The 1153433-nt window shown below is 42.0% G+C and overlaps 4 protein-coding genes and 1 pseudogene across 4 annotated transcripts in view; 2 read left to right on the top strand and 3 right to left on the bottom strand.

The window, feature by feature from the left end:
* The first annotated feature begins 36847 nt into the window (after positions 1 to 36847).
* On the top strand, positions 36848 to 867940 carry LOC126260543 (E3 ubiquitin-protein ligase MYCBP2-like). The gene is made up of 35 exons (XM_049957878.1): positions 36848 to 37115; positions 37287 to 37605; positions 38968 to 39121; positions 97928 to 98130; positions 126174 to 126309; positions 139994 to 140172; positions 140259 to 140426; positions 140544 to 140762; positions 141227 to 141431; positions 147307 to 147474; positions 163043 to 163195; positions 163377 to 163584; positions 187364 to 187491; positions 190475 to 190678; positions 195627 to 195739; positions 207170 to 207428; positions 207691 to 207844; positions 226841 to 227142; positions 246261 to 246388; positions 251478 to 251612; positions 251715 to 251806; positions 251922 to 252102; positions 252281 to 252479; positions 256455 to 256598; positions 257188 to 257327; positions 261525 to 261764; positions 262269 to 262463; positions 266753 to 266959; positions 273404 to 273717; positions 282159 to 282399; positions 299918 to 300135; positions 308598 to 308878; positions 309186 to 309398; positions 309480 to 309624; positions 867817 to 867940. The coding sequence occupies exons 1-35, from the start codon at positions 37021 to 37023 to the stop codon at positions 867884 to 867886; spliced, it is 6510 nt and encodes a 2169-aa protein (XP_049813835.1). The 5' UTR covers positions 36848 to 37020; the 3' UTR covers positions 867887 to 867940.
* LOC126259989 (uncharacterized) lies at positions 319425 to 383192 on the bottom strand. The gene is made up of 3 exons (XM_049957122.1): positions 382985 to 383192; positions 326875 to 327152; positions 319425 to 321010 (listed from the first exon to the last, which is right to left on the bottom strand). Exons 1-3 carry the CDS (start codon positions 383159 to 383161, stop codon positions 319942 to 319944), a joined length of 1524 nt encoding a protein of 507 aa, XP_049813079.1. The 5' UTR covers positions 383162 to 383192; the 3' UTR covers positions 319425 to 319941.
* A 37367-nt stretch (positions 867941 to 905307) lies between the features above and the next one.
* On the bottom strand, positions 905308 to 979704 carry LOC126260544 (uncharacterized). The gene is made up of 9 exons (XM_049957879.1): positions 979463 to 979704; positions 923463 to 923666; positions 920106 to 920315; positions 916217 to 916509; positions 914741 to 914928; positions 912356 to 912720; positions 910318 to 910371; positions 909902 to 910272; positions 905308 to 906761 (listed from the first exon to the last, which is right to left on the bottom strand). Exons 1-9 carry the CDS (start codon positions 979610 to 979612, stop codon positions 906461 to 906463), a joined length of 2136 nt encoding a protein of 711 aa, XP_049813836.1. The 5' UTR covers positions 979613 to 979704; the 3' UTR covers positions 905308 to 906460.
* A 1038-nt stretch (positions 979705 to 980742) lies between these two features.
* LOC126260545 (E3 ubiquitin-protein ligase MYCBP2-like) overlaps positions 980743 to 1153433 on the top strand; it is a 389869-nt gene continuing 217178 nt past the window's right edge. The window contains exons 1-14 of the mRNA XM_049957880.1: positions 980743 to 980750; positions 997191 to 997413; positions 1000404 to 1000589; positions 1000697 to 1000873; positions 1008088 to 1008294; positions 1019589 to 1019800; positions 1021315 to 1021462; positions 1033683 to 1033827; positions 1041005 to 1041232; positions 1041654 to 1041906; positions 1048214 to 1048410; positions 1087559 to 1087645; positions 1139905 to 1140149; positions 1146535 to 1146777. Coding sequence (XP_049813837.1) covers positions 980743 to 980750; positions 997191 to 997413; positions 1000404 to 1000589; positions 1000697 to 1000873; positions 1008088 to 1008294; positions 1019589 to 1019800; positions 1021315 to 1021462; positions 1033683 to 1033827; positions 1041005 to 1041232; positions 1041654 to 1041906; positions 1048214 to 1048410; positions 1087559 to 1087645; positions 1139905 to 1140149; positions 1146535 to 1146777 — 2559 coding nt within the window. The remainder of the gene's footprint in view (positions 980751 to 997190; positions 997414 to 1000403; positions 1000590 to 1000696; positions 1000874 to 1008087; positions 1008295 to 1019588; positions 1019801 to 1021314; positions 1021463 to 1033682; positions 1033828 to 1041004; positions 1041233 to 1041653; positions 1041907 to 1048213; positions 1048411 to 1087558; positions 1087646 to 1139904; positions 1140150 to 1146534; positions 1146778 to 1153433) is intronic.
* Positions 983020 to 983138, bottom strand: LOC126261218 (5S ribosomal RNA; annotated as a pseudogene).

The following is a 1153433-nucleotide window of genomic DNA, read 5'->3' on the forward strand; positions in this document are numbered from 1 at the left end:
TCTATGATACCGAGGTGAGCAACTACCTGCAGTTGGCTGCAGCCTTACATTGCAACTAATACATTTGTCGCATTGGTGCTTCCACTGTTCAAAATATTTTTTGTAGTCATCTTTAGAAATGGCTGAGAGCTCCTCCCTCATTTTTTTTACTTCTTCAGTGTTGTCACAATAGGGTCCTTTGATGCCCCTTTTCGTATGTGGAAGTAAGAAATAGTAGCAGGGAGCCAGGTCAGGCGAGTAAGGTGCTTGGGGTTGCAGAACCATGCTATTCTTAGCCAAAAATGTCTAACAGAGATGGGTTGTGTGCTGGTGCGTTGTTATGGTGGAAGAACCAGTCTCCTGTCTGCCACAAATTCGCCACATTGAGCGCGCCAAGATAAACCACTAACCTTTGACAGTTGATCAATTGTCTGTCAACGGTCTGTGAGTACAAGCTCTCGGATTCTTCCAATATTTTCCTCGATTCGGGCAGTTGATGGATGTCAAGGACGAGGTTCGTCCTCAGTCGACATGTCACCATTTTTAAATCGAGTAAACCACTGGTGCACTTTAGTTTTTGCCATAGCATCATCTCTGTAAGCTGTTTTCAACCTTAAAACAGTTTCAGCAGCATTTTTACCCAGCAGAAAACGAAATTTCACAGCTGCACATTGTTCAATTAAACTTGATATAATAAAAAACGAAATAAGAACAAAACAGCGATCGCAAGAAAAATCACTGAAGATCAACAGGACAAGCCTGGTCGACAACACAGGTGGCACTGAACTGGCAATGTGTTGCACTAATATCCGCCAAGAGACAGAAATGCTTGCTGTTCAAGCGCCACCCACTGCAATGTTATTCCGCTTTTTTTTGGGGGGGGGGGGGTACCTCCTCGTATTGCAAACCACCTTTATCTATCTCTTCATGTCCAAAGTCTTCTTGAATGGTTATGATGTGTTGCAGCAGCACAACTGTCCTTGTTACAAGATACTTAAATTGATGTCTTGGGCACCAAATTCGCCTGATCTGGTCTCAACTACGACACTGTTGGATGCCAGTTCTGTGGCCACAAACCACTTTCCCATAATTTAGGGGAAACATACGAACGACTTGTCGAATCCACGCCACACAGAATTGCTGCTGTATTGCATTCCAAAGGCGCTTCAACATGCTGTTGAGCAGGTGGTCATAATGTTTTGACTCATTACTGTATATATCTGTCACATTATATTTATTGACATCAACATCACATTAATTACATTATTGGGAAGAAAGAAACATTTATGTTAAAGCATTAAATCTAATCAAATAAAGAAAAAATAGTGCTGCAGCCTTACAGTCACAGTTTTTAGAACGAAACCATTACCATAACTTTAAATTTCTCCCAGGGCATTAAGAAATTAATTTTTCGAACCATCTGGTAGTATGATAGCAGCTACCCAGAGTCTTTATTTCAATTTGAATCGAGAACTTAGGTCTGTGAACACAGAAACAGGTCACAATAGTTGGTAGTCTAATTTGAATGTGAAACCCTGTGTATTACAGGTCTTCCATCACCTATGCCTGAGGTGCTTGTCCCTTCATATTTCTCAAAAGCTTTCTGACTTCAGCACAAAAAATTAATTCTCCCATGCTTATGTAGCAAACTTCACACTTCCTTTTGGAACGGAACATCACATCAAAACGTTTCATAGACCATTTGAAATGGCAGCATTCACACTGGCAGTAAATGGCATGGAATGGAACAGGTTCTCGGGAAGAAAAAGTTGATGTTGGTGGAACGGACGGTATCATTGTCTGCTAATATCGGAAGTTAATCTATTTTCACATGTTTACTAATGTTACACTGGTGAAGTCTCTGCAGTTGTTCCTTTATAGTAGTTAGGTTTTACAGTAAATGAACAGAGAAAAAGACGGCACACTGTATAAATAACAACAAAAATTGGTGAAACAATTTTCATTAAACAATCAAAAGAGATAAATCCATTCAACGTGGAAAAAAGTGGTTTTTGACGTTAATTGTTGCTTGGAAAAAGAAAACGCGACTGATGAGGTAAACAAGGTCTGTGTATTACCTTCTAAATATTGCTTGGTGCATTTGTTTGTATGTATTCGTTTTAGCTTGAAAATAAACTCTATGTTTTGATAACACTTACCTGTTGTTACAATTATCAGCAGTTTTTATGGTAATCTTTATCAAGAACATCCATTACGCAGTTTGCTCTGATCAGTGATAAACTTGAGAATGAGATTTTCACTCTGCAGCGGAGTGTGCGCTGATATGAAACTTCCTGGCAGATTAAAACTGTGTGCCCGACCGAGACTCGAGCTCAGGACCTTTGCCTTTCGCAGGCAAGTGCTCTACCATCTGAGCTACCGATGCACGACTCACGCCCGGTACTCACAGCTTTACTTCTGCCAGTATCTCGTCTCCTACCTTCCAAACTTTACAGAAGCTCTCCTGCGAACCTTGCAGAACTAGCACTCCTGAAAGAAAGGATATTGCGGAGACATGGCTTAGCCACAGCCTGCGGGATGTTTCCAGAATGAGATTTTCACTCTGCAGTAGAGTGTGCCCATGAAAGGCAAACATTCCGAGTTCGAGTCTAGGTCCGGCATACAGTTGTAATCTGACAAAGTGTTTTCGTTTAAAGTCACTGTTGAAAATGTGTTAAAGCAGGACAATATGTTAGAAACTCAGTGATTTATTTTCTTTGGTTCTCACAACTTTTTGCTGTGTGCATTTTCTTTGCAGTCCAGTATCTTTGTATTTTTATTGTATGTATCCATTCTTCCCAGTATGTTGTGTGTGTAACTGTGAATCAAATAAATATCCAAGTTCATTATGTTCGATATATTATTTGGCATCTCAGAAATAAGTAGTTCCAACTACTATGGAACAGGTTATGGGCCCAGGAACGCAAGACAGATAATATTTTGTAAAAAAAAGTTAGTATCGGTAGCGAAATAATAATTTAAATACGATCGTGCCAAGTGAGGTTAGTTTTCCGGCCACAAGCGAAGAGAAAAATAGCTTAACCTTAGGATGGAAAGTGAGATCGTCTGCATAAATAAGCATAGAGGTGTTGAAAATTGGACTGCCTGGCAGTTTCAAGTGTGCATAGTGTTCAAATCACACAATGCTTGGACCATTGTCGATGGTTCGTATAATTTGCCTGAAGAATATTAAGTTCACCATGGAGATCGAAACGGATTGAATACTCGCTTTCCTAGATATTTTGATTAGAAGACAAGCTGACGGTACTTTGGGCCACAAAGTGTATAGGAAGAAGACGCACAGCAATTTGTACCTACGTGCAGATAGCTGCCACCACCCGGCACAAAAGAATGGCGTGCTCAAAACTGTTGTACACAGAGCTCACACCATGTCTGACAGGGACAGTCTTCAACAAGACTTGGCCCATCTGAAGACTGTGTTTCGGAGGAACGGTTCAAGGAAGGGCAAATTCGGAAGGCTCTACATCCCACACCTGCAGCACCGGCAGAAACTGAGGATGAACCTCAGGAGGAGGCGGCCTTGGCTGTTATTCCGTTTTGTGGGGCCTTATCCGGAAAACTCCTCCAAGCAAAACCAAGAGCCTTCTTGGTAGTGTCAAGAACAACCTCGGTCTACGTAAATCAGGGGTTTATCAGATACCTTGCCAATGCGGTAGTGTATACTTAGGGCAAATCATTCGTACCATTGAGGACCGATGTCGAGAACATCAATGGCACACTACACTGCAAGTACCCAGTAAGTCGCCAATCACTGAGAATTGCCTGTCGGAACTCCATAGCATGGATTATGACCAAACCAAAGTCCTGACACAGACTTCCAAATACTGCGACTGTGTCATCAAAGAAGCCATAGAGATCAGAGTAAGGGAGCCACAACTAAATCGTGACAGCAGTTACATCCTTAGCAAGGCATGGGAACCCGCGATCACTTGGACCACACACGGGGCGCTGACCGCACTGACTCATAGGAAGTGCCTGAGGGAGGAGCATATACATGGCGCTGGCCCACCGCAGGTCAGTACATCAGTGCACCTGATGATGGCAACGTTGTAGATTGCCGAAATATTGTGTCCTATGCACACTCGTAACAGGCTCTTCACCCGAGATTTATTTCGTCAATGCTGCATATTATGAACTGCAACACATTGAAAGAAATGAGGGACAAGCTAGTGTCTATTTACGAACAAAAATCTGGAACCAGTGTGTACATGCTACTGCAACAGTGGTATAGTTTGCAAAAGAAACCAACACATGACATAGTGACTCATATTGCTAGAATTGAAGATCTTGCACCTCGCTTGCAGATTCTTGGTGAGCAAATACTAGAGAAAATGGTTGTTACAAAAATTTTGATGACTTTACCAGTGGCATACAAATATTTTGTGAGTGCATGGGAATCTGCGTGGGCAAGTGAACGAACACTTAGTAATCTGATCTCCAGACTTGCCATGGAGGAAAATGGAATAAATGTAAGTGATCAAGGTGAAAGTGCAGCATATGCAGCAAACAACAGCTCTCATAAAAAAAGGTGGTAAAAACACAACCATTTTGTAAAATCAGGCACTTGTCACTATTGTCATAACCCAGGGCACTGGATCCGTGACTGCAAAAAGCGAAAAGCCACAATTGCAAACCAGTCTTCACCCAATGGAGAAGATCTCATTGGAAAAGCAATGTTTAGTGCAAGTGATACAGATACAACTGGAGAAGCATGATATATGGATTCAGGCGCAACTGGCCACATGTCCAATCAATGTTCTCGGTTCATCACCTATGAAGAATTTTCAGAGGCAAGACCTGTTCGTATTGGTGATGAAAATACATTCCTGCTCTTGGCTCTTGAAACATTAATATTCTGGCCTACACTGGAAAGGAATGGAAGAAGCACATTAGCAAGGTTTTGTATGTTCCAGAGTTGACCTACAATCTGTTCTCTTTGAGTGCTGCCCTTGATAACGGTATGACACATCAATCTGACAATAGAATGTGTAAATTTTTAAAGAACGAAAGTTTTGTTGCAGTGGGAGAACAAGCTGTTTGAAATGAAATTGTGTCATATCGTGAGTATTGTGCAAATGTTGCTGAGTGAGAACCTCTTTTTCTGTGGCACAAGAGGAACGCACTTCAGAATATCATGCAAGTTCTAACATAAATTTCCAACATCAGAAGTTTCAGAGTGAAGACTGCATTATTGGTAAAATGTGCAAACTGCCATTTCCATCCAGTGACACAAAATCAAAACAAATAGGTGAGCTTGTACATGCAGCTTTGTGTGGTAAAATGCAAGAAGACACTCTGGGTGGTGCAAAATATTTCTTGATGTTGAAAGATGACTATAGTCACTGGAGAAAGGTGTACTATATCAAGAATAGCTGAATGTTTGGAAAATTTCTTTAAAGTGAGTGAGAAACATTTGTGCAGAGGCATAAAGACATTAAGAACAGATAATGGATTAGAATTTTGTAATGTAGTGGTTGCCAATTTCAATAACCAGCATGGCATCTTGCATGAGAAAACAGTACCATACAGTCCACAACCGAATGGAGTCATTGAAAGGGAAAACAGAACAGTGGTCGAGTTAGCCAGGGCTTGTATGCATGCAGGTGGACTGCCAACTAAAATGTGGGAAGAAGCTGTAAGTTATGCAGTGTTCACACTCAAACTGACTGGAACAAGTAAACAAAGGGGAGTTGTGCCATGTGAGCTGTGGCTAGGGTAGAAAACAAGCTTCAAAATCCTCTGAACTTTTTGTGAAGAAATTTATGTCCATGTTCCAAAAGAGAAGCAAAAATGGGATGCAAAGGCTAAAAAGGGATATTTTGTTGGCTATGACCAAAACACGAAAGGTTATCGTGTGTGGTTTCCAGAGCTGCGACAAGTAAATGTCTACAGAGATGGTACTTTTACAGGGAAACTGTTTAAGGACAACTGCAGCAAACGTGAAACATCAACACCAAGAGCAGTGAACTTTTTATTACCTGAAAGTAGTTATCATCTGTAGAAACCAACTTTCAAACTATTCCTGTGGATGTGGGATTCTACAGAAGCATGTGAATAAAGAGACAATAATCCACTTTCTGATGATATCAGTGGATGGGAAGCAGTAGCTGATGTAGCTGTTCAGTCTGGTGGGAAACATCAATTAAGAGATAGCAGATCGTTAAGATTGCCAGCAAGATACGAGAATCATCTATGCGTTTTAGATATTTGTTAATCAGAGACATATGACGAAGCAGTTATGTGTGATGAGGCAGAAAAGCGGAAAGATGCTATGAATGATGAATTTAATTCATTGGAGGCTAACCAAACCTGGACATTAGTGGATCTACCTGCACATCACTAAGTCATTGATGACCATTGGGTGTACTAACTCAACTATTCTAACAGTGACGATGCTCCACATTTCAGGGCTAGACTTGTGGCTAGAGGTTTCAAGCAAGTTGCAGGTATAGATTATCTGGAAACTTACAGTCCAGTGACTAGATTTGACACAATCCATATAGCATTATCCATTGCAGCATCCAGAAACGTGTCTTGAACAATTTGATGTTCGAACTGCTTTTCTTTATGGAAATTTAGCAGAGAACATTTGTATGGCTCAACCAAAAGGCTTCAAAGATGGCTGTGTAAAGTAAATCGAAGCTTATGTGTTCCTGAAACATACTTCCATGTGTTGGAACCAACATTTTGCAACAGTTTTATTCAAGTTTGGACTTCAGCCAACAAATGCAGATCCATGTGTATCCACCAGTCAGGACACAAATAATCCATTAATCTTGACAGTACATGTGGATGATGTTCTGATAACTGCTGAAGATCCTTCTACCATTAACCTTTTGCTTAGTGAACTACAAAGAGAATTTGACATCACATTCAGAAAACTGGATACATTCTTGGGCCTGGATGTAGAACTATTAGCAGATGGCTCCACTTTTCTGCATTAAGAGGCTTATGCCATGAAGGTTTTATGCCACTTCAGGATGGAGGATGCTAACCCTGTAATAGTACCTGCATACCATCATCATCAGATGTGTGCTGACCTGCATAAAAGGGGGGAGAAGGACATGTCCAATGTTCCATATAGGCAAGCTGTGGGTAGTCTGATGTATTTGTCAATAGGAACTCGCCCAGACATCACTTTCGCAATCAACAGTGCCAGTCAGCATCTCGAGAGACCAATGAAAATGCATTGGAGTGCTGTGAAAAGGATCCTGAAATATGTTAAAGGCACTATGGACTTCATTTTCCTTCAAAGCAGGAGAATCACCTTCATGCACACAATGACGCAGACTATGCTGGTGAAGCGGAAAGTAGGAGATCCACAACTGGTATGTCGTTAAAGCTAGGTGAATCCACTATCGCTTGGGCCTCAACAAAGCAGAGAGTGGTAGCTCTTTCTACAACTGAGGCTGAATACATTGCAGACTTGGATTTGTTCAGGAAAATAAAAACAACTTTGAACATTGACAATTTAAGTGCAGTGAAAACCCAGAGTTTCATCAAAGAAGTAAGCATACTGATGTACGTTATCACTTTGTGTGCGATAAGCACGAGGAGAATGAGTTTGTACTAGAGCATGTTCCATCCAATGACCAGCAGGATGATTTACTAACAAAGCCATTACCAAAGCTAACACTTCAGTTGCTGAACATCCAAAGCATTCAGGATATTTGTGAGAAATTTCTAAACACTTAATAATAAATTTGAGTCCTTTTTAAGTGTGTGTGTTGAAAATGTGTGAAAGAAGGACAAATTTATTTGTTATATGTATGTTAGAATCTCAGTGATTTATTTTCTTTGGTTCTCACACCTTTTTGCTGTGGGCATTTTCTTTGCAGTCCAGTATCTTTGTATTGTTATTGTACTTATCCATTCTTCCCAATATGTTGTGTGTGTAACTGTGCATCAAATAAATATCCAAGTTCGTCACATTCGATATATTATTTGTTATATCAGAAATAGATAGTTCCGACAGTCACATTTAGAGCTATAGTTCTTCAGAAGAGAAATAGTCTGCCATTTAAAGGATACACAGAAATCCCAGCTTTGACAACAAAGTCAAAAACCTCTATCACCATTCAGAAACTGTTATTAAACTGCTGCCTACAAGTTTATGACACATCTACACAGACACAGGAAAAAATGCTAACTTCACGATCGTAAAAGCTACGAACTTCGTGCTGACACTAAAACCGTCAATTTCCTGTTATCGTTTAGAAGGAAATTTACCTCTCCCTTCCTGTGGAACATGGAAATAACTAGCCAGAAAATAATCCCATACATCTTGGAGTGAAAAAAATACGAAATTAGTCAACATCTTCATTCACAAATTCCTCTAGTTACAGTAGGATCATTGGAGAGTTATCTTAGGAAAGGAATTATGTCAAAGCTATGGCTTGATGCCTCAGCACTGATTAAGAAAAGTACATTTGTCGCCAACGTTTACAGTGTGTTTATTGAATATTTCACTTTGTTAGAGTTTATAGCACATTCACTCCTAATAATTGGTCTATTTGAAATCCATTACAGAATGTTTTGATGGGTTGTAACATATCACGTGATGGCCAGTGTTAACTGGCCTTAATTTGCAGACTCTCAACTCACTACTCCATAAATGACTGACTGATTTGTTGACAATTACAAAGATATCAATGTTTTACATACAAAGATATATATTTACAGTCGATATTGTCGATGATTTGTAACCAGATAGATAAAGTTAATTAATAATTCACAGACAAGAGCATTCTATTAATTCTATCTGAATATTCTCTACTTCACAAATGAAGAAAACTTTGAAATATGTTAGAAATGCAGAAGTTGTTGTGTCTTATAAAATAGATACTTTACATTAATATTGCGCTTTAAGAGTGTAAATTCACTGGAATTCTAGAAAATTGCATAATCTTTTGATTCAACCAATTTGGATCATTTTTTAAATTATAGTGGATTGGTTCTACAATACTTTACAAACACAGAAGTATGTTGAGCAGTTCCATTACAACATGAACAACACCAATGCTCGCTGGTGGCCATTGTGCCTTGCCTTAACATTTTAAAAATCTTGTGGAAAATATTGCGAAGTTTAAGACTGAATTAAACTTTGTGGTGTGCAGCCATTTCTTTTCAGTTGAAGAGTATCTTCACAAAAATTCTTAAACTTAATATTTTGGGTTGTGTAATTACTTTATCATTCTAATACAATAACAATTCATACTATTAAGCCAATTTATCGTATTGAATTATACACTGAGGTGTCAAAGTCACATGTACAGATTGTTGTAATATGGCATACAGAAGGTATAAAAGGGCAGGTGGTTCATAAGAAAACGTTTACTATGTGATTATGGCCGCACAACAGGAATTAACAGACTTTGAACACAGATCGGCAGTCAGAGCTATATGTGTGGGACTCTCCATTTCGGAATCGGTAGGGAATTCAGTATTCCGAGACCCACAATGTCGAGAGGATACTGAGGATACCAAATTCCAGGCATTACCTCTCACCACAGACAATATAGTGGTCGACAGTCTTCACTTAGCGGCTGAGAGCAGTGGCGTTTGCGTAGATTCGGCGGTACTGACAAAGAACACTGCATGAAATAACTGCATAAATCGGTGTGGGACGAATGACGAACGTATCCATCAGGACAGTGAGGCGAAATTTGGCATTAATGGCCTATGGCAGCAGGCGACTGATGCGAGTGCCTTTGTTAACAGCATGACATCACCTGTTCACTGTGGGAATAGAGTGATGTTTTGATGCTTTTAGTAAAATCCCAGACAGAGTTTATGAATAGCAATGTACAGTTAGAACAGCATCAACCTCTCTTCATAAAAGCATACAGGGTACCCACAGCCATATGAGCAGCTGTTGAAAAGGAGCTAGTGAAAATATGTGGTGTTATTGAGAGAAGTGTTTGTCCACATAACAATCAACTTGTAACTTGGATTCTAGACATTTGAAGAAATTTTTGTAAAGGGAAACGTCATCCTGAGCACGGTGAAGAAATTTTGCATAAAAATTAAACGTATTCAGAATACGTTAAGCTCAGATTGAACATCAGGATGTTATCAGATTCCTTTAACAACAGAATCCAGAAAGTGTACTGCTTTTCTTTACAATGGATGATGCTATCAGTATCGCGTAGCACCTTTGGTAAAAACTGATCTGGGGCAGAATTACTGAGAGCATCATATGATGAACTTGGACAGGAACTTGTATCTGAATTAACAGTTTATGTAGGTAACATTTTGTTAACTGGACAAGACTGGAATGAGCAGACTGAACTTTATGTGAAAAGCTCATGCAAGAAGGAATGACACTAAAATTGCAAAAATGTAAATTGCAAAACCTGAATTAAAAATTTTAGGTCATGTCATTACTAATGTAGATCTAGAGAAAATTTAAGCTAGTTTAGACTTTCCAGCTCCATATAGCAAAAAAAACAACAACATTGAAATAATTTTACAGTTCATGCGGCTTTTGCAGAAAATCTGTAAGTGGTTAAAGTTTAAATGCACTCAGTCTATGTAGTTTGTTAAAAAAAAAAACACCGTTTGGGTGTGGAGTAAGTAAAGAGTGTGAAAAGGCTTTTGAAAACCTCAGAAAATATTCAAATAACCCAAATTTATTACATAACCTGACTTTAGTTTACCATTTTGGTTACAGACTGATGGTAGTGCTTTTGATTTTAGTGCAGAATAATTTGAAGAAAAAGAATTTAATGGAGGAATTATACAGTACATAATTGCTTTCACAAGCAGAATGTTTTTAAAAATAAAAAGTCTTACACAGTTACTAAAATAGAGTCACTAGCAATACAGTGAGCATTTTCATAGTTTAGAACTTATTTGATGCTTCATAAGATAAGTGTAGATTAATATCACAAAGCCTTCTGCTATCTTCAGGAGTGCAGACTTTACCACAGTAGGCTCACCAGAATGGCAATGTACTTACAACAGTTTGGTTATGAGATAAAATACATTAAAGGCTCCGACAACTTTATTGTAAACACTTGATCAAGAATGATGTTGGGAAGATTTACAGAAACTACAGCTCAGGATAAGGAAAAAGAATTTAAGATGAGTTGTATGAAAAGTGTACTCGAAGAAAAATTATTAGGTGCATGTTTAATATAATTAGGAGAAGTCAGAATCATGATCCCTACTCAAGATATGCAAAATCTGTTTGGTTAAAAAAGAAATATTAGAAATTAGGTATGTACTACCAAGTATTCAAAGGGAGACTATTTAGAAAAGCAATGCAAATTCTGATAACTGAAAATTTCGTTCAACAGAGCAGGATGCAGAGATATTAATTTTGTTCATGAAAGCTGTGGTCAGTGCAGTATTCAAAAGTGTTTGTAGAAACTACAAGAAAATGTTAACTTTCATAATACTGCTAAAAAGGTAAGTAAAGAATTGTCAATCTGTGATAAGTGTCAGAAAGTCAAGTTAAGTAACAAGATATGCCAAGGTGAAATACAAAGAACCATTTGAATTAGTGGCTGTAGATTTCTGTGAAAATTTACCAAAAAAGGTGGTCTTGTTATATTTTTGTAATTGTAGATGCTTTCTAGAACTTGATAAAGCTATATCCTTTCAAGAAAGCTGCAAGCAAAGAAATTAATTCAAATCTGAAAAATACTATTTTAAAAATGTTGGGAAACCAGAAGTTTTTTCTTACACAATGGGTCTTAGTTCTTGTCTATAAATTGGAAATCATTTCTAGAAAGATCTGGAATTAAACATGTTATAATTTCAGTATATAATACATCATCAAGTCCTGTAGCTAGATACATGTGTGTTGTACAATACATAGTCATAAACATCCAATATACTTTGGACATGTAAGTGATTTTGAATACATTATGAACAGTTTACAACACAGTTCTACTTGTTTTTCATCTTTTGAAGTTATGTTTCACAAAAACAAACTGTAGAAATTCTTTCTGAACAAGTTGAATTTCCACCATGTACAATTGTGTCTGCTCAAGACCATGTGGGAAAATTGAAAGAAGCTATGAGAAAACAAGAAGAAATAAAAAGAAAGAAGGTATGATGGCAAAGTAAACATAACAAGATGGAACATTATGTATGAATCAGATCACATGAAATATCGAAAAGATGTATGTATTAAAAATATAGATTTATTAAAGAATTAGGTATCTAAAACACGCCTATATTAGAATCCAATATTGTGTCAAAATTTCAAAGCATTCAGATGAGAACTTTGGTTGATTAACAACTTTGAAGAAACCAATGTTTACACTTTAAAATGTTTCCCCCTTTATTACATATACACTGATGGAAAAAATCGCAGGCAAAAAATATTTAATATGGCATAGTGAAAAGTCAGCAATGCGTTGATCTAGGCAACACATTTAAGTGATTAACAGTGCAAGATCACATGTTAAGGTGATAAGGTGATAAGCAATTGCAAATGTGAGCTTCTACTACATTAATAATTTGTGTAAATGCCAGGATGTTGAATGCAAGTATGCCATGTGCATGCATTGCGTTGTACAGGTGCCAGATATCAGTTTGTGGAACGGAGTTCCATGCCTGTTCCACTTGGTCTGTCAATACTGAGACAGGTAATGCTGTTATTGGATGACACTGGGGTTGTCGTCCAATGATGGCCCAATGTGCTTGACTGGAGACAGATCCCATGTACGAGTTTGCCAAGAAAACATGTCAACAGTCTGTAAAGCAAGTTGTGTTGTGACGGCCCTATGTGGGTGAGCATTATCCAATTGGAAAACAACCCATGGAATGCTGTTCATGAATGGCAGCATGGCAGGTCGAAACACCAGATAGATGTACAAATTTGCAGTCAATGTGCGTAGGACAACCTGAGAGTGCTCCTACTGTCAAATGAAATCACACCCCAGACCACAACTCCAGGTGTAGGTCCAGTCTGCTTAGTACACAGACATGTTGGTTGCAGGTCCTCAACTGGCCTCTGCCTGTCCAACACATGGCCATCACTGGCACTGAGGCAGAACTAGCTTTCATTGGAAAACACATCAGACCTCCAATGAACTCTCATTAGACACCACTTAAGTTGCAAATTGTGGTGCTGTGGGGTTAGAGGAATGCACACTACAGGGTGTCTGGCCTGGAGCTCTCCTTGAAGTAATTGATTTGTAACAGTTCGTTGAGTCGCTGTAGTATCAATTGCTGCTGCAGATCAGTATTATACACCAGAGCCCCTATTGATAGTGCTATGTGGCTGTCCAGAACCCAGTCTTCTTGTGACTGTACATCCTCGTGACCACTGCTTTTAATAATCATGTCCACTGGCTATATTCCTGCCAAGACTTTCTACAGTATCACAGAAGTAACTTGCACTTTCTTGTAGCCCTATTACATTACCTCATTCAAAGTCAGTGGGGTGTTGACAATGGCGTCTTTGTCGCCTTAAACGTGTTATTGACTAACATCAAATCACAATATCCTGTCTCAAAGGTGACTAACGCTCATGACCATTACAATGTATATTTAAAGAAAGCCTGATTTGCATCCTCATCCTATTAGCGCCACTCTTATGCAACTGGCCCAAAATGTGAATAGACATAATGTTTCAGGTATACTATTCTTTAAGTCGTCATCAGAACTGTACAACAGGAAGACTTGAATTTCAGAATGAACTCAGAGTACTGGAAGACAAGGGAAGGTGACGGTCTCTATCAGTTCTTTTTCACATTTTATTTATGATAATACAAGAAAAGGTTGTATTACAGAATATGCGATGATGAATGAACTGATTAGTCTCACTTTTCTTCTGGGTCTCAAAGGTGGTCCACTGACTGCGCCAGAAAACCTAGCTCATCTATCAGGAAAGGTTCCAATTAAATTCAAACCAATAAAGCACTTGTAACAACTCCAACATAATCTGCCTTAGGAACACCAAAGTTGCTATGAATAAAATTTGACATGACCTGTAAAGAAAACACAGACAAGACAAGAAAAGAATGGACTGTTCAACACTGATTATTGTTGTAGAACAGTCCTTTAGAACTGTGAAATGTCGAACTGTACCTGTTATATTGCATGCAGTCAATATAACATTGATTCAAACAAAAAGAAGTATGCAATTTCAGAATATTTTAATGTATTTTTGAAAAGGCATCAGTTTCCAGCTTTTAATGATTCATAAGATTACCATGTATAATATTAGAAATTTAGTCCCTTGCTTGACTATCACATTTCTATCATATAAAATAACAAATCCAGTAAGAGGCCCCATATAAAGTTATCAAACAATTTAAAAAGTTTTTCTTCAATTTTACTAATAATGTGTGTTCGTTAAGTCCCAGGAAAAATATTTCCTAATGTGATCATACATCTTTATAGTTAATCCATTTGCAGTGGAAGACAGTTTGGTGATTGTACAGGTATGATGCTGCAAGTGCCGATCATGAAATTCAATTTTGTTGCGCGCTTCATTACAAAATGATGCTGCAAGTGCCGATCATGAAATTCTATTTTGTTGCGCGCTTCATTACAAAATTCGATTATCTAGAATGTTTCTGTTATAGCTATTTCACATTTCACATTTTCCCCATCGGCACTGTGATGCTTCCACAGCAGATTTACTAAGTCTTTACTTTACTTGACGAATGCAGCCGCCATGTTATCCAGCTGGTTCATCTAGCAGGATGTGCAGCAGTATCTTTAGGAATATCTGCAAACCAGTTTTGAAATGTGTCTATCAAAATCTCTTTTCTCTTGAAAACTGCTGTGATAGTTCTGGAAGGAAACAGTTCCACTACATCATCTTCAGTTTGTGTCAGTGCTACGGGGCCTCTGGAATACAAAATTAAAATTCATGTTCATCTTCTGCTATTGTGCAGGACATTTTCATTTACTGTATTTCCTGTTAATCATTGCAGATGCTGAAACAATAGTGATGGTGTATGATCTCCTTGTTGATCTGTTCTTCATGGTTATCGAATCTTTTATCTTCCAGCTGTGATAACCGGTTGACCAATGCATACTCAAAAATATTTCATTTGTTTGGGTGTGCTGGTGAAGCTATCATAAGAGGATGCCAGGGGGCATACAAGTGCTGACAACAGTATCTACATCTACATCTACATGATTACTCTGCAATTCACATTGAAATGAGTGGCAGAGGGTTCATCGAACCACAATCATACCATTTCTATACCATTCCACTCCCGAACAGCGCGCGGGAAAAACGAACACCTGAACCTTTCTGTTCGAGCTCTGATTTCTCTTATTTTATTTTGATGATCATTCCTACCTATGTAGGTTGGGCTCAACAAAATATTTTCGCATTCGGAAGAGAAAATTGGTGACTAAAATTTCGTAAATAGATCTCGCCGCAACGAAAAACGTCTTTGCTTTAATGACTTCCATCCCAACTCGCGTATCATATCTGCCACACTCTCTCCCTTATTACGTGATAATACAAAACGAGCTGCCCTTTTTTGCACCCTTTCGATGTCCTCCGTCAATCCCACCTGGTAAGGATCCCACACCGCGCAGCAATATTCTAACAGAGGACGAACGAGTGTAGTGTAAACTGTCTCTTTAGTGAACTTGTTGCATCTTTTAAGGGTCCTGGCAATGAAACTCCTTCCCCACAATATTATCTATGCGGTCTTTCCTACTGAAGTTGTTCGTAATTTTAACACCCAGGTACTTAGTTGAATTGACAGCCTTGAGAATTGTACTATTTATTGAGTAATCGTATTCCAACGGATTTCTTTTGGAACTCATGTAGATCACCTCACACTTTTCGTTATTTAACGTCAACTGCCACGTGCCACACCATACAGCAATCTTTTCTAAATCGCTTTGCAACTGATACTGGTCTTCAGATGACCTTACTAGATGGTAAATCACAGCATCATCTGCGAACAACCTAAGAGAACTGCTCAGATTGTCATCCAGGTCATTTATATAGATCAGGAACAGCAGAGGTCCTAGGACGCTTCCCTGGGGAACACCTGATATCACTTCAGTTTTACTCGATGATTTGCCGTCTATTACTACGAACTGCGAACTTCCTGACAGGAAATCACGAATCCAGTCGCACAACTGAGACAACACCCCATAGGCCCGCAGCTTGATTAGAAGTCGTTGTGAGGAATGGTGTCAAAAGTTTTCTGGAAATCTAGAAATAGGGAATCAACTTGAGATCCCCTGTCGATAGTGACCATTACTTCGTGCGAATAAAGAGCTAGCTGCATTGCACAAGAACGATGTTTTCTGAAACCATGCTGATTACGTATCAATAGATCGTTCACTTCAAGGTGATTCATAATGTTTGAATACAGTATATGCTCCAAAACACTACTGCAAACCGATGTCAATGATATAGGTCTGTAGTTCTTAAACACTGGTGCGACCTGCGCAATTTTCCAATCTGTAGGTACAGATCTATCGGTGAGCGAGGGGTTGTATATGATTGCTAAGTAGGGAGCTATTATATCAGCATAATCTGAAAGGAACCTAATCGGTATACAATCTGGACCTGAAGACTTGCCCGTATCAAGTGATTTGAGTTGCTTCGCAACCCCTAAGGTATCTACTTCTAAGAACTGCGTCTTGCCGCTTGTGTACTTTACATACGACCAGAATTTCTTCGGATTTTCTACCAAATTTCGAGAAAATGTTTAGTTGTGGAACCTATTAAAGGCATCTCGGATTGAAGTCCGTGCCAAATTTCGCGCGTCTGTAAATTTTAGCCAATCTGCGGGATTTCGCGTTCTTCTGAACTTCGCATGCTTTTTCCGTTGCCTCTGCAACAGCGTTCGGAACCTGTTTTGTGTACCATGGGGGATCAGTTCCATCTCTTACCAATTCATGGGGTATGAATCTCTCAATTGCTGTTGCTACTGTATCTTTGAATTTGAGCCACATCTCGTCTACATTTGCATAGTCAGTTCGGAAGGAATGGAGACTGTCTCTTAGGAAGGCTTCTAGTGACACTTTATCCGCTTTTTTAAATAAAATTATTTTGCGTTTGTTTCTCGTGGATTTGGAAGAAACGGTATTGAGCCTAGCTACAACGACCTTGTGATCACTAATCCCTGTATCAGTCATGATGCTCTCTATTAGCTCTGGATTGTTTGTGGCTAAGAGGTCAAGTGTGTTTTCGCAACCATTTACAATTTGCGTGGGTTCATGGACTAACTGCTCGAAATAATTTTCGGAGAAAGCATTTAGGACAATCTCAGAAGATGTTTTCTGCCTACCACCGGTTTTGAACAAGTATTTTTGCCAACATATAGAGGGAAGGTTGAAGTCCCCACCAACTATAACCGTATGAGTGGGGTATTTATTTGTTACGAGACTCAAATTTTCTCTGAACTGTTCAGCAACTATATCATCGGAGTCTGGGGGTCAGTAGAAGAAGCCAATTATTAACTTAGTTCGGCTGTGAAGTATAACCTCCACCCATACCAATTCGCACGTAGTATCTACTTCGACTTCACTACAAGATAAACAACTACTGACAGACACGAACATCCACCACCAATTCTGCCTAATCTATCTTACCTGAACACCATCCGAGACTTCGTAAAAATTTCTGCAGAACTTATTTGAGGCTTTAGCCATCTTTCTGTACCTATAACGATTTCAGCTTCTGTGCTTTCTATTAGCGCTTGAAGCTCAGGGACTTTCCGAGCACAACTACAACAATTTACAACTTCAGTTCCGACTGTTCCTTGATACAAGCACGTCCTGTATTTGTCATGCACCCTTTGAGATTGCAGCCCACCATGTACTTTCCTGAGGCCTTCTAACCTAAAAAACCGCCCAGTCCACGCCACACAGCTTTCGCTACCCGTGTAGCCACCGGCTCAGTGTAGTGAATTCCTGACCTATTCAGCAGAACCCGAAACCCCACCACCGTATGGCGCAAGTCAAGGAATCTGCAGCCAACACGGTCGCAAAACCGTCTGAGCCTCTGATTCAGACCCTCCACCTGGCTCTACACCAAAGGTCCGCAGTCGGTTCTGTCAACGATGCTGTAGATGGTGAGCTCTGCCTTCATCTCGTAGGCAAGACCGACAGCCTTCACCAAATCGGATAGCCGCTGGAATCCAGAGAGAATTTCCTCAGATCCAAAGCGACACACGTCATTAGTGCCGACATGTGCCACCACCTGCAACTGGCTGCACCCTGTGCTCTTCATGGCATCCATAAGGACCCTTTCCACATCAGGAATGACTCCACCTGAAATGCACACAGAGTGTACACTGGATTTCTTCCCCTCCTTAGCCGCCATATCCCTAAGGGGCCCCATTACACACCTAACATTGGAGCTCACAACTACCAATAAGCCCACCTTCTGTGATTGCACGGACCTTGAAGGCTGAGAATCATCTTCTGAAACAGGGCAGGCAGCTGCATCTGGCTCAGCCAGAGACAGTACCTGAAACCTGTTTGTCAGACGCACCGGGGAGGCTTTCTGATCAGTCTCCGATGACGTCTATCGCTGCCTGCCACGCCTTGAAAAGACCTCCCAATCAACCACAGGCGAGGGCTCAGCCCCACTGAAGGGAGCAACCGGGGCAACCACAGCGGCAGACCGATCTGGGGACAGACGGGACGCGGTTGACATCCCCGTGATACCCAAGTCTGGCACCCCACAGTGGCGACCGAAGTCAGCGCCACCTGCTGCTGTCAGCAAAGGGATGCCAACTCAGCCCTCATCCTAACACATCAATCACAGTCCCTGTCCATTCTAATCGATGTTGAACAACAGTTACTGAAACACGAGTTTGTGCCTAGATAACGCAAGGGAAACAATGTATGAAGTAACCTGTACAAATGCCTAACGACTGCGCTACAATGTGCCTGAATTTACGATAACAGTAACTGAAACTCGAAATTACACCTCCTATACGAAACTCACACGCAATTTAAGTAAGAATCTACGAAGTAAACACAGAAAAGAAGCTATATACGTATCTTTCTGCGCTGTCGATGTGCACCAACTGGGAGCTCAGTCATGGACAAATGATTTTGTTTTTCACTCCCTCATGTTGAGAAGTTCTGTTAAGATGTGCTGCTCATCAGAACTTTCTTATTTGTGGTCTATTACAGCTGAGACATTTACACATGTCATGTTTTCCTGGTAGCAGCATCAGATTTGTGTTATCTCCAACATCCTACTGGGAACCATAACTTCCTGCCATATTCTGAAGTCAAGGAGGGGAGATTCCCCCCCCCCCCTTACCCCCAGCACTTCTGCAAATTTTCCATGAAGGACTCGCCACCACTAGCACCCTCACTCAGCATGCTTGGGAAAGAGACTCGACTGCAATTTGCTTGCATGTCACATTTCGTTGACAGCTGCATCAGTATCCAGCCACAAGCACCACCACTCCCCACACCCTGCACTCCAGCAGTTTCCATGAAGGCCCCCAATCAGCACTCTACCTGCCCATGCTCCCAACTTGCATATCCTTGCCTGTGAAATCATCATACCATAACTAGTATGTGTGGATTGCTGCATATGTTGGGATCGTTTATAAAGCCTGTCCATGCAACAAATGAGGAAGTCTTGATCTATCTATAACCATCAATACGTTTTGTCAGTATTATGGGAGCAGCAGATTGTCGTTTTTTTAATATAAATACACAGCAATCTCTTCCTGTTTTTGCGTTTTGACAATGATAACAGCTTATGAAGATAATGACTGTTAGTATTTTTTAAAAAAGTTTACCTTTTTTACATCACACTTTGTGTAGGTACATGGTGAAAAACCCCCAGATATGGGAAAGTTAAAATTTATTAAAAACAAAAAATGAAATAGTGGTCGACCATAAGCATTGGCAAAGACATTAATTATGTATGCGCAGTAAGCACGGACAAATGAAAAAAAATCATCACTCATTTTTTTCTTTGTACATCATTTTGTTTTTCACTCCCTCATGTTGAGAAGTTCTGTTAAGATGTGCTGCTCAGAGTATGATGGGCTATGAGTGTTTTGTATCATATATTTTTAGAATTAAGAGAAGACTTGATATAAGTATTAAGTATTTTTTTATTGAAGTGAAGTGGAACAAAGTAAAGAGGATTTCCATTTATTTGACATGCACTGGTCTCCTTGAAGTCGGCTGCCTGCATCTACAATTGAAATGTAAGAGACAAAGCCCAATTAGCCTAAATTCATACAAGCAGAACATTTAAATAGCGCAATTGTATTGTCTCTTAAATTTTTTTTTCATCCATATGTATATGTGTATCTCTTTTATTATTATTATTGTAACAAAACTGGCGACCTGAGTGCCACGACTTCAGGGCACTGGTTGTAAGTAAGGTTAATCTGTATTTTCTGTTTGCATGAATCACAGTGCGGAGCATGTAAAACAAAAAGGCAAAAATTGAGGAGAAGATATTGGAAAGGAATAAGAATTGGACACAGGCTACGTAAAATTTTCCATAGTAAGCTGTTTTGTTCGGCGCAGCAAAGGTAGGACTGCTATGCAAGTTGCTTGCGTGGTTACGCTTGGTAGTGCCTCTTTCAATGTAGAAAGAAACCTTTTGCTCATTATTCCCTTCCTTGAATTTTATGGTGGAAAATTTACAGGATTTTTTTAGAGTGATACGATTTTCAGTAAAACATATACACTCCCGGAAATTGAAATAAGAACACCGTGAATTCATTGTCCCAGGAAGGGGAAACTTTATTGACACATTCCTGGGGTCAGATACATCACATGATCACACTGACAGAACCACAGGCACATAGACACAGGCAACAGAGCATGCACAATGTCGGCACTAGTACAGTGTATATCCACCTTTCGCAGCAATGCAGGCTGCTATTCTCCCATGGAGACGATCGTAGAGATACTGGATGTAGTCCTGTGGAACGGCTTGCCATGCCATTTCCACCTGGCGCCTCAGTTGGACCAGCGTTCGTGCTGGACGTGCAGACCGCGTGAGACGACGCTTCATCCAGTCCCAAACATGCTCAATGGGGGACAGATCCGGAGATCTTGCTGGCCAGGGTAGTTGACTTACACCTTCTAGAGCACGTTGGGTGGCACGGGATACATGCGTATGTGCATTGTCCTGTTGGAACAGCAAGTTCCCTTGCCGGTCTAGGAATGGTAGAACGATGGGTTCGATGACGGTTTGGATGTACTGTGCACCATTCAGTGTCCCCTCGACGATCACCAGTGGTGTACGGCCAGTGTAGGAGATCGCTCCCCACACCATGATGCCGGGTGTTGGCCCTGTGTGCCTGGGTCGTATGCAGTCCTGATTGTGGCGCTCACCTGCACGGCGCCAAACACGCATACGACCATCATTGGCACCAAGGAGAAGCGACTCTCATCGCTGAAGACGACACGTCTCCATTCGTCCCTCCATTCACGCCTGTCGCGACACCACTGGAGGCGGGCTGCACGATGTTGGGGCGTGAGCGGAAGACGGCCTAACGGTGTGCGGGACCGTAGCCCAGCTTCATGGAGACGGTTACGAATGGTCCTCGCCGATACCCCAGGAGCAACAGTGTCCCTAATTTGCTGGGAAGTGGCGGTGCGGTCCCCTACGGCACTGCGTAGGATCCTACGGTCTTGGCGTGCATCCGTGCGTCGCTGCGGTCCGGTCCCAGGTCGACGGGCACGTGCACTTCCGCCGACCACTGGCGACAACATCGATGTACTGTGGAGACCTCACGCCCCACGTGTTGAGCAATTCGGCGGTACGTCCACCCGGCCTCCCGCATGCCCACTATACGCCCTCGCTCAAAGTCCGTCAACTGCACATACGGTTCACGTCCACGCTGTCGCGGCATGCTACCAGTATTAAAGACTGTGATGGAGCTCCGTATGCCACGGCAAACTGGCTGACACTGACGGCGGCGGTGCACAAATGCTGCGCAGCTAGCGCCATTCGACGGCCAACACCGCGGTTCCTGGTGTGTCCGCTGTGCCGTGCGTGTGATCATTGCTTGTACAGCCCTCTCGCAGTGTCCGGAGCAAGTATGGTGGGTCTGACACACCGGTGTCAATGTGTTCTTTTTTCCATTTCCAGGAGTGTAGAATTGCGACGAATAGTTTGCACATCATAATAGATGTAAAACAGGTTTGACATCGAGTGTAATAATTAGCAGATGAAATGTTTAACGTTTTTTGTTAAATTTTTATTTTTGGATATTCATACAGCATGGCCGAAAAATATATGTCCATTGTTGATAGCAATAGCGATAGCAATAGCGAAGATGGCGTAGAATTGCGCGAACGAACAATTGTAGTTCAGGCACCATGCATGCCTACTGCAGAAGGTTTGATTAGGTCAGAGATGAGTATCGTGACAAATGGTTCAAATGGTTCAAATGGCTCTGAGCACTATGGGACTCAACATCTTAGGTCATAAGTCCCCTAGAACTTAGAACTACTTAAACCTAACTAACCTAAGGACATCACACACACCCATGCCCGAGGCAGGATTCGAACCTGCTACCGTAGCAGTCCCGTGGTTCCGGACTGCAGCGCCAGAACCGCTAGACCACTGCGGCCGGCGTGACAAATGATAGCGATGTTCCACAGCAGAATAACCTTGATGACACAATGTTTACAATTTACAAGACAAAGTCATGCATCTCCCAGAGTGACATACCGGTCATGAATGAATCATTGGTGAACAATTCCAACACGAATTTTGACAACTCGTTACAAACACCACTTGTTCACAACACAAACATTAACTTGGAAAGTATAGCTGACAGTAACAACAGTAGTACAACTAACGCATTGCTGTGGCAATTATTATCTAACATAAACGAGAAATTAGGTAGTATCAATACAAATTACAGTGATATGAAACAAGATATCAGCACCAAGCTTGATAATTTGACAAAGAATCTGAACACTGTCACAAAAGGTCTAAATATAATGAAACAAGAACAAAAACAAGTATTCAAGGATTTGCAAGACACTGTTTCACAGAAATTCAATGACTTAGCCAAAAATTTTCGGACTTAAATCGACGAAAATTTGAATTATATGTAAAACCAAGTAAAACATGAAATACTTTCTGAAGTTAACCATAACATTACAGAGTTAAAACAGAAGGTAGATTCTTGTAACAGCCATCATGATCAAGTAGTGCAACAATAATTATAATCACAGCCAAAAAAAAACAAATATTGAAGCCACATAAAACCAGTTGTGTTCAACAGTAAAAAGGGTAATAACTGTCGTTAACAAACTATTTAGACCGTGAAGGTGTACCTCTAGCTGTAGAAGAGCTTACTTTAAAGGTAGCAACATTAGAAGTTGACTCAGCATGTGCTAAGAAAGAGAGAGAGAGAAGATCAACGAAAATCTTAGTGACACCATTAGTCATTCTGAAGCAGGTTCATTAGATAAGAGTAAAACCATTGCAGAGAAGTTAGTAACAGATTGTAATTTATACAGAGATGTAGTAGAAAAGGCTATTCAGAAAAAGGAAAATGAAATAGTGAACAAGGTAAACATTAACCTACAAGATGCGGAAAATAGGATCTACAATCTTTCAGAAGAAAATATTATTGGATCTCGAAATATTCACGAAAATAATACACAGGCTACAGTGAACAAACCACAACCTGTTGGTATTTATCCACAAATTGTCACGAGTCCCACAGCAGGTACCAGTGAGAGTTGTAGAGTGCAAAACGTAAACATACCTACAACTCCATTACATGAGCATTTACCAACCAGAATTACAGGTAACTACAATAACTACATTAATACGACCGAAAATGCCACGTATCTATCAACTATTTTTGTAGACTATCGTTTGCTGAGACATTGACAGCTTCCTACATCCACTACTGAAGGTAAGGAATGAATCCAATAGTATTTATCATTGCTTTCTATCATGTATTTCCACGAAACTTGACAGACGCACACAAAATCAGATTTGTCGTGGGATATCCCAGGGTGACGTTCTTCTATGGGTAGCTGGAGTGGCCGAACGTTGCAGCACTTACATTTGAACGAGCTTTCCTCGACAAATACTGGTCTGAGGAAGTGCAAGAAAGACTCAGACGTGAGGTTTTCAACCCTGCACCATTCAATGGCAAATACAGTAGTCTATGTGGATACTTTGAAAAATACCTGAACACGCCACGCTACTGGGCGAACCCAGTACCACAGGTAGACGTGTTAAAAATTTAGAAAAGTCGTTTACCATCGCACATTAGAGAAAAATTAGTCAAAACGCTAGAGCATGACACTGAATACTTTCTGTCAGTGCTTCATTCTAACGACTTAAACTATGAGGAAAGACCTGCACAAAATAGAGCAACAGAAAATCAGGCACAATAACATAGTTATGTAAATAAGTCAGTAAACCGTGATTTAAACACATAGCAAGGATAATACACACAACAGCAAAGACACATACCCAGTAGTAACGAGTACGTTAACGGGAACGGAAAAAACAAACGATTTAAAAGAAATTTCCAGAACAACAGGAGTAATTTTAATGCACGAGCGAATTATAACCCGCCATCACAAGGCCCTATGACACACATGAACAATAACAGTCAGCAACAATGCCGCGCCTTACACTGTACTGCAGTCGACCTATGGGCAGCAAATTAACGGCACAGGAGCTAACTGCAAAAACTGGCAAAGTACCCACACAGTGCAACTAACTGAAATTAATCCAGGTAATGAGTTAAGTCACACTACGCTGTCAGAAAACACCAACAAGTCGTAGTTAAGCCCCAGGCTAGTCGCACATTATCAGAAGCAGAAAGATCTTACTGTGGTAGAATTGGAAAGTTTATCAATAGTATGGGCATTTAAAAAGTTTGAATATTTTTTGTGGGAAAAATACCATAGTTTACATGGCCATCAGTCACTCTCATTTCTTTTAATATGTAAACTATTGCACGGTAGATTAGCTAGGTGGTGTATATATTTACAAGAGCAAGATGCAGAAATCAAAAAGTTATTAATGCAAGGTACAACGCAACAGACTAATTACCATAAGTTCTGTAAGCAAATGAATATAATACAACAGCAAGATTGCAGATGGAGAAAAGTCATGCAAAACTTTAAGCAAGATGAAGGTGGAAAGGTAAGTAAATGGTATCAGGAGTACAAGAGCGTTTTGTTTCACAGGAAACATGAAAAATCTAATCAGTGGTGTGTGTGTATTCCTGAAGATTATATCGACTAATTTATAAGTCACATACATGAAGTGTGGGGACATTATGCAATAGGCAAATGCACTGAAAAAATTGCAAAACTTTGTTATTTTCCAAATTAGAGAAGGGCAGTGCTACAGGTATTAAGAAAGTATGCAATATGTCAAAAATCAAAACAGACCATTGTGTCAAAATATACTGACCTACACCCAATACTCACAAAAAGCCCTCTATATATGGTATCCCTGGACACAGCTGGTTCATATCCAAGAAATAAAGGAGGAGTAAGATACGTAGTAGCACTATATGATATTTTCTCGAAACATATCAAAATGTATGCCATTAAAAATTCAACAGCCACAAATTTCAGAAAAAGATTTGAGGGAGACTATTTGAGAAAAGTAGGGAAACCAAAGGTACTAGTAACTGATAACGCTTCATATTTTGTTTGGTAAAGTGGAAAAAATTTATGACCTCAGAGGGCATAAACTTGTATCAGTAAGGTTTTATCACCGAGAAGCAAGCCCAGTAGAACGGGTCTAAAAGAATATAACCGGTTTATTAGGACATAAACCCCTCAAAAACACACCCAATGGGTAGAATAGGCAACTCCTTTCATGCAAATTGTCAATGACCTTTCACATCCTTCAATAGATTTCACACCTAACAAATTGATATTCCGGACAAAACAAATGAAGGAGTGGGTGTTGCCCATACCAAAAGTACTAACAACAGAAATAACACTGCAAGCCATGGTTACTCTAGAAAACAGGGCTGAGTAAACTGAAACGTGTTATACAGTTTTTTGAAGGGCAACGAGTCCTCTTACAGACATGCCCTAAATCGATAAAATTTGGCAAATTGAATAAGAAGTGGCAATTACTCTATTCAGGGCCATAAGTGATTTCCATAATACCATACCCTGAGATGTACAGATTAGTCTGTGAGAAAACATTCAGAGACAAGGGTATCCACACTCACAAAGATATAAAATATTTTATAGAATGATAAAGCTAGGTAGCATTCTTTCCTTCAATCACAAGATAATTGTACATAGTGTACATAACTCTAGGTGTAATTTGTCTTCTAGAGTGTATTTTAAGATAAAGTCATGTGTATAAGTGTAAGTAATTCTTTTGATTTATACATGTAAGCATAAAATCAACAGCAATGAGAAGTAATCCACAGCTTCATGCGAAGTGAAAGTATATACAAATTAGCTTGTGGCTCAGTTGACTGCGCTCAACAATATGTGCTGACGTCAGTAGTAGGAGAGGAGTCACTGACCTGTGCACATGCGTGACAGACTGGCAGAAGGCGCAACAAAATAGGAATGCAATATGTACAAGAACTTGACTTAAATATAAAGTAAACAGAAATACTACCCATTTACATCTACTGCCTGAGAACTAAGGAACCCAGTCTGGTCCCTTTAATCCCACAAACCAACCAACTAAGGAACCTATTGATATATGTACACAGAGAGTTAATAAAATACTAAGGTATTAAGAACATATTTACAAGCAAAAGGAAGCATTACGAAAACATATACGAGACATGTAAGCTAAGGAGAAATGACAACATACTATTGGAAATGTCAAATAACTCTCTTTGCTGGGTAAGGATCATAAAGGGTAACAGAATAAACGAATGTCTATGAATTTAAATAAGTATGGAACTATCTATGGACGGATGTAATGACCAAATGTATCAGTGGCCACCGAGCTACTTAATGCAGGTAGTTTTAAGTTAGTTGTAAGTTTTTTTTAGTGATGAACAGAATTACATCGATAGTAGCAGGTACCAAATGAAGAAATGGGCCACACCTCGAGTAAACAGTTTAGTTGTAAGGATATTTGTAGAAAGATCAAAAGACAAATGAAAAATAAAAATATGCATTGTTGCAGTATATCTCCGTGACATTTATCAATATCTATTCACTGCAGAGTACACATAAGCATTTTTTTCATCTCACATGAAAGCATAAATAATGACATTTCCAGTTATTCGATAAAGATAAGTCTAGGATGGTTAAAACTTCATATTTCACACTCAGCTACAAGTTAACTGAAGTAAATAACACTAGCATATGAAGAAACAACATGATACTAAGTGAATGATTAGTTGGTACACATTATTTCCATGGAATAAAAGTTCCTTGGCCACTAGTCCATGACTGTACGAGTAACATTAGGTCATAAATCCTTGAACAAGTAGATTACTATTTTCTTTCTTCTCTCCCAAACAAAGGAGGTGGTGCCAAGTGTGGTTAGGCTATTAATGCATAATGTTTTAGTCCTATTTCGAATGTTTTTCCTTCCTCTACCTAAGGAAGAAATGAGTTCCCATAAGTAATAAAAACCTATCTATAAAATGAAGTATGCCTGTATCATATGCTTGTATTGTATCATAATAATGTGATAGGTAATTAATTTGTATATGTGATGTGAAGGAAGATAAGTTAAAACTAACAAACTGTAGTAACAGAGAAAAGTTAATGAAAAATGTATGACGTTTTAAAACTTAAGAAATTTGTGTTCATAATATAAGTGATAGATGGAATGTCAGCCATAGGTATAAGCTATCATGTTATGTATATTGTTGTAATATTATACTTGTATGAATTTTCATTGGGAACCAAACTCCATGTGAAGGAATGAACTTTAAAGACAAGCAATTTGCACAAATGGTTCAAAGGGCTCTGAGCACTATGGGACTCAACTGCTGAGGTCATTAGTCCCCTAGAACTTAGAACTAGTTAAACCTAACTAACCTAAGGACATCACAAACATCCATGCCCGAGGCAGGATTCGAACCTGCGACCGTAGCGGTCTTGCGGTTCCAGACTGCAGCGCCTTTAACCACACGGCCACTTTGGCCGGCCAATTTGCACAATGTTTTGGATGGCTGTATGTGTCTTTCAATAAGTAGACAGTCAAGTGTGCTGACATTAATGTACGTGTGCAACAAAATAATTCCTGAGTATCGTGGCTCACAAGTATCGAGACATTTCTAAGTGAACTATAGTTCTTTGAGCCAGTACTTACCTTGTCGATGGATGTTGTAGCCAGGGTTCTCTCCTTGAAAATCCGAGTACGACCGGTAATAATATAGCTTGAGCCGTGAAAATGGGGATCCTCTGCCGCAGCGTCGGATTTTGTGAAATAAATTTACACCAACTGCACCCAGAATAAAGACAAACGCCACGGCAGTCCTTTAATATATGATACTCAGGTAAAAGTGTAACACTCAATGTGACATCAACATTAAGGAAACGAGTGCACGCACGTGCGACAGTAGCAACTAACATGTTGACCGTTAGCGACTAGGGCTTGGTCGTCAAAAGTAGCAGTGCACATGCGCGAAACCCGAGACTGAAGCAACTTGAGCATTATTGTCAGCATGCTAAATTCAAATATGTAATGGATTATCATATTATGTATACAATCTTTTAATTTCTTGTAGAACTCTAACATAAATAGAATAAGCTGATATATCCATTCACTTAAATAAAAGAGTAGCTGACAAATAAAGAGCATCGACCTCTCTTGGCGAATATAAACATAAATTATGGACATACAAAAACACTGTACATCTCCATACCATGTCAACGTACAGTGTGGTGGCAACTGTGTAGTTACATGTTGAAAAACCCCCAAGATATAAATTTATTAAAAACAAAAACGAAACAGCGATCGACCATAAGCGTTGGCAAAGACATAAATTACGAAGGCGCGGTAAGGCGCGGCCAAATGAAAAAAATAATTCATTTTTCTTTGTACATGATTTCGTTTTTCACACCCTCATATGTAGTAGTTCTGTTAAGATGTCCTGCTCGGATTTTGATGGGCTATGAGTGTTTCGAATTAAGAGAAGACTGGATATCAGTATTATGCATTTTTTTGTGAAGTGAAATGGAACCAAGTAAAGCGGATTTTCTTTATTTATTTGACACAATCTGGTGCCCTTGAAGTCCATTGCCTGCATCTACAATTGAAATGTAAGTCAGGACGCATGATTAACCTAAATTCGTACATGCAGAACATTTCTAATAATGCACTTGTAATATACTTTTAAATTTTTTCATTCCATTCATATATGTATGTATTTTTTATTATTATAATACGACTGCTAGGCATTCAATCTTCTACAGTAAATTTTTTTTGTCCACAGCACGATGTGATGGGAGCACTGATGATGAAGATATCGAAGCAAATTGCTGTTGTTGCTGTGGTATTTCAGAAATGCTAATGAGAATATTGTCAGCGATTATGTCAATATAGCCAATAACTTTGTACCGGTCCTCACAACAATCGGCGTGCCACTCTGGCACTGAGGCGCTTATCAGCCACGCCACTTGCATGTCCTAAGCATACGAGCATATACCTAGAAAAGTAATCGATGAATTGTTCACCCACTCATGAGAGAAATGTCAAAGTGTAATGATGTCAAGATGATATCAACACTCTCTGCTATGAGGTATTGTAAGTATCAATGGCAATGGTGATGAACAGCGGAAGAAAAGCAAATAAGCTTAACTGATAATGCATGTTTTCCTTGCAGGTGACATGAAGTCATTGCAGCAGCAGGCGCCTGACATGGATATAATGCTGTGCAACCAAAGACACTGTTTGACTACCAATGGGTGTAAGTGTGTCAATGTTGGTATCATATCGAATAGTCAGTTTCACCCAATGCTAGTATTTGAAAACCTTCCATTTAGTGATGTCAATGTAATATTACTCATGGAAGAATGGCAGTGACTAAACGATGTTTCAGGGCAGATTTCAGCCTTGTTCCACAAAAACATTTACTCTCCCCTGCTGATACTGTGTGAACAAACAATCTATGTAGGAACTCCCTTGGTACAATTACAAAATTTAAGAACAGAGAGTGCATACATTTACAGGAGTAGACTTTCAAGAGTTTTATGAATGCCAGCTAAACAATACAGCATGAGTTAGAGTGCCAAAAAATGGGGCAGTCATATGGCTACTGTCTAAAACTAAAAATTGTAAAGAAAATATTGAAGGCATTTGTTCAATTTCTAAAACACAAAAAGCAAATTCGTTATAAAATTTGTAGGTATTTTATATATTCAAGAAGAATTCTTTAATGAGTTAAATAAACCAATGATAAAAACTTTAAAAGAAAAGATGTAATTTCTTTTCGAATAAATGATTTATGACAAGCTGATTTAGTGGAAATGGATTCTGGAAAATAGAAAGGCATTTCAAAAATAAAAATTTAAATATTTCAAACACTTATTGCAGTTTTGTAAAATTTGCTATGCTATTCCATTTACAGATAAAAAGAGTGAAAATATTCAGAATTTCAGAAATCAATAAAAAAATTTAGTATTATCATTATTCAACTTTTAGTGAATTAATAGGACCTGTCATTGAAAGATTTAACAGAACATTAAGAGAAAGTTAGTGGAATAATTTGACATACAACGAAATTATAAATAGGTTTATTTAGTTTCGATATTAGATGATGAATATAGTAACAAAAAACTTTCAACAGTAAAAATAGAACCAAATATCTAAACAAGAAAAGGCAAAATTTTATTGGAAAATGTTTATGTAACAATTTTGTTAGATACTAATGATAAATATAAATTTGGTGATAAAGAAAAAACAACTAAATTAAAAGGAAGTTTCAGAAAAGGACATACAGCAAATCATTCAACAGAAATTTTTGAAATTTAAGATTTTATTCATTCTAATCTAGTCACATACAAATTGAAAGATTTAAATTGTGAAGAAATAAAATGAAATTCTAATGTACAAGAACTAAGGAATACGTGTTTTCCATATGTTTTACTTGTTGGAGATGTTTTAAATTAAAAAGAAACCAAGTATATGTTTAATGTTTAGTTCCCGATAATTCACATTATAGTTGGGTAAATAAAAGTAATGTGATTTTTTTAAAAGGTAATTAAAATTTTATATATAAATGGCGTAAGTTACTAAAAATTTAAACATGTTTCGTATTATATATAATATACATTATGCTTAATGTTTTGCTACAGGAGATAGAGTATATTTTGATATTCAAATAAAGGTTAACAAAAATGATTTTATATCGGAATAATTTGAAAAATTTTAAACTGCATTAATGGAATCACCTGGTTATAAAGAATTTTAGTTTATTAGATGTATATATAAATTCTTAAGAACACTATTAAAAATAATTATGAAAGACCGACTTTGAAATTTATTTTTATATTATAAGTAACGTTTGCTAGTCAGTTATATCATCATACAATTGTCCTTGCACATATTTATTCAAAGTATTTAGACAACTAATATCTCTCAAAGTTTCTTTTATTTGATGATATAAATTTACTGAATTTGGTACATAGTGAAATCTAAAAAAATTTTCACAATTTGGATAGCTATCTCTGACACTATTTAGTTGTTATTCAACATTCTTATAATGTGTTCGAATTACTTAATAAATATCATTAAAATTATTATCTGGTCATCTTAAAATAACAAAAGTTGACCTTAAATTTTCATCAGGTAGTTGAGGAACATGATGTGGGAATAAACTATTGATTTATTCTTTTTTCCAGGCAAAATCTGTGTAGTTCTATCTTAAAGTTCATTTGATTTTATATTTAATTATCCTTAATTTATTTAGATAATTAGAATGGTTTGTTTGACCTTTATAGAGTAGTTTTACAATAGTCATTATTTTACATTCGCCGTGTTTTCGAAATGTTGGTAAAAATTCATAGTTCCAAACTTGAAAAATTTGTGCTACAGTCATTTTTGATTTCATAATGAAAAAATACAAACCTAGTTCATTTATAAACTTGATATGTGAATGTAAGTTTAGCTGCAAAATCCTCATAATTTTATTAATTTTTTTGTATATGACCTTTTAACAAAGACTTCAAAGCATCTCTCAAATTAACAAAAATATCACAAATATCCTTTCCTTTAGCCCATGGATTATCTTTTTGAATAATAATTATCAACACTTGTTGTTTTCAGATCTAAAAATGAATCCATTTATATGTAACAATAAATTTATTAAATTTTAATTTTTTAAAAATTGTTCTCCATTTCCTTTTTCCGTTATTAATATTTAAGGATATAATCCTGCTTCATTAATAAAGGTTGATTTTTCATTTCCTTCCAAAGTCTTTATATTGGAGGGGTTTAGCTTTTCTAATGTAATAGTACCTTATTCATCAAATTGTTTGAATGCTTTATCTATTTTTTTAATCTGGCTTCAGTTTTGTATATAATAAAATTTATTAGGTTTTTATTTTAAATTCTAATAAATTTTTTCATTGTAAAAGGAAAGAGGAAATAAATATATTTTTCTATTGTGCAAATAGGAAAAAGAAATTCATAAAGAAAAATTTCAATTTATAATACACATTCTAAAATGAGTTGAATTGACTGTATGAAAAAGAAACAAGAAAGTGTATAGAGAAAATATATATGAACATGTAGAAAGGACGTATTAAAAACAGGAATAAATACATTTACTTGTAAAAGTTTAATAAAAAAATTAAATTTTCTTCTTAATATATTCTCGGCTATAACTATAATAAAAAACAAAGTAAAAGGTACTACCAAAAGTCGAATTTTTTGTAGGGACCTTGTATCTAAAATGAATCTGAAAACGTATAAAAAACTACCATATCATGAACAAATATTAAGATCTGATTAAGTTTTGATTTAGTTAATCTACTGTGCAATGTTTAATTCAAGTAACACAGCTTTGTTAGCATATATTATTTGAGTTTAATGTATAATGATCTTCTGGTATTTTATTAATTGCATCTTGTAATAATATAATTTATCATACTCACAACATAAAAACTATTTTATTACATTCAGTTGTACATAATTCATGTTTAAATGTTCCAATTAAATTCTTTTTTATGTTGTTTGTAATCTAAAAAAATTAATACTCGACATACATATTTTCACTTTTTATAACAGATTTTTAACTCCTTTTGATTTTTTCTCTTCTGCATCACCAATTTTAGAAGTAAACATTTTCAATGTTGAACTAACATGTTCTGACAAGAATTTTCCGTGTTTACCATGGATTTCATACTTATATAAAAATCTTCAGTTCCTATATGATAAATAATCGAATCTGTATCCATATAACTTAACTTAATATTTTCACTGTATTTTTGTTTCCTAAGATTGTAATGAAAAACATACATTTTTATTTTCGTAATATTTAGAATACTCACTCCTTTATGAATTGTTTTATTGTATTTTACTATTGTATTTTTCATATGAACTGCAAATACATTTTCTGAATATTTGTAATATGTTGGTAATTTAGTATTGAAATACATTTCGTATATTTTTCTGGATCTGTTCTTATTTTAATATTTTTTGTTTCTAATATATTCCATCGTTTCTCAAACACTTAATTGTGCATTAACTTATACAAATGTTTTTCAAAATCGTTATTGGCTTTAATTCTCATTTCTGTATTAAAATAAACATATATTTTCAACCATTCTTTTTGTTATGATTTCTATAATGTAACACATAATCTTCTGTTTTACTCAATGTTGTTAATCATTTACATACCCCTTCTGATGCTATCGGTAAATTTTTGTGTAGATCATGTAATTTTTTTGGCTATTCTAAATCAACTTCTAAAATATAACTACATAGATATTCTTCTGTTAGTTGAAGTTTTTGTCAGAATTAAATGATTTTGGATTTATACAACTGAAATCGATAAATGGTAAAAATTGAGACATTACCCAAATATATAAATTGTTCGCATCTAAATATGTAATATAATTAGATTATTTTTCTGGCTCCAAATTTTTCGTATGTGAATTATTTGATTTAGCCTATCTTTTAATACGTTGCAAAGTTCTGACTCAAATTCCTTTTTCAAGAAATCATGTAGTAATCGTTGTTTATTAAGTTGAGAATATTTTTTTTAATTTGTTGTTTTACAGATTTTCCGAAGATGGTTTAAAGACTTTTTATTCAATAAGCTATCAATTTTATTAATATTGTCTTCTGATCTTTTCGGTAAGACAGTAAACTGTTATTTATAAAGTTTGGAACACTTTTCTAAATAATTTGGTTTTCAGATTTCATGAAGTTCCTTTAAAGATTTTTCATTCAATCGCTTATCTATTATTATAATCTTCACATGGTTTACTGTAACAGAAATCAATTTTTCTTTATTAAGCATAGAGTAATTTTTTATTTTCTAGTTTTACAAATGCTATAAATTAGTTTATATTTTTGTATCTTAGTTGTCTGTTCTTCATTTCTTTCATGTTAAAATAATCAAGAAATTCTTGTTTAGTTTGATTTGAATAATTTTTTTTCCATGATTTTCAAAAACAGCATAACTTAATCCATGTTTTTCTTTCCCATAATATTCTGAGTTTGAAGTAGCTCGGGCCTGGAGTGCATTTTTGTTTTGATTTGATTTATATTTAAAAAAATTAGCTTTTAAAAAATTAAAATATTTATGTTTGAAATATTCTTTGAGTTTTTAATTAAAATTGAAATCTATGGAATAGATAAATGAGGTATGACAGAGCTTATTAAAAAATAGAAAAATTTATTATATTTTTATTTTTTTAAATAATGTTATGAACACAATCTTGAAGAGCTTATTTAAAAAAATTATTAGATATTTGGTTCTTTAAATAAAATGGAAATATCGTTTGTTGCTTGAGATAAACACTGTCTTGTAGAACTTATTCATAAAGAAAAAAATTTACTAGGTTTTCTTTTTGTAAATAAAATTTGGTTCACAAATGTAGATAAACATCATCTTGGAAAACTTTGGTTGCAGATATACATAAATCTTGAAATGGGGAAACGACAATACTGTAATCTTTTGTTATATTAGAGAATTTTAAAAAAATGTTTTCTTTGAGCCAGAAACCACATAAATACGCTACTGACTTAGTCTCACTTTCAGCCACCTATAAAATATAAAAAATTTTGACAAGTTAATTATTTGATAAGACTTCTTTTTACAACAAGAACGTCTTCAAATAAAGTATGTGTGCAGACGAAATATATTCTGGTACTGGTACACGTTTATTCCTGGATGAGTTTTTCTCGTTGTTTCAGTTACTTTCAGGAGCAGAGGAAGAGGATTAGTTACCTGCCAATGCATTGTAATTTTTCGCACAAATTAGAACACACTTCGCACAACCAGTGGATTTATTGAGTAGTACAGGAGCTATTTTTTGTAATACGTACAACTATGTAAATAACAGTATGGTCAGTGGTTGATGGTTTCTTGGTTTCAAAAAAAGGAAGTACAGCAATAGTTGAAATTTTTCACACAAATTAGAACGTCACACAACCATGACATTTATATAGCATTGGGATAGTTTCTTAAGTAAGTTTCGTTCTACAGAGATCTATGTATGTAGCTAATACAAAGTGGGCACGTTCTCACTTTAAATGGAAGAAAAGACAGCATTAGTTACCAAATTTTCAACTAATGAACCAGCAGACATATGAAGAGCTTCTGCTTTATTTCGGTTGCTAGAAAGGCTGCCACAATCAGGACGATACCTTAGCCCATACCTTGACGACAGAGACATTTATCAATGCCTTCAAGAAGTTTGTCTTTAAAAGAAGCCCAGCCACAGTACCTCCCGTGAGCGTGACGTGTAGATATAAATAAACGCACCTCTACACTGCTCACTGTTATTGCAGATTTCGTGCGATCATCGGTAAAGTTGTTCCGTGTGAATACAAAGTCCAACATTGCGAACCATAACTCTGTTTTTACCGGAATTTCGGAAATTGTACCTTCATCTGTGGACGTATCTTTACTAACACAGATAAACTGACACAACGAGTCGATAGCCAAAAATCACAAACTGTTAAAAACTTCTCTGTCTAAGAGTAAACAATGTAGGCTAATGTGCATCTGCTGTACAAAGCACAGCCAAATACACTTTGCACGTTATTCTTGAGCTCGTGTTTCCTACAGCATATCTGTTTTTCACCGTAAACATTTGTTGTGTATTATTCTTTTCTTGAAATGTTCTACATCGTGGAGGATCTCCTCACTTTGAATCAATTGGAACCAAAAGTGTATCTAATTTAATCTCAAAACTTTCTTCCCTAGAAACCTCGACGTGATGTTCTGTTGATAGGTGTGAATGTCACTATTTGAAATGCATTGTGGAATGTTTTGACGTTACGTGTCATGACGGCCAGTGTGAAATGGCCTTAAGACATGTAGACCATATTTCTGTATACATTGTACAATAGTGACCAACCGAATGAGACGTTCAGTTATTAAGATGCATTGACATATTCGGAAGGATGGTGTTTGCTCTCTTCATCCATCCTGATTTAAATTTCCCGTGTTTTTTCCTAAATCTTTTCAGGCAAATGCTGGGAGAGTGCTTCATCAATGCTACATCCGACCTCCAATCGTTTCCTCGTAAGAGCATACTTACATACGTTTTTCATTAAGTTTGTATACTTTTGAGCTATTTGTTTTGTTGTTGTAGAATGATAAATCCTATACCATTGAAAGAATGTCCCTGGACGAATAAATAAATAAAATAATCTATTTTTGCACACAGTATCTGAGAAGTTCAATTGCTGCGCACAGACATATCTCCGTACAGTACAATATCTATGGATCACTAGAAGGTTGACAATATTACGCCGGCTTACAGATGCGGTGAAGCCAAACATACCTGAAAATCCAGGCTGTCTGTGGCATCAATAGTTAAAAATAGCTCAAATGAAAATTATTCCTACCCAACTGTTATGAATAAAAGTCTCATTTTATTACCATACAGAATTAATCTCCAACATGACAGATCAAGTGACATGTTGACATGTGTTTTACTCGGAGATAGCTTTAAGAAATGGGTGCGGGTGAGTGGGACAAAATGCTACCAGAACCAGAACTTCTTGGGAGATACTTCCATGAACAGTTCAAAGTTTTACCTGATCACCAAAGGTAGGACAGACACTTTCGTATGCTGTAGTGACGACTCCTTGTTTTTTTTTCCTTTTTTTTTTTTTGCCTGTGTAGAAATTTAGCTTTGCTGATTTTGATTGCAAATTAGATTGTTGTGGTTACTGGCAAATATTCGTTACTAAGCAAATCGTCGAATGTCATTTGTTTTAGGAGAAAAGCGGAATGGAAGAAAGGGAAAACTGCAAAACTATCGAAAGGAAAAGAGAAAAGGAAAGTCAAAGTAGAACCTTGTGGAGAAATTACAAATCTGTCAAATCCACCAGACGTTGAACTACCAACCAATGCATCAAGTTTCGCCGTATTCGCCAATGTTCGGCAAGCGGTGCTGGAACGATGGGTTAAACAAGCCTGTCAGATTTATTTATCTTCTTCGTCCAGTGTTCCAGCAACCGATGGGAACAATGATGTTGAAAGTGACATTGAAGATAACACAGACAAAGTCAGGGATAACATCTTGAAAGTCCCAAAGGTGTGTTCTTATATATTGCACTTCAATGTTTTTTTCCTCCAGACTTAGATTGTCTGACACTACAGCCCATTCATCTGTGTATGGCACGAGAAATAAATATTCCATTTATTTGTAGGTGTCACACAAATACATGCTTCTATAAAAAGAAGGAGTGAACCTTTGAAGCTACACAGTCACTTTGCCTCTCTTCCAGCTCTTATTTGTAACTAGTCCCAATTGCCTGATTTTTACACCATGATAAAAAGTGTTGCCATTCATTTACCACTATATATTTATATATTACAGTAGTACTTGCTGTAATTAAAGACTATTTAAAGTAGATCCATTTGTTTTGTAAGTAGATTGTTCATTTGTTGCAGGTTCAATACCTTCTGTATCCCTTGTATGCTTAATTACAAAGTTATAATTTGAGGCTGTACTCATTCATCCACTTTAATATTACTTAATTCAAGAAAAGTAGTTTGTCCACATGATGCATGCAGTTATTGTCCATCAATTTTGCAAGATAAATAGTTTCCCTTTCCTCACATTGTGTAATGTTTTTTCAACAAACTTGATAAAGTAAAACTAAGTGAAGCTACTTAATATCACATTGTTTATTTAATAATTATGTATACAGTAATAATAGATGCTTAGTTATCTGTATCTGATGATGTTTGCTGTTATAATTTATGTCAGTTCAGGATTAACACATACCAAATGAAACAGGTTTACTGCTATTTGTATCAACAATGCATTTCAAGTGCTTAAACCTTCATCATCAGGTGTATTTTTATGTATTAGTTTGACAATATGTGCAGTGTATTGCAGGTTGTCTCCTGTGTCTTGAAGGATGTCTTACTAGTTGCCAAGTAACATATTTTTAATACCTTATTTAGTGAAACTAACCAATAATAAAAGGTTAGGAAAAGGACTGTGGTACATCTGTCTAACACTCCTATTTATTTTAATAGCTTTTGTGTTGGTATTCCGATTCCCACAGTAAATTTCGTGCAGTTTTATCTGAATATTGTCTCATTCTTGATGAGTGCAATGTATATGTTTATCTTAATAATTTTCTTCAGTTAGCTGTTTGAGAATAGAAACATCATATATGGCAGTGAACCTGCTCCTCCTAAGTCTGCATGGTGGTTGAAAAAATACATTAGGGATTCTTTGCTGTCTTTCTTGTAATGTATTTTATAAGCAATACTCGGGTGAATTAATCTGCAGTAGCTCTTAGCCTTGATTTTTTAAAGTGATCTTTCCTGTACCCATCTCATATGTCATAATTTTTTCAGAATATATTACATTTCATGGTTTCAGTTTCATTTCTCCACATTTGATGAGCGTATTATAAATTAATTATTCATTAATTTTCAGATAGTTGGTGTTGGCCTAAGAAGTGTGTTTGAATTAATTCGAGAGAGTCGGTCGTCACATCCTGTGCTGTGCACCAAAGCACTTGGTGCTCTACTAGATGTCGTTCAGGGCCAGCAACCTGAGGGTCTAAAGAATGAACCAGCTGAAGTGATTGGTAATATGCAAAATACTGTTTACACCTGTGGTATTTTTATTATAGGCCTAGTTACTTTTATGTTAAAGTGCTGAAGTGATTGGTAATAGGCAAAATACTGTTTACACTTGTGGTATTTTTATTATAATTACTTTTATGTTATAATAGAGGGAAACATTCCACGTAGGAAAAATATATCTAAAAAAAAAAAAAGATGATGTGACTTACCAAATGAAAGTGCTGGCAAGTCGACACACACACAAACGAACACAAACATACACACAAAATTCAAGCTTTCACAACAAACTGTTGCCTCATCAGGAAAGAGGGAAGGAGAGGGAAAGACGAAAGGATGTGGGTTTTAAGGGAGAAGGTAAGGAGTCATTCCAATCCCGGGAGCGGAAAGACCTACCTTAGGGGGAAAAAAGGACGGGTATACACTCGCGCACACACACACATATCCATCCACACATATACAGACACAAGCAGACATCTCACAAACAGACATATTTAATAGGTATCTTTAAATATGTCTGCTTGTGAGATGTCTGCTTGTGTCTGTATATGTGTGGATGGATATGTGTGTGTGTGCGAGTGTATACCCGTCCTTTTTTCCCCCTAAGGTAGGTCTTTCCGCTCCCGGGATTGGAATGACTCCTTACCTTCTCCCTTAAAACCCACATCCTTTCGTCTTTCCCTCTCCTTCCCTCTTTCCTGATGAGGCAACAGTTTGTTGCGAAAGCTTGAATTTTGTGTGTATGTTTGTGTTCGTTTGTGTGTGTGTCGACTTGCCAGCACTTTCATTTGGTAAGTCACATCATCTTTTTTTTTTTTTTTTACTTTTATGTTAAAGTGATATATTTATGTTATAAAGAAATATTCAACTAAATGGAGAGGGAACTTAACTTGACTCTGATGAACACACTTGACAGTGCTAATTTAAAAGAACTGACAGATTATATTTACACACACTTTGTTCAAGAATCATAAAAGAAGGTTGTATACCTGGAAGAATCCTGGAGATACTAATAGGTATCAGATAGATTATATAATGGTAAGACAGAGATTTAGGAACCAGGTTTTAAATTGTAAGACATTTCCAGGGGCAGATGTGGATTCTGACCACAATCTATTGGTTATGAACTGCAGATTGAAACTGAAGAAACTGCAAAAAGGTGGGAATTTAAGGAGATGGGACCTGGATAAACTGAAAGAACCAGAGGTTGTAGAGAGTTTCAGGGAGAGCATAAGGGAACAATTGACAGGAATGGAGGAAAGAAATACAGTAGAAGAAGAATGGGTAGCTCTGAGGGATGAAGTAGTGAAGGCAGCAGAGGATCAAGTAGGTAAAAAGACGAGGGCTAATAGAAATCCTTGGGTAACAGAAGAAATATTGAATTTAATTGATGAAAGGAGAAAATATAAAAATGCAGTAAATGAAGCAGGCAAAAGGGAATACAAACGTCTCAAAAATGAGATCAACAGAAAGTGCAAAATGGCTAAGCAGGGATGGCTAGAGGACAAATGTAAGGATGTAGAGGCTTGTCTCACTAGGGGTAAGATAGATACTGCCTACAGGAAAATTAAAGAGACCTTTGGAGAGAAGAGAACCACTTGTATGAATATCAAGAGCTCAGATGGCAACCCAGTTCTAAGCAAAGAAGGGAAGGCAGAAAGGTGGAAGGAGTATATAGAGGGTTTATACAAGGGCGATGTACTAGAGGACAGTATTATGGAAATGGAAGAGGATGTAGATGAAGATGAAATGGGAGATAAGATACTGCGTGAAGAGTTTGACAGAGCACTGAAAGACCTAGTCGAAACAAGGCCCCGGGAGTAGACAACATTCCATTAGAACTACTGATGGCCTTGGGAGAGCCAGTCATGACAAAACTCTACCATCTGGTGAGCAAGATGTATGAGACAGGCGAAATACCCACAGACTTCAAGAAGAATATAATAATTCCAATACCAAAGAAAGCAGGTGTTGACAGATGTGAAAATTACTGAACTATCAGTTTAATAAGTCACAGCTGCAAAATACTAACGCGAATTCTTTACAGACGAATGGAAAAACTGGTAGAAGCGGACCTCGGGGAAGATCAGTTTGGATTCCGTAGAAATTTTGGAACACGTGAGGCAATACTAACCCTACGACTTATCTTAGAAGAAAGATTAAGAAAAGGCAAACCTACGTTTCTAGCATTTGTAGACTTAGAGAAAGCTTTTGACAACGTTAACTGGAATACTCTCTTTCAAATTCTGAAGGTGGCAGGGGTAAAATACAGGGAGCGAAAGGCTATTTACAATTTGTACAGAAACGAGATTGCAGTTATAAGAGTCGAGGGGCGTGAAAGGGAAGCAGTGGTTGGGAAAGGAGTGAGACAGGGTTGTAGCCTCTCTCCGATGTTATTCAATCTGTATATTGAGCAAGCAGTAAAGGAAACAAAAAAGAAAAATTCGGAGTAGGTATTAAAATTCATGGAGAAGAAGTAAAAACTTTGAGGTTCGCCGATGACATTGTAATTCTGTCAGAGACAGCAAAGGACTTGGAAGAGCAGTTGAACGGAATGGACAGTGTCTTGAAAGGAGGATATTAGATGAACATCAACAAAAGCAAAACGAGGATAATGGAATGTAGTCAAATCGGGTGATGCCGAGGGGATTAGATTAGGAAATGAGACACTTAAAGTAGTAAAGGAGTTTTGCTATTTAGGGAGTAAAATAACTGATGATGGTCGAAGTAGAGAGGATATAAAATGTAGAGTGGCAATGGCAAGGAAATCGTTTCTGAAGAAGAGAAATTTGTTAACATCGAGTATAGATTTAAGTGTCAGGAAGTCGTTTCTGAAAGTATTTGTATGGAGCGTAGCCATGTATGGAAGTGAAACATGGATGATAACCAGTTTGGACAAGAAGAGAATAGAAGCTTTCGAAATGTGGTGCTACAGAAGAATGCTGAAGATAAGATGGGTAGATCACGTAACTAATGAAGAGGTATTGAATAGGATTGGGAAGAAGAGAAGTTTGTGGCACAACTTGACTAGAAGAAGGGATCGGTTGGTAGGACATGTTTTGAGGCATCAAGGGATCACAAATTTAGCATTGGAGGGCAGCGTGGAGGGTAAAAATTGTAGAGGGAGACCAAGAGATGAATACACTAAGCAGATTCAGAAGGATGTAGGTTGCAGTAGGTACTGGGAGATGAAGAAGCTTGCACAGGATAGAGTAGCATGGAGAGCTGCATCAAACCAGTCTCAGGACTGAAGACCACAACAACAACATAGGTATATTTGAGATATTATGACAGAATTGTGTATACTTTCTTCAGCACTGAGTAACATTAATTATAAATGATTTAGAGGTAAAGGTAGCTAACACACTGAATAGTAGACTTGCCTGCCAATGACTCAATATCTCTACTGTTTGGTGAGTTGTTACTTTTATTCATGATTCATTCAGTTATGGGAGAGTATGAGCTCAGTAGTAGGAGAAATGAGAAAGGAGGAAGACTACTTGAGTCCTGCTGTAAATTTCAATTAGTAACAGCAAACACACTGTTGGAAAATCACAATAGGAGAAGATATATTAGCAAAAGGCCTGGAGACATTGCGAGATTCCAGCTGGATTACATTATGGTCGGACAGATTCCAAAATCAGATAAGGTGTACCCGGAAGCAGATATAAACTCAGATCACAATTTAATAATGATGAATAATAGACTGAAACTTAAGAGAATCAAGGTGGAAAAAAGTGCAATACTGAAATATTGAGGAATGATGAGATGCATTACAAATTCTCTGATGGGTATCACTTGCTGACAAGTATGATTGTCTTTTTCGAAACTCAGTTTCTGTGGGATCTTAAGTAGCTATAGAGGACAATCCTGGAGCTGCAAAATTTTCCACATTGTTGTCAAGTATTTTTTCTGGTGGGGCCTGGCTTCATAGTGTCGTTTATCTTCAGCAGATCCCATTGTTTCATACCATTGTGGTTGTCGGCTTCTGTTTTCCGCCTCAGTTGCTCGAAGTGCTGAATTCCTTCCCATCATGTTGAACAATTAAGTGCAGTAGTTTCCCAGCTACCAGTTCAACATCTTTTCATGTTGTCCCATTAATACATCTTTGTATTGCTTTTGTTGTCTTTCTAGTTTCCTTTGATCATCCTTTAGCTGGGAATACATAATTTGTTTTGATAGATGGGATCCAGGCATACATACAGTGTGGCCTGTCCAGTGTAGTTGATGCTTGATGATTGTGGCTGCAGTGCAAGGAAAGTTTGCTTCTCTCAGAACACTGTTGTTAGTGTACCAATCTTGCCATTTCATCCTTAGTATCCTACTCAGGCAGTGCTGATGGTACTTTTCTGGAGATCGTATGTGCCTTCTGTAATTAGTCCATGCTTTGCACCTATATGCCAGAGATGTTGTAATAGTGGCTTGTTATACATAGAGCTTGGTCATAGAGCTGATGTTAATGATTATCAAAGATCCTTACCGGAAGATGACCAAAAGCATAACTGGCTCATTTCGAGGAGGTATTGGATTTTGGCATCAATATTTGTATTTGCGGAAAGATGGCTGCCAAGGTATTGGAAGCATTCTATGTTCTGCAGGATTTTATCTTGGACTGTGAGTGTTGGGGGCGATAGAGTTAGGCGCAGGTTGACAGAGGATCTGCATCTTCTGGATGTTGGAAAGCTTAGTCCAGTGCTGGTATATGCTTCATCAAATGCATTTAAGATTGATTCTAAATATTTTTCTGACTTTGGCAAGAATGACTTTATCATCTGCGTATTGAAGTTGAATGATGGCTGTAGTGGATACTTTAGTCTTGGCCCCTAGTCTACTGAGATTGAACAAACCACTGTTAGTCCTGTGTTCTGTTTCTATGCCCTTTGGCAGTTTCCTGTTGACAAGATGAAGTGTGATTCCAACAAATATAGAAAACAGTGTAGAAGCTAACACACAAACTTGCTTCACACCTGCTGTGATTTCGAACTTTTTTCCAGCACTATTGTTGACATAACCATACCATCCGTGTTGTTGTGCAGCCGTCTAACAATGTTAATGCATTTCACTAGACATCCTATTTTAGGTAAGATCTTTCACAAGGCACTTCTCTTGACTCAGTCAAAGGCCTTTTACAAGATGTGTGAATATCATGTACAGAGCATGTTGTCAATCTTTGCACTTGTCCTGCATTTGTCTGGTACAGAAAATCATATCTGTGTGGTACTGCATTTAGGTCAAAATTCACACTGTGTTTCAGGCAAACAGTCTGCAGCAAGAGGTATGATGCAATTGGATAGAATTGGAGTAAGCATTTTTCCAGCAGCAGATAGAAGGTATATTCCATGGTAGTTACCACTGTCAGTTCTGTTACCTTTTTTAAGATGGTAACTGTCGGTGCATCTATGAAATTAGGAGAAATGTTTTCAGTGCTCCATTTTTAACAGTGAACATTAGTATATGTTCAGCAAGAATACGTCCACCTTCCTTGAAAAATTCAGCAGGGATTCCACCTGATCCAGCAGCTTTGTTGTTTTTGAGTAGCTTAATAGTTTTCACACAACTTCTTGCAGAGAAGGGACTTTGCCAAGGTGAAGTTTTGTAGGTTTTTGCAGAAATGCGGAAAGTGTTGTGTCATTCATCTCTGGATCTTTAATCAAGAGTTCATGGAATTAGTGATGAGTGATAAGTTGTGCTCTGAACATTTCATGAGCAGAAGAGTTCCGTTAGAACTGCATTTCACTACCCCCTCATTTCCAATTACTTTGGGCCATATTCTTGAGCCTCTACTGACTTATTTATTGCAGTCTCCCAAGAGGATGATTTTGTCATCATGGGGTATTATTGTTGGAGGTATTTCAAATTGTTAGTGGAAGGCTTTGTTTTCATCATCTGCACAAGTGAGATTCTGAGTGTATGCACTTATAACTCTATTCATTGGTAATTGGTAACTTTAAGGTGTAGGCTCATGAGTCTCACTTTTGCCAGAAGGTAGCAAAGCCAATACTATGAATACAGGATTCATGAATTTCTTTTTCTTTCCAAAAGAAAATGTAGGCATCTCCTTGTTCTTTGATTCCTTTGCCTAGTCTTTTAGTTTCATCTAATGATGCAGTATCAATCTTAAATCCCTGCCCTCCTGGTCAATTTACCATATCAGTACCCATTAGAGTCAGAGTCAGATGTTCCAAGTAGCAAGATTAATGTTTTTTTCTGTCAGCTGCGTATGGTGTACCTGCTGAGTGTGGCTTAAGGCACCTTTTATAGCCCCCTTCCCATTAGAGGCGAGCAGAGGGGCTCCGGAATAGGCCTGCTCAGTCACAAATGCAACACATGATTTGCTTTAAAGCACCTCTTCAAGCAGAGTGGCCATCACACATTCATTGCCTACATGTCGGTTTATCACTATGAGCTCCAAGACTACATGATCCTGCTCCTGTCACAACTCTGCGCTTGCTGTAGGACTTGTTGGGTTGTGCTGTTGTTCTCTAGAAGATGCCTGTGCGTGATGTCATTTAGTGTGGAAATGCTGCTGCACAACAACACTCATACATTTCTTGACGGAATCGAGACCTGTACCCCGCGGCATAATAGTTACGAGGGTTGGAGATTCCAAAACTGCGACAACCTTCATCTGCCTTTCCAGCAGCCAGGGAAACTTCGGTTGTTCTTGCGCCTGGTCTACCATTCTGAACTTTAAGACCCTACCGGCTCATTCACCTTCCTAGGAGCTGGTTGGTGTAGTAGAGTGGACTTTTCATACAGAGAGTATATTGAGCATTTTCTGTCAGGGTTTTTTATTTTTATTTATTTCTCCATCCATAGACAATGTAAATTGTATGGATGTTGTCAACACATAAATACATAAACTAAAGACACAGAGATACATAAACGTACACAGTTACACCCATAAATAGATACATAGATTTCTTGTCATACTGAGTTGCCCCTTTGGACATTGTACAGTGAAACCTCTTTATAACGTTCCTCCATATAATGTTTTCCTCTATGTTATATCTGTTTTTTTCAGTCCCGACTAAAAGCCCATATAAACAATGTAAAATTTTCCTCTTTACTGCGTTTCCTCTATATTACAATTTCCTCCATGTAACGCTTATATTTTTGGAACCCTAGTCAATTATTTACCTCTTTATAACATTTAATTGACTGTATGTAGACACATCGTTTTCTGTTCTGTGGATTCACAGTTTGCACCGGCTCGGAAAGCGCGCGCTCAGTGTGTTTCATATGTCAGCGGCAGAACCTGGTCATGTGACATGTGACGCACATTCTGCTTGCGATCTTTTTAGCGCCATTTACTTTCACCCATCCACCTACCGGGCCCCATGTTTTAATTACAAAAAACTAATCATTTGATACATTGATCATTTGCAATGAATATCATATTACAGTGTTGTGAAAATTTAAAATGTCATCTATGGCACCATTTGTCAAAGCTGATTAGCGGTATCCCGATCTTCAGCAATGCCCTATAATTATTATTTGGAAGCCTTCCTCTTTATAGTGTTTTCCTCTATACAGTGTTCAGAATTTGTCGTCCCTTGAAATATGTTATATAGAGGTTTCCCTATATTTCACTTTTCTATTGAACATATTGTAAAATGCCTCGAATTGCAGAATTAATCATGAGCACAATTGTCAACAAAATTTACACATAATTTTAGGTATAAAAACACTCTTCTAACAAATAATTTTGGAGAGTATTCCAGAAGGCATGTATGTCACTTTTGCCTTTGATTTTTTGTGGAGGTTTGTTGTATAATTTAATTCCATTATATAGAACACTGTTTTGCATTTATTTATTTATTTATTTATTTTTCTATTGAGATGTAAGTGGTGGCTGGATCTGGTTCATGTTCGTGTAGGGACCTGTTCGTTGGGTACTGATCAGTGTCCTTTTTAATGTGGTTCTCTTTTGGAACAGTCAAAAGTCCCTTAGATTTAAACAACTCAGTGCAGTGGGTCCTCTTACTACTGTTTATCTTAATTTGTACAGCCCTTTTTGTAGCTTAAAGATTGTTTGTCTATTCTGCTCATTTGTCCCCCGAAACATTATCCCAAAACTCATCACAGAATGGGCATATGCAAAATATGTTGCTTCGATGCATGAGCTAGTACACACAGAATTTATCATTCCAAGTGCAGAACATGCTGAAGCTTTCATTTCCTGAGGGCAGTTATATGCCCAGTCCATTTTAGTTGTGCATCAACATGCATCCCTAGAATTTCTATGAGCTCATCTTTAACTTTTAAAAAGTTTGGATTTTCTGCTTATGTGGAAACTAATATGTTGTTTTTTGCACTTAAAGTTAATTTGTTGTTGTCTACCAATCTGATTACATGCATGAGTGTTTCTTCAGCTTTGTCCTTTAGTACACTTGATGATGTCATTGACATCAGGAAACAATACTGTTTCACCGTATTTGACACTCTGGGGAAAATCATTGATATACATCAAGAAGAGTTTTGGGCCAAGCACACTTCCTTAGGGGACTCCAATATTAATGTATTCTGGGTCAGAAAGATAGTTTATGGTATGATTGGAGTTAGTTTGAGAGACCTCCACCAATTGCACTCTATTTTTCAGGTATGTATGAAACCACTTATTTGCTACCCCTCTTATACCTAGAACTTCCCGTTTAACAGAATTGTGTGTTGTACTGTATCAAAGGCTTTGCTGAAGTCAAGCAAGACACCTGTTATATGATCTCCATCATCTAGTGCTCCCAAAACCACATTTGTAAAATGAGCTGTAGCTGATTGTGTTCTTTTACCAGGCCTGAACCCAAACTGTTCCTTACACAGAAGATTGTACTTTTTAGGTACCCCATAAGTCTAATTTTCATTATAGTTTCCATTAATTTTGAAAATGATGACAGTAAAGAGATGAGCCTATAATTTTCTACATCTATTGCTTGTATATTTTTTGAGGTGTTTTTCTTGTTCCTATTTGGTCTGGTGATGGCGTTGAGACTGTGCGTTTGGTTTTGAAGTTATTGTGGTGTTTTTTTAATTTGCTTGGCTATCATTTGCACCAGATATTCTTTACCCAAGCCGTTCAGGTGTTGTGTGTGGAGTCTACATCCTGTATCACACACATCAGTGCATTTCACATTTTTAAAATGTGTACAAACTGATTATTGGCACTTTGTATCTCTGTATTAACACACGACTGCCTCATAAGATCATGGCGATGCAGAATATTCACAATTACGACATTTGTATCTGTAAGATTTTTCAGACACTGTTTAAGATCACATGTAGCATTTGCCGTTTCATTTTTGTGTATGTTGTTGGAACCTCCCAAAAGTATGACAAAGTCTTTATCATGTAGATTTTTTTTTTATCTTTGTAGATGCCATCACGTTTTTAATTTAACCAAGCGGGGCTCCTGGTTTCACTATACCACATGAACATATATTAGTTTTTCTCTTAGTTTATTTGCAAGACCATGACCATGACCATGGCTGGCTGAAAGCACATACAGTTGGCTATTGGATTTTACAGTCTGGAAGTCATTTTGTGTCATTTCACTAAGCACTTCACCACAACTTTGGGTCGGCAGACTTGCACTGTCCATGTTTAAACTTGGTTTCTTGTTTGTCAGCATTGATAGATTTTCATCTCCTGCTTTATTCACATTGTCCTTTTCCTCTTCATCTCGTTTACAAGAACTACATATGCCTGTAGTTCTACAATTGTCAGCAGAAAGTACTTGAAATAAGTTTTCGTGTACAGAGCTTATGTTAGTTTTACAGTTTTTTTTTTTTGATGTAGCACTTTTTTCTTGCTGCTATTACATGTCACATATGTCCACTTTTTTGTAATGGCTGCACTATTGTGCAGTAATTGTAGTGTGTTCAGTTAACTTTTTTTGAGCTGTAGTTTTGCAATATCCGTTTTTAAAGCACCAATAATAAACTATAAACTAGTTATGAACTCATTCAGTTTGCTAATTTCATCCGTACAGTTTTCACACAATTTCTTTTTAACAGTAAAACTGATGTTTTTTTGGAAAGACAGATGCTTAACTTTTGTCCTTGCCGCAGTCTTATATATACTCCCTTAGTCTTCGGGGATCCCTGCTCATCCCACAAGACAGTGGGTGCCATCTGTATTAGCCCCAGAAAGAGGGGTTGCCTCTTCAACAAGCTCCGCCATTGAGGTCTTCACTGTACTCTGGCAAAGAGCCCTCACAAGAAAAAATTTTCTGCGTTACTGCTATAATGAATACCACAATAAGCAGTTCAGTTGAAGAAGAATGTACATCTCTGAAAAGGGCAATCACAAAAGTTGAACAAACAGACATAGGTACATAAAAGATAACTGTGGAGGAGCCTTGAGTAACAGAAGAAATACTTCAGTTGATTGCTGAAAGAAGGAAGTACAAAAAATCTTAAAGAAAAAACAAGAATTCAGCAATGTACACTCTTTGACATAAAACTTGACCGGCGGCCGGCCGCTTCAGAGGCTAAGTCCGCGCCGATCGCGACATGGGACAAAAAAACTGGCCAACTCGCTAATTCTCTAAGTCCGGTTATCTGCACAATCTGGCAACACTGTAGACTGCGGCACTTCCTGGAGGAAAACTTGTCCCATGATAGAGAAACTCTAGGCTGATTACGCCTGTGGTCTAGCGGTAGCGTGCGTTCTTTCTGTTCATAATGTCAGTGGATCGAGAGCAGCTGGCATAAAATATTTTTATAGCCTCTTCTGTCTGAATGCTGAAGACGTGAATGTAATGGTAGCGCAGATTCAATCTATTTCGCTTTCTGACACACCGATATCAAAATTTTATCCAGTAACGATTTTGCGGCAGATTTCCTGCAGACTGTCCTCCTCTGGACGCCGTATGCGGCAAAGCTCCGGGATCCATTTGCTGGCTACTGGCAGCGGCCGTGGCGACAGCAGCGGCGCTGCACTCCCCCGTTCTTTATCGAAAGCGCCTGCTACTGCTCATCGCTTTTGATGATTTAAAACGCTTTATTATTAAATGTTGCTCCACAGAAAATTTCTACAATTTCCATTCACGCTCAAAAGCAACGGAGACAGACGCCCTGATTAGTAGGCGGGTATTATATTACACTAATCGGCAAGAGCTGAGTATGGCCCGAAATTAATTTTATAGACTGGGACGAAAATAAACCACCTCACTACATTCGATGAATTTATAAATGCTTCATACCTCGTTTCTTTTCCTTTCAAACTCAATTATTTGTGCAACTTTTGGTCAATGTTTGGATGTTTTCGTCAAGCCAGAGTGAGCGTCTGTGGTGTAAAGTGTATTACAGTTCTTGTTTCATTCCTTATGGTAAGTCTATGCGATAAACTGTGTGAATACCTTGCAATGCATGCTCTGTAGCAGTGCAGGAACACTGCACATTTGGAGTTCCATGTATGGGTTCATGAAGTATTTATTGTTGATCGGAAGTGATAGTTAAGGTCATCAGATTTAAACCAGAAAATTTTGTCGTTTTGAAGGTTTCAGAGAACGGAAAGGAACTGCTAACGCCGGTGTTAGAAAACGTCTACAGTTAAATGCTATTGCAAAAATTTAGAAGAAGGGAACTACATTAATGAACATGTGCACTTCATAAACAACATTCTGACATGTTAGACCTATATGACGAACAAAGCTCAAATTTATATCGTTGACACTCGGTTTGAATCTTTTCAGGGTCTATTTTACAGTGAAGCACCTTGGAATTTGCAAAGCAGAAATCCATGATATTAACTTAATTTACTAAGTCGAAATCGGACGAAGATTGATGTTTAAAGGCATTCTTCAGATTTTGCATAAGAAATTTTTACTAGCAGTTTGCAACTCCATTAATTAAAATGGAAAATAAAACGTTGTAGTCAGCGGCTTCTACCGTGATTCGAACTGCTATGTCTTATAGTACAAGCACTGCAACGCACAAGTGAACCTCTGAGCTAACGACACACTGGCGGCCAGAGGCGGAATATAGTCACTGCGATGTTGCCTGAGCCTCAAACGCAACCTTAAACACACGAACAGAGGAGGTGGAGATTACTGTTTTAACGTCCCGTCGACAACGATGTCATTAGAGACGGAGCACAAGCTCGGATTAGGGAAGGATGGGGAAGGAAATCGGCCGTGCCCTTCCTAAGAAAGGGAAATCATTGAAAACCTAAATCAGGATGGCCGGGCGCGGGATTGCACCGTCGTCTTCCCGAATGCACACACAAACAGGTGTTACTTATGTGAAGAACGCCGTTCTTGGAGTCCAGAAATTAAATATACTTTCTAATTGTGTCATCTTGCAGTGGATTATATCGTACGAGTCTTCGATGTGGAAAACGAATGTCAAGTGAATTTAGCGAGGTAACGCCGACCTACACCCGGAAGTAAATGCACTATCAGAGTGTTGACAAATACTTGCTACGACGCTGCCATTTCTAGGCTCTCTGACGAGGCAGCTCTTCAGCGAAATGCTTGCCGTGATTCTCCGAAACGGTTCTTCAGAGCGGAGACGCGCGCGCACGTTTGGTTTTTATGCGGCGTTCTCCCCTGATGGTTTCTGACGTCGCCTTGTGGGCTATGTATACATATGAGACATTCAATTATCATTAATCCAGAATGATACAAGTTTCAGCTTCCGGTGTGGAAGAAGGCTGTTGACGCCGACATTATATCATTTCAACGTAGGGAAAGCAAAACGGATCATTCAATGTTTCTCATTTAACATAAAGCATGTGAGATAATTTTCCGTAACGTTCATAATCATCTAAAAATACAAACGAAGTAAAAATACACCGGAAGCTTATTCGAATTGAATATAACGCTTTGCACCTCGATGTCGAATTTGTCCACTTCCAATCTTTTGCAGCATGCACATAGAATGTCATGATTACCACGAGAATGAAGAAATATGTTGGTAAGGATGGAAGCAAGAAGAGACGCAGTCAACAAATATTCTATTCCTCATGGCATTCATTTCATTTGACACGTAAGAAGAGGTAAAGCGGGAATTTACTTTCGTTAACACGAAAGATATGCCGCACATATTGATAACGAGGAAGTCTGCGTCTTCATACGTTTCCTCCTTGAAATCTGTATGCTCTATTATATACTAAGTAGCCCGATCATTGTTTCAGTAATGTTACCCTCTTGTTTGACCCCGTAACGATGAACAGATTCCAAATGCATGTCTCCCTTCCTGGGTTGTTTTTTGTGTTTTATTGCTTGGAATTCCTGAAGCAGACCACTGTGCCTTTCCCCCTCGTGGGTTAGGTCTCAAAACTAAACCGCTTTGTATCCAATGGCATAATTTATTCAGACAGCATCAGCATAAGACTGTCAAACAAAGCCTTCCATTTACAGTTGCAGCACTCTAACCAGCACTGACCAAAGTGTAATCCACGGTCATGGTCCTAAATTACCAGCTGTCTGCTACTGTGGCAAAGTCCGTACTACACTGTCGATTCCACAGCACCATTTTATCTGGTAACACTGTGTTGTTGCACAGTTGTGCTACCAGGTCTGTCCTCACACTGTCAACTTTATGTATCTCACTTCTCCTGTAGCGTAGATCACGAGGAGCCGAAGTAAATGAGTGTATTCTGCATGACGTAACATTCAGTATTCCCTTCTTTCATAGCCACTCTTCATGTGCATCGATACCAAATAGGAATTCGAAAACTCTTGCGAGTGAGAGAATGACAATAACAATCGTAACAAGAACAAGCAAATAATGAATGATGTTTATTCCAACGCAGAACGAGAATGGCTTTAAATATAAAAATCTGTATCTATATCTATATCCATATCTATTGATCTTTGAGTTGGCACAATGCAAATATATTCTTAGCATTTAGTTACTGAATTTAGTTCTGGATGTTTGCAGAGAAAAGGAAAAGTCGGTACTTCTCGCTAGTGTAATATAATGTGAACCAGCAACTACCCTTTCCTTAGAACACGACTCAAGCAGGTCCTCAAGTAGGTAGCAAGGCACTGCTGCATTCTGTTCCCTGACATTGCTCTGATGACGGTTAATGCAGATAGTTCCGATTATGAAATACAAAACGTATTGCAGGTTAGTTCCTAGGATAGTAACATTAAATTTGCGTTGTAGACGGCACATGAACGTCACGACTATCCATATTACTCATCAATATAAAAAGACAATATTTTGGGAATTTAGCAGGATTACTCAAAATGAATTCTGAAATTGGGTGACTGACTGCACAGGTGCTAAACGTCGTCAAGAGTATACGATGTCCTAATCGCATTAGGAATATGAAGATCGTCTTCGACAGCTCGCAACTTTCACATTGCTATCTCCACCCTACTCCAAACAGCCCTCGGTGGAGTTACACTACGTTGCCGATGTTATGGAAGGCCTTCAAACCGACAACAGACCACATATTGAAAAATACAAGCGAATTCTCTTGCAGCGTAAGCTTATTGTAACTAATCTAAAAATTATTGGAGAGGAACATTGTCCTATTCAAAAAAAGTAAAATGTTACACACTGTTGACGTCAAACGGACATTATCTATGTCCTGTCTTGTGTCCTACTCATCTATAATATCAAGTGTACTATGAAAATGATGATATATAATGGATGATAGGGTAATGCATTGATACCAGATGGTGGGGGCCGGCCGGTGTGGCCGTGCGGTTCTAGGCGCTTCAGTCTGGAACCGCGTGACCGCTACGGTCGCAGGTTCGAATCCTGCCTCGGGCATGGATGTGAGTGATGTCCTTAGGTTAGTTAGGTTTAAGTAGTTCTAAGTTCTAGGGGACTGATGACCTTAGAAGTTAAGTCCCATAGTGCTCAGAGCCATTTGAACCATTTGAACTATTTAACACAAAATGACATTAAAAATTAAAGTTATTCACGAGCAGCTAGTTGAGAATATGTATGAACATTAAATGGCACGACGAACTGAAATAATATGACGAAGAGTTCAGCGCTCACTGGGAATAGAGCCCCACACATATCGTTGTTGACTACACACAAAGAGACGTCAGCTACCGAATTTTTCTCCACCAGCTGCTCAGAATAGCATCTTGAACTTACAGTCATCTCGCAAATAGTTCTGTGTCTCACTGGGAGTTAAAAACGTCAGATATCGTTAGTGTTGACAACGAATGAAAATACATTAAAAATCAAAATTATTATCCACCAGCAGATAGGTGTTCCCATGATAGAGCTTGATAATACATAATTAAATCTTTAGTGCCAGGCCAGGATTCGATCCCATTCACGCGTAATATGTGAAGGTGTTGAGGAATCTGCAGTTTTGAACAAACAACAAATTGTAGCCGAGCTGTATTGCCACGAAGGGATCAGATTCCGCGTTAAGGGCGGTCTGAGTTGCATTCCCAGTTTAGAACCAATTTTATCGACATACAGAAGCTCAAATAAAAGATGGAATAAGTGTCCTGTGACCATACATAGCGTTTGTGTCGTCACTTGAAATAAATAACTAGTATAAGAAAGGTTACTGGTGATAGAGTTTCTACATGTCGCCACTCCAGACTTCATTGTGGTTCAACCTACCGTCTACTTGGTAAAGAAGGAATATCATCTTTAATGTGGATTTTCAGACCACGCAGCCATTATATCTCCTTCACTTGGTGTAGCCAGGAGAGAATGGAATCTGTCTCTCCCTATCTAAAATCATTGACGGAAGTGGGAATCGAACCCAGACCATAGGTATAACAACCTACCATCCGTCCAACAGACCACGAAAGCCTCTTCTCTGCGAGTCATTTTTCTATCGTAACGCAGTTGCGCCACACTGGATGAGAATTCTGACACACAGGCTCCCTGTAGTAATTTGCAGCATGTTCAGTAAATTCATTTACTTGGTTGACCGAATCACCATGAACTAGCTGCCTCGGCTACCCAGTGCATACATTCGACTATTTTGTAATCACAGAAATAAAATCACGTAACTGCCACCTACACACAACTGCCAACAGTGTAGGATGCAGAAGTTTAAATAGGAAGTGTTCCTTTCCACTTGAGCTATTCTATTGCGCTATCTGTTACTAGAAAACGTCGTTCAGTCCAAAAGTAAAGCTGTAACTGTTTGTCTCTCAGAAGTCAAGACCTGGCCATATGCATAATCTCACAGTGCTGTGGAATCCAAAAGTTCTGGAGGAATAGTTGCCGAGCTCTGGAGCTGCTGTAGCTACGTGTCAGCTTGTAGCATAGATAAGATGTCGCGAGTTCGAATACATTCAGTGCTACATATTTTAAAACGCAATTCTGCTCTCTGCTGAAGGTATCAATCTAATGGAACTTTGAACATAATTCCCTTCACTTCTCAACCCAAAGTAGTCGCATGTGGAAAAAGGGCTAACTACTGTGACATTTTGTTCTATTCAGGTTTAATAGACAGCAGGCAGCAGATGCATCTCGAAGATGCGCAGGGAGAGCGCATCGTGCCATAATATGTCAGAAAAGTATTTTCTACATTAGCCGTCGTGTGGTATTGATATTTTATTCTTCTTCAAACTTTGTTTGACAGCTTTAACTCAGAACAAGTTTTCTACATGCATGTAATCAATAAACTGCATGTGCATTGTCAGACTGTCATACGTAACATCAGAGAATTCGCATATATCGTTGATGATAAATTTCTCTCTCATGTTTACTATTGTTTTAACAACACTAAAGGAAACCTTACGAAAATTGTGCACTGTATTATAAGAAATGAAATAAAACTAACCATGATAACCTTACGACGAAAGTATCTGTACACAAGCATGCCACTATCGACACGAATTAGTAAAATACTACTCACTTAGATTTTGATTGGGTCTGTGTTTAATTGGTATGCTGTGTCATACTCAAGAGGTATGCAAATGTGGCATTTTATAAATATAGTTACGTATTCCTAGAAACCCAAAATTCGCTTGTCAGCAGCGGAAAGAGGCCTTACCTGTTGTGCAGCATTGTAAGTTTTTCAACATTGCACTATGAGCTGAAAGCATTTTCTTGCGATTTCCTTATTGATGTTTGATCTGACTGCTTGTAGCTCTTTCACAGAAGGGGTAAAAACGTTACAGTCAGTGAGACTGGAACTGCGAACCGTAACAGACGCTTTTTCACAGGTCAGCACGTTACCACAGAGCTGGCGAGGAGGTATGGGTCTTAGCTTCCTATTACGAAGGCAATAGTAACTAGAACTCGTAAACCGCTATTTGAAGGTCGAGATTAGTTGCGGTTTCCACCTGCAACGACTTTCCTGGGCTGAAAACCGTAAATTTTCAATCTTTTGTTTCCCTTCAAGCGATAATAACTCAGATTATTCAATGGAAATGACAGGTAAAATCAAGTGAACTTTGAGGCTTAATTCCGTGCACACCAGGAAGTAACTCGTCGATCACAGAGTTGCCAAACATACGTTGCCTTGTTGCCAAATCTCAGTTACAGTACCAGCAGGAAGAAGACGAACCGATGTGATCCTACAGCGGTCTGGGAAGTGACCATAGCTGGTGTCTCCAAGTCACGGCTGCTACGGCCTGGAATACGTAATGCGTCTGATTCGCTTTCTGTAACTAGGTTTAGGGACTGGAGCGTAGTTACTAATAATACTCAGAACTGACTGCAAACTGAGCATCATAAATCAGTAACTCTCATTGTTGTTTTTATATTTCATTCGTAAGTGTACTCAAAACTAAGAAAGTCATTCACAGGCGTTTTCGTGCCTCGCCGATAGTCGAGCACAACATACAAATAAAAATAAAAAAGAATGTGTGTGTGTGTGTGTGTGTGTGTGTGTGAGAGAGAGAGAGAGAGAGAGATAAATAAAAAGCAATGAGAGAGAGTGTAAAAAATTGTTGTAAAGAAATTGAATCATGGTATTTAAAGAAATCTTTCATTAAAATGACACGTTCCACATCATTACGAAATGTCGTATTCATGATCTATGGAACAAGAGTTAATCTAATGTAATCTAATCTAATCTAATCACATCATATTGATGATTAGCCATGAAGAGTCATGAATTACCGAAATTTTGGCCAATACCAGTAACCAAATCTAAACTTGAAAATAAAAGACGACAATTTTTGTAATAAACCGTGACTCCTATCAAGACCCTTTCGTCCCTGTTATCTAACCACGAAAGATGTCTGATATACCTCCATTCTGAAGTAACAAAGTGTGCATGCATTTAAAGATGAAGTGCATGATGTGAAGTTCTGTGACGGAGATACGAACCCAACACGTAATCCGATTGTTAACTAAGAAAAATCAAATGTTACGTATCGGTTTTTCTTACGAGCCGCTAGGTGTCTGAATCTAAAATAAGGATACAAACTTTTGTGCCTAAGCGACAATCGAACTGCACACCTACCGTGCATCCACGAATATAGCTTAAGTATCAGTTGCTTACTCATGAACAGTAAGATGTGTGCGTGTTTGACCAGAAATAACGACACCTGTTGCGATTGTTGGAAACACATGAACAGACATTGAAATTGCGCGTTAATTTTCACTAGCAGGTGGGTGTGCACTTGATAAAGATAGAAATGAAATTATGAATATTTTTGTACTGGATCAGGTTTCAGACCCACATACTTACCTTTGGAGGAGACCTAGAGAAGATTGCAGTCTTGGGAAAAGGAACGAAATGACTGAACTATACTGTTCCGAGAGATTCAGATCCTCGAAAGAGGAGATACGAATTCGAATCACAGTCCAGCACCAAATTTTTAAACGTCTCTAGTTCAATCAAGTACAAGTAAAATAAGAGCCCTGTCCCTTTAAATGGCTATCGGTTCATCAAATAAAATAAAATTTTCTAATGTAAGTAAGCTTACTGGCGACTGTATTTCTGTTTACCATGACTTCCGCTGTGTCATTTCCCAACGTAAACCGGCTCTGCCCAGTTGGTAATGAAGGAACGTGATGTTTAATGCGGATTCTGGATTATAACGTCTTTCTCTTGAGGTTACCAGAGGTAAAATAAATCTGTTTGTGCCTCTTAAAAGTAAATGCCTGAACCCACGCATTGCACCTGTGATAGCTCGTTCCACCATACCATTGTGGCCACATTACCCAGCCCCAAGAGTGTGCTGTAACGGATGATGTGCTCAGCTTACAAAATTAGTCACGGTGGAAAAAATGCGAGTCTATTAAATGGTCAAGTAGAAGCAAGCTTCTGACGCAGAGATTATGCTATTCTCATTTCAGCAGGATGTAAAGACTCTTCTAGGCATCATAGGCTGGATGTGAAGCCATTTTGATTTTTCACAAATTCAGCAAATTTCTTAGTTCGAGAAAATCCACTGTGAAGTGTGAAGTTGCCGGATAATTCGATTATTACTGTTATTATTAATATCATTTTATTCATACCGCTGCTGGAACACGACCGTAGTCTTCAGGTAAAACGCGAGACCAGCTAATATGACGTCTGGCGACCGAAAGCACATATCGACAAAATATTTATCGCCCCCTTTCCTCTCGGTGCTGAAGCTATGAGTGTAATTCAAGCGAATCTACAATATCATATTAGCTGGTCTCGCGTTTTACCTCAAGACTACGGTCGTAGTCAAGAGTAATGTACTAAGACTGGAGTCAAGACTTCCTCTGGGAAGTGCCGTAGTCTACATGTTGCTAGATCGAGCATATTGCCAGACATAGAATTCTGAGAGGAGCACGACTGTATTGTCCACCTTACTTGAACGACTCGGCGGTCAATTTTTTGGTCTGAGACTGTATCTACAACACATATTGCACGCTGAAGACCCAGAAGAATTTAAAAAAAAAAAGTAGTTTATGAGAGCAACGTTAACCATAGCGTTCGAAGTATTCATAGTATTGTATACGTGTGTGTAAACGCCTTCCAATGACCACTCAAGAAAGACAAGGATACACAGTCTAGCTCCAATATTATAAATACGCCTCAGTTTGTGGATGAACTCAGACTTAGGTTGATCATAATTGTGAAAATTTAGCAGCACTGTACCCATTGGTGTTAAACTCGTTTTCAACCAATGATTCCCACAGCTGCAGGGATACTACTTGTGATACCTCTTAGACAAAATACTTAAGCAGTGTTATCAGACGAAAAGATCAACCTGACACAAACTGTGGGAAGTTTGTTTTACAACCTTCGTACCTGGATATTCAGCTTTTTCCTATTTGAGATATCTGTGAACGTTGCTGCTTAAGACGATTTAAGCAGAAACTAAATTCCCTCAGCTTCGACAATGTTTAAAGAAATCGTCTTATTGGCACTAAATCGTGGTTTGTGAATTGTTTACCGGCCGTACTCTGCCGTATTTTGCCGGTTGGAAGGCAAAAGCTTACTGACAAATTTCACACAGAAATTACTGTTACAGTGTACTTATGGAGCCAAATGAGTGAATTGCGTATTTTCCGGTGAGAAAGAGCACTGGCAAACAGTCTTCGCTACATTAGGTTATTTAAACTGGTGTCACTCTGAGCTAGAATTTATGGTCAGCGACTAAGCGTAAGGTCAACGTTTCGGATGCGAGTTTTGCGACTGTGAAATACTTTCCTACATTATAGAAGCGAATATTAAATATGAACTAATATTGCGAAAATTTTGTACTTGGACAGCTTAGAATGAAAATACTTCTGTTTATTTCAAAGGGAAACAATAGATTTTCTAAAACACTGTCTGTCATACACAACTTGAAACAGGTCATTTCGACCAAATCATGTGGAAGAACTAACAGCAACGTATATCGGAAGGCAGTAAGATCTCTTGCCTTTTGGTTTGTCAGTACTCGATAGCCATTTCTAGGCGAAAGTAAATGAAGAAAGGCAGTGCGTTTTTGTTACCAAGTAACATCTTCGTCAATTACTTTAGTTTTAAAGTAATCTACGAGTAATTGCTGGTGTTTGATATTAACATGAAAAGGATTCCGTAGACAGGGAAAGAACCTGTTCTTGGGAAACTACATCTATAGTGACCAAAAGGCATTAAATGATGTTCAAGCACTTGTGTTACAGCAGCGGTATGAATAAAATGATATTAATAATAACAGTAATAATCGAATTATCCGGCAACTTCACACTTCACAGTGGATTTTCTCGAACTAAGAAATTTGCTGAATTTGTGAAAAATCAAAATGGCTTCACATCCAGCCTATGATGCCTAGAAGAGTCTTTACATCCTGCTGAAATGAGAATAGCATAATCTCTGCGTCAGAAGCTTGCTTCTACTTGACCATTTAATAGACTCGCATTTTTTCCACCGTGACTAATTTTGTAAGCTGAGCACATCATCCGTTACAGCACACTCTTGGGGCTGGGTAATGTGGCCACAATGGTATGGTGGAACGAGCTATCACAGGTGCAATGCGTGGGTTCAGGCATTTACTTTTAAGAGGCACAAACAGATTTATTTTACCTCTGGTAACCTCAAGAGAAAGACGTTATAATCCAGAATCCGCATTAAACATCACGTTCCTTCATTACCAACTGGGCAGAGCCGGTTTACGTTGGGAAATGACACAGCGGAAGTCATGGTAAACAGAAATACAGTCGCCAGTAAGCTTACTTACATTAGAAAATTTTATTTTATTTGATGAACCGATAGCCATTTAAAGGGACAGGGCTCTTATTTTACTTGTACTTGATTGAACTAGAGACGTTTAAAAATTTGGTGCTGGACTGTGATTCGAATTCGTATCTCCTCTTTCGAGGATCTGAATCTCTCGGAACAGTATAGTTCAGTCATTTCGTTCCTTTTCCCAAGACTGCAATCTTCTCTAGGTCTCCTCCAAAGGTAAGTATGTGGGTCTGAAACCTGATCCAGTACAAAAATATTCATAATTTCATTTCTATCTTTATCAAGTGCACACCCACCTGCTAGTGAAAATTAACGCGCAATTTCAATGTCTGTTCATGTGTTTCCAACAATCGCAACAGGTGTCGTTATTTCTGGTCAAACACGCACACATCTTACTGTTCATGAGTAAGCAACTGATACTTAAGCTATATTCGTGGATGCACGGTAGGTGTGCAGTTCGATTGTCGCTTAGGCACAAAAGTTTGTATCCTTATTTTAGATTCAGACACCTAGCGGCTCGTAAGAAAAACCGATACGTAACATTTGATTTTTCTTAGTTAACAATCGGATTACGTGTTGGGTTCGTATCTCCGTCACAGAACTTCACATCATGCACTTCATCTTTAAATGCATGCACACTTTGTTACTTCAGAATGGAGGTATATCAGACATCTTTCGTGGTTAGATAACAGGGACGAAAGGGTCTTGATAGGAGTCACGGTTTATTACAAAAATTGTCGTCTTTTATTTTCAAGTTTAGATTTGGTTACTGGTATTGGCCAAAATTTCGGTAATTCATGACTCTTCATGGCTAATCATCAATATGATGTGATTAGATTAGATTAGATTACATTAGATTAACTCTTGTTCCATAGATCATGAATACGACATTTCGTAATGATGTGGAACGTGTCATTTTAATGAAAGATTTCTTTAAATACCATGATTCAATTTCTTTACAACAATTTTTTACACTCTCTCTCATTGCTTTTTATTTATCTCTCTCTCTCTCTCTCACACACACACACACACACACACACACATTCTTTTTTATTTTTATTTGTATGTTGTGCTCGACTATCGGCGAGGCACGAAAACGCCTGTGAATGACTTTCTTAGTTTTGAGTACACTTACGAATGAAATATAAAAACAACAATGAGAGTTACTGATTTATGATGCTCAGTTTGCAGTCAGTTCTGAGTATTATTAGTAACTACGCTCCAGTCCCTAAACCTAGTTACAGAAAGCGAATCAGACGCATTACGTATTCCAGGCCGTAGCAGCCGTGACTTGGAGACACCAGCTATGGTCACTTCCCAGACCGCTGTAGGATCACATCGGTTCGTCTTCTTCCTGCTGGTACTGTAACTGAGATTTGGCAACAAGGCAACGTATGTTTGGCAACTCTGTGATCGACGAGTTACTTCCTGGTGTGCACGGAATTAAGCCTCAAAGTTCACTTGATTTTACCTGTCATTTCCATTGAATAATCTGAGTTATTATCGCTTGAAGGGAAACAAAAGATTGAAAATTTACGGTTTTCAGCCCAGGAAAGTCGTTGCAGGTGGAAACCGCAACTAATCTCGACCTTCAAATAGCGGTTTACGAGTTCTAGTTACTATTGCCTTCGTAATAGGAAGCTAAGACCCATACCTCCTCGCCAGCTCTGTGGTAACGTGCTGACCTGTGAAAAAGCGTCTGTTACGGTTCGCAGTTCCAGTCTCACTGACTGTAACGTTTTTACCCCTTCTGTGAAAGAGCTACAAGCAGTCAGATCAAACATCAATAAGGAAATCGCAAGAAAATGCTTTCAGCTCATAGTGCAATGTTGAAAAACTTACAATGCTGCACAACAGGTAAGGCCTCTTTCCGCTGCTGACAAGCGAATTTTGGGTTTCTAGGAATACGTAACTATATTTATAAAATGCCACATTTGCATACCTCTTGAGTATGACACAGCATACCAATTAAACACAGACCCAATCAAAATCTAAGTGAGTAGTATTTTACTAATTCGTGTCGATAGTGGCATGCTTGTGTACAGATACTTTCGTCGTAAGGTTATCATGGTTAGTTTTATTTCATTTCTTATAATACAGTGCACAATTTTCGTAAGGTTTCCTTTAGTGTTGTTAAAACAATAGTAAACATGAGAGAGAAATTTATCATCAACGATATATGCGAATTCTCTGATGTTACGTATGACAGTCTGACAATGCACATGCAGTTTATTGATTACATGCATGTAGAAAACTTGTTCTGAGTTAAAGCTGTCAAACAAAGTTTGAAGAAGAATAAAATATCAATACCACACGACGGCTAATGTAGAAAATACTTTTCTGACATATTATGGCACGATGCGCTCTCCCTGCGCATCTTCGAGATGCATCTGCTGCCTGCTGTCTATTAAACCTGAATAGAACAAAATGTCACAGTAGTTAGCCCTTTTTCCACATGCGACTACTTTGGGTTGAGAAGTGAAGGGAATTATGTTCAAAGTTCCATTAGATTGATACCTTCAGCAGAGAGCAGAATTGCGTTTTAAAATATGTAGCACTGAATGTATTCGAACTCGCGACATCTTATCTATGCTACAAGCTGACACGTAGCTACAGCAGCTCCAGAGCTCGGCAACTATTCCTCCAGAACTTTTGGATTCCACAGCACTGTGAGATTATGCATATGGCCAGGTCTTGACTTCTGAGAGACAAACAGTTACAGCTTTACTTTTGGACTGAACGACGTTTTCTAGCAACAGATAGCGCAATAGAATAGCTCAAGTGGAAAGGAACACTTCCTATTTAAACTTCTGCATCCTACACTGTTGGCAGTTGTGTGTAGGTGGCAGTTACGTGATTTTATTTCTGTGATTACAAAATAGTCGAATGTATGCACTGGGTAGCCGAGGCAGCTAGTTCATGGTGATTCGGTCAACCAAGTAAATGAATTTACTGAACATGCTGCAAATTACTACAGGGAGCCTGTGTGTCAGAATTCTCATCCAGTGTGGCGCAACTGCGTTACGATAGAAAAATGACTCGCAGAGAAGAGGCTTTCGTGGTCTGTTGGACGGATGGTAGGTTGTTATACCTATGGTCTGGGTTCGATTCCCACTTCCGTCAATGATTTTAGATAGGGAGAGACAGATTCCATTCTCTCCTGGCTACACCAAGTGAAGGAGATATAATGGCTGCGTGGTCTGAAAATCCACATTAAAGATGATATTCCTTCTTTACCAAGTAGACGGTAGGTTGAACCACAATGAAGTCTGGAGTGGCGACATGTAGAAACTCTATCACCAGTAACCTTTCTTATACTAGTTATTTATTTCAAGTGACGACACAAACGCTATGTATGGTCACAGGACACTTATTCCATCTTTTATTTGAGCTTCTGTATGTCGATAAAATTGGTTCTAAACTGGGAATGCAACTCAGACCGCCCTTAACGCGGAATCTGATCCCTTCGTGGCAATACAGCTCGGCTACAATTTGTTGTTTGTTCAAAACTGCAGATTCCTCAACACCTTCACATATTACGCGTGAATGGGATCGAATCCTGGCCTGGCACTAAAGATTTAATTATGTATTATCAAGCTCTATCATGGGAACACCTATCTGCTGGTGGATAATAATTTTGATTTTTAATGTATTTTCATTCGTTGTCAACACTAACGATATCTGACGTTTTTAACTCCCAGTGAGACACAGAACTATTTGCGAGATGACTGTAAGTTCAAGATGCTATTCTGAGCAGCTGGTGGAGAAAAATTCGGTAGCTGACGTCTCTTTGTGTGTAGTCAACAACGATATGTGTGGGGCTCTATTCCCAGTGAGCGCTGAACTCTTCGTCATATTATTTCAGTTCGTCGTGCCATTTAATGTTCATACATATTCTCAACTAGCTGCTCGTGAATAACTTTAATTTTTAATGTCATTTTGTGTTAAATAGTTCAAATGGTTCAAATGGCTCTGAGCACTATGGGACTTAACTTCTAAGGTCATCAGTCCCCTAGAACTTAGAACTACTTAAACCTAACTAACCTAAGGACATCACTCACATCCATGCCCGAGGCAGGATTCGAACCTGCGACCGTAGCGGTCACGCGGTTCCAGACTGAAGCGCCTAGAACCGCACGGCCACACCGGCCGGCCCCCACCATCTGGTATCAATGCATTACCCTATCATCCATTATATATCATCATTTTCATAGTACACTTGATATTATAGATGAGTAGGACACAAGACAGGACATAGATAATGTCCGTTTGACGTCAACAGTGTGTAACATTTTACTTTTTTTGAATAGGACAATGTTCCTCTCCAATAATTTTTAGATTAGTTACAATAAGCTTACGCTGCAAGAGAATTCGCTTGTATTTTTCAATATGTGGTCTGTTGTCGGTTTGAAGGCCTTCCATAACATCGGCAACGTAGTGTAACTCCACCGAGGGCTGTTTGGAGTAGGGTGGAGATAGCAATGTGAAAGTTGCGAGCTGTCGAAGACGATCTTCATATTCCTAATGCGATTAGGACATCGTATACTCTTGACGACGTTTAGCACCTGTGCAGTCAGTCACCCAATTTCAGAATTCATTTTGAGTAATCCTGCTAAATTCCCAAAATATTGTCTTTTTATATTGATGAGTAATATGGATAGTCGTGACGTTCATGTGCCGTCTACAACGCAAATTTAATGTTACTATCCTAGGAACTAACCTGCAATACGTTTTGTATTTCATAATCGGAACTATCTGCATTAACCGTCATCAGAGCAATGTCAGGGAACAGAATGCAGCAGTGCCTTGCTACCTACTTGAGGACCTGCTTGAGTCGTGTTCTAAGGAAAGGGTAGTTGCTGGTTCACATTATATTACACTAGCGAGAAGTACCGACTTTTCCTTTTCTCTGCAAACATCCAGAACTAAATTCAGTAACTAAATGCTAAGAATATATTTGCATTGTGCCAACTCAAAGATCAATAGATATGGATATAGATATAGATACAGATTTTTATATTTAAAGCCATTCTCGTTCTGCGTTGGAATAAACATCATTCATTATTTGCTTGTTCTTGTTACGATTGTTATTGTCATTCTCTCACTCGCAAGAGTTTTCGAATTCCTATTTGGTATCGATGCACATGAAGAGTGGCTATGAAAGAAGGGAATACTGAATGTTACGTCATGCAGAATACACTCATTTACTTCGGCTCCTCGTGATCTACGCTACAGGAGAAGTGAGATACATAAAGTTGACAGTGTGAGGACAGACCTGGTAGCACAACTGTGCAACAACACAGTGTTACCAGATAAAATGGTGCTGCGGAATCGACAGTGTAGTACGGACTTTGCCACAGTAGCAGACAGCTGGTAATTTAGGACCATGACCGTGGATTACACTTTGGTCAGTGCTGGATAGAGTGCTGCAACTGTAAATGGAAGGCTTTGTTTGACAGTCTTATGCTGATGCTGTCTGAATAAATTATGCCATTGGATACAAAGCGGTTTAGTTTTGAGACCTAACCCACGAGGGGGGAAGGCACAGTGGTCTGCTTCAGGAATTCCAAGCAATAAAACACAAAAAACAACCCAGGAAGGGAGACATGCATTTGGAATCTGTTCATCGTTACGGGGTCAAACAAGAGGGTAACATTACTGAAACAATGATCGGGCTACTTAGTATATAATAGAGCATACAGATTTCAAGGAGGAAACGTATGAAGACGCAGACTTCCTCGTTATCAATATGTGCGGCATATCTTTCGTGTTAACGAAAGTAAATTCCCGCTTTACCTCTTCTTACGTGTCAAATGAAATGAATGCCATGAGGAATAGAATATTTGTTGACTGCGTCTCTTCTTGCTTCCATCCTTACCAACATATTTCTTCATTCTCGTGGTAATCATGACATTCTATGTGCATGCTGCAAAAGATTGGAAGTGGACAAATTCGACATCGAGGTGCAAAGCGTTATATTCAATTCGAATAAGCTTCCGGTGTATTTTTACTTCGTTTGTATTTTTAGATGATTATGAACGTTACGGAAAATTATCTCACATGCTTTATGTTAAATGAGAAACATTGAATGATCCGTTTTGCTTTCCCTACGTTGAAATGATATAATGTCGGCGTCAACAGCCTTCTTCCACACCGGAAGCTGAAACTTGTATCATTCTGGATTAATGATAATTGAATGTCTCATATGTATACGTAGCCCACAAGGCGACGTCAGAAACCATCAGGGGAGAACGCCGCATAAAAACCAAACGTGCGCGCGCGTCTCCACTCTGAAGAACCGTATCGGAGAATCACGGCAAGCATTTCGCTGAAGAGCTGCCTCGTCAGAGAGCCTAGAAATGGCAGCGTCGTAGCAAGTATTTGTCAACACTCTGATAGTGCATTTACTTCCGGGTGTAGGTCGGCGTTACCTCGCTAAATTCACTTGACATTCGTTTTCCACATCGAAGACTCGTACGATATAATCCACTGCAAGATGACACAATTAGAAAGTATATTTAATTTCTGGACTCCAAGAACGGCGTTCTTCACATAAGTAACACCTGTTTGTGTGTGCATTCGGGAAGACGACGGTGCAATCCCGCGCCCGGCCATCCTGATTTAGGTTTTCAATGATTTCCCTTTCTTAGGAAGGGCACGGCCGATTTCCTTCCCCATCCTTCCCTAATCCGAGCTTGTGCTCCGTCTCTAATGACATCGTTGTCGACGGGACGTTAAAACAGTAATCTCCACCTCCTCTGTTCGTGTGTTTAAGGTTGCGTTTGAGGCTCAGGCAACATCGCAGTGACTATATTCCGCCTCTGGCCGCCAGTGTGTCGTTAGCTCAGAGGTTCACTTGTGCGTTGCAGTGCTTGTACTATAAGACATAGCAGTTCGAATCACGGTAGAAGCCGCTGACTACAACGTTTTATTTTCCATTTTAATTAATGGAGTTGCAAACTGCTAGTAAAAATTTCTTATGCGAAATCTGAAGAATGCCTTTAAACATCAATCTTCGTCCGATTTCGACTTAGTAAATTAAGTTAATATCATGGATTTCTGCTTTGCAAATTCCAAGGTGCTTCACTGTAAAATAGACCCTGAAAAGATTCAAACCGAGTGTCAACGATATAAATTTGAGCTTTGTTCGTCATATAGGTCTAACATGTCAGAATGTTGTTTATGAAGTGCACATGTTCATTAATGTAGTTCCCTTCTTCTAAATTTTTGCAATAGCATTTAACTGTAGACGTTTTCTAACACCGGCGTTAGCAGTTCCTTTCCGTTCTCTGAAACCTTCAAAACGACAAAATTTTCTGGTTTAAATCTGATGACCTTAACTATCACTTCCGATCAACAATAAATACTTCATGAACCCATACATGGAACTCCAAATGTGCAGTGTTCCTGCACTGCTACAGAGCATGCATTGCAAGGTATTCACACAGTTTATCGCATAGACTTACCATAAGGAATGAAACAAGAACTGTAATACACTTTACACCACAGACGCTCACTCTGGCTTGACGAAAACATCCAAACATTGACCAAAAGTTGCACAAATAATTGAGTTTGAAAGGAAAAGAAACGAGGTATGAAGCATTTATAAATTCATCGAATGTAGTGAGGTGGTTTATTTTCGTCCCAGTCTATAAAATTAATTTCGGGCCATACTCAGCTCTTGCCGATTAGTGTAATATAATACCCGCCTACTAATCAGGGCGTCTGTCTCCGTTGCTTTTGAGCGTGAATGGAAATTGTAGAAATTTTCTGTGGAGCAACATTTAATAATAAAGCGTTTTAAATCATCAAAAGCGATGAGCGGTAGCAGGCGCTTTCGATAAAGAACGGGGGAGTGCAGCGCCGCTGCTGTCGCCACGGCCGCTGCCAGTAGCCAGCAAATGGATCCCGGAGCTTTGCCGCATACGGCGTCCAGAGGAGGACAGTCTGCAGGAAATCTGCCGCAAAATCGTTACTGGATAAAATTTTGATATCGGTGTGTCAGAAAGCGAAATAGATTGAATCTGCGCTACCATTACATTCACGTCTTCAGCATTCAGACAGAAGAAGCTATAAAAATATTTTATGCCAGCTGCTCTCGATCCACTGACATTATGAACAGAAAGAACGCACGCTACCGCTAGACCACAGGCGTAATCAGCCTAGAGTTTCTCTATCATGGGACAAGTTTTCCTCCAGGAAGTGCCGCAGTCTACAGTGTTGCCAGATTGTGCAGATAACCGGACTTAGAGAATTAGCGAGTTGGCCGGTTTTTTTGTCCCATGTCGCGATCGGCGCGGACTTAGCCTCTGAAGCGGCCGGCCGCCGGTCAAGTTTTATGTCAAAGAGTGTACATCACTTAGGAATGAAACGAATAGAAAATGTAGGAAAGTCAAGACAGAATTGCAGCAGGAAAACTGAAGTAATCAGAAAATAAATGGTCATCAGAATGACAGATTCAGCATATAGCAAAGTCAAAACAACCTTCAGTGAAATCAGCAACAAAGTCTTTAACATTAAGAGTGCAATAGGAATTCTGCTGTTAGTTACAGAGGAGAGACTGAGAGCGAGAGTATAAGAGATGGAAAAAGTACTTTGATGGTCTCTGTAAGGGTGAGGAACTGTCTGCTGATGTGATAGACAAAGAAATGGGAGATGTTCTGGAGGACATAGGGGATCCAATACTAGTGTTTGAGTTTAACAGGGTTTTGGAGGACTTGCAATGAAATAAGGCAGAAGACATAGGCCGCATTCTATTGAAATTTCAACAAGCGTTGGGGGAAGTGGGAATGAAATGACTTTTCACTTTGATTTGTAGTACCTATGAGTCTGGAAACATACTATCAGACTTAAAGAAAATATTCTTACAATCTCAAAGATAGCAAGGAAAGATAAGTGTGAGGAGTGCCTCATAATCAGCTTAACATCTCAAGCGTCCAAGTCGATAATGCGAATGATATACAGAAGAATGGAAAAGAAAAGTGAGAACCATTTAAACACTGATCAGTTTGGCTTTAGGAAAGGTAGGGCACTAGGGAAGCAGTCCTGATGTTTTGATTGATAATGGAAACAACAGTTAACGAAAAAACGAGACAGGTTCATAGGATTTGTTGATCTAGGAAAAGCATTTGAAAATGTAAAATGGTGCAAGATATTTGTAGTTATCAGGAAAGTAGGTGTAAGCTGTAGGGAAAGAAGAATAATATACAATATTTATGGGGAACAAAAGGGAAAAATGAGAATAGAAGGCCAAGAGTCAAGTACTTAGATTAAAAAGGGCGCGAAGACAGGGATGCAATCTTTCACCCGTACTGTTCAATCTGTACATCGAAGAAGCAATGATGGAAATAAAAAAAAAGGTTCACCATGAAGGATAACATTTATAAGATTCACTGGTGATATTATAATCCTCAGTGAAAGTGAGGAAGAGTTACAGGATCTGTTGAATGGAATGAATAATCTAGTGAGTACAGAGTATGTATTGAGAGTAAGTTGAGTAAAGATGAAAATAATGAGAAGAGCAAGAGACTTAACTACTATTGACCTATACGAATGATTTACTGGAACTTTAGAGACTTTTCAAAAACAATAATGTTTGCTAAAGACACAAGTATATTGATACGTGGACCAAAACATATCCATATCAGATGTAGCCATGATAATAATAGAACAGGATTGCAACTAACAGCTTAAACATTAAAACTCATATTTTGCTCGATAGGCGCGCGCGCGCGCGCGCGCGCGCACCTCACACTGGCTAGTAGCTCGGAGGTAGGCAGCCAGTTGGCCATTTAGGAATGCAGAAGGGAGGGGTGGCAGGTACATGATCTCGGCAAGTGATACACAATTGTTGGAGACGGTAGGTAGCAGCACACGCCGAAAGTGACATGAGGTCGTGAATTGCAAGAGGGGTGACAGGACAGAGGAAGAGGTAACTGTGGGGTAGAAGGTACGGGGACAGTGGGTTACTGGAATTGAGGACAGGATGATTACAGGATCAAAGGCTTTGTGGTAAGGATATACATCCCATCTGAAGTTCAGAGTAGCTGGTGGGGGAGGGAAGGATCCAATGGCCATGGTTGTGAAGCGTGCTCAGCTGCATGTTGAGCCATCGGGTGATAAGCTCTGTTCTTGGCAACAGTTTGGCAGCAGACATTCATCCTGGTGTACAGCTGGTTGGCAAAAAGCTGTGCAGTGATTGCAACAGAGCTGGTATATGATTTGGCTGCTTTTACATGTGGCCCAGCCTTTGATGGTGTAGGATAAGTCAGGACAGGACTGGAGTAGGAAGAAAAAAGTTGACAAAATTGGGACAGGGATTAGTAATCATGATTTCATCACAGTGGCCATGTTCACAACAGTTAATAAATCAGTCAAGCACGCTAGGAGAGTTCTTGCGGCATAAAGAGCAGATAAGCAAAATACTAACACGAATTCTTTACAGACGAATGGAAAAACTAGTAGAAGCCGACCTCGGGGAAGATCAGTTTGGATTCCGTAGAAATATTGGAACACGTGAGGCAATACTGACCCTACGACTTATCTTAGAAGCTAGATTAAGAAAAGGGAAACCTACGTTTCTAGCATTTGTAGACTTAGAGAAAGCTTTTGCCAATGTTGACTGGAATACTCTCTTTCAAATTCTGAAGGTGACAGGGGTAAAATACAGGGAGCGAAAGGCTATTTACAATTTGTACATAAACCAGATGGCAGTTATAAGAGTTGAGGGGCATGAAAGGGAAGCAGTGGTTGGGAAGGGAGTGAGACAGGGTTGTAACCTCTCCTCGATGTTATTCAATCTCTATATTGAGCAAGCAGTGAAGGAAACAAAAGAAAAATTTGGAGTAGGTATTAAAATCCACGGGGAAGAAATAAAAACTTTAATGTTCGCCGATGACATTGTAATTCTGACAGAGACAGCAAAGGACTTGGAAGAGCAGTTGAACGGAATGGATAGTGTCGTGAAAGGAGGGTATAAGATGAACATCAACAAAAGCAAAATGAGGATAATGGAATGTAGTCGAATTAAGTCGGGTGATGCTGAGGAAATTAGATTAGGAAATGAGAAACTTAAAGTAGTAAAGGAGTTTTGCTATTTGGGGAGCAAAATAACCGATGATGGTCGAAGTAGAGAGGATATAAAATGTAGACTGGCAATGGCAAGGAAAGCGTTTCTGAAGAAGAGAAATTTGTTAACATCGAGTATAGATTTAAGTGTCAGGAAGTCGTTTGTGAAAGTATTTGTATGGAGTGTATGGAAGTGAAACATGGACGATAAATAGTTTGGACAAGAAGAGAATAGAAACTTTCGAAATGTGGCGCTACACAAGAGTGCTGAAGATTAGATGGGTAGATCACATAACTAATGAGGAAGTATTGAATAGAATTGGGGAGAAGAGGAGTTTGTGGCACAACTTGACTAGAAGAAGGGATCAGTTGGTAGGACATGTTCTGAGGCATCAAGGGATCACCAATTTAGTATTGGAGGGCAGCATGGAGGGTAAAAATTGTGGAGGGACACCAAGAGATGAATACACTAAGCAGATTCAGAACAATGTAGGTTGCAGTAGGTACTGGGAGATGAAGAAGCTTGCACAGGATAGAGTAGCATGGAGAGCTGCATCAGACCAGTCTCAGGACTGAAGACCACAACAACAACAACAACAACAAGCAATTGTTAGCATCTCACGTAGACAATGAACTGACAACACTTAGTTCCAGGATGATGGACATAGAGGAATTACGGGCCAGTTTAAATGGATTGTAAATATTGCTCTGGGCAAGTATATGCCTATTAAGTGAATTAAGGATGGAAAAGACCCACCCTTGTTTAATGACAAAATGTGGAAAATATTGAGGAAGGAAGGGCTGTTGCACTCTTTGTTCAAAAGAGATGTGCAAATGAAGGCGGGCAAAGGTTACAGGAAATTCATGTGTCTGTGAAAAGATCTACGTGTGAAGCATAGAACAAGAGATAGCACAGTTTTAGAAAGCATCGCTTATGGAAAACTCAGCTCCCCCTTTTACAGCTTGATCTACTTTAAATTACTGATGAAAGGCAACAGGCAGATTCCATATTTCTAGATTTCTGAAAAGTATTTGACATGGTGCACCAATGCAGACAGTTGATAAAGGTTTGAGCATATGGAATAGTTTCCCAGATGTGTGAATGGCTCAAATACTTCTTAAGTAATAGAACCCTGTGTGTTCTCCTTGATGATGAGTGTTCATCAGAGACAAGGATAGCATCAGGAGTGCCCCAGAGAAGTGTGATAGAACTCTGATATTTTCTATATATATAAATGATTGGACAGACAAGGTAGCAGCAATCTGTGGTTGTTTGCTGATGGTGCTGTGATGTATGCGAAAATGTAAAGTTGAGTGACTGCAGGAGGATACAAGATGACTTAGACAAAAATTTTAGTTGGTGTGATGATGGTAGCTAGCTCTAAAGGTTGAAAAATTTAAGTTAATGCAGATGAGTAGGAAAAACAAATTCATAATGTTCAGATACAGCATTAGTAGTGTCCTGCTTGGGACACTCATGTCATTTAAATATTGGGCATAATATTGCAAAGTGATACAAAATGGACTGAGCATTTGAGCATTGCGGTAGGGAAGGCTAGTGATTAATTTCAATTTATTGGGAAAGTGTGGTTCATCTATAAATGAGATAGCATATAGGACACTAATGTGGCCTGTTCTTGAATACTTCTTGAGTATTTAGGAGCCACACCAGGTCAGATTAAAGAAAGACAAAGAAGCAATTTTGAGCTGGTCTGCTAGGTTTGTTACTGGTTGGTTGAACAACAAACAGGAATTACAGAGATGCTTTTGAAACTCAAATTGGAATTCCTGGAGGGAAAGTGATGTTCTTTCCAAGGAACACTATTGAGGAAATTTAGAGAACTGGCATTTGAAGTTGGCTGTTACCAACATACTATATACACTACTGGCCATTAAAATTGCTACACCACGAAGATGACATGCTACAGACGCGAAATTCAACCGACAGGAAGAAGATGCTGTGATATGCAAATGATGAGCTTTTCAGAGCATTCATACAAGGTTTGCGCCAGTGGCGACACCTACAACATGCTGACATGAGGAAAGTTTTCAACCGATTTCTCATACACAAACAGCAGTTGACCAGCGTTGCCTGGTGAAATGTTGTTGTGATGCCTCATGTAAGGAGGAGAAATGCGTACCATCATGTTTTCAACTTTGATAAAGGTCGGATTGTAGCCTATCGTGATTGCGGTTTATCGTATTGCGACATTGCTGCTCGCGTTGGTCGAGATCCAATGACTGTTAGCAGAAAATGGAATCGGTGGGTTCAGGAGGGTAATACGGAATGACGTGCTAGATCCCAACGGCCTCGTATCACTAGCAGTCGAGATGACAGGCATCTTATCCGCATGGCTCTAACGGATCGTCCAGCCACGTCTTGATCCCTGAGTCAACAGATGGGGATGTTTGCAAGACGACAACCATCTGCACGAACAGTTCGACGATGTTTGCAGCAGCGTGGACTATCAGCTTGGAGACCATGGCTCCTGTTACCCTTGACACTGCATCACAGACAGGAGCGCCTCCGATGGTGTACTCAACGATGAACTTGGGTGTACGAATGGCAAAACGTCATTTTTTTGGATGAATCCAGGTTCTGTTTACAGCATTATGATGGTTGCATCCGTGTTTGGTGACATCGCAGTGAACGCACATTGGAAAGCAAAATTAATATTGTAGCATACGCTGATGACATTGCATTATTATCTGACAGTGAGAATGATTTGAAGCTTCTTACAGCACAATTAATTAAAGCCACAAATGGCACAGGCCTCCAGCTGAATACAGACAAAACAATGTACTTTATCTTATCCCGCTATCCATCAAATAATAATGTACTGCAAATTAATAACACAGCTTTCACAAAGACAAATGAATTTAATTACCTTGGTACAATAGTAACCTCTGACAACTCCATAAAAATTGAAATAGAATCACGAATTCAGAAGGCTAACAAATGCTACTATAGTCTCTTGACAGTTTTCAAAAGCAAGTTAATTTCTAGGAACACCAAACTACAAGTATACAAATCATTGATTATACCAGTACTCACCTATGGATCTGAAACCTGGACTCTCACAAAAAAAGAGGAAAACAGATTAAGAGTATTTGAACGAAAAATTTTGAGAAAAATATTTGGACCCATAAGAGATAGGATCAGTGATGAGTGGAGATTGCTAAATAACAATGAAATTTACAAATTATATAAAGACTCCGATATAGTGGCCAAAATTAAAGCCAAAAGACTGAAATGGATAGGGCATGTCATCAGAGCACCACCAAACAGGACCATCAAGAAAGTGACTGAAGAGATTCCCACCGGAAGACGACCTCTTGGACGCCCACGCATGAGATACTTGGACAATATTCAAGACGATCTCAGAAAACTAGGACATGACAGACAGTGGCAAATTACTTGTAAAGACAGAGCAAAGTGGTTCAACATTGTCCATTCTGCAGCAAAAAGCCTTCATGGATTGTAATGCTTAATAATAATAATAATAATAATAATACTGGCGTATCACTCGGTGTGATGGTATGGGGTGCCATTGGTTACACGTCTCGGTCACCTCTTATTCGATTTGATGGCACTTTGAACAGTGGATGTTACATTTAAGATGTGTTACGACCCGTGGCTCTACCCTTCATTCGATCCCTGCGAAACCCTACATTTGAGCAGGATAATGCATGGCCGCATGATGCAGGTCCTGTAATGGCCTTCCTGGAGACAGAAAATGTTTGACTGCTGCCCTGGCCAGCACATTCTTCAGATTTCTCACCAATTGAAAACGTCGGGTCAATGGTGGCCGAGCAACTGGCTCGTCACAATACGTCAGTCACTACTCTTGATGAACTGTGGTATCGTGTTGAAGCTGCATGGGAAGCTGTACCTGTACGCGCCATCCGAGCTCTGTTGGGCCCAGTGCCCTGGCGTATCGAGGCCATTATTACGGCCAGAGGTGGTTGTTCTGGGTACTGATTTCTCAGGATCTATGCACCCAAATTGCATGAAAATGTAATCACATTTCAGTTCTAGTATAATATATTTGTCCAATGAATACCCGTTTATCATCTGCATTTCTTCTCGGTGTATGAATTTTAATGGCCAGTAGTGTATTTTGCGTAAGGACCATGAAGGTAAGGTACTAGAAATTAGGGCCCATATGGCAGCATACAGACAGTTGTTTTTCCCTTGCTTTATTTGTGAGTGTAACAGGAAAGGAAATGACTAGGAGCAGTACAGGGTACCATCCATCATGCACCGTACGGTGGCTTGTCGAATATGTGTGTAGATCACCTGATGGCAAAACATGCAGCTGAACACAACATGCTCAACTTTCAATGGCTGCTGCACAATCCAGGCCATTTGGATCCTTTCCTCTGCCACCAGTTTCTCTGAACTCACAGAAGGGAGTTATATCCTTAGAATACATCATTCGCTCCTGTCATCATCCTGTCACCATTTCTGGTAACCCATTGTCCCCACACCCCACACCCTACACCCAACAGTTTTCCCATCCTCTGTCCTGTCACCCCATCCCAATTCACGATCACAGGTCACCTACAATGTGTGCTGCTCCCCACTGGCTCTAATAACAACTGTGCATCACATGCCGAGTTCACGTACCTGCCACCCCTCCCTCCCGTATTCGTAGCCACAAACCAGCTGCCTCCCTCTGAGTTAAGCTGTTAGTTATCCACAACCTACCACTCTCTCTCTCTCTCTCACTCTCACTCTCTCTCTCTCTCTCTCTCTCTCTCTCTCTCTCTCTCTCTCTCTCTCTCTCTGAACCGAGCGAGGTGGCGCAGTGGTTAGCACACTGGACTCGCATTCGGGAGGACGACGGTTCAATCCCGCGTCCGACCATCCTGATTTAGGTTTTCCGTGATTTCCCTAAATCGCTCCAGGCAAATGCCGGGATGGTTCCTTTGAAAGGGCACGGCTGACTTCCTTCCCCATCCTTCCATAATCCGATGAGACCGATGACCTTGCACTTTGGTCTCTTCCCCGAAACAACCCAACCCAACTCTCTCTCTCTCTCTCTCTCTCTTTTCGTCCGTCTGTCTGTCTGTCTGTATGTTTTACTCTAGCTTGAAAAATTTTTACTCCAAAAGTTAGCAAGCTGTTTTTATTTTTGTGTGTATCTGTCAATGACTCAACACTTCTACCTTCCGGTGAGTGGTCTCATTTAATCCAAGAGTGTTTACATTTTACCAAATCTGTCTCACAGCATTTATACCAGAAGCAGAGATCAATGGGCATTCACAGGATGTCTCCATATGGGAAGTTTCTAGCCATTCTGATGGATAATAAACTGTGGATGCACTAGTATGTGGATAAATTAATTGAAAATCTCAGTTCTATCTGCATTTCACTTAAAAGTCTCTCTCATTATGTTGATCTGCAGACAGCATTGCTAGCATTCGTAGCATGCTTTCATCCAATACTGTTCTATGGCATAGTCTTCAGGAGCAATGGAGTTAAAGTCAGAGAAGTATTCTGCAAAAGTGTGTATGTGCTGTAAGGATATTGTGTAAAGGTAGATGTTCAGACATCTTACCAAAGCCTCTTCATAGACTTAGAAATTCTCACATTTATGTGCCAGTGCATCTATTCCCTAGTGGTATTTGCTGTTCATAACAAGAAAGAATTTAGGATGAACACTGCAATTCACAAACTAGAAATAAAAATAATTTACAAATAGACTCTGCATATATGTCTCAAGTTCAGAATGGAGTTTTACTCTCCAATGCAAAAAGTGATACTGTAACTAGTTGCTGGTAGACAGCATGCAGGAAAATGAAAATCTTCACATATTTGAAAGCATAGTGGGAGACTACCTCATTAACCACTACTCCCACGACTTCTCAGAATATTTGTACCCAGGGATGTAAATTCTGCGCATTAAGCAGACACTGAATTTGACAAGGTATAGAAATCCAATAGCAGCCTGTATAACATAAAGAGTTTGTTTAGGGTATTAGATAAAGAGTAGCAGATAGATAGCATAAGAAAAGGATCAGTAGCTCTTTTCAAAGTAACTTGTTGCCTATGAATATACTGAGTTATTTTAATGAAAGTTCAGCTGCTCACTGTGGTCCAGTGTGGGCTGTTATTATCATTTGACAGTAAACCTTTGCAGATATGCTAAGGTCCGATTTTTGCTGGAAAAAAAAATTAGTTTCAGCTGTGGCCACCAGGTTCAAATCTGTACTGTGCACTGTTTGTATGACATGGCTATTGAGAAGAGAGATTTTGCATTGTTAGTGGAACTATTTTATGTGAATGACAGCAATTACAGTGCTGCATTGAGAGAGTGTCTCTGCCTGGAAGGTCTGAGGAGAGGCCCAATATCATTAAATTGTTTAAAGAACATGATTATGAAATTCGAAAACACGGGTGAACTTGGTGTGGCATCTGGAAGAGGAAGGTGTCCTATTCTGGTGGAAATAATGGATGAGGTTGCTGTTGCTGTAACTAACCATTTAGCAGGTGGCTAAATGCTCATACAGTGTTATAAGAATTCTCCATTCCATGGTCAACATTGTGGGAAGTTTTGAGATTTGTTTTACACTGATACCCATATAAGATACAGATAGCAACTGGAACCTCGTAATCTGCAGCAGTGTTCAGAATTTGCTGTTCAGTTTCTGGATTGGATCGAAGACGATGACATGTGGTCGGGCAATATTCTATTTGGTGACAAGGCACATTTTACATTACAAGATGCAGTGAATACACAGAACTGATGAATTTGGTGTACTATTAAACCACATGTTGTACACAAAGAGCCATTGCATTCGCAATATGTGACTGTGTGGTGTGGATTCACAAGCACATTTATTCTCAGTCCGTTCTTCTTTAAGGGGTTACGCCTTGAGGGCCTGTCAAGTGTACCGTGACACCTGTATGTTATTGAGCCCTCCTTGTACAGCATGTGATTCCTGCATTGGATGAGCACAACTATGTGGAAACCACTGTTTTCATTTGAGATGGGACAGAACCTCATGTTGCTTGCCCAGTGAAAGATCTGTTTAATGCAACCTTCTACAAGTGTTCTGTATTCAGAGATGGCCTGCAAGATCACCTGAACTGAATCCAGGTGACTTTTGGCTCTGGGGATATCTAAAAGAATGTATTTATCAAGGATATGTTCAGTCTGTACTTGATCTGAAGGCCAGTATACAGGAACACATTGCTCAGAGTCCACCAGAACTACTGCGAGCAATTGTTGATCATGTCGTTTCATGGATGCAGCATCTTGTCGATGTTGTGATGCTCATACTGGACAAATTGTGCAAGTGGCATTTAATGACAAAGTCAACACTAAGCCTTTCTCATTTGTTTGACCTTTTCTGCCCACTTCCCATTCCTAATCCATTATGTATGGAAGCATTTCTGTATGTCTTTCATGCATTTACAATGCAAGATATGTACCTGGTGACAAAAATTGGAACTAATTCTTTTTCCAGCATAAATTAGTTCTGCATTAATATATCTACCAGTTTATTTGCCATTCTATAACAACAGCCCGCACTGGACCTTTGTGACTATTTGCACATTTATTATAACCACCTGCTACATACATAAAGCAATTTATAAGTGACTACTGAAACTATCAGCATGAGTAGATTATTTGCTGCTAGTATGCTTTACAGAAGTAGCCAGCAGTGGATGCTTGCATCTTTGGATGTATAACTTGACTGCACGTCCCTGAAACCTCTCCTTCATGATGGAAATGGAATTTACAGAAAATGATGTGTGAGTGAAGGAAGGAGGTAGCTTTTAATTTGATAACAGCAGTAACAGTGTGCTATGTTTTTGTGCTGTAATGTTATGAGTTCCTGAATTCATTTTGTGTGTACACGGTGTGTTACAGATGTTTGCTCCACAGTGAAAGATTTCACACTGTTCGCATTTCAGATGCAAAGTGCCCGTGAAAATAATTACTGTAGATGATATTTTATTTGTCTGTAACTATTAATCAATTGCCCTTTATTCTCTCTCTCTCTCTCTCTCTCTCTCTCTCTCTCTCTCTCTCTCTCTCTCTCTCTCACACACACACACACACAGTGTCATCATTATACTTTGTGGCATTTTGTGAAATTCTGTGTACTTGTCTTGAGTTAGGAACTTTTGTCATGCTTCTTTTGTCACAACTCTTAATCCTCTTCTCCAAGAAATATCCAATTTCCTTAACCCTCTTCTCCACAAAATATCAAATTTCCTCTATCGTGTATTATTGTTGGTGCACATTTCTTACAGAATGTTAGCTAAAAAGATCGTGAAAGAATGAATGCACTGGAATGTGAGTAGTGGAAAACAAAAAAGTTATTGTGTTGACCTCTGCTTATAAAATTCATTGTAGGACAACCATTTATAAAATTTTGTCTTGCTATTCCAAAATATTCATCATATGGTTCAACAGGTAGTAAAGGCATGCATTTGATGAGCAATTCCTCATAGTGGGCCATGTTCCTTGTTGTCTTTAATTTTGTTGAATACATGTTACCTAGAAGATCCAGCAAAATGACTACTGCTTCATTTCTCTGTTAAATTAGTACAGAATCTGAATACAGATTTTGATCTGCTGGCATTAAACTTACAAAGCACTTGTTCACATATTTTGAATCATTAGGCATTCTGCTCTGCTGTTAACTGATATGGTGCCCAACAACTGCCAACATTCCAGAACATAAACTCATATGGAAGACTGCTTTCAGTCCAGTTCAATGTGTGTAAATGGAATGTAGTGGTAAGTGAAGTGGGCGCTGTCTTTGGTAACTTGCTGAGCACAAGACATTTTTTTATTGGTAACAGGGTTGCTGACTTGCTGACACTAGGACTGAGCTTTTTTTCCGTCTATGAGAACATTTCATTCACACTAGAATTTGTTCAAATCTTGAACAACTATGACTTTAAAATTACAAGAATATTCAAAAGCCAAATACAAGTTTGCAGTGGTCTTATGCACATTTATGGCAAAAGAACTTTGCAGGAGAATGATTCCATTTCAGTTCCATTGCTAACAATAACTGAATTAACGAAATAAGGTGTGTAGTATGGCAATGTAATTTGTTCAGGACTTCTGCATCATACACACTCTTCAAAATTGTAATATTAGATTGAATAGGCTACTTCTGTTGTGGGTGTATGGGTATTTCTTGGAAGTGCAGCAACATGAAGGTTGAACTGCCATCACCTTGAAAGTTTGTTTGAATATTGTGACACTTTACTAAACTTGGTCCTATTGGAGGTGGTGTACCTTTTGCATTCTGCCATTGCTTGAACTGACTTGCCCAGCCAGTTCTAGGAAGATCTGTAATTTAACTTGCACTCATAACCATGGTGCAACTTGAAATTTCAATATTTTTGTGAGTAACCATTGTAGCTTTGCTGTGTAAAGGCATCGCTTCACTTTGCATATCCTGTTGTTGTGACAGTGTGTTGTTCGAAGACTGGCTTGATTTACCTTTCCGCACTAGTATTTCCTGTGCAAGCCTCTTCATGTCCGAATAACTACTGCAGCTTACTCTCATTTGAACCAGCTTACTGTAGTCAACCCTTGATCTTACTCATTTTTACCTGCCACATTGCCCTCCTTAACCAAATTGACAATTCCTGGATCACTCAGAATGTGTCCTGTTAGTGGATCCCTTCTTTTACTCAAGTTGTGCCATAAATTTCTTTTCTCCCCATTCAGTTCAGTATCTCCTCATTAATCTTCAGTGTTACTCTGTAACATGATATTTCATAAGCTTCTTTTCTCATCTTGTGTGAACTGTTAATCAACCAGATTTCACTCCTGTATGAGGCTACAGTCCAGAGAGATACATCCAGAAAAGACTCCCTAACATTTAATTTTCTGTTAGATGTTAACAGATTTTTCTGTTTCAGAAATGCTTTCCTAGCTTTTGCCAGTCTGCATTTTATATCCTCTCTACTTTTCAGATCATCACTATTTTTCTACCCAAATAACAAAATTCATCTCCTGCTTTTAGTGTTTCATTTCATAATTTAATTTCATGGTTTCATAATTTAATTTTGTGATTTAGTTTGATTTCCATTGTTTTATTTTTAATGATATTATAACTTCCCTTCAAGACACTGTCTGTGCCATTCAACTGCTCTTCCATGTCCTTTGCAGTATCTGACAGATTACAATGTCATCAGCAAACCTGAACGTTCATCTCTCTTGACTTTAATTTTCTTTCCAAATTTCTTACTGGTTGCTCAACGTACAGATTGAATAACATGGGGGATAGCCTAACACTCTGTTGCACTCCATCCTCAACTACTGCCTCCCTTTTATGCCCTTCAGCCCTTGTAACTGCAGCTTGATTTCCGTACAAGGTGTAGGTAACTTTTTGCTCCATGTATTTTATCCCTGTTATCTTCAGAATTTCAAAGAGTGTAGTCCAGTCAGCATTGTTAAAAGCTTTTTCTAAATCTGCCAATACTAGAAATGTAAGATGTATTTATTCAACCTATCATTTAAGACAATCTATATAGTCAGTATCACCTCGCATGTTGCTACATTTCTCTGGAACCCAAATTGATCTTTCCTGAAGTAGCTTCTACCACTCTTTCCATTCTTCTGTAAATAATTTGCATCAGTATTTTGAAACCATGCCATATTAAACTAATGGTTTGGAAAAATGAAAGAATGGGGAAGTCTAGGCTGGAATGACAGTGATATGGATAGTGTAGATTGCTACTCACCACAAAGGGAAGGCATTGAGTTGCAGACAGGCACAGTGAGAAAGAATACTAGAAATATTTCAGCTACTACAAATATTTCACCTTTTGAACAACATCCTTCATCAGATGTAGAAAACTCGTACACACGTTCACGAGAGCACAACTCACACACATTTGGCCACTTTCATCTCCTGGAATTAAAGTCCAACTGTGACTGTGTTTGAGATAAGCAGCACTTTGATGAGGTCTTGGTGCCCGGAGACAGTGGCTGTGTGCTTATGAGTTGTGCTTGTGTGAATGTGTGTGGGTGTTTTTTTCTACTTTTGAAGAAGGACTTTGTCCAAAAGCTGAAATATTTCTGGAATTCTTTTTCATTGTGCTCAGGTGAGTAGCATTATATCCTGTTCATATTCATGATTTGATAATAGTCACACCTGTCAATGCCTTCCTTCTTTGTAACTGGAATTATTACATTCTTTTTCAAACCTGAGGGTTTTTTCCTGTCTGGAAACTTGTTCTTGGATGCCAGTAGAAGAGAGTGTAGAGAATAGATAGAGGAAGTTCCATTCAACACAATGGCTTCCGTGGGAAAAGGTACATTCCAAAAGAAAGCAAGAGCTCCTCCTTCCTTACTCAGTGCACCCACTGAGCTGTAACATATCATGTTGGGGAAAGTGATGTGCAAATCTCACATTTTGTAACCAATGAATGATGATCATGATCTTTGCAATTCTTGTTGCATGTTTGCTAAGTGTTATGTTTTGAATAGTATACTGCAGGAAAGTTTCTGTGTTCCTCATGTGCATGTTGGTTCAAATGGCTCTGAGCACTATGGGACTTAACATCTGTGGTCATCAGTCCCCTAGAACTTAGAACTACTTAAACCTAACTAACCTAAGGACATCACACACATCCATGCCCGAGGCAGGATTCGAACCTGCGACCGTAGCGGTCGCGTGGTTCCAAACTGAGCGCCTAGAACCGCTAGACTACCGCGGCCGGCCATGTGCATGTTCATGAGCTGAGATGGATGTAGTGTATTAGCCATATGGAGTGCCAAAAACAGTCTTCCCCATTGTAGTGACACTTGTTGTTTGACTAATTACTCCGTGCCATCACCACCCCATCTAGGAAGTGCGCTGCCGGCCTTGGAAGAGTAGATCATGATATCAGCATTATTGTTACAGGAACAAAAGTTGAAGCTGTTATTAAATTTGATTAAATATTCATGCTATGCTTGGAAAAGAACTGTCAAACGAGTAGTAATAATTTTTTGACTTGCAAGCATATTTTTTGTATACAAAGTTGTATTAGGTGTGACCAGTTGTAACTGATGGCACAATATTTATATGAAGGAAGTTGTCTTTTTATTATTTGTCCATTGAAGAAACAGGTGAGACGTTGTCATTTCCAGCACAAACTGCAAAGGAGAAGTAGCGCACCATCAGAAGATTACATGGTGTAGCAGAACAAGAAACTCGAGAGATATTTGTGCAGCATTTTAAAGATGTTGTAACTCGAAATTTCATGGCAGTAGCAGTTTACACCAAGCAGCATTGTGCATCACCACTATATCTGTACCTTTTGTTTTGTATCACTGCAAGAGGAGAAGTGATATACAAGGGAAGTACCCATGGTGGACAAAGAAACTGCTTCATCATTCATTTTGAAATAAAGAAACTGGCAAGCCATCACATTCACAGCTAACTACCGTAGTGCTAATGTGAACAGTATTGTTTGATGGCAAATGTTCCCCCGAACAGGGACAAAACACTAGCTGCAAGATATTTTCCAGTTTCTCCCATTCAGAATTAGGGAGCAGAGCACACAATTTCGTACCTGTCATAGTGGTCTCTGTTTGATTAAATGCTCATACTGATATTTTCCACTTCATGTAATTTCAGTAACAGGTTTGTTAATATCAGTTTCTTTGCCATTTGTCTGTCTGTTGTTTATCCTCCCTGGCCTGAAGTTTGTGTGTCCAGTGCATTTCATTTTAATGGTGTGGGTTTTTCTTTTGTCTCTATCTACAAAAAGTGCATGTTGCAGGTAAACAGAAAAAGGTTGGTGAAAAGTGATAATTCTATGGTGGAAATTTCTCACTGATTGAAAAAAGTTCTCAATTTCTGTTGAATATTTATTTTGTTATAGTATTCTACAGAATACATTTGTTAATTTTCAGATCAGTATGTTTGAAGGCATTGCTCATTTGATCTTGTTTGTCTGTTAATGCTGCTTGTCTCATAACATGTCTTTTGCGATAATGAAGATGTTTTGAGAACAGCCTTCTTCAGATGTTTTACAACTGGTGCTCTGTTTATGAGTTTCTTATTTCTATATTATTGTGCAAAATATTCTGTTTCTTTGTAAAAACCTGTTTCATGTATTTTTTATTAATTAATTTCTGTTTGGGCAAATTCTTTTCTTTCACTACATTTTTACATTCTCATCAAGATGCTTCTGTCTTGGTATAAATATTTGTCTTTTAACAGTCATCTGCTGCTGACATAAGAAATTTACTAAATTTCTCCCTCTTCACTCTCATTCTTTGTAGGTAAGTTAATGAGTGTTATTACTTATCTTTATTTTGTATAGAATCAGATACACATGTGTGGTGTCATGGCATTTTCATATTGTCCAAAGTTTAAATCAGAGGCTCTTGGGGCGTTTCCACCAGCACATCGTGCAGTGCAGAATGCAGAAGATGATGTCTGTGAAAATCCACACTCCTCGACTTTGCACCATTGTGCTGTCTCTCTCTATACCTATGCTTGTCCTGCTAGCTCCAGCTGTCTCAACCATTTCCAAGACTTCATCTCTGTTTTCATCATCATTGCCAAATACTTATGTGCAGTGGGTGGAGGGCATAGATCGGTGGGAAAAGATTACTGGTGCAAATGAGACTTAAATAACTTGAATTGTGCTACTAAGATCTGGAACAAGGGATTGGCTGACAGAAATTCTTAGAGCATTTTTTAAATTACAGTTAGAAATACTTGCATGTAAAAGACAAAACAGAAATAAACCCTTCATATACACATGGGGAACTGAACTTAGAAATATCATTGATTCACTGAGCTAGTGCTATACTGGAAAGTGGTATTCTGCTGTATATGGGAGCTAATGTGTGATTCATTGTCTCTACTATTCTTTATTACTGGATCTTCCATAAACAGCTTCCCAACTCTTGCTAAATGTAGACCAACTTTAAAACTAGCCCTAAGAGCCTGTTTGCAGCACCCTTCATCATTTTCACCCTAAATTTGTGAAAAAAGATTGTGTTAGCAATAATACAAACAAAAACAAAACCACATTTTAGAAGACTGTAAACAGACTTTAGTTCATTTCGTAGAACTTTTAATCAAAATAAACCTGTTAAAGCTCTGATACAAACCTCATTTGTGGACACAGAATTCTCTTCTGCTAGAGTTTGCAACTTCCTTAATTCTTACTGTTAGGCATCCTCTATAATTAACTGTACTTTTGTGAAGTTTCTTTCACTAGACAATTTTCTGATATAAGTAATTACTGTTTTGCAGGTTAGACATTTGACTTTATTGTCACAACCAACAAAAAAATAAAAAAGCTCCCACTCTGGTTTGAGTGGACATTCAGAAATCTTTGCTTTTCCTGGAGCAGGTTGTTCCAGTATTCTAGTAGCTGTATTGCGCTTATACATTTCAGTGTCGAGCAAGCCATCTATCAACGCACTCGACGACTTCGTTGTGCAAGCTGAGTTGAGGCAAATTAAACTAAGGTGGACTGATGCGCCATGCAAATACACTCTGCATCTTGCTTTTCATGCAAGTGATTTTTCTCCATGTGAGAGGCCGTGGTTTAAATGCATGAATTTTTCACCCTTTCAGTAAGACTGAAGTTTAAATATTCAATATGGTACACAGCAGATGTGATTGTGCCTACAGATGCATGCATTTGGTTGCTTGCGTGATTGTGAGTGTGTGTACTCCAAAATGAGTACAGTTCTCTGACTACAACAGGTGTCTATGTGCCACACATCAGTCAGTTGCAGATCATTGGTTGTCTATCTCAATTTTTGTTTATTATTTCAATCTTGGAATATCCATTGTTGTAAAATTATTGCTTGTTGCTTAAATATGATTACGAGAAGTCTGGTATCCCAACCTGGTGACTTTGAAAGCCCACTGGTTGGCATGAAACTTGATCTTGGCTGATATGTGGCACTGTTACAGCTGCGAGCACTACTATTGCCTTACTGCAGCCCTGACCTCTCTGTATCGCAATGTGTTGGTGACAGCACTATGAAGTTCACTGCACCATGGCTCCACCTTAAGTTGTGTATTCTATGTGTGCTCTTACAGTTCTCATTACACATTGTTGGTTTGCTCTCAGATTTCTCTAAGTCTTAGGTTTATGCACTGTGGATTACTTGTTTAGTCTTGGTATTCTTCTGTGGTGTCTCTGTTGTGTGTTTTCTATTGTTGTCTGTCTTTCTGTTCACCCTCAGTGACCAACTTTTGATGACCCTAGCCACTCGGTCCAACTTCAGTGGATTCTTTACTCATTCCTGGCCCTCTGCTAAATCTCATCACTGTATTGACCACTAAGGTTGTAAACCTCTTGGAACAGCAACAGCAAAAGTTGCTACTGCAGCAGCAGTTTTTGCAATAGTTCTGACAACAGTTTCAACAACAGCAACAGGAGAAAAATGAGTTGGTCTGTCAGGAAATTCAGCTTCTGAAGTATCAACTGCAGGTATAGGGTACTTGCCCAATATAGGCTGTGGCTATTTCTCAAATGTAGAGGCACCCACACAACTGTCCAGACACGGTGCTTCATTTCTGCCAACTACACCTCATTCCTGTATCCTTATGGACAGCCATAAGAAGAAATTTAATCACCTCTGTGAGGCTGGGAGATTGAACTAGTTAAATCAAGTACTGTGCCATGCCTCTGGTAGTGGTCAAGAAATCCAGCTATGCTGTGATTTTAAATACACTGTCAATGCCCAGGTACAGGTCAAAACCTACACTGTGCCATGTCCAGAAGACCTCATCACAGAGCTTGTTGAAGGAAATATTTTTCTAAGATTTATCATGGTGATGCATATTTGCAGATCCCACTGGACAAAGAATTGCAAAACATTGTGGTTCTCAATACTCCCTTCAGCGTTTACAAATATGCTTGACTTTTGTGATCTCTTCCACTCTGGCACTTTTCCCGAAATATCTGGAGCTGTTAACCATACCCACATGCATCAGGAGTGCCTGTGAAATCTTTGCACTCTGTTCACTGTATTATGAAATGTGGGGCTAACTGCTTAGACAAATCATAGTTTTTTCCAGGAGCAGGTGGAATACCTTGGGCACTTGCTCAGCAAAGAAGGGATTCAGCCAGTTGATAACAACATTCCAGCTATTGACTCTTTACCATTTTTCCAAAACTTACAGGAGTTGTAGGCTTTTTTTGGGAGAGGTAAATTATTATTCAAAGTTTCTCCCAGAAGTGGCCCACATCATGCATCAATTAAACCATTGCAGAAAAAAGGCAATCAGTATAGGTGGACAGCTGCCTGTCACCATGCTTTCACACAGTTGAAGTGTGTGCTGCGTTCGGCACCCTGTCTTACAACATTTTCATGATCACATCCACTCCTTCTGGCCACAGCTGCCACTCTTTGTGACATTGGGACAATGTTGGCACATAGAAAAAATGATGGAACTGAGCAACCCATTGCCAACATGATCGAAAATCACTCAAAAGAACTACCCACAAATCAAAAAAGAAGCCTTAGAGATTGTTTTTGTCATTAAGAAATTCCATGTTTACCTGTTCAGACTGAGTTTACTTTAATTACGGGTTACAAATCACTGTTAGCACCTCTCGAGCTTCACTTCAGTCTTGCAGAACAGACAACACAAGGGCTCCAGCATTGGGTGCTTTTCCTCAGCAATTACAATTTTATACCATTAAGTACAAGCCTATAATACAACACACAAATGCAGAACTTATGGCACTGGACCTAACCTTGGACCAGCAGCAAATCTCATTTTTCCATATAGAATGGAGATGCATCTTGAATGGCCTTACCTCTGCAGTTGCACGAATCACAGCAGACATTTATCAAGAATCAGTGTTATGGCACATCATGCACTTTGTGCTCTATGGGCACCACATATACTTTTTAAAGAAAACCAATCTAGAGCTCCGGGCCTGGGCTCACCTACACCATCCATCTGCCAGTTATCAACAGTGCTCTCCTGATACATGCTGAGACTGATACTCAGTGTGTCATCATCCCTTGCATCCTGTGGCATCGGGTTTTAGAGCTATTTATGGGCACTGGGGAATGTGACAGGTGACAATCCTATTGCTGCAACACACTTACTGGCCAGGTTTAAACACAGATATGGAGGCCACAGTGCACAGCTGTCCCACTTGCATCCAGCATTGGGCTGCACCACCTAAATCTTTCAGTACCTGGCTTGCATTCAATTGGACATTGCACATTGCAGGACCATTTCTGGGATCGATGTGGCTGAAAGTCAGGGACACTTACTCCGATTACCCGTATGTGATCAGCATGATGCTCATCACAATGGACGTTACAGTTAAGGTGCTCATCCAGATTCTAGCCATCGAAGGACTTCCCCAAACCATAGTATTGGGCAATGGGCCCAAATTCATGGTGACAGCTTTTGATTGTTTCTGTATCCCCATCTGTTTAATTCACTATTTCACCCATATTCCAGTGGCAAGGCAAAATGTGCTGCAAATGTTTAAGCAGTAAAATAAAAATCTCTCGGTGTATGTGCCACGTCAATTCAGGATAAAACTCCAAGCTTTCGACCACTACCTCCATGGTCGTTGTCAGGGCTAAAACTGACTGTCGTAAACTAGCGAGGCTCCCGCTTTTATATGCAAAGGACGGCTTCTGATTGGCTGGAATATGTCATAGCAACAGCAATATGGCGCATAGTGAAGTGATGCCCTCTACTTCCATAGATGTAGTTTCTATCCCGCGTTGCTTGCAGTGCCATCCCTTGAATCAGGAGGTAAAATGCGGGAAGTTTTCCTCTGCAATTTTTCTTTATCCAGTGCACTATGTGCCATATCGCTGTTGCTATGATGTATTCCAGCCAATCAGAAGCCGTCCTTTGCATATAAAAGTGGGAGCCTCGCTAGTTTACGACAATCAGTTTTAGCCCTGACGACGACTGTGACTTTTTTATCGTAACTACTAAAACCATATTAAACACCATTCCTATAAATCACTACCTTGTGCTCATTCCTCCGCAATCAGTTGATTAGTGTGTCTGATGATGACAATGTGGTTTCTTGCTGAAATACTGGACAGAAAAATTCAGTTTCCCACTGTAGTAAAGATAATAAATATTTGTTACAGTTGGACTTTAAGATGATGATATATAGATAAATATCACATTTAAACTGTGCATCAGTGTCTACTGTCAAACTGATACATACTTTGTGAGATGTCGCAGTTGGCTTTGCTTCAGTAATTTATTATCGGTTACTTAAATTATATCTCAGCACTCAAACAGTGTCTTCCATTTGCATATCTCCTTCTTGCTGACATTATCAGCTGATTAGAAACTGTATCCCCTTGTAAAATTACACCAATCAAGGTGATAGAATGGTCAAGGCCATGGGCTCTCATTTGGAAGGATGGTAGATCAAATCCCTACCCAGCCATTCAGATTTAGATATCTGTAGTTTCTCTAAATCACTTAACGCAAATGTTAGAATAGTTTATTCAAAAATTGCACATCCAATTTCCTGCTCTATCCTTGCCTAACAAGAGCTTGTACCCCTTTTCTGAGAGACCTTGTTGTCAGTGGGATACTGAACTCTAACCTTCTTTCCACTCTTCTACTGTTACTTTGAATGTATCTCTCACATGCTCTGCAGCCATGTCTCCCAAGTTGAGTAGTTCCTGTTGAGCATACCATGGTTAATGTGCCACATTTGTTTATTTCTGCTTTCTAGCTAGCACTGTGAGACATGGAATTTACTATGAAATTACTGATGATATGTTTGTGTTGCATATCTTCCTCACAATCTCTGTTACCTCACTTTTGTCTCCATACTCTTCTTCTATTTTTCATTCTAATAGCATTTCTTTTGTATTTCTTCCATTTTTATTCCTTTATTTTACCTGGAATGGTAACAAACTGGTATTAATTCTTGGAAATTCATGATTTTTGTGCCTTTTGTATTGCTGCTGTTAGTGTCCTCCTTGTGTCTTTGAATGATGACAGAATACTGTAATTAAATGATTAATCACTGCTCAATAATATGGCTGCTGCAGGTGGTTCTCATTACCTGTAATGAATTCATTAAGTCATATATCACTTTTTAAGTCATATTATGAAGGAAAGTCTTCAGGGATGTGGAACAACTCAAGTTATAAATTAACAGACAGAAGCAGACACAGCACTTTTGTAAAGTATACTAACAACTAATTCTGACTAGTGCTGACCTGCTCATACTGATAGCTACTTTCAGAAACCCGCTGTCCCTCCTGTTGCACTACTCTACTCAGCTGCTATTTTAATGCAATTTTTCATTTATGTAACTTTACGAATATCACTGTTTCTCTCTATAAACTGGCAAACTGAAAACACATTCAATACAAACTCCAGAGTTAAGCAGATTTTACATAACTGAGTCCAAAAATTCTTATAAATTATAAGAGGAGAGGTTAATAAGATTTTCTTTTACTTTATTTTTTAATATCTAGACATTTTCACATTTCTGCCTGATGTTTACCAGCAACCTGACTTTGCAACCTGATATTTACATCAGAGTACAGGGTGAGCATAAATAAAACCAACAAACTGCAGTGACATATTCCTGACTGAAAATGGAGGAAAAAAGGTACTATGAATATGTGTCTGGAAATTAATCATTGCCATAGTATATGGCACTGTTGCTTACCATGTGCTGTGTCTGTAGACCACAGATGACAATTGTGCAGATTGATGCTACAAGTTCTCGTAAAGGGTGCTTCTTTGGTATAGAGAACTGATAACAGAAATCCCATAATTGTGATGGTCTGGTGCAAAAACCACCAACAAAATCCTTCCCTTAGAGGGAAATCCACTGCTGATAATCCTTGCACTTTTTGCGGGTGATAGGGATAGGAGCAGTTGTTATACAGGATACACATAATTATGCTCTGGCATACACCACATAGGCAGGCCACTCGCCTGTAGCTTCTACTAGGGTTCTGATGTGCCTTCACTCATGATGCACGCAATTCCTGAGAGCATGCATCCATGCAGTTCACAGTCCTACTCATAGAGGTTCCCTGGGTCAGCCTCCCGGTGCACTCTGGTGAGCCATGAAAGAAAAAAGCATTATTTAAGTGATAACAAGTGAGTGCTTGGTCTGTTCTTTACTCTGTATTATTGTTGTCCAGTCAATGTGTTCAGCGCTATACACAACCTGTATCTTACATGTTGCTCTATAAAGTGTTATATATCATGTTTGTTCTTTTTATAACAGGTTTGTCTCAATATCCTGTACAATTTGGTCCTCCAAATTTTGTGCACTCACAGTCCGCTGCCTCCCTGCACATTTGTCTGTCTGAAAGGACCCATGATCGCACGAATGCTCAAAAAGGGTGTCAAATGTTGTGTTATGTGGTTGATGTCTATGAGGGTACTTGTTTTAGTGTACCCATGATGCCTCTCGACCATTTTACATCTGTTTTGCCATAGAAAACACCATCTCACCTTGTTCCCAATATGAATACTGGATCATTCTGCTGCTTACAGTATGCTGCATCAGTCACACAGCCTGCAACACACAAGGGACACATGGCACACGGTCAGAGGAACTTTCATTCATCAGTGCCGTCTAGTGTGGCAACAATGTGTTTCTGGATGCATTTTCATAGGAAGTTCTTTCCTCCATTTCCAGTCAGGAATACGTCCTGCAGTTTGTCAGTTTGCTTAATGTTCACCCTATATAAATCCCCATTCTGAACCCTATATGTGGACACACAGTCTATATGTATATTACTTTTACTTTTAGTATTTTGGTTGTAAATTTCTTGAGTCATACTAAATTCACTCTGACTGTTAATAGAAATAACATTAGAGGGTAAGTGTATAAATTTCTTGAGTCATACTAAATTCACTCTGACTGTTAATAGAAATAACATTAGAGGGTAAGTGTATGGATATGTAATATAGAAATGATTAGGTTCCTGTTTTCGGGTATTGCTTGTGTTCTGATGAGCTAGTCTTAAAACTAGTTGAGCCCTTATTTTTTGATCATATTTATTGTTTGTTTATCTTTCTCTGTCATATAAATTCATGTTTTGATTTCAATACAGTGTGCTAATGTCTTTCATTGTTGCGTGATCCCTCAAATGAGGCACCACATTTAGTAGATCCAATTTCATTTGCACTTCCTGATTTTTCATCCATGTAGTTGTAGAAATACTCATTCAAATTCCTTCCAATTTAAATGACCTTCAGAAGTGTAGCTTATCGTGCATTGGCTTCTTCTTCCAATTATTGTACTATTAAATTAGTTCAATAACAGTCATGATAGGTTGCTACTCACCACATACAAAAGATGTTGAGTTGCAACCAGGCACAATGAAAAATAAGGCTAAGGTATATTCAGCTGTCTGACAAATTCCTTCATCAGACATAGAAAATTTGCGCACATTCACACAAACACAACTCGCACGCATATGGCTGCTGTCCTTTCTGGGTACTAAGGTATGACTGCGACTGCACCTGAGATAATCAGAAATTTTTGCTGGAGTGGGTAGCATGGGCACTGAAGAGATGTGGAGGGGTAGAGGTAGGTGGGTTGGTGTGAGGGGTGTTCATGCTGTATGTGAGAAAGTGCAGGGACATAGTGGTTACAGAATAGGGCTGCTAGATGTGGCACTGTGAGGCTGTGCTCGGGTAGAGTGGGGTTGGGGGTGTGGAGGGAAAGGGAGGGGGTGGAGGGGAGGAGAGAAGTAGGGAAGAGAAAAGGACCATGCAGATTTGTTGATGAGATAGAGCAGGGAAATAGATAGGCATGTGGTGGACAGACTATCAGAGCTTGAGGCCATGGCAGTTATGGAAACAAAGGATGTGTTGCAGGGATGGTTTATGGGAAGAATGCAGACGGCATAGGCTGTGAAGCAGTCGTTAAAGTTGCGTTGGGTGAAGTGTTTGACAGCTGGATGGTCCAGCTATCTACTGACATCACCATCATTCCCCAAATCCCTGTTTTGCAGAAAGAACTGCAATCCACCACCTAAAGACTGATCATAACCTTATAATCCTTCCTCCTGACAAAGGCTCCACCACTGTGGTTATGAACTGCAGGTGGAGGTACTCTGCCAGTTGTCAGATATGTCCACCCATAAGCCCTGCCACAGTGACATTCCAGGAATCCTGCAGGATCTCCAGTCCGTCCACAAATTCCTTCACCCATCTCAGAACCCCCCCCCCCCCCCCCACTTCTCTCTCTCTCTCTCTCTCTCTCCCTCCCTCCCTCCCTCCCTCCCTCTCTCCCCCTCTCTCCCCTCCCTCTCTCCCTCTCCCTCCCCTCCCCCTCCCCTCCCCCTCTCCCTCCCCTCCCCCTCTCTCCCCCCTCCCCCTCTCCCTCCCCTCCCCCTCTCCCCTCTCCCCTCTCTCTCTGTCTCCCCCCCTTCCCTTCTCCCTCTCCCCTCAACCCTACCATTCCCTGCTATCCTACCAGAGATGCCTTTGTGGACTAATACCTTCAGCTTACTATCCCTAACCTACCTGCCTGTACAAAAGATACCAACATTTTCTTCTACTAACTCTCCACAATTCCTGTTCCTTTACCACCATGAAATCTGCTTGCCTGTGTCAGTTCCACTTCTGACGACAATGACATTCCCAGTGCACATGACCTTGCTGCTATGGAACACTATCTTTCTCAGTGCCCAATTTTCTCTTAACATACAACCTCCTTCCTGATCATCACGACCAATTATATCCTCAACCACAGTTACTTCTCTTTTGAAGGCATCATCTACAAACAACACATCAGTGGGCACCCACATTGGTGTTAACCTATTCATGGCCCATGTAGAGGACACCTTCCTAACTGTCTAGAATCTCGAACTAGTCACCTGGTTGAGATTCATTGATGAAATCTTCATGATATGGATCGAGGGTGAGGACACCCTACCCACATTCCTCCAGAACATCAACACCTTGCCAATTCGGTTTACCTGGTCCTACTCAACTCAACAAGCCACCTTCCTTGATGTTGACCTCTGCTTCAAACATGAATACATCACCACCTCATCCACATCAAACCCACCATCCACCAACAATACCTCCACTTCGACAGCTGCCACCCATTCCATACCAAGAAGTCCCTTCCATACAGCCCAGCCACCTATGGCCGACACATCTGTAGTGACGAGCAGTCTCTCTTTAAATATACCAAAATCTCACTGTAATTACCCTCTGATCTTGAACAGAAACAGATATCCCATGCCTTATCTCTCTAGTCACCCTCTACCTCTCAAAGCCCTTCCATATGGCCACAGAGGAGCATTCCTCTCATGACTCAGTACCACACAGGACTGGAGCAACTTAATCACATTCTCCACCGAGGTTTGGACTACCTCTTGTCATACCCTGAAATGAGGAATGTCCTACCCACTGTCCTCGCCACCCCACCCACAGTGGTATTATGCTGCTCACGCAACCTACACAATATCCTCACCCATCCTTACTCAACCCCTGCTCCTAACCCCTTGCCTAATGGCTCATATCCCTGTAATATACCTGGGTGCAATATTTGTCCCATACATTCTCCCATCACCATCTACTCCAGTCTAGTCACAAACATCACTTGTCCCATTGTTGTGACAAATACAGGGATTAGCGACCACAAGGCAGTTGCTGCTAGGCTGAATACCGTAACACCTACAACCATAAAAAAGAAACGCAAAGTATATCTATTTAAAAAAGCTGATAAAAATGCTCTTAATGCCTTTTTAAGATACAGTCTTCACTTCTTCCAATCTTATCATGTAAGTGTAGAAAAGTTGTGGAATGTTTTCAAAGAGATAGTATCAACAGCAATTGAAAGATATATACCACATAAATTGATAAGTGATGGTACTGATCCCCCATAGTACACAAAACGAGTCAGATCGTTGTTGCAGAAGCAACGAAAAAAGCATATCAAATTTAAAAGAACACAAAATCCCCAAGATTGGCAAAGTTTTACAGAAGTTCGAAATATAGTGTGTAATTCAATGCAAGATGCTTTTAATAATTTCCACAACGAAATTCTGTCCTAAAATGTGGTAGAAAACCCAAAGAGATTCTTGTCATACATAAAGCAAACTAGTGGCAAGACACAACAATACCTTCACTGCGTGATAATAACAGTGAAGTCACTGATGACAGTGCCACTAAAGCAGAGTTATTAAACACAGTTTTCTGAAACTCCTTCACCAAAGAAGACGAAGTAAATATTCCCAAATTCCAATCAAGAACAACTGCCAAGATGAGAAACATAGAAGTAGATATCCTCAGTGTAACAAAGCAGCTTAAGTCACTTAATAAAGGCAAGGCCTCCAGTCCAGATTGTATGCCAGTCAGGTTCCTCTCAGAGTATGCTGATAAAATAGCTCCATATTTAGCAATTATATACAACCACTCACTCACAGAAAGATAAAGACTGGAAAATTGCTCAAGTCACGCCAATACCCAAAAAGGGAAGTAGGAATAATCCGCTGAATTACAGGCCTACATAATAACGTCGATTTGCAGTAGGGTTTTAGAACATATACTATACTCTAACATTATGAAGTACCTCAGAGGAAACGATTTATTGACATATAGACAGCACGGATTCAGAAAATGAAACTTCAATCACCAGTTTTCTCCTCTGATTGTGAAAACATGCTGTTGGCACCCACCTACATAGGGAGAAATGATCATCATGATAAAATAAGAGAAATCAGTGCTCGCACAGAAAAATTTAAGTGCTCATTTTTCCCGCGTGCCGTTCGAGAGTGGAACGGTAGAGAGACAGCATGAAGGTGGTTCATTGAACCCTCTGCCAGGCACTTTATTGTGAATAGCAGAGTAATCATGTAGATGTAGATGAGCAGAGATATCTGTGAAACCTCGTGTGGTCTACAAGCCAAGCAGCAACTACTGTGGCATGCTAAGCAAGAAGGTGTCTGTCTATATGAATGGCCACTTACAAACTGTGGCCAAGAAACAGCTGGACTACCCAGTTGCTGAGCATGCTGCGCAACACAACATTCTTCATTTCAATAACTGCTTCACAGCCTGTGCCATCCAGATCCTTCCTACCAACTTTTCTGAACTGGGCAGGTGGGAACATCCTATGTTCCCGTAAACTCCCTGGGCTCAACTTAGCTAGTCACTGCCTTACACCCACCTATCCTCTTCTTTGTTCCCATGTTGGCACTAAACAGCTTTGTATTCTGCCAGTGTACCTGCAGTTTTTCTACTTCTCTCCTTTTAAGCACCCCACCCCACCATCACTTAACCACCAGACTCCACCTAGCTGCCCTACCCTCTCTCCACCTCATCCTACATGTAGCGCTTTACCGTCCCCCACCTCAATCCTGTTATTCCCCCCCCCCCCCTCTCAGCCTCCTCCTTACCTCTCCCACCCAGATTGCTTCTCCCAACATCTGCAGTTACTCACAGTCTGGCCTTGGCAGCCAGAGACAGTGGTCATTTGTGTGAGATTTGCATTTGTGTGTGTGTGTGTGTGTGTGTGTATTCTCTAATTTAGAAGAATGCTTTTTGGCCAAAAGCTTATTTGTTTATAAGTCTTTTTGTTGTGCCTGTTTGCCACTCAACACCTCAACTATATGGTTAGTAGCAGTCTATCGTTTTCATAATATTGTGTGCAGATTTTCTATGCCTGATGAAGGAATTTATCCGATACTTGAATATAACTAGCATTCTTTTTCATTATGTCTATCTGTGACTCAGTTCTTTCTCTGTGTGGTGAGTAGCAATCTCTCCTTTTATACCATAGTTATTTCATCCTGGCTTGTTCATTGTTTGTTGAATCAGTTTCAATTTGTTAAATGCGTACATTTGCTTTACCACAAGTTAGAGCTTTTTACTGTACCACTGGATGATATCATGAATTTGGGTTTGCACTCATGAAACTTTGAACTCACTAAGTCTTGTACTCACCAGTGTTCATTTACAGAGTTTTCATTGTGTAGCCATGACACTGACTTTGAATTTCCACACATATTAATTACAGAACTGTTTTATTGTTCAGTTTGAGTAGCAGTGACTTGATGTATGTTGGAAAGACAGTTTTCATGTAGGAACTTACCACAAAAAAGAGACAGTTTTCATAAAAAAAAATTTGGGGTAGTGTTTTATGTCTGAGAAGACATTAGAAAAGAGTGTCATTATACTATTATTGTCGTAAAAATAAGAGAAATATATGCATAAGTTGCAGTCTGACTTTACTGGATGTATTGCAGAACCACTGTTTGATCTGTTACTGGATCTGGCTACTTCGCATGGGCCAGAAACAGCAGCTGTTGATGATGGGAGTCACTTGACAGCAGTGGCCTGTTCATGCCTTCTAGCCCTTGTTGTTGTTCGTGGTGACACAGGACGTCTTCTCAATGCAACTGCTGCTCTTCTAATGTCACCACGTGCATTAGCACTGCAGAATATTCATGTGAGTTTGTTCTGCTTTTGTCTTTCTCGATACAGAGGTTTAATTGTATATAATTAGAGATAGGAAAAAATTATTTTATTTTATGGTTGATTTCATGTAATTTTTTTTACCCATTTGGTAGTAACTTTTTGCCAAGTTTGGTGTAATTTTTTTGCAATTTTGTTGTTTGTTGAATCAGTTTTGGTGTTAGTTTTTGCCAAATTTGGTGTTATTTTCTCTGAATTTTGATATTTGTTTTTGATGAGTTACATGTGAATTACTGTATGTTCTTTCTTTTTGCCTTATTTACAGTGTTGTGTTGAAAATTAAATATATCTATCAGTTACATTATACTTATGGACATTAGTATCACATTATTGAAAAAAAGAAATTTATATTAAGCGTATTAAATCTAATCAATTAAAAGAAGAATAACTGCGAAACTGTTGATATAAAAGTTTTTAAAAATAAACTTCAAAGTTATCTTCTGAGTCATTATACTGCCAATCTGTCAACACTTCATTATATTGTGGGGGGAAAACAATCACCTGCAGTCTAAAGGTCTTTCACTTATCTTGACCACACTAAGCAACATTTTGACCAGAAGCAAAACAAAAAATGTATCTAAAAAAGTTGTTTACTACCAGAATGAAAAAAAAAAAACCTAGCATGAATGCCTTTTTTGTAATTCCATTCATTAGGAAGATATGAACAGCAATACGAGCAGTTCAGTCATCTTCAGTTGACGGTTTGTATGAATACACCAATAAAGAGCTGGTAGAAATGCTACTCATTTGGAGTGGTCAAGGTAAATTAAATGCAAATCGAGTGTCCATTTTCCTTGGGTTTTCATTTGTTTACTGTGAAGTCCAGCAAGTGTACGAGTTACTTTACCCTGGATACGTGCGCAGTGTGCCAGTGGAGGAGAGTAAAAATCCGTTTTGTATTACATTTTTAGTATCATCATGTTTACATGAATGGTACACTGAGATACGTTTTTGAAAAGGTCATGAGGAAATAAAGTGGATTACCGTATAAAAAAATATAGTGTCTATTTAAAAAAAGATGTACTGCTTTTTATATCTTTGTGATGAAAAAAGTTACGAGAAAAGCACTCACACTGGTTAATGTGCCCTTGGTAGCTAAATAACATGTGTTTGATGCATTTTTTGTTTTGCTTCTGAACAAAAAATTATTTTGAGTGACTGAGACAAATGGGGTTGGGGACAATCTGTATATTTGAATGCAGAAGACAAATTGCCTTCAGCACAAAACAGACATTTGTCAATGTCCTCATTTCCTGCTGGCGTGGATAAGTGCTCTTCCACTAAATTATGAAGGGATTTATATCCCTTTGGAAATATCTACATGGCTGAGATGTGCCATTCCAGGTATACGTAACAGATTCTCTGCCATGTCAGCGTAAATAGTGTTCAGAGTTGTTAGCCTAGTTTGAAGGTGCAACCTGGTGCATTTTAATGTTTCCTTTACTTCAGCCTGCCTGAAGTATTGTCCCTTCATATTTCTCAAAAACTTGGTGGTTTCATCTCAGTTCATTTCCCTGCAATAGTGAAGTGGTTTAACAAGGAATACAAGGTAAGTTTTATCTGGTGACATCACATTTTCCATTTTTTAAAATAAATAATACCAAAAATGAAAATTTGTTGCTGAGATCTGTAATGTGATGCATCAGTTAAATTGCTTATTTTCATAGCAGATGATTACTGCACTGTAGCTTCACAAGCTAATAAATCAACATGACACCTGCTCCACTTGCTTCTATCAGCCAATCACAACACAGGACATGTGACTTCTTGCAAATAGGTTTCTGATGGTAAACAAACCATTGAGAATTTTCATTTCAATATTATTTTTACTATTTTGTGTATGAAGAAAGGAAAAAAGAAAAACTTTCATTTCTTTGTAAATTTTTTGTAATTTATACCTCGAACTACACCTACATTGGTAACAGAAGACGTATCATTACTTTCATATGTAAAAAAAGTGAAAATTCAGTTATCTTGCACCACTGTGTTATAACACAGGTTAATGTGTCTTTGCAACTTCATTAATAATTAGAAAGACAACACAGTGCACTGTTTCCATTTAAGTAAAGTGTAGTCTCACTACGTAGTTGTAGTAGAACTTGGAATAATTTGTAAGGAGCCACAGCGTCACATCGTGTCAAGCTACTGCTGGGCAGTAAGCATAGTATGGCATCATATGGATTATAGCAACATGTACATAAAAGCATAGCATGATGAGCTAGCTGTACTCACCTGCAGTAATAGCTGGAGTAGTCAGGATGATGTCACCCCACCAGGACAAGAGTCTTGCTGTGAGTTACGTGACCAGGCGCACAGTTTTAGTGTAACGGGTGTGCACTGGAGCCATACAAATAGTAGCAGATTTTGAGGCAGGGGCATTTGGACTAAAGCAGCATCGCCATGATGCCACACCAGATGACAAAATGACTGGGCATTGCTAGCTGCAGCTGTGGGTTAGAAACTGGGTCAGTTAGGCCACCTCCTGCACTGAGTCTCCTTAGGGGACGTAGTGTCACAATACCACTGACCTGCCGTCTGTACCTACCTCTGTCCGACTCCTGCCAGGGGCAGTGGGTCAGGTCTCTTACCCAGGTGTCTTCCTTCACCTTCGTGGTAGATGTTGATGGGCCAGAGCTGCTGAAGTGTGTAAGTACACCACTGCAGAACACCATTGCAGCACAATGGAGTGCCACTGATGTCAAGGCTATGGCCCAGTGTCAGGGCATCAGCCACTGCTTTATCTGATGTCAGCATCACAGGCTGCTGATATCGTCCCTTTTTGGCAGGGTAGAAGCCACCACTTGTGACCCTTTGCTGGCCTGGATTGCTGGAGAGGGGTGTATCTGCCTGAAGTTGCTAATGATATGGTGTGTATCTGGAGCTAATATGGTATTGTTTCTTGGTCACCCATGTATCTACTGGGCCACACCAGCCCACAATCACCACTCAGCCTACTGAGTACCATCAGAAACCATCAGTGGTGTCAGAGATGATGATGTTGCCACAGTGAACAGTGGAGGGTGCACCACCCACTGCAGTGCATCGTTTTGCACCATAGCCTATGACCATAGTTGTGGGGTGAATGTGACGGTATTTTTTTGTGTGGTGGTCATCATGTGGTGAAGAGTTAATGTTCGTGATAATTGTAGAGCTACTTTCACGAGACTGGAGTAACCAGTGGATATCTCTCAGTTTAAAGGTGATTCTAGGAATGAATGGCTAGAGCCTGTGCGATGCACGCAATGTAATTTGCTGAATCTGTGGCAGCTGTTTATTTCGCATGTCATTGTTTTGGTCATATTGGAAAGCAATGTAGAGAACACAGGTGGCACATGAGTAGACAGGGGAAGTGAGCAGGGTAGTGTTACTAGCTGACAAGTGTGCTGTTCCTATTATTTTTGAGTTGCTATTTCTGAGTTGTAAATATGCGTAAGGGCAATGCAATGGCACAAGGTGTCACTGGAGAGGAGGTTATGCAGTCATTAATGAAAGAGGTAGTGCAGTTGAAGCCAGAGAATACATTTGTGTATAGTAAATTGACAGAGAAGGATGAAGAATTAAGATTATTGAACTCACAGAGTCTAGTGCTAGGTCCAGTTGTTGTGAACCTTGTTTCTTCCTTTTCTGGTAGGTTGTCTGAGAATGCATTATCATTTGTAGAAGGCCTCATATCATCAATTGACATTGGGGTTGGTTGGACAAGCAGTTGTTACAGATAGTGAGATCGCACTTATAAGGGGAAGCAAAGTTATTTGTACATTGTAGAGAGGCACTGAACAAAGCGGGAACTTTTCAGCAACTCAAGGAGGAACTGGTACAGAGATACAGGAAGCAAAATAACACATGGCTTTTATGTGAATAACTTAGTGGTATTTCTAAGAGGCCTAAAGAAGCCATCAGGATTTTGTGGATGGAATTAGAAAGCTTAATGTGCATACATATGAGTTAACACATAGTAAGGAGGTAAATAAGGTGTTACTATAGGAAGCCAAGGAAACGGCACTTAATGCTTTTCTGAGGGTTTTGGCACAAGAGGAGCTTTGCACTGGTGCACCTATGGATCTCCATGCAGCAGTTAGGTTGGGATTGGAATTTGAGGAGTTGATGGTGCAACGGGTAAGAAATCATCTAAATGTATTCACAGCAAATATAATATGTCTTAATTGTGGATATATGGGGCATATGCATGTGCTGTGTGACCAGCCACAGGGTATTAGGGGAGGTATGAACAATCAGCAGTTTGACGACACTAGCTGTAGGGATGCTGTAAGACCAGGAATAATAGTAGGGGTGGGTGGTCTGGGCGGTGATAAGCACCCATTAAACTTAAGGAGGAAGCCCAGACTGACTGAAAGCTGTTCCCAGCAAAAGTAAATGCAGTAAAAATAAATGCAGAGGTGTAAAGAGGAGTAGTGGGTGTAATAGGAAGTAAAGAGTATAAGTTTTTGTTGGGTACGAGGGCACATGTGTCAGTAGCCTTGAGAGAGTTGGTGGTAAGAGGCAGTGAAACCCACCACATTTTTGTGGTGTAGTGGATAGTGATATACAACCGCTATGGTCGATAATTATGAATTTTTAGTTGGAGGCAACAAAGTTTAGTCAGGGTGTGGAAGTGATGTCTCGTGTAAGTGAGGGCCACTTTGTGATCCTAGGATTAGACTTTCTGTATCCGCATCATGCATAACTTAGTGGGAAAACATTCAATAGGGGAACCTGTCATCAGTGTTGATCTGTTCCAAAGAGCATCTGTTGTACAAGGTAATCCAGTTAAACTGTGAACAATGGCAATAAGGCTTAATTCATATGATTGTGTTTTGAGTAGGAAGTTGCTGTGGTTGAATCTGGAGCCTGATTTACCAGTGGCTATATTGTGTGTAATGGAACTGCTGGAAGATATTGATATATTAGTGTGTTGTTTAGTGCAGCAAATTATGGTATGTGTGCAGCAGAAGGATAGAGATAAAGTAGTACCCATCATTATAGATAATTTTGGCGCTGTGGAGTTAAGTTGTCAAAGGTAACATTGCTGGTGATTGTTAAAATTTCTGGAAGAGGACAATTGCTGCACAGAAGGTGTGCAGCTATCAGAGGGCACAGGATGCTGTCGAGACTGCAGTTCGTGAAAAGATGAAGTGTTTGAAGGGAACAGAGACGGCAGACAAGGAAGAGCTGCTGTTAGAATTTCAGGACTTTTTTTTTTTTTCCTACAAGAATCGTTGCCTCCAACACCAGTGACTCGTCACAGGATTCTGACAGGGAATGATGTGTCAGTGGAATTGGCGCCAGATGATAGAGTGAAGATTGCATTTTCAGCACCTTGGGGACATTACCGTTATAGAAGAATGGTGTTTAGTGTGAAGGATGCACCAGTGACTTTCCAGTGTATTTTGGGTGGGGTGCTGAAAGGATTGAAGTCTTGTAAATGTCTAGTGTATATAGATGATGTAATTGTTTCCTCAAGGGATGTGAAGGAACAGAGACAAAGACTGGGGTAGGTGCTTAAGCAGTTATGAGCTGCCTGTCTAATATGGAGTATGGAAAAATGTCACTTTGCATTGCAAGAAGTAAATTATTTGGCTTATGTTATTAGAAAGGATGGTGTGAGGACAGATCCAAGATTGGCACATACAGTGAGACATTTTCCAGTACTAGGAGAAAACAACGTGTTACAGCCTTTTTCTGGGCCTTGTGAATTATTATAGTTAGTTTGTGAGAGGATATGCTGATATAGCATAGCTGCATATGCAGTTATTAAAGAAAGGTGTCAAGTTTGTGTAGTCTGAAGAGTATCAGTAAGTATTTGTTGAATTAAGGAGGTTCTAATGTTGCGCACAGTATTGCTGTTTCCACATTTTTGTAAGGAGATAATATTATCATTTGATGCATCAAATGACACTCTCGGATGTGTTTTGAACCAAGAGGTAAATAGAGAGGAACACCTTATTGCTTTTGCATCAAGACAACTTACTGGAGCATAGAGAAATTGTTCTATGGTGGAAAGAGATACCTTTTGCCTCGTGTACAGAGTAACATACTGTCAGTGTTACCTGTAGGGAAAGAAGTTTGAAAGAGTGATGGACCATGCAGCTTTGAAGTATTACTAGGTTTGAAGGACCCATTCAGTAGACTGATGATGTGGGTATTAAAGCACGGGGTATTTTAGTATGAAGTTATCTGCAAACTAGGGAAGAATCATGGAAATGCAGACACATTAATGAGGAAGACGGCAGTGATACAAGCACAAGCCCAAGATTATTCTATGTTGCAAGCAGCACAGAATGCTAATGCAAAATGTAAGCAGTATAGCAAGCAGCAGTGTTTAGTGAGTTAAGTTTTAGAGAGTTAATAGAATATGCTAAGGGATCGGCTAACAGTCTAAACTGGGATTTGGAGAAAGTTCAAGCACAAGCACAATACATACATTAACAGGACTGTTGCAATCACTAAGGGTTAGTAGTAGAGTCTAGCAGCAAGAATATGCTTTTCTATTGCCACGGGGCAATGGTTGAAGTCGAAACAGGTAATACATAGTTGCATATATCAGTGAAAGTACTGGTAGTGAACAAGCACACATTGTTCAGTGGTGTGCAAGGGCAGGGAAGGGGGAAGAAGGTTGTTGGATTCTGCTTATGATGACAATGTACAGGAGGTCGAGTGGCCAGGGCTGCCATTAAATGACAGAGCAGGAAACTAGGTAAAATAAAGAGAACATATTTCAGTGTATAGTATACGAAGGGCATGCCTAGGGTTGGAAGTTACCAAGTTTAGGCCAGTCTAAGAGATCGAACAACTAATTGAAATGGGCAACGGAAGGGGAGGTGGTTCAAGATAATTGATGTCAGTGGCCGGTCATGGAGCACAGAGCCAGAAACTCTGCCTCCCAAGAAAGACGTCAGTTCTGCTCAAGATCTGGATCACGAGAGAGAGAGAGAGAGAGAGAGAGAGAGAGAGAGAGAGAGAGAGAGAGAGAGAGAGAGAGGCAACTGTGTTCTGCACTTTAGAATCGTCCAGCATTCACACATGTGACCTGTATCCCATGCACACTATTGGCTAAAACCAATGACGTGAATTTGCTAGCAGTTCCAGCACAGGGCTCAAGGCATTTCTTGTCCGCAGCTTTAACTGGACAGAACTGCCTCATTTCTGAAAGGCAGGCAACTTGTGTTACGTAGGGATCGCAGAAGCTGCTCTGGGAGAAAACTTGTAAAGATTTGACAGGGGCCTTTGAAATAAAATTTTTTAAACAATTCCCTAAAATATTCCTTGACTGGCTGCCACCATTTACATTCCTTCTCCCTACTAGAGAAGTGGTGACTCACATTGCTTATAAAAGGGTGTTATTCACTCCCTGGAAAGACAGTTTGCCCTAGTAGAGGCTTTAATATTATGGGAGGAATCTGTTACAATATTTGATGTAGTATACGTAATTGGGAGGAGACTCACACAGTCAAGTTTATCAAATTTCATCAGTTAAGAAAATAGTAAAATATTAACTGTTCAAATTTTGTGCAGAAATACAATAGGTTCTGTAATTACTAACAAACTATTCTCTATAATTAAAATTACAACTAGAAAAACTGAAGGACAAGACCAGAACAGCACTTGATTGATTGTCAATTGAAAATGAGGATCAGTTACAACCTTTTTTTGCTCTAAAATGGCAAAGTTCTGGGAAAACTATATGTCCTTTCAATTGTTCTTAGAGTTTACAGTTTTCAGATTATCAGGGTATCTTCATTGGAATAACATAAGCTTGTAAAAACAAAGTTATAGGCATGGATAAACACAAGGCAAAACTCTAGAAAAGATAATTAGAATGGTGTCCACAGTGACAAAACAGCTAACAATATCCTCATCCAATTCATAAAACTTCACATAAAAGAAGGAAAGAATGCAGAGGGTTTATAATCAATTCATAAAATACAAAAAGGTTCGAGGCTAGAATGTGGTTCCGTGCGGCAAAAGCACATGCACTATTTATAAATAAACCTCCAACTGACAGGAGAAGAGCACATGGCTAGTCTGGTGGGGAAGGAGAGATGTGCTTGTATGAAGTCGACAAACTTTAATGGCACTTGTCTATACTAGGGTGATGGAGGGGGAGAGGTAGGCGCAAGGGAGGAGGAAGGGCGAAGGAGTGAGGGGGAGGTGGCACTTTCACCACTCGACACAGCACACGTGTACTTGCTAAGGCGATCTTGAAGAAAACATTTTTTGAAGCACAGCTGGTGGTGTGTACTGGCGGTATAACACTAAGAATGCATAACAACAGAGTAAGACAATGCTCACCAAGTACAGGGTGGTACAAAATTTTTACATGAAAGGATCTTAACTTTTCCGTGGAAAAAAAAACAACGGTTAATTTTAAATTTAAAACAGAAATTGGGTGATAGAGTGCATCTCTGTGTTGAATTTCAGCAAACACAAAATTCAAAAAATGCTGGCCAGTCGTTTTAGGAATTTGTTGTCTGCATAAAAACCACAACAATGTTGTCTCAAGATGACGAAAATGTTGATACGGAAGAACCGAGGTGCGACAAGGAGTACTTATGGCATGCACAGGGAAAGAGTGCTTATTGATTTGCTAGACACAGGTCAGAAACATTGTATAAAGACAGACTGGTGGGAAACAGTCAGTTCAACGAACTAAGAATTAAAAACATGCATTCATTTTAACTCTTAGAGACAGCTTGAAAGAAAACAAGGAAATAAATGCTTCTAAACCAATAGTGGAATTAGCTCGTCTGCAAAGAAGTGGAACAGTGAGACATTAGTTGCAAAAGTTAGATGAAAATTCAAAGTATCACAATCTATTGGACAATAAAAGACAAATAGAATAGACACCACAAATAGGGGCTGCACATTCCAGGTTTGACAACAAAACGAAACATCCAATGAAGCAGACTTGTAATAAGTAGCATTGTAGAAAAATTTAGTAAAGTAGACTTGATGCATTCTTTCAGTAGACAAAACAAAACCCTTGTGTATAAAAAAGACACAGTGAAATACAGTACAATACCATAATTCTACAGAAAACCTGAGTAATGCAAATAGCTTAATTCATCACTTGAGAAAGAAGTATACAGTAGATGAGAGAGGGTACCTTGAAACACCTCCAAATCTTTAAGTATACCTAAACTTTCCACATACAAATAGATATGTATCTGGACCATCCTTCTCACAAAAATATTAACTGTTACTTACAACCCTTTAATTTATTTATGCTCTATATAATACTCTCAGTATATTTTCACTCAGAGCCTATGCATTAAATGACTTATAAATCATATAAAAATATGAAAATTAGACTTAATTATGGCAGACAAGACCAAGAAGGGGAAGAGAAGTGTTAGTGTGCTAGGGTGTGGCTGGCTTATTGCAAGGCGGCAGCTGTGCCAGTCCATGTGTTTGCATGATGGCGTCTTCCTTTAGTAAGCATTCACTGGTAACATAGAATGCAATTTAAACAACTCCAAAAACATTGTCTGAATTGGAAACTCACTGCATAGTAAAATGAATCATGGTTAATGGTTCTGCTCTGACCTCTGGGGGGCACAGCATAAAATAGGCCATTTAACATCACTGAATCATCATCTCTCATACAATTAGCAACATAATTAGCATTCATTGTATCCTACTCAGCTTTCACAACAAAACAGACAACAGAAATAAAATAACTTGAAACAACTGACACAGGAACTCTAGCCTCCACATAATTACCTTCAACTACATGAACAACAGGACCTCTTGCCTGTTCACAAATAACCTCAACAAAACGACACCTAACATCACATCATATCAATAAAACTTTGCTGCCCTCTGGAGGAGTAACAGCCGAAATCATATTCTCTCTTATCAACTTACAGGGATACAACAGATCAATTCTCTTTCATCATTCATTATAACTCTTATTACAGTACATAACTTAATACATCTTAGCTTTGTGCATTGAATTAACCAGTCAAGCAACTACCACATATGGAAAACAGAAGGCATGGACGGAGAAAGAATAAAAGATCATGAAAGAGAATGTAGAGAGACACAGAAACAAGAGAAAGATAAGGCAGAAAACTTCATCCTTTTGTTCTGCAACCCAGCATGTCATGCAGCGTCCTATCAGTTTTGGCAACACGAGTGCTGATCATATAATTATGACTGTGTATGTCTTTGGGGCCTTAAGTTGCCTAGTGCCAGTAGTATACTGATAGATAGTACCAGAATCATCAGACTCTATGGTTTGTTGCTTTTCTTACAAGGCCTAGGCACCGATTTCGCACCTGTGCCTGGTTGTGCAATAAAAACAAATTCCCATCAACATAAAAAGATTTAGTGCGCCAATGATTTCAGAAACCTTGCAGATGCAGTTTGAAGGTGTAGGGGGCTACAGGGCCCTTAAAATTTTCATGTCTGTGGAGTGAGGAGTAGGAACCTACTTTCTTTCATCAGAGGGAGCAGGAATGATGCTTATAGGGGGAAAGAGGAAAGAAAGTAGAATGGATCGTGACATCAAAACAAAATGGAAGAAAATGTCATAAATGGCTGGGAGACTCTGTGGTTGCCAACACATTGTACAAGCTGCACATCCCTGGAGATTAATCAAAAGCTCTCAAAAGTATACCTTAAGACACTTTACATCACAACAACTAAGCATGAAATATTTTGACGATGGCAGAATTTAAAACAAGGATAAGAAATTTACTGTGGTACAGTTTTTTAAATTACACAGGCATTAACTATCTAACCAACATACATCTTAAGTGCTTATCTAGGACTGATTACACATTCAGCGTACCTCATAGTAATTAGACTCACAAAAATTTAAAGTTTAAATCGTCCAAGGTAAAGACACCTCTGGGAGAAAACTTGTAAAGATTTGACTGGGGACTTTGAAATAATTTTTTTAAACTAATTTCCTAAAATATTCCTTGACTGGCTGCGACCATGTACAAGGGTTTTATGGTACATACCTATCCAGTGAGGGTAGAAATAGTGGGGAAGTTCGTACAGATTAAAGGGGACGGTGTGTTACTAATTGCAGAAGATGGGAATCAGCATGTGGCAATGATTAAGGGAGAATTGCAGCAATATCAGAGTCAGCAAATTACTGTATTCCTATTCACAAGAGTCAGATGAGAGGAAATTTGTGGGCCATGCAGTTGTTCAGATGCGAGGCTGACGGTCATCCTGACCAAAAGGAGGTGATGGAACCAAAACTGTACTTCCAGCGAGCAGGTTTACATTGGGTGTAATCAGTGTGCACCTGTGAGTTGCTATGAGCAATGGAAGTTCAGGGGAGTCAGCTGCTTAGCATGAAGAGGCAGTGAATTGTTGATAAATGGAACTATGTATGATATTATGGGGCCAACTTTTCATTAACCAGCTCCAGTGATGGGAGTTACTCTTTTAAATATAACACAACCACAGCTGTGTTGGTCATACAAGCCCTTAGATATGTTGCCTAAGCAAAATCTTATCTTTTTGGACAATACCTGAGAACCAAGCCCATTTCATTCTCTAAGTCAGACGATAACCACACAGAGCAGTTAACGCAGCACATGGAACAGTATCAAGATGGTAGACAGTGATTAGCTGTGACCTTGAGCATTGTAATTTCTAGTGCCATGGTGACACTGATTTTGCTTTGCATAGCTTTTATTTATCTGAGATGATGAGCCAAACAAAAATATGATCTGTGGTTCTGGTGGACTGGATCCCAAAAGCAAGAGATGGAGATTGAATTTGTGGAGTGAAGAAGATAGGAGGTACCCATAAAATATTAATGTAGTAAATGTATATTGCTTAGTATAAAGGTGAAAGCGGTCATAGTGGAGAAATGGTCCTAAGAAAAACCTGAGGAGCTGGATCTTTGCCACTGCACTGTGCAACAGTAATAGCCAGAGCGTGCAGGACAGTGTCACCAAACCAGGGCAAGAGACTTGTTATGAGCTATGTGGCTGGGTGGATAGTTGTCGTGTAATAGATGTGCATCAGAGCCATATAAATAGTAGTGGATATTGAGACAAAGGCATTTGGACTACAGTAGCACCACCTTGGGTTCGAGGCTGGGACAGGCCAGCTGTCTCGTGTGCTGCGTCTCCTTGTGGAACATGGCACCACAGTGCTGTTAACCTCCTGTTCATGCCTACAGGCATCTGACTCCTGCTAGGGGGCAGTGGGGTGTGTCCCATACATGGCGGTCTTCCTTTGCCTTCACTGTGTACATTTCCAGGTGTAAGGCATCTAAGTGCAGGGCATCTGCCACTGAAGAATCTTGGACCATTGTCAGGGCATCAGTCGTCACTCTGTCTGATGTCAGAACTGTGGAGGAGAGCCATTGCAGGCCTAAGTCACTGGAGTGGGGAATATCTGCCTCACATTGCTAATAACATGACGTGCATCTGAAGCTAATAAAGTGTTGTTTTTTGGTAATATTACAGTATATCTTTTTTTTTAACAATCAGTCATTTTGTTATAACTTTCATGACTGGCATATTTCTCTGTGAAGAACTTGAAATTTCCATTTACAGATCATAAGTCATGCTGTCTCTGATGCTGCTTGCTGTTGACAGTATCCATACCTTCATTTGTTTTGTGATATTACTCGTAGAACATGATTCAGTCACCTGGCAAAAGCTTCTCACTGCACTCTGCACAAAAAAGTATTTATGTACAGCCAGAATAGGAAAATTTTAATTGACTTTTCATCTTGGCCCTTAATCTTTGGGATTGATGACCTTTGCAGTCTGGTCCCTTCAACTCCCCACAAACCAACCAACCTTAATCTTTTTTAAACTAGCTTTATGTTATTTCCACTTTAGTATTTTATTAATAATATTTCAGAACGTCAATTCAGAACCCATTTCTATTTATTTCGGAATGCAATGGAGGAAACAAAAAAATAATATGTTGAAAGCTCATTTCTGTGAGGCTACTTTTACGTAGAAAAAACTGATTTGGGTTTCAACTCCTGGACATTATTCTCTAAAGACTGAGCTGAAATACATGCCTTGTGCATTCTTTCACTTAACAAAATTTATTCATGTCAGTACATACATATACTGTCTACTGAAATATTTAAGTCACCAGTATCAAAGGTGAGAAGAATCCTAATTTTTAGTTATCACAAAATGTATTATGTGAAATAGCAAGGAATCTATTAATAGTATCTCAAGAAATCTGCCATGTGTCACTTGCACACATTCTTTCATGCGTACTTTCTGCCTGATGTAGTCAAAGCAGGGCTTGCAGAAAAATTAATAATGTTAATAGTAGTAACAATAACAATAAAGACAATTTCAATTCCTTATCCACTCGGAATAATACTTTAGGTACCTACACTTCATTGTCTTTTTACATTTACTACCATCTAACAGTTTCTCTTTTCTCCTTGCACTTCCTTTAAAATCAATTATTAATCCTCTGCACTTCTCCCCATCTCATTATTTCTCTTAAAAATATTTTTTTTGCCAATTTTGATCATTTCTTCTCTTTTGTTTCTGCAACATTCTCCCTTACAACCTTTAAAACTGATTTTTTTCTTTAGACATTCTTCCCTAGTGGGACTCTCCTGTCCTCTCTGTGAGCTGTTCATTTAAATAATCATCACATATTAAATTTTCTTTAAATGTCGTATTTTGTTTTCTTTACTTAACAAGTCCATAATAATAATATTATTATTCTCATTATTATTATTACTATTATTATTATTATATCATCATCAGGTATTTTCAAAATAGCCTTATACTTTACTGTTCTGCAATATCCAGTTATCTACAGTAGATTGTTTTATTTTTCTGTAATTCCCTTTGGCACAAAAATGAAACAAAATTTTTCCTTATTTTTCTGTGTAACATGCCTGTTTGACTTGTACTTACTACTAAATTTTATTTACACTCAATGAGTAAAATAACCCCTTTTTATTTCTCTTCATCTGAAATGTAACTCTGTTTTACAATTCCTTACCACTGACATCCTTCATTTCCTTTCTTTGTCTACTGTTTGTACAACACCTGCTCAGTACCCGCTCAGTTCCTTCATATTGTGCCTTCAGTTTTTGTTCAGCGAAATGTGGCTCAGGCTCTTGCTTAGTCATGTAGCTCGATATTCAAAGCAGTTAAATCTTTTCCAAAGGGTTTGCATCACAGCAACGAAAGGCAAAAGAAAGGTAAAAAGAAGAATCCCTTAGAAATGTTCCGAATCTAACCATGTGTATAAATAAATTTGCGATGTGAATGTAAAATGACTCGTTCCAAGTAATCACAATCTATAATGCAAAATGATCCATGGAACATGACACTAACTGGCTAAGGCAAGGACACATAAAAAAATAAAAATAAAAAATAAAAAAAAAGAATCCAAAGAAACCATCAGATTAATTGAAAAAGATATCTGTTAAACATGGCAAATAACATATCCCATTTTAGAACAAGCCATTACAGACAGCCACATGACACTGCAAAAATTATGTCACAGTACATCTACTCACAGCTTTGCAGCCTTTGACATTGTATGGGTGAAAGCACAGCACATTATAAGAGAGAACAGAATGCAGTCATGGCAAGAATTTTTACAACATTATTATCCTTAGTCCGGTTGGTGTTCTAGCGGTAAAGCGCTTGATAGGAAACCAAGAGGTTGCGGGATCGAATCCCAGTCGGACCTTGGATTTTTCAGTCTGCATTTTAACTTAGCCTTCACCTCTCAACAATGTAAAGAGTTACCAGAAATGACACATGCTTCGGATTCCACTTTAAACTGTACATCCTCTTTTCCCGGTTGTATAATTGGGGTAGTTTAGGGACACAAGTTGCCAAAATGGCATCCAGTTGACAGACTTGCACCAGGTCATTGTCCGAAATGAAGTAATAATGTAAAAAATTATTATTATTATTAACCATTTCACATTATCAACAGATGTATGGAAATCAGTGATAAGAATCAGTTTCCAAGGTAATGCATGCACTGCAGTGGCTGTACACCAGAAGTAGTCCACTTAATGCCAAGTTACTGTGAACAAATGGCATTTAATACCACCTAGATCCTGCACGCTAGCACAGGCTGGAATTAGCTAAGGGCACACAGTCAGAGTTGAGTTCCAGTCATACTGAAGAATACAGCTGCCTCATTTGTATCGAGGAGTTAGAGCATATGATATTAGCAGAGCACAGTGGCACGCCAGGACCAACAAAGTGCACTATGAAATGATATGTTTTGATGTGTAAACATCGAATCCAAGAAATATCTCCTCATGCTTTTTAACAGGATCTGGTATGAGGGAAAATATGGACAGTATCCTCATTCTTGTAGGGAACACACACACACACACACACACACACACACACACACACACACACACACCACACACACACCGAAACATGGGTGGGATCACACTAGTTTAAGTAGTTAGTGCAGCGTGGCACTTACATGGTATATAGGGCAGACAGTGGAACGAATGATCAACTGCCACTTAGTATGAGCTTAGGAAACAGGAAATTTCTCATTTGTCTTCAGTGCAGGTTCCATAAGTATCATTCTGCCATCTTCAATATAACACTATTGGAGGTAGTGATGCAAGAGTCTTTTTTCACCTAGGCGACACTTGATAGGAATATATTTTGATGTGGAGATGCTCTTTGACTCCACATGATGATAAAAATCCCCTGACAACTTTATAAAGGGGATCTCCTGCATTTTTCCCATTATAGTCTAAGTCTTCCTTTTAGAATGATATTTTAGGTTGGAAATGTACTTTAACTGACATATACAGGTGAGAGATATAGCTGTTACTCTTTCTGCCATGGTCCACAAACAAGAGCCCTGTCTGATGATATTATTTTTGTACAATTTTTCTATCTTATACATGTATTATAGTTTCGAGAGAACTGCTTGACAACTTGAAAAGCTACAATTACAGGCTAAAACCACAGGCTTCATATTTTTCCTGAGTTAATGTATGTTTCAGTTTTTATCATTATGTCATGTTTTTAATCAAACCGAACAGTGAATGAGGGACACCATTCTTAATTTCAAGGAATCAATAAAGTTTGTGGGTCTCATCCTCGGTGCAGAGCAAAAAGGTCTAAAGACTGTAAACATCTTAAAACATCTTAGTGTTGGAGGCCAGACAAATTTGCCCTGTTATTATTTTACAGACCTTTAGTTTGGTCATGGATGGACTAAGGCTGTACTATATATGGTTCTGCACAAGTGTCCTGTCCAAACACATGGGAGTCTGTCACGATGAGGTCATTAGATTTGTGACATCTTATATGCAGCCTCTGTACTGAGACTGGGGAACTGCCTTTAACCATCCAGCTGAAGTTCCTTATTATCTGGTCAATATCACAGTTTCCAATCATTGTTCTTCTTGTTAAACTATCAGTGTGTGGGTTGGAACAAGTACCCTCCCATTGTAATAGTGAGGTGCAAATTTTTTTTTAAATTTGATGAGGTAGAAGAAATGTTGTACACTGGGCTTTATTTCTATCCAACTCTTTTAATTAATTTTAGATGGGCACTGAAATTTACCAATTATTTACACTGATGAGTCTAAGTAGAGTCATACTGTTGGCTGATCAGCTACTGAGGAGCATTTTTTGAAAGGTTGATAAATGCTCAGTTGTTGAAAGCTTAGATTTTTGTAGTTGCAAATCAGGCTTGTTGCCTTGCATTACCTGTTGAAATGGTTTTGTCAAAAGGCATATTTGCTGCTGTTGTCGGATGTTGCAAAACTCAGTATTTGCTCTCAGCCAGTTAAAGCAAAAGTGCTTTGCTTTGAAAGGCTTGAAGGGGGAATAACAGTGTATGACATCATTGTGAATGATAATGTGATAGAGTTTTCTGGAGAGAAAAAAAAAGTTTGGCGGAAGGAGAAGAGCAACCTGTAGGCAAGCACTTACTGAGGGCAGCTGCGGCAGGGGATAGGCACAACAATATTAACTCCTGTTTACTGCTCAATTCAAACAAGCTTTTTCAGGGAGAAGGAGCATTAAGAATGGAGCAAAAAGGAACTTATCATAACAGTTTATGATAACTTACAGCATAAGGAACAAAAGATGGCCAACAGTATTTGCATATACTGCAACATTTAAAGCAACATCAGGGGTGTCCAAAGACAGACTCTGAAAAAGAATGAGATCTGGAGAAAAAAAGAGTTAATTACAAACCATAGGTGTACAAAATAGATGCAAAAAAGTTGCGTGCAATAGTGAAGGAGAAAAATCCAAAAGTGGTTAAGTTATGTTTTGATATGTAATAGAATTCACCAATACTAAAGCTCTCAGTAAGTTCGAAAGACAAGTCTGGTTATACAATTTGTACATTATGATTCATTCCCATTTTCAGTCTCTAAAACAGAGTTGCATGCAATCCTATAGGCATGGGACAGGTGAGGTGCAATTGAAGGAATAATTTTCTTGCCTGGTCTGGTTCCCTGAGTGCCTTGAAAACCATGCAGCAACAGTACCCAACAGGCAAAATGGCATGGAACATACAAGACATCCTACACATACTGCAACACCAAAGGAAAAAAGTATCGTCTGCTGGATACCAGATGATGTAGGAATCCAGGTAAATGAAAAAGTGGACAGGACAGCAAGAGAAACTTGCAATAAAAATAGTGAACCACCTTGTGCTTGGAAGTCATTGCCTCATTGCTGAGAAGGAGAGTTATCTGTCATTCATAGAATGAGTGAATGAATGCAGTAAATAACTAACAAAGGCTGATGAAGCCAACAGTTGGGCGGAGGCCAACATCCTTCTAATCACAAAGATGGGAATAAGTTCCTTCAGCCTTGACTCTGGTTGGAGGACTCACCAATGTTGTGACAGATTGTTACAAATGAATAGCGTTCTGAACAGGTGCTAAATGACATGATTACTGTACGCGTAAAATGTTAGAATTATAATATATTTGCAGACAAAATGAACACTTATCTTTTTAATAGAACTTTCTCTTTGCTGTGACTGTGGGTCAGAGGTAGGTACATGTTGATAGAATCAGTCTGACACTTATGAGCCGGCTGGTGTGGCCGAGCGGTTCTAGGCGCTACAGTCTGGAACCACGTGATTGCTATGGTCACAGGTCCGAATCCTGCCTCGGGCATGGATGTGTGTGATGACCTTAGGTTAGTTAGGTTTAAGTACTTCTAAGTTCTAGGGGACTGATGATCTCAGATGTTAAGTCCCATAGTGCCCAGAACCATTTGACACTTATGATGAATTATACTGTCATTGATAATACAGCTCAAAGCACTGTTCAGTGGAAAGTCTTTATCGTGGCACCGTTCAAAGACAAATTTCACGAACATATTCAAAGACTTGCAGATTAACTTGGAGAGTCTAAATGGTTGTCACTAACTCTGTTGTAGACAAACACAGTATTCTTCTTGCTGCTTGCTGTGGAATAGTCATTGACTATAACATAGCCTGGCATAGAACTGACTTTGTGTCCGTGTATCTGTCTATTTCAAGACAGGCCACTGAAGGTGTCATGCAGAACTTTTGTTGACATGTCTTGCTACTTCATCTCATTGATTTGGCCACCGATGCTCTGATACCAAGGAGCATGTTTGTGGTGTCGATAGCAGGCACCAATGCTACACCTATCGACTGCACCACAACCAGTATGTGGTGAAAAAGCAAAGCAACCCACCATCTTCTAGAGGAATAGTAATGAAATCCTAGAAATTTCTCTGTATAAATCAAACTTTTAACACAGAACACAGCTTCAGTTTGCTACAGCATGGTTCTCTATCCACAATCTAACAGTAAGAGAACTAATACATTGTGTATTGCACCCTGCAGTGGAAATTTCAAACAACATCAGATGAATGACAGATTATGAACTGTGGGATCAGTAATAGCTATTGCCCTGGAAGAGCTCAGAAGAAGCTCCATATGTAACATCCCATCACAGGATTAATATCAATTGTAAAGAACTATGAGGGTTGGCCCCTGAGTAACCTATTTGAAATGGTCCTGAAATATTAGAAAGTTATCAGTAAGCCTGATATGCTAGTTAAGAGATTTATTTAAAATGTCCATTAAAATAGATGTATTGTTATTGCTGTGGCTGTCATGACTAGTGTTGAGCTTATTCGCTGCTTGTAAAATAATTATGTTTCACAAGAAAAATTGTATTTAGCATGTATACACTGATGTGCCGAAACATTACAACCACCTGCTTTTCAGCATGTTGGTCCACATTTTTGGATCACTGCACAACAGCGGTGTGGATTTATCAAGTCCTTTTCTGGTTTGTGGAATAGAATGTAATAGAACATAATCTTTATTGTCACATGACATGTTACACACAATCGTTTGATTGAAACATTGGTGACTCATCAATGAATAATTCTATGCCTACCTAAGTATACCTTAAAATAAGGCCCATTAAAATAAAGCATATGGATGCTCCCAGAAGCACATCACAACATAAAAAGATAATTACATGTTAGATTTCTTCCTTTTTCTAAAAATTTCCACAGTGGTTTAAAATAATTCTTTTTAAGTATTTTTCATGTTTGTTTCTCTAGTTTTTAAATATGGACATACTTCAAAGAGCACATACTTTCATAAAAGTAGTGTATATGTATACATCTAGATATTTATATACATAGTGCACACGATACATAGTTTATAAGTATGGACACATATAAAGAGAACATATACCTTCATTAAAAGGGAACATAAGCATACAAATAGAATGTAATGTAGAAAAAACAGGGAAACAAAACAATATCTCTTACTTGTACTCCTTGTTTATAAAATCATCCACACTGTAGTAGCGTTTGCTTCTTAAATATTTTTCAATGTTTGCACCTGTGGGTTCTAGCTTGCAGTCCAACTTTGAATGCATTTTATTGCTAAGCTTCAAAGTCATGTAATATTGAGTATTTTCAAACAATGTTAGTCTGCGACGAGGTAACATGTAATCTTGTTTGTGCCTTGATTCATGAGCATGCGTAAATGAATTTCCCTCAAAAAGACGTATTTTTTTTAACTCAAAGAGAAGTGTTTCATATATAAACATGGAAGGAATTGTAAGTAAGTCAAGGCTTGCACATAAAGGTTTGCATGATTGTCTAATGTTTGTTCCAGTCATGGCTCTAATAATTTTTTTCTGTAGCTTGAACACTTTGTGGAGGCTCCGTTTTTCAACTCCCCCAAAAATTATGTCATATCTTACAACTGATATAAAATATGCATGATGCACAATTTTCCTAATGGCTTTATTTATAACCCTCAATGCATGAACAAAACTACACTCCTGGAAATTGAAATAAGAACACCGTGAATTCATTGTCCCAGGAAGGGGAAACTTTATTGACACATTCCTGGGGTCAGATACATCACATGATCACACTGACAGAACCACAGGCACATAGACACAAGCAACAGAGCATGCACAATGTCGGCACTAGTACAGTGTATATCCACCTTTCGCAGCAATGCAGGCTGCTATTCTCCCATGGAGACGATCGTAGAGATGCTGGATGTAGTCCTGTGGAACGGCTTGCCATGCCATTTCCACCTGGCGCCTCAGTTGGACCAGCGTTCGTGCTGGACGTGCAGACCGCGTGAGACGACGCTTCATCCAGTCCCAAACATGCTCAGTGGGGGACAGATCCGGAGATCTTGCTGGCCAGGGTAGTTGACTTACACCTTCTAGAGCACGTTGGGTGGCACGGGATACATGCGTATGTGCATTGTCCTGTTGGAACAGCAAGTTCCCTTGCCGGTCTAGGAATGGTAGAACGATGGGTTCGATGACGGTTTGGATGTACCGTGCACTATTCAGTGTCCCCTCGACGATCACCAGTGGTGTACGGCCAGTGTAGGAGATCGCTCCCCACACCATGATGCCGGGTGTTGGCCCTGTGTGCCTCGGTCGTATGCAGTCCTGATTGTGGCGCTCACCTGCACGGCGCCAAACACGCATACGACCATCATTGGCACCAAGGCAGAAGCGACTCTCATCGCTGAAGACGACACGTCTCCATTCGTCCCTCCATTCACGCTTGTCGCGACACCACTGGAGGCGGGCTGCACGATGTTGGGGCGTGAGCGGAAGACGGCCTAACGGTGTGCGGGACCGTAGCCCAGCTTCATGGAGACGGTTGCGAATGGTCCTCGCCGATACCCCAGGAGCAACAGTGTCCCTAATTTGCTGGGAAGTGGCGGTGCGGTCCCCTACGGCACTGCGTAGGATCCTACGGTCTTGGCGTGCATCCGTGCGTCGCTGCGGTCCGGTCCCAGGTCGACGGGCACGTGCACCTTCCGCCGACCACTGGCGACAACATCGATGTACTGTGGAGACCTCACGCCCCACGTGTTGAGCAATTCGGCGGTACGTCCACCCGGCCTCCCGCATGCCCACTATACGCCCTCGCTCAAAGTCCGTCAACTGCACATACGGTTCACGTCCATGCTGTCGCGGCATGCTACCAGTGTTAAAGACTGTGATGGAGCTCCGTATGCCACGGCAAACTGGCTGACACTGACGGCGGCGGTGCACAAATGCTGCGCAGCTAGCGCCATTCGACGGCCAACACCGCGGTTCCTGGTGTGTCCGCTGTGCCGTGCGTGTGATCATTGCTTGTACAGCCCTCTCGCAGTGTCCGGAGCAAGTATGGTGGGTCTGACACACCGGTGTCAATGTGTTCTTTTTTCCATTTCCAGGAGTGTATTTAACTGCTTCAGTAAGCAATCCACATGATTAGTCCATGACAAATTTTTGTTTATGGTCACTCCCAAAAATTTAACAGATTCTGCAGTTATCAGGGAGCTATGGTATATCAGATGTCTGTGCAGAAGTCATACAATTCCTATAAATTGCAGACTGGCAGTTTCTGGATATAGGCCTAGTTCCCAGTACTGTCTCAGCTGTGTTCCATCAGGTTCAGAATTTGGTGGCAAGTACATATATGTGTGTTCATTATCACGGTCTTCATTGTCATGGCTGGAAGAATCTAGCTTTTTTGAATTGCACACTAGAGAACTCTCCGTACAATATATTCTTCATTATTGTAACCCCCATGACAAATTCCACTAGTCCCTGTCCTCCACCTGCTGCTGTTCCCTTTGTTACTGCGACCTCAACTTCACAAACGCTCTCCACCCCATCAGTGCATCTGCTGCATAGTCCTTTTCCAGTCTCTGTTTCTGTTCTGTCCCTCCTCTCCCTGCCCAGCACAGCCCCTTGATACTGTACCTAGCAGCCCATAATCCAGTCTCCTCCACATCCCTAAATACTTCCTCAGGCAACACAGCAGCATCTTTCGCCATCCCTACACTGCTATCCCCCCAACCCCCCAGTCCCTCATCCTCTGATATTTTTGTTTACCCTCTCCCCCTCCCCCCCATTCTGAATCACTACTTACTGCAGTCAGGCCTCAGTGCCCTGAGACAAGAATGGCCATGTATCTATGAGTTGTACAAGTATGAATCTATGTTTTTTTTCTAAATCTGACAAAGGGCTATGTCTAATAACTTAGTATACTTTTTAATGTATTTTTAAATGTGCCTGTCTGCCACCGAATAGCTCCTTTATATGGTAGTCCTTTGTCAGAGATGGTTACTTCAGTAGATTTCACAATTTGTGGCCCACGCCATTGCTAGCATGAGACCCATCCATCTCTACTCTGCTTACATACTTTCCTTACCGACTCACGTGCTTGCACTGTCACTGAGTGGCATTGTATGTCATGTTGGGCAGTGGTCATGATACTTTGGCTCATCAGTGTACTATAAAATTATTTATGAAGCTTAAAGCATTTAAGTCTGCAGCTCGTGGTCTTGCAGTAGTGTTCTCGCTTCCTGAGCACGGGGTCCCAGGTTCAGTTCCCGGTGGGGTCTGAGATTTTAACTGGCCCCGAGATGAGTGGGTGTTCTTGTGTCATCATCATCATCATCATCATCATCATCATCATCATTCATCCATCCCCATTATGGTCAGAGGAAGGCAACGGCAAACAAGCCCCATTAGGACCTTGCCTAGTACAGCAGTGCGGGTCTCCTGCGTCATTCCCCTACGCTCTGTCAAGAAATATGGGACTTCATTTCCATTCCATTTTCAAAGCATTCTAAAGTTTTTGACACTGGAGTATTGTTGTGTCTCGCTGATCTTTCAAAGTGCCACCACGCAGTTACGCGCGTCCTCTACATGCGGCGCTGTCTGCCAGCCATGCAGCAGCAGCGCCACCTAAGCAGCCAGCCAGCCAGCCAGTGGCCGTTAGACTCGGACTCAGTTATGATTTGACTGTTAAAGTGTACACACATCTTACTCTGTTCACTTGATCTGTGACTTTCATGTATTGCGTCTTTCTTGAAATACATTTGTTCAACTTGAAGTTGTAACAATTTGCCGATGAGGATGGGATTTTTCTTTTCCATCGTTGACTCACATGTTTCCATGGCTATTTTAGAGCAACTATTTCAAGGACCATAGACCAGCAAACGCTTCTCACAAATGCGATTCGTGATTTCATCGTGGCATCAAATGCGGGGCATCTCTCGTCGTCGTCTCTACCTCCTTTTCCTCCTTATGATGAGACGGCGAAAGACTGGTCTGATTACGAAAAACGTCTTCGACAGCACTTCTTGCCATTTCATGTCGCAGATGAACAAACATGTAAGTCTCTGTTCCTTACATGGATTTCACCTCCAATGTATCGGCTGTTGCCGCAATTGGCTCCTTTGAAAGATTCTGCGTCTTTGTCCTTTTCTGATATGTGCTCACTTCTGTCCGTCTATTTTCAAAAGCAAACGCATGTGGTAGCCTCTCGTGTTGCCTTTTATTGTTGTCAAAAACAACCGAATCAATCCTATCGTGCTTGGGCTGCTGAACTCACGGCCTCAGTAGAAAGTGTCAATTTTTTACTGAAGTTCACAAAGAATCCTATGCCGATTCCATGGTACGGGATGCTATTATCCGATCGGCGCCCGACGAAGAAGTTAGGCAATGTGCCCTTCAGCTGGCAAATCTGACTCTAGATGAAGTCCTATCCATCGCTCAGTCTTTTGAAATTACTCGCACCGCTGGAGTGCAAACAGAGGCATGGGGCGATGTCGGGGAAATACAACCACTGTGCGATGTTGACGAAGCGTGTGGCATGTCCCCGCTGGCCGACGTGGCCACAGTATGCTCCCAAGCGCAGCCTCGGCCTAACCGTAAACAAACCTCTAAGAAACTGCAGCAAAACCCACGGCAACTTCCTTCATGTCAGTGGTGTTTTACGAAACATCCACGAGAAGCTTGTCCACAACATTGGGCCGTATGTCACAAATGCAAAAAAAAAAAGGGTCATGTGTCATCCGTTTGCAAATCCGACCGCATACATGATGTTCATGAACATGACGCTGATTCTGATTCTGTGTTGCCTGTCAACTGTACTTCATCCCTTTCAGGGATGTTATTCCTCAATGTCCAAATACTTGGTCGAGATGTTCGCATGCAGGTGGATACTGGTTCTGCTGCCACTATCATCAATTCTCAGACGTATCTTCAGTTGGCTTCTCCAATCCTGTCACCTGTCACTAGGCAATTACGGACTTACAATAAACCAAAGATTTCTCTCTTGGGACAATTTGATGCTGAGGTATCTTACAAATCTGTCGTTCGCACTGTTCCCGTATTTGTGGTCGACCATAGTAACGCGGAGAATCTTTTTGGTTTCGATGCCTTTTGCGTTTCGTCTCTGATGCTATTCCTTATGCTCAGCTGGATTCCCAGTCAATGACATTTTCGTCCCTTTTTTCTCCTGGGTTAGGACGTGCAAACGACTTTGAAGCACGTATCACACTCAAACCCACTGCTCGGCCTAAGTTTTTTCGGGCTCGGCCCATTCCTGTGGCCCTTCGTGATCAGGTCAAACGGGAGCTGGATCGTCTCACTGCTTCAGGGGTCTTGCTTCCTGTCACTTCCAGTGAGTGGTCCTCTCCTGTCGTTGTCATTGCTAAGCCAAATGGTGATATTCGTCTCTGTGGTGATTTCAAAGCCACTGTAAATGCTCAATGTCTTATCGACACTTACCTTATGCCTTGACCTGAAGAATTGTTCACTAAACTTGCTGGAGGCCAGTATTTTTCTAAACTTGACCTGTCAGAAGCTTATCATCAACTTCCTCTCGACACTGCTTCCCGGCAGTTTCTGGTCCTTAACACACCTTTTGGCCTATATCAATGCCAACGATTGCCACTCAGGGTTGCCAGCGCCCCTGCTCTCTTTCAACAATTCTTGGAACAATTATTGCTCACTGTCCCTGGGTGTATAAATTACCAGGACGACATTGTTGTCACTGGCTCCACCACTGACGAACATCTTCAAAATCTCCGCACACTTTTCCCTGTCTTACAGACTGCCGGTCTTAAGTGTAATCCTCAGAAATCAAAATTTTTCAGGCATCTATCACATACTTGGGGTTTCAACTCTCGCGGGATGGTATTCGTCCGCTTCACCAAACTGTCGCTGCAATCAATGCCCTTCCTCGCCCTACATCTGTTAAGGAACTGCAGGCCTTCTTGGGGAAAATAGCACACTATCACAAGTTTTTACCATCTGCTGCTTCGATGGCTCAGCCGTTGCATCGCCTGTTGCATAAAAACATGCCTTTTCACTGGTCCGCGTCATGCAATGGGTCTTTCCAGAAATTGAAGACTATGCTGAAACAGGCCCCGTGCCTGGCTACTTATCGACCAGGCCAACATCTTGTTCTTGCCACGGATGGCTCTCAATACGGGGTCGGTGCAGTCCTTGCGCTCCGTTTTTCTGACGGTTCTGAACAACCCATTGCTTATGCCTCCAAAACGCTCACGGATGCCCAACAAAAGTATTCTCAAATTGAAAAAGAAGCTTTGGCCATTAATTATGCTCTTGGTGTTTTTCTCTACGGATCCAAATTTCATCTTGTTACGGATCACAAACCACTTGTTTCCTCGTTTCATCCATCAACGTCACTTCCTGACAAGGCTGCACACCGCCTCCAGTGTTGGGCTCTTTACTTGTCTCGTTTCAATTATGAGATTCATTTCCGGCCGACGGCTCAACATGCGAATGCTGATGCACTGTCTCACCTTCCCATGGGTCCTGATCTGGCATTCGATAGGGATGAACTTTTGTGTTTCCACCTGGATGTTGCTGAGCAGCGGGTTGTGGACGGGTTCCCCATCACTGGGGACCGGCTGGCGGCTGCTACGGGTTCTGACCCTACCCTCTCCCGGGTTTTACGCTGTATTCAGAAGGGTTGGCCAGATCGTCCATCCACTAAGGCTTCTGATCCGTTGTGGACTACTACGCTTTGCATTACCGCCTCACAGCTAGGGATGGTGTTATCCTCCTTTCCACCGAAAATGCTTCGCTGCGTGTTGTGGTACCCACATCTTTGCGTGCTTCGATCTTGCACCTCCTTCATCAAGGGCACTGGGGTGTCTCTCGCACAAAATCTCTGGCGCACTGTCATGTGTACTGCCCCAGCATCGACTCTGAAATCGCACACATGGTTGCTGCCTGCGGCCCTTGTGCATCACAGGCCGCCGCCATGAAGTCATCTTTGTCACCATGGCCTTCGCCTGAGAAGCCCTGGGAGCATATTCATGCTGACTTCTCGGGACCTTTTTTAGGTACTTATTGGCTTCTTGTTATTGACGCCTACTCTAACTTTCCTTTCATTGTCCGTTGCACGTCGCCTACCACCGTGGCAACCACCAATGCTCTAGCTCGCATTTTCTCTTTGGAAGGCCTTCCCTCATCTCTTGTTACTGATAATGGTCTGCAATTTGCCTCTTCTGATTTTGCGGATTTTTGTGCCCATCACGGCATCATGCCCCTCCGTTCCATCCACAGTCAAACGGTGAGGCTGAACTACTGGTCCGCACATTTAAGGCTCAGATGAGGAAACTATTGACTTATTCTGCTGCTGATGATGCCCTTCTCCAATTTCTGGCTTCTTACCATTTCACCCCCATGGGCGACCACAGCCCGGCTGAGCTCTTACGTGGCCGACAGCCTCGCACGCTACTTCATCTTCTGCGGCCTTCCACCTCATGACCACGGGTGCCTTCGCTTGGCCTATTCACCACCGACTACCTTGTATGGGTACGGGGATATCACAGGCGGCCAAAATGGAGTCCTGGCCGCATCTTATGACTCCGTGGCCAACGCCTGTGTGAAGTCCAGATGGACACGGGTGTTGCAGTGCGTCATTTGGACCAGCTTCGGCCTCATGTGCCAGCAACGCCTGTTCCGGATGCTGCTACATGCTTGGGATACTGGAATCTCTCATTACTCACAACGCAGTCCTCTCACCATCATATCGGTGCCAGCACAAGAACTGACGCCACTAGGAGACGTGCCCATGCAGGAACCAGATGACCATCATCTGTCGGAGCAACTCTACTCGCCTCCTTCTCCTACGGACACGGACACATCGCCGATGTCTCCTATTATAACAACCGGACTTGCCGCAACGGGCAGATTGGTGCACGGGGCCTCAGCAGATTCGACCCCCACGTCTCCTGTCATCTCGACCCATTATCATCGGGGACACTTCCGTCCGTACGGGAAGCCTCCTTCTCGAGACTTTATGGCCAGTCAAACAACACCTATGGATGTTAGCAATCTACGGGCTACCTCCATCAAGGCCTGTACAAAAACTTCAAAGGGGGGAAAAGTGTTGTGACTCGCTGATGTTTCAAAGTGCCGCCGCGCAGTTACGCACGTCCTCTACATGCGGCGCTGTCGGCCAACCATTCAGCAGCAGTGCCACCTAAGCGGCCAGCCAGCCAGCGGCCGCTAGACTCGGACTCAGTTATGATTTGACTGTTAAAGTGTACACATGTCTTACTCTGTTTACTTGATCTGTGACTTTCATGTATTGCGTCTTCCTTGAAATATGTTTGTTCAACTTGAAGTTATAACAAGTATGTCTTGATTAGTATTGACAGTAGTCTATTTTATTGTTAATAAATAACAATGCTAGGATTGGTTCCCCTTAGCTGATGTTAGTTTGAATTTTACAGATGCCAGCAGTGTTAACAGCACTTCAGAGGAGTGTCCATGGGGTTTTGCTTGGTAAACTTGTTCGACCAGATTGGATTTCCCACGGTGTTCCTAAAACATCAAGAATTGATTCATTTCATGTCAAGATTGGCACAGGTAAATATGTTGTTATTCATGCTAACACCATTAATTGTCTCTTGATTTAACAACAGTGCATTAATTTTTTTTATTAATGTTTCATTGTGTGGATTGCCATGCATAGTTTTTAACATTTGGAAAAGAATTTGGAGATAATAATGGAAATGACGCAGAGAGGGAGAATGATGTGGTGGAAAGTGAGTCTTATGTTGAAGAACAATGCGAGGCTCCAGATTCATTGCATCAAACTCTGAATACATTTTTCATTTTTTAAGGTGTAGCTAATGACACCATATGCCTTGTCTTATTCAAGTAACGGAATCTTCGTACTGATATGAATCTGGAAACATGACACTTCTTCTCACCAGTTCTCACAAACTATTCATTTATCAACAATTTCCAGCAATTTCAGCACGAACATTGCATTTATTGGCCACAACAGCAATTACAATTAATATAAAACTCCAGCTCATCTTGAGCTCTTACCAGCTCAAGAACTTTTACATTACTAAAAGATTAAGGCCCTAACATTAATTTCAATGCAACAATTATGTTATGGCATAACTACATGGAATTGGCTATTTTTGTCAATTCAATCTGGCTAGCCAGCAGTGACTGGTACATGCATCTTGGCACCTGTTGCCCTGTTTTACTAGGTGCATTGCAGTAGACTCACACTGCTGCACTGAACCTTGGAGAAGACTCAGTAACACATAAAAGTAACAGTAAATACTAATTGTAAACATGCAAAAGTCATCAGCCAACTGAAGAGTGTCTTCTCATGTGTATTAAAAGTTGTCACTGAGGGTTTTTTATCTTACATCAGGTACATGAAGTAGAAAGTAAAGAATACAAGAATCAAAGTCAGAGAACTCAAAGAAGGTTTTTAGCACAAAGAAGAAATTATGTTGTTAATATCTGTTGTGAAAGGCAGTTCCTGTTTGAGAACCAAATTCATTAGACAAAGTTACTAAAATGTTTGAACCCTTTCCTGAATGTTTTTACGTATTTTTTCTGGCCACTGTGCTCCAGTTCAGAGGAATTTAAATTAACTAGAAATAAACTGGAAAGGATTATACTCAACACTGACTGCAGATGTGATATTTTGTGGCAATAATTGCTGAAAATTTTAAATTAACTAGAAATAAACTGGAAAGGATTATACTCAACACTGACTGCAGATGTGATATTTTGTGGCAATATTTGCTGAAAATTTTTAACTCTAAATTCTATGAAATTTTATGATAGTGCTCACTGATGGGTGTAAGCTGGGGCATTTCTTCTTTTGTGATCCTGTGGTTTAGTGTGTTGTCCTGCTATAGGTTATCATTTTCCTGTTGAGGTGTTAAGAGGTGTATCAGGTGGAAGATGACTACTGGAAATTATGGGCAATAAACTGTGACTGACAAAATCAGTAACTTGGCTGTGCCATACCCTCGTGGTCACATAAATGAGTGTAGGCCTCACTTATCACCAAATAGGACACAGTACAATTATGCTTCTTGATTCAGTGAAAGGATCCTCCAATATGTAGGTCTTGTGGAGTCCAATTCACAGTACGCCACAGTTAAACTTATTGTGTTTTGTGTTCAAACAAGTAGCAGAGGCTGGTTTATCTGCAGATCTGCCCTCTGTCTTAGCTGGCAGCAAGACAATTATAATACATATTTTTTTGGTTCTGCGAAGTGTCTGACTTGCTGATTAAAATACTAAGGAGCAGTTTTTATTGTCTTTGTTGTTGGCTCATCAACATTTTTTTGGAAGCTGTCAACTGACCACAAATTATTATTTTATTTGTATTTCGAAAAGGCTTTAGAATTATGACCAAGTCATGGCCTTTTCACAGTTTGAGTGACAGAATAAAATTGCAAGTGTAGATGATTAGAATCGGAGAGTGTGAATGAGACTATAACTCAGTTTGTGTCTTCTCTCTTTTTAGGTTTTATTCACATTTGGTTCTGAATGTTTTAGAAACAGCCCTAAATCTTCAAGCATATGCAGGAATGCGAACAAGTGCACGTGTGCAATCACAAGAACTCTCTTGCACATGTGGTATTGTCACATTGGGAATGTTTACTTTGAATGAAATGAGGCTTTATTACATGTGCCAAAAACCTGTTACTTCCGTGATCAACTGTCATCTTGCATGTCATACTTACATTTTATCTGCGAAAACATTTTATTTGACCATTTAATTCTCAACTGCTCTGTTTAGCTTTTGTTTTCAAGTGCTCCCAGTTTCTTCCTTCCGGCTTTTTATTATTATCGAATGGTGTGGCACCAGAGTAAGTTTATAGTACTTTTATTCATGAGTAATATGGTTCAGATTTCCATCTGGCTATCCAGATTTAGACCTCTGTAATTATCCTGATTCACTTGGTCAGTAGTGTTCAATGGCCAGGGCATTCGACAAGCCACATACGCTCCTGGGTTGTGCCAAATGGCAAGCATGATAATTCATATCTATCTTTCCCTCCCTCCCTCCCTCCCTCCCCCCCCCCCTCCCCCCTACCCACTCCCACCCCCTCCCTCTCTCTCTCTCTCTCTCTCTCTCTCTCTCTCTCTCTCTCTCTCTCTCTCAATGACTACATTGTTTTGGCCAAATACATTGCCCAAGTGCTGCGTCCTAACTGGTGTGAAGTGTCATGGCAGGTGCAGATGGTGATTGGAGAAACAACACGGGAAGGGGTGAAAGAGGTGGAGGGAAGGAAGACTGATAGTTGGGAATGAGAGGTGGCAAAGGAACAGGATAGTAATCTGGCTATGGTGAGCTGACTTTGGCACAAGCAGGGAAAGTTATGGTGTCATGGAAACAGATGGCACAGTGGATTCAGAAAAGGGTGGAGGTAGAACAAGGGAAGAGGGAAACTTCAGAGAGGAAAGTGTGAATGTAGATTAATGAGGTGAAGTTGGAGATGTGAATACTGGGATGGAGGTGGATGTGGAATAGAGGCTAATATAGTTTGAGACTAGAAGGATTGCGGAATCAAATGATGTGTTGTAAGGACAGTTCCCATCTACATAATTCATAGAAGTTTGCATTGGGGGGGGGGGGGGGGGGGGAAGAGAACCTAAGTGGTATGAGTTGTGAAAAGCTTCCTCTAAGTGCCCCAGTAACAGTTTACAGTACAAGGGTGCCATTGAATGCTATCGCTTCCTTCTAACCAAATACATCTTTAACTGAAGTGTACTGCCCAGTCGTTGTACTTTGATGACTGACCCAGTCATCTTATTCAGGTACTGCAAGCTGTGTTGTTATGTTTACTTTTTGTCTTGACCGTCATGGCCAGTGGCATGGTGCTTATACTGGCTCCCAGGTAGAAAAAGAACAAAGGTTTATTGATAATAATATATTGACCCTTCACAGTTTTCTTGAGTTACAGGAAGAGTTAACACTTTGCGTTACAAGAATAGTTAACACTTGGCGAGTAACTGTCCACCAAATATGTGAGTCATAGCTGGTGTCCGAGTCAGCGTTGTAACTGCTACTGAATGGACACTATGGAGAGCTGGCCTTAGTTCTAATTGATGAGCCAGTGAGTATGGCCAGTGTGAGCATGAAGCAAATGCTTGTGCTCCAATGCGTGGGCTGCTAGGTACTGCCAACGAAAAGCCTGGAGTGTAAAGAAATGCTGGCTCCCAGTCATTGAGGAGTATATTAAATAGGCAGGTAAATTGGTGTCCATGTTGAGCACATGACTTGATTGCAGTGCCTGGATCATTGAGGTTCACTCTGCTAGTGGTGAGGCTGGCACCTCATTGTGGCGGTTGCAGGAGATACCATCAACAACGAGTTCACATCTTTTGGTCATTGTCCAGAAAATTTACATATGTGTGGTGCATTTGCCGGAGTGTACCGAATTGCTGGCACATAAGCTGGTTTTGGCAGACAACTTAAGCCTATCGGTTGATAGTGGCAGCAGTAGGAGTCAGTGAATGCCCACAGATATGGCATGGACTCCGTCCAGCCTGTTATTGCAGTCAACAACTTGGCTATACATCCAAAAACACACCATCAATCAAACACACTAACATGGGAAACTCCCAATTGCACCCCCCTCAGATTTAGTAGTAAGAGGGCCCATTGGACAGCCCATAAAAAACTGAACACAGATAAAGCATGAAATCAGGAAGAAGGTTTACTGGACTTTGGAAAGAAAGCAAAATAGAAACAGTGAACAGTTAAGGAACAAGATGATGTGCAATGTAGAGCAGACAAAGAGAAAAATGGATCATGGTTAAGTGGTCATGGTGTTGTAGTGTCACACAGGCAAGTCGTGTTCAAATATCCCTCATGCCAACTCCCCCCCCCCCCCCCCTCTCCTACCCCACTGTTCACTTCATCACTTTATTCAAATTTGCACCTGTGTTGTGGTGCAACGTCCTTTTGCAACAGCAAGGTGTAAAGTAGGGACCTATAATGATAGTTGATTCTGCACATCTACTCTATTAGTAGCCAAAAGGAAGTGGCTTTCGAATGGGAACCACAAATGTTTGGTGACAAGGCAGCAAGTAAACCGAATCCTCCACAGGAAAATACATTTGGTGTGTCATATGTGGCATTAGTGATAGTACGTGTGTCATATGATAGGAATCTCTTATGAACGCACCTAATTTGTACGGCTGGTAAGTGTGTGAGATATGCCTCCTTGTTTGATATAGGTGTTTGTATGAATACAAATGTAATCATTCCCAAGGAAATGAATAAACATAATAGTTTGTCACTTAAGCTACAACAAATGAATGCAATGGTTTTAGAACATCACGGTTTCTCTGTGCTCTGTCAAAAATATGTTTTTAACATTTTTGACGTTGCGATCAATTTTGGAAGTCTTGACTCTTTAATTCTTTTGTTGTAACATAGTTCACACCTGTTTATTTGTTGATTTTATTCCTGTGCGACATCCAATGTAGTACCTTGCCTACTCTCACTATTCATCCCATTTACTTGTGTTGGTAATGCGTTCTTACCACATTACTCATATTCTATAAACGGCTTGCTCGCTTGGTAATCCAACACGATGACCACCTAACAACAATGCCCTTGCTGTTTCAGGTTGCTCTTTATTGCACTTGTTGTTCTTTGATCTTTCGTTGTTTCTGTTTTGGTTTTTTTTTTATTCCACAGTTCTGTGCACCTTCTTCCTGTTTCCATGCTTGATCTGTTTTAATATTTTAAGTCGTCGTCCCCCCCCCCCCCCATGAATCACGGACCTTGCTGTTGGTGGGGAGGCTTGTGTGTCTCAGCAATACAGATAGCCATATGGCCATACCATAGGTGCAACAACAATGGAGGGGTATCTTTTGAGAGGCCAGACAAACATGTGGTTCCTGAAGAGGGGCAGCAGCCTTTTCAGTAGTTGCAGGGGCTGGATGATTGAATGATCTGGTCTTATAACATTAACCAAAATGGCAAAATGGTGTTGCTGTGTTGGTACTGTGAACGGCTGAAAGCAAGGGGAAACTACAGCCATAATTTTTCTTGAGGGCTTGCAGCTTTACTGTATGGTTAAATGATGATGGCATCCTCTTGGGTAAAATATTCCAGAAGTAAAATAGTCCCCCATTTGGATCTCCAGCCAGGGACTACTCAGGAGGACGTCGTTATCAGGAGAAACAAAACTGGTGTTCTACAGATCAGAGTGTGGAATGTCAGATGCCTTAATCAGGCAGGTAGGTTAGAAAATTTAAAAAGGGAAATGGATAGATTAGAGTTAGATATAGTGGGAAATAGTGAAGTTCTGTGGCAGGAGGAACAAGACTTCTGGTCAGGTGCATACAGGGTTATAAATACAAAATCAAATAGGGGTAATGCAGGAGTAGGTTTAATAATGAATAAAAAATAGAAGACATTGAGTTTAATTGATGTAAGGAGAAAATATAAAAATGGAGTAAATGAAGCAGGTAAAAAGGAATACAAACATGTCAAAAATGAGATCGACAGGAAGTGCAAAATAGCTAAGCAGGGATGGTTACAGGACAGATCTAAGGATGTAGAGGAATATGTCACTAGGGATAAGAGAGATACTACCTACAGGAAAATAAAAGAGTCCTTTGGAGAAAAGAGAACCAGTTGTATGAATATCAAGAGCTTAGATGGAAAACCAGTTCTAAGCAGAAAAGGGAGAGCAGAAAGGTGGAAGGAGTATATAGAGGTTCAGTGCAAAGGCGATGTACTTGAGGGCAATATTATGGAAATGGAAGAGGATGTAGATGAAGATGAAATGGGAGATATGATACTATGTGATGAGTTTGACACAACACTGAAAGACCTAAGTCAAAACAAGGCCCTGGTAGTAGGCAAAATTCCACTAGAACTACTGATAACCTTGGGAGAGCCATCTATGAGAAAACTCTACCATCTGGTGAGCAAGATGTATAAGACAGGCAAAATACCCTCAAACTTCAAGAAGAATATAATAATTCCAATCCCATAGAAAGCAGGTGTTGAAAGGTGTGAAAATTACCAAACTATCAGTTTAATAAGGCAAAATACTAACACAAATTCTTTACAGATGAATGGAAAAACTGGTAGAAGCTGACCTCGGGGAAGATCAGTTTGGAACACATGAGGCAATACTGACCCTATATCTTATCTTAGAAGATAGATTAGGGAAAGGCAGACCTACCTTTCCAGCATTTGTAGACTTATAGAAAGCTTTTGACAGTGATGACTGGAATACTTTCTTTCAAATTCTGAAGGTGGCAGGGGTCAAATACAGGGAACAAAAGGCTACTTACAATTTGTAGAGAAACCAGATGGCAGTTATAAGAGTCAAGGGACATGGAAGGGGAGCAGTGGTTGGAAAGGGAGTGAGACAGGGTTGTAGCCTATCCCTGATGTTATTCAATCTATATATTGAGTAAGCAGTAAAGGAAACAAAAGAAAAATTTGAAGTAGGAATTAAAATCCATGGAGAAGAAATAAAAACTTTGAGGTTTGCCAATGACATCGTAATTCTGTCAGACACAGCAAATGAACTGAAAGTGCAGTTGAACAGAATGGACAGTGTCTTGAAAGGAGAATGTAAGATGAACTTCAAAAAAAGCAAAATGAGGATAATATAATGTCGTCGAATTAAATCAGGTGATGCTGAGGGAATTAGATGAGGAAATGAGACACTTATAGTAGTAGATGAGTTTTGCTATTTAGGGAGCAAAATAACTAATCATGGTTGAAGTAGAGAGGATATAAAATGTATACTGGCAATGGCAAGGAAAGCATCTCTGAAGAAGAGAAATTTGTTAGCATTGAGTATAGATCTAAGTGCCAGGAAGTCTTTTCTGAAAGTATTTGTTTGGAGTGTAGCCATGTATGGAAGTGAAACATGAATGATAAATAGTTCAGACAAGAAGAGAATAGAAGCTTTTTAAATGTGGTGCTACAGAAGAATGCTGAAGATTAGATGGGTAGATCACATAACTACTGAGGAGGTACTGAATAGAGTAGGGGAGAAGAGAAATAAGGGATTGGTTGGTAGGACATGTTCTGAGTCATCAAAGGATCACTGATTTAGTATTGGAGGGCGGTGAGGAGGGTAAAACTCATAGCGGGAGACCAAGAGATGAATACACTAAGCAGTTTCAGAAGGATGTAAGTTGCAGTAGGTACTTGGAGATGAAGAAACTTGCACAGGATAGAGTAGCATGGAGAGCTGCATCAAACCAGTCTCTGGACTGAAGATCATAACAACAACAACTGTGTTCAGTTTTTGACAGGCTATCGACTGGGCCATCTTACCAATAAATCTGAGTGAGGTGTGATGGAAAGTTTCCCTTGTAAGAATACATGAGATTTTGCATCCTTCACCATAGCTATGTCTCCCTTAAGGGGAAGATATACAGTGATTCTGTGGCATGCCCAAGGGGATCCACATGGCACTCACACTCCAAAAACCCAGAGAAACATTTCTAGCCCCCAATATCCTAAACTACTTGTCTGGCTTAGGTTCGCTGATGGTATTTTTGTGATTTGGACCCAGAACCAAGAAGTTATTCTCATTCCTTGACAGCATCAACAGCTTCTATCATATCTATTCCATATGTTCATCCTTAAAACAGTGTGCCATCTCAACAATCATTGACAGCCACCACTCTGGTAGCTACATGAAAACCTCTGCACATATCAGTCTACCAACCCCAACCCTTGAAGTACTTCCATTTTGGTAGCTACCATGCCTTCCACACTAAAAAATGTCTGCTGTACAGCTGGGCCACGCATTTACAACACATCTGCAGTTAAAAAGCATCCATTTCCCATATGCTGAGTGGCTTACTAAAGCCCTCACTACCCTTCAGACCTAGTCTGTAAACAGATGTCCTATACTATACACACACACACATGCCCCTAATCTTCTAACCACTACACAAACAAGTAGCAATGGAGCACGTCACCTCTACCTCATGTTATCCAGTGTCACCACAGACTCAGAAAGCTTGACTGTATTCTTCACTGGAGCTTCAACTCCCTATCATCATGCCCATCCTTCTTACAATCTTTCCTTCTCCCAAAATGGTACCCCATCAATCCAGCTAATATATGAAATATTCTGGTCCATCGTTATGCTACATTTATTCCCGTCCTCTTGCCATAATGGTCATATCCCTGTGGAAGACCCATAGTCTCTTCAGAATTACTTAAACACTGTCACTTTGACAGTAGCATGTGGAGGCACAGAGCAGAGTTTCCATGTCCTGCATGAACAGGAGCATAATCTTACATTTCATTCGTCTTGCTCAAACTCACAAACCTCTCAGTGTACAGAGATGGTGCTGGCATCATTGTTTTCTGGAAGAGCTGCACTATGTTTTAACATCTGTTTTAGAAAACTCCACTGACAGGAGTCTTATCACTATCACAATGCTCAAAGTGTCACTGTCACTGTTGTTATTTAATGAAATAATCATGTCCTCCTCTGAATTTTCTAAAACAGCTTCATTCTGCCATGCTCTTACCATGATGCAGTGCATTTTATGGACAGCTTTCTTCCAGTCTTCAGAGACAACACTTTAACAGCTTCTTTTGTGAGTGCTTCAACTGCTGACATTATAAATTTGTTATTATTGTTGGCAATGTAATCTTTAATTTGGTTTAATATTAATAAGAATCACCACAGCTGTCTTAAGGTACATTTATTATGTCACAACCATTTTTGTTCAATGGACATCATCAAGTGACATGTCTCATAACAAATTCTCACAGAATTGTGCTGATATCATGACTCAGGAAGTCTAGTCATCTTAATATCACTGAAGGCACATTCTGGAACATGAGCCTCAAACATATGCCAAGCACATGTAGAAACAAAATGAGGCTTGAGTACAGGGAATGTGACATGTAATCTGATCTGTTCTCTCATATACAATTAGTTATTATTCTGTTGCATATGTTGGAAGTGAGGGTGCTGTACAAGGAAGGAAGACTCAAATAACTTGATGAAGATTGTTAAAAAGATTGGGAGTCTTGAACAGTCAAAACCCAAGAACTACTAATTGCTATTGTGATTTATTTCAGCTTCTCAGCTATTATTAAGAACATCATTATGACACACAAGGAACCATAACAAAAGCGAACTAGCTACAAAGTACTGCAGATTTGTTTTTATCTAACAAACGGACCTTATGGACTGGGTTTCTGAGTGCTGTGAAGTACAAAAGAAGTCGTTGAATCTCAGTCCTAGGTAGCTGAATGGTTGATGTGAAAGTCTGGTAGCTGTAAAGTTTATGCTTTGAATCTGGCTAGCAACATTTTTTTTTGTTTTACTTTCATTGAAATTCCATATTTATTAACAAATGGAAATGTTAATAAATGAATGTGAATCATAATGTTTTAATGAAAATAACTGTTGATATTTTTAGTTATTAACTGGATGAAAATAACAGTATTCAGAATAAATTAAAATGTGGTGCAAAAATGCAAAATATCAAATATGAAATAAAATACTTTTTTATTTCTGGAGACTGAATAGTATTATTGATGTATTTAATAAATTTTCATTTAAAAATTAGGCATTTCACAAGTTTGTATCAAATTTTATTTTATTTTCATGCAATTTCTAGTCATCAGTCCATTTAGTTTTCAAGACGAGTAATGATTTAAGTTCTCTGGGTTAGCACTATGAGTAATGCAACTGCTTTTTGATCCCTTCATTTTTTTCAGCCTTTATGTTTTTTTTTTATTAGAAAATACACAGTTGTATTCATTATCCATTGTATATATGATTTAAACACTTTAATGAACATGAATCATCAGTCTTGTAAAAACCAACTTGTGCTCTACTCAAATGATGGATACAGTATTTCACAACTTTCCAAAAGATTTTGTCTGCTTATCACAAAAGTGTTGTTATATGGGATATCAAACAAAATTTATGATGGGATCAAGAATGCAACATGTTACCTTGAATGGAAAGAGGTAGAAGTACCTTCTGGTGTGCCTCAAGGAAGTGTATTGGGACTGTTGCTGTTCATGTTGCATATTAATGACCTGACAAACAATATTAATAGTAGCGCCAGATTTTTTGCAGATGATACTGTTATCTATAGTGAAGTACTGTCTGAAAAAATCTGCACAAACATTCAGTCACATCTTGATAAGATACTTCCTGGCAGATTAAAGTTCTGTGCTGGACAAGAGCTTGAACCTGAGACCATTGTCTTTTATGGCAAGTACTAATCCGACTGAGTTATTTAGGCATGACTCACAATCTGCACTCACAGCTTTACTTCCGCCAGTACCTCATCTCCTACCTTCCAGGAAGGTTCAAATCAGAATATGCTCTGCTACGAAGAGAAAATTCATTCTGGAAAAATCTTGATAAGATTTCAAAGTGATGTAAAGAATAGCAACTTGTTTTATATGATCATACAAGTAATGTTATACCTTTCCAAAACTCAAAAAAATTGTATCCTGCAACACCAGTGAGTCGCATTTAGAATCACTCAACTCATATAAAATATCTGGCTGTAACAATTTGTAGGAATATAAAATGGAGTGACTACATAGGCTCAGCCATATGTAAGGCAGCTAGCATACTTCAGATCATTGGCAACACACTGGGAAAATGCAGTCAGTCTAGAAAGAAGACTGTGTACAAGTCATATGTGCATACCATCTTAGTACATTGCTCAAGTGTGTGGGATCCATACCAAATACGGCCAACAGGGGATATTGAACGTATAAAAAGAAGGGTGGGACAAATTGTCACAGTTTTGTTTGATTCATGGGAGAGTGTCACGCAAGTGTTGAAAAACTCAAATTGACAGATGCGTGAAGATAGATGCCAATTATCCCATGAAATCCTATTTACAAAGTTTCAAGAACCAGTGTTAATTTAAGAATCTATAGATAATCTTTAGATTCTTATATATCATTCCTTTAGGGTCAGTGAAGGGAAGATTAGACTAATTACAGGATGCACAGAGGCATCTAAGCAGTTATTATTCACATGCTCCATGTGCAGTGGGAATGGGAAGATACCTTAACATGTGGTACAATGCCAAGTACCCTCTGCTATCCACTTATGAGTGCTTTGCTGATTTGTATGTAGATGTAGAGTCATTGGAGGCTCATCTCACATCAAACTGTTCTGGGTTTTAATTATCATGCCCATTACTCATTTTTCGTGCTGTATGCTGTTGTTCCCTGTAGGAAGTTTCAATTTAACCCTGTTTGTTTACTGTTCCTGAATATCGTTGTTGCAGTCTTTGTAGTTATCATATTAAGGTGGATTACATTGAAATACTGGATGACTTTATCACTAACGCTCCCACACAAAATCTCCTGTCTTTTGTAAACTTATTGTTAGTTTATTGCACAGTGTGTTGAAAATTCTTGAGGCAAAGCTAAGGGGGTTTCCTGATTGGTTGCAGTTTTCATCCCCGTCAGTTTTCTTTTCCTTTTCAGTGGATAGTAAAAGTTTTCTGGTTGCTGACTGCAATGTGTGTTATAAATTGTGAGAATTTTATTAATAAGTATGACTAGAAATGGGAAAGGAATGATTGGAAGAGTTTCGCAAAACATTGCTATCATTTAATTTAACTGATGAAATGAGAAAATATAAAAATGCAGCAAATGAAACAGGCCAAAGGGAACATAAATGTCTAAAAACTGCTGAATAGCTAAGCCAGAACGACTAGAGGACACATGTAATGGTTTAGGAGCATATTTCACTAGGTGAAAGATAGATACCACCTACAGGAAAATTGAAGAGGCCCTTGGAGAAAAGAGGAGCACCTGTATGAATATCAAGGGTTCAGATGGAAATTCATACCAAGCAAAGAAGGGAAAACTGAAAGGTGGAAAGAGAGTGTACGGTCTGTGCATGTGAGATGAACTTGAAGGCAATGTTATACAAAGCGAAGAGACTGCAGATGACGATGAGATAGCAGATACAATACTGCGAGAGGAATATGAGAAAGCACTGAAAGACCAAAGTCAAAACAAAGCCCCTAGAGCAGATGACATTCCATCAGATAGCCTTGGGAGAGCCATCCATGACAAAACTGTTCCATCTGCTATTAAATATGTAAGATGTAAGAGATAGGCAAAATACCCTCAGACTTCAAGAAGAATATAATAATTCCAATTCCAAAGAAAGCAGATGCTGTCAGGAGTGAATATTACTGAATTGTCAGTTTAACAAGTCATGCTTGCAAAATAATACCACAAATTCCTTACACAAGAGTGGAAGAATTGTTAGAAGCCAACCTCGGGGAAGATCAGTGTGGATTCTGGAGAAATGTAGAAACATACAGGGCAATACTGACCCAACTGCTTATCTTAGCAGAGGTTAAGGGAAGGTAAATCTACATTTATAGCATTCTTAGACTTACAGAAAGCTTTTTGACGATGTTGACTGGAATATACTCTTTAAAATTCTGAATGTAGCAGGGATGAAAACAGCAAGCAAAAGGCTGTTTACCACTTGTACAGAAATGAACAGCAGTCAAAAGAGTTGTGACTCAGTAAAGGAAAGCAGTAGCTGAGAAAGGAGACAGGGTTGTAGCCTATCCTCAATGTTATTCAATCTGTACATTGAGCAAATGTAAAGGAAAACAAAGAAAAATTTGTATTAGAAATTAAAGTTGTGGTGCTATAGAAGGACGCTGAAGATTAGATTGGTAGATTGTGTAAATAATGAGGAGGTACTGGATAGAATTGGGGAGACAAGAAATTTGTGGTACAACTTGACTAAAATAAGGGATCAGTTGATAGGACACATTCTGAAACATTAAGGAATAACCAAGTTAGTATTGGTGGGAAGTGCGGAGGGGGGGGGGGGGGGGATAAAAATCGTAGAGGGAGACCAAGAGATGAATACAATAAGCAGATTCAGGAAGATGTGGGTTGCAGTAGTTATTCAGAGATGAAGAGGCTTGCACAGGATAGAGTGGCATGAAGAACTGGATCAAACCATTCTTCAAACTGAAGACCACAAGAAAAACAATAACATCTTATCATCATGAAATATAATTGAGATATAAAGGTTGAGGGATTGCTGTAATGTTTAAGAGTTGTTAAAACTGATCTAGCAAGTCTGAGACCTTGGCATTCACCTTTGAGTAGATCTACAAAGTTTTCTTTAATTGTAAGACACATCTGTTTATCTCTTGTGCTTTTGATTCATCAAATAATAGCTACATATTTCAGATTTGTTAGTATTAAGGCAACTGAGACAGGTGTTTCCATTTGTGTTAACAGATATTCACAGCAGTCAGACCACAAAATCACTGGCAAGTGATGGACAATATTTATACTTATATACGTCAAAAGGTCTTTTCAAGATAGGCTCTGGTTACGGTGGAACTGTAAAGGCTAACATATACATCCACAAATCAGATTTCTTTATTGATGAAAAAGGATGGCTAGGATTTGCTTATGTGAGTATTTATTTTGTAACTTTATTTGTCATTGTTTCGGCTTCTTATTGTAGTGTGAATTGATACTGCATGTGTTTACTTCATAGGGAATGCTGTACTTCAAATTTGTTGGGAAAAAAGGCTGTGAGCTCCTGCTTATGGACAGAGAATCGTTGAAAGTCATGGATATTGTTTCCCTGGAAGGGAAAGATTGCGGTTCTTGCGTAATGTTTTCTGATGGAGAAAATCTTGGAATGATTACAGCAGCGAAAGATGTACGATATTTATCATCACTTTTTCCAAAAATTTTGCTATATTTAGCATCTTCAATTGAGTAAGAATTAATGAGAACTCTAGTTACTATACATCTGCACTTCATGTATATGTTTCAGGATGGTTTTGTTGTTCGTACAATAAATCCTACCAGTTCACCCGTTGTGTCAGTCAATGAACTTCCCCTTAAGTTAGCAAGAAAATGTGTTGATGTTTTTGGATATGCTACATTTGATGAAGAAACCATGATACACACTGTACAGATTGGCTATGATGAAGAAATAGCTGTGATTGCTGCAGGGAAGGATTTTGGTTTAATAAGAACTAACTCAGGAAAGGTAAGGCAATAAATTCTCTACATCCTGGAATGGAACTGTGATTTAAATTAATAATTTATTTGAGTAGAATTTGCAACAATTGCTTTTTTTGAAGTTTTGATATAATTTATTTTCTGTACCATTAACTAGTTTTCAGGCCACTGCAAGCTCATCATCAGATACTATTCCTGTATCACTTCCATGTGGTGATGATCCTGTAGCAGCTTAAAATGTAGTTAATGGTAAAAAAAAAGTTGTATCAAAACTTCAGAAAAGCAAATGATTGTATATTCTGCCAAAAGATATTCCCAATGCAAAGCAGATAAATATCCAAAAATGTACTAACAGGAATTTCTTTGCATTTTAATTAAATAGTGACAGTAAAAAATGCTACAGAACAAAATATGTCTGAGAAACACATTTTTGTGTTTATATTGGTGTAGTTAGTAACATACAATGCTTCACTGCTTTCCCCCTGCTTTCAGGTCTTCTATTGTGGCAAATCGGCAAGTCTTGGAATCAAACAAGGAGGCCTCAGAAATGGCAAATGGGCTGAACTACCAATCACTAAGTCTCCTAAAATAACCCACTATGCTGTTGGTCATGAAGGTCTTCATGCAGTGCTGATCTCTGAAGATGGATCTGTGTTTTTTGTCGGAACAGCAAGAAGAGGAGAAGATGGCGATCAGAGTAAGATATTCTTCATCATGTGTACATGTACATGAAACAAAGTTTCAAAAATAAAATGTGTCTTAAGAAAAGTGTGGTAGTTTTTATGATAATTTATAAAATAAATAAATAAATAACTGCAGAGTACAGGGTGTTAAAGGAGGAATAATAAATATTTTAGGTGCTCTTAGACTTTTTTCAAGTAAAACATTCCACAAAACAAGTGTCCAGTTTTTATTTGTTTCAGAGGTATAGCTGTTTAAAAAGTGACTGAAACAAATACTCGTAGAAGGTGATAAGCAACCTCAGATTATTAAGTTTGTAGTTGAATATCATAAATCCCACCTCCAACTTCAATGCCCTTTTGAATTCACTTGGTAACCACAAGTGTAGCTCTTCTGAGGTCACCTTTTTTATTAGGGCACACTATTCATAATCTGATTGATCAATCCATCTCTTGTGTTTACTTTTATATTTCTAGCTCTCGCCTTTCAACTATCACCACTGACAAAAAATCTAAAGGGGTAGGGTGTGAGGATCTTGATGGCCAATGAATGTGATAATTTCTGCTGACCTGTCTTCTGATAGGAATGTTGGGTTTATATGATGTCTCATTAGAATTTGATGACTACAATGTGATGACTAGAATATGTGGGGCCCCATCATGATGGAATTACATATTCACCCTTGTAGACAAAGGAAGCGATTCTGATAATTCTGGAAGCTTATTCTCAAGAAAGTACAGATAACTAGGTCCTGTAAGAAGATGCAGTAATGCAAGAGGCTCCATCAGTTGATTGTCTATCATCCTACACCTCTCATTTACAGAGAAACGTTCTTGAAAAGGTGTCTCCACAGAGGCTTGTGGGTTTTTGTTGCACCACCAGTGTGATATATGGCTGTTATAGATACTGTCATGTGTGAAAGCGGCGTCATCAGTAAACAGTACTAATGGACTAGTTGCTGAAATGCAATGAGCCAGAGATAAAATTCCAATCATCTACAGTCACCTCCTTGTTGAATGTCATGATTAGTATCCCAGGCAAATTCAGTAATCTGTGGTGGCCTGCAATGTTTGCATGCCTCTGAGATCTCAGGGTCCCCAGATGTCTGTATAAGAGCTTTGTTGATTATTGCAGCATATGTAGTGTCCAGTAGCTAGAGGAGCTAAGCAAGGTAATCAAAAAGATTGCCAAGGTCTCTCCATGAGGCTGTGTAAGTGGTCTATTGATCAGAGATCTTAGTATTGACCTCCCTATTACATCTGCTAAACAGGGAAGATACTGTTGAAGGTGCCGCTACGTATGGAGATGAGATTCTAGTAGTTGTGTGTGCAGACTTCAGGGTGAGACTTGAGGAAATGATGAATGATGTGCATGTTCAGATGTAGCTGTGGTGCATGGGCAACACACACACACACACACACACACACACACACACACACATACACACACACATTTGAAGGGAAGAGTTCCTCCTGCTACAAATACGTTCCTCAGGCTTGATGGAATCCCTATAAATTACAACACTGTTTGCAGATAGCTAGGAATTCTTGTATACAAGAAAAGGAGCTTTCTAGAACATGTAAAATCCTTTTCTCAGAAAGTGGCTAAAATTATACATAAGGCTGCTCATGCTGGCACTCCCAACTATAAATTATTGTTGCATTTGATGCGGTTATATCATAAAGCTACACTATTGTGGGCTTTGCTGTCAGCATCTGGGTGCATCAGCTTCAACTGAAGCTACAGAAACAATACTGTGATGAAGTCAGCAGAGTGTACTTCTTAGGCTCATTGTCACCTTTTGCACTACATCTGATGTGGGTTTACTGGTGATTCTTAGTATATGTCGTATGGGTATGATGGTGTGTTACAGGTCAGCATTGTATTGGTTGGGATGTGAACGATATGATTATGTGTATGATGTCATAGGAGCTCATATTTTTGATGAAAGTCACTAATGAGCCTGGAAATTAAGTGAACAGAAATCTGATTCGGACACTAGAAGTGCTGCAAAGTGGGTATGCCAAGCATTAGGAACTGGCTCAGACTGCATTGCATCAGCCCTATTTGACGTATGGTGCACTGATTAAAATGTCGTGGTCCACATTCCAAACATCTGTATTGAGTGGGATGTAGTAATACATCAATCTGAGAGGAAAGTCCTGCTGATAACGACATTGCCCCATTCCCAGGTAGAGAGAGAACACAGAATGCGGACAGTTAGAGTGCATTCTGCAAACAGTTGTAAGTGACTGGAAACTATGGGCTACAGTTAATGAATGCACATTGTGTACCTATTAGATTGGTGCATTAGTTCATAGCATTTTTGTTTTGCATGTTATTATTCCGATTGCTATAAGTTTTTATCTACAAATTACTTCCCTGAAGTGAAACCATCACTGCTGACATTTATTGTCAACAACTGAAACATCTTGCAGACACAGTCCAAGAACAACAACCTGGAAGACTGCATGAAGTGATTCTCCTCCATGATAATGCCCACCTGAATTCTGGTAGACTGACAAAAAACTCTATACAGGAGTTGGGTTGGGAAGTCGTTCCACACCCACCTTCTTCACTTGATTCTGCACCCTCAGATTTTCACCTTTTCTGCTCTCTGTTGAACAATCTTCAAGGAACTTCCTTTCCAAAAGAAAATGTCCTCTGAACGTGGCTTGACAAGTTCTTCATCTCTAAACCATGTGACTTCTATAGTCGCAGAATCAAAAAGTTATCCCAGCATTGGCAGATGGCTGTAAGTAGTGAAGGAGAATATATTATTTATCACTAAAGTCTCTGTTATGTGTATCTCTTGTGTTTATTGAACTTATGGAAAAATGCTACGAACTTATGCACCAACCAAATATATATACTCACTCTTTATTATTATTATTTGTGCCAATCAATCATTCTCCACAATGTCAGCCCCCGGTAGCTGAGTGGTCAGCACGACAGAATGTCAATCCCAAGGGCCCGGGTTCGATTCCCAGCTGTGTCAGAGATTTTCTCTACTCAGGGGCTGGGTGTTGTGTTGTCCTTATCATCATCAATTCATCCCCATGTAAGCGCAAGTTGTCGAAGTAGCATCAAATCGAAAGTTTTGCACCCGGCGAATGGTCTACCCAATGGGAGGCCCTAGTCACACGACACGACATGACACGACATTCTCCACAATGCAGGAAACAAGATTTGTGGTCTGTTGATGTTGTTTGGATATTCAGAGCATCCACTTAATCTTATAGCCAGAAAGTTGAACATTTGCTTTATATTGGTTTGGTGCAAGGGTTAATAGCCTAATTTTTAGTTAATTGGCAAAACTCAAGTTCTTCTGAGGCTGCCTGTAACAAATTTAATAATGCAAGCTGGAAGTTATTTACTTAGAACTTGAACAATTTTTAATATTCTGTTTTATTTCTACATTAATATTAACAATAGTTGCCGTTAACATAATTTATAACTGTGTAATAATATAAAACATTTTATGTCACCATCACTGTGAATAAAAATGATTGAAACCATTCATATGTAACATCTACCACATTCTTGTGTGTGCAATGCCAATTCATGTAGAAACTGTGCATGTGCTTGTTGGAAGACTACATTTTACCAACTTTTACTTCATCCACACTGTTCATTTGTGCACTCAGGTGAGATATGTCTTTGAACACTGCAAAAGTCTTACACAATTTAGTGAAAACATGAGCAAACACTGTGGACTCTGATTCTCTGCAGCTAGGAAATCATCTACCTTTTCTCTACAAGCAACAGCAGCATTTCCATTACAAAACCCATACACAGGTATTCAGCATTTGCAAATATGTGTGGTATGCTTAAATGATACAGTGGAATTGGCCAAAAAATCGCAACCATAGTTGAAAATTTTAATTACATGTATTAAAGCATAGCTTCACAACTTGAAGTTTGAAACAAAAATGTGAGTTGACAAATAAACCCATAGCAACTGAAGAATGATACACAAAATGAAAACTTACCTCTATAACTAGATGAATCACTGTAACTGATAAAAATTGAATCACATTACATGGAAGTTTTTAGTCTGTACCACCAACTTCTACAATTCAGGGTGATTCAAAAAGGAAAAACTCATTTCAGTTGTTTATTACAGATAAACCATGAAAGATAGAAACACATTGTGCATGTCAGTAGATAGAGAAAGGCTCAAAGTTTATGTGCACATAGACACTATACTGTACACTCAACGTGAGCACCATGTGTTGCTCAAGAAACATCGAAATGGTAGTCCATTTCATTCCACCCACAAATCAAAAGGTTTCTGTTTATTGAATCAACAGCCCCAACAATTCGATTTCTCACCTCTTGAAGAGTAACTGCCATAAGCAGGCAAAAACTATGTTTTATATTCCCCCACAGAAAACACTCACAAGGTGCGAGGTCTGGCGACATGGGAGGCCAGAAGCAATGAACAAGATCTTGTTGTCAAGCCAACCTCCGCACCTCAAGGTGAAAGGGGGGAGGGCATTATGGATAAAAATAAAATCATTGGCATCTTTGTGAAGTTGAGGAAACAACCAATTTTTCAGCATGTCCAGATATTACATTCATGTTGCAATTTCCTCCACAAAAAGAAAGGTACATAAACTTTGTAAACATAAACAGAAGAAAGCACATTCAGTTTCAGGAAGTCTCTTTCATGTTTGATGATGATGCCAGGATTTTGTGGCCTCCAAATTCTTACATTATGGTGGTTTGCTTTACCCGATAGATGAAATGTCAATTCGTCTGAAAAGATGAGTCATTCAGAAAAAGTTTCATCTCGCATCACCTGGAGAATTGAAATCCAAAATTTGCACCTTCTCTTATGGTCACTGGGACACAATTGCTGCAGTAAGTGCAACTTCTAAGTTTTCATATGCAGGTGTCGTTTCAGAACTTGTCACACTATTGTTTGGGGAACCTGAAGTTCTTGGCTTATCTGTCTTGTGGACTTCTGAGGGCACTTTGTGAACACATCTGGGATATGCTTGACATTTTCATCAGTCGTGCATGGTCAACCAGTGCTCTTCCCTTTGCATATGCAACCAACATCCAAGAATTTCGTATGGCAGTCATAAATCTGCTTGTGCGGAGATAGATTTTTGCTGAATTTATGGTGGAATGCACATTGCGCTCCTGGAATATGGGTTGAACTTGCTTAAATTCCAACACGTAAAATGATTTCTTTTGTTCTGTAATCACTGTGTTGCTACAAACAAAAAACAGTGCAACTGTGTCAAAGCTTTGAACCTTCCTTTATCTAGTGACATGTGCAATGTGTTTCTGTCTTTTATAGTTTGTCTGTAACAAACAATTGAAATCTCTTTTTTCTTGGACAATGGATTGAACTTGCTTAAATTCCAACACATAAAATGATTTATTTTGTTCTGTAATCACTATGTTGCTACAAACAAAAAACAGCGCAACTGTGTCAAAACTTTGAACCTTCCTCTATGTAGTGACATGCACAATATGTTTCTGTCTTTCATAGTTTGTCTGTAACAAACAATTGAAATCGCTTCTTTGTTTTTGAATCATCTGGTATATACTGTCCCTCTTGAAACACCCATATAACTATTTCTCAAACTGTGGTGTAATACTGTGAAATAGAAGTGACACCAATACAAAAATTGCTGATATTACAAGATATATTTCATGTATAAAATATGAATATATGTTTCAGATTGGAACATACAGCATTTTGAACTTCATAACTTTTGTAGGAACCTGTATTATCTGCCTGATGGTCATGTGTGACATGCCTCAGAATTATGGTGTTGGGTGGTTTCACTGTCACTCATTTTTATTTTTTTTACAATAAACATTATACTTCCCTATTTTGATCAGATAACTATTCATTTTATATTTAATTTTAGGTAAAGCCCGTAGGCAGCCAAAACCTGTAAAGCCAAAGAAAATGGTTAAAGTAGAGGGCCAAGTTATTGTACATGCTGCATGTAATAATGGCACAACAGCTCTTGTTACAAGGGAAGGGGAACTGCTTATGTTCGGCAAAGATACAGCCCACTGTGATCCTGCTACAGGTATGTGACAAATTATGTTTTCACTTTCTTATGTGAATGGATTATGCCATCTTCCTGTAAGGTATCTGTATGATGATAGTCAACCATGGTCTGCATTAATTTTGCTGCAACAATCAGAAACAGTTATCCAGTATTGCTAGCAACATCTTTTGTAGAATATCAGAATATATGGGGTGTCCATAAAGCCCTGCTATCATTTTTAAAAAAAGTATGACTTGGAAATTATTACAGACAGAGCAACATGGTTTGTTGTAAAACATATAACAGCTGTTGAAGTTTTTCCCTGTTAAACCAGAATTTCAGTATGTGCCCTACTCGTTGCTCATAGAATATTACAGCAATATTTGAGTTGTGTCCATGTATGGGTCAGCATTGCAGCATCAAGAGTTCTGATTTCTTCATTGATTCATTCAAGTTAGCTATATCAGTGACTGGTGTTGGCTATACACAATCCTTGATGTAACCCTACAAAAAGAAGTGCATGGTGGTGCATCATTATGCTGGAAGATGATGGATGGTTGCAGTTCTTCAATCTGTGATAGCAGAAACCTTCCCTACATGGTTTTCTCTGTGAAGAAAAATGGGCTTCTCACTCTGTAGCACATTAGACCATGCCAAACATTAAACTTTGGGCTACTACAGATGAATTCTTTGTGCAGAGTGGGTTTTTAGGATCCCAAATACCAATGTTGTAGAAATTCATATATACAGTAATGTGGAACATTGCTTCATCTGAAATCAGGCACTATTTCTTGTAGTCATTGCCTGCACCCATGGGGACCAGTGGTGAAAAAATCATAATTTCTTATGTAAAACTTTATGGACAATTGATCTTGCTTCCTGCAATTCACATGATACATGACAAACATGACGAATTGACTTCTGTGGGACGCATTGAAATGCAACTTGCGCTCTTTCAACAAATGCTTGAGACAGAGGGGGACGTCAGCTTTGAGAAAAGTCTTTGACACAGCATGTCTCTTTAAAGTTTTTGAAGTACCACATTATGCTTGTTTTGCTGGTGGTGCTCTCCTGTACTGGTGTCAATAATTCCACTGTTCCATTGTCACATATTTGAATTGTACATATGAGATGATACACTGTCCCTTCTTATGGCCTGTCATCATTTAGATGCATTCCAAGTCAAATCATCCATTAAGAACAAATGAAAAATATTGTATCTCTAATAGTTTCCAAGATATGATATAATTGCGTAGATAAAAAACCATCTCACCAAGAAGCGACAAGAGAAAACACACATAAAAGATATGGAAATTGCAAGCTCTGAGAGCCAGTGGATCTTCCTCTTCTCAGAAGGACTTACTGATCCATAAGTCTCAGCTGATGTGAGGTTCTGATCAAATTTTCCACAACTTTCCCCATTTCCTAAGTCTGCCAGTCTTTTCCATCATCCCTCTTCCTTTCCCTTGAGCCCCTCTGCCAGGAGAAGGAGCCACTGGCCCCAAAAGCTTATGCAGTTCCATATCTTTTGTATGTGTTTTCTCTTGCTGCCACTTGGTGAGTAGAGCTTTTTATCAATCAGATTATATTTTCAAATAATGACTAGTTTATCAAGTTATGACATTTTGAAGTGATACTGGGAGATTATGGATACCCATAATTGTTTAAATAAAAAGCTAGAAATGAAAGCTGCAAATCATATTCAGACAGTAAAAAGCGGCACTTGGTAGATATAGATTTATGTCAAATCTAACGGGAATATGAAACATTTGATAACAAATTTTGAAGACTCACACTTCTGAATTGGAAGGGGAGAGTAATTTTCATGTTGTTAGTAGGGAAAACATGGAAGTACAAAGTGGATGACCATATTAGATTGAGAATTAGTATATACAGCAAGAGAAAGCAAGAATTTTTTACTTCTGTACCTCCTATGTCCATCTCGTCATTTTGTGCTTGCTGTTAATACTACCATTATACTATTTCTTTCCCAGCTACCTATTTTACCTTGCTGAATTCATCATATGTCTTTAGAGTCAGAAGCTCATTATAATTTGTTTCCACTTGTATCATTGTTGCTGTTTTTTTTTCAACTTTTGCTCATTTTTTGTAATTTATTGGAAGGCTATTTCTTTGTGTTAATATCATTCGTATGAGAGTTACTGTCAGTTCTAAATGTTGATGTTTTCATTTGAATGTGGTATGGTTTTACAGATTAATCAATTAGATTAAAAAACCTGCTTAGTGAAGAGAAGACACATATAAAAAAGTTAAGGAAATGTGCAAGCTTTTGGAGCCAATGGCTTCTTATTCTGATAGAAGGGGAAGGAAGAGGGATGAAGGAAAAGGACTAAACCTCACCAGTCTGGTTACAAAATAAACATTTTGCAATTTTTTTCAGTCTGTTTGTTCCTAGTGGCAGATGCTGCTTATATTATTTGAGTGGATTTGCACCATAGGGTTGAGAACTTCAGGTCCCTCCCAAATGTGTCACCTATGCACTACACATCGTAAGGCTGATACTGCAATAGATGACTACATTTAGAGTGCACAAAGATTTTTTTAACGTAGGCAATTCTACATGTAATCCAGATATTGGTAACTGTAGAAGACCCAGAAGTATTAAGAGTATTCACAACAAAGTCCCAGAGTTTGAAGAGTCTGAAGCAGTGGATCCCATATGATACCAGCAACAGAAAGCTGAATAAAATACAAAGTTTATGGCACTGATATTTTTGGGGTAAATATAACTGCATGTCAAAAGGATAAGCTAATAGGAAATGGATGTGGCATATTTGGCTCAGTAAACAAGAAACTCAAATCAACTGAGATAGACTATGAGGCTGCATGTGACTTGGTTTGGGTAGGACTAAGTGTCAAGGTTGGGCATAAACTTATAATTGGGTTATACTGTTGACTACCAGAAACTTACGAGGAAGTCTAGTTTGGTAGTATGCTTATTCCTCAGTCCTACTGTCATTACCAGAAGACACTTTGATCATCCAACAATATAATGGTGTAAGTACAGTGGACATCACAAGATATCATGCAATACAAAACTAAATACTTTCTCTGAAATGTACTTATAAAAGACAGTTTGGAATCCCAGTCATGATGGAAAACACTGGACTCGCATTTGGGAGGACAACGGTTCAATCCCACGTGCGGCCATCCTGATTTAGGTTTTCCGTGATTTCCCTAAATCGCTCCAGACAAATGCCAGGATGGTTCCTTTGAAAGGGCACGCTGACTTCCTTCCCTGCCCTTCCCTAATCTGCTGAGACCAATGACCTCGCTGTCTGGTCTCCGCCCTCAAAACAACCCAACTCATGATGGAAATGTATAACATCTAAAGCCAACAAATACTGACATCTTTGAAGGTGTGCGTATTGAAACTAGTATCAGAGACCATGAGGATGTTCTAGTGGCATGATTACTATGGTACAAAGGGTGACTAAAACTAGTGGAAAAATATATGCGTTTAGTCACCTGTGTGAAGAGACAAAGCTTCCTGCACTACTTCCAGAGGTTATTATCATTTTACATTGGCTTCTTTGTAGTTCGTAACCTGTGAAGTATTGCAGTACTAAATTATTTTTTATGAACTTGTACACTTTATAGACTTTTAGCAAATAAAGTTAATCAAAATCCGTTTTATTGTGCTTTTATTAAGAACAATAACACTGGACTCAGAACCAATGGTGTAGTTTACAATTGCTTTCCAAAAGACAATGTGCTGCAATGTAAATGTCTGTATTGTTGTCAACTAGAAGACAAAATTAATTTGTTTGTATTGATCTTTGGTGTTCAGCCAGGTGCAGATGGTTATGTAACATGATATTTCAAAAGCATACCTTACCAACATCTTCAGGAGATACCTGTACAATGAATTTGTTCACTACATATGCAGCTACCCAGGTAACTGACTGTGTGTGTGGGGTGCACACAAGGTTTTTTTAGATTAGGTGATTCTTCATCCAGTCCAGATAAAGACAGCTGGAGGAAACCCGAAAGTATTAGTATAAGATCCAATGAAATGCCCTCCAGAGGTGAGAGTATTAAAATCCTAATAGTTGAGTGCCAAAGCATTCGTAATAAAGTGCCAGAGTTTGAAACACACCTGAAAAGCTATGAGGCTGACATGGTTAAAACATTAAGTTGATAACAGTGAGATTTCTGGGGAAAATTTAAGTGTATATCAAAAAGATAGTCTAATGGGAAATGAAGGTGGTGTATTTCTCACAGTAGACAAGATCCACTGCAATATAAATTAAAGCAGCATGTGAGATTGTTTCAGCAAGACTAAGTGTCAGGAGTGGGCACAAAATTGTGATTGGATCCTTCTATCGACCTCCAAATTCTCCTCCTATCTATCTATATCCAGATCCCGCTCTGCTACTGCTGGGTCTGGGTGCTGCATTTGGCTCAGTCCTCCCACCACTTTTCTTGCTCCACTTGCTGCCAGGTGATACCTCTCCTTTCCACAGATATTCTCACTTCCATTTTCCACCATGTTCTTGGGCATCCTCTACGTCTTTTTCCATCCATCTTTAGTTCTTCCATAATTTTGGGGAGTCTCTGCCCATGCATCCTCTTAACACGCCTGTACCATCTTAATCTCTCTTTTTTTTTCAATTTCTTCTCTCATACTTCGTTGTTTAAGGTCATTTTTAATATCTACATTCCTTACTCTGTCCATTCTTGTTTTTCCCTTAACTGCTCTGAGAAATTTCATTTTCCCTGCTTGCAGTCTGCTCCAGTCCCTTTCTGTCATTGTTCATGTTTCTCCTTCAAAGGTGACAATAAGGAAGTAATAACTCTTATACATAAGAAGTTTTGCTTTTTCTGAAACTTGCTTACTCCAAATCAGGTGTTTTATTGTATGTTAGCAATTGCCTCCCTTCTGTAGCCTCCTATTAATTTAGTTGGTTATTCTTCCATCACTAGATATTTCACTCCCTAAATAAGTGAAACTGTCTACCACTTTGAGGCGTTCTCCATTCAAAGTGATATTTCTGTTGATCCCTTTGTCTCTCCCAAATACCTTTACTTCACTCTTATCTTATTTATTTTTAATCCATACCTTTTCATTATTTCCTTCCATGCATCAAGTTGTAACTCTACATCACCTCTTTATCGCCCCATATTACCATATCATCTGCAAACATCATCTTTTTGTCTTTTTCTTTTACTATATCTTTAACTGTCCTATTCATTTCCTCCATCACAACATTAGAAAGTACAGGAGATAAAATACTTCCTTCATTTAAGTCCTTTTCTTATTTCGAAATATTCAGAGTTCCCCAGTGGTGTTCTAATTCTACAGTTGTGCCCTCTGTACATTGTCTTTATTAAATTAATGTATCCATCTTCTATATTTATCTTCTTCATTTCTTCCCAGAGTCTTTCCCTGTTAACTGAGTCATATGCCTTTTCTATGTCTATAAAAACCATTATCACCCTTTTGTTATACTCCCAACTTTTTTCCATCAGTTGACAGATAGAAAATATCAGGTCAATCATTTATCCTTTCTTAAACCCATGCTGTTCTTCACTCAGCTCCTTTTCTATCTTTTCACTTATTCAATTTAGTAAAATTATTTCACAAATCTTGGCTGTATGACTCATAAGGGTTATTCCTCTGTAGTTTTTACAAAGAATATTTATTTATTTATTTATTTATTTATTTATTTATTTATTTTTTTTTTTTTTGCTATGAAGCGACTGCATTCCCATGGGACCTGCTGCTCTTATCATGTCCTCTGATACTTCATCAGGTGCTGGGGCTTTCCCCCCATTCATCTTCTTCACAGCTATCTCCATTTCTTCCCATGTAATTTATCCTAATTGTGCTTCCCAACTTCTCTCAATTTCTCCATTATTTGTTGTGTCCTTGTGTACCTGCTCCTCAGCGTTTAACAGTTTCTTAAAATGTTCTTTCCAGAGATCTTTTATATTACTTAGATCTTCAATTACACTCCTATCCTCTGTTTCCATCTTTACTGGTACTTCAGAAGCAGAAGTAGGAATACAAACCTCTCAAAAATGAGATAGACAGTAAGTGCAAAAGTGCAGGGATGGCTAGAGGACAAATGTAAATATGTAGAGGCTTATTTCACTAGGGGTAAGGTAGATACTGCGTACAGAAAAAATTAAAGAGACCTTTGGAGAAAAGAGAACCACTTGTATGAATATCAAGAGCTCAGATGGAAAACCAGTTCTAAGCAGAAAAGGGAAAGCAGAAAGGTGGAAGGAGTATATAGAGGTTCAATACAAAGGTGATGTACTTAAGCCAAAACACGGCCCCGGGAGTAGACAACAGTCCATTAGAACTACTGACAGCCTTGGGAGTGCCAGTCCTGACAAAACTCTACCATCTGGTGAGCAAGACATATGAGACAGGCGAAATATCCTCAGACTCCGAGAAGACTATAATAATTCCAATCCCAAAGAAAGCAGGTGTTGACAGATGTGAAAATTACCACACTATCAGTTTAATAAGCCACGGCTGCAAAATATTGACACAAATTCTTTACAGACGAATGGAAAAACTGGTAGAAGCCGACCTTGGGGAAGATCAGTTTGGATTCCGAAGAAATATTGGAACACGTGAGGCAATACTGACCCTACGACTTATCTTATAAAATAGGTTAAGGAAGAGCAAACCTACATTTCTAGCATTTGTAGACTTAGAGGAAGCTTTTGACAATGTTGAATGGAATACACACTTTCAAATTCCGAAAGTGGCAGGGGTAAAACACAGGGAGCGAAAGGCTATTTACAATTTGCACAGAAACCAGGTGGCAGTTATGAGTGTCGAGGGGCATGAAAGGGAAGCAGTGGTTGGGAAGGGAGTGAGACAGGTTTGTAGCCTCTCCTCGATGTTATTCAGTCTGTATATGAGCAAGCAGTAAGAAAAATTTGGAGTAGGTATTAAAATCCATGGAGAAGAAATAAAAACTTTGAGGTTAGCCAATGACATTGTAATTATGTCAGAGACAGCAAAGGACTTGGAAGAGCAGTTGAACGGAATGGACAGTGTCTTGAAAGGAGGATATAAGATGAACATCAACAAAAGCAAAACGAGGATAATGGAATGAAGTCGAATTAAATCGGGTGATGCTGAGGGGATTAGATTAGGAAATGAGACACTTAAAGTAGTAAAGGAGTTTTGCTATTTAGGGAGCAAAATAACTGATGATGGTCGAAGTAGAGAGGATATAAAATGTAGACTGGCAATGGCAAGGAAATCGTTTCTGAAGAAGAGAAATTTGTTAACATCGAGTATAGATTTAAGTGTCAGGAAGTCGTTTCTGAAAGTATTTATATGGAGTGTAGCCATGTATGGAAGTGAAACGTGGACGATAAATAGTTAGGACAAGAAGAGAATAGAAGCTTTTGAAATGTGGTACTACAGAAGAATGCTGAAGATTAGATGGGTAGATCACATAACTAATGAGGAGGTATTGAATCAGGGAGAAGAGGAGTTTGTGGCACAACTTGACTAGAAGAAGGGATTGGTTGGTAGGACATGTTCTGAGGCATCAAGGGATCATCAATTTAGTATTGGAGGGCAGCGTGGAGGGTAAAAATCGTAGAGGGAGACCAAGAGATGAATACACTAAGCAGATTCAGAAGGATGTAGGTTGCAGTTGGTACTGGGAGATGAAGAAGCTTGCACAAGATAGAGTAGTGTGGAGAGCAGTTTACTCCTGTAAACTGTATATTTGTATTGACTTATCCCATATCAGTTGTACAAGCCATTGTACTGATTTGATCTACGGGACAAATAAATAAATAAAAGCTGCATCAAACCAATCTCAGGACTGAAGACCACAACAACAACAACAGCAGAAGCCTTCCTTTTATTTTTCATCATTTTATAGAACATTTTCTTGTTGCACTTCACATCTTCTTCAAATTTTCCTCCTGATTAACTGAAAACTTTAGAGAAAACCTCAGTAAATGCCTTCTGTGAAAACTACCTAGAACATATGATTTGGAATCCCACTCTTGATGAAACTATATTAGATCTGACGGCAATTGATATCTTTGAGGTTGTCCACATCAAAAGTGGTATCAGTGAGCATGAGACAGTTGTAGCAACAATGATTACCAAATTACAAAGGGTAATTCAACGAACTTCATAAAAGAGCAGTAGTTTCATATCTCAGTGAGGAACATGAAAGTTCTAGCACAGAGTGGGAACATGTAGAGGAGCTGGGGCTGGAGTTTAAAAGAATAGATGACCATGTACTGGTGAAACAGTTCATATGGGAGGGACCCTCCATTGTATGCAGCCACTGTAAAGAAACTTCTAAAGAAGCAGAGACTACTGCATAATAGGTATAAAACAATGCACAGAACTATAGATAATGAAAGATGCTGGATGAAATGTGATTGACTGTCAAGAGAGTGATTCATAAAGCCTTCAATTGACTACTGTAGCAGAATATTGTATGAAAAGGCTGTTAGTCGCTCCAAAGTTAGTGTCTAGTCACTTGCGGATGAGACAGGAAGTGAAATTGAGGGTAGTGAAGCAAAGGCAGAAGTGCGTATCTCTGTTTTCAAATGTTTCTTCACAAAGGAAAACACAGGAGAATTGGCCCAATTTAATCATTGTACCACTGAAAAGATGAGTGAAGTGTCAGTGTCAGTGGTATTGAGAAACAGCTGAAATCATAAATATTGAACAAAGCTCCAGGGCCCATTGGAATCCCTATCAGATTTTATATTGGATTTGCAGCTGAGTTAGCCCCTCATTTAATGGAGTTGGAAGAAAGCACGAGTCACATACGTTTGCCATAAGGATGTTTGAAGTGATCCACAAAATTACTGTTCGATATCCTTGTCATTGATTTTTTGTAGTATCTTAAAATGTACTCTGAGCTCAAACATAATGAAATATTTTGAACAGAATGGCCTCCTCTATGGCAAGCAGCATGTATTCTGCAAAAATAAATGGTGTGAAATCCAACTCTCACTTTTCTTCCATGAAATACTGAAAACTTTAAGTCAAGACAATCATGTAGATGCAGTATTTCATTATTTCTGAAAAGCATTTGACTCAGTATCACATACACTTATTTTTAAAAGTGTGATCATATGGGATATCAAGCAAAATTTGTGGCTGGATTGAGGATTTTATGGCAGGAAGGATTCAGCAAGGTATCTTGAATGGAGAATCATCAGCAGATGTAGAAATTGTAGTGGACTGTTAAGGCAGCCAGTCCACAGTGAAGTAGCCGAAAGGGCACGTGTCAACTCACGCCGTCTGGCGTTAAGTCTGTAACAGGATTCGTAATGAATGTGATAAAGAAAAGAACGTAGCTACTAGAACACTTAACTTTTATATTGTCCTTTGGTATACAGCATTCTTGATGATACATGCAATGGTACAAATGGCGCCTTGCTAGGTCGTAGCCATTAACTTAGCTGAAGGCTATTCTAACTGTCTCTCGGCAAATGAGAGAAAGGCTTCGTCAGTGTAGTCACTAGCAACGTCGTCGTACAACTGGGGCGAGTGCTAGTACGTCTCTCGAGACCTGCCTTGTGGTGGCGCTCGGTCTGCGATCCTGACAGTGGCGACACGCGGGTCCGACATGTACTAATGGACCGCGGCCGATTTAAAGCTACCACCTAGCAAGTGTGGTGTCTAGCAGTGACACCACAGAAATAACTATGGGTGTGCCCCAGGAATGTGTGCTGGGACCATTGCTGTTCACGTTGTATATTAATGACCTTTGGATAATGTTAATAATAGCCTCAGACTTTTTGCAGATAAAGCAGTTATCTATTAATGAAGTACTGTCTGAAAAAAGGTGCCCAAATATTCAGTCAGATCTTGGAAAGATTTCAAAGTGGTGCAAAGATTGGCAATTCACTTTAAATGTTCAGGAATGTAAAATTGTGCATGTCACAAAACAAAAAAAATCTAGTATCCTACTACTATAATGTCACCGAACCACAGTTGAAATTGGTAAACTCATACAAATACCTGGGTGTAACTCTCAGTAGGAACATGAAATGGAACTATCATGGATAAAGCTGGTAGTAGACTTTGGTTTATTGATAGAATACTGGGAAAATGCAACTAGTCTACAAAGGAAATTGGTTGCAGATCACTCGTGCCACCAATCCTAGACTATTTCTCAAGTGTTTGGGCCCCGTACGAAGTAGGTCTAACAGGGGATATTGAACATATACAAAGAAGGGCAGGACAAGTAGCTAAATGTTTGTTTGATCCATGGGAGAGTGTCACAGAGATGCTGAAGAACCTGAACTGGCAGACTCTTGAAGATAGGTGTAAACTATCCCAAGAAAGCCAACTTACAAAATTTCAAGAATCTTCTTTAAATGACAATTCTGTACTACAACCCCCAATCTATTGCTCCCATAAGGATAGTGAAGACAAGATTAGGTTAATTGCATACATATAAGCATTTAAACAACCATTCCATACAAGAAAGGAATGGGAAAAATGCTAATAACTGGTACAATGGAACATACCATCTGCCATGCACTTCATAGTGGTTTGCAGAGTGCAGATGTCTATCCATCACACCATCTGCCTGCTTAGCTGACTGGTAATGTGCATGCCTCCCATGCAGCAGGCCCGGGTTCGATTCCTGGCTGGGTTGGAGATTTTCTCCGCTTGTGGACTGGGTGTTGTGTTATCCTCATCATCATTTCATCATCATCACCAGCACACGAGTCGCCCAATGTAGCATCGACTGCAATAAGACTTGCATTCAGTGAATTTTTTTCCATCACACCTTTATATTCTTATTGCTTTCCACCCCTTCCCTCACTACCCAGCTGCATGCCATATTGGATTGAGTTTGTGGGTAAGATGTGAGTGCAGAGTGCTGGTCTTGAGCCCCAGTCCCTCAGTCCTTCCTCTATCCCCGTCAGGTGCAGAAGTCATTCTCAGCTGACATTGTGACTTCAGTTGGCTGAGCACTGGGTCCCATGCCTTACTTAGAGAGAGAGAGAGAGAGAGAGAGAGAGAGAGATATAGAGAGAGAGAGAGAGAGAGTGTGTGTGTGTGTGTGTGTGTGTGTGTGTGTGTGTGTGTGTGTGTGTGGTTTGAGGTTTTCGGGCGCTTCACTTAGAATGAAGCCACTGTCTCTACACAGTTGTTGCCCATTTATATTTCAACAGGCTCCTTTAGAACACAATCCCAAAATTATAAGATCTGTCTGATCACTTCCACTTGTTCATATTTTATTGAATCCCCTGAAGTTATACAATGTTCCACAACCACAGATGTTGTTTGTTGCTTGAGTACGGTGTTTTTCCTGTGCTCGTAGCACCTTTATTCAATTGCCTGTGCAGTGTCCCTGACACGTGCCTTACCACATTTGCATGAAATATTGTGTGTGGTAGACACACATCAGTGTTAGTGGCTTGCCTGCTGCACACACTGTGTTCCATCGTGCCATCCACTTTGCACTTGACTAGATCATCCAACAGAGTTTGCCATTGTCTTCCCTCTCCATAGTGAATTTGATGCTACAATGCAGGGAGCTCAGATATTGGAGAAACACTTGAAACCTTTCACTCACATGTGGCCACACTACAAATGTGTCATCAGTTTATCTGTTAAAGCTTTCTCCATAGCTTTTTCTGTGAAATCCTCTTGCATAAGTTTGCTACAACCTGTAACAAAGCCATCTGTTTGTTCATAATAGTCACCATTGAAGAGGGAGAATATAGATGCAAGGATGAATTCGAAGAGGGTAATCATTGTGAGGTTAGTTTCTCCCTTATCAGCTTGTGGGAATCAGCAAGCAGCTATTGTAGAGAATATAAATGCTATAAAGGGAGAAATTATTGTTTCCGTGAAAAAAATTTAAATCATACATGTTATCTCTCAAACCATCAGTACCTTACAATAAAGAAAGTATAAGTTAGAGTTGAAGAGTACTCTCTCTATTCCGTGTAAGACCAAGTTCATTGTTTACTCAAAATATGTTAGGTGGACCCGAGAGGACATAGCAAATACTGTACTCTTACTGTAATACTTGTGTTTCTAAATTGTGAAGAGATTTTTCTGTCTTTTTACATGTTGCTGAATACTCTGGAATGAATGAGACTTAGTAGTAACCACACACTTCAAGATAAGTATTACATTTAATTAAAACCTGCTCCAAAGTGTGTACGTGTTTTGGGCCAATGGCTATTCAAAACTTGGATTATAATTAGAATTAACTCAGCTGCAAATTCTGTGTAGAATCTGACAGCAATTTCATCAGTCTCTGAAGCCTTGTTAAATTTTAGTGTACGTAGCTATTTTTCATTGCCACTGACACTAGTGTCTACACCACTCACGTTTGCAATGAGTTTGTTTAAATTGGGGCAGTTCATACGTACTAGGTGGTTATAATTAAACTGACTGTGATCCAAGTGCTGCAGTGCAGGCTGTATACGAGGTGTGGCTAGAAAAAAACCGGACTAGTACTGGTGAAACAATAAAACGAATGCAATAAGGCTGAAAGTCGCGTGGCCTGTCACGTGACTCTCGCTCCGCCTACTGCTCGAGTTTCATCTGCCTCCTGCACTCAGTCTGCCCGTGGCGTCTGTTTTAAGTAGTTGACGTTTTGTCTGTGCGTCGGAAAATGTTGAGTGTACAGAAAGAACAACGTGTTAACATCAAATTTTGTTTCAAACTAGGAAAATCTGCAAGTGAAACGTTTGTAATGTTACAACAAGTGTACGGCGATGATTGTTTATCGCGAACACAAGTGTTTGAGTGGTTTAAACGATTTAAAGATGGCCGCGAAGACACCAGTGATGACACTCGCACTGGCAGACCATTGTCAGCAAAAACTGATGCAAACATTGAAAAAATCGGTAAACTTGTTCGACAAGATCGCCGTTTAACAATCAGAGCAGTGTCTGAGTTAACAGGAGTTGACAAGGAAAGTGTCGAACAAGTTTACCGATTTTTTCAATGTTTGCATCAGTTTTTGCTGACAATGGTCTGCCAGTGCGAGTGTCATCACTGGTGTCTTCGCGGCCATCTTTAAATCGTTTAAACCACTCAAACACTTGTGTTCGCGATAAACAATCATCGCCGTACACTTGTTGTAACATTACAAACGTTTCACTTGCAGATTTTCCTAGTTTGAAACAAAATTTGATGTTAACACGCTGTTCTTTCTGTACACTCAACATTTTCCGACGCACAGACAAAACGTCAACTACTTAAAACAGACGCCACGGGCAGACTGAGTGCAGGAGGCAGATGAAACTCAAGCAGTAGGCGGAGCGAGAGTCACGTGACAGGATATGTGACTTTCAGCCTTATTGCATTCGTTTTATTGTTTCACCAGTACTAGTCCGGTTTTTTTCTAGCCACACCTCGTACATCGCAGGATGCTGAAAGATCTTAGGTATGTTCATTAATCACTACACTCCTGGAATATGGTGAAAAATAATAGTTCCACTTTCTGCCACCAGGTTAAAATATGGCACCGTAGGCAGTCAGAAAGTGGTGCAGATACAGAAAAATGGGAGAAATGATCACACATATGGTAACAATGGTTCTGCCATGTTTGTTAGGACATAGTTACAAGTTAACGTGTGTTGAAAATGGTCTCCTGACACAGAAACATGTTGTATCCACAACACAGCATGCTCTACAGCTGCTTGTAGCATACCCGATGTAATCAGAGTGATATGTCATTGTGTGATATCCTTCAGATCAGGAAGAGTTCAGATATTCCAATAGACGCCATCTTTCAGATATCCACACAACCAGTAGTCACATGGGTTTATGTTAGAGGATCTCAGAAGGCACACGTCTTGAAATTGCCTAGAGATGATGCAGTTGATACTGAATGTTTCTTGAAGCAAACCTTTTACCTGACAAGTGACATGTGGTGTTGCACAATCTTGGATGAACACAGTGGTGTGGAACTGTTGTTGCTTTCTTGCAAAGCTGGGTTCACATGTTTTTCAATGTGACAAGGAAAAATAATTATTGGCTCTGGAAATTGTATTAAAATGAAATATGTTACTGACATCAAATGTGCAGTGACTCTCATGTCATAAATAATAATTCTTTCTGCAAAGGAAAAAAATTGGTTCTTCATTTTTCAAAACAACTGCTACACATCGTACATATCATTTTGACGTAAATATGGAAAGCTATTTTCATCCTGAAATCATTGCAAGAGGCAAAAGGAATGATTATTAATAGAGTAAGTATTTAGAACAAATAAGGATTGATCCCCAGACCTTTGGATTCATAATCTAGCAATTACATAATTTTGATACTGTGAAACATAAATTATTTTATGATTACAAGCAGTATAATGTTCTCAGAAAAAGTACTTTTCCAGTTTGCAAGTACACAACATACAGCGTGAAATTCCACTTGCTCTTTATTGTCAAATGGGCACCTCCTCCATATTCTCATAGCTTCCTTTGACAGAACCAGAGTCGCCCATTTCAAACACACTGAACGATAACTCTTTATTTGCTGGCCAGCTATCAAATGATCACTGCCTTCTTTCTCTTTAAGTTTCCCCCAGCTTGCGCATTGCCTCCTTCAGTAGTACTGGAGTTAAACAGAGGAAATGCAGTAATTGGAGTCTTGTATTTATTTGCCAGTTAACCACATCTGCTGACTAGCCTAGCTAATTTTTTAGTGTGTGTGTGTGGGGGGGGAAGGGGGGATGGGGTGAAAGTGGGGAGGGCACACATGTACATGAATTAGACTTACCAATATTATTTGTGACAGAGAAGCTGTGAAAGCCCACACTTTTATTTTACAGGAATGGAAATTCTAGAATAAGAATGAATAAGCATGTATGAGAAAAGGCAACTGCTCATACATAACTGTTTGATACTTGGTAAACAAACAGACACCATTCTACAGAGCATTTAAGGAACTTTCAAGTTAGCAGTCATTTTCCTATTTAAGTGTGTAAACTTAGTCACACAGGCATCCAAACATGCTCATGACTGTTTGTCTTGGTTGATGGATATTGGGAGAGAAGAAACAGATGTGACAACTTGGAGGGGGTATGATGTGCTGACCATGGATGGAGTAAGGGGAGGCAAAGTTATCTGTAGCTGCTGATAAACTAGTCAAACCATTTACATATAGAAAATATCCTTACTAGCTAGCCAAGAAATTGATTTTCTGTGTCATTTCTTCCTGTGACACTAACAAATCTGTTACCACTGTGAACCAGACAATAATCAGAACTACTATCATTCAGTATTACTCAATCCTTGAAAAACACAACCATGTCCTCAATTAACTCTTTTCTGTTTATATATGACAACCACCTTTCTGTTCATGTATGACACATCACTCAGCAACAGGCGAGTGCTTGCCTATCCTCATTTTTGTTTATACCTTTTGAAATTTATGTGAATGCGTATTAGTTGTGTTGGAAGGAGAATACTGTCTGATAGCTCAGCAATGTTTGCAGTCTTGTGTACAAGACTGTCAATCGCTCAGCACCCCAGCTATAGGGTAAGTTGTTAGCTGTACTTCTTCTAGTGTTTTTATTTCGCCTAGGACGCTCTACATGTATTTTCATATCAAGAAATACTTTCATTTGTAAATATTAAATTTCTTTTGTTCAAGGACTTGTTACAGAACTGAAGGATGTGCACGTAACTCAAGTGGCCTTAGGTAAAGCACATGCTGTTGTATTAACAAACAAAGGCCACATTTACACATTTGGAATAAATAACAAAGGCCAGTGTGGTCGTGATTTTGCTGCCCAAGTTAAGGAAGGTGAGTTTCCATACATGACCAAGGTGTATATGCGCTTGTCTCTTTTCCATATGGTGAATGTATGAGAAAAGATTTATGGTGAATGCTGCTAGTCAGTTACTTTATCTTCAGAAGTAAGATATCAGTTCCTAATGTGTAATGGACTTTTATTTTATAGTTGTATTTTTTGCTGTTTTCACAGTTCCAATGGTGACAGCTATGGAGACAGCAGCAGAAGAGGAAGTGGATGAAGATGATCTGGATTGGGAAGATGCACAAGAGCTTATGTGCCCTCCAGGTACACACAAATGGAAACACGATCAGTGCATGGTATGCACAGTGTGCCGTGAATGTACTGGGTACAGCATCGGCTGTTTGAGCAGCATACGGCCTGACCGTAATCCTGGACAGTAAGTACTACTTCTAAGTGCTAATGCAGTGTACTTTTCATACACTATAAAAAACCAAAGGGTCTAACTATTGATAGCAATACAAGTTATTTGAATTACCATGGCAAAAAGCTTAAGTGTTAGAAGTTGACAGAAGGGAAATGATGAGAGTAACTGTGTAAGATATGTGTGAAGTTAATTTGTCAGAACAAACTGTAGTCTTCATATTATTATTATTACTATTATTACCATTATGATTGTAACTATTTACTTCTTTGAAAAATTGTCACTGTGATATATCATAGACTTTCTACTTCACCGGACAAGGAACTGTGTTCAAAGGAAAAATCGAAATGTGTTACACACACACACACACACACACACACACTGGTAGAGGAGGAGAATAAACTGCCAAGTTTCCAAACAAAATTCGTGTTGATAGCTTAGTGAATCCCTGTGCCTTTTTACACACCTTTCTGTTGCTCAGTGTCTCTGCTGTTAGATAAGTTTGATCCATCCTCGTATAAATAATTAATGACATATTTTTCTTGTTTATTTTGGTTGGTATAATCTCAAGAGTGACACAACAGTGGCAAATACATAATTACAATATGTTTGTTTCTTAAGAGTATCCGGTAGGAAGTATATGAAAAAACTGTTGATTTGAATATATTTATTCACATTACATAACCTTTTCCTGATTATAGTTACTGAACAACAATAAAGGATTACATAGTGGTTCCTCTCAGAACCTTGCTAGCCTAGCCAAAACTATTCATTTACAGTTCAGCCTGTTGGGCAGCAACCAGAATGAGGGCTAAGGAGGTATGCAGTGCACACACCACTTGGGTGATAAATAAAATGCATCCATACAATATTCTGTTACATTTTATGAAAACTGTTTTCTATTGTGCCAATACTCTCAAAAATATTTGAGTCACTAGTGTACATTCAGTTAAGTAATTACTTTGAAAATCATGCCATTTTATCCAACAGTCAATATGGATTTCAGCCATGTGAAAATAATACTCCAGCTGTTCCAGAAATTGTTGACCAAACTTTAACTGCGTTCAAAAATAAGAAGATGGTGTCTCTTGTTTTGTGAAATTTAAGTGAAACTTTTGACTGCATTCCTTGTAACATATTACTGACAAAATTGGAGTATTGTGGTCTACAGAAATCTATGTTGGCGGTAACTTCTTCCTACCTGACCAACAGAAGACTGTTTGTCTTAGAAATAGACATTCCCCCCTTAGTAGAAATCGGCACAGGTGTACCACAGGGCTCGGTCCTTGCCCCCCCCCCCCTGCCCTCCCCCCTTTTTTTCATTGTGGCTATCAATGACCTGCCCTATTGTGTATCACAGTCTGTAATCTGCAATGTTGATGATTCAGCTTTACTTTCTTCGCATCATGACATCCCAAGTCTTAATAAGATCTTGCAAGAAACTCTTGACTCTGCACTGAACTGGTTTGCAGCCAATAAACTTCGTAATATAAACAAAACTCGAAACCTTATGTTCAGCTTGACTAAGGAGATAGAAAATACATGTGTCAAACTTTTAGGAATACATATTGATGCTAGACTCAGTTGGGAATAACGTGTCAATCAAGTCTGTAAAAAGACCTCACAAATGTCCTGTCTGATATGAAAACTGAGAGAAATAGCCAGTAATAATTATATCTGTATGGCATACTTTGGGCTCTTTCAGTCACACGTCTCATTAGGCCTTCTCATATGGGGACATACTCCTCATATCAGCAACATTTTTAAAGTCCAAGAAAAAGTTGTCTACATATTACAAGGCTGGCCCTAAAGAGCACTGTCGCTCTCTTTTTACCTGGCTTAAGCTGTATGTTTGTGAGTCTGCAGTCTTCGTCAAGAACAGGTTTAAGGAATGTATTTTAAGGGAAACAAGACACAAACATTACAGCAGAAATAGGCAAAAATTGACATCTAGGCACAGGCTAGCTATAACAGGAAATTCCCATAAAGTAAATGCCCTCAAAATTTTTAAGAAGTTGCCTCTCACTGCTCGATTCTTGGCTTTCAAAAAATTCAAAACAAAATTGTATGACTGGCTGACAAAAAACCCATTAACCATTGTGAAAGACCTCTATGATATGGACAATATTGACATTAACATTTAAAATATAAGATAGTTAATCTGTACATGAATTGTAAAGATTAATTGTAATAATTTAAGTGCAACTGTAACTTGATATTATTAAGATATTACCTGATATTATCAAGTAAGCCTATTCTACAGTATGTGGCCAATGGCAATGAAAAATTGTGGTTCTGATTCTGATTCTACTAAAACATGTGAAATGCAATCCAGCTAGTGTGAATAACGCACTGCATCAGTATGTTATTCAAAACTGTATGACAAGTAACATTAGCATAGTTCAGTAGAGAAACTATACTAAAGCCTTATAAAACAAATTATGAGGCAAAAATTGTGAGCTTTACAAGGAGTATAGGTACTACCTTGACCTAGAATAAAGGAACTATTAGGCTGTGATACATTTAATCAACCACAACTAACTTGGCATCAGTGGATAAGCAATACAGACATGTTCTTCCACTGTGTTGTAAGGCACAAATGCAAGCTCCTGCATAGCTTCATCAAAAATAACAGAAAACAGCATTCACACCAGGTTTCCAGCACTAGCTCTTTTTGTTGCAGCACTACACACATTCAGATATACAACCACACAGACACCCAAACGCGCACTCCTGTGGCCATGGCAAGACTCTTGCATTTGGATGTCTGCTGTGGCCACGCAGTTGCGGGTACACATGGGGGGGCATGCGGGGCACTTCCCCTCTCCTTGCGGGGCCGCCCGCATTGCCACACGCATAGCCCCCGACAGTCAGCCTGCATGCTATTTGTTTGTTTCTTTCACCAGTTGACTCAACTGACTCGAGTTAGCGAGTACTTGTACTCTCCTATGTAGCACGCACATTTGCGTCATATTTTATATGTTTCTGTCTGGCACACAGATAGCTAACACATACCTATGAGAAAAGTTGCAGCCATCTAGTGATCTCAATACATTATTCTGTCTGCCATTTGTTCAAGAAAAGCTGCGAATATTCTACTGTTTTGTGATTAAAAACAGAGCAATGGGAGAGATTCTTCAATACAAGCAAACGAGCATAAAAATCCTTAATGATCGTGATTCTCTTATTCAAGCATTGTCTGTCTGTTCTAAGTCTGACTATCCTACTTTGCACATGCGGTACAAAATGTTTGCTTGTCTACCTGCATCTGTTGCTACAATAGAAAGAAATTTTTCAACATTGCGGCCTACAAAGACATGGCTGAGGTCGACAATGAAAGAGGATTGTCTTAATGGCTTAGCTCTGTTTAACACTCACCCTCACATTTATTGTCCTATTGAGTAGGTAATTAACCAATTTGCTAGAATTCATCATTTAAGGAAGAGAACCACAATTGTAACTTTTTTATATCATAAAATGGCATTGTCTTGTATATGTGTATAATCAGTGTAAATAAAACTTTCTTAAACTTTGCATGTGATTTGATTAATTTCTTTTTATGGTAAAGGTAAAGATAGCTTTAGATATCCTTAGCGACCCCTCCTTGAGTTTTTTCTGTATCTGCCACTGTGGCCACGGGAGTGTGTGTGTTTGTGTTTCAGTGTGGTTGTGTTTTGAATTTGTGTATTGTTGCTAGAAAAAGAGTTAGTACTCAAAAGCTATTGTGAATGCTGTGTCATGTTGTTTGTTTCTGTGTTCCACACATCGATCCACTACAGATGAGTGGTTGCCTTTCCCTTGTTTTATGTATTACTCCAGCCAGGAATTACCATTATTGTTATTTGTTGAAAATAACAGGCATAAATGTTTTGAGCAGTGTAAGGCATGAAAGCAGAAGCATATATATTCGGACTAATCCTACTTTGATGGTGACCTACAGTAACTGAACATGGTATGTAAGCACGCATATATACAGCAGTAGTCTTATTTCTGTGGTTTCACAATTTGTACTTTGAAATTTTTCTCTGGAGAGCAAGAACACATTTATAGTAAGCTGCTTGTCAACTGTTCATGAGTTGATCAGTTTTGACAAAGCTTGTTACCCTGTATGGTTTGGGTACTTGGACAGTTTTATTGGTATTACATGATGTGCTCCTTTCCCTTGTCTATTTAATACCTGTACAACAACGAAGGACTCAGTTGTGGTTCCTCTTGGAATCTCTGTACACATTAGCTGATTGTGCACTAATACATCATGACAAATAGTTTCTTCGACATACAAATGGCCATATTGTGCAATTTACCTTATAATAAAATCAGATACTCAGGACAGTATTAGGGAAGAAGCAGAAAGGTTCAGTTACAATTCACTGCTGACATCATTTTCCAGAATTTCTGAGGTGATTTATTGTAGAATAGTATCTCACCTTAGCAACTATAGTCTCTTTAGCAAATCACAGTTTGGGTTTCAGAAGGGCCTTTGTATGGCCTTCACAGACCAAAATTACCCTCCCAACATTGCATAGAAACAGATCTCTTGTGCCTTATGTCTCCAGTTAGCCACCACTTCCCAAAGTCCCACTGTCCAGCCACAAAGGAGCACTCCCCTTCTGACTCAGTATCATCCAGGACTGGAGCAACTGAATCACATTCTCCACCAGGGTTTTTACTACCTCTCATCATGCCATGAAATAAGGAATGTCCTACCCACTATCCTTCCCACCCTTCCCCACAGCGGTATTCAACATCCCACTGAACCTACACAACATCCTCATCCATCCATACTCTGCCCCTGCTCTCGATCCCTTGCCTCATGGCTCATATTCCTGTAATAGACTAGATGCAAGACCTGTCCCATACATCCACACACCACCACCTACTCCAGTCGTCACAAGCCTCACCTATCCCATCAAAGGTAGGGCTACCTGTAAAAGCATTCCTGTGACCTACCAACTAAGCTGCAACCACTGTGCTGCATTCTACAGGGGCATGACAACCAACGAGCTCTCTGTCTGCATCAGTGACCACCAACAAACTGTGGCCAAGAGATAGCTGGACCACCCAGTTGCTGAGCATGCTGCCCAACACAACGTTCTTCACTTCAATGACTGCTTCACAGCCTCGGCCATCCGGTTCCTTCCTACCAACATCAGATTTTCTGAATTGCACAAGTGGGAACTTCTCCCTGCAACATATCCTACATCTTCATAACTCCCCTGGCCTCAACCTTCATTAGTCACTATCCTTCACCCATCTGTTCCCTTCCCCATTCCCACTTCAGCACCACACAGCCTTCTGTTCCAGCAATGTACCCACAGTTAGTTTACTTCTCTCCTTTTCTGTTTCTCTGCTCCTTTCACTCATCCTCCTCTCCCCTCCTGCCTCCCCCCCCCCCCCCCCCAAACACCACCCGTCTGATCTCCTGATTGCACATCGCTGACATATTCTGTTCTCACCACGCCACTATATGCTCCCACAAGTGGCACTTCAAAGGTCCACACCCGTACCCTGCTATCCTTCCCCTCCCCACCCCAGCGTCTCCTTACCCCCACCTTCCTGATTGCTTCCCCCATCGTACACTGTTGCTCGCAGTCCAGCCTCAGCAGCCAGAGACAGTGGTCAGGTGTGTGTGAATTATGCTTGTGTGAATATGTGTGTGTGTGTGTGGGGGGGGGGGGGGGAGACTGCATTGACTTGTGTGTGTGTGTTTTGTCTACTTCAGAAGAAGGCCTTTTGGCTGAAAGCTCTCTTGTTTATCAGTCTTTTTGTTGTGCCTGTCTGCAACTCAACATCTCCACTAAATGATGAGTAGCAATCTATTATTATTTCATTCTGGATTTTCCATTGTTTGATTTTACTCATCATCTACTTGATAGGTATGTCACTCTACATAGGAAAAGTGGGAAGGATAAATGTAAATAGTTGCAAGCCAATATTATTGTAACTGTGTTTTCAATTTTTTAAACCAGAGAGTAGTTGCCTGTCTCACTAAGGACTTCCAGCATTGTTTAAGCAATGGCAAGAGCTAGGTTGTTCTTAATTTCCCTAAATCAATAAAGATAATTGCCAGAATGTTTTGTTAAAAAAGACATGGCTAATTTTCTTGTCATTTTCCAGAATGGCAAGCCTTCACAGAAGGTTCGTATTCACAGTCTCATGCAAGAACAGAGCAATCTAAAATGTAAGGCCTTACAACTTCTATTCCCTGCGTAAATCCTCTAAGTCAACTTACTCTTTTTTTACCACAGCAGTCTTTCAACATGTTTGATGCTGTCCTCTATCTTCTCTATCTCATGCTAATATTTCATCCCTTGAAGGTACTGAAGAACTACACCTGACATCTTCTGCTGTCTGTTTTGCCTATTTTAGTCTTTGTTATGCATCTACTATTTTCCCCTTGTAATGATCCTAAGTTGGCACTTTCTTATCTAAACTGAAGCTACAATACCGTCTTTTCATGTGAATAATCCGATACCAGAGGACGTTGCTATTTTTTACGAACTTTTCAATTGTTGCAATTTCCTTATCCTGTTTTGAAGCTGTTGAGGACATATTGTATGCTTAGAATGCAAGATTATGAAGACTCTGGAAAACCAGTCTTGCTTATACTTTTATGTTTAATTTAAACAAATGTAAATAAAAACATAATTATGAAAGTTAACATAAATTATATTTCACAATGAATTTATACTTTTCATTGTGCACAAACATCACTGTTTGTGTTTAGATCCTTGTAAATATTTCAAAATTTATCTATGCTATATTATTTTCTTAGGTTTGTGTGATGGCACCAAGTGATGTGAACATTCTGTTGAAACATAGGCTTGATGTAGAAGAGTTGTTTTCTGCTTGATGTAACTGTTGTTAAGATTGAGTCTAGGTTGAGATGTAGTGTGTATAAACTTTTCTTTGTGGTACCAAAACAGATATTTCAATGTCATTATACATGAAAACATCATAATAAATCAAAAAGCCAGGAGTAAAAAATTAGTTTTCAGTCTTCTCAAAAAACTCATACCTGAATTATAGAAAGCTTGGATCAGTTATTACAGCTCCTAGACAACTACTGCCAATGAAAGATAAGTGTCACAACATCATATATCACTCTGTAACAGATTTCTCACTAACCTGTCCCTTCTTCTGTTGATGGTCTACCATAGATTCCTTTCCTCACTTATTCTTTGCAGTACTTTTTAATTTCATACTTTATCTGTCTATTGAATTTTTAACATTTTTTGATAGCACCATATTTCAAATTCTTCAAGTTTCTTCTTTGGATTTCTAATGGTTCACATTTCACTTCAATACAATGTCATGCTCCAAAGATTCCATTTTTGGGAACTACTTCTTCAGTTCCATACTAAATCTGATACCTATAGTAACATATTGTCCCCATACCCTCCACCCAGCAGTTTCCACCCTCTATGTCCTGTCACCTCCTCCCCTTTCTTGACTTCCACCCTCTTTGTTTGCCATCCTCTGCCAATGCACCCACCCATATTTCCGCAATCCTCTCCTTTTTCACTCCATTTCCCCACCTCCCTGCCCCACAACCTCCTGATTCTGTGCCTGTTGGCATCCTAGTTCCCACACACTTCACCAGAGTGTTCTTCCCTTTCCCTATCCCCTCCAGATTGCTGCTTCCATCCCAAGTGATAGTTGTACTCTGGGTTGAGTTGCCAGAGTTTGCGGTCACGTGTGCATGAGGTGTGCTCCCTTGTGTGAATGAATGGTGCGTGTTTCTCTGTTTCTCTTCTTCTGGTTAAGCCTGTGGCTGATGGGCAATCAATCTTTTGCTACATTGTTGCTTTTATTAATGAAAGCTTACTTTGACTCTATCAGTTGATGTCTTCCTTGCTTCTGCCATCCTGTGCAGTCTTGTTTAAGTTAAGAGAATTCACCCAGTACTTCCACTATTGTGTCAGTCCCTATTTTGATGTTAGGCAAGTCATTTTTCTTTCTGCTACTCTCCATCACTGATGTATTTTTCTTGTTTATGCTTAAGACATATTCTGTAACAGGTATGGTGTCTATTCCTGTCAATTGGTCTTTTAAATCTTCATCTTCTCTCACCAGAAGGGCTATGTTGTTTGCAAACCTTAGTGTTCAAATCTGCTCCACCTGACATTCATTCCTTTTCAGAAATTTTCCTTCACTTTCTACACTGATTTTTTTTTATATACAAGTTGAACAACAGTGATGATAATCTGCAACCATGCCTCACATCCATCTTAATGTGAACTTGTGTTCAGAGGAATAATTTGATCAGTGTGTTGCTCATTGTTGTTCACCTTGTTAACTACTTTCTGTTCACAATGATACTGACCTCTGTTACATCATTTGCTGCTATGGATGATGATGATGATGATGATGTTAAGCTACACTCATCTGACCGGAAATCCTCCCCTCCCCCTCTTCACTCTTAACAGCTGCTGCAATTGCCAACAGAGTGAAGGATACAGTTTTAGGTCCTGTAGCTTCTTCACTAGTCCATTATGGTATAATGCCAGTGCACGATGTTTCTATAGGAATGACAGGCTTAAGTCTCCACATAGCTTTTACCTCATCTGCCAGATCATTGTATTTGGTTGTCTTCTCATTGCAGATGATTTGAAAAATAATTGATGTAGATAAAATGATGTCTTGGTGGAAGCCTTACTAATCACTGTTATGTCAAGTTGATTAAAATGGATTGTGTTATTGGTTACTGTGCTCTGGTTCTAGTAAAATTTTAATTTTTTATTTTCTACCCCAGTGATAGAGTGTGGGAAGAATGATTGCTTAACTGCCACTGTAATTAGTCTATGGGAGTGATACAGAGGGAATTGTAGTATTTTCCTTGATTCATAACAAAGTTGGTTCTAAAAACATTCCAAATAGGCTTTTATAGGATAGTTTGCATCTATTCTCAAGTATCTGCCAGTTCAGTTCTTTCATAACCTTCATAACACTATCCCATGAGAAAACAAACTTGTAAACATTCATGCTGCCCTTCTTTGTATTCATTCAATATTTCTTGTTAGTCCTATTTGGTACGGGTCTCTCAAACTTGAGCAATATTCTCAATTGTGTCGCACAAGTGATTTGTACTATGTAGACTAATTACATTTTCTTAGTATTCTACCACTGAAATGAAGTCTGCTACCTGCTGTACTTACAACTTAACCTTTATGACATTTCCATTTCATGCTACTACTATGTGTTGCACCCAGGTATTTGTATGAGTTTACAGATTCCAACTGTAGCTTGTTGATAATATAGTTGTAAGATACTAGTTTTTTTGTGTGAAATGTACAAGTATACTTTTCTGAGCATTTAAAATGAATTTCCAATCTCCTCACCAGTTTGAAATCTTATCAAGATCTGATTGGATATTTGTTCACCTTTATTCAGACCATACTTCCTTATGGATAACTGAATTATCGGTGAAAAATCTGAGGCTACTATTACTATTATCTGCAAGATCATTAATATGTAACATGAACAGTAGGGGCCGTAACACACTTCCCTGGACACACCTGAGATTGCTTTACGTCTATTGATTACTCTTATTTTAAGAAAACATGCTGTGTCTTCCCCACTAAGAAATCCTCAATCTAGTCACAAATCTTGCTTGATAGTGCATATGACCATATTTTTGATAATAAGCAAATGTGCCTTACTGAGTCTTTCAGACATAAAAAAAACACAATATGTAGCTGACTACCTTGTTGCGTGCATGGCTTTCAGGATGGCATTTGAGAAAAGTGCGAGTTGGGTTACACGTGATCGATTTTTTGGAATCCATGGAGGAGGTCATTCTATTTGAAATACCTCATTACTTTTGAGATCAGAATATGTTTTAAGGTTCTCCAACAAGAGGAAATAAAAAATACTCGATGGTAGTTTTGTGGATCACTTCTGCTGCCCTGGCAGTCTGGCATCAGTAGCCAGAGACTGGTCATGAGTGTGTGAGTCGAATATGTATGTGTGTGTGTTTGTGTGTGTGTGTGTGTGTGTGTGTGTGTGTTTGTCTATTTCTGACGAAGGCCTAGTTGGCTTTATTCATGACGGTCTTTTTGTTGTGCCTGTCTGTGACAGCATTTCCGCTATATGGTGAGTAGCAACTATCCTTTTTTTAATATTGTTGCATTCCATCCTGAATTTTCCATTGTTTGAGTCTGCTGCTCTTTTTATAGATGGGTGTGATCTATGCTTTCTTTCAAATAGTGAGCACAGTTTTTGTGTGAAAGATCTTTAGTATACTATGATTTAAAAAATTCTGTATAAAATTTAGTACACATTCCACCAGACCCTTGAGCTTTATTCAGTTTCATTTATTGCAGCTTTTTGCCAGTGCCACTGCACTAATACCTATTTCACATGTCCCTGCAGTGGTATGAGAATCAAATTGGGGCATTATGCCTGGGATTTCCTTTTCAAATAAACATTTGAAAACAGATTTAAACATTTCTGCTTTTGCTTTGCTACCTTCAATTTCAATTCCTGTCTCATCCAAGAGTGTCTGAATAATAACCTTGGTGCCACTAACAGCCTTTACATACTATCAGATTTCATCAGTTTTTATGAAAGATTTTTTGATAATATTCTGCTGCAGTAGTCAGTACACATTCCACCAGACCCTTGAGCTTTATTCAGTTTCATTTATTGCAGCTTTTTGCCAGTGCCACTGCACTAATACCTATTTCACATGTCCCTGCAGTGGTATGAGAATCAAATTGGGGCATTACGCCTGGGATTTCCTTTTCAAATAAACATTTGAAAACAGATTTAAACATTTCTGCTTTTGCTTTGCTACCTTCAATTTCAATTCCTGTCTCATCCAAGAGTGTCTGAATAATAACCTTGGTGCCACTAACAGCCTTTACATACTATCAGATTTCATCAGTTTTTATGAAAGATTTTTTGATAATATTCTGCTGCAGTAGTCAGTGAATGCTTCACATGTTGCTCTCTTGACAGCCAAATGCATTTCATTCAGCATCCCACTGTCTATAGCCCAATGCTTTGTTTTACACCTATTATACTGCAGTCTCACTTTAGAAGTTTATTTTATCGTGACTGTATATATAAGAGTCCTTTCAGTCATGAACTGTTCTACTACGTGCATGTATGTCCAGTGCATAGTCAAGTATTCTTTTAAACTTGAGCCATATTTCCCTTACATGTGTCTGTCCTGAGCTAAATTTGCATGTTCCTCATCAGGATATGACACTAATGCTTCTTTATTTAGTTAACTGAACTTATAAATTTTTCTACTTGTTTTATTTGCCCTTTGTACTTTGGTAACCATTGTTGCTACAACTGCTCCATGATCACTGATACCAGTTTCAATGTGTACATCCTCAAAAAGGTCAGGTCTAGTAGTTTTCATTAGATTCAGTACATTTTTCATCATGAGGGGGATTCTGAACTATCTGTTCTAGGTAATTTTTGGGGGATGTATACAGTAATGTTTATTAGGATGTCTCATCACAACCATCACAAACAAAACAGTAATTATTCCTGTTGATTGTTGGATAATTACAGCCTCCTCCAGTGATACAGTGTGATTGATGAACTTACTTACCAGCAAACTGAGGTTTCCTCTAAAGTTTTCAGTTACATCAGCAGGTGAGTCTGCTAGTCCATAGAAGGAACAATTATAATTTTATATCCACCCCTAGTACTGGGTATTGCCCTAACTGTCTCACATGCCGCTTCAGTTTTTATCTGGTGAATTCTAGTTTCTTGTCCACTGTGACAATTACACCATCTCCATCTTCTATTCAAACATAAATTTTCCCCAGAAATCTCGCTGCTGACAATTCCAGATTTTAACCAGCTTTCTGTACCTAGTATTATCTGAGCTTCACTGGGTTTTATAAGTGTTTCAATCTCTGACACGTAATTGCAAATGCTTCAGCAGTTAACCATTAGGAATTTAATATCCTCTCCTGTGTGGTGTTGGGAGGATTGGAGGCGGGGGGGATTTCTTTGGATCTTCACTGATATTTTCAGGTCTCCTACAGCTATCATAATCTTGACTGGCTGGAGAGTAACCTAATCTATTTAAAAAATAAAAAACAACCTAAGTGCACACAGTGCACCCCCCCCCCCCCCTACACACACACACACAGTCAGCTACCTGGGTAAGAGCCTTTAATGTATAGTGCACACCTGACTCATTTACAGGGACCCTAGAGATCTCAAACCTATAGTGCAAGTCTATGAAGTCACAGCCTAGCTTGTCACAGAATCTTCACAGTCTCTGGTTCAAGTCTTCCACTTAGCTCAGAACCAGGGGCCACGATCTGTTCTGAGACAGCATATTCTGAGTTTCATTGAGACTCCATTAGCAATCACAGATAATTGGCTTCATTTGTCCCAACATGCACCACAATCTTCAGTTTGTTTTACCTTGTTCTCTTAGTGGCTGCTATAATAGTCTCATCGACATGATGAATGAGTCCCAGGCAAAAACAGTGAGGGCACATTGGTGTTCTTCCCATATCTTGCTGCCATTTCCCTGCATTTTTGAACTGCTGATGATTAATAGACGCCTCCCCTTTTGCATTTGCCTCTTCCTGATACAAGATATCGTATGTTTCCAACAGATAAAGTGAGTCTCACTGGCTCAGTTTCATTTTAAGTAGAAGACAGCACCTCAAACTTGTTTGTTAGGGGGATGTGTACACCATCCTGAGTTCCCTGTACAGGGCACCTAGACTTACCATTGCCACCCCACTCACAGTGAAGTATGTGAGTAGTGATAGATCCAGTATTTCATGCAGAGGAGACAATACACGGGCAAGGATAGTACTTGAGTTACCTTTGACATTTGTGGTATATGACTCTTGGTAGCCCTCCAAACCCTCCCATTTCCAGCAACTTCCAATCACTTTTCAGTAGTCAGAATGATTTCCAGCAGCCTTCAAACAACAACTAACTCATGTCACACCTGGGAATAGCACAAACAGTATACATAGCAGAGCTGCAGTGTGGCTGGTGCAATATTTTACTTAACATGAAACAAATAACTTTAAACTAAGCTTGCTGGTTCACTTTTAGTGTATAGATCTGGTATGCTACAAATATTACCAGTAAATTTTAAGGACTGCAGTGATCAACAGGCAAAGTGAGATATCAGAATAACTTGGTATAAAATTTACTGTTTCTTTGAAGCATTTTTGATGTAATAATCACTAACACATTCAACAATAACGTTAATTTACATTGAATGCAGACAATATAAACTCCTGTTAGAAAAGAAAACTAATGCAACATGATATGTTTGTAATTTACAATAACTCTACTTCAGATATGCTAATCTATGATAAAATAAATTAAGCATAACATTTGTAACTTACAAAAAGTTTCAAAAATGTATATTTGGAAGTATCTGAAAATTTTCAAAAATCTAAAGCATGAGATCTTATTCCGAATTGACGCATCAAGAAAACCAAGAATGTTTTACATATCAGTGCTGTCGTGAAAGACTTCGCTCACACACTGAAATATTGACACAATTAATGAAATATTATGTGAGACAACATGAACAATAAAACATTATAATATTAGAAGTTTGAACTGAACCTGTCTGGCACATGCAGTCTCACACAAAGGATAATTCAGAAGTTGGCTCACAGATGTAAATAAATATTCAATTTGCATGGATTTTTTACATAGCTGAATTTGAGATACCTTCTCCACTGTTGCACCACAAATGAACACTGCAGCATCAGTTATCACAGTAAAAATTGGAAAAATTGTGGAGCGTCCTCAGTGCATGTCTCTGCTGGGGGCAGTTAATAGTGTATCTGTAGTTATAGAGGGAAGTCTTTCATTAACTGATACTGCTGATCTAACATCTGGTGGATTGTTTTGGTGAACTCATCAAAGTCATACATTTCAAACATTCTGTTTGAGCCAAGCTTTTACAACCAGATGTGATGTGTAATATGGTGTCCTTTTGATCCTTGCACTTCATGCACCTATCATTTATTTCTTTGCTCTTTCATGATATAGTTTCTCATCACAGTGAGCTAATCTTATATAGCGTTGGAAATTCTTTACGTACTGATGCAGACTCTCATGCATCAACTAATTGATTGATGCTCGCTGATCAAAATTATCTGGGCTGAAATCATTCACACTTTCCTCTGCAGTTGTTTTATATTATTACCTTGGTCTCAATTATTTCTGTATCAGACGTTGGGACTGTGTGGGTGTTTCTGCAAGATTGAGGTGATGTGTGATTAATGTCTGTGGCTTCTTTTGCTTTATGAAGTGATGAGTTTCTGTTGTGAAAATACTGCCTCAGAGCCCCCAGTTCTTTTTTCTGCAGCTGCTCAGTGTCTGTTAGCCCCTGCCCCTTTTCTCATGTGGTATTAAACTGTTGATTTAGCGTGATGGATGCTGTACTTTGTGGTAATTCCCCATGTTTTCTTTTATATCTCTTGTAGGTCTGTTTTCTCCACATAATGAGAAGGAAAGTGTAAGTTAATACTGACACCACATGTGAATTAATATTGCTGAAGGTGTTGTACCCATTTGGATTCAGTTTCAAAATTGAGATAGTTCTGTTGATGTATGTAGTCATGATGTATTATTTTATGGTGTCATGCAACAGTTGTTTTTCATTAAGAGTGCCTAAATAGTTGCAGGTGCTATATTCATTAATAGGTTCTATTATGTTTCCATCACTCTTCTCAAATCCAGTAGCTTGAGTCTATCCCTTTCTCATGTTCACTCTCCTGCAATTGTCTAAGCCAAATGCCTCACTTAAGTTTCTAGATAACATTCCTACTGCTTTTAGGAGCAGTGTTTCTATTGGCACATATAGTTTAATATCATCCATCAACATCAGATGATTTAACATAGAGCTTAAGCCAGTATTATTATTATTATGCACTGAGGTGACAAAAGTCATGGGATAGTGACACACACACATATACAGATGGCATAGTATTGTATACACAAAGTATAAAAGGGCAGTGCATTGGCAGAGCTGTCATTTGTACTCAGATGATTCATGTGAAAAGCTTTCCAATGTGATTATGGCTGCAAAACGGCAGTTAACAGATCTTGAACGCAGAAAGCTAGTTGGAGCTAGATGCATGGGGCATTCTGTTTCAGAAATCAGTTGGGAATTCAATATTCTGAGATACACAATGTCAAGAGTGTGCCAAGAATATAAAATTTCAGGCATTACCTCTTACCATGGACAACCCAGTGGCCGACAGCATTCACTTAACAACTGAGAGCAGCAGCATTTGTGTAGACTTGTCAGTGCTAATAACAAGCAGCACTACTTGAAATAACTGTAGAAATGAATGTGGGATGTACAACGAACTTATCTGTTAGGACAGTTTAGCGAAATTTAGATCTAATGAGTTACGGCAGCAAACGACTGATGCGAATGCCTTTGCTAATTGCATGACATTTCTTGCAGCATCTCTCCTGGACTCGTGACCATATCAGTTGGACCTTAGACAGCTGGAAAATTGTGGCCTGATAGATGAGTCCCAATGCCAGTTGGTAAGAACTGATGCTAGAATTCAAGTGTGGGGCAGACCCCATGAAGCCATGGACCCAAGTTGTCAACAAGGCACTGTACAAACTGGTGGTGGCTCTGTAAAGGTGTGACTTGTGTTTACATGGAATGGGCTCATGTTCCCAAACAACAATGGAGTTTTTATGGATGACAGCATATCATGTCTCCCAGCCACAATTGTTTGCAAGTGTTTTGAAGAACATTCCAGACAACTCGAACGAATGATTTGACCATCCAGGTCACACGATATGAATCCAAACGAACATTTATGGGGCATAATTGAGAGGTCAGATCATGCACAAAATCCTGCACTGGCAACACCTTCACAATTATTGACGGTTGTAGAGGCAGCATGGCTCAATACTCTTGCAGGGGACTTCCAGTGACTTGTTGAGTTCATGCCAAGTCAAACTACTGCACTATATTAGAAGATATCCCATGACTTTTGTCACCTCACTGTATTGTTATACACACATAAGCTACCACAGGACCATCAGAAGCACATACTTGATATGAGATTTTCACAGGTGCCACACTTCTATCAGCCTTTCACTAAGCATTTTCTTCCTTTCTTTGGATCAGGTTCTTTCTGTCTTGAATTTATTGACCTGAAACATCCTGGCAGATTGAAACTGTGTGCCGGATCGAGACTCGAACTCGGGACCTTTGCTTTTTGCGGGAAAGTGCTGTACCAGCTGAGCTACCCGAGCACGATTCATGACCCGTCCTCACAGCTTTACTTCTGCCAGTACTTTGTCTCATTCTGGAGTTTATTGACATGTTGGCTCGCTTAGGACTTGAGTACTTTGTGGTTGAATGTTTGTCTGTCTTGTAAATCTGTGTCTGTTATGCCAGCATCCTTCCGACTTCAGTGGTCTCCTTCATTTTCTTAATGTTTTCTCCAAGATTTGTTTAGTTTGTTGGGGGTCTGACATTCTCTTGATATGCCTGTAAAATTTCAGTCGACATTTCTTCATGTTACATATCTGTTTGGTTTCTTGTCTACTTGACGATCTGTAGCCCTCCTGTCTTATTGGGCCCTATGGATTTTTCTGATGATTCTTGTATCTAGTTTATTGATATTTTCTTGTGCACCTTTCTGAGTTATGGCCAACATTTCTGATATGTATAAGGTTTCTATCTTGATGACAGTATTGTGATATTTCACTTTTACAGTGTGTAATAGGCATGATTTATAGTAGAAGTTTCCAGTCTTCCAGAATGCTCTAGTCATCTTTTGATTTCTCTGTTCATAAGTGCCTTCCTCTATCCCATTTGCTGTGTCATCTACTCAAATACTTGAATTTTTGAATTCTCTTTATCTCGCCATATTTTGTCAGAATCCTTTTTGGTGCATCCTTGTTTGGCATGTATTCTGTTTTCTCAAAGGAGATTTGCAATCCAACCATTTTAGCATTCTCTTTCCTGTCCCCGATTTGCTGTACTGCAGTTTCCATGTTGTCTGTGAGTACTGCATGATAGTTTGTGAATGCCGGTCAGCCAATATCAAATCCTTTGGTTTTCCATCCCAGCCTGATTGGTTTATAAAGTCTCTGTATTTTAATTCTTTTTCCCATTCCCTGACACCTTTGTGTAATAGTATGTTGAATGATGTCACTTTCGTAGTCTAATCTCAAAAGGCTCTGATAACTCTCCCAGGAATTTAATATTGAATTTGGTGTTTGTTAGTGTCATTTGATAAGGTTCACTGTCTTCTCATCGAGACTCCTTTCTTCCAGTTTTTGATCAGTGATAATCTATCTATAGAGTTGTATGCCTTCTTGAAATCCATAAAGGTGCACGAGATCTTTCTGCTTCTCATTGCGTTGTCTCTCTGGACTGTCTTTAAATAGAGTAACTGTTTACCACAGACCTTCCCAACCTGAAACTTGCTTTGTATTCTCTATCTTGTTTTCCAGTTGTAACTGTGTGCTGTTTAATAGGCATTGTGATAGAATGTTGTATTTGACGGGCAGTAAAAGCATCCTTCTGTAATCATTAACATTGGTCCTATTCCTTTTCTTATATAGACAGTGTATAACTGCACACTCCTCATCTTCTGGTTTTACTTCAGTCTCACTTATGTCTTTATGATATTTTTTATTTCTTTGATGCTATTTGGCCCATCTTCCTTCAGTAGTTCAGCTATGGTGCTATCTTCTCTTGCTGTTCTCTTGTTTTCCAGTTTTGTGATTCATTTCCTGATTTCCAATTCATCTGGTGCTTTTGACTTAAAATTTCTCTTGATGTCTTGGCTCTTTGGGAACCTCTCTGCTGGTTCAGGACAATTCAGTAGTTCACTTAAGTACTTCACCAGTGCCTCACAGCTCTCTTTGTTGTTCAATGCCAGTTCTCCAGCCTTTTCTTAACACAGATTTTATGGCTGGCATCCCATGATTCGGGTTTTAAATGTATTGTAACAGTATCCGATATTATAGTTTCATAAATCTTCTTCTGTTTCTTTTAATTGACTCTTTTTGTATTCTCTTTTGACTCTCCTGATGCCTCTTGCCATTTGTTTTCTTACCTCTATATACCTTGGGTCAGATTGACTTCTATTTTGCCACTGTTCTCTTTGTTTTATGCTATTTTCTTGTTCACAGTTGCTTTGTTGCATGTGTCATTCCACAATGAATGTCCATTCCTTTTGATTAGAGGAATTTTCTCTTTTGTTATACTGATTATCCTCTCTTTGAGTTCGTCCCAAGTTGTGGCTATGTCTTCCTCCAATTCCTCTTTGATGCTTGGTAATTTTAATTTTCTCATATTGAACTTTGATATCACCATGGTCATCTAATTCATACTATTTGATGTCGGCCTGATTTTGCTTTTGATGAGGTAATGATCAGAGTCCGTGTTTGCCACTCTTCTGACTTGTAAACTCATAATTTCTCTGAAGTTGTTGTGTGCAATTGCTGCATGATTGATTGATTTGGTATTCTCCTTCATGACACCACATCCCACCACTACTCATCCTGAACTAATTCCTTTATAGAAACCTAGTGAGGTGGTGCAGCAGTTAGCACACTGGAGGGCAATGGTTCAAATCCATGTCCGACTATACAGATTTAGGTTTTCCATCATTTCCCTTAATTGCTCCAGGTAAATACCAGGATGGCTGCTTTTGGAAAGGGCATGAATGATTTCCTCCATCCTTTTTTTAATTTGAGCTTGTGCTCCATATTTAACAATTGCATTGAACTCTAATCTTCCTTCCTTCCTTTATTCCTTGGCAGAACCATGCTTATCCATCGCTCATTGATGTAGATCTCCAGTTCATCCAGAATGGATTTTTCCTTTTTTTTCCTAGTACACTATCTGTACATTATTTGATACTCTGCAAGATATAGCTGCAACAGCTGATGACAATGAAGATTAAAAATTAAAGTCAAACCACCATACGTGGATTTTGACACAGTATGACTTACCAAATTAGCCAGTACTGTATTGTCCCATTTGTTGCAAGTATATAATGACATAAACAAGATAGCCGGCCGGAGTGGCCAAGCGGTTACAGGCGCTACAGTCTGGAACCGCGCGACTGCTACGGTCACAGGTTCGAATCCTGCCTCGGGCATGGATGTGTGTGATGTCCTTAGGTTAGTTAGGTTTAAGTAGTTCTAAGTTCTAGGGGACTGATGACCTTAGAAGTTAAGTCCCATAGTGCTCAGAGCCAGCCAGCCATAAACAAGATAGAAGGTGGTAGTGCCCATGGACACAAAGGTAGTTGCACTGGATAAGACGGACAAAGGAGAATTATTGAAAACTATTGTTGTTGAATTTGGTATTGGAACTTCATCAGTGGTAGATTGGCAGAATAACTGGAAAGAAATGAAGATTTTTATTTTAAAACGACAGTTTGAGTTGACAAAATCATTGCTTTTTATTCATCTGCCAATGTTGATGATAGTTGTGATGGGCCAGGTGAAAAAATAGGCATTTGGTCTGAAGACATTATAACACACACTGAACCAACAATGTAACATCACAAAATAATGGTTTATTTGGAACACCAGGCAGAAATGAGTTTATGAACTGCTAAGGAATGACATTAGAGAACTGCAACTCAACAATAATGTTTCTGAAACTTCCTGGCAGATTAAAACTGTGTGCTGGACCGAGACTCGAACTTGGGACCTTTGCCTTTCACGGGCAGGTGCTCTACCGTCTGAGCTACCCAAGCACAACTCACACCCCATCCTCACAGCTTTATTTCCGCCAGTACCTTGTCTCCTACCTTCCAAACTTCACAGAAGCTCTCTTGCGATGCTGCAGAACTAGCACCCCTGGAAGAAAGGATATTGCCAAGACATGGCTCACCACAGCCTGGAGGATGTTTTCAGAATGAAATTTTCACTCTGCAATGAAATGTGCGCTGATATGAAACTTCCTGGCAGATTAAAACTGTGTGATGGTGCGTGAGTCATGCTTGGGTAGCTCATATGGTAGAGCACTTCCCGCAAAAGGCAAAGGTCCCGAGTTTGAGTCTCCGTCCAGCACATAGTTTTAATCGGCCTGGAAGCTTCATATCAGCGCACACTCCGCTGCAGAGTGAAAATTTCATTCTGGAATAATATTTCTTTCATATACAGCTTGCTTATTCAGAAATATCTTTCCATTTGACCAAGTTGTGATAAAGTTAATGATTTTCACAAAATATCTAAAAACCTGTTTAGATTAAATATCCTTCATTTTAAGCTCTCGGTGTGGATATTTTGATGTATTGTAGTGCATAGAAATTTGTTGTGATGTGTAGTAATTGAAAAATGTAAAATTATTACTCTAGCTGAAACTAAGTCTGTACAAGCCCTTTCAGAGCCCACAGCCAACCTTACTGCATCTTTAAATCATTCCTGTGCCTATGTTTTGCAGACTTGGGTGATACTATCACTGAGCTTCACTCACAAAAAGATCCCTGAACATTAAAAAATTACCAGGTCATGGCAGAGATGCAAATGGGAATGCTATGAGTGATCTAGCTTAGCAGATGGACTTAGAAAGAATCTGCTGAGTTTCAAAATTTAAATTTTGTCTAGTAGCTGAAGCACTGTAAACTTTATCAACTGCTTCTTGTGTAATGTCAAAATACACTTTCACATGGTGTCAGATTCTTTTCATGTTAAGAAACTTGAATTGAATTTCATGTTTTCAAGAAACCACTTTATGGCAAGATGTTAAATGAATTTTGCTGACATGATTAGCAACTTCTCCACATATTTCTAAACTGATGGTGAGTGTGGATTCTGAGACTCAGCAGTGAGTGGAAAACTAGGATTTATTACTACGTACACAGCTTCTGTAAAGGACATGATCACATTATATGATTATGAAGAGTTTTTTTCAGAATATGTCTAGTGGTCTACAGAGTGTGTTTTTCTTCTATGTTGTCAGTTGCTACTCCACTAAAACTACATCATAGCTGCAACAGAGGGGTTGTTTTGTGGGGAAAACATCTGTAGGAACCTGCAGATAGGGAGACAGTCAGAGTCACTGATTTTTTCCAGTAATTTTCAGGTAATAGTACTGTCTGTCTGGGGTGCCCTTGTAGTGTGGGATGGAGTGTTCACAGTGTCATAACTACAAACTATGATGGTAATACTGTGTACTCCCCTGCAGTAGGTTACATCTACTGTAATGACCATGATAGTAAAATTAGAGAAATTCAATCTTATGCAGAGGGGTACCAATGATTGTTCTGAATTTATACCCACCACAAATGGAATACAAAGAGTGGGAAATAATTTTTTTTTACTATGTATCCTCCACGACACACTGTGTAATGCCTAGAGGAGTACAAATGTTAAGTTGAGATGGCTATAGGTAATGAGCTATATTGTAACAAAAAATGTACCATGGGGAACTCCACAATGAAATTATTTCATCAACATGCAACATGTGAGAAAAGTTCTAAGGCTATAGGGGTTCCATGAAAATCAGTGTTTCATATTCTGACAAATAAGCTGAAAAAACTGCATGATAAGTCCCTCACTGATTTGTGCTCAACAGGGGAGTAGAAGTCTAGACAGTGAGTAAAAGATCGTACTCATAGAATAGCAGAGGCATTCAGTTGTTGACAGGCACATGAGAGAGAATGAAAACTTCTTTAGTTTTCAGAAGAAATCCTTTGACAAACTAGAGTCCTACCTTGTGCTAGCTAGACACACAATGCTGCCGGGATTGCAATTCAGCAGATGGACTGTGTGAAGGAATGGGTCGGGTGTGGTGGATCGAAGGAGACAGAGTCAGGAGGCAGGAGTGGTGTTGGGGATGGGTAGCTAGCAGCTCAGAGGCAGGCAACAGGCGTGCAGGATAGGAATGCAGGAAGAAGGGGTGGAAGGTGCAGAAGCTGGGCATGTGACACATAGACATTAGAGTCAGAGAGTTCATGCAGCGCACAGTGATTGTGACATGGAGGCATGGATTGGGAGGGTGTGATATGAGAGAGGAAAGGATAACTCTTTGGTGGGAGATGTGGGAACAGTGGGTCAATGGAGACAGAGGACAGGAGGGTTATACGAATGAAGGATGTACTGTAAAGTTAACTCCCATCTGCGTAGTTAAGAAAAGCTGGTGATGGAGGGAAGGATCTAGATGGCGCTGGTTATGAAGCAGCCATTGAACTTGATCATGTTGTGCTCTGCAGCGAGTTCTGCCACTGGATGGTCACTTCTGCTTTTGGCCACAGTTTGGCAGTGACCATTCATTCCAATGGACAGCTAATTAGTGGTCATGTCCATATATAGTGCTGTGCAGAAGTTGCAGCAGAGCTGATACATGAAGTGGCTGCTTCTGCAAGTGGTCCTGCTTCTGATGATGGTGTAGGATAAACTTACAACAGAACTGGTGTCAGATGTGCTGGATAGGTAAATCCTACTGGTCTCACACATGGATCTTCCATAAGGTTATGGCTACTAGAACAATGTGTTGGGAGTGAGAGTGGCATAGAGAAGGGACACCACTTTCAGAGGGGTGGGAAGGAGATTAGATAGGATGTTCCTTACCTGGACATGGTGACACAGTTCAGTTGTTTCAATCTGGGTTGGTACTGGGGAATGAGGTGAGTATTTTTTTGCATCTGATTCTTGGGGAGTGGTTGGAGGATTAAAAGACGGTAGGGTGGGGGGGGGGGATATTGTGTGGGAAATAAATCAGTTTGTGGACTAAGTATGGAGGGACGAGGGGTGCGGTAGTGCCAGTCTGCCTGTGAAGGTCTGTGCGAGCCCTTCAGTATACTGGGAAATGGAGTTCTCATCACTGCAGATATGCTGTCCATGTGTGGCAAGGTTGTAGGGGAGCAATGTTTTGACATGGAAGGGATGACAGCTTTCGAAATGCAGGGACTGTTGGTGGTTAGTGAGCCTTATATTTAGACATTGTAACTTTGCTGTAACTAAGATTGGATTATGATTGCAATGGAATTAACATTACAAAGAGAGTACCACGTGGAAAAAGTGAATTGAACTCATTCAGTAACTGAACTGAAAAATGCACAAAACTCAATGTCAGTAGTTCGAGGCTGACCTGGTCATTCTCCAAGACATTGCTTGTTTTATGAATATTTGACTGGCTGAGAACACAAGCTTTCTCAGCACAATTTGATAAAGAAATCCTCTGGCTTATCAGCTGCGTTACAGGATTGTCTTAATGCAATATTCCAACAAACTTCTGATGAAGTAAATTTGTCGAAACACTACTGTGTGTAGTTTCATAAAATAATTTCATTTTATGAATAAAAAACACAAACTGTTACAAATGTCGCTATATGATTGTGTTCCTACAAATTGTGCACAATGGGAAGCTTACTGCTTCACCCAATGTGAAAACTATGTAGCAGCACTAGATCTGATTATTGATGAACAAGGCCATGGTATTTGTGGAAAATAATGGAAGCATGATGAAACTAATTTCCTTACATAATGAGAACTAATTTAAATGGAAGTGAGTGCAACTATATCCACTAAAAACTGGAGAAAAGTAAACTGATTTTTAAAATTTGTTTGTAAATTAGAATTTAGTATTTTTTGATTCATTTATCTGATATTTGTTACATATGATTGATTAAATTGTTATTATTTTAAGCAGAAATACTCTGGTTTAGTTAAATTAACACACTTAAATTTCACTTGTTTCAGTAAAATTACTAAAATGCAGAAAAATAGAGTTATTTTATAGATAGATTTCTACTGTATTAAAACATTTACATACTATAATGATATTTCAATAACTTGCATTGGTGTGATGTATTTGGTATTCTTTCAGAGAATGTGGTTGTGGTGAGGGAGACTCAGGTTGTGCTGAATGTGGCTGTTGCCGCATATGTGCGCGAGAGAATGTGGACAATTCAGAACTAGCCATCCTAGGTCCAAGTGGAGCAGGCGATCTAGCTGGTATGATGAGGCTAGATCTTATCTTTGGAGGTGATGATCAGAACTTTTCCCCCCTTGCCAAACAATGTTCTTTTTCCATTAGAGATGTTTCTCTCAGTTCTCCACACCTTTTGCATTGATAAAAAAACATTCATTGCTCCTTTTAGATGACATGTATTTCCAAAATGATTGTGCCTTTCTTGTGTTTTCTTGGCACATTTGATAGGTATATAGGACAGTAATGAAAACTATGTCTCGGGTGTGAAGATTTCTCCATTAAAGTCACAGTAAAATATTGTAACACTGTTCCATTGTTAAATTAGTTATACAGGGTGATTCAAAAATGCATGTAAATATTTTAAGGGTGTATTTGTGAGGTAAATATAAGACAAAAATGTTCTATAAATGTTTTTCCATAAACGTTTAATTCCAGAGTTATCGTTAAATACGAAAGTCATGTCCGTATCAAAACGACGGCAGTGCAAGCAGCAGGATGCCATATTCTGGTACGTAATTCACATACGTATCTCCCAACAGTTGATTCGAAACTGCATGAATAGTGTTTGTTTTTGTTTGCACGTGATGTTTACTCCTACTGTACGGAAGATGGCGCTGATGTTGTTGGTAACGGAAAAGTACGTCCTGTCGTTCATTCATCGTCGGAAGGCTAAAGGTTTCGTGCACATGATGTACTCAAACAGTGAGTATGCTGATATGCACCTTGTGTATGGTGCAGCAGATGGAAATGCACTTGCAGCAAGACGAAGGTACAGTGAGCTGTTTCCAGGAAGACGGTTACCAAGTCATCAGACGTTTGTATCTGTGGACAGACGTATGCGGGAGTATGGCATTCGTCCTGGGCCACATTCAGGTCGACCACTTGAGCATGCAGTGAACGTCGAGGAACATGTTTTGGACCTGGTAGACCAAGATCCATCTATCAGTACGAGACAAATTAGTGCAGCTGTACGACTTCCACAATCTACTGTATGGCGGCTGCTTCGGAGACAACAGTTGCATCCATTTCACCTGCAAAAAGTGCACGAATTGACACCTGAAGACTATCCTCGCCGTCAGCAATTCTGCCAGTGGTTACAAGAGCGTCATTTGAATGATCCAATGTTCATTCGGCGGATATTATTCACAGATGAGGCCATGTTTACTCGTGCGGGTGTAATCAATTCGCATAATATGCACCAGTGGGCTGTCGAGAATCCTGGCGCGAGAATTGTGCGTGGATATCAACATCAATTCTCCATAAACATTTGGTGTGGTATTGTGGGGAATTACTTACTCGGACCTCATGTTCTGCCTCCAAGGCTGAATGGGCACGCGTACTGCGAATTTTTGGAGGGAGAATTGCCTGGATTGTTACAGGATGTCCCTCTTGCAACACGAGCCACCATGTGGTTTATGCACGATGGTGCTCCCGCCCATTACAGCCGCAACGTAAGGGCGTACCTCAATTCTGCGTATCCACATCGATGGATAGGTCGCGGAGGACCAATTGCTTGGCCAGCCAGATCACCTGACCTGAACCCTTTAGACTTTTATTTATGGGGCCGACTAAAGACATTGGTGTATTCTTCTGCAGTACCGAACAGAGAAGTGCTACAACAAAGAATTGAAGGTGGTTGTGAAATTATTCGTGGAGAGTTGAACGGACTGTGTAATGTGCAGAGATCATTGATGCGACGAGCACGGGTCTGTCTGCAAGTTCAGGGACAGCATTTTGAACATGCATTGCATTAAGATTTGTGCAAATACAGTACAGTACAGTACAGTCTGTAAAATGCTTCAATTTTCCTTAGTTATTGTGCATTGCTGTAGTTCAATCAACAGGACCTAAATTAATACAGTGTTCGCGAGGAATTGTTTCAGTTTGTTACGTCACGTTTATTTATCAGTTTGCGTTGTTAGTCCAAATGCACTGTAATTAAACTGTGAACTCTGGGAATTAAATACCTTACGTTGTATTGAATGTATTATCCTGTTTTGTTCATAACTCTGTAATAAGCCAAGTATGGAAAAAATTGTATAGAACATTTTTGTCTTATATTTACCTCACAAATACACCCTTGAAATATTTACATGCATTTTTGAATCACCCTGTATAATTGTCTAGGAGTTTAAAATAAGTGGCAAGCAGCAGATATGATTACTGGCATCATAAAAGATGCTGTTAGTCCATTTAATCCAGTTTTACTAAGTCAAGCAGATTGTGTAAGCCTGTTGTCCACAATTTTCGCTTAAGAAATGGATACAAGGTTTACCATGCAATTTTTATGTGCTGTAAGGCTGTGTGAAAGTTTCAGTTGCAGAAACTGCGAAAGAGAAAGGCCCTTTGTGACAGTGTATTACAGTCTATGTAATACCTTTAAGTACTGCATCCCATAAATATATTGAGTACTGTAGCAGAGCAATACTTTTACTAAATCACTCTGTTATAACGTACTGCATCCCATAAATATATTGAGTACTATAGCAGAACAATACTTTCCACTAAATCACTCTGTTATAACATCTGTTCATACAAACTATCTCTGATCCTAACTTCCAAAGATAAAATAAACTTAAGTTTGATATTATTATGTGTTTTTAGATATTAATCTCTGTCAAATGTATACTCTTGTAATTAAGATTACTCACATCAATTATGGATAAATAAAAACTATTTATGCACATTATTAAAAAAGTTTGTAATTTTGGGGAAAAAGTTTTGAATGTGAAAGAACATTATTGTTATGTCTTCATTCTGTATGCAATAATCTGAACTTTTCAAAACAATAATGTAATCCCTACGTAATTTTACCTTTCACGTTATGAGAAGTGGTTTGGAAAGTTTGAATAAAATCAGTTCTATTCCTATAAATTGATTGTCATTAGACATGAAGTTCTACCCATAGAGTTTCATATAAAAAAGTGTCATCCTGAGTTGTTTGATATTTAATTGATTAAATTTACTTAAAATTTTATAATTCACATTAAATATGTTTTCCCACAGCAGGTCGACAAGGAGTGCAACTGCAGCAGCGTTTAGAAGAACGTCGTCGACGGCAAAGGAGTAAACAATCTGGTAAACAGCATGGATTGGTCTCTAGTTCAGCAAGCAGTTCTCGCACGAAAGGTTTAGGCTCAAGAGTATCCCCCGGCCCATCTGTCTCTGTTTCTCCAGCTGGGATTAGAACTACCCATGCATCAATCGCAGGTTAGTGGACAGCACTGTTCACCAATCATGAATCGAGCTTACAGCTTCCATTGCATTCCTTAAAGGTCACATTCTTATTAGTATCGCAAGAGATGTTATCTCTGGCAGCTCAAGAAGTTCTGTCCGTACGTGTGTTGTGTAAATTGTAGGAGTCATGAGCTGAGTTTGCTGGCAGTGTTAGCATTCTATTATTGCAAACGCTCTATGTGATTCAGTAAGTTTGAGATGGGGTTGAAACATAGTATGTTACAATGAATTGGGGTCTTGGCTTCTTTGATTAAACTGTAAAGATAGTATATACCCTCAGTTTCAAAATGAAATATATACTGACAAGGTAAATGTAGGCTAAGTCAAAACACATATTAATGGGCAACTTCTGAGTCCTGTGTCACACTGTACTTGTTCATGCATGCAAGTCCATAACTGGCACCACTAATCCAAATAATTGAATTACTGTAATTTTGGATGGCATGATAAGATGCAGTAACATCCATAAAATTAACTGTGTCTGCTTAACAGTTACCACTGAAGAGCATATTAACAGCACAATACACATTGTAGTTCATTATGTCTTTTATCATAAGGTAGAGTGGTTCCTTCAAAGGAGTGAACTCCCATCACCCCATCTTTGTTTTATGTTCAGTAATTCCTTGAGCAAATAACAGGGACCTTGCACTCAGTTATGGGGTTGCGCACTAGTACTCTACTCATTGTAACAGACAGCTTATCAGTGGACATTGCTACTTAGAGCAGTTACCTCAGGAGTAGAGAAGTACAGTATGTTAAACTACTGTAACATATTGTCACATATCATGACATAATATCAGATGACATAAATGAGCCAAAAGGACAATCTACCAATAAAAGGAAGAAGAAAAATGGGAAGATTATGGTTTTGTATTCTGTTGAAGGTTAGGTTACCAGAAACTGAACACAACTTCAGATTGGACATTATTGGAGAGGTCAATTGGCCATGTGCTTTCAGAGGAACCAGCCTGGCATATAATATAACTGATATAGGGAAATAAAAATCTGAATGGCTGGACAGGAATTTGAACCTTGCTCCATGTGAAAGTGTGTCTAGTGAATTAACCATTGCACAACCTTGCTTTTCTTCTTTTCTTGGAGGACTGATTGTTTCCTGGTACAGAAGGGAGAATGGGGTGGGGGGGGGGGGAGGGAGGTTGAAGAGTGTTGAATATGATAAATATAATAAAACAAGTGAGTAATGCACAGTAGAAATGCCACATTATTAGTCTCTTTCAGCTGCAATTGAAATACTTCAAGACAAGGTTTCTGCATCTATGTTCTCCTCTGCATCTGCATCTACATTCATATTCTGCAGATCACTGTAAAATGCAAAGTGGATGTCGGAGGTCAGTCTCCATGATACCACATATTAGGGTTTCTTCGTGTTCCATTTTTGTGTAGGATGCATAAGAATGACCGCTGAAATGCCTCTCTGTGTGCTGCAATTAGCATAATTGTGTCTTTTTTTTGCAGTCCCTATGATCCAAAGGAGGGTGTATTATATTCCTTGTCTCCTCTCTAACATTGATTCTGAAACTTTGTAAGTATGCTTTTTTGTGGTATGGTTGGCATCTTTCTTCAAACGTCTGCCAGTTCAGATGTTTCAGCATTTCTGTGTTATTCTCCCATGGATCAGACAACCCTGTGACCATTCGTGCTACACTTCTTTGTACACATTCAGTATTCCTTGTTAGTCCGATTTGGCATAAGTCCTGCACATTTGAACAATGTTCTACGTTAAGTCATACAAATGTATTGTGAGCAGTCTCCTTTGTAAACTGACTATGCTTTCTCAGAACCCTGACAGTGAACTGAAGTCTGCCTCATGCTTTACTTATCACAGCCTGTAATTAATTTAGAGAGATCCGCTTCAGTTGTAGTAACTATTCATTCAAACCACAACCTGTTTCAGGGTCTTAAAATCACATCTTCATTTGTATGAAATTATTGTATTTAGTAACTCATAACATGTGATCAGGCCAGTCAGTGCAAGAGCTCCAACCACTGCATGTTGGTGGAAACTGTCCGCTGCCAATAGCCGCATAGTAGGAATGCCAACTACTACTGAGTGGGGGGCCACACCAGAGTGGCAGGGAAGGGGGTGGTGTAGTAGGGTATGAGAGGGGAGAGAGAAGAATTAGCGCTTCCTGGCAGAGCACGCAGGCACTAGAAGACATCAGACATCAAGATAAGATGGAGTGTCAGGAGTTTGTATGAGTGTGTGTTTGTGTGTGTGTGTGTGTGGGGGGGGGGGGATGAGAGGAGAAGAGAGGGGTAAAGACAGTTGGGTGTGTTAGCAGAGAGCAGCACACAGTGAGTGTAAGGGGAAGTGAACTGGAAGCAGGTGAGAGGACAGAGGGAGTGGAACCTGTTGAGTGGAGGGTGTGGAGACAGTAGGTTATCATAGGTTGAGGCTGAGATAATGTTAGGAATAGAGAATGTGTTGTAAGGAAAACTCCCATCTGCACATTTCAGAAAATCTGCTGGTGAAGGGGAGGATATAGATGGTCCAGGTTCTGAAGCAGCTGTTGAAATCTAGCATGTTATGTTCAGCTGCATTTTGTGCCACAAGGTAGTCTGCTTTGCTCTTGGCTGCAGTTTGGTGGTGGCCAGTCATCCTGTTGGACAGTCATCCTGGTGGACAGCTGTTTGGCAGTCATACCAACATGTGTCAGCACAGCTGGCATATGACATGACTGTTTTCATTGCTGGGCCAGTCTCCGATGAGATAGGATAAGCCTGGGACAGGACTGGAATAGGAAGTGCTGGCTGGGTGCATTGGGCAGGTCTTGTACTGAATCTTCCACACAGATATGATCCTTGAGATTGGGAGTGGCTTAGGGAAGGACTTTGGTGCTTTATGAGTGGTGGGAAGGATCTTGCGTAGAATGTCCATCATTTCAAGGCATGATGATAGATCATCAAAGCCCTGATGAAGGATGTGACTCAGTTGGTTTGTTCCACTCTGGGCTTATACTGGGTTTTAAAGGGAGTGCTCATTTTTAGTGGTTCTTGAGGGTAGTGGGAGGACTGGGGGTGTGTGGGGGGGATACTGTGTGGGAAATCTTTTTGCAGACTTGGTCTGGGTGATATTGCCTGTTTGTGAAAGACCGTGTGAGATCTTCATTGTACTGGACAAAGGAGTTCTTGTCACTGCAGATATGTCACTCACAGGTGGCCAGGTTCTATGGGAGGTTTTGTGTGTGTGTGTGTGTGTGTGTGTGTGTGTGTGTGTGTGTGTGTGTGTGTGTGTGTGTGATAGCAGCTGTTAAAATGCAGGTACTGTTGGTGGATGGTGGGTTTAATCTGGACAGAGGTATGGATGGAGCCTTCAGAGAGGAGAAGGTCCAGGAATGTGGCACTGGGTTGAGGAGGACCAGGTGAATGGGATGGGAGGGAAGGTGTTGTGCCTGCGAAGGAATGAGGATAGGATGTCTTGGCCCTGAGTCCAGATCATGAAGATATCATCACTGAACCTGAACGAGACCAAGGGTTTGAGGTTTTGGGAGGCTAGGAAAGTGTCCTCTACATGACCCGTAAACAGGTTAGCAGAAGAGGATTACATGGGGGTGCCCATGGCTGTGCCACAGATTTGTCTGTATACTTCCTCTTCAGAGGAGAAGTAGGTGTGTTTTAGGATAAAGTTAGTGATGTGTATGAGGAATGAGGTGGTGGTTTTGGAGTTTGAAGGACCTTGGGAGAGATTGTGTTCAGTAGCAGCAAGACCATGGCATGAGGGATGTTGATGTATAGGGAAGTGGCGTCAACAGTGACAAGTACAGATACAGGAGGTAAAGAGGTTGGTTGGATTTGTGTACAGTCGGTGAAGGAAATGGTTGGTATCTTCAACATGGGAGGCTATATTTAGGGCAGTTGGTTGGAGGTGTCAGTCAGTGAGAGCCAAAATTCTTTCAGTGAGGGAACAACAACCAATTGCAATGGAGTGCCAAGGATTCTTGGGTTTTTGAATTTTGGTGAGCATGTAGAATATCGTGTGAGATGTCATTGAGAAGAGGGTGGAAATAGATTCAGCAGAGAGGTTCTGGGAAGGGCCTAAAGATTTAAGCAGGGATTGAAGGTTCTGCTAGACTTCTGGGATGAAGCCACTTTCTCAGAGTTTATAAGTGGAGGAGTCAGACAATTGGCAGAGACCTTCTTCCAGGTAGTGGGGAAATCTTTATCTGCAGGTAGGATGATAAGGTGAGGATCAGTTTTGAGACTGTTTACAGCTGTCCTTTCTTCTGCTAAAGGGTTTGTGTTCTTAGGTAGAAACTTGAGGATGCATGGTGAGGCCATATCGGAGGTAAGGAATTCCTGGAAGGTGACTGGGGGATGGTTATGTGGGAGGAGGAAGTCATGGCTGGATGGAATTATGAACTGGGAGAGGCAGGGTTTAACATTGGGATTAGGTTGGCTTTGGTTGGAGGGATTGATGGCAAAGAAACATTTCCATTGAAGGGATTGGAAGATAGAGATAAGATCTTTGACAAGTCCAACATGGTTCAAGTTGGGTATAGGGCTGAAGGTGAGGCTTTGGATAGGAGTAACTTTTCTGATTCAGAAAAATGTTAACACAAACACAAACACAAGCATCATCTCCATTGAGATACATCCCGGCAGCAACTTCTACTACTGAAAAGAATTCATGGCCCCTTTTGTGATATGTATTGTTGAAAACTAAGAAGAGGGAGCTATTTCTTTAGTAACCTGGCAACCATAGAGCAGGTAAATTAAGCATATGAGCGCTGTTTTGTAATTTCACTACACTTACATTTATATGGCTGTTGAAACTTCGTGGTAGACTGTCGTGTGCACCTGTGATCTTTAGTTGCTGCAAGAAATGACTGTTTCCATTGTTTACAATTAATGTTAGATTATCCATTTACTTAATGGTAAGACTGTACTTTTGGGGTGACAGGCGAAGAACAAGCTGGAGGAAGTGATGCAGAACGAGAAGCAACTCGCACAGCGCAACTGTTTCCAGCTCGTGTTGTTCTACCTTCCAGTCATGGAACATCAACTGTTGCACAGGCAAGTTCCTTTTGTAATCATAACTGTGTATCATGTGTCCACCTGCGTAAATATGTAAACTGTATATTTCAACCCTATTTTACATCAAGATTTTTTTTTTCTGTGTCAGTTATTACACACACACACACACACACGTACCTAAAAAAATTTTTTAAATCATGTATTTTCTTATTGGCTCTGTTGCTGTCAGGTACATTCTTCAATCGCCAACCCCCAGCTATTTTGACGTTTCTGTCAGTTTATCCTCATACTGTTTTATATCACTGAGATCCACACACTAAAGTATCATTTTGCCAATTGAATGACTTCCTCTGCGAAAGAGTAGTGTACATTTTTGTCATTTATAGAAATCAAGAATTGGCACTTCTAAAAATCAGATTGACTGTATAATAATTGAAGTACAAGAACACCATAAATGCAGACAAAATATAAAAGTCAGAGGGAAGCAGACCATAATTTAGACCACTTTCTTGTAAAGGCCAGATTCAAGTTCTATATAAAGAAGTAAATGGTACTCTTTAAGTTAAATGCAATTAAATTAATGTCTCCAAACATATCCAAACAATATGTTAAAGAAAATCAGATGCACAGTCTTAAAGTAAAATGCAAAATGAAGATCATGATAATAAAAATGTCTAGAGAGTTGTGAAAGAAAGTTAAATATTAGGAAATGTTATACCAACTATAAAAGCTTTGATTTGTTATTGATTGATTGCATACTAATCAAAATGGACAGTTAATGAGGGGCAAATGTATGCAAAAACCAACAGAAAAACTGACTTATTTCTAAAGAGAAACAGAAACTGACCAGGGAACTCCTTAAGAAGAAAGAGATTATAGAAGTCACAAATTGCATGAGAATGAAAATAACCATCTCACAGACTCAGTAGGGTTGCCCCCTCCTCAAGAGCAGCAATATGTTTAAAACAGGAAATATAAAATTTTTTGGACTGTTGCTAACATACTGAAATACTACTTTACCAAGACAATGATATGAATTTGCCAACAGATGGAAAGAATAGTTTAACAAAATTCTAAACGTTCCAGTGGCAGATAACTCACATAATACCAAATATAATACTGCCCATCAAACTGTTCAAACTGTAGATGAATAGGATTTTTGAGCACAACACTAAAAATTTTGACAGTTATCTTGTTACCAAGGATAAATTCCTATACCGAATATTCCTGAGATGATGACTAATATAGTGTTCAGTATGTGAGCACAATGTGCGGGTGTTGGAAGTGAGGCAGTTTGAAATAAAAGAGTGAAATACAGAAAATGTAGATATATTCTTAACAACGGGTTATGTAGGGCACATCCTGGGATGGGAGTAAAGAACAACTGCCAGTCTAGGTGATTGAGTAAGTTAAAGCTGTATGAGCTCTTAGAGGTGTTGGTGCGTATGTGTGTGACTCTTGGTGAATGAGGTCAGAGGCAGACAGGTTGAACACAAGGGAGAGTGTCTTCTCTGTCAGAAAACTGATCACAAGAGGGAGTTGCCCTACCTGCTAGCCCACTGCCCCCTCCCAGCAAGCACACACATGGCTCATTTCCCATGTTTCCTATTGGTCATCTGAAAACTTGAGAGCTTAAAGGTGATAGAGAAATAAGCAAGGCAGAGATTACTAACCAAACAGTGCACAAGAGTTAATAAGAATTGAAAGCTAAGTACATTATATGTGTAGATATAGGAGGCAGAGAAAAATAGACGGTTCAGAAAATAAAATATACAGAAAACTAAAAGGGAGTGAAGAAAGGAATAGTTACTGAGAAGAAATGTTGGGTTTGAAGAAAGTAATGTAAAGTGAGGCCAGGTGAGTTGCAAGAACCATGGACATGTTGTAACGCCAGTTTTCATCTGTGGAATTCTTAGAAACTGGTGTCAGGGAGAAGAATCCAGATGGCACATGTGGTGAAACGGGCACCAAGGTCACCACTATCATGTTGGTGTTGTACACCATCTGTCTATACCCATTCATCCTAACTGATGATTTGGTGGTTGTCATACCAATTTCACAAGTTGTGACATAGTCGTGGATTAAAACAGTGATCCAGGAACTTGTTATAACTAGGAATAACACAATAAATATTTCACCATTCTATGGTTTATTGACACAATACAGTTTCAAATAATTCTGTTACCAAGCACCAAGTTGTAGATGAACACTTTATGGAAAATTATATAAATTGATGGTGATTATACCAATGTCCACGAAGTGCAAGTGGAAGTGAAATGCAGAATTCCAGCAGAAATCTCAAGTCCATTGACATACTAAGCCTAGTGAATGATGAAGTGCAGTGCTGGACGATTGTTACTGGAATTCAGGCTGGTTGCCGGTCAAATCCTTTCGCCCACCCAAGGTCCCAGGGTAGGACTTGGAAGCAGGCAGTGGTGTTGCTGGCCATGGCGTCGGCATGAGCAAGCACAAGAGGGTATGGTGCTGCTGTCTGTGGGAAGTTCCACAGGACTTTTGTCTTCAACAGGTATCTAACAGCTCAAAAAAAGTTAGTGATGCATTGGTGGAGTGATCCTGGAGGTATTTCGTCATCTGAGTTTTGAAAGTGTGAACCATCCTCTCGGCTTCTCCACTCGATTGTGGATAGGTGAGGTGCGTTGGAATGTGGTGAATGCCATGCTGAGCACAGAAACCATGAAAGTCATGGTTATAGAATTATGGACCATTGTCAGTTACAAGCTCTTCCAGCAGACCTTCGATCGCAAAAATTTTTTCTAAGGCTGTGATGGTTTTTGTGGCTGACATGGCATTACATCGGACAATGTAAGAAAATCGGGAGTAAGTGTCAACCGCTGTCTAGAATATGGTGTTAAACATTGGCGTGGCAAAATAAATGTGTACCAATTTCGAAGGGCGAGCACATCGTGACCAAGAAGCAAGTGAATGTTGTGGGGCTGTCTGCTGGCTTTGGCAGGATGGACATGTTTGGCTGAGTCAATCAATCTCCTAGTTCATGCCCAGCCAGTAAGTAAACCTATGAGCCAGGAGTTTAGTTCAGGATAACCCCAGTGACCTTGGTGCAATAAGAAGACTAAGGAATGACTACCCGTGGATATCCCTCATCAGAAACAAGTAGAATTACTCCATCGATCAATATAAGCTGTTGGTGGGCATTAAAGAACTACAGAATGCAGCTGAACCCTTGGGAGGTTGTTGTTCAGACCTTCCATGAAGTATGAGACTCTGGACTTGTTGGAGTACTTTGTCTCTACCAGTTGCATATGCGAACTGGGAGCTGGTAATGGGAAAAGAATCTGTGGCAGCATCTACTTCTTCATCAATGTGAAAACACAGGATTTCTTCTTTGTTGAGCTCTGAATCAGGTCCCCATGGAAGGCAGGATAGGGCATCAGCATTGGAATTCTCAGTTGTGTTGCAGAAGTGAATCTCATACTGGTAGCATGCCAAAAATAAAGTCAATTGCTGGAGGTAGTGAGCAGTCCTGTCTAGAATCTTCACTGCTGGATTGAATAAAACGATCAGTGGTTTATGGATTGTGACAAGGTGTAACTTTGTTCCATAAACAAAAACGTGGAATTTCTTTAAGGTGAAGATGAGAGCCAGTGCTTCTTTTTCTATTCAGGAGAACCTGCATTGGGTTCAGTCAATGTTATCGATGCATAGGCTACAGGGTGCTCAGAGCCATCCACCTCCATGTGTGCAAGGACCACTCTGACACCTGTATTAGATGCGTCCGTTGCAATAACTATCTGCTGTGTTGGGCCAACATCAGGGATTTATGACATGCATAAGCTAAATGGCCATTGGTTGAACAGTTTTGAAAATAGGCCCATCTGTCAGGAAAGTCTTCACGTTGATGTTCTTTAAAACAATCCAGACATAATGGCAATAGTTTTGGTATCCAAGACCGGTTTGATCAGCTCGAACGGGGTGGAGGACGTTGTTGGTTAATGATATGGAGTCCTGGGTGTACAGTTGCTGCATCAAAATTGCCATTAGTGTGGCCAATTGCTGCTGGCTTGGATGTGTTTACATTAATGGCTGCCATGTCAATCCACGACTTCATTTTCTTGCCTGCTGCTCAGATCACTTCAAAGCTTTGTGCTAAGTCCAAAACTTTGTCTAATGATGGGCCTTCGAGTTGAAGTGCCTCATGTTGGAAATCCCTGTCTGGAGCACCCTGGATGATCATGTCCCTGATCGTATCTTGTGCGTATGACACCTTACTTTGAGGGGAACAAAATAATATTTTCTCCCTAAACCTTGCAACTCTGCAGCCCATTCTTTATGAGTCTGGTTTGGCTGTTTCTTGCAATGGTAAAATGCTACCCGGGAGGAAATAACATGGGTGTGCCACTGGTAATATTTAGTCAGCAACAAACAAATATTTGAAAAGGTAAGCTCTGAAGGCTTAGATAAGTGGGCCAGTTTGCACAGTAGCCGGTAAATGTCAGGTTTGGACCATGACAGAAACAAAGATTGCATGAGGCTGGTGTCAGTTACCTCGAATGCACAGAAATGCTCCAGTAATCCTGATTCATAGGCTTCCTAATCCTCTAAAGTCTCATCAGAGGAAGGAAAAGCTTTGAAGAAGTGGTTGGAGGGTGTTCAGTAGCAGCTTCTGGTTCTCATCCTGTTGATGAATAAGCTGCATTAGTAGAGCTTCCAATGTAGATGGTAGCTTGCTCATCACCATTTTATTGTGTTATAACTAGGAATAACACAATAAATATATCATTGTTCTATGATTCATTGACACAACACTGATACAAATAATTCTGTTACCAACTGCTAAATTATATAAATTGATGGTGTTATACCAATGTCCAGGATGTGCAAGTAAAATGCAGAATTCCGATGGAAATCACAAGTCTGTTGATATACTAAGCCTAGTGAATGTTGAAGTCCAAGTTCCAGTATAGCATTTGGATTCTAAATCCAGAACACAGCTGAATTCAATATCAAACAGCAGGTCCACTGCAGCGTAGCACTTCCGAATTGAGGAGTACAACATAGTATAATGAGAATCGGCTTGTAGACGTCAGGAGTGGCATTAAGTGAGACTCCATAGTTAATAGAGCCAGCGGCTGGAGTCGCTTTATATTCTGGGTAGCTACTCGCTGAGTGTTATGGGTGGCCAGTCGCTGTGTTTTGAAGCACATGTATGAGAAGGCGGCCTGCAATGTTAGCAGTGGGCCACGCACAGAGAAGTACAGCCAATGATGCATTTCTTGACTGTGCATAATGGAGCACATTGCTGCTCGATGCAGAGATTTAATAGTGGTGGATACCACTGAAGTGTATAATGCATTTCTTTTATTTCCATTAATGATCACAAAGCGTTCAGTCCTTAGACTACCAGTTTTGGTCAGCAATGACCATCCTCAGATCTGCCTTATAACGTGTCCTAAGATAATAATAAAGCCATAATGGCATTGTCACAGAATATACACAAAATCAGCTTAGCATCATCACAGAATGTGTTTTAAATATGTGCAATGATGCTAAGCTGATAATGTGTATATTCCGTGGCAATGCCACTACGGCTTTTGTTATTTTAGTACCTGTTACAAAACAGATCTGTAGATGGTCATTGCTGACTGAAACCAGTAGTCTAAGGACCAGAAACTTTGTGATCATTGATGAAATTAAAAGAAATTTAGTCAAACCAATGAAGAAGGCCAAACAGTATTTACATACCAGCTGGTCTCAAAGCATCCAGTGCACGTAAATCTGTCTTAGTTGAGCAACACCTGCAAGCTATAGCACAAAGAATCTATACTGTATCAAAGACACCAATCATTTCCTGGATCATCTGAAATCTGTCCCATCCCACTCCAACCACATACCTTGTTTGTCACCATTGATGCTATCTTCCCCATGCACACGGTCTGTTTGCTGCTGAACATTACCTCAACCAATGCCCACCCAATTCCAACCTATGCTCTCATTCCTGCTCACCTTAATCAGCTTTATACTTACCAACAACTACTTTACCTCTGACATTGAAACAGATCAGTGGCACAGCTGTGGGAACTGGGGTGGCTCCTTCCCGTGCCATCCTTTTGTCGGGTCACTTGGAAGGGGCTTTTTTGGACTTGATAAGCATTCCACCCCTGGCTTGGTTTAGATACATTGGCAACATTTGTGCCATATGGACCCATGGTGAGGGTGAACGGTTGAAATTTTTGGAATCTGTAAATACAGTCTCCAACTTAATATTCACATGATCCTATTCTGAATCCCATGCCACTTTCCTTGTTGTTGACCTCATTCTCAAGGAGAGTCAGCTTCTTTTCACATTAAACCCAGTAACAGACAACAGTATTTACATTTTGACAGTTGCCAACCTTTCCTTATCAAACATTCCCATACAGACTCCTTAGAGCAGTACATCACCATTCTCATCTCAACCTTTACTGAATGTAATACCCCACCAGCCTAGTCCAAGAGCAGATTTCCTGGGCTATCATATCCAATCCTGGTACTACTGATACCTCCAAAAAGCAACTTAGGACTAGGCGTCTTGTCACTCAGTATTATCGTGGTCTAGAATGTATTAAGTAGATACTTTGACATGGCTATGACTTTCTAAAAGCATCCACTGAAATGAAGTCCATTCTATCTGACATTTTGCCCACCACACCTAGAATAGCTTTTTGTCTCCCTTACCTGTCCCACCCACAGAGTCTGCGGTATCCTGGTCAGATGCTATGCTCCCTCTGCACCCATTTCCTTACCCTATGGCTCCTACCCCTGCAACCATCCTCACTGTAAGACTTGCCCTGTGCATTCTCCTACCACCATATATACTAGCCATGTAACTGGCAAAAGATACACTATCGAAGGGAAAGTCACCTGTGAAACGACATATCGTATACCAGCTGTTATGTGAACACTGTTTGTCCTTTTGTATTGGTAATACTACCATCAAGTTATCAGTTAGGATGAATGGACATAGACAGTGGATGTATACAGTACCTTGTTCCAGAGCATGTTCTACAACATGATAGTCATGACCTTGGTGCGTGTTTCACCCCATGTATCATCTCAATTTTTCCCCTTGACACCAGTTTCTCAGAATTCCACAATTGGGAACTGGTGTTACAACATATCCGTATTATTATATTTTCAAAAGTAGATTATTTTTGTTGATATATTAACACTAAGTAATTAGTGCCATCAATAGCAAATCTCAAGTTAATTCAATATTTCTAGATTTCCAGAAGGCTTTTGGCATCATTATTCACAAGCAGCTTCAAATCCAATTGCTTGTATGTGGAGTATTGTCTCAGTTGCATGCTGGGATTCATGATTTCCTGTCAGGTAGATCACGATTTATAGTAATTGATGGCAAGTCATCTGGTGAAACCGAAGTGATATATGTGATTCTCCAAGGAAGTATTATAGGGTCTCTCATGTTCTTAAGCTATGTAAGTGATTTAGGAAACAGTCTGAGCAGCCCTCATAGATTGTTTGCAGATGATGCTGTCATTTACTATCTAATATAGCCATCAGAAGATTAAAAACAAATTGCAAAATGATCTGAACAAGGTATATGCATGGTGTGAAAAGTGGCAGTCGATCCAAAACAATAAAAAGTATGTGGTCCTACACATAAATACTAAAAAAGTAACTTTTAAAATTTGGTTACATGATAAGCACAAAAATTTTAAGGTTATTGATCAGCTAAATAGTTAGGACTAACAATTACAAACAACTTAAATTGGAACCATTACGTAGCAAATGTTGTGGGGAAGGCTGTGTTTTATTGATAATCATCAAATAGAAAATGTGGGGAAGGCTGTGTTTTATTGGTAGATCGCATAGAAGATGCAGAGACTTCCTACAATATGCTTATCCATCCTCTTCTGTTTTTGCTGCACAGAATGGGATCATTACAAGATGGAGAACATGGGCAAAGTTCAAAGAAGGTTAGCTTGTTTTGTATTCTAATAAAGTAGGCAAGAGATTGCAATGAATATGAAAACAAGAAAGCTATTTTTAGTTGCAGTGTGATCTTTTCATGAAATTTCAGTCACATGTGCCAAAAATATTTTGTTGAGTCACACCTACATTGGGCGAAGTGACCATTACAATAAAATAAGAGAAATAAGAGCTTGCATGCAAATATTTGGGTGTTTATTTCTCCCATGTGCTATTCAAGAGTAGGGCAGTCGAGAAATAGTCTGAAAGTGTTTCTGTGAAACCTCTGCCAAATGCTTATGGCATGAGTGCATCTTCCTGATGTCCTGTCAATGAGGTCAGGTCTTTGTGTTGTCATTACATCCAATATGTTTCCATCATGAGAGGTGGTGCTCGTGGAAAATTTAAGACATGTGACAGTCCACATGGTGTACTCAGATATTCTAATCGGTAGCACTTGTGCTGCAGTAGCTAGGACTCTTGTGTTTGAATCCTAGTGTAGCATATCCTTTTAACTTGTCATGTATAACAGTGGATAATCTTTGTTTTTCTACATTGGTGCCAGCACTTCTTTTGAATTAATTTTGGCATGTAAAATTAACAGCAGCCACTGAATTGTTTGAAAATTACAGCAGGAGAGGAAGACGATTTTCACATTTGAAATCAGTATTGGAAATATAACTACATACAATTGAAAAATCTAATACAGCTGAAAATGTGAACAGAATTGTTGTCCAATGCTACCAACACATGCACATTCCATACAGAGTGAAAGATTTCTTTCTCAAATGAAACTGGCATTGAATGAAAGTTAACATTTTCTAGCTGCTGTCTCTATTTATATGATTAGTTAATTTTTAAAATACAAAAGACAGATATCAGCATTCTTCACTGGATCTCCTGACTAGCCTTTCCCACACAGGTCAGCTGTGGTCTGCACCACACAGTATTGCTGCTCTCTGGAGGTGAGGTACTGACATTTGGCAGCAATACCAGTGGTCAACTGGGCCTAGCAGACTTGACTCCACGAGGGGTGCCAACAAGAGTGAAGCTTCCTCACACCGCAGTCCAGGTTGCGGCAGGCAGCAGCCATACTGTCATTCTCTCTTCAAGAGGAGAGGTCTATACATTTGGTAGTTTCCAGGTGCGTAACTATATCATCTTCTGAATGAACATTTCTATGAATAGTTGATTCATTAATATGAATTGATATGAGCAAAACTTGGCTACTTGGTAAGTAATAGATACAATATTATACAGTTTTTGATGTATAACATGAGAAAAGCTTGTCTGTTGCTAACTTTTTACATCAGAAATGACAGAAACCCATTAGTGAAACAACTGGTTGCTAAAGTCTGTGACTGATTTGTATCAAACATAGAATATAAAACTTCTCGCCAGATTAAAACTGTGTGCCAGTCCACTGTGAAGACGGGTAGTGAGTCCTGCCTGGAGAGCTCAGCTGGTGGACCAATTGCCTGCGAAAGACGAAGGTCCCTGGTTTGTATTCTGGTCTGACACATGGTTTTTGCAGAATGAATTATCTTTCTGGATGGAATATAAAACTGAGAAACTATAGGAACATCAATTTAATAAAGTATTAGAGTGCTTTCCGTGCTCTTCTGTGTTTCTCCTATGTCTGTGTTGTAATACCTCCTTTTTCTTGATTTGAATAATGTTTCTTATGTGAATTGTTGCAATGTTCCTTAGCTGCTGCCTGAAGTTTCTCATTTACATTTCAGATTTTCATGTGGACTATACATTTATGTACCAGTTCTGCTCTAAATATGATTAGATGCTGTTCACCAGAATTGGTAGTGTTGTTAAACCCACAAAGTATTTCAGTACAAGTCCTTATCTCATAAAATTGAGCAGGGGCAGACAATGTTTTGCTAACAATCATGTATGGATTAAATGTTCATCAGTAAGATCTGTACTAATTATTCTGCCAAAAGTATGGAAGTGATTGCTTTATGGCCTGACAAACCCTTGAAACAATCTGTCAAGTCTTGGTCTGAGCAATTCATCCATAGGCTCTGGGGACAGGGGGCGGTGGTGGTTGTTTTGATGCGATTCCCAGCAATGTGTGCCTCTACAGATCAGCTGATGGTATCTGAAAGAAAAAAAAAAAGCTTCATGTTCATCCCTAATTCATTGCCTAACAATTAAATGTTCTTGATCTGTTCCAGGCATATGTGCCACGGATATTCACAATAATTTATAATAAGTCTGACCAGAGTAATATTTTCCACATTATTAGGTAATTGTGAACATCTTGTGTCCTCTGAAGATAAGATTATTTTTTCAGAATTGAAAAGGTTCCTTTGTTCCAAAATAATAATGAAAAATTTGTTGGTAAATTGTGGATAAAAGCATTCCTCAGTGTTTTTCACACAGGTTAAGAATTTTTCATGCAGGGTAAGAATGTCATCATCATGGAACTCTTTTTTTCAGTCCATACATTTCTGTAAGAAACATAATTGAAATAATAAATTAACTGCTTAATGACCTATGCACATGGGACAATGTTTACGTTATGTGTGAGCAGTTGATACTAAATCTTCATTGCATTGAGAGTGTTGGTAATAGCTGCCTATACTTACAAGTGATAGAGGGTGGAGGAGTTACACTGAAATTATAGATGGGTCATCCTGATTCAGGTTTAGTGTGATTTCTGGAAATAATTCATATGAATACTGGGATGATTCTTTTAACAAGGCCATGAATGGTTTTTGCTCTTGTCAAAAAAGCTAGTGTTCTATTTGTAATAGCTATATATAAGAGGTAGATTGTGATGTGTTTTATAAGGATCCAGATGCTAATATTAAATTTAACAGTTTCATGATACATTTGCATTGCTGCTTAAAAGTAACTTCTCTAATGAACCAATTGAGAATGTCATTAGAGCACAACAGATTAATAAAAGGATTAAAGAGTGAGAAGATGGAGACAACACTTTTCTGCCTTTTTGTGGCATATATGCTATGGTGAAAGATTGATGAATCTTATAAACAGGAAGAGGAACTGTCTAGAGCAGTTTGATACTATAAAATTATAATTTTGATCAGGGCCAGTTTAAGATCCAAGCAACACAAGGGACAACTTGGGGCACCAAAATGAAAGCAGTATCAGAGGTAGATTTCTGTACATAGTGTATCACAATTAATAGTGCCCATTGTGGCATCTAGCTGAGAGGGATGCCAGGGGTACACGACTGCAAGATTTTTATACTATGTGTATGAAAATTAGTACTGAAAACTGATGTGTGTGAAGGTGAGCAAGACAAAAGGAGGGGTGGGGGCACCAAATGGTAAGTTGGTTGTGTGGAAAAGTGTTTGTGAACTGCTCTGATCTTAACTGTCAAAAATTGAAGATCGAAAGTCATATCCTTTCTGCTGCACAAGGTAATTACAGTGATCCATATACATGATAATTACCTAATTAGCTTTAAGTTAATAATATCTATATGTACACTAAAGATGTCTAGATAGTTATGGATTTATGTGTGTTTTCTTGTTTCAGAAAGGCCAACTGGGTCGTCCCGCTCCGCCATCAGGCCACGAAGCAGCCGGTAACAGTAGCCGAAAAGATGGTCGTCCACCAAGAGATGGTCCCTGGTATTCGATTCCAGGCCTTGTGCCAAACATTGGGCCCCGACATGGTCGAAGGGCAACATGGGTTGCTGCTTCTGGGGACCAGACATATCTCAAAATTGATGAGAGCCTCATTAATTCCTTGAGCCTGACACGCTCTACGGTCATGGCCAACAAGCAGAGTATAAGTAGGTTTTACTAGAAAATAGCAAACTAAGTGCTCAATTTTGCAACTGACTTAACTTTGAATCTTCAGAAGAATTGTGTGCATGTATGCATGACAGTGAGGATGAAAGGGGAAGGGGGAGGGCGCATTCTTTCATTACATTGTTTATTGCACTCCTAGTGACTCTGAAGTTAGTTACAGTTGCATATGTTTATGCAAAATGTTTCCTCTGTATTTTGTTAGATGAATGTGTTTGTAAGTTACCAGTCTTTTCTTTTTTCTAGTTTTGCTCCCGACACAGAGTGATCACATAAGTTCCTTTAAGTGTTTAGTGATCAACAAACGTGATGGAAACTGTAGCAGTTTCAGTGGACCAGATCAGGTGGACTTCTCCCATATGGCAACGTGTCTTGATCCACTGTACAATGTGCTTTGGAGGTAATTTACAAAGATGTCCTTTACTTTTTTCTTGCCCATTTAATAGTGTAGGAGCAAAATTCAAGTAGTGTTTCCAAAAGAGTGCAACTGAAAAAAGTAATTTTAACTTTTTCATTGTCTTGATCCTTTAATACAGAGGTGATTTAATAACAGTTAGGCAGATATGCAGGAAATGAACCACATAATCAGTAATCCCAGCAGCATCTGAATAAAAATGTTGTGTGGTGGCACTTTGTGGACAATGAGGCATAATAACTACTTAATCACTGGCATAAACTCCAATTCCTGTCAACTTTGCACACCTCATTACACATTAAACTATGTCTTTTGTAATAGCAATCAAAACAATACATGGTAATGCTAGGAGTTACATGATATTCCCCATGAGTAGCTTTTGTTTCTACTGACTCTCTCTATACATCTCAAAATGAGAGTAGAAGTATCTTCAGAAATACCAGGGGAAAAAATGAACTTGGTGGGTTGTAAGACAGACATACAGTTTAAAGGCTACATAACCAAAAGTCTCTGAAACCTCCATGAATGGATTTACATTTTGTGACATCAGGTTTTGCCTCCCACAACACGCCAGTGCAGACATAATGTATTAGCAACACAACTATGTTTTGTGTAAGTATTAGGCAATCAAGAAACTGTCTGAAGAGCACATAACTATGGAGGCATGGGTTCAGTCAGAATCATTTCAGAGTTACTTGTGCCCACTTCTACCATTAGCACTGTTATTTTGCAGTAAAAATGTCATTGATCTGTTAGGCTTCTAAAAGTAATGCCAAGTGTTGCCAGACTGTAAACTGTTACATTTTACTTCCATTACAGATCATCTGTCAACAATAGTGACTGAAAAATCTAGCAACAACAGATAGGACGTAGTTTTTATGATCATGGTGCTTGCTGGAAGTTAGTGATCACAAGAAAAAAGTGTAACATCATTTAGAGTGGTGCAACCTACTCTTTCATTATCCTAATTAAAGTAGAAAACCTCTCCTTCATGTGCTCGTGTAGAAACATATTCTGGAACATCTTAAGTCTAATGCAGTGGGATGCCCATGGTAGAAACTGGTGCACTGCATCAAGGAACCATTCTTCAGCAGACCAGGCATCTGGTACCAGTATTATGAAGGAACAGTGGTTCATTTTATAAACTTTGTAAATGTCAAGATTCCTCAAAATTTATGTACAATCACATAATTTATTTTGTTTTTTTAGGTGTTGGCGATGTAATAGCCCTTTTATTTTTTACAATTATTTTGTTTAATTACTTCTTGAACACAGCATGTTCACAGTGGCTTCTCGAAAAAGAGCTACTTTACTCTTTTCTATCAACAAATGGAAAAGAACTCCTTCATAATTTTTAAAATTTGAATGCCTTTGTTTAGTTAGTTTAATAATCAGCTTAAAATTTATCTTCACTTTCATATGAATGCAGTATGTCATCTCATGCATAAAAAGTATTATCACTTGGTAGCATAATAAGAATAGAACTGGCTCTTTTAACATCAAATTACAAATCTCAATTAGAAAGATGCAATGTCATTTCATTTAGATAGTCAGCAAAGATTTACTCTCACTGCATGAGGCCTTCAGCAGCTCACTTGATATGGCTGAGTTTCAGCTACATAGATTACCAAATTGGCATAGGGATGTACATGAAGTCTTCTTGCACTCAGATACCATCTGCTGATCAGCACACACACACACACACACACACACACACACACACACACACACACACACACTGTTAATGTTAAATACAACAACTGAATCATGGAAATTCCAGTAAATATAAGGCAACAGTGGTAATTTAACCAGAGCTTAATATCAGCAGAAGCTTACACATAAATTGCTCAGATCAAGCCGTGACAGATTGTTTCGAGGGCTTGTCAGGACACAAAGCTCGCACTTCTATGTTTGGCAGAATAACTGCTACAGATCTTGCTGATGAACATTTAGTCCACACAAAATTTTTTTTTAGCTCACTACCAGTCACAGCTCAATTTTATGAGGCAAGAACCTGCACTGAAATACTTTGTCGGTTAGAAATCTGTAAATAAATGTATAGTCTACTAGAAATTTGATGGAGTTAGTCAAAAATCAAGCTGCACATTTTTCCCAGGTGTTAGCTTCACTGTAAACTATAGAGATATCAATGAGATGAATCTGGAAGCAGTCTTGGGCATAAAGAGCGTAATGAAGGAAATCATTGATGATCTACAGAAAACTGAGACCTCCCTTTAACGTTTAACAGGTGTTATATTGTGTACCAAGACCTCTTTAATTTCTCTGTATGTCAATAATTTGTTAACACCACAGTAATGGATAAAGACAAAATAACTTGCATAAAATATGGAAAATAATTTAATTGGATAGATAAAAAACCTACTCACCAAGCAGCAGCAGAACATACATATAAAAGAAGGTTATAATCAGGCAAGCTTTTGGAGACAGTGACTCCTACTTCAGGCAGAAGGGTTGAAGAGGAAGGGAGAGGGATGAAGGAAAAGGACTGGAGAGTTCTAGGAAAAGGGATAGATTTTGGGAAAATCACCCAGAACTGCAGATCAGGGGAGACTTACGAATGGGATGAGAAGGAAAGACTGATTGTTGGGAACTACGTCAGACGAGATTTGAAAACCAGAGAGCGCAAAGGTGGAAGACAGGGTAATATGCAAGTCAGAGATTACAGCTTAAACATCATACGTGAGTTAATAAGAGTGAAAAGCTAAGTGCACTGTACGTAACAGAGGTGGAGATGAGCGGTTAAAAATAGATGGGTAAGACAATGAAAGATGTATAAAACTAAAACGAAGCGAAGAAAAAACTAGTTGCTGTGAAGAAATTGTGGGCAGAAGAAATTAACATAAATTAAGATCAGGTGGGTGACAAGAACCAAGGACATGTTGTATCACAAGTACCCACCTGCAGAGTTCTGAGAAACTGGTGTCTGGGGGAAGAATCCAGATGGCACATGTGGTGTAACAGGCAGGGAGGCCATGACTGTCATGTTGTAGAGCATGCTCAGCAACAGGATATTGCATGTTACCAGATACACCCTCTGCCTATGCCCATTCATGTTAATTGATAATTTGGTGATAGTCAAGCCGATGTAAAAGGCTGAACAGTGTTTACATAACAGCTGGTATATGGCATGTGTCATTTCAGTATATGTTTTGCCAGTTACAGGGCTGGTGTAGGTGGTGGTAGAAGGGTGCATAGGGCAAGTCTTGCAGGGGGATGGTCACATGGGTAGGAGCCTTAGGGTAGGGAGATGGGTGCAGAAGGAGCATAGGGTCTGAAAAGAATATTGCGGAGATTGGGAGGGTGACAAAAAGCTATTCTAGATGTGGTGGGCAAAATCTCAGACAGACTGGATCTCATTTCAGGGCATGATTTTAGGAAGCTGTGGCCTTGCTGAAGTAGCTGATTAATGCATTCCACACTGGGATAATACTGGTGTGCTCTGAAGTTGTTTTTTGGAGTGATCAGTAGTGCCAGGACTGGATGTGATGGCCTGGGAAATCTGCTTTTGAGCTAGGTTGGCAGGGTAATTACGTCCAGTGAAGACTGAGGTGATAATGGTGGTGTACTGTTGTAAGGAGTATGCATCCGAACAAATATGTATGCCTCAAATACCAAGGCTGTATGAGAGGGAATGTTTGACATGGAAAGGATGGCAATTGTCAAAATATAAGTACTGTTGTTCATTAGTAGGTTTAATGTGGAAAGAAGTGTGTAGCTGGCCTTTGGTGAGGATGAGATCAACACCGAGGAAAGTGGCATGGGATTTGGAATACCATGTGAAATTTAATAGGGAGAAGGTATTCAGAGATTCCAGGAATTTTAACAGGTCAGCCTCACCATGAGTTCATATGGAAAATATGTCATCAGTGTATCTAAACCAAATCAAGGGCTGGAGACTTATGGATACCAGGAAAGCCCCATCCAAGCAACCCTTGAAAAGGTTGGCATAGGAAGGAGCCATCGTGGTTCCCTTGGCCGCACCCATGATCTGTTTGTATGTCTGCCCCTCAAAGGTGAAGTAGTTGATGGTAAGTACAGAGTTGATTAAGGTGAATAGGAAGCATGTCATAGGTTTGGAATCAGGTGGGCATTGACTGAGGAAATGTTCAGCAGCAGACAGACCATGTACGTGGGGGATGTTGGTATTTTTGAAGTTTGCATCAATGGTGACAAGCAAGGTGTGTGGTGGAAGTGGGCCAGGCATGGATTTCAGACAATCTAGGAAATGGGTAGTATGTTTCATATAGGAAATAAGTCTTTGTACTAGGGGTTGCAGGTGCTGATCAACTAAGGCAGATATACATCCAGTGGGTGCTTTGAAGCCAGCAACTATAGGATAGCTAGATTGATTGGATTTGTGGATCTTAGGAAGAAGGTAAAAGGTGGGGGTGCGTGGTTTAGATGGCTGAGAAGTTCTATGGATTGAGGTTTTAGTCCTTGTGAGGGACCTGAAGTTTTAAGGAGGGGCTGCAAGTCAGTTTGAATCACAGGGATGGGATCTTGATGACAGACACTGTATGTAGAGGTGTCAGACAGCTGGCATAGACCTTCACTAAAATACACCTTTTAGTCAAGTACCACAGTGGTAGATCCTTTGTCTGCTGGGAGGATAATGATGGAGTTGTCAGATTCACTAAAAGCTGATCACTCCATCATTATCATTTTGGTGGGGAAAGATGGAGTGAGAGGAAGCGAGGGGAGTGACAGCAGCTTCGCTATGTTATGTGTTATATGGAGCAACTGATAGTGTGTTATATTGCATCACAGTGGCTCATTGAAATGTTTTGTGGCAAATTTGTTTTCAAAGACTGTTGCATTAAAGCAAAATGATAATGTAATGAAACTTACATCTCCTTTAATATTTTGCTGGAAGTGGAAACTTGGGGCAGCTTAATACAAAACATGATATTTCTTGTGACTGTTGCACTCTTATGATGAATACATTCTAGGATGAAGTTGAAACTGACATAAACTTGTATTTCATCATCATTTTATTTAAATATTAAACATAAAAGCACAGGTTATCAATGAATTTTACTTATTTTGCTTTTCACTAAAGCATCAATGTCTGATACCACTTCTTGAGCACTGGAAATTCGAAGACACGCTTTTGAGTTGAAGCCTGCCAGTGAACTTCTGTGATTGGATTTTATTCCCTTCATTGCAGAAAAAAGTTACTCACAGAAGTATGTAGATCCGGACACTGACATAATAATAGCTGTGACATTTAAAGTTGTGGAAATTTATGTTGAGAAAAATTCAAATAAAAGTCTCCAAAACTAATTTTATTATGAATCTTATCATGCAGCTGCCTGTCAGATCGTAGGTCTGTAAGTTCCAATGGTAGTTCTGCTTCCACATTCTCAAGATGAACTGGAAAGGCAAATGAGAAGACATGAACCTTTACATTTAACTTTGCAAATCGTATGTGTGTGGAGAAGATCAGTGAGAATATTTTGGTACTGTTCAAAATTGCACACTGTTACCATTGTTAAAGATGACAACTTATAGAAATGAGCAGTGTTGGAATTTTCTAGCTGTGTTTTCACTAAGAGAGTTTCATCTTAAAGACCTGACTACAGTCATACACTTCTGAAATTAATGCGTTTTTACCATGTGATGCTAAATTCAAAACATTCATATGGTGTATAATGTCTCAGAGAAAGGCAAGATCTGCCAGTCACTATTTATTTTATAATTCTGCAACAGGCTTACCAATTGTGTCCATAAATATATCTACTTCACTCCAAAGTTCAAAAAAATCTCTCAAGGGCTTGGTGTCAACTCTGCCAACATATTTCACTGTGATATCCAACATCACCATAACTGATTTGCCGATCTTCCAAAAAGAGTTTTGAAACTGGTAGCAAATAAATTTTCTTGGTGGAGAATGGAATGTATTGCAAAAATCTCATGTGAGACAGGTAATGATTTTAGCATCTTTCATAAAAGTACCACAAAACTGATATTGCCACCATCCATTGTGGCTGCACTGTCTGTAGCCACAGAAGTGAAACTCTTTCATTGTAGACTCTTATTTTCAACACTGTCTTGCACGCGCACACACACACACACACACACACACACACACACACACACACACACAAGAATACATGGCCCTGTTGTAGTGTCTTTCATAGGAACTGAGTCCAGTAGCTGTTCTGTGATGATGAAACTAGTATCCACTCCATATAAATCACCAGTATGATGCCTTGCTCAAATTTCATATGCATTTGTCGAGTAGTGAAAATGTTAGGGAAAATTATTCGTATGTTAGTTTCTCTGTTCCCATATGATGAATACTTACTTCAGTCACATCACTTAACAAAGCGTTCGTAAAATTTCCACCTTTGCTTCTCACTCTTTGCCTTATAAATATTGTAATGTCATTGTAAATTGAATTTTTTCATTGTGTTCGGAGCTTTGAAGGCGCACTGAGCATCTCAAGACAGCACTACATATCATAAGCATACAGAATCCTGCAGGATGTGTTGTAAATTAATATTTGGGGTGTCTGACCTTCATATTTAAGTTCCTAACATTGTCCTTGTACTATTTTTCATCAATATAATAAGAACTCCTCCTTACTGCGCATCTAAGACTATGCTAAACATAACTGTGGTTGTTCCTCGGAAGGCATCCTGTTGCACTTTTCCTGCACTATGTAATGATGGCTGACCATTCCTTTCTGCTATGAACACTCACTAACCATGTGGGAAATGAGTGTGAGCACTCTTACTCACCAAGCCACCTCCTGAATGTGCCTGGTATAGACAGTAAGACTCTATTTGGGAAAATAATCTGTTATGGTAACCATATTGCACAGATTGATTCTGTAACTTTATTAACAGAAAGCTGAAGTTGACATTGACAAACTGTACCATAGAAGTAAAACTAAATTCGGAATGGGGAACATAAAATGCGGAGTTCCACTAGGTTTGATTTGGACTTGGTCTTGTTTTTAATCAACATAACTGACCTCCTAAGCACTCTAAATGGTGTTTCAAAAACTGGAATGTTTGTCAGTGACACAAGTATATTGATCAAAGTGTATGAGACTACAGAGGACAGTCTGGAACTTCCTGTTTGCCACATATTTAAGGAACCACTGGTTTGGTGGAGACCTACCTCCACAGTGCTCTAACTTAGACGAAAGTATAGTGTGGTCCCCACGATCAGATGCTAGTGTTAATTAAAAAATAAACCTACTGCCTCCATCTTATCAACTCCGCAGATATTTTTTTTTATAGAGGTGGAGCCCCTCCACGCCCACACCGGCATGATGGCCAACACAAAAGGTCTACTGCCATCTCTGCATAAGGGTTAGTATTCACTAAAGTGAGGTGTCGCAGGATGTGGGTACTGCGATGTTTGCGTACGTCTGGTTAGGATTAACCATTAATACGCGCTCATCTGGAGATAGATTGGTCGAAGTCTGACGAAGGGTAGCGGTTTGAAGGGCAGAGGAAAAAAAGTGCCAAGGCAAGAGCCAAGGGAAAAAAACCTCTGCGAAAGTTAGGTCGGGCGGCAAGAGCAGTAGCGGTTGTCTTGCTGCCTGCGATAGGTTGTATAAGGATAGGCTTTGTTAGTAGTGGGTATCATGCATGTCGATACCTTGATGTCGTGCGTTTGTGCTGCTCGGCGGCTGGCGCTGGTACAGAGTCCTCGTTCAGCGTCCTGCAACCTTGATGTCGTGCGTTTGTGCTGCTCGGCGGCTGGTGCTGGTACAGAGTCCTCGTTCAGCGTCCTGCAACCTGCAACAGTTAGTTTTGTTATCGGTCTCGTGTCCGATGGTCATATACCGGGGGCACAGTGTGAGGGAGTGTTGGGAGATTGTTCGTGCGTCTGTGGGCGAGCTCGTCGGTGTCCCTGCTGTGGCCTGTTGGTCGGCTCTAATAGCAGCTGGTAGTTGCCAGTCAGTGTTGCTGATATGCAGGGGCTTACCGACGTTTGTCGCTGTTTGCGTATGTTAGTTTACCATAGGTGGTTATGCCCTAGCAAGCAGTGTCTTTGGCCGCTTGTGTTTCCACCTGTGGTTGTGATCGTAGTTTCCCAGAGTGAGGATGAACGGATTGTTCGAGTGTCTCGAGTTCCTGTATAGTCGTGTGGCGTGTTTCTTGAATACTTCCTTGAGGGTATCAAGGCGGTATTCACGGTGAAGATCCACGGTGCGTGTGTAGCGTGGAGCATTGCTAATGATTCGTAGCACCTTGTTCTGTATGATCTGCAGGCGGAGCAGTCGTGTGGGAGCTGCATATCCCCAGACGGGAGCTGCGTACGTCATCAGAGGTCTAATCAGTGTCGTGTATGAGGACCTCGACACCCTCCTATTCAGTGTGCTTTCCCTGTTGAGCATTGGGTAGAGGTGTTTGAGCCTCGCGTGCGCTCGGTTGGCAACGTATTCAATGTGGTCCCCCCATGTAAGTTTCCGGTCCAGCCAGACACCAAGGTATCTGACTTTCTCTCGGAAACGTATTGGGCGTGTATGTAGTGTTATCGGTCTACAGTGTTGGTGTTTGCGCAGTAGTTTCGGTCTGCGTGTGAACAGAACTGCTTCGCACTTCTCGACGTTTACTTTAATACGCCATCGCTCCAGCCAAGGCTCAGCTGTTCTGAGTGCTGTCTGTATTCGTGAGTTGATGTTCGACGGTTTCCAGTCTTGCGCGAGGATGGCTGTGTCATCCGCGTAGACGGCTAACGTCGTGTTTCGTGTCGCTGGGAAGTCATTAATGTACAGGTTAAACAAGATGGGCCCTAGGATGCTTCCTTGGGGTACTCCAGCTTGGATACCGTGTTGTGTTGATTGTTTATCCTGCACGTTAGTGTTGAAACATCTGTTCGTGAGATATGAGTGTATGAGACGTACGAGTCCGTCCGGGAAACCAGCTTCGCTTAGTTTGCATATGAGTCCGTTGTGCCAGAGACGATCGAAAGCCTTTTCGATGTCTAGGAACACGGCCCCTGTGGCTTTGTTCATGTTGTAGCCGTGTGTTATATGTTCGACTACGTGGAGGAGTTGTTGTGTTGACGAGTGGTGATTCCTAAAGCCGAATTGCTCCGGTCTTAGGGTGTCGTTGGCGATGCAATGCCTAGTGATACGTTTTAGTATTACCTTCTCAACAATCTTGCTGAGCGAGCACAGCAGACTGATGGGTCGGTAATTTTGTGGGAGGGAGTGGTCTTTCCCTGGCTTCCTGAACATCAGGACCTTGGCCGCCTTCCAAAAGTCAGGGAAGTGTTGGTGTGTCAGGATGGCATTCGTTATGTGTGCGAGGTATTCTACGGCTTTATCCGTGAACTCCTGGAGGACACGGTTTTGAATGCCATCAGGCCCAGGGGCTTTTCTAGCGGTGGTGTGCTTGATAGCCCATGTAACTTCATTTGTGCTAGTACGTCTTATTTCGTTGCGCGAGGGCTGGGCTACAAGTCGTGTAACCTCCTGGTCCGTTTCAAGTGTGAATGCTGGGTCTGAAGGAACCAGATTCGGCATGAAAGACGCTGCAAGTGTTGAGGCCATAAGCTCTGCCTTCTCCGTCGCGGAGTAGGCTGGGCCGTCTGGTCCTTGTAACGTGGGAATGTAATGTTTCTCCCTGGTGAAGTGTCTGGCCAGCTGCCACACGCCAGGACGTGTGGTATCCAGCCCTGCGAGTTTCTGTCCCCATTGTTCGTTTCTGAATGTTTGAATTTTATTTCGTATTATGCCCTGGAGTCTGTTGACGTGCAGTTTATAGAACGGGCGCCTGGTATGCTGCCAGTATCTCCTGAGGCGGTTCCTCATTGAGATAAGGCCCAGGATTTCCTGGGGCAGGGCCGTCAAGTGTTGTCTTGGTGTTGTAAATGGAATGGCGTCAGTCATTGCGTCTTGGACGGCAGTTGTGAGAGCCTCCACAGCCTCATCGATTTGCTGTGTGTTATTAATTTCGTGGGTGTTAGGAATGCGACTATCAAGCGTTTCCTTGAACAGTGTCCAATTCGCACGCTTGTAGTTAAGCATCCTGCGTGGTACGATGTCCTGCAGTGTCTCTTCCATGTGCAGTATTACAGGCATGTGGTCTGAGTCCAGATCGTTTTCAACCGTTAGGTTGAGTGTGCATGTGATGCCCTTTATGAGGGCTATGTCTAACACGTCTGGCCTATGTCGGGCCTGTGTGGGCACGAACGTGGGAACGTCCGGTCCAAGTATAATGTAGTTTCGGCCTAGTGCGTGTTCGTACAGTTTCTTGCCGTTGGAGGTTCGTATTCGTGAGTTCCAATCGGGGTGTTTTGCGTTGAGGTCTCCAGCGGCTATTACCCGCGGTGCTATGTTGAGTACTGTGCTGATATCGCGTGTTACTATGTTTTTAGGAGGATTGTATAGCGATACCAGTGTGGTGTTGGCTCCGTTGAACTTGACCCTGACGGCCGTAGCCTCTAGTCTTTCAAGTGCTGGGAGCTCGATGTTCGTGTGGTCGATGTCTCTGTGTATGATGATTGCCGTGCCGCCTCCCCTCCTGCCATCCGCTCGGTCGGTACGATAGACGCAATAACCTGGGAAGTTTAGTTGTTTGCGAGGCGTAAGCAGTGTTTCGTTCACAAGAGCGATTCGGATACCCTTTCGCTCCATGAACGCGGCCATCTCGGCTTTTTTGCTTGCGATCCCGTTGGCATTCCAAAACAGGATCTGTGTGATAGTGTTTAAGTCTGCGTTTCGGGGCTGGTGTGGTGTATTATCCATGTAGTAGTGTAAAAAGCGGTGTGATAGTGGCTTTGGCGCTAGTCCAGTTGAGCGTACCCGACATGAACTGCATGAAGAGTTGTGAGACACACCCCATAATCTTCGTGACTATTTCGGTGGTCGTGCGTCCGGGGAATAATGTTTCCATTATTCTCTGGAATGTTGTAGTGATGTTGGTCATGTCGGCCTGCGAGTTATTGGTCGTGTTAGCGGCCGCTTATTCCAGTGTTGGCGTTTGGTGAGGGCTGGCCTGCGAGTCGGTTGTTCGTGTGGCAGTTGTTGGCGCCTGTGTGCTTTCTGTGGTGAGTGGGTGTGTTATGTGGGTTGTTGAGTTGGTGTCCGGGATGTGTTCGTGGGTGTTGGTGTTCTGTTGCCTGTTTACTTGTTGTGGTGCGGTCGTGTTCCTCGTGCTACGGCTGTTTCTCCTTCTCCTCCTCCTCTGGCGCTGGGGTTGTCCCTGTGTAGGTGCGTTTTCTGTAGCCTGTGGTGGGCTGCAGTTCGCGATCTCAGGGGGTAGTGTGTTGTTGTTGCTTGTTTCGTGTGGTGTGCCCGGTGCGGGTGTGGTGTCAGGTGTTGTGCCTGTCTGTTGTGTGTCTGTTGCTGGGGGTGTTTGGTGAGCGTGTTCTGAGCTCTGGGGCTCCTCTGACCGTCCCGCGCTGCTGGGGCTGCCAGCGACCACTCCAGCGAAGGATATTCCACTTCTTACTGGGCGCGGGGGCGGCTTTGGGACTGTTATGGCGGTAGGTTTCGCATGTTTCGCGATTTTGCGCCTCAGAGCTGCTTTGTAAGCAATGCACCCTCTGTAGTTTGCCGGATGGGCAGCACCACAGTTGGCGCACTTGCGAGGTGCTGTATGGGGGAGTTTGCAGCGTTGGGTTGTGTGACCGCCAGCGCAAATGCGGCAGCGGGGTGCGAGACCGCATCTGATACCCGCGTGCGCATAGCGCTGGCAGTTGTGGCATTGTTGGGGGGTGCGCGGCGTGTTGTACACCTCCACATTGACGACCATGTGAAGAAATAGCTTTATCTTCAGCAGGTCGCGGGATTTGGCCGTGTCGGCCAACTCCGCCATGTAGTTGTGAGACGGTCTCGCTGTGCCGAACTCTGACATTCGGTTTACCCGAATGCACTCCCACCCGAGAGCAGAGAGTTCATTGTGTACCGTTTCGGTTGGGGTTCGTGAGTCTATCCCCTTTATCACGTACTGCTGTGTCTTTTCCAAGACTGTCCTGTACGTGAAGTGTTCTACCTTCCTTTCTTTGAGAAAGTCCAGTAGATTCGTGTAGTCTGCCTTGTTCGCCACGTACAGTGCGGCGTGTTCCCCGGTGAGCTTAGAGTAGTATGTTGTGGGGCTGTGCTTGTTGTTAAATTCTTTGTTTAGGAGACTTAGGTCTCCGTAGTTGTGAATGATGACCGGTGGGAAGCCGGTCGCGGTGTTGTTAGTGTTCTGCGTAGCTGCTTGTATATTTGTGGTTGCTGCAGTCGCAGGGTTGTTTGTGTTGGTCCCTGCGTTATTGTTGTCTGTTCTCGGTGTAGATGGTGTTGGCAGCAGCGCTCGGCCGTTGCCTCGTGAGTTTGTGGGCTCACTTGTCTGCGTATTTGGCTGCTGTTTGCGCCTTGGGCCGACCTGCTGCCACGGCCCGTCTTCATCTGTATTTGTTGTGTCCTCTGTCGGCTCTGGCTCCGGTTCCGTCGGTACCTGGGCCGCCAGAGGTGAAGTAGGGGGCATATCCTTCTGTTGTTCAGCAGGTGCCTGTGTGTGTGGTGTGGGTGTTTCTGTTTGTGTGTTTACACTGCCCAACAGCTCTGCGATCAGCTCCTGCTGTTCCGCGATCTGTCTGTCCTTCAAGGCTACCTGCTCTTGGAAGGTGGACAGTGGGACGGAAATGGCGGCGGGAGTAGCCGGCACTTCCGCCTCTTGTGCTGCAGCTTTGCTGCGGGTAAGTGGTGGGGAAGAACAGGAAAGATCGGACATCTTTGCTGTTACAGGAGTTTTTATTGGATAGGGAGGGATGGATGCACGCAGAAATGCTGCACACAAAACAATAAATTTAATTTTCTGTTCATGTTCCTTTTCTGAAGTCAAACTGTAAGCCTAACAACAAAATGCTGTGTGCTATCATGTACAGTCATAATCGAAAGTACCCTTTGGCAACAACTGTCTGGAGTCACAGCTATAGACAGTCCTTCTCCCTGATTGGAGTTGTCAATAAGCATGATCTCCAAATGCACATTAATTGTGGCATCATAGCGAGAGATTTTCTCAAGTATTATGCATGAATTGCTCCGACAGCCATACATGATGAGAAAATGAGTAGTTAGTAGTTCTTATGGAACCATTTTAAGGTGTTAAGCAATTACTAAAAATGAGCCTTGTCAGTACTGACATGAAGAATCCATCTCAGCTAAGGAAATTGACAGAACCTTGATTTATCAGTGAGTGTAATAGATATCTACTGATGCCTTCATATTGGAGAACTGCATAAATACAGGACTTCAAGGAGGAGGGGAGGGGGGTGCAGGGTATTAGGACATTAATCCCATCATCCAACAGACATGCACAGTGTTCTGTTTTTGTAACTTCGAGGTAGCAAAAACTTACGTGACTTGCTGGTATGCTCCACTGAAGAAGTATTTAGTTGGTCAAGAGTGGTGGACTGTCTTTATGGAGATCCAGTAACACTTGCTACTCTTCAGATAATTTTGTTTCCACAGCCAAAAGACAGCATAAAATTGGCATTTTGGGGTTGGATGGCTACAGCTGGTGTGGGAGAATTAATTGAAGTTTCACCCAGAATGGACTCGGATAAATATAGTCATGTTTTATAAGAATGTTTTATCTCATTGTCTACCAGCAGAGGTGCCTATCATCTAATTGGAGCTCAATAACACTTGCCTCCATACATCAGAAGCAGCTGCTTTAGTTATGACATGAATTGTAATATACATTCACAGTCCTTTTTTTTTTTTTTTTTTTTTTTTTTTTTTTTTTTTTTTTTTTTTGGAGAATCAGCACATAAATGAAAAACAACTAAAAGATGTCATAATGTATACCTTAAAGTGTTGATGATATGAATGACCCATAAAGTCTTCAAACATAAGTGTACTTGAGTATGTTTGGGCATTGAGGGCTTGAGTCTGTGATCTGTGTCAGGAATGTACTCAAGAGACTTCAGAATCATGCTTTTGCCGTGTGGGGGATCATTAGGCAATATCACCATATTGCCTGTGTCAGAAATGCACTCATGACTCTTCAGAATCATGCTTTTTCTATGTGGAAGATCATTATGCAATGTTGTTACCATATTTGGTGCTCCTGGACTCCATATTAAAAGAAAAATCACCTTTTATTTTAAATTTTATCATTTATATATTTACTTTATTATTTTTTGTTTGCAAAGTAATTCAGTGAATGCCATATTCTTCAAGCCACAATAGTTCTGGATGATAAGGATTTGTGGTCCTTACATAAAAACGAAAACTGGTTAGTTCATTTACAGGTTCTCGTTTATTATTGTTTTTAATATTATGTTTGATATGATGTCCATTAAATTCCATCAAGAAAGAGCTGTATTTTTTTCTCATTTTTTTGTTATCAAATTGATAACACCTCACACCTTCTATTGAGGACAGATCTGCGGATCTTGCTTGACATTGGAGTGCCCCAAACCCATGTAGACAGTTCACAGGGAGATGTGCTACGCATAGTCGAGCATTGCCCTGCTGGAAAATGGCATCACTAAACTGTTGCATGAGAGGTAATACATGATGATGCAGAAAATCCACGAGATACCATTGTGCCTTTGGATTTCTCTCTGTCACTATCAAGCAAGACCTTTAGTCATATCAGTGGTTGCTTTCGCTGTAACTCCAGGAGTAATGCCACTGTGCCTCACCAAAACATTGGAAGAACGGGACTCTCCTCAGGTTGCTGCTCTTTTCGCCAGAGATAATCATTTGAGGTAGTGCAGAACTACGATTCATTGCTGAAAACATTGGGAGGCCATTCATCAGCAGTCCATGCTTCCTGGTCATGGCACCACTCAAAAAGTAGCTGTTTGTGATTTGGTGTTAACAGCAGCCTACAAATGGGACAGTAATTCCCTAGTCTGGGTGCTGCTAGTCTCTGACCAATGGCATGGGATGACAGAGAATGTTGCAGGGAGTCCATTACTTGTTCTTGGATGGTGTGCTTGGTGCACAATATAAGAACCCTCCTGTGTGGTGGTTAGACGTGATTGACCAGAACCTTGACGACAAGTGTGCCTGCCCTCGCATTCTGAACTTAGGAACACTGTCACATCCAAATGCTGCATAAATTTGAATTCTGCACGATTCAACCTGCCGGCAAAACAGACACCCACAATAAGGCCACTTTAAAGCTGTCTCGTCGGAGTATATGGCATCTCCATGTCATCAGCAATGCTCATTCAGCATTTGTAGTTGGTCACGCACCTGGTATGCCCTACGGGGGTGGGTAGCAATGCTAATTGTGGACAGTACTAATGCACTTAGGTGATCATCATAAGAGTTGCTGGTCTAATCATGTAGATAGCTGCCAATAGTGTGTACATCTACAAAGTGAAATTGACATCTGACTATGTCTTCTGGATGCATCACATTTTTAGTCAGGCAATGTAATAGCATATTTATTCACAACATAACCAAGCTGACAATTGGGAAATTGTGAGCTCCAATCCCCATCATACAAATTTATTAAATATTTAAATCATTTCTGAAGAAAAATACAGAAACCAGTGGGTGTAAAGAATTATTTCTCATTAAAGAATAATCAGATTGAGGGTTTATGAGTGTGAAGTCCACCCATTTTCAGACTCCATAAAAATTTTAAAAAACATGTTTACACATTTCAAATATGTCTTTATCTAACAAATGTTATCATTTGCATATTTCATACCTGACATATCATTTTCTTATGAAAATCCCCATATGTAAAAGAGTGATTTGTTAAACTCTCTGCTTGCTGTTTCTTACGTATTGTGTAAAAGGACAATTTGGAACATGAATAGTTCTAGGTTTTTTAATTGGTACTTTGTGTTTGTCCTGCAAAATAAGCTTAAGTGTTTGCTGTAAGAAGTACATAGTTGGGGTGGATCTCTTTTTAATGAACTGTCTTTTGCTCTTTGTGAATAGAGTATGGGTTTGGTAAAAAGTGTAACACTAGTTAATAATAATAGTAATAATAATAATAGAACATCTGTCATTCCACACCACAAGTTCATGCTGTTTCTTTTTTCCCCTTTTTGTTCTCGATTATCTTACTCCACTGCTCTGCAATGGGTAATACTAAAATATTATCCTACTTAAGTGATTATATTGGGATCTTGAAGGGTTTCACTGGAATAAAAAGAAATAAGTGCACAAGGTAACTAGTGTAATAAAATATTATGATGCACTTGCTTATAACTAAAATCTTTTTTTACTTTGAAATAGCCATTTAGTAATCATATTTTCTCTCTTATTTTTTTTCTTTCTCTTTCCGATAAAAGAGGACCAGGAAAATAGTGATGGCTAGATCATAGGATTCTATAAAATTTCCCAAGATTTGGCAGTTTTTTTTTTTTTTAGTAAAGTGTTTTGCAATAGTAGTTTGCTCTCTTATGTGTGACACACAGTCAAATTACTCATGACAGCTCAAGAATCAGAGATAAACACAACTTTTGTTGTTGACAGAATCTTCCTAATCTAATTATTGTTCACAGATATGTTGCACATCAAGGTCATAGATATTCTTTTGACTCTAATTGTACATAGCCTTCTTGGAAACGTTTTAGAATGTTGCTAGTGGGTAACAGTCTACCATTTTAAAACTGTTTTTGTGATGAGTATTTAATTGCCTGGAAACTGACTGCAGTTGAAAGCCACATTGCAAAATTGATGGAGTACAACATGAATGAATGGCACACTGGTCTTTGCATGCCTCCATATTAGTCTTTACACATCAGAAATTTGTAAATTAATTTAATCTCTTGGCAAAATAAATACCTCTCAACAATTGACAGTAGGCAAATAGCTCTATGAAGGTTCCAACCTAACCCATAAGATAACAGCCAAACATCTTTTTGAGTGGCAAGATCAGGGGTGATACATATAATCAACGGAAGTAAAAGACAGTGATGAGAGCTCTTGAAATAGGGAATTTGTCTCACATCAATATCAGAAGCAATAATAAATCCAAGTAGCTCAAAGGATCGTGGTCAGATAAAATGGTCAAAAATGGTTTTTATTTTGACATTTAACCTCTCTATAATTCTCCAGGCATGAACTATTAACGTCTCTTTAATTCTTTGCACATGAACTATACAGTAACTGTTTGTGTTATGCAATTGAAACCCACGGTGGACAGGGCTAGACTGGTGCAGGCTTGTTCTAGTGTCCCCATTAGTTCAATTCTTCCCACCATGAGTGTAAATTGTGAAGCTTAAGTAAGTCACAGAGTAGTTTATGCTTTGAGGATGATGGGATGTTAATGTCAGAATTGCAGTCTATATTTTTCCTATGAATTATTCTAACAATTTATATGCCAAAAAGGATGTTTAATTCATATCAGTGATTTGAATTGCTAGCGGAAGCAAGATATCCTCTGTAATGCTCAGACTGTATAACGGTTTTCTCTCAAATGACTCTTATTATGGATATTAATCACCACAAACTGTCATCTAATAGGAGCCTCACACATTATCATCATCATCATCATAATCATGGTTTGTCTTAGAAATGCCATATTTGGAAGATTACAACCATCTCTTTACTAAGTGACAGATTGGAATGTGCCTCATGTGTGTTTCAGAATACAGTACTGTGGTCAGATGAAGAGCAGTATTAAATGTTGGGGAAACCAAAATGTTACATTTAAGGAATACCTTCCAATAACCTTAAACCAAATTTGATTCATACAAATGTACTGTGGCTCATTGTAGGAAACTTTTGTCATCTCCCATGGAAGCTGACGGAGGACTGCATAAACCATGCGGTAATCAACTACTTTCAGAAGGCATGAGTAACTGCTGCCAAGTATGGGCTCTTGAACCAATAACACTGATAAACTGATTAAATTGTGTATTCAGGAGATACTGTTCAACACTCAACAACTTTTACCTACTGTATGCATCAATGTAGCAGGCCTTCATGCACAGGGAGAAGTTAATAAATACATATTTTGATGTAAAAGCACTTGAAAATATACCTCTGACAAATGCATGATCAGGGATCTTGTGGTCACCTCTCATCTATATTGCAGTCTTTCCTTGCTAAACATTACTGTCAGTATTGTCAGTAGTGGAGAAAATTGGCACCAGTCTGATAACATTGGCCAGTATTCACTTGTTTGTTACTGCTGCCAACATTACTTGGTAAGCATACTTTGTAGAGTAGAAGTTTAGTAGGATCTGTGTGTCGAGACTGCTCCTGCTCCATCACAAGGTTTGTCTGCTTTACTGTTAACTATGAAATGGAGGTCTTTATGAGCAGGAAACACAGGTAATGATTTGTGTGAGGGGTGTGGCACTCTTCTTTCTGGTCAGCCAACCCAATTCTTATTGTAGTTGCATTGTGAGGAGGGGTGGTGGAAATCACTGTGTGGCCATCTCAGCATGTGAATTTGCTTGCCTTTAACTAGGTCATGAATAATATTTGTTTGATCATCTTGCAAGCTGTTGCTAGGGTGTGAACAGAAAAACGCAGTGTAGGAGCTAGAAAATTCATTATTGTTATATTGTCACTCATTGTAATTTTTTGTGTTTTGTACCTTTCTGCTATTCCAAGGTTTAAAACAAAAACAGTGAACCGTTCACAATTCCTTCTTTCCTTTATATTTCCCACACTTGTCATTAATTTCTGTTGTGCAGAAGACATGGTGAAAAGATGCATGGAAAATATCATTTTTCCAAGTAGACTTTATTTCATTATTTTTTTACCCATGATACTGCTGATGGGGAAAAGACATCAGAGACATTATCTAGAAGTATAATTGTGTCTCATAATACCCATTGTGTTTTATCAAATTTGTAAGTTAAGTACCTAGTGATACAACCTAAATAATGAGGAATTAATATTGTGAACTACAATTTATCAATTTGTATTAAAGAATATTTCAGGTTAATTTTACTTTGTGATGACTAACAATCACTATGCAGCATAATGTTAAACTACAGTAGACACTCTTGTCTTGCTGTTATAGAATTTTCAGTAGAATAGCACCTCATAATAATTTATACCTTTTGCAGTTACCACCCAGGCAACCAAGAGCTCGCATGTTACAATGTTGTAGCAAGTGAAGTACCACCTATAGAGCACTCTGTACAGCCAAATCTTTCTATCTTGAGTCCCGAGCTGGCACTTCCTGTCATTCCTCACTGCCATGTGACACGCTCTCAGGCCGCCTTGCATCTGCTCGGTTGCCTCGACACACTCACGTGCCGTGCCCGTGATCGTCAAACAGCAACATTGTGTGATGAGGCACATGAAGGTCGTCAGGCAGGAAAAGTGTACAGCCGTGAGGACTTCTCAGCTGTGACACGCTTTGAAAGTAAGTCTACCTTAAACAACAATTATGTCATTAAATTTTCTAGAAATATGCACTGGCAGGATAAATAAGCACTGTTTATGTTAGGTGTACAAAAAGTTTATATACTAACAAGATTGACATTGAGTAATTTGGACGCAAAGTAACTGTAAATTCTGTTGTTATGATATGAAGCTGATCAGTTAATGAAGGAAGAAAGTGAAGGTGGTTTCTATTAAGAATTTTTGGTTACAAGGCAGGATGGCCTCACACTGATAAGAGCTTCTGCAGGACACATTGAAGCAGGAAACTGGTACCAGGAAAATAAATCTGTCAAACTTGAAAATCAAAGAGGAAGGGACTCTAATAAAAGACCCAATATATTTGGCAAACTATATAAATGATTATTTTAGTAGCATAGGAATAAAATTACAGGAAAATTTTCTAACAGCCCCTCAGGTCAAAAAGCCAAATAATGGTGTATCACACTCAATGGTGTTATTCCCTACAACACAGGAAGAAGTCTATAAAGCAGTCAGCAAACTGAGAAACAAAAACTCAGCTGGTCTGGATGAAGTCCCCATTTTTATAATTAAGGACTGTATCAAGAGCCTACTTCCACCTTTAGTTGATATTATAAATCAATATTTCAAGCAGGGCTACTTTCCAGACTATTTAAAATATGCGAAATTACTACCTCTCTTCAAAAAAGGTGATGCAGGAATAATTGAAAATTATAGGCCAATTTCTCTACTATCATGCTTTGCAAAAATATTAGAAACTATTATTAAAGATAGGCTAATGAATTATTTAAATAAATACAACTTACTGTCTGTTGACCAGTTTGGATTTCGATCAGGGAGAAGCACAGAATCAGCAACAGCGCACCTCACAAAACACATTCTAGAAGCATTAGATAAAGGGAACTACACAACAGGTATATTTCTTGACCTAACTAAAGTGTTTGATACAGTAGACCACAACATATTGTTAAATAAGTTAGATGAACTTGGAATAAGGGGACTTGTGAACAAATGGTTCCAGTCATATCTAAAAAATAGAAGACAGATAACTGAAATCTCACATATTTCAAGTTGCTCAAACTATATTGTAAAGTATACTTCAGATCCAAATTATGTAAATATAGGTGTCCCACAGGGTAGTGTCCTTGGCCCAGTACTATTCCTCATTTACATAAACGACTTCCCACAGAGCATCAAGCATGGACAAACAATATTGTTTGCAGATGACTCAAATGTTCTAATCAGTGACAAATCACCAGATGCACTAAAAGAAAAAGCCAAACAAACACTAAACAGTGTACGTGAGTGGGCATCCAATAATAAACTAACACTAAATCTTAAAAAAACAAATGCTGTTAACTTCTATGTCTGCAAAAAACCACACTATAACAACTTTAAGTTAAACAATGAAACTATAGAATGTGTAGACTACACAAAATTTCTTGGTATGCATGTTGACAGTCAGTTAAAGTGGGAAGAACATATTAAAATACTTAGTAACAGAATCGCTACAGCATGCTATGCTCTGAGAATTCTGACTGCAGTTTGTGATACTACATGTGTCAGATCTGCATATTTTTCTTATATCCACTCTGTTATCACCTATGGAATAATATTTTGGGGAGTCAACAGTAAAAATATTCAAATAGTTTTCAAATTACAGAAAAGAGCAATTCGTATAATAACCAAGAGTAGCAGTAGGGCTCACTGCCTTGAACATTTCCAAAAGCTGGAAATCCTAACTGTCCCCTGTGAATACATTTTTCAAAGTGTTATGTATGTAAAAAAAAATATTGACTGCTATATGAAAAATTCTTTAGTACACAGCTATGAAACTAGAAACCAATACAATCTGCATCTAGAGAGGAAAAATAAAGTTAAAACTCAGCAGAGCTTGTTGTACAATGCTGTTAAATTATATAATAAATTACCCCAAAAAATAAAAGATATTGACACAATCGGACAGTTCAAAACAAAACTAAATTTTTTTTATTAAATAAAAGTTATTACGCAGTAATGGACTATCTGAATTAAAACATGTAGTGTAATTAAAGTAGCCTGCATTGTAATACATGAGGAAATCAAAAATTGTACAGTACTATAAGAAAATTACAAATTACACAAGGATATAAAACTAATTTAAGATACCTCAAAAATGTGTGTAAATACAAATTTTATGTGTATAATTGTAGGTATATTGTATATGATTTTGCTGACGAAATCCACACAATGTAAATTGTTACATGGATTAATAAAGAAATCAATCAATCAATCACATGTGTCTGAGAGTGTATAGTGGCAACCTTCAGAACCTAGTATAGACTGGTGAAACCTGTGTAATCATTTAAAGATTGTCCACCTCTGTGTTCTTTTTGCTGGTAAGATTTGAAGTTCATCAAGTAGAAGGAATTCCCCAAACAACAGAACATTTGGATTTCATAAGTTGAAAATTTATCGAAAGAATGCAGTAAATTACTTCCTATCATAATATATATTTTCTACAACTAACTTTGAAATACTTCTCATACCTTCTGCGAGTACATTTGCACACTGTTATTCAATATGTTACAGTTTTGTGTGGAAACTTGTCTGATATAACAAGGCCATTAATACTAGAGGGAAAAAAAATCAGTAGAAATGTGTGTTGCCCGGCAAAAATATTCATTATTTAAAAACATAAAAGTGCTAACCATTCCTTTATTGTACACTTGACACACAGAAACTGGCAGTGGAAAATCGTAGCCAACCATGGCACAGCATTGACACGAATGAAATACAAGAAGCCATTTTTCCAGAGTACATTGAGAACATGCAAAAGAGGAATTATCACTTGAAATATTATGCAAAAATTGTCCTGTATGTATTCCAAGAAGACAAGAAGCTTTTCTGTGAATAAAATACACTGTTATTAGCTATTGATACATTACATAGACCCTTAATAGCACAAACTTTGCTAGTTCTCACTGTAAGTGACTATTCATTCTGCTTGCTTTCTGCATAAAGGGGTGACAATTTGATTCAGTGTTAACTTGCAGCAGTTCTTTTTTCTTTTTCTTCCTTGCTGTAAGGTAAATGTCCTATATAGAAAACACCCCTCTGTTCTGATGAGTAGTTTGTTTCCTACAGTAAAAGTGATATTTTTAGGGGTAATTCAACAAGGGTTACTTTTAGTGGCAAGTGATAAAACTGCCAAAAACATTTGCAGTTAGCCCACTCATATTGGATGACTGTAACTTCTGCAAATTAGTAGCAGTCGCAGTCGCAGTAGTAGTAGTAGTAGTAGTAGTAGTAGTAGTAATCACATATTAATTCCAGCACCATTTAGCAGTAGTATAAAGATTCTCAAAAGCTTATTCATTTGGCACAACAGTAGAGATTTTCTTATAACTTTATAACTGAATTCTGTTAGAGGGAGGCTACAACCAGTGACTGACCAATTTCAGTGCACTTTATCAAACTGATTTAGGGATCACTCAAAAGTAACTCTTATAAAAGGGTTCAGGTTACTAGATCTTAGTTTTTGAAAAATAAAAAATGGGTAATCATTATACATAGTGTTTTGTGTTGTCATTCAGACAATTTCGTCCATATCTGTGTTTTGACAGTGTATTGGGTGATAAATGACATAAAATCATGCCTTAGTAGCAGATGGAAAAAAAACTTTGATTATATTCACAAAAATGTTGTAATTATTTAATGGTAAAAAACAGCCTGAATGACAAAATGAAACAGTATGCATTATGATTATCTATAACAATATATTGTATTATTCTTTCCCATATTATTACATTATCTTTCATAAAGTTAATCTTCACTTTGATTAAATAGTTTTAATTATCCATGTAAAAAAAGGTTCATATGACAACTTGAACCCATGACATCGTGGTTGGTATGTATTTAATTGCTCTAATCACTGGCCCAACCCTCCAGTTGTAAGTGGGAGAACTCTCAAATGTGATGACTGTTACCCTCAGTTTTTTGAAAACTGTCTAATAATCTAAACTCTGTATGGACACATTTAGAGGAACTAAACTGCTTAACTTCCTGATAAGATCACATTATGTGAAGGGGAATATCATTCTGGAGTAATTTATCATATCAGTTGTGGCGGCAGTATTGAGCTGCATTGACTGACAATGTAACACAGTGAATTATGTCTGTTGTCACACCATTCATTCTGTGGTAGTTAACAGCAGTTCACAATGTGTGGTCTGATGTGTGACCCACCTCACTTTGAGTCCAGTCACTTTATTTATGGGCCATGGGTCCTCGTCAACAGGCTATTCATGACTTTGTCATTGCTCTTGTAGAGGAAGGGGATTTGTTGGTATTTGAAGCTGTGGCACTACGGCATTCCTGCGTGCACTGCCCAGTTGTGTATAAAATGGTATTGTTGTACATGAGAATATAGTGGACATTTCAAACTTGTATTTTGGCATGTAACAACACTGGTCCAGGATAGTAAACATGTAATTACATCACAGCAAATTCCTTTTTTAAACACAATACAGTTGAAACACACTACTGTGTCTCCCATGTCAGTTGGCACTGTTCAGCAGTGGTTGTGGGAGACTGGACTACAAAGCAAACATGTGACCATCAAGGGGAAGCTCTTTAATGATCATTGGCTCTGCCGATTAACATTTTCTGAAGGAAATATCTATTGTGACCAATGGGATGTAATATTTTTTAGTGGATCAGTATCTTATACAGTAAATGATGGCTCAATACAAGTACATAGTCCACATGCTACCTGTTTTGAGACCATCCTGCAAGGGATGTCTCAGTGCCTGTATGTCCATAGCAGTTTGCAGCTGAATTTGTTCTCATGTACTTGACTTTAATGCTGCTGGCAGAACAGGATAAGATTTGTCTTCTTGACTTGCCTTCTCCTGTAAAAGATGTTAGCCACATCGAAAACATATGGACAAAGATGAAAAATAGCATGTGAAAAAGCTGGAGTGACTCTGTGCCAAGAACTTGTGATGACATGTGGAATGTCACCTTAGCTGCCTGGGAGAAGGTGTCAGAAAATGAGAGAATTATTACGAAATTGAAGTGAACAGCCATTGGATGAGATATTGAGTGACAAAGAAACCACTTGCTGTGCTCTTTTAAAGGCACAAAAAATCTTATTAAGAACTGTGACTTATTTGTTCTGTTAATTTTCTGTCTTCTGTAAATTAAGTAAATTAATGCAATAAAACAAAAAAATAATTGCCTAAAGTGAGGTTCAGTCTGAATCTTACTGTCATGCAGTTTCTTACCAATCTGTTGTTTACTTCACCAGATTACAGAGTCGTTATACAAGGGGCTGCAGTATTCAAGTAAGTATTGTTTTTGTGTCAGTGATCACTTGGGAACAACACAACTGAAATTCCACTGGTTGCAATGAAAAATGTCCCTCAACAGTGAACATGAACAAGAGTTAACATGGACCTGGGTCACCCAAGAAGAGTAATTACTTTACAACAAAAAAATAAGAGTCACTATGTGACAGATCAACCATAATGTTAACCCATGCATCCCACCAATAGGAACTTCTCACAGAGACATCTACATCTACATCTACATCGATACTCCGCAAGCCACCTGACGGTGTGTGGCGGAGGGTACCTTGAGTACCTCTATCGGTTCTCCCTTCTATTCCAGTCTCGTATTGTTCAGTATGCCTCTGTGTGGGCTCTAATGTCTATGATTTTATCCTCATGGTCTCTTTGCGAGATATACGTAGGAGGGAGCAATATACTGCTTGACTCCTCGGTGAAGGTATGTTGTCGAAACTTCAACAAAAGCCCGTACTGAGCTACTGAGCGTCTCTCCTGCAGAGTCTTCCACTGGAGTTTATCTATCATCTCCGTAACGCTTTCGCGATTACTAAATGATCCTGTAACGAAGTGCGCTGCTCTCCGTTGGATCTTCTCTATCTCTTCTATCAACCCTATCTGGTACGGATCCCACACTGCTGAGTAATATTCAAGCAGTGGGAGAACAAGCGTACTGTAACCCACTTCCTTTGTTTTCAGATTGCATTTCCTTAGGATTCTTCCAATGAATCTCAGTCTGGCATCTGCTTTACCGACGATCAACTTTATATGATCATTCCATTTTAAATCACTCCTAATGCATACTCCCAGATAATTTATGGAATTAACTGCATCCAGTTTCTGACCTGCTATATTGTAGCTAAATGATAAGGGATCTTTCTTTCTTTGTATTCGCAGCATATTACACTTGTCTACATTGAGATTCAATTGCCATTCCCTGCACCATGCGTCAATTCGCTGTAGATCCTCCTGCATTTCAGTACAATTTTCCATTGTTACAACCTCTCGATACACCACAGCCTCATCCGCAAAAAGCCTCTGTGAACTTCCGATGTCATCCACAAGGTCATTTATGTATATTGTGAATAGCAACAGTCCTACGACACTCCCCTGCGGCACACCTGAAATCACTCTTACTTCGGAAGACTTCTCTCCATTGAGAATGACATGCTGCATTCTGTTATCTAGGAACTCTTCAATCCAATCACACAATTGGTCTGATAGTCCATATGCTCTTACTTTGTTCATTAAACGACTGTGGGGAACTGTATCGAACGCCTTGTGGAAGTCAAGAAACACAGCATCTACCTGGGGACTCGTGTCTATGGCCCTCTGAGCCTCGTGGATGAATAGTGCGAGCTGGGTTTCACACGATTGTCTTTTTTGAATAAATGATGAGTCCCATGAGGCCACAGTTTAACTGAAATTCCACTGTTAGTGATGAACAATGTTTTATTATGTCACTTAACAGTGAAAATCAATAAAAGGTAAAGTGGACCTGGGTCACACAAGAAAATAAAAGTAATTACTTTACAACTAGGAAATAAGAGTCACTAGTTGACAAATCCATCATAAGGTTAACTCTGCACCGCACCAATAAGAACTTCTCACTGAGACAATAAATGATGATTACCATGAGCAGAGAGAGTCGTGGCTGCACCAAATGATGGCTGAATGTCTCAAAGAACTCTAAGCAAGAAGTTTCCAGTGAGGCCACAGTCAGCGACAAGTGGCAGCAGCACCCAGCAATGAGGATCATGCAGAGAAGCTGAATACAATAAGGCTGTCATCAGTAGCAAGTGGCAACTACACCAGGTGATTATGAGGCAGTTTGGGAAGTGCACTGCAGACAGTCCTGCAAGGCTGTGGTCAGTAGTGCTGTGACTGCATCTAGTGATGGCTTGACTGTTCAGAGAGACAGCTGATGTTCGAGATTGGATCTCAGCTGGAACAGACGAGTTATGCGTGTGCATGGTAGAAGTTTAAATGATACATTTCCAAGTGGTACAGGACCGGTGTTGAAAAAACAGTTCTGTGATTGTGGCACTGCCCTTGTTGACATCGTTGCACGGATCTTTTCCTCCACCAGCAGCATCTTGCATCAGGTATGTATTATTGATGGTGGACATCTGCATGAGATTTTAGACATCCTAATAAAGAAATCATACAGTGTCAGTTCATCTTTGAGGTCAGTTGAGTTATATATTTAGTTAGCTACGTGTTCCATTGATCACTTTCACAACTTATTATGGTGATTTTAAACATTAACATTTAAAAAAAAATAATGAAACATTAACAATTATATGGTTAGTGATGTTGTCCATTTACAGGTTAATATAGTGAAAACTATTTTTGTTTTATCATAACAAGTATACACTATAGGTGATGCAGCTATATAATTCAACAAAATTGTTGCCAGAATAGAGTACATTAATCAGGAAGAAACATATTTTGAGTTTGCTATACATCAAGCAATTCACATCATGATACAGATGATAAAAAATTCATGGCACAACATAATTAATACCATTTTTAGTCAAAGTCTACTTTACGGTCATGGAGGCTACTTTTGTGTAGTGTTATAATTTCCAACACTGTTATTCATTTTCAACTATAATAGTTTACAACAAAACCTTTGTTAAAATACCCTTTCTTTAAAGGCATGTCCTGAAGTTTATAGCAAATAAACATCACATTATTCTTATGACACACTTTAGTGCAATTATTATTATTATTATATTCCTTTCTCAGACGGTATGTCTGGTTAAAAACGGAAAGCGACACGGACCTTGATCAAGCGTGACTTCCTTTTAACTGTGTGGTATATGTTACATTGCATTTAGGAACTTTCTGGTAATTGAACATGTATCAATAATTACAGATTTCTGAAGTTGTATATATACGTTTGGATGTAGCTGTATTGCGTTGATGTACTGGTGGATATTGTGTGGTATGACTCCTGTAGTTGATAGTATAATTGGTACAATGTCAACTTTATCCTGATGCCACATGTCCTTGTCTTCCTCAGCCAGTTGGATGTATTTTTCACTTTTTTCTCCTGTTTTCTTCTGTATATTTGTTGTATTGGGTATGGATATTTCGATTAGTTGTGTTAATTTCTTCTTTTTATTGGTGAGTATGATGTCAGGTTTGTTATGTGGTATTGTTTTATCCGTTATAATGGTTCCGTTCCAGCATAATTTGTATTCTTCATTCTCCAGTACATTTTGTGGTGCATACTTGTATGTGGGAACGTGTTGTTTTATTAGTTTATGTCGTATGGCAAGTTGTTGATGTATTATTTTTGCTACATTGTCGTGTCTTATGGGGTATTCTGTATTTGCTAGTATTGTACATCCGCTTGTGATGTGATCTCCTGTTTCTATTTGTTGTTTGCAAAGTCTGCATTTATCTGTTGTGGTATTGGGATCTTTAATAATATGCTTGCTGTAAAATCTGGTGTTTATTGTTTGATCCTGTCTTGCAATCATGAATCCTTCCGTCTCACTGTATATATTGCCTTTTCTTAGCCATGTGTTGGATGCGTCTTCATCGATGTGTGGCTGTGTTAGATGATACAGGTGCTTGCCATGTAGTGTTTTCTTTTTCCAATTTACTTTCTTTATATCTGTTGATGTTATGTGATCTAAAGGGCTGTAGAAGTGGTTATGAAATTGCAGTGGTGTAGCCAATGTATTTATATGAGTGATTGCTTTGTGTATTTTGCTAGTTTCTGCTTGTTCTAGAAAGAATTTTCTTAAATTGTCTACCTGTCCATAATGTAGGTTTTTATGTCGATAAATCCCCTTCCTCCTTCCTTACTGCTTAATGTGAATCTTTCTGTTGCTGAATGTGTGTGATGTATTCTATATTTGTGGCATTGTGATCGTGTAAGTGTATTGAGTGCTTCTAGGTCTGTGTTACTCCATTTCACTACTCCAAATGAATATTGTTATTATTATTATTATTATTATTATTTAGAGAGGATGGTAAATTGTCACCAGAAAAATCTTTTACCTGATTGCATTAGTAAATGACAACAGATAAGAACCCCCCTGCGGGTTCGGGGGTTAGAATAGGCCCGCGGTATTCCTGCCTGTCGTAAGAGGCGACTAAAAGGAGTCTCAAATGTTTCGGCCTTCTGTGATGGTCCCCTCTTGGGTTTGACCTCCTTTTTTCCAAATTTCCGTTGTTAGTGCGTGCCATTTGGGGAAGGACACCTTACGTGGTGTTTTCCTATTGGTCCATCATGCACCACCATCTTGCATGTTCCCTCTTGTCGTGTGGCGGGATTTACGCCCAACGTCTCCTGGGTTGCCTCCTTCTCGCCTTGTGCACAATACCATTCTTAGCACCCACGACAACTGTGGACCCTTTAGACACCTAAAATCCAGCACGGTAGCCAGTCCGTTGTGGTGGGGTCGTCATGTACCCTCTTGGTGGTAGCCCCCTGACCACGCAGGGATCGCACTACAGATGCCAGAGCTGTTTCCTCCCCATGCATGCCAAGGAGTATGTGCCCATCTTGTCTGGGGCACGGGGACTCCGGGCAACGGGATATCGGCCAGGTACCCATCGCTTTGGCTGGGTGGCGCCCTTGGGGAGAGCCCTCGTTCGGAGTAGGTGGCATCTGGGCGGATGTGGCGCAATGAAGCGCAATAAATCACACCAAGCTGGTGGTCGCATGGCCACCAGCGTCTCTAAGCGAGGTAGAGTAGAATTTGACGCTGCGCAGTATGACCCTCAGACGTTCCCCTCGTTGGCTGCGCCATGGGAGGGCCGTAGATCTAGTGCCAAGCGGGAGCCTTACGTACCGCAATACCTTGTCTGCAGCAGGACTGATGGTGACTCCTTTCTTATGATGAAGCCTCTGTTTTTTGTGGAACACCTGGAGGATAAGTTTGGGGAAGTGGCGGGGTTGTCTAAAATGAGGAATGGGTCCATCCTCCTCAAGACGTCCTCCCCAGCCCAGTCACGAGCGTTGCTCTTGTGTGATAAGCTGGGTGACGTCCCTGTAACCGTCACTCCCCACAGTAGCTTAAATATGGTCCAGGGGATTATTTACCATCGTGACCTATTGTTACAATCCGATGACGAGCTGATAGCCGACTTAGAACGACGTGGAGTGCATTTTGTCCGTCGTGTCCATCGAGGACCCAAAACTAACAGGGTGGCCACCGGTGCCTTTATCTTGGCCTTCGAAGGTGATGTCTTGCCCGAGAAGGTCAAGGTGATGGTTTACCGTTGCGGTGCTTCCAGTGCTGGAAGTTTGGGCATATGTCCTCCCGTTGCCCATCCAGCGCTACATGTCGAGATTGCGGACGCCCTTCTCATCCAGATTCTCCATGTGCGCCTCCGCCTGTATGTGTCAACTGTGGGGAGCACCACTCTCCATGCTCACCGGATTGCCCCATTCTTCATAAGGAGCGGAAGATCATGGAATTTAAGACCCTGGACCGGCTTACTTATCGAGAGGCAAAAGTGAAATATGAACGGTTGTATCCTGCTTCCATTCGAACTTCTTATGCTGCAGCCACGTTATCGTCGCCCACGCGAGCGACGGTTGTCGCCTCATCTGTGCCGCCTTCGGTGGGCCCTCGGGGCCGTGCATCTCTGTCTGCCCCCCTCGTGCCTGGGGGCAAGGCTTCCTCTGTTGCCCCCTTAGCCGTTGGGGGCAAACCCTCTTCTGTCGCTCCCCCCACACTTACTTCGGGAGTGACATCTCCTCCAAAACCGGGGGGCTCGATCCCTCCCCCTCCTCCTCCACCGGCGTTGCCTCTGCCGGTTCCTCTCCAGCGGAAGGGGTCCCTCGGGGCTCTGCCTTCCTCCGTTTCTTCTCCTACCCAGCCGGATGTCAGCCAGTGGCTGAAGGTTCCGCCACCTGCTGGTCGTAGGGCTTCTACGTCGTCGTCAGCCTCTGATGCTCCCTCAGAGAAGCTCTCCCAGCCCTCTCACCCTAAGGGCCGACGTGAGAAGAAGGAACGGAATGTGTCCAAGAAGAAGGACGTTCCGGCAGTTTCAGTACCGCCTGCTGTCCATAGTCCTGGCTCCGGGGATGAGGTGGATATCCTCGCATCTGCTGCGGATCTCGCCCTCACGGAACCCTTGGGGGCCTTTCCTATGGACACAGCTGACTCTCCCCCGGTGGCGGCAGTTGACTCTGAGGCGCCGTCTGCCTCTTAGTCGCCTTCACGCCCTCCCAGTCCCTTCCTGCTTCCATTCTCCAGTGGAACTGCGGCGGTTATTTCCGCCACCTGCCTGAGCTCCGGATGCTTCTGAATGATTCCCCTGTTCTCTGCATTGCTCTGCAGGAAACTTGGTTTCCTGCAATGCGGACCCCCGCCCTTCGCGGTTATCGGGGATACTATAAGAACCGTGTTGCCTGTCACCGAGCATCAGGTGGAGTTTGCCTCTTTGTTCACCACTCTATCTGTAGCTCGCCAGTACCCCTTCAGACGCCTTTAGAGGCAGTCGCTGCCAGGGTTGAGCTCTCGCCGGCTATTAAAGTTTGCTCTGTTTACGTTCCTCCGGATGGGGAGCTCCCCCAGCATGTCTTGGCTGCACTGCTGGCTCAACTCCCGCCACCTTTGCTGCTTCTGGGCGATTTCAATGCCCACAACCCTCTATGGGGTGGGACTGTCTCCGATGACCGCGGTCGGGCCGTGGAGCATGTGTTGGCTCAGCTCGACCTTAGCCTCCTGAACACCGGTGCTCCCACACATTTCAGTGTGGCCCACGGCTCGTTCTCGGCCATCGATCTCTCTCTTTGCAGCCCCGGCCTTGTCCCATCTCTCCACTGGAGAGTGCATCCTGACCTGTGTGGTAGTGACCATTTTCCCATCTATTTGTCACTGCCCCAGTGTCATTATTCTGGGCGCATGCCCCGCTGGGCTCTCCAAAGGGCTGACTGGCCAGCTTTTACTTCCGCGGCAACCATTGCGTCTCCCCCACAGGGTGACATTGACGAGGTGATCCGTGTCTTCACCACGTCAATCATTTCGGCGGCCGAGGCTTGTATCCCCCGCTCTTCTGGAATCCCTCGGAAGAAGGCTGTACCCTGGTGGTCGCCGGAGATTGCTGAGGCTATTCGCGACCGTAGGCGGGCTCTCCAGCGTCATAGGCGGCACCCGTCTCTCGAGACCCTCATCGCCTTTAAGAGGCTCCGTGCCTTCGCCTGTCGTCTTATTGCACGGTGTAAGCAGGAGTGCTGGGAGAGGTACGTCTCATCCCTGGGCTCCCATGTCTCCCCCTCGCTCGTGTGGTCCCGGATCCAGCGGATTTATGGATACCAGACCCCTATGGGTGTCCCTGGGATCTCCCTGGACGGCGCTGTCTGCACGGACGCTGCCGCCATTGCTGAACAGCTTGCCGCGCACTTTGCGAAGAGCTCGGCGACTGCATCTTATCCCCCCGCCTTTCGCTCTCTCAAGGAGCGGGCCGAGCGGACGCAGTTCTCATTTCACACGCGTCATTCTGAAAACTACAATGCTCCTTTCAGCGAGAGGGAATTCCTCGCTGCCCTCGCCGATTGCCCTGATACAGCACCAGGACCGGACTGCATCCACGCGCAGATGCTGAAGCATCTCTCCCGGGACTGCCAGAGACACATTCTCGCGGTATTTAACCGCATTTGGTGCGAAGGCGTGTTCCCGTCACAATGGCGAGAGGGTGTTATTGTCCCCATCTTGAAGCCCGGTGCGAACCCACTGGCGGTGGACAGCTATCGTCCCATTACCCTCACCAACGTTTTGTGCAAATTGCTCGAACGTATGGTGGGGCGGCGTTTGTGTTGGGTCCTTGAGTCGCGCGGTCTCCTCGCTCCATCCCAGGGTGGCTTCCGTCGGGGCCAGTCTGCCACGGACAATTTGGTGCGGCTGGAATCTGCTATCCGTACGGCCTTTGCCTGACGTCAGCATCTCGTTGCTGTATTTTTTGATCTGCGGGAGGCGTATGACACCACATGGAGGCATCACATCCTCGCCACGTTGTATGCGTGGGGTCTTCGTGGTCGGCTCCCGGCTTTTCTTCAAACCTTTTTATTGCGTCGCTCTTTCCGGGTGCAAGTCGGTGCCTCCTCTAGTTCCTCTTATACACAGGAAAATGGGTCCCACAGGGCTCGGTGTTGAGCGTGTCCTTATTTCTAGTGGCCATTAATGGTCTGGCGGCAGCCGTGGGGTCGTCGGTGTCTCCTTCTTTGTATGCCGACGACTTCTGCATCTCATTTAGCTCCACGACTATGGAAGTCGCTGAACGCAGGCTGCAGGTAGCCGTTCGGAAGGCAGCATCATGGGCTCTGACTCACGGTTTTCAGTTCTCTGCAGCCAAGACTCGAGTTATGCACTTCTGCAGGCGTCGGACGGTCCACCCTCATCCTGAACTTTACCTCGACGGCCACCTGCTTGAAGTGGTGGACACTTGCCGCTTCTTGGGACTCGTGTTTGATGCCCGGCTCACTTGGGTTCCTCATATTACGCAGCTGAAGCAAAAATGCTGGCGGCTCCTCAACGCCCTCCGCTGCCTTAGCCACACGTCTTGGGGTGCAGATCGCTGCAAGCTGCTGCAATTGTACAGAGCCCTTGTGCAGTCTCGGCTTGATTATGGGAGCCTGGCGTATGGGTCTGCATCACCCTCAGTGTTGAAGTTGTTAGACCCCATACACCACTGTGGGGTCCGGCTTGCAACTGGCACTTTTCGTACCAGCCCCGTGGATAGTCTACTGATCGAGGCCGGGGTTCCCCCACTGCGGATTCGCCGCCATCGACTGCTCGCCGACTATGCTGTCCACGTGCATTGCTCGCCAGGCCATTCCAATCGTCGCCTGCTTTTCCCTGCCATGGTCCTCCATCTGCCCGAACGGCGACCTAGGTCTGGTCTTTCCGTCGCTGTCCGCGTTCAGTCCCTGCTGTCGGACTTGGGTTCATTCCCTCTTCCGCCTCCCTTCCGGGTCCGTGCACCTACGCCTCCCTGGTGTTTGTCCCGTCCGTCCGTCCGTCTGGACTTGGCACAGGGACCCAAGGACTCGGTTCCGCCTGTGGCCCTCCATCGCCGTTTTCTTGCGCTCCTCGCCTCATTTTCGGACTGTGAGACTGTCTACACTGATGGTTCCCTGGTTGATGGTCGCACTGCCTACGCTTTTGCTCATGCTGCCCATGTTGAGCAGCACTCCTTGCCGGCTGGCTGCAGTATTTTTACTGCAGAACTGGTGGCCATATTGCGCGCTCTTGAGCATATGCGTTTCTGCTCAGGTAGGTCCATTGTGATCTGCAGTGACTCCCTGAGCAGCCTTCAGGCCATCGACCGCTGCTACCCCTCTTCTCCTCTGGTGTCCTCTATTCAGGAGTCTGTTTTCGCCATTACCCGCTCTGGTGGTTCGGTGGTCTTGGTTTGGACGCCAGGTCATGTTGGCATCCCGGGGAACGAACGTGTAGACAGGCTGGCCAAAGGGGCAATCGACGCCCCAGCTTTGGCGATCGGCCTCCCAGCTCGAGATCAGCAGCTGGTGTTGCGCCGTAAGGTGCTGAGTGGCGAGGCGTGACAGCCCCGAATAAACTGCGGGCTGTCAAGGAGACGACCGATGTGTGGCGTTCCTCCCTGCGGGCTTCTCGCAGGGACTCGGTGGTCCTGTGTCGGCTGCGCATTGGCCATACATACCTGACGCACGGCCATCTGTTGCGTCAGGAGGATCCCCCTCTGTGTCGGTGTGGGTCCCGGCTGACGGTCGGCCACATTTTGCTAGTGTGTCCTCGACTGCGCACGCTCCGGCAATCTTTTAATCTCCCGGGCACTTTGGCTTTGGTTTTATCCGACGATGCCTCCATGGCTGACAATGTTTTACATTTTATCCGTGGTAGTCCTTTTTATGGTTCGATTTAGGGAGGTCCTGCACCTTTCCCTTTCTGTGTCTTTTGTCCTTGTGTCTGTTGCTGTTCTGGTGTGCCGTCAGATGGTTGACTCTTTCCCTTTTTTTGTTCTCGTGGTCAGTCAACCAGTCTCCTGCCATCTTCCTTTCTTCTGTTTCTTTCTGTCTGGTGTTCCTCTGTCCTGTTCTTGTCTGTAGTGTTTGTTGCTGCATTTGTGTTCTTTTAGCACCTGGGGGGACGTCTCCTCCCCCTTTGGTTTTTACCTGCTCCGTAGGTTTTCGGCTCGCCTGATTTTGGAATGGGGGACTGATGACCTTCGCTGTTTAGTCCCCCTTCAACATCCCATCAACCAACCAACCAACAGATAAGAATTTCAATTGAAAATTTCTGAGGGGGAGACCATATTCAGCTACAAATGTTTGTAAAAACATGTTGTTTGATGTTTCATCAAAATAATGCTTAAGTTTCTATGTGACACTCTAAACAAGCAAATATATAAACTGCATCTTGAAATCAATAAACAAATGGATCTTACACCTACCTTTTTTTCCACATCTTACATAACATCAATAGCCAGATGAGGGAGAGACAGCTAGTCACTTGTAGAAGATATAAAAATTTAATTCCAGTCTCTTACTTCAAAGATTATGAATTATTCTCTGACTACAAAGATTAGAAATTATTCTTCTGATTATCCCCCACAAGTCAGAACTTGAATTCAATGACAGATAATTAAACCACCAATATTTCACTTATCAGCACAAAAATTACATAAGTCACAGCTGGATTAATGTAGAATGAAGAAAATGCTGTGAGTTCAAAGATCGAAAGTATTTTTTAAATCCCCAATTTAGATCAAGAAAGTCATTTATTGCTATTTTGTTGAATACACTGAAACTTGGAACATACTTCATAAGAGCTGCTGGTCTTGTACTAATTGCCTAATTCAGGTAAAACTGACCCAAAACTGCTTGCTAACATTAATAGAAAGTTTGCAGAAAACAGAGTTCATGTTGTAAAGGCAGATAGATATAACACTGCAGTAGTCACATATGATGATGATTACATCAACAGAACTCTGAAATTCTTCCCTCAAAATTTCATAAACATCTAGAAACAAATGAAATAAGATGTCATGTGGCTAGGACCTCCCGTCAGATAGACCTTTCGCCTGGTGCAAGTCTTTTGAGTTGATGCCACTTAGGTGACTTGCTTGTCAATGGGGATGAGATGATGATGATGATGATGATGATGCAGACAACACAGCACCCAGTCCCTGAGTGGAGAAAATCTCCAGCCCAGTCAGGAATTGAACCTGGAACCCTTTGCATGGCAATCCATCACACTGACCACTCAGCTATCAAGGCTGACGTAGTAACAAGTAATAGGTAGTAAAATATAGTAGATATAACAGAGAGATGGAGGAGAAAGGAGTTGGTGAATCTTAGGTAACCAGAGGGAAGGAGGATTGTGGTTGAAAGTCCTATTGACTGCAGGTTTGTTGCAGACAGAGAACAAACTGAGATCAGGGAAGAGTTGGGAAGGAATTTGGCAGTGTGCTTTCAAAATGAACCATCCCAGCACTTCCTTTAAGCATCTTGGGGAATTATTGAAAACCTAAACCTGGATGGCAATTTGAACCTCTGACATCCCAAATTTAACTTAATCTGAGATAGCATTTGCGGAAACCAGAAAGAAAAGCAGGGCAATAAATAACAGGTGAACAGAAATACAGTAGACGTAGTATAAGAGGGAACAGCCAGGGATGGGAAAATTAGGAGGGAACATGAAAAGACCAAAATGGTGAAGAACAAGTTTGGTTGTACCAAGCATTTACAGTGATGCTGATTCCTACTGTGAAATTTCTAAGTAATTTTAATGGAGAGTGTGTCGAGGTCATCCATTTGATGAAAACTGTCTTTCTTTCCCTTCCCTTCCCTGTCTTTTTAAAGCTTATTTGGCAAAACTTCAGTGGCATTACTGGCTGCAATTAATTGGTGTATTTGGTCTTTCCCATCCTTTGGTGATATAGAAAAAAATCTGTCCCTGCTCAGGCATAAGTTACTAGTCTCATCTCTCCTACCAGAAATTAAGTAAAAATTGTTCCTAACAACAACTTACAATTTAATGAATGAAAATCATCTTTAAAATGCATAATACATTACAGTTTTAAAGTTAGTGTGCAAACTCATGTTCCACTAGCTCTAAATACTGCTGTTTACTTCCTATTTCCTGCAGTTATAATAACATACTAAAGTCTTAGCTGATAAATGATGATAGCCAATTTGGTTCTTTTTCTTTGGTCCCTTTAATGTTTTATGTTGTGTACATCTGGATGTGTCTTTTTCCATTCAGTAGAGATATCTTCATTTCAACAGTGTGGAAAAGACAGCTTGCTACGTACCGTAAAGAAGACATGTTCTTTACGGTAAGTAGCAATCTGTCTTTTCTGCATTGTTGATATTCATACCTGGAGTTTCATTGTTAGATCTCTGGATTTGTCAGTTCTCCAGGATCAATGACTAGCAGATGAACCACCAGATGGCCGATCTGCATCTGTCACCATGTATACATGAAACTTGTGTATGAGTCACAAATTACATATAAAGAAATCCAAAGTATTGCAAACAGTTTTGGGAAAAAATATATTCCTGACACTAGAAAGTGTGTGACATCACCAAATAGCCATAGTCTAAAACTGGGAGTTCAGCTTATTATTGCAATTATGGAAAAGCATTGTTCTCCCCTTTTTCTCCTTTTCAGTATAGCTGTTAAAATGAAACCTGCATAGAGAAAGGTACTTTTTTCTGCTAAGTTTATTCAAAATTGAGTGTTTCTGCAATTGAAGACTTTAAATAAAAAAAGACTTTAAGTGTCAAAGTCATGAATTTGAGAAAATTGTGTTTTAAATATATTAGGTAATTTATGGTCGTAATTCCACTATTAATGTGTTTTATTTGAAAGCTGAGTGTAATATGTATCTGGTTTCCAAAAGAAATTACAAACATTGTATTGTAATAGTGCAAAAAGAATACTGAAAGTGCAAATACAATGAGAAGCTCTAAGTGCCATTGTTCATTACTCAACAACAAGTTAGTAAAGGTTCATTCTGCTTTTCTAAAACTGGATGTGGTCATTATTTTTGAGGTACTGCACAACTTCAAATATTTCTTCTTTTCTTTGCAGATATGGTTGTATCATCAAGGGCAGATAGTTGCTTTTCTTGATGTCATGTACTTGTACACGTTTTCTCAAAATAAGGATACCTTCCCAGGACTGAGTTTCATTTAAGTTTCTCCTGGTCTTAACTACGTGGGGCTTATGTTTGTCCAACCATAGCCATTGTGTTTTGGATATGTTTAGATTTGCTGTATTTATATTACAATGTGCTGCTTTCTTGAAATCTAAGCAGTCAGATGCATTCATATTACTGATGATAAATGACTTTATTTATTATGATTGCTGTATTATGTCCTTACATCTTCTGAAACAATACATTTGGTAGCTCAAGAATAAACAGTCTGTCCAGTTATGGTGCAGGTTAGCAGTCAGTAATGAGACTTACCTCCTGTGCTGGAGAGCTAAACATCTGCAGCCTCCACCATTTTATCTAGCACTAAGGAGTAAGCACGCAAAACATAAAGCCTGTCATATGTTAACAACAGTGGCTGTTAAAATGCATACCATCTGTTGATTGCATTTGGCACTACATTTTCATTCATACAGTTTGTGCCTTTTATACATTACTGGGCTTGTTATGTAGATCCTATTTCATACAAAACCTCAAAATTCCATATTACGGAACTTGTCTTCTTTATTTCAAGTCTTAAATTTTTATAAAGCTCTATTTATGCATAATTTATACATTGTGTTTATTGTGTGATTGAAACAAACAGTCATTGAAGAATAAGGTATTATTCTACAAATTTCAGGCCATGGTGGTGGATGGGGCTACTCCGGGCATTCGATTGAAGCTATTCGGTTCATGGCAGACACTGACATCCTTCTTGGTGGCTACGGACTTTTTGGTGGTCGAGGAGAGTATACAGGAAAGATTAAGGTAAGTTTCAATAACATTTATCATCTTGCATGCCACATTGTTACAGAGACCAAATTTCAATTGTTTCAGCTCATTTAAAAATTTGTTGCGACAGAGTTAAAGCAAGGATTGGCCGGTACCAGCATAGACATGGGATGTGGTACTTGCTAGAATTACTTCTGAGGAACATAGGAGAGTATAAAAAATAAAATAAAATAAATGAAAGTGATTAGAGAGAATAATAATAGAATAACTGATCATTTGAAACTGTGGTGGAAGGATAGCAGGTTTTACATATTCAGAATGTTGAGAAGAAAATATTTTTGCGGGAGGTGAAGTGTTTAATGTATTAAAAAGGGAGAAAAATAGTTCGTGTACAGAAAAAACTGAAACATGGTAGATTGTGAGAGATAGTTCAGTTATGAAGAAAGAAATTATGATGGTATGAGAAACTGGGAGCATGGATATGTTGTTTGCAGAACTAAACCTCAAAAAATAAAAGTGGTTCATGTTTGAAAAAACATTAATAATATTGATGAAATACTGATCATCTTACTACTGAAGAGTAGCTAATTTTGTTTTATCAGTATGAATTTCAGTCTCCGAAAATAAGACAGCATTTATTCACAACAAAACTGTGTACTATAAAGATTAGTAACCCTGAAATGTGTTAGAGTTTTCCTTACAGCCAAGTTCTATTTTAGTTTTTAGTAAACTTTGTCCTGTGAATGTCAATATGCATTTAAACAACACTGTCAGATTAATTACGATTATTATTACTAAACAAGCAGTAGTCTGAAGAGCTTCAGCCCACCATTTTTCCACTGGTTCAAAGAGTGAAACGCCAAATTAATTCTCTGTTGAGCAGAAACTGTTTTAGCATATAACTTAAATGAAAACACTTATATAGTATTTGCAAAAATGTGAAGAACTTAGTGGCCAAGCATTGAGACAATGTTGCCAAAAACAGAATATAGATAGTATCAGAGTGTAACATGGAGAAATATATTTAGATGACTAATAAATTTAAATGATTAGTCACATTGACAGAGAAGCGAATAACTTACGAGGTTTAAGTGTATGTAAATGTGCACTATAACAAATCATAACAGACAAATTTAAAAATGAACTGATAGGTGATAAATTTTAATCTCATTGACAAATTTATTTGTGATTTGTTTGTGTCCCTTCCATGGAATGCATTGGATGCAGTCCTTTGTTGCATTTTTTAAATTTATTTATAAAAGTTGTAATTTTTCTTCCACGGACTCTTAGCATGTGTGCACTGAATTTATCATGCTTATCTGCATTGTAAAAGTTATATACAATTACTTGGTGTGTTCTATTTAAAGATTACAAACTGCACAGTTATAACTTAGGATGTTGAGAATAGGAATGTGTCATACAGTTTTGTTCTAGTATATATTTAAAAAAGATTTGGCAGCAGCAGACAAAGGTACAAGGAAAAAAAATTGCACAACTGTTTACCTTAGGAACCAAATATTCATTTATCTGAAAAAAAAGAGGAAAGAAAGTTTGAGGAAGTGAAGAAATTGGTTACTAAATGTGTAAGTTGCCTAGGACTCATTATGAGTGTGAACTGAATTCTCGCAAAGAAATGGTCCTATCTTACATGTCGAAACCTGCATATTTTATATGGAAGGATAAAGAAATATACTGTCAAAATTCCAGCTGCTAAAATGTACCATAAATATTTTTAAAGAAATTTTGAAAATTGCCAAATTCGTAGCTCACCAGGCAGCTGGCAAAATGTACACCCCTTGTGGTGTTGTGGCATACTGCACAAATGTAACACAGCAGTCTCATATATTTAATTGACAGCACATTAGTAAACAGATAACACTGCACATTTGTAATTGTAAAGTGAATTTCGGTAAGTATTAAGAATGGAGATAAAACTGGATTAATATTCATTGTACTTTTTTTTTTAATTTATGTCTGCTAATAGCATTTGTCTGTACAGGTTCCAGAGTTTCACAGTAATGTGGAGTCCAGTTAATGTTTTCAGTCTTGTAAAAATGAAATATGAAGAAAGTGGTACTTACATGTGTCATTTGTTAGTTAATTTTGTGGACATTGATTCATGTGGTGTCTAGCTTTCATTAGAAACTGCGGAAACTTAAGAAGAAATCAGTAATAATTCTGACAGTTCCATGAATTGTGTTTTGAATGATAATTGTTGTTCCAGTAAGAATCTGGAACAAGAATACATTCCTAACCTGAAGGAAACAGGTACAGTAATAGCTTTCAATGTCAAATCATAGGCTGTGAATTTCTGGTTAAACAAAGGAGGGAGAAAATGCCTAAAATTATATAGTGTGTAAAGCTGGTTTCATTTCATAATGTTTGTTTGTGAAGCATATAAACAGAAGAAAGACTGACACAAAGTTTAAAAAAAGCACCAAAATTAAACTTGTGAAAATGTGAAAGAAAAGCTATTCAAGTGATTTAAAATTTTGCATGAGAGATAATGCACTGTTACCAAGGAGGATCAATGAGACCATGCTCTTCAGATTGCAAGTGAGATGAAAATTGTTGGTTTCCAAGCTTCTTTGATCTGTTTCAGCAGAGTTGAGAAGTCATACACAATAGGAATTTTAAAATTATGAAGTTTCCTTCAGATCAATGTGTGGAGGAGATGATTTTAATTGACAGTAATATAGAGAAATTCATAGCTGGTTTGAAGTAAAGCTGATCAGTCAAATTTCAGGAAAGAACTTCATGCTGTATCATTGCAGGATGTATAAAAGAGAGTCGGTTGTGCAACCAATTAATGCTATGGCACTTTCGTATACACTAATGTCAGTGATACATATGAGTGGATTACTGTCTCTGTTGCTTTCAATCTATTGTCAGGAACCTCAAGGCAAATTAAGCCCACAAACAAAAAGGAAGGCCTTATTTGTTACAGAAATCTTGTAACTGACACATCAAAATTGGCATAAATGGGAAAGCATAATTTTAGCCATTTAATTTGTAATGTCTTTGTACCAGTTGCACATCAAATAATTTGTTACTTTTGTTGAACGTTTGGCCTGGACCTAACAACACCTTCATATTTGAGTAAAACAACAAAATGGGTATTGATATAATTTGGATCCTAACCAGAAAATCTAATATAATTGAACCTCTCAATAAATATGTTTTCAACACTAGAAAACAATTTTTGGAAAGTTGCTGGCAATGTAATATTTGATGGCTCTCTGTAATTTCAAGTTTATCATCAGAATGGTATTCTTACTATTCTTAAACTTCCGTCATTTGTGCATTATCAGTTTTTGTCAACATGTTTAACAAATTTGATCAACTATGCTTGGTACACAGTGCAATATGCAGAACAACGACATCCATCCCCAATCCGTCTAAACAAAATTAGTAAATACTGTGAAGTGCCCGAATGCATTAATTTTTCTTTTATCAGATGTGCCTGGATTAAGGAAAATGTTCATTTTCATTATTCTGTTTACACTTTGCATTTTTGTGACAACTCTAGAGAATAAACAAGAAACTGTTCCATTGTTAATCAAATATGCATTACTCAAAAGCTATCATAAGAACTATGATACAGGAATTGTTGGAAAATGATATATCTATAAGAAATATTTGATTTCCACAAATTAAAGTCGCAATTGATGGAGGTCATCTGTAATGCTACATCAAACACATTCTTGATTCTTTTTTTCTCATCCGCCAGTCAGCTTTCGAAGCATTACATCTGAAACAGCTTAGCTGTCAATATGACCTGCAAGTTATTTATGATGCTTGACTTTTTTGGTATGGTGTAGGTGTTTAAGATCTGCAAGTGTGCACCCTGGACTTTTATGTTACACTATGCTGTCTTGTAAAGACTGCTTTGGCTCATTTGCCGAGTTGTGCACTAGGCAGGAAGGGCTATACAAGCTGCTGTTATAAGAGGTGCTGCATGTACAAAATTGAGTACCTTTCACATTTTTTTAAGTACTTGCAGTGTGTCCTAACAGCAGAAATTTTGAACTTGCAATTTTTCGATGTGTTCTTCCTGCATACAAAATTCCAGGGTAGGTTTAAACATGTTGGATTGGACAATTCCCTTGTTGGATCTGTGGGTGATCTATTTATTCCATTATTAGTCCCATTTCCTCCAACCTTTTTCTCTCTTTTGCTGGATTCTAAAAACTGTAGTATGTGATTTTGTCTGCTACTGTCTGTATAAATAGAATGTTTTTCTATCTGTGATTCATCATCATTTCATTTTGAAGACTATTTACTTGAGCAAATTGTTATATTCTAGTTTATGTTAAGTCCATTACGATAACTTTGCTAATCCATGCTCCGTGCTAAAGATTGCTACTAATAAGATATACTATTCTTTGTGAAGTCAAATAGTTAAAACATATGCCAGTACTGTGGTACCCATCATTTGTGATTTTATGTACTTCAATGCTACTGAGAATGTGAACATGGACAAAATGGGAGAGGTCATCATAGACTGTGGAGATGGTTGGTTACTGCCCTAAAATTTACTGTCTTCATTTCCTGGTAATTTTCATCTGAAAGCTCCATGTCTGTGTACATGTTTGATTGATTATGAAACTATTTTTTTGATGTTTCCACCTTGAGGAAAACACACAGTTTGTTGGTTTCCTCTGTTTACCCATAAATTTTCAGTCAACATTTACTTACATTTTACAGTAGAGGAAAGAGAACCCACTGATGATGGTGTAACTTCACCAAAACAGGTAGGGGTACACAGAGAAAATCAAGAAATTGTGTTTTGCTCAAGGCATAAAAGAAAAATCTTGAAATGGTTTGTGGTGTAGATATAAGAAATGTATGAACTTTTTATTTATAACCACACAATGGCCGTTGTCATGATACCTGAACTTTAATGAAGATCACTGAGCCGCTACAATGTTGGTTTTGGGTGAAGTAGTCAGTACTGTTTACTTATGTAGGCATTTCCTCATTCCTCGCTGAAGTTTGTTGAGTATATTATGGCACTTTCAATCTTACTAAAAAATACCATAATGAAACTGATGTACCATTTTATTTCTTAACGCAAATTACTTCCAATTCATTTCTGCAAGTGAAGTGTTCTTACTTGTTTCAGTTATTTGACATTGGTGTCGATGGAGGTGAGCAGGAAATTGATGGAGAGATGTTAGCTGAGACAGAGGAAGTTCCTTATGAATGCGGTCCACGTCAGAAGTATCCCATGCTCTTTGAAGAACCCATTCCCTTGCAGGTTATTCCTTGTTTTACATACAAGCAAATAAGTCATGTCCTGCCAGTAAATTTTTAGTATTAAAAATTACCAACTACAGTAATGATTTTATTGTTTATTCAGGCTAATAGGTGGTATGTAGCTTGGGCAAGAGTGAGTGGACCATCAAGCGACTGTGGTTCAAGCGGACAAGGGATGGTAACAACAGAAGACCAGTAAGTTTCAAAATTGTTATCACTGGCACTGTAGTCTATATGCAAATGAAATTACATGTTTTTAATTACTTTCTGTGGTTGGTTGTCTAAATTACCATAAATATTTCTCCTCTAGGGTAGTTTTTTACTTTAAATCATCAAAAAAATCAAACAATGGAACAGATGTTAATGCAGGGCAGATTCCACAGCTCCTGTACCGTATTGTTACACCTGAAAATCAAGCACCAAACCGCCAGCTGGACCAGTCAGAACCTGTATATATACTGAGTAGAGAATTCTCTCATTCCGTGTCAAGGGTGAGTAAACTCCATGAGTGAGACAATACTTGTTAATGTAAATTGTGAATTTAAATAATTGTTTTTAAATATTTTCTAGAATACTTACAAGAACTTAGACACTAATTTGTTTACATGAGGCTTGTTTTCTTCCTGTGCATGAGGGGTTTTTTTTTTCACCTAATCTTCTTTGTTGCAGGAATGCTTCCAGTCACTCCTGGCTCTTCTACAGTGGAGCTGGAATACTTTCAAAGCTGCTGTCATGGACATCACTCATTTGAATGGCACAACATCAGGACACCTAGCAGCGATGCTGGATTTAGAAAAGCTCATGTATATCAGCAGGGCAACACTTAGACTTCTGCGTACATATACAAATGAGATATACCCAAATCAAGGTTAGACACCTCAAATTTTAATGAACATTGGAGAAATTGGCATTGAAATTCTGTAATAATCAAAACATTGCTGATTTATTTCTGTTATAGTTTGATATAGTTTTGACTTCTGTATGCTTATTTAAATGCTTGAATGTCATATTAGCCTCACTGTGGTGGTTTTCTGCCAGTGCACACTTGTGATAAGATAAAGTTTCTGGATGTAGAGTCAATCATGGTGTGAAATAACTATTATTAAATGGATAAAACTGATATTTTGCCCAATTTTGCAGGACCTCCTTCTAGAAATTGCTGTACAGTGTTATTAGAGTCCATTTATATTTCATCATGACCCCTCTACTGGGCTGGAATCATGTCATAATTTTTTCCATGGCAAAAGTGTTGGAAATGCTATTTCTTATTGTCTCATTTAATATTAGCAATGATTGGCAGTTTGATGAATGGTATTTAGAGTTGCAGTGACAGTTTCTTGCTAGTCAGTGAGGCCTGCAAGCTGTAATCTTCAGTTGGTCAAATGGATCCTTACATGAAGAACTCAATATATCCTGTAGAACATGTGAAGGGAGAATGAATTTTACCTGTAAACCTGATGGTTAGCTTCAGTGTAAAGTCCATGTTTAGGAAGGTATGAGTAGATGAAATAATGTGCATCATACAGGAGCCTGTCCTGCCAGAAATATGCAACCTGGTTCACCTGTGGCTGTTATTAAATTACTTCAGATGGTAGCCAATATAATTTGAGTATACAAATGCCTGTTTTGTTCATGAAACGGCAGTTTATTATTCAGTGTACATATAAAGTTTCTAAAGCTACCTCTCTCTTATTAAAGTGTACTCTGACTCCTTCTATATCCCTGTCAGTTCTCCTGTGGAACATGGCGAATCTAAAGAGCTTTCTATGGAACAGACTTATTGGTTATGTTGCCAGTGGTACCCTCAAATTTTTCTGTGATGGAAATGTCTATAACATTGTTCACTCAGCCTCATTAGACTAAATGAGAAACTACTTCGTATAATTAGTAGCAAAATTGGCGTGTGAAGCCACCATAGTGACATGAAACCCAAAGGCTTGCATGGGGCAGGCAACCATGTACATTTCAAGAGCAAATGTCTTTTTTTTCCTTTAAAAAAATTCTGATTGTAATGCTAGCAAAGTCTTTTGCATTTTTAACTGAAAGAATATATTCTCAGATCACTGTTACAATTATAACAGTCACATGAAGAAGAAAATGGAATCTTCCAGCAGTAAGTCAGTTATTGTGAGCAAAAGTTTTAAACTGGATTTAAAAGACATCAACAATCCCAATATTAAAAATTTTCAGCTAACAACTAGTCATTTTAGACCCTCTGAACGTGAATACATTGCTGTAAATGCTAGAACCACTTACTTTTTTTGTAGGCGAGATTATTCAGGATAAGTAATTGAAGAATGATAAGAATATTCCAGAATGAATTTTCACTCTGTTACAGAATGTGCATTGGTTTTAAACTTCCTAGCTGTGTCCTGGACCACAACTCTAGGACTTTTGCCTTTGTGGGCAATTACTCTACCGAAGGAGCTATCAAATCACAACTCACAACCTCCCCTCATAACTTTATTTCTGCCAGTACCTCTTCTCCTTTCTTCCGGAATTCGCAGAAATTCTCGTGTATATCTTGCAAGACTAACATTTCTGGAAGATAGGATATAGCAGAGAAATGGCTTACCAAAAGCCTAGGTGTTGTTTCCATAATGAATTTTCATCCAGTAGCAGTGTGTGTGATGGTTGAAAACTTCCTGCAGATTCAAACTTTGGCTAAGCCATTTTCCCATTTCATCCTCTCATCCAGATATGAACAGAGATCTTCAGTGAAGTTTAGAAGGTAGAAGAAGAGGTACTTGCAGAAGTAAAGCTGTGAGGGTGTGCCATGAATCATGACTGGATAGTTCAGTTAGTAGAGCACTTATCTACCAGAGGCAGAGGTCCCAGGTTTGAGTACTGGTCTGACACACAGTTTTACTGTACAACAAAGTTTCAGATGAGAATATTACTCAGAAAGGTAAATGTTTTATGTTTGAAAATAAACACAATCAGAAGTTCTCACAGTAGCTGTCAGAATGAGCTCTCACTGTGTACAGATACTATGTGTTTTGGCATATGAAATCACGGACATAAACCAGGAACTTCGAGAATTGTAACCTATGTTGTAACTGAAAGGTGGAATTCTATTATTCGTTGCTTTTTGTAATTATTTGCACTCTTTGTTCATGTCTATTACAGAACTGATATGTTCTTCCCATTACTATTTCAAGGTCCACAATTTTCCTTGCAGTTATTTTGGAGGAGTTTTTCAGTTTAAGCTTTGCCTCTGTGTGGGAATGCCATTTATAACTTCCATTGTTGCTGAATATGATCTCATAGTTTTAGATGGAATATAATATCTTCCTTGGTTGTAGTGCAAACCATGAAGCGTGGAATTTGTTAGTTAAGATGCCATTTTTATATAGGGTGTTGTCTGTTGTTGATATTGATTCATGTTCACAATATAGTCATACTTTGCTACACTCTTAAATCCTTGCTAATTAATTTTTTTATTTTTATTTTATTTATTTGCTTATTTAGCCTGACCAGATTAGGGCCTTAAGGCCTTCTCTTACATCTTACCAGGAACATCACATACACATATATTACCAAGACATTCATGAAAATGATAACAAACTTAGAGATGATAATAAGATAATAATAGTAATAATAATAATAATAATAATAATAATAATAATAGTTCACAATAATGAAAGTAAGGATAAATGGTGTTAATAACAGTAAAAATAAAACAAAGTGCATTAAAAATAATATAGACTAGTTTAGAAAAACTTAAATCATGTTTAGTGCTGTCAGAAAAAGAAAGGATGAAGAACAAGAAAATTGGAATGATAGCAATAGTGGCTGTTAGGAAAGAACTTGATTTAAGTAAGCAACTCTGTAAGTGAGGAGTAGAGAAAACTTGTAGTTTGAGGGGGGGATTGAAGAGAGTGGGCTGCAGACCAGTATGTGGGAGAGATAGCCATTGTGAGAGAAGGTGAGCCATTAGCTGCTTTTTGAAGCCTGGAAGTGATTTAATTTTTCTGATATTTTGAGGAAGATTGTTCCAAAGTCGGGTACCGGATACAGAAAATGATTTAGTAAACATGACGGTGTTGTGTGGTGGTACTGAGAGGATCTTACTTTGTTGAAATTGAGTATTTCTGCTGTGCTGTTCAGATAGTAATGTAATGGCTGGGGATAAGTAAGAGAGAGTCTGATGATTGAGAAGACGATGGAGTAAACATAAAGTGTGGTAGTCCCTAAGTTAATCATAAAAACAGCATAAAAACTCTTATGGTTGCTGATGTTTCCTCCTCATAAGCAGAGATGAATAGTCAGTACATGATTAGTTGTCATATAGGTATTACACAAATTAAAATTTTTTTGTTTACTATTAATGTAGATAAAAATGAAACATGTAGATATCTGCTAATTGTGTAGCTGTTTGAGCATTTTTGCCCAACACACTATTAATTTTCTCTGGCTGTTTTCAAACCATTTGGCAATTTTGTTTTACAATTAAAACTTTTTTTCCATATATAGAAAAATGAAATAAAATTCAATAGAAACAGATTTTATAGGATTGGCAGATATTTAAATTCTTGTAAGAAAGTCACAAAACCCCATTTTTAAATTAATGAATGGCTACCCAAACCTGCCATTTGTATTCTGCCATACAACCAATTATGGAAGACTCATGCAAGGTTGTGTTTTGAACAAATGTGATGTTTCCTGTCATTCAGTATAAAAATAACTATGATCTCTTTGTGATATATTTTGGAAACTGAGTGCCTAATTGACATTTCTTATGCTCTAATAAAGAGGTAGTGAAAATTAATATCAAATTGAAATGTCACAATAATACTGTTCCTGAGTTATTTTGTTAATGAAATGTGGTATTTTATTCTAGTTGGTTCAAAGAAACTTCAAACTGAATCAGTTCGTTTGGCAGAATGTATTGGGGACGTAAGAGCACTGTTGAGGCAGATTCTATCAGATCACTTGCCTAGTTTTCACATTCCACGAAAAAGTGGGAAAGTACGGAATCAGAAAGGTGTGTAGCATATCTTTCATTGTGAGACATTATTATTTAGTAAAGAATAGGTGTTTTTTTGTAACTTGCAGCAATTAATTTAGGAGCTTTAGTATTATTATTTTAAAAATTACTTATTATAAGCTATTCAGAAATAAAAATGAAAACAAACATTTCTGATTAAAGTAAACAAAAAGATTCACCTTGCAAGTAGTTGATACGGTTACTTAAAAGGAAAATGCTTAGGAATTTTAAAGCACAATGCAAATTTTTAAGTTAAGCGTAGATGACATCAAGCATGAATTCAGTAAAACTTTATGTAAAATTTCTATATGTACTGTGAAAGGCCATTCATTTGTAAGGATTAAATAAAACCTGGCTAAAAAAAGAAATATGGTGTGTTCAACATCAGACATGTAATGTTGGGGTATTCTGGAGGTACTAATATTTATTACACAATAATTCACGATAATTTTGCTGTGAAGTCAAATTTGTCATTTTGTTGTCTTACGTGCCTAGGAGTTCAATCTGCTGCTCTGTTTTCCCATTAAAAATATTTAAAATCTCATAGTAATGTATCAAATTAACTATATCTTTATTTGGGTTGCAGGCTCAACTCCCTACATGAAAATGACAACGAGTATATTACAGGAGTGCCATCAAACGTTTGTCTCTTGTTTTCATGCATTTTATCCCACAGCTTATTTGAAGTGGACTTCTCTGTGTGATCTGTTAGCAAGTATGGATAAGGTAAGATAAAATTCCTGAAAAATGTAATTATGTTTTGCTTCTCTCTATAATAGTACTCTAAAATTTTATACTACTTCTGTTCTGAGGCTCTCCTTAAAAATTTTACTCAAATTTCAGTGTAAATTGATATTTAATACACTGAACATCAACCTTTTCTTTCTTTTGTTCAGCATTTGTCCTACCTGTGTCAGGGTCAGTCAGTGAGTGACTATCACTGTCTCTTATTTGAAAGTTTTTTATTTTAATTTTAATTTTGTGCCCAGATGCTTTTCCTGTCACCAAAAACATCAGTTATACTAAAAGAGAAAAGCCAAGTACACTACCTGTCTGTGGTCTATATCAACTTTGTTCTTTGTGTATTTGTCTTTTGACTCTGTGTATTGAATTTCTCTCAGCGGGTGGGTTCCTCTCATCTTTGTGTCCGAGTAACCTGCTGCTTCTTTTTAACTTTCCCCAATCTATCTCTCTTTTCTTGCCGAGAGAGTACGTGAAAATTCGGAAAGCTAGGATTAGTGATTTCAGTTGTGTGTGTGTGTGTGTGTGTGTGTGTGTGTGTGTGTGTGTGTTTGGCAGTACTGAAATTTCACCTCCTGAAGGACACGGCAACCATTTTGTCTCTTTGTCACTGTATAGTTTTCTCAAATGAATTTTCCATCTGATACATTTCCACATAGTATCTTGTCACTGCTGGCGAAGACAAGTTTTTGATGAAATGTCCAAATCCTACTGTTTGTGTTAGTGAAATCAGGTATGCTACTTAATTTGCAAGATATTATCTCTTTTATTAAACACTCTTAGCCTTCCCTTCCTTATGCAACTGTAGACTAAAAAATTTTCTATTGTAAAGCATGTAGATTGTAACTGCTTACAGTGTTTCTAGTTAGCATGAAGACAACTTCTTAAACAAATGTATTTTAGTTGTTAATTTTTCAGATTTATATTCTTCTGTATAGAAATGGTGCTGTGTAGTAAATTTTTCCACTCTTGTTTTGGCATATCAGGCTCCACTAAACTGTATCCCCAGAAGTGTAGTTGATCTACATCTGCATCCATACAATGTAACTTTCTGTGAAGTGCATGGCAAAGGATGCTTCTCATTGTGCCACATATTGGAGTATCTTCCCATTCAGTCACAATGTCTCTGTAAGCCGTAATTAGTTTACTCTTGTCTTCAGGGTCACTATAGGAGTGATGGGAGGGGTTTGTAGTCTATAACTAGATTCATCACTTGATACTGGTTCTCAAAACTTTGTATGTATGTTATTATGGAAGAGATGAAGTCTGTCTTGACACTTCTGCTTGTTAAGGGTTTTCAGTGTGATCATGCTGCTCATTAAAGTCATAGATAACCTTAATAATTGAATGAATTCATATTCTCTTTTTGCAACATTTCAGACTTAGTTGCATTTTGTTCTTGTATACTAGTAATTTTCAGTCATCATTAACTCTTACTTCATTGTTGACAATGGAAACACAATCTGTGCGAATTTTGGTACATCATAATTTTTGGGAATTATATGTAGTGGTCTGTCAGTCAACTTGTTTTAACTTCATGTAAGAACTGTTGTGCTGACGGTAAGAAATATATATATATATATATATATATATATATATATATATATATATATATATATATATATATATACTAAAAGCTAGATTACAGTACTAGAAATAAGTAAAATATTATCATCAGCAAACACAGAAAAGCACTGAATGATAAAAGGTTGTTAGTATTCAGGACTGAAGTTAGCTAATGCACTGCCCAGTATTGTCATAACTCTTCCCACAGTGTCACTTAAGTTTCATCAAAAGAAATTCTTTCTACAAAATCCATTCTACACATTAGATTGTTAAACTTAGAATAAGAAGTGTTTTGAAAAAAATGTATATAAATAGCAGTAAACCATTTTTCTGTGACATATCCAGAAGAATGTGTTATTATGTTATGTATCAAGGACTGTAACCTATGCTATATTTGTATATATGTCATGAAGTAGCGAACGTCATACAATCCCTAAAAAATCTTAAATCTGTGGGCTGGGATGAAACTCCAACAAATATCATAAAGGCAGGTAAAGTGACAGCATTGCACCTCAACTCTGTAAAATAATAAACCAATCATTTGATGAGGGTTGCTTTCCAGACAGACTGAAATATGCCGAAGTCTGTCCAATCTACAAAAAGGGAAAACATGATTTAGTAAATTTCCGCCCAGTGTCTATACTCACAGTTTTCTCTAAAATAGTTGAACGAATAGTATGTAATCAATTAGAAAAGTACAATAAGGAAGGTAATATTATTCTCAATAACCAATATGGGTTTAGGAAGGGACAAAACACTTGACAGGCTGTAAATGAACTAATCTCTAAAGTAAGTAAATGCCTTGACAACATACAAAGTGTATCTGGTATTTTTTGTGACCTCTCAAAGGCGTTTGACACAGTAAACCATAAGCTACTGCTCCAAAAATTGGGTACCTATGGCTTCCATGGAAAATCAATAAGATGGTTTTCATCTTATCTCAAAAACAGATACCAAAGGGTGGTAATACATCAAAAGGGAGAGAAAACTTGCTATAGCTGAAAAGAAATTCAAGCAGGCATGCCCCAGGGCTCGATATTAGGACAACTTCTGTTCTTATATTACATAAATGACATGCCTAGCAAACTAAATACGGATACAATACTTTACGCAGATGACTCAGCTGATGTAGTCTGCTGCAAAAACACTGATGAATTAGTGAGGACCACGAAACAAACTTGAACAATCGATAAAAGATAATGCTATGAAATTAAATCTTGAAAAAACCCAAATCATACACTTCATGACCAAACAAACTACTGAATGTATATCACAAATAGAATATTCAGGTAAAGAACTGATCACAGTTGATTCTGTAAAATTTCTTGGGATAACTTTAAATAAAAACTTGCAATGGACCGACCATGTGGACAGTTTACTGAAGAGATTAAATAGTTTAGTTTATGCAATGAGGGTACTACACAAAGTAACAGATTTAACGGTGAAGAAAACTGTATACCACACATATTTCACAACACTTATAAGATATAGAATAATTTTTTGTGGTGCTGAAAAGACAAACCTCCTTTGAATCTTAAAAAAAAAAAAAAAAAAAAAAAAAAAATCAGAGCAATCAGAGCATTCATGCAAACCACTATTCAAAAACCTGGACTTCATGACAATCCCTTCCATCTTCATATATGAAATACTTCTCTTTGAACAGAAAAACTTGCATCTGTTTGAAGGAAATACATTCACACATGCCTATGAAACTAGACATAAACGGCTCTGAAGATCAGAAATAAGATAAGGTCAATATTTGGGGAATCCACATTGGAGACCATTGGAACATACCTAGAAAGCAAATGTTATTATAGTCTATAAGAACTTCTAAATGAATAAACAGCAATGTTATAGTTTAGAAGAATTTATAAATAGGAATAGGGAGTAAGGATACAAGTACAAATGGAATACTTTCAAAGCCATATAGATACAAAGTATACACGTTCACTGTATATTCATGTTTATATATAGAATTATAGTTTGAATGGCGGTTTGTATCCCGTTCAAAAAAATGGTTCTGAGCACTATGGGACTTAACATCTGTGGTCATCAGTCCCCCAGAACTTAGAACAACTTAAACCTAACTAACCTAAGGACATCACACACATCCATGCCCGAGGCAGGATTCGAACCTGTGACCGTAGCAGTTGCGCGGTTCCGGACTGTGCGCCTAGAACCGCTAGACCACCGCGGCCGGCGTATCCCGTTCAGTAAATCCATTTTTCATATAGGTGTTTGAAGGCTATGGTAATGATTCGATGAGTTACAAAAAGATTTAAAATATAATGTTGTATTTTTATTATAATAAGCAGTGTATGTATTACGTATTTCCTATAGTATATAAAATACTGTAACAACTTAGGTTAAAGACTGACGAGTCACCAATGTTCTCAATCGAATGATTGTATAAAAACATGTTATGTGACAATAAAGTATCTTATCTTATGTAATGAATCCTTCAATGTAGAATAAAGTATTATTATTATTATTATTATTATTGTCATTACTTCTGATGTATAATTTGTGTCATTTAAAATTTTATTATAGAGTCTTGATAAATATTTATTAAGTCATTAGTTAAATGCAAGTGGTAATTGATTGTATTCATTATAGGCTCCTGGAGAAATTACAGCCAATTTGGATCAGTTGTTAAGTGCGGTATTAGCTGCACTGTGTAGTCCAACTGTTCGACTGCGTTCAACATTTCCTATATTATGTGGCACCCTGGATGCATCTGATGTGTCTCTCAGACGACAGCTTAGTCCCTCTGACAATACAGGTTTACCAATGGTTCCCAGTATTGATGGACACCATTATCCTATACTTGTAGAACAAATGAGCTACAGGAGTCAGGTAAATGTGTTGTTGGTTGTTACATATGGCTATTTCAGTAAAAGTGGTATTGGTTGTATAAGTGGAATCTAATAAATCACAATTATTTTCCTTAATATTGTTAGTTACTCTATTTATTTTATAATTCATTTCTCCCAGCAATTTCATTATATTTTTCTTTCCCCATTTGATGAATGTGGGATCAAAAACCTACTGAAAATCTGATTTATGTTTCATCACTGTATATTTTTTTCCAACTCAATAGATGACTTCCATTTCAGGCAGACTCTATTATATAATGTGTTGATAACTAATGATTTTTCACAGTTTTTGTGTTCTTAGCATTTTTTGTAATGTGGTTATCTGGCAGATTTCCACTAAATCTTCAAAAGTATTTATAATTTTTTTCCTTCCATAACCAAATACTGAAAAATACTGAAGTGACTCTTAAACCATGACAAACATAAATAAATCTGGTTTATTTTATATTTGGTGAACTTCCACAACACTTATTTTGTGTTCCAGCTGGAAGGCAGTTGCATAGTAAATAACTGGGTCTTCAGAGATGTTCTTGACAGGTTACTGGATTTAGTCACTATTCCTGTAAAGCAAGCACTGTGCCAGGAGAGAGTGACTCGCTCCCAAGAACTAATAAAGAATTGCTGTCACCTTCTGGCACGTATAATTGCAGAGTTGGCATCTCAGTCAAGTGGAACAGATGTAAGTATATGTCTTTGGTAGTATGCTGTTCATACAGAGCAGTGAATATGCATAATGTGTGGTAGTACTGGTTGAATATATTTTCTTGGCCTTTGTCTTGCTATAAACAGTGTTCTAGCAAACTGATAATTATTTGCATACAGTTACTTAAAATAAACTTGCATCTTCCAAAAATTCAGCATTTTTTAAACACTTGTTACCTTCCCATGTCACACTATGATTAAATTTAACATTATCCTAAATATTTCCCCTGCTTCCCAGAATTCATCAAAAGATGCCAAAATAACTCATGTAGTGTACAAGGAGTGACTGTTTGGACCCTTTCTCTTCATTTGATGTATTATTACCATGGATGTCAGAAGTAACCTTAGCACATCTTATTGCAGTCACATAATAGGCACACCCTATCAGACGTAGTGCCGCCTGTGAAAGAAGTCAAATCGTGTATTAGCTCTGCTGTAACTTTTTCACAGTCTTTTCTATGGGCATGACAAACAACCAGCTGCCCACTCAAATGAATGGCCACAACCAAACTGAAGCCAAGAGCAGAGTTGATTACACATTGGGGAACAAGTTGCTCAGCTTCAAAGGTGGCCTTAGAAACCTTGCCATTTGGACATCTATCTGTCCTCCCCTTATATCAGTTTCTCTGAATTATGTAAATGAGATTTGATCCTACAACACATCCTCTGAACCCACAGTCCTCCTAGCCTCAGTTTCTGCTAATCCCCTGTAACACCCCTACTTCCACCAATAAACACAAGAGTCTGCCCTCCCCCCCCCCCTGCTACCCCCCTCCCATCCCACCCTCCTGCCACTTCACTCATTCCACATTCTCACTCTCCTCCTCACATCTCCTTCTTTCTGTGTTCTATCTCCTAGTCTTCACATCATTATATGCAACATGCGACTGCCCCTGTCTACACTAGAGCAAGTTCGCTGGCACCACATTCCCATCCTGTGCACCCAATGACTCTCCCTCCCAGCTGACAACCACCTGTGCGTATAGTCCACTCTCCCTTTTGTCATCTAAAGTTTCAGTCAGTATCTTCAGGAGCTAACTAGTAGAGAGAGAGAGAGAGAGAGAGAGAGAGAGAGAGAGATAGGGTGCACCCCCCCCCCCACACACACACACACACTCACACCTATCTTCATTACCCCAGAGGGGTGTTGTCAGGACAAATGGATGAGTGGAGACAGAAGGTGGTGACAGGGGGAGGGTTAGGGAAGGATGGCTGACTGCTGAGAGGGAGAGGTAGGAGGTGCATGGGACTCAGATGTAGTAGTAGTGAACTCATTCCAGTTGCAGGTAGTGGAAGTTGGATGAAGAACACAGTGATGTAGAGGAATGGATTGCAAGTGGGAGATAAAACAAAGGAAGAGGAAGTTATGGAGAAGAAGGGTGTGAATGCAGCGTCATTGAACAATCACAAGGCAAAGGTAAAGGTGGTGTGGGGCAGGAGCAGATATTGAGACCAGGAGGATTGCAGGATTGAAGGATGCACTGCATTGTCAGCTCCCATCTACTTAATTCAAAGAAGCTGTGGGGAGAAGGGCCTGAGAACAAGAGAATGATGTCTTTCAAGGTGTTCAGAAACTAAGTGTACTGTGACCATAACAGGTTGGTTTTTAGGTTTGACAACAATGAGTGGTAGAGGGGGTTCCCCTGACCAAAGCAAGCATCACAGCAATATCGTAGTCAGTAAACTCACATTCTAGTGTCCAGCTCTGTGAAAGATGTTGGTAAGAAATCCTGCCAAGAACAAGCCACATGCTGTGATCTGCTTTCTGTTTGCAGAAGGACTAATGCCTTCCAAAATATTTTTGCAAATCAAAATGGTACAGTGAATGTTATGAACTGAATGATTGTGCGTAAGTGGTGTAGGGAGTTCAGTGAAGGCAGAACAAATGTTCATGACGATTAGAGAAATGGAAGACCTTCCATTTTGACTGTGATTTGGTGCAAAAAACTGAAGAAACTGTCAGTGAAGAGCACCAATTAACAATGGATGAAATTTCTACATTGTTTCCACAAGTCTCCAGAACTCTCTCATATGAGACACTCAGTGAAATGCTGGGATAGCGGAAATTGTGCACAAGATAGCTTCCAAAACAGCTGACAGAGCAGAAGAAGAAACATTGGGTCAGTAGCTTCCGTGAGTTTCTTGAGTGACTTGAACTGTAAGGTGAACATTTCCTGAACTCTATTGCGACTAAAGATAAACATTTGTGGCTCATTACACACCTGAGACAAAAAGACAGTCTCACAGCAGTGTCACACCAATTCCCATCTGCCAAAAAAATCAAAATTGCAATTTTGGAAAAAAAAAGTCATGGCCACAGTGTTCTGGGAGGGAAAAGGCATCATTTTGGTTGAATTTCTGCCCCAGGGGAAGACTGTCTAATTCACAAGGATATTCTGAGACTCTAAAAAAGTCCAAAAGGAGCATTCAAACGAAAGGAGGGGAATGCTGACAGGAGGAGTTTGATTGTTGCACAACAATGTCTTCCTCACACAGCCGTAGCCACCGAGGTGCTCTTGGACTCATTTGCTTGGGATGTTTTGAACCACACCCCCTATTCCCCCTGACTTGGCTCCTTCAGATTATTGTCTTTTCACCTCCCTGAAGTTACACGTGAGTTGTATTAAATTTTCAACTGATGAGCAGGTGCAGATAGAGTTTCTGAAGTGGGTTCAAGCGGAAAGACAGCTTGTTGGTTGTCACATAACACCAACAAGCTGTCTTTCCGCATGAACGACCACTGACAAACTGTGGCCAAAAAACAAGTGGACCACCCTGTAGCTGAACACGCTGCCAAACATGGTACCCCTCGTCTCAGTGACTGCTTCACAGCCTGTACCTTATAGATCCTTCCCACCAACACCAGCTTTTCTGAATTGCGCAGATGGGAACTTACCCTGCAATACATCCTATGTTCCCGTAACCCTCCTGGCCCCAACCTTCGTTAGTCACTGTCCTGACCCATCCAGCTCCCTCCCTGTTCCCATTCCAGCACTACATGCCGTCATTTCACCGTCACACCCAGTCTTTTAATTCTTTTTTATTATTATTTTTATTTCTATCCTTTCTGCTACTTACCCCCTCCCCCCTCCGCACCTTCTCTCCTGCCCGCCGTCTAAACTGCAACACTTCACTGTTCATTTGAAAAAAGAGACAGCATTGGTCGCATATATTTTTTTTTTTTTTATACTATTGCAAAATCGATTTTCTGTCACTGAGTGACCATCTTCAGTGCTATATTGTATAACTTAAATTGGGATGCACTGTTGTCACTATGCTTACGGCGATCACATAGACTCTATGTGATCGCCGTAAGCATAGTGACAACAGTGCATCCCAATTTAAGTTATACAATATAGCACTGAAGATGGTCACTCAGTGACAGAAAATCGATTTTGCAATAGTATAAAAAAAAAATACGACCAATGTTGTCTCTTTTTTCAAGTATACCTGTTATCTGGTCGTTGTGCACAAGACAACATGGAGTCGCCAATCAATAACTTCACTGTTCGCCACTCCCACCGTACTATCCCTCACCCTCCCCGCCCCAGCCTCCTCCTTATCCCCACTCAGTCACCACTCTCATCATGCACTGGTGCTGCTGCTCGCAGTGTAGTTTCAGCTCTCTGCGACTGCAGACGTGTGTGCAAGTTGTGCTTGCGTGAGTGTGTGTGTATGTGTGTCTACTGCTGACAAAGGCCTTAATGGCCAAGAGCTATGATTGTGTGAATCTTTTTATTGTGTCTATCGCGACTCAGCATCTCCTCTATATGGTGAGTGGCAACTTTCCTTCTCTTATATTGTTAAAAATGAAACTAGTAAGCACTGAATGTAACAATAATTATTTACACCATCAGATCAACTTAAAAGTGTAACCCAAGTCAATTGTATTGTAAATAATTCTCGCCACATTCGGTGCTTACTAATTTCATATTTCTATCTTGCCCCAGTTATACGACCCCCATATTGTTGTAAACATCATTAAAAGTGTATACTACCATATGATGAATAGCTATGTGATTCAAAACTGATCATGCTAAATAAAAATTGAAGCATCACAAAAGGCTGCTCATTGCAGTTATTTCTAGAAACATTCATACATCACAGTTACAGTGCTGCACATCCATAATGGATAGAAGTTAGATAATTTAGTGATTATTCTCTTCTAATTCTTGCATGAAGTCTGCCTGAGTACTTTTTATTACAGTTTGGCTATAATCAGTATTTGTTGACTAACAAGTATATATATGTGCTAATATTTCATAGGAGGACATACAGGGGGCATGTGGAAGAGTTCTTCACACATTGCCATCTCGGTTCACCCGCACCAATCAAAGCCGAACATGGAACACAGGAAATGGGTCTCCTGATGCCATTTGTTTTTCTGTTGACAGACCTGGTATAGTCATTGCAGGTGTCTGTGTTTATGGAGGTGCTGGCACTTATGAATATGAACTGGAACTTTTAGATGATGTAAGTAACAAATAACAGCATTTCAGTACCATATGAAACACTAAAACATTTATAATTTCTTATTATATATACTGTTGCTGGTACTGTTCTTTTTTCATAATATGTTGTACCTGCCTGAAAATTAAGTTGGAGAGCTACCATCTGGTAATTGCTATAGAGATCCACATGACATGGATAATGAAGCAATTATTATAGTCATTGTCCTGTTGCTGAATGTGCTGCACATAACAACACCAATGACTTTAGTTGCTACACAATGTCCCAGACCTAAACCTCTGCTAATATCCCTCTCATTTTCTATCGACATCACCACTTTTCCACTTTTCCCCACACCCTAACCTTTTCTCTCCTATCACTTTCCCCACTACTTCTCTCATATCCAAACATTGTGCTTACCCTTACCACATTCCCTCACCGTCCTGCCGTCCCATCACTCTCCTAGCCACTCCTTCCTCCCTCTCTCCCTTCCTCCCTTCCATCTCTCACTCTCTACCTTCTTCCGTCCCTTCCCTCCCATCTTTCTTCCACCCCCCCCCCCCCCAATGTAAATAGGCTGCTAATAGCAACAACACTTTTATAACAGTTGTCAATGAGTTCACAGGATTGTGCTGGGAACATATGGATATGATATGCCATATCCAGCAGAAGTCACTGATAATTAGATGCTGCAGAGATACCACATTGAAGAGATGTTGATTGCTATGTTTAATCCATTATTCTAAATAGCCTCAGACATTATCTGTGTGACTGAGAGTGAGTGATTTAGTGGACTAGTTGAGGGGTAATAGATTGCCTGAGTGTTCATCAAACCACAAATGTATGCTTGCAGTCCTGTGAACACAGCTGTGGTCATTTTGGAAGCAGGAGTATCCACAGCATTCTCATTGTGAAAATATAGAAGAAATGACAACACTTGGTCACCAAAAGTTGTGTAATAAATGTTCTGGTTCATGTCCATGGCAGCCTGAATAAGAGATACCAAGTCACGGCACGAAAACACCCCCAAAACACTGTGAAACCATCTTTGGCTTCAACTTTGCTCTTCACTCATTGCAGGTTAAATACCTCATTGGGCTGTTGGTGTAATAGATGTCTTGCATCATTAAAAAAATAGGCAAAATTGCAGCTTGTTGGACCACTTTGTTGCATCAAATCAGCTATTATCCAATTTATGAGTTGTTCGATCCACTAGCAATGTGCAGTTTTATGTGCTATTATGGGCAGTGGCCTTTTGCAAGATACTTGATTTAAATATCATTGCATGTAGTTATCTTGACAATCTCAGCTCAGAAAGTAGTTGATAATAACCAGCATTCACTGACAGCACTAATTCCTGTTGGGTTTGAAACCAATTATCTACATCTGTATCTACATTATGGCAGTAGGTATGCCCCATTGTACTAGTTATTATGGCTTTCTCTCATTCCATTCACTTATCGAGCATGGGAAAAATGATTGCTTAAATGCCATTTTGTGCATTGTAATTAGTCTAATTTTGTTTTTGTGATCTCTGTGGAAGCAAGAGTGTATTATAGTGTTACAACTCGATCTGGGGTCATGTTGTTATCAGGAGGTCAAACAGGGAGTGAGAATGAGTGATCCTGTAGAATACTAATGAATCATCATTCAACTAACAATAATTAATTAGCAAGAGTTTTACGGTCAGTCTTTCTTCTTCCTGGTGCTGCCTACCAGCAACCGTGCTGAGTAGTCTGTTCTGCTTGAAAACATGAGGTGCTTGAAAACATGAGGTGGCACAGCAGTGCCTAGCAAGGAACCTGCAGAGCCCATGTCCTGTATTGCCTGTGACCACCGCTGTGGCCCCTTGCAGGAGGATGCGACAGCCGTGCATCCCCGCAGCCTGGCATAGCTGTGGATCTCCAACAGAGCTTCGGCCGTCTCAATGAGTTTTAAATGCCAGCACTTTGGGCACACTACCCTTGGTTGTAAGGGAGAAGCCACGTGTGGCAAATATGGTAAAGCTGCCCACAATGGAGTTGGTTAGTCCTCTCCTCCGATGTCTATCAGCTGCTCCAGGGATCACCCTGTTTGGAGTAGGGATTCAGTGTCTTCCTTGAAGAACAGAAGATCCAGGAGATAAAAATGACAAAGCACATTATGTATGGTGAAGCCAAAAAGATATACGAGGCCATGCAGCAGACCATGTGTGCTGCCTCCTTTGCCTTCATTCTTAGACAGCCAGTCCAGAAAACAGATGCTGCTACGCAAATGGAGTTTGCTAGTGTTGGCACTAGTGCCTGTGTTTGTCAGTTCACTTGTGCTGGTGCAGTTGCTTTGTAGCCTGCCCCTCCCAACAGAACTTCAGAAAAGACCATGGTTGCTGTCATTGTGGAACTCTTTGCTGAGACTCAGCATCAGAAATCTGTTTGTCCCTGTTGTTGTTTGTTGGAATGGCATCCAGTTGGAAGACCCAGCAGTAATACAAGGGACAGTCGGTAAGGCAGTAGTTGTACTGCTCCAGCAGTGGTGACACAGGTACCCAGCACCCGAGTTGAACAGCATGAAAATGGGCAGATCATTTCTTCATCCACAGAAGATCAGCTTGACCCCCACCCTCAGTCAGTCATCATTGTGACTGGCAAGTATGTGGCTTGGAGATCATAAGTCTGCTCCACAGCTGAACAGGTGTGGATTTGCAGCAATGGACTCCAAGCTGACTACAGATTTTAAACACTTGTTGAATTCACCAGAGCATTCTAAAATTTGACCAACCTGGTCTCCTATCAGTATCTGTAATGGAGATAGAATGTCCTAACTCTGAGAATGAGGAGAGCGGCAATAACATGATTCCCCTCCGCCCTCTTCCCCGCCTCCTCTCCCTCTCCACACACTCACATACACACTGGTCACCAAATATGCTCTCATTTTCTGTGCCAGTCAGCACTCTTGGCTGCATAGTGTTCAATTTAAGGGTTTCAGAGTGTTCCTTTATGCAAAGTTTGCATCCTGAAAGGTGTTCTTATGATGTCTCTAAGTGAAGTTACCATATTAGCCTCATTATGGTAGCACATTCCATCTGTTCCTCACTGTTGTTGAAACACTTAATCAGTTGGCCTTCTCTCATATAGTCTGGTCCTCAGGAGCTTGGCATTCATTTGTTAGGACTGGGCTTGGTGACCCTGGGGTTCCTGAACTGGGGACTGGTAAGCACTGCCAGTCATCTGTCACAGTAAGCTATGGGAAAGCATCAGTGACCACCATGCACACAGTGGTGGGAATGGGGATCTTGACTTGACTGCCAGATCATGAGGATGGTAAAAACCTCTATAAAAGCCTCTTCAATCTCAAGATGTGCTGCATGCTGATGAGGTACATAGCAGTTGAGGTGAAACAGTCATTAGCAGGCAACCTCTGTGGAACCCGCCACACTTCAATTGTATAAGGCTTACCTAGGCCCGTGGGGCTCTGTCTAGGTGGGGTTTTATTTCCCTAGATGCTCATGGGACCAGGATGGATCCTTTGAAACTTTCCCTTCCCTTCACCCAGTGGGAAGTATGGGCCACTAGAAGGTACCAACGTGCATTCGAACAAGAAGGCTCAGGTAGTTAGTCCTCCTGACTCAATCAGTTGTAACAGAATGCAAGCTGTTTGTCAGAACATCTTCATAATAACTACACTCCTGGAAATTGAAATAAGAACACCGTGAATTCATTGTCCCAGGAAGGGGAAACTTTATTGACACATTCCTGGGGTCAGATACATCACATGATCACACTGACAGAACCACAGGCACATAGACACAGGCAACAGAGCATGCACAATGTCGGCACTAGTACAGTGTATATCCACCTTTCGCAGCAATGCAGGCTGCTATTCTCCCATGGAGATGATCGTAGAGATGCTGGATGTAGTCCTGTGGAACGGCTTGCCATGCCATTTCCACCTGGCACCTCAGTTGGACCAGCGTTCGTGCTGGACGTGCAGACCGCGTGAGACGACGCTTCATCCAGTCCCAAACATGCTCAATGGGGGACAGATCCGGAGATCTTGCTGGCCAGGGTAGTTGACTTACACCTTCTAGAGCACGTTGGGTGGCACGGGATACATGCGGACGTGCATTGTCCTGTTGGAACAGCAAGTTCCCTTGCCGGTCTAGGAATGGTAGAACGATGGGTTCGATGACGGTTTGGATGTACCGTGCACTATTCAGTGTCCCCTCGACGATCACCAGTGGTGTACGGCCAGTGTAGGAGATCGCTCCCCACACCATGATGCCGGGTGTTGGCCCTGTGTGCCTCGGTCGTATGCAGTCCTGATTGTGGCGCTCACCTGCACGGCGCCAAACACGCATACGACCATCATTGGCACCAAGGCAGAAGCGACTCTCATCGCTGAAGACGACACGTCTCCATTCGTCCCTCCATTCACGCCTGTCGCGACACCACTGGAGGCGGGCTGCACGATGTTGGGGCGTGAGCGGAAGACGGCCTAACGGTGTGCGGGATCGTAGCCCAGCTTCATGGAGACGGTTGCGAATGGTCCTCGCCGATACCCCAGGAGCAACAGTGTCCCTAATTTGCTGGGAAGTGGCGGTGCGGTCCCCTACGGCACTGTGTAGGATCCTACGGTCTTGGCGTGCATCCGTGCGTCGCTGCGGTCCGGTCCCAGGTCGCCGGGCACGTGCACCTTCCGCCAACCACTGGCGACAACATCGATGTACTGTGGAGACCTCACGCCCCACGTGTTGAGCAATTCGGCGGTACGTCCACCCGGCCTCCCGCATGCCCACTATACGCCCTCGCTCAAAGTCCGTCAACTGCACATACGGTTCACGTCCACGCTGTCGCGGCATGCTACCAGTGTTAAAGACTGCGATGGAGCTCCGTATGCCACGGCAAACTGGCTGACACTGACGGCGGCGGTGCACAAATGCTGCGCAGCTAGCGCCATTCGACGGCCAACACCGCGGTTCCTGGTGTGCCCGCTGTGCCGTGCGTGTGATCATTGCTTGTACAGCCCTCTCGCAGTGTCCGGAGCAAGTATGGTGGGTCTGACACACCAGTGTCAATGTGTTCTTTTTTCCATTTCCAGGAGTGTAAAAGAAAAGAGGGTATTTTCAATTGAGTTTCACCATTCTACATACAGAAAGGTTTAAAGGATCTTGCTGGAACCTTAAAATCTGTCAAGTGCCTGTGCAATGGGACCATATTGGTTGAAATATCTAATTCCCAACAAGTAAAGAACCTCCAGAAAGCTCAGTGTTTTGGGGAGTATGCAATTGAAACTGAACTGCACAACACCTTGAACTACAGCAAAGGTGTTGTGACTTCCAGTGATCTGACATACCACAAGAAGAACTGAAAGCCAAGTGGTTCCAGGAAGGCATTGTCAACGTGCAAAACATTATGAAAAGGGTGGATCGTGATTTTGTCAAATCAGACTCTTTTATCCTTACATTTAACAAAACCAAACCTCCAGAGCATGTCAAAACAGGTAAGCATACAGCCTTATGCGCAGTTTTAAATGCCAGCACTTTGGGCACACTACCCTTGGTTGTAAGGGAGAAGCCACGTGTGGCAAATATGGTAAAGCTGCCCACAATGGAGTTGGTTAGTCCTCTCCTCCGATGTCTATCAGCTGCTCCAGGGATCACCCTGTTTGGAGTAGGGATTCAGTGTCTTCCTTGAAGAACAGAAGATCCAGGAGATAAAAATGACAAAGCACATTATGTATGGTGAAGCCAAAAAGATATACGAGGCCATGCAGCAGACCATGTGTGCTGCCTCCTTTGCCTTCATTCTTAGACAGCCAGTCCAGAAAACAGATGCTGCTACGCAAATGGAGTTTGCTAGTGTTGTCACTAGTGCCTGTGTTTGTCAGTTCACTTGTGCTGGTGCAGTTGCTTTGTAGCCTGCCCCTCCCAAAAGAACTTCAGAAAAGACCATGGTTGCTGTCATTGTGGAACCCTGTGCCCATCCAAAGATGTAGTCTTGTCCACCATCCAGCACTGCCACCATCACTTCTTAGATGTGACCCATCTTTTCTGCAGCAAATCCTTGCTCCTTAGTGTACTAGTGTCTAGTAGAGTCTTTATGGAATTTTAAAATTTAGGGGTCAGATACCTGCAGACTGAGTTTTATGACATGAAAACTTTCTTGGATGGCATACAGTCATGGTACTTCAACTCAGAAAAGCAAAACTCTAGATTTCAAGTCTCAGTCCGACTCTTTGAGTTAACCTGTTAACAAAATCCAGAATTGTGTGTTCATTTCCATTTCTACATTTTGTTCCATTCTTATATTATTTATTGTCAGCAGTACTGCAAGTAGTGTCATTTAATTAGAATGTGTGAAATCTTCAGTCTTGCAGGACAGGTACACTTCCTGCAACTAAATTGATTTCAGCTACTCCAACTTCTGTATGTTTTCCTTTTTTTTAATTTGGACACCAGTCTTTTATTATCATCATATTTACTACTTTCAGCAAAATAGTGTTGGTAATGATCCATCACATACACAACGATGGAACAGTCTGGAAATGGCACGTGGAACATTTGGTCCAGATGATTGTGTAGCTGATGTAGCAGAAATTAAGTTTGACAAACCAGTGCCCATAAAGGAGAATGTAAAGTATGCAATTCGACTGAGAAATCATGGAGGACGTACAAGCAATGGTGATGGTGGCCTAAGTTCTGTAAAAGGACCAGATGGGACTATATTCATGTTCTCTACTTGTTCCCTCAGTTTCAATGGAACAACACAATCAAGAGGTCAGATCCCTCAAATATTATATTACAGGTGAGTTAGCTGTACAGGTATTAAGTACTTTAAATATAAACAGAAGATTGACCAAAATAATTTTAAGAAGATAACAAAACCCACATAGAGAAAGTTGCTGAAGGCAGAGTGGTAATGAGTTGCAAGAAAAACCACTAAGCCCTACAACATAAGTAATGGAAAAATAGAATTGGTGTGGGCATGCTCAACAATTAGAGAAATTAATGTAGGCTGAGACAAGCTGTTTAGCTGAAATCAAGCATTCTGGTGGAGAGCAAATTCATGTAAGGAAAAAAAAATCTGGGTGTTCTGTGGTTATTTATTTACAATTTACACCAGTTTCTGGCCTACAAAATGGCTATTAGGCAACATGAGATCCGATAAAGGCGAAATCAGTGGTTAAAATACCATATAGAACAAAAGTAATATTTCATCTTTGTGATAAAAATAGTAGTATTTGCTCTAAAAGTGAGGACATAACACCTAAACACAATATTTAATATGACCCACCCAGATAGTGGAGCGCATTAAAGCATCTGTTTCCAGGACACGGGGAGGTGCTCCAGCCTCTTGCATTAACAAATGGAGCTGGTGTGCTGGCTAACCTGGATGTGGTTCTTAGGCAGTTTCCCACATCCATTTACATAAATGCTGGAGTGGTTCCACAGTTGCACAAATGCTATAAGAAATGGAGTCACATTTCACCATGTGATATCCATTAGACGCAAAATGAAGGTGTAAGTGGATTCCTCCTGGGGGGGGGGGGGGGGGGTGTATGGGATCAGGCAGTAACTTTAAAATGTCTTTGGGAATGGTGATGCCATCATAATAATAGCCAATAAACAGGTATGATTTTCTGCGAAATTGGAAACGTACCATACCATTCCCAACCTAGCATTGGCTGTGTATGGGCACTGATATGGATGGATGGATGGATGAAGTGTTTAAGGAATAAGAGCAAATTAGAGGGATCAGATTCTGTGAAGATCACATGGGGAAATACAAAAGCATTCTAAATTTCTGTGGGCTCAGATTAGTGATAGTTTGGGCATTGCTTGTTAAGGATCTTCATGCAAGTTCAAGTTCAGCTACTTCTGCTACATATCTGATTGCTGGTTTTAATGATGAAAACATCAGTTTGTTTACTTTGTGTATTCTCATTTCTTAATATGATATAGAATAATATTCTGAGGCAATTCTCCACTTAGACATAAATTTTTCATTACAAAAATAAAAATACTGTGCTAGGACAAGGTGATGGCTTATCTCCTGTCCTCTGTGTTCTATAAAATTATTTAATTAACAAGTTAGAATAAAATTTTAATGTACCATGTTTTTAAATGAGACTAAAAAGTATAAAATAATTGCTCCATAAAATTTGTGCTTGTGAATTATTAATTGCTATGAAAATACTTTTAAGCTTTATAATGAAAAACGCGAGGTGAACGATTCATGCGTCAGTTATGTATTGCATGCACCACACATTTTTCACTGTAAATCTTGCAAGCATTTTCGTAGCTATTAAAAATTCCCACTCACAAATTTCAGGATTTTCTATGTAGGGTTGGGAATTGTATGGGGCTAGGAGAAATTCTTTTATACTCTTCAATCCAATTTAAAAATGTCATTATTAAAAATTTATTTTTATTTAAATAGTTATTTGCTACATTTTAGGCTTGTGTGCAGGAAATTTTGCAGCAGATTTTAAACATATTTATGAGATTACAAGAAAGACATAGGTTTATTTCAGTGTCTTTTTCAGCTCATAATATCTGAAATAGAATATTGTTATACCTACCTACTAATAATATATCAATCTGTTTAATTGTTATTTTCATAAAAAATAAAATGAAGAAGCAGTCAAAATTAATTTTCTATGATCTTTTAATAAGTTTTTCATTTCAGCACTAGCTTTATACCCACAACACAACACTTGTATGCATATGTCACATATATAACACACCTCTCTTCCCACTCCCCCCCCCCCCCCCCCACCAATTGTCCATAACCTCCTCCCATCTCCTGGTATGTGGAGTATCACCGTCATTTTTGTCACTCGTGAAGCACAAGGTACACACTGTTCATGTTTGGTGTTTGCAAAGAATGTGGAATAGTGTTGTGATTCATGAGGTTCACATCATGATGGGTGTAGGAAGGCCACATTGTCAGAATGGAATAAATTAATTAATTCAAATGAACAGCACACAGCAGTCGAGGTCACCAATTGTGGAATTCCAGTACATATGATGATGAATACTAGAGACCATTGCAGGTACAGAGTGCATAACACACTTTAGTAAACAGAATGCGATATATGAGAATGCACAACCACTTGCTACACAAGTCACAGACTGAACTGCACAGCCAGAGAGGGTCTGCATCATCATGCCTCTCTTTGGTCAGCTATGTTGCTCTTCCCACATATAGTTTTAGAAGGAAAGTATTGAATTTAGAAGGACTTTAAGACAGAAGCAGTAGGAAAGACAGGTGTGAAATTTTCTGAAGGAAACAGAGACATTGTGAAAAGATAAAAGAATATTGGAAGAAATTAAAAGAGAAAATGGATAAGGAATTGAAGTGGACCCTAGTTAGCCAAAATGGAAGGGGGGGAGGGTAATGTGCAGTATGTTAATAACAAGTAACATCTGCTTTTGTTTTAATAACTGTTAACATAAATTTACAAATAAAACAATATTAACTCATACAAGGGTCTACAGATAGGTCACACAAACTGATGTATGGGGAAAAAAATGCCAAAATGCAGAAGAGACATTCAAAATACTGAAGTGTAGAGGGCTGTTGAAATATACTGAGTATAGAAGCATTAGTAATTGTAGAACAGTGTGGATGGATGTATGGAGTCAGACTAAGTAGGAAGGAGATCTTAAAACAAGTTTATACTGGAAGTAAAACAATTAAAAATAATAAATCTACTTTCCTATCATACCTAACTCTTCACTTACTTCTATATTTGGCATACCCCTGAATGACTGTTTATCTGCCTCTTTGCATGATGTTATTAGCTTAATATTTAGTAGCAGATTTATCTTTATCAGAGAAATACATTGTAAGCTAATGGATACTCACAGATTCTGTCCTGAAAAATGATGTTTGGAATCTTCAAAGTAGATTTTCACATTTTAAATGTCTTCTTTCAGTGTTTACTAGTTGATATTTTTTAGCATTTTTGACACCTTCTCACAAGGCAAACAAGCCCTAGAACATTTGAGCTGCCCTTCATTGCATATGCTGTATCCCCTGTTAATTCAACGTGAGTGTATCCTACATGCCTGAAAAGTAGGCCCTTATTGTTCATGCAGATGTTCTGTAAGCAATCTATTTCATAGACAAGCCAAAGTTCCCAGTATCTTATCAGTGAATCAATCCACACATTATTACTCTCCGGTAATTGGGTGACTCAATTGACTTCAGTTGTAACTCATTAGGTCTGTTGTCAAACACTACTGCATTTGTAAGTTTTATGAAGTTCACAATTTCTCTACAATAAGATTTACTTGCCTGTCTTTACACAATGTTAAGATCAGAAAATTTCATCCATAGTGGACTTTTGAAACACCACAATATGGAGACTGAAATTTTGTGCAGATCTGACTGAATATTATTACAACTTCTAGGTAATTACTTCATCTTTGAAAAAGCTTAGGTTGTTAATTATACTATTCATTAAGTTGTTAAAGTATACTATGAATAGTAATGGCCCTATCACACTATCCTGGGACACATAAAAATCACTTCTGTATCTGGCTGACCCAATATACAGAATAAGTGAAATGTTTCTTTTGCCTATGCCTTGGAGATTCTGTGGCAGTGCACAAAATAACACTCACAGCTGCTAATAAATCTGTGCACTCTGGGTGACATACAGTGTGCAAGACAAAGTATGCAATTTAATGCTCCACAAATTTAATCAGAAACATTTGTCAACAAACCTGAATCTATTCTATGTGTTGTTACTCTTGTCAAATTGATACAAATAAGGCCATCTGTCTCATTGATCTGTGAGACAAGGGCTAAACTTCTCACTACTTCAATGTTGATAGTTAAAAGCCCTGTAGCTCTCTGAGTACTTCCAGAAAAGATTCCAAGATCCGACCACTGGAATGGAATATGTTCGCTGTTTACATTTCCTACACTGCCTCCAGCCAGCTCCTAACAACTTGTGCTGACAATCTTGACATAACAATGCAAGAACACATTTCATCATCACTTCCAAATTTCCACAGAAACAAATTAATTCATTGGCTTCTATTAAACCTTGCCAAGTTCATCTCATTCACTAAAACACCACCACCCAACTAATTACTGTCTCTGTGATTTAATGTAAGGGTTTACAGTATTGCACTTTCAAGTGCTTGCAAACTTTCTGTACTGTAAAAATAACTTAGATGATCACTCGGAGTTACCAGCTACTCACTCCACAAGCATACTTTAGAATAACACCTCCATCTCTGAGGGCATGTGACACCACCTACACCATTAAGAGCTGCAGCTGAATATCCAAACCACTCCATGACATTATTTAACATTTTAGCCTTGCAGAAAATCAGAATAAGGAGCATAAAGTACACTTTTTCATTGGCTATTTTTCTGCTCCCACTTATAGCACTTCCATAAGAAGCTGTTTCCTGCCAGTAATTGCAGAAGTTTATCTGCAATGGAAGTAGAAACATTCTGGTTGTCATGGTAAAATTACTCACCCACAAAATCAGCCTAATTGGCTCTGATCACCACCCATTTAGGAGGATTAAGGAAAGAACAGTCCATCATGTACAGACAGAGCACGTCCCCTCCCCAACCCCCTCACCCTGCAGCTAAAATCTGGTCCTAGACCTCACAATTGTGGACAGGATTAGCACACAGGTGAAACCACAAATATCTTACATAACATGCTACATTCTGCACATCAAGAAGTTTTCAAACCAGGGCCAGCAGGGCTGGTTGTCAAACACACGAACATCTTTTTTGTGGTAGTGACCAGTACATAGCAGAAATAAAAGCTTTTTGAAAACGCAAGATCACTAAATCCCTCTCAGTATCTCTATTCATGGCTCCTGGTGCATCAAGAGTGAAGAGTGAAGTTGAATTTAGGATGTCTGGTGTTCTTGGAGTACACAGAGAACACCAGTTATTCCACATGAGGTCATTATGTCTTAACTCCAAATGTATTCAGACTTCTGCTAAAAATGGAAATAAGACATAAAATATGGTACTTTTGTGTATCGGTTCTATTGCCTTTTGTGTAGACTGTTGTGACCCTTTTTTTTTTTTTTATACATCACCAGTACTGACTGAATGAGGTGACACAACAGTTAAGGCAGTGGACTTAAGTGAGAGAGGAGCAGAATTCAAATTCTCATTTGGTGACTCTGATTTAAGTTTCCTCAAAACAGTTAAGATTAATATCAAAATGACTGTTTCGCAGAGGACACAGTCAGTTTCCTTTCCTCTCCTTGTTTTGTCCAAACTTGAACTGTATTCTTAATGACCTCATCATTGATGGAGTGTTACCCTGATGTTTCTTGCTTTCCTTTTAATACACTGAAGGCCATTAAATTTGCAACTCCTTGAGAGTGGCATGCAACAGACATCAAATTGGCATGAAGTGTATGGCATACTTGGATATTCAAATGATCATCATTTCACCACAGCTGCAAAAGCAGGTAGTAATGACACAATATACATTCATTACATAAAGATAGACTGTAGGTTTCTCATTCAGAAATCGTATTTCAATGTCTCTTTGTGAGAAGACCTTGTTATGGCTAATGTAAGGCATAGAAAGATCTATTAGCATTTATTGAAATTCGACAGCAGCGGGATTGTGATCTGTCAACACTATGGTTTATTATTCTGTGATATTGCTGCTCATGTTGTCCATGACCTCTCAACCACTTGCAAATATGGAATCAATGGATCCAGGAGGATCATACCCAACACCATGCTGGATCTCATTTGTCTCACTTGATTAACACCTGAGAGAACAGATACATTATCTTCTCGGTCATGCTGGATCGTGCAGCTACATCTGGCATATTGAGTGAGGAAATGAAATCGTTGTCAGCAAGACAAGTGTCGACAGAGAGAGCGCGATGACATATGGTGCACCACTGAAATGCGATGACTATTGTTGTGGTTTTCCCTGACAAAGCTGTAGAGAGAGGCATACTGTAGTTGTACACACAGCACTGGAAACAGTAAGGGCACCATGCCATCTATACAGTTGAGACCCAGTTCTACATACAGCATCTTGACAGATATTTCCATATATGGAGCCACCAAGGAAAATGAACATTGTCAGATTGTGTTTGTCATCATCTTTTGGTCCAGCATCTAATCAGATAGAATAAGGTGCCATTGGTTGTGTAAAAGTATCACCCCCGGTTTACTCATCCAGTCATTTGGGCAGCAGCCATTACGCTTCTGATACGTTAAGGTCAGTGGCTGTGCCCTATCTAAGAGGTCCTCACGACGTTACCTTTCAACAAGATAATGGAAGACTGCATGCTGCCTGTGCTGTCTTGACCTAATTCATCATGAATGGTGTCCAACTGCACTTTTCCAGATGTATCTCCTACTGGAAACATCTGGTAACGGGCTAACAGAGAGACTGTCATATGACTACTCGGCATTCACTATGATTTATGAACTGTAGTACAGACAATAAAACATAGATAAAGCGGCTTGGAATAATATAGTAATATCTGTCATCCAACCTCTGTTCAACTTGCTGGCAAAGGTTTCACTCTGTGGATTAAATTTTGCATCCTGCATAGCCCCAAATCACATACTATACTGCAGAAGCTAATGAGTAAAATTTTGTCATTTTCTATGATTCACAGAACTGTAATTTTAAGGTCATCAGTATAGTGATTGTTATATCACCTATCTCTGTAGTTGTATGACAACTGAATTGTGGTAACATTCCTTCAGTTCCCTTAGGGAATAAACATGCTGCAGGATAGCATTATTGGTAATGGTGAAGTTCAGAGCTCCACCACAGAACACCCTACAGTGTATAAAGCAATAGACAATATTGCTATTAATAGCTCTAACTACGTAGGTGCTCAAATCGTCCTGCATGGTGCATCAGAATGAATGGCATTGACGACAGGTAATATGATTTACCCATGTCTCTATTGTAGACCTCTGCGACATGAAATGTTCGGTATGTGATGACGTCACGGCTGTTGAAACTTTAAAGGCCTGCAACTTTGTCAACTTTTGGTCCACGGACGACGGCAACGGTTACCCATCCATTACCATGCTGCTGGGTATCATTATTCGTAATGGTAAAGTTAAGAAGACAATGTCAGACAGATCAGTATAGTGATTATTTTATCACCTATCTCTGTAGTTTTATGACAACTGATAGTTCCCTTAGGGAATAAACATTGGAAGACAGAAATAAACAATCTTATCTTTTTCAGTAAAATTCTTCAGGGTATCAGACCGCATCGTCATAATTTAAAATGCGCCAACGTTTCGGCCAGCGTTGCAGCTAGCCTTCATCACACTAAGTCAGCAGTGGCGGAACACCGAGACGAGTGCGGGAAACCAATATTTTTTCAAGAAGCCCGCGTCCTGGCGAAACAGCCTCTCACTTTCAAAAGAAAGATTAGAGAGGCGATAGAAATAGCCAAAAGACCCGCCAACATGAACAGAGAGGACGGGTACAAGCTTCCGAGGTCTTGGCTGCCTGCAATAGCAGGGCTACGGAGCGGCGGCAGAGCCGTGGCGGCCCATGCAGACACGCGGAGAGCCGCAGTAGTGGTCGCGAGCACACAAAGCAATGGCATGCCGCAGCCGGTTTCTGGACAGCATGGAAACAGTGTGACGTCACAGCCATCACCCGTTCGCTATTCGTCCGTCTCCTCCAATGGGGTGGATTAATATAAAGACCAATAGAAAACAGCTATTTCAACCAATGACAGATAATAAAGGAAACACCAATAAAGCATACCTTTCACCCCTCCTCCTCCTCCTTTCACAGCCAATCAAGTAACGACACGGTTCTCTCGTGCAGCTATTTAAGGAACCAAGTGTGTTCATTTAGCAGTTAACGTAAGGCCCTGATGAAGGCTAGCTGCAACGCTGGCCGAAACGTTGGCGCATTTTAAATTATGACGATGCGGTCTGATACCCTGAAGAATTTTACTGAAGAAGACAACGGCCGCAGAAGCCTACGCTTACATTTAATCTTATCTTTGTTTTCCTATTGTCTATTTTCTTCTGCAAGTTGTCTAGAAGTATCTGGTCATTAATTATTGCACCAGTGGCTGTCCTTCCATGTGACCAAATTTCTTACGGTTTTGGAGAGGCCTTTTGGTCAAAAATGTAGCATGTATCAATCACCTAATGTGTCAAGTTCGTAAATGCTTCCATCTTTTCTGTTAGACTATCTCTTTAATCGGTTGTGCAATTTTTACTTTATGTTTGTGCAGCAATCCATTGGACAGGGAGAGTCAACAGACCAGCAAAGCTTGGGCAGAACTTCAAGCTTGCAAATGCACACTGTCAATGTCAGCAGCCATAGTTCAGCACTGTAATGACTTGATGGCTCTTGGCAGAGAGAGAGCTGAAGATGTGCTTGCTACTGAAGTTCTTGGTAACGCATGCATTGTCACTACACTTCTGCCACTTATGCTGGCACATATCAGCCCTTTAGCTACTCTTGATCCAAGGGTAAGTTCATTTTTAGATTTTTTGTAAAGTGTGAATGTGTGAAAGTAAATGTCACTAAGGAAATGAGTTTGCATTGTTCGGTGTCCTTATTTTCTGAAAGTAGTACAAAAGAGTGGAAAAATCTCTTACCAGAATTGCATGTTATTATGATTTTGGTAAAATGAATTAATTTATTATGATAATGGAGTATAGGGAATACTCACTGTAGATGAATTATGGTTGGTACATACACCACACCCATGCAGTTCTGTATTTGTCTGTGTGTGTTTGGGTGTCAGGTAGGAAAAGTATAAGAACTCAAGAGCTAGTGCTAGTGATCTTTTAAATGTGTCATCAAGTGGGATGGCACAGAAGTTAAGAAAGTGGACCCACATACGGGCAGACAGCAGTTCAAATCTCTGTTCAGCTACCACAGTTTGGGTATTCTGCAGTTTTTCTAGGCTGATTAACGCAAATGCTAGGATGTTTTCTTTAAGGATGACATGGTTGATTTACTTTTTCAGCAGGAACTTGTTCTTTCCTTAGTTAACTGGTTTCTGGTTTATGAGGTTGTCATCAAACAATATCTGACCTTTGTCATCAAAGAGGGTACAGTACCGGTGTACAACTTTGAAAAAGATATTATAAATATGAACATGTTTTATCAAGCAGTGATGGAAGGATTAACTGACATCTAATGATCTTGTCATCAACAGGAAATTAAACTTCAGTTTTCCTTCCTTTAAAATTGTCTATGTGCTACCCATCATTAAATATGCAGATGAGTGGCTGTATGCATTTATTTTTTTCCTGAAATACATTTGATTATAAATACATGTTTTTGCATATTTTAATTTTATGTTACATGAAATTACATATTATTTGTTTCTTACCCATCTTCATATTTCTCCACATCAAGAGACTGCTCTCTTAGAAAAATATTGGAATCCAACCTGAAGACAGGAAGGAAATTGTCTCTAAAAACCATATTCTAATGCAATAAAACATGATTAATTGCTCTTTAAATTGCATTATGAAAGACGTGTTCCTGCTTATTTTTTAAGATTCAGAATTTCAGTTCACAAAAGCAAATACAATACAATAGCAATACTGTGTATAGGATGATAGTAGCTGTTGTTGTGTGTAATAAAGGGCTTCATGTGCTTTTGAGATTGACAGTGAAGCAAACAAGAGATTAGCTGCCCAACGTGTCCCAACTACTAGTGACTTCTAATGATGTAGAACTGGAGAAGTTTGCCATAGAGTTCTTCTTAAGAGATAAAGACTTTTCATGTTTGTGATACATCCTGTTGCATCAACTTATCATCTAAATTATGACCTTATGTCATGATGGACAACACTTTCACTACTGATGGAAAGATTGTTCTTCGTTGATTGTACAAGAAGCAGATTGGGTGCTCTGTGAACTCCAACTTTAGCAACACATATTTAGTGCTACACACACAAAGAATGAAATGGTGCAATCATCTAAGAAGCAAATATTATTGACACAACTGCAAAAGACTCCAAACTCCACAGATGAATTTTTGAATGGTATGTGCTCTGTTGTGGTCATTGTGAATATTCCATGGTACAAACTTCAGGTGCCTGAATATCACGCAATTCTATGAAAGTACTGTGATTTACAAATTCCTGATGAATTGACATAAGGAAAAACTATTTAGATTTTGTTACCAGGATACTCTGAAAAGAGCTTGGCATTATACACCAAAAAGCCAAAGAAATTAGTATGCCTGCCTAATATCATGTAGGACCCCTGTGAATGGCAGAAGTGCCACTACATGACATGGCATGGACTAGACTAATGTCTGAAGTAATGCTGGAGAGAACTGACACCATGAATCCTGCAGGGCTGTCCATAAAACCATAAGAGTACGAGGGGGTGGAGAACTCTTCTGAACAGCAAGTTACAAGGTATCTCAGATACGCTCAATAATGTTTGTGTCTGGGGAGTTTGGTGGCCAGCGTAAATGTTTAAACTTGGAAGAGTGTTCCTGGAACCACTCTGTAGCAATTCTGGATGTGTGAGGTGTCGCATTATCCTACTGGAATTGCACAAGTCTGTTGTTGTGCACAATGAACATGAATGGATGCAGGTGAACCGACAGGATGCTTACATACACTCCTGGAAATTGAAATAAGAACACCGTGAATTCATTGTCCCAGGAAGGGGAAACTTTATTGACACATTCCTGGGGTCAGATACATCACATGATCACACTGACAGAACCACAGGCACATAGACACAGGCAACAGAGCATGCACAATGTCGGCACTAGTACAGTGTATATCCACCTTTCGCAGCAATGCAAGCTGCTATTCTCCCATGGAGACGATCGTAGAGATGCTGGATGTAGTCCTGTGGAACGGCTTGCCATGCCATTTCCACCTGGCGCCTCAGTTGGACCAGCGTTCGTGCTGGACGTGCAGACCGCGTGAGACGACGCTTCATCCAGTCCCAAACATGCTCAATGGGGGACAGATCCGGAGATCTTGCTGGCCAGGGTAGTTGACTTACACCTTCTAGAGCACGTTGGGTGGCACGGGATACATGCGGACGTGCATTGTCCTGTTGGAACAGCAAGTTCCCTTGCCGGTCTAGGAATGGTAGAACGATGGGTTCGATGACGGTTTGGATGTACCGTGCACTATTCAGTGTCCCCTCGACGATCACCAGTGGTGTACGGCCAGTGTAGAAGATCGCTCCCCACACCATGATGCCGGGTGTTGGCCCTGTGTGCCTCGGTCGTATGCAGTCCTGATTGTGGCGCTCACCTGCACGGCGCCAAACACGCATACGACCATCATTGGCACCAAGGCAGAAGCAACTCTCATCGCTGAAGACGACACGTCTCCATTCGTCCCTCCATTCACGCCTGTCGCGACACCACTGGAGGCGGGCTGCACGATGTTGGGGCGTGAGCGGAAGACGGCCTAACGGTGTGTGGGACCGTAGCCCAGCTTCATGGAGACGGTTGCGAATGGTCCTCGCCGATACCCCAGGAGCAACAGTGTCCCTAATTTGCTGGGAAGTGGCGGTGCGGTCCCCTACGGCACTGCGTAGGATCCTACGGTCTTGGCGTGCATCCGTGCGTCGCTGCGGTCCGGTCCCAGGTCGACGGGCACGTGCACCTTCCGCCGACCACTGGCGACAACATCGATGTACTGTGGAGACCTCACGCCCCACGTGTTGAGCAATTCGGCGGTACGTCCACCCGGCCTCCCGCATGCCCACTATACGCCCTCGCTCAAAGTCCGTCAACTGCACATACGGTTCACGTCCACGCTGTCGCGGCATGCTACCAGTGTTAAAGACTGCGATGGAGCTCCGTATGCCACGGCAAACTGGCTGACACTGACGGCGGCGGTGCACAAATGCTGCGCAGCTAGCGCCATTCGACGGCCAACACCGCGGTTCCTGGTGTGTCCGCTGTGCCGTGTGTGTGATCATTGCTTGTACAGCCCTCTCGCAGTGTCCGGAGCAAGTATGGTGGGTCTGACACACCGGTGTCAATGTGTTCTTTTTTCCATTTCCAGGAGTGTACATGCCACCTGTCAGAGCTGTATGTAGACATATCAGGGGTCCCACATCACTCCAGCTGCACGTGCCCCACACCATTACAGAGCCTCCACCAACTTGAACAGTACCCACTGACATGCAGGTCCATGGATTCATGAGGTTGTCTGCATACCCATACACGTCCATCCACTTGATAGAATTTGATATGAGACTTGTCTGACCAGGCAACATGTTTCCACTCATCAACAGTCCAATGTCGATGCTGACAGGCCCAGGCAAGGTGTAAAGCTATGTTTCATGCAGTTGTTGAGGGTAAATGAGTGAGCTTTCAGCTTCAAAAGCCCGTATTGATGATGTTTCACTGAATGGTTCGCACGCTGACACTTGTTGATGGCCCAACATTGAAGTCTGCAACAATTTGCATAAGGGTTGCACTTCTGTCATGTAGAACAATTCTCTTCAGTTGTCACCGGTCCTGTTCTTATAGGAACTTTTTCCGGCTGCAGCGATATCAGAGATTTGATGTTTTACTGGATTCCTGATATTCATGGTACACTTGTGAAATGGTTATACAGGAAAATCCCCACTTCATCATTACCTCGGAGATGCTGTGTTCCATCGCTCATGCACCGACTATAACACCATATTCAAACTCACTTAAATCTTGATAACCTGCCATTGTAGCAGCAGTAACTGGTCTGACAACTGTGCCAGACATTCATTGTCTTATATAGGTGTTGGTGACTGCAGCACTGTCTGCTGCCTGTTTACATCTCTCTGTATTTGAATACGCATGCCTATACCAGTTTCTTTGGTGCTTCAGTGTATAAGTAACTACCACATATGGATAGCCACTGCCGAAACAACAAACATATGTGGACATTTCGTTGACAGTCTCATTGTTGGCAAACTCAGTGGAGGAGAATTCTCAAAGCCATTACTGATTTCTTGTAAACTGTTGGAATGCACAAATCATTGAGTTATAGCTCTTATTATGACTGACAGTCTTAAAGTGCTATGGTCTGAGGGAATTCAAGGAAAAAGTCCTCTTTCTGCATTTGGATGCTGTGGCTTGTATGCAAAGGCAGCAACTGCCCTGTTTTTAATCCACTTTATCTTTGTGTCCCATGTACTGCAATATATCACTGAAGAAGTGCCCAGCAGCTATCCAGAAGTAAAGAAACTACTTTCATACACTAAGAAAGTGCTTCTCAAAGCCCTGCACCAAGTGTTGCTCTATAGAGAACTGCTGTTGAACCTTGTGCTGCCACTAGAGCCTCTCCTAATGCATTGGTATACATGGATCGAAATTGTTGGGTTTGATAATGAACATTTTCAAGCCATGAAATTTATGATTAATTCATTTCTGAGAGTATCTTCAATTCCTGTGTGAGATATACAATATGTTACCACTGAATCTAAAATTGACAGTGCTCTGGCGTACATGCATAACAACTTCTCAACTTTGGCAATAGCAGTAAAGAATTAGAACCTATCAGGTAGCCTTCACATAAATCATTAGAAATGGTTGAGAATATCAAATGCCTGCTGAATGACATTAGAGGTGATCTAGGCAGATGGTAGTGAAAAAGTTTGATTTTGTTTTGGTCAGAAATTCAGGCTCCTCGTCTTTTGCTGCTAGAACAAGATGCTCCAGCAGACTTCTTGCCAGAAACATTTCATCTCCTGAAATTAGCACCATCAATGTTCTGTGGTGTGGAGATATCATTTTCCTCCTACAATAACATTATGTCTCATTGGCAGTGTTCTGTGACTGCAGAGACATGAGAGAAGTAACTGGTTGTTCATCGTGCTTCCAAGTGAAAGGCGAGGTTGGATACCTTAGTGATTTCAGTGAAGTTGGTCATTTTAGTAAACACAAGTGACTGAAAATAGTTTTCTTTCATTATGGCAGTACAGATTTTCAAAATAAAAAAGTAAATGATGCAAACTGTACCTTCTAAACACTCTTTTCATTTTTCTAGTATGTTTATATACATATTAATATACTATGGAGGTTCAGAACTACATTTCAGTTGAAACTGTTGTTTTGCGTTAAACACTTACTAAAATATTTTGTGATATTACTTATTTTCTTACATGTTATAACCATTTGTGTTACATATTTTGTGTGTTGATATTATATAAAAATCCAGGCTTCAATGATGAGGTATCATCTAGGTTACAAAATACTCCTATACTCTAATAAAATATTCTCGGGTTTCAAGCCACGTTTGGTACGTATCATTCTCCAACATCTGTCAAATTTTTGCATCATAGTTGGTTCATTCCAGTAATATGGCAGCAATGCCCTTGTCAGCTGGCAGGGTGGTGATGAGAGGATCCTTGTGGAGAGCACAGAGGCCTTTGCGTTCAGCTCTAGTCATGTTTGATACCAAGGCTTGGCTTTTAAAATAATGCAGCTCATTTCTCTACAGAATTTTTCTGCAGTTTCACAGGGAAACTTACCAACTGCTTGTTCTACACCACTTAATATGTCAGCAAAAGGGATACTCCACGGTGAAGGAGCAAAGTTAAGACCCTTCTTAACTGCTGAGATGGCACCCACGTCAAAGTTTCTTGATGTCATGTTGATCTTGGTTCATTCTGCAGTTTTTTTGCTCTGCCGCATATTTTTGCTGTTGTGAAAGCTGACTGAATTTCCCTTTCTGCCTCTCTATGCATCTCTGCCTTGATGATGTTAGTTTTGCTACCTGTGCTACATCGAACAAATCCCAATCTAAAGCTGAAATTGTCATTGTCAGTAGCAGGCGAATGGCCAAAAGTTCATGGCCATTTGTGTCCAGCTATTTTCTGCTGAAGTTTATTCTCTCCCATAACATGGTGAAACTGGCATGGTGGAATATTCTTCTGTTTACTTCAGTGTCACTGTCATGGTTAATGATGGTAATTCATGGAATTGTCGTCTCATCATAGCAGCGCTAGCTTAATAAATTGGCTTTTCAGGTATCTGATGGTGCACCACATCTCTTCCTCCTAGAGGTACATTATATATGAATGCATGTTCTTGTGGCTATATCCATTAATAAAATGGATATCACCACGAGAGCATGAAATTATACATACCCATATACTCTATTTCTAAAAGTGTTCTTAAACTTTTACAGCAAACACCTTTAGCAGAGAAAATAATCCAAAATATGCAGGCCACCCTCCTCTTGCTGCAACAGTAGGCAATGTGTATCATTCTGTGTGATATTGGGTCACGTAAGAATAAGAATAAACAAGGAAGATGACGTATAATTGCAGGGGGTCTGCAGGGATCATATCATGACACGGTGTGCCATTCCCTTGAACACTGTCGTTTCACAGTTGAGTCACAAAGGCATTGTATAAGGGATGATCAAAATGTTTCCATTTGAGGGCATTGTTACAGTATATATGCTACGTAGTGCGACTCTGTTGCAGGTATGTAAGTGCTGACATGTAGACAAGGTATTAGTGTGACTTCATTCCTTTCCAATGTGCGTGTAGTAAATGTTCACGTGCACTATAGTGAAGTCGATAAGGTGCTGGCTGCATGATCTGGGTCTGCAACAACTAAAATAATTAGAAGTTGTTGGCAAAAAATAATACATTGTACTTAACTGGTGGTACAGGAGTCTTCATAGTCAGGAGGAATATATTTACAAACAGAGAGTTATAATGGCTGGTTCAAATGGCTCTGAGCACTATGGGACTTAACTTCTGAGGTCATCAATCCCCTAGAACGTAGAACTACTTAAACCTAACTAACCTAAGGACATCACACATATCCATGCCCAAAGCAGGATTCGAACCTGCAACCGTAGCAGTCACGCGGCTCCAGACTGTAGCGCCTAGAACCGCTCGGCCACCCTGGCCGCCAGAGAGTTACAGAGGCATCACATAGGCCATACTTTAACTAAGTGCCTTGTTGGAGGTTGCTTCCTATCAGCTGAAGGCTATAATACTTTCCTACTTGACGTCCAAAGCAAGAGTGGTTGAGCGCATGCTAGAGACTTGTTGCAAGATGCAGAGCGGCACTAGTGGCACTAGTCTCGACTCACGGGTGCAGCAATATTAGTACGGCCCACGGTCTATAACTGCAACCCCTAACAAGTGTGGTATCGAATGTTGATACTACGCAATCCTTTAAAAAAGGCCTAAAAGGTTGATTATTCCTGACAGATGAGAACAAGCAGCAGACAGTTATGGACTACTTCATGCGCAGGACACAGTGTTTTACGAAATGGGTATCTTCAATCTAGTGCGTCGTTGGGATGATTGCCTCAGTGCTCGCAATGAATTTGCCTGGTTGGCATACAGATACTGGACTGTATGGGCTTCAGATGGAAACTCTTTGATTGTCCCTTATAAATAGGAGAAGGAATCACTGGAAATAAGAAAATGTAATTTGCGGTGGCTTAAGTCAAGCACCTGGTTGAAGCTTACCTCTTCCTATACAGTATAAAGTAATTCAACTTGCTTAGAACTCTGCTAACACATGTCTGCATATAATAACTGGATGACTCAGTTTATTTCTGGTGCTTGAGGTATATTAATCTCTGTACATCACATTTTTACAAAACGTATTTTGTATTTTGAGATTCTGGTGAGAGGGCAAGGAATTTAGAGGGAGATATACCCCGCATTTTAAGCTAATGTCAGGGCATCCGGCCGCCAACAGTCACTAATATGACCACAACCCATATAACGATGACGACCCCATAGGGAAACAAAAAAATACAAGAAAGAGGTGGAAGAAGAAGAAGAAGAAGGAAAATGAGAAAATAAAATGAGTGTTTAAGAGATCTGAAATTTTACGTACTGTTTAGGCCCTGCGTAAGCTTTTTGGTTGGAGAATTTAATGTGTTGCAGAATGGATGGCTTTTGCTTTTATAGTGCAGGTGTTCTCTCTCTCTCTCTCTCTTTTCCTCCAAAGTGAAGGTTACAGACTAGGCCATATTCATTGGCAGAATTGAAGCAATCATAAGTGACAGTAAAATACAGCAGTACTGTAGGAATTTTACCATGTGATATGCCAGTGTTCATGGTGCAGACAGTAGGGGAGGAAATCTTTGGTGTCAGCAAGTGGTTCGGGAGACTAATGATTGACACTGGTACACAATTTCTGAGCTGCCTGGTGGCTTAACTGTAGTTTCAGGATCAGCTCTTTGTGGTATTGTATCTGAAAAACTTGGATATCAGAAACTGTACGAGATCGGATGAGGAAATGGAAGAAGAGTCGAAACAGTGGGTGAATTCTCATTCCCTCAATACACCAAAAACATTCTAGTGGATCTCCTCCTTCACAAATTGTATGGCTATTCTATTCTGGTTTTCACCTTCATTGAAGAACTGATTGTACTATGCATTTTTTTTTAATTTTTTGGCAGCAACTGAGAAATGAAAGGCCCTTAAAGTTGTCAGTATTAGCTGCTTTCCTTGAGTCCCAATCATATAAAATATTCTTAAACAGACATCATTTCAAACATTCCCATCATACACAGCTAATGAACTCAATCTCATGCTGTCTCTGCCTTACATTATGCATCCAGAGGCAAATCTTATAATCTGTACTGAAACAGAGAAAAAAGTCCTTCAGGTAAAGTATCACAGAGAAACTCATTTTCACATCATTTACATTGTGAAATTTATTTTGTAGACACTTTGACTTGTAAGCCAACTGTTCCAAGTAACTTACATTTTGAAATTATAGAAAACATTATTATTCCTTTTCCACTCATTACTACTGACAAACTCAGTACATTTTTCCATCAGCTTTCTATATATGTGATTTCAACCTATATCTGTCAGTCTAGTAATGGTCAACAACAGCCTTCTAGATTAATGCTTATGGGTCACAAACTGCTTTCTTGAGATTTCTGCCCAATTCATATTTATCTTTTCCGTATATTTCAGCAAGAATGGTCTCTTGCTACTGAGAACTCTGACATGTATTTGCTTTACTCTTTCCATAAATCCTAGTTACAACAATTCCAGTCCCTCGCTCTTTTGTTGTCTTTCTGATTCCATGCATCTCCCAAACTCTCCAAAATACAGCATATTACAATGCACTGTGTTTGCTTCATGAACATTACCAACCCTCTTTAAGTCACTCGACAGTATGTGCAGTAATCATTGAAACTCCTTTAGAAATGTCTTCTGCCATATCCCCTGATGGATTCAAAATTTGAAAAGTGATTTATCTAATAACTATCACCTTCAAATATCATTTCTTAGCTACCATCCATCCTTCCACATGTTTAGAAGAAATGGAGCAATAAATGCAGCTGGGATGTCAGAAGTGGAACAGAGCCCTGACTATTCTGATGGAGTACAAAGCCTGGAAGACTGTTGATTGCATTAAGCTTTAAAATAATTCCAAGTGACTACTTTGATTGAGATCACAGACTTCTACTTGCAAGTTAAGCATGAAAAGACCTTGTGAATCCTTAGCCAGAGAATACCAAAAACAAAACTTGACAACCTCCCAGTACAAGTTTTCGTTTATTTCTTTAATATTGTAGTGTAGGCCTCATCACAAAGAAGAACTTGCAGGTATATCAGACAAGTCAAAATATAAGTAACAGAGAGAAGTTGCTGTCAGCTATGTGTCTCACAGCCACACATCAGCATAGATGTATTACAAAATGATTACAACCATAAAATCTGGTGGGTGCCTGATTGGTGCCATCAGCTTACTGGTACTACTGTTAGCAGCAACTGGATTCATACCCTCCCCTTATGCACACTTATCACCCGCAAAAACAGCGATACTTTGTTGTTCAGCTTCCTACACCACTGACTCCGCCAGAACTTGCATCAAAGTTCATGAGGAAGTCATGAGAGCAAAATCCTTAAACAGATCTCAAGATTACTTGAAGTTGTAATTGTGTCAGGATTGTTGCCACGTGCAAAGTGACCTCAATGAAAATCAAATTTGCAAGTGAAATCATTTTCTGTTTAATTTATTTTTAAACTGAATAAATTTATGAGTGGCCACTTACAATATAATTCATTCTGTACTGTCTAGTGAGTCCAGTACTCCCATACATTACCAAATTCCTTTCCGAAAGGGACTCAAACATTATCAGACTAGACTTTAAACAATAACCAAATGTAATATGGTTTATTCCTACAAACTGAGTTGCTTCTTTTAAGCAATGTACCAAGAAGGATGTGTATGACAGAAATGAAGTTTATATCACAAACTAAGTGCATGACAGCATATGCATGGTCAAGATTGCTGAACTGTACATAATCTCTGACTTAGGGCATTCAGTGTGGTGTAAAGACACCATGTGTTGCAATAAGCATTCTTAAATATTCAGGCATGAAACCGAAGACAACCTGAATATGTCACAGTCTCATGCACCTCCTCCAGGATTTTATATGAGTCCATAAAACTATACTTGTGGTTACTGAAGAACTATGATTAAGTAACTGTGAACTAGCTATATCCTAGAAAGCTCAGTTGGTGACAAACTAGGAAAGTATACAGCACTGACTCCCATCATTCTTCAAGGAAGGATTCCACATATTTTATCACAAATGGCCATGCATTTTCCTGCTGAAATAGGGCATGTGGAGTTGCTTGAAGGAGGAACTGTGTTTTGGGCTCCACTATCATCTCCCTCCAATAGCGTTCATATTGCCCCCAAAGCATAGAAGATGTGATTGCATATTGTGTCCATTGGTGCTTCAAACCAACACACTTGGCACTTGACCACTATGCTTCTGTATAATGAATGCCACTAGATTATGACACAAATATGATCATAACTGTAGGAAATAGTGTAGCAGGACTCTTCCAAGAACATACCACTTTGATACTTGGCATATCAACAGTGCTGTTGACATGCCCATAGCAATGAAAGCCCATCCAGTGGCATGCATGTCCAGTTCAGCTCACAGAAGGCGGTGACAAACCATCAAGATAAACAAGTCCACACTCATTTCATTGCCCCCACCCCCGCAATTGAATGAACACTGTTGACAAAGCAGTATGTTCTGTTACAGCATATGTACAAATTGGTTGTTATTGTTGCAGTGGACTTCAGTACATAGAGTGCTTTGATGCAACTCTCTGTGTGTCCCTATTCTGTGACAGTTCCTTCATTTCTGATTAACTACTGCAACCTACATCCATTTGTGGCTGCTGTCTCTTGGTCTCCCTCAGCAATTTTTACTTCTTTTATTTCCCTCCATTAACATATTGATTCCTTGGTGCTTCAGGGTGTCTCATATCAGCCAATCACTACTTGGAATCAAGTTGTACCCCCCCTTTTTTTTCCCTCAATTCAGTACCTCATTGTTAGCTACTAGATATAACCACAACATCTTCAGCATTCTTATGTAGCAACACATTTCAAAAGCTTTTATTCCCTTTTTGGTTGCACTGCTTATCATCCATATTTCATTTTCATACAATGCTACACTTCTGACATAAACCTTCAGAAAGACTTCCTAAAACTTAAATCTGTGTTCAGTGTTAACAGATTCATCTTTTTCAGAAACGTTTTTCTTGCTATAGTCAGTCTGCATTTTACATCCTCTCCACTTTGGCCATCATCAGTTTTTTGTTACCCAAATAGCAAAACTCATCTACTATGTTTACTGTCTCATTTCATAATCTAATCCTCTCAACATTGTTGGATTAAATTTTACTATATTCAGTTACCTTGGTTTTACTTTTGTTGATGATGTTCATCTTACAACCTCTTTTCAAGACACTATCCATTCTGTTCAGTTACTCTTCCATGTCTTTTACTGTCTCTGATGGAATTACATTGTCATCAGCAAACCCCAAAGTCTTTATTTCTTCTTCCTGAAATTTAATTCACTCTCCAAATTTCTCCTTTACTGCTTGCCAAATGTAGAGACTAAATAACTTGGGGGATTGGCTACAGCCCTGTTTCACTCCCTTCTCAGCTGTCTCATAGACTTTGCACAACAGCTGGAATAGTCTCCTAAGGATCTCAATAATTCTGAGGGTATGTCATCTACTCGAGGGATGTTGTTTTGACTTGCGCCTTTCAGTGCTGTGTCAAATTATTCTCACATTATCATATCTCCCATCATTCATCTACTTCCACTTCTCTTTCTATAATATTGCCTTCAAGTTCATTTTCCTTGTATAGTCTTTCTATGTATTCCTTCTGTCTTTCAGCTTTCCCTTCTTTGCTTAGCACTTGCTTGCCATCTGGACTCTTGATATTCACAGAGCTGCTTCTCTTCTCTTCAAAGGCCTCTATTACTTTCCTGTAGGTGGCGTCAATCTTTTTCCTAGTTATGCACACTTTTAAGCTTTTCATGTGTCCTCTAGCCACCCCCTCTTAGCCATTTTGCATTTTCTGTCAGTGTCAGTTTTCAGACATCTGTATTCCCTTCTGATTTCTTGATTTGCTGCATTTTTTAAAATTTTCTCCCTTCGTCAGTTAAATTCAATATATCCTGTGTTAGCCAAGAATTTCTACTAGGCCTTGCATTTTTTTCTTATTTAATCCTTCTCTACCTTTACTATTTTATCTTAAAGCTACCTCTTTATCTTCTTTGTGCTCCGTTCCCTTGTTTCAGTCAATTGTTGCCAAATACTCCCTTTGAAATGCTAAACAACCTATAGTTCTGTCAGTTTATCTAGGTCCCATCACTTTAATTTATTACATCTTTTTAGCAATGTCTTCAGTTTACTCTGCAACTCATAACCAATAAAATGTGATCAGAGTCCACATCTGCCTCTGAAAATACCTTACAGCTTGAAATCTGGTTCAACATCCCATTTGTATAATCAACTTCCACCTATACAACCTTCTTACATCATTCTTAAACCAAATGTTAGCACTGATTAAATTATGCTCTGTGCAAAATTCACATCAATGCCATAACAGCATGCTCTGTACAAGTTTAAATGCCATAGTAATTACTTTTGTGTTTGCACTTTTTTTTGATGATTCTTGACTGATTAAGCTAGTTGTTTGTGGTCACCTAAGAGGACTCTTTTGGGCCTATGTATATCATATCTTCTGCAGTCTGAATCATTTATTGCCAGTACACTGTTCTGTGTGTCCCTGACTGTAGATTCATGTGTGCCCCTCTTTCTGGCTGCTGCAATTTTCACAAATATTGGTGATTAATGGAACTTCACTGAATCATCAATAAAAACTATTTTCGTATTCATGTAACATTTAATCATCCCAAATATCTGTTAACTATAATCTGCCAACTACAATGAATATTCTGTCAGTTCTCTGTAATTAATTTCCTTGCCTAGACAGTAGATGGGTCATCTGGCACATACGACTCTGCCTCATTATGGAGGCATGTGATAGTTGCTTTGATATTATAACAAACAAAACTAACTGATGAATATATCATAATTGCATGACATTGTCTGTGTTGTAGAAGGTGGTCTTTAAATATAAATATCCATACTTGCAATGTGGCAAATAAAAAGTTTTCCTAAAGAAGATTACAACACTGATATATATAATATATAGAGAGGGAAACATTCCACATGGGAAAAATATATATAAAAAACAAAGATGCTTTAACTTACCAAATGAGAAAGTGTTGGTATGTTGATAGAGACAATAAAAAAACACACAAACACACACACAAATTTCAAGCTTTTGCAACCCCTGATTGCTTCATCAGGAAAGAGGGAAGGAGAGGGAAAGACGAAAGGATGTGGGTTTTAAGGGAGAGGGTAAGGAGTCATTCCAATCCCGGGAGCGGAAAGACTTACCTTAGGGGGGGAAAAAAGGACGGGTATACACTCACGCACACACACACATATCCATCCACACATATACAGACACAAGCAGACATATTCAAAGGCAAAGAGTTTGGGCAGAGATGTCAGTCGAGGCGGAAGTGCAGAGGCAAAGATGTTGTTGAATGACAGGTGAGGTATGAGTGGCGGCAACTTGAAATTGGTGGAGATTGAGGCCTGGTGGATAACGGGAAGAGAGGATATATTGAAGGGCAAGTTCCCATCTCCGGAGTTCGGATAGGTTGGTGTTGGTGGGAAGTATCCAGATAACCCGGACGGTGTAACACTGTGCCAAGATGTGCTGGCCTTGCACCAAGGCATGTTTAGCCACAGGGTGATCCTCATTACCAACAAACACTGTCTGCCTGTGTCAATTCATGCGAATGGACAGTTTGTTGCTGGTCATTCCCACATAGAATGCGTCACAGTGTAGGCAGGTCAGTTGGTAAATCACGTGGGTGCTTTCACACGTGGCTCTGCCTTTGATCGTGTACACCTTCCGGGTTACAGGACTGGAGTAGGTGGTGGTGGGAGGGTGCATGGGACAGGTTTTACACCAGGGGCGGTTACAAGGGTAGGAGCCAGAGGGTAGGGAAGGTGGTTTGGGGATTTCATAGGGAAGAACTAAGAGGTTACGAAGGTTAGGTGGATGGCGGAAAGACACTCTTGGTGGAGTGGGGAGGATTTCATGAAGGATGGATCTCATTTCAGGGCAGGATTTGAGGAAGTCGTATCCCTGCTGGAGAGCCACATTCAGAGTCTGATCCAGTCCCGGAAAGTATCCTGTCACAAGTGGGGCACTTTTGTGGTTCTTCTGTGGGAGGATCTCGGTTTGAGGGGACGAGGAAGTGGCTCTGGTTATTTGCTTCTGTACCAGGTCGGGAGGGTAGTTGCGGGATGCGAAAGCTGTTGTCAGGTTGTTGGTGTAATGGTTCAGGGATTCCGGACTGGAGCAGATTCGTTTGCCACGAAGACCTAGGCAGTAGGGAAGGGACCGTTTGATGTAGAATGGGTGGCAGCTGTCATAATGGAGGTACTGTTGCTTGTTGGTGGGTTTGATGTGGACGGATGTGTGAAGCTGGCCATTGGATAGATGGATGTAAACGTCAAGGAAAGTGGCATGGGATTTGGAGTAGGACCAGGTGAATCTGATGGAACCAAAGGAGTTGAGATTGGAGAGGAAATTCCGGAGTTCTTCTTCACTGTGAGTCCAGATCATGAAGATGTCATCAATAAATCTGTACCAAACTTTGGGTTGGCAGGCCTGGGTAACCAAGAAGGCTTCCTCTAAGCGACCCATGAATAGGTTGGCATACGAGGGGGCCATCCTGGTACCCATGGCTGTTCCCTTTAATTGTTGGTATGTCTGGCCTTCAAAAGTGAAGAAGTTGTGGGTCAGGATGAGGAAATGAGGTGATGAGGAAAGAGGTTTTAGGTAGGGTGGCAGGTGATCGGCGTGAAAGGAAGTGCTCCATCGCAGCAGGGCCTGGACGTGCGGAATATTTGTGTATAAGGAAGTGGCATCAATGGTTACAAGGATGGTTTCCGGGGGTAACAGATTGGGTAAGGATTCCAGGCGTTCGAGAAAGTGGTTGGTGTCTTTGATGAAGGATGGGAGACTGTATGTAATGGGTTGAAGGTGTTGATCGATGTAGGCAGAGATACGTTCTGTGGGGGCTTGGTAACCAGCTACAATGGGGCAGCCGGGATGATTGGGTTTGTGAATTTTAGGTAGAAGGTAGAGGTGTGGGGTTGGCCTTTACATATGTCTGCCTGTGTCTGTATATGTGTGGATGTGGATGGATATGTGTGTGTGTGTGTGTGTGTGTGTGTGTGTGTGCGCGCGCGCAAGAGAGAGAGTCTTTTTTTCCCCCTAAGGTAAGTCTTTCCGCTCCCGGGATTGGAATGACTCCTTACCCTCTCCCTTAAAACCCACATCCTTTCGTCTTTCCCTCTCCTTCCCTCTTTCCTGATGAAGCAACCTTAGGTTGCGAAAGCTTTAAATTTGTGTGTATGTTTGTGTGTTTTTTTATTGTCTCTATCAACATACCAACGCTTTCGTTTGGTAAGTTACAGCATTTTTGTTTTTAGATATATTTTTTTCCACGTGGAATGTTTCCCTATATATATGAAATCTGGTTGTGGACCAGGCTAGTGGAGTAATTATGAGAAGTGTAGCCATGGCTAAACTGTTGATGTGTATTCGTCTATAATGAGTTATCAGAATCAATAATTCCACGATTGTGGAGGAGAGAGTGTTCATGTGGAAGTTGTGGTAACTGGCTGCCAGAAACATGTTCACAGTGACTGGAAAATTAACTACCACATATTGAAATGGATAACTGTGTTACATGGCGTATAGTAAAGGTTCATCACAGAAACTCAAGCCTCAGTCTTTAAGAATGTCCCCTCTATAGGAAAAAAATAACCATGTTCTAGCCCTTGACAGTACTTTGACAAGGAAGATTCTTACTCATCATGTACCATAGCCGAGATGTTGAGGCAGTTTGGCACTAGCAGCCAGAGGCAGTGGTCATGTGTGTGTGTATGTTGTTCATTCCAGAAGAAGGTCTTCTGGCCGAAAACTTACATATTTAGAAGTCTTTTTGCTGTGCCAATCTGTGACTCAGTATCTCTGCTACATGGTGAGCAACAATCTATCCTTTTCATAATACTGTCATTGTTCCATCCTGGATTTTCCCTTGTTCTAGCTGTCAATAGAACATAAAGGCCAGTACCTTGACCATTATGCTACACAGGCTACAAGCTAACTCGTGCCATTTCATTGCTGTTGCTTGGTGCTTGTAGACAGCAGAAACATACACCCTTTGCATAAAATATGTTGGCTCTTCTTGGGATAGTCTTATAAAAATAACAGTTGTGTGTAATATTCCAATTACATCCTCATCCATGTGTGCCTAGCGCAAATCGAAAAACTGTTTTATGTTGATGCTCTTCATAACTTTAGCTCTATTATCTATGCTATGTAATATTGTGGTGTTAAGTGTACTAGTTTTCTGAACTCCTGCGTGGCTCATTCTTTTGAACAACTTGTAATGGACTAACTAATATTTCCGTAAGCTTGAGATGTTGATTCTTTACTATATTGTCCTGTCTTCCAGATGCATTTGTAATTGATTGTCATTATTTTTAAATTTTGTGTCTATGATGTAAGTAACCCATCATCATATTGCGTAGTGTTAGCAGTACCTCACTGTTCTTTGCTGTTGTACTTTTTTCAGAGTGCTGTTCAAGTGTTGAGTCTTATCCAAGAACTGTTGCCTCATGTCTCAGCACTTAATCTAATGAGTTCTGGTATGCACCATTCAACTGGTTCTATAGAAAGCACAGGTCCTGATTCACAAGGCTATTGTCCTTCATCTATTAATACAACGTCACACCATTATGCTTGGGTTGAAAGTGAGCATCCCTACAAACCAGCTACTGTATCCAATTACAGGTAAGAGTGGTGCATCTGAAGTTCATGTTTCTAACTCTAATTATTCCAGTACCTTATTTGTTTCAAACACTAGAATGAAAATAGAGAGCGAGTGAGGCTAGGGGCTGGGAAGGAGGAATGAGTGAGGTGGATTCCTATCCTTAAAGGATTATCTTCATTTTCTTTAGTTAGCTCCAAATAGCCTGGTGTAGTGAACAGATTTTCAGAGTGTAATAAAACAAATTAATGGAGCCCGCTTAGTCATCATTTCATCATCTCAATGCTCAACATGAACATCAATAATCTGTTTACCAACCATTCTTTTTTTTTTCATTAATGATATGATCATTGTATAATTTTGTATATTTGTGGTACTTTAGCACTGATTCATATATATTCATAACTAAATACAGAATAATAAATGTGTGACTTCTGCACCAAACATTTATTTTCACTAATTATGTTTATTTTCTGTAAAATACATCTGCTGTATGTAAAATTTGAATTTCAGTTAAATCTTAATTTACTTGTTTTCACACTTTGTTTTCAATGGATTCTCTCTTCCAGTAAACAAAATATTCATGCATGTAAAGACAGTGTTTTCTACGTGGGCGATAAAAACTGGAAAGCAGTTGTATAGGCGCATTTCCATGTATGTTACACTTCTATCATAACAACTAGTTTCGTTGAGTACTGCTGTTGGTTTCCTATATTTTCTTGTTTATTTATTTATTTGTTACTTTTAAAATGTTTAGCTGTTTGAATTTTGGTCTGCAACTCATTTGGCTTCTTACATTGAGCTAGAACAATGAAACTAACAAAATTAATGATTTATGAGTTCTTTTATTTGGAGTTTTCTGAATAAAACAAATCAAGATTCAGCATTCTAAGTGAATTCTAAGGGTGTTTTAGCTGGATAGATGGAAGGGGAAATGACTAGTATGTGTGTTGGTGGAATATAATGTGTGGTTACTGCTGGTGTGGGAGCAGGTAAGGGGGTGGAGGACAGGAACTAGCAAAGTTTGAGGCTAGATGTTACGATAATGATTGATATGACTTTCCACTTTTCCTGTTCCTTTACCACTCAGCACCCTGCTCTTCACTGTTGATGACACTTCCATCTACACTAACATCCACAATGCCCAGTGGCTTTACTGCTATAGAACAGTACCTTTCAATACGTGACTGGATCAAAACCTACAATTTCCTTCCTGGTTACCATGACCAACTATATACTCAACCACAATTACTTCTCCTTTGAAGGCATCACCTACAAACAAATCTGTGATACAGAAATGGGCACTTGCATGGCACTATCCTATACCAACTCATTCACAGGCATCTAGAGGAATCTTTCCTAATTACCCAGAATCCCAACCCCCTAACCTGGCCCCTTACCTGATGACAATTCATGTGATCTGGACTGAATGTGAGGACACCCTATTCACTTTCCTCCATAACTTCACCACCTTACTTGATGTTAATATCCATCTCAAGGATAGCTATACTATTATCTCAGTCCACATCAAACTTACCAACCAGCAATACAAGGGGCGTTTGAAAAGTCCGTGCAAAATCCGAGAGATGGCACCACCGGCACATATCAAGGTCATGTTTAGTTAGTAGCATCTTGTGGAAGAATGCACACAAAGTTTCAGCCATATTGGTCTATTTCTTTGTGTTTGGCATTCATGTGAATCAAGAAAGTCGAGTGATTGTCAAAAAATGGATGAAAAAGAATTTCGTGTGGTGATTAAACATTACTTTATGAAAGGCAAAACTTCTCAGGAGACTAAAGAGAAGCTTTATAAACGTTACCGTGACCCTGCACCTTCAATTAGAACAGTTTATAAGTGGTTTCAAAATTTTCAGAGTGGCCATATGGGCACAAGTGATGCTGAACGTTCTGGACGCCCTGTGGATGTTACAACTCCAGAAATCATTGATAATCAATTATTCAAAATGACAGTCACAATTGCATTATTTATTTTGCGGTTGTGACTGTCATTTTTAATAAATGATTATAAGTAAATTAATCGCTCTTATTTCCACACAACCATGTTGTCTAAAAATTTAATCATTGATAAAATCCATGATATGGTGATGGAAGACAGAAGAGTTAAGGTGCAGGAGATTGCTAGTGCTGTGGGCATCTTGAATGAATGGGTACATTATATTTTGCATAAACATTTGGACATGAGAAAGCCATCCGCAAGATGGGTTCCGCGATTGCTCACACTTGACCAAAAACGGAATCGTGTGAAGTGTTGCAAGGATGGTTTGCAGCTGTTCAGGAAGAATCCGCAGGACCTTAAGTGTTGTTTGATCACTGTGGATGAAACATGGATACAGTACCATACTCCTGAGACTAGACAACAAAACAATGGGTTACCAAGGGAGAACCTGCACCAAGAAAGGTGAAGACCATTCCTTCGGCCGGAAAGGTTATGGCTACTGTCTTTTGGGATTCGCAAGGGATAATCCTCATCGACTATCTGGAAAAGGGTAAAACTATTACAGGTGAATATTATTCATCATTATTGGGCCATTTGAAAACCGAGCTGCAAGAAAAATGCCGGCGATTGGAATGCAGAAAAGCCCTTTTTCATCATGGCAGTGCATCAGCACACACCTCAGCAGTTGTGGTCACAAAATTAATGGAAATAAGATTCTAACTTGTTTCATTGTTTCACATCCCCCCTATTCTTCAGACTTGGCTCCCTCGGACTACTATTTGTTCCCCAATTTGGAGAAATTGCTGGCGGGACAAAGATTTTATTCAAACGAGGAGGTGATTGCAGCAACTAATAGCTATTTTGCAGACTTGGACAATTCCTATTATTCAGAAGGGATCAACAAATTAGAGCAGCATTAGACGAAGTGTATAAGTTTAAAATGAGACTATGTCGAAAAATAAAAAAAGTTTACCCCAAACACTTAAGTAGTTTTTATTTTTGCATGGACTTTTCAAACGCTCTTAGTACCTTCACTTCAACATCTGCCAGCCTTTCTATGCCAAGAAGTCCCTTCCATACAGCCTAGCCACCCATAGTTTTCACATCTACAGTGACAAGCAGCCCCTCTCCATATATATGCCAAAGGTCTTGCTGAGGCCTTCACAGACCAAAATTACCCTCCCAACCTTGTCCAGAAACATATCTCCTCTGCCTTTTCTGTCCAGTCACCTACACCTCCCACATGCCCACTGTCCACCCACAAAGGAGCACTCCATTGATGACTCAATACTAGGGCTGTTGATAAAATATTGATATTTTTTTCCAAAAAATATCGATAAATATCAGTGATATTTTCTTTCCCAATTGAAATGGCAATATCAGGTGCTGATACTTATATTATATTCTTTCCCAGTTTCAGTAATTATTTGAATTTTTTTTTAATTGTATAGAACATAATTTTACTTTCTCTGTGTGAAGGACTTTTACTAAAAAAAAAAAGGGTCCGATTGCACAGGGGGGTGGCAGTATAAATAGAATAACAAAATTTATGAATTTATGATATGAAGAAATACCACACCATCTGCATTAAAAAACAATTTTTATCACAGCTAGTGTGCTGCTTCTTCATATCGGAATTCTTCAAAAACAGTTGCCAAAAATGATAACCAAAAATCTAAGTGACAAGATTGGTCTCTGCAGTTTGCGGAGATGTGTGATGGGAAATGCTGACGTAACCAGCACTCAGCACTCAGCACCAGTAAAAGGAACTATAATGTTCAACTTCACCATGCAATTTTGACACAACAACTATTTGGTCTCCAGCATTTGTAGAAATGAAAAGCAGGGAAGTCAAGATGAAGTGTTCCAGCCAAATCTGATATGTAACAAAACCGAATGACGGACTCATCAGACATTTTATATTGTACCGCTTACATGCAGCTACCATTGTTAGCAAAGTGATTATCACCAAGCGTTAACATACATCATTTTCCTTTCAAATCTTGCTCTAGCTTATTGATGTACAGAATATCTAATAATAAATCAATACTTAAATATACAGCTCTAAAAGTGGTAGTGTAGTTACAAAGTGCAGCCGACGTTTTTATAGGTCAATACGTCGATATTTTTTCCGTTGATAAATATATACTTTTTTCAATAAATCAGGGGCAAATTTACATATCAAATTCTTAATATTTTTAAAAATATTAACGGTCCTACTCAGTACCACTCAGGATTGGAGCAACTGAATCACATTCTTCACCAGGATTTCGACTATCTCTCCTCTGCCCTGACATAAAGGACTGTCCTACCCACTATCCTCCCCATCTACCCCACAGTGGTATTCCACAACTCACCATACTTACACAGTATAATAGTCCATCTATACTCCACCCTGGCTCTCAGCCCCTTGCTTCATGTCTCATACCCCTGCGATAGACCTGGATGCGAGACCTGTCCCATACTTCCTCCCACAACCACCTGCTCTGGTTCTGCCACAGACATATCCTATCCTACCAAAGGCAGGGCTACATGTGAAAGCAGCCATCTGGGCTACAAACTAGGCTTCAACCCCTGTGCTGCTTTCTACATGGAAATGACAACTTACAAGCTGTCTGTCCGCATGAATGGCCACTGCCAAATTGTGGCCAACAGACAGCTGGACCACCCATTTATTGAAAACACTGCCCAGCACTATGTGCTTCACTTCAAAACTGCTACATAGTCTACACGGTCTGAATCCTAACTACCAACATCAGCTTTTTTGACTTGCACAGGTGGGAACTCGCCCTACAACATATCCTACATTCCCCCAGGTCTCATACCTACTAGTCTTCCTCTTGCTCTATGTCTCTCCTGTCCCCTCATTGCATCTTCACCCCCCCCCCCCCACACACACACACACAGGACAGCCTCCTGACTCTGCACCTAGCAGCCCTATCCTGTCCCTACCATGTCACCACTGCTTGCTACTAGAGCAGCACATTATCTTCCTCCATCCCTACTGTGCTATCCTTCTCTGTTCTGAGCACATACCTCCTCCTTATCCCCACTGCTACTGTTCTTGTGTTGTCAGTTATTTTTGCCATTGAGGGATCCGCCCAGGTCCTTTACGTCTGAAAATGACGCGCAGTTTGTGTTGTGGAAGTTTGAAGGATTTTCTGTTCACATTGGTATCCAACATCTGACTACCACCTCATTTCACTTGGCTTCTAACTCAAGGTGAAGCACTTTGTGAATACATTCAAGACCCAAATGAAGAAGTCTGTTTCTGCATGTTCCTGTGATGATGTGTTGTCAAGTTTTCTAGCTACATGTCGGGTGACACTGGTCAGCAGGTGCAGACCAATGGAATGTTAGCATGGGTGCCGGTCATGAGGTCTCCTGGATTTGTTTTGCCCTGAGTCACATACCACAGACCACCATGGCTCACCATGTTTTCCTCCCAAGGCTGTGCCTGGTCCTTCATCTGGTGACAGACAGAGCCTGCAGTCAGGCCCAAGCAACTCTCTGTCTCTCTCTCTCTCTCTCTCTCTCTCTCTCTCTCTCTCTCTCTGTGTGTGTGTGTGTGTGTGTGTGTGTGTGTGTGTGTGTGTGTGTGTGTGTGTGTGTTTTTCTGCTTCCAAAAAAGGAATTTTTTGTCTGAAAGCTGAAAGTTTAACAGTCTTTACATTGTGTGTGTCTGCAGCTTAACATCTCCTCTACATGGTCGTAGCAATCTATCCTTTTCATATTGTTTTTTATGTAACTGAATTAGAATTGTTTCACTTCTTTGAACAACTTAATCCAGACTTTTCCTTTGTTTAAAATATTTTTATCCGGGGAAAATAGCGTAGGTCTACATCTACATCTACATCCACATCCATACTCCGCAAGTCACCCGTCGGTGTGTGGCGGAGGGTACTTTGAGTACCTCTATCGGTTCTCCCTTCTATTCCAGTCTCGTATTGTTCGTGGAAAGAAAGATTGTCAATATGCCTCTGTGTGGGCTCTAATCTCTCTGATTTTATCCTCATGGTCTCTTCGTGAGATATATGTAGGAGGGAGCAATATACTGCTTGCCTCCTTGGTGAAGATATGTTCTCAAAAGTTCAACAAAAGCCCGTACCGAGCTACTGAGCGTCTCTCCTGCAAAGTCTTCCACTGGAGTTTATCTATCATCTCCGTAACACTTTCACAATTACTAAATGATCCTGTAACGAAGCGCGCTGCTCTTTGCTGGATCTGCTCTCTCTCTCTTCTATCAACCCTATCTGGTACGGATCCCACACTGGTGAGCAATATTCAAGCAGTGGGCGAACAAGTGAACTGTAACCTACTTCCTTTGTTTTCGGGTTGCATTTCCTTAGGATTCTTCCAATGAATATCAGTCTGGCATCTGCTTTACCGATGATCAACTTTATATCATCATTCCATTTTAAATCACTCCTGATGCCTACTCCCAGATAATTTATGGAATTAACTGCTTCCAATTACTGACCCGCTATACTGTAGCTAAATGATAAAGGATCTTTCTTTCTATGTATTTGCAGCACATTACACTTGTCTACATTGAGATTCAGTAGCCATTCCTTGCACCATGCGTCAATTTGTTGCAGACCCTCCTGCATTTCAGTACAATTTTCCATTGTTACAGCCTCTCGATATACCACAGCATCATCCGCAAAAAGCCTCAGTGAACTTCCGATGTTATCCACAAGGTCATTTATATATATATTGTGAATAGCAACGGTCCTACAACACTCCCCTGCAGCACACCTGAAATCGCTCTTATTTCGGAAGACTTCTCTCCATTTATATTCTCAGGAAGGTCATTAATGTACAGTAAGAAGAGCAGTGGCCCTAGTGTCCCGTGTACACACCATATTGGGTTTACTCCAAGTCTTTAATCTGGTATTTTTTTTCTTTCTGATACCTGTGTGTCAAGTAAGATTTTTACCAGCTTATGTGCAGTGCCTCTACTGTATAGAATTTTAGATTTTGCATAAGTCTCTTATGATTAATTAGAATCAAAAGCTTTTGATGGGTCACCAAACACCCCAGTTTTCAAATATCTGCCTGGGAACTTGGAAATAGGTGAAAAGAATTATTTAATGGATATTTGTTCTCTGTTAAACCATTTATACCATTAGTTGGTGGAGTTATATGGTACTCGTTAGACTTCTTCGTACGTTTCTGAAGTAATTATTAAAGGTATTTCCTGCTGTTTGTGTGTTACTGTATGGAACCAAAACAATAGGGCTGACATATGGAAAAATATAATGAAAAACTCAGTTAAATTGCCAACTTTCAGAATCATCCTTCTGTATCAACTCCCACAGAGTCTCTCCAGCTGACACTCAATGAAGACCATCACTGTGGGAGAAACAGTGTAGAGGAGAATGTGTTAGTCTCAATACAGACATCTTCCTCCTGGACATCCATACTGCAGTGAATGGTACTGTGAAATAAACACAACTGACTGAGTAAAAGTGGATAAATATGCCATGCAGAAACTGTGATACTAATGTGTGTGTAAAGTCATCAGGATACCACCAGTTGGTTGTTGGTTTGGCAGAAGGTTATAGGAACTTTACAAGAAAGTAATCACATGGCTAACAATATACTTAAATATGAAATTTGAAGTTTAGATTGGCAGTTATGACCAATTGCAGTGGCAAAATTTCTGTTCTAGGTAAATTTGCATTAACCGTAATAGGGAATGCATCATTTATTCAGCAGCATCAGGCTACAGTATGGTCATTAACTTATGTACAGTTGGCTGTTTGCTTCTATTTAAGATCCGATTCAAAATATTGAAGAAGTTGGAAGAAATAACTGTAATTAGCTTTTTCATGTGTGTCTGAAATCTGCTAGACAGTTTATTTGTATGTGTAAATCATCAATAGTTTTATTGGTGCTCTCTTGTCTCTCTGATAGAATAAATAAACAATAACCATAGCAGTTAACTATTTGGAGAACAACATCTGGTTTATAATTACAGAATGAAACATTCATTTTACAGTACTATGCATTTTTAAAAATGAGGAGGAGGCAGTAGCATATAGTACCTTTATGGTGTTCTCCACAACTTTTTGGATTTCTCATTTAATGTAGTATTACCTGTAAAACATGAAAAATACAGTCTGGCCCATGGTTTCAATATATGAAAGATGACACGAGAGTCTTCAACGATTATTATTTATTTATCATCAGGTTGCATGGGAAGTGAAACAAGCAAGTGTGTGACAGTGAGAGCAAGGAAGAGGCGTGGGCTGATATGTAGTAAATGACTTACTGTACAGGAAAATATGTTGTGCTACTTCTATTGCAAAAATAGATAGTATGTTTTTTATTCTTTTGTAACTCACTGTCAATCATTTGATTAGTTGTTATACAGATTCAATCCCCAAATTGTAATTTGTTGCTATTCATTTTACACATCATTGTATTGTGTTTTAATAGTGTATGATTCATTAGATAAAACTGCTGTGTTTTCTGTTTTAGTCACTTACATATTGTCATTGTACTACCTTTTTCTTTGTGCAGAGTGTCATTTCCAGAATGCGTGAAGTGGCTCTGCATTGAATTTGACCCACAGTGTGGTACAGCACAAGTGGAGGATTCGCTGCAGTTGTTCATTCCTAGCATTGGCGGTGGTAGTGGTAGTGGTGGAGCTCACTTGCCTGGCAGGGGCTGTATAACTTCACCTCTCTCTCCTTCTGGAGATGAACCTGACAATGAGACAACGCCAGTTCCATACTGGCCAATTCTCCACAGATTCAGCAGAGGCAGTGCAAATTGGCCACAGACAGCTATTGTGCTTCCAGGTAAATATGTCACGTATTAGTCATTTAACTATGTTCTTCATCTGTTTAGGTCCCTGAAAGAAATTTGCAGTAAAGAAGATTTTGTAAATATATATACAACTACCAATGTTTTTTCCAACCTTTACAATATTTCTTGTATGCTAATAGTATAAGTGTGACCATTTTTCTTGTCTAAGTTGTCCTTTAACAACCTTTGCTAACTTCTTGCATTTCACTAAATTAAGAGTGTAAAAGCATCGTGAGACTAATTGTCATAAAAACTGTATCTCCAATTATTAATTTAATATCAAAATCATCATCTTTACAGGAAATGAAGTTATATTTTCTTTGGAAACAGCATCTGATTATGTCAAAGATGAAAAAGCCTGTTACTATGGATTTCGTTGTCTAGTAATTGGTTATGAGTGGCATGTTATCCCAGGAGATGGCCTGAAACACCTTGAAACAGAACTTGCATTTCTAGGTGGGATGTGTGCAGCTTCACTTATGAAAAAAGATTTGCTTCTGCCTCCTACTTCTGGTGAGTTGTCTTTGTTTTGTTGTAAATTGCTTACCGGTATATTTTATCTGTAATACATGTTGGCGTGTCATTTCACTGCAGTTGAAGAAATGAATGAAGATTTGGAGTCAGTGGAAGAATTTGCTCAGCAAGTCTACAATAGCAATTCTGCACTACTTGGCAAAGGCTTTGCCCTAGCTAGCCCGCCTACAATTGCCCAAGCACTTGAAGGAATTCTTCCATTCAGGTAAGTTGTGATAATTAGTATTTCTTAAAAACAAAAATTGGCAAAGGCCACCAGTGCCAATGAAGAGTAATTTATTGAATTTCAAAATGGAGAAGTGTTTCCTACAGCAGCCATCTCTGCGTAAGAGAAAACTGACAAGTAGCTGTGGAAAAGTGAAAAATCAGGTCTGAATGAACTGAAATATTAGGTAAGTGTAATTAAAAAATGTAGTTATCTCTTGTGGGTGGATGGAAGTTGACCCCCAGTCCAGTTGTCTTTTCAACCCAGGAGTAGTAAAGGTTGGCTTTGGTATACTACATATGATGTTAATGTCACTGCATAGCAACTTCTCCTAATACTTATGTGAAGGAATTTAGAATGGAGAAACTATCCTGGTCTAAAGCCATACACTGCTATGCTGCTCTGGCTCCATATCAAGATAGGGTCTCTCAAAAGTTTTAAATTGGTGCAGTTAACATAACAAAATCTTAGAAAGATCACTTAAGTGTATCATTGAAAACCAGATGCAACTGCTTACATTGAATGAGATCAACATATGACACAATGCAGTCTATGAAATTATTAGTGATAGCTGCTGTTTGCTTAGGATGGTATACTCAGTGAAATCATCATTCATTAAGGTGGAAAAATATTTTGCTAATAACAGGGAAGGCCCAAATAAATTGCACAATTACAGCATACTTATGAAAACACTGTCTCTGCAGTTGTGATGACACCTAGCTAGTTAGAATGTATTTGATGTTTATATTTATCATATGGCTAGCAAGACGTCATGCAAGGAAACGTTTTTCGTGAACTATACCTATATAGATATTTAATACATTGAAAAGAAAGTCACGATTATAAGTTGATTAAATTTACAATATTTACAAAGCACAGAAGGTCATAGGATTATGTCCAGCTGCTGAACATACATGGAAGTCTTGTTTGCTAACAGGAACTCCTCCAAACTGCCAGGAAAAGATCCGTTTGGGCACAAACATATAGTGTGCTGAACAAAAAGTCGTTCTGCACTACAGTCGCAGCTGAGTGATGATGTTAATCCCCCTTTGTACATTGAGTCAGCATACCTTACACTATTTGTCCTTGTCTGTTGACTGCAGACCAGATCTTGTGATGCTCTTCAAACCCTGGTGGCCTGGTTGAGATGCAGGGCATCTTTAGCTGTTCTGGGATAGCATCATTCAGCCATATTTCTGTCCATCGATCCACTGTTGTCGCCCTGTTGTCCACCAGAGATTTTGCATCTTGTTGCGGTGGGCGACAGGAGCGAATTCTGTTTTTACTTAATACAGGAATCTTCTCATGTATAGAGGTAAAGGTCACCAGCCGTTTTTGTAGACTCCCGCTTGACAGCAACTTCACAGCACAAAAATGGAGGAGCTATGTGGGTGAGAATAGGTAGCGAGAAGGTTGGAGCAATTCTGATTGTTCCTGTGATGACGCACACAGTCTGGTTGAACTGCGGAACGACCAGTGTGGTTTATGGGCCATTGATACAGACTCTGGCACAGTATATTGCCACGGGGTACACCAGTCCAAGATCAGGTGTTCTTGGCATTGGAGCTGATGATTTCCGCATTGTGGCACAAAATTCCTGCAAGATATTTCTTGACTTCACCCTAGCAGCAATTTTCAGCAAGTGCCCTTTGAAGCTGAGCATCATGTCAAGAGTGACCTATAGATAATGTTGACTTGTGGCACTTGGCTGTAACCTCTAGTTATGGATATACTTGCCAACAATTTGTAGGTCTTTAGGTAAGACAGATTCAGTAATGCCCAGGTCATTGCCTTGTGGTTCGCAGCAAGAGCCCAATTGTCAGTATACCCACATTTCCTTGATGATGTCTTAGGCAAATCTATTATATATACGGAGAAAACAGAAGAGAGGCTAGCAGTGATCCTTGTGGATGGCAATTATTAAGCTCCATTGGAGGGCTCATCTTATTACCCATTAGAACTTGGAAGCTTCTGTTGTTTAACACAGCATTGATGAGGTTCCCTGTTTTATGAATATAACACATTATCTCCACACAGTATCATAAGCTGCCATTAGAACTATAAATATAAATCTTTTGTTTGTCTTGGAATCCTGTTTCAATAAAAGTTGTCAGTGAGAGCTTCTGGTTGGTGCAGATGTGGTATGGGCAAAATCCCGCCCATTCAGCAGATAGGTTTTGGAAAAATTTTGCGGTCAACTTTATTGTACAGTATTCTTTCCAAAAGTTTGTATACTGTACTAAGCAAAGCAATGGGTCAGTAACTTTTGCAGTTTGTTATTTGGTTTTAAGATGGCTATGATTTTGGTGTATGTTGCAGTTTGGAGGATATCAGTAAAGAACATTGCCAACCAATTTTTTAGGTGCCTTCCAATGTGAATTAGGAATTCTGAATGGATGTTGTCAAAACCAGATGTTTTCCATGCTTTCATTTCTTTGAGAATTGTCATTATTTCCTCACTGCTGAATGTTCTGGAGCTGTCTGACTCAGGATAACAGGCTAATTTGAAAGCCTTGAATTCCTTTTCAACCTTAATTATATGTGATCCAATTTCAGGGGTTCTATAGCCTTCATGCAGTCTGGTGGGTTGGCACCTCCAAGTTTTCTCCTAAGGCCTAAATTGTTCCAGTCCACTGCATATGATGAGCTGTGTCAATACTGTGCAGAAGTTCAGCATCTAGTTCACAGCCAATGCTTTCACAAAACTGTTAGTACATCTTTCTGAATGTATGTAGCAAATCAAATCCAGGTATTTTTATCTCTTAAAGCTGCTTTTCATTTTCTTCATGAGTTTTCTGGCTTACTAATCAATTTTGTTCTCATCTAATATCTTCATAGAATTTGGCATTACTAATTTCTCCAGTGTTCAGTTGACTAATGCCTTCACTGTTCAGTGGCCATATTTTAGCACTGGGACAAATTTTCTGTACAGACGGTCCTTTAAAGGGCCATTCTCTCTCTCTCTCACACACACACACACACACACACACACACACACACACACACACACACACGTGTGTGTGTGTGTGTGTGTGTGGCCAGGAGATCACTGGGATGTTTATATTAATTCAGACTGCCTGCAGGCACTGATTTTGACTTATGCCTTGATGTGGGAATGGAAATTTGGTCATTTTTGAGGACACATTTGGTTGCACACAGTCATAAGCATTTGTGGCTTCCAAAAACTGTAAAATAACACTTTAAAAATGGAACAAATAAAGGTAACAGCAGGGAATATGGTTGATAGGCATGAGGAGTTCTTTCAGTCAACAATCATTTTATGAGATAAAATATAATTGCATAACAAAATATGGTGGACTCAAATTCATTATTCAAGTAGATGGGGTCAAATTTGTCCTAAAAACTTGAAGGCAGTATTTAATATAGTAACAAACTCCTGCATGGAGCACAACCACAACCACTCATCTTATGGTAGATGTGTTGAGCAGTGGGTATTTTCTTCAAAACAAATGTGCACATGCTTGTACAGACAAGACAGACCGCAGTATTTTGATCTCCGTATGATTGAGCGTATAATAGTCACTTAGCTTACTGAAGTGTTAACGCTTTCATGGCCACTTGTTGACAAACTGCCTGTTGACATCTGTCTTGGCTTCTTCACCTGGCGTTTGAGATTTTTCTGATGTTTCACTAGCAAAAGTTGCTGGCATCTTCAAAGCTTCACCCTCCATTGCTGGTGGTGGAGGGGAGTCAAGTTCATGGCCACAGATTATATGTACATGGCACACCAATGTTCAAGAGCTTTTCCATGATCATTTCCACTGCAGTTCTCCCCTTGCTACCTGCAAGGGTCAACCACTGCAGCTTTGAAATCCAGTATCTGTTCACTTTAAGGTTTTCTTCTTTTTTGGTGAAAGATTCTCTGAACAAGTGGGTGTGATAGCTCTTCTCTACAGCAAGAACTTCAGTGTCGGTGAATTTTAGTATTTAGTTGGTCACACACAGCGCATGCTCTGCCATGGCCATTTTCCACCTGCCCCAACCTGCAATTCCCCTTACGTTCAGTGATCCTGGTGTTGGTTGAGTGTCCAGTCATTCCGACAGACTTTTCTGCAGTATATACCTGACATTGCAAGTGGGTCCCTTTTCTCCTTTGTCGATCTGAGACACACTTTGACCTTATTTGTCAGTTTTAAATAGTCTTTGAGCCACGTTTGAACTATATAGGGCCAATTCTGTTTGTCACTCTGGGAATTTATTACAGAAAGATCATACCCAACATTTCTTTTTCTGATGTGCCACTTCGCTTATTGTCTAATTTGTGTCACTTTTTATATAACTGATGGAGTACCCATTGCTCCTCAGAACACTTTCAGGTGTTGCATCTCACATCTGAGGTGCTCAGCTCATATATTTATCATGCCTCTTTTCTGGCTTGGGTGGTGATTTGATAGTTATACAGGTATTGGTCCATGTGCATCAGCTTTTATTCACACTTTGTCCCACGTTTTCACCATCCCTCTTACCAGCTCATCAATTTCTACCAGCATCATAAGTTTTATGTTGAGATGGAGGCTGTTCCTCACAATGGCCCCATGCAACGACGACACCATCAATATATCTGTACCACACCTTCGGTTTACAAGTTACCAAGTCCAGTGCCCATGCTTTGAAATGTCCCACGAAGAAGTTGGCCACTGCTGTGGACTAGCCATGCTGATGCTTTCCAGCTATTCATAGAAGTTGCCATTCCCCATGAAGTAGCTCATGGTGAGACAAGCAATAAATTGCTTGGTGATGCCTTGCAGGAAAATAGAACCAGTGTACTCCAGAGAGTCACTGAATGGCACTTCAAATGGTAAACAAAGAAGGAACATGCACAACACAGAAGTCCTACCAGCTTGGCTGCATGGATTACTGAAGACCCATAAGAATAATGTTCCATTAAGATTGATTTTTAGTGCTCCCGACTCACTGACGTATGAACTGGCAAAACACTTGACTTTTCTGCCCTAGTCACATGTGGGAAAGACTGTCACATTCATAAAGGTCTCAAGACATTTCAATGAGAAGCTGCAGAAACTAAAACTTTGACCACACAATATCTTTGTCAGCTTAGATATTGTTCTTTGTTCGCTGAAGTGCCACTCGATGACACTCTGGAGTAGTATCAGTTCCATTTTCCTGCAAGACATCACAATTGAAGGTGTCAGATACATTGATGATACCTTCATTATGGTAAGGAAGAGCTCAGCAACTTCCTGATACACATGAACAGTCTCCATGTCAACATAAAATTTATCATGGATGTGGAAAAGGAACAACAGCTACTATTTCTAGATGTGCTGGTCATGAGGGGTGGTCAAAACCTAGGACATAATGCGTTTCAAAAACTGACAGACGTGGACTCTACCTGCACAAACTGTCAGATCACTACTTGAGCCAGAAAAGAGGCATGATTGATATGTGAGCCACAGCACCGCAGACGTGAGATGCAACACCCGGAAATCACTGTGAGGAGCAGTGGGTACTCTACCAGTTACATAAGAAGTATCCCCGAATCCAACACACTGCGAAGTGACACATTGGAAAGAGAAATGTTGGGTATGGCTTTTCTGCTATACATTCCCAGAGGGACAGAGATAATCAGCCTTATAGTCCACAAATATGGCATGAAGACTATATACACTGAAGCGCCACAGAAACGGGTATAGGCATGCTTATTCAAATACAGAGATATGTAAATGGGCAGAATATGGCTCTGCAGTTGGCAATGCCTGTATAAGAAAACAAGCGTCTAGCACAGTTGTTTGCCACTGCTATGATGGCAGGTTATCGAGATTTAAGTGAGTTTGAACTTGGTGTTACAGCCGGCACACCAGCAATGGGACACAGCATCTCCAAGGTGCGATGAAGTGGGGATTTTCCCGTATGACCATTTCACTAGTGTATCGTGAATATCAGGAATCTGGTAAAACATAAAATCTCTGACAGCATTGCAGCCGGAAAAAGATTCTGCAGGAATGGGACCAACAACGACTGAAGAGAATTGTTCAACGTGACAGAAGTGCAGCAACCCTTCCGCAAATGCTGCAGATTTCAATTCTGGGCTATCAACAAGTGTCAGTGTGCGAACCATTCAACGAAACATTTATATGGGCTTTCGGAGCCGAATGCCCACTCACGTACCCTTGATGACTGCACGACACATAAGTTTACACCTCGCCTGGGCTTGTCCACAGCGACATTGGACTGTTGATGACTGGAAACATGTTGCCTGGTCAGATGAGCCTCGTTTCAGATTGTATCGAGCTGATGGACATGAATGGGGATGGAGACAATTGCACGGATCTATGTATCCTGCATGTCAGCAGGGGACTGTTCAAGCTGGTGGAGGATCTGTAATGGTGTGAGGCGTGTGCAGTTGGAGTGATACTGGACCCCTGATACGTCTAGATATAACTCTGGCAGGTGACATGTGCATGAGCATCCCATCTGATCACAGGCATCCATTCATGTCCATTGTGAATTATGACAGACTTGAGCAATTCCAGCAGGACAATGCGACACCCCACATATCTAGAATTGCCACACAGTGGCTCCAGGAACACTCATCTGAGTTTAAACACTTCTGCTGGCCAACAAACTCCCCAGACATGAACATTATCGAGCATATCTCCATGCCGTTCAGAGGAGATCTCCATCTCCTCACACACTTACGGATTTATGGTGTCAATTCCCTCCAGTATTACCTGTACTACAGACATGAGTCATGCCATGTTGTGTTGCGGCACTTCTGCATGTTCATGGGGGCCCTACACGATATTTGGCAGGTGTACCATTTTCTTTGGCTCTTCAGTGTATAAACTGACAAATAAGATCAAGTGTGTCTCAGATTGGCGTAGGAGAAAGGGGACCAACTTGCAATGTTGGGAATATACCACATACCATGTACTAGAGGAAAAGTCTATGTTGGAATGATTGGCCAATCAACCAACATCGGGATCATTTAACGTAAGTGACATTGCATTGTGGGGTAGGTGGAGAAATCGATGATGGCACAGCACACAAGTTCTTGCTGCAGAGAAGACCTATCATACCCACTTGTTGAGAAAAGCTGTAGAAATCATAAACATGATAATATCTTCAACAAGGAAAAAGAAAGCCTCAAAGTGAACAGCTCCTGGACTACCATGCTGCAGCAGACGACTGTTGCAAGTAGCAGGACAGAACAGCACCGTTTATGGCCACAGAAAAAGGTCTTTGATGTTCATGTGGCAGATACATGTAATCTGTGGCCACGAGCTTGACTCCACACCATCACCAGCAATGGAGGGTGAAGCTTCGATGATGCCAGATACTCATACTGGCAAAATGTCAGAAAAAACATCAAAGAAATGTCGGCAGAAGAACCTGAGACAATCTTTTATCTGATGATTAATTTGAAACTGATGTTCTTTGAATAGGGTGTGTATGTTTCCCACCATTTTGATAACCAGAGGCATAGCCATTTATGTGGAATTTGAACTACATTGTGTGTTAGCATCTTCTATCTATACCAGGTGTAGAAGTATGAAACTGGAATTTGGTTGCAGTAATTATCAGTTTCAAACCACAGACTTGTAAACAATATTTTATCCAAAAATAATCTCCATTGCTATTTATACATTTCTCCTGCCTCTCCAGCAGGCTATCAATGCCAAAAAAAAAGTCTTTTGAGGCAATTACGTCAGCGAGCCATTTTTTTGTTCATTTTCATATGATCTGAAGCATTGTTCAGTGAGAGCATGTCCCAGTGATGCAAATAGATGATAGTTGGAAGAAGTCAAGTCTAGAGAATAAGCTGCATGCCCCAGTATTTCCCAACTGAACACCTTGATCGTTTCCCTGACCCGTTTTGCAGTGTGTGATGGGATGTTATGATGGAACAATAAGACTTTGTGTTGGCTTTTTCCATATTCCAGTTATTTTTAGGTAATGCTCAATTTAAATTGATCATTTGCTGTTGGTAGTGATCAGTGTTAACAGTTTCACCAGGTTTTAGCAGGTTGTAATAGATGACACCCTTCGGATCCCACCAAAGCGATTCGGTCTTGCAGTGGACGTCTATGGATTGCATGAATTCACCCATGATTTACAATGCTTGTGATTCTCAAAATATATCGATTTTCCATCAACTGTCACTATTTGATGGGGAAATGACTTTCTTTTGAATTGCTTGCTGTCTTTCAGTCAGATCATGTGGAACCCATTTTCCCACTTTCTGCGCCTTTCCCATAGCTTTCAATCAAAGAGAAATGGATTTCTGCATCACATTCAATTGTTCAATGAGTTCCTGTTGAGTTTTATTATCATCCTCATCCAATAAGACCTGCAATTCATTTTATTCAAACTTTTTTGATGGTTTCCGGCACTCGTCATTTCTCCATCAAAATCACCGCTTTTGAATTTTTTTAACCACTCAAAACACTGTTTTCCCAAGAGCATGTTTGCCAAAAGCTTTGACAAGCATTCGATGCTATTCTGCAGCAGTTTTCTTCAAATGATAACAGAAAACCAATGCTGTCCGCAAATCGTAGACATAAAACTAAACATGTTTGAAACAGATACCAATGTATGGAACTTGGATTACTGTGTGTTGACATTCGTCATCAGCCATTACAGGAAGCAGATGGGGCTGCGGACACAGTCTCAAAGGCCCTACACTGATGGCTAGCACCATCTGCGGGGAAATTCCAGTTTCATGCATCTGCACCTGGTATGTATAGAAATTGGAGTTGCCCACCAGTTTTTGTCTGTATGGTTGGACTAGTCTCATGAACTACTGCACAGATTTTTGATACAGTTTCCACTAATAGATAGACGGATTCACAAGGGAGGCTTGTGTACATAATTTATAAATTTTTCCATGCACATTGACTGAACTATGATGAATGAAAGGCTGCTGCTGCCGTGAAAACAGTGCCATTACCATTTAGCGGTGAATGGCAAAACTCCTTGGAATCATTTAGAAATGTGGGAGAAGGTCATACAGATTACCTCTTACTGGAGTGAGGTGGTCATAGCTCTTGCTGAACTGGCTCTGCATGTGTGGTAGTTTGCAACTAAATGTCATTCCAATTCAGTATGGAACAGACAACAGTCATGCCTCCTGAGGACTTTCCTGGTATGCACTGCTTAAATCATTGAAGTTATATGAAACTAATGATATTTGGGGACCTATGATTGTTCTCTGAATTTTGATAATAACTCTACACAGTGCCCCATTAACAAAATTACCATTATGTCAGACAAGTAGTCTGGCAGTAGATAATTAGTGCTACCTGTGTGAAGCTAGGGTGGGCTCATAATTCTTCATATATCAAAATCAGTAAAGTAAGAAATCACTGTACTACAAGAATTCCAGCCTATGATGGGTCATAAATTGAAGCTCGAGCCTTTGGCTGACTAACCTGATGCACAAGAAATTTAAGTAGTCAGAGTAGTAAGGGCCATGTCTAAATACGTTGTAATCCTACACTGAAAGAAAAAAATATAGTGTTTTGTTTAAATAAGCCATAACTAATTCTCCATACAACACTGGAAATTCTACAGTGACACCAAATGCTTCAGTCTTCATAGGGAAGGGAAAGAAAAAATGTTTTATATCACTGCACATATGTAGTAGGGTAAGATCAAGAAATTTATGTAAAAGGTACAGGAAGAATATCAACTGAAATATCTTATGTCAGAGTAGCTTTAATTATGCCAAAACAATGTAATGATTTGCTATTTAAGGCAAATAGCTATAACAAACACATTTTATAAATAAGTTGATCGCTGTATACCAAACTCTAATATTCATATGAAGAAACTTTATTAAGTCAGATATACAGTTGATTTTCAACTGTTTAAAAAAACTAAAATACAATTTACATTCATATTCAGTATGTTTAGAGAAAAATGACTAGTTCTTGTAAAAAATAAAACAGTTTGTATCTTGCTCCATGTGAATACTGCTTAGTATCAACATATTTTTTGTATTTCATTTACATAAGGAAAAATCACAATTGGTACAGTACCTCCTGCCATGTGCATGTATCTACTCCTTGTATTATGTGTGGATGTAGACAGTTTTATTTCCTCCACATCACTTCATACAGTTTATCATGTTTGTGTACATAGTGATTTAATATCACAGTTATGTATCAATTATTGCGTCCTACATCATGTTTTTAAAGCATAATACATTTCATTACACAGCAAAGTAGTACTGTGACTAGCATTCTGTGGTTAGCACAGCATGGTACTTGTTGCACTATGCATGCTAGGCTTATACGAATCACTTAAGATCAACAGTCTTCATGAAGAAAGTCTTCACTTCCCATCATTAGATGGAGTGAGATAATTATCTGTTATTGGTTCTGCTCTTTCAACAATAACGTGTAATTCAGTTTCCCTGTATGTTCGTCCATCAGGGACAACCAGTTTCAGTCTATTTTCTGGTGTTCCAGACTTATCTTTGGCAGTTTTGTTTTCATCACCACCTTTTGAATTATTAGAGGTTGGCACACTAACCCAGTGCTTCCGATTTTTAATTTGTTTCCGCCTCATTAAAATTATGCAGATACCAATTACCAGTAGCAGAACACAAATAGGAATGATGATGAGAAGGAACAAATTCAATCCAGACGGTATAGCACTGCACTGCAACATTTGGAAGTCTCTAAAAAGTATAGCTCTCTTCTGCGGTTCTTGCTTTATACACCACAATATTTCTTCTGTTGACAGTGATGCAGATCCCTTCAACTGGATATACTGAACATCCTTCTGTATATAAGAACTCCATTCTTCTAGTGAAGAACATGAACATGGCTGATTTACCACTATCTTTCTTAGAACTATGTCAAGACCAGTTTTGTTAAAACATAGTGAACCCTTCTGAAAGACTTCAACTGTGTTATTTTCAAATGTAACCCTTCTTAAATTATGAAGTCTTAGACTATATCCATCTACAGCCAACCCAGCAAAAGCACCTGAATCTAACACAGAGAAGTAGTTGTTCCTTATTTCTACAGGCCCTCTCACAACCACTCTAAATGCTTCGCCATGAGTCCGATTTATATTGCAAGCACGAAGTGTGAAGACTTGTGGTCCTGAAATTTCAAATGCCTGGCTCCGCACTTCCTCCATTGTCAGTCCATCTATGTGTATTTCGCGCATCACAGTTACATCAGACAAAGTACGACTGTGTACTTCACCATTGATACTCCCTCCAGCTATGATAAATGTGTCCACAGAAAACCTCTTGAATGCTTGTCCCTCAATTTTGTCAATTGTACAGTTTATGATCTCCAGTCGGTCCATTTCTCCCAGACTAGCAAAAGAGAATGGTGCTATGTGTTCGATGTGCAGAGCGTGCAAAAGGATGTCTTCGATCCGATCTCTGAAAAATAGCAAAAACCATATTTATGATTATGAGCACCAGTTGCCTAACATTGCAAAAGCTTTATAGCAAAGAGTGCCTTATTAGAAAAAATATTTTAATGAACTCTCTGAACTCTGAAAGATTACTGTGATACTTAAAACATGAAACAAAGATTAAGAACAGTCTTTCCTTCATTTAACCTGAGAACTGAGTCACCTAGCAAATTATAGAGGGATGTGCTGTTTATATTGAATCTGAACAATAGTGAAACTGAAGATTTTATGTGCAGAAGGTATTGTTAGAGGTGAACAACAAAGCAACAGCCAGGGAGGGAACCATTTGATTTGTACTACGTGTAGCCAAACTGACCTCTGTTAATTTATCTGAACTTGACTGGCAACAATTATTCTTTATGATCATATCATTCTGTTTCTGTAATCATTTTCCAGATCTGTAGCAATGTAAACAATTTTATGCTACCAAGAATACATAAGCTGCATAATTCTGCTTTAGATTCTCAGTAGTACCCAGTGTACAAAACAGTGTTATGCTAGTGATAAAATAATAAATCCAAGGATAATATGTGCCAAGAGAATGTGCACACTGCACTTCAGACAAGGTATTCATAATCTACTGAAAAATTCTTCCATCCATCTCATCATCAAAAAGGATATATGGAATGAGTCCAAGTACACATTTACAAAAGAGAAGCAAATCATAACTTACTCTGTACACTGCATTATTTTTTCATTAGATGTTGCTGCAAAGCAATATAGTACATCTTTATTTAAATAAATTACCATGTAGGACATTTCTGTTCTTGCAGAATTAGTTACTTGTTTCTGCAAACCCACACAGTATTCTTAAACTGCTCACATGAATCCACTAAGTCTAAGTAGCTTCTGCAGGGAAAATTACACTTATGTCTGGGTGACAAATTCTGATTAACTGTTTTTCTTCCCTGATGGCACTAAAAATTGAATGATGCCGTAATAGCTCGATGAGCTGACCATAGTGAAGCCATTAGAGAGGATTTGTTCTTGGTGGTGACATTACTGTACCTCTAATGCCTGCAGAAAAGATTGTGCCTACTTCTACCTGGTACAGAGGCAGCTAAAGTTTCATTGATGTAATAAATAATTTAGGAGTAAAAGTAATGACTCACCAAATAGCAGAGATGTTAAGTCATCGACAGGGACATAAAGGTAACTGAAAATTTCAGTAGCTGTCAGGTGGAAGGGGTGGGAGAGAGGATTTAGGAACAGTGGCTCTGGGGAAGCAAAAGTGCGCAGGATAGGAATGTGACACTTTGGCACCTCCAGGTATGTGCAATAGACAAATACTGTGAGACAAAAACTGAGTCTGAGCATGGCAAGGAAAATCTGTCTCTGTAGTAGGGTTGGGGAACTAGTGCATGTATCGTTAAGGGAAGTGATGAGAAAGAGGAAAAGACATGAGAAATATCTGTTAACATGTACAAGGTAGAAGGCCATAATGTGCCTGCCAGAGGTAATGCATGAAAATGAGCTGCTAGTTTACAGCTTTCCCTTTCATTATAAATGCCCCCCATGTGCTTTACTGGACACATGACATGTCCATTTGGTAGCAGATTTCCCAACTACCCTGCTGTTGACAGTCATCATAGTTGTATTAGTGCATTTTTTATGATCTAACAGTAGTTTTGGAAATAATATATGACATAACACTAAATCAGGAGATTTAGGGTGCCTTGAGGGCAGAACTAAGCCAGCTTAGCAGCATGCCTAACCTGACAATTATGCATCTGCATGTATGTAAGGATATAAATGCCAACAAAGATGCAAGGGTCCATGTTGTGTACTTGACAGGTGAAATGTCTGTATTTTTATATATTTGCAGAAGTAATCATAATTACATCTAAAAATCACATGCTTCAGATTTGAGTATTAGACAAGTGCCCATGATGTATAGTGGCATTACTCAGCAATTGTCTTTGAAGCTGATGAAATGGTACAGTATGTCACATCTGATATTCTAATTGTAATTGAAGCATTGCTGAATATGTATTAGTGTCCACAATTTTTTCTTCCCAAGGGCTGTGTTTATTATGGCACACAATAATCAGCCATGATTCTCTGGTATAGGTCCAGAGTTTACAATGACTAAATTTACATAAACTGCACTTAATAACTAACTACATCACAATTCCTGAAAAGTACCCTGACATATACATGTGACAGAAGTTACTACTTGGTGTGCTATATTTTTAATGATTCTCCTCCCATCCTGTCCGCAGTGGCCATTTCTGCTGCTCTTCTTTGTTTAGGCTGTCTCTACTGTTAATTCTGCAAAACAATTACATAATATTTCAGAAAGTTCATGGTTGTGTTTTATAAATGATCTAGGAAACAAGGGTATCAAGCGTACTTAGAAAACTACTGAGAACAAGTGGAAATGTATTAGACTTGGTGACAGGGGATTGATTAAAAGAAAGAAGCAATACTGATCTCCAAGGTAAAAATGGTCGCAAAAATAAGCAGGAAAGTCTTAAACAAATGGAGACTATTTGACCTCATTTATTGTACAGTATCTAGAATCATTTAATTTGGACAACGAACATGTAAAGCATTACACTCAAACAATCTGTCAACACTGTTCCAGAAAAATATGTAATTAGCAGCATGATTAAAGATGGTAAGACCTTCTCCCCCACACCCAAAGAAAAGTTGTTTCCCTTGGTATACAAACAATATCAGACAGCTTCCTTAAAAGCTACTAGCTATTGCAAAACAACTGCAGTAGATAATATTTTATCACATGTCATCTCCCAAAACCTAAGCAACTTTTATTGTATGTTAAGATTCCCTGTGGTCTAGTCCTGAAATATTGTTTTACAATTTTAGGGCTAAAACACAACCATTCTCTCCAGATGTTCCTCCCTTATTAGCCACTCATTGTGATTATGTCCAGCACAAGTTGGCTAGGCCCTCTGGATCTCAACTCTAACATTCAAAGGTAGTAACTGCCAAAAACTTTCAACACTATTCCACACTAGGATATGTCAGGATGTGCAGCTTCATACTGTAGTAAGTGTCTGTGTATTGTCAGATACATAATTTTAAACCATATTTTGAAATTTAGGCAATAGACATTCTAGTGAAGCTTTTGGTCACTTTTCATCTTTATATTAAAAAAAAAGTAATACGTTCTGTCAGGAAAAACAAAGAAAGTCTGCCCTGAGAGGATCAAACCTGTATCCGAGATCGGATCTTATACTACTTGATCAACACCCACTCCAACAAAGGCTTTATGCATTCAAACCTTTTCGATACAACCTGTGAAATAATTATATGGTTTCCATTATAAATATTGATTAAAATGCTAAAAATCAAATAAAAACAGTCTCAATTGCATTTTCAGCTTTATTTGTCAGCAACCAGTTTCGGCCCTTTCCTCAGACCATCTTCAGGCTTTTTCCCCCCACCACCAGCAGCCATAATGGCATGGAAAAGCCATGATCTGAGGAAAGAGCCAAAACTGGGTGCTAACAAATAAAGAACCTGAAAATGCGATCGAGACTGTTTTTTAGCATTTTATGCTGATCGCTGTGCTCCAATTAAAAAACGCTTTCTAAAATTGTAAATTTCTATTTCGAGAGAGAGGAGGGAGGCCTTTATGAGGGGCAGTCATAAGGTTTTAATTATCACCTTGAAAAAATAGTTACATCATTTCTATTATTTGGAGGTATGTTTTCAAATCCTGGTTGATGTACTATAGTACTGTGGCTCACATGGCACATCACTACAGTGACAAAGAAATTGATGCAGCCAATTGATAAGATTGATTATTCTGCAATAATTCATATTCTTCATTTGGAAGAGTATGATAACAATACATCACTATACAGTATAGTGTTTAGGTGGTATGGGTGCCTGCAGTGTGGTCAAACAAATCTGAAATAATGATGAATGAAGTGGCAGACTCTCTCTCTCTCTCTCTCTCTCTCTCTCTCTCTCTCTCTCTCTCTCTCTCTCTCTATGAAGAACCAGAAATCACAAGTGAACACTGAAGTATCACAGTAGAGGCAATAGTGGTAAAACAGAAAGTAAGTTTTCAACAACCAGCACCACATTTTTAAGACGACAGAAATCGCTGCCACTGGGTTCTACAACTGGTGACACCCATTAGAAAACTGAAGCAGAGGAAATGTTGCAGCTGCATCAAGCTGTCCTGTAGCTGTCTAATCACCATGGACAAGTACTGGGTGTATCAATGTTGTCCTGAGGGAAAGAAGCAGAGGAAGTAGTGGAAACATGTGGATTCACTAACCCTGAGATAGGTGACAGAGCAGAGTGATGCTGACAGTTTTTTGAGAGACTATACAAATCATCCCAGGAGTGCACTATCAAAATTTCTTGAGGACATTATGGGAAGGTGGTAAAAACCTAAACCTCATGGCAAGCTGTCCAAGAGGGTGTTTTCGCTTCATGAAAATGCCTCACCTCATTCTGTACTAGACAGTCACACATGCTGCTTCTTCGGGCTGTCAAATTTACATTTTTTAAATTATGTAATGTAAGAAGATTAGTACTAGCATCAGATCAAAAGGCTCAAGAGAATTTTATTTTCTTTATTCTGAAACTTTCTACTGCAATGTGTTTTCTTTCTTGTTTACATGTTTGGAATAGTGTTATTGTATGAATTCATCTTTTATCGTGTGTGACACAACAAGAGTGAGTGTTTTCCACTGCAAGATATAGTCTATAGAAAGTCAAATAAAATACGTATTCATTTGTATGTAAGTGAATGGATTTATTCATGAGTATTTTTTTGTAAATAATTGTTTTCTTCTACTAGTTGTAGGTAAGGCAACAAGGAGTTTATTTTCTGTTGATGACAAATGCCTTAAACATCTTGCGGATTTACTTTGTGATGACTATGATGATGATGATTAGTGTTTGGGGCGCTCAGCTACGCGGTCGTTAGTGCCTGTACAAAGTCCCAATTCTTACACCGGTCCAATCTAGCCACTGTCATGATGAGGACAACATAAACACCCAGTCCCCGGGCAGAGAAAATCCCCCAACCCAAGCAGGAATCGAACCCGTGCCCCGTGATCCAGAAGCAGCAACATGAGCCACCAGACCATGAGCTGCGGACTTGTGGTGGTGGTGGTGGTGGTGGTGGTGAAGAAGAAGAAGAAGAAGAAGAAGAAGAAGAAGAATCAGTAAGATCCAGAATGAGATTTTCACTCTGCAGCGGAGTGTGTGCTGATATGAAACTTCCTGGCAGATTAAAACTCTTTTAATCTGCCAGGAAGTTTCAATCAGTAAGATGTTTCTCTGAAACTTGAACAGGATAAGACTGAAGAAAGTGAATACAATACTTATTCAGATATTAGTGGCACTTCTGGTTTGAAACCATTGGTATTAATAATGGCTTCCGTTTTTCCCACCTGAACAGATCATCTGAATTAAACAAGCAGCCTTTGAGCCAAAGGAGCCCCAGTAAAAAACCACAATATTATTTTCACATATTTACCTGAAGCTGGGGTGGCCAAGTGCTGAGCTGAGACTGAAATTTCAGTACTCTACATTAATTATTTTCTGGTGTTGCAATTTTTCCGTCAGTGTAGTTAACATTAGACTTTATATTAATTAACCACTTGTTTCTCCCACAAAAAATTGTGTGTTGTGTTTGTCGGATTGCTGGTGGTTGGAGGGCGGGGGGGGGGGGGGGGGGAGCTGACAAGTTAAAACTCCGCACCAGGTGACTATCTGTGTATTATCCAAGAGTGGCCTTCCTGTTATATTTATAGCTAACTTGAGATGAACGAACTGTCATGGTCACTGATTTTTATCGAGGTGATAATTAAAACTTTTAGGACCAGATGAAGCACAAACCTGAAGGCGAAGCTCTCTATGGAGGTGACATTGGAGCGTTCGATGTTTATGGCGAGCGGGGGTAAGGCCCCGTAGGTTTCGAGCGTGGCGGCGTCGCGGCCGAAGGCGGCGGTGCGCAGGCGCAGCTGTGCCACGTGGGCCACGTGCACGAGGCGCAGGCGCGCCTGGTGCGACACGGCTCCGGCGCCCACCGTCACGTTGGCGCACCGCTCCACGTGCAGCGACGCCGTGTTCACTGGCAGCGCGAAGCCCCCGTCTTCGGCGCCCAGTGACAGCTCCTGTAAAAAGGTGTCGCTATGAAACTGTTTGAGGACACTGTTGCAAGGGGAAATACTATATCTACACAGATACTCCGCTAGCAACCGTACGGTGCGTGGCGGAGGGTAGCCTGTACCACTACAAGTCATTTCCTTTCCTGTTCGACTTGCAAATATAGCGGCGGAAAAAAGACTGTCTGTGTGTCTCCGTAAGAGCCCTAATTTCTCGTATCTTCGTGGTCCTTCCGCGCAAGGTATATTATCGGCAGTAAAATCATTCAGCAGTTAGCTTCAAATGCCTCTTCTTTAAATTTTCTCAACACCGTTCTTCGAAAAGAACGTCGCCTTCGTACCATGAACTCCCCTTTGAGTTCCCGAAGCATCTCCGTAACACTTGCGTGTCGTTCGAACCTACCAGTAAGAAATCTAACACCGCGCCTGTGAATTGCTCCGATGTCTTCATTCAGTCCTACCTGGTAAGGATCCCAAAGATTAGAGCAGTACTGAAGAACAGGTCGCACCAGCGTCCTAATGCGGTCTCCGTTACAGGTGAACCACACTTTTCTGAAATTCTCCCAGTAATTCGCCTTCCGGACCACAGTCCTCACATGCTCGTTCCATTTCATATCGCTTTGCAACGTTATGCCCAGATATTTAAACGACTTGACTGCTTCAAGCACGCCACTAGTAATGTATCTGAGCATTAAAGGTTTGTTCTTCCTACTCACCCTTATTAACTTACGTTTTTCCACATTTAGAGGTAGCTACTATTCATAGCACTAACTACAGATTTTTCTAAGTCATCTTGTATCTTCCTACAGTTACTCAACTTCGACACCTTACCGCACAACACAGCATCATCAGCAACTTGCTGCCCACTCAGTCCGGCAAATCACATGAGTCCAATTTCTTATTCCCATCGCCTTTGGCTCTCCCATATCATTCCTGGGTCTCCCTCTTCTTCTCCCGTCAGGTTTCCCCATAAAAATTTTCTTGACACTCCGAGTTTCTGCTATTTTCTGCACATGTCCTGCCCATCTTATTCTTCCCTACTTAATTTTAACAACAGTATCCATCTGTCCAAAAAGTGTTTGCATTCTACATTTGTTCTTACTCTCCAGCCATCTTCCTCTCAGTGCTCCAAAAATCCTCAGTATCTTTCTTTCCCATCTCATTAACCAGTTCTCCTCCTTTAATGTCAATAGTCAGACTTCTGATCCATATATTACTATAAGTCTTAATATGGTCGTGTATATTTTGATTTTTGTATTCCTACTAACATTCATGGATTTAAATACGTTCTGCAAGGCAAAATTTCTACTGCTACTTTATTGTCCTCCGTTATTATAGAACCTAAATATTTAAATGTTTTCACTCTTTCATATTCTTTCCCACTCATTACTATTGAATTCTTCGTAAAAAGCCTGCAGGAAATCTAGAAATACGGCATTTGCCTGTTGCCCTTCGTCCATAGTTATCTGTATATCATGTGAGAAAAGGGCAGGCTGACTTTCGCACGAGCGATACTTCCTAAATCCATGCTGATTCGTGGATATAAGCTTCCCATTCTCAATAATGTTTATTATATTCGAACTGAGAATATGTTCAAGGATTCTGCAGCAAACCGATGTTAGGGATATTAGTCTGTAATTTTGCGGCTCCGTTCTTCTACCCTTCATATATACAAGAGTCACCTGCCCTTTTTTCCTGTTGCTTGAGACTTCGTGCTGGGCGAGAGATTCACGATTAATGGTTTCTCTACCCCAGAGATGCGTATTTCTATATCGTCCCAACGGGAGTCTGTCCGAAGGTCTGATGACGGTATGTTCGTACGATTCTCCTGTGTGAACGATTTCTTGAACGTGAAATTTAAAACTTCCACACCAGACTGGTCATAAGGGACTGAATGGAAGTATTTTATTTCTGTCGAAATTTCTCACGCGCGAGCGGGAAATTAAGCAAGAATCTACATTACTAAAACACTGTACTGGAACCCAAAATAGCGTAGGGACAACAAAAATTCGTTTCAATATTACGCGTAATTATTGACCAAACCTAAAAAATTGAAATACTGTCGAGCTACTTATATTAAACTTTTAACACAATAGGACAATAGAAACTGTGTTTGCTTTGTGATAGCGTAACTGACGGCGCGCAAATACTCAGACAAGTCATCCAGTATTTGAAAATGAGAGCAATTATCGTCTTCCAAGTTTTAAGCATAATTTCAAAACATTTTTAAGATTTCTCTCGCTTATATGCTTCAGAGCAAAAATTTAACATATTAACTCTTTTGTAAAATAATCGGCAGTCTGAACATGTTTTATACATGGCAGTTCGTTTCTTCGAAGAGTCGAGGGTTTATTGGTTCTTTCTGATATGCACATTACACCAGATACAGTAAATGCATTCAAGCCGAGATCCAGGAACTGAGCTGGAAGGGGGGGGGGGAGGGGGGGTTGGAGCAGCAAGCCAGTTTCACACTCTTGAGATTTCAACCTGGGCATACTCGCTACTAAGGTTCGGAAACACATGGTACCCATCCTAATGATAATGTAAATCAGTATATGTACTCTGCTGAAACTACCTCTTGAATGATTATAGCGGCCGCCACGAAAACAGGCACCTCAAGGCACTGGCAACAGGCACCTCAACGCACTGTCAAAAAATTCGGAAAAAATATTATACCTCTAGTCTAGAATATAATGGAGTACTTGCCGAAAGAAAATTCTTTCCAGCTGGTACGAAAAAATAAATAAATAAAAACTAACGTTACAAGAAATTTCGAAGAAAAACATCTATTTCAACCAGTGGAAAATAATAATACAGAACCCCCTGACATATTTGGACTGAAAATAATGTGTGAACATTCTCGAAGTTTATACATGCATATGGTACATATTTTTATGGTGAAAGCATAAAAGTATTCTGAAGTAAAATATAAAATACCGTGTTGTTGTTGTTGTGGTCTTCAGTCCTGAGACTGGTTTGATGCAGCTCTCCATGCTACTCTATCCTGTGCAAGCTTCTTCATCTCCCAGTACCTACTGCAACCTACATCCTTCTGAATCTGCTTAGTGTATTCATCTCTTGGTCTCCCCCTACGATTTTTACCCTCCACGATGCCCTCCAATGCTAAATTTGTGATCCCTTGATGCCTCAAAACATGTCCTACCAACCGATCCCTTCTTCTAGTCAAATTGTGCCACAAACTTCTCTTCTCCCCAATCCTATTCAATACCTCCTCATTAGTTATGTGATCTACCCACCTTATCTTCAGCATTCTTCTGTAGCACCACATTTCGAAAGCTTCTATTCTCTTCTCGTCCAAACTATTTACCGTCCATGTTTCACTTCCATACATGGCTACACTCAATACAAATACTTTCAGAAATGACTTCCTGACACTTAAATCTATACTCGATGTGAACAAATTTCTCTTCTTCAGAAACGCTTTCCTTGCCATTGCCAGTCTACATTTTATATCCTCTCTACTTCGACCATCATCGGTTATTTTGCTCCCCAAATAGCAAAACTCCTTTACTACTTTGTCTCATTTCCTAATCTAATACCCTCAACATCACCCGACTTAATTCGACTACATTCCATTATCCTCGTTTTGCTTTTGTTGATGTTCAACTTATATCCTCCCTTCAAGACACCATCCATTCCGTTCAACTGCTCTTCCAAGTCCTTTGCTGTCTCTGACAGAATTACAATGTCATCGGCGAACCTCAAAGTTTTTATTTCTTCTCCATGGATTTTAATACCTACTCCAAATTTTTCTTTTGTTTCCTTTACTGCTTGCTCAATATACAGATTGAATAACATCGGGGAGAGGCTACAACCCTGTCTTACTCCCTTCCCAACCACTGCTTCCCTTTCATGTCCCTCGACTCTTATAACTGCCATCTGGTTTCTGTACAAATTGTAAATAGCCTTTCGCTCCCTGTATTTTACCCCTGCCACCTTTAGAATTTGAAAGAGAGTATTCCAGTCAACATTGTCAAAAGCTTTCTCTAAGTCTACAAATGCTAGAAACGTAGGTTTGCCTTTCCTTAATCTTTCTTCTAAGATAAGTCGTAAGGTCAGTATTGCCTCACGTGTTCCAGTATTTCTACGGAATCCAAACTGATCTTCCCCGAGGCCGGCTTCTACTAGTTTTTCCATTCGTCTGTAAAGAATTCGTGTTAGTAGTTTGCAGCTGTGGCTTATTAAACTGATTGTCCGGTACTTTCCACATCTGTCAACACCTGCTTTCTTTGGGATTGGAATTATTATATTCTTCTTGAAGTCTGAGGGTATTTCACCTGTTTCATACATCTTGCTCACCAGATGGTAGAGTTTTGTCAGGACTGGCTCTCCCAAGGCCGTCAGTAGTTCCAATGGAATGTTGTCTACTCCGGGGGCCTTGTTTCGACTCAGGTCTTTCAGTGCTCTGTCAAACTCTTCACGCAGTATCGTATCTCCCATTTCATCTTCATCTACATCCTCTTCCATTTCCATAATATTGTCCTCAAGTACATCGCCCTTGTATAGACCCTCTATATACTCCTTCCACCTTTCTGCTTTCCCTTCTTTGCTTAGAACTGGGTTTCCATCTGAGCTCTTGATGTTCATACAAGTGGTTCTCTTATCTCCAAAGGTCTCTTTAATTTTCCTGTAGGCAGTATCTATCTTACCTCTAGTGAGAAAAGCCTCTACATCCTTACATTTGTCCTCTAGCCATCCCTGCTTAGCCATTTTGCACTTCCTGTCGATCTCATTTTTGAGACGTTTGTATTCCTTTTTGCCTGCTTCATTTACTGCATTTTTATATTTTCTCCTTTCATCAATTAAATTCAATATTTCTTCTGTTACCCTAGGATTTCTACTAGCCCTCGTCTTTTTACCTATTTGATCCTCTGCTGCCTTCACTACTTCATCCCTCAAAGCTACCCATTCCTCTTCTACTGTATTTCTTTCCCCCATTCCTGTCAATTGTTCCCTTATGCTCTCCCTGAAACTCTGGTTCTTTCAGTTTATCCAGGTCCCATCTCCTAAAATTCCCACCTTTTTGCAGTTCCTTCAGTTGTGATCTACAGTTCATAACCAATAGATTGTGGTCAGAGTCCACATCTGCCCCTGGAAATGTCTTACAATTTAAAACCTGGTTCCTAAATCTCTGTCTTACCATTATATAATCTATCTGATACCTTTTAGTATCTCCAGGGTTCTTCCATGTGTCCAACCTTTTTTCATGAGTCTTAAACCAAGTGTTAGCTATGATTAAGTTGTGCTCTGTGCAAAATTCTACCAGGCGGCTTCCTCTTTCATTTCTTAGCCCCAGTCCATATTCACCTACTACGTTTCCTTCTCTCCCTTTTCCTACTACCGAATTCCAGTCACCCATGACTATTAAATTTTCGTCACCCTTCACTATCTGAATAATTTCTTTTATTTCATCATACATTTCTTCAATTTCTTCATCATGCAGAGCTAGTTGGCATATAAACTTTTACTACTGTAGTAGGTGTAGGCTTCGTATCTATCTTGGCCACAATAATGAGTTCACTATGCTGTTTGTAGTAGCTTACCCGCATTCCTATTTTCCTATTCATTATTAAACCTACTCCTGCATTACCCCTATTTGACTTTGTGTTTATAACCCTGTAGTCACCTGACCAGAAGTCTTGTTCCTCCTGCCACTGAACTTCACTAATTCCCACTATATGTAACTTCAACCTATCCATTTCTCTTTTTAAATTTTCTAACCTACCTGCCCGATTAAGGGATCTGAGATTCCACGCTCCGATCCGTAGAACGCCAGTTTTCTTTCTCCTGATAACGACATCCTCTTGAGTAGTCCCCGCCCGGAGATCCGAATGGGGGACTATTTTGCCTCCGGAATATTTTACCCAAGAGGACGCCATCATCATTTAATCATACAGTAAAGCTGCATGCCCTCGGGAAAAATTACGGCCGTAGTTTCCCCTTGCTTTCAGCCGTTCGCAGTATAAGCACAGCAAGGCCGTTTTGGTTATTGTTACAAGGCCAGATCAGTCAATCATCCAGACTGTTGCCCTTGCAACTACTGAAAAGGCTGCTGCCCCTCTTCAGGAACCACACGTTTGTCTGGCCTCTCAACAGAGACCCCTCCGTTGTGGTTGCACCTACGGTACGGCTATCTGTATCGCTGAGGCACGCAAGCCTCCCCAACAACGGCAAGGTCCATGGTTCATGGGGGGAGGTCGTATATCTGACACTTGCATTTAGCCGGCCGATGTGGCCGAGCGGTTCTAGGCTCTTCAGTCTGGAACCGCACGACCGCTACGGTCGCAGGTTCGAATCCTGCCGCGGGCATGGATGTGTGTGACGTCCTTAGATTAGTTGGGTTTAAGTAGTTCTAAGTTCTAGGGGACTTATGATCTCAGACGTTAAGTCCCATAGTACTCAGAGCCATTTGAACCATTTGAAGACTTGCATTTCGCTGGTCAACCGCCAACGATGGTGAGACGCATGGTAACTCCTGCCTTCATTGAATGTATGTGAAGGATAGTGTATTATTTTTATACCGGTTACGGGGACACTAGAGAAGTTCATGAGCTAGTCTTCGGTCACTGATGGAGCAAAGGCATAATTTCGTAGAGTCTGATCTCAGCAGTGACTTTATTGCAGGCAGACGACCTGATATAAATCACAGTAGTCCACGGGTCAGCTGTGATGATGTTGGCGGAATGGAGATTCCAGTGTGACCCAGCTTCGTTCAATGGATAATTAATTTTTTTTTCTTCTCTTTTGTGTTTCAAAAGCTGATTAACGAGTTGCACGTTCCATGCCTCCCCACGTGCTATTTTTTTTTTCGTTAGTAGATTCTTTGTTTCAGCCCGAAACGTATGCCTTTTTTTCCCTCTTACATCTTTACATTTTGTCATGGCTTTCTTTCAAAAGTCCAATTTAATATCAGAATGTTGCAGCACCGGTAAGGGCATTGTAAATTAGAATAAAATGTAGTTAGTATGAAGAATACGTAACTTCCCGAGACGAATCATCGTAGTCCTAGAGGTCACACATTTGGTCATTTGAAAGAAGTAGTTTCATTTAGGTACACGGTCCAGTCACATTGTCAGCGCCTCCCATGTTCGACGTCAGCGTGAAGTAACCACCCACTGACGGCAGGTGGCACTACTAGCAGCGAAGCGTGTCGGGCGACTCGCATTGCTGTTATTGTCGTAACGCGGAAACGGAGCTGATTATCTGACGTCCAGAAGGGCACGTTCATTAACTTTCGGGCCAAGAGTGCAAGCATTTCCGAAGCGGCTAAGTCTTTAAATTGTTCGCGTGCCACGAGGACCGTAGATGATAGCGATGAACGACTGCTGCGAAGATGTGAACGTGCGGATAGATGAAGAACTGTTCAGAAACTGACCACCCACATTAACTAAGGGGGCTAACAATAGTACCTGTTAAGCGAACGTTACTGTGTACGGGCCTCCACAGCACGCACCTGGATCATGCAGCCATGTTCAGTATGGCTCTACCCTTGGGGCACGACGGCATCTGCCAGCTCGCAGTGTACGTGCATAGTTCGAAGAGCGCCACGATGAGTTTGCAGTACTCTCAGGACCACGAAGCTCCCCGGCTTTAGACCCAGTCAAGAATTGGCCTAGATCGGACTGTTCTCGTCACGCATCCTCAACCGAGAAACGTAGCGCAGCTGGCCACGTCACTGGAATCGGCATGGCTCCGCAACCCTGTCGGTAAATACCATAACCTCATTAACTCTCTTCCTAGCCCGCCCGGTTGGCCGTGCGGTCTAACGTACGGATTTCCGGAAGGGAAGGAGCGCCTGGTCCCCGGCACGAATCCGCCCCCCAGATTTGTGTCGAGGTCCGGTGAACCAGCCAGTCTGTGGACGGTTTTTAGGCGGTTTTCCATCTGCCTCGGCGAATGCGGGCTGGTTCCCCTTATTCCGCCTCAGTTACACTGTGTTGGCGATTGCTGCGCAGACAAGTTCTCCACGTACGCGTACACCATCATTACTCTAACACGCAAACATAGGGGCTACACTTGTCTGGTGTGAGACATTCCCTGGGGGGTCCACCGGGGGCCGAACCGCACAACAACCCCTGGGTTCGGTGTGGAGCGGCGGAGGTGTGAAGTGGACTGAGCAGTCGTCGTGGGGCTGTGGACCACTGCGGCTGCGGCGGGGACGGAGCCTCTCCGTCGTTTCTAGGTCCCCGGTTAACATACAATACAATACATACAAAACTCTCTTCCTGTACGTCTCGCGCTGCGAAAGGTGATTATTCAGGCTTTTGACAGGTGGGGACATTAATGTGACTGTACGGTGTGCCGGCCGAAGTGGCCGCGCGGTTCTGGCGCTGCAGTCTGGAACCGCGAGACCGCTACGGTCGCAGGTTCGAATCCTGCCTCGGGCATGGATATGTGTGATGTCCTTAGGTTAGTTAGGTTTAACTAGTTCTAAGTTCTAGGGGACTAATGACCTCAGCAGTTGAGTCCCATAGTGCTCAGAGCCATTTGAACCATTTTTTTTGTACGGTGTAAATACCCGGTTTGGAATAGTTCTCGCGATACACTGATGCCGGCCGCTGTGGCCGAGCGGTTCTAGGCAACTTCAGTCCGAAACCACGCTGCTGCTACGGTCGCAGGTTCGAATCCTGCCTCGGGCATGCATGTGTCTGATGTCCTTAGGTTAGTTAGATTTAAGTACTTCTAAGTTCTAGGGGACGGATGACCTCAGATGATAAGTCCCATAGTGCTTAGAGCCATTTGAACCGTTTGATACACTGATAAATATTTATCATCATTATTTATTTATTTGGCAGGTCATAATAAATTTTCATAAAGTCCGCAATCAAGTTCGATGCACTTTATACACTGGAAAGAACCTATTGTGTTACTCGTGTTGGTGCAACTTTAGGTTCCACAAGGCTGCGCACCATTGGCAAGTCTATGAGTGTTGCAGTACATGAAATGTGTTCCGTTCCGGGGAGTGTCAGTCTACACTGCACATCGACATTCTTGATGCCAAGTTATAAAACTCGCATAGAGGGTCGAGCGTAACTCTCGAGTTTGTTGATGATTGATTAATTCGTTTAGCTTTCGAAAGAGTATGAATTACAATCACCTCGTTGCATTTTTTCTTCTCCCTGTCCATAAAAAGAATCTAATGGCTTGCGACAACGTTACGTAATTTTTGGAAGTTACATTCTGAGACCGAAAACTGAAAGAGATTAATGGAAACTTCCGCTAGTTTTGTAGTGAACGCTTGCTACTGTTGGTTTTCCCCCGAACTTACGTATGTTTCCTATGTTATTTAAGTTTGCTAATAACACGTTTCCATTTAAAGAGTCATATCGTAGAGTTATATGAATTTTAATTGCATTTTGGCCGTATTTATATTTTTGGACTAATATAGGCTGTTTTAATTCACGCGTTTTGTGATATTACCGGAACTTGAAACAACCTAAGTAGAAGGTTTGTCCACAATAGAAAGTCAAGAAGTGTAAATATGAACACATCTAGTATCTACAAATACATCTATAGCCAATGCAACAAATTTCACATAGGTCAAAATGGCAGACTTTTGAAGACACTGTTTAAAGAGCACACTGACTGTTATAAACCGGACAAATGCAACAAACGAACATTATCGGCAAATAGTCAAGTGAAAGGCCACCAAAATTTAGGACTACCTGCAAATTCTGCTCAAAATCTAAAAATAAATGGATGCCAGAGAAAATGTAAATCACAACTCATAATACAGTGAATGAAAATATTCTAACTGAAGTAATTCTTTATACTGAACTGGTAGCAATATAAAACAATTCATTAATAACAGTCACAGTACCTGAAGTTGGTCACTATTGGTCACAGTAAATCAAAACATTTTATTTGCATAAACCTCCGTTTCAATTCGGATAAAATTTTAAAACTGCAGGCATTATTCGACGACTGAATACACGCTGCTTTATCATATGGGGTTACTTTCATGACAATCCACTAACAAGTTTATCAAGAGAATGGGCTAACATTTGAACTTGACTGTCCGCTACCACAGCGGACTATATTTTGATGTCTGTTGTTGTGTGGGCTCCACGGCTGGCGAAGGAAAGTGTGAATACACATGTTCGTTCGCGAACGTCCAGGCTTACATCTAATGTAAATTTTAGGATCAGAATCGTGTCGACGTTGTACATATACGGAGCCCCGTGAAGCGCCGCGCCGTGGCGCCTATGATGTTACTTGTCTGATTGTATGAAACCAAACAGCATGTTATGTGAACTATGGAAGAAATGTCACTACAACCAATTTAAATTCTGAGTAAGCCATCAGGTCTCATCGAGACTATAAGCCTTAGGAGAAGCTACAGTTTCGATCAATAAAAGTTCAAATGGTGCAAATGGCTCTGAGCACTATGGGACTCAACTGCTGTGGTTATCAGTCCCCTAGAACTTATAACTACTTAAACCTAACTAACCTAAGGACATCACACACATCCATGCCCGAGGCAGAATTCGAACCTGCGACCGTAGCAGTCTCAATAAAAGTTCTTCAGCAGACAGTCGCCGGACTTTTCTTCATATTGTTATGTCAATGCCGTCCAGCAATATTTGTCCTTTATTTTAAATTCCGTAAAACATGTTACATATTAACTACTTGAAGGCCAGTTTCCGGCAGAGGCGTTAGCAAAACGCATCTGAATTCTGCAGTATTTTTTTTTTCTCAGGTAGAGAGGAAATAATGATGCGTCTATTTTTATACTGTCCTAACTGACAATCATACGGCTGGTATATGTACGGTTGCTAAGAGAGAGGAAAATAAAGCTTTTTATTAAGTAAATTAAATATTTATTTTTCTGGAGCACAAAGTAAAAAGATGTTCAATAACTTTGCTCATTTCGATCAGACTTGTAAAGAAATAATTTGTCGTTAAGTATTAATATTTCTCATTTGAACCTACTTTAACCAGAACGTAATTTTTCTTGAAAATAGGTTAGTGAAACTCTTGACAAAGTAATTTTAAATTAAACCAACATCATCATCATCGTCGTCGTGATTTGTGTCGGTTTGAATTTTATTACGTTTCTCTGCCCAAGGGCGTTTATGGATGGGAACACACTTACGACATTGATATTGTGACCTGAAACTGAAAAGTAATGTTCTTCCCATTTCTGTAATTCCGAAAATTCTTCGTTATGCTATGATTTGAAATAAGCTGTCTACTTTTTGTGTGTCAAAAGCATTTTAAAGGTACAGTCGCCTTTTTTGGTGCTTGAATTTCGTGAAATTTTAACATTAACTAAATTCCTTGCTGTCATCCATGTGGCGGGGCGGGACGGGGCGCGCAGCGGCTCGCTCGTTCGCACAGCGCGCGACGTGGCAATGACATGTATTACGCTCGTTAAGGGGAGCCGGAGGTGACTAAGTTTGAGGAACATTTATGAATAAACTACCAAATAGAAAAATTTGAATTTTTTTTACATATAGAGTGGTTTAGTATTGCAGTTATGATAGAGGGATTTTGGAGTATCTTTTCTAGTTTCCTTCCAATTTTTTTATTAATGACCCAAATTTTTTTTAACAAATAATTGCTTTATAATTAAACTGAAATGAAACTACTGAACATATTGCCAAATGGCTGTGTTACAATGTAAGTTTGACCACTAGGAGTGCTGTATAAAAATTTCATCTCTCTAGCTTGAGTGGATTTTGAGAAAATGTTCCTTGTATTCGAAAAATTCTAATTTACGGGAAATGGCTATCAAAGTTTCTCAATACATTCCTGCACTATAGGATGGATTATCAGGGTCTTCTTCTTCATCCTCCAAAAGCTTCTTCTTCTGTCTTCTTTTCTGGCCTGTTGTTCCATCATACTTCATATGCCTTTCTCTTCTTTCTGCCCTCTTATCCTTTCTCTGTCAATATTTCTTAGTGCTCGTACAGTGTTCACCCCAGCTGTAAATCCTAATGCCTTCAGAACTTCACACTTCACACTGTTCCCTTGGTTGTAGGTTGCTATTGCATCATAAATGCCAAAGTGCTGTGTTTTTATGCTTACAAACACCCTTTTAGGAATCACTTTCCAAATCAAATTGCTTACACTCTCATTAGGATTCTGCATCTTTCCGTGTAGACATTTGTGTAACAATTCTGGCTGTGCTAAGTCATGAAAGATTGGTTTTATTGCATTTATCACAGCTGCTGGCAAACCATGTTTGTGATCATAGTCCTTTTTTGCATTATATTTGCACCAGGAATCTTTTGGGCACAGGCTGTGTTGAGGGTATTCATTGGAAGAGGCAGTATGAAGGAACAATGCCCACACTGCTTTTCGCATGTCACTAACATTACTAGTATTTTGCCTTATAGCATACCCATAGTATCTCTGTAGACGTTCAATCACATCATCAGTAAGCCTGCCTCTCCCTCCTATTGTCTTTCCATCACTGAGCTTACTTGAACCCAAAGTTTATTTGAGCCTTTGAAGCCGTGCACCCATACGCTTTTGCACATGCCCAATGTATTCCAACTTTTCAACTACAAATTCATTTCCATATGGTTCCAGTTCCTCTATAGTCTTGAAACCTTTGGAGTCACCATCCCCAAGGTAGTATTTGTACCTGACGTTGTATCTGGGAACTGAACGTTCAAAAATTTGTTTCACTCCATCCACTTCCATTGCTCCACTTGATCCACTAAAATTTGCCTCACAGGTTCCACTGTGCTCTCCTTTGATTTTATTTTTGCACCTACAATGTTTTGATAATATTGCAACATCTATCACTTTTGCACTATCACCACAAGTAGCAGTTACAACCACATTCAGGGATTTATGACCCCTCTTTTGCCAGGGACCATCTAAAGCCACTACCAAATCCCTAGAACCACCGTTCATTTCTACAGATTCCTCCACTGCTTCCTTCATGGTTTTCAAAGCCACATCTTCAACAGAGGATCCTACCAGTTCACAGTAGTACCCAAATTTGCTTGGAGGCGATGGCAAGTTCATAATACCACAAAACAGTTTACCAGCAGCAGACCCTTTTCCACTGGATCGAAGACCATACACAAGTCGAACATTCACATCAAACACTCTAGATCGTCCATTTTCACCAAAGAGACTGGCGTGTGAATTGTAGAAAGTCACTTGATACTTGCAACATGCACAGATTATCTTCATCTCACAAGCTAAACCAAAGTGCTTTGTTATCTCTAGTCCCACTCCTACACTTTAACAGATTTTGCACAGAACACTTTCTTTCAGCACAGAAGATAATAATCCAATATTCAGTACTTCGTTAATATCATCACTGTCACTAACATATTCACGAAATCTGTCACTTCCACCAGTCAGCTTCTTTCTAGAAGATGTCACAGGGCTATGACCGGCCATGTGTTGCTTAGCAGAACAACGCACTGTTTCAGTAATTGTAGTATCGCAACTTGGTGTTAGTGTTAATTTTCTTTTCCCTACGTTCTTCCTCTTCTTATATACACTGTTACTAAAACGTGGCATCGCAACCAGAACGCTTTACACAAGAAGTATAATACTACCAACAACAGGCGCAACACTGAACACCCTTGCACATTCGCTGTATGCGTAACAGGCCGAGAAAATCCCAAGCAGTTCGCCAGGAAGTCACGAGAGGGTGTTAGATGCATTCAGCGGCCGCCCATTTCCTCTGCAGGCGTGGGGGAAAATGGTAATAACTCCACTTCTAGGGTAAGTAGAACAATAATTCAAAGTTTACATTAAAGAGGGATGTTCCAATTAATTTTCGGTAGCAAAAAAAATCGTAATTTTTTGGATTTGACCACCTCCGGCTCCCCTTAAGCCTGCTAAGAAAAACTGACACAAAATTAAGAACAGCATGGTGGGGATATCTAAATATCCTTATGGTACATCTCCTTATTCTTCCCTATACTTGATCCTCACGCTTACGTCATTAGCTTCGAACTGGCCTTATTTGTGCGTTCTTCATTTCGTCGCTAAGAAGCCTAACAAAGGCCGAACAAATCAGATTTATATACATTTGGCCAGACACGACCATAAAAAGCGGACACGTCAGGCTAAAGAAGGAAAGCTGGCAAACCCTAGTTGTACATATACATGCAATCACAGTTAAGTGTCTGGCAGTGTGTTCATCGAACCACCTTCAGGCTTCGAACAGCGCTCGGGAGAAAGCTTATACTTAATCTTGTTGTGATAGTCATTTCTCCCTATGTAGGTGGGCGCCAAAATGTATTTTCACAAAACACGTAGTATATGACTGGCAAGTTGATAAGCGCCACTAATGCAATTTTGTAATCCAACCTACTGCAAGTGCGTTGCTGGTATTACTCCGATAGTCGCCTCTGCCGTTACTACACAAGGTCTGCGAAGTAGAGTTGTGGCGATTCGTGAATGAGTAGTTCATTTGAACGACTCTAAATAAAGAATCGTAAGAATCGAATCGTGATACGGACGAATCGTCGTTCAAAAGAATCGTAAGAACGATTGCGTGTTTCCGAGTAGTGACGATTCCAAGTTCCAACGATTCATCGATTCTTAGTACGCTATGCTTCGAAAGCAACTTCCGAATCATGCCCAGTCGTGCCGAATGATTACGACCGTCAGATGGCAGTCAAGTGGAGGATGCGTGTGAACAAAGGAAGCTCGGAACGAACAAACAATAGATGCAATCAAATCAAACGTGACCTTTCATCAATTAAGGCATTACAGGTATAAATCAAGAATCACACTTGTAACGTCATATGCATGTTTGCTCATAAATAAACTATTTCTGGCATGTCTTGTCATGACACAGTTCGATTCTAACCCCATTGACAATTTCAGACATGTCCTGCCATCTGTGAGTAAGATGTAGAACTTTTTGCATTCCGTAAGAATCGTGCCATCGATTCACAATGTGAGATTGAATCGTAGGAATCGAATCGGGAAAAAGAATCGTGTTGCCCAACTCTACTGCGAAGTGCAGCAGCCAGTGTGGAGCGGCTTCCCCCATTCTACCTGCTTCCCCTCGCGGGACAAGCGCGCACCTGCAAGAGCAGCTGTACCTTCCTTCTTCCTCCTCCGTAGCTGTTCACAAACGGCCCTGCACCCCACTATCCCGTTCCAACCTCCGCCCCTTAGGCGAGGCAGTTTCCTCTGAAATTACGCGCGCGCTACTAGCGAATCCATATTTCTGCTTCACGATCCTGCCCATCGAAACCGACGATTCAAAAATTGAAGTCGCCCATGATTGCGGCAAATTTATTTATTACTCATTCCCAATGAAATGCTGCAGTCAAAGATTACCCTAAAGTGAATGAGTAACGAGTTGCACTTTTACGCACATGGCCCTTCCTTTTTGAAGAATTTTCGTGGAGAGGAGAAAACTGTCCTATTTATCTTCGAGACATCGGCTAAGCTGACATTGGTCTTAAGAGACTATTTAGCACCTTTAAAAACAACATCATGTTGTCATCAGTCGGAGGCAGCTTCCGACGCTAGTCCATCCTGGACTAGTCTTTTTGTATATTCATAGGTACTGGACCCTACTTCATTTGAACCTGCATGCTGTACTGAAGTCTGTCTCCAACTACAATTCCCTCTCCACACCACTCCCATTACGAGGTCAACAATTCCTTGATGCCACAGAATGTGACATACCAACTATCTCATCTTTCAATCAAGTTGAGCCATAAAACTTTTCTTCCCAACTCGACTCAGCACTTCTACATTCGGTATTCGATGTGCCCGTCGAATCTTCACCATTCTCCTGTAGTGCCACATTTCGAAAGCCTCTATTGCCTTCTTGCCTGTCACCCACGTGGTTCCCAGCTCGTGATCCTGTGATTACCACCGCTGCCTCTAGATCATCGGGTCCCGCGTTCGATTCCCGGCCGGGTCGGAGATTCTCTTCGGTCGGGGACTCCGTTTCGTTTCATTTCATTTCACCTTCATCGACGCTCAAGTCGCTGAAGTGTCATCAAGTAGAAAGACTTGCACCATTAGCCAAACAACCTCAGGTAGGGTCTCCCGGCTAATAACACCATACGATCATTTCATTTCATCGCACACGCGTAGCTTCCACCTAATGCTACAGCGTAAACAGCCTCAGAAAAGACTGCATGACGTGTAAATCTATATTCCATGTGAACAAATTTATCTTTTTCTGAAAGATTTTTCTTTCTATTAGCAACGTGAATTTTCCTCTGTACTTACGCCGCCCTCCGTTATTTCGCTGCCTAATTTCCCAGTATTTTTACTTGGTGCAGTCTCCTTAAATTTCTTTCCCCATAACTAGCTATACAGGGAAACATCTATTTTGTGTACCTATAAATTCTTTTAATATTTGCCACTATCATCATTACTGTTGTCACTGTAACTGCCAGAAGCAGCACAAGTACTGCCAGTATGAACTATATTAGTTGATTGTATTATTTGCTCAGATTGCCGCTATAGGCACTCAAACAATATTAATACTATTTGCCCTATGAAAACTTATTTCTTAGGTTACTGATGCAAAAAAGTACTGAATGTGCGAAACCCTGGTCCGATGGAACATAGGACCCGGTGGCGCTAATCAGATCAGGTTACATAAATATGTAAATAAATAGATAAAAACAAACAATAAAACTCATTCACCACTTATAGTGCGCTATTTGATAATACAGTTATCATGGCCGTATTTGATTCGCCTACACTTCATTACACTTGTTCAACTTTCGTTGATGCTCATCTCATAACATCAAGATGCTATCCATTCCATTCAGCTGTTCTTCTCAAGTCCTTTGCCGTCTTCGACAATTATAATGTCATCCACAAACCTTAGAAAGTTTTCATTTCTTCTCTTTCAGCTTTAATTCCCTTTCCAGATTTCTCTTTAGTTTGCTGTGCTATTGGCTCGTTGAAGTTATTGAATGACATGGGCAATGCGCTACGACCCAATGTCTTTCCCTTCTCAACACGTTGCTTCACGTCCATGTTCTTGAACACTCATAATACGTCATCAGTTCGCAAGGTATTTTGTGTGTGTGTGTGTGTGTGTGTGTGTGTGTGTGTGTGTGTGTGTGTGTGTGTGTGTGTGTGTGTGTGTGTAGGTGGGGAAGGGGGGGGGGCAATTATTGCACACGGAGACAACGGCTCCGAATGATGTGCGATACAGTTGTTAATTTAGAGATAAAGAAATTTGCACAGAACTGGCTAACGTGGAGAACAGCATACAGCCAACCTTCGGACCGGTGACAACAGACAACAAAATGCTGCCAGTTTAAGTTAGAAGGCGATCTACTCGGAATCCGTTATTTTCCGAAATCGTCAGAAAAAGTAACGGGGAAACCGGTAGTGTCGCATGGTATGCTACGTCCACTGTACGTTGGATACTGGAGCAGCAGCGGCAGTCCTACGGTTCCGAACGAGGGCGAAGCGGGGCTGCACGGCGCGCCGGTGTGGCGATAAGGCGCTCTCCCAACACACGTGTCCGCCGCGCCTCAAGGGCCCCATTGTCCGGCACTCTGGGTCCTCACACAGTGGGTGCGCGAGCGCGCGCAAACACGCCTGTCTCCGCTACCTCCCGTGCATCCAGCGGAAACTGCTGCCAGATATCCACTGCTCCGTTCTGGAAAAGTATCTAGTTACAACTTATGTGGTTAACATCTTGTTCACGGCAGGTCGTGTGAATATTTAGGGTTAATACTAAGCAGCGATATGAGATGGGACGGTTTAGGGAAGGCGAATGGAAGACAAATTTCTTGAAATGGTTCCGGGAAGGTTCAGCGCATCTGTAAATATACAGGGTGGTCAGAAACAGTCTGAAATGCTTGTAAGGGTGTTGCAGGGTAGGCTGTGATGAGAAATAATTGCTAAGAAAAAAAATCGATATATTGCGCCGTTTACAAATTAATTAGCATTCAAATTAGCTAATCAGGGCGTTGTGCGCGCAGATTCAAGCAGCCCGCCGTAGAAAGTGTAGCCTAACGTGTTTAGCTGCGGTGACAGTAGTACCGATCTCGGTGGCTTCCGTCGTGCCGACATGGGACGAAAACGCCAGATCTTTTCAACTCAGTACGCAGTTATATGTGCGGTCACAATGTAGCCGATCTCTTCCGAACGTATAGATTCGGACGACACTCCCTGATATTCAAAACAGTTTCTTTTCTTCGGTCATATTGGCCTACACAACAGGAAACACGAACTTTGAGAAAGTGATAAGTTTAGCCAAAGGAGGAGTTTGTGGCGTCCTGAGCACGAAAAATATAATCGAGATATAGTTCGGGACCTATGCAATGAAATTGCAGGTTTATTCCAATTCATAAGTAGGCAAAATCGGTATCAGAAATTTTAGGCGTAAATTATAACGTCAAAAAATTTCTTCCAGTGAGAAGGATGGTGTCATGGTGTATCTTATGCTTAAAAGTTACTGTAGTGGATCTTTTTTTGGGTTGTGGTAGATGTCTACAAATTATTATTAATGCTGACCCAAGTTTTTATGCCAGTGCGGTGGTGATTCTGTTACATGAAATGGTTTGCAAATTTAGTGTGTTTTTCCATTTTTTAAGTGCTTTAGGAGTCCTGCCTACTTGAGTTGATAGTGTTATCCTCGCTCAAGCCATTTTGTTGTCAGTCTTTGCCTAATTATAAGTGGTGGAATTCCTCGTCCCGGTATTCACCTTACAGCTAGGGAAAACTTCCAAAACCCCAGGCGGGTTGGCGCTGGATTTTCTGATTTTCTATTCATGGCAAATTTCTCTTTTTGTCTTTTAGTTGATACTGTGTTTTAGATAGTCAGATCTCTTGCGTATTTCTAATGTTGGAGTATTATTCTGCTGGTTGTTCTAATGGTACTTTGATTTTACTTTGTTGCTTATTCAATGTGATTCTGAGTTCAGCCTCTTCCTACGATTGGATTTTGCTATACTGGCTGAGTATGTTTTTAGATTACGATTTAGTTTCTTGGTTAACTCTATTCCTAAGCTCTAGTATGTGGTGAGATTGGTCAGGGCAGCTATGATGGGTTGCTGCATTTCACTCAACTGATTTGTGGTGATGGGGAGGGGTTGTGCATAGCAGTTCACTTCACTGACTTCTCCTCTTTCTAACTTTTTCATTAGCTCTGTTATTGGGGAACGTCCTTTGAATTGAGTGGCGGTGAAGTCTTGGGGGTGGGGGGGGGGGGGGGAGTAAGGGTATTTGTGTGTGTGTGTGTGTGTGTGTGTGTGTGTGTGTGTGTGTGTGTGTGTGTGTAATCTTATTGGACTTGACTGCTAAGGTCATCAGTCCCTAAGCTTACACACTACTTAAACTAAATTATCCTAAAGACGAACACACACATCCATGCCCGAGGGAGGACTCTAACTTCCGCCGGGACCAGTCGCACAATCCATTACTGCAGCGCCTTAAACCGCTCGGCAAGGGTATTTGTATTTGATTATTCTGAAGTCAAAGATTGGCCCACAGATCAGGTATTCCATAGTCCCTTCCCTACCTAGTCCGTATCTGGCACATTCTAGTGTTATCTTTTCCAGGCTAGGTCGGGTACTGGTGGCCTCACAGACTAGTTCGTTTGCCGTGGTGTAGTGCAGTCTTAAGTTTCGGCGGTCGAATGCAGCAATTCTGTCACATTGTGCTTTGGAAGCTGTCCATAGGCAGTGGCAATACTCAAGGATTGGTCCTAGAAAGTATGGCTCACAGAATGCTCATGCGAGTCTCTCCGCTTCCGTTTTTTCCCCCGAGCGGGTGGTGGACTGCTCGAGAGCCGGTTGCTCGCAATTTCATACGCACCTTAGGAATTATTTGCAAATTGAAACCATCACGTCGAAAATATTGTGGGTAAGGCGGACCAAAGACGGCATTTTATTGGCAGACTCTTATAAGATGTAACTAATGCAGGTGACTGGAATGAGATTTTCACTCAGCAGCCCAGTGTGCGCTGATATGAAACTTCCTGGCAGATTAAAACTGTGTGCCGGACCGAGACTCGAACTCGGGACCTTTGCCTTTCGCGGGCAAGTGCTCTACCGACTGAGCTACCCAAGCACGACTCACGCGCCGTCCTCACAGCTTTACTTCCGCCAGTACCTCGTCTCCTACCTTCCAAGTTTCATATCAGCGCACACTCCGCTGCAGAGTGAAAATCTCATTCTGGAAACATTCCCTAGGCTGTGGCTAAGCCACGTCTCCGCAATATCCTTTCTTTCAGGAGTGCTGAGCTACCCAAGCACGACTCACGCCCCGTCCCCACAGCTTTACTTCCGCCAGCACCGCGTCTCCTACCTTCCATACTTTACAGAAGCTCTTCTGCGAACCATGCGGGAATAGCACTCCTGAAAGAAAGGATATTGCGGAGACATGTCTTAGCCACAGCCTAGGGGGTTTCCATAATGAGATTTTCATTCTGCAGCGGAGTGTGCACTGATATGAAACTTGGAAGGTAGGAGACGATGTATTGGCGGAAGTGAAGCTGTGATACGGCGCGTGAGTCGTGCTTGGGTAGCTCAGTCGCTAGAGCACTTGCCCGCGAAAGGCAAAGGTCCCGAGTTCGAGTCTCGGTCCGGCACACAGTTTTAATCTGCTCGGAAGTTTCAGTGCAGGTGACTACCTACACTACGCTTGTCCGTGGTCTTCTGGAGTATTGCTGCGCGATATGGGACCTTCGCCAGATATGATTGACAGAGGACGTCCAGAAAGTTCAAAGCAGGGCAGCACGTTTTGTATTATCGCGGAATAGGGGAGAGTATGTGTGTCATATGATACATGATCGTTAAAAGGTTTTTCGTCGCGGCGAGATCTTTCCACGAAATTTCTGTCACCATCTGCCTTCTCCGAATAGCAAAATATATTATTGATTCACACCTACGTGGGGATAGATGAGCGTCGTAATAAAATAAATCTGAGCTGGCACAGAAAGATTTAGGTGTTAGTTTTTCCACGTGTGCTATGTTCAAGTGTAAATTGCAGTCTAGTCATCTAGATGCAGTTGATTTTCTCATAACTTTTGTTGCATCAATTTAGAGAATCTGTAGTGCAAATAAGTTTAGACGACTTTAAGGACAGTATTCGTAATGAAATTTTGAGAACTGAGGTAGCAGAGTTCCGCAAACCGTATATTAAATATTAGGGCGCTCAGAAGTGCATTGAAGCACAAGCTCATTTTGAGCACTGTCCGTCCCTGGTAGCTGAGTGGTCAGCGCGACAGAATGTCAATCCTAAAGGCCCGGGTTCGATTCCCGGCTGGGTCGGAGATCTTCTCCGCTCAGGGACTGGGTGTTGTGTTGTCCTAACCATCATCATTTCAACGTGCAAGTCGCAGACGTGGCGTCAAATCGAAAGACTTGCACCAGGCGAGCGATGTACCCGACGGGAGGCCCTAGACACACGACATTTATTTATTTATTTATTTATTTTCAGCACTTATCGTAATGTAATGTAAAAGACGAGATCAGTTCAGTAAATATGAACTTTTGCATTAGCTTAGTTATTTCTTCATTTTTGTCATGTTATTGTATATGTTCGTGGTGGACAAAATTTCGTTCATAATTGATGAGCAGTATGCTCTCTGGCCCGGTTTTTCATGCGCTAGCCCGCAGTATGGCAGTGGGCTTGCTACCCGTCATACGAGGGTGGTTCATGAAAGACATATTTACACAGGCTATAAAAATTGTAGTGCCGATAACATATCCCGGTAATGTTGCCAGGTTTCTGCAGGTCACACGAATTGTAGGCACATGACGTCAACATTGCTGACCACTGTTGCTCGACAGTGTTTGGGGCAATATAGTTCCGGGTCAGAATCGATGTTGATGTCAACATTGTGTTCAAGCCTTGCCGTAAAACTGGCTCATGTAAATGCGCTTTAACTTGTAGAGTCTGTCAAATCTCTGTTGATCCACTGGACAGCGGTCGGTCCAAATATTTACCAAGGAAAATCGTTAAACAGCCCTATATTTTGAGAAGTTATTTTATTTAGACAACCAGTTTCGGCATCTCAATAATGCAGTCTTCAAGCGACTATGCACTCCATGTATAGATAATCAGAGATATCGGTACTTGCATAACTGGAGCCTCCAATAATTCTGTGAATTCGTTTTTGGAGTGTTTACTACGAAGACGTGACAAGTTATAGTGTTTGACATAGGTTGATTTGTTTAAAAAGAAAGTTCCGGTACTGTGACCTTCCGGGGTGGGGTATTTGAAATTTAGACTTTTTAAAACGTTACTTTAATGCTTTTCTGCACATTTTGAAAGTGTGAATACAACATTTACACTGACAAAAAATAAAGTTCTATCGTGCCACGCCGGCCGGAGTGGCCGTGCGGTTCTAGGCGCTACAGTCTGGAACCGAGCAACCGCTACGGTCGCAGGTTCGAATCCTGCCTCGGGCATGGATGTGTGTGATGTCCTTAGGTTAGTTAGGTTTCAGTAGTTCTAAGTTCTAGGGGACTTATGACCTCAGCAGTTGAGTCCCATAGTGCTCAGAGCCATTTGAACCATTTTATCGTGCCACAACGCACAATCTGAGGTTTTTATTTTCTTCCGTCAGAGGCATCGGCACGAAGTACCGGTGTGTGCTGTAACGAATCAAGCACTGTGTTCGAAGGCAGCTCTGTATAGAGAAAAAGTATGGTCAGTTTGTCGATGGCTGCCATTTTTGGCGCATTCGTCTGCTGCTAATACGCTGACCCTTCCAGTATACCAGTAGGTATTTAGCAGTTTTTGTAAAAGAATCGAGTTCCATAGAGTTAATTTATCAAAGTCGCGCCTTTCAGACTAGTCTTTTAGCTGTCTCAGATGTTGGTTGACGTGTGGGTAATGACTGACTTGGAAGTTGCCGCGACTCACTGCGGAAGGCACATTCATAGCACTTCCATATACTACTCACTGCTTACGTCGGGACAGGAAGCAGAGAGCGGCGTTCACTCGCAGAGCTCGCGCACACACAGAATACTTGCCAGCGTGGCAATGTTACTGATTCCTGTCTAGCTGCACAGTCTCCAGTATCCTGTAGCCTTTATCGTCATGTTTTAAATCATGCATCGTGTGTATCTTTCCCTTTCTATGGCGGTTGAATTTTTCTGTATAATCGTCGTTCACTTCTAAGTATTTTATCCTCAACCCCTATCCATAGAACTTCTCCGCGTAGGAATTGAAAACAGTTGACAAAGACTTCGTCCATTTTCTCGTCACATCCAAACGGTTTCTCCATCCAGCCCGGTATCAAGTGCGAGATATCTAAGTGGTTGAAAGATTGGCAACAACCTTTCGGATCTCAGAATTGTAAAACACTGTAATTCTCAAAATGCAAAAAGAAAAAAAAAACTGTATCCTAGGACAATACGAATGAATCACAGCTTAAATCACTCTTCTTATGCAAATACCTGGATTTACATTTTGTGGGGATCTGGACTGGAATCATCACAGAGACTCATATGTAAAGTAGCTGGCAGCCTTCGGCTCGTTGGTAGAATGCTGAAAAAACACGATCACCCTACAAAGGAGAGCTCTTACCAAATACTCATGCGATCCAGCTTAGAGTATTGGTAACGTGTGCACAGCAGTGTTTACTGTAGCTTAAAAAATTATGGGGGCTTCCAATCCGACTTGCTGACACGGCACACTACAGTCAGATTTTTTCTCCGTGAAAATGTTCCTCGTTAATCGGATAGGGATTGTTTGTTAACCAGTTCCCATGTCCTGTCAGCTGGAACCAGCTTCATCACTCATGAAATACAACGGGGATCCAACATTCCACTCTGAGTTGTTTGACATAGCCAGTACAGTAATTGACACGTTTTGCCTTTTGTTCCTCCTTCAGTTCTTTGACAGTTACAATTTCGTAGGGCTTCATCCCTATATGGTATAAAACACGTTGAGAATATCTATGCTAAATGTTTTCTTGTTGCGACAATTTATATGTCGACTTCTTTGGACACTCATTCGTGCTGGAATCTTCGCGGCCACAGCAGGTTTACGAACGGACCATGACTAGATTCTTTTTTGCGTTTACAGCAGACCCTGTAGTACGCCACATTGTCACCAAACTTTGTATACTGCTCTTTTCTGGTATGGAAACGCCAGGAAACGTTTGTGCAAAAATGCGCCATATTTCCTTAAATGAACGGCTTGACACTTAAGCCTGCACTACTGTGCCCTTCATGAATAGAATACATCTCGCTGAAATATTTACTTCACGCGTCTTAATCACGTTACGGCGCCTTTCATATTGGCAATACAAAACGTGACCGTAACGGCTTCGGAACAATAATGACAATTGGCGTGTGACAATAAGCAGTCTACTCGCGGCAGGCCTTTTTCTTGCGCCACGCTGTACTATTATGGTCGCGTCGTGAGATGTCCGCTGTCAGAGGGGCGAATGGCACTGGACGAGGGAAGCAACACAGTCCTCGCAGCACGTATCAGCTGTCTCACTGTCCGAGTGGGGTGTCGGCAGTAGTTTCTGCGCCGTACGATGCGCTTTTAAACTGCTACGACATCATCTCTGCCGCCGCGCTTACAGTAGTGCTGCGTCAGTTGGACGCGCGCAAAATATGCACGAGTGGCGGGGACTTTGGAACGCGGCGAGTCCCCTCACCTCACCTCGCCTCGCAGCGCAACGGCAACGGTCGGGTGGGCGTGCCTGTGTAGCGCAATCCGTGGCGTGAGCGGGCGCGGGCGCAGCTGAAAGCGGCGGTGAAGTCACGGCGGGCCCACAGCCACAGGAAGCCGCACGGCCCGGCGTGTCGCCCTCTGACGAGAGCCGGCCAGCCACACCACGCGCCAGCTCGTTATCGGCGCGCTGCAGTAATGCCAATCAAGGACAGCGGCCTCGTTTCCCTCTGCTCGAACGCTGCTCACGTCCGCGGAAGGAATCGACCGTGAACTTAACCGACTACTCCGCCATTCCACAGCTCCGATTTTCATCTCGAGTCACGAGCAGATAACTGAGTCGAAAGAGACGCAACCTTTTCCTGCTATCCACCACCCCCTACCTGCTACATTAGAGGCATTGGTTTGTTATGAGAGAAAAAAAGAGCCTCAAAGCTAGCCTGAAGTGGTCTACCGTAGCATCATTCGTGAAAACGTGGTAACATACACCTTTGACCCTCAACCTGCAGAACAGCTATCCGTTAAATATTAGCACTTGCAAAAAAAAATGTGACGTCGTACTTCATATACCGGGTGATCAAAAAGTCAGTATAAATTTGAAAACTGAATAAATCACGGAGAGGTACAAATTGACACACATGCTTGGAATGACATGGGGTTTTATTAGAACCAAAAAAATACAAACGTTCAAAAAATGTCAGACAGATGGCGCTTCATCTGATCAGAATAGCAATAATTAGCGTAACAAAGTAAGACAAAGCAAAGATGATGTTCTTTACAGGAAATGCTCAATATGTCCACCATCATTCCTCAACAATAGCTGTAGTCGAGGAATAATGTTGTGGACAGCACTGTAAAGCATGTCCGGAGTTATGGTGAGGCATTGGCGTCGGATGTTGTCTTTCAGCATCCCTAGAGATGTCGGTCGATCACGATACACTTGCGACTTCAGGTATCCCCAAAGCCAATAATCGCACGGACTGAGGTCTGGGGACCTGGGAGGCGAAGCATGACGAAAGTGGCGGTTGAGCACAGCATCATCACCAAACGACGCGCGCAAGAGATCTTTCACGCGTCTAGCAATATGGGGTGGAGCACCATCCTGCATAAACATCGAACGTTCCAGCAAGTGTTTATCAGCCAGGCTGGGGATGATGCGATTCTCTAACACGATTGTCATGCGCAGTCACTGACGTTTTGCTGTCCAGCGCCATCCATCGGACATTTTGTGAACTTTGTTTTGTTTTTGTTCTAATAAAACCCCATGTCATTCCAAGCATGTGTGTCAATTTTTATCTCTCCATCTACATTATTCCGTGGTTTATTAATTTTTCAAATTTATACTGACTTTTTGATCAGCCGGTATATATATATATATATATATATATATATATATATATGACCTGATCAAATGTCTGAAGAGGCGGACGAGTTTAAATATTAGAGCGTTTTACCAAACAGTAATAAGGAGAAACAAGTAATACAGTGTCTTAGGAAATTCCCGTTACAAACTTCTAGGACTTGCACAGGGAAGTGATTACATGACATTTAGAATAGTAACCAATGTCCGGAAACGCACCGTTTCCGTTCTACGACGGTTTCAATTCGGATGTGATAACGCGTCCACGTCTGCTGATGGAAAGAGAAAGTCAGTCTGGCTTGCAATAGAGCAGGCAAGATGTGTACAATGTCTGGAATAACAATGGTGGTCGCCACGTCGAGCCGCTGTTTTAATACATTAGTTCTGTGCTGGTCTGTAAGTACAGTATGCTGGGTTCATTTCTGCTTCGAAATAATGTGAACACGTAATATTTAGTGTTGATGGAAGTAAATGTGCTTAAGTGACAAATAGATGTTTCGTTATGTTTCCTTCCGAACTGTTGTCTAATAATTGTACTGCGTTCCATTTCTCAAGCAGGACTGGATGCGTTAAACATCTGAAATGTAACCATCATATAAAGGAAACGGTACGTTTCCGGAAATGAGTTTCTTTCAAAAAAATAATGTACTCACTCCCCTCTATGAGTCCTGGAGGTTTGCAATGGTAATTTCCGAACACATTGTAGAAGCGAGAGTTAAAGCGGCATCCAGAGCGTCTCTCAGAATTTCAATACGATATAAAATATATATAAACTACAGTAAAACTGGTATTACTATTTGGGGCAGAAACATGGAGAACATATAAGTACATAGCGAGAAAGTTGAAGGCCCTGCGGAAAATATCTGGACCAGTTTGTAAGGGAGGAAAATTGCGAAGGAGAAAGAACAAGAAGCTCAGGGGGATACACGAGGACATGCTGGAAAGTAATGCCCCCGAATTTTTTTAATGTGAAAACTCTAAAAGGTTTATAAATAAAACAAAGTTTATTAACATTTAAAATCTTTACTATTCATGACTAGATATTTGCAGCCCGAACTGTAGCGTGTAACATGGCAGTGTGTAATGTGCTACGTCGGTGCTTGAGCAACAGCGTGCAGTTATAGAGTTTCGAATTTGAAGAATTCTTCCACACATGGAGCATCCTCTCCCTCATCATGACAATGCCAGAATACATACGAGCGCTGCCACAGCTGCAACAACCGACGCCTTGGCTTCACTATCATCGATCATCCTCCTTACACTACTGACTAGGCAGAATCCAATTTTCATCTGTTTCTAAAACTTAAAGAACACCTTCGAGGACTTCATTTTGTAGTGATGAAACGGTGCAAGCAGAGGTGAGAAGTGGTACCGCCAAAGTCAAACATTCTACAGTGACGGTATCAACAAAGTGGTCTTTCGTTGGGAGGTGTTAGTAACCATGTTGAGAAATACATATGTAGACACGGAGAATGTTAATATTGTTTGTTTTATTTAAAAAAGCCTTAAGAGGTTTCACATGAAAAACCTGGAGGCTTTACTTTTCAGCACCCCTCTCTATAATAAATCATAAGTTATTGCAAAAGCCAAGGCAAGTAAACGGAGTTGGGCCGGCAACTTCTGTAGACTGCTCAAGATTGAGAGAGCCGAAAGACGAACCCTTTACACAGACCAAAAGTAAGATCGAAAGGGCAGGTGGCCAAGAATATTCAGATACTCTGAGCAAGAGAAGAAGATGGTCAAGGACGTGAAACTATGCTGAATGCTACCTGACGAGGCCAAAACCCGACTTCAGTTTATAGTGCCAGAAGAATTAAGAGTAAGTGGCCTCATCGGATTAGCTCGGCAGCTTAGTGGTAGGGAACCAACTTGAAGCCTCGTCCCGATCTGATCCGGACATGTTGACGCCGGGACGCCGAGCTGTGTACTGCAGAAAGCATGGAAAGTGTGCCGTATTTGGCTATTGCGCATTTTTTATGTAGTTTATTTGAAGATACTGATTTCAAGAAGATATTCTTTGAAGTTTAATTTTGATCGTGACTGCGTGAAGGCTAGAGAATTTTAGTTTCATATTTTTCTTACGTCGCAATTCACTACTGTTTCTTATGTAAAACTTCAAAATTCGCGGATTGCCTGTCGCGTAATTGGACAAGAGGCACTACGAAATTTACACATGCTAATGGAAGTATAAGTGTGGTTCAGATAATATATGCTGGCCTATGGGGACGTGGACGTGTGCAGTCAAACTCCCAGGAGGACGTGCGTGCATAGTGCGCGCTGCACCGCGTGGCCCAGCTACCGGAAGGCTTGTCCAGCGAACCGCCGGCGCTGGAAACGTGCCGCTGACATCTGCGGCAGCGGCTGTGGCGCAACGCACCTCCCCTCACCACAACCCCCCACCCGACCCCACCCATCCTATGTATGCCATGAAATTCCCGTGTTTCGCCCACTGAAAACTTCGAAATGAATGCTGAGTAAGGCCATATCGATTATAGTCCAAGGAAAATTTGACCCATAGAATTAATCGAAAATTGTGCACTTCCACCGAAATCCGTACCCGATGACATAAATAGCGTGGAAACGGGCTGTAATGCATCTGAAGACCTTCTTGAAATACCTGGTGAGAGTAAAAAAGGAAAAATAGCTCATCAAGCAGCTGAACCTGTGGGCGCCAAAACGTGAGACAAATCATGTGAAATCAAGCTGAAAGACAAAGAAACTCACGTCATATCAGAAGCAAAAAGAGACATTATCGATAATTCTACCACCAGTCGCGACAAGGAAGCAACCCTTCTCTCAGCCCAAGTAAAAGAACGAACATGGTACGAGATCGGGCAGCCAGTGGCCTCACTCCAAGAATAATGAAATCTGAAGAGCGAAATGAAGATAAAACCTTGGGAAAATTGAATTGAGCCACTGAAATGAAAGGAAAACGGATAATTTCAAGTGTTGACTGATGCTCGAAATGGCGATAAACTTCAGGGATCAATCCCGAGTCTTTGCCGTAAACAGAGGGAATCTTTGATATTACTTAATTACAGCTCGGCCGGACTGGCCGAGCGGCTCTATGCGCTTCAGTCTGGAACCGCGCGACCGCTTCGGTCGCAGGTTAGAATCCTGCCTCGGGCATGGATGTGTGTGATGTCCTTAGGTTAGTTAGGTTTAAGTAGTTCTAAGTTCTAGGGGACTGATGACCTCAGCTGTTAAGTCCCATAGTGCTCAGAGCCATTTGAACCATTTTTGAACTTAATTACAGGAGGAAATTATCCCCATTCTTTACATACGACACTTTGATGAAATTTTCAATGCGGCTGTCGGTAACTATCACACGTGACCATTGAAACAGGATCCGACTCAATAGAGGAATGCAAGTACTGTACTTGATCTGAATTCTATGAAGGTCGTAAAGACAAATTTGGCGTCTTCCATATGCAAGAAGTAGGTTACATCGCAATAAAACCAAATAGAGCATAAATTGTGCTACTGAAAACAGTGAAGAAAGGTGAACACGTAGGCTTCTAAGTACTTCAGTGAATGAACTATGAGAGCTGCATGTTTTACATTTGCCTTCATCTCTGTTTAAACTATTTTACGTAGGTGATTTGAAATTTATTTAGTTCACGTCAATTCAAATGCACGATGAAGCAATTTATTTCTCTATATTTCCTTTGTTTATTATTCCCCAAGGAAAATAGTAATGCAAAATCAAGTATATCATATAGGGCTTTACAAATTTGAAATGCTATAGTAATTTATTGAGATAACTTACAGATTCGGTAGATGTATTATTTTGTAGCAAGCAACCTCAAGTTAGAGTCATGTAGTGCGTCAGTACCCCATTCAGTCACCAGAAGCGACAGCGTAGTGCACAGTTAAAAACATTAATTCCAAGGACTGAGGAATATGACCGAGATAGGATGGTTTACTACCAGCAAGGAAATGCACCACCTCATTTCCTCTCGTAAGTTGGAAGCGTCCTGGATAATCGTATCCCAGTCGGTGGATTGGCCGTGAAGGGCCAATCGCATGGCCACCTCGCTCTCCTGACTTTACAGCAATGGATTTCCTTTTTTGGGGTTTCATTAAAGACCTCGTGTATGTTCTTCCTCTGCCAACCAATTTAGCCGACCTGAAAATTCTGATCTACGCTGCCGTTGCACAAGTTACGCCCGATTTGGCACAACGAGTGTGGGACGGAATTGATTGCCGTAGGGATGTTTGCAGCATCACGAATGGTAGTCACCTCAAATCCAAACGGCACTTGACACTTATGTGAAACTTGAGGTTGTTTGCTACAGAATGACATCTACCCATCTGTAAATTATCTCAATAAATTTCTGTATTATTCCAAAATTGTAAAGTCGTTTTGACTCACCCTAATTTTCTCTTTTTAAAGAACACAAGTGACAAAAGTCCCTTTTATGAGGATCCAATGTTTATTTTATAGAGAAGCAAGTATTTATCTCCTTGCCATCTCTTCCTGATAATCAACTAGAAACGAATTAATTTTCTAGGAGAAAATTTTGTTTAATGGCATCCGAAGACTCGCCGAGATGGCAAATGGTGGTGAGTGCAAGAAAAGGCTGAAGGGGTGGAAGGAGGCAGGTTAAAAAAGATGGTACAGTGCTAGGTTACGACTTAAAAGGTCTGTGGTGAAACACCGGTCAGTTCTAGGATTTTCGTCTGTTACTTGTCACTTCTTTTACCTATTGTAATGCACCCTAATGTGAGGAATGCCGAGCAGCACTGTGGTTTGGAGTCCACGTTAAACTGTAGGTTCCCTTGTAACAAGCTGGATGAGTCAGTTCAAAGGCGGGAGGCAAGCAAAAGCACACTGCCTCCAATAGGACCATGCCTAATGAAGCGGTATGGTGCAATCCAGCCTTCGGGTTGGCAGGTTTATTACAGACTAGCGAACCTAGCAGTGCTTCGCAACTGATAAGTATTTTCGGGAATTGAAAATACGTCTTACTTTTCTTCTACCCCTTTCTCTGTTGGTGGAGGGGGGGGGAGAAGAAGCCCCTCCACCAACTGTTCATCTCCTCTTCCTGCCCCCCCCCCCCGCTCTCTCTCTCTCTCTCTCTCTCTCTCTCTCTCTCTCTCTCTCTCTCACCTAGAGCCTTGTTTGTTGTTATTGGGAACGAATCCTTGAGTGGGAACTGAATTCCTCAAATGAGTGAGTAAATTAGTTGTTATTTGCATACACAGTATGAGAGACCTCAGGATAGTAGCTTTATTGACATTATTCCGCATAGTTTTAATCTGCAAATGGGTATGATTACAAAATTTCAGACGATTCAGATTCTGTCGTAGTATTCTAATCATAAGTCGTTTTTGGCAACGAACTTCTACAATTTTGTTTAAAAAGATACATAACCTACGTCCGCCTGAATATTTATTAGTGTATCGTGTGAAACTTAAGTAAATAAGCAGGAACTTTTCGATATTTTTTGGTAACAACGTTAGACAACGACTTGGCTTTATATGGTAGTACAGATTAGGACCTTCAAGGCCCAATCTTACATCGAACCAAGGAACAGTATTCGTAGAGAAAGCTAAGGCGGTGTGCCGAATTACTAGTTGCACCCTCATTATTTATTGCGGATCACTGTAGTAGTGCGTACGTGCATTATTAATTAGGATGATGATGATCACATCTTTACGCAGATTTCAGACTGGATCGATCTGCTTTACACGTTTCTAATCCGATTTCTGTGTATCAAACAAAATACGTACCTCTTTTCATTTGTCTCAATTCTTTTCCATCTTTAGCATCTCCAAGGATTTTCCTCACATTTTCTTTCGAAGATGTAATTTTTTTTTCTTTATTTCCAAATTACCAGATGTTCACTCAGTCATCGGACACAGCGAACTAACCGGACCAATTACGCCTTTATAGGCTTTTATTTTTGTTGTACGCAACAATGTTTCTTAATCTCAGCGCACTTCTCAGGGTACAGGAGAACAAGTGTTCCAATTTTACCTTCCACTTTAAACCAATGTCTAATTCATCCCACGTGATCAATGTACCAACCGTGCGGTCTGGACTTTTCCCATTCTTGACGTCAGGAAGTATTCCTTCTTTCCTCTGTCTATCAGCAGGCTCAATCGCAGGCCACTTCCAAGATCCGTTTAGCTAAGTTTCTCTGTTCGTCTTTCTAGTGGCTGATCGCCATCTCGCTTTTTATGAAGCTCTACGACATTTCATTGACAATAGGCTTATCTGCGACTTAAAACTTTATTAACTGGAAGATATAAGTTCGAGAATAATCACCTAAAACTATGTAGACATTACATTAAGGAGGAAACTATTTCGTCTGTATCCGATGTCTTACTTACAGAGCCGTTATAATCAATACAACGTATTATTAGTACTTAATGCCAGTTTATTTCCCCTTCTCCTTACTTTTATATATGAATAACAAGTTGGGGAACAAGAGAAACGGCCATCGCCTGCGTCGTTTCGAAGTGTGTCCTAATTCCACTTACGTCGTTGTGAGTTTTGGTTACCTGTTTGGCATAGCTGTTTTGTTCTGAACTCGTGTTTAGAATTACATTAAAATCTCTTTCCGATTGTCCTAATCAAGCAAAATCTATCTAATCAAACAGCAGTATAGTGCAGCTTCTTTTGTTCCTTTCCAAAGCGTTATACTTAGCTGTTTCTTGAAAGACACATGGACGAAAAGCATCTAGCCACAGTGCAGCACCTAACCGTCATCTGACAGATACCACAGGTGGCAGCACAATAACATCCGTCAAGCCTCGGCTGTTTTCTTGTCTTGCTAAAACTGTTGAACCAACACAACCTGTCCTTTGTTAACGTTTCTTGAATCAGCATCTTTCATTACCTGCACGTGGAATCGTCTGAATGATTTCTCTGTACGTTCAACGCTTCTACAGGCTTTCTGCTGCTTCTCGAACTGCACATAGCCGTACTTCACATCCCTATAGTACAGAAGTGCTCTTAATGAATGGTCTGGCTAATCAGAGGTGTTCTCTAAACGAGATACGGCAGATCCTTTCAACCGTCTTTTCTTTAAAACTCAAATATAAAAACTTTCGTAACAAGACACAGTGTAGACCGCGAATCGATTCCAGAGTCCTGTCTTAGCAGGTGGTATTCCACTAGTTGCGCTATCCGAACACGCCTCAAAGTTTGACTAAAGCTTTCGATTTTTCGCTCATATATTCCTAGCTTGGTTGCCCGCGAAAGGCAGGGGTGCCAGATCGTTCCGGTCCGAAACACATTTTTACATTTTTGCAAATGTTCTTCGCAGGATAAGAAGCCATATCATCTCAGATTTCTTCAAATTAATTGCACACTAGTATTTCCTCGTCAGCGTGGTATGTACCTGTTCGTTCTACCTTAAGTCTCTAACAGTCGGCCATAGATACTTATATGATGCTGGTGACCCTACGGATTAACTCCTAATACATTCATTGATACTCGAGCCTTCTGCCTAGGTATACACGAAGCGTTTGTTTCCCTACGAAGTAATTGCTAGTACCAGTATCGTGAGTTGATTTCCAAAATCTACCGGGATGTAAATTTTCTGCAAACAGTAGATCATCAAGCAATTGGAAAAACGACTACCTCTCATCAATAAGTTTCCAATCCATGTATATTTTTTACATTTTATTATTTTGCCGTAGTTTCTATTTTGAAGAACCTTTTCTGGTTTTTCTTTTTTACATAATTCTTATGTGAAATCAATGTCAGTATTGTTAGTTTCTGGTGATGTTTCGATAAAAGCATTACAAGTGTTGCAAAATGACAGATTCCTTGTGAAAACGTAATGTTTGTTGTTCGTTGTATTACTACCACTGTTTAGAAGACCTGTTTTACGTGAGAATTATTCTGACAGCATTTTATAGGCCAATAGTAGCAAGAGCCTTGGAGTAGTCCACGCACAAGGGTAACTGCTTTGTCTTAGGTTCCTGAGTTCAAAGCTCATAATTGGAAGGATCCCATTTCTACATTAAAACAAAATAAGATCCAATTTAATGAATTTGTTGGTCATTTTTAGAGCTAAAGATACCACCGACTAACTCGGAGGGCATTTTTCCTTTAACAGTTAAATGTTTACTTTGACAAGAGGAGCGATACATCACCTATTGAGAAACTGCACTGCCGTGGGACAGGATAGGCTTTTTGCACTTCCTTCTCCCCCCCCCCCCCCTCTACCCCCTCCCTCTCCCCCACACACCTCTGGTAGGTTCATACTATAGTTCCATTAATTCATACGAAACAAAACCTCTCAGATATACAAAATCATTCGTCTTTAACACAGTGCTTTGCTAGGATTTTTTCCAACAACGTGGTTTTATTACAGCTTTCAGATGCTTAGCTTGTATCAATTTTCGTAACACAGAGCTACTGCAATTATTCGTCAGCTGTTCAGTGCCTAGCGTGACCAGTTATTACCATTCTATAAATTCTCAGACGCAAGGGGAAAAGAACTGCTTGCGTACTGCACGTGTTTCATTGCCGTTATTCAATACTTTGTAGAAACAGAAACACGTCAAACAATTTGTATTCAGAAGTTCTTCGTTTAGGTTATGTCCGTCGTTTCGCTAAGTCCATGCAAGTGTAATGGCGGCTCGTTAAGCAATTAGTTCATCACAGAAACAACCGAAAGTTCATACTGGAGTAGCTATTCCTACCTAAACCCGCCTTCCACCAGCTCACAAGATAAGGAATTTGCACTGAAAAAGTCAGCAGTCAGTAATTTTCCAAGCGGGTGTTAGGGAGGAAATAATTGAACTGCGCGTATGTTATTTTGCTATGCTTAGGTTTTGAGTCCTTAATCATAAAGGCGGTGTCGTCTTAGAGCAACTGTAAAGATGGAAAACCACATAAGCAGGGAACTCGAAAGATACATTTCTTGCTGAACTTGTTTCGAAGTAGAACTAACTTCTTTGTGCCAAAGAGTATGTCTCGTAGAAGCTAACATCGTGTCCAAGTTTTTAGCCGCAATCTCTAAGCAAATACTATGGCGACTGTGCAGTCGATACGAATATTAGCATAGAACAGTAAACACTTCGGTGTCTGCTAGTGCGTTATTGGCCGGACAGTTTCGGATCGGTTGATATTAAAGGAAAACGGGAGAAAACAGTTTTAACAACGACTTAAACTGGTGTCCTCCAGCTCTCAATCTCCGACGAATAAGGATACTCTAAAACTTTGTAATGGAGACAAGCGCAGCGGTCTGGTGCAAACTGTGTGGAAAAGTATTGAGATTTTTCACGTTGTGCGCCCAGAGGGAGATAACTGTACTCAAAACTTGAATGCCAGGGTGTGCATTTGTGTCCCCATTCCCGTTTTTGTAACGACCTAGAACCAGTGGCGTCAGCGAGGTATTTTCGTGCTGCCAACTGACTGGTCACGCGTGCATGTTGCGTTAGCCACCTCGCTGTCGCTTCTGTCCCGAAAGCTTCCTTCGGCTGAGAACATAAATTCCGAGCGTAGTACTGCGACAAAGAGATAAGCGGTCGATAGATTAATGCCCTGCTTTCTGTATGTATACTCGTCGTTTCGCTCGTGAATCTCTACATCTTCCCGCCGACCAGATTCACGCGTTACTATCACTATAAAAATGCGCGATTAATAGAATTTCCAACAGAAACTGTTGTATTTAATATATCTGCTTTTGCTTGCATATTCCTGCCCAGGTACATCTAAACAGCGATGAAGCACTAGTCTCATGTAGGTATCAGAAACAGCGCGCTTAACTACATTACGCTCTCTATCCAGTTACTACAGTTAAGTATCCGATAAATACACGCTAGTGCATGAATAAAAGTAAACAGCCAGTGGCTATGATTTTGCAGTCGAGCATGGGACAGTCATGGAGATTGCCGCCGGGAAAGCTTGAAGAGTCACAGTCATAGAGATGTCTGATATCTTGGGATTACTTCCGCCTGTTGCACCAACTGGTCAGTGAATATTGTTGATGAAGCAGACCGCAGAAGACGCTCTTTTGTCATGTCGTGTTCGTAAATGGGAAAAAGGCTGGTGATAATAGATACGAGTGCCACTGACTGACAGTCAAGCACCACACATTGGCTACTTCTGTAAGTGTGTGTACAGGTATTGACTTGCTGGAAGCGAACACCTGTGTGATGATGTCCGATTTTGCACTATTCTGTGTTGCCTCAATAAACACTAAATGTGTATGACCAGTGCAGGCTATGGCTCTCCACACCATGACGCCCAGCGTTAATATATGTCGCTGCCTTCATAAACTCTTTTAGTTACCTCTCTTCACATAGTTGTCGCAGTCTGAAACATCAGTCACTCACGTTAAAGTAGAATCTGTTCTCATCACTGACTAAAACTTCACATTATTCATTCATCAAATTGAGTCTTTCGTTACGCAGCCTTGCAGTCCCGCTCGTAGCAAACAGTTCCTGATGGTCCTAGCTCACTGAACTAACACCAATAATTCACGTCTAGTGCAGCGGCTGAGGCGTAAGTCCGTATACAGATGTCTGGAATCATGGCGAGCAGCATGTCAGCCTTCTTCGCATGACCAACACCAACCCCGCTGTCACCTCACATCGAACATGTTGGTTAATTTTTCAGAAGGACCATCCAACCTCAACAATGTGACCTCGCTGGAATTCAGTAAATTGAACAAATTGTGGTCGGCCACATAATGCGGACACGTCTGCAATGTTTGTTAATCTATTGCAGTGTTCGAAACTAGAGACCACTTTTCAGCAAGTCATGTTCCTTGGTAATCTGGTCATCTGTTCTCCTCCTCGCTTCACATCCAGAGATTTGGTTGTGGTTCCCAGTCGGTCTTTAGGTTTGTTTTGTTATAGTATTTCAGGTCTTCGTGTTTCCTGATTTCTGAGGCTGGGATTGGGAATCAGCCTAGCATTTGCCTAAAGGAGCGCGAAAAGCCTCCTAATAAGCACGCTATGGCCTCTCCTTCCTGTCTCTTAAGATACTGGGCTGAGCGTTAAGCTTCGCGAATAACCCTGCAGTTCGGATTAGGATATTATAAGAGCGTAGGGCGTTGAGACCAGAGTCCATTCCAAAATTTTCTAGATAAATGACCACGTAATGATGTGATGAAACTACCGGCGTTTCAGCTACTACGCCCCCTCCACCCCCCCCCCCCCCACTTCTTTAAAGGAACTCCTATGTATAAAAGAGCTTGAAACTTCTGATTACTTAAGAAATGTTTTAATGTGTTCAGTACTTTACGTCAAACATGTAAACGAGAAAAAGTTTGGAAAAGGTTTGAAATTATATCTAAAGCTAAGTGCTCTTATTATCCCGCATTGCTTGAGTGAAGTTGTGCAATTTTCACTCCATTTTTAAGCAAAATCTAGTTTTACACGTATCTTAGTCTTTAATATGTCTTATCTAAGTAAGGCTTTTCAGTGATATAATTTTGCAGGTTCGTTGAGTGTTGCATGTCCATACTGTTTACAAAATGAATTGAGAATACAGTTATTAGTAAAGAAGCAGTAAATTCGAACGCCATGCTTGGTGCAAAAGTCTGACTGCACAAACAGGGAAAATGTAGTTAGCGGTAAAATTTTTTCCTTTCATTATTTTATGGGGTTATCAGCGAAAAAAGTTTAGTAAAGTTTAGAAATGATGTGTGAAGTTTGTTGCAACACACTAAGTACTCTCCTCCTCAAACAGTGGTTGAAGATGGTCTGGTCAATTTTCGCGTCTCGAGTTACGCTGCCTCAAGACTTGTCTTAATCTGTCACAACTTAAAATAAGATCATATCTCTTAATGAGCAGATGACAGTTTAAATTTTTAAATTTGGCCAATAATATACGAAATATTGAAAATAAAAATTGTTTCCCTGGAAGGCATCCCGCAAATGGGAGCGATCACTATGAACCATAACCCACATTAGCTGTTTAGTAATATAATGGTTGTCTGAAAGTAACTATCTGTTGAAAAAGGTGAATAAATTCTACATTTACAACTCTAATTTTTTGAAAGTAATATTATGCACTGAAGAGCCAACGAAACGGGTACATCTGCCTAATATCGTGTAGGGCCTTCGCGAGCACACAGAAATGCCGCAACACGATATGGCATGGCATAGCGTGGCATGGACTCGACTAATGTCTAAAGTAGTGCTGCAGTGAATTGACACAATGAATGCTGCAGGGCTGTCCATAAATTAAACCGTAAGAGGACGAGGGGGTGGAGATCTCTGCTGAACAGCACGTTGCAAGACATCCCAAATATGCTCAATAATGTTCATGTCGGGGAACTTTGGTGGCCATCGGAAGTGTTTAAACTCAGAAGAGTGTTCCTGGAGCCACTCTGTTGCAATTCTGGACGTGTGGGGTGTCGCATTGTCCTGCTGGAATTGCCCAAGTCCGTCGAATGCACAATGGATATGAATGGATGCAGGTGATCATACAGGATGCTTACGTACGTGTCACCTGTCAGAGTCTTGTCAAGACGTATCAGGGGTCCATTATCACTAACTGCACACGCCTCACACCATTACAGAGCATCCACCAGCTTGAACAGTCCTCTGCTGACATGCAAGGTCTGTGGATTCATCAGATTGTGTCCATACCCGTACACGTCGATCAGTTCGATACAATTTGAAACGAGACTCGTTCCACCAGGCAGCATGTTTCCAGTCGTCAACAGTAATGTCGCACCCCGCGCGGTTTGAGGCGCCCGTCAAGTAATCAAATCCTTGATTTGGGCCTTCAGCTCCGAAAGCCCATATCGACGATGTTTCGTTGAATAGTTTGCACGCTGACACTTGTTGATGGCCCAGTCTAAAAATCTGCAATTTGCGGAAGGGTTGCACTTCTGTCACGTTGAACGATTCGCTTCAGTCTTTGTTGGTCCTATTCTTCCAGGATCTTTTTCCGGCCGCAGCGATGTCGGAAATTTGATATTTTACCGGATTCCTGGTATTCACGGTACACTCTTGAAATGGTCGTACGGTAAAATCCCCACTTCATTGCCACCTCGGAGATGCTGTGTCCCATCGCTCGTGCGCCGACCGTAACACCACTTTCAAACTCATTTAAATCATGATAACCTGCCATTGTACCAGCAGTAACCGATCTAACAGCTGCGACAGACACTTGTATTATATGGGCGCTGCCGACCGCAGCACCTTCTTCAGCCTGTTTACATATCTCTGTATCTGAATACGCATGCCTATAGGCCTACCAGTTTCTTTGGCGCTTCAGTGTACAAGACTGTGGCTCGCTTCAGTGTACAAGACTGTGGCTACACACTTAAAAATTCAATTCAGACACCTAGACGTCGACCAGTATGGAACCACAGTTCTCTGTAAGAAGTCAACTGAGATACTGCCCATAACTCCCCGAATGTGTGCTTCCAGTTCTTACAATGTTTTATCAGTTGGCACAATTGCAATCATTGTACGGGGGAGAAAATGCGGTCTCGCCCAAAAGTGGCCGTGTGGTGTGGAATGATTGCCACAAATGATATCGTGTCATTTATCCTGTGCGGTAAATGAACGCAGAACGCTACCTGCAGATGCTTGAAAATTATGTTTAGTCCTCAGCATCTGCATAGGATAACATCGAAGACATTTTTAACCAAGTTGACGAACTCTCTCTTCGAATGATGTGCGTGCGTGGTTGGATGAGAAGTTTCCAGGACGATGGCAGGGCAGACCCCGATCCCATGAGTGGTTTGTAAGAAGTCCAGACCTGACAACATGTCACTTCTTTTTATGCGTCTGGGCAAAATATGAAGTGTACTGGTCGAAAGCTCTCACGCTGGAAGGATTGGAAGCGCAGATTCAGGACGTTATCAGCAATATCTCATGCGACTTTCTCCAGAGGACTGTGGATTCCACACCCGGCCATTTGAGACCATTGATCAACGTCGTAGGTTCCTACTTTGAATTTTAAAGTATGCAACCACATTTTTAACAATGATTGCGTGATATTAATTTCAATAAATTTACGTTGTAAATAAAACATTCAGTCAACTTTTTCGGTGCCTAGTTACTTTCCAGATATCCTGTAGATTGCAAGCACTTTTCATGAGGGTGACTTCCCTGATGGACACTGCCTGCCTGCTATAGAAGCTGAATCGTCGGTAGTTTCGTCACATCGTAACGCGGCCCCTCACTCAGAAGAATTTTGTTGGAAAGGATATTACTTTTTTTATTCATTTTATGTTTAGTACTCTGTTGATACTTTAAAAGATATGTTTGCATAGGATGAATAATACTTGGCGTACATTTGCCTTCACGCGTGAGCCGAGTGTGAGTGAACGTCAGCCGAAGGGAAGAGTAATTAACGTAGTGATTTCTACTGTTTCTCAAGCTCCGGGGACGGTCGCCTAATTTAATTTGCGGGCATTGTGAGCGTCAGCGGTAAACATTAGCTGACGGCAAACGAGCGCAATTGGCGCGCCACAGCGCGACCTCGCGGGAGCAGCAGAGCACGTGACAGCCGAGAGGCCCGTCTGGAGGAGAGGCCTTAGCTGAGCAGGCAATAAGCCGGCCGCAGCCCGGGCGCACAGAACGACGAACGACGGGGCGGGTGTCTTCGTTCAAGTCTGCCGTTGTTCACATCGCGCTACAGCCCTAAGACAGGCTTGCCCTATTATTCTTTAGTCGGATCTTTAATTGAATCACTAAAGACGTGGTCGACGACACGACAAACTAATGCTCTTTAAATCCTTCCTCTCCACCATTCTCTTCCTCAGCAAAGATAGCTTTGTCTCTGTCTAGTCCCTGTTTTAGTCACACCAGATCCATGTTCAAGGACGTATACACTTATTTTCTGTGACAGTGCATACCATCAACAGTTCATTAAAACTCGCTGTTTTTTTATAGACAAAGAACGTAGTCTGTAGTGCACTTTTATTTGGCACTATCTGCCACATTTCACATTCTTTTCCTTTTCATTCTCTCGTTTCACAAGTAGCCAGACACGTTTCGTCAACACATGACCGTCTATTTTAGGTAGATTTTTAATGTGGTACACATTTCTTACGGTTACGTGCTGCCGAGACGTTGCATCACAAGCTATTTTTAGTAATAAAATTGACTGAAATGGGAAACGTGCTGAGTGTAATCCGTCGAATATATACTACTGGATCAAAAGTATTCGGAACCCCTATGTAATGCGGAATTGATCACTAAATGTCTCGAGGAGCGAACACGCCAGTATAAAAGGGTGCGGGGAGCATTTTGCTAGTAGAGAAGCAGTATGAGCAGAATTGGTCGGTCAGGAGACCTAACAAGGGGAGGCCACAACGTTTGGAACGCGGATTTACTGCAAACTTCGTAACTCGTAGTACTCCACGAGGACTACAAAATGTGTAAGCAGTAGCTCGTAATTCTCGTTATTGAGAAAATCGCAAGAGAATTTCGGTCGTTTAGTATATACCTGTGCGTAGCCATTTTTACCATGAAGCGCCGGCACCAGAGTGTTTAGCGTTCAAGCATACATTTTCAGTATCACTTTATGTGTTTGGTCGTTTACTAGTCGGTAGCTATGAATATTATATTATTTGTGATAGTAAAAATTTTTAGACTGCTAAATAACATTGTAAATTTAATAAAAATTCATCCGATTACACATATTTTCCCATTACATCAATTGGAATATAAATAGTAAAGAAAATGACTGTGTTAGAAATTAAAAAACTGACGAGCAGGACTCGATCCAAGGACCCAGCGATTACCGGGTTTGAACGCTAACCACTCTGCTGCCGACGCTTCAGCGTAAAAATGGCCACGCACAGGTATACATTTGACGACCGAAATTATCTTGCTATTTTCTCAATAACGCTTGAGAAGTACGCGCTACTACTTACACATTTTGTTGTCCTATTTGAGTACTACGAGTGTACGAAGTTTGCAGTAAATCCGCGTTCCAAACGTCGTGGCCTCCCCTTGCAAGACTTACTTAGAACGCGGAGTAGTCAGGACGTCACCTGAACAACAAACCCAACAGGGACATTTTAAAACTTCAAAACCTGTCGAAGTCGACTTGGTGACGTAAGTGAAGTGGAACAACCACAGCTACACCAAGACCAGCCAGACCTCGTGTAGAGACGAGGTATCACAATGACTGTGAGCAGGGAGTTAAAAAGAATGTGGTAAAGTAGTCGAACAGGTCCTCATAAGCCACGCATTTCTGTAGTCAGCGCTGCGCAACGCTTGAGGTGATGAATTGTGAAAGGGTTTCGATGTGGCGAATGGCTGGGAAACGTTCCTATCGTCATCTGTAATGCTACGAGTAAAGTACGGAGGAGGCAGTGTTACGACATTACCTCTTGAGGTAGTTGACAGTGACATTCTTGAAATGGCGTGCATAGTGTCCCGATCTGAACCTATTGGTACTCTTTTGAGATGGTTTAGAAAGTCGACTTCGCTCCAGACCCTAGAGTCCAACATTACTCTTACTATGGCTATGGGGCTCATGAAAAAGAATGGTCTGCCATTCCTCCACAGACATTCCGATACCTCAATGAGCTTGTCCCCAGCAGAGTTTCAAGGCGTTAGAAAGGCGAACGGTGGTCACACCCCAAATTATCGTCTACTAATATGTGCCCTGATACTTTGATCAGATAGCACATCGTAACCAATTTCACTGTAATTCGGCGAAAATTAAATTAGGTCAATCTGAAAGAGTTCCCGCATCATACAGTCACATTGCATTCACATTTGCGGGAACCAGTTCTGAACAGCCACTCTTCATTTTTCACGATTTTACGAGGCTGGAAAAAGTATATCCAACACACACTTTTGGAAAACGGGGAAAGGAACGGGGGGATTGAAAAGCGTGACGTAGAAAAAACTTATTGCTAGCAGCTGCGATAGCTATCAGTAAGTGCAATGAAATTTCTGATAATTTAAGTTTTGAGCACAGCACTGTATGGAACTGAATCGTGGGCTGTGGTGAAACCAGGAAAGAAGTGAATCGAACCGTTTGAGAAGTGATAATACAGAAGGATGTTTAATATTAGGAGGTTCTCCACAGTTCTGTCGAGGAGAGGAACATTGACAAGAAGGGACAGAATGGTAGGACATTTGACTTCCACGGTATAGAGGGTACCAACAGTAGGAAAAGGCAGAGACTGAAATATATCCAGCAAATATCTCTGGACGTTGGATGCAAGTGGCACTCTTAGATGAAGAGGTTGGCACAAGAGGAATTTTGGCATCACACCGCTCAGGAGACTAGCAAAAGGGAAAAAAAGATTAAAAGCACCCTGCTGCGAACAGAACAGGAATGGCAAACTGAGCATAAAAACGTTTACCCGATAACTTATTTGAGTCGATGAAAGATATTTCTATCTACGGTGTTATTTAACATTGTAAACCACCCTTCATACCATGAACTGGATTTCTGCGAAGTCCTATTTTGGGTTCCCCAGAGGCTGGATGGACCTTCCGTACACTTTTGATACCGGGTGTCAGTGTCCAAGTGTTATGTTTATTATAAGGAGAGCTCACATGCTGTTCTTCCAGGTTTCAGTGTAGCGAAAAGTGAAAGCGCAGAGATGAATTACGCGAAGTTGTGCTCATTGATAGTCGTTTGTGGGTGCTACGTCGACCAGGAGTGCGTGAAGTAGGAACCATACCGATCCATCTTCGGGCATCAGAGTGTTGGGGAACCTTGGCCTACGGTGACCGTAGCGTATAATGCAGTATGCATGCAGTTATCATTACTATTGAAAACAGTCACTTCACTTTCCGAAGGTTTGCTCCGATGGCGCATCCTGGGAGTAACAACAGATATGTACATCGAGAAACAAAACTCAATTATCCCTATATTTTTAACCATAAAAACAAATGCTCTTGCTGCAATCTACTACAACTGCTAGCTTGCTTAGTAAGAGAGGTACATCTCTATAACATGGCAGGAAAGTGGCGACATAAACAAAACAATTTTACGGTTGATGTCGGGAAATCAGTCATGTGCCCAGCTTAGTTTTAAAAGTGATCGGACTTTTGACCGGTTTAACGCAGTTTACCTTGTGAAGTTTTTTTCGTATGTGTCCCCCGTCTAACTGGGTGTTGTGTGATGTCCTTAGGTTAGTTAGGTTTAAGTAGTTCTAAGTTCTAGGGGACTGATGACCATAGCTGTTAAGTCCCATAGTGCTCAGAGCCATTTGAACCATTTTTTTGTCCCCCGTCTTGCATATTCTAGACTGTCTGCCCCTACAAGTTTTATCGCCTCTCAGTTCCTTCCAGCGCCAATTTAACTATTCCTGGGTACTATAGCGGATGTCCCGCTGATCTGTCCCCCTCCCGATCCGTGTCTTCTATAGACTTCTTTCCTAGTTTACTCTTTGTAGTACCTCTTCATACCTTACCTTCCCATATGTATTTTTAACATATCTACATACTACGTAGGCCACCGCACGGTGCATGGCGGAGCATACCACGTACCACAGCTGTCATTTCCTTCCCTATTCCACTGGCAAATAGAGCGAGGGAAAAACGACTGCATGAGCGCCTCCATACGAGTCCTATTTCTTCCACCTTAACATACTTCCATAGCACCAGATTTCATGTGCTTCCAGTTCCTTCTCACCAGGATTTTACATGGTCCAAGTGTCACTTCCATACAATTCTCTGCTCTGCTTTACTTTCACGAACTTCTTCCTTAATTACGTAACCACATTTGGGAACAAAGACTTAACTCAAGAGAGCTTTCTTCACCTGCGTCTCTCATCGTCGGATGTCTTAGTTGCTTTTTACGTCCTGTGTAATATTACATCCTAGATGGCAGAATCCTTTCATATCTACTACTGTTTCATTCCTTATCTCGATGTTACGCATGTCTCTGTTCTTTCCGATACTGATCATCCATCACTTTCACCGTATCCCTGTTTATCCGTAACCTGCTTTCTGTGTTAAATGTTCTTTCCATTTCATTCATCAGGTTTCTATGTCTGCCTTACTTTCCGTGTGCGAACAGTACATACCATAGGTAAGAGCTCCCTACAGCTTGCTGTTTGTCGTAACAATAATATTATCTTGGAACTCTTGCATTTGGTCCGTGTTTGCATAGAAAAACAGTAATATTAGAAATTGAGTCCGCCTTGAAGCAAAACACCTTGTTATTCGTTTATTTCTTTATTATCCCAAACTAGTTTCGGCGACAAATATCACCATTATCAGTGGGGTTTTGTAACCTAAAACATGCAGAAAATGGTATGGTTGTACAAACACAGTAAAACATTATTACATTTTTACAGATCGTCTTTTGAGATATAGTTTTGTATTGATACTTTCATACACCCTTATTTTTTGTATGCTACAGCACGTTTCAAGCAATTATTGGCGCTGTTTGTGACATTTTCTGTGCTCTTTTTTCTGTTGCCGTCTTTTTACTTTTTCGCTAAGTAAAAAGACGGCAACAGAAAAAAAGAGCACAGAAATTGTCACAAACAGCGCCAATAATTGCTTAAAACATGCTGTAACACACAATAAATAAGGTAGTATGAAAGTATCAATACAAAACTATATTTCAAAAGACGATCTTTAAAAATGTAATAATGTTTTACTATGTACAACCATACCATTTTCTGCATGTTTTAGATTAAAAAACCCCATTGATGGTGATATTTGTCGCCGAAACTAGTTTGGGATAATAAAGAAATAAACGAATAACAAGGTGTTTTGCTTCAAGGCGGACTCAATTTCTGATATTACTGTTTGTCGTAACAATAGCTTGTGGTGTGGATGACTGCCATTCTTTGTGTGCATGTCTATAGATTTTCGTTCGAAACCTAGCAAGAGATTTTACCCGTCTGCGACATTCACCTTTATGGAAAGCTGCTTCTCGTATGTGTTGCTTGACAGACAAGCGACGCTTTCGATTTACGGTACACGGCAAAATAATTTTAGTCAAGAAATTTAGTTCCAATAATATAACTTAATACAACAGGTAGTGGTCTGGATATTTTCATATTCAGTTACAGATAAGTATTGAAGTATATTTCGTAGATATCCTCTCTCAGTATTCTTTAGTCCCGTAGAGAAGGCCCTTGCTGATTCTGCATTAACTGTTGTGGTGACTACTCGCTATGCTGACGTGGGTAAGAAAGCGCTATATTAATATGAGCTTGTCTTTATGATTACGATTCAGACTGGGAAGGACGGAATGTTGTTTCCAAATTACACGTTGAGCTCAGTTGAGATTGATGTCATAATTGCTTCTCTGAGTCACTATTGATAGAGGTAAAGGTGGATAAATGGGCCCCCACTTTTTTATATATAACACCTTTTATTTTTAGTATAATCACCTGAAATTAACATAAAACATTTCTCTAGTATGTCCTGCAATAGTTACGACATGTTTTGGTCCAACTTTTTAATATTTAAAACAAAATTTTATTTTTCCTGATACTCTGCATTTTGTTGCGTCAAGAATTTGTGCTGGTAATATGGGCCCCAAGGTAGTTTGAAATGAAGTCCCATGCTTCTTTACAGAGCGTAGGGGAACGATGGGGGAGACCCGCACCGCCTTACTAGGCAAGGTCCTAATGGAGGTGGTTTGTCGTTGCCTTCTTCCGACCGTAATGGGGATGAATGATGATGATGATGAAGACGACACAACACCCAGTCATCTCGAGGCAGGAAAAATCTCTGACCCCGCTAGGAATCGAACCCGGGACCCCGTGCTCGGGAAGCGAGAACGCTACCGCGAGACCACGAGGGGGCGGACAGTTTGAAATAAAAAGAAACAAAAATTTGAAAAATTATTAAATTTTTCTGTATAATGAAAGAAAGATTCACTCTGAACATTGTTAATTAGTCTACTGGTGGGATGATTTTCACAGCCTACGCCTAGCCTATTTACAATAGTCACACACATAAGCATCTTTTTCGCATCCAGCGCATTCGTTGTGCGCCCTCATCTCACAGGCTATACCCTGGACCCAAAGTTCACCTTTTGTGTCCTTTGAAAAAAATCCCTTCACAAAATAGACGTACAGCGTCGTCAACATCAGGGACAGAAACACCAACTTTTTATTTCTTGTGCAACGCTGGTAGGCCATGCCCCTGACATTTCTGGTAAGGCCGTAGAATTTGGATTCCATAATGAGAAGATATTTAACCAGTTCGTCCTCAAGTCCCTGTGGTAAAACCGGTGGAAAGCCTTTGGAGCGTAGAACGAGGGACAGAGTACACTTTAACCGCTTTTTTCAACCCCATTTTTTTCTCTTTAATAGCTACAATAGCATTTGCCATATTTGCTTTGTTCCACGATTGCCGTTTCGACTTTTTTGGGGTACAAGATGTGTTCGAGGCATCTGAAACAAAGAGTAGCAATATTTGTAAATGGTCCCATAAAATCTGATTGATTTTACGGGGCCCATAATACCAGCAGCAAAAGGGGCCCATATATCCACCCTCGCCATCTTGGGAAAAACTATTTTGCCTACGGTTAGTTTGGTTCGCAACCGACGTTAATTAACGTAAAACGGTATCCCAACAGCAAGCCAAATACGTACCTTACCTTAGTTTTACTAATAACATGTTAGAAATTAGTTTTATTCAAGTAAACACTAACCTTTCAAACTTTTGATGACAGCGAAAAAATTCACAGCACAACTACTCACAAACCATGACAGCTACTACGTCGGCGTACTGTACAGTGAAGTTTGGCAACTAGTTTTAGTAGTTCATGTGCTCTCCGCTAGAATTCGTGGCCTGTACTTCCAAATATGTAGGGGGCCCATAATACCAGCAGGGGCCCATTTTTCCACCTTTGCCTCTAAAAGCTGGAAGCGACATTGATCCTTAAGTAAATAAGCTGTCACAGCATTTCACAACAGTAATGTTCGAAAAAATGCAGCTACATGTTAATCGCACACTGGATCTATTACGCAATTCTTTTTATTTGTTGCGCTACGTAAACTATCCGTTACGCATAGTTATTTGGCATTGCTTATTGCGCTCATTTTCTTGGCGCCAGTTTTCACGTTTCACAAACACCTCCAAAGACACTGGTCGTTGCGAAAGTAACAACACCGTCTTAACTCTAATCGAGATTTTCCGATAGCTGTTGGGTCCGCAGTGCTGCGTCGACACTGAGACAAGACCGACAGAGGGAATAAACAGCTTTACTTCCTCGTACGGATTTTTGCACCACCGTCATCGTCATACGCATTAGCATCAAAGAACGTTTCCGTTATATCTGTGCAGAGAGCTCTTGGCAGCAACGAAGGCTAGCCAATTATGACGAGAGGATGTTCGTAAAAGACACCAGTTTGTTGACAATATGATGGTATAATCCGGTAAAAATGCAGACAAGGAGTCACCTTGGTACGCACTACTACAGCTAACATGTCGGATCGTGTGAAAAAGGAGGTTTATATAAGTGTATCGTGTCGCTTTTGTAGCAAATTGCAATTAAGGCAAACATGACATGTTCGTTATTTGAGACAGCTTAATCTACGGAAGTTTCCTAAAATATGTCACATTGCTGTCGTACATATAATTATGAAATGATTCTTCCTAAATATTAGTAATCTCTTTCCTGGAACTACTATAGCTATCTTTTCTCGATGGAAAATCTCTAGGATGGTTAATGTGGACGGTTAACTTTTAGTTTCTTACGGTAATATTATTAGTCATGTAGTTAAACAGCCAGTCTGAGGCTGATTGTTGTTTCCGTAATTCCAAGATCCTACAAACTTTGATTTGCAAGTATGAATGTTTACGAACAGATCATATTTGCAAAGTACCGTTATAAAATATAAGGCGTTGAAGGAGGATGCCTCATTCGATACTGAACAAACGTCAATGCAACTAATATACTCTAAAGATCCAGGAAAGTTACCCCCAACTTCCTAACGTAAGAATTAAATATCACTCATTGATCGGAGGGTTACATACAATATTACATTCTGACGAATATGTACTGATTGCGTTACGTCAGTAAACACCTTACTACTACACTATTCTGCTTAGATACATTAATTGCCTTGCTGCCAAACTTCTTATGCTTTATATTCTGAAATGAGTGGATTTCACCGTACAACATCACAAGAAACACGAACAAAAGTCAATAATCTCAAAATTATTTCTAAATTAAAATTACCGCGTTTTGACGGCGTAATATTTTTGCAACAGTTTACGAATGTCACATTGCAGATACATTCAATAATAATGCTCCGACAGTCTTATTATAACTGTCTTTAGCGCCCGTGTTAAAATATGAGAAGACTGTGCTTAAAAGTGGTAAAACTATAGAAACAAAACGAGCATTGAGGCATAACATTGCCCTAAAATCCACGTGCACGTCCACCCACATACGAGAGAAGGAACTGTTCCTATATCAGTTCTTAAAAGAGAAAAGTTTCATTTGAGAAATTAGGATACTAAAATAGATTTATGGAGCTGGCTGGTCACTTGACTCTGAATGGATGATCCGGCTATTCTGGCACACACTAAAACATCCAGCTTTAAAGCTTAGACTAGAGTCTATCGTATTTTACGAACTAAAAGATCCACTTTTTCTTCAAAAAATTGCCTCCGAAATTCAGATGCGTCGTATCCTCGAAATTAATATGTAACTTCCAGTGTTTGATATCGGATGCCGCGGGAAACCTATCTGTCTGGCAACACTGGATTCAATTACCAGCAGCAATGCACCGAAACGACGAAGAGTTGCGGGGATTCACACGCTTGCTGACACTTGTCTCCCTCCCACTCCATAACAAACCCAGAAAACTCTCTAACCCATGATGAGTAGGCATTGCAGTCTACTGTGCGAGTGAACTTTAATTTAAAGTGATTTGTGTTATCGATAACATTACAATATTTTTGTTAGCAACTACTTTCGTAAGTAATAGCATCTGCAGAAGAACATGAAAACAGACAGGTGAGCATCATTTCGGCACTCCAACAACAGAAAAGCCATTCACGATACACAGAAGAACTGAAAAAAATGAGGAAGACAAATGTGCAAATAGACTGAATGAAAATGGCCAAAACTAGAAGGTGATATATTTAAATGAATTCAAGGATATCGTCAAAACCATTGTGGAACTAATCCAAATAGCGAATATGGACGAAACTCCTCTGACATTTGATGTGCTGAGTAACAGAACTGTCGCCATGAAAGGTGCTACAACTGTAACTATAAAAAATAGTGAACATGAAAAAATTCACTACATTGTTGTCCTTTCATGTTGTGCTGCATTAAACTTAATCCAACGATCATTTTCAAGCGCAAAACAATGCCAAAACATTCTGAAATGCTGCTAGATATTGTTCACGTACATGACAATGAATGGACTAGGGTGGTATGGAATTATGAATTAACAGAGTATGAGAGAGAAGGAGAGGTGCTTTTTTGAAGAAGAGTTCTCCTCTTGTGCTGGATCAGTTTAGTGAAAGAGAAATTGAGACAGGGAAATACAGAGCTTGCTATTTTTCTAGGATGACTTACGTCACAAGTGCAACCTCGATGTCTCGATACATAAACCATTTAAAGTGTGTATGAGAGCGGAATGGAACAAATGGATGAGGGATGAAACCCAACTCGAATTCACACCAAAGGGAGCTTTGAAACGACATACAATCAAACAGTGTCAGTGGATAAAACAGACATGGTCTTGAGTGAGAGAAGACATTTTTAAATCGCTCAAAAAGTGCGGCATGAGACGCTCAGTGAAGACCGACGACGACGAAGAAGAAAAGTTCAGATGACGAATTTCAGGAATTTTAAAGATCAATTCGGTTTTATAAATTAAGAATTTTTTAGTCTGGCTTTGCAAACTAATAATAAAATTGGTAAAAATGTTATTTTAAAAAAAATGCTTAAAAATTGAGGCGGGTCTTATAGCCTGTAGGGTCTTATCTGTAAATTACGGTAGACTTCACAGATTTTTAAGTTTTACCACATTCGTCTACTTGTCGAGAGAAAATGGATGGCAGATCCCCATTCATATCTGCTTATGTTCTCTCGTTGAAGGTATGAAATACACTCAGTAAAATGTACTGTGATTCTTACGTCACAGGCATCAGACTGTGGAAACGGGGGCCGCGAGGGGGGAGGAGGGGGGGGGGGAATGTCTCTCGTCGTGTAGAAAGAATGTGTTAATGGACATTGCCCTATTCGGAAGTGGGACTCTGAGTGAGACTGTTTCATGGAATAATTGGCATGAGGTATTCTACTGCTGTGTACTTGGCTTCACTGAAAGCAGCTAATTGTCGTCCATTCCCAGCCACTCCTCCCCACGGTTGAATGGCTATCTGACAACAGAGAAATGACAGATCACAGGGGAATGTCATGTGTACCCTTCAGGCAGCTTATCTGCTTGGTTGCTTCTGCAGATTCCCACGTGTCTGGAATCCAGCCGTATGATGCATTTTCCACCTCCTGTTGAAGGAAAAGTATGTCTTATCTTTTGTATCAGTTTGTCCACAGGAATTCTGAACATATGAGAAAATTTTTGCTTTGAGATGCCTCATCTGCAGCATTTCCTTGCAAAGTGCATGCACCTCTGAACTAAATATGAAGTATTCGTTGCGAAGGTGACTCCTGAAAATGTGATCGGAAAATACGAATTAAGTCACAGGAGTCCCTTTGCTTCAGACAGTGTATACTACATGAAAATTGTATCTACAATAATACAAGAACTTAAAAGTTAAATCTACGGTGCAGTCTAAGAATTTGCCATTTCTGAAGTAATTCTGGGTCTCTTAAGAAGCCAAGATATAGAACTGTTCCAGTTTCGTCGCATGGGACATATGAGGGCAGCAACTTCTCAAATATTCAGAGAGAAATTAATACGGCACATTATTTCCGAGGTGGCGAGACTGGGAATTATAATTTCAAATGCCGTCGTCGGTGAGGCCATCAGATCTGGAAGACTAGGCTAGTTGGTCGAGGAGGAGTAAAAAAATCGGCGGGAGATGTAAGTGCAGTGGGCGTCTGCCTACGCGAGAGGCACAGGGAAGTCTCTGAGTCTGGCAATAAGGTAGAGGGGAGGGAGGGAGGGAGTGTGTTTATGTATATATATATATATATATATATATATATATATATATATATATATATATATATATATATATATATATATATATATATATATATATATATATATATATGGGGGGGGGGGGGGGCGTGCGCGCATTTGGCTTAGGAAATGCTGTGAATATTGCTGTGTAAGGCGCGCACACTTCTCTTCGCTGGGATATGCAACTTTATTCGACCGAGAGAAATTGGAAATTTTCTTTTTCTATTTAGATCATTGTATGTTGGCGCGTATTCCCAGACCTGGACGCAGAACAGTTATGCTGTAAAATTTAGCATGGGTGAAAGTACTGTTAATGCAAAGTAATTTTTTTTTCACTTGACAGCACTCCTGTGGGCAAAAGCAAATACTCTTGCTTCTATTGTTATTCGCATGTCTTAGTTCTTTAAGCATTATCTTGAGTTGAAGAAGAGAGCGTATCGGATATTCAATTACCTGAGATCTGAACTGCGGGTCATAAATCTTGTCAGACTGAATTCCACGGAGGGTAACGTTATGGCGATAATCCATTTGTTTGATGCTCGAAGCTTCGTTGCATAAATGCAAGGGTTGCGTGAAGACTACTGGCTAGGATCTGCGATGCATCACGCACACCTGTGACGTAGGTAATCGATGGAACGCTATCTGCATACAAAGTGTCTACGCGCAGTGGACCTCGTTTTCCCATCCATATAGCTGCAGTCTTTCCAGGCAACGAGAGATTTCTGCAGCTGACCTAGTTTCTTTAGCACTGTTTTCTCATATTGTGGGTCTGCTGGGGAACGTGGGCGCGCATAAATTAAGATTGGAGAAATCTGTGATGTATCGTCTGAAATATAACTGCTCGAATGCAGAGGTTGCCCTTTAACAGTAGATCTGTTTAGACGGAAGATCGCGGACGTAAATCACAAAAGTACGGTGCAAAACGGACCGTCTGTATCATAATTATTGTAGCTCTTGTTTCTAGGGACGTTGCATGGAGCAATTAGTGACTGTTGTTCCACATACAAAATTGCGGTGGAATGGTGCCTCTGTAGAGAGCTAAAGCTGTTCTAAACGCGAGTGTTCATTTGAACACTATAGTGCTCCGCTACGCATTTTCCTAGTGAAGATAGTACAAAGTGGTGGAACACTTCATTCACTTGAGGGGACGGCAGTTCAAATCCCCCTGCGACCATCCTGGTTTTAGATTTGCCTTGATTTCCTTAATCGCAAAAGGCGGATACCGGTTCACTTTGGAACGGCACAAGTTATTTCTTTCCCAATCCGCGAGCGTGTTTGGTCTGCAATGATGGGATCGTCAGGACCTTAAACACTTCTCTTTTCTTGTTTCCTGCGAAACTCAGTAGCTTGTATAGGGTGACCTTCAGTGTAATATAAACTCCGACCCACGATGCAGCTTACCATTTTTGTACGCAACTGCATCCGTCCAAATGTCAAACAACATTCCACTAAGATTCTGATGTGTGGAACTTTTTTTGTTAATGTTAAAGGGCCTGGAAGCTCTCTTCAACGTTTTGAAATTGCCGGTAAGTGGACAAACTTCTCCGGCTACGTTTCACTGACCCGTGAAAATTTTAATTTGAAAGATTTAGGAGGTACATTTTCTGGACAGTTATCGGTTGTTTACAAAGGTAATGTCACTGTTTCCGGTCATCGTGCAAGCGAGCTCTTGAATTGCCTGTGTTCTTAGAATAGAGAGGTACCGCTGTGTTCAAGTCTTGACTTAGTCTGTAACAGCATTAGTTGATTGCCAACATAATTCTTTCAAAGAGGCGACAACCGATTAACTCCTTTATTTAACCTGTTGCATGATAGACGTCAGGGAACCTTGTAATTTAACCGTTGTTGCCTAATTATTTGTAATGATGGTTCCGTAATGAGTGCTCTCCGGTTCTTAATACGTAGTTTTGAAAACTGGTGAGCGTTTTTCTCGACTTGAGTTGTTCGCGCTTGTGCTGCACAGTGGTTTTGGCACAATACTCGACTGTTTCACAATCTAACGAGAGGCGTCAATATCTCATCGTATCTTATCTCAGTTGGACTGGTAAGCCTGCCTTCGCTGGGAACAACTTTTCACAATATGGTTCTGAATCACCTAGTACAAAACGGGGATTCAGAGCAACGCTTTCAATGAAAGAAGTTACGACAGGCCACAATACTGAATACGAATTATGCAGGCAGGAACCACATAACTTCCCCTCCTTACTCTCTTGCCCCCACTTTACGTGCACCTGCAGAACAACGCGTACACCGTTAATGAGCGATTCGCTTTATGGGCGGAAACTGCGATTTCAGGCACGCTTGTTGCTAGCAGCATCTATGTAGGCGCTGCTCAGTAGTTGGTAGCGCCGGGCTGTTAAGTTGCTTTCACACACAGATGCATTAGTCCTGAATAAGCATATGACACTGCTTACGCAACCCGCCGGTTCGCCACCACGCCTCCCACACTCCACATACGAGCGTGCTCACACATGTGGTAAATACTTTTGCATTGAACTGAACCGCGTTCTCTCTGCCGAGGGAATCGCTACTTCATTTATGAGAAGCGTTTTAACAGCTGTAGTAATAATCTATAGCAGCAACAAACACGTTTTGAAAATAATTTCTTTTATATCAAAAGTTTGACATGTATGAACAATGAAAACATTCTTGAAGACGAGGCAGTGCGCAAATCGGGTTGATAGACCCTACATACGCACACTAGCTTAATGTAATTATGTTGTGAAGAAGTACTGTGAACAGGCATGAATGCGAAAACGCACCGTGCTTCGCTCAAGTGAACTGAGCCATCACTTTTGAGATTTTAGTAACTTTTTCAGGCTAGACATTTGTTGTACTAGAGGCAATTTGTTATTCCAGAGGCGTTGTGACGTCAGTGCGAGGGACACACTGGTTAGCACGCCGCTGCCCCACTTGCTAATTTCCATTTTTCCAAATCTGAGCCAGTCCTTCAAATAACTCCTCAGTTATTTCAATAAGGCCGGAGGAATCCTTTCCAGTCTTCGCACCAAGCACAAATTATTTCGTCGGTTGTTCATCACTTGCCTCTCAGACCTTTCACTTATGGGATAGGTGCATAAGGTATGCAGATGTAATATTTTTATTGGCGAGAGATGCCGTCGTCTTGGTAAAAGTTACATAGTGGCTCCCGTTACATTTTTCGCAGTTTATGCACAATATACGTACAAACATGCATCAAAATCAGATTTGTCTTGTCTAATACAGCTTGTGAATTTCCCTTGTAGCGTAACTAATAAAGCGTTAAAAGTGAGGCGAATGTAGGCATCGGGGTATGTTAAAGGTCAGTCTATCACACCACAACATACCCAAGATCTGGTAGGGAGGAGGCACTATCACAAACTAGTCTAATTTTCGTTAGCTCCGGAGATACTTAAATAATTTTTATCGGCCACTTAACTTGTTTATATCTCCTTAAAGCAATAGGAAATTCATTTTTGTCGTGGAAGGAAACGATGCACTGATACTATGTTGTGGATGAACACTTAAGACATCTGTACAGCAACAACAGTGTTGAGTTAGAGGGCGTCAGCGGATAGCATATCCACACACAACTTTGTTGCGCACTACACGTTGAAACCAGCTGCCAGTTGTCAGTGGTCTAAACACGCTTCCTAAAATGGAATGAATGGAAATGTCCAGCTGTGCAAAAGAGCAGTTAGGGGACACATCGCAGGTGTCTTCGGCAGGTGTTGTGTGGATGGAGTAATTGGTGCGCCGGAGTTGCAGCCGTCACACACGCACCGCGAAACTAGGACGCACGCTATTCCCTCGAGTCACTGGAGACTTGCAGCTGGCAACGCGGAAAACACTGTCGAGTGGGCGTATCGGAGCTGCGACCTCGCGCAGAACGCTGCGCAGTTGGCCAGAACCGACGTGGAAGCGCTAGTTACCTGTTGCTCGCGGCCCGCGCAGGAGCAGGTGACCGCCCCCGTTGCGCCGTCGCAGTGGCACGCTTCGGCGTCGCACAGGCTGGGGACGGACGCCGCCGAGGCGGCCGCCACGACGGAGATCAGCGGCAGCAGCCGGTACAGGGCTAGCGTGGCCGCCGGGGCCGGGCGGGGCGGCATCGTGCACTCTGCTGCATCGTACCAACACGGCCGCCGCTCTGCTTCTGAGAGCGCAGCTGTTTACAAGCGCAGCGCCAGTGTCAGTTGACGCCGGTCTGGTGGGGAAGAGTGGGAGGGGGCGAGTCGCGGCGCGCAGGCGCAACAGCGTCCAGGCCTCAGCTCAGCGTGGCTGCGGCTGCGGCTGCGGCTGCTCTGCCGTTCTCACGCGCACCACCTGCTTCCTCTCCCTTGAGCGGGGGCGAGTCAGCACACTGCTTTGGTTGCTCACTCCGCGTGAGGGGCTTACCTGTAGCATACCGAGGCACTGGAACAAGAAGCGACCTAAGCATCTGAACTGCTACTAGTGACTGGCAGGGATGACTAGATTGACGCCTTAGTTTTTGGTAGGCCGCATCACGTTATCTTGGATCAAGAAGTAGAAGTAGCTGTAGACATGCTCCAGGAAAGTGTGTCGGGACTCTTGTTGTTCCTGTAGTACACTAGCTAACTCGCCAACGCTTCGCAATTGCTAAATATGTAAGGCAAGTGGAATATACGTCTTAATCTCCTTCTCCCCTCTCTCTGTCCATCTCCTCCTCTTCCTCCCCCCTTTTTCCGTCCCCCCCTCCCTGTCCATCTTCTCTTTCCAATTCCCATTTCCTCCTCCCCCATTTCTGTCCATGTCCTCTCTCCCCCCCCCCCTCTGACCTTCAGCCTTGTTCATTGTTACTGTAAACGAAACATTGTCTGCGAATTGAAGTCGCTGAGAATGAATGCGCACATCCATTAGGATCATTGGTATACGGGATGTGAGAGAACTCTCCATCCGTTGGATGAGGATAGTAGCTTAAGTGACAGTATTTCGCTCAGTTTTAAACTGTGGACGGGTAGAATTATAAAGTTTCGGGTGATTCCGATCCCTTGGTAATATTCTAATGAAAAGTCAATAAGCCATAAATATAATTTTCCTAGTTTCTGTTAAAACTGATTTTGAGAAAGAAAACGAAATTACAGATTTTCACAGCACAGCATTTTCTTTCCCGCAGTCGGTGTCTACAGTAAATCTGTACAATCTTATTTTAAAAAATATGTTTGCTGTGTCTGTCTGAATGTTTACTAAGGTATCGCGTAAAAATATGAAGTAAATATCACACAGGATCAGTCGTAGGTAAGGTAGGTGGCAGACTTCTGCTCGTTAGCCGGATACTGAGAAAATACAGTCATGCTACAGTCTTTACAAAACATTTGCGCGTCCCATCTTAGAATATTTGTCAACAATGTGGACCCAGACCAAGTAGGACTAGCAGGGAACGGTCATTGGGTTGATCGACGCGAGGGCGTCACGGAGATGCTGGAAAACCAGAATTGGCAGACTCTCCAGGATAGATGGCAGTTACTCCGCGAAAACCTACGTGCAATGTTTCAAGAAGCTGTATTAAATGATGAAACTAGAGATAGTCTTCAATTAATTACAGCGCGCGCAGGGACATTTAAGGAATCATTCTTCCCGCGCTCCATACATGATTGAAAGGGAAGAAACCCAAACATGCGGTACAATGTTAAGTATTGCCTGCCATGCGCTTCAAAGTGGTTTGCAGAGCATGGATGTGAATGTAGATAAAATGAGAAAAAAACCTAATTTGCAAAGTATTGCGAGAGCCACGAATCTGTTTCTACGGAAATACATTTTTGTCACTGTTTTTAAGCTATTCATGAAGACAGCATTATTTCTTACACTCTCCCGTTAACATCACCTTTTTAAATAATTTAAAGTCATGGTAAATATGCCTTCTTGTTTTGTGATCAGCATCTAAGTTAGAAAATGATGTCCACTGCCTGAAGAACGGAGAGATGGAAAAGTAATAAAGGAAAAAAAATGCCCTCAGTAAACTGAGCTTTGCCGCTGGGAACTGGTAAAAGCATGAAATAATGCTATTTAAAGCAAGTAATTGGTGTATTTACTCAACCATCGTTTATGACAAGGATAGCAGAATTCTGCATAAGCGAATATAACTTGAAATAGTAATATAATAAAAGCAGAGTTGGGAAAATGAAATTAGGCCTGTGGTAAAATGCTAATATTAATTTTTAAAATGCCAGCTGTCATACATGTATTTACGACTTGAAAAGTATAGTTTAATATTAGTGCCTTTCTGTAAACTAACTGAAATTGTGTAAAAGAACTGAGAAATGAAAGTATTAACTATCTGTAAATTCAGACTTGAAATAATCAGCAATGACGGCAACGCTAAAGAAAACTTTGATTCTATTGTTAATGCTTTTACGTGAATTATTAAACAATTTCAGTAGCAACCTTAAAATAGCTACGGCCCACAACTTCGAAGACAGTTCTTTTGGTTAACTATAAATCAACTGTAAAATTGAATGCGGTTTCCTTTCGGAATAGAACATGTTACTTTATACTTCGTGATGTAAAAATGAATACAGGTTCTATTGGAATTTAAAAACAAAAGATAGCTACGAATAAAATGGCGACTGAAAATTACGCGGACGAAAAGAAAAGCTTCCGTATTTAATTATTCCACAATTACTAAGCTTATGAGGAAAGGAGAAATAAAAAATGAATTTAACAATGTATTCAATGTAATTGATACACACACGAACATTTGGTCATCAGAGCGACTAATCAATAATTATAACAGAAAAACAAAAAATGTTGTCTGTGAACATAACACTTGATTCCTATACATTTAATTACTTCCGGAATCTGATTTAACATTTGTTCTCGAGATAAGAACTAAAGCTGAATACCCTGCTAAACTAACATCAGATCGATGCCAGCGCAATTCCGAATCGAGGGAGCTAACAAATCGAGCGAGCAAAATAAGCAGACAATGAGATCAAAAGTGAGATAGAAGACCCTTGTACAATGGTTGATCTTTGTCCATTTAGAGATTAAATTTGTGGTTACAGCTCTGGTATCTCTGATACGGTTAATATACCACGAAAGTTTTATATTTTTCATTTGCGCTCTCTACAGTGTCTCTTTCCACACATTTACGTTAATAAAATTCAGGGTAAAAAATTTATACTCTTCAGCTGTGACGCCATAATAGCCTATTATGAAATGTTTTGCCTATTTCAGTGAGTCTTTGATACAAGTATTTTTCTTAAAAAAAAGGGGGGGACTCTCAGAAGCCTCTGATTGGTTCAAGTTATCCATGTCCAATCACGTTAATTTCCCACTTTTCTGTAATTTTTCAGTTTTAATCTGTATTTCATCAATAATAATGTACGAGCAGACTGCACATCTGTTCCAGGAAATGTTTTGCAGTTTAAAAGCTCTATTTTACCAATACTCTGTCTGTCTTCCTCATGTGCAGCCTTCTTTCACGATTGTTAAACCATACTAAAGTTTTGAATACAACCGTTATCTCGCTTTCTGGACCTAGACTTCGTCTTGGAACACTGGCTGATTGCATGGGTTGCTGTTCGTGACGATTCTGATTGTGTTTATTGATTTCAGCTCACGTAACTTGCGGTCGTAACGTTCCATCATTACTGCTTTTTGGGCTTTCGACTTAGCGTCTATCTTGGATTCCACGATTTACTTCGTTCACGCTAGCGTCATTACCTCCCGGTTGTCACAGTCTACGTTTGTTTTCACCAAATCGAGATACTCAAAGTAGGTTCTTGCAACAGCGTTCCCACCTTAAAGATATTGTTGATGCTTATTGAATTTCCAATTATATTGCATTTTAGTGTAAATCACATATGTTGCAATATTTGTATAATATTCCCAAGGGCAGAACATTATAACGAGATGTATTTTACTTAAATTGAAGTTGGCGTCAACGTCCAGTTGTTGATGGCGATTCATAAAATTACTGAAAAAAAATTGGTCCAAGTTTTAATTTACTCATAACTGAATCATTACACGATGAATTAATGTAACCTTTTTTTATTCTTTCTTCCCACAGATAAAAAACAGAAGCTCGCAGACATTTTAATATCTATTTTTGTCACAGTATTCCCACACATACATAATACCCCCCAGCTTTTCAATGTTCTACCAGCGTCGTTACAAAGACTGGTGTGAAGTACAAATGACACCATTGGCGCCAGTTTCACAGAGTACACATGAATTATGTATTGTTCTAGAACTATCCAGAACTTCGCTTTTAAGATTTAACTCTAATCCAAATTATTCTTTTTTAAAATAAAGAACAACTATTGAAAACATTATGGAAATAAACCATATTTGCGAAAGTAAAAGAATAAAGCAAACATGCTTTAAAAAAAATACGCATGTTATACGACGTCATAAACTCAGCGTAATGTAAGCTGGCAAATTAATCAAATGTAAGTAGCATCTCACGTAAGTGATGTTCCATAGGGTTTATAAAAGAGAATTGAAAACAAAGTTGCATTTTACATTTCGTAGTGAGATTTTTAGGAAGACTTATTTTCCCAGAATAACTAGGTAGCATGTAAAATTATTGATATGTACTCGGCGAACTACTTTAAGCAAGGCAGAGCCTCGCCAGAGTGCTAATAAATTGTGCAAGTATCCAAAAACTCGAATCAGATACTCCAATCCGAAAATACGTACAATAATAGCTGAAAATAAAGCCGAATCATGTTTCATAATCTGGATGAGTTACAGAAAATCTTGGTTATTATGAGTGGCATGCAAAGCTTCTGCAATGGAGTATCTTATGCGTCACGCACCTCTAACCGGACTGCGCTGAAGTGCGCTGATATGGTGCGTCATGCTGCCCTACCATCGACTGTTGTTCCAACGGTCAGCACAAGATCGAGCGACATCGTGGTCATTTTACACGTCGAACTGTTCTGTGTAACATGGCAATAAATATGTTCGCTATCAAACACAGCATTTCTCACATGTTCAGTACCTCATGAGAGGAGTAGGCGAAATTGGATCAGTTAGCACAAAGTCCACTGTGGCTTAATTCCATGAAAACAGATATATAGGAGGAATTTGTATTTTATCGGTCCCCTTTTTCCAGCTGTGTAGCCACTGATATACGCACCGTCAGTGACAGACTATTTCCAAGTGCAATCCAAGTGCTCTAGTTTTCAGCCTAGCGTTGAAGATGGAGGATGCCGTCATTTCAAATGCCCAGAACCACTAAACTATCTTTAGGCTTCATCTCTCTCTATTGGTTTATATGTTTTCCATTCCTGTGTAAAAAAAGGAAGAACGGATGGTTAGGATTCACTATCCCGTCGACGATGTACGTGGGGACTTCAAAAAGTCAGTTACACATTATTCTACACTACTCGCCGTTGAAATTGCTACACCAAGAAGAAATGCAGATGATAACCGGGTATATTATACTAGAACTGACATGTGATTACATTTTCACCCAATTTGGGTGCATAGATCCTGAGAAATCAGTACCCAGAACAACCACCTCTGGCCGTAATAACGGCCTTGATACGGCTGGGCATTGAGTCAAACAGAGCTTGGATGGCGTGTACAGGTACAGCTGCCCATGCAGCTTCAACACGATACCACAGTTCATCAAAAGTAGTGACTGGCGTATTGTGATGAGCCAGTTGCTCGGCCACCATTGACCAGACGTTTTCAATTGGTGAGAGATCCGGAGAATGTGCTGGCCAGGGCATCAGTCGAACATTTTCTGTATCCAGAAAGATCCGTACAGGACCTGCAACATGCGGTCGTGCATTATCCTGCTGAAATGTAGGGTTTCGCAGGGACCGAATGAAGGGTAGAGCCACAGGTCGTAACACATCTGAAATGTAACGTCCACTGTTCAAAGTGTCGTCAATGCGAAACAGAGGTGACCGAGACGTGTAACCAATGGCACCCCATACCATCACGCCGGGTGATACGCCAGTATGGCGATGACGAATACATGCTTCCAATGTGCGTTCACCGCGATGTCGCCAAACACGGATGCGACCATCATGATGCTGTAAACAGAACCTGGATTCATCCGAAAAAATTACGTTTTGCCATTCGTGCAACCAAGTTCGTCGTTGAGTGCACCATCGCAGGCGCTCCTGTCTGTGATGCAGCGTCAAGGATAACCGCAAGCATGGTCTCCGAGCTGATAGTCTATGCTGCTGCAAACGTCATCGAACTGTTCGTGCAGATGGTTGTTGTCTTGCAAACGTCCCCATCTGTTGACTCAGGGATCGAGACGTGGCTGGACGATCCGTTACAGCCATGCGGATAAGATGCCTGTCATCTCGACTGCTAGTGATACTAGGCCGTTGGGATCCAGTACGGCGTTCCGTATTACCCCCCTTGAATCCACCGATTCCATAGTCTGCGAAGTGTCATTGGATCTCGACCAACGCGCGCAGCAATGTCGCGATACGATAAACCGCAATCGCGATAGGCTACAATCCGACCTTTATCAAAGTCGGAAACGTGATGGTACGCATTTCTCCTCCTTACACGAGGCATCACAACAACGTTTCACCAGGCAACGCCGGTCAATTGCTGTTTGTGTATGAGAAATCGGTTGGAAACTTTCCTCATGTGAGCACGTCGTAGGTGTCGCCACCGGCGCCAACCTTGTGTGAATGCTCTGAAAAGTTAATCATTTGCATATCACAGCATCGCGTCTGTAGCACGTCATCTTCGTGTTGTAGCAATTTTAATGGCCAGTAATGTAGTAGTTTAAATAACTTTTATTGAATGCTACACTACATTACAAAACGAGACAGATACACATGACACCATTTTATAACATAGTCACCAAGTCTCTGTAAACTATGGTCGGAACGTTCCACCAATCTTTCGGTTCCTAGACGATTGAAATCCGATTCTGCGTTACGGAGACATTCGAAAACAGCTGTGTGACGTCATCATCCATACAAAATCTCTCTCTCTCCAAATGTTCTTAGCTTGTGCCGAAAAGATCTTCCTTCCTTCCCAATCGGCATCACCCACGGCTGTGTGGCCGTAGCCAAATTGTTGGGACCATCTCACAAGCTGGATCCGACGTTGGATTTGGTCCATATACTATCAGAATTTCAATGGGAAACTATGTGAAATTTAGACGTTTTGCTCGCAAAAACTTACTGTTCCGCCTACTTGAACTTTCGAATACGTGTCCAGTTGCCGTGCCATTTCATTCACCTGTTATCCGTACTGCAGCAGAACTGAGTCGGCAGGAAACCGGAACGTGTACTCTCTTCTGGCATTGCCCCACTGTTGTCGTGCTGTGGTCTTAGCTTGGGACGACACATGTATCTCTGTTTCTGAATTTCCTACTTAATAACGTTGGGGATGATTTACAAGGTGTAAGTAAGGGGAAGGAAACCGGCTGTTACCTTTTGAAAGGAACAGTCTCGGGATTTGCTTTAAATGGTTTTAGAAAGCACAGGAAAACCTAGCTCGTAATGGCCGATTTTCTCCACTGTACAGAGCCACTTATTACGAGTACAACTTAAACACTCCACAGCAGCTCACGAACGCTGCGTATATCTGTGTCTACATCCGTACTCTGCAAACCTCTGTGAAGTACATAATAGATAGCGCTTCCCATAATACATTGCGCTTTCTTCCCCTTCCATTCACGTATTTTTAACGACATTTATTAATAATAATTTTACAAATCATTGCACATAGTGCTATTAAAACATAAAATTAACATTTGGAAGTATATCACAAATTTCGCCTTGTGATGGATCTGTAGTTTCCTCCGTCATGTAAATGAAAACTTTATATTTTTAAACACGTCATTCTTAGACGATAATTGTTACAACCTCCTTTTTTCCTTCCTTTTTCCCTGCTTCTTTCTCTTCGTCTTCTCCGCAGCTATAATAGTGTGGTTACTGTGTGTAGAGAGTTGCATTTTCGTTGTCCTTTTCTTTGTGACGTTCGTACTGCCTTTCCACCATCCCTTTTTAGTCATATCTGGTGTGGGTCCCACGCACTTGGGCACTATTCTTGCATGGGACGCATAAGCATTTTAGAAGTATTATCCTTTGTAGACTCTAGTATTTTCTCAGAATGCTACAAATTAACGTCTGTTAAATGACTCGTCTGTCATTGACAGAGTGTGTAATCATTCCATTTCCTTCTTCCACACATTGTTACACCCAGCAATTGATGTGAGTTGACTGATTCCACTTGTGAATCATTACTGTTGTAATCACACTATATCATACTTCTTGGCATGCGTCTGCGTCTATCATAAATTCCCTCCTTTCACGTATGCAAGTTAGGCCAATTCTCCTGTAGGCTATTAGAGTATTTTCTTTGAATTATCTATTGAACTAGACTCTCGGCGTCTATATAGCGATTTATCACGAAATACGGGGCAACTACTGTAGTTGATCCCATTTAATTTTAGCGTCGCATAACGATGTCACTCCGACCAGACAAGTATACTACGAATCTTACACGCCGTTTTCGAATTGTTTCAGTCTTTCCACAGATTCCGACTTACTTTGAAAGTTTCACAGGAGGTCAACGCTGTAAAAGAACCGCACAAGCATGTTTCAGTCGACTGCTTACGTATCAATCTGGCAGTTGCTTTCCGCGCTGCAACAGGCCTTTGAACGATATCGTTAAGATACGAAGTTTGACCTCCGCTATTGACCCGAATCATTAATCCCTGATGCTGTACTCAACGATACCGCGACATGTCCACAGTAAGCTGCGTTAGTTTATGTTAAAAGTCAGTTAACCTTGGATGAATAGCTCTTCTCGATTTCTCATAGCTTTTTATACTGCTTCTTTCTGATCAATAGCATCGCTTGCAAACAATCTTAGAAAGCTGCTTGCCTTTTGTGTTTCGACAATTGTCTGTGTTTGGCGTGAGGCATATGTGATATTGCGTTCGTTTCTGGTGGTGACTCTCCATCGAAGTCCACATGCTGACTTTTTGCCTGTTGTCCCGAAAAAAAAACCGGGATTTTTTTTAGAATTCTAGAAATTTTTCGTTGTTTCAGTTTTAAGTTAATTTTTGTAATTTTGGTTGGTGAGAACTGATACTGAAATAAAAAAATACTGTAGCCCGCTACCGCAGAATAATACTGCAGCAATAAAACATAAAAGAGGGAATAACAAAAAAAAACTTAAGCTGCAAAGAAAATGCCCCATTTTCAACGACAAAACACAGTGCACCCAGAAGCGTCTACCGACAGCAAGATGCGTCAAAGGCTTTAGGATGAGGACTATGCAATACTTCGTAACAATAAACTGCTTTCAATGAGCATGACGTCACAACTGTTTACATTTCTAACAAATCACCGGAAAATATTGCGAATGGATGTATAAAAAACATTACGTTCGAAGTAAATTTCTTTTAACGCAAGATGAATTATGTTACGAGTGAAAATGCGCGAAGAATTTCTTATATTATGGAGCGTTTGACTCTCATTCAAAACTTAATACTTTAAGGACCAGCCATTTAGAAAAAATTTGTGCCTCGTAGACCAGCCTTCTGAGACATTATTTAAAAATTCACTGCCAAATTTGTGATTGTTGTATCTAACATGGTAACACGCGCGAAAAAAAAGACCAATCTTGTACGTGGCAGCTTAACTTTTCGTGTAGTTGTACTATATGTATATTGACTTAAACCTTAACTTTTCCTATTTATTTCTTTGTATTGCTTAATGATCACGCTGCTATTGCCTGACTACATAACGTCGCCTATGCTCCGAATATCTGCTGTAATTGGCTGGCGAGATCATGTTCCGTGAGCTATGATTGGCTGACAAAAGCGCATCGCAGTACCGATTTCAGTGCTTCGGAAGTTACGGTGCTGTATTTCGTACAATTTGTATTTATACTTCTGTAATACGAAAAGATGCCGTGCACATCTTGCCGCGCATCAAAGATCTTTCCGAAACGCGTTGTTTCTTGATAGAGCCGGGAAGTTCTCCCCCGGTGCATAAAACCCTTACCATTCAAACGATTTATAAGATTTACATCTCCGATGGAAAGTGTTTTGTCACTTACACGGAAAAAATATACTTTCACCCGGGTATAGTGTATTTTCAACTGGGAAAAACTGTATTTTTAACTGAGAAATTCGGGAATTTTTTTTTCCTGTCCGCATACACACGATGTTCAACCACAACGGAGGAGTAACTGTTGAGAGGGCAGACAGATGTGTAGTTCCTTTTTAGTAGTTGTAGGCCAACAGTCTGAATGGTTGATTGATATTGCTTTGTGACATTAGTCAACATGATCCTGCTGTGCTGGTACTGCGAACGGCTAAAAATCAAGGGGAAACTATAGTCACTATGTTTTTCGAAAGGGCATGCAGCTCTAGTGTATGGCTTAATGATGATGGAATCATTTTGGGTAAAATATTCTGGAGGTGAAATAATCCTCAGTTCGGATCTCCGGGCGGAGACTGCTCAGAAGGATGTCGACATCAGAGAAAAGAAAATCGAAATTCAATGGGCCGGAGCGTGGAATGTTAGATTTTTTAATCGGGTAGGTAGATGTGAGAATTTTAAAACGGAAGTGGATAGGCCGAAGCGAGAAATGCATGTAGTACTGTCGCAGGAAGAGCACGACTTTTGGTCAGAACTGTACAAAGTTACGAAAACAAAATCAAATAGGGGTAATGCAGGAGTAGTTAATAATGAATAACAAAATACGAATACGGTTAAGCTATAAGAACAGCGTAGTTAACGCATTATCGTAGCCAAGATAGATACGAAGTTAACACCCACCACATTACTACAAGTTTATATGCCAAATAGCTCCGCAGAGAGTGTGATTGAAAGAGTGTGAGGTAAGGTAAAGGAAATAACTCAGATACTTAAGGGACGACAAAATTTAATTGTATTCGGTGACTGGAATTCGATAGTACGAAAAGGAGGAGATAGAAAAACGGTAGGAGAACATGGACAAGGGAAAAGGAATGAAAGAGGAAGCCGCATGGGAGAATTTTTTACAGAACATAATTTAATCATCACTAACACAGGTTTTAAATTTTATGAAAAAAGGGTTTGTGCATGGAAGAGACCTGAGAACACTGGGACTTTTTAGACTGTCTGTCTAATGGTAAGACAGATTTCGAAACCAGAGGCATACGTGCACTTTGACCATAATTTATGGTTTACGAACTGGTGATTGAAACTGAAGAAATTATGAAAAGATAGGAAATTAAGTAAATGGAACCTGGATAAACCGAAAGAACCAGAGCTTGTTGACTGTTTCAGAGGGAGCGTTACGCAACTATTGGGGGAAACAGGGGAAAGGAACACCATAGAGACGAATGGATATCTTTGAGAGATGATATTGTTGGAATTATGTAATACATTTATATCGGATATGAGAAAGTTCCAGAACATCGTTCTAGAATAAGTTATATCGAGTATGTTCGAGAAGTATCGATTGTGGTGACAGCTATGTTTGTGTATATATGCGTGAGTGATGAGGCGCAATAGATAGTCTTCGTGTGTCTTTTGTAAAGTGAACATATGTATATTTTAATAAAGTATTTTATAAGTAAAAGTGTGAACGTAATTCAAAACATGGTAGCAGAGGTCCGTGGTTCTTGAAAAGAAAAGTAGAAGTTAAATATTATATTGTGGCCGTCGCGTGTTATTCAGAAAGTTCGACATGGCTGATATAACTATTCCTGTATTTGATGGCGAGGATTATGGGAACTGGAAGCAGCGGATAATCGTGTACCTAAAAATGAAGAAATGCCATACAGTGACTACGAGGGCAAAAGTGAGCTCAGACAACGAAACGTGGGATGAAGAGGACTTGAAGGCTATCAACTATATTTATGGTGCAATCACAAATAAGCAACTAGAATTCGTGAGTGACAGAGAAAGTGCTTTCGAGATCATGAAGAAATTTGATGAATTATATTCGAAAGAGTCTACAGCCCTTCAAATATTATGCAGAAACTAGTTGGATAAATTGAGGTTAAGTGATTACAGTGATACGGGGACATTTTTCAGTGCATTTGAAAAAACTGTAAATGAGCTGAAATCTGCAGGCGCTAAAGTAACCGAAAAGGAGAAATTAAATTATATGCTGCGAACGTTACCAGAGTCAATGAGCTATATTGGGGACTTAGTGGACGTCTTGAAGGAACAGGACCAGACAGTTGAATACGTTAAAAGTAAGATTCAATTATTGAATGCAAAAACTGGAAATGAAGAGGTAAAATCAAATGCATTTCACACAGAAAGAAAATTGAATTCAAGAAATCAGGAGCAAGTATGTTATCGATGCGGCAAAGCAGGTCACTTCAAACGTGATTGTAACCAGGGAAGAACAAGTAACAGAGGCACATGGCATCGTGGAGTACATTTTCAAAGTAGCGACAGAGTTAATGGAAATATGCAGCGTGGAGGCTATAGCAATGTACAGCGTGGAAATTACGGCAACATGCAGCGTGGAGGTTATGGCAGCAGGCAACGTGGTCGAGGAGAGCAGCATGGTTTTAGCAGCGGTCGGCATTACAGCAAGCAAGGTTACCATCAGAGTGATCATGGTATGAGTAGTTTTATAACAGAGGTTAATTCTATGATAGGTCAAAATAGAACAGTAGAGTCAAGTAACAACAATCAAATTCAAATTAATTGGTTATTAGCCAGTGGCTGTACTGATCATGTTATTAATAATGAGGAATATTTTTCTAAGAGTATAACTTTAAAACAACCTATAAATGTAAAAATTGCTGATGGAAAAATTTTGCAAGCTACTAAAGTTGGGCCGGCCGCGGTGGTCTCGCGGTTCTAGGCGCGCAGTCCGGAACCGTGCGACTGCTACGGTCGCAGGTTCGAATCCTGCCTCGGGCATGGATGTGTGTGATGTCCTTAGGTTAGTTAGGTTTAAGTAGTTCTAAGTTCTAGGGGACTGATGACCACAGATGTTAAGTCCCATAGTGCTCAGAGCCATTTGAACCATTTTTTTACTAAAGTTGGTAATGTAATTAGTAATTTTCCTGTCTATGATCAAATGGTTCCAATTAATATGCGAGATGTTTTCTTTGTAAGAGACATAGACAAAAACTTGATCAGTTATGCCAAAATTACAGATAATCACAAAATTGTATCGGTAGGGAATAATGCTAAAATTTTTGATAAAGCTAATGGATTGATTGCGATTGCATGGAAAGAGAGTCAGTTGTATAAAATGAGTAGTACTATTAATAAAGGAGAAGATAATGTTAATGTTATGAGTAAAGACAATAATATGACAACAAAGGAAAAATGGCACCGCATTTTGGGACATGATAATTTCAATTATCTAAATACTTTATGTAAACATCAATTGTTAGATGGAGTTCCTTCAGAACTAGAATCAGAATTTATGAAATGTAAAATCTGTATCGAAAACAAAATGCATAATGTTCCTTTTAAAAATAATAGAACCAAAGCAAAAGAAATCTTAGAAATTGTTCACACAGATCTAAATGGGCCTCACTCAACTACTGGAATGCATGGGGAAAGATATTTTCTTTCTTTCATTGATGATTACAGTAAGGCAGCTCGTGTTTACACCATAAAATCTAAAGATCAAGTATACAATTGTTTTGTAGAGTATATTAATGAAGTTGAGAATCTCACTGGGAAAACTGTTAAAAAGATAAGATGTGACAATGGGAAGGAATATTTAAATGAAAATGTCTATGAATTTGTGAGACAAAAAGGAATTGTATTGAATGCTTGTCCACCTTATGTGCATGAGCTTAATGGTACTGCTGAAAGGTATAACAGATCCATCATGGACATGTCTCGGTGTCTGCTAGCCGAAGCGCGAGTAGACACGAGATTGTGGCCTGAAGTGATTTGTGCAGCAGCGTACCTCAAAAACAGAACTTTAGCTAACACCATTGAAAAGAAAACTCCTTATGAGATATTACTGGGGAAAAGACCTAATGTTAATCATTTGAAGTCGTATGGGAGTAGAGTTTTTGTAAGAGTACCTGAGCAACTGAGGAAGTCGAAATGGGATAGGAAAGCCGATTTGGGGGTTTTAATGGGTTATTGTGAAGTAGGCTACAGAGTGCTAATAAATAATAAGATAGTTGTTGCTCGACATGTGGACATTGTTGAAAGTGGTGTTAAATGTATTGGGTTTAAAGATTATGATTCAGTAAGTGAATATTCCAGTGATTCTGAACACGAAAGTATAGAAAATGAAACTGAAATAATAGAAAAACAGAAGGAAATTGAGAAAAATGAAAAGCTTTCTGATAATCATGAACCAGAGAAAGTACTTGAGTTGAGGATATCATCTAGAGAAAGAAAACCAAAAATATTAAATGATTATGTTTACAGCAATTTTATTTATGTAAACTTTTGCAGTGCAAATAGTCCGGAAAGCTTTGAGGAGGCGATTAACAGCGCCGAATCAAATTATTGGGAAAAAGCGATGAATAAGGAAATTGATTGTTTGAACAAAAACAAAACATGGGAATTAGTAGATAAACCAGTTGATAAAGAAGCCATTGATGTAAAGTGGGTTTTCACAAAGAAATCAGAAAGTGTTTACAAAGCAAGATTAGTTGTCAGGGGGTTTCAAGAAAAAGAAGTCGTTGAGGATATTTATTCTCCAGTAACCAATATGCAAACATTAAAGATTTTGTTGTCATACTGTTGTCAAGAAGGTTTGGTTATAGAACAAATGGACGTAGAGACTGCGTTTCTAAATTGTAAAGTTTTATCTGAAGTTTATGTAAAGCAGCCAAGAGGATATGATGATGGTACGGATAGAGTCTGTAAATTGTATAAAGCATTGTATGGTTTGCGAGAAAGCTCACGAGCTTGGTACAATTGTCTTGACGAGTTTTTAAGAAGTCTAGGTTTTAAAAGGAGTAAATATGATTATTGTCTTTATGTATTGCGAGATGGAGAGGTCTTGATTTATTTGATTATTTTTGTCGACGATTTGCTCATTTGCTGTGTGAGAAAAGAAAAAATTGTTAAGATTAAGAACTTATTGTCAAAACGATTTAATATGAAAGATTTAGGTGAGGTAAAAAGATATCTTGGCATCGATATTAATTATGATTGTGAAACAAGAGTTATGAGTTTGAGTCAAGAAAAATATATTGATTCGTTAGCTGCGAAATATAAAATTGAAGATTCGATCTTGTACAAAACTCCAATGGAAGTAAATTTAAAGTTAGAAACAGCGTATGAAGATTGTAATGACGTTAGATATAGAAACTTGATAGGTGCACTCTTGTACGTAAGTTCGGGTACTAGACCAGATATTAGCTATAGTGTGAATTACTTGAGCAGATTCCAAAGTTGTTACAGTAGTACTCATTTTAAATATGCTTTGAGAATTTTGAAATATTTATATTTAACTAAAGATTTGAAATTAAACTATTGTAGGAATGAAAGTGCTGAGATATTAGATTGTTTTGTGGATTCAGATTGGGCAGGTGATAGTGTGAATAGAAAGTCAACTTCTGGTTATGTAATTAGATTATTTGGTAATGTTGTATTTTGGAAGTCAAGAAAACAAGCGAGTGTTACAAAGGCTTCAACTTTCGCAGAATATGTAGCATTGTCTGAAGCTGTAAGCGAGGTGAAACTTGTACATGATATTTTAGACATTTTTAATGTTAAATTTGAAAAACCTATTGTCATATATGAAGATAATTCAGGAGCATTAAATATAGAGAAGTTTGGTAATTTTACAAAGAATTGAAAATACATAGAAGTGCATTACCATTTTGTGAATGAGTATTATTTACAGGGACTCATTGATATTGTTAAAGTAGATTCAAATGAAAATGTTGCAGATATATTCACAAAGTCGTTATGTAAAGAAAAATTCATTAAAATTAGGAATATGTTAAACATCGCGATATAAATGTAAGGAGGTGTGTTGGAATTATGTAATACATTTATATTGGATATGAGAAAGTTCCAGAACATCGTTCTAGAATAAGTTATATCAAGTATGTTCGAGAAGTATCGATTGTGGTGACAGCTATGTTTGTGTATATATGCGTGAGTGATGAGGCGCAATAGATAGTCTTCGTGTGTCTTTTGTAAAGTGAACATATGTATATTTTAATAAAGTATTTTATAAGTAAAGTGTGAACGTGATTCAAAACAGATATAATATGAAGGTAGAAGAGGGTGAAATAGGTAAGGAGGTTTTAAATTTAATTGACGAAAGGAGACAATATAAAAATGCTGCAGACAAAGGAAGCAAAAGGAGATAAAGATGTCTAATAACGCGAGTGACAAAAATGCAGAATCATTAAGCAGGTATGGCTAGAGGAGAAATGCAAGGTTGTAGAAGCATGTATGACCAGGGAATAGGTAGAGACCACCTATACGAGTATTAAAGAGAGATTTGCAGAAAAGAAAAGCGGCTCTATGAATGTCAACAGCTTAGATGGCTCATGAAAAGAAAGTTGAGGAAAATATTGTAGAAAAAAAGCGGAAGTAGGTGGCGACGTAGGAGACATGATGCTGCGAGAAGAATTTGACAGTATTCTGAAAGACCTAAGTAAGGAGAAGGCCCCTGAAGTAATGACATTCCCTTGGAATTACTTATATGCTTGGGAGAACTAACCATGACAAAACTATTCCACCTAGTGAGCAAGCTATATGAGACAGTGAAATACCCTCAGGCTAGAAGAAGAATGTGAAGATTCCAATTCCAAAGCGGGTAGGTGATGACAAGTTTGAATATTACCAAACTGTCAGTTTAATAATTCATGGTTGCGAAATGGTGACAGGAATTATTTGCAAAAGAATGGACAAACTGGTAAAAGCTGATCTCGGGGAAGACCAATTTGGTTCGGAACACACAAGGTATACCGACCCTACGACTTACCGTAAAAGATAGGACAAAGAAAGGGAAATATAGGTTTATATAAAGCTTTTGACGATGTTGACTGGACTAGCTCTGTGACATTTTGAAGATAGCAAGGATAAAATACAGGGTGCGAAAGGCTATTTACAACTTGTACAGAAACAATACTGCAATTGTATGAGTCGAAGGACATGAGAAGAAAACACAGAAGGGAGTGAGACAGGGTTGTACACTGAGCAAGCAGTGATGAAAACAAAAGAGAAATTTGGAAAAGGATTTAAAGTTCAGTGAGAAGAAATAAAAACTTCGAGGTTTGCCGATGACGTAATTCAGTCAGGGACAGCAAAGGAAGAGTTGAACGGAATGAACAGCGTGCTGAAAAGAGATTAAAACATGGACATCAAGAAAAGCAGAACAATGGTAATGGAATTCAGTCGAATTAAATCAGACGCTGGTGAGGAAATTAGATTAGGAAGTGAGACACTAAAAGCAGTAGGTGAATTTTGTTCTTTGGGCAGCAAAATAAATGATGATGGCCAAAGCAGAGGATATAAATTGTAGATTAGGTATAGCAAGAAAAACGTTTAGAAAAGTCATTAACATCTAGTATCTTTTGAAGGCATTTGTATGGAATGGTGCCTCGTACGGAGATGATTTGTGGTCGGTAAGCAGTTCAGATGAGAAGAGAACAGAAGCTTTGGAAATATAATGCTGAAAATGTGATGGGTTGATCGAATGACTAATGAGACGGTAATGAATAGAATACAGGAAAAAAGAAATTTGTGGCACAACTTGACCAGAAGAAAGGATGGTTTGATTGTCACATTCTGATTCATCAAGGCGTATTCAGTTTGGTAATGAAGGGATGTGTGTGTGTGGGGGGGGGGGGGGGGGTTGAAAATTGAGGAGGGAGACCCGTACATAAATACAGTAAGCAGGTTTAAATGGATATAGGTTGCAATAAGTATTCAGAGATGAAAGGCTTGGACAGGACAGGCTAGCGTGGGGAGCTGAATCAAACTTGTCTTTGGACTGAAGACCCAACAGGCGATTACGACCGCTTTGTCTTTCTTCTTCTTCGCGGATGGATCACTTAGGACCACGCGTAATCAACATTTGTTGGCCTTCCTTTTCGCCCAGTATTCCTTCATAAGCAACGAATGGGCTAGCTTTCGTTGCGTAGACCACGTATGTCGGTTAGTTTTTCTCTCTTCTTCCTCAAAACTCCGTGTGTTTGTTATTTTCTGATTTCTTTTCTGTCATGTGGATTTGGAGACCCTAATTCTCTCAGGTCTTTTTCCGTCTGTTTGTACCAGTTCGGTCTTGTAGTTTTGTTCTTTAAAAATGTATGGATTTTGTGCGTTAATCTGTTTGAGTCCATTCTTTCTAAATGCTCTATGAATTGGATTCTTTTCATGCACATTGTGTTTTATTTTGGAGATATTTTTATATATTTCTGCATTGTGTTTTGGATAATGCACACCATCTTTAGTTCTTGGTGCTAGGATTTTCCTCATTATTTTACGTTCTTTCACTTCTAATTCCCCTTTTAGTGTTCTGTGTTGAAGGTTTAGTGTCTCAGATGCGTAGAGAGCTTCGGGTTTAATTACTGTTGTGTAGTGTAGTATTTTGCGGTTTTGTTGTAAACGTTTTTTGCTAACTGAAACGCCGTCTCCATTTTCTGGACTCTTGATCTGACAGATTTCTTTTCATTACAATTTTCTGCAATCCATTCATTAAAATTTTTAAATTCTTTTACTCGAGAGATGTAGTTATTACCAATTTTGAGATCAGAAGGTGTATCTTTGATGTCAGTCGTACATTTTGTTTCTTCAAATGAAATTTGTAATCCTATTTTTGCTGCGTGCTGTTGTAATAATTCTTTGTCTTTCAATTTTAGCATATTTCTTGAATACGTTTGCGAAAACTTTCAATGCCAACATTAACAAGCTTTATGTTACTGTTTCTAAGAGCTTTGAGTTTCCGTTAAAAAAGTACATTGATCTATTTAAGAAAACATACTTCGATTGACAGAAGAATTAAGAGTATTAACAGTACAAGAAAAGTAAATTCCCTTCTGCGTACTATCAATTGCTGAATGTGTCGTTTCAGTATCTTCAACCTTTCACATTGTATTTAATGAAAACAATAATAGAGTTTGGGGAAGGGATATCAGTAAAGGAACTGGTGGCGGAACAATTGAAGACGTTTCCCAGAAATATTATGTTGGTGCACAAGTCCGTGGTGGTTTTGTTTTGCATATCGGTATTACGGTTGCTATGTGTTTGTTTATCGATTGTCTTTTTTGTTGTTCAGTATTGGTGTTTGAGTTTACGTGTTGTCATTTTGTCATTTATAGCGATTGGAGCTGTGGACGCTACAAAATGGACAGAGCACGAAAAGAAAATGGGTTTCTCGTTTTAAGGAGGATAGTTTTAACATTAGTGACTCTCCACGTTCAGGAAGTCCTTCGGGGCGTGATGAAGATCTGTAAACACATTAATCCACAATGATCCATGTCACTGTACTGGAGAACTGGCAGATGTGATGAGCTGTGATTATCCACCATCGTTCGACATTTGCATGCAATGGGGAAAGTTCATAAATCGGGTACGTGGGTACGGCATGCTCTGAGACAAAATCAGAGAAAGCAGCGGGTGGCTATATGTGCACCTCTGTTTGCTCGTCATCAATTGGATCGTAAACAACACCGACCATTCCTGTCCTGTATGATTTCTGGTGACGAGAAATGGTATCTTTATGGTAATATAAGGAAAAGAAAGGAATGGTGGAGCCCAAACAAAGCAGCAACTCCCCGCACAAAAACCTGTGCGCATCCACAAAAGATAATGTTATGCATCTGGCGGAACAGCGACAGTGTGGCGTACTATGAATTGATTCCCCGTGGTGTAACCATCACTGCTGCCATTTACTGTCGACAACTGAGACATCCTGAAGACGCAATCCACTGACCAGTGATGCTACTCCACGATAACGCCCTCCCGCTTTCTATTAGACAGACAAAAAGCACTATACAGGAGTTGTGCAGGGAAGGCATTCTGCAACCACCTCACTCACCTAATCTTTCACCTTCAGGTTTTCACCTTTTCCACACTCGATGGGACAGCTTTCAAGGAACTTCCTTTCCGGATGAAAATGCGCTCCGCGTCAAAACCACGTGATTTCTATGGTCGCAGAGCCGAAAAGTTACCCAGCATTGGCAGATTGTTGCAAATAGTGAAGGCGAATATACAGGGTTCATCAAAAAGAATCATCCGATTTGGCACGTTTACATTTCTGAAACTAATAAACATAAACAATGAATTTTGTTTTTTGATGAACGGGAAACTCATGAACTTTTTTCATAGGTATTCAGTATGTCTCCCTTGAGATTTTTGCGGACTCTTTTTGAAACTATGGCGGATGCGTTCGACGTCTGTGTCAGACACTCGGGGAGGCCCGGCGATTTGCTTTTACACAAACAACCTGTTTCTCGGAATTGTTCATGCCACCGTCTAATGCTCTGTGCTATAGGAATAGTACGAAAGTCACGCTGTACTGTTATTACTGAGCCGCACTGAGCAAAACGTAGAACACAAAACGCTTTCTGTTCCCCCGACAACATTTTTACTAGAACTGAAGTGGGCGCACACTGCTGCTACCTACCGGGAACCATGTAAAACTCGAGAGTTCTCTCTTTCCGACAGTACGTTGTTCACGCAAGTATCTCAAATAACGCAATAGTTATGATTTTTAAAATCTGATGATCCTTTTTGCTACACACCTTTAATTGACGATTAGAGTCTCTGTTGTGTTTCGAGTCAATTAGTCGCTGTGACGTGGTGCGGCAGTGAGCCGAGACTCTTTCTTGCGTAGGCGAGCGGCCGCTGAAGCACGCAGGCACATCGCGGATCCTGCAGGCTGCGCGGCGCGCATCTCGGCTAACCGTCCTTGGCTTCAAGCAGTGCGGCCTCCTCCTCTAATTGTTCTTCGCGTCACCAGTAGGCAGTACGAGCCGACTGCCCGTTAACGATGCTGGCGAAAACACCAGCACTCATCGTACACGCGTTGAGTACCGTCTATTTGCCTCCTGCTGCGTGGTCTTTCCAATTTCGTAACCCCTAATTAAGAACATTTAAGATAAGATAGCTCAAAATTCGGGGGACGCCCACAGGTACCGAGTATTTCTTTCCCGCGGGTGGAGCGGCGGTAGTGAAGTACTACACCTACGAGGAGTATTCATAAAGTTTTAACTATCGCACATTTACAGTCGTGGCACCTGGTACCGTGCACCTGAAAAGAAACAAAAAATTAATCACATAACCTTATTATTTCGATGTAATAATTAAGCCCTTATGACTACTCCTCGTACACAAGGGCGTCGAACACTAATTAGGGGCGCACCAGGAGACATCACGCTGAGGCCTTGTAATACCGGCTCTAGAGAACTTCCCCGAATGGGGGACTCCCGGCCCACAATGCCGTACGCTTATTCCCATACCGGCTCTAGATTCGATAACGGCCTTAATTTTTTGAGACGGGAAGTCAAAAAGTTTTTTCAGGTATGCCATATCCAGCTGAAGCCACTCACTGAACATTAGATCGTGTAGAGCTACCAAATTACGGGGGTGTTGTTAATTGCTATGTTTTACTCGCTGTTCCAAATTGTCCCAGGCAATTTTATGACGTATATATGCAGACTGAAGCGACGATCAAGAAATAAACAATGATATCATTTAAGATTAGTGGAAAGCATGGGCTGCTGACATTTAGGGTGGAGCAAAATTCAGCCCTAATCTAAGATCGTAAGTGACTGTAATTGCAGAAGAGACTCATTTCTTCCGAGGCCAGGATTAGAACCCAGTCTCCTGCTCACAAGGCAGATGTTCTACCCACTGTGTCACCCTGGCACATGGCTTTGCACAACTGCACGGACTACTCCTGCAGGCGTCCCTTCTCAATCCACATTCCCTTCCACACCTCGGCCCACTTCGTATTCTCCTTAAACTCGACAGCACTGTAGAGTCTCTCCGACTGTATTGGGATAGCACCTCAACATTGAACGAAAGGGGGGATCCTGCCTGAAACTCAGACATAAGTACTTTATTCAAAAGAAACTCTATGGCTCCAGAGACCAACGATTCGAATTTAGGGAGAATACCAAGTGGACTGAGGCCTGAATGGAAATTTGGATTGAGGAGGGAGACATGCGAGGGTAGTCCTTGCAATAGTGCAAAGCCACTGTGCCAGTGTGGCGTAGTGGTTAGCGCATCTACCTAGAGAGCAGGAGACTGGGTTCAAATCCCGGCCGTCGTACAAATTTTAATTCATGGCTGCAGTCTGCATATATATGTCATAGAAGTGTGAAGCTTGAAAAGGTTTCTGAAACCGTATAGTTTAATTTTTTATGATATTACGACAGAGCGATTTATCTGGCCTATGGAGATACGATAAGGTGCCTGAGTGATCATCAAGCGAAGAACACTCTGATAAAACCCTGTGAATACGGTTGCTGTCATCCTAACAGCATGTTGAGGAAAAGCTAACATATTGCCACCGAGAATGCTGAACTGAATGCCCTGGTTTTTGTTCACCGTAATCTGAATGAGTGTGTGCAAGTCTTGCTGCTAAAAACACCTCAGAAACGTGACAGAATCACTTCGAGCATAAAGTACACCCTCCACGTAAACCTGGGTTCGGTGTGGGGCGGCAGTGAAGCGGGTGGACTGCTGTGGCCTTTTTTGGGGTTGTGAACCACTGAGGGCTACGGTGGGACGGAGCGTCTCCGTCGTTTCTAGGTGCCCGGTTCAATACACACAGTACACACACACACAAACACACACACACACACTCACACACTGACGGTTAAACTCATCACTGGGCCTTCGGTGCAGTCGGTACCGTGCATCTTTTGAAAAGAGGCAAAATAGCTACGCATTTCTGCACACTTCACTCCTCCAGTTAACCATTATCAGCCATCAGATCGCAGTTTTTAATCCACTTATTGCGCGATTTCATTGGTCTGGATGATGGGCGTGCCGCTCCATTAACCTCCGTGCAACTTTGCATGGTCAGCTGTCCTTTACCCATAGATGTAAGGCAACAAATTAGGCACAACTGCTGATGTACTTGAGCAGTTGTAGATACGTTTGCTACCAAACAGAGTAAAACATTACTGAACGAAATAATGGCCCCAATATTTTCGCAAAGAAGCAATAGAGCGCTCTATGGTCGCGCCACTTTGTTCTAAGCTGCCAAAATTTAAATGTAACGTAACGACCTTTGCTTCTCAAACACGCTGCGAACTTGAAAGAGCGTCTGGCTGGTCCCGGCGGAGGTTCGAGTCCTCCCTCGGGCATGGGTGTGTGTGTTTGTCCTTAGGATAATTTAGGTTAAGTAGTACGTAAGCTTAGGGACTGATGACCTTAGCAGTTAAGTCCCATAAGGTTTCACACACATTTTAGCATTTTTTTGAAAGAGCCTCTATGAAAACACTAAGGCCTCGTGGCTGATGATAGTTGGTCAACTACTCAAACGAAAGTATGTACGAGGATGGGCCATAAAGTTGTAGTTATCACCTCGATAACATAAAGCTTCGGCCATGAAACATGGTAATGATATTATACATCCTGTACATATTCACCCTTCAACATGATACATTTTTCCGGCCGAAGTGGTCGAGCGGTTCTAGGCGCTTCAGTCTGGAACCGCGTAACCGCTACGGTCGCAGGTTAGAATCCTGTCTCGGGCATGGATGTGTGTGATGTCCTTAGGTTAGTTAGGTTTAAGTAGTTCTGAGTTCTAGGGGACTGCTGACCTCAGATGTTAAGTCCCATAGTGCTCAGAGCCATTTGAACCATTTTTGAACCACGATACAGTTTTCCTTCCAACGATGCGGATGACTAGATAGAGACCTTATTTGTGCAAGCATGCATTTTGGCCTTTCAGGAAACGTTCCACTTTGAAAATCACTTCGTCGTCGTCTTTCTGGGAAAGCCTGCCACACAATGGTTTCAAATGGTTCAAATGGCTCTGAGGACTATGGGCCTTAACATCTGAAGTCATCAGTCCCCTAGAACTTTGAACTACTTGAACCTAACTAACCTAAGGTTATCACACACATCGATGTCCGAGGCAGGATTCGAACCTGCGACCGTAGCAGTCGCGCGGTTCCGGACTGAAGCGCCTAGAACCGCTCGGCCACCGCCGCCAGCCACAATGGTTTCATCATTCGAGTAGAGTAACAAGTCACTGTGTGCCATAATTATCAGCATAATACAAGGGGTTGAAGCGAAATTCGATAGCTCAAGGAAGTAGCATGTGTGACTGTGTTCTGTACTGGGGTGCTGCAGTGGAGCAAAATTGCATACTTGGAAGTACTTTCTGCGACTCTTCTCCTCCACAACTTGTAATAAGCTCATCAGGATATTTCATTAGTATGTTTAGTGATTGCCGCTTACAAGCATAATTTCTGTTAGCACGAAGGGCGTTCAACGAGTAATGCAACACTTTTTTTTAAGGAAGCTTGTTGTTTTCGTTCATGATCCCAGTACACCGTATTATTCTCCACGCTTTTGGCTGCAAAACTCTATTTTTCAACATAATCCCCGTTCAATGCGACGGCCTTACTGAGATGGTACCTGCAAGGTACCACTCTACTGGTCGACGTCGGAGGCAACGTCTTGCTGCATCAATAACCTCTCCATTGTCCACGTACGCTTCCCACGGAGTGCATCCTTCACTGGCAGCTGGAAGTCGGAAATTGCGACATCCGGTCTGTAGGGTGGATAAGGAAGAACAGTCCAATGAAGTTTTGTGAGCTTCTCTCAGGTGTGCAGACTTGCATGAGCGCTGTTGTTGCGCTGAAGTTGTTTTTGAGGGTAGCACAGTACGCTTACGAGTTGATCGCTCTACCACGAGGGAGGAAGTCAAACAGAACAACCCCTTTACCGGCTGAGCGTGCGGCTATGATTTTTTTTTTCCCCTTTGGAAGGAGAGGTGGCGTGGTGCCCCTCCATGAATTTCCGTTTTGTTTCCAGTTCAAAGTTTTGAACCCATGTTCCAACGCCTGGGACTGTGTTCAAGAAAATGTTGTCACGATCAGTCTCGCAAAGCACAAGCAACTCTGCACAGATAGTCCTTCGTGCCTCTTTATGGTCTCCTGAGGAGGGCCGGCCGCTGTGACCGAGCAGTTCTAGGCGCTTCAGTCCGGAACCGCGCTGCTGCTATGGTCGCAGGTGTGAATCCTGCCTCGAGCGTGGATGTATGTGATGTCCTTAGGTTAGTTAGGTTTAAGTAGTTCTAAGTTTAGGGGACTGATGACCTCAGATGTTAAGTCCCATAGTGCTTAGAGCCATTTGAACCATTCTCCTGAGGAGGCGGCGAGGAACCCAGCGCTTTGAGCCTCTGGACGAGTGTCAGCACTACCAACAGAGACGTCTAGTTGAGAAGCGAGTTGTTGGATTGCGATCCATCGAACACCTCGAATGAGAATGTCCGCACGTTCCAACACTAGCTGTGTCCGGTCGGCCTGCACGCGGGAAATCAGACAGGTTTCCACGACCTTGTTGCGATGATAATGAACGCCTCGTCCAATGACTCACCGTGTGTCTGTTCACTGCCAGGTACCCGTAGACATTTTTGAAAGCCCCTATGAATATCTGCTATGCTCTGATTTTCAGCAGAAAGAAACTTAACTCCTCACATTTTTAACTTGACGATGATTTTTTATCTGAATATTTTAACGATCTGAAGATGGCGGTAAGCCGAAACCGGTAATAAAATGTAAAGAAATCTGTGTGATTAAGACAGACTTGTGGAAAAAAAGTGCCAAGGATCTCTAGGTTACCACTGCTTACGTTGCTCCTTGTTTTAAGGTCATTGTAGTATACTTAGCACATGTCCGTGGTGAATAGGCGGCTAATGAAGTCATCTGTGTTGACCTGACACAGCGACAACATTTCCGCTGCTGCCTCGGTTCCGGAGTTTTTTGAATGGGTGTGAGCAGTCGCGGAAAGCAGCGGGTGGTAACGTTTGTCACATTAAAACTTCCGTGCAAGATGCTGAAAACTGACCCATGGCTGATTTGCACTTTTTTCCACTATCGCCACGATTTTGATAAGTTGGTATGCGAGGTGCCAGGGCTAGCAGTGTATTGAACACTAAATTCTTCTCGAATCTTCATATGGAAATTATGCTTTAAGCCCCCCCCCCCCCTTTTCTAACTCCTACTTTTGCTGTTGCACATGGATTAAGGAGAAACGCGAACTGACTGTAATCGACCCTGCAAGTGGAGTAGAAAAGAGTTTGGCACCTGCAATAATTTAATTGGATAGAAATTAAGGGAAGTTTCATTAACATAGTGAGAAATGAAAGGGTTGCTCTACCGATTAACAGGATGAAAGTTCTGTCCAAAATAACAATTTGATTTATTATGACTAAACTCAAAATAATAACCAAAACACACGAAACATTTACAATACATCAAAGTTGGATACTGAAATAAATGCTGTGAAGGTGAAGTTGTCCATAAACTATATTGTGACATTTATGACCAAGTGGTATGTAGAACCAATTCCTTGCAACTCAAATCATATGAGAAACACCCAGCCAACTCAACATTAATTGCTGCTATGGTAGTGATAACTCAGACAATGAACACCCAAGACAGAACAAAGTTAGAAAAGACGAACAGGCGCGCTCTGCTGAGCTCTGATTATCACAGTGCAAATTCCCTAATCTGCCGGTGCTGCGGACATACGTTACCAAGCTGTCTTCTTAACTGCAAGGACACGATCTGGCGTACCGGAAGCGATGGCTGGTTGCTTCGACATCCCGTCGTAGTGATGATAATGTCGCGAGTATAGTGCGAAACAAATTGTCCTGGTCTGGTTGTTCCAGACTAAAGACTTCCTATCAATACAAATGCGCCTCTGAGGGAGACGAAAAGGCTCGCCACACAATCACTGACGGTACAGTGATTGATTTTAACAAGCGAAGTCATACAGTAACTCCGATACAGTCAACTTTAGCCAAAACTGCTCAAGACAGACAACATAGGCCGCCTGTACGCAGAACGCTCAATTGCCAATTGTACTCGGAAAGTTACGTTGAAGTCGAAACTTCAGCAACTTCGTCAAACAGTTACAATTAAATAAAAGTATATTAGACAGCCAACGGAAGGCAGGCTGTCCAGAGCAGCGAGAGCTCAGTCTTGTAACCTACTCCGACCGAAAGGCGAGAGCCGACCCTCTTAAGAGCACCCGTACAAGCCGAACACAGAACATTCCCGCCCCCCACGACAGTGGCCGTGGTTAAACGTTCCAATCAGCAACTCGAAAACCGGCAGAGAATTCCACTCTATTGGCGAAGCACTACCATTCCACCAATGGAGATTCTTGGCGCCAGTTTCTGCACCGATTTTGCTACGTCACGGAGGTATGCCCTGAGCAAGCGAATCACAGTTACGATTTTGCAGAAAACGCGGGAATTTACCCGCCCAGACTGCCTGGGAACACAAGTCATTCCCACGCCTCGCTGGTAGCCCGCCAGAAAGTGTTTTCGCTAAGTTTCTGCGAAGTAACGGAATCTCTAGCCCAGCCGCTCCTTCAGGCCCCTGCGGGCGTGTCTCCGCCGCTATTATGACAATGTCGGCGTCTGGGAAGCATTCACTCGACTCCCCCACACCCGTCGGCTTAACCCTTTCAAGATCAGCAGAGCCCGCCTGTCACCGGACCACCCGGGTGACGAGAGACGCTGCGTGGGAAGTCCGCGTGTGAAGGAATAGCAACTTTTCACCGCATGCAATTAGAGAGGAAAATCGAATTACTCAGAGTAAGATAGAAATATGAGAGGGGGCTTCTGCCACCTCTCAGGTATTCGTGCATCAGGGCCTCCACCTGTCTTATTATTTCTCTTTATTCACAGAGAGGTGGTCTGCTACTTTGTTCTTTGTCACTGACTTACTGGACAACACTGGCAGTGTTTCATATCATGGTACATTGTTACCATACACTTCGACGAATTTAGCATGTCTTCATACATCGTTCTTCCCCTTAAAAGGCAGGAAACTAAATACTGCACGAGACCTTATTTTATTAGTGAGACTGTCATTTTATTTTGGTTTCTCCAGAGGCGTGCCACGGTGCTGTGGCGCATGAATTACAATATACTCCAGGACTGTAGAGATATACCTGCTAACCAACAAAAAATTTAGTAGGTAATTATTTTTTGCGACATGATGATTACGGTACGAGGACGTCTCGAAGTAGAGGCGCCTTGCAGGAGACCCGCCGCATCTGGAACTGCATTCCAGATAAGGAATTATACTAACTTTTGGGTCTCACTTCGCATAGAGTGCTGGATAAGCACTTAACAAAAAACGGGTTCATCAGTGCTGTCTCGGATCAAAGATGCCTTGTAGTTCCATGTTCCCGTTATCATGTCCATCATTACGCGGCGTCTTTCATGTCTGGATGTCTCGGGACTGCTATTTATTTCTATTTTTACTTAAAAAAATTTGCATTTCATGATGATATCTTATCGGGCGTCCATCCGAGTCGCTTCGTTCAAGTTCGGCGACGTTTCGTTGAGTGTCATTCTCATCGTTTTCTGGTGAAGTGTCGATGATGCTTTTTTGTTTATTTAATTTTTTAAATCGTTTCATTCTCTTCCTTGACTGGTAGACGGCGGGCTGTTTGAGAGCTTTTCCATGATGTGTTTAGCCATAGGGTTTAACATTCGTGTATTTCATTTTACTTAATTTTTATTACAATTAAAAGCATATATATATTTGGTCAAAAATGTTATAGACAATTTTTGATTGGAAAACTTAAATTAATATTCATCTCGTTGTGGTTTTTTTGTATTTATTACTTCTGTTTGTGCAGATCCAATTGACGCGTACAGCGACTGGTTACTACAATGTTTGTTGTTGTTTGTCGCTTATACCTAGTTCTTTTAATGTCTTGGTTCTTACCTTTCGTGTAGGTGTGATAGTGTTTCTTAGTTTTCAGTGAGTGGCAGCATCGTGAAAGCCAGTCCAAGGTAGACTTTTGTTGTGTTCTGTGCTACTGTTCTGTTAGGTGATTTGGCTTTGGTGTTTTGGTTATTCTTGTTATTATATCTTCCAATCCTGTCGTTCGCAGAATTCGCTTGCCTTATTTGGCTCTCAAGTTGGCTAACCGTGTTTGGAGCGGTGTTATCCTGGCGGAGTCGTAAACCTCGTTGCTGTTGTCCTGTTGTTCACTCTCAGGAAGCTACATGGGAGTCATGTTTTGGTTGAGTTCATTTTGTTGATGACAAGCTCTAGCTTTCCTCCTAGAGCCGGGGCGCCGGACTCTAGAGCGGCCTGATGAAAGTCAAAACATTGGATTATTCGGATTAACCTTTGTCTCTTCTGTATTCTATGTAAGATTTCTTTTTGGTGGGCGTGGCAGTTAGGTATTTGTCGTAGTGTAGCTCTGAGTATCTTGCAGTGTTGCTTAGTAGTAGGGGTGTTTCCCAGAGTGTGTATCGGATATCTCTTTTGTCTTAATTTTTCTTTTTTGTTAGGTGTATATGTCGGAACAGGACCACTTGTATCTTATTGGGGTTTGGGTTGTATCCTGTTGTTGGCCATCCATGTTTCGAGTTCGTAGAGGTATGTGTTGGCTCTCCTTTGCATTATTTGGGTCTGGTTGCTCGAGACCCAGTATGCAGTGTCGTCTGCATATAATGCCAATTCTTCTTTGTTATTGTTCGCTATTGGTAGGTCCGTTGTGTATAAGATGCGCAACAGAGAAGATACGATTTCTCCTTGCGCTACACTGGCCTGAGGGGAGAAGAAGTCTGACATTCCCTTTCCTGCACTGCCTGCCGCTAGTTTGTCTTTTTACCATTCTTATTATTTTGAAGGCGAGCCCCACATAGAGTAGTTTCACGATATCTCAGAATATAGCGAGCGAGCATTGGCTGTTGTTGATGGCTTTTGTTATGTCGCTAGGTAATATCAGGAGTAGATCATTGGTAGAATGATATTCCTGAATTCTGCAGGTATGTTTGACATGATTTGTCTGTGTTCTACGTAATTTTGTGGCCGTTTTGTTAGTATGCGCTCATGTGTCCTGCCAATTACGCTTTGTAGTGTTATTGGTCTATATGGGTATGGGTTGGTTTTGCTACCGACGATGTTTCTTAGTACATGCAATATTTGAAGATCATCATTAGCAGGCCGGCCGGAGTGGCCGAGCGGTTCTAGGCGCTACAGTCTGGAACCGCGCGACCGCCACGGTCGCAGGTTCGAATCCTGCCTCGGGTATGGATGTGTGTGATGTCCTTAGGTTAGTTAGGTTTAAGTAGTTCTAAGTTCTAGGGGACTGATGACCTCAGAAGTTACGTCCCATAGTGCTCAGAGCCATTTGAACCATCATTAGTAATGGTATTATCACTTCTTGTGGAGCTTTCCTACGGTGTTTTCCATTATCTCCTGGTGCCGAGTTCTTACCGGTCATTATAGCATCAATTATTTCGTTTTCGGATATTGGCAAAGTCAGTTGCTCTTCTTCCTCATTGTCTACTGTCGTATGTCAATTCTGTCGTTTATGTTTCTTTCAGTTTATAGTCGGCAAGTTTCAGCAAATATTTTGGTCTTGTGGGCATGAGTGTATTGCTTCCATTGCGTTTTTAAATTTCTGTGCTATTTTCCTTGCGTCCGTCGTGGGTTCACTGTCAGTTATTCAGCGAGAGTCTGTTTTCTGTCTGTGTTCTGTCAATGTTTTGAATCTGGGCCAAAATTTCCCTTGTTTTTTGTTTTTGGTCCATTTCATTGCATGTTTCCGTCCATTTTCATTGTCTATACTCTGATAATACCCGCTTCATTCTTACATTCAGTCTATTCCAGCGAGGTTTTACTGTGGGGCCGTTTGTTACCCTGTTTTCTCTGTGTATATCTTTTTTCTCTCTCTATTGAGTCTGAGTGCTGCCTGTGGTATTGCCGGTCTCCAGTTTTGAATGTCTTTTTTGAGGATTTTTTATGGCATTCTATAGTGTTGATTCGAGTTTGGTGCTGACCGTTTCTAGGTCGCAGACTTCTGTCTTGCGTCATCAGTTCTTCATGGATTAGTCGCTGGCGCACGGAGTCCGATGTATATAGCCGAGTGGCGACCATCGCTTCCCCCCACCCCCCACCCCCCCCACCCCCTTCCGTCACCGGCCCCGCGCCGGGGAAGGCGTGGGAAGAGACGGGCCCCACTCAGCTATATAGATCGGACGTCCGCGTATCATCAACACTAAGAATGAGACTCATCGCAACGTCGTGTAATTTGAACGCAGCCACCGGATGGAAACCTGAGAAGATTTCATCAGCAGTACACGCTGCGAAAGGTTAAATTCACATATTTCATTTCATCTTCGCATAATCTCGATACATATTGCATTTATGCCTTCTTTTCTATTTTCGTTTTATGTCTATAGAAGACTCCCATAGCAGCGGCACATTTAAAACCCAGAACAGTGTTTGAGGGTGGAATCGTAACTCCGACGTCCGCTATACGAGGCAGCGAAACTACTCCGAGACGACAGAAGCTGACCCTGGGCAGCTGTTAGAGGAATACAGTTGCCTACAAAACGCAAGTGGGTTGGGGCCAGTCTTGCGGGGAGTTGCTCCGAGGGCAACACTTTGGCATCATCGACAGCCTCTCGCGAACACATTACTTTCTGCCGGAGCCGCGCGGAGTGGCCGCGCCGTTAAAGGCGCCATGTCACGGACTGCGCGGCCCCTCCCGCCAGAGGTCAGGGTCCTCCCTCGGGCATGGGTGTGTGTGTTGTTCGTAGCATAAGTTAGTTTAAGTAGTGTGTAGGTCTAGGGACCGATGACCTCAGCAGTTTGATCCCGTAAGAATTCACACACACACATAATACACACACACACACACACACACACACACACACACTTCCGTCCGATTCCAAGTTAGTCTAAAGTGCTCCACCAGAGTGACGCGGAGGATGTTTGTTTGATGGAAAAGATGTCGTTAACAACTAATTGCGAGCAGTCCCTGGGGAATAAACGGATTCGAATAAGCTGTACTCAGAAATCTATTTAAAGTGAGTAGTTCCAGCGGACAACTGACTCTGCGATCGCATCCAGCAATAAGCATAACTACACTACTGGCCATTAAAATTGCTACACCAAGAAGAAATGCAGATGATAAATGGGTATTCATTGGACAAATATATTATAATAGAACTGACATGTGATTACATTTTCACCCAATTTGGGTGAATAGATCCTGAGAAATCAGTACTCAGAACAACCACCTCTGGCCGTAATAACGGCCTTGATACGCCTGGGCATTGAGTCAAACAGAGCTTGGATGGTGTGTACAGGTACAGCTACCCATGCAGCTTCAACACGATACCACAGTTCATCAAGAGTAGTGACTGGCGTATTGTGACGAGCCAGTTGCTCTGCCACCATTGACCAGACGTTTCCAGTTGGTGAGAGATCTGGAGAATGTGCTGGCCAGGGCAGCAGTCGAACATCTTCTGTATCCAGAAAGACCCGTACAGGACCTGCAACATGCGATCGTGCATTAGCCTGCTGAAATGTAGGGTTTTGCAGGGATCGAATGAAGCCTAGAGCCACGGGTCGTAACACATCTGAAATGTAACGTCCACTCTTCAAAGTGCCGTCAGTGCGAACAATGGGTGACCGAGACGTGTAACCAATGGCACCCCTATACCATCACGCTGGGTGATACGCCAGTATGGCGATGACGAATACATGCTTCCAATGTGCGTTCACCGCGATGTCGCCAAACACGGATGCGACCATCATGATGCTGTAAACAGAACCTGGATTCATCCGAAAAAATGACATTTTGCCATTCGTGCACCCAGGTTCATCGTTGAGTACACCATCGCAGGCGCTCCTGTCTGTGATGCAGCGTCAAGGGTAACCGCAGCCATGGTCTCCGAGCTGATAGTCCACGCTGCTGCAAACGTTGTCGAACTGTTCGTGCAGATGGTTGTTGTCTTGCAAACGTCCCCATCTGTTGACTCAGGGATCGAGACGTGGCTGCACGATCCGTTACAGCCATGCGGGTAAGATGCCTATCATCTCGACTGCTAGTAATACGAGGCCGTTGGGATCCAGCACGGCGTTCCGTATTACCCTCCTGAACCCACCGATTCCATATTCTGCTAACAGTCATTGGATCTCGACCAACGCGCGCAGCAATGTCGCGATACGATAAACCGCAATCGCGATAGGCTACAATCCGACCTTAATCAAAATCGGAAACGTGATGGTATGCATTTCTCCTCCTTACACGAGGCATCACAACAACGTTTCACCAGGCAACGCCGGTCAATTGCTGTTTGTGTATGAGATCTCGGTTGTAAACTTTCCTCATGTCAGCACGTTGTAGGTGTCGTCACCGGCGCCAGCCTTGTGTGAATGCTCTGAAAAGCTAATCATTTGCATATCACAGCATCTTCTCCCTGTCGGTTAAATTTCACGTCTGTAGCATGTCATCTTCGTGGTGTAGCAATTTTAATCGCCAGTAGTGTATTTCGTCATAGCTTCAGGATTAATTGCTCCATGTGAATTTTCAGTGACAGGCATTTTTTTCAACGCTGCCTCGTCGGATTGGCGAACACAAACCCCAGGATTCTTCATTCTTTTGATACACTCACCAATACCCAACCTCAAACAAAAGTGGAATGTCATCGTAGTAACATTAAAACAGTTACATGTTCAGTGTTTGTGAAGGTTTACTTCACTGTACTTTTTACTGTCCTACATGTTGAAGCTATCCTCGAATTTGTGCAGTTCATCATATCCTTTTCTCTGAAACTAGCTGAGAACCCTGGTATTGCCCGGCTATTCATTTTGCCGATTGAGCATCGAAGATTATTTTTGAGTCTTAAACATTAACGTATTTATGAATTTTTTTTAATGTTCATTTTTACGATGTTCTGGGGTTATCTGTAATGTTCTTAAAAAAATTAAAATAATTGCCTCGCGGAGCGGGTCTTTTCATCTAGTGGATGAGTATAAAAACAAATAGAAAATGAAAAATTTTCAAAGCGGTGATTATCACTTTTTTTGTCATCCGTCTCCTGACTGACTGACCCACCACGAATTCTTCTCTTGTGCCAACCTCTTCATCTCAGAGTAGCAATTGCATTCAACGTCATTAATTAATCTTCTGGATGATTTCTAATCCCGGTTATCCCTAACAGCTTTTACCCTCTGCAGCTCCCTCTGTTACCATGTTAGTTATTCCATGATGTCTTAACAGATGTCCTATCATCTTGTCTCTCCTTCTTGTCTGTGTTTGTCACATATTCCTTTCCTCGCCGATTCTGCGCACAGAACCTCCTCATTTCTTACTTTATCAGGCCACCTAATTTTCAAGATCCTTCTACAGTAGCATGTCTCAAACGCCTCGCTTCTCTTCTTTTCCGATTCCCCCCGCATTCCACGATTCACTTCCATACAATGCTGCACTCCAAAGGTACATTCTCAGAAATTTCTTCCTCAAATTGTTTGATACTAATGGCGTCTATTTTCCAGGGACGCCCTTTCTGTGGTCCTTGCTTCGTTCGTTCTGTGTTATTGTGGTTCCAGAGTAACAGAATTTCTTAACTTTGTCTACTTTATGATCATCAATTTTGATGTGTTTCTTCAGTTTCTCCCGGATTATTAATTGGTCGAACAGTTCACACGAGTTCTGCCGGTTCACAGAGTCCAACGAGCACAATAATTTGGCGATCAAGCATGTCGCCATCGTCAGATGCGATGACGAGCATTTAAAATATTCAGGAACATTCAAAAACGTTGAAGAACACTCCGGGATGATCTGAAACACTTGGGAATATTTTAGAAGATTCGAAACATACATCAACATTCAAGAATATTCATAAAAACCTGAGAACAATATAGACATATCTCGATTTTTTCCTCCGGGAATACACATTGATGTGGAGGAGATGGAAGATGTCCTGGTGATTACCACAATATAATACCGACCCCTTCAAATATTCGTATCTCCACAGCCACAAAGCTACCACCGCACAACCACTGTAATGCACAACGGGGGAACCACGGGTAGCACCAGACATAAAATGACAGTGATTGGTGTTGGGTGGTTTCGAGGTATCGTACACTTCTCCCACAAACATTTTAATTTATTTATTAAATAAAATTTTTTAAAACAAACAAACTTTTACTGCCCATAGCGCAATTTTCCTATGACAACTAAAGTACGATATCTAGTTCCGGTTGCTATCTGCATCCATCTTCAGGCTGTTCAAAATGTGAGAAAGTGGTGAATATGCATTGGAAAGCATCATTAATTGTAGTGATGTAGATACCAAGACAATAACAGTATATAGTTCAAAAACATGACGTGAGCCAGCCAGATTATAGACTGTAATCTCGCATGACGACGATAATATAGGAAAATGTTCAGTTGCATGAGTAAAAGTTGGATCAAAAGGTCATTATTTGCAATAATATAGCAACTGTTATTGTGAGAACAGTATATGCAACAGTTCCAAAAACTGTCAGCTGTTCCGTAGCCGATTCCCGGCGGGGTCAGGGATTTTCTCTGCCTCGTGATGACTGGGTGTTGTGTGATGTCCTTAGGTTAGTTAGGTTTAAGTAGTTCTAAGTTCTAGGGGACTGATGACCATAGATGTTAAGTCCCATAGTGCTCAGAGCCATTTGAACCATTTTTTGTTCCGTAGCCTGGCTTACGCAAGGATGATACTGCATGGCATACGAGCTAGTCATCTTTATATAACGTGTAAAGGTTGAAAGCTCATAGGAAAATACTATACGCCCACCAGGCTGATAAGAGACGTTAAAACTTACGCGTCTTGTCTGTTTACCGTTTATTAGTTCAATTTTTAACTCTTTTGTATTATTTTGGTTTATTTATTTATTGTGTTTACCCTTTTATAGCTATTGGAAATGTCATTTGCAACTCTAGAATCTTATTTCCCTGTCTTTTGGTGAGGGTACAGAAAGAAGTACAGAAAAATGCCATAGTTTTATAAAATTTTAGTTTCTTTCCTTACCTTGGCTTTTTAAAGTTCTCTGTGGAGTACGAAAAATATACTAGAATTTTTCACGTTTGTTTTTCATCTTTGTTTTGATCTTCCAGATATCTTATTTGATTTCCAAGACAGTTAAAACTTTTTACTTTTTCTACAATACTTGACAAAACAAGTAAAGCACCCAGGAAGGTATGAGGAACGAAATGAAACTTCACGGATTTAGGGAGTATCAAGGATTACAAAATCGAGTCAAATTTACAAAGAAGTTGGCAATATGAACTCGTTTATCAGTATGATGTTGCACCCGCTCTGGCCTGGTTGCATGTACTGATTCGCTTGCGAAAGGTGTCAAAGCCGTTGTATTCTCTCCTGAGGTTGATGGCCAACAGCTATTGAGCTGCTCCCAAACATGTTCTATCGGTGACAGCATGAAAAGGATCGACAAGCTGCGTCATCGAAGAAGTCGTCTACCGAGTTCTTTTGTGCCGAGAAGAACGTGTGGTACCAAATTTTGCTAAGGTCAAGCATCACATCGACTCAGCGGCGGCCAGAAGAATCAAGAAACGTGCCAGCCTAGCTTTGGTACGAGAGAGAGTTCGCCTCACGCGGTGGCGCTTGGATACTACCAACAAAGAACTCCTACAGTTACATCTGCAACTGGCCAACCGGTTCAACCCCTGGACGTGGGATTGGGTTGATGGTGTCACATGTGCCACAGCGGACTCAACCCAGAGGAAGTCAGCCGAACGACAGGCATCCAAGTTTGAACGTATATCGGAGAAACAACCTTCTGATGGCTGCGGAAAGACCATCATCAATCTCACTAACAAGGAACTGGATGATGACGCTATTTCGGTTCTTAAGAAAGGATTGAATTTCGCTCCGACTCCTAAAGATGTATCCATTGCTGACATCATTAGCACAGTGGAACAAGCAGCTGCTCGACTTCCACCTGAAGCTGCTGAGGAAATTCGTCGCGAAACCTGCAGAGCTCTAACCAAAACAAAACTGATGAAACCGAATATCTCCTACAGGGAGAGGGCCGCCATACGGGAGCTAAGAGAAGATCCAGACATAGTAATATTACCTGCAGATCGCAGCATGAAGAATCAGATCTAAGTATCCTGCTGGGCACGGGAGTATGTTAACGTAATGCAGACAGTTCATGGAGACACGTGTCGTCTGTGCACACTGACCTGTTGGAAACTAGCACCAAGTCACTGTTGGAAGAGGAGTGACACAGGAGGACACAGGAAGCCCGTGACATACCGTTGTGCCATCAGAATTGCCTCTATTATTACATGCCGTGATCCGATGTCACCCCACACTATGACGCCAGGTGTAATGCAGCTTTGCATCTCCAGATCATTGGGAGAATGGGACCTCACCCAGGCGTGCCACCATACTCGCCCACTATGGTCATCCGGGGTGCTACAGATTCGCGGTATATGAGCAGCGATGCTTCCTGTCCACAGTACCACTCCAAACGCAGCCTTTCGTGTTGTGTTGTTAACGGCAGCCTACGTATGGGGCGGTAATTGCCTAGTCCTTTTGCTGCTAGTCTCCTACCAACGGTACGGAATGACACAAAACGTTGCAGCTAGTTCATTACTTGTTGTCGGATAGCAGGCGTAGATGTAAGTGGTTGGTCCAGAACATTGTGGTGGTCAGACATAGTCGACCGGAACCTTGACGTCGAGTATGCCTACCCTCTCTTTCCCATGAAGTCTAACATCAGACCACTGCCACATCCGAATGCCCCATAAATCTAGACACTGTTGTCAGGTGGTGACAGCACCGTCTCACCTGAGTTCAAGGCATCCCTGTTTCCTTCTGAGTGATCCATAAGCATTTGATGCTGTTCACACCCCTTTTATACAGTACCAGGCCTAGTAAAAACACCAAACAAGAACAGCACTAATGCGCTCTGGTAACCGCCCTACATGTCACAGAGAATTGCAGCTCTACTCATTCACATACCCACTAATGATGTGTGCGAGTATAGAATTTCATCTACATCTGGCCATATCTTCTGAGATTCATTTACGTCTGACCATCTCTTCTGGGTGCTTCACTCTTTTTGTCAGGCAGTGTATTATCTTGTTCTTCTTCTCTACTTTCCACGGCAATACAACCCTGTGTGGGTTTCAGCCTCATCAACAAGTTCCCTCCATTCTGCCCTCTCCAGCGCGTTTCTCCGCTATCCTCGGACTCTGAGAGATTTTATATCTTCTTCCACCTCATCTGTCCACCGATTTCGTAGCCTTCTTCTCTGTCTTCTTCGGTTGGTCTCCATTCAAAAATCTTTTTAGCTGTTCTTCCAATATCCATCCCGAGGACGTGTCCAAGCCAGGGTATTCTTCTACTTTTTTATAATTCTTACCATGTCAGCTCCTTGTATGAGACGGTCCAAGCCAGGCTATTCTTCTACTTTTTATAATTCTTACCATGTCAGCTCCTTGTATGAGACGGTCCAACTCAGTATACGTCTTATATCCACAGAAACCATTATTATCCGGAACTGCCCCATAGATCTTGCGCCTACCTGTCATAAGGAATTGCAGCTTTACTAATTTACGTACCCCCTGATGATGTGTACGTGCACAGAGTTTCATTTACACCTGACCATGTCTTCTGGGTGCTTCACTCTTTTTTCCCGACAGTGTATTATCTTGTTATAAAACACTATTTTTGACCTGATATTTTCTACTCCTGTGAATGCCATTACTTTTGTTTTACTAGTAGAAATATTCTTATTATTTTCGTGGCACAGTAACCCCACTTGTGGACAGCTGTTTGCAGTTTCTTGTGTTTAGTATAATATTTCGAAACGAAGGTGAACTAAAATTTCCTATTTTCTCATGGAGTCGTCAATAACCTTTTTTAATTGTTGAACGTCTGTACTGCTACGGTAGGTAGGATTGCGTGTATTCGACCAGTTTACCGAGAATTTAACAGCACTCACATAGTGCATGTGCCAAAATGTGGTAATTATAAAATATGTAACAGAAATACACGACGAATGTGGCGCACAGAAATATACACCATTGCACAATACCAGTAACGTCTATAAAATGAAATTCCAGCGGGAAAGGAAGAAAGTCTGTAAGAGCCGTCTGAAGATGGATTTCTAAGAAATACGAAAGCAGTGATGGTTTAATTTAAGTAAACATTTTTAAACCATACTTCTTTCTGGTTGTGTGGACTGAGTGTTGTCCTAATAGTTTCACCTCATCTTCATCACAAAGACGCACAAGTCGCCGAAATGGCGTCAATAGAAAGACTTTCAGCAGACGGCTGAACAATCCCAGATGGGGTCTCCCGGCCAATAATTCCATCCGGTCATTTCATTTCATAATGTCTATTTTCGACAAGATAATGTGTAAATACTTCGTTATAAAGATCGTCGCTCACTGGGTGAGAGTAGCTGCTGCTGTTTCTCCGTTTCAATGTGTTGCTATTCTTGTCCACCCCTTCCAATTTGTTTGATGCGGATCCGATGCTTCGACAGTTCATTTTATCTTAATAGCTCTCGGCTGCCCACCACCAGTCCTCCCAAATCTCTCTTACGGCCATCCCTCGATTAATCTGGTCTGTGTGATTCGTAGTAGCCGACACGAACAAAATTCCTTTATCGACAATGTTATCTTCAAACTTTCACCCTTTTGTATAACACCCGGATCTACCTGGTAAATATTTCATAGCAATACCGAATTTAGAATACGGTTGCAAGTATCTCTTCTTCTCTCAGTTGCGAAAGAGTCTCTTGAGGAAAAAACGCCAACTTCTGAAATCAGAAGTTAATTGTAATGTATTTTCTCGGAGATGAAACCCTTGTGCTTTCCCCTGTTATGCATATTAGCATTCCGATACCAACATGATGAATTATCGTCAGAAATTAATTTCTTTGTACTATCTTAAAAATACTTTTGGTATGCGATTTTTTGCTCCTTTAGTGGTCTTTTGACGGTTGTCTTTAAATTGTAATTTTCAATATTCAAAACAGAATAATAGAAATGCTGTTAAAACAGAAATAGCGAAGTCGATTCCTGTTGGTGGAATTTTGACCGCAGATGAAGAAAGAGATAACTGATCATCAGTCTGTGTGCCAGTGTCGCGTGTTGAATATGAAATCTCTCTACAACGTTTTAGCAAGTGGGAAAACACTGGGCGAACCAAATAAGACAGGCAACGCCAATATACACTGATGAGCCAAAACATTATGACCACTACCCACCGAAAGCCTGGTGGTGCTGTGGGCGCGCTACACAGTAAGGAAAGAATGTAAGCGGAAAACAGACGAACTGGCAGTCATTATAGCGAAGGTACGGGCCGCAACTGCGGAAATCCACTGATACAAGCGGTTTTGACAAAGGGCACATTGTTGTGGCGCTGGGGCTGGAAATGAGAATCTCTGAGACGGCGAAGCTGGTTGGCTGTTGGCGTACTGTAGTTGGTGGCACCTATGGAAAGTGGTTGAAGGATAGTGAAGTAACGAATAGGCCGTATGGTATGTCTCGTCACAAAACTTAGAGGGTAGGAGGATCCCCCACTGTGTAATTCAGGATAAGCAGCGATCTGTGGCAGATCTGAGACACAAATGTTTCGGAGCACACAGTTCAAAGAACACTGTTGAACATGGAGCTCTAAAGCACACGACCGATCGTGGACAATGTGGCCTATTCTACACCTTATTTTAGATCTATGTGACTATGCTGTTCTGAGTATATTTATATGTTTTGACAATGCCATTACGGCCGTATCACTTTAGGACATGGTGCAGAAAAGATCTGAGGACAGTCATTACTGACTGGAACAGGCCATCGTCAAAAGAATTGATATTGTGATCAAAGACTGAAATAAAAAAACATTTGTTCGTAATGTTGTTCTTGAGCACTCACGTCTGCTCGTGACTGGTTGTAAGGATTGCATTGTATGAGCTATACAACATATGCTACCTGGTGGTGGATGTGATCCTCAAACCTAATTACACTGACGTTGCGTTGCACAGCGGTTTCAACAACCTCAGTTCACTCTAATTGTTGCGATCTCACTCAATATTTTGTTCACAGACGTGAACATCTGATGACTTATACGGCATCCTTTTGGAAAAGTCTCTTCGTATAGACATTTAACTGCTTTTGCTTTACATTTCGCACGACTATAAGCGGGTCAGTGTGGCGTTAAGTGTATCTCTCCATTTTGCTACTCTGTCACTCACAGTAGTGATACTAATGTGCAGACGCACCCGCGCCTATATCTCACAACTGTTGGCAGGTTTCAAAACTTGGTTACAGCAAACATTATTAACAGAGCTGCACATGCAGCAAAAGTGGGTTTCCAGTTAAAACCTATTGAAGAATCGGTTTTCAAGAGATTTACTGTTTGCGAGTCAATGTATTCACAGTCGTGAAATGTTTTCCGTTCCATTTTGCTCACGGAATCACTTCACAGCAGTTGCACCTGTGGTTCATGACCAACGTGTATATTAACAAGGCCCCAGAGAAATCGTCGGTGTAATAAGAAGTGGAAAACATTCTGATAGGAACTGTAAAAATGCACGAGGTAGTGTCGAAAAGCTGCTGAAATGTATTAACTAAAATTACTAAATCTTAACTAAATCTTATTCTGCATCACCTTGAGTAGTCCCCTAGGCAACGAAAATACCGATCCCAACCTTTCTGTCACAAATGAAATGCATCTCGGAAGTCAATTTTTGTTAGAGCGTTTAGTACCGTCTGCGAGTTCGCTTCGATCTTCGCCACTATATCAAATATCCGCCTCTTCAAATTATTTTTCATTTTTGGGAAGTGGAAGAAGTTACAAGAAGTTAAGTCTGGTGAGTACGGCGGTTGCGGAAAAACTGTCACTTGCTTTTAGTTAAAAAGTTCTGCAGAGTGTAGGCCGTACGCCGTTGTACATTGCCATGGTGGAGTACCCAGACGTTCATATGCCTTTTGTGTGGACGTTTTCTACTCATATCCTTCCCTTAGAACATCGCGATGCAACTCTTTATTGATCATCTAACCAGGAAGGACGAAGTCTTCATGAGCATTCCCGTTATTGCCAGAAAGAAGGACAAGGATTTACGTTACTCTTGACTTGTCGAGCATTTTTTGGCCGAGGTGAAGGACTCTTTCAGTGCAACGATTGCTACTTAGTTTCAGAGCCGTAGCCGTAATCCCAACTTTCATCACTCGTAACAACTTTGAAATAAAATTTTTATCGTCCTCAGACAGTAGTTTAAGTTTCCCGCAGACATCCACGCTATGTTGCATCATATTGCCTTGAAGAAGTATGGCGCAAAAATTTCCGTAATCCTTCCCAGGTTCAGTTATTCTGACAATACGTTCGCTTCTACCATAACTTATTCCCAAGGTGTTGGAGATGTCTTGGATAGTCTAATGTGATCTTGGAGAATCAGATTTCTGACTTCTTGAATACTTTGAGTGGTGTAATGCCAGTTGACGGCCAACCGGAATGATCATCATCGTCCGTCAAAATTCACATGTTTTTGATACGGTTTTACCAGTCGTTAAGTCCGAGTGTGACCTAAAGTGTTATCCTTAAAAGCTTGCTTCAACATTTGGTGCGTATAATCAGCGGTTTTCCGAGGTTTAAAACAAAATTTTATCCATACACGCTGCTCTTGCAGATCATTCATCGCGAAACCTCAAACCCACTGAAAAAAGACAATGTAAATATGCTCGCCAACAATTAACCAAAGCACTCGTTTCGCAGCCACTTGCCAAACTGATTCAAGAAGGATGCATGGGAGACATCTAGTAATATTTCAATATGCTCGTGGCCATTTGCGCATAAAATTCTAATTTCGGGAGCTTTTGGATACCATTTCGTACTTTGAAATAATTTACGAAGACCTGAATTTCAGTGGTCGGATCAGGGAAAAGATTTCTGTCACACAGATCACGTGTGTAACATGTCCATGATTCTTCACTCATTTGAACAGACTGCCGTTCAATGAGCAAACGAGATGTTCTACAGAGTTTGCAAGTAGCGCACCAGAAGAGGTACTTGAAAATCACGTGTAATATGCATACAGCATTTAACTGCTGTGCAAACATAATGAAATGTGGGTTGCAGAGCGTAGTATCTGCCTTTTTAATTCCAGTTCAGGATGTACCGACTATATATTCCCTAAATTTGCTGTACATTTGTGGCAGAGAACACGCGTTTGGTGTCCAGTAACGATTCGTGTAAAGAAACCATTAGGTTCTAGGCGATGACCCTGAAGAGCTCACCAGACCTATCTAAGTCCTTGTAATTGATAAAAAGATTTGGAAATGACGACTTTTTTTTATCTTTAAGCTGCATCAGATTTTATATTCACATACTAGACATGTTTAGGAAATATACTTCATTTCCAAGCCATGCCGTCGAAGAAGAGAAACAATGAAAAATAAGTACACAGATGACATCGACTTAAACGAAAAACCAGTATAACTTTCATTCATTGTTACATAGACGCAGGGATTTTGAAATCTGAATGTGTTAGAACGTAAACACTGAAAAGTACGCAGTATTATGCAGACAGTCACCAATAAGGAACCATCTGTCCTTTGTATGAAGTTGCTTCGCTTTGAATGTTTACCGTGTATTCGCTTACACATACATGTAAAATACATGTTTAAAGCAAAAGGAAAGTAATGGCAACAGTATTAAACCGTGTATCGGCCACGTGCCTATTATAAACTTGAAATCAAGTGCCAGGGGAACAACAGGGCCACAACACAAATGAGCACAGATCATTTCGAACTTCAAAGACTATGTTATACTTTATCATGCGCAATAGCGCAGAGTAGTAACAAACCATTTAATGGCGTTTGCCATACCTGTACACCTACGAAGGATGTCTTAACAGCTTAAGACCACTACTGTGTTATCTGAGATATACGAAAGTAGTAAATTTAAGCATTGGCAGCGGAAAGACTATATGTTCTTAAGGCAGTATTATCGTGCTCACGATTCTTCGTTGTTAAAAGCTGCTGATGCAAGTTGATCTTGTTTTCTTTCAGCGAATCGGGAAACCATGTCATTTGAAGCATATGTGTCAATTTTTACCTCTCTTCCTATAGTATTCCGTGAACAATTGAATTTTCAAATATTAACGGATTTTTGGGTCATTCTGTACCTTGACATTGTTCAGTGCGACGGTCGTCTGAATATTCGTAACATCCTCAAAGGAAATTAAATTAGCAGGACGTGACATCAGACAGGAAATCCTTATATGAGTTAGAGTGCTGATTCAGAAATGCTTTGGGGAAGCGTGGAAGAGTTATTCATCTGCGAACTACTGCTTGATTGCTTCGGTTTAATATTTTTAGCTACGACTACAAACAGTCATAGTCAATGTCAATCAAAATTATTGTCTTGGTTGAAGTTTCAAGAGGCTTGGAAAGTGGATCAAAGATACTCTTTCAAAATGTTGAGCAAAAGAGATTATTTGTTTTCAAATGAAGTAACAACTCGCCGGCCGAAGTGGCCGTGCGGTTAAAGGCGCTGCAGTCTGGAACCGCAAGACCGCTACGGTCGCAGGTTCGAATCCTGCCTCGGGCATGGATGTTTGTGATGTCCTTAGGTTAGTTAGGTTTAACTCGTTCTAAGTTCTAGGGGACTAATGACCTCAGCAGTTGAGTCCCATAGTGCTCAGAGCCATTTTGAAGTAACAACTTCTAACATCGAAAAAAATTGTGTTTCTTTTCCACTGTAGTTTACGATTTAGCTGATTTAGATGAGATGTAACGCCTATCATAAAAACAATTTTCTAGACCCACTGATAGTTCGCTAGTTCTGAATAGTGAACACCCTTCCCAAGAAGAAATGGCCACTCTTTGCTTTAAACACCGCCTTGCATACTATCGTCATGCGATGGGTCAGTTTTGTCGGGGTCTCATTTGGAATTGCTGCAGGATCCCCCGCAAGTGTGTCCCACTCATGATTCCCCGTTTTCGGACCCTCCTGTCCAACTCGTCACTAGTAGCTCGATTGGGCCACAATCAGAGAGAGGACTGGGGAGGCCATTCGATGTTTTTCAACATTTTCTGAACCTATAGAGACTACACACAGTCATGAAACAATCGGGATGTATGTGTTTGGTCGTTTTCTTGCTGCAAGACAAATCCATTCCCAATCAGATATCTTGGCATGTCGCTTGAGAACGGCAGGATAATCCTTTTGGTTCATTTTTCCATCGGCTTTCACCAAATCTTTGATTTAATTCGCTCCAAACGATTCCCATACCATCACAGAACCCCCTCCAAGCTCCACAGTTGGAATTTCGAACTGAGGATTCAAGCGTTTGTGAGGTAAACGGCTTATGAATAGATGGCGTTTACTTCCAGATATTTCGAACTTGGATTCATCAGTGAATAAGACTCTTTCCCCATCCCCTGATGTCCAGTGCTGGTGCGTCGTAGCCCACTGAAGCCTTTTTTCCCTGTTAACAGGGCGCAACATTGGTTTCCTTGCTACTAGATAACCGTGGAGTTTGTTTACTGCCAGGCGTCGTCTCACTGTTGACTCACTCACGATATATCCATAGCTGTATTTAGTTCAGCAGTCAGTTCACGGACAGCTTTGAATCTATTACGTTTACTGGTCACTGCCAAATACTTTTCATGGTGTTCTGATATTTTCCTGGGTGCTTCTGAGTGAGGACGATCATCATAGGAGCCTGTATCTCGATGCCGGTAAATAGTCTTGACAACTCCGCTGACAGAAATCTTCAATTTCTTTTATATTTGCGGACACTGTCGCCTTTTTGGTGCAAAGAGAGAGTCATAACGAATGTGGCATTTTGAGGCCTTTCTCAGTTCCTTTCGCTGTGTGTACTACGAGCGTGAGTCAAATGAAAAACCTCAAATTTTTTTTAAATATTATTTATTGTGCAGAAGCTGCATCACTTTTCAACTTAATCTCCCCCGCGTTCAATGCAAGTCCTCCAGCGCTTACAAAGTGCATAAATTCCTTGAGAAAAAAATTATTTTGGTAGTCCGCGCAACCACTCGTTCACCGCGTGGCGTACCTCTTCATCAGAACGGAACTTCTTTCCTCCCATTGCGTCTTTGAGTGCCAAAACATATGGAAACCACTTGGGACAAAGTCTGGTGAGTATGGTGGATGTGGAAGACACTCAAAATGCAGGTCTGTGATTGTTGTAACTGTTGTACGGGCAGTGTGGGGTCTTGCATTGTCATGTTGCAAAAGGACACCTGCTGACAGCAATCCGCGTCGCTTTGATTTGATTGCAGGCCGCAGATGATTTTTGAGGAGGTCTGTGTATGATGCACTGGTGACAGTGGTCCTTCTAAGCACGTAATGCACCAAAATGACGCCTTTTCCGTCCCAAAAGAGAGTCAGCATAACCTTCGCTGCTAATGGTTCTGTTCGAAACTTCTTTGGTTTTGGTGATGAGGAATGGCGCCATTCCTTGCTCGCTCTCTTCGTTTCCAGTTGGTGGAAGTGAACCCAGGTTTCGTCCCCAGTAACGATTCTTGCAAGGAAACCATCACCTTCTCGTTCAAAGCGCCGAAGAAGTTCTTCACAAGCATCAACACGTCGTTCTCTCATTTCAGGAGTCATCTTGCAGACACTTTGTGAAACTGAAGCACATCATGCACAATGTGGTGTGCTGACCCATGACTAATCTGTAAACATGCTGCAATGTCATTCAGTATCACTCGGCGGTTTTCCTTCATTATGGCTTCAATTGCTGCAATGTTCTGTGGAGTCACAACTCGTTGTGCCTGACCTGGACGAGGAGCATCTTCCACTGAAGTCACACCATTTGCGAACTTCCCACTCCATTCGTAGACGTGCTGCTGTGACAAACGTGTATCACCGCATTGTACCTTCATTCGTCGATGAATTTCAATAGGTTTCACACCTTCACTACGCAAAAACCGAATGACAGAACGCTGTTCTTCCCTGGTGCACGTCGCAAGTGGGGCGGCCATCTTTATACTGATACTGTGACGGTATGTGTGCATCTGCACTATGCTGCCTCCTACAGGCCACTCTGCACGCTGTTTGTAGCATGCTTACCAACTTACAGGATAACGGCGCGAAATTTCGATTTGTTATTACAAATTTAAGGTTTTTATTTGACTCACCCTCGTACCTTCTTTTGCGGTGTGTTATACCTTCACACAAATGGAACTACGACTGGACAGAACTTTAAACAACGTACCTCTACATGTCGTGCCGTCTACTGGCACCACTCGAACTGCTTGGGCAGATAAAGTCATTATTTATAAAACTGAACAATACCGATATATACCACTATGTATGTTTATGTAGAATAATTATCTGTACAATACTGTAAATGTCATAATTAATCGTTATTTGAGCATACTGTTCTGTATTCTAACCAATAATTCACATAGATCACTCCCATCTTGCACCCTTTTAATAGCATCATGATGTCTCCAAACTTGATGGTTTCACTGTTTTCACAGACACTACGAACACACTATTTTATATATAATCGCCTTTGTTTTGAAAATCGCTAAATAGCTCTTCAGATGCATCTATAAAATAACTTTTTTTTTATTCCATCACTTTTCGGACATGCATTCGGGATATTTTTCATCCATTTTCCGATGTTACGGCTGACAACCTTCCAGCCATTCTCAAGGTGAGTCCCTTGCAAGTTTTTAAATCACTTTACATGCTGTAAAACAAAGCTAGCGCGGATTGAGCGAATCTACAGCGTTCACCAAGTGTGTTGTTGACAATTATGGATGGCAAGACAAAATATTTCCTTTGGGAGCGCAGACGTGTAATGAGAGGTTAGCATGATTTGTTTAATTATAAACTCTCGTCTCAGTTGAGCAACTAGTCTGCTAATAATCAATAACACACTTTGTAAGCGCTGTAGATTCGCTGGTTCTGTGGTTGCCTTGTTTCACTCTTATTTGTTATGCGCATGAATATTTTACTCTGTGGCTGACGCTCTTATTACCAACAGCGTTATCTCTGACGCATGCGCGTGTACTGCACAGTGCGTAAAGTGATTTAAAAACTTGCAAGGAACTCACCTTGAGAACGGCCGAAAGGTTGTCAGTCAAAATATTGGACCATCAATCAAAAGTATACCGGATGCACGCCCGAAAAATGACGAAATATTCGATCTACCGCGAAAACTTCAAGAGACCTAACTTTTTATGTATTCACCGCCTGTATATCTTTTGAGTAGTCACAATGCTTTCAGTATTAACATTAAGAAACCACAACTACACAGTAAGGCTGCTGACTCACTCGACTCGTGCTGCTGGGGATCCTTGGAGTAGAGGCAAAACGCTTCAGAGCGCTTCTGACAGAGGCAGGTGGAACTGCCAGCCGCAGGGGTGCGGATTTTATAAGGGACGGTAAAAAGTTTCCGTTCGAAAGCCTTACAGACCAGAATCAGTATGCCAGTCAGGCAAAATCGCCCTGAGCATTGAGGCAATCATTCCACCGACGCACTAGTTTGGAGATACCCGTTTGGTTAAACACCGGGTCCTGCTCCGTGAAGAAGTCCGTAACTGCCCGCTACACATCATCATCCGACAGGAATCGTCGAATCTATTAAGGCCTTTTTTAAGAGGCCGAAGGCATGATAATCGTATGAGGAAAGATGAGGACTGTACGTCGGTTGCTCAGGTACCTCCCACTTGAGTTGGCGTGCCATTTGGATTGTGACATTTGCGATATGAAGCAGCAGCAGCACCCCTTGTCGCAGTTTTCCACTATGGTGGTTTTCGGCTGACATGCTGTCCCATACACATTCTTCACACTCCGCTGGATGTCTGTCGATGTTTATCCTTCGGCAACCAAGTAAAGAATAACAGCACGTTGATCCTGTTTGGATGCATTTGGTAATAACATCGCCATAGTTCACGTTTCCGCATTTACCGCACGCACGTCGGAAAGACACGAATGGCACGTGAAAGAGATACTATCTTCGAACTTATTTTGCATCCAAACGGCACATTTCTGGGTTTCTTATTAAAACTTTGACTGCTGAAACGCGCGAGAAAATGTTCGTGACTACTCTTAGTTTCCCTTCAGAGAGTCTTCAGGCTCATTTTCACAGGTGTTTCAGCAGATATTTGCAATTGCGTTTTTGCATTGCGTAGGTGGAGCCAGCCCAAAAAATTCCGATCATCACGTCATTCATACGACGCCTAGTGTCGACGGAATGCGTTGGTTTGTTTCCCATTACAACCAAACTAATTTTTAAAGGGCAATTTTACGTCCCCGTTCGATACGGCGGTCCCAAATCAATAAATGCGATATCGGTTTTATCGATATGTAAGAGCATGGAAAGTTGCACACGAAGAATAAACAGTACTCCGGCAGCAACAGCACCGCCAACACCCGCACTGTTGAGGACCGGTTGTTCTTCGTGTTTTACCATCCCTGTTAATACATATCGATAAAGCGCGTCGTATAAATGGCGTGATGATCAGAATTGTTCGGGGTGACTCCAGCTGTACGATGCAGAAATGAAATTGCAAATATCTGCCGAAACATCAAAGAAAATGCGCCTGGCGCTTGCAGCGCTTCATCACTGTCAAAGTGAAGTCCAGTGAACCTAAGGCGTCGGGTTGTTCCAGATATCGCAGCGTTATGGACGAACTCTTCGAATTCGAACCTCAATTACCTCGCGCACAGACCTAGTTATGTTGCATTGCGCCATGTTACTCGCTAGAATTCGGGACGTTGTAGCAGCAAAGGGCTGCAAATATGTAGATATGAAGAATAAAGATGTAGAATGTTAATAATGTTTACTTTATTTAGAAAGCTTATAAGAGTTTGTTCATAAAAAAAATTAGGAGCTATTTGTTTCTAGGACGGCCTGGGGGAGGGGGGGGGGTGAAAGCCGTTCCCATGTTACATATGCAGTGTCAGCGACTTTCCAGCCGCTGAAGCAGAGGAAGTCTCATTGGGAAATAATCCGAAGGATATTTCCAATTACGCCATTTGCCTTACATCCAATGGAAATCTTCCGAAAACCTTTGTCAGAATGTGAAAGTGTATGTCGGAGTGAGCCATACCCTGAAGAGAGGCTGTCATAAATGCGAAATATGGTTTAAGCGCCGTAGTACTTTACTAGCAATGGTTCTGCTGAATATTTTATGCCTCTGCCTTCCTCCAACCTTTGAACTGACTTACACAGCCGTTGATATGGGGCTCTGAACTATGTTGCAACTTGGCATGCTTGACATTAACAAATGTTGCCAGATATGACAGAAGTGATTAATGGGAGATAAATGTTCTAGGTTCGAACGGGGATCGAATTGGACATCTTGAGATCCTTAGTCAGGCATTTAAACTCTGAAGCACTGTGAGCCTTACTAAAAATTATTAAACAATAATAACAATAATAATTACTGCATGCAAAAGTAATCGTACTGACCGCGAACGTACAGACGTCGGAGACAACGATAAACACGAAAACAGACGTGCTAACCACCCAGGACATAAATAAAAATGTGGCAATGAGACGGAGAGGTACGAAGCTGTTAGTCGCTATATCTATTCCATACATTTTGAATTACCTTCGCATGGATGCATTTACGCGAGTGCGGAAAGTAAGCCAAGTCTCTCCATACCGAGTGGAGACAGGAAGGACATCCGGCCAGCCTCTACCACTTACACTGCCAAAACAAGAAATTGATATGCTGACCCCATAGGGGATAAAAGCCAGGAAAAAGTTGAAGAAAACTGTTCATATTTTTGATGTCATCAGTCCATTAAATCATAAATTGTACTGTAAAAAAATTTCACACTTAAATAATAAACCTTAAATACAGCGTTATAGGTTTTTAATTAGAAAATTGCTGCAAAACGCTGTTTTCTCGGGTTAGTTACCACAAAATTTCGCCTGGTTGGGCTGCACCTCAGATCCAGCCCACGAACTAATATATAATAAATTCGTCCCCGTACATTCGAACAAGCAAATTGTTAAGCTTTTCAGTAGTCTGTGCTGGGCCAGAACTTGATTATTGGTTCTCGCCTTCTGCGGGTAGGAATCCAAGCTCGAGCCCCGGTCTGATACACTATTATACTGTGGCAAGAGGATTACTTTGGGTGCCATACTGCACTAAAGAACGCAAGTTTCTTTTTGAAAAAAAAATTTTTTTTAATGCAAACGCTGAGACGAACTTCTCGTTCAGCGATACTACTTAGTCCTTGGCAAGTTCCACGGATGCTCCACGGATACGACGATATCAGTAGCTTCTGCGATAACATGGGGGTCTCTGGAAACGGTGAAAGCTCTCACTGTATTACAAAGTTGAAACGATGACAGAAGCTGATTGTCTGGTTATTATGTGCCTGTAAGAAAATGCCGTTTCGTCTACTGAAAAGACCTACGGCGTCCGGCGAGTGGCCGCTTTGGCATCGGCGGCCCTCCCACGGTATGCGGCAGGCGCGTTTACATGCAGGGCCTCCTGGTTACGTTGTTTACACGTTTGGCCCTCAGCCATCGACAGCTGCAGCGGTCATTGACTCTCCTACGGTCCCAGAGTATAAATTTCATTTTGCACGTCTCTTCTCGGCATATTTTATGGCATGAGTTACCTCAGCGACATAAAAATGGTAAAAATTTTACACCTGTGCCGTGACCTTTGATGCGAGCTGCATATTTCTATTTTATTTAACGTCGTAGAATCTTCTGTTGTATAAAGTGTTGTTTGTGTTTTTTTCTCAGCTGTCAGCGCCAAGCGCCTTACAGATTGTGCAATAAGCAAGGAAACGCGACGGTTTCACTTGCGTGTAATCGTAATTTTTTCACGTTACACGTTTGTGAAGATACACGAAAGATTAACTTTGTATGTGACTAGGTAATTGTGTACGCAATGCAAGTCGTGTGGCGGAGCTTGTACTGGGGTAACAGTGTATGGGAGCCAATCAGGTCGTATTGCCAGGAGACATCGAGGACGTACAAAGCGGGACGACGTGAAAGAACACACTATCATAATTTTGTGTCACGAGAGACTGCAACGGAAGTGTTGGAAAATGTCAGAGACTGCAACGGAAGTGTTGAAAATGTCATCTTGCATACCGTCGAAGCCATTCCACTGTCTCATGAAATGCTACAGAGAAAATTCAAAATGTTAATTTTGAGGACAAATTCTGTGAACATTATTTAGTTCTCTGTCCATCCTGTAAGACCATGAACAGGCATACAATCAGTCATTCTCTCTCAGCTACATCTACGGTATGAACTCCAAGCAACCAGTACACATGGCACGAAAAGCATCTTTTGCGATGCACTTTACTGTGTCTCATAGAAATAGACGTGTTTTTGATAATAAGGTAGTAATTCTAGCTGTCAAGTAGCGGCGAAGGAATCAATTAACGTGATTAAATGGTGCCATCCCAGTGCAATTATGTGTCTTTTACAGTAAACTATTGAAACAAAAAGCAAACTGAGCCCAACATATTTGAGTTAATAAACACTGTCTGCAACGCAAAATTACCGCAAACTATGTCACCAATAGGTCAAGAGATATACCGCTGCAAATAAAGCCATTGAAGTCACAAAATGTACGTGATTTAAAATACTTTTGAAAAACCACAATATTGTGCTTCTCATTTAGAGTTTTGAAGTGGTTCTACCAAGAAGCGAAGGGAGAAGCAGTTAAAGTGTGCAATAAACAAGTAAGTAATTGACATGTCATTTCTCATCACAGTCTGCGCGGAGGAGCACTTGATCCAGCGAGATTTCGCCGGCCGCGGTGGTCTAGCGTTTCTGGCGCTGCAGTCCGGAACCGCGGGACTGCTACGGTCGCAGGTTCGAATCCTGCCTCGGGCATGGGTGTGTGTGATGTCCTTAGGTTAGTTAGGTTTAAGTAGTTCTAAGTTCTAGGGGACTTATGACCTAAGATGTTGAGTCCCATACTGCTCAGAGCCATTTGAACCTGCGAGATTTCAAAATTTCATTATCATCGGAGACGAGATTCTGTCAAATTCTGCGGGATATCCCTTTATGGATACGATCACGTCACCCTTTGATGCAAATTTCTTCCAACCGTATCACATCTTCAATTGAAGAAATAAAAAGTCACTTGGGTCTAAATCGGGAGAATAAAGAGTATCAAAAACTATTATGCATCCCAACTGATGCATGTTCGACACTGAGATTGCTGATGTACTGGATGATGCACTGTCATTTACCATTGTTCCAGTCGTGGATGCTTTGTAAGCAACTTCTGTTTCAAACGATCCACTAATGAATCTCAAAAGGGACTACTTTTGTTTCTGCATATATACATGTAATCAGTCAGAACTGCATCCTCGTGTTTCCAAAAATCTGTGACTATCACCTTTCTATACACAAAAACGATCTTCGTCCCCTCTTGTCGACTCACACAAGATTAGTTTAGATATGGTTTTTGTTCTGTAGATCCTTGCTACAGAGATCCTTAAAGATGCCTACATAACAGAAAAACAAAAATATGTAATAAAAATTACAAAATACCGAGAGACGGTAATATCCCTTCTACAGATCCTAAGTGAAATTATTCTCATTCATGTACGGTAAGTAAAATATCTGAAACATACTTTCGTTTAAGAGATTATATAAAATACGTTTCAGAATTTTTACTTATTCCACATCCACGAGGAGTGTTTCATTTTAGATCTGTGGAAGGAACATCAGCAAAACTCTTTTGTAAATATATACTGTGTATTTTCGTTTATATGACGTCTTCTGCATGCTTGAAGATCTCTTTACTACGAATCTATGCCACAAAAAAGTATGTAAAATCTAATCTAATCAGTTCCTTTTATCCATGGGATTGATTGTAGCTTGATTTTAAATAGAAATTCATACATAGTTCCCAAATGCACAAACAGTTTTACATTTTGCGCTTAAACACTGTCGAATTGTGCACTGAAATGTTCTTCCACATTCCATTTTGGTCAAAAGTTAGCAATCGTGACATCTAGTGCAGACAAGAAATTTCATGTCCAATTTTTCATAGGAATGTAGCAAATTTGTTTTGTTGTGGTCATGAAACATCAGCTACTTCAGTCACTTTTTGTGATCTTCCATTACCATTCCATGATTTTTTTCAATAGTTTCAGGTATATTTACAACAGTCCAACTAGAACGCTTTTAAGCCTCTGTCCTTGTGCGTCCACTCATTTCTCCATAAATAAGTGATCTCACATACCAGTGCAGATGACATATGAATTTAATCGAATCCGGTTTGATCTGCATGGGTACAGACACCTTCGAGCGAAAATATTCAATACCAGCTCAAAACCGTTGTACTACAAACGTCACACTAGCCGTGTCTGATGGATGATAACTAGCAGCTTAATCTGAAACTTTCCTCTGAAGCTTCGAAAGAGTCACATAATCAGTAGTGACGCGGCTTTACATATTTCCTTCTCTGTAGCGTAAATTTGCTCATTTTATCAATCTGCCTTCGTATAGTCAGTCGCATCAGCTTGACTACGTAATCAACTGGCCATAGAAAATTTAAAAGAGTGGATCATTCTTTCCGAGACGCTATCCGGAATTTTGCTGTTCGTCGTGTTATATTGTATCGCTGCAAGATCCGCCCGACTCTGAAAATATAACGTGTCACTGTACTAGAGCATATGATATACGTGGATGGAATCATAAACAAAAATGAATCGAGATATTTCCTCTTATATAAGTGTCCCAAAGTATCCCGCGTAAGCAGTTATCGGGCCATAATGGTGTCGCCACTATTGTATACTAGTAGAGGTGAAGCTGGCATGCATCAGTCCTTGAAATCCCTTCATAACTCATTATTTTAATATATTGTAGCTGACTTTCATATCACCGTTTCAAACACATCATTGGTTATCTACGACACACAAAGTAACGCCTCCTTGGAAACTCACATTCATGTCTGTAATGGCATTCAAATCCACAACCTCTGCTTTACGGGGCTACGCTAAGACTAAGGTGCCTGCCTGTGGAAAGTTACGAGTAGCTGCAGCATACACAGACCAAGCTTACTGCCTTAAGGAAACACAGTGATCATCTTGTAGGCTTTATATTACATATCGTCAGCCTCACGTCACACAGACGACATCATTTCCGGTTTCGACTTATTATCAAGTAATTATCAAGTGATCTGATTAAAAAGAAACGCCGGCCGCGGTGGTCTAGCGGTTCTAGGCGCGCAGTCCGGAACCGCGCGACTGCTACGGTCGCAGGTTCGAATCCTGCCTCGGGCATGGATGTGTGTGATGTCCTTAGGTTAGTTAGGTTTAAGTAGTTCTAAGTTCTAGGGGACTGATGACCACAGATGTTAAGTCCCATAGTGCTCAGAACCATTTGAACCAACCATTTTTTAAAAAGAAACATGAAAGGGTCTGTGAAATATTAGGAAACTAAATTACAAATCAATTCTATACAAGACTATAAGTAAGGGAAAATATGGTAATATCGCGCGTTTATGCTGTCATAAGGAGAGGGAGGGACGCGCCCACACTTCTGAGCCGGCCGAAGTGGCCGTGCGGTTAAAGGCGCTGCAGTCTGGAACCGCAAGACCGCTACGGTCGCAGGTTCGAATCCTGCCTCGGGCATGGATGTTTGTGATGTCCTTAGGTTAGTTAGGTTTAACTAGTTCTAAGTTCTAGGGGACTAATGACCTCAGCAGTTGAGTCCCATAGTGCTCAGAGCCATTTTTGAACCACACTTCTGACCAGACAGTGTCACCAAGACGCGACTGCGCACGATTCCCTTCACCACTGATTAAGTTTCAGCAACGGTTGGGGAACTGTGCACTAGAGGAGGGAAGCTTATATTAAATATACATGAGTGAAAATAGTCGCTAATTTTTGTTACGAAATTAGAATACATAGGTGTATTTAAAATGTAACATAGGATGTATAATCACTGTCATTTTCACACCTAAGCAGTTTTTAGAATGTTTGATCCTTGGATAAGTGTGTATTCTCCATTACATGCGTCACGATGCCAAGCAGAGCACCTGTACCACAATTCTTTGTCTTTACTTCCTCACAGATGCAACACAACTCATTAGATTCTTTACTCCCTATGCGCCAGGTAACAGGTGTCTTCGTCACAAATGCTGGAAACATTCCATGACTGCTGTTTCCTTGTTACGTCTGGTTTTATTTTTGTTCTTTTCTGGTTACTCAGTAAAACACCCACTTCCAGCTTTTCCATTCATGTTCTTCAACGTACTGTGTTATTTCTTGTCATACTGTGTTATTTCTTGTCATTCCTTACTTTTTCTCCATGTGTGTGTGTGTGAAATATAAGATTAAAAATGTTCGCAATATAAAACTGATTGTGTGAGAAAACCATCTCAGACTGAAGACTAGTAAAAAGTTACTTAACTACTGGTGTAGCTAAGCTAGACATACACTTGAAGCAGAATAGATGACGCCCGCTTGCAGACGCAAATTGCGAACATCATTTCAAACAAAATGCAGACACCAAAGAAACAAGCATAGGTGAAAAAACCCATTAACCATGACTACTGTTATATGAAGAAAATGAGTTTCGTTGCAAAACATTTTTCAAAGTATTTTCTGATCTGTTATGACGTCTCTTCTTTCTATTTTGGCCATTTGCTTTGTTGGGCTTTCTTTTCCTGCCGATTCGCACTTTTCTGAAATTGGTTAGAATCAACAATTTCTTCATCCTGGCCGTTTAACGTAGACTTACAGCCGCCAGCTAATAGTTTCTTGCTTTGATTCACATATCCAGGAGGAGAACTTTCTCTATCTTCTAGTGTAGGTATAGCTTATTTAATATTACCAACTTTACGCTGCTACTTTCTTGTAACTATAGCGTCCAATCGTAATTATCAGAGAACAGAATGTTCACTTTTGTGAACACCACTCCGGATCTGTTTAGTTGGCAATACGCTATGTAACGAATTCAACTACGTATAGATGTGTGTAGAAATTACTTTAATTTGTAATGTTTCTTAATATTTTACCGTCCTGGAAAAAAGTCAAAACAGATAATGACACCATTCGATTGACCTCAAGTTGAAATATATAATAAAGAAAATCAGTTGAACCTTTTTGTTTTTTTTGTCTGGCACTGGAATCTATCCTTTCGTCAGATGAAACGATGATACTCTACCTAGAACACAGTTCTACTATCTTGATCGGTGGACATCTATGATATTGTATTACGAACTGTAGATATTCAATGTTTCTTATTTTCATTTATGTCACTTACCCGCTGTCGACTAACTTGACAACAACGGACAGTTCACACAATAAGGTTTTGACGAATTTAGCCGATAGCCCGAATATTTTTTTCAGCTTTGGTAAATGTACCGTTGACGGAAATTGGTAATATGTATACAATCTTTAACATACTGCATATTTCCTTATGCATGTTATGTCTTTCCACTTTTTTCCAACAAAAATTACTGACTATAACGGCTCACGGAGAAAGTGTTTTGAAACTTTTTTTTTCTCGTTTCGTTCCGCCTCTTTTGCAAGGATTATAGTGAGAGCCCAGAAAATACTGCTAACTGAATAGCTAAAATTTTCCCTGCCGACGAAAAATGTGCACTTTAATTCGTAGACCTTATACGAGGGCGCTCCGGAATTTTAAATAACTACTTAAGCCGGCGAATAAAATCTTAGATTCCCCTCTGTTCAGAGATGAATCTTGAGACAAAATCTCACTTCGTACTTGTGTGCACATGGGTGTGTGGCGGGGAGGAGAAGGGGGGTAATTTACGGGTTGGACGCGTATTCGGGAGAACGGAGGCATTAATCTCCGCTTGGCTTTGCACATTTAAGTTTTCAATTTTTTTGTCTAAATCGTTCAAGGTGAATACCGGGCTAATTCCTTTGGAAATGCAGGCCGGATGTCCTTCCCCAGTCCTAGTTTTTGTTCCGTCTCTAATCACTACGACGTCAAACTCAGCTCACAATTAATAAGAAGATGTGTACTAGTCCACCATGGGACGATAGTAACAGCGGACGACGGCAGTCGACAACGGCCAATTGCGCTCGCGTATTCAAAACGAGGCCGACGATTCAAAACATGTGACTTCACGCCACTGTGTTGAAGCTGGCGGAAGCGGAATTTTGCTTTAGTCAGTAGCGAGCCAGGGTGTGAATTTTATTTTGGACATTCAACAAAGCTATCCCCCTTGAAAATGTCCTTCGCAGATGGGGACGAAACGTCGGGTTTTAAAAGGGAAATCCCTTCGAGCCGGCCGCGGTGGCCGAGCGGTTCTAGGCGCATCAGTCCGGAACCGCGTGACTGCTACGGTCGCAGGTTCGAATCCTGCCTCGGGCGTGGATGAGTGTGATTTAACATCTGAGGTCATCAGTCCCCTAGACTTAGAACTACTTAAACCGAACTAACCTAAGGACGTCACACACATCCATGCCCGAGGCAGGATTCAAATCTGCGACCGTAGCAGCAGCGCGGTTCTGGACTAAAGCGCCTAGATCCGTTCGGTCACATCGGCCGGCTTTCGTAATGTGGATAGGCCGGTGCCGAATAGAAAAGCACAGGTACGCAGGGTTTTTGACTTGAGGAACGTGGCGTGTGTATGACTAGAAAAGAGACTCCAGATGGCGCGCAGCTGCTGCTTTCGTAAAGAATGTTGGGGATGGGTAGTACAGTTTCCCCCTGTTTTTTGTAGCCTCTTTTCTCAGCACTTAGCTTTCAGGGCGGATTTTTTGGTATCCTATGCATTTAATGTTGCTTTAGGACGCTTGATAACCTACTTCAATAATCCGTTATATCTTGAAGGCATCTGCGTGCAATGTTTCACTTGTTTTCGAGCATCGCAGCAGGAAGTGTACAACTTTAGGTATGTTTTTGTGTCTTGTCGACAGCAACACATTAGCGTCACAGTAGCTACGCACGTGAAAAATATCGGGAGAGGGGAAGGGATGCTACTTTCGATCTCTTGTGAAGTGTCCGATTACATACTGGTATACAGGGTGGCACTAATACGGGTCGTCAGAGACATTTTCTCTGGTGTTTCGGCTGATATTTGCAATTTAGTTTTTGCAGTGTGCGTCTGGAGTCAGCTCAAACAAATGCTGCCCATCAGCACTTCCCTGCGATGTCTAGTGACAGCGGAAAACGTCGGTTTGTTTCCCATTGCAAACGAAATTCTTTTTCATGTGGAGTTTTATAAGCCTGTTGGATAGAGCGGTCCCAAATTAGTCTAGTTTTCTTTTCCGTTTGCCGATATGTATTAACAGGGACAGTACTCGAGCAGCGGCTTATTTGAATGGCGGCAGCAGACAGCGCGCACGGCATAGCGGCACACGAGACGATGCGTGGCAAGTCGGGAAAGGAAGACGCGGCGAACAAATGTTTACCCATCCTTCGGTGTCTGTTGTGGCTATCAGCTGCATTAGAGACCTGTTGAGAGCAATGGTTCAAATGGCTCTGAGCACTATGGGACTTAACATCTGAGGTCATCAGTCCCCTAGAACTTAGAACTACTTAAACCTAACTAACCTAAGGACATCACACACATCCATGCCCGCGGCAGGATTCGAACCTGCGACCGTAGCGATCGCGCGGTTCCAGACTGAAGCGCCTAGAACCGCTCGGCCACACCGGCTGGCTGTTGAGAGCAATCCACGTGCCACAGTAATAATACTGCCAAATATAGTATCACTTTCAAAACGATGTCAAGGAACGGTCAGGTGTTTCAGTTTACATTTCACTAACACGATAATATTTACTGAAATTTACGAACCTCTCAGATTAAATATAGCACAAGGTTCAAATGGTTCAAATGGCTCTGAGCACTATGGGACTTAACATCTGTGGTTATCAGTCCCCTAGAACTTAGAACTACTTAAACCTAACTAACCTAAGGACATCACACACATCCATGCCCGAGGCAGGATTCGAACCTGCGACCGTAGCAGTCGCGCGGTTCCGGACTGAGCGCCTAGAACCGCTAGACCACCGCGGCCGGCTAGCACAAGGCAGACGAAAGACTTTTAATTTAGCTTAGTTACAGCACTTATTGAGTTGGAAGACTATATACTGTATTTACAAAGCAGTTACTGATCAACTAAATAGTCAGTAAATTACTTAGTCGCAACCATAGGAATTTTCGGTAACTGCTTTACATAATCAACAGTGAGCTACTTTTGCTACTTTAATATTGATTTTTCGTTGTTGGACACGTGATCCAGTAACAATCCAAACGCATTAAAAAAATCACCTAGCTTTCTTAAACTAGAGTACCCAACAAATGCTTAGAACAGAACAAAATAAAAAAAGAGGAAAGCAAAATTATTCGCTGTTTCGTTGGATCAGTTCCTTACTGTAGGTTTTTAAACAAACCTCCGTTTTGTTCTAGATACCATCTCAGGAATAAAGGTCCAGGGCAGACAGACAGGGTGACCTAGCTGGTCATTCAGCATTCATGTGTCTGCTTATTGTTTTCTCGGGGAAAATACCCCGTGCAGGTTGGCACGCAGATGCAGTGCAATGGCTGGTTTCACCATGCTGTTGCATCCCCATCACTTGCCTCGTTGTTAAATCAGCGTCGTCGAACGGAGCAGGCAGTTCGTTCCGTAGGAAATCAGTGCACGTTCTCCCGTTCAACCTATCTTAAAAAAAAAATAAAGAAAAAAACGGGGAGAAACAACACGCTTATCGATAATATCAGCCCAGCAATTGACGCTCCATCGGTATTGATGGTCTGCCTCACGCAATCATTGGTGATTCACGGAAGCCCGGTGGTGTTTGGCAGTACGATCTTGCAGGCCTGTGCTACAAAACACTGACTCGTCTATAAATAGAGTGTCTTTCGAAACCTCAGTAGGCTGACTTCATCATCCATTGAAAAACTTTGCACCTGCCGGCGGTGTGGGCGCTTGTTTGACTCTTTTAAAATGCGATGCACCGTGCAGCGTGAGGCAAGTAACTCCCTGTCAGTCGTCCTTTTACTGCTGCCTCAATTTGTGTGTACCATATCCAACGCAATAACAGTTTCGATTTCACACAAGCTTCCTTCGCTGGCGATCCGCCGGGCGTAAATCCCTTGTTTTTCGAGTTAGTTGTACTACAACTTGAAACGTGTCTGCACAAGGATACCTACCTTCTCGTTCAGGATACCTTTCAGCGTACATCCGAGCTGTCTTCCTGCGATTCTTATTACACAAGTTTAAATAAATAAAAATCGTAGTACGGAATCTTGTCAGAAAGATCCACTTCAGTAACGACAACTAAACAGGATACTTGTACAAGAAAAGAAATGACAATTAAATCAAGACCCTAAGTTGTCGACAGGCGTTGATATACATCAACGGGGAGAGTTGAACATGTGTGCCCCGACCGGGACTCGAACCCGGGATCTCCTGTTTACATGGCAGACACTCTATCCATATTTTTTCTTTTTTCATTTTGTTCGGTATTGTTCATTGCGTTTGGTCTGGGCGGACGTCATAAGACATCCGTTCAAGTTGGTCGTTGATTCCTCTACTCAGTTTTTTATTACAGAGGGCGAGCAGCCCTCTGACCGAACACGCTGAGCTACCATGCCGGCTAAAATTTTACAGTTTAGGTGAGTTCTGAATCACGACCCTCCATGCAACAGTCTAGTATCATAACCACTACACCGTGGTGACTGTGCTGTCTATCTGAGCCACCGAGGGCACAGAGGGTAGTGCGACTGCAGGGATTTATCCCTTGCATGCTTCCCGCGAGACCAAATTCCCAACTTAATGTCCACACACTACATTCGTAGTGTCCCTGTCCATTACACTCATTAAGTTGGGAATGTGGGTCTCACGGGGAGCGTGCAAGGGATAAATCCCTGCAGTCGCACTATCCTCTGTGCCCTCGGTGGCTCAGATGGATAGAGCGTCTGCCATGTAAGCAGGAGATCCCGGTTTCGAGTCCCGGTCGGGGCACACATTTTCAACTGTGATTTATATCAACGCCTGTCAACAGCTTAGGGTCTTGATTTAATTATCATTTCATTCTAAGAGAGCTGCATGGTCACTGATGGTGACGAAAGAACAGATACCACCTTCATATATGTACAAGAAAACTTTAGCAGCACTTACCCATTATCAAACTCGTTTATGTTATTTCTGAAGGCGTGTACATGTTGTGCGGCGTGGCGAGACGAAGGATGAGATGGATCCATTGCCAGCAGTGCTACTCAGCCGCTGCTGGAGTGCTGGTTATTCTTTGTGTCATGCTGATGTCACACTAGACTAATCTGGGGCCACTCTATCGAATGAGCTCGTAAAATTCCACTTTCAAAATCATTTTGGTTGTAACGGGAAACAAATCGACGTTCTCCATTGGCACTAGACGTCGCAGGAAAGTGGTGATGGTCAGCATTTGTTTCGACTGACACCAGATACACGTTTCGAAAACTAAATAGCAAATACCTGCCGAAATACCAGAGAAAATGCGTCTGACGACTCTTACGAGAGATACACTGTATACACGTAGTCAGTCTGGTTTGACGACCATTCAGAACAGCGTCCTACGGAGCATGTTTCCAGCATTTAAACACTTGACATTGTATCCTGAAACTACAGTCCTCTAGGAAGTTAACATTTTCAAGACATTTATTATTACGATAATCGTGAGCAGTGTTAATACGACCGGTATAATAACATCAACGACAAACCAGTCCTACAACTGAAGTGTTCCTTCTTGACTAATAACTTTAATTTTTATCAAGATGTAAATGAGCTTGTAAAAATGATAATTCCGTACAAAGAATCAGAGACATAAGTCAGGCAAATGCCTTTTCAACTAGTAGGTTATGAGGATAATAATGTCGACAAATTTTGTGGCATTTGATAATATTATACATTACCACAGGAAGGCCAACTGATAAATGCAGAGCTGTAATCCAAGGGTTCGATGCCTGCTTAATGTTAGGTTTGCTTTTTGCACTTGACTCCACTTTCATTTCTAACAAAGCTTTGCGTACTTTGGTGAGACCAAGAGTGACGGTGCTTTGGATTCCACAGTAGCTGTAGTCTTCTTTCTCCAGTAATTGGCTCGCTTTTCTTTTTCATTCACCGTCTGTCCAAAAAGTACCGAGACTGATTTTCTTCCCGGCTTATAAGCGACGTCAGCGCAGTAACTGCGGCGGCAAACTGAAGTACAACTTACTGCAGAGACATATGTGCTTTGTACCTGCCAGTTGTGAGCAGGCACCCTTGAGTAGTGGACGTGCAGCCGTAGTGAGTCACTGTTGTTGCCACAAATCGCAGTGGAGCAACATCTCTAAATCAAATGTTAAAGACATTATCCAAAATGTTTCGAAGAAAAGAACAGTATATGGAAAGTTTGAAATGCAAAACGCGGGCAATCCTTTTCTGGTGACGAGACTTGGTGTTAACTATACGAACGTACCACAGAACGACAAAGGGCATAAATTCACGTGAAGATCCAACGCTTTGACAAAAAAGCCGACATTAATCCAGCGTGACGCGCAAGTTGTACAACGTCCCAAAACATATTTTCATATTAGGTGCATTGTGCTGCCACCTACTGCCAGGTACTCCATGTCGGCGACCTCAGTAGTCATTAGACATCGTGAAAGAGCAGAATGAGGCGCTCCGCGGAACTCACGGTCTTCGAACTTGGTCAGGTGATTGGGTGTCACTTATGTCATACGTCTGTACGCCAGATTTCCACACTCCGAAACATACCTAGGTCCACTGTTTCCGATGTGATAGTGAAGTGGAAACGTGAAGGGACACGTACTGCACAAAAGCGTACAGGCCGACCTCGTCTGTTGATTGACAGAGACCGCCGACAGTTGAAAAGGGTCGTAATGTGTAATAGGCAGACATCTATCCAGACTATCACACAAGAATTCTAGACTGCATCAGGATCCACTGCAAGTACTATGACAGTTAGGTGGGAGGTGAGAAAACTTGGATTTCATGGTCGAGCGGCTGCTCATAAGCCACACATCACGCCAGTAAATGCGAAACGACGCCTCACTTGGTATAAGGAACATAAATATTGGACTACTGAACAGTGGAAAACGTTATGTGGAGTGACGAATCACAGTACACAATGTGGCGGTCCGATGGCAGGGTGTGGGTATGGCGAATGCCCGGTGAACGTCATCTGCCAGCGTGTGTAGTGCCATCAGTAAAATTCGGAGGCGGTGGTGTTATGATGCCGTGTTTTTAATGGAGGGGGCTTGCACCCCTCGTTGTTTTGAGTGGTACTATCACAGCACAGGCGTTCATTGATGTTTTAAGCAGTTTCTTGCTTCCCACTGTTGAAGAGCAATTCGGGTTGGTGATTGCATCTTTCAACACGATCGAGCACTTGTTCATAATGCACGGCCTGTATCGGTGTGGTTACACGAGAATAACTTCCCTGTAATGGACTGGCCTGCACAGAGTCCTGACCTGAATCTTATAGAACACCTTTGGGATGTTTTGGAACGCCGACTTCGTGCCAGGCCTTACCAACCGACATCGGTATCTCTCCTCAGTGCAGCTTTCTATGAAGAATGGGCTGCCATTCCCCAAGAAACCTACCAGCACCTGACTGAACGTATGCCTGCGAGAGTGGAAACTGTCATCAAGGCTAAGGGTGGGCCAGCACCACATTGAATTCCAGCGGTACCACTGGATGGCACCACGAACTTGTAAGTCATTTTGAGCCAAGTATCCGGATACTTTTGATCACATAATGTACATCTTGATCCAAGCTATTAGTTCCTTGCTAAATCGACCACGCTGGTTACGATAACTGCCATCAATGGCAGGTTTTATGATAGCTCTGAACGTTAACTACAATTTTTTAATGGAGACTTTTCATATATTCACGAAAGGATATTGTGCAGATATGTATGTACTGTATGTTTTGTGCATTTTACTTATTGTGAGTCTACAGTATAGCAAGAGGAATATATGATGAAATTCTTAGATGATTTGGGGTACACAGGGCGCGAAATTCCGTAAATAGAGAGATCAATTCTGGCAGCAACAATGGATGAAACCCCGCTGGACATCAGTCGAACTGAGTTTGAGAGGTTCAGCTGTGTGCCAATGTTCGCAGCCGTAGACGCTGGCGAGTGGTGGCGTCCCAGGGTCTCGGCAGTCCATGACCAGGTTTTCAGTGGGTGAGAGATATGCTGAACTTGCTGCTCAGGGTAACGGCTACATCGGGATAGCAAGATCAACATGCTTTCTTACTTGACGTTATTGAAAGTTAACGTCGCGGAGACTTCGAAGTCTGTAAGACGTCAAGAATGTAACTGCAGCTGTCCACTTACCGGCTATGAAATCTAAAGGTGATGATGTTGTGTACCCAAAGGCATCCCGTATCATCATACCAGGTACTGAGCCCGTATAACGCTGACAGATGCAGTCTGGCAACTTCCGTCATCCCCGGAATCTCCACAAACAGAACCCGAGCTTGTCTGAAAAGACTATAAGGTGCCCACAACTTCGCCCAGTGTTATTTGGCTCACCAATGTTGGCGCGACTCTCGCCGTTGTTACGTCAAGGGAAGCCGCATCGATAATCTCTCGCCGACAGCGCATGGTGCTCCAGGCGTTGTCACACTGTCCGTGTGGGTACCTGTATTGATGCAGACAGGCTGATTTCCTACCTGAAGGTGTGAGAGAGGGGTTGTACGATCCAGCACGACTCAGTGGACAATTTGTCTGCCCTCTCGTGCGCTATTCGTATGGGGCAGTTCAGATCCTGCATGTGGTTGAGCATGGCCCACCTGCCATACATCGATTCCATGTTCGCATGGCAGCACCCCGACTAACACGAGCAGCAAATTCATTGAGCGGTAATCTGCAGTCTCAGTAGGCCACCATCGTGCTACTGTCGAATTCCGACAAGTGCTGTCAGATGTTTCTCCCTCCTGCACGATGCATTACACTATCTTGTAACTTACAACCAACATTAAAACTCGATTTTTCTTAAGAAACTTGATGCCTTAGATTTCCGTACATAAGGAGTGTAGGTAGGATTACTCCTACCTACTTTGGGCGGTTGCGTTGGAATAGTAATCATTTGCTTTCCAACCACGTCGTACACACTTCACAGCAACTCGACATTTGATGCATGCCGCCGTCGTGAAGCCGCAATTTAGTGACCAGTATTGTAGTTCGAATATGCAGTCTTTAATAGTTTATTACAAACTTATTTGAGATAAAAGATCCTCTTCTTTTAAGATATGAATGTATTTGCAACTTATATAGTGTCAGGACTCCACAACGTAGATTTTCTGCATTGTGTGACTTACTGAATGTAACATTTGGGTCACAGAAGTCTTGCAGCGCAGGCTTTTCCATTCCGCAAATTATGAAGGAAGCAAAAACAGTGAACTGCCGTGCCACTGCCTCCAAATATAGTTTCACGGCTCCAAGGAGACTTAGTTCGTCGCAGCGATAACGGCTGCCGGCTGGCGCAGGCGGGCGACGTTTTTGTGGCTCGTGTTGTTTACGCTCGGCGCTGGAATTACGTGTTGCCTCAAAACTTCTGCCTCCCTTGACTGCCTCGACTCATATATCGTTCTTTCATTCGTTACGTCCACTCCAGTGAATGGGTCGGGGCTCGCTGTTCTACTCTGATTTCCTGATATTAGGCAAACAGGCGCACCGGTCATGAAATTCGATGTCTCCCAGGACAAATCGCGCTAATCTGTATTACTATATCAAGACAAATTATGATCTCAACGTGGTAACGAAAAATCTCGAAAAGTACGTGATCAATTGATTTTAGTTTCTTACTCGATACTCTGATGAACATTCGCACGAGCATAGGCTACAGATTTTTCGATATATATAATACACTCCTGGAAATTGAAATAAGAACACCGTGAATTCATTGTCCCAGGAAGGGGAAACTTTATTGACACATTCCTGGGGTCAGATACATCACATGATCACACTGACAGAACCACAGGCACATAGACACAGGCAACAGAGCATGCACAATGTCGGCACTAGTACAGTGTATATCCACCTTTCGCAGCAATGCAGGCTGCTATTCTCCCATGGAGACGATCGTAGAGATGCTGGATGTAGTCCTGTGGAACGGCTTGCCATGCCATTTCCACCTGGCGCCTCAGTTGGACCAGCGTTCGTGCTGGACGTGCAGACCGCGTGAGACGACGCTTCATCCAGTCCCAAACATGCTCAATGGGGGACAGATCCGGAGATCTTGCTGGCCAGGGTAGTTGACTTACACCTTCTAGAGCACGTTGGGTGGCACGGGATACATGCGGACGTGCATTGTCCTGTTGGAACAGCAAGTTCCCTTGCCGGTCTAGGAATGGTAGAACGATGGGTTCGATGACGGTTTGGATGTACCGTGCATTATTCAGTGTCCCCTCGACGATCACCAGTGGTGTACGGCCAGTGTAGGAGATCGCTCCTCACACCATGATGCCGGGTGTTGGCCCTGTGTGCCTCGGTCGTATGCAGTCCTGATTGTGGCGCTCACCTGCACGGCGCCAAACACGCATACGACTATCATTGGCACCAAGGCAGAAGCGACTCTCATCGCTGAAGACGACACGTCTCCATTCGTCCCTCCATTCACGCCTGTCGCGACACCACTGGAGGCGGGCTGCACGATGTTGGGGCGTGAGCGGAAGACGGCCTAACGGTGTGCGGGACCGTAGCCCAGCTTCATGGAGACGGTTGCGAATGGTCCTCGCCGATACCCCAGGAGCAACAGTGTCCCTAATTTGCTGGGAAGTGGCGGTGCGGTCCCCTACGGCACTGCGTAGGATCCTACGGTCTTGGCGTGCATCCGTGCGTCGCTGCGGTCCGGTCCCAGGTCGACGGGCACGTGCACCTTCCGCCGACCACTGGCGACAACATCGATGTACTGTGGAGACCTCACGCCCCACGTGTTGAGCAATTCGGCGGTACGTCCACCCGGCCTCCCGCATGCCCACTATACGCCCTCGCTCAAAGTCCGTCAACTGCACATACGGTTCACGTGCACGCTGTCGCGGCATGCTACCAGTGTTAAAGACTGCGATGGAGCTCCGTATGCCACGGCAAACTGGCTGACACTGACGGCGGCGGTGCACAAATGCTGCGCAGCTAGCGCCATTCGACGGCCAACACCGCGGTTCCTGGTGTGTCCGCTGTGCCGTGCGTGTGATCATTGCTTGTACAGCCCTCTCGCAGTGTCCGGAGCAAGTATGGTGGGTCTGACACACCGGTGTCAATGTGTTCTTTTTTCCATTTCCAGGAGTGTATATCAATATGTAACACCGATAAGCCAAAACAATACGACCACATGTTTGATAGCGTGTTGGTCCACTTTTCAAACACAGTACGGCAGCGATTCTGGTTGGCATGGGTTCTACAAGTCTTTGACAGGTTTCCAGGAGTACGTGATACCAGATGTCTACTTACAGGTCACTAAATTCCCGCAAATTGTGGGACGGTGATTTGTGGCACGCAATTGGCTCCAGGTATGTGTTGTAATGGGTACAGATCAGGGGCATTTGCTAGCTAAGACATCAGTGTGAGTTCAGTATCATGCTCCTCAAACAACTGCAGCACGATTCTGGCCTTGTGTCGCAAGAGTTATCCTGCTGGAAGATGTCATCGCCATCAGAGGAGACTTCACCCATGAAGGAATGCAGGTGGTCCACAATAATGGTCACTTAGTTCACTGCTATCATGATGTCTCCAAGTACTACCATAGGTCCCGTAGAACCCCAACTCAATGTACCCATATCTTCGGCGTGGTGCACGTTTCGAGCACCCATTCGCCTGGATGACGGTGTGTATGGACACAACCATCGACCTGGTGTAAAAAGAAACGCGATTCATTCTACCAGGCGACACGTTTCTATTGATCCACGGAGAAAGCTCAGTAACGTTGTGCTCACTGCAATCGTAATTGACCATGTGGTTGAGTCAGCACGGGAACACATAAGAGTCGTGTGCTTTGGAGCTCCATGTTCAACAGTAGCCTTTCAACTGTGTGCTCCGAAACATTTGTGCCAGCGTTGGTCAGATCTGCCACTGATCGCTGCCTGTCCTGGATTACACAGTGGGGGAGCCTCCGACCTCTACATTTTGTGATGAGATGTGGTCGTCCAATAACATACAGCCTAGTCGTTATTTCACCACCCTTAACCACATTCCATAGGTGCTCACGATAGTAGCAGGCAAAAAACCGACCAGCTTCGCCGTTTCCAGCCGCAGCGTCGCGACAGTCAATAGGTTTACTTGGGCTGCCGAAATCGTGTTTCGTAAACCGACTTCCCAATACCACTTTTGGTTGGTCATGTAATCGCTTCAGACTCGATTATGTGAATCCGCTTCTTGCTGACGGTTTTCCACTTCCACAATCGATTTTGGCTACTATTTAAACACACAACCATTTCTGAAACGTTCATTTATTAAAAAAATTTCGGTTAACATAGACGGAGTGACTTTTTGCGTAGTGAAGGAGAAGTAGAATTATTACACTGAGCATGAAGCTGTCTACTTGTAATATTTAACTGAATAGAAACAGCAAATGTACCGACCGAATGAGAAACTGGAACAGCTGATTTGCAGGCGCCATATTTGACGGGGCTAGCAATTCCGCTTCAAGCCTTAACATGTAAACGTGATGGCGAAAAATGTTTTCCGAAATTCAGTTTCGTCTTCCGGAAGATGTTTCGCATGCAAACATAGTGAATGTGCCGTTTGTCACAACCGCTTATATAAGTTGATTTCCTAATTTATGCGACCCGTAGCTTCGCTATAATGACTACACTTTCGTCTCTGTTCCACTTATATTCTTTTCTTCCCGTGTGATGTGCCCGCAGCATCAACAGGAGGCATAAGACTTCGCGGTAGGCTGTGGTCTTATTGTTTTGAATAATCGATGTAATATAAAAGGGAAACGTAGTTACCAAAAAAAAAAAAAAATTTGGAAAAGTTCTTGACCGACTTTCAGACTGACATACGATAATCTAGTGAACATTCAGATGGACATAGGCTATGTATCTTTTTAATATATAAATATATATGTATTATATAAACGGGTAGCGTAGTTATCAAAATCTCGAAAAGGTCTTGACACATTTATTTCAAATTTTTACACGTTACCCCAACGAACATTAGGACAGACATAAGCTATATATTTTTAACGTATATATATATATATATATATATATAAAGGGGAAAAGTTATCAAAAATCTCGAAAAGTTGATATTTTTACATAATACAGTAATTGATATTCAGACGACATAGATTATAGATTTTTGGACGATAATATACGGGTTTTCTGACAAACCCACTGTGATAAAGGAAATGCTTTACTGTGCTGTGAAAATGTGCGATTTCCTTTCTTTCTTGCAGTCAGTTTCAACTAGGATGGCAGGTATGTAAACCTTTACACAAATTGTTTCACACATATATGATTTCAAACAGAAAGTTTATACACAGCAATGTGCTATTTTGTTTCCATCCTTGCCGTCGATTTAACAGAAAACAGGAAATGTGTATTTATGGCGTATAGCTTATGTTTAGAATACGACTACGCAACCTGAATCGTCCGAAACTTTGTAATCCCACCCCTGTGGGAGATATTGTCGTTGATGCTGCATTCTCACAGCTCCAACGGTTGTAGAAGTCTCACACCCCAAGTACTAATAATACCAACGGATTTACCCTTTCATTTTATGATACTTCAATTCCCATTGTAGATTTCGTTTGGAATAACAGTAAATAAGGCTCAAGATCAAAGAGAGGGGTAAGGGGACAAAAAGACAGAGAGGGAAGGGGGGAGGCGATGGACAAACAGAGAGGGGAGGAGAAGATGGACAGAGAGAGAGGGGGGGGGGGGAGGAGTTTAGAATGTATATCCAGTTCCGATACATATTTAGCAATTGTGAAGCATTGCCGGGTTCGCTAGTATTGTATATCGCCGCGCCTAACCTTGATGATGAACTCATGTCGGCGAGGAAGAGAGTTTTTCAGGTACTAGACCCTGCAGACCTACTGAACTGCGGGGAACTCGAGTGCTACGCACCACTGTTGTTGCAAACAGTAAGAGATATTTTCTCTGGGAGTATATGGATGTCATAGTTGGCTAGTCGACCTGCGATAGTATCCTTGAGACCACGAAGAACTTACGCCCTGCGAACGCGGCCGTTTGGAAAAGGGGAGGGGGTGTCGACAGCATACTCATCGTGAAGATGTACACTGAAGCACAGAGAAACTAGTACGGGCACGTGTGTTCAGATACAGAGATATATAAACAGGTAGAATACGGCGCTGCGGTCGGCAAAGCCTATATAAGACAGCAAGTGTCTGGCGCAGTTAGATCGGTTACTGCTGCTACAACGGCAGGTTATCAAGATTTAAGGGAGTTTGAACGTGGTGTTCTAATCAGCGCACGAGTGATGGGACACAGCATCTCCGAGGTAGCGATGAGGTAGGGATTTTACCGTACGAACATTTCACGAATGTACCATGAATATCAGGAATCCGGTAAAACATCAAATCTCCGACGTCATTGCGGCTGGAAAAAGGACCTGCAAGAACGGGAGCAACGACGACTGAAGAGAATCGTTCAACGTGACAGAAGTGCAACCCTTCCGTATATTACTGCAGATTTCAATCCTGGGCCACCAAAAATTGTCAGCGTGCGAAACATTCAACGAAACATCATCGATATGGGCTTTCGTAGCCGAAGAACCACTCGTGTACCCTTGATGACTGCACGATACAAAGCTTCACGCCTCGCCTGGGCCCCTCAACACCGACATTGGGCTGGTGACGACTGGAAACATGTTGCCTGGTCGGAGGAGTCTCGTTTCAAATTGTATCGTTCGGATAGACGTGTACGAATATGGAGCTAGCCTCGTGAATCCATGGACCCTGCATGTCAGCATGGGTCTGTTCAAGCCGGTGGAGGCTCTGAAATGGTGTGGGGAGTGTTCAGTTGGAGTGATATGGGACCCCTGATACGTCTAGATACGTTTCTGACAGGTGACACGTACGTAAGCATCCTGTCTGATCACCTGCATCCATTCATGTCCATTGTGCATTCCGACGGACTTGGGCAATTCCAGCAGCAGAATGCGACACTCCACACGTCCAGAATTGCTACAGATTGGCCCCAGAAATACTCTTCTGAGTTTAAACACATCCGCTGGCCACCGAACTCTCCAGACATGAACAGTATTGAGCATACCTGGGATTCCTTGCAACGTGCTGTTCAGAAGAATTCTCCACCCCCTCGAACTCTTTATGGACAGCCCTGCAGGATTCATGGTGTCGGTTCCCTCCAGCACTACTTCTGATATTAGTCGGATCCATGCCACGTGTGTTGCGACACTTCTGCTCAGTGCGGATGCACACCAGGTTCGAACTCATACGGGAATCGGCGAAATGTCGCGAGTAATGAGGGTATTGGGCAAGGGCCACTACGGGCGAGTTGAGCATTTGGGTCTCACGAGGTGTGCTAGGGTAGTCAGTCCAGTTTCGATGGCCACTGTGTCCGAATGGACTAGTGATCAAAGCAACTGCCTAGTAAGCAGGAGACCCGGGTTTGAATCCCGGTTCGGCACAAATATTCAACTTTCACCATTGATTTACGTCAGTGTCCATTCACAGTCAATGTCTGTCATTCATTTGCTTGCTAATTCTGGTTAATGTCAACGGCAACAAACAAGAGTAGACCAAATTTATGGTACGAAAAAGACTCCCAAAATACTATAGAAGCGGCACCCTAGGCACACTGCGCTTCAAACACCTCATTGGGCCATCGCTGCACTCGACGCCCTACATCGTGAGACGTCAGCTGTATGTGTCGCTGTGAGCAGTGGCCTTTTGCGAGATATCTGATTCCAGTGGGGAATTGTATGCAGTTCCCTTCGCAATGTTTGTCTGGAAACTCGTTGAGATAGACTTTAATTCTATGACCAGGAATTCCTGCTGGGTTTTAAACTGGTAGTAGTTAACAGTGGATGAGTCTGGTCTCCAGTCGTTCGCGGTTAGGATCTTTTATGACCGTTGCTCTTACTCCGTTTTACATGACTGAGAGTAGCACACCATTTCTTGATGACGTCTTGGACACTTCTGGAGCGCCCAACAGAAGGTAGCCAATCATAAGCACCGCCTGACGGTGTGCCGAAATATCGCACCATTTGGACAACGCCACTCGGCTGAATACCCGAGAACTTTTCATAAGCGTAAAACCACACATCGAAACCGATTTTTGTGAATGGGAGCTGTCAAATGAATTTAAATACTGTGTCATAGTCTCGTTAGACCAATATATGTCATTTGTTACTGAATTATTTTAATTTACTTTATTTCCACGTTATCAGCAAAGCAAGCACTAATCGTCTTGCAGAGCTTCAAAGCTATTTTTGTCGGTTTGCTGAATAAATTTAGCTTCATATGTAGCTGATTTTTTTCATGTTTGTGCTCCTTAATCATCTAAAATGAACTACTCTTTTCCGCTGAAGCTGACAGTTAAATTGAAACAAGATGTTTTAGCCAGCCTCTTGCGTGATTCCAACTGTTCGCTTAATTACAGGTATTCATTTTCATTTCCTTGTACATATGGCATTAATAGGTCATATATGATGCCATAATAGACAGGCACTTATGATAGAATACTCTAGGAAAATTGGCATGTCTATAACTACACTGAAATATATAATACCAGGTACATCGTTGTGCATCTAGACGTACCAGGTTCACCGATATGCTTTTTATTGTGGTTTACGGAATTCCAATGTTCTTTTAGTATTTTATCATGTTTTCTTTCTTGTATGACACTGTACGATCTGTTACTGTTGTACTTACGAAGATTAGAAAATGTTTACTTGAACGGGACTCAGTAGTCCAAGTTGGACAGTAGAGTGGAATTACAAGTTTCGTTCTCAAGACTTATTTCTGTATCTATGTGTTATCTTTCCTAGGCCTCACATTATTATTTTCTTAATTCATGTAATTTACTTCTTAAATTTACATAATATCATTCTTTGATAAGATATGGATTGGTAGCGTGTCTAGTGTTTTATGATCGCAATAAATTTCCCATGTGAACAGTTTTTCATACCCTTATCCGCTTCATTATTATCTAGTTTTCATTATCACATGCTAATGAAAGAATTAGAAAACTTTAGGTTACATATTCTAAGAGAGTTATTTTCGCTACTTTTGGTAATCTACAAGATTGACTGACGTCCTATAGAAATGACGCTAAAGAGACAACCAATTTATTTCAACTTGAAACTTCCTGAGTTTTAATACCTAAAAATAAGAATTGAAAGTGGTGTGAAAATTGATAGCTATGACACACATCGCCTGCTGGAAACTATATTTTTAGATTCGTGAACCAAGATTAATCCAAAACGGGACACACGCATCATTAAATTGCAACTCAAACTACTGTTCAGGTAATCCTCTCTCTCTCTCTTTTTATTTATTTATTTTTTGCGTTACTTGTGACAAATGAAACATCCATTTCAAGTATATTCTCTCTTTGACTCAAAAGTTATTGTTTGGAATTGTAGTATTTTATTTATGTCATGCTATGTGAAATACTTTGTTGCTCAAATCCTTTCGATGTGATAGGTCTAATACTGCTGAAATATTGTGTGAAAGAGGACTTTTTTTTCCATAGCTAAGGTCACTACACTCGACTGATTGCCTGTTGAATGCGTTATCACAGAGTGAAAGAGTATAGTCGGAACGCAGAAGCAACTGTGTGTGTCCACTTTACGATCATCAAACCGTCCATCCACGCTATTCCTCTATGTGAACAGAGAGTATAAGCCTAGGGCTATACAACTGTTGACTGTGCAAGATGATCCCTGTGCCCACCAAGGCATTTCTCGGGAGGAGCATATTATTTACCAGGAGGAGGCTCTTTCGTTTCATTCTATATTTTTTAAACTATTCATGAATATTAGTAGACTGTTCTAATGAACACATACAAATTAGGGAAAACCAAAGAACCTCGTCCGCAACAATGATACTGGGCTGCAGACTTATTCGCGACGTTCACCGAAAATAACGTAACTTTCATCTTTTACAGTTCATGTCGCATGGAATATGTCTGTTCGTGCTTTGCTACGTTTGTCAACTTAATGCACACTGAGCTGTTAGATTCACACTTTGTAGTTCCAGCCCAATCAGTTAGATAAACTGGGGGTTTACAATGAATTGCTTGTCTGTGGCCACTTTTATTTAGCTGCACCCACACTCTTTCACAATTGACATCAAAAGAATGAATATACAGTAGCCAAGAATCACTACTACAGATACATGTCAGACCGCTCTTTAACATAAGTCACAGATCTTAAATGCACTCGCCACGCTATTGTGCTTTTAGTAAACTCATAATAAAGGTTGATATCTTTTGCTACCTTCTTACTTACGCGTGCTACCTTCACCAAAAATCCAAAATAAGTTTCAAGTGTACGAATTTTGATATATACAGTCAGCAATATACACTCCTGGAAATGGAAAAAAGAACACATTGACACCGGCGTGTCAGACCCACCATACTTGCTCCGGACACTGCGAGAGGGCTGTACAAGCAATGATCACACGCACGGCACAGCGGACACACCAGGACCCGCGGTGTTGGCCGTCGAATGGCGCTAGCTGCGCAGCATTTGTGCACCGCCGCCGTCAGTGTCAGCCAGTTTGCCGTGGCATACGGAGCTCCATCGCAGTCTTTAACACTGGTAGCATGCCGCGACAGCGTGCACGTGAACCGTATGTGCAGTTGACGGACTTTGAGCGAGGGCGTATAGTGGGCATGCGGGAGGCCGGGTGGACGTACCGCCGAATTGCTCAACACGTGGGGCGTGAGGTCTCCACAGTACATCGATGTTGTCGCCAGTGGTCGGCGGAAGGTGCACGTGCCCGTCGACCTGGGACCGGACCGCAGCGACGCACGGATGCACGCCAAGACCGTAGGATCCTACGCAGTGCCGTAGGGGACCGCAACGCCACTTCCCAGCAAATTAGGGACACTGTTGCTCCTGGGGTATCGGCGAGGACCATTCGCAACCGTCTCCATGAAGCTGGGCTACGGTCCCGCACACCGTTAGGCCGTCTTCCGCTCACGCCCCAACATCGTGCAGCCCGCCTCCAGTGGTGTCGCGACAGGCGTGAATGGAGGGACGAATGGAGACGTGTCGTCTTCAGCGATGAGAGTCGCTTCTGCCTTGGTGCCACTGATGGTCGTATGCGTGTTTGGCGCCGTGCAGGTGAGCGCCACAGTCAGGACTGCATACGACCGAGGCACACAGGGCCAACACCCGGCATCATGGTGTGGGGAGCGATCACCTACACTGGCCGTACACCACTGGTGATCGTCGAGGGGACACTGAATAGTGCACGGTACATCCAAACCGTCATCGAACCCATCGTTCTACCATTCCTAGACCGGCAAGGGAACTTGCTGTTCCAACAGGACAATGCACGTCCGCATGTATCCCGTGCCACCCAACGTGCTCTAGAAGGTGTAAGTCAACTACCCTGGCCAGCAAGATCTCCGGATCTGTCCCCCATTGAGCATGTTTGGGACTGGATGAAGCGTCGTCTCACGCGGTCTGCACGTCCAGCACGAACGCTGGTCCAACTGAGGCGCCAGGTGGAAATGGCATGGCAAGCCGTTCCACAGGACTACATCCAGCATCTCTACGATCGTCTCCATGGGAGAATAGCAGCCTGCATTGCTGCGAAAGGTGGATATACACTGTACTAGTGCCGACATTGTGCATGCTCTGTTGCCTGTGTCTATGTGCCTGTGGTTCTGTCAGTGTGATCATGTGATGTATCTGACCCCAGGAATGTGTCAATAAAGTTTCCCCTTCCTGGGACAATGAATTCACGGTGTTCTTATTTCAATTTCGAGGATTGTATTTTGTTTTTAGGGCAACACCCGTCAATAATTTAAACAACGTCTCTGTCTTTATGTTATGAAACTGCGTTCATAAACTTTCAACTTTAGAACAAAAATAAAGTAGTCCTTCATATTTTCTCTACTTTTAAATAGGTAACTTACTCTTACATCTTTTTAAACACGAACTATCGCCCTAATTATCTTATCGTTTAAATTATATTTAAGTTAAAATTCTTTAACTCGTAAATACTTTGGGTTACCTATCTTGCGTTCATTTGTCACTCGAGGACCTCTGACTTCGACAGAACTTTCATATTTGTTTATATTCCACGGTTTAAGATCTCGCTTGTTTCTATTATAATGAATGATTTCTCTTAAATAGCAATTATTTAGTAACTTTGGGCAAAATGAGAAGGCAGGGACTGGGTTTTGACTTTTAAACAATATTAACAATTTATTTCCTTCTCTTTACTAACTACGTACAGAGACAAACGGCAGCGAGTACTCGAGTGACGAACAAACCTGCATCCCCACTCTAAGCGAAATGAAGTAATAAAAAAAAGAAAAAATCAAACAAAAATTCTATGTGCTACCATCACTTTTTAACACAGTTTAAAACCAAATTGCAAAATTCTCAGCCTCTTCACGGGGTTAGCGATCCACGATCCCAGTAACAAAACCTCAATGAAAATGTCACTCGTCTTTATTAACTACAGGAATAATGGTTGCAGTGGAATTATGCTTAAATATGGTTCAGCTAGGGTATGGATCAACACGAAATGCTACTATCGCAACTTTATATTAAAAAAAAAAAAAAAAAAAAAAAAAGACACCCGTCTGGGTGTTCCGGTATCTTCAAATCTGTACCAAAATCAAGAACTCCGCTCGACAATAAAATAATTCAGTATTCGCAAAATCCTACTCACGTGTCGCCTCAAATACCAAATCCATGCAATACATTCACGGCCGTTACCATATACCTCAGAGAACGATTTCATCAAATTTTACAATTGATCACCCACTTTATAGATGTGCTACAAGTACAGCATCACTGGAGCCCGACCGATCGCTGAAGCCAAACAATACTTCCTTGATTCACGATTCACAAGCCTCAAAAAACTTGTAACCGCGTTACAGGTACAAAACTTAAACCTGTACACAGGTAATTGTAGAATGCGTCACTGCATTAATTCTTCAAAATAAATCGAGGAGCGCAAAAAAATTAAATTATTTCCAGTCTTTGATATCCTGCCGTATACTCTTTGTTGCGGTCTTTCACCGAAATACACACACCTGCAGTCATACTTCTAAAATTGAAGAACTTCCCACCTGCACAGTAAATCGATACAACCGTCCGATTAATTAATATCGATAGGTAACGCATCAGCCCCATTTAGCGAACAAACAGCAACTGAATATCTTGTTCTTTCTACCCTCTACACACAAACATACTTCCTCTTAACTGTCTCTCACTACTCCTCGATAGTAACTGTACTTTCCTCGGGCATAAAACCATAGCTTAACCATTTCGTTGACAAAAATACGGCGCCACCATTATTACTTAACAACTATCAATGAGCGACATATAGTTGTCGGTCGTTCTTCTAGCGGCCAGCAGGTACACGTTGGTCACTGGCTCCAAAGCGCTGCGGTTGGCTCTGGACTGACGGATGGTCTCTGCTGTACAAGATACTCGACTGTCTGCACAAATACACAAGACATACATTACATACAGAAAGTTACAAAATTTTACTTGTTCATTTTCCCATATTTTATTTGTCTCGTGCTGTTTCAATAGAGCGAAACGAACCCTAAAAAATTACACTGCCAAAACCTACGAAATCATTGTCACAGCTCAACTTCTTTAACTTGAACGGTTTTTGGGTCTTGTGTGTTGATAACCGCTAATGTTGCTGCCTTGGAATCACAACATATAACTAACTGCTTTGTCGAATGTGTGTTGATAGTTGTCAAGCTGCCTTGTTGCAATTCTGATGGCTTCCAAGTCACATTCAAAATATGAGTGGTCCGGTACTAAAGTTTGAGAGAAAGAAACAATTTTGCTGTATATTCCCAAGCCAAAGTTTCCTTCTTTTTGCATTAATAAACAATCTGTGTAGACTTGGAGACAGTGATTTTCAGGGAATGTCAGATTTCTTGTTTCCAATGCTGTAGCTGTCTTCATTAACTTATTTGTTTGACTTTATTTATAATTATCCATTATGTCTAGCTGGAATTGTAACTGAAGAAGCAGAATAGGTGAGAGTGAGAAAATATATTTTTCGGTATCTACATTCGGCAGATGATATTGTTGTTTTATGCCTCCTTTTTCTTGAATGAAGCTAATTTTTGTTTTCTCCTATATACTGTGATTTTACATGAATTTTTATATTTCAACCATTTAATATGATTGGATAGGTGAATCAGTTTCCCATATTGAAGCAGTGCTAAACTTTTAATACTTATTTCGGCATTACTTTTGTAAATATAACTCTCACGAAACGCTAGATATAAATTAGATTTTCGACCTGTATTCCGCTTTGCTTCAGCTGTGGATATACATTCTTACATTGCACAAATAGATTTTTTTATTGGAGGTAGCACCGTCCAAGCATTAATCCAAATATAATAACGACCTGTGGCTACATTGGAACATTTACTTTGATTGTGATCTAATTAATGGAGCTGAAAATCTTCTTCCACTTTGACAGAACCTGTCCGCTAGTTTCGGACTGTTGACTTAAAACTGAAAAGAGAATTGTACTATAGTAGCCCATCCGGAGGGGGAAAAAAAACAGAAACGCGGAAAACTTAAAGCAAAATACTTCAGGACGAGCATGCTAGAAGAGTGAGAATAAAACTGTAAAATGAAAGCAGTTGCTGAAAATTTTAAATTGTAATTCATTTTTCTTTCAGAGGAGTTTGTCTCCAACAGCATGAACTTACGTGCAAGGATTTCTCTCTAGTTGTAATACCATGAAATGTTCTCTCCAAGTAAAAACTCAGCATGCCTATCCTTCGGTATTTTAAGCTCGGTCTTCTACGAGACCCTGGCAGGAGAGAACAACAGCTGGAACCTTCTTGGAAAAAGAGAGAGGGCTTCACACGCACTTCGTCATGGCGGCGACGCCTATCGTCTCGGTATTTGAAGAAGCTGCCGCCGATGGTGCGTGCGTGCGTGCGTGCGTGTGCGTGCGTGTGTGTGTACTCAGGTGGTAGGAGAGGAAGAGTGAGGGCGTGGCTCTGGTCGCTATTAAAGCGAGGAAGTCTTAGTCAGCGTGGGTCACAGCCGCAAATAGCCGTGGTGTGACGGTGTCGGGCCTAGAGTGTCCCGCAGGCCGCCTTTCGGGATGTCGGTTGCCTCGTCAAGAAGCAGCAAAGAGCCGATTGTTAAAAAAGCTCAGCTGCCCGGACAATCGCCTGTCACTGGTCGTCGCTGCTAAGTTTTCTCATGGCAAATTATCGCCTGTGATCACTGCGGCGAGTTTCGCTTAATGTTGACACCTTCAAGCTGATGACGAGTCTTGTTAATATTTTGGTATATTCAGCTGGACGTTAGGTGGTGAAAGAATTCATTTAATTCTCCCAATCTTTCTCTCTCTCTCTCCCTCCCTCTCTCCACTTTTCCCTCCATTTCGCATTGTTTTGTGACACATAACCACACCAAGTAGCAAATATTAAGATCGATTTCCATTGTTTTTTGCTATTCATCAACCAAAATGTTTGTTTGATGCAGTTCTCCATTCCTGTCGATTACCACGGTCTTCATTTCAGCGTAACTACTGTGTCCTATATCAACAACATTCTGCTTCGATGCTCATATCAAGACCCGCTCCTGTCTGTACTCGCGAATTTTTCCTTCCGTCATCATCCGTTTTCAGCGAAGACTCATCTCTTAGTACGAGACCAACCATTTTATCTCTTCGATTCATCATGTTCTTTATGGGGGCATTCTTTCTGGTAGTCACTTTGCAGGATGTCTTTATTTCTTACTCCGATCTTCAACAGTCGCGTTAACGTCTTATTTCAAAGACTACTGTAGTTTCACTTCTGTCTTCCCCATTGACCACATTTCGCACTCTTTACAACTGTGCTCCAAACATAACGTTTTAAGAATCTTTTTCTGGTTTCAAGGATTAAATTTGTCAACTATTTCTTTTTGTAGAAATCCGTTTTGCCTTGAAGAGCCCCTGTTGCTAGAACTTTCTTGCTTTCTGATTGCTGGGACAACGTGTGCTTTAGTTTCCTCGTTGTATTCTAAACCACGTATGTTAAATATCAGGATGGTCCGTGGGACAAGGTAAAGGCAAAGGCTTACCCCACCCTTTTGAGCTCCGTCCGCACGGCGCCAGGTTGAATAATAAGAACCAAGAAAAAAAAAGTGAGTTCATAACGTTTATCATGGGTCGTTGCCTCACCAAGAAATAGTCATATGATGATCATTACTTCAGTTTTCAGTAATGTTCATCGCACTTCTGCAATAGCTTCTGTACCACAGCGAAAACAAGACTTTTTTTCTCCTAGATAACCAGGGATGATCATACAGTATGTCTGATTACATTGCCCACAAAGATATTCCACTAAGAAGGGGAACCTGTGTCTGGGACGCAAAGTCATGGTTCAGTAAACGGAATCGTCTAATGCGAATTGCATCTGTGGCGATTTGGGAGTGAGGCAAATGTGCGTCTTGCTGCTCACTAACTTCAAGCCAAACTTTGCTATTTCTGAAATCTACATTCCGCTATCCGCTCACTGTCTCATTTTGCTAACCCACATCAAAACATCTGAACAGAGTGGACATTTTCTGCGACACAAATGTCGATGATTGTACAGAGAGTTTGTCAACTCCATACCAACCCCTTCGCTCTAAAATTACAGATATTGTTTCACTGAGCTTATCTATGGCGCATCGACCCGCACCTTCTTTTTTGACAGCTTTCATACTCGAAAACCATCAATAAATAGAAATTCAGTAACGCTGATAAGGTGGAAAGTTCATCAGAAAGCGAAACTTCGTAGTTTCCCTCAGATAAGAGTAGGTCTACATCTAAATCTACATGGATACTCTGCAAATCACATTTAAGTGCCCGGCAGAGGGTTCATCGAACCACCTACACAATTCTCTATTATTCCAATCTCGTATAGCGCGCGGAAAGAATGAACACCTATATCTTTCCGTACGAGCTCTGATTTCCCTTATTTTATCGTGGTGATCGTTCCGCCCTATGTAGGTCGGTGTCAACAAAACATTTTCGCATTCGGAGGAGAAAGTTGGTGATTGGAATTTCGTGAGAAGATTCCGTCGCAGCGATAAACGCCTTTCTTTTAATGATTTCCAGCCCAAATCCTGTATCATTTCTGTGACACTCTCTCCCATATTTCGTGCTAATACAGAACGTGCTGCCTAAGAATCCAGTAGCGGGATATATACCCGCATCTACTAGTTTAATCATTATCGTATGCCATAGGTATACGCCTTGGGTAATTCCAACGGGTTCACCGTTTCTTTCACTCATATTACGGCGCTATTGATTCTGACCGAACCTCAGAGTACAAGCGCAGGTAGAAATTATTGTTTAGCAAAGATCTAAATAATAAACATAAGAATTTGGTGAGCAGATGCATTTTCAAAGATCGGTGAACAAGAGTCGATCTACCAGTAATGTGTGTTCTGTTGCAGCTTGAAGCAGTACTTCAGTACGCAATTTGAATCCTTGTACTCTGCAACTTTTGCTGTTCATAATTAGAAGGAGCGAGTAGATTTTGCTGCAGAATTTGTAGCTGTATTTTTATTTACTTTTATTTATTAATTTAACCTGAGAGGATTGTGACCTCCTCGCCATGTCTTGTTTTACGCATACAAGAATTTCTAGATCACAGTAATAATGACAGTTATAATACTATAAATAGTCATAATAACTGCAATAAATGAAATGAAAAGAAGATTTGACACAAAATGTGTCAATGCCAAATTCATAAACAATGTGGACAAAGGCTCGTAGTAATAATAAAAGCTTTACTATTGCTACTGCTACTACTACTAGTGCTATTATTTGCCCTACTACTAGACCTCTACTGCTACGATTGATAATAATAATAATAATGCCAGTAATAATAATAATAATAAAAGGCAAAAGCCCGTAACCGGGCTACTGCGGGCACATCGCCCCAGCCGCTTATATAAAACTGAGAAGGATATATCCTGCTTGGACAACACATTTGTCATAAGAAAAATAATTGAAAGACATGTAGAGTTTAAAGCAAAAACACTTCTGCTGTTCATTGACTACGTGAAAGCCGTTGACAATGTAGATATGAGAATATTTTGGGCAATAAGTTCTAGACAGCAGAGGCATACAACCGACGTACGAAGTCCCCAAAATTGCCATTGTCAGAAAAGATAATGGTAAAATAACAGAAAATCTAGGCTTAGGAGAAGTATGAAGTTTGTCTCCGATATTTTGCAATACCTATGTTGACGATATGTGGAGACAATGGCTAAAAGAAAAAGAGTTGTTCACCGATAACGTTTACCAACGAAATTACTCAGTGACAACAGTCTTTGCTGATAGAAACTTTTTATAGCTGTCAGCGGGAACACCCTTTAAAAAGCCATTTATAAGTTAAATGTAACTACCAAGAAGCATAACTTTGCAACCTTGACTCAGAAAAGCGAAAGTCGCGGCTTTTATGGGTCAAGACCGATCCCAAGCAAAACTAAAACCAACGACTAGAACGAAACTGTAAGGCTTTCGTGGCCGCTCGTGACAAATTGCCTGTTGGCTTCTGTCTCTGGTTCTTCGCCCGACGTTTGTTTGACCGTCAAACAAACTTTGACCGAAGAACCCGAGACAGAAGCCAACAGGCAATTTTTAAGCGACTAGAAAATAGAGTTAATGAATTCAACTTCTTGAGATATACTACCTCCTTCACAAACGGAAAAGACATAACGTAATAACGTTCTATAAAACAATGGCAGTACCATGTTTAGTTTATGGCAGTGAGACTTAAAAAATAGCACCGGAAATGAACAAAGAATCAAGCTGTGGAAATGAAGTTTTTACGAACAGCATCTGCCTATAGATTGTCTGATATGATGAGAAATACAACAATCAGACAAGTACTATGACTTACAAGTAAACCCACCCAAGGGAGACACTTCGATTCTGATCGGCTTTGAACATGTTATAGTACAGAGCTAAATAAGAGAGACATATTTTTTAATATGTGCCCATACTGCCGTTAAAGGGGTGTAACACCCCCTTGAAAAAATTGAGTTTAATATTTCTGAACTAAAACCGTTGAGACGATAACATATAAAAATACTTTACATCAACGTTCTATGGTTTTTAATGTTCGTTACAACGGTACACCCAGACTTGAAAAATTCATTTTTTTTCGAAATCCGCTCCCCGCCCCACTATTTCGTTTTTCATTTCGACATTTGACTAATAGCATCGTTAATAACAAATTCGGTCATACAGGGTGTTCAGAAATTCTCGTTACAAACTTGTAGGACTTGTAGAGGGAGTGAGCGCATAATATTTTGAGCAGGAACTCATGTCCGCAAACGTACCGCTTCCGTTCTACGACGATTTTAATTTAGATTTTTAACTTATCTGCTTCTGCTTGAGGAACAGAATTAGGCGTGACGCAGTACAATTATTAGGTAATAATTCGAAAGGAAACATAACAAAACGTCCATTTATCACTTAAACACATTTGTTTGTATTAACACTTAAATAGCGTAAGAACCCAGCATACTGTGCGTACAGAATGTAATGTTTAAGCGGTAACACAAAAAGTTATGCTTAAGTGATGAATGGTTGTTCCGTTATGTTTCCTTTCGAATTGTTACCTAATAATTATACGGTGTTACCCCTATTTCGATTCTTTCAGTAGAAGTGGATGAGTTAAACACCTGAACTGAAACCGTGGTAGAAAGGAAACGGTATGCTTCCGTACATGAGTTGCAATTCAAAATATTACGTACTCACTCCCCGCTACAAGTGCTAGAAGTTTGTAACGGGATTTCCGAACACCCTGTATATGACGAAGTGGTATTCTAAAGACGAATTTGTCAGAAATAAGCTAGAAATATCACTTCATCACTGAACGCGTGACCGCACGGTGAAATTGAGCTGCAACGTCTCACGTTCATCCATAGGCCGCCAAAGCTTACAGTTTTGCATTTTTCCTCGATACCTGTATTAATATCAATTTGTGATCAATTTGCATAACTCTTCCGTTGTGCATTGCTTTTTGTCTTAGAGTGTAAAATGGTTCAAATGGCTCTGAGCACTATGGGACTTAACATCTGAGGTCATCAGTCCCCTAGAACTTAGAACTATTTAAACCTAATTAACCTAAGGACATCACACACATCCATACCCGAGGCAGGATTCGAACTGCGACCGTAGCGGTCGCGCGGTACCAGACTGTAGCGCCTAGAACCGCTCGGCCACTCCGGCCGGCTCTTAGAGTGTATTAAGCTCAATTTTTTTTTCAGAGGGGTGTTTCACCCCCTAAACGGCCGTCTCATATTTTGCTCTCCGCTACAACATATATAGAGCCGATGAAAATCGAAGTGTACCCCTTGGCTAGGTCTACTTATTAGAAGTATAAATGAACAGATCAAGTAGTTTAAAAGCAAATGGAGAGATCAATTTCGAGGATTAATGTACAGGGTGTCCCACTTATCTTGATCACCCTAAATAACTGTTTGTCCAGATGCAAATTACAAAATGCTTCAAGCAAATGTTCTTTAGCCGTCAGGGGGACATCGATCAGCATGATTGCCTTCGTTGTAGCTTTGTTTTTTTTTTTTTTTTTACAAAGATATGAACAGCGGTATGACTTTTTTAAATGGCACTGTGTATTTTTTATTCGGTAATTCATTTCCTCTCCTAAAGATCTATTCAAAAATGTATCACAGTGTACCATTCAGTGAAACACGACGTTATTAATTACATAACACAACATTGACTTTGAGCCATGTCTCACAATGTACCATTCAATGAAACGCAACGTTATTAATTACATAGCACAACATTGACTTTGAGCCCGGGATCACAAACTCGTCCACATGCTGGAGTTGTCTCAAAACAAATAAAAACCAAGTAAAGCCGGCCGCGGTGGTCTCGCGGTTCTAGGCGCGCAGTCCGGAACCGTGGGACTGCTACGGTCGCAGGTTCGAATCCTGCCTCGGGCATGGATGTGTGTGATGTCCTTAGGTTAGTTAGGTTTAAGTAGTTCTAAGTTCTAGGGGACTGATAACCACAGCAGTTGAGTCCCATAGTGCTCAGAGCCATTTGAACCATTTTGAACCAAGTAAAAACATAATACAAAATTGACTTTGACACTCCTGTACCATTGCCCAAGAGTAGAACATTCAAAGGTGCTGAAAGTGGTGACCCTGGACACCGGTACACTGGTGCACTCGTTGAATGAAAGAATTATTTACTGCTTCCAGTGTTGCCTGCTGAAGAGAATTACAAACAAGCACGATACGTTCCTGCATGTCCTCTGGAGTTGTTAGAATATCGCGAAAGACACCGTTTTTAACGCATCCCCAAAGAGAAAAAGTCCAGAGGATTTAAATCAGAAGACCTAGCAGGCCAAGTAACTGTACAATTCGTCTGAGAAAGTTGTCGTACGCTGTGCTGTTTAGACTGGCATTGATGAAATAAGGGCCAATAATTGTAGTACCAAGCATTCCACACCAGACGTTAACTCTCCATTGACGCTGATGTTCCACCTGTCTTAAGCCATCGTGGACAAATAATGCATGTTCCTTGTACTTACCTGTCCATTGTTTGAGAAGGAACATTCATTGGTAAGCTGGAGAAGAACTTCGGTTTGGCGAGGATTTGCTACTGTGCCCACTTACAGAATTGTACACGATTCTGGAAACCATTCCCATGCAATTCTTGATGTAGGTGTACATAGTCAGGATGGAACCGGTGACGTGTAAGAATACGATGTACACTGGCTTTAGGAATGCCAATCTCGTGTTCAAGCCGTCGTCTGCTCACATGTGGATTCATAACAACGGATCCGAGAACAGTAACTTCCGCAGATTCGTATGTGCGAGTTCTACGACTGCGTTGTCTTGGGTTGAAACTTCCCGTTTCCTGAAGCGTCGCAACAAGACGAGAAAACATCCGTCGGGAAGGAGGGTTGCCGGCCGAAGTGGCCGAGCGGTTCTAGGCGCTACAGTCTGGAACCGCGCGACCATTACGGTCGCAGGTTCGAATCCTGCCTCGGGCATGGATGTGTGTGATGTCCTTAGGTTAGTTAGGTTTAAATAGTTCTAAGTTCTTGGGACTGATGACCTCAGCAGTTAAGTCCCATAGTGCTCAGAGCCATTTGAACCATTTTTGAAGGTGGGTTCTTGTCAGGATATCGCTCTCTGGACAGTTCCGCTGCCTGCGTAGCATTTCGCCTACCTTCAATAACAATAAAAGAAACTTTATGTCGATGCACTTTGTAAGAAGGACAGCCTTTGTAAGAAGGACAGTCTTTACTGTATGTCTTCTCTACACAACAGTATTTTAAAGAGTTAAACTACTGTACTAAATGTACCCGTACATAGGAAAAAAGTATTGCAATTACTGTTCTGCTAACTTACATTCCCCATAGATGAGTAGCATTTCTACCTTCTCTTTGTTGGTGTACATTCTGCTCACACAACTCTTCAACTGGCGATAGTTGACGAATGACGGCTATCCATTCTACTTATGTTTACATTTGTCCTCTATCAGCGTCAGCATATGGATGTGTTCCATTACCCCGAGAAGCTGCACTAAGCACTGGGAGCGTCAACGTCAGTGTTGTGTTATGTAATTAATAACGTTGCGTTTCAGTGAATGGTACACTGTGATACATTTTTGAATAGGTCTTAGGAGAGGAAATGAATTACCGAATAAAAAATACAGGGTGCCATTTAAAATAGTCATACCGTTGTTCATATCTTTGTAAAAAAAAAAGCTACAACGAAGGCAATCATGCTGATTGATGTACCCCTGACGGCTAAAGAAAATTTACTTGAAATATTTTGTAATTCGCATCTGGACAAACAGTTATTTAGGGTGGTCAAAATAAAGGGGACACCCTGTGTAATGGAATGCCTGAAATAATTACGACTTAAGCGTCTCCATTACGGATATTTTAGAACCCATGACTGTTAATTGAATGTAAATACAAATTACAGTAATGATTTATCAACCAGTAGAAAAAAGATCAATATGTGAATGAAGAAAGAGCTGTAGGGATCAAATAGAAACTAACTACAGACAACGGAGGCACTGAACAAGAGGACGTAGCAGGTAGATGCCTAACACTTGAAGAAAGAAAACCCTATGCGTTCTGTGCACGCCCATACAGTCCGCAGCCTGATTACGCAGAATCTCGGCGAGGATGAGCGGCAGCTGGAAGAGCCGCGGCGGCAGGCTGGGAGCCCGCGGCTGGGTGACGTCACTGTAGGAACGAACGGCTGGTGAAAAAGCAAGTGTGGTGTGGGGGGGGGGGGGGGGGGGGGAGCGTAGGCGAGCCGTGGCGGAGGCCGGCAGCGATAATAGGCTGGGGCACGCGGAACAGCGGCCGGTGCGTGCAGACTGCTGGGCTGCCGCGCTGTTGCCGCAGCAGGTGCGCCGGAGTGGGGCGCGTCACCACTGCAAAATACTCTCTTCTGCCGGGCCCAACAACTCCGTCAACGTCTACGAATAGACTCTGGAGTTAGCTGCAAAATACACTAAAACATGAAAAGTATTCGCAGCAGTGAATGCAGAACAACCGTCAGCTATATCAGGGAATGAGGACAATGAAAATTTGTGCCTGACCGGGACTCGAACCCGGATTTCGTGTTGTACGCGAGCTGTCGCCTTAACCGCTTTGGTTATCCGTGCACGAATCACGGCCAGACCCAATTTTCTATATGTCGTCGTTCCTGCGTCACAACCTGTACTCGTACACACATTATGTAATTCCTGTACAGGAGAGCACATTTTAATTGAAAGTCACTGCGCGATATCGGCGGATAAATACGGTACTGCATTGCCTGTTTTGTTATGAAGACCGATGCATTTTCATTGTCATTCCCTTATACAGCTGACAGTGTTTGTATTCGCATAATGACTAGAGTCGCTGCAGTGCCTGTTCTTTAGTACGTGGATGCACGTCCACAGGAACATTGCATCGTTCTTCACAAAGCAGGCACTGCAACATCATGTATACCAAGACACTGGACAGTGTACGACTGCGGTTATATCGAGTCAGTACTGGAAGTTTTCTAAACTATTCCACACGCGTATTGAGCGAGGCAAAGAATCTAGATACATCTGTACGCGCCCTAATCGCTCTTATCAACAATGGAAAATTGTACTGAAATGCAGGAGGATCTGCAACGAATTGACGCATGGTGCAGGGAATGGCAAGTGACTCTCAATGTAGACAAGTGTAATGTGCTGCGAATACATAGGAACAAAGATCCTTTTATCATTTAGCTACAGTATAGCGGGTCAGCAACTGGACGCAGTTAATTCCATAAATTATCTGGGAGTAGGCATTAGGAGTGATTTAAAATGTAATGGCCATATAAAATTAATCGTCGGTAAAGCAGATGCCAGACTGAGATTCATTTGAAGAATCCTAAGGAAATGCACTCCGAAAACAAAGGAAGTAGGTTACAGTACACTTGTTCGCCCACTGCTTGAATACTGCTCACTGGTGTGGGATCCGTACCAGATAGGGTTGATAGAAGAGATAGAGAAGATCCAACGGAGAGCAGCGCGCTTCGGTACAGGATCATTTAGTAATCGCGAAAGCATTACGGAGATGATAGATAGGCTCCAGTGGAAGACTCTGCAAGAGAGACGCTCAGTGGCTCGGTACGGGCTTTTGTTGAAGTTTCGAGAACATACCTTCACCGAGGAGTCAAGCAGTATATTGCTCCCTCCTACGTATGTCTCGCGAAGAGACCATGAGAATAAAATCAGAAAGATTAGAGACCACACAGAGGCATACTGCCAATCTTTCTTTCCACGAACAATACGAGACTGTAATAGAAGGGAGAACCGATAGAGGTACTCAAAGTACCCTCCCCCACACACCGTCAGGTGGCTTGCGGAGTATGGATGTATATGTAGATGTAGATCATATTTTCTCTTACCAGTATATACCCTCCACTGGTAGTGCTGCCTCCTGCCATCTGTGAGTAATTACTGCACGTTGATGTCGGACACGGGCGGTGGTCACATTAATGTGACTGGAACGTGTACGATGTGACATGTTCAAGATGTTCTCTTCTGTCGTAGAATCAAATATTATTGGATTCTTGTTGTAGGCGTTAACTTGCTTTTATCAACTTTTACACAGAGGTGCCATTCTTTACATCATTTTTCTTACGATCATCAGGCGACGATACTTTGACCCGGACGGATAGCCGGGCGAGATAATGCGCCACTTCCGGCATTCGGATAGGCGAGCCAGCGCCGGATCGTATCTACTTTGTGCATTAACGATGAAGGCTGGTGAGACGGACGGTCTCAGTGTGGCTTTTTTCCTTATCCAACAAGGTAAACGCTGCGCTGGTTCCCACATCTCGCCTCATATACAAGCCACACAAGCATTTAGAAAACATTCTCACAACTGAGCATGCGATTTACTTTAGAAGCAGACAGATCGGGTACACGGAGTCCTGCCCAGATGGAACTGATGGCGTCAGGAAGGGCATCCGATCATAAGTCGTCACTGACATCGCCACAACACTTATAACAATGCCTACGCCGTAGAGACACGAGAGCAGGCACCAGCATCGTCAGCGAACAGCCCAGGGAGACAGAAGCTACATGTTCAGCTGCGTCTACTGTTTTCGAGATGTCTTGTATGGACAATGTTTCCTCTGTTTCATATCACTACTTTTTTCTGAACCCTCGCTGTCCTTTGACGTAATCTTTTTTTTTTTTTTTCAGAAACCTTACACATTTTTAAAATTACATTTTGTTGATCATATTTTATGATTACATCTTCCCATTTCAGACGGATGTCAGCGACGATGGTTTGTAATTCTCTGTATCCGTTCTTTTACAGTTTATGTAAACAGAATTGATCCTGCGAGAGTGTTCGCCGCGTAGGAGTACTCGATAAGGAGACCTAAGAAAAGGGCAAATTCCGCAGCGTCTTCAATGTAAAATCCAACTGGAATTGCGTCAAGACCTGCTACCATGCCCACTTTGAGTAGTGTTTAATCGTGCTTCGATACCAAGGCTACTTTTATCAATATCTCCCATTTATGAGAGCGTCTGGCGGTCAAACATTGGTATGGTAGTATACTCATTCGTGAATATGCAGAATTTAGTATTCCTGTTTTCTGTCTGCTCTCTTATACTCGACAGTATGTCAAGCTACACGAACCACTTGAATTTTTACAACCGTGAACTGGGCGTAAATCGACTCTCACGTTAGTGCAAAGAGTTTCGTTTGGGACAAGATATGCCATGTTCCACACGAGACTTAATAAGAGAACAATTGGAGGGAAAACGACGCTTTTGATCCCAGATTCGGTCAAAATATAGCAACTGCCAGACTAGAATGAACATAAAGATTAGATCACGGCTATATGTGAACTTCATGTTAGCGCTGTTCAAGAGAGTTGACAAACATCGTGATAGAGCGTCGGGTAACGCGAGAGGTGTGTTCGCGGGCGTTGTTCTGCAGGAAGGATACGCAGCCCTGCCGTTGCAGGAAAGGCGAGGTAAGCGCAGTGTTTCCTCGAGAAACACCAAAAGTGTTCCACCATTGTGCCAACAGTCAGAACCATTCGTGACAGCTTGACGCACTGCGACAATTGCCGTTATTGTGATCTGCGCTGCAAGCGGCTCTCATTGTCGTCTTGACAGTGTCAATTCTCATCATTATACACAACTCTGCGTCATTAATTTCTCCGGTTTCGTCTTTCGTTATCACAGCGGAGTGCAGCTGCGCGTGCTAAGGTCTGGTGGAAGCCGGACAAGTAGCACTCTTTTTCAAAGTGCACCTCACAATGCAAAAGTGACATGAAAATAACTCTTTGACTCACTGACATGCGGTGCTAAAATGGCAGACATATGATGAAAGCTAAGAGGTTTAAAATAGGAAATACACTCATAACTGCAGCTCGTTGTCTTGCGGTAGCGTTCTCGCTTCCCGCGCACGGGGTCCCGGGTTCGATTCCCGGAGGAGTCAGCGATTTTTCCCTGCCTCGAGATGACTGGGTGTCGCTTGTGTTGTGTTCATCATCATCATTCATCCCCATTACGGTCGGAGGATGGCAGTGGCAAACCACCTCCACTAGGACCTTGCCTAGTACGGCGGTGCGGGTCTCCCGCATCGTCCCCTATGCTCCTCGGAGTATGGGGCCTCATAATCGTTATCATCGCTCGTAACTGCGGAGACACTGTAACGGGCTGAATAGAAGAGTGCAGGCACAATCGCTCCACCGTCTGTTACCCTTAAGCAATCTGTACGCATGCGACAGCTTGCGCTACCTAATATGCTCCAAACCACCGCGCATTAAAACGTGTTTCTTCCGGCAGTCATACCTCGGATACTACTGATGATACAAAGGCAGAATCAAGTGTTTTGGATAGCTCTTGGACTAGGAACAATTTGTATACCGAACAGAAGGATCATATTAGTGGCACTCTCCTACAGTACAGGGTGAATATTAGACATTTCGTTCTGCTCAGGCAAATGAAGCAAATCGGTTGGTTCGTTTTGCTTACGAAGTGGTCTATGGTGGGCCTTCAGGGACTTATGGAGGCAGAGTTAGTTCATGGGCAGTTCCGCAGAAAACCCGAAAAAAGCGTGTTCACCATATTTTCGTACCAAAAGCGAGCGGCAGATTCCAAGACGGCTATGCACAGCAAATGGCTGAAATTTTTGTAATATACTCCTAAGATTCCGATCTCGAACAGCGTCGAAAATTTTCTTGATATCTTTATCCGTTTCTGAGATACAGATATTCAAAGTTACCCTACTTCTATATGTTAAATACGCACGTAAAGTCTGTTGTGAGGCTAAATGTACTTTATAAAGTGACGGAGCGCGGAGAAATATGTTGTAAAGTGTCTTCATCATCATCATACGAAGGGTTCTGGAAACCCTTTGTTTTAGTACTAAAGGACACACATAACTTCTGGGTTGATGAAAAGGGGTCTGAGTTGTAAAATTAGTTACGCGTTATTTCAGTTTCATACAAGCAAACTATCAGAATTTTATTGGGAACCAGCGGAAAAGTCCTCCTATCTAAGCACAAAAAAGGCGAATATGCTCCTGGTTAAAAGACTGACTGAAAAGTAGGATACCAGCTGCCTCATTCTACCTCCCTCAGCAGCTTTAAAATTTTTTGGGATAATTTTTAAAAGTGCCGTGGAAAGTAGAATGAGGCAGCTCGTATCCCACTTTTCAGTCAGTCTTTTAAACAGGAATATAAACGCTTATTTTGTGCTGCGATAGGAGCATTTTCCTCTGCTTTCATTTGATGGCACGGTGGAAGATCCCCTTCTACGCACCGAAATTTTAATTGGCAATCAAGCAAACCTCTAAGAACGTTCTCGGAATTGACAACGTTTGTTACCCGATAATAATCCTTCTCAGATGAATGTGGCCTACGGAATCTCTCGTAACGACTTTGGTCACACAAATTATCGTGTCCAACCTGGAGCTAGAAAAAGAACCTGGCCACTCCGGGCACTGTAAAAAAATTGCACTAATTGTAAGATAATGCATCAGCAGAACACTATAACGGACATTTTTATTTTTTCCCAGTATTCGTCACATTTGCGATAATAGTCATCGCTTTGTGGCCACTAGCTTCGGACCATCACGTCCATTTTCAGACCAAAGCCTTAAACTTAAGTATAATAATACAGTGAACCAATGTGCACATGAGTAACAAATGCTAATATTCATCGTTAGAAATCACTACAAGAATATACATACACTATACGATCTGGCGGCAAATCCGAGAAGTGTATTTGTAACAGGTCCGTCGGGGAAGCATGAAAAGCGACATGAATATGAAGTGTAAAATTTTCCTGCGTTCGATTGGGATGAAACCATTTTATGTACTCATATGAAGTTCAGCATTTGTATTCATGTAATGATTTCTAACGATGAATGTGGACATTTGTTGCCCATGTGTACGTTAGTGGACTGTATGATTACACTTACGTTAAAGGCTATGGTTTGAAATTGGACGTGATAATCCGAAATTAGTTGCCACAATGAGATGACTATTATCGCAACTGTGACGGATATTGAAAAAATATAAAAATATTTCATGCCCAAATTGCTTGTTCTATACTCCATTATCCTGGAACTTCGTTAACTGTAACGAAAATATAATGATTTGTCCTAATTGTTACTAATTATTTTTAGTATAACCCTATTATGATCATAAAATCATTGTTGTTTCTACGGCTGATTTTAGCGTAGTGCCAAACCAAGATAGCAAAGAATGATTATTACCACGGCCCATGCCTTCCGAAAACTCAAACGTGAAGAGAGCAGTTTGAAGGTCTCACAATTTATGCTTTCAGAATCAATTACGTTTTGTCGAGGAGAGGACACTTAATTTTAAAACAGCTGCCATCGGCCGTGCTTGAATATTGACTTTTAGGCAACGAATGAATGTAGCGCACGGAGTAGGAAAGTGAGGCGACAGTTGGTTATGCCTTTACAGTGCCTTAAAAATGGTTCAAATGGCTCTGAGCACTATGGGACTTAACAAAAAAAAAATGGTTCAAATGGCTCTGAGCACTATGGGACTCAACTGCTGTGGTCATAAGTCCCCTAGAACTTAGAACTACTTAAACTTAACTAACCTAAGGACATCACACACATCCATGCCCGAGGCAGGATTCAAACCTGCGACCGTACCAGTCCCGCGGTTCCGGACTGCAGCGCCTAGAACCGCACGGTCACCGCGGCCGGCCACAGTGCCTTAATCCGTGTTTTCAGATTTAGCGTGACAACGCATATCGTACACGTGTTTTTCACCAAATGTCGCCTATGACGTATAGGTATGAGCCGCATGTATCTTGATTTTTGATTTACATCATTTACTAGTGAAACTAACAAAAGATTTACATATTTTGAGACTTTAATAGGGTCTTTTTTTCTCCTTTCCCTATTGCAGAAACTCAGGACGGCCTCAATCGGTTATGATTGTAAGCGCAATCTACGAATGAAATGTGTAATACGTGAATGACTGTTCCATAGAACGTCGCTCTTTTTTGCACATACGTCATAATATTTGTTGTTATCTCTTTAGACAAATAGATGAAGTCCCCATTTAGATCTTGTCGTTTCACATGATTGTCTCTGTTTATACAATTGAAGCAAGTCTGCTAAAACGCCAAGCGGAAATTTGTTGTTCTGTACATATTGTCTTTTTGTTTTTGGGGCCACTCTTCGGCAGTTACAGTTTCAGAAGTAATATGCGGGTTATGCTGTGTTTTGCGACTGTGTAAAGTCTCGCTCGGACCAAACGCAGTTCGCTTTATTTAAAAACATCATCAGTGCTCACTATGGTGTCAGATTTGTGGCTCCTACACTATTTTCATACGTTCCGCTTTTTAGCATACTGCACTCCTCTGGACACAATAGTTTCCCGTTTTCGTGTTTATGTTTGTACACATTCCTCTCGTGGTTACGAGTACTTTATTTTATCTTTCCCGGTTTCTGCGGGACACCTCAGCCGAAGCTGCTGAGTCATGCAAGTAGTCACTACATGTATGGCACTGTTACGCATTAAGATAGCAAGGGAAGGGTCATTACTCAAGCACACGGAAGTATCAACACGAGCCAGCCGCTAGACGTAAACATTTCCACACGCGTAGTTGGTCACCAGTGTGTGAGTGCGAGAGAGCTCAGCGCAAAAGTGTAACGCAAGTGCAGGCAAATTTGTCTCCGTTGCTCTCGCAATATTATGTAAGAGGCACTAGGTAGGACGCAACAACACCTAACGGGGGTTGACGAAGCAGTTATTATACTGACACAAACTGATTAAGCCAATACAGCAAAACTGAACACTGCTGATGACTCACAATGTACGAGACCGATTCGGTCATTACAAATGATGTCTTACAGTGAAGCTGCTTCTCGGTGCGATAAATACTCCACGCCGCTAGCCTAAAGGCAGTCGATCAGTAGGATCAATCACTTTCATGTCATTCGCACTCGGTTCTCTGATTAGTATACTGTAACATCTTGTGTGAGATTGTCCCAGTATTGGACATACTCTTGTGGCCTGGTATGATGACAACCGATCTATAGCCACGTACGACTACGAGCAGGCATCCAGTACTGAAGCCGCCACTGATACGTGGCCCACTAGTCTACCAACACCATTCCAGTTCAAGGCACCAACTGGTCTGAAACTTCAGCATCATTCGGTTCAGACGTCCTATAGAACCGGCGGGCCAGGATCAGCGTTCAACACATAATGGCATATGACATCGCAACGATGTGTTGGGACAACACGGGCGATGGCCTGAGGGGACCAAAGTACTCTCAGGACGGCGTGTGAGTCACACACACAGGTACCTTGGTCAAGACCTCATCCGTAGCAGACCAACCGACGCGAGGCGTCTTCCGAAACAACGGGCGGCAACCCGCCACACTCAGAATCACCGGCCTGCGCTCGGGACTAAATGGCTCTGAGCACTATGGGACTTAACTTCTGAGGTCATCAGTGCCCTAGAACTTAGAACTACTTAAACCTAACTAACCTAAGGACATCACACACACCCGTGCCCGAGGCAGGATTCGAACCTGCGACCGTAGCGGTCGTGCGGTTCCAGACTGTAGCGCCTAGAACCGCTCGGCCACCCAGCCGGCGGTCGGGACTCATCTAACGATCTTCGACAAGCCCAAGCCTACCTCTGGATTCAGGAGATTTTCACTCCGGCTTACGAGGCCACTAGCTGCCGCAGAAGACACGGCGGCGGGATGTGTTGTGAGGAATAAAAGAAGTAATATTTAATCTTGTTTCATTGTGTCTGAGGACGCCACACAGGTTCCTCAGCCTCCGTCGTGACGAATCAATAGGGGTTTCGAGCCCGAGAGTGCGCGACCGCTACAGCACGCACGATTACCGTTAAAATACAAAACTCAGTGTCGTAATACAGTGCGCACAATAAAAAAAATCGGTTACAAAGTATCCCTTCAACCGAGATATGAAAAACTGTAGTTTATTAACCACACTATTGCGCTCCTGTAAGAACATAAAACTTTCAATTTGCAGAATCATTCACTCCTTTATGCATAATAATCAAGGGGTGTTAACCCTCACAACATAAGGGGGTTGGGGTACTTTGTGCCCACCTTTTAAAAATACCGTAATCTTGTCTGGGACTTTATATTTTAAAATTTAAAAAGAAAGTATTTATTGTTTTTAATGATTCCTCCTTTTAGATTCTGTAGCTGTTGTAAATTTTTCAATATATCTGAAACAAAAATTTAAGCCGTAGTTGTGAACGTGGCTTTTCGGGGCAAATGTCATATTCATATTTTCTGGTCCAGGACCCCTATTACACATCTGTACAACTTTAGAAAGCACATCGTGAATGAAAATGAACGACAGTTAACGGAATTTGTGTTTTTTAAACCTTTTGTGGTTGTCATAAAGTATCCCCTATAAAGTACCCCTCCACTAAGTATAAACATTACGTAAAATGCGGTGGTGTTACTCAGATTGTGCTAAAAGCTATTTTCGGGTTCTGTACCTTACTTATACATCATAATCTATTTAAAAAGTGTGTTCTTAATAAAAATTAAAGACATTTAACCGAATTTGGTTATTTTTAGATTTTTTGATGTCTTTGTGGTGGACACAACGTACTCCCTCCCGCCCCGCCTCCCCCCATCCTGATATTACACGTTAAGGAAAATTCGTTGGTTTTGTTAGGATTTACTAAGTGCATAAAATTTTTCTGTCTGGTGTTCACCTAGTGTACGCTGCAATTCCTATTAGATGGTTCTAAGCTGTTAACCACAAACGTTAGAACAACAGCCTAGACGATGTTCACTGTCACCCCAGATCATTTGATAACTATTTCTCACACCAAGAATGTTGTTTCTGACTGCACACCCCCCGTAAAATAATTTTGTATAAAATAATGGAGCGAAAATAAGCAAAATAAACAGCTTGTGGATTCCTTAGCAAGTGTCATCATTCCACGTGGCAATTCTCTCGCTCTGCATTTCTCTGATAAAGATTATTCCGCCGGCCGCTGTGGCTGAGCGGGTCTAGGCGCTTCAGTCCGGAACCGCGCTGCTGCTACGGTAGCAGGCTCGAATCCTGCCTCGGGCATGGATGTATGTGATGTCCTTAAGTTAGTTAGGTTTAAGTAGTCTTAAGTCTAGGGGATTGATGACTCATATGTTAAGTCCCATAGTGCTTTGAGCCATTTGAACCACTGAACCAAAGATTATTCCCTCTCCCCCCCTTCCTCTCACCGTGTAGTGTGGCTTTGCGGACGAGAAGCAGTTAGGTACTGCAATACCTGAAACAGTCAGTTCATTACTCTGAGCGTAAAACCGACGACGGTGCACGATCTACACATCACGTTTGTAATAGCTTAAAAGTCTGGGCAAGGAAAAGGAGTAGCTGAGATGAGGCCGAGATGAGCAGTGACTCGCCACAGATACAATGACTAAGAAACAGAAGAAGCTCCTGGCAACTAGAAAACATACCATCAATCTTTCAGTAATGGGTTGGATGATGAAGTGATTTATTTTACCAAGAGAAATACCTTGCCACTGTGAGCCCCCGTCCACTAGGAGCGTGTCACATGGAATACTTATAGAATTGTAAGTGTGTCAAATGTTGGGGATTCTTCAGGATTCACTCCTTGTCTGTAAAGGTAGATGCTCGAAGTACGGAATAGACACTAGTAATAGTCAAAATCGAGGGCTTCGTGTAATCAAGGACTCTGTTCTTGAGAATCGAGCGAATCCAGTACACATTCAGGTACCGAGAAATTTCACGAGTACAGCCAACAACGGTAATAGTTCTGGCCTCGAGTGCTGCTGACAACAGCCGATCCAAAACTCAAATCCGAAGGTCTTGTTTTCGCTTGTGGTTATCTAATACTCGACATTACTTCTTGAGAACGCATTTGAATACAGTTCTTGGATTTTTCACCTGTACTATTGCAGTTCAGGTGTGACGACTCCGCTGGAGCTGACGCCACTGTACAACAAGACAACAGATGGTGCAACAGTTACAAAAAACATGTAAATTACATCAGAAATGTGTGTGTTTACAAGAACTTGACATCCTTTCATTAGGGCAAACAGAGAGACAAAGGAGGGGGGGAGGGGGGGGGAGAAGGGGGGGGGGAATCCTTTAAACGCCAAAACGACTCACCCACGCTCTGTTTTTATTCCCGTTGACTATTCCAAGTAGTTTGAGAGTCTCAAGCGTAGTTCATTGCACAACTGTGCTGTCTTTGTCAGCCTGTAGTCTTGACTCTTAAGACTTACAATGGAAGCCAAGGGACTTCGCCTCCTTTCCTGATGTTACTCCCGTGATTGCAGAAACTTAGTGTATAATAAGTGTTCAATATATACTAGAGAACATAAAGTGACGTTGAGGTTTGAAATCGGGCCACGAAACATGGTTGGATAGCTCAGTGATAAGGCGATTGGTCGTCGCAAACATGAAATATAGTTACAAGTTCTAGTTGAGACATAGATTTTCAATTATAGCTTCAGATGAACGGATAATCGCATTTAAGAACAACATGAAGGGCTTTGTGCTGCTCAGAAACGATTTATGTAAATCTGTTTTAACTATTGTAGTTTATATCTATGTCAACAAAGTAGAACAGAGAGAGAGAGATAGAGAGACATCTTCAAAAATTCTATGACAATAACTGATACTATCGGTTCTGTTGTTAATGAAATTCGTTAACAGTAAAACTCCTCTCCTTTCGTCAACTGCCTCCTGCTCAATACTATTAATTGTTGTTGTCAGCCAGTCTGATACTATTCATCACTTTCGTTAGAGTTTTATTTATTTGGAATCCAACTTCTCTGCTCCATAGTCCGTTCATTCCATCAAATCTTTTGGAAGTCTTACTTATTTCCAGTCAGAATGAATGCGTCGTCGTCCAGCTGTAACGTCGTTATTCATTTATGGTTGAAGTTCACTTTTTGTCCGTGTTTTCTTGCTAATATGTAGTTATGGAAATAAGGTGCTACCTTGAGCAAACACAAATTCTTCTTGTTTAACACCCCGACCTGTTTCGGTGAACAAAATACCAACTGTGATGCAAATGTCAAGACAGCCACATAAGCACCCTTATGTATGTATGTATGTATGTAAGAAAATAAACGAAGAATTTGTGTTTGCTCAAGGGGGAAAGCGTTGTTATCCGCTACCGACACTTTGCATCCGGTTTTGAAATTTTCTTTCATTAATTTTACGAAGCAGAAGCAAAGCGACAATGACTGTAAATCAGAATCCACTTTTACAGCCTTCTTGACACATGGTGTGCCTTTTCGAATTTTTACTTCTGTTACTCACGCATGGTCTGAGATATTACAAATTATTCATCTGTCTCAGCATTTAATCCTCATTACTTCCGGTATTTTGAATGTATGGTTCCACTTTACGTTGTCAGAAGCTTTTACGAGGGGCATATAATAAGTAACGCAACATTTTTTTTCTCGATCAAAGTCGGTTGAAAAAATAACGAATTTGTTGCGGCACATCGTGGAATATTACAGCTTCAGCCTCTATACTTTCATGAACTTCCGACAGGTGGTGGCGCTGTACATATTATTCAAAGGGGTGTCTGTAACGTAGGTGCGTTCCAAGTTGAGTTTCTTTTGGCGGAAAACTAGAGCATCGCAGATATTCATAGGCCGTTGCGTACTGTCTACGGCGACCTGTAGTAAACAAAAGCACGGTGAGTCGTTGGGCAAAGCGTGTCATCATCGCAACAAGGCCGCGCAAACCAGTCCGTTCTCCCGCCTGCCGGTCGGCCGCACACAGCTGTGACTCCCGCACTGTTGGAAGGTGCAAACACTATCATTCGAGGTGATCGACGGATCACGGATCAAACACCTCGCTGTTCAGCTGGACGTCTCTATTGGCAGTGGTAACACACTCGTCCGCCAGCTGGGTACTTAAAGGTATATGCCCGCTAGATCCTCGTCGCCTAACAGAAGACAGTTATGAACAACGAAAGACCATCTGTGCAGAATTGCTTGCGTGTCACATTGCTGATCGTGACAATATTTTGTCGAACATCCGTCACAGACGATGAAACAATACAGTAATCCATGGAGTGGCGCCACATCGCCTCTCCTCCAAAGAAAACGTTCAAAGCTTCACCCTCAGCCGGGGAAGTCATGCTATGTTCTTCTCGGGTTCTGATTGGGTTATTCTGCTTGATGTCCGCCCTCATGGTGCAACGATCAACTCTGAAGTGTACTGTGCTACCCTCAAGAATTTGAAGAAATGACTTCAGCGCGTTGGTAGCCAGAACAATGCAAACGGACTTCTCCTTCCCCATAACAACGCAAGGCCTCACACAAGTCTGCGCACCCGAGAGGAGCTCACAAAACTTCATTGGGCCGTTTTTCATCCACTCTACAACCCGGATCTCGCACCTACCGATTTCCATCCGATTGGCCCAGTGAAAGGTGCACTCCGCGGGAAGCAGTACGTGGATGCTGGGGAGGTTATTGATGCCGCAAGACGTTGGCTTCTATGTCAACCGGTAAGAGTGGCATCATGCGGGCGTACATGCCTTCCCAGTGGTAGTGTAAGGCCGTTCCGTTGAAAGCGGGTTATGTTGAAAAGTAAGATTTTGTAGCCAATGTGCAATGTGTATGAATTCCTAAGGGCCCAAACTGTTGAGATAATCAGTCCCTAGACTTACACACTACTTAAACTAACTTACACTAATAACAACACACACACACATGCCCGACGGAGGACTCGAACCTACGGCGGGAGGGGCCACGCTTGTAGCCAAAATAGTAGGGAATAATATGGTGTATTGGAATTCTGAATAAAACCAACATGCTTTCAGGAAAAAGTGTTGCATTACTTATTGAACGTCCCTCATACTTGGTGTATGTGAGACTTGAAGGTGTGTCATAATTTCTCATCCATTATCAGAAACTTCTTTGGTACTTTTGCTTTCTCTGAAGCAAAACCTACCTTCAAATTTTATTTCCTGCACTTCTGTCCTACTTTTAAATTTACTATAAAGAAATACCACTTCTGTCTATTGTTCTACTCTTTAAATTTATTATCAAGAAATACCAGACTGAACGTCATACATTTCTCATATTTTTCAGTTCTCGGAGGTGTGGAAATAATGCAGTTTTCCTTCGAAAATCTGCCTCTGGTTTCAAGTGACCTGTGAAATTACGGCACGTGTGTATGTGTTGGAAAAAGTACTGAAGCAGTAGGGCTTGAATCAAGGATGTTTCAACAATGAGCATTTAGGAATTCGTTAGTGAGCAGACTTGCCGCTGACGAGAGTTTTATGGGTATTGCTAGCAAGCAAGCAAACTAGCCTCCGAGTACAGTAACGTGAAGGCTGGGTTTAGGAAGTAGAAGACATAAAGTAGCTAATGTGTTCCATGACCACCTGACTGTCCCTTACTTTGTGACTGCAGACGAGGTAATAATAACCGCCGCAGCCGTAATAGCCAGTATTGCTGCTCGTTATGGTAAAGAAGTGCGCGACATGAATTTAGATTGTGCAGCTGGCCAGTGAACCAAAGCGGGCAACCTGGCTGTATACCCTTCCCTTGAGTAATAGCACTTAACATTCATTCGCTCGTGAAACTGAATGACGACACGGTATAAGAAAGGCCGTCAAAAGGCACACTGGCGGAAGCACTACTTACGCTCTTAACTACTGATGGAATGCATCGGACGTTAGTCGAGGAGTGAGTGTGTTTTTGCCAACGTACGTATGCACGTATCCATGTACAGAATCTTCAGTGAGTATTAATCTTTTCTGATAAAGAGGATGACCGCTCATGGCTCCCAGCCCACATAGTACGATTGGTTAAAGCGCCCCCCCCCCCACCACCACCACCACCACCACCACCACCACCACCACCTTTCGGGACGGAAATTTGTACCTCAACTGTCTACATCTAGTGTTATTCCTAGTGAAAATGTACGAGCATTTTCGAAACATGTAATTGAGGAGTGAAGTTGGTGACAGTCCGGTATTAAAGTAATCGAATGTGTAATCCTCCGAAAAATCACATCGAGACAGGCGGGCACACCGGCGCTCGTCGATGATTCGCCACGCGGGTTTCGATCCGCAGCCGGCGCATCTGCCCACAAGCTGGAAGCGGCGTGCTAATACGTGTGGCTATCCGGCAGGGTCCACAGAAACCCATCTCTGCTACTGAAATCGGTAACTCACGCTATTGCAATGATGAATGATCCGGTGGTTGCCTGTCAGAATCCTGGTCAAGGTATACGCTTTCGTCACCTGTATCTGGCCTATACTGCCCATTGAGAACTAGGTTAAGAAATATTTTCGTATATATTAGATCATTGGCTGGAAAAACTTTTGACGAATGAAACCCAGTAGCTTATACTGAACCAAAATATTGGACAGAAACGAAAGTGGCCTGGTTGTGCCCAAAGGAAGCATAACAGGAACGCTTGTTTTCCCATTACGCGTAATCGATTTATGAAATAGGTTCAGCATCAATTTGAGATTCATCGCTGACGATGCTGTTGTCTACTGGGCCAACTAATAATTGGTGTACTTATCCTATAAGCTTTTCATCTTCAACGAACATTCATGAAAACACATTACAACATTGATATTCCAGTGATTAGGCAGATCCTGACCCTGGATTGATAATGGAGTTCGACTCAAATTCAGCTGCTCTGAGGATGCACCTGCGATCTTTTTTTTTTTTTTGCCTTAATGCCTTAGTATTCATATTGGCATCTAACAGTATCTGAAATTTGTTATTTGTGTTTATGATTTTTTTAAACTAACTCTGTACAATTTCTTTTCTGTTTCAGGTAAGACCAGAGTTTTTATAACTACGTGTAGCATGTACAACAGCCACACATTCCTACCGAATAATTGTGAGAATCTGATCCTGCACTGCATCGCTAAGTGTAAGTACCCAGATTGTGCAGCGTGAAGCTACGTGTGTTCCTGAACTAGCTACAACTCGCTGTTTGCGAGATATTGAGTGGCTCGTAAGCAAATATTGAGGTGGATTTTTTCAGAGCCTTTACTTTTTCTGTGGCATGGTTGGGAACTCAAGGTATATCTCAAATATGCGGACAATTTCTCGCCCTCACAACCAGCGTTAAGACAGAGCTCTTTCTGCGTACTGCTGTTGGCCGACGTCACAGTCACGTGACACGAACACTACACCACAATGATTGGGCTTTAGGAGTTTCGTCATTGATTGTTGTGGACAGGATTGCTTGTCCCGTTCACTTGGACTTATTTCGAATTCCGTTATTTGTAGCTTTTCTCGACTTATTGAATACTGATTCTACTTGCCACTGTTTCAACTTTTCCATCTGTTACTGAGCATAAATGAAAAAGTTTTGGTAACCCTTGACTTCATCAATTCCAGTTTCAATATATGAAAATGCAATACTTCGCGGAAAATGGAGATGATGTTTGTTGTAGTACTTGCACTAATAAGCTTTGGAATGTTATAAGAAACACAACATACATGATTCACCACTTAAAATTACATGGCAAGTTGAGTGATGAAATATCGTTATCTGTAGATAAAGACGTTGCTTCTTGTAGCCATGCATCTTAAGCGAACTAGCCAGGAAAGTATTTTTGTAACGAAGGTGTCTCTTCAGAACAATATTGATGTGCATTTTTCGACTCCTTTCTCAGACTAAAGTAAATAGCAGCAAGAACTAAATTTAGCGTTTGTGTCCATGACCTCGCTCCTCGATGGATCTTTATACATCTTTCGAAATTTCGTAAGTCACATCACGAACAGATCAGAGTAGGTACACATTTCTCACTGATTTACGTTGACCAGTTAGAAGCACGAAAAATTTCGTACCTGTTAGTTTTCAGTCAGCAGAACAGAAATTGTGTACTTGTTATTCGACCTTAAATAAAATTGATTTCGGAATGTACTACTTAATGTAGAGTGAGTAGTATTCATATTTGCTTCAAACGTCCGTGGAAGACCTTCCGCATTTAAGGAATAGACACTGAAGCTGTGTTTATGGAGCCGTAATTCGCGTCGCTGTAAAATGCTTCGTCATGTTTTTATCTCAGATGTTCGGAGAGCACAGCACTATCGGCGTTTTCTCCATAAATCTCTAGTGAGAAGAGATGTCTTCGCATAAGTAAGGTCATAAATCCACGCCTAAGATACACTCCTGGAAATGGAAAAAAGAACACATTGACACCGGTGTGTCAGACCCACCATACTTGCTCCGGACACTGCGAGAGGGCTGTACAAGCAATGATCACACGCACGGCACAGCGGACACACCAGGAACCGCGGTGTTGGCCGTCGAATGGCGCTAGCTGCGCAGCATTTGTGCACCGTCGCCGTCAGTGTCAGCCAGTTTGCCGTGGCATACGGAGCTCCATCGCAGTCTTTAACACTGGTAGCATGCCGCGACAGCGTGGACGTGAACCGTATGTGCAGTTGACGGACTTTGAGCGAGGGCGTATAGTGGGCATGCGGGAGGCCGGGTGGACGTACCGCCGAATTGCTCAACACGTGGGGCGTGAGGTCTCCACAGTACATCGATGTTGTCGCCAGTGGTCGGCGGAAGGTGCACGTGCCCGTCGACCTGGGACCGGACCGCAGCGACGCACGGATGCACGCCAAGACCGTAGGATCCTACGCAGTGCCGTAGGGGACCCCACCGCCACTTCCCAGCAAATTAGGGACACTGTTGCTCCTGGGGTATCGGCGAGGACCATTCGCAACCGTCCCCATGAAGCTGGGCTACGGTTCCGCACACCGTTAGGCCGTCTTCCGCTCACGCCCCAACATCGTGCAGCCCGCCTCCAGTGGTGTCGCGACAGGCGTGAATGGAGGGACGAATGGAGACGTGTCGTCTTCAGCGATGAGAGTCGCTTCTGCCTTGGTGCCAATGATGGTCGTATGCGTGTTTGGCGCCGTGCAGGTGAGCGCCACAATCAGGACTGCATACGACCGAGGCACACAGGGCCAACACCCGGCATCATGGTGTGGGGAGCGATCTCCTACACTGGCCGTACACCACTGGTGATCGTCGAGGGGACACTGAATAGTGCACGGTACATCCAAACCGTCATCGAACCCATCGTTCTACCATTCCTAGACCGGCAAGGGAACTTGCTGTTCCAACAGGACAATGCACGTCCGCATGTATCCCGTGCCACCCAACGTGCTCTAGAAGGTGTAAGTCAACTACCCTGGCCAGCAAGATCTCCGGATCTGTCCCCCATTGAGCATGTTTGGGACTGGATGAAGCGTCGTCTCACGCGGTCTGCACGTCCAGCACGAACGCTGGTCCAACTGAGGCGCCAGGTGGAAATGGCATGGCAAGCCGTTCCACAGGACTACATCCAGCATCTCTACGATCGTCTCCATGGGAGAATAGCAGCCTGCATTGCTGCGAAAGGTGGATATACACTGTACTAGTGCCGACATTGTGCATGCTCTGTTGCCTGTGTCTATGTGCCTGTGGTTCTGTCAGTGTGATCATGTGATGTATCTGACCCCAGGAATGTGTCAATAAAGTTTCCCCTTCCTGGGACAATGAATTCACGGTGTTCTTATTTCAATGTCCAGGAGTGTATATGTCTTCTCAATATGCACTTGTTTTTTTAAATATGTCTGTATCAGTAATTGGAGTTTGTTGTCTGAGAGATGTGTTGTAGGACCAAGAATGACCATTGTTTTTTATCGTGTAGGGTCAATTATTGTTCAACGAGACCGTTTCCGAGAAACAAGTAACAAATACAGGATAGAAAACCCATATTCATCATTGCAATGATACCGTGTTATTGCTTTCTGTCTATATTAGCAGTGTTAGGGTATGCTGTCGTGCATAAATTAAGGAATGTAACAAAGCACTTGTGTTATCATATTGCTCGGTTACCAGAATGTTTATTAAGGAGAATCAAATTGTGTGAATAGTACCGTATTGTTTAATGATGCACGAGGACACTATTTGCGATTATCGGTTTCAAAGTAAGAATACGAAGATTAGCCACATAGGTAAATATATTAACAATCAAGTTTTTCCAGTCATTTCAAAATGAATTAAAAATATTTCTTCTAATATGCTTTAGATTCTTAGAAAGTGAAAATTTTTAACACCAGACACCTAAGTGGTTTTCTTCTTTGGCTTTCAAAAAAGGTTTCGATTTAGTATAGCCAACCGACATAAAAATTACCTATGTCTCTCCCAGATCCTGTCGCGCTGTTGTATACAGGGCTTTTACAAAAGTATGGGAACACCGCGGGAAATGCAGGCTTGAATATAAATGCAGAAGCTTGCTAAGCCTGCATGTGGCGCAGGCGTGTTTGGCCACGAACTGGGTCCGTGCAGTATTCTCAATACGTTGCAAGTGTCAGTGGTGATCAGAACAGTGTCCTGTGTAGTGGTAAGTGCATTATATCCTAGCTAAGGGAATTCGAAGGTGAGCAAATTGTTGATGCTCGTATGGTGGGTGCTTCCGTTAGGGCAACCGAAGGGTGTTTGGTGTTTCGAGGGGCACCTTAGCGAAGATTTATAACACATCCAGGGAAAGCGGAAAAACATCATCCGCCAAGTCACAACGCGAACGAAAATGTGTGTTGAGTGATCGTGAGGGACCAACATTGAAGAGGACTGAGACGAAAAATAGGACGACGGTAGCTGCAGAACTGAATATCGCACTCACGAACACTTTAGCACCTAAACAATGCGAAGGGGCTCCACACGCAGTTGGGCGAACTGGAATTCCAAAACCACTCATCACTGATGCAGATGTCCGTAACAGGATAGCGTGGTGCCAAAGCTATGAAACCTTGACTATGGAGCAATGGAAGAATGTCATTTGTTCGAATGAGTCTTCTTTCACACTGTTTCCAACTTCTCGCTGAGTTTACGCCCCAAAAGTGAAACATGGCGGGTGTTCGGCGATGATTTCGGCAGCCATATCGTGGTATCCCACGGGCCACATGGTTACTATGTAAGGTTGCATTGCTGCCTAGGATTATGTGACCATTTTTGTTTATTATATTAATCCGTATATATGTATAGTGGAAGAGACCTGGAGACACTGGAAGGATTCAGATAGAAGATATTTCCAGGGGCAGATGTGAATTCTGACCACAATTTATTAGTTATGAATTGTAGATTAAAACTGAAGAAACTGCAAAAATGTAGGAATTTAAGGAGATGGGACCTGGATAAACTGAAAGAACCAGAGATTGTAGAGAGTTTCAGAGAGGGTATTAGGGAACGATTGACAAGAACGGTGGAAATAAATACAGTAGAAGAAGAATGGGTAGATTTAAAAGATGAAATAGTGAAGGCAGCAGAGGATCAAGTAGATAAAAAGACAAGGGCTAGTAGAAATCCTTGAGTAACAGAAGAGATATTGAATTTAATTGATGAAAGGAGAAAATATAAAATGCAGTAAATGGAACGGGCGAAAAGGAATACAAACGTCGCAAAAATGAGATCGACGGGAAGTGCAAAATGGCAAGGCAGGAATGGCTACAGGACAAATGTAGGGGTAAGATAGATACTGCTTACAGGAAAATTAAAGAGACCTTTGGAGAAAAGAGAACCACTTGTATGAATATCAAGAGGTCAGATGGAAAACCAGTCCTGAACGAAAAAAGGAAAACGGAAAGTTGGAGGGAGTATACGAAGGATCTGTACAAGGGAAATGTACGTGAGAGCAATGTTATGGAAATCGAAAACGACGTAGAGGAAAACGAGAAAGGAGATATCGTATTGCGTGAATAATTTGACAAAGCAAAAACTTAAGTCGAAACAAGATCCCGGAAGTAGACAACATTCCGTTAGAACTATTGATAACCTTGGGAGAGCTAGCCATGACAAAACTCTTCCTTCTGATGAGCAAGATGATTGAGGCAGGCGAAATTCTTTACAGAAGAATGGAAAAACTAGTGGAACCCGATCTCGGCGAAGATCAGTTTGAATTCCGGAGAAACGTAAGAACACAGGGGCAATACTGACCCTACGACTTCTTATAGAAGGTAGGTTAAAGGAAGTCAAACCTACGTTTATAGCATTTGTAGACTTAGAGAAAGCTTTGACAATGTTGATGGAGTGTTCTCTTTCATATTCTGTAGGTGGCAGGGGTAAAATACAGGGAGGAAAGGGTATTCACAATTTGTACAGAAACCAGATGGCAGCTATAAAGAGTCGAGGGCATGAAAGGGAAGCAGGTTTGAGAAAGGAGTGAGACAGGGTTGTAGTCTACCGGATGTTATTTAATATATATATTGAGCAAACAGTAAAGGACACAAAAGAAAAATTTAGAGTAGGAATTAAAGTCCAGGGAGAAGAAATAGAAACTTTGAGGTTTACCGATGACATTTTAATTCTGTTAGAGACAGTAAAGGACTTGGAAGAGCAGTTGAAAGGAATGGACAGTATCTTGAAAGGAAGGTGTAAGATGAACATCAACAAAATCAAAACAAGGAAATGGAATGTAGTCGAATTAAATCAGGTGATGCTGAGGGAAGTAGATTATTAAACGTGGCACTTAAAGTAGTAAGTGAGTTTTGCTGTTTGGGAAGCAAAATAACTGATGATGGTCGAAGTAGGGAGAATATAAAATGTAGACGCAATAGCAACAATAGCGTTTCTGCAGAAGAGGAATTTGTTAACATCGAGTATAGATTGTCAGGAAGTCCTTTCTGAAAGAATTTATATGGAGTGTAGTCATGTGTGGAAGTGAAACATGGTCGATAAACAGTTTAGACAAGAAGAGAATAGAAGCTTTCGATATGTGGTGCGACTGAAGAATGTTGAAGGTGAGATAGGCAGATCAAGTAATTAATGAGAAGGTACTGAATAGAATTGGTGAGAAATTTGTGGTACAACGTGACTAAAAGAAGAGATCGGTTGGTAGGACACATTCTGAGGCATCAAAGGATCACCAATTTAGTATTGGAGGAAAGTGTGAGGGGGTAAAAATCGTAGATGAAGACCAAGAGATGAATACAGTAAGAAGATTCAGAAGGGTGTAGGTTGTTTTAGTTACTCGGAGATGATGAGACTTGCACAGGATAGAGTATCGTGGAGAGCTGCATCAAACCAGTCTTTGGACTGGAGACCGCAACAACAACATTAATCCAATGTGACAGTTATATTCCCGTATGGTGATGCTGTCTTCAAAGACGTCAGGGCGCCTGTTCACACAGCTGGCATCGTCCCAGACTAGTTTTGTGTGCGCGTGGATGAACTATCACATCTGCCCTGGCCACCACAGGCACCAGATCTCGGTATTACTGAGGTTTTGTGGTCTGCTTTGGAGAGAAGGATCCGCGATCGCTATCCACCTCTGTCATCGTTACCTGAACTTGCCACTATTTTGCAGCAATAGAAGTATAAGAATACCTTGAAAGCCATCTGAAACGACTGGAAACTGTTTAGATTGTCAACGGTTTTCCCCACTGTAGAATTCATGGTAATGTGTTTTGTTTGTGGTGTTTCCATATTTTTGTCCACTCCCTGTAGTTCAACAATTTCGAGTGAAGCGTCGCAATTTATAAAGGAAATCAATTTTATAACTTGTGACTATTTCGTGTTATAATTTTACCGCAAGTGGGGAACGTCATTGACCAAGGTATCAATGGATTCAAAGTTCTCTTGCAACTTTTGTACGTAAGCACGTTTTATGATATATACTTAAGGTAATTTTGACTTCACAAAAACATCTGCGCACACACACACACACACACACACACACACACACACACACACACACATACATACACACAAGCGCGTTATAAGCTTCATAAAAGATCTATTGCAAAAGAAGACAGAATTTACATGCGGAACAGGGAATCCCAGCTTCGAGTAGCTGTTGGCTCTGTGTAACTAAAAACGATACATCGAAAGAAACAATTGCGTGTGATGCGACAAAAGCGCTATATGCCGTATTTTTTACTGTATTTGCCCTTCGGCATCGAACGGTCAAGCCAGCTAAAAGGTACGTACCTGGAGCACAGCACAAAACATAAATTGATGACATAGCATCAGAACAGATAGATACAAGTTTAATGAAGGGCCTAAGTTGAAGTAACTATACATATAAAATACATATAGCATGAACAATTTAAATAATACTCTATGTGGGATTAAACAAAGAAAGACAAAACCAGTCTCGTGGAAATCTCTACTTTCAGACGATGTAATTTATCAGTTGCTGTTCCTTTTTACAGATGCAAACAGAATGTTACTGATGTCACTTCATGTGGCATTAGTGCAGTCACAGGACAGAGTTTTATTAATTGCTATGTGGTGAAGATGCACTGGCGAAGATCCTGGCTGAATCTCACGTGGCAAGTGGATATGAAGCGTCTGGGTTAGCGATTATCGTGAAGCTGGTCTACATGAAATAACGGGCTGAATACTTAGTGCCGTACGTGTATTTCCCTATGGATTGGGACGTGAGTTGAAGATTGGCGGCCTTGCCATTTGCGCAAGTGGAGACGAGGCGGCGCTTGGAGTAATGTTTGCTCGAATAAGGTAGTAGACACGCAAACGAACCGCCGTGACAGGGATTTTTGCCAGGCTGTGTTTGCAGAAGCGTTCCTTTCGGCAAGGCCCTCTGCCGCTTTCACCAAGGCGACTGTCGCAGTTATGTGTCTATAGGACACCGTGACATTTGTAATGTCACATCGAACGTGTTCCTAGTCGTTCAGTTTATTGCAGTTCGTCAAGTTTCTTTCATTAAGATGAACGCAGAGAAGTTAAGGCTTGACTTTAGGTTTTACCGTGAGTACACTAAGCATTTAGCCACTGTCTTAATTTACAAATGTTATGAATTCCTGACACAGTCAACGATCCAGGTGACCGCAAAGCTCTCTCTGATTTCTAAAACGTGTGCAAGGCAATGCACAAAAGGACGTATCAATATTCATAATGTATTTCTGGAACATGTCCCAAGATTTAGTAATAAAAAACAAAGACTATATAACCAGAGATCAGCAGCTCTTTAGAACATGTGCTGTAAAGCTGAGTAAAAACGGTTTCAGTAGGGTATTTCTTTCTTTTTAAAGAGAGAATAATATTTCCATAATTCTCTCAAGACAAATGTCTAATCCATCCATATTGTTCAAAAAATGGCTCTGAGCACTATGGGACTTAACATCTATGGTCATCAGTCCCCTAGAACTTAGAACTACTTAAACCTAACTAACCTAAGGACAGCACACAACACCCAGTCATCACGAGGCAGAGAAAATCCCTGACCCCGCCGGGAATCGAACCCGGGACCCCGGGCGTGGGAAGCGAGAACGCTACCGCAAGACCACGAGCTGCGGACATCCATATTGTTGATGTCCAAGATGTTATGACTGATACGGTTACTAACTGGATTAGTCCAAGACTCAGCGTGTATTCCTAGTAGCACCTCTACATCTAGTATATACGCCATAAGCCACTGCACAATGCACGCCGGATGTTACTTTCTTCTATGTTAGTCAATACGACGGATCACCAAAATCTTCTTTAACTATTATTTTCTTCTATAACTACAGACAGTTTTAGTTTTATGTCTCATTCTCTCTTACAGCTAGTTTGTTTTATTGTGTCAGTTACCATGCGTTGAAGAACGAAATCTATAACAAATTATCATCTTACCAAGAAAACGCACATAAAGACGGCAAAACAGTCGTCAACGCGAAGGTTGATTTGAATACAATGGTGTTTTATTATATAGAGATGGTACTTTGGAGATGGTGCGCCGTTTCCTTCCTCCGATTTTGAAGCGATTTATCCAGCCTATTATAATGATAGTTACAGAATAACGCGGACGCCGAACCACGATGAAACTTACCATTTTTCATATGCACACACACTGTCAGAGGTTAAAGAAGCGATAAGTAGCAGAACAAAAATCCTTAAACTCACAGAGGATTGAACCGCAGGGCCTTGCATTTGTGGGATGGCACTTACTTCCAGAAAACAGTCTCAATACAGTGAATTGCCATCGTATCGTATGTAATGATTCTGACGTGTCAATACAAGCTGTAGCTATCGTTTGTACCACGAGGGACAGTCCCTCCCGTCTCCCCGCTTTCTCTGTTTACTCAAGACCCATAGATAGTTCCTGTAGCAGCTGTATCCTACGAATTATACTGGGGAGAACCCCTTGTATTATTTTTCCTTCCTCGTCCCGCTTATAGATTCTTCCGTAATCGTCAGTGTGCTACTCTTATATGATATTTATCGTTGACCAGTAAAATCTTATTGGGTTATCAAGCGAGTGACTGCGTCGTCTTGAGTCAACGTTTCGACAACTTTCCTACTCGTCGTTTTCAGTCGATAATGCGGAATGTTACATCACTGAAATCCACTGAGCCATACTAAGCACTAGTGCACTACGTAAAATTACGAGGCTGTTCGGAAAGCAAGGTCCTATAGACCGCGAAATGTAAACGACCGTAAAATTCCGATGAAGCTTTGCGCAGATGTGTTGGGCAGTGTCTCTAGTATGCCCGTCGATCGCCTCACGACGCTCTTTACGCTCAGCGAGCACGTAAAGATGACTAGAATAATAATGTTTCCCGCCAGTTATGAGTGCTCCCTGCGAGGTTTCTCCTGATTTCATGCATCCCCACATAACGTACTAATCATGCATTTCCTTCTTCCTGACATTTCTGGGGCGCACACTGCAGGGACAATGAGGACGCCCCTGCAGCGTTTTCGGTGGTAAGTGTTTTATCAGCAACCATAAAGCCCGGAGTTCGCTTCCTCTGATGTTCATCTCTGCTCACATGAATTGCTGTCTACGTAGGCAACATTTTGGCACAGACAACGAACTGCAGACCAGCGTAGAGAAGTGACGAAAAGCACAGGCGGCTGCCTCCTATGACGAAGGTGCTGGAAGTTGGTTCAACGTTCCGACAACTGTCTTAAGTCGGAGCCCCCGCTATGTAGTGAAGTAGCTGCAAGGAGTAACAAACTGTTGCGAATAAAACATTTTTGATTTTCAGTGTAGTTTCCATTTCGCCACCGATTGGACCTTACTTTCAGAATAGCCCCCGTGCGGCAATACGACCAATAACGTAGCCACTAAATGGCAAGCGATATGTTAACGGCAGCAAATAAATGAATTAATTAAAAATCAAAGAATCAACTGTCCAACATGGTTTGAGAAGAAATTGATGAACTGTCTGAGACTGCTACCAGTTGGACTGTGCCAAGATCTGATTCTGCATTGTCATCAGCTATGTAGGCAAGAAGTAAAATACACAACAGAGGGGGAGGGGACGGGTGGGTTATCCGGGGAATAGGATCCTTAACCTATTTCAGATGGTCACAAAAATATAGAATATGCACGTTTTTAAAGTAAAAATGCTACGCCCTTGATGCAGCGCATATATTCTGATTTGTAGTACGGTTTCTTACGAGCGCTTTTGACTGAAATGTGTCAATAACAATTACTATGTTAGTGGTCATAGCTAGCATGTCTTACTACATTTGTAGTCTTATCGCCGGCCGGGGTTGCCGAACGGTTCTAGGCACTACAGTCTGGAAACGCGCATCCGCTACGGTCGGAGGTTCCAATCCTGCCTCGGGCATGGATGTGTGTGATGTCCTTTTGTTAGTTAGGTTTAAGTAGTTCTGATGACCTCAGAATTTGAGTCCCATAGTGCTCAGAGCCATTTTTTTTGTAGTCTTTTCTTGAATGTCATTCATATCTGCATCTATACTCCGCAAGCTACCTTATGGAGTGCGATCGAGGGTACTTCTAGTACCATTCCTTGTTCTATTCGCGAATGGGGCGTGGGTTGAACGAACTTCATATGAGCTCTAAATTCTCCAATTTTCTGCTCGTGGTCAATTCGCGAGACATATATGGGAGGAAATACTATCTTGCCCGACTCATCTTGGGAATGTAAGCCCTCGTAATTGTAACAGTAAACAATCCCATAACGAAATGTGCTCATCGTTGGATCTTCTCTATCTTTTCTGTTAATTTAACCTGGTAACGGTCCCAGTCTGATAAGCAATGCTCAAGAACCGTTCTTAAAAACTTTTGTAAGCCACATCTTTCGTCATGGATTACATTTCCTTGATATACTTCCAGTGAACGTTAGCCCTGCATTTTATTTTGTTACAATTTGTTTTACGTAGGCATAAAACCTTAGGTCGCTCCGGATGTTTACTCAGACTACGGCTGCTTCTGTACCCAATGGTTAATCGCCAATAGAGCAGTCGAAAAGTAATGGGTCTCTTGGCCTGTTTAGACGCGATACACTGTTTTCATATTGAGTGTCAAGTGTCAGAACTTGCACCAGTTATGCTTCCTCCGCAGATCTTCCTGCATGTTGCCACAGTCATCCTAAAGATTCCCTCGGTTTTACGTAAAGATGACAGAGCCCTGAAATGCCAGTCCGCTGATGCCAGCACTAAATTTTATCGTCTCAGCTGACGTTTTGACGGGCTAACATTCAGCAGCAAAATTTTGAAATAAGTTGCGAGGCTGCTAGTTGCACTTAACGAGAAGCGTATTATAATTCACCTCTGAGTTGGTGAACCTCACTAATCAGAGACAGGCTTACTGTCATCTGACATGTTTCTTACTTCTCGTCGCTGAATGATTGGATCCCATACTATTGCTATAATGAATAGGAACTATTGCTCAGCATTAATACAAGTTTTTGTATATCGCCAATGCCGGTGTTTGTTCTAAATATGAAATCCATGTCTACCGTGACTATACTGTTTATTCATCTTTAAATGCAAATTTTGGCAAGACTTCACCGTTACCGTCGTTGATATCGAATGAAATAACCGATTTACCATTACCGATCAATGTTTATTTTTTCCCACGAAGCTTTTCACAGGCGTAACCGTCCATCATCAGGTGTATTTATGTGGATTAACATGGCGTGCATGTGTTGCGTTATGACTTGTGGTAACGTTTGGTACTGCTCAGTAGAAGAAAAAAAACTACTTCAGTACATGAATCATAGAAAAGAAAGAAAATATAAATGTGAAATTAAAAATACGAGGCGTGTTTTTTAAGTAAGTACCGTTTTGAAATTAAAAAAAGACGTGCTAAGATATCTCAATAATTTTATTTTTACATGAAAGCCTGTATCTTAATCAACTTTTCTACATAATTTCCGTCAATAATGAGGCACTTGTCATAACATTGTACCAGTTTTTGAATACCCTCCTCATAGACGTCTGCCGCCTAACTTGTAAACCACTGCATCACCACTGTTTTGACTTCGTCATCGTCTTGAAGACGCTGACCGCCCAGATGTTTCTTCAAGTGCAGGAACAGATGGTAGTCACTGGGCGCAAGATCGGGGCTGTATGGATGATGATCTAGAGTTTCCGCCGGCCGGAGTGGCCGTGCGATTCTAGGCGCTGCAGTCTGGAACCGAGCAACCGCTACGGTCGCAGGTTCGAATCCTGCCTCGGGCATGGATGTGTGTGATGTCCTTAGGTTAGTTAGGTTTAATTAGTTCTGAGTTCTAGGCGACTGGTGACCTCAGAAGTTAAGTCGAAAAATGGTTCAAATGGCTCTGAGCACTATGGGACTTAACATCTGAGGTCATCAGTCCCCTAGAACTTAGAACTACTTAAACCTAACTAACCTAAGGACATCACACACATCCATGCCCGAGTCAGGGTTCGAACCTGCGAACGTAGCGGTCGCGCGGTTCCAGATTGTAGCGCCTAGAACCGTTCGGCCACTCCGGCCGGCTAGAAGTTAAGTCGCATTGTGCTCAGAGCCATTTGAACCATTAAGGTTTCCCATCAAAAAGATATGATGAGATCTTTGGTCTGATTCGCCACTTGCGGACGGTCATTGTCTTGCAGCAGAACGATGCCCTTGCTCAACTTCCATGGACTATTGCTTTGATTCTGGTGTGACGTAGCCCATCCATGTTTACCGCTCCAGGAAAGTCAATGCACTGTCTAAACGTTTGGTGTTGTGCACATTCGTCAACATTTTCGGTACCCAACGTGCGCACAATTTTCGGTAATTCAAGTGCTCGGTCACAATGCCATACAAAATACTACGAGAAACATTAGGAAAGTCATCCCGCAAGGAGGAAATTGTAAAGCGTCTGTTTTCTCTCACCTTATTGTCCACTTCCTGCACCAAACTTTCATTAAAGACCGAAGGACGCCCACTGCGTTGTTCACCATGCACATTTGTGTGGCCAACTTTAAATGCTCTCACCCACTTTCTTACTATTCCATCACTCATAATGTTTTCTCCGTAAACTGCACAGATCTCACGATGAATATCGATCGCTTTTAGGCCTTTGGCAAAAAAATGGCTTTGAGCACTATGGGACTTAACTTCTGAGGTCATCAGTCCCCTAGAACTTAAAACTACTTAAACCTTACTAACCTAAGGACATCACACACATCCATGCCCGATGCAGGTTTCTAACCTGCGACCGTAGCGGTCGCGCGGCTCGAGACTGTAGCGCCTAGAAGCGCTCGGCCACTCCGGCCGGCAGGACTTTTGAACTAAGAAATCTTATAACAGCCCGTACTTCACAGTCGGCGGGACTCACGATTATCGGAGGCATCTTAAACACTCAGTACACAACGTAAACAAGGAAGAATCAGACTGTAATGGCGTCAATGCGTAGATTAAGGTACAGGCTTTCATGTAAAAATAAAATTATTGAGATATCTTAGCACGTCTATTTTTAATTTCAAAACGGTAGTTACTTAAAAAACACGCCTCCTAAAAATAGCTCCAGTGGTCACGGGCTCCTTTTTCGGTCGTGTTACATCACATACGCCATCACACTTTCTAAACAATGAATGGAGTAAAGATGGCATCTAAAATCCAATGAGCGCACAGAGCATATAGTAAAACAAACACTGTTTTGGAGCAATCCTCGGAGCATTGTGGAAATCTTTGGTTGCAAAAACGAACAGAAATGTAAGTGTAAACAAGTCAAGTTGTCACAGATTCTTTTCTGTCGCATTTTCGGGGAGGTCCATGTGCTAGTTATCTTGGATTCATTGGTGCGCCGAATACAGAGAAATTTCATACCACTCTAATTCAACCACCTCCAGCGTTACGCTCATAAGATGAACGATGCTGTCTCTCCGTATGGCTGGGATGTTGGGGGCCGATTGTACACTTGAAAGTGTTAGATATAGTCCGAATATAGAAATCATATCCGCACACATGCGCTTGGTAAGGCTAGAATCTACGGCGCTAAACTGCTGCTTTCATTCCCTAGCGAGCCGGGAGTAAACGGCCCGAGTTTCTATATTGTACGTCTGCCTCTGCCAGTGGGTGCCGGGCTGCAGAGAGCGGTCCTCGCTGACGGCCTGGCCGCGTAACGCGACTGTACGCCTCCACCGCTGCGGCGCCACCCGCCGACACAGCTCAGCGCTGCCGCGCCGCGCTTGGAAAGCCGCCGTAATTATGTTCCTACCGTAAACATCGCCTCTGCGGTCTGCAGAAATAATCTCATCTGCTTATTGTCGCGCCGCTGCCTCTGCTGCGACCGCTGACCTCATTTCTTCTACTTCCGGCAACAGCCAATATTTAGTGTTCTGCCCGTCCTCTGGAACCAAGAGCATTCGAAAATATACTCTTTCTCGTGATAGGACACTATTGGAGCAATGTGTGCCCTGTTATTCATCCAGTGAGAGGCTGCCAAATCATTATCATCATCATCGTCGTCGTCATCAGGATTTCCTCCCAGCGAGCCGGGTCGGAACATGGTGAACGATATACCTACATTGATTTCTATCCTGGTATAGCTTTTCTCTCTCCACAGCATCCCACGTTACCCCTCCCCTCTTGAGATTTTCATTAATCTGTTCCGTTCTCCTCTTCGTACACCGGCCAATCGTTCTTTTCCCTGGTATCTCCATCTCCAAATACTAACGTAGTCGAGTGCATTCGCTTCGCATGACGTAACCAGTTCAATCTTGCAGCGCTCATTCTTTCCTCCATGTTCGAGGTCACCTGCAGGTCTCTCCGTACGTATTCGTTCAAATGGCTGTGAGCACTATGGGACTCAACTGCTGAGGTCATAAGTCCCCTAGAACTTAGAACTACTTAAACCTAACTAACCTAAGGACAACACAGACATCCATGCCCGAGGCAGGATTCGAACCTGCGACCGTAGCGGTCGCGCGGTTCCAGACTGTAGCGCCAGAACCGCTCGGCCACCAGCGGCCGGCGTACGTATTCGTTCCTGACTCTTATCTCTCCTGGTTTTTTTTTTTTTTGCAGAGCTGGCCTAAGGAACATTATTTCACATGCCTGTATCTGACTCTCTTCTCTCGTATTTATGACACAGGTCTCCAGACTATACGTCATGATTGGCAGGAGATACGTTTTATACGTGGCCTGTTTAGCTGTTAAAGCGGCTCTTTTGTCCCATATTAGGTGCAAGAAGCTGGGTCCTTTTGCTACTTTGTTTACAACTTCTAGTTTGGCACTTCCATCACTTGGTATGACACTAACGAGATCATTGAAACTTTTCAGACATTCAACCTCCTTTCCTTCCAATATGATCTTACAAGGTATGTAAATGATTCGAGCTGATGTAATCTGTGACAGGTAGCACCGCAGCTAGAGTGCATCAGTGCAGCCAGATTTGCGTAGACTGTCGTTTAACACCACAACAAAACTTCTGCGTTTCGAGTGTTGCCGTTACCGAGAAGCAGGGACTGCTGATTAATGACGTTCAGCGATGAATCGCGGTTCTGCGCTACCCTTGATGACTATCGCTGGCGACTACGTTTTGGAAAGGCTCAAGCGGTATGGGGAGCCATTGGGTGTTGCTTCAGGTCACGGCTGGTAGTGATTGATGGAATTCTAATGGCATAGCTGTACGCCATCGGGCGACTTCGTATGTTTTCTCTCAAGCGACAGCATCGTGGTGCCATTCTTCAACAGGCCAGTGCTCAGCCACACGTGGGACGTGTCTCTGTGAACTGTCTGCGTGATGCTGAGGTTCTTCCGTAGCCAGTGACATCCCTAGATTTGTCCCGGATAGAACGTGTGTGGGACCAATCGGACATCAACTTTGTCCCAGTGCCAGCATCAAGGTCCAGTTACAACTGTGGACCAGCTTGCCTCAGGAGAGGATTCAGCGGCCTTATGACATCGTTCCCAACCGAGTCAGCGCATGCATCCAGGCCAGAGGGGGTGACCCACCATACTGATAAGTGGGCTCATGTTGTCAAGTTCTTCGTAAATTTGACGCGAGTTTGTAACCACTGAAATAAAATCACATATCATCCTCTCAGTCCTTGAAGTCTTTTCGTTTCCTCCTCCCCTTTTTGGTTCTGCGCTTTTTTTTTTTGTCAAGAAGTGTAAGTCGTAGGGTGGTTGGTTGGTTGGTTTTGGGGAAGGAGACCAGACAGCGTGGTCATCGGTCTCATCGGATTAGGGAAGGATGGGGAAGGAAGTCGGCCGTGCCCTTTCAGAGGGACCATCCCGGCATTTGCCTGGAGTGATTTAGGGAAATCACGGAAAACCTAAATCAGGATGGCCGGACGCGGGATTGAACCGTCGTCCTCCCGAATGCGAGTCCAGTGTCTAATCACCGCGCCACCTCGCTCGGTAGTCGTAGGGTGAGTGTACACTTCCGTATTATTACTTTTTCCCCGAACCGTATCTGATCTTCCTCGAGATCTGCTTCTTTCAGGTTTTCCACTATTCTGTAAATAACTCATGTCAATATTTTGCAGCCATGACCTGTTAAACTGATGGTTCGGTAGTGTTCACAATTGTCACACCCATCGCTGGAATTATAAAATTCGTATTGAAGTCTGGGGATATTTCTCGTGTCTCATGTATGTTGGCCACCATATAAAATAATTTTTTCATGGCTGGCTCTCCCCGTAATTGTGAGGGAGTGTCGTCTCCTCCAGGGGCCATTTCAGCGATCTGTCAGTATCACCTTTTCCACCTTATATTTATTTACTTCGTCTTCCCTCTTTATGATATTGCCTTCAAATTCATTTCTCTTTTGTACTCCTTCTATAAATTTCTTCCACTTTTCATGTTTTCCTTCCTTCTTTAGTACTTGCTTACCATCTGAGCTTTGTATTCATACAATTTACTTCTATTTTCTCTGAAGGTCTCTTTAATTTTTTTATAGGCACCATCAACCTTGTTATGCATACTTTTACATCCTTGCCATTCCTGCTTAGCCATTTTGCATTTTGTGCTAGTCTCATTTTTATAGGTCTGTATTCACTTTCGCCTACTCCATTTGACGCATTTATAAATTATATCCTTTGTCAATTTAATTATCTCGTGATATCCAAGGGTTTCTATTAGACTTTGTCATTTTACCTATTTGATTCTCAGCTGCCGTCATTATTTCGCCTCTCAAAGCTAGCCATTCATCTCCTGTTGTATACCTTTGCTCACGTTTAAGTCAAACGTAACCTAATACTTTCTCGGGAACTCTGTGAACAAGTCTGGCTCCTTCAGTTTATCCAAGTCCCATGTCCTTAATTTTCTGCCTTTATGCAGTTTCTTCAGTTTTAATCTGCAGTTCATAACTAATAAATTATAGTCCGAGTCCACGTCTGCCCCTGTAATCGCCTAACAGTCTAAAATCTGGTTTTCAGATCTTTGTCAAAAAAATGGTTCAAATGGCTCTGAGCACTATGGGACTTAACATCTATGGTCATCAGTCCCCTAGAACTTAGAACTACTTAAACCTAACTAACCTAAGGACAGCACACAACACCCAGTCATCACGAGGCAGAGAAAATCCCTGACCCCGCCAGGAATCGAACCCGGGAACCCTGGCGTGGGAAGCGAGAACGCTACCGCACGACCACGAGATGCGGACAGATCTTTGTCACTCTATTGTATAATAGATTCTGAAATTCTGCTGCGTCTCCAGGTCTCTTCCGTCTACACAGCCTTCTTATATCATTCTTAAACCAAGTATTACCGTGTTATCGTTGATTAAATTATGCTCTGCTTAAACTGCTTCTCTGTTGCCGCTCTTCGCTTTTGGTTAAAGCTACCCACCACTATGCGCCCAATTCAGTGCCTCATTGCATTCGGGAGAAGACAGAGGGCCTCTCTTTTTTATCCCCATAATTTTTCTCACAAAAACTAGGATATATGGTCATTTTATCTCTGTTACGCAGTAGTCATACCACTTTCTATGTTCCTCTCTTCGGTACTTGTGTTTTGTCAATTCATCATTTATACTCCCTCCCTCTTCTCTCACGTCAATCCCTGGAAGAGCCTTTAGTTTAAATCTGCCTGCCTACTCTTTTACTTTGTTGTTCTGTTTTTGATGGACTAATATGAACCGTGCTTTTTCCACAAAACATTTGAAAAACGACAATGCCCCTGATATAAGCATAATTTCCAGAGAAATCCTGACTCTGATGGGAGAGGAAGGCATGTATTGTCTACATTTCATATGTAATACGGTGTGGAAAATTGATAAATGGCCTAAAGACTGTGCCACACCTGTTCTAATTCATCTCCACAGAAGATGGCCAATTAGGGACTGCTCCAGGTATCGGACTGTAGCATTAATATCACATGCTACCAATGTCCTCCTGTGCATAATAAATCAACTCTTAAAGAAATCCCTGCAACCTCAGATTTCTGCGGAACGAGCAGGTTTTTGTGGCAGATGAAGGTACTCGAGAGGCAATGGCATTTGAGGCATATAAATGAATAATGTCGTGAGTTTTGTGGCCCAGCATTCATTTGTTGCGAAGTCGAAGATTTAGTTACTTAAGAACAGAATGAAAAAGTGAGATCACAGAACTCAGGAATGAGCAAACAATCTTAGGTTAGTATCCTGCACTTAATGCAAGACATATTACAAACAAGTGTGTTATAATGAATATAATGTACAGCACGTAGAACGCCTGGTCTTATTTAAGCGATGGCGTGATGGCCGTGATCTTGCCGAAATGAAGAAATAAAAAAATAAAAAGTTAATCATCAAGTGCGTCTCGTTAGGTCGCTAAGTACACGCGAAATCAACAAAATGAAACAACGTGATTACTTGGAAGGTCGGGACGAATATAATGTTGCCCGTAGCTCATAATTTGGTCACTTTGTTACAGTTAAAAAAAGAAATCAGCTAGATTTTGAACTGACCTCGTATTTGCCGAAGTCGAAGCCTTTCTTAGATTAGCTTATTCTTCGTCCGAAATACTTCTCTTGCATGCGACGTGTATTTTGTAGGAGCAGCACTACTGCTTGGCCTTATCGATAGTGGCCATACGCGGAACACAGTGAGCTGCAGGTCACGTCCACAGCTACCCATGTTCTAGAACAAGCACGTCTCTGAGCCGCGTGTGAGACAGACGTCATAGTTTATGGCGCGTGAGTCACTGCCGAGTCGCCGTGTGAGGTTTCCAAACACATCTAGTTTCTTGTGACTCTCTTCGCTGTACGCTGACCTTGGAGCAGTCGCTAATCTTTCACAGTCTCAAGCGAAAAGCGCCCACTGCAAAGGTTCCCTGCGACTGTGGTTCTGCGGCCGGTGGAGGAGCAATAACCTGAGCGCTGAAACAATCGGACCTGTCTGGCTGACCACGTACTGCTATCTGTAAAGCGCGCCACGCTTTTCTGTGTTCGTGTGTCTGTGTCTCTAGGCTTAGTAATATGAGCGTGTTGAAATTCCGGAAGCAGGAGAAGAGTGTGTGAGACGATTCGCGCCGTTAACAAGATTTAAAAGTTCAAACGTAATGCGCGCCCTATGCATCACGAATGGACAGTTGATGTAACGTAGAAAGTAGAATTGAAAACTAGAATTGAAACACATGCAGTGGGAATAGAGATAGACATTTTTAATTTAGGATAATGGAACTGAACGAACGAATGCTGCAACTTGTCGTCGAAGCCATGTCAAATAAGCAGATTGTTAGCTGTAAATGATGAGGAAAGAATCGATCGTGGTTTAACGTAAAGAGCTTCGCACATCATCGTACAGTACAGCACTATATGCGCTGAGGTTTATCTGTTATTCATATTTCATTATTTTATTTCGTTGCTTATATAATCATTATTTCCAATGACATGTGGATTGTAACATCATGTTGTAAATATAAATGGCAAAGTGGATAATCCAGAGACAGCAAGATGTATTTTTAATTTTTATATTTTACCTGATTTTCGGTTAATCTATTCCGGACGTATTTATCTGGGATGTATTCTTATGTAGAAATGAAAAGTGGACAGTAAACAAATAGAAAAGAAGAGAGTATAGGGTTTTGAAATGCCGTGATATAGAAGAATACTGAAGCTCAGATAGGTCGATGCGATAACCAACGAAGAGATATTGTTACTGGCAGAACGTGAATAAAAGGAAGGATTGCTTGATAGGATACAGCCTGAAGCATCAAGGAATAGTTGTTCAAAAAATGTTCAAATGTGTGTGAAATCTTATGGGACTTAACTGCTAAGGTCCTCAGTCCCTAAGCTTACACACTACTTAACCTAAATTATCCTAAGGACAAACACACACACCCATGCCCGAGGGAGGACTCGAACCTCCGCCCGGACCAGCCGCACAGTCCATGACTACAGCGCCTCAGACCGCTCGGCAAGGAATAGTTGATTTGGTGGCAGGTGAGCGGGGTAAGACATTAAAAATTGTAGAGGGCAACCGAGGAACGACCGTTATAAGGCAGTCAAACATGATGTAGGTTCCAGTAGTTTTGCACGATAATTACACTTCTAAAGGGTGGACTAACGCGGAAGGCTGCACCATGCTAGTCTTCGGAGTGAAAGCTGGTGTAACAACAACAATGCATCTGTTGCGCTGACGGTTTAATCTACGCGGAATCCTTAGAGGAGTAGCTGTAATGCAGCGACACTCCCCTATTGACAACCGACAGTACATCGAATCTCCTTGTAAGAGAGTGAGAGGCACCCGATTGTTTCTCCTGCGGAAGAGCACTCAAGTAAGATGGGAGGAGGCGGTTGAGATTTTGGAGGTGGTGCGCCGCTTACGGCGGAAGCGGTCAGCCGGCGGCCGCCGTCTCGTGTTTCGTCCCGTCTGGTAGGGACGGAGCGAGCGGCGACAGCCGTGATGGAGAGGCCGCGGCGTGGCGCCTCGCTGGCCCCATTCGTCGCCTTTGTTCCGGCTCTCCTGCTGCCCTGCACCGCGCAGATTGCTCTACGTACCGTTCTGTCCGCTTCGTGGACTTCCCTCAGCATCGCTGCCGCTCTCCCCCACGGACTTCACAAACCCTTACGCATTGCGCATCTCCTCCTCAGATTTTCTCCATCTTATCAGGCAGTCCCTTTTTATCAAGATCACACACAGCTGGGCAGTAGTCAGAAATGGGAAGTAACAGACAGTACTCTCCAAGCGTCTTTCTCCGTGTGTAAACCCCTGTGTAGTTAAGTCTTCTGTCTTATGACTAGGGTTCATGCCATCCTTCTTTTCTGCATACCTCGTGCTAATCTTTTCATATCAGCATATTTTCTGCACGAGATACTATGCGTAGCCTATTCTACATTTGCTGCTGCCCATTATTTTTGAAATACCGGGAAACGTCGCAAATAACGAAATTTTACTTGTAGTGAGTATGAATATGCAGCGTAGTTGTAAGAATACCCAATTAAATTTGTTGATAATTTGGGGACGACAATCTTCACGTCACTTGCATATTCCAACACCCCTGGTAACACTTAAACCCGATGGTGTATAGGCTACGTGTACGAAGTTAGTGTCTTCTGGGTGCTTCGCTTATTTTTTCAGGCAGTGTATGTACATTATACTCTATCATCTACTATTCTGCAGTAGCCCACATTTTCTGTCTATAATTATATTTCTACTTTGACGTCAAGAAAATAATTTTGACTCCACGATTAAAAATATTGGCAAAATTATTATTACACTTAGTATCAAAATACTACTCCTAATACTAACATCGTCAACACGAATTCTGCTGCTGCTGCAACGACTACTACTACCACTACTACTAATGTTACTACCAATGTTACTACCACAGCGGTATTACCTCTCCTGCTATTATAACGTATAACGACAGAAAACTGCTTAGACAGGGTGAAGGAAAATTCGCGCACTAGGACTTCGCAATGCGATTCCTCTCATATTAGCAATTCAAAGATGTCTCTCACAGAATTTCGTCTTGCGCGTATTTCGGGCAGTAAATGGACGTTAAAAGATTTGCAATCTAGCAACGCTGTCCCCATATGTACGGTAACCAACTCTGTGAGGAGGCAGAGTAGTGCCGTGCAGTTGGTGCGGTGGCTAGCGTTTCGGGTTAGCATGCCGAGGGTTCAGTTTTATCAAACCCCTCCAGGCATTCTTACTTTTTACTTTTACTTCTTTCTCTGGTCACCCAGTAGTTGCTTTTAACTGCCCTAAATGTAACGAAATCATCATCTTGTTCTGTGACTTCATTGTGAATTTATATTATTTCCTATTCAGTATGCTGTTTATACTTAACCGTATAATAATTCATTTTCAGGCTTGCTTTCAAAGCAGCTCTGTTAAGTTCTTCAATTCATTTTTGTGTTTGTCAGCACTAGTATAATGTTTTCAACAAAACGAAGGCTGTTCAAGTATGTTTCATTTAACACGCTTTGCTTCCTTCTTTTGCCACTATATTGGTCTGAATAATTGCTGTGGGACTGCAGAGAGCAGTCTTGGTGATAAGGGCTCTCCTTGCTTTACTCTTTTCAGTTTTTAATTCTTCATTACTGATGAAGACTAATGGAAGCTGAAGTGAAGCATTGAGGCATATAGTCTTCAGTGTAATAACATCAGTTGAACGGGGCTGTATGAATAGTTTGTTAAAAATATATGAAACTCACACAAAGTGTTAATCTATGCCCTTTCCTCCGTCGTATGAATTCATTCACAGCTTGGAAATGGCTCATTGTTCACTATACACCTCTAAGACAAGTTGTTCATTTCTGAATGAATTGAAAACCAGTGGTCTTTCTATGCGGTTTGTTGTACCTCGTACACTATGAACACGAGGCCGTTAGGTACGTAATTTTCATGTCTTGTGTTTCATTCTTCCTGCGAAAGAGAATTGTTACAGTAATGTTCCCATTATGGGGAACTGCCTTTTGTCGTAAACATGCTGTAAATAAGTTTGTGAACTGCCTTTGTATAATTTTTCTCGGATACGTCACATAAAGTATCACTTACCTTTCTCTTCCTATGTTAAAAGTTTCCCACAAATTTGCCGCTCGGCCTGTTCTTTTCAGTAATTCCTCATTTCGTTCTATATTTTGCCGTCGTCGTCATTACGAGAGGTGTATGTTGTAGAATGTGATATATTTGCTGAGTCGTCCAGTAATTCCTCGTGTCGTTCTACACTAATCCATCAAATTTTCTGCTTCGAGCTGCAGCACTGCATTTTGTCTTTCAAATCCTCACAATGTTGCGCGCGCCAGATGTATTATTTCAAAACCTGCTTCCTCAGTACCATATTAGTATTTGATAGCACTAGAGCTGTTTTACTATTCGTTAGTGAGGGACCCTTACTGAACTGGATTAGAGAAAAGAAGAACTGCGCGATTCGTCACAAGTTTATGTAGTGAGCGCGAGGACGTTATGGAAACGCTTCCTCGAGTGAGAGACCCTACGAGAAAGGCGCCGACCAACGCCGTAGTCTTACTTTCAACATTCCGGGCGCTCACGTTCCAGTACGACTCGACGGACATCTTACTTTCTACAACATAAAACTCGCGTAATGCCAACGGAGGAAAAATTACAGAAATTCGATATTACATTAACTTGTCTTACCTACAGAAATGTACAAACGTCCTTTCCGTGTAATATCTGTGAAGGAAATAAAATGGGTAAACGGTTCTGTCACACTGTGTACCCTCTGCCTGCGGAATAATATTTGCAGAAGCAGTTTCTTTTGTTTTCTTTGCCTTCGGCTGTATGTTTCTGGTGCATCCCTTGCTTTGACTTTTTGTGTGTAATCATCTTTCGCGGGTAGCAGAACTCTTTCACCTGTGCTATTGTGTATTCCCCAATTCAGTGTATGAAAAACTACTAATCTCCTTTTTCCTATTTCTATCAGTTTCATCATCTCATTGCATATCCTTAATACAAGTTCTGTGCTACTTAACGTGCCCACTCCATTCAGTACTTCTCCTCCTCCTCCTTTCCTAAGTTAAACAGGAAAAGGTTTCTCGATTTGAAACTGATATAAGCTGCTCGTCAAGGCCCACAGCGGTCTCAATTATGGAATAAAGTGATCGACTTACTGTGATATTTGTGTTCAAGAGCAAGTGGTTCTAGTCGTTGTGTGATCACGAAGAAAGTTGTCATATTCAAGTAGCCTAAGTCGATCACGTAGGCCCACTTGTACACTATCACATGGAGATCCAGTGACGAAAAGAGCTGGTGACAAGTTCAATTGACTTTTTGCACAGGCTATTTTCAACCACTTGTTTGGAAACACTACACTATTTAGAGATCATGACCAAGGAGGGTGTGCAACATACATTCGACTCAGTCTACCGAATCTCCTCGGACTGCAGAGAGAATGTGAGCCTCTATACCAAACTTGAATCTCTTATTTGCTGAAACGGTCTCCAGAGTTTTTCGTATTTCGTGATCACTGAAAAAAAAAATTGTAAACAATATTCACTGACAACAAAGGCTGTTCTACACTAGTATGTTATACTAAGTTAATATATAGCTAGTGACGTTGATTTATATTGACCATAATGTCTTTCCTAGTCATAAGAAAACATAAATTTTGCCTTATTCTCAACGTGTGTCTTTGGTTTTATTGTAGAGGTTCAGATCCATTTTTAAAAGACAACTCTTTTTTCATACGAGAGCAGACACTGAAAGAAAATTATCTTTATGAACGACATTAATTTAATCTTATCCTTTCAACCGTTATGTTTCTGAGTAGTCATTAGCGATCGTGAGAGAGCAGAATGAGGCGCTCCGCTTAACTCACGGACTTCGAATGTGGTCAGGTGATTGGGTGTCAATTGTGTCATACGTCTGTACGCAAGATTTCCATACTCCTAAACATACCTAGGTCCACAGTTTCCGATGTGATAGTAAAGTGGAAACGTGAAGGGACACGTACAGCACAAAAGCGTACAAGCCGACCTCGCCTGGTGACTGACAGAGACCGCCGACAGTTGAAGAGGGTCGTAGTGTGTAATAGGCAGACATCTTTCCAGTTCATCACACAGGAATTCCAGACTGCATCAGGATCCACTGCAAGTACTATGACAGTTGGGCGGGAGGCGAGAAAACTTGGCTTTCATGGTGGAGCGGCTGCTCATAAGTCATACATCGCGCCGGTAAATGCCAAACGACGGCTGCTTGGTGTAAGGAGCGTAAACATTGGACGATTGAATAGTGGAAAAACGTTGTGTGGAGTAACGAATGAATCACGGTACACATTGAGGCGATCCGATGACAGGCTGTGGGTCTGGCGAATATCCGGTGAACGTCATCTGCCAGCGTGTGTAGTGCCAACAGTAAAATTCGGAGGCAATGGTGTTATGGTGTGGTCGTGTTTTTGATGGAGGGGGCTTGCACCCCTTGTTGTTCTGAGTGGCACTATCACAGCACAGGTGTACATTGATGTTTGCAGCACCTTCTTGCTCCGGCAGACCGCTGTGGCCAAGCGGTTCTAGGCGCTTCAGTCCGGAACCGCGCTGCTACGTTCGCAGGTTCGAATCCTGTCTCGGGCATGGACGTGTGTGATGTCCTTAGGTTAGTTAGGTTTAAGTAGTTCTAAGTCTAGGGGACTGATGATGTCAGATGTTAAGTCTCATAGTGCTTAGAGCCAATTGAACCATCTTCTTTCTCCCCACTGTTGAAGAGCAATCGGGGATGGCGATTGCATCTTTCAACACGATCGAGCACTTGTTCATAATGCACGGCCTGTGGCGTAGTGTTTACCCCAGAATAACTTCCCTGTACTGGACTGGCGTGCACAGAGTCCTGATCTGAATCGTATAGAATACATGTGAGATGTCTTGGAACGCCGACTTCCTGCCAGGCCTCACCGACCGACATCGATACCTCTCCTCAGTGCAGCACTCCGTGAAGAATGGGTTGCCATTCCCCAAGAAATCTTCCAGCACCTGATTGAACGTATGCCTGCGAGAGTGGAAGCTGTCATCCAGGCTAAGGGTGGGCCAACACCATATTGAATTTCAGCATTACCAATGCAGGGCGCCACGAACTTGTAAGTCATTTTGAGCCAAGTGTCCGGATACTTTTGATCACATAGTGTAGCAGTAAGCTTTTGTGAAGCGTGCCATTTCCGATTACTATCTCAGTTCTTGTCCGGAGACAGTTTTGCCATAAAGACAGTTATAGACAGCCCGCATCTCGTGGTCGTGCGGTAGTGTTCTCGCTTCCCACGCCCGGGTTCCCGGGTTCGATTCCCGGCGGGGTCAGGGATTTTCTCTGCCTCGTGATGGCTGGGTGTTGTGTGATGTCCTTAGGTTAGTTAGGTTTAAGTAGTTCTAAGTTCTAGGGGACTTATGACCACAGCAGTTGAGTCCCATAGTGCTCAGAGCCATTTGAACCATTTGAACAGTTATAGAGTGGTGCGAACTCTCTCACACTTGAAAAAGCCCCCTGTTATAACTGCCGTAAGCTCATTTTCACTACGAAACGCTCTAAACTTTAACAGTTTTGTGACATGTACGAGACTCTGTCAATAAGTAATGCCCCACAATTTTTCCTCAGAACATGTTTATTCTTAAGAGTGCGAATTTGGCTCCAATGTTAAACAACATTTCTTTTATACGTACAGTTTTTCTACATAGTCTGTATCATGTTCTATGGCTTTGTGCCATCGTTGTGTAAGAGCATGCATTCCCTGTTGGTAAAAGCTCTTCCGCTATGCCCGTAGCCATGTCTTCACAGCATGAATTACGCTCTCATTATTTTCAAAGTGTGGCTCACGTAGAGAATCCTTAAGTGGCCCAAGCAAATGGTAGTCAGAGGGTGCCAGGTCTGGGCGATAGGGTGGATGAGGCAATGATGCCCAGCCGAGTTTGGCGATGTCTTCCCACGTTCTGAGACTTGTGTGTGTATGTGAGTGTGTGTGTATGAATTGTCGTGCTAGAGCAAATTGTTTTTTTGGTTCTTGCCAGACAGACGACGTCGGAAACGGTTCTTGAATTTAAGAGTTTTCGCATATGGCTTTGAATTAATGGTTGACCCATTTGGCAACACATCCACGAGAATTACACCCTCACTATCCAGAAAGACTCTCATCATGACTTTGCCAGCAGAGGGGGCTGCTGTGAAGTTGTTCCTTTTTTTTAGTGATGCGGTTATTGCAACTCCAACGACTGTCTTTTTGTTTCCAAGTCAAGATGTTGCGCCCAGGATTCGTCATCTGTAACGATCCGTGATATAAAGGCCTTTCCATTAACCCCAAACTGCGCCAACAGACCAAATGAAATGGCTTCCTTTGAATCTTGTGGTCTATTATGAGCATTCGTGGATGCCATCTTGAGCACACCTTCGAGCATCCGAGACCCTCAGTCATTGCACACCCAATCCTCACCGATAGCTGCAGAACCAATTGTCAATTTGTTAAGTGCCGGTCTGTACGAAAAGTGACATCCGCGCGATTCACCCTGTAGAGAACAGTGGCTGTGACCGGTCGTCCCGAACGTGGCCGATCATGGAACTCAGTTTTTGCACTATCTGACTGTTCAGCTCTCTTTAAGCATCGCCGAACGGTGTTGGGCGTAGTTTGTAAGTGGTAGCATACACCACTACAGACATTCGATAAAATCTGTACAGGCAAATGAAAGTATAAATATCGTTATATCCTGCGACTTCACTTCGGCAAAGTCTGTGTTCCATCAGATGACAGAAACGTCTTTGATACAGTAAGGTAGAGCGTTTGTTAAATCATTTAAGAGCCGCTATAATATTAGTAGCGTCTTGCTAGAACGTAGTGGACTCACTGCAGGTCTTCCGTGATCTAGGCTGAGCTCGGAGTTCGGCGCCTTAAAAAGATGCGCAGATGGATACCATGAACTGCACACAAACGTTTGTGAATGTTCACGACTCTTTCTTTTCTCGCAACCTAGAACTCAGTTACAGCCCGTTGCTTGTACAAGTGTCTTGCGTAGACAGTGACACTACCATTTATCATAACTCTTCGAAACTTCGCGCACGTGTAGAAGAAACATCGAATTTGAAGCATCTTTAGGAACGTTTTCGTATATATGTTACAGACTGTAGAAAAGGAGCATTATTTATTAAACGAACCTCCTAGTTTTAGTGTGAGAAATGCAGTATAACCAACCACTGGACGCTGACGCCGAGCGTACTCAAATCCTCATTTCGTAGTGGAACGATCATGTGTCACACTTTGTAGTGTTCTCTTTTTCCTGCTCGCAACCTGTGAGTTAAGATAAGTTTTTATCATATAACTCTTGGCGACGGACCCAAGTTCTTTATTTCTTTTCATATTCTTCTTTTCACTTAAAGCTCTTCCGACGAGACATTGTTTTAGGTTATGAAATGGCTTAACAAAACCAGGAAGGTAATTTATTGCCGTCAGATAGTGGAACGCGTAATCTGTGCCGCAACATAAAACTCAGCGCCGCGCGGATTGCAGAAACTAGGACGCCATATCAGCATATACGAATATGGAAAGCACCTCCACATGAAACAGCAATGCGGCCCTCCAATTTCACGGACAGCAAGCAACTAGAACGCTTTTAGAGAAAGAAGTCTATGAGAACAGTGGTTTCTGAAGTCGCTATCTCTGCGACTACAGTTGTTCGCTTTGCATATTCATATTGCTCCCAGAGTCGATCTTCCTGGCGTCATTTTTGTAAAGAAGTTCACATATATCTCAGCTGAGTGTATATGCTGAACATTCACTACAGAACCACTGTCGGATTCACCATATCGCAGCAGTTTAAGTGCCCGCGAAGATGCTCAAAACTATATGTTAATTGCTAAATACAAACGATTCATCTACTGGCGTTCGGAGGTTTCTTTTACTGCTCGTGTATGTGTGGCAGCACATTAGCGTACTTAAAATAAGGGCATACAACGGGTTTTAAGAAGAGTTGGAGGGACCACAGCACCGCAAAGACCGCCAGTAGTATAACGTGCAACCAGTTCTCACCAGAAAGACGTCGTTTACGTATTGGAAATGCGGTAGGTGGCACCTACCGCCCACAACAAGGACGAGTTTGCGTCACGAAAACTTACCCAATCCCCTTAACTTGTAAACGTGATTCAACATCACAAACTGGTTTAAATCGCCTAACGTTTTGGAGTGAGCGATATCGTTACCAGCAAATCACGTTGTACAAGAACGTAAACAAATTAAAACATCAATTTACCACTAATATTAATACTATCCTCCCTCTAGGAAATACAATCAAGCTTACAGAGTCATCACGGATGTTTTAACAATAGTGACTTGGGTATACAATCGTGTCTATACCTACGGAGAGCTTTCGTACCATCCAGTGGTCATTGTGGCCATGTCTCTTGATTTTTTATGGAAGCCATCGCCGAAACGAAAGATTGTTTAGCAGTTTTATTTCTGAAAAAGTTGATATATTTGTAGTATTCTTTCTTTTTCACCCCAATAAACTATAAGGACTGTATTTATTGCCAGCTAACGGCGTGAGCTACTAAGAAATTTTAAATTGACAGAAGTCTAACCACAGCTGCCAGACGCACAGACATTTTCACTAAGCGTGTGAAATCTGGATTTCTCCCTCGTGGCTGTGATTTGGTAGTTTTTATCTGTTTGAGGCCTATATTGATGGGTTTTTTTCTTATAGTACGATGCTGTGTTCACAGTGCTTCAGAAGCGCCAGGGATTTTTAATTAGTACCATGGTACATATCTGTCGACCAGAGGTGATACAGGCGGAGCATGAAATAGGAATGCAGGATAATACTGTACGTGAACGTACTGACACAGAGAAAAAGTAAATATGCTTAGCGCAACGATGCGGATGTCTGCGACCCTGAGTGTCCATTTAATTTTCGTTGAAATGACAGATCATAACTGATGAAAAGTATTCGACTAATGAACACACAGGTGGCAGTACTGCTATTTTTAAAGTATCTTACTAATTTTTTTCATTAAGTATCAGCATCTTACCTGATGATAATTGTTTGATGTTGTTGTTATTTTCAGTCAACGGAGTGGTTTGCTGTAGCTCTCCACAGTAACCTATCCTGTCCAAGTCTCTTTCTTCATCACTCCATAAATACCGTTCCATTTCAGCCTGCTTACTCTATTCTAGCCTTGGTCTCCCTCTAAAATACCTCACACCGGCGCACACACACACACACACACACACACACACACACACACACACATTATAGACGATGCTTGCTTCTGCAGACTTGCATTCGTCTTCTACCCACATCTGCTTCACCATTTTGTACTTTCTGGCAATCTCATTTTTTGGTGCTTGTACTCTAATTTGCTGAATTTTTATGTATTTTTCTTCGTCAGTTGTTAGTTTTCATTTAACGCACAATGGAGTAAAGATGTTTCTTGATTATAAGTGTGTAGTCCATCTTTATATCCAGTTGCTTCGGATTCCGATATTTGTTTTACATCACGGCAGATGTAGATAACATACTTTGATAGTAAAAAACTGACCGCAAAATTCAGTCACTGTAATTCTTATAAAGGAGAAATCACGCCATACGAGCTGCTGTTGTCGACAGCACCGTGACTATAAAGCCAGCAGCTGCACAGCACTCCTTCACTTTAAAAGGCCCACATGTGGTTGGGAATGTTGCAGCACGTACGCAGCCAGCTTTCCCTCTGCGGACCGACCATGCGAAACAGTTACGGTTAATAGCGGCATCTCTCAGAGTTTTACGAGGGCCGCTTTATATATGGCGCGTGCGTGCGACAATATTTTTGCGTCGGGACAATGGCGTAGTCCACAGATTGAGGACCGCGGTAGAGGCAACGTTCGCTTGTCGCCTGGCAGAAGTAGGGTGATCCAGGGTAATAAAAACAGCCACTGAAACATACGCTATGCTCCCAGTGTTATTGTTCGTGAAATAAGCCCTGTGTTATCGTCGCATACGACGTCAACAGCCTATTTTTTCCACACAAACCAAATTTTTAACATTATGCAAAAGCATTTCGTAGGGTAAACAGAACCAAGTTATTTCAAGCCTTTGGGACAAGGGTCTTCAGCAGATTTACTAAGAGTAATACGAAGTATGTATAAAAAATATATATTTTTAAATGTTCTTCGGTATTCAGTCAGGTGACGACGAGTAAATTGTGCATCATTTGGAAGTTGCCACCAAGATGAACACACGTAAACATTTCAAAATCATCACATGCCTAAAGTCACAAAGAGTGTGTGTTAGGGACATGGCTGCCAGGGAGAGAAAGAAAGCCAATGTGTGCTCAGTGTGCATACCTGGTGAAGTCATTCCAGACGTGGAACGGGTCTTTCCGGATGCCATGAAGAGCACAGGGTGCAGCCAATAGCAGGTGGTGGCTCACGTCGGTACAAATTGTGTGTGTCGCTTTGGATTAGATGAGATTCTCTCTTGTTTCGAGCGGCTGATAAAAGTGGTAAAGGCTGCCAGTCTTGCTTGCGAGATGAAGGCAGAGTTCACCATTTGGAGCGTAGTCGACAGGACGGATTGCGGGCCTCTGGTACAGAGCCGAGTGGAGGGTCTCAGTCAGAGGCTCAGACGGGGACTGGGCGGTTTTTTAAGTTAGAGGATCTCGGGGAAACACAAAAAGGGCTTCAGATACAAAGGGTGCAAGACGAACACAGGGTAAATTGTCGTAGCTGTGTTGGGAAAGTACCAGAGCTCCAAGCGCTAATAGAAAGCACTGATGCTGAACTTTTTATAGGCACTGAAAGCCGTAGATAAGTTCAGCTGAAATTTTTGCGAAGAACCTAATGGTGTTCCAAAAGGAAAGGTTAAGCACAGATGGCGGTGGCGTGTTTGTTGCTGTTAGAAGTAGTTTAGCTTGTCGCGAAATTGAATTAAATAGTTCCTGTGAGTTAGTAAGGGCAGAGGTCATTCTTTGCAACCGAAATAAAATAATAATTGGGTCCTTTTACCGACCTCCCGTTTTATATGATACAATTGCTGAAAGGTTCAAAGAAAACTTGAGTTTGGTTTCAAACACGTACCCGACTCATACAAGGGTAGTTGGTGGTGACTTTAATTTACCCTCGATATGCTGGCGAAAATACATGTTTAATTCCGGAGGTACGCATAAAATATCATTCGAAATTCTGCTAAAATTATTTCGAGCAGTTAGTTCATGAGCCCACGCGAGCAGTAAACGGTTGTGAAAACACACATGACGTCTTAGCAACAAATAATCCTGAGCTAATAACATTCATCAAAACGGATACAGGGATTAGTGAGTGCAGGGTTGTGGTAGCGAGATTGAATATTGTAATACGCAAACGAAAAATATACCTATTAAAAAAAGTAGACAAAAATTCACTTCACGCCTTCCTGAGAGACAATCTCCACCCCTTCCAAATTATGAATGTAAGTGCAGACCAGATGTGACTTGAATTCAAAGGAATAGTATCGGCAGCAATTGAGAGATTTATACAAAATAAATTAACAAACGACGGAGCTGATCCTCCTTGGCACACAAAACGGGTTAGAACACTGTTGCGGAAACAACGAAACAAACATACCAAATTTAAACAGACGCAAAATCCCCAAGAGTGGCTACCTTTCACAGAAGCTCGAAATTTAGCGCGGACTTCAATGCGAGTTGCTTGTAACAGTTTCCACAATGAAACTTTGTCTCGAAACCTGGCAGAAAATCCAAAAAGATTCTGGTCGTATGTGAAGTATGCTAGCGGCAAGACACAATCAATGCCTTCTCTGCGCGATAGCAATGGAGATACTATCGGCGACAGTGCTGCCAAAGCAGAGTTACTAAACACAGCCTTCCGAAATTCCTTCACAAAAGTAGAAAAGTAAATATTCCAGAATTCGAATCAAGAACAGTGGCCAACATTAGTAACATAGAAGTAGGTATCCTCACTTAACAAAAGCAAGTCTTCCGGTCCAGACTGTATACCACTTAGGTTCCTTTCAGAGTATGCAGATACAATAGTTCCAACTTCACAATCATATACAACCGTTCGCTCGACGGAAGATCCGTACCCAAAGACTGGAAAGTTGCACAGGTCACACCAATATTCAAGAGAGGTAGCAGGAGTAATACGCTAAATTACGTGCCCTTATCATTAATGTCAATATGCAGCAGGATTTGGAACATGTATTGTGTTCTAACATCGTGAACTTCCTCGAAGGAAACGGTCTATTTGCACACAGTCAACACGGATTTAGAAAACATTGTTCTTGTGAAACACGACTAACTCTTTACTCACACGAAGTGTTGACTACTATTGACAAGGGATTTAAAATTGATTCCATATTTATAGATCTCCAGAAGGCTTTTGGCATTGTACCTCACAAGCGGCTTGTAGTGAAATCGTGTACATATGGAATATCGTCTCGTTATGTGACTGGATTCGTGATTTCCTGTCAGAGAGGTCACAGTTTGTAGTAACTGACAGAAAGTCGTCGAGTAAAACAGAAGTGATTTCCTGTCAGAGAGGTCACAGTTTTTAGTAATTGACGAAAAGTCATCGAGTAAAACAGAAGTGATTTCTTGGCGTTCCCCGAGGTAGTTTTATAGGCCCTTTGCTGTTCCTTATCTATGTAAACAATTTAGGAGACATTCTGAGCAGTTTTAGGTTGTTTGCAGATGACGCTGTCGTTTATCGACAAGTAAAATCATCAGAAGATCAAAACATGGTGCGAAAATTGGCAATTGACCGTAAATAACGAAAAGTGGCTTCAAATGGTTCAAATGGCTCTAAGCACTATGGGACTTAACATCGATGGTCATCAGTCCCCTAGAACTTAGAACTACTTAAACCTAACTAACCTAAGAACATCACACAACACCCAGTCATCACGAGGTAGAGAAAATCCCTGACCCCGCCGGGAATCGAACCCGGGAACCCGGGCGTGGGAAGCGAGAACGCTACCGCACGACCACGAGCTGCGGACAACGAAAAGTGAGGTCATCCACATAAGTGCTAATAGAAGTCCGTTAAACTTCGGTTACATGATACGTCAGTCAAATCTAAAGGCCCCTATTTTGCAGAGTATCCATGTAGATGTAGATGTAGATGTAGATGAAGATGTAAATTCAATGACGCAAGTAACTTTAGACAAAGATGCGCTGTATCACTTACTGTCTATAATTTAAATGTTGACAATTTCATAAATAAGTAGTAAATGTAGTCTTTTACCGAAACAACCATGGGTTTTTTCCTGGCATAGAAGATGGTCTACCGCGTGGGGTGTACCTTTTCGTCACAGTAACAAATGAGTATAATTTTAATATCTCCACGTAAAAAACTGATGGCTTTTGAGGATGCTACCCAGATTGGGCAGCATTGGTCGGTAACGACGAAACAGTAGAGAAAGTTGATGAATTACATTATCTTGGGTGTCGAATTACCTACATATCAAATTATTATGTCAATAGAAAAATACAGAAATTACAATGTTTGTGTGGCACACTCGAACTGTGGTTTCAAAATAACAGTAGAGATAATCATTATCCTGCTAAGGTTGGAAGCTCCTGTTGATGATTTTTTTCAGTGTTGGTGAATTAAATTTATGTTTTTAAACTCCGCATAGTGCAAAACACAGCGTATTCTTTTTCTGTTTACAAAAACATGTTTCAAAACCTAGGTATGTGTCACCTTCTGTGGATCTCGATTTACTTCTCTAAAATATCATACAAAGTCCATGGTTGTTTTTCTATTTTAGGCCTAAAATCTGGTGAGACTGAAGTATAATAACTCACAAATGGACGAAAAACATAAGTACAGGACATACACAACCACTACTTACGAAAAACTATTTTCAAAATAAGAATATTCTTTACAACTACTTTGCAGATGACATGACGTTAAAACGAAAAATGGCATAAAAGCAAGCCGACCTGTAGAAATCCATTTACACAAGTAGTGTAGTTTAAGATGAGCAATGAAAACAAAATGAATAAGGTGCACATGTTATAGTTTTAGGCCCAAATTAGAAAAACAGCAATGAACTTTGTATGGTATTTTACAGAAATAAATCGAGATCCACAGAAGAAATACATTGATCAAGCTGTGTAAAGTAATGGCTGTACCAACGTCGTTGAAAGTATGTGAATGTTGGACACATACTAGGCCACGAATCAAATGGACAGACAGACAGAACAGAAACGAGATTTATGAGAGTAGTAGATGAATACACTAAACGCATTTTATCTGAATGACGAAGTAGTGAAATTCAGGATGGAATGGCGACAGCGTTTAACAAGAATGCAAGAAACCACAGCACAAAGTCACTGCTGAAGCATGAGACAAAATAAAGAAGAAGAAATATCGCTCGACCAAAGAAAAGTTGATTAGAGCGAAACACTTGAGGACAGAACAGACCAGAGGCTGCTTAATCCTTTATAACGAAGGCGATGAGGAGAGCCATACAAATCTTCCAGAGCAATCCGTTGGATAAGTTCACGCAGTAGTGTAAAGTGTTTCTAATGATTTCAAAAAAATGGCTCTGACCACTATGGGACTTAACATCTGTGGTCATCAGTCACCTAGAACTAAGAACTACTTAAACCTAACTAACCTAAGGACATCACACACATTCATGCCCGAGGCAGGATTCGAACCTGCGACCGTAGCAGTCGTGCGGTTCCGGACTGAGCGCCTAGAACCGCGAGACCATCGCGGCCGGCCTCTAATGATTTCAACTTTGGGCTTAAAAAAACGAAAGTAAATTTAGAGTTTAACGTTTTGTCGACATCGAAGTCCTTAACCTTGAAGTACATGCTCGAATTTCACAAGGAGGCTTCAAAATGGGGCAGATACGTTCTTGCATAATGGCCGGAGAAGGATACGAACTCCACTGCTTCCAAATACGAGTCGTATGTGTTAACCAGTACACTAGCCTGCTCTGTTTGAAATTTGTTGTGTCATCATGTCATGAATAAATTGTACCAGGAAAACAAGGTATTAATTTTTTGTTACTTACAGTTCTTTAACTTTACAGTTTGTGCGAGAATAGCGTTTTCGTAACGTCAATTCTAGTGCTAGTTAATCACATTTGCGACTCATTGTCTCGAATCCGTCTGCTGGTGTAGCATAGTTGCAACATAGTTATCCAATATGTACGTGCCAGTGCACTTGAAGCTGGGGTCTGGTTTCAAATTATCACGCTTCGACACTGTTTATGGAATTTTTTTATTTTGTATTTTTATTTTTTCCATTTTTACTGCAGATATTGCCAATGTTTTGTGATTTTAGACTCCCCCTCTCAAGAGATATCTAGTGCAGTCCCTTGGTAGACATAAAGTTGCAAGTCATAACGGTATAGCCAAATACTGATCTCTTCGCGCTTTACCGTCAACAGAAGCATTTTTCTGATAGCGTTTTAAATGCTGCGTGTGTCCATGTCATGTATATACGTTAGAGCCCAGCTTGACGAAATTTTGTTCTAGCGCTTAGTGCAACACTGTGGCATCTACAGCTGCATACATACTCCACAGGCCGCTGTGTGGTGCGTGGCGGAGGGTACCCTGTACCACTACTAGTCATTTCATTTTCTGTTCCACTCGCAAATAGCCTATATGCTTCCGTAAGAGCCGCAGACTCTCTAATCTTATCTTCATGGTCCTTTCGCGAAATGTACGTTAACGGCAGTAGAATTGTTCTGCAGTCAGTCTCGAATGCCGCTTCCTAAATTTTCTCAATAGTGCTTCTCGAAAAGAACGTCGCTTGCCTCCAGTGATTGCCATTTGAGTCCCGAAGCACCTCCGTAATACTTGCGTGTTGTTCGAACCTACCGGTAACAAATCTAGAAGCCAACCTATTAACTGCTTCGATGTCTTCCTGTAATCCGACATGGTGCGGATACCAAATACTCGAACAGAACTCAACAAGGGGTCGCAGTAGTATCCTGTATGCGGTCTCCTTTACAGATGAACCACAATTCGCTAAAATTTTCCCAATAAACCGAAGTCAAACTTTCACTTTCCCTACTACAGTCCTTACATGCTCATTCCATTTCACATTGCTTTGCAACGTTACGCCTAGATGTTTAATCTGTGTGATTATGTCAAGCAGCACACTACTAAAACTGTATTCGAAAATTTTGGGTTTGCTTTTCCTGCTCATCTGCATTAATTTACATTTTTCTACATTTAGAGATAGCTGCCATTCATCACACCAACTAGAAATTTTGTGTAAGTCACCTTGTATTCTCCTACAGTCACTCAACTTTGACACCTTCCCGTGTACTACAACATCACTAGCAAACAGCCCTAGACTACTGCTTACCCTGTCCACCAGATCATTTGTGTATATAGAAAATTACAGCGGTCCTATCACACTTACGTGGAACGCTCCCGACGATACCCTTGTCTCTGATGAACACTGACCATCGAGGACGACATACTGAGTTGTTCCCTTCGGGAAAAAGAATAAAAAAAAGGATGAACCTATATTTAAGTAAAAAATCTGTGTAATAATGGTTCTACATAAAGTCGGTAAGCGGATAAAAATCCTCTATTCAGTCCCTCAGTGACCATAATGGCACGGAAACAGATGACAGACACAAAGCCAACATACTGAATTCAGTACTCCAAAATGGTTTCACTGCGGAGGATCGTAATACGGTTCTTCCTATGTCACTACACGGACGGCGAAATGGCAATTATTGGGATCAGTGATAACGGAATACAAAAGCTTCTAAAATCGATCAATAATGGAACTACATCGGAGCCGTATGAGATACACGTGACGTTCTATAAGGATTATGTGAAAGAACTTGTTCCCATTCTAGCAGTAGTTTATCGTAGGTCGCTGGAAAAACGAAAGATACCAAACGATTGAAAAGAAGCACCTGTCATTCCTGTTTTGAAGAAGGGGCTTGTAAATGACGCACATAATTATAGGCCTATATCACACACGTCAATTCGCTGCAACATTATGGAATATGTTCTGTGCTCACGTATTGTGACGTTACTAGAGAACGAAAATCTCCTCTTGCAACACCATCGTCGATTCCGTAAATAGATATCTCGCGAAACAGAGCTCCCTTTGTTCGCCCATGAAATCCGCAACTCCGTAGACAAAGGCTCCCAGGTTGATGCCGTGTCCCCTCATTTCCGGAAGCATTCGATACAGCTCCACGCTGTCGTTTAGTCGTTGAGTGATCAAAATACAGACTTACCGTGAGTAGAACCAGATTTGTGGCTGGAGTCAGGATTTTCTGAGATAGAACTCAGTACGGTAATTTTAACGTGACGAAAGCAGCAGATTTAAAGGTAATTGCCGGAATACCCCAAGACAGTGTTTTAGGACCATAGTATTCACAGCATGTATAACATCGACTTTTTGCAGACAGGAAGATGCTAACGCCACAGAACTGTAACGAAATACAGAAAGACCTGCGTAGGATCAGTGAATGCTACAGGCACTGACAGGAACCATGAACGTAAATAGATGTAGCATTTTGCACGTAAATAGGCGAAGAGATCCATTACTGTCCGATTACGCTCTTGGTGAAAACTTACTGGGAACATAAACAACCGTAAATAGCTAGGAATAACCTTCCAGATTGATCTAAAGTGGAATGACCATGTAAAGTTGATTTTAGGAAAAGCAGATGCTAGGCCGGCAGTGATTGGAAGAATCTTAAGGAAAGGTAATTCACCCATGAAAGAAGTGGCTTACGAAGCACTCATTTGAGCGATTCTTGATTATTGTTCACTAGTCTGGAACCTTTATCAAGTAGGATTAGTAGAAGAGATGGAGAAGATTCAACGAAGAGTGGCACGTTTCGCCACGGGATCGGTTAGTCGGCGCGAGAGCATTACGGAGATGCGAAACAAACTCCAGTGGCCATCGCTACAAGAGAGGCGGTGTGTATCACCGCGGAATATCCAGTATGAATCTTTTATTCTGTGCAGCAGAGCATAAGCTCATTTCAAACTGCCTGGCAGATTATAACCGTATGCTGAACCAGGACTCGAACCCAGATCCCTGCCTTTTCCAGGCAAGTTCCCTACCAACTGAGGTACTCGTACCCGAGAACGACTCACGTCCCATCCTTATAGCTTTACTCCCGCCAGTACCTCATCTCCTACCTTCCAAACTTTATAGAAATTCCCCTGCGTAACTTGCAGGCGCTAGCACTCCAGGAAGAAAAGACTTTGTGGAAACTTGGCTTAGTCATTGCCTGGGAGATTGTTTGTCCAATAATTCTTTCGCCCTGCAGTGTAGTGTGCGCTGATAATGAACATCCTGGCAGATTAAAATTGTGTGCTGGGCTGGGACTCGAAACCAAGAGCTCTGCTCTGCCTTTCGCGGTCAAGTGCTTTACTGCTAACCGAGCATGTTTCACGACCCGTTCACACAGCTTTACTTCCTCCAGTAGCTCATTTCCTACCTTACAAACTTCACAGAAATTTTCCTGCAGACTTTGCGGGACTAGCACTCCTGGAAGAAAGGATGTTGCGGAGACACCGCTTAGCCACAGCCAGGGGGACAATTATGAGAATGAGTCTTTGGCTTTGCAGCGGAGTGTGCGCTAATATGAAACTTCGTGGCAGATTAAAATTGTATGCTGGACCGAGGCTCGAACTCAGGACCTTCGCCTAAGCTAAGGTTCTGGATTCGTGTCCCGGTGCGGCACATAGTTTTGATCTGCCAGGAACTTTCACGGAGAGGTTTCCTGTTAAAATTCCGAGAGCGTACGATCGAAGAAAAGTTTGGCAATATATTACTTTCTCCCATATAAGACCCACAAAATTAGCACGACCAGAAAAACAAAGAAATTAAAACCAATACGGAAGTTTATAAACAGTCGTCCTTGCTACACATCGTTCGCGAATGGAACGGAAGAGGAGGAAAGTGATAGTGGCACTAGAAGGTTCCCTCCGTCACACGTTGTCTAAAGCAATAAGCATAAAGTTTTATTATCCATCTGATTCACCTCGTCTGACAAGAAATGCAAGAATAAAGGGGCAAGATGTTCTTGATGCACCAGAACTCATGTAGTTGCAAAATGCGTCGCTTTGCTTTCAGGGATACACTTCGCTTGGTAGGGCTCTAAGTTATAATTGTTCTGCTTCGCTGCATCACGTAAACATACAATTTTGTTGTAACTTGTATGACATGCGCTTACATAGCTCCATGTGAACTATATGAATGTTGTGTGTGCCTAGTTGCCATAAGGGAGACATGTGCGTCCTTAAAGAAATAAAAAAATGCGTTCATAATTCCATTATTTCCTAAAAGCTGATATAAGCTTAGTTCTTCTTTCGTTATCCTCAAAAATCATATTTCACTACCGAAGGTAGCACGTGGATATACAAACACAAATAAAATGGGGGAACGTTTAGTGCTAATGAGAAGAAAAAAGTTAATGGGTAAATGATGCAGAAAACCATTGTTTTCGAAAACCAGAGTGAGGTGGTACTGTGCGAGGTTGCAGTCAGCGCCCGCAGAGCGCACTCGTGCGGTCACCGTTGCCCGTCAGCGCGACGAGCCGCGGCGGCCTGTCTGCGGTCAGAGTTTCATTATGCAGCAGAGGCAGGGCTCACGGCGATAAATATAGCGACAACGGCGACGGCGACTCCCCGTCCAGGCCTGCTCTCCAGCTTCCAGACTGCAAGTCGGCGCCGCCTATTTTCGGAGTGTCCGGATTGCGCGGAGCAGCGGGAAGCGCCACCTTCCGCGAACCTCTGCCGCCCGGCACAGCCGGACGCTGGCCTCTGCCGTATAGGCTGGCCACTTAATCCATTAACCCGCAGGCGGCCGCTCGTTGGCGACGCGACGCATCGCACGAGCCAGCCCCCACCACTTCCGGCCTAGCCAAGGGCACTGAGTCCTCTCTGGTAACGTTGCTCTGTTTGTTGACATTTTATCATTCACCGCCTTCCGCCCTTGATCTCTGCTTCAAGTTATGTTCCAGTTATGGTGAAGCCCATTCCGGACTTGTGCTCACTCAACACGGAGGCAGTTAAGGGTAGCAAACAAGCAAATCCTACAAAAACTATAATGTACTGCACTTTTTGCTCGGTGGCTTGGTACGCAGAGTCTCATTTATTTACGATGAAGCGGCTGTGAGATCTACTTCTAAAACAAGTAGATTTGTGTTCTGAAGAGACAGTATGCTATGTCTCAGGACTTCTCGGCGTGATTGATAAATGGCGTGCTTTTTATATCCGTACGAAGGACGATCTCGAGCAGGTTGGTGTAGCAGGCATATCAATTGTTAAACAGGGAAGGTGCTAATATCCTCCCTGATCCAGTCTTAACTTGGGCATGACAAAGTACAGCAGTATCACCACTCAGCCTACAATTTTAAAAAGGACTTTTAACGGCATTTTAGTGGAGTCTCGCGAACACACAGTTTTTACCGACGGTTCACAGTAAGGGGATAGTGCCGTGTGTCCTGTTATTCTCCAAGATTTTATCATTAAAATCCGTCTACAATGTCACTTCTCGGTGTGCTACGCGGAGTTGTGGACGCTGAAGAAGGCACTGGAGCACATCAGAGTTGGTGGGGGGAAGTTTCTTGTCTACACGGACACTCTTAGTTCAAATGGTTCAAATGGCTCTGAGCACTATGGGACTTAACAGCTGAGGTCATCAGTCCCCTAGAACTTAGAACTATTTAAACCTAACTAACCCAAGGATATCACACACGTCCATGCCCGAAGCAGGATTCGAACCTGCGACCGTAGCGATCCCGCGGTTCCGGACTGAAGCGCCTAGAACCGCTCGGCCACTGCGGCCGGCACACTCTTAGTGCTCGGCAGGCTATCTAGCAAATGTTCCCATTAGATAGGATAGTTCAGGTGGTCCAGGACGCTATCTACCTCCTGCAGAAGAAAGAGGTGGCCTACTTCTGGATCCTTCGATACCTGGAAATGTAGAGGATTGAAGGTGATAGAGTAGCGGAAGCAGCCTAGCGTCAGCTCACAGGCCGCCGTATAGTGGATGGCAGTGTGTTGGCTAAGTGGGAAAGACAGTAGCTGGAAGTGCCTAACAACAGCTTGCGTTCGGTAAGACCAACTATTCGACCGTGGTGCATTTCCGATCTCCAAGCAGGGACGAAGTGGTCCTCACTGGCCTTCGTCTCGGTCACTACCTTATGACTCATGGTTATCTCCTGCGGCACGAAGATCCACGAGAATGCAGTGTTTGTCGCGTCCCGCTCCGCTGCATCATGTTTTCAAGTACTCTGTTTTGTATGCTAATTCTGCTGTAGCCTCTGGTCTATCGAGAAACTTACCCTCAATTTTAGGAGATCAAGAGACAATAGCAAGTAAATTGCTGACATTCTGTGTGACGCCAGGACTCTTGCCCAGCTCAACTGGAGAAGGTTTCATTGTGTTTTCAGGTCGCTGGTTCATCCTGTTAGTTTCGCGATCAACCAACCATCTGAACGCCATCCACTATTTTATTAATACTATTAATGTATGAAAACGGTATGAATAACTAGCTATACCGGATATTTTATGTGAATTTTTTTTTATTACTGTGGCTGTAGTTAGGGCCTTTGCTTTTCGTTGTCACCAGAGTGACGACTCGTTCACAAGCACCACGATCTGGAAAAAAAAGTGCTGATGAGCCCGTTGTTTAACACCGACAATTTTGTAGATTCTATTTTTTGTACATGTTATTCGAAGACTGACACAGTCAGCTTTTCCAGGTGCTGCGTGCTGGTTTAGTACGGTACTCGTTACGTGGATTCCAACCCGGTGGCAATCCACAACTCGACTCGGGAAATCGAGGAGCCAGTCGGCGGTCGTCGCGGGTGTAGGTGTGTCGTCTGCCCTCGGGGAGGGGGGGGGGGGGAGATAGTGTCCTAAAGTGTGTTCACTGAAGTCAGTAGTTGGTAATCCTGACTGATCAAATTCATTTTCCGATAAACAAAGCCTACAAGAATTGAAAGTCTTCCTGTGAGCCGGTGTGGAATTCTGCCGAGATTCTTACCAGATTCCTAGGCAAGTTTTACCTATAAGTGATCGTGTATGCGCCGGTCGGCAGACCCCTGACGTCAGATGACGGAGCCAGTAGCTAGCTGTGCGGTGGTCTCTTAGTGAGGGACTTAGCGAGGTTCAGTGGAAGCCAATAACCTTTGTTTCCGTGGAAATTTGAGAACGATACGGACGTGTTACTTTTCCCCTCTTGACTTGAATTACGTTATGTACAGTTGTGCTGATTATGGGCGAGACTTGCTAGCAGCGATATGGAGGCTGTGTATTGAATTCTTATCAGTGAACATACCCAGTCCACTGATGTCGGAATCTTTCCTGAGATGAGTTACGTAGCCATAGAACATTTAATTATTGACCAAGGGATAGTTGCGGTAGGGCGGGGTTGTGGGGTCGATTTGGTAATGGTAACACGTGGGCACAGATAATCCTTCGAGCAGATGTGGCTGCACTTGTAAAATTAATTCATACGCAACGAGGACCATTAAATAATGTAACCCTTGCATAGGCTATTTGAACTTCTTTGCCTACTTGCAGGAGATGTTCGTATTATCTAGTTTCAGTGATAGAAGATTTCCTATTTACTGTGTCTTGCAAAGCTTAAGAGATCATCCTTTCTACCGTCATTACTGAAAAGAGATAGTCATCAGTGAAAATAAAAGTACGAGTAATTTAGGAGTGAGTTCGTCATTATCCGGCCGCTGTGACCGAGCGATTCTAGGCGCTTCAGTCCGGAACCGCGCTGCTGCTACGCTCGCAGGTTCGAATCATACCTCGGGCATGGATGTGTGTGATGTCCTTAGGTTAGTTAGGTTTAAGTAGTTCTAAGTCTAGGGGACTGATGACCTCAGATGTTAAGTCCTTTAGTGCTTAGAGCCATTGGAATCATTTAAGCTCATCATTCTCCAACTAGAACCCAGTTCACTATATTTTTAAGTTAGCTACAAATTGAACATTACTGTACTACAGCTAGCGGACCGAGGGAGCGCTGTGTCAAGGGCCTAACCAGAGTGAAATGATGGAGTATGCAGCAAGGGAGAGTAATCACGAGACGGGCTCACATCGTGCTAAGTCGCTCACGTGGCAGCGCGGCGCCGACGCCTATGGAGACGGACCGAAGCCGACTGCATAACTACACTCAGGCTGAGAACTGAACACTGAGAACTGAGCAACGGTGTGCTGGCGGCTTTATAGCCTCGCCGTTCAAAATTTTTCCGTCGAGCAGATCCCCCAGCACCTGGCTCCGGATGTCAGCTCAAGCGGGGGCGACCTGAAAAGAACCCCCTCCTTACTGATCCCTAGCACAGGCCAGAGGCGAGCAAGTCTCACAGTTGGAAAGACGTGGCTATATAATGGTGAACGCAGTGGAGGTGCATTGTGTTCGGTGTCCTTGGCGCCAAGCTGTCGGGACTATAGGATCCCTATGCGTAAAGGCCAAAATTGGTGTCCTTTCTGCCGCTCCGAAGCAGCTTTCCCGCCCTTATTTGCAAGATTACGGCCAATTTATGAAATGCGCTATCGTTATCGTATTTCATGGGATGAAAGTAAAAGTGGGGGATAGCTTCGTGAGGCGACCAGCGGCTCCTACAGTTCAGAACTACACTCCTGGAAATTGAAATAAGAACATCGTGAATTCATTGTCCCAGGAAGGGGAAACTTTATTGACACATTCCTGGGGTCAGATACATCACATGATCACACTGACAGAACCACAGGCACATAGACACAAGCAACAGAGCATGCACAATGTCGGCACTAGTACAGTGTATATCCACCTTTCGCAGCAATGCAGGCTGCTATTCTCCCATGGAGACGATCGTAGAGATGCTGGATGTAGTCCTGTGGAACGGCTTGCCATGCCATTTCCACCTGGCGCCTCAGTTGGACCAGCGTTCGTGCTGGACGTGCAGACCGCGTGAGACGACGCTTCATCCAGTCCCAAACATGCTCAATGGGGGACAGATCCGGAGATCTTGCTGGCCAGGGTAGTTGACTTACACCTTCTAGAGCACGTTGGGTGGCACGGGATACATGCGGACGTGCATTGTCCTGTTGGAACAGCAAGTTCCCTTGCCGGTCTAGGAATGGTAGAACGATGGGTTCGATGACGGTTTGGATGTACCGTGCACTATTCAGTGTCCCCTCGACGATCACCAGTGGTGTACGGCCAGTGTAGGAGATCGCTCCCCACACCATGATGCCGGGTGTTGGCCCTGTGTGCCTCGGTCGTATGCAGTCCTGATTGTGGCGCTCACCTGCACGGCGCCAAACACGCATACGACCATCATTGGCACCAAGGCAGAAGCGACTCTCATCGCTGAAGACGACACGTCTCCATTCGTCCCTCCATTCACGCCTGTCGCGACACCACTGGAGGCGGGCTGCACGATGTTGGGGCGTGAGCGGAAGACGGCCTAACGGTGTGCGGAACCGTAGCCCAGCTTCATGGGGACGGTTGCGAATGGTCCTCGCCGATACCCCAGGAGCAACAGTGTCCCTAATTTGCTGGGAAGTGGCGGTGGGGTCCCCTACGGCACTGCGTAGGATCCTACGGTCTTGGCGTGCATCCGTGCGTCGCTGCGGTCCGGTCCCAGGTCGACGGGCACGTGCACCTTCCGCCGACCACTGGCGACAACATCGATGTACTGTGGAGACCTCACGCCTCACGTGTTGAGCAATTCGGCGGTACGTCCACCCGGCCTCCCGCATGCCCACTATACGCCCTCGCTCAAAGTCCGTCAACTGCACATACGGTTCACGTCCACGCTGTCGCGGCATGCAACCAGTGTTAAAGACTGCGATGGAGCTCCGTATGCCACGGCAAACTGGCTGACACTGACGGCGGCGGTGCACAAACGCTGCGCAGCTAGCGCCATTCGACGGCCAACACCGCGGTTCCTGGTGTGTCCGCTGTGCCGTGCGTGTGATCATTGCTTGTACAGCCCTCTCGCAGTGTCCGGAGCAAGTATGGTGGGTCTGACACACCGGTGTCAATGTGTTCTTTTTTCCATTTCCAGGAGTGTATAATGTTTAATTGGCTGATTAAAGATTCGCATTACAAGGATAAGCCATTTTAAGTGTTTTCCATGAATCTATTAACTGTACCACCGACTCAGATATCCAATTGGCAATACCCTCTTAATTCTTATGCTTAAGCAATGTCTTTTACAACACTAAGGGGGGGGGGGCGGATGTTATATTGCTACTAAACCATCGTAAAGTTTACTAGTCCACATTTTATTCAAAGGAACTCATAATTTATGGGTTATACATTAGTTAATTACAATTATTAGATCTCCAGTGGTATGCTACATACGAAATTACACTGAGGTGACAGAAGTCGTGAGACAATGATATGCACGTATGCAGATGGCGGTAGTATGGCGTATACAAGGTATAAAAGGGCAGTGCATTGCGGAGCTGCTATTTGTGTGTAAAAGTTCCCAACGTAATTTATGGCCGCGCTCCGGTAATTTTTATGGATGACAATGCGCCATGTTACTGGGCCACAGTTGTTCGCGATTGGTTTGAAGAACATTCTGGACTACTCGAGCGAACCATTTCGCTACCCAGATCGCCCGACATGAATCCCATCGAACATTTATGGAACATATTCGAGAGATCATTTCGTGCGTAAAATCCTCCAGTAGCAACAATTTTGCAATTATGGACGGCTATAGACGCAGCATGGCTCAATGTTTGGTGGCAGACAGGCGACTTCGGAAGACTTGTTGAGTCCATGCCACCTCGATTTACTGCACTACGCCGGACAAAAGGAGGTCCGACGCTATATTACTGGATACCCCATGACTTTTATCAATTCGGAGTTAGTAGAAAATGTCCTGTTTTATAGCCGACTGTAATCGTAAATTTTACGAGGATTTACAAATCTAGTGTTAAAGAAAGGTCGGCAGCTGCAGTCTCGCACCCGTTTTGGAATCAAAGCAAGGATGGCGGTACTTGTTTAGAATGATGTGATCCTTTAGCAGAGCAGAGAATTAATACGAGATCGTCGATAAACGTTTCCGATTAAATCCGCGAAGCAGTACGTCCAGCACCTTGCTGCGAACATCGCCGAAGTGCGTGGATTCCGGCCGCAGTTGCGTGTGTGACTTCACGCGACACCACGGAATCTCCGAGATATAGACGAAAGGGCGTTCCACTGTTTGCGCTCTCCAAGAAGCCTTTCGGCGTTGTGAATGATGAGTGTAACTGAACTGATGGAAATCAAGTGACAGCCACCAGATTTCTTATAGCTACCATCGTTAACTAGCAGGCACCAATGGTTAAAGTCTTTACAACTACGAAACCCTAAGTGGCTCAGGGAGTTAACTAGCCCAAAACTTTAGGCTAATTTAGTATGAAATTATCTTTTTTATTGATATACTAGACGCATTAAACAGTGCGTCGTTTACTAATTTACTACTTTGGTTTGTAGCTATCCAATCAGTTCAATACCAGTCACTGTATTGCGATTTTATCGATTCAGCTAATTCCGTGGTGAATATGAACAAGAATCTACTTGGAGTGCTCGAACTGTGTGTACAGGCTGTCCAACGAAGAAATCCCTGCTTTCAAAATTAAATATCTCGAAAACAAACTCTGTGTTATTGCAAAAGCTGTAAGAATTTTATACAGAATTTATATAGAAATTTGGAAATAGTTCGAAAAGCGGTTATCATGTGGCGCTGTGCAGCTCGTACAGTATCAGTGTGCATAATTAAACTCGTCCTTTGCATGTAGTCTTAGCAATAACATCACAGTCTTTTCGAAATGTCCACCTCTCGCAATACGGTGGTGGCGCAAACGAACAATGAAATTTGCCATCACATCCTGTATTGTATCAAAGGAAATGGATTCAGTGTGGTGTCACCGCCAGACACCACACTTGCTAGGTGGTAGCTTTAAATCGGCCGCGGTCCATTAGTACATGTCGGACCCGCGTGTCGCCACTGTCAGTGATCGCAGACCGAGCGCCACCACACGACAGGTCTCGAGAGACGGACTAGCACTCGCCCCAGTTGTACGGACGACGAAGCTAGCGATGCACACTGTCGAAGCCTCGCTCATTTGCCGAGCAGATAGTTAGAATAGCCTTCAGCTAAGTCCATGGCTACGACCTAGCAAGGCGCCATTAGCCTTACATAGCTGGTATCTAAAGAGTCTCACTTGTCTCGTCAAGAGCGATGTACAACAAGGATGGATTAAAGTTAAGTATTCCAGAAGCTACGTACTTTTCTTTATAGCATTCATTACGTATCCTGTTTCAGACCTCTCTAGCCTGCGTGAGTTTAACGCGTGCCTTTCGGCTACTTCCGAGTGGCGTGGCATTCTTGTTACGCCACAACATTCAGATGCCACACGGATCGTTGGTTCAAGTTTGTCCAGCCTGGTTAGATGGTTCCGTAGACAGTGTCTTCCAATGACCCCACAAAAAGTAGTAACAAGGTGTCAAATCGGGCGAAGATGAAGGTTTCCCGTTTCTCTGTACGGGACCGGCATTTCTTATCGGGTATTGGCAATGTTAGTGGCCGTTGGTGGTCAGATTCCGTTTCTGACGCCACTGCTCCCCCTGAGATGGAATTTGACTTCATCTGCCCGTATCTATGCGTCTAGAGTACATCGTTTGTTCAAGTGTGAGAACGATTCCTAAATGTTTGCGTAAACTGTATTTGAGGCAGGACGTGGGTACCAACCCGGTACTTACCTAGCTGGATGTACGAAACCGCTCAAAAGCTTCATCCAGACTGTTCGTTTCACCAGCCCTCGCCCGGGACTGGTTCGTCTCTCAGAATCCTGCATTCGGCACGTTAAAGCCTTCGGCTCTCCGAGTTGGTGATCACCCAGGCAACGATAAGGGCCGAAAATGGGGGAACCCACTAGCATAAGCACTTTGACCCTCGCCTGGGAAGGAGCATCGCAGAAACGGGGGAAAGTTTCGCCTGTGCTTTCATCAGTAAGCATTAGCGATCGTCTTCGACACATACTGCTGTATCTACACAATGAACATTGTCTGGCACATGACCACTGGTTTACCTTTAAAATTATTTGCTCGGGTGGGTTTCCATGACGCTAGGCATCTTCACTGTGCTACAACATATCTACGAATTATGGCGGTAAGGTTTCGTCCACAACGCATGTGCCACTCACTGAGACAGGGGGTACGTATGCTCGTTTATATCACAGCCGAAAACACAGCACCTGTCATGCATCTAACGTGTTTCACTGAAATATGCCACTTAATATCCGAAATCTTCATATAATCGCCTTGCGTAGCTAAGGTGATAGGAGCTGTCGTGTCTTTGGGCGGAGCCCATGTATTAAAGCCGGTGCCGTCATTTTCCAGCGCTCTCTCCTGCTGACAAGTGAAAGGGCGTTAGCCACAACAGCGGCCCGCGGAAATTCCTCTGCCTTGTTCCAAGCATCGTGGCTCACAGGACGTCGCTGTCTAGCATTGATCCTCTTCTCTACGGGTCTTATTTATTATACATGCTGCCACAAATAGGTTGCTCTCTAAAAGCAACAAAACTAGAAGAAAATCAATGACAAATGATTTAGTAACAGCAACTGTTACGTTTTGCCTTTTACAGATAATAATCCGTTTTATTTGTCTTCCGTGTAATTCCGGGCGAATTGTCACGATATTTGGGGGCATAATCTTCTCGCCATCTTCATGTTTATACTGTCAAAAGGTTAAGACATCGCTCACGCACGCGTGATGTACTCGAATATCACTATGGAAGTTATACTAGCATGCATGCACTTCCACTGTAAATCTGTGCGTTTCTCGAAGCACCTTCTGTGGTGGAAGTTGTTTGTGTTGTTGGCTTCAGTCCGCAGACTGGTTTGATGCAGCTATCCATGCTAGTCTATCCTGTACAAGGTTTTCCAGTCCTGCATATCTACTGCAAACTACATATATGTGAACTTGCTTACTGCATTCGACCCTTAGTCTCCTCTACAATTTTACTACAAACTTCCCTCCATTACCAAACTGACGAGTCTTTGATGCGTCAGGATCTTAAGATTTGGCATGAAACGAGGTCTGGCAGCCACGTTACACGAGAGAATGTGAAAAGTGTTCATATGTTGTAAAAACCTAAGAAATCCGCCCGTTTTCGTCATTTGCTATCGAATCGACGTAATGCCAGATCGTCACATTGACCTATCTACCGATCCCTTCGTTTAGTCAAGTTATGTCTTTAATTTATTTTTCCACAATTCGATTCATTAGTTAGGCAATCTAACCATCAAATCTTCAGGATCTCTTATAACACCACATCAGAAGCTTGTGTGCTGTTCTTGCCCGAATTGATTTTCGTCCTCGTTTCTCTTCCAAACAAGGCTATATTCCAGACAAATATCTACAGAAAGGCTCCCTACCACTTCTTATATCGGGTGTTAACAAGTTTCCCTTTTTCAGAAGTACTTTTCTTACTATCGCCAGCCTGAATTTTGTATCCTCTCTGCTGCACAAATAGTAAAACTCATCTACTAGTATTAGTGTCTCGTTTCCTAATATAATTTCTCCAGCATTGCCTGATATCTTTCGAATACATCCCATTACCCTTGTTTTGCTTTAGTTGATGTTTATACATTAACCTCTTTTCAAGACACTAACCATTCTCTTCAACTGATCTGACTAGTCCTTTGCGTCTGTGGCAGAAGTTCAGTCTCATCAACAAATCTGTAACTTTTTATATCTCTTCTGTAAATACCCTTTCCGAATTTCTCGCTCAATCTACGGGTAGAATAACTTCGACCATAGGCAACAACCCTGTGTCTCTCACTGCCTCTTTTACATATCCTTCGCTACTGCTTTGTGTGCAAGCTGTAAATAGCCTTCCGCTCTCTATATTTAATCCCTGCTACCTTCAAAATTTCAAAGAGAGTAGAACGGTCAACTTGTCCAAAGCATTCTATAAAAATCTTGGCCTTTTTTCAGCCTATCTTCAAAGATAAATCATAGGGTCAGTATTGCGTGGCGTGTTCCTACATTTCAATGGAACCAAAACGGATCGCCCACCGAGGGCGAATTTTCGCTGTTTTCTCGTTCTTCTTGTCTGTATTTTGCATGTGTAACTTATAAAAATGAAGGTTCGGTAATATTTACACCTGTCTACACATGTCTCTCTTGGAATTGGAATTGTTATAGTATACTGAAGTATTCGGGTATTTTCTCTGTCTCATAAGTCTTGCTCACCATGTGGAAAAGTTTTGTCATGGCTGGCTCCCCCAAGTATCTGAATAATTGTGAGCGGATGTCATCTACTCCACGGTCCTAGTTTCACGTTATCTCCCCTCGCGCTCTGTCAGATTCTTCTCGCAGCTTTCCATCTCAAATTCATTTACTTCCTCTTTGCTTTGTACAATACTGTTTTCAGTTTCATTTCCTTTTTATTGCGCCGGCCGGTGTGGCCGAGCGGTTCTAGGGGCTTCATCTTTACGTTCTGTGGTTAGTACTGGCTTTCCGTCTGAACTCTTGATTTTCTTACAGCTGCTTCTCTTTTCTCCAAAAGTCTCTTTAGTTTTCCTGTAGGTAACTTGATCTTTCCCTTAGTTATACATGCTACTACCTCTTTGCACTTGTCTTTTACTCATGCCTGCTTAGACATTTTGAATTTTCTATGACTCTCATTTCTAGACGTCTGTGTTGTTTTTCGTCTGATTGATTGGCTGCATTTTTATATTTTCTCTGTTCTTCAACTAAATGCAGCATCTCGTGTGTTGTTTAAGGATTTCTACTAGATTTTGTCCCTTTACCTGTTTGTCCTTCCTAGCCTTCAGAATTACATTTCTCAAAGCTGTCCATTTTTCTTCTGTTGTATTCCTTTCCCCTCTTTCAGTCATTCGTTGCGCAATGATCCCTTTAAAATTCTCAATAACCTCTAGTTCTTTCAATTTATATAAGTCCCATCTCCATAATTTCTTATCTTTCTGCAGTTTTTCAGTTTTAGTCTATAGTTCATAACCAATAAACTATGCCGGGAGTACATGTCTGCCCCCTGGAAATGTTTTGCCTTTTAATTCTACTTCCGAGACCTCTCTTTCACTATTATATAAGCTGAAATCTTCCAGTGTCTCCAGGTCTTTTCCACATATACAGTCTTTCATGATTGCGTAACCTTACTTTACCGATATTAGACTGTTTAGAAGCAGAGACAGCATTGGTCGTATTTTTTTGTTTTATTAACCGCAAAATCGATTTTCGGTCACTTAGTGACCATCCTCAGTGCTAGAAGTTAAAAATTTTCACGTAACGATCAGAGAGTATAAAACAGAAAATCACAACTACATCTGCATATGAACATAACAGTTGGTAGGAACATACCTGTAATATGCTGTCTCTCCTTCTAAGTATATCCATTATCTGTTCGTGGTGCACAGGACACTCCATGGAGTCGCCAATCAATCGATATGAGACTGGTTACCTTAATTCGACGAAATCGCAGTACAACGACGCCTACAAAGAGTACAAAGTTTACCAGTGAGATGCCTGTGCAGTATCCAACTCAAAACTGTCTTCCCGTTTGATTAGATCAATAGACAGTGGTATTCCCACTGATTTATTAAATATAGAGTCCCAGAGGTTCGGAGTATGGCCCGTAATTTTCGTTTCACTGCAATTCATCGAATGGCCAATATAAATACAGTGTTAGGCAACAGCGCATTTGCTGACAGAGAAGACAAGTATACCGCTCGGTGGTGCTCCACAGTGTGTTCCTGAACAGTGCGACGAGTTTCGTATAAATAGGATTTGCCGCACTCGTTCCGAATCCTACAAATCCCCTGCCTTGCGCAGCGCTAAGTCGTCTTCGACCGCGCCCGATAGCGCCGAGATTTTAGCTCAAGGACGAAAGATCACTTTTACTTTGTGTTTTCTTAGTACTCTCCCTATATTCGCGGGAACACTTCCAACATATGGCAGGAAAGATGTCGGCTTGAAGGACCCATCCTCTTCTTTGTTCTGTTGTTCATTCGTGTATAATGTTTCTGATTCTAAAGAGATGAATATCAATTTTCTAGGGACAAAGTTCGGAGTTATCCAAATTCTCCACGCAGGTTATCGACATCTAAGGTGGTATAAGCTCGAGGAATCGAGGTCTTAAGAACGCCTATTGTCTGTGCCGGATGGTAGCAAATGGTAGCCTGAAAATACAGGCCTGTGTGAGTGAGTTTTCGATACACAAAATGTCAGAGTGTGTCATCATGATGTCTGAGAACGCCAAATAACCTTCTTCCTTTATCTCCATAATAAAGTTTATGTTTTCATCTATGGAACAGTCTGTAAGTCGGGAAAATTTTAAATCCTACAAATTATCATCATTCGAAAATTAACATTTTGTAGATGGGATCCTTTCTTTTGCATTCATTTCTTCATTCAGTATTAAAGTTTTCTGTTGTATGCTACGTATGTAATGAGATATCTCGCATTTCATCTCGAGTGTGTTATTTTCATTCATCTAATAGCCTTGACCTGTGCTGCAGACATTTCTAAACCCCGCAAAATAATGAAAAACGGTCAAATTCATTGATCTTGGAGGACAGGGAACGCCTCTGAGTCGTGAGATGACACGGTTACGAAAGGAAAGGAAGTTTATGGTTTAACGTACCTTCGACGACGATGTCATTAGAGACGGAAAACAAGCTCCGATTGGGGAGAGATATAAGGGAATCGGCTGTGTTCCTTCAAAAGAACCATTTCGGCATTCGCTTTAAGCGAATTAGGAAAATAATAGAAAACTTAAATCTAGGTAGAGGATGTCAAGTGAACCACTTTTCAGCCGTCTAGTTTCCAAACTTGTTTTATTTGGCTACCAGTTTTGGCAGATGTTGGATGAAGTGATCACTATAGCAAGCAGAAATCTACTACTGTAATACCATTATTGCTGGCCCCTGTTTTGGCCAGAACCGAGGTGGAATCCTTCTACACATCGGTCAGGGGCCTGAAGATGATGTAGTAAATCGCCGAAACAGGTAGTCAAATAAATGACTTTGGAAACTAAACGGCTGAAACGTGTTTCATTTGACATCCTGTATGGAACAGCCGAGTCCCGCAACCAGCTCTGGAAAGATGGGCATAGAGAGACTTAAATCTAGATATCCAGACGGGGACTTACTTTGCTGTCCTTCCGAATAAGATCGCAGTTTCTTACCACTGCGCGACCGCACTTGGTGGTTACGAAACAGTTCTCTCACAGTCTCGATTGGCTACCTCTTAGTTGTGCGGTATCGTGCCATTACGTTGAAACCAAGCATCCTTCTTTGAAAAACTATGCAACATACGATTGCAGCGGTTCAAGAAGTCGCACTTAAGTGACAATGTTTGGTAAGTTTTCTATACAGGGCGTTTGTTATGACTCGAGACAGCTAAATATCTCGAAAACGCCGTATCGTACGTAAAAGAAGTTTTGGCTGAAAAGTTAAATCAGTAAACCCGTGTCACAACTGGCCACCTCCTAACCACTCCTCCTCCGCGGGCTGTGTCAACTACGTGGGAATTACCACCCTCCACCTCCCCATTTTATTGCATATTCAGACTCTACGCGAAAAACTACTTACGGTTTACTCAAAACACTGGTTCCCATTCGTGGTAGATGACGCCGTGATCGAAAAATATCAAGTGTGCCCATTTTTGAAATTAAGAACCGACGCATTTGATTCTACATTTCATTTACGACGTAAATGTAAACCTTTGTGCTGTAACGGTTGATAGTAATATTCAGATGTTACTTGATGAGTGCTGCAAATGTAATTGTATAGTACAAATAATACGGCTAGCCATTGACATTTGTGGCAAATAGGCTACTTTTATGGTAACGCAGTTTTCTGTTCCCTGCGGGATTGATTCTGATGAGTCCAAAAACAATCGGAATGCTTGATTTCGGTGGCCACTTTCGAATCCCGCCATCAGGATGACTGATTTTTGTGTGTATGTCCATCCAACCGCCATAACGCTCGCGCTGGCCGCTGCGCAGCTACAGGCGGAATACAAGCGACAGCCATGGCAATAAGGTAAAATGTCCACGAAGTGACAGTGACATGCACACATGCCACGTACACTCAACGAAATCAAGTATCCCATCGGTGAGAGGCAAAGGGACTCACCGATGTCAGGCAACTCGATGGGAACGGAAAACTATTACATCCACGTCGTTGTTCCTGGATCACACTTAACGTACTTTCTAACCAGACATTGAAACGCCTAACACTACTGTGCTGTACAATCAAATTTGCAACACTAAAGCAAATTTTAGACATAGAATAGAAAGGTTTACATTTACATCGTAAATGAAATGTGGACTCCAGTCCGACGGTCCTTAATTGCAAAAACAGGTACACTTGATTCCAGTATGAGATTTTCACTCTGCAGCGGAGTGTGTGCTGATATGAAACTTTCTAGCAGATTAAAACTATGTGCCGGACCGAGAATCGAACTCGGGACCTTTGCCTTTCGCGGGCAAGTGCTCTACCATTGGTCGTGCTTAGGTAGCTCATCTTCTAGAGCACTTGCCCGCGACAGGCAAAGGTCCCGAGTTCGAGTCTCAGTTCTGCACACAGTTTTAATCTGCTAGGAAGTTTCATATTAGCGCACACTCCGCTGCAGAGCGAAAATTTCATTCTGGAAACATCTACCAGGCTGTGGCTAAGCCATGTCTCCGCAATATCCTTTCTTTCAGGAGTGCTAGTTCTGCAAGATTCGCAGGAGAGCTTCTGTAAAGTTTGGAAGGTAGGAGACGAGGTACTGGCAGAACTGAAGCTGTGGGGACGGGTCGTGAGTCGTACTTGGATAACTCAGTTGGTAGAGCACTTGCCCGCGAAAAGCAAAGGTCCCGAGTTCGAGTCTCGGTCCGGCACACAGTTTTAATCTGTCAAGAAGTTTCAGGTACACTTGATATTTGTTGAATGCAGTACCATCTACCACGAGTGGAAAGCAGTGATTCGAGTAAACTGTACGTATTTTTTGACGTAGCACCCGAATATGAAATGAATGGGGCGGGGGAGGGGGGAGGTTGGTTTCTCATTTGAAAATACAAAGTTGACCCTGTCACCCAGGAGAGGTGGTTAGAAGGTAGCCGGTCGTAGCACAGACAGATGTCCCCTTTCCCTTTACCAAAATTAGCTTCTCACGTAGAACATTCTTATCGTACGATGCGTCGTTTTAGAGATATTTAGTGGTCTCAAGCCAAAACAAGCACCCTGTGGACACTTAACACAGCAGCTCCTGAACATCCGACGTGCCTGGCCGCTTTTTGGTACATCTTCTCAAACGCTGGGCTTAACAGTCACCATCTTCATTAAAACAATAACTTTTCTGGCCTCCTCACTCAGTCAGTCGAATGACTTTGTCGTCAGCTGACCGATGAATACACGACCCTGAGGCGAGATTTGTGAGGTAATGGTACAGCAAGTACAGCCATTGACGTCCACGGCGTGCAACAGCCGCCCGCGGGCCACGTGTTGTCGCCTCTATTGAGGTCAACTGCCCGGCAGCCGTCGGTGAATATCATTATTAGGTCTGCTCCGCTGCTTTAACACTTCGGAGCGCAGATGGTGCTTCATCATTTAGACTTTAGAGCTACTTGCGTGCCCATCCGTGAGGCGTTTGACTCTGAGAGTACTTGTGTCGAAACCACCCAGTGCTTCGGCTTACTCCAGGTGGTAATTGCTGCGTACTGGGAAGTTTGCAGGTATTTTCTTTATGGCACATCTCGATGTAATCGATATGTTTAGGAAAGCCCTTTCGCTACTTAGCTTTCGCTACAATGGGGAGGTGCAGCATAGTTCTGTCCGTATCCTCGCTTTGACCAAGTTGCCGAAAAGGAGTTTTGAATATATTGTTCACCGCAAAGTTCAAAAAAATGGTTCAAATGGCTCTGAGCACTATGGGACTCAACTGCTGTGGTCATCAGTCCCCTAGAACTTAGAACTACTTAAACCTAACTAACCTAAGGACATCACACACATCCATGCCCGAGGCAGGATTCGAACCTGCGACCGTAGCAGTCGCACGGTTCCTGACTGCGCGCCTAGCGCAAAGTTCAAATCATCAATTGAATGGTTTCGTATTCCCGTGCTGGGCTGCACACTACACAAAACAGTTAATGATTTTCATACGAGCGATTCACTGCTTGTCCAATTTGTTAAGTTTACCATCGAACTACATGTAACATCTAACACGCGATGAACTGTTATAACTCTCGAGGTCTGGTTTTTAGAAATTTTGAGTGGGCTTATGTCAGTAAACTCGCATGGGCTAATTATTTCAGGGAATTAATTGTTGTTCGACAACGATTTCATAATACAAACAGCAATGGCAGAAACACCAATTCGGCCTAATATTCGCTTGCTATCGTTATACACAGACCAGTGCGCCAAATTAGTGATCACTTAATTTTCCAGGAATAGGTGATTTAGTATCATGTTGCGGCTCTGGTTTTGGTTGGTTGGTTGGTTTAAAGAGAGGGGAAGGGACCAGACTCCTAGGTCATCGGTCCCTGCTGTGGTTCAGAAATGTTCGCTTAGCGCATTAAGTTATTAAGTAATGTGTCCTAGTTGAACGAGAAGTGAAAACACCGAAGTATTTTATATTAATTTTTATATGCAGTAAAGGTTGTGAAAATTCTAACGATCAGGAAGAATAATCCCAGTAAATCTGAAACCGGAGGATATGTGGACACTCACCTGCAATGAGTGATCAACATGGCAGAGAGACAGCATTCACGTTGTCTCACCAGTATCCTCCCTATGTGGCCAGAGAAATCGGTGTTACGCACGCATAAGTCTGTGAGGGGTAAAGGCGTGGAGTAAGTGGCAGCTTTTGTCTTTGACGTATAAAGTTCAGCTTGAGCGTGACTTTTAACCGTGCATAGTATATAATCTTTCAGCAGAGTGTTTGCCATGTGGTTACACAGACTCGTGGAAGACTTGATTTTACGAGAGTGTCGAACATGTGAGACAAGAGTATAAAAGATGTCGTCCGCAGCAACGAACGAGTACTGAGCCATACATTATGACTGCAGCATGGGGTGTCTTGTCCATAAGACCAAAACCGTGTATACAGCTATCTTTGTGCTGGATCACGGCTGTGCGTGTGGACCTGTCTACATTGGTAGTTCAACACGGATTACAGCAGACTAGACTGGCGGCGCACAAGCGTCGGCTTGTATACTCCATATATACGCCATATACGCCATATATTGCAATCGGCTCGTGAACACCATCGTTAGCATGCAAATATTGAGAATTTGTTATGTCTTTTACGTGAAGCTCGTTTGAATCGTTCCAACATTGATGGACGAATTTGCCACAATATTATGTACTCCGTGCAAAGGGCAGAAATAGCGAAAAACTATGAATTCAGCTAAAAACGTGCCGTCGCCAGGATTCGAATATCTTGTTACAAACTTGAGCACGAAGGTCTGAAGCTGAAACAGGGCAGGAGGGGTAGAGAGGAATCACGGGAGTACTTTCCCGTCGTTTTATCACAGGGACGAGGGAGACTTCAAATTGTCATGCCTCTTTAACTGGAAATATTTTTTCTGAATTTTCCCCGCCATTTTCACATAATACAGGTGATCTATTTCTGCCATCATGGAGTGTTTCCGTCATTTTTACCGGAAATAGGATCGAATGTAATGTTATGCGATCCATTGAACTCACGGTTCTATGCGATATTAAATGGACCAGAATCTGAGGTAAACAACTACTTACACCATTCTATGTGAAATTCTACGAACTGAGGTTAATTCAAACATCAGGCGCTACACCTCCATCAGATATCTCTACTTCGACGGAAAAATGGCCAGCACATATGTGGCGAGAAAAGTGTCCTTGTCTGGAAGGTCGTCTGCATATCACCCATGGGACACGTCTGGAGTATAGTTACGCACCACATTGTTGGTCCCAATCCTTCAGCACCTGCTGTTCGTGTTCTATGGGCTCGCATACAAATGTCCTGAAGAGAGATTCTTCACAACATATTTACGCCATCTTTGAAGCCATGCCACTAATTTAACGAATTTATCGGTTTAGGAGCTTAATACTCCAAAGTCAAGGAATATGTACAGACGGTACTTCTAATCATTTGTGTAATGTCATGTAGCTAATCTGTAAGTTACGAACAACAAGGAATGAAGTAGTATGCATACGATCCCCCATAGTACAATCTTTTCCTCGTAGCAGAAGATAAATATTTGGTGGAGAATAACGTAAGGCCTCCTGTCTGAGGAGGATGTCTGATGTATGTTATGCTGAGATGAAGAATCTGTATCGGGGATGTTAGGTGCAAAGACTAATTGGAGATGAGTGGCCTGAGCACCATTAGTGTTATTGCCTGCTCCAGTACTTTCATGAACAACATAAATTTTTTCGCGCTCTCCACACACTCGCTTGTGATTAACTTAGATGCTGTTAGTGATTTTTTGCTCCAGATGTCCTACCCCCCTCGCAGATAAAGCTGTGCACTATTTTTTATAGAACGTAGTTTCTTTGACATGCTGTTACAGCAATGAGTTTAAAGCAGAACCAGTACGTGTTAAAACTTGTGGTATTACTGTGGAGTCAGGCTGTTTAGTGTCTACGCGCTAGTCGTGACACACTGTCTTAAACATACGTAATTATACTGGTCAAAGCACACACAGCACTAATAATAAATTAACAAAATTTTTCGACTTACTTGGGAAATGTAAGGTTTCGAAATAACGAGGACATTTAAGCCATACATTGATACAGCTATTTTTAACTTCAATTAATCTTTGGTTTTCATTTCTATTTCGACCATTTCTGAATTCAAAAATAAATTGCAGGCTTTGGTGACTGGAAGATCTTAGGAGTAGGTTTAGCTATATAATCTGCGGGTTTTCTTCTTCCTTAGTTTACTGTGGCCCCTTTCAGTACGGCATATGGGAACTGTGTTTTATTTGTATTTGTGGAGTCTAGGTAATTGCAATGTGTGTGTGTGTGTGTATAGTGTGCTACAATATTTTTGCGGTGTAATAATGTTGAGAAAAGGAAGAGGTTGAAACCCGAAGCTGACACACAGCCTACTACTTTCGAGTAGCACCAAGGAAGTGGTCGCCGAAGTTAACGTCGTCTTCCGACAGACTCATAATCATCATGAAATGTAATTCTTTTCTGATTACTATACTGGAATATTTATCGGTGACTGCATTTCTAGAGGTGTTCCTGATAATCTCGCACTACGACTAAATATTTAAGAGTAGCGCAACTCAAGAAATATCTAAAGAACTTAATCTGTGGTTTCGCTGGCTAGGGCTCCGCTTGCTGTCGTCTTCGTCATATTAATGACCAGGTTTCTTTCATTAGTTTGTACTGAAACACATATCTACTTTTTTTCATTTTTATTTTCTTCGAAAGTAACTCGCGCACAATCAGAAGAATGACTTTAGTTCTCATATCAAAAAGATTCGAGACCAATATACAAATACATCAAGTTACTCATTGGTGGATAAGAACTTAATGTCCAGCAAACACTAGAACAATTAGTAAGTTTTCGTGCTTGAATAACAAAAGACATAAATGTTACGCAAAACAAATTGAACTACGAACTGCTTGCAAAGAGGTAAGAGACTGAACTGATTGTTCAAATGGTTCAAATGGCTCTGAGCACTATGGGACTCAACATCTTAGGTCATAAGTCCTCTAGAACTTAGAAATACTTAAACCTAACTAACCTAAGGACATCACACACTCCCATGCCCGAGGCAGGATTCGAACCTGCGACCGTAGCAGTCCCGCGGTTCCGGACTGCAGCGCCAGAACCGCACGGCCACCGCGGCCGGCAGACTGAACTGAGAACTGTGAGTGAACAAAGAAGGAACTGACTCATTGTTGCGCGCATTTACTCTTTACCGAGCCGCGGAGACCCTTATATGCCGGCCGCGGTGGTCTAGCGGTTCTGGCGCTGTAGTCCGGAACCGCGGGACTGCTACGGTCGCAGGTTCGAATCCTGCCTCGGGCATGGGTGTGTGTGATGTCCTTAGGTTAGTTAGGTTTAAGTAGTTCTAAGTTCTAGGGGACTTATGACCTAAGATGTTGAGTCCCATAGTGCTCAGAGCCATTTGAATTAGACCCTTATATCAAAATACTCAGACGGTATCCCTGAACAACCTCCAAAGGTTTGGCGATGGAGTTCTGGTTCACTCTGCGTATGCAGGTGATAGCGAACAGCATGCTTCCGAACTCGTTACCCGTTCCATCTCTCGTTACACGATGCTTTTGCCATGTTCTGTTTTTGAAGTGTCGCCCGATCCACTGATAAATACGCTTTTGAAGTATGGTTTCATAACAGAAGCACTTTTAAAACATTATATCGTTCCTCGCTATTAGCGGTTTCGCACATTTTCTTCTACTTCAGATGACTTCATTTCACTTACATGACGACGTATTAAACATTAGTTGAGTGTTTACGGTGCCACTTTACCATTCAGTGAAAAGCTATGTAGAACTGAGCACCCCAACCTGCGCAGTCGAGGTCACTAACGCCCATTTGTACGATGTTCGACTCGAAGGAAGCCGATTCATATCCTGGTGGTTGAAGCACGCCCAGTACTTGGCCTGCAAACGAATGAGGGCTAGGGTCGTTAAGCTCCTGATCACCACGTTCTGTACCACTGTCTTCATTAAATGTCAAAACTCTCTGCAGTGCCTCATGAAGTGAGGACACGTAACACTGTTTGTTGTAAACGCCAGTTTGATGAAACAAGTGGTTCGATACCACTTTTGGTTTTGAACTGCTTCATTTCATTTTAGTTTTAAAATCGAGACGCTGGAGCATTTTCAGCAATAATATTTTTCTTATCTGTTTATTATTAATTAGGATATTTCTGACAGTCGCAACAGGTAAATATAGTATTGCAGAAAGTTAGTCATCCTGTTCTTCCATTTTTAAAGTAAACAGACAACAACAAACAAAAATAGGTTTAAACTATGTTAGTTAACGTTGCTTTTAATTTTACAATTATCGTTAAGCACAAACTGAAATGTATGTAATTATTCAAAATATTTAAAATGTATTTCAAGGGTGAAATAGCGATAATTTATTATTCATCGCTTGCTATTTACTTTGCTGATTGAAATAACGTGGGCAAATTCGCTGTAAATAATTTCTTTAAACAATAATCTTGAATATGCTAACATAGGTATAACTTTTAGTTCGCGAAATTTGCAATAAGTCAACAAATTAAAATTTAATTTAAGGAATAAAACCTGTATTTTTGTTCTAGTTAAATTGTAGTTCCAAAATGCGTTTACAGTTATTGCGAATTACTTTTGTTTGGAAAAATATTTCTGGAAGATTCTTTACATGAACTTTGGCGCGACAAAGTGAGTTTATGAATAGCACGTCAAACTTCACGCATGCTTCGTGCACGGGGCAGGGGCAGACCAAGCCCGCCCTGCCGTTGAGCTCTGCTCGGTCCTTCTCGCAAGTACTCGGAACAGCGCGGCATTTCATCCAACATTGCGGTGCGGCATGTCTCGGTCAGCACAAGTCTCTTCAGTTCGGCAGAATCGTGCTGTTGGTGCTGTTCAACCTTCGCTATTTGTTAGTCGTATGAAAGACGTTCACTGGTCCAGTTGCTGTTTGTACAAAGGACCTAGTCTAGTGATCTATCGTCGGAATCCTTTAAAATGATTGTAAATGACGGAAGAGAGGGAATTCTCAGTTCACATGACTGACAGGTAGTGCATAGTTACTATGAAACGACATTACAATACGACGCGGAAAGAATTGAAAGATTTAGTTGAGAATTAAAGAGCAAAAAATTACAACGGTCGACAGATGAGATTCATCATTTTATACGTCAAAAAGCGCTAAATTTGCAGGCCTGGAGCGCATGAAAAAATCGGTGTTACTAATAGTAAAATTTATGAAGTCACACACGGTATTCCATTATCAGTTGCAACAGTTTTCAGTAGAATTGAACGACGAATATGGAGACTTCATATGTTACTGCAAAGTACGTAGGATTAAATCAAGTGACATACCTGGAACGATTTTTAGGTTTAAAACTCGCTACTGTTGAATTTACGAAGGAAAAAGGAGTTCAGAAACGAAAGTTAGTGCATCCAGAATGGAGTGCAAATTTCGCATTTTAAATGCACTTGACTGCACAATGCCCACAGTATGACATTTCAGTGTAACTTGTTTCTGATTTGATGGGGATGCGTTGTAAAAGGAAATGGCGCTGTGGAACGGACACATTCTGACAAAGACGTTCCAATTCCGAAAGCTCACTGGCGTTAAAGAAAATGCCAGTTCTGAGGAATTCATCGTGGCCTAGAAAGAATTACAAGGATAGTTTTATAAAGATTTTGAGGACACTGTCAATCTTACTTCTGTTTCCGAGCTGTTTCGATTCAGTTGAAAGCTCCCATGCGCAAGTGCGGATTTAACCGACTGACCTGCAAGGTAATTACAGTTATGACTTTTTTTTTACGTTGCAACTGCCCAGGGCGTCTACATTGCTTTCCTCATGTAGAGTTTCCATGTATCCATAATAATGACACGATTATATTTCGATCGATTTATTTGTATGAAATGCCTTTTTTGGATTGTTAAACTAAATAAGTCACAACTACTTGGCACTTGGTAGCTGGAGTGCGAAACTCTGTGTAATTTTCTGCGTCTGTCCGTATGTCGGAAGATTGTACTAGATGAAAGTTATGTCTTCAGCGTGCCAAAAATAAATAATACTGAAAATTTGTTTTGTTTCTAACCAATGTAATTTAGAAATTTGAGATATAAAACCAAGTCGAAAGCAGTGCGACTGCAGTGCGATTGAAATGCGGTGCGTTCGCAGTCTTCCTCTCTTCCCCCTCCTCGCTCTCAGACAGCATGTCATGGCGACAGGGGAAATACACACAAAAAAAAAGTTTTTATCACCTCGTTTCCAAGAATACCGGAAGCTGTACAGAAAATTAGACTAGAGATCAACATAAACATCATTTCCTCCCTTTTTATTGCTCATGAAAACCACACATTGCATGTTGTACCACCATACAGCGAGACCATCAGAGGTGGTGGTCCAGATTGCAGTACACACCGGTACCTCTAATACCCAGTAGCATGTCCTCTTGCATTGATGCATGCATGTATTCGTCGTGGCATACTATCGACAAGTTCATCAAGGCACTGTTGGTCCAGATTGTCCCACTCCTCAACGGCGATTGGGCGTAGATCTCTCAGAGTGGTTTGGTGGGTCACGTCGTCCACAAACAGCCCATTTCAATCTATCCAAGGCATGTTCGATAGGGTTCATGTCTGGAGAACATGCTGGCCACTCTAATCGAGCGATGTCGTCATCCTGAAGGAAGTCATTCACGAGATGAGCACGATGAGGGCGCGAATTGACGTCCGTGAATACGAATGCCTCGCCAATATGCTGCCGATATGGTTGCACTATCGGTCGGAGGACGGCATTCACGTATTGTACAGCCGTTACGGCGCCTTCCATGACCACCAGCGGAGTACGTCGGCCACCCCAAAACAGCAGGGAACCTCCACCTTGCTGCACTCGTCGGACAGTGTGTCTGAGGCGTTCAGTGTGACCGGGTTGCCTCCAAACACGTCTCCGACGATTGTCTGATTAAAGGCATATGCGACACTCGTCGGTGAAGAGTACGTGATGCCAATCCTGAGCGGTCCATTCGGCACCTTGTTGGGCCCATCTGAACCGCGCTGCATAGTGTTGTGGTTGCAGTGATGGATCTCGCCAAGGATGTCGAGAGTGAAGTTGCGCATCTTGCAGCCTATTGCGCACAGTTTGAGTCGTAACACAACGTCATGTGGCTGCACAAAAAGCATTATTCAATATGGTGGCGTTGCTGTCAGGGTTCCTCCGAGCCATAATCCGTAGGAAGCGGTCATCCTCTGCAGAAGTAGCCCTTGGGCGGCTTGAGCGAGGTATCTCATCGACAGTTCCTGTCTCTCTGTATCTCCTCCATGTCCGAACAAAATCGCTTTGGTTCACTCCGAGACGCCTGGTCATTTCGCTTCTTGAGAACCCTTCCTGGCACAAAGTAACAATGCGGACGCGATCGAACTGCGATATTGACCGCCTAGGCATGGTTGAGCTACAGACAACACGAGCCGTGTACCTCCTTCCTGGTGGAATGACTGGAACTGATCGGCTGTCGGACCCCCTCCGTCTAATAGGTGCTGCTCATGCATGTTTTCTTACATCTTTGGGCGGGTTTAGTGACATCTCTGAACAATCAAAGGGACAGTGTCTGTGATACAAATTTCGCAGTCAACGTCTATCTTCAGGAGTTCTGGGAACCGGGGTGATGCAAAACTCTTTTTGATGTGTGTATGAAGTGAGGCTGAGCGCTTTCGCACTCATGCACGGGCGCGGCCTGCGAGCCGAAATCATAACCGCCTTTTCTTAGAGGTGTTATTCAAAATTTCAACCATCATGGTCATGGAAGAGTGTACAGCGACGCTGTATCGAATGTCTTACCTGAAGTGCTTGGAACAAAGAAAAATGAGTATGAATATTTAGTACAGTAAACCGAAGTCGGGAAGATATTCTATACCTTCTAAACAAGACAATCCTAACCGATTTATGAATCATGAATAACAGTACTGTTAAAATGGCAAGAAACATCGTTTCATTACAATAAGGAGGCTAGAAAGATTTTTTAGCATTACAAAGTTAAAATACGCATTTTAAGCACAGTCGTTACCTGATAAAACATCAGCTTACTTTGTTAACTGTTGCTTTATTCATCAACGCCGGGAAGATTATTTCAATAAGAGACAACGAGCCGGCGCAACATACCAGAGCCGTTCCAAACAAACAATCAAAGTTCCGTTTCGAGAGTTCAGCTAAGAGGCAATAATTTTGAATAATTTTCCAATTTAAAGCGCCGAGTGTACTTCGTTATCGATGGTTTGTAGCAGATTCCAGCAATGAAGGTTTCCCCATCGCGTTCGTCCTAAGCGATTTATCTAAAATGAATGTCATTCGAAAATTCTTTGACCTACCTTTTTTGATCTACGGTCATGTAAGGGAAGTCTGGGTTATTCTGCATAGAAATTGCTGCTTACTTTTCCCCCTACCTAGTTATGTTATTGTGAGTTTCCCCTAATGATTGAAGATCATTGCTTAAAATCGCCTCTCGTCGCGCAGTCTGCTCTTGCGAAACTAGATTAGCCTTAAAACACGCTGTCTTGATCGTGATCCAGACATCAGGTTCTTCTCGTACTTGCAGGCGTAATGAATTGCCTGTAGCTTAGTCACTATGTCTATAATCAAGCTACAAATAGAAATTAAAGACAGATGAGTGGTTTAAAATGCTGCGTAAGTAAGAGTATTGTGCAAAGAAACTCATGAATAAAGCCTCAGAAGCTCGCGGAAGCAATTACTCGATAGCACTGAAATAAACTGCAAAATGTGCTTAAAATATACAGTTCGTTCATGCTACTGGACTGGCAGTGATACCTCGATGAACAGGAAAATTCACACATGATCAATGCTGAAATATACAAGGCATTAAGGTGACTGGGGGAGAGATCCTGTCAAACGTTCCTACGATGGAGTAGAAGTCATCCTTTCTAACCATCATAATGCTTTTATACTTGACAGACAGGTTGTTTGATATGGACGTGCAAGTTATATATGTAATATTATGTTTCTAGTTTAGTGTTTACAAAGTGTTCCTGTGTTAGTCGCATCCTCTATAACAAGTGGCACTAATGATGAGTGATATTCCCTTATACCAGTCTAGCCAATAAATACTTTTGTGATACTGCTCGTGGAGTATAACAAGATTCTTTTTATCAAACACACACAAAGATACGTTGCATCCAGCACACAAAACTTCCACATTCTTCTTCCTCTCCCTCTTTCATCCTTTCCCTCATGCCATTGCTGCTAGCTCTCATGGCTTAAATCTACCTTCCTGTAATGTATGTATTGTTGTACTTCTCATGAAGAAATATAAACTGTATTTTTTTCTGCACTATTGTAATGTCTAAATTTTGTGTTCTGTCGTACAATGAGGGTTGGAACTAAAATAGTGGCAACTATTTATTCACAACCGATACAAAAGAGTTACATGTTTTCACCTGTTACTGTCCTTCAAAGTACTCACCAGCGTTGTGTAGAACCCGTTGCCAGCGATGTGGATGGCGTGGTATACCGTTAGCAGAGCCTGTTCTGTTGATGGTGCGAATGGAGCGGTCTACTGCCTATCGAATCTTTGGAGCAGTTCTGAAGCGAATACCACGAAGTGGTTCCTTCATCATCAGAATCAAATCAATGTCACAAGGGCTTAAGTCCGGGGAGTATGGTGGATGGTACAGTACTTCCTAGTCCCATCGACCTAACAGCTTGCGCTGTATGCGCCCGCGCAAATTTGGAAATTTGTGGTAAGGACGATGGGACCAAACTGCTGAGGTCATCGGTCCCTAGGCTTACGCACTACTTAATCTAACTTAAACTAACTTAAACTAACTTATTTTAAGGACAACTCATACACTCATGCCCGAGGGAGGACTCAAACCTCCGACGGGGGGAGCCGCGCGAACCGTGACAAGAAGCCCCAGACCGCACGGTTACACCGCGCGGCGCGCCCGCGCATTGTCGTGCAAAATGATGGGTGGGTTGTGCAGAAAGAGTCACTGCTTCTTTCGCAAAGCTGGTCGCAGGTGATGCTCCAAAAACGAACAGTAATACTGTGCACTGACAGTCGTCCGCAGCTCGTGGTCGTGAGGTAGCGTTCTCGCTTCCCACGCCCGGGTTCCCGGGTTCGATTCCCAGCGGGTCAGGGATTTTCTCTGCCTCGTGATGACTGGGTGTTGTGTGATGTCCTTAGGTTAGTTAGGTTTAAGTAGTTCTAAGCTCTAGGGGACTGATGACCATAGATGTTAAGTCCCATAGTGCTCACAGCCAGCCAGCCACTGACGGTCTGCCGTGGAGGAACGTAATGCGTAAGGATAACATCATCACAGTCGTACACGAGAATCACCAAAACTTTTACCATACTGGGCTCTGACGCACTTTCGACTTTCACGGCGACCCATAATGACGCCATTCGTTGGATTGGCGTTTCAGTTGTGGCTCATACGATGTGGTCCATGTCTCATCCAGTGTTACGATACAGAGTAAGGAAGCCTCTCCTTCGCGCTCATAGCGCTCCAAGTGTGTCTGAGCAGTGTCGTAACGCATCCATTTCTGCATTTCCCTCAAGTCATGCGGAACCCATCGTGATGCAATTTTTCGCATGCCCAGGTGTTCCTTCAGGATGCGAAGCACAGTCGTATGCGCTAATCCGGTTTCGTAGGCGAGCTCACGAATGGTATGGCGTCGATCACTGTCCACTAACGCGGCAACAGCATGCACTTTTTCTTCAGAGACGCTAGGACGACCTGCCCAAGGCATGTCTGCCACAGTTTGCCGACCTTCGTTGAAGGCTTTTACCCAGCGTACCACTGTTCTATACAGCAATGCCGATTCCTCGCACGCCTCTTGAAGACCTTGATGGCACTCTCGTGCTGTACGACCTCTGGCACATTCAATCTTGATCCAACTTCGTTGTTCCTGTTTCGAAAACATAGTGACACCGTTACGTTAGACCGTTCGCTGACAAGTGACTGTGTTTCCATCGATTGTGCGCTCGGCGGTGATGTGGGAAGGGCGAGTCGATTTGCTCGTAGGTAAAAAGTAGGTATGTCAACAACATGTGCTATCAGCGACCATAGTAGATTCCATTACATAGTGTCTGGCTCAAATGGCTCTGAGCACTATGGGACTTAACATCTATGGTCATCAGTCCCCTAGAACTTAGAACTACTTAAACCTAACTAACCTAAGGACATCACACAACACCCAGTCATCACGAGGCAGAGAAAATCCATGACCCCGCCTCCATAGTGTCTCCACAACAGTGTTGCCACTATTTAAGTTCCAACCTACGTATAACTGGCATTAAGCTAATCGTAATGAAAATAAAGTAAAATACTGGCTGATTCAAAGAGAAAGAACAGATCTGACTTGTTTATTACAGACTTGAAGTAGAGAAAAACATTGCGCATATCACTGGATAGAGGAAAGTTCAAAGTTTTATGTTCGCACAGAGGGTGAGGTCTGGCGACCTGGGAGGCCAAAAGCAATGAACAAGATCTTGTTGTCACCTCTTGCTATCCAATGTCGTGAGATGGTGTTAAAATAACGCCGCACCTCAAGCTGGAAGTGAGGCGAGGCACCGTCATGCATGAGAAGTAAATCGTTGGACTCTTCGTGAAGTTGAGGAATCAGACAATTTTGCAACATGCCCTGGTAGATATTCCTGTCAAGGTTTCCCTCGCAAAAAGAAAGGTCCATAAACTTTGTAAACGGAAACGGCGCACAACATATTCAGTTTCGGTTAGTCTCTTTCAGTTTGACGACAACGCCAGGATTCTGTGACCCTCAAATTCTTACATTATGGCGATTTACTTTACTCGGTAGATGAAATGTCGATTCGTCTTAAAACGTGAGTCATTCGGAAAAAAATATCCTCTGCCATGTCCTGTACTTGTAAGGCTTGCCGGCCGTGGTGGCCGAGCGGTTCTAGACGCTTCATTCTGGAACCGCGCTACCGCTACGGTCGCAGGTTCGAATCCTGCCTCGGGCATGGATGTGTATGATGTCCTTAGGTTAGTTAGGTTTAAGTAGGTCTAAGTTATAGAGGACTGATGACCTCAGCTGTTAAGTTCCATAGTGCTCAGAGCCATTTGAACCATTTGTAAGGCGTCATATGGAGGCGTTGTTTTAGGATACGCCACACCAGTGTTTGAGGAAGTGAAGTTCCTGGCCTGTCCATCGTGTGGAATTTTAAAGAGTTCCGTGTGAACACATCTCGGAAATGCTCGACATTTTCATCAGGCGTGTGTGGCCAGCCTGTGCTTTTCTCTCTGCATGTGCAACCAACTTCCAAGAATTTTGTGTGCCAGTCATAGATCTGCTTGAGCAGAGGCAGTTACTTGCTGTCTTGGTAGTGGAAGGCGTGTTGCATTTAAACATTGAATTGACCTCGTGCAAATTCCAACACACAAAATTATTTCACTTGTGGTGTAGCCGCCATGGTGCCACAAACAAACAACAGCGTGGCTGTGTAACGACTGCGAACCTTCCTTTATACAGTGACACGCGTTATGTGTTTCTATCTTTTATCGTTCGTCTGTAGTAAACTGCTGAAATCTATTCTTTCTTTTTGAATCACCCAGTATGTAGGTTACTGGTTAGATGGCCCTAATCTTGCCAGGGTAAATAAGTCGAAAGAGTTGAGTTTCGAGAGGTAATGTTGGCCGTGTGCTGGAGGCAGGCCAACTAGCAGGCGGCAACAGGTAGGAAGGATTGTGTGGGCGCCCCTGCCGCTTATCTGGCGTGGCGGCAGATAGGCGCCCCGCGGCCGTTGCTCCGGCCGCAGATAAGCGGCGCCTCTCCCATGCTGCGAGCCGCCGCTGCACTAGCGATAACCGCGGCTGCGGAGTCTGCCAGCTGCGGCCGAATCTACGCTCCCACTATTCTTCCTGCCGCATCTCGACGCTACCCTCATACGTGTGCTGCTCGTCCTTAACAAAGAGGGATATTTTCTCTGCTGGGTGTTTCTCGTACGGTCCCGTACCGTCTAAACAGCGCAAGCTCATAGTAACTTCCTGATTTCCTCCACAGCCGTTGGTGTATGATATTTTGGGTCCAAAATGCAGCTTATCGTATTCGCTTGGTGCTTAAGATCGTAGCGTTTTTCCATAAGTTCAATAAACCCAACAGATACACATAACGTAGACCTTAGTCGTCAATAATACAGTATATTCTCCATCACTTATTACGAAAGTCTGCCAGTGCTGGGGTAACTTCTCGACTCCGATACCGTAGGAATCACGTGGTTGTGAGGTGGAGAACTCGTTGAGCCACGTTCGAAGTGCATTTTCACCCGGAAATGAAGTTCCTTCAAGGTTGTTCGATAGAGAGCGGGAAAGGAGAAAATCTGAGGGCGCAAGACCAGGTGAAAGAAGTGGGTCGAGATGGCTTCCCAACCTGCTCAGTGTTTTTAGTCAGTTTAGCAGATTGCGGGTGGGGGCTGTAGTGCAGTAGCATCACTTCACACAGTCTTCCTGGTCGTTATTCTTGGATTGCGTCTGCAAGACGTCTCAGCAGTGATGGTTACACCTCGGGAAAGAAAGTCGTAGTACACCAGGCCGTTGCTGTTCCACCAGATGCCTAACATCTTTTGTGGATGCGCGCAGCACTTTGTACAAGGATTTGCTGATTTTTTTGGGCTCAGCCATTCCGTTTTTTTTTCCGCATAAAGACACCCTTTCTCGTCATCAGTAACGATACAGGATAGGAATGGTCGGTGTTGTTCACGAACCAATCGATGACAAGTAAGCAGAGATGCATGTATGGTCGCACGCTGATTTTTATGCTTTTGGCTTAGAGCATCGGTACCCGTACACCCGATTTTTGAATCTTCATCACATTTGCCAGTTCTCCAGTACACTGACGTGGATCATTATGGATTAATGTGTTTAAAGGATCTCCATCATAGCTCAAAGCTCTTTCTGAACTTGGAGAGTCACCAATGTCGAAACGATCCTCCTTAAAATGAGAAAATCTTTTTCTTGCCGTGCTTTGTGTAATGACATCATCTCCATTCACGGTGCAAATGTTTCTGGCTGCCTCTACTGCTGTCAGCCCTCTACTGAACTCAACCCAAGAACATTTCGGAAGTGTTCCGATTTTTCCACTTGGCACTCCATTTTCTAGCATCCACGGCTCAACTATCTCCAAATGACAATATGTAAACTATGTAGCAACAGTGAACTACAAATAGAAAATGACAATCGATAAAGAACTTATAGCAAACGGAATAGCAACATGCTAAACAAAAACGCGAAAAACTTATGCAGCAACTTAATATTTCTGAAGAAGAGCTCCAACTATCGTCGATTGTGCTTCTTGTTGCCGGTGGCGCTGGTTTCGGTGACTACCTTTGTAGAGCGATTGCAGATTGTGTAGGAACCAGGATACTGCATTAGTATGTAATGTGTGCAGTTGTGAACATGGCATGGTGGGCAACGAATCCACTTTGTAGCATATCATTTCATGCCCGCTCTTGTGTGTTCCTACTTTAGTTATCGTCTATGCTAGGATCGGTATCTGGGGGAATGAAACTCTCTCCAACCTGGAGGTGCTGGCGGGGCTTCCCCTAATACACTTAAATGGGTTGTGACTGGAGCCTGTACGGCTGGATTAAGGGTTCGTGACTTTCCGCGGTGACCGCTGTTTTCCAAACATCCGTTGGAAAGACACTTCTGAAAATCCTCGCAGAGAGCAGCACCTAGAGAAAGTGCTATGAGAGTTAGCGGCAAATTTTCAGTTGACATGCCTACATTCTTCTCTGAGGGCTGACTAGGTGAATGGCCTGAGTGGTAAAATGAGGTCAAGGAGCCCGCGAAATCGGGGTGACAGCTGACACCACTCGTAAGGGTAGGACGGGAGTCGTGGACTCTACGGGACGGAGTTGATGTTTTCGAAGAGCTGCGTGTAACAAGTCGGTAATGAATAATCCGCACTGACCAATAACGTTGTTCTTCTGTTACGGTAAACTGATAGAGTTGGCGATGCGTTTCCCATTTCCCATGTGTGGTCGTGAAGAGCTCAGTGGTTTTCCTGTTGTGACGAAGGATACGACTTACTTGTTAATGAGTGAGTACTTATCCGCTGCGTAGAGGCCTCAGTCAGAGCGTGGAGACATCACCTAGCTGGAGGCAGAGTTTGATAACAACGAGACGGACTTGGCGATATCTTAGTCAAGAGAATAAATTCCATTTCTTTCAGCGGAAGCTTTAAGTGTGGCGTTTTTGTGTGTATCCTTGACCTTATTGACTTTAGACTGTTATCCTATTTTATTTATGGACGAGATGTTAGAAGTCGGATGCAGACGTGTAGCGGCTGTTTGTGGTGCTCGTTTTCCCATCTAGTGATCTGATTTGAGAGCCTTTTGAAAATAGCTGGATTGCTGCAGGATATAATTAGTTGTGTAGGAGAACTGTGTACTTGAAAGCTGTTACTTTGCTCAGTATCAACATCTAATTCCAATTTAAGGCAAATTACAGTTTTGGATATCGTATGACCGAAGTCTCACTTTCAGTTCAACTGGTCTTCGTTTATTGCACACGAAAATAAACAGACAGAGAAATGAAAAACAAAACAAATGGCCACTTTATTGCAGTTTTATGCAATACCCTGGTTTACAATCATTACTAGATCAGTTTGAGAGCCATAATGTTGCAGTTTACCGTCGGCGGACAATCGTCCACAGATACAACTTATTTCGGAAGCACCCTAAGACTGTGTGATAGGGCCACTACTTTTAATATAATATACACTGTGCTATTGACTTAGTGGTTTAACTAGTCTCATAGATGTGGTTGTGAGGAAGTTTATAGCATTAAGTATTAGATCTTGACATAATATGAACCTGATGCAACGATTGGCTACTAGACCTTAATACAGAATAATATTAATTTTTTCTCTTCACGAAGCCCAAAAATCGCAGCTTTGTCAGCACCTTGGAACCAGTCACGTCATAAAGATGCATGGAATTACAAGAACGCGTGACGATATTGCCGCGACCACTCTGACTCAGTTGTGCGTAAAGCATGTGACAGCCTTTGGTTCATTGATAGAACAAGAAACTAGTACTAAAAAGCAGTCTGTTTCAACATTACCGGCACTATTCAGTACTGTGACATCACAGGCCTGTTGTGTACTCTTACGAAACTCGGAAGGTCAATCCGAAACAAACGGCATGGGAGGATTACCGAATGAATTATTCTCTTTCACGTCAATGCGCGATCCTGTACTGCGTATCGAACGAATGTAAAACTAAGACTTTTTGGGTGAGAAATTTTTCAACATCTAGCCTGTAGTCTGGACTTTACTCCAAGCGACTTTCGTATTTTCCCCAAGATGAAAGTGTGGGTGACTATTCAGCACTTCACGACCGGCAGTGAGTTTGAGGATGTCAACAACTCGCTAAAGCACCAGGCGGCACCATTTTTTGGTGATGGGATAAAGAAAATGGTACCACAGTGAGACAAATGTTTGAATTTGGGTGGCGACTATGCGGAGAAGTAATGTCAACATATATGTAGAGCGTGTATATAAAAAAATCTAGTTTTTCTTTTTTCAATAGCTAATAGGAAGTTAATTCGTGAGTAGCCCTAGTATTGCTCAACTGTATTTATTACGCATTTTTACATCACTATGGCGTCTTTTTGTGGTTACTGAGACTCTCTCTAAATTTTTGATCCTGAAAGATTTTATTTAATTTTTTAATATGGCTATAATCATATCGGTAGATGTTCGAAGGAGGCTACTGCATACTTTACTATAAGCACTTGCTTCTCAGAACGTACATTTACACGCGGGCCATTTGTCAACCAAGTGAATGCCGCATACCCCGGCACTGGCGGCTGTAGCTCGTTCTGTGCGCGACCTACACTAATCAGTGAGAACATTATGGCCATCTACCTAGTAATAGGTATGTCCACCTTCGGCGCAGGTAACAGCGGCGACGCGTCATGGCGTGGAAGCAAGCTCTGACGCCACTTTTAGTCACATCCAAGATGTCAGATGCGTTCGATCGGGTTCAGATCTGGCTGTGGTTATGGAGGGGGAGGGGGGGGGGCAGCGCATCAATTGGAACTCGCCGCTGTGTTCCCCGTCACAACCCTGGACTTGTGACACGGCGCATTATCTTGTTGAAAAATGTCACTACCGTCGGGAAACATGATCGTCATGAAGGAGTGTACGTGTCGGCAACTAGTGTACGATACTCCTTGGCCGTCATGGTGCCATGCACGAGCTCCACTGGACCCGTGGATGCCCACGTGAATGTTTCCCTGAGCACCGCCAGCTTGTCTCCATCCCGCAGTATAGGTGTCATGGAGCTGTTCCCTGGAATACAACGGATTCGCGCCCTACCATTCACATGATGAAGAATGTATCGGGATTCATCAGACCCTGCAACGCTCTTCCACTGCGCCAACATCCAGCGCCAATGGTCACGTGCCCATTTCAGTCTTCGTTGCCGATGTGGTGGCACATGCATGGGTCTCGGCTACGGAGGCCCATCGTGAGGAGAGTTCGGTGCCCTAAGTTTTCAGACACACTTGTACACTGCCCAGCGTTAAAGTCTGATGTCGGTCCAGCCACAGTTCGCCACCTGTCCTGTTTTACCAGCCTGTCCAGTCTACGACGTTCCACATCTGTGATGATGGGTGGCTGCCCAACCCCACGACTTCTGGACGTGGTTTCGTCTTCACCACAGCACTCCTCGAACACCCGACAAGTTGTGTAGTTTCCGAAATGTTGGTGCCTGCCCACAATCTGCCCTCGGTCAAACTCAGATAGATTTCGCGCCTTCCCCATTCTACGCATGGACTACATGCTACGTACGTCTGTCTGAGTAGCAGTCGTGCCTCACCAGGTGACGCTGCTATCGCCTGGACGGGTGCATACTTGGAGCACGGCGGTACGTCGCCGATATTCTACGACCCGTTTTGCTGCTCTTCATGGCAAGCTATCGTGGTCTTAAATTTCAGCAAGATAATGCCCGTCTGCGTACTGCGAGAGTTTCTACTGCTTGTCTTCGTGCTTTTCATGTCCTGCCTTGGCCAGCAAGGTCGCCGAGTCTCTCCTCAATCGAGAATGTTTGGAGAATTGTGGGCAGACACCCCCCCCCCCCCTCCCCACCACCACCACCAACTAGCTCGAAATTTTGTCTAGCTAACGTGCCAATTGGTCAGAATTTGTCAACTGCGAAAAATGGTCTGCAGATATGACTTTGGGGACTATATTGTTTCTTTCAGTCGTTTCTGTTCTGTAAAGTTAGTCTTTCATTTCTTTTTTTCGTTTATTAGTGCAGGGTCTTTCTCTTTCCGTCTTCCTTTAATCAACTTCCTGTGCTTTTCCGGTCCCACCAGTGGACTTGGGAAGCGTGTCGGATTTGTTATCAGCAGCAGCTACAGCAGCCCGTGAATGTGTAGCTTTACCTTGCTGCAATGTTCTCCATGGGCGGCCAGAGTGCACGTGCATTTACGTGGGCTAGCCCTCAGATAAGCAACTGAAAGTACAACATGGTATACGAGTCTTGTAAAATTACAGAATTCCTTGCCATCTTTGGGGTTTGTTTTCGTACTACTTTATTTTCTAAAATTGGCTGAGAAATTTGGAAACTGATATATTTAAAAAAATAAACGCTTTTAGCAAAATGTTCTGGGTTGAGGAGAGGGGGGCGAGTGGCTTCCTATGAAGGGCAACAAAACGGGGCGTATAATATAGTCGATGTACCGCCGTGCTGTCAGGGTGCCACGGGTGACAACCAAAGGCATCCTGCTATGAGAAGAAATGGCACCACAGACCAGGACTGCTGGTTGCCGGGCCGTATGGCGGCCGACATTCAGGTTCGTATCTCACCGCAGTCCGGCGGTCTCCAAACACGTCTTCGCTGGTTATCAGGGCTCAATTCGAAGCGGGACTCGTCACTGAAGACTATTCTACTCCAGTATATGAGATTCCAGAACGAAAAAGTGTCTGAAGACGCCCCGGAGAGCGGTGGGGTACCAACCTGAATGTCGGCTGCCATACGGCGGGACAACCAGAAGTGATGGTCTGGGGTGCCATTTCAATTCACAGGAGGACCCTTTGGTTGTCATCCGTGGCACCCTTACAGCACGGCGGAACGTCGAAGATATTCTACGCCCGGTTTTGTTTCCCTTCATGGGAAGCCACCCTGGGCTTATACACTCCTGGAAATTGAAATAAGAACACCGTGAATTCATTGTCCCAGGAAGGGGAAACTTTATTGACACATTCCTGGGGTCAGATACATCACATGATCACACTGACAGAACCACAGGCACATAGACACAGGCAACAGAGCATGCACAATGTCGGCACTAGTACAGTGTATATCCACCTTTCGCAGCAATGCAGGCTGCTATTCTCCCATGGAGACGATCGTAGAGATGCTGGATGTAGTCCTGTGGAACGGCTTGCCATGCCATTTCCACCTGGCGCCTCAGTTGGACCAGCGTTCGTGCTGGACGTGCAGACCGCGTGAGACGACGCTTCATCCAGTCCCAAACATGCTCAATGGGGGACAGATCCGGAGATCTTGCTGGCCAGGGTAGTTGACTTACACCTTCTAGAGCACGTTGGGTGGCACGGGATACATGCGGACGTGCATTGTCCTGTTGGAACAGCAAGTTCCCTTGCCGGTCTAGGAATGGTAGAACGATGGGTTCGATGACGGTTTGGATGTACCGTGCACTATTCAGTGTCCCTTCGACGATCACCAGTGGTGTACGGCCAGTGTAGGAGATCGCTCCCCACACCATGATGCCGGGTGTTGGCCCTGTGTGCCTCGGTCGTATGCAGTCCTGATTGTGGCGCTCACCTGCACGGCGCCAAACACGCATACGACCATCATTGGCACCAAGGCAGAAGCGACTCTCATCGCTGAAGACGACACGTCTCCATTCGTCCCTCCATTCACGCCTGTCGCGACACCACTGGAGGCGGGCTGCACGATGTTGGGGCGTGAGCGGAAGACGGCCTAACGGTGTGCGGGACCGTAGCCCAGCTTCATGGAGACGGTTGCGAATGGTCCTCGCCGATACCCCAGGAGCAACAGTGTCCCTAATTTGCTGGGAAGTGGCGGTGGGGTCCCCTACGGCACTGCGTAGGATCCTACGGTCTTGGCGTGCATCCGTGCGTCGCTGCGGTCCGGTCCCAGGTCGACGGGCACGTGCACCTTCCGCCGACCACTGGCGACAACATCGATGTACTGTGGAGACCTCACGCCCCACGTGTTGAGCAATTCGGCGGTACGTCCACCCGGCCTCCCGCTTGCCCACTATACGCCCTCGCTCAAAGTCCGTCAACTGCACATACGGTTCACGTCCACGCTGTCGCGGCATGCTACCAGTGTTAAAGACTGCGATGGAGCTCCGTATGCCACGGGAAACTGGCTGACACTGACGGCGGCGGTGCACAAATGCTGCGCAGCTAGCGCCATTCGACGGCCAACACCGCGGGTCCTGGTGTGTCCGCTGTGCCGTGCGTGTGATCATTGCTTGTACAGCCCTCTCGCAGTGTCCGGAGCAAGTATGGTGGGTCTGACACACCGGTGTCAATGTGTTCTTTTTTCTATTTCCAGGAGTGTATTTCAGCAAGATAATGCCCGCTTGCACATGGTGAGATTTTCTACTGCTTGTCTTCGTGCTTGCCACACCCTACTTTGACCAACAAGGTCGCCAGATCTCTCCCCAATAGAGAATGTTTGGTGCATTATGGGCAGGGCCCTCCAACCAGCTCGGCACTTTGACGATCAAACGCGCTAACTGGACAGAACTTGAAACGATATTCCACACGAGGACATCCAACAACCCTATCAATCAATGCCAACCGAATAACTGTTTGCGTGAGGGCCAGAGGTTGAGCAACGCGTTACTGAATTGCTTAATTTGTGTCGCTCTTTCTCTTGAATAAATCTTCCATTTTTTCTAAAATTGCCATCATTTGTTTGTTTGTACATGTACATCAGATCTATCGGTTTCCGTCTCAATTGGATAATTCCTTAGTGGTGAGTTTTTTTTCTTATACTGTAGTTGAGTTCACACTTCGATATTATATCATGATTTTTTTAGAGTTTATTACAATTATAGTTCTTAAACCTCAAATTTTCGGACAGTGGTTTCAGAATACTGTAGTTTTGCGAATTGTAGTTCCTTGCATGTTATGCATGTCATTCTCAATGGAGAGAAGTCTTCCGAAGTAAGAGTGATTTCAGGTGTGCCGCAGGGGAGTGTCGTAGGACCGTTGCTATTCACAATATACATAAATGACCTTTGTGGATGACATCGGATGTTCACTGAGGCTTTTTGCGGATGATGCTGTGGTATATCGAGAGGTTGTAACAATGGAAAATTGTACTGAAATGCAGGAGTATCTGCAGCGAATTGACGCATGGTGCAGGTAATGGCAATTGAATCTCATTGTAGACAAGTGTAATGTGCTGCGAATACATAGAAAGAAAGATCCCATATCATTTAGCTACAATATAGCAGGTCAGCAACTGGAAGCAGTTAATTCCATAAATTATCTGGGAGTTCGCATTAGGAGTGATCTAAAATGGAATGATCACATAAAGTTGATCGTCGGTAAAGCAGATGCCAGACTGAGATTCATTGGAAGAATCCTAAGGAAATGCAATGCGAAAACAAAGAAGGTAGGTTACAGTACGCTTGTTCGCCCACTGCTTGAATACTGACTGCTCAGCAGTGTGGGATCCGTACCAGATAGGGTTGATAGAAGAGATAGAGAAGATCCAACGGAGAGCAGCGCGCTTCGTTACAGGATCATTTAGTTATCGCGAAAGCGTTACGGAGATGATAGATAAACTCCAGTGGAAGACTCTGCAGGAGAGACGCTCAGTAGCTTGGTACGGGCTTTTGTTGAAGTTTCGAGAACATACCTTCACCGAGGAGTCAAGCAGTATATTGCTCCCTCCTACGTATATCTCGCGAAGAGACCATGACGATAAAATCAGAGAGATTAGAGCCCACACAGAGGCATACCGACAATCCTTCTTTCCACGAACAATACGAGACTGGAATAGAAGGCAGAACCGATAGAAGTACTCAAGGTACCCTCCGCCACACACCGTCAGGTGGCTTGCGGAGTATGGATGTTATTAAATTAAAACATCTTACGTGTTCCGTGTTTTCACTTCAGTGGTTGAGGCAAATACCGGCATGGTTCCCTTGAGAAAGGATACGTCCTATTTCCTTTCCTATCCTTCCTTAGTTCTTGCTTGTAGTGTATCTCATATGATTTCGTCATCGGTGGGACGTTGAGGCCTATTGTTCTTTTGTTTTCATTACCTTACTGGAGTGCCAACATGCTTGTACGCTCTCATCTTATTGTTACTGCTTGCAGGAATCTAACAAATAGTTCAAAGAACACTGAAGTGGCTTATTTACCTCCGTGATCGTAATATTTACAAGCAACAAACATCTGGATTCACTGTCTGATACAGAATTTTCATTGAATGTTAAGATTTAAAATTGGATGTCGTGAGCTTTATCGCTTGCTTACCTCGTTGATAATGATTGGTTGTTTTATCATTTGACGAGCACGTAGGTGAAAATTGAAATGTCACTATTAGTTTTTTATATCATTTGCCGAAGGGTATTATCGAATTATAACAATAAAATCATGCCGCGAGATTCGTCAAAGTCTTCAACTTTCGATCCTGGACGGCATTCTCTACATGTGAATTACTGTTCAATATTCTCTCGCGACCGTAACATTCAGTACACTACTGGTTACTATTCGGATACTTCCTCCGACCGACTGTCCACACATCTGTAGATTCCACTTCAACGACTGGCGCATGATCAAAAATAAGCAGCCGTAAAACCCATTGCTGACCCCAGAGATGCTTAACTGCGCGTTGTCTTACTTCAGAGACGAAATGTTTGTTCTCGTATCGATCGAGGTGTAGCAACGATGACCTCACAATCTGTGGAATATATCAGTGTCATTAATTTTACTATTTCATAACCTCAGTAAAATTAAGTTGAGCAACGTAAGAAAGATAAAGAATATAAACCTTCATCGCAATCTTTTTTCTCGATTGTTGTAACACTATCACCTACATCTGTGTGTAATAACTCGAAGTTAATAACTGGTATATCTTGTGATTAACACCTCTGCCTGCGATCGCTGCAGAATTGAATGTTCAGGAATTGTTTTGCGTGCTCCAGTGGTATTTGTCGCTGTCGGCTGATTTTATATAGCTTTGGGATATATGTTGTCTGTCTTTTCTTTTACTTTCTGAGTGCATCTGTATTGTTCGTTAAAGCAGAGATATTCCGATTCTCGTTGCCCAGCGTAAGAGGAAAATTAGCACTCTCTCATTTCACGATAACAAATTTTGTGCTTCCCCATTCTGTAGACTTTCGACTGTCTTTCGACATGGTGTTCTGCAGCTTCACTATCTCTAATAGCAGCCCTATGACTAAAACGTGATGTCGTAAACGATGGCCACACTCTGAAAATTATTACTCTAAACGCTGCGAAAATAGGCTGTAGGAATGCTTAGGAAAAAAAATATTAGTTGCCAGCTGTGACCTAGTGATACAGAAAGCGGGTTCGCTGGCGCGATGACGCGACTGCTCCGTCACAGTTGAGGAATAATTTTCCGCTTGCAACTAGTGGAAGTTTGTGCGTGGCGAGGTTATCACTGATGGTGCTCCTCACAGCAGTAGATGCCTCGAAACTCCCTGCCGCAGTAACGCCGCCTATGGCATTTTCCTGCACTGGACCGGGCCATTTATTTTATCTTCGTATAGTGTCTCTGCAAGGGATTTCTGTTGGTTTATTCTGGTTGAGACGTAAGATCTGCGATGCAAAGGCCTTATGATATCAATGTACAACTCCTCATGGTACTGCTGAAAGCACAGTGATAGATGCAACGTGGTATCGATAAGGAAATGAGAACAGAATGGCTTCAAATGGCTCTGAGCACTATGCGACTTAACTTCTAAGGTCATCAGTCGCCTAGAACTTCGAACTAATTAAACCTAACTAACCTAAGGACATCACACACATCCATGCCCGAGGCAGGATTCGAACCTGCGACCGTAGCGGTCACGCGGATCCAGACTGAAGCGCCTAGAACCGCACGGCTACACCGGCCGGCCTGAGAACAGAATATTTAGCTTTGATTTGCATGCCGTGATCTACAGGGTGTTACAAAAAGGTACGGCCAAACTTTCAGGAAACATTCCTCACACACAAATAAAGAAAAGATGTTATGTGAACATGTATCCGGAAACGCTTAATTTCCATGTTAGAGCTCATTTTAGTTTCGTCAGTATGTACTGTACTTCCTCGATTCACCGCCAGTTGGCCCAATTGAAGGATGGTAATGTTGACTTCGGTGCTTGTGTTGACATGCGACTCATTGCTCTACAGTACTAGCATCAAGCACATCAGTACGTAGCATCAACAGGTTAGTGTTCATCACGAACGTGGTTTTGCAGTCAGTGCAATGTTTACAAATGCGGAGTTGGCAGATGCCCATTTGATGTATGGATTAGCACGGGGCAAAAGCCGTGGCGCCGTGCGTTTGTATCGAGACAGATTTCCAGAACGAAGGTGTCCCGACAGGAAGACGTTCGAAGCAATTGATCGGCGTCTTAGGGAGCACGGAACATTGCAGCCTATGACTCGCGAGTGGGGAAGACCTAGAACGACGAGGACGCCTGCAATGGACGAGGCAATTCTTCGTGCAGTTGACGATAACCCTAATGTCAGCGTCAGAGAAGTTGCTGCTGTACAAGGTAACGTTGACCACGTCACTGTATGGAGAGTGCTACGGGAGAACCAGTTGTTTCCGTACCATGTACAGCGTGTGCAGGCAATATCAGCAGGTGATTGGCCTCCACGGGTACATTTCTGCGAATGGTTCATCCAACAATGTGTCAATCCTCATTTCAGTGCAAATGTTCTCTTTACGGATGAGGTTTCATTCCAACGTGATCAAATTGTAAATTTTCACAATCAACATGTGTGGACTGACGAGAATCCGCACGCAATTGTGCAATCACGTCATCAACACAGATTTTCTGTGAACGTTTGGGCAGGCATTATTGGTGATGTCTTGATTGGGCCCCATGTTCTTCCACCTACGCTCAATGGAGCACATACGGGATATTCTACCAGTGCTGCTAGAGCATGTGCCTTTACAAGTACGACACAACATGTGGTTCATGCACGATGGAGCTCCTGCACATATCAGTCGAAGTGTTCGTACGCTTCTCAACAACAGATTCGCTGACCGATGGATTGGTAGAGGCGGACCAATTCCATGACCTCCACGCTCTCCTGACATCAACCCTCTTGACTTTCATTTATGGGGGCATTTGAAAGCTCTTGTCTACGCAACCCCGGTACCAAATGTAGAGACTCTTCGTGCTCGTATTGTGGGCGCCTGTGATACAATACGCCATTCTCCAGGGCTGCATCAGCGCATCAGGGATTCCATGCGACGGAGGGTGGATGCATGTATCCTCGCTAACGGAGGACATTTTGAACATTTCCTGTAACAAAGTGTTTGAAGCCACGCTGGTACGTTGTGTTGCTGTGTGTTTCCATTCCATGATTAATGTGATTTGAAGAGAAATAATAAAATGAACTCTAACATGGAAAGTAAGCGTTTCCGGACACATGTCCACATAACATATTTTCTTTCTTTGTGTGTGAGGAATGTTTCCTGAAAGTTTGGCCGTACCTTTTTGTAACACCCTGTATATTCGCGTCTGTGGTGGAGACTGCTAACTCGCAGTCTGATGAAAGAGTAGTATGAATGTTACCTGGGGGATGGTGACTGGTTGTACAGGCAACTCGACGGCACCCGACAGTGAGTTAGAAATGACGTGATGCGGCTTGCAAGGTGATTGAGACTATCACACGGTTGAATGTTATCCTTCGTTTGTAAATTATCACTCTGCTTTGGAGTTTCGTTCACGTTATTGACCACGCGCTCGTAACATTACAACTAATATCATTCATTACAGTCATCTACAATGTACTGTTAGAAATTTGAGGAATAGTATTGCCGGCAAGTTTGACGTGAGAAATGAACTGGTTAACTTTCACATCAACAATCCAACTACTTAGGACTGGGTCGGCATGTGACTAATATTTTTCCAGGCTTCTGAGCTGATAGTTATCAGTTGCAGTAGTTTGAGTGATCCAAATTCTACATCTTGCTCCATGCCAGAACCAAAATAATCAGTTAAAGGTGAAGTCTTGCGGCATTGTTGGCTTAGAGACACCGAGAGGTTGGTTAAGCCACTTTTGATGCTCATCCTATCCCTCAGATCGTTTAGGTATATAGAAGACGAGAGCGGTCCTGTCACACTTCCCTGGGCACTCCTGAGAGCTTTGTCTTCGATGCCATTAGCCGTCCAGGACAACCTAGTTTAGTCTTCACATATCTGAGAACCTATCCGTATGCTCTGACATACATTAACAGTCTACATTGTGATGCTGTGTCAAACTATTTCTGGATACCTGGGAATATGGAATCTGCTGTCTGCCCCTCGTCAGTGGTTCGCAGGATACTCTGCAGAAAAAGGACAAGTTGAGTTTTGCACGAGCGATGGTTTCTAAATCCACCAGCCTCCTAATTAGAAAGGCATGCACCCTTGAGGCATGATGGCAGCTCTCTTAGTGATTGTTGCGTCTTAAGAGTATCTGCTCAGAGTGGGTGACTTAGATTGCGTGCGCTTGTGTTGTTGCTGGTCAGGAAAGACAAGGCAGAAAACGTACCTTTCATATTGTAATATTTTCATATACTTACTGAGGTGCAGAAGATTTGCAGTCACTGGTAAACAGGGACAGAGGTTAGTGCAATGCGAAGTACGTAATAATTGTATTCGTTCGCGCTCTCTCTCTCTCTCTCTCTCTCTCTCTCTCTCTCTCTCTCTCTCTCCCTCCCTCCCTCCCTCCCTCCCTCCCTCCCTCTCCCGTGTTCAATCTTTAGGTTGGTTTGCAGCATACGTCATTTCCCTCTTCTGCTTGCATTCCTCCTCATTTCCGCGTCGGTAGTTTTTTTCTACATCATCAATAGTCTGCTCTATGTATGACATGCTAGATCGTCTCCGGCGATTCCTTGCCTCAATAGTTCCTTCTGTTGTTGTTCTACTGGTGTTACTGTGTCTTAAAACGTGTCATGCGAGTTTGTTTCTCCTTCTTTGGATGTGCCTCCACAGATGATCATCATCATACTTCTGTAGCAGAGGTTCTAGCCATCTCTCTCTAGTTGTCCCGTTGTCCAAGTTTCACACTCGAATAGGGTCAGACTCTAAACAAATGCTTTCATAATCCGTTTCCTTATTTCCGGATTGACGTTCTTGCTGGTATGTAAGTTCTTTCTTAAATAAAATGCTATTTTGGATTATTATATCCTGCTTACAATTTCTTTCCGGCTTCTGCCATCCCTTGTAATCCTGTGTCCCAAATAGGTAAATTGCTCTACCATTTCCAGTTATTCTCTTCCAATTTTTATTCTTGAAGGTGCTTATTTTTCTTCAGCACTGCATACTACTACTTTAGTCTTCCGCGTGTTTACTCTAATACCATACTGGTTACAGACAACCCTTTCCGCTGTGCTGAGGACCGACTCTAGATATCTTCCAATATCATCTGCATGACGCAGCATGTCTATTTTCTACCCATTAATTTTGATCCCCGCCTCAGCTGTTGCACGAACTTGGTGTCTGGTTTGTGTTCTTGTTTAAATGGCTTGTGTAAGTGAACAAATTTATAAAACTTTAGTGATACATGCTGTTCTGTTTAAATGATTTAATTATTTCTATGTTGTATATAATAAGTTGTTAAGGAGAAATATCTTCAATGTACATTCAAAGATACTTATCCTATCTGTCAAACATTTTATTTTCGTGGATAGATTGTCAAAGTCGCATATTTCACCGTTTTCTGCGCCAATGTTACATTCATTAAAGGATAATCTGTATCTTTCCTTTTACTGTTGTACCCCTGAATATCTTTGTTATTCTCAAACTCAGACTGATGTTTGATAACAAATTTCATAGGTGAATAAATGTACTGTTAGGTTGTTGTTAATTTTCCCAGCGCCTTAAAAAGATCCCTGCAAGATGTTTGTGTGTAAATCCTGTGTGTAAATAACTCTAATTACTTTCTTCAGTCCGCAGCTCGTGGTCTAGTGGCAGTCCGCCTGCTTAGCTGGGTGGTAACGTGCTTGCCTGCCATGTATTGGGCCCGGGTTCGATCCCCGGCCGGGTCGGAGATTTTCTCCACTCGTGATCTGGGTGTTGTGTTGTCCTCATCAGCCTTTCATCCTCATGCCGGAACGGTAGCTCAGCGTGTTCGGTCAGAAGGTTAGCTGCCTTCTGTAGTAAAAAACTGAGTGAACGGATCCACAATGAAATTGAACAGGTATCGTGGGAATGCCGGCTTGGGGATATTCTCTGCCTGGAGACTAGGTGTTTGTGTTGTTCTCATCATATCATCATCATTGGTGACAGTGGCTGATTTGGACTGCTTAAAAATTGGGACTTGAACGGGCGATGTTGACCGCGCGGTTTGGTGCCCCACAAACCAAACATCATCATCACCATCATCATCATCATCATTTCTTTACTTTCGTGTGTTCAGTGAATGATTTTTGCTTAAGTAAGGGGAAACGCCAGAATTATATCCCATTAGACGTCAGTGAATGGAAACATAAAAATTATGTTATGTCACTGACATCTATAACGTCAGAGTTGTCAATTATTCTTATAGCAAAAATAGCAGAACCTACACGTTTTAACGTGTCGCTTTAAAATTTCATCTATATGCACACCCAAAAGCTGAGAAGTATCTGCCCAGTTTATTATGTCTTGTTGGTATACTGCGATAATAGGACGTGTGATATTTTTGACAGTCCATAACTGAATAAGCTGTATTTTTTCAAAGTTTAAATACAACCCGGCTGTGGTGCTGAGCGGTTATAACTTAGCTCTCGCATCTGATATACTATCTCTTGAGTAAGGATACCTGCAGTGGTTCTGACGGGGCAGTATTAATAACATTTTCATATTGATATGACATGATTTGATACGTAAATAATATATGAACTTCCATATGGTGACGATGATTATTAACTGAAAGCGGTAGTGATAGTAAAGACATGTAGAAGGCTAAATGTAATATAATCCATAAAATACTTAAAATCTGTTGGCAATCGCCTTCGGAAAATGTTTAATATTTGAAAGGACAGAAAATAATCCTATGAAGATCCTAGTAAAATAAAATCCGAGGATCTGTCTAGCGGAGTAGAGAACTACTAGATCAGACAAATTATTATAAGAGTCTACTCGCTAAAAATCTACGCCTGCACCTGCAGCATAAAGCATAGATTCCTGGTCTGTGAGGCACATAGATCGCTCAAACCCTGATTGAACACATGCGCCCGATACACAACAGTAGCTCATTTACTCTGCCAGCGTACGTGTGTTTTTAGGGGCTTCCCACATACTTGACGCAGTTGCGAAGCTGATTCCTGTTCACGACCGTTGAAACATAAAGCACTGAAACGAGGAAATATACCAGACAAAATTACACTATATGCAGGCAAGTTGAATGCACGAATACCCGTCTCCAATTTGCAGCAAATGGCGTGTGGTGACCGAATTGTAACTGGCCGTAGAAATATATTAATGGCAAATCTAGTGAACTAGCGCGCGGTACGTACGTCGATAAAGTAGGCATAATGCAAAGGAACGAGACAGAAGGTCGAAAAAGTCCTGGTGTGTGTATAAACCTTAATTGGAAGGACGATTGGGGACACCCAACTGGATAAGGAAGACAGGAGATAACCTGGTGTACAGGGAGCTTGTTTACAGACGGTTTGTATCCGTCTGCCGGTAAAGAACGAGACGGTGCGATGCGCTGGTCTCTTTTTAAAGATAACGAAAGATCAACAGACAGTGAGAGTCGTTCAAGACACAACATGGAGGCGTGTGTATAGCCTACTTACAGCGGATGTACAAGAGAACACAGACATCTGACCCGTGTTTGAGTGGGCAAGCACCAGAAGGACACTGCAGAAATGATCGAAGTTTCAAACGACGAATTAATAGCAAAAAGGTCTGCCAGTTTCTACGTCTTATTTCGAACGAAAATCTCTCTTCTTATCGCCGTGATATTAAATTAGTCGTTTCTGTACTGGGGTTATTTTTTTCTTTCTTTCTTTTTTTTTGTTTTTTACTACGACTTATAAGGCTTCGCATATAGTAGTTTAACATAGTACGAGGACATGCTGAAAAATAATGCCTCAGAATTTTTATGTGTAAACTGTTAAAGCTTTTTAAACAATACAAACGTTATTAACATCCTACATCATTATTCTTCATGGCTACACATTTATTTCTCAACATAGTCTCCCTGGCTGGCGACAAAGAGAGCAGTTTGTATATACCGCCACAGTAAATTGTTTGATTTTATTGAGGGTGCCACGACCTCGGCTCTGCTTTCACCACTCCATCGCCATCAAAGTGATCGAAGGCGTTCGTTAAGTTTTGGAAACAGATGAAAATTGTATGGGGCCAAGTCGAGACTATATAGAGAAAGATCGATGACAGCAACGATTGTTGCAGATGTCGCAGCGTCGTGTGCGGTTTGGCATTGCCATGCTAAAGTCGAGGAGAGTGCTTCATGTGTGAACGAACTCTTCAAATTCGAAACTTGATTAGAATGCGCTTTTTCTGATGCACCTACAGAGTACGTTACTCACCGCCATGTTGCATGCTACAATTTGGTGCTATCTAGCTGCAGAGACCTGCGAATGTGTAGACATGAAGAATGAAGATATAGAATGTTAGTAACGTTTCTTTTATTTAAAAAGCTTTATGACTTTTCACAAAAAAATCGGAGGCATTAGTTTCCAACACGCCCTCGTATAAATAGTGAATTGTAGTCGTAATTACAAAAACAAAACAAAACCGACAGGACTGCAGTTCCGCAGAGAAACTGAAAAAACAATAATGAGGCTACTTTCAAAATATAAATGAAAATCTCAGACAGTTTGTAAAATAAGAACGCGAATGGTTATACAAAATGATACACGAACTCATAACTTCATATGTGCACAGGTGAAAGAATGAATTAAGCAATCGAATAAACGAATGTAGGCGCCAGAGCAGGAAAAGATATGAAGTGGGAAAGAAGAACCCAAAAATAGAATTGAGATAAATGTCTATTACATAGAAGTGCTATGGTGCGGTTTTTAGGTAGTTAACTGCATCATTCTGAGCCGATCTCCATGTTCCACCTTAGCTGCACTACTCACGGAATAAAAACGCACTAGTTCACTTCAGACTATTTGTATTCATTCTTAGAAAAGACGTACGAAACACTCCTGGGTCAAGTAATGCCGTATATTTAAAATGTATCGTTTATGTTGCCGCCTGAGTTGCACAATAATTTTTCTGATATGATTAGTTTCGATCTAAGTTTGTCACCTTTACATTTTCAATATATACACAGCCGTAAAATCTCCCGCGACAATTATGTTGGCAGTGATGAGAATACAGCATATGTTCGCTGCAGATAAATCGACTCTAGCAATCACAACATCGACGCACACGAAACAACTCTCAAATCTTTTCACACAAAGTGTTAGATTTCTACGTGATGTGAAATGATGCCACATGATACCATCTTACCAATCATATACCATTAGCTCTAGCTTCCGTTCACAATACAGCTGCAGGTTGTCGTCACATGCAATGTAGGCCTATAGGTGGAGCAAAATAACTATACGATTGACGGTTTGAAGACGCGAGCTGCTAGCTGCCTCGCCCAAGCCTCTGCAGTTTCGTATAAAAGATGCAACACCTCGAACCCGTGGCGCTTGAGCAGAGCTACGTTTAGGTGGTAGCTGGCCCTTAACCATTCGACTCTCTAGAACGTCAATCATAATTTATGATCACATATTATCAATCACAGGTCACACAATTCCTACAGATTAATAGGAGGTGATTTTAATGTTCTGAGTTGTTTATTGATGACATTCCATGTTTGTTCGATTGGATTAATACCCAGGAAATACACTGCTGGAAAAAAATTAGTATATCGTTGTAGAGGTTTCCAATTCACTCAAGACTGATTGTTGCAACAAGGCATATGGGGTACATGAAACGATTACATTTACAGATCAATAGCACAAGCGGTTTCGAGGTACCATTAGCTCTAGCTTCCGTTCACAATACAGCTGCAGGTTGTCGTCACATGCAATGTAGGCCTATAGGTGGAGCAAAATAACTATACGATTGACGGTTTGAAGCCGCGAGCTGCTAGCTGCCTCGCCCAAGCCTCTGCAGTTTCGTATAAAAGATGCAACACCTCGAACCCGTGGCGCTTGAGCAGAGCCCAACGGGCGGCAATGCAGCTGCTGACTCTGGCATTCAGTCCATCGTATAGATGGCGAATGCTGGCCTGGGGTACTTCGACGTGCCCGCTCGATCTGTTCACGTAGTTTTGTAAGAGTTTTTGGTTGACGAGTCTCACGAGTCACTTCTCGTCCCATCACATCCCACACGTGCTCGATTGGAAGCAAGTCCGGATGTAGTGCTGGCCAGGGAAGTTGCTGTGCGTTTGCAGAACACGTTGAGTTTCACGGGCAGTGTGTGGGCGAGCGTTATCCCGTTGGAACAACTCATAGCCTTCTTGTTGTAAGAACGGCAAAAGAACGAGTCTAAAAATATTCTGCACGTACCGAACGCTGGTTAGCATCCCCTCCAGAAACACGAAAGGTGAACGAGAGTAGTAGCTTATCGTACCGCCGACCATAATGCCTGGGGTGGGACCAGTTTGCTTTGTGCGATTGTACTCTAAGAGACAGTGCTCACCATGTGTAGGCAGACTCTTCTTTCATCGCTGAAGACCACAATGCGACATTACATCTTCCAAGTGATCCTCTGACGGCACCAGTCGAGTTGTGCACGTCGCCGCTATGGCGTGACTGCAAAATGGACTTGAGGTGTGCGTACCCGTAGTCTCATTGCTAATAACCGGTTCGTAACAGTTCGTCTTAACGCATTTGCGCTCACACGCCCTTTTTTCTGTGATGTGGCAGCTGTGCGATCTGCCACTACTGCATGTTCACGTGACCACTGACACCAGCATCGTTGCACAACTGCAGCATCGTTGCACAACTGACGTCCAACTTGTGTGGCAGTTCTACGAGAGGACCATCCCGCCACTGACCCCTTTCAAACTCCCTCAGCTGCCTATAGAAGCACGAGTGCGTTTTCATGGCACGGTTGCCAGTTTGATTCACACGTTTGCATTACACTGAGCCTTTTTATAGTGAGCATTTGCTATTAAAGGGTAGGCGCAAATGGCGTTCTGGTGGCTACGTCACCACGCTATCTGTTGACGGACGACGTTGAAACGATTATTAGTACATCTATTACCCCCTACGTGGCACACATCGTCATCGGATCAAAATCGACGTCGTCTTTCCTAATATAATAACATTTTTCCGGCAGTGTATGCTGGCTAAGACATCCTACCTCTACACCTACACACGTTGCTTGGCGGAGGATACCTTGTACCTCTGCTAGTCATTGCTTTCCTGTTCCACTCGCAAATTAAGCGAGGAAAAGAGACTGTCTGTTTTACGAGCCCTGTTTCTCTTATCTTGTCTTCGCGTCCCTTACGCGAGATGCATATTGCTGCAAGTAACACCGTTCTCCAGTCTGTCACGAATGCTGCTTCTTTAAATTTTTTTTTTTTTCATAAACAGCGTCTTCTTCCCTCCAGGTATTCCCGTTTCTGTTCACGGAGCATTTCCGTAATACTCGTACCTTTATAGAACCTATCGGTAACGAATCTAGCAACAAGCATATGAATTGCTTCCATGTCTTCGTTTAATACCAAACGCTCGAGCAGTAATCAAGAAGTAGTCGCACGAGTCTTCCATTCTTCTTATACATCAGCAGATTTTCTTAAAATTCCTCCAGTAAGCCGAAGTCGTCCATTCGCCTTCTCCACAACCTACGTTACGTGCTCGTTCCACATCACGTTGCCTAGCAGTGGGACGCCTAGATATTTAATCGGCGTGACTGTGTCAAGGAGCACATCACTAATACTGTATTCGAACGTAACAGGATTGTTTTTCATACCAATCTTACTCGCTGCGTAGGATACCTTACTACGTTAGATTACTTAAAAAGTGCCTGAGCCGCTGGCATATCTGAGAAGATTGTATGCTCGGACCTTCGTTAATAGTCTGCAGTGTTGCACTTTAGCTTTCCGAAATATGGGAGTGGAATTTACTGTGGACATCGTCGGCCACTTCTCATTTATCTGTGCTGTTATTTAAGCCTTGTGATGCGAATAGATGCTTGTAGGAACATCGAATGTCTATGTGGGAAAATCAACTGCCATGGAAGAGTGTAAGTGGTTAGCAATAATAGTGAAACAGTCGGTTTTCATGACACTGCCTGCGCACATCTCGCTGTGCATGTGTCCAGCATGTATTCTCGTGGAAGATGGCGTATTCGTATCATGACTCGACCAGCTCATTAACACTGTTCAGTGATCCATACGTGCTATCCACCTCTCTATTGTAAACGACAGTTTCGTCGAGCTAAGCTTTTCTAACAAAACGCTATGAACGATGTGCTTCAAATGCACATTCGGCGGCACATACACCACCGTTAGTTGTGCTCCACATTCAAGGCTCTTATGCTTTACAGAGCTGGCAAGCTTTCAGCGTTCTCCCACGTTCCTTTATGCAGTATGCAAGTCCCGTGGCACTTACAGTCAATCTTACGTCACAAGACCAACATCACATATGATCAAGGGCATCAACAAAGGACCGACGTAATTACGAATATCCTTAATGTTAGTTTGCTGCAGAGTTCTTGAGCATATTCTATGTTTGAATGTAATAAATTTCTTTGAGAGAGAAAAGCTTATGTCCACAAATCAATACAGATTTAGAGAGCATTGCGCATGCGAAACTCAGCTTTCCCTTTTCTTGCACGTTATTCTACAAAACATGGGTGAAGGGCAGCGGAGAGATTCCGTTTTGCTAGATTTCTAGAAACTGTTTGGTGCCACATTGCAGACTGGTAACAAAGGTCCGAGCATATGGAATAGGTTATCAGATGTTGAATGGCTCGAAGACTTTTTAAGTAATAGAATTCAGTATGTTGTCTTCGGCGGCGAGCGTTCATCGGAGACAAATCTATTGTCAGGATTGTCCCATAAGTGTGACAGGACCTTCTAGTTCACTACGTACATAAACAACCTGATAAACAGGGTGGGTAGCGATTTGTGACTGCTCGTTGATACTGTAATGCACGGGAAAGTGTCGCCTTTGAATAACTGTTGTGGAATACTGGATGGCTTGACATAATTTCCTTTTAATAAATTGTTGATGGTATACAGCAACCAGCAACAAACTGGTTTTAGGTTACTTCGGCCGGCCGCTGTGGCCGAGCGATTCTAGGCGCTTCAGTCCGGAACCTCACTGCTGCTACGGTCGCAGGTTCAAATCCTGCCTCGGGCATGGATGTTTGTGGTGTCCTTAGGTTAGTTAGGTTTAAGTAGTTCTATGTCTAGGGGACTGATGACCTCAGATGTTAAGTCCCATAGTGCTTAGAGCCATTTGAACCATTTTAGGTTACTTCATTCAAAACGTGCTGTTACCGGTTTCGAATTTTTCAGAATTAATCATCAGACGGTTTTTTTATACTTTCATCAAAACAAATTAGACATTGGTTTCCTGTGACTTGCCCTAGGATAAACAATAATTCGCTGTTAGAAACGTATAACCAAAATGGCTGCGCTGCATATTTGTGTTGGAATGCAACTTACGTGAAATGTCCGTCTGGCGCATTTGCTTTTTGCAGTTTTCTTGCAATGAAATATATTCTCAAGGATGTTTGTATTTTTAGTCACAAACATTGCACTGCATTGTAAGCCACTTTCGTTCGGTAACAAAACGAATTTTTAATGTGCACCATATGTTTTGGTTTACTACATACGAAAACAAATATACAGTTTATAATGTTGTAAATCAAAACATGTGGTGCACGTTGAAAATTAGGGCCGGTACGGAAGCGTATAGACAGTCGTTTCTCCCCTCAATCCTTTGGAGATGGGAACAAGAAAGAGAGTGGGTAGCAATGGCACAAGGTACCGTCCGCAGTGAATCGTGTTTTGGCTAGCGGAGTATGCATGTAAGTGCAGATGAACGTCTGACGAACCTCGCTGTTTCCGTATCCTGACTCCATGTAGGCCCGCGATTGCTATCTCACCTTTATATAACTCAAGGTTTTTCCCAGTTCTTTCACACAGACACAGCCAGTAATATCTCTGAATCACGGCACCTATTATTTACGTATCCAGTGCACTGCATACGTTCCACATGACCTAGGTATCACCTTGCCGCCATGGTGGTCTTAGTGTTCTGGCTGATCGCTGTTGTGACACTTGTAATAATCGTCCAGGGAGTACCCAACCCATATCTGAAGATGTGCAGTCGGGTATTGTGTGGTTTTGATGTTTCAAGCTTTTTAGACTGAACTGATAATCTCCAGATATTGAGCGACTGGGATACATGGCATTTATGAACTGTTTATGGGTTTTAGTACATTAATACCAACATTCAAGCCCTTCTGGACGTAGTCTTAGCAAATTTTCTGTTTAAGAATACATCTGCAGCCCAACAGAGCTATGTATGTTTCTTCAGCAATTCGCTTGCTGTTATTCTATTGAAGTATACAGTACAAGCTCTAGTAATTTTGACTTGGATGAAAATCTCACCATTAGCTGCGTAGTATAAATATAACCGTGTATATCCTGATGGTAGTCGTAACTTAGTGAAACTCAGTACAGGAGGACACACAGGACTGGTGAGCATTATTACGTCTAATTCCTACTAATCTTACGTTCTGTCACTGATATTTAGCTAGGTAGTATACACGAACTTAACAGCGTAAAACTGGAGCTTTTCAAATATAATTGTGTATATCCTCATGATCACGATCTAGGGAAACTCAAATACAAATAGTGAAACAAGGGTGTACAGGAGCTGGTGATCGTTATTACATCTAATTCACTATTTATTTTACCATTTATCAATCAAATTACGCTTCGCATGATCAATAAACATGGTTGTACATTTTCTTAAACACTTGACTGGCAGTATCTAATAGAGAGTAAAAAACGGTTCAGCATATATTCAATAAATACAGCCAAAACAGCCGGATTCCTTCAATCAGAAGTTTCAGACAATTTAATTATCACTCTCACTACACGAGAACTTGTTTCCAAGACAACTAAATCTCATTTTGACACTGTGTGTGCTATGAAGAATAAAGCAGTCTAGACTCTTCATGATGAAGTTCTGTATTTGGACAGGACTGCCGAAATAGCAGCCAGCCAAGCCGTAGATACGTCCGTTAGCGACAAGGCAACCATGAGACACTGACCTGTGATCAAAGGCGATGGAGGGTCAGAGGGTTAGTGGCGGGGGAGGGAGAGTGGGAGGCAGGGGGGGGGGGGGGGACAGACGTTCCATCTCGCTTTCCTGCCTCAGACCGCGTGGTGCCAGCTGCAGCTGCCAGAATCATTAGTTGACGGGCGCAGCAGCTATTACTGAAACTACGAGAACACGCTTGCCTCGCCAATACGATCATTACTTGCCGTGGGGGATAAGAAGGAAGAAATAAAGCAGTAGGTAAAGAGAGATCACTCTTTAAGTGGGACCCATTAACTGAAGCGCGTTTTTCTCTCCAGCTGCACGTGTGAACTTTTATGTATATTTATAATTTCCGTCGATAGTATGGGCTAATTCGAAATGCGGAGCAAAATAATAGCAGTGAAATTACACAGAGGAAAAAGAATGGAAGGTCTTACACCCTCTTAAAAGAAACCTTCCAGAAGTCACCGTACAAACTTGGGGAGGGGGGGGGGGAGGGGCAGGGGGGAATGAATGACCCAGGTCTTAACCATCACGTCTTCTCATTCTGCAGTTCATCGAGGAATCGTTTTCTCTTTGTATTTTACAATTGTGTTCGGCCATGAGGGAGCTGCTCCGTATCGTGTGGAAGGGATAGGGCGAGAAAATGATTTGACAGTTGCTTAACAGTCAGCAACTATTATACGTCTCTAATGAGAGGATTACAGTTAAACAGAAAATTAAAAGTCAAAGTTGTGGGAGTTTTTGTTTATTTATTTTTTATCAGCCGTCTTCTGATTGGTTTGATGCGACCCGCCACGACTTGCTCTCGTGTGGCAACCTCTTCATCTCAGAGCAGCACTTACCTCCTACGTCCTCAATTATTTGTTGGATATATTCCAATCTCTGTCTTTCTCTACAGTTTTAGCGCTCTACAGCTCCCTCTAATACCATGGAAGTTATTCCCTGATGTCTTAAAACATGTCCCATCACCTTGTTTCTTCTTCTTGTAGATGTTTTCCTCACCAATTCAGCGGAGAACCTCCTCATTTCTTATCTTACAAGTCCATCTAATTTTCAAGATCCTTTTACAGCACAATATCTCAAATGTTTCGATTCTCTTCCGTTTCGGTTTTACCACAGCCTATGTTTCACTACCATGCAATGCTGTTCTTCAAACGTACATTCTCAGTAATTTCTTCCTCAAATTAAGTTTTGTACTAATAGAAATCTTTTGTGCGGGGGTGCCCCCGTTGCCTTTGTAGTCTGTTTTTATGTCCTACCTGCATTGTCTGTAATTTGTTATTTTATTTCCTAAATAGCAGAAATCCCTTCATCTACTTCGTGGGCCCCAATTTTCATGTTTAGTTTACCTCTAATCTACTTTCTGCTACTTCTCGTTACTTTCGTCTTTCTTCAGCTTACTTTCAATCCATGCTCTGTACTGATTATACTGTTCATTCTATTCAACAGGGCCTGTAATTCTTCTTCGTAATCACCGAGAACAGCAGTGTCATCAGTCAATCTTATCACTGATATCCTTTAACCCTGAATTTCAATCCGACCTTTAAAACTTTCTTTTATTACTGCCATTTCCTCTCGATTTGCAGATTGAGCACTAGGGGGGAAAGGCGGCATCGCTGTCTTACATCCTTTTTAATCGGAGCACTTCGTTCTTGGTCATTCATTGTCTTGGTTCTACTCATTGTATATTACCCCTTTTCCCCTGTAGATTACTCACATTTTACTCAGGATTTAGAACACCTTGTACCATTCTACTTTTTCGAAAGTTTATTATGGGCCGACAGCTCCAATGAACATATCTTGAATTTTTCGTCAGAAACGCTCTATGTGGTTGTACTAGTCTACTTTTTATATCCTCCTTGCTTCGTCTATTGTTTTCTATTTTCCTTCCAAGGTTACAGAATGCCTTCATTTCGTCTACTTCTTCGTTCACAATTTTTATTTTAAGTTTGTCGCTAAAGTCTTTTCTGCTACTTGCGTCTGTCTTCGATATACTCTCAACCATAGTGCGTGCACATTTCATTGCTCATTCCCTTCAACAGGTCCTGCAATTCTTCCTCACTTTCACTGAGAATAACAATGTGATCAACGAATCTTATCGACGATATCCTGTCACACTGACTTTTTATCCTAGCCTTGAACATTTCTTTTATTTACGTCCTTGCTCTTTCGGTGTATGTTTTGAACAACAGAGGCAAAAGACTACAACCCTGTCTTATACCATTTGTAATTCGAGCACTTCGTTCTTAGTCTTCCATTCACATTTTTCAGTCTTGGTTCTGATATATACTGTATATTACCCTTCTTTCTCCGTTGCTTACTCCTGTTTTCCAAAGAATTTTGAACATCTTGCACCATTTTACGCAGCCGAATGCTTTTTCTAGCTCGACATATCCTACGAATATGATTTTCGGAATGAAAGCCCTCCTGTAAAAACTTCCGCCTGTCGGCACGACGGTGACCCATCTGTCGGATAGAGACGTTAAAGCTGACGGACAACGAGCTTTGCGCCGGCAGCCCATTTCCCCGTCACCGTTCGCCCGTTTCCACCGATAATAATGCAATTACATCGCTTCATTTCGTATTCAGCCGTCACAGTCATTTGCCTCCAGTGTTGCACATTTGATGCAGTTACTCTCCCATCTAGCAGAGGAGAGGTATGAGGTGAGCCTCATGGTCTCCCTACAAATAGAAAAATATCGCAACACCAAGAAGGAGCTGTGCTACATAAACGAATGGTGGTTGGCGTGTTTCTACATCTGAAAGATGATTTCTACTCAAATTTCACGCCAGTCGCATAAGAGTGGCGCTAGTAGTGCCAATATGAAACGCAAATCAGATTTGCTTTAAATACACGCTTTAACTGTCGTGAGGGTAGTTATCTCTGAGACTGGTCGTGGTATGTTGATTTTAGTCAAGAAAAAAAATGGTTCAAATGGCTCTGAGCACTATGGGACTTAACTTCTAAGGTCATCAGTCCCCTAGAACTTAGAACTACTTAAACCTAACTAACCTAAGGACATCACACACATCCATGCCCGAGGTAGGATTCGAACCTGCGAACGTAGCGGTCGCGCGGTTCCAGACTGTAGCGCCTAGAACCGCTCGGCCACCCCGGCCGGCTTTAGTCAAGAATACCTTTAAGGCGACAAAGACGCGATCATTAACAGCTCACTGAGTTTGAATGATGTCGTGTAATAGGGCTGCGAGAAGCTGGATGTTCCTTCTATGATACTGCAGAAAGGCATGGCGGGCATGTAGTAGCCACTGTACATGATTGCTGGCAGCGTCGGAAGCTGTTTAAGGCTCTTCGCAGATGATGCGGTTGTCTATTGCAAAGTAGCAACGCCAGAAGATAATAACGATTTGAAGAATGATCTCCGTAGACTTGATTAATGGTGCAGGCTCGGGCAGTTGACCCTGAACGTAAATAAATGTAACAATGCGCATACATAGGAAATGAAATTCACTATGTACAGCTACACTATTGACGACAAACCCCTGGAAACAATATCTACCGTAAAATATCTAAGAGTAATTACCCAGAGCGACCTTAAATGGCATGACCACATAAAACCAATAGTCGGAAAAGCAGATTCCAGGCTCAGATTCATGGGAAGAATGTTAAGGAAATGTAACTCATGAACGAAGAAAGTGGCTTGTAACGCGCTTGTTCGGCCGATTCTAGATTATTGTTCATCTATCTGGTACCCCTGCCAGGTAGGACTGATAGAAGAGATAGAGGAGATCCAACGAAGAGCGGCACATTTCGTCACGGTATCGTTTAGCCGGCGCGAGAGCGTTACGGGGATGCTCAACAAGCTCCATTGACAGACGTTACAAGGGGGGCGTTGTGCATCAAGGAGGGATTTACTGTTGAAATTTCTTGAGAGTACATTCTGGGAAGAGTCGGACACATATTACTTCCCCGTATTACTTTTGCTCAATGACCAGGGGGAGAAAATTCTAGAAACTAGAGCCAATACAGAGGCTTACCGAAAGTCATTCTTCACACGCGCTAATCGCGAGTGGAACAGGGTTGGAGGGCTCAGTTAGTGGTACGAAGGCACCCTCTGCCACACAGTATTAGGTGGCTTGCGGAGTATGATGTAGATGTACATGAGAATGTACGATCGCAAGAAGACCGGTGCCCGGACGGCCAGGTGGAAGACCATCGTATTCAGTGTATGGCTCTGGCGCATCGTACTGCATCTGCAGCAGCAATCTGACCAGAAGTTGCCACCACAGTGACACAATGAACTGTTACAAATCAGTTACTTTAAGGACAGCTGGAGACAGACACCCTGTAGTGCGCGTTCCGCTGACGTCAAACCACCACTATTTGCGACTTCAGTGGTCTAAGGGAGGGCTCATTGGAGAGCAAGATGGAGGTCTGTTGTTTTTTCTGATGGCAGCCGGTTCTGCCTCAGTGCCAGTGATGGCTGTGTGTTGGTTAGGCCAATTGATGGCTTGCAACCAATCAGTCTGCGTGCTAGACACACTGGACCTAGAGCAAGCGGTTATCCCACGCACCTGACTGTAAAATTGTACGTCTATCTGGTGCTTCAACCTGTTGTGCTGCCATTCATCAACAGAATTCCAGGGGGTGTTTTCTAACAGGATAACTCTCGCCCACAAACCACTGTTTTAGCCCAACATGCTCTGTAGTGTGTCGACATGTTTCCTTGATCTGGTCGATCACCATATCTGTCTCCAGTCGAGCAGATATGGGACACCATTGGACGACGACTCCAGCGTCATTCACAACCAGCATTAACCGTCGATGTACTGATCGACCAAATCCAACAGGCATGGAACTCTATCCCACCTGTACAACACTATTCATGCACGTTTGCGGGCTTGCGTTGAACATTCTGGAGGTTACATCGCTTATTAACGCACCAGCATTTCACATTCGCAATGGCTTATCTCGCGCTTACATTAAACTGTGATGCAATGTTGATCACTTAAATATTTACCTAGACAGACGTCTTCCCCGAATTTCATTACTCTACATTAATTCTTTTTTTGTGGCGCGAGTTTTTTCCGTCAGTGTAATTTGACATGAACGTCGCCTATCCACAGCCCGAAGGTATACGTAAACACCAAAGCTGTCACCGGAAAAGCTGACCCTAACGACGACAGTAACTTTTCACTGGGGGGTGCCTTGCGGGCTATTCACCTGTCTGCTGTTGTGTCGGCTTCATTAAGTAATGAGAACTTCTACGCTGTGAAGAACTGTGGTACCGTGAATCTGCTGCTGCTGCACAGAAAATTCCGGAAAAGCTATAAGTGTATGCAGGAGTGGGCCTGTAACCACGAGCTCTAGTTTTCATGGGAAACGTTCATACCAGGAAAACTGGAGAGCTCAGTTAAGCTCGGTTGCTCCAGGGTCTCAGTCTGGCACACAGTTTTAATCTTTCTGGAGGCCTCAAGAGCAGCTGATTCTTCTTCAGTGAAGACAGACGCCGCTTAAGTCGTCCAGTGGAAATGGAACTCCTATAGAACCCCCCATGAACCATGGACCTTGCCGTTGGTGGGGAGGCTTGCGTGCCTCAGCGATACAGATAGCCGTACCGTAGGTACAACCACAACGGAGGGGTATCTGTTGAGAGGCCAGACAAACGTGTGGTTCCTGAAGAGGGGCAGCAGCCTTTTCAGTAGTTGCAAGGGCAACAGTCTGGATGATTGACTGATCTGGCCTTGTAACAATAACCAAAACGGCCTTGCTGTGCTGGTACTGCGAACGGCTGAAAGCAAGGGGAAACTACGGCCGTAATTTTTCCCGAGGGCATGCAGCTTTACTGTATGATTAAATGATGATGGCGTCCTCTTGGGTAAAATATTCCGGAGGTAAAATAGTCCCCCATTCGGATCTCCGGGCGGGGACTACTCTAGAGGATGTCGTTATCAGGAGAAAGAAAACTGGCGTTCTACGGATCGGAGCGTGGAATGTCAGGTCCCTTAATCGGGCAGGTAGGTTAGAAAATTTGAAAAGGGAAATGGACAGGTTAAAGTTAGATATTGTGGGAATAAGTGAAGTTCGGTGGCGGGAGGAACAAGACTTCTGGTCAGGTGACTACAGGGTTATAAACACAAAATAAAATAGGGGTAATGCAGGAGTAGGTTTAATAATGAATAGGAAAATAGGAACGCGGGTAAGCTACTACAAACAGCTTCGTGAACGCATTATTGTGGCCAAGATAGCTACGAAGCCCACACCTACTACAGTAGTACAAGTTTATATGCCAACTAGCTCTGCAGATGACGAAGAAATTGAAGAAATGTATGATGAAATAGAAGAAATTATTCAGATAGTGAAGGGAGACGAAAATTTAATAGTCATGGGTGACTGGAATTCGAGTGTAGGAAAAGGGAGAGAAGGAAACGTAGTAGGTGAATATGGATTGGGGCTAAGAAATGAAAGGGGAAGCCGCCTGGTAGAATTTTGCACAGAGCACAACTTAATCATAGCTAACACTTGGTTTAAGAATCATGATAGAAGGTTGTATACATGGAAGAACCCTGGAGATACTAAAAGGTATCAGATAGATTATATAATGGTAAGACAGAGATTTAGGAACCAGGTTTTAAATTGTAAGACATTTCCAGGGGCAGATGTGGACTCTGACCACAATCTATTGGTTACGACCTGTAGATTAAAACTGAAGAAACTGCAAAAAGGTGGGAATTTAAGGAGATGGGACCTGGATAAACTGAAAGAACCAGAGGTTGTACAGAGTTTCAGGGAGAGCATAAGGGAACAATTGACAGGAATGGGGGAAAGAAATACAGTAGAAGAAGAATGGGTAGCTTTGAGGGATGAAGTAGTGAAGGCAGCAGAGGATCAAGTAGGTAAAAAGACGAGGGCTAGTAGAAATCCTTGGGTAACAGAAGAAATATTGAATTTAATTGATGAAAGGAGAAAATATAAAAATGCAGTAAATGAAGCAGGCAAAAAGGAATACTAACATCTCAAAAATGAGATCGACAGGAAGTGCAAAATGGCTAAGCAGGGATGGCTAGAGGACAAATGTAAGGATGTAGAGGCTTATCTCACTAGGGGTAAGATAGATACTGCCTACAGGAAAATTAAAGAGACCTTTGGAGATAAGAGAACCACTTGTATGAACATCAAGAGCTCAGATGGAAACCCAGTTCTAAGCAAAGAAGGGAAAGCAGAAAGGTGGAAGGAGTATATAGAGGGTTTATACAAGGGCGATGTACTTGAGGACAATACAGGGTGATTCAAAAAGAATACCACAACTTTAAAAATGTGTATTTAATGAAAGAAACATAATATAACCTTCTGTTGTACATCATTACGCAGAGTATTTAAAAAGGTTTTTTTCACTCAAAAACAAGTTCAGAGATGTTCAATATGGCCCCCTCCAGACACACGAGCAATATCAACCCGATACTCCAACTTGTTCCACACTCTCTGTAGCATATCAGGCGTAACAGTTTGGATAGCTGCTGTTATTTCTCGTTTCAAATCATCAATGGTGGCTGGGAGAGGTGGCCGAAACACCATATCCTTAACATACCCCCATAAGAAAAAATCGCAGGGGGTAAGATCAGGGCTTCTTGGAGGCCAGTGATGAAGTGCTCTGTCACGAGCTGCCTGGCGGCCGATCCATCGCCTCGGGTAGTTGACGTTCAGGTTTCATAACTAACCTTTTTCGTAGGACTCTCCATACAGTTGATTGTGGAATTTGCAGCTCTCTGCTAGCTCTGCGAGTCGATTTTCCTGGGCTGCGAACAAATGCTTGCTGGATGTGTGCTACATTTTCATCACTCGTTCTCGGCCGTCCAGAACTTTTCCCTTTGCACAAACACCCATTCTCTGTAAACTGTTTATACCAACGTTTAATACACCACCTATCAGGAGGTTTAACACCATACTTCGTTCGAAATGCACGCTGAACAACTATCGTCGATTCACTTCTGCCGTATTCAATAACACAAAAAGCTTTCTGTTGAGCGGTCGCCATCTTAGCATCAACTGACGCTGACGCCTAGTCAACAGCGCCTCAAGCGAACAAATGTACAACTAAATGAAACTTTATAGCTCCCTTAATTCGCCGACAGATAGTGCTTAGTTCTGCCTTTTGTCGTTGCAGAGTTTTAAATTCCTAAAGTTGTGGTATTCTTTTTGAATCACCCTGTATTATGGAAATGGAAGAGGATGTAGATGAAGATGAAATGGGAGATACGATACTGCGTGAAGAGTTTGACAGAGCACTGAAAGACCTGAGTCGAAACAAGGCCCCCGGAGTAGACAACATTCCATTGGAACTACTGACGGCCTTGGGAGAGCCAGTCCTGACAAAACTCTACCATCTGGTGAGCAAGATATATGAAACAGGCGAAATACCCTCAGACTTCAAGAAGAATATAATAATTCCTATCCCAAAGAAAGCAGGTGTTGACAGATGTGAGAATTACCGAACAATCAGTTTAATAAGCCACAGCTGCAAAATACTAACACGAATTATTTACAGACGAATGGAAAAACTAGTAGAAGCCGACCGCGGGGAAGATCAGTTTGGATTGCGTAGAAATACTGGAACACGTGAGGCAATACTGACCTTACGACTTATCTTAGAAGAAAGATTAAGGAAAGGCAAACCTACGTTTCTAGCATTTGTAGACTTAGAGAAAGCTTTTGACAATGTTGACTGGAATACTCTCTTTCAAATTCTAAAGGTGGCAGGGGTAAAATACAGGGAGCGAAAGGCTCTTTACAATTTGAACAGAAACCAGATGGCAGTTATAAGAGTCGAGGGACATGAAAGGGGAGTAGTGGTTGGGAAGGGAGTGAGACAGGGTTGTAGTCTCTCCCCGATGTTATTCAATCTGTATATTGAGCAAGCAGCAAAGGAAACAAAAGAAAAATTCGGAGTAGGTATTAAAATCCATGGAGAAGAAATAAAAACTTTGAGGTTCGCCGATAGCATTGTAATTCTGTCAGAGACAGCAAAGGACTTGGAAGAGCAGTTGAACGGAATGGGTGGTGTCTTGAAGGGAGGATATAAAATGAACATCAACAAAAGCAAAACGAGGATAATGGAATGTAGTCGAATTAAGTCAGGTGATGTTGAGGGTATTAGATTAGGAAATGAGACACTTAAAGTAGTAAAGGAGTTTTGCTATTTGGGGAGCAAAATAACTGATGATGGTCGAAGTAGAGAGGATATAAAATGTAGACTGGCAATGGCAAGGAAAGCGTTTCTGAAGAAGAGAAATTTGTTAACATCGAGTATAGATTTAAGTGTCAGGAAGTCATTTCTGAAAGTATTTGTATGGAGTGTAGCCATGTATGGAAGTGAAACATGGACGGTAAATAGTTTGGACAAGAAGAGAATAGAAGCTTTCGAAATGTGGTGCTACAGAAGAATGCTGAAGATTAGATGGGTAGATCACATAACTAATGAGTAGGTACTGAATAGGACTGGGGAGAAGAGGAGTTTGTGGCACAACTTGACCAGAAGAAGGGATCGGTTGGTAGGACATGTTTTGAGGCATCAAGGGATCACCAATTTAGTATTGGAGGGTAGCGTGGAGGGTAAAAATCGTAGGGGGAGAGCAAGAGATGAATACACTAAGCAGATTCAGAAGGATGTAGGTTGCAGTAGGTACTGGGAGATGAAGAAGCTTGCACAGGATAGAGTAGCATGGAGAGCTGCATCAAACCAGTCTCAGGACTGAAGACCACAACAACAACAACAACAACAACAACATAGAACCTTAATATAACTCACTATACATGGCGGAAGACTGAAGAAATTACGATGATGAAGGAAGTCAGCATACGAATATATTTTTTATTCGTTTGTCATACCAGGATTAGGGCCACTTGACCATCTATTGCATTTCATCAGATTTCATATTATTTCATTACATTCATTACGACACATGTTATACGATCTGTCAGACAGGATGAGCAGCAGTCTCTGATTGGTTGTTGATGAAGCCGTGGTGCACAGGAAAGTGCCGTTGTTGATTGAGTGTAGAAGGTATGAGATGACTTGGATGGAATTTCTGTTTCGAGTGATAAATAGCAGCTTGTTCTAAATGTGGAAAAATGTAAACTAATGCAGATGGGTGGGAAACACATTTCTGTAATGTTCGAATGTGGTACTAGCAGTGTGATACTTGACACAGTGTCCTCGATTAAATACGTAGTTGTTAAGGTAAACGGTGACATTTAACAAGGTCGGTTGTACAGAAGGCGAATTCTCGACTTAGCTTTACTGGGAGAATTCTATGAAAGTGTAACTCATCTATGAAGGGGACTACTTACAGCGCAAGAGCCCTTTTGCGACCCATTGTTGAGTACTGTACGAAAGTTTGGGATCCCACATCTGGTCGGAGACACCTAAAGAAATCACAGAGGTGCTGCTAGATTTGTTACTGGTAGATTGGATCAACAACAACAAATCGGAAATGTTCCGTAAATTCACACGGGAATTCCTCGAGAGGAGAAGACTTTTTTCTACCAAAACGCTATTTAGAAAGTTTATAGAACCTGCATTTGTGACAGATTGCAGAACGATCTTATTTGCACCAATATGCATCTCGCGTAAAGGCTACGAGGACAAAATAAGTGAAACCACGGCTCGTCCGGAAGCATACCTGTATGAATAATAGTTTTTTCCTCGCTTGTTTGTCGACTGGGGAATGACTAGCAGTGGTACCAGGTACCTTCCGCTGTGCACCCGATGTTTGTTTACGGAGTATGTATGAAGAAGTAGATGGAAGCTCTTAGATATAAAGTCGAACAATTGGAAATACGAGGTATATTCGGAAAGTAAAGTCAGATTAGGCGCGAAATGATAATCACTGTAAAAATCCGATGGAACTTTGCACAAAAGTGTTGGGCAGTGTCTTTAGTGTGCCTGTCGATCGCTTCACGTCGCTCTTTATAGTTCAGAGCGCAAAGTGGTCTCGTAGAAATGCCTAAAACAACAGTGTCTCCCACCAAGTATGTGGATCTGGTGAGAGATTTCGCCTGAAGCTATCCAGCCCGCATAACATAAATGTCATACCTTTCTTTCTTCAAGACAATTTCCGGACGCATTCTGCAGGGGCAATGAAAACGCTCCTGTAGGGTTTTCGATGGGATGTGTTTGATCACCCACAATACAGCCCTTAATTGGCTCCCTCCGTCGTTCATCTCTGCTCAAATGAACCGCTGGCTACGAAGACATTTTGCCACAAACAACGAAAGGCAGACTAGCGTAGAGAATTGTCGGAGAGCACAAGCGGCTGCTTCCTGTGGCGAGGGTACTGGAAAGTTTGTACAATGCCACGACAAATGTCTAAATCGAAGCGGCGACTATTTAGAGGAGTAGCTGGAAGGCGTGGCTAACCGTTGCGAATAATAATAATAATAGTAATAGTAGTAATAATAATAATAACAATAATAATATTTAACAGTTACATTGCAGACCCATACATATTCCCTGATACACTTACACATGGAATAACTTATCTGAAACCTAAAGATCAAGCAGACACAGCAAACCCAGCTAAATATCGCCCCATAACATGCCTACCAACAATCTACAAAATATTAACTTCAGTCATTAGACAGAAATTAATGACACATACAACACAGAACAAAATTATAAATGAAGAACAAAAAGGCTGCTGCAAAGGAGCACGAGAATGTAAAGAGCAACTGATAATAGATGCAGAGGTGACATATCAAGCTAAAACTAAACGAAGGTCGCTACACTACGCATACATTGATTAACCAAAAAGCTTTTGATAGTGTACCCCACTCATGGTTACTACAGATATTGGAAATATACAAAGTAGATCCTAAATTGATACAGTTTCTGAACATAGTAATGAAAAACTGGAAAACCACACTTAATATCCAAACAAATTCAGATAATATCACATCACAGCCAATACAGATTAAGCGTGGAATATACCAAGGAGACTCATTAAGTCCTTTCTGGTTCTGTCTTGCTCTGAACCCACTATCCAACATGCTAAATAGTACAAATTATGGATATAATATTACTGGAACATACCCACACAAAATCACACATTTGCTATACATGGATGATCTAAAACTACTGGCAGCAACCAATCAACAACTCAACCAATTATTAAAGATAACAGAAGTATTCAGTAATGATATAAATATGGCTTTTGGAACAGACAAATGTAAGAAAAATAGCATAGTCAAGGGAAAACACACTAAACAAGAAGATTACATATTGAATAACCACAGTGACTCCATAGAAGCGATGGAAAAAACAGATGCCTATAAATACCTAGGATACAGACAAAATATAGGAATAGATAATACAAATATTAAAGAAGAACTAAAAGAAAAATATAGACAAAGACTAACAAAAATACTGAAAACAGAATTGACAGCAAGAAACAAGACAAAAGCTATAAATACTTATGCTATACCAATATTGACCTACTCATTTGGAGTAGTGAAATGGAGTAACACAGACCTAGAAGCACTAAATACACTTACACGTTCACAATGCCACAAATATAGAATACATCACATACATTCAGCAACAGAAAGATTCACATTAAGCAGAAAGGAAGGACGAAGGGGATTCATCGACATAAAAAACCTACATTATGGACAGGTAGACAATTTAAGAAAATTCTTTCTAGAACGAGCAGAAACTAGCAAAATACACAAAGCAATCACTCATATAAATACATCGGCTACACCACTGCAATTTCATAACCACTTCTACAACCCTTTAGATCACATAACATCAACAGATACAAAGAAAGTAAATTGGAAGGGGAAGGCACTACATGGCAAGCACCCGTATCACCTAACACAGCCACACATCGATCAAGACGCATCCAACACATGGCTAAGAAAAGGCAATATATACAGTGAGACGGAAGGATTCATGATTGCAATACAGGATCAAACAATAAACACCAGATATTACAGCAAGCATATTATTAAAGATCCCAATACCACAACAGATAAATGCAGACTTTGCAAACAACAAATAGAAACAGTAGATCACATAACAAGCGGATGTACAATACTAGCAAATACAGAATACCCCAGAAGACATGACAATGTAGCAAAAATAATACATCAACAGCTTGCCTTACAACATAAACTTATAAAACAACACGTTCCCACATACAAGTATGCAAAACAAAATGTACTGGAGAATGATGAATACAAATTATACTGGAACAGAACCATTATAACAGATAAAACAACACCACATAACAAACCTGACATCATACTCACCAATAAAAAGAAGAAATTAACACAACTAATCGAAATATCCATACCCAATACAACAAATATACAAAAGAAAACAGGAGAAAAAATTGAAAAATACATCCAACTGGCTGAGGAAGTCAAGGACATGTGGCATCAGGATAAAGTTGACATTATACCAATTATACTATCAACGACAGGAGTCATACCACACAATATCCACCAGTACATCAATGCAATACAGCTACATCCAAACTTTTATATACAACTACAGAAATCTGTAATTATTGATACATGTTCAATTACCCGTAAGTTCCTAAATGCAATATAACATATACCGTACAGTTAAAAGGAAGTGACGCTTGATCAAGGTCCGCGTCACTTTCCATTTTTAACCAGACTTAACGTCTGAGAAAGTAAAGAAATAATAATAATAATAAATATTTTCACCGTGGTTTTCATTTCGCGACCGATCGGACTTTACTTTCCGAACAATCCTCATTGTTGTAACTATAAATAGTGAAAATGATAACAAGTATTCTTTTTCACTGATAGTCCTGGGGCGCCACCCTGACGAACCATTCAGTGCCGATTTGTAGCCGTATTATCCTCCACCAGTGGAGTCATTCGGATGCAGTATGCCGGGGGTTGGTCAGTCTCCAAACTTTGGAGCCGCTACTTCGCGACTGGAATTACGGGGCTGAGTGTGGCATTATGAGTCATAGTCGTCAGTTTTGCAGTCCTCCTACCAAGGAAATGTCCCTCGAAGTATCGGTAATCGAACCCGGGTGCTCTGCATGGCAGTCAGACAAACTAACCACTCGGCTATTTACGCGAAGTGTAACATCTAGAGCATCGTTAAATGTACTTTCCGTTAAATAGAACACTAATGAAAGTTACTGGTAGCTACATCTGAAATGTGGATACAGATAGAAATAGACGTGAGAGAAGAGAGAGAGAGAGAGAGACGTGAAAGCACGAAAAGTAGTTATGAGATGGGAAACAAACTGCCGTGACAGACTGGGAAACGAAATGGCAAAGAAGCGTACTCCACCGTTTGTCATAGAGAAATGACAGTATGTGTTAATTTCTTTTAGGGAAAAGTTACGAGGTTAACAAAAAGGAAGCGCTTCAGTCACTTATTAAATGCATCAGGGCGCAAGTGCAATGTAGCGTGTTCCAGAGGAGGACAGCAGCAACAGAAAAGGCGTTTATGAATATTTTTGTTTTGTGGATGGGGATAGCTGAGGAGCCGATGAAGTAAATGCTGCGTATGGCCACAACCGTCCTTACTGGGTGTATGAAGCAGTAACACGGTCAAACAGACAAATGTTGCAGATTTAGCACACGCAAGCATTGACGGTAGTTCTAATCGCCTCTAAAGTTTTCACTACTCGTGCGTGCTGCGTTACGTGGCAGTAGTAACGGTTTGGCAGAACGAGTGATTACACAAGTATTGAACCATGTTCCCAAACAGCTGCAAGGGACGGCCAAAAGGGCAAGTCTTTCTGCAAGTGAAGACTGTATTTTCTGCTTAGAAGAGGTGTTCATCCGAAGCTACATGCACACACCTTCTTCACAGATTTACGATACCATATTCGGCTACCGCTGAGAAAAAAAGGAGACAATCGTTCCCGGAATTAAGTTATGACATGACACTAAAATTACTTAAGACTTCCTTCCATTTAGGTTTTGCACCCATCTGAGTACTGGAGACATATCGTCATTCATCTGGACGGTGTCATTACCGATATTTTCAGGTCTGATTGGTATGTAAGTGAAACTGGAGGTCGTTAGTAGAGAAGTGACATGTACAGGAGACATATCCAGTGATTTCAGAAAAGAGGAAGCTACTATTGGAAGAGATGTCCCCAAGCTGAGGACAAACTAAAATGAGTGGACGCCAATATGTACTTCCTGGGGCGGCATCCGCCTTGTTCAGGGCGGTCGCTCCCATCTACAAATGGGGAAAAATAGCACATGCACAGATTTGCAGATTAATATCGCTAATTTTCGTCTGTTGCAGAGTCTTAGAGGATATTGTAAAGTCGAGCATTATGACGTTCCTGGAGGGAAAGAAGTTTCTCTTAAAGAAGTAAAACCGGTTCAGGAAAAAACTACCCTTGTGAAGCACTTATGAATGAAAGACACACTTGTGTGATATTCTATACTTTTATTATTCGTCTAATCAGTTCTCGGTTCTTAGATCATCATCAGATGTGGCTGTCAAATTTGTGAAAACAAAGATTTTAAAATAGATGCATCTAGAAAGTTTCATTTGGGTGTCAAAGATGGAATTATTAACGTTCGATGTAAGACTATAGTGAGACGAATTATTTCGGTAGATGTGTGAAACAAAACTATTTAGATCGACTGCAACACAGTCTCTGCGATACTGCGTTGAAGATCAATAGCTGCATCCAATTTAGAATGAACTCCCAATTGCGATTATGGATCAGCAGGAGAATATTTCAGAAGAAATGATAATTTGTGCCTTACCGCTAGCATAAATTAATGTATTACACATTATTCAGGAAAGAGAAACAAATTGATCAAAATGCAGTAAACTTCGGGGACATGATTCAAAGGCCTGACTGAACAATATAATATTGTCTTAATCAAGAACAATATTATTAGTGAGACATATGACGAGACTAAACTGGTAAGTGCCGGCCACGGTGGCCGAGCGGCTCTAGGCGCTTCAGTCCGGAACCGCGCGACTGCTACGGTCGCAGGTCCGAATCCTGCCTCGGGCATTGGTGTGTGTGATGTCCTTAGGTTAGTTAGGTTTAAGTTGTTCTAAGTTCTATGGGACTGATGACCTCAGATGTTAAGTCCCATAGTGCTCTGAGCCATTTTTTTAAACTGGTAAGTGAAACAACTGCAATTATACGAAGTAAAGTTATCTGTCAAATAGAAAACGGTAAATGAAATAAAGTTAACTGTGAACATGTAAGTAGGAGGGGTAATATACAAAGCAGGCTGGATGTGTTTATTTACACTATCTGCGTTTAAAAGTGGTGAGTGAGGGAACTGTGTCCGATCATTCAATACTAAGTTTGGGAAATAGCCATATGTTTATTAATTTCAGTTACAGTATTTCAAGATGGTATATCTTTTGCGATTTCTGGGTGTTGTACAAACTATCGCGTAGCACCTTTGAACTATGACCTCCCTTAAGCAGGCGTCCTACAAAGTCAGAGCCCTCTTTTCAAAGTCTGCATCGTCTGTAGTATTGCTTCAGTCGGATAGAAGTGTGTATTTTTTCTACATTGAATCATTCTACTTCACATTTATACGGAAGTAATTATTCTCACTTTAGTCTTGTATCAAATATTAATAATTGTCATCTTTAACTGCCTATTGAAAGACGGTTTGGATGCAACTAATTTCAAATCTTTGTTCTCTCAAATTTGACAACCACACGTATTTATCTTTGTATATGATGATGATGGCCTAACAACCTGAAACCGGTTAGTTACATAATAAATGTGTAGATTATTACACAAATGTCGTGTGTTTCTCATTTGTAATGTACAAAATTTTTCCCAAGAACCAACTGATCAGGAAGTTAACACACCTTAATTTATACACACACAGTATCATATAAACAGTAGATAACAGGCGAACAGTTAGATTCCGTCTCTCTAGATAGTATCCGATTGAAAGATTGGTGGTAAACTTCTGGATTTCGTCACATTATTTAAATTTTTAGGGGCCATTTTAACAAGCAGTATGATATGGGATGAACGTTTATAATCGGTAGTAGGGAAGATGAATGGGAAACTTAAATTTTTTCGGAGGATTCTGGGGAAGTGTAGTGCATTCATCAAGAAAAACTCGCCGAAGGCGAAAAAGATTTGGAGTCCTTACCAGATAGGCACAACAACAGACATCGCACGAATTCTGAAACGTACTGCAAGGATAATGGTTCCATATAGCCAATAGACAAGTGTAACAAAGATTCTCAGAGTTCTTAATTGGGAATGTTGACGTTATTGGGTAAACTAAGAGAACCAGTATTCACAGAACACAGTTCTGCTGCCTTCTTCGTACAGTTTTCGTAAGGAATATGAAAGGAAGGCCGCACACCGAGGGGTATATTCTGTCATTTTTCCCTTGCTTAATATGCGAATGGAATATAACATAAATAACTTTGGTACGAAGTATCCTTTACATCACACTGTGCAGTGGTTTGCAGATTTTATGCATAAATGTAGACAAGAAGAAGAGGAAAAACAAAATTGTCCGTCTTTCGCATTCAGCAACTTAAACTCAGAATTAACACTATGATGATTAGTGCCTGGATAAGGAATTATCCCTTCACTTACATTATCATATGATGTATCTGTACAAGCTAGAGCGTGACCTGTCCCCAGCTGTAAAACTACGTAACATTCAAAATTGCTTCCTAGCAGGCGACCCATATGATCACTGGGCAGCAGAAAGTGCCGATTCTGTCACCTCAGATTTTTCTCATATAACTGATTCACTGATATCTATTAAAAGTGGCACGCAAGCGGAATGCTACAGTCAATTCTCAGCGTGAACACTATGTGAAAAATTGAGGAGCAGTCTCGAGTACCAGTGAAAAAGAACAATACTGTGATCTCAGACGTGTGTCAGTTTTTAGGAAAACAAAGAGTGAACTACTCACGTATGTGGTAGCTTCTTATGCATCATACAAAACGAAAAACACTTCAAAATAACCGTAATCGGTTGGCTAAAGTATAGCTCAAAATTTCTGCGTGCAGTGGTAGACGCCTAGCGTGTAGGTTGCCCGCAAGATAACGGAGTCATGTGGGTTGCATAAATAGCTAGGTAAACTGTGTTGGAAGTCGAAAGCTTGTGTTCACCTGCCAAGAAATTGGAATCTACATTGCACGAGAGCTAAATTACTTTCACACACATGCAGCTGAAAAGGCAAATAAAAACGTGTCTGTGCACTGTGTGTTTGATAACGAAAGTTTGTCAGTCAATTTAAATTACGGCGTTGTTTCTCAGATTTGAATCACCAACGAAATGTTAGTTTATAGGAACGTAGTAAATTTGTGTTAGGCAGTGTTCAACAAACTCAAGAGGTGATCAATCTCAGCATATCTTGAGTTCACTCCGGCACATTTTTCGCGAACTTACACCCTAACTCATGCTGTCATCCCTTGACGTATTTGCTCACCATTGAGGTACAGTGTCTTGTGATTGGTGCCTTCGCGTCCATTTATTTTATATTACTTTATTCGCCAATAGCGTTTTGTAATTTTGATTTCCAAAGAATTGTTTACTTCTACGCGGTCCTTCATGTTTCTTCGAGAACATAATTTATAAAATAGTTGCTTTGTGATTTTTATAGACAGAACAGCAGTAGATATAGGCGAGTCTGTCCTTGTCAAAATGAACCTTTGCACATCCAGCGGGTTTAGCATCTATAAGCGACTCAGGAGTTTAGCAGGTCTGTTATGATACAGAGACTGCTGAACGTTTCGTATAAGAATAGTGAGCAAATAAAGACAGGAAAGACAGAGAAGATATGAATGGGTTTTGGTAGCTTTTGGATCAGATGGCAACAAATATTTAAAAAAAACATACCAAAGTGTTAGTTGGAGACTTTAATGCTTAGTTAGTAAGGGAAATGAGATGTAGATATATTATAGTGAATTGGCCACAATAAAGAGGAACGAACAAGAATGTCGTAATAATGGTGGAATTCTGCAGAAACCAAGATATGGTCTCAAGGTCAGCATAAGCCATGACAAGACCAAATAGACTCAAAAACTATAAACACCCAGACTGGAGAAAAGGAGAGGAGCAGCTGGATCGTGTTTGCGTAGATAAGAACTACCACAAGGGAACTTGCAGTGTGGAAGTCCTCAGAGGAAAGGACACGTGTTTAGGTCATTGCTCGGTTAAAATAAAAATTCACGCTGTTGACAAAGAAAATAATCACACTCCAAAAAGATGGTAACGTGTTATCCACAAAAACTGATAAATAGCAAGGAATGTGAAGGACGAACTAGGAATGTAAAACTAGCAGATGAACTGGGGGAAATAATTCCCCGACCGATACATATAGCTGAACAAGTATATCCAACAAATGCAAGATAAAAAGAATAAGATGGTCCATAGTGATAGAGGAAATAAAGAAATTTTAGGAGGAACAAACCTGTGAGCTGTGAACAGCCACCAGGACTTTAAATAAACACAGAGACCCCAGCAAAACCTCTACCTAAAGCTATAAATCCAACAACGATCCATGAAGTCTACATAGATTTGAGAGAGCTCAAGATCCACAGAACATGTGGAGAAGATCAAACATTTGCGAAACTGTGCAGAAGATATCATTACATCACTGCATACTGGAAATATGAACCAAACAACAACTATCAGGACACTGGGCTGGAGCTGAAATCCATCCGTTACGCAAAAAAGGAGAAAACACAAATCCAGATAACTAAAGAGACAATTCCCTCTTTGATTGCACATACAGTGTGTCCCAGGAACAATTCTCAGTATGCAGCGGTATGACAGGAACGATCATTAAGAACCAAAAAATCCTAATAAATACGGGCTATAAAGTGCGTGCCTTAAGAGTTGTGAGCAGTTCTTCATCGTTGATGGAGACAATTTTTTTATACTGCAAGCTCTTTGATTTCCATATTTTGGGTGGAGGTAGTATGGACCAAAATAAGGAAAAATTATCTAGTCAACATGGGCTATGTAATGCATAATTTTAGAGCTACGGACACTTGATTACTTGAAGAGACGTGTTTCACAGTAGCGAAGATGAACAAGTGCTCATAGCTCGTAAAGTATGTACTTTAGAGCCTATATTTACTGGACATTTTTGTTTGTTTTGGTTCATACTACCGTCTCTCAGAATGTGGAAAGCAAAGAGCTCGCATTAGAAGAAATTTGTTTTACAACATCGAAGATGAAGGAGTGCTCATAGCTATTAAGGTATGCATTTTATAACCTATTTTTACTAGACTTCTTTCATTGGAATGATGGTTCCTGACATATTCCTGAATACTGACCATTCCTCCTGGGGCGCCCTGTATAAAGTTTTGTCGAGAATTCTGTACAATCGTAAAGATAAACTTGAACAGAAACTCGGAAACTACCGAGGAGGATGTAGACCCTGGAAAAGCTGACCAGAACAGATAATCACTTTCAATTAGGAATGGATTTTTACAAAAGAAGACATATCTTTAGTTTGGACTTACTAAAAATTTTAGACTTCATCCCAAATTAATCCAAAGTAAAATTCATGTGAGAACTATATGAGCAGTTTACAATTAAAACATGGGTAAGACATGCTGATTATCTGTCACCATTACTCTTCAACTGTGCTCTGTAATGGTGAGAGAGTGGTGCAAGGAAAATCCAAAGGAAGTACAAACTGGAACCAAGAACGATCAGACAAACAGTTAGGACTCGCAGACGACTTAGCGTTACTTGCTAGCAACATACAAGAAGCCAGAAAGCGGATAACAAGCTTACAGAATGCAGCACAAAAAAAATAGGACTCCAGATATCATTCGAAAAGACTAAAAAAGTAGGACTCCAGAAATCATTCGAAAAGACTGAGGTGGTGATAGTAGACCCACAAGAAATAAACCACATAACAGTAAACAACAGAAAAAAAATAGCGAAACAAATACCTAGGAAAAATTATAAAATACAACTTGAACGAAAAACCTGCTTGGCAAGAAAGAAATAATCAAATGATAATAAAGGATAGAAAAATAACGTGGCCTACATACAATAAAATATTTTTATCAATCAGACAAAATTAAAACACTACGAAACAGTGGATCAGCCAGAGGTAAATACACAAGTGAAACCCTTTTAAGTCTCTCGGAGAAACAGAAACGATTAAATCCTAAAAGCAGGTAAAAGAATGGTTAGAACACTATGAATAAAAAAATATCAAAAATAACTGTGGAGGATAGTGCCAAATGAAGAGGTGTACAGGGAACCGGAGCCTTTTACAGAAGAAGAGGATTTCTGTCTTTGACCACATCACGAGAACACCAGAACCAGATTAACAAGAAGAATTATAGAGAAACTCTGGAACCTGATACAACAAGTAGGATGAACCAATGAATTTAGAAATGATATTGAAGAAGTAGAAATAAGCCTGGATGATTTGCAAAACAAAACAGAAAATCTCAAGCAAACGAGAAACAAGAAAATAAGATTTAAACCAAAAATTGACAAATCACACATTGTGAAAAGATTATTTGCAGACGAGGATAGACGGAAATGATCAGAATTAATGAAAAGGTAGTGGGCAATTCGGAAGGAACGAAGCATACACTTATTTCAGAAGATAAGAAGATGAACAGCAAATGATTGACTTAAGTGATACAATTAGCCCATAAATATATATAAATGTAAATTTGAAGTTTTTTACAGGGTACACACAGCAACGTAACTTACGGTTTTAAAAAATCGTGACATGACACCAACTGCAGCTGAATAGAATACAAAAATAGGTGTCAACTGAGTTCGTGGAAGACACGCCTGGACATTACGTTTAATACAACCATTGACAATATACCAAATTTTGTAAGCACACACTAATATCTCGTATAAAAACGGACGTTATGTTCTTCAATATCGTCGTGAACAGAAAAATCGGCACACTTTGATGGGAGGTCACCTTCATTTTCACAAGATTTGTACTCTGGAAATAGTGCAGGAACACAGCAAGTGGTTTATATCTCCTCCTTATTTCTTCTGACATTCTCGGGAAGGGTGATCCTTGACACCAGTCCGTTGTAACTGGAAAAGAACTAAACCATGATTGACACGTGTTCATAGCAGGATAATACTTCACTGAAATTTTCGAAACAAGGAATTGTTTCCAAGAAGCATAAGGGTTGACGTGGCGTAGTTATGGCAGGTTTAAAGACAGCGAAATTGTGCCCACTCCTGGTCAACCAGTTTCCGTAACGATGTTTTGAAATAAGAGGGACGTAGATTAATTTTAACTATAGGGCCAGAGACGCTGATGCCCTTGACCAGTTGCTCCACCTCGTCATTGTGAAGGCCAACGTGACCTGGCACCCGAAGGTAGGAGATTTCCATATTTCGTCTTTTATTCTGTGATGTTTCTCTAAGATTTCCGAAGTCTGGAAGTTGATTTTACTGTTCTGTTATGGATGTCGGTGGATAACATCCACATGTGCACTATTACTCTAGAATTCAAACTTAAGTGTTTGGCAGAGGCTTCATACAATTTTGACCCGTCCACTGCCGAAAAGCACGTGTGAAAAGTGAACATCTAAATACTTCCGGCTAAGCTCTCTTATTTTATTACGATGGGCATTTCAACCTAAGTAGGGGGGGGGGGGGGGAGACCACAGAATATGTTCGCATTCGGAGAAGCAAGTTCGTAATTGAAATTTCCTGAAAAGATCTCGCTGCACCGAAAAACACCTTTCTTTTAATGGCTACAATCGCAAATATCTTATCATACGCCTGTCTCTCACTCGCACCATTAGATATCTCGGGTAACTCATATTGTAATTCGTTTTGAACTTGTGATGACTTAACAAGATGGCAAACGACAGTATCATCTGCAAACATTCTAAGAGGTCGCCTCAAATGGTCTCCTATATCGTTTATGTAGATCAAGAACAGCTGGGAGCCTATATTATTTCCTTGGCGAAACCCAGACATCACTTGGGTTTCACAAGATGACTCCCCCTCAGTTACTACGAACTGTGGCCTTTCTGACCGGATATCACGAATTCATTCGCACAACTGAGTGTAGCCATGTATGGAAGTGAAACATGGACGATAACCAGTTTGGACAAGAAGAGAATAGAAGCTTTCGAAATGTGGTGCTACAGAAGAATGCTGAAGATAAGGTGGGTAGATCACGTAACTAATGAGGAGGTATTGAATAGGATTGGGGAGAAGAGAAGTTTGTGGCACAACTTGACTAGAAGAAGGGATCGGTTGGTAGGACATGTTTTGAGGCATCAAGGGATCACAAATTTAGCATTGGAGGGCAGCGTGGAGGGTAAAAATCGTAGAGGGAGACCAAGAGATGAATACACTAAGCAGATTCAGAAGGATGTAGGTTGCAGTAGGTACTGGGAGATGAAGAAGCTTCACAGGATAGAGTAGCATGGAGAGCTGCATCAAACCAGTCTCAGGACTGAAGACCACAACAACAACAACAACAACAACTGAGATGAGACCTCATAGGCACGTAATTTGATTAGAAACTGCTTGTCAGAAAAGTATCAAAAGCCTTCTGGAAGTCTAGAAACAGGGAACTAATTTGAGCTCCGTGTCAATAGTACTAATCACTTCGTGTGAAGAAAGACCCAGTTGTGTTTCACAAGAGCGACATTTTCTCAGTCCGTCATAGATGTGTGTCAGTAGACCAGTTCCTTGACAGTATTTCATGACGTTGGAACACAGTATGCGTTTGATAATCTTACTACAAATCAAAGTCAGTGATACGAATCTATAATTCAGCGAATCAGTTCTATTTCCTTTCTTGTGTCGCGCGGGGTAGCCGCGCGATCTAGGGCGTCCTGTCACGGTTCGCGCGCTCCTCCCGTCGGAGGTTCGAGTCCTCCCTCGGGCATGGGTGTATGTGTTTTGTCCGTAGCGTAAGTTAGATTAAGTAGTGGGTAAGCTTAGGGACCGATGATCTCAGCAGTTTGGTCCCATAAGATCTTACCACAAATTTCCAAATTTTTCCTTTCTTGTATATTGGTGTGAAATGAGCAACTTTCCAATCATTAGGAACGAATCTTTTGTCTAGCGGGCGGTTGTACACTGAAGCGCCAAAGAAACTGGTATAGGCATGCGTATTCAGTTACAGAGATATGTAAAAGTGGCAGAATACGGCGCTGCGATCGGCAACGCTTGTACAAGACAACTGCTACAATGGCAGGTTATTAAGATTTAAGTGAGTCTGATCGTGGTGTTCAAAAAATGGTTCAAATAGCTCTGAGCACTATGCGACTTAACTTCTGGGGTCATTAATCGCCTAGATCTTATAACTAATTAAACCTAACTAACCTAAGGACATCACATACATCCATGCCCGAGGCAGGATTCGAATCTGCCACCGTAGCGGTCGCCCGGCTCCAGACTGTAGCGTCTAGAACCGCACGGCCACTCCGGCCGGCGATCGTGGTGTTATAGTCGGCGCATAAGCGATGGGACACAGCATCTCCGAGGTAGCGGTGAAGTGGGGATTTTCCCGTATGACCATTTCATGACTGTACCGTGAATATTAGAAATCCGGTAAAACATCAAATCTCCGACATTGCTGCGGCCAGGAAAAAGATCCTGCAAGAACGGGACCAACGACGACTGAACAGAATCGCTCAACGTGACAGAAGTCAAACGTTCCGCAAAGTGCTGCAGATTTCAGTGCTGGGCCATCAACAAGTGTCACCATGCGAACCGTTCGACGAAACATCATCGATACGGGCTTTAGGAGCCGAAGGCCCACTCGTGTACCCTTGATGACTGCACGACACAAAGCTTTACGCCTCGCCTGGACCCATCAACACCGACATTGGACTGTTGATGAGTGGAGACATGTTGCCTGGTCGGACGAGTCTCGTTTCAGATTATATTGAGCGGATGGACGTGTACGGATATGGAGACAACCTCATGAATCCATAGACCCTGCATGTCAGCAGGGGATATTCAAACTGGTGGAGGCTCTGTAATGGTGTGGGGCGTGTGCAGTTGTAGTGATATAGGAGCCCTGATACTTCTAGATACAACTCTGACAGGTGACACGTACATAACCATCCTGTCTGATCACCTGCATCCATTCATATCCATTGTGCATTCCGACGGATTTTGGCAATTCCAGCAGGACAATGCGAGACCCCACACGTCCAGAATTGCTACATAGCGGTTCCAGGAACACTCTTCTGAATTTAAAAACTTCCTCTGCCCACCAAACTTTCCAGACATGAACATTATTGAGTATATCTGGGATGCCTTGCAACATGCTGTTCACAAGAGATCTCCACTTCATCGTATTCCTACGGATTTATGGAGAGCCGTACAGGATTCATGGTGTCAGTTTCCTCCAGCACTACTTCAGACATTAGTCGAGTTCATGCCACGTAGTGTTGCGACACTTCCGTGTGCTCGCGGGGGCCCTACACGATATTAGGCAGATGTATCAGTTTCTTTGGCTCTTCAGTGTATATGACTGTCAAAAGCGGAGCTATTCCATCAGCCTTCTCCGAAAGGAACCGAATTGGTATAGGGTAAGTTCGTGTAAGAGTACGCGTCTTATAAGAGTTCGGAGTGGCATTTGCTCTACAGTGGCAACGCTGACCAAAAACGGAAAACTGCATTTAGTTGTTGGTTGTTTAGCGACGCCATCACTTGTAGTCTTGAAGAGGTCCGCCAGATTTATTGAATGTAGCGGGTAAATATAAGTTTTTGTTTCCAATAACGTAACATTTACGTTGTATATCGTAAGCAATAAGCATTGTCTAGGCATACACTAGAAAATAAAATTATTTGCCAAAAGAATCACTGTGTTACACGACAAACAGCGGAACCAAGCCTCTCCCTCTTCGTTTCTAACGGTTACTGATACAGGAAGATCAATTAGGGAGACAGAAGTGAGTTTTTTGTTCCGTGCTGCACTTTCTAGAGTAGCAGGAATTCGAACAGCGGAGAAATCCTTCGAGTCAACTGGAGTATTCCGTTCAATCCGAACGCCTTCACAGCAGAAGACTTTTCTCCCTCAGAAATCATTGATAGAGCCGAATTTTCAACAACGGAAGAAGTCAAAGGAGATCGGCAGAAGCTCACGGATAAATGCTGCTCCTCAGTACAGATGATTTGTCTATGCAGTCACCAGGAAAAAACGTGTCACAAACGAAGTTCAGAGAGCTGATGTACGAACAGGTGTAGGCCTGTCCAATATTTATCCACTGCCAAAATATGAGCGACCCATAACAAAAAAAAATGGCAAAAAACCGAAATTTTTTGTGGGTCTCCGTGCAAAAATGCATTGTTACCCAAACAAGCTAAACCAGATAAAACCAAGGAGACACAAAATACAGTACCAACAACACAGAATCTCACCGCGCCATTATCTTCATGAACAACCATATCCAAATCCAAGGAGGGATCTCATGTTTTGAATTGCCTACGGTGCGGTGAAGTCTACAAGGAGCCTATCGCGGAAAACCGGATTAAGTGTGATAATTGCTCCAAATGGTGGCACGAAGAATGCGCAGGTTATGAAGAACACGGTGAATATTCTTGTGGTTTGTGTTAGTGCGAACTCTAACTCATGTCGCTCTCTTACCATGCGGCAAAGAGTTTGAACGAGCAGTGGCTTACATACGTTGACATTTAAGGTTTGTGTTAAAAGTTGGGCAGCTATATCTGATATATGTTGTTCCCAGCAATAATTTGCTTAATAAAAGTGTGTTTTAACCTTTTCATGTACTACATATTATACTAAATGGTGTCCCAAGAAGAATGGTTAGTGTTCATGGATATGACAGGAACTATAATTCAAAGCAAAAGACTCTAGTAAACATGGCCGCTGAAATGCATGACTGAAGAGCTATGAGCAAATTTTCAACTTCGATACTGTGCAACATATCTCTCCTACTGAACAATTACTCTTAGCTCTTAAGTTGTGAACGTAAGATCCCTTGTTGACTGGACGTTTGTCTTGTTTTGATTCCTACTGTCACCTCTCAAAATGTGGAAAGCGAAGAGCCTGACGTAGAAGAGATTTATTTTTCAGCATCGAAGATGAAGAAGTGTTCATAACTCGTAAGTTATGCATTTTAGAGCCCATGTTCACTAGACTTTTTCCCTTCGAATTGTCATTCCTGTCATTTCCTTGAACTTGACCATTCCTCTTAGGATACCCTGTATAAAGTCTTGTCAAAAATCCTGTACAGTCGCTGTAAAGATCAACCTGAACAGGAACTAGGAGACTACCGAGGAGGATTTAGATCCTGGAAAGCTGCCCAGAACAGATTATCACTCTCAAAGTAGTACAAAAGAAGACAAAAAAATATCATAAACTTTTCAAATTTCAGTAAAGCCTATGAATGCATCCACATTTCCTCAATGTTGATTATATTAATAAGTTTTGGACTTCATCGCAGATTAATAGAAACGATGAAATTAACCCTCACAAACATCAGATCCAAAGTAAAATTCATATGAGAACTATTTTAGCTGTTTACGGTTGAAACATCGGTAAGATAGGGTGATGGTCTACCCCCACCGCTCTTCAGCTGTCGTCTGTAAAACTTGATGAGAGAGTGTTGCAAGGAAAATTCAAATAAATTACAAATTGTAACCAAGAAATTTCAAACAAACCCTTAAGACTCGCAGACAACTTAGCGTTACTAGCTAACAGCATACAAGAAGCCAAGAATCAAATAACAAACTTACAAAATACAACACAAAAAATGGGACACCAGATATCATACGAAAAGATTGAGATGATGGTAACAGAAACAAGCCAGTTAATAGTGAACAACAGAAAAATAAAAATAGTGAAACAAATACCTAGGAGAAATTGTAACATACGACGTAAACGAGAAACCTGCTTGGCAAGAAAGAACTAATAAAATGATAAATAGTCAAAAGCTGAAGAGACACCCTTTATAAGTACGTTTGAAATGGAGACCAAATGAGAAACAAACTGCATAGCCTCTCGTAACGCTGTTGTTTCCACAGCAAAATTACACTACTGGCCATTAAAATTGCTACACCAAGAAGAAATGCAGATGATAAACGGGTATTCATTGGACAAATATATTACACTAGAACTGACATGTGATCACATTTTCACGCAATTTGGGTACAGAGATACTGAGCTATCAGTATCCAGAACAACCACCTCTGGCTGTAATAACAGTCTTGATACGTCTGGGCATTGAGTCAAACAGAGCTCGGATGGCGTGTACAGGTACAGCTGCCCATGCAGCTTCAACACGATACCACAGTTCATCAAGAGTAGTGACTGGCGTATTGTGATGAGCCAGTTGCTCGGCCACCATTGACCAGACGTTTTCAATTGGTGAGAGATCTGGAGAATGTGCTGGTCAGGGCAGCAGTCGAACATGTTCTGTATCCAGAAAGACCCGTACAGGACCTGCAACATGCGGTCGTGCATTATCCTTCTGAAATGTAGCGTTTCGCAGGGATCGAATGAAAGGTAGAGCCACGGGTCGTGACACATCTGAAATGTAGCGCCCACTGTTCAAAGTGCCGTCAATGAGAACAAGAGGTGACCGAGACGTGTAGCCAATGGCACCCCATACCATCACGCCGGGTGATACGCCAGTATGGCGATGACGAATACACGCTTACAATATGCGTTAACCGCGATGACGCCGACCACGGATGCGACCATCATGATGCTGTAAACAGAACCTGGATTCATCCGAAAAAATGATGTTTTGCCATTCGTGCACCCAAGTTCGTCGTTGAGAACACCGTCGCAGGCGATCCTATCTGTGATGTAGCGTCAAGGGTAACCGCAGCCATGGTCTCCGAGCTGATAGTCCATGCTGCTGCAAACGTCGTCGAACTGTTCGTGCAGATGGTTGTTGTCTTGCAAACGTCCTCATCTGTTGACTCAGGGATCGAGACGTGGCTGCACGATCCGTTACAGCCATGCGGTTAAGATGCCTGTCATCTCGACTGCTAGTGATACGAGGCCGTTGGGATCCAGCACGACGTTCCGTATTACCCTCCTGAACCCACCGATTCCATATTCTGCTAACAGTCATTGGATCTCGACCAACGCTAGGAGCAATGTCGCGGTACGATAAAACGCAATCGCGATAGGCTACAATCTGACCTTTATCAAAGTCAGAAACGTGGTGGTACGTATTCCTCCTCCTTACACGAGGCATCACAACAACGTTTCACCAGGCAATGCCGGTCAATTGTTGTTTGTGTATGATAAATCGGTTGGAAACTTTCCTCATGTCAGCACGTTGTAGGTGTCGCCACCGGCGCCTACCTTGTGTGAATGCTCCGAGAGGCTAATCATTTGCATAACACAGCATCTTCTTCCTGTCGGTTAAATTTCGCGTCTGTAGCACGTCATCTTCGTGGTGTAGCAATTTTAAAGGCCAGTAGTGTAGAATAGTATGAGGTCAATCGAATCTGCTTGCAATCCTGCTGAACTGTTTTTAAGTACAATCGACAATTTAGTGAGAGCAGGTAGCGCAAGTTTTGCATTTTGCTAGTGGGTAAAGCTCGACGCAGCGTCCTGTAGCGGCCACGCAGAGTTGAGCGTCCCCTCGATGCGCCGGTACACCCACGGCTCCGTCGGCGTCGGCGTCGTCAGGCCGGCGCCAGACCAGCCGGCATCTGGCAACGCGGTCCGCCGGCGCCTGGCGCCGCTCCAAGATCGAACGGCGGACGCCCGCGACGCCACGGCGTCGTTCCTCTACCGCCGCTGCGTGCCCGTCGCAGCGGCCGCACCAGGGCTTGTCGCAGCCTGTGCGCTTTCCTCCCATGCGAGATATATAGCCTCCTGTAGCCGAGCCCGCCCATCTCGACAGTGCATCCAGACGTACATATCATAGCAGAGTGTGTGTGTGTGTGTGTGTGTGTGTGTGTGTGTGTGTGTGCGTGTGAGTGTGTGTGTGTGTGTGTGTGTGAGAGAGAGAGAGAGAGAGAGAGGGAACGAGGGAGAGGGGGAGTTTTTACATGAGAGTTTCTTTCCCCGAGTTGCTTGTTAAGACAGGCTAATGATTGAATAACCCTCTGCTCTTGTGATTCACGTTCATGAGTGGAACCCTAACGGCGTTTAGCTGTACAGGGCTACTTTAAATAATTCATTCGTTTCCAGGGCTCTATATTTTCCTAAGTATTACATGAATAATGCACTGCGAATTACACACACCACATGGTGTTACTTGTGCAGTGCCATGACAAAATGGCGACACAGGAAGAAAAGAGTTTCTGTGTTTTTGAATACGCGAGATAGCACGTGCGTTCAGAAGGAATTACGGAAAAGAACCGCCATGTAAACAGAGCATTTTTCGCTGATATCATTTAGGGACATTGGTTGTCCCTGTAAAAAGAAATGTTATTTGTGATCGATCAGGTGTGCCATTTGCAACCGTAGAGGGGGTGAGGGAAAGTTTCATACGCAGTCCAAAAAAGTCAACGGTCCGCGCAAGTCACGAACTTGGAGTACAACAGCAGACAGTGTGGAAGATTTTACGATGGCGGTTACGTTTCAAACTGTACGGTCTGCAGTTCGTGCAATAATTAAAACCGGAAGATTATGGCTGGCGCCTTCAATTTTGCACCACAATGGAGAAAGCACTTTAGGAAGAACATTTCGCCTTCAAGCTGAGATTCAGCGACGAAGCAGCCTCTCGTTTATATGGAAAGGTTAATCGCCAAAATGTCCGCCCCCCGGAAACTGAGTAGTCAGCGCGACAGAATGTCAATCCTAAGGTTCGATTCCTGGCTGGGTCGGAGATTTTCTGCGCTCAAGGACTGGTTGTTGTGTTGTGTTCTAATCCTCATCCCCATCCACGCGCAAGTCGCCGAAGTGGCGTCAAATCGAAAGACTTGCACCCGGCCAACGGTCTATCCGACGGGAGGCCTTACTCACACGACATTTACATTTTTATCGCCAGAATGTGAGATCTGCGGTACTGAAAATCTTCATGAAATAACGTCACATGAACAAAGCTGTACAGGCCGGCTTTCTTCCGTGAGAAGACTGTGACATGTACCTCTTACCTTGATATGTTGCAATTGTGGTTGGGGCCGGCCGAAGTGGCCGTGCGGTTAAAGGCGCTGCAGTCTGGAACCGCAAGACCGCTACGGTCGCAGGTTCGAATCCTGCCTCGGGCATGGATGTTTGTGATGTCCTTAGGTTAGTTAGGTTTAACTAGTTCTAAGTTCTAGGGGACTAATGACCTCAGCAGTTGAGTCCCATAGTGCTCAGAGCCATTTGAACCATTTGAACAATTGTGGTTGGTCCCAGAACGGCTGATTACGAGAATTTCATCTTCCAACAAGACGTTGTACCCCATCACTGGGGCATCGATGATCGTCGCCACCTACACAACAAACTTGCACATCGTTGTATTGGGTGTCGTGATGAAGGTGATGTGGCTCTGTTCCCTTGGCACCTTACGTCGACTGTGATTTTTTGCTTTTGAGACACATAAAGCAGCGTGTTTATGTGCCCCGACTGCCAAGAACGCTGGAACTGCTCAGAGACTGCATCAGTGCTACTACGATGACGATTGACAGGATGTTCTTACGTAAGGTATGGAACGAACTTGACTACCGCTTGGACATGACATGACGTGACCAAAAGTGCACTTATAGAACATTTGTAGAGTGCAAAATTCAAATTTGGTGAGTTTTTTCACGCATAAGTCATATTTGTACATGCTATACATTGGAAAATACAGAGCTCTGAAGACGAATGAAACATTTATGGTAGCCCAGTATTTAATTAATTTTCAGCGCTCAATGACTATCCTGGCAGCGAAGCAGAACATGACAGAGAGAAGCCTGATATGTTGAATTCCGCATAATACAGTTCCACCTTCCAGCCATCGCTGAAATGGCAGCTATTGACGTAAGCGATCTCAAAATAGAAAATCAACTAAAACTGATCAACATTGAGAAGGCAACTGGACCAGATAAGATACCTGTGAGGTTCTACAGTCATTATCCGAAAGAATTTGCTCCCCTTCTAGCAACAGCTAATCGTGTAGGTCGCCATAACAACTGGAAAAAAGCGCAGGTTATTCCTGTTTACAGGAAGGATTCTCGGAAAGATGCGCTTAATTTTGACCCTGCATCACAAATATCAATAGTTCGTATTATCATGTGATACGTTCAGTGCTTACGCCTAATGACGATTTTAGAGAACGAAAATCTTATCTGTAAAAACCAGTATGGATTCTGCAAACAGCGATCTTGCGAAACGAAGTTCACTTTGTTCGTATATGAAATACAGGCCACTGTTGACAAGGACATCGAGGTTGATGCAGCATTTCTTAACATGCGTAAGGCATTCGATACTGTTGTCCCATGTCGTTTAGTGAAGAAAGTACGAAGCCGGCCGGTGTGGCCGAGCGGTTCTAGGCGCTTCAGTCTGGAACCACGCGACCGCTGCGGCCGCAGGTTCGAATCCTGCCTCGGGCATGGATGTGTATTATGTCCTTACGTTAGTTAGGTTTAAGTAGTTCTAAATTCTAGGGGACTGATGACCTCAGATGTTAAGTCCCATAGTGTTCAGAGCTATTTGCACCATTTGAACAAAGTACGAGCTTACCGACCACGACAAATTTGTAGTTAGATACAAGACATCCTTGCGAATAAGAGTCCAACACGTCATTCAAAACGCAACAAAACCGACACATGTAAAGGTAATTTAGGGAGTACCCCAGGCAAATGTTATAGGGCTGTTACTACGTGGGACATTCAATAATTAATGCAACACGTTTTTTTCGCGGCCAGCTTCGGTTGAAAAAATACAGAATTTGTTGTGTGACATCGTGGAATATTCCCGTCCAGCCCCTATAGTGTCATAAAGTTCCAATGGGTGGTGACGCTAGACGTACCCTTCAAAATGGCGTCTGTAGCGAAAGTGCTTTCCAAGCAGAGCGCTGTCATTGAGTTTATTTTGGCGGAAAACCATAACATCGCAGATATTCATAGGCGCTTGTAGAAGGTTTACAGAGACCTTGCAGTGAACAAAAGCACAGTGAGTCGTTGGGCGAGACGCCAGTCACCTTTACGCAACAAGATCGCGCAAGCATGTCCAATCTCCCGCGTGCCGGCCGGCCGCACAGCCGTGACTCCTGCAGTCTTGGAACGTGCGGACACGCTCAATCGAGGTGATCGACAGATCACAGTGAAACACCTCGCTGCTCAACTGGACATCTCTGTTGGTAGTGGTGAGATATCGTCCACCAGTTGGGGCACTCAAAGGTTGGGTTCCTCGCGCCTAACAGATGGCCATAAAGAGCAACGAAGCCACTGCAATTCACGTAGTGACGCCGTAGCACCTGTCCTCTGAAGATAAAGTTCAAAGCTGCATCTTGATCCGGTAAAGTCTTGGCAGCGGTCTTCTGGGACTCTGCTTGATATCCTCCATCATGGTGCAACGATCAACTCTTACGTGTATTGTGCTACCCTCAGGAAAGCGAAGAAACGTCTTCATCGTGTTCGTTAGCACGAAACTGCAAACAAACTTCTCCTCCTCCATGACAACGCAAGGCCTCACACAAGTGTGCGTCTCCAAGGGGAGCACACAGAATGTCATTGGACTGTCATTTTTTCGCATCTACCCTGCAGCCCCGATCTCGTACCTTTCGCATTCCATCTGTTTGGCCCAATGAAGAATGCACTCCTTGGGAAGCAGTACGTGGTTGATGGGGAGGTTACTGATGCAGCAAGACGTTGGCACCGATGTCGATCAGTAGAGTGGTACAGTGCGGGCATACAGGCTCTCCCAATAAGGTAGCGTAAGGCCATCACATTAAACGGAGTTTATGTTGAAATATAGGGATTGTAGCCAAAAGAGTGGAGAATAAAATGTTGTACTGGAATCCTCAATGAAACAAACCTGCTTTCAGAAAAAATGTGTAGAGTTACTTATTGAACACCCCTCGTATAAGGGGCGATCAAAAAGTCAGAAAGCATTGCTGCGGCGTATATACTACGCAGCGCGACTCCGAGTGGACTGCATAAGCACTGACAAGTAGGCAAGGAATTAGGTTGGCGTTCGTGTCTTTCCGACGTGCGTGCAGTAAATGTGAAAACGTAGACTATGGCGACGTTATTACAGAATGCGTCCCAAGCAGGACCAACTTGCTGTTATTCCTTTCTTGGCAGCAGAAGGACACACATCAGTAGACATCCATCGGAGAATGAAGAATGTGTATAGGGCAGCATGTCTGTCGAAAATACCGTTGTGGGTGGTGCGCCAAGGGGCGCTGCTGCCTCGTGGTTAAACGCACGTCCTCCCCATATCGCAAATATCGTGACGCAGAAGTTACGTCAACTCAAGTGGGAGACACACGATCACCCACCCTATAATCTTGGTCTCTCCCCATCGGATATCACGCTTTCGCTACCTTAAGAAAGGCCTTGAGTGGTCGGCGTTACCTGTCGGACGAGGGTGAGCAACAGGCAGTTACGGACTTCTTCACACAGAAGGACACGATGTTTTTATCAAACGCATGTCTTCACCCTGGTGCGTCGGTGATGTGTTTGCACCCCCGCTCACGGCGATTTTGGGTATATGGCATACCGATTATGGACTGCACGAACTTCGTACGGAAATCTTTTGATCGGTCCTTGTATTTACATTTTGTCTTAACGATCTAGATGATGACGTTGGACGTTCCGTGCGACTATTCGCGGACGATACTGCTGTCTATAAGGCCAGAAGACTGTAGCGAAATGCAGGAAGACCGGTAGAAGATCGAGGACTGGTGCAGCGACTGGCAGTTGACACTGGTCGTAAATAAAAGGCGCAGAGATCCGCTACTGTTCAGTTACGCTACAGGCTGCAAATCACTGAAAACAAGCAACTGTAAAATTCCTATCAGCAACCGTCCAAAGCAACCTAAAGGGGAATGGTTCAAATGGCTCTGAGCACTATTGGACTTAACATCTGAGGTCATCAGTCCCCTAGAACTTAGAACTACTTAAACCTAACTAACCTAAGGGCATCACACACATCCATGCCCGAGACAGGATTCGAACCTGCGACCGTAGCGGTCGCGCGGTTCCAGACTGAAGCGCCAAAGTGGAATGACCACACAAAATAAATGGTACGAGAAACAGGTGCAAGGCTGAGATACATTGGAAGGAAATATAATTCACTCACAAAGAAGTGGCTTACAAAACACTTGTTCGACCTATTCTTAAGGATTGTTCCATTACGTTTCGGGTGTGCAGCCGCAAGAATTCGCCTTCTTCTTCTTCTAATATTTCGGCGGTATAACGGTCAGCCATCTTCAGAGTGAGCTGCAAGACTGCCGCTCCAGTGCTCGCTGCGTCCCTTTATACTCGTGTACCGCGCAACTGCGCATGCGGCCACAGATGCAAATGCGCCAGACACGTTGGTCGGCGGCAGAGACGTGCACAATGCGCGAGTACATCTATGACTCCGCAGTCGATCTGTGTTGGCATGTCGATGTATCATTGTGAGCTGCACTGTGACGGCGTCTTTGCGAGTTTATTACAGCAAGTGCCGGATTCCATGATTTATCAAGGTTGAAACCACTATCTCTATTAATTAAATTCGACGTCAAGCGAATTTCAATTGCCTCCTTGACTATCGAGTCCCAAAAAGATGACGTAGTTGCCAAAATTTCGACGTTGTCATACAACATACTGTGACCAGTGTCAATACAGTGTTCTGCCACTGCCGACTTGTTAGGTTGTAAAAGTCGTGTGTACCTCCGGTGTTCTGTACATCTTTTTTCTTGGACAGCACGAGTTGTTTGTCCAATGTAAGAAAGGCCAAATTCACATGGAATTTTGTAAACTCCAGATTTTCGGAGCAGCAAATCATCTTTGACGGAGCCCACGAGTGCAGCTGTCTTGGGTGGAGGAAAAACTCTAGGACTTGTAGAGGGAAGTCAGAATATGATATTTTGAATAGGAACCGTTTCCGTTCTACAACAGTTTGAAAACATGTTGGTAACGGGACCACATTTAGAAGTAATTTATTAGGCGTGACGCAGTACAACACCTGTTTTACAATTCCACTCAATAATAACACAAGAAACAAATGGGAAACGTAATCAGTTTTCACGAACATCACAAACACTATTCCAATTCAGGTGTGCGGCGTCTTCTTGGAGCACCACAAACACACTGCTGGTGGTGAAGCCGCTGCGTAATTGTGTCGAAAAGGGTATGCGATGGAGTCGGACGTTGTGGATAACGATTTGGTAAAGGCGACGAGCAGCTCTTCTATTACCGTGAGCTTCGCCATCAGGGAGATCATGTCGGTGTATTTTCTGCAAACGTGTACTCAACCTGTTGCTCAAACTCTCACAGGCATGTGAATGAGATTCGAACCAGGTCAGAAAGGTAGGTCCGGACATGGGTATTTATTCAAAATATTGACTACTGACACTCCTCTACAAATCCTAGAGGTTTTTAATGGGAATTTCCGAACATCCTGTAGAATCTGGAGAGACAGTATGAATATCCTACGGACGGAATGCCGGGCTTAAAGAAAAGTTAAATATGGAAATCCAAAGTGTAACTGAAAAAAAATCAACGGAGGTTGTATTACCAGAAAGGAGGCACAGATATTCAGTGAAACCGTGATTTACGAACTTACAGTGTTGCGACTCTGAATGTAAATAGGATCCAAAGCCTATAAAACTGCGAGATATGGCAAAATTATTCTAAAGAACTAATGTCGACATTGTGCTGTTACAGTAGATACTTACTGGAAGGAGACATTGAAGGATAAATAACGATCAGCAGTATTAACAAAGAAGAGTCAACGGGAACAGCAATTTTACTGCGTGGATATTTCAGTTTTACGGAAGTGACGTATCTCACAAGTGGGAGACAAACGTCACGTCGTGTTGGCGGAGTTTTAATTCAAAAATGGTTCAAATGGCTCTGAGCACTATGGGACTCAACTGCTGTGGTCATAAGTCCCCTAGAACTTAGAACTACTTAAACCTAACTAACCTAAGGACAGCACACAACACCCAGCCATCATGAGGCAGAGAAAATCCCTGACCCCGCCGGGAATCGAACCCGGGAACCCGGGCGTGGGAAGCGAGAACGCTACCGCACGACCACGAGATGCGGGCGGAGTTTTAATTGCCAGTGTAGATGCACCTTTCGAAACCAAAAAGATTTTATAAAAATGATGTCCCTGTGTTGACGGGTTGTCTTAAAGGAAATCTTATCCTGATGATGATGATGATGAGCGTTTGGCGTCATTGGCCGGGAGACCCCTCGCGGGGCAGGTCCGGCCGCCATATCGCAGGTCTTATTACAGTCGGCGCCACATTGGGCGACCTGCACGCCGGATGGGGATGAAATGATGATGAACACAACACAACACCCAGTCCCTGAGCGGAGAAAATCTCCGACCCAGCCGGGAATCGAACCCGGGCCCAGAGGTCGGCAATCCGACACGCTGACCACTCAGCTACTGGGGCGGACTATCCCGATGATTTCAACTGTCTGATAAATTTTAGCGACCAAATTCCAAACACAAATAAATGTGACGAGCTAGAACATCTTGTCCAAGGTCTCTGTTTGCAGGCGCGTGGTGAAAACTTTATGGTGAGCTTTTGGGTTATATTTACGTCACTAGATGTCCCACAAGTCGAATAGATGTAATTTATGTCTCCCAATGCCCCGACAGTATGTAATGAATGATGATAGCGTACCTGTCAGTGTATCTGATCACCGCGCCTATTACATGTACATACAAACGTTTGTCGCGGTGGAGACTTAACGTCAGTTTCCTGCAGGACCTACATGAGGAAACAACGCGAGTCTGGCATCGGGTCTTGCGATGCAAAGGCCGCTACGATACTATTCTGTAATGGCAGACATGCGTAACTAAATATAAAATGACGAATACAGTTATTCAATCCGTCAGTCAAAATTCACCCAAGCAGAAACAATTAACAGAGTTTTATTATCCATGTTTGTAGTACTTGTATTCAAGTAGTAGGATCCTGATTGACGTCATAGCTAGGGACACCAGAAAGTAAGAGCTCTTCAGCAGCAACAAATGGGGGCCAACTACTAAGACCTCAGCCAGAAGATGTGGCCTCTGAGGAAATCGCTTATTTTTACCACCACCCGTAAATGATCAGGTGCTGCAATGCGAATTTTGTGGACCATGTCAACGACGAAGCTGGAAACAAACAGCTAAATTGAAACTTCCTGGCAGATTAAAACTGTGTGCCGGCGCGAGTCTCGAACTCGAGACCGTTGCCTTTCGCGGGCAACTGCTCTACCACTTTTTTTTAAAAAAAGTATATCGTTTTATTTTTTGTTGATCGTTGAATTTTTCCGGGGCGGGCGTACTACGCGATCCGTTCACTCGGTTTTCTTCTTATTCCGGAGGGCAGCCAACCCTCTGACTGAACACGCTGAGCTACCGTGTCGGCTACCACTGAGGCACAGTACTACGAGTCACGACCCGTCCTCACTCACATCTTTATTTCCGCCAGTACCTCGTCTGCTACACGCATACGCCGCTGCAGAGCGAAAATTTCTTTCTGGAAACAGCTAAATTACCGCGAAATCATAACCCACGTGTAGATGTGTTATAGCATCCTCTACTGTAAATAAGAGCGCGACAGGAGTGATCGAAAACATTGTCAGCCGAATGATGCAGAATGAAACAGCGAACCTTGAGGCACCGTTCACCGAAGACAGTACCAAATCATTTGCTAACAATGCCGCAAAAGAAATATTATCAGGATAGGACGGGCTCTCTGCAGAATTTTACGACCATTACTGGGGCCTTTGCGGACCTGTACTCCTGGAAATGGTAAACGAGCTATTGATCGCCGAAAATATACGTCTCGCATTCAAAGATGGCATCATCGGCCGCTACCTAAGAAAGGCAACAAGAAGAATATTAAAATGAGGCCCATTCATCTCTTAAATTCTGACCGCACGGTCATAAGTGCCGCTGTCAAACTGCAAATGCAGACGCTTCATCATTTGCATCGATCAGTGGATATTTAAGCAGGACGCTTAAAACTGATCATTCACTACGGCAAGGATGCCGACTCTCGATTGCTCTGTACGCCGTCGCTGTAGGGCTCCTCTTAATAAACATCACGACAGCAGCAACAGGTGTGTCAGTCTGAAATATCAAGAAATGTTGCACCCATGACATACATGTTGACGGAAGGTCTCGTTTTGCGGGCCCGAATAATCACTGTGGTAACGGATGCTCGGCTAAATAATAGAAAAACATCCCTTCCTGTTGCACATTGGTAGCAGCCTCGGTAACACAAGACACTGTGGCCAGTATCAACAAAGCAGCTGCCGCAAGCCCCTCGACATACTCCGGGAGACAGTACCCGACACGAAAATAGGCAGACATCCCAAACAAAATAAGAGCCAACATCAAACTGTTCTGCGACGCCCACCGATCTTATTACAAAAATTGCAAACACTGAAAATCTAGATGATAGGTAAACAAGGTTACTTGGCGTAGATCCTTTCAGCGTCTGTTTCCGTAGCACATAACACCCAACGGTCACTTTGTTGGCTTATCGTGAGAGAAAATATTTTTAAAGTGCGTTACGAAACTTTAACACTTCCAGTCATGAGGAACGGTCTAGACTTCACGTACTTAAGGCAAAATGCAAAATCTCCAGATAAACTACATGAGCAAAGGTACAGAAACGGGAACGATAGTATTATTAAGACTGGTGGCAATCACTAAGCATGAAGGCCCCGGTCGACGTAAAATTAATAACAAGAGCTGTAAAATATATGTCATATTTCTTTAGTTCAGTTAGATAATCAAGAACCACAATCCATAGCATGTCTTAACAAACATGTCTATGACTTTTTAGCGAAGAACACCAAACGAAATCACCTAAAGAAAGTCTACTCTCAGAGAAAGTTGAATGTTATATGGAGGAATCTACACAGTGACGTTTTATCGTCGAATGTTAAGGCCATGTGCTACATGATTGTCAACGAAAACATAGCAACTTGTGAAAAATTGTACAACATCCACCTCAGCTCAACTTCCACGTGTGAAACGTGGTCTCGTCGATACGTTAATTCACAGACTGACTTGCGGAAACACATACGAGATCTGTTCTTACATTCGAAGAAGAATTGCGATCACAGATATCTTAAGTCCAAATTGCATCGGCATAATGGAAATGGTAAGGCCGTATGAGCTGCGATACTCACGATTCAAAAACAACGCAGCAATTTGGATGAGCGGACACACGACTACTTACATTGACTAGTCCTTTTCAACGATTATGACTCATACATATAATTAGAACATCAAATAATGTGATTCCTCAAGAACTACGCAAAATTATTTATGAACAAGCTGAAAATAACGATCATACCATCATAACAAGAGGGCGGGAGAAATAGGCCAATAACTTGAGATAAACACCTTATGCTTCATATTGTTGTTATCATGTGTTTTATAAAAAGTTTACATACAATAGAATGCTCTACAGTAAAAATAGAAAGCTTCAAAATGGTCGGTTAAGAATGGAAGGTAATGTTTTTGAAGTGCCGTGCTTTCATGTGATGCGGGAGGGGGATTAGAGTATAACATACCGTCGACAGCGAGGTCATTAGAGACGGAGGTGAAACTCGGATTACGTAAGGACTGGGAAGGAAATCGTCCGCCCCATTTTCAAAGTAACAATCCCGGTATTTGCCTGGAGCGGTTTAGGAAAACCACGGAAAATCTGAATTTGGACTGTCGCCCTCCCGAATGCGAGTCCTGAGTGTTAACCAGTGCGCCACTTGCTCTGACATATGATTGAAGAAACAACAGATATAGCACAATGTAAAATTTCTATATTATACTGTAAGTAGGCTGCTTAGGTTTTTATGTTGCTAACGCCACGTAGCGCTCTATATGAAAATCACTGACTGTGCTGTGTGAAGCTGTGGTTGGTTTGCATTGTTGGAGTATATGCTATTGTAGTGTTGGGCAGTTGGCTGTTAACAGCGTGTAGCGTTGCGCAGTTGGAGGTGAGCCGCCAGCTGTGTGGATGTGGGGAGAGAGATGGCGGAGTTTTGAAATTTGTAAGACTGGATGTCATGAACTGGTATATATATATTATGACTTTTGAACACTGTTAAGGTAAATACGTTGTTTGTTCTCTATCAAAATCTTTCATTTGCTAAGTATGCCTATCAGTAGTTAGTCCCTTCAGTAGTTTGAATCTTTTATTTAGCTGGCAGTAGTGGCGCTCGCTGTATTGCAGTAGTTCGAGTAACGAAGATTTTTGTGAGGTAAGTGATTTGTGAAACGTATAGGTTAATGTTAGTCAGGGCCATTCTCTTGTAGGGATTATTGAAAGTCAGATTGCGTTGCGCTAAAAATATCGGCTGTCAGTTTAGTGTTGATCAGAATAGGTAAAGAGCGAAATGTCTGAGTACGTTCAGTTCTGCTCAGCTGTTTGAAATTCAAATAATGTAAGAGGTTTATCAGCACAGTACTTCATTAGTTTTTTGAAGGGGATGTTTCAATACTTTTAAATGTTTATTTTTATTGTAATATTAGTATGAACAGTAATTTGTAAAATTATTTTGTTCTATGTAAAAAATCGATTACAATTTAAGATTTTCGCATTTGAATTAAATGTTTCTGATTTATATACATATTACTTTGGGCTTACATGTCTTAGAGAGAGAGAGAGAGAGAGCTGTGATTCTGTTGTTAGTCGACCGCAGTGTTGCCGCACCTGTGAGTGAGGGCTCTTCGGTCGTCGGCTTATCGTGACTTTTTAATCGTGATATTTCACGAGGACACGCTGAATCACTTGGTAGCATATGCATCATTGCATTGAAATAATTCATAGTGCGATGTGTTTTCCCTAATCACCACTGTACTTGTTTACTGTTACGTCATCACGTGTTTCCGATAACCACCACTAGAGGCCAACTGCAATAACATTGTGGTCGGGTGACATTTAGTGGTAATTTATTACATGTGAACAGATAGAATCAAGACTGCGAAGGCACCATGCAGATGACTTGCCTAGCCCCTACCCACAGTCAGTCGGTCGAGTCCCCCCAGCCCATTTAAACCAATCAGATTGTCCTCTTCCTGCTGAACTGGAAGCCGTCGGGGCGCAAGACTCAGACGAAGCAGCATACCCACACCGCGCCACGCCCTCGCTCGTTTCATGGTTTTTACTAGAAGTGATGTAAATCGTCTTATTGTTCATACAAATCTCCAGAAAATATATTTGTTACTTTGAAAAGATACGGAGGAAAATTTCTCTCTTGTGATTGAAACGGAAATATTAGAGGAACAATTCAGCAAATCACAGAAGTATTACTCACGACACGTGACAAAATGAAGCCAATGGACAGAAAATACAGCGACAACTTCAGCTGTGCACATAGTAGAGGTAAAACAAAAGAAAATACTGCATTTCATACTCTGCTACAAATATGTTTTGGCAAATAACTATTTATTTTAACAGTACGCCGTCACTTTCTCTTCAGAGAGCTATTTATTGATTTGCCGACAAATCCCTGCACATTCCACACGACCTTGAGTACAGTGTTTAGGGTAAAGGACAACTGCTTATTCAAAACTAACACAAATGACGCATGCCGGAACTGCATTGAAACTTGCTGCAAATATATAAAATAATGTTTTTCCAAGCCTCAGAAAATGCCTTTTTCCATCACATCTTTTCTTTCTTAATACACGCGTACTTACACAAACCTTTCGCACTTTATACCGCAGGTTTCGTAAACAAAAATGGACCCAGATGATGAGGGAAAATACTTGCTAGATATTTATCAGACTTACAATTAAGAATGATGTTTCGTAGTGAAAACTCAGAGAAAACGAACACCATCCAAACAAACAGATTAGTTGATCGTCCTCGCTGTTGGGTTGTTTACATGTCTTCCAACACAACTAAACGATCTGTAGTAAACTGGGATGTTAACTATTGGCATGAACTGTACCGGTAAAGAACCCATGTGTTGCGTGAAACGCAGAGATTCTATACAGAAGTGATAATTGATCATAGTATTCACGTTAGCCGACATTGGCTGTTGAATTCTATTGCGAGTAAGAAATGCGATGAGACAGCAAAGAACTCTTCAAAATTTATGATATTATGATAGTAATCCTGATCTCTAGAGCGTAACTCTGACCAACGTTTTTTCAGTATTGCACATACCACTCGTGGGAAGGGGGTGGGGGGGCGAGGAGATAGGGATTCTTTGTGACCAACGCAAAAAAGGGTAGAAATTTAAATGTTGTTAGTTTTATTAACAACATACACTGGTCACCGAGAACATTATGACCACCAACCTACTGTCGATATAAACCCTTCCTGGCGATAGCAGCGTCAGCTGGTGAGGAATGTCAGACACACGCACGGTTCCTGTAGTATCGGTGAGCGTGCTGTCCGTATGTAGAATGGAGAAACCGCGCGATCTATCTGAGTTTGACCGACGGCAGATTGTGATGGCCCGGAGGCTCGGCACGAGCATTTCGGAAACTACACGACTTGTCGGGTGTTCGAGGAGTGCTGTGGTGAATCTCTTCAACACGTGGTTGGTTGGTTGGTTTTGGGGAAGGAGACCAGACAGCGAGGTCATCGGTCTCATCGGATTAGGGAAGGACGGGGAAGGAAGTCGGCCGTGCCCTTTGAAAGGAACCATCCCGGCATTTGCCTGGAGCGATTTAGGGAAATCACGGAAAACCTAAATCAGGATGGCCGGACGCGGGATTGAACCTTCAACACGTGGCGAAACCAAAGTGAGACCACATCCAGACGTCGTCGAGCTGAGCGACCACCTCGGACGTCGTAGGCTTGGCGAACTGGTTCAAATGGCTCTGAGCACTATGGGACTTAACATCTATGGTCATCAGTCCCCTAGAACTTAGAACTACTTAAACCTAACTAACCTAAGGGCATCACACACATCAATGCCCGAGGCAGGATTCGAACCTGCGACCGTAGCAGTTGCGCGGCTCCGGACTGAGCGCCTAGAACCGCTAGACCACCGCGGCCGGCGGCGAACTGGTTAAACAGGACAGTCGACAAACTGTGGCGGAATTGAACTCAGACTTTAATGCTGGGCAAATTACAAGTGTGTCTGAACACATAGTGCACCGAAGACTCCTAACGATGGGCCTCCACAGCCGACGACCCATGCATGTTTTCATGTTCTAATGTTAACACCACGACATCGGCAACTACGACTGAAATATGCACATGACCATCCGGACTAGACGTTGGCACAGTGACAGAGCGTTGCATGGTCTGATCAACTCCGATACCGTACCATCTTCATCATGCCGATGGGAATGCGTGAATCCGTCGTCTTCCAGGGGACCAGCTCTTTGACGCCCGTACTGCGAGACGGAGAGAAGCCGGCGGCGACTCTGTTATGCTCTGGGAAACATTCACGTGGGCATCCATGAGTCCATTGGCGCTCGAGCAAGGCACCATGATGGCCAGGGAGTATCATAATTGGTTGGAGACCACGTATACCCCTTCATGACTATCGTGTTTCCCGCAGCCAGTGGCATTTTCAACTAGATCTCAGAAGGCCAGGATTGTGATGGAGTGGTTCGAGGAACACAGTGGCGAGTTACAATTGATGTGCTGGCCCCCCAACTCGCTAGACCTGAACTCGATCGAACACATCTGGGATGTGATTGAACGTGGCGTCAGAGCTCAGCGCACTCCAGTGACCTACCAGGGCCTCGCTGTTTCCATGCCACGACACGTCGCTGCCGTTCTCCGTGCCAAAGGTGGACATATTGGCTGTTATGTAGGTGGTCATAATGTTCTGGCTGATCGGTGTATCTTTAAAGAGTTACTGATCTGTAAGTGAGGCCCCGAACCAGAAACTATCATTCTATGCTGTTATGTATTGAATAAGATGTTCATTGTGAACTAGAGTTGCAAAACTACCGTAGACTACTATAGACTGTCATTAGTATGCGTAGATTGCCGTAGTTTTCCTAGTTGCCTCGGTCAGTTAAGATCGCAACCGCATTATCTCTACGTGCATACCTTTCAGGCTTTACGCAGTTTGGATCCCTTTGTTAGTGTATGCGATCAGTTCCTTACTAGATTCCCCTAGAAACCAGAAGCAGTGAACCATTTAGAAACTGAACGAAAATATGTAAAGGGCTGCATAACCTACATAGTTTTCCTCCTGTCTGTTGCTTAAAAATAAACAATATTTGTAGCAAAATTGAAATTTTCAGTGTTTAGTTAGGCTTTATTCGAAAACTGTTGGTTTGTAACGTGAAACAGAGGCGTGAAGTAGTAAAGAGAGAGAGAAAAAAAACGGGTTTGTCACATAGTACTAGAAAACGTAATTTCCTAAAAAGAAGGTGATATTTAAATAAAAACAAAGCGGAAATCACTTCAATACTTCGTCAAACATATATAAAACATGTTCCTGTTATTCATAAACAACTTTCGCACTTATCAGTAATAACAGGAAATTCTACCTTTGACCATGATGAAGAAGGTTTTATCCAGTAAAAAATAACAACAGTTATTACATAGATTTTTCTATGTTTGTGCATTCAAACTGGACTGGCATCAAAAGTAACTACTTTGGTTACATAAAAGAGGAGACGTTACGCGATCAACTAATTTTTATTGCGTATAGAATGCAGTTTATATTTTGTAAGCATACAAAATACACAATGGACTAACACTGAACGATGTGCGGTTCTAATTACGAGGAAAACAAACAAAAAAGAAAGAGAAATAGTCGGTTTCCAGTTTCTCTATCACTCATTCATTTATGTGTCTTTCCTTACCAATGCTACCAATATTACCGGTAATCCTACCATTTACTACGTCATGTATGTAGCGTACCAAACCTACCGAACCGTAGTTTTGGAAGAGCACAACTCGATTGTGAACAAGTCGCATCTGCTTCTAAGGTGAGGAGGAGGAGGGGGGGGGGGGGGAGACTTTATGACCAGCTCAATTAGAAGTAAATGTTTGGGTTAAGTTTAACTAAAACAATTTAAAACAAATAGAATCTGGCAGAAGGATTCATTAAAACAATAAAAGTGGCTTTTTTTAATTTTAAAATATAAAGTACACTACTAGATTACAATATTCACAGATGGTTGGCGTAAAGCTCCCCAAGCCCCAGTGGTAGTACTAGGGTTAAAGTGGTGTAGGGAGTAAATTTTAACCTGTATTTGACGTTTATACGAGCAGGGATGCGAACGATAATCTTGGGCGAAGAAGCTGCAAAATCTACATCTACATCGATACTCCGCAATCCACCTTACAGCACGTGGCGGAGGGTACCCCGTATCACCACTAGTCATTTGCTTTCCTGTTCCACTCACAAATAGGACGAGGGAAAAGCGACTATCTATATGCCTCCGTTTGAGCCATAATTTCTCTTATCTTATTTCGTGGTTCTTATGCGCATTGTATGTTGGAGGCAACAGAATCGTTCCGCAGTCAGCTTCAAATGCCGGGTCTCTAAATTTCCTCAATAGTGTTCCTCGAAAAGAGCGTCGCCTTCCCTCCAGGGATTTCCATGAGCCCCCAAAGCAACTTCGTCAACTTGTGTGTTACTCGAACCTACCAGTAACAAATCTAGCAGCCCAGCTGTCAATTACGTCGATGTCTTCCTTTGATCCAACCGGGTACGGATCCCAAACGCTCCAGCTCTAGCGTCCTACATATGGTTTTTTTTTTTTTTTTTTTTTTTAACAGATGAATCACTCTTTCCTAGAATTCTCCGAATAAACCGAAGTCGACCATTCTCCTCTCCTAGCACAGTCCTCACAAGCTCGCTCCATTTTATATCGCTAAGCAATGTTACGCCTAGATATTTAAACGACGTTACTGTTTCAAACAGATCAGTGCTAATGCTGTATCCGAACAGTACGGATTTGTTTTTTTTTTTTAAACTGATCCTCATTAACTTACATTTCTCTACATTTAGAACTAGTTGCCATTGATTACACCAACTAGAAATTCTGTCTGTCATCTTGCATCCTCCTACAGTCACTCAACGTCGACACCTTACCGTACACCACAGCGTCGTCAGCAAACAACCCCAGATTGCTGCCCAACGTGTGCGCCATTTCATTTATGTATATAGAGAACAACAGCGGTCCTATCACGTTTCCCTGGGCCACTCCTGACGATACCCTTGTCTCTAATCAACACTCGCCGCCTAGGAAACGTACTGGGTCCTATAACTCAAGAAGTCTTCGAGCCACTCACATATCTGTGAACCTTTTCCATATGCTCGTACCTTCTTTAACAGCCCGCAATGGGGCACCGTTTCAAACGCTTTACGGAAATCTAGAAATATAAAGGGGCAAGCTAAGTTGCGCACGAAAGGTGTTTTCTAAAACCATGCTGATTCGTGGATATAAGTTTCTCTGTGTCAAGAAAATTTATTGTATTCGAACCGAGAATTTGGAGATTGGGGTTGTTTGGGGGAAGAGACCAAACTGCGAGGTCATCGGTCTAATCGGATTAGGGAAGGACGGGGAAGGAAGTCGGCCGCGCCCCTTTAAAGGAACCACCCCTGCATTTGCCTGGAGCGATTTAGGGAAATCACGGAAAACCTAAATCAGGATATCCGGACGCGGGATTGAACCGTCGTCCTCCCGAATGCGAGTCCAGTGTGCTAATCACTGCTCCACCTCGCTCGGTCCGAGAAACTGTTCAAGGATTCTACAGCAATCCGAAGTTAGGGGTATTGGTCTGTTATTCTGCGGATCCGTTCTTTTGCTCTTTTTATACACAGGCGTCACCTGCGTTTTTTTCTAGTCACTTGGCACTTTGCGCTGGGCTAGAGATTCACGATAAATGCAACTTAAGAAGGGGATCAGTGCCATAGAGTACTATATGAAAAGCCGAACTGCGATTCCATCCGGACCTGGTGACTTATTTGTTTTAAACTCCTACGCCAGGGATGCTTATTTCTATGTCGTCCATGCGGAAGTCTATTCGATGGTCAAACATCAGTACATTTGTTCGAATCTCCTGCGTTAGCGATTACTTGAACGTGAAATTTCGTTTTGCTATCTTCAACTACCACAAAGTAAACAAGTGACTGGATTGAAGCCTTACCTACGCAGCGATTTTACATAGGACCAGAATTTCCTGGAATGCGCTGCCAGATCTTTTACCAAGGTATGACGGTGGTAATAACTGTATGCTTCGCACATAGATCTTTTTACAGACGCACAAGTCCCTGCTAATCTTTGCTTGTCGTCATTTGCGTGTTCTCTTTCGAACCGAGAGTGCAACAGACTCTACTTTCTCAGCATTCTTCGAAGCTCTTTATTAAACTATGGTGGGTCTTTACCGTCCTTAATCCACTTACTAGGCACATAATTCTCCAGACCACGATTTACAATCTGCTTAAACTTTCTTCTACGTCCATCTTACGGGAACTAAGTGATGTTAGTTCACTGTTTAAATGAGATGCTAACAATTGCTTATCCGCACTTTCTAATAGAAACACTCTCCAGGTCTTCTTAACTGATTTATCAACTTGACATAATTAAATTTTCCGTGAGAGATGTCGTGATATATTAACCTTCTTAACGCTAGTTGCTATAATGATATCATGATCGTTAATCCACGTTTCTGTACTGAGGTTGTCGTTAAGGTCCGGCCTGTTTGTAGCTATAAGGTCGAAGATATTTCCATTGCGGGTGGGCTGACAAAGTAGCTGCTCAAGGCGGTTTTCAGAAAATGTTTTCAAAAGCGCTACACAGGGCTGTCTGTGTGTACTCCCTGCATTGAAATGGTTCAAATGGCTCTGAGCACTATGGGACTCAACTTCTGAGGTCATTAGTCCCCTAGAACTTAGAACTAGTTAAACCTAACTAACCTAAGGACATCACACACATCCATGCCCGAGGCAGGATTCGAACCTGCGACCGTAGCGCCCCTGCATTGAATCCAGAGACATTCCAGTTGTACTCGGCAGGTTAAAGTCGCCTCCAACTAGTAAGGCATGATCTTGGTATTTACGTGCTAGTGGCTATAGATATACTTTGAATGGCTGAATCGGGTGGCGAGTTAAAACATCCAACAATTAGCTTGGTTTCACTTAGACCTGTTATACGCGACCAGGTAACTCCACTCTCTCACTCAACTTCAACGCGAGTGGAGGCAATATTTTCGTCAATTGCAGTGAACACTCCCCCTCTTATGGTCTCTAATCTGTCTGTCCGATATACGTTCCATGACTTGGTAATATGCTAGAGCTTTCCACTTCGGCTTTCATCCAGCTCTCAGTACCGAGAATAATTTGAACGTGACAACACTCTTGGAGAGCAGTAAATTCGGGAACTCAATTAAATATACTCAGACAATTTACTGATAAAAAATGGTTCAAATGGCTCTGAGCACTATGGGACTTAACAGCTGAGGTCATCAGTCCCCTACACTTAGAACCACTTAAACCTAACTAATCTAAGGACATCACACACATCCATGCCCGAGGCAGGATTCGAACCTGCGACCGTAGCGGTCGCGCGCTTCCAGACTGAAGCGCCTAGAACCGCTCGGCCACCCCGGCCGGCTCCTGATAAATTTTGATAGTCGAAGTGCCTTTACTCTGAACGTGGTCTGACTTCTCTTGTTGTGTACCAACTGGCGAGTGTCCATCAGAGTACCTCAAACTACCACCTAGCCTAAAAAAAACCTCATGGGCACCCCACAGGTACTCCGCTACTCAAATAGCTGCTTCCTTTGTGTAGTGCACCCCAGACCTGTCAAGGATAGCCCTACAATTCCCGAACCGATAACGCAGATCTGGAGATCTGCAGCCAAGATCGCTACAGAATCGACAAATCCCTTGGTTTAGACCCTCCACTCGGCTTCAGACCAAAGGACCCCGATCAACTTGTGAGTGCTGCTTCCACCCCACACGTGAGGCCAGCAGCCTTCACCACTTCGCCAGGCACCTGTACGAACTGAGGATGGCCTCAGAACCCATGAGACAGGCGTCGTTGGTGCCGACTTGAGCCACAACTTGCAGACGATTGTACTCTGCACGCTCTTAGCCGCAGGCAAGGCCGCCTTCATTATCACGGATGAGGCCTCCCGGTAGACATTACCGAGTGCACAATGGCTGTCTTTCCAGCCCTGAATCGCTGTCTGCCTAAGGGGCAGACAGAAAACAATAAAAAAATGTTAATGTCGTGTAACATTGTTGGCTCTGATATCCCTTGGATGTTCAGCACCCTAAATCGGAAATGATTTGTCTGCTCGCACCCACGGGGCATCTTTCTTTGATACGCGTGTGTCATTGGTTGTGAAAGTAATCTTATTTCTTGGAAATTCTTTGAAATAAAATTATGTTTAAGTAGTTTTGGAAGGAAAGCGAACTCTTATCACATATACGCAGTGACTGAGAAACCAAATTTGTAATCGGAAAACTTGTTTTGAATCGTATACCAACAGAAAAGAACACCTATTAAGATAAACGCATTTGACTGGCTGTAGGTACAGCTTTAGAGTGCTGTCAGTCTCGAAATGCGTATCTTTGTTAACTTAGGTAGTCTTTTCTAATGAATGTAAAATGTTACCTTAAGTATTATACTATTCTGTCCAACAGCTGAAACAGATATTCGTGAATGCTTCTGGAGATGGTTTGCACTCTTAAAATCGTGAAACTTCAACATAGAAAATTAAAGAGCTTATTCACTCGAATGGCAAAGAAGATATTGTAGTGTAAAATCAAGTGATCTGCAAAAAGCTACTCCAATCTATACTATTTCGTGCGACAAAATATTTGTCGCAGTGGTTGACATTTCAGGAAAGGGTTTCAATTCGATTTGAAGTTCCGTGTTAGTTACTTTCGTAACCTATCAACATAAAGCTGCAGGCGTACTGATAATCTGACAGACAGATATTCACTGCGCAACAGAAGTATTTGCCATATAAAATGTAGATTTTTCTTTGTAAGTAAAAAGTGCATTAATAAAATCGTTTAAACGAAAGTATTTGAATCGGCTGTGATTGACGATTTCTCGATGCTGCACATGGAAGTTGTAGCGTCTGAGTGTCATATGGCACCAGCCTTTTACCTTATAGAGAAGATATTTGCTAACTCAAATGTTTGCTGTCATTTGTCCTTGTTTTACTAAAATAAGAGAAATATAAAAATCAGACTACACTAGTAATAGGAATGGTACTGCAACCAGTCGCCTTTATGATACTTCAAGTTTTATTTGCCGCGGCGTTTCGAATCGCCTAAATGAGTTATCATCTGATGGTATACTTTATTGCATGTTTGGAGCGTTGTTGGAATCGTGTAGCTGTGGCAAGATATAAAAACGAATCATGTAAGCACTGCATGTGTCGAGAATTATGTACAACACGAGATCGACTTAAGGACATCACGTACGGTTATTAGTATTCGTTGGACAAATGCCACTTTCAGTGCTTACATGTTCCGTTTTTACATCGTACCATAGCAACATGTCACCATGCTCCAGACACGCATCCGAAACCGTTCATGGTAAATAGGAATTTGAGTCACAGAAGGCAGTAATTGCCGGAAACTTTCATTCATCACAGTTGCAATGCTCCATAATAGATAAAAGTTTAAATGGTATTTATGATTATTACCAAGAGGGTCGAACATGTGGAAATTACACATGATATTATTAGCTATGCCTTTGGCAAAACTACGCGAACGAAAGTGCATCGCAGCTGGGTACAGCTGGTATAGGGAAAATAGTGCTGCTGCTGATGCTGCTGCTGCGCGGAGAAATTTAGAACTGCTGGGAGAGCTGTACGCTACTGCTAAGAGATGGCGCTGAGGGTAACTGAGGCTGTGCCAGTCTTGATCAGCTCACGTTCCAGAGCGTGGACGAAGGCGAGTCATCCCTGATTGTTAAACCACGGAGATGAAATGAACCAAAAACAGAATAACATTCGACCATTTAGAACATGTGCGACTTGGGTAGCTGCGGATACATTTGTTAGCAAATGGCGGTGGGATTCTCGGTCTAGTCTCTTACTAGCAATTGTCTTACGCTATTCAGTGATAATGATCTGAACTGTCTACAAGGCACCTGCTGATTGTTATTGGCACATCAGGAATACTTGGGTACCTGCCACGGACATGATTACCAAATGAAGAAGCCGTTCTCATCCACCATTTAATGTACATTTCGGCATAAATAAATATTTCACTCTTTTCAGAGGAAAAAATATCTTCCCGTGCAATAAATAAAATATAACTGTAAATTAATTACTTTGTTTTATTTCATTTAAATTTTGTAATCCTTGGACGAAAACATAAAATTAAGATACTTATCGAGATAGAAGGATCGTTGTTTTGGAATTAGCATAAGGCTGGAGGATCGCAAGTAGAAACATAATAATCACTCAGAAATCATCTATGACAATATGGATCAAGAAACCTTACGTCAAAGTTGAAAAAAAAATTCAACTTAATTAACACGCCCTTATGACACTCACAGGTAACTCGCAGAACGTTGTACTGCCTATGTTTAGAAGAAGCTCCCAAAACCGGTATTCATTCGTAAACCGATTTCCCAATACTGCTTCTGGTTAAACATCTAAACACTCCGAAATCGGTTTTGAAAATGCGATTTTAGCTGCAGAATTTCCTTTCCTGCTATCGCTTTTTATTTCATGTTCTGACTGTTTTTGAAACGTGCTTGTGTGGTTCATACTCGCTTTAAAAATGTTGGTTAACATGGACGGAGTGATTTCTATTGCAGCGAAAGATAAGAAAAAATATGGGACTCTCCAAGAATTTAATCGCCTCCTTCATTCGAATGAAGAGAAGCAACCATCGTGTTGATTAAATATGAAGCCAAAACAGCTAATTTGCAGAGACCGTTTGTGTGAAACGAGAAGACAGTCACAAAACCGATAGTTGACCAGGCTAGCAAATTCTATTAATGTTTCACGCGTAAACATGACAGCCAAAAACGACTGGCGAAGTTCGTTTTTGGTCTTGCGGAAGTTGTGTCGAATGTAATCGTAGAGGCACAGAATGATAGGAAATCAGCAAATAACTGCTGAAATTTCTGTATCACCAACGAGTCTAATCTCTCTCCCCCCCCCCCCCCCTCTCTCTCTCTCTCTCTCTCTCACACACACACACACACACACACACACACACAAACACGATTATTTGTGTCTGATATCAAATTATATTAGATTTCTACCAGGAATTCGTCTCCACTTATCCACGCGTATTATTTATTAGTATATTATTTCGACGAATGCCATTTCTTACAGTGGACTGGACTGCTTTCACAGATTTCTATTAATGACAGTGGCAGCTTCTGCGCGTGTGATGTGCGATTGTTCGTTTCCTTAGGATATGTCGTGTTTGTCCGGAGGAGCAGACGAGATCTTCTCGGTAGGGCAGCGGCAGTGCCTGTAACAAGTTGTGACCCGCCTGCAGCCAACAAGTGCTGACCCGCTGCTCATCACAGATCGCCCACACCGTCAGTGTGGAAACTACAGCTATCGCAGCAGACGAGCGATTTCATTTTAAACAAACTCTACACGATCAGTAATACGATCTTTCTCTTTTCGTGTCAGTAGCATACAAAATGGTTCAAATGTCTCTGAGCACTACGGGACTTAACATCTGAGGTCATCAGTCCCGTAGAACTTAGAACTATTTAAACCTAACTAACCTAAGGACATCACACACATCCATGCCCGAGGCAGGATTCAAACCTGCGACCGTAGCAGCAGCGCGGTTCCGGACTGAAGCGCGTAGAACCGCTCGTCCACAGCGGCCGGTAGTAGCATACACTGAGTGAACAACAATAATCTCAGAAACTGTGATTGCATCTGTTACATCTCAGCACAGGCTGTTGTTGAAGCCTCCAGTTCGAAGATTGGTTTGACGCGATGCTCTATGCTAGACTATCCTGTGCAAGTCTGTCCATCTCTGCAAAACTACCAGAGCATGTACCCACTTGAACACGCTTACTGCAGTTCGTCAGTTACCAGACTATATATATAACTATCCCTCCATGTCTCAGAATTTCTCTTATCAAAATATCCTGTCATTTTGTAAAGCTGTCCCATAAAGTTGCTTCCTCCCTGTTCGAATCAGTATCTCTTCATTACTTACTCGATCTCCTTAGCCGACTTTCAGCGTATGTCTGTTGCGTCTCATTCTCTTCTTCTTTGTATTGCTTATCGTCCGCGTTTCATTTCAATATAACTCTACATTTCCGACAAGTAATTTCAGAAAAATGTTCTCTTGGTGTTCCCAGTCAGTATGTGATATCCTCTTTACTTCTGCTCAAATAGTAAACCTCGTCTACTGATTTCATCGTCTCATTTTCAAATAAAATTCCTTCAGCGTCATATGACTTAATTCGACTACAGTGCAGGGGCGTAACTAGGCTGGAGCAACTGGGTCACTGCCCTGGGTCACTCGATCACGAGGAGCCACTGGCGCCTGAAAAAAAAGAAACTGAAACAATCCAAGGAAAAATTAAAATGCAAAAATTAATTAAATCTATCAGTCAACTGAAGTATTTCCCTATATTAAAATAACCAAAGATAGTTTTGGAAATCATTTTGTCGTAAAGACATACGAATCATTAGTGTACGTCAGCTAGCAGATTATGCTGAGGTCATCGTCTGTGTACTCGTAAACAAAAGCAGACGTAACACGCCGAGTTAAACACCACAGAAATATAGTAAGTTATCGAATTTTAAATGATTTGAATTTTGTTAGCACGTTCAGTGAAGATACTATTTACACACAGTATTGAAGGCTAATATTGGTAGCGACCAGAGACAAGTGAAAATCAGTCCCAAGTCTTAGAGTCTTTCGACTTTTTTGGAAACAGCTGCTCCAATATTCTCAGACTGAACGATCGATACTTAGTGTGTCGATTCAAGGGCTACGTAATGGCGTAAGAGGTCATGATGATCACTGCTACAAATTACTTACCCCGCAATGACGAATATAATGTCAGATTTATTTCGTGCAGTATTTTCGATCGCCAAAGTTGGCAGTAACAATAATTCCAGCGACCTTTACCTATTCGGCTGTAAGTAGACGATATGTCAAGTAAATGTGGGCGTACTCTGCTGGGTCTGAGGATACGAACTATACCTGCACAAAGACGAAAGCTGACCCATCTTATTTAATTATAAAAAAGCAGAAACAGCAGTTTAAAATCACATTTCATTTCATGTTATTTTAAATTACGGGCAACTGCAGCCAAATTTCCACATTTTGGATGAAATGATCCGCAGTAGCTGTAAAGTATTTTTATTTAAAATCACGACCAGTTTCGCGTCAGTTGAAGACGCATGCTCAGGTAGAGAGATCCTATTTAACAACTCATAGTGGAAAGGTAACTGCCTTAAAGCCACTCCCCGTCTTTCATGTCTTGCCATCTGAGGATGCGTCTTCAGTTGACGAGAAACCAGTCGTGACTTTGAATAAAATATTTTACAATCACTGCGGATCATTTCATCCAAAACATTTCATTCCGTTTACAAGACACCCGTGATTTAATTGGTTTTCTGACAAAAGTACAGCTTAATGTTAAAAATTCATCTATCGTCGTATTATTTCTTATGATACACTGATAACAAGAACAGTTTGACCACCGAACTACTGTCGATATAAACCCCTCCAGGCGACAGCATCGTCACATGGTGACGAATGTCTGCTAGTCGGACACACGCATTGTGTATGTAATATCAGTGAGCGTGCTGTCCGTGTATGGAATGGGAGAGGCGCGCGGACTGTCTGAGTTTGACCGAGTGCAGATACTGATGGCTTGGAGGCTCGGCACGAGCGTTTCCGAAACGGCACGACTTGTCTGGTGTTCGAGGAGTGCTGTGGTGAGTGTCTTCAACACGTGGCAAAACCAAAGTGAAACCACGTCCAGACGTCTTGGGATTGGGCGGTCGCCCGTCGTTACAGATGTCTGACGTCGTAGGCTGGGCAGACTGGTAAAACAGTAGTTAATGCTGCGCAGAGAACAAGCGTGTCTGAACACTTAGTGCACGAACACTCCTAATGTTGGGCCTCCGCACCCGACCACCTATGCATGTGTCAATGTTAACAGCACGATATTGGCAGCTACAACTGAAATGGGCACGTGACCATCGGCATTGGACGTTGGCGCTGTGGCAGAGCGTTGCGTGGTCTGAGGAATCCCGATACTTCGTTCATCATGCAGATGTTCCAGGGCAACAGCTCCTTGACACCTGTACCGCGGGACGGGAACAAGCTTGCGGCGGCTCCTTTATGCTCTGGGTGACATTCGCGTGGGTGTCCATGGGTCCAGTGGAGCTCGTGCAAGACACCGTGACGACCAACGAGTATCATACACTGGCTGCAGACCACGTACACCCTTTCATGACGACCGCGCTTACCAGCGGCAGTGGGATTTTTCAACAAGATAATGCGCCATGTCACTATGCCAGGAGTGTGATAGTTGGTTCGAGGAACACAGTGGCGAGTTCGAATTGATGTACTGGCCCCCCCATCTCGCCAGATCTGAACCTGCGATGCGATTGAAAGCGGCGTCAGAGTTCATCGCCCCCCCCCCCCCCCTCCCTAGAATTTAGGGGAATTAGGTGACTTGTGTGTGCAGGTGTGGTGCCAACTCCTTCCGGCGACCTTCCAAAGCTTCATTGTTTCCATGCCACGACCCGTCGCCGCCGCTATCCGTGCCAAAGATGAACATACCGGCTATTAGATAGGTGGTCATAATGTTCTGGCTGACCAGTGTTTGTGCATGGAAAATGTGTGTTTCAAGACACTGGAAAATGTGTGTTTCAAGACACCACAGTGACACATTCGACTTGCCGCACAATCTCTACACTAGCAAATACAGCGATTACTTGGTACGGAACCTTCATAGGAGAATGTATAATTTTTAGTATTCCGATTTTCTTGTATTACAAGATTTATGAAATTCATACTTCTCCAACACAAACTGTCTGAGACAAACCTTGATAAACTGTGTGCGTCACTGGTTTGCAAATTCATATTACCCTGAATGTAACTACTTTGTCGAATATCTTTAAAAGAATTCTGACTAGGGACAGAAACATTCATGTTGCTTGCCACTAGCCTCGTCTCAAACTGATGCTAAGCAAAGGCGTGGGCCACTACACAGAGCCCTGTATTATTTAGAACAGAGGTCACCAAACTTTTTTCACAGCGGGGCGGATAAATGGCGGAATGACGAGCGCGGGCCGCATCATCATTCTGTACAATACTTGTAAGCCAGAACGAAAAACTAAGTCCAGCATTATGTATTTAAAAAATCGTTGCTGCGTTCCATGCAATGTGCAAATAAAACTGGGCAATTGCATCTATAGGCTTTCATGAGAGTTTGCGAATATCAAAATATGTGGCATGAAAGGCCTTATCTTTTAACTGTATTGACTTAGAAGCTTAAATTTTTTGCATCGCTAAGGGACCTTAGATCCTAGTATTTGACATGACTTTCAGCTTGTACGTCTACCAGTTCCTGAGAAAAAAGGGTCTTAACAGACGGATAAAAAATTCAAAAAAATATTTATGCGCTGTCAATATAAATTAACAATTCACGAATTTGTTCCTTTACTTGTACTGTGAAACCTTGCCTCTTGCCAAGTAGTATGATTCTAGGTTTTGATGAGTGAATTTCAGAGCATCAAAATATTTGACATAAATGGCCGTATCTTTTGACCATACTGACGTAGAAGATTAAATTTTTTACACCGGCATAGGACCGTAGATTTCAGTACGTGACATAAGTTTCTACTTGATACCTCTAATCTTTCCTCAGAAAAAGGGGTCTTTACAGTTGGATGGACAGATGGATAACAAAGTGATCCTATAAGGGTTCCGTTTTTACGGACTGAGGTACGGAAACCCAAAAACAAGGACAACGATCATATTTATTTACTAAAAAAGTTATCAAAGATGATGAAATTGGCAAAAAGGTAGCTACTTCTGGCCTTGTGTACACATATCCGAATCTTACAAACTGAACAGAAAAAGGAATCAATGAGATTTGTGAAACTGACATTTGGCTTTAAAGGTATCAGTTCGTGAATGGTGTTGATGCATCCCATCAAGAGAATAACTTTCGAATGTCCGTAAATCAATTTCGTTCGATGTACTGACCTCACATACAAAATTTTTGGAAATTTTAGCGCACAAACATATGTTGTTCCTGTGACTGATGCTATACCAGAGGCAAATTTCTTCAGTTTCGGAAACCCGCCATCAGTGAGCTCTAACTGTAGTTCATCCGGCACACCATCAAGGTTAAATCAAACGAATTCTGTAACAGAGGAACGTCACTCTCAGTTCTACCAAGGTCTGAAAATCTCCGCAACAAATGCTTCTTCAAGTTAGGAGTAATGTTATTTTTGTCAGAAAATCAAAGACATCTTCGGCGCTTGTAGCACAAAACTCTTTGAAACAGTGAAACGTAACATATTTTTTGTGTAAATCTTGACAGTATTGCTGAGCAGTTCGAGTTTTTCAAAACTTATGTCGGGATATTGTCGAACAAGGATGATTAGCAAAATGGCTCTGAGCACTATGGGACTTAACTTCTGAGGTCATCAGTCCCCTAGAACTTAGATCTACTTAAACCTAACTAACCTAAGGACAGCACACACATCCATGCCCGACGATTAGCAGTTGTGTAAATATCAGACATAGTGTCGTAAACAGAACTAGCTTCAGTTCGTATAAGAAACCGGTTTAGCTTTTAATAACACCAGCAGCTGTACCGACATTTATTCCCTTGGTGCCGGCTTGCACCTGCACGCGCTGACCAGTTCGTGTAATGCGGGAAGGACCGCTACACGGAGACTCAGTAATGATTATCATGTTACTGCTGCTCCATGTAGCATAACGTCTTTATCTTATCTCTCACTATACGTATTTTCAGTCTGGGGTCGAAAAGAAATGACATCCAAGAAATTTCACCGCTCACAAATCACTTTGATTGACTTAATTCGTTGGCACAATAGCATAGCACTAAATTAATCTTGTAGTATCAACATGAAAAGGGATAACTGAATATACCTTTCGATTTATATACTGTTGGTTGTAAAAGTTGTGATTTAAGGAATTGACGAACTGCCTTTGTTATCTATGCCGGTCTCGGTAATTAGTTCGTAAGGGTACTGCTGACTAAACCGTGGTTTATGTCATTTTCTTTTACTGTACGAATACTAATATGTAAAATTAAACGATCTTTTGTGAAAAGTACATGTTCCAGAAGCCCAGAAAAATATCACTCGAAATATCTGTAAGCAACATACTAGACTATAATACGCGACCTCACTAGCGATTCCGCATTGTATTCTGATAAACATAAACACAGCAGTTTGGAGTATCGCCTTCGTTAGCTGAGTGGTCAGCGCGGCAGAATGCCACGCCAAGGGGTCCGGGTTCGATTCCCGGCTGCGGTAGGTGATTTTCTCCACTCAGGGACTGGGTGTTGTTTTGTCCTCATCATCATTTCATCCCCATCTCCGACGCGCAAGTCGCCCAGTATGGTCTCGAATGCAATAAGTACTTGTCTTCAGCGGCCGAACATACCCGAGTGGGGGACCCCCCGGCCCACAATGCCGTACGCTCATTTCCATTTGGAGTACCTAAAATGATTCTTTGTGCACTGTACAAAATTGACCTACAAGGCATCGTACTATTAAAGCAAGGAAATTCACAACGTAGCAACGTAGAGGACTGTTGGGCGCGCAGTACTAACAAAATGCGTCATATGAACTGCTACGGCGAACAATTCTACAAGAGCTCCACAATTTGTGTGACCCATCAGTTAGTTGCTGGATTGTGATCAGCTTCTGCGTACGTACGACAGCAACGTTTACCATTAGAACCAACTCAGAGTCAGTCGTTCGGTATACGAGAGTAAAGGCAGTTTAACTTGCTTAGGACGCACGCAGAATAAGCGTGCAAAAGCGTATGGTGAATCTATGTCGCAGGGTACAAAAATCTCGAAACAGGTAGGCCACAGGCATAGAAAGGCAGGAAGGCATAGAAACTCATACTTGGACGACACCTGGGCATTTAAAGCCCCTTTATCCAAGTACAAGTCCAGCGACGTACCTAGTCGATTTCTGTTTCGCGTTAGAAATCACTTATCCTTTTTGTACTTCAGCTTAGTACTATTTTTCTGAGAACGTTCTTTTTAAGTGTTCACGTGGCTGCCATACTGTGGTATTCAAGTCAAGTTACATAATTTGTTTTTGTGCTTTGGTCGTTTCTACGTGTAGTTTAAAGATGTGTTTACTCTGGAAGTAATTACGAGTATTTCGGGCCCGTCTCAAGTTTTTCCGCCGCTGTAGTAACCACAAAATGAGCAATATGGATATACTAACGTGTCATAGTGGTTAGGTTAATTCTTTGTGAAAATAAACATTTTTGATTGCAGTCACTTTTCAATTATTTTTTACCCACAGTCATTGCTTAATGCATAATGCGAATTCGTCAAACTCAAATGTTTGAGTTCCAAGTAAATCTAGAATCCTGGACCAATAATCGATTGTAGAAATTATGTCAAATATGTTCCGCTGTCTGGGGATGAGTCAATGACATCAGAAAGCATTAAAGCTGTGTGGTGTGAATGGCTGGGAGACCCCGAAGGGCAGTTTCAGTCGCCTAACTGGGAAGGTTTTCCCTAACCTTCCCGCCCGCAAGCGCCTTTCCTTCGCGAAGTATAAGAGCTGTGTGTGTTAAGTGTAGGTGACTGCATTGGGTGTGTTGGAGATGACGAGAGAAGGGAGAGGGTGGAACCCGTTGCCGGCACATACTCTGGATAGCATCACTGGAGCCGCCGAATTTAACGTTTCCATCCAACGGACGGATCACTACCAACAGTGTCACATGTACTCGCTTCGTGGACACTGCGGGGAGGTTTAGAATTGAATGCAGGACATTGGCACAAAGTGTGATGATCAGGGATTTTATCCCACCACTCCTCCTGTCCCCTCAGCAGTAAGGGCAGAGGGAAAATTGTGAACAGCGCGTGGCGTACCCGCACCATTTCCCATCTAAGTACTAACCACGCCGGACGGTGCTTAACTTCGGCGATCTGGCGGGAACCGGTGTATCCACCTCGGCTTGGCCCTTGACATCGGAAACGAGTGACATCTCTGTGTACCCAAAAAGCTGTATAGTAGGTAAGTCAAACTGATTTGTGTTTTCGTTTGGATAAAAACTACCTAATGAAATAGAGACTTACTGCCTTTTGTCTTATTGTTATGTAATGAAAAATAATGAAAAGATAGTAAGAGAAAACCGAGCAATTAGAAGCCGAGAGCCCTAACAGAGAGCTCAACCGAGAAGATTACGACAAAATTTCGGTAGTTTGTAGCCTTCTGTCCCACACGCACGCTTTACTAAATGTTAAAACCAGTTCGTTTCTTGCTTCTGCTTTCTTTAGTTGAAACTAAGAGTGTGTCTTACTAACCGTAGACGTATACTCACACCTGGTGGTTCTATTCCGTCGCATTTATTCTCTTCATTTTAAATCGTATATATTTCTCATGATGTAAAAAGGGGAATTATTGAAGTCCGTAAATCTCACGATTAAGTAGAGGAGAGTAAGAAAATTCCTAAATACTTTTCCTTTCTCGTCGTTATAAGCAGAACTTTCGTTTCGCTGAAAGACGAAAAGACATCCTTACGGTTTAACTTTCTTTACACAGACTGGTAAAATGCCGCATTACGCGTGTTGCAGACTGTAGTGCAGACACGAGTTCCTAAAAAGAGAAGCAACAGGCGACCTGTTAGGAAGCCCAGCACGCCGTTCGAGGACTTCGGACTTCCTGCTACCTGCTCACGACTTGGACCCACACACATTCCGTCCTGTCTCGTATGGCTTCCCGCCCGCTCGCTACAACTTACCAGCGTGCGGCAATTTCTTTACAGTTTTGCACAATCCTGATATGAAATGCTTATTTACGTCGCATCAAAGCTTCCACTTACGATCTGGTTCTGTCTAACCGTGGCTTGCTGCTCTTACCTTTTGTGGATTGTATCTATCACCAGCTGTTGGAACGAAATAGCCCTCCGGTGCTATAACATTTGTTTGAACGTTAATTATTTACATGTTCCTACTCAGAAAAGATTTTTATTTATTCGTTCACTTGTAGAATAGATTGAGATGGACACAACAGACTTGCATCTAGGCGGCTAAAGAACTCATCTGGATTGGCCTGACATAGCTGCAACATTCCCGCTGTCGCCGAAAACCAACTACCGCACGATACTCCAGTTTATCAGTGGTTTGCGCCTTTATGTTTAGGCTCCTCGAGTGACGTGGTACGGTACTGTAGAGCGGGAATCCGAATGTGAATGACTGCAGACGTGTACCTGGAAACAAACAGAAAATACGCAGCTTTATTTTTTTCGAATCGGATAATCATTCCTCCACACTCCTTTCAACTGACTCGGGAATTATATGTTAAATATTTAACTCACATTGATTAAAATATCGTCTTATGTGGGAAACTAGATGTCATTGAGAGAGCTTAATTATTTCAGAACGCTACGTCTGAAAAGTTATCCGAATCGTGCAATGCTTTCATACCATGGGTCTGAGGGGAGTAGCTGTTCTCCGTAAAGCCTGTCAGCTGATCTGTATAACTAAAAAGATAAAAGTTCCTTTGTTCAGAATCTTAAATATCTGAACGTTCTTCACCGATTGCTTTGAAATTTTGACACTACATTGCATTCGAATATTCGTGTTTTTTTATACACCTGCTGGAGCGGCATCTTATATAGGGGAAACGATTTTACCAAATATCTCGAAAAGTTCATCAGTGATTTACTTCCGTTTTGCACGTTATTCCATTTAAAGTTCGAATAGACATAGGCTATATATTTTTACTATAGGTAAAATATACACGTTCATATAATGTATAATAGGGAAAGTTTGCTACCAAAAATCTCCAAAAGTTCCTGACCAATTTTATAGAAATTTTTACAGACCACTCTAGTAAACATTCATGTGGACATAGGCCATATAGTTTTTTAAATAATAGTGTACAGATTTTCTGTTAAAACCGACTGTGAGAGTGCTGTGCTATTCTCTGCTCTACATGTGTGCGCTTTGTTTTATTTCTGGCAGTCTGTTTTAACTACGATAGTAGGGCATTTAAACCATTAGAAAAACTATTCCTCCCATACATATTCTTTCTGATTGTGAAATATTTTTTTAATAAAATTGCATACACAGTAATGTGTTGCCTAGTTCTCTTCCTGGCAGTGGTTTTCACAGAAAACAGAAAAATTGTGTTTATTCCTTTTCAGCGTATGATTAGAATACTACTACGGAATACGAATTTGCAATAAACAAGGCTGAAAATCAGAAAGAGGGGGAAGACGAAATGGATAGAGAGAGGTTGGAGAATGAGGAGGAGGAAATGGACAGAGAGAGAGAGAGAGAGAGGAGAAGGAGATTGAGACATACATTCAATTCCTATACATATGTATCAATTGCGAAGCATTGCCTCCTACATAGGCACTCGAATTGTTACCATCAGCATACACCAACTATCGACAAGATACGACGTGTTGCGATGTGTAGTGGACGATTGGGAAAAGTCTTCATTGATTGAAGATTATCATAATCGTGGTGAGCCAAGGGACATTAAAAATAGCTGCTACATAAATAATAGATTAAGTAACAATAAGCTGTGGCGTCTCGTTCCTAAATATGAGTGCAGTACATTGTAAGTTATGGACAAATTGTGATGAGCTTAAAAAACTAAAACTAAAGTGGTACCACCCAAAGGAAAGAAAGGAGGAAAGTCAGTAAACATAATGACATTTTATTCTGTATGCAACAGTTTGGGATGCCACTATTTGCCTAATTACCTGCACAAAATCTTAGAGAACAAGTGTTATGGTTCTGGATATTTGTTAGATAATTCTTGAAATATTTGATTCAGAGATCCCGAACATGTATATCAGTGAGTGATATTTGTAACCTGTAACTAAATAGCTCCAAGTTACTGCAATCTGACATCGACCGGTATTGCCTCACGATATTTGGTGTCTAAATTTCGTATCAATGGCAGGGCCATACCCAGAAAATACGTAAAATCATCTGAACACCTTGGTGCAGGGTAAGTACTTTTTTAGTTGTTTCCTAAACACTTTATTACGAGATTCTTGAGTTCCAAAGAATAGTTCTCTTCTCGGCCATCTTGGTTTTCTCCCTTTTCTTTCCCCCTTTACGATCAAGAACAAAGTTTCCTCTACCGTTTGCAAAGACATGATGCACTTTTCTGAGGATGCTTCATAATTGAATGAGGCACGTGGTATAAACACAGGCAACTTGTAGCATGCGAAATGAGCCAGCACGTTGTTCGGGGCAATAGCAAGTTCGTAGCACGATTTCATGACGCGCGCTAAAACTTGGCAACAGTAGACAACATGCAGCGTGCGACCCGCTGCGACATGTTACCTGGGTGGAATTCCGCCTTTCATTTTTCCCTCCCTCCACATGTGATTGGAACGAGACAGCAAATTGCTAATATTAATACAAGTTGGCCTCCGCCATGTCCTAGGCAGCGCCTTGCGGACCATATCTGTAGATCACGTTCTTCGCTTCAGGAAATGTTTCCAACAAATGTTTTATTTCTCAGAAATAATCGTGTTGCCCTCCCCTCATCGAGATGGCTGATAAGGAAAACAGCACAGGGCAGCGCACGGCTTCAGTAGCGATTGGGCTACTGAGCGACATACAGCCATTCTGCTACCAGATGTGCAGCCACATCTGACAGTGAGAGCGGCGTTGTTGATCAGTAACATATGCCGAGTGATGGCGCAGACGGGGGCTCCCGCTGGTTGTTCTGCTGCCACGTAGCGACGGCAATCGTCAGGAAGACATTCGAATTCCCGCCACTAAATCTAAACTTCAGCGAGTTGTCGCTGTGATAAGACCATGGACTCGCATTCTGGAGGACACCGGTTCAAACCCTCGTTAATCTTCCTACCTAAATCTAAGCTGTGGTGAATGTTTGTAATTCAGACCAAAGTGAACCAGTACTAACACATGTTAAAGACACAGGCTATCCTTTGAACATCGAAGACAGCTTGGAAATTTTGCACAAAATCGGAAATAGTAAAAGAATGTATTCCACGGGAAAAATTCTGTTCTGATTCAACAGATTTCAGATGCGGCAGTGAGAAACAGACGCGAACATTGTCGTGAAAGAAGCAATGGACGATATCCAGTCACACACTCAAGACTGTCATGTTTTTATAAATGAGTAATATTTTACTGTCGCATAAAAATGCACTGTACAGTGAAATAGATGCAAATCGGTGTCGTTACTGCAGCACCGCTTTTGGAACCAGAAGGAAATACAATGCGAATCAAGTTATGAAACGCCGAAATCGTAAGTGAACAACTGACATGTTAAACAGTATCCCACCAGTATTGTACCATAGCAGCTGATGAATTACTGTCTGTATGATCCGTCACAGGCTGTGTTGTCCAACTGGACAGGCAAAGTGAAACATCCTTCTGAACTCCGCAAGAAAATAAGAACAGCAGTAGATACCGCCGGACGTCGACTTTTGGCTGCGTGTCTCTTGGTCAGAATCATGCTACAGCAGCCTGAGGAACAATATAGGGGCCCGGGTTCCCGGGTTCGATTACCGGCGGGGTCAGGGATTTTCTCTGCCTCGTGATGACTGGGTGTTGTGTGATGTCCTTAGGTTAGTTAGGTTTAGGTAATTCTAAGTTCTAGGGGACTGATGACCATAGATGTTAAGTCCCATACTGCTCAGAGCCATTTGAACCATGTATGTATTGAGGTCAGAAACTGAGCAAGTACGAGTCTAATGTTGAGGTTTGCATATATTACAAATGAAGCCTCCTTTGTTAAGTCACTGCTATACCGGTTTCCTTTCTTCGCGTATAGCTCCGCTCGTATGACGCGTCTCACACGAGGAGCCCACGACGCTGGTATCGTGGATTTGCTTCAAACTTAGTATACGTTTAATAGGCCATTAAAATAACATAATGTACAAGTAGTAAGGTGCACAACTTTGGCAATTTAAAGAAAATCGCAACAGAAGTTTTGCACGTCTATTATGTAACTGAGGTATCTGTGCGAAGGCGTCGCCTGTACGAAATCGTCGTGATCAAGTGATAAGTGATCGGTCGCCATAAGGCGAACGTGCCTGAGGCGGCGGTTTGACTCAAACTTAATTTTTAATCTTTATTTTTTTTTCATCACCGGTCGTATTACTTAATTTATATGACATTTTAATATACCACGTTTATTTGCATGAAGTTTTAGTGAATTCCGCATTATTTTACTATTTACTATTTTTAATTAAATTAAATTATTAGAACAAACATATTTATGACTATCGGCAAGTAAATGGGGAAACGCATAGATGTTGTGATCTGAGAAATCCCTTATACATGGAATCTGGTAAGGTGCTACCCGGAACTACTTTGCGCGACGCTTCGAGCTTCAGACGCAGAGGCAGGCCCCATTTGGCAGTTAACCTGCGTAGTGGTGAGACATTACTAGTGTAGCAAGACCGAATAGTGTAAGTGGAAATTTTTTGAATATTACAGGATTTACATTTGTACTACACAAATGAAAATTTGAGCGGAAGTAGAACCGCCGCCTCATACACGTTCGTCTTACGAAGCTCGAACACTAACCACTTGACCACCATGAACTCTAACATTCAGCACCTATCAGTTAATAACAGACGTGTAAAACTTCTCTTGCGATTTTCTCGGAATTGCCAGAGTAGTGCACCTTACTACTTCCACACTATCTTGTTTTAAAAGACTACTAAAGATTGAAATAAATCCTTGATTCCAACGTCGTGGCCTCCCCTTGTGAGACCAATCACGCTGCCTGTCGCTTCCTACTCGTCAACTCTTTCTCTCGTACTGAAACGCCCAGGAGTGAAAAGCTAGTTACGACTTAGTATGAGCGATTATCAGGCTCAGATTACCTCTAATGAAGCTGCATTTTGTGAGACTGTGGAGGGTGTAAGACGAAAATTAAGTGATGCAGTTTGTACTATTCCAAATGTGCTCCGTTAGAGGAAGACTGATATCTGCTTTAAGTTCGACGCATACGAAAAACGCAAAAACGCGTCCAATGCAAAGAAAAATATTGTAGTATTTTTTATTCCATCTCTACCACGAGAAACATCTGTGTTCTGTCATATGAAACCTAGACATACAGGAACGTCTCTGTAATGTTCCTTGGGATAAAAAGTGCATTATTTGTGAATTCTTTTGTTCAAGGGAACTTGCGTTTAAAGGCTAATAGCAAGTTGTGTAGTTTATCATTGATGTCTATAACTGGTTCGAATACTGCCATAAATTTATTTTAATAATTAACCGCCATTTAAAGAATGCACCTCATCCTCGTCTCCTATTTTCTTGTACTTGTGTCACAGACTTGGTAACGTGTCGAAAGTGTGTGTTGAGTAAGGTGGGACTAAATGAATAATTTCAAATTTTCGGGCCCCACAGGGATAGTAAATATTTTACTAAGCACGTTAAATTTTAATTTGATTTGTGAAGATGAAAAAATCGAGATTCGAGCAGTGATTAAGTAAGAAAGGTATGAAAGCAGAGGACATTCTCGCCGATTTCCAGAATACACTGGGGGGACTCTGCTCCTTAATATTCAACTGTTGCCAAGTGGAAAAATGAATTTTAGACGATGATCCGCACAGTGGTCGGCCAAGATGTGTTACTACTCCAGAAATCATTGCAAAAGTGCACAAAACGGTCATGGAGGATCGCCGATTGAAAGTGCGTGAAATTGCTCACGCTTGCCAGAGGTCCTCTGAAAGGGTATATCACATTTTAACTGAAGAATTAGAAATGACAAAATTATGTGCAAGATGGGTGCCGGACTCTTGACGCTGGATCAAAAACGCATGCCGTCGGTCGCCATGGCAAAATTGTACGAACTAAGGTATGAATTGTTGACACAACCATCTTATTCACCTTATATGACTCCGTCAGACTTCTATCTCCTCCCAAAACTGAAAATTTTTGTTGGTGGACGAAGATTCACTTCAAACGAAGATTTGATAGCCGGAGTTGACAACTATTTTGCAGACCTGGAGGAAACTCATTTTCGGGATGTGATCAAGGCACTGGAACATCGTTGGACCAAGTGCATTAATCTACATGAAGATTACATTGAAAAATAAAAAAAAAAGTTTCAGTGATGTAAGTACTTTTTTTCTATTCCGTTCCGAGAACGTCGTGTATTTTGAAAAGTTTCTTGTCACTTGTGCACGACGTGTCTAGAAACGACAAGGCCTGAGTAGTAGGATATTTTCTTATTTTCATCCACATAGTCGTATAATTCAGAAAGCCCCACCCTACCCTGTGTCAACTTGATAGCTACACATTGAGTGAACAAAGAGGGAATATTAAAATAAATGTACAGAAGTCTTTGAAAATGTTTTATACTTGTATTTACAAACACCCACACAATATACATATATAAATTCCTACAATATTCACTGCTTGCAGATCAGTCATACCAGTGATACATAATAAATGTCACGCCACCGCTTGCGCATGAGGCATCAATGCCGCGAGTCGTCGATTGTCACTTGTTGCAAGCTCTCGTACTCGCTCTCCTTTCTAGACTGGTATACTCCATTTATACCCAAGAACAGCGTCAAGCGGCGATTTTTCACTTAAAATGGCAACGGTGGGGGCTGTCGTCGTGTGTTCGGAAACTGTGAGTTCGGTGATGACGCCTTAGGACCCGCTGGAGAGTTTAAAGCGAGTAAACAGAGCTCATTACTGATGTCCATTGTGTATGTGTAATAAGGTGTGGACCACGGCAGCCATGGGACAGCCCACTTAGTCTGGGTGCGCTATATCAGCGTGGAGCAAGTGGGCGGTGGACGCCAGAGAAGCTGATCCTGCGCTCTGGGCTGGACTGGACGGCGCCGCTTTTGCTCCGGCCGCATTCCGTTCTGCCGCCCGCCGCCTGACGACCAAAACACACGTGTCACCTACCCGCTAGCCACGGTTGGCCTAACTCGCTGGCTGAGAGCAGCTGCGCCGGAGACGTAGATCCAGAGATTGGCGTGACATTACGTTTCTCATTCCGCGTCTCGCCGCATTATCCTGACTACCACTATGCGTACACTCCGCAAGACACAGCGCAGTGCATGCAAGAGCGTACGTCAAACCATTATTAGCTACAGGGCCTGTTCGAGGACATTTTTCCTTTTTCCGCACAAGCGACGCACCATTCCCTCCCTCCCCCCACCCCCCCAATCTCTGAGAAATTAGTTGCCATTCCTTGAGCTCTTGTTAAGACCTTAGAATGTAAATCTAATGTACGCGGATTTTTTTTTCTTTTTTGTAATAACTACTAAATAGACATTCCTCTGTAACAGAAATAAGTTCGTGGAAGTTATGCAGATAGTAAAAGAAAAAAACGATGCATTTCCATGTAAGGTAGTTTCTGAGATCTCTAGAATCTTTTAGTGAACGCAAAAACATTTAGAGGAGGAGGAGATTACTGTTTAACGTTCCGTCGACAAGCGAGGTCATTAGAGACGGAGCACAAGTTCGGATCAGGGAAGGATGGGGAAGGAAATCTGCCGTGCCCTTTCAGAGGAATCATTCCGGCATTTGCCTGAAACGATTTAGGGGAATCACGGAAAACCTAAATCAGGATGGCATGAGACGGGTTTGAGCCGTCGTCCTCCCGAATGCGAGTCCAATGTGCTAACCAAAAAACCTTTAGACCCATTGTATTGTTTTAGCTTCAATAAAAATGTGCAATCTATTAAACTGAGTGGAAAGAATGAAAAAATAAAATTTGTGCTTCTTTTTTTTTAATTTAGCAATGGAGCATTTCAATTCCGTAGTTTATAAATTGTTACCGTTTCCCATCGGACAAAGTGGGACAGAAACACAAAAAAGTTATCTATGTTATCGATTACCATTTTTCACTGAGACACAAGTAACAGGTAGCTTCAAAATGCCCAAGAGCGGGATGGGGCAATAACTTAGTAGCTATAGCATGAAATAAAGTGATTAATTTAAAACTGCTCCTCGTCATCATCATAATGATGCCTCACCTCAGTATTCATCAAGGTCTTCGAATCCATCCTCTCCCAACATATCCATCAATACCTGAACCAACTCCACCTCCTGCCCATAAACCGGTGTGGCTTCCGTCCCACCTTCTCCTATGATGACCGGCCCATCAACCGTAAATACGCTATCTTCGTCTCCCTCGACCCAGAGAAGACCTACAACCGTGTATGGCATTCCGGTCTCATCTTCAAACTGCAGACCTACGCACTTCCAGTTTATTATGTCCGTCATATTGCATCCTTCCTCACTAACCGTCCATCCTTTGTCACCATTAACAACGTCAGTTATGGTAGCTTCTGTCCCACTGCAGGTGTGCCCCAACGCTCTGTCCTCTCTCCTTTATCTCCTTTACACTGCTCATATGCTCAAACCACCTCCAGCAGTCCACCTTCTTGAGTACTCTGATGACACTATTTTCCCCTCCCTTTATGCTACACTCCAGAAATCCCAACTGTCTCTTCTCATGCTGCAACCAAGGGCTTCTGAAGATCAGTCCTTCCAAACTCAGGCAATAATTATGGAACGAATCATCCGCACCTTCCGTCTCCATGACTTCTGTAACACCATTTATGACCTATTCCTATCCTGTTAACTAACACAATAAAATATCTTGAACTAACCATCGACTGGCATCTAATGTGGAAGTCATCTACTGACCATACGACAGAAAGCTCACAATTGACTAAAACTATAGACTGCTCGAACTTGGGAACTGCACCGCTCCACCGTCCTCCACTCCTACAGAACCTCGATCTGATCCATCCTTTGCTATGCAAATGTTGCCCCATCCAAATTCTGTAAGTTCCTCTATAACTTTGAACGCCATGCACTCCGCCTCAACTTGTGTGTCCGGATACCTTTCCCCACGTGCATCCTTTACCATCTCACCAAATTCCCACCGCTCCTCGATCACACTGAACACCTCTAAGCATGCCACGTCGTGTTGCGGCACTTCTGCGTGCTATCAGGGGCCCTAACGATGTTAGGCACGTGTACCAGTTTCTTTGGCTCTTCAGTGAATATCTTAGTATTAATTCGTAGCCTTTATTAATACACGAACCTTGACAGAAATTGTTGCAGCGCCATTGTTACAGCAAGTAAATAGTAGACAGTCTCTTGATAAAACTGAAAAGTATAAATGCCACTGTCGGCATTAAATGTAGTTTCTTCCTGACAATTTCTCAATTTAGTGGGAGTAAACCAATAAATCAATCTTATTTTTTATTCTTTAGAACTCACATACGTGGATAAAATATGTATCGTATTGAACATTTTTATAGTTGAGTTTACTGAACACGCTTCTTTCTCTTTTCGAGGGTTGCAGCCTGTTTCTAATCCAGTAACTTCAAGTAAATCTGTCTTTTGGACCATGCTCGACGTACAGGTCCTATATATTATTTACGTTTACTTTCATCCATACTCGTGCAATATTTTTCGTATAGACTGTTACTAAACGTCTTTATTCATGCCCGCAACTTCTGGCCGCCTGGATAACCGAGCGAATGAAGGCGCCGCTTCTATTGTTCGGGGAGGCGAGCCTATCTCGAGTCTGTCTGTTGAAGGCTAGTGAGCCGCCCAGCTTTGATGTGTTTTTTAGGCGGTTTCCCATATCCATCTAGGTAAATACTGGGCTGGAACCTACGACACGACTCAGATACACGCTACACAAACGTTTAGAAAACTCTCATTCTTGAACATAGATTTACTCTAGACGCAGACATATGGTGTACACAGATTCCGTCGCGGGGTGAGTGGTTGCGTCAGGAAGGACATCCGGCCGCCAGCTACCACTAACATTGCCGCAACCCATACAACAATGCCGACCCCATAGAACAAACGGGAAAAGGTAAAGGAGAAAAAAAGAAGAGTCACGATCGCAATTTCCGCCTATGATGCTATATTCAAGTGGCATTTCACTGTGTAGTGCGTCAGAGCATAACCTTCCGAGGACTGTTGCAGGGTGTTTGCTTTGAGACTTTTCACGCCGTACACACGCCAACGGCCATCTGTCCTATAGAGCATGAAACGTGATTCATCTGAAAAGGTCACGTGTTGCCATTTAGTGGTCGTCCAGATGCGTTATTGGCGTGCAAATCCAGCCTTCGTCGCCGATGAACAGCAGTCAGCATGGGTGCGGGAACCAGGCGCGTGGTGCGAACTTCCATGCGCAGCAACGTTCTCTGAACGGCCGTTGAGGTCTGTTGCTCAAATGTCGCACGCCTATTTGGCCGTACATATCTCCGCAACCGTCGTTCACCCCTGTCATCTATGGGCGTTGGAGAAGCACAGTCGCCCCGGCGGTGGTTCTTGCACGTTGGCGTCGAGCATCGGCAGTGGTCACATTAATGTACTGGACCGTGTATAAGAGAATGTAGCACTTCATGTATAATTACCATCGATTTCATGTCATCTTCGCAAATTCCGCAGTTGACAGTTGTCAAATGTCACTTCTGGTGAACGCACAGTGAAAATAAACTGCGCAGACGAAATGAATTTGATAGCATTAGCCGTGATGGTCTAGCGAATAGAGCACTAGATTCTGGCCGTGGGAGTCCAGGGTTTAATCCCAGTTAGGGCCGGGAAGGTTTCCTCATTCCTGTCGCTCCAGGGCGGCTCCCAGATCCACTGAGCCTGCTGTCAGACGAGTGCCGGAGGTCTTCCCCAGGGTTAAAAGGAGGCCCAGGCTATAGGCCTGTAACCCTCCCCCTTTTAGTGCGGCAGCGGAAAAAGGCTGCAGTCAAGCTAATAACCCGGTCACGCGCTTGCGCGGTACACTTTTTGTGTAAATAACGAATACTGCTGTCTTATTGTGCATAACACTTACGTAAACACGACTAACACGAAGACAGTGTGCTATCCATATAAAAGATTATTCTTTGACGCACCTAATAGTGAAATATTGCTTGAAAATAGCGTAATAGGCGAACGTGATAGTGAATAAATAACGGGTGATCAAAAAGTCAGTATAAATTTGAAAACTTACGGAATAATGTAGATAGAGAGGTAAAAATTGACACACATGCTTGGAATGACATGGGGTTTTATTTGAACAAAAAAAAAAAATTGCTAGACGCGTGAAAGATTTCTTGCGCGCGTCGTTTGGTGATGATCGTGTGCTCAGCCGCCACTTTCGTCATGCTTCGCCTCCCAGGACCCCAGACGTCAATCCGTGCGATTATTGGCTTTGGGGTTACCTGAAGTCGCAAGTGTATCGTGATCGACCGACATCTCTAGGGATGCTGAAAGACAACATCCGACGCCAATGCCTCACCAAAACTCCGGACATGTTTTACAGTGCTGTTCACAACATTATTCCTCGACTACAGCTATTGTTGAGGAATGATGGTGGACATATTGAGCATTTCCTGTAAAGAACATCATCTTTGCTTTGTCTTACTTTGTTATGCTAATTATTGCTATTCTGATCAGATGAAGCGCCATCTGTCGGACATTTTGTGAACTTTTGTATTTTTTTGGTTCTAATAAAACCCCATGTCATTCCAAGCATGTGTGTCAATTTGTACCTCTGTATCTACATTATTCCGTGATTTATTCAGTTGTCAAATTTATACTGACTTTTTGATCACCCGGTATATTTACTGGTAGTCCAGGAGAAAAATATTGTCGTATCTAAATGTCTTGTACGCATAGGAGACAAAAGTATTTCAGTAGCACCGTAGAATGCTTGCTGCCATTGTTCTGTCTCTAGCCAGGACTACCGCATTGCTGTGAAATGACTGTTCCTTTACACGAGTACCTGGGAAACGGTTAATGTGACCACTTTCGAGTCAGAAGACGGATTCCGGCAGTATTCTTAATAATAGACGGCGTTACGAGCACTGGCTGAAATGGATGGGATCTGGCAGTGGTTGTGCTTTAATGACTTCGTCGTTACGTGGGCGGAAAGTGACCCGTCGCAACAGCACGTGTCCACGTGAGGGTGGGGCTCTACGCCGCATAATCAATACAGCCGCCAATTAAGGAGAAGCCTTTTAAAGTCCGGCCGGCAGGGGGTAAACGGACCACGACTGCACTTCCGTTCCGTAGGCGGAACTGCTTTCACAGTGACTCAGGAACAACAATGTCACTCCATAAATTCACTTTCAATCCTCCGGGTAGTGTCTTCTACAGATGACATTTATGACGCAAATACGAAAACAAATAACAGGTATTTGACGCATGTAATATCAAGATATCCTGCCATTAACAGTCTTCCATAGACACAGTAAAACATCCTTTGTAAAATCTTTGACAGTGTACTGGAGCGCTCGTATGAGATAATTGGGTGAGTACTGGGCGTTGTCCGGGTGTGTATTTATTACAATCTTCTATTAGACCGTCTCTTCTTCTCACCTCCTTCTGTCCGTTTCATCTTCACCCCCTTTCTGTATCTTTCTCTCCCCCCCCCCCCCCCTCCACGGTGCCAATTCATCCCTTCCTCGTTACTTTATCTGTCCATCTCCTCCCCTCCCCTCTGTCCATCACCTCCTCCCCTTATCCGCGCCTATCTCCTCCTTTCTCCTCTCTTTCTGTCCATCTCCTCCTCCCCTATTCTCTCTTCGCGCTATCACGCTCTCCCCAATACGACTCTTGTGGTTCTTACTCCCCAGCATTTCTTTCTGGGTCGTCACTAATATATGTATCATATTTGGTTGAAATAGTTACAGGGATTCTAGGAGGAGCTTTTTACCCTTGGTTTTGCCCACGTACGCTCATGTCAAATATATTTCACGTATGTTTAACGTATTTCATACGTGTTTGTACCCATATTTCTCTTGTATCTCTAGCGAAATTAGTTCTGCTGTTTCATTTGCGCGCAGATAATGTTTTTTACGTCAGAACTATGTGCTGTACAGTGATATAATTTTGCAGGTACATCCAGCGGTATATGTTGCTACTGTATGCGAAATGTGTTGGGAGTAGAGGTACTAGTAAGGAAGTAGTAAATTAAAACGTAATGCATGATGCGACAGTTTTTCACGCACCTCAGTATTTATGACATCACATTTCCTGATCTATGTCTAGTACAGTAATATGATTTTGCCGGTACATTCAGTGGAACATGTGAATACTGTTAGAAAAAGTGTTGTGGGGATTGTAAGCGAAAAAGTTTCAAAAATGGTTTAAATTGTGTATAATTTATTTCCGAACCACTAAGTGCTCTCATTCTCAAATTCTGGATGACTACAGTCTGGTTATTCCCGTGTCGTGGTGTGCACCGCTTTTTCACTCTGACTCCAGTCCGTTTGATAGGTAGGTAGTTCTTACCCCCACAGCGAATATTTCCAGAGAGTAAGTGATAGTCCGCAGCTCGTGGTCGTGCGGTAGCGTTCTCGCTTCCCACGCCCGGGTTCCCGGGTTCGATTCCCGGCGGGGTCAGGGATTTTCTCTGCCTCGTGATGACTGGGTGTTGTGTGACGTCCTTAGGTTAGTTAGGTTTAAGTAGTTCTAAGTTCTAGGGGACTGATGACCTTAGATGTTAAGTCCCATAGTGCTCAGAGCCAGAGTAAGTGATGTGTGTACCAAGTTTGGTTGAAATCGGTTCAGTGCCTTAGGAGGAGATGTGGAACATACATACAAACATTTTTATAATATGTACGCCTTTAAAAACGCTGTGGTATTATCGAACCTCGTATAAAACTGTGTCCAAAGATCTTTCACAGTGTAATAAGCATCTTAAGATGTAAGATACATGAATACTCAAACACAAGAATTAAATGTTTAACGATAATGAAATAAAACCCATACCGTTATTAGTAATGCATTTTACACCCTCACTAAGACGTCCTAGACTGATACTAGTTTGAATGTGACGGATAAACCGGTAGAAGCCGCATGGCCTAATCTATCATGCAAGTGAAGATGATGACGGGTAAAAATTATATTTTTTACTTAGTCGAATTTCTGGTACCGCTATTTTGATTCATATTCTCCTTGTTTTCTTTGAATCGTTCCAAATGATTGCCAGAATTAATTCTTAAAAAAGATCCCGGTCATTCTCGCCCGCCATTATGGTTAAAAATGGGTTTGTGCTCAGCCCAAAATATCACTGGGTGATTAGTCTTCAGCCGGCCGGAGTGGCCGTGCGGTACTAGGCGCTACAGTCTGGAACCGAGCGACCGCTACGGTCGCAGGTTCGAATCCTGCCTCGGGCATGGATGTGTGTGATGTCCTTAGGTTGGTTAGGTTTAATTAGTTCTAAGTTCTAGGCGACTGATGACCTCTGAAAATAAGTCGCATAGTGCTCAGCCCATTTTTGATTAATCTTCAGCAATAAGATAAGGAACAAAGACAAGAAATAATGGAAGGTACTGTTGGTCTCTATGAGGAAATAACGATTTAAATTATCTAGAAGCTATATTTTTGTATTATAATTGACCTATCCTTTGTCATTGTATTTAATGAAGTGGACATAGTGCTGCTTCTTATTCGTGTCTTTCCTGGGATAATTTGTCATTTCTTTACAATCAATGTGCTGTTAAATATGATCGGAATTGTCTTTGGTTTGGCTTATGGTAGTGCAGCGACTGCCAGTCTGTATAATAAAACGCGATGTTTGACGGTTGTCTGACGGCAGCGTGTACGGGCTCAACTTCTAGATTTAACAAATGTGGCCGGTATCGACCCTGCATTAAGGATCTGCCGCATGGGTGCAGGTGGAACTGTCCGCGGCGATTTATGACGCTGTGTCTAATTTTACTCAGGCGGAAGTCGCTATGTTTTTATTTCATACTAACAGGTCACCTTTGGGACACCGATTATCGTTCTCAAAGAACTGTAGCGCAAGCTGTTTCATGGCTACATTCCAAGAGATTGATTCATTATGGGCGCGGTAACATGAGACAAGCGCATTGGCTCTCTCGACTACTTGGCAATAATTTCTCAACAAATTCCATAACATTCGAGTGAACTGAAGACAGTCACGCTCCAAGTAAATTCTCATATTAAACATGACGGAGTGACAAACTTTCGAGTGTCAGTGACATTCTGATAAGTGGCAACATCTCCCACAGCGCGTTTCAGAATTAAGGTTAAAGTGTGCAAGAAAAGCTTTTAAAAGAAACTAACCCAATAAAGTGAATTGTTAGCAAACTTGGGACTACAGGGTGAAAGAATTTACGGAAAAAGTGATGTACCTCTACCTCGAGGTCGTTGAGCAAAAAATAATCGTGGCCTTTTGGAGTAATCATCCTGGCATTTCGCTAATGTGAAATTAAGATGCACGAGGATTCGACTCCGCTTCTCCCAAAAATGAATCTTATGTCTTATCTGTTGTGCCATCTTGCTCCGTAACAGCTACCTGACATGCAATTATGGATTAGGATACCTCCGATCAGAATCAAGATCTGATCTGAAATTTCGAATCTGTGCCAATATGGCAGTGCGTTTTTTGTGCTCGACCGCTTCCGTCTGTCGTGTATATGCGAGAGAATGTTACACTAGAAGCTCCTTATTTACTAATCGAAATTACTCGAAAATTTGGATTTTTACATTTCAGAGGGGGACGTTTTCAGTGGAAAAAAGAACCTCCAGAAGTAGTACAATCCAGTATGTTCGTTTAGCCTCGCGCTCGTAAACTGTCACGACGTGCGACTCGCATCAAGCATTACTGAATCTCTCGCACAGATATAGAGCAATTAACGCTAAAGCAGGAAGCAGGTACTGTGAATTTTAATGTTAAGAACGAGTCCAGCGTTTAATTTTTGCACCACGTCGAATAGTATACGTAACTGCATCGCACAATGTATTCGTTTTACCCGCCGTCGATCACCCGATCAGCCGCTGAGACAGCCACGGAATCAACGACTAGTTTAAAAAAGAAAAGCAAATCTTTGTCTACGAAGATTGCAGGCGTGCTTGTTGCTATGCGTGGCCACTGATTCTGTTGACAGGTCCCATTTACGTACCAGCTCTCTGTTGTTTGGCCGACACGATTATGGGAAGGTGCCAACTCGCAAAATAGTCAGCAATCTGTCGGCTTCACTCGATTACACAGCAAAAAGCAACATCTCTCGGTTCTACGCTTGCCTGCAACAAACCGTCGTTTCTTTAGTGCCTATGTGTAAGCTTTTAGATAGCTTCGAGAATATGTGTGTCCAATAACGTAAAAAATCTGAAAATATATCCATCAGATGTTCCCTTTTAACGATATTTATTTGCACTCTTCTCCCCATTTATGTTTTGTATATTGGCGTTTTAAACTCATGAGCAACTGAATTAGACACGCCTACGTGGTAGCTCTTAATGAGAGCGGCAGTGCGTCGTAGCATGATCTTAGCGAGACAAAGAAATCGTTGGGGAGTCAGTTCTCAGTAGGATTGAATGCTGGTGACATAGTGGGGGGGGGGGGGGGGGGGAGACACGCACAAGCACCCTTAAGCACAACATACTTCGCAAGCCAGTATGCAGTGAATGCCGGAGATGTACCTGCACTGCTAGGCGTTCCCTTTCCTGTTTCACTCGCAAATGCTGCCAGCGAAAAAGTACTTTCTGTATGCTTCCTTACGACTCCTGATTTCTCCTCCCTTCGGAATCATGACACGAGGTGTACGCTAGTGGCTATAGTATCGTTCTGCAGTCTGTCGCAAACGCCGACTCCCTAAACTTTGTGAATAGTGTTTTGCGAGAAGAACTTTTTCTTCCCTCCTGAGATCCGGCCGGTGTGGCCGAGCGGTTCTAGGCGCTTCAGACTCGAACCGCGCGACCGCTACGGTCGCAGGTTCGAATCCTGCCTCGGGCGTGGATGTGTGTGTTGTCCTTAGGTTAGTTAGGTTTAATTACTTCTAAGTTCTAGGGGACTGATGACCTCAGATGTTAAGTCCAATAGTGCTCGGAGCCATTTGTTTCCATGGTTTCCTTTAATCCAACTCAGTTGGGATCCGAGACACTCGACCAGTGCTTAATAATTCGTTGTACAAGTGTTCTGTGCGCGGTCTTCTTTATAGTCAAGCTACATCTTCTTAGAATACTGTCACCAAACAGAATTCTACCATTCGCCTTTGTGGTTCTTACCTGCTAGTTCCATTTCATTCTCCTTTGTAGCATTACACCTAGATATTTAATCGACGAGATTGTGTCAAGCAGCACACCATTAATGCTGTATTCGAATATTACAGAGCTTTTTTTCTGCTGTCACTCAAAGACGATACACCACAGTGTCATCTGCAAACAGTAGCAGATTACTGCTCGCCCCGTCCATGAGACCGCATACGAACAGGGTGGTTAACTTTCGCTACGTGACCCCTTGAAGACGTAAAACTGTTTACCGTATATGTACCCAACTTTATGGGAATGATGTTCAGAGTGTGCGCTGCAGGATTGCCGTTAGGCGACGGTACTGGTACTGTGACGTAGGTTTGAAACACCAGCATTAATGTGCATCACAGTTGCAGACAGTCAACATGGGTTCGGACAAAGTGACCGGGCTTTACTCAGAAAACTGTTTTCTCAAAACAACAGCAGCGGTGGTGCTGCTCTTCTTGAATATCGATGCAACTTTCCTCTTCCTTTCCGTCAGTACGTGAGGTCTGCCTCGTACTGGTTTGGCTGTGGTTTTTCCTTCGCGTTTCCACTTCACAGGCCGGCCGTTGTGGCCGAGCGGTTCTAGGCGCTACAGTCTGGAATCAAGCGACTGCTACGGTCGCAGGTTCGAATCCTGCCTCGGGCATGGACGTGTGTGATGTCATTAGGTTAGTTAGGTTTAAGTAGTTGTAAGTTATAGGGGAGTCCCATAGTGCTCAGAGCCATTTGAACCATTTTGAACCACTTCACAAACACAATCACCAACAGTCAACTGGGGCAGCTTTAGAAGGGTTGAAACGTCTCTAATGGATTTGTTGTCGAAACAAAAGTCACTGAGCTCTCCTGATCGATTGATTCTGCTGTTGCTGCTTCTCTGCTGACAACACAAAAGTCAAATGGTTCAAATGGCTCTGAGCACTATGGGACTCAACTGCTGAGGTTGTTAGTCCCCTAGAACTTAGAACTAGTTAAACCTAACTAACCTAAGGACATCACAAACATCCATGCCCGAGGCAGGATTCGAACCTGCGACCGTAGCGGTCCTGCGGTTCCAGACTGCAGCGCCTTTAACCGCACGACCACTTCGGCCGGCTACACAAAAGTCCCCGCCTCCTTTTACACAGGCGGGTCCGCCTCTCGTGACATCTAGAGGTCAATCACACGTTTCATGCGGGATTTCGGATACATTCGATCTGGTAATGTAGTTACCATGCAGTTGTTTGCTGTCCAGGTTTACAAGTCCACGGTTTCACATACTGTTTGAGGTATTATTCAACTTTATAAATAACTCAACTTCGCGTAATATTTGTTTATTTGGCAACGTTAGTGAGATGCAATCATGTCTAGCTACATCAGTGTTGCTGCTTTTACGCTACGCGAAAACAATACAGTCTAACGAGTTTGTTTGCGTGGCCATCCTACGCAGCAAGCACAGAAATATTTATTTTGTATTTTATTCTCCCAGACGCGGTTCTCTTTTTCCCACTTTAAGGCATCTCGAGAGGGATAGTTTTGCGCGTTTTTAGTTGGCATCGGCGTTTCCTCTCATCTTTTTACATACGCTCTTCTGTAGCTGTCAAACCGTCTGCTTGCTACTCTCTTCGGCAGCGTGTCAAGACTGTCCCCAAAACTACTGCTGCTGCCCAAGCGCCCACCTTCAGCTGACTCTGCTTATAGACTGTAGAGTCAAAAAAACTGGTACACCACCCTAATATCGTATAGGCCCCCCCGCGAGCACGCAGAAGTGCCGCAACATGACGTGGCGTGGACTCGACTAATGACTCAAGTAGTGCTGAAGGGAACTGACACCATGAATCCTGCAGGGCTGTCCATAACTCTGTGAGGGCACGACGGGATGGATATCTCTTCTGAACAGCACGTTGCAAGGCATCCCAGATATGCTCAATAATGTTCATGTCTGGCGAATCTGGTGGCCAGCGGAAGTGCTTAAACTCAGAAGAGTGTTCCTGGAGCCACTATGTTGCAATTCTAGACGTGTGGGGTGTCGCGTTGTCCTGCTGGAATTGCACAACTCCGTCTGAATGCACAGTGGATGCAGGTGATCAGACAGGATCCTTACGTACATGTCACCTGTCAGAGTCGTGTATAGACGTATCACGGGTCTCATATCACTCCAACTGCACACTCTCCATGCCATAATAGAGCCTTCACCAGCTTGAACAGTCCCCTGCTGGCATGCAGGGTCCATGGATTCATGAGATTGTCTCCAAACCCGTACACGTCCATCCGCTCGATACAATTTGAAATGAAACTCGTCCGACCAGACAACATGTTTTCAGTCATCAACAGTCCAAGTGTTAGACGGGCCCAGGCGATGCGTAAAGCTTTGTGACGTGCAGTCATCAGGGGTACATGAGTGGGCCTTCGGCTCCGAAAGCCGATATCGATGATGTTTCGTTGAATGGTTCGCATGCTGAGACTTGTTTGTGGCCCAACATTGAAATCTGCAGCAATTTGCGGAACGATTGCACTTCTGTCACGTTTCAACGATTCTCTTCAGTCGTCGTTGGTCCCGTTCTTGCAGCATCTTTTACCGGCCGCAGCGATATCTGAGATTTCAAGTGTTACCGGATTCCTGATTCGCGGTACTCTCGTGAAATGGTCGTACGGGAAAACGTACACTTCATGGCTGTCTCGGAGATGCTGTATCCCATCGCTCGTGCGCCAGCCGTAACAGCCCGTTCAAACTCACTTGAATCTTGATAACTGCCATCTAACAACTGCGCCCGACACTTGTTGTCTTATATAGTAGCGCCGTATTCTGCCTATTTACATATCTCTGTATTTGAATACTTATGTCTATATCAGTTTTTTTGGCGCTTCAGTGTATTGTACTGGTATGTGACGTTAAACGGGCCCTACATCAGAACTGCAATGTGTCGAATGAAATTTTGTTGGCTAATTATACAGGTAATTCAGTACATCCATTTGACACTGGGAGTTCCATACGACTTGCCGTTTTTTCGCTTGAAAATCGTGTTTATATTTATAAACGTGATTGATAGGTGGAGGCGCTACAACACACATAAACAAAGACCGGTAGAAAAATATCAGGAAGAAAACCAAACCGAATCTTATTCTAATGTGTTAAAACAACTTACTTCGATTTAGAGGATTAGGAAACTGAAATCACATTTCGTCTACACAAAGTATTACAAGAGCAATGCGTGTATCTTTATCGGTGTTTTAATTAATTAATAGCACTTAAAACATCGTATTTGAGGTAAAGCTAATAGTCGATGTATTTTGTTCTCTTGCTTCGAATGAGCCGGCCGAAGTGGCCGTGCGGTTAAAGGCGCTGCAGTCTGGAACCGCAAGACCGCTACGGTCGCAGGTTCGAATCCTGCCTCGGGCATGGATGTTTGTGATGTCTTTAGGTTAGTTAGGTTTAACTAGTTCTAAGTTCGAGGGGACTAATGACCTCAGCAGTTGAGTCCCATAGTGCTCAGAGCCATTTGAGCCAGCTTCGAATGAAATACATTAATTTCTTCAAAATACTTTCCAAAACTATGTCGAAATTAAGATGAGCAGTGTTCTCATGTCAGGCTTTGCAGGATTAGTTGACATAATCTGTGTCGCTCAAAGGCTGTTATCTCACTGCGATTAAGAGGTGGTTCCGAGGATGATTTCGAAAAGAGAAACCACGCACGATAATCTGAACCCCACAAAGATATTTGTACAATAAATGCAAGTAAAAAGATCAATGTGGAAAGGGACGGATCATTTTAAGCAATTTTATATTGCGGCCAAAAATTTCTGTTTGTGTTACATCAGAATCCACTTTCATTACGAAGAATGTAGGTTATGACGCATAAAGCAGTTTTGACCAAGAGCAGTTGATTTGGAATAGACAGAGTGGTCGTAATCGACCTCGGTTTTACAAAAAAGAGCGGCGTATTGAACAGAGTTATATCCGAACTTATTCCAGTGGAAATTTGCACGCAGCGGTATCTGTCGATGTAAAAAATGGGATAGTTATAAAACGAGATTTGCATTTAGAATAGAAAAAAAAACTGAAGAAAAAATCTGGCAAATGTTTTGTGAGATGGCCTGTGTAAAAGTGAGAAATAAAACAGACTATAGAAACATTTCACATGCCATTGAATGATAATCGAAATCATGTAAAGCGTCTGCGTTAGTACGTTAGTGACGTAAGGAGAGCACTGAGTGAAATTCCAACGGGCAGATATCCTCTACTACTCCTTAAATTTATAAGATTTTAAGTTTGTTGCGACCAGACGAAACTACTATCGTCCAGTCTCAACTGCAAGTTCTTTGATTGCTCGGTGAGGTGCCACATTAAATTATAACACATGAAATATTAGCTCACTTTATTACATAAATGAGTAAGAGACACACGTACCGTTCCCAGAGAATTGCTTCATAAATTACAACTGTTATTGAATATTTAAGCATCACTTGATGCACAGGTTAACAAACTTTTCTCTTGCAGTACAATGTTCAACATTTATATGAATAAGCCATCAGAAACTTTAACTATCATGTGGGTCCTATTCTGTGATGGTGACGCCTTCAAATGCGGCCACGAACTCAGTCAGAGCTCTTACTAGCTCGATACTGTATTGACCTCAGTGTGATGGTACTGCTGTACTCAGAGGGGAGGCATGGTCTTTAGGAGCGCCTCCAGTAAGTCGTTTCGGATTGCAGGGAGCCCTCGCTGATGTCTGTGGTATCGATTCGCATAGGCAACTTTGGTGTGGCAATGTGATCTCTGTACGATACCACATAGTTCATCATTGAACTTTAAATTCTCAATTGGCACCTCTTGTGTTGTACATTATTTCGAGCTGCATTCAGACTTGGATCATTATGTTTCTCTAATATATTTTATTTATTACTTTTACACAAATCAATTCACAAAACATTTGATTGTGCTTTTCCCTCAGATTTATTTTTAGAGACTTTTAGGAACTTTGTTCAGAAAGCACGAAATATATTTAAATATCAGTCGGTATTCTGTTATTGTTAAAGTAGCTTGTATAGATCAAGAGTCATCGAGCGAGGTGGCGCAGTGGGTAGCACACTGGATTCGCATTCGGGGGGGGACAGTTCAACCCCGTGTGCAGCCATCCTCATTTAGGTTTTCCGTGATTTTCCTAAATCGCTTCAGGCAAATGCCGGGGTGGTTTCTTTGAAAGGATAAGGCAGACTTCCTTCCCCGTTCTTCCCTAATCCGATGGGACCGATGACCTCGCTGTTTGGTCCCCTCCCTCATACCAACCAACCAACCTATCAAGAGAATGAAGAGAAGTTTCAACTATGTCGTTATTTATTATTTCTTTATACGTCATTTACATAGCAAATAACAGCTGTTCGTGAAATATCTCCATTTCCCCTCATATGACGAAGATTTTCGCGGCCGGCCGGAGTGGCCGTGCAGTTCTAGGCGCTACAGTCTGGAACCGAGCGACCGCTACGGTCGCAGGTTCGAATCCTGCCTCGGGCATGGATGTGTGTGATGTCCTTAGGTTAGTTAGGTTTAATTAGTTCTAAGTTCTAGGCGACTGATGACCTCAGAAGTTAAGTCGCATAGTGCTCAGAGCCATTTGAACCATTTTTGAAGATTTTCGTAATTATATATGACACTGTGTCAACTGTTGGGGGCTTTCTGAATTGTTATGTTCAGCATACATTCGATATGGTGCCTGTTACGAGCTCCTCAATATCTTGTATTCAATCCGCATGCGGATGCACTTAAACCTTACCAATATTTCTTAAATTAATTTGTTCTTACGTAGACCTCGAGCACTGCATCATTTGCATGTATGATTTTCTATAGTGGCCTGATGATTACTTTTATGTAAACCTAATAGTTCGTCATTTTTTATTTATTTACTTGTCTAGTTCCGTAGGACCAAATTGAGGAGCAAATCTCCAAGGTCATGGATCGTGTCAGTACATGAAATTACAACGTAAAAGTAATAACAGACAAAAATAAAATGTTTATGAACTCGAAAAAAGTCAGGCCGTAAGTTTAAAGAAACGCAGTCAACAATACAACAAGAATCAGCTTCATTTTTCAAGGAAATCCTCGCCAGAATGGAAGGAGTGACCAGTAGGAAATTCTCCAGTTTCGATTTAAAAGCGCGAGGATTACTGTTAAGTTTTTTGAATTCTTGTCGTAGCGTATTGCAAATGGAAGCAGCAGTGTACTGCACACCTTTGTGCACAAGAGTTAAAGAAGTGCAGGCCAAATGCAGACTGGATTTCTGCCGAGTATTAACTGATTGAAAGTTGCTATTTCTTGGAAGTAAGCTGATATTGTTAACAAGAAATGACAGTAAAGAATATATACGTATATTGAGAGGCCAATAACAAGAAATGACAGTAAAGAATATATGTATTGAGAGGCCAATGTCAAAATACCCAGACTAGTGAACAGGAGTCGACAAGAGGTTCGTGAACTTACACCACTTATTGCCCGAACCGCCCGTTTCTGAGCCAAAAATATCCTTTTAGAATACGAAGAGCTACCGCAAAATATAATACCACGTGACATAAGCGAATTAAAATACGCAAAATAGACTAATTTTCGTGTCAAACGATCACTTATTTCAGATAGCGTTAAAATAAGCGGCATTGACTTTGAACAAAATCCTGAACGTGGGATTTCCACGACAGTTGACTACCACAGAGGAGTGTATTTCAGACGTCAGACTGGGAAAGGCATTTTCAAGAGAATTACGTGATTTCCTGTAGAAACTAGGATGATTTTTTAAGAAGGGTCGTGCTCATCGCCATATTGTAGATCTATTTCAATGATTTTGGATATAGATGTAATTTGAGTAGGCATCAGGCATCCTATCGAATTATACCACGAGCTCCGCAATATATTGTATTAAAGAAAAAGATGATCCAACGACTGCGGTCTGTATTGTGGCATGATTGTAGAAAACCGCATTGAAAAGAACTGCATAGAGATTCATCTCTACAGATGTCGTACTGTAGTCTGATTAAAATTGCTTGGCACTTGACAGTTAATGGTTTGGAGCTGGTTTCCTCCAATCAAAGCGTCCATTGTCAAGTCCGAACCGTTCGCCGTTGCCAAACTATCACAACAGTTGGTCGGTTCACTTCCGGTTCTTTGCCTGGCATTCGGTCTTGACGTGTTTGGATCCCGTATCATGAGGCTGGCACTTTTATTTCGTATTTCATCATACGTAAAAACACCACACCACAAACAACACACACACACATAACGATGCAAATGAAATACACATGATTCATACGCAGCACTAATTAACACTGCTGGAAACTTCCGCACAAGACGCGATTCAGCGTCACATATTATCAGGCAGATCGACTCACATTACATAAGGTTCGCATGAAATTGCATCAAACCGAATTTTTGAAGGCTGAAGTTCATCATTGCCACTGGATGACCACAGTCAAAACTATAGTAACGTCATTTACAGATACACAAGTACTTTAGCGCAATGGTTAGCGCATTTGAAGGTCGTAGGTTCGAAGCTCGATAAATTCTGTGAAATTGTTTTTATTTCTAGATCTGATCAAAAGAGACTGAGTATCATTGGTATTCACTTAACTGGTTTAAATGTAATTTTTTATTTCTAATTCTTTGCCACGTCGTTTTCATCAACATATTGACTTTTTTATTTGCTTTTATTTTCCTAGTTATCATTCTTTTGCGTCTGGAATTTGCCTGTGTCGTCTATAATGTGCAACCAAGTGCTAACGAGGACTGATCATCGGTTGGTAACGCGGCAGTCCTTGTAGCCAGGGACAGGATGGTTTCACGATAGCAAAAAATAAGTTTGCTTTTAGCGCTGAAATTGAATTTTTCTGTCTCGAGTTTGCTCGCAGAGCTTAGTTTTAATAGCGGTGAGCAAAGTGATCGTCATTTTAGTTTTGTCGCAGATTGCTGATCACCGCATTCTCGGATACATTGTACACTACGAGATTGCGGTGAGCTTAGGACAGTGGTTCCCAATCATTCTGAGACCATTGCCCGTGAGTACAATCAGATATTAGATGGTACCCCCTTCGTCCCCCACCCACCCCACCTTCTGTTGCTCCCGCGCTTCCCCACATTATCACCAACTTTAGTGCCTAACTAAACTGTGTAATAAACGATGAATGATATTGTGTGTGTGTGTGTGTGTGTGTGTGTGTGTGTGTGTGTGTGTGTGCTGTGTAAGTGTTTTTGAATGAACGACGAAGAAATTCGTGCTATCCACAAGCACTTCTTAGAAAAGAAAGCTAACTGTGCACAGTGAGGGTTGTCACTTGTTACGAAACATGTTTCGCCTTCATTACTCCTCTGCACTGCGGCACTTGCTTGATTTGTTACTGTTGTATGTCCAACCACTCTTATAATAATAATAATAAAAACTGTGAACAGCATTATAGTAGCCCTTTTGTAGTTACTGCTACATCGTGCTGTCAATTAATTCATTTATCTGTTTCGAAGCGAGTAATGAAGTAATTTCTGGACTACTGCAGGTGCTGTCTACAACTTGGAGAAGATATTTCCGTGAGATGTTTAGCATTTGTTACATATATGTCTCATTTTTACCATCAGTGATGTACAGGACAAAGCACAACACATATGTGTAGTGGGTGGACTACGTGAGGAACCGTTAACCTCCACTACATTAATGCTACTAATTGAGAAAAAGTAATTATTGATAACTTGGATGATCAGTATTACAGTCTTACAAAATAGTGAAAAGGGTAATGATCTTTTGAAAATAATTTAGTTTTGTGACTGAAACAGAATCGAATTGTTTAGTTTTTACCCCTCAGAAAATTTCATTTTACCCCTCAGGGGTCAATATGGTACGGCCTATATAAGACAGACAACGCGTACAGTGGAAGAGCGTTGTACGGAACATCAACGTTGCATCCGTCTACCGAAACCCAGCAAGTCTGCTGTTGTGGAACACGATATTTCCAACGGCCATTCAATGTAGTACGACAAAACAACGATTTTGGCCACAGCAACAACTTTTTGGAGCTCCATTATCAAAGAATCCGTTGAAATACGCATCGGGGGAAATCTAATGAACCGTGACAGTGGTTACCAATTGAATAACGCGTGCAATCCCGTCATCTCCGAAATTTACTCGACACGAAGACGCCAGAAGAGTTCGATAGCTGTGGCCAGCGACAATACCGACGGCAGCTGAGTCTTGCAGTTCCACCAGCGAGAGCACTGTTGCTGGGCGGTGTGGTCCTGTCTCCGCGACTGCAACGCATGCGCGCCAGTACCATCAGCGCACTATACAGGGTGTTACAAAAAGGTACGGCCAAACTTTCAGGAAACATTTCTCACACACAAATAAAGAAAAGATGTTAAGTGGACATGTGTCCGGAAACGCTTAATTTCCATGTTAGAGCTCATTTTAGTTTCGTCAGTATGTACTGTACTTCCTCGATTCGCTGCCATAATTTCAAACGGGATACTCTACCTGTGCTGCTAGAACATGTGCCTTTACAAGTACGACACAGCATGTGGTTCATGCACGATGGAGCTCCTGCACATTTCAGTCGAAGTGTTCGTACGCTTCTCAACAACAGATTCGGTGACCGATGGATTGGTAGAGGCGGACCAGTTCCATGGCCTCCACGCTCTCCTGACCTCAACCCTCTTGACTTTCATTTATGGGGGCATTTGAAAGCTGTTGTCTACGCAACCCCGGTACCAAATGTAGAGACTCTTCGTGCTCGTATTGTGGACAGCTGTGATACAATACGCCATTCTCCAGGGATGCATCAGCGCATCAGGGATTCCATGCGACGGAGGGTAGCTGCATCTATCCTCGCTAACGGAGGACATTTTGAACATTTCCTGTAACAAAGTGTTTGAAGTCACGCTGGTACGTTCTGTTGCTGTGTGTTTCCATTCCATGATTAATGTGATTTGAAGAGAAGTAATAAAATGAACTCTAACATGGAAAGTAAGCGTTTCCGGACACATGTCCACATAACATATTTTCTTTCTTTGTGTGAGAGGAATGTTTCCTAGAAAGTCTGGCCGTACCTTTTTGTAACACCCTGTATAAGACGGAGCGGAGAACGTTTTCGTCACCTGAAGATGGCTGGCAGTTGTCCAGCCGAAATATCCTGCAATGAAGTTTACGACGACCGGCTGCAAGCCCGAAATCTTTTTGAACAAATACCCCCAGGTTGGAAACCACTGGCTTAGGACATGAGTTTAAATTCAGGGGTACAAAACGCGCCTTCTGTCGCAGTTCAGTCATCGGTCACTAAAAATCAGCTGTCGACAGAACATCTCACACCTCTGACATACCTTGCGGCGGCCGCTTCCAACATTGCTCCGGGTTACACATGAACAGCATTTGTGAAATGACTTGCAGTGTTTGTGAGTTATCTACAGCCGACCGGTAGCCTGCGGCCGATGTGGCGACACCGTTAGCAGCAAGTGACAGACGTCAGCTATCAAGTAATTTTAATCGGACTATAGCTCAGTCGGCATTGTTGTGTTGAGTGAATGGTACGCTAGGACATCGGCTAAACATGATTTGTGTTTTATACTTATAGTATTTTATGTTTGACATGCTGATGTTCGCCGGCCAGAGTGGCCGAGCGGTTCTAGGCGCTGCAGTTTGGAACCGCGCGACCGCTACGGTCGCAGGTTCGAATCCTGCCTCGGGCATGGATGTGTGTGATGTCCTTAGGTTGGTTAGGTTTAAGTAGTTCTAAGTTCTAGGGGACTGATGACCTCAGATGTTAAGTCCCATAGTCCTCAGAGCCATTTGAACCATTTGCTGATGTTCCGCTACCTTTTATTGTAAAATGACGGAACATCTCTATGTGGCTTGCAAGTTTGTAAAGTTATCACCTTCTGTTAATATGTTTCAACGTACTTTCGAATGCTTCAGTAATGTATACGGTGTTTACAGATATCGTATATGTTTGAGCTACCTTGACTCGGAATGTTTCTTTATTAAACTGTCAGAAGCGATGGTGAGAACTGAGATCTGTCGAAAACGATAATCAATATTAAGATTTACAAGCGACCTGGGCGAACCTGGTTTTCAGGAACAATTTTTCTTTATTACCAATATAACTTTCAAGCAGTCAAACTTCTCTTTACAAAACTAGGCCACATACTGTTCAATTCGACGCTGCATTTATGCATTTCCCCGTCTTCCGTCGTGCAAATTGTAGGGAGTCTTGTGTCTACTCAGCTCAAATACACTACTGGCCGCCGCGCGGGATAAGCCGAGCGGTCTGAGGCGCTGCAGTCATGCACTGTGCGGCTGATCCCGGCGGAGGTTCGAGTCCTCCCTCGGGCATGGGTGTGTGTGTTTGTCCTTAGGATAATTTAGTTTAAGTAGTTTGTAAGCTGAGGGATTGATGACCTTAGCAGTTAAGTCCCATAAGACGTCACACACATTTTTACACTACTGGCCATTAAAATTGCTACACCACGAAGATCACGTGCTACAGACGCAAAATTTAACCGACAGGAAGAAGATGCTGTGATATGCAAATGGTTAGCTTTTCGGATCATTCACACAAGGATGGCGCCGGTGGCGACACCTACAATGTGATGTCATGAGGAAAGTTTCCAACCGATTTCTCATACACAAACAGCAGTTGACCGGCGTTGCCGGGTGATACGTTGTGATGCATCGTGTAACGAGGAGAAATGTGTACCATCACGTTTCCGACTTTGATAAAGGTCGGATTGTGGCCTATCGCGATTGCGGTTTATCATATCGCGACATTGCTGCTCGCGTTAGTCGAGATCCAATGTCTGTTTGCAGAATATGGAATCGGTGGGTTCAGGAGGGTAATACGGAACGACGTGCTGGATCCCGACGGCCTCGTATCACTAGCAGTCGAGATGACAGGCATCTTATCTGCATGGCTGTAACGGATCGTGCAGCCACGCCTCGATCCTTGAGTCAACAGATTGGATCGTTTGCAAGAAAACAACCATCTGCACGAACAGTTAGACGATGTTTGCAGGAGCATGGACTATCAACTCGGAGATCATGGCTGCGGTTACCCTTGCCGCTGCATCACAGACAGGAGCGCCTACGACGGTGTACTCAACGACGAACCTGGGTGCACGATTGGCAAAACGTCATTTTTTCGGATGAATCCAGGTTCCGTTTACAGCATCATGATGGTCGCAGCCGTGTTTGGCGATATCGCGGTGAACGCACATTGTAAGCGTGTATTCGTCATCGCCATACTGGCGTATCACCCGGCATGATGGTTTGGGGTGCCATTGGTTACACGTCTCGGTCACCTCTTGTTCCCATTGACGGCACTTTGAACAGTGGACGTTATATTTCAGATGTGTTACGACCCGTGGCCCTATCCTTCATTCGATCCCTGCGAAACCCTACATTTCAGCAGGATAATGCACGACCGCATGTTGCAGGTCCTGTACTGGCGTTTCTGGATACAGAAAATGTTCGACTGCTGCCCTGGCCAGCACATTCTCCAGATCTCTCACCAATTGAAAACGTCTGGTCAATGGTGGCCGAGCGACTGGCTCGTCACAGTACTCCAGTCACTACTCTTGGTGAACTGTGGTATCGTGTTGGAGCTGCATGGGCAGCTGTACCTGTACACACCATCCAAGCTCTGTTTGATGCAATGCCCAGGCGTATCAAGGCTGTTATTACGGCCAGAGGTGGTAGTTCTGGGTACTGATATCTCAGGATCTATGCACCCAAATTGCGTGAAAATGTAATCACACGTCAGTTCTGGTATAATATATTTGTCCAGTGAATACCCGTTTACCATCTGCATTTCTTCTTGGTGTAGCAATTTTAATGGGCAGTAGTGTATTAAACCAGACAGCGTGCGGAGGAGCGTCTATCCGTTGTCGCGCTCGGAAGCCAGCTGGGAAGAGAATAGTGGCTGCAGGGGGCCGTGTGGAAGGCAAGCACGCGAGTCGCGTGTGTGAGCCAGCAGGCAGGCAGGCGGCGCGCTGGGGCAGGTCGGGGCTGCGGCGGCGGCGGCGGCGCCAGGCAGCAGCACGGCCGTGCTGCCAGCATCCGGCACCCTCTGGGCTCCGGACTCACCATAGCAGCCGGCGCCCGCCGGTAAAGGCTCGCGTCTTGCTACCTCTGTATCGACACACAATAGCTTCTCCCAGTCCGTACGTCGTATACAACACGACTGACCCTTCTCGGGAAACCTTTCACAACTGATAATGTACGGTACTTGGTGCCCCAATCCGCTAACGTCAAAATTGTGTGTACGATAGGAACCTGAAATGAATATAAGGAAGCGGTGGTCGTAAATGCATATTTTGTTTCTATACTAACTTAAACAAGTTACACTTGCAGTGTTCACAGTAACGACCGTCAGTCACAGCGTATATATTACAAAATAAGCCATTCACATAACTGAACTCGGTGATCAGTGTCATTTTCTTCATTGCTTACACACGTTGTTTGTGGTGGTATGGGAGTAACTGCTTCTCCGCCAATGTTCTCCATACTACGAGGGGCGTTCAATAAGTCAAAAATGGCTCTGAGCACTATCGGACTAAATATCTGAGGTCATCAGTCCCCTAGACTTAGAACTAATTAAACCTAACTAACCTAAGGACATCACACACTTCCATGGCCTAGGCAGGATTCGAACCTGCCACTGTAACAGCAGCGCGGTTTCGGACTGAAGCGCCTAGAACCGCTCGGCCACAGCGGGTTCAATAAGTAAGGCAACACATTTTTTCTCTGCCAGTTTCGGCTGAAAAACTACGGTATTTGTTGTGGGACATGTGATATTCCTGCTTCAACGCCTATAGTTTCATGAAGTTCCGATGGATGGCGGCGTGATATCCAGCCTTCGAAATGGCGTCTGTAACGAAGATGCGTTCCAAGCAGACAGCTGTCATTGAGTTTCTTTTAGCGGAGAAGCACAGCTTCGCAGACAGTCATAGGCGCTTGTAGAATGACTACGAAGACCTGGCAGTGAACAAAAATACGGTGAGTCGTTGGGCGAGGCGTATGTCATTATCGCAACAATATCGCGCAGACCTGTCCGATCTCCCGTGTGCTGGCCGGCCGCACACAGCTGCGACTCTCATTTGAGGTGATCGACGAATCACAATGAAACACCCCGCTGCTCAAAAAAATGTTTCAAATGGCTCTGAGCACTATGGGACTCAACTTCTGTGGTCATCAGTCCCCTAGAACTTAGAACTACTTAAACCTAACTAACCTAAGGACATCACACACATCCATGCCCGAGGCGGGATTCGAACCTGCGACCGTAGCAGTCGCGCGGTTCCTGACTGAGCGCCTAGAACCGCTAGACCACCGCGGCCGGCTGTTATTCCCTAAGTTCATAAAATGCTGTCGAGTTATGTGTTTACAGTCTGCTGAGCAGGAGCTCAGCACCATCACTTCTTAATCGTTGGGCTCCAAAATCAAGCGATAAAAATTTCCTACTCCACCAAGTCTGAACAGACAAGTGCCGTATCGAGTGATATGCACGGCTGGAGATTATTGTCAGTCATGGAGGTAGGTCAACCTGCTAATCTACTCGGTGCATTCTTGTACAAATACGGCAACTTACGGAAAAATACTAAGTGAATACGGACTGGACGGTCTCATTGTTTGACCTTGGAACTACTTCACTGCGTCACTGGAAATGAAATTTGACGTCTAGCACTGGTGAAAAATACCCATCCAAACGGTACATCAGTCGTATAACTTACAAATATTGGCTTCTAATTTGTCGTGTCTGTCCAATTCGATGTGTTATTCCATATTTATTACAACATTCGGGACTGTTGCCACGACAGTCCTTTGTTCACACTTTGTGTCAAGTAAAGGTTAAGTTACACCCATGATGATATCACTGTTAAGTACGAAAGTAAGTAACAGTTATCCCGGCCGGCCGGGGTGGCCGAGCGGTTCTAGGCGCTACAGTCTCGAACCGCGCGACCGCTACGGTCGCAGGTTCGAATCCTGCCTGGGGCATGGATGTGTGTGATGTCTTTAGGTTAGTTAGGTTTAAGTAGTTCTAAGTTCTAGGGGACTGATGACTACAGAAGTTAAGTCCCATAGTGCTCAGAGCCATTTGAGCCATTTTTTGAACAGTTATCCGTGGATGAGGCCTTCCAGTAACAAATGCTATCAAACTGACTCCATTCAAGAAGACCGGGGATCAAATCCCAGACTGACTATCCAGACTTTGATTTTATACAGTTTCCCTAACAACACGTGAATAATGCGATGGCACCGTGGAGAACGCTACGGCCCATTTACTGTCCCATCCTTGTCTAGTTCTAGCTTCTTCTCCGCCCCTTCCGTCCCTGACACATTCTGTCGAGTAAACGTCCATCACACGATATGTCTTATGTTCACCTAGCTGTGCAGGCTGGCGTTAATACTCCGATGTGCCAAGGACGTTTGCGACATCTTCGTTATTGCCTGTATTTCTTAGTTTCCACTACGTAACAGTACTTACACAAAAAACCTGCGATTAATGGTTACGTGAAACTCATTTATTAGAGAGTAACCGCTTCAAGACTATAAACATCGGAGATCACCTCATGTATAATGTAAAAGGAGAGAATGTGTAACATCAGAGCAACACCTCTGAGTCTCTAACATGATAAACATCAAAATCCGCCTCGTGTATAGTGTAAAAGCGAGGATGTGTAACATCAGAGTGACCCAGCACACACGGTGACTAAGAGGAGCTTGCAGATGTGTTTAGCAGCGCAGCACTCCGCACTCGAGACGCAGTGTACTTCGCCCACCAGAGTCCGCCCACCACCTTAACAACCGTGTCACTTCCACATACGTGCGTCACATAACACGGAACCAGAAAGTGACCCTGTTCGGAGCACTTATACCATTTTTGAAATTATGTAGTCATCAATGACATGCCTTGAGCAACTGCGTTCAATTTGGTTACCAACCCACGCTGCCACAACCATAAGCAACTCGTTCGGTGAAGTAATAGCTATATTGAGCTAGAACTCTGTAACACAGTTTCATCCCAAAGAATCACATATAATGAAATACCAGTGTTTTCTGTTTCTATAGAACTCTGAACATTAAAGTAGTTTCTTTGATATACAGCTGTGCAACTAGCAAAATCAGATCTTCGATATAAATCTTTTTACGAGTCCTTTTGTGAAGGAGTTATGCATCTTGTCGTACTCGAGGAGGGGCATCTGCTGTAGCACCCTGTTTCCAGAACATCACAGGGAAACTCTTTAAGCCATAGAATGAGTTTTAATGATGTATTTTCGTGTAATACTTATAGCTATATATGGATCATGATTTTTTTTTTTTTCACAAGCAGAGAGGCATTGAATCAGTTCATTGCGAGAAACTTCCTGGCAGATTAAAACTGTGTGGCGGACCGAGACTCGAACTCGGGACCTTTGCCTTTCGCGGGCAAGTGCTATACCAACTTAGCTACCCAAACACGACTCAAGCCCCGTCCTCACAGCCTTACTTCTGCCAGTACCTCGTCTCCTACCTTCCAAACTTTACAGAAGCTCTCCTGCGAACCCTGCAGAACTAGCACTCCTGAAAGAAAGGATATTGCGGAGACATGGCTTAGCCACAGCCTGGGGGTGTTCCCAGAACGAGCTCAGCTCAGTTGGTAGAGCACTTGCCCGCGAAAGGCAAAGGTCCCGAGTTCGAGTCTCGGTCCGGCACACAGTTTTAATCTGCCAGGAAGTTTCATATCAGCGCACACTCCGCTGCAGAGTGAAAATCTCATTCTGGAGTTCATTGCGTATTTGCTTCGGGTTTAAGTTACAGCAAAGGACATTTTCACGATTGCTGTACTATTCGATACCAGACATGCATGAGCGTCATCTTATATGTCAATACTGTGGGAACAGTGAACAACTCTATATTCGCATAGAGAACGAAGGACGACCTCTGTAGTCGATCTTAATAGTCGCTTCATTCGAACACAACAAAATGTACTAAAAGTATGTAGTGCCAACAGACTGTCTTCCGGCACTGTTACTGCCCAAGCTACGCAGACAACAGCCAACAGTCAGTTTGTGCGGTGACCATTCCTTCACTTTTGTGTCTTATCATTAGAATGTCATCATGACACTCACACGCTGTTTAATAATGTGCATAGGTAGCCACCATTACGAAAAGTGAAAAGTATTTTTGTTCACGTATAAAATCCAGAAATCAACTATTCATAGCATGATCACGCGAGACATTACGGACAATACCTCATGAGATGCTTTGCGGCAAGGTCGCACATGTTCCTATTTGAATCTCGTAAACAGAACGGCAGCCGATGTTTTCGGAACGGCTCTTAGGAAGACCCCCAGCGAACTCATCCGGGCAAGTTTCCAACATCCTCATTCTCGAACTCTCAGCTTTAATTTGAGCCTTCACCTCGTCCACGCCTCCGGCCTTGTCAGCTGTGATTGGTAGCTCTAGTGGCCATTGTCGCACCACGAACGTCTTCCGTTCTCACTCCCCTCCCACGAAACACGTACTTCCCTCGCGGAAGCACCTCTCATTCTCTAGTGCTCTACATACATTGTGACACCAGTGTAGGGGTTACTGCACAAGAGCTACCCAAAGCCACTGTCATCTGCTCGTTGCACTCAGCTGGAGTGCCCACTTCCTATCTGTGTTCCCACTGCCGCTGTGTACCACAAATTAAACAACACGGTAAGATTAGGATGTTGATGATTGGTGGGGTGATACCGTGTCGTGACTCTCAAACCCTACTTACGTTTACTTTCACTTCTGTACCTTAAAGATAAAAAGTAATGCGCTTCTCACGCACAATATGCATACATTGTGCGGAACGTGTATTGAAGCCGACGAAAAAACACGACTTTGTTTGATGCAACATCGGCGGAATGTTTATTGAACGTAATGAAAAAACACAACTTTGTTCGATACAACAAACAGCTATCCTGTCGTAGAAACAGGAAAGAAACCAATTGTGTGAAGCTCAAGTGTTTGGCGGAGAATTCCTAGAAACGCATTCAGACTATTTCTCGACCGTTCCATTCTCGAATAGCACTTGCGAAAAATTAACAGTTGACTCTTTCTGTGCGAGCTCTAATTTCTCTTATTTTTTCACAATGCTCCTTTCTCACTTTGTAGGTGGGAGTCAAAAAATATTTTAGCTTTCCAGCACTGGGAAGAAAAATGATTACAATTTCAAGAAAAGATCTCGACGCAACGAGAAACTCTGTTTTTAATGACCACTGCAGCTTGCTTGTCATATCCATGGCACTCTCTCCACTGTTTTGTGATGAAATAAAACGAGTTACCTTTCTGTGGACGTCAATCGTATCTGGAACAGATCTCATCCCGCGCAACAATATTCCAGAACACGATGGACAAGTGTAGTGTATGCAGTCTCTTTTTTAGATTTGTTGCATCTTCTAAGTGTTCTGCCAATAAAACGCAGTATTTGGTTCACCTTCCTCACAACATTTTCTATGCGACTGCCCCTTTTTAAGTTGTCCGTTATTGAAATTTCTAGGTGTTTACGTGGATGAACAGCCTTTAAGTTTGTGTAAATTATCGTGTACCCAAAATTTAACGGAAAATGTTTAGCATCCGTGTGGAGGGCCTCACTTTCATTCTTCAGTATCCATTGCCTTTCTTTGCATCATGTATATATCTCATCTAAAACATTCTGTCATTCGTTTCTGTCTTCTGATGACTTTACTAGATGGCAAACGGTAGTATTACCCGGAAAAAATTAAAATAAAATGACTGCTCATATTCTCCTAAATCGTCTACATAGATTAAGAACGGGTCCCACAGCACTTCCTTGAGGAATCCCAGATATTGAGTGTACTCATACCTACCATGGCCGCCAAAAATATTCACGATGACTGCAATTTACGAATGTACTACCGCCCCCGGCGTATCATTCCATAGGGACTGCCTAGACAAGTTTAGACTGATTATAGGGCACGCAAAGGCATTTAAGCTATCATTTTTCGGAACAAGAAGAAATGGTAATATATGCTACCTAGGGAAGCACCCTCTGCCACAAAATTCACAATGGCTTGCAGAATATGGAATTTAGATGTTGTGATAAACACTTGGAGTTGTTTGTAACAACTCTTGTTTGGCCCAGTTTTTTTCTGAGGATGGTGGTAAATGCTTGGAGTTGTTTTTTGGCCCAGTCTTTTTTTCTTAGCGATAATTGTCATAGTACATGTGTCACTATACAGTTTGGAACTTTAGTTAACGTCACAATTGAACAAAACAAGTGAGGAGGAACAGGGGTCCTTCCAACAAGACAGGTGTCGCTCAATGCCATACGAACATCAGTTCTATACTGGACTTCCTTTAGGTAGAGCTATCGGTCACAGACAACTCTTCCTGCGTATGATTAACCCATCAACCCATTCACCGAATATTTTTTTCTCGTAGCCGTTGAGAAAATACCAAGTCGTACCCGCTTCAGAGGGCTAGGTGAGACGTCTGTTTTATTTGATACTGAGCGCATCTCAAATGCGTCCAGACTGACTGTATGAAGATCAAATGTCACTTTCTGAGGGAAGCGAGGAAATTTAGCGTAAACGCCCGGTGAGATTGAGGTTAAAGTCAGCGCAATAGAGGACGGAAATCGGCTATGGTATCGTTTCAAGAACCATCCAAGTATTCGTCTCAAATGATCGAACAGATCTGCAGAGACCCTAAATAAATACAGCCGTGAAGCACTTGAGCCCCCGTTTTCCCAAGTACGAATCTTACGCTTGAACACTGTGTCAGCTTCCTCGTTGTACTTTCCTGGTCATCGCGTATTCTTCTTCACTGCTGGGAAAATGTAGCCTTATGAAAGCGTCCAACACATCGTAATCTGCATGTATGTATTAATACATTGCTAGCGATGGAACTGCAACATCAGAAAGGATAGCAAATAACGAAATTTTATTTACTGTGCATATACATTATACACTGATGAAAAAAAAAAAACACACCTGGAAAGACGACGTCGATTTTGATCTGATGACACCTGTATAACATCTGGGAAGTACTAGATGTACTGATAAATGTTTCAACGTCGTCCGCTAACAGATAGCGTGGTGGTACAGCAACCAGGACTCAATCTGTGTCTATCTTTCAGTAGGGAATGCTCACAGCCAGAAGGCTCAGTGTGGTGCAGTCGTGTAAAGCAAGTAGGGAACCATGCCACGGAGATGCACTCGTGATTCCTACGACCACCTTAGCGAGTTTGAAAGGGGTCAAGTTGTGGACTTCCGAGTGAGGGGATGGTCTTTTCGGAGAATTGCCACATACGTTGGACGTACTGCGTTAGTTGTGCAATGGTGCTGGTATCAGTGGTCACGTGAACATTCTCACACCCGTAAACGAGGTTTTGGACGTCGTATTGTAAGGGCAGCAGTGGCAGATCATAAAGCTAACACAGAACAGATAGGAGAGCCTGTGAGGCCAGACGTGTCAACACGAACTATCGCGAACCGATGATTAGCAGTGGGGCTACGGGCGCACACACCTCTAGCCAGTCTTCCACTCACGCCAAAGCATCGACGTGCACAGCTCGACTGGTGCCTCAGAGGATCACTTGCAAGATGGAATGGCGCACCATGTTCTTCAGCGATGAAAGCAGATTCTCCCTGCACGCAAGTGATGGTCGTTTGAGCGCAAGTGGTGGTCGTTTGAGCACACGACATAGACTTGGCGAGTTCTGTCTCATAGAGCCCATTTGTCCAAGATACACTGGCCCTCCTCCAGGCCGTATGGTCTGGGGTGTGATAAGCTACAACTCTCGTTCACCTTTAGTGTTTCTTAAGGGGAAGTTAACCAGCGCTCGGTATGTGCAGAATGTTGTTAGACCCATTCTTTTGCCGTTCTTGCAACAGAAAGGTGAAGTGTTGTTCCAATAGGATAACGCTCTCCCACACACTACCTGTGAAACTCAACGTGTTCTGCAAGACGTGCAGCAACTTCCCTTGCCAGCATGGTCTCCAGATATGTCTCAAATCGAGAACGTGTAGGATGTGATGGGACAAGAAGTGGCTCTTGCGACTAATCAGTCAACAACTCTTGCGAAATTACGTAAACAGATAGAGCAGGCGTGGTATAATGTATCCCAGGACAGTATTCATCATCTGAAGGACCGACTGGATGTCGGAGTCAGTGCCTGAATTACCGCCCGTGAACGCCACACCACGTACAGATATGTTTGTTTCAGCATGGGTCGATACTACGCACCTCGGAACCGCTTGTGCTATTGATATGAAAATGTAATCATTTCATGCACTCCGTATGCACTGTTGCAACAATAAATCTTGAGTGAACTGGAAACTTCAAAAGGGAGTACTAACTTTCTTCTCTGGCAATGTCGCAGGAAGAAAACTCGATTAAATTTCGAGGCGATTTGGGAGCACAAATGGTGCGAAATTTAATAGTCAGAGATGGCATCTCAGGCATCAGTAATGACTCTGCCCTGTTGGGGTACCGAGTCGATATAAGTTTGGATGACATTAGCCTTAGTGGCTCGCGAGGAGTGGTGCAACTTTCTTGGTAACACTTGACCAGATGTTTTCAGTCTGTGACAGATAGGGCAACGTGCTGACCAGGCCAACAGGTGAACACCCTTTCTATCGAGGTAGGCCAGGACAGCACGGGCAGCATGCGATCTTACATTACCTTGTTGAAAGATAGTGTCATAGGGACTTCGAAGGTAGGCACAACCACTGACCTTAACACGTCAGAAATGTTATGCCTGCTATCCAGATTACCGGCTACGCGAACCAGAGGTGATCATGTTTTGTATGTACTGGGCACAATCCAATCACTGTGGGTGCTGAGCCCTTATGACGATGACGATCGCAATCTTGCCACGGTCAGTCTCTTCAGAGACTCCATACACAGATACACCTCGTTGATGCTGTACGCAGAAACCGGATTCGTCTCAAAATACGACGTGGTGTCATTCCTGGTTTCGGTGTTGGCGTTTAGGCGTAGCGCTGTCGGCTCACTTCTGTCTGCTGCCTCGTCAACGGAAGTCGCAGCAGCGGTCGCCGTATGGACTGTCACCGGTGCTCCAGACATCATCGCATTGTCTGCGCGGATACTTGTCTTCCTGCAAACAAGCTTATTTTCAAACTCAAGGCACTCGTAGATGACGTGGCTGTTCGATCCTGCAAGGGCGAGCGAACAGTGTGTGTGTCCTCTCCCGCGCTAGCCGGCTGGGGCCGCTGAGATGCTGTGTAACGTTGAGTATGACCCTTCTGAATCCATCGATACCGTACTCAGGTTACAGTCGTGGGGTTCCAAAAACCCAAGCAACAACATGGCGTAACCATAAACCACAGTCTCGATGGATACGATCCTGCCACTGTCGAGTTCTGAGACGTGTTGGTAGACTTTTCTCTTTCTTACACGAAGCGCAACACGATGTTCTCACAAACAAACTACATTCAAATGTGATTTGAAAATGAGAAAGTCTCTGCTTATTCTTTCCTTACATGCAGAATGTATTGGGTTGGTGCATAAGTTCGTTGCGTTTTTCCATAAGTTTAATGAACGCAAGAGATGCACATAACAGAGGCTATAGTAGCCATCAGTCTGCCAATGCTGGAGTAACTTTTCGATTCCGCGATTGTAGAAATCACGTGGTCTTGAGGCTAGGAACTCGTCGAGCCATGTTCAGAGCGCATTTTCATCCGGAGAGGAAGTTCCATGAAGTTTATTCGGTAGAGAGCGTAAAAGGGGAAAATCCGAGGGCGCAAGATAAGTTGAATAAGGTGGGTGCGGAATGATTTCCCAACCGTTTCCCAACCCATCTCCTGTATAGTGACTTTGTCAGTCTAGGACAGTGGTTCCCAACCTGGGGGTAATTACCCCCTGAGGGGTAAAACGAAATTTTCTGAGGGGTAAAAACTAAACGATTCGATTCTGTTTCAGTCACGAAACTAATCTTTTGTGGATGCGCTCAGGTCTTTGTATGGGGCTTTGATGCTTTGTTTGGGCTCAACCATTCCTTTTCGTTATGTCAGTGTAAAGACACTATTTCTCGTCACCAGTAACGACACCGGACAGGAATGGTCGGTGTTGTTCACGAACCAATGGAGGACGAGTAAGCAGAGATGCATATTTGACCTCCTGCTGATTTTGGTGATTTTGGCTTAGAGCATGCGGTACCCATACACCCGATTATGGAACCTCTCCCACTGCGTGCAAATGTGACACGATGGTGGAATGATCACAATTCATCACATTTGCCAGTTCTCAAGTAGTCTTCCTGAACGTGGAGTCACTAATGTCAAAATGATGCTGCTTAAAACAAGAAAGCCATTTTCTTGCCATACTCTGCCCAATGACATTATCCCAATACATGGCGCAAATGTTTCCGGCTGCCTACGCTACTGTCACCCCTCTACTGAACTGTAACAGCCGGCCGGAGTGGCCGAGCGGTTCTAGGCGCTTCAGTCTGGAACCGCGAGACCGCTACGGTCGCAGGTTCGAATCCTGCCTCGGGCATGGATGTGTGTGATGTCCTTAGGTTAGTTAGGTTTAAGTAGTTCTAAGTTTTAGGGGACTGATGACCTAAGCAGTTAAGTTCCATAGTGCTCAGAGCCATTTGAACCATTTTTTGAACTGTAACAGAAGAATATGTAGGTAATGTTCCGATTTCTCCGCTTTGTATTCCATTTTCTAGTGTCCACAGCTTCACTCATTTTCGCCAAATGACAAAATGACAATATGTAAATTCAAATAGCAACAGTGAACTACAAATAAAAAATGACAATCGATAAATAAACCTATAGCTACCGGGATACCAATATTCAATACAAAAACGCTACGTGCTTATGCATTAACCTAGTAGATCGCGTTTACTCTTGTGTACTTCGTGTGGTTACGTAGAAATTCTGATAATTTGCATATCCAAGCACGTAGTACACTTCGTGGGAATTAGACGTTTTTTGCGTGCTGGCTTCATGCTGTGAATTTTTAGTAGCTTGTATTGTAAGTAGATACACGAAGTTATGGTGTAGTTTCCTCCTCAGCGGGTGCGGTTTGCTCGAAACGGCGTGGTGCACTTCTGACGCAAACACAAGTATTGTCGCGCACACTTGTTAGTGCTTTTCGAGTTGTATCGGAGCGGGCATTCAGACGGTGTTGTGTCGTGTGACGGCAGCCTGTTTACTAATTAGGCGCGGCTGGCCACCGACGTGACCCAGTGGCACAGTGGTGCGTCGCCACGTCAGTCCGCCGTCGCTGTTATTTCGGTGCTCGCTGCACCTGCTCCCTGCTCCCTGCTTTGTGCGTCACGCCCTCTTCCGCAGCTCCCCTGACACCAAGGATACACGTATAAACTTCAAGAGGAACACTGCTTGCAGTCTGACTGGTAGTATGTGTCTGGGACGAGAGCGACGCACTTGTGCAGAGTGTCCAGAAAGTGTTCATTCCATTGTCTCGTGTATTCTTCTTCCAGAATGATAAGGTGCACACTTGGCTTAGGAAATGGCCTGGATATGCGAATGATAAATTATCTGCGACGTATAAGAGGTGAGACGGAATGGTAATGAGACTGACAACAATGCGAGCGATTTGGCAACGCTGTGTTGTTCCACTTGTGTAGGCCGGTGTGTTCATCTCTTCCAGATGCTCGGTCAGAGTTTCAGCTCGGTACAGCCATCTCGCGACTTTTGAGATCGCCATCAGTGAAGTTGTCTCTTTGTCGTGTGGTACGAGAACGAAGCGGCGGAATTTAGAGCAACGTTATGCCGCCAAGTTTTGTGTTAAACTTGGGGGATCCGTGAGTGTGACCTTTGATTGAAACAGGCCCACGGGGAACATTCCGTATCAACAGCAAAAGGTTTTTGCTAGCACGAATGGTTTTGAAAGGCACAGAACACGTTGAAGATGAACCTCGCTCAGAGAGACCTTCAACTTCAAAACTCAACGAAAATGCCGAATGTGTTCGCGCTCTTGTGACATTGGTTCTCCAGGAGAAACTGCCAGCCACAGTGTTTTACAAGGATGTCCCTGAAAGGCTCAGGAAAAGGGTGAATCGAGTGAGATGGGACATTGCAGACAAGTGGATGCTGCAGCATGACGATGCCGCGCATTACACAGCCACTGCCATCACGAAATTTTTGACCTACCTGATATTACACAGCCCCCTGATCTGATCTGAGTCCTTGTGACTTTTTTCTTTTCCCGAAATTGAAAAAAAAGTCTTAAAAGGACGTCACCTTGGGACTCTGAAGAACACCCAAGCAAATGCGAGTTACATGTTGGAGGCGCTACCGACTGAAGTTTTTCAACGCTGCTACCAAGAACAGGAACGACTCTACCGACGTACAGCTGCCGAAGGGAACCACTTCGAAGGGGACAATATTGATATTTGGAAAAAATGAAAACCTTGGTAGATAAAAAATGGGTCTCATTACTTCTCTCCTACACTGCGTATTCAGAAGCAACTTTTTGGAAATGCCTCAGATGAAGTCGAAATTAGTGGAGGCTCAAGCGGGGTTGGAGGTGTTATATGGGGTATGGCGCTACCCCCAACTAACATTTTACTAAAAGCGTTTTCATTTTTATATACATCAGTTACCAAATTTCGCAGCTAACGCTATGATAATAGATTAGAATGAAAACTAAGATTCTCGAAAATGGCGAGGAATTCTAGAAAATTAGAAGCAATTTTGAACGCCGGATACTTTTCAGTTGCTTGCCTAGTGGATGGGCTTGCAGCCAGACGGCCTGCAAAAAATATTCAAATTTGTTAAAGATGCATATTGACAAGTTGACCTGCGAATCAACAACATATCTGACACGGTTCGTGAGCTCACAAACATTACCGACAACGTGCAGGAAGTTCAGTAAGACAAGACATCAACGAAAAGGTCCTGACCAATTAAAGACGAGATAAAGCCTACCTTTCCTGAACGAGTGAAGGAAACAGAATTATCCGCAGTTACATCGTGGCATTGTTGTAATCTGCAGGCCTATGTTGACACTGGTGTTGCTAATCGAAATAATGATAGGCTATTTTATATCGTGTAAATTATGACGTTGTTGAAGATGTGAGAGCTGGTAGCTATTACAGTTTTTAAATTAGTAGCATGACAAATATACTTCTCAACTTTTATGACGGATGCTTTTCGAATTACGTATTTCTCTGAACTGCACTTTATCGTAGGTTACGCTACAGCCATGTTCTAATGAATGTAAACAACTTATTATAGTCAAACGTTTTATATATTTTGTTGTTATTGTTATTAAAATCCAAGGCAACTGGTGGTGCAGCAAATTACAGGGAGGAGAAGAAGTTAGTAACGAACATTGACCGCCCACCACTCCCTTTACCACACAGGACCGAAGCCTGGATTCGCGCCTGCATCAGTGGCAAACGTTTGAACAATATTCTTTAAGAAGACGACCGTGCTATATACACTGAAAACATAAAGAATTTCAGTTTCATTTAGATTCCGGCCATCCTGATTTAGGTTTTCTGTGATTTCCCTAAATCGCTCCATGCAAATGCCGGGATGGTTCCTTTGAAAGGGCACGGCCGGCTTCCTTCCCCGTCCTTCCCTAATCCGATGAGACCGATGACCTCGCTGTTTGGTCTCTTCCCCAAACAATCCTTAGATGGAAATAGTATAGCCACTAAGGAGTTTGCCGGCCGTAGTGGCCGAGCGGTTCTAGGCGCTACAGTCTGGAGCCGCGTGACCGCTACGGTCGCAGGTTCGAATCCTGCCTCGGGCATGGATGTGTGTGATGTCCTTAGGTTAGTTAGATTTAAGTAGTTCTAAGTTCTAGGGGACTGATGACCACAGCAGTTAAGTCCCATAGTCCTCAGAGCCATTTGAACCACTAAGGAGCTTGGATTTGACATCACTTTCTTGCGAACAAAAACATCATCGTCAAAGACAAGACAGTTTAATTATCAATGTCTATGAGTTTATTCGTTTCAGTGTATTGTGGATATAAAATGTATTTTATGACGGAATCAATCCTTTGCTAAGCCTTTGTACCTTCGTGCCGGGGCACGATTTAAGCTAATATATGCTTTGAATTGTCAAAATAAACTGTAATATAACATTTGCATCGTTGAGATAGTTGTATGGGCACGTTCTGAAAGCCAATAAATTAAAAAAACGTCTGTAAGAACCTACATCACATAGTAAGTGAGTTAAGAAAATCAAATATCTATTCTGTTGACTGTTAGCATAATACCGTTGTGGTTTGCCACATGCCACTCGTAGCCTTGACGTGCAAGATCTCGTCCATCAACAGCTGAAGGCGTCTGAAATGTGGATGCAGTGCCACATTTTCAAAATTTCAATATTATATCGACTGAAATGTAAAGCACATCAATGTCCTGGTAAAAATCTCTAAGTCGTAACCGTCAACGCAGAAAGTTAGCATATTTTGGGCACATCTTTCGAAGAGTGAATCACAGCTCTATGTAATTAGCATAGACGGGAAGCTAAACAGCACTCATAGACTTGACAGATAAGGGTTCCATCTTCACAGAATCTTCGGCATCGAAGGCATTACCACCTTTAGCAGAACAGCTGAAAATCTGGAATATTTCATGATCGTCGCTAGTCTTGGCGTAAGGAGATGGCATCCAAAGAAGACGAAAATGTAGATAACTCTACCTCATTCCTTCCGAAGCCAAATATGATGCAGTGCGAACCTCGTCTCGACACAAATACAAACTCGTAGTACCTTGCTTAGTCGAGCAGCATCTTCGAATATCCTCACGTCAGATCACGTTTACGGATATTGTTTAGATCTCAGAAGGAAACGACAGTAGAGTCGTCATCCTGTAATCAAGAATCTCGAGTACTCCCAGTGACGATAGGAACTTAAAAGTTTGGTCTGAGACTAGATCCCTACACACAAGTAGGCGAACATGTCAGAACTTGAGTATGACTTCAGAGCTGTAATGTGGTGCATTATCCTGGAAATACTGTTTTTGATTGTAACTGTCGCGCCTTCACCGTTTGCGTCTGACTGTCCTGTTTCATTTCTTTAGAATTCGGAATCATCATCCTTAACACTGTTTCTCACACTGCTGGATAAAGATCTATTCTGCGTTTCTCTATGCTACAACGTTACCATTTCTGTTTCCTCATTTCGCCTATCCGTTTCGCCTTAATCGTTGCCTAAGTTGTATCCTATCATGAGGGATCCATCATAGCATCTTCTTAGTATATCTTCCATCAGTTAAGCTACGCATGTGCGGTGCATATCTGAGTTTCACTTTTAAATCCTTAATTACAACATCGGTCTTTTCTCTTCCTTGTTCATAGTCCTTCCCCTTACTGTTATTCCCAGTATGCGTCCTTCCATTGTCCTTTGAAGAACTCCAGTTTTATTTTTTTTTCATTGTTGTCATATGTTTGAATTGGCAGTACGCTTTGATTACGGACCTTCTGTGTGAATCATGTTCGAAATTTAATTCTGAATATAGTTCATTATCAGAATGAACTCAAAGATGTTTTATCCCACTGTTTATTAATTGGTTTACTTTTCTTGGTTGTTCATACATACGCCATTTTAATTGTTTTAAACAAATCTCCATCTAGTTCAATAACGTCACTGCTAATGTTAACCATTTTTACATTACTGTTCGTATAATTTTCAGTGTTACTATATTTACTTTTCAGGACTACTTTTCTTTGTTGAAATCATCTGGAATTGAAACAACGAGAAACAATGTCACACTCATAGGTTGATCAGATACCTACCTGAAATTATGTGTAAAATAGGGTCTGAGAGCAAGCCAAAGCTGTGCTTACAAAATCTTTGCGGTTGACGAATAAAGAACACACTACACGTTAGTTATCAATTTTTTGGACAAGAAGAGTACTATAGATTATACATTTTAGTAGAACAAACGAAAGATAGCAGACCTTCGCACGGAATGTACAATTGCTTTCAGTTTAATTTGGATATTTGTTTAAACTATGTTAGGAATAGTACTTACTGTTTACTACGTTTCAAACTTCCTTTGAGAGGGCAATTTCAATTTTTTCGTGATGCCTCTTGCCTCGAATTCTAATCTTTGGCATCACTACATCACTGTAAAATGAAAGTGGGACACATCCACTGCGAGTATCATGGCTGAAGCAGTCACAATGTTCACAATGTTGTCTGTCTTAACGGTTTCCAGGGGCAATTAAAATATTGTTTTCAGCATTTCATATACAATGGCGTACTGAAAAGTATTGCCTCCAAACTTTTATGTAAAAACTCTTAAACCTATTTAAATAAAACAAACTTTATTAACATTTTAAATCTTTATTTTTCATGGCTACATATTTATTTCTCAGCATAGTCACCTGGCGATGAATACGTTTCTCCCAACGAGAGACCAGTTTGTTGATTCCGACACTGTATACTGACTTTACTGACGGAACTATAACCTCATACCTGCTTCCACCGCTTCATCACTATCAAGGTTAAGTCTTCGAAGGTGTTCTTTAAGAAGGTGTTCTTTAAGTTTTGGAAATAGATAGGGCCAAGTCGGGACTGCATGGAGGATGATAGACGATAGTGAATACAAGACATCGGATTGTTGCACACGTCACGGCGCTCGTTTGAGATCTCGCATTTTGATGCTGAAGGGGAGGTGCTCCATGTGTGGACGAACTCTTCGAACTCATGCTTTCAGTTTCCGAGCGTCTTGCAGTACCTTGCAGAGTTTGTGGTGGTGCCTTTAGGCACGAATTCCAAATAAACCACACCTTGTACGTCCCAGAACTCTGTGAGCATGACTTTGCCTGCTGTCGGCATGCTCTTGAATTTTTTTGGCGTCGCATATCCCATGTGGCGGAACTCCGTTGAATCACCCTCGAGCTCAAAACGTAAAAGAAATTGTTGACAGATGTCCAGTCTCTCTGTTTCAATCAGGAGGCACCCACCGTGCACACAGTTTACTGTCCGCAGTTCTGCAATGGTGTCCTGCACACGCTTTAGTGATAAGCCACAATTACTTGAGAGCCGTGTCTGTTATCCGATGATTTTCTGTGATGAGTTCATGAACCTGATTACGATGAGTCTTCGATTTCTGTACGTAGTCTCCACTCTGAACGCTGTCTCACACGTTGAGATCAGCACCTTTGTGTCCTTCATTACGAACACGAACAACCCAACGTCGCACATTACTGATGTCGATATAATCACCACCGTACACACCTTTCATTCTTTGTGAATTTCAATTGCAGGCACGTTTTCTGCAGTTAGAAACTCGATTACAGCAAGGTGTTTCTCGCGCACCGACATTGCTCCGTTAGACACTCCCGTGTTACATGTCATAATTCCGAGCCCTTTAATGGCAGAGGGTTGCAACTTGTGTCAGCGAAGCGGGAAAGTCGACCGAGTAATAAGCATAGTATGAGATACCTCAAACAATATTGAGCACAGAATAAAAAGTTCGGAGGCACTTCTTTTCAGCATGCCCTCGTAATTATTGACCGGATTTAATCTTTTACAATGCTGTCATAGTTTACTCATTAAGATGTATAATCTTCTGATGAAGGTTATGGCTTGACACTGCTTTATATCAGTAGTTTAAACGACAATGATGCAGGAGTTATACATTTCCCTTGGAAGATTCGTGTACGTTTCATGAAGTGCGAAGGTTCATTGTTCCACAGCTGGACGCTCTAAAAATGGTTCAAATGGCTCTGGGTACTATGAGACTTAACATCTGAGGCATCAGTCCCCTAGAAATTAGAACTACTTAAACTTAACTAACCTAAGGACATCACACACATTGTAAAAAAAATGACAACTCTGCTTCATAAACGACCGTAGCAACCAGTACTTCACCACGGTTCAAATGGCTCTGAGCACTATGGGACTTAACTTCTAAGGTCATCAGCCCCCTAGAAATTAGAACTACTTAAACCTAACTAACCTAAGGACATCACACACATCCATGCCCGAGGCAGGATTCGAACCTGCGACCGTAGCGGTCGCGCGGTTCCAGACTGAAGCGCCTAGAACCGCTCGGCCACACCGGCCGGCCTGGACGCTCTCTTCTGAAAACCAGACACTTGTGTGGAAACTAATACCCCATAATCTATTGTGTGATTGTAACGAGGAATCTATGAAGGTAAAAAAAATTACTGGAAAAAATTCTGCATCACAAAGAAAGTGCCAAAAAATTGAGAACCATGTGTGAAAAGGTCTTGGAAAGGAGATGACTGTTCTGAACTTAAGATATATTGCCATTAGTAATATCTACAAGGGGAATAGTTTTGGAATATAACGTACCAAAAGTGAACTTACCAATTTAAGTAACATGGAGCACCTTCTAAGACAGCCAGTAACAGTGATGAACTGTTAGGGCCGGCCGAAGTGGCCGTGCGGTTAAAGGCGCTGCAGTCTGGAACCGCAAGACCGCTACGGTCGCAGGTTCGAATCCTGCCTCGGGCATGGATGTTTGTGATGTCCTTAGGTTAGTTAGGTTTAACTAGTTCTAAGTTCTAGGGGACTAATGACCTCAGCAGTTGAGTCCCATAGTGCTCAGAGCCATTTGAACCATTTGATGAACTGTTGTCGTTACAACTCTACAAGCAGTAGGGAACCATTCATTCAGACTTCTTCTGATCCACACAAACTGTATCCAGCACCCATATAGAGAGACATCAACGTCAGTGTGTATCGATACAAATAATTATGTTTAGTTTCTGCACACAATGTGTATGTAATCACTTTGGAATGCAGAGACTTCGATAATACGGGAATACTGTAATCAAGCGATGCAGACATTTTACCAGTGAACTCCACCTTTCTTCCAGCTCGTTTCCGGCCAGTTCGGACACTTTTTTCCATTTTCCTCATCGTTACTAATTGTAATAGTTAAGTTTGTGGCTCGCTATCTGCAGGGATCCTAGGCAAGCAATTACGTTGTCATCTCGTGATGCATATGCTAGTATTATGCAGTAAATTCCCCTAATCTGTTTATCCGCCAACTATTTTTATCTCCTCTTTGGAACCTAACTGATTGTCCCTTCCCACAAAGGGACATACACTTCTTAATAGAGTAGTCGTGTGCTGGAGCTGTCACCTCGGGACCGCTCGATCTGTCTTATTGGCTGGCGGGGTCATGTCCCGTGATACACTCAAATCAGCGTCGGCTCCATTGCACAGGCAATCTTGGCACCAGTCATAAGTCGCCGAAATTTGTTGGTAGGGGGCAGCGGCGGATTTTGGATGAAAATCCAGAAAAATTCGGCAAATTGCGTTTTTGGACGGAAAACTTGACCAACGATTTTGCCTTCTAACTAGTGTAATGAAAAAACATTTGTCATGTTAGCACACAAATTCCAGTCATGTGCCTAAAAGATTGTTTCGAATAAAAAAAGGTTTGCTTTTCACATATTAAAATGCACACAAGTTTATCTCCACAGTTCTAAATTTGGGTCCGATGATGGCAATAGCCGAAACCTCTTACACGAAATAGTATAATGAAGAAACCGTTAGGCGATCAAGACAGAATTATTTGTGAAATATATAGCCTGAGGTCGAGGTATTCTGAAGTTACATCGAGTAATTCAAAAGATAATGTAATCTCCTGGTAGTAGATTTTGTAGTTACAAATAAAAAGGCTCGTAAGAATGATGATATGATCTAACACCCATTTCAGGCAGCGGATGTTGCAACAGATTTCAGATAATTAAAGGGTATAGAGACGTAAGACATGGTGAAGTGCCGACCGGGGTGGCCGAGCGGTTCTAGGCGCTACAGTCTGGAACCGCGCGACCGCTACGGACGCAGGTTCGAATCCTGCCTCGGGCATGGATGTGTGTGATGTCCTTAGGTTAGTTAGCTTTAAGTAGTTCTAATTTCTAGGGGACTGATGACCTTAGAAATTAAGTCCCATAGTGCTCAGAGCCATTTGAACCGTGGTTAAGTACTGGTTGCTACGGTCGTTTATGAAGCACAGTTGTCATTTTTTTTACAATAAACATCCAATTACTTACTGGAAATGTTGTTTCGTCGCGGAAGAGCGAAGTATGTTTTACCTGATCTGCTATTTAGCAGGAAAACGAATGGCAGTCGCGCATTGTTCTTTTCTTGGCTCCAGCTAATTCACAAACTAGTGTTCATTGTTATCTACATTATCTCTGTCTACCAGCTGTTAAGAACGTGTTGACAAGCCGAACGATGACATTTACACAATTAAACTAAGATCAGTAATTAATCCGTTTGCGTGCTAAATTTGCTTAATTGCTGCACAAGGTCAGACATTGTTGAGCAATTGTTATTTGCAATCATACTGAAAAAGGAGACAGTAAACGTCGCGTTTTTTAAATTTAGCTTCTTAATATTCCAATGGCGACGTATTTCTTGCATAAGCTTCCCTCAGTAATGGAGACCCTTGATCCCCTGCTTCTGCATGTTACATTTTACTCGTAATTATTATACGAAAAATATACTTCGAGTGGAATTATGTATGAGCTTTACATTCTGTAGTACCTAGACAACGTTTTCTGAAAGAAATTATTAATTATGTCGTTGCTTCCATTCTTTGATTTTGTTTAATGTTTCCTTGCGTATTAAGCCGTTTTATGATTCGGGCAAAAATAAAATAAAGCAGAACCCTAAGGATAAACTGTTCGACTGACCGCAATAAGCAAATATTTATGTAGTAGAATGTTAAACACGCCGAACGTTTATAATTTCCATTGTTGTTCTATAGCCGGCCGCGTTGGTCTCGCGGTTAAGGCGCTCAGTTCGGAACCGCGCGACTGCTACGGTCGCAGGTTCGAATCCTGCCTCGGGCATGGATGTGTGTGATGTCCTTAGGTTAGTTAGGTTTAAGTAGTTCTAAATTCTAGGGGACTGATGACCACAGATGTTAAGTCCTATAGTGCTCAGAGCCATTTTGTTGTTCTATATTCTTCCAGTAAAGACGTTTGGTAAATTAACATCACATCAATGGCAACAACTGAGGCGGATTGTCGTCGTGCTCAGAAACGACCCAGTATTGAATGACTATTGGATAGAGGGGGATCGTGTGCGCGGTTGTGACAGACGGCGGTGCAGCGGTGACGTACTGGGCACTGACCTTTCAGAGTGATTGCAGCAATTAACGTGATCCGCGAGGAGCGTGGGGCGGGCAGCCGCGGACAGTGAACCCCGCTAGGGAAGACTCGTCACCGCAGTCGGGATCCGTCCTCCATCACGCGCCGCATACAGTCGACCCCACACCTGCGACTCTCACACACTATTACAAAGACAGAAGTTACGATGGTGCCTCAGCACCTTCTAGATTTTGATTTCCGCAGTGCGAACGCGCACACCCGGTATGCGTCCAGAAATTACAAATGGATTCTAACATTATTCGGTAACAATGGTGATAAATGAGCATGAGAAATTTCTGAAGAGCATTTAACCCTGTAATTACTTTTTAAGGACTATGGAAGGACAATAATAGAGGTTCTATAAATTCGTGATGAAAAGGGTGTGAGAGTGTGTATATGTTTATTAGCACTGTCGTCTAATTTTTTTTTTTTTTTTGTTGTTGAATAAACTATGAAGGAGAGTTCGGGACTGTATGGAGGGTGTGAGCCGGTCCACATGTTGCCAAGATCATTTTGAGCAGGCTGCAGCCCTTTCGCTGGAAAGCCCTTACACACCCTCCGTACAGCTCGGACCTCTCCTCCCCGCCCGCATCTCATGGTTGTGCAGTAGCGTTCTCGCTTCCCATGCCCGGGTTCCCGGGTTCGATTCCCGGCGGGGTCATGGATTTTCTCTGTCTCGTGATGGCTAGGTGTTGCGTGATGTCGTTAGGTTAGTTAGGTTTAAGTAGTTTTAAGTTATAGGGGACTGATAACCATAGATGTTAGGTCCCATAGTGCTCAGAGCCATTTGAACCATTTTGAACCTCTCCTCCCCGCAATTCCCCTATTTTTGAGTCCTGAAGAAGGCATTCGTGGCCGTCGGGGCGACGAGGTGCACTCCTGGGTACAGTCACGGTTCCTTAGGCAAGCGCAAAGATTTTTCCATGAAGGCATTGACAGTCTTGTCTCACAGCGGGACAAATATATTAACAATTATGGCTGTTACTTTTGAAATAATAAACAGTTTACTTACGTTTTTCTCTCTGTCTCGTTTTCTCTTGACTACCCCTTACAGAGAAGTTAAGGAATGACGGAGCACATAAAAAATGACGACATTAGTTTGTTGTCACTACAACAATTCGCTGCTAGAACAATCGTTTCTGTTTGTTACCTTGAACACATTATTTGCATTTTTCCCATAAACATGGATTGAACGTTCTAGATCTGAAGAATGTTTGTACTGCTTTCGAGCCCAAGGAAACAAAGGGTTAAGTGGACGAAAAAGCGACGTAGATTTATACTTATTTTTGTTTAGTAGTGGAACAGAGAAAGTGGAAGCTGCTGGAAACACTTATGCCATCCACACTGAGACTTTCATTGGAAGGATAATTCCGAGAATAGACTCTTTCGTATCATAGAATATCACATTGATGTGAGCAACTTGTCAAGTTGACGACAATGATCGAATTTTGATGACGACCCCCAAACTTTCAAAGAATGCGACCTTGATGTGAGGAATTCACCACGTTGACGGAAGCTATCGGATTTTGATGAAGATCCTCATACTTTGGTTGGTTGGTTGGATGGTTGATTTGGGGGAGGGATCGATCCCATTGGGTTAGATGTTCAAATGTGTGTGAAATCTTATGGGACTTAACTGCTAAGGTCATCAGTCCCTAAGCTTACACACTACTTAACCGAAATTATCCTAAGGACAAACACACACACCCATGCCCGTGGGAGGACTCGAACCTCCGCCGGGATCAGCCGCACAGTGCATGACTGCAGCGCCTCAGACCGCTCGGCTAATCCCGCGCGGCAACCATTGGGCTAGGGAAGGATGGGGAAGGAAGTCGGCCGTGCCCTTTCAAAGGAACCATCCCGGAATTTGCCTGAAGTGATTTAGGGAAATCAGGCAAAACCTAAATCAGGACGACTTGACGAGGTTTGAACCGTCGTCCGCCCGAATACGAGTCCAGTGTTACAACCACTGCGCCACCCTCGCTCGGTTCTCTTACTTTAATTCTCGATTACCCACATTAGGCGACCTGACAGTTTATGGATATGGTGAACTGCGACGAGTTAAACATCGCCCGACAGCTACGTTACAAAGGCTAGATTAAGTAATTCGGTGTGTTGGCACCTCACCCTTAAAGCGAATACCACAAAAGTAAACGGACAGCCATTTATGTATCTATTCTTACTCGTCGTAAGCTACTTCTTTGACGATAACAATTATTTCTGGAGATTTAAAATAATACAGTTAGGGGGAGGTGAGAAAACTTGCATTTCATGGTCGAGCGGCTGCTCATAAGCCACACATCACGCCGGTAAATGCCGAACGACGCCTCGCTTGGTGTAAGGAGGGTAAGCATTGGACGATTGAACAGTGGAAAAACGTTGTGCAGAGTAATGAATCACGGTACACAACGTGGTGATCCGCTGGCAGGGTGCGGGTATGGCGAATGCCCGGTGAACGCCATCTGCAGAGTGTGTAGTGCCAACAGTAAAATTCGGAGGCGATGGTGTTATGGTGTGGCCGTGTTTTTCATGGATGGGGCTTGCACCCCTTGTTGTTTTGCGTGGCACTATCACAGCACAAACCTACATTGATGTTTTAAGCACCTTCTTGCTTCCCACTGATGAAGAGCAATTCGAGGATGGCGACTGCGTCTTTCAACACGATTGAGCACCTGTTCATAACGCACAGCCTGTGGCGGAGTGGTTACAAGACATTAAAATCCCTGTAATGGACTGGCATGTACAGAGTCCTGACGTGAATCCTATAGAACACCTTTGGAATGTTTTGGAACGCCGACTTCGTGCCAGGTCTCACCGACCGACATGGATACCTCTCCTTAGTGCAGCACTCCATGAAGAATGGGCTGCCGTTCCCCAACAAAACTTCCAGCACCTGATTGAACGTATGCCTGCGAGGGTGGAAGCTGTCATCAAGGTTAAGGGTGAACCAACACCATATGGAATTCAAGCATTACTAATGGAGGGCGCCACAAACTTGTAACTCATTTTCAGTTAGCTACTTTTGATCACATAGTGTATTAGTTGTTACATTATCTGAAGCTGCAAGCCTACCGCGATCGTACGAACTCATTATGTATGGTAAAAGACAACATTAGACGGCAGTCTCACACCATACCCACCGATATGCGGTACAGTGGTGTTCACAACATTATAACTCGACTATAGGTATTGTTGATGGAATGGTGGCCGACATGTTGAGCACTTGTTATAAAGAACATCGTGTTTGATAAAAATCAATTGTTATGGTAATTGTTGCTTTTGTATAATATGAAGCACCATCTGTTGGTCATTTTTGTGCACTTTTTGTTAAAAAAAATCATGTCATTTCAAGCATGTGTCAGTTTTTACCCACCTACCTACATTATTCTGTGAAGTATTTAATTTTCAAATGTTAACGATTTGTGGGTCATCCTGTATGTAAAGTCTGCTGAAGTTTTTACGTCCTATTCAAGAAACTGCCTCTTTTTTCTGCACTTCAAACGAGTGTTTTGGATGGATGCCATTTTTCTGGCAGTCTGGGGTGCTAGCCATTTGCTACTTCGTAGCAAACTGAAGGTAAACATCGCTACCAGTGCTGAACTATTTCTTCTTACAACTTATTTTTTCAGCATACCGCTGATATGTACAAAGGCTCCGCCTAGCTCTTGAGTCTGTTTAAGTCACTGGCTCCGAAAGTTAAACAAAATTACCGGCATGCTGGCGGCTTCCCAAGGCATGCATTGGAATGTTGTGTGTGTGTGTGTGTGTGTGTGTGTGTGTGTGTGTGTGTGTGTGTGTGTGGGCGAAGGACTCAGGCTACAGCTATTCCACTCGCCTTGTTTTCGTGCTGAGTGTTTTAGCAAGTAAGCAACATTTTGCTGAATATGTGTTGCAGTTGTGTTTACGGATGATAGGTGTTGTATAGCCATAAAGCCCAAATCCCTGGATCAACCATAAGATCAGTAATTACAAACTCAATTCCTTCAGAGAAAAGACTGGGCTTACAAAATGTGTCATTCAACTCTTTCATCATTCCCTGCATGTTTGTCATGTTTTTAGGTTTTGTTTTGAATTGCCTATCAGTAATCTGGGACAACGCATCTGTTCTGTAGTCTGCCATCGACCCTGCATATATATTTAACCATAAAGTATGCCTGCTACGAGATGATCTGTTCACAGGACATTCTCGTTGTCTTCTGATAAAATTGCTCAAAAGAACTGTGTCGTGCGTCTTGTGTTTCACGAGTCATTATTGACCATTTGAAAGTAAAGTTGCTTAACAGTTACTTTATGTATACTTGAACTAGTGGTTGTTATCTGTATCACTTAGCAAACTCTTCCAATTTCTTAAAAAGGCGGTATAAGATGATGGTGGCGTTTTTGTTTATTAAATATTTTTACCGAGTGACCTAGTACACTGTAAACGCTGTGAAATCAGTTAAGAACATCAAAGAATACATATAAATGTACTGTTACGTTAACTAACGTAGCAAATCAATTTCCTTTTTAGTCTTACTCGGGCAAAGAAATAAAAGGATTCCTTTTCAATTTTGCTCACAGCTGTTTGGTGTACGTGTGCGTGTGCTTTAGTAAAGGAAGTCTGTCCTCCAACGAGGAAGGGAAGTTGCGGGTGTTACGGATGTTTTGATAGACTTTGAACTGTTACATGAAATGTTGTTTTCGAAATTGTAGAAAAGCCTTCTGCAGTGGGTGCCTCAGGATCAATTTATTTTTAAGCTTTTGGTGTAATTCGACTCATGTGTTTGAAATATGTAACTCGTTTGTAAAATGTAAGTTACCGTGGACTTACGAAATTTAGGTGAAGTGTAGGGTGACCTAAACATAAACCACGAATTCTTACAGCAGGCACAACGTCATCCTCTTTTCATATTCACATCTTTTGTTTACTAGAGTGGTCCACAGCCTGGTGCAAGCCTTTTCTTATTGCATCATTTGGGAAGCTTGCACGTCAGCCGGAATTATCTCGAATAGGTGTCTGCCTGCTTAGCTGAGTGGTTACGTGCTTGCCACCCCTTGCACTGGGCCCGGGTTCGATTCCCGGCCGGGTCGGAGATTTTCTCCGCTCGGGGACTGGGTGTTGTGTTGTCCTTGTCATCATTTCATCCTAATTATCGGCCACAAGTCACCCAATGTGGAGCCGAGTGGAATAAGACTTGCATTTGGCGGCCGAAAGCGAATGGGACATCCCGGCCAATAATGCCATACGATCATTTCATTTTCATCTCGAATAGGTGACTTTATATAGGATGCTGTCGTGTTTTTATTATTGTTGTTATAGCTATCGAGATGGTGATGATGTACAAAGCTTACCCCTCTTGAATAGCAGCAAGGGTCCACCGAGCTTAGTGTCTCCATTTCACGGGGAACCAGCTGATTATATTCTTTCACGAAGAATCTTGGTCCGTTTCGTAATTGCCAAGATTTTCTCTCAGGCGATATGTGATGTTAAATAATATAACCCATATGTGAAAGCTAATTGTTGCCTACCTTTTCAACAAGAGGACTCGTTTCATAGAGTATATTTCAGTTGTTCCCAAACTTTCGGAGACAATTACCGCGTTTGCGATCAGATATTACTTAGTACCCCCCGCCCTCCTCCTCCTCCCCCCACCCCCTTCCCCCGCTATTATCAACATTAGCACCTAACTATACTTCGGAATGCCGCGCGGGATTAGCCGAGCGGTCTGAGGCGCTGCAGTCCTGGACTGTGCGGCTGGTCCTGGCGGAGGTTCGAGTCATCCCGCGGGCATGGGTGTGTGTATTTGTCCTTAGGATAATTTAGGTTAAGTAGTGTGTAAGCTTAGGGACTGATGACCTTAGCAGTTAAGTGCCATAACATTTCACACACATTTTTTTATACTTCGGAAAAAAAAAATAATTTTATTTGATTAAATTAATTTTTAAAATGACAAAAGATGAGTGAAATTTAGTTTGTTTTATTAAACCACAAACTAATAAGTCAATGAGATAATTGGTACAACTTATTTCTAACAACCTTCTTTTATAGAACGATGGAGCGATTCTCAGTGCGTCGTCAGCGATACCTACTAGGACAGTTGATAAAATATTGATAAACGTTTTTTTTCCAACAAGTATCGAGATATATCGGCGGTTTCTTTTACACCGATATATCGCTTTGAAAATGGCAATATCAAGTGCGCTATTTTTATTTTATACAGGGTGATTCAAAAAGAATACCACAACTTTAAAAATGTGTATTTAATGAAAGAAACATAATATAACCTTCTGTTATACATCATTGCAAAGAGTATTTAAAAAGGTTTTTTTTCACTCAAAAACAAGTTCAGAGATGTTCAATATGGCCCCCTCCAGACACTCGAGCAATATCAACCCGATACTCCAACTCGTTCCACACTCTCTGTAGCATATCATGCGTAACAGTTTGGATAGCTGCTGTTATTTCTCGTTTCAAATCATCAATGGTGGCTGGGAGAGGTGGCCGAAACACCATATCCTTAACATACCCCCATAAGAAAAAATCGCAGGGGGTAAGATCAGGGCTTCTTGGAGGCCAGTGATGAAGTGCTCTGTCACGGGCTGCCTGGCGGCCGATCCATCGCCTCGGGTAGTTGACGTTCAGGTAGTTACGGACAGATAAGGTTTCATAACTAACCTTTTTCGTAGGACTCTCCATACAGTTGATTGTGGAATTTGCAGCTCTCTGCTAGCTCTGCGAGTCGATTTTCCTGGGCTGCGAACAAATGCTTGCTGGATGCGTGCTACATTTTCATCACTCGTTCTCGGCCATCCAGAACTTTTCCCTTTGCACAAACACCCATTCTCTGTAAACTGTTTATACCAACGTTTAATACACCACCTATCAGGAGGTTTAACACCATACTTCGTTCGAAATGCACGCTGAACAACTGTCGTCGATTCACTTCTGCCGTACTCAATAACACAAAAAGCTTTCTGTTGAGCGGTCGCCATCTTAGCATCAACTGACGCTGACGCCTAGGCAACAGCGCCTCAAGCGAACAAATGTACAACTAAATGAAACTTTATAGCTCCCTTAATTCGCCGACAGATAGTGCTTAGTTCTGCCTTTTGTCGTTGCAGAGTTTTAAATTCCTAAAGTTGTGGTATTCTTTTTGAATCACCCTGTATTATACTTTTTCATAATTTTCGGTAAATATTTGAAGTTGTTCTCTTGAAATTGTAGTAGAACATAATTTTACTTTCACTGTGTCAAGCAGTCACACTACTTTTCATCACTTCCAATCTTTCTCTTTGACTATGTGAAGCTAGTATATGTGGCGCAGACGAAGAAGTCCGATTGCATTTGGGGGGGGGGGGGTGATTTTCAAAGTGAAGAAATAGCACACCAGCTGCGTTAAAAAATAAAAAAACACCGGGATTCTTCAAAAACAGTTGCTGAAAATTATGAACAAGAATCTAAATGACAAGATTGGTCTTTGCTGTGGGCGGAGACCTATGAGGGGAAAGCCTGACGTAATCGTCGCTCGGCGCTACCAACAAAAACTGCAACGATTATCTTCTCCATGCAATTTTGACCCTACAACTGCTTGGTCGCTGGGGCTGGCAGAAACGAAGAATAGAGAAGTCGACGTGAAGTATTCGGGGCAAATCCGATGTATGATGAAACCGAGATAGGGACCCATCGGGCACCTGTTATTGTGCGACTTACATGCAGTTATCATTGTTGCCAAAGTGGTTATTGCCAAGCTTGAACGAGCATCGTTTTTCTTTCAATTTTTGCTCTGAGAGGGCATAGGCAGTCTGTTACCTTGTTGGTGTACAGAATATATAATAATAAATCAATATTTAAATATAAAGCTCTAAAACCAGCAACATACGTAGGTTGGAACTTAAATAGGGGCAACACTGCTTTGGAGACACCATGCAGTGGAATCTACTATTGTCACTGATAGCACACGTTGTTAACATACCTACCTTACCTCCGAAAAAATGGACTCGCCCGTCCCACGTCACCGGCGTGCGCACAATCGAGGGAAACACAGGCACTTGTGAGCGAACGGTCTAACGTAACGGTGTCACTATGTTTTCGAAACAGGAACAACGGAGTTGGGTTAAGATTGAATGGCCGGCCGCGGTGGCCGAGCGTTTGTACGCGCTTCAGTCCGGAACCCCGCGACTGCTACGGTCACAGGTTCGAATCCTGCCTCGGGCATGGATGTGTATGATGTCCTTAGGTTAGTTAGGTTTAAGTAGTTCTAAGTTCTAGTGGCCTGATAACCTCAGATGTTAAGTCCCATTGTGCTCAGAGCCATTTTAACAATTTTGAAGATTGAATGTGCCAGAGGTCGTACAGCACGACAATGTCATCAAACTCTTCAAGAGGCGCGCGGGAAATCGGCATCGCCCTACAGAGCAGTGGCACGTTGGGTAAAAGCCTTCAACGAGGGTCGGCAAACTGTGGCAGACATGCATCGGGCAGGTCGTCCTAGCGTCTCTGAAGAAGTGCATGTTGTTGCTGCGATAGTGGACAGTGATCGACGCCATAGGATTCGTGAGCTCGCCCACGAAACCGGATTAGCACATACGACTGTGCTTCGCATCCTGAAGAAACGCCTGGATTACGACTCTGCTCAGACGCACTTGGAGCGCTGTGAGCGCGAAGGAGAGGCTTTCTTTCGCCGTATCGTAACGCTGGATGAGACATGGGCCACATCATACGAGCCAAAACTGAAATGCTAATCCAACGAATGGCGTCATTATGGGTCGCCGCGAAAGTCGAAAGTGCGTCAGAGCCCCAGTATGGTGAAAGTTGTGGTGATTCTCGTGTACGACTGTGATGGTGTTATCCTAAAGCATTACGTTTTTCCACGGCAGACTGTCAATGCACAGTATTACTGTTCGTTTTTGGAGCATCACCTGCGACCAGCTTTGCGAAAGAAGCGGCGACACTTTCTGCACAACCCTCCCATCATTTTGCACGGCAATGCGCGGGCGCATACACCGCAAGCTGTGGCTGCTCTGTTCGGTCGATGGGACTGGGGAGTACTGTACCATCCACCATACTCCCCGGACTTAAGTCCTTGTGACTTTGATTTGATTCCGAAGATGAAGGAACCACTTCGTGGCATTCGCTTCAGAACTGTTCTAGAGATTCGACAGACAGTAGACCGCTCCATTCGCACCATTAACGGAACAGGCTCTGCTAACAGTATACTACGCCTTCCACATCGTTAGCAACGGGTTCTACACAACGCTGGTGACTACTTTGAAGGACAGTAACAGGTACATAAATATATCGATGTATTTTTGATATATCGATACTTGTTTCGCTATATCAGGAGGCGATAATGATAATTGTTAAAATGTCGTTAAATCAGACTCCCGGTATTTTTAAAAATACCAACCGCCCTACTACCTACAACTCCTTCTCAGAAAAGAAAGTTGACAATCCACATTGAGAGTAGACATTTGTTACGAAACATGCTTCATCTGTACCACTTCTCTCCATAGCACCCGGATCCTGCACTCACATTTAAAAATCAACCACATTAAAATGTGTGCTACGCTAACGTCTACTTTTTGTAAATCACTTGATTGTTCTGCTCCTTACTTCTGAAATGACACAAATAGGCGAAATTCAGGTTGCCATTGCTTTGTGTATAATCACTGCCACTAGCAATAATAATAATGCGTTGAATGCCCTACAGCGAGTTAGTAGCCGATACATTGTTTTGTGCTGTCAGCTAATTCGTATATTGTTGGGAAGTGAATAATGAAGCAATTATGATCTATTGCGGGAACTATGAGGGGCAGCCATTTGAAAACTAGTTAGATGAAAAAAGTAAGTAAACTGTTTATTATTATTCAAAAGTAGTCGCCATAATACATGCACTTATCTCACTGTTGATACATATAACCCACTGTGAGACAAGACGGTCAGTGCCTTCATGGAAAAATGTTTGCAGTTTCCTTCGGAACCATGATTGTACCCAGGCGCGCACTTTCGTCCAAAGCAAACTGACGACTACGAATGTCTTCAGGGTACCAATAATATGGAAATCGTGTGGGGAGAGATCAGGACTGTGCAGAGAATGTGTAAGAACTTCCCACTGAAACTTCAACAGCGTAATTTAAACAACATGCACTCCAGCTCCGGAGAGCCCTGATGATCTTTTTCTTTGACTGCAAGGGCCGCCCGCCGCTCACCGACTTTGTGGAACAAGGCACCACAATTGACGCACAGATGTACGTGGGCACTTTGCAAAAATTGAAGCTTCCCATCAAGTCCAAACGCCCAGGAATATTGACGGACAGCATAATTCTGTGGCAGGTTAATGCTCGCCCACGTGTTGCTGAGGCTGTTTCGACTCGGCAGCAGAAGTTCCGCTGAGAAGCCCTTACACATCCTTCATACAGTTCCGATCTCTCTCTACGCGATTTCTGTATTTTTAAAGCCCTGAAAAAAGACATTCTTGTACGTTAATTTGCTTCGAATGAAAAGACGCACGCCCGGGTACAATCGTGGTTCCGTAGGCAACCGCGAACATTTTTCCATGAACGCATTGACTGCCTTATCTCACAGAGGGATGATGTTTGAAATGATAAACAGTTTACTTACTTTTTTGCCATATGTCTCGTTTTCACTTGACTGCCCCTCATACTTACAACTCGGAGAAGGCATTTTCTTGAGATATCTAAGCATATGTGATGCACGTGTCTCATAGATGCATGGTACAAAGTATGTGTGTAGTGGGTGGTCTATGCGTGGAAGATGTTCATACATTAGTTTCCCAATCTGTATGGTTCACCACATTGTCCTGCGTTAATGATAGCACAGTATAGTCTGTACAATTCGAGGTGAACAATCGACTGTAGAAAATCGGGCTATCGAAAATTATGTGGGAAAAGGAATAAAACTATGTTTATAAGAATAAACACATGGACAACGCCTGACCTGCCTTTTTTTCCTTCGAACTCCGACATCTTTATAGTTTTTCGGTTGACAGAATCTTCAGAGCAATTCTTTAAAGAAAACTATTTCAATTTAAGTCGGTACCTTGGTCAGTCATCAACAGTAACTTTGTCGACACCACATTCGAGAGTAGTTTTTTTTTATTGTTTCTCTTTTGTCAAGTCGTCTCAATGCTTCTCACTTAACATTCAAAGGCACAAGTTTGCTTTTCTTTGTTGCAGAAGTCATTTTTAAGTGTACAAGCAAAGCAGTTAACAAAGGAAACGAAACACAGCACTGTATATCACCGGTAATGCAAACCTAAAACACCACTTTCAAGCCGGCCGCTGTGGCCAAGCGGCTCTAGGCGTTTCAGTCCGGAACCGCGCTGCTGCTACGGTCGCAGACGGTGTACGCTATACAGTAGTTTTTTTATTTCTATATATATTTTACGTTGGTCGGATTTATGCGACACTCGTAATTCCGAGAATCGAAATATCGAGAGACTAGTGTTTCGAGACTCTAGTGTATTTGAAGAAATGTTATTATTGGTCACTGATTTAATCAGTATTGTAGTCTTACTATGTAGTGATGGTAGTGATGTTTTTTTAAAAATAATTTACTTTCGTTACTTGTTTTTAGCCCTCAGAAAATACTTTTTACTCCTTAGGGGATAATTACACCCAGGCTGCGAACCACTGACTATAATTAAATAGCAGACTATATGTGTAGATCTGAGTCCTATGACTATAATATCAGTGTGTCACTGTTGGAATCGGCCAACTCGTACAAGTACTAGGGTGTAACACTTTGTAGGGATATGAAATGAAGTGATCACATAGATTCAGTCGTGGGTAAAGTAGGTGGTAGATTTAAGCGTTTTGGTAGAATGCTGGGGAAGTGCAATCAGTCCACAAAAGAGATTGCTTACAAATCACTCGTGCGACCGATTCTAGAGTATTGCTCAAGTGTGTGGGACCCGTACAAAATAGGACTAACAGGGGATATTGAACGTATACAGAGAAGGGCAGCATGAATGGTCACAGGTTTGTTTAATCCGTGGAAGAGTACTACAGAGATACTGAAGGAACTGAACTGGCAGACTCTTGAAGACAGACGTACACTATCCCGAGAAAGTATTAACAAAGTTTCAGGAGCCGGCTTTAAATGTTTATGGATACACTACAACCCGCTACGTATCGCTCACATGGGAATCGTGAGGATAAGATTAGAATAATTACTGCACGCACAGAGTCATTCAATCATTCTTCCCGAGCTCCTTACGTGAATGGAACAGGAAGAAACCATAATAACTGGTACAATGGGACGTAGCCTCTGCCATGCACCTCACGGTGGTTTGCAGAGTGTAGATGTAGATTTCATTCCATATTCTTCCTTAAAGAATACAACCACAACAGTGTATTGTACAAGCATTTATCACGACCATCCACACCGCACAGAAGGGCTATATGCTTAAATATTTCACAAGACGTCGGAGGAAGAGAACTGCAAACACTCTTCAATTAAAACCTTGCCCAAGTCAACAATTGTGAATATTTTGAACGCCTATTTCCTGAATGTGGTACTGGATTTAATTTGAGCTGTAAAATGGGTTCAGTCGGGTTATATCTCGTTTATGTCTCTGAATATGATGTTTTCCTGTAATCTTGCTTTTATATTATACCTGGTTTATATAAATACTTGTATCTTCTGGCAAGATGAACTTCACGGTTACCAAGCGACAACTTATATTTGGTTGGAAGATGTTTGTTTCCAGGTGCAGTGTTATTTTTGTTAAAATTGAATACCACCCCGACTAAAATAAAGTCGATGAACCGTAAGGGCTACCTGTGGCTCAAACGGACATAGCGTTTCGTCCAAAGGGGGAAGAAGGGTGTAGCAAGCTTTACCGACATGATGATGATGATGAGCCCCATACTCCTTTACAGAGCGTAGGGGAGCGACGTGGGAGACCCGCGCAGCCTTACTAGGCAAGGTCCTAGTGGAGGTGGTTTGCCATTGCCTTCCTCCGACCGTAATGTGATGATGAAGACGACACAACAACACCCAGTCATCACGAGGCAGGAAAAATCCCTGACCCCGGCGGGAATCGAACCCGGGAGCCCGTGCTCGGGAAGCGAGAACGCTACCGCGAGACCACGAGCTGCGGTCTAATAAAGTAATGAGACCTTATTGTCGTCGTCAATATCATTATTCTGTGTTCTCATTGTTTTAAATACATTCCAGGCTTTATTTGCTCGTGTATTCCCCATGCTTTCTTCTCTCTCTTCACCGGTTTTCTGCCTTAATTATTGTTTTGTGTGCATCTTTTCCCGCTCTCTGTATTTCCACCAATCATTGTCTGATGTTGAGTTCAACCATTTATTATAAGCTTTCTCCTTACTTTCTACCTTCTCTTGTACCGAGTGGTTCCACAACTCATCACATATTCTATTACTCTTTTGGATTTCTTTTTTTCCCAGTGCTTCATAAGCTGCGTTATGGATAGCTTCTTTAACCATCTCGTACATCTTTATCTGGAGAGGTTCCTTAAACGGCGGCAAGTTCATCTGCGAGCATTTGCCGGTACGAGAAACGGGTAGCACTATGATCAAGGCTTTGTAAATTATATTGAGTATTGTCGGCTTTCTCTGGCTCGGTTTCCACTTGAATTTCTGTGTCTTTGATAAACTTGAATAATATCTCACACATTAGCAGAAAATGGTCTGATCCGCACTCGGCACCTGTCATAGCCCTCACGTCTTGTACTAATAGCTTTGATGTTTACTTTATTATGACATAATCTATAAGGACTTGAGGTTAACGCTTGGTTTCATCCATGTGTATTTGTGGATGTCCTTATGCCTTAACCATCCATTCAGAATTCTTAAATCATTTTGCGTGCAAAATTCTATCAATCTTTCACCATTATTATTTATGGTCTCTTCACCATATTGTCCCACTTGTCATTAGCTTTCCATCCTGTTCTGGCATTTAGGTCTCCTAGTAAAATGACTTCTTTGCGTTTCCCTGTATTTTCAAGAGATCTTGTCAGTTGAGTGTAGAATAAACCTTTCTTCGTTACATCAGCGGTGGCGTCCTCATTAGCGTATAGGAATGGGTACAACGCTACCAAGGATTACTAACTGAGAACAGAGCTGCATTCACTGAGAACCCACCAGACACTGAAATCAGTAATGATAATATACCACCGATATTTCCGAAGGAAGTCTAAATAGCAATTTATGCCATGAAAAACAGGAAGTAGCCAGGTCCAGGGTTAATTTCTATAGAACTGGTTAAAGCAGCACCGTCAAAACTCTTTGAGATATTGGCAGTGATTTTTGACGAAGCCCCAAAGGAGTGGAAAAAGGCAACAATTACATCAATATTTAAGAAGGGCAACAGGAGAAATTGTGCAAACTATCGTGGTATTAGCGTGATGCCATCTGTGGCGAGAGTCTATGGCCGGTTCTAAAAAAGAGGATAGAAGAAGAAATAACTGAATCTGAAGAACAAAATGGATTCAGATCTGGTCGCTCCTGTACTGATGGAGTATTTACTCTCAAAAACCTAGTGGAGAAAAGGACAGAAAGGGGCCTTACGACCCACCTTGTCTTTGTAGACCTCCAGAAAGTTTATGACACAGTTCCAAATGGTTCAAATGGCTCTGAGCATTATGGGACCTAACTTCTGAGGTCATCAGTCCCCTAGAACTTATAACTACTTAAACCTAACCAACCTAAGGACATCACACACATCCATGCCCGAGGCAGGATTCGAACCTGCGACCGTAGCGGTCGCTCGGTTCCAGACATACAGTTCCACAGAACAAGCTATGGACAAGTCTAATTGATAATAGCGTGCCACCGAGCTATGTGAAAGCTGTCAGACTCCTCTACCAAGGTTGCGCGGCAATGATAACAGTGAGAAACCAACTATCTCAAGCGTCAGAGGTGACAAAGGGACTACGCTAGGGATGCACACTCGCCCCTACACTCTTAAGATCTACCTAGAAGAGGCACTAAAATCCTGGAAAAGGAAATGTGGAGGAATGGGTATCCCCATAGACGATGAGATCTTGTTCACTTTATTTTTTGCTGACGACCAAGTGTTAGTAGCTGGAGATGAGGAAGATGCAAATTACATGTTCCGCAAATTAAAAGAAGAATATGAAAAATGGGGTCTTGTCATAAACGTATCTAAAACATAATATCTGAAAGTGGGAGAAAATGCAATTAACGACTTAACACTCGGTGCTGATACTGTTAAAGGGTGTTATAATTTTAAGTACCTGGGAGTGACACTGTCGTCTAATGGTAAAAATATGTATGATATAAACAAAAAAACCGGCCAAGGCAAGCCAGCCATAAAACAACTAAATGGTATTCTCTGGAACAGAAACATAACGCGCAGAACAAAACACATCATCTACCACACAATTATTGAAACTATCACAACATATGGTGCAGAGTTGTGGGAAATAACTCAGAGGCAGAAAGATCGCCTGCTGGCTGTCGAAATGGATTTCTGGAGACGGAGTTGAGGATATTCCAGGCTTCATCATATTAGAAATTATAGGATCAGAGAGGTTATGAATGTCGAAAGCACAATCCTAGACTACGTAGAAAAGAAGCGCCTACTATAGTATGGTCACTTACAGCGTATTCTAGACACAAGATGGCCAAAACGTGTATAGCAATGAACTCCACATCGAAGAAGAAAGCGCGATAGACCTGCGAGATGCTGGAAAGACGACGTCAACGAAGCAATGACTGCGAGAGGTCTTAATGGAGGAGACTGGAATGACCGTGAACGATGGAGATTGGAATGCGAGAGGCGGCGGCAGCCGTAGAAACCTCACTCATATATATATAGATCTTATTGTTCATTTGGTCAACACACAGACTCGATTGAAGAGTTTCTCTGAGTGGTGCTCAGTGCATGGGAAAAAGAGATACTAGCGCGAGTACGATGTCAGTCTTACATCTGCCTGATATGCTTGCGAACCTGGTATGCAGAACTAGGCGTGCCAGCCCTGCCCGTTACTTACCGGAGGCGAGGGCGCAGGGCGGCGGACTCGCATTAGCGTTAGCTCTCGGTCAGAGGTCCCTCGACCCCTGGCGCCGGTGGCCGCCAAATGGTCTTCATCGATCTTAATTCGGTAATGACCTCGCCGATATTAATCTGCCGGCCACTGCGCAACGGGATCCAGATGTCGCACGGATAGCGACGCTCCTTGCCGTGCAGTCTCTCACAGTGTGCGAGAAGTTGCCAGTTGAAAAAGACCACGCAGTCGTTTACCAAGGTACATTGTTTCTGCCAGAAACCACAAAACAGTTACCCGTTTAATGTTCAGGTTGTCACAAGAGGAATGGTAAATATTCAGAAACGAGTATTCGAAGCAAAACAGTCTAGTAAACATAGGCTTTAATAAGCACATCCATTATGAGGTATGAGCACTTGTTCAGTATAAGAGATGTGTTTCGCAGTAGCGAAGATGAGCAAGTGCTCATAACTCTTGAAGTATGTATTTTAGAACCCATGTTTACTGAAATTTTGTTCTTGTTTTGATCCCCACTATCACGTCGCAAAATATGGAAAGCAAATAGCTTGCACTAGGTATCAAAGATGAGGTGCACATTGCCTTTAAGCATGTATTTTTGATCCAATGTTTGTTAAAATTTTTTACTTCGAATTATCAAAAAATGTTCAAATGTGTGTGAAATATTATGGGACTTAACAGTTAAGGTCATCAGTCCCAAAGCTTACACACTACTTAACCTAAATTATCCTAAGGACAAACACACACACCCATGCCCGAGGGAGGACTCGAACCTCCGCCGGGACCAGCCGCACAGTCCATGACTGCAGCGCCTCAGACCGCTCGGCTAACCCACGCGGCTTCGAATTATCGTTCCTGTCATATTCCTGAGTTCTGATCATACCACATGGAACGCCCTGTATAGTACAATGGGATTTCCACACATGGCAGCTGTGTCTCCTAGGGCAGAACAGCTCTTTTTTCTTGTCCTTTGGCATTCGTGTTTGAAATAGAGGATTATTACAAAGTGATTTCACAAATGATAGTAGAGTGCGTATAAAACAAGTTGCCCCGGTAGTGTGGTGGAGGAGGGGACAGTGGCTGTGGGGTAGGATGCGTTGTGGACGAACTACCGCGCAGTACCTCAAATGGCTCTGAGCACTATGGGACTTAACATCGGAGGTCATCAGTCCCCTAGAACTAAGAACTACTTAAACCTAACTAACCTAAGGACATCACACACATCCATGCCCGAGGCAGGATTCGAACTCGCGACCGTAGCGGTCGCGCGGTTCCAAACTGAAGCGCCTAGAACCGCTCGGCCACTCTGGCCGGCCGAGCGGTAGCGGACGTGCAGTTAGACAGTTGAAACCTGTGCACAAACGCATATCTCGCATAGTTTGCAAACTGCAGCTGGCGAATCTAAAAGCGATTGTATTTACTCATCACGTCGGTACGATTAATACCTCGACAAATATGGACGTTAGTTTCTCACTAGAGTACCGAAAAAGAAATAGGTGCATAGACACAGTACCAACCAAAAGACAAACAAAGTCTGATCACGTGCTGCCAAAAAAAGTCATAAAACAAAGAAGGACTAAAACAATGTAACATCATAGTTCAGTATGTCGCTTACTACGACGATGAAAATGTGTAATAAAGAACATGTGCCACATGGAAATTATGTGTCAGTCCCCTCGCATACTGTTCCGCGGTATTATGTAAAATTTAAATTTCCGTTTTTTTCCATGTGTTTCCAACATAGCGGAGCTTTTTGGAAGTAATTGTAACAATACCTTATTCTCTTTACTGAGTGGCTTGAATAGCTAGTGGTTACTGCAGCTCTCTTAAGCAAAGTATTAAATGAGGATTTTGCTTCCAGTTTGGCTCCTTCTGACAAAAATTTAATGATATTGCATATAGACACATGTTCCTTATTATGAACAACTTTCACTGCACCTATGGTGCGCGAAGATTGTGGTGCCATGCTATGTACTAACAGGAACAATTAAGTGTGCACAGTTGGTGGCTTTGTGTGTTGAAGCGGCCGCCCCTTCGGAGAAATGGGATGGAATCGCCCAAGCGCTCACGACAAGAATGCGTTTCTGAGCCCTGTCACGCTATTTTACCCAAGGTATAGCTCTGTTGTGTATCTTCATGTTCTCCCGAAATGCAACTTCATGTCTTGGTCCACCGTAAAAATGGCGGCACCCTGGGACATGGTGTCTTTCGCAAGCCGACACTTACGGATCTGAATCTGCGAGCGGACAGCTGTGTATCATCCTTTGCAATCCATTGGGGTCCTCACAGTGGGAGTAGGAGATTAAGCATAGTCACATTAACGTCTTTATTATTCCACGAGGATTGCATCAATTCCCTCTTCAAACTTTGCAAGTAAAACTCTTACCACGAAACTTCCTGGCAGATTAAAACTGTGTGCCGAACTAAGATTCGAACTCGGGACCTTCGCATTTCCCGGGCAAATGCTCTACCAACTTTATTTTATCTCATTTTGTTCGTTATTGGCCGTTGAATTTCTTTGGGTCGGACGTCCCATGACGCTTGTTCAACTTCATCGTTGATCCATTAACTCAGTTTTTTTTATTACAGAGGGGTGCCTAACCCTCTGAGCAACTGAGCTATCCAAGCACGAGTCACCTCCCGTCCTCACAGCTTTACTTCCGTCAGTACCTCCACTGCAGAGTGAAAATCTCATTCTGAAATTTCTATCATATTAATCGAATTCGCAGTTGACTCGGCAGACAGCAGAGCTCTTAACACGCCGCTCCCGAGCCTGTCACGCGTCAAATCCGCCTTACGGATTAACGACGAGAACTGGTGAACCACCCAGTCTAGATGTGTTTTTAGACAGTTTTCCACAGCCAAGTAGACTAATACCGGGATATTACCCACGTCCCGACTCAGATACTCGCTACACAAACATTTAGAAGACGTTCTCACACTTGCACATAGATTTGTTCTAGACGGAGACATATGGGGTACAGAAGATTCCGTCCCGCAGAGAGTGGTGGCTTCAGGAAGGGCATCTGGCCACAAACCATCACTAACACTGGCTCAGTCCGTGTAGCAATGGCGAGCCCGTAGAACAAACGGGAAAAGGCAAAGGAGAAGAAGTAGAAGTAGTAGAAGAAATATAAACGCACACTTCTCAGAGACAGCCCAAGAGTTACTCCTCTATGATCGTACAGAAAAATTGAGTTCATTTGTGTTCCTCTGTACCAGGTGTAAAAGTATGAAACCGGAATTTAGTTGCAATAATCACACGTCCGTTGTTCGAAAGTGATAAACACTATTTTATTCAAAATAATCTAGGTTGCTATTTATACATTTCTCCCACCTCTCCAACAGGCTATGAATGACACTCCAAAAAAAACAGTTCTTCTTTTGAAGCGTACCAGTGAGCGAGCCATTTTCGTACGTTTTGATACGAATTGAAGCGTTGTTCAGCGAGAGCGTGTCCCAGTGATGCAAACGCATGATAATCGGACGGAGCCAAGTCTGGAGAATGAGGCGCATGCTCTAGTGTTTCCCAACTGAACGCCTCGATCGTTTCCCTGACCCGTTTTGTTGATTCTGATGGGGCGTTGTCATGGAGCAGTATGACTTTGTGTTGCCTTTTTCCATATTCTGGTCGTTTTCCACGTAATGCTCGATTTAAGTCGACCATTGTTGTTGGTAGCGATCAGTGTTAACGATTTCACCAGGTTTTAGCAGCTCGTAATAGATGGCACACTTCTGATCCCACCAACACAGAGCATTGTCTTCTTTCCAAAGCGATTTGGTCATGCAGTGGATGTCGATGGTTTGCCTGGATTCACCCATGATTTACGATGCTTAGAATTCTCAAGATATAAACATTTTTTATCACTTGCCAAGTATTCGATGGAGAAACTACTTTATTTTGCATCTGGCGAGCAGCATTTCACAAGTGGTCTTTCGATTTGCTTGCTGTCTTTCATTCAGCTCATGCGGAACCCATTTTCCCACTTTCTGCACCTTTCTCATAGCTTTCAAACGAAGAGAAACGGTTTTCTGCATCACAATCAATTGTTCCGCGAGTTCCTGTTGAGTTTGAGTGTCACCTTCACCCAGTAAGGCGTGCAGTTCGTTGTCTTCTAACTTTTACGATGGTTTTCCGCGTTCGTCATTTTTCACGTCAAAATCACCTCTTTCTTATTTTTTTGAACCACTCGAAACACTGAGTTTCCCCAAGAACAAGTTCGCCGAAAGCCACGACATGCATTCGGTGCGACTTTGCAGCAGTTTTCTTCAAATGATAACAGAAAACCAGTGTTGTCAGCAAATCGTAGTTCGTAGGCACAAAACTCGACATGTTTACGGTTTTGAAACAGATACTGATGTATGGAACTTGGGTTACTGTGTGTTTACATTCGTCAATCGTTGCAGGAAGCAGATGGCGCTGCAGACGCGGTCTCACGGATCCTACACTGACGGCTAGCATCATCTATAGGGAAATTCCGGTTTCATACGTCTACACCTGACACTTTTGAGTAGAGAAGCTGGTATGTGCTGTTGGGAGAGGAGCGTCACACTGTGCGAGCTCAGACACCTGCTGCTGCTAGATTCCTGGACGGCTTAATGCAGCAAGCGCTCCGGACGGAACAAATCAAGGAAGGCGGCCGCCCTCAGCATTCCACCGGTGAGCCGCTGCCTTTCCGTAATATTTCTGGACGACGCCCGTGGCACTAAAGCTGCTCCTGGCTTCTGGACGTGCACAGCTGTGCTGCCTCATTCTCACGGAGACAGTCAGCATCACACCAGTCGGTAGTTTATAAGAGCGGTGGCTGCAACGACCATTTGCTATCGCAGTCATTGCAGTTGCCATTAGCACACTCAGTCTGATGACAATCTGTCGTACATTAGGTGGCATCATCTTGGCAGAACCGTGTGAGAAGTTACCCCGCCAGAGAGGTCACGTTGGGCTACCTGGACTCGAGGGGGAGCAGAAGGAGGATTGTGGTTTAGAGTCGCTTCTACGTCTACAGCCGTTCTCCGCAATCCACTTTCAACTGTACGATATGTAACGTTGCGTATACAGTATAAATGAATCGTTTTTGTTCCTTCTAGTTCCATTCACGAACAGTGGACGGAAAGAATATCTTTAGCTTTTATATAGCCCCCAAATTCTGTGATTTTGCTCCCATGGTCGTTACGGGAGATGTACACTGCCTGACCCAGAAGACATGGTCGGATCTCACTGTAACTTCGTACACGCACAAACCATCGGCGGGTATGTACCGGGTGATCAAAAAGTCAGTATAAATTTGAAAACTGAATAAATCACGAAATAATGTAGATAGAGAGGTACAAATTGACACACATGCTTGGAATGACATGGGGTTTTATTAGAATCAAAAAAATACAAAAGTTCAAAAAATGTCTGACAGATGGTGCTTCATCTGATCAGAATAGCAATAATTAGCATAACAAAGTAAGACAAAGCAAAGATGATGTTCTTTACAGGAAATGCTCAATATTTCGACCATCATTCCTCAACAATAGCTGTAGTCGAGGAATAATGTTGTGAACAGCACTGTAAAGCATGTCCGGAGCTATGGTGAGGCATTGGCGTAGGATGTTGTCTTTCAGCATCCCTAGAGATGTCGGTCGATCACGATACACTTGTGACTTCAGGTAACTCTAAAGCCAATAATCGCACGGACTGTGGTCCGGGGACCTGGGACGCCAAGCATGACGAAAGTGGCAGCTGAACACACAATCATCACCAAACGACGCGCGCAAGAGATCTTTCACGCGTCTAGCAATATGGGATGGAGCGCCATCCTGCATAAACATCGTACGTTCCAGCAGGTGTTTTATCAGCCAGGCTGGGGATGATTCGATTCTGTAACATATCGGCGTACCTCTCACCCGTCACGGTAGCAGTTACAAAACCAGAATCACGTATTTCCTCGAACAAAAAAGGCCCGATAACGGTAGATGTGGTAAATCCAACCCATACCGTGACTTTCTCGGCGTGCAGTGGAGTTTCCACGACAGTTCTAGGATTTTCGGTAGCCCAAATTCTGCAGTTGTGGGCGTTGACAGACCCTCGGAGCGTGAAATGAGCTTCGTCAGTCCACAACACGTTACTCAACCAATCGTCATCTTCCGCCATCTTTTGAAACGCCCACACCGCAAGTGCCCTCCGCTTCACTAAATCGCCAGGTAACAGCTCACGATGCCGATGGATTTTGTACGGATAGCATCGGAGGGTACGCCTAAGTGCCAACCAAACAGTAGTGAATGCAATGCCGGTGCGACGTGCGATTGCACGAGCGCTGACTTCCCCGTGCATAGACGAACCCGCTACAGTCTCCATTTCTTCCTGAACTGTCTCAGCAGCATTACGCCTTGTGCTCGGTCGGCCACTACGGGGTCTATCGTCTAAACAACCCGTGGCTTCGAACTTCGAAATCATTCTCGCCACAGCTGCATTTGTCAACGGACCTTTAACCGTTCGAATCTCCTTCCTATGGCGATAGGATCGTAACGCTGAACTAGCAGATTCCCCATTCTGATAATACAGCTTCACTAAAAGCGCCTTTTCAGGTAACGTCAACATGCTGCGACTGCTGGTGCATCTGATTCTCTCTCTCATTACAGCCCCTTTTATACGCGATTGTCATGTGCAGTCACTGACGTTTTCCTATCCAGCGCCATCTGTCGGACATTTTGTGAACTTAGTTTCTTTTTTTGTTCTAATAAAACCCCATGTCATTCCAAACATGTGTGTCAATTTTTACCTCTCTATCTACATTATTCCGTGGTTCATTGAGTTTTCAATAGGGTAGGGTGTATAAGGGGCGTTAACAGCGTTAGATGTTGACTAATCACTGTGAAGGAACGGAGATGCCGCGTACGCGTGCGGGACAGCGTTATCAGCACCTGACAGAGTGTGAAGGGGGCTTCATTGTGCCGGCTGGTCGAATTGTGCTGTATCCAGATTTGTGGGGCATTCGGATGTGGCAGTGGCCCAATATCGGACTGCGAAGGACCGTGAGCACAAGCATGCTAGTCGTCAAGGTGCCGGTCGACAGTGTCTTACCATCACAAGGGAGAGTCCCCGTATTGTGAACCAGGCATATCGTAACTCCTTCACATCTGTGCCTGCCGTTCGCAAACGACTAATGGACTCCGTGCAACAATCTGCGTTGTCTGCAGCATTGATCGGAGAATCGCAGCAGCTGGACGAAGGAATCGCTGTCCCCTGTAACACCTGCGTTTAGAGAGGTGTCGTGACTGGACTGCTATTAATGTTGTTGCATTATGTTCAGCGATGAATCGTGGTTCTGCCCTACCCCGGTGGGTCATCGTCGGTGAGTATGGCGTCGACATGGGGAAAGGTCATATTCTTCCAATGTTTTGGAGAAATACAGCGGTGTTACTCCAGGCGCCACGGTATGGGAAGCGTCGAGTATTACTCCAGATCTCGGCTGGTAGTGATTGAGAAAGCTGTGACAGCACAACGGTACGTCGTGTACGTCCTCCGTCCTCTTATGTTTCCTGTCATGCGGAGTACCATGGTGCCATTTACCAGCAGGATAATGATCCTGCACACAAGGCTCGTGTCTTTATGGGCTGTCTGCGTGATCGTGGCCAGCAAGATCTCAAAATCTGTTCCCGATAGAACATTTGTCGGACCAGGGCGGCAACTCCAATCCAGTGCGAATAACCGGGATATCAAGGCCCAATTATCAGGGGCAATCAAAACGTTTCCCTTCGAAGGTCACATTAAGTCCTTGCCTACATGGTGTTGATCATGTACCCGCATCTGTGTCGTGCTGGGTTACATATACGCTGCATCAACGTCAGCAAACGGAAAGTTTTTGATCGCCCCTTATGCAACAGTTGTGGGGCTTGCCTCAGGAGAAGATAAACGGCCTTGTGACACTTCTCTACCGAATCAACGCATGTATCCAGTCTAGAGGTAGTGCAACGTCATACTGATACATGAACTCATATTGCCAAATTCTTTGTGAACTTGACTCGATTTGGTTATCAGTGAAATAACAGCAAATACCTTCTCGACCTGTGAAATTTCATTTCGTTTTTCACCTCTCTTTCTGGGTGCTTCACTTTTATTGTCAGCCACTGTAAATTATTTTTTTTTATTCCTGAGAATATTGCTCTCTACAATGCAAACGCCTTTCTTCTGACATCTCCTCTTGGAGCTGACTGAGAATTTTTTTGTTAGCGGTCTCCTTCCTTGTTGAATTCCATATGCTTAGGACTGCTCTGACAAATCTCAGTCTGGTTTGTTCAAATCTCCGTCCAGCTCTCAGATTTAGTACTTCCTTTGTTTTCTTAAATCGTCTCAAGCAAATGTTGAGATCGTTCCCGTGAAAACTACACTGTCGAATTGCTTCCATAATCTGAGTTTTCGCCACGTCGCTAACGACACATTAAACGCTAATCTTGCTTGGTGTAGTCTCTAATCTACCTTGTTCACAGCTATATTTCATGTAGTCGTTCCATCCAGATTGCTGCGAACAGGTACTCTACGCAGGGCTCGCACAGGATTGACGTGGCAAGTCGTATGACATGCCTCGTCGCTGTCACATTGGGATGCGGCGTGCTGCGGCTGGTCCCGGCGGAGGTTCGAGTCCTCCCTCGGGCATGGGTGTGTGTGTTTGTCCTTAGGATAATTTCGGTTAAGTAGTGTGTAAGCTTAGGGACTGATGACCTTAGCAGCTATGTCCCATAAGATTTCACACACATTTGAACATTTTTGCGGCGTGCTGCACTTTGCCGTGCGCCGCGTCTGTGACGGCGATAGTCTCTGCTTTGATTGTGCGATTGTCTCCGTGCCAAGGAAAGTGTGAGACGAAACTGATCAGTTCGGCATTCATTTCGCTGGTCTTGTGGAGAAATGTCCTTGCATTTACGACCACAACAGTGCTGTACACAACGACAGGAAAGCCCAAGACAATGAGTTACAGAGGGCTGCCAGTGAAATTTCATGGACAGATACAATAATTGAAATTCTTTTAATTTAGAAGGGGAAGAGAAAAAAAGATAGAGCGCTAAATAGAGGTACGTAATGTGGTTATATGTAAAGTGTGTCAGCCAGATACAGATTTACTGGCTGTAATGTGGTAGCAGATCCTTTCGGTATGTAGCAACATTCATACTTTCATGATTTAAGTAATGAAACAGTGCACCAATTACACTTTTTCACATATAGCACGATGCGTTTCGATAACTAATTCTATTGTCAAGTGTATTTTGGTATTTTATGTAATGTTTACGTGTCTGTTGTTCTGCCTCTCTTACACTGCGGTCGTGTTTTTGTGGTTTTTCTGCAACCGGAAAATCGAACAGTGCTAATGTTAGAAAATATTGTAGCATGTTTTCTCTTGTCGACTTACAGGTACTAAGCATCCTTGATTTTTCCGAAAAACAGAACACCACACACTCAAACACGTGCACCTGATAAAGAGAATAAACGCGTTGAAGGAGGATCAGTAGCTTTAAGTTGACAGACAGAAATACTGTTTTCTTTTATTACTTAGGTCCTGAATGACACAACCGTAAGCTTTCCAGGAACATCAGTGACTATGAATGAAACACACACTTTGTGTTGCCAGAATTTCTCCACTTGAGGTAAGAAAGAAACTACCGAGCATTGTTTGTAGGGCTCTGTTGATTTTTCAGGTTTTTGTTGTGAATTCTCGTTAGGAAGGACTACATTCTGCTGCGGAGATGACTTAAAATATACAACATCATTAAACCGTATAAATTTGGATAACATACGAATAGCTGCAAGTATCACTTTGATTTTATTCACGTCACAATTTATTGAAGGATGCAACATCCCGAACTTAAGATACTAACATTCCAAAAGAACATTATACAGATTTCTGTACCCTAAATAATCTGTAATTAAATGTGCATAGCGAACATAGGCGGATATGTTCTGTCACGGATTGCGCGGCCTCTCCCGCCTCAGGTTCGAGTTCTCCGTCGGGCATGGGTGTGAGTGTTGTTCTTAGCATACGTTAGTTTAAACAGTTTGGTCCCTTAGGAATTCACACACATTTGAACATTTTGAGGATATGTTCATTGTGTCTTTTGTGAAAGGAGAAGCTTCATCCGCAGCAAAATAATAAGACAATGATACCGGAATGGGGAGCTCGCCTCCGAACAGTGTTTCACCAAAGAACTCTGTCATCACTGTTGTCTCCTTACTTCTCAACGTCAACAGATTAAAAAAATTGCACCTGCATCTCAAACAGCGAAAAGCCTAAGAAAGGAAAACTTTTGTTGTTTGAAAATGTGACATATATTTAGGAGGAGCCACCAGTTCAGTTCTGTAGCTTGCATAGTTACCATTAATGATCAGCAATTTTTTTTCAGATTTGTTGAGTTGATGTTCGTAAATGTTCAGGCTGCAGATGTTCCCAATTTGACTGACATTTTAGCCACAATTCTTCGAATGGTACTGCGTTCTCGGAAAAAATCAAAAGGAAGTCGGATGCATATTTTACTCTGTAAACACTTTAAAAGCACAACGCTCGTTCACATTCGTATGCCAGTAAGCATGTCCCCAGAACGTCTTTTAGACTTTCGTTGAGTAGCGTTAATTATTTTGACTAAAGCCATAACAAGTTCACGGTCCGAAGAAGACTTGGTGCCACGTTATTAGCGCCGAATCACTTTTATTGTCGTCGAGTCACACACATGCCACGCCACTACTATGTATCTGCCACGCCACGTGTCACGCATCGCTGGTGAGCGCCCTGCATACTTCTGGATAGTGACTGGTTCTAATAACTACCGCGTAATCCAACGACGTCGGGTCTTCACGTCTGCTTATGCGCACTGCGTTTCGTTTATTTATATTGGAGGTCAGTTGCCAATCATTGTAGTACGCATGTAGTACGCATTGTACAAAGACGATTAGAAATCCGTAGTAATCTTTTCCTAAGGAATCATGTTAACCTCCTAACTTGAGACCATGTGGAATCTATGTCTGAGTGGCGGACAAGGATTTAGGTTCAGTTTCTCGAGAATACGAGACCATTGTCGCCTCGTTGGGTGCCAAGATTCGGGTAATAGGAAATTTATTTTTATCGAATGAAAAAAAAAAAATTCGGACTATGTCTGCTTGTTTTAACGTTCCTCTCAGAATCGAGTAAAGCGTGATTCTTCTGCGATTACATAAATGAAAAGTTAAAATTCAAACTCGGTCATTTGTCTTAAAAGTAATGATTGCTAACGTAAATTTCGAAACAGCTTCTCCTCATTGCTTAAGAACTTCTATGTTAAAATACTGAAGCCTTTACGATGCGATTCGGAATGCACGTGGGCTATAGTTACGTTCAAGGCAGTCTGCTGAATTTGAAATTTAATCTTTTATTTATCTCGTTGTCCAAGGCTGGCAAGAAAAGTCAATACGGCCTTTAAAAATGAAGCATATGCCATCGGAATGGAGGTTTTACTAACAACACACCGTCAATTAGCAAAATGTAGTTTCTTGCAAACAATAGTTAAAGCTGGAAAAATTTAGGAACTCTTGTTACACTCGGTACGTACATGTCCTCCTTGTGTTTAAATCAGAGGATACAAGCAATGTGACTAGATAATAATAATAAAATAGGACAGGAAATAATTCTGTGCTTGAACAACGTTGGTTCATCTTCGATTCTTTTAAATTATCTGCCAGTTCTGTACAAAGGTTAGTTGATTTGGAATCCTCACAAAACACTATTTGATGTAACACTTTAAACTGTTGGTTCAATTAGATAAATATATTTTCTAGTTGAGAAAGAAATAAAAAAGAAAGATGCTTTACTACGGTTTACATTTATTTTACCAGATACGGTGTCTAACTGTTCACGTTGAAACGTGCTGTATAGAAAAGGACTCGATGACTGCTTTCGCCTGTTCATTGCGTTACGACATTTACACCCAGGGAAAATCTCACCCGTACATTTACAGGTCATCTAAAGTTAATTGTGGAATCCTAATTACAGAGCGATTTGAAATTTACCATATACAGGGTGCATCAAAAAGAATCATCCGATTTGGCACAGGATATATGTCAATGCGGTATCCATACTGTACCCACACTGCGGCGAGCGTGTCTTGAGTTACAGCTTCCACAGCTGCTATTATGCGATGTCTCAGTTCATTCATTGTTGTTGATAACGGAGGCACATTAACAGTCTTTTCAAAAAATGGCTCTGAGCACTATGGGACTTAACTGCTGTGGTCATCAGTCCCCTAGAACTTAGAACTATTTAAACCTAACTAACCTAAGGACATCACACACATCCATGCCCGAGGCAGGATTCGAACCTGCACCGTAGCAGTCACGCGGTTCCAGACTGTAGCGCCTAGAACAGTCTTTTATAAATGCCCACAAGAAATAATCACATACAGTCAGGTCCAGTGACCTTGGAGGCCAGTAATGTAAGTCATTTCGTCCAGTGCGGCCGATCCATCGTTCAGTAATCCATAATCCTTTGATTTAAAAATGCCCGTGTGGCGGTGCCCCATTCTGTTGGTAATTGAAGTCGTTCGAATCAAACTGTGTAAAAAGCAAGTTCTCAAGCATATAGAGATGTGTGCTTCCTGTAACAGTTTTCTTGGCAAAGAAGAATGGACCATATAGCTTTTCCCGTGAAACAGCACAAAACGCATTCAATTTTGGAGAGTCTCTTTCATGTTGTACAACTTCATGTGGTTGTTTCGTATCCCATAGACTCACATTACGACGATTCACCTTTCAATTTAAATGGAATATTGCCTTGTCGCTAAACACTAAGCGTGGAAGAAAACTGTCATCCTCCAACCTGCCAAGAACGAAATTACAGACTCCACGCGTTGTTGTTTGTCACCTTTACAGAGAGCTTGCAGTAGCTGAATTTTGTATGGTTTCATGTATAAACGTCGACGAAACGCACACCAGACGGACATCGGGGGCTTGTTGAGCTGTCGAGATGCGTGGTGCCCTTTACACAAACAACCTGTTTCTCGGAATTGTTCAGACCATCTTCTAATGCTCTGTGCTGTAGGAGGATCCACACCATACTTTGTACGAAAGTCACGCTGTACAGTTATTACTGACCGGCACTGTGCAAAACGTAGAACACAAAACGCTTTCTGCTGTCCCAACACCATTTTTGCTAGAACTAGAGTGGGCTCACACTGCTGCTACCTAGCGGGAACCACGTAAAACTCGAGAGTTGATCTTTCCAACTGTACGTTGTTCACGCACATATCTCAAACAATATAACAGTTACGATTTTTTAAAATCTGACTATACTTTTTAAAACACCCTGTATACATATTATTACTACAGATGGAGATCACGTTACACGTATATAAATTAATAATAACTACAAACATCTTTGTCGATTTTGTCTTGCGTAGGTATTTCTTACGATGACGATAATAAAGAATTTTTCAGTTCGTAACTCCTAGCTCTTTGCCCCCAAATTTTAACATATTTTATTGGTCATATTTTCACATTTCCTTGTTTGTTTCTCCATGTAGTTGGGCAGAGATAGCCCTGTGATCCGTTTTCTCTTTTAGTATCGTTTCTGTTGCGTACAACATTTATCGCAACGTTTTGTTTTTCTACAGTACCCTTTTTGTGAATCTCATCTATCGTGTTATTTGTTTCTTGTGTTTACGCGCCTGTTTGCATGTAATTTTGTGACATGGGTCGTTTGGACTGTGTGTTTGGTTTATTCTGTTGTTGTGCCGGTGTGTGATTATTTTCTAAGTTGCCGAAGTTATGACGTTGAAGCAATAACGGCATAAATAAATACTGAATCAGTGTGCGGGGTTTGATGAGGCAGAGGCCTCCCCCACAACGAGGGCAAGTAAACAGTGGATATGACAAGAGTCTGGGGACACCCATTACTGTCGCTGTCGTCTATGTCCCCTGGAACTACAGTTTAGGGCACAGCTCGGCGGCGGCTACATTTACGATTGCTGTCTCTAGTAAACAGATCGGAATGAACAGAATACCAGGCTCTAAAGTTAAAATTAAGACGTTGGCAAGCATGTGCCGAGTATAGTGCTCGTCGCTAGAGGCCTGACTCCAGTTGTTATGTGGTGGGAAGTGCACGCAAGAGGAAAACAAAGGAAGCTGGCCGCAAATACGTGAAATTGTCACCGTGTATTCTCGTGCAAGTTCTTAATGTTTCTTAGTCCACAGTAGTAGACAGTTGAAATTCGCGATACAGAAACGAGAATGCGTCATAGTTATTCATGGTGTGCTTTTAGCTGGAAACGTTCATCGACAAGTCAAGAGATCTTGGCATCCACATTAGTAACGAAGAATATGTCTATCGCAATCCTAATTACGGTAAAAACTTGGAGTTTGGTGTACTCCATTTCCGTAGATGACAAACAAAGCGCAAATAAATATTGCTTTCATTTTTTTACCATTTTATTTCCAATGTCTCCAAAGGAGCCGAACGAAGAGAGCTGTCTCATTTTTGGCGGCTTGAGTCCTACTATACGGGCAACCTAAGAAGACTCTCGGCGAGATGGCTGACGGATGTAGGTGAGCCGATAATAATTTATCAACCAGTATTGGCTCCCTTCCGATCACTGCCAACATTAATTAGCAGACAGCGCTGTGTTCAGTGCGTTTACATTTATAGAAATAGATACAACACGTGGATTTAATATCGCTGATCTATTATGTGTAACTTTGTTTGAAATTAACTTATTGGCTGACTTTTACATTCGTTAAACTCTAAATCGTCTGCTACCTAAAGTCGGTAGCAGCTGGAAAGCAATCAGATGTGGTCAAAATATTTCGATTTGCTACTACCAAAAGTCGCTTCTTCGAGTGCAGAGACTTCACAGAATACATTGTCACACGATATTTATACTCACTGTGTTGTACTCAGTTCTGATGTCGCTATTCTCCTTTACATCACCCATAACCTCTTATTTATATTGCTTATTTTCAAGTTGAATTCTCTGCTAAATAAACTTTCTATTTCTTTTTTGTATATCTACTAAGTCTTTCCTACTTTTGCCGAATGTGCAGTGTATTACACGAGACTTAGCGTTGGTATCTTACCTGTTGTTCTTGTAATTATATAGCCGTGTCGTATTTTTGCTTCATTTACTTCTCAACTTACTCAACAAACAAGTCTAAAACAATGGCGATAGGGTACTTTCCTTTCTTACATCCTTCTTGACATGATCTTGTATCTCCACTTTAAACTTTTGTTGTACCCACCAGGTTTTCATGAATGTTGTGCAATACGTATCTTTTCTTAGTAGGATTTTGAAGTCATAGAAGCCAAGAACGTATCGCTGGACCTATTTTGTTTTCCCCTCCATTACAAGCAACGAGATCAGAAGTGCTCTTCTTTTCTTTTACTTGTCCTGAAATTTGACTGATCTCCTTTCAGTGTTCAACAAAACTAACTCAAACAGTGAATGAGGGAGTATGTAAGGCCTCAGATTATTCATGAAACCGACACTCGGAAAAAGCTCGTAGGACGCGAGAAAGCATAAACGTCTCCTCATAATAAGCTAGTGTGTTAGATGACTGACTGCGTGCTGTTCAGCAAAAGAAATCAACAATACTGAAATCCTAACGTGACTTTCATCTGAAGTACTGAGAGATGGAATCTTAGACTATGGTTACCGATCGAGGTACAAACAATCGGGAGTGAAGTGGTAAAAAACACCATACGGTCGTACCAATTTAGATTGTCTGTAGTTTACCCAATTCACTATAGGTGAAAGTCACGACCATTTTCCTTCCTCGTCATTTCTCAGCTGAGTTTTTTTGCTTCGTCTCTACAGAACTCAAAAAGAGGCCTTCAGTTCTTACTATCTCTCCGTTCTTCCTCTGATGGAATACTCCTTGTGTCTGTGTGTGTAGAAATAACACACGAGACTTTTGTAGAATGTTCTAGATCGTTGCCTTCTGTCTTGGTCACGTTTTCGTTTAAATACTGTATCGTTTAAGAGCTGACTGCATCCTTTGGCTTAGAGGGAAACAATGCAACTAAATGTAGAAAAAATTGCTTAATCAGGAGAGAAGTATGAATTTACAAAAAAGTGGAAAAGTAAATTATATTTCCTAAGATATAATCGTATACTTCTATAGCAAAAACATGTGGACGAATAGTGGATTAAATAATTGCACCTCATATGTAACTGTGACTGAGTGTACATGCTCCTGAAAGTATGCATCAGCGAGAAAAGTACGAGTATTGCGTAATGTAAACACTGTTTTTGTAAAATTCGGAAGATAGTCGTAAAGATCATACAACTCTATATTGCGTGGAGACATTTATCTCACTGGTGGTTTTTTTTTTGTGATCTTTAGTCCGAAGAATGGTTTGATGCAGCTTCCATGTTACTCAATACCGTGCAAGCCTCTTCATCTCCGAATAACTACGCAACCTACATACTTCTGAAACTGGTTACTGTACTCATCTCTTGGTTACCCTCTACGATTTTTATCCCGCCTCCTCCCCCCCTCCCCACTCTTCCTTCTAAAACTAAATTAGTGATTTAGTGATCCCTTGGTGTCTCAGAATGTGTCATATCAACCAACTCCTTCTTTTAGTCAAGTTGTGCTATAAATTTCTTGTCTCCTCAGCTGTATTCAAGACCTCCTCCTTAGGCACCTGGTCTACCCACCTAATCTTCAGCATTCTTCTCTAACACAACATTTCAAAATCTTCTATTCTCTTCTTGTCTAATTTACTTATCGTACATATTTCGCTTCCATTCATGGCTACATTACAGACGAATGTCTTCAGAAAAGACTTCCTAGCACTTAAACCTGTGTTCGATATTACCAAATTTCTCTTCCTCATGAATGTTTTCTTGCCATTGTCTGTCTACATTCTACATATCCTCTCCACTTCATCCATCGTTACAGGTAACTGTGTTCTAAGTGGAATACTGAATTTTAGCTCAACGACACAGAGTGATAAGTCACATTTCAAATGAGGTGTTTAGAGAAACAAGTTTTGTCTTTATTTTAAGTATACAAGAATCCTCATGATATTAAAAGTTAACAAACATTTGACACTTGTGCGTCGGGCTAAGCAGCCTCCATATTACATTAAAATCAGTTCTCTTCATGTCGAGCCGACACCGTCGAATCCGCCGACCTGTCTGTCCCAACGCAGCGGACGAACAAGGGTAGTGTAGGCAGTCTGTTTAGTAGACTGGTCTTATCTTCTAAGTGTCCTGCCTATAAACCGTAGTCTTTGGTTTGCCTTCCCCAACTTAAGTTGTTCGTAATTGCAATTCCTAGATATTTAGTCGAATTGACAACCTTTAAATTTGTGTTCTTGATCGTGTAATCGAAATTTAAAGAATTTCTTTTTATATATAGGTGGATGACCTCACACTTTTCCTTATTAGGAGAGAATTGCCACTTTTCGCACCATTCAGATATCGTGTCTAAGTCATTTTGCAATTCGTTTTGATATTCTGATGACTTTACTAGATCATTAATGACAGTAACATCTGCAAACAATCTAAGAGGGCAGCTCAGATTATCTTCTAAATCGTTTATGTGGGTCAGGAACAGCAAAGGGTCTATACCACTCCTGGGGGAAGGTACTCCCCTAAAAGAGCGCACTGCTCGCTGTACGCCGAAGAGCCAAAGAAAACTGGCACACCTGCCTAATATCGTGTAGGGCCCCCGCGAGCAGGCAGATGTGCCGCAACATGACGTGGCATGGACTCGACTAATGCCTGAAGTAGTGCTGGAGGGAACTGCCACCATGGATCCTGCAGGGTTGTCCATAAATCCGTAAGAGTACGAGGAGATGGAGATCTCTTTTGAACAGTACGTTGCAAGGCATCCCAGATATGTTCAATAATGTTCGTGTCTGGGGAGTTTGCTGGCCAGCGGAAGTGTTTAAACTCAGAAGATTGTTCCTGGAGCCACTCTGTACAACTCTGGACGTGCGACGTGTTACATTGTCCTGCTGGAATTGCCCAATTCCGTCGGAATGCGCAATGGATATGAATGGATGCAGGTGACAAAAGGGATTCTTACATATGTGTCACTGTCAAAATCGTATCTATACGTATCAGGGGTCCCATATCACTCCAACTGCACACGCCCCACACCATTTAAGAGCCTCCACCAGCTTGAACAGTCCCCTGCTGACATCAAGCGTCCATGAATTCATGCGGTAGTCTCCACACCCGTACACGCCCATCCGCTCGATACCATTTGAAACTTGACTCGTCCGACCAGGCAACATTTTTCCAATCATCAACAGTCCAATGTCGGTGTTGACGGGCCAGGCGAGACGTAAAGCTTTGTTTCGTGCTGCCATCAAGTGTACACGAGTGGACCTTCGGTTCCGAAAGCCCGTATCGATGACGCACGCTGACACTTGTTAATGGCCCAGCATTGAAATCTGCAGCAATTTGCGAAAGGGTTGCACTTCCGTCACGTTGGATGATTCTCTTCTGTCGTCGTTGGTCCCGCTCTTGCAGGATCTTTTTCTGGCCTCAGCGATGTCGGAGCTTTGATGTTTGGCCGGATTCCTGATATTCACGGTACACTTGTGAAATGGCCGTACGGAAAAATCCGCACTTCAGCACTGTCTGGGAGATGCTGTGTCCCATCGCTCGTGCGCCGACTATAACACTACGTTAAACTCACTTAAATTTTGATAACCTCCCATTCCAGCAGCAGTAACCGATCTAACCACTGCGCCAGACACTTGTTGTTTTATATAGCCGTTGCCGACCTCAGCGCAGTGTCCTGCCTGTTTACTTCTCTGTATTTGAATACGTATGCCTATGCCAGTTTCTTTGGCGCTTCAGAGTGTATCGCCATGATGAGTATGCAGTGGATACTCTTGTCTTCGAAGAAGATAACAGCCGTGGTCACATTCACGTTCCAGGTTTGACGATCACCAAAGCTGTGACCAGACGGACCGTGTATTCAAACGTCAACGTTGAGCGTGATGAGTTTCTGATGTCATAGCATGGAGAAATTACTTTGAGGGGGGGGGGGGGGGGGGTCTTCCCAGACTTGAAGAGCAATATCTATTGTGTCAGGTATTCTGTACGTGCGTTTGGCGTAAACCAATGAGATAGAAGTACGCCAACTACGTCGCATGGTGCCATTTCTCTTCAGTACAGTGTCACAAGACGCCATATTGGCTTTCAGTTGAATCCCATATGTATACATTTCGTTGCTAAGCACCAGCAAATTGAGGATCCTGCAAAAACCTGTCGTTAATTGTATGATTTGTTGCATTTTTTGCAATAAAACGATGGAAAACGATGTATTGGCGGTTAAAGAATTAGTGTACTTGAGTAAAATTGAAATGATCGTGTGGTATTGATGGCTGTGAGGCCGCATCCGGAGAAGTTCGGCCGCCGTGAAAGTATGTCGTTTCTAGGCAACGGCACATTGAAAATCCATAAAAAACGCGTTGTTCTTGGAACAATTTGTTATAATTAAATGTAAGTTAGTAACATATATACGATTAAAGCTTTCATAAGATGGTAAGACGCATATCGTCCACGGTCGGAAGAGCGTGAGTATAAGTCATAGGGTAACAGCTGTTGTATTGTGGGTAGCGTCTCAATGGATCCATATTTGTTTTTTACTATCTTTCGCGTTTTCTATTAGTGTCTGATACTTTCTTATTGGTTTGATAGAAGTGTATTCTATAATATTCGATGTTACGTAAATATCATTGCGCTCTTTGTGAGGAATGGGTTTGTTCGATTCGTTTTATCTGCAAGACAGCTTGTACTACTCGCAGTAAGATATTTTGCACTTTCTTGTTTCAAGTCTATTTCACATGTTGTAAAGATTTTGCTGCTGAATAGGACGATTGATCGATAACCTTAGGGTTTCACTGAAAATTAGAATGATGAAATAATTTTCAACTTATGTGGAGAACTATTGTAAATTAACATTGCACTATTTGCAACGGAACTTTTATAATCCGATGTCCATATTGACCGGATAAAATACTTTGCTTTTTTCCTTGTAACATGTTCATGGATATTGACGTTTTATTAACGTATATCACAGACAGAACAACATGACTAGCAGGAAATGTGCGTTTTAATAAAGATAACATAGGAATTGTATGCCCGTCCATTTCGTTACCAGTGTGATTTGAGAGTCAGAGATAGCCGACAGATGCCGCTGGAGCGCTACGATCGCGTATGCCACGTTAAGATAAAGCGTGGCGTATGCACAAGCCGCATCGTTTCTGAGCGTTCATCAGCACGTTGAATTCTGCACGCTCAACGTTGCCGTTCGAGATCACGGTCCATGTGGCGACGGATTAAGGCATCTCACTACATCTCAATGGATCTTAATCACTTGGAAAATTTATGACTGTTTGGAACAGAAGGTGACAGTAGCTATCAACATCCTCGAAATTTGCTAGTTCTGTGGAGTCCTGTCATCAGTAAGTGGCATCTGTTGTCTATGGAGTATCTGAAGAAACTTGTGGACTCTCTTCCTGGCCTAACTGAGGCCACTATCACATCTAGACGCCGTGTTACATGGGAGGTTAATACTTTTTTTCCAGTGTGCTTAAATGTGCTCTGGCCAACGTAAAATATTCCAGCAATTACGTAACTACCAAATTCGCCTGGAGCTATAATGGAAAAACTTAAAGTTGTTTAATTGACTGGACGTTCACGCATTATGACTGACTTCCGTACAGTAACAGATGCTCGTGCAGTAACACTTGCCATGGTGGCTCTTTGCGATTCTCGTGAAATTGTGCCTAGCATTAGCATCCGTCCCTGGAAGTGGAGCGTACTGGCTTGCAGTAAAGGCTAGACCGCTGCATCTCGAAGCACATGCGTCGGGCGGCATAATGCAGGCCGTCGCTTTGCCGGCGGAATGCAGAGAATCCCCCTGGTGGTAGGCCAGTCGGCCTATCGCGTCTGCAGTCGGGTATCTTGGGCCGAGCAAAAAACAGACAAAGCGGCCCAAAGGAATTTATCGGACAGCATCTCTGCCCGTCCTACTTCTGAGCGCGCAGGCAGCCAGCTGTATCTGCCCGCCCCTGTCCTGGCCGCCTTTCCTCCCCAGCGTCGCTCACATACCGTTCGGCACCAGATAACAGTGCGGCAGCCCGGAACGCTGTAAAAAATAAGTTCGTATTTACGACCAAAAGTAGTTAAATCGCAAAATAATTCCGTACTCGACTGTTGGTTACATAACCGTGAACAATTACAGATACTTATTGAATCACCCTGACTTCCACAATGCCATCTAATCATTAGAATAATGTCTGTATAAATCCCGCCTTCAGTCATAAAAACAATTTTATATTGAATAAATGTGAATATTAACTTTTTGCAGTGTTGGCCTCCAGCCTCTGTAAGTTCTTTAAATGACGTCAATTTCCGCAGTGTGCCATTATCAAGCGTAAGATTCGATCTCACATTACGGCATACTAATAGGTTAGAAACAACAACGCCCTTGTAGGGCTGTGTCGCCCTCGACGAAGACAGAGTCAACGGCTGTTATCAATGACATGAGCAGAATGATACGTCGGTCGGGGTATATAGGTTATACTAGAGAGCGCAATCCGTCTGGGGCATCTGGCTACGTTATTCCAGCCGGAGATATTCGTCCGCGGAGGAAAATCTCCGTGGATGCTGGAAGGATGGTAGCATCTACATTCATTCAGACAGCCAAGCACCTCTGAAATCACTACCAGCCCAAACATCGAGATCAAATATCGTCGCAGAATGCCATAAATCTTCGGTGAGGCTAGGGGAAAGCAACAGAATAAACCTGCTGTGGGTCCCTGGTCACCCATGTATCATTGGTAACGAACAAGCTGATAGACTGCCCAGGACAAGGTCGACGAGGGCATTTTTTGGACCGCAACCTTTGCTAACTGTCAGAGGGTGGTAAAATCTAAACTACGTAGCTGGGTCAGGAGGCAGAACTTATAATATGATACAAAATAAAAAAAATGAAAAATACTTGGCAAGCTAATGCTGCCGAAACCATGTTTCAAGCGAAGTTCTGCAATTTTGAGGTTGAACGGGAGACAGATTAACCGCATGGTAGGTCTAATGACTAGCCGTGTGAACTTTAGGAAACACATAGGCACGATGGATATAAAGAAAGAAGCCCGTAAGTGCAGTTGTAATGTAAGGGATGAAACCGCTTCGCATTTAATCTTCAAATGCGAAGCACCGGAGACCAAAAGAAACAAAATGCTTTGGTAGGTAATTCGTGAAGAGATTGTTTCTAACAAAGACCTGGTAAAGGGTGTGCTACTACTCTACAAGGTCACTGCTTTCTGCACTAGCATGACTCAGAGAGAAACCGCACAATAAACTTAGTTTAGGTGCGGGGAACGGGGGACTAAGGCCGCTGTTGTTTTCTCTCTGATTAAATCAAACCTAATCAAACTTATACGAACATATGTGTTATTTACATATTACTCGTGTCAGTGATAACAGTCGTAAACTCTCTTACCCTCAAGGGTAACACAGCGCTACAAGGGCGGTGTTATTTTTAACCTATTTGTATGTTGTTATATGACATCGAGTCTTACGGTTGACTGTGACACGTAATCCGAAACTGCAACAGTAAATAAAAACGGTGACAGTCAGATACAGCAAATTATGTCATTTAAAGAAAAACGGAAATATTACGATAAAATATTGATTATTTTTAAAGACAGGCGCTCAGGGCAGATCTGGTAATGTAACGTAGTTCCAGAAACACAAATAACGATGGAACATAACGTGGTGTGGTATAACCATAACTTAAACACGTTACGCTATATAAAACTTATTCGTAAAAAAAAAGATAAATTTTATGTAGAAAAGGTGTTATCATGAAACTGCTTGCTACGCATAGGGTGTGAACTTTCAGAGAACACTCATTCTTTTATTAAAGAATAATACATTCCTGTTAATTTCAGATACGAGGTAAATGTGTGTATCTGATGAGCAATATTGCCCTCTAACCAAAATGATTTAGACTTTATTAAGGTTCCTTGGGGGGGGGGGGGGGGGGTGGCGGTGCCTTAAAATCAAAACACAATGTGAGAAACTGTCTTATTTAACAGTGACTGTGCCTCATAAGAGAGTTTCTCACATCATCTTGTGGTTGTAGAGCACCACCACCCCCCAGGCATTTTCACCATTTTGGAGAATAAAAAGTGAAATAATTAGCATTATAAAAAGTGGCTGGTTGCTGTTATCTCCTCTGCAAGAATCAGCCTGCATTGCAACTCTCTGGCAGATTAAAACTGTGTACCGGACCCAGACTCGAACTCGGGACCTTTGTCTTTCGCGGGCAAGTGCTCTACCGTCTGAGCTATCCAAGCACGACCCACGGTTCTTCCTCACAGTTTCAGTTCTGCCGGTACCTCATCTCCTACCTTCCAAACTTCACACAAGCTCTCCTGCGAAACTTGAACAACTAGCGCTCCTCGCTTCCCACGCCCGGGTTCCCGGGTTCGATTCCCGGCGGGGTCAGGGATTTTCTCTGCCTCGTGATGGCTGGGTGTTGTGTGCTGTCCTTAGGTTAGTTAGGTTTAAGTAGTTCTAAGTTCTAGGGGACTTATGACCACAGCAGTTGAGTCCCATAGTGCTCAGAGCCATTTGAACCATTTGAACTAGCGCTCCTGAAAGAAAGGATCAGCCTGTATTAAGTTGTTTTTGTGATGTGTTGTAGTCAGTCTGCCTTTTACGAGTCCTACTCCTCTAGTCTGTGTTTCCCCTCTAATATAAAAGAGATTGTTTCTCTACGTTAGGTGCTCAAACACTGAAACGTTGTCAATCATGGGTCCTTATCCTCTCATTGGATAAACTGTAAGGTATCGGACTATCGTATGATTAATTTTGCTTGGTACAGGACACTTCAAGGGGCGGAGATGATTTTCTCCAATCACAGCGCACAACGTCACGCCCGAACAGTTCGCCGTTGGCAAACTGTCACAACAAGAGCTCAGCTCGCCTTGTCCAGCTTCCTCTCTTGTTACGTTTGGATCCGGAACACTTGTGTTTCATTACACATGATAACCACAAAACAAAACACACACACACACACACACACACACACACACACACAGCCGGCCGGTGTGGCCGAGCGGTTCTAGGCGCTTCATGCGGGAACCGCGCGACTGCTACGGTCGCAGGTTCGAATTTTGCCTCGGGCATGGATGTGTGTGATGTCCTGAGGTTAGTTAGGTTTAAGTAGTTCTAAGTTCTAGAGGACTGATGACCTCAGATGTTAAGTCACATAGTGCTCAGAGCCATCTGAACCATTTTTGAAAGCAACCACCCACCCACCCACACACACACACACACAAACACACACACAAAACGAAGCGAACTATATATACAAGTTTCATACATAGCACTAACCAAACACAACTAAATCCTTCTGCACAAGACACGGTTCAGCGTCATGTATACAGTTATTTTAATCAAAATGGCTCTGAGCACTATGCGACTTAACTTCTGAGGTCATCAGTCGCCTAGAACTTAGAACAAATTAAACCTAACTAACCTAAGGACATCACACACATCCATGCCCGAGGCAGGATTCGAACCTGCGACCGCAGCGGTCGCCCGGTTCCAGACTGTAGCGCCTAGAACCGAACGGCCACTCTGGCCGGCAGTTATTTTAAGCATAGAGTTTCGCACGACGTTACGTGAAGCCCATTTTTTTGAAATTTTGCTGCTGGAATATGCGTCACAAGGGTGAGAACTTCAGGCATGGTAGTGTTGTAGCGTAGTGGTTAGTGCAGTAACTTGAGTAGGGGTTTGTAGGTTCGAAACTAGTGAAGAAAAGCGGTTTTTTTAAATTTCTAAATCTAATCAAAAGACTTTAAATTTCATTTATGTTCAGTTGATTGATTTAAATGTAATTTCTTTTATTTCTAATACTTTGCCGCCTCATTTTCACTATCGTATTGACATTTTAATTTGCCCTTTTTTTCCTTCCTATCATTCTATTTTCATTTGGAATCTACCAGTATCGTCTATAATCGACAACCAAGTGCCAAACAGTACAGATCATCGGTTGGTAAAGCGGCAGTTCGTGTAGCCAGTGTAAGGATAGTTTCAGGTAACCACTGAATGAAGCGAGAAATTACAGTTCGGTTTTTGGCACTAAAACTGAAAATTTTCTGTCTTTAGTTTTCTCGTAGAGGTTAGCTTTATTCGCCGTGAACGGAGTGATCGTGATTTTAGTTCTGCCGCAGATTGTTATCCGCCGTTAGTTCGGATAAGTTGCACATCACAAGGTTGTGGTTAGGTTATGACATGACTTTAAATTCAAGGCTACAATACGCGTCGACTGCTGCAGTTCAGTATTGGTCACTTAAAATCAGCTGTCGACACAGCATCTCGCATTTCTGCGATACCTCGCGACGGCCGCTCCCAACATCCCGTGTTACACATTAACGGCATTTGTGAAGTGACCCGCCGTGTTTCTGTGGCACCTATAAGGGAGCGGTAGCCGTCAGCCGGTGTGGCAACACTGTAGCGGCAGGTGACAGACGTTAACTATCAAGTAATTTTAATCAGGCTACAGTAATTCCGCCCTCAGCAGGCCTTGGTGGTTATTTGTAGTATATACTCAGATTATATGGATGTGGACTGAGGCTGCTAACTTAACTTTACTTTCTCCGCATTGTCTACTGCTGTGACGTCATTCTGCCTGTGGCCTGTAGTTAGCTAATAGCTTTCCCGGAATTTAATGTCGGCTGTTCCAACGCGACGCCACTTCACAGTCTTCGCCGTTTATATTGAAAGAGAATTTTACTGGCGGGTCTGTATCTGATAAAGTACTTGTTTTAACAATAGACGCTTCTCAGATACACTACGTTTTTCATTAATTTATTTTTCCTTTGTTGCTTGCTACTAGTTTTGGGATCGTAGCGTCATTCTCAAGTAATCTTTCCTCCCATCGGCCAAGCCGTCAGGCTGCAATCCGTCACCACCATTGATCACAGCCAAAAATAAGTAAAATAAAAACGATGTGTATCTGTGGAATTTCTATTTGTAAAAAAAACCCTAGGGTCTCCCCCTCACTCCGTTCCCATACCAGTCCTCATACCACGGAAAAAATCCACTGTCCTCATTTAGGCGAGAAAATATTTCCGAAAGCTGGCAGCGCCGTCGTCACTTTTTAACCGCTATGTGCAAAAGGCTCAGGTCAATACTGACTAAAGTCTGTTTTCGCCTGCAAGTACGGCAACACTGAAGCGCTGCCACAGAAAAATACGCAAAATCACGTTTCGTGATTTGTCGTGGCAGTCGCGTGAAGCCCACTCTGTCACGGATATTCTCTGACGGAACGGACTTTTGTACCGGGAACCCGCGTCAAATGTTCCGCGCAGCAGTGTGACGCGCAGATCACTCAGTTACGGAGAAGGTGCCGGTTGTGAGCGCATAATACTAATTTGTAATTTTTACGGTACGCTAAGCTAAAGGTTGCGGATTGGCGGACTCCAGCGCCAGGAAGACGTGAACTGTAGCGACAGCGTTCCTTGGGTATCGTTTATTACTTCGCTGTCTAGTCGGCAGGAACTAGGTCACAGCGCCCCGCTACTATGGATGTCGTGCGCTGACTCCAGCGGAGACGACGTTCAACCTGACATTTCGGCATTCTGGTTCCGTAATCTGGCCGCAGTTTCCTTCTGCCTGACATGTTTCCATACTGCTTGGATTCGCCACTGAGGAACTAAAAAGGATTCAGGAGTCAGACATAAAAAGACATCGCTGTTACTGCTAGATTCTATTTTCCTGACGTTACGACCCTATAACGATCTCAGCAGTTCACAGCACGCGCATCACCTCGCCACCAGCGTGGTGTATACAGTAAGAAAGACTTTCTGCTGGATTATTATTTCCCGCTGTAACTCAAGATTCTCATCTCATACCATAAATCCCGCGTGTTCACGAGAAAGCAGTCGGTTGGAGCTACAATTGCTTGTGTGTATTTCATTTGTGGCCTCATACAGAGGATTTTATAGCGTATTGGATAGCTGGAACGATAAAAAAGTCATATGATAGGCAGATATTCGACAAACCTCCAGTTCTATTGCGAACTTGCAACTACGACTGAAATTTCACATAGGTTTTCTGTGTTATGACAGTCCAGAAATAATCACAAGTTGGACAAAATAGCGTCTCGTTTCCGCAGCTTATTTTCGTACTTACCTATAGCACAGTGACTTTTTTTTCCCTTGCAATACATCTCAAGAACCGATAGCGCGCCTGTGATCGTTGTGGTGTTACAATGACCTAATGTACTGTCAAACCTTACTTTCAACGAGGCCAAATTATCTACGCACACATAGGTGGTGCACTAGTGTACATTGTATCGTCATAGCAAACACACGTTATGGTTAAAACTCGGATAAATAAAAAAGTCCTGTTGTTGTTGTTGTGGTCTTCAGTCCAGAGACTGGTTTGATGCAGCTCTCCATGCTACTCTATCGTGTGCAAGCCTCTTCATCTCCCAATACCTACTGCAAGCTACATCCTTCTAAATCTGCTTAGTGTATTCATCTCTTGGTCTCCCTCTACGATTTTTACCCTCCACGCTGCCCTCCAATACCAAATTGGTGATCCCTTGATGCCTCAGAATATGCCCTACCAACCGATCCCTTCTTCTAGTCAAGTTGTGCCACAAAGCCGGCCGATGTGGCCGTGCGGTTCTAGGCGCTTCAGTCTGGAACCGCGTGACCGCTACGGTCGCAGGTTCGAATCCTGCCTCGGGCATGGATGTGTGTGATGTCCTTAGGTTGGTTAGGTTTAAGTCGTTCTAAGTTCTAGGGGACTGATGACCACAGATGTTAAGTCCCATAGTGCTCAGAGCCATTTTTGTGCCACAAATTTCTCTTCTCTCCAATTCTATCCAAAACCTCCTCATTAGTTATGTGATCTACCCATCTAATCTTCAGCATTCTTCTGTAGCACCACATTTCGAAAGCTTCTATTCTCTTCTTGTCTAAACTATTTATCGTCCACGTTCCACTTCCATACATGGCTACACTCCATACAAATACTTTCAAAAACGACTTCCTGACTCTTAAATCTATACTCGATGTTAACAAATTTCTCTTCTTCAGAAACGCTTTCCTTGCCATTGCGAGTCTATATTTTATATCCTCTTTACTTCGACCATCATCGCTTATTTTGCTCCCCAAATAGCAAAACTCATTTACTACTTTAAGCGTCTCATTTCCTAATCTAATTCCTGCAGCATCACCCGATTTAATTCGATTACATTCCATTATCCTCGTTTTGCTTTTGTTGATGTTCATCTTATATCCTCCTTTCAAGACACTGTCCATTCCGTTGAACTGCTCTTCGAAGTCCTTTGCTGTCTCTGACAGAATTACAATGTCATCGGCGAACCTCAAAGTTTTTATTTCTTCTCCGTGGATTTTAATACCTACTCCGAATTTTTCTTTTGTTTCCTTTACTGCTTGCTGAATATACTGATTGAATAACAAAAAAAAAAAAAAAGTTTCAAATGGCTCTGAGCACTATGGGACTTAACATCTGTGGTCATCAGTCCCCTAGAACTTAGAACTACTGAAACCTAACTAACCTAAGGACATCACACACATCCATGCCCGAGGCAGGATTCGAACATGCGACCGTAGCGATCACGCGGTTCCAGACTGAAGCGTCTAGAACCGCACGGCCACAGCGGCCGGCGGTTGAATAACATCGGGGATAGGTTACAACCCTGTCTCACTCCCTTCCCAACCACTGCTTCCCTTTCATGCCCGTCGACTCTTATAACTGCCTTCTGGTTTCTGTACAAATTGTAAATAGCCTGTGTTTTACCCCTGCCACCTTCAGGATTTGAACGAGAGTATTCCAGTCAACATTGTCAAAAAGTCATAGGTCAACTAATTTTATTGACACGTACGGGAGTGTATTAATGAAGATTGTTACCTTTAACTGAGAACGTCACTGCTACGGTGATAACTATTAAGCTTAACCAAATTGTACATAAGAATACCAGTGCGTTGGGAACTGCACACACAAAAGTTACCGTGCTGAAGTTGCTATTGACAAGACTCTTGTAACTGGTTACGCGCAGAGTCGTTTCAGTGAGCACAAAACCAGAATAACCTACAAATGGAAACATTCAAGGTGGCACACGCAGTCTACTATGATACTGCTTTCTACCGTAGGACATGTGATGCATGGAGAAGCGCGCAGTACAGACTGTCTCCTTTTATCTGTGAAGCACATACAGATTCTATCACTGTTTTTAACTTCAGTGTCCTGTCGCTCACAGTTTCGGGGTTGCGTTGATAATTTTAAGGTTAGGTCCATCTGTGTGCAACTGAAACAAAACAGTTGAATATTGACAGAACCATTTCGCCATTATTTTAGACCACTAATGATGCCTTTCAAAAAATAAAGGCGAGATTTGCATTGCAATATAAAACTGGTTTTAATCTGTTGCACATAGACGGACCTAACCTTAAAATTGTCAACATAATTCTAGCAATGGTTTAGGGGATCACACCGTGATATTCAGTGGGTTCTTATTTGTACTGAAAGGGAAGGTGACTGAGAATGTCTGTCGAAATATTTTACGTAACCGCATTCAGTAAGAGATGCAGGTATTAGCAATGTTCCCAGTGCAGAAGGGGAATGGATTATCCAAAATGATAAAGCCTCTGCTACTACATTTTAGCGAGTTGACATGCTACAGCTGTCAAGAACTTGAAGAACTGAATTTTAGGCGTCAGCTGTACGAATTATTCTCTATTCTTTTCCGCTTTCGGCCATGGCGAGAGTCGTCACAGGATGAAAAAACAGTACGTCAGATGGATAAGAAATTCATCTTTCCTTTTGTTAAATTGGAAGTTCTCAAAGTTACAATACGTTTAGATAACTGTACTTAAAACACCATTACTCTAAAGAGCTTAAAATTGGTCTCACAGTCTCTCACAACTCAGTATGAAAGAGATCAGTTGAATGTTATTTAGAGTCATAGTGTGTTACGTATTTTTTATTTATCTGTATTGTAACTTGGAGGAATCTTATTTCAGCTAAAGGAAAGACGAGCTGCTTATCCACATGATGTAGGCCTACTGCTTTTTCATCCTGTCATGGTGGTCGCTACGGCCGAAACCGGTAAAGAATAAATAACAATTAGTACAGTTGATGGCTAAAATACAGTTCTTCAAGCATCTGCTCTTATGACTGAAAATTCTAGAGCTTAGTTCAGTGAACATAAGCATAAGGATGGTATTACGTCTTCCTTGGCCTTCACAACCGGCTAATTTGTGTGTTATACATTTGGCGATTTGTATATAAATAAATAATAATATTCCAGTAGCATCTCTTAAGAAGTTAGGATAGTTTCTCTGGAGGAGGAGGGGGGACGATATATTGTATTGACCTCTCTCGTCCTCATCATAAGGGAACGATATATACACTCCTGGAAATTGAAATAAGAACACCGTGAATTCATTGTCCCAGGAAGGGCAAACTTTATTGACACATTCCTGGGGTCAGATACATCACATGATCACACTGACAGAACCACAGGCACATAGACACAGGCAACAGAGCATGCACAATGTCGGCACTAGTACAGTGTATATCCACCTTTCGCAGCAATGCAGGCTGCTATTCTCCCATGGAGACGATCGTAGAGATGCTGGATGTAGTCCTGTGGAACGGCTTGCCATGCCATTTCCACCTGGCGCCTCAGTTGGACCAGCGTTCGTGCTGGACGTGCAGACCGCGTGAGACGACGCTTCATCCAGTCCCAAACATGCTCAATGGGGGACAGATCCGGAGATCTTGCTGGCCAGGGTAGTTGACTTACACCTTCTAGAGCACGTTGGGTGGCACGGGACACATGCGGACGTGCATTGTCCTGTTGGAACAGCAAGTTCCCTTGCCGGTCTAGGAATGGTAGAACGATGGGTTCGATGACGGTTTGGATGTACCGTGCACTATTCAGTGTCCCCTCGACGATCACCAGTGGTGTACGGCCAGTGTAGGAGATCGCTCCCCACACCATGATGCCGGGTGTTGGCCCTGTGTGCCTCGGTCGTATGCAGTCCTGATTGTGGCGCTCACCTGCACGGCGCCAAACACGCATACGACCATCATTGGCACCAAGGCAGAAGCGACTCTCATCGCTGAAGACGACACGTCTCCATTCGTCCCTCCATTCACGCCTGTCGCGACACCACTGGAGGCGGGCTGCACGATGTTGGGGCGTGAGCGGAAGACGGCCTAACGGTGTGCGGGACCGTAGCCCAGCTTCATGGAGACGGTTGCGAATGGTCCTCGCCGATACCCCAGGAGCAACAGTGTCCCTAATTTGCTGGGAAGTGGCGGTGCGGTCCCCTACGGCACTGCGTAGGATCCTACGGTCTTGGCGTGCATCCGTGCGTCGCTGCGGTCCGGTCCCAGGTCGACGGGCACGTGCACCTTCCGCCGACCACTGGCGACAACATCGATGTACTGTGGAGACCTCACGCCCCACGTGTTGAGCAATTCGGCGGTACGTCCACCCGGCCTCCCGCATGCCCACTATACGCCCTCGCTCAAAGTCCGTCAACTGCACATACGGTTCACGTCCACGCTGTCGCGCCATGCTACCAGTGTTAAAGACTGCGATGGAGCTCCGTATGCCACGGCAAACTGGCTGACACTGACGGCGGCGGTGCACAAATGCTGCGCAGCTAGCGCCATTCGACGGCCAACACCGCGGTTCCTGGTGTGTCCGCTGTGCCGTGCGTGTGATCATTGGTTGTACAGCCCTCTCGCAGTGTCCGGAGCAAGTATGGTGGGTCTGACACACCGGTGTCAATGTGTTCTTTTTTCCATTTCCAGGAGTGTATTTATTTTAGCTTTGTGGCCGGATGCCTTCCTGTCTCCACAGCTAAGGGAGGGAAGTCGTTCCACAACGAGTGTATATTCTCAGGTATTTGTTCGAGAAACATCGGAAACGATAATTAAACTTGATCGTTAAAAGTCATTCATACGAAAGATGATCACAAACTTTGAATTATCACTGCGAAGAAACAAAGTTACGCCATTAATTTTCATTTGTATGGAGGTACCTGTCTGCAGTGCTGGTACACATTAAAAAAGCCGCGCCGCATTGCCTAGCTCCCCGTTACAGATCCGAAAGAAAATGGGACACCGCGCTGATAAAGTGAAGGACGTGCGAGGTGCAGTCATTAAGTCCCAGTCATCACCACAAAAAAATACAATTTCGTAATTATTTTTATTTGTTTGCCGGTACATGTGTGCAATACTGGTATACAATGAAAACCCCTCGCGACGCGTAGCGCGCCATAGAGAAGCCAACAAAATGCCACATATTTTTCAGAATAAAATTCAGTCGTCAGTTGCAAATAGATGGAGGCCTTGCTATGAGGAACTGCCTTATTGGATTTCTAGCTGACATCGTCATTAATAGTTCTGAAATACATTTTTTTAAATTTCTACCCTACTCTAGCCAATAGCATTTCCTTCTGTACACGAAATGTTGGTAATACCAGTATCATACTAAAAGGAGATGTGAAGGACGTCAAATCTCTTTTTGAGTCACTGAACTGCTTCCATCCTAAAATTATATTTACGTATGTAATACAAAATCAACGTAATGAACTTTGTTTTTTGGATCAGAAACTATGTTTGGTTCAAATGGTTCAAATGGCTCTGAGCACTATGGGACTTAACATCTGAGGTCATCAGTCCCCTAGAACTTAGAACTACTTAAACCTAACTAACCTAAGGACATCACACACATCCATGCCCGAGGCAGGATTCGAACCTGCGACCGTAGCGGTCGCGCGGTTCCAGACTGAAGCGCCTAGAACCGCTCGGCCACACTGGGCGGCAGAAACTATGTGTAGTAGATGGTAAAATTAATTTTGATATTTTGCCGAAACCCCCCAATTTAAAGTACGTAACCGTTAATAACGGATATGAAGCAAAACTTTGATGTTGATGATCAAGTCCCATACTCCTTGACAGAGCGTAGCGGACGATGTGGGAGACCCGCACCGCTATACTAGGCAAGGTACTAGCGGAGGTGGTTTGCCATTGCCTTCCTCCGACCGTAATGGGGATGAATGATGATGAAGACGACACAACAACACCCTGTCATCTCGAGGCAGGTGAAAATCCCTGACCCCGCTGGGAATCGAACCCGGGACCCCGTGCTCGGGAAGCGAGAGTAATAAAACCAGCAAGAATATAAATCCCTCTACATCCAATAAAATGGCGATACTGTTAAAAAAATACATTGCAATCCTGTTTCTAGATGGCGTTTCATATCGTATTGCTGATTTATTTATAAAATATGACATCACTATGTCCTTTAGCACCAATAATGCCACGAAGTTGCTCTTTATACATAAGGAGAAACCTACAATCGACTGAGCGAGGTGGCGCAGTGGTTACCACACTGAACTCGCATTCGGGAGGACGACGGTTCAATCCCGCGTCCGGCCATCCTGATTTAGGTTTACCGTGATTTCCCTAAAATCGCTCCAGGCAAATGCCGGGCTGCTTCTTTTGAAAGGGCACGGCCGACGTTCTTCCCCCTCCTTCCAAAATCCGATGAGACCGATGACCTCGCTGTTTGGTTTCCTCCCCCAAACAACCCAACCCTACAATCGAAAAATTTATCATATTTGTAGTATGTAAAATATGTCCTAATTTTTTTGTAGGACAGACAGGGAAGCCATTTAAGGCCCGCGTTCGTGAGCACTTGCTCAATAAAGACGGCGAGAACTCATAAGTTAGCTTCTCCAGAACAACTAAAAATAGAGAAACAAACTCTTCCTCCTCCATCCTTGCTTACCACGAAAGTTTTGCGTATAGTTAACTAGGCCTACAAAATGAAATTTTTAGAAGAATTTTAAATGTATAAGCCGGCCGCGGTGGCCATGCGGTTCTGGCGCTGCAGTCCGGAACCGCGGGACTGCTACGGTCGCAGGTTCGAATCCTGCCTCGGGCATGGGTGTGTGTGATGTCCTTAGGTTAGTTAGGTTTAAGTATTTCTAAGTTCTAGGGGACTTATGACCTAAGATGTTGAGTCCCATAGTGCTCAGAGCCATTTGAACCATTTTTTTTAAATGTATAAACATTCTCAACTAAATTCAAAACAGTTGTTGAATGATCAATTTGCATTTGAAAACACACTATTTTGATTGCGTATTATCTCTGTAAACTGTCAATCTGTGTTTAAGATAATCACAGACATGTGTACATTTCTGGACATGTTATAGCATTATGCTTCTATGAAGAACATATTGACATCTGGTAAACGTATACCAAGTAACTTTCTGTAGTATAGTTCTTATACTTCACATAAATGTATAGCCAACATCCAAATATTTATAATATCCCTAATTTTGTAGGCTTCTGGAAGATGTTACATTAATTTGTCGAAACCTGTAAAACATAATAGCCGGCCGGGGTAGCCGATCGGTTCTAGGTGCTACAGTCTGGAATTGCGCGACCGCTACGGTCGCAGGTTCGAATCCTGCCTCGGGCATGGATGTGTGTGATGTCCTTAGGTTAGTTAGGTTTAAGTAGTTCTAAGTTCTAGGGGACTGATGACCACAGATGTTAAGTCCCATAGTGCTCAGAGCCATTTGAAATTTTGTATGTTGTCTTACAAACTACTTCACTAAAAAGCAGATTATTCTTATGACTTAAATTAGAAAATTAAAGCCGTTTTAAAGAAAAATTGTGAATTACTTCCTGAAATTATCAAAAAATAGTTAAATTTTTTGAACCATATTTTTTCATGACAGAACATCTTTTTAAAAACTTACTTTAACCAAAATAGTGTAAAAAACTTTCAGAAAGAAATTCAAGCGTGAAATTTGTTTTTATTTGGAAATGTGTGTACCTATGCTGTACATAAATAATTAACATGCTTTATTTCGCTTGCAACACAAAATGCAATTTAAAAAAAAGGAATGAGATCAAAAGCTGGGGTTCATAACCCAAATTGTTCCCAAAAGATACGTTAAAAGGTGATAAGAACTACATAGGCTTAGAACTCGTAATCTGTGAGCTACGCTATTTAGAAACGTGAGAAAATTTTCAAGATTTCCCCTTGTGTTCACGAGTCAGTGCATTTCACTGGTTTCCTGGTCACACTAGGGGCCAGTATGTACCTGTCACCTGCGGAGACGTAGCGTTATGGTTTTCGCGTTGCAGTCGTGCAGTCGACGCGAAAGGAACGGGAACGCGAGCTTTTGTGTTGTTTACGAGGTTGGCCTCCGGAAGGCGGTGTCCATTCCACGCGGCGCTCCGGCCGTCGCTGGAGGCGGTGGCGGTGGCAGCGTGCCCGCTCATTCCACGCGGCTATTCTTAATACCGCGTGCTCGGCCGCCGCCGCCGCCGCTCCAGCGCCACGCGCCACTCGCACACCATTGACGCCCCCTTCCTCGCCGCCCCTTCCTCTGCGACATCCGCCTCCTGCTTCCTCCTAGTGTCCCACACAGGCGCCGCTGTCAGGCAGATTGAGGATCGGCATCCAGACCTCGCTTCCATCGCTCCATTCTGTTGGGTGACAGTAATGATAATTACTACGAAATTCCGTTTCAGTTTTCTTTGAGAGAAGTTTCCGCCATTTGACTGTTAATTGTGCATTTATTGAACAGAATTATGATTTCGGCTTTATAGCCTTTGTCAATTGCATGTTGCAATGTTAAAACACTGTGACGTGTCATCGTTGAAAAAATATATTTCTGGCTGTTAAATACACCATACCCTGTGTGCTAATGGTTTTTTTAATACGCACAATATCAGCCATATTACGAACCTACGACATGTACTCTCATCATGTACACTACTGGCCATTAAAATTGCGACACTAACAAGGGAACCTCCCCATCGCACCCCCCTCAGATTTAGTTATAAGTTGGCAGAGTGGATAGGCCTTGAAAAACTGAACACAGATCAATCGAGAAAACAGGAAGAAGTTGTGTGGAACTATGAAAAAAATTAGCAAAATATACGAACTGAGTAGTCCACGTGCAACATATACAACTTCAAGTGTAACGTGCAACGTGCAGTCAGGAGTGCCGTGGTCCTGTGGTTAGCGTGAGCAGCTGTGAAGTGAGAGGTCCTTGGCTCAAGTCTTCCCTCGACTGAAAATTTTAATTTCTTGTTTTCAGACAATTATTATCTGTCCGTCCGATGCGATCACTTTTTTGGGAGTGATAATCACATCCACAAGAAAGCCTAAATCGGGCAAGGTAGAAGAATCTTTTTACCAATTCGCCAAGTGTACAAGTTAGGTGGGTCGACAACATATTACTGTCATGTGACGCACATGCCGTCAACAGTATCGTATAGAATATATCAGACGTGTTTTCCTGTGGAGGAATCGGTTGACCTATGACCTTGCAATGAAATGTTTTCAGTTCCCATTGGAGAGGCACTAATCGCACGGTTTTGCGGTGCGGTCGCAAAACACAGACACTAAACTTATTACAGTGAACAGAGACGTCAATGAACGAACGGACAGATCATAACTTTGCGAAAATAAAGAAAGTAAATTTTTCACTCATGGGAGGACTTGAACCATGGACCTCTCATTCCGCAGCTGCTCACGTTAGCCACAGGACCACGCACTCCTGACTATACATCACCCTTGAAGTTGCATATGTTGCGCGTGGACTAGTTCGTATATTTTGCTAATTTTTTTCATAGTTCCACACAACTTCTTCCTGTTTTCTCGATTGATCTGTGTTCAGTTTTTCAAGGCCTATCCACTGTTCCAACTTATAGCTAAATCTGAGGGGGGTGCGATGGGGAGGTTCCCTTGTAAGAAGAAATGCAGATGATAAACGGGTATTCATTGCACAAACATATTATACTAGAACTGACATGTGATTACATTTTCACGCAATTTGGGTGCATAGATCCTGAGAAATCAGTACCCAGAACAACCACCTCTGGCCGTATTAACGGCCTTGATACGCCTGGGCATTGAGTCAGAGCTTGGATGGCGTGTACAGGTACAGCTGCCCATGCAGCTTCAAAACGATACCACAGTTCATTAAGAGTAGTGACTGGCGTTTTGTGACGAGCCAGTTTCTCGGCCACCATTGACCAGATGTTTTCAATTGGTGAGAGATCTGGAGAATGTGCTGTCCAGGGCAGCAGTCGAACATTTTCTGTATCCAGAAAGGCCAGTACAGGACCTGCAACATGCGGTCGTGCATTATCCTGCTGAAATGTAGGGTTTCGCAGGGATCGAATGAAGGGTAGAGCCACGGGTCGTAACACATCTGAAATGTCACATCCACTGTTCAAAGTGCCGCCAATGCGAACAAGAGATGACCGAGACGTGTAACCAATGGTAGCCCATACCATCACGCCCGGTGATACGCCAGTATGGCGATGACGAATACACGCTTCCAATGTGCGTTCGCCGCGATGTCGCCAAACACGGTTGCGACCATCATAATGCTGTAAATTGAACCTGCATTCATCAGAAAAAATGACGTTTTGCCATTCGTGCATCCAGGTTCACCGTTGAGTATACCATCGCAGGCGCTCCTGTCTGTGATGCAGAGTCAAGGGTAACCGCAGCCATGGTCTCCGAGCTGATAGTCCATGCTGCTGCAAACGTCCTCGAACTGTTCTTGCAGATGGTTGTTGTCTTGCAAACGATCCAATCTGTTGACCCAGGGATCGAGACGTGGCTGCACGATCCGTTACAGCCATGCGGATAAGAAGCCTGTCATCTCGACTGCTACTGATACGAGGCCGTTGGGATCCAGCACGGCGTTCCGTATTACCCTCCTGAACCCACCGATTCCATATTCTGCTAACAGTCATTGGATCTCGGCCAACGCGAGCAGCAAAGTCACGATACGATAAACCGCAATGGCGACAGGTTAGAATCCGATCTTTATCAAAGTCGGAAAGGTGATGGTACGCATTTCTCCTTCTTACACGAGGCATCACAACAACGTTTCACCAGGCAACGCCGGTCAACTGCTGTTTGTGTATGAGAAATCGGTTGTAAACTTTCCTCATGTCAGCAAGTTGTAGGTGTCGCTACCGGCGCCAACCTTGTGTGAATGCTCTGAAAAGCTAATCATTTGCGAATCACAGCATCTTCTTCCTGTCGGTTGAATGTGGCCAGTAGTGTAATACGACAAATGGTCCATAAAACCAAAAACGTTTTTTTCGACGATGATAGGTCACAGACAGATCAGACATCAGAAAATTGCTATAAAACCGAAATGTTCTTCCGTAAAATAAATGAACAAGCAACATTCAAATGGCGAAAATTTCTTTCAAAAAAGTTCTACGTGACTGTGGTCCCCCACGAAGGAAAGATCATTATCAATTTGAATGCCCCTTTAATTAGTTCTTTATTGGGCGCTACTAGTTTCAAGCGTTTCACACTTGTACACTTGTCGAGGGATTGTAAAGCCCAGTTTGTAGTATGATGTGTGGCTATAGATTGCGAGATCGTGCGCTGTGACGACCTTGCTGTGTACAGGTACGCACGGCATGAGAATTATGTTCGACGAGGATGACTTATCCACTTGAGAATGAGCAACGCTCGAAGCTCGAAGTGCGTAAAAAGTGCTGTTTAAAACGCAGCCTCCTGGAAAGATGCTATTCTTCAAATTTATTGAAATTGTGGTTCCCACCCAGAATAAGCTGAAATTTAGTTTAACATAGACTGCCAACGACTACTCCTTTCACTTTTTTGAGAGCTTCTTTTCAATACAAGACTATCATATTCTTATTTCAGTACGAAAACGTAAAATATTTCACTAAGGAACTCAGTTTTTGAAGTGATGTCTGACCCCTCTGCAGTCATTTATGTTTTACGCAATTGGTGCATTAGCACACGTTTTCTGTATCCAGAGATTTTCTTTCGATTATTGTGAAATATCTTTACTGAACTTGAAATGTGTTCGAGGGAGTAATAGCCAAGTTCGATTTTGTTTGGGGTGGTCATTTAAGTCGGAAGCAATGGAGGCCCCTCCTTGGAACTTGATTTTGACTCAAAGGGAGGTGTCATGTATTCACAAAGAAGGAGTAGCCCTACCCGTAGCTCATTAGCTGCTCTTCCGTAATTCGTGTAAGTGGATTGTCAGGGACATTCACGACGTATGCTGAATATTGTGGTCTGAGAGCGCTAGGCTTCCTTTTTTTTTTTGTTTTATTGACATTTGTTCCAATTTCGGTTACCCAGCATTAAAGGGTCACTTGTTTTCCACCACTGCGACGCGCAGGTTTGAAATTTGTCTCCAAAGGTGCCTACAGTTCCTCTGTAATGGTGGGAAAAAAAGCGTGGCGCCATGCGTCTCGGGCTCGGCAACGCTTCCTACAGCAAGATGTGGACACTCGCGGAAAAACAAAAGAAAGGCCAGAGCTCAGAAGTTCGTGTTAGACAAGGTGGGTTAGTGATGTCACGCTGGCGCCAACAAAATCCGCACATAATTCTGCCCAACGTACCGTGGACGTGTCACACGATGTGAAGGCCGTCACCTCCCCTCCCACCCTCCACCCCCTTACCCACATTCCACACCTTCCCTTGTCGCCTCTACGATAGAGGTCAGAACCGCTACGCCCAGCATTGAAATCCCGTTGTTTTCATATGGGCGGCCGAGGAAAACATTTAAGACATATCGCCGCTCAGAATGGACACGAAAAGACCTCAGGAAGTGGGCTAAAGGGCTTCTCTCTTGGGGCTTCCATTTACACACATTTCGCTATGCAAGTCGCATTGCATCGTCTTGAAGGAGTATTGCTTGTGGAATTTCTGCCTCGTAATGAGACAATCAATGCAGCAGCTTACTGTAAGATATTGCACAATCTGCGCCGTTCAGTTCAGAACAAAAGACGTGGCAAGTTGAGCAAGGGCATCTTTTTGCTGCAAGACAATGCCCGTCTGCATGTGCCGAATCAGACCAAAGATCTCATCACATCTTTTAGATGGGAAACTCTAGATCATCCTCCGTACAGCCCCGATCTTGCGCCCAGTGACTACCATCTGTTCCTGCACTTGAAGAAACACCTGGGTGGTCAGCGTCTTCAAGACGATGACGAAGTCAAAACAGTGCTGATGCAGCGGTTAACAAGTCAGGCGGCAGACTTCTATGAGGAGGGTATTCAAAAACTGGTACAACGCTATGACAAGTGCCTCAATATTGACGGAAATAATGTAGAAAAGTAGATTAAGGTACAGGCTTTCATGTAAAAATACAATTATTGAGATATAATTTCAAAACGGTACTTACTTCAAAAACACTCCTCGTATAAACCACATTGTTGGGGTACATTGGGTTGCGCCTCTAGCCCCCATTTTTCCTCTTCCTGCCTCCGCCCTAGCCCCCCCCCCCCCCCCACCACCACACCTTCCTCCCTTCTTTTTCCCCCTCTCTCCGGCCTCCAGTCCCTCGGCAGGTCCCTACCAGCGGTTTTTATTCTTCATGAGTTCTCCGCCGTATTAGTGTTTTTTTTTTTATTTTTTTGTCTCGCTCTGTGTGATTTTTATACTGTGTTTGACTCCAGTGTATTTTAAGTGCGCTGTGTTCTTTTAACTTTATGTCGAATACTCTGTTCAAGAATCACAAGAGGAGGATGTATACTTGGAAAAGTCCAGTGATACGGGAAGATTTCAGATTACATCATGGTCAGACAGAGATTCCGAAATCAGATACTGGATTGTAAGGCGCAGGTCACAATGTAGTAGTGATGAAGAGTAGGCTGAAGTTTAAGGGATTAGACATGAATAATCAATACGCGAAGAATACAGAAGTACTAAGGAATGACGAGATAGGCTTAAGTCCTCTAAGGCTATATATACAACAATAAGGAATAGCCCAAAGGCAGCACATTTGAAGAGCAATGGACAACTCTAAAACGGGCAGTCACAGAAGTTGGAAACAAAAATATAAGTACAAAAAAGGTAACTGCGAAGAAACCATGGGTAACGGATGAAGTACTCATTTGATCGAGGAAAGGAGAAGTAAAAAATTTTCAGGGAAATTCAGGAATTCAGAAATACAAATCGCTGAGGAATGAAATAAGTAGGAAGTGCTAGGAAGGTAAGACGAAATGGTTGTGAAGAAGTCTAAAAAGAAATGATTATCGCAAGGACTGACTCAGCTTATAGGAAAGTCAAAACAATCTTCGGTGAAATTAAAACCAAGGGAGGGAACCCCATTGCTAAATGCAGTGGAGAGAGCGGATTGGTGGAAAGAGTACATTACGAGGGGGAAGATTCGTCTGTTGTGATAGAAGAAGAAACAGGAGTCGATTTAGAAGACATAGGCGTTCCAGTATTAGAATCAGAATTTAAAAGAGCTTTGGAGGACTTAAGATAAAAAGAGGCAGAAGGGATAGATAACATTCCATCAGAATTTTTAAAATCATTGTGGGAAGTGGCAACAAAACGACTATTTACTTTGGTTTCTAGCATGTATGAGTCTGGCGACATACCATTTGACTTTCGGAAAAGCACAATTTCGAAACCGACAAGAGCTGATAAGTGCAAGAATTATCGCTCAATCAGCTTAACAGCTCATGCATCCAAATTGCTTACAAGAATAATATACAGAAGAATAGAAAAGAAAACTTAGGATGCGCTAGATGACGATCGGTTTGGCTTTAGGAAAGGTAAAGGCATGAGAGAGGCAATTCTGACGTTGCGGTTAATAATGGAAGCAGGTCTAAAGAAAAATCAAGACACGTTCATACGATTTGTCGACCTGGAAAAATCGTTCGATAATGTATAATGGTGCAAGATGTTCGAAATTCTGAAAAAGTAGGGGTAAGCTATAGGGAGAGACGGGTCATATACAATATGTACAACAGACAAGAGGGAATAATAAGATGGTTCAAATGGCTCTGAGCACTATGGGACTCAACTGCTGAGGTCATTAGTCCCCTAGAACTTAGAACTAGTTAAACCTAACTAACCTAAGGACATCACAAATATCCATGCCCGAGGCAGGATTCGAACCTGCGACCGTAGCGGTTTTGCGGTTCCAGACTGCAGCGCCTTTAACCGCACGGCCACTTCGGCCGGCAGGGGAATAATAAGAGAGGACGACCAAGAACGAAGTGCTCGTGGTAATAAGGGTTCACTGTGTATATCGAAGAATCAATGATGGAACTAAAAGAAGGATTCAGGAATGGAATTAAAATTCAAAGTGAAAGGATATCAATGATAAGATTCGCTGATGACATTGCTATCATCAGTCGAAGGCGAATCACATGATCTGCTGAATGGAATTGGCAGTCTGATGAGTACAGAATATGAATTGAGAGTAAATCGAAGAAAGACGAAAGTAATGAGAAGTAGCAGAAGTGAGAACTGCGAGAAACTTAACATCAGGATTAATGTGGTCACGAAGTAGGTAAAGTTAAGGAATTCTACTACCAAAGCAGCAAAATAACCAATGACGGACGGAGCAAGGAGGACGTGAAAAGCAGACTATCACTGCCAAAAAGGACATTCCTGGCGAAGAGAATGCTATTAGTATCAAACATAGGCTTTAATGTAAGGAAGAAATTTCTGAGAATGTACGTTTGGAGCACAGCATTGTATGGTAGTGAAACATGAACTGTGGGAAAACTGGAACAGAAGATAATCGAAGCATTTAAGATGCGGTGCTACAGACGAATGTTCGAAATTAGGTGGACTAATAAGGCAGGGAATAAGGAGGTTCTGCGCAGAATTGGAGAGGCGAGAAACATGTGGAAAACACTGACAAGGAGAAGAGACAGGATGATAGTTCATCCGTGAAGACATTAAGGAATGACTTCCATGGTAGTAGAGGGATCTGTAGAGGGCTAAAACTATAGAGGAAGGCAGAGAGTGAAATACATCCAGCAAATAATTGAGGACGTAGATTGCAAATGCCATTCTGAGATGAAGAGGTTGGGACAGGAGAGGTATTCGTGGCGGGCCGCATTAAACCAATCAGAAGACTGATGACTTAAAAGTAAAGAAAGTAAGTAGAGCCTCCGGCGGCGCTACATCATCAAATCATCTAACGAGCGAGGTGACAAAGTGATTAGCACAATGAATTCGCATTCGGTGGATGACGGTTCAAACCCGCGTCCGGCCAGGCAGTTTTTTTCTAAATCGCTCCAGGCAAATGCGGGAATGCTTCCTTTGAAAGGGCACGCCCGATTTTCTTCCCCATATTTGACGGAATCCGAGCTTGTGCTCCGTCTGTAATATTCTTCCTTCATTTTTTGCTACATCATCTGGTGTAGCTGCACTCCGCTCGACAATTAATTGCCGATCTGGGTGGCCGAGCGGTTCTAGGCGCTATAGTCTGGAACCACGCGACCGCTACGGTCGCAGGTTCGAATCCTGCCTCTGGCATGGATGTGTGTGCTGTCCTTAGGTTAGTTAGGTTTAAGTAGTTCTAAGTTCTAGGGGACTGATGACCTCAGAAGTTACGTCCCATATGCTCAGAGCCATTTGAGCCTTTTTTTTTTTTTTTGGCAATTAATTGCTGAGGTAGCAGAGCGGGCCTGTGTTTACATTGGCATTGAACATACGATGAACAAAGTACAGCCGTGTGTTGCAGTAACGGCAAGGATTGAAGACTGGCAGTCCTCGTGGCTGATACGAGGCCAGCATGCGCGGTGCTGCGGGACAGCGGCCGGCCCGGCACATGTGTTGCCCGCCAGGCTGTCGGCACAGCGTGGCGCGGCGCGAAATAAAGCGTGCCGTTTGATCTGTAAACGTTTGGACAGCGCTCATTCAGGCACGCCCGCCCGCGATCTTCGGCCGCGGAAGTCCACCTCTGTTTGCCTGTCCCGCCGGCGCCGACGCCGACGCGTTCACCGCCGTCGACGGGCTGTAAATAAGAAACACGCGCCCGCTGTAAACATGCGAACGCTTCCATTCTAGCGCTCTTGCGGTTTCCCACTGTACTGTGGCTAGGCTGTATCTTTCAGTGCCAGTACGCTGACATTTTCGACATCCTTTCTGTTACCTTCACTCGACAATGTCTCGAAGAGTGCTGTTCGCGGCGCGCTAGCTTGTGAGACAACGTGAGCCAGACACGGATCGAATCAGCGCGCCGTGTTAATGGCCTCGGTGTGGTTACCGGCCAGATACACTGACGTGTTAGGTGATTCTCAGCTCATGTGCAAACGAATTCGGGGTTCTTTCCTCACTTCTGCCTCAGGAACACAGAACAGTGCCGACGTGATACACACACACACACACACACACACACACACACACACACACACATGCCAGTACCGTGGCCTTGTGCCTTCCAGAACGACGAGATGACCCAAGGAATGCCATGAAAATATTCCACATACTATAAGGCTCCCCTCCTAGTCGTAGGGTGTTTGCTTTCAGACTTTTACGCCGTACACACCACGGCCGTTTGTCCGATGGACCGTGAGCCGTGGTTCATCTGAACGGGCCACCCGTCGCCACTCCCTGGCCGTCCAGTTGCGGTATTGGCGTCCACATTCCACCCTTCGTCGCCAATGAACAGCAGTCACCAAAGGTGAAAGAACCAGGCGCCTGCTGCGGAGGCCCATAAGCAGCAACGTTCGCTAACGGCTGTTGAGGAGACGCTGTTGGTAACCGCTTAATTCATCTCGGTGGTCAGTTGCTCAACAATTCTGCAGCCGTCGTTCATCCCTGTCATCTTTGACCCGTGGTGTACGACAGTCGCCTTGGCGCCGATTTTGGATTAGCGCCATTTCGCCATGCACAGTGTACTTTAACCACGGTGGCACGCGAGCAGTTTACAAACTTAACAGTTTCGGATATGTTTCTACTCCTGGACGTCGGATAAATCGCGCCGTATCCGCATTACGGGGAACTACTGCACGGTTTTTCGCGTCTCCCCGACACGCTTTATATACTCTCCGCTGCCAGTGCTGCCACCTGCTGAATGCGAGTGTTCGCTACACGTTGACATCGAACGTAGGCGGTGCAGCATTAACGGGCTTGGATCCTGTATATTGAGTATAACTGTCCTCCGTTAGGAATGTTGTGACAGGCAGAGTACTGAATGAAGAGAACTAAAGAAACAGAATTATTGCGAAATTGATGGTGAGTAATCTCCCATAATTAGCGAACGCTGACACAGGTAAAAGCGGACAGAAAAAAAGTTTGATACTCAGAGTTAAAAAAAAAAAATTATATTGATCTTAGCATTACGAAAGCGTTTGCTTGTGTAGTCCAGGCAGTCATTCTTATGTAAAAGGATTAAAATTTAAGTGAGTATCGGTTTCTAGTTTATTTGACGCTCACGAGTTGCTAAATTCTGATCTTTCCCTCTGCCTTTAAAATGAAGGGAAAAGGTAATGCGAATGTAGGCTTTTAGCGTTGTTGTTGTCTTGTGGTCTCAGTCGGAAGGATGGTTTGATGCGTCGCTCCATGGTAACCTGAGTTGTGCAAATTTCTTCGTTTCTACGTAACTACTGCAGCTTACATACACTAGGACCCTTGCTCTCCTTCTACAATGTTTACACCTCCAAACGTCCCTCGCGTTTCCAAACTGACTATTCCTTGATGTCCCTGGAAGTGTCCTATGACGTTTTAATCGTTCCCTCGAGAAAATGAAGCTGCGACCATAAAATTTGGCGATGGTTTCGGCTTTCTCTAGAAGTTCACCCTTCAGCGCGGCCCATATTTCCAGATGATGCATGACTTGGCGGAGACCTCGGTTGTAGAATATATGGAGATGGTATCTTTCCGAAAGAACAGATACCATCTCGATATACAGTTCAGGCGGACCGGCCATGACCTTCTTCTGTGCGGATGCACACTCATTGCCCGAATTCTTACGGAACTCGGTCAGATTGTCTGCCGCTAGTAATGAGTGTAGTGGGCAGGGACACTACGAATGTAGTGTGTGGACATTAATTTGGGAATGTGGGCCTCACGGGGAGCGTGCAAGGGATAAATCCCTGCAGTCGCACTATCCTCTGTGCCCTCGGTGACTCAGCTGGATAGAGCGTCTGCCATGTATGCAGGAGATCCCGGGTTCGAGTCCCGGTCGGGGCACACATTTTCAACTGTCCCCGTTTATGTATACCAACGCCTGTTGACAGTGTAGGGTCTTCATAGAAGTCGGCGTTTAGGATATTTAGGAAACGTTCCAACTGGAAAATCGCCTTGTCGTTGCGGGGTCCAGTGCAGAATGAACTGGGGCGTGGTGAGGTGGTGGAGCGAAGCTTCCTGCGACGCTTGGTCTCGACAGCCTCCCGTAATGTCGTCAGGAGATTTCGGTAGTGTGTTCTTGTGACGGTTTGCCCATTACGTGTAGTACACTACACTTCAGTTCCAAGAAACACTCAGCTGCATCTTGCACTATAATGAATCCGTCCACGCCTTTTTCGGGGATGATGGTTCAAATGGTTCAAATGGCTCTGAGCACTATGGGACTCAACTGCTGAGGTCATTAGTCCCCTAGAACTTAGAACTAGTTAAACCTAACTAAACTAAGGACATCACACACATCCATGCCCGAGGCAGGATTCGAACCTGCGACCGTAGCGGTCTCGCGGCTCCAGACTGCAGCGCCAGAACCGCGCGGCCACTTCGGCCGGCCGGGGATGATGAATCCAGTTCTTTCCACTGCTTGCTTAGCTTCTTCACCTCGGGGACTTAATGGTGGACGTATCTCTCGTCCGCGATGATTCAACGGCTTACAGAAGTCATGCGAATCGGCCTTAGGCGGCTGCAGCCTTTCCGCTGCTGTCTCGGTTCGGCGGGCATTTCGAATGGGTGTGAGCAAGCGTGGAACCCAGGAAGCGACGACCTGTCTCGTGTTCTAAATGTCGCCCATGATGTCGAAAACTGACCTATGACTGATTTTCACTTTTCTACTATTGCCTCGATTGTGATACGTCCGTCTTGGACCGTAGGGGTCTCGCACTTCACTTGCGATTCCCGCTTCTTCACAGAGAGAAATAGCACCACGTTCTTTGTCATTGGGACTTCTTTTTGACTACACTGGAATCGTTTGCGCCACCAAACCAGTATGTCGTATGATGGTGGATTCCTGCCGTACAGTTCTACCATCTTAGCACGAGACACAGTAATTTCCTATGGCTCAGTGACCTGGTCCGAACCTTCCAGTTTGATGACTTCCATGTTCCTACCATAGGTATCCATCCAGGAAAAGTGGACCTATAATTTAACGTAGAATCCAAACCACATGTCGCTTCTGACAATTATCATATCATTGGTAGCTACATGCTAGGTTGAAAAGCAGAACGAAAAATCCATGGTCCGACCGGTATTCGAGTCCGCCACCTTCCGGTTTCTAGGCACGCGCTAACCACTAGGTTATTAACTGTTACGACGTTGTTGACCTTAAAGTATAGAAGGAGAATTGCCGCATGATACATGCCTTTATTGACAGTGACAATTTACGGTATTGTGGGGTGGGGATTTCAATATATATCATGCCTGCAGACAAGTAAAAGAGAAAAAGAAACAAAAGGCGAAACACGGATAAGTGCGGGTAGGACATGCTCCGAGGGTTCAATACAAACTTAATTATGTATATAGATGGTTCATCTGTCCCAGAAATCGACAGTTTCGACGATTTTTGCTTGTTATTGATATCGCTGCTATCAAGATATGAAAATATGTGACATAAATAGCCGTGTTTTTGTACTGCATTGCTGTAGAGGCTTAAATATTTTGCACTCCAAAAGGACCACAGATCTTAGTATGAGACAAATTTCAACTTGATACATCTACTCGTTCCTGAGAAAAAGGAGTAAAAATATTCGGACAGATAGTCACGTGACGAATGACAAAAAATGTTTTTTCTTCGTGTGATATAATTACAGATTAAAAATTTTAGATTGTTTTCCCCTTACTAATACTAAACCTTGCTTCCTGCCAAACTTCGTGATTCTAGGTCAACGGGAAGTATACTATAGTTTTTGACGAGCGAGTTAGTGATATAAATGGTCGTATCTGTAGACTGCAGTAACTTATAAGCTTAAATGTTTTACACCGCAAAGGGCCGTAGACCTTAGTATGTGACATAAGTTTGAACTTGATAGTCTACCACTTCCAGAGAAGAAGGGTTCTTAAGTCTAACAGACAGACGGACAACAAAGTGATCCTATAAAGGTTCCGTTTTTTACCAATTCAGGTACGGAACCCTATAAATTGATTATGAAACTTTATTATTTCGAGGTGATAATTAAAACTTTATGAGTAGCTTTCGTCAAAGCGTTTTATTGACTTACTATTCTCCATTTGACCGCGCCAGGAGAGAGGGCACTAGTATTGCGCCTACATATCTAATTTCGTGTATCTCATATGAAAGGGTGTAAAAATAGGGAGGCCGTGATACATAGAGAAAAGTGAAAAAAGAAAAGTTGAGGATGAGGCTGCGAATCTGCGAAGAGCGCTGACATTCAGGCCAAGAGCGTTTAGGGCTGCGAAGCGCTGCTGTTAATCTGAAATGACGCGATGCGACGAGGGCGCGTAGGCGGCCGACATTTAGGGTGGGCGGGGCTGGCGGGTCCGCGCCAGCGCCTCCGAGGTACGCCAGCGGGACTGGCACAGGGACTGGCGCCAGCCGCCAGAGGGGCAAAAGCCGCCGGCGCCCCGCCACCACGCGCTCGTTTACTTTGCTCTCTCCCACTTCACCGTCGTACGCGCATCAGAGGAGGGTTCACGGGAGCCACAATGGTCTCCCCCCCCCCCCTAAAAAAACATCTTGGCAAAAATTTAACATTTTTACGTACACTAATTTTCGAATTGCCCAGCTAGCTTTCAGAGAGTAAAGAAGCACGAAAACGACAAAGAATTTCAGAAGCTAAAAGCTACGTTTAACACAGATACTATCCAGTTTCACGGGCTTAGTGTGGCTGCACAAAGCATTTCAGCCAGGGAACAGCGCACATTCACAGGTTGACCGTATCTGCTGCCAACATAAAATCTGACTCTATTCGTGAGTCCACTGGTTGTTGTGTTGTTGTGTTCTACAGTCGGAAGACTGCTTTGATGCAGCTCTCCAGGCTACTGTATTCTGCACAGGGCTCTTCATCTCCGAATAACTGCTGTAACCTACATCCATTTCAACCTGCTTTCTGTATTCGTCTTTTGTTCTCCCTGTACAAGTTTTCGCTTCTCCCTCTTTCTTCTAATATGTCATTCCTTCATGTCTCAGAATTTGCCCTTTCAACCGATACCTTTATTTACTCAAGTTCTTTTTCCCCAATTCTATCCAGTAATTGTTCATAGTTACTCGATCTACCCATCTAATGTTCAGCATACTTTTATAGCACGTTGTTTCAGAACCTGCTATTCTCGTGTATGAACTGCCTTTAGTCCACGTATGACTTCCGTACAAGGCTATACTCTAGACAAATACCATCAGAAACTGGATAACCGCCAAACCACAGGAAGATGAGCAAAGCAAGACAGAAAAGGAACCCTCTCCGCTAAGACGAACGTAGGCAGATCGTTGGCAGAAACGACTGCAGAAAACAGCACTCCATTGATCTACACCCTTGCGTAGCCAGAGTCTTCAAAGGTGTCTCCACAACCTTAGCTGTTCAGTGAAAATACTGATAATGGTCAGAGCACATCACAATTTTATATTTTGTAAAATATCGCATTGCCAAAGTGTTGAGATGTCATGTTTGGTATTAAGAAACCGCTTCACCTGCATTTAGGCCTTTATTATTGGATCACTACCAGTTCCGTGGCACTGAAAGCCACAACTTCAGGTGAACATCCGTAAAACAATAAATCTAGAAGGAATAACAAACCTGAGATGTACACTGGTATGATCAATTTTTTTAAGACTTTAAATTTTTTTGAAGGTATTAAGAACTTTTCCGTGAGAATATCAAAATGTTAGTACTCATAACTGAAACATTAGAACGGAAAAGCTCGTAACCTTTTTACCCAACATTCGTTGTCCATCAGAACAAAACACCGCTAAACGGTGGTATGCCATGGAATAAAACAGCCGGATTCCAATATAGTGGATGGGTGCTAAACAAACCATTGTTTTGTTCAGACGAACGACGAATGTTAGGTAAAAAGGTATCGAGCTTTTCCGCTCTGATGTTTCAGTTATGTGAGTACTGACATTTTGATACTCTCATGTAAAAGTTTTTAATATTTTTTTAAAAAAGTTTGAAAAATTAAAATAATTTACCGTACCAGTGTACATCTCAGGGTTGTTATTCCTTCTGGATTTATTTTTGTACAGATGTTCACTTGAAGATACGGCTTTTAGTGCCACGAAAGGAACTAAATAGAGCTGAAACGGTTTATTACTATCCAAGATGACTACTCATAGCTGTGGTTGTCCTATCTAGAAGGTTGTCTGCAAAGTCATGAGAGTTTGTTACTATTGTAGCTCTTAAATCAGTCTCGACACATTCAATGCCCTAATTTCAAAATCTTTTCAAATGCTGCATTTGTCTGAATTGAACTTTCTTGGAAATCATGTTAACGCGACGTACTAAACACAGATGGAAGCAGGCTATTATTATTATTGTATTAAAACATTTTATGATTTCATTTAATTAAACAGTTTATTAGCAGTACTACTATTATTAATATCATATTCATCTTTGGCAGGTTGCTACTGGGGTGACTGCAGTTTTCATTTCAGAGGAGGAGGCTGTGACAGAATCAGTTAGATTAGTGATTAGCTTTACAACTTCCTTGCAAAAATAGTTGGACACGTCACACCTAACAGAACAAAATTGACGTACGTGCGGGTAATATCAGGGGTACCCCAAGTAAGTGTGATAGGGCTACGATCAGCCATAACATTAAGCTGTTTCCCTGGAAAACGACGGATTCTCGCCCTCCCATCGGCATGATGCAGAAGGTATCGTGATTTATCAGACAATGCAAAGCTCCGCCGCCACTGCGCCAACGTCCAATGCCGATGATCAAGTGCCCATTTCAGTCTTAGTTGCCGATGTCGTGGTGTTAACATTGGCACATGTATGGGTCGTCGGCAGAGGAGGCCCTCGTTAGGAGTGTTCGGTGCACTCTGAGTTCAGAACCACTTGTATTCTGCCCAGCATTAAAGACTGATTTTGGCTCCGCCACAGTTCGCCGCCTGTCATGCTTTAACGGTCTGCCCAGCTTGCGACGACCACCATTTGTAATTAGGGGTGGACACCCAATCCGACGACGTCTGGACGTGGTTTCACCTTGGTTTTGCCACGTGTTGAAGACGCCACAGCTCTCCTCGAACACCCGACAAGTTGTGCAGTTTCCGAAACGCTCGTGCCGAGCCTCCGATCCGTCAGAATCTGCCATCGGTCAAGTTTAGATAGATGGCGCGCACTTCCCCCATTTTACACACGGACAGCACGCTTACTGACACTACAAGCATCGTGCGTATGTCTGACTAGCCAGATGACGGTGCTATCTTCTGGACGGGTTTATATCGATCTGCTACATGTCGATATTGCTACATGTCGATCTTGCCACACGTCACCAGTGACCACCAATATGACATGCACAGCTGTAATATGACTCCAGAAAAAAAAAAAAAAAATACTGACGGGGGCTGTGTCAGCAATTTGAGCCATGGCGAGCAGTCTCTGCCCACTCGTTTTCAAAACCACATGCCTAAGGAGTGTGGTTTGGTTGCCCCCTGCAGCTACCTGTATTAATCTTGATCTCTAGCCGGAGGAAGGCCAGCATGATCATGTCTAGTAAAGGATTGTTGTGTTCACGCCCAGCAGTCCTAAGGAACAGGACTCCCACGCGAGATTACGTTGGTTGAAATTCCCGTCCAGTCATCCGGATGTAATTTTTGTGGTTTCCCTAAACCACTAAAGGAGAATACCAGGTGGTTCACTGGGAAAGGGTTACATTCCCCATCGTATACCCAGTACGAGCTTGTGCCCAGCCTCTAATGACCACGTCATCGACGAGACATCAGATCTTCCTCTCTTTTCCATCCCAACTTGGAATGGCTGAAAAGTACGAGACTATCGGCTAGGTTAGCTTCAGGAGAAAGTCATGATCCGTTTGTACTCGGTGGCGCCCTTGGAAAAAAAAAGCAAAAAAACAAAAAAAAAGGTATAAAAAGAAAAGATTGATCGGCAGAGATGTTCACGGATAGTCATCTGGAGGAATGACGCACGGAGTAAATGAATATTCGTAGTACATTAAGACATCGTACACTACCATAGCCGACTCAGTGGTTAAGAGACAGGCATTAGGAAGGACCTGGACTCAGATTCCCGTTCAGAGATCCTGATTTAGGTTTTCCGTTGTTTTCCTACATCGCTTAAGGCAAATGCTGTAATGATTCATTTGAAAAGAACCCAAACAGTTACGTTCCACATTCTGTTCCAATATGGACGTATGCTCCTTCTCTAACGCTGTATAACGTTCGCTCCTTTTATGGGACTGTAACCTGCTATGCATTACTGGTTCCAAGTCAGGGGAAATAAATAGTGGACTGTCAGCACCCGCCGTGTCCGTAGTCCCACTCTTCGGAATCTTTAACAAGTACTCCTGTAGTCTCCATCCTTCTTATACTTTTCACTGTAACCAACCACTGACAGCGCAGACCACTCTAGCACTACGACGCAGAGGTCGTTTCTAGACCAGTTCCCTCCAACAGAGTCAGTAAGAGGGACTTAGAACGACGCTTAGCGTGTAGGATAAGAATGGTCTCATTTCGCAGACATTTCACAAGCCCTGTTCGGTGCAGTTATGGCAGCTGACTTGAATTTTAGTTTTGTGAAATGTTCATGGCGGACACTTATTCTCCTAGTATTTTCATGAGTGATAATCTTCAGTCACAAATGTGTGTCCTAGATGAGAAAGTAAGAGAAAAATGGTGCAGAGGTTTAGTCTTCTGTCGAGTGAAATACAGCAAAATCTCAAATTTAACCGATTATTGTAGTGATAACTGTATGGAACAAAATAAGGATTACATGAATGAACGTCTTCATCCTTTCTTGTTGGCAACTTGTCTAGGACATCAGGCCAGAGGTTATTTTTTTCTGTTGACTCAATTTTTTTACTTGTGGAAAGAAAACAAGGCCTTAAATCATTCATCTCGTGTGAGCCGCATAAATTGATGCACGGTTCCAGAATGTGCAAACTCTTCACTTATTCCTGTGGAGAATATAGGAACCCTTAACCTGAAAAAAAAGGTCGGTCATGTATTCTGCACAGATATTAACATCCCCAAATTGCTGGCGTGAAGACGGAAGTGTAAACCACGATACTACGGTAGTACAAAAGGCTTTGTGGTTTTGATACAAAAATTACACCTGAGTGCCATCATTCTACTTAAGTATCGAAGAACATATGCCGAAAAACCCAATGTGTCTTTGTTACATGAAAATCTTATTCTGAGGAAAGGAGAAACACTGCACATACATTAGCTTCAAAAGTCGACCCAGGCATCCCTTTAAGGAAATCTATGCCGGAGCAAGAATTTGTTAGATTCTTAGTTATCCATTTATTTTTGCTATCTTGAGGCACCAATATTGATTGGTGCTGTCGTGTTTCTTTGTTATCTGCGTTTCATGTGTACTTTATGCAAACCGTAACTTGGCACCATCAAGACACTCGGCACCTTAATGTTACGCTTTCTTTCCTTGTTTTTCTAAAATTCTTGACGTGTACAGAACTATACTTAACATGTCTGTTTACGAATTAGCCGGCCGCCGTGACCGAGCGGTTCTAGGCGCTTCAATCCGGAACCGCGCTGCTGCTACGGTCTCAGATTCGAATCCTGCCTCAGGCATGGCTGTGTGTGATTTCCTTAGGTTAGTTAGGTTTAAGTAGTTCTAAGTCTAGGGGACTGATGACTCATGTTAAGTCCCATAGTGCTTTGAGCCATTTGCACCATATGATTTTGTTTACGAGTTACTTACGCTTTGAGTTTGTAGAGTGCAAAATATTTACTGTATATACCTTATTCGTTATGTTTAATTTGTAGTTTTTATGCTTTGGCCTGTTCTAATTTAAAGCTTCCAAATTTGTTTCCAAAATTGCGTAAATCGAAGTTGCAAGAGCATTTGAGTTGGAGGAACAGACTTTCTATTACGGACTTACTGTTAATTTTTGTTTCTTATGATTTCACGTAGGTGGCAATGCAGTCTGGTACCATAATAAACTGCACTGAAATATTTCTACTCGAAGACATTCATCACACAACTGCCGACATTATGTCAAACGACTATAAATTTTGGCTATTACAAATTATTAAAGACGTCTATTGTTTCTGTTGCAGGTAAGCGACACTGAGTACTGTTCAGAGAACAGGTAAGTCTCTTCTTAAATACGATTATGTTCCGTATCTACTTACTGGTATTCATTGAAAGAGTGGTCTTCCAAGAGAAGAACTTTTGCCTGCATCACCAATGAGGCGAACTAACGTGTTACCCACATTTACGTCCGTTCTCAGGCTCTGAATCCATGAGCAATGATTATAGAGCTTGTTTAACACGTGTGTGTGAAAATTGAAGTTCACATACTACCCTGATAGTCGGGCTGAGGCAGCTAGGATTTAGATAAGCTACGTTAGTAGACAATTACACCAACAGCATTATTGTTGGAGAGTGAAGCAGGACAGCAAGGTTTCGCATGTTAACGACCGTAGTACCACAACGGAAAATTGCTTTAAGCAAGCGGGTAGCATTAATTTGATTCTTCGACACTGTGTGAGTTTTTCTTTGTCCCCATGTAATGAGTACCCTTTCTTTTTCAAATGCTGTCGCGTGTTCTACTGGCAACTGAACAACGACTATACTTTTATTGTTTATAAACTCAGTTGACAGCAGAAGAGTTACGAAAAATTTGATGTTGGTTCGAGTTCTGCTGATGGAAGACAAACTCATTGTGTATATCACGCACTTTGGAAAATACGCGAATAGTAAGAAACTAATAGATAGTTAATTTCATCGCGAAATTCTGTTTACCATTCAATTCACATGAGTCGCCGCTAAGTTTTCATGAGGAAAAGCGCCGTGAATATGAACATAACATATACGCATTTGTTCCTTGACGCATTAATGTTGAGCGTATTCGTTGTATGGCTTCGGAGTTTTCCGCAGTGGCTTCTACATCTAACATTTTTCTATGTGCAAGCCACGTCGTGTTCCAATTAAAAGTCGAGATTACGAAGATATTCACTATCTTTTTCGTCACGTGCAAAACCTCGGAAAGATATAGTTCAACACTTACTTCTATTCTAGGTTTTTGTCTTCCTAAATCTTTAGATTCCATTACGAATTTCTGGTGAGTTCTGGTGCCTTTTTCATTCTTCGTGTCTTCGCTTATTCGTGGTAAATTATTGAAATTACAAGTGTATCGAACATTGAGATATTCTTCGGTGATGACTGGATCACCAGTCCCAACGGTATTCAATGAGAAGCATTTCAAGCGGCACAACCTCAGCGCAACTAACATGCGTAAAATGTTACGCCATTGGAGCCTGTAGTCTTCATATACTAATATTACATTGTATGGGGTAACCCCATCGTATTTTTATGCTTCACAATGTAGTGCCTTTCATCTGTTCATTGTGTATCAGCGTATAGGACCATAACGTGCAACAATATGATCTCACATAGTCCCATATCTTATCCCTCATATCAGAATGAAGACCGTTAGCCTAGTAACTGACCGGTGGGCCTTTGGCTCTTAAACCTTTACCGCTGCTGTTGAATGGATCGTACCTATCAAGCAAATAATATGTTCCACGGTGCAAGCTATAAAATGTTGCATAGGATAATATTCAGCAACAGGTAGCGAGTTTCCGTGATTCGCATCCTTTTTGCATAGCAATGGGAAAACTGTTGAATTTTCATTACAGTTCTTTTCTTTTTACTGTTAAAATTTCAGTAATTTTAAACAAGTCGGTATCATTTCTGCCTTGTCGCTGTAATAGCTTCAGAGTTCCGATGCAACCTGTTTGACTGCATGTCACACAGTTTTCCGTTTCATCCCGTATGAATTGCTTTGTTTGAAAGTATAACTCAAAGCGACCTAATGGTTGAAACTGACCATACTAACAGCACGAATAAAATAACTATCCTGAAGCTGAAAATGATTTAATTCAGTTAATATTCGTGGCTTTGGGAACTAGTATGAAATTAATAAAATAATTAAATGATCAGCTAATTTTAAAAATCTTCGCATCTTGTATATAACACGATAACATTACTGTTGGTGCTTTTGTCGGTGATTATGATTCAGCTGTACACTTCTAATTATTTCACCCTATAGCGGATTATATTTTGCGAATGGATTGTCCTGTGTTTGTACCAGTTTGTAAAAAGACTTTCTTACTAAATGAATCCACATCTACGAGGGTTGGAACTTTAATAGTGGTAACTATTTATGTGCAGCTCGTGCAAAATAGATACGTGTTTCAAAGTATTACTGACCTTCAAAGCAGTCACCAGCATTGTGTATAACCCGTTGTCAGCGATGTGGAAGTCGTAGGATACTCTAGCGGCGCAGTCTGTTGCCCGACGAATTTGTAGCAGTTCTGAAGCGAATGCCGTGAAGTGTTTCCTTCAGTTTAGAAATAGAGTTGAACTCACGAGGGCTTAAGTCAGGGAAGTGCAGTAGGTGGTATAGCACTTAGCAGCCCCATCAGTCAAACAAATCAGTGACAGCTTGCACTGTACGTGCTTGAGCATTGTCCTGCAAAATGATGCTCAGGTCCTGTAGAAAGTGTCATCATTTCTGTCTCTAAGCTGGTCGTAGGATGTTCCAAAAATGAACAGCATAATGCAATAACTGCGCATTGATGGACACGTCAGGGCACAGCGCCCTGTCAAATAAAAGCTGTCTAATACTCCCGCAGAAGTAAGATAGAAAATCATCGCCCGACGGTTAAAAATGACACGTACTACTTAGAAGAACAAAAGAGAAGACGACAGTACAACTCCAAATGTGAAAACTGTGATAAAAAACGAAAAATGCACTAAAAATAATAGGTTTGTAGTGCAGCACTAGCTAGAAAGCTAACGAATAAATATTCTTTGCGTCGCAATTCGAATGTGAAACAAATTAACAGATGTCAGCCATAACTGTTGAACGTGGAAACGGGTTGCCGCAAACCATGTTCGCTGTTCACAGCGTGCGAAGATTCTACCGACACGTAGACAGTATACAGTGTAATCTGTGAGCGTCCCTGAGAACCTATCCTACGTGGAGCCTGCGAGTAAGCCGTGAATCAGGGCGGCACGCGAGACGCGGGGGCTGCCGGTGCGGTAGTAAGCCTTGGAGTGGCCTCTATCACCAAGTTATAATAGCTTTCAATGCAAGCTGCCACTTGACCCGAGCACCGACCTTCGCCCAAGTGGCTACGCACCCACTGCCGGCTCTCATGGTGCCGTCGCTGTGGCTAAACGGAAACCGCACACTCGTCGCGTTTCTCAGCCACGTCTCACTTATTGCGGCTCAACACCTGCTCTACCATTCGGCGTGCAAATGAATTCAATTTTCTAACATATCCTTAAGCAATACTCTTTTGATGGACTAGGCTTTCATTAGCTGGAAGCTATTCGTATTCCCACGTCACCATAACTTAAACCTGAAAGGGATGTCCTGTGAGGCAATTCCCCATAGTTCACAAGAACTGTTTTGAGTATATTTATTTTTCTCTTTTATATCCTTGTTTATGTATATGGCACGAAAGCTGAGTGGCGTGCTGTCAAATGGTTGGGGATGGGCAAAACTAAAGAAAAGAAAAAAGAAAAAAAGCACCACGAAAGAATCATCCGAATGGGACGGAAATCGGTAGATGTGATGTGCATGTGCAGACAAACAAATGATGACAATTTCTGAAAAAACGATGATTTATTCAAGAGAGAGAGCTTCACAAATTTAGCAAGTCGGTAAAGTGTTGGTCCACCTCTGCTCCTTACACAAGCAGTTATTCGGATTAGCAATCATTGATAGAGTTGTTGGATGACTTTGAGGGATATCGTTCCAAATTATGTCCAACTGGAGTGTTAGATCGTCAAAACCCCGAGATAATTTGAGGGCTTGCCCATAATGCTCCAAAGTTCTAAGTTGGGGAAAGATCCGGACAACAGCCAGTTCGCTATCCCACAGCTGTCCAGGTCTCTCAGCTGTCCAAGTCTCTCCAGACAGGTCTTCGGCCTGGAGTCTCGTTGACTGCAGTACAATCGTCTTCAGTGACGAATCTCGTTTCGAACTGAGCCCCCGACGAACAGCGCAGACATGTCTGGATACGTCGCGGGCAGCTGTGGGATACCAACATCACTGCCGCCCACCATACAGACCGACAGCCGAGACTGATGGTCGGGGTGCCATTTCTTTTCATAGCAAGACCTCTGTGGTTGTCATCCGCGGTACCCTTACAGCACAGCGGTATGTCGACGATGTTCTATGCCTCGTTTTGTTGATCTTCATGGCGACCTATCCTGAGCTTGCATTTCAGGAAGAAAATGCCCGCCCGCACATGGCGAGAGTTCTACTGCTTGTCTTCGTGCTTACCAGACCATACCTAGGCCAGCAAGGTCGCCGAATCGGTCCCCAATTGAGAAAGTTTGGAGCATTATGGGAAAGGTCTTCCAATTATCTCGGAATTTTGACGATCTGACGCGCCATTTGGACAGAATTTGGTACGATGTCCCTCAGGAGGCCATTGAACAACTCTGTCGATCAATATCAAGCCGAATAATTGGTTGCATAAGGACCAGAGGTGGACCAACGCGTTATTGACTTGCTCAATTTGTGAAGCTCTTTCTCTTGAATAAATTACCCAATTTATCTGAAAATGAGATCGTTTGTTTGTCTGGACATGTACGTCCTTTCGATTTCTGTGCCATTCGGATAATTCCTTTGTGGTATGTCCATTTTTCTTTTCTTAGAGAGTATTAATTACAAATAATAGATTACAACATTCTAGTTCCAGTAAGGTAATAGGTTCCAAAAAGCTATTAATTAATAGGTTCTACGTAGGGCGTGGGGTAGACTGAAACTAGCGAAATACGTGGTTCGTTTCACGCTGCAAAGGTACTACTGCTTGCGCAATGGAATGACTCTGCACGCTGCAGTCTGCACCTGTTAACCGGTGCGGAAGAAACGAATTCGTTCCAGTCCACGAGTTGCAACCTGCACGAGCAGAGCTGTTAATCATTTGTGCCCCAGGGGTTTCTCCCACAACCCACAATTTTATATTTTATTCATTTTGTTTTGAAGTACCAGTGACTTTAGTATGTGACCAAAGATGTTTCAAGCCCTAAATCAGCTAAAGGCACTGATACTTCAAAATAAAATGAATAAAACGATGGGTTGTGGGAGAAGCCACTGGAGCTCAAAGGATTCACGAGTCAGCCACATAGAACGACTGCGATGAATGTTCTGGAATAACGAAAATGTTGCATACGCGGGAGTGATACCCTGACATAAATGCTATCCACATTAGAGTTAGGCATTTATTCGATAAGACAAAAAATTGATGATTACCAGAAAGGATGGGGCAATATGTAACAAAAATAGGTACAATCGACTATCAAAATTAGCTATTCGTTATGCAACCTGAGAAAGACGTGCTAGACGTTAGTAGATAGAGTTGGAGTGATTAATCGGGACAGTCGAGAGGTTCTACTCCATGAAACAGACAATGGTGATAAACATTGCCGTCAATTGTGAAATAGTTATAAAAGGAGTATACGAATATCGGGAAACGATCTCAAAGTTTCATACTGGCGTTAGTTTTGATACTAATGTATAATTCTTCAAACCGAATGCTTGTATCTTCTAATATCCACCAGAGTAGCTAGTCCGTAACAACAGCGAAAGAAACGTTTCGAGTGCTCTTCCAAGAACCATTTCCGGTTTTACAATAGTCCATTACATTTAAAACATCATATTTCTTACAAATAAGACACTATAATACAGTGCTACTGTGTGGCAGAATCGTCGCTAGAAATCTAAGCAATTCTTGAAATTCGGAACAACGTAATAAATGAAGAAACTGTGGTTCTCATCTGCTTCGACGCATCACAATTTGGTTCCCTTACAGAAAGAGTCTAATCAATACTTACGTACCCAGGACATAATGAATGGGTAGTAGACCACCTAGTTAAGAAGACAATATTGTTTCCTTCTCTTATCGACGCTAAACGCTACGTAATTGACAACGTCCCTCAAACGATAACGTACTGAAATGTGGCTGCTCAATGAGCAGAGGACACTATATGTTATCTTCAAATACTGCATTAGTGTATTACATTATTGTATAGCATTATTTCAATGTACTCGTGTAAATAAGGGTTGCCATTCTTCCTATTAGTTATTTGCACTCTCTGTGGATCATATTTTCAAACTGTTTTCATTGCCTGCTTCAAATGGTTCAAATGGCTCTGAGCACTATGGGACTCAACATCTGTGGTCATTAAGTCCCCTAGAACTTAGAACTACTTAAGCCTAACCAACCTAAGGACATCACACACATCCATGCCCGAGGCAGGATTCGAACCTGCGACCGTAGCGGTCGCGCGGTTCCGGACTGAGCGCCTAGAACCGCTAGACCACCGCGGCCGGCTTTTCATTGCCTGCCTTCAGCTTTAATGCACCATGGAAAGATTTTTTTTTTAAAGTAATCTACTCTCGATACACGTGTACAACACATACAGTATACGGGTAGTCAACCTTTTTTACTTACCACCTATTTTTGTATCTCTGTTACTAGCAAAATTTTCTAACCACTCACCAGTCTCACAGTTATGGTGACTCAGAGTAAGAAAGTAACTTCGTGTTATAAAATTTATGAAGCAGAGATGCGGCAAGTTTAAGCATATAATAGTAATCATTTACCAATACTTTGTCAAAGTTTTATGAAAACCTAATGAAAATATCTTTAACCGCATACCGCTCACCATGATAGCTGGAACACTCACTAGAGCGAGGTAGGATCAGATTGACTACTGCTGGTGCAGAATCTACGTTCCTCTGCCCCTTTTAAACCATTATTGCAGTACTCTGCCTTTTATTTGTAAGTAATGGAATATTACGCGAAAAGGTTAAAAACTACGGCTAATTTAAATTTTAAGAAGGCATGTAAAACGTATGTCAGTGCACGATGACGTGGCTGTATGTCCTAAGAAGAAATAGCTGTAAGGGAAATAGCCACATTATTTTATTTTTATTGTTCTTGATTATGTTCCATACTCGTCTGTTTTAGAAGTACTTGTACAGCAGTTCTGATGATGAAAGCTTCACCTTCGTAACGCGTAAATTTAGTGATTTTTTTACAGTGTCTGAGTCGACATATTAACACTGTTACAGCCACCACCTCATATCCGTTATGGGTCACATCAAAGTTGTTTTCAGTTTCTATGTATCTTAGGTTAAGTAGCTACGGAAGAAGCTGAAGATTACATAGACAGGTTGGATAACTGATGAAGTATTGAATGGAACTGAAGAAAAAAGAATTGTAGGGCATAACTTGACGAAAGAACGGATCAATTGGCTGGGCACATCCTGAGGCGTCAGGGAATAGCCAGTTTGGTAATGGAGGAACGTATTGAGGATAGAAATTGTAGAAGGAGACCAAAACTTGACTACAGTAAGTCGGTTCAAATGCTTATAGGCTGCAGTAGTTAAGCGGAGATTGAGAGACTTTCACGGGGTAGAGTAGATGGCTGCATCAAACCAATCTTCGGACTGAAGAAAACAAAACAATATATCTGCAGCTAGTGTCCTCTTTCGATCAAGAATATTTTCTAATAGGATACAAGTGTGTAAAAGAAATTACTAGAATCTATACGTCGTTAAAGCCAACGGCCTTGCTGCAGTGGTAACACCGGTTCACGTCAGATCACCGAAGTTAAGCGCGGTCGCGCTGGGCTAGCGCTTGGATGGGTGACCATCCGGTCTGCCGAGCGCTGTTTGCAAGAGCGGTGCACTCAGCCCTCGTGAGGCAAACTGAGGAGCTACTTGATTGAGAAATAGCGGCTCCGGTCTCGTAAACTGACACACGGCCGGGAGAGCGGTGTGCTGACCTCGTGCCCATTCATATCTATATCCAGTGCCGCCAATGGGAGGATGACACGGCGGCCAGTCGGTACCAATGGGCCTTCATGGCTTGTTCGGGAGTAGTTTAGTTTTATACGTCCTTAAAAATGTTATTATCTGAAGGGCACTCCAGTACATTCAGTTAAATTCACAACCATATTATACAGGGTGTTTCTAAATGAACTTACGGGTTTTAAGGCTTTATAGCATTTATTACATTTAACTTTTAATTATAAATAATACACCAAATAAAAGAGCAACTAAAACAGTTTTTCTTATAACTGTTCAATGTGAGCACCATTCGTCACATATGGAATCGATAGACGAGTTCTTCCCAAACCTTGATCAGCATGTCTATTATAATTAAAGTGTTTGCACGTAGCGCAATTTCTTTTCCAGACCGTTTTAAAACTTTGGATAAATCGTCAATGTCGTACGCCCCAGGCTCTATTTCCACAATTTCTTTTTTACCACTAATATCCAGATTCAGTTTGTCGTTAACCACTGCGATATTCGGAATGCTGTTGTACGTTTCAAGCCCAATCAGCGCAATAATTTATTTCCAATTGCTTAAATCAATCGGTGGGAAGTAATTCGCACGTAATACTGACGATCGTTCTTTTAAAGCCAGAATATACGAATTGCATCTGAACCTCTACTGACGGATGGACGCGTAATGTATCTCCTTATATACACACACCAAAAAAACGTTTTGCATCACTACGGTTCCCAGAACTCCTGAAGATAGACGTTAACTGGGATATTATATCTCACACTGTTCACAGATGTCACTAAACCTGTCCAAAGATGTAAACAACCGTGTATGAGCAGTGCCTATTAGACGGAGGGGGTCCGACAGCCGATCAGTTCCAGTCATTCCACCAGAAAGGAGGTACACTACTGATGTTGTCTGAAGTTCAACCATGCCTACATGGTCAATACCGCGGTTCGATCGCGTCCGCATTGTTACTTTGTGCCAGGAAGGGCTCTCAATAAGGAAAGTGTCCAGGCGTCTCGAAGTGAACCAAAGCGATGTTGTTCGGAGATACAGAGAGACAGGAACTGTCGATGACATACCTCGCTCAGGCCGCCCAAGGGCTACTACTGCAATGGATGAGCGCTATCTACGGATTATGGATCGAAGGAACCCTGACAGCAAAGCCACCATGTTGAATAATGCTTTTCGTGCAGTCCTAGGACGTCGTGTTACGACTCAAACTGTGCGTAACAGGCTGCATGATGCGCAACTTCACTCCTGACGTCCATGGCGAGGTCCATTTTTGCAACAACGACACCATACAGCGCGGTACAGATGGACCCAACAACATGCCGAATGGACCGCTGAGGATTGGCATCACGTTCTCTTCACCGATGAGTGTCGCATATGCCTTCAACCAGACAATCGTCGGAGACGCGTTTGGAGACAACCTGGTCAGGCTGAACGCCTTAGACACACTGTCCAGCGAGTGCAGCAAGGTGGAGGTTCCCTGGAGATTTGGGATGGCGTTATGTGGCGCCGACGTACGCCGCTCGTGGTCATGGAAGGCGCCGTAATGGCTGTACGATACGTGAATGCCATCCTCCGACCGATATTGCAACCTTATCGGCAGCGTATTGGCGAGGCATTCGTCTTCATGGACGACAATTCGCGCCCCCATCGTGCACATCTTGTGAATGACTTCCTTCAGGATAACGACATCGCTCGACTAGAATGGCCAGTGTGTTCTCCAGACATGAACCCTATCGAACATGCCTGAGATAGACTGAAAAATGTTGTTTAAAGATGTGACCCACCAATCACTGTGAGCGATCAACGCCGATTTGCCGTTAGGAGTGGGACAATTTCGACCAACAGTGTCTTAACGAACTTGTGGATAGTATGCCACGACGAATACGGGCATACATCAATACAAGAGGACGTGCTACTGGGTATTAGAGGTTCCAGTGTGTGCAGCACTCTGGACCACCACCTCTGAAGGTCTCGCTGTATCGTGGTACAACATGCAATGTGTGGTTTTTATGAGCAATAAAAAGGGCGGAAATGATGTTTATGTTGATCTCTATGCCAATTTTCTGTACAGGTTCTGGAATTCTCGGAACCGAGGTCATGCAAAACTTTTTTTGGTGTGTGTATTTCCGTAGGTTGCTCAAGCTGTTGTCAATATTACTCATGTACAACTTATTTTTTAGACATAAATTTTGTTGGTTTTCTGTTACTGTAGTATTTAACACGTATTACGGCACTCAGTGTTTCACTACGTCAGCGCCAGACTACAAATACAGAGGTCTGGAGTTTGATCCCCAATCACAGAATTTTTCTGTCGTTCATACATAAATTATAGGTCTTCCCACTAATTGAGCGATTGAGTTAGTTCAGAAGTCGAAGAAAGGCAAGGGCATATTACTTCCAATATGGTGTGTGTCTGGTAAAGTATGGCAGTGTTGAAACTAACGTAAGGGTTGAGGGTAAGTTTTTTTTTTTTTTTTTCAAAAATGATTCAATGGCTCTAAACACTATGCGACTTAATATCTGAGGTCATCAGTCCCCTGGACTTAGAACTACTTAAATCTAACAGGACATCACACACAGCCATGTCCGAGGTAGGATTCGAACCTGCGACCGTGGCACCAGCGTGGTTCCGGGCTGAAGCGCCTAGAACCGCTGGGCCACAGCGGCCGGCTGTAACGATCACTAGCACTGTAATTACCACCTGCTGTACCACAAGTTCTCGTTAGACAAAAAGAAATCAATAGATAAGGGGTTTGTAGTGTGCTTTCTCTACATTATCGCAGTAAAGACAGGAAGGAAAGTAAATGTGTAAACATTATTTTAAAAAATTGTTCAAATGGCTCTGAGCACTATGGGACTTAACATCTTAGGTCATCAGTCCCCTAGTACTTAGAACTACTTAATCCTAACTAACCTATAGACAACACACACATCCATGCCCGAGACAAGATTCGTCGCTCATGTCGGCACCAATGATGTGTGTCGCTATGGATCGGAGGAAATCCTCTGTGGCTTCCGGCGGCTATCTGATTTGGTGAAGACTGCCAGGCTCGCTAGCGGGATGAAAGCAGAGCTCACCATCTGCAGCATCGTCGACAGGACTGACTGCGGACCTTTGGTACAGAGTCGAGTGGAGGGTCTGAATCAGAGGCTGAGACGGTTCTGCGACCGTGTGGGCTGCAGATTCCTCGACTTGCGCCATAGTGTGGTGGGGTTTCGGGTTCCGCTGGATAGGTCAAGAGTCCACTACACACAGCAGGCGGCTACACGGGTAGCAGGGGTTGTGTGGCGTGGGCTGGGCGGTTTTTTAGGTTAGATGGCCTCGGCCAAGTACAGAAAGGGCAACAGTCTCAAAGGGTGCGGGGCAAGTCAGGACATGCGGAGACCAAGCAGCAATCGGTATTGTAATTGTAAACTGTCGAAGCTGCATTGGTAAAGTACCGGAACTTCAAGCGCTGATAGAAAGCACCGAAGCAGAAATCGTTATAGGTACGGAAAGCTGGCTGAAGTCAGAGATAAATTCTGCCGAAATTTTTACAAATTCACAGACGGTGTTTACAAAGGATAGATTGCATGCAACCGGAGGTGGCATGTTTGTCGCTGTTAGTAGTAGTTTATCCTGTAGTGAAGTAGAAGTGGATAGTTCCTGTGAATTATTATGGGTGGAGGTTACACTCAACAACCGAGCTAGGTTAATAATTGGCTCCTTTTACCGACCTCCCGACTCAGCAGCATTAGTGGCAGAACAACTGAGAGAAAATCTGGAATACATTTCACATAAATTTCCTCAGGATGTTATAGTCTTAGGTGGAGATTTCAAATTACCTTATATAGACTGGGACACTGAGATGTTTAGGATGGGTGGTAGGGACAGAGCATCGAGTGATATTATACTGAGTGCACTATCCGAAAATTACCTCGAGGAAGTAAACAGAAAACCGACTCGTGGAGATAACATCTTGGACCTATTGATAACAAACAGACGCGAACTTTTCGACTCTGTAAGCGCAGAACAGGGAATCAGTGATCATAAGGCCGTTGCAGCATCCCTGAACATGGAAGTAAATAGGAATATAAAAAAAGGGAGGAAGGTTTATCTGTTCAGCAAGAGTAATAGAAGGCAGATTTCAGACTACCTAACAGATCAAAACGACACCGAAAATGTTGAGTGTTTATGGAAAAAGTTCATGGCAATCGTAAAATGCGTTTTAGTCAGGTACGTGCCGAGTAAAACTGTGAGGGACGGGAAAAATCCACCGTGGTTCTACAACAAAGTTAGGAAACTACTGCGAAAGCAAAGAGAGCTTCACTGCAAGTTTAAACGCAGCCAAAAGCTCTCAGACAAACAGAAGCTAAACTATGTCAAAGTTAGCGTAAGGAGGGCTATGCGTGAAGCGTTCAGTGAATTCGAAAGTAAAATTCTATGTACCGACTTGACAGAAAATCCTAGGAAGTTCTGGTCTTACGTTAAATCAGTAAGTGGCTCGAAACAGCATATCCAGACACTCCGGGATGATGATGGCATTGAAACAGAGGATGACACGTGTAAAGCTGAAATACTAAACACCTTTTTCCAAAGCTGTTTCACAGAGGAAGACCGCACTGCAGTTCATTCTCTAAATCCTCGCACAAACGAAAAAATGGCTGACATCGAAATAAGTGTTCAAGGAATAGAAAAGCAACTGAAATCACTGAACAGAGGAAAGTCCACTGGACCTGACGGGATACCAGTTCGATTCTACACAGAGTACGCGAAAGAACTTGCTCCCCTTCTAACAGCCGTGTACCGCAAGTCTCTAGAGGAATGGAAGGTTCCAAATGATTGGAAAAGAGCACAGGTAGTCCCAGTCTTCAAGAAGGGTCGTCGAGCAGATACGCAAAACTATAGACCTATATCTCTGACATCGATCTGCTGTAGAATTTTAGAACATGTTTTTTGTTCGCGTAGCATGTCATTTTTGGAAACCCAGAATCTTCTCTGTATGAATCAACATGGATTCCGGAAACAGCGATCGTGTGAGGCCCAACTCGCTTTATTTGTTCGTGAGACCCAGAAAATATTAGATACAGGCTCCCAGGTAGATGCTATTTTCTTTGACTTCCGGAAGGCGTTCGATACAGTTCCGCACTGTCGCCTGATAAACAAAGTAAGAGCCTACGGAATATCAGACCAGCTGTATGACTGGATTGAAGAGTTTTTAGCAAACAGAACACAGCATGTTGTTATCAATGGAGAGACGTCTACAGACGTTGAGGTAACCTCTGGCGTGCCACAGGGGAGTGTTATGGGACCATTGCTTTTCACGATATATATAAAGGACCTAGTAGATAGTGTCGGAAGTTCCATGCGGCTTTTCGCGGATGATGCTGTAGTATACAGAGAAGTTGCAGCATTAGAAAATTGCAGCGAAATGCAGGAAGATCTGCAGCGGATAGGCACTTGGTGCAGGGATTGGCAACTGACTCTTAACATAGACAAATGTAATGTATTGCGAATACATAGAAAGAAGGATCCTTTATTGTATGATTATATGAGAGCGGAACAAACACTGGTAGCAGTTACTCCTGTAAAATATTTGGGAGTATGCGTGCGGAACGATTTGAAGTGGAATGATCATATAAAATTAATTGTTGGTAAGGCGGGTGCCAGGTTGAGATTCATTGGGAGAGTCCTTACAAAATGTAGTCCATCAACAAAGGAGGTGGCTTACAAAACACTCGTTCGACTTATACTTGAGTATTGCTCATCAGTGTGGGATCCGTACCAGGTCGGGTTGACAGAGGCGATAGAGAAGATCCAAAGAAGACTGGCGCGTTTCGTCACAGGATTATTTGGTAAGCGTGATAGCGTTACGGAGACGTTTAGCAAACTCAAGTGGCAGACTGCAAGAGAGGCGCTCTGCGTCGCGGTGTAGCTTGCTGTCCAGGTTTCGAGAGGGTGCGTTTCTGGATGAGGTATCGAATATATTGCTTCCCCGTACCTATACCTGCCGAGGAGATCACGAATGTAAAATGAGAGAGATTCGAGCGCGCACGGAGGCTTTCCGGCAGTCGTTCTTCCCGCGAGCCATACGCGACTGGAACAGGAAAGGGAGGTAATGACAGTGGCACGGAAAGTGCCCTCCGCCACACATCATTGGGTGGCTTGCCGGAATGTCAGGGAGCTTTGAACAATGAAGTACTGTCGTTCAAAAGTCTTCCGCGTTAGTCGTATGGTTTTATAAAGCAACTGCGTTACAGTTACATCGCCTTACTAGTTTAGGTGTGCTCACTGTGGGTGCTGGAAGCTGTCACGTGAAGCTACTTGTGGACTTTTCGAGGGCACCAAATACTGATGAGCAGATTACGTACAGTTGTGTATGCAGCCGTGTTCGGCTGTGACACTGATGTCGCGCAGAGAAGCCATAAGCCGGCAGGCGTGGCTCGGTGTTCAGTATTCTCTCGTGGCTGCCGCTGTGTCCAGCGTCACAGAGCAGCGGGCGACCGACCATAAGTCATGCCGCTGCCGACAGGCGTACAACGTGGCTGGCACTCGGGCCAAGCCAATCTGCCGGACCCATCTGTCCCACCAAAGTGCGTCCTGCGTGTCGCTGCTGGGTTTCCTTTTAGCTTCTCCACTGCTCGTCCTGAAAGTGTCATTGCACTGCAGCACGAAAATGTTTTGAGATAAATATTTCTCGTTGTTGTTACTATTATTGTTGGTATGACGACGGTTACGTGGACTTCAGATCACAACTACGAAAGTTCAGGATTCTATTCTCGTATGATCCCAGTATAATTTTCCAGCAGTATACGAAAAAAAAGAAACGTTATTTCGTGTTTCGGTGTCAAATTTTAATTATCTACCGTTGCACAACATTTGGACTGAAGCCAATTTATGTAGCTCTTCAATTTGCTGCACGTTTGGCTTTGATTTCTTTTGAACTGAAGTCGAAACGCTCCTTTCGTTCGCCCTCGTGGCTTCTGTCGTATCCCCCAACGTTTGATATTAGGCCCTATGCTCTTTTCACTGTACGTCACTGATATGTTAATTATATCCTAATGCAAATACCGCATGTTCGCTGATGACCTCTAATAGTATCTAAATGCAAAACCAATAAACCTGATAAAAGCTACCGAGAATCTCAATGTCGACCTCTATGCTCTATCAAAATGGGCGCAGGATATAGGGTTAAAGCTCAACCCATCCAAAACCTAAGCGGTCCTGGTTGGTCATGCTATGCTCATTAGCCCGAAATATAGGGAATCCCTACCATCTATAACCCTAAATGGCACAAGTGACTTCTATTCCTCGCCAAGTGTCTAGAAATAATAATAAATGAAAATCTAAATTGGACTGAACGCGTAAGCGCTATGTACAAGAAGACATCTCTCCACGCACTTTTCGCTCTTGCCTGAAAAAGAAACTTGTACAAACATTTATACTTCCAATTATTGGTAACAACGATCTCATCCTGCAAGATCGTTCTCAGTAAAGCTCACGGTGCCTAGAATTAGCTATGAAAGCCTGTGTTCGATATATATGTGATGTTTGACTCCTTGGTCATATTTCGTCTTACGCACATCTTTCCTGGCTAAGTGCAGAGATTTCCATACTCTGCCTTCTTTACTGTCTTAATACATACGCTGTCCCTCTTATCTCTTCTCGACCTGAACACTCTTGTCTGAATAACATGGCAAAAACACCCGTAGTAATTACTCATATTGTCATTATAGATACTTAAATCACTTTAGTACTACTTATATTGAAGTTTTATTTCTTAGGCAACGATGTCGTGAAAAGGTACTGTACGTGCGGAATCCTGGTCCATGTAAGAGAGGGCCTGATGGGCCTAATTAGACCCTAATCAGATCAGCTTAAATAAATAAATAAAATAAATAATGCCGCAATAGCGGTCGCAGCCAGAATCCACACACTCTTAGGAAGATCAGTTACGGGACATGTTGCTCCGCAGATTACTCGGAAACGCTTATTGGTGACCTGGATTCATCTTCTTCACTGCTACACTATAAAATCGGTATAATTAAGGTTTTGAGCCCCGATACACCGTTGAACTTCTCACTACTCCGAAGTCCATAATTAAAGCCTTGTGGCAATCCAATTACCTTCAGAAAGATTCCGAGATCCGACCACTGGACCGGGAAACGGACACCGCGAACAAGTCAGAAATATAATTTAAAGTCAATATGCAAGAAGTCACGCAAAACACTATACTCATCTATGTTTATGTCCGGCTCCGGTAGCTGAGTGGTCAGCGCGACAGACTGTCGATCCTAAGGGCCCGGGTTCGATTCGCGGCTGGGTCGGAGATTTTCTCCGCTCAGGGACTGGGTGTTGTGTTGTCCTACTCATCATCATTTCATCCCCATCGACGCGCAAGTCGCCGAAGTGGCATCAAATCGAAAGACTTGCACCAGGCGAGCGGTCTGCCCGACGGGAGGCCCTCGTCACACGCCATTATTATTATTATATCTACATCTATACTCCGCAAGTCACCTTACGTCGTATGGCGCAGGATAACTTTTATTACCAACTTTCCTTCCGTTATTCTTCTTCCATTTACGGAAGGCACATGGGAAAAATGATTTTCGTCCAAGCTCCGTACGCCATCTACGAGGGGCGTTCAGAAAGTAAGCTCCGATCGGTCGCGAAATGGAAACGACTATGAAAATCCGATAAAGCTTTGCACAGATGTGTTGGGTAGTGTCTCTAGTATAACCCCAGTTAGCATCACGTCGCTCTTCTCATTTCTGAGCTCGCAGTGAGTGCGTAAAGATGTCTAGAAAATAGTGTCTGCCGCCAAGTACGAGGGCCTGGTGAGAAATTTCGCCTGAAGCTATGCAGCTAACATTACATAACTGTCGTGCTGTTTCTTCTTCAAGACAATTCTCAGCCGCATTCTGCAGGGGCAATGAAGATGCTCCTGCATCGTTTTCAAATGGAAATGTTAGATTACCCACAATACAGTCCGCAATTGTCTCCCCCTGAGTTTCATCTCTGGTCACATGAACCGCTGTCTTTGAAGACAACATTTTGACACAGACAACGAGGTGTAGGCCAGCGTGGAGAATTGGCGGAAAGCACTGGCGGCTGCCTTCTATGATGAGGCTATTGAAAAGTTGGTACAACGCTATGACAAACGTCTAAGTCAGAACGGCGACTACGTAGAGAAGTAGCTGAAAGGTGTAGCTAATTGTTACAAGTAAAACATTTCTGATGTTCACTGTGGTTTCAATTTGGCAATCAATCGGAGCTTACTTTCTGAACAGGCCTCGTAATTTGTCTAAGTTTCTCGTTGTGATCATTTCGCGACATGTGTGGAAAGAAGCAATATGTTGTCTGGCTCCTCTTGCCGCGTAAGCTCCGTTAATTTCAACTGTACAGCTCTCCGTGGTACAAAACGCCTCACTTGTCTGCCACTGCAGTTTGTTGAGCATCTCCGCAGCTCTCTCCCGCAGACCAAACGCTCCCGTGACGAAACGCGCGGTCTTCCTTAGATCTTCCAACATCTTCTATTAATCCTACTTGGTAAGTGCACCAGACTGAAGAACTGCGTTCACGGATCGGTCGAACGAGTGTTTTGAAAGCCACTTCTTTCGCGGATGACCGGCCGGGGTGGCCGTGCGGTTAAAGGCGCTTCAGTCTGGAACCGCGTGACCGCTACGGTCGCAGGTTCGAATCCTGCTTCGGGCATGGATATGTGTGATGTCCTTAGGTTAGTTAGGTTTAAGTAGTTCTAAGTTCTAGGGGACTGATGACCACAGAAGTTAAGTCCCATAGTGCTCAGAGCCATTTGAACCATTTTTTCGCGGATGAATTACATTTTCTTAAGATTCTCTCAATGAGTCTCAAACTTGTATTTGCTTTCCCTACTGTTTTGTTTTATGTGGTCACTTCTCTTTAGGCCGCTTCGGACGGTTATTCTAAGTATTATACCGTAGTTACTGTTTCCAGTGATTTTTCTCCTATAATATAATCACATCAGCGAACGCACCCAGGAGGGGGAGGAAATGGGTGTCACTTAACCTTAGAGCTGGTCTGATTGGACACAGTAGTCCCTGAGTGTTAAGCCATTGAGCTGTTCTCAAAATTTATTTTACTTCAAAGCAAACAGTACACACATTATTACTTGAGCAATACAGTAAAAGACACGCGTAATTAAAAACCTTTCCTGCCTAAAAGTAAAACAAAAAAAACAAAAAAATACTATTAATCCCAGAAAACAGTTACAAGTAAACCTCATGTGTTAGGAAGTACAAAGAGTTTCAATTAAATCTGTACTTCCATTAAATTTCTTGTTTCAGGAAAATTCAGAACAATTAGTCTTTCCTTAAAAAGGCTTTAAGTCCACTAATTGGAGAGAGCAGTCTCAATTACATCTCCAAATAGTCATTCCAAATTATTTTCGTTAAATTTTTTCTTTATCCTAAACGTCCATAGCTGACCAACAGTAAAATGAACAAGGTAAATTTTAAGTAGTCATTAATAGGCAAAGGTAGGCACGGCCGACTCAAAACCAGTTGAGCAAATTTAGTTTGTTGCAGAATACCAAAATTTCACTCAATCTAATGAGAGCTAAGGCCGGAACCGTTAATAACGCCGATTTCTTCAGATAATGACCGTCATCCAAAATGTTAAAGAGGCGAATAATTTTAACAGAACGCAAGGCGTAATTTTACTGACGGAATAGCACTGACTAAATGGCGATATCAGTCTATGAATATGCAAATCTTCATTAAGCAAGAATAGCCGTGACTGGCCAGTAAAACAGTTGATTTAAATATTTAAAAGGAAACATAACAGTACTAAGCAAGAGGATGTTACTGACCAATAGCTAAGCAAATCAAACAAAGCGTAACGTGCTGAGACAACACCCTTGAGTAACTGGCAGTTAGTATATGAATATTTAAATTTTCATTAAGCATGGACAGCCGTAACTGACCAGTAGAAGAAGAAGATTAAATATTTAAAACTAAGTATAAGATAGTATTAACCAAGCCGCCGTTACTGGCCAACAGCTGAGCAAATTAAACTTCTTACGTAAAACGGCTCTGACCAGCCAAAGCCAGACACATAACAATTTGAGGGAATTAAAACCGGTGTATCATTTAAAAAGTAACGGCTGGGACAAAATAAAGGCTATATCAGTCATTTACTTCCAGAGCATACGGTCGTGATAACACATGGAAGGGCAGTGACTATTACATACCAGTAAATATCATTATTGTTCAAATGGCTCTGAGTAGTATGGGACTTAACTTCTAAGGTCATCAGCCCCCTAGAAATTAGAACTACTTAAACCTAACTAACCAAAGGACATCACACACATCCATGGCCGAGGCAGGATTCGACCGTAGCGGTCGCGCGGTTCCAGACTAAAGCGCCTAGAACCGCTCGGCCACACCGGCCGGCCCATTATTATATATACCATTACATACCATTAAATATAAACCTTCTACACTCTCTTCAACAAGAACGTCCGTAACTAGTCAATGGAGTCCATAAAAAAGTAAAAGTCAACATTTCTTCAAGAACATGGCCGTAAATAACCAAGGAAAAACAGACAATAATACGGAACAAACTCACGTAAAAGCATATGAGCTTTTCATCCAATTACCCAGCGGTGCGCATACATGGCACGCAAACTTTTAGTCAGCTAGCACGGCCACACCTGCCAGAAGTTCAGTACACTGTACAAGGTAGTTTCAGGAGATGGCCAAATCACACAGAATACTATAACAGACGTGGAAATGCAATTAAGTGCAGCGCGGAATGGCCGCGTGGTTTGAGGCGGCATGGCACGGATTGCGCTGCCAGTCCCGCCGGAGGTTCGAGTCCTCGCTCAGGCATGGGTGTTGTTCTTATCGTAAGTAAGTTTAAGTAGTGTGTAAGTCTAGAGACCGATGACCTCAGCAATTTGGTTCCTTAGGAATTCACACACATTTGAACATTTTTGCAATTAGGTACAGCATAAATTACGTCCCGCGATTTCCACAAGACGACCCCGAAGAATGGCACTCTGTACACAACTGCATTTTACACAGAAACTCACGGTCAAATCAGTGTCATTCAAAATGACATCATACTCTTAGAGTGGGAAAACAGCGCACACACTCGCCCTCATAGCCCATAGCAGACCTTTAAGTCTTAAACACAGAGCAAGGTTACGGTGAGCTGAGCGAATATCAATGAGCTCGTTTATGAGGTTCGCGAATCCTCATCGTAGTTCCTCGGACAGGGTGTAATCGACGCCAGATCGCAGCTCCTATCACAAGTCGGCACCAAACCTGACGTTAGATTATTTGTAAAAGTTTTACTTTGAAATTCGCTGAATTCTTCGCTTATCGCTCTCCTAACGATCATTTCGCCTTCATTCAGCCTCTGTTTGTCTACCGGGTTTGACTTCCGGGGTTTGACTTCGCTTGAATCGGGGATGTGGCTCTCTTTGTTTTTTCAGCCCCTTCCTAACACGGCTACTGAACCACGGTTGGTCTTTTTCATTCCTCACAACCTTGATCGGAACGTACTTTATAAGGCACACTGATGAGCCAGAACATTATGATCACCGTCCTTCTATTGATATAAACTCGTCTAGGTCATAGCAGCGTCACCTGGCGGGGAATGAGTGCTAGTCAGACACCTGCACAGTGCATGATTATCAGTGAGCGTGCTGACCGTGTGTGGCGTAGAAGGGGTAAGGCATGCGATCTATCTGTGCTTGACCGAGGGCAGATTCTGAAGGCCCGATGGCATTTCGGAAACTGCGCGACTTGTCTGGTGTTTGAGGAGAGCTATGGTCAGTGTCTTCAACACGTGGCGAAACAAGGTGAAATCACGTCCAGACGTCGTGGGGATCGGCGGCCATCCCCATTGCAGATGTTGGACGTCAAGGCTGGGCAGACTGGTAAAACAGGACAGGCCGGCCGCTGTGACCGAGCGGCTCTAGGCGCTTCAGTCCGAAACCGCGTTGCTGGTACGGTCGCAGGTTCGAATCCCGCCTCGGGCATGGATGTGTGTGATGTCCTTAGGCTAGTTAGGTTTAAGTAGTTCTAAGTCTAGGGGACTGATGACCTCAGACGTTAAGTCCCATAGTGCTTATAGCCATTTGAACCATTTTTTGAAAACATAACAGGCGGTGAAGTGCGGCGGAACTAACATCAGACTTTAATTCTGGGCAGAGTACAAGTGTGTCTCAACACAGACTGCACGATACACTCATAACGATGGGCGTCCACAGCCGACGAGCCATGCATGTGCAATGTTAGCACCACGACGTCGGCAACTACCACTGAAATGGTCACGTGACCATCGGCGCTGGACGTTGGGGCAGTGGCAGGGTGTCGTATGATGAATCCCGATACCTTTCTCATCATGCCGATGGGAGGGCGCGAATTCGTCGTCTTCCAGTGGAACAGCTCGTTGAGACCTGTACTGTGGGACGGAAGATTGATTGGCAGCGGCTCCATTATCCTCTGGGGAACATTCACGTAGGCATCCATGGGTCCAATGACGTTCGTGCGCACCATGATGGCCAAGGGGTGTGGTACACTGATTGCAGACCAAGTACACCCCTTCGTGACGATCAGGCTTTCCGACAGCAGTGGCATTTTGCAGCAAGATAATGCGCCATGTCACAAGGCCAGGAATGTGATGGAGCGGTTCGAGGAACACAGTGACGAGTTTCAGTTGACGTGCTGTCCCCCCAACACGCCAGATCAGAACTCGCTCGAACACATTTGGGATGTGATTGAATATGACGTCAGAGCTCGTACTCCCCTCCCCGGAATTTACGGGAATTAGGAGACTTGTGCGTGCAGTTGTGGTGCCAACTGCCTCCAGCGACCTACCAAGGTCTCATTGTTTCCATGTCACGACACGTCGTCGCTGTTATCCGTTCCAAAGGTGAACATACTGGTTAGTAGGTAGGTGGTCATAATATGGCTGATCAGTGTCCAGGTAATTATGTGAGGCGGTCGGGCCAATCAGTCACTGTGGGTCACACCAACGTCGAACTAACGGATAGTTGTCGTTCCCACTGCTCTGTGGCGTCGCTCTTTACATCATTTCAAGCGTTGCCTATCATTACTATAGAAATATGTGGCGTGTGAGAAGCTCCTCTACCATTGTACTCCGTTCTTTTTAACTCCTTACCTACAGTCATTGTGCTAGCTGGACTGTTAGCACCTTGAAACTCACGAGGGTCTACATCAGCTGATTTCATGCGATTTTTTACATTCTCTGCAGTGCTCGACAGTATCTGTCAGTCAGTACGTGAGATCTGCCTGGTCTTGGTTTAGTTGTGGTTGTTCCTTCGCGTTTCCAATTCCCAGTCACATCACCAACATTCGACTTCGCCACCTTTAGAAGGGATGATATGTCTGTTATGGATTTGTTAGTCAGATGACATCCAATGACTGGTCAACGTTTATCTGCTCTGCATAGAAACTAACAGTTCTTGATCGTTAGGAGAGAAATTTATTTTGTACTTATTTGCTGCGCTTAGCTTTTAAATAGTTTTTCTGGGAAAACCTAGCGTAGTTTTCGCGTCTCGTATTTCAGTGAGTGTTTCTTGATTATCAGAGTAGCTCATCAGAAGATTATCTTGGGAATTTGTCACCGTATAGAGTAGGGTAAACATAGTCATGTGTAGGGACTGTGGTTGTTGTGAGCGGACGCAAGGGGAATTGGCCACTCTTCGGGGGCAGGTGGAGGCTTTGTCTGTTAGGCTCATCGAGCTCGAGGCGCAGGCGTCGGCTCGTAGTGGCGTTGGGGCAACTGTGGTGAGACCTATGCCTACTTCGGTGGCCTTGGAATCACATGGAACCCCTGATGTCGCTGCGTCTTCCGGCAGTGAGCATCTTACCGGTCAGCCATCACTCCAGGGTGAATGGCGGACAGTGGTGGGCTCGCGCGTGCCTGGCCGAAAGGCGAAGGTGGGATCTGGCCGCGTGGCAGCTGCCTTACCCCTTTCCAACAGGTACGGGGTGCTTCCTAGTGGTGATGACATCGTTTCCGAGCCACCACAGGATGCCTCGCCTGTTGGGCCAGTGGCCGATTCTCCGGCAAGGTCCCGACAGTCACAGAGGGCGGGCCTATTAGTTATAGGGAGCTCCAACGTTAGGCGGGTTATGGAGCCCCTCAGGAAAATAGCGGGTAGGTCGGGGAAGAATGCCAGTGTGCACTCGGTGTGCTTGCCGGGGGGTCTCGTCCGTAATGTGGAGGAGGCCCTTCCGGCAGCTATTGAACGCACTGGGTGTGACCGGCTGCAGATAGTAGCACATGTCGGAACGAATGACGCCTGCCGCTTGGGTTCTGAGGCCATCCTTGGTTCCTTCCGGCGGCTGGCTGATTTGGTGAAGACAACCAGCATCGCACGCGGAGTGCAAGCTGAGCTTAATATCTGCAGCATAGTGCCCAGAATCGATCGCGGTCCTCTGGTTTGGAGCCGTGTGGAGGGTCTAAACCAGAGGCTCAGACGACTCTGCGACTATAATGGTTGCAAATTCATCGACCTCCGTTATTGGGTGGAGAACTGTAGGGCCCCCCTAGACAGGTCAGGCGTGCACTACACACCGGAAGCAGCTACTAGGGTAGCAGAGTACGTGTGGCGTGCACACGGGGGTTTTTTAGGTTAGAGGGACCCCCCCCTTGGGCGAAACGATAAAATACCTGACGGCTTACCAGAGAGAACATCAGCATCGTTGATAAAGAACGTCCGTCCTCAGAGACCAAAAACAGGAAAAGTTAACGTAATATTGGTAAACTGCAGGAGTATCCAGGGCAAGGTTCCTGAATTAGTATCGCTTATTGAAGGAAATAGTGCGCATATAGTATTAGGAACGGAAAGTTGGTTAAAACCGGAAGTGAACAGTAACGAAATCCTAGACACAGAATGGAATATATACCGCAAGGATAGGATAAACGCCAATGGTGGAGGAGTATTTATAGCAGTAAAGAATTCAATAATATCCAATGAAGTTATTAGCGAATGCGAATGTGAAATAATCTGGGTTAAGTTAAGTATCAAAGGTGGGTCAGATATGATAGTCGGATGCTTCTATAGACCACCTGCATCAGCAACCGTAGTAGTTGAGCGCCTCAGAGAGAACCTGCAGAACGTCGTGAAGAAGTTTCGTGATCATACTATTGTAATAGGGGGAGACTTCAATCTACCAGGTATAGAATGGGATAGTCACACAATCAGAACTGGAGCCAGGGACAGAGACTCTTGTGACATTATCCTGACTGCCTTGTCCGAGAATTACTTCGAGCAGATAGTTAGCGAACCAACTCGTGAAGCTAACGTTTTAGACCTCATAGCAACAAATAGACCGGAACTTTTCGACTCCGTGAATGTAGAAGAGGGTATCAGTGATCATAAGTCAGTGGTTGCATCAATGACTACAAGTGTAATAAGAAATGCCAAGAAAGGAAGGAAAATATATTTGCTTAACAAGAGTGATAGGGCACAAATCGCAGGATATCTGAGTGACCACCATCAAACGTTCATTTCTGAGGAAGAGGATGTGGAACAAAAATGGAAAAAATTCAGAAACATCGTCCAGTACGCCTTAGATAAGTTCGTACCGACTAAGGTCCAAAGCGAGGGGAAAGATCCACCGTGGTATAACAATCATGTACGAAAGGTACTACGGAAACAAAGAAAGTTTCATCATAGGTTTAAGAGTAGTCGAATCATAGCTGATAAGGAAAAGCTGAACGAAGCGAAAAAGAGCGTAAAGAGAGCAATGAGAGAAGCATTCAACGAATTCGAACATAAAACATTGGCAAACAATCTAAACAAGAACCCTAAAAAGTTTTGGTCATATGTAAAATCGGTAAGCGGATCTAAATCCCCTATTCAGTCACTCGTTGACCACGATGGCACCGAAACAGAGGACGACCGAAGAAAGGCAGAAATACTGAATTCAGTGTTCCGAAACTGTTTCACTGCGGAAAATCGTAACACGGTCCCTGACTTCAGCCGTCGCACGGACGCCAAAATGGAAAATATTGAAATAAACGATATCGGAATTGAAAAACAACTGCTATCACTTAGTAGCGGAAAAGCATCCGGACCAGACGAGATACCCGTAAGATTCTACAGTGATTATGCTAAAGAACTTGCCCCCTTTCTATCAGCAATTTATCGTAGATCTCTGGAAGAACGTAAAGTACTTAGCGACTGGAAGAAAGCGCAGGTCGTTCCCATTTTCAAGAAGGGTCATAAATCAGATGCGAATAATTATAGGCCTATTTCGCTTACGTCAATCTGTTGTAGAATAATGGAACATGTTTTATGTTCTCGTATTATGACGTTCTTAGATAATACAAATCTCCTTCATCATAACCAACATGGATTCCGCAAACAGAGATCATATGAAACTCAGCTCGCCCTATTTGTCCAAGAAATTCACAGTGCCGTAGACACTGGCGAGCAGATTGATGCCGTATTCCTGGACTTCAGGAAGGCATTTGATACGGTTCCGCACTTACGTTTAGTGAAAAAAATACGAGCTTACGGAATATCGGACCAGGTTTGTGATTGGATTCAGGATTTCCTAGAAGAAAGAACACAACATGTCATTCTTAACGGTTCAAAATCTGCAGATGTAGAGGTAATTTCGGGAGTACCGCAAGGAAGCGTGATAGGACCTTTATTGTTTACAATATACATAAATGACTTAGTTGACAACATCGGTAGCTCCGTGAGGCTATTTGCAGATGACACGGTTGTCTACAAGAAAGTAGCAACATCAGAAGACTCGTACGTACTCCAGGAAGACCTGCAGAGGATTAATGAATGGTGCGACAGCTGGCAGCTTTCCCTAAACGTAGATAAATGTAATATAATGCGCATACATAGGGGCAGAAATCCATTCCAGTACGATTATGCCATAGGTGGTAAATCATTGGAAGCGGTAACGACCGTAAAATACTTAGGAGTTACTATCCGGAGCGATCTGAAGTGGAATGATCACATAAAACAAATAGTGGGAAAAGCAGGCGCCAGGTTGAGATTCATAGGAAGAATTCTAAGAAAATGTGACTCATCGACGAAAGAAGTAGCTTACAAAACGCTTGTTCGTCCGATTCTTGAGTATTGCTCATCAGTATGGGACCCTTACCAGGTTGGATTAATAGAAGAGATAGACATGATCCAGCGAAAAGCAGCGCGATTCGTCATGGGGACATTTAGTCAGCGCGAGAGCGTTACGGAGATGCTGAACAAGCTCCAGTGGCGGACACTTCAAGAAAGGCGTTACGCAATACGGAGAGGTTTATTATCGAAATTACGAGAGAGCACATTCCGGGAAGAGATGGGCAACATATTACTACCGCCCACATATATCTCGCGTAATGATCACAACGAAAAGATCCGAGAAATTAGAGCAAATACGGAGACTTACAAGCAATCGTTCTTCCCACGCACAATTCGTGAATGGAACAGGGAAGGGGGGATCAGATAGTGGTACAATAAGTACCCTCCGCCACACACCGTAAGGTGGCTTGCGAAGTATAGATGTAGATGTAGATGAAGTCACTAAGCTCTGCCACCGACCCGTTTCGCTGTTATTGTTTCTCTACTAACACAATACCCCCCGCCTCCTTTCATAATGACGAGTCCTCCTCTCGGGACATCTAATGGGCAATTCTGCATTTCGTAGGAATGTCCGAATACTATTGATCAGGAAACTTGCTCGTCGTATTCTGCACGTGTCCCTGAAGTGTTCTGCCGCTACAGCTACTGACCGAGGTGGTCTATAAAAGCATCCCGTTACCATGTTTGGCCCACCTTTGCTGCTTACCTTTGCACAGACTATTTGACATTCATAATCTATAATAACCCCACTAGACTCTGTAGAGTTCTTCACTGCAACAAATATGTCGGCAACAGTGGCTCCTAGCTTATCTTTGCCGTATATATTCCAACGTGATTTTTGTTCTTTGCTTCTGTTTATTAACGCTTTCAGCCAACTCCCTGCTCCTAGTTCTATGTGGATATATTTATGTTTGATAAAAGTGAATAATTCTGGGACCTTGCCGTAGATTCAGTTGCAATTTACTAATGACACATAACATTTTATTTTTACAATCTGCAAGTCCGAAAGTTCTCCTCTGGGTCTAATGTAGCTGATCAGTATTGGCAGGCATTTCACCTCTGCTTCTTGGGAGGATTCATCTAACGCAAAGAAAAAGAGACACATGTGCACGCCACATGTACTCTTCTAACCGAGTAGCCGCTTACTTTGTGTAGAAAGCTGCTGACCTATTAAGGGAGTCTCTACAATTTTCCACCCGGTAGTGGAAGTCGGAGAAATTCGCATCCGTGACGATAACAGCCTCTGAGTTAGACCTTCAACTCGACTTCAAACGAGAGGACCGCCATCGGCCCTCAAATTTCCAGAGAAATAAATGGATTTTGCTATCTTCACTTGAACCTCGCCGAGTCTGCTCCATTCATTGAACACCACCTCCAGTTGCCATGCTAGGAAGAATCGCTCGCTCTGAACCCTCTTCGTGTACCTACACCACAACTTATTTATTGCGGTTGGGGACAGACCAACGCATCGTCTCCAGGCTGGAGAAAGCCTTCGTTCCCCAAATGCCGGAAACCGGGTCCAATGTACACGATAGCCACAGGACTGGCACACATGTGCACAGGACTGGCACATATGTTACAAGTTGCCAAGTACTAAACCTGCTATTGTTTTACTCTGAATCTGAGGGTTTGTTGCAGCAATCAGCTGCAATCAGACATGGTTCAGCATTCAAATGTCCGTACAAACACATCGAACTTACTGAGTCTACTAAAATGCCCGTCCAGATGTACTCTTTTGATCAGCTGAAACAGACATAGCTGCTTTGTTGAGAGAGGTGGCGGGGGGGGGGGGGGGGGAGAAAAGTTTGATAATTCGGCATGTCCGATGAGTGCAATGTCATTGGGCCTTCTACTTGTTGTCGTCGGCGTTAGAATTATGGGAAGAATGGAATGACATGTGATTTTAGTACCTTTCATGGCGGCTGAATCTTACTTTTTGAAAGTTTGGGACACTCTATTTCCGAGGTTGTGTAGGAATTACTGAGCTTGTCATGCGCTATCCTGTTAAAGATATACCGTCAGTGCAACGTTGTTCCTCATAAGGATAAAAAGATTTTCTTGGCAAAGCTTGAGTACCGTTAGTGTCTCATCGCTTTGTGTAAGAATTAAATAATTTTGTTGACAAAACTTCTGTGTAGGTCAACAGTGAAAGATCTCACGTAGAACAAATGTAAGTAATAAAAGTTTCCTAATTGAAACCCAACTCCTTGATTCTAATACACGAAATTCATTGTTATGTACTGCATAATTGACGATTTATACCCGCCACGTCGTTAGAATCGAAATCACTCAGAGGATTTACAGAAAAAACTGTGTATTGATACTTAAGAACATTTTTCCATCTCTAGTATCCATTGAACACATGACACAGGTTCAGGCAAAAGAAATTTCATCCAAACTGTGGCTTTCACTCGCACCGTACCCAATATATTTCGAATCATTCGCGGAATTAAAATGCTGATCAGATTATTCAACAGCGCGGAAGCCAATTCCCACAAGTCTCTGAAACGATATATTTTAACTAGATTCATCCCTATTACTTTCTCTCCCTCTCGCTAATACAAATACATACCAATTTAGACACGGAGAGAGCTACAGATTAGTTGGCTGCTTTTATTTAATCTCTTTCGCTCTTGTAATACCAATGATTTAAATTTAACGATATAATTGTATTTTAGCATTCGTTTTGGCAATGGTGGCGCTCATAATTTAATTACGCCTGTACACAGTGCCAATGGAAAACATGTATTCCACTGTCTGCTTCTTCCCCTTAACGTGACATTTAAATGTGAATTTGGCGGCCTACTTCTCGGCTGACATAGCCGGCCGCTGTGGCCAAGCGGTTCTAGGTGCTCCAGTCTGGATCCGCGCTGATGCTGCGGTCACAGGTTCGAATCCTGCCTCGGGAATGGATGTGTGTGATGTCCTTAGGTTAGCTAGGTTTAAGTAGTTCCAAGTCTAGGGGACTGATGACCTCAGATGTTAGGTCCCATAGTGCTTAGAGTCATTTGAACCATTTTTCGGCTGATATAAGCTCCCTAATCGATTGCATAAAAGAAAGAATATACCAACGAAACTAAAGGTAATGAATATCACGTAACTAAACGGAATCTTGTTATTTCAAAGCCGGGGGAAGTGTGTCATTACAATTCGCACTGCGAAACACATCCCCAAAAAAATGGTTCAAATGCCTCTGAGCACTATGCGACTTAACTTCTGAGGTCATCAGTCGCCTACAACTTAGAACTAATTAAACCTAACTAACCTAAGGACATCACACACATCCATGTCCGAGGCAGGATTCGAACCTGCGACCGTAGCGGTCGCTCGGTTCCAGACTGTAGCGCCTAGAACCGTACGGCCACTCCGGCCGGCAAACACATCCCATCTTCGTCTGGCCATCTCATACGTCTTTTCTGTGTTTTCCCTAAATAGATTCAGGCCGATGCAAGGATGGGTCGTTTCTTTCTCCACCCTTGGTTAACTTAACGAATGCTTTGCCTGCGGAGTCGTCGATATCGACGGGATGATGATCTCTAGCTTCCAACGACTTTTGCCGAAGCGATCTGCCCAGGAAATGCTGCGTGAGCTTCGGTACCGCCGGTGTTTCCCGTACTGTGGCGCGGCTATTGACATGATCCGTAGCGAGGGACGGGCGTTCCGAGTTTTCCGCGTGCTTTGGTGCCGCGGCAGACTGTAGGCCATCGCCAGGGGTTGATGGGGCGAGGCGTCCTCGACTCGGAGGCTTAAGGGACGGCTCGTTTTGCCGCGGGGGGCCCTTCAGCGCAGCAGCCAACAGGCACCCCGCCGGCGCTTGCGACATGCTGCATAGGCTTGTCTGCGACTCTTGCAGGATGGCGCAAGCCGGAGTCCCGATTAAAAGATTTACCACAAAACTTCGGGTTCCTCGCTCGCTGACTTACTAATGTCACAAAAATAATGTAGCAGCTTTCTCTGTTTGTCCACTTTTTGCTTGAATGAATAAGCGGAAATCTGAGGTGGATAATGTTAGTGCAGGAAACTGAAGTTCAGTTTTCTTCTATTAAGGACCTATCCGAAGCATTCAACCGTGAATACAGTTTTGTGTTTCGTCAAAGGAAGCCACCTTTTCACTGTTTAAATTTAGAGGTACTGCTTTTTCTTTCGTTACGGGCTCTGTAGGACAACGGGTAGCGCTTTCATGGATTTCTTGAACGATATCAATTTGCCACCCTGGCTGTAATTGTTAGGCTTAAACCACTCTTTGCTCTTACATTGTTCACTACTACGTAATTCCATTCCTAAGTGTCCGCAGTACATATAAGATATAACGTAGTTAAAATACAAAGTCCCAGCAGGAAACAGTTTTAGGACCGCTCTTGACCTCTGTACACATAAACGATCTGATAGATAGTATGAACAGCAATCTGCAACTGTTCCTGACGACGCTGTAGTGTACGGATAAGTTTTCGTCGTTGCGTCACTATAGGAGGATGCTCGATGAAGAGGTTTTCTATTTGGTGTTGTGAATGACAGCGTCATCAAAATGCGGAAAATTTTAAATTAATTGAAATGAGCAAGAAAAACAATCTTGTAATGTTCGGATACAATATTAGCGGTGTGCTGCTTGACACAGTCGATTGAATGTCTAGGCGTAGCGTTACAGTGCGACATAAAACAAAATGAGCTCATAAGGTCGGTTGTAGGGAAGGCGAATGATCGACTTAGTTTTCTTGGTAGAATTCTAGGAAAGTTTGGTTCAATTATAAAGTAGACTGGATGTGGAACACGTGTGTGGCCCATTCTTGACTACTGCTCGGGAGTTTGAGATCACCACTGGATTGGATTAAAGGAAGACGTCGAAGCAACTGAGAGGCGCATTGCTAGATTTGTTACCGGTCGATTCGATCAAACCGCGAGTGTTACGGAAACGCTCCGTGACCTCAAATGTGAATCACTAGAGGGGAAGAAGGCGTTCTTCGGCGTAACACTATTGAGAAAGTTTAGAGGATAGGCATTTGAAGCTGGCTGCAGTACGATTCTGCTGCCACCAATGTGCATCCCGCGTAAGGACCGTGAAGACAAGATAAGAGAAATTGCGGCTCTTACAGAAGCGTATAGACAATCGTTTTTCCCTCGCGCCATTTGTGAGTAGAACAAGAAAGGGAATAACTAGTCGTTGTACAAGGTACACTCCGCACTGTATCGTTTGATGGCTCGCGGTGTATGTATGTAGACGTAGGTATTCTAGTGTGGAAATATCGGCTTCACAATGTCTGCACGAACGCCCTCCGTAGATTATGTTAGCAGTGTTCCACGGCAGCGCAGTTAGGGCTGTATTCCCGTGGTTCTAGTGCCCTAAGTCTGTGAAGCGAGCTAGCGACTACAGACGTGCAATGTCCTCAACTTGCAGGTACTTGTTCAGAAGGTCAGCCGTATGCCATCGGACATTATCCCCTCAAATGGACCCCAGGTCTATATGCTAATCGGAGAAGGCGTAGGGCTATCACTGTAAGCCGCAGCTGCACAGTCTCCTAGGAAACACTGGCGATTGTGTAATTGCTCGTCATATGATAGTAGCCGCTGTTTCAACTCCTTTATACAGGGTGTACTACATAAAGCTCGAGCTGAAAATATTTCATGCGCCTTCAGATAGGCAGCCCAACTTATACAATATGCACCTACAATCGAGAAGATCTAAGAAGATCCCTAACAGCTCGCAACGCTCAGTTACGAAGCCTGCATGCGGTAACAGTATCCGTCCCTAGAACTGTGACAACACTGAGGCGTTGCCATAGAAACGTGAACCTGCCGCGCCCAGCCCACTGCAGTAGTCAGGGATCGACTTAACACTGACTCAGCTGTAGGGGAGAAATAAGCTAGGTTGCCTATCTGAAGGTGCATCAAACACTTCCCGCGCAAGTTTCGTGTAGCACACACTATATAATATTGTCAGAGCTGTGTCTTGGCCCCAGGGCGGTGTCGAATGAGGGCAACGTGACCCAGCTTTTCTCACCTTTGCCTTAGATCGGCAAAACCACATTTGTCGATCCACGCTATGCCTTCTTATAAGAGGAATGCATGTGGTGGGTCATCGAGCATGCAGTGCAGCCTTCCGAAGTGGACGATCCAAAACCTGACGCAGATGTGTGAAACAAACACTACGGCACAGTCTTTAGTTGGGGTCGGACGTCAGAGGCGCTTAAGGCAAAAAGGGTTGTAGCATGTATTCGACCCCATTATTGACTCCTTCCTCCGCCCTGCAATGTTCTCACATCCATGAACTGAGGCTTCAACGGCATTTAACTGCCGCCCCTGACGGTGGTTACCCTTAAATGTGCCAATGATCCGGGCACGCACAATATCATCATAATACGTTCGCCTTGACATCCTGCTTCGCTGCGACTCGGAACAGTGTGCCAAACGTGCAGTCAGAACCACCGCATCGAAGACTTCCAGCCACAGAGACCTATGCAGATGCAATAACGGTCTCGTGCTGGCATGGAGTTGTATTACATGTTTTTGCATTATACCACCACAGTTGAGTTTGCACACTGTCCTCATGGCACAATGTTTTCCTCGCGGATCTCGATAATCTCTCCAACTTTGAATATTTTAACCGCATAGGAATATACACACCCACTCCGTTCGCTCTGTTTCACAGCGTGTTTCCGTTAAGGATGAAATATACGCCCCACTACTTGCCAGTATTTATCAAGAATATCGACACCTGACATGCTCGAAAGAACTCGGCGAGAATGGATCTACCGGCTTGATCTGTGTCATATTACACTTACAGTTCTCATATAGTTCATCTAGTAACAGAATCTTCTAAACTCCATGTGCGAGATGAAAATAAAACCATATATGAGTTGTGTGAGCAAAGTAATGAGACAGACAACATTGCGAGCGATCTGGTAACGCTGTGTTGTTCCACTTATATTGACCGGTGTGTTCATCCCTTGCAGATGCTCAGTCCGAGTTTTAATTCCGTACAGCCATCACGTGATTTTTGAGAGCGCCATCAGTGGAGTTGTGTTTTTGTTGTGTGTTACACAAATGGAATAGCGGAATTTAGAGCAACGTTATACAATCAAATTCATATTAAACTTGGGGAATCTGTCACTGTGACCTTTGAAAAGCTGAAACAGGCCTATGAGGAACATTCTTTATCAAGAGCACAAGCTTTTCGCTGGCACAATTCACTTTAGAAGGCCGAGAACACCTTGAAAACGAACCTCGCTCAGGAAGACCTTCAGCTGCAAAAACCGGCGAAAACGCGACTTATGCGTGCTCTTATGGGATAGTTCCCTCCAGGACAAACTGTCAACTAAGTGTTTTACAAAGATGTCCTTGAAAGGCTGAGGAAACTGGTGAATCGAATGAGACCGGACATTGCAGACATCATGACAACGCTCATGTCACACAACCACTTCCATCAAGGAATTTTTGGCCTCAGAAGGCATTCCTTTCACCATATCTGAGTTCTTGCTACTTTTTTTCTTTTCACGAAACTGAAAAAAAGGCCTTACCGAGTGAAGCCTTTCAGCGCTGCTGCCAAGACTGGGAACAACTCCGCCGGAGTAGGCCCTATAGTGGCCGAAGGGAACTACTTTGAAGGGGGAAATAATGTTGTTTGAAAAAAATAAAAACTTTGATAAATAAAAGAAATCAGTCTAGTCTCACATACCTCGTAAGTATGGCCAACGTTGTTGAAAATATAGTCTTATCAAATCCTCCAATAATTTGCAAGCGCTGCGCATAAACTCCCAGAATATTGCGCGCTCTTCCCGAGACAGCCTTCATGTGTTTATGGCCGTGGTTCGTTGGGCAAACAGCGTGCTGCAGAATTATGTGCCGCCCGCCACGGAGCGGCTGTCTCGGCCGACGGCATCTGCCGCGGCAGGCGGCACGTGCGATGCCAGCAGCTGGCGTCAGCACAGGAGCACAGCCTGACTGTAAAATTTACGCCCCCACCTTACGTCACTGTGTTATATTCGTACGCTCGTGTTATACTGTGTCTGTCGCTATTCAGACACTTCCTCGTCTCACCGCTCATCTGAGGAGGCTACCGCCCTGGCGGTCCCTCGGATTTGATGTAGGAGTGGGAATGGGATATTACCAGTAACCTAGAGGACTAGGAGAACAAAATACGAGGGACGTTCAGTACGTAATTCAACACTTTCTTTCGAAATCAGGTTGGGTTTATTCAGGATACCAATACATCATACTATTCGCTACTCTTTGGGCTGCAAAATTGTTGTTCAACATACGGCACTCTCCGTTCAGTGCAACGGCTGTACACCGCCTTACTGGAAGGGCTTGTCTGCTCACGTGATACCACTCTACTGGTCGACGTCTGAGCCAACGTCTTGCTGCATCAATAACCCCGTCATCCACGTACTGCTTTCCGCGGAGTGCAGCATTCATTGGGCCAAATAGATGGGAGTCGGAAGGTTGCTCTTTGTGGTCTTCTGTTAGGCGACGAGGCAACCAGTGAGCAGACACCTTCGAGTGCTCCAACTGGTGGACGAGTGTGTCAGCACTACCAACAGAGATGTCCAGCTGAGCAGCGAGGTGTTTAATTGTGATCCGCTGATCACCTCGATTGGGAGTGTCCGCACATTCCAACATTGGAGGAGTCACAGCTGTGTAGGGCCGGCCGGCACGCCGGAGATCGGAGAGCGTTGCGCCACCTCGTTGCGATGGTGACAGACGCCTCGCCCAAGGACTCGCCGTGCTTTTGTTCACTGTTTGATATCCGTAGACATTCTGCGAGCACCTGTGAATATTTGCGATGCTCCGCCGAAAGAAACTCAACGGTAGCTCTCTGCTTGCAACGCAGCTCCGATACAGACGCCATTTGGAAGGCTACGTATAGCGCCGCCACCTATCGGAAATTCATGAAACTACACCGGCTGAAGCGCCACAACAAATCCTGCATTTTTTTCAACCTCAAATGGCCGAGAAAAAAAGTGTTGCATATTTATTGAATCCCCCTCGTACGAACTTTCTGAGTAACAGACCAGATTTGGGACTCTATTCAAGACGTCCTAATCCACGTAAGTCAACACGTCGCCCTTAGCAGGGTGAAATCGAAAGGTGTAAAAGTAATTTTGGAAGCAGCCAAGATAGTATTAGAGGTCTGTTCTGTTCTCGACATTATTACATAAAATATCTAGTGTACATTGTCAGATGGCCGGCCGATGTGGCCAAGCGGTTCTAGGCGCTTCAGTCTGGAACCGCGCGACCGATACGGTCGCAGATTCGAATCCTGCCTCGGGCATGCATGTGTGTGACGTCCTTAAGTTAGTTAGGTTTAAGTAGTTCTAAGTTCTAGGGGACTGATAACCTCAGATGTTAAGTCCCATAGTGCTCAGAGCCATTTGAACCATTTTTTACATTGTCAGATGTTCCGCGGGGCTGTTCAAGAACGGTGCTGTTGTCTGTCGGGAGGTGACAACGGCAGAGGACTGCAGCGAAATGCTGGAAGATCTGCCGGGGATCCACGCTTGCTGCTGGGACTGCTAGTTGATACTAAAAGTAAAGTCACCTAAAATATTACGTATAAATATGCGAAGACATCCAGAACTTTTCAATCACACTGCTGGCGAAAAACTACTAGAAACTAATAATCATAAAATACACAGGAGAATCGTTCGGAATGACAAAAAGTGGGATGACCACATAAAAACAGTTACTAAAAATGTAGATTTCAGGCCTAAATTCATTGGAAGAATCTTCAGAAAATGTAATTCATGCAGAAAAGAAGTGGCTTTCAAAATACTCGGTCGAGACTTTCTTAAATAATGCTTGTCATTCTGGGACCTAATCACGTTGGATTAATGGTAGAGATGAGGAAGATTCAACCAATAGCTGCACGTTATATCATTCGTTTAGTAACCGGGAGAGCGTTATAGAGATGGTGAACAAACATAACACTTTCGCCTGGGCCGTGACTTAGTGGACGATGTTTTTCCGCTGTTCATATATGCAGTATAAATCTTCGATGTGGTGCCTCTTGAAACACTTAACGCTTCGACGCCCTTGGTTACTGCAGCACCCACCGGACGAACACAAACATTTTGCCCACGTTCCACTGCTCACCAATGGTCTTAGCTACGACATAATGCGGCCAAAACAGCACGGAGCACTCTTCTGACCACGACTGACTTTCACAACAACAAAATGGTTCAAATGGCTCTGAGCACTACGGGACTTAACATCTGAGGTCATCAGTCCCCTAGAACTTAGAACTACTTAAACCTAACTAACCTAAGGACATCCACGCCCGAGGCAGGATTCGAACCTGCGACCGTAGCGGTCGCGCGGTTCCAGATTATAGCGCCTAGAACCTCTCGGCCACTCGAGCCAGCCTTTCACAACATAATGAGGACATTGCACAGGTGCCGTTCGTGGTGAAATACAGGCCCAACTTACTGTCTAGGCTATCAATTGCATTTCTGTTCAAGCAATGAGAAATTATAGCTGCGAGATTTATGTACTGTGGTTCTTCGTTGGGCATCTTCAGTCGTTCTACCCCGCGCATCTTTCGGAAATGAAAAAGCTAAGGGGAAAATAGTAATGATGACAGTAGGACCCTTCGCCATCCATCATAAGGTGGCTTGTGATGTAAATATGTAGATTTAGTTGTAGAAGTGCACTCGCACACAGACCGCACGGAGGGAGATTGCTGACGAACACACCCATACCACCATTTTAGAGGCACTGATTGCAGCACATGTGGATTTCACAGATTACAGAACTCTCCAATTCAGAGATCGTTTACAGTTATGCACATAACTTGTTTCATTGAGTTGGTTTAGGTCACCAGTGATTTTCTCGGTGTTGCAGTGTTTACGAGTGTAATGTGCTGCAGTGGTCCACGGCACAGCGAGAGCTGTTTGTTTTGACTGCAGGCCGGCCTCGTAGCGCAGTGTTTTCCAGGGCCGCAGACGAGCAGCGCCCACGGGCAGTGACGTGGTGCTCAGTCGCCGCTGATTCACCGCCGCCCGCCGCTTCCGCGCCTCCACACTGCCGTCTCTGAGACCGGCCTCTCCCGTCTGCTTCCCTCACATAAATAACTCTATGCAGTTCGATGTTCGGTAGCGAGTATTACAATCCGCCCATGCGAAGCATGTACTTGCGAAGGACTACTGTGTATTTTTGGAACCTCTCAACCTGCAGTCTGCTTGCAACGTATTTATTCCTTATTCTGTTGTATTACTTTCGCAGAAAGCAATTAATTTGGCCTGGAAAATTTTTGGCTTTTTTTCTGCATTGCTTCTCCGATTGCGGTTGGGAGAGAGTGCTTGGTGCAGAGGCTAATAAAATTGCTCTTCAACGTCAAGTGTACGTAGTTCACAGTAACTGACAATTTAAAACTATACTTTAAGTCAATCTGATAAGATTTCAAAAGTGACGGGTGATTCTATACGACGGTAAAAAAACTACCGGAAAAAACTGTACACCCTTGTAGACGTTTCCAATTCACTGAAGATTGTTGTTGCAACAGTGTATATGGAGCACATGACATGATTAAATTTACAAATGTTCAAATGTGTGTGAATTCCTAAGGTACCAAACTGCTTAAGTCATCGATCGCTAGACTTACACACTACTTAAACTAACTTATGCTAAGAACAACACACACACCTCTGGCCGAGGGAGGACTCGAACCTCCGGCGGAAGGGGTCGCGCAATCAATGACATGGTAACCGCGCGGCACATTAACAGACCAACAGCACAAGCCGTTTTGAGGTACCTGTGCTGAACACCCTTATTAGTAAGTGGTGTAGCCTCCAAGGACGGCAATCCAGGCATTGACTCTGACATCCAGTCGACCGTACAGATGGCGAATACTGCAAATACTGTCCTGGGAAACGTTGTGCCACGCCTGCTCGTCCTGTTCGCTTAGTTCTGTGGGAGTTGTTGGTTGATGAGTCACACGAGTCACTTCTCGTTCCATCACATCACATCCCAAACGTGCTCTATTGGATACATGTCCGGAGATCGTGCTGCACGTCTCGCAGAGCACGTTGAGTTTTATGAGCAGTGTGTGGACAAGCATTATATTACTGAAACAACACATCGCCTTCCTATTGCAAGAATGGCAAAAGAACGGGACAACTTTCTGCGCATACAGAGCAGTGGTTAGCGTCTTCTCCAGAAGCGCCAAAGGTGCACGAGAGCTGTGGCTTATGACACCCCAGACCAAAGGCGTCCGATGCGGCCAATGTGTCTTGGACAAACGCGGCCTACGAGACCTCGCTCACCAGGTGAATGTCGTACGCGTAAACGACCATCACTTGCGTGAAGGCAGAATCTGTTTTCATCGCGCCATTCCATCTTCCAAGCGATCCTCTGCAGGCACCAGTCGAGCCGTGCGCGTCCGTGCTGTGGCGTGAGTGGAAGACGGGCTAGAGGTGTGCTTGCCCGTAGTCCCACTGCTAATAACCGGTTCGCAACAGTTCGTGTCGACACGTCAGGGCTCAGAAGCCCCTCGTATCTGTGCTGTGGTAACTGTACGATCTGTCACCGGTGCCCTTACTGTGTGACAGTACTGGCGAGCGTCTGTGCTGTGTGGGCGTTCAGAACCTCGTCTATGGTTGTGAGTATGTTCAGTTGACCAGTGATAATGCCATCGTTGCACAACTGACGCATCTCGTCCAGCTTGTGTGGCAATTCTAAAAGGACCATCCCGCCACCCGGAAGGTCACAATTTGCGCGTTAGGAAACACCTGTGCAAGAGGGAGCCGAGACGAAGGATATGTCTTTGTAGGATTTCAAGCGATTTGCAAAATTTAGTATGGGAAGAAATCCAGGATACTGCATAAATTAGTATGGAATGGTTAAAAGATTTATTAGTGAGAATGATGGTAGAAGGATGTAGAACCCAAGTGTGAACTCTTTGTGATTTCAGTAGTAGATAAGCACAACTCGATACAGGACTGCTCTCATCGCCAAGCACACGCCCAGCTTGGTCGAACTAAATTATCCTGTGTCTTACGTGAAAAAATTTACTAATTAGGTCGAGTCTTGAACAGTTGCGTACATTTCAGTCTCCTTATCTGAATCAGTGTCCCTGGTCTTATAAACCTGAATCTAAATACTCTCCTTGTCCCATAGATCACTGTTTTCTACAGAAATTGGACTCTGCGTAATGCGACTTGAAAGAGCTAAACTATCTACGTGAGTAAAACGGCACAAGGAAGTACAACGCATATACGAAATGTATTCTCAGTAGTGAATACGCACAACCGTCGGTTATGTGAGGGAGTGACGACAATGAAAATTTTCGCTGGACCGGGACTCGAACTCGTATTCCCCGCTTTACGCGAGCATTCGCCTTAAGCGTTTGGGCTATCCGTGCACGACTCACAGCGAAACCCAAACTTCCATATGTCGTCGATCCTGCGTCACAACCTATACTCGTACACATGTTATGTAATTCCCGCACAGGGGAGGACGTTTTAATGGAAAGTTGCTGCCTGGTATCGGTGGGTAAATGCGACATTGCTGTGCCAGTGTTGTCCCCCTAGAAGAACTAAAATAAGAATATTGTTGATACTGTTCAAATTATAATATCTGTTCTTTTTATAATTATTAAGATTGGTAAAATTAACGCACTTTCTGCGCCAAAGATTAGCAACATTCGGCAATTAAAAAGAATCGAAGAGAGAAAGGTACTCGTGCTGATGTTTTTGGATCAAATCCACATTCAAATGCTGATCTTGTTTCGCCGTCCACTTGCATGTCTGAAGGAACATCGCATAGTACTTCTTAACAGTACAGGCACTGCAATATGGTATCGAAGTAAAGTTTGTTATAGGCCTACATCAATGTACAACTGCGAAGTAGAAATTTGGCACCTTATGCATACACAGGCTGTGGCGTGGGAACTTCCGTATTTTAAAAAATCATAAATCAGAAAGTATTAGAGACATCAATTTAATTCTTTTTTTCTTTACAAAGAGTAACATCTAAAGTTTTGTTCCATTAAGTGTTGAAAATCATATCTTGAAGGTGACAGCAGAACGCTCAATCCATTTGGAGAGTCGAAATTGGAAGTTTCGGTCCACTTTTTCCAAGATGTCTCTGTGGATGTTGGCAATAGGAGCACGAATATTGTTCCGTAGCTCAGCCAGGGTCTGTGGACGATTGGTATACACCAAGGATTTGAGATAGCCCCAGAAGAAAAATTCGCATGGCGCTAAATATGGCGAGCGTGCTGGCCACTGGAGATCGCCCCTCGAAGAGATGAGACGAGTGGGGAAGTGTTATCGCAACACAGTCATCGATGTGCGTGCCCTGTGAGCTGTGGCGCCATCTTGCGGGGACCAGACATCACCCACATCCATTTCTTCAAGTTCTGGAAGGAAAAAAAAACTGTGTGCACACCAAACAGTCACACATTCTTTATGCAGGGGCTGCTCATGAAGTTATCAGGGGTTCGTGCCATTCCTATATTGCATACTTTGTTTATTCATGCAGCCAGGCAACATCTCCCTGTCTGGCCACAACCCCTCCTCAATGACCCTACTGAACACCTTCTCCTCAGCATCTTTTTTCCCCTCCCTCACCATCACCTGTGCCACCCTCTATTACGTCCCACAGCTCCTCTTCCCTATGACTTCATTTCCCATGTTGACTGTACCTTCTCCATCTATGTGTTTGCCACCGACCTTAAATCGACAGCCGTGACCCTGCCACCCTTCGGTGGTGGCATCAGTTCCTTGCCACCCTCCATGGTGACCTTGTTCCTCTCTCACAACCCACCTGTCCTGAAAGTAGCTCCACCCCAGATGTTATCCACGCTTCCCCCAACCGCCTTGGTCATATCGCCGCAGATGTCCTCAATCCCATTGGTAGTGACCACCTCCCCCTCCTTCTCACCATCTCCTCCGCCCGTGGCCGCCCTGCAGCCCCCCACCTACCTCCCCCCCAAAATACATCCACTACTACCACTGCGCCGACTGGGATGCCTACCGGGAATCCATTGCCTCACAGGTGGAAAGCCACTCCCTTACCGTTCACCATCCCACTGACATCACCCATGCCTCTTCCTTCCTTTGGAAGACCGTCACTGACGCTCTGGAGGCCCATGTTCCTACCAAACTCATCCACCCTCACTGCCCCATGCTTCCTCCAAAGGCCGTCCTTATTCTCCATGAATCCCGCAGGCTCCACCACTCCTTCCTCCTCACCTGTGACCAGAATACACTCATCCGCCACTGGCAATTACAGCAACACATCTGGAACCTCCTTACGACAAATAACCGACAGGACTGGCGCCATACATGCAAACGCCTCATCTCCTCCCTCCCTGTCAACTCCTCCAAGTACTGGTCAGCCTTCCACCTCCTTACTGGTAGCCATCACACCCCACATCACTCTATTCCCCATGACAATCGCCCCTTCCCTGACAACCTCAGTAAGGCTATCCATTTTGCTTCCCAGTTATACGAGGTCTTCTCCATTGCTGACGATCCCCATTTTGATTACTCCCTCTTCCCCATCATCCTTGAATGCACTGATACCTCTGTCCAACCGCTCACCCCTAATTTCTAGTACTTGGATCAGTTACCCTCCTCAGACATCAACACCCCCATTACTGCACAAGACATCACACTCGTCCTCCGCTCTAATCGCAACATCGCCCCTAGTCATGATGGTGTCACCTGCCACCACCTCAAGGAGTCCCTCCCTCCCGTGGCTGCACTTGCTACCCTGTACAATGTACTCCTCTCCACTTGATTTTATCCTGACCTGTAGAAGACTTCCTGTGTCCTGCTGTTCCCTAAACCCAACAAACCCCCCTCTGACACCTCTTCCTATTATCCCATCTGCCTCACCTCCGTGTTCAGTAAGGTCTTTGCGTCCATCCTCTCCCGCCATATTCATCGCCACCTTAACCAGCACCATATCCTTCTGGCCCTCCTTCTCAGCTGGCGACCAGCTCCTAAACCATACCAATCTTCTTCCCCTCCAACTTAACTACCGTCACTCTGCTATCTTTGTTTCCCTCGACCTCCAGAATGCCTACGACCATGTCTGGCATCCAGGATCCTCTTCAAACTCCTGACCTATGAACTCCCTATCAATTTCATCCATCTCGTTGCTTCCTTCCTCTCCCGTCATCCCTCTTATGTCACTATCCTCAAATCCACCTCCTGTACTTTCTATCCCACTGCAAGCTTGCCCCAAGGCTCCGTCCTTTCCCATCTCCTCTACATCCTGTATACTTTCAATATGCCCAAACCTCCCCTGCCAGGTCATCTCCTCCTATTTGCTGACGACACCGCCTTCCTGGCCCTTTATCTTACCCTTCAACAGTCCCAATGAACCCTCAAAACCCACCTTGACCAGTTCACCGCTTGGTGCAACCAGTGGTTCCTTTGTATGAACCCCTCCAAGTCCCAAGCAATCATCATAGGCCACACTACCCACTCCTTCCATCTCCATGATTTCTACCTAACCATTTATGGCTGTCCTATCCACCTCACTCCTACCCTCAAATACCTTGGCCTGACCCTTGATCGCCACCTCACCTGGACTCCCCAATCCAACACAAAGCCCACAACAGACTCCGCCTCCTGAAACTCCTGTCCGGCTGGACATGGGGCCTGCATCCTTCCACCATCCTTCACACTTACAAATCCTTGGATCTCCATCTTCCCACATTATAATGCCCTCCAAATCCTAGAATGCCATGCACTCCACCTCGCCTTCCATATCCATCTCCCGTCCCCCACATGCATCCTCTATGACCCCTTTCCCTCCCCCCAACTTCTTCTTTTCCTTGAACACATCCACACCCTGTATATCGCCTGCCGATTCGATACTCCCTCCCCCCTGGTGTCCCCCTTCTTCTCCACCTCCAGCCCATTGCTGTGCCTTTACCATTGTGCCCTGCCCTCTCTCCACCTCCACACCCTCCACCTCCTTTCCCATTCCAACCTCCAGCACGTACCCCTCCTGGATGATGAGCTTCTTCCTGACATTATTCCTCCTACCAACTCTAACCCCACCTTCCTCCCCCCTACTCCTCAGGGCCTCTCTCCCCTCCCCTTCATTAGAGTGGTTTTCCCCCTCTTACTCCCCCTCCCTCTCCCGTGCCCCCTTCTTTGTCTCTGCACTCCCTCCTGCCTTGTCTTCCCTCTTCATCTCCTGCCCCACCCATCTCCTGCTTCTTGGTATGTCTCCTGCCCACCCTTTTTCCCCTTCCTCCCCCCCCCCCAGCCCCTCCATTGCACCTCCCTCCCCTCTTTTTCCCTCCTCTCCGGCTTCCAGTCCCTGGGCAGGTCCCTACCAGCCGTTTTTATTCTTCAAGAGTGCTCTGTCGTTTCCAGTGTGCGTGTGTGTGTGTTTTTAATTGGCTCACTCTGTGTGATTTTTATACTGTCACCGACGTTTAACTTGTTTGACTCCAGTGTATTTTAAGTGCGCGACGAATTGTCAGCTTGGTTCGTTTAACTTTATGTCGACTTTTTAACTGACCCCCAGTGCATGTCCCTGTGTTAGTGTATATTTTAATTCCCATAATTTACTGTGTTTTTTATGTCCCCCTTTTTTCTCCGTTTTTATGTAAGAGTTCCCCATTTCATGTATTTTTATAAAGCTATTTGGCTGTAGAGTGGCGGACTGTGATTCTGCCAGCCCTGCTCTGCCCTTATGGGGCAGGGGTATGAAACTACAATAAAGAAAACAAAAGAAGCAGCCAAACAAATGAAAATGTACCTCGCACTGAAGAACACTAAGGCTCCATGAGGCAACTCATCGATCAAGGCTTCAAACGCATTTTTTTCATGAAACAAAATCATGTGGATGAAGTGTGAGCACCAGTGACAGTAAACACGGATGAAATTTCAACTCTTCGTGAAGAATTCGTCTCACTGTTCGTTCAGAAATTGCAAGGGCAGCTGCATGTTTGCGTGCTTGGGGGTATTCAAAATCGAAATACTTACCCTCTCGATGTTTTCAGGCGTTCTGGTGGTTCTTGAAGGCCCTGGTTTCTTTTTCTGCACACTTCCTGTATCCATAAAGGTGTCTCCCCACATAACAACTGATTTCCCACCAGGAACACGACCTGCAGGCGCGATGTTGGACTGTTTCCTGACAGCACGTTGAGTTCTGATGACCGAAAGTCCATTCGAAAAGTAGGCCGCAACGGCGAACGCGCGCTCCTCTCTTGCTCACTACACGATCACTATTAAACTAACCTTTAAAAAAAAGTTAAGTCTCGCACTTTTTATTGCACTGAAACCCACGCAACAATGAGTGACAGCCGCTGTGTGCCGCGCGTTTCAAATAAGGAAGTTCTCACGCCGCACCCTGTACTATTCCTGGGCTTAATTCTCTGTCAGCAGCGTTTCTTAATATCCAAATGGGTATCGGAGATGATTATTTTCCTAAATCTCCACCAGTAGATTTTCTATGGTGATATGATTTTAGTTGCCAGATTTCTATGACTACAATAGGAGGTTTTCATAACAGCTTGTCCGCGTGGATTGCGCAACAGGGATACTTAACATCTTATAATGGTACGCATTCTTGCGGCGACTGTGTTCTAAGAAGAGACAGAAAAATTTCAGCTGTTCTACTACAGATCCTCGTTTTACTGAAATGTTAACAGAGTTGTTTATCCCGGACCAGAATTCTTCACATACTGATGTTTGCAGCGAAATTAGTATGGCTCGATGAACGTCTTTAATTGTTGCACGACGGTATTCTCTTTTCAGTAATGGCCAAGAACCCTTATTTACGTCGTTGTCTTGGTAACTGCTGTGACATATGATCGTTGCCGACGAGGAATTAAGATGACCTAACAAATAATTTCAAATATCACTCTGAATAGTATTATCAGTCGTGTAGTCAGCTTGAGAACTACTTCTGTTGTTTGATACATTCAGACGCAGTAGTACATCATCATATACTCCACATTTTGTCGAATTACAAGTAATACAGATCTGTATAAATAAATCTCCGAACCGAATCTGCCGAGCGGGGTGGCGATCGAAATCCACGTCCGGCCATCCAGATTTAGTTTTTCCATGGTTTCTCTACATCGTTTAATGCAAACGTCGGCATGGTTCCTTTTTGAAGAGGAAAGGGTCAGTTTCCTTCCCTAATCCGAGCTTGTGCTCCAGTTTTAATAACCTCGTTGCCGACGGGTCGTTAAAAGTGCAATCTTCCTTCTTCGAAGTGAATGACCTACTAAGTATTCAGTCGCCGGCCGGGGTGGCCGAGCGGTTCTAGGCGCTACAGTCTGGAAACGCGCTACCGCTACGGTCGCAGGTTCGAATCCTGCCTCGGGCATGGGTGTGTGTGGTGTCCTTAGGTTAGTTAGGTTTAATTAGTTCTAAGTTCTAGGGGACTGATGACCTCAGAAGTTTTATGTCTGACAGTTACTGATATATTTGTTTGTATTTAAATATGTTACAGAAAAGAATATTATTCTTCTTTAACAATTTCTCCTAGCCTGTTGATTCGTCCATCGCCAGTGACATCTTCAATAGATCAGTGTTCTAACAGCACCCAACCGTCTGTCTGCCAGGTGCATAACTATGACGGCACATTCGGCTCCGGGAAGTCACCAAAGGACAGCAAATAAAACAAAATTAAGCACTTACCAAGTTCTTATTACTGCTAAATACAGTACAGGTAACGTTTTGTTTATGCTTACCCCCGAACATTTCTATCTTGGCTTGGTCGACGACAAGGATACTTGACTGTTTGCGACTCGTTCGTACATTTCATGGGGAAACGGATGCGCGATCACCTGTAGAAACGAGAGCGGTCATACTGATACACATACGTGGGACACAAATAGGCTGTACTGTTATCCGCTGGAGAATGTCCAGTTCTCAGTTACCCGGTGTGCATAAATACCGCTATCACTTCAGGACTGTACAGCGTACCGGAAACCTGCTTGTGGACATGTGAAATGCTTATAACCAGAATACAGCTGGCGTACTCAGGTTGCCGAATTTGAATAATCGGACACCATTCTACAACTTACTTCATTTTCTCCTCGTCTTCTCTTCCATACAGTAGGTGCTGACTGCACCAGCAAACAAGTGAATGGCTGCATAATTAATGGACAAGAATTTTCTTACCGCCTTTCCTGAACATCGTTGAAGCTTGTTAATAATTGTCTGAGAAATCTGTGGAGTAATCACCTGATAACTGCCAATTGTGTAGTCTGAATCTCGATGAATGGCGTCTGCGCTCAGAGTGTTAATTTAATGCGTAATGAAACTGCTTGTGGTTCAGAATCTATATTAAGTATACGTCTTTGGACAGCAGTGGAATGAATCTAGTTGAGGATGACAACGAAAATAATCGAACGCGAGCAAAAGGGGAGAATATGACATCCTGCCAATGTCGATGTTGTTGAAAACGTAGAACTAGCTGAGTTGTAAAGAATGAAGGAGGCGATCAGGTGTGGTCGTATTCAAGGAACCATTCGAGCATTCACTTGAGTTTATTTACATAAGCCGTGAAATCGAAATCAGGATGATTCCACAGTGATCTGAAACCAGCTCATAGTAGATAAGAGCCTAGTTTCTTGCCCACAATTGCATTTTGTGCTATGACACGCATTCTGTAAATTAAGTGGAACACGGAAGCAAGATTATAGTTTAAAGACCCGTCAATTTAGACTTCGCTGGAACCGGTACAAAAACTCGAATTTGACAGGTATTTACCTTCTTTTATTTCTTCACAGTTTCTGAGAAGCTAAAGTAGGCCATGCTGTTCACATTTTTGGGGATTAATAATTTGTTCCTGGTACTGAGTAAGATAATAAAATTGTTAATATCACAAAAATTCTAATACTAAAACTACTTTCTATCACCAGAAAACTACAATCAAACTATTTAACCAATTGCCCAACTACTAATAGATGGTTTTCCTCATACTACCATGGACAACTGGCATTGTCTACTGGATTCCTTAGGCATAGGGTAACATGTCAGCAGTGTTCCCATTGGAGCTGCGACGTGTTAGAATTCACACTTCAGTAATCGCTTCCATAAATGCAGTGTAAATTGTAGAAATGGTTCAAATGGCTCTGAGCACTATGGGACTCAACTTCTCAGGTCATTAGTCCCCTAGAACTTAGAACTAGTTAAACCTAACTAACCTAAGGACATCACAAACATCCATGCCCGAGGCAGGATTCGAACCTGCGACCGTAGCGGTCCTGCGGTTCCAGACTGCAGCGCCTTTAACCGCACGGCCACTTCGGCCGGCTTGTAAATTGTAGAAAAAGCATTTCATTCAGTGCTTACCGACCTCAGTTGCCTACTCTCTGGCTCCAGAGTGTGTTGTCTAGCCGGGTTGGCAGCATGCTCATGTTTGGTTGAATGCTTCGCGAAGTCTTGCTTCGTCTTTCTGGATACTGCGGCTGCAGTATCATCCAAGATGCACAAGGTTGAGTCGTTCCTCAGTGCTGCTCAGAGCTCACAGTCGACGCTGTGTGCTGCGGAGTGGCCACACTGTCGCAGACGCAACTATCATTCATCTTCTTTTGATTTTTACGGGTTTGTAAGCATACATAGGGGTGGGGAAGACTCCACCGCGGAATTTTTTAAAAGTAACCAGTATTCGGTTTAAATAATTTATGGAAAGCTGACTCAGGATAGCCGAACGAGTAACTGAACCCCGCTCATAACGAATACGTTGCCAATGGCCTGACTATTCTGCCACTTCGCACGGATGGGGAGAGTGTACTCGATTGTCGTTTCCCGAGCGCAGAACGGCGAATTGGTTTTGCAGCTTCTTTGCGACGAATGTACCACTCTGAACTCAGCACAAGTTTAAATTACCCATAATAGCGCAATGGTCTCTCTCTCTCTCTCTCACTCTCTCTCTCTCTCTCTCTCTCTCTCTCTCTCTTTATTCCACATCACATAGTTCGTAGTGCGTCCAATTGGGGGTCGTGTATGCCCTATTTACACTTCCCCATCGTGTGTGAGGTGCAATGTGCTGCAAGTCTTTATTGGTGATCCACGAACGTAAATTAATTGTCTACAGTTAATCGTATAGTGCAAGCATTCACAGCCGGTATTCACGATATTGCTGACATTTGATTTAGGATCACAATGCCGTGTCTCAAAGCCGTGTCTTTGTCAGAGAGTTACGTCTTGGACCACGGCCTTATGCCTATAAATCAAATATCAGCAATGTCTATAGTTCGCAAGTTAGAGGGTTCCTTTTTCCTGTTATTTGTGCGTGTTCAGTCGCGGACTGGCCCGCTTCGGTTTGCTATGTACTTTGGAGTTCAGGGCTCGAATTTCAATTTCTTAAACCAGCTCAACCCAATTCCCGAACCCTCAATAATGTGCTTTGAATACGGAATCATAATTTTTAATAACAATAACATCTTTTTAATATTTTGTTACTGGTCACATAACGAAGAGAGTACTCACATTGAATTAACATTGGTGCAAAATTGCGAAACGTCAAATAGAAAATAAAATAATTTCCTATTTATAGAAACTGAACAATATTCTAGGTACATACAGTTTATTCATTTATCGATAAGACATTTCGTATTTCTGCATCAGATTTTATTTCCATGTGTTTGGAAACAAAAGTGTTATTTCTATAGCAAAATTATGATTCAGTATTTTTTAATTAACATTTTCATTTGAAAATAAATATAAAATTCAAATAAAAGGAAAAAAATTACTAGTACCGAGAATAGAACCATCAACTTCGCGATTATGTAATACGTATGTTATACACTTTTCTTTTTTTATTGTGCTGAAATACTGTGAAATACAACGTTTTACAAACGTTGATGCATAGGGTATCCATTATCAATACAACCTCCTAATTATTTAATAAGCAAGGAATTAAAAAAATTAAAAAATGGAGAAAGGGGACAGTAAAAGAGCGCAGTTAGTATCCACAAAAATATAATACTTTGTTTGAAACAACATAAACTGATTCTGCACGGTCCATTCACATTAATGTGACCATCTCCTATCTTCGAAGTCAACGTGTAGTAACCACCCACAGGCGAGAGCTGTCAGCACTAACAGTGATTGGTATATAGAACGTGTCGAGGGAACGCGAAAACAATGCAGTCGTTGTCGTAATGCGGAAATGGAACGTTCTGCCTGACGTCCAAAGGGCATGGTCATTGGCTTTCGGGCCAACGGTGGAAACATTTCCGAAACAGCTTAGTCTATAAACAATTTGCGTGCCGCCTTGTTTAAAGAATACCGTGCACGATGGCAATTTGGCGCTATCCAAAACCGCCGCCGAGGCAGCTGTGGTCATAGATGACAAGGGTGAACAACGGCTGCGGAGGAGTACACTTTTTTTTTTTCCATCAGTCTTCTGACTGGTTTGATGCGGCCCGCCACGAATTGTTTTCCTGTGCTAACCTCTTTATCTCAGAGTAGCACTTGCAACCTACGTCCTCAATTATTTGCTGGATGTATTCCAATCTCTGTCTTCCTCTACAGTTTTTGCCCTCTACAGCTCCCTCTAGTACCATGGAAGTCATTCCCTCATGTCTTAACAGATGTCCTATCATCCTGTCCCTTCTCCTTATCAGCGTTTTCCACATATTCTTTTCCTCTCCGATTCTGGGCAGAACCTCCTCATTCCTTACCTTATCAGTCCACTTAATTTTCAACATTCTCTGTTGCACCACATCTCAAATGCTTCGATTCTCTTCTGTTCCGGTTTTCCCAAAGTCCATGTTTCACTAACGTACAATGCCATACTCTAGGCGTACATTCTCAGAAATATCTTCCTCAAAATTAAGGCCGATATTTGATACTAGTAGACTTCTCTTGGCCAGGAATGTACTCTTTGCCATTGCTATTCTGCTTATGATGTCCTCCTTGCTCCGTCCGTCATTGGTTATTTTATTGCCTTAACTTCATCTACTTCGTGACCATCAATCCTGATGTTAAGTTTCTCGCTGTTCTCGTTTCTACTACTTCGCATTACCGTCGTATTTCTCCGATTTACTCTCAATCCACACTCTGTACTCATTAGACTGTTCGCTCCGTTCAGCAGATCATGTAATTCTTCTTCAGTTTCACTAAAGATAGCAATATCATCAGCGTATCGTATTATTGATATCCTTTCCCCTTGAATTTTAATTCCACTCCTGAATCTTTCTTTTATTTCCATCATTGCCTCCTCGACGTACAGTTTGAACAGTAGGGACGAAAGGCTACAGGCTTGTGTTACACCCTTTTTAATACGAGCACTTAGTTCTTGGTCGTCCACTCTTATCATTCCCACTTGGCAGTTGTACATATTTTATATGACCCGTCTGTCACTATAGCTTACTCCTACTTTTTTCAGAATTTCGAACACCTTGCACCATTTTACATTGTCGAACGCTTTTTCCAGGTCGGCAAATCCTATGAACGTGTCTTGATTATTCTTTAGACTTGCCTCTCACATGCCTTTATCTTTCCTAAAGCCAAACTGATCGTCATCTAGCGCTTCCTCAATTTTCTTTTCCATTCTTCTGTATATTATTCTTGTAAGCAATTTGGATGCATGAGCTGGTAAGCTGATTATGCGATAATTCTTGCACTTATCAGCTCTTGTCGTCTTCCGAATTGTGTGGATGATGCTTTGCCGAAAGTCAGATGGTATGTCGCCAGACTCGTACATGCTACACACCAACGTGAATAGTCGTTTGTCGCCACTTCCCCCAACCATTTTAGAAATTCTGATGGAATGTTATCTATCCCTTCTGCCTTATTTGATCGTAAGTACTCCAAAGCTCTTTTAAATTCTGATTCTAATACTGGATCCCCTATCTCTTCTAAATCGACTCCTGTTTCTTCTTGTATCACATCAGACAAATCTTCCCCCTCATAAAGGCTTGCAATGTATTCTATCCACTTATCCGCTCTCTCTTCTGCATTTAACAGTGGAATCCCCGTTGCACTCTTACTGTTAATATCCTTACTTTTAATGTCACCGATGGTTGTTTTGCCTTTCCTGTATGCTGCATCTGTCCTTCCGACCATCATTTCCTTTTCGATGTCTTCACATTTTTCCTGCAGCCATTTCGTCTTAGCCTCCTTGCACTTCCTATTTATTTCATTCCTGTGCGACTTGTATTTCAGTGTTCCTGAATTACGCGGAACATTTTTGTACTTCCTCCTTTCATCGATCAGTATTTCTTCTGTTACCCATGGTTTCTTCGTAGTTACCTTCTTTGTACCTATGTTTTCCTTCCCAACTTCCTCTTCCGCTTTACTGCCTACTGATCTATTCCTTATTCCTGTATCTATAGCCATAGAGAACTTCAACTGTATCTCATCATTCCTTAATACTTTCGTATCCCACTTCTTTGCGTATTGATTATTCCTCTCTAATGTTTTAAACTTCAGCCTACTCTTCATCACTACTATATTGTGATCTGAGTCTATATCGACTCTTCCGTACACGTTACAATCCAGTATCTGATTTCGGAATCTCTGTCTGACAATAATGCTTTCTAACTGAAATCTTCCCGTAGCACCTAGCCTTCTTCGAAGTATACCTCCTCCTCTTGTGATTCTTGAACAGAGTATTCGCTATTGCTAGCTGAAACTTGTTACAGAACTCAATTACTCTTTCTCCTCTCCCATTCCTTGTCCTAAACCCATATTCTCCTGTAACCTTTTGTTCTAATCCTTCCCCTACAACTGCATTCCATGACTATTAGATTTTCATCCCCCTGTACATACTGTATTACCCTTTCAATATCCTCATACACTTTCTCTATCTCTTCAACTTGCGACGTCGGCACGTATACCTGAACTATCGTTGTCGGTGTTGGTTTGCTGTTGATTCTAATCAGAACACCCTGTCACTGAACTGTTCACAGAAACACACTCTCTGCCCATTCCTGTTACACCATTTTCTGCTGCTGTTGATATTACTCTATACTCAACTGGCCAGAAATCCTTGTCTTCTTTCCACTTCGCTCCACTGACCCCTACATATCTAGATTGAGCCTTTGCATTTTCAGATTTTCTAGTTTCCTTACCACGTTCAAGCTTCTGACATTCCACACCCCGACTCGTAGAACGTTATCCTTTCGTTGATTATTCAATATTTTTCCCATGGTAACCTTTTCCTTGGCTATCCCCTCCAGGAGATCCGAATGGGGGATTATTCTGGGACCTTTTGCCAATGGAGAGATCACCATGACACTTCTTCAGTTACAGGCCACATGTCCTGTGGATACACCTTACGTGTCTTTAATGCAGTTGTTTCCATTGCCTTCTGCATCCTTATGCTGTTGATCATTGCTGATTCTTCCGCCTGTAGGGGCAGTTTCCCACCCCTAGGACAAGAGAGAGCGCTGAACGTCGGTGCGCCCTGTTTAACAAGGCAGTTGGCAGCAGGAGGGTGACTTCTTATGCCGGAAGTCTTCGGCCGCCAATGCTGATTATTAATCAAAATTTAACTCGGGACCGAAGACGTTTTGATGTATCAAAGACGCTACCCCTATACCCCTAGACCACGAGCGTACAGACGGGCAACTGCTGAGCTACTGAGCTCCTAGATGAACCAAAGAACTACCAGCAGAACGTTGCTGTGTTGGGTCTCCGCAGCAGGCGCCTGGTTCACCCACCATGTTGAATTCTATTTATCGGCGACGAAGGCTGGAATTTGCTCGCCAGTACCACAACTCGACTTCCACTGAGTGCCGGCAGATGGTCTTTTCAGGTGAATCACGTTTTATGCTCCGTTGGTCAAATGGCCGTTGGAAAGCAAATACCCTGCAACAATCGTCGGAAGGGTCCAGGCGGACGAAGGATCATTATGGTCTGGGGAATGTTTCCGTGGCATTCCCTGGGTGATGTCGTCATTCTGCAACGCACAATGAATTGTTACTGGTAGGTTTGATCATCACGCGAGTGTTACGGAAATGCTTCAGTAACTCGGGTAGGAGTCTCTAGAGGAAAGGAGGCGTTCTTTTCGTGAATCGCTACTGAGGAAATTTAGAGAACCAGCATTTGAGGCTGATTGCACTACAATTTTACATTTCGCGGAAAGACCACAAAGATAAGAGAGATTAGGGCTCGTACAGAGGCATATAGGCAGTCATTTTTCCCTCGTTCTGTTTGGGTGTGGAACAGGGAGAGAAGATGCTAGTTGTGGTACGAGGTACCCTCCGCCACGCACCGTATGGTGGATTGCGGAGTATGTATGTAGATGTAGATGTAGATTAATCAAAACAAGAATGCGTCTATCCTTGGGGAGCGTGTCCGCCCGTATCTGCGGTTTGCTTTTCCTCGGCACGATGGCATCTACCAGCAGGACAATGCAACGTGTCACACAGCTGGCAGAGTACGTGTGTGTTCCGAAGAGCGCGGTACTCATGTCGCCACTGAACTGTGCGGAGTTAAACCTAGTCGAGAATCTGTGGGACCACCTCTATCCGACTGTTCGCGCCATGGATGCTCAACCGAGATACCTAGCGCAACTGGCCACGGCACTGTAGTCGGCGTGGCTCCACATGCTTGGTTCTCTCCCTACGGCCTCTCAGCGATCCGCGCTGCAAAAGGTGGTTACTTTCACATTTGACATGTGTTCACATTAATGTGACTGCATCTCGTAACTTCTTCTTGCTGAATATTTTCTTCGAACTATGTTGATACATTGATATAACTGATTTTAGACACAAATTAGAGAAAACAAATGAAATAATTTCAACAACTGCCACAGAGTAAAAGTCTTTTCCCCATAATATGATTTTGATGTACATCACAAGAGAGAGAACATATGATATTTATGTTAAAATACGAATGATCTGTCATCGGCTAACGGCGGTTCTGTTAAAATGCACAAATTCTTTTATACTTAACAGTGCCCCAGAATTTTCAAAGTCATATTTTCACAAGGTTGTGTAAAAATTTCTTCGTACCGGTTTATGAAATTTATGACTACCCGGCACTGACTTCCAGCTCCTGTAAGTATGAAGAAAATTGGGGAGGATCATCCATAAGAAGTTCTCCTTGTTAGACTTTGTACAACTTGCGGTACGGGAATAGACAGTAAGAAGACCATATTTCTTGTAAATCTAGATGTTTTCCTTTAGTGCCGACCGGCATAAAATAGAAGGAACAGCCAGACTCCTTGATGGAGGCTCACAGAGACGCAGTGGACAGACGGCAGAGGTGTTTCCAGGTGAAAGGAAGGTCGCCAACGAGCGGCCGCAGTCCTTTGTTCCGCAGGGGCAGGCAGCTATCGGGGCGCCCTGCGCAGCCGCAGCCGGCCCTGCCTTATCGCCCCTGACTCATCAGCAGCGGGACCTCGCCCGCGGGCACGTCATATCTGGCCACTTGCTGACATCCATAAATGACTCTCCCACTTACGCCCGCAAAACCGTACGCGATCCCCACGAGGCGGCTCACTGGCTTGTCACGAGGATGGATACCTGCGATATGCTGCGTCCAAATCTGTGTTTGGCTAATGAATTTTCGCTCTGCAGCGGAGCGTCCGCTAATGTGAAACTTCCTCACAGATTACAACTGTGTGCCTGACCGGGAATGACAGATGTAAAGCTGTGAATCGTGCTTGGATAGCGCAATCGGCAAAGACACACATACAAGTAACCCGAACGAGTTCAAGTATGAGAACACAAAATTAAAGCAATTGTGAAGAAATATTAACAACAGCACCCTTAAATCTCATTTGGTATGGTGTGGTTTTAAATGAAACAATACCGACAGAGGAGAACTTACATAAGATAAATTCAGTCCCTCACCGTACTGTGAATATTGTCATCTGACAGATACCATGGTTCACAGACTAATATACTTTGAGAAAACATACCTCTGGAAATGACCGAGGAAAAAACTGGTCATTATCAATAGCGGTACGGGTAACGCAATAGATTTCAAAGATGTAGTACAACCAGCCTGGAATACCTACCCAGAAGTAAAAAATAAATAACAGTACGATATCTATTTTTCGTCCTCACTGATAACACGCCAACAATGCAGGAATATCAACAGTATAGCGCTATTTCGCAAAGAAATTACAGGAAACTGTTCCAAAACCATTCCCTTTGTACCTGTCCTAGCTGATGGACATGTGTGTGTGCGTACACACACACACACACACACACACACACACACACACACACAGATTAACGTAAAGGTTTGTCGCAAGCAACCCTCTCTGAGCGGCCTTCTGACGGCGTTTGTGTTAGGATAACTATTTTGTGTCTTAACATCAGTGTAATAATCTTCCAACTCTTGTGTACTTTACTAGACATATCCACTCCTGGAAATTGAAATAAGAACACCGTGAATTCATTGTCCCAGGAAGGGGAAACTTTATTGACACATTCCTGGGGTCAGATACATCACATGATCACACTGACAGAACCACAGGCACATAGACACAGGCAACAGAGCATGCACAATGTCGGCACTAGTACAGTGTATATCCACCTTTCGCAGCAATGCAAGCTGCTATTCTCCCATGGAGACGATCGTAGAGATGCTGGATGTAGTCCTGTGGAACGGCTTGCCATGCCATTTCCACCTCAGTTGGACCAGCGTTCGTGCTGGACGTGCAGACCGCGTGAGACGACGCTTCATCCAGTCCCAAACATGCTCAATGGGGGACAGATCCGGAGATCTTGCTGGCCAGGGTAGTTGACTTACACCTTCTAGAGCACGTTGGGTGGCACGGGATACATGCGGACGTGCATTGTCCTGTTCGACCAGCAAGTTCCCTTGCCGGTCTAGGAATGGTAGAACGATGGGTTCGATGACGGTTTGGATGTACCGTGCACTATTCAGTGTCCCCTCGACGATCACCAGTGGTGTACGGCCAGTGTAGGAGATCGCTCCCCACACCATGATGCCGGGTGTTGGCCCTGTGTGCCTCGGTCGTATGCAGTCCTGATTGTGGCGCTCACCTGCACGGCGCCAAACATGCATACGACCATCATTGGCACCAAGGCAGAAGCGACTCTCATCGCTGAAGACGACACGTCTCCATTCGTCCCTCCATTCACGCCTGTCGCGACACCACTGGAGGCGGGCTGCACGATGTTGGGGCGTGAGCGGAAGACGGCCTAACGGTGTGCGGGACCGTAGCCCAGCTTCATGGAGACGGTTGCGAATGGTCCTCGCCGATACCCCAGGAGCAACAGTGTCCCTAATTTGCTGGGAAGTGGCGGTGCGGTCCCCTACGGCACTGCGTAGGATCCTACGGTCTTGGCGTGCATCCGTGCGTCGCTGCGGTCCGGTCCCAGGTCGACGGGCACGTGCACCTTCCGCCGACCACTGGCGACAACATCGATGTACTGTGGAGCCCTCACGCCCCACGTGTTGAGCAATTCGGCGGTACGTCCACCCGGCCTCCCGCATGCCCACTATACGCCCTCGCTCAAAGTCCGTCAACTGCACATACGGTTCACGTCCACGCTGTCGCGGCATGCTACCAGTGTTAAAGACTGCGATGGAGCTCCGTATGCCACGGCAAACTGGCTGACACTGACGGCGGCGGTGCACAAATGCTGCGCAGCTAGCGCCATTCGACGGCCAACACCGCGGTTCCTGGTGTGTCCGCTGTGCCGTGCGTGTGATCATTGCTTGTACAGCCCTCTCGCAATGTCCGGAGCAAGTATGGTGGGTCTGACACACCGGTGTCAATGTGTTCTTTTTTCCATTTCCAGGAGTGTAGAAGACCTCAAGCCGCCTGGTGTGGCCGAGCGGTTCTAGGCGCTTCAGTCTGGAACTGCGCGACCACTACGGTCGCAGGTTCGAATCCTGCCTCGGGCATGGATGTGTGTGATGTCCTTAGGTTAGTCAGGTTTAAGTAGTCATAAGTTCTAGGGTATGATGACCTCAGATGTTAAGTCCCATAGTGCACAGAGCCATTTTGAGAAGACGTCAAGGAGAAAGTGAACTATGAAAGTGCTATTTTTTTTTTCTCTTTTCCTTTGTGTTTATTTTGATCGATGTCATATTCTTTATATAACATAAGCCAAATTCACAACTCACTCATAATGCGATGAGGGTGGTTGCTCCTACCATTATTGTGTCATGAGATAACTTAGCTTACAGAAATAAGCTTCAGTTTAATTCTAATTTTTTAAACTTTTATATTTGGTATAACGGTGAAGCAGAAACTAAGAAAATAGTCCATTGTGTGAGTAATTAAATAATTCATTTTTAATTAAAGAAACATAACGAGAGAAACAAATAAGAAAAAATTACTAAAAAACCAAAATTAATAAAGTCACTTTATTAAAAGAAAGACTGCCTTTTATTTGCACGAAATTTTAAACAAGCAAGGAGAGACATCATGCCACATTGCATTCGCGTAAAGCCAGGCCGAGAAGGCAATGTTCGGTGCGCGACATGAAGGACAATAAAGGGAGGTGAGGAAGGAGACGGTAGAGCACTTGTCCGCCAAAGGCAAATGTTCCAGGTTCGACTTCCGATCTCACGCTTGTCAGCTGTCTGTTGCTTGTCAGCTACCATCTTCGTTTCAGGAAAACTGCTGCATTCCATAGCGGGCCGTCAAATGAAAACGAAACAGATGGGAAAAAAGTAAGTTATCTGTTTCTTGTTTCAAAAGTAATTGCCGTAAATGTTAACACATTTATCCCACGATGAGGCAAGACGGTCAGTGTCTTCTTGGAAAAATGTTTGTGGCAGCCTACAAAAACATGTTTATACCTAGGCGCGCACCTCTTCATCCGAAAGAAATCGACGGCCACGATTATCTTTATTCGGGAGTCCAAAAATATGGATATCGCGTAGGGGAGTCGAAACTGTACAGAGGATGTCTAAGGGGTTCCCAGCGAAACTTCTGCAGCTAGGTCGAAACAATAGGTGGAACGTCAGGATGGCCTTTCTCTTTCACTGCAAGTGCCCACTGCTCGTTGATTTTATGGAAAACTGCACCAAACATAGCGCACAGTGGCATGTGTACCCTGTACAAAAGTTGAACCTCACTATCGTGTCCAAACATCATCAGTATCAGCAGGGGCCGGCCGGTGTGGCCGTGCGGTCTAGGCGCTTCAGTCTGGAACCGCGTGACCGCTCCGGTCGTAGGTTCGAATCCTGCCTCGGGTATGGATGTGTGTGATGTCCTTAGGTTAGTTAGGTTTAAGTAGTTCTAAGTTCTAGGGGACTGATGACCACAGATGTTAAGTCCCATAGTGCTCAGAGCCATTTGAACCATTTTAAAGTATCAGCAGGATAAAGCTCATCCCATATCTGGGTACATCCATGGTTCCGTAGGCAACCGCAAACATTTTTCCATGAAGTCACTGACAACCTTGTCTCACAGTCGGATAAGGATACTAACATTTATGGCGATTACGTTTGAAATAATAAACGGTTTGCTTAGTTTCTTTCCATCTATCTCGTTTTCATTTGACAGCCCCTTACACATCGTCAACGGTCTACGTTGTCTACACACACACACACACACACACACACACACACACTTGTATATATGTACACGCACACACACCAATGAGTAAAGTACAATACTAGGCGGTTTTACGAAAGATAATATTTTTGTAGTGACATTTTTAACATCACTCAAACACTTGCACCGACGTACCTTATTGTAATGTGCTTCTCAGCAAGAGAAGCAGGAAGTCGAAAATTTGTGTCCTGCTTTATCAGAACTGATACTAGTTGCTCCAGTTGAAGGACCGAGCGAGGTGGCTCAGTGGTTAGCACACTGGACTCGCTTTCGGGAGGACGACGGATCAAATCCGCGTCCGGCCATCCAGATTTAGGTTTTCCGTGATTTCCCTAAATTGCTCCAGGCAAATGCGGGGATGGTTCCTTTCAAAGGGCACGGCCGATTTCCTCACCCATCCTGGACTCAATTCGAGTTTGTGCTGCGTCACTAATGACCTCGGTGTCGACGGGACGTTAAACCCAGTCTTCCTTCCTTCCAATTGCAGACACTACGTGGGCCAATTCTGTTGTTGTTTGTTGTGGTCTTCAGTCCTGAGACTGGTTTGATGCAGCTCTCCATGCTACTCTATCCTGTGCAAGCTTCTTCATCTTCCCAGTACTTACTGCAACCTACATCCTTCTGAATCTGCTTAGTGTATTCATCTCTTGGTCTCCCCCTACGATTTTTACCCTCCACGCTGCCCTCCAATACTAAATTGGTGATGCCTTGATGCCTCAGAACATGTCCTACCAACCGATCCCTTCTTCTGGTCAAGTTGTGCCACAAACTCCTCTTCTCCCCAATCCTATTCAGTACCTCCTCATTAGTTATGTGATCTACCCATCGCCAATTCTGTAGACTTTATAAAATTTGTGTTCATATCCAAAGATCTCATGAGAAACCACAGCTGAACTGTGTTTGATATTTACAGCACTTGTACTTACTTACTTTTCTTTACCAATTTTTTGAGCCTTAAATAATGCTAAGTCGCCATAACGTCAGCTTCAGAAGAGCTCATGAAAGCAACTGAAACAGATACGAGATTCGTGTTGTCTTATTGCTTGTCGTTTGGCGAGTCGCATCACGTATCGTACCGCGTATCGTATCACGCCAGTGGAAACACAAGTGTCGCACCGAAAAGCGTCGCGTCGTGCAACTTCTATAGGAACGTGGTTTGTGCTGGAGTTGCGCTCAACCAAAACTACGGTTTGATATTTTCGGTAAACTTCATAAATGACGGTAATATTGGCAGCATTTAGAGCTGTTGATCGAATATCGATATTTCTCCACTAATATCGATATATATTGAAGACTGTCGATCTTCCACCATAATCGCCGGCCGGAGTGGCCGAGCGGTTCTAGGCGCTACAGTCTGGAACCGCGCGACCGCTACGGTCGCAGGTTCGAATCCTGCCTCGGGCATGGATGTGTGTGATGTCCTTAGGTTAGTTAGGTTTAAGTAGTTCTAAGTTCTAGGGGACTTATGACCTCAGCAGTTAAGTCCCATAGTGCTCAGAGCCATTTGAACCATTTTCCACCATAATCGAGTCCATCAACATGAAGTGGCAAATATAAAGTAGCCAAGGAGGTGGAAACGTGGGTTCTACTATGCCAAGACTGCTTGGTAGCTACAGCAGGAAAACACAGTTAATTAGCAGGAGTACAAAATAAGAAAGTATTTATTACTTAACTTTGCTGTAGTCCATGATCAGTTGGTTGACAATTATAGAAGACGCCACTAGACTAAGCGTCTGTAGATTGACATAATTACATAATTTACAAGTCACAAATCTTGCAGTGACGAATTAATCTCTCGTAATCTTGAATATCGAATCCGGTGAATTTGAAGACTAACTTGGAACTGGGCTACAAAGACTTGATGGCAGCAGTGACTGAGCTGCAGACGATTACTAACATCGGCGCTGGCTGACCACTGAGCGCGGCTACAAACTGTAGATTGGCACAACTGCACTACTCCCCTGCTGCACATGAAGTGGCCTAGCGGGGCCTCGCGGCGAGCATAAGTACTGCGACTGGCTGTGTACTCTTTGGCTAACAGAGCCGTTCTTCTGTTCCGTTTATCGAGAGAATCGCATCCGGTGGATCGATCTCTCAGGTGGCGGTGTCGTCGAATGACTGACGACATCACATATATCGGCGGGACTTCCTTTACCGATATTTCGATATCGAAATGGCAATATCGAGTGCCAATATTTTTATATTATATTATTTTTTTCGTAATTTTCAGTAAATATTCGAAATTGTTCTTTTGAAATTGTAGTAGAACAAAATTTTATTTTCACTGTGTGAAGGAGTCTTACTACTTTTTGAGCTTTCATCACGTCCACTCTTTGTCTTTGAGTGTGTGAAGCAAGTATAGATGGCACAAAGAAAAAGTCCGATTTCTCTGGGGGCTGGCGGTGTGAATGGAATAACAAGATGTGTGACAGCCGAGTAATATGGCTCAATGTAACTTGCACCATAGATCGAAAGAACTGATACACTATAGTACGGAAGGTAACAAAGAAATACGTAATTAGACGCACAGAAATGGCACATTTATTTAAAGACAGTAACTATACTGAAGGCACCGTGTTTCATGATGACCCCTGTACCTTTAAAAAAATCGGAGAAACGGCTCTTTGTAATATGTGTGTTTACCACGGATGACAATGCTTGCCCTGCAGCGTGCTCCCATGCTGGCCAGAAAGATGGTAAGAAGTTCCTAGTATCAGGACATTCCATTCCTTCACTACTACCGTTGACACCTGCTGGATGGTCGTTGGTGTATAAGGATGTGCTAAAATGCGTCTCCACAACGCATCCACGCGTGCTCGATGGGATTTAAGTCAGGGGAATGGGCATGCCAGTGCATTCGGTGCTTATCCTCCCATTCCATGAGCCCCTTCACCTGCGCTATTCAGTGCGGTCGCGCATTGTCATCCAAAAAAATGGAAGTCAGGGCCGAATGCACTCGTTAAAAACGCACGTTTGGAAGAAGTACAGTGTCACAATGATGTTGACTGGTGAGTGTACAGTGTTCAAAGATTTTGAGGTGAGTACACTCATGCACACTACAACACCTGGACATACAAAACGATCGTAACGGACTGTGCTGGTCGTACCCTTATAAGGCGAGAGTTGCGAACACATAATGCATTCAGGAACGTTATCGAATGACCCCTTCGGTGGCTTGCAGACGGTGTATGTACATATAGATGTAGACTGTTTTCCAGCCGAGTATTGACCATTATCATACCAAGTTGGGGTGTTGCAAGCTTGATGTCTTCTGAGAGCAACACATTTTTTGTCCGATGTGCTTGGATGGTCATCTAAGATTTGAGGCTGTTTCTTCTGAGTGGTACTGGGACTTGATGGATTGGATGTTGCCAGTCGATTAAACATTTTTAGTAGTTTTTCGTGAGGGCATCAATTGTCCGGAGATCTGTTGGAGTGGTTCCCGACGGTATGGGAACTGGGAGGTCGCTGAGTCGAAGTATAGTATGTCTGATTCTCATCGTCGGTGGGTGAGCGGCCTCCGGGCAGACCTCGCATCGGCGGCCGGACAATGACGAGGCCCGCGCGTGGAGGGCGGGCGCGTGTCTGGTGCGGTCCACGTGAAACGGCGAGTCCCGCGGCCAGCGCCACCAAAAATACCGCGGCGTGGCGAGGCGAGGCGGCTATTTCCGTGGCCCACCGGCCGGCGGCCCGCGGTCGCCTCAATGAAACGCAGCTGCCGCCGCCGCCGTCTGCACCCGCCTGGCCGGACACCCCTTCCCTGCCGCAGCTGCCGCCCCATCTCTCTAGAGCTGGGCGCCACACCTAGCTCCCTGGCAACGGGATGCGAGCGGTTAATATAAATTCTCTTAACTGATTAACGATCACGCCGTGTGAATTCGAGCAAAAACAAAAAAAGAAAAGATAAATCTAAATGGAATCAAATCTTAATTTTTACTTGAGCGTTTGTAAACAATGTGTTGTATTTTGTGAAATAATTTATACTGCTTCATTCACTTTTTACTAATATTTATTAGCCCGAAACGTTTCAGAAGCAAACTGCCATAATAAGGTCCATTACCGTTAATTGCGCATTACATTAATCTGAAGTATGGCGAACATTATTTGATTTTAGCTTATCTATGAGCATTATTTGCTCATCATACATCAAATTAATGTAATGTACATATTTTGCCTTTGGATGACATAAAAGTAGTATACGAGTCAATGATTATTATCACTAGTCAGTATAATTGTCCGTCTTCATCGCAGTTTATATTTTAATTTTTTTGAATATAAACCTCGACGCGTTTCGGCCACAGTCATCATCAGAAACTGTCAGATGAACAGAACAAATGATAAATAATATTCCTACGAGAATTACATTGTACAGAACGAAACGAAAACATACCATTATTTTGTACAATGTATTATTATAATTGTGGCAGAAATATTATTTTTCATTTGTTCTGTTTACCTGAAATTCTTATCATGGCTGTGGCTGAAATACTTAAAGGTGTGTGCCGGCCGCGGTGGTCTAGCGGTTCTAGGCGCTCAGTCCGGAGCCGCGCGACTGCTACGGTCGCAGGTTCGAATCCTGCCTCGGGCATGGATGTGTGTGATGTCCTTAGGTTAGTTAGGTTAAAGTAGTTCTAAGTTCTAGGGGACTGATGACCATAGATGTTAAGTCCCATAGTGCTCAGAGCCACTTAAAGGTGTGTATTTAAATAATAATAATAATACAAGAGGAACAGTTATATTGACTAATGAACATGTAACTGTAATCTACATCAGTACTCCACAAGGCGTCTGACGGCGTGTGGCGGAGGATTCTTGTGGTACCACTAACTGATCCCTCTTCTCGGAAAATATTCTCTCGAAATTTCAACAATAAACCTCTCCGTGAGCCAAAACGCCTCTCTTGTATTGGAGTTTGTAGAGCTTCTCTGTAGCGCTCTCGCGCCAACTAAACATTCCCGATCTTCGTTGCATCTTCTCTAACTCTTCCATTACTCCTACCTGTTAAGGGTCCATGACTCATAAACACTGCTCAAGAATCTGTCGAACAAGCAGCTTGTTAGCTACTTCTTTCGCTGATGAGATACATTTCCTTAAGATTCTTGCTAAGAAATCTCAGTCTGGCTTCTGGTCTTCCGCACCTGATAATGGCAGCTTCTTGCCTATACGCGTCATGCTAATAAATATTAGTAAAAAGTGACTGAAACAATAAAAATTATTTCATAAATTTATGATACAGTCGCAGAACTCAAACAGTTTCAAATAACATGCATAAATTTAAGTTTATATTTTCAGTGGCTATAGTTGCGGATAGGCTCAATTTTATAAAGCTTAAAAACTGTGCCGCGTGGGATAGCCGCGCGGTCTAGGGCGCTTTATCGCGATTAGCGCGGCTCCCCCGCCCCACCCACCCCCGTCGGAGGTTCGATTCCTCCCCAGGGCGTGGGCGTGTGTGTTGATCTTAGCGTAAGCTAGATTAAGTAGTGTGTAAGTTTAGGGACCGATGACCTTAGCAGTTTGGTCCCATAGAACTTCCAATTTCCAATAACAATTGTAACGTATCATTTTTGAACTTATAAGGATGGGCCTTCATCCCAGTAAATTATCCAATCCATATTTTATTTCGATTGTTGCTTTGAGCAGATTAAGTGCGACACGACAGTGGGCACTACTATGTTGTCATAGGGTCGCGACGTAGTGCGCTTCCGCGCGAAGTGCATCGGAAGGTTGGCAGAGATGGACAAACTCATTAGTCTTTGCGAAGTAGTTCACTTGTGACTGGATCCTTTTTGGACCCTTCATTTTTAATCATTCGCCTATCCTTTCCCTTATCTAACTGTGTAACGCAGTATGTTTTACGATGGCTGCAAATTTTACAATGACTAATGTAAAGAAAGACAGGTTCTAAATTGAGTTTCGTTTTAAACTCTGCAAAACTGCAGCCAGAAGCCACCGCATGCAAAGGAAGGGTTTTGGTGAGCAAGCTTTCAGCCAAACAAAGACATTTGAGTACCTTAAGCGATTTAAGGTTCAAATGGCTCTGAGCACTATGGGACTCAACTGCTGAGGTCATTAGTCCCCTAGAACTTAGAACTAGTTAAACCTAACTAACCTAAGGACATCACAAACATCCATGCCCGAGGCAGGATTCGAACCTGTGACCGTAGCGGTCTTGCGGTTCCAGACTGCAGCGCCTTTAACCGCACGGCCACTTCGGCCGGCCGATTTAAGGTGGCTGGAAGTCTGTGGAGGATGACAAACACTTGGATTTGGCCATATTCATACACATCTCTGAAAACGATCGTGAAGGCGGGCCTAGTCATCCAGAAGGATAGAAGATACACAATCCGTGTTGTTGTGGAATCGTTGGAATTCCATACAGCACGTGTCAACGCATTCTAGCTGATGAATTGAACATGAGACGAATCGCAGCGAAGTGCGTTTCACGTCTTTTGAGCGCCAACCAATGGGAACATCTGGGTCAGGTGTGCCCTGAACTGCAAACAACAGTTCGAAATGATACAGATTTCCTGTCCAGGGTCATAACTGCAGGTGAATCATGGATGTACGGCTATTACCCTGAAACAATACAGAAATTTTCGCAGTGAAAGACACCACCCTCTCCGCAGCCCGAAAAAGCGCGCCGAGTTCGCAGAAATGTCAATCAGTGCAAGCATTTTTATATTTATTTTATTTATTGAGATTTTCCTCTATACAAAGATTTTTCTCCAGCATAACAAATACCCGGAAATTATCACATCTGTTAAATAAGATGATAGTTTATCTTCTCACGATGTCCCTCCAGGTATTTCGATCTTGTATCTCTTCTCCTCGTTAGTCGCAAATTTTGGAGACAGATGGTCCATAGGGCGTTCTCTGCTCTTCTTTCTCTCCGGTTCCCATTTCAGGATCATTTTCGGAATTCTGTCTTCCTCCTTTCTTCTTACTTGCCCGTCCCATTGTAACTTCCTTCTATCCATCACGTCATGTATTCTTTCTCTTAAATCCACTGCACTTTTTTTATGTTTTAGATTAGTAGTCCAAGTCTCCATTCTATACGTAACTATGCTCCCTAGTATCGATTTATATACGATTTTTTTTATTCGCCTTGTTACATTTCTGCTCCATACGGTTGTGAGCACCCAGTGACCTTCCTTCCACTGCTAGTTCTTTAATCAATTTCTACCTCTGGTTTTCCCTCCATCTCTAAAATGGATCCCAAATAACAGATAGTATTGAACTTCTTAAGTTTCTTTCTCTCTATGTATAAGCCATCTGGATCATTAGTAAGGTATTCTGTTTTCTGATAATTAATCTTCAATCCTAAGTTTCTGTATTCCATTGCTAATTGGTTAAATCATCCTCACCGTCTTCTGCTATAAGCACTAGTTACAGCAAACATTTTTTTTACCCTCATGCAGTTATCTATAACGAATTTCCTCCATGTGCTCAGACAGCCACAGGGAAGTTCTACTGTACTGTTTTGAGGAAACTGAGGAAAGGTATTGGACGCAAACTGCCTGAGAGATGGGACAACAAAGACTGGTTGGTGCATCATGACAGTCAAACTCAATAAATCTCGCTCATTGTGAGGGAATTCTTGGAGAGCAGACAACATGACAAACGCCGGCCATCTACCCTACACGCCTGATCTAGTCCTTTACGATGTCTTCCTCTTCCTTAAAATGGAACAGATATACAGGGCGCCGTTTTGACTCGGTAGACGAGAATCGAGCGCCTCGCAACTAATTTTTAATTCGATTTAGCTAGAAGACTTTCATCACTGCTACGAAGAACGGGAGAATCGCTGAAAGCGTTGCACACATAAGCGCATGGGAATGACTTCGAAAGCGACAGCGGAAATTAAAACGTAAGGTAAGCTTTCTCAATTTTGCTGCGGTATCCTGGGAAATTTTGGGTAGCACTTTGGCGAAAAGTTCAAGAAGCTAAAATCAGACAAATTCGTGCTCATTCGGAGACGTACCAACAACCCACGCGTGCGACTCGCGAGCTGAACAGGAAGTGGTGGAACGGGGAAGTGATTGGTATACACGAGAAGGCCGCTTACGGCGTATAGATGTAGATGTGTAGGTGGGAGATGGAAGCGGATTTGAAGCCAGTGGCGTGGGAACGCATAGCTTGTCCGCATGTGTGATGCGTTGGACACAGCGAAGCGGCAGCCTCCGCGCTGGCACTTGTTCCAGCTGACGTGCCTCGGCATAGTGTTTGCCAGATGTGGTCGCTGTCCAGAATGCCAATCGCCTGTGGCTGGCAGCGGCATCTGCTGCCTACATTCACGACCACTTGTTACGGCAGCTAAGTCACATAGAGTTCTCCTGTTGTCGTTCATTGACACCAATACGCAAAAATTCGCACGGTCTGTGTTAGAAGCATCACTTGATCTACTGGGTGGCGCACGAAATGTGTTACCATTTTGTTTTTGAATATAAACTTCATTGTCAATACAATCTGAAAGGAACATATACTACAATCAAGAGCCGTCCATGGAGATTTTTTCTAACTCAGCACATGCTCAATATGTCCACCATTTCGTTTCCTAACTTTCTTTAAACGAACACTGAAGTTAGTGATTACCCTACGGCACATGTCACTGCAAACTTGAAGAATAAGTCTTCTGAGCTCCATTAAATCACGTGGATGTTTCGGGAAAAATTTTTCCTTTAGGTACCCCCAAAGAAAAAAGTCACATGGATGGAGGTCTGGACTATTGGGGGGCCAATTTTGTCCGTCATTGAAGCGACATGGAAACCTGAGTGAAATGATCCGCATGTCGAAATGCTCGTGTAAAAACTCCAACACAGTGTTTGCAGTATGTGGCCTTGCTCCATCTTGCATGAACCACTGCGTGTTGAAGGGCAAGGCAGTAGCACGAAGCTGTTGAATGAAGCTATTGTGAAGCATGCTCAAATAACGCTCGCTGTTCACAGTTTCTTCAAAGAAAAAGGGTCCAATAAGTCCGTGACTGGAAATTGATGCCCACGCTGTAATCCTCGGAGCATAATGTTGTCGTTCACGAAGCACTTGCGGGTTTTCAGTGGCCCAAAAGCGTACATTTTGTTTGTTAACCGCACCGTCTAAACGAAAATGCGCCTCGTCTGAAAACCAAACGTTGTTGAGAGTTTCTTCCATATCCTCCGCCCACTGAGCAAACAGTAGCCTCTGCTGCTTGTGTTCTTCAGTGAGCTTCTGTGCACGGGTCATCTTGTATGGGTACATATGGAGGTCACTTTTAAGAATGCGTTGAACGGAGCGTCTAGATATTCCCAGTTGCACTGCTGCCTTTCTACACGATTTCCCGGGACTTCTCTGTACAGCAACTCGTATCGCTTCAATATTCTCCGGCGAACAAACAGGCTTAGGCCGAGGTCACTTCGCTTCCAGTACTGTTCCTTCCTGTACAAACTTATCGTACAACCTGTGGATGGTCTTCTTGCAAGGGACCCATCGTGTGTTAAACTGTTGTCGAAAACGCCTCTGAGTCACAACAAGGCTTTTCGTTTCATGAAAAAGTAACACAATTGCCGATCGTTGCTGTGTCGTCAGTCTTCCATTGTCAGCCATTGCTGCTTACTAGTCTCCAGCGGCAGTATCGTGAATTACACGTCATTTCGTAACTCATTTGTTTTTCCAAGCTCTGCTGGTACTGCTGTAGAGATCCCAGCGGGATATCTAATGTGCGTCGTGAATTGTGAAAGAAACAATTGCTAACACATTTCGTGCGCCACCCTGTAAATACACTCCTGGAAATTGAAATAAGAACACCGTGAATTCATTGTCCCAGGAAGGGGAAACTTTATTGACACATTCCTGGGGTCAGATACATCACATGATCACACTGACAGAACCACAGGCAAATAGACACAGGCAACAGAGCATGCACAATGTCGGCACTATTACAGTGTATATCCACCTTTCGCAGCAATGCAGGCTGCTATTCTCCCATGGAGACGATCGTAGAGATGCTGGATGTAGTCCTGTGGAACGGCTTGCCATGCCATTTCCACCTGGCGCCTCAGTTGGACCAGCGTTCGTGCTGGACGTGCAGACCGCGTGAGACGACGCTTCATCCAGTCCCAAACATGCTCAATGGGGGACAGATCCGGAGATCTTGCTGGCCAGGGTAGTTGACTTACACCTTCTAGAGCACGTTGGGTGGCACGGGATACATGCGGACGTGCATTGTCCTGTTGGAACAGCAAGTTCCCTTGCCGGTCTAGGAATGGTAGAACGATGGGTTCGATGACGGTTTGGATGTACCGTGCACTATTCAGTGTCCCCTCGACGATCACCAGTGGTGTACGGCCAGTGTAGGAGATCGCTCCCCACACCATGATGCCGGGTGTTGGCCCTGTGTGCCTCGGTCGTATGCAGTCCTGATTGTGGCGCTCACCTGCACGGCGCCAAACACGCATACGACCATCATTGGCACCAAGGCAGAAGCGACTCTCATCGCTGAAGACGACACGTCTCCATTCGTCCCTCCATTCACGCCTGTCGCGACACCACTGGAGGCGGGCTGCACGATGTTGGGGCGTGAGCGGAAGACGGCCTAACGGTGTGCGGGACCGTAGCCCAGCTTCATGGAGACGGTTGCGAATGGTCCTCGCCGATACCCCAGGAGCAACAGTGTCCCTAATTTGCTGGGAAGTGGCGGTGCGGTCCCCTACGGCACTGCGTAGGATCCTACGGTCTTGGCGTGCATCCGTGCGTCGCTGCGGTCCGGTCCCAGGTCGACGGGCACGTGCACCTTCCGCCGACCACTGGCGACAACATCGATGTACTGTGGAGACCTCACGCCCCACGTGTTGAGCAATTCGGCGGTACGTCCACCCGGCCTCCCGCATGCCCACTATACGCCCTCGCTCAAAGTCCGCTAACTGCACATACGGTTCACGTCCACGCTGTCGCGGCATGCTACCAGTGTTAAAGACTGCGATGGAGCTCCGTATGCCACGGCAAACTGGCTGACACTGACGGCGGCGGTGCACAAATGCTGCGCAGCTAGCGCCATTCGACGGCCAACACCGCGGTTCCTGGTGTGTCCGCTGTGCCGTGCGTGTGATCATTGCTTGTACAGCCCTCTCGCAGTGTCCGGAGCAAGTATGGTGGGTCTGACACACCGGTGTCAATGTGTTCTTTTTTCCATTTCCAGGAGTGTATGAGGCGAGAGCGTGCTGCTGGAATAATATTAAACACGTGTGTGTTCCTTATTCCTTAAATCACATTAGCTGGACTAGAGAAGGGGATCTTACGTTCAGAGACTGTCATCAACATTCGGCCATACCTCTAGTTTTAGTAATTAAGTTTATTAATGTCACATGTATACGGTCCAGTCACATTTATGTGACTACCGCCTATGTTCGACGTCGATATGCAATGACCACTCATGGACTTCCGGTGGTAGCACTAGCAGTGCAGTGTATAAAAGCTTGTCGGGGGAACGCGAGAAACAGTGCCGCCGTTGTCGTAATGCAGAAACGGAGCGATTTATCTTGTCCTAATGGAGAAACTGAGCGATTTATCAGGCGTCCAAAAGGGCACGATCTTTGGCTTTCAGTGCAGGGTGGAAGTATTTCCGAAACGGCCATGTTTGCAAACGGTTCGTGTGCCGCCGTGGTTTAAGTATAGCTACCCAAAAACGGTGCCGAGGCAACTGCGGTGCACCACGGGTCATATACGAGTAGATGACACGGGTGAACGACGGCTGCGGAGAATACATGTGCCACTGTTGAGAAAATGACCGCTCAGATGTACCAGGGGGTCACTAATAGTGTTTCTTCAACGACCGTTCAGCGAACGTTGCTGCGTATGGGCAGCAGGCGCCGGGGTTCATCCACCCATGCAGAACGCTCTTCATTTTCAGTGGCGCAACTGGACGTCCACTGAGTGGCGACAAGTGGCCTTTTCAGATAAATCACGTCTTGTGCTGCATCGGACAGTCGATCGTTGACGTGTGGTGTGAAACGTCTGAATGCAAACACCCTGCAACAATCGTCAGGAGGGTCAAAGCCGGAGAAGGTAGCGTTGGGAAATGTTTTTGTGGCATTCCCTGAGTGAGCTGGTTATTCTGGAAAGCACAGTGGATCAATACAAGTATGCATCTGTGCTTGGGAACCATATTCAGGCATTTTACAGGTGGTCACGTTACTGTGACTGGACAGTGTATATAACTTACAAAGGAACGGCGTGTGCTTTGTGTCATTATCTTGGAAAAATTTGAATGTAGATCAAATCCTCAATTTTTCGACGATCGTGTATAAATTTTTCTTCAGATGTAGGAGATATCCTCCCTTGTTAACGTACTATCAATGACAGTAATCTCTCCCACATCAGATGACAAAACATTCTCCCCCGCCGTGTTTCACAGTAGCTTGGAAATGTTTAGCCTGAAGCTCGTCATTTGGTTTTCGACGCACCACAGCTCTTATATCTATTGAAAAAAAGTTTAATTTACTGTCATCGGCAAATGTAACTCCACCATTCTGACCCTTTGGTCAGGGGACGCTTGAGGACTTGAACTTTTGCCTGGGTTTATCGATTTTCTTGTCACTCTTTCGTTGTACTCTATTTTTTCTGTTATTTCTCCACACTGTTGATTCACGTACTTGCTTACCACATTCGTGTAGTAGCCACTTTGTAACTGTAGGCGCTCTTAATCGAGAATTCTATTTAATCTTTCTTATTAATAATCGTCTTCCTACTTCTGTTAGCTTCCTCAACTACCCTTTTTGAGTGACAGATTCTGTGCGATCCTCTTTCTCTAATTTTATTATAATATCCTCAACCAATCTTCTAGGTATATACAACAAAACTGCAACAGCTCTCTGACTGCAACCCTTGGTATGCTGAAAAATGACAAGAATCGCTGTTCGAACAACTTGTTTGTACACTTGCATCTCACTTCCACCTTGCAGACCACGCGTCAAGACGTAACAGCTAGTGGGCAGGTAAAGACGAGTCGTATCATACCACACCCAACTAACATTTACACAAGCGAACTCATGTCGTCGTACAATGACGGCTTTCAGAACTGGATGTCTCAGCTGCTGAGGATCTTCCGGGTTGTACGGTCGTAGTCCATGAAACTCTTTCGTTCCTGGCGTTTCGTCCACTGGACATCTTCAGAGATGCTCCTGGTTCCGCTCGACCTCGGCAACACCCAGCAGGAGCAGCTTTGAAGATATCCAGCACAACTCTGGACGAAACATCAGGAACGAAAAAGTGTCATAGACCATGACCGTACAACCCTGTAGATTTATCAGCAGCTAGCTTATGTCATGTTCTTACAAGGCCAAATATTAAGGATTCATTCCTTTTGGACTCTACCAAATTATTTTTTTTCAAAAATATTTTAATTAACATTTTACAGCGATTCAATGACTCTTTGCTGTTAGTCAGCTATCTCCCTACTGATCCGGAATATTTTTCTGTGTGTTTCATACGTAGCCACTCAGTTGACGTAGAAAATTGTCAAAAGCAGTACCTATCTGAATATTAATGACAGCCTCTGTATATAGGGTTAGTCAGCTAAGCTGTTCACCTCACCGTTTGAGGTATCGTAATCCTGTTTTCATGTAAATGAATTGTTAAAAAGTCCTTACTAAATAACTTACAGCCTCTTTTCGTGAATGTATACCTATTAATTACAAGTAAATCGGTATCATTTTGACTTTTAAAATGAAACTACTGTAATTTCTGTTGATGGTATTGTAGTTCTAACAGAGATATTCGAAATTTGTGATAGAGACTGTGGGACCGAACTTTTGAGATCATCGGTCCCTAGGCTTACACACTAATTAAACTAACTAACACTAAGGACAACACACACACCCATGCCTGAGGGAGGACTCGAACCTCCGACGGGGGCTCTAACAAAGATAGATGGAACGGCGTTTCACTCTTCCAAATCAGATTTCGGTAAAATTACAATATTTATAACCTAGGATTTACCTTTTACGAACATGAAACCGGTTGCTGTAGTATGCGGAAGTTCGGGTTGTTATACGGAATGTCGCTTCAGGCTGATGATGCTCTCTTAATTTAAAGCAGGTAGTTGTCAGGCTCGACTACATGTGGCTGGGCTGACACACCAATTGGGAGGCAAAGGGCGTGGCGTCTAAAGATGATTCACCAGCGAACTGCAGCATCAGTTCTTCTCTTTTTTCTGCCACAGCCTGGAATGGAACATTCACGTCGGAAATTGAATGGTTTGGTAAAACAAGGAATGAAAGTCTAAAGATATTATTTAATAAATTTCCGTCGCCAGTTTAAAGTCAAAATATACACTTACACTGCAGAACTACATCAGCAACAAGAACAAAAAGGAAATCAGAAAAAAATGGGGCCCCAAAAACTTCCTTAAATTTCCGTTTATGTCATCAAGTGTTCGAAATGCCCACCGTCTTCTGCAAAACACGTTTCTCGTCGCTGGTGAAAGGATTTCTGGACAGTCTGATGACATTTCTCTGATATCATTGGACATTCTGCAAAGATACACTGTTTTAAATCCTCGTGGGTCGTTGGATCCTGTGCACAGACTTCGAATTAGCCACAGAAAAAAAGGTCCAGCGACGTCAGATCAGGCTAACGTGGAGGCCAGCTATTAACACTTTTACGTCCTATCCAACGACCAGGAACGAGCTATATGGTGCAAGCCGGGCACCAATCGTGCTGGAACCATGTTCATGTGCGTATTTCAAGTGGGAAATCCTCAATAAGAGTCGGTGGCACTTCGATACGAAATTGTGCGTTTCTTTAACCCGTTAAGGTTTCTTCCACGAAGTAAGGACCAGTCACATAGCCTCCAATAACCCCGCACCTAACGTTAATACTCCACTGCCTCTAATGCTCAACCTGCCGCAACCAGTGTGGGTTCTCAGCTGCCAAACAATGCATATTTCTGCAATTAGTTTTCCCTACTATATATTTCCGACAGATTCCTTCCTGATCCTAGGCAAGAAAGGGAAGATGAGTTGTTGACGTCTCTAACGCCCTGAGAATTTGTCGAGTGGCTTACTGGTGGCACAGTGAGTTAGAAGCATTAGGGCAGTGCTCCTACCACTTGGCATTACTGGTTGACGTCGCAGTCATATTACACGAATATTGGGCTGTGCGAGTTTTAGGAGTGCCTGGGACAGGGTAGCTTTCGGTGCGAAACTTAATTCGTTACCAATAACGTTTTCGAATTTTACACAGTGTGCCCCAGTTCCTGCTTGTGACTGCTTGTGTAAAATCTAAACTGTAATGCTATCTCATGGCGAGTTGCGGCGTTACGATCCTTGAAGTTTCAAAAACTGCTTTGTAGAAAGCCAAGACGCTAGCATTGCTGCAGCAGGCATCCTAGCTGCGAACGTAACAGTATGTGTCTGACATTCATCGAAAAATGGCAGTGAACCAGTGAGGCAACATCAAGTTTTTTGAGTCACCCAGCGTTTGTTGGCGAGAATTTGTCGAATTCGACCCGAATACCGAGAGACAGATTACTGGTTTCTCCTCCATGACGACATTCCTGTTCACGAAGGAAAGACTGTGCACGAGGTTTTGGCCAGTTAATGGATCACAGTCGTGCATCACCAATCGTATCTGCCGGGTTTGCCCTCAGCCGACTTCTGGTTGTTCCCCAAATTGAAGTTGGCAACGAAAGAACAGCGTTATGACGAAGTGAAAGACAAAAAAAAATTGTACTGCAGTGCTAGATGCAACTCCTAAAATGCACTTCAGTGAGTGTTTCAAAACAGCTTTAAAATGGGCCGGCCGGAGTGGCCGAGCGGTTCTAGGCGCTTCAGTATGGAACTGCGCGACCGCTGCGCGTCACAGGTTCGAATCTTGCCTCGGGCATGGATGTGTGTGATGTCCTTAGGTTAATTAGGTTTAAATAGTCGGTTGTTTGGGACATAACCTCAGATGTTAAGTCCCATAGTGCTCAGAGCCATTTGATTTTTTGAGCTTTAAAAAGATTTCATCTGTGTTTTGATTCAGGAGGAGACTATTTTGAATCAATACAATGATTTTGTGAACATAATCCGTGACTTATTTTTCATAGCCACACTCATAACGGAACTGGGAGACACTGTGTATATTGATTTATTAAAAATGATTCTGCTAACATCCATTCCGACTTTTAAATCCATTACTGAACATAAAAAAGGGCTCTGTCGCCACTAATCCTAATCGCACTATGCATGTACGAAAACCAAGATAGAGTATTTCACAATGTTTTACGAAAACCATAAATAAATGTCGTTGCAATATTTCCGCTAAGAAGTATTGGAATGCTCCAAAAAACACAAAGTACAAGATACGTCACTTATAATTAAACGATGTATTGAGTGATCTAGTGCTGGGATTTAGCGATGCAGATAGCCGCTGTCAGCTACGTGGAAATAAAGACACTGACGCCGAAGCAACTATACCACTGCGATCTGTGCCGACAACGGTTTGCGCTATGCCCGCCGAGATCGCTGTATGCCGAAATGGTCATGGTGCGAGATAGGCGGAGTCTCCCGTTATTTAGGCACGGCGCTAGTCACGACTGCAGTCTATTAAGCTGTCGGATTCGCTGAGTTTTACTGCATACTGGATTGACTTTGTTATTTTATGTCGTTGTTTCGGGCTGTTCTCTCGAGCTCCGACGTCTTTATTATTCTCACACTTCTTCGATGTACGAGAATCATCCTTTTATATTTCAACGCTCTCTGCCAAGGTACGAGATTGCGGTCTTAATGGCAGATTCGCTGCACTTCGGTGCGTAAGCTCGAACAGTGTTTATGCGAGATACAAGGAGGTCTTTTACCGCTCCAACTCAGAGGTGCCAACAAGATTTATATTTTTAGAGAGAGACGCATATTTTGAAAATAATCGTAATTGAAATTTTGTGTGTCTCGTACTAGAAAGAAGCAAGCCGCAGTTCTGGTGTTCGCAATCGCGGATGTCGACTAAGCGTTTGAAAATCTGTACCCACAACAGCGAACGGTTTTGAGTAGGTACAGTTTGTCACTGATCTAGATCGACACGGAAGAGACGTACAGAAGTCATGTATACACAGCTTGGAATTTGTGTTAACCTACGAAAATACTAATTAATATCGACAGAACTGCATCAAAAAGTCCTTGGAAACCATCAACAGTGTCATATGTTCTCATTTCATAAGACACTGCGGCGAGGTTTCTAATTTAATCCATCGCACTGCGCAAAGACTGGTGATCAGAAACTTTACGCCACCAGTTCTCCTCTTGCCGCCAAATACAGGCGGTGAAAATTTCATCCAGCACCAGAATTCGAGCCACTAAATGTAGGAAGACTGATACGTACAGCGGTATTGATTATGGCACAGTGCAAGGGGGCACGAGTATGGTGACGATTTGCAGTTTGGGAATAACGGCCAACAGCATTGTCCATTCCGGCTACCGGCCCCCCGCTGCAGGTAGGCTCTCATCATATCACTTGTTTTATAGTTTCTGAAGAGATTCTAAAAGGCGCTTCTTCGTCTGGAGAGGCGAGAGAATAAATTGAAATACCCGCACTCCGTTTCTGCTACTTGTTGTTGACTTTCCTTGACGGCTGGTGACGCTGCATTTATCTAGAATAACGTGGAGACAGGAATGATCGAATGCAAGGGGAAAGAGGGATCAGAGTAATGGCCGCTGTGGCACAGAGGTGGCGGCTCCGCAGGAAGCGTCAGAAATAGAGTCGCTGGATCAGGCACCCTTTCTGCCGAGGGTCCGTGCCGAGAATGCGAGCACAATACAGTGCACCTGCCCACAAACTGAGGACATTATTATTAGTGCCAGATGCTTATTGCGGTTCAGGAAGAGAGTAGATAAGGACGTTCATCAGATTCTTACCCGTCTGTGCGTTGATACATGCTTCATAAGTTCTAGTGAGGAGGGTGAAGTTTACCTTCTAATAAGGTTCAAATGGCTCTGAGCACTATGGGACTGAACTGCTGAGGTTATTAGTCCCCTAGAACTTAGAACTAGTTAAACCTAACTAACCTAAGGACATCACAAACATCCATGACCGAGGCAGGATTCGAACCTGCGACCGTAGCGGTCTTGCGGTTCCAGACTGCAGCGCCTTTAACCGCACGGCCACTTCGGCCGGCTTCTAATAAGGACTGAGGGACAAAATTACTTTAGACTACTACGTATAGCAGCTGGTGACCTTTAGCGGGGGAGGGAGTGGTGCGGAACTCTCTAACATAACGGGATGGAATTAGGTTGTACAGTAATATAGGCTCTGGACTCCCAACACGAAACGAGCAACGTTAAAATCCCTATCAGTTGATTCTAACTTTGATTTTACCCAGTTTCCACGTGACTGCAAGGATCGGCGTTTCAAGAAGGTCGCATCTGCTTTCCCGTGCGCATTTGCCCATCCAGGGCTAAAGTTCCATCTCTAATGGCTTCCATGTTAACGAGACGGTAAATCCTTCAACTTAATGGGATCGATTTTTGTAACGACAGAGAAGGGAAAGAATAGCAGATTGCTTCGTGCTTCAGATCCATGTTAAAATTACAACTTCCCTTCACATTTAGTGTCTGAGCAAGCAGGCTCTCACATCGTTTGAAGACATAGAACTTGCAGGTGGTTTTGAAACCTATCTTCGGGTTGATGACTGCTCTAGTTTATTTATGTAATTTGCTAGTAGATTCGAACTTTCTGTGAGAAAGAGTGGTTACTAATGTCTGCTTAGAATTAAATAGCGACTTCCGTGATATTTGGTAAGACTTCATACCACAAATCTTCGGGAGAGGAATGAACTTGTAGCAACATGTTGGAACTTCAGTGATTTTGTACTTTGTCTGAGTTTGAAAAGTAACAGTCTAAATTGCAATTTATTTTCTTTTTATTGGTGATTGCAGTTTACTGTTGCCATAACCGTTATTTGACCAAAATTAATTTCTCCAAATTACATGAGGAATCGGCTGTTCAGAGCCGCTGTGGTCCACCAAATTTTACCTACTACAATTAACTGGAAGCTGGGTGGTCAGCGCGACGGAATCTCAATCCTAAGGGCCCGGTTTTGATTCCCGGCTGGGTCGGGGATTTTCTCCGCTCAGAGACTGGTTGTTGTGTTGTCCTAATCATCATCATTTTGTCCCCACCGACGCGCAAGTCGCCGAAGGGGCGCCAAATGGAAAGACTTGCACCCGGCGAACGGTCTAGTTACACGACCTTTACATTTTAACTGGAAGCAGTGAATGAAATGCGTAACACACGGTACTGTGACACATATTGCCATTAGGGTAGTACAGGCGTTTCTAATCATGTATAGAAGAAGAGCTTCATGTTCCGCACAACAGCATTATAAGTAAAGAAAATCATCAGATCATTGTTAACTCTGATGCTTTGCTTGGATAGAACTGGACGAGAAAATAACGAAAGATAGTGGAAGAGTAGGAAGAAAAATGCCTTCTTTGCCAGTCATCCTGATTATCTACACCTATACTTACAGGGTAAGGCGGATAAAACGAGCAACCGAAAATATATCCAGAAAGAGCAAATGAATGGAGATGTAGTTTTCTCTTAGCTCTAGCGGACAACGCGAATACACGTAGAAGTACGTCAATAGTTTTCAACATTTATAGCTGCCGAATTATGACACCGACCTGGTTTCTCAATGTTCTGTACCTCAGTTGGCAAACGCAGAACCCTTATAGGATCCCTTTGTTGTCCCTCTGTGCATCCGTCCGTTAAGACGTTTTTTCTCAGAAACGATTAGAGATATGAAGTTGAAATTTTTCTCAAATGCTGTGTACAGTCTCTATGCGGTGCAAATAGTTTAAGCTCCAAAGTAAATGCAATCAAAAGATACGGCTATTTATGTCACATATTTTGACACTCCCAAAATCAGTCACCAAAATATACAGACGAACAGTGTGTGTATACTGAGGTGACAAAAGTCATGGGATAGCGATATTCACATATACAGTTAGTACCGCGTTCACAAGGTATAAAAGGGAGGTGCATTGGCGGAGCTGTCATTTGTACTCATGTGATTTCATGTGAAAGGGTTTCCGACCTGATTATGGACGCACGATGGGAATTAACAGACTTTGAACGTTGAATGGTAGTTGCAACTAGACGCATGGGATATTCCATTTCAGAAATTGTTAGGGAGTTCAGTATTCCGAGATCCACAGCGTCAATAGTGTGCCGAGAATACCGTATATCAGGCATTACCTCTCACCACGGGCGATGCAGGTGCCGAAGGCCTTCACTTAACGACAGAGAGCAGCAATTTTTGTGGAGAGTTGTCAGTGCTAACAGACAAGCAACCCTTCGTGAAGTTACCGGAGAAATAAATGTAGGACGTACGACGAACTTATCCCTTAGGACAATGCGGCGAAATTTGACGTTAATGGGCAACGGCAGCAGACGACCGACGCGAGTGCCTTTGCAAACAGAACATCGCCTGCAGCACCTCTCCTGCGTGACCATATCGATTGGACCTTAGACGACTGGAAAACCAAGGCGTGGTCAGACGAGTCCCGATTTCAGTTGGTAAGAGCTGATGGTAGAGTTCGAAGCCATGGATCCCAGTTGTCAACAAGTCACTGTGCAAGCTGGTGGTGTGTTTACATGAAATGGACTTCATCTTCTCGACCTACAGGACCGGTCATTGACTGGAGACGATTTGAAGCCATTCATTGCTTTCAAGTTCCCAAACAACGATGGAATTTTTATGGATGACAATGCGCCATACCACTGGGCCATAATCGTTCGCCGTTGGTTTGAAGAACATTCTGGACGATTCGAGCAAAAGAATTGGCCACACACATCACCCGTCATGAATCGCATCGAACATTTATGGGACGTAGAGTCCTGAATTGGAAATATTTTCGCAATTATGGACCGCTATATGGGCAGCATGGCTCAACATTTCTGCATGAGACTTCCAATGACTTGTTGATTCCATGCCACGTCGAGTTGCTGTATTACGCCTGGCAAAAGGAGTCCAACAGCATATTAGGAGGTACCCCATGACTTCTGTCACCTCAGTGTACTAATTTAAGTATGTACCGACACCTCAGAACGCGAGTCCTGCTCGCACTTGTCCGGTTCAATATACTTTTCTATGGCGTTAGATAGAGCCTTCGAAGAGGATTTCAACGATTTAACATGTGCGGAACTCGATCAAACAGTAACAAGGTCGACACCGCTTGCTAAACTGGGAACGGCGCTTTTCTCCTCTCGAACGCCATTTCGCACCGTTTTGCTTGTTCGCCCGTCGGCGGGGTTCTCGTTTTCACGAGGGCGGAGGTAGACGCGACGGCGCACGTTCCCTGGCCTGTGAGACAGGCGTGGGGAAGCAAACAAAAGCGGTGGCTGCCAGCCAGCAGAGCCGGAGCAGAGTTCTGGCAGCGGCGGCGGCGGCGGCGTTTGAGCCGCGGGAGTCGGCGGCCGGCCGGCCTGCGTGACTCACCCCAACCCCGTGTCTGTTGTCACGGCCAGTCACCGCCCCACGTGGCCGCCTGCGTTCGGCCCTGCCGCTTCACCACTCCCCATCAGCCGACCCAGCGTCTCCTATATTTAATTACACCACATTATACTGGCTTTAATAACCGGTGCACGCTTCCGCCGGCCGCGGTGGTCTCGCGGTTCTAGGCGCTCATTCCGGAGCCGCGCGACTGCTACGGTCGCAGGTTCGAATCCTGCCTCGGGCATGGATGTGTGTGATGTCCTTATGTTTGTTAGGTTTAAGTAGTTCTAAGTTCTAGGGGACTAATGACCACAGCAGTTGAATCCCATAGTGCTCAGAGCCATTTTGCACGCTTCCAGTCCCAGGTCACCTATCTAACGGCTCCCAAATGGAACAAAAATTTGATTTTCAATATTTAATCTAATTACGGAGCCGGCCGTTGTCGCCGAGCGGTTCTAGGCGCTTTAGTCCGGAACCGCGCGATTGCTACGGTCACAGGTTCGAATCCTCCCTCGGGTATGGACGTGTGTGATGTCCTTAGGTTAGTTAGGTTTAAGTAGTTCTACGTTCTAGGGGAGTAATGACCTCAGATGTTAAGTCCCATAGTGCTCAGAGCCATTTGAACCATTTTTTGACAACTTTATCCAGCAAATCTTGTGGAACTTTCACATGAAACTAACGCAAAGTCAAAGCAGACAGCTGTCTTACCAACTCGTAATCTTACATCCGACTATCCACGGAGCAAACAGCTGCCTCGACCAGTTATCCATGGCCGAGCGGTTCTGGTGCTACAGTCTGGAACAGGAGGCGACCGCTACGGTCGCAGGTTCGAATCCTGCCTCGGGCATGGACGTGTGTGTTGTCCTTAGATTAGTTAGGTTTAAGTAGTTCTAAGTTATAGGGGACTTATGACCTCAGCAGTTGAGTCCCACAGTGTTCAGAGCCATTTGAACCATTTGAACCAGTTATCCAGACTGGTGCAACCTCTAATCCATTTCTCAGTCAAACTGATGCTGTCCGTTAAGATCACGTTAAAACCGTCCTGAACCATTAAAAGCAACAGCTGAAAAGCACTGTTTCTTCTTTCAGCAATTAGCTAATAATTTGTCTGCGCCGTCGATGGGTGTTTCTTGTCGTCACCTTGCCCTCGCTGCTTATTCTGTAGGGTGCAGCACTCTGCGTGACCGGAAAACGTCCTCCACAAGACGGCGGTCCCGGCGTACATCAGCTACCTAGAACCAAATTTTTGCATACTTTAACAATACAAAAATACACATGATTACCCATTTTAATAAATGATATGTAATTAGTACAGTTGATTCACTTGCCTGTGACTTCTTACATGCATTGTGTCATCTCACGATGTTTCTCTTACAAACTTAGCAGCTGTAATTGCATCTTCTGCCGGGCACTGTTCATTTATTTTCTTTGCAATTTTCCGTGCAATATGTTCTAGCCGAGGGCGAGTTCTCGGTTTGTTGTCATTTAAAAAGTCAAATATTTATTCAACAATGGCCCCGGACCAACTTAGAATGTGTCTTTCATGTCCGAATCATGGATACTCATCTAACACGTTCTCGACAATTGAGTGTGCTGGCAGCACACTCAGATAAACGTATCAGCAGCTTCGTTTTTTCAAATTAGCATTGCTACTGTTCACACTTACTAGACACTGCTGTAACTTCCACAAATGAAGGCCACCTCATCTTCTTGCGAAAGTCACAAAGAAATTGTTGTTACGAAAAAAATGGTTCAAATGGCTCTGAGCACTATGGGACTTAACTTCTAAGGTCATCAGTCCCCTAGAACTTAGAACTACTTAAACCTAACTAACCTAAGGACATCACACACATCCACGCCCGATGCAGGATTCGAACCTGTTCCAGACTGTAGCGCCTAGACCCGCTCGGCCACCCCCGCCGGCTGTTGTTAGCATCTTAAGTTATTAAATACGCAGAGCTACCCAACAAATCGCTGCAAATCTTCTCCACTACCACAAATTCTACTGTTTCGTGTTCTATTCTTTGATAATTTTTTATCATAGCTCATTTTTTATCTTCCCTGCTGCTAGTTAATGTAGCTATTGGAAACTGAAGTTAATATAGTAACTAGAAGGTGGTCGTAACAGAGATAAGATTACATTTTAGCGTCTTGTTTACAGTGAATTGGTTCAAATGGCTCTGAGCACTATGGGACTTAACTTCTGAGGTCATCAGTCCCCTAGAACTTAGAACTACTTAAACCTAACTAACGTAAGGACATCACACACATCCATGCCCGATGCAGGATTCGAACCTGCGACCGTAGCGGTCGCGCGGTTCCAGACTGTAGCGACTAGAACCGCTCGGCCACTACGGCCGGCGTACAGTGAATTCATTAGAGACAGATCACAAGCGCGAATTGGACAACGCTGAAAAATAAATCGATCTTTTTTCAAAAGAACCAGTCTGGTAGTAGACTTAAGCGAGGAAGGGAAACCACAGAAAACTTAAATATGGATGGACGGAGAGTGACTTTAACACCTCTCTTCTCAAATGCAAGTTGAGTGTCTTAATTATTGCGCCGCATTGTTCGCTGTCGTTATAATGATGTAGTTCAACATTGTATACAAGGTGACGTATACTCAGGGAACAGTTGGCGTTCTTCATGTCTGTGAGGAGAACACACAAGAGGGTACAACAATATTTTGTTCTGGCGGAGATTACTTGTAATTTGTTCCCGAGAACCACTCAGCTTCCTACTTGCATTCATAAATCGTATAATTGTTCCGATGTACCGCAAATAAATGTCATTGTATTTATTAGACTGGTTCCGGGAAATAACTTACGAAACTCTTGCGAAGATCATCCTTGAGTAGTGCTCATCTGACAAGGACCCACGTCATTGGCTGATGAAGTAGAACAACTTCAAAGAAAAGGCGCATAGTCTGTGATAGATTTACTTCGCCCGTACGAGAGTATAACAGAGATTAATTTCAGTAGAAAATTTTGCAAGGAAGCAATCGTGTATGTGACTCCCAGCAAGTAAGGAATCCGTTGTGGCACGTTATAGGCAATTTTCGTGTCAATTTCGTTGATTATTTGTTGAAACAGCTTCTAATCTGGCCGCAAGAAACAGAGTGAATCTTATTACAGATCACTATCACCGGGACGTATCTTCTCAAAAGATTGTAAGGACTTAGTATTTCCAATTGTGTATACAATGCGTACACACTTCCCTGAAAAGCGTGGGAGTGTTAGGACATGTACGGAAGTACGCTGCTGCCATTTCTTCCTGCGGGTGTTACATAAACGGAATGCTAAGAAAGGGGAAGAAGTACCTGTACCAGGTAGCTTCCACATAAGCTCACGGAACAAAAAATTAGTCAGTCCTAGAGAAAGCGTTACAAGTATCACTTAATACGCATAATTCCATCCGTTTGACTTGACAGCCGCCTGTATTCTATTAGGAAGTGGGTTCACAAGGTTGTGCGGGGACGTCGCATCCAGGTTAAGACACTCGCTCAGGATTTGATCGCGGAATTCCACCAAATTGTGCAGATGCTGATGTCGGTGTTTTACCCTCTTTTCCAACATGTCCCACAGATTTTCTGTGTGGTTCAAGTCGGGTGATTTTGCAGACCATCGAGATGTAACAGCTTGGGACAGTGTTTAGACCACCAGTCACATATTTTTCCCAATGATGAACTTTGCTGTTGTCGTCGTCGTCTTTATGTGCCTGTGTAAGCAATGGTCTCTAGCTAGGTGACCGACTAGAAATGTTCATTGCTTGCAGTTGTCGTCGCACCGTTCTCCGGCTATGAGGTTGGGATGGATCTTCAGCCACTGCCTGGAGCAATTCCTATCGGGTTTGGAAGCGATTTAGATTTATAAGCCGTAAAACGCGTCCCCGTTCTCTTTCAGTTAGGATCTTTCTCCGCCTTCAATTCTGACGACGTGTTTCACGGCCACGTGTGTTGCACCACTGCTTTTAGACTCGTTGAACAGTCCGCCGCGAAATATCAACGAACGCAACAGCTTCACACGCCGTAAGGCAACGGGCACGGCGAAACAGTTTTTTTTAAAAATTCTTTATTACCACAACAATACTAATTATACATATTAACCCACCTCCTAACATGATTAGTGGGCCATTAATTGTTACATAGAATTGAATTATAATGCAGCTTGATATTACAGTTATGTTAGTGATTTACAGTTTAAAGTTACTACAGTATGGATAGTTTTCTACAACAATGGGCAGTTTAGTTCAACCTACTTTATTTAATTATCTAACCTAGAAATGACTACTAACTGCAGCGTCACAGGTGTGCCAGTAAAATACAAACCTACTTAGAACAGCCAGGCTCCACGAGCTAACCCCGAGGAGCATGCCCCTGGCACTGGGCTGGCCAAGGTTAGTATTCGCTTCAGTTTCCTATATTAGTGTTCTAATCTAAGTCCTACTAAATACTAGCTTAACCTACGTCATCATCGGTGCTTTTAGTCACAATCGGTGTAATTGACCCCCCCTAATCCCGTACGTGGTGGTTTCCAACTGATGGAAGTCGGCCATTCCACGCACAGGCGGTATGGGAATGGGAGCAGGTCTTAATCGGTTGGTCTATGAATTGGTACCTATTCTTGGTCCCTCAGGTATTCCGTTAACACTTTTCGTGATACCTCATCTGCCAGAGCATTCAAAGTATGAAAAGTGTCTTCTTGTCTAAGTAGATGGTATATGTCGTTGTTCGGAAGTCTGTCTCGGAGTGTTGTCGCGACGTCTTTGAAGAGAGGGCACTCGAAAACCACATGGTCGGGAGTTCCCTTCGCCGCGCCACAGTCACACTCGGGGGTTGCCCTTTTCCCAAACCGACATAGATATGTCGGATAGGGTCCATGACCAGTGAGAAAATGAATGAGTCCTCGTGTAGGTTCAAAGTATTTCATGTCCCCACGCTCTTTTACGTCAGGTAAGAACTGGAAGGTTCTTCTCCCCGTTTCTTCTTCCTCCCAAACCCTCTGCCAAAGTTCCTCCCCTCTGTTTCGTATTTCTCTCTTATCCTCTACCCTCATACCCATTATCTCTATTATTTTCTCCCTGTTCCCTTTTTTGGCCCAATACCATGCCGCTTGTTCGCGTATCTTAATATCTAGTGGACAGAGCCCCATTATGACTAACAGAGCTCCCCCTGGTGATGTCCTGTAGGCCCCTACCGATCTCAAAATCATGCTTTTTTGGACTCTTCTCACTGTCATGGCGGGCACGACCCGCGTGAGCCTGTGCGCCCAGACTGCCGAGCCATAACCCACTATTGAGGTTAGAATACTATTATGATAAAGTTTTATGAGTTGAGGAGGGAGATGAAATCTTTTATATCCAATGGAGATGAGATTTTTTAGTAGTTGGAGTGCTCTCTGGGTTACGGTTTCTATGTGTCTTACGAAGTTCCATCTCTCGTCAATTATGACCCCCAGGTATCGCGTCTCCCGTCGCCGAAGAACTGGTGAGCCATCGATTCTAACAGTGGGATTCCTGATAAGCTGACCTTTTAGCAGTAAGTATGTAGATTTACTCGGAAATATTTTCATCTTTGTATTTAGGCACCATTGGTGCAGTTTCTCTATGGCCCTTTCGATCTTTGGTTCGATGTCCTCTCGGCTGCGACCGCCGATCAGCAGGAGGAGGTCATCTGCATAGGCTATCACCTCTAGCACTTCTTCACTTTGCTGTAGCCCGTCTAGCAGTGGTTACATATGGATGTCCCAGAAAAGGGGCCCCAGAACAGAGCCTTGGGGACACCCCTTGGTAATTACTTTCCCAATTCTCCCGCTAGTGGATGATAGCCATACCTCCCGATCCTTACAATAGCTCCTCAGACACCCATATAGCGGCTCTGGACACTCTTTCTCCCGGAGACAGGAGAGAGCGAAGGCCACCACAGGTTGTCGAAGGCGCCACTGATATCCACCATGATGCCGACGACGTACTTATGCGGGGTTGAGCCACAGACCTTGAAAGATTGTAACTCTAATTTGCTTTGCTGAATAGCGTAAGATTGTGACTTGAATTTGGTATGCTGACATCTGGTGCTAATAGTAGAATAATAGCGGGTTACAAACCGTTGAGCTGTCTGGGGAGAAGTTAACCGTGCGTTTACTGGGCCACTGTTTCAGCAGGTAACTAGTCTAAGTTTACCATATTACCAATCAGACTATCATTGATTATAATCTTTTACAGTCATACAACAACCGGTAATATATCTATATAAAAAGGAGAATTTAAATAAAAAGAAAGAAATCAGTTTATATTTGCAAATTTATTTTAAAGATTGTTCATTGAAATTTCAGCATATTATACGTGAGTTATAACTGAGCTGGTGCCTTATTTACGATTGTGAGACTGTGAGATTGGAATATTACGGAACACATAAAATATGGAGTCAAGATTGGGAGACTGGATACAACACTGCATTCATAAAACAACACACAAAGAACATTGAAACGCATGCAAGAGAAAGTTAATCACTACAAACAGATTCAAATTTTTACCCAAAGAATTTCCGTTCGAAGCACAATCCTGTCCGTCATGTAATTACCAGACACTGGTATACTAAATTCACATTAAATCTTTGTGAAATCTTCCCAAGAAGAATAGCTGATGGCTACTTTGGTGATTACACCACATGCTCCACGTGGTCAACTTGATTTACAGAAAGCGTATAACTCCACAATAATTTAGATAATAAAAATACATTCGATCGAAAAGCAAATTACAAAAGAAAAACCTCGAACTGGTTACTAACGTCTTACTACTAACCTGATGGGTCAAACAGTTATATAAGCACGTGGTACTGGTCTCACAAAGTACACGCCACGTGGGTTGAACATAAAGAAAAGTTGGTATATTCAAAATCTTTTCAAGACGATACGTTATAATCACACAAGCATTTGCCTTTAAGACTGATCTTACTTAGAGTTACTGACCAACACGTGGTTCCACTTTACTCACAAAGTAATAACAAAGCAACTACCGCCAATTAATCTGAACTGGACACGAGAATTACACTCCGCTGCAATTAAAGATAACCTTAGCTATTTTAAAGCTAACCCGAAATAAAATGATTAAATTCTCAGTTAACCTGAACTTAACAAATCCATTGTCCTATGGACTTAACAGACACGCGCTTGGCCGGAGATCTTACCACTTCAGACGCTCGTTACCGCCAGACTGCTACTGCTGGACTCCAACTGCCGACTGCCCAGCTGCCAGACTCCCACTGAACTACCCAGCGTGCTCCTGAGAGTCGCTCACAAAGACCAACGGAAGGCGCCAGAGGGGCAGCTTCCTATACCAACATGACAGGGGACGGACCGGACCATACTAAGAACGGAAACCTCTCTGCTTTTAGGAACCGTAGCTACCTGTTTCAACGTTGGTCCTACTGTTCTCTAGCAGACAGCCTTGTCTGCTACCCTCAAGCATGCAGCTACAAACACATTTGATCATTCATCCTCTCACACAGAAGGGAAGGGGGATGACAGTATCTTATCATACACAGTATATAAAAGAAAGCGGATGTAGGTTCCGTATGAGACTGTGTGACATGAGTTACATATAAGAATTACATATAAACTGTGCTTTAAAGTGTAGTAGTGTGAGAGATCGTTCTTGTTTACATGTAAAAGTAACACGTTCCACTACTCAGTCTCCTCCCAGATAGTCAGAAACGCCACAGTAAATTTAGAAGAGGAATTTATTCCTTAAAAGACAACAAATTTGAGAAATTAAACATGAAAGGAATCCAACAGAGACCTTTCATAACCCCAACGCTCCGGGAAAAGACTGTGCAGGGAATTTTCTGGCCATGCTAGGACATTCCAAAGCAGGCTTCTCACACCCTACTTAAACCAAAAGTGTAAAGAAAAAGGCAAAAGGTCACCAGCTACTTGCTAAAACACAATAATTTCAAACATCTTTACAATCTACCAATTTCAAAGAGAGAAAAATAAAAACACGCAATCTGTGACACCTATTTAAAAGATCATGTAGACCTAAATCGGTCAGCAAGTAAAAACAATGGTTCCTGTGTCATTAATATGAAAACAATTTCTGGTTGTTACCCTTATGGAGTTCACCAGTATTTGCTCATTGCAAGAGCCAACTGATCACAGGCAAATTTATGACTGTTTATTAACAGGCAAAATTTATGAAAATAGCAAAGGTGCCACAGCAATTAAAAAAAGAACATCAAATAACATCAGTATCATAAAGTAGAACATTACAATGCACAATTCGCAGAAGCAAAAAATCGACAAAAAAAACATGTTTTACTAAGTGGTTATCGCAAAAAAATTCTATATCTTATAAAACTAATAATCTGTAGAATTAACCTAACTATGTGGCACTAATTTAATCACTCTACAATATTTCAGTTAGTTAGCAAACAATGAGCACTGTGTCATTATACTGAAAGTACAATAATTGTGTGATTGTTACCCTTAAGGGGTTCCTCACAATAAATATGCCCCATGCAAAGGCTAATCGATCACAGCCCAATGAGAATGAATAGCTATCTGACTCATAAAGGAAGCAGTGCCACAGCAATGAATTTTCGAAACAAAATATCACAGATCCAATACCTAACACAAGAACAAACATTGATCAATAAAACAGTACAATAGTCAACATCTAAAACAAAACACCAATAAATAAAACACCTGCAAAATACAATAGTCAAAGTTTTTTTTAAAAAAAATATAGAACACCTGCAAAATACATGAGTCAAAGTTTAATAAAGACCAATAAATCGAGTCCCTGCAAAACACACGAGTCAAAGTTTCTGTGACAGAAACACACGTATATGCATTGAACTAAGAACCGTATAATCACTGTTCACTAATACACTCACTAGTTCCACTGTTCCGCGGCACAATATAAGTGGAGGGGGAGGGGGTTCGTCGCCGCAGCTGTCAGTAGGGATTTTTGTCCATCTGTTGCGTGCGATCCCGCCGTCTCTGCCCTCTCATGAAGTTTCTCTTGTGTCACGTACATCTCGATTTTGTTCCATGTTTGTATTGTCAAATTCGTGTGGTATCCTCTATTGACATGCCAGGTTGATATTCTTGGGCAAGGATGACACTTCAATGGCTCTTCTTTTGTGTCACCCTTAGCGACCAGAGAACATCGAACCATGAATTACTGTCGCTTGACAGTGGGCATCCGTCAGGAAATGTCGATAGGCGTCGTTGACGTCTGCAAGTTTCTTTGGACAGTACCTGTCAAAAGGCTCCACGCCCCTTGTGTTGTTTCACCGCGGCCGTCACGTCACCGTCGCGTGCGTGAGGTGCGTTGCCAGGAGATGGATTTCCGCGCGGTGGACCGCTCGCCCATCTCAGGTCATTCCCTTCAGCTAGGGTCGCGCGGGGCGGCCGCCCATTAGCTGCAGGTATGAGGGAAAGTGTTTGCGGCATAGGGTCTTTTGTTGTCGGCCGCGCTCCCGAAGTGGCCTGGCTGACAGCGTGTCCCGCTGGGAAACCCGCCAGTTTACAACTACCTGGCTGCTCCCGCTGTCTCTTAAGAGTTTTGCCGGTTCGCTTTCACGTTCTCAACTGCATTCACAGAAATTTTTCATCATCCTTATGTGATTACACAATGTCATACATAATACCACTTAGTATTGTCTTTCACAATTTTTTAGAACAAAGTTATATGAATCGACAATATAAAATTAAAAGTTAAATGACTTGACAATATAAAAAATAAAAGTGAAATGACTTTACAATGTATAAAATAAAAATTAAATGAATTGACAATACAATATTTAAATTCACATCACTAATGTGGTTCACTTGTGTTTTAATAAATCAAATGCCACTTATTAATTCACTAAAATGAATAGGGTTATGCCTTGCGCAAGTATAGGTTAGGAGAGCATGGGGTTCACATGTTATTTACACACACACATGCACACCTGTTGTCTATTCTACAAACTAACTACCCATAAACATGCATTACTCAAAATTCTACTTCTATCCACTACTAATTAATCCCACAAGCCACTTCAATGCTACTTCAACAAAGTGTTTACACCACTACAGCAATGTTCTAATTTGTCCTCTTCTTTACGCTCGCTGCCTACGTCTTGTCACATGATAAATATGGAGAAACTTTCCTTAAACATACCCAGTAAAAAGAACAATGGTTATTTACACACAAAAACATTTATACCAGTTCGCACACCTGAAAAGAGACTCGCAATTATACATTTATCATACTTATATCTTCACACATAACACAGTAAGAAAATTTCATCTAAAATTACGTTATTACAAGAATTAATCACACAGATGGCTCTGAGAAGGTTAAATTATTTGCATTATACAGGTTATATTACATTTTCTTACCCATTTTGCTTCGATTTCGTTCCTTCTTTACGTTACCTTTCGCTTTCAAATCAGTTATTTCGCCTGTGGTGGTTATTCTGGATTCATTTCTCATGAATGGCAAAATTGTGGTCACCTCTATTCTGTAAAACAGTATCATCTTAACATTGAACTTACAACAGACACAACAGATCCGAATCCTCCTGTAGTATAAATGACAAATGTTTTGCTTCATCCTTATTACCTTAAACCAAGCTTTCCTTCGTTCCCATAATCAAAATTATTTAATCATCCTCTACCTTCAAGAGGGAAACTTCCTCAGTACAAACCATATAAGCTGCAGTGCATCCCGCACCAGCGAAAACAGTAGGCTGTAATGCTCACAGCATCAGCAAAATCACATAAACGTCGCTTTTCTAGGACAAGTATTCACGCAGAATAATTTTTCGGGTTTTGGCTCAACATCAATCAAGACTACAAAAAGGATCCATATTTCCGTTCCATTCTCCATTTGCTGAAAAACTGCTCGTATTTGACTACCACAATAATATTTCAGGACCACGTAAATTACACAAACCACAATTCTTCTTTCACCTTGAAGGGAATCAATATACTTACGAAATCCACAGACAGCACTTTACGTACTCAGCTATAAAGAACAAAAAAGACATATATCATCAATATTAACATATCATCGCATATTGGGAAGCCAATGGTTAAACAATCGTATTATCGCATCCTGTTTTCAAGATTCCAAACTTACTCATTCCTTTCTCAGAGTTCTCGTAACTTAAAATTTTCATACAGCACGCATACTATAGTAAGAGATCCTCATTTATACAGACAGATATAGAATAGTAATAGATAGATAGTAGCACTGAAAACAGAAAATCGGAAACACGGCTACTAACAGCTGGGGACCTGGGTTTGCCAGACCCATAATACCCACAGATCGGATATTCCCCTGAGTTCTTGCAATTTCAGCAACGATCTTGCTTCTCTCAGGAGCGACTCTTTTCAATTGACACAAAAAAAGCATTTCACTTGTTCACAAGGAAACCTTTTATCTTTACGTTTGAATCAAACTAAATCCTAATTGCACAAGGAAAGAAAACAAATTAACAACATCACTTCAATCAATCACATAAAAATATCTTTATCATTATTTTTACTAACATATTATTCAAAATTCATACGCCACAAATTTAAACTAATCAATTCATTCTCCTCTCTATAAATCCTATGTACTCATTTGCCATGTCGCTCATTTGTTCCGATTGGCGCCTTCTGGGCTGATCATTTGTCATTGCCGGTTTCGTTCATTCCCATTTGTTGGATTATGTCTGGGGTTGGCCGGCCGAATTTCGACATCATGTGGGGCTCCGCCTACAATTCTACTCCCACCGTGTTCATCGTAGTAACGATGCTGGTTGCCGTACCTGTTGCGCTCACGATCTTGTCCCCATCCTCTATCATTTCTGTTGCTCCATCTGTGTTCGCGACTGTTACCCCAGTTTCTATACGGCCTGTCTCGATTATTGTTTCGTTCGCGTCGCGACGACCAGTCACGCCGTTGATTAGTAATACGGCCACGACTGCGATCGCGCTGCTGTGCCCCGTAATAACTTTGTGCCTGATTAGGCGGGCATTCTGGTGTATTGTATTCCAACTCTTGGAGAAGCGTTTTAAATGTTTCCACGTCCTCTTTGCATCGTCCCGCAAGAATGACGTGCCGCAAGTGCATCGGCAATTTGGTGATGCATATCCTAATTAGTTCCGCAGGTCCGTATGGGTCGTATAAAAATTGATTTGCCTGCAGCATGTGGTCGAATAGGCGTGCAGGGCTGCCGAAACCAGACTGGTTCAAATTTGGCAGCATAATTATGCCATGTTTGACCCTATCTTGTGCCGCTTCCGACCAATAGGCGGACAGAAAGGCTTGTCGAAACTCCCGAGTGGAGTTGCAGTGACGCGCTGCCGACCTCATACGACTCGCCGGTTCGCCTTCCAAATAGCCACACATATACTCTATTTTATGTGAACTTGCCCAGTCGGGAGGAAGACAGAACTCAAATTGCTCAAGCCATGCTCGTGGATGTATGCCTTTTTGAGAATTACGGAATATCTCAAATTTTCTTACCGTAAGGAAATGTTTGAAATCAAATCCCCGCATTTCCTCCTGGCGAGGCCCTTGAATGTTTCTATTTGTCTCATGTCTGCCCCTTAAATTACATTCTTCCCTGTCGTCACAATCTCCCTCGTGGCCGGAGTCCCTCTCTGCACTGTTCGTACGGCTATTTTTATTGCTATTGGCGAGTTCGGAATCACACGCCATGCGGTTTTCCAGATGCGCCAGGCGTTCTTGTAAATCGCCTGTTACAGCTTTGTGCTGTCTGTTTACTTCAAACTGTCCCTTCTGGAATTTAAGAAGCGAACGCACTTCTTCGGTCTCTGCGGCCGCTACCTGTGTGATATTGTTCTCGCTTTCCGTCAGCTTCATCGTGCCTACAATGTCCGCTAATGCCGCGATCTTCTCATCTATTTGTCTCTTGTCCTCCGCCCCAGTCTGCTTCAGTTGTTCGACCTGCAGTTCCAACGCGTGGATCGCTAAACTGTTGTCCGCTATTGTGTTGCTAACGGCCGTGGGACAATGCGTTTCAGCCTCTTGGACCCTCGAGAGTACCTGCTGATGATCTCTTTGGCATTGTTCTCTCAGCTCTTGGAAATTCCTAAGTAGCCGTTCTTCGCTTTCTTTAGATTCGGCCTCGCCACACCGCTTGCTCTGTTCTAGGGCTTGCAGACGGTCGTCGATTTGTTCAAATGTACGGCCTAATTCTTTCATAATGTCACATTTTATTTCACTTGCCAGATTGTTTATTCTTTGTGAGATATCATCGGACACTCTCTGCATCGACTTGTCAACTTTATTTGTCTGCTGGATTAGTTTTTTGTCTATTTGTTCGTTTAGCTCGCGGATCGATTTTTCGGATGATTCTTTTTGTTCTCGGAACAATTTTTCTGATGATTCTTTTTGTTCTCGGAACGATTTTTCAAATGATTCTTTATTTTGTTGCAATAAGGCTTTCATGAGTTCCGCCAAATCAATTTGGTTAGTTGGAGGCGAATTAATTTCTGGCTCTGATGTGAGCCCATTCGTGCTGTTTTGCATTTCGTCTGAAGTATTCCCCATTGCATTTTCGGAACCGCCCGACGCGTTAATATTGGAAATCAAATTATCCCCTTGGTCCATGTTGCTTAAGTTGTCGGACCGCTTACTTTTAGCTTGGTTACGTGTCAGCATTAGTGCAGTTTACACCCAGTACGCAACACACTAATCACAATAAATGTGTCCCCCAAAATTTACGACAGTCACACGAAAGATACTCAACCTAGTACGCACTTTTTTTTTTTTTTTTACACGCAAAACAAATTTTTATGTTTAATCGAAACAGTGGAATTTACAAGCGAGAAAAAAAAAACACACATATATAGAACAAACAAATATAGAAAACAAAACAAGACAAACAACACAACGCCGCTCAACAACGCCGTGAATCTTTTGAACGTCTGCTCAGAAACAACGCAAAAGTTGTTTGAGCGCTGTAGGGAAAAAAAATTAAGATTATATAACGCTTGCAATCTAACGTCTCAGAGATTCCAGAGTCTAGCGGAATCACAGAACAGGGTCGCCATGTGAAAGATTGTAACTCTAATTTGCTTTTCTGAATAGCGTAAGATTGTGACTTGAATTTGGTATGCTGACATCTGGTGCTAATAGTAGAATAATAGCGGGTTACAAACCGTTGAGCTGTCTGGGGAGAAGTTAACCGTGCGTTTACTGGGCCACTGTTTCAGCAGGTAACTAGTCTAAGTTTACCATATTACCAATCAGACTATCATTGATTATAATCTTTTACAGTCATACAACAACCGGTAATATATCTATATAAAAAGGAGAATTTAAATAAAAAGAAAGAAATCAGTTTATATTTGCAAATTTATTTTAAAGATTGTTCATTGAAATTTCAGCATATTATACGTGAGTTATAACTGAGCTGGTGCCTTATTTACGATTGTGAGACTGTGAGATTGGAATATTACGGAACACATAAAATATGGAGTCAAGATTGGGAGACTGGATACAACACTGCATTCATAAAACAACACACAAAGAACATTGAAACGCATGCAAGAGAAAGTTAATCACTACAAACAGATTCAAATTTTTACCCAAAGAATTTCCGTTCGAAGCACAATCCTGTCCGTCATGTAATTACCAGACACTGGTATACTAAATTCACATTAAATCTTTGTGAAATCTTCCCAAGAAGAATAGCTGATGGCTACTTTGGTGATTACACCACATGCTCCACGTGGTCAACTTGATTTACAGAAAGCGTATAACTCCACAATAATTTAGATAATAAAAATACATTCGATCGAAAAGCAAATTACAAAAGAAAAACCTCGAACTGGTTACTAACGTCTTACTACTAACCTGATGGGTCAAACAGTTATATAAGCACGTGGTACTGGTCTCACAAAGTACACGCCACGTGGGTTGAACATAAAGAAAAGTTGGTATATTCAAAATCTTTTCAAGACGATACGTTATAATCACACAAGCATTTGCCTTTAAGACTGATCTTACTTAGAGTTACTGACCAACACGTGGTTCCACTTTACTCACAAAGTAATAACAAAGCAACTACCGCCAATTAATCTGAACTGGACACGAGAATTACACTCCGCTGCAATTAAAGATAACCTTAGCTATTTTAAAGCTAACCCGAAATAAAATGATTAAATTCTCAGTTAACCTGAACTTAACAAATCCATTGTCCTATGGACTTAACAGACACGCGCTTGGCCGGAGATCTTACCACTTCAGACGCTCGTTACCGCCAGACTGCTACTGCTGGACTCCAACTGCCGACTGCCCAGCTGCCAGACTCCCACTGAACTACCCAGCGTGCTCCTGAGAGTCGCTCACAAAGACCAACGGAAGGCGCCAGAGGGGCAGCTTCCTATACCAACATGACAGGGGACGGACCGGACCATACTAAGAACGGAAACCTCTCTGCTTTTAGGAACCGTAGCTACCTGTTTCAACGTTGGTCCTACTGTTCTCTAGCAGACAGCCTTGTCTGCTACCCTCAAGCATGCAGCTACAAACACATTTGATCATTCATCCTCTCACACAGAAGGGAAGGGGGATGACAGTATCTTATCATACACAGTATATAAAAGAAAGCGGATGTAGGTTCCGTATGAGACTGTGTGACATGAGTTACATATAAGAATTACATATAAACTGTGCTTTAAAGTGTAGTAGTGTGAGAGATCGTTCTTGTTTACATGTAAAAGTAACACGTTCCACTACTCAGTCTCCTCCCAGATAGTCAGAAACGCCACAGTAAATTTAGAAGAGGAATTTATTCCTTAAAAGACAACAAATTTGAGAAATTAAACATGAAAGGAATCCAACAGAGACCTTTCAACCTCAGCCGCCAGAGCGATAGCATCAGATGCCGACCGCCCCGGCCTGAAGCCGAACTGCCTGTCGCTCATCCCACACAGCACCCGGTGAGCCGTCAATCTGTCAGCCAGCAGTTTTTCCAGAAGCTTCCCGAACAGGTCCAGTAGGCAGATTGGCCTGTATGATTTGACTTCGGCCGGGTCTTTTTCTGGTCCTTTTTTTATTATGACCACATTCTCAGTTTTCCACCTCTTGGGGAACTTCCTTTGTCTGAGGCACTCGTTAAAGAGGTGAGTCAGCGACGCGATTAACTGGGGTGCCAGAAATTGCACCACCTCAGCCACAATGCCGTCTGGTCCTGGAGCTTTCCCTCTTTTTAGGGATCTTATTTGTGCAGCCACCTCCTCTTCCGAGAATGGGTAGACTGCCGTGTCGCTGTTGTAATCTTCTAGGTCTATATCTCGCAGTTGCTGCTGGCATACAGTTTCTCCATCCGCATTATCAAAAATCAAATGGTTCAAATGGCTCTGAGCACTATGGGACTTAACTTCTAAGATCATCAGTCCCCTAGAACTTAGAACTACTTAAACCTAACTAACCTAAGGACATCACACAAATCCATGCCTGAGGCAGGATTCGAACCTGCGACCGTAGCGGTCGCGCGGTTTCAGACTGTAGCGCCTAGAACCGATCGGCCACTCCGGCCGGCTCCGCATTGTCGTCAGGCAGCAGGGGTCGGAGAAGGACCTCAGCAGTCTCCTGCCAAGATTCCGACATCCTGTCCCCCTGCCTGACTGTTGATACCTCCAGGGGAGAGCGGATTTTTTCCCTCGCTAATTTATAGGGGAGATCCCACGGGTCTAAGGCCAACTGGTTCAGCACGTAGCTCTCCCAGCTACGCATTCTCACTTCGCGTAGTTGCTTCTGAAATCTCTGCTTGGCCTCCCTATATTGCAACTGCCATCTTTGCCTTTCCAGCCAGACGACACTGCGCTGGTAGTTCCTCCTTAGCCTCCTGACAGATTGACGTAGTTCCTCTAATTCGGCCGACCATGGTGACGGTGAGGCCGCCATGGCCTTCCTCCTGGTTGGTACAGCGGCCCTCACCGCTCTGTGTACTGCGCCCACCAGTTCCTGAGCTCTTTCGTCCACGTCTATGTCTTGATGTACGTCACCTTCCTGTAAGGCAGGAATGTCGCACTCCCTTGCTAGGCGTTCCCAATTCGCTTTGTTATAATTGAATTGTACTTCCCACCCCATGGTCCAGCGGCACTCTCTTTCACCTAGAGTGAAGGTTATTAAGTTATGGTCACTCATGGTGGCATTGCTCAGACTTTCCAGCTTTGTATGAGGTTTGCTGCATTATGAGATGTTAGGGTTACGTCTATATTCGTGCCCTGTCCTCCTCCTGCTGTGTAGGTAGGAGGATTGCCCGGCTTGTTGGCCATCACGAGCTGTGAAGCCATGAGAAACTCTTCTACTTTATCACCGTTTGTATCTCTGGTGCCGCTGTACCACAGGGGGGATTTTGCATTGATGTCAGCTGTTATGATTATCTTCCGTCCCCGCAACGCCGTGGTCACTCTTGCCAGGTGTTCTAAATGCTGTTCAATCTCGTCTCCGTATTGGAAGTACATGTTTATGAGAATAATTACTCCCACTGGGGACTGAAGCTCCACGACGTTGCGGTGACTAGTTGTAAATTGTGAGAGCGTGGTGACCCTCAGAAGTTTATTTGTAACTGCTATTGCCGCTCTAGGGTCCTCCCCTCTGCTGACAATTTGCCATGTCGCGGCAGCAAAAGCTATTCTTCCAGCTTGGGAGTACGGCTCCTGTAGGCAGAGCACATCCAGTCTCCTCTCCACCTCTTTACGGAGCTCCTGGATAACAAGTCGGCTATTGTGCGTATTTAATTGTCCAATTGTTATTTCAGTCGTCATGGGAAGTATGTGTGCATGTGTTCGTCTGGCCAGGTTTTACTCCAGTCAAAAGCAATTCGTCCATTTGCCAGTACAGCCTGTTCATAGATGTCCTGAAGGTCAAACTTCTCACCACGTCTCTCAAAGACTTTTTTCAGCAGGTCCCGCAGGGCTCCGAAATCAGTGGGGAGATTCACTGACTTTAGCTGAATTCTGTCCACAGCCTCCATTACCGAGAAGGTTACCTTCCTACCCTCTTCATGTCCTACACGGACCACATGTCGTAAGGCAGTGGCCAGGGTAATCGGCTCTTCCAGCCTAGCCAGTTGCATCGTGTACTCGATGTTGGGGTACACCCTTGCCGGGTCCACAGGTGGCAATCTGACCACTGGAGTGTTCTGCGTTGTGTACTTCAGGCTTGTACTTGTGACTGCGTTGTCTTGGATAGGTTGGTTTTCTTTAAGTTTTGTTGGGATTGTTACGGTCATAGGATGTCCTTGCCGCTTCAGATGGACTGTCGGCTTCGTTCCCCGGCATTGAGGGGCGGGATCTATGCCCAGTGCGGGGAGATCTGTCTGTATACTTCTATCAATCATATAAGGCTCTGTTTGGATTGCCTTGTCTATTACTTCTGTCTTAGTGGCGCCCGAAAGCGCCATCAAGAAGTTTCTAAATCTGGTTGCCCTCATAGCGTCCCGCCTCCTCTTGCTCGGGGATTTGCGCTTTGGCATCCTGTTTTGTGGGCTGTGATCAGCCATAATCGATTCTAGAGATCAAACGTTGCTCTAGCATTCGATATGTTGGGCAATTACGTCCCGTGGCTCCACATGACTTTTTTCCCCGGCTTTTGCAGGGAATGCAGACCGCTGCTGCTTTGCAGTCTTTGCGGTTATGTCCGTTTGTGCCACACTTCGTACAAGCCGACTCCCTGGTACAAAGCCTTAGAATGTGGTCCAAGTCACCACAATTGTGGCAGCGAGGTACCACGATGTAATCTCTGACGTTGACTGAATGGAAGCCAACGTATAATCTGCCCATTGCCGTGATCTTCCTCCACATTGGTGCCGTGAGCTCAGCGAGCCCTTTTTGCCACTCTGTCACGTTCTTACATTTACCCATGTCTGTGTACAATGCCCAATTGAAACATAAATGCCTCGTGTAAAGGTTTAACGTTTCGTCTGTGCGTGTGCACTGGGGTAACTAATTTGATGTACAGTGAGCTTACATTAAGGAGCGGGTGCAAGATTCTTCTTAGCGTAGATTAATTATAGATAGAATATTATTGTCATGGTACAAATGTTCCGATCATCATTACAAGTCTTTAAAAATTTGTTCTGTCTGTAGGAAAGGGGACCTCCGTTAATTATGTGAGAGGTTTTCTTCAAAATTTGGATGCCCCCCTCTCCTCTTGGCGAGATTTACCGAGATGTAGTGAGACACCCCATGCACCTGCCCCTTCCCCTCACATGAGGTTTTCCCTGAAGTTGGGTAAAAATATGTAAAAATGACATTTTTTATTTGTCTTAAATACTGATCAAAACAGTTTAATAAAACCATGATTTATTTAAAAAGTACATTAGGCAGTGTTATTAACACATGATTACAAACACCTTATTTTAAACATGTCATCCCTGAGTAATATTCAGACAGACAAAAAGGCTGCACGAAAGTAGTATTAACCGTTTTGACGGATCCCTAAGAAACTGACCATTTATTGGTATATTAAACACATTAAATGTCACTGAACCGTTCCTTACTTGGCAGATGAAAGACAACATTGTTTCTACCTACCTTTGAACTGTATGATTTCACAGCTTTTCAATCTCTTGATTTATGTGATCACTGAGAGAATTCTCTTCGGTGAACTTCAGCTTGGCTTCCTTCCACAAACGATTAACTTCTTCATTTTTTCGTTTTATATCGTTCCTTAGTTGCCTCAAAATTCATGAAGGTATGTTCCGTCTGTGCAACTAAATGAAAGGCAGTTTGTTTTTTGCAATATGCGTTTCGCTTCTTTTATTTATGAAGCATCTTCAGTGGCCTAAAATACTTGTTTATTTTTATACACATAATAAATGTATTATGTAGTAGTTACAGTATGTTACTACACTGAAGCGCCAAACAAACTGGTGTAGGCACGCGTATTCATATAAAGAGATAGGTAATCAGGCATAATGCGACGCTGCGGTCGGCAACGCCTATATAAGACGAGAAGTGTCTGCCGCAGTTGTTAGATCGGCCACTGCTGCTACAGTGGCAGGTTACCAAGATTTAAGTGAGTTTGAACGTGGTGTTATAGTCGGCGCACGAGCGATGGGACACAGCATCTCAGAGGTAGCGATGAAGTGGGGATTTTCCCGTACGACCATTTCACGAATATCAGGAATCCAGCAAAAGATCAACTCTTCGACATCACTGCAGCCGGAAAAAGATCCTGCAAGACCGGGATCAATGTCGACTGAAGAGAATAGTTAAACGTGACATAAGTGCAACCCTTCCGCAAACTGCTGCATATTTCAATGCTGGGCCATCAACAAGTGTCAAGAGTGCGAACCATTAAACGAAACATCATCGATATGGGTTTTCGGAGCCGAAGGCCCACTCATGTACCCTTGATGACTTCACGACACAGAGCTTTACGCAACGTGCTGTTCAGAAAAGATCTCCACCCCCTCGAACTCTTACGGATTTATGGACAGCCCTGCAGGATTCTTGGTATCAATTCCTTGCAGCACTACTTCAGACATTAGTCGAGTCCATGCCACGTCGTGTTGCGGCACTTCTACGTGCTCGCGGGGCCTTGCACGATGTGAGGCAAGTCTACCAGTTTCTTTGGCTCTTCAGTGTTGCTATATTTTGTCATATTTTCTCTTGTTTTTCAGATTAGAAATAACTTTTGTAGCACAAATTTCGGGAGGTTAAATTGTCGTTTGCTGTTACTTACGATTTCCAATATTTTTAGTCCATATGTGTGGTCCTGGAGATGTGTTCATTCGGTTCCCATCCTCCAGTTGGCCGATTTCCGGCGTTTTTTCACCCACATTTATCACAACACATCACTTGTACTTTTCATTTTGTGATCAATATGTGTTTGTTTATGTAGTCGAAATTCCTTCTTCACTCTTACAGTTTGTCTTCCACATTGTGAAATCACTAACAAATCATACTGTCACTTAGGATAGACCACTAACTGTTTACTTTGTTAATACACTCCTGGAAATGGAAAAAAGAACACATTGACACCGGTGTGTCAGACCCACCAAACTTGCTCCGGACACTGCGAGAGGGCTGTACAAGCAATGATCACACGCACGGAACAGCGGACACACCAGGAACCGCGGTGTTGGCCGTCGAATGGCGCTAGCTGCGCAGCATTTGTGCACCGCCGCCGTCAGTGTCAGCCAGTTTGCCGTGGCATACGGAGCTCCATCGCAGTCTTTAACACTGGTAGCATGCCGCGACAGCGTGGACGTGAACCGTATGTGCAGTTGACAGACATAGAGCGAGGGCGTATAGTGGGCATGCGGGAGGCCGGGTGGACGTACCGCCGAATTGCTCAACACGTGGGGCGTGAGGTCTCCACAGTACATCGATGTTGTCGCCAGTGGTCGGCGGAAGGTGCACGTGCCCGTCGACCTGGGACCGGACCGCAGCGACGCACGGATGCACGCCAAGACCGTAGGATCCTACGCAGTGCCGTAGGGGACCGCACCGCAACTTCCCAGCAAATTAGGGACACTGTTGCTCCTGGGGTATCGGCGAGGACCATTCGCAACCGTCTCCATGAAGCTGGGCTACGGTCCCGCACACCGTTAGGCCGTCTTCCGCTCACGCCCCAACATCGTGCAGCCCGCCTCCAGTGGTGTCGCGACAGGCGTGAATGGAGGGACGAATGGAGACGTGTCGTCTTCAGCGATGAGAGTCGCTTCTGCCTTGGTGCCAATGATGGTCGTATGCGTGTTTGGCGCCGTGCAGGTGAGCGCCACAATCAGGACTGCATACGACCGAGGCACACAGGGCCAACACCCGGCATCATGGTGTGGGGAGCGATCTCCTACACTGGCCGTACACCACTTGTGATCGTCGAGGGGACACTGAATAGTGCACGGTACATCCAAACCGTCATCGAACCCATCGTTCTACCATTCCTAGACCGGCAAGGGAACTTGCTGTTTCAACAGGACAATGCACGTCCGCATGTATCCCGTGCCACCCAACGTGCTCTAGAAGGTGTAAGTCAACTACCCTGGCCAGCAAGATCTCCGGATCTGTCCCCCATTGAGCATGTTTGGGACTGGATGAAGCGTCGTCTCACGCGGTCTGCACGTCCAGCACGAACGCTGGTCCAACTGAGGCGCCAGGTGGAAATGGCATGGCAAGCCGTTCCAGAGGACTACATCCAGCATCTCTACGATCGTCTCCATGGGAGAATAGCAGCCTGCATTGCTGCGAAAGGTGGATATACACGGTACTAGTGCCGACATTGTGCATGCTCTGTTGCCTGTGTCTATGTGCCTGTGGTTCTGTCAGTGTGATCATGTGATGTATCTGACCCCAGGAATGTGTCAATAAAGTTTCCCCTTCCTAGGACAATGAATTCACGGTGTTCTTATTTCAATTTCCAGGAGTGTATGTCTCTCTTCAGAATAACGTTTCTTTTAATTGATAGCATGAGGAGGTCTTTCTTTTCTGTTTCAGTTCAACTTCATCCCTCTTCTTTATTCTCTCTGCGTTTGTGTCAACACGGCAATGGAAGAAGTGTAGTTAACTGGAGCCGTCAATTTTATTTCAGAAAGCTCACGCTGCAGTAATTCAACGACCGTATTAAAATTTTGCTGCCAGAGTGACAGGAATTACTTTTCCCCTGATATCCTTCTAGCTTATTGAACACACCACTATTATTTTATTCAATGGGTGTGGGAACAGTTACTAAACTGTGTGTCTTCAATATGCAACAACGTTAACTAGGTCAGTAGAACACCCACTAAAGAATCGAGTCATTAGGTCGCTGGCAAAAGTTGAAAAAATAAGGCAGACGTGACCGGAGTACTTCGTCGAAACAACTGCACAGCTCACTGTTATGAAATAAATCCTGGCAGCAATGGGGTCACGGCCTCGGACGTAGCTTGAGTGCGTCCGAAGCTAGCGTATTACAGACAGCTGCAGTGACGAAAATGGCATTATGTACTTACTTGCCGTGCAGCAAAGAGGTATCTGCGACTGTATTTCTACCTGTTAGACATTAGCTCTCTGTAAAGAACAGTAACCTACAATATTGTTTTTAGCGACATGCTCGCATGTTTCTTCTATGTAAGATCCGTAATCCGCCTCAGTCCACTTGCGGCACGTTAAACGGCTGCAGTGTGTCGTGACATTTATCTTACAAGTCTCTTCGTGACCGAAGGTAGGTGGCGACTTCGAGATGTTGACATATAAGTCACGCAAATCCTGTAGATTACTGTCTAGCATTCATATCCTGGGGTAGCGTAGTGGTGCTTGAGCTGTCGGACGGACAACTTTATCATTTCTGCCCCAGGCTAATCAAGTGCCGTAAGTGACGTTGTAGTTGGGTCGCAAGGACGCGTCTCTGTAGCGAAACACCCATTTCAAAGAAAGGCATTTTGCTTCGGAACTCTTGTGGCTTGTGTGGCATTGTACTGTCAGCTGTGCCAAAAATTGAGGCCTGTTCTGCTTTACGTGCCAAACAAGCCTCCAAAATTAATGTTTTTGCATCAGACTCACAGCTGTACGTAGTCATTAGGTATCAGCTTCATCGAATTTATTCTACTTTCGTTCGAGAACCATGGGGCCAGCACATGAAGAACTGAGTAACTGCTTACGTAATATTCGTTTCCAGCCGACGAGGTACAGGGACCTGTCGGTATCGATGCTTCGATCAGCATTTTTTCCCATTTTCTAGCCCTGAAACCTGACACTTTTCGTAAAGTTCAAGTGCTCGTGTGGTTGCCATTTTAACTGTGGAAGATGGTCGTAAAATTCCAGCCATCTGAAGACTTAGCGAGACAGACACCTTCACTGAGAGTTCTAAACGCTGTACTAGAACTTGTATCCATATAGATAGCCACAATAAACCCCAACACCGATGTTAGGTCATTCACAAGAAATGGTAATATAGTCTTTATCTTCGATAATGGCTAATTGTCTCAAACTGAAGTAAACATGCCTCGTCGCTTTTGCTACAGAAAGGCAGTGATCGTCTTGTTATACGTTCTTCTAGGCCTCTTGTCGTACATCATGTTATCTGTCTCGAATTTCAACAATAATAACAAGACTCTTCATCGGTTGCCCGTCTTCATACTGTATTTTGCTGCCTCGCACCTAAACCTGCTCACCTCCTCGTACGACGTGTTCCTCGTAATGAGGACACATATCATGAACTGTTCGAGGTTCCGAAAGAATTTGTCTTTTGTGTACAACTTCGTAACGTCAGTCTGATCTCACAAGAGGACGCACACGCTCGACGTTTTGGAATTTAAGCGAGGTTCATCTTCAACGTATTTCCGGCCTTCCAAAAATTATTTACACTAGCGAAAAAATTGCGCTCTTGATAAGGAATGTTACCTGTAGGCCGGTTTCAACTTTTCAAGGGTCACACTCGCGGATTCCACGTGTTTAACACAGAACTTGATGTCACAAAGCTGCTCTAAATTCCGCAGTTCCATTTTCGTAACACACAACAAAAACACGCTCCACTGTTGGGGTTCTCAATCATGTGATGGCTGCACGGAGCTGAAACTCGAACTGAGTATCTGGAAGTGATGAACACACCGGTCTACACAAGTAGAACAACACATCTCCGTCTTCCATATAGCTTCCGAAGTGCCATCAGTTTTTGAGAATTCAGTTCTAAGATACCGTCAGCCTTACACACAGTCATTGCTGGAGTTGTGCGAGTAGGGACCTCACAAGCAGTTTCACGTGTATTGAACTGATCACAATTGGTTCCACGTGAACGGCCTAGCATTGCCCGGCGAAGGCAGCTGTCGTCACGTTTGTCACTCGGGAAAGGCGTCCAGCTGCTTGCTGTGGAAACAAAAGGTTCCGTTCCTCCCCCTTCCCTCGATTCTTTTAACCGGTGCGCGGGCAGCTGCACGCGCCAGTTTTGTCCCGAGACACGCACACCCATTCTCTCCTCCCGCGCGAACGCGAAGAGTACTGAGAGGCGTGATGGAAGTGGAGTAAGTCCTAAATATTTGTGTCGCTGTGTTTGGCACACGCTGTACCCAGGAAGGCTGGGCAGTCGACATGTCACTGTGTAATGAGTCTATTCAGCTGGGCCTCAGCACTCTGCTCTTTCTGCAGGTACGTCAGATGTGGATCGGCTGCGCAAGTTTGGTGCGCCAGTGTGTCAGGTCTGTTGTGAAGCGCAATAACAAGATCCACTGTGAAACTTCCATCATGATTCCACCCAATGCGGCGGTCTCACTTCCCATAATGTCTCCGACATGTGGTTTGATGCCACCTGTGGGACTTGCGTCTCAGTCACACAAAGACGACAAGTTGCTCCCATAAAAGAATACCTTCTCCTGTAGTAATCCACAGAAAAAGACGCTCACCATAGCAGCCAACATGAATTCGCCCAAGACCAATAAGACGAACCTTACGTATGATATGAAAATTTCCCCAGGTCTCTCGCGACGGGTACACGGCACATATCGAGCAAATCATCGACTTTAGTCGTTGACACACACACACACACACACACAGGTACTCTGAGTGCACTAGGCCATACTATTTTTATCTGGGACATATTGCTCTAGAAATAAATTAAAGATAGCTCTGATTGTCTGATACCCACTATGATTTTTGGGAAATTTATCTATGCCTTCACTCACATGTCCGCAGTGAAATTAACATTTACGTCCCTGGTAGTCATAATGTTTTGGCTTATTAGTGTGTATTATCGGATACAGCACGAGGAAAGTGCTCAGCTATTCAGCTATTAACAAACACGAATCATCCTCCTTGTGAATGAGTGACTCAACACTTTTCTCATGCTCCGGATCAGATGATGCGTGCTGCGGATGTACACTCATGCTCATAAATTAAGAATAATGCTGATACATGGTGAAACAACGCTCTGGTGGGCGGTTTGTGTATTTAAATCACCTCGGGGTATGACAACACATACTGATAACGTTATGAGTGGTAGAATACCAGGGCGACTGGAGGCTGGTCAAACACAGCAGGTCGTAGCACGGGCCCTCCGTGTGCCACAAAGTGTGATCTCAAGATTATGGCAACGATTCCAGCAGACAGGAAACGTGTCCAGGCGCTACAGTACGGGACGTCCGCAGTGTACAACACCACAAGAAGACCGACGTCTCACCTTCAGTGCCTGCAGACGGCCACGGAGTACTGCAGGTAGCCTCGCTCGGGACCTTACCGCAGCCACTGAACAGTTGTCTCCAGACACACAGTCTACAGACGACTGAACAGACATGCTTTACTCGCCCTCAGACCTGCAAGGTGCATTCCACTGACCCCTGATCACAGGAGTGCCCATAAAGCCTGGTGTCAAGAACACAGTCCATAGTCATTGGAACAGTGGTGCCAGGTTATGTTCACGGACGAGTCCAAGTATAGTCTGAACAGTGATTCTCGCCGGGTTTTCATCTGGCGTGAACCAGGAACCAGATACCAACCCCTTAATGTCCTTGAAAGGGACTTGTATGGAGTTCGTGGTTTGATGGTGTTGGGTGGGATTATGATTGGTGCACGTACACCTCTGCATGTCTTTGACAGAGGAACTGTAACAGGTCAAGTGTATCGGGACGCCATTTTGCACCAGTATGTCCGCCTTTTCAGGGGTGCAGTGGGTCCCCACCTTCTTCCTGAGGATGATAACGCACGTCCCCATTGAGCTGCCATCGTGGAGAAGTACCTTGAAACAGGAGATATCAAGCGGATGGAGTAGCCTACCTGTTCTCCAGACCTAAACCCCATCGAGCACGTCTGGGATGCTCTCGGTCGACGTATCGCTGCACGTCTTCAAACCACTACGACACTTCAGGAGCTTCGACAGGCACTGGTGCAAGAATGGGAGGCTATACCCCAGCAGATGCTCGACCACCTGATCCAGAGTATGCCAACCCATTGTGCGGCCTGTGTATGTGTGCATGGTGACCATATCCCATATTGATGTCGGGGTACAAGCCAAGGAAACAGTGGCGTTTTCCAGCACATGTGTTTCGGGACGGTTTTCTCAACTAATCACCAATACCGTGGACTTATATATCTGTGTCGTGTGTGTTCCCTATGTGCTTATGCTATTAGCGCCTGTTTTGTGTAGTGCCACGTTGTGTGGCACCACATTCTGCAATTATCCTTAATTTATGAGCATGAGTGTATATTGATTGCCGCATATTTGTATCGAAAGACGGTGCTTTTGGGCTTTGAAATCGATAGCATGTGAACTGGAAAACAATGAACACAGTTGAGTGAATAAAGATAAATTATTTAAAAAGGGTAATAAAAATTTACTTTCCTCCCTTAATTTTTAGCGACTTATTTCCCCACAATCTCCCATCACTACGGGAGGTACAAGACGAAAGTTTTCGTGGGTTTCCTTTCTTTTCGAAGCTAGAAATCGTCTCTGAAATGTACTCAATTGGAAATCTGCTTGCCTCGCGCCAAGTTCACTGATGTTTGACTGAAGAGTATGGACATTTACAATGGGGCGTGCATCAAACAGCTCCGTCGCACTTTATGGTCGGGAATGAATGAAAGAAAGGGCACATGCTAGTCATTACTTCCCGTTAAGTGGAACGCCACGTCATCCTAATTATGCAGATTTCTGTGGCCATTGGTAGTATCACATGTGACGCGTCATGTCTTCTTCTGCTGCCATGAGGTGCGTGGCGTCATGTTTTCCCGCCAATAAATCAATTTTTGCTCTGGTTATTCGTTATGAATTAGACTTAGTTTTCATAGTCTGTTATGCGCACTGCGTGCGTTTCAGTCGTTGTGACTTGACTAACCAGTAAATGTAACGGCGATCTCTGTCTCTCTGTGTGTGTGTGTGTGTGTGTGTGTGTGTGTGTGAGAGAGAGAGAGAGAGAGAGAGAGAGAGAGATTTCTTCAGTGTTAGCCGAATTGGCGCGAGAAGTATTTTAGTACGATGCTTGCTACAACGTGGAAGACTTCCATGTTATCTAACTATGAATACAAACAATCCTATGAAATCTAAGTGCAAGTATGCTTCTATGTTACAGTGTGTCACAGCACCGCGTTGTTGAACTACGATGTATATATTTGTCTAAGTTGGCATGCCACACTCGGTTTTCGTCAAATATATCGATTTGGTACAAAAAAAAACTGATACCGCAGAATGTCGTGAGCTGGCGATAACAAGGTACTGTTCAGCTAACAGCCTACTGGGGCGCGCAGCTGGAACTTCTACGCTCTGAATTGCAGTGACTGATCGCCGCTCGTCTATAGCGGATATACGGTTAAACCTGGCCAGCGCACCGTCGGTAGCTCCCCACGTGCTTTCGCAATACAGCAGCCTGTTCTATGACTGTGGTGTAACAACCGATCGGCATTTAAGATGTAGGCGCTGATGCGAAGCTGCATCGACAATCTGCTTCGAGAAGACTGGATTCGCTGCTTCCCGCTTAAGGAAGGCTGTTTATTTAATGGCTAACCTTGAAGCCTCAGTATGCTAATCGAGAACCTTCTAAGGAAATTCTGTGTGGAGAGAGGAGGGGTGGAAGACCGGTCCAGTTGGGAAGACAAGCCGACCTTTGTCCGCAGTCAGGAGAAAGCTCTGAGGATCTCCGTGTTCTTTTCAAAAAAATACACTCACTACCACTATGACCATTCCTGAAGTAAATACGTTCTTATTGTCTGTATGGCCGCGTTTGTGGTTGGGCGAAGCTATTTGGCCGAGTTTGTGGTTGGACGAAGAATTTCTCAGAGATAAGAAAGTAACACTTAATTCTGTACAGCAGTCACCAGTAACCGTAAAGGTAATATCGGAAGAATCTCACGAAAGATTAGTAGCACCAGTGTACAAGAATGTTGCTTATCAGAAGACAGTTGTATGAATTTTTACGCTCGCCTCACGTAAGATTTCAGTCTGGCGCAGGACTTGCACTTTACTCTACTTATAGAAACATTGGTTGTTTCTCCGTCGATCTGTCAACAGCTGGTCAAATATTTAACAAGGGAAATCTCCAAACAGCCGTTCATTTTGACAACCGGTTCCGGCAATTCAATATGCCACATTCAAGTCCCATATGCACCTCATGACAGACTCTCAAACGCATCGATATTGGCAAGCTGGACCCATTAGTTTCTGGAAGTCGTAAATGCATATTTCATGTGCTTACTTCGAAGACTTCACAACAACTGATTAAGTTGTTGTCAAGTCCGCGAAGGAGCAATTGAAATACGAGTTCGCGATATCCAGAAACTGATGGGTCTAGTATGTCACTATCAATACGTTTGGGAATCTATACATGAAGTGCATATGAGGCCCATAGATGGTATACTGATTTGCCGAAACTGTCTGTGAAAATAAAATAAAATAAAATAACTTCTCAAATTTCCCGGCGGTTTGGCGATTTTCCTTGTTAAACTTTGATTGTTTGTTTAACTGGCTGTACGGGGAATATGGATTCAAGCTACGAGATCATTAGTCCCTCCTTCGCGAAAAAAATCAATGTTGAATATTATTTCTAATCAGAAGTAGAAGCCATCTAAACGTAATACCAAACCCTGTGGAAAAAAACTGGGGCAGTGACGTCTAAAACTTTCAATATGCTAAGAGTACCCTAAGAGTTAAAAGAAACACAATAAAACTATGCACCTTAATAAACACAAAATTGCAATAGTCTTTTGCATCAGGGTTAGCGTGCCAGAACCGAAAGTAGTCGAATATTGATTGTGAATAATAATGTATGGGAAATAAAATGGAATGATTAAATACATGCAATCACAGATGAAACTAGCTGCAATCTGAAATCTATTTATAAAACAATAGGGAAATGCTTCCGTAACACTAGGTTGGCCAGTCGTGTCACCGAATGTATCAAATGCGCTTCAAGTTGTATTACCTGTATAGTGACTTATTTAAAGGCAATATGCATAATGATAGTATTAGTGTAATAGGCTCAATACTTCCAAACGAGCTGATAAGTGCAGAATCAGCAGACAGTCATAGGGAGATACAAATTATACGCGACAATTTACACTGCTGGATACAAAATTGTAACATCATAAAGGATAATTTTTAAATAGCACTTTACAAGTTGTGAAAGTCCGTCGTCATGGCCGGATAGTAACGTCGCTGCCTCCTAAAGCGAAGGGTCCGGGTTCGAATCTAGGCTCGTGCATGGATGTGGTTCCAACATAGGTGGAGAGAAATCATTGTTGTCACCCCCTGCGTATAACCGACATCATTTCACAACACGGTAAGCGATTTGTTTTTCTACACCCTTGTGATCGTAGTTGCCCGACCTTTACGGGCTGAAGCTTCTACCGTTAATAAATCACATTTCGGTTGTGCAGTTTGTCATTGATGGACAATAGTGTTCGACCGGACATACGAGGCAATGGAAATATGGAAATCAGCGTATGGCATCTTGGCCGGGAGGCCCCTATTCTGGGGAGTTCTGCCGCCAAGTGCAAGTCTTATTTCGTTGGACGTCACACTGGGCCACTTTCGCGCTGGTGATGAGGAAGAAATGATGATGAGGACAACACAACACCCAGTCCACGAGCGGAGAAAATCTACAATCCGGCCGGGAATCGAACCCGGTCCCACTTGTATGGGAGGCGAGCACGTTACCACCCAGCTAAGCAGGCGGACGAGGCAATGGAACGCAGTGTTGTAAACTTAGTATTATCGCCACTGCAGCCTTTGAAACCGCAAAGTTATATCTTTAGTGCAGTGCATTGCTGGTATAAAATCAGAACAAAACTACGTCTCTTTTTCGCAGCGCATCACGATCCTTCCATTTTTTGGGCTGTTAAGTTTGTGCACAAAATCGCCGATGAGAACAAGTATGGCTTGCAGGCACTCAGTTATTGTCCATCACTGTTCCTCAGGTGGAAGTATTCATGACCCTCTGAGTTCCACAAAGACGTAATGTACGCACGAGAAGTCCGTATTATGCGAAATGTTGGAGTTGTGTTTAATGTCGGTATCCGGAACATAGATAAAAATTGTATAAACATTACTACAATATCAAATAAACTATGTTGTGGCAGGGCTTTATGGTGAGTTCATAGATCGAAATACATAGCACGAAAATACGTAGTGTGACAATAATTGTGAGTGGTAGCAAATCTTTGAAATTAAAAACTATTTTAGTTAATTATAGTGACTGTAGACGAAGACAGTTATGCTGGTATATGTTAGTAATCAAATAAATATACGAAGTGGTCTTGCGAGCAGTAAATCTGAAGGATATCAGACGCATCTTTTATTTGGTTCTGCCACTTGCAGTCTATTAAATCAGTATCTTCATAGACTACTGAATTTGTGAGAGAGATTTTGTGGTATCGGTATAAAAGATCCACAGGAGCATGTTAAATCGATGACCCTCTGTAGAACACTTAATTTCACGTAAGTGCTGTAAAACAATGGAAGAAGGAAGGAAGGTTATCGTTTAACGTCCCGTGTGCGACGCGGTAAAGTCGTTGGTGAATGGGCGAGTATGTGTTTAGCGCTCAGGTTTCCCGGCAGTTATCGTCTGCTTTCGAAAACAGGACCGTTACTTCTCTAACATGTACCTCCTCATTTGCCTTCACGAAACCGAACGTACTTCGTTCCATTACTCCCACAAAGGAAAATCCTTGCTAGTATCACAAATTGAATTCTGATCCTTCGTGTACCTGTCAATGTATTTACTAAAGTTGAAGAACCGGTTTCCCACTAGTAGTCCGGAAAATTCACTTACCTAGTTCTCCTTGAGGCAAAGAGAATAATTATTATTCAGAAATCATAACGTGGCATATGAGCGACCTGGAAATGCATCAGTGTTGAAATGGATCGTAACTCCGTTTTTTTATTATTCCACTAACATGGAGGACATTTGGCAGTCACAGTGTAAGCTGCCAGCTGGATGCCGACTACAAAGCCACCCACACTGTTAGAGTAAGTTCATTTTTCAGTGCAACTCGCTGTACACCTATTACTCACGGCAGTAAATTAATGTCGTTTTGTCTTGCCATCTTGACACAGAGCTATGGGAACAAACAGGTAACCTTAATGTGTACCATCTGAAAATGAGCCTGAAATGGTTAAAAACTAGTTAATACCGCCAGCCGGAGTGGCCGTGCGGTTCTAGGCGCTACAGTCTAGATCCGAGCGTCCGCTACGGTCGCAGGTTCGAATCCTGCCTCGGGCAGTCCTTAGGTTAGTTAGGTTTAATTAGTTCTAAGTTCTAGGCGACTGATGACCTCAGAAGTTAAGTCGCATAGTGCTCAGAGCCATTTGAATCATTTGAACCTAGTTAATACCGTTTACTTTCCGTGTCCAACTCTCTCCTTCCCTTACTCTGCAGCTTCAATAGCCTTGTCATTGCATAAAAATAGATCTTCCGCTGTTCAGGCAAAAGTTATCGTTAGACATGTGAACAGATTTTATGTATATAGACAGAAGCTGCGAGCGTAAATTTGTACCAAGACTGGAAATCGAATCCAGGTCTCCTGCTTTCTAGACAGGTGCGTTAGCCACTAAGCTACTTTGGCCCAGCAGTTGACACAACTGCGCGGATTACCCTGGCACACCTCTCTCCTCGATCCAAATTCTCACTGGCGTCCCAGTCTGCTTTAAATTCCCTCTTACACACGTAATTGCCGAGGCTCTCCATGTTCTGGAATGGTACCGCAGCAGAAGACCCGAGTTCGATTCCCGGCTTTGGTACAAATTTTCACTCGCCGCTTCAGTCGATGTACATAATATGATACCTGCATGAGACCAGTAAAGTCTCTGAAATGATATCATTTCATTTTTACATAGGCGGATGTTCAATCGTCTGTTTTTCTCCGCATTTCTCTTCAGAGTAGTCCCACTTAAACTTGTATACTTTACATTTTTCGATCCCTGTCCTTCTTCTATACAATGCTCTCCACGTACTATACCATTAATACTGTGCTAGTTAACGGATTAAACGAATATTTTTTTTTAAAAAAAAGTGACTGTTTGCAGTTTTCTGCATTTGTATTCTATACACGGTCACAAGTCCTAGAATATCGATAATGGATCAGCATAACAACGCTGTTTGACACAGTGATACACTGAAAGCCAGGGAATTTACAGAGATTTGCAGTACATAAGATGTTTTCAAGCGTGCTGTTGTATGTTGGGCGATCTACTACGCCGAACTAGATGAAACTGCGTAGATGTGTATTTTCTGACCGAGCGAAAGCCATTTGTTCCCAAAGCAAATGATTATCAGGAGAATCTTCGACAGCAAAGTTGTCATAACGAGCTTAACATTTCCTTTAGACGATAACATGCTAGCCATAGGGGTAAACATGTTGACACAGCCCAATGCCAAATGTTGTCAGGGGGGGGGGGTGCCGTTACACGTCTAATGTACACTCACACACACACACACACACACACATACATACACAGAGTACTAATACACAATTGAGAGTTTACCATCTGTCCACTGAACGTTTCTCAATATTCCTCGACTTTTTTGAAGATGTGAATTTTTAATTTTAAACACAAGATTTTGACAAATGAAATATTTTCTAAGAGGGGGAAAAAATTCAGATCTAGCACGAAACAGAGAACTGACCGTCTTTATACGTCAGTGAATATGATTCATAAACTTCCATAAAACTACAAAAATAGGAAGCAATGCATCGTGTATGTGCCTGTTCTTCGTATAATTCCTTACTATATTTCCAAAACGATGCGCCGAAGAGTTTGTGTTACAACTCCTCAGTGATGATTCGTTGTCACATCGACTAATTGTTTTCTTTGTCCATTTCTTCTCAGACGGAGATTCTCGTTGATAGCGTGCTTACACCCGCCATCTAAGTATGACTATCGCTTACAGTAATGCAACTGGCCTCAACCCAGTATCGGTTAAGTACCAATCTGGCATCATTTCATATATTCCTACTCAATACAATGACCATTTCCTTCAAGGCTTGCACCTACACGACCTGCGTCGACACATTTGTTGTCTAAAACAGACTTTGTATGCTAAGGGGCGTACTCAGATATTTAGTGCGAGGAGCGCTGGAAGAAACTTCGAAAGTCGTGTTTTTGCAGTCTCGAGTCAAAAGGGAAGAATAAATATTTTTAAAAATCATGGAAGGGTAAATATTCAAAAAATATTTTTTCAAATACGCTGATAAATTTATTATTAGTACAATATCTGTGAAATGGCTACCTCTTATGGTTGTTGGCCAAGTGGCAACGTTTGAAGGCAGTCCGACTTGATGATGAAAAGTCGTCTTATCACTTACTGTGTTTGTTTTTACATTTAGCTCACTATTTATACGTTGTTCGTATTACTGCTACACTATAGTTCCTGTCTTCTTCGTGCGCGTTCGAGCTTTGAATCTGTCTGTTTCATTGATGGTTGTGCTATAGTGTATTTTATTGCTTATTGCCTTTGGGACCCTCATTTCTGCTGCTTTCTCCTTTATCTCTTTCAGGTAGTTAATTTGAATCTTCATGATTTTTATGTATTGTAGAATTTCCTTAGCCGTTTCTTTGATGTGACCGTAATAGTTCAGTTTTTACCACTTCTTAAAGGATGTTTTGAGATTTTCATTTTTATCACATTATTGCTTATTAATCAATTTTCTTCGTTGCCCTTAATTATGTTCCTCGTTACTTTTGACAACATTATGTCCTAGGTGTGTAGAAGACAAGAGGACTTTTTTCCTCGTTTGATCTTCACAATTCAAGTAAAGGAAGATGTACATGAGCTTTAAAAACCTGTCAACATAAAAGCAAGGAGAAGCAGAATACTATGGTGATTAAAATATTGTAATTACCTTCAAACTAGAATTCAAAAAGACAATAAAAACATACTGAACATTAACGGAGAACAAATGGGAGAAAAGTAGGAAATTAAGATAATAAGAAAAAACTAGAGATCGTTAAGAATTTCAAAGTCACCGTTAGCCGAACACTAATCGAGATGGTAGAAAAGAATACAATAGAAGATGAGTGGGTACCTCAGAGAGATGATACAATGAAGGCAGCAGAGGATAAAGAGGGAGAGAGACGAAGCCCATAAATGCTTGGGTAATTTAAGAGATATTGGATTTCATTGACGAAAGGAGAAAATATAAAGCTACAGAAAATGAATTAGGCAGAAGGGAATACAAATGTTTAAAAATGAGTGACTAAAAGTGCAAAGTGGCAGTGCAAAAATACCTCAGGAGAAATGCAAAACCATAACAGCGTGGATGATTATGAGACAGATAGATAGCACGTATAGCATAATTAAAGAAATCTTTGGGGAAAAGAGAAGCACCTGTGTGAGTATCAATAGCTCAGTTGGCAAGCCAGTTCTAACTAATGAACGGATTTCTGAAAGGTGGAAGGAACATACAGAAGGGCTATAAAAAAATGAACTTGAAGACAATATTTTAGAAGCGGAGGAAGAATTAGATGTGATGAGAGACTTGGTATTACGAGAAGAATTTGACAGAGCACTGAAACATATAAAACGGAATAAGGCACCTAGAGCAGATGAAATCCCCTCAGAATTATAAAGATTCTTGGAAGAACCAATCATGGAAAAAGTGTTCCACCTAATAACCAAACTACACGTTATATGATATAAGCAGAATAAATGTGTGAAATCTTATGATACTTAACTGCTAAGGTCATCAGTCCCTAAGCTGACACACTACTTAACCTAAATTATACTAAGGACAAACACACACACCCATGCCCAAGGGAGAACTCGAACCTCCGCCGGGACCAGCCGCACAGTCCATCACTGCAGCGCCTTAGACCGCTCGTATAAGCAGGATACCTGCATACTTACGGAAGAGTTTAATAATCCCAATAACAAAGAAGGCAGATGCTGACAGATACATTACCGAATCATCACCTTAATAAGTCATGAATGCAAAATACTATCACACATTAGGATGGAAAGACTGGTAGAATCTAACTTCACCGATGATCAGCCTGCGTTTCGGAGAAATATTGGTGAATGCGAGGTAATACTGACCCTAAGATGTATTGTAGAATATAGTTTGAAATAAAGGAAACCAATATTTATAGCAGTTATAAATGTAGAGATAGCTTTTGACAATGTTAACCGGAATACACTCTTTGAAATTCTAATGGGAGCAGGCGTAAACTAAACGACGCGAAAGACTGTCTGTATCTTGTTCAGAAACTAAGCTACAGTTATGAGAATCGAAGGACATGACAGTCTGGGATCCTTAAGATATTGTACTAGTAAAAGAGATTGAGAGTCTCCAGTGAAAAGCTGCATGTTTCGTTAAGGAATCGCATTACCATGGAAGGGAAGCAGCAGTTGAGAAGGAAGTGAGACAGGGTTGTAGCATATCCCCGATGTTACTCAGTCTGTACACTGCCCTTGGCCAGTGGGACCGTGCCTAATAGAGGACTGTGGCGTTCAGACCCACCTTGGTGTTTAGGACAGCTTTTTCAAGAACAGACACAGGTATCGAGAGTGTTATCTATACAGACTACAAATCACAGATCCTTTTGGAATCACATGGGCTCCTACGTGTGTTTCATACGTTATACCATCATATACACCCATCCTTCGTCGTCGGAAGGCAGTTTTTAGCGGATTTTGATTTACGATGAGTTCTCACCAGCACAAATAATGTTGCCGTCACTTTGCAAACTCATCCATGAAAAGAACTTCCTGAAGCTTTTTGTGTGCAGTGCTCGATGGTACCACCTTTCTGTTACTTTTAGTAATGTTAGGCCGAAGTGGGGACGAGATGGTATTCCAGTTCTTGAGTGCGTAACATCTACATCTGCACCATACTCCGCTAGCCACCTAACTCTGTGGTGGAGGGTACTTTGGTACCATTAACTAACTCCCCCCCCCCTCCCCTTCCCTACTCTGTTTCACTCGCGAATGACGCTTGGGAAGAATGATTGCCAGTTAACTTCCGTATTACCTCTAATTCATGATCCATTCCATCATTTCGTCAGGTAAGCGTAGCGGGAAGTAATATGTTGTCCGACTCTTCCCGGAAAGTGCTCTTTCGCCATTTCAATACTGTAGTAAACCTTCTCGTGATGTGCACTGCCTCTCTTGTAAGATCTGCCACTAGAATTTTTTGAGTATCTTCGTAACGCCGTCGCGCCGACTAAACGATTGCGGATCTCTCTCTCTTCTATCAGTCCCACCTGGTAATAAACCCATTTCGATAAACAAGACTCCAGAATCGATCGAACAAACACATTGTATGCCACTTACTTGTTGTATGACTGACTGTTCCTTAAGATTCTTCCTACATATGCGCAATACGTTAGATTCATATACGTACAGGAACAACTTCCAAAGCCTGCACCATTCATCAATGCTGTGCAGGTCATTCTGCAATTCGACACTGTCTTCTGGCGATGCTACTTTGTTGTAGACAACCGTATGATCTATGAACTGTCTTAAAGAGCTTCCGACGCTTTGTACTACGTAGATCATTTATCTGCACTACAAACAGTAACGGTCCTATCACACTTCCTTGGGATACTCTGGAAATTAGCTTTACATCTGACGATTTGGCTCCATTACGAGAGACGTGTCGAGTTCTGTCTACAAGGAACTCTTGAATCCAGTCGCAAATCTGGTCAGATACTCGGTAAGCTCGTATTTCACTAAACGGCAGTGCGGGACGATGTCAAATGCCTTGCTGAAATAAAAGAACACAGCGTCAGTCTGAGTACCGAGTGTACAACTCTATGGATCTCATGGAGGAACAGAACGAACTGAGTTTCGCAGGATCTCTGTTTCCGGATTCCAGGTTGATTTTTATAGAGGAGATTTTTGTTCTCCAAAAACGTCATATTTACTGAGCATAAAACTGTTGTGTCTATTTCATACAGCATAGACACAATGAGGTAGCTAGGTGCACGCTAAACTAACGCAGACGGGCTTGAAGTTCTGGAACAGGAGACTTATTAATGCACTAAAGAAAAGTACGTAGTTTTATAATACTTAACTTTATTCTCTTGTTGGAATACATCTCTCTTGAATATTAGTAAGCTATAAGCACTGATACAAATGGCGCCTTGCTAGGTCGTAGCTATGGACTAAGCTGAAGGCTATTCTATCTGTCTCTCGGCAAATGAGAGGAAGACTTGGTAGGTCTAGTCGCAAGCAATGTCGTCCGTACAACTGGGGCGAGGTCTAGTCCGTGTCTTGTGACCTGCCATGTGGTGGCGCTAGGTTTGCGATCACACGGTGGCGACACGCGGGTCCGACATGTACTACAGGACCGCGGCCGATTTAAGTTACCACCTAGCAAGTGTGGTGTCTAGCGGTGACACCACAAAAACATGTTCCGTAATTGTACAACAGATTGACGTTACTATATATGCCTATAATTACGTGCATCTGTCCAACGGCCCTTCTTAAAAACGGGAGTAACCTGCGCTTTTTCCAGTCGCTAGGTACCCTTTGTTGCTCCAGCGAACTATCCGAACTATCACAAACTGCTGCTAGAAGGGGAGCTAGTTCTTTCGCATAGCCGGCCGGGGTGGCCGAGCGGTTCTAGGCGCTACAGCCTGGAACCGCGCGACCGCTACGGTCGCAGGTTCGAATCCTGCCTTGGGCATGGATGTGTGTGATGTCCTTAGATTAGTTAGATTTAAGTAGTTCTAAGTTCTAGGGGACTGATGACCTTAGAAGTTAAGTCCCATAGTGCTCAGAGCCATTTGAACCATTTTTCTTTCGCATAATCTTTGTAAAATCTTATGCCTTTCCGCTATTAAGCGATTGTAGTTGCATTTTTACTCCACGATCGGCTATCTCTATATCTGTTATTTCAAAGTTAGTACGGTGATTGAAACGATGGACCGTGTTACGATCTTCCACGGTAAAACAGTTTCGGAAAACCGAATTCAGTATTTCGACCTTCTCTCTGTTATTTTCAGTTTCGGTGCTGGTATGGCCACTGAATGAATAGGGGATTTCGAACCGCTTACTGATTTTACATGGGAACCAAAATCTCTGAGGTTTTTTACTCAGATCGACTGACAAAAAAATTTTACTTTCAAAGCCATTGAACGCTTCTGTCATTGCTCTCCGTACGCTCATTTTCACTTCGTTCGTGTGTTTGTCAGCTAGTTTTTGCTTCACTTGAGTCTGTGATGCAGCTCTCTTTGTTTACGTAGCAGCTTTCTGTCACGGCTATAGCCCTGGGTGGGTCTTTCCCATCCCTTATACCCTGCTCGGAACATACTTGTCTAGGGCATATTGATAGATTCTTTTGATTTTTTTTTCCATTTGTGCTCCAAATCTTCGTTCTCATCACTAAATATTTGATACTGACTACTGAGATACTCGGAAGTTTGTATCGTGTCACTCTTGCTACACAAAACTAGCTTCCTACGTTTATTAACATTCCTTGTAAATCCTGTTGTCTTACATGCTATCACAGTCCCGTTATCGCTGATACCTTCCTCTGCGTTAATTGATTCGTTAAGTGGCTCCGGAAAGGCTCAAAATCATGAAAAGTTCAATTTTTACTTTTTTGCGTTTTCTGAATCTGCAGACTATTACCTTTTAATAGATATATAATTTATTCAATTCCGAAGACTACAACTATTTTTAAATTTTTTTTGAAATGTGTTCTACATGGGCGTGACCCACTGTGGCGCTGTTAAACTGCTGTCAAATGGTGTTATTATTAACGTCCGTGTTCATCAGGTACATTTTAGTGATGTGAGATAAAGTATGTGTTGTGGCTAACCTGTGATGGTTCAATATATATCGCTGGTGTGATTGTCGATTGTTTCATGTTTATTTACTCTGTCGTTATCTCGAAAATATTCGTAATTAATTCTGTTTCTTGAGTCTCTGTTTTGTTGAAGTATAATAATGAGTAAAAGTAAAGTTATTAGAAATCCTCTGATGGCTTTTAAGAAAAGGAGAAATGTTGGAAAGCCAAAGGTATGTGTTATTACTGTAAACAATAAAGACGATAACCAAGTGAGTGAACCTAACCTCTCAAGTACACCTGCCCATAGCAGTCAAAGTGGGAAAGAAAATACTTCACAAAAGAAGCTTGGTTCAATGAGTGAAAACTATGAATGTTTTATGGGCGAATCGGATGTGAATGAAATATTTGATATGTCAGTTCTCAAAGGAATTTTTTCAAACTGTGTAAGATGTATTCATTGTAGTGAAGTTGGTCTGGAACTCTCCATAATAAAGCACGTAGAATTTGCTAGTGAAATACAACTGAAATGTGATAAGTGTTCATACATGACCACCTTTTGGAACAGTGTTGCAGTAACTGCAACTGAAGAAAATGGTAGCAAAATCTACGAACACAACATTAGATTTGTTTATTCCTTGCGTTCAGTTGGTAAGGGTACTACTACAAGTGCAATTTTCTGTGGCATCATGAATTTTCCAAATCCCCCAACCAAGTTTACGACCTATAATAAATTAATAGGGTCTAAAGTAGAAGATGTCTGTATAGAATCTATGAAGAACGCTGTGGAAGAGGCAGTAATGGAAAATAATGGTAACATAGATTTGACTGCAGCGTTCGATGGTACCTGGCATAAACGGGGACACACATCTCTTCATGGTGTAGTATCTGCCACCAGTATGTATACAGGGAAAGTTTTAGATGTAGCAGTAATATCAAAGTATTGTAGATGTCCACAAAAATATAAAGGTACATATGAAAATAATTGCAAAGCTAACTATAGTGGCAGTAGTGGAGGAATGGAAGTGGCTGGTGTTGCCAGTATATTCCAGCGTTCTTAGGCGTGTGATAAAGTGCGATATGTTAATTATCTTGGTGACGGTGATTCTAAAAGTTTCAAACATGTTCAAGGACTTGTGTCCCAAAGAAGAAGGCAGTTGGTGTAAATATAACAAAGGATTGCTAACTGGTGAAGTGTACACTCATAAGCATAGTCATGGTGATGATGTTGTAGTGCAGAAATTTGAGTGTATTGGACACGTACAGAAGCGAATGGTAACAAGACTTCGGCGACTGAAAGCTTCGTACAAAAAACAAAAACTCAGTGATGGTAAAGGGTTGGATGGGAAGGGAAGGTTAACTGACAGTGTAATTGACAAAATACAGAACTATTATGGAATGGCTGTTGTTGTTGTGGTCTTCAGTCATGAGACTGGTTTGATGCAGCTCTCCATGCTACTCTATCCGGTGCAAGCTTCTTCATCTCCCAGTACCTACTGCAACCTACATCCTTCTGAATCTGCTTAGTGTATCGATCTATTGGTCTCCCTCTACGATTTTTACCCTCCACGCTGCCCTCCAATGCTAAATTTGTGATCCCTTGATGCCTCAAAACATGTCCTACCAACCGATCCCTTCTTCTAGTCAAGTTGTGCCACAAACTTCTCTTCTCCCCAATCCTATTCAATACCTCCTCATTAGTTACATGATCTACCCACCTTATCTTCAGCATTCTTCTGTAGCACCACATTTCGAAAGCTTCTATTCTCTTCTTGTCCAAACTGGTTATCGTCCATGTTTCACTTCCATACATGGCTACACTCCATACAAATACTTTCAGAAACGACTTCCTGACACTTAAATCTATACTCGATGTTAACAAATTTCTCTTCTTCAGAAACGATTTCCTTGCCATTGCCAGTCTACATTTTATATCCTCTCTACTTCGACCATCATCAGTTATTTTACTCCCTAAATAGCAAAACTCCTTTACTACTTTAAGTGTCTCATTTCCTAATCTAATCCCCTCAGCATCACCCGATTTAATTTGACTACATTCCATTATCCTCGTTTTGCTTTTGTTGATGTTCATCTTATATCCTCCTTTCAAGACACTGTCCATTCCGTTCAACTGCTCTTCCAAGTCCTTTGCTGTCTCTGACAGAATTACAATGTCATCGGCGAACCTCAAAGTTTTTACTCCTTCTCCATGAATTTTAATACCTACTCCGAATGTTTCTTTTGTTTCCTTTACTGCTTGCTCAATATACAGATTGAATAACATCGGGGAGAGGCTACAACCCTGTCTCACTCCTTTCCCAACCACTGCTTCCCTTTCATGCCCCTCGACTCTTATAACTGCCATCTGGTTTCTGTACAAATTGTAAATAGCCTTTCGCCCCTGTATTTTACCCCTGCCACCTTCAGAATTTGAAAGAGAATATTCCAGTTAACGTTGTCAAAAGCTTTCTCTAAGTCTACAAATGCTAGAAACGTAGGTTTGCCTTTTCTTAATCTTTCTTCTAAGATAAGTCGTAAGGTTAGTATTGCCTCACGTGTTCCAACATTTCTACGGAATCCAAACTGATCTTCCCCGAGGTCCGCTTCTACCAGTTTTTCCATTCGTCTGTAAAGAATTCGCGTTAGTATTTTGCAGCTGTGACTTATTAAACTGATAGTTCGGTAATTTTCACATCTGTCAACACCTGCTTTCTTTGGTATTGGAATTATTATATTCTTCTTGAAGTCTGTGGGTATTTCGCCTGTCTCATACATCTTGCTCACCAGATGGTAGAGTTTTGTCATGACTGGCTCTCCCAAGGCCATCAGTAGTTCTAATGGAATGTTGTCTTCTCCCGGGGCCTTGTTTCGACTCAGGTCTTTCAGTGCTCTGTCAAACTCTTCACGAAGTATCTTATCTCCCATTTCATCTTCATCTACATCCTCTTCCATTTCCATAATACTGTCCTCAAGTACATCGCCCTTGTATAAACCCTCTATATACTCCTTCCACCTTTCTGCCTTCCCTTCTTTGCTTAGAACTGGGTTGCCATCTGAGCTCTTGATATTCATACAAGTGGTTCTCTTCTCTCCAAAGGTCTCTTTAATTTTCCTGTAGGCAGTACCTATCTTACCCCTAGTGAGACAAGCCTCTACATCCTTACATTTGTCCTCTAGCCATCCCTGCTTAGCCATTTTGCACTTTCTGTCGATCTCATTTTTGAGACGTTTGTATTCCCTTTTGCCTTTTTCATTTAATGCATTTTTATATTTTCTCCTTTCATCAATTAAATTCAATATTTGTTCTGTTACCCAAGGATTTCTATTAGCCCTCGTCTTTTTACCTACTTGATCCTCTGCTGCCTTCACTACTTCATCCCTCAGAGCTACCCATTCTTCTTCTACTGTATTTCTTTCCCCCATTCCTGTCAATTGTTCCCTTATGCTCTCCCTGCAACTCTGTACGACCTCTAGTTTAGACAGTTTATCCAGGTCCCATCTCCTTAAATTCCCACCTTTTTGCAGTTTCTTCAGTTTCAATCTGCAGTTCATAACCAATAGATTGTGGTCAGAATCCACATCTGCCCCTGGAAATGTCTTACAATTTAAAACCTGGTTCCTAAATCTCTGTCTTACCATTATATAATCTATCTGATACCTATTAGTATCTCCAGGATTCTTCCAGGTATACAACCTTCTTTTATGATTTTTGAACCAAGTGTTAGCTATGATTAAGTTATGCTCTGTGCAAAATTCTACAAGGCGGCTTCCTCTTTCATTTCTTCCCCCCAATCCATATTCACCTACTACGTTTCCTTCTCTCCCTTTTCCTACTGACGAATTCCAGTCACCCATGACTATTAAATTTTCGTCTCCCTTCACTACCTGAATAATTTCTTTTATCTCGTCATACATTTCATCAATTTCTTCATCATCTGCAGAGCTAGTTGGCATATAAACTTGTACTACTGTAGTAGGCATGGGCTTTGTGTCTATCTTGGCCACAATAATGCGTTCACTATGCTGTTTGTAGTAGCTAACCCGCACTCCTATTTTTTTATTCATTATTAAACCTACTCCTGCATTACCCCTATTTGATTTTGTATTTATAACCCTGTAATCACCTGACCAAAAGTCTTGTTCCTCCTGCCACCGAACTTCACTAATTCCCACTATATCTAACTTTAACCTATCCATTTCCCTTTTTAAATTTTCTAACCTACCTGCCCGATTAAGGGATCTGACATTCCACGCTCCGATCCGTAGAACGCCAGTTTTCTTTCTCCTGATAACGACGTCCTCTTGAGTAGTCCCCGCTCGGAGATCCGAATGGGGGACTATTTTACCTCCGGAATATTTTACCCAAGAGGACGCCATCATCATTTAATCATACAGTAAAGCTGCATGTCCTCAGGAAAAATTACGGCTGTAGTTTCCCCTTGCTTTCAGCCGTTCGCAGTACCAGCACAGCAAGGCCGTTTTGGTTAATGTTACAAGGCCAGATCAGTCAATCATCCAGACTGTTGCCCCTGCAACTACTGAAAAGGCTGCTGCCCCTCTTCAGGAACCACGTGTTTGTCTGGCCTCTCAACAGATACCCCTCCGTTGTGGTTGCACCTACGGTACGGCCATCTGTATCGCTGAGGCACGCAAGCCTCCCCACCAACGGCAAGGTCCATGGTTCATGGGGGAAGATGCAATGGCTATTAGGCAAAATACACAAAGTGTCGACGAAATGAAGAAGGCTGTTTGGGCTCTTTTTTTTCATACTTCTTCAACCGATGAAAATCCCCAACATAGCTTGTGTCCCAAAGAAGAAGGCAGTTGGTGTAAATATAACAAAGGATTGCTAACTGGTGAAGTGTACACTCATAAGCATAGTCTGCCTCATGCAATAATGGAGGTGATAAAACCTATTTTCAGAGACTTAGCAGCACCTGAACTGTTGAAAAAGTGTATTCACGGAAAAACTCAAAACCCCAATGAAAGTGTAAATAGTGTTATATGGTCGAGAATCCCCAAGACTGTATTTGTTGGAATAGAAACACTTCACTTTGGTGTGTATGATGCTGTTGCGACTTTCAATGATGGCAACATTGTAAGGTGCAAGGTATTTAGAAATATGGGAATGAAGATAGGTTCTAACATGGTACGAGCGATGCTTGCTTTAGACAAGGAACGCCTTCGGGCTGCAGACAGGGCTGTAAAGAGTCTAGAAATACAAGCAAGAGTAAACAGGAGGAGGAACAAGAGGAAGCTGGAGGAGGAGTTTGCAGAGGATGAAGATAATCCATCCTATGGACCTGGAATGCACTAAAAAGTTAATCCAATCTTTGTCGCTCGATTCTCAAAACTTTTATTTTCTCATACTAATTACATGTTTTCTAAGGATCTTCCAAACATATTTGTTTCAAACTTTCAGTAAATGTTACACAGTACCTTCTGCATAATTTAACACAGCCTTTTTCCAAAAAACTGTATATTTTTGAGTATATAAATAAAAAATTGCAAAAAAATGTTGTGAATTTTCATTACAATTGAAAAAAAATCATCTTTAATAACTGAACTAAAATTTTGTAAAATCCCTGTGTTAAGTTGTAGCCCATATTCCAATAAATAATCTGTAAAAAGTTCAACTTCCTACCTCAAATACTTTGTGAGGAAAGATGTAATTTATAAGCGTTATTTTAACATTGCAAGTATAGGGCGTTCCGGAGCCCCTTAAGTCCAGATCTGTTTGATGCTAGCAGTTCTAAAGCGTTACTTTCACGAGTTGGTTCTGTACCTGTTCGAAGTAATCTTCGGTCAAGACATTCAGAATAATTTCAGACGAATCACTGTCGCTGGCACCAGTTTTAGTAGCATGACTCTCCCAGTCTATACTTGGCGAGTTGCAGTCTCTCTCTCCCCCCCCCCCCCCCCCATTACAACAGCATGATCAGGAAAATTACTAACGATATTCTGCAAGTTCTCTCTGAAGTGTTCCACCACAACAGCTCTTGACCCAGGCGTCTGTAACAGCTTCCGATTACCATTTTTGACCGACGTCTGATACTTAACTTATCCCAGATTAATTAACATTCGGAATCCGTGATAACTGCGCTAGATATTATCGTTCTTTGCTGCAACACATACGCTATCACCGCCATCACCACAGGCCCTAAGCTCTCCTTACGACATTATACACCAATCAGTACCTACGATTTCGTTGATATTCGCTTCCTATTTCAACCAACTTTCTCTTCCTAATGCTATCTTGGCATTACATCTTCAACAAGCGATACTAATTCTGGGACGCCGGCCGCTGGTGGCCGAGCGGTTCTGGCGCTACAGTCTGGAACCGCGCGACCGCTACGGTCGCAGTTTCGAATCCTGCCTCGGGCATGGATGTGTGTGTTGTCCTTAGGTTAGTTAGGTTTAAGTAGTTCTAAGTTCTAGGGGACTTATGACCTCAGCAGTTGAGTCCCATAGTGCTCAGAGCCATTATTATTCGGGGACATTTCCTTGGATGCTCCTGCAATTTACTAATACCATATTAACCTTTTCTATATCCTATCCGCGAGGATAGGTACCTGTCACCACGTTCTTCGAACAACAGGAGAAAGCACATTTAATAACCGATCATTTTTGTCTGACTGACTTTTCACTAATCTACCCGTGATTGTCGCAATACGTCCATTATAATTATAAGCTGAGGTGACAAGTATCGGCCCTCCTTTTGCCCGGCATATTGAGCAGCTCGACGTGGCATATACTCAACAAGTCATTGAAAGTTCCCTACAAGAATATTGAGCCACGCTGACTCTATATCTGTCTGTAATTGTGAAAGTGATGCCGTTGCAGGATTTTGTATACGAACTGACCTCTCGATTATGCCTCATAAATGTTCGATGGGATTCATGTCGGGCGATCTGGATGGTCAAGTCATTCGCTCGAATTCTCCAGCATGTTTTTCGGACCAATCGCGAACAGTTGTGACCTTGTGCCATGGCATATGCTCATCCACAAAAATTCCACAGTTGTTTGGGAACATGAAATCCATGAATGATTGCAAATGGTTTCCAAGTAGCCGAACATAACCGTTTCGAATCAGTGATCGGTTCAATTGGATCAGCAGACCCAGTCCTCCATGTAAACACAGCCCACACCATTATGGAGCCACCACCAGCTTCCACAGTGCCTTGTTGACAACTAAGGTCTGTGGCTTCGTGGGGTTTGCACCACAATCGACCCCTACCATCGGCTCTTACCAACTGAAATCGGGACTCATCTGGCCAGGCCACGGTTTTCCAATCGTCTAGGGACCAACCGATGTGATTACTAGCCCAGGAGAGTCGCTGCAGGCGATCTCGTACTGTTAGCAAAGGCACTCGAGTCGGTCGTCTGCTGCCATAATCCATTAACGCTTAATCTTGCCTCATTGTCCTAACGGATAAGTTCGTCGTATGTCCCACATTGATTTCCGCGGGTTTTTCACGCAGTGTTGCTTGTCTGTTAGCACTGACAACCCTACACAAACACCGTTGTTCCTTGTCGTTAAATGAAGGCCGTTGGCCACTGCGTTGTACGTGGTGAGGGGTAATGCCTGAACTTTTGCATTCTCGGCACACTCTTGACACTGTGGATCTCGGAATATTGAATTCACTAACGGTATCTGAAATGGTATGTTCCATGCGTCTACCTTTCCGCGCTCAGAGTCTGTTAATTCCCGTCGTGTGGCCATAATCAGAAATCCTTTCAGTTGAATCACTTGAGTACAAATGACAGCCCCAGACAGACAGACAGACTTGACACACGTGCATTCCAAGCAAGGTTGACGTAGTTTTAACAGGACCTGCTGTTCCTGCTTCGGTGATTATGTTGTATGTGTTTTCGCCTCGTTTTGGCTTCGTCTTGTCACTCTATATATGTTAGTCTTCACTTGCCGCCGGTTTTTTCACTCCACCAGCAGGTAAATGACAGCTCCGCCAATGCGCTGCTCTTTTATACCTTGTGTACGTGATACTACCGCCACTGTATACGCGCAGATCGCTATCCGATTAGTCTTGTTACCTCAGCGTAGTCTGTACATCGAAATACGCAGTTGAGAACTGGCAACGGTGTTGCTAGGTTTCCCCTTTTGCTGCACTAATCATAGACATCATCTGATTTTGGCTACCATAGCTGTCGTCTCTCAGTGCACCATTTGACGTTCTATCCTTCAAATATGCACTTGCCTTCTGTGCAAAAGTGATGTGAGCGTATCGTAGCATCATTAGTACCGTACACATTACTGTCATTACAATGTACTCAACTACGCCTCTTGCTTTATATTTCCGAAGGCTATGCCTATTTTTCTCCCTAACTGATGCGATAACAGAAACTGAGTTGGATATCTTCGCGCAAACAAAAACCTTGTATAGGCACGTTGGTGTGGTAGTCGGTAAGCTGGCTGAAGTCGCAGACTAGCTGGCCACTGGGCTACAAGCTGCACACTGTCTGGACTGGCGGGTCAGCAGCGCTCTCTGTCTCCACGGGGCATGCCAGCCAGCCAGCCAGCCCTCTGACCCGTAAAGCGTCTAATTAGATAGAGCCTCTTGCTGCGGTTAACAGGGGCCTGCCATGCCGAGGGAATCTGAGGTTCGTTGACTCGCTGCTCCCTCTTAAGTAACAGCTGGCGGCCGCTGCAGAAGCTGTCTGGTAGTTACCACGGCCAGGTAACGCACACAGTGTACCACAGATTCTCAGCAACGGCTGTACTACACACCTTAACCCTAGTGGTGTACACACCTGATACTGTCATGTACACCAGGGTCACAGTGACCCTTATTTATTTCTTATAGAAACTGCCTGATTATAAAATATTTTGTAATTAAACTGGGCTCTCATATACTAGAAATATTTTTTTACCTCTATCATATACTTTTTCAATAGATATTAGTATTAATGCATCCAAAAGTTGAGACAAAGAAAAAACTGTCGCGGAAGCTTGTCAGTGATGAAACTTGTAAAGGATCCGAATCCAAATATGTTGTTTGCAGTTTAATTAGATGATTATTTGAGTCTTCATGACCCAGCAGGGTTTCGCGCGATTTTTGCGCCTCGTCGACTCCAGGTCCTCATAAAAAAGACTGCACGTACTTTAACAAGTTTCACAACGACTAAATTGACCTGAGATTTCATGTACTTTATTTTTCTTTCATACATTTGCTTCTTTTAAAGATATTGCGTTGAAATCGGCACTATCTGATGCAATAGGACTAAAAAGTTGTATATATGGTAGATTATTTTAGTACGTTTCGTCGAGCAGTACTGCGCATACAGCCTAGAAAGCGACTACTTTGTTTCCTCTCTTTTGCCATAGTCTACTTGGGTTTCCTCTTTGCTGAGAAAACACCACCGTGCGCGCTGCCATGAGATATTGGACTTCTGAATTGGATCATGTTTGCACAAGTTGTCGCACCTACCCTCATAGAAAGTGGAAACGAGGAAGGACAAATAGTATGATTTGATTCTAGAAGTGCGAAAATACAATATGCATGCAAAAGAGGAGCTCCCTGAACACTTATCATAGAAACCAGTACTTACAAGGATTGTCAAAAGTTACCAAAGTGAGATGAAACATATTATATGGAGATATTTTGTTTACTTAAACAAATGATTATTAAAACTGTTTTTCGACATTGACCTGTAGGCACTAAAAAGGCAGAAAACGCTAAATGTGTGTCTTTTTTCACATTTGTTTTCAGAGAAACTTCCAAATATACTCTGTTCCAAAGAATCCGCTAACAAAATGTATGAAGTTTCGAAATAAGTGACGAAATATTTCAATTTTGTCGACGAACAAAAAATTTCCATGAATACACACGTAATCTCTGGCAGGTAACATGCCTGTCGTTCAGTCGAAAAAAGGCGATCGAAACAAGAAACATTGGCTTGTAGTTCTTTGCGTACGTCATCCCACGAAGTACGGTAATGTGTAATATATTCGAGGACCTTAGTGACGTGAACGGATCTTTCTGTGATAACTGAAGTCGGATGATAGATATACCTGCTTAAAAAAAGTCCCTCTAACTAAGGGATCACCCTCGGCGGACGTCATGTTTCCAATTAGAGAAGGAATTAGCATATTTCATCAAAATACAGTAAGTTAGTGAATTGCTTGTAGATGTTGACTCTGAAATTATTGGTATATCGGAGCACCACTTAAATAATTTGACAATTCAGAGACTTCCCTTACCAGGATACAGATTAGCTGGGTGCTTTCCAAGGAGTTCCTTGCGGAGTGAGAGAGTGGCCATGTACGTAAAAAACAGTATTCCATTTGAGTCCATAGACGTATCACGGCACTGCACTGAACAGATATTTCAATGTTGTACAGGAGCAGTTGAATGTAGTGAAACTAAAATTCTAATTGTTTTTGTTTATGGGTCCCGTAACACTGACTTCAGAGCGTTTCTGCTCAAGCTATGGAGGGTTCTCGATTCACTTTATAGGAAGTACCAGAAATAAGTTATATGTGGTGACTTCAATATCAAATTTTGATATGATGTTGGTAGATCTCCTAAATTCATACGATCTGATGCAGACAGTGTTTTTCCAACTAGGGTGCAAGAGAACAGTAGGACAGCCATAGACAATATTTTTATTCATTCTTCATTACTAGATGGGCATTCTGTTAGTAAAAGGATGAATGGCTTTTCAGGCCATGATGCACAAATTTTAACACTAAAAGGCTTTTGTACTCAAACAAATGTCACATATAATTACAAACTGTGTAGGAAAATTAATCCAACAGCAATAGGGAGTTTTTTTAAACCTTGTCAAGGAACAAGAGTGGCAGGATGCTTATACTTCCGACAACATAGATGATAAATATAATGTTTTCCTTAACACATTTCTCATGCTCTTTGAGAGTTGCTTTGCATTAGAACGCTCTAAACGGGATACTAGCAGTAATAGGCACCCCGGGTGGCTGACTAGGGCGATAAGGATATCATGTAGAACAAAGCGGGAATTAAATCAAAATGTTAGAAGTAGTCACAATCAAGCTACAATAGCCCATTATAAAAAGTATTGTAAGGTGCTTAAAATGTTATTAGGAAGGCAAAGGGTACATGGTAAGCAAATACCACAGCCAGTTCACAGGACAAAATTAAAACCAAATGGTCAGTTGTGGAGAAAGTGTCTGGTCAGCAGCACTAGGTTGACGATATAAAGTCAGTTCGTACTAAAAATATTTCTGTTACTGATAAATCAGATGTTGTTGTTGTTGTGGTCTTCAGTCCTGAGACTGGTTTGATGCAGCTCTCCACGCTACTCTATCCTGTGCAAGCCTCTTCATATCCCAGTACCTACCGCAGCCTACATCCTTCTGAATCTGCTTAGTGTATTCATCTCTTGGTCTCCCTCTACGATTTTTACCCTCCATGCTGCCCTCCAGTACTAAATTGGTGATCCCTTGATGCCTCAAACATGTCCTACCAACCGATCCCTTCTTCTAGTCAAGTAGTGCCACAAACTCCTCTTCTCCCCAATTCTATTCAATACCTCCTCATTAGTTATGTGATCTATCCATCTAATCTTCAGCATTCTTCTGTAGCACCACATTTCGAAACTTTCTATTCTCTTCTTGTCTAAACTATTTATCGTCCACGTTTCACTTCCATACATGGCCACACTCCATACAAATACTTTCAGAAACGACTTCCTGACACTTAAATCTCTAGTCGATGTTAACAAATTCCTCTTCTTCAGAAACGCTTTCCTTGCCATTGCCAGTCTACATTTTATATTCTCTCTACTTTGACCATCATCAGTTAATTTGCTCCCCAAATAGCAAAACTCCTTTACTACTTTAAGTGTCTCATTTCCTAATCTAATTCCCGCAGCATCACCCGACTTAATTCGACTACATAAATCAGATATACTTACAGTATTTAACAATCATTTTCTGAGCACTGCTGGTGAATTAAATAAAAATTTAGTGTCTACAGGGAATCGTATAACTTTCTTGGCAAATGGCTTTCCGAGATTGATGTCTGAAATACTCTTCTGTGATACTGACAAGGGGAAGATTGAGTCAATAATTAAATCACTGAAGACTAAGGACTCTCATGGTTATGGTTCAGATGGCTCTGAACACTATGAGACTTAACATCTGAGGTCATCAGTCCCCTAGACTTAGAACTACTTAAACCTAACCTACCTAAGGACATCACACACATCCATGCCCGAGGAGGGATTCGAACCTGCGACCGTTGCAGCAGCGCGGTCCCGGGTGAAGCGCCTAGAACCGCTCGGCCACTCCGGCCGGCTCTCATGGTTATGATGGAGTGCCTAGCACAATATTGAAGTACTGTGATGCACATTTTAGCCCTATATTTAGCCATATTTGTAATTTTTCCTTTAGGAGTGGTCAGTTTCCTGAACGATTAAAATACGCAGTAGTTAAGCCGCTTTATAAAGAGGGAAAAAGGGATAATGCAGACAATTTTAGAACTGTTTCCATTCCATCAGTGTTTGCTAAAGTTATTGAAAAGGCTGTGTCAAATGTACAGTTCGGCTTTAGAAGTCGTTTAACAACTGAAAGTGCTATATTCTCTTTTCTCTGTGAGGTACTGGTTGGGTTAAAGAAAAGGTTTCGAATGCTAGGCGTATTTTTTGGTTTGATTGTGTTGATTACAAAATATTGCTCCACAACTTGGACCATTACGGAATACGGGGAGTAGCTCACAATTGTTTCACCTCTTACTTTAGCAACAGACAGCAAAAGGTGATTATTCACAGTGTTGAGGATGTCTGCGATGTAGGGTCTGAGTGGGGTACAGTCGAATGGGGAGGTGCCCTGAGATTAGTGTTGGGGCCACTCCCGTTCATTATTTGTATAAATGATATGCCCTCTAGTATTACGGGTAACTCTAAAATATTTATGTTTGCTGATGACACTAGCTTGGTAGTAAAGGATGTTGTGTGCAACATTGGCTCGGTTTCAAATAGTGCAGTTCACGACATAAGTTCATGGATTGTAGAAAATAAACTAACGCTAAATCACCGTAAGACTCAGTTTTTACAGTTTCTAACACAAAGTTCAACAAAACCTGACGTTTTAATTTCACAGAATGGGCATATGATTAGTGAAACTGAACAGTTCAGGTTTCTAGGTGTTCAGATAGATAGTAAACTGTCGTGGAAAGCCCATGTTCAGGATCTTGTTCAGAGATTTAATGCTGCCATTGTTACTATTCAAACGGTATCTGAAGTAAGTTCGACACGAAAATTAGTCTACGTTGCTAATTTTCATTCGCTTATGTCGTGTATTATTATATTTCTGCTTAACTCTTCCCGTTCTAAAAGGATATTTTTGGCTCATAAACGGGCCGTTCGGGCAATAAGTGGTGTAAATTCGCGAACCTCTTGTCGACCCCTATTCACTAGTCTGGGTATTTTGACATTGGCCTCTCAATATATATATATATATATGCTTTACTGTCATTTATTGTTAACAATATCGGCTTATTCCCAAGAATAAGCCGCTTTCATTCAGTTAATCAAACCTGCATTTGGATCGGATTGCTTTAATCATGCGCAGAAAGGCGTGCAGTATACTGTTGCATCCGTTTTCAATAAGTTACTACAAGAATTAAAAAATCTTAGCAGTAATCCACGCGCTTTCAAATCGAAACTGAAGAATTTCCTCGTGGGTCACTCCTTCTATTCTGCCGATAAGTTCCTTGAAGAATTAAGCTGATTCTTGTTGTACTGTTGATTGCGTTTACTTAAATTTATGTTTTGATTTTTTTGGGTTCATGAACATTTTATTTTTATCTGTTATTACTTTTACTTTGTAATTTCATGTAGTGACACGTTCCATGACCTTGGAGATTTGCTCCTCAATTTGGCCCTATGGAACTTGACGTGTAAATAAGAAAAAATGATGGCCCGTAATATCTGGAAACCGAAAATTTACATTTGAAATTTTATTTGACTGTGCTGTACAATTAATCATTTCAAAAGTAATTTTAAACAGCGACAAACATCTCCATCATGAATGAAATTTCGTTGTTCTCGTGATAGGTCTAGCGTCACATTCTTTCCGGAAGGAACAGACTGATGTGAAATTGGCTCATGGCATTCGTCAAGGAAGTTTTATTTTGGAAAGTTATAATGGCAGAAAATTGTAGCGACATGCAGGAAAACGGCCTGAGAAACGACGCTTGGTGCAGGGACTGGCTGCTGACCCTCACCTTTAACAAATATAACGTGTCGTTCAATTACGACGATTGGCGCTTAGGCGCTGGTATGAGTCTCAGTTGTCAAAAACTTAAAGAGTATGCGTCATGAGCGCTTTAGAGTTAACACCCACATAAAACTGATTCTACACAAGGGAGACACCCGACAGACCCACTGGGATAATTGTAAGGAAATGTGATTTACCAACGAACGAGGTAGCTTACAAAACACACATTCGATTGACTTTTGAATTTTACTTCAATTTGGGGACCCTTATCCAGTTAGAGTTAGCGAAGATCTAAAGGTGAACAGCACGTTTAGTCAAGGGTTCGTATGGTAAGCAAATATCTAAAACCAAGAAGCAGAGGCAGCCATACAATCTCAAATATCTCCTGGCAAAAATGAGTTTGTCAAAGACAGGGACTCAGTTCGTCTCAGGACCGTCCAAACATAAACTTTGGACCTGTGGTCAAGATCTGTCAAATCAATATTTAAGGCATAAATAAATCAAAATGCCAATTCTCACAGAAGATTTTATCAAAATATGACATCGACGTTGTTGCAACGGATAAAGGAACATTTGTATTAGCAACTTGCAGATGGGAGTACAATCAAGATCTATGCTTTGTAACAGATAATGAAAATAAATTACCTCTCCAAAGTTCGCGGTTCGTATTACAAGACTTCCGACATAGCCAACACCGTCCAATCTTGACTGAAATAGGGACAAATATCCTACACGTGTCATCCTTTCATGACCTAGATTGAACTTTCGAAAAGTAGGATGTATTTACTAAAAATCTCGGCGAATGTCTTGGTTGAATTCCCCCCCCCCCCCCCCCAAAAAAAAAAAAAAAAAAAAAAAGACAATGAGAGGCTTGATGGAGTTACGATAAGCTTAGCAAAGAAGAAAATCCCCAGGGATACTGGAAGCAGTATATTCTAGGTTGTAATGAAACCAATAACAAACAATACGATGAATTTCTAAAAAGTGGGGACCCGGAAATAGCGGATAATCTATTTCATAATCTCGATAAAGCGAGACGTACTAGGTGGATAGAGACTGTCGAGTCACTCAGCTGTCAAACATCAAGTACAGAATCACGGTCATTACTAAGATAGTTGGATGGAAACTTAGTACGGGACATCACCCATATATCAGCTAATCGGATTGCGTCACATTTACTGTCCACATCAAGAGCATCAAGGGATAAAACACACACAAGATACATCAGACGCAAACTTACATTGCTCAAAAAGAACACTAATGAACAATCTGAGTTCTCAAGAACTTTATCTGTATTTGAAATTTCTGCTGTCCTTAGAAATCTAAAACCTGGAAAGTAACTGGGAAATGATGGAATCCATCCAAAATCTCTTCTACAGGTCGTGGGAACTACAAGATGACTGGCGGATGTCTTCTCTGGCCTTACGATATCGGATTCAGTCCCGCAAAAAATGAAACAATCAAAAATCGTAGCAATACTAAAGCTCGACACGGCATCAGACCAGCCTAAGAACTATCGCCCAGTAGCACCGTTTACAACTTCCTTCAAAGAATTCTATACAGTCGGATTAGTCCAGTCATCTCTCAGAACCTTTCTATTGAGCAAGCTGGATACCGACCAGGACGGAGCTGCACAAGTCAAGTCTTATCTTTAAGCTCATTTATTGCAGCAGGATACTAAGCGAAGCAGAAAACATCTGTTGCTTTCGTTTATCTAATTGCAGCATATAACACGGTTTGGTGGCATGGACTACTTTATATAAATTATTATAACTTGTCCCACACAGACGGTCAACCAAACTAATTGACAACATGTTAGCTGGAAGGACATTTATAGTAACTACAGGAAAAATATTAGCTGTCCAAAAGTATTGAATAGTGGCTTACCACAGGGATCCGTCCTCGCCCCTGTCTTAATATATCCAACACTGTCCAGAAAATTTGGCTATGTGGACGACTGGGTCATAGCTACCCAACACAGAACCTTTGAAAACAACTGAAAAAATCCTAATTTCTCATGTAAACATCTTAAACCAGTAATACCGTAAATGGAGTTTACAACCAAACTCAAATAAAACGGAAGTTTCATGTTTGCATCTGTCCAATATATTGAAGCCCAGAGTACTCGATATCTGTTTCGAGGGAGACAAACTTCATCATAACATGCATCCAAAATGCCTCGGTCCCACGTTAGATAGGACACTTTCTTTTAAGAAGCAACTGACACAAATATCTGCTAAACTCAAAAGCGGAAATAACGTCGTTGATAATCTCCGTGGCAATCGTCGGGGATCGTCTGCAGGCACTCATCGGCCATCAGTACTCGGATTGGCATACTCAGCAGCAGAGTACTGTACGCCTCTCTGGTTTGATATTCCACACGTAGATAGGATAGACGTACCACTTAACGAGGCCATGCACACTGTTAATGGGTCAATACGATGTACTCCCACATACTGGTTACCTATCTTGATCCACAGTCCACCTCCTAATACCAGACGGAAGAGCGCGCTACTGCGTGAATACCAGACGCTTGGTGATAACACCGACCTTCGAATATGGAACGGTGTATTCACACATCCCACTCTTATGGTGCACCTTATGGTGCAAATGGTTCAAATGGCTCTGAGCACTATGGGACTCAACTTCTGAGGTCATCAGTCCCCTAGAACTACTTAAACCTAACTAACCTAAGGACATCACACACATCCATGCCCGAGGCAGGATTCGAACCTGCGACCGTAGCCGTCGCGCGGTTCCAGACTGTAGCGTCTAGAACCGTTCGGCCACTCCGGCCGGCAAACCCTTATGGAAACTGAATTCAATACCATCGATGAATGGAAACGCTGCTGGCAACAAAAATGTCCTCCACAATGCCTGAAACTTCTTTGCACCCAGAAGAAACCCCCTGGATTCGACCGGCCTCGGGCAATTTGGACTGCCCTGAACAGCATCTTCATCACCATGGGAACGACAGAAGTTAGTTGCTCATCTTGTATCAACATGTCCCTCTCGTGCCTACAAGGATTTCGAAGATTTCCTGACAGCGCCGAGTAATGTGATAAAATACATAAAAGACCTTGATATTCGTATATAGCTGTTGTCATTTGTGTTATTTTATGCTGGAGAGCTGTGTTTAAATGTTGACATATATTAGTTTCGTAATAGTTGTATATGTACTGCCATACGATAAATAAATAAAGTAAATAGTAAGCGCGAAAGCGGCGAGGAAACCCCCAGCCAAACGCAATGGCAGACGCTACTAGAAGCGTTGAACATCACGCGGAAGTTTACTGTTAAAATTTGTAGGAGAGCGAAGCAACCCTACAAACGCCTCGCGATTTAGTGCACCATTAATGAATGGACGGTGAAGAACTGGCTTACGAAATACACGTATAGATGTAACAGTAGAGTAAGGCAGCCATGAAAACAGTGGGCAGTGAACAGTGCAGCATTTTAGTAGTCTGTTGGAGATAGTGTGTCATTGCTTTCCCCACCATCTATGAACTAGGTCACCCAGCTTGTTATACGACTTTATAAATTTCAAATGATGAAGCTTATGACTTGTTTTTGCAATCAACTTTGTCGCCTGTTCATATTTTAGGCCTGCATGCTCTGCAAAACGTTGGTCTTCAAGTACTTCAGTCAAAATTGTCCCTGCCGCAAGGTTTCAGCCATATTTGGCCGACACCTTTTCGCCGAAGGGAGACACGTCTGGTGCGGTTCTTATCTTCTGGACACAGCGCTCCTTCTAAGGAGCATCCTGGATCAAGGTTGTAGTCACGGGGTTCCACAGCATTCGCTGCCCGAAAAAGACACGGCAGCATTCGAGAACAAAGCACAGGCGGAAGGTGTCTTCTTTTTTTGTGTCCTAATCGGATTCAAAGACTTTCCACTGTATGTTATTCCCTGATGCAATTCCTTTTTATTTCGTGAATTTCACTCACTGCATTTACGAAAATTCTAATTTTGCTTTTGTGTGGAGCCAGCCTCTAAAATTTTTGTAAATGAAAACGTGTTCCGTAGTAGGCCACACAGTTAATAAAGAATATTACAGCCAACTACAGACCATGGTTTCCTTTAAAAAACAAAAATTCTGTGTAGGGCCTGTTACTGATATTCTTCAGCTTCAGATGCTCCTTCATGATCCCAGGTGCAAACGGAAGATCCTAAAAAAGATACTATACCAAATTATTCAGTAGATTTACGCCAACGAGAAAGTCAGGTGTTATATTCACGCATGGACAACAGGGACTAGGTATAAGGAGCGAGTTACTTTATGAACAACTGCGTTTCAAGACGCTAGTGTTCCTGGATAAGCTTCTATAGGTTAACCTTTTTGCTCCCTGCAAACCCATCTACAGTGCCAATTAGAGGGAGAGGCTCCAACTTCACTAAGAATCCGAATCAGAGAGCAGCTTGGAATTTTTAGCTTGTGCAAAGCATTGCTAGAGGCGAAAATATCTTAGGATCGAGAGGAATCCACCAACAAATTGTTTGTGGTTGGGTAAATTTCCACTGATCCACTAATACAGTACATTCCTGTCAGTACTGGCTAAATGAACGACCATTAATATTGATAACATTGTTAGAAAGCAGTTTTATGATTGCCTACTTAGTCCATGTTACGTATAGCATTGTCTCATTGTTACTGTGGTGTCGTACAGTTTCAGTGCCACACTAGACAGACCCAAATATGTGTTCATTTATGACGACTAGGCTCTGTTCAAGGGACTCTCTCGGACTTGATGAATCAAGTCAAGTAAACACCTAGTGGCACTCAGATCACGTGTGCTTCCAACAATTTCAGTTTTCCGTCTAAGCACCCAACTATTCATCTGCACTCATCTCTGGCCGATCCAACAGTTACTGTTAGCACACGGTAGCCAGTGTCGCGTCATTACTTGTTTTAAACTTCTTCATGCACGAAGTGAATATCAATGTGTACACTTGTGTCCAGCGACGCAAGGGCGCAGGAAATTAAGCTAGCAGAACAGAAAAAAGCATACATTGCGATAAACCTTAGCTCTCGGTAAGTTCAGATTAGCGATGTAGAGAAAGTACGAAATGGTTGACATCTAAAATGCTACTTGTGTAGACATGTGTTTGTCAGCATAAGAGGCCGTAACAATGAAGTTAAGTAAATGGAGTGTGCGAATAGTAAACTGATTAGTTACACTGAATCTGATTATATAAAAATCTATTTGGAAGACCATAATGAGATAAAGATTCGTTGTTAAAGAGTTTCTCAAAAAAAAAAAAAAAAATTGATTGTAACAGTATACTGTGAAATAAGCCTTTTCAAGTTATAGATCTGTTTCGTGTGCACCTTTCAATTTGTTCAATGTTACACGACTGCTTGTATCTAGTGGAAACTGAAGCACGACACTCACAAAGTAGTTAAGCATAAACATTTTGATAATATCGTAATTATTTCAGAATCGGAAACAATGAAATAAATAAACCGCATATGTCTGTAAAACCGTTTTCTTTTTTAGATACAATAAGGTATTTTCATATCATATTTATTTGGGGCAGATAATACTTGCATGAACCCCGGAAGGAGAGTTAAGTTTTTAATACCAAGAAGAGCAATTTAATTGGAGACAGGCGTGATTATATGTTTCGTCTTTGGTGAAAAGAAGTGTAGACTAGGCTGCTTGCCTCCGTTCCTTCCACCGCAAATGTCATTTTGTGGCGGTTAGGATGAGGCCACCAAATAGCACTCGCTCTTCTTGCAATTACGTTCTCCTTACGTAATTAAAGCTCGTTAAGGTCGCTAGTCGACCGAGTTAAGGAGTTGCTTCATTAAAGCAATAGGCGTCGCATCACCTCTTGCCTCATGACTCGTATAGCGGTGTGCCAAGTGCGTAGCCAGATGACTCGAGTAAAAGATGCAACAGGCCAGTCTTTCCTTCGGCTACAGGAGACACTGATATACCAAAGATACTCTATATCAACAGGAAGCGAAATAGCGTGTGCCGCTGTTATACTTTGGAGCGACGGAACAGCCAGATGGAAAGATTATACCTGATTATAACCAGTTTAGTGATGTTTCAGAAAAAGTGAACACGTAATTTTTACACATAAAAATGTTTTATTGCTGCAAGAATGGCATGTTATATTTATATATATATATATGAATTCATTTATATACAAACGGAAATGCAAGACATTATGCAATGCATTGTTCGCTGTTTGCTGCACATCAGTCAGAACCACACCTACGCATCAGAGGACAGGACTCTCGGTAATTTACTTTGATACACACATGACACTGCGGAAATAACCTCGTTATTCGTGAAAGACATTGATAACTCTGAATAAGAAAACTCTTACAGCCTCCGACATACAACACACATTCCCCAATAGAAAATGGCTAGGTTGCGACGGAGAACAAATTTTCGAAGTAAACACTTTCTGTGCTATACTGAGAAAATAATTTACACCGATATTTATTTTAAACATTTTAAACAAAACGAAGGAAATGTTGACGAGAATAACTTCACATAGAGCAACTTCTGTACCACTTCGGACGATTTCGTTCTCCGTCAGTTGTAGCCGCACGATTATCTTCTTTCGCTTTTAGAATCACAATAGAAAGAAACGATCGTACGTACTCCTCGACAAAAGCAGTACAGCTCTGAAAACACAGGCGCTGCATTAGGCGGTACACGAGCGATAACAGATGTCCGCGAACACGGGTAGTGGTGACACTTAAAAACATATCACAGTCAGCTAAAGGACGGCGGCGCTTCGTACGCCGCCTCACAGTCTTAATGCAAAGGACGTGCGGCGCAACAGGCTGCCACAAAAAGAAGTCTTCGTACACATAGGAACACTACGCGACACTCCCAGGGTCACTTCACTCGGCGACGACGAACGATCACAGTAAACGGTACACGCAGTCCCGGTGCCCTGCTGTGGAAGACGAGTGTCGGAGAGAGGTACCAGAAAGACAGCAGGAACAAGTGGTCGCTCCACTCTCGGGCACTTCCGCAATCGCAGCGCCGTTCCGGGCGTCGACGATGCGCCGAGTAGGACGGTGACGTCACCGCCGAGGGCGCGGTTCTGGCTCCGCCGGTGTGTGAAATTGCCCGCGGTGAAGGATGTGGTCGCGCTCTACTGGAGCGACGATTGCGGACGCTATTGTAGTGGCCGGGCAGTCGCGGTGGTCGAGGACGACCGGACGACGAATCGTCTCGGCGGGGCGGAGTGGTACAGCGCCGGACGGTGTCAGCGGGTGGAGGGCGTGGAAGGCAGCGGTCGGTCGGCCATGTTGGCGGGCAGCTCGCAGTAGACGTGGTGGGCGGCGTGGCGGTGGCTGTCGCGCGGCTCGGCGTACTCGCAGAGCACGGCGGCGGCGGGCGCGCCCGCGGCGGGCGGCAGCTCGGCGTACAGGTGCTGGTCCGGGGAGCGGTCGCGCGGCTCCAGGTACTCGCCGCACACGCGCACCGCCGCGCCCACCGGCGGCGACGGCGCCCGCGTGCCCGTGCTGCGCGTCGCGCCGCGCGCCGACCGCCGGATCACCTCGCCCCTGCAACACCGCGCCGGCACAACCTCACTCCACGCTTCCAAACAGCAGGCAACACCAACAACAGCCCTCCCCCCCATAATTAACTACGTCACAAGGGTTGGGTTGTTTGGGGAAGGAGACCAGACAGCGAGGTAATCGGTCTCATCGGATTAGGGAAGGATGGGTAAGAAAGTCGGCCGTGCCCTTTCAGAGGAACCATCCCGGCATTTGCCTGAAGCTATTTAGGGATATCACAGAAAAACTAAATCAGGATGGCCGGACGCGGGATTGAACCGTCGTCCTCCCGAATGCGACGTCACAAGGGACCTAATGACACAATATACAGGCAAACTGAAAAAAAAACTAATAAAATTGCCAACTACGCAAACGGAAGAAACCTGAACGAAAAAACTGCAAACTGCGCAAACGGATGATACTGAAAAAGCATACAGTCGGCGGACGTAAAAAACTGACAACACTGCAGACTAGGCAAACGGATTAAATTTAAAAAAAAACAGAAGCTAGGCAAAAGAGGAAAAAAAACTGACAAAACGCAGACGAGGCGAAAGAAAGAAACTGAAAAAAGAAACACAAGCTAGGCGAATGCAAGAAAATGAAAAGCGCGATGTAGACAACCCTAAAAAGCGGAAACTAGACAAGGGGAAAAAACTGAAAAAATAGCAACAAACGGAAAAAACGCAAACGAGGGGAAACAAAAAAAAACTGAAAAGAAAAAAATTGGAAAACTATGGAGACAGAATAAAGTGAAAGAACCGGCAAACTGAAAAAAAGGCAAAGTGGGCAAACGCGAAAAACTTCAGACTAAAGAAATCGAAAAAAAAAAAAAAAACAGAAACTAGACAAACGGAAAAAACCTAGGGAATTGGAAGAAACGCAAACGGGGAAAAATAAAACTAGGCGATGGCTCACTGTAAAGTGAAGGAGCGGAAACCGTTTTAAAGAACGCAATTGAGGCAGCAAAGGACTTGGAAGAGCAGTTGAACGGAATGGACAGTGTCTTGAAACAGAGATATAAAATGAACATCATCTAAAGCAAAACCAGGATAATGGAATGTAGTCGAATTAAATCAGGTGATGCTGTGGAAATTACACTCCTGGAAATGGAAAAAAGAACACATTGACACCGGTGTGTCAGACCCACCATACTTGCTCCGGACACTGCGAGAGGGCTGTACAAGCAATGATCACACGCACGGCACAGCGGACACACCAGGAACCGCGGTGTTGGCCGTCGAATGGCGCTAGCTGCGCAGCATTTGTGCACCGCCGCCGTCAGTGTCAGCCAGTTTGCCGTGGCATACGGAGCTCCATCGCAGTCTTTAACACTGGTAGCATGCCGCGACAGCGTGGACGTGAACCGTATGTGCAGTTGACGGACTTTGAGCGAGGGCGTATAGTGGGCATGCGGGAGGCCGGATGGACGTACCGCCGAATTGCTCAACACGTGGGGCGTGAGGTCTCCACAGTACATCGATGTTGTCGCCAGTGGTCGGCGGAAGGTGCACGTGCCCGTCGACCTGGGACCGGACCGCAGCGACGCACGGATGCACGCCAAGACCGTAGGATCCTACGCAGTGCCGTAGGGGACCGCACCGCCACTTCCCAGCAAATTAGGGACACTGTTGCTCCTGGGGTATCGGCGAGGACCATTCGCAACCGTCTCCATGAAGCTGGGCTACGGTCCCGCACACCGTTAGGCCGTCTTCCGCTCACGCCCCAACATCGTGCAGCCCGCCTCCAGTGGTGTCGCGACAGGCGTGAATGGAGGGACGAATGGAGACGTGTCGTCTTCAGCGATGAGAGTCGCTTCTGCCTTGGTGCCAATGATGGTCGTATGCGTGTTTGGCGCCGTGCAGGTGAGCGCCACAATCAGGACTGCATACGACCGAGGCACACAGTGCCAACACCCGGCATCATGGTGTGGGGAGCGATCTCCTACACTGGCCGTACACCACTGGTGATCGTCGAGGGGACACTGAATAGTGCACGGTACGTCCAAACCGTCATCGAACCCATCGTTCTACCATTCCTAGACCGGCAAGGGAACTTGCTGTTCCAACAGGACAATGCACGTCCGCATGTATCCCGTGCCACCCAACGTGCTCTAGAAGGTGTAAGTCAACTACCCTGGCCAGCAAGATCTCCGGATCTGTCCCCCATTGAGCATGTTTGGGACTGGATGAAGCGTCGTCTCACGCGGTCTGCACGTCCAGCACGAACGCTGGTCCAACTGAGGCGCCAGGTGGAAATGGCATGGCAAGCCGTTCCACAGGACTACATCCAGCATCTCTACGATCGTCTCCATGGGAGAATAGCAGCCTGCATTGCTGCGAAAGGTGGATATACACTGTACTAGTGCCGACATTGTGCATGCTCTGTTGCCTGTGTCTATGTGCCTGTGGTTCTGTCAGTGTGATCATGTGATGTATCTGACCCCAGGAATGTGTCAATAAAGTTTCCCCTTCCTGGGACAATGAATTCACGGTGTTCTTATTTCAATTTCCAGGAGTGTAGATTAAGAAATGAGACACCGAAAGCAGTTGATGAGTTTTGCTATTTGGGCAGAAAAATAACTGATGACGGCCGACGTAGAGAGGAAATAAAATGCAATGGCAAGGAAAGCGCTTCTGAAGAAGAGACATTTGTTTACATCAAATACCGTCAAAGTGTTACGGGATAAGTTGATTGGGCACATTCTGAAACATCAAGGGATCAGATGGTTCAGATGGCTCTAAGCACTATGGGTCTTAACATCTGTGGTCATCAGACCCCTAGACTTAGAACTACTTAAACCTAACTAACCTAAGGACACCACACGCATCTATGCCCGAGGCAAGATTCGAACCTGCGACCGTAACAGCAGCGCGGTTCAGGACTGAAGTGCCTAGAACCGCTGCATCAACCAGCTTATTACTGATGGGAAGTGAGTGTCTTTCGGGAGGGGGGCGGGGGCTAAAAATCGTAGAGGGAGACAGAGATGAATACAGTAAGCACATTCAGAAGGACTTGGAGATGAAGAGACTTGAGAAGAAAGAAGCACGGAGAGCTGCGTGGGGGCGTAACAGGAAGTACGGGTACTAGTACGAGAGGAAAACGGACGGATGGCGTAATACCGTAATGGGAGTAGAGTGTAGACTCACGTCTCGCGCTCCTCGGCTCCGCTCTCCTCAACCTTGATGAGGTCGTAGAGGTGCTCGATCATGTCGCGCGCCTCGCTGTAGTTGTCGGGGTCGTCGAGCTTGTCGCGCAGCGTCTGCAGCAGCTCCTGCGTCAGCTCCTCGGGCAGCGTCTGCGTCCACTTGTCCTCGGCCGGCAGCAGCGCGTCGTCGTCCGCCCCCGCCCCCGGCGGCGGCCCCGGGCCCGTGCCGGCGCCCGCCTGCGGCTGCAGCTCGGCGTACTCGTGGCCCGGCGAGCCGTCGCCCGCCTGCCGCGCGCCCGCCCCCGCCGCCCCCGCGCCGGAGTCGAGGCGGCGCGACAGTAGCGCGGCCAGGCAGGCGGGCAGCCGCCGCCGCTTGCGTCGCAGCCACGCGCCGCCGCACACCGCCGCCGCCCCCGCCGCCGCCGCCCCCAGCACCAGCGCCAGCACCAGCGTGCTGCGCCGACCCGACTCCTGCGGGCACCCCACAACCACTTACTCACTCACTGCCCGCGAAAGGTCAGCTGGCATAACGAGCACAACTCCACAACGAAAACGTGCTGCTTACATGAACAGATTTATTAAGAGCCTTGTCTACAGTGTCGTCGTGTATGGCTAGGAAATGTGGACTATTGGTCCATGCGACAAGAGTCGTCTCGAGCCTCCAGAAGATCTCTTATTGTATTACTAGACGGCTAATCCGTTTCATGCTCTGAGATGTGAGTTGCAGTGAACCAATCTACGGCTTCAAGCGGCAACGAAACATTGACCTTCATTATTTCGTATAATTACTGGCCGAATTTAAAAATTTAAAATCCTGTCATAATCTACTCGGTAACAGGTGTAACACTATGTCAAAGGTCTATCACAGTAACCCAAGTATTAAAGTTACGAATTGTGTATATATCTTGAGGTAGCGTAAGTCGCCAAAATTACCCAAACTATATCCATTCAGTATTTAAGCGCGACAGCAATTAGCAACTTCCAAGAAACTTTGTACATAGTTACATGCTTAACGTCAAATATTCAACACATTAACTCATTTAAAAAGCAATCAGAAGGTTGAAGCTCTTCTATATATGAGAGTTGGATACTTTAAGCAATCAGGGAGTTGCTGATCCAACAGTAAACCAAAAACCTGTAGAAAACGAAAATTCTGTTTGCCACATGTTTTCTTCTTATAATTGCACGAAAAATTAACTCTCTGCCTGCACTTGGATAAATTCTTCCAATATGCAAGGGTGACAAATCTCGCAACGCACCGAAATGAGGAAAATTTCCGGAGGGGCGGGGGAGAACGATACCTAGACTCCAATTCATTTCCAGAATTGTAAATTCATAGAAGACACAGGATGAAGTAAAGTGAAAGGATTAGATCGTGTACCAATTGTGAATTTCCAATCTTTTCCTTTCCTTCCTTCCGTAATTATCCACATTACCACGCCGCACAAAGATTCATCACAGTCATACACATAGTACGTGTAAGCACTTGATAATATTCCACAGAAATGTGCTCACACTGCATTGTACCCCACAGAGCGGTAAAATGTTTGGATATGTTGAGTGTTCACATAAACTGGTTTCGAATACGCAAATAATGAAATTCTGTAAGCTCAAAACATTGAAGCATCTGACACCACGAGTCTGCAATGACCTTTGAAGTCATCGAAAAACCGGACCTAATACGTCCATCGAAATACAATGTCCATAAAAATAAGCGCCACAACAAGAATTATAGCTGCCATAACGTGACATTCGTTGGTATCGCGAAAACATAACTCAGTTATCTTTGAACCTAACCTAATGGCTCTGAGCACTATGGAACTTAACATCTATGGTCATCAGTCCCCTAGAACTTAGAACTACTTAAACCTAACTAACCTAAGGACATCACACAACACCCAGTCATCACGAGGCAGAGAAAATCCCTGACCCCGCCGGGAATCGAACCCGGGAACCCGGGCGTGGGAAGCGAGAACGCTACCGCACGACCACGAGCTGCGGACGAACCTAACCTAATCCCTAGGCGACGCTACAGATCAGTATCTCGCAACAACTAAGATTTGTTATTAACACTGGTTGCGTATTCTAAAAAATAACGTGAAGGCGAAATGAATATCGCCACTGTTTTGCTTTATTTCTCTTTGCGTGCGTATGACGTCACACGCCACAACATTACGTCATCACGGACTAAACGTGGTGTCAGGTTTCACCAGTTCCCACCGACATAGTTCCAGGGACTCATAACCAATGAAGTGGTAAGGTCAGGTGACAGGTGGTCAGAAGTGGATCTCTTTAGTAAGATAACGAAAGAAAGAAACCTATAGGTGTCGGTTATTCTTACGAATGTCCCGCACAGAATGTTGGGCGGAGGGAAATTAGGGGATACCGGCTAATTTTGACTGAGACCGTGCCACGGCTCCGGAAATGAAAGGGCGGGCAGAGGTGCGCTACTGACCTCGCCGTCGGCGTTGGCTAGCACGGCGGGCGCGTCCTGGCAGACGAGCACGTCGCCGCCCCCGCAGACGGCGGCCGTGAAGTTGGCGAGCGAGAGCGCGGGCTGCGGCGCCGCCCCCGGCAGCGCACTGGGGCGCAGGCAGCGCGCCAGCAGCGGCGCCGCCGGCCGGCACAGCAGCGCGTCCGCCGCCCACGCCGCCGCCTCCTCGCCCAGCAGGTCGCAGCGGCACGGCGTGCCCTCCAGCACGTTGCCCGCCGCCGTCTTGGAGCCCACGCCGGCCGCCGCCGCCCCCAGCCACCGCAGGCCGCCCGCCGACACCGCGCCCAGCCGGTTCTCCGAGAAACGCAGCTCCGACACTGGCGCACCTGCCGTACACACATAAAGCCACATGCACGGCACGCCCACAGTTTCCTATCGTGGCATCCCCCCCCCCCCCCCCCCCCACCTAAATCTACGAGTAAAGTCTGCGTGCCACTGCATAGTCTGTTCAGATGGTTGAAATGGCTCTGAACACTATGGGACTTAACATCTGAGGTCATCAGTCCCCTAGAAAATAGAACTACTTAAACCTAACTAACCTAGAGACATCACACATACCCATGCCCGAGGCAGGATTCGAGCCTGCGGCCGTAGCGGTCGCGCGGTGCCAGGCTGAAGCGCCTAGAACTGCTCGGCCACACCGGCCGGGTGCATAGTCTGTGCTGGATGCTACTTGCCATCAGCATTAGCGACTTTCTGTCCTATTCCGTGAGCACACGAACTAAGGTAAAATAACGGTTTATATTCTCTCTCTTATTATACTTAGGTCTATTTACAGCAAAATCCTCCGTACTGAGCATGGTAGAGGATACAGTGGCCGTATTCACACCGTCGCCCCATTGACTCCGTCGCCCCATTCGCTCCGTTGCCCCATTCACTCATTTGCTCCATTCACTCTTTCGATCCGTTCACTCTGTCACCCCATTCACACTGTCACCCTGTGCAGAGTGTCGCCCTGTTCACTGCATCGTCCCAGTCGCCCTATTCCCACCGTCGCCCCATGCACACTGTCGCCCCGTTCACTGTTTCACTCTGCTCACTCCGTCGCCCTGTTCCCACCATCGCCCCATCCCCATTGTCGCCCTGCTGACTGCATCACACCGTTCACTACATCGCACAGTTCACTCCGCTGCCCCGTTCACTGTTTCACTCTGCTCACTCTATTGCCTTGTTCCCACTTCTCCCCATCCACACTGTCGCCCTATTCACTGTGTCACCCCGTCGACTGCATCGCCCTCTTCACTCTGTAGCCCTGTTCGCTCTATCGCCACGTTTACTCTGTCGCCCTGTTCACTATTTCACTCTGTTCACTTTGTTGCATCGTCCACACTGTCGTCCCGTTAACTGTGTTGCCCTGTTCACTCCATCACTCCGTTCACTCTGTCGTCCCGTTCACTCTGAGTATGGAGTGTATGTTTCTAAACCTCGATATGTGCCCCATCCTAAAGTTATTCTCATCATTTCTACATGACATATATGCTGGTGGCATCAGATCTGTTACAGTTTCCTTCGAATTTTCCAAACTTACTCAAACAAAATTCATCGATCACACCTGGTGCACTTTCGTAAGGCCCCTACTAAGCTGTTACGATACCTAACATTGTGTCTCTGAGTTCCTATGCTGTTTACAGTCATACTTACATCATAAAGACTCTAGAAAGCTGAGCGGTACTGCAGAATTGATCACACTAGCATCTTTCGAGCGGTTTCCTTTACAGATGCATTGGAAGCTCCCAGAAACCTCTAGCCCAGGACGTTCCTTTTCACCTTCTCATATACTGAGTTTGATGATCATCCAGTTTTATACGTTTAAACATTGCGACACATTATGGAAACTCATCGCAGATCTTGTAATCGGCTACAGCCGAGTTCTCTCCCTTTGTTATGATTCTTGTCCTGCATTTATTTATATCAGAAGAGAGGTTCCACTCGATACACCAAGCGAAATACCATCTATGTAGTTTAGGACTTCCACATGACCAGCCAGTGGCAATACTTTCCTGCAGACATCATAATTCACTACCTGGGAATGGTGATGTTGTTACGTGATAAATTTTTTATTAATCGTCAGAACACTTGCTGTAGGGGGTGGTACAATGGGCGTTACCGGTAGTTTATTTTCTGGAAATGGTAAACATTGTGTAACTACTGTCGGTTGCTGTGCAGTACTGGTAAAGCTTGAAAGCAATGGATATGCTGCAAATGAATACCTTTAACGGCGTCTTCTCCAGTAAAAAATAATAAATAAATCCGGCTCGCTGTAACGCTGCTACACACAATTTTCGCTGAAAGTGAAAGAAAAAATGGCGTTTACGGGAGGGATAATGCGTAATTTTGGCTGCTTACCGGCGACGGTCTGGTAGGGAGCCCAGATGGAGTCTTCTTCGAGCTGCTCGAAGGTGTTGTTGACGACCCTGAGGCGGTTCCACTTGCGCAGCACGAAGCCCTGCTGTCGCACCAGAGCTACGTGGTTGTGCTGCAGCGTCACCACAGCCACCGTGTTGTTCACCGCGCCGCTCTCCACTTCATCTATCCTGCGAGCAAACAGCACAGCACTCACTGAGTCACAACATATACCTAGTGTTTGGTCGGCTTAATTTAACTCTACAGGCATTTTCATAGTTGATCCCGAACATGAGAATGGGTAAATACGGATTAGTCTGACCGACCGAGATTCTCAAAAACATAGCAAAAAGGAGATAACAGTCTTTTAAGGTTTGGCATATCACTATGAGAAGGCGCGTCAAAACGACCAATGGAACAAACTTTTCACAGATGAAAGACCCCCTTCACGCCTCCTCCCCCCCCCCCCCCTCCAAAAAAGAAATTCAGTGAGATATGATAACTTTTTTTTCTTTTTTGTGGTACTTGGAGGCAGAGCATTCTGTGGCGTCAAGCTGTGGTCCTCTACCTGTGTAACAAATCCTTGATACGTCAAAATTATAAAGGAGCAGAGCGGTTGAATAAAAAGTACAATGAATAAATAAGAGATTACGAAAGTGGTATCAGTAAATTCAATTTTCTGACAAGGAAAATGGATCTTGTCGTACTAGCTACTCTTTTGTGGTTAATTTAATGGTTTAGTTGCAGTAATAGGATCATCCCCGTAAATCTTTTGAATCTGTGCACTCGACAATATGATGTTCAACAGTCATGGTTCAAATGGCTCTGAGCACTATGGGACTTAACATCTATGGTCATCAGTCCCCTAGAACTTAGAACTACTTAAACCTAACTAACCTAAAGACATCACACAACACCCAGTCATCACGAGGCAGAGAAAATCCCTGACCCCGCCGGGAATGGAACCCGGGAATTCAACAGTCATAACTGATCTACAGTGACTCCCGTGCTGGTATTCTCAGAAATTCAAGAGCGAGTTTGACACGCCTCGTGCGAGAGAAGGATAGGACAACAGTCTCTTTGGGAAGTGCGATGACATCAATTCCAGTATTTAGTCTTAATTTTTAATCATCCTGAGTTTGTCGGGTTTTATTTTGTTCGCTTCCTTCTACATACATGTAGAATACAGCGGCGTAGACACATACTTAAATCTGCGTAGTGTCAACCATTGCATCTCGACGGCTGGTCATATCCTAGAATACCAACCTGAGCCAGTATGCTCCTGTTCAGTAAAGAGTGATAATAGCCCTGGGATGTAATGTACGAGGGAAAGATTTGGAAAGCAAGCTGTTATTGTCTCGAGACTGCTGAAGGAGCCACTGCGTACAAGAACTTGCCACACGGAGCTATTTTGATAGGGACGAACGCTCGAAGTTGAGCTACAGGTTCCCGAGGGTCAGTGTGAGTGTCCAGTTGTACCTGGAGCGCTCGATGGTGAGGTTGGTGACGCCGGCGAGCAGGGCGCCGCGGCGCAGCCGGTGGATGCGGGAGCCGCTGAACAGCAGCTGGTCGATGAGCGTGCGGTCCGAGAAGGCGGAGGCGGCCACGTCGTGCAGCGACGAGTTCACCACCGAGAGCTTGCCCAGCGACAGCGCGCTGAACGCCTCCTCGCGCACCGACACCACCTCGCAGTCCTGCAGCCGCACCTCCACAGCCGGCGACGGGAACGTGTGCTTCGCCAGCTCCGGCATCAGCACGTGCGTCAGGTTCACCTGCAGGAGGGCGAGCACAGGGTACAGCGTCGAGACACCGATATCTGCCGAGTGGTAGAGTGCGCGTAAAATAACGTGGCCCTTAGCTGCGCCGTCGGCACGGCAGGGAAGGGGAGGGGACCACTGTAGTGGTATGGGCACAGATGTGCACTGCCACCGTGCGATAGGCGTGGTGCAGCTCGAAAGACTACGCATATCTAGCATGGCTTGTAAGGTGCAGCTAGCGAGTCTGCAAATGACTATATTAACGAGTTATGTCAGTGCTACCATCCAAAGAAGTTAGTCGAAGCAATACAGGTCTGACCAGACCACACACTGGCAGAAGGAAATCTCATAAAAGAAGTGGATAAAAAATATATCGTAGCAGAAGTATCACGATAATGATGATGTACAATATTGAACACGTGCCACGTGGAACTATGTCAGACCCCCTCATAGCCTTTTTGGCAATATTATCTAAAAATAAATTTTCTTCCTCGTCTTTCCGAAATAGTGCTTATAGCACTCTTTGTTGAGTGATTAAAATAGCTAGCCGTTCCTGCAGCCTTCTCAAACACAATTTTAATCAGATTTTTGCTTACTTGTTTGCCTTTTTCGAAAAAATTTAATGTTACTGTGTACGATCTCCATATAATTATAATGCGTGATTATCAAGAACTTTCTGTGCGACTATGGTGCGCGAAATCTTCGAACAAAGGTATCGACTCATCCACTGCTCTCGACAAGGATGCGTTTCTCAGCCAGTGCCACGTCCCTTTATGCTTAATAAGAAAATAACATTTTAACACTTCATTTCTGAGTCTGTAGAAGAGAAGGTTGAGATGAATAGCTATCGCATTCTAACTTAAATTGGGCAGTAGATTTGTACATGGTTTTGTCTAACCCGACAAATCTCGAAACATGATCTTATTTGAATCCTACAGATTTAATACGCTCCTGGTCCTTCTGGGCTAAGGAGGCTCATTTTTGTCTGCGGAAGATGCAAGTAACCGGTTACAGACGGAGCACTGACTGGTGACACTGTATTTTTCATTCCACAGGTCGGAATATTTTAGAGCTGCTTCACTGTGCTTGGCGTAATGTCCGTATGAACTTTGAAGTGAGGTTTTCGACTCTTATTAAGACTGTTTTACGAATGCAACACTGCCGTGAATTAATCTCGGTCTCCCGATAAACGATTATTTTCTAAAGATCAGTCTAACACGTCGTATAATTCGGCTCGCGCGCCGCGTCAGTTCTGGCCGCGGGGGCCATGAGAAATGACGCAACGAAACGTCACGGAGGACGACGGAACCGATGTTTCACTTTAATTCGGGAAGCTTAAGATGCGTCTCCGTAAATACAGCCAGTACTGCGTTATGTATAATATGTCCCTAGAAGCAAAATTCTGCACTAATAAGAAGTGACCAGTGGCCGCCCTCCGCAACACTTGACAGCAGACCTGACATTTCTGCCTGCTTCGCCCCTTCCTTCGCCCTGCTCCCACCCGCCCCACTGGCACTTGAGGCGTGAGCCGCGCGCACTGTGCTCCGCAGCCAGAACATTCCACCTAATCTGGGCTGAGTGGTGACGGACTTTTTTGAACAACAGAACCGCCTTTGTTCTCTCCCTTGCTTCCTCTCTCACGTTTCTAGTCAGAAGTTCCAATGAGAGAGTCAGGCAGACAGCAGCAGCATAAGCACGACCCACCCGTCCCCTTCAAAAACCTCTCTTCCGAGACGTCCGACTAATCGCAGTTGGACAACCAACTACGACGCTAGCGGTATTACAAACACTTCGCAATGTTGCAAAAAGAGAAAGGCTTGCAGGTTCATACCTCCGCAGAGAAACATGATAAAGCAGTAATTGGAGGAAACCTTGGAAAACTGAAATCCAGGTTTTAAACCAGTTCTAGAAAATAGACGACTATTACTCGAAGTAGTATTGATAAGTAATAGGAAATCGACGACAGGTGAAGTGCAGTTCGAAGGCAACGTCTGGAATAACGGTAGTCAGTTGCGTTGTTTAATGTGACGTTATTTTGACCGAGTTAAACTTTATCACACGATGACGGAGAGACGTTGTCTGCAGCGGAACACGTTTAAGGTAGTGAAATTGCCCAATAGTCAACTTAATTCACATTAGCAATTTCGGAATTACAAGTTCCACTTTCAGATGTTGTCTCATGGATCAGTGAACATCCACATCGATTACTGTCTTCGTTTAAGTTTCTACGGCTGACTAGTTTGAGTGACTCGGAGCCAGCAGAATGTTTAAGCTTTTTGAAAGCAATAGCAGGAAATATAGAACATTGTGTTCTGCCGTATTTGCCATTCAATGTCGATGAACACCATTTCCGCTAGTGGTTCAGATGGCTCTGAGCACTATGGGACTTAACATCTGAGGTCATCAGTCCCCTAGAACTTAGAACTACTTAAACCTAACTAACCTAAGAACATCACACACATCCATGCCCGAGGCAGGATTCGAACCTGCGACCGTAGCGGTCGCGCGGTTCCAGACTGAAGCGCCTAGAACCGCTCGGCCACGGCGGCCGGCTCCGCTAGTGGTGTTTTAGAAATGAAGAGTGCAGTCTGCCCATGTAGGAAAGAACTCTGTTAGAGAAACTGCTCCAGAACGATGTGTAGTTTGAACAATGTCTCTCTGATTATTTATTCATTCCAGTATGCACTGACCAACCATCTAGAGGCTACAGATGGTCGTAAGTGGCAATGACAATTGAGAAGCAACATAAGCGACAATTACAATGGAGAAGGAGCGTGATACAAAAATAGTACCTAAGTGCTCAAGAACGTAAATATAATTACAAACTAAAACTCTCTTTCTCTGTCTCTCCGTCCGGACTGGCCTCAGAAAGGCCTACGTTACCGACCGACCGCCATGTCATTCTCAGCCTATACGTGTCACTGGATGAGGATATGGGGAGGGGGGCATGTGGTCAGCACACCATTCTTCCGGCCGTTGTCAGTCGGATCCGCTGCTTCTCAGTCAAGTAGTACTTCAGTTGGCTTCACAAGTACTGAGTGCTCCCTACTTGTCAACAGCGCTCCGCAGACCCGGATTGTCTCCCTACTAAGTGCTAGCCAAGCCCGACAGCGCTTAACTTCGTTGATCTGACAGGAGCCGGTGTTACCACTGCGGCAAGGCATTTGGGTCAAAGTAAAAACCGTACGCAATTATAACAATTATAATCCCCCCCCCCCCAAAATTTAATATCTTATAAAATTAACTTATTACAAGAGCTGAGTGGGAACATTTTCACTGGTAAAAAGAGACGGTTGCAGGTAACCAGAGCAGCAGCCCACGCTCAAGTTACTGAGCACACTTGGCATAGCTACTTGCGTCTGTCACATTAGACGACACATTAGTGATTAAGGAATGTTCTCAAAATTGGAACGTGCGACTGAATTCAAGTGACCGGCACCACAGCGGAACATTAGGTTCCATGACTTTCAGGTAACTGGAACCGTGCAAACTTCATACCGCACAGTGATGGTCAACGAGACACGGACTTCAGTACCCATAAAATATCAGAGATGACGAAAATCAAAAAGTTAGTTCCTGGTTTACGTACACGTAGTGACGGTGCGACTTACCACGGTGGCCTGGCCGGCGCTGATGTCGAGCGCGAGCGCGTTGGGCTGCATCTGCAGGTGCGGGACGTGCGCGACGGCGAGGGCGAGCAGGCGCGCGAACACGCCGGCCTGCAGCAGCACGTGGCCGCAGCGCGCCACCAGCGCGATGAGCGCGCCGCGCAGGCCCTGGCATGCCTTCGACTCCACCACCAGCACCCCGCAGTCGCTCACCTGCGCACCCGCACACACTGTCATTACAAACAACCAACATACGTCGAGCAGCGGCAGTCACCCAGTGGCCAGTTCGTTCCGCTTTCTACTGGCTGATAATTATTATCGTGTACAAACCCCCGAAACGACGCAGATGACGCCGAGGCATGTGATTTTTTATGAGACACGTGGGGTCGCAAATGTTGGAAAGTATCCCAAAGGTGGATGACGTGTCTGACGTCGCTACGTGACGTACCCCGCCCGCCGCTCATGCAGTGGTTGAGCTCAGGGTTCGAGTCTTGCGTCTCGCAGACAGTATTTTCTTTTTAATTGCCTGAGACAATTATGTGATTACATTGGATGAAGATTTATTATTTACTGGTCTCTCGGTCTCTGCTGGTTTACTGCACAGTACAGTACAACAAAAACCTACGTTATTGCGTCACAAGTAAATGAATGTAATCTTCCGAACTGCGTCCCTACCAGTAAATGAACGTCTGTACACAACAAACGGACAAAAGGAAAGAAACACAAAATAAGAACAGGGTTGACTTGGTTACAGTGAGGACAATAATTATGTACCTTCTACGATTACAGTACATCAAATTTACGAAAGATGATCGAAATTTGCACCGTTTGCTCGAATGCAAGTATTGCATCGCTCAATCACGTCCCCACCCAACCGCTGCGCGTGCGGTGACGTTCGTCACCTGGCCACGTCACATCTTCAACATTTGTCATCTATTTTTGGGGTGTTTCCCGAAATTTGAGACCACATGTGCCTTGTATTAAATTACTCGTCTGAGCGTCATCTACGTCGCTTCGGGAGTATTTAAACGTTACTGAGAATTACCCTGTATAATCTGATTTAAATTAGTTGGCATCTGAGGTTGAAGGTACAAAGCAGCGACGTTGTTGCCAAAAGCATTGTCTGCAGGCAGGTGCCGCAGCTCTACCCGGCGGTAGAAAATCGGTTTAATGTCTGTTTCCCACAAAAATCACGTAAAAAATGAATTCAAGTGTAGTGTACATCTTTATACTCCTCTTAATTTTAATTCAAGGCAGTTTCTTTTTAAAAGGGTTAAATGTCCTCGGCCCGAAAACAGTTCATACTTATTACTTCATACCTCTAAAACTACTGAAGTCATTGAAATACTTTTTGTTTTTCGTTGATTACCAAAGTATCTCGCTGGGTAACAGATGCGTTCAGACTGTTGTATCGTATTGTGATTGATATGTATAAGGTTCGGAAAAGGGTAGTTTTGCAATTTTTTCGTTATATGACTCGTCAGAAAAATGATGTTTAAAGTCTCTGCCTCTTACAAAAATCACATTCGGTACTGATTTCTGTAGTGTGTCGCCAGTGCCTCTCTTTCGACTACTTTCACTGCGCATCGTAAGGCACGTCAAACCAAACGATACACCAATCCCTTCCTTCTGGAGCGCCTCTCGCGAAGCTTAGTGCAGCTTAAGCGTCGAGACAGGGGGAGCCACGACGCTAGGCTGCCATTTGTGTATTGGTGTTGGCAGCGGTCCAGAAAGCTAGCTGTAAAATGCCAGCTACTGTAAATCCGACTGTAGCTACGTGGAATTACGGCAGCTGCTTTTCTTACTGATACGACCGCAACTTCCCTTCCCGTCATAATATGCAACAGCGCTTTAAGATTCGTTTGCAGTGCGAAACCAACTATCAGTGGCACGAAGGCAGCTGGCAACACAGACGCCGACCACTGCCATTCGTCAATCGCAGACTTACTTATTATTCGAGATACAACGCCCCAGAAAGAGCAGAATCGGAACGTTATGCGGTGTTCCAGAGGTATAGTAAATTGATAAATGAGCTGGTCGTACACAAAATACACGAGGAATGGAATATGTGAAAAACATTATCTAGCAGACGAGACTGGATGATAGGAGATCTCTGAAGACATCAGTGTGAAACTCGCACGGTGCTAGACGGAGCCGTGGAAGGCAAAATTGTAGGGCGAAAGAGAAGCGGATTATAACCAATACTTGGGGGGGGGGGGGGGGGGTAGTCCGAGTTTGGAACTTCACCTCCAAAACAAGGGTATAAAATTACGCAATTAATTGTTTGTTTCTTTAGTCGTCTGAATTAGCCTGGCACCACTGCGCCATTTCCTCTGTTGCGGATTACTGCACGATAGTCCACTGTATCAGTCGGTTGTATTGGCATCTTTAGCGATGTGTGGAATTCAGCGTACACCACGACTGCATACACTTACCTGCAAATACAGATGTTATAAATGAAACTACCGACTACGCCTCGTAATTGGGAATTTTGGTCTGAAGTGCTTCTCTGAGGCGCTAGAGGTTGGCAAAGCAGAGGAAATCGTGACGGACCGCCTCATGAAACTTCATTTATGTTAACATTTCTTCCAACAGCACTACTCTCCACCACACAATAGCGTTGTTGCCAGCTAGACACGTCTTCCAGTGAAACTTGCTGGCAGATTAAAACCGTGAGCCGGACCGAAAGTCGAACTCGGGATCGGTGGCCTTAACGGGCAAGTGCTCTTCCAAATCAGCTACCCAAGCACGACTCACGACCCAGCTTTACTCCCGCCGGTGCCTCGTCTCGTACCTTCCAAATTTCACAGAAGCTCTCCAGCAAAACGGGCCGGCCGGTTCTAGACGTTTCAGTCTGGAACCGTGCGACCGCTACGGTCGCAGGTTGTGCTCAGAGCCCCCCCCCCTTTTTTTTTTTTTTTTTTTTTTTTGCGAAACTTGCAAGACCAGCATTCATGGAAGAGGAGTCTAGTCCAGCACTCCTGGAAGATAATTGTAGTCTTGAAAGTTTCGCAGAACTTCCGTGAAATTTGGAATGCACGAGAGGAGGCACCGGCAGAAGTAAAGCTCTGAGTCATGCTTCGGTTCCTCAGTCGTAGAGCACTTGTCCGCCAAAGGCAGAGGTCCGGAGGTCGAGTCTCGTCCAGCACACAGTTTTAATCTGCCAGGAAGTTTCCAATTCAGCGCACACTCCTTTTACAGAGTGAAAAAAATTCATTTTGATGTCATCCAGTGCCTGCCAAGATGGTAGGGGAGATGGTGTCGCGGGTAAACATAGTTAGTATTGTGAGCTACGTTCAGTAACAGAAGTGGGGTGGTTGCGAATTTGGTAGGAGCAGTGCGTGGCTGGTGAGTACTCACCTCGAGGATGGCGTGCGGCTCGGCGTACGCGTGCAGGGCGGCCTTGCGCAGCACGACCTTGCCGATGCTGCGCAGGCGCAGGCGCTGCAGCAGCCGCACGCCGGACAGCGCGCCCGCCAGCACGTGCAGCTCGCGCGGCCCCGACACCGACACCACCGACACCGAGGAGCCCGCCGGCAGCGCGCCCGCGCCCAGCTGCACCACCTGCCGGACCCACACACGTTGCACTTCCACTCTGAGACCGCGCACCAACAGTCAACTACCGTCTAGGACAGCGCTTATCATTACCCCCCTAATGCAGGGATACTCAACCGTCCTACCTACTGCACATTTTTGATCTCTTTTAGTAATAAAATTTTGTAACCGCCCACCAGTTCCACTGTAATGCTGATTTGTGAAGTAGGGAAGTCAGTTTACCTCTTAAGGGGGTAGGACGTCAAAGGGGACGACTTGGAGCAGGAGAGACACCACAGGAGTTTTTAATTTCCACTGTCTATACTTTTAAAAATAAATTCATAAAACTTTGTCAGAATGACCAGAAATGATTCAGGATTTACACTTATAGTGGTGGAAGTTCAAAAATATAAGAAAATAATTTATTTTTTTACATTTGTATTTCACCTTTTTTCATTTACCATTGGGTGCATTTGTTGCTATAGGTACACTTTTCTTCATAATTAAAGGAGATTCTTCGATGAATTTTGCACAGCATACAAACCATACTTACAGGTGTATGAAACTCTAGAATTTTCCAAATCTATTAAAAACTGTGGTAAAAATTGAGATAATTAACTATAAAATTTGAGTTTTTTCTAAACATGAAGTTTAAAATGTAACAGCACATTCATTTTTTCATAAACTAAATAATTTCTAGAGGTTCATACACCTGTAAGTATGATTTGTATGCTATGCAAAATTCATCGAAGAATCTCTCGTACTTATGAAGAAACGTGTACGTACCTATAGCAACAAACATAGCCAATGGAAGTGAAAAAATGATGAACTTTCACATGTAAAAAAATTTATTTGTTATTTTTTTGAACTTCCACTGCTATGATTGTGAATCCTGAATCCTTCCCGGTCATGCTGACAGTTTTTTATGAATTTATTCGTTAAAGTATAGACAGTGGAAATTAAAATGTCCTGTGGTGTCTCTCCTGCTCCAAGACGGCCCGTTTGACGTCCTACCCCCTTAAAATTTGTAAAGCAGAATTACAGCATTTTAAAGCATACATGTGTAATAATAATTACCAAATACTTTACATCAGAATTTTATGAGCATGTAATGAAAATATCCTCGAGACCCCTGCCTCCTACCGCCCACCATGAAAGCCGGATCGCCCACCGGCAAGCCTCAACACCATCTTTCTCACATAATCCACCCACTGCATACTTATTTTCCACTTTGCACCATGCATCTGGTACAGTAAAACTAATACATGTACGCCACATATGCATAAATATCTCACGAAAATAGCTTCTCAGTGTTGTAGGAATTCTCACAATACACCAGAAATTGATTCATTATTCACATCGTAACAATAAACTAAATGGCAGCATTAGACCACTGTAACTGTGTAATGGCTACTTCACTTCTGTACGGCCAACACATTATTATTAGTAGCACAGTGGTCAATACGACCATTCACAGCCTCATGTCTTGCAATTTCTGCCAATTCAGAAGCAACGACTCCACCAATCAAGTGATTTACACACAGTAAGCCTCAAGTATATTACACACATTTTAAATGAGGGTGCACAATACGGGTGAAGCAAGTGGCCTAGGGAGAGGAGTGCAGCACAGGAGGCATGTTTTGTAACAAATGTCTACCCTCAAGGTGGATGACTGACTTTCTCTAGTCGCCCGGGGTAGCCTCACGGTCTCGGGTGCCTTGCCACAGTCCGCGCGGCTCCCCCCTTCGGAGGTTCGAGTCCTCCCTCGGGCATGGATGTGTGTGTTATCCTTAGCGTAAGTTAGTTTAAGTTAGCTTAAGTAGTGTGTAGGCCTAGGGACCGATGACCTCAGCGGTTTGGTCCCATAGGAACTTACCACAAATTTCCATATTGCGAACTTTCTTTTCTGAGAAAGTGTTCTAGGTTACACTCGACACGCTCTGTGAATTCCTTTATCATTGTATAAAAAAGGTTGCTGGAAACAAGCACTACCAATTCTCTCACTGGCTCATTAAAACACCTACAAAAACTAAATATTATTTATCTTTCGTCATTTTAAAACTGAAACTGATCAAATTTTTTTTTGCATTCTAAAGTTTAGTTAGGCGCTAACGTTCGTGATGGCGGTGGGAAGAGGGATAGTAGCTAATATTTGATTGCAGTCAGGGGTAATGCTTTCGCAAAGGTTGGGAACCAGTGGTAGAGGACATGGGTCGGGAACCTTTTAGCAGCCGCAGGCCGCATTACAAAAACCGAACATTTGTAGGCCACATGTGTTTACAACTTGGTATTTTTAAGCTTCTGTATTATGTCCTAGCAACGTGTGACGTTCCATGCAGCGTCAGGCAAAACAGGTCATCAGACAATTGAGAGTCGGCTGCGCCCTTTTCATACGAACCACACGTTTAAGACGAACCAAGGACGACGCACGGTGATTTGAACTGCGGCCGTCCCGAATGCGAGTCCAGAGCGCTAAGTATCGTCATCTAGCTCGGTGGATTCGACTCAGAAGACCGTCGTCCCATTACTTTCTGCGTAGTTCAAGTCTACAAGGTGCATCTGGCATAAAATAACTGTATTAGTGAAACAACGAGAAGAATAGGCTGGGCTTACTGAAGAGCTACGGTAGTAAAGGCACTGAATGGCGCCAAGTTGATTGATTTGCGGACGAAGGTAAATTCATTGTATTATATTAAATGGTATGGCGCGTCGGAGACGCAAGAACGACAATGACGAATTGCAGAAGGGAAACCTCTAGTCTAGTATATCAGTGTAAAGCACGGAGGTAGGCGGAGATAGGTGTGGGATGGGGGCAGGGGGATAAAGGGGCAACCTTGGCCGGGTGAAATACTTATTGACGGCACCCACTGAAGACACTTCTCATGTCATTTTAAAAGTGAGTTTGCGCAAAATGGTTGGAAAAAGCGTTTAAGATCTAAGACAACGACCAGCAAAATAAGGCGCACGAACTTTACCAGTCGAGGTTTTTTTTAATTGCGTTAAAATATTTCCATACTCTCACAATCCTACTTACAACGTTACTGCGGATTTATGCCAAATCCTGAGCAGTAGCTAGGAACCAAAGAGGAGGCCTAAAGAAGAATGAGTTAGTGCCCAACTCGAAGTCGCCAAGATAATTACGGGTAACTGGAAAAACTGTGTACAAGAAAAAAAGATATTAACAAGCATTTTTATTTTTACGAATTGGGATGTCTGTTTGTTCATTGCGAGATGGCCGAATATTAAAGTAGCGCCGATTTATGGTATCTTATGTTTGTATTTGCACATTACTTTATTTTACAATTATTATTTATGATTGTCATGGGTAGAGTATACAGAAGTTATCATAAAACCATTCAAACAGTGTTTTATTCTTCCACGTGCGAGAAATGAAAACATATCTCGATGTGCGGGTGATCGATTATTAAAATGAGACGCGAAGTTCAGTATGTTAAAATGTATATATTTTCAAACAACTAACTTACGTTTTGCGTACTTCAGTAATATACATCTATGATAATTGTTTCAGTTTTATACAAAATAATCTTCAACAGCAGTGAGTTAATTATTGTTCTAAATATTCTGAAGACTATCGCGGTGTAGTGCAGACAGACGATCTTATTTTCACAGCTGTTGATGCTGTTCATGTCCAAGATATAGCATTATTTTACTTCTTGTGTACTGTAGCAAATAACAGTCAACAATGGTTCAACTTCTACTTCATTCGTTTGTGACAAAACTGTTTAAATTTTGTCAGACGTCCTGTTTTGTTATTGGTTGAGAGCGGTCGACCGCAGCACCTACGAGGAAGTCAGTGGCCTTATTGTTTCCGTTTCACCGCAGTGTACATGTTAACGTCGTAGTTAGCTAAAGAAAGTAATTGGGATTAATCGTGGTCTTTGCTCGAAACTATTGCTACGGGCAGCAAGAAGTAGTGCAACGTAGCGGTTCTACGACTGTTGCTGCTGATGCCGCCGCCGCAACAGCAAGGAGGAACCTGCTGCAGTAACGGTTAGCGGCTGGCGCAGTTCTCAGAACTCCTCCCTCGCTAACTGTGGTGAAAGCTTTAGTAACTGACTCCCTTTCAATCAGGTTAGATTCTTTTCGGCCGCCGCTAGTAATAAAATATGTCACACATCGAAAGTAGTTGGGGAGACTGGGTCATCCTGCGGTAGCCTGGACGTTCTTCGAGATCAGTGACACTCCTCACGCCCAAGAATCTTGAAAGTTGAAATAAAACGAAGTTAGCTATATTGCTAGCTATGCTGGGAGTTAACTTTAATTCCACGGTAGACCAGTCACCGAGTATTGGAGACTTGTGCACTATGCTTCGAGTGCCGGATGTCTCAAGATTATAGTGGAGCAACAAGAGATGATGTGACCTACTGTTACAATGAAAACACACGTTTCATGGTGCAGTAACACTGATCAATGTAACAGTTCATTTCCTCAATGATTGGTTCGTCACAGTCTCCGAAATAAATTGCGAGAACTACGCTCGTAAGTGTAATTTATCTGTTACAGAGTACTGAGAGAGCTCTGCTACTGGTTAATAAACCACAAATATAATTTCTGCGATACTGTGACGATTAACTATCCATCCACTATACGTTTCTATCGTCACCTCTTCAGCACCTGACTGAGCACTGTGTACTTTCCATCTTGGATTATGTTAGCAGCAAACTCATGCGGTGTTTTTACAGTAATCGCCTGCGTCCCGTAAAGTTGTCTTGCGTGCCATTCAGTTCATAAGCATTATGCGATTTTTACGCAGGTCAGTGTGTAACAGAGTGAGTCTTCCACTGTTGTCTTATTAGGTTATTTTCTCGGGAGATTTCGTTAGACACTTTTGTTTATATGGTGATCACAATACGGAGAAATACTATACAGGAACTAATATAAAATTTATAATTCAAGACGCTTCAGTTTTCTGAAGTGCCATTATTGGAAGTTGAGTTTCCGGAAAAGAAATATCGTTATTCTATGGAAATCCCTGGTATAACCTAGTTTTTTCTCTTTTAAATCAATTGTAGCAGTAATCGTGGGTACGGTAAATGTAGCCAACCACACGCGAGCTGTCATGTGACATGATTCACCGGCCCGGTATAAGTGACCCGAGAAGTTTCGTGATTTTTTAGAATGCAAGTTTTCCAACTAGGATTATGTGCCATCAGTAGCCCCAAAAACTTAAACACTTTCTACTTTAAGTATGCTGTCGTACCGTACGACATATCTTACAATTGTAGAGTCATTACTCTAATATTTCTTTTTTTTTAATTTTTCAATATTTGTGCTAACGGTTTGCAATGGTTGTAACTCACAATTTTAAACATATTTTAAATGAACGGATATGGGAGAAACCACTATGTTTGCTCTGATTCGTACTTCGATACGATACGTAGCTTATAGCAATTTTTTGCGCGTATCATCGCAACATATTACCGATAAACTACTACAGTGTTAATATGTACCGTGTTTAGCGAGCAACGTAGGAAGCTGGTGGAGCTATGACAGCGATAGGTTTGCCTCCCACCCCGCTGTGGTCGGTGCCGTAGCAACACAGAGAGGACTGGCTGGATGGGAGCTGCGAGAGGTTTCCACAGGAGCCGCAACCTGTGTCGCACGACACAAAGGCCCGCACACCTGCGACCGGTTTCTGCCGCTGGGGTAGCCGGCGCCGTGGCTCCGGCCGGCTCTCCACCCCAGCCACGTCAGACGCGAATAGTGAAGCGCAGCCGCAGACCTCAGCAGTTACCATAGCTATAAAGAACGCTTCCAGGTCATTCGGTGCACCGGGTGTCTCAAACCGAAATTATACAGATGGTGGCAGAGGTAAGGAACTAATGGTCGATAATACATATTTCAATCAGCACGGTGTCTTGAATGAGCAGCAAGTGTGAGGCACGTGTCTGTGAATGCCTTACGTTTCATAACAAATGCCTGCCATACAGACTGTGGTGATGGTATACACAATCGCTCCCGAAGTTTCTACGGTGGAGTTTAATACTCTTTACAGCTCAAGACGGTTTTTTGTAGATGGGTACCAACCAGAGTACTCACAAACATCGGTTCAATGTGTGATGCAAGCAGCATGTTGACATGATCCTAAATTACAGAAATGGCCGTGTTGGAAACTTACAAGTTTGGACAAATATTTGTACGCACAGTAGAATTTGAGACAGATTTTACTGGATCGTGCAGGGAAACATTAATTAATGAACACCCGCAACTTGGCTGTGAAAGGAACACTACAAAGTGAACATTAAATACAGCATTGGTGGGGCAGCAAATTTCATAAACAATGTATTCAAGCAATGGGTACAAATGACTTCGAATTCAGACCTCAGTTCTGTCAGTGGGCTGTATTGTAGTAGATCCTGTGTGAATGGCGGTCGTCACTTTTCACTGCTGTTAATGAGCTTCGGTTGTTACTTATTCACCGCTCGGCGTTTTGATACCTGGTGCTGGGATCTTCTTTAGGATTCCACTTGTGTCATGCCTGATGTTCAGCCATCCAGGGACACCAGTGGAATCCTGAAGAAGATCCCTGCAAGGGGATCGAAATGTCAAGCACTGAAGAAGCTTGGGCAGAGATGTGTCGTGGCATAAGGATTCATAAAATGCTACCATTAATGACAACGGTCACGAAAGCCTTCAGATTTACACGAAACTCATTTTAGCATCCTCTATCACGTGACATTTAAGCCTCCACAACTGACTAAGTGTACAAATGTCACATTACAGATCCTAAAGATCGGGGTTGCATCCCCATCCTGTACTAGAATTTTTTGTATATCTAGTACAGTTCCTCCAAACTCTGGCAACCACTTACATGTGTAAAAAATGCCGAGTTGCACCGTGACTCGGACTCCAATTTAAACAGCAGGTCGTGGCTAAATGCTTTCAAAAGAACACAAAATGGCATACAAGCTCAAATAAGATGGAATCTATGGTGTTCAAACGAGTCTGCGCACTAAGGCCAGTTTTGTTTTTCCTATAAATAAATCGTCGTTACTACGAGAGTATACACCGTCTGCCTACTTAGAGCCACATACAAAGCAGGATGCGCTGAAATATTGAGCTGAGCTGGCCCTGCGAGTACTTGGATGGTCTGGTGTTCCACTGTAGCATGAATTATCCACCAGACATCACCGCGTTGGACATTCACCTCAGAAGCGTGTGCAGTGTGAAGACCCTCCGCTCTCCCGGTGGTTGGCGATAACTGCGTCAATAGACCATTCGCCTTATACAACTAGCACACAAACGTCTCCAGTTTGTTGCCTCTCGCTCTCGTTTCTGTCCTGAATGGAGTCATTGATCCTGATTTAGAATTATTTTGAAATATGTTTTATATTGGTACTTGGTTCTGTCCACGCACACACAAATCGCGTGAAAGTAACAGATTCGGTCAGCCTTTGAATGGATGCCTTTACGTGACTGCAATGTTTTCTGCTACCGATCAGACTGGAAGCCCAATTATGTGGATTAGTCCAGAGGCAACTAACAGGTGTTACAGATAGTAATTCCTTTCCATTCCGAGACCGTTAGTTTTCATGCTAATTTACCCTCCAAACGTTAGCTGAAAACAGTGTAATTGTACATGCAAAAATCTAAATGGTTTCACACACCCAAACACACACATTTCCCGTTGTATTCCTAATATGTTATCTCTTCGTGGTTTCGTAGCTAAATTTGTAGGGAGCAAGTAGAATAAATTTGGGTTAGTGGCAGCACGCAACAGGGAGAATGGAGTGAAACGCGAGACGGGCGGTGGGGCAGCGGCGGAAGCGCGCTGAGGTCACGGCACGGCACGGCGCGGCTCCCACGCGCACGCGGCGGTCTTTTTACGCCGCCTCCAGACCGCACGCCGCCCGCGCTGATTACAGCCGACGCTCCGACAACCACCAAAATCTACACACAGCTCCTCCAGCTGGCCTGCCGATTTCACACTTCCCTGTAATTCGTGGGCGGCGACATCCCGTAGGCTTTAGCTAACGCACTTGGATTAGCGTCACAACACCGTCCACAGCGTGCTCACCAGTCATTCTTGTTTACACTGCGCTTAAGTAATAACTTATCGATAATAACCGTCAATGAAATCAGCTAAATGGTCCGTCGTGTCAAGACGATATACCCTCGTGAAGAAGCACATGATACGTGCATTGCATCGGCTATTTGGTTTTTTTTGTTTGTAACTTGGCTTCGTCCCTAATGAACGATATTTTGCGAATGCCTACCAGTGTGTTAATGGTTCAAGTAATAAAGTACTGCAACCAAGATTTTCATGTGTAGCACGACCCGTTTCAGGTATACCGGGTGATCAAAAAGTCAGTATAAATTTGAAAACTTGATAAACCACGGAATAATGTAGATAGAGAGGTAAAAATTGACACACATGCTTGGAATGGCATGGGGTTTTATTAAAAAAAAAAAAACACCCCATATTGCTAGACGCGTGAAAGATCTCTTACACGCGTCGTTTGGTGATGATCGTCGTGTGCTCAGCCGCCACTTTCGTCATGCTTGGCCTCCCAGGTCGCCAGACCTCAGTCCGTGCGATTATTGGCTTTGGGATTACCTGAAGTCGCAAGTGTATCGTGATCGACCGACATCTCTAGGAATGCTGAAAGACAACACCCGACGCCAATGCCTCACCATAACCCCGGACATGCTTTACAGTGCTGTTCACAACATTATTCCTCCACTACAGCTATTGTTGAGGAATGATGGTGGACATTTTGAGCATTTCCTGTAAAGAACATCATCTTTGCTTTGTCTTACTTTGTTATGCTAATTATTGCTATTCTGATCAGATGAAGCGCCACCTCTCGGACATTTTTTGAACGTTTGTATTTTTTTGGTTCTAATAAAACCCCATGCCATTCCAAGCATGTGTGTCAATTTGTACCTCTCTATCTACATTATTCCGTGATTTATTCAGTTTTCAAATTTATACTGACTTTTTGATCACCCGGTATATTCCCGTTTTCAACAGATAAGGGAGATTGCGTTATTACTGGATGTAACGCCACCTTTATTGTTTTAAGGTTTTGTACCTCCGCTACACAGAAATTCATACTCACACAATACATCATTCATATTATTTACGTTAAATTATAACATTTCACGATGTAACGTACATATTGTACTAGTACAAAGATGTACTACGTTATGATTTAACGTAAAAAGTGTGAATGGTGTGTGTTGCGTGTGTATGAGTTTCTGCGTAACAGAGGCACAAAACCTTAAAACCACAAATATACGACTGCAGGGAAAGAAGCAGAACATCACACACAACACTAATGTAAACTCGAAGAGCACATAAAAATGGAAGAACATACTTGACAATATACATGAAAAAACTTATTACTTAAATCGAATAATTATTTGTTTAGTCAGTGTGGGGGCACACCTGAGATGCTCAGCCAACTGCAATGGCAGACATTTGAGAAGGCGTTGTCAATCACTGACAGGCCTGTAGTAATTCCCCCAGATACACCATTTTTATCTCGTGCGATTGGCTCAACGGAAAATGAAAAATTCCAACGTATACAGAGGATTGCACGTTTATTCCCAAGATTCATATCCGAATGGAACATGAGTGCGAGGATAGGTCAAGAACTATACCGGTACTGGTGCCCCCTTCCCCTATACACTTCACATTCACTTGCAGAATAGAAACCAATAACACCCCCACGCCCGATTCTTTAAATAAACGAATTCTCATCAATAACACAGCTTCAAATGCCCGATTAAAATGAGTTACCGCCTTAAATGTTTGATGTCAAGCATGTGAAACCTTTACTGGTTGAAGTAGTAAAAGCCTAATTATGTTGGCCGGCCGCAGTGGCCAAGCAGTTCTAGGCGCTTCCGTCTGGAACCGCGCGACCACTACGGTCGCAGGTTCGAATCCTGCCTCGGGCATCGATGTGTGTGATGTCCTTAGGTTAGTTAGGTTTAAATAGTTCTAAGTTCTAGGGGACTGATGATCTCAGATGTTAAGTCCCAAAGTGCTCAGAGCCATTTGAACCATTTTGAAACTAATTATGTTGCTTTTGTAATGTCGGATTATTCACCCAAAAAGCAATGAAAAAGTTTCGAAAAGGTTTAAAATTATGTATAAAGTTTGTTGTAAGTCGAAAAGTGCTGTAATTGTCAGATACTGGTTGAATGTAGCCTGTGTAATTTGCACGCTGTTCTTAGGCCGCCACAAGACATAAACAGGGTTTCTAACATTAATACCTGCCTTGTTTGGTTAAACCTTTAACGTAAGATTATACCCCTGAATAAGGAGATTATGATAACGTTTTCAATTTTTAAATTCGGTCAGTAATTAATGAAATACCTAAAATCAAATTTTTATTGCCCGTAGAGACTGGTAGATAAGCAACATGCAACGGGACCGAGCATCGGATTAGTCAGTTAGTAATACAGATGGTTAGAAGTACATAAAAAACGTTTAGGTTCATTGCATGCGTTTAGGAAACTAAGGTTGTTGGGTACAGTGATGCGTATGGGGAAGGTGAATCGCTCAGCTTCATTGATGACTTACGTCAGGTCGATACCAACGGATTGTTTTATCGGTTATTATGCTGCGATTAAAAAAAATCAGTATTTAGTTTTCTGCGACAGTGAGAAGATCTGTGTACCATGGAGGAAACTCTTTCATTGATACAGCTGTCCCTACTTCTGGGGGATTATTTTGGCTACTTCATCATGCCTTTACAAATATTCGGAGAATATCAATATTTTACACCCAACAGGCGAGAGCGTAAATCCGCCGCTTCCAGGATTCAGGGTTTGGAGCCCGTCCGTCATCAAGTTCGTCTCGCGGATTAACGACGAAGGCTGGTGAGCCGGCCAGCCTGGATATGGTTTTTAGGCGGTTTTTCACACCCACCTAGGTAAATAACGGGCTGGTACTCCCTTTCCGCCACAATTATATACTACACAAACATTTAGAAAACTTTCTCTCGCTGTAACTCAGATTTCAATCTGGACACAGTCAGATGTTGTGTACGAATTCCGCCCCAGGGGAGTGTTGGCGTCAGGAAGGGCATCCGGTCACCAATTTTGCCACAGCCCAGTAACAAGTCGATCCCGTATAGAAACGAGAGAAGGCGAAGAAAAAGAAATCGCGGTTTAACATCCAGACGTAATGTGTTATATGGCCTCTTCCTAATACCCACATTTGGTGCAGTTGCCATCTGTTCCTTCTCCCTTTAGGACCTGCTTCTAGTGATTCCCCACCCCTATGATCTGATCTTCTATCGCTGTCAGAAGTCCCTCAGTTCCTGCATGCCATTCTGCGTGTATCAACCAGTTGCTCACTGCTTGCAGATCAACATGATCCTGGCTGAGGTCATTCGTTTGTTTCGCGTGCAGTCTTTTATATCGTGTTAACGACTATTTCTGCCTAGGTCGTGAGACTTTTCTGGGTGTTTCTGGTAGAGTAAGTAATTAATATCTGCAGCTACTATTGCTTTGTCGGGTGACGAGTTCCTGTTGCAGAATTACTGTTTCGGATCCCAAAGTCGCTTTTCGTGGAAAGTGCTCGATATCCTTTCAGTTCCTTGCCTCATTTCTCACGTTGGATGGTAACTCTTTCAACAGCTCATTTAGGATGATGGATGCCATACCTGGTGCAAATTACCCCTGTTTTCCGCTGTGTTTCTACTAGTCTCTTTTGTTCAGCTAATGAAGCCAAAAGTGTAAGTTAGTACTGGAACCGCATATATATGCATGACGCTGAAGATTTTTTTCCCATTTAGTTTATTTTTGAGAATTTAGGAAACTCTGCTGATTTACATAATAATGATAATTATTATTATTATTATTACTACTGTTATTATTATTATGTGAAGATGGTGCGCTGTCTGTAACAGTGACTGTTTGGGGGGTTGATTCAGTGTTGCCCAACGTTACCGGGAACTAGAGTGGGAAGAAGTGCTAGAGACGGGCGCAGTAGGCGGCGCGGCGCGGTCCCCGGTAGTTAGTCCGTCTGTCACCTGTGTTTACGCCGCTTCAAACAAGTGGGCGCAGAGCGGCAGGGGGCGGCGACAGGCCGGCGCAGTTTGCCCGCCTTCACTCGTCCCTCTCCTTAGCTGTCCCGTTTGGGAGCCCAGGCATGTGCCTCTGCGAGCCGGGAAACAGGGAGCAGCTAGCATAATGGAGCAGCCTGATCCACGGTCAGTGTACAGCTAAGTGGATGGATTCTACAGTGACAGGTATCTCCCTCGCATGTCATGGTATTTACAACCACCGCGGATGTTTTATTTGCTCTATAGTTGCAACGAAATCGCGATAACGTTGAAATAAGCAGACAAAGTAAAATAATATCATAAATTTCACACTTCACTTACGTAAAACTGACACTCTGCAATTTGAAACATTACTTTTCCGCTGGTATTCCAACTGTTTACGCCCCAGAGTGCCCCGCCTACACTGTTTTGTGAGGACACCACGAAGAAAAACTGTGAATATCTTGGCACACGATATACTAAGATTGCCGCGCGGGATTAGCCGAGCGGTCTAAGGCGCTGCAGTCATTGGCTGTCCGGCTGATCCCGGCAGAGGTTCGAGTCCTCCCTCGGGCATGGGTGTGAGTGTTTGTCCTTAGGATAGTTTAGGTTAAGTAGTGTGTAAGCTTAGGGACTGATGACCTTAGCAGTTAAGTCCCATAAGATTTCACACACATTTGATATACTAAGATTCTAAAGATATCCAAGAAGTTGCATCATCTGATTCATCTACAGTCGATAACGGATTATGTTGGTATTAGTGCATATAAGGTGCAGCACCTGCTTTCCAGAGAACTACCCGTACCGTACAATGAGTGACTCTCACATCACACTCGCCAAAAAAGCAAAAACGGAATGGACAACGTTAGTGGACTTAGGCCGTGACATCAAAGACACAGCGGGACCTGCAACAACCTCAAGAGAGAAAAGTGTGCTTATTTTGTCCTTTGAGCAGACGATGATTGACAAATTTTGTAACCACTGCTCTATAGCGTAATTTGTGCAGAACATGGAGCTAGGTCTTGCTTAGATCGTAATAACAGTCACTAAAGCAGAACTCATTTTGCTTGTAAAATATTCTTGAAGTTACAATAATTTGTAGCTAGTGGATAACATAAATTATGACTTCTTTCCCAATAACATTTTGAGCAGTAAAATTGTCGTTATGGGACATAAAACAGCACATTCTGTATTTATTTTTAACATATAACTGAAGGAAAATGTATGTAAGTAAGTAACTAGCGCTTAACCTATAAATTATAGTTTCGTTGCCGGACGCGGTAGCCGAGCAGTTCTAGGCGCTTCAGTCCGGAACCGCACGACTGCTACAGTCGCAGGTTCGAGTCCTGCCTCGGGCATGGATGTGTGTGATGTCCTTAGGTTAGTTAGGTTTAAGTAGTTCTAAGTTCTAGGGGACTGAAGACCTCAGAAGTTAAGTCCCATAGTTCTCAGAGCCATCTGAACCATTTTTATAGTTTCCTTTGAATAAAATTTGTAGTAGTAAATTTTCCAAGGCTTAGTTGCTACGTAACGTTCGGCCCCCTTTAAGTGCTCTAGCGTTAAACACGTATAAATACAAGGTCGTGTAAGCGAAAGCTACCGCAATAGTGTTTTTGGCGAGTGAGCAGTTGAGTGTACCCTGCGAGCATGCACAGAACGGAGACCGCAAAGCTCCAACAGTCGTATTAAAATGGAACGACCTTCCCATTTCTATCCTTGCCATTACTATGTACAGATCTTAGTGTCTACTTTCGTTTTTATGCAAATTATATGCAGATCTTAATTACGCATTTTACTATGTGCAGATCTTAATGTTTACTTTAGTTATTAATCAAATCTTATTATGCATTTTCTAGTGTGGCAGAATTATCGATATTAATTTTAGTGGTTAGATCATTAATCTCCCATTTCCAAAGATGTTAATGTTTTGTCAATTGTTTGTTATTTGGAGGAAAATGGTTCAAATGGCTCTGAGCACCAGGCTGTAGCGCCTAGAACCGCTCGGCCGCTCCGGCCGGCGTTCTTTGTAGGAGATTGGTTTTGGAGGGAAGTTAGAATGGCAGTTGAATGCACGTGGCTGGTGTTGATGGAACGATTGGACTTTGAAAATGTTTTGTATGTTTCGTGAATAAACGACGATGACTCAAAATTCTGCAGATTATTATTGCAACATTTACATATAGGAAGACCAGCTGCAGCAACGTACATTCAAAGGAATTTAGGTTAAGCATTCCTTAACCAGCAACAAAGAAACATGTGCTTAATTCTGTAAGTGCCGATATTACTATTCGATGCAATCTTTAACATCGATAGTAACTGGAATGCTTCCCAAGGTAGCAAGAACATTTCAGTATTTCAAAACAGTATTTAATTTAAAAATGCGCCACGTAGTAGGAAGTAGCGCCGCCAGGCTAACAAGACAGCGACCTTAGAATACAGGGGCATACGTGGTTGCTCGGAACCCTTTCACCCGTCCACTGTGCGGTGGCGGCCGGCGCGCGACCTCGCTCGCTGCGCTGCCTAGCCGGTTATTGTCGGCGCCGGCGGCTGGCTGTGGCACGTCTGCCGACCGCGCCGTCAGCAGCGTGCGTGCTCGGCTTTCTCAGGAGGCGTCGCCGGCCGACCGGAAAAGGCCGCGCGCACAAAAAGCAGCGGTCAGGCCGGGCCGGTGCAGGCTCGCACCAACCCGGCGCCTCAGCACTGTGCACCTCACCGCACGGCACGCCCGAGCCTCGCGACGCCCGATTCAAAAGATATCAGAAGGCTAACACCGCGGGGACAGCACTTCTCAGTCGTTGCTGGTGTACTTGTTATTCTTCGAGTGTTACTGTCCCTGCTAATACGTATCGCTGAGTCGAAACAAGGCCCCGGGAGTAGACAACATTCCATTAACACTACTGACAGCCTTGGGAGAGCCAGTCCTGACAAAACTCTACCATCTGTTGAACAAGATGTATGAGACAGGCGAAATACCCTCAGACTTCAAGAAGAATATAATAATTCCAATCCCAAAAAAGCAGGTTCAAATGGTTCAAATGGCTCTGAGCACTATGGGACTCAACTGCTGTGGTCATCAGTCCCCTAGAACTTAGAACTACTTAAACCTAACTAACCTAAGGACATCACACACAGCCATGCCCGAGGCAGGATTCGAACCTGCGACCGTAGTAGTCGCACGGTTCCGGACTGCGCGCCTAGAACCGCGAGACCGCCGCGGCCGGCAAAAAAAAAAAAAAAAAAAAAAAAAAAAAAAAAAAAAAGCAGGTGTTGACAGATGTGAAAATTACCGACCTAACAGCTTAATAAGCCACGGCTGCAAAATACTAACGCGAATTCTTTATAGACGGATGGAAAAACTGGTAGAAGCCGACTTCGGGGAAGATCAGTTTGGATTCCGTAGAAATGTCGGAACACGTGAGGCAATACTGTCCCTACGATTTAGCTAGATTAAGGAAAGGCAAACTTACATTTCTAGCATTTGTGGACTTAGAGAAAGCTTTTGACAATGTTGACTGGAATACTCTCTTTCAGATTCTGAAGGTGGCAGGGGTAAAATACAGGGAACGAAGGGCTATTTACAATTTGTACAGAAACCAAATGGCAGTTGTAAGAGTTGAGGGGCATGAAAAGGAAGCAGTGGTTGGGAAGGGAGTGAGACAGGGTTGTAGCCTCTCCCCAATGTTATTCAATCTGTATATTGAGCAAGGAAACAAAAGAAAAGTTCGGAGTAGGTATTAAAATCCATGGAGAAGAAATAAAGACTTTGTAATTCTGTAAGAGACAAAAAATGGTTCAAATGGCTCTGAGCACTATGGGACTCAACTTCTGAGGTCATTAGTCCCCTAGAACTTAGAACTAGTTAAACCTAACTAACCTAAGGACATCACAAACATCCATGCCCGAGGCAGGATTCGAACCTGCGACCGTAGCGGCCTTGCGGTTCCGGACTGCAGCGCCTTTAACCGCACGGCCACTTCGGCCGGCTGTAAGAGACAGCAAAGGACTTGGAAGAGCAGTTGAACGGAATGGACAGTGTCTTGAAAGGAGGATATAAGATGAACATCAACAAAATCAAAACGAGGATCATGGAATGTAGTCGAATTAAGTGTAGTGATGCTGAGGGAATTAGATGTGGAAATGAGACACTTAAAGTAGTAAAGGAGTTTTGCTATTTGGGGAGCAAAATAACTGATGATGGTCGAAGTAGAGAAGATATAAAATGTAGCCTGGCAATGGCAAGGAAAGCGTTTCTGAAGAAGAGAAATTTGTTAACATCGAGTGTAGATTTGAATGTCAGGAAGTCGTTTCTGAAAGTATTTGTATGGAGTGTAGCCATGTATGGAAGTGAAACGTGGACGGTAAATAGTTTGGACAAGAAGAGAATAGAAGCTTTCGAAATGTGGTGCTACAGAAGAATGCTGAAGATTAGATGGTAGAGCACATAACTAATGAGGAGGTATTGGCTCTGAGCACTATGGGACTTAACATCTATGGTGATCAGTCCCCTAGAACTTAGAACTACTTAAACCTAACTAACCTTAGGACAGCACACAACACCCAGCCATCACGAGGCAGAGAAAATCCCCGACCCCGCCGGGAATCGAACCCGGGAACCCGAGCGTGGGAAGCGAGAACGCTACCGCACGACCACGAGATGCGGGCAATGAGGAGGTATTGAATAGAATTGGGGAGAAGAGGTGTTTGTGGCACAACTTGACAAGAAGAAAGGATCGGTTGGTAGGACATGTTCTGAGGCATCAAGGGATCACTAATTTAGTATTGGAGGACAGCGTGGAGGGTTAAAATCGTAGAGGGAGACCAAGAGATGAATACACTAAGCAGATTTAGGATGTCGGTTGCAGTAAGTACTGGGAGATGAAGAAGCTTGCACAGGATAGAGTAGCTTGAAGAGCTGCATCAAACCAGTCTCTCGACTGAAGACAACAACAACAACAACAACAACAACAAAACGAACATCACACTAGACTAATCTGGGACCACTTTATCGAATTGGCACGTAAAATTCCACTTTAAAAATAACTGGGAAACAAACCAACACTTTCCGATGCCACAGGGCGTCCCAAGAAGGATGTGATAAGCGGTGTTTTTTGAGCTGACTTCAGCTGCACATTGCAAAAACGAAATTGCAAATATTAGGTTCGTGCATAAGTTCGTAGCGTTTTTGTTTGCATGTTGGTATTCCGCTTGCTTTGGCGTTATTTGTTGATTCTCATTTTTTATTTGTAGTTCACTGTTGCTGTTTTGAGTTTACATGTTGTCATTTGGAGATAGCGAGTGGAGCTGTGGATGCTAGAAAATGCAGTGCCAAGTGGAGAAATCGGAACATTTCCGACATATTTTTCGGTTTAAGTTCAATATAGGTATGACAACAGTGGAGGCTGCCAGAAATATTTGCCTCGAGTATTGGGATAAAGTCACTGGAGATAGCACGGCAAAAAATGGTTTCCTCGTTTTAAGGAGCATCGTTTTCACTTCAGTGACCCTCCACGTTCAGGAATACCTTTGGGATTTGATTAAGATCATTTAATCGCATTAATCTACAATAATCGACATCAGTGTTCTAGAGAACTGGCAAATGTGATGAACTCTGTTCATTCCACCATAGTGCGAAACTTGTATTCAATGAAGAAGGTTAAAAAATCAAGTGTACGGGTACCGCATTCTCTAAACCAAAATTACACAAATCAGCGGGTAGCCATATGCGAATCCCTGGTTCCTCGTTATCAACTGGCCCCGTGAACAACACTGACCACTCCTATCTTATATCTGTTGACGAGAAATCGTGGCTTTATGCTAACATAAGGAAAAGAAAGGAATGCAGCAACTCCACATACATAGACCTTCACAAAAGATCTGGTGGAACAGCGACAGCGACGGCCATCACTGCTAACATTTATTGTCAACAACTGATCCAGCGCCTTCTGATTTTCACCTTCTGCGCTCTCCTTCGAACAACCTTCAAGGAGAATTCTTCCCAGATGAAAATGCGCTCCGAACACTGCTCCACGAGTTCTTCGCCTCAAAACCACGTATTTCTACAGTCGCAGAATCGAAAACTTACCCCAGCATTGGCATACTGTTCTAAATAATGAAGGATAATATACTATTTATGACTAAAGTCAGTGTTACATGTATCAGATTACGGAAGAACGCTGCAAACTTATGCACCAATACGTTATCTGTCGAAACACCCGAGAAAATATGCTTGACGTGTCTTTGGCGAGACATCTTGTTACACAAGAGTATCACACAGACGGTGCGTGGTCCCTGGCAACACTTTCTCCATAGCTGTAGTGTGGTTCAAACGCCACACCACTCTCGTGTTTACAGCTGTACAGGGCAGAACGTCTGCCCAGAGCGCGTTGCGTAAGGATACACAGGCTCAGCAGACTATACTGTGGCGCACGCCACCGGTGTTAGTGGAAGCATCGATTCTAGTGACACGATCATGCCACGAAAGCATTATTTGCTGTTACTACTGACATTACTTTCTTAGTCATCAGGCAATTTAACTAATATTCTCGTAAAGAGAAAATAGTAGTACATATACTATAATTATGAACTCATTGCTCTCACACACTTGTTGTTAGTTTCTCAACAACGATCAGCAACCTTCCGTTTCACATTTTCCCTCAATGTCACTGCAAAGATTGTAGCAATTAGTAGAACAGTTATAAATCACTGCAAATACAGTATGAAAGTTCGTTTATGCGACGTTCAGTTTCAATAATGACAAACTACAAAGACAAATGGCTAATTAGAAACGTGTTTTACACACACTATTTCAGTTGGTTGAATTAATCAGCATTCATTGCCTAGGTAGGCTTTGTAGTAACAGTGTTGTGATCATACAAAGGACTGATTTCAACTGGATCTTACCATGATCGTTACATGTGTCCAGCTCAGACTATTCCTCGGTGAAACAGTCATTCGTTCTGTTCTTTTTTGTGTGCTCTTTGCGCCACATATCAGCTTTGTATTTATGTACATCTGCTTTATCGGTCCAATCATACAATCTTCTCATTCATAGGTCCCGACAATTCATTTGACAGTAAACGACGCGTGGATAATAAATCAGCGGCTAAATCGTGTTCTTGTATGCCAAGTAAAGTTTAGCAATTACTGTTTCTAACGGTGACGATGGAAGCAAGGCGAACGAAGTGATGTAATATGCCAGCCATGTATTGATTTAGACCATTCAGACTGTAAAAGGACACAGTAGAAGTGTGAAATTTCAGAACAGGTGTTATTTCAAATATTCACAATCCGACCCCTGTCTTCCGAGCTCTCCGAAGCACAGTAATCTCTCTTGTTGCACAATTACTTACAAATTACGCAGATGAGACAATGCGCACTTAGGTAACATTGCAAATCGCAGAGGACGTGTAATGAAAAGGACGGAAGGTGTCTGCTGTTAATGTAGAAAAACTGTAGATAAAAACATGTGAAACATGTACAGACACCGCTGAGACGGACTCACGAACAAAACCAATTAAGTTCGTGCTCACATTACAGTTTTTAATGCTATTCATAATTGTAAAAGTTTTCAATGAAAGATCACTGAATGCTCTGACATAAGAAAATGGAAATGCATCTTACGGAAATAAAAGAATCAACCGAAAATTGCTTGTATGCGATTTCCATCATCGTATTACCATGTAATTATAGTTTTAAGTCACAGGAAACAATTTTTCTAAAGTGGTCGAATTAATTTTGAAATGCGTTAGTCTGCAACAGTTTAAAATGCGGACACTGATGGGATGCTTTAACAAAACATTAATCTCGACAGAACTATTTTGTATTGATTGGAAGGAGCAAAGCAGTTTGTGAAAACAAGGACTACAGAAAGACGGACAAATCCTAAGCCTTATTTTGTGTGGCAAATACAGTTCCGTGTTGCGAAAATCTGCACGAATGCGTAAGTTAACATCGTGATAATATTACTACGAAGTTTGCAAATTTTAAATTATAAATGAGATTATTTGCAGTTCAGATTTACAACATTGCGCATGTAGTTTACAGGAAAGAAGCTAACAAATTAATACCATTTATCTATCGCTGTCTGCGTCAACGTTTTCAATTCAGCACCTTAGAAAAGAGAAAGGTACTTATGTAGCTTGTAGTAAAGAGATTCGTGTTATTGATTTCTCCTTGGTAGCTCCGAGGTGAACCAATTCCTCGTCCTGGAAGGCTCGTGAGATGGAATTTCCTGCAGCCTTTTGTTAGGAACACGCGAGAAAAACAAGAATGCTGATGACTCTGCGGGGCGTTTGTTTTTTCTCTGGTCATCCGAAGTCCTTGGCGAACTTTTAGTGTCTCCAACAAAACTAAATCACAGTGTTTATGCAAATCGGTAAGAAACAGTTCTGTTTGTCAAGTATTTGGATGCGGAGCGACTCATGTCGAAAAACGTAGTGGACTGGCAAAAACTCAATTTATTCCTCGTGTTAGCAGAGCGGCAAATTAGTGAGAGATTAAAAAGCGGCGCTCCGCGCATGAAGTGTCACTTACCTCCCTATCGCACCCCACTCAGATTTAGTTATAAGTTGGCACAGTGGATAGGCCTTGAAAAAATGAACACCGATCAATCGAGAAAACAGGAAGTAGTTTTGTGGAACTATGAAAAAATACGCAAAATATACAAACTGAGTAGTCCATGCACAAGATAGGCAACATCAAGGACAGTGTGAGCTCAGGGTCGCCGTGGTTCCGTGGTTAGCGTGAGCAGCTGCGGAGTGAGAGGTCCTTGGTTCAAATCTTCCCTGGAGTGAAAAGTTTAATTTTTTATTTTCAGATTATGTGACAAACTCTTAATTTTCATCACTTTTTTGGGAGTGATTATCATATCCACAAGAAAACCTAAATCGAGCAAGGTAGAAGAATCTTTTTACCCATTCGCCAAGTGTATAAGTTAGGTGGGTCGACAACATATTCCTGCCATGTGACGCACATGCCGGCACCAGTGTCATATGGAATATATCAGACGTGTTTTCCTGTGGAGGAATCGGTTGACTTATGACCTTGCGATCAAATGTTTTTGGTTCCCATTGGAGAGGCACGTCCTTTCGTCTACTAATCGCACGGTTTTGCGGTGCGGTCGCAAAACACAGACACTAAACTTATTACAGTGAACAGTAAACTTATTACAATGAACAGAGACGTCAATGAACGAACGGACAGATCATAAGTATGCGAAAATAAAAAAAAGTAAACTTTTCACTTGCGGGAGGATTTGAACCAGGGACCTCTCCTTCCGCAGCTGCTGACGCTAACCACGAGACCACAGCGCTCCTGCGCCAACATTCTCCTTGATGTTGCATATCTTGCGCATGGACTACTCAGTTTGTATATTTTGCTTATTTTTTTATAGTTTCACACAACTTCTTCCTGTTTTCTCGATTGATCTGTGTTCAGTTTTTCAAGGCCTATCCACTGTGCCAACTTACAACTAAATCTGAGGGGGGTGCGATGGGGAGGTTCCCTTGTTAGTACTCGACAAGTCGGCTCTGCCTGCCTTATTCTGGTTCCCGTTTCTTCATCCCTGCTGCCTCTCCATCCTTGCCAACTTGCCTGGTATCCTCGGAGTTGTCTTCACCACTAGAAAGGGCAGAGTTTGGCGGGTCTGTCTGCCGTGACGAAGGGTCTGCGGAGGTTATCCAGAGGGACCTTGGGAACGGGTTATCAACGTTTGGCCACTGACCGCACTTCAGTAACGTACAAGTTCACCTCTAGAACCTATAATTCTGCCCCAGTTCGTTCCTCTTGTTCACCGTGTTGGTAAAAGTCTGCTGTTACCTGTATGCAAATTATTAAAAATTTTAGCGTTTCTTCCAAACATTCACGGAACAAAGCTCTCTATGTGTGTTTCCTCTTCTAAGCCTATGCAGTGAAGCGAAAAAGTCATTGTGTCGGTCCAAATACTTTAGTCTCTACAACAACTGTTACAGATTGGTGTTTAACGTCGCCACTACAACTTCATATGGCCACGAATACTGCCACTGTTAGCAGCAATGCACTCTATTGCAGTGTACGTCCGTTTGAGCATATCTAAGAACTATCGACACGGAAAAACAGCATGCACTCGTCTCAACGGAATTATCGAGCTTCGCGATGCGTTGGTCGAGACACTTCACTCAGGAGGGAAAAGGTTCTTTTACGCAACTGATCTTTGACGTTCACTGGATTCCTTAAGTCACTGCAGGCAAGTCGCTGAATCCTTTCGTAAAAAGATCATGATTGCTACCGCTCTATCATAATTCAGCTGCAAGAGCTCCCCGTATCTTGTGACCAAAGAGTCAACAAGATGTCCCTCCTTCGACGGAGAAGGGATACACTATCCGATCAAAAGTTTCTGGACGCTCCAATGTAATGAGGGATTGACCACCATTTATTGCGAGCGGCGGACCCGCCAGTGCAAAAGGAGGTGGAGAGTATTGAGTTGCGGCTGGTCCCGGCGGAGGTTCGAGTCCTCCCTCGGGCATGAGTGTGTGTGTTTGTCCTTAGGATAATTTAGGATAAGTAGTGTGTAAGCTTAGGGACTCATGACCTTAGCAGCTAAGTCCAATAAGATTTCACACATATCTTTATTTAGTATTGTGTTGTCAGTGGAGAAGTAGTAACAACAAATGGGTCAATCACGAGAGCTCAGTGATATCGAATACATCCTATTACTAGTGTCCAGCTTGACACAGTTAAGTTCTTTAAATATCTGGGCGTAACGTTGCAAAGCGATATGAGGTGGAACGAGCAGGTGAAAACTGTGATAGGGAAGGCAAGTGGTCGACTTAGGTTTATTGAGAGAATTGTAGGAAAGAGTGGTCCATCTGTAAAGGAGACCGCATATAGGACGTTGGTTCGATCTATTCCTGAGTACTGCTCGAATGTTTGGGATTCGTTCCAGGTCGGTTTGAAGAAGATCTCAGCAAATCAGAGGAGGGCTGCTAGATTTGTTAGCGGCTAGGTTCGAACAATACCTGTTACAAAGAAGCTTCGGGAACTCAAATGGCAATGCGTGGAGGGAAGTCGGCGTTCTTATTGGGAAACAGTAATGAGAAAATTTAGAGACCCGGCATTAGAAGCTGACTGTCCAACGATTCTGCTCCCGCCAACATACATCACGCGTAAGGACCACGAAAATAAGATACGAGAAATTAACGCTCTATTTATGAGTAGTGATACAGGGTACCCACCGCCACGCACCATGCGGTAGCTTGCCGAGTATATATGTAGATGTAGATGTTTATTAAGCTGCAGAATACTGCGCATCTTATAAATGAGTGATTATCATTTATCACCTCGAAAAGAAAAGTTACGACATTTTGTTTGTTATACAGGTTCATGTAGGCTGTTCTGGTACACACTGATATCACCGTGGCACATTACTGTAGCACACGTACGTGTACCTTCAAACAAACAAAACAAGTAAATGCAGCAATGGAAAATCCAGGATGGAATAATGACAAAATTATGAAAACGATAGACTGCTGCTCATCATATAGCAAAGATGTTGAGTCGGAGATAGGCACAACAAAGAGACGGTTAAACAAGTAAGCTTTCGGCGAGAAAGGTCTTCATCCGAATTAGACAACACATACACACACACATTCATACTCATGCAAACGCAACTCACGCACACATAACCACACTCTCCGGCTGCCGCCTTTTCACAATATTCTCAAAACAAATAATTGATTATATTTTGCGGTGTTAATTAAAACTTTGACGCCGGCCAGAGTGGCCGAGCGGTTCTAGGCGGCTTCAGTCTGGAACCGCGCGACCGCTACGGTCGCAGGTTCGAATCCTGCCTCGGGCATGGTTGTGTGTGATGTCCTTAGGTTAGTTAGGTTTAAGTAGTTCTAAGTTCTAGGGGACTGATGACCTCAGCTGTTAAGTCCCATAGTGCTAAGAGCCATTTGAACCATTTTGAAAACTTTGACTACCGCTAACAATGGGAAACGATAATGCATAGTTGGTGTGTTCTTCGCGAGTTCAGTGCTTTGGAAGGTGGGGAGTTTGGTTCGACGCCCTGCGCCTCCGCTGGGAGCCGGCTGGAATGTAACGCCGGTGAAACGCGAAACGGCTCGGGCCCGTTCCCGGCCGGTGTTCTCAGGTGGCGTCGGTGGCCGCCGGCTTTCGCGGCCATTACCCGCCGCTCCCAGCTTCAAGGTCTCCGCACGCCTGGACGGCGAACCTGCTCTGTTTACAGCATTCTGCCCTCTCATTCCGCGACCCTCTGAGGAGTGCCGACCTGGTGCCATGTCTGTTGTACGTCTCAGCACAAGTCTCGTTGACGATAAAGATGTCAATAATAAGAAAGTACATTTCAGCACCACAGTAGCCCTACCTGCAGCATCACTTACCAAGCCAGTTGTTGGAGAGTTTGGAAGGAAGGAGGAGAGATGCGAACCTCGGCGCAACTTGGCACTTCACATACACAGAGGCGAAAGCGGTAGTAAGCATTGACTGCCACTGGGGCACAATTGCAATCAGCAGAGTCGTACAAATATGTACTTGAATAGTTGGTGAATGACCCAGTCAGCCACAAATACTTTTTAAAAGGTTTTATTTTAGTGCCATAACCGGTTTCGGGCTATCTTGACCATCTTTAGATGGCTAATATTTTCGGTTACATAGATGTTTTGATCAACAGCATACCGTCTACTCCGACACTGCACAAGATTATTTGAACATATACTGCCACTTTATAACTCATTCCTTAATAAAAAGACGCTAAAAAGTTCGCATTTATTTAGCTGTATTACACGAGTATATTGCTGTTGCAATTCAGCAACATATACATCGACCTGGAAAACTACATGGACTACAACAAAACGAACCGCCTTGTTCTGGAACTAAAGTGAGCGAATATTTTACGTTATATGTAAATAAATTATAAATTAGTTCTATATGATCAAATATTCTTGTGTAATGTAGGAGCAGATGACATGGTGTTGAGCAAAACATGTATGTAACTGAAAATATTAGCAATCTGAAGATTGATATGGAAGCCCGGAAACCGCTTATGGCTCAAAAATAAAACATTTTAAAAAGTACATGTGGGTGGTTGAGTCATTCACCAACTACCATTAAGAGCCGCGAAGTTCACAAGGTCCAACATGGATAAAATAGCATTGAAAGAAACGTAATAATTTCTATGGATATGAAGTGGGATCCTTACGTAGGCTCAGTCGCAGATAAAACAGCTGACAGACTTCGGTTAATTAGTAGGATGCTGGGAAACGAGATTGCATAAAAACCACACAACACTTATCCTACGAGTAGATTATTGCTATAGTGTGTCCGATCCGTACCAAACAGGACTAACAGAGGGTGTTGAACGTACACAAAGAATGGCAGCGCGAATGTTCACAGGTTTCTTCGATTCGCAGGGGAGACGTTAATGAAAAAAAAGTCGTGTGTTTTAGTCACGTTATTCAATGGAATGTTTTACAAATGTGCTTCAGTGATAAATGAATGTTTCATTATCATGTCAAATTCAGTGCCTCAAGCAGAAGTGGATGAGTTAGGCATCTGAACTGAAACCGTCGTAGAACGCAAACGGTACGTTTCTGGACATGGATTCCTATTCAAAATATTATGTGGTCACTCCCTCTGTAAGTGTTAGAAGTTTGTAACGGGAATTTCCGAACACCGTGCGTATTATGGGACGACTCAGTGGACTTGCTGTTTGTCAATATTTTTTTCTAGAATAACTACGGTATTTTCTGTTTATAAAAAACAACAATGAAGGTAAAGTCTTAGCCAAAATAATATCGATATCTGTACTTCAGCCTTGCTAATGACTTGCCGCCACTTCGCAAAGAGTGGACACTAATATAAAAAAAGTAGAATATTCGCAACAAACAGCGCATTGGAGCGACATTTCTCCAGATTTCTATTGCTTGCTGTGAAATGTTCATTTACGGCACCGACCGTACCGTTAAACAGCGTAACATATTTCGTTCACGTCTCGGACATCGCGGGGAGACCCTTCGTTCATATCTTACTGCAAAACACGAAAACAGTGCCAGGACTATCTAGTCTATGTAAATTTTAGGCCGTGTTTTATTTCTCACTCTGGCTTCGCCCTCACGACACTCACTGACAGATCTACAAGCTAGGCAGGCAATTGTGGTTGTGTTTATTTCAGAAGTGTTAGAACTCGGTGCAGATGAAAGCGTAGTTCGTAAGCATGAAGCACCAGCCCGGGCACAGGTAACTGCTCCTTCCTCTGTAAATCTCTGCCGCGACTCCGGACGTGCTGAGCCAGTGAGCAGTTTCGCTATTTTGAGCTGAGGCCTCCGCGAAGAGAGCTCGCGCGATTCCTTGTCTTTACGTCCCACCTGGGACGCAGTCTCCCCCTCCCCTCTCCACCCCACCTTCCACCTCCACCTCCACCCCCACCTGCCACCTCCCCTCTACTATTTTTAAGCGAATCGGTGAGTTTCCTACACACTCGTTTCCCCTTCTTGTCTGCCACTTAAATACGCTGAAATGGTCCAACAGCAAAAAAAGAAAGTCTCTCTTCCATGACCGGCTTGGTAGAGGTGTAATTAATGGCGTAGACTTTAGTACTGTATGAACAAGAGAACTACATTTACATAACTGCTGACAGCAGCGATCCACTTTTAATTAAGAGTGACAGAAGAATGTCTTCACACAAGCATGTTATTTAAAATAGGCACTACAGAACCCAGTCAAAATGAATTTAGTTATGTATTTGGAACAAATGTAGCCACCTCTCTTTTACCCTTTTACAATGCACAATGTAGATTTGCGTATTGCCATTTCGTATTTTTAATCGCTATCTAGTTTAATCCACTTTATTAGTTTCCAGTTTAGCTAACTGAGATTTAATAGCGGGCTACGTGTTCACCGACCACTGCGTCATCTAATACGTCATTGCAGATCCTTATCAATAGGTCGCCCTGCCCGCTATTGACGTATGCTTTTGAAACAAGAGTCCCTACTCGTCTAAGTAGCTGATTTAACCTCACGAAGAGGTTTGAGCCGCATTCTACTCCCCGTGCTAGTAAATTCTTTGGTGATACCAATGATGGAGCTAGGATTAGGTGTGTAGTAGTCAAACTTTATTTTGAATGCTGAAAACGAATAAAGAAAATTGGGACAGTTTTTGTTGTGTCAGAACTATTATTTCCACTTGGCAACACTTTCTGCAGCTGATATTATAAGCAGTAACTTTTTAAGTAAGCATTGTATAAACTGTAATACTAAAAATAGAGAGAAGATAACAGGCAAAAAATTTGAAAAAACGGCTGGAATTTTTCCTCTTCTTCGCGAGTTACTAAGGAAAAACATATATGCGACGAGTTACACTGTCCATCGAAAAAGTTCCGAGACTGATTTTATCCCTGGCATATAAAGCGACTTCAGCACAGGACCTACGGTGACTGAATTAACGACTGCGAACAACAGAGGTGCATTCCACCAGTCAGTTGTGAGCAGGAAGGAGTGGATGTGCGGCCGTAGTGTGTCGAAGATGTGTAAAAAATCGTGATGGAACAACATCTCTAAATCAAGTGTTTAAGACATTCTCCAGAATGTTTTGAAGAAGAGAGAAGTATGTGCAAAGTTTGTCCCGCACACCTTGACTCCTGAACAAAAATAGCGATGCGTGGCTTCCCGTCACAACTTCGTTGAAATCGCGGACAATTATTTTCTGGAAAAAGTCATCACGGGTAACGAGAATGGGTCTTCGATAGTTTGCCAAGACCGAATAAGAATGTGGTGCGCGAATTGAATAACATCCCAGAGGAGGTTGTTTTAATGTCCAGTGCATTGAACTTCTTTAGAGTGATGAGATATGTCATGAAAAAGACGAAAGTGATGCTATCGTTTATGGGTGGAATGTAGAGGCTGTTGCAGACGCTAATGCAAGGCGACTGTTTGCGGTTGACCGAAACACTGGTATGCACAATGTTTTTAGCGCTCAGAGCGAAGCGACGTATCGCAGTGTTCAGTGTTCAGTATGGTGTGCTGAGATACCAAACAAGAAGAGTTTGCGACAGTCGGTAGCAAAAGTACCGTGGACGCCCGTCCACAGATGAAACATCGCTGCGCGCAAACCAATCACGCTGTCCGCGAGAATTGCGCCCTCTGGAGCGGCAGTACCACCAGCAAGAGAGACGAGCGCTTGAATACCACGCACGAGAAACTGTCAGTTGGAAGTTGTAAGTCAGTCCGAGTCGTGCTAGGGCGTTCCTGCAGTCGATAGATGGACATTGATCAGTCTTCAGTAGAAACAGAACAGTGAATACAACAGAGACCGTCTGCCTGGAGATTAGTTATCTTCTTGTCTTTAGTGCAGAGAACATTATTTAGTTTGTCTTAATGGAACTTACTCAGTGCAGGACAGATGGGCTAAACCTGCATTCTCCAACTGATGTAATCAGCGTTACCAAATTTGAGTAATATATTTTGTTATCCCCTGTTGTGTATTACTTTCATTGTGTGTGTGTGTGTGTGTGTGATGCCCGAGAACCTACACATACGTCCACCAGGACACCTGTCTTTTTCAACGGCTGCGAGATTTTCGTCAGCCCCCACTTCACAACAGTCAGACACTATACTCATTCCGGAGGAACGGAATACAGATAGCCAACACACCATACAGATTTATGCTTTCAGTAGTTTCCCTAAATTGGTTAGGACAAATGCTGGGATGGTTTCTTTGGAAAGCCAAGGCCAATTTCGTCCGTTCACTTGTTCCAAGCCGAGCGTTTCCTCAGTCTCGAATGACTTCGCTATCGACGGCGCCTTTAAATACTAATATTCCTTGCAAATTAAGCTATTATGTTTCCTGGACGAAATTTTACTCTTCTGAGGAGTACGTTCTGATTTGAAGCTTGCTGGTAGATTAAAACTGTATGGTGGACCGGGTCTGGAACGTGTGAGCTTTGTCTTTCGCGGGTAAGTGCAGCGCCCAATGAGCTAACCAAGTGCTAATAACGACCCGACCTCACAGCTTTCATCCGCCAGTACCTCATGCTCTATGTTCCAGACTTCAAAGTAGTCCTGCTGTGTACCTTTCGCGACTAGCACTTTGTGAAGTTTGGAAGGTATAAGATGAGGTAGTGACGGAGGAAAGCTGTGAAATCTTGGATAGCACAGTCGCCGGCACCGTAGATCAGAGTGTCTGGTCAGGGGACTGACCACCCACTGTAATTAAACAAAAAACCTATGAAATGCGAAAGATGTCATGTGACACCAGCTCAGAACCATCGAAGAAACAGATCCAAAAAAAGAAGAAAAACAAAAGTAGAAAGGCCGGCCGCGGTGGTCTAGCGGTTCTGGCGCTGCAGTCCGGAACCGCGGGACTGCTACGGTCGCAGGTTCGAATCCTGCCTCGGGCATGGGTGTGTGTGATGTCCTTAGGTTAGTTAGGTTTAAGTAGTTCTAAGTTCTAGGGGACTTATGACCTAAGATGTTGAGTCCCATAGTGCTCAGAGCCATTTGAACCAAAAGTAGAAAGGTTCAAATGGTTCAAATGGCTCTTAGCACTACGGGACTTAACTTCTGAGGTCATCAGTCCCCTAGAACTTAGAACTACTTAAACCTAACTAACCTAAGGACATCACACACATCCATGCCCGAGGCAGGATTCGAACCTGCGACCGTAGCGGTCGCGCGATTCCAGACTGTAGCGCCTAGAACCGCTCGGCCACTCCGGCCGGCAAAGTTGTAAGGCAAAGGTCCCAGGTTCGCGTCCCAATCCGGCACATAGTTTTAATCTAAGGAAGAATAGGAATACAGTCATCAGTCACAGTCCCATTGGATTTTTATTGTTCTTGCCAATCCAGATGTAGGCTATAAATAGTCATCTTCACTGCATTCGAATAATAAAGTCATATGATGACATGTACAGCTGCTAGTTTGTTGGATGGTAACTCACTCAAATGCACTTTAGTCACTCAAATGCTCTGAAGATGGCTATTTATAGATGAAATCTGGATATGCAAGAATAATAAAAAACAATGGGATTACGACTGATTGCTATGCTCCTCGCCTCCCTTAAATTAATTTACGGTCGCTGTGCATAACGGTTCCTTATGGAACAAAAGTTGGTTATAGTTTTAATCTGCCAGGAAGTTTCAAATAAGCTGTTATACTTATTTAACAACCCGTGACTGTGTATTACATTAAAAATCATATCAGAGGGCTGCAACCAGTCACTTATTAAATATTTCTTTATTTCCATAAAATAATGACATACAGTATTTCGCTAAATGGCTGCACGCAGCCGCCTTTAACTAGGTTGCATGCACTTATCTATCGCCCTTCCAACATAATGAAGAAATCTGTTTACCTAAGTACCTATCCTTTGGTCGAGTATTGTCCTGTGTGTGTGAAATAAGCCTTGGGCAAAATACGCCACGTTTTGTGTTTCTGTTTGCTGCGGCGGCGGGCTGAGTAAGCCGCTTCGTCGCAGTATTAAGGCGGGCGCGCATACCCGCTTGCCTTACAAGGAAAGCTACGGCCGGGAACCTTGGACGGTAAAAAAAGGTGAAGGCGAAGCACAGAAACACAGCGACAGCCCCCTCCAGCTACATGTGGCAGCGCCGAGCCATGCCGTACTCAATATTATGGACTGCAATGAGGAAGCAAGCAACCTGCATGCCTCAGGCACGGATGACATGAGGAACAAGTCGTGACAGGGAAAACATTTCCCTTCTGAGAAGTGCTCTGCTGCTCACCTGCAGTCTCCCATAGCAGTTCCACCCGTAACATCAAGGCCCTACGTCGAATTCTATCTATTTCGTGACTTCTAGTGTCTTGCAAGGAGGGTGTGGTGAAGACAGAACGTAACACAGAGAGAAATGCTAACCCCTTCACAACCGAAGATAGGAATTACCAGTTGTGTTAACAAACTCTGTACATCCTTCACTGCACCCAAAGAGTTTCGAATATTCCACTTTTGAATTTCCGTTATATCTATTTCATTTATGAACTGTGGTGTTGACACTAAAATTAGAAGACAACTTTCGAAAGTAGATCGGAACAGAGAAATATCAGGCGCACGTCAGAATAAGTTATTCAACATCGACAAAATCTGCAAGATGGAAGCTATTTTTCGTTATTAGTTTGGAGTAATTTCTATTGAAATGTAACTGACTCGAGACAGTTGATAAAAAGAAAATTCAACGGACCAACAGAAAAATTACACAGACTATTCTTAACTCAATGTTTAATGTCCTAACAAGGAACTCGTGAACAGAAATGAATGTAGATGCACTTTAAATATAAGTCAGATGTTAACATGCGCCTTAAAAACATGTTAGCTAAAGAAACTATTCTTTTGCAGGATAAGTGCAGCATTCAAATAGCAATCGGCATACAGAGTAATATGTAACTGTCTTACGAGGTTTGAAGCTGAGCGAAAGCCCGCAACACGTCTTGCTATCAAGTTAAAAACAACTGGCTGGTTGCTCTACTTCGTATTAATATTGTCATTCACAGCCGCATGCTCTAACACCATTAAAATGGATTAATAATTTTGACGTTGTCTGTGATGAAATCAACATTATCACAAATCTGTTATTTGCTTACCAAAAACATGATGTAGGCCTACAACAATAATAATGAGAATGACGAGGTAGTTATTCTTGCTATTACCTGTTTTTAAAATGAATTTGTTTTGAGTTTCGAGAGCGTCGTTAGATCCATTTGGAGGATACTGGCACAATACAAATAAAACATTTTCTGTGTCAGTCACTTGTTTATTTTGCCACTACGCGCTTCAGAGGTTCACGTCATCATGCTCAGGTGGAGAATTGCTTATTTACGTAACTAGTGTTGGCGAAGAGTTGTAAAGACGTCACAGCAGCAGACCAAGGGCACTGTAGGTTATGTTGCGTCTTTTGGTGATAATAAAAATTGCTTATTTACAAAAGGCATTTTTGAGAGGAAAAAATGAATTTCTGGCAGTGAACTCTACTACGAGAAGGATACAGTAATCGCCTTTATAGATACTTGGATGAAAAGTTAGGATAGACATTCATCTGAAGAGGAACTATGGCCCTGATTTCATCGTATCCATTCTGAGCGGCTTTGGGCATCTATACTGTGGTATAAACATACGATTGTTGCACACAACAAATACCAATAGTCGCTATTCATTCTTTTGAAATATTTATTTTCCTCTTAAGTGAGCTTCCAAGCTACACTAAGCTTGCACTTACATGGCGACATTTACACAGATTTTTATTTCGCAATCAGTGTGCAGATTATATTAAGAATTCTGTGCACATCTCTGATAAACAGATACTCTGACAACATTCATTAGGACCCGGCGTGGCTAAACAGCGCTCGATATACACCTGATGTACTCGTACCGTTTGCGCTGGAATTATTCAGCATTTACTATCGCCCTTATTATTGCTAAGAGGACCGACGAAGAACGGTAGCAATGAAGTGTTTTACACATTATCTTCTTCTCCACCGAGACAAACCAGTACATCTTGCTATTTTTATGTGAAAGAAACACGCTTACCAGATGTGACAACTGCTTGCTTTGAGGGCTACGAAAAAAGAAAATATCGTCACCACAACGTGGTACCTCGACGACAGACAGTCCGAGCTAGACAAATTCACTCCTCGTGCGGTAAATGACACATGCTTCGATGAAGTCACAATACGGGTTTTCGTTTCCAGAATATTTTCTAGCCGAATCTAATGAGGGAAGAAAGCAACATCAGTGGCAAAGACCTCGACAATCTGAAACACTTCTCGAAGGAAGCGAGCTATGTGAGCCGACGAGTAATGTCCCTGGGCCGTGTCACTGTTGCGCAACAAGCAGTGTGGACTAAGAACGCGCGACCTGAAAACAAGCATCCGGTAACCTGATAGGCCGTCTAGTGTCGTCTCTACACGCGCCGCTGCCGCTGCTCCAGAGGACGCTCCCCAGCCCGGAGGGCGCGCCGTCAGTAGCAGCTTGCAGCACGTGCTCTGTCACCGGACTCAGCTTCGTGTCCTACTCAAGCTGCCCTCGCTTAAGCCTCACACGGTATTCTTTCCTTGCCCTCAACCGAGGACAGGGCATCCATTTCCCAGAATCTGAGCGACCCCCTGCATTTTCACACCGCTACACAAAAACAGGTTACTACTACTGGATCTTGAATTGCTGTCTGCTCTGTACGTCATAAGATCAGTGACTTCTACCCTCTACGTTCTACTCGTTTCCCTTACGCGCCCTTCCCTCTGTTTCGTTGTCCACAAACCGCTGTAATTAAATATTAACTGTTCTTGCTGCAAACAGCGTAACACATTCTGCCTGGGTTACCGTCTCTCATAACTTTTGATACAACTTTCACCTCTAAACTCCACTTTCTTTTAATATAGTTTTTTCTTTGAACGGAGGTAAGAAATATAATGTTTACAACTTTTAATATACATTCGAATTCTGCAGTTGGCTCCACAATCACGATCCACTAACAATTCTCCAAGTATAGAAAACACTCCCGAAATTTTCAATCATTACAAGCAGCTTCACTTACCATTGAACATTTTCGTGTCTCGCAGTTTCCTGCCGTAATATTTATTTTGTGTTCTAACCGCTGGTCACAGAAGCAGTTTCAAACGCCAATACCCACCGAGTAACAAGATTGTTAAAAAGTTCTTTTTAAACTTCCTTTAAAAAGAAAATCTAAATGTGGTACTACTTTCACAATGTATCTGCCCAGTCTATGATGTTCCGCCTGTTTACAGACAACTTTCTCCACCTCTGAAAACGGGCGATTTGCAGCAAGCTTGAAGTTTCCACCCATGTTAAATGCTTACAATCATATCCAGTCATAGATCTGCTACGAATTTTCTGGCCATGGTGGATTCACAGATGATTTATTATAGCTCTAGAGAAACAGATTCGAGCTCGCATGAGAACCCTTCGAAAAATTAAAGAGGTCCTACAAAGAGTTTTCAATTTCTTATCCGAATGACAACTCAGGGCACAGCGAGCAGTTAAGTGGGTGCCTAATAGTAATACTTTGGTTACACCACAGTTGATGGAGGATAGTACGAAACGAAATTTTAAAAATTTCCGTGGTTGATTCTATTATCGAAGTTATTAGTACGAAGTTTGCAGTACATCATAAAAGGTCGATGTAGGCTATATGATAGTGTAATACAAATGCTTGGGGAATTTAAAAGGGATCGTGGGAATGAAATGACGTAGTTCTTGCGAAACACTGTTGAGTAAATTTAGAGAATCTGTATTCGAAGAAAACTGTGCGACCATTGTGCTACTGTCCTATATCTCGCTTAGGGATCCGGAGAATCAGAGAGATTAGGGCACGTATTGAGGCAAAGAGACTGTAATTTTCCCCCTCTAAATACGCTAAATCGATAATATTGGCACGATGCACCCTCTGCTGTGCACTGTGTAGCGGCTTGCGGAGTATACATTAATAAAACCGACCAACTGCGGGGACGGACTCCTGACTAGAAATGGAGTGAAGAAGGTTCTATGAACATGTGTCCGGAAATGCATCGTTGCCACGGTAGATAGCGCAGATGACAGAAAGTTCATCTGAGCACGTGCCGTGTCTGTAGCTCACAGATGACGATTATGCAGAGTGATGATGGCAGTTCTGATAAAGGTTGTTTTTCAGTAAACAGGACTGACGACAAATGCCACTGAGCACTATGGGACTTAACATCTGTGGTCATCAGTCTCCTAGAACTTAGAACTACTTAAACCTAACTAACCTAAGGACATCACACACATCCATGCCCGAGGCACCATTCGAACCTGCGACCGTAGCGGTCACGCGGTTCCAGACTGAAGCGCCTAGAACCGCACGGCCACACCGGCAGGCGACTGACGACAGAAATCCCGTAATTGTGATGGTCTGGTGCAACAACCTTGGCTAAAATCCGTCCCGTAGAGGAAAATCCGCTGCTGATAATCCTTGCACTTGTTGACGTTGATAGGGACAGTAGCAGTTGTCATGAAGGATACACATAATCGTACTTTGGCTTTCAGTATATTGGCCAGCAACTTGCTTGGAGTTTGTACTGAGGTTCGTCTCAGTATCCCGTAGAACCCGGTCCTCCAAATCTGGTGTACGCACAGTCTGCCGCTTCCCTGCATGTTCGTCTGTCTGAAGTGATCCATGACCACACAAACGCCCAAAAAGGGCTTGAAATGTTGTGCGATGTTATCGGTGTCTTGAGGGTACTTGTTTTGGTATAGCCGTGCTGCCTCTCGACCATTTCCATCTGCTTTGCCTTACAAAACCACACCTTGGCTTGTTCTCAAAATGAATCCCGGACCATTCTGATGCTTACAGTACGCTGCGTCAATCACACAGCCTGCAACACACAAGGAACGCACGGCAAATGGTCAGAGGAACTTACATTCGTCAGCGCCATCTACCATGGCAACGATGCATTTCAGGACTCATGTTTCTAGTTCCTTTTTTACTCCAGTTCCACTCAGGAATCCGTCCCTGTTGTTTGTCGGTTTTATTAATGTTCACCCTGTATACGTATCTAGATCCAAAGCGATAAAAACGGAGCAAAGTAAGCAGGAGGAAACTTAACATTTCCAATTTGTGGTTGAAAATTAGAATATTCCTTAGAAATCGGCCTAAAAAAGTGTCAAGTCTTGTAGGAGAATTCTGTGTGAAATCAGCGTGAAAAAAAATGCAACCTACTCCACAAGACAGATTCTCCATAAGATGGTTAAATAATCTGAGTATGTCTAAACACGAACTTCAGGCGGCCGGATAAAGCTATAGAGGCGTTTAAAAAGCCAAATTACCTCAGGTTCGTATAGCAGTGCGGTACAACACCCATCAAAGAACAAAGAATTTCAGAAGAGGTGCTCTGTAATTCGTAAGCGATGAGTGTTCCCTCTGTGTTCAGGAAACTGATTTCTGTTTGCGCCAGTTTTGTCATGATTTCATTCACTCAGGCTGGGACGATAAGTTGCCCTCCTGACTCGGCGCATCCCGTTTCTCTGTTTACGGCGTCACTCGTCATCGGCGTGCCATAAAAGTAATTAGCGGTTAGGTTTAGGGGCGCGACACACTTGAGCGACCATGGCGGCGGTGTTTTGTGAGCACAGTAGTCACGTTTCCTGTGGGAGCGGCGGTTGTTACAGGTTGTCAGTCTAGACGGCGGCCAGCACGCCGGCTGGCAACGCCGCGGGTCTCGCCGCCCCCTCGCCGCTGAATGACGCGAACACACACACACACACACACACACACACACACACAATATTGACCCTCCCCTGCTGTGGGATTGTCTCCTATCTCCTGCCTTCTTAACCAACTCATCGGCCCATCGCGAGGGGAGCCGCGGTGAGCGGCAGAGACCGCCGAAAGCACGACTTCGGCTGTTTATTCCCGTTTGTAGAGGATCCACTGCAGTGTTCTTGTTCGAATGTGCCGGCCTTCACCCCTTTAAGAGAATACTCATTCTGCCTGAATTACTCTGTCATACTCCTTTTCTATTGACCTCTGTAGCCGAAGGGAGGAAGATTAGGGTTTAAAGCCCCGTCGACGAGGTAAAATATGTCAGTAAACTATGACGTTATTGTTAATAGTTCGTTTTGGTGCTCGACTGCTGCTATAATCATTGCTGTAAAGACGTAAGGGATGAATTCTGCGCAGACAAGCGTGTCAGTCAAACTGAGTCATAAAAAATGTGTGGGTGGGTGAGCGTGTGTGTGTGTGTGTGTGTGTGTGTGTGTGTGTGTGTGAGAGAGAGAGAGAGAGAGAGAGAGAGAGAGAGAGAGAGAGAGGGGGGGGCAATTCTGCGAAAAGAATGGTATCTCTTCTACGGTGCTACACCGAAAGCAATGCGAGGCATTCGGCCTGGTACGTTACGCACTCGACTATTTTAAATTCGTGGTGGCACGGCTTGGCTTGCGAAAGAAAGATCGGAGTACTTCGGCTACCGAAATCCCACTGAAACACTATTCCCGGAGAGTCCTAGAACTAAACCGAATTCTGTGAGTTAGTAGATAGCTAGGTATACTTCTGCACAGAGCGATTTAATTCTTGGCGCTACACATAAACAGACTCACCGCCATAGTCGAATCACTAATGCTGGTTGTTACGGAGATGTTGATACGGAGGTCACCATCTCCACACCTTCAAAGTCTTTTTAAATTTTTTCTTTAAATACACAGTCGCCATCTGTTCCGTCCTTCACTGAACATCTTTAAATTCGTCTAAATTCCAGAGCAACCAGTCTTTTTTTATGTACTCATAGACATGCACGTTAGTCACTTACAGGTGCACATGAGACCGACCGGTTGCTCAACCACCACGATGGATCTCAGGATGTTCGAAAGAAACGGGTGGTCAGTGTAAGAAAGAATACTATGCTGCGTTAAAAGACAATGTTAATATTCAATTGTAGCAGGCCTTCTCCAATTGACAAAATGTGAAATTTTCCTGAAAAAGATATTTTGGGATGCAGATGCAGGAGCTGGCGAACCACAGCCTGACAGTTTCGTAAGTCACATTGAAAATTTCTCAGTGACTCGTAGAGTGGCACCTTTGGCGCAGTTGATTAAAACAAATTGGCTGGGTTCGTTGTGTTTAGCGACGCTGTCTTGGCGCTAATTTGGAAATATTGGTTATATGTTGGAGCCGCCTATTTAACCTTTACATCATGTTTGCAGTCCTGCTTTACCGCAGCGCACGACACAGCAACAACATTCTTCATATCTACACACAGGTTAGAAATTTACACTCTACACTTCTTAATAGCTCCGAGGTCATAATGGCAAAACCCTTCTACTAGTTACTACCACTTATTTAGGCAAACACCGCGGTAGGTTTGCATCGATCGAGGGCTTGCCCGACTTTCCTTCATTTTTTCTAGCTTGCGCCACCTAACAGTTTGCTGCATCGCTTGTAGTGTGAACTACTGGCAAAATACAGATTACTGGGGAGTCAAAGGCTCTCCAATTTCGTTATTAACATGGATAATTTGTGCACTCTGTATGTTTTCTCGAGTAGAAATATCGGAAGAGGAAAGACAGATGGTTAGGTTTTAACATCCTGGCGACAACGATTCATCAGACACGGAGCAAACACTCACATAAAGGAATCGCCGCGTACTTTTGCATTTTGAGAGGAATCAAACAGGCATTCTCCTTAATCGATTTGTGGAAACTACGGAAAATCTGAACATGTAAAGATTGGTGGGGTTTTGAATCTCTCTCTTGCTCAACGCGAATCCTGTGGCTTACCTAGTGCGCCGAAGGAGGAAAGAATGAAGCGGAATGGATTTACGTTACACGGTTAACCAATCAGTCCACGACTCGTAACCTAGCCTACCACCGGAAATTCTCGTTGAAGCAGTCGCCACCTTCACGTTCCTGTCCAGAGCGGTTTAAGGCGAGGAAGGACGGATGCCAGTCTGTCTTGTGGGAACCATCCTAAGAATGTCTGATTCATTGACGGAAGAGGTCTGTTACGAAACACTTGGGTGAGAAGTTCTTGTCTCCTATTGTGCGCCGCCTGGTGGGACCCTTAAGAAACTGGACTAACGACAGAGAGGGAGAGAAATTGCTTAGATGAGCTGAGCGATTCGTTTATGATCGTACAATCTGTGCCGAAAACCTTGTCGCAGTGGTAACACCGGTTCCCACCAGATCACCAAAGTTGGATGGGCAACTGTCAGGGTCTGCCGACCGCTGTTGGCAAGCGGCGCGCACTCAGCCCATGTGAGGCCAATTGAGGAGCTACTTGTCTGACAAGTAGCGACCTTGTTCACGAAAACCAGTGAGCAGTGTGCTGACCACAAGCCCCTCCATATCGACGTCCACTGACGCCTATCGGCTGAGGATGACACGGGCGGTCGTCGGTACAGTTGGGCCTTTCGAGACGTGTTCGGACGGTGTGCCGGCCGGGGTGGCCGAGCGGTTCTAGGCGCTACAGTCTGGAACCGCGCGACCGCAGGTTCGAATCCTGCCTCGGGCACGGATGTGTGTGATGTCCTTAGGTCAGTTAGGTTTAAGTAGTTCTAAGTTCTAGGGGACTGATGACCTCAGAAGTTAAGTCCCATAGTGCTCAGAGCCATTTGAACCAATCGGACGGTGTATCGTCACTCAAATGTTCAGTGCAGTGGGGCACGTTAAAAGATTACGTGCATCGCACTTCCGAACGGGCACGCTCAAATACAGGCCTACAAGCCAACTTCCTACAATTTTCATCTCTCGGAATGACCGCGACACTATTACACTGGCGCACAACGTAGCTACTGCCACACACCCTACTGTAACTTGCGGAGCACAGGTCTACATTTAGATGAAATCGTCCCAGGTTAAGCACTCTACATCTACATACATACTCCGCAATCCACCATACGGTGCGTGGCAGAGGGTACCTCGTACCACAACTTGCATCTTCTCTTCCTGTTCCACTCCCAAACAGAACGAGGGAAAAATGACTGCCTATATGCCTCTGTACGAGCCCTAATCTCTCTTATCTTATCTTTGTGGTGTTTCCGCGAAATATAAGTTGGCGGCAGTAAAATTGTAATGCAGTCAGCCTCAAATGCTGGTTCTCTTAATTTCCTCAGTAGCGATTCACGAAAAGAACGCCTCCTTTCCTCCAGAGACTCCCACCCGAGTTCCTGAAGCATTTCCGTAACACTCGCGTGATGATCAAACATACCAGTAACAAGTCTAGCAGCCCGCCTCTGAATTGCTTCTATGTCCTCCCTCAATCCGACCTGATAGGGATCTCAAACGCTCGAGCAGTACTCAAGAATAGGTCGTATTAGTGTTTTATAAGCAGTCTCCTTTACAGATGAACCACATCTTCCCAAAATTCTACCAACGAACCGAAGACGACTATCCGCCTTCCCCACACCTGCCATTACATGCTTGTCCCACTTCATATAGCTCTGCAATGTTGTTGTTGTTGTTGTTGTCTTCAGTCCTGAGACTGGTTTGATGCAGCTCTCCATGCTACTCTATCCTGTGCAAGCTTCTTCATCTCCCAGTACTTACTGCAACCTACATCCTTCTAAATCTGCTTAGTGTATTCATCTCTTGGTCTCCCTCTACGATTTTTACCCTCCACGCTGCCCTCCAATGCTAAATTTGTGATCCCTTGACGCCTCAGAACATGTCCTACCAACCGGTCCTTTCTTCTTGTCAAGTTGTGCCACAAACTCCTCTTCTCCCCAATTCTATTCAATACGTCCTCATTAGTTATGTGATCTACCATCTAATCTTCAGCATTCTTCTGTAGCACCACATTTCGAAAGCTTCTGTTCTCTTCTTGTCTAAACTATTTATCGTCCACGTTTCACTTCCATACATGGCTACACTCCATACAAATACTTTCAGAAACGACTTCCTGACACTTAAATCTATACTCGATGTTAACAGACTTCTCTTCTTCAGAAACGCTTTCCTTGCCATTGCCAGTCTACATTTTATATCCTCTCTACTTCGACCATCATCAGTTATTTTGCTCCCCAAATAGCAAAACTCCTTTACTACTTTAAGTGTCTCATTTCCTAATCTAATTGCCTCAGCATCACCCGACTTAATTCGTCTACATTCCATTATCCTAGTTTTGCTTTTGTTGATGTTACGCCCAAATATTTAATCGACGTGACTGTGTCAAGCGCTACACTACTAATGGAGTATTCGAAGATTACGGGATTCTTTTTCCTATTCATCTGCATTAATTTACATTTATCTATATTTAGAGTTAGCTGCCATTGGGGGCGGAGGAGGAGGGGCGGCGAACACTGATGTTTAGCCTCGATAGGCAGTTAACACGTTTTATGCGACGGCTTAGTAACTGGGAACGCGACCTACGTCGCTCCCCAGGCTGAGCAGCGACGGGCAGGATGGCGAGTGGAGGCGATACGTGGGAGAGGGGCGCCGTCTGGAGTAGCGACGCGAAGGCAGGCCGAGGCGCCGCCTCTTGGCAGGGCGCGCGGCTGGCGCCGGGGCCCGTGCCAGCAGACGAGAGCGGGGCCGCGTCTGCCGGTCCGTCTGAGCGGCCGGCCACCAGCTGTGCGCGCCGCGCCGACACGTCTTTCTGCGGCTTCCTGGCTGGACTGTACTAGCAGCGGATACAGAGTTCTTTCTCATCTGCTGCCGAACCCTAGCCTTTTCACTACAGACGATGCTGATAATACAGAGCGTATGTTCACTTCAGCGTATGCTTCAGTCTAGAGTGCGTCAAACACAACTACGGAAAAGTAACGTATTCAGAGGGCACCACCTTCTGCGCCAGAGGTAGCAGCTTCGCACCTCGGTTTTGATCCGACTGATCCGTCATACAGGGACGTTAAGCACTGCTGCCTTTCCTTAAAACGTACGCCATGTGCTGACACCGACTTTCCCCATCCCTTTCTTTTAATTCGAGCAAGATCCATAATAACTGAAACAAATACTGCGCTGTACAATGGTTCGCCAGTCATAATGATGGCAGAAATACAGCCTTTAACGCATTACGCAAAAGAGGAACCTTATCTTTATATCAGGGGCAGTCAAGTGAAAACGAGACGGGTGGAAAAAACAACTAAACTGTTTATTATTTCACAGGTAATGGCCATATCTGTTAATACGCTTGCCCCGCTGTGGGACAAGACGGTCAAAACCTAAGTGGAAAAAAGTTTGCGGTTGCCTACGAATCCGTGACTGTACCCAGCCGTGCACCTCTTCGTCCCAAGCACATCGACTAATGTCTTTCTTCAGGGCTCCAAAAAAGTGGAAATCGCCTGGGGAGAGGTCGGGACTGTATAGAGGATGTGGGCCCGCCGACATATTGCCAAGGTTGTTTCAAGAAGGCTGCAAAAAAATGTTCAAATGTGTGTGAAATCTTATGGGACTTAACTGCTAAGGTCATCAGTCCATAAGCTCACACACTACTTAACCTAAATTATCCCAAGGACAAACACACACACACCCATGCCCGAGGGAGGACTCGAACCTCCGCCGGGACCAGCCGGACAGTCCATGACTGCGCAGAAGGCTGCAGAAGTTTCGCTGGGAAACCCTTACACAACATCCATAGGGTCCCAATCGCTTCCCAATCGAGTTCCATATTTTTGGAGCCCTGAAGAAAGGCATTCACGGCTGTCGATTTGCTTCTTATGAAGAGATGCACGGGTGGATACAACCATGATACCGTAGGCAACCACAAACATTTTTCCATTAAGACATTGACAATCTCGTCTCACAATGGGATAAATGTATTGAAAATTATGGTGATTACTTTTGAAATAATTATCAGTTTACCTACTTTTTTCCACCTGTCTCGTTTTCATTTGACTGCCTATTATATTTCAGTAAGTCCTACGAACACTCATGACTATTGGATACAAAGATCAGGTTTGTCTCCAGAACATTTTTCGGTTTTTCAATTTTCAATGTTGACGCTGTGGAACTAGAAAGCCGGAGGCGAATGAAAAAGCTATCTTTTTGCCTACTACTAGAGCACTAAATTCGAGAAGTACAAACAATGAGTCTACGGCATTTTTTCCTTTCATTTATTGGCTGAACAGTTACGGTGATCTGAGATCCGGTTCTCTGTAGAGAGCAATTTTTATTCAGCTAAATCCCAGCGAGCTACGAGTGGGGCAGAAGTAATTCCAAATTTGAATACCTGGAAGGGGACGACTTGCTCGACATATGTAGCAGATGTGCCCGATGGCAGGACTGTAACTGGCGGCTTCTGAACTGTTGGAAGTCCGCCGGATGTCAGATCGAGAGGGGAGAACAGCTCTGACGTATCGCGGCGCTGGTAAAGCTGAGCAGGCGATAGACAGTAGCAACAGTGCGACGGGCGCCAGCGAACTTCTTCCGGCGCGCGCTTAGATAATTTGTTGAACAAGTCAGCCCGTGAGTCACAGTTGTGAGAACGAGCCTGAGAAGGCGGCATGGGTTGACGCAAGCTCCCTCGCCTGTGTGAAGTAAGGCGAAACGGCAAAAAGCGGACTGCGGGCGCCCGGGCACAGCTGGGCAAACACAGGTGGTTGGTTTGTGGCTGCCGGTTGCGCAGTACGTATGCGACTATCCGCCACTTCCGACAAAGCGCCTCGTGTTATATTCGGCAAGCACTATTGTGGTGGCGTACAGAGTTTGCGGTATGCTAGCGTAAAAGGTAAAGCTGTCGTCAATACGAAGCCTGGTCTGAACACCACACTGCTTCACTAGGCACGGTACTATTTGTGATCGTATTCGTATGCCGTTGCCCTCGTAGGACCTTTGAACTGACTTACCTTGGCAGTTATAGGGGAACCAACAATTTAACGTGGACCTGTACCACGGTGTACCTCAGCATTTTTGACGCTAGCGAATACTGCTAGGGATGAAAGAAGTGGCACATCAAAATCCTAGGATTATCTCGACGAGTAGGTATGAAATGCATTTGTTATCTGTTTCCACCTTCCACCAATACTTGAGATGAAGGACCACGTAATCTGTGTTGTACGTAAAGCAAAAGACAGGGCTTCATTTATTGGTTGTCTACAGTCGAAACAGAAGATTGCATCCAAAACACTTTTACAATACTGCCCAAGCGTATGTGAGCCATGGTAGGGTTAACATAGAACAGCGAACGCATATAAACTAGTGGGCGCGAATCATAAAAGGCTCTTCTGACTGATGGGAGAGTAACTTAAAGATCAGGGAACACCGAGAAAACTAGTTCGAATCTAAACGTCCAGAATCATCATGTAGAAAGTTAGTGCAAGGTCACTTACCCGTTTAAAACGACGTTTCAGTTGAACCATCTAAAAGGCGAGTCACAATTTTGGTTGAAGGTCTATTACAGTCAATTCTGAGGCTAATTAGTTTCGTAGAAATTGCGTACATCCCTGCCACACTAAGTTCAACAGTCACAGTTCTCATACACTATTTAAACGTTACTTATGTTCAGGTGCACATGCGACTTTTTTTTATTAAAGTAATTTTAACGCAGTTTGCTTTAATTACTTTGATTTTATCGGCTGTGCCTCAACACGTGGTGTTTTGCCATCAAATCGCAAGAGAGCGTGGCGCCCGGTTCGCTTTACCTCATGTCGTCTTGCTGTGGGCGTGCGACCAGCTTTGTCCGGCGCGAAATGAACTTGCGCTATGCGATACCCGACTGAAGCCACAAATAAAACCGCGAAAACCGTGATATTTGGCACCGTTCCGATGTTTGATCAACCACATTTCATACACCTAGAGCTGAAATAACAAAAAGGAAGTGGCTAACGAATATTATTTTTCTTCCTTCGAATTTAGCGAAGGTAAAAACAAACAATTACGCTTCCATCAAAGCTTGTTTATCTTATATATCGCTGCTACAAGACAATACATGGCAACCAGTTATAAGAGACACACAGATGCTTGCTGCGGGAACCGTACTCGCTATTTTCAGTTACCGTTTTCTTCCCTTTTTGAGTGTTGGCAGAGGACAGGCACACAAAATAGTGTAATTGTACGACCAAGTGCCAGTTCAGTAGGCGTCGTTTGAGTCCGAAAGTGGTCCCTGTAATCATATTTTCACTCCCTTGCGTCAGAGATCAGGGCAAGAGAATACTTGGATAAAGGAACTTGAGGGAATAGTCCTCATGAATTTTACAACCAAAATCGAAACCCCTCAAGCGATTTGGAACGTGTTATTTACTGTCCCCATTCCAAACTCATTCTAACGTGTCAGGAATGGTGATAGGGACCTAGGAACCTGAGAGCATGTCAGTGATTCTCCCTCTCATGTGTATAAAAAAAGTGAAAAATTATATGTTAATATCATATTGCGGTCAGTTCTACGATTTTTACCTGTGACTTTTCACTTCTGTCACTTCTGGCATTGTTTGTTGAAAAATGCCGACTTGTACCGTGGCTCGTAGTCCACGTTAAACTCTCGCTCCCCATGTACCTGACTGAATAAGTCAGATCCAAGGTCGGAGCAATGTAACGGCATACCACCTCTAACCAGACTATGGCTACGAAAGCACTGTGCTGTTCAGAACAATCTTGACGACAGTCTTTTCTTTTCATTGAAACGTTCGCTGAATTTTCTAAAATAATAGTCTACCCAACAAGGTTGTGTTAACGTACCATCAGGGTGGAACTACTATTTGAAACCAACAGCAGACGCTGACGCTACGACGTATACCATTTCTTGTAGTAGCAGACAATTGGAAACAGCAAAGGAACGACACGCGTTATTCTGGAGAATCAGCCTATTGTTATTCTGGAAGACAGCGCAACTGATTTCCAATGTAAATAACGAGTGTTATCAGTCTGAAGATTCGTATGAACTTTGAACACTCACAGTGCTTTTCTTGGCTTCGCCCTAGGGTAGGTGTGTGCGTTCTTTCCAGCTGTAAACAAACTTAGGGGTACCTACATTTTAACGTGCAATCTGGACCATTGTGCGGCTTGTTATGGTTCTCGTAAATCAGTCATTGCCCGAGGCGAACAAAACAAATCTAGCGTACCTCTTTCCATGAAGACATACTGACCAAAGTGGAAACTGACCCAGTAGAATATCCTAAGAAACAGAACAGAGTGAAGTAAGGGTCTGGCGGCGATCTTACATCTTGTACCGCCATCCAGTTCTTCGAACTAGGCGCTTCCTTCGAACTGACAACAACCAAATAAAGAACATAATCGCTGACGTCGCGCCGGAGAGGCGGGCGCGGAGGGGGGGGGGGGGGGCAAAAAGGGAAAGGAAAAAAGAATGGGGAGGTCTGCGGCGTCCTTGGAGCTTTCGTGCTTACATGAAGCAGACGGCAGCGGCTGTCTGTGGTGATGAGGCACAGAAGCAGGAAGGATGCGAGCCGAGACGAGGAAGGCACGGCGTTACACATATTGGCAAAGACAGAGAGAGGAAGGCTGCAAACTTATCTTCTCGATGTTATTACATACAAAGCGAGAACTCGACTAGACAAGGAAACAAGCATCCCGGCATTCACCTGACGCGATTTGGTAAAACCAGTATCTTTTTTTTAGCTTTCAGTCGTCGGTAATGGCATATGATTTTTATGGCCAGTGAGGTTCAGTAAAGTTGTTGCTGATCTCGGTTACTGCGCAGGAAGCATGTCTGAATAAAGATACTGGTAGACTGAGGTTTGGTACCGACAGCGAGGAATGCTCGTAAGACGCAGGGCCGCTTTAGAAGCCCCTTAGGTCACCGAGTTTTTAATTCTATGAAACAGGTGAATATCTGCTGCAGACCGCTCGCTACTTGAAACTTCCTAACAGACAAACAGCAGCGCATACCCGCTGTAGAGTGAAGGATGCAGTCTAGAAGAGAGAGCGCAAACGAAAGATTCTGGCTAAGCCACTCTCCATGAATCCCATTTTCCCCAGGGATGTCAGCACGTTGAAATATGCAAGAGAAATTTCGAAGGGTTTGGTGAGTAGGGGAGAAGGTACTAGCAGTATGAAGTAATGATGTGCAGAATCAAAACTTCAAGAATCGGATACTGTGTTCTCGATAGCTTATAAATTTTATAATTACAGCCTAGCCGGCCGCAGTGGGCACCTTTTGCTTCAGCCACGCAGTCGACTCTAATCCTAACGTTTCCCGTTCTTACTTGCTACAGTTATGTGTGGGAAAAGTAGGCGTACGTTTCCTGTTGCAACAGGCGTTAAAGAATTTTATAGAATTTAACTCTAGAATCAAACAACTTGATTATTTTCATCGGAACTAATTGTCATAATACTTTTATTTTATCCTCATATTTCCATATTCATTTTTGGAAATTAATGGAACAACTTTTAGCGGAATTTGTAGGATTATGTTAATGCAAGTACAAAGTACACATTTTCCATTATTTCTTTAAATATATCTTTCAATGAAATGTTCCTTTTGTATGGCAAGTAAACGCCGTTGCCTAGAGATGCGGTTCTACTAAAACTACGTTTCGGTAGTTTTGGTACACTATGTAAATGACGTAGTAAATTGTAAGACTAGCAGTAGTATTGGTCGCATTGGTAGAAACAGTAACATAAATGTGTGTGTGAGAGGAACTGGTAACCGACGGTGTCTCTCTCTTTTTTGTTTGTTTTCCACATAATTAGAACCGCACGTCATTCAGTGCTAGTCTATCGTATATTTTATATGCTTAGAAAATATGAATTGTATATTATAAGTAATAAAGATTAGTTGACAGCGTAACTTCTGCGCTTTTATGTAACCAAAACAATTACTTTTGGCGCAAGTGGAGTTTACATGTACGAACATAAATGACCTTGACGAAGTACTGAAGCCATGTTTTTAGTAACTTGAGTTTTATAGCACTATATTATAAACCTGCATTTTTTAATTTTTACTACAAAATTCCTCTCTTTCATATTACAAACCAACGATAAACCTGAATTAAACACTGACAATTTCAATTTTACTAGAAATACTGTTAAAAAAAATAAGAGAGAGGAGGATGACAAAAATGCTCCATAGGTTATGTGGCCCTTCATATATCCTTGCTCAGTTTCTAGACGATTCATCGCTTCCGGTTTCTAGAGGTATCTAGTAAGACATTGATCGCATACGCAAACAAAGGGATTGAAATGGGATAACGCCCGAATGATATGCAACCCATCTAACGTAGAGATAATGCGGTTGCGATCTTAACTGACCAAGGCTACTAGAAAAACTACCGTAATTGCGCTTACCTATGATGTCCTACGGTAGTTTTACAAATCTACCGTTGCCCGAATTCCCGTAGTAAGAAGCGGCAGAAAAACAAACATATACACATGAGAAGTTATACGAGAGAAACGAACAACTGTTTATCTCTCTCTCGAGTGCTGCTGTCATGAGCCGACTCGCAGCGTGAAACGGGAGATGTTTTTCGATGTGGTGTTCGAAAATTCCACCTCAGAAAGGTTAGAATCGATGACTTTTCAGTTCCTCAGTAGTATGGAGTGCCTTGGATCAGTGATAACCTCCACTGAAAACCGTATAAAAACAGGCTGGTTGAAATAGAAGTTACTAACACGACTCTTCTGCGATGCGGAACTGCCTGTCGAAGTCAAAAGAAACACATGTAAACAAGCGATCGGGCCAGCTGTAATGTATGGGTCAGAATGTTGGGCCATGCGCAAATCAGAGGAAATGAAACTCCAGATTACAGAGAGAAGGAGCCGGCCGCTGTGGCCGAGCTGTGCTAGGCGCCTCAGTCCGTAACTGCGCTGCTTCTACGGTCGCAGGTTCGAATCCTGCCTCGGACATGGATGTTTGTGATGTCAAATGGTTCAAATGGCTCTGAGCACTATGGGACTTAACATCTATGGTCATCAGTCCCCTAGAACTTAGAACTACTTAAACCTAACTAAAATAAGGACATCACACAACACCCAGTCATCACGAGGCAGAGAAAATCCCTGACCCCGCCGGGAATCGAACCCGGGAACCCGGGCGTGGGATGTGTGATGTCCTTAGGTTAGTTTTGTTTAAGTAGTTCTAAGTCTAGGGGACTGATGACCTCAGATGTTAAGTCCCATAGCGGTTAGAGCCATTTGAACAGAGACAAGGGTACTATGCTTGAGTGAAAGAGTGACGCTAAAAGTTAAAGTAAGAAACGACTACATGCGAGATTCGTTTAAGTTAGAAAACATATCGGAAAAGCTTCAGGAGAATCGCCTATGCTGGTACGGACAGGTGAACCTAACCACATGAGAAAACCAGTACTCGACCTACAAATACCAAAGAGAGGCCCCGGACGCCCATCAAATACATGGATTAGGACCCTAAAGAACGGCCTGAAAACTGTGAATGTCATAACAAGACCAGGAGGGCCAATTTCAAGACACTTGGGAAATAAGGCACGAAAGAAAAAGAGTAGTGTGGAGTTATGAGCTGAATGATGATTCATTCAGTCAAAAAGGTGTGCAGGTTCGAGTCCCGATCTGATACTTTCAAGTCTCACACAGACAGCGCACACTCCGCTTCACGGCGAGAAATGCTTTCCAGTGCAAGTGAAGTAACAACGGACATTAAAGAAGATCTGGTTAATGTATCCGATTACCCTCAGGAATCGAGAATGTGTAACTCTTTAATTTTTATAATTTCAGACACTTTCCAAAACAAGTGGAGTGCGATCGGGGGAAAGCGATGAATAATTACTTTGTCAGAATCTGCCGTTGCTAATGCCTTGCGGAGCTCTGGGGAGCCCGCCTAAGCTCCTGGGACGTCGTTGTAAGTAGGGTTTCCTGCCGCAGTGGGCGCCAGTCACTCTGCTGCGCCCGACGGCAGCTTCCCACGCGCCAGGGCTCCACAAAACGCGACGCCTCAGCTTGCGGCAGCTGCCAGTCACTGCGGCGACACTCCCACTGGTCTGCAAGGGGACGAGGTGGCGCAATCTCATCACAGGGTTTCCGCTTCTGACTGCACTTGTCCTCCAGACCAGTTCAGCAAATTACTGGACACTCGTACGGAAGTAATTAAAGCTAGCGACGTCTTTCTCATATACGTAGACTTATAGACGTGAACTATACCGAGCAAGCCTACTTACAAAGTTTCAAGAACCGGTCTTAAATGATGGCTCTAGGAATATACTACAACTCCCTTACATGTCGCTCCCATACGGGTTGTGGGACCAAGACTAGATTAATTACAATCTTTCTTCCTATGCTCCATACGTGAATGAAACGTAAAAAATGCCTAATTACTGGTACACTGGGGCGTACTCTCTGCTGTGCAGTTCACAGTGGTTTGCCGCGTATAGATTTCGATGGATAGATAAGTACTTTATACGAGGTGTAGTATCGAGTGATCCTAGTAATGGTTTATCATATTTTTATTCTTTACCCAAAGTTTTGGCATGACAGCTGTTGTTGATAATAACGCCAATATGGAAGCAAATATAGCAAAGTTAATAGCGAAAACCAAGCATTTACCTTGATTTGTGCACTCTAAATCTTATTGCTGAATGGGAAATCACAGCCGATGATTTTCATTTATTGGTCAACGAGGTAAAAGAAAATGTTGAAATATTTCGCGTCTTGTGTCGTTCAATATGAGTTGCTGAGCCAAAAAAACTGAACATGTGCTCACCTCTGACTGTATGCCACTGTTGCTGCACAATAGACTTAGCATAGCATAACGTGTGTGACTTACTTTCCGAAGTCCGTACGTATTACGAATGCGAAATGAACGCAAAAAAACGCAGGACGCAGGAAGGCCTTCGTTTTATATTAATCCTAATTATAAACTACAGCATCTGACACTTATTGTGGTCCGCAACTAGAATAAATGTAAAAAAAAAAGTAAATCTTTCGTCCATTTATGCATGTGTGAATCGGTCTTTTTGGCGCTCGATTTGAAACCGTTTGATTCTTATGTTCCAGATATCCCGACTGTTTACTAGTTTTTAAAAATGAGTTTTTGGTACGCATACAGTCGTTGAAGAAATAAAATTGTGTCGATTTGCCGCAAAATTGCGAAAAAATGTGCAGCCATAGCATATTTTAATGGCTTGTTACGTTTCTCTCTCTTTTGGAAATAAGTACGAGAGTCACGTGGATGGAAATCAACAGCTTTTCACATGACCACCTCTTTTTATTTATTTATTTATTTTTGAGAATGATTTGACAGCTGTCAGCCACTGCACCAATTGATAGTCCTCTTCAGTATCCTCTCCTCCATTTCGCACTGCCTTCTGGCACTGCAGCTGCGCGGAAATTAAACGTTTCTTTGCCTAGTTTGGCTCGCGTGGTATTCTATCACCTTCATTGTCATTGAGAGGATTTAAAAATTCGTCATTCCCGCGGTATAAGCACTTGCGCTGAGTCAGGGAAATCGGAAAAGTCACTTACGCGAAATTTGTTTTCCAACGACTATATCAATGTTTTGATAGAGACGTGGTACTGATGCACCTCGGTCTGCGGTATGAGAAAAACGTCACCCAATCCGAGGCAGATAAGGTATAGTGAAACTTTAAATGCGAGAAGCAAACGCTACTTTGTGGAATGAAGGTCACGCTGTGTACCAGCATATCTTCCAGGAACACCTGCTGATCGCACCGCAAGTCATAACTAGAACAACCTGGCTTGTCGGTGATGTCACAAGCACATTCAGACGACGGCGGTAAGTACTCTCGGGAAGGGAACTTTATTCCGCAATGTCGGCCGCCTGCCCATCAGTATTAATTAGATACCGCAGATATAACCCATTTATTGATTCTTTTCGTCGTCCTAAAAGTTTTAAAGTCGGCGTGTCAGAACGTTTGAAAGGGGAGCGGACAGCTGCTTCTGTGATGACTCTGAAGGTATCTTGTCCACTCGTAGACGCTGTCTGGTGAACTGTATTCTCTGGCTATTTCATAAGGAGGGCGAACATTCCGATGCGAAGCCTATGAACTTTTATTTTTTAAGGATACTACGTCTCTTGACACCGTAACATTGTTCGCGACTAAAATAATTTTATAGTATTTTGCAATTCACTTCCTCCATACTGACAATAATTGAAACATTACGTACTTTCGTCTGTTTGGCGGTCAGCACAAATCAGGAACTACCATATAACTTTATATACGTTGTACTATCCTGATATAACTAGTACGCCAACATCTTTATAAAGCTAAATGTCCTGGGACAGCAACTGAATTTGTGATAGACTCTATTGCGAATGTAGAAGGCGATCTGTAACGTTATCAGTAAAGATTTATACCAAAAATATTCCATTTCATGTGCTGTCTCTCAAAACGGCATGAAATTTTTGTATTCGTAAGTCAAACTTTCGAAGACCGCAACTGTTCGCATGTGTACAAAGGCTTTAAGGGTGATGTACGCACTACAAACTTTCTGGAAAGTCGGGAATCCCAAGCTTTGTTTCTGTCGTACATTCTGCGAGGGCTATTTGGTGAGTAAGGTCCGCTCGGGCACGAAATAGAAACCACAGTGAAAATCCAATTAAGCTTTGCACAAATGTGTTGGGGCAGTGTGTCTAGTATGCCTGTCGCTTCCATTACGTCGCTCTTTTCAGTTCTGAGCGCACAATAAGCACGTAAAGATGCCTAGAAAATGGTGTCTCCCGCCACGTATGTGGGCCTGCTGAAAGATTTCGCCTGTCATGCAACCTGAATAACTGCAACGAAGATGCTCCCGGAGTGCTTTCGATGGGAAGTGTTTGATCGGCCACGATACATCCCATAATTGGCTTCCTCTGTGTTACATCTCCGTTTACATGAAACCCTGGCTATAAAAACAACACAGAAAACGAGCTGTAGACCAGCGTAGAGAATTAGCGGAAAGCACAAGCGGCTACTTTCAGTGATGAGGGTATTGGAAAGTTGGTACAACGCTACGACATATGTCTGACTGGGACCGACGACTGTGTAGAGAAGTAGCTGGAAAGTGTAGCTAAATGTTGCAAAGAAAACATTTTTTATTTTCACAGTGGTTTCCATTTCGCGACCGATTTGAACTTACTTTCCGAATAGCCCTCGAAACCACATAGTTTACTCATGCAGGGAAATAAGTCGGCTCTCTTGCGGACTCGTCCTTAGTCTGTGACTATTTAAAAATCTGGAAGTATATACATATTACCACATGTGATCATTGTCAAATACACTTATCATAATACAGGAACTGCATAACTGTAAAAAGATCTCAGCATGGGCTCTGCATTCGATTTGTATTATGTGTTAAAAAGGTGAATGAAAAACGAAGTAGCTTTTCGTCGATAAATAAATTGTACCTAAAGACATTCAGTCGTTATTTCGCAGGAAGTGTGTGTGTGTGTGTGTGTCTCAGCATGGACTCATAATTATAAAAAGATCTCAGCATGGACTGTGCATTCGATTTGTATTGTATGTTAAAAAGATGCATGAAAACGAAGAGGCTTTTTGTCGGTAAATAAATTGTACCTAAAGACATTCAATCGTTATTTCACAGGAAGTGTGTGTGTGTGTGTGTGTGTGTGTGTGTGTGAGTGAGGGGGGGGGGGGAGATGCTATCAAGCTGTTACGTCTTCCGATAACTGCTTACTAACAGCTTCCGCCCGCACAGAGGCGCTTTGCCGTGCGTTGACAGGCTGTCAGCGGATACCGGGTGTTCACTCGTGTTAAAAGGGCGGATGGTACTGCCGGCAGGGTGTAGGCGGGAGTAAAGGTGTTTCGGTGAACGAGATTCAGGAATGGGTGAAGTAGACTCATCTGTTGTACTAAAACTGTCTGAATTTCCACACTATGTGCGTACACACCACTACGTTGCGTTCACTTCTGCGCTTACAAGAAAAACAAAGAGATTTACTTAACAGATCAACATTTGGTCGGACGTCAGAATGGCGATCACTGTTTAATGAGAATCTTGTCAGTTTTGTATCAGAATGTTAGCTGCTCGCTTGAAAAACGATAAAGAAACGTCCCCATTGGTTCACTAAGCTTCGATAAATGCGGTCCTAAATTCTGTTAGAACACACGGTAAATTTAATGGGGGTCGGCAAGGGAGTGGACAGTAATATAAAAAAGATCTGGTTTCCTCCATCTCACTACTCGTTGGTAACTTTTCGAGGTGCGTGAGACAGTTGTTATCAAACAATGAAGTACGTTACGAATGATGACTTACTCGTAGAGATACTAAATATAAAACTTGGACCAACAATGGCATGCGCAGAGGCATACAAGAAATTACTTTTTTCGCGCTCCATCTGTAATAGGAATGGAAAGAATTACTACATGGCACAAAATAAGAAATACACTACGTACTGCCATGCACTTTACAGTGACTGGAGATCACAGATGTAGCTGGACCTGAAATTTTGAACTAACGAGGAGTTGAGACATTGGTTGACGGTTATAGTGCAGGTGACAGTTACAGTGTTGGAGACAAAGCCCCGGTCTCCTGAAGTCACTAGAGTCAGAGCTGAAGTTCGGATAGAGGAAGGGCGGGGTAGAAAATAGGCAATATACTTTACAAAATAACCATACAGTATATTAGGGTAACCAAGGGAAACGAATCAGCATAGTAAGACGGACATTTGAACTCCATTACACCGGAATGCGAGCTCGGAAAGCTAACCACCGCACCACTTTGTTCGAGTCCGTCCGATGATCAGTTTTCTATATTTATGAACTAAAATGTTCCAGATCGGAATAAAAATGCCCGAAATGACTAATACACAACACCTTTTTTGGGAGTTTCAGCGTGTGTAGAAATACTACAACACTTGGAGAAAAACAATCGCAGCATTCACCTGTAGCGATATGAGGAACCGTAAAGCACGATGGTTGGGCAGAAATTTGAACACTGCTCCTTCCTGGAACGCCGTCTCGCACCGTGACCCTTGTGCAAGTTTAATCACTGAAATAGCACTGTGATCTTGCGACTGAGAGGACTTTGATGCGACAGGCGTCATTTGTGACAGGTTGTTGAAGGTGTCCTTTTTTTTCCAGCTGCATTCATTCCTTTGAGATTACACGTAATGGCTTTTACCTGGGACTGGGGCCAGCATCCGTGCCACTGCAGCTGCTAGTGAGTGAAGTGCACCTGCATCTCACAGAAATAAAGCTGGCACCCGTCCCGGAGAGTTACCTCAACGCACGTTAAAATGAGTGCATGATGTGTCTCGTGTGAAGCCATGCCCCTCTCTTCGGTAGCCGTGATTCTTATTCTAAACCTGAACCGAGTTGGCTTTCGCAGCTGACAACAAAATGTCAACCTTACTGAAGGAAGCGGACAGAAGCGTAGCCTCGTGGAAAAACATGGAAATTACCCCATTTTATGTTCCTGAATGCCACAAAATTACGAATTTACACAGAGATGAAGTAACACCTTGGACAATGGTACTAAGAAGCCACGGGCAAATATGTTTACAAAAATTAAATCTGTAGAAACAGTGTTTCTCCCACTACTCTCAGAATATTATTAACGAGGTTCACTCATGCTGGGTATAGAATCTTAAATCTCCGCCTAGACGTTCGCTTCTACCAAAATGGCTGAAGCTTTAGTCCATTGTTAAAGAGTTAACCACCTATTGTGGCGCTTGCATAAAAAACTTTCGTCCTGTTGACGCACTTGTTATGCGGTTTATCAAGTACAACAGCTGAAACTTTGAAACGATCATTCTCCTTCCTTTCGGTGATCACATAAATCTCAGCCACGTTGCAAATCAGCTGTTTAAGCTGACCAAGCATTTATCATCGTTTATACTGAGGCAATTTTCGAGAATAATTTTAGACAGATGAGAATCTCAGGCTTTCCAAGTCTAGCAAGCACGAATATACATGCGTTCATGAACGTTATATCTGACACCTGTTCCTCTTTTGTTTCAACCCGTAACGCCTGAAAAGAAAAACACGTTCTTCGAGTTACGCAGATTATAGATATGTTTCTTTTTATGTCTCGAGATTATATGCTTCGGAAGTGACTCATGTTTGTCACACTACATATTCTCACATTTGTAGAGGAGTACTAGCATTCATAGGATAACGAATCTTGTAAAAACAGTTGTACCGAAGATATTGTTTAAAATATTGGTACTATAAATTCATGCTAGGGCTATTTTGAACGGCATGAGCTGATAAAAATTATGGAAGGTGATCTATTCAGAGTCCTTAGGTATATTTTCCAAGCAATATTTGCTACCCACTAACAGGAGTTGAGGATAAATCGTTGACGTGGGAGGAAGAATTCTTCTAACCTGCTCCTATCGAAGCGACATTGTTACACAACCCACTTGTTGAAATGATATTTCCAAAACAACATTAGCGTCCTGGAGCATACACGTTCACTTCACTTAGCGTAATACTTTAGTATCGTCGCACAATCGTTGTTGCCATGGACCAGTAGTACGCACTTGCTAGGAGGATATTTGTCGGACTGTCTGGCCGACTTGCCTGATCAGGAGCGAACTCGCAGCTCGCGGTGTTTTGGACGCAGTTGCAGCCCGGTCGCTGGCATAGCGGTGTTTCGGCGTCCTGCAGACGCGCGCTGCCGATCATCAAAAACAGCAGGCACGCAAGGGCGGCAGCAGTGGTGGCTGCCATCGTGCCGCGGCTCCAACGTCACGCCGAGCATGACGCACTCCCGCCGCTCGCTACGCCCATCTCTGACCGTGGCGCAGCACACACTGCCATCTGTTCCGACCAACACTGAGCGCCGCGCCGCGCCGCGACGGCCGTCACAGTCCAAAGAATACCACTGCGCAGACGTTCCACTCATACGGACTAACGCGCCAAGTCGATCTGTGTAGACTGCAGCGTGCTTCAGGACTGCGCCTGAACTTGACACGAATGTGTAAACTGAATATTAGTGCACCATTACGTACTATATACTCTGCTGAAAGAATCCCCTTTCATGGTCACGTTAAACTGCTGCTCTTCCTTTCTGGAACCGCGCCTGAACAAGAACATAAAGGGTGGTTCAAAAAGAGCGTCGGTTTTGAAACGGGAGGTAATTTTTGTTTATCGATTAGTGACATATTTTTGATTCGTTTCTATAGTCAGGAACATTCCTATTGTTGACTCAGTTTGATTTCCTCGCGTTCGGTGCCTAACCATGGGGCAGTCCAGTTGCGCTCAACGTCTGCTAATCGTGAAAACGTTTTATCAGAATGGAGAAAGTTATGCAGCAACTGCTAGCCAACTTCGCGCGATTCTAGAGCGTAATGAGACAGCAAATGAGTCAACAGTTCGCAGACTTATGAAAAAAGTTCTTTGAGACAGATTCCACAGTAAAACGAGTCCTCGGCGTCGTCTTTCTGGCCGAAGTGTGCAGAACACTGCGAAAGTTCGTGACAGTGTGGCTGTTAGCCCAGTGAAATAAATTCGTCACCTTTCCCAACATTGGGGTTAAGCTGTTCTTCAGTACGGAGAGTTCTCCGGTATAATCTCCATTACCATCCATATAAAATTCAGTTGACGCGGCAGCTGAAGAGATGACAATCCAAGATCATGTGACTTACTTCCTTGTGACTTTTTTCTTTGGCGTCATGTTAAGTGAACGGCATATGCTAATGAACCACGTAATATCCATGACTTTAGAGGAGGAAATTCGATAAGTTGTCAGCGAAATGGATGTGGAAACTTATCGTGCAGTCATAGTGAATTTCATGGGTAGAGTTCTTGCAGGCCAGCGCAGTAGAGGAGGTCATATGCCTCACATTTTCATATACGAAATGGGAAGGTTAGATGAACATGTTTATATATTTTGATTGTGTATTTTGTAAAAATGAACTTCTTGCTTTGATATATCAAAACAGAATCTCTTTTTTAACCACCCTGTATATATATGTTCATGTCTACCGTTTTAGCCCTTTTGCAGTTTAATGTTGCTCCAACTACTTCTTGTTTTTCTGTTAATGTACGTAAAAATGCAGATTTCATTACACTTCGAGCTGGATGGCGTGACTGAAATGACAGTCGGAGTACTGTGATTCGGGTACCGATTCTGCCATTCTGGTTTAAATACAGGGTGTATCTAAAAGAATCGTCCGATTTAAAAAAAATAATAAAAAAATCGAAACTATTATGTTATTTGAGTTATGTGCGTGAAAACGTACTGTTGGAAAGAGCAAACTCTCGAATTTTACATGGATCCCGTTTGGTAGCAGCAGTGTACGCTCACTTCAGTTCTAGTAAAAATGGTGTCGGGACAACAGAAAGTTTTTTGTGTTCTACGTTTCGCGCAGTGCGGGTCAGTGATGACTGTTCGGCGTGACTTTCGTACTTCGTAAGATGTGGAACCACAGTAGAGAGCATCAGACGATGGCAGGAGCAATTGCTAGAAACAGGTTGTTTGTGTAAAGGCGAATCACCAGGCCGTCCCCGGGTGTCTGCCGCAGACGTTGAAAGCATCCGCCATAGTTTCACAAGGAGTCCGCAGAAATCCGCTCGCCGTGCAGCTCAACGTGCCCGCGATGTCCGTCTGGCGTGTGTTGCGTCGACGGTTACACGTGAAATTCAACTACTGCAAGCTCTTCGTGAAGGTGACAAACAATAACGAATGGAGTTAATTTCGTTCTTGTCAGGATGGAGGATGACAGTTTTCTTCCACACTTAGTGTTTACTGACGAGGCAACATTACATTTAAATGGAAAGGTGAACCGTATAATGTGAGAATATGGTATACGGAACAACCACATGAAGTTGTACAACGTGAGAGGGACTCTCCAAAATTTAATTTGTTTTGTGTATGGTCTATTTTTCTTTGCCGAGAATACCGTTACAGGAAGCACGTATCTCAATATGCTTGAGAACCTTCTTTTCCCACAGTGGGAGGCTGATTCGAATGACTTCATTTACCAATAGCATGGGACACCGCTACACTGTCATCTGGAAGTGCGGAAATTTTTAAATCAAAGGATTAGTGAACGATGGATCGGTCGCACTGGACCAAGTGATTCAGCCTTACATTACAGACCTCCAAGGTCACCAGACCTGACTGTATGTGGTTATTTCTTGTGGGGGTTTATAAAAGACTCTGTTTATGTGCCTCCGTTACCAACAACGATGAATGAACTGAGACATCGTACAACAGCAGCTGTGGAAGCTGTAACTCAAGACATACTCGCTGCAGTGTGGGAACAATTTGAATACAGCAGTGACATAGACCATCTCAAGGGGGGCATATTGAACACCTATGAAAATGTAGGAAAATTTTTTTTTTGAGTTTCCCGTTCATCAAAAAACAAAATTTATTTTATATATTTATTAGTTTCAGAAATATCGGGCACTTATTTTTATAGTGCCCGATAGCGCATTGGGTTAAAACCTGCGAAGTACCCATTCCTCCACCCTGACCTTTCAGTAAGCGCTCGATATCTCGTTCTTAATTGTGGTTCACTGTCGAAACTGGTATGAGACATAAAATACAAAAGTTCGGATCCTCAGTCGGTTCCACGACATTTTTCTGCCACTGACCGCATCTTTCACTTATATAATTCAAGCTGCACTCGGTTCAATTCCAGGCTTCCTTCCTTCTTCCTTGTTCACATCAAAATCAACTATTTCTATAGGAAAAGGAATTTTTTGTTTATGTATTTTGAGTTTAGGCAACATTTTTCATACAGCCAGCAATAGTTATAACAGTACAGAGTTACCATGAAACCTTGAGCTGAAGTAAAATAACAGACTAATCTTAGCTTTGCGAATAAAACAGATATTAAGAATATTACTTTAGGTTCAAATCTATTCCTTCAGTGTTTTCATATTGAGTATCTTATTCAGCATAGTTTGAGTCTGTATATACATATCTCCGGTCAAACTGGCGGCAGAAGGCCAAACGGTATAGTCCGACCGCCGTGTCATCCTTAGCCTATAGGCTTCACTGGGTGTGGATATGGAGAGGCAAGTGGTCAGCTTACCACTTTCCCAGTCGTTTCAAGTTTCACGATCCGAGATGCTACTTCTCAGTCAAGTAGGTCCTCAATTAACCTCACCCTTGCCACCCCCCTTGCCAACAGCGCTCGACTGACCTGGACGATCACCCATCCAAGTGCTAGCCAAGCCCTACAGCGCTTAGCTTTGGTGATCTGACGGGAACCGGTGTTATCACTGCGACAAGGCCGTTGGCACATATACATATACCCGTTAGTAATTTACAAATTATAAAAAGGTATAGGAAAAGGATCTAAAGTGGGAGGGTGAAGAATGAAGGATGAGATGTTTATTAGGACCGGTGGTACCAAATCAAATATTTCAAATTGCCCTGCTTCAAACTATTGTTCGATAGAGAACAAAATTAGTTTCACCACCGATTCGTACATCTCTGCGAATTGTTGGTCGGGCCAGCATTCTGTGATAATAATGAAGAACTTACAGCAGCATTGTCAGGAATATTGTTTACCTTACTTATAAGGAAGTTCTCTTTGTTCCCTTTTAACAGCTTTCTGTGCGCTGCTTTAACATTCTCTTTCACATTCGTGTCTCTGCCCGACGCATAATGTTTCCAGATAGTATTTGGAGTGCAGCACATGTAGTTTAAACTGAAGCAGAGCGAGCCTGTTGTTTTCATCAGCTTGGTAAGGTTCAAAAAAATTGTTCAAATGGATCTGAACACTATGGGACTTGACATCTGATGTCATCAGTCCCCTAGAACTTAGAACTACTTAAACCTAACTAACCTAAGGACATCACACACATCCATGCCCGAGGCAGGATTCGAACCTGCAACCGTAGCGATCGCGCGGTTCCAGACTGAAGCGCCTGGAACTGCTCGACCACACCGACCGGCAGCTTTGTAAGGTAACCGAATAAAACAGGCTAATACCGTATAACACCGCCACCAGCCTCAGATCGGCGAGGAACAGTGTCCTCAGGTTTCTTCGGGTATGCCATCTCCAAAAAGAAGATGCTCATTCATGGTTAGAATTCCATACAGCTACCAAAATGTGCGGATGTTGATTGCTACATTTCACCGACTGTCACAAATAGTCCCAGACATTTCGATTAAGAGCGAGTTATTTAGCGGGTATTTCGCTGTACCATACTGTGGCTGTGTGTTCATCAAACCAGGCTGTTGTCATCGTGGGGCGAGTCTACAGGATACTCGTCACGAAGATGTAGAAGAAAAGGCAACTCTTCCTTAACCGTGTAGGTCTTCAGGCTTTCCCGGCAAGCCGTTGTCATCTTAAAACATTGGGTTTTTCTGGCAGTAATCTCCATCGTACTTACACGATATTTCGATCGCGTAGCCCCCTAATCTTTATCATGTGCTTCCTGAGCTTAAGGGAGCACCTGATGAAGATTACAAGTTACGCAGTCGAAATATCATGCAAGAGGGAGCACCTAATAAAGACTGCGAGTTACGCGATAGTAATATCGTGCAAGTACGATGCGGATTACAGATAGTAAACCCCATTTATCCTAGATGACATTCTGGTTGATGTTCACGACAACTTGAATGAGTGGGCCCAACTCATGGTACGAAAAACACCCCAAAGCACCCTTGCCCTGAACTACTCCTTCCACACACTGCTGGCTAAACGCCTCACTGGACTGTCGACCATTTAGTGCTTTGTATAATTTGAAAAGAGACAAAATCACGACTCGTCGGACTACACTACATGCTTCCATTCAGTTACTGTCCAGCTTCTATGTTGGCTCATTGAAGACGTGCAGCTTTGCGTGCCGCTGTGAACAATGGCCGTTTGCGAATTATCCGACTTCATATGAACATTGCGTGCAGCGCCCTTAGCCATGTTTGCTCGGAAACTGGTTGAAATATACCACAGTCTAATATAACAGTCGCGACACTCACTGCTGTAAAAGTTGTTGCCGTATGACAGGTGGAGCGACACTAGCGCTCCAAGCGGCAGGTAAGGTGAACGTCAGATGCGTCGTAAGCATAATGTTTGTTTGCATACATTTCCTACGTTATTTCCGAATTATTCGAGTTAGTTTCTTGCCTCCAAGAGTTTGTGTAGTATCAGAAGGCATATATGTTTCTAAAAATGATTCTAAAATAAGCGCAAGTATGGACAAAAACCATGAATATAGTGGCAAGCTACAACACATTCGTGAAGAAACACTTGTGACATTGGACAGAATTGCAGCTTACCACGTCGATATCAAAAGAATATAAACACACAGAATCACATGTAAGAAGCACAGACATGTACCTCTACATGCAAAAGCGATGGACAGCTCATTTATCGTTCTGTAGGCCTACTGTGTTTGTCATTGTCGCCTGTTGCCACAAGTACGACCTTCATCTTTATATTATTCTAAGTGGGACAAGCAACTAACAAATAGTGGGAGAAATATGCTGAAAACATTATAATGAGCTGATTGTATTACATTTCACGCAAAACCAAATATTTGAATAATTTTCAAACAGTCTGCCCGTAGGCACTTTCCTTGTCCCATAATAGTTTCGCTCGAAGTCTAGCGATCTGCACATTCTGATACTACACACGCTTTTGTAAGACACGAACAGCTGCACTTCATCTAACCACTTCATCGTCAAAGCAGGTCTGTGTTGATGATTCTCACGAATCTGGCACTAATACATGGAGAGTTGAACTGGCTGCTTCTGTGTCATAGGACTGTTTTACAGCTTTAGATTGACTGTCGAACCTTTGTGGCAGTTTCCTCTTCATCGTCAGTTGAGGTGCCTTATTTGGAATGTCAAATAGTGTGAGTACTGCATTCCACACGAGTTTGTTATTGTCTGCGTTCATGAACTGGTTTTGTTCGAAATGTAGCGAACAAAACCTAATATTATTATACAGGTAAACCGGGTCTTTCTTCATAAGGTCTTCTCGTCTGCTATTAACTAGCCATTTTTTGCTCCTAAAACGAAACATTCATCATTTATACACATACAGTTTGCAAGTGAATCCTGACGATACACTTTAGTAACATGATGGAATATACCTCTCAGGATCCTTAGGAAACCTGAAAAAGACAGCTGTGGTGTCTTCTTCCTATTGCTGCTGCAATTTATTGCGCTACAAACGCTTCCGATGGTAGAAACCATTGTGTAAATCAAAATAAACAGTCACAATTCGATTTCACGATCGCGCCGAACTCACAGTTCAACCTCCCGGCCGCTTGGGGCGCTGAAGGCAACAAAATCTAGGCGAAGTGTCGCGACTGTTATGTTAGACTGTGAATATACTACACGCGCAAACAAAGTAGACACTCGGCGCGGTGGCTGATGGGAGCGACCGTAAAGGCATTTCCTATTTACAGTCGCTCCCATCAGCCACCGCGCCGAGTGTCAACTTTGTTTGCGAGAACAATACTTGCAGCCGGCCGAAGTGGTCGTGCGGTTAAAGGCGCTGGAACCGCAAGACCGCTACGGTCGCAGGTTCGAATCCTGCCTCGGGCATGGATGTTTGTGATGTCCTTAGGTTAGTTAGGTTTAACTAGTTCTAAGTTCTAGGGGACTAATGACCTCAGCAGTTGAGTCCCATAGTGCTCAGAGCCATTTGAACCAACAATACTTGCATTCTTTGACAACAACTGCAGTCGGGTTTGAAACTGATTGTCGTCGACGATGCCTGACACTCGTCTCCGCTATGCCAGACGTTGCTCGAATCCGCACGTGTTCCACACGGCAGCTTCGAACTGGTTTTCAGGTGATTTGCCACAATCTTGTAAAGAATGAATTCTAGACAGTTCACAGACATACGATGGATACATCTTTAATACATTAGGGTTGCGCCAACGCAACAGCAAAAGGTAAATAAATAACTGCGAAGTTTTGTTTAGCGACTGCCCATAGTCGGCGAACCCTGCCACTTACCAGATGAAGAGAAAAAAAGTTTTGTACTCAAAGTGAGAAATTAAATTAAAACTATTCTGAACTTTACGAAAGTGTTCGCTTGTACAGTACAAATAATACTTCTTATGTAAGAGCATTATCATTTCTTATCGTGTTGTAAGTATTCATTTTAAATAACCTTGTCTTTGACGGGGCCCTAAACCTTAACCTTCCTTCTTTTTTTCACAGCTAATAAAACAAGGTAATGCGTGTGCATTCTTGGAGAGTTGTTGTGTTGTGATTTTTAGTGTGAAGACTGATTTGATACTGCTCTTCACTTTACTCTAACCAGTGCATGCCTCTTCATTTCTCTGTAACTACTACAACCTACATCCATTTGAACCTACTGCTGTAATAGTTAAACCTTGGCCTTCCTTTTCAGTTTTGACACACACACACATTCACACACACACGCACTCACTCACTCAGTTCCGCCTGTTACCAAACGGCCTATTTTTTTATGCTCAAGGACGTTCCCATCAACCGATCATTTCGTTTACTCAAGTTGTGCCACAGATTTCTTTTCTTTTCGAATCTGTGCATCTTCATTCGTTATCCGATCTAGTCATCAAATCATCACCATTCTTCTGTAGCACCACATTCCAGAAGGTTTTATTATTTTGTTATTTCCACTGTTTAAAGACTGCATTTTGCTTTAATATGAGACTACACGCCACACAAGCAGGTTCAGGACAGACTTCCTAACGCTTATATCTGTATTCGACCATTTTATGTCAACGTGTTTGTCATTTTCAGGAAAGATTTTATTGCTGTTGCCACTCTTCGTTTTCTTTTGGCTTGCCTTTGAGCTCTTGATGTTCATGAATCTGCTTCTCTTTTCACCAAGTATTTCCTTGGCGTTTCTATATGCTGCATTTATATTATCTTTGGTCATGTACGTTTCTATAGTTTTGCATTTCTTTTCTACCCATTCATTCATTGTCATTCTGCAGCTCTCTCAATCTCATGTTGGGTTGACATCATTATTTCGTTTCGCATCCTTCATTTGCTGTACTTTTGTTTATCGGATGTACTCGTATTTGATATCTCGTGTGTTAGCCAAGGACTTCCACTGGGCTTTGCCTTTCCGGCTAGTCGTTCTTCTACCGCTTACACTAAGTTTCACTTTTAACGAACAAAAATTCCCATTTAGTTTTGGTAAACAGCTCGTACTGGAGTTCCAGAAGTAGCCTAGCCTGCGCTGTCCAGATGCTGGAAGCATTTTGTCAACATAACGCTACGAAACATCTCAGGGACAATCCTGAGATATCATGAAATCGTTAGATTAGACAGGTGTGTTGAGGCTAGAGTGGCTAAATAACTAACAAGAAGTTCAAAATGCAGCTGTGTTCTCTACAAGACGAACGAGTCGCTGATCATCGGAATTACGGCGTGTTCAGTAGACATGTCAGACGGGGGAACATTTAATATCTGTAGAGCGGAGGAGACGTCTCGGACCTTCAGTACATGTGTACGAGCGTTGTCTTGTTGGAATGCTGCTCTTGGTGTGCGTCTGATAACTTGCCGCAGGCGTTGTTGAAGAGCATCCAGTTTTGGAACAACTGGAATTGTTCATGATACCCTCATGTCATCTATCCGGTATGACGCTGTTTAATGCACTCTGGCGTGTAAATGGCAATTTGCTGGCTATTGGCGCACCACCGCCTGTGCAGACGTTCACCGTCACAGTACTCTGCTCAAAGGAATACACTGTGTGTGGGTGGCAAAGTTAGTGTGTGTGTGTGCGTGGGGGGAATGGCTGGCGTAAACAATGGCAAGTCAACAGTGTTCGAAAAAAGCCGAATGGTTTCTTTCCGGGCACCACACTTCACTTTTACTGTGTTAATTTTAGACGGTGTACATGCAAGTAATATAGTGCGAACAGGTACAAGTTTGCCAGTTTTGATTTTTCATTTACTGTACTAACTGTTGTCTACAAAAATACTTCAAAAAATTACTCCGTATCTCTAGTTCACGATCTGTGGAAGCGTGACAACTTAAGACAACATTTATACGGACAGAAGTTACCTCCAGAAACTGGACAACCTTGCCATCTGTGTTAATGCAAGCAAAAATCACAAAAAAGGAAGGAAAGATTATTGAAACTATAGAAGCCCTTGACTGAAAAGATCGCACATGTAAATATTCAAAACATTAGAATATCTTTGATTTCACACACTTCAGGCTTCGAAGAAAATACTGAAATTTTAATCAGAAGAAGCCAATTTTCCGCACATTTGATTGTTAGGAGAGTCAATTGTATGTGTATCTTCCACACTAAGTATAGGTTCATCGTATTTGTTTGAGGTGTAAAAGCTTTTTTTTCTACGTCTTCACAGAAGCAAAAAGAACTTCTTGAGGCTCACTTCTTTATTATTATTGCTCAATGTAGTCTGACGCCCTAGTGTCATTTAATGGAAATACACCGTTTTCAATGTTTCTGAGCAGAATATTAAACCTCTCAGCTGCTTTTTCACTCCTCAGCAAAGACAGCAAGTTGCAGAGTAATATCCTGATAAGTTTAAAACATTGAGCTTTCCATCTTGATACTATTGCGCCTTGGCATAAAAAAGTACGAGGTACGGAAAAAATTGAGAAAATTACGATATTCTAACTTGGAAGAGCTGTCTCGTTTCTACCAAGCTTTCCGTACAAAACTACCAAGTGATAAAGTAATCTAAATCTTAAACAGGTTAAACTGGTTCTGAAAGACAATTACACACACTATTAAGCAAAAAGAGTGGTTTTTTGACAGATGTGAGCCATTGACCAGGGCGGGACATTTTTTAACACTACCAAGAAAATATTTCTTCACGTTGAACTTAAAACACCGATAAAGATCTGCAAAGATGTAATAATCTTCTAAGCGCGCAAAATGGCAATTGTTGAACGACTTATACATGTGATGCAAGCAGCGACTCCTTTATTGGTTAGTTCAGGAACTAAGCGATGTGTCAGAAGTATTCGTCCTCAAAAACCTGCGAAGTTTTGCACGTTGCGAAGTTGTCGCGTTGAGGTATACTAGAACAAGAAAGTTTGCTTAAGGTACATACTTGCACATTCGTTAATGTCGTATGGAATAATTTGATTGTTTTATTTATTTTACCTTGAACCTTGATGCGAGTTTATCGCTGTAGAACATGTCAGATTATTACAGTAATAACCATATCTAAATGGTAATGATACTTACAAACGAAATCGTATGTAAACAGATACCACAAGGTTCAAGTATTTAAACAACAACACAGATTATAGTAGTAATAATGATTACACAAACAAATTATAAGTTTTACATTCTAATAGATATGAAAAGCCTTCTGTCATCAATTGATATGCCAGTGCTACCTGTTCTTGTAGGAATGCTTAAAATTAAACACATGGTACTAATTGTGACACACTGTCAAAAAATTCCTCTAAAGAATAAAAAGAACCATTCATAAGATAAAAGCTTCAGCAATTTTTTTGAATTTAGTCGACTCCCCAGTGACTGGTTTACGATGAAATGGAAGTTTATTTTATACTTTTTTTCTTGAATAATGTACTTCTTTCTGTACCATACTGAGATTTTTTTATATCCTTGTGGAGATCATGTTAAGTCTTGTATCGCGATCATCGTATTCACTGTTTGCTTTGTAAATTGTATGATTATTGTTCACAAAGCACATTATTAAGCATGGTGAGGATTCCAAGCTGTTTGAATAAGTTTCTGCAAGAGCATCTGGTGTGTACTCTATCCATAATTCTGATGACTCTTTTTCTGTGCAATAAAGACATTGTTTGCTCATGAGTGGTTACCCTAAAATACGATGCCATATGTCGTAAGTGAATGGAAATATCCTAGGTACGTAACTTTAATTGTTTCCAAGTCACAAACGGATGAAATTGAGTGAATGGAAAATGCTTCTGAATTCAGTTTTTCACATAGGTCGTTGATGTGAACTAGTGAGTTTAGGTTGTTATTTATATGTAATCCCAGGAATTTGGAAGACTCAACTCTCAATATTTTTTGTCACCACATTTTATTTCAATATTTTCAATTGAGTCATGTTAGCATTGAGTGACAGACTATTTGAAGTGAACCACTCTAGAGCTTCTTTGAAAACGGCAGTCACATTGTTCTCTAGACTGCAGTTGGGTGTTTTATCAATCATAATGGTTGCGTCATACAGCATGACAGATCATTGATAAAGATGAGGAAAAAGAAATGGACAAAGCACCAAGTCCTAATCATAATGATTGCATCATCAGCAAACAGGGTGAAGTGTGCTTTTTGTGTCATACAGCATGACAGATCATTGATAAAGATGAGGAAAAAAAATGGACCAAGCACCAAGTCCTGTGGCATTCCACATCTTACTGTGTCCCAGTCAGAGCAGGCAGGTGCCACTGCAGAATTGTTCAATACTACTATATGTTATCTAGATGTGACTCAGACCACATCCTTACTTTACTATTTAATTGATAGTACTCAGTCTTTGTAGGTAGAATTTTGTGATCAACACTGTCAAATGCTTTAGAAAAATCACAGAAGATTCCAACTGGGGACATTTTATTGTTTATAGATTCAAGGAGTTGATTGAGGAATGAGAAAATGGTGTGTTCAGTTGATGTACAGTTTTGGAATACAAACTGATTTTTATTAGAGATTTTATTTTTATTAAGATGTGCCATGATCCTCTTAAATATTAGTTTCTCTAGGATTTTAGAGAGACTCATTAAGAATGAAATTGGCCATTGGTTGGAAACTTCAGCTTTATCACCTTTTTTGAACTGTGGTTTTACAATTGCATATTTGAGTCTATTAGGGACAGTACCCTGATTTATGGATACATTTGATATGTGGCAGAAAGCTTCACAAGTAAATTTGCAGCCGTGCTTCAGTACATTGATAGATATATTATCCACAACAGTGGAATTTTTATTTTTCATTTGCCTTGTATTTGTATTTGTATTTATTTATTTATCCTGTGGATCACATATTGTACAAAGTACACATGATATAGGACAAGTCATTTTTCTTAACAATATGTAGTTTGGAGGGGAAAAAAAAATCTCTTTGGCTATAATATAGGGTACATGCATCTGACTAATTTTGTTCTGCACTGCTTGTTGTGAAAGACTCATGGCTTCAACTCCCTACCCTTGGCAACCAATTTGATCTGATACTGTCAAAAAATGGTTGTTGAAGTTATCGGCAATCATATCACCTTCATCTACCATGCTTCCATTATGACATACTTTGATACTGTCTGTATCTTCTCTAATTTTTCCTGTCTCCCTTTTGACCATTTCCAGATAGTTTTTATTTTGTTATTTGATTTGTTAATTACAGATCTAATAAACATGCTCTAGGATTTCTTAATGACAATCTTCATGATGTTACAGTATACTTTGTAGTGCCCCCTGTCCTGAGTTGTGTTAGAATTTCTGAGTGAGACATAAAGCCTTCTCTTTGTTTCACATTATGTTTTGATTAGTCAGCCATGAGTGACAGTCGGGTGCCCATAGGTATCCACAAGGTCGGGGCAGGAGACTGGGGGAGGGGGGGGGGGGTCCCTTTGGGCTGTCACGTGGTCTCTCCCTGGGGTACAGACAGCCCTTTTATTCGTTACGGAACTCTAGGACTGATTGTTGTGGTTCTTCTAACTTGGAGGTGTAACATTGCATAGTTGGATGGAAAATACTTTAATTTTAACAATCACTGTGGTGTTTTTTCCCCACATTGTGTTTTGTTCACTGCATCTGAGGTACACTTTAACCAATCAATCTAAGAAATGCTGCTTTTAAAACACATTTTGTTCAACTTTAGTTTCGGAAGCCAACATTAATAAAATGAGAAACATTCACTTTAGTTAAATATGAATAAAAAAAGATATGTCTGTACAAATTATTAAAATTCGTAACTATTAACCTTTTGAGATAAGAAAGTTCCTTTCAATTTTATTGCATGGGCCAAGACACATTTCCTTAAACAATGACAGTTTTAGAATCTTACTCTCTCTGGTGTTGCACATCCTTGTACATCATGTAGACTCCTGTTTGAAAAACCTACCACTACTATGTGCATGGGATACATTTAACTACTATCACTTGAGTAAATTTGCACAACTAATGCATATGCGATAGAATTGGCTAGTGAAGAATTCTGAGATAGGAAGTCACTATTTAATTATATTACTGAAACTAGATTTTTCTAAAATTATCTTTATAAAATAGTAGAAATTCTTTTTTTTTACTTTTGCCTAAAATGATAACTATCTTCAGCAATATAAGAAAATTTCTGCCAGTGCCAGGACTCAAACCTTTGGACAAACAGCTGGCTTACCAGAAAACTGGCTAAACTTGCCTGCAAATCAAATCAAGATCTCAAATCAGACTCCTTTCTTACGCACAAATTATCAGTTGTCACTATTTATATCTATAAGATCAACAAAGTTAGTATATAAATAGTTCGTTACAGTTTAAATAAGAAAAATAATTTCTATTATTGCAAAGCTGCACCAGTTTCTAGAAGTTTGTTGATCAGACATGACCTAATTGTTGCTAAATTATATTTTCATTCATTTCAAAAAGCCTCAAAGTTAGGAAGGTCTAATTTATCTTTCAAATTAATGAAGACAATATTGTGCATGAATCATTAACGACATACAAACATAACAGTCTCCACTGAAAGTATGCACAAAGATTGACAGACAGAGGTAATGTAAATTTATATATTTAACAACTAATAAGTGTTATAGTGCTGTCTTCTTGACGCCAGCGTGTTGCTTATGAATGTTGGCTCCATGAACACTTTAAGGGATGATCCTCTAATATATGTGCTGTTTTGGAGCTACTTTTTCAGGTAGGGCCCCGGTAAAGAATTAAAAAAAAGTTTTAAGAGGTGAGGGAGATTAGAATGACTGGCTCACACTCATCTACATCTACATACATAGTCTGCAAGCCACAGTACAGTGCATCATTTTCCGTTAGTCATTTTCCTTCCTGTTCCACTCAAAAAAGAGCAAGGGAAAGATGCCTCTGTACAAGCCCTAATTTCTCTTATCATTTCTCTGTGATCCTTACTCTAAAATATGTTGGTGGCAGTAGAATCGTTCTGCAACCAGCTTTGCATGCCGGGTCTCAAAAGTTTCTTAATAATGTTTCTTGAAAAACACCACCTTACCTCCAGGGATTCACATTTCAGTTCCTTAAGCATCTCCATAGTATGGGTAACAAATCTAGCAACCTGCCTCTGATTTGCCTTTAATCCCAAACACTCAAGCAGTACTCAAGAATGGGTCACTCTAGGGTTCTTCACCTACACAGATGAACCATATTTTTATAGGATGCTCCCAATAAACTGAAGTCAACCAGTCACCTCCTTACATGCTCATTCCATTTCATATCCTTTTGCCGTGTTACACCTAGGTATTTTTAATCGATGTGACTGTGTGAAGTGGCACACTGCTAATGTTGTATTCAAACATCATGGGATTGTTTTTCCTACTCATTTACATTAACTTACATTTTTCTACATTTAGAGCTAGCTGCCATTCTTCACACCAACTACAAATTTTGTGTAATTCACCTTGTATCCTCCTACAGTCACTCAATGCTGATCCGTTCCCATAAACCACAGCATCATCAACAAACAGCTGTAGATTGCTGCTTACATTGTCTGCCAGATCTTTCATGTATTTAGAAAATAATAGCAGCCGTATCACACTTCTCTGTGGCACTCCTGTTGATACCCTTGGATCTGATGAACGCTTGCCATCAAGGACAATGTACTGAGTCTATTACTAAAAGGTCTCCAAGCCACACACATATCTGTGAACCTGTTCCATACTCTGATATCTTCTTTAACAGTGTGCAGTGGGACACCATGTCAAAAGCTTTTTGGAAATCTAGGAATATGGAATCTGCCTGTTACCCTTCATTCATAGTTCATGGGGTATTATGTGAAAAAAGGACAAGCTGAGTTTCACATGAGCAATGCTTTCTAAAAGCATAATGATTTGCAGACTGAAGTTTTTCCTCTCAAGGAATTTATTACATTTGAACTGAGAATGTGTTCACGAATTTTGGAGCAAACAGATGTTAAGGATATTATCATGTTAAAAAAAAAAAAAAAAAAAAAAATAAGTATCTGAGAAAGAATATAAGCAAAAACTCGTACACCTAATGCTTAATATCATCCGTTTCGTTCCATTTTGTTATGAAGCGTGTTATACACTGGTTCTTATACAGCAAATGTGTTTCACTTGGGTTCCAAAAAATTTATATGTTTTTTAATGGTAATGGATTTTTCTAACATTCATGTCAAAACATTTTTGGTGTGGTTTGGTTATAATCAATAAAACATACAAATTAATGTTTTTACCGAGAGAGACAACGGGACAGTCTAGTTTGTCATCAGTAATGATTATTGTTTTAAATATTAATAGTGTATTTAAATATCAGTAATAATCTCAGAGTCTTCACAGATGATGCTGTTATCTATAGTGAAGTACTGTCTGAAAGAATCAGCACAAATATTTAGTCAGATCTAGGTAGGATTTCAGAATGGTGCAAAATCTGTCAACTTGCTTTAAAAATTCAGAATTGTAAAACTGCACACTTTGCAAAACGAACAAATGTAGTGTCTATTGACTATAATATCAATGAGTCACAGTTGTAATTGTTCAGCTTGTACAATTGCCTGGCTGTAACACTGCATTCCTGGCTAAGAGAAGTCAACGGGTATCGAATATAGATCTTAATTTGAGGAAGAAATGTCTAAAACTGTACTTTTGGATCACAGCATTGTATGGTAGTGGAACATGGACTGTGGGAAAACTGGAAGACAAGAGAATCGAAGCATTTGAGATATGGTCCTACAGATGAATGTTGAAAATTAGGTGGACTAATAAGGTAAGGAATGAGGTTCTGCGCAGAATCGGAGAGGAAAGGAATACGTGGAAAGCACTGACAAGGAGAAGGGACAGGATGATAGGACATCTGTTAAGACATCAGGGAATGACTTGCATGGTACTAGAGGGAGCTGCAGAGGACAAAAACTGTAGAGGAAGACAGAGATTGGAATACAACCAGCAAATAATAAATAATTGAGGACATAGAATACAAGTGCTACTCTGATATGAAGAAGGTGGCACAGGAGAGGAATTCATGGCAGGCTGCATCAAACCAGTCAGAAGACTGATGCTCAGTCTGCTAAGGAGATTACTTACAGATCACTTGTACAGCCATCCTAGAATACTGCTCAAGTTTATAAGATCCATACCAAATAGGACTAACAGGAAATATTAATGTGTACACAGAAGTGCAGCACAAATGGTGACAGATTTCTTTGACCCATGGGAGTCTGTCTTCGAGATGCCAAAGAAATTGAACTGGGAGACTCTTAAAGATAGACGTAAACTATCCCAAGAAAGCCTACATACGAAGTTCTTAGAACTGGCTTTAAATGGCGACGTAGGAAATTACTAAATCCTCCTGGGTATTGCTACCATAGGAATTGTGAGGATAGGATTAGATTAATTACAGCATGTGAAGAGGCATTTAAATATTCATTCCTCCCGCACTCCACATGTGAGTGAAATGGGGAAACGCCCTGATAACTCATAGAATGGGTTGTCCCGTCTACTATGCACTTCACAGTGGTTTTCAGAGTGGAGCTGTAGATATAATGTAACAAATTTCGATGGCTGGTGGTTGTTAATTGTTATGATGATTGTGACTTCCAGTTCGAAGAAGAGTGAGAATGGCAACAAAGAGAGAAATTCTCAATCTCACTGCCATGAAAAAAAATAATGTTACAATAACAATGTCACAGCAATAAAGCTGTTTTTGATACATTGGTCTGTATTTAAGAAATGAATTTTCACTGTTAAAAATGTGAGAATCACCCAGAAAGAAAAGATATTAAGCACAGATAATATTTTGGAATGACTATATTATCCATGTGATATTTACATGATCGCTACTCATGTCTGTACGTTTTGATACATGTGCACTGAAGCAACTAGACAGCACTCTGCATTGCAGTTGATTTGTCTGTTTAGGTGTTATTTGTGTTGTCTTGCTGATCAGAGATCTGCTGTGTTAGAGGCTACAATTTTAGGAACTGCTGTGCATGATAGTGCTATTTATCTAGCCAAGATGATGGAATAGTTGTATGTTTACTACTGAAAAGAAAAAATAATAACAGACTGTTCATTGAATAGTTGAGATATTTTTAAGTCTGACAGTTTCCTGGCTTTTTCGCTTATTTAAAATAATTTCACCAGGTGATGGATTAATGTAATAATTTGCGATATAAAATTTCTGTCTTTCGTTGCTTTTTTAATTAAACCGTATTTTACCATGTTTCAGCTGCCACTCCAATGAACGACTCTTTCTGAAGGACTTAGTACAGTGCACCCCTGGTTCAAGTGGTGGTCGCCTGTCACGTTGGCTACAGCCGGAATCATATGTAGATCCAGCACGATGTGAGGTCCTGTATAGTCGGGATGACATGCGTTGTGGCTGGCCAGCAATTGTTACTGTACTGACCCGTGACCAATACGGGGATTTAGTACATGTTCCAAATCTTAGGGTATGTACATCATATTGTAACAGTTTCAGCAGAAATTTGTTGCAGTTCTTTAAATTGCTGAGTTCTTACTTAGTGTCCAGAAACGACAGTGTTTGTGTGTGTGTGTGTGTGTGTGTGTGTGTGTGTGTGTGTGTGTGTGTGTGTTTTCTACTTTTGAAGAAGGGCTTAGTGTTTGTCTGTGATTCAACACCTCTTCGTAGTGAGAAGCACCCTTTCCATATTGTTGTTATTCCATCCTAGATTTTCCATTTCTGTAATTCATATTTTTTGCAGTCTCACATTTGACATGGAAGCTATAGCTATCCACTATCCATCAACCCATTTTAATTGTGTGTGTTTAGGATAATTTGACAATACTGTTTATTTCTCTCTACCTTGCTCCACATCTATAGCGGCCAATATCCTAAATAAACTGTGAGACACATTAAGAAGTTTGTTTACTATATTTTAACTACTTTTCCAAATCTCCCTTCTCTTGGTAAGAGTTTCCCAGCCATTTATTTCCACTCTGTATTCCCTGTTTTATCTTTCCACTTAATTTGTAACAGTCTTCCACTGCACCACATTCCAAATGATCATCTTCCTTGTCTTCAACATTGCCCATGTAATCTTGTTCTGCAAACAGAAAATTCTTCCTCTGTGTTTTGATCCAGTCCTGTGTCTAGAATGCTGGTATTCTCTCTTCTGTTAATCCTCATGTTTTCATCTTTATTTTGTTCTTCATCCTTAACTTGAATTATGTTCTCAACTACCTATTCATTTCATTTAACATTTATTATAAGTCCTCTTTATTTTCCACCAGAAGGACTTACGTGCTAATGTTAATATTAGTATGTGCATACTTTGCTCTTTTAATAGTCCCAAATTTTCTTCTTGTTCTTCCGTTGTTTCTTCTGCATGCACAAAAACAGTGATGATCAACTCCAATTTGCATTACACATTGTTAATGTGAACTAGTCATACTGATTCTTAATTTTTATTATTGCATTTGGATTTTATAGTTGCTGTAATTTACTCACCTCTCATTGTACTTATCTCAAATCTCTTAAGCCTTTCAAGCATTTTATTCAACTTTACATTATTTGAGGCATTTTATAAGTGAAATGAATATGAAATTGAATATATTCTGGTTGAATATGAATGAATAAAGCATGTACTGATGAAGTGCAGATGGGACAGTTTTTTCAGAATTAGTCAGAAATACGGGAGATACGATACTGCGTGAAGAGTTTGACAGAGCACTGAAAGACCTGAGTCGAAACAAGGCCCAGGGAGTAGATAACATTCCATTAGAACTACTGACAGCCTTGGGAGAGCCAGTCCTGACAAAACTCTACCATCTGGTGAGCAAGATGTATGAGACAGGCGAAATACCCTCAGACTTCAAGAAGAATATAATAATTCCAATCCCAAAGAAAGCAGGTGTTGACAGATGTGAAAACTACCGAACTATCAGTTTAATAAGTCACGGCTGCAAAATACTAACGCGAATTCTTTACAGACGAATGGAAAAACTAGTAGAAGCTGACCTCGGGGAAGATCAGTTTGGATTCCGTAGAAATATTGGAACACGTGAGGCAATACTGACCCTACGACTTATCTTAGAAGCTAGATTAAGGAAAGGCAAACTTACATTTCTAGCATTTGTGGACTTAGAGAAAGCTTTTGACAATGTTGACTGGAATACTCTCTTTCAGATTCTGAAGGTGGCAGGGGTAAAATACAGGGAACGAAGGGCTATTTACAATTTGTACAGAAACCAAATGGCAGTTGTAAGAGTTGAGGGGCATGAAAAGGAAGCAGTGGTTGGGAAGGGAGTGAGACAGGGTTGTAGCCTCTCCCCGATGTTATTCAATCTGTATATTGAGCAAGCAGTGAAGGAAACAAAAGAAAAATTCGGGGTAGGTATTAAAATCCATGGGGAAGAAATAAAAACCTTGAGGTTCGCCGATGACATTGTAATTCTGTCAGAAACAGCAAAGGACTTGGAAGAGCAGTTGAACGGAATGGACAGTGTCTTGAAAGGAGGGTATAAGATGAACATCAACAAAAGCAAAACAAGGGTAATGGAATGCAGTCGAATTAAGTCGGGTGATGCTGAGGGAATTAGATGTGGAAATGAGACACTTAAAGTAGTAAAGGAGTTTTGCTATTTGGGGAGCAAAATAATTGATGATGGTCGAAGTAGAGAGGATATAAAATGTAGACTGGCAATGGCAAGGAAAGTGTTTCTGAAAAAGAGAAATTTGTTAACATCGAGTATAGATTTAAGTGTCAGGAAGTCATTTCTGAAAGTATTTGTATGGAGTGTAGCCATGTATGGAAGTGAAACATGGACGATAAATAGTTTGGAAAGGAAGAGAATAGAAGCTTTCGAAATGTGGTGCTACAGAAGAATGCTGAAGATTAGATGGGTAGTTCACGTAACTAATGAGGAGGTATTGAATAGGATTGGGGAGAGGAGAAGTTTGTGGCACAACTTGACTAGAAGAAGGGATCGATTGGTTGGACATGTTCTGAGGCATGAAGGGATCACCAATTTAGCATTGGAGGGTAGTGTGGAGGGTAAAAATCGTAGAGGGAGACCAAGAGATGAATACACCAAGCAGATTCAGAAGGATGTAGGTTGCAGTAGGTACTGGGAGATGATGAAGTTTGCACAGGATAGAGTAGCATGGAGAGGTGCATCAAACCAGTCTCAGGACTGAAGACCACAACAACAACAACAACATTCTGCATGGTTTGAGTATCCTGTCACAGTCAACTTATATATCTGTCAACTTATGTATCACCTTATATATCTGTGTAGGAACTTAAGCTGCCAGGTGAAATCATTTACCCTAGGAACTATTCTTAGAAAGAAATCTGTTGTTGAGCTATAAGACTTAAGCCATTACTTGTGCTCTGTATGACAATATTTGCTGTGTTTAAGAAACTTTTTAACATATTGGTATTGTTATTTACATTTATCTCAACACATTTCTCTGTAGGTTGAGGTGAAAGCAGTTCCTATTGACAAAAAAGAACTAGGAAGCAGTGACCAGGGACGCAAAATGCGTCGAATAAGTCAACCTGATGCACTAACGTTTGGTGGTCATGCACATCCAACCCTTGATGTACCCTATGAGGTGACAGTGAAAGATAAGATGTGCTACTATGCCATCAGTCTGATGAAGGTAATTTCAATGTCTTTTGTTTGGTGTGAGCGTAGTAGACACATTAACAAATGAAATACCTGTCTTTATGTATGTTTCATTCTACTTTGTGTATGCTCTCTGTACAGGCATATGAAAATTACTCATTTGAAGAACTGCGGTACACATCACCTGCAGTAAAACGTTCAAGCGAGAATATGCTGGTACGGCCAAATGGTGATGGTACATATAGTGCTACATGGACTCCAGGAAGTGTTGGTTGGTACTCAGTCCTTGTAACCATTGATGGTTATGATATGGAGGAGGTAAGGAGCACATTATGTACAAACCACTCCACTCATTAGTGTTTAGATACATGTTACTGAGTTTAAATGGTTCAAATATCCAACTTTCAGTTAAGTATTGTTACTTAATAACCATCATAGACTCACAGAGACAATTCAGACATTTGTCAGTTGCAGCTACCTAGACAATAATGAAATAAATCTAAGATTGCTATTGTTTTATGACTATGTTTAAACTATTTCTGGTTCTTTGTGACCTAGATATTAGTGTATTTTAGATCCATGCAGCAAAGATATATAGAGCATTTCTAAATTTTGTTTACAAAGGATTATGACACCTACTGTGTGCCAAGTAGATGATTTCAGTAGAAACCCACATATGGCATGTAACGATTTCCGTGTTACAGGGACAAACATTGAAAACAATATATGTATTTCACTCTTCTCTATCTGCTGGGAGAATATTTCTAAGTGGGTGGACAGTTGTGAAAGTATAATTCTTTTGTAAATATACACTGAGAAGCTCAGTAGAATGATTCTGCATTTACAAGTTCATAACTCTGTGTTTACTATGATTCTTCTGTGATTATTTCCTCATACCCAATATATGAAGTTTAAAACAGTAATTTTGTATATAATATGTCATGAATCTTTCGTCCCAGGCCTCCGTTCTCTGGACAAGCATTTCGTGCAGTTTAAATGTAACTTAAAACCATCCATATATTTTTCCATTTTTTTACCTTTCCCTTGTTTCATATATTTTTGACTTATGGATGTGGTTCATACCCATACAGAGGATGGGTTCTCTCATATTCCACTGTCTTTCTTTCCTCATTCTCAGTTATTTCTCTTCAAACAGGAAGTGGTGCTATTCCTGTGAGGTAGTAAAACTATTCAACTGGAGTGGATTTCAAGCAACCTGTTAGATTCTGCAGGTGCCATTGAGAGCTATGTCCACCTGTTAAGCATATGTTGAATCATACCAAACATGACGTGCATACTCTGTGATAGAATAGCACAGTGTCATCGCAGAAGTTTATATTGTTTCAGGCTAACTATACCCACTGTGGTGCAACCAGTTTCTGTAGGAGATTGTTGCTGGTGGAAACTTTTGACTTGCAGTTCAAGCAGTGCTTCTAGAAGCAAGAGATGTAGCAAGTGTCATTCCAAGATATTTTGAGGTCTGACAGTGTTCTAATTTTACACCTGACCACACTATTTTTAATTTGCAACTAGACTCCAAGTTTCTCAAATGAAAAGCACTCACTTGTGTCTTCGAGGGATTTGGTTTGACATGGTTTGTGTTGTAGTATCTGGGAAGTTGTTTGAAGGCATTTGTGAAAGGCATTTGTGAGGATGTCCTCCAGTGATTCAAAATCTTTGCTGTGTGTGGCTAGAACAAGGTCATTGGCATACAAGAAGCTCCTGCTACTGGGTGCTATGCATTGGTCATTTATGTATATATTGAACAGAGCTGGAGCCAGCACACTTCCCTGTGGGAGGCTATTTTTCTGTAATCTCCAACAGTTGCACTGTTCTTGGAAGCCAATGATGAACCTGCAATTCTGCAAAAGAGTGGAACGAGCTTAGTTAAGCTGAAACCTGTGGTCATGTTGTAGACTCTGGCTGATAGCAGCTGGTGATTGACTGTCATAAGATGCTGATAAACTCAAAAATCTCTAATGTATAGCAGTTCTTCCTCTCCCATCCAGTGCTTGCTGTCTGCCCCACCTGGAGCCCTCCCAAACCCTGCAGGCACATCTGCATCACCTGGTAAGGCTTGTGCTAGTAGAACAGGCAGCACAGTGAGCGTGTGGAGCCCAAGAAACAGCTGTGATCAACTGAGACCCCGCCCCTACCACTCAACTTCCTGAAATATCAGTCACAAAGTAATTTTAACCAGAGTATAGTCACACTAGAGTCCCACTGTGAATGCTGCTCTCAGGCACAGGATGCGTTAATTGCTGTTCGTAAGCAGCAAGAAATTGCCCTGTCAACTGTCAACCTAGTGAAAACTGCTGGAAATGGGTGTGCTGTGTGAGCAACTGAAAAACATGGGCCATAGATACTTCAAGTACTATCCTCTCCTGTTGATACTGTCTCTTCTACAGGACCTAGAAGGTATATTACCATTCATCCACCTAAGTGTGAGCGACATGTCCTGCATCATAGAGGTAAGAACCAGTGAGAAGTTGAGGTATTACTCCCATTACCATAACCAACAAGTTTGAGGTACCACCTTCCACTGACTGATTCTTGGCAATTGAAATATATGACAATTAAAGGGCCTCTTCTGGAAATGGCAACAAGGGTTGGGAAGGGTCACAGTGAGCACTCAGTGTGTATGCCTGGAGGCCTTGTTAGAGAGGCTAATCCGGGAACCATTGAAGGCGACAGGGTGCAGTGATCTGAGGATGATGGCACACATTGGAACAAACAGCGCCTGTCTCCTGGGCTCTGATATTGTACTTGGATCATTCTAGCATGGCAGAGAAGGCTGAGAAGACCCAACTTGCTCAAGTAGTTTTAACATAGCTCATAATCTGCTGCATTGTCCACAGTACTATTTGTAGCCCTCTGGTTCTGAGTTGAGTAGAAGGCTTGAAACAAATACATGGAAGGTTCTGTGAAGTGCTAGGCTGTGACTTCTGAGACTTGCATCATAGGGCTAACAACTGGAAGTGCCCTCTAAATGGCTTGGGTGTGCATTACACATCAGAGGATGCTACCCTGGCGGTTTGTGTGTTTGGGCCACAATCAAATATTTTTTAGGCTGGGTGAGTCTTCATCCAATCCAGATAATATTAGTTGTAGGAGATAAAATTTTTTGAAACATAATTCTTGGAAATAACAGTGGTCGTAAAAAGCAGCAGTTGTTCTTCGTGCCATCCTACAGTGTGGAGTGACGGTCTGAGGATGATCAAATACTAATCAAAACCAGTCAACTTTATTAAAATAAAATTATTGTATGCAATCTGAACTGTTTTTTTTATAATATAAAAATTTAATAATTGTAGGAGACACCAAAGTCTCCACGGAAGATTGCAAGAAATACGTTCCACAATTGAGAGTATTAAGATCCTAGTGATCAACTACAGAAGCATTTGCAGTGAGGTGCCAGAGTTTGAAATGCTCCTAAAAAGTGCTGGACCTCACATAATGCTAGGCACAGAAAGCTGTCTAGAACCCAGTACTGATATCACTGAGACTTTTGTGGGAAATTTAAGCATAAAAGTATATCGAAAGGGTAGGCTAATTGTAAGTAGAGGTGGTGGAAACTCAAATTCATCGAGATGGAACTGAAAGCTGCATGCGAGATTGTTTGGGCAATGCGCGGTAGGCATATAATTATAATTGAATCGTACAATCAGACACCAGACTCATTCCTAGATGTACCTGCAAGGCTTAAAAGAAAACCTCAGTTCACTAGCATGTATACACCCAAATCCTACTGTCATCATCAGAGTAAACTTAAATCGTACAACAATTATTGGGATACTCACACTTTTGTAAGTGGTGGGTATAACAAAACACCCTTCAAAACAGTATTAATACCTTCTCAGAAAGCTACCTAGAACAGATAGTTCAGAAGACAACTCATGATGGAAGTATATTGGATCAAATGGTAACAAATAGAAGTGACCCCCTTTGTGGACACCCATCCATGAGGCAGTTGTAGCAACAGTGACTACCAATGTACAAAGAGCAACTAAAACAAGTAGTAAGATTTATAGTTTAGCAAACTAGATTTAACTCTAAACGGAAACAAGTTTATCAGAATAGTTAACCATACTCTGTATAGATATGTATATAGCAGAATAGTTAATAGTGGGAGGGACCCTCCATGATATAAAATCACTCTCAAGAAACTTCTAAAGAAAAAGAGACTACTGCGTAATAGGTGTAAAACAAAACATAGCGTTAAAGATAGATACATTGAATGGCACACATTTGGCTGTCAAGCAGAAAGACTTCAATGACTACTGTAGTATAATATTATCAGAAGAACTCTCGCAAAACTGAAAGAAATTCTGGTCATATGTGAAGGCTATTAGTGACACCAAAGTTAGTGTCCTCGTGCTCACAGATGATACAGGAACTGAAATCAAAGTAACAAAAGAAAAAGGAGAAATGCTCAACTCCCATTTTCAGATGTTCCTTTACAAAAGAAAATCCATGAGTATCGTTGCAATATAATTCTAGCACCACTGCATAAGTCGAGTGACAGAGATATTAGCGTCAGTGCCATTGAGATGCAGTTGTCTTAATGAAGTTCTGTCTGATGAAAGCTGCAAATATATTCAGTTACATCTTGAAAACATTTTGAAGTGTTGGAAGGATTGGTAACTTGCTTTAAATGTTCAGAAATGTAAAACTGCGCACTTCATAAAATGAGAAAAATCTAGTACCTTATCAGTAAGTCATAAATAGGCTCAGTTACCTCATAAAAATATCTGGATGTAGCAGTTTGCAGGACTATGAAATAGAGCAATGACATTGACTCAGACACAAGTAAAACATATGGCAGACTTTGGTTCATTGGTAGAATATTAGGGAAATGCAACCAGACTATAAAGGAGATTGCTTATAAAACACTTGTGTGACCCACTTAGGATATTGCTCCAAGTGTGCGATAGACTTATTAAATAGAAGTAACAGGGGATATTGAACATATACAGAAAAAGGCAGCACAAATGGTCACAGGTTTATTTGACCCATGGGAGATCATCACGGAGGTGCTGAAGAAACTGTACTTGAAGATGCTTGAAGATACCGGTAGACACAAATTATCCCATGAAAATCTACTTACAAAGTTGCAAGAACTAATTTTGAGTGAGGGATGTAGGAATATTCTACACCCTCTACATGTAGCTACTAGGGAGATCAAGAAGACAAGATTAGAATAATTACAGCTTACACAGAGGCACTAAGTAATCATTTTTCCACATTTCACATGTGAATGGACTATGAACAACCGTAATAACTGATAAATGGGAAGTACCCTCTGCCTGCACTTCACAGTGGTCTGCAGAACATACACGTAGCTGTAGATGCAAATGACTACCTGTGTGTATAAACATTATTATTTAATAACAGCATTTTCGTCTGTTTCTGGTGGCCTGTCAAACATTGGAATTCAAAATTAATGTGGCACGCAGCAATTAATTTTTGTACATTTTGTAAGGGGGCTGGTTGTACGCTTTGTGTTCCCACATTGATGACATTTCCAGTGCCAGAACACATGGGTTCCACAGCAAATTGAAAGTACATACAGAAAAAATGCACTCTCCTACGTACTATCACACAGTAAGTTGCTCTCTAAGCTGCTGCTTGGAAACGGGCAGAGAGCAAGCAGTTTTAATATTGGGAGCTGCAACTTCTCCAGTTAGGGTTTCACAATTTGATTTGAAAAAGATTACTTCTGCAATTCATTCTTTGATGTAGTTCTGTTCAACGTATATCTGACTAGCAACAGAATCAAAATGAAGTTAGCCCTGAAACTGTGATTGAACCATTCAAAAAGCTTTTATTTCCTGTTATAGAACTTGCACAATTGGTCATGCTGTGTAGTTTATAAAAAGTCACAAAATTTTAACGCTGGATACCAGAAAACTTGATTTTACATTATTTTTTTTTTTTTTGTGAAAAAAAGAAAACTGCTCAGGCTCTTGAAGTTGAATATTTTTATTTTGGTATTGCTGACATTTATTGTTTCACAAACATTGGTACAACCTGTAGCTGGAACACATCAACAAGTCACAATCCTGCTGATATAAGCAGACTGATCCCAGCCAACTAGATACTGAAGAGAATCCAGGCAGAAAATCAAAATCCAAACTCACTATGAGTAAATGAGTCAGTAGTGCAGTAGAAACCTGTATCATAAATAAAATATGACATTCTTCGACCTCATGCATGCTACAGGTCAAAAACAAAAGAAAATGTTGTATAAGAATAATCGTTAGAAGATTTCAGACAGCGTATGTGATGCATTTAGGTTGACAACAAGTCAAGCAGGCCAGCAAGTATCTGAAGTATTCTGCAGTTGTGAAGAGAGGGAACTGATGGCTGCTTGTGCTGGTGTTATATACTGATATCGGTGAGAGAAGCAGACCGCTCCATACATAGCTGGCTGAAGGAATGGTGGTCACATTGTGGTTGGTGCAGGCCTGACTTCTTGATGATACACATCTTCAGTTGTTATTGCAGCTCTCATTCAGTAGGGTCATCAATAGAATTTCCAGACGTTTGAAAACTCTCTTTATGAGTTGAATTTATTGTTTTCTCTTTGTCCCTGTTTCTTCTCTAAGAATCAATGTTTTACTTAATGTTGATGGTTGTTGCAACTTCCTTTCACAAGAGATATAAATTGTTTTGATGGTCAAGAAGAAACCATTGCAAAAGCAGAGAAACAAGATGTGCCCTGCAACTGTCAGTGCAGGGATCACACATGTTAATATAGATATCTGCTAGCATGTGAATGTAAGATGCATATGGACATAAACAAACACAACATGCATGTGCGAGCATGCGTGCACGTGTGTGCGAGCGTACGTGTGCGCGTGCACGCACGCGCGCGCACGCACACACACACACACACACACACACACACACACACACACACACACTCGCACACACACACTTTTTGATCCACAATGAATATAGACAGGACCAGTTCGGGAACATTCCTCCCCCCCCCCCCCCTGCTCTGACCCCCCCCCCCTTTCCCTGTATACTTTCACTTGTGTCAGTTTTCGCTACTAATTCTCATATGTGCTGTTTACAAATTTTGCACTTGCATGCTCCTAGTGCCCCTCTCCACATGGTGTCCCAAGCTCCTGCTAGTAATTGTGATTCGTCTTGTATAAAAATCTTACAGTTGTGGCACCTCCTCTCAGTTTTGCACCCCAAGCAGCTGCTTGTGTCACTTGGGTCTTATTAAACTGACGCTGGATATAGGATAGCTTGAATGTAATTTGTAGACACCATTAACAATGATATTCCAACTTATAAAACTTCTTCACTGGTTTTTAAATAAAAAAAATGGTACAATGACATCAAATCAATTGCAGAATTAAAGCAAAAGGTCCGTCCTCAGATCAGTGTGTAAGAATTTTAAATTTAAAAATTGTCAGGCTAAACTGAAAAAAAAAAAAAAATAGATCTCTGATTTTATATAGCTAATGCTAATATCTGTGATAACTGTATTTACATTTTTTTTAAAATTTCTGCAGGCATATAAAGTTGAAGTCAAGGAACCACCTCAGGGCATGACACCACCAACACAGAGTGTAGTGAAAAAGGCACCACATCAGCCCAGCCGACTCAGGAAATTTGTTGCTAAAAATAGTGCTGGGCTGCGAATCCGTGCTCATCCTTCTCTACAGAGTGAGCAAATTGGTGTGGTACACGTAAATGGAACTATTGCTTTTGTGGATGAGGTAATGGATTTGAAGTTAGGGTATGAATTATGATTGTCGTAACTCTTACTCCTTTAGTCTGGACTTCTTTAGTAAATTACTTCTGTAGTAATATACTCTTTTAGTAACTGTTGGAGAGCTCAATTTCTATTTACTTCTTTGGTTGTAACTAAAGTAGTAACGCCTTTTTACTAAAGAAGTAAGTCATTTCTGCACACTGCTGGCACATGCATTATGTTCCCTCTCGGAAAATATTGATTGTCGGCAGACATTATTGCATCACCTTTTGCGTAATTTATGTTCATTGCTATAATTTTAGAAGCTAGAAATGATTATTAAATTGAATTATTAAAATTGGAAAATCTACTTGCTGTTGTACTAATTAATGATAAGATCTGTGTATTATGAAAAAGAAACGTCCTATTCATGGATGAATTTATTGTTAACCCCGCCATCTACAGCTACCAACATCCATTGTTGGTTGGCGACACGTATTAATTTAAGCAACGATTTGAGATAGTAGCTAGTAACATCATGGAGGTAGCCAAGAAACATTCAAAAAACATACCAGAAAATGAAAGAGAGCGTTTGGCTGAAATAATGAAAAAGTACATAACTACTATTGAATCTAAAAAGCATTATGTCAACATGCTAAAAAGAAAAAGGATTCTTGGGAAAAAATACATGTTGAATACAGTACAGAAACTTAGACAAAGTCCAAATGAGCAGCTTAAAGTAACTTAAAAAATGAAAGCTACATATAATCAAGAACAATTTCAAACTGGCAGTGGAGTAGGTGAGACGAAGATCTACGATATAAGCCAAATGGTTGTTGATATGGTCTAACAAGTTTTTGGGGTGTAGCTGGAATTAATGACAATGACACATCTGAAAATAATGTGATACTTTCAAGCAGCTTCGATGATGGTAACTTCTCTGATGGTAGCAATGAAACGGCTGAAGGTGGAACTTTATCCTATAGTCATGCACCTCGGCCTGCATTCTCTGGTGGGAGCTTATCAGAAGATGCGCCCAGAAAAAGAGGGTGAGAACATGTGGTTGTAGTGAAGAACCGAGAGTTGTTGAAAAAAGCAGATGATATCCATTCCTTAAAAATGCGTTTAATACAAGAGAAATACAATGCAAAAATGTTATTAATCAAAAGACAAAGAGAAGTCAGGGAAGAAGAGCATAACCCTAAAATGGAAATTATGAATAAGTTCAAGAACATAAATGGAGCAAACTTCAGGTTCCAGTTCTTCAGCCAATGTGCACGAGAAATTTGGGTTTTCTGAATGAATAAGAAAAAATAAATATATATAAAACATCTTTTATTTCTAGCTATTTTTTCAAATGATTAATATGTTCTTGTTTATTGTATGGCATAATATTTGTGTTTATCATTTCAGCATCGGTACTAATTTTTGTTAATACCACATTTTAATGTTTATCTTAGTTTGCAATATTATAAAAGAAGTCTTTTTTATTTTTATTTTTTTTTAGAAATAATTGAATCATTGTATGACTGTGTACACTCAATTAAGAAATAAAATGAGAATGTTAATGCCCTAGCAAAAAAATAAGAAAGAAAGAAAAAAAAGAACACAGTTAATTACACATAAATAAAATGAGTCAGTTTTCACTGCAGTAGTAAAAAAAAAAATCTGGTGGCTTTTTTATTCATTTAAGAAGAAAAAGTCTTTACACTAACTTTTAATTTTCTAGAAAATTAGGTATATTTGTAGTTAAAGTAATTAAATAATAGACCTTCTGACAGCTTGGCCTGCAGCACCTGCTTCTGGCTGAAATGCATATTGTTCGATGTCATTAACATCCACGGCATCAGGGTGAAACACATCTCTTAACTTCTATTTCAGAGTTGTGTAGAACTGTAGCACCCACAGTAACATTCCCACACTTGTTTGGTTTAATTCACATTGTTTTAGTGAGAATTTGGAAATGTTTCTTTCAAACACCGAACGCTCGCTCTATCACACGTCTGGTAGCAATATGGGCTCTATTGTAGCGCCGCTCGGCTCCTGTGTGGGCTCGGAACACAGGCGTCATAAGATGTTTGGAGAGAGCATATCCACTATCTCCAACAAGCAACCCATTATATTGTCCATTTTCAGATTCTGCAGCAACTCTATTCCCTTTTGTTCTTTGATATATTTTCTTGGCTCTGTGGCATGGATATATACAGTGGCTTTAGGGCAATTAAACTGTTTGTCACACTGTTAAAAGCTCTTCCAGCAGTAGTAGTATGCTCCTGTTACGATTTGATAAGTACCTGTGTGAAAGACAGTTCACAAAGAAGTTGCAGCCTAGGAGACAAAGCACAGTTCCTGTCAGTTTTATGCTGCAGTAACAGCTCCAGCATACCAAGCAGCAACTCAAAAGTTTCCTTACAAAACCCAAACTACTCTTTAAAATCACTGTCACTATACATCACAAATGGGTCTCTTCCATCTGTTACAAGCCTCATTCTTAGGATGTTCACCTCTTCCTCCATCTCCATATATTCTTCGTGGTCCAGGTAATCCATAGAATTTGACACAAAACACAGAACTCAAAGATCGCACCTTACTCTCTTACTTTACTCCTACTACTGTCTAGGAGTAAATTTTGGCCTTATTTTCTCCTTAAGTTACTAATGGAGTAGCGTACTCTTTCATGGTGCTCTCCACCAGTAATGAAGTAAATAAATTTACTTTGGAAGTAAATGAAAAATTTACCCCTGGAGTAATTTACTCTTTTAGTTCAGTATTGTCAACTGGAAATTGCCGATTTCCTTCTCTCTTTGTAACTTACTACTTCAGTTTCACTTACTCCTGGTTGGTGCTTGACACCCTTAGAATTACTATTCAACACTTTTATGAGGCCAATTATTATAGTCATATCAATAGCAGTGTACACTGTGCCATTCCGCTGGCCGGAGGGGCCGAGCGGTTCTAGGCACTACAGTCTGGAACCGTGCGACCACTATGGTCGCAGGTTCGAATCCTGCCTCGGGCATGGATGTGTGTGATATCCTTAAGTTAGTTACGTTTAAGTAGTTCTAAGTTCTAGGGGACTAATGACCTCAGCAGTTAAGTCCCATAGTGCTCAGAGCCATTTGAACCATTTTTTGTGCCCTTCTAAATGTGTTTTTGTGTGTAGCAGCTGAAAATTTATGATAGTGATAGTTATGAAGTGAAAATGCTGCTCAAGAGCAGGTATGGTATCATGAATACTGGTTGTTAAAACAATAATGTACAAATGGAAAGTAAAATTTCAATATTCAATTTAAAGGATCAAAACAGGCAAGGTATGAGAAGAGATAAATAGGATTTAAGGGATATATAGTGCTATTTTGCCAACACACATCCCATGGCTCTGTCTTAGATAACCCTGTAGGCAAGATTCTCAAAAAATGAAGTAATTTACACTCACGCCCAATCGAATTAGACACGCCTCCCTGCAAAAAGGTGGGAATTTAAGGAGATGGGACCTGGATAAACTGAAAGAACCAGAGGTTGTACAGAGTTTCAGGGAGAGCATAAGGGAACAATTGACAGGAATGGGGGAAAGAAATACAGTAGAAGAGGAATGGGTAGCTTTGAGGAATGAAGTAGTGAAGGCAGCAGAGGATCAAATAGGTAAAAAGACGAGGGCTAGTAGAAATCCTTGGGTAACAGAAGAAATATTGAATTTCATTGATGAAAGGAGAAAATATAAAAATGCAGTAAATGAAGCAGGCCAAAAGGAATACAAACGTCTCAAAAATGAGATCGACAGGAAGTGCAAAATGGCTAAGCAGGGATGGCTAGAGGACAAATGTAAGGATGTAGAGGCTTATCTCACTAGGGGTAAGATAGATACTGCCTACAGGAAAATTAAAGAGACCTTTGGAGATAAGAGAACCACTTGTATGAACATCAAGAGCTCAGATGGAAACCCAGTTCTAAGCAAAGAAGGGAAAGCAGAAAGGTGGAAGGATTATATAGAGGGTCTATACAAGGGCGATGTACTTGAGGACAATATTATAGAAATGGAAGAGGATGTAGATGAAGATGAAATGGGAGATACGATGCTGCATGAAGAGTTTGACCGAGCACTGAAAGACCTGAGTCGAAACAAGGCCCCCGGAGTAGACAACATTCCATTGGAACTACTGACGGCCTTGGGAGAGCCAGTCCTGACAAAACTCTATCATCTGGTGAGTAAGATGTATGAAACAGGTGAAATACCCTCAGACTTCAAGAAGAATATAATAATTCCAATCCCAAAGAAAGCAGGTGTTGACAGATGTGAAAATTACCGGACAATCAGTTTAATAAGCCACAGCTGCAAAATACTAACACGAATTCTTTACAGACGAATGGAAAAACTAGTAGAAGCCGGCCTCGGGGAAGATCAGTTTGTATTCCGTAGAAATACTGGAACACGTGAGGCAATACTGACCTTACGACTTACCTTAGAAGAAAGATTAAGGAAAGGCAAACCTACGTTTCTAGCATTTTTAGACTTAGAGAAAGCTTTTGACAATGTTGACTGGAATACCCTCTTTCAAATTCTAAAGGTGGCAGGGGTAAAATACAGGGAGCGAAAGGCTATTTACAATTTGTACAGAAACCAGATGGCAGTTATAAGAGTCGAGGGGCATGAAAGGGAAGCAGTGGTTGGGAAAGGAGTGAGACAGGGATGTAGCCTCTCCCCGATGTTATTCAATCTGTATATTGAGCAAGCAGTAAAGGAAACAAAAGAAAAATTCGGAGTAGGTATTAAAATCCATGGAAAAGAAATAAAAACTTCGAGGTTCGCCGATGACATTGTAATTCTGTCAGAGACAGCAAAGGACTTGGAAGAGCAGTTGAACGGAATGGATGGTGTCTTGAAGGGAGGATATAAGATGAACATCAACAAAAGCAAAACGAGGATAATGGAATGTAGTCGAATTAAGTCGGGTGATGTTGAGGGTATTAGATTAGGAAATGAGACACTTAAAGTAGTAAAGGAGTTTTGCTATTTGGGGAGCAAAATAACTGATGATGGTCGAAGTAGAGAGGATATAAAATGTAGACTGGCAATGGCAAGGAAAGCGTTTCTGAAGAAGAGAAATTTGTTAACATCGAGTATAGATTTAAGTGTCAGGAAGTCATTTCTGAAAGTATTTGTATGGAGTGTAGCCATGTATGGAAGTGAAACATGGACGATAAATAGCTTGGACAAGAAGAGAATAGAAGCTTTCGAAATGTGGTGCTACAGAAGAATGCTGAAGATTAGATGGGTAGATCACATAACTAATGAGGAGGTACTGAATAGGATTGGGGAGAAGAGGAGTTTGTGGCACAACGTGACCAGAAGAAGGGATCGGTTGGTAGGACATGTTTTGAGGCATCAAGGGATCACCAATTTAGTATTGGAGGGCATCGTGGAGGGTAAAAATCGTAGGGGGAGACCAAGAGATGAATACACTAAGCAGATTCAGAAGGATGTAGGTTGCAGTAGGTACTGGGAGATGAAGAAGCTTGCACAGGATAGAGTAGCATGGAGAGCTGCATCAAACCAGTCTCAGGACTGAAGACCACAACAACACAACACCTATTGTTGTTAGCGTCCTCTTTCACCCTGATGACAGTGGTAACACAGAATGTTGTGGTCTCCATGAGACACCGAAAGCATTGGGAAACTTATCATGATCCATGATGGCTTAACCGTTGCCCACGACTCATGGATATTGGGAATATCAGAGTGTGAGGCACATACATTGCCTGTAGGATGATAGTAGCAAACAAATGAGTGCACGTGATTGAACAGGAGGGTCATGTATTATTTGTTGGCAAGGGATAATGCTAGATGTCTTAACCTGTGTAAGTTTCCCTTTTGTGCCTGAACAGTGCTCTGCCACAAAGCAGGAATCATTGCCTCATAAGGTTTTCAATGCTTATACCCTGTCATCAGCATGTGCTGACATATACTGGAACTCATCAGTTGAGGTGATTTTCTTCCAAGTTTCAAAAGTCCAACACTTGTTTTCCTGTGCCTTTGCTAATTTCTGTGCTCTGTGATGTGTGGTAAACAGTACTGCATAAGAGATGACTTTTGTACATCTGCCTTTAAACTAGCCTTCACCTCTCAATGATGTGAAGATTCACCAGGAACGACGTGATGTAGATTCCACGTTAAACTGTAGATCGCTTTTCCCAGTTAGGGTTACTGAGCTGGGTTGGTGACATGCAAGTCACTGAAGTGAGAATGTGGTTCTGGACCATATCTGCTGACAGGGTTTTTGTTGTTCAGCACAGAATTTGCTGCTTTGTTCTCTGTTCTTTGTACAGTCTTCAATGAATGAGGGCAACCCCTGTCATCAGTACACTGTTGATGATGGTAGTTAACTGTGGTTGTGACACCTTTCCCTGCCTCATGATACACTCTTGGTATAGTGATCTATTGAACACACACACACACACACACACACACACACACACACACACACACGAGTCTAAGTACAGTATTAAGTAGATCATGATGGTGAGGAATATGAACTAGGTTTTAGTATCGGATATATGCTTATAGAAGAAGACATATATTTTGTATTGTGAAGGTTGTGTGCATAAATAATGGTATGGGTTAAAAAGGCAACAGTAAGGGCCATAAGTTTGTAAAATGAGAGCATTAAAGGCATAGTATTAGTTACACAGTTCTGCAACATATGTCTTGGATGTATGTTACAATGTGTACAACTTTGCTTCCACTGTTTTTTCCCCATCATTTGAGGCTTTAATGAAACAAATTGGTTACACATGTATCATTCAAAGTATTTTCCATCACTGGCCACTAATTTCTCCCGTCTTTTGGTCAGTGTACGAATCCCGCGTCGAAAAAATTGTACATCTTTTGAAGCAATCCATGAATCTATCCAATTTGTGACTTCTTCATGAGATTGGAAGTGTTGGTCAGCCAGGCCATGTGCCACTGATGTAAACAGGTGATAGTCAGAGGGAGCAATGTCTAGAGAATACAGCGGGTGGGGTAGGACTTCCCATTTCAACATTTACAAATATGTTTTGACCTTTTTTGAAATGTGGGGTCGAGCGTTGTCGTGCTGCAAAATCAATTTATCATGCCTCTCGCTGTATTGTGGCCGTTTGTCTTTTAATGCTCTGCTCAAACGCATTAATTGTGTTCGATAACGAACATCTGTGATTGTTTCTCTTGGTTTTAACACCTCATAGTACTTAATGCCGAGCTGGTCTCACCAAATGCAGAGCATGCTCTTTGAGCTGTGAATATTCGGTTTGGTCGTCGACGTAGAAGCATGGCCGGGATATCCCTATGATTTTTTGCATTTAGGGTTATCGTAATGAACCCATTTTTTGTCCCCAGTCACAATGTGATGTGGAAATCCCTTCCATTTTCATCTCTGAAGCAACTGTTCACAAACACACAAACGCCGTTCAATGTCTCTTGGTGTCAACTCTCATGGGACCCGAGTACCTTCTTTCTGAATCATGCCCATACCCTTGAGACATTATGAAATGGCTTGCTGTGTCACTCCCACTAATCGTGCCAATTCTTCTTGAGGTTGACGCGAGTCTTCAGTCAGCAATGTCTCCAATTCTGCATCTTTGAAAACATTCTCTCTTCCACTACTATGCCGGTCTATGACATTAAAATCACTGTTCTTGAAGCTTTGAAACCACTCACAACATATATACTTTCACTAGTAGCACCTTACCATATGTACTTGAGAGCATTTGATGAAACTCAGCCGCTGGTTTCTTCATATTGAAACAAAACAATAACACCTCCTGCAAATGAGGAGAATTAGGCGGACATCAGTTGACTAATGTTTGAATGAGGTGATGTTAACCGAGGTCCAAGCTAACTGCCTGATGTCTGCGATCTGTTTCTTTCTACTGCTACTTACCATTGTTGCCACCTATCGGCAAACAGCGGAAGCACAGTTGTACACCTTATAATAATATTATGAAAAGTATGGTACTCAGTAGAGGAGACATTGAGTCACAAAATGAAAAGACTGCTATACATTTAAGCTTTTGGCCAAAAAAGAGCCATCTTCCAAAATGGAAAACACACACATTCAGACAAGCACAACTCACACATGCATGACCATTGTCTCTGGCACAACAGCCGGAGGCAGTGGTCTTGTGTGCGTGAGTTGTGCTTGTGTGAATGTATGTCTGTATTTTCTGTTTGATAAGAAGATCTTTGGACTGAAAACTTAAATGTATAGCAGTCTTTTAGTTGTGCCTACCTGCGACTCAGTGCTTCCTCTATATGGTGGGTAGCAATCTGTCCTTTTCATAATGTTGTGTTCATTACATCCTGGACTTTCCATGAAACAACGTGGCAGATAGTAGTCCAATGTGATTATATCATGTCCACATTAGTTTATTTAAGACATTAGCAGACTAAACAAATTGAATGGTCAGGTATATTTGTTTTGTAACTGCATAGAATTCGGAATCTGTGAATGCTGATTTTGTGCCTCAGACAGATCTATATTTTCTCTATCATTCATAGTGTAGCTACTGTAACAGCCTAGTGAGTATATGAAAGCAGGTTTCATTATTTGGATAGAAAAAGACTGTCACATACTCTCAGGACTTGTCTGCTACCCTTAGCTCTGTAGCTGTGAGACTGCCGTTGAGAAGAAATATGCTGTAAGACTCACCTCCTATCACTCAAGCACTGTATTTATGTTTGGAAAGAGAGGTAATAAAATCTGTCATCAGCAAATTTACAGATTAAATTTCTATAATTTTTCTGAATTTCTTCGAGTAAGCGGTGTGGTGGTTCCTTGGAACAAACAGTAGCAGCCTATTTCCTTTCTTATTCTTTTCTATCTGACCTAGTGCTCCACCTGTATTAAGGCCTTGCCGTGAATGAGCTCCCTCTTTTATTGTGCACACTTATCCTCTTGACAGCAGAAGCAGCACTATGTAGGCTGGTATCAAGAACTAAAATTTTAACAATTTGATTCTGCTTTCTAGGCTCTTATTCAGGAGAGTTGTGTTTTGAATCACCTTTGTGCCAACCCAGTTCATTTTTTCCATGTATCTACAAAATCATTTCTGACAGATGATGGGACATTTCCTTAAACAAGGCCAGATTCAGTTTCATTCCATATCCTTCTCCAAGTCAGCTAGCACATCTTTTTCAATGAACTTGTGATGATGGGACTTTAAGGTTCAACCTCCGTTTTTGAGTCGTCATTCTTCTTTTACATGTATGTGGATCCTAACAGTCCTCGAGTTAGGCTGTACAAACTGGTTTACTTGTCAATAAACATTTAACCCTCTGCAGAAACTGTGCCTCACCTCTGCCTCAGTGCCCAGATTCTCCACCTGTTGGTGCCCTCATTTTACACACTTTTTTCCTATCATGTGTCATTTCACTCAATCACTTTCATTCCATTTATTTTTCTTCTTTTCAGTTAGCTATTCTTTAGCATATGTAATTTAAAAAAGCCTTTTATTTACCTCTCTTTCTGTTTCATCTCTCTCACCACTACACCATGGAAGAGACAGTACATCTTGGATTGTCTCTATGTTTCCTGAACACATCGGTGCTTGTATACCTTTTTGTGTGTTATTATAATAGTAATAATTCTGTGTGGCTGAAGTTCTTGGTGCAGCTCTTACAAGTGTATGCCACTTCAGCGACTTGCATGTCCCTAACCCAGCCCAGTAATCCTGCCTGGGAAAAGGGATCTACAGTTTAACATGGAATCTACATCACATGTCATTCCTGGTGAATCTTCACCTTATAGAGAGGTGAAAGCTAGTTTAAAGGCTAGCACTAGACCATCATGCCCAACTGTGTATTATTAATAGCTGTGATGCACCAGTGTTTAGTTTTGTTTATCAGTACTGCTCTGCCCTAGCAATGTTCAGTTCATCTATCGTTATTGTCATTAGAATTCTTCCTCTCTTTTGTAATTATTATGCTTTCTTAACTTAGCAGACTCAATGATTATGGCTTCATGTGTTATCTATTTAAATTTTTGTACTTTTACTTATTTCCTTTTATTCTATTAAAGAAAAAGCTTTGTAAGATCATGACCAATTGTCAACCCTCTTTGTTCACCCAAGGTAATGCTGAATGTCTAATGAGATCTGTCAAAGAGCATTAAACTTAAACAGTAATGAGTTAGGAAATACAAGGGAGTGCTGAAAAATAATGCCTCCAGATTTTTAATGTGAAAGCTCTTACAGTTTTTTTAAAAATAAAACAAGCTTTGTGAACTTCCTGCTTCTTTCTTCTTTGTGGCTACATATTTATTTCTCAACATAGTCACTTTGACAAACATAGTCACCTTGGCAACAAATACATTTCTCCCACTGAGAGACAAGTTTTTTGAGAGAGCCGCTGTAGAATATTTGACTTTGTTGATGGAGCCACAACCTCACTTCTACTTTCTCCACTTCATCACCATCAAATTCTTTAAGTTTTGCGAACAGATAATCATTGAATGGGGTCGTGTCAGGACTGTATGGAGTATGACAGATGACATTGAACTCAAGGTGTTAGATTGTTGCAGATGTCACAGCACTAGTGTGTGGTCTGGCGGTCTTGTGCTAGAGAGGGTGCTCTACGTGTGGATGATTAGAAACTTGATTACATCATGCTGCTTCTTACACACTAACATAGTTGTGTTACTCCCCCCTCCGTAAGTTACGTGCTACAATTCAGAGCTGTCTAGTGAAAGTGGGTTGCAGTTGGCGTCAGCAAAATGGGAAAGTCGACCAAGTAATATGTACGACAGGTAATACCTCAACCGATATTGAGAACAGAATGAAAAATTTGGAGGCATTACTTTTACACCCTTGTATTTTATTATGAAGACAACAGATTATTTTCCAAAACTCAGTCAAAATTTACTCTATTAATATCTTATATCATACATTATGTTGAGGTACATGGCCTGTATAACATCTGGATTGGTCTTTTGCTTTTTAGTGTTAGCATCATATTTTAATAAGGTGCACTACAGTTGTAAAACCTGAACATTCCAACATTTCAGCTGAAGTTAAATTCTTGTACTCTTGTCAGAACGTTACAGCAACATTGCTCGTGCAAACACCTACATGGTTGCTATAGAAAACATCCTGAAAATGAACCATTCTTATCCTTTCATTCATTTATTGTGTTCATTTCCAAATGTTCTTATCAGTTATTTAAGTAGATTCTTTCTACTGGATTAAAAGAAGGAAATGTGACTTATGTTGCTGATGTAGACTTTAATGATGGCAATGCAATTTTTCACATGGAAAACTAATTAAATTATGTTGCATCTTTTTATTTAGATCCATAATGATGATGGTGTATGGCTTCGGCTAAGTCAAGATACAGTCCAGCAGTACTGTAGCCATGGGCATGGTGAGGCATGGTGCCTTCAGTACAACCAGCACCTAGGGAAGACATTACTTCTCCCTGTTGAGGAGCCTAAATCCATTCTTGACCAAGTTTTTAAAGAAACAATAATGAGGAAGTTGCCAGATGCTGCACCAAAGGAAATGTAAATGTTTTTATTTTCCTAGTTTTTCTTTGTGTGGTATCTGTTATAAACTTTCCTAAAGTTTTATTTGTTCTTCTAGTATGTTTTAAATGTGCAACTATCTCAAATTAAAATAACTCTCCAGTTTGCTATTATTTTACTGTGCCTGGTTATTTTAAATTTGTGTGTATCTTTGCAGTGAAAGAAGCACTCTATTTGGAACAGTTAGATATTTGTTGAGCTCTTGTTTATGACTTTGTCACTGTCTGTAGTTTTCTGTGCAATATTCTTAACCCTGTGGCACATAGTGTCCACTACAGTGGACAGCTGTTAATGGTCGCTTCTTTGACATTTTCAATCAGTCCTGAAGCTGCAAATGCACACAGTTCACTGCAGTTGGGACTCCCTACTGGTGTCGTCCTGCATGCATTTGCAGCCTCATGACTAATTGAAAATGCCATAAAATTGACCATTATAAGTTGTCCACTGCAGTGAAATTCATGCACCACAGGGTTAAGTCATACTGGGTGATGCAGACACTTTTCCTGAAAATGTGTCATAACCAATTTAATTCTTAGTCTTATCACTGTAAATACTCATAGATACACACCTTTGTATCAAAACCACAATTAGTGATTGATGTGATAATTAAATATTTGAAAATGTCTCCAAATTCATTGGTATTCATATTCAAGAATATCTCAAATGAGCTTCCTGTATCACATTTCTAAATACAGACTGTCATAAAGTCTGTAACTACCAAAAATCATATGCAGCAGTATTAGGATTGAAACTGCTACATATTATGCTTGTGAACAATTTTTGTTGAAATTCTCCTCAGAGTATAACAACTTACAGAAAATAAAAGACAATTATAAAACCAATGAAAAATGGAAGCAGCAAGCAACAACACAAACTTTTTTTTAAATAGCTAAAACATCCACACTTTCCTAGCATTAAAAAAATACCTCTGATATCCTACTTGCTGCAAAACTGGTTCTACTCGATCTCACAATATCTCATGCATGAAAATGTGTTACTCAATTGTGCATTTGTGTGAGTAAATTGCAAATGAACAGCAAGCATTGAACCATCTGCTACTACAAAAGATTTTAGGGTATGTGTTGTAATTTATTTTAAAAACATGAAGATTCATTTTATGTTGAACTTCTTCTTCACAATATGTGAATCAATACAGGAATTAATTTAAACTGACTAATAAATAAAAAAATAACTTGATATTTATTCCTTGTTTGTTTGTAACAGTAGCTGCATGACATTCTTGTGAGATTCAGATTAATTACAGAATTTAAAGAAGTTTAATAGGTGGGGATTTTTTTATGTGCTGCAATTTGTTATTGTCTAGAGTAATATCACATTTGTTTTTGTTATTGAAAAGTATTTCAGAGACTAAAAAACATGATAGATGGAGAGAAACTTGTCATAACTAATATTATAGAGAAAAATCACCATTTCATTCTGCTTCAAAAGCAGTTCCATCAAAGAAAATCTTTGACATACTTTTCAATTTTCAGAGCTGTCAAGTCATCATCTTGTGGCCCAGGAGAATACCAAGTGGTAAAATGTGGAGCATCAGGTCATAATGTTCGAGCACGACCAAGCTTGAAAGCACCTCCAGTAGGCATGCTTGTTCTTGGGAACCAAGTCACCGTTATCAATCATGTAAGTTAGTGGAAAATGCAGGTTTTATATTTTTTATCCTTTTTTGATTCTTATCATTTATTAAAATATATGTGCATAGTATTGTGAGTTGCGGTTGTGACACTACGGTCTCAACTTTCACCTGGTGTTTACTTTGGTACCTGCAAGCTGAATTATTGCTCTGCTATCTTCAGTATAGTTTAAATGTGAACATTTTAGGTTAGGCTTTTCTGTGGCTGTTATTGACATCGAATGAAACAACAAGTTTACTGTTACCAGTCACTGTTTTTTATCTCCATCATACATTTCAAAGGTTTAAACTTCCTTCATCAAGTGGATTTATATTTGTTAGTATGACACGTGTGTGTTGTGTTAGGATTTTTAGAGGAATTTGTGGCACTGTCTAGTGGAGAAACAAAACACTTCACCAAAACACTTGTATCTAACACTAAAAATAAAATAAGTAAAATAGAAAACCTCCAGTGGTCACAGTTCCCTTTCACTGCCAAAACCATCACATGTATATGTCATATTTTGTAAACAGAGATGGCGTGTGAAAACTATTAAGTCCAAGGATCACATAACAAAAGAGAAACATTATCACAAAGTACAAAGAATATACATCATAACAACATTGTTATAGAATAAATTTTAAAGGATTTTGGAGATCTGTGTTTTGAGGTGTTGAATACATGTGTTGGAATAAATATTTCAGGTGGTTTATAAATCCGATTCTGTCAAGTTTATATAGCTTAAATTTCATACTCGTTTACATAATCAGATGACATGTTGCAAACTTTAAGTACAGTAATTATGTGGGCTACAGTGGTAAAATTGTATGTATGTAACAGATTTGGATGGCATTCGGAGATAGGGATGAAAGGCTGCAGGCAGAGGGAGATGAAGAGAAAGAGAGAGAGAGAGAGAGAGAGAGAGAGAGAGGGACAGAGGGGAAGTAGTGATTGGATGAGAGCAAAAATTTCATTATCCTCCTGCAAAAAATAAAACAATTAGAGATGACTGCGCAAAACTTTTTGAATGCCGTTTGTAAATATTGCCCACTAATGTTAAAAAAATAAAAAAGTTTGTTTACTGTCATGCTTATTATGTAAACTCATAAATATTGTCCATCAATGTGTGTCTTTTAAAATAATAATAATTTATTGTCATCTGTTTTTATGTATTTTAAAACATCTTTTCAATTTAAGTAACTTTTGATTGAAGAGCAGTTTCATCCTCTGCCAGTCCATCTGTTCATGGGCAACTGAAATGACAATACCAAAAAAAAGACAGATGCTGACATGGATCATATAGGCTCACATCCATTTTAATAATTTAGATAATGTTGGTGACAGCTGTTTTAGTACATGAATAATTTTTGTTAATTCTCAGTCCAGATTTGTCATGGATGTAATGTGAAGCAGATATGCTTTTTGTCTGTAGGGTGTGTTACTTTAGTGCATATATTGATTGCAACTTACCATTAGATAACGTCCTAAGGTCAAAATCGCAGTTATGGAAATTGTAATAAATAAGTCAGTCAGTTTTGAACATGATGTCATTTAAAAAATTCAACAAGATTGTAATCCCAAAACAAACACATGTGTGATATGTCTGAATTCTTAATGGAGAAATCTCAGCTTAATTAGTAAAATGTATTAGGGTCTTTGCCAGAGTTGACATTCAACTTCATATGGAAAGTCTTTGTATTGTTCATGTGCTCAAAAGTTGTCATTGAGTAGCGGATTATCTACACATAAAACAAAATATCTAGTGTCATGAACTAGGCAGAAGTATGATTCATATCTGTCTTGCCAAGCTGAAAGTTTTCTCTGGTTTCCTTTTTCTGTTCAAGTGAATGCCATCTTTGTGTTTCACATGGGCATTAACTAGCAAATTCCTTCAGCTCCCAGGGTAACTTAGATTAGATTAGATTAGATTAGATTAGTTTTCGTTCCATAGATCCGTGCTTAGGAGATCCTCGTGAATGTGGAACATGTCAATTTTTTTTTTTAAGCTGAAATAACAATAGTAATAGTATGAATATATACAATACATCATTTGTTTCTATTAAAAAATTCGTCAGTGGAGTAGAAGGAGTTGGCCACTAGTAAGTCTTTCAGGCTCCTTTTAAACTGATCTTTATTTGTAACTAAATTTTTTATGTTTACTGGAAAATTATTGAAGATGAGTGTTCCTGAGTAGTGGACCCATTTTTGAACTAAAGTAAGTGCTTTTAAGTCCTTGTGCAGATCATTTTTGTTCCTGGTATTGTATGTATGAACTGAGCTGTTTGTTGGAAAAAGAGATATATTATTTAGGACAAATTTCATTAATGAGTAAATATACTGAGAGGCAGTAGTTAGTATACCCAGTTCTTTGAAGAGGTTTCTACAGGACGTCCGTGAATTTACTCCACAAATAATACGTATTACACGCTTTTGGACTTTTGTTTGACTTGAAGAGTTACCCCAAAATATTATACCATATGACATTATGGAATGGAAGTAGGCAAAGAATGCAAGCTTTTTCATTTTTATGTCGCCTATGTCTGCTAACACTCGAATTGCAAATACAGATTTGTTAAGGCGTTTCTGCAGTTCTGTGGTGTGCTCTTCCCAACTGAATTTATTATCAAGTTGTAATCCCAGGAATTTAAGACTGTCAACCTCTTCTACCTGGTCTTCTTCGTATTTTATGCATATGCTGGGTGGAAACCTCTTACAGGTTCTGAATTGCATATAGTGAGTCTTTTCGAAGTTTAATGTCAGTGAGTTGGCTTTAAACCATTTATTAATATCCATGAAAATATCATTAGCAGATCTTTCTAGAACTACACTTGACATACTATTTATTGCAATATTGTGTCATCTGCAAACAAAATGAACTCTGCTTCTGGCAGTGTAACTGATGAGAGATCATTAATGTACACAAGAAAAAGCTATGGCCCTAAGATGGATCCTTGTGGGACACCACATGTAATTTCTTCCCATTCTGATGATGACTGATGACTTAATTCACTAGTCCCTTGCACTGACACCCTTTGTTTCCTGTTAGTGAGGTATGACTTGAACCATTTTGCAGCACTGCCCGTGACACCATAGAATTATAATTTACTTAAAAGGATGTTATGGTTCACACAATCAGATGCCTTTGACAAATCACAGAAAATACCTGCTGCTTGTAATTTTTTATTTAATGAATTAAGTACATTTTCACTGTAGGTGTAAATAGCCTTCTCGATATCAGAACCCTTCAGAAATCCAAACTGTGTTCTTGATAATATGTTATTTGTGGTCAGATGGTTGAGCAGCTGCCTGTACATTACGTTTTCTAAAATTTTTGAGAATGCTGGCATAGGTGAAATTGGTCTGTAGTTTGATGGTATCTCTTTATCCCCTTTCTTGAATAGAGGCTTATCATTTGCATATTTTAGCCAGTCAGGAAATGTCCCAGTTATAATTGACTGGTTACACAAGTAACTTAGAATTGTACTAAACTCACAAGAACATGCCTTAATTAACTTTGTTGATATTTCATCGTACCCACTAGAATGCTTTGTTTTTAAAGATTTTATTATGGACGTTATTTCTTTTGGTGAAGTGAGTGATATATTCATGTACTTGAAGCTATTTGTGAAGGCTAGTTTCAGATATTCAAGGGCATTATTTACTGATCCTGAAAGTCCCATTCTATCAGTAACGGATATAAAGTACTTGTTAAATAGATTTGCCACACTATACCCATCAGTTACTAATGTGTCATCTACCCTTAGTACTATTTGCTCCTGTTCCTTTCTGGTTCTACCAGTCTGCTCTTTCACTATATCCCATATTGTTTTTATTTTGTTCCCTGACATTGCTATCTTCTTCTCGTAGTGCATTTGTTTAGACGTCTGAATTACTTTTTTTAATGTTTTACAGTATTCCTTGTATTTAGCTAAATCTTTATTCCTTGTGTAATCCATGGTTTTATTATTATTATAGACTTCTGTTTAATTTGAGTAACCTTTAGAGGAAAACAGTTTTCAAACATGGTACTGACATTGTTCATGAATGTGTTATATTTTTCATTCATGTCATGAGCACTATAAACATCTTTCCAGTTCATATCTTTGAGCAGTTTTCTAAAAAACTCAATTTTTGGTTGATTGACTACTCTCCTGTACTCAGATTTAGCAGTCTTGATAATCTGCTTAGAATTTACATCTAAAACAAGGAGCTGCATGTCATGATATGATAGTCCATTTATAACAGGTTTTATGATATGATTTTGTTCCTTTGATTTGTCTATCTGACTGACAGTAATATTCAAACAAAAGACTAAAAAGTGTATAGTTTTCAGAAACATAAGGTTCCCATTTCATGGCTAGAGAGCAAAAGAAGTGGTCTTCATTTAGAATCCTTGCTAAAAGAGACCCAAGAGGTGCTAGGAGGAAGGAAGCCAGTGAGGATGTAAATAGCATCTGTGAATTGTGTAGTCAGAGACTATAGGTTAGTGAGTAATGCACGAGCAATAAATCAAAGATATTAGATGATGAAGGAAAATAGTAAACGTAAATAAATCTGTAGTAGGAAGAAAAAATGGGCCAACTTGAATTTCAAAGATACTAAGTGAGAGGACAGAAAAGGAAAAAGGGAGTTGGTAATAGTGTAGGGATAAGAGGTTGAACTGACAGAAGATGCAATCATAGTAGGACAAGGACGGATAGAGTTTGCCTAAAGGAGGAGGAGGAGGATGACATCTGAGCTTTACAACGAGTATGTCTCCACACACATTCCCATGCAGTCCAACTCTGGGCCACTGCAACATACAAATGCCCATATATGTGCATATTGCATGATTTGACCAGCTGTCCAAGTTGAGACCCGCATTGAGGCCCCTTTCTCACTCCGCCAGGACTTGATAACTCTGTCTCTCACTAATATGCTGTGTATCCATGTCCTTCACTGTGATTGCTCAACATCAAACACTTTTACCATGCCCGGTAACAAAACTCACCGATGATGTGTACATGTATGAAGCTGACATCGTACCGTGTCGTCTGGGTGTTTCACTTTGTATTATTGGGACTCACAGGTGCTGTCCTGATGCATGTAATGAGCAGTACAAGCAGTGAATGACCTACTTGGTGCAGTGAGCTTTGAAGCTCAGTATCCACTCATTAAGAGAGGCACGGTTTCCTCATAAGCTTTCTGTGCCTAGTAAATCATTGACATTAAGGAAGAACTGTACATGATGATTCACCCAGGAATGATCGAAACATGTTCAAAGAATGACACGATTTTCACTTTGGTGTCTGATGTTTTTTCATCAGTAATTATGATGCTTTCCTTGACTAAGTAACTGTGGTGATAATCTAAGCTATTTTAATGGCCCCTACTATTATTATATGACCCTGTTAAAGATTTTTTACCAAGGAGCTTATATCACATGTAAAATCACTGGGTCCAGCTTTCGGTGTAAAAACAACAGTGAATTGATACTCCTTACCTAGGGAGCCTCGTATCAGGTCTGACTTTCCCATACCGTGACTGCTGCGAGGAATCAGGACTTTTTTGTTGTCTTACTGATATCTTTGTTCTGCAATTAATTGATGGCTTTATCAGGTTGTGATAGATTTGCAAATGTTTTTGATTATTCTGCACGTTTTTATCAATATATTTTGCAGTACTGGAATGTTTGTTTGTTAGCTTTTTGTAGCTGAATATTACTTTTAGAGCAATTTGTTTCATCAATATTACATGTTTTATTTTTGCATACTTGTGTAGATCTGAATTTTGAATACTTATTTCAATACCTACATGTTCACAGTTTTTAATATTTGAATTTTTACCGTATTTGCGAGGCAGGATTCTTTGCACTTCCAAGTCATCACTATCTTGATATTTTCTATGACTGAGGGATCGATTTTTGTACAAAGGAAATGGCACAGTTTGTTGCATTACCAGTATTGCACCCTATTTCTGAAATTTTTTGGCACTTTTTACACTTTTTATCAATTACTGTAGACTTAGAGAAAGCTTTTGACAACGTTACCTGGAATACTCTCTTTCAAATTCTGAAGGTGGCAGGGGTAAAATACAGGGAGCGAAAGGCTATTTACAATTTGTACAGAAACCAGATGGCAGTTATAAGAGTCGAGGGGCATGAAAGGGAAGCAGTGGTTGGGAAAGGAGTGAGACAGGGTTGTAGCCTCTCCCCGATGTTATTCAATCTGTATATTGAGCAAGCAGTAAAGGAAACAAAAGAAAAATTCGGAGTAGGTATTAAAATTCATGGAGAAGAAGTAAAAACTTTGAGGTTCGCTGATGACATTGTAATTCTGTCAGAGACAGCAAAGGACTTGGAAGAGCAGTTGAACGGAATGGACAGTGTCTTGAAAGGAGGATATAAGATGAACATCAACAAAAGCAAAACGAGGATAATGGAATGTAGTCAAATCGGGTGATGCTGAGGGGATTAGATTAGGAAATGAGACACTTAAAGTAGTAAAGGAGTTTTGCTATTTAGGGAGTAAAATAACTGATGATGGTCGAAGTAGAGAGGATATAAAATGTAGATTGGCAATGGCAAGGAAATCGTTTCTGAAGAAGAGAAATTTGTTAACATCGAGTATAGATTTAAGTGTCAGGAAGTCGTTTCTGAAAGTATTTGTATGGAGTGTAGCCATGTATGGAAGTGAAACATGGACGATAACCAGTTTGGACAAGAAGAGAATAGAAGCTTTCGAAATGTGGTGCTACAGAAGAATGCTGAAGATAAGGTGGGTAGATCACATAACTAATGAGGAGGTATTGAATAGGATTGGGGAGAAGAGAAGTTTGTGGCACAACTTGACTAGAAGAAGGGATCGGTTGGTAGGACATGTTTTGAGGCATCAAGGGATCACAAATTTAGCATTGGAGGACAGCGTGGAGGGTAAAAATCGTAGAGGGAGACCAAGAGATCAATACACTAAGCAGATTCAGAAGGATGTAGGTTGCAGTAGGTACTGGGAGATGAAGAAGCTTGCACAGGATAGAGTAGCATGGAGAGCTGCATCAAACCAGTCTCAGGACTGAAGACCACAACAACAACAACAACATCAATTACTGGGGAATTATTTCATTCAGTTTGCCTTCAACTCTTAGACAAAACATCATATATATATTTTAATACTTCCAAGTTTGTGTAGTAAAGTCATAATGATTTTATTCATGCAGTTTTACATGCAAATATTTTTCACTACATTTTCAAACATAGCAAGATTTTCTGATTCAGGCTGGTACCTATACAACTGTAATGATGAACCATTCAGCATTTTATGCACAAGGTTGTTGGCTCATTTTCTACAATTACAATAATTCGAGCTTATCTTTCTGTGTGCCATACTCTAATGATTAGTATGTGATGCGGATGCTGCACACGAGTTCTTGGTTCCATTTTGCTACACTTTGTACTGCTTTCATCAATTGTTTTTTTAATAATACAACTTGAAATACATTATCTGTCATCATGGATTTAAAATTTTGGGCACTTTACACACTTTTCCTCACAGTTTCCAACTTTATTTGTAGCTCTGTTATGTACCAAACTAACACCCGCTGCTGTCTTAAACTAATAGGGTCACTATTAAATGGTAATGAGGATAAAATGACAGCCATTGTCTGCTGTGGTTACATTGTGTGGTGCCATAGAATCTGCATGTGACCCTGTTTATTCTATTGGTTGCACACCAAAAAAGAGAAGTTAAATGATAAAAATGTTTGTTAAGAGCTGCAATGAACTTTGCAAAAAATGAGTAAGTAATTTCCTTGATACTAGTGTCAAGACTGTGAAAAGGTGCTATTTCTCCTCCACTGAAAGTGTAAACATTATTGAACTGGTTTCGGCCTCATGTCACAAACAATGATTTACTAGATTTTACCATTGTCTTCCTAGTGTATTGAAATTTGAGAATCATTAATTAAGAAATCTGTATCCTTTTAGTTAATGATGAATGTGATAGAACTTCCAAATAAGTCTTAAAACTGTATGCTGAATAGTATTCTAGTAGGTGACTTATTTCACGACAAACAGGTAGTAAGAGATGGCTGACATGATGAGCCATGATGAAGAAAAGCCTTCTATGTACAAAACAATGCAGGAATGTGCTCCAAAATATGTTTTTAAAAACACTCATGCTAAATCATGAAATAGTGTGACTGAATTTGGAATGAACCAGTCACATATCCTAACATAAGTTTCGTTCTTTCCATCAGTCATCTTGAGCAGTTGTAAAGTGATTTCCAACAGTGGTGCTTGTTTTGTAGATTTATGCTGATGTCTGTAAGAGAAGATAGATTTTTCTTGAAAAAAATACTGTTTATTGATGAAACTACATTAATTAACCATGTGCATATAATTTTATACTCTATGCATTAGTAGGCAGTACTAACGAATCCTCGTTGGCTCCACAAAGTTAATTGTAGTTTTAGAAGAGTATAAATGTGTGGTGTCAAATACTTGGTGACTTCATTGCACCATGTATTATTGATAAGACAGTATATGACTGAGAACTTAGTCAAAGTCATTTTGCCAGCTATTCTTGAAATTGCACCCATAGCTAGAATATATGGTTTTAACATGAGGGGTGTTCTACACATTTTACTTCGACATCATGGCAGAGATAAATATACCTAAAGCAACAGAGGGGATATGGTGGCATTGTTAGATTGTGTGCATACTTTCCAGATTTCATGCCAATGAATTTTTTCTTCTGTGTAGAATTTTGGAAAACACAATGTATATGACTGTACCATTGACACTGGAAGATTTGAAGAGACACATTGTGGAAGCCATTGGCTGGATTTAGGAAAAAATCTGTTCGATCTCTTGTTCGCTCCCTGGATGATTGTTTACTGTTATGTGTTAGTGTTGCTGGAAATCATATTGGGCATTTAATTCGACAATAAATTGTCTGTGCTGTTTTAAAAATATTTTGTACATTTATGTAGATGCTTGATTGCCCTTAATATATATTTTCGTGCAACTGTTTATGTTATTTACCTCATGAAACCTGAAATCAGTCCAAAAAAATTAAATTAATCCAGAAAAAACCTTATTTGGAATATTTAAAATCCTGGTGATGTAAGTCATTATTTTCCTGTTTGGGGAAACTGACATGTTTATTGTATTGGTTAAAATAGCCCTTAACATTTTATTTGTCAAAATAATCCATGACACATTAATAAATAAAATGGCATGGTGTTTTTAACAGATGTACTAAAAGCATCAGTTTCTCCACATGTCAGTAAGTAGAATGGGTATATTTTTTCTATTATGGTATGGATGCTCTTCGGCTTCCTCATAAGGTGTGCCCACTTCAGTGGCTTCCTAAGATGCTTTTATATAGTTTATACCAGTGCGCGTTTTGTTGTGTGTATCATTTGCCTTAGCTAACACATTTATTTTGTTCTCTTGTGGTAATGTTCCTTAAGTTTTGAACAGACTGCCAGTCATATTCTAAATAAAACAGCAGATGGTGAACATTTTCGAGAAGACTTTGACTAGCACAGATCAATAGGAATGCAATCCAGCAAACTGTTTTTTATTCAGAAACTACTACTTCTTCATTAGTGAAAATAATGAAAAACCATTTAAGTGATAATGCTGTTGAGATAATATGATCAGTAAGTATGCAAGTAAGGGTACAAAAAGACATTAACAGCATGTTATATACACTCCTGGAAATTGAAATAAGAACACCGTGAATTCATTGTCCCAGGAAGGGGAAACTTTATTGACACATTCCTGGGGTCAGATACATCACATGATCACACTGACAGAACCACAGGCACATAGACACAGGCAACAGAGCATGCACAATGTCGGCACTAGTACAGTGTATATCCACCTTTCGCAGCAATGCAGGCTGCTATTCTCCCATGGAGACGATCGTAGAGATGCTGGATGTAGTCCTGTGGAACGGCTTGCCATGCCATTTCCACCTGGCGCCTCAGTTGGACCAGCGTTCGTGCTGGACGTGCAGACCGCGTGAGACGACGCTTCATCCAGTCCCAAACATGCTCAATGGGGGACAGATCCGGAGATCTTGCTGGCCAGGGTAGTTGACTTACACCTTCTAGAGCACGTTGGGTGGCACGGGATACATGCGGACGTGCATTGTCCTGTTGGAACAGCAAGTTCCCTTGCCGGTCTAGGAATGGTAGAACGATGGGTTCGATGACGGTTTGGATGTACTGTGCACTATTCAGTGTCCCCTCGACGATCACCAGTGGTGTACGGCCAGTGTAGGAGATCGCTCCCCACACCATGATGCCGGGTGTTGGCCCTGTGTGCCTCGGTCGTATGCAGTCCTGATTGTGGCGCTCACCTGCACGGCGCCAAACACGCATACGACCATCATTGGCACCAAGGCTGAAGCGACTCTCATCGCTGAAGACGACACGTCTCCATTCGTCCCTCCATTCACGCCTGTCGCGACACCACTGGAGGCGGGCTGCACGATGTTGGGGCGTGAGCGGAAGACGGCCTAACGGTGTGCGGGACCGTAGCCCAGCTTCATGGAGACGGTTGCGAATGGTCCTCGCCGATACCCCAGGAGCAACAGTGTCCCTAATTTGCTGGGAAGTGGCGGTGCGGTCCCCTACGGCACTGCGTAGGATCCTACGGTCTTGGCGTGCATCCGTGCGTCGCTGCGGTCCGGTCCCAGGTCGACGGGCATGTGCACATTCCGCCGACCACTGGCAACAACATCGATGTTCTGTGGAGACCTCACGCCCCACGTGTTGAGCAATTCGGCGGTACGTCCACCCGGCCTCCCGCATGCCCACTATACGCCCTCGCTCAAAGTCCGTCAACTGCACATACGGTTCACGTCCACGCTGTCGCGGCATGCTACCAGTGTTAAAGACTGCGATGGAGCTCCGTATGCCACGGCAAACTGGCTGACACTGACGGCGGCGGTGCACAAATGCTGCGCAGCTAGCGCCATTCGACGGCCAACACCGCGGTTCCTGGTGTGTCCGCTGTGCCGTGCGTGTGATCATTGCTTGTACAGCCCTCTCGCAGTGTCCGGAGCAAGTATGGTGGGTCTGACACACCGGTGTCAATGTGTTCTTTTTTCCATTTCCAGGAGTGTAGTTTCTTTGCTGAATTAATATCAGAGTATTAAGGTGGACAGAAAGAGAGATGGGTAGGCACTTTGAATTCATCAGATATCATCATTCTAACTCACTTTATCAGTTTTCAGCTCTGTACAACACACCTTTCTCCCCATTCATTGGGCCATTTTAACACTGTGCAGTTTTATATGCACATTTAATGTTCTATAATTTAACTTTTTTATTGCATAATGCCTTTTAACTACTGTATTTGCCTCAATATAAGCTGTACCCACATATAAGCCATACTCTTTAAATTTTGAGGAGGGGGGGAGATAAACTCAGTGGAGAAAAATGTATGCTACATTACCCATTTACAAAAACAATTCACAATGCAGTCGTTCTTACTCACATTTTTGTGATGCAATGTGGATAAATTACATAGAAGTACCAGCCCTCTAACTGTGGTTGTCACTGATGATTTATTTTATTTTATTTATTTACATGTCAAGTTCTGTAGGACCAGATTAAGGAGCAAATCTCCGAGATTATGGAGCGTATCAGTACATGAAATTACAACATAAAAGTAATAACAGGTAAAAACTGTTAATTGTATTTGTTTTATCACTGTCAATGTTTTCATCATTTCCCTTCCAAAGTTTGTTGTCCTCAGTATTGTACATATCATTTATTGAAAAATACTTCCTGAAAGTTTTTTTTAATAGATATACTCTTTGCCTGATGAATAACTGCAACTTTGAAATATGCTTTAGAACTGCACTGTAGTCCAAAGTTAGTTTGTGATTTGAAGTTAGGATTCGTTGGTGAAATTTACCTCTTTAGTAGAGAAAAATTGTGCCTGTCCTGTCAGGTAAAGTAGCTTTACTATGAGTACAATGATAGATACTATCTAAATGAACTGTCAGCAATTGAATATGGTTACATTGCTACCTTATATACATTTATTGATTTCACATTAAAGAATGAGCACTGCAATTGAAGCTGCGTGATGTGTAAAAATATCTACATTTGTAGTGCCACACACATGAGCTGCACACTATTTCTTTTTGGACAAATTTTGAGAAATGGGTCATTACAGTACAATTATTTTTGTTGTTGTATAAATTTATTGTGATTTACCCATTTATTTTCAGGTTGTAAATGCGGAGGGAACATGGGTGCAGCTGGACAAGGAAACTATGAGGAAATTCTGTTTCAATACAGATGGCGAGGCTTGGTCTCTGGCACTCAGCAGAACTGATGTAATTTATCTGAAAAAGGAAGGTCAAGTGGAAAGTGGTAAGTGAAACATTTTGGGCAAACTTAAAAACTAGTGTGAAACATAATTTACCCATTGCTTTGAAAAAGTAATCTCACAAAGGACTCTATTCCAAAGAAACTGGGTAACTGAAAATCTTCAGTTTCACGGACCACAAATATTTTAATATGATAAATTTCATTAATTGTATCCATCATGATTTTCTACTCTTATGTGTAGTTAAATGAAGATCAGATGACATAACAGGAATTTCACCTTTTTAAACAATCAAAGTTACCTTTTTAAAAAAATTCAGTTGTGGTTATTATTATGGAAAGATGTGCATGGACGGGGTAAAGGTAAGCTTTTGCCATAGATCTGAAGCATTGAGTAAATAGCAGGCAGATGAACAAGATTGTAATCAAGCAAAGCTTTCAGGCAGTGTTCTTTCTTGAACCTAATGGGCTAACAAATGTGCACATGTGGCTACATTATCCCTGTGGTGCAGCCCCAGTGAGCAGATAATAGATGTAATGCAAAAGTAAAAGATATTATGACTGTCACAGTGCATCCAGATATCCTGTCAAGGAATATTAAAGAGTAAAAATTCGAATATTCCTTTCCTGTGCATTGCTATCGACCTAGTCCAGATAAAGTGCAATACACATGGTACTCTTACATGATGTAATTACTTCATAGTTAACAAAGAAAAAAAATTTATTAGTACATTTGTATCTTTCTCTTCATTAACTATGTACATTAAGTCATTTTGAAATGCTGATTGGAGCCCCAATGCAGTCTGATTGTACAGCACAAACCTCTGATCCAATCCCTGGACTCGGTTATAGACCATTTGCTGTCTCCAGTTAATCAGTTAGTGAATTCATTCCCTTCCTTGAAACTCTGCAGGAACAATGCAGGTTATTACTCAGAACTAATCAAGTTTATTCCTTTGACCAAAGCAGTTTCCAGTTACCACTTAGCTCTATGAGCTAACATGGTTGTTATCAAAAAGTGCCCCACAGCAAGGTTGAGACACAAACAAGTTTCTTCATTGGCTCCATTCACATTAACCACACATAAGAGAAATCGTAACTGCGTCTTTATTTTCCCTGTACTCATTTATATCCGTACTTTGTAATTTCTGTAGATTACAACAGTCATTTTAAGAAAATAAAATCTGCCAACAAAACTGTGATCATCAGTTTACACCCCATACGATTCCAAACCCAAACAACTTCACTCCATGGAGTACCACAAACCTTACTCAGTGTATTATTTTCTGAACCAAGTAAGTCTGTAATCAAGCCCAGAGATCCACTTGTTGCCACCATTTCACTCTCTGCCAGTGATGTCATTCAGATGTGATATGGAGGGCCATGGGTCAGCACTCTGCTCTTCCTGCCAATATCAACTCTACAGATCCTGGAGTGTCTGCTTCTCATTGAGACAACTCCTTAACTGGCATTATGAGGTTGAGTGCATTCTGTTCCAGATCTCTGACCAAGAAAAAATCCCTGGCAATGCTGGAACTGAACCTGGGTCCACTGCATATACTCAGATGTGCTGGTTTCATAGATACAGAAGCAAACTCAATTCTGGAACAGCTATTGGAAATTGTGCAACATATATCCTTCCAGCCACTGAACTGATTGATTTTCGCCTCAGTTCAAACTTTGTTATTGGTTTTGCACCATCCTCCTCTAATTGTACTTCCCTACTTAAAGCTGACACTTTAGGTGTAACTGCAGTTATGTACATCATAACATGCAGGGAAGTTTTCACTGATGTCATGGCAAAACCCTTTGTTGCATAAGCTAGCTCAGAAACTTGTAATAAAACCTTCACTAGAAACCTATTGAAAGCCAACCACATTTCAGATTAGGAAAATTCACCCTCTGATTATGTTTATCAATAAAGGAAATATTATTACCTGTGATAAATTGAGTTCATGTTGCTTACAGGGTGTCAATTGTTGAACTACATGAAAAAAATGCAAATTAGTTACAAATTAGGGCAAGCACACACTTTATTCAACGTGTAAACATCACTGCAAATATTCAGATTTAGGTTATGACATGTTCAATATGCCTGCCAACATTGTCGATGATGTGGCGCAGACGAATAGCAAAATTCTGCACGAAGTGTCAAAACATCGATGCTGTTGATGACCTCCTGAATGGCTGTTTTCAGCTCAGCAATGGTTTTGGGGTTATTGCTGTACACCTTGTCTTTAATATAACCCCACAAAATGGAGTTGCATGTATCAAGGTCTAGAAAATATGGTGGCCAATCAAGATCCGTGTCAGTGACCTCTGGGTATTCCAGAGCCAGAATGCAGTCCCCAAAGTGCTGCTCCAGGACATCAAGCACTCTCCTGCTTCAATGGGGTTGATCCGTCTTGCATCAACCACATTTTGTCAAAATCAGGGTCCTTTGGATAATGAGAATGAAATAATCTTTCAAAACCTTCATGTACCATTCGATAGTCACTGTGACATCAAGGAATATCACACAGATCATTCTGTGACTGAACATAGCACACCACAGTGACCTGTTGAGTGCGAAAGGGCTTCTCGATCGTGAAAGGTGGATTCTCAGTCCCCCAAATGTGCCAGTTTTCCTTATTGATGAACCTATCCAAATCAAAGTGTGCTTCATTGCTAAAAAAAGCCACACATGTACATACTAATTCCCATCATGCGCTGTGGCCAACGATACAGTTTGAACGCCCTAATGCAAACTGTTCAGAAGTTAATGACAATTTTATTTTATATAGTTCAATAATTGTCACCTTGTATGTGTTACTTTCCATTAATGTTAGGCAAAGGTGGAGGAAAATTTTAAATTGTAGAATGGATGTCAAGCACTATCTAACTGCAGAAGAAATTGAAGATTCCATTCTGTTCTTGACAATACTGAGCCAGTGAACTGTGAAGACCTTAAGTTCCACAACTTGTGGTTCTATACATATCTTTTAATATTTTTGTAGGATGTTTAATGTTCTGGAAACTAAATGATGCAGCTCCATTGTCACATCAAAAGCAAGAATATTTTTATGCTGCCATGTATCTCATAAAACTGTGATAGCTCACAGTTTGCAGCATTGTCCCCAGAACTGACAATGGCCCTTTGGTTCAAGTGGAAGGACTGAACCAGAGAATTTGATAAGCTAAGCTGCAACTTTCTGGCCTTGTGCCATAATTGGATCCTTCTATCGCCCACCAGACTCATCTCCTGATGTAACCGAAAACTTAAGAGAAAATCTCAGTTCACTTGTGCATATGTTCCCCAATCGTATTGTAATCATTGATGGAGAGTTTAGTCCTACAACAATCAATTGGGAAAATTACAATTTTGTTAGTGGTGGGCGTGACAAGATATCCTGTGAAACATTACTAAATGCCCTCTCTTAAAACTACTTAGAACAGATGCTTTAGAACCCCACTCATGGTGGAAATATATTGGATCTAGTGGCAGCAAGTAGACCTTATCTCTTTGAGGATGGCTGCGTGGGAACTGGTATTAGTGGCTATGAGGTGATTGTGGCAGCAATGCTTACTGAATCACAAAGGACAACTGAAACAAGCATAAAGATATATACGTTCAGTAAACTGTATAAAAAATCAGTAGTGTCATATCTCAGTGAGGAACTTCAAACTTTCAGCACAGGGCAGGAGCATGTAGAGGAACTATGGCTCAAGTGTAAAAGAATAGTTGACCAAGTGCTCGAACCATGTACCTAGTAGAACAGTTCATAATAGGAGGGACCCTCTGTGGTATACAGTCACTATAAAGAAATTTCTAAAGAAACAGAGATTACTGCGTAACAGGTGTAAAACAAATTGTATGGCTATAGATAGAGAGATGCTGAATGAAATGAATTAAGCTGTCAAGAGAGTAATGCATAAACCCATCAGTGGCTTCCATAGCAGAATATAGTCAAATGATCTTTCACAAAATCCAAAGAAATTCTGATTGTGCGTAAAGGCTGTTTGTGGCACCAGATATAATGTCTAGTCCCTAGCGAATGAGACAGGAACTGAAATTGAGGGTAGCAAAGCAGTAGTTGAAATGCTTAACTCCATTTTCAAATGCTTCTTTACAAAGGAAGACTCAGGAGAATTGCCCAATTTAATCCTTGTACCACTGGAAAGATGAGCGAAATAAGTATTAGCATCAGTGGTGTTGAGAAACAACTGAAATTGTTAAAATTGAATAAATTTCCAGGGCCCAATGGAATCCCTTGTCAGATTCCATACTGGATTTGTGGCTGAGTTTGGCCTTTTTCTAATGAGATCACTTGAACACAAAACCACGCCCAGTCCTTGGAAAAAAGCACAGATCACACCCATCTACAAGGAAGGTAACAGAAGTGATCTGCAAAACTACCATCCAGTATCCTTGACATCAATTTGTTGTAGGAGCTTAGAACATTTTCTGAGCTCAAACATAATGAGGTATCTCGAACAGAATGACCTCCTCCATGCCAACCAGCATGGATATCAAAAACATCAGTCATGTTAAACCTAACTCGCACTTTTCTCACATGACGTTCTGAAAGTTTTGGATCAAGGCAGGCAGGTAGATGCAGTATTTCGTGATTTATGAAAAGCATTTGGTTCAGTACCACACTTATGCTTATTGTCAAAATTATGATCATATGGTATGTCTAGTGAAGTTCGAGACTGGGGGGTTGCAACATGTTGTCTTGGATGTCAGATGTAGAAGTAACTTTGGATGTGTCCCAGGGAAGTATGTTGGGATCTTTGCTGTTCATGTTGTATATTAATGACTTTGTAGACAATATTGATAGTAACCTCAGGCTTTTTGAAGATGATGCAGTTATCTGTAATGAAGTACTGTCTGAAAGAAGCTGCATAAATATTTGGTCAGATCTTGGTAAGATTTCAGAGAGGTTCAAAGATTGTCAGCTTACTTTAAATGTACATAATTATAAAATTTTGTACTTCAGAAAATGGAAAAATGTAGTAGCCTGTAATATCAATGAGTCACTGTTGGAATCGGCCAACTCGTACAAATATCTGAGTGTAACACTTTATTGGAATGATCACATAGGCTCAGTCATGGGTAAAGCAGGTGGTAGACCTCAGTTTATTAGTAGAATATTAGTGAGGTGCAATCAGTCTGCAAAGAAGATTGCTTACAAATCACTCATGTGACCGGTTATAGAATATTGCTCAAGTGTGTGGGTCCCATGCCAAATAGGACTTTAGCGGATATTGAACATATACAGAGAAGGGCAGCACAAATAGTCACAGATACGTTTGATCCATGAGAGAGTGTCACAGAGATACTAAAAAACTGAACTGGCAGACTCTCGAAGATAGACGTAAACTATCCTGAGAAAGTATACTAAGTTACAAGAACCGTCTTTAAATGATGACTCTAGAAATGTACTACAACCTGCTAAGTATTGCACCGATAGGGATTGTGGGGATAAGATTAGAATAGTTAGAGCATTCACAGAGGCATTCAAACAATCATTCTTCCTGCATTGCATATGTGAATGGAATGGGAAGAAACCCAAATAACATGTGCAATGGGACGTATCCTCTGCTGTGCATTTCATGGTGGTTTGCAGAGAGTAGCTGTAGGTGTTTATGTAGATAAAGAATATTTGTTAAATGTCAGGTCCTTGTCAACAACAATGAGCCAGAACATTATCACCACCTACCTAATAGCTGGTATGTCCACCTCTGGCACAGGTAACAGCAGTGATGCATCATGGCATGGAAGCACTGAGGCCTTGGTAAGTCGATGCAGGTAGTTAACACTACATTTGCACATACAAGTCACCTAATTTCCATAAATTCTGGGGAGGTGGCAATGAGCTGCCACGTTCAATCATATCCCAGACATGTTTGATCAGGTTCAGATCTGGCTTGTTGGGAGGGTCAGCACATCAATTGGAACTCGCCTCTGTGTTCCTTGAACCATTCCATCACACTCTTGGTCTTGTTACGTGACACATTATCTTGTTGAAAAATGCCACTGCCATCGGGAAACATGATTGTTGTGAAGGGGTGTAAGTGGTCTGCAACCATTTTATGATACTCCTTGGCTATCATGTGCCTTACATGAGCTTCACTGGACCCGTGTATACCATGAATGTTCTCCAGAAAAAAATGGAGCTGCTGCCAGCTTGTCTCTGTCCTGAAGTACGGGTGTCAAGGAGCTGTTCCTCTGGAAGATGACGAAATTGTATTATTGGTGATATTTGTTTTATGGACATTAGGCTGGGCTCCAAAGCATAATTCTCTGCCTAACTTCATCTTCCAATCCTGGAGATGTCATTGGAGGCTGCAATGATTGATGAAGAAGGTATCAGGATGTATCGGGCTGTGTAACACTCTGCCACTGCCCCAACATCCGTTGACAATGGTCACGTCCCCATTTAAGTCATAGTTGCCAGTGTTGTGGTGTTAACATTGACGCATGCATGGATCGTTGGCTACAGAGGCCCAACATTTGTTTGGTGTACTGTGTGTTCAGCACACTTGTACTCTGCCCAGCATTAAAGTCAGATGTTAGTTCTGCCATAGTTCACCAACTGTCCTGTTTTATCAGTCTGCCCAGCCTACAATGTATGGCATATATAATGAGGGGTGGCCACCCAATCCCACAATGTCTGTACATGGTTTCACCACGTGACAGCACTCCTCAAACAACTGACAAGTTGTACAGTTTCCAAAATGCTCATTCTGAGCCTCTGGGCCATCATAATCTCCTCTTAGTCAAACTTAGATAGATTGTGCACCTTTCCCATTCTACACAAGGACAGCACACTCACTGATACTACATGCATTGTGCATGTGTCTGCTTGGCAGTCATTTCTTGTCAGGTGACACTGCTGTCACCTGGATGGATTTATATCAAACATAGGTCAGTGCTCTTAAGGTACTGGCTGATCAGTGTATATATAGGATATTTTATATCTGTTTAACATATGTATATTGACTGTCTAAATACAGTCAAATAAACCCATTAGAGAAACTGCTAAGATCTCAAAATTATGGACTGGCACTAATCCCTTGGCAATTAGCAGTTTGGGTACTTTTTAGTTGCATCACTGATGGTTCAAGTTATAACAGAAATCAGTAAATATTTTCATCTTTGTGTTAATAGTTCTAAGGAAAGTGATGTAGACTGTGATTTTGCATGTTTATATAATATAGGAATTGATTTCTGTTACAGAACAAATGGAAATGCAGTCACATACCACAGAAAATATATTTTCTTCTCCGAAGCGAGGATTTGATTTTTCACAAAACACTAGTTCTTCACTCTTTAGTAGCTCAGAGGGAGCAGGATTCAACTTTGCCTCACAATTACCATCAAGCAAGGATTCATCTGCTCCAGGATCATCAGCAAGCAGCACAAATCCATTTGTCTTTGGCTCTACATCTTATTTAGATACCAAAGGTGATGATTCATTGAGCAAAAGTTGAAGAATGTCCTTCTTTGTATTTATAACAACGAAAACAATCAATTATTGATAAAAATATTTAATTGGATAGATAAAAGAAATCTACACACCAAGCGGTGGCAGAACACACAAACATAAAAGACTGTTGTGATTGGCAAGCTTTCGAAGCCAGTGGCCATTGGCTTTGAAAGATTGCCAATCACAACAATCTTTTATGTGTGTGTATTCTGCTGCCGTTTGGTGAGTAGATTTTTTATCTTCTTTATATTTAGATATTTTATGCCAGGTAGCAAGTTAATGGTGTTTTGGAATAGGTGATGTTTTCATGTGTTATCTCTAGGGAGCCATCAACTTTGTAAATTTACAGTGAAATAAATTTGTTGGTAATGTACCTTGATGGTTTTCTGTCTTTGGCAGTGATGACTGTGGTCCAGCCAGTGAAACCTGCAGTGGTAGAAGGACAACCGGTAGTGCAAGACAGACTCGAAGCAAAGGCTACTAGTTCAGTCACAGCACTACAGTCCTCAAATGACCTCACTAGAGAGCATGAGAAAGAAAAGGAGAAGGAAAAAGAGAAGGACAAAGAGAGTAGTAAGTTTGCTGCTTTGCAGAAGTGGCTGAAGGGTGAGGAGGGTCGTCATACATCAGAGAAACGAGGCTCACCAGGAAGGTTTGTTGAAAATAAAAATAACCATTGAAATTTCCAATGCTGTTGACTGATAAGACTTTGCCATCACTTGAGAAGGTGTAATTTTTAGACATAGACTTACCTTGATACGTGCAGTGTTTATATAAAAGGGAAAATTGTATTATTGGTGATATTTGTTTTATGGACATAAGGCCAGGCTCCAAAGCATAATTCTCTGCCTAACATCATCTTTCAATGCTGGAGATGTCATTGGAGGCTTCAGTGATTCAGAAAGCAGTTACACAGTCTCAAAAAAACTCAGCAAGCTTGAGAAGGTCTAATTGTTAGATGTAGACTTATCTTAAGATGTGCGGCGTTTGGTGAATTTGTTGGAGACTGTAACTGCTTTCTGAGTCATTGAAGCCTCTGATGGTGCATTCAGCATTGGAAAAGTACTGTAAGGCAGGGAACTGCGCTATGGACCATGGCCTAATGCCCAGAAAACAAATACCAGCAATAATGGAAATGCTGGCCATGAAAGCCTGCATTACATGAAGGAAAATTGCATTCATAAAATTTTAACAATTCACCAAGCGATAAAGGGCTGACCACACTTTGATTTCGGAGGTGCAGATACCAGAAAACACAATAGAAAGACATTAAAACAGATAAGTGCAATCATAGTTTGAGACCCACGAGTTCTTTCTTTAGGGGAGAAAAGAATAAATAATTGGTGGTAGGGGAGGGGTGTTTTTTGGGGGGGAGGGGGGGGGATTAGAGTGGGCTATGCAGAACACAGTCTAAGAAGGAACTACCTTTTATGAGGACAAAGGGAGGCAAAAATTACGGAAGTTCATCATCTAGAGGTAGGAGGTCAAGGTAACACATTAATAAGAAGTATGTCACCTCCACTACAGTGCAGTAAAAAAGAGAAATAGAACGAGAAGTAAATTAAGAAGAAGAAGAAAAGATAACAAGTGAAAAAGAATTATACAAGGGGAAGAGGAAAAATAGAAAAGCTAGAGGCCTGTAGTGAAGAAGAGTGCAGAAGGGTGGCAGAATGAGAGGTAATGTTAGAAAACAAGTTCAAGGAAACTGTGCTGTGTTAGAAAATCTAAATGGCTTTTGTGGTATAGTAAGTATCAGGTCTCTTGAGTCATTTGTAGAATATGCTCAGCAGATACACAGTTCATGTGTATATTTCCATATGATCTTGCAGGTTGAGGTGGTCATCCCTATATAGAAAAGAAGACCCTGAATATAAATAAGGTGATTCTCGCCCCCCCCCCCCCCCCCAGTCCCCCTCCCCCCCACACACATTTTTTTTAAGAGGATTCTGGAGAAAAAATTATTTTTTATTACATGAGTGTGGTTTGAAAACTTCTCAGAATGGAATATAAAAAAAGTACTTACATCACTGAAACTTTTTTTGTTTTTCGATGTAGTCTCCTTGTAGATTAATGCACTTGGTCCAACAATGTTCCAGTGCCTTGATCCCATCTTGAAAATGAGTTTCCTCCAGGCCTGCAAAATAGTTGTCAAATTCAGCTATCAATTCATTTGAAGTGAATCTTTGTCTGCCAAGAAAAATTTTCAATTTTGGGAAGAGATGCATGGATCATCATCTAAGTTCTCCCAACCAAATTTAAATTTATTTGTCCACTTGGCAACAGTTGGATATGAATGTGCAGAGTCCCCCAGTGCACTCTGGAAATCGGAATGAATGTCATTTGCTTTCATACCTTTCTTTACGAATTATTTAATCACTGCTCGAATCACGATTTTTTCCACCTTCGCAAATCACTAAGCGGGAACAACAGAGCCATGTCACTGCCACAGCTCTCTTCAAGAGCAGTGACGTGGCATGTGTTTACAGGCAACCGTTCAATGAATATCATGTGAACTACTCGTTGCGCTAGCGCTGACCTCTCGTGGCAATTCTGAGAACTTTTGGAACCACCCTCGTATTCTGACTAATCAAAGTTACAAAATTTTATGGATGTAAGGGATCTGTCTAAAATGTTAACATTACACCTATTCTAAATTTATGCTATTTATTGACTGTCTACATTTTGGTAATATAGGGAGAAATAAAATAAATAAGAAGAAATTGTTTAAATTAATTTTTAGCTTCACAGTTTTTTTTTTTGTTTACTTAGCCCATCGTCTGTGTATGATCGTACCTATCAGTTACTGCTAGTGAACCACAACTTCTAAACAGCATTCCGTATGAGCAGACAAGTTGCATTTTTGCCTCTGGTTACTCATACTTTAGATACTTGAGCTATGCACAGCTCTATTTAAAAGGAATAGTTCGATGTCAAAGGATCGAGCTGTGCACATCTGCTTTCGTGCCCCACAGCTAATTTGTGACAAATAGTAAACTGTAGCTGTGATCCTGCAATCAAATAGTCTGTGCATTGGCTAGAACTGTGAATTAATAAAACACAGAATATAAAAGTTAAATACATAATTTAATAACAAGGGTTTTATTCTAATGTCAGTAATTGATATAGACGACTGGGAATTATGGTGAAATATGATTATTCAAGAAAGGAAATCTCAAATAAATGGGAAGTGGTCCTACAGTATTCATTTAAAACACAGACAGAAGATACCCTTCTCAAATGCAGTAAAGTTATGTTGAGAGCATTGCGAGAATGGTTACAAAATCCCGAAACTAAGTTGTCATCAAAGATAGGTGAAATATTGGCCAGATCAAAACAGTTGAGTGTACAACATGATGATTTACAAATTAACACCTGTGATACTAAGAATAGTAACTCTTACTGTGTCTATTCACAGTTTCATAATATAAGCGAAAAGTTAGAGTCCTACTCTGGAGCACATTCAGACCTCTTGATATATTAAGTCCCTTCAGTAGTTAAAATTTGGTAGCCACTGTTCACCACCCAGATTCAATTACCTATATGACTGAATCATGCGCTTTTGTCATAGACAGGCCTGCCTTCATCAAACACTGAACATAAAGCATCCAGCATCACTCCCTTGAGCTCTTCGCTTAGAAAGCCTGAGTCTCTACTTGACTCCCATAGTGTTTTACCATTGTCTGCTCTACAATTGGTTGAAAGCCATCCCCACCAAAGTACATCATTCTTAAACTCTGCTGACATGATTTGACTCACAATGGCCACTTCTCAGAGTAAACTAATATATTACAACAATATTTAAGTAAAGAAATATTATAAACATTCAGTCACACTCAAACCATTTACAATAAACATAAATAAATAAGTCAGTGTTCTTGCACAAGTATGCTCATGATAAATAACAACAGATTGTCATTAATATTGTTTAAACAATCATTTAGGCCTTCTTATCAGACGTGTGTTTCGGCACTCTTCCTCAAAGGTGGTATCAGCTACCACATGCGAATGACCCCCCCCCCTCCCCCGCCCTTAAATTATAATTATTTTGTATTATCAGTTGTAAAATAATATTTAAATAAAATTACTGTAAAAATAGTAAACTGTTCATTAAATAAATACACAAGTATGACAAAATATGAGATATTCATAGAGTATTCATTTGATGCGTAATTGTTGAGGATGCAATGAGCTGACGAACATTTGCATAATGAAAAGATAAAAAAAAAAAATACAATAAATCAAGAAATTAAGTAGATACATTTATGTAGCTTTCAACAATGATAGATATAGTGCAATACTGTCATCTGAGATATCGTATGTTGAAATCGCCTGAAGCATTTAAAAGTTGTTAATTCAGAGGTTTAATGCGAAAATATTTAGTCACTGTAAATTGTTAACTTTTGTTGTTTTACGGATATTGAAATTGTGTTTTGTTGGATATGCCCCTTTTTTCTGGGATCACCAGAGTATCCAGATTTGCATTAATATTTGATTGTAAATTATCACAGAAATGGTTCCAGCAATGTCTGCTTGTGAGATGTCTGCTTGTGTCTGTATATGTGTGGATGGATATGTGTGTGTGTGCGCGAGTGTATACCCGTCCTTTTTTCCCCCTAGGGTAAGTCTTTCCGCTCCCGGGATTGGAATGACTCCTTACCCTCTCCCCTAAAACCCACATCCTTTCGTCTTTCCCTCTCCTTCCCTCTTTCCTGATGAGGCAACAGTTTGTTGCGAAAGCTTGAATGTTGTGTGTATGTTTGTGTTTGTTTGTGTGTCTATCGACCTGCCAGCGCTTTCGTTCGGTAAGTCACATCATCTTTGTTTTTATATATATATATATATATATATATATATATATATATATATATATATATATATATATATATAAAAAGAAAGATGATGAGACTTACCAAACAAAAGCGCTGGCAGGTCGATAGACACACAAACAAACACAAATATACACACAAAATTCAAGCTTTCGCAACAAACTGTTGCCTCATCAGGAAAGAGGGAAGGAGAGGGAAAGACGAAAGGATATGGGTTTTAAGGGAGAGGGTAAGGAGTCATTCCAATCCCGGGAGGGGAAAAAAAGGACGGGTATACACTCGCACACACACACATATCCATCCACACATATACAGACACAAGCAGACATATTTAAATATGTGTATTTTGTCTACTTTTGACCAAGGCCTTGTTGGTCGAAAGCTAATTTTCTGACAGTCTTTTTGTTGTGCCTTTCTGTGAAGTCAGATGTTGTCAGGAATTCTACTGAGGTAGTTACAAAATCTTGAGAGGAGCCTAGGATTTTTATAAATTTCTGCAGTCATCTGAAAGGGAAGTATGATGTCATGAGAAACAGATGTTGTACCTCAAAGCATCGAATAGTAGACACAGCTCCTCCACTGCACACTCCTCATGGTTAACCATCAGTGCAGTGAAGGAGGATGATGATAGAGTGGTCTGTCTTTAGATCATGGTTGGCTGTATATTAAGTTGGAGTAGATTTGATATGAGTATGTATTTTTTAGAAAAGTTTGGGGCAGAATACTGGCAGTGACAAACTCCTAGAATGCCTGTAGATGATGTCTATTCATACTACTTGTGTCTTACTTCTCACCACTCTATCCCTAATAAAACTTTGACTTCTTACACTTTCTCACATGTTTTCTGATACGAATCCCTCTTAGGCTGGGTTCAATGTTCAGAATGCCTCCCCACCCTCTCCTCTTCTCCCAAGTATATCTGTACTACTGTCCTGCCAATAAGAACTCATAAATGTTGATAAGACTACCCCTAGCTTTTGCAACGACATCTCTCCTTATGATTTACACAGTATTTGCTTAATTTATTCAGGGTAGAGAAGCCTGCCATTCACCTTTAAGTCATTTAGAGAAACCATAGAAAACCTAAATCTGGATGGATTGATGCTTTGAACCACTTCTCTCCTGAACATGAGTCCATTGTCTAAAACACTTACACCAGCTCACTCAAGTCACATGCTCTGTGTGGAGAAAGCCACCATTAGTTTTCTCTTTGTTCTCTTTATTTACAAGGTGACACAAAAATAAAATAATTTATAAACGTTATTTATCATTATTATTATCTATAAATATTACAATTATTTACATTTATATATAATTATTTATAAATCTTTATAAATTATTATATCTATAAACAAAGATAGACCTGCCAGTGCTTTCGTTTGGTAAGTCACATCATCTTTGTTTTTAGATATATTTTTCCCACGTGGAATGTTTCCCTCTATTATATTTGTAAATTATTATTTATTTAATGTTATTTGAACAGTATAAAACACAAAATGCTGTCTTAAGAAGCCTGTGTACCTTTCTTGTAGCATCCATGAAGACAAAATTAGACTAATTATAGCTCACACAAAGGCAAATTAAGCAGTTATTTTTCTCATTCTTCATGCATGAATGGAATAGGAAGAAATCTTAATACACAGTGCAAAGGGGAGTGAGTACACTGTGCCACACACTTGGACGTTGTTTGCAGAGTATGGATATAGATGCAGTAAATATCTGTCACAAGTTTTTATTTTTTATGCAGATAATCTTATAGAGACATGAATCCCTCAAATTCTAAACATTCTTTGTTGCAGTTATATTTGTGTACAGTGCATATGTATGATTTTTGTCCTGAATCGGCCATGTATGCTTTATTAAACAAACCAAAGTAAGTAATGAATGCAAAACAATAGGTGATGTTCAGATACAAAAGGAACATTCCTACATGTTTTAATTAATTTGATTGATGCTGCACATTTTGACATGTTTGTGAAGAAGTCTTATACATGAAGATGTTTTTCTAGTATGTGTGGTGTGTGTGTGTGCGTGCGTGCGTGCGTGCGTGTGTGTGTGTGTGTGTGTGTGTGCGCGCGCGCGCTGTTTTACAGATAGAATATCTATAAAGGAACAATATTTATGTCTCAATAGGGACTTGCCACCTGAATTAGCTGGGGTATCAGTGAAAGACCTAGTGAAGGCAATTGGTGAGAGTCGTGCTAATGGAAATGGTGTTACACCCCCTGGCACTCCACGCAGAACCTCACGCAGTTCAAGTCCGAAGGCCAGTGCACCAGGAACTGTGTCCCCACGCCTAAGCCGCAGCTCGAGCCCCGTTCCAATTCCAGGTAAAATATTTGGAGAAATGTGTAGTTGTGGTTTTACTCAGATGTTTACTATATCCTGCGTCAGAATGCTTGATAAGTTTTTCTAGAAATGTTGGTGTGCCATCATTCAGCTCTTTTCAGTTTTGTTGTGCTTTCTTATATGCAGCTGACTTCATATGCAAGGTAGTATCCAATTTTTCTAACTGGGCTGCGATATGAGCATCACTTTCAGTAATGCAATGCAATATCCTGTGGTGCTTCCAGGGTAGCAGATATTCAGAATTATGAAAAATAAATGAACAAGAGTTGAAACCATACATGTGCTGTGAATCTCAGAAAGGAACAGCAGTGATGGAGGTGCAACCAATGTCTTCGTTTCTTAGCAGCAGAATCGACAGAAAAAATAAAACTTCTTTTAAGAGTACATACAGTAAGAATAATAGGACCCACCATATAGTTTCGTAGTTCACATTATATACGAGGGCGGTTCAGAAAGTAACCTCCGATTGGTCACAGTGCGGGTTGTGGGGGGAGTAGCGACGCCATCTGTGCGTTCACGCACTCAATAGGTCAGTCGGCATCAAGCCGTGGTCGAGTGAACGTCGTACCTGCGCTAGTTTAGTTTTTGTGGCAGTTTGAAATGTGTGCTGCAATAGAAAACCCCGCCAAATGTGAAGTGTGATTCATCGTGAGCTTTGTGCCGTGTACGGACCAATAGTTATGAGTGAAGGAGTTGTCCGTGAATGGGTACATTTATTTAAAAGTGGACGAGAAAACATTCATGATGAAGAGAGGAGTGGTAGACCATCATTGGTGACTGACGAACTCGTTCAGACAGTTGATGCAAAAGTTCGTGAAAATCGACGTTTCTCAATGTCGGAGTTGTCTACTGGTTTTCCACAGATTTCTAAGACTCTCTTGCACGAGATAGTGACAGCAAGATTGGGTTACCGTAAGTTCTGTGCACGATGGGTGCCCAAAATTCTTACCGACCACCACAAAACTCAAAGAATGGCCTCTGCATTAGACTTTCTGTCACGTTATGAGGACGAAGGAGAACCATTGTTAAGCAGAATCGTGACCGGTGACGAAACCTGGATTAAGTACGTGAACCCTGAGACAAAAGAACAATCAAAGATGTGGGCACATTCAAATTCGCCTACCAAACCAAGAAAAGCCTCGCAAGATTTTTCTGCCAGAAAACTGATGGCAATGGTGTTTTGGGATGCCAAAGGGGTGTTGTTGGTTGAATTCATGGAACGTGGTACGACCATTAATCAAGACGTGTACTGTGAAACAATAAAAAAGTTACGATGGGCTATACAGAACAAACGCTGTGGTATGCTGACTTTCGGTATCGTTTTTTTGCACGATAACGCCCGTCCTCACTCTGCTCGCAGAACAACGGCCCTTCTTGAGTCCTTCAAGTGGGACGTTATCAACCATCCACCTTACAGCCCAGACCTGGCGCCAAGTGATTATCACCTCTTCATGCATTTGAAGAAATGGCTCGGGTCACAGCGGTTTGATGACGACGAAGAGCTCAAAGATGCGGTCACAGGCTGGCTCCAGGCACAAGCGGGTGATTTTTATGCAGAAGGAATTTCAAAGCTTGTGAAGAGATACGATAAGTGCCTCAATCGCTATGGAGACTATGTAGAAAAATAGTGCAAAGATGTAGTTGTAAGATGTATATATTAAAATATTTTTATTTAACTTGGTGTATTTTTTTAAATCAACCGGAGGTTACTTTCTGAATGGCCCTCGTAGTTTCACAGTTCACATTTGGTGATAATATCTATCTTAGAATTATCACTACTGTATTATCTGTAGACCAAGGGACTTCAATATTTCTGCTGAACTTCTTGACAGCTGAATAGTAGTAGTTTTTATTTAACATATGATGAAAACAAGTAAATGAAAGTAGTAGCATTTTGAAACCCACAAGAAGCTTTATTACACTACATTATATTATTGTTAATTTACTTTATTATAAGCAATAAGAGTATTCCCATGAATTTAGTGTGGCATGGGTGAGAGGTCAGAGAGACAAGCACATTATGTCATGTATTGGCAAGTTAAAGAATGCAAATTCAGACTCAGTATATCAGTGCCAAACAGGAAAAACTGGAGTTGAAAGTGGTTTTGATAACTCTTTTGGTACTTTTCTTCCTGATTAATAAAAAGTTAGCTTCTCTGTTAAATTAAAAATAAATAAATTAACTGGTACAAAGAGTTAACACAAATTAGAGAAAACATGCTTATTTTGTATTGAATATATAACAGTGAGGATAATCAAGGGACTGAGCAGAGAGATATGATTTATTATGCTTACCTTTGAAATAAAAAGTATTACAAAGCTAAGCTCATACAAGCCAAAAAAGCAGCATATGAAAGGTACATAAAGGTGTTCCATATAACTGTAAGGCAGCATAGGACGTTATAAGACAAGATAATTCTTGTAACCAGGTATATCAAACTCTGCTCAGTCTAGGATAATTGCGTGACCACTGTGTCACATTTAGAGAACTCGGAGACAGAATTATAGCCACAGACAAATCTGCAAGGGATCTGCTTGGTTCCTATGTGTCTGAATGGCCCATCTTTCATTAGGATGAAATCATGCTCAGTGAGGTCTGTAAAATGTTTCTGACAAAAACAGCCCCTACAGAACTACTGCCCAGTTTCTGCTGTGCCAGTACTCTCAAAAATATTTGATTCACCATGTACATTCAACTAACCAATTATTTTGAAAAGCATGACCTTTGCAACAATCAGCATTGATTTTGGCCAGGTAAATATACCACTGCAGCTGTTCTGGAAATTTTTGGTCAGACTTTTTAACAACTTTCAAAAATAAGAAGCTGGTGTCATTATGCAATGGAAGGAAAGCTTGTGTCTGTATATGTGTGGATGGATATGTGTGTGTGTGCGAGTGTATACCTGTCCTTTTTTCCCCCTGAGGTAAGTCTTTCCGCTCCCGGGATTGGAATGACTCCTTACCCTCTCCCTTAAAACCCACATCCTTTCGTCTTTCCCTCTCCTTCCCCTCTTTCCTGATGAGGCAACAGTTTGTTGCGAAAGCTTGAATTTTGTGTGTGTGTTTGTGTTTGTTTGTGTGTCTATCGACCTGCCAGCACTTTCGTTCGGTAAGTCACATCATCTTTGTTTTTAGATATATTTTTCCCACGTGGAATGTTTCCCTCTATTATATTGATAACAGTATTATGGTATACACAAATCTACATTAGCAGTAATTTCCTCCTACTTGAGTAATAGAAGACAGTTTGTCTCAATTAGAAATAGACATTATTCCTTGTAAAAATTGGTACAGGTGTTCCATAGGGTTCTGTCCTTGGCTCCTTGTTCTTCATTACTGCTTTCAGTGACCTGCCCAGTTGTGTGTCACAACTCTAATCTCTTATGCTGAAGACACAACTTCACTTACTTCACATCACAAGATCCCAACTCTTGATAAGATTATGCAAGACTCTCTTGACTTTGCATTGAATTGGTTTGCAGCCAATAAACTTATTTGTAATTCAGACAAAAGCTCATATTAGGATTGTCTAAGAATATAGAAAGTAAATGTGGGGAAAAAATTGTTCGTGTAACATTCATGACTGGTTCTACAGAGCATGTCACCCTCTTTTTACCAGGTTTAGGATACTAACAGTTGTGAAGGAAAATATTGACTTTGAAAGGCACAGGCTAGCAATAACAGGAAACTCCCAGAATATGAATATCTACAAAATCTTTGAACTAGTTTCCTCTCCCTGCTTGATTCATGCCATTTAAAAATTTCAAAAATAAAATGCTATATCTGGCTAACAAAAAACCTGCATTGCATTATCAAAGAATCTCTGATATGGCCAATGTTGATTTTAATATTTACAACTACAGCTGCACTCTTTCACTATGTATGAACAGTGTTAATTTTAGTAATTAAGACTGTAGGTGCACCATGTAATTTGACTACACTACTGTTATTTATGTATGATGAAGCCTGTTTCATGTAAAATGATCAGTGGCAAATAAATAAAGGTTAAAGGAAGTTCATTGTTTTTGCCTATTGTCATCAATCCAAACAAAGAGCAGTGTACTTTCAGAAGAATACTCCTATCATCTCAAAAGAATTAAACAGTGGAAGATGAATAAAGTAAAACAATCTTCTCTGCTCCTTTCATTATCTGAATTTTTTTTTGATATGTGAATAAGTTTGTGTAGATATCACATCAAACTCTGATACTACTTGATTTTATTGTTATATGAGATCAATATAGTATCTCACACTTCTCTATCCTTATAAAACACTTTATTGAAAAATGAATAACTCCAATGTACTTGACTGCTTTGGCTTGCTTGTTTTTGTGTCTTTCACCAACTATAGCTCAAATTGGAAGGCTGTAGGGATTGATAGCATTGGACAAGAATAACGGGTTTTCTGAGGTGGTGTGATGAAGTTTCTCACAAGTGTCAACAACTGAGATGATCTAGATATGTTTTGGCACTGCTTCCAGGATCCATTTAAAGAATTGTGAGAGGTTTTTACACCTATGCTTACATATAAATGGGGTTGCTAAGTGTAATCATGGCTAATTGATGAAAATTGTGTCTTTGATGAAAAGGCAATGGCTGCAAAGGCAGACTTGGAAATTTTGGATACTGCTTCATAGGCCTGTTCATTCTGCAAAAAAATTTCTATAGAGGTGCTGTGAAGGCTTTTTGACATTATGTCACCAGTAGCAGCTCACTGTGAGCTAGTAGTTGACAAGTTCATTATTAGAAAGTCCAGCACAGACTCATAACTAAGAGATGGGAGGTAAACTAAAAAATAACCACAGGATATAGATAAAAATATGTTTTGCTTAACTTTCAGAGAATTCCTGTCTTGAGAAAGTTGAGAATGTGTACTCCCCCCCCCCCCCCCCCTCTCTCTCTCTCTCGCACACACACACAAAAAACAAACACAGTCATTGTTGTCTCCTAAAGACTCTTAAGTGAGAACTGGCTGACTAGTCAGTGAGACTGAGCAGCAACTGGCATACTGTCTACTCCAGTGATGCACAAAAGCTTGTTGATACATAAAAAGTTTACCATGACAGTGCAGATCTGTATACTAGTTGGAAGACATCCTGCTGTACACCATGGGCTGAAGGTAAAAATATTTAATTGCCAGATCGGTTTTGGGGTGTTTGGCCTATTATTGGTGGCATCTGATAGAGAGGACAAATGAATAAGTGCATACATAGCAATGTCTGCATGCATTACAATAGAAAAATAAGGTTACTTACTGTTGTGTGTGTGTGGATATCAAATAATGGGTGCGTCAGATATGATATATTTATAATGTTAATGATGTGAAGCTAGAAGTCATAGAATATCCATGGATATTTGATTTCTAATTATAATCATGTCTGTATGATCACAGTAGGATCCACCACCTGTCTCTCTACACAGGTTGTCTTGTGTACATGTTATAACTATCAAACACTAAACATCACAAATCTTAGTTACATTGGACACCACTGTCACAGAGAAAATATGGAACTGTTGGTCAGTGCAAAGAGCCTTATGTTAGAGATATCTTGCTATCTCTGATATCGTATCAAGATACACCTGCGACATGCATTCACTATATGTATTGAATACATTACTTGGAAAAATAGTGTATAAGAGTACAGTATATAAAGTATATGATTTGTTCTTCCCTTGTAGATATTTGTGTTGCTAAGCATAGGCTTGTCATTGATGTGTAAGTGCAATTGGTGGTGCTATCTTGGTGTTAACTTTCTCCTGCTGCTATTTTCCCTTTTAGTTGGTGTTAACTGTCTCCTGCTGCTAATTTCCCTTTAAACTCAATGTAGAAACAATTTCTTTAGCATATTGGTTTCAAAACTATTTGTGAGTCAATTATTATTTTCTATTTCTACCTATACTGTGTTGAAGGATATTTCGTGTACCACTGTCACTACCTCCATTTACTGTTGTAGTCGTAAATGATGAATGTGGAAAATGACTTTTGGTTAGCCTCTGTATGAGCTCAAATTTCTATAATTTTACCTTGATGGTCTACTCAGAGATATATGAGGATTGCTCAAAAAGTAAGATTGCGCAGGCAACATATATTCGATTATCGAACTTTTTTGTTGTTGTTATGTTGGTACACATGTCCTGAACATATGTTCACAGTTTCAAGTGTACGGAATACTTTGTTTTTGACAGATAGAAAGGTTAGGTGTGTTTTAGTGTGCTTGGCAATTTTTGATTATTATAAAAAATATTTTGGAAAATCATCAAATTAGCATAAGAGAAGTTGCTAAGGATGTTGGCATATCAGTCGGCTCATGACATGCAAGTTTTTTGGATGTTTTGGGCATGACACATTATTCCAAAACTTCTCAATTTTGATCAGAAGAACCATCTCATGAACATCGCTTAGGAGCTCTTGGATGATGTCAACGATGATCCTGATATGCTCAAAAGGTTCATATCTGATGACAAAACATGGATTTATGGTTACAATGTCGAAACCAAAGCCCAGTTGTCCCAATGGAGGCATCCTGGAGAGCCAAGACTGAAAAAAGGACAGCAAAGTCGACCAAATGTCAAAGTTTTGCTCACTGTTTTTTTTTTTTTTTTTTCCCCCCCCCCCCCCCCCCCCCAATTGCAATGGCATAATGCATCATGAATTTTTGCCTCAAGGTAGTACAGTCAATAAGGAGTATTACCTTGACGTTGTATGCCATTTACAAGAAGCAATATGCAAAAAAACGTCCGGAGCTGTAGAAAGCAGTTCATGGCCTTTACATCACGACAATGCACCTGCTCATTCACCATTGCTTGTGAGAGATTTTTTGGCCAAAAAAACATGACACTCATGCCTCAGCCACCATATTCACCGGATTTGGCCCCCTGCAACTTCTTCCTGTTGCCAAAACAAGAGACCTATGAAAAGACGAAGATTTTCAACAACTGAGGAAATAAAAATTGCATCACTGGTACTCAAGGCCATATCAAAAAGTGCTTATGAGAAGTGCTTCGAGGATTGAAAGAAGCATTGGCACAGGTGTATTGTATCTGAGGAGTATTACTTTGAAGAGGACAGTGTGAATATTGATGAACATATAAATATTTTTTCATAAAAATATAGAGTCACCTTACTTTTTGAAGACACCTCGTATGTAGCTGAAAGCAATATATTGGTAAACTTATCTACGAATGCACACTCTCATTATTTTAACAGTTAATTATAACATTATGCACAGTGTCTCTCTTGTAGCATCTTCAACAGCAGTTGGATGAGCATTTCTGTGATACTTTCCCACTTACTAAACAAACCTGTGACAAAATATGCTGCTCTTCTTTGAATCTAGACTGAGGAACAATAGTGAAGTATCAGCTGAACAAGAGTTGTGCCAGCCATCTCCTTCAAGGGTAGACTCCACTTCTTGAGGATTATGCCAAGAAATTTTTGTCTAGCATCTGCCTTCCGTACTCCATATTTATGGTATCATTCCACTTTAAATGGCTGAGGGTGCATACTTCCACATATGTAGTAGATGTGCCTCTTTCTAGGGATTATACCATAATTATTTTATCACCTGGCCTGTGCACCTATTTGTGAGCAAGTTAATATTTGTTAGTGTTGACTGTCAATTGCCAATCACAGCACCAGATGTCAATTGTCTGCACGTTTCCTTGGCATTTCTCTAGAGTTGCCTTGTGTCACAATTTCTCCGTATACATCTACCAACACCCCATGGAGCTTCTGATGTTATTCTGTAGGTCATTTATATGTATTGTGAACAATAATGGCCCTATAATACACTCTCGGGGTATGGCCTATGTCAGAAGATTTCTATCCATTGAGAATGACGTGCTGTGTTTTATATGCTAGGAACTTTTCAGTCCAGTCATAAAGTTGATCTGATACTTTGTACCACTAGCAGATCATGGAGTTTTTTCTAATTGGTCAGTGGAAGTATGACTACAAATTTCCAAAAAGCTGACATAATGGCTAAAAATGAGTAACATAATAAATGAAACTGGCATGAGTTGTGCTTGGGTAGCTCAGAAGGTAGAGCACTTGCCAAAGATCCCAAGTTCGAGTCTTGGTCTGGCACACAGTTTTGATCTGCCAGGAAGTTTCATATCAATGCACACTCTGCTGCAGAGTGAAAATCTCATTCTGAAAACATAATGAATTCTATATAGAAATACACTTGCCTTACAATGGAAACTCCAGGTTGGAATATCAACAATTCATGGAAAAGATATACTGCTACTAACCATAAGATGACACATGGAGTTGTGGACAGGCACAACAAAAAGACACTTACATGTAAACTTTCAGCCAAATCCTTCTTCATTTAAGAGAACACGCACATACTTTCATTCACACAAGCAAGCACACTTCATGTACACATGACTGCCACCTCTGGCAGCTTGGACCATGGATGAGTTGCCAGAGATGTCGGCCATGTGTGCATGAGGTGTACTTGCTTGTGTGAATGAATGTGTGTTTCCTTCCTTTTCTGAAGAAGGCTTTGGCTGAAAGCTAATGTGTAAGTGTCTTTTTGTTGTGCCTGTCTGCAACTCAATGTGTCATCTTTACGGTGAGTTGCAGTGTACCTTTTCCTTATGTTATTGCTATTCTTACTTTACAATGAATGTTTAAGAGCAGTGAACCTTTCAACAAGACATTTACTGATGTCTGCCTTGCTGCTTATTAACAAGTAAAAGTCTTTCTCAGTGGAGAGTACTGCTAGTGTTCTTGGATTATATTACTTCACTGGTAGAGAAACATTTCTTTGCAACAGCTAGTGTCATTGGTTTGGTGACAAGCACTTTCAGGAGTTCTGATTTTTCACTGGAATACTCGTGCAAATTAGGTATTTGAACAGGAATTGCAGAAGTGGAACAGTACCTATGAGAGTTCTAAATTCATTCCTCATGTTTGATATTTGAATCTCCATTTTCAGATTATTGCATTCAAAGAAGGGATATATTTCACAAGACCTTTGCAGCAATCTGTATGAAAATTTACTCTCATATGAAACAAACTTTTCCTAATCAAACAAATTTGCAATGATGAGAGAAGTCCTGTGAAGTTAAAGCATTCTGCAGTCAGAGTGATAATACTTCTTTTGCAGCTACAGTTTTAGAACTTTGTTCCCTGTCCCTTCTCTTCACAGGATGCAGTAGCTCGCTGCACATGGAAATTTTACCAGTAATGTTGCCTCAGATATCCTTTGTTGTACAGTTGGTGATTCAACTACTCATTTTTGTAATTGACTGTACACTGCCTCAGCATGTGGCACAATGTGATTAAAATTGACCGAAATTGAAGTGCTGGGTGCTCTAATTTCAGACAGAGCCCTCTTGCTTGAGTAATTGTAGCAGTTTGTCAAGACGTAGGCTCAATTTGCTCCAGGCATTCTACAAGTTACTCTCTGTTTTTGTTTGCTAATCGCACAGTTTTTTATTTATAATTTCATTTGTGTTGGGCTTGAGAGGGACTTTCCTGTTCATTGTATCAGTTAGCAGCACTGTTCAATGTGAAGAACTACCAAAAGAACTAGGGTTTGCTCTAAGGTCATTGGAAAAATTATAATGTGTGTTTCCTGACTCATTGCTTGGCTTACAATCAGTTTCAACTTACGGACATAACAAGAAGAAAGGTGATAGGAGAGATGTCAATAACTATCGATCCTTTTCCCTTCTGACATAATTTCCCAAATTTATAATGTATATACAATATAATATAAATTTGTATGATTTTGTAGGTGAATGTATAAATGGCATTCCAAGTTGAGTAACTCTTCTTGAATACAAACTGTAATTTACTGAGGATATTAGTGTTGCTCGGGTGGGCACTATTCTAGAATGCAACAAACATGGAAACAGTATAGTTTGTTTGTGGTATTATGATGACATATTCTTATAAATGCTGGTCTGAAAATTTGGCCAATATCTTTACTTTTATATTTCATTTTCTTGACTAGCTTGATTTTTTCTCTAGATCCTTGATACAGAGCTTATCTTCAAGTGACGGGGAAGAGACATTTGTTTCTGTAAACCTCTGCACTGAATTATCACACATATTGACTTGACACACAGACACTGCACACCTGAGAACTGACATCTTCAAACTCACAACTGCATCCTCCCATATGACAAACATTATAAGCTGGTGTCATTATTTGTAATTTAACTGCAACGAACAAGGGAAAACTGCTACCTGTTGTTGCTGACTAGACACTTGTTATTTCAGTTTCAGAAATATAATTGCCTGTAGGCAGTAAGAAAATAACAGATATTATAAGTTAGGGAATAGTGCAGGTATGAATTAGTTTTGAAATCTGATATTTATTTGTCGTGTTGGCGAAATGATTGTGGACGAAGAGGAAACCACACTCTGTCAAGAGTGGGGAAACAAATGCCATGGCAGATATATGCCAGAGTTTTGCTCCAGTGCTCAGAATAGAAGAAAATGCCTGCCCCAGTCCCTCCTCCACACCTCGCTGTGAAACCATCGGCTGGAATGTAATCATTGGGGGTGCAGAACTGAATTTTGTACACGAATTGAACCGAGCATGTAAGAACTGACTTCCAGTGTCAAGGATGACTGTTGACATCGATGGGGCAGTTCATATATATAACTAAATAATTGTGTCACAGAGGCAGAAGAATGGATGAATTATAAGTTTTAAATCTTTATGCACTGTTAAATTTTCTCATACATTAATATTTCTCATTGATATTTCTATGGGTTTAAATAATAATTTATAACATCAAGACTGCTTACTAAGTATAATATCCATTTTACCGATTTCGGTCTTCAGTTTGATTAGTCCACTAACAGCTTTGTCATGATATATAAAAATTCATGTTATGCTCTTTGAGCATCACAAAGTAGTATTAAATGGGGTGCATTGCTCTGTTGTGCCACAGGAGGAACCACCTGTGCTCTATATGCTTATGTTTTATTCATTAGGCAGAAGTCAGTGAAAATGGCATCAATCTGAGTGCTGTATGAAAATTTACTCTCATATGAAACAAACTTTTCTTATTTAAACAAATTTGAAATCATGAGATGTCCTGTGAAGTTAAAGCATTCTGCAGCCTGAGCGATAATACATCTTTTGCAGCTACAGCTTTAGAACTTTGTTTCCTGTCCCTGTCTCTTCACAGGATGTAGCAGCTCTCTGCACATGGAAATTTTATCAGTAGTGCTGCCTCGGATATCCTTTGTGGCACTTTTAAAATGTTCTACTCCTTGTACAGTTGACTCTAGAACAGCACCAAAACTAACACCACAACAAGAAAAATGTATGTTTTCCTATGAACCATCTGACAGTCAAACCAAGTAGTGTTTACTGAAGTCACTGTGTTAGCTGTTGTACATGGGTATGTAGAACCAGAGTGCCTTCTGGACCATATGGATGAACAGAGTAACCTGGGTTTTCATGTGATTGTTTTTGTGGAATCCATGTTGAAGTAGTTCTCACAATATGTGGGTATAAAACATGTTTGCATTTGTTTGATTACCCCTGCTGCGGAAATGAGCTGTGCGTTTTTCCAGTCTCTTGGAACATTTCATTTCGTCAGCAGCATTTGACAAAATGCTGCTAGAAGAGGAGCAAGTTCTTTTATCTACAGTGAAACCTCACTTTTACACTTTTCAAGAGACATCAAAAAATTGGTGTAAAACGCATTAACATGTAAAATGTGGGAAATAACGTTTTAAGCTGTAAAAGTTATGTTTAGTATACGCCCTTGTACTTTATGTATAATATATGCACATAACAGGCATCAAAAGACTAGTCAGAGACTTTGTGTTGTGACAGTGCCACAACATTTAACAGTGCCGCCACGTCAGTATGTGCAAACGGCAATAGAGGCACTCCGCAACTCGGCTGAGCGCGGGAGTGCCACCTGGCTATGAACGGCGCCGGCCGCATGTCACGGCACGGCAGTCGAATGACAGATACGGAGTTGGTAGCATGTAACCAGCTATTGTTTCTACGTTTGTATATCCACGCAATTTATTGGTGATTAAAGGTTATAACACTTTTTGGCGACGAGGCCGGATATTTTTTTTACTGCTTTGTGGATTTGTGTGTTCGTGTCGGGGCAGACATGGAACAGCTTATGCAAGCGCTCATTGAACAACAAACACAGCTGACGGCTGCTATTCAGGCGTTGTCGACGTCGCTTACTCATCGTCTGTCTTCCTCTTCTCTGCCTCCATTCCCTCATTACGACGAGGCAGCTGAAGACTGGGAGGATTATGAGAAGCATTTGCGGCAACACTTCTTGGCTTTTGGCGTTGTCGACGCTCCTATGTGTAAGTCGTTATTTCTATCTTGGATTTCCCCACGGATCTATCAGCTGTTATCTCAGTTAGCCCCTCTGTGGGAACCTGCCTCTCTGTCCTTCCAAGAAATGTGTCACTTATTGTCTAACTATTACCGAAAAAACACCCACGTCGTTGCCGCCTGCGTGGCGTTCTACTGGTGTCGTAAACTGCCCCATCAATCTTACCGGGCTTGGGCGGCGGAACTACACGGTCTGAGTAGGAAATGTCAGTTTGTCACGGACACTCATCATGAGTCTTATGGTGATTCAAAGGTTAGGGACGCTATTCTACGGCTTGCTCCTGATAAAGAAGTTCGGCAACGTGCCTTACAACTGCCAAACCCGTCGTTGTCGGAAGTTCTAAGCATCGCTCAATCTTTTGAAGTGTCTCACGCTGCTGGTGCGCAAATAGACGCGTGGTGTGATGTAGGCGCTGTACAGACAACTTTCGACCCGGACAATTTGCCTGTTTCACAGGGGAACGACGATGTGGCGGCGGTTCACTCACGTCAACAACGTCGAGTTGGGCCGCCACGCTCGCAGCGAAAACAGCAACCACAGAAGCAGGTTCGTTCCGCACTTCCTTCTTGTCCACGTTGTTTCGTACAGCATGACAGAGCCGCTTGTCCAAAACGTTGGGCCACGTGTAATTCATGTAGGAAAAAAGGTCACATTGCTTCTGTGTGTTAGTCCCCTAAAGTTCCTGTTGACGAGGACGAGGAACTGGACATGGATGTTAACTGTGTGCTTTCTCAAACAAATAAGTTGTTTGTTACTGTTCGTGTTCTGGATAAAGACATTCGCATGCAAGTGGACACTGGCTCTGCAGTAACTCTCATTAATTCTCGCACGTATTTGGAGTTGGGCTCCCCTCCCTTGTCTCCAGTTACGCGAAATCTGAGAACTTATAATAAGCAGAAAATTCCTATCGTTGGCCAGTTTGATGCTTCCACTGCCTACAAGTCTGTTGTTAGGCCCCTCACGTTTTATGTGGTGGATCATGCGGGCACTGAAAACCTGTTCAGTTATGATGCTTTCCAGTTGTTCGGGTTCTCCATTGATGATGATGTGCACCTCATATCTGAGGATATTCCGTATCAACAGCTGGATGGATTGTGTTCTGAATTCTCGTCCGTGTTCTCTGCTGGTCTGGGTCATGCCAAGGATTTTGAAGCCCACATTACTCTTAAACCTACAGCTCGCCCTAAGTTTTTCCGGGCACGCCCTATTCCGATGGCGTTGCATGCACCTGTCAAGGCTGAGATAGACAGGTTAACAGCTTCAGGGATTATCCTTCCTGTTACCTCCAGCGAATGGGCATCGCCAATCGTGGTGGTTTCTAAACCAAACAGGAGTCTGCGATTGTGTGGTGATTTTAAAGCCACTGTCAACGCTCAGAGCCTCATTGACACTTATCCTCTTCACCATCCTGAGGAGTTATTTACCAAGCTCGCTGGGGGCCAGTTCTTTTCCAAACTTGACTTATCGGAGGCGTACCATCAGTTGCCGTTGGATGCGTCTTCCAAGGAATTTCTCGTCATCAACACTCCTCGTGGGTTGTATCAGTACCAGCGGTTACCATTTGGCGTCGCTAGCACGCCGGCCATTTTTCAGCGGTTTTTGGAACAGTTCACGGCTTCTGTTCCCGGCTGCATCGACTATCTGGATGACATTGTTGTCACGGGGGCCTCCACTGAGGAGCACCTTCGCAATTTGCGTTCACTGTTTCGGGTTCTGCATTCGGCTGGGTTGAAGTGCAATCTGGACAAGTCGCAGTTCTTCCAACCGTCCATTGTGTATCTTGGTTTCCACTTGTCCCGTGAGGGTATACGTCCTCTACGTCAACACGTTGCGGCCATTACCGCTCTACCCCGGCCGTCTACAGTCAAAGAACTTCAGGCGTTTCTAGGCAAGATTGCTTATCGTCACAAATTCATTCTGTCCGCGGCGGCGGTAGCTCATCCTCTGCATCAGCTGTTACGCAAAAACGTTCCTTTCTGTTGGTCCGACGAGTGTGAGCAGGCTTTTGTCCGCCTGAAGGCTCATTTGCAGTTGGCGCCTTGTCTTGCCACATTCCGTCCGGGTCAGCACTTGGTTCTGGCGACTGGCGCATCACAGTATGGCCTAGGGGCTGTTCTCGCCCATCGGTATGAGGATGGGTCGGAACGACCCATCGCCTATGCTTCCAAGACCCTCAACGATGCCCAACGGCGTTACTCTCAAATCGAAAAGGAGGCGCTCGCTATCATTTATGCTCTAAAAAAGTTCAGCGTTTTTTTGTATGGTTCTAAGTTTCACTTCATCACCGACCACAAGCCGCTGGTCTCTCTGTTCAGCCCATCAGCACCGCTTCCAGATAAGGCAGCTCACCGCCTGCAACGTTGGGCCTTATACTTGTCTCGTTTTCACTATGAGATTCACTATCGCCCCACGGCCCAGCACACCAACGCTGACCCGGTTTTCAATCGAGATGAACTACTATGTTTCCACATTGATGAGGAAGAACGTCGTGCGGTCGAGGGTTTTCTACTTACAGGTTTGCAGGTCGCGTCGGCTACTCTGCGGGACCCGGTCCTGCATCAGGTGATCGGTCCAACGGGGTTGGCCGGACAGGACCAAGGGCCGGGCATCGGATCCCCTTCGCAACTACCATGCCTTGCGCCTCGTCTGTCTGTTCGTGAGGGTGTTGTTCTTCTGGCCACGGATGGCGCATCTCCATGGGTCGTGGTGCCAGCCTCTCTTCGCAAAGATGTTCTCAAACTGTTGCATGAAGGCCATTGGGGGATTTCTTGGACTAAGTCCCTGGCCCGCAGGCACGTTTATTGGCCCAGTATTGATTCGGACATCGACCACATGGTCGCTGCGTGTGGTCAGTGTGCTCAACAACTGGCTGCACCCCGTACAATGCCCTCTCCGTGGCCTGATCCGGTGCAGCCATGGGAACGGGTGCACGCTGACTTTGCCGGCCCCTTCCTCGGCACTTATTGGCTACTGTTGATTGACGCCTTCTCGAAGTTTCCGTTTGTTGTTTGATGTCCGTCGCCCACCACTGCGGCGACGATGCTGGCTTTGTCCAAAATCTTTGCGCTAGAAGGTCTTCCATCCACGATCATCACGGACAATGGCCCTCAGTTCTCTTCACAGGCCTTCCGTGATTTTTGTACTGGACACGGGATTCATCATGTTACAGCACCGCCCTTCCATCCGCAATCGAATGGGGAGGTCAAGCGCCTTGTCCGCACTTTCAAAAGCCAGATGAAAAAATTCCTTAGTGATTTTTCCACAGATGACGCTCTGTTGCAATTTCTGAGTTCTTATCGCTTCACGCCTCTGGGTGATCGCAGCCCTGCTGAACTCTTGCATGGCCGCCAACCGCGCTCTCTACTGCACCTGCTTCACCCTGTCAGGCCTTGTACTGTGTCCCCTTGTGCGGGAAAATACTTGGTGGGCACCGACGTGTGGGCACGAGGGTATGGATCTCGCCCTAAATGGATTCCAGGGGTGGTCAAGGCTCTTCGCGGCCGCCGGCTTTGTGAAATACGTACGGACGATGGCATGGTTGTCCGCCATTACAACCAGACGCGCCCACGAGTGGTGGCCACGCCGGTGCCACCGCTCCTTCTTTCGCCTCCACCAGCCCGAGAAGCCAGTCCTGTCGCTGCTGCCGATCTCCCGTGCGTGTTGCTGCAGCCGACGTCGCTGCCACTTCCGAGTATGCCAGAACCGGCCCCAGTCGCGACGCCGCCTTCTCCGGGACCCATCTCGCTGGAGCACACCCTCAGGTCCACGACACCTATGGATGCTGCTCCGGAGTTTTCACCCATCATCTCGTCCAGGAGGCACGTTCCATGCATGAGCTTCCGTCCTGGACATTTTTGACCATACTCTCGTGTTTCTCTGCGGGATCTTCTCGGGGCCTCCCAAGAGGCCATGGATGTCTCCGCACTGTCCGTGTCTCCAAGGAAGTGAGTGTTTCTTTTTTTTTTTTTTTTTTTTTTTTCCAAGGGGGTAAAAGTGTTGTGACAGTGCCACGACATTTAACAGTGTCACCACATCAGTACGCGCAAACGGCAATAGAGGTGCTCCGCAACTCGGCTGAGCGCGTGAGCGCCACCTGGCTACGAACGGCGCTGGCCGCATGTCACGGCACGGCAGTCGAATGACAGATACGGAGTTGGTAGCATGTAACCAGCTATTGTTTCTACATTTGTATATCCACGCAATTTATTGGTGATTAAAGGTTATAACACTTTGTTTATTATCTAATGAAGGTTTATTATCTAATAAAAATCACTGATGTAACTGGAATTGATAAGTCTGGGAAGTAGGAACATTTGACTCAATTTCATATGTCATAATCAATGCTTTTGAAAGTCTGCAGGTATCATGCATTATTTAAATAATGAAATACTGCACTAGTTACATATTTTTTCACACTTAGCGCAACGCATTTTGAGAATTTTTTTTTTCATTGTCAAGTGCAAATATATAAATAAGTATTTTGTATGGTGTTTGAATATGTGTAATCTGTGTCACTTGCACTGTAGTTGTCCATTTGAAGTTATCAGGTACTGTGCCTCATCAGTTATGTATAAAACCACACGCACGCGCGCGCACACACACACACACACACACACACACACACACACACAAACTATCACTCACATTGTTTGTGTAACATCACAAAAATATATACATAAATACTGCACTTGACAACGAGAATAAATTCTCAAAACAGGTTTTGCTCGACATGAATAAAATACATAACCAGCGCTAAACAACCTTTGAGCAACACGAAGTGCATGACTGTGTCAAATAGCGCTCCACGTGGCCATATGCCGAAACACGCTAAATATGGTTCGAAAATGGTGTCATGATGATCACAACAATTGTAAAACTGTGTTAGCGCAGTGGAGACACTTGGGAAATGATTTGGTTGGTCATGATATCTTCATTCGAACAAACCTAGTTACTCACATCAGCCACCATGCCAAATAGAGCTTGGCAGCGGCGGGAGATTTGGCACGAATTGTTCCAACTTTTACGTGTTAACCAGTTCAAATCCACTGAGTAGAGTGCCCTGGTGTCAAGAAACTTAACCACGTAATATTTGTAAACACTACTGGATGGCCGACATCATGCCAGCATCATTTTTTCTCCACAAACTTTTTTTGAAAAGAACCATAAAATTGATTTTTAGTACCAGCTCTTAATGTCCTAGGACTCAATTGAAATAGTCTGCATCTCCCCGCACTGGCACATTATTGTACAGACATGGCAATTAGACTACAGAACTCATAACTCAATGGCTGTATGTCACACCAGGTTGCACCCATACAGTTTTTAAGAGCAGTATACTTCAAAAGAGTCCCAAACACCTTTCTGATCATGATATTTCCCATTTTTTGTCTCTTTGAATGCAGAAATTCGTGTTGTTTCTGTATTTGGGCTCAAAGTAGCTCATTAAGGGCTGTACAAGGAATTGGCAGAGAAAAGATCGGGTACTCTATTTTGGCAATGTTCTGTAAATATACACATCCATCTTGACTCCAGAACAGCACCAAGACTAACACCACAACAAGAAAAATGTATGATTTCCTATGAACCACTTAACAGTCAAACCACATACTGTTTACTAAAGACAATGTGTTAGCTGTTGCACACAGCTATGTAGAACTGGAGACAGCCTGTGTACAAATACACCAGAATTTTGAAATTCATGAATAGTCTATCACAGATTCCAGGAGGGGGCAGTGACACCTCTTGGCCCCTCTTTCAGATGTGTATGGTCCAGTCACCTTTCCTCTGTTGCACAATTTTCTTTGAAATGTTCTGCCACTAGATCTAGGGGGTCTATTAAAAGCACCAGATTACCATATGTGATCCACATTTACCACTTACCTTTACCCACCAACCTCACTGGATATTATTGTATTATTTGAAGCTATTAGCACGCCTCCACCACTGACATCATTCCTATCTTTGCAATATAAATTAATTTCTATTAAGCATCTTTGGTAAATGAAGATAACTTTCTTCATCTTTTGTAGACAGAAGAAAGCACATCTAGTGTGATGTTTTGTACTGATTTTTGAACTGTCAGTGTAGGTTTGAATATAACCTGCCCGCTTTTCTCCCAGGTCTGAGAATCACTCGTACTCTCTTGTTTTGGTAAGGCCATCAAAAATGGTTCAAATGGCTCTGAGCACTATGGGACTTAACATCTGAGGTCATCAGTCCCCTAGAACCTAGAACTACTTAAACCTAACTAACCTAAGGACATCACACACAGCCATGCCCGAGGCAGGATTCAAACCTGCGACTGTAGCGGTCGCACGGTTCCAGACTGAAGCACCTAGAACCGCTTGGCCACACTGGTCGGCGGTAAGGCCATCAACGTATTTTTTATTTTTGGAATATTTTAACAGATTCAGTCATTAATCTTAAGGGAACATTGGAAATAACTCTTTGTGATATATTCCATTTTTCAAATATCCCGGCATTGTAATTTTTTTAGTCAAGAGGTTATCTTCTGGTTGTACCTCCAGAACTCCCAGTTTGTAAGAGCATTTCACCATTTTGCACCAATAGATGGTTAATATCTGTTGTCCTTTGGAGAATAAAATGGTTGCTTAACATTGTTTTATGTGGGTGTAATGCAATTTTTTTTTTTTTTTTTTCAGAATAAGAATATTTTTTAAATGGAGTGTGGAAAGGCGGATATTAAGACTTTTGTATGGTAGTCAGGCCAGTTGTTTGCAATACTTTTTAGAGACATGCATCCATGATAATATGAAGGTATCAGAACACATTATAAAGTGGGAAGAATAATGTCATGACCTTCCCACCGGAATTCCCTTTTTTTTTTTTTTTTTTTTTTTTTTATGCACAAATAATTGTCTTAATGAGGGCTTCAGTTCAGTTGTGAATCAAATATGGCCTCTAGAAAGCTAGACAGTGGTTTCTGTACTAATGATGCTATTCTTTTTCCGTTTCAATTGTGTTATCTTCCAACTGTTCCTCCTCTGACAAGTGAACATATGTCTGCAATATTTTTCCTGTTTTTATTTTCAGTGGAGAAGTGACTGCTAAATGACAGATATCTTGAATTGGAGATAGTTTCATTATGAGAAAATAGATATAATTGTGTCTTAGTGCTTAACACGATAAATTTAAAGGTGAGAAGAGCTAAGGTATTAACTGTTATTTCTCGAAAGAAATTGTCAGTGTTACATAACAGACAGGTGAAAATAAAACAAAACTTTGAGGATAATTTTGGAGTGAATGTAAATTCTTGGCAGTACTGTCTTAGATGAGCAGTGAAGTCAAACAGAAACTAAGGGTTAAGCATTAGCATGAGTCCAGACCATCAGCATGAAATATATTTTAAATAAATGCTCTTAATACACAGTCCAGTCGTAGTAATGAGACAACTGCCTATGTTTGACATCAGTGTGCAATACCACCCACAAGTGGTAGGCATCAGCTCTTGCAGTGGAGGGTATGTAGGGTCATTGGGGGGACATAGAAAAGAGTGCAGCCATTGTCATAATGCAGGAACGGAGCAATTTATCTGATGTCCAAAAGGGCATGATCATTGGCTTTAGGACCAAGGGCAGAAGAATTTCCAAAATGGCTAAGTCTGTAGGCTGTATGTGTGCCACTTTGTCGAAAACCAGTGCCAAAGCAACTGTGGTGCACCATGAGGCACAGATGACAGGGGTGAACAATGACTGTGAAGATTTGTACAAGTGAATAGACATGCAACTGTTGAGTGACTGAACACCCAGATGAACCAAGGTGCTACCGACAGTGTCTCCTCAATGCTTGTTTAGTGAACATTCTGCAGCTGGTGCTTGGTTCACGCACTCATGCTGACTGCTGTTCATTAGCGTTGAAGGCTGGAATTTGCATGCCAGTACTGCAGGTGGATGCCCCTGAGTGGCAACAAGAGGCCTTTTCAGATAAATCAAGTTTTATACTCTTTTGGACGAATGGCCATTGGCATGTATGGCATGAAAGCAAACAGCCTGCAACAATAATTGGAAGGGTCCAGGCTGGAGGAGGGAACATTATGTTCTGGGGAATGTTTTTGTGACATTCACTGGGTGATCTCATCATTCTGCAAGGCACAACGAATCAATACAAGTATGCATCTAGCCTTGGGACCATGTCCACCCCTACATGCAGTTTGTTTTTCCTTGGCATGAGGGTAGCTACCAGCAGGAACACAACACGTCACACAGCTTGTGGTGTACATGCATGGCTCAAAGAGCACCAAGGTGCATTTACCATACTCCACTGGCCACCTAACTCCCCAGATTTTAACCCAATCGAGAATCCGTGGGACTACATTGATGGGGCTGTACATGCCATGGATCCTCAACTGACAAACCTAGCGTAGCTGGCCGTGGCATTGGAGTCAGCATGGCTCCACATCCCTGTTGGTACCTTCCACAAAAACATTGACTCTCTTTGTCCAAAATGAGCAAGTCAGTAGTGTGTTGATCCACCTTTGACCCTTATTCAAGCAATTATTCGGCTAGGCATTGATTTACAGAGTTATTGGATGTCCTCCTGAGGGATAATGTGCCAAATTCTGTCTGATTGGCATGTTAGGTGATCAAAATCTTGAGCTGGTTGGAGGACCCTGTTCATAATGCTCAGAATGTTCTCAATTGGGGAGAAATCTGGCAACCTTGCTGATCATTGCAGGGATTAATGACCAAGAAAATAAGCAGTGGAAACTCTCGCCATGTCTGGACAGGCATTATCTTGCTGAAATGCAGGCCCCGGGTGGCTTGCCAGGAAGAGCATCAAAACAGGACGTAGAATATTGGCGATGTACCACTGTGCTGTAAGGGTGCAACGGATGACAACTGAAGGGGTCCTGCTATGAAAGGAAATGGTTCCCCAGACCATTACTCTGGCTTGTTGGGCCACATGGTGGACATTGGTATCCCACTGCTGTCAGGTGTGTCTCCAGACATCTTTTCAGCCTGGAATTTCATTGACTGGAGTAGATTTCATTGACCGGTGTGGAATTGTATTCAGTGATGAGTCCAACTTCAAACTGAGCTCTAATGACCAGCGGATATGTATTAGGAGATGCCTAGGACAGCAGTGGGAGACCAACCTTACTGTTGCCCACCATGCAGGGAGTCGCCCTCTGGGGTGCCATGTAATGTCATAGAAGGCCCCATATTTGTCCCCTGTACTGCACTCTTACAGCGCTGTGGTACATCGATGATATTCTGTGCCCCATTATGTTGATCTGCATGGCGAGCCATCTTGGACAAGATGATACCTGCCTGCACATGGAGAGAATTTATACTGCTTGTCTTCATGTTTGCCAAACCCTACCTTAACCAGCAAGAGCACCAGATCACTCTCTCCCCAGCTGAGAATTTCTGGAGCATCATGGGCAAGGCCCTCCACCCAGCTTGGGATTTTGAATATCTAACGTGCCAATTGGACAGAATTTGGCATGATATCCTCAGAATGACATCCAACAACTGTATCAATCAGTGCCTAGCTGAATAACGGCTTGCAAACGGTCACAGTTAGACGAATGTGTTACTGACTTGCTCACTCTGTGAAGCTTCTTCTCTTGAATAAACTACTCAGTTTTTCTGAAATTTAATCATTTGTTTGTACATGTACATCACATCTAACAATTTCTATCCCATTCAGATGTTTCCTTTGTGATGTCATTTTTTTTCTTACAGTGTACATGTACATCACATGTACCAATTTCTATCCCATTCCGGTAATTCTTTTGTGTTGTGTCCTTTTTTTTCTTTGAGTGTATTTGCAAAGATATTCAATTTGAACAGATATTGATTAAAAGACAACTGTGATGAACAGTGTTGAATGCCTTTCAGAAATTTAGGAAGACAAAATCTACCTGTTCATCGGCATCTGATCTTAGTTAGTTAGTTAGTTATGTGTTCCATTGATCAATAGCACGGAAAAACCGTTAGGATGTGGAACATGTGAAATGCACAAGAAATGCGCACAGGATACAAGTTTCTTTTTTTTCATTTTCTGTTTACATTATAGTGCTTTACCTAAATGTTTCTATTATCTATCCCATTCCCTTAAATGGCAAAAAATGCATATATTATATCTCCAGATTTATTTACTCATATTCAAGAATTCATCTATAATGTAGAAGGAGTTGTCAAGGAGGTATGATTTCAATTTGTTTTTGAAACTGTCACTGCTGTCTGTCAGACATTTTATTTCATCTGGTAATAGTTTTATAGCAGCACATTTTACCCCTTTCTGTGCCAAAATAGGTAAAGTAAAGGATAGTGTAGGTCTCTCTTTTTTCTGGTATTGAAGTCATGGAATGTCACTGTTGCTTTTAAACTGGTCCATGTTGTTGAGAAAAATATTCATTACTGAGTAAATGTGCTGTGAAGCAGTTGTGAGAATTCCTAACCTTTTAAACAGATGCCTGCAAGATGTGCGACTATGAACCCCACACATTATTCTGACTACTTTCTTTTGAGCAGTGAATACCTTTTGCCTAAGTGCTGAGTTGTAATGCCCTGCTGCTGAAATGAAGTTTCTCTTCACCTGCTGCAATGAAGTTTCTCTTCACCCTTAGAAAATTCGGTGTTGGTGAGACACCTGCATCAGAAGTCTGTCTGTCCTCACAGTACTGATGGGAAAATTGCACATAAGTTTATGTATTGTTTTCCCAGTCAATACTGACTAGTTTAAGGTCACCACCTACTACTACTGTATGCTCACTGTATTTTCCAGCTATCAAGTTTAGGCTACCTTTGAATGCGATTACTGTTGTCAAAAAAAAATGGTTGAAATGGCTCTGAGCTCTATGGGATTTAACTTCTGAGGTCATCAGTCCCCTAGAACTTAGAACTACTTAAACCTAACTGACCTAAGGACATCACACACACCCATGCCCAAGGCAGGATTCGAACCTGTGACCGTAGCGGTTGCAAGAACTGCTTGGCCACACCGGCCGGCGATTACTGTTGCCTGTATTAGTTTTCAATCCTATTCATTTTGGACTTTACTATATGTGCTTATGCTTGTTGCTATAGATGATCCTCTAGCATGAGAGTGTAATCAGTCTTTCCAGTATACGTTCCATGTGTTGTCCAAAATATCATTAGTTTCTACTTTGGGTTTCAAGAAACTTTCAGCTCATAGAATAATGTGAAGGTGACTGATTTCTGCTAGAGGAGTGAGTTACGAGATGTCACTGTGCATACTCAGGCATTTAACAACTAATATTTTGAGAATATCTCCTTCTGAATTTGCTATCTATCTGTTGAAATAGTTGGTTTATGTGGTGCTAGTTTTTCTTTTGTGGTCTCGGAGTTTTGTCCACTGTATAAAATCCTTAAGTGCGATCTAATACATACTCTGACAACCGTGCACCCATTTCCATTGTGTGGTGCAAACCTGACCTATCCAGTGCAACTTTATACATCTCCACTGTGTAGCATACATTGACGAACTTACACTCAAACTCACCGTAGAACCTGTGACGTAAGTGATTCCACTTGGCTCCAGACCAGAGGATCTCTCAGTCCTCAGAATGATGTTGTCAATCAACAACTGTGCATTAACAAGGCTAACTGTATTCACCAGATCCATCACTGTCCAGACGGAACTGAGAATATCTCAGAACCCAGGCATCGTGTGTCAGTGATTCTGATGTGAGTGATGATCTGCAGCTGACTGCAGCCTACAGTCTCTGTTGCCCGCAGTATAGCCTCTTCCAACCAGCAGACAGTTTCTCTCAAGATACACACTGAGTGTGCATTTGGTTGATACTATTTCCCTAAGAGAGGCCATTATACACTTAATCCTGGAACTGCCTCCCTCTAACAGCTTCTTTCCTCTTTATGGCTGGTGCATCAGCAGGAGAGGCAAAACCTTCTAGCTCTGTCTCATTGTCAGTAGGAGGGAGTGCTTCAGATTTCTTTGTTAGGGGTATGGGTCTAGGCTTTCAGCCATTAGTGATATAAAACCTTTATTGTGAATAGCTATGGATCTGGGCACACCCTGTCAGCCAACATCAAATGACTGCTCAGTTTCACACCAGCGTTCTGCAGGGCACGGCTACAAAAAGAGTGGCTGGGAAGTTCCGTGGTAGCTTCGCAGTGGGAGCCCATCCTGCTTTCCATCACCTGCAAAATTCACAGCAGCCGTATGAAGCTGGTCAACAGTGGCCAAGGCAGCTTCCAGCTGTTTGTGTGAATTGTATCCTGTTCCTTCATGATGATCTTGCAATGGAGGCAGTCTCTAACCGTATGGAAATGTGAAGTTCATTCTTTCAGGGGTATGGATAAGTATGGGAATTAAACACAAGACTGGATTATGCTTACTTAATTCTACACTGGGAGCCAACCGATGCTAATAGCAAAGGGATAGTCAGGACTTAAAGGAGAGTCCCTGCCTTTCATTGCAGTGCTTTTTCAATTGTGCGCTGTTTGTAAACATAACTATATGCTTCAGTGCTGCGCAGCATCACATAGTTTGAACTTAGCTAGAATGCTCGGCACAGTGTATACTCATTTATGAAAAGCATATTTCAGTCACAAAGTGAGGAACTTTTATTGACCCCTGACAAGAAACTTGTTTAACAACATTCACCCATGTTGACAGCATCAAAAACATAATGTTAGTCTTATCTTGAATACTCTGTGTTGACTACTGAAGACAGCATTATGACGACACCAAATAACAGCAATGTGCCTAGCAACAGCATATAGTGTATATTGCTTTTCTAAGGATATGTATGAAAATGAATCAGACAACATTTTATATGAGTTGATAAGCATTCCTTTACAATATAGAATTACAACATGTGTATGGAAATATATAGATTGTTTTCAAACTTTTGCATCTGTAGGATTGATATCTTGATATCTCTTGTCCCATTACCAGTAAACTAAAGATAATCACTTGCCAAATAAATCAATGAAATCGGTTTACATCACTAATGATATGTGTTTCACTGCTGCAAATGCAATGTAGTGATTATGTTGAAAATATGTGCCACATTAATGTTTGACTTCATATGTTCAAGTTATTGTGAGGAGTCACCCTAAAAATTATGCTGTCTGAGCACATTTGGGGGTCCATCTCAAACATTCATTGTCAAAACACAGCGTTCAGAAAATAGGAAGAAATACATTTGATAATGTTGGGATTACTCCTTCAGACAGGCTCAGTTAGCCTGAGTGATAAGGCAAGAGCTTTTGATAAGGAAAGGCTTAGGTTTTAACTGTCTTGACTGAACAGAAAATAAAATTATAACAGTTTGCTAAGTTCTGGGTGATAATGCCAGTGAACTTCTTCATCCAACACAAATTCATGACCTTTCGTCATCTTTTTGTCAATGCCCCACAAAGGATATTATAGAGAGTCTATGAGGTTGCTCATCTGATATTCTGTATTTGATAACTGCTCCGGCACTCATATGTAGAAGGTCTTGCTGTCACGAAAGTATCTTACGAACACATGGCAAGTAATCTGTGGTGGTTCGTGCAGAATTTCACCAATTTACTGCAGGTGTACAAAAATAAACAGATCGTGTTTCATAATGTCATCATGATAGGTGCACCTTAATATTGTTGCAACATTAGCTTTACGTAATGCACGAAGATTACATACTTTGTTTATATGTTTATGATTTTGGTTATTTTTTTTATTAATGCATTAATATGTCCTAGATCTTTCACTTCTTCTGTACCCCACGCATCACTGTTCCTGAATAACAAACATGGAAAGCTAAACAAGGCACTTCCATACTAAATTTCATTGGATACTCACTTTTTTTTTGCCACCGTCTGTAGCCTTTTGATTTAGAATGGTAGTAATCGTCACTAAATTAAATGTGCAGGGTGGGGCAGTTAAAACTGTTTGTGGAAATACAACCCAGATGAAAAATGGTTGTAATAAAAGTTGATCATCTTGAAAGGGGACATCCATGACACTTAACTCGATCCCCTTACCCCAACCCCAAGGGATCAACTTTGAAGTCCTCAATAGGACCCCAAATTTTTCTTCTGGATATGTATTCTCCAGAAAAAAATCTAACTTTTGTATGGAACCATTTTTTGTTGCTTGATGGGTGATGCTGTAATTGACATAGATCAAAATAGGTTACAGACCATTGAAAAGTGATAGGGGAATGTTCGATATGGTAACCATAGTCTGCAATACATTGCAGCCTCCATGCTCAGACTCTCATTGTAGGGGCAACAACACCTCTAGGTGCAATGATGTATTTCTGTTGTGTCGTGCGTGACTGTGGTGTACTGCAAGTGATGGACAAGGAAATGACAGTGGGAAGCAATCACGGTTCACTTTACTGCAGACATTTGAACCACAAACATCTCATCGTATGTGTGCAACGATGTTGTCGATTATAGAGAGGGTAGATATCATTATTTTGTACTTTGCGTCAACCATAGACATCTCATCCTGTGTGTTCAATAATGTTGTTGTTTGTGGAGAGGGGAGATATCATTTTTTTGTACTTTTCATCAAATAGGCACATAGGAGAATGTCATCGACGGCATGTGAACCTGTTCCCTGAGAGGAATGTTCCTTCTCCAACAATGTTTCGCAGTGTTATCCAACTCTTGACTGCAATTGAAAGTGTTCAACCCATGCAATGAATCTTAACCACTCCTGTGTATCCTCACATTAGTTCACATCAAATCACACAAGGTGCAGGAATTTCGCAAGAAAGTGTTCCGCGCACGCTGGATGAACACAAATACCATCCATATCACCTGTCATTACATCAAACACTACACGGGGGGTGACTTTCAAGGCACATGAACTTTTGCAATTGCAAACAGCAACTAGCAGCCAATGTTGATTTTTATTCACAGGTGCTTTTCTCTGATGAAGCAACATTTGCGAATCATTATCACATGAATTGGCATAATGTGCATTACTGGGCAGTGGAGAATCACCATTGGTTAAGGCAAGTCAAGCTTCAATAACCCTGGAGGGTCAATGTTTCTTGTGGTGTGTCAGGTACCTAGATAACTGGTGTCTACTTCATAGATGATAATATGAGTGACTGAATGTATGATGACTTTTTAGATAATATTTTGCCAATCCTACTGAAAGATGCCCAGCTTCAAACAAGAATGAATATGTGGTTTCAATACAATGGCTGTCTGATGCAATATTTATGGGTATCTCGTGAAGTTCAGAATTGACACTGTTCTGGTCAGTGGATTGGATGAAGAAGTGCTCACAAGTGGCATGCGCATTCACCCGATTTGATGTCTCCCAATTTTTTCTGTTTGAAACTTCAAAAGAGAAATGTTACACAGACATATCAACAACATGTGCAAATATGTAGCAGTGACCTATCGTTGAATGTGCAAACATTACTGAAGAGATACTTAAGAGACATAGGATTGTCTTTCAGAAATAGGGTTGCAATGTGTATTGCAGCAAACGGTCACTTTTTAGAACATGTGCTTCAGTAAAGCATGGATAATTGTGGGAAACAAAGGTACGCACCTAAGACGAGCACCCTCAAGGGGAGAGGCAAGGGGGCTCACCTAAGAGAAGCACCTCAGCCTGATGGTGAGATGCAATAGGACTCACCCAAAACAAGTACTCAGCCCAAAGGGAACAAAATACTAGTATGTCCATGTCATTGTTCCTGGGCAACACTAAATGTAGTTTATACTGCATTGATAAACAAACCAATCACCTGTTCCAACTACTTTCCACTTTGACACCACCTGTGAAGATAGTTACACCAATAAAGATGACACCTTAATGTCTTGTAGTCTTTGGTTTGCAATAGAACAATGGTATCACATTACAGAATGTAAGAATACCACCCTTGTACACTCCTGTGATCCCAATCTGTTGGGTATTTTCCTGAGATACCATCAAGTTTCAGTGGATTGTGACCCATTTTGATTTATGTCAATTGCAGTGCCTTCTGTCACACAGTGATAAAATTGTTCCATATAAAAATTACGTATTTTTTTCCCAGGGAATCTGCATCTGCAATAAAAATTGGGGGGGGGGGGGGGGTCTTGTTGAAGATTTCAAAGTGTATCCTCCTCCCACCCTGTGGGGGTGGAGCAGGAGGGTCGAGTGTAGTGTCATTGGCTGTCACCCTTCAAGGCGAACAACTGTTACTACAATCCTTTTTGTAATTTGATGTGTAGTTTCGCATATATTTCCGAAAACAGTTTTAACCACCCCACCATTTATTTATTTTATGTATACAAATTGAACTGTTTAAGTGTATTTAAATTTTATAATTAATAGTTTAACATTGCAGCAGAGACGGGAGGTGGGGGTCGGTAGCAGCGAGAATTGAACCCAAACAGACAAATTGCCAGTTGATGCGTTTGACCACTGTGCCTCACCATTGATACATCTAGTGTTGCTCAAAATCCCTCATACTCTATTCATATATATCTATACTGAGCACTTTATCTTTTCCAGGTGAAATGTTCTAGGGACTTGAAAGAGGAATTTACGTGCTTGTACTCGCATAGTTTGACCAGACTAGTGAGCCTCATCCCACATCCTCCCCTTGTTAGATTTAAATTTGGAGCTGGTCTACCTGATTCTTTAACTCTCACTTTCTCCTCCAAAGATCTACTGGGAAAGGGCCTATTTACAGATTATCTACTGAATTAACCATGTTGCTTGCACAATACTGTACATGCACTTTCACAGGCCAATACTGACCTGGTGCTGTGAGTAATAGAACACTTGTGGTGCCAGCAGAGATGACATCACATAAGAGCATGTACAGTCGAAAACAGACAGCTGTGACCCTTGTCCGAGTTTATTCAAGTGTGACTGAGCATCATTTCAGTACTTGACACTGGTTTCTAGTTGTCACAGAGAGAGCACTAAAAACATGTTTTCATCCATTTTATTTCCATTCTAACACACAACCAAAGAGAATTAATGTAATTATAGTGTGATTTCTGGCTCACATTTGAGCTGTAATTTTTGTGTGGTATTCACAGTGTGATGTAGCACAATAGCACATGATCACGAGGCACCACTGAAAGTAATGCATACCATACTACAATAATTAATTTTAGATTTCTTCTTGTTTATTCACAACCAAAGTCATTGTTTGATGGTTGACTTAATCACATTTGATAGTGCCAACATGTAAAGCAAGTGGGCAGTTACATTAGTAGACAAAGTCTACTAGTGGCAACTTAATACATAGATTCACACTTTTTAGATAAGACAATATTTAATGTTTTGGTAGTTGGTGATGAATCAGCTAACTATTAGTGACATATAAATGACTGATTACATTATGTTATTAAACTGACTGATTGCACAAAGTAACTGTACAGTTTGACTGATGGTGGCAGAGAGATGGAGTTTAGATTCTACATGACGTTAACAATATAGCTATTGGTTGCTGATGATTAAAGTTGGCAAAATTGGTAGTCTGTTTAACTATGAGCTGCATAACCAGAAATATATTACTGTTTTATGGTTTTTATGGAAATGATTTCTACTTCCACAAGGATTCTACATCTACATCTACATCTACATTCATACTCCGCAAGCCACCCAACGGTGTGTGGCAGAGGGCACTTTACGTGCCACTGTCATTACCTCCCTTTCCTGTTCCAGTCGCGTATGGTTCGCGGGAAGAACGACTGTCTGAAAGCCTCCGTGCGCACTCTAATCTCTCTAATTTTACATTCGTGATCTCCTCGGGAGGTATAAGTAGGGGGAAGCAATATACTCGATACCTCATCCAGAAACGCATCCTCTCGAAACCTGGCGAGCAAGCTACACCGCGATGCAGAGTGCCTCTCTTGCAGAGTCTGCCACTTGAGTTTATTAAACATCTCCGTAACGCTATCACGGTTACCAAATAACCCTGTGACGAAACGCGCCGCTCTTCTTTGGATCTTCTCTATCTCCTCCGTCAACCCGATCTGGTACGGATCCCACACTGATGAGCAATACTCAAGTATAGGTCGAACGAGTGTTTTGTAAGCCACCTCCTTTGTTGCTGGACTACATTTTCTAAGCACTCTCCCAATGAATCTCAACCTGGTACCCGCCTTACCAACAATTAATTTTATATGATCATTCCATTTCAAATCGTTCCGCACGCATACTCCCAGATATTTTACAGAAGTAACTGCTACCAGTGTTTGTTCCGCTATCATATAATCATACAATAAAGGATCCTTCTTTCTATGTATTCGCAATACATTACATTTGTCTATGTTAAGGGACAGTTGCCACTCCCTGCACCAAGTGCCTATCCGCTGCAGATCTTCCTGCATTTCGCTACAATTTTCTAATGCTGCAACTTCTCTGTATACTACAGCATCATCCGCGAAAAGCCGCATGGAACTTCCGACACTATCTACTAGGTCATTTATATATATTGTGAAAAGCAATGGTCCCATAACACTCCCCTGTGGCACGCCAGAGGTTACCTTAACGTCTGTAGACGTCTCTCCATTGATAACAACATGCTGTGTTCTGTTTGCTAAAAAATCTTCAATCCAGCCACACAGCTGGTCTGATATTCCGTAGGCTCTTACTTTGTTTATCAGGCGACAGTGCGGAACTGTATCGAACGCCTTCCGGAAGTCAAGAAAAATAGCATCTACCTGGGAGCCTGTATCTAATATTTTCTGGGTCTCATGAACAAATAACGCGAGTTGGGTCTCACACGATCGCTGTTTCCGGAATCCATGTTGATTCCTACATAGTAGATTCTGGGTTTCCAAAAACGACATGAATACTCGAGCAAAAAACATGTTCTAAAATTCTACAACAGATCGACGTCAGAGATATAGGTCTATAGTTTTGCGCATCTGCTCGACGACCCTTCTTGAAGACTGAGACTACCTGTGCTCTTTTCCAATCATTTGGAACCCTCCGTTCCTCTAGAGACTTGCGGTACACGGCTGTTAGAAGGGGGGCAAGTTCTTTCGCGTACTCTGTGTAGAATCGAATTGGTATCCCGTCAGGTCCAGTGGACTTTCCTCTGTTGAGTGATTCCAGTTGCCTTTCTATTCCTTGGACACTTATTTCGATGTCAGCCATTTTTTCGTTTGTGCGAGGATTTAGAGAAGGAACTGCAGTGCGGTCTTCCTCTGTGAAACAGCTTTGGAAAAAGGTGTTTAGTATTTCAGCTTTACGCGTGTCATCCTCTGTTTCAATGCCATCATCATCCCGGAGTGTCTGGATATGCTGTTTCGAGCCACTTACTGATTTAACGTAAGACCAGAACTTCCTAGGATTTTCTGTCAAGTCTTTACATAGAATTTTACTTTCGAATTCACTGAACGCTTCTCGCATAGCCCTCCTTACGCTAACTTTGACATCGCTTAGCTTCTGTTTGTCTGAGAGGTTTTGGCTGCGTTTAAACTTGGAGTGAAGCTCTCTTTGCTTTCGCAGTAGTTTCCTAACTTTGTTGTTGTACCACGGTGGGTTTTTCCCGTCCCTCACAGTTTTACTCGGCACGTACCTGTCTAAAACGCATTTTACAATTGCCTTGAACTTTTTCCATAAACACTCAACATTGTCAGTGTCGGAACAGAAATTTTCGTTTTGATCTGTTAGGTGGTCTGAAATCTGCCTTCTATTACTCTTGCTAAACAGATAAACCTTCCTCCCTTTTTTTATATTCCTATTAACTTCCATATTCAGGGATGCTACAACGGCCTTATGATCACTGATTCCCTGTTCTGCACTTACAGAGTCGAAAAGTTCGGGTCTGTTTGTTATCAGTAGGTCCAAGATGTTATCTCCACGAGTCGGTTCTCTGTTTAATTGCTCGAGGTAATTTTCGGATAGTGCACTCAGTATAATGTCACTCGATGCTCTGTCCCTACCACCCGTCCTAAACATCTGAGTGTCCCAGTCTATATCTGGTAAATTGAAATCTCCACCTAAGACTATAACATGCTGAGGAAATTTATGCGAAATGTATTCCAAATTTTCTCTCAGTTGTTCTGCCACTAACGCTGCTGAGTCGGGAGGTCGGTAAAAGGAGCCAATTATTAACCCAGTTCGGTTGTTGAGTGTAACCTCCACCCATAATAATTCACAGGAACTATCCACTTCTACTTCACTACAGGATAAACTACTACTAACAGCGACAAACACTCCACCACCGGTTGCATGCAATCTATCCTTCCTAAACACCGTCTGTACCTCTGTAAAAATTTCGGCAGAATTTATCTCTGGCTTAAGCCAGCTCTCTGTACCTATAACGATTTCAGCTTCGGTGCTTTCTATCAGCGCTTGAAGTTCCGGTACTTTACCAACGCAGCTTCGACAGTTTACAATTACAATCCCGATTGCTGCTTGGTCCCCGCATGTCCTGACTTTGCTCCGCACCCTTTGAGGCTGTTGCCCTTTCTGTACTTGCCCGAGGCCCGATTCCCAAAGCCCACCAAAAGTTGTTAAAATTTTTCCAAATTGAATAGTTAACAAACTATTTCTGGCACCAGAAAAATCTAGCCTACAAAACTGTCCTACTGGATTTTGGAAATAATGTTTAAGATTCAAACTTTTTGGAACATTAATAACTAAAAATAGAAAATTTTTGGAAAAGTAAAATGTTTCTTTAAAAGCAGACAATGAGGGGTTTAAAAAGAGCTGTATCAGTATAGAAAAAAAATCTATTTGTTCACTAAAAATTTCAATTCTTTTAAGATCATCTAATTCTGTGCTGTGTTGGGGAAAATATAGCCTGCTGAAATCATCCATTGATTGGTAATTAGCCTGTGCATTGCACAAAATCACAATGGCAAGAGCACTGACAGAACATTAAGACACAACATAAGTTCAAAACATTGAAAGCATTCAGCACTCCATCTTCAGGCCACAAGTGGCCCATTGGGACCAACCAACTACCGTGTCATCTTCAGCTGAGGATGTGGATAGGAGGGGTGTGTGGTCATCACACCACTCTCCTAGTTGTTAGACTGGTTTTCTGTGACTGGAGCAACTACTATTCGGTCGAGTGGCTCCTCAATTGGCATCACGAGGCTTAATGCACCCCGAAAAATGGCAACAGTGCATGGTGGCCTGGATGGTCACCCATCCAAGTGCCAGCCACGCCCGACAGCGCTTAACTTTGATGATCTGTTGGGAACTGGTGTATCCGCTGCAGCAATGCCGTTGCCTTCAGAAACATTGAGACAAGTAGATTTTGTATTGATCAGCACACAGAAGTGTGTGCTTGTGAATTAACGCTGAAAAATAGTTCACTTTTAATTGTAACTGTATATAGATCCCTCTGGGAAATTTTGAACTATGTATGAGGAATCTGGATTCCTTACTGTGCTACCTGTCAGACGCAGCAAGTAGTTAATAGTCTATGGTGACTTCAATGTAGATTTTCTAAAGGATTCAAATAGGAAAAATTATATGGAAATCTAATTTGAATCTTACAGTTTGGTCTCAGTAATTAACTTTACAACACAGGTGGATAAAGATGGTAGGACCTCAATTCGTAATGTTTTCTGTGATGAAGTAAGAAAGTAACTGTTTACTCAGTAACAAATGCTTTCTCTGATCATGATGCACAGTGTTAGGATAAATAATGTAGTACCTTAAAGTATGGATACTCCTCAGTGGAAATCAGTTAGAATAATTTTTAGGACTAATGTTTTTAAGAATAATTTACAGGATGTAATTTATAATGAACCAAATCACACGTAAAATTATATCTATTCCATGATAAATTCATATCATCATCTGAAAATAGCTTTCTGCATAAGCTAATCAGAAAGAACACTAAAGAGCCATGTAAAAAACCATGATTCACTAGAGGGATTAAAATATCTTGTGAATGGGAAACTACAAACTACTCAAAATTACTAACCGTGCAATAAGCCCAGTCTTATCTGAAATATGTAATACATCGCAAACTCAAGGCATTTTTCCAGAGAGATTAAAATATGCCATTGTTAAACCCCTCTTAAGGAAAGGTGATAAGAGAGACATGTCTCACTACTGATATGATTCTCCAAAATTTTTGAAAAGATGATGTATTCTAGAATAGTATCTCACCTTATCATTGGTAGTGTATCCTTAGCAAATCACAGTCGGGTTTCAGGATGGTTTCTGTACTGCTACTTAAACATTCACTCACCGGATTATACAAGTGTTAAATAACAAAATAGCACTGGTTGGTATTTTCTGCTACCTCTCTAAGGCATTTGATTGTGTGGATCACAGTATTCTCTTAGATATATGGACATTTGATGGGATTGGTGGTGTAGCCAACCAATGGATAATGTCATACCTAACCAAAGGAATGCAGAAAGCTGCACTTAGTAATTCAAGCAATGTAGTCCGGGAACATAATTTTGTCTGGAGAGATATCACTTATGGGGTTCTGCAAGATTAAATTGTAGGTCCACTGCTGTTCCTCATGTATGTAAATGATATTCTGCCTGGTATACAATAAATGGAATTAGTTCTTTCTGCAGTCAACACTAGTATCGTAATCAATCCAAGCTTGCGTGCAGAAACAGAAGAAATGGTAAAAAAGGTTCTTAAAAGTATCATTGACTGATTTTCTGCAAATGGTCTCGTACTCAATTTTAAAAAGACACAGCATACTCAGTGCTGCGCATCTAGAGGTACTACGCCAATGATAAGGGGCCAATGATAAGTGTAACACATGGTGAAGAAATAATAAATAGGGTGGAAACGTCAAAATTCTTAGGGGGTTCATATTGATGAGAATTTAAACTGAAAAAAAAAACACATTTTGGAACTCCTAAAACAACTTAGTTCAGCTACATTTGCACTTAGAATCATTGCAAATCTTGGAGAGAGATAAATCAGTAAGTTGACATGTTTCGCATATTTTCGTTCAGTAATGTCATGTGGAGTAATCAGCTAATCAGAAAGAACACTAAAGAGCCATGGAAAAAACCATTGTTGTAAATAATCCACTACATTTTAAAAGAAACAATGAGGTACATAATTACTATAACAGAAGGAAAAATAGCGTACATTATTCCACATTAAGGTTGTCTTTAGCACAAAACGGGGTGCACAATGCTGCAACAAATTTTTTTATTAACTTATCCAGTTATAAAAAATTGCTGACAGACAGCAAAGTAAAATTTGGTAACAAAATGAGAAAGTTTCTCCTTGACTACTATTTCTATTCTGTAGAAGAATTTCTATTACTGTAATGTAAAAAAAGGTGATGGGTAGAAATTACTAACTCAGATTTGTATTTTTTTTTCTTTTTGTATACTAAATAACAGCACTTGTAAAGACAATACGTATGCGGAGAAAGAACACAAATGAGAATGGCCTCTCCGGCCTACAATGGTTTGTCATATGTAGATGCTTTTTCACAGTCTTATTTATTTGTAATTAGTCACTGTTAGTATTTTCCTGCCATCACCTCCATCACTGTTTTTGTATCAGTTTCACATTCTGTTTCACTCTGTTAACTAGTACTGCTTGTCTTTGTTTACAGCCAACATTTGCTCTCTGATGAGTTCTTATCTGATGGCTGCTACATATTTTGCTATGTAAAATTGAGTTCCTGGGCTCTGCAACTTGTTTGTTGATTTAAATTTTGCATTATTTTAGACTCTCAGATTTTTGTCTCTTGATTTACTTTTATTTCCAATCTTGACACTTTTCTGTTCATTTCTGAGGAAGTGTGTCATCCACGTCATCAGCCTTACCCATGAAGTACCAGATTTTTATTTTACAGATTTTAGTTAGCCCATCATAAGCAAAATACACATGTTGCAGTTGAAGGCAAGGTTGTCCTGTTGACCAAGCATTATGACATTTTTCCGGCTAAATAACCCAATGGAGAATAGGGTCACGCATGTGTATCCCATTGTCATTTTTTTGACAAAACTTTTGAAACATCATTGTCTTTTGCATCCAATCTTCTTAGCAAATGGATCTCTAACAGGCCTACTGGCATTTACTTAAGTTTGTGCCTTGGAAGTAAATTCAGCTCTACTGGGCTGCTAGATTGCTCTTTATTTACATATCTCTCCCGTCCATCAACGCATTCTACCTAACTTCTGGGTTTTCAACTTAATTCCTCCAGTAGGCTGTTTTTCCTTCCAGTGGCCAGTCCAATTGTATACCTCTAATTTCATCAAAAAGATACAGTTTTTTTAAATGTTACCTTCTAGTTACTGCTGTAGTTAAATGTTTCCATCCTACTTCCTATTGTCAGTGGGCATGAGCACTCCCCTGCCTGAACTTGTAAACTCTTAACTGTTCAGATGAGACCTTTGGATAGTGGAACGGTTTGAAATTAGCCTTCACCTTTTCATATGTTGTTGGCAACTAAAACTTGGCCCTCATTTTTACTAAATGTAGCCATTCTGTTTGTCTATTTGAAATTTTAGAAAGTAATTTTGTTGTGAAATTTATTTTAATAGGGTACTGCAGTGATTATTTGCATGTGAATTCACCTGATAGCATGCCAAAGCTCTTAGTCAAGTAATTATTCCAAATGGGTAAGGAATGTACTGCGGACAGATACTGTGATTATCATTGTCATAAGTGAGAATATAAGCAGCAAGAGCCTACAGATTGTCTATTAAGAGATGAGATAATTTGTTGAGTAGAGTTTATGAACAGTGTATTTCATTAACTGGTTATTGTTCATCATATCCAAATACCATGTACTGTATAAAATCGTGTGACTGCCACAAAGACAGAATATAAGCATAAGAAAGGCGGTTGGAGGCAAACTGTTAGCAAGGAAAGAATGAAAACATACACACACACACACACACACATGCACACACAAAATAATATGATATTCCATTTACAGCCATACTATCATAACTCAGTAACTGTTAGTGAACCAGTCTCCTTTATCTCTTTTATCTTTCCCTTTCTTGTTTTTTTTCTTAAAGGAATTGTGGCACAAAAAGCGTGATGTCCCTGTGTTTTTCTCTTGTAACTCTTTGCTACGTTTCTTGACTGATATGAAATATTATATGCATTTTTCCCCATCTTTAATATGGAGATTTCAAGGGATAATTTGCCAGTTAGGCCTCTTTGCCAAATTGTAAATGACTTAAAATAACATCTTGTCACTCGCAGTTTATCCAAACTTTCTTTATTTAGAATACTTTTCAACAAAAAGTGATGTCAGTAGGAATAACACATACACAAATACTGAATTATAATCTTCTTTAATGACAGTGCAATGAGAGAGAGAAAATAAAAGGACCTGAATGAAAAAAAGGCCCAAAATTATTTGTAATTAAAAAAACTCTTCTTTGTCATCATACAGAAACTTTATTTGTTTCCATAATTTTAAAAAGAATCATACAGCATCTTACGGCTTTTATAAGGCACCACTAATGTTTTATGTTCCATACTAGTAGGCTGTATAAATGCCATTTTCATACATGGAGTACCTTTATTTCATTATTTTTTGTATTGCTAATAAAGTAAATGAATTAGACAAATAGTACTCTTTATCAGCTTGTAGTAAATAGTTAACTTATTGGCAGTTATCCAGATACTACAAGCATTATTCTAAAGAATAACCTTCCTTGTTACCACTTGCCCACGTAGCGTTGCTGAGCAGACAATCTTGCGTCGGCACTCGCTCTGTTACCGTGCCATCTGGCAGTGGTACAGTCTTAGCAGGTATTGTGCCATTCATATGTTTCATCTGCACAGTCTGTCTCTTTAGCTCAACTTTGTTTCTATGGCAGCTTTCTTGCTTGTGCTGAGAGTAATAGCAATATGTCTGCCACATTGTTTTGAGTAATGTTATCAGTAAATTAAGAATGCTTGCTTAATTTTGTGTGTTCATTTCACCTATTAGCATCATTATTTAAATTTGGCAATAGAAATATTTAATTTTGAAGTTGATTTCATTTCATTCCACTGTACAGAATATTTTTTTGAGTTTATCAGTGCTAACTGTGATATTTAGCTTCAGATTCAGAAACCTTATAAGTACATGAAATAGTACACAAAATGCAGCTCTAGTTTCACTTGAATTTAATGTAGCCCCCTGTCTATGCTCTTTGATATTTGTATTATTACAAATCTATGCTTTTTCCCCAGTAATTGTTTCTTGTCAGATATATCACTTTTCTGCAACAAAAATAATGTCTGTAATGAAACATGCACAAAAAATTACAAATATATGCTTTACTTAATTACTTTTAAAATAATGCATTTTGTAGACGTAACATTCTGTCTTAGGCTACACACTTCAAGAGATCATTGAATATGTTCCTATTTCTGAATATGGTTCATGGCTTCTTCTTTTTGTTTACTTGTGCACTACCCTGTTTTCCATTTAAAAAGCTGTGTAAGTTGTGCAGTTTAGTATTATAAAATTAATTTCTCACTTACATCTCCTTATAAAAATGCATAACTAAGTTTTATGCCTTCTTTCATATGGAAGTCTTTAGCCACAAGAAATGCACTTCACATGCTGTTACCACAACATGCCACCATTATATCACATACAGATTAGTATTTTTTTCAAATTTATCTCAGAATCAGAGGCTTAGGTGCTCTGTGAATTGTGTTGCTTGCATGAAAAATAAATATGAAAATGTTGTTTTCTTTCCAAAAGATCTATATACTCAAACTGAAACATATAATTACCAAAGCTATGTGCTTTCTCATTCATGAAATCATGAACATTTTTGTGTAGTGTGTATGGGTAACTAAGATACATTTTGAACTAGCTGTTACTTGGGGGTTAGTGGATTGATGAGAAGACAATGAAGCAGTTAGATGGGGCAAGTATTATTGGTGTTCACTTGTCCAGCAGGTGGAAGACTGTTACCACACGAAAGTTCAAGCAGCAGTCCCCAGCCATGTGGCTCTCCTCGTAGCATGGGCATCTCTTCACTGGGTAAGCTGGGTCTCTTTTTACTGCTTGCAGTATCAAAATAATTGCATACATGCACATGTACTTCATGTTCTGTTGGTTGAAAGGGTTGTGGTCTCACTGAGTGATGATATAAATAGGTTTTCAATGAAGTTTTACCATTGGGTACTGTATCTAAGAAAATTAGCTGCTTCTGCCACAACTACAAAATGATCTATAATCTTTAATTTGAGGCTCAGTTATGTTCAGTGGCAATAAAATGTAATCAGAATAAGTAGATATAATAAGAACTTTGTGCAAATCCATAGATTTTCTGTAACTAAACTGTATTAAATCACTGTATCTGGAATAATGGCAGTGGAGCTAAGTATTTCTGTGGTAATTATGACAGCATTAAGAAAACTTTTATAGTATTTCTGCATGCCACAGTAATTAGAACCCTCACTGCACTCTTAACATGCTAAATACACTGGTGGGGAGTGGGGAGAGTACACCTGAAAAGACGGCATTGATTTTGGTCCGATAATGGCATATGTTACATGGGGAAAGTAAATGTACTGATAATGGTTTCAACATTGTCCGCCAACAGATAGCATAGTGGCATAGCTACCAGAGTGCCATCTGTGTGTACCCTTCAACAGGGAATGCTCGCAGCCAGAAGGCTTAGTGTGAGCAGATGTGTGAAGCAAGCAAGCAACCATGCCACAGAGATGCACTTGTGCTTCTGACAGCCAATAGAGTGTGTTTGAAAGGAGTCAAATTGTGGCCTTCCAAGTGCTGGGATGGTCCTTACAGAGAATTGTCATATGAGTTGTATGTCCTGTGGTAGTTATGCAACATTGCTGGTATTAGTAGTCACGTGAACATTCTCACACCTGTAGACAAGGTTATGAACATCCATGCAGCACAGACATCTGCAAGGAACATCATATTGTAGGGGTAGCAGTGGCAGATCATGCAGCTACCACAGCATGGATAAGAGGCTTGTGAACCCATATGTGTCAACATGAACTGTTCTGAACTGATTAGCAGTGGAGCTATGAGTTTGCACACCTCTAGGCCATCTTCCACTCATGCCACAGCATCATCATGCACAGCTCGATTGGTGTCATCAGAGGATCACTTGGAAAATGGATCATCAGCAATGAAAGTAGATTCTGCCTGCATGCAAGTGCATCTACGGTAGAGACATGGTGAATGCTGTCTCATAGAGTTCATTCATCCAAGATACTCTGGCCCCACTCTAGGCCCTGTGGTCTGGGTGCGATGAGCCACAACTTTCACTCACCTTTGGTGTTTCTGAAGGGAACAATAACCAGTGCTAGGTTTGTGCAGAATGTTGTTAGACCCATTGTTTTGCTCTTCTTACAACAGGAAGGTGATGTATTATTCCAACGGGGTACTGATCTCCCATACGCTGCCCATAAAACTCGGTGTGCTCTACAAAACGTGCAGCAGCTTCCCTAGCCAGCACAATCTTCAGGCATGTCTCCAATCAAGCAGGTGTGTGAAATGAAGGGACAAGAAGTGACTTGTGTGACTCATCAACCAACAACTCTTACACAACTATGCAAACATGTCGGACAGACACGGCGTAACATATCCCATGACAGTATTCACTATCTGTATGATCGACTCGATGCCAGAGTCAGAGCGTGCATTGCCACCTGTGCTGGGTATTTCATCATGGGTACCTGATACCTCAGAACCACTTTTGCTGATGATTTGTAAGTATACTCATTTCATGTACTCCATATACACTGTTACAATAATAAATCTTGAGTGAACTGGAAACCTCTGAAAAGGTGTCCTTTTTGTGGCAGTTTATATTTAATATATGGTTGCATTGCAGTTTCCCCTCAGGACTGACTGATCGGTTTAATGCCAGGATCTCAACAGAATAGTAGCCATTAGCTGTCAACAATATTTTAGTGGCAACACATGTGTTCGTGTTTGTTGTAAGGCTTGGAGGGAATGGTGTAGTTTGGCACATAATGTACTTTGTTGACATCTAAATTAATAGCTCCTGTACCATGGGACAGGCCATCCTATTCCTAATTGTGCACATTCAGAACTGTACACAGTGTGTCCCAGTTCTGTTAGGCTTGTGGCTGTGAAAAATAAAGGTCATAGATTAGTTCACAAAATTACTGTCTTTGTTCAAAATAGTTTCCCCGTGAATCAATACACAGATGAAATCATTTTAAAAATGTTTTGAAACCCTCAGTGTAGTCCTTTTCTGGAATCACATGTATGAGGGGCGTTTGAAAAGTCCGTGCAAAGTTCGAGAGATGGTACCACTGGTGCGTATCAAGGTCATGTTTAGTAAGTAGCATCTTTGGAAAGAACACACACAAAGTTTCAGCCATATTGGTCTATTTCTTGGTGTCTGGCATTTGAGTGAATCAAGGAAATCAAGTGATTGTCAAAAAATGGACAAAGAAGAATTTTGTGTGGTGATTGAACATTACTTTATGAAAGGCAAAACAACACAGGAGACTAAAGAGAAGATTGATAAACATTACGGTGCACCTTCGATTAGAACCGTTTAAAAGTGGTTTCAAAATTTTTGGAATGGCCATATGGGCACAAGTGATGCTGAATGTTCTGGATGCCCTGTGGAGGTTAAGACTCCAGAAATCATTATAAAATCCATGATAATGGTGATGGATGACACAAGAGTTAAGGTGTGTGAGATTGCTAGTGCTGTGGGCATCTCGAATGAATGGGTACATAATATTTTGCATAAAGATTTGGACATGAGAAAGCTATCCGCAAGATGGTTTCCGCGATTGCTCATGCTTGACCAAAAACGGAATCGCGTGATGTGTTGCAAGGATGGTTTGCAGCTGTTCAGGAAGAATCCGCAGGACTTTAAGCATCGTTTCGTCACTTTGGATGAGACAAGTATACATTACTATACTCCTGAGACCAAACAACAATCTAAAGAATGGGTTACCAAGGGAGAAGCTGCACCTAAAAAGGCGAAGACCCAACTGTCTTTTGGTAGATTCGCAAGGGGCAATCCTCATCAACTATCTGGAAAAGGATAAAACTGTTAGAGGTGCATATTATTCATTGTTACTGGACTGTAAAAAAGTCCTTTTCGATCACGACAGTGCACCAGCGCACACCTCAGCAGTTGTGGTTCAAAATTAATGGAAATAGGATTTCAACTCATTTCACATCCCTCCTATTCTCCAGACTTGGCTCCCTCGGACTACTATTTGTTCTCCAGTTTGAAGAAATGGCTGGCAGGACAAAGATTTTATCAAACGAGGAGGTGATTGCAGCAACTAATAGCTATTTTGCAGACTTGGAAAATTCCTGTTATCCAGAAGGGATCAACAAATTAGAACAGCATTGGAAGAAGTGTATAAGTCTAGAAGGAGACTAGGTCGAAAAATAAAAAAGGTTTACCCCAAACATGTAAGTAGTTTTTATTTTTGCACAGACTTTTCAAATACCCCTCGTAGTACTGAAGTACAATTTCCTTGGACGTTCTTAGTTGCATCATAACAGCGTGCTTTCATTACCAATTTCATTTGAGGGAACAACCAGAAGTTGGCTGGGACTAAATGCAGTGAATACAGTGGGTGATCCAGGACTGTGATCTGTTTGCTGGCCAAAAACTATTGCACTGTCTTCACTTTGTGGGCTGGGGAGTTGTTGTGGAGGGGCAACTAGGAACCTGTTTCTCAGTATTCAGGGCGAATTTGACAAATTGTCGCGCACACACACAAAAGTTAACACAAAACCTGATGTTGCCTGGGTGCTCCACCACCATTTTTCAATGAGAGTCAGACATGTGTTGTTACATTCACGGCCAAGGCACGTGCTGCAGTGATGATAGTGCTTTAATCTTCTATACGACTCTTGTTCAAACTTAAAGGATCGTAACCCTACAACTCGCCACAAGATATCATTGCAATTTGGAATTTCACACAAGCAGTCCAATGGAACTGGAACATGCTGTCTAATGTGGGTGGAGAGTGTTAATTCTGTAATTCTTCAGTGTATCAGAGTCCTGATATTGCATATCCCAGTCAATATTTAGTAACCATTGTCATGACTGATGAAATTCAGTAGCTATTCTGTAGCTGAAAATGTGCAGGTGTTTCCCAATACCAGGCAATTGTGACAGTTGTTGAAGTCTGAATATATATTCTCTGTTGAGCAGTGATGCACCTGATGAGATGCAAAAACTGATTTTCTAGCAGGTGTTAAGGTACTTGATGAACTAACAGTCTTCTATGTTCTCATCTAAAACCTGAAAACCAGTGGAAACGGAGTGGTAGAGGGTATTTTTTATTGCATCATATATTGATCTTTCTCCACACTCTGTTTAGAAAAGAAATACAATAGAATGTGGCTCATGTTTAGTAATAGTTTCCACCAAAATTTGCTGTGTCATCTGGTACAGATGTTATAAGAAACAAAGTGCACAATATTCCCTCTAGATTTCTGTGAAGTAAAACACTTTTTTATGACACTTGCTCTGTGCATCTATACTGAGTTATACTTTACAAATCACCAACCAATGAATGGCACAAGATTGCAAGCAACAGTGCCCTTCACAGAATCTTCGAGTGTTTTAAATTAGTGAGCTTTTCTTTGCGAGCCACAGAGAGATAGCTATACCAGTCTCCAAACACTGAATGGCAGAATGTCCCAAGCACCATATAAGCTGCCATGCTATTGCATTCTTATACAGAATTTGAAATGTGACATGTCTGTTTGTATCTGCTCATATTCCTATTTCTCTAAGATATTAACAAGAGGAATGAGAAATAATTCCTAACATTATCATCATTTCCACACCATTGCCAAATCAGGAACAAATGAACCAACCTAAAAATATAACAACTTGACAATATGGTTGAGTCTCTGGTTTTAAGACTGTTCTCCATCATCAGTGGAGAGAGGCAGAGTACAACAAATAAAGATTAGGAAAAAGTGCAGGTGATAATAAAAAAGAATGCTCACAGCTTTCTCTTTCAGCATTACTATTATCAATCCCATGATCTGCCCCTGCCAGCACCTACATTTTCAGCTCAGCATGATCTCTCACAACTTTGTCCAGATCCATTCCCCCCTTACCCTGTTTTACACCGTTTCTGTCTCCCCATCACCCACCATAGCCTAGATTGCTGCTTGTCCCAGTGAGCTGGCAGTGACACGAGACAACAGTGTTTTTTTAAAAGATTCCATGACTTACCAAACGGGAAAGCGCTGGTAGATAGACACAATAAAAAAAAAAAAACACACACACACAAACACACACACAAAATTTCAAGCTTTCGCAACCAACGGTTGCTTCGTCAGGAAAGAGGGAAAGACGAAAGGATGTGGGTTTTAAGGGAGAGGGTAAGGAGTCATTCCAATCCCGGGAGTGGAAAGGCTTACCTTAGGGGGAAAAAAGGATAGATATACACTCGCACACACACACACATATCCATCCACACATATGTGTGTGTGTGTGTGTGTGTGTGTGTGTGTGTGTATACCTATCCTTTTTCCCCCTAAGGTAAGTGTTTCCGCTCCCGGGATTGGAATGACTCCTTACCCTCTCCCTTAAAACCCACATCCTTTCGTCTTTCCCTCTCCTTCCCTCTTTCCTGACGAAGCAACCGTTGGTTGCGAAAGCTTGAAATTTTGTGTGTATGTTTGTGTGTTTTTTTATTGTGTCTATCTACCAGCACTTTCCCGTTTGGTAAGTCATGGAATCCTTGTTTCTAATATATTTTTCCCATGTGGAATGTTTCTTTATATATTTGTGTTTGTTTCTGCGTCTGTCGACCTGCCAGCACTTTCATTTGGTAAGTCACATCATCTTTGTTTTATATATATATATATATATATATATATATATATATATATATATATATAGGGAAACATTCCACGTAAAACAAAGATGATGTGACTTACCAAACGAAAGTGTTTGTTTGGTTGCGAAAGCTTGAATTTTGTGTGTATGTTTGTGTGTCTATCGACCTGCCAGCACTTTCATTTGGTAAGTCACATCATCTTTGTTTTTAGATATATCTAAAAACAAAGATGATGTGACTTACCAAACGAAAGTGCTCCCCCCAGGGGCTCAGCATTCGCTGAGTACGGGCTTGGCGACCCCGGGGTCCTGAGCTGGGGACTGGTCAGCGCCGCCAGTCTCCTGTCACCGTAACCCCCGGACATGCTTCAGCGACCACCGCATGGCACGGCGGTGGAATGTTGTGTGCTGCAGGGAATGGTAATCTTGGCTTGACCGCCTGGATTGCGAGGAAGGTAAACCTCTATAAAAACCCCTCAATCTTACGGTGTGCTGCGCGCCTATAAGATGCATGGCTGTTGGGGTGGAGCAGTCGCAAGCGGGCAACCTCTGGGGCACCTGCCGCACCCCAGTTGTATAAGGCTTACCTAGGCACACGGGGCTCTGTCTAGGTGGACTTCTAGTTCCCTAGCTGCTCGTGGGACCGAGATGGAACCCTCGAACTTTTATTCTTCTCCTGCCAGCAGAAAGGGTGGACCGCTGGTGGGTTCTAACACCCAATCCAACAAGAGGGCTCGTGTAGCCAGTCCTCCTGATTCAGGTAGTAGTGACAGAACGCATGCTGCTTCGCAGAATGTGTTTTTCATAATTAAAAGAAAAGATGGGAGTTTTGAAATAGTTTCGCCATTTTATATACAGAAGGGCTTAGAAGGTATTGCTGGCACATTAAAATCTGTAAAGCGCTTGCGAAATGGCACCTTGTTGGTTGAAACATCTAACTTCCAGCAAGTCCATAACCTTCAGTAGGCACAATTTCTTGGGGAGTTTGTGATAGAGACTGAATTTCACAACACCTTGAACTACAGCAAGGGTGTTGTGACTAGCAGAGATCTCGTTGACATTCCCCAAGACGAACTGAAGGCTGAATGGTCCCAGGAAGGAATTGTCGACGTGCAACACATTATGAAACGGGTGGATGGTGCTCTCATAAAGACTGACTCATTTATCCTTACATTTAACAGCACCAAGTTGCCAGAGCATGTGAAGCCAGGTTTCCTATGTCTCAGTGTACGGCCTTATTACCCCAACCCCATGCGGTGTTTTAAATGCCAACACTTTGGACACACTACTCTCGGCTGTAGAGGGGAAGCCACTTGCGGGAATTGTGGTAAAGCCGCCCATGAGGGAGTTGGTTGCCCCTCTCCTCCCAAGTGTGTCAACTGCTCTGGGGATCACCCTGTGTGGAGTAGGGAATGCAGAGTTTTCCTTGAGGAACGGAAGATCCAGGAACTAAAAACTGCAAAACGCATCCCGTATGGTGAGGCGAAGAAAATCTACAAGTCCATGCAGCCGCCCATGTTCACTGCTTCCTTTTCTTCTGTTCTCAAACAACCAGTCTTGAAAACCGATGCCGCTACACAAACGGAGGTTGCTACTGTCAGCACTAGCACCTGCGCTTGTCAATGTACGTGTGGTGCTGCCGTTCCTGTGAAGCCTGCTGCTCCCCCCCGGCCTTCTGACCAGGCCGTGGTAGCTGACATCATGGAACTTCCTGCCCCTTCCCGGGTCCAGTCTTGTGCACTGCCCAGCGCTGCTACACCCCCTACTGCTTCTGAGGTTTTGGCTCCAATGCCACCTCAGGCCAGAACATCGAAGCCAAAGACAAAGGTGAAGGCTCGCCCACTAAAGGAGACTGCAGTTATACAGTCTCCTGATGTGGATGTCATTCTCTCTGACGTCTCTCTCGACTCCTCTTCTGAGGCGATGGAGGTTGATGTCAGACTGGGGCAATCATCTCGCCCCAAAACTTAGCCTCCACCTGTTGTGGGCTCTCCTCCCCGACAGAAAGTGAGAATGAAGGTACTCCCACCCTGATAGATGGCTCCCATTATACAGTGGAACATGAATGGATTCCGAGCACATGTGGAGGAACTGAACCTCCTAGCATGGCAACGCCCCCTGTGCTTGTGTTTAAGGGGCTATACGTCATATCGCAAAGATGACCTGACTGGAGAAAGGGCCAAAGGCGGAGTCACTGTGTTTGTCAATAATGACCACCACTCCTCTGCTCTCCCCCTGGATACTGACCTGCAAGCAGTTGCAGTTGAAATTCATTCACCTCGGAGGCTTACCGTTTGCTCCCTTTATTTACCCCCTCTGGATGCAATGACCTTAGACGCTCTCACAGATCTTATCGACCAACTCCCTCGCCCATTTCTCCTCCTGGGAGACTTCAATGCCCATCATGTCCTGTGGGGCTCCACTTCTCTTTGTGCTCGAGGCCGAATTTTGGAGAGCCTCCTAACATCTCAAGTGTTATGCATCCTCAACACAGGTACTCCGACTCATTTCTCTACTGCTACAGGGTCATTCTCAGCCATTGACCTATCTTTCTGCTCTCCAACCCTCACCGACTCTGTTCACTGGGAGGTCATTGACACCTTCATTCCAGCGATCACTTCCCTATCCGCATTCATCTCCTGGATGGTGTATGGCTGGAGCTGCGGCCACCATCGTGGATGATTGGCAGGGCTAACTGGCCACTGTTCACTCGGTTGGCTGTCTTTGACCGCCACAATAACGTACAGGAATGGGTGGATCACATCACGCTTGTGGTCCATCATGCTGCTGACCTGTCCGTACCACAGTCTTCTGGCACTCTTAAGCAGCGCCTTGTGCCTTGGTGGACAGAAGAGTGCCGTTCAGCCATCCGGGACAGGCGTGTGGCTCTTTGCCGATTTAAATGCCGCCCAACAGTGGTCAATCTTACCGCCTTTCGAATCGCGAGAGCCAGGGCACGCCGTGTCATTAAAGAGAGCAAGAAAAGGTCATGGCAGGAGTTCTTGGACTCCATCAACCGTTCCATTTGTTCCACAAGAGTATGAGAAGCCATCCGGAGGATTTCCGGTAAACATAGCCGTTTACCAATAGCTGCTGTCCTGAACCAGGGATGCCTCCAAACGACACCCAGAGCCATTGCTCAAACGCTGGCAGAGCATTTTGCACAAAGTACTGCCACTGCAAATCAGGATCCAGCGTTTCGTCGCTACCGTGCGACTGTCGAAAGAGCGACCTTGGACTTTCGGTCGAACAGTTCTGAGGCCTACAATTCCCCTTTCTCCATGTGGGAACTTGAATCGGCACTTACTGAGACTTCTGACACTGCACCAGGTTACGACCGCATCCGGTATTCCATGCTTCAACATCTGCCAGCGGCGTCAAAGGAAATCCTCCTCGAATGTTTTAATCTCATATGGCAGACAGGAGTGTTCCCCACCTCGTGGAGGGAGGCAATTCTCATCCCTCAAACCAGGAAAGGACCGCACATGTCCCGGTAGTTATCGTAGTATCGCCTTGACAAGCTGTGTCGGAAAGACCCTGGAACGGATGGTTAACCGGTGTCTGGTCTGGCTGTTAGAGACCAGACAGCTCCTTAGCCACTTTCAGTGTGGATTCCGAAAATTTCGGTCCACGGTCGACAACCTGACCCTCCTAGAGGCGGCTATTCAGCAGGCTTTTCTCCGTCAGCATCACTGTATCGGTATCTTCTTTGATATCAGTAAGGCATATGATACTACTTGGAGACACTGTATTCTTGCACAAATGCATCAAAGGGGCTTTCGTGGCCGCCTCCCGATTTTCATTCAGTCTTTCCTGTCTCAGCGGTTTTTTCAGACCCGCATTGGTAACACACTGTCTGATCGCTTTGAACAAGAGAACGGTGTCCCCCAGGGCAGTGTTTTAAGCGTTACCCTCTTTGCCATAGCCATCAACAGTATAACGTCTACAGTGAGGAGTCCAGTACAGTGCTCCTTATTTGTGGACGACTTTGCTGTTTTCTGTTCCTCCTCCAGTGTTGCAACCGTGAGCCGTCAGTTGCAGCTAACAGTGCGGAGGTTAGAGGAGTGGGCTGCAAAGACGGGTTTTCGGTTTTCTGCCAATAAGTGTGTTTGTGTTCATTTTAATCGTTCTCGTCATCTTTTTACTTTGCCTGCCTTGCCTATGGGGGATACTGTCCTACATTTTAGAGACACAGTGCGGTTTCTGGGCCTAATTTTTGACTCCAGGTTGTCATGGCTGCCACACCTACGTGACTTGAAAGCCAGAACGCTGAAGGCACTGAACATCCTCAAGTGCCTCAGCCACAGGTCCTGGGGCGCGGACAGGGCGCGTCTCCTACAGTTTTATGGAGCTTTTGTGCATTCACGGCTGGACTATGGGTGCACAGTATATGGGTCAGCAAGGCCGTCTTATTTGCAGATCCTTGACGCTGTTCACCATGCTGGGATCCGACTGGCCACGGGTGCTTATCGGACCAGTCCCGTACCCAGCCTCTATGCTGAGTCTGGCGAACCGCCACTTACCATCTGGCGGCAGCTCCTGCTGGTGCGCCAGGCTTGTAAGTTTCTTGCAGCTCCCAGATCGCCTGCTCACCATCTTGTTGTCCATCCACCTCTGGACCGCCTTTTTTCCCACCGTCCCCGGGCTACGTTGCCCTTTGGGATCCGTGTGCAACGTGTACTAGAGTCCCTTGGTGTGGAGTCTGTACAACCCCAAATCCAAGGTTTTAACCGCCCGCCACCCTGGTTACTGAAGAGGCCCGGAGTGATTTTAGATTTATTGCAGTACAAGAGAGATTGCACTCCTGCCACCGTTTTTAATGCAGCATTTTCTGCCATTTTATCTGAGCACCACGACTATGTAGTTGTTTTTACGGATGGGTCAAAACAAGGGGATTCTGTTGGTTGCTCAGTTGTTTTTCCATATCGTGTCCTCAAGGTCCGACTGCCTCAGACTTTTACTGTCATTCATGCAGAATTGTTTGCGATCTTGCGGGCACTGGAGCACATGAGACATTCTTCCTCTCCTAAATTTCTTGTCTGTTCCGATTCACTCAGTGCCCTTCACTCATTGCAACGTTTGTATCCAGCAGACAAGATTGTCCAGACCATCCAGGATGCCCTCCTCTGACTACAGCGACTGGGGAAGGTTGTAGCTTTCTGCTGGGTTCCGGGGCATGTTGGCATTGCTGGGAATGAAAGGGCAGATCTCGCAGCCAAGGAGGCGTGTCTCGCCCCACAAGTATCTCAGTGTGCTATCCCCTTGCACGCACTCACCTCGCTGTTAAGCTCACAGGTCATGCGTTGGTGGGAGGATGAGTGGCTGGAAGTGACTGACAATAAGCTCCGTATAGTCAAGCCCACAACGCGTGTGTGGTGTACTTCCTTTCAGCCCCATTGACGGGACGAGGTTCTCCTCACTCGGCTTCGAATAGGCCACAGCCCTATGACGCACGGCTTCCTGCTCCGGCGAGAGGACCCTCCAATTTGTGGCGCTTGCGGTGTCCAGGTCACTGTGCGCCACGTTTTATTGGATTGCGTTTTATTTTCTGACCAGCGGGTCGCGGCTGACTTGCCAGCGGACCTGCCATCTCTTTTTAGGCAACACTCGGACGAATATGGTTAAAGTTTTAAAGTTCTGCGCCCTGTCAAATGTTTTTACAAAGATTTTAGGGAGAGGATTTTAATTTGCTCACTGTGTGACAAGCTCGCCCATATTTTATGTAAGTGGCCAGCCAATAACAATTTCCTGTGATATTTTTGTTGCTATGTTTCCCCTTTCCTTAGGTTTTACTTTCTTATGTAGCATTTTCCTTCTTTTCCTGCTTTCTTTGAGTGTGTGCTTTAGTTTTCTTAGGTCTGTCCACATTCGTTCCTTTTAATGTGTGTCAGGGCGTTGATGACCTCGATGTTGAGCGCCCATAAGCCCCAACACACCACCACCACCACGAAAGCGCTGGCAGGTCGATGGACACACAAACAAACACAAACATACACACAGAATTCTAGATTTCACAACCAACGGTTGCTTCGTCAGGAAAGAGGGAAGGAGAGGGAAAGACGAAAGGATGTGGGTTTTAAGGGAGAGGGTAAGGAGTCATTCCAATCCCGGGAGTGGAAAGACTTACCTTTGGGGGGAAAAAAGGACGGGTATACACTCGCGCACACACACACATATCCATCCACACATATACAGACACAAGCAGACATATTTAAAGACAAAGAGTTTGGGCAGAGATGTCAGTCGAGGCTGAAGTAAAGAGGTGAAGATGTTGTTGAAAGACAGGTGAGGTATGAGCGGCGGCAACTTGAAATTAGCAGAGGTTGAGGCCTGGCAGATAACGAGAAGAGAGGATATACTGAACGACAAGTTCCCATCTCCGGAGTTCTGACAGGTTGGTGTTAGTGGGAAGTATCCAGATAACCCGGACGGTGTAACACTGTGCCAAGATGTGCTGCCATGCACCAAGGCATGTTTAACCACAGGGTGATCCTCATTACCAACAAACACTGTCTGCCTGTGTCCATTCATATGAATGGACAGTTTGTTGCTGGTCATTCCCACATAGAAAGCTTCACAGTGTAGGCAGGTCAGTTGGTAAATCACGTGGGTGCTTTCACACGTGGCTCTGCCTTTGATCGTGTACACCTTCCGGGTTACAGGACTGGAGTAGGTGGTGGTGGGAGGGTGCATGGGACAGGTTTTACACCGGGGGCGGTTACAAGGGTAGGAGCCAGAGGGTAGGGAAGGTGGTTTGGGGATTTCATAGGGATGAACTAAGAGGTTACAAAGGTTAGGTGAATGGCGGAAAGACACTCTTGGTGGAGTGAGGAGGATTTCATGAAGGATAGATCTCATTTCAGGGCAGGATTTGAGGAAGTCGTATCCCTGCTGGAGAGCCACATTCAGAGTCTGATCCAGTCCTGGAAAGTATCCTGTCACAAGTGGGGCACTTTTGGGGTTCTTCTGTGGGAGTTTCTGGGTTTGAAGGGATGAGGAAGTGGCTCTGGTTATTTGCTTCTGTACCAGGTCGGGAGGGTAGTTGCGGGATGCGAAAGCTGTTTTCAGGTTGTTGGTGTAATGGTTCAGGGATTCCGGACTGGAGCAGATTCGTTTGCCACAAAGACCTAGGCTGTAGGGAAGGGACCGTTTGATGTGGAATGGGTGGCAGCTGTCATAATGGAGGTACTGTTGCTTGTTGGTGGGTTTGACGTGGACGGACGTGTGAAGCTGGCCATTGGACAGATGGAGGTCAACATCAAGGAAAGTGGCATGGGATTTAGAGTAGGACCAGGTGAATCTGATGGAACCAAAGGAGTTGAGGTTGGAGAGGAAATTCTGGAGTTCTTCTTCACTGTGAGTCCAGATCATGAAGATGTCATCAATAAATCTGTACCAAACTTTGGGTTGGCAGGCCTGGGTAACCAAGAAGGCTTCCTCTAAGCGACACATGAATAGGTCGGCGTACGAGGGGGCCATCCTGGTACCCATGGCGTTTCCCTTTAATTGTTGGTATGTCTGGCCTTCAAAAGTGAAGAAGTTGTGGGTCAGGATGAAGCTAGCTAAGGTAATGAGGAAAGAGGTTTTAGGTAGGGTGGCAGGTGATCGGCGTGAAAGGAAGTGCTCCATCGCAGCGAGGCCCATGACGTGCGGAATATTTGTGTATAAGGAAGTGGCATCAGTGGTTACAAGGATGGTTTCCGGGGGTAACAGACTGCGTAAGGATTCCAGGCGTTCGAGAAAGTGGTTGGTGCCTTTGATGAAGGATGGGAGACTGGATGTAATGGGTTGAAGGTGATGATCTACGTAGGCAGAGATACGTTCTGTGGGGGCTTGGTAACCAGCTACAATGGGGCGGCCGGGATGATTGGGTTTGTGAATTTTAGGAAGAAGGTAGAAGGTAGGGGTGCGGTGTGTCGGTGGGGTCAGGAGGTTGATTGAGTCAGGTGAAAGGTTTTGTAGGGGGCCTAAGGTTCTGAGGATTCCTTGAAGCTCCGCCTGGACATCAGGAATGGGATTACCTTGGCAAACTTTGTATGTGGTGTTGTCTGAAAGCTGACGCAGTCCCTCAGCCACATACTCCCGACGATCAAGTACCACGGTCGTGGAACCCTTGTCCGCCGGAAGAATGACGATGGAACGGTCAGCCTTCAGATCACGGATAGCTTGGGCTTCAGCAGTGGTGATGTTGGGAGTAGGATTAAGGTTTTTTAAGAAGGATTGAGAGGCAAGGCTGGAAGTCAGAAATTCCTGAAAGGTTTGGAGGGGGTGATTTTGAGGAAGAGGAGGTGGGTCCCGCTGCGATGGAGGACGGAACTGTTCCAGGTAGGGTTCAATTTGGACGGTGTTTTGGGGAGTTGGATCATTAGGAGTAGGATTAGGATCATTTTTCTTTGTGGCAAAGTGATATTTCCAGCAGAGAGTACGGGTGTAGGACAGTAAATCTTTGACGAGGGCTGTTTGGTTGAATCTGGGAGTGGGGCTGAAGGTGAGGCCTTTGGATAGGACAGAGGTTTCGGATTGGGAGAGAGGTTTGGAGGAAAGGTTAACTACTGAATTAGCGTGTTGTGGTTCCAGATAGTGTTGATTGGAATTTTGAGGTTTTGGAGGGAGTGTAGCTGGAAGTGGGAGATTGAGTAGGTGGGAGAGACTGGGTTTGTGTGCAATGAGAGGAGGTTGAGGTTTGCTGGAAAGGTTGTGAAGGGTGAGTGAGTTGCCTTTCCAGAGGTGGGAAACCAGGAGATTGGATAGTTTTTTTTAAGGTGGAGGGTGGCATGCTGTTCTAATTTGCAGTTGGCCTGTAGGAGGATGCTCTGAACAGCCGGTGTGGATGTGGGAGAGGAAAGATTGAGGACTTTGATTAGGGATAGGAGTTGACGGGTGTGTTCATTGGCTGAGTCGATGTGTAGGTGAAGGATTAGGCGGGTGAGGACTATGGATTGTGCAGTTTGGAACTGGTATAGGGACTGATGGAAAGAAGGATTACAGCCAGAGATGGGAACTTTAATTGTGAGGCCTTTGGGGATAATGCCAAATGTCAGACAAGCCTGAGTAAATAAAATATGGGAGTGTAATCTGGCTAGGGCGGAAGCATGTTTGCGGAGGGAATGTAAATAAAACTTAATGGGGTCATTGTGGGGGTGTTGTCAGGGTGACATGGTATTAGAAGGTGGAAAATGTAACATGAGGCTGAAATGAAAATGAAAATAAAAATATATGGGGAGAGATAAAGGTGAACTAGAAAGCAACTGGAGATCTGGTGTGAAAAAAGGCGAAAAAGTGTTGGTTAGAGCTGGGCTATGTTGATCCTGTGGTGAACTTGGGTTGGTAGACAACGATGTGCACAAAGGTTAGGTGGTTGTGTTGCCACCAAAACATGTTAAAGGGTGGAGAAATTCGGGAAAATTTCGAAAAAACTACGTGTAAATGTATTAAAAGGAGTGGTGTTGTGGTGGCAGATTGTGAAAATGAGGCTAACAATTGTCTGACGAAGAAATAATGATGTTAAAACCTGTGGGAAGCGGCTAAAAATGATCAGTGATGCGAGAAAAATGGAAATGGAATTAAAGCAAAAGTTATTAGAACTAGTCGAAATGGTTGTTTAATAGTTGAAAGGAACTGTTTGTGAACCAGAAACGGTGGATTTTATAGCAGCGGTAGTGTTGAAAGCGGCAAAAAAAATTTTTTTTGGTTATCGTTTGGAAGTGGGTTACGTATGATTACATATTGTTGAGTATATATCGGCGGGATAAAATTGTATAGTAGATTATGGTAAAAAGGAGAAAGTGAATACAAAGTGAAACTACTGGCAAAAACAGAAAGAGAAAATAAGACGACAGAAAAGATTTCGAAATGCAACAGTGACAATAACAAACGTAATTGTTGGGTTCAAATTAATGATATGAATATAATAGAGGGAAACATTCCACGTGGGAAAAATATATCGAAAAACAAATATGATGAGACTTACCAAACAAAAGCGCTGGCAGGTCGATAGACACACAAACAAACACAAACATACACACAAAATTCAAGCTTTCGCAACAAAGGGTTGCTTCATCAGGAAAGAGGGAAGGAGAGGGAAAGTCGAAAGGATGTTTGCCTTTACAAATTTCTGCTTGTGTCTGTGGATGTGCGGATGGATATGCATGTGTGTGCGAGTGTATACCTGTCCTTTTTTCCCCCTAAGGTAAGTCTTTCCGCTCCCGGGATTGGAATGACTCCTTACCCTCTCCCTTAAAACCCACATCCTTTCATCTTTCCCTCTCCTTCCCTCTTTCCTGATGAAGCAACCGTTGGTTGCGAAAGCTTGAATGTTGTGTGTATGTTTGTGTGTCGATCAACCTGCCAGCGCTTTCGTTTGGTAAGTCACATCATCTTTGTTTTTAGATATATTTTTCCCACGTGAATGTTACCCTCTATTATATATCGGGGGGGGGGGGGGGGCTGCATGTGAAATCTGCAAGTGTGTGTGTGTGTGTGTGTGTGTGTGTGTGTGTGTGTCATAACTCTGATGAAGCAGTTTATCTGAAAGTTACGCTATTTTCAACAATGGATAGGCTAGGTTGGAATATCAACAACAATATGAAAGTGCTAGGTTGCTACTCACTGTAAAGATGGCACTTTGAGTTGCAGACAGAGGCCATGAATAGACTGTTACATATGAAATTTTGGCCAAAGCCTTCTTCTGAAAAGAAAACACACACACATTCACAAAAACGAGCACACCTCTCTCTCTCTCTCTCTCTCTCTCTCTCTCTCTCTCTCTCTCACACACACACACACACACACACACACACAATCTCCAGCTGCTGTGTTTTAAGTTCAAAATCTGTTTGTTTGCTGTGATGTTCTTCTACATTGATGCCATGTTGAAGTTGTAATATGTCCTTATATTACATGAGACTTCAAGCCTTTAAAATCTGCACTGAAGATGGTCACATGGTATCTGAAATCTATTTGCTGTAATAAATGAATTCAAACCTCTGATGGCCATTTCTGCCAGTTCTCTTGTTTACAGTTCTGACATTGAGGTGATTAAGCATATGGTTCCCAATGTAATCTAACCTTGAAAAGAAAATGGATCTAACCAGTAAGTCTTTGCTTACTAAACTGACGTAATTGAAATGATCTACCAAATCCCCAATATCTGTTGGAATCGTCATATTCAGATACAGTATTTGTGAACAGTATTTCTTGCATAATTAGATATATCATTATAAACATGCACTAAGTACGCCACACTGTTCCATGGGAATGCTGTATTAAATTTTGAAAAAAAAAAGAAAAGTTTAAAAGTACGTCTTGTTCTCTATATAATGTAATTTAGAAGAAAAAAGAAAGAATGAGGTGCTGGTAGACAGTAGGGTGTTATTACCAAACTGTGGAATGAACATTGTCAGTGGTAAAAGTATTGCTATACTGCTGATAATGGCTGAAAGAAACCTGGCTTGCCAACATAGATGTTAGGAGACTATTGGGGGTTACCTGGATGGTATAACTATGTTTTAACTTACAAAGGAGAGCTTGGAGAGCATTATAGATTTGTTGTTCCTAAGGTTTACGTCAGCAAAGAACTTCAATCTCTATCATACCAAAATACATATCTGCCATCTCTGCCCTCTCTCAGTGGTGCCCATCATCTCCTCCTCCACATTCGCTATCTGTCTCCTCCCCCACTCTCTGTCATGGAACTCAGAATTTGGTACTCTGAACACTTATCAGTCGAAATTTCATGTTTTCCTGAGCATTTTTTGATGATCTGCTTATATTCCTCTCCCATGATCTCATTTCTTCTTTTTTTCTCTTCGATATTGTTTTTATCTTTCATTCTTGTAGCCGGCCAGGGTGGCCTAGCGGTTCTAGGCGCTACAGTCTGGAACCGCGCGACCGCTACGGTCACAGGTTCGAATCCTGCTTCGGTCATGGATGTGTGTGATGTCCTTAGGTTGGTTAGGCTTAAGTAGTTCTAAGTTCTAGGGGACTGATGACCTCAAAAGTTAAGTCCCATAGTACTCAGAGCCATTTGAACCATTTTTTTTCATTCTTGTATATATCCAGTAATGTCGTGTTCCTGTTTCTTCCATTGATACATAGCTGGTAACTCATTATTTATACAATTGGGTTCAAATCTTGCCTATTGCATTCTGCTGTTCTTTCAAACTCCTGTTGTGTAGCTCACAAACTATTTCTGATCAGGGTTCCTGTTGAGTATCCCTCTTTATGTGAAAGACACCTGCTAGCTCCTAAAGGTGGAAGTTTGACAATTTTTTTTTTTTTTTTTTTTTTTTTATTTGTGCTTACATGTGTGCTAGTCACCCTGCCTATCTGAGAGGCCAGTGCCACTGACTGCCACGCAGAGGACCCTGGTTTGATTTCCGGTACTGTCAGGGGTTTTTCTTGTGGGAGGATGTGAAAGGGATGAACTCAGCCTCTTGATGCCAATTTAGGAGATACTTAATCAAATATTAGTGGCTCCAGGTCACAAAAATTAACAGTGGCTGAGAGAATGGTGCACTGACCCTACGCCCCTCCATTCATATCCAGTATGCCTTTCATAGAGGTTGATACAGCAGTTGGTTGGTACTGATGGGCCTGAAACTTCCTGTGGAAGGAGTTTATGTATGTTACAGGTGTGCCATTCTAGTCGTCCTGTAAAAGAAATGGTTTTTCCACATAGGCTGTTCTTTTATTGTGAAACTAGCCTTTTCCCCACGACTTCGACCGCATATGCATTTGAAACAATGTTGCCCACATCTCTCTCTCTCTTTCCACCTCTCTGTCCATCCCCTCCTCATTCCTCTCCCCATCCATCTCTGCTCCCTCTCGGTGGTGCCCATCGTCTCCTCCTTCACATTCACTGTCTGTCTCCTTCCCAACTCTCTGTCATACTCCTCCCCATTTCTCCGTACCTACCCTCCTTCCCGCTTCTATCTATCCATCTCCTCCCGCCTCCTTCTTTCCCAACCAATCCTGCCGTCCAAACTGAGACTACACCAACACAACTGTCACGCATGACAGCTGACACTTTGGGGGCTGGAAAACATTTCTTGTGCCTGACAAGTAGGCTGCCATGCAAATCAAGTCAAGAAGGCAGGCCAATACTACTCCAATGCAGCATACCTGTCATGGAGGGCAGTGTACGCATTGGGGGATGGAAAACCATTTCTTGCCCCTGACATACGTAGACTGCTCAGCAAAACAGGTTGATCAGGTAGCTGAAGCTCATGGTACACAATATGCCTTTTATGCAGAGCAGCCTACATGTCAGGGGCTGGAAAAAGACATTTTTGCCCATCTGTGCTCCTACTGGAGCCAGGAGGTTATAAACCCAACAGTGCTGACACTTGTGGGGCCTGCTGTTTCTGTGCCAAATTTGGTTGAAATTGATTCAGGAATTTGGGAATAGATCCCAGACATACACACATACACACACTCTGCTTTATACAGGGCATCCCCAAAAAACAATGACAATGCTTGGTAGGTTATATGGGGAGCCACACTGATCAAATTTCAGAAAGGAACTCACATGTGTAAATGTACAGCTTGGGTGCTGGGGAGCGTCGAAATCTGACATGGGTATGTGTTCCACATTACGTAAATAAACCTGAGTAGCACATCATACTGCCTGCATTACCAAAGGGCATTGAACTGCTTATTTCCTAAGTCAGTGCAGAGCCTACATCATTAGAGCTGAAACATGAGCCAGTATGTGTAGTTGTCTTTGAAGTATTTCAGTCGCTCTATGGTCTTGAGTAATAATGTCCTCTGCTGACGTTACAGGTGTGCCTTACACCATACTCTTCCTACTACCCTACAGAAAATATTTGAGATGTGTCAGATTTGGCAACTGTTCTGTCCATGGAGCTAGTCCATCTGTACCAATCCATATGGTCACCAATTATCCTGGCCCACATGTTAATACTAACCTTGTGTTGATGATTTTGAATCACCTGTGCATGCAGATTTTTGTCTGCCCAAATGTACATATTGTGCAAGTTTAATATGCTGCCTCTATTAAATGTGTGTTCATCTGTGAGTAGCACAATGGTTGGGGATTTTGGCTGGTGTATGCATTGTTGTAAATACCGTGGCGCAAACTGTACCCATCGTGAGTAGTACTCCTCCCTTAATGCCTGGACTTTCTGCAAATGACATGGCACTTTTATCTGTGTGCAATGCCTGTGACACCTGTTGAGTCCTGGTGGCTGGATCTTATTCGAATGTTGCTAGTACATCCTTCTCCAACTGAAGTGTTCAAGCCAAGCATGGATGACCTGCATCATGTTTCAGCACCTATCAGAGAACAAACAGTGGTCTGGGGATAGTATTTACAACTACTGAGCACAAAGTGCTACTAATTTATTGTACAATGGACACACCACAGGCAGAAAATACCTATGAGCAACTTTTCAGCTTCTCTAACATGTCTCTCAGTGGCTGTGGAATGATGTGGGTTACATCAGTTTGGAAAACATTCTGCATACAATCTAGCAGCAGCTATCCTATCTAAATCCCCGCCTTACTGTACACAAACACCATGTCTGTTATTTCTGCAGCTGCATAATGATACATGTCTCACTAGTATCAACAACGTTACTGCACTGGCAGACTACACAACGTCGACAGGAGGATGTGCACAGTTGCTGTTGTAGAGGAGTGTAGCCCATGCTCAGGAATGTTATTAGGCTCAGATTGTCCATCCATGGTTCCTAGATGACTAAAGGGTTGGATACCTTCCATATTCAGGTACCAGAACTAATCGGAACAAACTCTCACAACCGTTAACTCTCAGAAATCGATGCTCTTCAATGTCCAAGCCATGCGTTTCTGGTTGTGGGTTCCTGCATGAAAACTGATCAGTTTGCCTTCCTGCACAACATACTAAGCATTTTTGGTGTTTTTCTGAGACACCCTGTATATATAACAGAGAAGCACTTTTTTCATTGGTAACAATAAGTTAATTTCACTCTGTTGGGTGTTATCAAGCACATTACAATAAAAATTGTCATGCTTGCAGCATCTCATTTTACAGATTTTTTCATCTTGCATCTTCACATCTGTGATTGTTATGCCTGTACCTACTATGGTTGTGCAGAAGCTGTTCTTAGGAACATTCCTGCATATTGTTGGAAATTTCTAGTGGAATGTAAATAAAGGAGGCCACTTACTGCTGGGTACAGAGAGTGGGGACACTGGGTTACCGGAGATTGTTGCCAGGATGATTACGGGAGCAAAGGATATGTTGCTAGGATAACTCCCATCTGTCTACTTCAAAGAAGCTGATGGTGGAGGGAATGATCCAGATAGCCTGGGTTTTGAAGCAGCATGTGATGCTCAGGTGCATGTTGTCCTGCAAATTGGCAACAATTTGGCAGTTGCCATTTATCCTCATGGACAGGTGCCTGTTAGTCATATCAACATAAAAGACTGTGTGGTGTTTGCAGCAGAATTGGTGTGTGACAGGGCTGCTTTCACAGGTGGCCCACCCTCTGATGGGATAGGATAAATCTGTGACAGGACTGGAATAGGAAGTGTGGGTGCATGGATTGGGCAAGTCTTCCATCTTGGTCTTCCACAGGGATATGATCTCTGTGAAAAAGGGTTAGGAGTGGGAGTGGCATAGGGGCGGACTATGATGCTGTGTAGGTTCGATGGACATCTTGTTTAAGACCTTTCCCAGCCATTCTAAAGTGGTGTACTGTTGCCCACCCAGCCTACACACCATCCTAGTCCATCCCTGTACCACTACCACTCCCAATGCCTTGCCACAAGGATTATATCCCTGTGGGAGACTAAGATGCAAAACCTGCTCATTGCACCCACCCAGTCATCCTACTCCAGTCCTATCGCAGGCTTGTCCAACTGTGTGTTTGTACTCTAGCTCAAAAAATGATTATTCTGAAAGCTAGCAAGTTTTCTTTCTTTTTTGTATGTGCCTATCGACGGATCAATGCTTCTGCTTTTTGGATTTAGACACACCTTCACTTATTGCTTTTCCCATGCTGCTGAGTGGATCTTAACATACTCTAAGCATAACTATTTCTGTTATGATATAGCTTGATAATGCTCAAGAGGGAAAAATTATGTGAGTGCTAATAAGACAATAAAATGTTTATTCAAAATAAAAGAGCCTACACCGGAGAATTATTTCATTTAAAAAGTTTCCAGCGACTATGGTCCAACGACAAGCTGTTCCATTTATGAACCTGGTCAAGTTGTTTCACTTTCAGTAATTGATTAGTGCATTTCCTTTTCTTTTTTAAGTGCCATTAGTGGTCATGTTTTACTTACACACGTTTAAGCAATAATAATCAATTATGGTTATCTATTATGTATCATTAGTAACAGCAGACAGCCATTTGACCTTGAGTGGTGAATAGAGGCTTCCTTTTCCTTGCAATATAATATTCTCCTGTAGACATACATATTGCAAATTTTCTGATGTTGGCTACCCACCGTCTGTTAGGTCATTCTCTTGAACTTTCCTTGTCTTTGAGAAATCGCCAAAGAACCACCTACCATTGCTATATGTTCTGCACACTTTCATTCCATTTTCATTATAGTCATAGTTATAGCTTCCGTTTTGGTTTATTTTCCCATTGCACTTCGTAAATCCCAATTAATCTTTCCATTACAACCAACAGTTTTAAGCTTTACAATGATTTTCTCATAAAAAATGTTTGTGTTGTCATCATATATCAAAACTGGTAACAAAATCTAATTGCAAACATTTATTTCCTAACACTTGAGATGGTTAGTTTGCCAGAAACACAGCAGCTCACATTTACTCTTCTGTTTATTTATTTTGCTGTCCATTATTTTTAGCTACCATAATTACTTGTGTAAGAATTCATTGGCTAGTTGTATAACTTCTTTATTAATTTGTTCAATGTACTTTACAGTGTGTTCATTGTACAGTCTTAGACCTAAAAACTGACCGCCGGTCGGTTGCCACAGAGACTAAGTCAAAGTTGTTGACTTACGGTGACCAATAAAACCAACTGCCCCTGACAACACTAAGTCCAGCCATCTGCGCAATCTGGCAACCTTGTAAGATGTGGAAGTGTCAGGAGGTAGTGTTATCTACATCCGGGATGTTGTTGTGTTGTGTGAGCACATGGTCTAGGGGTAATCGTCAGGCATTCTAAGCTTATCATCGCGTGTTCGTGCTCAACCATATCCTGTCCTCCTATCCTTCTTCTTCTTCTTTTTCTTGTTTTTTTTACCGGCACTTGTCTAAAGTTATGAGTCTGATTGAACATTGCGATAATTCGCTTCACATTCTCCTCACCAGAAACAATTCCGCAGGACAGCTCATGGCTGCGTCGCGATCAGAACAGTTTACGCTTGAGTGTTTCCTCACGCTGCAGCGGCTGCTGGACACCAACCAGATGCTACCCGCTGCTTGAAATCAGCTGCCACCCAGGTGAATGTGGTGCAACACTGTCAGTGTATGTATCAACTGTCATTTTCAAATTTGAATTTCTGCTTATCATCTTGCAGTTAAGCATTGGATTTTGCATACTTGAAAATCATGAACAACGGTTAAGCATTGTAAAATTGGGTCGCAAGTGGAAAAAGGTGTAACATCTGCAATACAATATTTATTTTTGGTATAACAGAGGGGTGAAAGCAGAGGAGGCAGCTCGAAAGATTTGACTGTGTATGGAGCGAGTGCTTTTGGGGGAAATAGCCAGAAAAAGATATTCTTGTTTTAACAGAAATCATTCTGGCATGAATGGTTTTCCACATTAAGGAAGTCTTGACTACTGATATAAGTGATGGATTACCATTTAACCATCATGCGACATTTGCATTCAACAGGCAAGGTTCAGATGTCTGGAGTAGGAGTACTGCATGTTCTAATTCGAAACAACAAAAATCAACAGAGTGAGTATTATTGCAGTTTTCCTTCAATGTCATCATGTCGCTCATTGAGCATTCCTATGCAATACTGTTACTGCCGACAAATTATGATGTCTTTATCGTTAACTTCCTAAGATTAAATTAAAGGCTGAGCCCTATCAAAAGATGTAAACTAAAGCAAAGAGTAGTGTGAACACAATATTCTCCATCTGATGGCTCCAAACATGTGTTTTACGCTACGAATTCTTCCCCAAGCGTGTGTCCATCACAGCTGGAATTTGTTGCCAACAATTGAGACACCTTTCAGTCATAGTGTCAGAAAATTGACCGAAAAAACTGCATCAAGTGAGCTACTGCATGATAACGCACTCTGTTGATTTGAGAAACAAAATTGTCCAGGAGATTGATAGAGAAGTCATATCTCATGCACTTGTATTGAAAGAGAAGTCATCTCTCAAGCACTTGTCCCTCTGTCATAAACTCTTAAAATTTTACCATTCCCACTCTTGATCAATCAACCGTGAAGGCAATTTATTTCTAGATGAAAATGCTCTTCAAATGACACTGGTTTAATGACATTGTTAGAATCAGTAGGTTTCTACAGGCAAAGAATTTGTAAACCACTTTAGCATTGTCAGATAGATTTAGATATTGTGAAAGAATATACTGTTGCTAATTAATTTCTCTTTGATGATTACTGTTGTGTTCAATAGACTTATTGAAAATGCAATTAAAATATTCACTGTGCTAAAGCAAAATAAATTCAACTTACTACAGAAAATCACGACAGCAGTCTGTCTTAATAAAGCATTAAATATCTGTAAGTCGATTTGTTTTTTTTTAACAGAAATTAGTAGGATATTACCGACTTTTGACTTCGAAAAGGTCTGTTTTTACTTCATGTAATGCTCAAGTATTATGAAAATGTCACAGTTAATAGATAAAGTTATGTATTCACAACAAAAACAAAAGTGGTATTACAAATTTTGCAGTACCGATGGATTTTGCTTGAGCATTGTCTTATGATTCCCTTATTGAGTTTCTATCTGCCTGCCTGTATCTCTGCTACAAAAGCATTGAAAATCTGGCTTTCAGCGAGTCTTGAAAGGCGAGTGCAAGTGGGTTGCTCCTGGTAGGCAAGTATATTACCTCAGAGCCAGCGAAGAGGTGCAGCGTGGGTGTCTTACTTATTGGCCCAGTAGCCGCTATGACAGATAAATCGTAACATAAGGGACAAGAGCAGTTGCATTTCTCATGTGGAACGCCTTTTGTGGACTCAAAGGCATTAACTGATATCCTTATATCACATCTCAAGAGAAAATCACTCATATTATTCAATTGAAATGACACGATAATATCAAGTGAATTTAGCAGGATAGTTCTGTGCCATCAGGGAAGTAACTCGTTGGTCACAGAATGGCCAAACATATTCTGTGTTGTTGCCAAGCTTCAGTTATACTACCAGGAAGGATACCAACTGATGTGTTCTGTGAGTGACCTCAGAAGTGGCTATAGCTTTGTGTCAAAGTTGTGGATGCCAAGGGCCGGAATATCCTCATTATATGTCAATGAGTCTTACTTGCGTTTGTGTAACTAGTTTTAGGGGCTTGAGTGTAATTACCTGTAACATGTCAATGCACTGAGTGCAAATGAAATGTCATAAATTAATAACTGCAACAATTATTTGTGTTTTACTGTCTCAGTCAGACCGAAACCTTGAAAGTGTATTCACCACATGCGATTCACAATTTTGGAGGTTCTCCAGTGGTTGAGTTGGCAATGTATCTGTGCTATATAATATTGTTGTTGAGATCACTGTCATTGGCACACCCACCAGAAGATAGGCATGACCTGGCTTCTTGTTGTGTGCTATTCTGACGCATCCTCTGTTGTTGCTTGAAACGTGAAGAATTAAGGTGAATTCGAATATCCCTTATGGCAAAAATCTATGTTTCTATTCTTCCAGCTCTAACATTCAAAAAATAGTTACTGTAAGCGGCAGAATAGTTCCTATCAACCAACAATTAATAATGCATTCATAGTTAATGGAAACTGCCAAACTCTATCTGTCTTCTGATAGTTGTGAAAAACTACTTTTTTCGTCTGGACTGTGCCATAGTGTGAATTCAGGGTTTCATAGGATTCCTATAGCTAATTTGGTTGTTATTGTTTTCAAAGATGTTAGAGGAGGAGCAAAACCATTTGCCATGAAATATAGTTTTCCAGCATTATTTGAATCTTTTGGGACAGTTGCAGTAGCACATCCAGTGAGGTATCAAGAATGTGAGCATTCAATCATTGACAAACTGCCTATTGGCTTCTGTCTCGGGTTCTTCGGCCGACGTTAATCTAATGATTTTTCTGACGTTTTGCCAGCACGAGTGGCTGGCATTGTCAAAGCTTCACCCTTCACCCTCCACTGGCAATGGAGGGTGAAGCTTTGACAATGCCAGCCACTCGTGCTGGCGAAACGTCTGAAAAATCATTAGATGAACGTCGGCCGAAGAACCCGAGACAGAAGCCAATAGGCAGTTTGTCAACATGTGCCCACGAAAGCCTCAACAATTTTGCATTCAATCATTGTTGTTGTATAGGCTACAACAGAAAGAAGCTGGTTTCCCGCAAAGTAAACAATGAGAAATGCTGTAATTCATGCATAAAGTAACCATCTCACAGAAGTAAAGTTTCCAAATTGCTGTCACTTATTAAACATGAATTACAACTGTACCTAATGAAATGAGTAGGTTAATACTGCTTCAGTCTGTCACTATCACTGAGTTGCCAAACATTTCCCGAATAGCACTTAAGATAGAAGTCTGTGTATGTGTGGTGTCTGTTCTTTCGGACATGTCTGAAAGAACAGACACAACGAATTTAAACAGACAACCTTCTTAATCAATTAAATATCAAAGGACAGATGTCCAGGCTGTCACAGGGCATTAAAATACAGCTATGGCAGCAGATGAAAATTTGTGCCTGATCAGGTTCGAATCTTGATTTGTCCGGTCTTTACTTTCAGACATGTCCGAAAGAAGAGACACCACACATATATGCATATACAGGGTGTTTCAGAAGGAATAGTAGATATTTTAGCAGGTAGTAGTATAGATGAATTGCATAAAAAGTTCCATATAAATGTGTCCACATTTTATTGAGTACAGAGATACAGCTGTTAGTATGTAACCCTAACAAACTCAAAGCAAAGGCAAATGAGGACATTCAGAGTTGATTTTCAAAAAATCCCCCATGAACTTCTAAGCACTTTTGACTTTTCTTTATAACAGCACCCATAGCTATTCTGAGGTCATCTTTGCATTCTTTAATGAAGTCTGCACTGTTCATAATCCAAACGATCCTATAGGCTCTTTTTCAAATAAGCTACTTTTTCTTTCTTAACTTCACCTTTCAACCATTCCTGCAGACAAAAATCCAAAAGGGGAAGTGTAGACAATGGGGTGCTGTAAGGACCAACAAACGAAACAAAAATGCATTGAACCCAGCTGTATGTACTCAATAAAAATTGGACACATGCTATATGACACTTTTTCTGCAATTTGTCTATACTACTACCTCCTACAATATTTACTATTCCTCCTGAAACATCCTGTATAATTATTCATGTCTTGATGGGTCATCGAAAGTTTTCAGTGCAGTGCTAGATGCATATCATCGTCCGAACCCTTGCGGGAATACATTGTGGCTGTGATCGAGTGGAATAATGGATTGCAGGGGGGGGGGGGGGGGTTATGTAGCAAAGATGGGAATTTGTGTCTGACGAGGAGCATGTGTAGATAGGTCCTGTAGGGAAGTTGGCCTTTGTGTTCCGATAGTGCAATGGTCAGTGAGTCTGTGTAGTAAGCAGGAGGTCCAGGTTCGAACCCCGGTTGGGCACAAATTTTCATCTGCTGCCGTTGCTGTATTTTAATGCCCTGTGACACTGTGGTTGTCTGTCCTTCGATATTTGAGATGCAATTACTTTTTGAGACAATACAGGTGATTTGCGAACATTTGTCTTGTATACATTCCTTAGTCATTGCTTTGTGATGGAGCTAACCCATGCCATATACATGCGAATCAGTTTTTAGTGCATATTTAGTCAACTAACGAATGATCAATGTACAAGTACTTACGAACAGTGGAAGCAGGATTGCAGCGAGCTGATCACTTAACCAAGTGCAACATAGAGTACCTGTGCAGTGAGTCATTTCAGCTGCATAGCTGACGGTAATATTCGTCAAGCAATTCCCTGCAGAATTACTGTAATACCCGCACGATGATCTCTGTAGTCATACTGCATCATTAGCAGCTCATGAATGGAGTACTACGTTCATTAAATCAGATTACTCAAGCTGATGCTAAATAAAGAGAAGTGATGACCACCACACTAGCTTTACTTATGTGCGCTGCCATTAACGTTATTGTAAGCAGTTTAACAGTGTAGCACCACCATGTCAACTGACAACCTGTACCATTATCATCTCACTGTTGTTACTCGCAGTTACTACAAGTTGCTCATGTTTGTCAAGAATAGCGGAAAGCGCCTCATGAATGTGAAGTTACATTTGCATTATGCCTAGGACAGAGAGAATCCTAAATAACTGTAAGAGGTTACCCAGCGAAGGGAAGAGTTCATGTATTGTCTTGAGTTCTTGCAGTTTGATATTAATGTAGTTCCTGATGGTTTCACACTAATGGGATCTTTTGGTATTGGAGTACTCATATGGGAATTATTAAAGTGTAATTGGTAGGACACTCAACTACTTAAATAACATCTCATTTTGGATTGAATATGACTTGGAAAGCAACGTTAATTAGACATTTCCGTCTGTCTCCTGATGACTTACTGAATGAAGTCTGAAGTGCACTCACAGTTGTGTGGCCTGTTGCATGAATTCTTTAAAGTGTTGTGGCAGATGGCAGTCATTGCTGAATACAGACATGTGCAATTATCTTCACTGCTCTAGGGGAACTCGTCTTTGTTGCATTTTGTCCTTGCCGTAATTAGCAAAATATCATAAGGCTCATTCTGCTGAAGAACTTGATGCCCACAAGTCCTTAAATTAGAATGTGCAAGTGGTAGTAATGCATGAAAGAAAACAGACTGTTGGACGAAAGAATGCGAAGCTCTCTGCTTTTTGCACTTCCGATAGTGCTTTCGATAAGAATATGGTGTCATATTATGCTTCAGAACCCTAAACTGTTTATTTTCTCACTTCATACTAAAACAAGGGCATTGATAAGAGAAGAGAAAATGAAGTATATGCTTCTGAGACATAATATTTTCTTGTGTGCTACTACTGCGTGCATGAAAGTTCTGAAGTTAATTTTCGTGTGTTGGATTAATTTTGATATCACCTCACATTACTTTGTGAGAAGGTTCCTGTTTTCTTGGGATTCAGATAGAGTGGACATTTCATCACTGGTTAATATTCTGATGACTAATGACATGATACCCATTCCAATTGCTCAATGATACCTGTGAGTTGAGTCTCACATTTTTACTATAAGAATATGCCGGCAGTGATGTCCGCTCACTGCAGTGAGAGCCAAGGTGATTTCTTTCTGTTTATGGTGAAATGACTGTCCACACTCAACCAACATAAACAAATCGCGGTGGCATTCGACACTGCTAATCACTGCACTTGTTGCGAGCCATGACAACAAGAGCACACTGTCTCTGCTAGTGATATTATGGAGTTACTACAGCTTACTTACTTAAAGTTCTATGCAGGATATGGATTGTGTAAAAATTCAGTTTGTAGTAACTAGCCATCACATTAAAATACTTTACAGTTATTATTATTTTCGATTATTTCGTTTTGAGAGAGCGATTGAACGTGAGTAGTCATGATTTCTTCTTCTTTCTTCGTTCTTCCCAAATTCTCTTCATACGTTCACTGTGTTCTCGCTTGCGTTCTTCCAACCATCTTTTTCCCATTCTGTTCTCCGTATGTTCTTGTTTAAGTGTGTGTTTCTGTATGATGTTTCTAAACTATTCTGTATTGTTTATGTTGTCTTGTGTGATCCCCAATTCTTTAATGTTTTCTTCTGCTTCAGTGATCCACTATGTCTTGTGTTTGCTCTTGTTTACTATCTCAAAGATTTGTCTTGTGAGCCTGCTTTTATTCATCCTGCTGATATGTCCATAAAATTTCATCCTTCTCTTTCTAATGGTGTCTGTTATTGTTCCTATGTCTTTTTAAATCTCTCTAGTTCGCCTCTTGATCCAAATTCCTTCTCAAAACACTGGTCCATATATTTTCCTCAGAATTTTTCTTTCCTGCTTTTCAATCTATCTTAGCATGACCATGAATCACTGTAGTTGCTGCAGCATAAAGTGCTTCTGGTAGGACTACTGTGTTGTAATGCCTTAGTTTCGCATTTACTTCCCTAAAAGCAGAAGACATTCATTGGAACACTAAATATCAATACATTGAACCAAACAGGAAAACTACATAATCTCACATAAGAAACTGACCAACAAAAAATTCTCATCCTTGCTCTTCAAGAAACATGACTAACTGACAATGAAACCTTGTATTATGGAAACTATCGCATTTTCAAGAGCAAAACACACCAAAAGGTAGCGAAAGGCACACCAGTCTTCAGCATAGCATTTCTCGTGCACAGATCAACCATCAACTCCGTCAGAGAAATTAACACAGGTCAACAATCGACTTATGATGATGCGCATTCAGAGCTCCAATAAAAAATATACACTCATCAATGCACATACCCCCACCAACACTGAAAATAAGAAAAGCACTGAAAACGTTGACTAATTCTGGAACACACTCGAAAAACCCATGAGCAAAATTCACCAAGATGATGTGAAAATCCTAATGGGAGACTTCAATGCTCAATTTGGGACAGAAAAAACCTATAGAAAAATCATTGGTAAAAATTCAGCACACCAAAACACTAACACCTGCGGCACACATCTGATTGATATTTGCCAACAAATCAACCTCAAAATAATGTCTACCCACTTAACCCATTAGGGTCAGAATTAATTTTTTCATGATCTTTTTAAAAAGTTGCATTATTATGTCTGTAAAAGGCATAAATTACACAACAGAGTTGTTCTGACGAAAGTCATTACCGCCATTAGTGAGATATTTGATGTTGCCATATGGCAATGCTAGGCGCTTTCACTATCTAAATTTTTATGGATTACAACTTCAACTAAAACAAGTAGGTAATTGAAATTTCTTATTACATATACAAGTTTTGTGCAAATTTATTATTCAGTCTTCATCATACAATTGATACCTTATAACACAGTACAATTAAGAATCAAAAATCAAACCTTGAACTCACCATTATTTTACATAAAGTGGAATAAAACAGTCAATACACAGTCCCACATTACACTTTGAACACATTGTTCTCACAATAGATTTACAGTTCTTGTGTGCAGACCTTTTCTTCTTTTTTCCTTCTGTGTGCTGGATGAGGTGGTCAGTCTTATCAAACCTAATTGAATCTGATATGTGGCTGTCGGAACATGCCTTTGATGCAGATGGTCTCCTGGCTCCTTTTGGTAAAGCTTGGTGTCTTTGCAAGTGCACTGTTGCTACTTCTCTCTTGAAATCAAGCTGATAAATAGTTTGGTTTCTTGCTTTATTATACAAAATCCTACTGTTTTTTATGGCGACATCTAACATCCATGTAAAGAGACACCAGTACCATTTCTTGCTTCTTATTGCAATGCGATAGCATGCTAGATTCTGATCCATCTGATCAGTACCTCCCATATATGTATTATATTTGGCTATCAGTTTTGGTCTGGGAATCATTATATTTCACTTTTTTAGTTGCGAGAATCTCTTGACTTGACCAACTTCTTGTGCACCACATGAAGAAGAGATCATTGTGACAACTGAGTTGTCCAGCCACTGCACATACACAATCTTCATCTGTGTCTACATTCGGATCTGGGGGCTCAACAAACACATCACCTTCAATATCATCATTATAAAGAATCTCCAGTACCTCAGCAAGCGAGAAACCTCTTCTAAAACAAAAAAGAGAAAATTCGTCCTTTTACTGAGTACAAGCGCCTAGCGTTCCCATATGGCAACACCGACGTTCAATCGGCCTAAATGAACGCAATTTATTTCACAAAGATGATGTGACTTACCAAACTAAAGTGCTGGCAGGTCGATAGACACACAAACAAACACGAACATACACACGAAATTCAAGCTTTCGCAACAAACGGTTGCTTCATCAGGAAAGAGGGAAGGAGAGGGAAATACGAAAGGATGTGGGTTTTAAGGGAGAGGGTAAGGAGTCATTCTAATCCCGGTAGCGGAAAGACTTACCTTAGGGGGAAAAAAGGACAGGTATACACCCGCACACACGCACATACCCCCTAAGGTAAGTTTTTCCGCTCCCGGGATTGGAATGACTCCTTACCCTCTCCCTTAAAACCCACATCCTTTCGTCTTTCCCTCTCCTTCCCTCTTTCCTGACGAAGCAACTATTGGTTGCGAAAGCTAGAATTTTGTGTGTATGTTTGTGTTTGTTTGTGTGTCTATCGACCTGCCAGCGCTTTCGTTTGGTAAGTCACATCATCTTTGTTTTTTATATATATATATAAAACAAAGATGATGTGACTTACCAAACGAAAGCACTGGCAGGTCGATAGACACACAAACATACACACAAAAAAACATATATATATAAAGCACAACCATACTAAAAGACCAAATTATATATTGTAAGTTACTGTGTAAAACATACATACTCGAACTTATACTCCATTTTTCTTCATAATTCAGCAAACAACGAGTTCCAACACTGCTTACGCCACAGAATTTAAAATTATTGTTAAAACTATTGCAGTGTAGTGATCCTTACAGTCTTGTAGAACAGAATCCAGTGCTGCCAACACTCTCGCTTCGTTGATGTCGTGGAATCAATGATTTTTAAAAAGTGTTACAAACGTTTCCATATGACAACGCATGGCGGTAATGGGTTAAGGAAAAACCCAGAAAAACAGAAAACGTGGCGATTCCCTTTACAGCGTCTTGGTGACTAACAGATTGACCATGTTGCCATCTCCTACGCCCACTACAGAATCATCCACGGTATTCAAGTCTGACAAGGTGCGAACATTGACTCAGACCACTAATATGAAACTTTCTGGCAGATTAAAACTGTGGGCCAGACCGAGACTCGAACTCGGGACCTTTGCCTTTCACGGGCAAGTGCTGTACCAGCTGAGCTACCCAAGCAAGACTCACGCCCCATCCTCACAGCTTTACTTCTGCCAGTACCTCGCCTCCTACCTTCCAAACTTTACAGAAGCTCTCCTGTGAACCTGCGAAGATTTTCGCCATATGGAATATTCGAATTCACCTTAATTCTCCACGTTTCAAGCAACATCAGAATATGCGTCAGAAAAGCTGACAACAAGAAGCCAGGTCGTGCGTGTCTTCTGGCGGCTGTGCCAATGACAATGATCTCAACAACAATATTATATAGCAAAGATACATTGCCAACTCAACCACTGGAGAAGCTCCAAAATTGTGAATCGCATGTGGTGACTACGCTTTCAAGGTTTCGGTCCGACTGAGACAGTAAAACACAAATAACTGTCGTAGTTATTAATTTATGACATTTCATTTGCACTCAGTGCATTGACATGTTACAGGTAATTACACTCTAGCCCCTAAAACTAGTTACACAAACGCAAGTAAGACTCATTGACATATAATGAGGATATTCCAGCCCTTGGCATCCATAACTCTGACACAAAGCTATAGCCACTTCTGAGGTCACTCACAGAACACATCAGCTGGTATCCTTCCTGGGTAGTATAACTGAAACCTGGCAACAACACAGAATATGTTTGGCCATTCTGTGACCAACGAGTTACTTCCCTGATGGCACAGAACTATCCTGCTAAATTCACTTGATATTATCGTGTCATTTCAATTGAATAATATGAGTGATTTTCTCTTGAGATGTGATATAAGGATATCAGTTAATGCCTTTGAGTCCACAAAAGGCGTTCCACATGAGAAATGCAACTGCTCTTGTCCCTTATGTTTCTATTTATCTGTCATAGCGGCTACTGGGCTAATAAGTAAGACACCCACGCTGCACCTCTTCGCTGGCTCTGAGGTAATATGCTTGCCTACCAGGAGCAACCCACTTGCACTCGCCTTTCGAGACTCGCTGAAAGCCAGATTTTCAATGCTTTTGTAGCAGAGATACAGGCAGGCAGATAGAAACTCAATAAGGGAATCATAAGACAATGCTCAAGCAAAATTCATCGGTACTGCAAAATTTGTAATACCACTTTTGTTTTTGTTGTGAATACATAACTTTATCTATGAACTATGACATTTTCATAATACTTGAGTAGGATACAGGACATGAAGTAAATACAGACCTTTTCGAAGTCAAAAGTCGGTAATATCCTACTAATTTGTGTTAAAATAGACCTAATCGTCTTACAGGTATTTAATGCTTTATTAAGACAGACTGCTGTCGTGATTTTCAGTAGTAAGTTGAATTTATTTTGCTTTAGTACAGTGAATATTTTAATTGCATTTTCAATTAGTCTATTGAACACATCGGTAATCATCAAAGAGAAATTAATTAGCAACAGTATATTCTTTCACAATATCTAAATCTATCTGCCAATGCTAAAGTGATTTACAAATTCTATGCCTGTAGAAATCTACTGATTCTAATGAAGTCATTAAAGTGTCGTTTGAAGAGAACTTTCATCTAGAAATAAATTGCCTTCACGGTTGATTGATCAAGAGTGGGAATGGTAAAATTTTAAGAGTTTATGACAGAGGGACAAGTGCCTGAGAGATGACTTCTCTTTCAATACAAGTGCATGAGGTATGACTTCTCTATCAATCTCCTGGACAATTTTGTTTCTCAAATCAACAGAGTGCGTTATCATGCAGTAGCTCACTTGATGCAGTTTTTTCGGTCAATTTTCTGACACTATGACTGAAAGGTGTCTCAATTGTTGGCAACAAATTCCAGCTGTGATGAACACATCCTTGGGGAAGAATTTGTAGTGCAAAACACTTTTTTGGAGCCATCAGATGGAGAATAGTGTGTTCACACTACTCTTTGCTATAGTTTACATCTTTTGGTAGGGCTCAGCCTTTAATTTATTTGTAGGAAGTTAACGATAAAGGCATCATAACTTGTCAGCAGTAACAGTATTGCATAGGAATGCTCAATGAGCGACATGATGACATTGAAGGAAAACTGCAATAATACTCACTCTGTTGATTTTTGTTGTTTGGAATTAGAGCATGCACTACTCCTACACCAGACATCTGAACCTTGCCTGTTGAATGCAAATGTCGCATGATGGTTAAATGGTAATCCATCACTTATATCAGTAGTCAAGACTTCCTTAATGCGGAAAACCATTCATGCCAGAATGATTTCTGTTATAACAAGAATATCTTTTTCTGGCTATTTCCCCCAAAAGCACTCGCTCCACGCACTGTTCAAATCTTTCGAGCTGCCTCCTCTGCATTCACCCTTCTGTTATACCAAAAGTAAATATTGTGTTGCAGATGTTACATCTTTTTCCACTTGCGACCCAATTTTACAATGCTTAACAGTTGTTCATGATTTTCAAGTATGCAAAAAGCCAATGCTTAACTGCAAGATTATGGCGCCCGATTTCAGGTGACAAGTGACATCTGGCTGGTGCCCGGTAGCCACTGCAGCACGAGGAAAAGCTCGAGCACAAGGTGTTCTGATCGCGACGCAGCCACGAGCTGTCCTGCGAAATTGTTTCTTGAAGTATTTGTTATTACTGGTGGGTAGAGTGTGAAGCAAATTATCTTCGATGTTCTATCAGACTCATTAGTTTAGACGAGGGCTGGTATTAAAAAAAGAAGAAGAAGAAAGACAAGACATGGTTAGTCAGGAACACGCAACTATAAGCTTAGAATGCACTAGACCATGGGCACTAGACCATGGGCTGACACAACACAACAACATCCCGGAAGTAGATAATACTTCCTCCTGACACTTCTGCATCTTACAGTGTTGCTAGATTGTGGAGATGGCCAAAGATAGCATTGTCAGGGGTGGTCGGTTTTATTGGCCACCTTAAATGAACGACTTGGACTTAATCTCCGTGGCGGCCAGCTGGCGGTCAGTTTGTGTGTCTAAGACTGTACATTATTTTAGTGCTATTACAGTTGTTTTTCAGATAGAAATACAAAATTACTCTGTTAATGTTTTTACACTCATTGTTTAAGTTTTCTGCACTTGGGACAAACAGTACAATGCCAACAGAAAAATGGAAAGTGAAAGTGGATCATATATGTTCCATTAACATGCATCCCATCTTTGTTTTCTCAGTTTAAGGCTGGGAATGTTCTCTTGGACTTCTGAGAATAGTTCTGTGATTTCTGTATGCATACCACCTGTGCTTGAGTTGCATATTTATTAGGGAAGCCAATATATGTTGTTTTTCCATGCTGGTCCTTCTCTACTACTTATCTGCTGTTTCCTCTCACACTTCAAACTAAGTATTTATGCAACTTTACACAGACTACCGTCAACTGTGTATATACAGGTAACATCTGGATTTCTTTAATGTGAACATTAGAGTTATGTGGAATTTACATCCTTGAATGCAAATATTGTAATAAATTGTACAGCGGTAATGAGATATTGTTTTACTTTATTTTTGGATATGTGGGAATTTACTATTTCACACCTGATGTCTGTCGGTAATGTGACGTAGACTTTTGCAATAGAATGTTAAACTCCTTATTGAACTTGAGATAGGAATGTGCAGTAAACATGAAATTATTTTAACTTTTAGTGTTGAGCTTGTAAATTGCACAGTTCATCCTAATTCACTCTTATATTTAACCACAAATATGAGTTGGGGGTAAGATGAGTGTAAAAATTCCAATGTTGCTGAAGGAGCTTCTCCAAGATGTTCAGCTGTTAGACTTTTAATAAATAATATTCTTACTGGGAGCTTCTGTAGACCAAATATTCTTGACCTCCTCTGTATTATCCCATAAGATTATACCATAGGACAGCATTTAGCGAAAATAGAACACATGGCTGTAAAACCTGGGTTTTCAGTGAGTTTTTCTAAAGAAAACTACAAACAGCTCAGAGAGTTATGGGAAGGTCACTTCTGGGTCTCACTAAGAAAGATCAGAAAAGAAGTGAAGGCATAAAAGCAGCAAGAGGAGGTCAAGATGTTGTGGAAAGAGTAAAGGCTCTAAAATGGAAATGGACAGGACATGTCACATGAAGAAATGACAGAAGATAGACACAGGTAGTACTAGACTGGAGTCCCAGAGAAAGATAAAGATCACAAGGCTGACCACCTGACCATCATAAGAAAGAATTTAAGAAAGTTTCTGTTATATTATGTCTTACGCACATGTGGGATCTTAAATGGTTTACGGGAGCATTGACCTGCACTGTTAATAGAAACACAAACAAGTATCTTTTTTCTAAGTACTGACACATTAAGAAAAGAATGAATATACCTTTCTGGTAGCAGTTGACTGTACAAGTTTCTTGTTAAGACAGATACACAAGTTCTGAATTATCCATACAGGCTTCACATTATAGATGATAATTACAAAGTCCATTAAACCTAGGCCCAACGGGTGCATGAGAACACAGAATACCAAGTACAAGAACAAGTCACAAGGGAGTGTGAGAGAAGCTATTTTCGTAACTTAAATACATTCACCACTGGACCCGGAGCTGGGGTTCCCTCCCGTATTATTAGCAGTGGCAGTTGTGGGAAGCCCAGCAGTGACTAGTGCTTCATGTATTTTAAAATGCAGTCAACCGACGGTGGTCAGTATTGCACTTTAATTGGCAGAGTACAGCAGAAGACAGAAAAGCATGGAAGAAGCTACTGAAATTGTGTTCTTTACCTTAAGATCAGAGAGACTACACCTTGTAAAGGTTGAATTAGCTGAACAGTAAATAAACAGTAAATAAATAAATTCAGAGTATGCTAACAATCCCATCAGCAGTTCAACGCAATTTGGGAGCTTTCTAAGTGCAAAGAAGCCAGAATTCAGCTTTTATCTGCTTACTGATGTCATCTCATGTGGTCTACCCTCGTCTTCACTACTGGTGGGCCCCTATCATCCTGGGATCTGGCTGGCCTGCTTTTCTTCTTTAACGTCCCCCAACCTCCCCACCTTTTCTCCATAGTGAATTAACTATTAGTTCTCAAAGGTAGGTAGTGTGTCCATTTTACTTTTACAGTTGTGTCTTGTCAACAGTACTACACATTTTGTCTTCTGAAGGTAAGTAATGGCCAGCAGTTCTGTGTTGTAATTTATTAAGCACCTCATTTATTATCTATTTAGATGGCTAGGAACTTCACACATGGAGCCACATCCAGTGTGTGCCCATTGATCTTTACTTTTGGTACCAGTAAGTCATTTTGATTTATTTGAGGTTGCAGTTAGTTACATGTTTCACAAATCATTATATAAGTGTTAACAATAATGAATGAACTATATTTTTGTCTCACTCATGCAATTATCCTTAAAAACAATGAGAAATGATTTTAGGTTTGTTGCTGCATACTGAACTCCTTTCTGAGCCACTGACAGTTTTGATAATGGGTAATAAAGGTCATTTTCACCCATTGTTGTAGGTACAGACATCACTATTCTTATCAAACTGTGACAAATTATTTATGATGAATATCATTAGCAAATGTATGTATTCTGATGGTGCAGTTAAAATACCTAACTCCTTCATGAGGTGCTCATATGATGATGGCAGGTGAACACCATGTATTATTCTTACTGCTGGCTTTTGTGAAATCAATACTTTCTTTATAAGTGATGATTTACCCCAAAAAGTATTCTATAAAACATTATTGAGTGGAAATATGCAAAATATGTCAGGAGGTTGATTCGTTTGTTTCCAAGACTAACAATCATACAAAGAGTAAAAGTAACTGAACTTAACTGATTTAGAATGAATCCTTTGTACCAAAGGAAAATTAAAATGAGAAATCTAATAAATTAATTATGAGACAGAGTTGCCGGCCAATACTTGCCTTCAGGAGATGAAATGGTTAGTACTGCCGATGGACACATCTAAATTTAAGAGCGGTAATGCTGTCCTAACTTTCAGAACTATTAATTCCTTTCTTAGAGAAGAGGGGGAATAGTTTTGAGAAGGCTGAAAAGGAAGCAGAGGCCATAGTAAAAGAAATAAAGAGAAAACAGGGATTATGGACACGGTTGAAAGAAAAAAGGGATAAGCCTAATCCTAATCCTAATCCTAACCATACTAATGACAGTGCTCTAAAGAGTGCTTTAAAGTGCAGCTAAAATATCTGGAAGTATGCCCTGAGCATTGAGATTGATTGATGTACTTCCTATCAGTGTCCTTGTATGAGCTATCAGACTGTGCAAATCATGGCACAGGATTGCGTGGCCAGGATGGTAGTGATTCTATGACATATTCATTATGTTTGCCATCACTTTTTCCAAATTTTTTGTGTTCTGAGTGGTTGTCATGTTAGTGTGCTAACAATGTAAACAATATAAACTCTTACTACATTGATGTTGCAAGTAGCTTGCTGTGTCCAGTTATTTTAACAGAGACACTGATGTTGTGAATTAGCTTATATGTATGCAGCAGTGATTGCATATCACCAGAATCCGTAAAAATCACAGACTGCAGAGAGAGAAATCAATTGCTCATTACAATTATATTATTTGCAAGATAGATATTAAATCTAAAACAAAGAATACTAGCTTCATATATGTAGAAGTGGACATCATGCAAAAAAAAAAAAAAAAAAAAAAAAACCACTTCACTAACACTGAACAAATTAATTTCTCATATTTAGTAATTGAAGCAAATATCCATTTAATCATTCACTTTTTACTACTAATACTAGTTTACGTCAGGTGAAACTACATTTTGACCGCCAAAAAGTGCTTGGCTTGCATGTGCTCTGATTGTTGCAATGATTTCTTTCAGCTATGTCATACTTACCAGCATGTAGCATTACAACTTTTCCTTAAAAAAAAAAAAAGAAACCTTGTTTGCACATGCATGTGGCATGAAGTTAATGTCTAAAACATGTACATTCTTCAAAGAATACTTAGTACCTAACTGTACTTCATTATGCTGCATGAGAATCCACTTTAAGAGACTTTATGAAATTATAAAGAAAGAATGAATAATTATATGCAGTGTTTGTTTGGCATTTTTGTAAGTGCAACATTTCCTTCGTCCGTAACCATTAATTTACTATTTATGACCACTTGAATCAGATGGAGCTGCTTTTAACAAATGTCTGATAGAAAAAGGAACATAGAGTACTGTAATTAGCATTGAAGAACATGTTTTGTCTGGGACAATTCTTTTTAATCAACAACTGACAGATTTGGCATTAAATAAAGGCAATTTGTATTCCTCATATTGTTATCTCTTAAAGTAATTGTTGAATTGGTGAAAAATATCTTTACACTACTGGCAATTAATATTCAAACAAATTTGATACAGGTTTTAGAAATTTATTTTTTTATTGATTTATTTATTCTCCAGATAGATACAAGATTTGTTTTAGATGTGGGCTCAGTTTATAACTCATGTCATAACGTTCTGGGATCAATTACAAACATATCTCCATTGCTTGTACATAACATGGTGTAAATTAAGTGACTGTGGGCCCATTTTTCAAGTCATAACTTTCTGAGATCAATTACAAACATACCTCCGTTGCTTGTACATAATATGGTTCAAATGAAGACAGTTTATTTCTCTACTGTACTACTATAGAAATATGTAGTGAGTTGCCCCTTCAAAACAGCTACCCTTTAAACTTAATATACATTTCATAAATTTGTTACAAATAATGTGATTCCTGTGTGAATGGGGCTGCTGTCTGCACTCATTGTGTTATGCCTTGTCAGGTGATAATCACAATCTCTCCTGTTATAAATTCATTTGAAATGTTGTACTGCTTGTATCTTAAGATTAATGGTGGCAGTTGGAATAATTTCTTACTCTTCAACATTCCTTTATATGAGTCATTTTAAGTGACATAGCATAGAATCATAACTGCATTTATTGAAGGATGACTACTTTATTTATATGCTTGGATGCAGCACACCCCATTCCATATGTGAGATACTGATGCACTAAGGCTAGATACACCATTCCGTCATAATTCAGAACATGTGACATTATCTTCAGTGCGTAAACTGTGATGTCCGCAAGTCAGATGCCTGCCCAACATTACACAAAATAATGCAGTTATGTCATCCAATTTTATCTGAATACTGTCATTTGACACAACATTCCATTGCACTCTGTCAGGTTGGTGGTTTAATTGAAAGGACATTACACTTGTTTTACTGAGATTTAAGCTTGAATGATTAGTTTTGAATACAGTAATTCCTCATATCACTTTAGATACTAGAAAAATTTAGTGCCAAATTATTCTCATTGAGTTCCCAGGTAACAACTCTTACTTGTAAACTAATTACTTGTCTGAACAAGAAACTAACAACAATTTTTGTATCATCTGTATATTGAATAATTTGCTATTCTGCAAAAATATGAACAATAAGAATCCCAGAACTGACCCTTGCGGCACATCACACTTTACTGTAGAACTAGAGTTGTACTTCTTCCATTAAGGCCTCTGTAGGACCATTAGTTATACTTATTAAGTATTCAAACCTCTCTGTGTTCAGTAATTGAAACCTTTTGTCTGACGTGTAAGTATGATTGTAAGAGGGTTAACTATTCATCTGATACCACAAGTTAGCAGTTCAAGAGAAATTGCATCAGATGCTTGTGATAGATCTAGGAACAAACATGCTACCATTTCCAGCGTGAAGCACTCTGCAGCACAATGTGCACTGATTTGAAACTTCCCTTCACATTAAAACTGTGTTCCAGACTGGGACTTGAACCTAGGTACTGTTGCCTTTCGTAGGTAAATGCACTTGTGACGGAGCTATCCAAATGTGACTTTACTTCTGCCAGTACCTCACCTCCTACCTTCCAAACTTCACAGAAGTTCTCCTATGAAACTTCCAGGACTAGCACTCCCAAAAGAAAGGATTTTGTGGAAAAATGGCTTAGCCACAGGCTTGGGGGATTGCTTCCAGAATGAGTCTTCGCTCTGCAGCAATTTGTGCACTGATTTGAAACTTCCTGTGGATTAATATTTTTGTAATGACCAGTTTTGATCTTAGACCATCACCAAATGAATATTAAATGTACATCAAAACAGTTTTGAAGCTAAAAAACCATAACAAACTATATTTCAGTTATACCTCCCACAATGAAACCATTTGACTTTATATTCTGTGTACTACATGTGACTTTTTTGTCCATTTGGTTCATTTTCCAGATACACAGTGCTATTTATGTTGTTATGGTTTTGTAGCTTAAAAATAGTTTTATGAGTATACGATGTGTGACTCATATTCACTATGGTGATGACTGTAACTGATCATAGTGAAGTATACAATCACACAGCCATGTCTCAAGAATTTTTTCAAGTATTTAACATCTGTAATTTATTAATTAAAGTGTCCATCAGAGTTGCATATAATATTTTTATTATTGGCTAGTTCAGAGTTGTCTAGTTTAAAATAATTACACCTTCTGTAATGGTGAAGCGAAATTCAAGCATTGGGCTTTGCAGCACGACTCCCCACATGCCAGTGATAAAAAATGTCCCTCACAATATTTCATCTTGTGAGTATATTCAGCAGAAAAAGGATGTTAAAGAGTGGCAATCTAGCAATACTGTAACCACATGTACGGTAACTATCTCTGTCAGCACATATTAGTCATGTTGTACAGTTGGTGCTATGGCTAGAGTTTTGGGTTAGCGTGCAGGAGGTTGATGGTTTGATCCTGAGTTGAGGCATATGTTTTTTATTTGGTAAAAGTAGTCCAGTTGGTGAGGTATCTGTCATCTTAATTATCAACAGTGATTGCACTTACATACTACAATCGTAGAAATGGGAGATTGGTCAGCTTTGAAAGAAGCTCTTTTCACATCATAGGCATGAATTTATTCGCTCCACCTCATCTACTAGATGCAAAACCTGTTTTCCTTGCACGCTCCTCCAATGGTCCCATAGATTAGTACCAGCTATTATTCTTACCTTGTTCAGGTCCATTACATTTCATTAGGGCCTTACGTTACCAGTAGACTAGCAATGTGCTTTGTCAATAATGTCCAAGATCAGGTACTACTTGTATGTGTTATCACCAAGGTCCCACTATTTATGTCTTCCTACATTGGTTCTGGTAACCGCATGCTGTTTAATACATATCTCAATGCATTATTATTATTATTATTATTATTATTATTATTCTGTCAATGAGATTATGGAAACATCACATCTATTACTGTTAGGGAAGAAGTGTGATTCAAAACTGAACATTTCACAATTGGGATGATTCATGCAGTACAATATCTGTCAGAGGGATAATATACATTAGGTGGAACAGCGTGACATGTTTATACCGTATGCGCTGTCCATCAGACATGGACTAGTGAGCAGAGTACATCTACACCTACCTCTACATTTATTCTCCGCAAGCCACCCAACGGTGTGTGGCGGAGGGCACTTTACGTGCTACTGTCATTACCTCCATTTCCTGTTCCAGTCACATATGGTTCGCGGGAAGAACGACTGCCGGAAAGCCTCCGTGCGTGCTCAAATCTCTCTAATTTTACATTCGTGATCTCCTCGGGAGGTATAAGTAAGGGGAAGCAATATATTCGATACCTCATCCAGAAATGCACCCTCTTGAAACCTAGAGAGCAAGCTACACCGCAATGCAGAGCGCCTCTCTTGCAGAGTCTGCCCCTTGAGTTTGCTAAACATCTCCGTAACGCTATCACGCTTACCAAATAACCGTGTGATGGAACGCTCTGCTCTTCTTTGGATCTTCTCTATCTCCTCTGTCAACCCAACCTGGTACGGATCCCACACTGATGAGCAGTACTCAAGTATAGGTCGAACGAGTGTTTTGTAAGCCACCTCCTTTGTTGATGGACTACATTTTCTAAGGACTCCCCCAATGAATCTCAACCTGGCACCCGCCTTACCAACAATTAATTTTATATGATCATTCAAATCGTTCCGTACGCATACTCCCAGATATTTTACAGAAGTAACTGCTATCAGTGTTTCTTCCGCTATCATATAATCATACAATAAAGGATCCTTCTTTCTATGTATTCACAATACATTACATTTGTCTATGTTAAGGGTCAGTTGCCACTCCCTGCACCAAGTGCCTATCTGCTGCAGATCTTCCTGCATTTCGCTGCAATTTTCTAATGCTGCAACTTCTCTGTACACTACAGCATCATCCACAAAAAGCTGCATGGAACTTCTGACACTATCTACTAGGTCATTTATATATATTGTGAAAAGCAATGGCCCCATAACACTCCCCTCTGGCATGCCAGAGGTTACTCTAACGTCTGTAGACGTCTCTCCATTGAGAACAACATGCTGTGTTCTGTTTGCTAAAAACTCTTCAATCCAGCCACACAGCTGGTCTGATATTCTGTAGGCTCTTACTTTGTTTATCAGACTCCAATGAACATGTGTGCACATTTAAAAAATGGTTCAAATGGCTCTGAGCGCTATGGGACTTAACATCTATGGTCATCAGTCCCCTAGAACTTAGAACTACTTAAACCTAACTAACCTAAGGACATCACACAACACCCAGTCATCACGAGGCAGAGAAAATCCCTGACCCCGCCGAGAATCGAACCCGGGAACCCGGGCGCGGGAAGCGAGAATGCTACCACACGACCACGAGCTGCAGACTGTGCACATTTAGAATCTTCTCATTGTAAACCACTAAACCAGTGTGGCAGACATACGGGATACACTGGAATGGTGTTGCCACTCATGAATATGCAGCTAGATATCCTCATTAATGCCATCCACATAAAAATGTGTTACGTCATCTGGAGCTGCGCCTTTGGGTACACCAAGGACCTCAGTGAAGTACACATAGCGTAGCAAGGCAGCTGTGTGTCTCGCAGCACACAGTTGTTAATGTGCTGCATGAGCATGAGCTACATCCTGCAGATCGCCATCAGCGGATGCAATTCTGTGAATGGTTCCAACAACAACAGGAAGCCAATGATGACTTTGTGAAAACCGTAATATGGTCAGATGAAGCAGCATTCACTTGTGAGGGTGTCTTCAATATGCACAATGCCCACTATTGGTGTGACGTTAACTCACACATCTTACACAACCGTGGACATCAAGTTCGCTTTGGTATCAGCGTCTGGGCCTGAATATTGGGCGACATGTTGGACCTCTACATATTGCGTGATTGGTTGACTGCATGAAGGTATCATGCGTTCCTCACAAACTATCTGCCTGATGTGATGTCCGCCCCTGGTAGCTGAGTGGTCAGCACAATGGAATGTCATGCCTAACGACCCGGGTTCAATTCCCGGCTGGGTCAGAGATTTTCTCTGCTTAGGGACTGGGTGTTGTGTTGTCCTTATCATCGTCATTTCATCCCCATCGACATGCAAGTTGCCGAAGTGGCGTCAACTCGAAAGACTTACACCAGTCGAACGGTCTACCCGACGAGGAGCCCTAGACACGCGATATTTCCATCTGCCTGATACACTGGAAGGTGTTCCACTACATGTTCGGCAGAGGATATGGTTCCTACATGAATGTGCACCTCCATACTCTGGAATTAATGTGCGACAGTATTTGGACAGAACATTTCTAGGGAAATGGCTCGGACGTGGAGGTCCAGTTGTATGGTCACCTCGTTCACCTGACCTAAATCCTCTGGATTTCTTCCTGTGGGGACACCTGAAGGAGCACGTGTACTCCACTCTGCCGAAGAATGTGGAATAATTGGTAGCACATGTTCATGCTGCTCTTGTTACTGTGGAAGCAGCTTTGCTGCGAAGTGCCCAGAGCTGTATGATCCGGCGGGTTGCGCAGTGTTTGTACGTGCAGGGAGGTCGCTTTCAACATTTGTTGTTCTGAGGACAACGTATTCTGTTGTGAAGGTCATGCAGTCATTAATATGGATGTTATTATTGTCACTGGTTGTTAATGTGCGACATCTGAGCACTCATATTACATGTAGTGTAAATGACAAGTAGATGTTGTGTTACTGTACTATGCTATCATGTTTAGCATCTCGAAATTGATATTGTTTTTATAGTTATTCTGTCCTATGACAGGTCATTTGTTTCGACTGTCTATTTTGGATTTGTATAACCACGTATTTGTTATGTTCAGCATTACAGAATGTTGTAAATAAGGGACATATGGCACCCAAGAAATGGTTTATATTACAGTTTGAAATGTCAGAATGAAATTAGCAAATTAAAAAAAAATGCACGGCAACCCAGGATCAAACCCCCCACCTCCTGCATGGTACCCCAAAACTCTATCCACTGCACCAAATGCACAGCACAACTAATATGTGCTGACAGAGGTAGTTACCATACATGTGGCTTCACTGTTGCAAGATTGCCACTCTTTAACATCCTTTTTCTGCCGTATGTACTCGCCAGTTGAAATTTTGTGAGATACATTTTTTTTTTATCACTGGCTTGTGAGGAATCACACTGCAAAGCCCGAGTGCGTGAATTTTGCTTCACCCTCTATGTGCGTGCTTGTTGACAACCTATGTTGTCCTCCAAACAGTATCATTGCTTCCATAAGATTTCGGGATTGCAGCCGGATCTCATCGACTTCTTTCCACGATATTTCGGCTGCCAACCTTACAGCCATCTTCAGGCGAGTGTCAAACACTCGAGTGTCAAACACTCGCCTGAAGATGGCTGTAAGGTTGGCAGCCGAAATATCGTGGAAAGAAGTCGATGAGATCCGGCTGCAATCCCGAAATCTTATGGAATATTCGATACGCCGGGAAAATTTCAAGAGTCACAGTATCATTGCTACTTGCTCCTGATCATTATTTGTAACATTAATAATTTAGAAGAGAGACACTTCTGAGAACATCCATGTTATAGGTCTACTTTCAGGCAGGTACAGTTAAGCATTTGAAATTGACCTGCTGGCCGATAACTGTAAAGTATTCACAGTTAAGCATTTTAAATTGAGCAGCTGGTCACTAAATGTAACGTGTTCAATATGTTTGCAAGCATTTGCACATAGAGACAATTCACAGTTCCCTGTTACAGAGCATTGCTCTCTAACACGTTTGGTTGCTGCCATCCACAGTTATAACTTACTTCACTCCATTTTATTGATATCGTGCTTTGCTTTTCTCTTTTATTCTGTTTTGTTTTACTCCATAATCTGTTGTGCTGTTTAGTAATTCCCCTGCTATCACCGTAAGTGTTCCTATAGCTTTCTGTTTATTTTCTGTCAAACTGTATCACAGCCCTATTTTTCCAAATGTACTTGTTTGCCTATCTACGTTTTGTGTGATACAAATAGATGTGATGTTTTCCTTTTAAAGCACATTTAATTTTTGGATATAGAAAAATGTCTTCAGGTGTCACATCAGGCGAACAGGTTTAGTGTTCCTGCATACAGGTCTATTTTGATGCTAAAAACTGTTTCATGGGTAACCAGTGAATTGTCATGCAGAAGAATCCAATTCTTTTCTGTGGAACAGATGCATCCTATCCTGTCACTGTAGTCACTGTCGTACCATAAGGGAGAAATTCACAATGGATGACTCTAGAAGCATAAAAACAAAACACTTACCATTGTCTTGATGTGTAATTTCTGCAAACTTAGTTTCCTCTGCCTTTGTGATGGTGACAGTGTTCCATGCCATTCCATACTCTGACGTTTTGTCTCTTGGTGAAACTGGAAACACCAAGTTTCATCTCCATTTACAGTTCATTTGAAAAGATTAAGATCATCATTGTCTGCGGCTTTGGAGTTGGTGCAACATACGGCACAATGCTCTCTCTGCTCTTCTGTCAACAAATCTGGCACAAATCAGGAACAAATCTTTGTCCTGTGCAATCTTTTCTAAAATCAAACTTGCTGTTTCCTTACCAACACCAAGTTTCACAGGAAGCATTCTGGTGGTAATTCATCTATAATCGGCAAGAATTTCATGCCTTTTTCCACTTTTTCATCTACTCAAGCAGATGCAGGATGTCTGATATATGGTCTGTCTTCTAAGGATTTTGTTCCATTCCTAATTTACAATAAAATTTTATCTCAGCTTTTTAATCCATGTTGATATGTTTGACTTCTACCACCTAAACAATGTTACTTTCATGGCAGCTGTTCACACACTGGCTGAGTCATTGACATAATTGAAGCATCTGTGTGTTCAGCACAATCTAGTGGGTTAAATGGTAATTACATTTGGTGCATTTCTTGAAAGTGTTTCTGGAAAAACATCAGTTTTATTTCTTATTTACCACATAGTGTAGTTGATGTGATTCACATTTTGTAACAGACAGACTCACAATATTGTCTGCAGCTTTTCTTTTCAAATTTTATATAGAGTTTATGTAGTTTTAAAACACTTACAAAATCAGATTAAAAAATATAATATAAACTGATCAGGTTTCTAGTGCAGTACCTTGAGATAATTTCGGAATGGGGTGGAGGGGAGATGGGGGGCATGGAGTGAAAACTGAAATAGAAAAGATATAGCTCTTAATACTAGTCATCAGATGATGGAGAGTCCTAAGAATATTAACAATAGACAGTAGAGAAGTACAGTGTCCAGGGAATTTGCACACGTGTGTTAAAGAGGAACTGAAAGCAAGGAAATAAGATAGGAAAGTTACAGAATTTGGAGGGGGAATGATAAATTAATTGAAGCAAAGCAGAACTGTTAGCAGTTATGTCATGATTTTCAGGAAATTTTGGCTTCTGTTTTTAATGGTTTGAAAAAAATTTAATAGGCCATATTTGAAAACTTTCATAATTAGATGCAGCAGTTTAAAGAAAGAAACAACTAGTGAAGAATAAGCAAAGTGAATGTTAAGAGATGAAGGATAAGAATAGTAACTCTACCTGTCACAACGAACTGATGCATCACCACATAAACAAAATGACATTAGGTAATGATGGAAAAGATGAAAACAGAAGGTGTATTTTATACAAGCACATCCAGAGTGTAAACCAATATATTTTTCTGAATAGTGAAGTCACATTCCAACTTAATATTTTATTTCTTATGGTGTTTCCTAGAAAATGTGTAATGTAAGGTTGTTCAAAGAAATGAAAGACAGAGAATAGCGTGTTCTCAAGGTAAAAGTCGGAATACAGTATGGAGAAGCCTATATTTACCCTCTACTTTAATGGAGTCTCCACTTACAACTAAACTTCAGTGAAACTGACCAGCAGAAACATGTACTTGTATAGTGCGTGAGTGCTGTTTGTGTAATCTTGGCATAATAAAAATTAGAGACAAGCTAAGACGATGGTTTTAATGCATTAGGTGCTCTATAGAGTAACCTCCTATTTCAGTACAACACAGAGATTGCTCATACATCCGTGTAAAGCTGTCAGAAAGTCCTTCTTAGGGATGTCATTCCACTCATGCATTGTGTTGGCTTGATGTCGGTTATATTGTCAAAGCATTGATTTACAGATATTTCTCCATTGTGATCTGTGACATATCAACGACCACATGTCCACTACTTAATGCTGCCTACTCACAACTTATTGGTTGAATGCACATCTGTTGTTTACCATTGTTAGTTCAAGCTGCTACTGTAGTTACTGCACTGAGGTCGCTTATATGCCAGGAATAAAGTCAGTCTCGACCCTTCTTGAATGGATGGTGTGTTTTCCCTTTCACAGTGGTTTTGTATCACTAAGTTAGTGAATGACACTGAGCTACAGAATATGAAATGAGATTTTGATAATTCCCTGCATGTGGTTTCCCGAAAGAAGTAGTCAGAATTTTTCATGTCAGATTCTCATTCACTTAAGCATCATAATGTAAGGTGAAATCAGAGCTAAACAGGTTGATAAATTAGATATGATAGATTATTGTTTACACTTGCAAGAGAGGGGGGGGGGGGGGGGCAGTAGACAGTATTAGGAGAAGGGTGGAGTGGGTGGTAGTTTAATGAATATCCTCCTGGAAGGACATTACAAACTCAATAAGATAAATTAAATTTAAAAAACAGTCAATCATTTTACTTTATGTGCACAGATCTTCTGGTGTCAGCATGCATGTGCATAAATACCTAAATAATACAGAAATTTTAGGATGAAAGCAGTAAAGTAAAATGATTAAAGGCAGCTCCCCACCTGTAGTTGATGGTGCATAGTCACACCATAGAAATATTATCTCTTTTTAATAGATAAGTCAATGCCGTCACATGAACAACCAACGAAAACCCATACCCACCCATGGCAGCTAAAAATTACTGCATTAGGAGCAAGGCATTTTCAATGCTTGCATTTAGGTTGCTAAATGGAACTACTTAATGTATTTTATAAAAAATATTCATTATTTCTCAAAGATGTTTGTAAAAGGCCATGAATCCATCATTCTCAGTCTTTTTCTGGTTCTTATATAGCCATCTTTGGATGAAATATTTGAATCAGTGCGAGAATTCATTCTATTTTCATTTTTAACTGCTGAAAGAAGAACCCATACATTGTTCTTCTATTTGTTTGTCCTTTGTTCACTTATTGTTCTGTTGAATATTTTGCAGGATATTTTTAATTTTTGAATTGTAACTAAAAATAATTATTGCTTTGAAATTATGAGATTTTATAATCACTGATGCATATCTTAACTATTATACATATGTACCTATATACATGAGAATAGATCACTGCTCACCATGTATAGAAGGAATGAGTATTTAACAGGCATCTAGAAAAGATGGAAAATTACCATTGTCATGAGTGTTTTGTTAGCTGTGACAGATTTTTGAATTCTAGCACTCTCTTCCAGTACATTTACTCCTTAATGGTTTTTGTTGCTGACAACGAAAATCAGTTAAAGCTGTACTGTGAGCCACACAAAGCACAGTACAACATACAAAAATAATTTTTATGGTGACTTGCCTCCTTGTTTTGTATACAATCTCAGAGTGTTAAAAATATTCCATGTTTTGAGGGTTAGTAGCATTGGTCACAACAAGAAACAAATGTCCAGTAAATGTATATATACATCAAGAGCTATGAGCACTTGTTCATCTTCGCTACTCAAAAGATACATCTCTTCTACTGCAAGCTCTTTGCTATCACAAGTGACCTACAGAATGCAGTAAGTAAATGATGACAGATTCCACTATTATTGTCCATGATACAGCCTATAATAAACATCTGTTACTGTTCTTACTGTAAACCATATTCATAGTTCTGGGTAAGAGCAGTGCAGAAATTAGTTATAATGGAACCAGTGAAATGCTTTTACACTGTAGTTTAGCAACGAGCTTCAGTGGAAGAGGCGTGTTTTCACAGTAGTGAAGATGAACAAGTGATCTTAGAGCCCATTCGAATCGATACTTCTGTGTTATTTTGGTCCATACTACCACCTCTCAAAATATGGAGCACTTTTTTTTAGCACTGTTTATACACTGCTGTAAAGGTATTCAACAAACTCTATGTAGCTTAAAACAAGAGGTTGGAAGTCCTAACCAATTCAAATATTGAAAAGTTATGTGAACTTTGCAGCAAGTAACTGTCCTCATTGTAAAGCTGCATGACAAGTGGTAATGTATTGTACACAGGATTACGTATTTACAGATGTTGGTAATTATTTTCTTTGAAAAACACTAATGTTATTGAGTAAATATTAAGGTGAAACAGCAGCTACTTAACACAACTGAGGTAGCAACAGCTTTATTCACTCTAATTACTTGGTTAAATGTGTATGGTATAAGTGTGAATAACATTAAGCAGTGTGGTGGTAGTTTATTGTTAATACAATGTACAGATTAAGTTTGCATGGTATGCTTGTCTTTTGTTAATGCATAAGTCTACCTTGACTTGTTCTACAGTCTTAAAGGTTCTCCTTCTTACTGGTGTCTATGAAACCCAGTGAAGGAATGAAAGAATGGATGAATAAAGAAGGTACTCAGTGGCTGGTCTACAGAGTTAGCAGTAATATATCCTCATATACAAATTTTGTTCCAGTCTGAATTTTCCTTTAATGCAGGTTATACTAGTATTTCATGTGCAAAGGTTACAGATAAACCATAGTCACTGACCAATATTTGTTTGCAGTTTGAACTGATCAGATGCAGGCTACGAAGTTCAGGATGTTCATACAGAGTGAATGCCTTCAGAATCTTTGATATATTACTTCTTTCTGTTTGGTGCATTTCACATGAAACTTTGAAAATAGAACTATATAGTTGTTTTCCAGACAACTCATAATATTAAAAAGTTATATGGTATTCATTATAATGACTTAAGTGTTTTAGGTTGTGTCTTAACTCATTGACTGTGTTTTAGGTTGTAGCTTAACTCACTGACTTGCCTTCAATGTTATTCATTATTATGTACCTGTGGTGAAACATATTTAAATATAAATGATCAGAGGCTAATATAGGTTCTTGACAGATACCTACAGTAGTTATTAATTATTATATGTTGTATTGGTACAGCATCAGGGATCACAGCAGAGTCCCAATCACATCGTCGAGGCTCGACGCAGAGTGACACAAGTGCTCTGGTTAGCAGTCTCACAAGAGACCTGTCACAATCACCAAGTGGAGCTACAACAACTGCAGGCACAGGGACAGGCACAGGAACCCGTGATCTCTCACCGAGTCCATCAGGCAGCTCTTTACACACACGCTCTGAAGGTAGCCCAAACAGCACACCTGGTACGCCAAGAAGAAATGAACAGGTCAGTTGTATACTTATCATCTGTTTGCCAATATAATAAATTGTACTCTATTTTTACCATTGTCATTCCTTTGGGAAAACTTGCTGAAAGAATCATCTTGAGCAGCTGGAGTTTTAGTACTCACAGTATTCTTTGTATCGCATAAAATATTATATTGAATGATAGGGCAGACTTTTCCAAAGGACAGATTATTTAATCTCATCTGGGTATTTTTCCAGGAACAGGATAGATACAGAATACAGTACCATGTTTTTATTACTGTTTGTAACTCTTAATGGACTTGGATTAGAATAAATAATTTCCCTGGGGAAAATGGATGAATAAATAGATATTTCTGGCAAGAGTCTTGTGGTAATATTGTGTGTGGCTCTGTGTAGAAACATTTTATATTTATTGCAAATGAAAAAGAAAGGAAGAAGACACCACAACACAGTGAAAATGTATGAAAGAGAGGCATAAGTTTCAGATAAGTTTGGTTCAAGACTGAGATGCAAGCTGTGAAACAACAGAGTATAACAAATTATGTTTGAGAGTAACAAATAATGTTCAAGTTGTATGTAATTCAGACACCATGAAGCTAATAACTGTTGTAAAAATACATGCCAAAGAAACAAAGGCAAATGACTGACCTGAGAACTGCATCTAAAAGTAGAAGAAGATTATAATAGACGAGGGATAAATAATTTGAGACAGTGATGTTTTGTTCTTGATATTGTATTCTTCAGTCTGAAGATTGGTTTTATGTCACACTGTACACTGTTCTATCCTCTGCCAGCCTCTTTAACTTTGCATAACTATTGAAACATCCAATGAAAAATCTAGTTTGGAATTTAATAATATTATGAAAAGGACAGTTGTTACTCGGTATATAGCTGATGCTGATCACAGATGAGCACAACAATATTAGAAATGAGTGGGTCAGTAGTATACTTATCCTCAGTGACTCTGTACCACTCAGGACTGGAGCAACTGAATTACATTCTCTGACAGGATTTTGGCTACCTCTTGTTGTGCACTGAAATGAGAAATGTCCTATCCACTATCCTTCCCACCCTTCCCACAGTGATATTCCACCACTCACCAAACCTATGCAATATCCTCATCCATCCCTGCACTACCCCTGTTCCCAACCCTTTGCCTCATGACTCATATCCCCGTAATATACCTAGAGGCAAGACCTGTCCCATACATTCTCCCAGCACCACCTACTCCAGTCTGGTCATAAACATCACCTATCCCATCAAAAGCAGGGCTACCTGTGAAACAACTCGTGATCTACAAGCTGAGCCGCTGTGCTGCATTCTATGTAGGCATGACAACCAACCAGCTGTCTGTCAGCATGAGTGGCCAGTGACAAACTGTGGGCAAGAAACAACTGGACCATTGTGTTGCTGAGCACACCATCCAACAAGACATTCTTCATTTAAATGCCTGCTTCGCACCCTGTGCCATCTGGATCCTTCCCACCAACACCAGGATTTCTGAACTGTACAGATGGGGACTCTCCCTGAAACATACCCTACATTTACACAACTGTCCTGGCCTCAACCTACGTTAGTCATTGTCCTTACCCATCTAGCCCCTTCCCTGTTCCCATTTCAGCACTACACAGCCCTCTATCCCACCAACCCACCCAGTCTTTATACTTCTCTTCTCTTCTGCTACCCTCCCTCTCTCCCCCACCCTCTGTCTTACCTCCTGATTGCATCTAACTGTCCTACTCTCCATCTCATTCCTGCATGTTCCCATAGCAGTTTCTAACAAAGGCCTTGTTGGCTGAAGCTTTTTATAATATTGAAACCTACATCCATGTGAACCTGCCCACTACGGTCAAGTCTTGGCCTCCCTCTGTAGCTTTTAACCCCCCCCCCCCCCCCCATCCATTCATTACCAAATTGATGATTCCTTGATGCCTCAGGATGTGTCCTGTCAACTGATCACTCCTTTAGTCAAGTTGTGTCCTGAATTTGTTTCTCCCCTACCCCAGTTTGATTCAGTACCTCTTTTCTAGTTATCCACCCTGCCCATCTAATCTACAGTATTGAGCTCTAAATTTCAGAGCTTGTTTTATTGTTAGACAAAAGAGTACAAAGAATTGTTCATAAATTTCATAGTAAGTAAGGGAAAGACAACCAATCATATATAGTGGACTGATGTATGCAGCATAGTAATATGTAACAGAAAACAGTATTCACTTAATTGGAATAATATGTGAAACGTATTACATTGAAAATGCATTTTTAAATGTTAAGTGGTAATTGTAATAAATAGTAGATGTTATGCCTTTTTTGCTCTCATATTAGGATTTAGATCATTAAAAATCACAAGAATAAGTCATTTTCATTATAAGCTCTTTCTTCCTTGCCCTGCTGATTCATCACTTCAGAATAGGTACAGTTGTAGTACCACAGTGGAAAACTGCCCTTAAGTTCCCACAGTGAACATGAGAGAATAAACTTTGGCTTTTGGCTAGCAGTAGTTCTGCTGCTACCAGCCAGCAGGAGCCGAGTGTACAACTTGTTAAATGGCTTGTCTGCTCAGAGGTATTTTTGCACTCCATTGCATTATGTCATAAGGCCGGTATTACACTATCAAATTTCTTTGTCAAAGATTAGATTAAAGATGTGATCAAATATTCTGTCAAATATATTTGACGAAGATCTTTGACGTAGCGCTAGAAGGGGTATTACACTGTCATCAAATTTTTCGTCAAAGTTCAAGATGGCTGACAACAACAACTTGTTATTAACGCAGCAGTTGCACGTACCGCAATTGCATTGTGTGCATATGCGGAAAAGAAGTGGGGGGAGGGGGGGGGGAGAAAAAAAAGGAACCATACATACGAGGTTGACAGTCTTAAATTCCTGGGATTACAACTTGATAATAAAGTCAGTTGGGAGAAGCACACCACAGAACTGCAGAAACGCCTTAACAAATCTATTTGCAATTTGAGTGTTAGCAGACATGGGCAACATAAAAATGAAAAAGCTTGCATAGTTTGCCTACTTTCATTCCATAATGTCATGTGGTATAATATTTTGGGGTAAATCTTCAAGTCAAACAAAAGCTTTCAGAGTCAAAAAGTGTGTAATACGTATTATTTATGGAGTAAATTCACGGACATCCTGCAGAAACCTCTTCAAAGAACTTGGTATACTAACTACTGCATCTCAGTGTATTTACTCCTTAATGAAATTTGTCCTAAATAATATATCTATTTTTCCAACAATCAACTCAGTTCATACATACTATACCAGGAACAAAAATGATCTGCACAAGGACCTAAAAGCACTTACTTTAGTTGAAAAAGGGGTCCACTACTCAGGAACACTCATCTTCAATAATTTGCCAGCAAACATAAAAAATTTAGTTACAAATAAAGATCAGTTTAAAAGGAGCCTGAAAGACTTACTAGTGGTCAACTCCTACTCCATTGACAAAATTTTAATAGAAACAAATGATGTATTGTATTTATTCATACTATTAGTATTGTTATTTCAGCTTAAAAATATTGACATGTTCCACATCCACGAGGATCTCCTCAACATGGATCTATGGAATGAAAAACTAATCTAATCTGGGTGAAACCGTGGGTTTTACAACGACACGATAAAATCATTCAACAAAACTTGTTACGTGAGCTTACAGTGGAAGACGTCAAGTCGTACATCAATTACTTAAGAATGGATGAGCATACATTTCTGTACGTGCTCAGTGAAGTGTATCCTCATATCACAAAGCACAATATTCACTTAAGAACTACTACATCTTCAGAAGACAGGCTCACTGTAACACTCCGATTTCTTGCTACAGGAGAGGGTTATGTTAGGTTAGGTCTCCAATCTTCTTAATCTATTTTTGTATTCAGGGTGCCTCATGTTATAAAGCGCCTCATCAGCTGCATACATCTCTATTAATTTTGTAGTTGTCGGCACACACCAATTGTATTTACCGGCAATGTTTATAAAAACACTACAGACGACAGAACGCTGCACTGATGCTAGCGCTCCATGTGGTAACATGTCACATTGCAGTGAACAGAAGACAAGCGATATCTTTGATCAAATCTACAGCGAGGCCCTAGATTTGATCAAATATTGGACGACATTTGACAGAGTACCTATTACACCATCAACTATCTTTGACAAAGATTTTTGACAAAGATATTTGACAAAGAAATTTGATAGTGTAATACCGGTATAAGGGAATAATGATTATTAAGGTGGTACAAGAGGTCAGTCAGTAAAATACTGATATCAAAGACATTAGTAAGTAATGAAATAGGGAATTAAAGCTGTGATCTGTCAGGGTATTAATGTATGTGCTGCACTCACTCAGATTATAGTGTTGCTTCATTCATAAAAGATTACTTTGCTATGAATGATGATTCTACAAAGTCTACACACAATGGTATAGTTAGAATCTGAAGTAGTTCTAGCAGAACAGTTGCAGCCAAAGAAACAGTTTATTGTATCACAGTCATTTTAAGTTGTACTGTTATAACGTTCCGACAACTTAAAGTGTGAGTGTGGATCTGGGTTATATCGGCTTATTCCCCCAAACCACCTACCACTTCTTTACAAGGTGACTTACTTGAAATTTGCAGCCACTCTTCTTTACTGAATAGCTGTCTGCCGGAAACCCTCTGTCGAATAACGCTAACTCCATGGTTCTTCCTTATACACTCACTAAAACATCTATGGATTGCCCGACAGGTACTTGTCGGTGCCGTCCGACCGCTGTGTCTACTTTCTTCCCGCGACTGATTTTAAACCTGCACACACAAACATGTGACGCGCATTAGGTAGGATTCTACCATCCCACACTTACATCCAGAATATCGTGTGTTCGAGATGGTAGAAGGCTGAGTGGTTCTAGAATTTACACAGAAATTCTTGAATCACTGCACTGTGTTCACAGTTTAATTTCTCAGCTCTCAAACTGATACACTGAAAACTAACTTCTGAATAACTTTCCTATCCCAGAACTCAAACACATGTGGTCTCCAGGCTGTTTAGCCCACCTTATTAGCATTGCTATCACCAGCAAAAGGCCACAATCTCTGCCTTGCATGCTCTACTCTGAGTTTTTTCAAGTGATACACTACTCTAGTCAAATTAGTATCCATATATACCTGACCATAATTTGTTTATAAATATTTTTTTGTATTGTTCAAATACTGTAGCCAAATGCAATACACAGTTCTTTACACAACTATTATTATCACATATTATTATATTTTCTTGTCACAATTATTTTTCCTAACACTTCGCACAAACCAGAACAGCAATTGCTTGTCAAAACAACTACTTTATTCCTTCTTGCCCATTTCGTGTTAAACTATTCGAATTCGACTACAGTTATTAATACATGAATTTTAAGCACACAGTTTCACTCCTGTCCCTCCTTGCTTTACCCACCTGAGCTCCGCAGCAGACTACATCACCATAGTCATCAAAGCTGTTGTATTATGGTATTATCACTTGATAGCTTACAGACAGATTTTACCCTCATTAGTGAATGATGAACTGGGTAAGCTAAAAATATATAATATTCCTATTACTTTTTAGAGTAACTTTGGTAGTAAATAATTCTCTGTTTTAACATGTATTGTTTTTATCATCTCTGGCCTTTCATTCTCACTTTCCTTTTTAAACATATTGTAGAGTGTTAAGTAACTCTGTCAATATGAATCTCCTACTGTTTGATTCTGTTTGCTGAATTACAGTGTTTGAAAAATATGATATTCTCAAAGGCCTAGTTCTTTGTATATAATGAAAATGGTGTTCGATTAAAGGGATATAACCTTGAAGCAATTCCACAGTAATAGCAATAATATCACTGAAGTAACACACAAACTGCATGCACCAATAGTGCTGCCATTTATTTTATCATCATCATCATCATCATCATCATCACATTTCCTTCTGATACCTTATCTGAGTTTAGGCATATAAGTGAGTTCTTTAATATTGTTAAGACAGTATCAATGAACATGAAATTTAGACCCTAAAGTAATCTCTGATTAAAGTGGTAATTGTACTGCTGTAAAGCACACAAAAATATTTACTTTCCTTAAGAATTTTTTATTCTGTGGTTGTTAAAATATAATAACCATTTGGTAAAGCATCAGACTTTAAGGGACAAAGACCTGTGGCTGAATAGTGGTGCTTCAGTTGATCTCTCATTAGGACTTAGTTTAAACATTGTACTAATGCCTATACTGAGATGAATGAATAGAGAAGTTTTACTTTTAATATAAATTGAATTAAATGTATTGTATTAACCACTATCAAGTAGTGTTAGCCCAGAATTGGTGAAAAAACTATAATAACCTTATTTTCAAATCTGTGCTTATTAAAGCTAAAAAATGTTATTGTTTCAGGATTCTCTGTGTTCCACACCAAACCCTAGGGCCATGACCCAGACAGGCACTCAAACAAGTCCAGATAGTGGCAGTGGAAGTGGCAGTGCACCTAGTAGCATCAAAAGCCACTTTACCATTGGTGCCAGTGGTCGTTCTTCAAAGGAGGAACGCCTTTCACCCAAACTTTCACGCAAAGATCGCAATTCTGTTAGCAGCAAGAGCCGGAGTAGTAAACGTGCAATGTCACCTGCTCCATCACAGGTAGAATTGACTAAAATGTTGTGGCTTGAGATCTGATACAAATGAAATAAAAGTGAGGCAACTATAAATCATACACACAAGGGATAAAATTAAATTATGAAAGATCATGTAAATTCTATGAATGGTTAATATCAGGCAGTACAAAACTGAATAAATGAAACCTACTAACAATAGAGCAAATCTGAGACCTTACTAACTATAGAGCAATGCTTGAGACCTGGGAATGTAAATGTTCTGCACTACTTATATGTTATGCCAGTATATATTATCTTGAAATGCAAATATTTTTGAAAAAGAGGTCAACATAATATCAGTTTCTATCATAATAATTGGAAAATTAATCAACATATTTTGAATAAGTTTCCCTTTTTAAATTTTTGTATCTTCACTCCCCCTTCCACTCCCTGCCCCCTTTTCCTTACCTCATACTATTATGATGACTGAATTAGAACTAACTTCAATATGGTTTGTGTTTTAATGTGTAAGATTTACACTGGAAATCACACAGACTAAATGGTCTAATTCTGTTCCATGCAGTTTAGCTGGGATAAACAGGCAAAGCAATAAAATAATAGACCAAGAGTGAGCAGGAGGAGCTAGTGTCAAAGTAGTCTTGCGCTGTAAACTTCTGCTGTTCCGACATCAGTACAAGAAATAATGCAGTGTTTCTTTCAAAAAAAGTCCCAGATACTTCTCTTCCATATGTTCTTCAAAATTAAATTCATAATTTTTGGAAATGATGAAGTTAGTAATAAGATTTTACAGGATAAAGAAGTGTGTAATAAAGGGATGAAGTCTTAGTCATGCTCATATGGAACCCTAACAGCTGTAATAACTGAACAGTTCCCACTGCAGTTCATGCAGTTTCCACTCAAAAACTGTAATTACAGATGGAACAATATTATGAGAAGGAAAGTAGCCACTTACCGTATGGCGGAGATGATGAGTCACAGATAGGCACAACAAAAAGACTGTCAAAGTTAAAGCTTTCGGCCATTAAGGCCTTTGTCAACATTAGACACACACACACACACACACACACACATACACACACACACACACACACACACACACACACACACACAAACGCAACTCACAACCACAACTGCAGTCTCAGGCCTGACAGTGTGGTTTCAGTTGCTTGTGTGTGAGTTGCACTTACGTGTGTGTGTGTGTGTGTGTGTGTGTGTGTGTGTGTGTGTGTGTGTCTAATGTTGACGAAGGCCTTGATGGCCGAAAGCTTTAATGTGAGAGTCTTTTTGTTTTGCTTATCTGCAACTCAGAATCTCCACTATATGGTGAGTGGCTACTTTTGTTACATTCCATCCTCGATTTTCCATTGTAATTACAGATGTTTACTCTTATTCATTCTGCCTTTCCTGGCATTTTAGCTTGTTAATTGGACCTGCCTACAAGTTGCAAATCATTATAAAACCAGGAGATAATTGCTTATGTAGCTGTGCATGAGATAATTTTAGTTTAATTTAACTACGTGGCCTGTACTGGTTTGTTATGGAGGGTGTTGAAAAACATTAATAACTTCTGTAGTGGAAACCACATGTTGACATTTTATAAGTCAGCTTTTTGATGAGATACTAGCTAATTATCTGACATTGGATGATTACTTACTTATTGCAATCTTATTAGATAGGAAGATGAATGAAATCTGCTAATAGCCTAAAAATAATGTAATTTTATTCACACATTTTTAAAACAAATACAAATTACAAAATGAAATCTTTCATGAATGTTGTATAATATTAATCTAACACAAAACTTGATGATAAAGCACCTCCCCCTCATTTGCCTCTCCTCCCACTTCTATAAAAATGCTGAAATTTAAATATTGTTTTAAATTTTTAAAATTAAAAAAGTTTAACAATCATGTCATAGTACTTAGCCAAGGAAGATTGTACCTATAAAACCTTGATCTCCACCTACTGCACCACCACCTGACGTTGAAATTACTTACGAGCTAATCCAGCCCCAGTATTTCTATAAAAAAAAAAAAAAAAAAAAAAAAAAAAAAAAAAAAAAAAAAAAAAAAAAAAGATGTTAATTTTGTTTTAGGGTTTATACAGAAACATATATAGAAGCTGCATTTATTATCACACATTTAGTACTAAAACTTATAATTAGTTATTCATTTTTTTAATAAAAAATATTTACAAAATCTTTAACACATTAATTTCATTTCATCGTAAAAGAAGGACCCAATTAAAAAAGAAGTCATAAGTGTTCAGAAACCTGTCACACACTCATATAAAGGATCTGTTGCCCTTTTTATGTATTGAAATAAAATTAGTACTACAGTAGCTTGGGGAACAAATTACTAATTAGTTTAGTGATGTATCATGCTGTCAATTTTCTGCATCCAGTGGAGGTGACATATCAAATGAGTCCATGGTTTTCAACACAAAATCAAATAGAAGTAATTTACGACTAGGACTAATAACAAATAAGAAACTAGGTGTGCAGATGAACAACCATGAACAGTATAGTGAAAACATTACTGTAACCTAGGTACACATAAAGCCATGAACCTACACAATATGCTAGCTTCATATATTATGGGGAAATTGAAAAAATAAAAAAAAGTATGCTGGGACAAAAGACATTATTCAATTCATTAAGAAGAACAAAAATGTAACAATGGTGGGGGATTGGAATTTGGAAGTAAGAAGAGGAAGAGTCGTAAAAATAGTAGGAGAAGAGGGGGACTGTACCAAAGGCATGGAAGGGGCAGCCAACTGGTAGAATTACAATTTAATCATGGCTAACACTTGGTTTAAGAATAGTGAAAGAAGGTTGTGCACATGGAAGAGACCTGGAGACTCCAGAAGATTTATATTGATTATATAATGGCAAGACAGAGCTTTATAAACCAGATTTTAAACTGCAAAACATTTCCAGGAGCAGATGTGGTCTGTGACCATAATGTGTTCATTATGAACTGCAGATTAAACCAGGAGACGTTGCAGAAAGGTAGGAAATCAAGGAGAAGGGGCCTGAACAGATTGAGAGAACCAGTGGTTGCTGGCAGTTTCCGAGGGTTTCAAATGGGGCTTTTGGCAACATTTGACTGAAACAGAGGAAAGTAATGCAGCAGAAGATGAGTAAGTAACTTTGAAAGAAGAAACAGTATATACAGCAGAGGAACAACTTGACCTAAACACAAGGACCAGTATGAGTCATGGGTAACACAACAGGTATTGAACTTAATTTCCAAAAGGAGACAATAGAAAGATGTAGCAAATGAGGCAGGCAAAACGGACTATAAATAAATTAGAATGACAGGAAGTTCAAAATAGCACAGGAGGCATGGCTAGAAGAGGAATGCAAAGCTATAGAAGCATGCATAACTGAAAATATAGATCCCACCTATAGGAAAATTAAAGGAATCTTTGGAGGAAGGGAAAACTATTGTTTGAAGATCAAGAGCTTTGGTGGCAAGCCAGAATGAAGCAATTGAGGAGAAGGCTGACAAGTGGAATATGTGAAAGGGCTATGTTAAGGAAAGAAACTTGAGGACAATGTTAGGGAAAGGTAAGAATAATTAGATGAAGATGAGCTGGAAGATGTGATACTGTAAGAAGAATTTGATAGAGTAGTTAAAGTCTTAAGTCAAAAGAAGACACCTGGAGTAGAAAATTTTCCCTCACAATTATTGAAATCTTTTGGGAGAACTAGCCATGACCAAGCTATTATCCCTGGTATGCAATATATAAGAGATTGGCAAAATACCCTCAGACTTCTACAAGAATGTAATAATCCAAATTCCAAAGAAGGTACATGCTGATAGGTATGAATATTGCAAAACCATCCATTTAATAATACTAAAACAAATTATTTGCAGAAAAATGGGAAAATTGATACAAGCTGACCTCTGGTAGGACCTATTTGAATTTCATGCTGCCTTTTGTATACATTTGAAACTTAAATTTCCTTAGCTAGTAATGTGCAACATCCAACACATTTCACATTTGCAATTCAGTTAGATTCACTTTTTTATAGAAAATATAATTCACATGGATCTCCACTACTTCAACCTAAGAAAATATATATATAATAGAGGGAAACACTACACGCGGGAAAAATATATCTACAAACAAAGATGATGAGACTTACCAAACAAAAGTGCTGGCAGATCGATAGACATACAACCAAACACAAACATACACACAAAATTCAAGCTTTCGCAACAAACGGTTGCTTCATCAGGAAAGAGGGAAAGACGAAAGACGAAAGGATGTGGGTTTTAAGGGAGAGGGTAAGGAGTCATTCCAATCCCGGGATCGGGAAGACTTACCTTATGGGGAAAAAAGGACAGGTACACACTCGCACACACACGCATATCCATCTGCATATCCACAGACACAAGCAGACATTTGTAAAGGCAAAGAGTTTGGGCAGAGATGTCAGTCGAGGCGGAAGTAAAGAGGCAAAGATGTTGTTGAAAGACAGGTGAGGTATGAGCGGCGGCAACTTGAAATTAGCGGAGGATGAGGCCTGGCGGATAACGAGAAGAGAGGATATACTGAAGGGCAAGTTCCCATCTCCGGAGTTCTGACAGGTTGGTGTTAGTGGGAAGTATCCAGATAACCCGGACGGTGTAACACTGTGCCAAGATGTGCTGGCCGTGCACCAAGGCATGTTTAATCTCAGGGTGATCCTCATTACCAACAAACACTGTCTGCCTGTGTCCGGACAGTTTGTTGCTGGTCATTCCCACATAGAAAGCTTCACAGTGTAGGCAGGTCAGTTGGTAAATCACGTGGGTGCTTTCACATGTGGCTCTGCCTTTGATCGTGTACACCTTCCGGGTTACAGGACTGGAGTAGGTGGTGGTGGGAGGGTGCATGGGACAGGTTTTACACCGTGGGCGGTTACAAGGGTAGGAGCCAGAGGGTAGGGAAGGTGGTTTGGGGATTTCATAGGGATGAACTAAGAGGTTACGAAGGATAGGTGGACGGCGGAAAGACACTCTTGGTGGAGTGGGGAGGATTTCATGAAGGATGGATCTCATTTCAGGGCAGGATTTGAGGAAGTCGTATCCCTGCTGGAGAGCCACATTCAGAGTCTGATCCAGTCCCGGAAAGTATCCTGTCACAAGTGGGGCACTTTTGGGGTTCTTCTGTGGGAGGTTCTGGGTTTGAAGGGATGAGGAAGTGGCTCTGGTTATTTGCTTCTGTACCAGGTCGGGAGGGTAGTTGCGAGATGCGAAAGCTGTTTTCAGGTTGTTGGTGTAATGGTTCAGGGATTCCGGACTGGAGCAGATTCGTTTGCCACAAAGACCTAGGTTGTAGGGAAGGGACCGTTTGATGTGAAATGGGTGGCAGCTGTCATAATGGAGGTACTGTTGCTTGTTGGTGGGTTTGATGTGGACGGACGTGTGAAGCTGGCCATTGGACAGATGGAGGTCAACGTCAAGGAAAGTGGCATACTTTACACGATAAAAGGCAGAGCCACGTGTGAAAGCACCCACATGATTTACCAACTGACCTGCCTACACTGTGAAGCTTTCTATGTGGGAATGACCAGTAACAAACTGCCCGGACACAGGCAGACAGTGTTTGTTGGTAATGAGGATCACCCTGTGGCTAAACATGCCTTGGTGCACGGCCAGGACATCTTGGCACAGTGTTACACCGTCCGGGTTATCTGGATACTTCCCACTAACACCAACCTGTCAGAACTCCGGAGATGGGAACTTGCCCTTCAGTATATCCTCTCTTCTCGTTATCCGCCAGGCCTCAACCTCTGCTAATTTCAAGTTGCCGCCGCTCATACCTCACCTGTCTTTCAACAACATCTTTGCCTCTTTGCTTCCGCCTCGACTGACATCTCTGCCCAAACTCTTTGCCTTTACAAATGTCTGCTTGTGTCTGTGTATATGCGGATGGATATGCATGCGTGTGTGTGCACGAGTGTGACCTGTCCTATCCATCCACACATATGTGTGTGTGTGAGTGTATACCTATCCTTTTTCCCCCTAAGGTAAGTGTTTCCGCTCCCGGGATTGGAATGACTCCTTACCCTCTCCCCAAAACCCACATCCTTTCGTCTTTCCCTCTCCTTCCCTCTTTCCTGATGAAGCAACCGTTTGTTGCGAAAGCTTGAATTTTGTGTGTATGTTTGTGTTTGTTTGTATGTCTATCGACCTGCCAGCGCTTTTGTTTGGTAAGGCTCATCATCTTTGTGTTTATATATATATATATATATATATATATATATATATATATATATATACTTTACACGATAAAAGGCCAGACAATTGTTAGCCTCATTTTCATAATCTGCCACCACAAAACCACTCCTTTTAATATATTACATGCAGTTTTTTCGAAATTTTCCCGAATTTCTCCGTCCTTTAACGTGTTTTGGCGGCAACACAACCACCTAACCTTTGTGCACATCTTTGTCTACCAACCCAAGTCCAACATAACCCAGCTGTAACCAACACCTTCTCACCTTTTTTCACACCAGATCTCCAGTTATTTTCCAGTCCACCTTTATCTCTCCCCATATATTTTTATTTTCATTTTCATTTCAGCCTCATGTTACACTTTCCACCTTCTAATACCATGTCACCCTCACAACACCCCCACAACGACCCCATTAAGTTTTATTTACATTCCCTCCGCAAACATGCCTTC

Source organism: Schistocerca nitens, chromosome 5 (assembly GCF_023898315.1).
Source record: "Schistocerca nitens isolate TAMUIC-IGC-003100 chromosome 5, iqSchNite1.1, whole genome shotgun sequence".
Taxonomy (NCBI): Eukaryota; Metazoa; Arthropoda; class Insecta; order Orthoptera; family Acrididae; genus Schistocerca; species Schistocerca nitens.

Bases quoted from the DNA above. Each gene is read 5' to 3' on its own strand.
- LOC126260543 (XM_049957878.1), top strand. From the start codon at position 37,021: ATGGGTGCGGGTGAGTGGGACAAAATGCTACCAGAACCAGAACTTCTT. The intron at 147,475-163,042 runs GTATGTGACAAA...CTTTTGTTCAAG, and splicing joins CCACTGTGATCCTGCTACAG to GACTTGTTACAGAACTGAAG. The intron at 257,328-261,524 runs GTAAGATAAAAT...TATTCATTATAG, and splicing joins TGTTAGCAAGTATGGATAAG to GCTCCTGGAGAAATTACAGC.
- LOC126259989 (XM_049957122.1), bottom strand. From the start codon at position 383,161: ATGCCGCCCCGCCCGGCCCCGGCGGCCACGCTAGCCCTGTACCGGCTG. The intron at 327,153-382,984 runs GTAACTAGCGCT...ACCTTTTTACAG, and splicing joins GCGCGGGCCGCGAGCAACAG to GAGCTGTCACTGGGCGCCGA. The intron at 321,011-326,874 runs GTTTGTGCTTCA...GCTATTTTTCAG, and splicing joins ATAGAGAGCTTCGCCTTCAG to AGATCGGATCGAAGACATCC.
- LOC126260544 (XM_049957879.1), bottom strand. From the start codon at position 979,612: ATGGCAGCCACCACTGCTGCCGCCCTTGCGTGCCTGCTGTTTTTGATG. The intron at 920,316-923,462 runs GTGAGTACTCAC...GCGGGTGCGCAG, and splicing joins AGCCGCACGCCATCCTCGAG to GTGAGCGACTGCGGGGTGCT. The intron at 914,929-916,216 runs GTACAACTGGAC...GTTTGCTCGCAG, and splicing joins CTCACCATCGAGCGCTCCAG to GATAGATGAAGTGGAGAGCG.